The 1,090,310-nt window shown below is 33.4% G+C and overlaps 8 protein-coding genes, 5 long non-coding RNA genes and 2 other non-coding genes across 36 annotated transcripts; 2 read left to right on the forward strand and 13 right to left on the reverse strand.

The window, feature by feature from the left end:
• Window positions 1-3,428: 3,428 nt before the first annotated feature.
• Window positions 3,429-8,975, reverse strand: LOC141449178 (uncharacterized). The gene is made up of 3 exons (XM_074118321.1): window positions 6,359-8,975; window positions 5,021-5,216; window positions 3,429-4,642 (listed from the first exon to the last, which is right to left on the reverse strand). The coding sequence occupies exons 1-3, from the start codon at window positions 6,420-6,422 to the stop codon at window positions 4,564-4,566; spliced, it is 339 nt and encodes a 112-aa protein (XP_073974422.1). The 5' UTR covers window positions 6,423-8,975; the 3' UTR covers window positions 3,429-4,563.
• Window positions 8,976-12,132: 3,157 nt separating this feature from the next.
• On the reverse strand, window positions 12,133-66,980 carry LOC141449176 (uncharacterized). Of its 4 annotated transcripts, none has more exons than XM_074118317.1 (5): window positions 66,828-66,980; window positions 31,444-31,540; window positions 22,741-22,793; window positions 16,516-16,614; window positions 12,133-15,188 (listed from the first exon to the last, which is right to left on the reverse strand). In XM_074118317.1, exons 2-5 carry the CDS (start codon window positions 31,522-31,524, stop codon window positions 14,705-14,707), a joined length of 717 nt encoding a protein of 238 aa, XP_073974418.1. In that variant the 5' UTR covers window positions 31,525-31,540; window positions 66,828-66,980; the 3' UTR covers window positions 12,133-14,704. The 4 variants fall into 4 exon arrangements, with proteins under 4 accessions (XP_073974418.1, XP_073974420.1, XP_073974419.1 ...); XM_074118319.1 differs by lacking the exon at window positions 66,828-66,980 and adding an exon at window positions 66,098-66,300; XM_074118318.1 differs by lacking the exon at window positions 66,828-66,980 and adding an exon at window positions 37,013-37,140.
• A 94-nt stretch (window positions 66,981-67,074) lies between these two features.
• LOC141449175 (uncharacterized) lies at window positions 67,075-82,114 on the forward strand. 3 transcript variants are annotated; one of them, XM_074118315.1, is made up of 5 exons: window positions 67,075-67,541; window positions 77,649-77,999; window positions 78,382-78,563; window positions 80,041-80,281; window positions 81,659-82,114. In XM_074118315.1, exons 2-5 carry the CDS (start codon window positions 77,652-77,654, stop codon window positions 81,788-81,790), a joined length of 903 nt encoding a protein of 300 aa, XP_073974416.1. In that variant the 5' UTR covers window positions 67,075-67,541; window positions 77,649-77,651; the 3' UTR covers window positions 81,791-82,114. The 3 variants fall into 3 exon arrangements, with proteins under 3 accessions (XP_073974416.1, XP_073974417.1, XP_073974415.1); XM_074118316.1 differs by having other exon boundaries at window positions 67,076-67,298; XM_074118314.1 differs by having other exon boundaries at window positions 67,078-67,387.
• A 59,610-nt stretch (window positions 82,115-141,724) lies between these two features.
• On the reverse strand, window positions 141,725-141,862 carry LOC141450573 (U4 spliceosomal RNA). The gene has a single exon (XR_012456178.1). It is a non-coding gene; the product is annotated as a U4 spliceosomal RNA (small nuclear RNA).
• Window positions 141,863-154,962: 13,100 nt separating this feature from the next.
• On the reverse strand, window positions 154,963-275,889 carry LOC141449179 (uncharacterized). The gene is made up of 4 exons (XM_074118322.1): window positions 274,136-275,889; window positions 196,826-197,004; window positions 164,717-164,975; window positions 154,963-161,166 (listed from the first exon to the last, which is right to left on the reverse strand). The coding sequence occupies exons 1-4, from the start codon at window positions 274,389-274,391 to the stop codon at window positions 160,805-160,807; spliced, it is 1,056 nt and encodes a 351-aa protein (XP_073974423.1). The 5' UTR covers window positions 274,392-275,889; the 3' UTR covers window positions 154,963-160,804.
• Window positions 275,890-281,684: 5,795 nt separating this feature from the next.
• LOC141449180 (uncharacterized) lies at window positions 281,685-292,247 on the reverse strand. 2 transcript variants are annotated; one of them, XR_012455380.1, is made up of 3 exons: window positions 291,250-292,247; window positions 286,583-286,670; window positions 281,685-283,740 (listed from the first exon to the last, which is right to left on the reverse strand). It is a non-coding gene; the product is annotated as an uncharacterized lncRNA (long non-coding RNA). The 2 variants fall into 2 exon arrangements; XR_012455381.1 differs by having other exon boundaries at window positions 286,583-287,007.
• Window positions 292,248-329,867: 37,620 nt separating this feature from the next.
• On the reverse strand, window positions 329,868-346,104 carry LOC141449181 (uncharacterized). The gene is made up of 3 exons (XR_012455382.1): window positions 341,982-346,104; window positions 341,720-341,800; window positions 329,868-337,425 (listed from the first exon to the last, which is right to left on the reverse strand). It is a non-coding gene; the product is annotated as an uncharacterized lncRNA (long non-coding RNA).
• A 68,085-nt stretch (window positions 346,105-414,189) lies between these two features.
• Window positions 414,190-417,448, forward strand: LOC141449185 (uncharacterized). Its single transcript, XM_074118343.1, has 2 exons — window positions 414,190-414,450; window positions 416,112-417,448. The coding sequence occupies exons 1-2, from the start codon at window positions 414,190-414,192 to the stop codon at window positions 417,432-417,434; spliced, it is 1,584 nt and encodes a 527-aa protein (XP_073974444.1). The 3' UTR covers window positions 417,435-417,448.
• Window positions 417,449-424,133: 6,685 nt separating this feature from the next.
• On the reverse strand, window positions 424,134-932,316 carry SLO2 (slowpoke 2). Of its 15 annotated transcripts, none has more exons than XM_074118329.1 (31): window positions 931,547-932,316; window positions 918,423-918,869; window positions 578,156-578,235; window positions 574,322-574,421; window positions 557,145-557,343; window positions 522,867-522,941; window positions 508,217-508,300; window positions 506,856-506,950; window positions 499,469-499,652; window positions 486,562-486,726; window positions 481,516-481,716; window positions 479,117-479,334; window positions 478,470-478,619; window positions 474,766-475,022; window positions 472,061-472,246; window positions 469,761-469,911; window positions 463,367-463,444; window positions 458,458-458,563; window positions 457,022-457,266; window positions 455,264-455,398; window positions 453,423-453,534; window positions 453,199-453,237; window positions 452,181-452,366; window positions 450,437-450,568; window positions 445,624-445,707; window positions 444,548-444,565; window positions 438,355-438,560; window positions 437,665-437,934; window positions 437,040-437,154; window positions 433,914-434,235; window positions 424,134-433,472 (listed from the first exon to the last, which is right to left on the reverse strand). In XM_074118329.1, exons 2-30 carry the CDS (start codon window positions 918,695-918,697, stop codon window positions 434,044-434,046), a joined length of 4,338 nt encoding a protein of 1,445 aa, XP_073974430.1. In that variant the 5' UTR covers window positions 918,698-918,869; window positions 931,547-932,316; the 3' UTR covers window positions 424,134-433,472; window positions 433,914-434,043. The 15 variants fall into 15 exon arrangements, with proteins under 15 accessions (XP_073974430.1, XP_073974429.1, XP_073974427.1 ...); XM_074118328.1 differs by lacking the exon at window positions 453,199-453,237 and adding an exon at window positions 452,993-453,022 and having other exon boundaries at window positions 472,061-472,261; XM_074118326.1 differs by having other exon boundaries at window positions 472,061-472,261.
• On the reverse strand, window positions 656,543-660,094 carry LOC141448611 (uncharacterized). Of its 2 annotated transcripts, none has more exons than XR_012455167.1 (3): window positions 659,768-660,094; window positions 659,356-659,509; window positions 656,543-656,658 (listed from the first exon to the last, which is right to left on the reverse strand). It is a non-coding gene; the product is annotated as an uncharacterized lncRNA (long non-coding RNA). The 2 variants fall into 2 exon arrangements; XR_012455166.1 differs by having other exon boundaries at window positions 656,549-656,731.
• LOC141450571 (U2 spliceosomal RNA) lies at window positions 656,819-657,007 on the reverse strand. The gene has a single exon (XR_012456177.1). It is a non-coding gene; the product is annotated as a U2 spliceosomal RNA (small nuclear RNA).
• On the reverse strand, window positions 808,778-818,013 carry LOC141449186 (uncharacterized). The gene is made up of 3 exons (XR_012455383.1): window positions 817,858-818,013; window positions 817,571-817,772; window positions 808,778-810,878 (listed from the first exon to the last, which is right to left on the reverse strand). It is a non-coding gene; the product is annotated as an uncharacterized lncRNA (long non-coding RNA).
• A 42,423-nt stretch (window positions 932,317-974,739) lies between the features above and the next one.
• LOC141449183 (uncharacterized) lies at window positions 974,740-979,124 on the reverse strand. Its single transcript, XM_074118325.1, has 3 exons — window positions 978,887-979,124; window positions 978,604-978,798; window positions 974,740-974,874 (listed from the first exon to the last, which is right to left on the reverse strand). The coding sequence occupies exons 1-2, from the start codon at window positions 979,122-979,124 to the stop codon at window positions 978,614-978,616; spliced, it is 423 nt and encodes a 140-aa protein (XP_073974426.1). The 3' UTR covers window positions 974,740-974,874; window positions 978,604-978,613.
• A 560-nt stretch (window positions 979,125-979,684) lies between these two features.
• Window positions 979,685-982,735, reverse strand: LOC141449182 (uncharacterized). The gene has a single exon (XM_074118324.1). The coding sequence runs from the start codon at window positions 982,302-982,304 to the stop codon at window positions 980,631-980,633; it is 1,674 nt and encodes a 557-aa protein (XP_073974425.1). The 5' UTR covers window positions 982,305-982,735; the 3' UTR covers window positions 979,685-980,630.
• Window positions 982,736-1,030,428: 47,693 nt separating this feature from the next.
• LOC141449187 (uncharacterized) lies at window positions 1,030,429-1,036,208 on the reverse strand. Its single transcript, XR_012455384.1, has 3 exons — window positions 1,035,323-1,036,208; window positions 1,035,033-1,035,240; window positions 1,030,429-1,034,736 (listed from the first exon to the last, which is right to left on the reverse strand). It is a non-coding gene; the product is annotated as an uncharacterized lncRNA (long non-coding RNA).
• Window positions 1,036,209-1,090,310: the final 54,102 nt, after the last annotated feature.

Consider the following 1,090,310-nt stretch of genomic DNA (forward strand, 5'->3'; position numbering starts at 1 on the left):
TAATACATATCAACTACCAAAATACTAGTGAATGAGTTTTAAGTTATTCCAAATATCATCGAATTTCTGTCATTCTGTCCACTTAGAAGACCTTACAAATTTGTAATGAGTTCTGGCTTAGTGTAAATTAGATGATTATGGATCATGAAGTTTAGACCACAGTTAGGCCTTATTCCAAACTTTTTTGTGAGAAACAATTGTTATTTCGGTATTTCTATTTGATTGAATGCGATTCAATAGATCAAAAAATCAAGGAAAAGGGGAAATTCACTGAAAAATGTGGTAGAAATATTCAAATTGAATTATGATACATAACTTGGAAGAAAATGAACAAACGTTTACAACCTTTTGACTCACGCGAGCGTCATTTGATGAAGGAGAAAAATGTCAAATACTACAAATAATTATCAAAGAATAAAAAATTAAATGAATAAAATATGAGTGTAAACACAAAAAAACTAGCTTATAAATGTTCATTTGCAATTGGTCACGTTGATTCGGAAATGCAGGTGTGCCCACTATGAAAGTCAAGGTGCATTTGCCATTTTAGGATTAGAAATTAATGGATTAATACTTCCTTTTAATGACTTCTTGCTTCACAATTAATTGGCAAATTCCAAAAACATTTTTACCGTTAACCGAGATTTAAAAATATCATTGCAAGTGTTCTTGAGTATAATAATAACTAACTTATGTAATTGAAAAATTTATTTTATTAAAGATAGGAAAACTGAAAATGAAGCTACATCTTTGCAGCCAAGAAAAAGAAATATAGCTAGAATAAATTTCGATTAGCAGTCACAGAATGTGCATGAAACAAAAAAGAATACCATGAAATAAATGCTATAATACTTGCAATTCCGCAACGTTAAGGCAGCTCCTGTCCTAAAAATTAACTGTTAACTACATTTTTTAAACTAATTACCTAACAATCATTCTTTTGAATATTAACTACGTGTTTTTTACAAAACCCTAATATTTATTTATTGGACTTCAGCCAATTCATTTGGTATTCAAGACGCTGTAATAAAATAAAAATCTTTAACGCAATACCAAACTTTATAAATAAAAACAAACAATAATTCCTAGTACTGAACCAATAAATAATTAATCAAAGTTAAATAATAAAGCCAGTACTCATTCCGGCTTAGAAACACGGAATCAAAATTGTGTCCTCAAGTTATCTGGAGGATCCGGCAAAAACTGGTTGGTTGGAGAAATAATCCAAAGGTACAACAAGCCCCACATTGAAATTTTCATATTACCAAAATTAAAGTGAATTTGGTGGAGTGATTTAATAGTTGAAAATACAAACGAAAAATATTTAATGTTTTTATGCGAAAATAAGAAAAACATATATTACTTCAGTTTTTTAAAAAAAAAAAATCTTTATAATATTGCACAAATATGGAAATATGTTTGGATTTTAATAATCCTTGGAAAACATTAAATGGACTTTCAACGAAGCTAGGTTTTCTCTTGAATCCACTCAGTTTATAATCATTTGAAATAGCTTATACTTCATGATTTGGCATAGGTTATTCGAACGTTCTTTCCTTGATTTTATATACGATTTCTTTATTTATGTTCTTGAAATATTTATAAATCCAGTTGTGCTGACAAAATGGTAAAATTTATTGCTACAATCTCTGATTCATGGCTGTGCTGGGAACTTCAAGTCTCAATAAAAGAATGAAAAGTAAATAGATTCATATTTTCTAAATGTTCTTTTCACATGGTGTATAGGAAAACTGGTTTCACTTCTACATTTAGGATGAAAATTTTCTATCTGTAATAAAAATTATATTAGTAGATTTTATATTATCTCAATTAATAAAGAAGACAATTTAAGCTTTTCTCATACTACAAAAAATAATGTTAACAATCACATACTTTTAAATAATTTAAAAATGCGTTTCAGGCCTTACAAGAGAAATTCTTAAGCTCAAGCAGAAGAAGAAAGTGAAGTAAAAATGAAATTAATGTCCAGTTGTAAAAGTATTAATTGAAATAAAATTAGCATTTCATGAAAATCAACCATATTGGCAAGATAATTAATAAATAATTGTAATCTCTAGTTTGTTTTAGGGAAGTAATTCAAACCATTGCCACAAGTTTTACAAAAACTTTATCTAATATTAAATCACAATTATTTAGAAAGTAAAACACTTCAATTGTGTTAAAATGTAACAGCACATGCTAGAGATCAATACTCATTGTCGAGGAAAGTAACTCTAGATCACTTAGCAAAAAGCCAGTTGCATAAATGGGGTGTTGGATATATTCTATCCACAGTGAAAAGTTGCGTATATAACACACAGCAAAAATTTGAAAATCTATATTAAATTAATCACAACTATATTATAGAAATATTAAAGACCCTCTATTAAAAAAGAGATGCAGACACTTCATTCGAAAATCGGGATTCATTGGATAAATGAAAATTTAACTTACCTGAGTATTTAAATTTGTTTTCTCAATCTTAATTGGGTTTATTTATATTATTTTCCTCATCTATCACACTTAATAGTAATATATATTAAATTTGGGTACATGTTGGAGTTAAAATTATTAAATTTGGAATTTGTAATTAATTATTTTAATCATTTCAGTTTAAAAATTATCCAAGTTTATGTTTAATTCTGCTTAAGGTTGGACAAAATGATGGAAACGTCAGTTGGTCTGGCCTCACGTTAAGGAGAGGTCTCACGTTTTTAGGTTTGTCCCTAAAGATAAAAGGGCTGTTTTCCAAAAAGATAAAGTTAAAAGTTTTAGTGTTGTAGATGTGTTTTACTGCCCGAAGTAAGTCAAAGTTAAGGCAAAGGGAGCTATACTGTCCGAAATATGATCATAATTAGGTGTTATTGTTAGTGACCAGGCGACTAGAGTGATTAACTATAGCGTTGTGTCTAAAAACTGAAACAAAGCACCATTTAAAATTTTATTAGTTTTAGATAAAATTAGTATTAATATCGCTGACAGAATGTTCACAATTTTAGATTTGCGAATATCAATTTAACCAGAATCTCAAAGGTTCATAATGACCAAAGTTTAGCTCCATTATATTCTCAAAACGACGTGAAATGATCAAGGTCCGACCTGTGAACTGAAAAATAAAGAATATTGGCTGAACGCGTGCAGGGTAAATATTTCTAATGACGGCAATAGTTGTTTTCCAGATACATAGTTGCACAGTTCAGGAAGTGGGTATCTCTTGATAAAAATGAAGTATCTTATAATTCTATGTAGTATTTATTTCATAGATATATATATATATATTCTCTCTGTTCTTAGAGAACTACATCAGGTTGAGATAAATGGCGTAATTTGCTTTAAAACTATTATCTAGATCAACAACTTTAATTCCAATAATAATTAATCTGAAGAAATTCGTTTTACGTAATTTTGAGATAGATAAAATGATTTTACAGTATAATGTCCGGTTCTACCATATGAATTATGGTAATAAGAATAAAATATGTTTTGAAATACAGAGTTTGAATAATATTTAAGGAAATCCTGTTAACATTTCTAATTACATTGGGTTTTCCCAAAAAACAAAGTACCAAAATAACCTTGGAAGCACTGTGAAGTAGAATCAATTTATAACCACAATAAGTAGAAAAAGTCTTAAATAACTGGAAATAAATTTACAAAATTGAATTCAAAACAGAAAGAAAACAAAGATTAGTCCTACCTAAAAAACAAAATAATACTGCTAACATTAAAACAATAATGATATAAATATAGATATTAAGTATGGCGTGGTATGCAACCATCTCTGCCAGAGGTTTAGTGCTGATGCTGATTCAACAGAAATGGTATTAGAATAATAAATAAATTGTTAAAAGTATTGTAAAATAAAGAATCTTAAACACTGTCCTGCTCAAGGTGTTTGCATCTTTGGCGGTATGCTTTCCTGACAGTATCTTAGTACTTACCAATTCACCCATTAAAATGATTTATGAAAATAAATTTTTACATACACAGTCTATAAAGAGAATTCCTCTATAATTATGGACAATATTTTTACTTCCATTTTTATGAATATGAATAGGACTAGTAACAAACCACTCCAAAAGTATATCACCTTAACATTCTTTATTTCTTAAAGCTTCATATTCTTTTTATTTCATCATAAATTGCATTTGTCACTATTTCTGTCTGTCAAACTTGGGATTTCAAGTATTCAACAAAGTTTCGTTCGTTTATAATCTCATTCCAGAATTTACTTTATGTTATTGGACACAAGGCTTGTACACCATATGTGAATTTTGATCCTCGCACACTTCTCAGACCACTGCCCGTCTCCAGTTGGTTAATCTCTTAATAACAAACACTTCCCACTACAGAGCAGTGATTTTAAAGTACTCCTTGGGACAACAGAAGTACTTTCTTTCTTTTTCCAGCATTAAGAGAATAAGGCTACGGGAAGGTGCAAACAAATTAACAAACAGAATTAGGCATGCATTTTCTTTATTTATTTTTTGTGAAATAATTCATTAGTAATACACGTTATATAATAGAACCTGATCAACATATAAAATGGTATTATAAACCCAGTTAATCTATTCTCATATTAGGAGGTTTGTATTCATTGACAGAGTCCATTATGTTATGTCCATTTTGAGAGGAACAGCCTCTGAAAATACAAAATCACAACAATATTAAACTTAATTTCAAGATTAGCGCAGAAAATTATTATATAATACAATAGGAGGGTCTATTATCGAGACAAATTTTCGAATACTGATCTTTACACCAGAATAAGTAATAGGTTATCTTCTTGAGAATTAATTGTTTTTAGCACAGCAAAGCCCAAACTTGCTTTTTTTCGTTTTTGTAGTGTAATGACTTCAGATGTTAGTTTCTTTTAGTAAACCGTAAAATTTATCGCACTGTACGAACTGACTTGTACTAATAATTGATTTTTGTGAAACAATTTTATATATATATATATATATATACATACATATATATGAGCTCATAATGAAGATATTCGTTTAAAATTCATACTTACCCATGATTACCATTATCGCCTCTAATGAGTTCGTAAATAACGTCAATCCTTGTAGGTTCTTGATGATTAAGTTTTTCTAATATTTGATTAAAATCAAGATGATTTCCTTGTCCAGGTGGTTTAGGCATATCTTCTCCTTCTGATGATTCTTCCTTATGACTCCTGGATGGGCGAATATGGTAATCTATTGAACGTTCTGAAAATCAATTTTGACAAATTTAATCTTAACTATTTTATGCACAAAAACAAAATAATTTAAAATTTAAATTTAAATAACAACTATTACGTGACAGGAAAGAAAACTTAATTTTCGAATTTTGTACGCATAAATGAAATAGACTTGTTAGTTAAAAACAGGGAACATCCACTATAAACGGAGTCTTCAGCAGTGAACAGTATCAAATCTACTAAAAAGCTTTATGTAGGGGAGATTATAATTCTTAAAATCAAATTTATAGTTTAAAGATGTCAGTTGTTTATGGAAATCTTGAGACTATCTCAAAACCTCAAATTTTAGAATTTTAAATAAATTAGTACAAAGTCAAATCCAGAGTGAAATTAAAAGGGCTGTTTCTTCGTTTTAGTGACACTGTTTGTTCGTAGGAAGAATGCGGCTCCTTAACGCTGTGGTTTACAACCTTTTTTCGAATTACGGTACACGTTTCGCTTGATATTTTCCTGGCGCAATAGTTTTTGCTATAGATGTTTTTAAATTATAATTATTTTACCTACATTTGCACTGATTATTGATACGATTACCATTTTTTCATGGAGTATAAGAGATGGATTCACCGAACCTCAATGTCTTAACAAACCTTTTAAGGTTTATAATTTAAACGAAGAATGCTAGGTTGCTAACACATTTCTACTTTTATAGACGATAACCTTTTATAATCACTTATGTTCAGGCTAGTACGGGCCCAGAGAGGCTTTCAAAGCATGGACACAGTCTTCTTCGCTTAACAATATATTATCCATTTTTTGAAGTTGTCAGTTTTGATGGAATTAAATGAATTTTAAGAGGCACCATATTGAATTGCAACTATTGGCTTTAGAAAGGAAATTTCTAACCTAAACCACAGACTTTAATCAATTTTAATGTAAATCGCTTCATACCACTTATTTTAAATTCAAATTATGCTACTTTGGGAAATTTCCTTTTCCAATCTGTAGAATTTCATCCCTTCGAAATTACAAATATAGCTGAAACACAGCTTAAAATGAACGAAGGGTTATACTGTAACGTTTAAAAAAAAAACAAATTTATAAAGAAATGATTTGAATCGTAAGATGTTAATTTAATAATATTAAAGAGTAAAAATTAAATACTATCCTTACCTGGTACGTAAGCCAAAGTGTAAGTGAGCACGGAGCATATTAAGCAAATAAGAAGAGGAGACATGCTTGTTCTCTAATTATACGAACAGGTGAGGGCTTACCTGTGGCAAACTTCCACTAACTGTTTAATTCCACGACTGGAACTTTACACTATATATAAGCCCAGATTGATAATCTCTAAAGCAGATAATGTTTAATTTATTAAATGCATATTTCTCAATGTGATAAACCATAAATTCTATCTGCTTTTTTTTATATAAAAAGAAAAATTTAATAAAGTTAGTAGAGGAAAGAATTTTTTCTACACTTAAAGCGAATTACAATAATTATTTTCAGTGATACCATTTAATGAATATTAAACTTATTTTGCGATAATTCATTTACAACAGAATATGGTAGGTAGAGATAAATTGAAACAAAAGTGTAGTTACCCTATTTCTTTTTTTTTTTAAATGAGGGTTAGTTTGGCCGTTTGCTTTTGTAAATACGATAAGGATAAAATATCATTTAAAAAAAAGGAGTATGTTGATAATCCAGACTGGAAACACTGACCGCTTGCATTGCGTGAAGTAAGGACCTTTAGTTTTCTGTAAGAAGTTCTAGGATTTCAAAATAGATTCAAACACAACTTTTTCGTGGGCTTGTCTCTTTTTCTATACACCTAAGGAGAATTACTGCAGATATTAATAATACAAATTTATTGAAATTTAAATCTGGAAGAATGATAATGTAATTCTTTTAACAAGAAAATAGCTTGCCTAATGGCCACATTTACCAAACACTAATAAAAGCAAGAGAGGTCGGTTAAAGATTTCTTAAAAACAGAAGACCCATGAGTTAGTTATATTTTGCATTCTGGAATGGCATCATGAATATTCTAATTTATCATTCAGCTAGTAAGTTTGAAATTCTTTTTCCTTGAGATACAAATCAGTTGTAACTAAGAAGTGAAGTAACTTTTTGAAAATGCTGACAAATATAAGTGTGTTGCCTAATTACTTACTTTCTGACTGTATAATAATCTCAATTATTATTATTATAACAACTTACTGTTTTTTTGTTACATGTATCTCAAGTTGAGTGACTACTTCTTTAAGAGATCTTGGAATTTATGCAGATAGTTTGAAGTATGGAAAGCATTACTACAGGGTAAATGGGATTTCAGGCCTCTGAGGGATTATGGGTTAGTTATGATTGACTTTATTTACTTATATCTTCCAGAATTGATTTAGTACAAAATGTTTTGATTCCATTTTGTGTGACTGGAATGAGTGTGAATTTATTTTTGCAATGAACTATATAAGTTCAACAGAAAAAAAATAGAATTACTAAAAAGGTACAACCACTTCTCACTCAACCTGGAGTACTGCAAAACAACAACGAAACATTTAAAAAACTTATAATTAATTCAAAACTTAATGGCCAACTTTTTCAAATTGCTTAGAGGTAATTAGATCTGTGGTTTCAGTTCTTCCACAAGCAACCAAGTAGTGGAGAGGGAGCACATTTGGACGGTTTTAATTTCCCGTTAAATATTTAAAACATTTATGATTAGCAATTTACTCCATATTTTGTGGTAGACCTGTTGTATAATTGACAGAGTTTACCTTCGTTTTCATTGTTCGGTAAAGTCAGAATTGAGGAATGTTATATTTTGTAAGGTGGAAGTAAAATTTTCGTTTCAGCTTCGGAAGTGTATTGTGAAGATTCTTGTGGACTAGGTGTAAGTATTCTTGGTCCGTATTAACATTTGGAATTCGTATTTTTAAATCTAGTATTTACAAAAGTCTATTTGCTTGCAAAAAGTGTTGGATATTATATTTTCTTTTATGGAAGGAGAATGGAGTACATTCCAACATCACCGTTAAAATGTGCCCTACCGACCTGCAAGTTTGTGACTTTTTTTGGTTTATTCGCAGAGAAGAGGAAAGTGGTCCGAACCTACATTAAGAAGCGCAACAAACCGAATATTTTGTTCAAACTTCCTAAACCCATCACTTCGGGTACAACATCCCGAACTGGGCCAATCTTGATTTTTGAACTAGATTTCAGTGGTTTAACAGAGAAAGTAATGTAGTAGTGAGAGAAATAACTGATAGAAGGTAGATTCAGAGTAAAGTAATATCATTTCTTTTTATTTTATATTGTGTTCAAAGGTACCCCACCAGTGGGGCAGATATAAACATTTGACACAAAATTTTTAAATTAAAAAAATGTAGATATGTAAGTAATGTACCAACTGTTTATTGATACAGATCTCTTAAGAAGAGTTGAAAGTTGTAGAAAACAAAATAAAAAGGTTCAATAATACGATTCTGTGCACTCTAACAGAAAATTAAAATAGCAGATAACAGAAAAAATAGAAAATAACAGAAAAAAAAAAAAAAGGGAAGGGATTAGCTATGAGGTTAGCATACTGGACTCCCACGCGGAGGTCCCGGGTTCGAATCCAGCAGCTGACCCTTAGATTTTCTCTTCCTAGGAGCTTCTTACAGCTCACTGTCCGGTGATGGACAGTGTTGTCTGTAACGAGAGAACACTGTCCGGAGGCCGGCAGTGCACTGGAAAAAGCTCCGGGCGCTAATGACCTCAGCTGTTGATGCGCAAAAAAAAAAAAAAAAAAAAAAAAAAAAAAAAAAACATCTAACAGAAAATGTAAATTCTGTTCAAAGGTGCCCCCCCACTACACAAACTCACATATGCAAGGACCACATTTTCATAGAGCAATATTTACACAATCAGACCGCCATAAAATCCATCAATTTGATCCATATAACACCTGTAAATGTAGAAAGCAAAGTAAACGAAACTACCAAATTACGCGTCGTGGACAGAGGCAACTAGCAAACGTACTTTACTATTTAACTCTCATATTATCCTTTAAATAAAATCCAAGCCTAGACCGGGAATCGAACCCAGCACGAAAATACCTCTTAAGCTTTACGGACCTCGACTGTAACCGCTCGGCTATCGTAGTGTCTTATAATACCATCAGCACTTAGAATGATTGAGGCGATAAATAAATTTAGCATCTAGAATTATTGCTGCAAAATAAACTGGATCCAGCCAATAATGTGTGCACTTACTCACAATTTCATCCTATTAGTTGCGCCACAAGTAATTCAATTTCATTTGAAAATAGCTTTAAATGGATTGAACGTTTTTTAGTTTTAATCGTACAGTTTTAGAATGAAGTGAAAAGATGAAAAAGGGATGGGTTTAGAATAAATTTTGTATTAACATTAATTTGGTTTAAAGCAAGTTTGTGGATATAAAGGAGGGAAACAGCATGCTGGCATGTGTGAAGCAGGCGTGGTGGGCGGGTATGTAGGAGCTGGTGGTGCTCGTATGTATGACAAAATGAATGGGTGTGTTAATTCGTTAATTACACGGTGGAACGAAATTAAAACTGTTGTGAATCAGCAGCGTCACTACGAGAATAACGTTGTTTATTCTACAATTACGTTGAAACGAATAATTTCAAATAAAAGTTTACCGTTCCACACATAACTGTATAAAATTATGTATACATATAAATAAATAATTATGTATTATTATTAAAAATAATATTATTTTGAAAATAATAATTATTATTTTTTATTAGTGGCATTTTAAAACTGAGTTTAACTTACTGTTTTTGGCAAAGATTTCATTACAACAAACAATATTTTAAGGTGATTATTTAATCAAATCATGGTTCTTTGCTTTTATTTAAAAAAAGAAAGACAAATTTTAAACACTTCTATGCACTAACAATTTCATCTGAACATTTCTTACAGAACACTAAACAGTCAGTACAGTCATTTAATATCAGTTCCCTGCGGATGTGATTTCAGAGTTAATTATTAGAACACTGTCTCACATTTAGATTAAATTCCTAAGGGTTAGCAACTAGCCAGCGCCACCTTGACCCAATAGATCTTTTGTGACACCCACCATTAGAGCTTAAACGTACGTTTGACTTTTTTTATTAGACTTAAATTTCCGGAGACCGATTGAAGGTAAAGCTTAAAGGCCAATCCTCAGTTGTACAAGCTCGGAACTCATTGGATAATTTTCGCTGTTTTTAGATTTTGTTTCTTCTACGATAAAGGCTCCAACAGTTCACTGCTTGATATGAACAGTACATAACATTGCCCGGAAGATTGGCCATGCACTAAGAATGGCTCCAGGCTACAATGAGCCTTAAATATATATAAAAAGGCCCCTATATTGCCGAAGTCGAGAAAAGCTTCACCATTTCCTGCTGACAAAACCAACAACTTACACGCTCGCTGTGACCCATCCAGCAGAATCAGCTAAAGTAAAATTTAGGAAAGAGGAGTAGTAATTTTTTCGCATCTCCTGACTCAAACCTGGGTTTCATTCCAAAGATCTATTTCAATTAAGCTTTTGACTGCACTTATAATTCCGCAAAAAGTTTCTGCAAGATGAGGGCACAATGACGGATCCAGAATTTCGAGTGGTAGTCTTTACAGTCAATATTGTCAATACTCTTTAAGGCTTTTATTAATATTGTGGCAATGTCAGACAATAGTAATATTGATAATTTAAAGATGGTGTTTCTTATCAGCAACTAATTATAGCGGTCATTATTGAAGCAAAAATTAAAACAATAAGAATCTGCAGGAGAAAAATTTAGAATGTAAGAGGAATAATCTTTCGTTGCATTAATATTGCGATTAACAGCGAGTAAAGAAGCCTCTCTGAAGTTTAGTTGGAGTGATTAAGCAAAGTCTAATAAAAGATTTGACAAAGGTAGTTTTTTGTTTTTGTAATTAAAGCGCGTCAACATCTGTGGATATTGGCGACCGTAGCTATTTTTTAGTGCACTGCCAACCCTCCAGATAGTGTCTCCTGTTACAGACATCACTGTCTATCACCGGACAGTGAGCTGTAAGAAGCTCCTAGAAAGAGTAAATCTATGGGCCAGCAGCTGGATACGAACCAGTGATCTCCGCGTCGGAATCTAGCATTTGCTAACCTCTCAGATTCTCCTCCCTTTGACGAAGCTACTAAAAAAAAATATATAAGTATTCAAGTTGTCACTGAGAAACCAAATATTGTAAATTGCAGGTTGTTTTATAAAAGTGAATTAATGTTCGTATATTAATATACGCAATATTTCGTGTTTGTTTAAAAAGTTTCCCTGGGTTATGACTGAACTGATTGCAAAGAAAAAGTGGCAATTTCTTTTATGTTAAATATTTTTAAAAAATCAATTTCGTAAAATGTAAAATGTTACTTAAAAAAAAAAATATTTTTAGAGAACGGTAAAATTTTGTGATGTAATTTCGTATAATTCTTTCTGGACGAGTATGAAGGACGCACGTTGCGAGCGCAAGGCCTAACTCCCAAAATACAAAATTCCAACTTAATATTCAGTTTGTGTTTCAGCCTGGTATGATGATTTTTGCCGAACTCTGACTCAAACTGGCAGCTTGAATACAGATTTTTTTTTTTTTTTTTTTTTATACATTGTGTACCACTTGGTAGTCTCTCAGCTGGGTTGAAAACATTTTCCGGAGGAATATACGTGTATGCAGGAGTTCTAGAAGTGTTCTAATTTAGGGTTACCTTTAATTATTTACATTTTAATTGTTTCTATCGAATCATTTCACTAGCAAATGCTACCACTGCCAATTAATAAATGAATGAAAAGAATTAAATATTTTGAAATACAATTTTTTAATTGGTTGTTAAGAAACACAACAGAAAGTCGAGAAAAAAAACAAGTGTTCTGACAAGTTTAAAAGGTTAAATAAATAACTCAATTTAGCGCAATTGTATTTTTAATCATCATTTTTATTTTGAACAAGCTAATGGTTAAAAAAGAAGTACATATCTTATTTGAATTCAAGATTTAACTATAAAACGAACATTTCTTATTCGCTAATAATTATATTTAATATTTTTCTGTTCAGGAAAATGCATAAATTTTAAATCACAAACGTTAAAATTCATAAGTGCATCTTTTCACTGATTTATAAGACATTTACAAGTACATAAACATAAACACAAGGTTGGTTATAGATCGATTACTTGATCGACTTCACTTTTAATGAATAATTTAAATAAAAAAATAGCACTTTTTAATCAAAGAAAACTTCTTTTTCTTTTTTTGTAACAAATTGAGTTCTTTTAGTACAAAACCTACCATCATCAATCAGTTTCCAAATTCTAGATATGAGAAAACAAATGGAAAAAGAAGTAGCCAGGAGAAGAAAAGAGATGGGTTTTATCATGACAGAGATCCGGAATAGGGTGAACAAGAGCGGAATATAGATTCTCTAATTTGGCAGCAATCTTCTTCTTTCCAGAAAAACTAAAATCAGTGGTAACCATGTTGAAAAAGGGTAAGGAAGAGATTGCTGCTTTAGGAGGACACTCTGAAATCAGTGTGAATATAAAAAGGCTAAGACTCGAACCTTCAATTTCTGAATGCGCTAATAATAACACAAAGGAATTGAACTCAATGATTGTGAACTGGCCAAGCTTGTCGGACATCTGGATTCGAGCAAAGCTGGTGTCTATTTTCTAGGAGTCTCTTCTGCTGTGAAGATAAATAAACTTGTATATGCCGAGGAAAACATTGTTCGAAAGTTGCTGGCAATGTCATGAAATAAAAAACAGGCTTTTGGTTCATGAGGAGTTGGTTTTGAGAAATAAATGCATTTCTTTTTCGTTTTAAAAAGATTCTTTCAAATAGAATGCAATAAAATACATTACATAACATAACCCCACTCTATGCTACGAAACAAATACTAACATTTGACATTTAATGAAGTTAGAACTTTAAAGTTAAGGGCTCGGAGCGGTTCTTCTCAGACGGCTCCAAGATAGAAGAAAGGAGAAGCCGGGATATAGGGCACTCTCTAGGCATACGTATAACGGTCAGCCTAGGAAAACTAGTCACAGTCCTTCAGGCTATGCTAGTTCATATAATGCTGAGTTAATAAGTGAAGAAGAACTAACTTGTTCAAGACATTTTGGCGGATCTACTGGATATCATGTCCTACAGAGTTAATTTAAGGCTGGCTTGAAACTGCCTGGTTGGACGTTCTGATGCTTGCCCCCTAAATGCCCAGGAAGGTTCTCAGGTTGTCAGAAAAAATCTATGCTAATTAAGTCTTAGCATAATGCCGCAAGAGTACAACCAGCAAAGCGAGGATGCACATAAACACCAAGTAATGTGGATGGAAATCTCAGGCCAAAGGGAAACAACGACGAAAATCATTATTAGATTCATTGTTCAATTCAAAATTATTCCAACCATGCCGCCAGTCTGGCTAATCAAAGTCCTCTTGATGGGCCATTGCTGTCTGAGTAAACTCTACACCGATCAGTCAACGGGTAGCCTAAGCTCTGAAGGAAATTAATTCTAGCGAATTGAGAATTTCTTGTCAGGGAAAGGGGCTTGTATCGAAAAGAGTAAAAAAAAAAAAAAATACCTTGAAAACCCTTTCTAGCACTACCCAACATTTTTCAAAATCTTAAGTCTAAGTCTGGGAGAACTCGAGGTATGCTCCATCCAGAAGATACCACATTTGCTTCGGTCGAAATAGAATATATTTACTGTCCAATATCCCAAAGAATCTAATCTAAATCTGAGTCCAAGTTTTGGATTAGAGACTACAGACAAGTATATTCATTCTTGCTTCTATTCAGATCTAGGAGAGTTAAACCTTGTCTATTTTTTAGATAATTTTTACTATTTCATAGATATTTTCGAAGGAGGTTTTCCGAGGCGAGCCTATGCGCAGCATAACGTCAACAAAAATGGTAGATGTCCTTAACAAGTTATAGAATTTGCTGGTGTTGTACTATAAGAGCAATGGAAGCCGATACTGCTTGACTGTTAAAACCAAAGAGAAAAATAAATACTTAAAAAATCGGAACCATGAATCATTTAATCTATTAAAAGGTATCATAACGGTGTTAGAAGAGAAGAGGCAATCGTAGGAGAGAAATTTTATCCCATATAAAAAAGCAAGTGAATACTTCTGCTCTACTTTTAATAGAATTTCCACAACATCGTGTCTAGAGGCAGTCCATAAATCAAAGAGAAGAGTATTTTAATTGTTTCGCTGTGGCAATCTAACTTCCAATGCGAATAATTAACAAGATTCAATCCAAAGTACTCAGAATCTCGCGGTATCGAGCTAATATAACACTTAAAAATAACGAATGACTGCAAAGGAAATCATAAATCCACGAATGCAGAATGCCCTTAATACAAATGAAGATAGCATTAACACAAAGCTTCTTTACGGTTCATTAGTAGAAGGTACTTTTTGCTTGAAGTCAAGCTTTACTAGATTGAAAATACTGGTCACAAATCGTTGACTATCTAGTTGTAACCTGTGGTAGATTTAATGAATGTTCACTTCGTTCGTCTTCAGCATTCTCCTGTAACATATCATATAATGACGACTCAAATTCTCTTAATGATTCAGTAATGGAAGATCTCCTAGAAGTACTACTATGCACATCTTTCTTGGGATCAGCGCTTAAATTATTATTCTCTTCCAACAGTGTTGCCAAAAATGTTCGTTTATTTTGTGAAATTATTTCTTGTATTGGCGGCGGTGGTGTAGTTTCTATTGAAGGAATTGTAGTTTGTGAAATGGGGTCTGATTTTGAAACGGTGTCTACATCGCCAGTCACAGGTACTACTAGTGGTGTTAAATGTACTTTGGGTTCTTCTGCAATGGTTTCTGCGATAGTCTCATCAACGTCGTCAAGACTTATTTCACCAACCGAGTTACTTCCGTCAAATTCGTTTAGATTTGTAGCCGTTTGTTTAAGCACATTACTTAAAGAACGGGATCTGAAACAAACGAAACATAAAATGAAGAAACGGTTTATTTATTTATTATTAGTTATTAGTTTAGTTATTTATTTAATGAAAAAAATAAATAGTATTTAAGTTGACCAGACTTGTAATAAATAAAATTAAAAATGACTTCTCGGTACGTACTGCGTCAAGACTCTCTAGAGACTGATTTCTCTGTAATTATTGTGCATAATGCACATACTATATAGATGAAATCTCAAGTATTAAAGAAAGAAAAACAGAAAGCTTTAAAGAATTTCAGCTGATCGTGTAAAGTCACTCGCCATTCATTGCAGATTCATTTAATATTTCAAACCAAATTTAACTTTACGGGATAATTTTTTACAAAATATATTAAATTTGATATATTTAAAAAAGCCCAATCTGCCTGAAGAGAGAGCTATATTATTGATAATAATTAATCAAGTTAATACTAAAAATAATTATTTAATAAATTAATCAAATTTGAACTAAAGAGAAGGCCTCTTTTCTTATTCGGGCTCGACATAAATTTAGAAATTAATTTACCATTTAGTAATCAGTTGCAGGTATCGAATTTGGGGTTTTTAAGATTCAAGAACCGTACATGATCACTGCGTACACATAGAGTAAACATTTTAATTTATTTACATAACATTCTTATTAAGAGCAATGCAATTCAATTTGTAATAGTTTCACTAAAATATCATAAATGCCTTTTAAAGTAGCAAATTTGTTGATAAGTTAGCAACACAAATTTTTTTGAAACGGAAGTTTATATTTTACTTTACGTTAAAATAAATAATGAAATTATTATAGAAAAATTAATTTGCACAGTCACAAAATTGAAGATACAGAAAACTTGGCTGTCTAATCGCAAACACAAATTTAACATACTTTCGCATAACTTACATCATAATAAAATAATAGAAGAAATTAACATATTTTGAAATGCACAGTAAAAAATATATATATATTGTAAGTGAGACGTTTGGCTTTTTAATAAAAAAAAAAGTCAGGTGAGCGATCTCACAATTTTTCATTTTGTTGCTGTCTTACTTGGTAACAAAGCAATTCTATTGATATAGACATTCATTATTGAAACGTAAATGCTCGTTTGCATGTAGAAAAGTTATTCTTTAGTGTGTAGTTCGCAACTCGAAAAAGCATTTGATTGCTATTCGTATGCAAGAAAAGAAGCATTATCCCAAGTCATTCAGGACCAACAAAGCTTACTTAAAGAAGCAGCTTACTTTAGAAAAGGTGAACATTTCCTTTTTGCGTTAATAAACAATTTAATTAGTTTAATTTAAAAAAAATGTGCCACAGAATGCGATCATACCTAGACAGCCTTCGTTTCTTTTTCCTCGGAGGTCTTCTAGGAGGGTCGATCACCGTACCAAGAGGCAGTGGCCCACTAATATCAGAACTACTGAACTTCCTGAAACAAAAAAAGAAAGTTAAATATATTATTAGAATAAATAAGATGCTGCTATGACTAGGTATTTTAAGCTTCAAGAATAAAGAATAAATCTATTGGCACATAGACTCCATTTGGGTTCGAGATGCTCGCTAAAAGTGGCTTTTTGAAAAACTCTGTCTAACCGCAAAAAAACACAATGTATAAAACTAGCGTTCCCGACAGGATGAAATATTTACTTTTATGGCATGTCCTACAGCCCAATACTCTCATCTTAGTAATTTGTTCCTTACTCGAGAAAATCGCCATTAAACTGAGGCGCATCAATAAAATTATTGTTACTTCTTTCCACACATCTTTTAACAATTTGGTTTTTGTGTCAGTTACATTACTAGTTGGGAGAATTTAATTTAAATAACGTAGACATATGGTAGATATATGGTAAAAATTATTTGGTCTCGCTTTATTAGTCACTATTTCCATCAGAATTGTGTATCTAAAGTCCTAAGTTCTTCATCAGCTAGAATTTGCGAAGAACTGAATATTGATGTTAAATATATGAATGACGAGCTGCCGATAAATCAGTTGGATAATTAAAGACCAGGGAACAGTTGTTATATCTGAATTGCAAAGCTCTTAGAGGCATTTATGTTCTCTTTGTAATAAGTCTCAGGTACAGAATATTTATCATTATGTCGCTGAAATGTCCTTGTCTCAAGGAATTCAGAGTGTTAAATTTTAATAAGAGGACTCTCGCCTTGAAGGAGTTAGTTCAATATCTAAACGGGTACAGAGGATAATTACCTCTCATTAGATTCTGCAGGAATGCGTGGAAATATACTAGATATTGCCTCGTTTCAGAACTAAATTATTGATATTTTTGCGATTTTGATTTTTGCCTAGTATGTTATTTAATTTATAATATTATAGCTTATTCTGGGTGCAGCTTAAGAATTTGAATAGAGTACTACTTCTGCATTTAAATTTGCATGAGTAATTGTAAAAAAAAAAAAAGGAAAAATAGATAAAAATAAAATGTGAATCATTTCTGACATATTTTTACATTTTTTTTATATTACATTTCAATTTCATTGGTATTTTTTAGTTTCACAAGTATGCGTTATTTTTTTCCCACACAAACTCCGCTGATGGTCAGGGACCAAGCGTAGGTCTTATTTATATATTTTTTTGTATCTATATACTAAAATTTCAGATGAGCTTAAAGACGTTATCTATCTATCTATCATTTCTGGTACGGACTCACTGGAAATTAGAGTAATTTATACACATAATTTTTAAAACTTTAACACTAAAACCGTGATAACCCATTTGATACTTAATTTTTCAAACCAAACGCATCCAGTTAAATGTTTACTTATTTACATTCCTTTTGGTTTCTGGTGAATCACTTAATAAACATCTAAGCATGATACAGGGGGAAGAGAGGAAATGAATCTAATAATCGAAGAACAGTTAACCCTGTTTCCATTCCTTTTTGTGGCGAAGGAACATCACTAGACAGACCAGATTGAATGTTCCAACAGGAATGTTGTATTCGAAGAGAAGCACTTAAGAAACCCTGGGTAAGTTATTAGACTCGCTGCCAGTGATACACTCAAAGGGGTTAAAGCCCTTTAGTGATTTGTCTCATTGTAATAACAGATTAGGGAAAGTTTTAAATAGTTTTAAAGTGAAATGAAACGTTATATCGTTAACGACACCAAATAAACACAAATGAATCATAACTAAGTACGGCTTTTTTAGCAAGTTAATTTACACCATTACCCAAAAAATTCTTTATTAGGAGAATCTAATTAAAACTAAAACATTACTGTTCTTTTATTTATAAATCTGTTTGAAAGAGCAGTTGTAGTGGCTGTAATGAAAGTAGCAAACTTTCCTTAAAGGACAAACCTCATTTTTCCCCTTCATTTTGTAGAAAGGAAATTTATTCAACTTTATCATTTAAAAGAAAAGTTGTAAGAATAATGGCCAGCAATACGTGTCTGTACTCTTAATTTGTCTAGAAGAAAACTTGTCTGTCTACCGTAATGAACAGAAAGGTTAATCACATTCAATAGGCACCCTAAACTAAATGTTAAAAGCGTTCCATATCCAGTTCGCGAATTATAATTATTACTGAAATGATAAATCTTTTAAAAAATGAACTATAATCCGAGATTAAATCCTTATTTATTTTAATTTTATATTTTTTGTAAGCAGCGATATGAAATAATTACCGATATATTGGATATCTTTCTTCTAATAATAACCCTTATTAGGCGGACCCAGAACGTTTGGACCGGTCAATAATTTAGCGCTCATTACTTACGTGCTAATCAGTTGCTCTAATCCAGATATGGTAGCTCAAATCGTTGAACAGGAGATTGCTTTTAAAGTGAGTAAGGCCTGACTATTAAGCTAACACGTAGGACATCAAACCTCTCTTACACAGCGCTCCGCCTTCTCTACTATTAAATAAATAATTTGATTCTTCTCACATAAAAGGTAAGTAAGATATGGTAAATATTAAAAACATGACCACAACAAATTTTGGCGAGCTTTTATCTCTACTTGATTCTGTGCGGTTTTTCGATGAAAAGTGTTTTGGATTTTTGGATTATTAAACTAGAGCAACGAAATCGTGGCACATTATTTTGATGATTTTTTTAGGTTAAACCGTTTATTATATTTTTCAGTATGAATGTGGATAAATTAATTTCCTGCTCTTGAGCAACAAAATCTGGATAACAGCAACTAATTAGCAACTCATTTTCAGCAGGTCTAAATTTTGTTTGAAATGGGAAGGTATTAGCTTAAAGGTGGTAGTGGAGAGGATTTGCGATTATGACAGTCGAAGATTCATGTAGATATTGTCTTCCTAAGAAGATAAGATTCTAATAGGGAGGCCCTTAAGGCCTACGCCACTACTACCCTTTTGGTAGTATTGTGGCTCCCCTGCTATACTCGTAGAGCTCGCCCTCCAGACCCGTCCGTTTAACCGGACTCTTAATTCTGGAGAGCAACTCCTGGGTAAAAGCTCACCAGGCCTTGGGCTTTACCTCCCCGAGAAGTAACATCCTTAGCCACACGAGCCCCTCACACTGACACAACACGTGTGTAGTGCCGTTTCCTCCTCTTCTTCCTGACAGAACCTACAGAGGCTATCATCTGCCAGGCCCATGCGATGCATTTGTTTTCTGAGCCTGCAGTGGCCCAGTTAATAGGCCTACAATTATCCTTATAGCCCCATGGCCATGCTAAAAAACTTTCATCCATCGTTGATGATCGACACAACATTATCGTGATCAGAATGCACTTCCCAAAAACCAGGACAATGCGTTGAAAAACTCCGCGCCTCAATGGCATCAAATGTTTGTACACACTAAAAATAATAAGTATAACTTGAAAGAAAAAGGTTTAAAGTTCAGAAACAACGTAGTGGGGCTCTCCCGTACTGCTGAGAATGAGAGATAACTCAAAAAACCTTCCAGACATCTAGAAGACTCCAGGGAGTTTATAGCCTCAGATTGAAGACGGTTTTTATATTCTCAATTTACAACTTTACAAAAGCATAATAAGTGAAAAAAAAATGAACATGCACACACTAATAAAGTGCATACTCAAGCGGATGTCGTTTCGTTAGTTCCCATATGGCAAATTTGTTGTTAGCGACTCGCTTAAGTATTTCTATTATAACCTCAACATCCTCAGCTATCGGTTTAGAAAACCATCCACTACTTTTAAAGACTTGCAAAGTATTTTCTAATACCTATCTTTTACTTTTATAATTTGTTACTTTAACTATGCTTTAACTATGGATTGACCAGGTGAAGGAGGATCTGCGGGCGATGGGCGTAAGAAGGTGGAGGACGAGAGCCCAAGAAAGAGAGGAATGGCAGAGGATAGTGGTGGAGGCCTTGGTCCTTTTAAGGATGTTGAGCCTTAGAGAAGAAGAAGAATATGTACCATATATTGAATAAACTATAATTTTATTGACTGTCTAACGTGTCGAATAATTAAATGAACGTTTAACGCTGCTTAAATATTCAAAATCGCTGCTAAAAATCTTTTAATTACAAATGCAGCAGCCATTAAGAGATATGTTAGAGGTGATTATTGCATAGATTTTTCAAAATTTATAAAAATTAGGCGCTAGTGACATCCTCAGTAGTCTTAGAAATTCAAATATGGAAGAATATAAGAATTTAAAAATAGAAATCTATATTTATTTATTTAAAAAATTATAAAAGTATTAAATGTGGGGAACTGAGAGTATGACGTTGCTTGCGCTGTTGAGAATGGCTCGCTGGCAGGCTGCCAGAATTCATACAGATCGTTACTTTCCTGCCCATATTTTGAAAGGGTGTTGACCGTTTACCACTTCTTCATCCATCCCAAAATTCATAATAACTAATGATGAATTAATTACTGAACAATTTCCCTAATTAGTAATAATTCTTTTCTCTTAAAACTGGTCAAAATAAGAGAGTATTCTAAATTAAGATCGTGTCAAATTTCCTACATCTTTAATTTTACTACAAATACAATCTTTTGAAATTCGATTTCGATTTTTTTTTTAAGCGTTTATTTTTGCTACAATCAGCGCGTTGGCGCTATAAGTAACAGTGACAACAGAACTATGAATTACAGAGGTATACGAGTGGAGAAGTTACCCAGTGGAAACACTCCAAAATATTAGGCTATTAGTCACTCTCTTCACTTGGTAGGAGATCACGAGGCCACTGTCTCCTAAGGCGTCTTGTCCGGGTTATCAGGAAGAGTTGTACAAGAAAGATTTTTGGCTAGAGGATTTATATGAGATTGCAGGTTGAAGTGGAGTTTTCTGTATCTTGTTTTAGCAACTTGTGTGACAAAAGGAATGTTAAGGTCAGTGTGTATAGTCAGGTTGGAGACATAAAAAGGAGCGTGTACAATAGTTCGAAGTATTTTAGATTGTAGAGATTGAATCCTTTGGAGATTGGAGCGTTTGGTTGAACCCCACAGCTCTATTCCATACGCCCAGATGGGTTTTAAAATAGCTGTATAAATTAGTCTTTTGTTGTCCAGAGAGAGTTTTGATCTGTTGTCTAAGAGTCTTTTAAGTAGTCGATAGCGTCTGTTCAGTTCTGTTCTTTTAAGTCTAGTGTGGGGATTCCAAGAAAGTCTTCGGTCTAAGTAAAGCCCAAGGGTAGCGGGCAACGTTCACTACTGGTAGAGGTGTTAGGTTATAGATGACTGGAAGAAGAGTAACGCGCCGAAGAGTGAAAGTGATATTTTGAGACTTGCTTTCATTAAGTTTAATAGCCCATCTCTTGAACCACTATTCAAATGAGGGAAGATGTGATAGCAGATTTCTGTGAGCTATTACAGGATCATGATTAGTGGACAGTAAGGCGGTGTCGTCTGCATATGTGAGAAGTGTGGTGTTAGGATCAGTTGGAACGTCTGAAGTGTAAATGGAGTAGAGAATTGGACCCAGAATGCTGCCCTGTGGAACTCGAATTCCCTGTAGAATTTCGAATTTAAAGCTAACGTTATGTCATGACTGGTAATTCTCCTTGAAATAATAATTTTACAGTCAAGAATTTCCCAAAATAGCTTTTTTTTTTTGGCTTTCCATGATTTTTTTGAATACCAGTTAAGCTGATTTCCTGAAACACGGTTCACTAATTACGTAAATGGACGCTTAAACTTTCTTTGTGGAAAATTTTTGTATCCGGTAAAAGTTTTAAGTGGGTTCAAGGAGGGTTTTCTTTGAACCTCTCCATAAAGTATTATTTCAGTTTTACCATTTGGATATTAACAATAATTAAATAATTACTAAAATACGGAATTTCAAGAAAACAGACTTGGAATAATTGACGTTAGCCACGCCTACCAGCAGTTATTCTGTTAGAAACGTTTAGCATGAGTTCTAAGGTTCTTCGAAACCTTGATGCCATGTTTCCTTACAAGATCCTTTTTATCTTTTTAAATCCATTCAACATTTAATAAACAAAAAATGGAGAACCTCGATTTTAATAACTGTACCAATGAATTTTTGAAAGAGGGTTTATTCAATTTCGAACGTTGATCAATGCCAAAATACTGATTATGTTTATTCTCAAATAATAAAATTAAGCTGATAAGTAAAACGTTCTTTACCGAGCGGCTCTGACAGGTTCATTTTCTTTAGCAACTTGCAAATCTGTGCACATCTGAAACAGAGACAAGAAATATTATTAATAGCGTAATCGACTGAAATAAGTAGGTTCTTTGTTTTTATCCCACAGAGATACAGAAAAAGTTTTCTGAAAGAACGAATTATTTTTTCCTCTCCCAACTAATAAAGGGATGTACCGTAAAACGGTTAAATTTTAGAAACAGCAGAAATCCATGTTTTGAGATCTCACCATTGTTTCCATCGCTTGCTCATTTGATCAGTAACAATTCTTGGATATTTATAATCCATTGACCGGATACGGAACAACGCTTTAAAAGCTCAGAGGCATTCTTTTTTTAACCTACTTCCTTATTCTTAAATCCCACCAATCAGAACTTAATGCCATGTTCTTTCTGTCCCGCCTATTCAAGCGTTCCTCAGGGAATCATTAATGCTCCTATATTCTACAATGCAAACACGGGTAAACCTTCGTACCCACACCTCGACCACGTTCACAGCTACCTGTACCCTACAAAGTCAAATGCAAATCCTAGAACCATGGATTCTCCAATGGATTAGGATCAAGGTAAACAAAAAATAAAATCTCAACACTTTAGTATTTACCCAAAAATCGAGAAAATCGCACACTCCTTTATTTTAACAACATTCATGTTTCCAAAGCGAATCAGGTAAAATACCTCGTATTTTACCTGTAAAAAACATCTTACCTGGAACTCGTAAACTCGTCTGAAGCGGATAGACTGCAAAAACAAATACAGAAATGCTGAAAAAGCTACTAGACAAAAACACACTAAATTGATTCTGTCAAACGAAAGGAAATATATACACTACCTTATAACCAATCACCTCTAACTATGCCCTTTATCTACGGCAAAGCGTAAGCTCCACTAGTCACCCAGATTGGCTACACATGTATTTAACAGCATTGTGCTGTTCGTGTATATGAATTTCTGGGTCTAACATTACGCGACTACTATGACCATCTTTACACATGACGAATACGCATCAAAATCCCTCAAATTAGGAGCAGGAAGACTGGACATGTCGAGATACAGGAACCACGAGTGCTTTTCTGCTGGAAGTGAATTTGATCAATCAAAATAAAGTACTTACTTTTTTTTTTAATATGAAAAGGTGAAGCTGTTAAGCCGCGTACCGTCCTTTCTCGGCGGTACCGTTTGACAGTTCTCCATCTTGCCTTTTTCTATTGCTCTCTTCTCTCCTTATTCCCATTCTCGTAGTTATTTTTCGTTAATCTTTTCCTTTGGTGTCGCCGCCAATATCTTATTTTTCTGCTATTTTGTAGTTTTGTTTATTTCTCAGTTCCCATGGTTTCAACCTTCCCCTTCTCTATCCTCTCTTACCCGTGGGGTTATTCCGTCTGCTGTTGTTCAGTACGCCACGCCGCTGACTCTGTGCAAATAAGTTAGTGTTCCTCAATTCCATACCGCTTCATAACGAGTCGACGTCTGGCCCTGCTCTGCATCAGATATAGTACGCGTCCGCTGGACCAACGCTTCAAGTACAGCTTTTCGTACTTCCGCAACGCTTCATCATCGGCTGCTTCCGGCCCTACGTCACTCGAGTCTGCCTGCTGGTGTACTTCTTACTGCATCTCAGCCTGCTAAGAGACACTTCTTCCGCTGATATCTAGCACTTCGCTTCATCCGCATCTAGTGCATTGATTGTACTATTACTTCTTCCTCATCCGCATCTAGTGCACTTGGTGCACTATTACCCTTCTCTCTTCCGCTTACCTCACTTCCAATTCTAATACGCCTCTTTGGGCTTGAACCCCAATATTCCTTACGCTTCTAGGAGCTCAGCTACACATTACACACACACATCTTTACCTAAGCTCTTTAATAGTTCCTATTCCCTTCTACCGCTTAATTAGAGATCCTTCACCGCCTGGCGGATGCTTTGTGCGCTCGCTTCCGGTGCGTTAAAGGTAAGTGTTTTCTTGACCATTTTCATTACTAAATATTTTCTTTGTATTTATTTATCCCCCCCCCGAGCACGTATCGATTTAAATTACGTTTACGTCATCTTCCCCTCTCCGCATCTGGGTGTAAGCCTCACGCGCTTACAGAAGCCAAGAACAAAATTTCAAAGAAAGAAAAAGAAAAGTATACAAGAAGATTCTTTAGCTAATTTAAATTTTGATTATTTGGTATCTTTTCTGTTTTATTTTAGTCTACTTTAAATTAATTTATTTACCTGGTGATTCTAAAATATATTAAATAAATTATTCCAGCAAAACAAGTAATATTTATTTATTTTTTTTTTAAATCTGTTACATACTATCTACATACTCGTAAATACACATATGTATGTGGTACAGATAGAAATTTATTCGTTACATCAAAATTTGTGGTTTTGAAAACGCCACCAATGTGTACTCTCTCAAGTACATCGATATTTATGAACAAAATCTATCCCCAGTACTGGAAAATCTTAAGAAGGGGTTATTGATCGCTATCAAAAAGATACTTTTTAAAAAATTACTTTGCAATAAATACAAACTGAAACAATAAACTAACCAAAACAGAGGAAAACCAACAAACTGTCGATTAATCCCGAAGAATAAATCTCTGTCAATTAAATGATTCCAGCAAAGGACGCAAAAAAGACGCAGATGATCATGCTAACGAATCTTGTTGGTGGAAAAATCCAATTAAAGTAACGAAGCTCACATATCAGTTTTTATAATGAGAGGAGAGACGAGTTTCGATCCTCGAAATGAAAAGTTTCGAACATAAATGAGAAAAGAAAGGTGTTAATGAAGTGAGGGAGGATGCGGAGATTAGTAAACGAGCGGAAGGGAAGTGGAATGAAAAACAGTAGAACGGGAAAAGAATGAAGAGATAGAATGGTAAATACCTACTCTCGCACTGCTAGTCAAATACGCACAGACATATTAACTGCCCTTACAAAGGAGTAACAACCAAGTCTAAAGGCTGCTTCAAACTGTATACAAAGGCTTCACTCAGTTAGTACTTCAGCGACGCGACGGTACACATTCAGCTAGAACCGCACAGTCGACACAATACAATAGACGCACTTTTGTCTTTAAACATTCGCCGCCTCTAAGCTACGCACTCAACATTTACTTAATCATCTTGTTACTTATTCTAACCTTGCACCTCACATAATTGGTAACATTGAATTCAAGTTTATAACAAAAAGCCTGCGTTTCACAAAACGTACAGAAAGTATGTATGAAACGTAAGCAATATAAATTTAGCGTAATTGGGCAAACAATTTCTTTACTGTTTTTTTTTAATTATCATTATTTTATTTTTTTGAAAATGAATTCCACTTTTTAGAGAAGGTTTTTCTCGACCTAAATTTCATTCACGTCTTTCCTCCATGCCTTCCTATCCACAGCTAGATCTTCCTAGAGGCCTTCATCAAACTCTCTTTTATCCCATTAATGCCAGGCCATGCGAGACCCTTCTTCCCACTATTTGGCAATTATAAACTGCCTCAGGTAATCTTCCACTTCTCTTTAGATAACCAAACCATATCAGTATTATTATTATTTTTAAATATATTTATAACGCCTATCACCTCCGTATTCTGTACAAATCTGTTCTCTTTCTAAGTTAGTAGTAATGACTGCTCGCTTCCTGAGCTCCTTCTCAGTAGCCAGTGCTCATTTCCTCAGGGTCCTAGTCACCGTGAGTTTCTATATGCTATGAAAATACTTTTGAAAAGATTCTGCCCAATAGCAGAGAACCTGTTTGCTGGGGAGCTATTTAAATGAATCTCGTAATATACGTAAAGATATAAACTGAAGAAGGTGGATGCATGCTGAATGGAATTTCCTAGGTGATTTTGTAATCACCTAGTCTCCAGGTTTCGAACGGACCATGATTTTCTTCAGAACTTATTCCGCATCGAGCTCTTGCTTGGCTGAAGTGTGCCGCCATTTCTGTCCTGAAAAATTTTTCTCTTTAGAATTCCAAATAGTTAGATACATTCCTGGGGGGGTTGGGCGGATAGCATGTGTAACCACGACCGAATAGGAAGGACATTTTGCACCCCAATTGAGCACTAACTGCTAGAAGCTATTTCTCTGATTTGATTAAGGGTCTGTCTGAGGAGAGACTCCCGAATACAGCTAGAATACAGTAAGTTTTTTCTTCTTCCCAAGAGTCCAAATGAAAGTCTTTGAATCTGAGAGCCTCATCTGAACACAGGCAGTTAAGATAAGATAAGTAGACCTGTTTCTTCTACTCTCTGACAAAACTGGATAGTCCATTTCATGACTTAATCTTTCACTGGCTGCACAGCCGTTCGTGGAGCAGCCTCACTTTGTCTTGAGCTAAGGTTTACAATAAGGTTTGCGCCAGTCACTGCACTACAGTTCGATGGTTACACTTTGAGACAACATTATAGTAGCGATAAAGCAAAACAATAATTTTAGACTAAATACTGATTAGTTCATAGCAAATGAAACCAATTTTATTGCGACTTAAAAGTGGTCAACTTAGTTGGCAGTTTATTCATAGATATCTGTAAGTGTGGTGACAAACTAGAGTCTGCTATAACTACAATTCCCCATATGAGAATTACAAATATCACTTCTTCAAAGGTCTGGCCCGTCACAGAGGGTATCCCAACCAAAAACAAGAGCAACACCATCACCTACAGTCTTTTAAAAAGAGAGTCGAAGACGTAGAAGAGGTGTGTAACTTGTGTTGCAATTATGTTAGTTTGCAATCTTGAAATTTAGTATACCAAAAGCAAACTTGGTTTATCAATCTCATACAGTTTCTTGTTGCACTCTTGTCAGATGACTAAATTCTGCAAAGAAACGCTGAGCAAGCCACTATAGATCTTTAGGTAGTTTATATTCAAGCCATTCTTTCTTTGATCTACAAAATGTAGAATTACAGTTGGTTATCTCAAATTCTCTTTTAGTTGGTTATACATAGCAATTACTTTTCTGTGGGAACCTAAATATATTGTGTAGTTATTTGGAATTACACGATGAATGAATGTGTTTATTTAAAAAAATAAAAGATATAACTTTAAAAAACAAATGTAATAATAAAAGAAACAAACACCTTTAGACAGTCGACAAAAGTCCGTCTGCCGAGAGCTGTAAAGCATTAGTCCATACTTAACTCGTACATTAATTACATAAGTATATTGTATATTCTTGTAAAAATAAAAATTTTGACTTATTACAAAATAGTAATGGGTATTAAAAAACAAAATAACAAAGCGAAAAACAATAAAAATAAAGTGCTAATAACTATTATAAAAAATGATTATGTACATATCACTATACGTATGACAGTTCTGATAGCAAATTCTCTAAAACAAATATTCTTAGAAAAGCAATATAAAATTAAACCTAGTACCACAGAGATCAGCAGAGAAATAAAATGAAATAGCTAAACTTTTAATTAAAGTTAAATTCGGAAAATAAGGAATTCTCTATAGGTCTAGGCTTTGAAAAGGAAAGAGAAAAACAGGGTCTAATTTTCTCTATTTAACAACTGTATGCACTTTAGATTGTCAATAAAACGACTATTGAAAATACTCACTCCAATATCTGATAGAATACATATGTTGAGAGTTTTTTGTTATTACTCTGGGAAAGCCAAAAAAATAGGAGATGACGGACTACTTCATTTTAATCATTTCGATTAGATATTCCTTTTAATGGCAGTGAAATTTCCAGAACAATGAAAACAGAAAGTGTATTCTGATAATTGTTGTATTTTTTTTTTGTATTCTATTTTCTACTCTTTTTTTCAAATATCCCAAAGTTCGAACATATAATGTAAAATTTGTTTTACCATCAAAAATATATTGTAATTTACGTAAAATTTCTTCTTTCAGAATTTAATTATTAACTAAAAACAAAGTAATTATCCTTTCACTCTTAATTTTTCATAAAATTGATAAAAATAATTTGAAATAAATAGAGCGCCTATCAGAAGATTGAAGATAACATCAGAAAACAGTGACAAATTGGCATGAATTTAGATTGGGATTTCTGGGAGGCTGTGCGGACAGGTTTTCACAAACATTTAGAAACACAGCTTAGATAAAATTGTGGACTTTGCTAGAACCTGCACTTTTTATCAAACAAAAATAAAACCATTTTCAATCTAGTGATGAAGATCTTAAAAATTAACTGTAAATTTTTGGAATTTAATCCCTGTTTAGAGTAAAACCAGAGAGAACTCCAAAACAAATGACCAATTGCTAAATTTGTGAACTTTTGCTCGCACATAAATATTTTTGAAGAATGAAATAAGTATATTTGTAAAATATTCCTTATAAGAGGGTGTAATATAACAAGGAAAAAGCCTTGTAAACTTGTAAACATTTCATCTTGTGAAAACTGATGCCAACAAACACCGCCCATACACATTATACCTTTTTACCCTTCAATATTTTGGCAAGTAAATATTCTAGTACAACCCTTTTTTTCTTTACGAAATACTTTTTACCCGGAATTTCGACTATTTTTTACACATTTAGACAATTTCATATTGGTTCAGAATGAGAAAAGATTTATTTTTTATATTTACATGCAACACAAAGAAAGGCTGGAGGTAAGTTTGTATCATTAACCCAGCTGTAAGCTGTAGAATTTTAATAAAATTATGCGCAATCTAGAGACTCCGTAAAACGTAGGAATAACGATGTCAACTAGAATCGTAAATTGGTGAAATCAAAGTTAAATTTGGGTATTTTCTCAACAGATTTAAACAAAGTAGATTTTTAGAGTTTTCAGAAGCTCTGAAGTAGTATAAACAAAGTTGCGAAGTAGATAACAGAAGTTCCAACATCAGCAACATACTCGTTTCTAGTGGTACAATTTGGCGAGAATCAAGTAAACTATAATACAATCAATAGGATGAAAAAATAATTGCCATTTCAGTCGAGATACATCTGTTCATGGACAAGACAAGACAGAAGACACACCAACCTTGGAATGTAAAAATATTACTTTGTAAACTAGCCCTAAAGATGACCTAGTCCCTAGGTCGAAAGCTCGGCAGAATAAATGTATCATGACTGAAATGGCAATTATTTTTTCATCCTATTGAAACTATGTATGTCACCAAAAAGAATGAACTACAATATAATACAATCATTAGAAAGATATTCAGCTAACTCCTCAGAATAGCAAATTATATCATTTCCTAAGGAAAGATGGGAAAAAAATTAAGTGTAGTAGAATAGTACATAAAACGGAAATTGGGAGGAAAAAATGGCAATAGGCTTTAATAGCAAACCGCCAATCATTTAAAGAAAGAGATAATGAATTATTTTAAAATAAAATAGAAATTATTACAAGAAAATAAACGAATAAAGACATAAAACAATCATCATTACGGAGAAATTATTTAAAAACGGAGAAACTGAAGAAAAAAGGGTCAATTTAAAATAAATCCTTTGCTAATTGCTTAGCAGTTAGAAAATTTGTAGTCGGGTTTTATTTGCATGCACGCCCAAAGTTCAAGTTGTAAGCTTAGGGGCGAATAAAATCTCTTTAAAGGAAATAAGCACCCTTATAAATAATTAAATTAAATCTAAACTTACGCAAAAAAATAAGAGAAAATTGAATCAGAAAGTTTCAAAACCCACTCAGTGAATTTTTACTTGTAGCTTTGAAATTTTTAGCACACTCGGAATTTTTGTAACCCAATAAATCTGAGTTCAAAATAAAATATATAACAAGGAAATTGGTTAAAAACTTGATACTGAAATGATGTTCAGGAAGGAATAATGCTGCCTCTCTCCCTTCAGTCCTCTTTTGAAAAGAAAATAGAAATGTATTCATTTTTTTTTTTTGTTTTTTTAATTTTAATCTGAACAGAAATAGTATCAGACTGTTAATAATCAAATTATTCCTTCCGGGCAATCTTGAAACGAAGGAAGATTGAAATTGAGGCTAATTGAATATAAGAATTTTAAATAGGCTCCTCTTATTTAAACAGGGAACAGGAGAAAACAATTTCAATCAGGAATATTTAATGTCTTTGCTTTAAACAATGTTATAGAGCAGCACAACAAGATGTCTTCGTTTTCTACAAAAACAATAAGAAAAAAAAAATTAATCTGTAGAAGACAGAAAATGGAATGCAGGCAAAATCTCCTGTTACATCCTTTCATTTACAGACATATATACCAGAAAAAGAAATAACCTGTACACACACTACGCTCCTGCTGTGTCCCTTTTGGATCGATTTTAATTAGTCTTACGTTTCTCAATCTAATCAGTGTTGGGTTACTTTTGCTATCTTCTGCCAAATGTTCACTTAAGATTATCTTCACGTTTACACTTTCAATTTAATTTATTGTATTAATGAAATTTGAGATACTAATTTTATATATACTATATATAAACAAAGTATAAAATTTGTTAGATTCGCTTACGTACGTAGATAGAAAAACGTGAATAGATAGCCTCCCCAATTAAATTAAGTACAGTAACTTTGAAGCTTAAAAAAATAATAATCAATTGTTTTCTAACAAATTAAAGATTAATTGATTTAATCCAAACATTTTGAAAATTCAAAACAATTATTAAATTAACATTTAAAGGTGCAAAAGGGAGGTAATGAAGCACCACTAATCAGATCATGCAGTACTGGACGTGTGCATTAAAAAATTAATATTGTGTTAATAAGTAAAATAAAATTATTTACCTGCGATGGACAGTTCATGAATAATTTACCAAGATTAGGTAGTTTTGGACTGAAAGGAGATTTACAACATGTTGATCCCATCGTCCATGAGAGAAATCTGAAATAGAGATTGTTTTATTTATAAAAAAAAAAATGAAAAGTCAATCAAACCAAAGAAACCATCATTCCTTCATCTTGACTTAAGTGAATAAAAATAATTGAAAACAAAAGTAATGTTTTTGTTAGTATTTATGAAGAACAGCATGAAAAAAGGTAATAATTGATGTGACCAAGCTCTGAAAAAAGCTCCCAGATTAGTACATTCTGGTCTGTTGAAAGGCGAAGAGATACGACTACAACTAATCATTAGCTGGTCTATGATCTAAAACATAAATAATGTAACATCCAGATGTGTTTGTTCTGTGTCTAGAGAAGTATTCCCGGTTCCGTAAAGTCTCTGTTGCCCCCTAAAAAGAGTCACCGAAGACTCGGAAAGGGTAGGGATCAAGTATGGCTATCAACAGGTCCGTTATTTTTTCTTTCTTTAAACTGTCTGTGTAAATAATTTCAGTTCAAAACTTGTCCTATGTAAACTATTAAAACAGAAATCAAAATAAAACATAAAGATAGTTTCAAGAATTGGTAAGTCTATAATTTTATTTTTGAAATGAATATCAAACTTCATACAATTATAATGCGAACCGAATATAATAGCGTTTTTTCCATATTTACAACTGCAACAAATGTTGCATCGAGTAAATTTGATCTTACTAGTTCAGTTCACTTGTAATGTCATGGTTAGAGCAATCACCCACTGGTAAAACTCTTTCACAATGATTTAATCACAATAGAGATCTCTAGGCCACTTCCGCTTCAAGCGACGAGGAGGATTGTCTGGAAGGTGAGGAGAGGAGAGTTGTTGGGCAAGAGGATTAGAATGGAGAGCTAGAAGGCTGTGGAATTTGCGGTAGCGAGACTTTATTAGGTCAGTGACGAAAGGGATGTGAAGGTCAGTGTGTATGGTAAGGTTAGAAATGTAGTATGGAGCATTAAGGATTTTCCGTAGGATTTTAGTCTGTAGTGTCTGCAGGCGTTTGGAGTTAGAAGATTTGGTTGAGCCCCACACTTCTTGCTCCGTATGTCCATTAATATAATAGCATAAATCCAGTAATAGTAAAATCGGTCTGTTTATATAAGAAATTGAAAGGTAAAAAATGACTAGGTGGCATAAAGGATGGGAATAAGGAAATGTAAAACTAGTATAGCTAGAGGAAGTTAGAGAAGATGATGCTTACGAGTTCTAACCTCGGAAAAGTGTCCCATTTCAAGTCTCCATAGACCACGGTGACACTGCTATATGTGAAGGGAAATAGATACGTCCTGGTATTACATCAATGTCCTTGTTCCTTCTTAATTAGGAGAAAAACTGGTATTAACCACCCACTTTTGTAGTGAACTTTCTTCAAAGTAATAATAACTTGTCGAACAACTGGTTAACAATTTTCAAAATGATACAGGAAAAATATTCTTCTTTTTTAAGACACCAAAGTACTGAGCAGGTAACAATTTCTTACATTAATTGATTCTTTTCGACTTTTAATTTAAAACTGTCTCACTCAATAAGACAAAAACCGCTGAAAACCACAAAAAAGTGTCCAATAATTTGTAAAAAAAATAAGCTCGTCATACTTTCATCCAATGTGAAAGTTTACCAACAATTTAATTCTAATCGATATAATACAGACAAAGAGTTAGCACAGTTTACTTAAAATCCACAGAAAAACATTATTATGGAAATTGTGTGCAAAGTGAATTAGAAAAAGAAAAAGTTGGAGCCTATTTCGATTAGAAAATCGAAAAAACAGATTCAGCAGATGGGCTCTCACTTCCGGCGGTTCCTTGATACAGAACGGAAATATCAATCTTCTATTTTTCACAGATTGTCCTTTTTTTTTTTTTTTTTTTAGTGATGCTGATCACACACAAACAGAACAATTGTAAACTACTCATTTTTCGTATTTAAAAAAAGTTTAAAATGTCTCTTTCCGTTGATACATAAAATAGTAAAATTTGATCCATCTAGTAGAAGGAAGTAAATATTTGAACGAAAAACGTTATTATTTTTTTGCAACTGTGGAATAATGTGATAATTATTCCATCAAAAATGAAGGCTACAGTTATTTTAGTTTCTGTTACTTTATTTACTAAGTGAATTTCAGCCACAATATTTAATAATAACTCGTCGAATAACTAATTAATAATTTTTAAAATAATACGGGGAAAAAACTTCTTTTTTAAGACACCAATGTACTTACTGATAAAGTAAGTAACAATTTCTTACATTAAATGTTTTTTTTTTTCAACTTTTTAATTTAAAACTGTGAAACTCAATAAGACAATAAGTTAGTCAATAACTATAGGGTTGATATGCAAAAATCGCTACTGTCGGGAGAGATGATTGTTAAATAATTTTTAAGCACTCGGTGGTCCTTTCCTCTAATCCAAACACACTTACTGTAAATTAATTCTTTATTTAATGATTACTGCATCTCCTCGCATCTTAGCCGGCCTTGACTCTATACTGTCCCGTAAATTCTCTTAAAGGTTTTTCGAAGACAAAAGTAGATGATACATAAATTGGAATTCCAACTTATAATATAGGTTCCTTTATTTTCTGTCTGAATTTAAGTTAAAAACAAGTTATGCTAGTCAACTAAAATAATTATTAAAGAATGAGTTGGATATTTCCTAAAATTTGTCTAAAGTATTAGGAAACCTAAATATATTTTTGATTTACAAAATTGTCAATCAAAGAAGAAACAGTGGATGGGGACAAGAACAACTTAAGTAAAACTTAATTCCTGAAGTTCGGCACAGAAGCCTCCATCAAAGTATTTCAGCCCGATTACATTGTTGGTATGACCGACAGTTTTTCAATCAAAGTTATTAATTAAAGAGCTTGGTAATTTAAAGAGCGTATATCCCTTGAACAAAAGTTTATGAAGAAATTTATCGGTTATATATAAAATTTGCATGTCCTTACAAGTTTATTGGTCTCCAGATTTCTTAGCCAATCTACTCCATCCTATTTAACTTATTAAACTCTTCTTTCTTACTTTTTTTCCCCAACAAATTAATGTCAAAAATCAAATTAATTTTATAAAGAAAGGTGCGCAAAATGTTGGTCCTTCGCTCTTAGTATTTTATTTCCATACCTTTCTTCAACACCGAAAATTTGTTAATTAAGTGCATTTAATATCGAGCACCAATTTAAAAGCCAACTAAACAACGAACTACTTGTAAGATTTGAGCTGAAAAGGCAATTTTGTCATTTCAACTTTACGAGTTCCTAATAAAATAAGTTGTGAACTAAGCAAAACGTTTTTTTAGAAATAACTGGCCATTTTCCTCACAGTGCTTAGAATTTTTTTTTTTTAAACTTCTGAATTTTCGTGGTTCTATTACTCTTAGAGAAAATCATACATTGTTTAGGGATAGGGAGAATTGTAGAGATAATAAGTCACATTCCCAAAATCCCTAAAGGTAAATCAAGGTAAAGGTCAATTCAATTTTTTTTTTAAATTAATTCTTAAATTAATAAATTTTGTAATGATATATGAACAGTTTGTAAAACATTTTGTTTAAGCATATCAATTACTAACTTAAAGTATAATTTTTTTGTTTTAGGTCCGCTAAATCTAAAAAAAATGCAATGAGAGTAACTATTGGGATCGAGATTAGATTAGGTTTTATATAAAAAAAGACATATTTAAAAGAAAGATATGCAACTTTTAATACAGTCTTTTTAATATAATCATTAATTTTTGAACAGAAGTAATGGCCAATATGAAATAGATAGATAGATTGTTTTTGGGAGCTGACTTAATGTCCAATGTTAAAGTAAATTTCCAGCGAATGCAGTGAAATTCCTTGATCCAAAATATTGCAACTAATTAAAAGCTCATTCTCATTAGAATATTCTCATCAACTAACATTTTTATTCAAATTATTTTATTAAAAGCATTAATTTTAGAAGGATAGATACGTAGCTGTAATCAGACAACCCACAACTGTACGAGTATGCGCTTGATTACTACGTTAACAACTGATAAACCAAAGAAGTTGGTTATAATACATATAAACGTATTTCTGGCTCTGTATTTGGGCTAGAGAGAGACGTCAATCCTTTAACTCACTTTAACTTTTACCTAACAACTGCCATATTGAACATTGTCGAGGGAAAAGAAGGGACGATTTGGAAAGAAAGAGGAAACAATCTGTCCGTGATAATAACAGAAAAACAAAAACCAATACATAAAAATTAAGGTCTAAGAAGTACCTAGCTGCTACTTTTGTATCTTAATATACTTGGGTGATTAGATTTGCAAATATCAAGAAGGTAAGAAACAGCAAAAAAACCTATACAAATATCAAAAAGATCTTCATAAATTATTATTCATCATATCTAAGAGGGAAAAAAAGAATACCACAAGGTGTGTTGTATGTGAATAACATCATGCAATGTTACATAAGGAGCGTCAAGGACATGTCAGACTGGAGTTTTCTTTCAAATATTTGCATGATTTCGAGTACATTTTTATTATTATTGTTTCAAAACAATTCCCAGTTTTCTGCTGAAACTCAAAATTGGACTCGAGTTAACACTAAACACTATCGTCAGTTTCTTTTTTGCTATTATAAAATAGTTTACTATAAGAATCTTCTAAATCGAAATCTAACTAAAGATCTTAAATGCACTTAAAATCTTAAAGTACTGCGGAATGAACCCAATTATCGACAAAACCACAGGCCTCATATAAAAACTTTTCTAACTTCCACATGTTGGTATTTTTTCTTTTACTGGTACTAGTACTTGTGTATTCCTCACTCAGAATACTCTTGGAGTTACGGTCATCGGTTGATTTAATATCGTTCATGTGCTACTCCCGGCCACACCACTTCAACTATGCTTTCTTGTAATCCACCTATCTGAAACATCAGACCTGTCGTAATAGATTGTCTACCTATTAGGCTATCACCAATTAGCCGTACCCTCTTTCAGAACATCAATGCCCTGATACTCCAGACTGTGCCAGGGAATTACAAGTAGCCAATATGTGCTGAAGGGTGGACTGCACTTGTCATCCTCTACGGTTCGGTTCCTTTGTAATGAATTTCTTGCAGTTTCTAGTGCCGATAAGATGATTCCTGAATACCAACAAGAGTTGCCTTAGTGGTCTTAGGAAAGAGTGGACCAGCATATGTGTGCGACATCTTAGTTTTGCCGGTAAATGTTTGAGTAAAGATTTGGAAATGCCATGTGTTGTGTCCTGTCATTATTATTATTTATTAATTTTTTTAAATTCATTTTTGTTGCACCATACTTTATTCTGTTAGAATTATTTTAATTTCCGTCAACAGATTTTCTATAGTTTTGCGATTGTTGTAGCTGGAAAAAAATTATTATGGCGGTTAGTGCCTAAAAAGTAAAGTAATTGTAATAAATTAAACAGAAGCATATTTTTATTCAACTATTTCTAACATTGAGCCAATTATTTAGGTGAGACAACAGAATTTTTTTTCAACGCACCTTATTTTAGTGAAAATTTATTCCGTTTTCTTTGTAAGATGAAGTCACTAATTATAGAAAACTTTTCCCTTAAAATCCAGATAATTACACGTCGCAATCCAATTTACTAATCCAGTTCAAGCCTGGCAAACAGAAGATATACGTTTGAATTTTTATTAATATGAATAATTTTATTAAATTTTATTCAAAACTAAACTCAGTACAAATATTATTTTTGACTCGAACTTATGCTCATTTCAAGACAAAGTTAATTAACTTCAAATTTAACCCTCTTTTAATCAGGGGTATTTAATAAACTAAATAAATAACCTTATAATTATTTAAATAATTGCACAAATATAAATCTGAAATTTGATAACAAAGTTAACAATAATAGAATAACAAGTACATACTTGACCTTGTAAAGCAAAACAATAAAACAATAATAGTCAATCCAAGCAGACTATACTTGAATAATTCTATAATACTTACACAGTAAGTAATTTCCCGTTACTTCTAGGAGCTCATAAGCGCTCCCAAAGTACACCAGGAATATGGAAGGCGCATTCTTGGATTCAGGCAGTAAAAATAATAATAATAATAACAAAAATCTATTACGGAACAGTCCAATATGGCTATTTAGGAATATACTAGCGAGGATTCGGTCAAATAAAAAACAACAACTCAGTTTCTACGCCAACATTTCGACAAATTTATTGTGTTCCTCAGGGCGTTACTGTCATGTGAGTTGGTTGTGAGTTACAAAAAAGGAACTTTTTTGAGATACCAACGTGGGAAACCTACCAAGAACGGGCGTAAAAAAGAAAGGAAGCTAATTTGTAACATGAGATTTTGATTATTTGAGGGTATTAACTAGCAGTTACCGCTAAACCGTAGGAGATTAAGGCAAATTCTCTCCTGAAAGCTTGAGGTACTATATTATTTTTTATTCGGTTCGAATTATATTTAATATCCAACAATAATCCTTGAAAATTTTAGCATTTTGAACAATCTATCGTAAATATTTTCAATGCACAGTGGGATAAATTTCGATATATCTAATGAAATATTATTTCTTAACAAAGGTGCACTTGCTTTAAAAAATGTTTGTTTAGTTAGAGGTAATCAATTAGTATTTAGGAGATTATTCAATCTCTAAAGCTGACCCTTACCTGCAACATTCCGTAGAAGCTTTCAGTTGCAAAGTTAGAAATAATTAATACATATAAAAACTGACTTAGAAAGAGCCAAGTGAAGTTGATGTAAAGTACTATGTAAATTAGAGGTGTTTAATGCGATTTTAGGGTGGTTACAAGTTATGAACTCTGTCCAAATTATGTGTTTTTTGTTCTTGTTTTTAATAATAAACCCTATATTAATGCTGTTTTCAACACTACAAAAATATGATTTAATCATTTTAGTGAGTTGTTGAACTGGAGTTAACAATATTGTCCGCTAAGCGTTAGGCTGACGGGTTTAGAGGAAACCACAGATAGGCTAATGGAAGGCTACATATACATATGCAATCCTTGTTACTATTAACAGTGCTTAACTAGATTTATAAATCGACTGGCTTTAAAGCCAAAAAAGTGCACAACGATCTAAAGATCTATTGTGTCTCCGTTAAAAGTTCAGCGTAACTGTAAAATGTTGTCGATACTTTGTGTGGGTATGATAATAAAAAAGAGTTAGACAATGGGTTGCACCCATAGAGACCAATATCTAAAGCAATCCTGTGTACGGTGTGTATTCTGGAATAATCCGGCGAAAGTTGTGTTGTTAGGCTGTGATACACGCAAGGATTCTTCCTTGTCTGAAAATCACCTCGGCGGAACTTGGTGTATCTCTTAAACCTACAATATTAATTGTTAGTGTTGAAACTAAACAAATTATTATTAATTTACAACCAAGAGAAAGGCTAAAGAAAAGTCTAATGAACTTTTTAGGTTCAAAGAGTTTGGCTCAAAAACCAAACTTAATTTCCCAAACTTTCGTTTTGTGTACACTCTCAATCATCTTCGGGACTAATAACAATAAACAGAATTTATAAATTCTACCAATAATTAAGAACATCTAATTTCTGCAAACCGAAATATTAATTAGATAGTGTTAAATTCCAGGTCGCAGAGAATATTAAATTCGCCGACTGATCCCTAATTAAATCAAGAAATACTACAATTTCTACAAAACGGAATAGTTCTCTTGTAATAAATACACCAAATTTATAAAAATAATATAGTAAACAATTTGTAACTAAAAAAAATATTTTGTAATCGCTTCTAAACCGTCTTAACATTAACAATGACTTGGTAATAATTTAGAAGGAGACTACATAATTTTACAACATTCCAAATATGGTTTTTACGTTTGTTATATTGTCTGAACTGTAATAATAATGGTTTATGATATTCGTAAAATTATTTTAACTAACTAAATTCCCGTCATAAGAAGCATCAATATAATTAATGGATTTAAGTCATAAAAAATAGCACAAAAGTTTCCTAATTAAAGACCAACATTAAATTAGTAGGTAGAAATCAATATTTAAGCGCAGTCTACGTTCTATTAATGTACATATTTGTAGAAATATCTATTATGAGTTAAGTCTATGAAACCTTTACAATTGTTTGCAACTTTAACTTTCAATTAGGTTGTTTAAACTTTAAGTTTTTTAAAACTAGTCGATAAAATCAAAACTGAACGCCAACTGCCGTGACATTGAGTAGAACATAAATAGTAATAATTTTTTATGTTTTCTTTTTTTATTTTTTCAACGTTTCGACCTTCACTGACTGTCATTTTCATAAGATATAAAAATTACGATAGTATTTATCATGTAGAAATGATTTTATGCATATATGTTGGTTCCTACCGACACTAAAAATCAAGCAATTGGGGCAACGCTAATTTAGTAAATTCTTTGCGGGCTCTACGAACTTGAATACGTCATACTTCCATTTCCGTAGAGAAATTTCAGCCTTTCAGGCGATTAACGGGTTTTAGTACTCCGTATCTGGTCTCCTTAGATCCTTTAAAATCTGCAACCTTGGCAGTCTACAGCTTACTGACGATTCAGAGCTTGCACAAAAGAACTATCAGTGCTTTCCATCAAAAGAGCTCTAATCAGTTCCTCAAGAGAGCCTCAATTCATCAGAGTATTCCAAGCGAGAAGTGCTTCTTCTCCAGCCAGTAGCGAATGCTTCTTTGATTTCAACAAAAGAAGTATCATTCCCATCAACTTGCTGCTAAAGCCTATCGGGGTAGGTGCATTTCATTCGTGCTACATCCGTGTTACCAATACGGTATACTTTGCTCTATGCAATGACGGTGGAAAGAACGCTGATCATCTCCAAGCATGTGCTGCAATCGCTTATAACATGGCAGTAATCGAACAATCAATGACAAAATAAAGCAGCTATCAACCTTATAGTGGTACGCACGGCACCGAATGACCATTTTGCCATGAAACAAGTTCACAAACAACGCTCTTACTGGAAAAACCAAAAAAACACACATTAAATAAGGAGCTGCAAAAGAAACAAACCCAAAACTACAGCAAATTTGGTCCAAAAGGCACACTGTACTAAAGTCTAAATTCTCTCCTTAATTGCTATTTACAGAATAGGAGAATTAAAGAAACATCTTAACTTCTTAAACTCAATTCGACAAAAATAACAACAAAGTGCAAGGTAAAAGTACTAAATATTTGCCAATTTTTCAATAAGACAACGCGAGGTTAATTAAAAGAAAAATACGAAAAATGAAATTTAGAAAATATAAGCCAAAATAGGAAAAACCATTCCTAATTTGGAAATTTGAAATCCGTTCGTTCAGCTGCAGACAATTATTTTCAGAGAGATATTTGGACGCCTTTAAACGCACATTGCGTTTGAAATCGTTTTTCTAAGACTCTAAAACCATAGAAGAAATCCATGAAATAAACTATTTGATTCTCTTTCAATAATCGAAAAAGAAAAAATAAACGCAATTGCTTTAAAACACCTTGCTCTGAATGAATTTCGAAACTAATCAGCAAGAGTTTGTGGTGTCTTCTTTAAATTTACCAATATCACAATGAAGTACAATAACGAGATGATGAATAAGTTCAATGAAGAGTTCAGTTTTAAAGTTCGTACATTCACGAATACACGTTTATTACAATCCGCTTTATTAAAATGAAAGCCTTTAAATAAATAATAAAAAAAAATTATATTAGAACGCTATATTTAAATAAATAAAAAAAGTTTATCTTTAGAAAAGATGATACACAAATTAGGAATGCACAGCATCAGCAAGATTGATTGTCCGGCGACCCCCACACATCACTAATCGTTACAGCGTGAAAGCCCAAGTACCAGTTGATCGACATGATGATATGTATTGTTGTGATGAGATTACTAATGCATCACTGTAACATTACTAATCATCCTTCTGTTTATGCATCATAATTGCAGCGTAATTGAGCCCGGACAAGGATCTCTATAAGCTAATTGTATTAAGATGACCAAATTCAAGATGCGACCACTGTTGAGAGAAATTTTACTGTCATCTATTCGTTAGTTTAGTAATTTCTAAAAAATAATTAAAATATAAATTAATGTTTTGAACAACAAAGTCCCGGCCAAAAAATAAAATTAAAAATATTTAATAAAATCTTCAATTCTTCACGACGATATGGAGATAAATTCGAACAAAAAACCTTTTACGTGAACAGCTTATTTTATAACCATTATTATTTAACATTTTTCACAGCTAATAATTTACACGAAAACGCTTCAACAAATTTTAGTTAACCACAAATGAACAATTTTATTCTTTATAAGTTACACGTAACATAAAATAAAATTTGTTTTTAGATAATTAAATTATATTACTACACAGCTTCAGAGTTAGGCTGCACGTTGAAAATTTAAAAGAAACACTAAAAATAAAATGAAAAATCTGGTTAGGCTTTAAGTCCGTCTACCTGTGAAAGTGTTGTGGATGGAGGCGAATAGCAAACATACTTTACTACATCCAAGTCCAGGAATCGAACCCAGTAGTACCACAATACTTCTTAACTTTGCAGGTCTCGCTTCTAAATCACTCGGCTACCGTGGAGCTTTTTTTTTCAAGCTGCAATTCTCATGGGTAAAGACTTTTGCTAGAAAAATGATTGAAGAAAAGTGATGCAAATATGCAAGTGAAGGGGTTTAGGGTACTCGGAATTGCCACGCGGCGATCCCTGGGTTCGAATCCAAATGCCGGCCCTTAGATTTGCTTTTACTAGGGAGCTTCATACATCATCACTGTTCGATGATGGACAGTGGAAACCGGCTAAGAAGTAAAAAAAGCTCCTAGCACTAATAATCAGATGTTTGCACACCTTAAGAAAAATAAATAAAAATATAAAACTGTGAATATGTAATGAAAGGCCCAAGTTTTCGAATGGTTTCAAATAAATGTAGGTTTAAGTAAGATTTGTACAATCTATTCGAACAAAAGATACAGAATTCCACTCCCATTAATTATTATTTCCATTACTCTCGTGGTCAGGCAGTAAGTTAATACAAATGCGCCTAAGACGGAAAAGCCTAACCACCTACTTCACCTAGAAGTGCCTTGAACGATTTTTTCCACTTCCTTTAGTAGAAAAATCATCTAAATTTATCCAAATAAAGGGACTAATGTATAAAATGACGTCTAAAATAAATCCATAAGAAAAGCATAAATTTGGAACAAACTACTTCACTACAATCCAACAAACCATAAGAAATTTAATAATATTTAATATGAATATATTTGCTTCGTGACCGTAAATTATTAAACTAAGGATTCAAGATTGGCGAGGAATCGGTCAAATAAAAAACAACAACTCGTCTTTTTCACAACGTTTCGACAAATATATTGTCCTCTTCAGGGCCTGGATATTACAAATACACAAATACAAACAATTTAGAGATTTAATAACAAAGAATAATAAATAAATAAATACAATAAATTCTTTATAATTATTGAAAACTTACGTGGTTGAGTTACAGAAAAAGACGAGTTGTTTTTTATTTGATTGATTCCTCGCCAATCTTGAATCCTTAGTATAATATTTTATAATAATATTTGTTTTTTGGTTTAAGGAATTTTAAGAAAAAAAATTAAACTTTGGAGCATTAATGTAAATTACATTTCTTCATGGATGAGGTATAGAATTATAACAGATTTACGATGGCAGAGTTACAAAAAGATACTTGACTGCATTCTATCGGTCTTGCTAGTAACTAGATTTGGTTTCCAGAACCTTCAACTTAACATTCTCATTTTGAACTCCCACCAGTGGTGAACTGTTTTTAAGGTAAGGATTTGTTTGAACAATAAAAGATAAAGTAATGTTTACTATCTATGAATACATTCAAGAATATAATTACAAAAGAAGAAAATTACCTTTACTTCAGCAAACGTGTGCATAACTACCACTTGGGCGTCAAACGTGCCCCAATGTTCACTTACTCAATAATCCCATTCCCATCTTGAACGAAGTACCCTACCTGGGGTTTATTCTTGGACAGTAGACTCACATGGAACCCACACACTAGATTCAAAAGACAACAGCTAAACAAAAGGTACGGACATCTAAGATGCATGATTTGATCTAAATCTAATCTAAGCACACCCAATAAACTAACTCTTTACAAGACTTCAATTAAACCCATCTGGACTTAGGGATCAGAGCTGTGGGGCTCAACTAAAACCTCCGATTCTCTCGCATCCAATCCTTCCAATCGGAAGTCCTCCGCCGTATAGTTAATGCTCCTTATTATGTCTCTAAGCTTAAGATTTATTGTACAAAGACCTAAATATCCCTTATATCACCGAATCTCAATTCACGATTCCTCAATTTCCACAGAAGCCAATCCCAATTCAACAGCTTGAAATCTTTCCTCTTTAATCCATCCGAATAATCCACTACGACGTCTAAAATGACGTTGGCATCGTGATCTCTTTATACTAGATAATTTCATTCATTAAAATACCCGAAAAAGACGACAGCACTGGCTCATTTCTCTCTTCCTGTACGGTTGCGTCATGCGTCGGCTACGCCGGGCCGTTTTCCGTGTCATGTTTTCTAGTTTACTCTGTTCACACTTCGCCTGGTGTATTGTGTATTTGTTTTTTCATGCAGGTAGCAATAAACGCGTATATAAATTTAAAAAAAAAGTTATTTAGTTTCAATATATTTATCAAGTAAGAATTAACCAACCCTAAAAGATATTCGAGGAGTTGCTGGATATTACTTTAATATCTATAAATGCTGCTTCTAAATGATTTTAATATGGGATCTAAGAAAATCATTTATAATATGGGAATTAGGAACGGATTCATGGAAAACATTACACGTTATTTGACACTTAACGAAAATGAGGTTAAACTGGGATTTCTCTGGTAGCTTAAATGATTGAGCTAACTGTTGTTCAAATAGGTTGGTTGGTTGCGCTAGAGTTTGGGACGCTTGACTGAACGTCATTACTTAAGTTTAAGACATAATAATATAACAATTGAGAAATTTGGAATCTCAGATAGCAAATATTAGAATCCCAAATACAGCTCAAAAACATGGAAAAATCCGAAAATATGTACGTAAGATCTGGGAGGATGTAAGGAAAGTTAATCCATGGGTTAATCCGGAAGTTACCTGTTAAAAATAAGTCAATTCACTTCCTTGAGACTAAATTTTCTGGGAAAAGTAAATGGATTGCTTTACTCTCAGAGAAATAGAATTTCAAGTTCGTTAGCTTTACACACCACTTATGGCAAACTTTACCAACAATATTAAACAGAACAATTGGCCTTATTCTATTGGCCTTTAATAATCGATCTTCTATTCTAGTCTTTAATTACAGCGTAACCAACTCGAAATTTGGATTTAACAACATCGATTGATTGCGTTGAATTCCGGTGAGATTGGTTCACTTACACTTAATGATGAAGCTTTTTAAATGATTATGGCATTTTTCTCAAAAAACAATGCGTTCATTCACAATGAGAACTGTAGAATTACATGAATTAAAACGGTATGCCTCAAAGATCTGTTGGCTTACGCTTCTATTTTCAGAGTTTATTCCTGACAAGAAAATAACTCTTCAAAAAAAAGAAATATTTTTGTCGCCGACGACAAAACTCGACTGCAAAACTAAGAGATCTCGTTACTGTAATCACTGAATATAATATTATGTTTGGAAGAGTGCTTGGAGAGAGAGAGAGAAATAAGCTGATTCTAAATCAAAGAACAACTATTTAACATTAAGCATTTTTAAAGAAGGAAACCAATTTGCCATAGTCTCTAGAAGTTTCTTTGGACATTAAATTCTCATGGAGACGCTCATTGACTGGTTCAACAATAAACTTTCTCAGATAGTACATCTCGTATTAAAGGAACTGAGAAATGAGGAGCTTTAAGGAGCAATCGAATAGCCTACTTTGCCTTGTTCCATTCAAGAATTAGCTACGTAGTAGTTGGGGGTTCAACAACTTAGTTTTCAATGTGAAAAAAATAAAATAAAATAAAGAAATCAGAATTATTATTTTATAAAAATCCCCGCGAACAAAAAGTAAAGTAATGCCGTACATAGTTTTTGCTGACTGAATCATTGAGCCAAAAGTCTGATGGAAATTATGACTGAAATTGGCAATAATATGCGTATCTTACTTGACGGAAATGCCTTTATTTTCAAGCAGGCTTTACTACCTCCAACTCCCGATTAGGCGTCGACTAACTAACATACTTTAATATAAAGTTCTCATATTAAAGATTAAATGAAGGCCTAGACCGGGAATAGATCCTAGTACTACAAATACATATCAGCTTTGCAGGTCGCTCGGCTGTCCCTAATCCCAACGAATAGAATATGTAGTTGCAATTAACACAAAAAACAAAACAAAAAATTTAGACCAAAAAGAGTAACCACCATAGCTTCTACTTGCATAAAAGAAGTCACTGATGCAAATTGATGCACTGATGATTTCGAAAAGATGAGTGATTGGTTCACTTGTTGACATTAGATTGTTGTTCAAAGTTCAGTTCGTATCATTTATATATTCATAAAGTAATAACAGTTTATTTGGCACGAATAAATAATACGAACGTTTGTAAATAAATATTCGACTTACTACCACGGTCGGTTTGCTGTTGGCTGATAGTTTAGATCATTGTTCATACATCGAATTCCCTAGTGAGCTTAGATGGAATCTTCTTTTTTAGATGCCAGACCTTCACACTAGACTTAAAAGAACAGAACTAAACAGACGCTATCGACTACTTAAAAGATTCTTAGACGATAGATCAAAACTTTCTCTGGACAACAAAAGACTGATTTATACTTCTATTTTGAAACCCATCTGAGCGTATGGAACAGATCTGGGGGGGTTCAACCAAACGCTCCAATCTCCAAAGGATTTCATCGCTACAATCTAAAATACTTCGAACTATCGTAAACGCTCCATTTTATGTCTCCAACCTGACTATACACACTGACCTTAACATTCTTTTTATCACCCAAGTTGCTAAAACACGATACAGAGAACTCCACTTCAGCCTGCAATCTCATATAAATCCTCTAGCTCAAAATCTTTCTTCTAGAACTCTTCCTGATAACCCGACAAGACGCCTTAAGAGATAGTGGCCTCGTAATCTCCTCTCAAGTAAAGAGAGTGACTAACCATATAATGTTTTGGAGTGTTACCACTGGGTAACTTCTCCACTCATTTAGTTACTTCGACATGTTCACTGTTATAATTGTTACGTATAGCGCTAACGCGCTGATTGGAGCACAATAAACGCAAAAAAAAGAAAAAAGATGCCAGATGACAAGTAGGTATACACTTTACTATATCAAAGTAGTCCGAAAAGATGCATTATAATATGCATTATCAAAATACAATTCGATTCGTTTATAATAATTCACTCATCTCACTTAATTTTACCCAAATACCAAAAAAATTACATATTATAAGTCTGTTATAAAAAAAAATTGAAAAGGTAAAAATAATCGTTTACGATGAACTATCTAGAGCGCAGGCACATGTAAATAGTAAAATAAAGTTCGTAGAATACAATAGTTATAGTTATCTAACAATAGTTTTAAAAATAACTATTGTCAGGTGAAACATTCTAGTTGAACATACTTAAACTACAGGTTATCCATAAATATTTGAATCCCGAAACGATGGGCTTCAAAACAACTATCTAGCCAATTGATTGATTCGATTCCTGTTAGAAAAGTTATTTCGAGCCGTTTCGCAATCACACAATCATTCAATCCAAACTATTGTTTGGAATAAAATAAATAAATATATATTTCACTTTGATTTCATTAGCATTTTAACTGTTTAGTGCTTATTTTGATGTGTACTTTTAAATAATTGATGCCCCTCAAGCTACGCCAATGTTCACATATGTGATGATATCATACTGTTCGAAACTTCTCGACATTAAATTTAACCAAGTAGTTAGCCAAATCGATTTTGTATTTTTATATCTATAAACTGCAGTAAATAAATGAAATGAACTATCTGCATAATTTATGTAAGACCGTTGGAATTATCCCCAACAACTTTATTAAAAAATCCTATTTTTGTCAATTAAAATTTCAAGTGGTGCTTTACTTAAAATATAATAATATCTCATGAAGAAACCGGAAAAAAAAGCATGGTTTATGCATGGTATCGGATATAGAAGGACGAGGACAGTGGAGACACAAGAAGTGGCCTTAAGTAAAGGGAGAGATGAAGGAGAGAGGATGGAGTTAATGTGGCATGATGAAAGTGGATAATGGAGGAAGAGATCCATTGTGAAAGTATGAGTTTAGGTTTGCCATGGTATAAGCGGCAGTAAGTAGGGAGAAGAAATAAGTGAGACGCTAGCGGAGAGGCTGTGGTTTACTTAGTGGTGCGTGTCACTCAACAACTCCACCACATCATCAAGTGTAGACCATCTCCGGTGTTCGGTAGCAGCACTAGAGGCAGCAAGCTGAACGGAGAGTGGCCACGCAGCAATATCCACCCAGCCACTCTAAATGGACATATGTACTTACATTGAAGTCTATGAATGTTGCATTTGTCTACTCTGTCTAATAGAACGTGAATGCAATTATTATTCTATTTCTATTTTTGGCCTATTATATTTGAAAACATGAGAAATGTACACCATATTTAAAGTTCCTGGCTGAATCAAATTGATGAATGTCATGACGTTCGCAAATGAACTAAAAATCTAATTTATTAAATTCTATATTTTTAATGCCATCAAGGATGTAATGAAATGAAGGAAACATAAAATTGAAAAGAACATACAGACGATTACAATTCAAAATAGTAACTTTAAAAAAAGCAGCAAGGTTATCTCACTGTACTCAGAAAAATCAGCAGAAGTCACCTTATAATGGGGTAAGAACAAAAAAAATGAAAGCAATCGCAGATAGCCTCGTCATTTACTGAAATATGTAAAACAGACAACGCAATCTGAGAGTTATTTACAAAAAGTTGACTGAGATAAATAAGCAGCTCATCTGCTTACAGCAGCCTAGAAATCGCAGACAGCCTCGTAATTTACTGAAATTTGTACATCAGAGAATGCAATCTGAGAGTTATTTACAAAAAGTTGACTGAGATAAATATGACCATAAGAAAAAAAGATATTCAGCGGATCAATTGGCGTATTGAAAGTGCAAAATAAGTCAAAATAAGTTTTTTTGCAAATTTGAGATAAAGACCCTGATAAAACAAAAATGATTTTTTAATTGAGCAAATAGTATTGCAAAAAATGTCGTTTTTAATTTTTATTCCGTACAAATTTTAAGATTCTTTAAACATTTTATTCTCCTAAAACAAAAATATTGTAACAAAAATTTTATCTTCAGTTACAAAGCAGATAAGATAATTTTAGTTTATAATTAAAAACTAGTGGTTTTATATTTTACGTAAAACAAAAATTAACCTTGTTTCTTGAAACCTAAACAAATAAAGGTTGGGTCAAGCCTGGCATAGGTTGGCGTTTTTTAAACATCCAAAGCGAGTATCAGAACTTAATCATAACTTGGTACAGAAAATAGAAAACCCTATAAGACTTACCTACTGCAGTTGAGGAAAGTCAATTTTCTGTAGATTTACCATTTTCACTAAATGTAGTTGCCTTAATTAATGTAGATGTTCATTTAAAAAGGACCGCTATCCAAATAATCAATAAAAGAAAAATTAACGTGTGGCTGTGTCGTGGACACGGCCGTGTGTTGTACGTGAATACGTTTATGTAACGGGTTATATTTTTTATATAAAATATTTTTATTTATGTATTTAGGATGAAATCAAGGAAACAAATCGACGATAGAACACAATCTATGCCTATAAAGTCCGTGGTCGATGTAGAAGCGATTTCATCATCCACTTGCTTAATTTCAACCGCCCTAGCTGCAGATGTACTGACACTGTCGTTGATCCGCTCGGCCGCATTCATTCTTTTACGTTCCCGGCACAGCTTGACTCGGTCATATGGTGTTTTATTAATGCCATTCGATTGTTCTTGAGAAGCCCTTTCCAACCGTATACGATCTCTGTATTTGGTTTTGGCTTTTCGACGCGTATAGGCCGACATGATATATTTTTGATAATATTTTTTTATTCTAACACCTTATTATAATCTATCAATTCTGCAAAGTGGTCCGAAAGCGAAAACTATACTTATTTAAATTTGAAGATCGTGCTATTTTTAGCATTTTGAGTTAACCTCTCTCTTCACAATATCAACATACACATCGGGAAAACGTATTGATTACGATGAAAAGTCGATATTGAAAATTTGGCAGAACGCAATAATTATTTTGCCAAAATTTCTTTTAAACAATAATTCTTAAATTACTTTATTTGCTGTTACGCAGATAACTCTTACTAATTCAATAAATTGGAGAAAGTGGTTCAAATTGAATTAATGTATATATTTTTTTTATTATTTCTATTATGACGAATATATTTTTACTCATGATTGAAGAACAGACTCAAAAAATCTTGAATCTATCTTAAAGAGGGCAATGGCCGATTTGTCTAATAGACTACTCTATGAGTGGCGCTGTAAATTGTCATTGCCCTATTGCCCCGTACGGCACTCTTGGTCACAGTAATTGCTCTTATAAACACAATACTAAATGTTCCCTGTCACTTTTACAATCGTCATGTTTAACCACATAAAAACAGGTAAGAATAATTGTTATTTTGCTAGCTCATTTAGCTCATTAAAAGTAGGATTTATTTTTATTTTTTGTTAATGATATAATTTAGTTTTGTAACAATGATATTGGTCAAATTAAACTCCGTTACTCAGTAATTACTATTTAAACAAATTTGTACCCCGTTGTATCAGAAGAGAAGTGGCTTTGTCGGAGCAACAACCACTCTCCTGTTCAGCAAGATCCCCTCATGCAGCTGAAGGACATCTACGCAGCTGGCAGCTGCCTAAAGTTATGGTTAGCAACCAAAGATGTTCATATATTGTACAATCTTTCACTGGATTGTTTTAATCAATTTTATTCAAAGCTCAATAAAAGAAAAAATGCACATTTATCTATTATTTATTGAATCCAACTTCAGAACTTCAGATTAGCGGAAGGGGGTAACTAGGCATAGGCATTCTTTGCTATAAACTTGAATTGAGTTCAACACTAAGCAAGACACCCTTGCCCTGTGTTGTAATTGAATCTGATCCTAAAGGCACTGCTGCCAAATAATCCAGGCTTATTGCCTAGACTCCAGATAGTAAAGTATCAAAATCTTGCCCTCTTTATTTTTCCCACTAGCCATTGATATCATCAAATCTCCCCTGGCCGCTGATATCCCAAAACTTCAAAGGTTTCCGATTAAATAACCCACCATGTTCAGGTATTTCCTGTGCCTACAACGTCCTGTGAGGAGGCCAGGTCGTCAAAACAAATCAGGTGGGACTTCTCAGTTCTGGTTTTACAGTCCAGGCTTAAGTTTTATACCGTTTGTTTTGGTTCCATTAAACAGTCTTTCAGGATTTTTCATTCTTATTCAAATGCTTAACAGCCGGTTTGCACAGGTTCTGAACCAATTAATGGAGTAGATGCACCCTTTCTGGCCAGCTGAGCAGCAACTTCATGTACCAGCTGATGCCAGCCAACGTCATCCGGCACCCACTCAAGGACTATAGCTTAATTTTAATACCGGTTAAGCATCCTCAGGAAACCTCTGTAGGATGAAATTTTTTGATTGGAAACAAGAGCTTAATATGGCTCATGTTGAATTAATTTTATTAAAATTTTTTAACAATTTATAAAAATCAATAATAATAGTTCCTACATAAAAAAAGTCATTTATTTTTTGTTCTGTTAAGGTGCTCAACAACTCATCAAAAATAAACATCGAAATTATTTAAATTTCTTAACTTATTTTTAAGCCCATTTAAACGATATTGATTAGGCAGATAGAGTAGAATGGATATGAACGTTAAACCAGTTAAATTTAATCAAATTTAATGTAACTTAGGGGTAATCCAAAAAATTAAAATTTTCACAGTCTCAATATTTATGTTTAAACTTGTAAAAAAAATAATGAGGCAGCTTTTATAATTATAAAAGGTTCTTTAAAAGTGTTCTTCTAAAAAGTGTAAATAAAAGTAAGGCATATTTGAATGTGAAGAGCAGGTTTAATAAATAAATGAGCAAAATTCCTATTTTAGTCTTAAAGATAATCTGTTAAGTTGAAATGCCCGCTTAACGAAATTAACCTCAGGTTTCAGCGATTTTTGGGGAAAATTTACGCCATAAAACATTTTGTGATTTGTTTGTGTAATCTATAAAGAGAGAGATGCGGTATTTATGAAATGAAGAAACTGCAACTACGAATTAGTAGTGGAACAGTTTTTAATTTAGCGTTTATACAAAATAGTCAGACGGTGTGTCTGTTAAGTGAGTACACAGCATAACTTGCTAACGAAAAAAATATACGGGAAGTTTAAATGTGATATCCGGTTTACGTGATACTATCGGTTCAGACATGGACATTGATGGATTAATTTTTCCCAAAAATGTTCCAACGATTTCCCAAGTACGAGGGTCGTTTGAAAAGTCCGTGCAAAGTCAGAGAGATAGCACCACTGGCGCGTATCGAGGTTATGTTTAGTTACGAGTAGTAGCATCTCTTGGAAGAACACACACCAAGTTTCAGCCAGATCGGTCTATTACTTTGTGTTTGGCATTCGTTTGAATCGAGGAAGTCGAGTGATTTTCAAAAAATGGACGAAAAAGTATTTCGTGTGTTGATTAAACACTACTTTATGAAAGGCAAAACGCCTCAGGAGACTAAAGAGAAGCTTGATAAACATTATGGTGACTCTGCACCTTCGATTAGAACAGTTTATAAGTGGTTTCAAAATTTACGGAGTGGCCATATGGGCACAAGTGACGCTGAACGTTCTGGACGCCCTGTTGAGGTTACTACTTCAGAAATCATTGATAAAATCCATGATATGGTAATGGATGACAGAAGAGTGAAGGTGCGTTAGATTGCTAGTGCTGTGGGCATCTCGAATGAACGGATACATAATATTTTGCATCAACATTTGGACATGACAAAGCTATCCGCAAGATGGGTGCCGCGATTGCTCACGCTTGACCAAAAACGAAATCGTGTGAAGTGTTGCAAGGACGGTTTGCAGCTGTTCCAGAAGAATCCGCAGGACTTTAAGCGTCGTTTCGTCACTGTGGATGAAACATGGATACATCACTACACTCCTGAGACCAAAGAACAATCTAAACAATGGGTTACCAAGGCGGAATCTGCGCCAAAAAAAGGCGAAGACCGTTCCTTCGGCCGGAAAGATTATGGCGACTGTCTTTTGGGATTCGCAAGGAATAATCCTCATCGACTATCTGGAAAAGGGTAAAACTATTACAGGTGCATATTATTCATCGTTATTGGACCGTTTGAAAACCGAGCTGCAAGAAAAACGCCCACGATTGGCCCACAAAAAGGTCCTTTTCCATCACGACAACGCACCAGCTCACACCTCAGCAGTTGTGGTCGCAAAATTAATGGAAATAGGGTTCCAACTCGTTTCACATCCCCCCTATTCTCCAGACTTGGCTCCCTCGGACTACTATTTGTTCCCCAATATGAAGAAATGGATGGCGGGAAAAAGATTTTATTCAAACGAGGAGGTGATTGCAGAAACGAATGGCTATTTTTCAGACTTGGACAAATCCTATTATTCGGAAGGGATCAACAAACTAGAGCAGCGTTGGACGAAGTGTATAAGCCTAAAAGGAGACTATGTTGAAAAATAAAAAAGGTTTACCCCAAAAAATTAAGTAGTTTTTATTTTTGCACGGACTTTTCAAACGACCCTCGTACTGCGCACATACTTCTTCAGAATGAGAAATTCGACCACTTTTGTTTGCAATTATCTTTCTGGAAACGGTCGAAAAGCATAAAATCGATTATCTTCACCACTCAAAGGAAATGTAGAGGGTTAGTGCCGTTTTTTACTTGTTTCCGTCAAATTTACGTCCATTCATTGATCCATGGATTCATGTGTTTATTCTGGCTGTAGTTCACGATCATCCGAATAGCTTCCGGCCTCTGTTGGACTCTGGCTTAAGATTTTCACCACCAGCCAGTTACAACGAATAATAGACTCAATCCAAATTCTTTGCTAGCTGCACTACTGAGTCATTTTCCTCGCAACAAATAGATCTGGTCATTTGAGGATAGCATGGAAGCGTTAAACTGCCGTTCATTAAACTTTTGTGCTGAATACTTATCAGAATTACCATTCAGGCAGTCTCACATTTCTTGAATTAACCTAATTGGTTAATAGAACTTGATATCTAAAAGATCAGCAGGATTCTGAGAAAATTGCGATTCTGGAAGCGAGTATCGCGTCACTTACAATCTCAAAGAGTACAAATGTATTGGCAACTAGCTCTGCAAGAAAAGACATTTCCCCTAAGATGACCGAGAGATCACCCTTCTTCTGCAGCATTCCAAAATGCACCCAGAATTCTAAATTTAAAGTATTTACTAAACTATTAATGACGATTAATTATCAATGTTTATTTTGTAGCTTAAATTGTTGTTGCAAAAATTATTACGTAAAAATATCCACAAAAATAATCTCATAATTAAGAAAGTGATGGTAATCTATCCTAAATGAAAAAGTTTAAAAAATTAACAAAAGACAGGAAACGACTCTTAACAAGAACTACATTTGGAAAACAGAAAAAAAAAAAATTGACCAAGATGGGAAATCAAGAAAATCTAAAGCATATTTTATATATATATATATATATATAAAGGTTTTTCATGTTGTTCCCATTTGTTTGAAACTGTTGACTATCAGAGGCAATAATAACGTGCACAAATAAACTAGAACGACCTTGTAACTTCTGCTACATTTACTTCATTTCCTGACGGATGTTAATATGGAACAACTTCCTGCTTTTTACAAACACCGCAAGATACATCATTTCCTTTTTATAAACATCTAATCCGTCAGTTAGTCCATTGTTTTTAGGCTAATTTTATTCTACGAAAAGAAAAATGAATGAAAATAAAAATTATTTAAAGCTAAACAAATGAAAAAAGCATTTACTGAGTGTTTATAATAAATAACTTATTAAAAATGTCAGTTTAACTAAAGAATAAAATATCCTAGGTACTCGTTTATTTATATAAGCAAATATATGTACAAGATTTGTGGGAAACTGATTTGGTTTAAGAGCAAACAGTGTGTAAAGGTTTACTGATGTGTAGAATCGGTACATTTATATCCCGAACTGTTCCTTCCAACTTCTCTCTCTTTTATTTTCTAAGATAATGTCACCAACGGTTTTGCAAACATTCTTAACATAATCTACGTATACAGAATGGAGTCTACGCAACACAAGCACTAAACTAGGATACTTAAAATGAAGAATCTCCAAAGAATGTTACAGGAAATTCTTATTTAAGTACAATTCAATCTATTGCACATGTTAAAAGAAAGAAATAATCAATTTCCAATTGTATTTATATTAATCTAATAAATCTAAGATCTCTGATCTAATACAAATAGAGAACAATTGTTTGTTGCAAAAATTGGGCGTCTATAAATCGTGAATGTGAACGAGTTTGTGGGTTTGTGAGTTAATAGTAGGTCTGTAGGTATGCTAAATCCAAGTAGCTGAACCCATCAATTGTCTCTAAAGGTTCTACGATATTGTGAGAGTTAACGAGGATTCAGTATAAGTGTTAGTTTGTGCAATTAGACAAGATTTCCTCCAAAAATAGCAGTTATCCTGAAAAAGTTTCAGTAATGGCCACTAACTTTCATCTACAACGTCTTTATCTGAGGTGATTGGCGTCTTCAGCATCTTTCAGTGCACTACCAAGTATACCCGGGAATACATTGTCTTTCTAATTACAAAAAATACTTCACATCATAACTTATATTATTTGTAAAAATATGCTTTGACAATCTAATAAAATGTTTGTTGCAAAATTATGGCAGCATTAGAACAGTGGTGGATAGGTTATGTAACTCTGAGAAACAAAAAACAATTCTGAGAAAATATAAAAGAGATAACAATACACTAACACTAACACACACACACACACCAGGTCACATTGTCGAAGGCTGTAGTTACTTCATTTGTTTGTTGTAATAACTTTTATTTACATATTTTTTTGCACCTAATGGTTTACTTTGCGACACACATGAATTAAGAAGTTTTATTTGAACGGCAATGCTAAATATCTCAAGAGATTGAACAGTAAAAAAAAAAAAAAAATTAATAGCAAGCATATTTTGCAAGATGCTTTGTAACATTTGCCCCCAAATGTAGCGACTGTGGAAAGCTCGACATGATTCTGAAATAGATTAAACAAGTTTGGAAATTTTAATCAATGAAATTTGTTACTCATTTAGATAATTTAATACTGTAAAGATTTTAGTCTTTAGTTTTAGTTAGTTTAGAGACTTTAGTTGCGGTCTTTCTGAAAAGACGCTGATTGCTGAAGATCTGTACCGTCTATAAGAAAGTAAAAACAACCATGTGCCCAAAATCAACTTTTAATTTAGAGAACCTTAAAAAAAAAAAAAAAATCATTCGAAAATTAGAATAGGAGCGAGAGAACGCAACAGCAAGAATCAAAGTCTGGGATAATGATCGAGACGAAGAAAGGTAGAATAAGGCAAACAGAAAGTTTCTCAGGAAGAGACAGAAACAATTTCAATAAGTACCACTTCTTGCTCAACGATCTGAATCAATTACAAACTTCAACAAATCAATAAGAGATATGAGTCAAGAATAATTAATATGTTTAAAAAGACTTCCGAGTCTATATTCAGATAAGAGTCATTTCGATCCAAGAATCTTCGTTTTACATAAACTTTCATTGCATTATCACAATTCCCAGTTACTTATCAAATATAATTGCTATCATTATAAATTAATTAAGTGATACTTTACAAACATCGTAAATTATCATTCATAATCCAAAGGATTCAAAGCTTTTGCAGTATTTGTTTGTGTTTTTTTAATTCACTTCATTGAACAATTCTGATTCCATTTAAGAATGCACAGTTTAACTATATTGATCACATAAATGTCTAAAATATTTCACTAAATAAATAAGTCAAATATTTCTCTTAAGGATGGCAATTAACTTCAAAGAGATATGGTGCTTCATAAAAGGAAACTATAATACAAATTTATATTGAAAACAAATAATAGAGAGAACTGCGCGTTGGCATCCAATTTGTTAATCACTACAAAAAAAAAAGTGACGTAATTCTATTTTAGGAAGGAAGCGTAAAAAATAGTAATATCCAGAGTGCACTCCACAAACAATTTAAAAAAACCACAAACACAAGTAATTTGTAATTTAAATGAAACTCCTACGATAGATAGAACCATCAGTAGGTACATTTCAAGGCTACTTGGAATTCTTGTTATTAAACCTAATTAAATGTTTATTCATGACCAAAACATTCAAAACAATTTTAAATCAAAAAACTGTTTATTTAAATATTTCGCAAAAAAAAATAGTATAAACAATTTCGGGCGACGAGAGATTAGATTAGTGAGCCTCATTGCTCAATCTTGCCCCAAACTAATAAATATATTTAGTAAATATACTTTTGATTTGCCACATAAATATATCATTTATCTGCTTCAACATTGTTATTAGTTAGATTGATGCGAATCATTACAGATAGTGGCTTAATGCAGTGGCAAATCCAAAACCACTGATAATGGCGTGCACTGGAATGGCACTGTCTGTTGGTAGTACAAAAAAAATCTCTTTAGAAATACGAGTACCTTTAAACTATCATTGCATCAGTAATGTACGAGGGTCGTTTGAAAAGTCCGTGCAAAGTCAGAGAGATAGCACTACTGGCGCGTATCGAGGTTATGTTTAGTTAGTAGCATCTCTTGGAAGAACACACACCAAGTTTCAGCCAGATCGGTTATTTCTTTGTGTTTGGCATTCGTTTGAATCGAGGAAGTCGAGTGATTTTCAAAAAATGGACGAAAAAGAATTTCGTGTGTTGATTAAACACTACTTTATGAAAGGCAAAACGCCTCAGGAGACTAAAGAGAAGCTTGATAAACATTATGGTGACTCTGCACCTTCGATTAGAACAGTTTATAAGTGGTTTCAAAATTTTCAGAGTGGCCATATGGGCACAAGTGACGCTGAACGTTCTGGACGCCCTGTTGAGGTTACTACTCCAGAAATCATTGATAAAATCCATGATATGGTGATGGATGAGAGAAGAGTGAAGGTGTGTGAGATTGCTAGTGCTGTGGGCATCTCGAATGAACGGATACATAATATTTTGCATCAACATTTGGACATGACAAAGCTATCCGCAAGATGGGTGCCGCGATTGCTCACGCTTGACCAAAAACGAAATCGTGTGAAGTGTTGCAAGGACGGTTTGCAGCTGTTCCAGAAGAATCCGCAGGACTTTAAGCGTCGTTTCGTCACTGTGGATGAAACATGGATACATCACTACACTCCTGAGACCAAAGAACAATCTAAACAATGGGTTACCAAGGCGGAATCTGCGCCAAAAAAAGGCGAAGACCGTTCCTTCGGCCGGAAAGATTATGGCGACTGTCTTTTGGGATTCGCAAGGAATAATCCTCATCGACTATCTGGAAAAGGGTAAAACTATTACAGGTGCATATTATTCATCGTTATTGGACCGTTTGAAAACCGAGCTGCAAGAAAAACGCCCACGATTGGCCCACAAAAAGGTCCTTTTCCATCACGACAACGCACCAGCTCACACCTCAGCAGTTGTGGTCGCAAAATTAATGGAAATAGGGTTCCAACTCGTTTCACATCCCCCCTATTCTCCAGACTTGGCTCCCTCGGACTACTATTTGTTCCCCAATATGAAGAAATGGATGGCGGGAAAAAGATTTTATTCAAACGAGGAGGTGATTGCAGAAACGAATGGCTATTTTTCAGACTTGGACAAATCCTATTATTCGGAAGGGATCAACAAACTAGAGCAGCGTTGGACGAAGTGTATAAGCCTAAAAGGAGACTATGTTGAAAAATAAAAAAGGTTTACCCCAAAAAATTAAGTAGTTTTTATTTTTGCACGGACTTTTCAAACGACCCTCGTACTGCGCACATACTTCTTCAGAATGAGAAATTCGACCACTTTTGTTTGCAATTATCTTTCTGGAAACGGTCGAAAAGCATAAAATCGATTATCTTCACCACTCAAAGGAAATGTAGAGGGTTAGTGCCGTTTTTTACTTGTTTCCGTCAAATTTACGTCCATTCATTTATCCATAGACAGTATACAGAGACATGGCATTTATGTACATATACAGGGTGATGCATTTAAAACGCACCAATCGCTAATAACTTTTTAGGAAAGCGAAATTTCGAAAAAACTCACGAAGTAAAGTATATGTTTTTTTTTGTCTATTTTTCAAATTTTTTTCCCCCGATGCTGTACCTTTATTTTTGGCGGAGTTACGGCCAAAAACCCGATTGGGTTTTCATAAGAACCACTAGTTTTGATTATGAAAACTACATAAAACACTGTGAAAAATGACGTTAAACCCGTTTCGATATCCCTAATATTAGTCGAGTTAATTAAGATCAAAGTTACAATTTAATCTATTCCTGAACGGTTTTCAATATTAATTTTCCACCAGAAATACACGTTTTGGGAGGTCCTCTGACTGCAAAAAATGTTATTGGTGACGCAAAGTAAAAAAATAATAATAATTAAAGGTTTTAAAAATGTAGTGCAATGTAATGGTTATGGGTCAGTCAGAATAAATTTGTTTTATCATCAAATATAAGCAATTATCACATCATTTTAATGCACCCAGTATGCAAGCCACCTTGACCTATGATTACGGTAAGAATATATTGCCAGGGATGGACGGGTGTTCGTCTGGTGGTCCAAGAGCGTGGCTTTGTAAGTGGGAGATCCCCAGTTCGAATCCCGCATATGACTACATTTTATTTAAACAAGTATTATGGTTTTTTAAGTAATACGAATGACTGCATTTGCGGGATTCGAATTGGGGATCACCCACTTACAAAGCCACGCTCTTGACCATTAGACCAACACCCCGGCAAGATATTCTTACCGAAATCACAGTTCAAGAAATCAAGCATACTGGGTGCATTAAAATGATGTGTTAGTTGCTTATATTTGATGATAAAACAAATTTATCCTGATTCACCCACAACCAATACTTCACACTACATGTTTTAATTCTTCAATTCTTATTATTTTTTTACTTTGCGTCACCAATAACATTTTTCGCAGTCAGAGGACCTCCCAAAACGTGTATTTCAGGTGGAAAATTAATATTGAAAACCGTTCACGAATAGATAAAATTGTAACTTTGATCTTAAATATCTCAACTAATATCAGGCATATCGAAACGAAGTTAACGTCATTTTCCACAGTTTTTATGTATTTTTTATAATCATAGTCGAAACCAGTGGTCCTTATGAAACCCTAATCAGGTTTTTGGCCGTAACTCCGCCAAAAATAAAGATACAGCATCGGGGATAAAAAATTTGAAAACTAGACCCAAAAAAACATATAGTTTATTTCGTGGGTTTTTTCAAAATTCCGCTTTCCTAAAAATTTATTAGCGTTTTAAATGGATCACCCTGTATATATTTTTTTAAAAATGTCTTTTGTCTTCTCTAGTCACTGCAGTCAGTTTTCTAATTACTTGTTTATTCTTTTTCTTTGTAATCTTTAAATCAACTTTTATTTTGTGATTTCAGTTTCTTGATCTTTAAGTTTTGTAACAATACGAAAATAAATGTTTTATTATTTATTTCTAATCTACGTATGTATGGGATGAGCGACAACCCGATGGTCGTTGACTAGGTGGCAAGTCTTGAACCAAATTAAAAACTATTACTACTATTATTAAATAATTCTACTCAACAATACTTGAATTCATGCGATGATTTTTTAAAAACAGATTATAAAACCAAATTATACGCAGATTACTTGTGATATCTTCTATCACAGGGTATCAACATTTTTAAGGTACAGGTAGGTACTTACTAGAAAGAGATAAATGCTATGTTTTCGTGTTTAGCTAAAATATCACTGATATTTAAAAAATTGTGCTCCTTTTTTCAGGTCTTAAATTAGGCATTACAAAAAAACTAAGGATATTTTTAAGTGTAAAATGAACCAAGAGAAATGTGCTAAATGTTGAACAGTTGCTTAGGAACGCTAAAACCCAAGCAATAATTTAGTAACCGCCAGAATGTTTTACCTTAGGAACACCGCAAGCGTCGCAAAGATGGGCAACAATTCTCTAATTTATAATTTAATCGTGAAACAAGCACGCAAATAGGATTTTTGATAAATAGATCAACTTTAAGTGAGTGCTTTGAGAAAATTGTAAAAACCAAGTAACCTATTATGTGAAAGCATTGTGGAGTAATTTAAGTTACGCTTTCTAGAAGGAACAAGATTCGAACCAACAAGAAGTGAACTTTTAGAGGCACCAAACAAGATTCGAATTGGAGACTCAACAAAAATCCGCCCATTAAATCATTTAGCGGTTTATATGGTTACTCTTTCTTTAAGTAACAGTCTATATTGAGCCACCCAACAACACTAAAAATTTAAAGTTTAAAGAATTTGTCAATCCAAGACGAAAAAGAATTGACAGCTTCACTTCAGGATTCACAGGAACATTGAATATCAATTTTATTTTTAAAGGAAATCAACAATCCAAATATGGCTCGAACATTCACGGCTTTTCCTTACTACGTCATCGCAATTTTAAACTTCAAATTTTCTAAAACTACTCGTAAATTGGAGGGTAAACTGTGTAAGGAATACACACTGTACGGATTTCGGTAACAATTATTCGGCTACCATTTTATGAGTAAGTACATTGATTGACCTTGGGTAACTCCTAATTTCTTCTATACTTGTGCTTCAATAAAACAATGAGCTTTCAAATTCCCTCCTTGAACTCCCCAAGAAAATGTTTCAAATTACTCGTACTTCAGAAGTATTATGGAAAGACTTATTCTTTAAAATAGTAAATCATTAGGTCAACTGCTTTCCTTAGAATTTACGATTTCTAATCACCCTTTTAGCGTCACTTAAAACAAGTGTCTTAAAACCACCATTTTTATTCTGTAGAAATATTTTAGAGGATCACTTAAACTATAGGTTTAAAACCATAGATTAGCTTCCTTTATTTATTCAATTTATTTATTTGTTGCAGACAACACTTTCCATCAACAAGAAGTGAAACTTTAAGAGGCTCCAAGCCAAGACTCGAATCCAATACTCAACAAATTCCGCCCTTTCTATCATTTAGCGGTTTATATGGTTACTCTTTGAGTAGCAGTCTGTATTGAACCACCCGACATTAAATGGATGAAATAGTCAACAAAAGCGGAGATGTATGTTACGTAAATAAATCAAATAAAGTGGCAGTTCCCTAAAAATAAAAATAAAAAGGAATTTTTGTGAAAAATAGAAATGATATTCATTTATGGGCATTTTAAAGATCGATGAAATAATGTTCGATAAAATCATATTATTATAAATGTATAATTTTTGTGATCGAATTTAAGCACCACAATCGGAAGAGACAACTACGAGGGTCGTTTGAAAAGTCCGTGCAAAAATAAAAACTACTTAATTTTTTGGGGTAAACCTTTTTTATTTTTCAACATAGTCTCCTTTTAGGCTTATACACTTCGTCCAACGCTGCTCTAGTTTGTTGATCCCTTCCGAATAATAGGATTTGTCCAAGTCTGATAAATAGCCATTCGTTTCTGCAATCACCTCCTCGTTTGAATAAAATCTTTTTCCCGCCAGCCATTTCTTCATATTGGGGAACAAATAGTAGTCCGAGGGAGCCAAGTCTGGAGAATAGGGGGGATGTGAAACGAGTTGGAACCCTATTTCCATTAATTTTGCGACCACAACTGCTGAGGTGTGAGCTGTTGCGTTGTCGTGATGGAAAAGGACTTTTTTGTGGGCCAATCGTGGGCGTTTTTCTTGCAGCTCGGTTTTCAAACGGTCCAATAACGATGAATAATATGCACCTGTAATAGTTTTACCCTTTTCCAGATAGTCGATGAGGATTATTCCTTGCGAATCCTAAAAGACAGTCGCCATAATCTTTCCGGCCGAAGGAACGGTCTTCGCCTTTTTTGGCGCAGATTCCCCCTTGGTAACCCATTGTTTAGATTGTTCTTTGGTCTCAGGAGTGCAGTGATGTATCCATGTTTCATCCACAGTGACGAAACGACGCTTAAAGTCCTGCGGATTCTTCTGGAACAGCTGCAAACCGTCCTTGCAACACTTCACACGATTTCGTTTTTGGTCAAGCGTGAGCAATCGCGGCACCCATCTTGCGGATAGCTTTGTCATGTCCAAATGTTGATGCAAAATATTATGTATCCGTTCATTCGAGATGCCCACAGCACTAGCAATCTCACGCACCTTCACTCTTCTGTCATCCATTACCATATCATGGATTTTATCAATGATTTCTGAAGTAGTAACCTCAACAGGGCGTCCAGAACGTTCAGCGTCACTTGTGCCCATATGGCCACTCCGTAAATTTTGAAACCACTTATAAACTGTTCTAATCGAAGGTGCAGAGTCACCATAATGTTTATCAAGCTTCTCTTTAGTCTCCTGAGGCGTTTTGCCTTTCATAAAGTAGTGTTTAATCAACACACGAAATTCTTTTTCGTCCATTTTTTGAAAATCACTCGACTTCCTCGATTCAAACGAATGCCAAACACAAAGAAATAGACCGATCAGGCTGAAACTTGGTGTGTGTTCTTCCAAGAGATGCTACTAACTAAACTTAACCTCGATACGCGCCAGTGGTGCTATCTCTCTGACTTTGCACGGACTTTTCAAACGACCCTCGTAAATAGTAACAGAATAGTATATTAGAACATTCTTGGATGTTTGTTCCCTTTTAAGTATTTTATTTAGGAGTACTCAAAAAAATCTATTTCCGGCACAAATTAAATTTTTATACTAATGTAATTCTTACTACCTTTTCCGGAAGCAGCAAGGAAAAAACCAGATTGTAACTAGAAATATCATCATGTTAGACACAAGTTAAACATTTGTCTTTTCGAAGAATTCCCAGTTAGCATGAGAGAATACTTGAAATATTTTTACCGAATATAAAAGTATTTTTAGGAGTGAAACTTTAAGTTATAGCCCATCTTTATTTAGCAACAATACATTCTTTATCTTCTTATTCTACACTCTGATGGAGAACAGGTATAAAAGAATAAGGGATAGTAAGATTTCCCACAGATAATTGAGTTTCCCCTCCAGTAAAACAAAAGAAAACAAGAAACAAAACCCGACCCCACAGTCAGTGGTGGAGACAGGCTGAGCATCATAAAAATTTCATGTCGACATTCCTACCAACAGATAAACCCCGTAAAATACTAAAATAGACAATAAACTTTTTATTATTATTATTATTTGTCTTTTGCTTGTTTAAACCGCCCGTTTTGGTATGACCATTTTCAGAAATTGAAAGCATTAGATATAATATGAAACAGGAATGAATTATAAATGCATAAAACGAATAAATTCCAAAATACTTCGTTTCATTTTTCCCCCACTTGAAACGTAAAGAGATGTTAGCAATTAATTTATAATATGAGTGTGGAATAGCTGAAAACAAGATGATTATATGGGTTCAAATGAATAGATTTCTACTATTTGTGATACTATTAAAACTTGAGAAATTGGATGCTGGACCATTATTACGAAAACATTTTGGTCAGAGCTTGTATAAGTTAGAAGAGAAAAGTCAGAGTGTAAGTTCCAAGTTGCCAACAGAAAACCTGATTTTATTGATGCAATTTTCCATTTCTTTGCAATTTTTGAGGAAATTCTTCTTTCTTTTTTCTTTAAATTTGCTATTTTTAATTTAATATATAATCCATTTCAATTTGCGGCTAATTGATTTTATTCAAATTGGAAATTTTTAGCAATACTCTTTATATTATTCTAAATTTTATAGGTGGCAAACTAAATCTAGTACTGAAGAGGATCTTTAGAGGTAAAGTTACAGTATTGTTACTTTGTTAAGTTGCGATTAAAGTTGTAGTTTAACTGAGAACCCCTCAAAAAAACATTGCTTTCGGAATCCGTTACATTTGTTGTTGAGAAATATTCAAAGTTTGAAACAAAAAATTATTGGATTCATTTGGATTTCATCAGGATGATGGATTTCGGTCAGAAAGTTAAGTATCTGAAGTGAGAATAGTACTAAACGGTATCGAGTTTGATTAATGTACTACCAAATTCCCATTTTTGAAAAACCTAACACGCCGCCCGCAAAAACTTTAATAACATTATTTCCTTCATGCAGGAGTCTTTAATACATGCCTTTCTCAATTTTGAACATTTTTCACAAACCTAATATGTCGTAAAAGTACGAATAGGTTCGAGATTTTACAGATTCTCTAGATGGGTGCCTCATGTTCCTTCTGTATTCTTGTGGTACTAACTACAAACCTATAAATTTTATTTGAAACATTTGGCTGTTAATTGGAGGCGTGTCTACCAATTGGAGGAATCTCATAAGTCAAACAAAGTCTGTAACATACAGCAAAGTGATGCTCTTCACATCAAATTTGGCTGAAAATTAGCTAAATGGTTGAAGTAAATAACCAAACTGAAATAACTAGTAAGAAAATTCGAAAGTGTTTTTTCCTGATTTTTCCATTAAAAGTGAATTCTAGAAGGTTTTTAAAATCCTGTTGGGCGCAGGACATCTTTGTATGATGGTTAGTGATGTAACAAACAAATAAAATGATGTACTCAGTAATTACCAATTTCAGAAAACCTATCTGCCTACCACTTTTACTGAAAAGAAATGGCTCGATTCCTGTAGAGTCCAGTTTGAGAAGTAGCTTAGCTTGATGAAGCCTAATCGACTAAGACCTAAGATATCAGCTTCCTGAAGTGTTGGGGCTTGTGACGAATGTGAATATGTAAAACTGTGTGAATATGTGAGAGAGTGGATAAGATGGGACAGAGATTGCCTGTGGGTTCGATAAACCCAAATGGCAGACCCATTTAGAGATGGAGGCTGGGTCGTACGAAGGGCAACCAACCGCCCGAGGCACCAACTTTCAGAGAGCCACTATTCAGGCCTATTTTTCAGACAGGGCTTAACGTCCAACTACCAATTAGGTGTCGAGGACGGAGGAGACTAGCAAACATACTTTACTGAAAATTTCTTTTATTAACTATTAAATAAAATCCAAGGCCTAAAACCGGGAATCGAACCCAGTATCACAATTACATATTAGCTTCGCAGGTCTCATTCAGAGAGCACTATAATTAGCTCTAAGGAATATGTTTTTTAAAATGATTATTTAATTTATTTATTCAGGTAAACGATACATAGAATCCATTTTTATTTTTAAGGTTAAAAAAAAATAAATAAATAAAAAATTGGTACACGTTTCTTTTAGGTAATTCAAGTTTTGTAACAAAGAATTCTTAAGAGAAAAAAATCGCAAAAAACTACTTCACCGGGTACTTACCTAAAATCAAATTCCCCAATTAGTCGTTACTAAAGTATAAAAAAATGTTCTTAAAGAGTTAGTTCAACTGGTTTTTGTAGAAATAGAGTAAAGCTAATAATGATAATAAACAGAGGAAATTCGCATTTCTGGCCACTCCATTTCCTTCAAACACCAGAATATTTTAGCAACTCATTTAATCCACACATGGGCAACAGGACCAACAATTCGACTAGAGTGACTGTCTGACTGTACAGAAATAAACCTAATCAAACCCCTCCCACAGAAGTGCCCTCAATTGAACATTTTTCTGGACGAAAAAAATTCAAATAAATACTTCTAGATGTTTTAATTTTGTCAAAGCCACTCTCAGAAATATATATTTCGTTAACTGTTTACATTCGGTTGAGTTTTTATTAATCGGTTACTATAGTAACTCAGTACCCAGGAAGAAAGATTTTTGTAGTTTTTAGCAATTTTTTGGAAAGAGATATTATTCTTTAATTTTCGTCGATGTACAGATGCACATATTTACAAGTATCTTTTTTTTCTTTCTGCAAATTGCTAGTTTGTAAAACATTGGGTCCTTATAAGCAAAAGTGTTATAAATTTTTAATTTAAAAATCAGGGGAAAATAATTTTAAATTTATCTAAACAACACTAGTTTGTAATTTAAAATTCAATTTTAATGCCAAATTTAGTATTATTTAAACAAAAAAATTATTAAACAATATAAAAAAACTTAGATTACCTGCTGCTGATAATTCCAGAATAAAAAACACCTCGTGCAGGTGTCGCTAGTTGTAGTCCATGAATAACAAATTAGTGTTTGAAAAGTAAAAATAAAAATAAATAAAGTAAAGAATTCTATTATCACTAAGGTAAACACCGACAACGTTAGAATTATGTCAGAACTGATATTAGGTAGGAATTGCGTGCTTAGTATCGCTCCCCACCTGTTCACTGAGCTGACGTTTCCAGTTGGAGTAATATTTTGTTCGTTAGATGAGAGGGGGTAGTGCTAGAGAGAAATACCACTGCTATAGTTAAGTTGTTGTTATTGTTACTCTAATATTCATAGTTGGATGATTGCATGGTGGTAAAAAATGCTAGTCACTGGTTTTGTATGAAGAAGAATGTCTGACCCATTGACATACTGGCTAGTCAGCTGATGATTGACCTTCTCAGTAAGATGATAGCCAGCTGATTTAATAGAAAAAAGGTAGCTACTTGTGGTGCATACAGTACATTCAACTCTTCTACAGCTTCACGCAACACTTACAGCTAACAGCATCAACTACAGCTCTGATGGTAATCATCGCTTCCTACCTCTCATTAAAGCAATCAGCGGTTTGATTCGTAATAAAAACCGTGCGAAGCTGTATTCTCTTTTGTCAACCTATTTCAATTACAACTGCCTATTTGCACCAATTATCTCAACTTAAAAGAACTAACATAAATTAATGTAAATATTTCTATCTTTGTACTTAACTCTTATGACAAGAATAGAGTGCGGATTGCATTAAAAAATTAATTGTTTATTTCTCTTAAACCATGTAAGAGGATGTATTGTAATCGTTGCAGATTTCAGAAACGAAGTTCGCGATTATTTACCTTTAGAAGATATTAGCAATAGTTTTGGTTACCCAAATCGGTCATTTACTCTACTTAATGATTCTTTCAGTTCTCTAGATGTTCTTATTTACCCTCCATCGGGCACATTTAATCTGTGAGATGAGGAGGGCATTTTCTTATTGATAGCAACTCAGGTATTTCTTTGAATGAGCCATGGCCCTCAGTAGCTTCCCTCTTTTACCTTCTTCTAACCAAACGGCCTGTCGGTGTTTTACTCTGATTTATCTGGTGTTACTTAGCGTCCGCGTAATTTGTCGGATTAGTTGCGCCCGATGGTCTTATTCTTTGGGTATTGACATTTTTCAAGTTTTCTTATCAAAAACTGTTTTACAAAGTACATATTATCATTTAAAAGACAGTTTTCTACTTATTGACTATTTTTGCAACTAGTGTCCTTTGTTGAATAATATTGAATAGAAGAAAGAGAAGATGATTCGGACACTAAACAAGCTTCTTTTTTTTTTAATTTTTAGAAGATCAAGATGCGGATGATTTTGAGCGCGTATGTACAGATAAAGTAACCAAATTGTCAGATAAAAAACCTACTTCTAGTGTTAGACGAGGGAGCCATAATATTTTATGGCGTTTGCCTGGTATAGTTGGTGACAACGTCGGACAGAAACGTTCGGAGATGGTTCATGCTCTTCTGAACATGGTGGGCATCAATGCGTAAAAAATGTCTTGGATAATGCTAATAAAACATCTCACACATTCATTCATAAATATGCACCTCCAAAATTAGGGATCACTGATTTCTCTATTCACATTAATGTTCTCTTCCACTTTACGAGTTTTTTTTTTTAAAGAAAAACTTAAACTGAAATTTTCCATACGTTTCCAAAACATTTTTGATGAAATTTACAGCTATTGGGGGGTCATTAATCTCACAGATTAGTTGCGCCCTATGGTGTTGCAAACCTAGGTTAAATATGGCTTCAATGAATTTCTTTAAACTTTAATCTATTTTTGGAGACGGCTTTTACCTTCCAGCAAACGACATTTACTTACGTTTCTGTATGTTCAGTGGCTAACCTGAACATTACAATTTAAATCTAATTCATTACTTGCGTCTATTTACCTACTAATTTCACCTGCTCATCCTAAATCTATATACAACACACCGATAGAAGTGCTTACCCCTTCCTTCCTTCATATCTCCTTATCGCATTCGTCTCTTCTAGTTACTCTGATTTAAAAACACTCATATCTATTAGTAAAGAAGTAGATATCTGTTTCTGGATAAAAATATTTCTCTTTCCAAAAGTACCGAGAGTTTTATTTCTACCTTTTATCTAACTTAAAGCTTAAAAGTTATTTTAAGTTAGTTAACCTCGTTTATAATAACTTTTTCGAAACTCGACAAAAATATTAAATAGCGCTGTCTTTGGCTAACCTTAAGATACACCTATCTTTAATCTACCACCTGCAACTATTGAGGCAAATTTTACATTAAAATAATTGTGCAAACTATTAAGGGAAAGTCGTAATAGTATGCCATACGATTTTTAGTTTTTTTTATGGAAGTTAAAACGGATGTTCCATTAAATCAGATCCCTTGGAATAATCGAGATATGGTAAGATGGTTCCAACTTTTTCAAATCAAATGAATAGCCAAGAGAAAATGCAACATTATTTTTCTCCTAAAAAAGAAAAAACAAATTACCTTAAAGAAAAAGGGAAAAAGTAAATAAGTGCAGTGTTAGTAGAGGCAAGTAATCCTCTCTAAATTAAGCCGTGAAAGCATCATCAACCCTCATCATCATCAACTGAGGCCATCAGGGTGTTCTTCTCGCTTGGCTAGGAAGCAGAAAGCTCTAGTGATCACACTTTAAGGCGTTTCTTAATGCTTAATTTGTATACAAGGAAGAATACTAACGACAAGTGTTGTGACTCTAAGAAGGCAGAGTTCGCTCCTTACTACCACAACCTTTTGTGTATTGTTGTTGTTGTGTGTACATCCAACGTCCAACCAACTTGGTTAGAAGACAGTGATTATATAGTAGAGGTTGCGAGAACATCAAGCGCTCCTCATGAATTTATCCCTCTAACCAACGGCGGCGCCGACTTCATCAACTTTATTACTAGATACCCTTCGCTCTACTCCAAAGTGTAAAGCACCAACGCCCAGACATCCCCTAGTGAGTGTAAACTGCACTCGAGCACTCTCATAGCGTTATTCCCTACCCCTATTCCACTAATTGCTTCATTCATTCTCCACTTCACTGCTTGTATTTTTCTTAATCATGTTATTTACTTCTTCAATAAGATATAAATGCAATTTACCGATGGTCGGTTAACAATAACTTATATTTAAGCTTAGAGAAATCGCACTCTGTACAGATCTATCGCCAGACTCTCTCATTCCTTATATCTCTAACATTAATAATATTTCTCTCACACATTGCAATGTTATACTTGACTTGGAGTATTGTTTGCTCATAAACTAACTTTCTATTCACAAATTGATCTTTTATAAACAGTAATACTTTAAATATTTTAGGTTTCATCTATTGGTATTCAAAAGAATTTACATTTTCTGCCTCTGCTCTACGTTACCATTATCTAGTCTCAGCATTGTTTCCTAATCCTTTAGCAGTCTAACCTATTCAAAAAAATGCAAACTAAATTCCTCCGAATTATGTTTTTTAAACTCGGCCTCTCAACTACTACTCAACACTCCTCGAAGCCCACCTGTGCAGATTCACAGACTTTACTCTGTTGTTAAACACTTTCATAGTCTAAACAAAACACTTGAGTTACTAAATAAAATTCATTTCGAGATACCTTTACAGTGCACATCTCATAGCAACAGTAGGCAACAATTTTCCTAAATTTATCATTGTCATTTCATCTGGAATATTCTTACATATTTTAGCCTACATTTAGATTGAACTCTCCAACATTTTAAAGGATAAGATTAAATCATTTTTGTTCATTTTTTTACGCTGAATGAATTAGGCATTAATTCTTTTTGTTTTAGAGCAAGCTTAAAAATAAGTATTGAACCAGAGTTATTACATTCAATTCATGAAACAATGGCCTACAGCTATCTCGCAACTGTCGATTCAGCTACACACAAATAATGTTTTTTTTTGCAATCTAAACATTATTTTTGAATTAGCTACCGCCCCTAAAATTCAACAGCGTTGGTTACTCTGACAAAGAAAAATAAGTTATAAAAAGGAAGAAATAAGAGTTGGACAAGTAAGACAAATAAATACACATTGTTGTTCTACGAACCTACGACAGCAAATCTGTCTTCTCCACTCACTGGTGACCTCCAATTATGCAGTTTTCAATCAGTTCTAAGCAATTATCTTCCTTAATTTTCTTGAATGCGAACATCAGTAAAGACAGCATTGCTAGCTAATGTTTGCTCCAGACTTAGATCTGTGTCCAGTACTACTAACAGGAACATTGCTGCTTGTTCGTTAACCATTAAAAAACAAGTTGGCTCGCAATTCTCCCTTCCGAGAAAGTCGGAAAGAGAAACGAACAATTAGGCTTAGTCGTTCATACATATGGCACTGACTTTTGGAACGAATTTATAAAGCTATCTATTCTCTACGATTCGGTAAAGATTTCATTAAAATCCGAAAAGAAGGGAATGAGATATAAACGTTTGAATTTGGTACAAGTTACAAAACTGAGATCGAAAACATTGAAAATTTAACTTTCTATATCTCATTTACTGTTACAGGTAGAAAAATGCTATTTATACCAGCTGTACAGAAAACATTTCTCTACATTTCGGTGAAGAATTCATTGAGATGTGATAAATACCAAGAGAGATATAAGAGTAGGAAATTTTGAACGAATACAGAAACCATCAAATTATAACCTTCCATATCATACTAACTATTGAGACCTGAACAATGCTATTTATACCATTTATAGAGCTATCTATTCTCTACGATTCAGTAAAGATTTCATTAAAATCCGAAAAGAAGGGAATGAGATATAAACGTTTGAATTTGGTACAAGTTACAAAACAGAGATCGAAAACATTGAAAATTTAACTTTCTATATCTCATTTACTATTACAGGTAGAAAAATGCTATTTATACCAGCTGTACAGAAAACATTTCTCTACATTTCGGTGAAGAATTCATTGTGATGTGATAAATACCAAGAGAGATATAAGAGTAGGAAATTTTGAACGAATACAGAAACCATCAAATTATAACCTTCCATATCATACTAACTATTGAGACCTGAACAATGCTATTTATACCATTTATCGATCTATCTATTCTCTACGATTCAGTAAAGATTTCATTAAAATCCGAAAAGAAGGGAATGAGATATAAACGTTTGAATTTGGTACAAGTTACAAAACTGAGATCGAAAAGATTGAAAATTTAACTTTCTATATCTCATTTACTGTTACAGGTAGAAAAATGCTATTTATACCAGCTGTACAGAAAACATTTCTCTACAGTTCGGTGAAGAATTCATTGAGATGTGATAAATACCAAGAGAGATATAAGAGTAGGAAATTTTGAACGAATTCAGAAACCATCAAATTATAACCTTCCATATCATACTAACTATTGAGCCCTGAACAATGCTATTTATACCATTTATAGAGCTATCTATTCTCTACGATTCAGTAAAGATTTCATTAAAATCCGAAAAGAAGGGAATGAGATATAAACGTTTGAATTTGGTACAAGTTACAAAACTGAGATCGAAAACATTGAAAATTTAACTTTCTATATCTCATTTACTATTACAGGTAGAAAAATGCTATTTATACCAGCTGTACAGAAAACATTTCTCTACATTTCGGTGAAGAATTCATTGAGATGTGATAAATACCAAGAGAGATATAAGAGTAGGAAATTTTGAACGAATACAGAAACCATCAAATTATAACCTTCCATATCATACTAACTATTGAGACCTGAACAATGCTATTTATACCATTTATAGAGCTATCTATTCTCTACGATTCAGTAAAGATTTCATTAAAATCCGGAAAGAAGGGAATGAGATATAAACGTTTGAATTTGGTACAAGTTACAAAACTGAGATCGAAAAGATTGAAAATTTAACTTTCTATATCTCATTTACTGCTACAGGTAGAAAAATGCTATTTATACCAGCTGTACAGAAAACATTTCTCTACATTTCGGTGAAGAATTCATTGAGATGTGATAAATACCAAGAGAGATATAAGAGTAGGAAATTTTGAACGAATACAGAAACCTTCAAATTATAACCTTCCATATCATACTAACTAATGAGACCTGAACAATGCTATTTATACCATTTATAGAGCTATCTAGTCTCTACGATTCGGTAAAGATTTCATTAAAATCCGAAAAGAAGGGAATGAGATATAAACGTTTGAATTTGGTACAAGTTACAAAACTGAGATCGAAAACATTGAAAATTTAACTTTCTATATCTCATTTTCTATTACAGGTAGAAAAATGCTATTTATACCAGCTGTACAGAAAACATTTCTCTACATTTCGGTGAAGAATTCATTGAGATGTAATAAATACCAAGAGAGGTATAAGAGTAGGAAATTTTGAACGAATACAGAAACCATCAAATTATAACCTTCCATATCATACTAACTATTGAGACCTGAACAATGCTATTTATACCATTTATAGAGCTATCTATTCTCTACGATTCAGTAAAGATTTCATTAAAATCCGAAAAGAAGGGAATGAGATATAAACGTTTGAATTTGGTACAAGTTACAAAACTGAGATCGAAAAGATTGAAAATTTAACTTTCTATATCTCATTTACTGTTACAGGTAGAAAAATGCTATTTATACCAGCTGTACAGAAAACATTTCTCTACATTTCGGTGAAGAATTCATTGTGATGTGATAAATACCAAGAGAGATATAAGAGTAGGAAATTTTGAACGAATACAGAAACCATCAAATTATAGCCTTCCATATCATACTAACTATTGAGACCTGAACAATGCTATTTATACCATTTATCGATCTATCTATTCTCTACGATTCAGTAAAGATTTCATTAAAATCCGAAAAGAAGGGAATGAGATATAAACGTTTGAATTTGGTACATGTTACAAAACTGAGATCGAAAAGATTGAAAATTTAACTTTCTATATCTCATTTACTATTACAGGTAGAAAAATGCTATTTATACCAGCTGTACAGAAAACATTTCTCTACATTGCGGTGAAGAATTCATTGAGATGTGATAAATACCAAGAGAGATATAAGAGTAGGAAATTTTGAACGAATACAGAAACCATCAAATTATAACCTTCCATATCATACTAACTATTGAGACCTGAACAATGCTATTTATACCATTTATAGAGCTATTTATTCTCTACGATTCAGTAAAGATTTCATTAAAATCCGAAAAGAAGGGAATGAGATATAAACGTTTGAATTTGGTACAAGTTACAAAACTGAGATCGAAAACATTGAAAATTTAACTTTCTATATCTCATTTTCTATTACAGGTAGAAAAATGCTATTTATACCAGCTGTACAGAAAACATTTCTCTACATTTCGGTGAAGAATTCATTGAGATGTGATAAATACCAAGAGAGATATAAGAGTAGGAAATTTTGAACGAATACAGAAACCATCAAATTATAACCTTCCATATCATACTAACTATTGAGACCTGAACAATGCTATTTATACCATTTATAGAGCTATCTATTCTCTACGATTCAGTAAAGATTTCATTAAAATCCGAAAAGAAGGGAATGAGATATAAACGTTTGAATTTGGTACAAGTTACAAAACAGAGATCGAAAACATTGAAAATTTAACTTTCTATATCTCATTTACTATTACAGGTAGAAAAATGCTATTTATACCAGCTGTACAGAAAACATTTCTCTACATTTCGGTGAAGAATTCATTGAGATGTGATAAATACCAAGAGAGATATAAGAGTAGGAAATTTTGAACGAATACAGAAACCATCAAATTATAACCTTTCATATCATACTAACTATTGAGACCTGAACAATGCTATTTATACCATTTATAGAGCTATCTATTCTCTACGATTCAGTAAAGATTTCATTAAAATCTGAAAAGAAGGGAATGAGATATAAACGTTTGAATTTGGTACAAGTTACAAAACTGAGATCGAAAACATTGAAAATTTAACTTTCTATATCTCATTTACTATTACAGGTAGAAAAAAGCTATTTATACCAGCTGTACAGAAAGCATTTCTCTACAGTTCGGTGAAGAATTCATTGAAATGTGATAAATACCAAAAGAGATATAAGAGTAGGAAATTTTGAACGAATTCAAAAACCATCAAATTATAACCTTCCATATCACATTAAAATTAACTATTGAGACTTGAGTAATGCTATTTATACCATTAATAGAGCTATCTATTCTCTACGATTCAGTAAAGATTTCATTAAAATCCGAAAAGAAGGGAATGAGATATAAACGTTTGAATTTGGTACAAGTTACAAAACTGAGATCGAAAACATTGAAAATTTAACTTTCTATATCTCATTTACTATTACAGGTAGAAAAATGCTATTTATACCAGCTGTACAGAAAACATTTCTCTACATTTCGGTGAAGAATTCATTGAGATGTGATAAATACCAAGAGAGATATAAGAGTAGGAAATTTTGAACGAATACAGAAACCATCAAATTATAACCTTCCATATCATACTAACTATTGAGACCTGAACAATGCTATTTATACCATTTATAGAGCTATCTATTCTCTACGATTCAGTAAAGATTTCATTAAAATCCGAAAAGAAGGGAATGAGATATAAACGTTTGAATTTGGTACAAGTTACAAAACTGAGATCGAAAAGATTGAAAATTTAACTTTCTATATCTCATTTACTGCTACAGGTAGAAAAATGCTATTTATACCAGCTGTACAGAAAACATTTCTCTACATTTCGGTGAAGAATTCATTGAGATGTGATAAATACCAAGAGAGATATAAGAGTAGGAAATTTTGAACGAATACAGAAACCATCAAATTATAACCTTCCATATCACATTAACTATTGAGACTTGAGTAATGCTATTTATACCATTAATAGAGCTATCTATTCTCTACGATTCGGTTAAGATTTCATTAAAATCCGAAATGAAGGGAATGAGTTATAAACGTTTGAATTGTCGGCCAATTCAAAAACAAAATAAATTAAAATAAGTTAAATTTTGATTTTTTGCGAATTGATGGATGAAAGTGAAAATTGTTGATAAATTTTGTCTGAAAGTAAAAGGAGTAGTGCAGTGGTTCCGGGCCCATTTATAATCCTCCTCGCAGAAGTTTTTTGAGATAATCTGTTTTTACTTGTCAACAATCACAGTATGTTATTTAATCAAAATAGGTAATACCAAGGAAGATTTTATTTCTAAAGTTTGACTGTATTGCAAAATTTCTTTCTTCTCATGAAAGTAAGAAAAAGTAACATAAACAATGAAAATGTCTCAAAAAGATTTAATTTATACACTCTTCTGCTCATTAAGGTTCTTTAGACTATTTAAATAGTTAATTTCTATAATGCTTAAATAATGTGGATTCTATTTAAAAGTTTAACGGTATCTCCATTTCCAGAGACATTCCTTTTGAAAGTAATCTTGCTGGAATTCTATGTAGGGTGCATGAAAGCGAATGGATGAAAGCCCAGGTATGAAGAGGTTAACAGACCCATTTTCGAACAGATCTCCCTAAATCCAACCTTTTAGCTCTTAATGGAGCTTAAAGTGAAAGGAAACATTTCTTCGAAGGTTTAGGACATACTGAATGGTCAGTTCTTAGTATACCACCAAGTTAACTACTTCCCATCCCAAGAGCTGCTGAAGGTAATAGCTAAAATATACCTACCGTCGAGTAAGTAAAATATTTTTGATTTTTTTTGTTTTAAATATTATTTGAACCTTAAAGTAAATAAACAAAAAACTGTGGTTTTTATCTTTAAAGCACAAAACATTTTGGATAAACTTCTCGTTTATTAGCTACATTGTTCACAAAACCAGTGGTCAAATTCTTTATACCGTGTTCACCAGTAAGTAATTAATGTTTAAGTACAGAAAAAACATTTTTAGTGATGTTCTCTCTCGGGATGCCTCTCTGGGTTTACTAATTGAACGTCACCAAAATGAAAAATCGCGCAAAACCTGAAACTGGTTAAACGATTTTCCTGAAAATACCTCTAACTTTCCCTTTAAAACACTCCTCCGAAGTTCCACGTCAGAACAAAGAACGATTTCAACAGGTTGGCAATATCGCATAAGTAGCTAATGTTAAATCAATAAATAATTAATCAAATTCAATAAAATTCAGTTTTGCAAAAAATTAATAACTTATTAGGAGAAATAAGAGAGACAGTTAACTTCAGTTTTCATTTTTATTTCATTTTTCTTTTCTTCAGATCTGGCTTCTAAGAGTAAGAGAATGGTTATGAAATTTGTCCATGAATTGATACAGTGATGTTCTTATGTGACAAAAGCTAAAAACTAACTGTAAACCATAAAGTACTACCTACGGATTTCAATCGTTGGGCTCACCTGAACCTTGTAACCGCCTCTAGTCTATTTAATCAAAAATACTTCTTTGAACAACTAATGCTCCTCTTTATGAATCCAATATGAGATGATAATCCATTCTGATCTTCAGATACCATTCATCAATGATCTAATCGGAACACGTTTTTGCAAATTCCTAACCCCTCCTCGTGCATCTTCACCAACATTCCTCATCATAATTTGCAATTAACTCTCTAGACATAAGAAGCCAATCGCCCATTCAAGTATTCAACAGTGAAATAGTGTAGAGTAAGTCGGCCACTGGGTTGATTTCTTCTTCGCTGTCAATGTATATCAGCTAATTGCTCATTACTGGACCACTGGCAGAGCGCTAGTATCCATTCCGGTCTTCTGGTGTTAATTACAAAAACTTTATTCGGTTTGTTGCAGACAATGAATCACTTACAGAAGATTTTTATGATTGGATGTGCAATATTAATGTTAAAATCAGTGGGAGTTCTATGTGATGTACAAAAACGAGAGTACGCAGCTGATGAAGACAGTACCATGGATGGAATTAAGGATGTGGTCCATGAAGAAGACAAGCATCCTGAAGAAGTGAACACTCATAAGCCAATATTTTCCTTACCTCCTTTTCATATTCCATTACCTCAGTTTTCATTTCCACACATTAGTCTTCCACAGTTTCACTTACCTGAACTTCCTCAATTACATCTACCTGAAGTGCCTAAACCATTCCAACGGGAGACCATCACAGCTACAGAAACTATCTACGTTGAGGTTAGACAGTCATATTGTCCATTATATTATCGTACTTACATTCGGTCAAGCAATAAAATTTAGAATGACTTGTGCAAGGAAATGCTTATCATGCTGGACTAGTGAACTGCAGGTCATGATGAAAAAAATAGTTTTATAATCTAGATAAGTATAATTTAGTTAAGTATCCGGTGAGACATTTCTATAAGAGTTGAATAATAAACATTTTGATTCAATTATAAAGGAGTAATCTTATCACAAGTTTACAGCTGTTCAGTAATTTCTAATTAAAAGAGACCTTGTAGGCTGGGTCACCAATTCAGCCATATTCATTTTAATTTGAGAGAAAAATGCAGTTTCCCTTAGGCTAATTTGCTTTTCATAATAACAATTTTTATTTTAGACGACGAAGAAGGTGACCAGACATCCAATTTGTGTGACCGCTTACGGTCCTAAACCTCCATGTTTAGAGGCAGCACATCATGAAGCTTTAAATGAACTGGAAAACAACATGGATGAAATGTATATTCATGAGAAGGCACTATTCATTGAACCAACTAAAATTTCTGAACTACCTTCAGTTAGGTAATTACGTATTAATGCATAATTCACAAAAATCTAAGATTTGATACACTATCTACTTTCTGTTTGATTAGTTATACGAGTTAGTTGTACTTAGCGTTCTTAATTCTACCTGGCGTTGTAAAGGAAAATGTTAAGTAATGCCTTTTTCCAGGCTGGCTTTACTTCTAACTACCAACTAGATGTTTTGGAAAAAGGCGATTAGGAATCATACTTTCCTACGAAGTTCTCATATTAACCATTAAATAAAATCCAAGGCCTAAGACCGGGAAATCAAACCCAGTACCACAACACATATTAACTTTGCAAGTTTCACCTCTCGGCTATCGTGGCGCCTGAGTAAATTGTATAGAATTCAAAAATGTTTCTAATAATTATATTAAATAGTAGGTAAGGTGTTAAGGGACTGCATATGAACAGTTCACAGTTTAGAAATTCGTCACCAACACTGTCCAAGTCCACAGTGTACTGAAAAATCCCTGATATATTAAAGTGTCTTAATTTAAAAACAAATGGTATATACCAACCAAATTCAAAAAATTAGCAACTGAACCTACCATTGTTATATTATAAAATCTACAGAATTCGTTGTCTGTAAAGTACCTTTTTGAAAATCCTACTTTTTTACTATTTAATTAAAATAACATAAAAATTTCAAAAGAGTAATGCATAACTGCAATAAAACCTCCCATCAAAAATGATTCCTTATTTAAATAAGTTAACAATTTCATTTAAGACAACCACGGTGCCAATTACTGCAGCAGGCTTGCATTATAATAGCTACAGTTTACTCGTTTTAGTTAGAACTTTTTGGTTCTGTTAACTACAAGAGGTGATTAATAATTTTTTAATTTGGTTTCGCCTTAGGCTAGTATTCAGTTTGCAGTTCGCGAAACTGTACCCGACTGTGGAAGCTTAAAAATAATCTAACTTTTTCTTTATTGCTGATCAATTTTCTGATAATGTCTTCCTGGATATTTGCGATCCGAACAAGCCCAGAAGAACTTAGAAAAAAGCCAGTCACTGTCTCTCAAGTCTACTGCTCTCGCATTCCCCCCGAGCTGCAAAAAAGTTTCCAAAGCTAATTTCTTCTATCATTGGTCGGACTTTCTATCTGGATAAAGGCAACGATTCCTTCATCTTCAAAGGATCGTATTCTTAACAGATTTGAAAGAGTCGTAGAATCCTAGCACTTTTTTGCTTTTACGTTACGAACCCTTGATTCCTAAAGATGCCATCAGTAAGTTATAAAAGAGAAATGGGTTGTAAACCTGAAACCTTATTTTTTTTATTTAATAAATTTATTTGCCAGGATATACTTCCATTTTTCTTCTCTCCAGCGACCTCTAAAGAGAAAACAAAAGATTATTCTAAACCAAAATATCGGTATACCCTTACAATTATTAAAAGTGATTTAGAAGAAATGTTTTACTAACGAATATCTCAATTTATGTGAATTTTTAAACGTTTTTGAATATAGATCAACGGCCAGCTTGGAAGGAACTGCCGATTCCTTACCATATGAGGACGCTGCTGCTGTAGAACCATCGCATGAAGGACGAAAAAGAGATGGCCGATACTTGGTATCTCACCCAAAGTTTAGATTTGAAACTCCTCAAAATCAGGACAGTGAAAAAAAAGTTGCAGGATTTTTGAAAAGTACTCATTACGTCACAAAAACTTTATACGTCACCAAAATCGAGAAAACATTGGACCATCGGGTAATTGATATTTGAATTATCTTGTTAGTGAAATTGTTAATTGATCCTTAACCTTGAAGGGAAAAAATAGGGAAGTAAAGGCTAATCGTTTGAGCCAGGTTTTGACGAGATGGAAAAAAATAAGTAGCACTTGCATCAAATATCAGCTGGTTCCGCAGCAGATCAAGGCTCTGTTGTAGTGTAACATCAATGGGCAATGATAAGGGGGATATGATAAAACCATAAAAGTAACATTTCCCGATAGATTTGCTTTACTTAGACCGACAGTTTGATTGGTCTGCCAAGCGGACACTCCGAGGTTAGGAAAACATGAGCTTAATATGTGTCATGAGCTGAAAGCGGTCATTGCACAATTTTATTACCTGGGCCACCATTAATACGTGAGGGACACTGACTCGTTTGATTAGGCTTCCATGCGACTATGAACTATGGATAACTATGGAACAATGGAATAGAATATTTTAGATTCCGAAGAGGATGTTTGTTAGTTAGCAAGAAAGCCCAACACTTTGATCCAAAATCCCCCTAGATGAGAACCTTCTTTAGTTCTTTCTTTTTAATCAGAAGTCTGATGAGAACCTTCCAGAAGGAATAGTAAGGAATGAGAGTCAAAACGTGGAACTCAGAGCCATACATGCCTTCGCACTTTCATAATGCGTGCAATACCCTTCCCTCATTTTGGCAAAAGATGAAACAGTTTATCCGTACCGAGGCATGTGATTCCTCTGCCTGCAATGGCCCTAAACGTTTCATACAATCATGTGAATAATCTAAACCTTGTTTGGCTATTGCCCTAATTTAATAAAGTTATGCGCGTAAAACACGTCGTTTTCACCATCTTCTTGTAGGTGTTTCCATCATCCACTCTTGGGAATACACAGGTGCACTCCATTCATTCGTAGCTGGTACTCATCATTATTCCACAATGCTACGAAAGGGTTCGTCAATGCCCCGACTGAAAGACTAACCAGCTTACCTACCTAGTCTTTTCGAGATATATTTTAAAATAAAATTTATAAAAAAATTGTATAATATGTCGCTGGTTTTACATCGCTATATAGATTATTTTAAATAACAGATCCCATAATTTCAAATGACATATCTGAATTTTTAATAGAAAATAGAACATTTGTTGGTCGGTTTTAAAATTTTTAATTGATATGAAAAAGACTAAATTTTAGCATAATTAAGAATTAGGGTTGGTCCAGTTAAGGTGAAAAGGTGCCTTAAAAAAAATGAAGAATCGATACTTCCTAAAACTTGGCTAAATGAATTGCCCCACACTTGGGGAGGGTTCAACACAATATCTATACATAATTAAGATTACAATTCAAAAAATCTCTACTACCTTGAATAAGTTATTAATATTTCCTCCAGGTAACTGCAACACTCGTGGCGAAAAATTGTCTTCCAACAGAACCAAGAATCCCGTTCTGTGATCCTTTGCATCCAGTAAATGAAGGAGCACATGTTGATTGGAAAGATTCCACTGGTGACGATCAGGAATGAATTACTGCCATATTTTGCACTTTATAAATCAAATTTATATTTTAAAAAAATAACCTAATTTGGCCGAGAATTTAAACACTCAATTGAATTAAATTTCAGATTAAAGATTAAACAGTTTCAAATAGTTGCAATTTAATTTAGAAAATCACTTTCGGTAATCAATAATTTCAATAAAATCAGTACAAAATTTATCTGTGCTATTATGAGATTTACGTTTATTTATTTATTTTTTCGTAAAATTTATTAAATGTTATTTAAAAAAGCAAGCATGATATTAACTCTAACTGTGCTTGATTAAATCCTTTATTTATAGTGTTTAATAAATTTTAAAAAAGCTATGGGCTGTTTAATAATGAATAGAGAATTAAACTGAAAGTATAATCTAATTTCTCTTGCATATTACTAATATGAAAGAAGTATCTATTTATATTAATCGGTTGTTACAAAATAATGTATCAACGGGAACAGATTTTTTTACAGATGTTATAGGTATTACAGATATGAAATTCATTATTTATATAATAATTATTTAAATAATTTTAAACGCAACTTTAATCTTTTAATATACAGGTTCCAAGAATATTTATTTACTATCGGTAAATACCTAAACCTTAAATTTGAAACCAATATTAAGCTATTGCAATATTCAAAGCTAACCAACAGCAATTAGGTGAAAACTGAAGGTGAATGCTATCTAGCGACAAGCAAGTGAACTAGGTAGATTCTGATAGTTGCCATGTACTCCTATAGAATGCGCCGCTATTTAAAAGTTATCAGTGCTGCAATCTTGTACACTTATCTCAAATTATTTAGTAAACACGCAATCTAAATAATTAATTTATTTTTATCTTTATTATTTCTTTTGAAATGGAGTTTTCAAGAAATAAAGCCTTGAAAGAATAAAGTATTTTTCAAGTTATTTTAATTTATTAACTAATTTCATAACTGTGATCTTAAACATACTTGAATAAAATTCTCGAAATTCTATCTAATCAAATAATAACTAGTTTTTACATTGTTGGTCCAGAGCTAAGGCATAGAGGTAGAAAAAATTTTGAGATAATAAATTTTTAAAAGCTTTACAAAAATCTTCTCTAATTTGAAAACCAACATATTTAATTTAATACAACCATCCGATAAATTAAAGCAAAATGTACATCTATCACAAAGTAAACTTTGTAAACCTAGATTTTATTTGCAAAAATTCCTATCTTGAGTTTTAATAGGAGATAATTTTCTAACTAATTTTTTAATTTATTTTTTTGAATGCGCTGCCCCAAAAACAACTTTATTCGCAGAATTTGGCTTAGCAGATCCTTGACAGGAATTTAAAATGAATTGCAGTTGCGTTGCTGAAATAATAGATTATATATTATATAAATTTATTATCTAATTCATCTAGCGTTGTTCCACTTTATGGTAAATAACGGCTGGGATGCAGCAAGCTGAAGAATTGATAAAAGTTAAGTACAATGCTTTCTTTCTACTTTTTTTACTTAATTTATTCAACAAAAAGGTATTTATGTGTAACAATAAGTGATTTAAAATCCTGCTGAGTAAAACAGCAGAGAACTGTTGGGAGCATTAAAAGATCTGCAAGAGCAAAACAACCGCAAGATTTTCTCAGAATGCAAATCCACGTAAAGAAAAGTTCTTAAAACTATATTGGAAAATCGCTAAAAATAAATACAACTTTTTCAGTAAAAATGCCATTTTCAGTTCAACTGATTTTCATTTTGGATTCTCACTTTGGAGAAAAGCTCAACCTCAATTTCCTTACCTTAAACTGCCTTAAAACGCGTTTGTGTTTATACATTTTGGGAAAATACGAGAGACTTATAGATTCGGGCCTATTTTCTATGAATATTGTTTGGTATGAAGTACCAAAATAAATCTGGGACTTATTTACTTGTTATTCCTTGTTTACAATTAGTTTAGGGTTCCTTGTTTCTAGAACAATACAAGTATTTCTTTTCTCGCCATAATTCATCTTTCCTTTACAACTTTTTATATGTGAGTTATTCATTAAAAAAACGTTTGACACGAAACTTTTGCACGCGATTGTAGATCTACAAGAATGTAACGAGCATAAGATGTTTGAAATGAAAAAAGTGAAAATAACTGAAAAATCACTTGAATAAATTCATATTGTAGCATCGATTCGAAAACTCAAATTCGAACTTTCCGCATTTTTCTTTAAATTATGCTGACCATACACACATAAACAAAAACTGGCAAATCAAATTATAAAAACTATTTTCATATCCAAGGTTCCAACTACATCTGTACGGCGATATGGTTCTTAAGAGTCTGGGTCGCTTCAATCCACTCGAAGAAGGCTCTCTCATTTGCCAATCTTTCCCTCCGATTCCTTTGCAAAATATTTTTTAAATTCAGCAACCATTTGAGGCGAGGCTTTCCTTCTATGTATAAGTCCATTGAGGCCTCTTCCATTCATCATCTACACTACCCTTGCTGAGCGTGTGACAGAAACAAAATTTGAAGTCAAATATTCCACACCAAACTGCTGGAAACAACCTCTGATAATGGATGAAAATTCAGGAAGTATGCCGTGGTTCTTCAAGAGGCTATATCATAGTTTGAATGGCCTCTCAGCCATTATTATGGAGTAATGGCTTTTGCTATGACGTAGTAAAAAGTGGCACATGGAAATTTTCGCCTCTAGCCAAACCCACTGGATTGGTACGTCTATTTGTCTTATTTCCATGCTTTTAGGCTGCCCTTAAAAGGCAGAATCCTTGCCAGACAAATTATCGCCTCATTAAGCTATTGTTCTGAATAATTCAACACCCCCAGACTGTATGTACTCATCAGAATGTCCATCTAGACTTTTTCTGTATCAGAAGAAATTTTATTCTTTTGGCTTGAAAACAATAATTTGGCAGGGAAAACAGTCTATACCAGTGTTGGCAAACCTATGACCCGCGGGTCAGACACTAACCCGCGCAAGCTTTTTCACTGACCCACAATTAGGCAACCATTTGTTTGTTTACGCGGGTTGAGTTAGATTTTCGAATTGTAAGGGGTAATTTATATTCTATCTGCATTTTTTTCAATCACGCATTGACACAAAAGCAATTTAAATGCTATCTATAACCTTTAGTTTGATCATTTCAGTTCTAAAACGCAAATGACGACAAATGCTTTTGTAGTATTTGAAATAAAGCAAAAGTGTTTACAAAATATCAAATAAAATGTATAATTTTACTCATATTTTGTTTATTAAAAAAATCGCTAACCCAAAGCAAATAACCATATTTAGATTTTTCTTTAGATAAAACACACTTTTGTAAGGTTTTGTTCATTTATGTATGTTTGTAAAAAAGAGACTTCCATAGCACTTGTTTCGTCCCGTTTTACCCGTTAAGCCAACTGAATTTTAAAGATGTTTAGTTTTGAAAATATTCAGTTTAAAATTTTTAAACTTAACTCTTGTGCAAATGGGCATTAGTGACCCAAGAGCTAGTACTAAAAAAAAAAAATGAACAAAATTTGACCCACGTCTCAAAAAAAGGTTCGCCATCCCTGGTCTATACCATTTTTGTATTCTCAACATTTCTTTCCCCGATAATAACTCATTCGTGAGCCATTTCGCACTTGCATCAATCTCGGGCAGATAGCGATAAAATGTTAAGTTCTATCTTCTAACTCCAAACTACATAAACCACAATAATCCCTGTCAACATTACAACAAAGTGCATCTCCCACCGGCTCGAGTTCTTATAATCCACCTCCTGAAGTTCCAGAGGTATATTACTAATGACGTAATGGCGCTTCCCTAAACTGAACTTTAACTCTATATAACGCTCATTATCCACAACACTTAAATTTATTTTCAAGTTGGGACCGAACAATTTCATGAATGTAGCTGTACACGCTAACTTATCATATAAATATGTAGTAATTAAAACAAAATCTTTCAGAACACCAGCTTTTAAGAAATCTCGATGGGTGAAAGTCCATTCGTATTCAACTGTTTCCTATTACTTCCTGGAACAGTTTCATATTCACGCTAGAGTTTCACCGGCCACAACACAATCACGGGAATAATTGATTATTCGTGATATTATTCAATTTATACAGTTTAGTTTAGTAGTTATTCTCACGATATGTGAACACCTTGTCATTAAGGAAATGTGTTTGCGACAAGAGAGCGCTCGAACAGTGGCCGTGAAGCGGTGGTCACCTGTGTATGTTATAATCGTAACTTTTAATTACCAAATACACACAGACACACAGTCCCTTCATGAGGCCATGGCACGAACTCTATGGCTTCATTAACATCCATTTTATGTTTTAATAGCTTCCACAGTTATGTTCACAACCACTTCAGTTGGTTTTGGTTTTATCTCTACTATATGCACATAGTTCTGATTGCCTGATTTGTGTGACAGCGATCAAAAACTTGCGGTCCCTTTTTACACAATTAATCATTAAACTTGTGACTCCAAAATTCTGTCTACATCTAATTCAGAACAACTTCTTTTACCAATACAAGTTATAAAAAAGTGTGTGTACCATCGTATTCAATAATATTCTGAACAATAAGTTTATGATTCTACTAATTAGATTTCGTTCGAAGTTGGAATGCTCCAGTATGGAGCAAAGATAAAGGTTTTTCTGCTTTCAATGTCCTTAAGTTTAACGTTTTGCTGTTACCAAGGAATCCAAGAAAATCTAATTCTCCAGGAAAAGTGTTTCAAACTTAGACCTACTTGTACATTACTACTACGCGAACGGAAATCGTTAGGGCTCTTATTGAGGATGTTACCTTGGAGCTGAAACAGTTATGGACTTGTCACATAACTCCTGAGGGCATAAAGAGCCATTTCGAATTTACTCCTTTGTCAGGCTTCTTCCACTGTGTTCTAGACCAGAGGCCCTTCTAACATTTTCCTGCGGCCCTCAACACATAACGGCAAATAATAAAAAGTTAAATCATAAAATATGTCAAATTTGACGTTAATAAAATTTGGTAATTTTCGCTAGTACAATTACTCTCAGCGTATCACGTGACTTTTAGTTAGCCATTTTGACACCAGACAAAGCGTGTTCTCGCCGTCGAAGCTACGGATTTTCGCTTATTCTCTAGTTATTTATTTGATGGTGAAACAGTTGATGTAAGACTGTGAATGCGATCGAATTATTTTTATTTCGTCTGGCTTTTTAAGTTTTAATAGAAAAAATGGTGAAGGAAGAAATGAAGTCATTTCACAGAAGTCACTTCATAGAAGTCACTAAAGCCGTTTGTATGTTGATTTGTTAATAAATTGCATTATAATAAATTAATAATCTGTATTATAAATAAATAAAAACAATTAATAAATAAGAACCCAAAATAAATATAAATTAATTCATTAAAAAAAGAAATGTATATACTGCGGCCCTCGGTGATAAACCAATAACCTCATGTGGCCCTTACAGAAAAAGGTTGCCTACCCCTGTTCTAGACAACAATAACTTAGTTTAAAACCTCTGACTTTCAGTCCTAGAAAGAATAAAGTTTCTATTATTAGATAGATTGATAGATATGTAAACAAAATTTAATAATAAACCCCGCTACGACCTCTTATAGTTCTTAAAAGCCACATGGTAAACGTAAAGCCAAAGTTTCGTTCGGATTGATAACTCCAATTGTTTGCCAGCAACAAATACCTGACTGAGTATTGAGGTATCATTTGTCAAGTATAGCTGGGGTGCCCAAGATTTTTAGCTGTGGCTATCCACCTTCAGGTAAGACCTCACGTTATTACTATATCAAGGTTCTGTTTTAATATTTCAGTTTCTATTTATGACCTGTTAGCTCTTACAATCATGCTAGAAAGACTTCGTTTACTCCAATTCAAACTGGCGGAAGTTGGTAAAATTAAGATACTCTTCTGATACTTCCTCAGAGATTTAGGATTCTTCACACTAAGGCGTAGTTAATTTAAACATTTCTTTTACCAAAACATGTGACTATTAAATTATTGAGTACAAGGCCCAAAGATCTTGTCACATCAATACTATAATATTATAACCAAGGAAAGAGAGAGAAAAAAAGCACACGAAAGATTGGTCAAAAAGTATTCGAAGGTGTATTAATATAAAAATAATGATTTTGAGTCGTCAAGACAGGTGAGGGGTGTTGCGGCGATTGAGTCATTAGTGTAAGGTGCGTGACCGGCTGGCGTGTAAACACGGAATATATTAGAAGAAGCTTGTTGTCGGGGTCTTGACGCCGGCCATCTGGGAGAAAACGTCAGCCACACCTCCACTACAAACTACGCAATCAAAAACCCACCAACTTCTTAATTCATTTATAATTGCATTCACTTAATAATAAAAAAAAATGAGTTCATATTTTAATTATAAGGGCAATATTAATTTCTATACGACTAACTTTTCTTAATTCCTTTTTTGAAGCTCTAAATAGTACTTTCAAAAGTGTTACTTTTAAGTTAAAGCATAAATAATAAGATCTCAGTCATTTAAGAACAAAATTATCGGCAAAATCATTCTACATATAGAGGAGATGGGGGCACATTTGAACAGAATTTACATTTTCTGTTACAGAGTGCACAGAATCGTATTATTGAACCTTTTTATTTTGTTTTCTACAACTTTCAAGTCTTCTTAAGAGATATGTATCAATAAACAGTTGGTACATTACTTACATATCTACATTTTTTTAATTTAAAAATTTTGTGTCAAATGTTAATATCTGCCCCACAGGTGAGGTAGCTTTGAACACAATATAAAATAGAAAGAAAAGTAAAGTAGTCGCCTATTTTTTCAGGCGGGGCTTAACGTCCAACTACCATTCACTAGGTGTCGTGGACGGAGGCGAATAGCAAACAAAATAGAAAGAAATGATATTACTTTACTCTGAATCTACCTTCTATCAGTTATTTCTCTCACTACTACATTACTTTCTCTTTTAAACCACTGAAATCTAGTTCAAAAATCAAGCATGACTCAGTTCAGGATGTTGTACCCGAAGTGATGGGTTTAGGAGGTTTGAACAAAATATTCGGTTTGTTGCGCTTCTTAATGTAGGTTCGGACCCACTTTCCCTTCTCTTCGAATAAACAAAAAATTTTAACTGAGATGTTGAAATGTGCCTCCCTCTCCTTCCATAAAAGAAAATATAACATCCAACACGTTTTACAGCAAATAGACTTTTCAAAATACTAGATTTAAAAATACGAATTCTAAATGTTAATATGGACTAACTATACTTACAGCTTGTCCACACACGAATACTTTTGGTCAAATAGAAATGCCATATTACTGAACCAATCATTTACTCCTACGGTAATTACAAACAGAACTTTTTTGACTTGGAAAAATTCTACTAGGAGTACTTCTATGAGAAGCAGTGGGTATTATTCCTGCATTTTTATTTCTCTCTACAGCGCTATCTATTATCACCTCTTTAAAGAAACTTTCTTAACCGGAAGAAATGGTTAGCGTACTGGATTCCTCCCATGCTGAGATCCCGGGTGTCTGGTGATAGAACGAGAGAACACTGTCAGGAGGCCTGCAGTGCATTGAGAAGAGAAGTCACGAGTCTTAAAATGTAAAACAAAACACGATACTCTGCAATGCAGAGATGGAGATTTTTTTAAAAAAATAATATTTTCTTATCATATCCCCTCCTCAAAAATAACTACTTGTGCCGCCCCTAATTTTCAAATTATTTTCTGTTCGAAAGATATCACAATTCACACGCAAATAGCCATCTTTTTCTTTCGCTCAGGCAATTACTAATAAATAAAATTGGAATAAATATGAATTATATTATATGTCGAAATATTAGTTAATGAAGGTAGATTGGCGTGAGTCTAGTTGGATGAACAACAACCACCGGGAAAGAAAAGGCGTTCTTTCTCCTGCAGAGGATAACAAAAACAAAAACAAAAAATCTAAAGAGTTGTAATTGTCCGTCGGCGGTAGCTTCATACCTCTTTACACTGTTACCAACACTTTATACAAGAACTTGATTATACTCTGGCCATCCCTGTAACCACTGTTGGCTGCCGCAAAGAACTTCTATCCATGGAGGTCACGTGACCTCAATACCCTTCCACTTCGTGACCAATTACTTCATTAGATAGATTGATTTAAATAATTTTTCTCTTAATTTCAAGTTCATTTTTGAGTAAAAGAAAAATTTTCTCTTGGGGAATTCATTAAATCTCAATTATTTGAGTAAAAAAATTGCTTAAAGGGGGAATTGGTATTACTCTCACTGAATAGACAGGAATTTATTTTGAATTTACAGAGTCTGCTTTAATAATAAAAGAAAGAAGGTGTTTCTTTCAAAATATTTTAAAAAAAATTAAGCAAAAAGTGACTCAATATCAAGTTAGCAATGTTAACCTGATGTTTTAATCATAACTGAGACATAAATAAACCAACTTTTCCTGTTCTTCACACTTATTCAGGATTCCTGAGAACATTAGGAGAATCCTGGCCAATTAACTGAGCCTCCTCAATATTATTAATAATAATAATAAAACTGAAGTTGAAATTCAAATTTTATAGTTCCGTTTGTCAAACCCTGGGATTCATATGACCCGGCGAGAATGAAAGTGGCGTGTCCATTTTTTATTGAAATCAAGGTAACGACAGCTTTGTATTCTACTTTCTACAACAACTGTTTTGTTTAGAGTGACAATGCACTAAGTTCTTAGTGCACTTATTGGCCATCAGGAGAAGCACAAAGTTTTAGTACTTAATCAAAAGCTCATACTGTTGAGAATGACAGTGGCGTAAGTCCACCAGATTGTTTGTTTCTTTATGACTGTTTTCTTGGTAAAGTTGATTATCGTGTGGTGTTAATTAGTGAATTGCTATATGGTTTTAGTTAACTAAAAATTAAAAGTAAGCCTTATTTTTTTTTTTACTTTCACAACAGCAATATATTTCTGCAATAAATGAAGCTGATACATAAAACATGATAATAGATAAGTATATGATTAGCATGAGGGGAGAATTCACCCATTCCCAAATAAAACTCCCAAAGAGGAGTTCACTATTGTGCACTGGCACTTACGAGTACTTCATTTAGAAGATCGCGTGGCCACCTGCGCTTCAGCCGACTGGGAGTATTTCCAGGCAATGCAGTAAGTTGGGATACTAGTGGATTAGGATGTGAGGTGATCGATGTGTGGAATTTAATATAACGGGATCTTACAGCTTTTGAAACATAAGGAACAAGGAAATCTCGGTGCAAGGTAGAGTTATGGACATATGTTAGCAAGGAGCATTTGCGATTCGACGGAGTGTTTTTGACTGGAAGGATTGGATTTTGTAGATATTGGAAACATTGGCTGAGCCCCAAAGTTCCATTCCGTAAGTCCAGGCAGGTTTCACTATCATAGTGTAGATAAGTCGTTAATTCTTTAGTGAGAGTTTAAATCGCTTGTCGAAAAGTTTGAATCATTTATTGGGAAAGAGATGACTTTTGATTGAAAAGAATTGGTAGGATTAGTTGGGATCAGATTGTGTTGAAGACAGTTTTTTTATAAGAATTGCAGTACCCCCAAGGGCAGTATCATCAGGGTGATCAGTTCTGTGGATAGTGTAGTCGGTGATGTTGAAATAAGCTCTGCTAGTAAAATGAGTCTCTGTGATGAGTCTTCTGCATTTTGAAGCGCATTGGTTTATGAAAAAAAACCCTTAAAATTGGTATTAAATGCCGTTTTGTTTAACCTTACGCCAGATATGTAGTCAATAAAGTAAGTCACATTTTTGCATTTTCTAATATAATTTAGAATCCCATTACATTCTAATGTGCAACAAAAAATTTGATTCTATGTAATAATAACAAAAACAATAAAGCTATTTTTATTATCTGCATTTTTTTACAGAGCAAAACACAAAACTCGTTTTATCTCAAAACTGCTAAAAATGGACTTAACGCCAATTTCATTCTTACCGGGTTATATGTCAAAACTGACTTAAATTTTATGTTAAAAATACTAATTTGTAAGGATACTCACATTCTGGCCATACTCCAGGCTGGAGTCTCCAGCAAAGTTAAAGGATGATGTCCACCTTCTGAGATGCAGTTTTTCATTAAGAAAAGTCAGTTTCCAAAAAATAAAAGGCCACGGAATCGAAGGCGAACCTCCAATAAAGATAATATAATAATAATATTGCCAATCAATAGCGACGTTACAAAAAAATAATAATTTTTTAATTCAAACTTTGAACAAAATTTATAATTATTAACTTACCTGCTAATTACCGTTAAACAATTTACTGTCCATTTAATGTAGGTAAAATGTGTTCACTCAATCATTTTACTCAAAAAATTAACAAATTGTACAAAGGTGCTGGTTTTCACTGTCATAAAGGCCTCCTAATTACACCGTTCCAGCTCCATTAGTTAGAAGTATTATTTTATGGCCGACCATCTAATAATATCTAATTTTCACGCCACAAAATAAATCATTAAAAGAGAGAAGCAAGGAGAGAGGGTTAAATACAAAAAAATAAATAAATGCAAATTATAGTCTATAAAAATATAAATACAAACCACCAGCAGCAGAAGCACAAATAAAGGGGCCGAGTCATTCTTTTTAAATAAACACATATTCAAAAAAAAAATAAATGGTAACCGGAAATCCGTCAATATTAGAAGCATCCAAAACATATGTATATTTGTTTTTAAATGTATGAGGGCTCTTTACTTTGTGAGAAGGTAATCAGTTGACTTTAATATATGTGCTGGCAAAAGTGTGTGCGACTGACAGCACCAGAAATGATGTTTCATTCAGTATAATGGTTGAATGAAAGCAAGCTTTCAAAAAAAAATGAGAAATTTGAAATAGTTAATAAACATTTTGTTTTGTAGTAGAAAACTATAATTACAAAACATTTATTCTCTATAAAAGAACTGGCTATATGAAATATTTATGAGGTGAATCCTGAACTGCAATCGAAACACAATGTTTATAAGATTTTTGCAACCGAAGTTTCAGTTCTTATTTATATTTATATTTTTAAACACAACTAACTCGCGTTATCTTGAAATTTAAAACTGGTGCCGGTGAAATACATAACAGTACAAATAGAAGTTCCACGTTGATAGAATTGAATGCGGGGCAAAAAAATATTCTTATATCCTACGAATTCGGAATGTTTTCTCAAATAATTATTGGATTATGCCTTCCTTATCCTATTTATGCAGGATTAAACAGGGGACAATAATACACAAACAATATGTAAATTCACACAATTACTACCCACAGTAAGTACAGAGAAAACACACTAATTATTTAGTTTGTAGAAAAGTTAATAAATTTTTCCCCAATTAGAAGAAACTGCCCGCATTGTGCTGCTATCTTACAATCGTTGAGGTACTAGCCAGCTCTACCTCTTGACAAATATTGTTAACACACGACCAATAAAATAACAAAAGCAATGGATTATGAAGTGATCTGGGTTTGATGGACCCGAGAGAAACAATTACACAATTAAATTTTTTTAACCAACAAATCCACTTATCTTTACTTTAATAGCTCGGTAACGAAATATTGGGCAAGTCTTCCTTCAGTGATAGGAAATATTTATTAGTAAAATGTTAATTTAGCGGAGAAATCTAAATAGAATTTTTCGTAAATTAGCAACAAATATCTTTAAAGAGAGATTATGAGTACTAGATCTTTTAATGCTATTTTGTTAATGAAAAAAGAAAGAGTTGGGTTCTACTGAAATACACGTCACATTTTCGTTTTCAAATCAAGTTAAGATCTCTAATGTGTCAAACACGAATAGTAAAATAATTCATAAAAATGATTGTTAATTCCACTTGACTATATCTCACACGCAGAGCCGAACAGGCGAACAAATTTTCGGACTGGAAACTTACAGATTATTTAAATTTAATCGTAATAAAATAAAAAAAGGCAATGTCAATTAAAAGCAAGCAAAGCGCCCCTTATTTCATCAAAAACTTCCGGAGGTAGTCGAAAGCTTTCGGACACTTAAATACTATCAATCAGTGATCCAGAAAATTCCACAATTGCAGCAGACGCTAGCCTTTAGTTAAATTTTGGAACGTTATGGCTTCATTTATTGAAAAAAATGTAAAAAAAAAAAAGATCATTATTTCGCTTTAAATTTATTAAAGCTGCTAATTCGTTTGCTGAAGAATAGATTAATAAAAGAATAAATAAAAGCAATGTTTTTGGTAGACTCCGCCTTAGAAAGCTGAAAAGAAAGCTGTGTCACTCACTGATCAAGAGAAAACTGCAAACCCCAACAAGTTGGGGTTTGGCCTGAGATTCTAGGGCATCGCGATAAAACAGGTCTATTCTAGCAGAAAATAGGGTTCAGTTTGTCACCCAGGCAGCAAAACATCGACAGCTACTCTCCCTCTCTATTTGGGTCTCAAAGAAGATGACTGACATCAAAGAATATACAGCAAGATTATAAATGGAAGCCTGGAATTTAGTAACCTAGGATAATGAGCGTGATCCCGAAAAAGGATATTTTAAGAATTGTACGGCAAAAAACTTCAAAAGTCGTCCACTAGAGCATGCAAATCGCTATAAAACATAAGAAATCGTTGTACTACGCGATTAAAAAATAAAATGGCTTCTGGTGGTTGCAGATAAAATTCGCTAAGAATTGGCTAGCACAACAATAAAGCCGTTATAAAGCTTCCTAGCTTGTAAAATGAACTACAAATCTACACTAAGCGCTAATCTTATAAAAGATAATTTTTTGCCAAATTTGATGCGAAAATAAGAATGAAAAACGAAGGTTAATTCTTTGCACCACAAAGTGTCCTTAGCCATGGACATGGACGGATTACAGATCTAACTTCCCTCAAAGGCAGGCCATTGTAAGTAGCTTTTGCTTAACTAATCCTGCAACTTCCATCTTTGTTTCTAGCTAATCGGTGAGTTTATCCTGTGGGATGGCTGAATCCTAGTTTTTGGTCATTAAAACTGGGTGCAAATCAATTATTTCAATATGATTACGAAGCGAGCCTCAAGGTCCAAACACATATGTATATTACCTATATTGCATTCAAAATAAATTAAAATCTAAATCATAAACAATAAACCAAATCACTTTTGAATAGTTACAAAAAAGAAAATTATGATATTTTCTGTCACTTGGCCGTAGAAAATAAATTATAATGGCATTTAATTAAATAAAGTTGAATTATGGTTGCACGCAAAGCGGCAATGTAGCGCTCACCAGTCTCTATATTGCCGGACAGACTAAACTGGGAGTCACGGCAGAGGCCCATTTCTGTACAATGAAAATATGCATTTCATGAAGATTTTCAAATAAACACTACTTTAGAACGATTTTGATTGAATACATTTTCTAATCGAGATGCTTATCTAAATTTAAAACGATTTTACCAAATTCAAATATTCTTTTTGAATATTTTCTGAAAAAAAAAAAGTTGAATAATTGTTATTTTAAGTTGGAATAGGAACTTTAAAATAATATCAATTTATTCAGTTCGATTTCACAGTTTTTTAAAAGATCTTTAATGAGTATCTCATCTCGTTGGACTTAATAATTTATTTAATACAATTATTTTATTTTATAAACTAGTGCACAAAATATTTAAAATCACATTTTCTGAATAAATATATTTTAGTAAACCAATCCAAATTTTAGAAGATAGGACCAAAATAATAGTACATTTAGGAAGATGGCCTTCTGTTATAGAGAAACAAAACTTACGTTGTTCCTTGCGGGTAAATAAGGGTTAGCCTTACTAAAGAAGAGGGGATCAAAGAGAGGAGCCGCGACACCCGATGGAGATCAAAATTTGTTCTTGAAAAAAGCCGGTGATAATGGTCTAAGAATAGTTCAATAACGCGCAAGGGGTGTCCTATTGCATGCAGGGCACTTGGGGAGTAGCGACCCCACGGCGGGATACCCACAGCCTCAGTACACCATGCACCCTCACTAGAACAATACACAATACTAAGGCCACAAATAGTACACAACCTAGGGTTACCTTTCCTAGGAAATGATCCTTCTAGGAGAGCTTAAAATGAGGCTTAGAGGCCTCAATGTGGCCGCCCCATCACTACGCTAAGGGACTGAGGGCGAATCCCTCACAACTCCGTAAATATAAAGATCGATAATGACCAAAGAACTTCTGACGATCCTTTTGGAAACCCTCTACACCATAAGGTAGATGAGACAATCGAGAAATGAGAAATGAGGCCCCCTAAATGTGACTGAAAGTTTTGAAAAATTGTTTATTGAAAACAATTAATTTTTTTTTTTTTTTTCACTTTATTTGATTATTTACAACTGCAACAATTGTTGCATCAAGTAAATTTGATGAAACTGGTTCAGTTCACTTGTAATGTCATGGTTAGAGCAATCACCCACTGGTAAAACTCTTTCGCAATGATTTAATCACAATAGATCTCTAGGCCACTTCCGCTTCAAACGACGAGGAGGATAGTCTGGAAGGTGTGGAGAGGAGAGTTGTTGTACAAAAGGATTAGGATGGAGAGCTAGGAGGCTGTGAAAGTTGCGGTAGCGAGACTTTATTAGGTCAGTGACGAAAGGGATGTGAAGGTCAGTGTTGTATGGTAAGGTTAGAAATGTAGTATGGAGCATTCAGGATTTTTCGTAAGATTTTAGACTGTAGTGTCTGCAGGCGTTTGGAGTTAAGGTTTGGTTGAGCCCCACACTTCTGCTCCGTATGTCCATATGGGTCTCAACAGTGTCTTGTAAATTGTCAGTTTGTGATTCAATATAATAATTTAAATGTCATATATAAACTTATATTTATTTTCATTTTTTCGCAACGACACAGTGATCGTTAGCGCCCCTCAGCTTTTTAACTTGATGAATAGGATCCTCATAATAATTTGTGAATGATCAATATTTATTTGTTCTTAAATATTGTGTTTTTCATTCCTTTCTTGATTCATCAGGGAAACCTTTTTGAGGAAAAAAAATGCTTGCAATAGAAAGGCCAATTTGGTCGGCCTTTTATTGCATTTTGATTTATAACAACCGATCTATTCATTTAAAAAATGAGAAAATACGCTTTTCACCAAAATAATTCCTTATTGAATTATTTTACGTTTTACAAAACTAATATATTGTCCATATATACAAAGTGGAAGAGGAAAGAAACAGGTTAGGATTATCTAATTGGTTTGAAAGCGAAGGATGCTGGCTAAGATTCATAGTTTCCAATTAACCATATTATCCATCAAGAGTGGTGTTAGACCGCAATTGAAGCAGCGCTTAGAGTGTCAGTTCGGCTAACTAATGGGGGATCGTGAAGGCCAAAGGAAATACCACCGCAACACAATATAACACAGCTGTTTTCAAGCACGGACTATATTAACACCTTCCTCTTTAGAACATCACGATCCTGAAGGCCTATTCCACCATACATAACATACAAAGTACTCTTAGTTACACTCACTAATATACAGAAAAAATATATTTCTATTATAGGACATGGTGGAAGTAGCAATCCTTCAGGAGTAAGAAACCATTGGATATGTAGTTAAATTTTGAGGGTGTGGCCACAATCTCCTTGAATTAACGTTAATGTTGCTAATTTCTGGGACTCCATAGGTTTTATTTTATTTAACTGCAAAGTTTGGCCCGAATTCCAACAGCCCTTACGCCTCAGGAAAGGTATTTGAAATTTAGGTTTCCTTCTAACGTTAAATTTAAATTAATGCTAACGATTTAAACAGCTGTATTATACTAATCATAATTGATTGCTAAAATTATACAAGTGCACAAAACTAGATTCGCCCGAAATTTACAAGAATCTTTTTCATATTTTACGATATTCTCAATAAATATAAATTATATCGTTGAAATTGATGTTCTAACAAGCTTGATAATATTTTGAATTGCGATGTTTTAAAAATTGATTGATTTTAAGCAAACGAGTGTAGCGCAGCTTTGCGATGTACAGCTTGGTGTATTTTAGAACAGCCACTTAGTTTGAATAAGCTAATTTTATATTTAAAGCAAAATAATTATAATGTACTGACTTAAGAATATGGACTTTGAAATAACTTATCAATATGATCAAAATAATTCGAACAATTTACAAATATAAAATATAGACAGTTATTAAGGCTAGATAAACTGATAGATACAACTTGGTTAACGGCTGAATTGGGACTTCTTGTCCCAATATAAAATAGTATACATTCTAAACCACTCTCTAGCACTAAGAACTCTCCCAATTTTTTGGGCAATACATTTCGCCATGATACCTTGACTTTCTTGGAAATTCCCAAAAATTTTATAAAAAAAAACTATAAAATGGGGATGTTTTACACCCTAAAAAGACTTAATTATCCCTCACCAAAAAAGTGGGTATGTTCTGCACCACTCATCATTAACCCAGCCTTTATGGGGAGTTCAAATAGCTTGTGAAGCTCGCATTAACTGAGAAAGCTTACCATGAAGGCGCCCTCTACCTTTGGAGGATTTGTTTTCATTCTGACGCTAACACACTTTTTTTTTCTTTTTTTTTTAAATGTGTAAATTAATATTGAATAATGGTAGCTCTAAAACCAGTTTGTCACTCTGCAAAAGCTAAAATTTATCACCAAAATTGTTTACATTATTTTTTTATAGACAAAAAAGAAGTGAAATATTGATTAATTGAGAATAAAAAAACTGTTCCAAATTTACAGATTATTTCTTAAATAAATTACGGGCGCTAGTTTCTAAAGTCCTTGCTTGATCTGTTTACCCAAAACTCCAATGTAAAAGCAAGGTCTAAAGAGACATAAAGAAGTTGCAAAACCAACTTAATAATAAATTACCTAGTATTATACCATAGTTGGTTTAAGAACCGAAAAAAAACACTGATTTGTTTATTATTTATTATTTGTATTATTGACAAAAGTATTTAACGTTAAATCCCTAAATCATGTGTAGGATTATTATTAAATTTAATATTATGTTGTTCTTTCTTTCGGGATATTGAACTTATTGCAAAAGAGGCCGAAAAAACTCAGCTGTAATAATTTATGCAATTATATTTTATTATTTATAGTTTTATACTTTAAATAACTTTATAGTTTCAAAATAGAAAAGCATCGCCATCTCTGTAAATTATATTTTTTGGACTTTCACATTTTTGTGGATATACATATAAATATAAATAACAAAAATTTATCATTCTCACTATTGTCATGTGGTAATAAAATATATTTATCCTGAATATTAATAAAAGACGACAATTTGACTATAACTTACTTTGTTCTCCCATTAATGACAATAAGTTTACTTTTACGGAGCGATTAAGGTTTATTTTGTGAGAAATGAGAAAAGCAATGGTTTTTGTACTCAAATTCAGATGTTCAGCGCAGATCACATGCGTAGCAATTCGAACGTTTGGGTAAAATCTGGTGAGGAATTTCAACTTCTTCCTGCGGCGATTATTACTTTTATTTATTATTATATTTGGTTTAGTTTGTATATTACCAAACCAGATGATCTGTTAACGAAAGTAAAGAAATTAATAACCGGCAAGCAAGGTTTATAACATAAAAGTGTAATTAGAGCCATGGTGTCACACGGGGCGGTAGCTTGGTGGGCGAAAACCTTGCAGGTGGGTGGAATCCGAGCACTCAGTGGTATTCAAAGGCTGGCTTACCTGAGTGTCACTGGGGCCATGAGGACTTCCCCTACTGCGGCCTTGGAGGTTTTATTAAATTTACCCCCATTGTACATATATATTCAAGGCGTTGTAAGGGCCGTTGTCACTAGGCTTATGAAAGGACAAGCTCCTATTACCGTTAGGCATGGAGGAGCGTATCAAGAGTTATACGAGGAGTTGGAGGCGGACCCTATTTTGGGCCTGCCTTCAGATTTTATGACTCCCAAATATAACTTCGACAAGCCTTTCAAAGTCTGTATTGGAGACCGGGAGGCTTGGAGACGTGGACCCCCAGTTTTGGGAGACACGATGTGGTACACGGATGGCTCCAAAATGGAAGAGGGCGTAGGAGCAGGAGTGTACGGGGTGAAGCCGAAATGTAGCTTTTCGGTTAGCCTAGGAAAACTAGCTACAGTTTTTCAAGCTGAGCTAGCTGCAATCAGGTTCTGCGCTACCGAGATTAAAGGGCGAGGAATTATTAATTCCAAGGTTGTAATTTTCTCGGATAGCCAGGCTGCTCTACGGGCAATTAGTTCCTACCAGGTCAACTCAAGGCTGGTCTGGGACTGTCTGGGTGCCCTGAAGGAAATTAGTGACCAAAATAAGGTCTTTCTGGTTTGGGTACCTGGTCATTCAGGATATAAAGGAAACGAAGTGGCAGATTTATTGGCCCGGGAAGGCTCTGCGGGACACTTCGTTGGCCCGGAGCCCTGTTTTGGGGTTTCGAAGTGTGTCAAGACTGCGGCCATTAATCTGTGGACAGAGACAGGAGAAGGAGTTCATCAGAGGCTATTCGCCGAGGCTGACTACAGAATTAATCCGTCAAGGCCGTGGGGCTATAAGGATAATTGTAGGCTTATTAACTGGCCACTGCAGACTCAGAAAACACATGCATCGCATGGGCCTGGCAGATGACAGCCTTTGTAGGTTCTGCCAGGAAGAAGAGGAAACTGCACTGCACGTGTTGTGTCAGTGTGAGGGGCTTGTATGGCTAAGGATGTTACTTCTCGGGGAGGAAAAACCAAGGCCTGAGAGCTTTACCCAGGAGTCACTCTCCAGAATTAAGAGTCTAATTAAACGGACGGGTCTGGAGGGTGAGCTCTAAAGTCGGGGAGCCACAATAGATCCAAAGGGGTCGCAGTGGCGTAGGCCTTGAGGCCGCCCTAATTTAATCTAATCTAATCTAAGGTTTATAACAAATAGATTTTACAAAAAGCTTCCACAATTATCCAGACATGTCAATTAATAATTCACTCAATAAAAGAAAGATATTTTAAATACCATTAAAATTCTTCTTTACTGGCAATTACTAAAAATCTTCCTCGATATAGGTAAAGCTAAACATTCACCAGACTTATTAATTTATTGTACAGTTCGTTTTATTTGCACAATAACCATTATTGTTTGCGATGAGTGGAAAAGAAACCAACCAACTTCTAATGCTTTCAATTTACCGACACTTTTAGTATGTGGAGGACAGCTCTATCATATCCAACTTTAGTAAAATTCTTATTTTAAAAGAAAAGTTGATCTACAACCTCCATGTCTTCCACTAGCTAATAGTGTCTATTTTCCATTACGTTCTTCTTCGTGGTTTCCGTAGGGCAAGAGTATCTTGAATTATTCTTCTAATTAACAAATTATCTTTAAAATAAACTTAAAAGTTCACAGTGCAGGAACCAGTGAAGGGAATAATGGTTACAATTGGCAGAGATTTATGACAGGATCGTTTAGACAGTGCGTTTACTGGCTCCTTCTCGTTTCTTTGAGTTGTCTTTTCTTAAGATTCTTAAAATTCCCTAGAAAAATAATTTTACCCGACAAATTTTTCGTAATTACAGTTACTAGTTCAAGTAAATGAAAATAATTAAAGAAATCAAACTATTTTCTAAGAAAACCTCAGGTATATTAGAATACCATCTTCATGCAACCGGTACTCTTCTCTTTGTAAATGGTACTCCATCATACCTTAAATACTACTTAGCTGGCAAAATCGAACTTTGTTTTTATATGGTTCTTCATACAGATACCTACAGTTGCACGTCTTTAAGGATTCCACAAAAATTAACATATTCAAATAAGAATACAGGCCCTTAATAATTAACTATAGTATGCAAAATTTAAATAAAGTAGTTGTGAACAAAGATTTCTTTTTCGGGGCCAAATATATACACAGTATCTATTTACGTAATTTTGATGAAGTCATTAAAAATAAAGAGAAAACTAGTCCGTAATGAATATGTACATCAGTGGAGATTACAGTCTCCAAGAAAGATGCTGTAGCTGCTTCCTTAGTAATATAGACAGGACCAAGCGCTCCACCTCGAACATAAGACAGCCCTTAGGGCTGGGCCCATACTATAATTTAGTTACTATGTACTACATGACCCACTTATCATTCAATAATAAGCCACCTGCGATAAGAGTGGCCATAATTTAATACTGTTACAATCTACGAGAAGTATCATATATTGTTGTCTATACATATTTATCTATACAATATATTATCTATACAATTACATAAATCTAACATGACTAGTCATTGGGCAGTGTATATACTAAATTAAAGATTAGAAGAAATTGAAAATTTTTGAAAAATCAAAAGAAATATTTTTTTTAAGCAATAAAACTTAAAACTAGCTAAGAGTTGCGGAACATCTGTGATAGTAATAACCAGAATTTTGTCGAAAAACAGATGTCTGGGGCAATGTGAAGTACGATTCGAAATAAGGATGTCTGCAGGATAGGCAAAAGTACTCTGTATGAACAAGTTCCTTCCTAAATTATTTTATAACTCTAAGACTTGGGTAGTGGACAGTAGCAATGAATTGAAAGGTGAACTGCAAAGAGAAGTTCTTTTTGATGTTATTACGGCCAAGAACGACTTTCATCTTTCATAGGAAAAATGCTGAACTCTATTAGCTTTATAAGAAAGAGAGCCTGTCACAAAGCTGAGAAGGTAGTTTGGCTGGTCACCAAAACATAGAATAAACGAAGAGCCGTTCAAAAGAATCGGACATCAGGGCGCAAGAAGATCTAGGAGAACGTCCAAAATTGCGGAGATTACAGGATATTGAGATTTGCTGAAGGATAAGATGTTAGAGAACGGACAAGCAAAACCATGGGGACACAGATGGTTTGGGCTAAAAGTTTGCTAAAGGAGGCCAAAGCGCTACAAGGGCTGTAGAAGTGAAGGAAGAGAAATGATGAGTTTACTTATTCGCGAAAAATGGGATAAAAAAATATATTAAAAGTGGGCAAAAAAAAAGGGGACTTTGCGATAAATACCAGGGGTACGTCTAGAAATAGCACGCAAATTGTTCGCCCACGCAAGCACAATAAATATAGACATTTCCTGTGAGGCTCATTTTTCGCACCAACACCACAACAAGCTATTTTAAATATGACGATATTGTGGACAAAGAAAGAAAGAGATAATTTATTCTTAATATTAATTGATATATACATACATTTGTTATTATTGTCAGTTGTTGTCATGTATTGTATGATTAATGTTAGTCCATTTGGTAGAGTTGTCTTATTTTGTCCCGCATGTTCCAGCATGCGGTCTTCGACCACCATCCTCTCTCTATTCAATAGCCTGTCCAACCACATCTTTCTCAAGCACAAACCACAACAACGTGTTCGTGCTTACAATACTACGATTAAACCCACTACATACATCTTATATTAACAGGTGTTTGGCTAAATTGAGTACACACTATATTCAAAACATAATTTTCTCATAACAAGATAAAAGATGATTGTGGTGTGACATAATAATAAATAAACAAATAAAATTCACAACAATCTTGTAGTACAAAACTGAAATCTAAACCACTTCTTTTTAAAAATCAAAATATTTCCTTCTACTAAACAACCATATATTGAGAGTTCGCGTGTTAAACACAATATATATGCATGCTGCACTATTTCACATCATATCCCATAAATATCAGATTAAGTGGGATCCCTTTTGGTTCTTTTTTCCTTTCATTTTCCTTTTTTATTCCTATTTTGTATTCATAATAAAGTGAAGCTCATTATTATAAAGAAATTTGCGCTCAAATATATTCCATTTACTTTTACAAAATACAGATACAGATTATGTCACCTTGGGAAAGAATTGTATTGTAAATTGTATAAATAATCCTGCTTACAATTTATTATATCTACTCGTATAGTCAAAATTTGTATTAATTCACTGACAGTTTTAATGTAATATTTTGGGTTGCAGTACTTTTTTGTACCAGATTATGTGTGGTAGTTCTAGAAAAATACAAAATAATAAATAGGTAAATTAAGCTACTAAAAACTGTATCTTTTTAACAATACCCAAGACTACTTTTGTAACTATATTTTATAATAGAGCAAATAATGTTATTAATAGCAAAGCAGAAATATTTTAAATGCTTCTAAAAAATGAATTATTTCTTTACAATGTCTTGAAGCATACACTTTTCAGTAGATCTTGCTGAGATCGTTGTTCTAGTTTATCTTTTGCTGCTCCACTAAAATGAATCTGTTCAGCGTAGTATTTTTTTTTTTTTGTTGTAGTTTTGTTTCTGAATCGTTGGCATCTCAACATTACTGGTGGAGATGGATGTTATCCATTTCCAAAGTTACAGCAGCACTGGATGCACTATTAGAAAACAGTGACTAAAATATGGACACTGCCTACACATTCACTAACTGAGGTAACACTCGCTTAAAATAATCTTCAGGTTCTACTCTCTTCAGAAGAAAGAAAATCGCATTGGCGGCTGCAATTCTTAAAATTTTATTTCTTAAAAACCTGATTTCTCTTCCTATGTGAATTATGGCCTCACATGTGGAGTCATATACAAGAGCTGAATACAGTTGGGTTATTAGTTGTGACTTTGATGACTGGGAGGGAACTGCACGAGCTTCTGTCCAAGCCAAACTGGTTCTTGATGAGGAAACCACAAATTGATGGTTGCTCGAAGTAGAATGCCTTAAATTTGGCTGATTTATTTTTTTATATACAATGTATTAACTGATTTTTAGATGGATACCTTCGATAAGGTTTTTAAGATTCAGCATATTATTTGCAATTTTGTAAAATAGTCTAGGAACATTACTAAACTCTCTTTAAAGGATCACGAGCTTCTATATAACATTGGGCTGCGTAAAGACTACTACACCGCCAACAGAAGTATACTGATTATTTAAAAATTTAAAGAAAAGCTAAAACTTCTTGAGCAAGATTATTGACAAGTATTGAATTGTAAAATGCTAGGCTGGCGTCAAAATTCAGGTATATCGGTATGCCCAATTTTGGGAGAAATCATTGCTGCTGGCTGACTGGTCCATTAAACCTAGAGATCGTTTATTGATGCGATTCAGCTATTTGTAGTCAGTCCCAGCATTCTAGGGGTAATGATTTAGGAAAAGGTATGTAACCTTATCCACTTTGTTTCTGAGTTATTCTATTTTTGTATAAGGAGACATTCCTGCAGAATTTATCATAGGATTTCTTTCTTTTCATAGGAGATCGACTCCTTTCTGTTCCTTCTTCAGTACTTTGATCGATTCTACCTGGATTAGGATCTTTTATTAGTTTATTTTACAACTGTATCCAATAGTGCACTAGCAAAATTAGTAAATAAAGAAGAATATACGTTCACTCAGTTGCAGTAGTATTAGCCATCCTTTAAGGGTCGACGTTATGCAGTTAAATGGTAAGGTGGCCATCGGAAAGGTTGATTAGAGAAGGTACGGAATCGGATAATTTAGTGTAGAATTTTGAGTTCCTTTAATGGAGTTAAGTCTGAGAAAAAAAAAATAATATATTTAGGTCTGAATCGATGGTGAGATTGAAGTTGCAAAACGCAGCAGTTATTCTTAAGGTTTTGTATTCGGTTGAAGATAGTTTCCCGTTTGGTTGTCCCCATGTTAAGAGATTTAGTTGGAGCAAAAATAATAAATGACAAAACAAGTTTGGCAACTAATATTAATAGTGAATTCTGAATATTTTATATAAAATAAATCGATTTATAATTAGTATAAATAAAACAAAAATTGGCACCTATAATATCAGCTTTATTTTCTTAAACTCATTTAAACTAATCTAACAATTTACTATAAATAATAAAATAAAAATTAAATATTTCTATTTTATTAAAAATAAATATGTATTTATTAAAAGATCGCATACTAACCGAACTAGAGAGAGACCAATTAATGCCTGCTAGTGATTGGTTAATTTTTCACGAGGATAGGACGGTTGGAGTAATTGGGAGAAAGATTTGAAAGATATGTGAGTATGTGAGAAACAGACAAACGGACGTGTTAGAATGGATATATATATATAATGCTTGTAGTCGACCCTATGAGCGTGCGGTATAAGGTCTTCTTGCCTTATAGTTAATAAGTTCACACCTAACTCACGGCCATAAATAAAGCCATGCTGTCACACATGCTGAAGGCTCCAACTTCTCTCCTCTTCGCCTTCAGCTCATACTTGAGCTCTTCATCAATCGATACACACAAACACACGCACCGATATTATATTTTACACCAATATTATAACAAATATATCATTTGTATTCCCACTTCCCAACAACTAAAAATATATTTAAAAAAACAAAATTCTTTTAAAAATATTATATAATAAACATTAATACTTGTCTGTTCAATTGATTTAATCATTTATTTAATAATATACAATTTGAATATTTTTACATGAATCATTTTTTATAAATTTAATCATGGATTACAGGATAGAAAATAGAACGTCAAAACCATTGGCTGTAGATTACTCAGAATATTTTATCAAAAGATTGAATAAATTATCTTTTACTTTTTAAAAATTCATTTATACAATCATTCAGTAGTGAATAAATTAATTAAAAAAAAAAAATTAATTGAAAGAAATATCAGATTAAACTAGTGACCAATTTACGTAGAGGGCTGTGCAGTTTCTTTGTTTGCTAATTATAGAGATAAAGTTTAAAAAGACCAGTAAAATAAGACCCTACTTGCCAGTAAAATTAAACCAGCAAGAAATTAGGATCTATTCATGTAAGTCTGTAAGACACGGGTGTCAACTCAATTAAACCACGGGACCATTTGGTGGCACAGGTAAGTTTCACGAGGGCCAAAGCATATTTACGCATTTTTTTTCCCTAGATTTCCAATATCTGGATGCCGAGACTGAGAACAGACAATCTTCATTAAGGCAGATAGATGTTTATCAGTCAATCTTGATCTGTATGCCATTTTATTTAATTTCTTACGACGGAAATAGTTGCTCAAAAAAATACTCCAAAAAATTACACGAAAATTTGTACAGCAAACATTTTTGGATATTGCTTGGTTTAAATAAGAATATATTTTGGGAAATCCTACTTCGTCTTTTAAAATCCGAATCAATCTGGTACTGCACTGAGAGTGGCTGGGCATGCAGCTTCCAAACGACTCTGGAACTAAGTCAGCGCTTTTATACAAGCCCACAGGCACCGCCAGGAAAGGTCCTGGGCCACGTGTATACTCGTCTTCAGTAGTTAACGGAAACTGGGAATTGTGTGTAAGATATTGCCTCGATTTCTCCCAAGCACCATTTCCTTCATGAAAACTTTCTTTATTTTCATTTTATTTCAGTACATCGTGGGCCACAAGAAATTACCTCGGGGGCCACCAGTTTAAACACCCCTGCTGTAAGAGATAGTCTGTGAATATTGATTAGCTGAGATGATTGAAGAGGAAAGAAATGTGAAATGATTGGATTCAATGGTGTGAAACATTTTGGATTCTGTGATCTTCCTGTTCCGGAATTTCAGCAAACATTCTTTGTGGAGATAACAACCTCCTGACTAATGACTGAGCCTTCGTCGACTAACTGGACTGTTTTTTACGCTGTGATCGAGGTAAGAATTGCGAGCGTAGAATTGGTTCTTGCTTAACTAATTTTATGAATCGTCTTCTCTTCTAACGTTCCACTGAGAACTCACTCTAAAAGTTAGAATGAGGTAATGTAGGGGAAAATTGTAAGTAAAGAAGTACAGGGAAACCTGAAAGCTGACCCTAAAAGCACGCATATTATTAAGAGATTTGATCACCTTTTTACTGGGAAGTTGAAGAGCCTACGGCTAACCCTGATTGACATCTTCAACATTCAAGAAATGCTCTTGGTGGTCTGCAGAGTTGATATGGGCAACTATTTCGGTTTTGTGTAATCAAAGCCTCTTAATATTTATTGCACATCGTACTCACCAAAAAAAAACATTGTACTCTTTACCTATGCAAGTTGTAAACAAACACTGCTGTATAGAGAGCCACAATAGTTCTTTTAATTGGCTTTAAAAGACTACCCTAATCAATAAAAAACAAATTTAATCTAGTTTCTATCACAGATTATTATCGCTTAGAAAAAAATGTACAATTAGATGAAAAATTAGATTAACATCTCATCTATTCAATTTAGTTCCGAGGCGTTCCCTGAGTTGTTTTGCATCGCCAGGATCTGGTAAATGGACTCTTCCTAAATGGATATCCAACGGAGTGTGTAACCTTTATCTGTAAGAATGTCGCTTAGTTAAATCTTTAGCTCTAAAACAGTTTGCTGACACATTAGAAAAGGTCACTAACACTCAGTAGGCGTATCGGAGTTAACGTGTCAAAACATTTAAAAAATAAAAAAACACCCCGCCTAAAATATTAACTCATTTGTATTCATTAGATGAGAGGAGCAGATTGATTTTAGATAGCTTATTAATTAACAGGGGTCCATCTTTAAAAACTAACAAGAGTTAATGAGATATTTTACTAAAATTAATAAACGTAACAGGAGAAGAAATTAATCAAACTTGATTAAGCCATAAAGGCAGGATAGATGTAACAAAAACAAAAATATATTATTATTTATACAATAATTTGGCAAAAATTTACATAAGAACGTGATGAAGGAGAGATTTATCTTAGTTACAGCTGGGCAGCAGCTGTTATAAAATCCTGATCGAAGAGTTTAGAAGCTGCAGGATAGAATAGGAGTTGAATTTAAGTGTGTGCTTGTAGTACAGGACACAGCCTGAGGAAAGGATATTTAAATCAATCTGAGGAACCATTAATTACGTTATAATAACAGTGATCTGCAGCCTGGAACCCTCCTTGTCTTCCTCGCCGTTCAATCCTCTCTTCTTTGGCTATCTGGCCAGGACGGAAAGCGTAAATTGGAAATTGTTTCTTAGAAATTCAATTCAATATATATAAAGTCGGCATCGTAAATTCTAACAAAAATGACACTAGTCTATTTCTCCTCTCTGTTCATTTTTTACAGCAACTCATTAAAAAAAAAAATTGTATTAATAAATAATATCATCTTAGACACTTTAAAAAAGAGGTGTTATTAAAAAAACGTTAACAATTTTTGTTATCTTTAATATATTCTTTTAATTATTTTAATTTAATAAAGTAATTATTGTAAAAAAACAAAAATGCAGTTATTAAACTAAGTACAGTTTATAGAAATAAATTTTAAATTTGAGTAAAGAAAAGCCAGATTCTGAATGATAAAAAGATGATAATGGTGTAAATCTGGAGGACCTTAAAGATAAATATTGTAGAATAGAAAGGAGGTAAAATAAGGCAGCACCTACAGAAATAAGGAAGGATAATAAGCTAAAAATTCGACGAGAAAATAATTTGTAAAATATTTTTCAGAAAATGCTGACAATATTTTAACTGAAAGAGGGACCGCATTTTATTTTTTCCCACCAAAAAAGAAATACTAGGTTTTGAACCATTGAAAGGTACATTCCTGAAGAACTACATAAATAGATGGACTTTCCATTGAACGGTACTTTCTCAACAGAAAAAGTACAGCTTCAAACATGGATCATTACGGTTTTTTTGAGACAGAAGCACTGAAAGGGGATTGAATGAGATGTGATATTGAAGGTCCTCACTAAGAATGCTGCAATAATTAGCGCTCTTTTTAAGAATAAACTCAATTTAAAGTATTAAAACTGTCCGTATTCACCAATTTTATGCTACAAGTGTGGAAGTGGCGGATTAGGAATTATAAGGTATTTTCATTTTTCTTTAGGTAAGATATATTTAATACAAATAAAATTTACTTTTCTAAAAATAAGAACTTTTTCTTAAGTTTGATAATTAAACTGCGTAAACATTATGGTCATCAGAAGGAGTAAATAATGCTAGAAGCATTATTCTGTACAGAATACTCCGCAAGACCTGGAAATCCAGGCAGTAAGTCTAGATGTAAATCAGAAATCACCTGCTAACTGAACCAATCTCTTCTCTAGATTACTTATGTAATTTATAAGAATGATTTATTTTGTGGATATGCCCGCCAAGCATTTCTAAAATTGAATTTATTTTATCGACTTTCTCCCATCAATATATTGTTATAAAATTAATTATAATAAAATGGTCGTACATACTAAACCTACATATTTTTTTTGGCGAGTTACTTGTCGACGACGTTTTTAAACATGCATTACGAACGCGCCGCGTCTGCGCGATTTTTTTGTGACGAGATACACACTTGTCGGTGACTTGTTCAAACATGCAATACGGACGCGATGCGTTTCGTACGAAGTTTCGTAAATTATTAATAAGAGTTAATCTATGTGCGGCCCGCCAAAAAAAAAATTAAATTTAAATTGGTCCATTGATTAAAAAGGTTGCTCACCCCTGCTCTAGAACTACATTAGATAAATTTGCAACCAGACGTCAAGATGCAGTCTGAAATGCATCTGAAACACCAAGTTATTGCACCGCCAGTCTTCAGAGACAATGTTCTATCGTTACACTGTCCAATATTGGACAGAGAGCAGAGTGAGATTCTAGAAAATCTATGACAGCCAGTACGACCCAATCGATGATCTTTACGTTCACAGTTTAGTGGGCTGCCACCAAGCCAAACCTTTCTCTCACGTCACCAAATTATTACAAACACATGGTAATCCTTGGTAATCAAATTCATAAGTTCCAAATATTATCTTAAAACATTTTCAACTTATCTCTATCAATCTCACTTCAAAAGCTATACTGCTTCTAACCTTCCTTTACAATACAGCCTTTCGAGAAAACCCTTTCGCGTCAAGGAAGATTTGCCACCATTACTGTGATAGCTAAAGGCTATCATTTACTTTTCACTCATTCAATAACTTAGCGATCCCGCATTGTTCAAGCAGTTCTGTCTTGGGTGTCTTCCTGGACATCGCTCAGGCTTTAGTCCAAGTATAGCACGTCTCGACATCTACGAATAATAAAAGTAATATATAGAGATTAGCCAGTGATTCTTCAAGAAGATTGCACATCTTACATTTAAAAAGTTGTTCATATTTAATTTATTAGAAATTCTAAGCTACGTAATGTTTCCATACAAATCAAAAACTTTGATAAAAAAAATTACAGAATAAATATTTCAATATGCTTATCATGTAGGTCTAATTTAATGTGCTTCAAAAAATATTTATTTATTTTTTTGATTTCATTTTTGTTTTTATATTTACAACACTTCAAACTAAATATTGCTTAAAATTTCTTAAATTGATCTAGAAGGGTAGGCTAGAGGAGTTACGTTTAACTTATCGCAACGATACTTCTGAATTGTTAGTAGCGCTACAATGCGTGGAGAGGACCGTATACAAGATGCAAAACATATCGTTACCCAAGCCTTAATCGATCTGCCCTTAAATAGGTTATAGGTTCGGTAAGACTTGGACAACAGTATTGCTATTGGAATTTTGTAGAGGCAAAGAGCTGCGTCACTTTTTTGTAATCATCAGGTATGCTTGCAGAAAAACATCAACAATAAAGTAAAACATCAATAAAGTAAGAAAAAGCGCTACGATTACAAAGGGAACGACCGCAAAACTAATATTAACTCAACTTTAGTTCCGTTTGTACAGAAAATGTTTAACACACTACGATAAAGTTTAGAAAATCACACTAAATCCTGCGCAGGATTCTTATAGATACACCAAATGCTCTCTAAATAAAAAATATTTTATTTGTAAGTTCAATATATTGCCAAAATGATTCTGCAGCATTCAAAATTTGCCGTATTTTCAGTTCAATAGAGCGACTTAAGATATTTTGTGTTCAAGTAAAGTAAATACTTTAGAAATATGAATTCTCCAAATAGATAAATAGAAAATTGTAATCAATACTTAGTATCAGTACCTCAGTCCCACGTAAATCCTACTGGTTCGTTAGTTTAGGATACAAAGATCTTTACCAAATACTAGATTTTCTGTCTGAACCGCTGTTAGTTCCAGTAAGCGCAATATTAAAAAGCTATAACTTTCGCGCGTTAAATTGCCAAGACATGCGCTGTAAACAAATGGATTCATTTTATTAATGAGAAAGAACTATTAAAGATGGAAGTATTTAAGAAGACAAAACTATTAAAATGAAATTAATGAAGCGTTCGTTTTCACTACATGATGTTCAGAAGAGATCTTTAAGTTGGATTTAGCAGACATTAAGACTAAAATGATATCCAGTTCTTCTAGAATTTTAGCCTCCAGCCGCATATCACAAAATAACTCTCCAATCTCCAAGGGAGTTTTCTCAATAACCCAAAATATGTACGAACACTCATCAGAATGAGGCGCCACGGTAGCCGAGCGGTTAAGAGGCGAGACCTGCGAAGCTAATATGTATTGTGGTACTGGGCTCGATTCCTGGTCTAGGCCTTGGATTTTATTTAATGGCTAATATGAGAGTGCAGCCCGCCTGAATAAATAGGCATTAGTTTACTTATAGAGCACAAAACAGAGTAGACGTGATCCAGAAAAATTCTTTCACCTTTTCAATAAGCAGGAGATTGTTAAGAAAATAAGACAAGAAGAGAAGACAGCTTTAAAAGGTAGAGTGTTATAAAGTATAGATCCATTTTTCGTTAATAAAACACAAATCAATTAAAAAAATTATTGTACAATAAGGAATTTTGGAGGCGATAATGTTAAATGTTTACTAAATAAAAGTTCATTACAAAATAGCAGAGGTCAACGATTTTTAATTGTGTTAGCCACAATTAAACAGTTATCAATAATAACTCAAATATAAATGACGAAACCTCAAACAGTATTTTAATCAACTTCACCATCATCTAACGAAAAGATGAGAAATAATAAAAATTTGATTAGATAATGAAATGACACATTACACATAAATTAAGTAAATCTTTTGATGGGAGCCGTCAATCTTCCTCTGGAACGTTAATCAATAACTAACTAATAACTATTAATAGATTTAGTGAAGGAAGAATAAGGAAAAAAGAAATAAATTCTTTAATAAAGAGAAAAGTAGCGGTAATAACAATTATTAATCAACAAAGTGCATATTAAATTTAATATTATTTTCAGTCTGGCTAGGATTTAATGTTGGCAAAGACGTTACAGGATACTTTAACACAAGCACACTAAAACGATTAGTAATTTAAAAATTTGTTCGTCTTTTTTACGACTTTTGAAAAATCTTCAATTACACGAAACATTCAGTATATTTGTTTTTGTTAGAAAAGATCGGCTTTAAAGCCAACAAAGGACTTATTAGCGTGGACGTTTCTTTTGCACAAAACGTTTAGTATTCCTTTTATTTTGATGGCATTTCATGGATTATTATCGCCATTTGTGACAGGCGCCATGAGAATGAAGTGGTCTTTACGATGGTAAACGGTAAAGATGTTATCATCTTGGTCAGTGTGCATTGCGGTGATTATAACTTGAAAGTGCAATCCAGAAGTAAGTCTTACATTGCAACACGACCCTACAATCAATGAATAACCATCTGTGCAGTTTTTATTTGCATTACCGCAATCCTGTAACTTACCTTTTTACTTAACCTTTTAATGTCTCTTAGAGCGAAAAGCCCATTTCACAGAGAGAAAGTTGAACCTTAATCAACAACCAAAAAAAAAAACCTCTTTGGATTAAGGTAGCCATTTCTTGGCTGATCAACATTAGTTGGAAGCTGTTTGTTCCAAATCTATTAAAACTGAAAGGTAAAAGACACTGACTGTAATTTGATGTAGTGTTTTAGTACTTACTATTATTTACCATCGAACTGTGGAGTTCGACTAAACGCTCCAACCTCCCAAAAATCCAGTCCTTGCAATCTAAAATTCTTCGTTCTATAGTAAACGCTCCTTTCTGCGTCACCAATCAAACCATTCACACAGACTTAAACATTCCTTTCGTCACACAAGTTGCAAAAACACGATACAGAAAATTCCATCTTTACATTTAATCACATCACAATCCACTCATACAACATCTCTATCTTCCAGAACATTTCCAGACCAGGCGTCTTAAAAGAAAGTGGTTTCCCGATCTCCTCTCTGATGAAGAGAGTTAGTAGAATGTAGAATGTTATTGGACCGCAGTTACCGCTGGGTAACTTCTCCATTCTGAAATGTGTGATATGTTGCTCATTGTTACCCTTGTTGCTTATAACGCAATGCGTTAATTGTAACTAAATAAATGATTAAAAAAAACTATTATTTACATATTTAATTTCAGATATTCATAAAAGTTTTTATTTTTTGAGAGAATGAGACCTACGTAATCATGAGCCCGAAAATATTCCTGGAATAACCATCCAAAGAGGGTGGAAACAATAAAACCTGATATACAATAAGAATTCCCAGTCAGTTCTTAACCACTTCAGTTCGCAACGACCATTCGAAGCTTTCCCACGGATAACCACTTCCAACCTAACATCCTGAAGACCCAACCAATAGAAGCTGTGATTCTCCTTCTCTATGTTTCACAAATTCTTCAAAAATGATCTCCATGAACATTTGTACATATATATTGACGTCTGGTCAAACAACATTACTCATCAATGGATCCAGTCTTGTGCAGAAGAAATTGTCCGAGAATCCTTAAGAAATTTTGCCACCCAATCTTGCCGACAACTCAAGGAATGATCTGTAAATACAGAGCCGAAGCCGTAAGCTTCACACGCAAGTGTACAAAACAATTCGCCATTGGCATGGCCTGATATATTTAAGTAAAATTCCCGTTTTTCACATCATCTCCCAAATTCTCTGACATCCAGTCTAGGGGAAAGTTCTTCAGGAATTAGGAATTAGAAGATATTACTGAAATATCTTCTCTGAATCTCTACGTTAACAAAGGTAAATTGCTTCATTATCAACAATGTAATTTTTAACTTAAAAGTTCCTAATGGCAAACATTACAACTAACCAAAAAAAAGGCAATTTCTAGGACATACTAATGCTTGTAGTCTTAATGGCCATTTCCCAGAACCACTTAAGTATTAGAAAAATGAATAGGGCATAGCAATCGCATCTCCAATAAGGTCTCAAACCATCCGGTAAAGTTGATGGACCGACACCCATTGCACTTATTTATTAGATTTTTCACGTCCATCCAGGGTGATTTACTCTATTAGAAATTGGCAATCTATAGAAAGTACATCGGCAAATAAATTGTTATAAGTTTCAGAATACCCACATCCCACATATAGAGTGCAGTTTGACTGTGAACCAGCCAATTGTCACTTGTTACAGTTATTTGCCAGAATTTCTCATTATTCTTTTGAAAAAAGATAGTAGGTTATCTATTTCTCTGGTGGCTAATGAAAGATTCAAGTACATCCTGCAACTGCCGCAAGAATCCTAACAAGAGACAAGATGTTTCGAAACGCTATATTTGTCTTAAGGATTCATTAACATTAAATTTATGTAAATATATTTTAAATAATCTAGAACAGGCATTTTTTTTTTTCCAAATTGTCTTCAAATGAGATGCGTTTTGTAAAGTGCAGCCAATTAGGCTGATCCCATTTTTTTTTATTATCTTAAATTAACAGCTCGTTTGTAAGATGGTTCATGCAGCACCTTGGAGTCTGTATTGTAGTCTTAAGAGTCGGATCAACTTTCTTGATATAATATGAGCCCTATATTGGGATCATATTTTACTTTCTGTTATACTCTTGTAATAAAATAAAGTAGAGGAAAAAGTAATGTGAGTGATTACTCCAAATTCTTTTAATATCTATGAGAAACGGATCATAAATTGGTTCAAACATATCCATAAAAAAGGTCAATCGCAGTTAGAGAAAAATGAATTCCACAAAACCAATTCTGTACTGTTCAGTGACGATCTCATTTTAGAGGAGGCCAATTATGCTCAATGTTTTCTTTTTATTTTAAATAAAATAATCAATATTCTATAATTTTCTCCATTTCTGCTTTTACTACTCACAGAAAACTCAAAATATTACTTAGGAAAAATCAATAAAAAATTGACCAATCGATTGAAGACTGAAAGAGCTGGGCGGTTTGTGAAGAAAAAAAGCAGCAGAACGCTAACCATTGCGGGAGAAACTTCTTTTGTTTTTTGATTGGATTTGAATAGATTAAGGTTTCAACTATTTGAAATTATCAGATTAGCAAGCACCAATAGCGAACTAGCATACGAGCAAAGTAATTGAGAATGGAATAATTATGTGAAATTAGTAAATGAACCATGGGTTTGAGATATGCAATAGAGAATGTAAAATAACACAAAATGAAAAAAAAGAAACGGTGTAGATATTAATATAATTTAAGATGAATACATAAAAATAAAATTCCATAAATAACACCTTGGAACATTAATGTCGCCGGTGAATAGAAAAAATATTCTTTTTATAAATTAAAAAGCGAACATTTAAAAAATAATGCCGCTAGCTTTAAAAGTTACAAAAGAAATAAGTCTCACAAAAAGAGTAGCTAGCGTTCTCCTATTAATGCAGAAATAAATTTAAATTAATTCTTCCTTTTTTCGGTTACCTTTATGGAGAAAAGAAATATATTTAGGCAGAGAGAATACATTTGGAAATGATCTAAAAGTCTCCATAGTTAATATAATTAAAAATATATTTATATATGTTGAAATTGTATATTAAATAATGTTTGATTTATATCAGTTGTTCGCAATCTCTGTGCGGTTATGTTGCGAGGAAATAATCTCATCACAGGTATTTAATAGTTTGACTGCACTAACTTTAACATCAACTATTACTGCACTGACAAGAGTTCTATAACCTCTTACATCATCACAGCCAGGATCATGATGAGCGGTTTAACTCGCAGATTATTTTATTGAAAGCTTAAAACTTAAGTATACAATAAACTCAAGATTAGCACAGTAATTTTGGATGTAGAACGGATCTGTACTTGAATATAAAGGTCGCTTGAACTGCTGCAAAATTCTACAAGTTTTCCTCATGGTGTAATGAAGTTATAAACTCGCCTTGCCAATATCTTAAGTAAGCTTTCAACCTTAATACTTGTTGAACCGTCACACTTTGGGAAGACAAGCATAGTTAAGTTGAAGTACAGCTATGTGTAATAACATTGGTAATGTTGCTTTATCAATGACTACTTAGGAATTAACACTAGATTTTGATTTGTTTTTAGAGGGTTATTCAAAGTAATAATAGTTATTATTGAAATTATTAATGTTTTTTAATCCCAAAAATGATTAAATAAGCGTTCGAAACGTCTGCAAAGTAAAAAAAAATCATGTTTATTCTTCTCTAATCAACTTTATAGAAAAAATAAAAATAAAATCGGTAAGAAAATACACACAACAACTTCTAACAAAAACTGAAATCTAATCCATACAGGAAGTCTAGCCTCTACAGCTTCCCCGCTGCAAAATCCGGAAATGCAGTTTACCAACGTACTGTAAACTGGCCACTTATTATATATCGACATTTTGACTATAACTTTTGGAAGATAATTAAGCAAATATTCTTAGTTCTGGTAGTCTTGTTGTGGGGATAAGCTTCTACGGTATTCTTTAGCTTTATACCATCCTCGTAGAACAAGTTGAATGGCTATCAACCGATGACTGTCTAAAGCTACTGCTGTTATGTCACAAATGCTCGATCACAAGGGGGTTGGTTATATCTAACCATACTGTCTTAAAGCTCATAAAAAAGTTTATCTGCCCTAAAACCTCTTTCATTCACAGGAGGTCCTTAGCCGCCACAACTTTCTGAGCAAAATGCGTTTCAAAAAGATGTTCTCTTTCAAAATTTCCGCTATTAATTTAGCCGCTTTACTGAGTTTTCCCAATTTAGGTATTAAATAACTAACCCTAAGATTATTCACAAAGTAATAAGAAAATGACGGATTTTCTAAAAATTGCTACTTCCATTTATTTTTATTAAACTTATTTAGCGGAGGAAAGCGTTCGTATTTATCTCGTTATAACGAATTATCTCTGACTAAAGTAGTAGAGTAAGATGAAATCTTTTAGATTATTTCAAATAGCTTTCTAACAAAAACTATCGCTTTGGATTTGGAATTTTCGGATTTCTATCGTACAAACTTCTCAAAACAATATTAATCCATTATTTAACCCAAGAACCAAATCAAAATTTCTTTCTTTAAAACAAAAATCTAAATAATGACTGCATAGTGTCTGGCAGTAAAAATAAACTTCGCAGATTAATACACAATTTAGTAGAAAATAAAACGAAATGAGATGCTCAAAATTATATTCACTACTTCAACGGTTAAATTCTGGTATTGAACTGTTCTCTGTAAAAAAAAAACAAGCAGTTGGAAGACCAATTTTCTCCATTTAAATGATTCAATATTTCCATTCTGGGTACAGTTTTCTTTTGAAAATAGAATTCCGTCCACTCAGGAAAATACTGCAAGAAAATGATGCATATCCTACGACGACAGAAAGAGCACACAAATTGCATAATCTTTAAATGGGGTGTAAATCAGTTTTATTTCAGCAACTTTTTAAACTTCACAATTATTTACTTTCAAAGTTCTTTTCCTACTCAAATAGTTATTAATCTACAAATATAAATTAGACTCTTCCATAAAAGCAACTACGCTGAAAACTTATAACCATAATTCATATATTTATCATTTATTTTTAACTACGATAAAAATAACTTTCACATGTTCTCAAAGCACTTTTTATTTTGGATAACATCAATGGCAAGCTTTTGGCGAGAAACTGGTTAACATAATACATTCAAAATGTAATTACAATGTGATTTTAGAGTGTGCAGCAGTTAAGTTTTGAGAAATAAGAAGTAAGTTGAATATATTGTCGAGGAGCCTAAAATGTTCTAGAGGTGCTTCTCGCAAAATATTAGCTGAATAATGCTCACGGAAAATAGAATGTCAAGAAAAAATAGAAGAATATCTGAAGTCACCCGTTTTACTTTCTTAACCACGCAACATTTAGAAACGCTTAAAAAACTTATGATTATTTCAGTTTTTTTCAGTGGTAGACCTGATAGGGATTTACTATTTATTTATTAGGGTGGTTGACCCTAATTCGGATTCCTTGTCCAGCTATTGTTTGGAAAAGCTGAACCTTCCCTGAACGGTACTTTCTCAACTGAAAAAGCACACCTTTGAACTTGGGTTTTTACGGTTTTTGGAGACAGAAGTTCTGAAAGGAGATTCAATGAGATGTGATATTGAAGGTGCTCACTAAGAATGCTGCAATAATTAGTGCTCTTTTTAATAATAAACTCAATTTAAAATATTAAAAATGTCAGTAATCACCAATTTTTTGCTACGAGTGTGGAAGTGGCGGATTAGGAGTAATAAGGTATTTTCCTTTTTCTTTAGGTAAAATATTTAATACAAATAAAATTTACTTTTCTAAAAATGAGAACTTTTTCCTAAGTTTGATAATAAAACTGCGTAAACATTATGTTCATCAAATGGAGTAAATAATGTTAGAAGCCTTATTCAGTACAGAATACTCCGCAAGACCTGGTAGTCCAGGCAGTAAGTCTAGATGTAAATCAAGAAATCACCTGCTAACTGAGCTATCCAGGTGCTATGCTTTCTTATGGTTTTATATAATGGGTTAAATAACTTAAAATCAATTGATAAACTTTACTAAAGCAGAAGAAACAAATTTAGCTGAAACTCAAGCAAAGATTGGCATTTAGCAAGGATAAGGCGCTTAGATTATTTAGACAGAGAAAGTAGAATTTCATGACAAAAACCTAGTTTTCGGAACATTAGATATAAAGTAAACTGCTGGACAAAAGTAATGCTTAAAATTTCAAAATATTATAATTTGATGATAAAATGTATTTTCATGTTTTTTTTTTTTTTAATGGATTCCTTAACACATTCAGATGAATAAATCTCTCATTTGTCCGCGATGTACTCCTGGGACGGCCCGGGGCAGGACTTCGGGAGTATCCCCCAATCTCTCTCTGTAGCGTATTAAAATTCTTGAAACAGTGGATTGGTTCATTCCTAGTTTCTGAGCAATAATTTGACTGCTGAATCCCATATCTTTGCGCATTGTTACCACACAAACCGCTATCTCTTCAGAATAATTTCAAGGCATTTAATGTTTTAAAAAAATTAGAACAGTCTTTAGAAAAAGATAATAAAAACCCTAAAGAAAACTTTGTAAGAGAGAGAAATTTCACAGAGGTGATGAAATGACGCTCTGAGATGATTTGTGTTCACTAGCTAGGAACAGATTATTCGTTATGAAAACATAAACGAATTGGTTTTATCTTGTTCTCCATTGGGTCAAAGTTTATAAGTATAAATATAATTTTTATTTGTTCTTAGGGTACTACCCTATACAAATGGAGTATTGGTACAAAATTATTACTTAACATAAAATAACTGAAAACTAAAAATGAAATTATTTCTTACATAAAAGATAAAAAACTAAAGACAAAATAAACAAAATGAAAGACAAAATATATAAAATAAAAGACAATTAAAAGAACTAAAATTTATACAGAAAAATAACAAAATGCTCTTTTCAATATTAATAATAAATTTTTTAATTTTTAATGCCCCCACACTAGACTTAAAAGAACAGAACTGAACAGACGCTATCGACTACTTAAAAGACTCTTAGACGACAGATCAAAACTCTTTCTGGACAACAAAAGACTAATTTATACTTCTATTTTGAAACCCATCTGGGCGTATGGAAAAGAGCTGTAGGGTTCAACCAAACGCTCCAATCTCCAAAGGATTCAATCTCTACAATCTAAAATACTTCGAACTATTGTACACGCTCCTTTTTATGTCTCCAACCTGACTATACACACTGACCTTAACATTCCTTTTGTCACACAAGTTGCTAAAAAAAGATACAGAAAACTCCACTTCAACCTGCAATCTCATATAAATCCTCTAGCTAAAAATCTTTATTCTAGAACTCTTCTTGACAACCCGACAAGACGCCTTAAAAGACAGTGGCCTCGTGATCTCCTCTCCAGTGACTAACCATCTAATATTTGGGAGTGTTTCCACTAAGTAACTTCTGCACTCGTATACTTCTGTTATTCATTGTTACTGTTATCACTGTTACTTATAGCGCTAACGCACTGATTGTAGCAAAAATAAACGCAAAAAAAACAATAATGCAGAGACCACAAAGTAATACAAGTTATTAAATTTAGTGAGACTGTCTATAACTAATAAATTAAGTCAATTTTCCTCGTTATCTTGGCTCAACTTTAATAAATTCTGAAAAATATTCGTTCCTGGCAGATCTAAATGATGGGCATACCAATAGAAAGTGATATAAAGTGTCTGGGGCACCTGAATTGCAGCAGATGCAGTGATTGTCCACATTGAATCTGAAAAGAGTGCCTTTAAAGACCATACGACTGTTATCAGGATGCCCTAGCCTCAGTTGACTTACAATCCTTTGCTTCAAAATACTACCTCTATATTCTAAGTACCATTCTCTTTGACCCAAGTTACTGACTTTCCTATACAAAGGATGAAAACTAGAGTTCAAAGCAGAAGATATGTCAACTGAGAGATAGTGGTTACCTACCTATTGGGTCAGAGTTTACGTACAATGAATCCATAAAAATAAAAATGTATTATCTTAAAATTAAAACATTTTGAAATTTTATGCAATACTTTTGTCCAGCAGTTTATTAAATTTAAATCACAGGCTGTTTTATACTAAAAGCTTGCCCAACACGCTAAATATACTCTATGAGCCTATTATAATATACAAACAGAAAACCTTTATTGTCACGTACAGATTAAAAAAATTTCAAAAAATAAACAACTGTCAGAAGCAGAACAATGTGGAGTACCTAAACTGCAAGCACGGCTGGGGTGCCCTGTCTGTTAGTCCCTACATTACAGAACCTTGCTCGTCAAACAGATTCACTTCGATTAGTAGTATTAAATAAATATGTAAATATTGTTTTTCTGCAACCATGTAGGAATGTTCTCATTACTCAATTAAAATCAGCTGTGTAATGCCCAACTGTACCTCACTAGAGGGGGAAAATTCCCATTAGTGTCACTTTCCTCACTAGTGAGTGAGAAAACTTGCGCTTCCTTGATATAAGAAGTTTTGTTATTAAATATTTTCTGTAAAACTCTAATAAGCTTATTTAAATTTATTTTATCTAAATAATTAAAAAACGAATATTAAAAAATAAAATAAAAATTGAAAGGAATATAGAAATAAAAATAATACTTTAATAAATAATTAGATATTTTTAATTATAACAGTTGAAAAGGTTATAGTGTTACCTTATAGAAATTTAAAATGGATTTTAGTGATTCCTCGCTTCGCTCGCTCGTGCGTGCAAAAGTACTACTTTCCACACTTGTTAAATAAATAACTATTACATGAAATATTTGTTAATATTGTTTTAACGTAAAAAAGAATGTATTTTATATAGCCATTGAAAATTTATTTATAATTAAATTTAGTTAAAGTTTTATCTCACGTTTCTCTAATAGAGTGCTACTAATTGAATGTATACAGATATATTGATTAGTTACACAGAAGGTTTTGATTAATGATGTTAGCTAGAGCAGCGTGTCTTCTTTGCAGTGCACGGAATCTTCTATTTGTGCTGCAAGAAAACATTGAAGATGTGTGCTGGTGTTTACGTTAGCAGGCCGTAGAAAACAAAGCAAGAATAAACTATTTAGAAAATACAAGTGTTGCTTTTAATGTTCTTTTTATTTTGAGTGGTGGGTAGGGGTTGCTGTTGTTGTTGTTGTTGTTGTGTATCTGATCGAGGCGCGCGGGAAGGGGCAGCCTTATTGAGATAATTGTATTACCAGCCAACAATAGCAGGGGTATTAGTTGGACGTATTGATGTCTGAAAACTGATTAAATAGTTTTTTAGCCTCTCTAACACCATTCTTCATCTCTGTCTACCTTAGGTTTGGTTCTATGGTGGGGAGAATGGGACGGAGGAACGTCAGACAATAGGTAACCATTTAACATGCCAACCAAAGGTACAGTCCAGGCTAGACACCTGCGCCGGCCAACTTGGCACACAGACTGTACCTTCCACAACTTAATCACTATATTAAGCGAGAGCCAAGCTGGCTGGTGTTGAGCGCAAGAAGGTAAGAGATCGCTCTTCAAACTGAGAGAGACAGTAATAGTTTCTCTTAACTACAGCCACACCGCGCTTGCTTCAACGTTCGTACGAGCGGCGCCCACTAGTATGCGCGCGTACGTGAGGGGCCTTGTGTGAACGCTCCCAGAAGATTTGACCGCTTGAAAAATTGACTTCACGCCCAATTTTAATAATTTCTTTCATTCTAGCCCTCCCTAAAACCTTCTCCGGTTGTTCGGAGCGCAGGCTCTCCAGCGGCGGCCCCTTCCCAAAAAAGAAATAACTCTCTCTCTGAGTAGAAGAGTTGGCCCGTCTCCTCCTACCCAAACTACCGGACACATTTTATTCAATATTTAGGTTCTGTTGCATCTCCGCCTAACACTTTAGCTTGTGTTTTATTAAGCACCTCTCGTTTAATGGCTAATATTACTACAAATTGACAGCTAATCTCCTCAGTGTTTAAATATAATTTTTTATAAACGCTTCCAAATATACCCTCACCAGACCAAACTGAAGTTTCTATATCCTTTAATATCTCTCAACTATCATCAATTATTCAAATTATTACTTCTGATAATTTTTATATATTTACTTCCAACTTTTTATTTTTTTTTATTCTAATTTTTTGTATTTTAACTTGATAATAATTGAATCGTTTCTCTCAAACTGTTTCTTTTAACGAGATTCCAGATACTATTCGTTTTTGATGCTGTTTCATTACTTTCTTCAGTATCTTTAATTGAATAACACCGCCGCTTGGGTTAGTCAATTGTTTGACAATCCCTCACTCTTGACACAAGAACTGAACTTAATCAAAGATACAGAATGCTAAAGAATCTATCATACTCGTATAAACGCTCCAAACTCACTTTACACAACAAACGATAACTAGACAACACTCTGACTCTGCTGGCTCCAACATGAATATATGGACTTGGACTGTACAGGACTGCAAAATGCACAATCGCCTACTATCCTTACAATCCAAAATCCTACGGTATCATAGTCAATGTTCGTTCCCTTTTACATCTTAAACCTTACCATCCATACCGACTTACAAAATCCTCATGGTTTCAGCCAAAGCCAAACTTCGTTATCTGAAATTTCATTCCAAACTATCCCTCCTTAATCCCCTTCTCCAAGCGCTCTAAACCTCAACTCTTAGCTAAGCCAAAAGCACATACTTTATGAACATTTCATCTTTTTTATTATATTTTGTGTAAAATTCTCAAATAAAAAGAAAAAAAAAGTTAATTTTTCTCGAATTGTATTATTTATAGTGTCTTAAATAAGTATATTACTATTTTTTGGTGGGAATTCCACAGGCGAGATGTGATTCCCACTAAGGGCTCTCTGGTCCAAAGGAAATTTTAAAAACACCCACCAAACCGAGGAGTGAATTCCATTTCCTGAACTTGAACCACCCAAGATTGAAGAATAAAGCAGAGAATGATCTTTAGAGAAACTAGCTTGGTCTCTGCCACCAAAACCCAATCTCCTCTTATCCAAATCTGGCCTGAGATGAACTGGTGTATCCACAGACTTAGTTAACGCCAGATTAAGTCGGTACTCGTGCCTGTCAAAAGCCGCGAACGTTATCCACGCGATCTCTTGGAGATGACTGTTTGCCTTTAGATACTTGCCTTCAAAACAAGAAGATTCATAGATATCACATTATAGGGAACAATAACTACTCACTTCCAGAGAGGTACTTAAAATGAAAATTCCTAAAAAAAAGATCTAAATGTATACAATGAAAAGCATAACAGCAGAAAAACGATAAAACAGTTTCCGTTTACATTTCTAAGTGAACCTTCCGATGGATGAATTCTAAATAAAACTTTATTACGAAGTCTGATGATAACAAAACCAAATTTGAAATTTTATATTTTAAAATCAAGAACTTTCTATTTTAGAATTAATACTAACCAAAAACACAAACAATACAAATATCAATTAATAAAAAACACTTTTACTTTCACAGTACGTGGTGAAAACTGCAGAATCCTTAGATTGCACAATGGCTTCCTGCATCAAGTGAAACCTAAAAGATAAGATATTGGAACAAAAAAACCAAGACTCAAAAGGAAAATAGAACCTGAAGGACAAGATAATTTAATAATTGGGCTATCATTCCAGATGTTAACCGATGGCGTATCAGGGACAGGTGTTGTATGTATCTGGAAAGTAAGTTATTAAAGTAAAACTGATCAATATATTAACTAGCTCGTTAATTGCTTGTTAACTAAATCTATTTTGATTAAGAAGTTGTAATGTTAACAATAGTAACAGTTCTCTTGAAGGAAGTGGTTTCTACATAATTTACGCTTGTTGAAAATCACATGTTATCGTAAAAGCCAGTTAGAAAAAGGAGCATCATTGAATCAGTGTCCTTAACTTCTTTATGATAAATCCAGCAAGAAAAATTATAAGTTAAAGAAGATTACGGGTGAAAAAATCAAATCCATGAGACCTAAGAGATCCCTCCCTCTTGCAGCTTCTTTAGAAGTTAGTATTAAAAATTGAAGATGACCAGCGCTTTAATATATATGGTATGTGTGGGTTGGTATTTGATGAGCTGTAATTTACACAATCTGTGGGTGAGAAGCAGGGGCTTAGCTTCCGTCCAATGCTGAGCATATCCTGAAAAACAATATTGCTTTCATTAATGTTTTATACTAATTATATTTCATCACATAGAAATGCATATTAATAAACAAATTCATATGGAATAAGGTGCTTAACGAATAAATGAAGCCAGAGCGTTCAATTCAATAATTGTATCCTTAAGTCTGGTCAAATTTCGAAGTCCATTGTAATTGTGCATTACAAATTTAGAGAAATTTTTTGTTGTAATACACTTCCGTTCGGGCTTTAAAATGCCCAATAATGTTCCAAGTAAATACGCAAATATTTATTATCGTATATCAAATACATACATGGGTGCAACAATTTTTTCTTTGACGAGATTCTCGATTAGAGTACAGAAGTACACTTAGAAAGAAGCAAGAAAATGTAATTAAAAATTTAATGAAAATATTGGGCCAATAAAATCTAATATTTAGAGATGATATTTGCAGATCAATAGAATGATTGAAGTATAGTAGAAGATATTTTCAACTTAAAAGAACTAGCAAATGAAAAGGAATTGATGTTCTGGACTCTGTAAATTGTTTTAATAAATTTATTTAAAAAAACTCTCAGAAGTAACTTGATTAAGCAAATTATATATAATAAAGAAAACAAAACTGGACCTGTGAACTAAAACATAGTAAAGCTACAGAAATTCTTAAACTTTAAGCAACAAATACCAACAGACGGTTCTAAATAAAATCATATTGAGGTCGATTAACTAAATCGGAAACTGAATATAGTTCTATTAAGTGAAAGTAATTAGAGAAAGCAAAAACCTCTTGTTATACTTCAAACAAAAAAATTGCAAAAAAAGCTTCCGTTAGAAGTTAAAGTCAGATGTTAAAACGATTAAGTTACGATTTCCAGTTAAATGATAAGACAGAAAAAGAAATAATATTTCCTAATTTCTTTAACGACATCCTGTCAATAGAGTAATTCAGGAAGAAGAAAAAAAAAAAAAGAGTTCCCTGCATTAAAATTAGAAAAATATTTACAGATGTTATGATAAATTAAAAACGGAAAAGGATGTAAAATTAGGCAAAATAAAGAAATGTTAAGACGAAGTTGGCAAAAAAAGATTAATAATTTCAATTTTATTATTTAGACGGCGTTCTATTAGTGAAAGGTAAACGTACCAGATTCATTAAAAAGAGATATTTTAGTTCAATTACATAAGGGACATTTTGTAATAAATAAATTGAACGAGCAAGAAAATTTACCAATTGTTCTGTTATGAATAAGATCATTGATAAAGGAAATTGCAAACTGTGAAACCAGCTGTAAATTGCGGCTAAACAGAATGAGTTCTGTTTTAAATATGCCTTTCCATGAGTAGAGATAAATATTTTCTATTTTAAAAACAAAATGGTAAGTAATTCTTTTCGTCTTTCATTACCCTAGGTGGCTGCAGACAAATTATTTAAAAGGTAAAAAATTTGGCAGCAATAATTCGAAAAATTGAAGTTTTCTAAATTCACAGTGTACCACCACAAATAGTATCTGCTGATGAACTTGCTCTCTGGTAAATAAAATGTACAAAAAAATGCATTCAAGTGTGGAACTTTGAGTTTGTCCACAAGTACAGCACTGTTTCTGGAATCAAACTGAGCGAGATTGAATCGCAATGAAGGATGTTAAATGTAAGTGATGGAAGTAATTTGGGAGCGTTACTCAAATATTGAATCGAAATACACCTGAATCACTGGTCGAAAAATGCTGATAATGCTTAACTGGCGTTAAGAATAACTTAGGATTCAAGATTGGCGAGGAATCGGTCAAATAAAAAAAAAACAAATTCGTCTTTTTGCCAACATTTCGACAAATATATTGTCTTCTTCAGGGCCTGGATATTACAAATACAAAACAATTTACAGAGTCAGTAACTTAGAAAATCAGTAATACAAAAATAAACAGTAAAATACAATAAATTCTTTATAATTATTGAAACTTACGCGGCTATGCGGGTTGGTTGAGTTACAGAAACTAAGAGCCAGAACTGGAGAAACAGGTATATATGTACACATTAAGAATACACGTTAAGAATAATTGAAGCAATCCTTAAACCCATACTTAATACTGTGTTAAAATTATGGAGAAAAAAATGATATTATAAAACAAAACAGGAGTAGAAAAAATAACGAAACCGCTGCAAGTTAGAAATAAGGTTGGAATTAGAAATTCGGAGGATGAAATTTGGAGAGAGGATAAAAATGTAAAAACATTGCACTTTTGAATCATTTTACGTTAGAAACCATGATGGTAGAATAGTTAGGATACTATGGTCTTAAGAAGTGGAAGAGTTATTTAGAAATAAGAGGAAAAACATTGTAATTCGGCTTTCGAATTGAAGGTGTTTTGTGGAAGTAAATAAAAAATGGTATCCTCTAGAGGAGATGCTAGATTGGATGACTTGTGCTAAGAGGAGTCTACGTATTTATTACTGCTCTGTTAATAAAAGTTAAACGCTCGGTTACACTAAACTGACAGATCAACCTTTCAAAAACTGAATTAGAGGAAACAAGCCAGCTTTGACGGTTTACCATGACATTATTTAGCACTTTGTATTATTTTACTAAAAGTGTACCAACCGAATATATTATTCTTTATTTATTTATTTACTAACTGCTCTCAAAGATGATTCCTTCATAGCAAAAAATTCACTAAATTCTTTTTAAAAAACTAGTTATCTTAAAAGTACTTATCTGGCAGAACCACACTCTAAGGAAGTACGAGGGTCGTTTGAAAAGTCCGTGCAAAAATAAAAGCTACTTAATTTTTTGGGGTAAACCTTTTTTATTTTTCAACATAGTCTCCTATTAGGCTTATACACTTCGTCCAACGCTGCTCTAGTTTGTTGATCCCTTCCGAATAATAGGATTTGTCCAAGTCTGAAAAATAGCCATTCGTTTCTGCAATCACCTCCTCGTTTGAATAAAATCTTTTTCCTGCCAGCCATTTCTTCATATTGGGGAACAAATAGTAGTCCGAGGGAGCCAAGTCTGGAGAATAGGGGGGATGTGAAACGAGTTGGAACCCTATTTCCATTAATTTTGCGACCACAACTGCTGAGGTGTGAGCTGGTGCGTTTTCGTGATGGAAAAGGACTTTTTTGTGGGCCAATCGTGGGCGTTTTTCTTGCAGCTCGGGTTTCAAACGGTCCAATAACGATGAATAATATGCACCTGTAATAGTTTGACCCTTTTCCAGATAGTCGATGAGGATTATTCCTTGCGAATCCCAAAAGACAGTCGCCATAATCTTTCCGGCCGAAGGAACGGTCTTCGCCTTTTTTGGCGCAGATCCCCCCTTGGTAACCCATTGTTTAGATTGTTCTTTGGTCTCAGGAGTGTAGTGATGTATCCATGTTTCATCCACAGTGACGAAACGACGCTTAAAGTCCAGCGGATTCTTCTGGAACAGCTGCAAACCGTCCTTGCAACACTTCACACGATTTCGTTTTTGGTCAAGCGTGAGCAATCGCGGCACCCATCTTGCGGATATCTTTGTCATGTCCAAATGTTGATGCAAAATATTATGTACCCGTTTATTCGAGATGCCCACAGCACTAGCAATCTCACGCACCTTCACTCTTCTGTCATCCATCACCATACCATGGATTTTATCAATGATTTCTGGAGTAGTAACCTCAACAGGGCGTCCAGAACGTTCAGCGTCACTTGTGCCCATATGGCCACTCCGAAAATTTTGAAACCACTTATAAACTGTTCTAATCGAAGGTGCAGAGTCCCCATAATGTTTATCAAGCTTCTCTTTAGTCTCCTGAGGCGTTTTGCCTTTCATAAAGTAGTGTTTAATCAACACACGAAATTCTTTTTCGTCCATTTTTTGAAAATCACTCGACTTCCTCGATTCAAACGAATGCCAAACACAAAGAAATAGACCGATCTGGCTGAAACTTGGTGTGTGTTCTTCCAAGAGATGCTACTAACTAAACATAACCTCGATACGCGCCAGTAGTGCTATCTCTCTGACTTTGCACGGACTTTTCAAACGACCCTCGTATTTATTGAATAGGATAGTATTTCAGCTCTTTCAGATCACTTTTTTTTAGTTCATTAACTTTGTTCAAAATAACTGTAACTAAAAGTAAATGCTCATTTTCTACTTCAAATTTCATTTTGCTAAATAATTGTAATAATATTTCGTTAATTGTAATACAATTTATTACATAATGATTTAAATACAAATTATACATTTGTTTATTCAAGCTGCTTTACAGAATATCCTCTTCATAAATTTCAAATATCTCTAAAGGAAACCGTCCACGGTGCCTAAACGATATTTGTAAGAACAATATTTGAAACGATATTTGAAAATGACTAATGTCTGTGCCAGTTCCACTTTGAACATTCCTTTTAAATTTTGAATTTTTTAGTCACTGAAGGTCTCTGAATGAAAGATGTTTTTTTTTTAAAAAAATAATTATATCAGCTAAATATGTGCCTTCTTCAGTTGGCATTGTGATAAAACGGTGTGTTTAGGTTGTTGTCCATATAACATAATTCGAAGTATAATTCTCGAAATTGTATTGGTTAAAAATACAGTACACAGTTTCTTATTTGCTTTGCGCTCCATCTACTTGTACTAGATAAAAGCTACTTTAAAAAAAAAGCACAAAAAATGGAAACATAGCTTTCAGTATCACTAAAAAGCTTTTTAACTGCGTGCCCAAAAAGAGACTGCATAGCACAGACTTGCAGATTTCTGCTTATGCGAGTAATTCAACAATCAGATACTGCTCTAATCTTTAAGATGCTTTAAAATAGGATTTCACAGTTTGTTTGAGACATCACTAGTCTTAATCTGACTGCAGCGGTGTACAGACTATGCTTTGTTGTATTTTATTTTTAGCTACGAGAAATGTGAGACTGATTAGAGGTGCAAATACGTTTATATTCCAATCTGTTTTAAATAAAAGGTTACCATAGGAGACTTATTTGTGTCTTTCATCAATATTTACTAGTCTTAAATTTGATGCAGTTCTCTTTATTCCTGCCATTCTTAAACACCTTACCTTGTTCCATAAAACAATTAATTTAATATAAGATTCACGCTATTGGAAGTGAATTCCTCGTTTATCTCTTAAAACCTTATCAATGAAACTACTTAATAAAGCGTTAGAGTGTACGAAGTGTAAAATAAGACAATTCATCCTTGTTAACTGAAAGAATTGTGACATGCCCTCAAATTTTTCATTTTATTTCAATTTTTAAAATGGGATTTTCTTATTGGGAAAGAAAGTATTGCGATCAAGTGAATGGGGACGAAATATTTCCAAAAACTGAAATCGTAAGAAGTTGAAACTCACCAGGTCTCGACTGGTTGGTTCTTAGTTCTCAAAATCCTTCAACCCGAAGGATCTCACTTTAAAGGAAAGGATCACAGGGAAATTTTCAAAGTTTTTTTGATGCCATTTAATCTAAAATTTTGTACATAAATTACACAATTGAAGATCGATTAATTTTTTGTTGTAGTAGTTTGTCAAATCTTTGAAAACGAAATTATGTCAGCACATTTAATTCTACTTAACAATATAAAAGTCAAACAATATAGGAAGGCACATTTAATTGAAAAGGTACTTTTTAGGTGGGAAGTTCCGGAAATCTTTATCAAATTTTTCTTGGGTAGATTGTTTTAAACGATTACAAGATTGTAATGAGTATTTGTACAATCTGGAGGCCTGTAAAGCTTAAGATGTATTGGGGGACTGGGTTCGCATTCTTGGCATTTTATTTAATAGTGTATATGAGAAATTTATAGTAAAGTATGTTTCCTAGTCGTCTTCGTCAACGTCATATAATTTCGGTTGGACACCGCCTAAAAAAAAAAAAAAAAATAGGCATTACTTAACTTTTTCGCCACCTTAAGGCGAAACATCCTAAACTCAACAAACACTTTCTAAATATGATAAATACTCAGTCACACAAACTCTACAAAATGAGTCTTTCTGGCATGAGCCCCATTTTATAGAGAAATCTCTTTAAACCATAATTCCAAACCAGATGTCTGAGAGAAGACAATAAATGATCCAATAACTTGTTAGTTAGACGGAAGGAACAAAAATGTTTTCAACAAAAAATAGTTGTTCTAGGTAATTTCGAGAAAACCCAAAATATGGAAAAATAATCCAGTAAAATAGTACCATTCGATTTTGATCGATAAAAATTACCATCGTTTTCTCAGGTTGGACCCGATCAAAATAAAAAGTTTCAGTTTTTGGCCATTTTTAGTTTTTGAGATATTTTTCTTCACATCAAGAGACCACTTTCTGGTCAAGCTCTAGACTCCGGGAAACCGCAAAAATAAAAACCAGGAAATTCGTCATAATCGCCTAAAACTTTCTTTAACTAATACGAATAAGTAATTAAAGAAGAAGTAATTTCCGGCTAGCTTATTTCTCAAAAGAAGGATTTATTCAAATACTTCTTCGTTTTTTTTTAATTAATTGTTTTTGTTTTGTTCTCTAAAAGCACCACACATACTAAACAGTTCAAAAAAACTCAGTTTTGATAAATTATTATTCCAGACAGTAATAATAATATTCCCGGCAAGTTAGATTATTAATAATAACCTCTAATTATTGGAAGGAGGTCTACAGTAACAAGGGAAAAAGGAAATAATAATTAGAGTTGATAATATTCAATAATAAAGTTGTTTTCTTTTAGTGTTTGGATGGAGGGAACGCTCGAGATGCCCCAGAGTGAGATGAAGATATGCGGTCTAACTATAGATGTTCTTCTTTGGTAAACACTGTGATTATATGGCCCAGGTATGTTTTTAATGGGTCTAATTGAATTTTCAGGAGGGAATATTTCTGAACGGAGCTGGCGTGTGATTGGTAATTTATATTTAAGTGTTAGTAAAGTTTCTACTTTTTCTGTTTTTGTTTTTTTTGTCCAAATATCTTTGGCTCTCTAAGATTGTGTGTGCATGAATGATTACAGGGTAACCAAACCATCACCGACGTTTCGCCTGCGCCTATATCTTCTTTTACCTCCTCAAAACATAGACTACATACACACGCACAAAGTGGGTCCACCCCCTATCTGACCGCTGCAATTGATTACTTTATTCACTCCAAAACCTCCCACTCAATACTCAGCTCCTCTCGTCCTTAGTCCTTGGGCCAACATTTTCCCAAAATACAGAACATAGTCACAACTGTTACCACTAAGACTTACACGCAATGTTCATTTCGGCGCCAAACACTACACCATCATTTTTTGTCCTATTTTAGGTTATGTCTAGAATTATTATTACTTTGTTTTATTTTCTGCGACATACTGTTTGCAAACAACATTACTATTACAATATAATTGGTCTAACAAGAAATAATAGTGTAAAACTGATGTCTTAAGAACAAATCTTGTTGTAAAATTATTTTTATTTAGAATGGCGAAAATAAAATTTTCCGTTTACCACAAAAGTATAAATTGCACTAAAACTATAAATTTAACTGCATATTTTCGGGTCAAGAGATGGGTTATTAAACTCAATGAAACTAAGTCGCAAAACATCACCTTCACTCTTCGGCGCATTACTCTTCCTCCAATCATCTATAACCTAACACCTCTACCAGTAGTGAACGTTGCCCGCTACCTTGGGCTTTACTCAGACCGAACACTTTCTTGGAACCCCCACACTAGACTTAAAAGAACAGAACTGAACAGACACTATCGACTACTTAAAAGACTCTTAGACGACTGATCAAAACTCTCTCTGGACAACAAAAGACTGATTTATACTACTATTTTGAAACCCACCTAGGCGTATAGAGCTGTGGGGTTAAACCAAACGCTCCAATCTCTAAAGAATTCAATCGCTACAATCTAAAATACTTCGAACTATCGTAAACGCTCCATTTTATGTCTCCAACCTGACTATACACACTGACCTTAACATTCCTTTAGTCACCCAACTTGCTAAAACACGATACAGAAAACTCCACTTCAACCTGCAATCCCATATAAATCCTCTAGCTCAAAATCTTTCTTTTAGAACTCTTCTTGACAAACCGACAAGACGCCTTAAAAGGCAGTAGTGGCCTCGTGATCTCCTCTCAAGTGAAGAGAGTGACTAACCATATAATGTTTTGGAGTGTTACCACTGGGTAACTTCTCCACTCGTTACCTTATCATTTACTACTCAATTGTATCAATGTCACTTATAGGGCTACAGCGCTGATTGTAGCACAATAAACGCAAAAAAAAAACCTGCATATTTTTACTAAATCTTCACTCAAAAATTACAAGTACTTTGCGATGGCGGTAAATTAAGTATTGCGGAATTAGTGATCGATAAGAAAATTTTATTGTCACTAAAGATATAAAAATGGCGGTAGGCAGAATAAGCTAACTAGTACGTCTAACGAACATCTTTATCTTTTATTTGAACCATTTTTCTGGATAAATTTGTTTCACACATGTTCAGGAGATGATGTTTAGGATATAGACATGTTCCTAAAGTGCTATTGCAATATTGTATATTGGGAAACAAACTGTATAATGTTAGTGACAGAAATAAACATCTAAGGGCTTTAAACTTATGACAATTCCAGAAAGAAAATATTGAAAAGACTGTCGTTATGATTTTTCATATTACAAGCACAGATAATCACTTGCATCCTTAATAGTCATAGATTTTATTTTGCACTTTTCAGTTTAATTTTAAAACATTTTTCTGTTTAAAAATATTAATCACAATACCCTGGAACAGGCAATTGTTAAATTATATCAGTATTCTTACAACTAAAATAGTTTAATTACTTCCGTAATATCTATCTAGTTCTGGATTTATTAGATCTAAAAACATTTATTACAAATATTTAAACATACAATGAAAAAATTCTGTTTTTACTTTTGGCGCAGTGCTCTCAGAATTTGGCGCACTTCGGCATAGTTCTCTAATAAGCTAGACTTGCTAGACCAGCAGTTCCCAACCTAGGGGTACGCGAAAGATTGTTTAGGGGTACGCAAAAAAAAAGTTATTATGGCGGAAGATATAAAAATTATACAGATATATTATTAATGAGAAAAAAATTATATAATAAATGATTCCTACAACTTAATTTGCAAAATTATTATAATAAAACTGAATAACATATAAATTGACAAGAATTAAGTACTCATTCGATACTGAGGTATTTTTTTTTTTTAAGTAAATATATTTGTATATCAAAAATTATTAAATGATTTCTTAAAAATGTAAAAATTGCGAAAAAATGTTGCTTTAGTTTTGACTAATATTGCACATGGCCCGCATATAATTTACTTCTCCTTTATTAACGCTTTGCTCTTTCAATTTACGACCCCTGCAATAGTTATTGGTTTGAAATGTTCACCTATTCATAGATGATTTTTTTAATAGGAACATATTCAGGGTGACCAGAGTTATATGCTCCACCCACTTTTTTTTTAACGGCGGGAAATTTCGAAAAAATAAAAAACACGTATTTAACCATTTTTAGTCTAGTTTATTTTCAGTGATTGACCCATTTTTTTAAACCCTTGTATCTCGAGATACTGCATCCAACTTTTGTTTTTCAAATGGAACGTTATATTTTTTGTTGCATATTTTTGTAGTATTTGAACTCCTGAAAACAGCAAAAAAAAAATTTTTTGAAATCGGTTAGGTTTTTCAAAAGTTATGGTAATTTAAAATATGAAAAAAAAAAATTCAGTTTACTGTCAAAATTACGTTATTTTTTTTAAAGAATCTGTTCAAACTAGGCACCATCAACGGATAGGCAAGCCAAAACTCTGGACTCCCACGCTTTGATTATAGCAGCACTTATGGTGGCGAAATCAAGATCTAGGCAGGCTAGTTATTCGACGTTTCAGATCATGACTGAAGCCACGGGATTAAGGATAATTTACACTTTATTTTTTTTAGGTATCCCCACAAAAAATAGTCCATTTGGGTTAAGTCCGGAGATCGAGGTGGCCAATGGATGGGACAATGAGTTCCTAAGCACTTTTCATGGAAATTACTGTCCAGGTAACCTCGAACCACTCTCGCATTATGTGCCGGGCAACCATCTTGTTGAAAATAAATATCTAGCCGACGTTGTAGAGGAACATCTTCAAGCAGAACTGGCAAAATGTCTCATAAAAAAAGTTAGATATCTTGCACCAGTTAAGTTCTCTCTGTAGAAGTATGTGCCGATTAGTTGATTTCCTATAATTCCACATAAACGTTTGTAGAAAAAGCAACCTGAACGTCGAATACTTCTAGCCTGCCTAGATCTTGACTTTGCAACCATAAGTGCTGCTACAAGTAAAGCGTGGGAGTCCAGAGTTTTGGCTTGCCTATCCGTTGATTGTGCCCAGTTTGAACAGATTATTTAAAAAAAATAACGCAATTTTGACAATAAACAGATTTTTTTTTTTTTTCATATTTTAAATTACCATAACTTTTGAAAAACCTAACCGATTTCAAAAAATTTTTTTTTGTTGTTTTCAGGAGCTCAAATACTACAAAAATATGCAACAAAAAATATAACTTTCCATTTGAAAAACAAAAGTTGGATGCTGTATCTCGAGATACAAGGGTTAAAAAAAATGGGTCAATCACCGAAAATAAACTAAACTAAAAATGATTAAATAAGTGTTTTTTATTTTTTCGAAATTTCCCGCCATTAAAAAAAAAGTGGGTGGAGCATATAACTCTGGTCACCCTGTATGTATATGTTCTTTACAAGACACATTATATTCGATTGTTTTGCTGTTAATTTAAAGTTACAATACGTAAAATCAAGAATACGATTATAATTTTATATATATATATATGTTACGGGTACACACTGAGGAAACAATCAGGTAAAGGGGTACACTAATGAAAAACCGCTGTGCTAGACCATTGATTCACATCACTAGACTAAAAACTGACGAATATAGAGGGAAGATAGTTAATTTCCAAAGAGAACTGACTCAAGTCTAAAGACTGGTTCTGGAAGAAAATGATAAAATAAGTAGCAATTATCATCCACTGAAATTATAGTAGAAATTAATGGCAATAATTAATTATACAGATTGTGTTATTATTAATATTAAAATTACAATATATTAAACAAGTGGGAAGAGATTAATTGGATGAAATTAAAAATCTACTTTTTTAATATTTTTATTCTTTTACTAGAAAATAATTGAATAAAAAGCATTATGGTAATATTCTGTAAAATTATGAATTCCTACCTACATAGTAATTTATACAACTTTTATTTTGGTTCTCCAAGAAATTACTAGATGAAAGGTAGTGTTCATGGTTGGGAATGAAGTTAATATCTTCATACTGATGTACTGTCAGAGGAGGTTTTAAAGGAGGCCGTCTGTAAAGAAGGCTTTATAAAAGTTTTGGAGTGAACGCCTTCGGGCAACACACCGTTTAACATAAATTATTCTGTTAGGCCACCTCCACACAACTTACTATACTCGCCTTCAAACTACACAACTTTATTGTATAGCGTTTATGCCTGTTGATAGTTCACTTATATTGTATTAACTAAACAAATAGGTTTTACTAAAATATTCAAAATTTTTGAAATATTTATATTATCATGCTAGAATGCAGAGTGTTCATGCATTTTACTCATCAGTAATGATTAAATCTATACGCTAAAAAATTACAGTTCAACTTCACCGTTCACACAGAGTTTTATAGAACGATTATTCATAAATCATAATACAGTCGAACCTCTCAATAACGGACACAGGCGGGGGAAAACAAAGTGGCCGCTGTTTGGAGGTGGTCGTTAGAAGGAGGTAGGCAAGTTTCATAATGAAAAAATATGGGTTTTTTTTCCAAACATCTATTTAAAAATTGTTTATTATTAATAGATTTAAAATGCGCATAATTACATAATTATTTAGCTATATGATATGCATCAAGTTTTTCTTAATTATCCAAAAAATGTATCAAAAAACTACATATTATTGACTTAATTAATCATCTTTATAACAATCATCACATTTATTCAAAACAATAATAATTTATGGTAAAATTATCATCATACTATCATCTATTATTACAAAAATAGAACAAACCTTTCGGCAAGTTGACGATGGCTCGATTTGGTTTTTACAAAATCTTCCAACACATTTATTTTCTCTTCTAGAGTTAACCACTTTCGTTTGAGAGGCATATCGGAAAAAATAATATTGTTCGTCCAAAGTTATATTGAAAAATGATTAAAATGGTACAAGATGTATGAGCTTGTATAGGAAACTTTAGGAAAAACCAGAAAAAAAAACAAAAACTTGAGAGGGGATAATTCTTTTTATCACCGCGTCAAAAGAACTTTTAATAATAAGGTGGTCGTTGGTGGGAGGTGAAACATATAATCCGTTCCCCAAAATCAATGTCCGCGGTCGCTATTTAGAGTGACCGTTAGACGGAGGTTCTTTTATATAGAAAGTGTATAGGGGTAAAACGGGGAAATCCAAAAACTGTCCGTAAATGGAGGTGGTCGCTAGTGAGAGTGTCCTTTATAGGAGACTCGACTGTATATGTTGTTATAATTAAATACTACGAAATAGCAAATATTTAAAAAATCACATTTTTATTTGTAACAAAATTGTCAAAATTTGTATCCAAATATTCTATGTAACATGAATTAGCCATAAAAGTATAAAACAAAAAATTTAATAATTCAGTAACGAAAAACCAGCTGTTGCAGCTGAAATAATTTTAGCACCATTTTTCGCAGGCACATTATCGGGCTTAAAACCCTTGCACACTCAATTTTACAAATGACAAATTCGCTTGGCCAGTAAATGACTAATTTTATTCGGAAGTTTCAGATATAATTTAATTGTACATCTTCAGTAAGGAATGCCATTCTAGTCCGGATAACAGAACTGCAAGTAGGTGGAATGCTTCTCAGATCTACGAAGATCAAATTCCACTCATGAAGCAAATAATTTCAAGCTCGCTTTACCTCTTATTACTGATCATCTGTTGTGAACGGAAGCGATTAGCTAATGTGTGAATAGCTATAAATTTCATTAAATAAAATCCGAGGCTAAAGCAGGAATCGAATTCGGTGGTATATCTTAGCTTTGCTAAGACCCCGTCCAAATCTTACTAAGTGCACGGCTTCCTAAATTGTTCAGAGTGTTTTCTTAAGATACCTCGCAATTAGTCTCTTTCAGCATTCTTCCTGCACACTATGCGTCCATCTTGATCGTCTCATCAACCATAAACAAGAACATCCCTTCATCCGAACGCTTTGAATGTGGCGCATTCTAAATTTACATCGACTCTCCAATAAATAAATTTTTGTATGAAACTTTTTTAATGTAAGCTAACTTTGAGAGATCTCTGAGAATCCTGGCCATCCACCCTCTATTCAAAAGATCAGTTTTATGAGTCGAAATCGTACTGAAACCTTTTCAGTTTAGGTCATATTCCCAGCTATAAAAAATTACAATATGCAATAATTGGACTCGACAATTTTTTATTTTGGACAAAATCATCAATGCACTGATAATGTTCGAAAATTAGAAGAAAAAAACTGAATTAAAAGAAATAAGCAAGCCGTGGGGCGAATAATTTTAATGTTATAAAATATTCTTTTAAACCCTGATAAGTTTAAGAAGGTTCAAAAATCTTTTGCAAAAATTTGGCAACTAGTGATACCCCAGTAGTTGTGTGAAAACGCCTGCTCTAAAAACCCTGAAATTTGGGTGTATTGTATTTCCACAGACGATGCGATTGTAATTTCTATCTTATTTAAATTAATTAAAACATGTCTAAATGAGGAGAAATAGTTTAGATTTAATTATTTTATAATTTGTTTATAAAAAAGACCCGATATTTAATTAAAAAAAAAAAAATAGAAATTATTAATACATAATTTTAAAGTGAGTGCATAGCGTAACTACGTTTTCAAAAATTAATAAAGGCGATAAGAGAAGGAGGTGTGTAGATGTTGGGAGGTAGAGTGAGGTAGGTTGGTGAGGGGAGCAGGGTCACGTGAGAGCCAGGCTTGTTCTTCAGCGCGCTCCTCTTAATATTTGATAAATACACCGAGGCCACCGTCTCTGGCAATCGTGTACAAGTTTAAAAAGGTATGCATTATATAGACAGCAGTGGTGGAGAAAAGAACAGCATCCAGCTATCTAAACAGCATCTCAACGAGAACAGTACAGCGGAGCTAGCCCCTCTGCGGAAGGAGCGACTGTGCCGTGTTGTCGAGACTGAAAGTGAATATTGGGGAGTGCTTAATCAGAAAATCGAAGTCAATTTTTAACAGAATTAATGGCATTACCATCAGATAACATGAACACATAAACACCTTTATATTGAATAGTTGTAGCCTATCATTAAGAAAGCCCGCACACTATCTGCGCTCTCAGCGAGCCTAACCTGCTCACTAGTAAACTGTCTGTACCTCTCACCTACCATCTATCTTCACAACAGTCTGAACATCTATAAAGTTTAAAGATTGTTTTCATAATTTATAATGTTAATTACTATTTACGAATGAGATATTGGCTTGTAAAAACTCGATTAAGGGCAAAAAGGGGTGAGTAGCAGCCGTTTATCTGTAATTCGCGGTCTAACTCTTCTCTTCACTTGAAGGGAGATAAATAGGTTGCTAAGATCGGGTTTCGAAGGAAAGTCCTCAACTCCAATTAGCTCTTGACCTAATGCATTGTAGGCTTTTGTGAAAAACCTCGTGTATATCTTACGTCCACATAGACTTATATCTTTTCCTTTTATTATTTTTGGAGAAATATTACTTTAAAGTTCTGAGGGACTAGTTGGGTTTAAGATCCCCAGAAAGATTAGATTCTGCATGGGTTAGTGCTGGAAATTGGACTGGACTGTGCGAGACTGCTGTGGGCAAAGAATGAAAGCGTGGACATTTCTCCTTCGAAGTGTCGAAACCTGAACCAAAGCATCCCCTATCCCCTCGCATTAGCACAAAATTTGCAGTGCTGTTTCATACCTCCCTTACAGAAGCTAACAACAGGCTGCCTTCTAAGAGGTTCGTACAATGCTAGTGTTTATACAATTTGAAATAGCCATTGATAAAATCTACTATCACTCTAACAGCCATCCGGATTGGCTGAAGTAAAGACGCTAATAAGTTTAAGCGAGGAGCTTCGTATAAACTTCTACGCCTGATGCAACTTATTATGCACCCATTCTTTGATGGATGCACTGACAGGCATTTAGCGTAAAAGTAATAGGGTTCACGTCTTCAAAAACCTGCATAGGACCCTTCACTTACCCTTTAATTCGAATGCCCGAGTACCCAGAAGAAAAAGACCTTATTTGGGCAACCCAAATTTCGTAAGAATTCTAAGCAGTCTCTTATCAGCTTTAAACAAACTTTGTAGGACTTAATGGTTTGCTGGCTGTTATTGACAACTATGTGGATTTAATTATTACCCAAAATATAATACATACAGCGACTAGATCCACCTGAAGGACTGTAGCTAGCCTACTACATTCTCAACACCAGCGGTTTTGTTAAATGACATACACTTAGCAATGGAGGATTTAAAAATGACAATATGCAGAGTTTTATTTTTTATTTGTCAATAAAATAATCAATATTCCATAATTTTCTCCATTTCCGCTTAAACTACTCACATAAAATAAGAAAAATTACTTCAGAAAATTCTCAATTTTGATAAACCGTCAAGTAACTGCGAGGAAAAATTGTTTAAAGCCATTTAAGATATATTTTAATACTGCAATAATTGAGTGGCTAAGAACCACATTTGGAGAACTAAATTTAGATTTAGATAACTCTGAAGAAGAAGATTTTTGTTATGATGAATAAACCCAAAACTTATGACAACAAATGTTATTGTATTATTTTTACAATAATTTCTTATTAATTTCTTTCAACTGCCAAATGGTAGAAGTCTTGAAGTTTTTAAGATGCTGCCATTCTCCCAATAAATACTTCCGTTTTATTTACAAATCCTGTACATTGACAATCCGGTAAAATAGATTCTGTAAATAAATAGCGAAAGAAGCAATGAAAAATAAAGTAGGTTGGTTCAAAATCTGGGAAGATCTTACTAGAAGTACATAACTCCTCCTGTAATTTAGATGCCGCCCAACCAGATAAATTGAAGAAAATATTAAATATAACTCCAGCAAGGTTCGCTTCCGGATTCAGGGAGAAATGTATTGAACATAGGTATATTAAAAATATTAAAATTATTTGATTAACGAATTTCTGTTTTGGTTTTCGTTTGTCTTTTTTGTGTTACCTCCTCATTAGTTTTATCATTGTATTTTTGTACCTTAGAGATATAACAGTTCATATTTTGGATTGTTACTTATAATGGTAGGTAAAAGTTTTCAACTAGCAATAATCGCACCTCAGGAGGCCTTCATTGGTTACTACGATATTGCCACTGGGCAAGGTTTGGGCGCCACGGTAGCCGAGCAGTTAGTTTTTCATAATAAGTGAAATTGTTTAGTTTGCAAGTACAACAAACTACATTACTAGTTGAAATAGCTTTTGCTTGCTCTTTTCTTCTTCATCTGGGCGATAGATCATAATATTCTCTTAGTTTTTCGTAATAAGTGAATGTTTTAGGTTTACAAATACTGTAAACTACATTACTGGTTTAAATAACTGTCTTCTTCGCCTTAAAACACTCTTTCCCCCATCTAAATCTGCTGATAGTTATTAATTTGTACTAGTTTAAACACTAAAATGATATAATAGATAAACATAAAAGGCGAGCAAATTAAAATTGTGATTTGTGTTATATATTATAACTAGTCCAGGCTTTACACGTGAAATTCGATTGAAATCAAAATGTGGCTGCATTACATTATAAAATAGAACTTATTTGCTTTCCAAATAATATTTAACAGTCCAAACAATATTAAATAAAATAACCATTTAATGTTTAATCATGTGATTAAATAATAATACTGAAAAAAATCTTTTTTAAATGTTGGAGCAGATTATTGGTTTAAATATGTAGTTGATACAAATCGAACACCAGCAATTTGGTTCGAGTATACTTTTAGCGCGATTACACTAGTACTACTGAGTCCATTTCGTGCTGAAAACTTTGCCCCTCCTCGATAAATCCTTTCCGTCAATTCCTTTAACTTTTGCCTAAAGTGCCTTGTCGAGTAGAGAAATAAGGAACATACATCCACTAATTTGAATTAATCGATAGTCATGTGACAAATTCCATGATTAAAACTAACGTTTAGTCTTTAGTCGTAATCGGTATGTGACTAATTTAGTCAGTCGTGACCTACACTGCTTTAAAATCTCCTGTACAAAGTGGCTAACTTCTAGAGTTGTCTTACGATGCCCAAACCATATGAGATGAAGAAGTTACATTTGATGATTCTTTAAAGCATCAACTTGGGTAACCATACAACAACCTTCACGTGGCTTAGTATATTTAGTGGCCCCGTCTCTAGACCCAGAAGCTCAGTGTTTTCATTAATACTATTAGTGCCCTAAACAACAATAATTAGTTGAACCATCTCAGTAACGCTCTCCCTAAGTTTGAATTTATAAATTAAATCGTGCAAAACTGCTTCCTTGATACGTCGCAATGGTATATTATTAAATATTACTATTAATATTAGTAAATATTACTAAAAGAATAAACAGTAAGTTAACATTAATTATTCTTAAACAGCGTAAAATTTGCTACTGAAAATGTGCTCATAGAAATCCTACGTTACCAGAAGCTACAACAGACAGGTAATCTAGCAGATAGATACTTACCTGGGAAATAATTTATTCAGAAAAACGATTAGAAACGTGTACAAGTTAAGGCCCAAAAACTTCCTTCCAAATATTATTGAAGGTATGTAGTAACTATTTCCAAAACATTTCATTCGGAAGGCTGGAGAAAAATTTGCCATTTATATCTACTGAATCATAAAAAAATTGTAAGGCGACTTTCCTTCTGTTTGATTTGAATCAAATAATTTTTCCAATCTTCCAAAGTTATTTTTTTTTTTTACTTTTGAGTAAAAAATACCATTAAATTACTTGACTTTTAATAAATATTTTTTGCAATCGTTGAAGCATTTTCGGCATATAAATAAGCTATTATGTGGCCTTGAGAGAGTAATTTAAAAATTAGATTATAAAAGGTTTATCTAAGCGCGGATCACCAAATTATTCGATGTGCACTAAAAAAAATACAAAGAAATAATCGATACTTATTTATAATAAATGTAATGGAATGAATTCTGCTCACTATTGACTAATTAGATCGATTAATAATGACACTAATGAGGCATATTTTGAAACATAGTTGTAGATAATTAAAACTAGTAGCGTGCAGTTTATAAATAAGCTACCTATTTTTTTTTTTTTTTTTTACTTTTTCTAATTTCAACTCATGTTTATATTATTTTCTTAAGGGGCAGGTGTTAGGTTTATAAGTTTCTCAGAAACTCCACAGCCGTCGAAAGATGTGGAGTCTTGGATAATGATTATGTTTTACCTGTAATTAGAGCAGGTATATGTGAAAGGGGTTCGTTCTTCAAGTCATCCGCATGTCGTACCTACTTCGCGCAGTAGTTATACGTTAATATCCTAAAAAATTGTTTAAAAAAAATAGGTTTCTTTTATGATTGATGTCCAGAATTATTTTTAAATGTCTGTATACCTATTTCAAAAAAAATAGTCGACTTTTTTTAAAAAAATTCAATTATAGTGAATTAATTAGGTGAAAAGCCTTAATTCATAACTTTTGCATTTTGAAGGAGTACATTATCCAGAATATGTCTGAATTGAATTATTATTCGGATACAATGGAATCACATAGAAACCAAAAACCAGTAAAGAAAAGAACTTATCACAAATTTTAAACTACTATATTAATAGTTATTACTTGGAAGACGATATAAACTGCCGCTACAACACTAAGACTCATTTACTTCGCATGTGTAAGCTATGAGAGCTTTTGAACTAAGGGAATCAACTAAACGTTAAAATTCTTGCAAAATTCAGTTCTTCCAATCAAAAACATTGAGAACAATCGTCTCCCTTCTATGTGGCAAATTTTACTCAATAAGACCTGAATAGTCCATTGCTTTCTGAAGTTGTTCTAACCAGTTTAACTCGAGACTCAGCGTTCAGACACTAGTCAGAAAACTTGAGTCCTCTTCTCTTCCAAATATCCCACCCAGACGACTGAAAAGATCGGTTACGTTTGTGATTTCTTTTTAGGAGCCTAATGCGAACAAGACTGTTATATTTATGGGGGGGGGGGAGTCTCACAAGCGGCTCATGACATAATTAATTAATATCTCAAATATTTTATAGTAAGTGTTGGTTAATCTGAATAAAACCTTTATTCTCCTTTGCGATATAAGCGTTAGGAAACGATTCCTACAATAGGACCATGTTTTAGATTGGAACTCTTTGTAAAATTTCTTCTAAAATACTAAGCAATTTGACATGAAATAAATAAAACTCTTGTAAAACTGTTAAAGATCATTTTTATTGTGATGTTGAGTTAAGAGAGACTTATAAGATGTCCAACGGAAGAGTTTGTCCCATGAAACCTATCAGGAAACACCAATCGTGTTTAGCCTAGTCCCTTTTCGATTTTAAGTTACGTTTTTGTTTTATATCAAGCTCTGCTACGAATTGCAATGGTTCTTTTTTTCAAGTGATGAAAATAACAGGCAGAGAACCAGGTTTCTCTGAAGGCCATACTTCAGGAAGTGTTTTTTTTGCGCAAGTGACCCTGAGATATACCATGCTACGGAAGAATACCAGTCTGTAAAAGAAAGTAGTTGGTAAAATTCATAAAATGTCGGCTCTAAGCTTTCTTTTTTTTGAACGAGCGATTGAATAAAAGGAAACACAAAGGAGTGCTGTGAACACCTCCGCAACTTAATAAAAGACTTTTCAATTTAAAACCGGACGTCTCTAAATCATATTCTTATTGAGTTGTCATTGCCTTTCTCGCTCTAAACTAGCTACATATTTATTATCCAACGCATTTAGTCTACGAAGTAATCTTTCCATTTCAATCAAGTGAAATAATTTCCCACCATCTTACACTTCGGTATCTTTCTGAATACGCTTTCCGTATAATTATATATAATTATTAAAATTAATTTTCAATTTAAGCATAAATAATTTGTTCTTATGACAAGCTTATAAATGAATGTACGTTGCTTGCGCTAGTGAGTGCGTATATATTATTATCTAAAAGTAAAAAATTTATAATATAAACATATTAAAAATACGAGTATATTCACCCTTGACCATCTGGAGATATTTGAGAAGATTGAAGATCTTCTAATTCTTACAAACTGTGCAGCAACCGTCAATCCAGCATTTTAAGAGTCTATGCGAATGCTGACTCCTGAAAATTAGTTGTTGGTTGACATGCTGCTGCAATGTCCTTCTTTCCTAGGTGCCGGCTATCTCATCAAATTTAAGCCAACAACTTCTGGCATTCAAAACAAGAAAACCTTTTTTAAAAGACTCTTCAATCATGTAAGAAAGGTTTTCCCCAGTATCTTCTCAGTTACTTAATTGGTCGCTTTACAGAAATAATATCTATTTCAGTAGCTCATGGAGAGATACAAAAAGTAAAGAACAATTAAGCCTCGTTTCGCGTGAGCCGCTTCCGTGCCCCACACTTTTCTTGATAACTTTATTGTTCTTACTTACTTGCTAAGAAAACCTAACACCTAGAACTCCAGTGCTCAAAACCTTCAGAGAACCTGCTTCTGAATTCATTGATATTTTAAAGATTCACTTCTTTTTTTGTTTGAAGTTCCCTTTCTCATTAACTGTTAACTGCGAAACGTATTTAAATAAAAATGATCAGCCCCACTTCAGAGAATATTTATTCCTAAAGCCGTTGATTAAGTAGATAATTAAATGGGAAGAAGGTCCATTAAATGGAGGAAATGAAACTTGGGACTCTCTCCTCTTCACTTGTCACGTTTGCGCCCTCTGAATTCAAAATGGGTTTCTAATAGTGCTCAATTATGCCATCATAATATTTATCGTGTTCATATGTTAAATGTGTTCTCAGAATATATTCATTTTGCTCGATTTCAGAAGCATTTACTCCATAGTTAAATGAAGATAATAAAAATTTGCTCTTTAATTTTAAACACTGTCTAAAATTACAACATTATATTATCTCAAATTATAAGCCTATGGGATATTTAAGGCTTTGGTAGAGCTTTATTTTGATTAAATAATCTAGAAAATTTGACATATTTAGGTAAATTATTTCAATAAAGAACCAACAAAAACAGGCCCATTTTATTAAGAATTTATTATTTACGAACCTAGGCAAAAATCTCTTCTCTCCAGGGCAGAATTTGTAGCACTCCGAAGATTTTTAGTATTCAGCAATAAAGTGTGGGAATTGTTGGTTTCAGGTCTTCGCTTGTAGGAAATTAAAATTGTATTAACCCTCAATTGGTATCGTCGAGTCACATTTGACCCGCGCGTTTTTCATTTGTAGGAATTAACTACAAACATCTCCCCTTTTCTGAATTCTCCTCTTTCATCCTCGCCAACAATCGAGCCGTACAAATCAGTCGTTCTTGAGCAGTGCAAGTAAATAAATTTTAGGTTTTGGGTCAAATTTGACGCGAAGATACCATTTACGTTATTACTTTTTTTCTTAATATTTCTTATTTTTAGGTTTTGGAGTTTGTTTTCTGTTCTATTTTTTTAATATTATTCTATAATATTAAATATTATATAGCAAACATTAAATAATATTTAATATTGCTGATAAATGGTTCTGTTCAGTTAAGCTGGTCCATGAAATAGGAAAGCTAAATTTGCCTTACTCGGGGACATTACGAAGAAAATGAAAAAGAAAACCCCTCTTATATAATTCCAAATAAAACAAAAACTACCGTCGGAACTTCATTGTTTGTTTTTACTGGCAACAAAACGGTGGTTTTTTGTACCAAAACAAAACAAGTATGTTATACTCGCATCATGATAATTCAGTACTTGCAGAATTAAGGAAGAAAACAAAAAATTTTTCTTTAGGACTTTTCTTGGAATGAACATCTAACTTTAAAAAAATAAAGTTTTTCAGCAAATATTATTTTTTGTTCTTTTTTTGTAACAAAAATAATTTTTAAAAAGTACAACTTTTGTAATATGTATTTATTTTTTTTTTTTTTTCATTTTTCTTAATCTTATGAAACAAATTTAACAAAATATACATAAATTTCGATTACTAAATAAATTTTCTAACAAAAACTAAATCGACTTTAAGTATATCAATGAACTTTTAAAAGAAATGTGCATTTCAAGTTTCGGGTCAAAGCTGAGACACATATTGATATTATATATTTACAATGCCAATTCCGAATGTATTTATTGGCGTGGACTTGTAAGTAGGTTGAAATAAAAACTGAATGGGTATTCATTGAATGCTTTTTAGGTTTAGGTAGTAAACGAATGTTACCTTGAAAGTCAACATTAATGAAGTGAAAAACTGTTGTGAAGACGTCTACATTTTACTTTAATTTATAAAGTTCTAATCCATAAATATTTCCTCTTAAATCTTAAAATGGAATACCTGCACGATTGCAATATCTTCTGTTACCGCTGTAAGCGAAAGTAAGCTATTTCTAGATGTACCAATATCAGATAGAATTCACATGATACCAATTTAGGTTTCTTAAATCTAAAATTTAGAACTCTGACTTCATATAATTTTTGTTAAAGTACCACGAAGGCTAGTTCGCAAAACTGAATTCGGCCATAAAGTTTTAACTATTGGTACAGCGTTTGAACAACCAAAGATTGAACAAGATATAAGCTACCATTACTTTGGCACGAGAATAAAGAGAATAAAGATTTAACATTAAAAGTTAATTTATCGACTTGACAAGTTAATTACTTCACCGCGGTGTAACGTAAAACTTTTTACATTATAAAGTATACCTCACTATAAAATAAGTAAATGTGGTAATATTTACAAACATGAAGTCTAAAAATTCTATAAAATCTAAATTAATTTCAAAAGAAAAATATATCCAGTACAATTATTACGAGTCCATTAGGGTTCGTGCAAGAAATTAAGGAAGAGAATACAGAAACCCTACAAATGGTATTATAATTGAAGGTGTGATATCCAAGACGGAATAGTAAAAATCCAGAAATGGCGTTAATGTACTCACGGAGGCTTTTTAAAACATAATGGGATAGAAAATGCCATGAAGCTTTGTTGTAAAAACTAAGACGTTTGTAATAGTATTATAGTCTATGTGTGTCAGTTTATGTGCGCGGCATAAGAAGAGGCGTGTAAGCACGACATAAGGCCGTTTTATGAAGACATCAAGGGAATACAGAAAACTGGCCGCTTTGTTATTAACTCGGCCCCGGCCGACTCATGAGGTGCCTCTGGCCCCTTACAGGTCCATGCTTACGCGCACCCCTCACATACATCAAGTACCACAAAAAAGCACCAGCACTTAATAATATTTGCCAGCATTGCCGTTGCAATAAAATGTCGAGACTGCACTCGTTGTAATAAGACTAAACTAAACAGACAGCCGCCCTGTACTGATGCACAAATCACCCTTTGAAATTATTTCTTAAACTGAACCTCCAATTGATTCTAGAGAAAAGCAATAAAGCCTTCAAGTAATGCTTGTGTAATGAAATATCATATCCCAAACTTCCTGAAAAACTGTTAAAAGTATTGCGTAGTAAAACAGAAAAATAGATAAAAAAAAAGAAAGCTACGCGAAGTGAGATATTCCCACACCTTAGAAATGAAATTGTTGGTTCAGTTTAAATCTACTCGTATTTCTAAAGCGATCACTGCATCCAACGCTGTGCGAGGTATTTTAGCGAAATGTTATTCCGATTCGTGGGCCGCTAAGATTCGCTTGTTGGAGAGCATGGTCCGTTCGGTCTTGCTATATGCTAGCGAAATCTGGGCAGCACTGAGACATCTGGATGACATAGAAATAGTACAAATTAAATTTTTTTAAATCCATAATGTTACGGCCACATTGTACACCCAGTTTATTTGGTTATGTTGGAAACGCTGAACTCAGCTGTTATGTACATACATGTACTCAACAGTTTCAATAATAATAATAAAAGTATGCTGTACTCCTTTCCGCCAAGAAATGAGTACTCACGCGGAACTCAGTTCTACAGAATCCTCCTCTAGAAGCAACTGAAAGTTTGCATGTAGCGACAATCATAAGATATATTTAGGCTCCAAAAATTCACCACGCGATCCTTACAGAATACATCTCTCCCGATAAAAAATATTACAAACAGAGCACAGTGACGTAGATTAGTGATTTAAATGAGACATAACTTTAAAAATCTTGTTTGGATTTTGGTAAAAATAGAAAAATTAAAGGAAAAGCTAGTTATAAATCCATTCTTTAGTGGACAGTACACAAAATTAAATTATTTGGCTCTCTCTAAGTAGACAAGTTTACTAGCGATGTAACGAGGGTAGAACAGAATTAGTTTGACGGAAAAATGAGAAATTACAAGAACACAGCAGTTGTTTTGGTGAAAGATTGGTATAAAAAAATAAAAAAAAAGGCGCGTACCTAATCAAAAATTAGTAGCGGACCAAAGCACCAACTCTGAAGTGGCCTGTGACTGATGGCGAACCGACGGAAATGCCTTGCTTTCTCCCAAGGCTGCCAACCAAACACACCTGCGCCAAATATTTTGACTTTTCAGCATAACAATCTCCATCGTTTTATTTTTTTTTTGTCTTTGTTCTCTTTTCCTCACTTTGCGTGATTATTTGTTTTTGTTTTAATAAAACTTTTCTATCATTGATATATTTGGCTATCAACGATGCATTCAATTTGTGGATGAACACGATAGGGAATTGAAGTAGCTTCAATGTGTTAACTTCATTAACTTACGTAGTATATATGTACTAGATATCAATCAAAACTATCGGCCAAAAACAAAATATCTCCAGCAAATCATCATTTGGTAATCCTCCGCAAGTTAGGGATGTTTTTCCAAATTGAGTAAAACACGTTAAAACCTATTTTGCTGGGTCCTAGGAGCCTGCTCAAGCATTCAATGCCACCAAGTCTGGAAACAGTTAGCTATCTTAAATCATTCGATTATGATCTCGTACTATACGCTATCATATTTGCTTGGTGCGTTTATGAGTTACGCAGTTGCGAATTTAAGAATAAAGTAAAAAAAAACTCATTCGCAATACGTACCATGCAGCCGTCTTATTTTCGGCTTGGCGACATTTTTCTTCTTACCTGGTCCAATTTAAAGCAAGAGACTGCAGTGATTAAGATTAAGTTAAAATCTTAATAATTTTACTTCTTTCATTATTAATACATTCATTTCTATATTGTTACTTTTTTTTATTGTTATTAACAAGAAAACGTAATAAAACATTTAATTATATGACTAGTTAATTAATAATTATTAGGAAATAACTGGATATTAATTATTTGATTTTTTGAATAGGTGCACACAGACTATCTCTAGACACGTTATTAGAATTAATAATTACCTTTTTACTTTACTTAATATTGTTTTAAGCACCAACAAAGCTACAATTGGTTAAAATGTGGTTATACATTTAAAGCAGTGTTACCCTCTTCAATATTTATTTCTCTTTTATCTATTTTCAGATTTTTATAAACAAATTAGGGTTTTCTTTTCCCGCTAGATAAGGTTGCTCTAGGCTACCGTTCTTATATAATACTTCTTCCCTTGGTGCTACAGTCCCTGTAGAAGGACCTGGACCTCATTCAAGAGAAAGTGCCACTCTTCCCTATCTTCTGCTTTTAGGCGCCATACCTACCTTTCGCACATCTCTTTCTTCGTCATCCAACCATCGTATCCTGGGACGACCTCCTACGTCTTGCGCTCCCCGGGTGTCCATATAGTACTTTTTTAGGAACTCGGTGATGGGGCATCCGTTCAACATATGCCGAATCACCTCAGCCTACCTTTTTTTATACAAAAATCTATGAAGGGTTCTCCGTATAGTTTATTGAGTTCTTCGTTCTTTCTGAGCCTCCATTTACCGTCAATGTACACCGAGCCGCAGATTTTTCCGCCAACACTCTTATATAATAGCAGGGCATAAAAATATAATAGGTTTTTTTAAAACTTTGATTTATTTTTACTTTCTCTAACTAGGTGAGGACAGCAATGAGATCGTGGCAAAATTTGGATTTTGAGTTCTCACTGAGATACCCGTTTTGAGGACCTTTTATCTCCCCAGATTTTTTGTTTTAAGAAAATTGTCTGGGTGTTCAAAATATATCGATAACTAAAACTGTTGTAAAGCGGAAACTTTTTATAGACTGAGCCACACCAAGGGGTATGACTGACTAATGTACGGTTCTGTTTTATACCATAAAATGGAAAGAAAAGTCTAGCTAAATTCATGGTTCTTAGGGAAAATTCCCCAACCGGACCACTTCTCTAAAGCGTTTTGTTTTATTTATCACAGTTTTACGAAAATACCACTGGCGATTTCTCCTGGCACTTTGTACACAAATCATAAGCTTTTATTTTGCAAATTTTTCGAGATTTTGAGCTTTAAAATAAAATGTTCTCACAGTAAGAGAAAGCCCTATGAGCGTCTTCACACCGGATTTTCCCCTTTTCCTTTTTCTTCACATTTCTGAGCAAGCCGTCTGAACATAGTAGCTGCAAGGTAGCAAGCATCAAGGTAACAGTGGCTGCAAGATCACAAGCGTTAAGGTAACGCGTAACAATGTAGTCATCATCGTATTACAGCTGCCAAAAATAAAAGATAATAATTTTGACAATCTGAAAATGATGAAATTCTGCTGAAGAATAATTAAGGTTGTGGATTAGCGCAACAAAGCTATTTTGATTCTTTGGACAAAACATAAAGGGACGTTCTCAATATAAAACAATCGGGGATAAAAGATTATCAAAAGTTTCGAAGAGTTGACTACAGATCAAAATGATATGGTTTGCAATCGATAAAAACAAATGATTTTTTGAAAACAGAGCTTAAAATTTGGGGGAAAAAAACACTAACTTAAAATTGTATTTTGTTTTACAATTTGTTTTCATTATTTCTTTGGTATTTCAGTAGTCGTTATCAAATGAATGTATGCAATGAAAAAATAGTAATAAAATAAGTGATAAAATTAATTTGGACACTTTTTTCGTGAGTGAGTTTCGAAAGCACAAGAGTTAGGTTAACCCAATATATCCTCTGAATCGTTGATGTTTACCAACCAAGCCAATTTACTTCTTAAAGCAACGTTGTTCACTGTCAAAAAAACAAAGTTAACGTACAAATAGCCTTCAGCTGGTCGGTTACAGCCGTTTGAATGTTTTCGACTGTCCCAAAAGTTAGTTCCCTTGAGGTGATTTTTCAACTTCGAGAAGAGAAAAAAGTCACAAGGACTCAAGTCAGAAGGCGAATAAGGAGGCTGAGAAGCCACAGGAATGTTTTTACTGGCCAAAAACTCGTTTATTGAAATTGCTGTGTGACAAGGAGCATTATCGTGATGCAACACCCACTTGTTCTTGATGTTTCCTTTCTCACACGAATGACCCTTTTTCGAAGTTTTTCAAGAACCTCTCAGTCATCAAATTTTGAGCAATGAATTGGGGATGAGAAAAATCTGCGTAAAAATGGTTCCAAAATAAGCTTTCGCAAGACCAGAAGAACATCAAGGAAGGAAAGGTGCTTTGTCTTTTTGGATTCAATGACCCCCATTTTCTGGAACGTGTCCATTAATGGTGACGAGTCTTGGGTGGCTCCTCAGCCTCCTTATTCGCCTGACTTGAGTCTTTGTGACTTTTTTCTCTTCAACGAAGTTGAAAAATCACCTCAAGGTAACTGATTTTGGGACAGTCGAAAACATTCAAACCGACCAGCTGAAGGCTATTCCAGTATCGGAGTTCGAGCACTGCTATGAGGAGTGGAAGAAACGTCTCCAGCGCTGGGTGGCTTCAGAAGGAAGTTATTTTGAAGGTGACAATATAGAATTGTAATTCTTTTTGAATAAATTTTTTTTAAAAAATCAGTCTCATTACTTAATTTACAGACCTATATATTTCACTAAGGCAAAACAAAAGCAGCTTCTAAAATAATTGTAAAATATTATATTCCATAAAGAAAAAGGAAATAACCTAGGCTCGTTGCTAGCGTTATTTATATTTACTTTTATTAAATAAATTAAAATACAAAAAAATAATAATTACTAACTCCAAAGAAGTTAAATACTCGTACAATTATGAAAGGGTGAAGGTAATAAATAAAAACAAGCAGGAAAAAAACAACATTAAATCAAGGCTCGTTCATAACCGCTCCGTCTAGAAAATGTAAATCAATAACACAATGCACTCACTTAATTCACTCGTACAGGCGCAAACACCGGCCGTGATAATTTTCATAATTACTTAATATAGTAGTCGTGAGAACTCTAATAATTCATTCGTCGACATTTCATTCACTCCTAACTTTTCATTAATTTCTCTTTCGTACTCTCCATTGATTTGAGTTCAGTCTCAGTGAGAGCATGAGAAGTAATAGATGTTCTCCATCCTCAAGTTCTTGCTTTAAGTTTCGTCATCAAGAGCATCCTTCAGGTGAATTTCTACAAACAAGTCTAACCTTTTCCACCTGGAAAAGACTGAAACGCATGTTCTGGAATTCTCTATGCTTGTATACCACTTCTAGTTTTACCTTATCGTATAATTACGATACAAATCGGGAACAAATGCCTACAGTTCCAAAGAGTGATACAATTATTTGTGTATATTAGCAAAACATCTCATAGCAGAGAAATGCTATTAAACTAATCTTAATTTCCTGATTACACTCTCTCATAAATTGTTGAATGATGACCTACGTCTGTAACAAAACTGAAAGTTTCACTGCAAACTTCAAGGATCAAAGAATGCAGCTACTTCGGCGTAATCCTTGAAAAATAACTCACCTGGAGATTGTCTACATCAACACAAAAACTACAACAAGCATACATAAACTCGACTGAAACAGTTATATACCCATCAATTAACTAAAACACACTGGTCAAACACATCTGTTCTACAAGACGCTACTTAAGAACTCTTTTTTAACTTACAGTTGCCCAGTATGGATTGCAGCTAGCAAACAAATGGGACGAAAAGACCTGCAGACTTTTCGAAATAAAGTACTAAGAATTGCAAAGGTTTGCTAGGAATAGACAAATACCCAGAGAACTTCGACCATTCACAATTGGCGAGCCTCACTCAAGAGGACTAAAAACTAAACAGCAGCAAGACCTGTGTAGGACTGAACTCAATTTATTCAACACTATGTAGAAAAATCTTAGAGAGCTGGCCCACATTTAATTGGTAAATAAATATGCTTCTCTGCATTTTTGTTTAAACTACTCTCTCTTCATCGGAAATCTTAGGCTAATTCAAATATGTTAAGCTGTCCAAAACAATGAGGAATCCTGCTATTTATAGATTTATTGACAATTTTAAATTTAAAAGGATCAAATAAAGAAAAAAAAAATCAATATATTCATGGAATAAATATATGTATATTGTATACAGACTGACATAGTTAATTATATAAGTATATACATAATAAAATGAACTATACAACAGTATGTGTTTCATTAAGAAACACCATTTCTCTTTATTTATATATTTATACTACATACACGTTTGTTTCGAGAATTAAACATAAATAATTTTATTTTTTAAACAAAAGTCTCCATTTTTGTTTAATAACGAGTTCAAGTTAATTTATAGTATCTTCTTCTTTTTTTTGTAATTAATTGTTTTGTAATTAATTATTCAGTCGCAATTTTTCATTTATTTTATTTAAATTTCATTAATAATATATATATAATATCTACATTCTATTTATAATAATGGGAGAATACTGTTTAAAAACTTTTCTCACTTGAATGTTAATCGCCTCTCAAATTAAGTGGATGAGGCTCTTTTATAGTTAGAGTTTGTTAATTATTATGGAAAAGAATTATTTATTTAAGGGTAGTCGAACATTGATCAAATATTTCGTAGAAAGTTACTAGAAGTGTTTAAGCAATATTCTTATAATAAACATTGTTATTTCAGTTTTTGGACAAGAGTAAATATTGTAGTCTTCCAATAATCGAGCTAGAAAAGTTTGCTTCTGTTTTCATAAATAAAATTTATTGAGTGGATGCTTTTATGGTATAACCACGGCGATCTTAGCCATCTATGTGGCAGGAACAGTAAATGGTTTATCACTGGTAATATGCGTTTTGAGAATAGATTTGTTATAAAAATTTGGGCAAAAAAATGTGAGTGTGAGAGAGGTCAGTATCGCTCAAAAACCGAATAGGTAGGTGCCATACGTGAAAAGAACATTAGATTAGAAAATAAAATTTGTAAACGGGTAAAAAAAGCAAAAAAAAAAAAGTTCCACTTTTTTGATCAATTTTGTGGTTACACAACTATTCGAAAAGAAGTTAATTGGCTTTTATCGAAATCGACTCCCTAACCATATTAATAATACCTTTTTTTTAAAGGATTTTTAAAAATTTACATCAATAAGTAACATGAATAGGAAAAATAGATTAGCTTCCCAGGGCGGAGATTATGGGTTCGAATCTAGTTGCTGGTTTTTCGTTCGTACGAGCTTCAGCTTACAGCTTACTTCCGGATATAGACAGTGTTGCCAATACTAAAAAGTAAACGAAGCTCGAAAATGGACTGAAAAAAAGTTCTAGACGCCAATGAATAGATATTGACGCTCAATTAACTTTACTAGCTCGATTATAATAAAGCTCTGCATTAAAAAGTATATTGAATCGTGAACGAAGTATTTACAATTATAACTTAATAAAGGGATTTCGATAACTTTCTACGAATGAATTGATACAAACAAGAATGCTTACATATTGGTAAAATAATTAATAAAATAATTCGAAATCGGAACTTTTAAGACGTAAAAAAATAAATTATGTCAAAGAATTAAAAAGAAAAAAGAAAATACTCCTTAAACAGTTTTATTATAAACAATAAAATTAAAGCAAAAATAAAAATGATATAAATGATTAAAGCTCTCAGGGAAATTTAAACAAAAATTTTATTTATATGATTATGCAAGTAATTAATTATTCTATTAAATTTAAGGAACCTGATCATAAAATAATCTACATTTATTCAAACATCACCTATACCATCATTCACGCGTTTCCTATTCATTCAAATACCTATATATATATATTATTTATTTCCATTTTTTATTTATTTTTTTCTTTATATATATATTTTTTTCTTCTTTATATAACCTACAAGCGATAAACTCTTGAAAAATGAAAGAATAAACTTTTTCCTTTAATCAAAATTACAATATTTTATAATACAAGCATATCTGTTTTTAATTATCATTCTTTCATCTCCTTTTAAGATCGAATTTTTTTAAATTTTGTATTAACCTCATTTTTTAATTATTCACGTAACTTGGGGGAAAATTCTAGGAGTTTTTCATTTTTTAGCAAAGTAATAGAATTAGGTCAGTTAATCAAATTAAACAAAATGATTTTTGGGTGGATTATGTAATGAAATCTAAAGAAACAAAACAACATTTAAGCAATAGTTTTAGTTGAAATACGAGCGCAATAAGTCCAGGCTGTAGATACTGATGTGTTCTTGGTTATGAAGAAACAAATTTTTCTGAATTCATGAAACTTACTAAATTTAAGAAAATAAGATAGTGAAAATGTATCTACCATTTTTTATTTCTTCAAGAAAGATATCAACATTTTGTTTTTTACATTTTGCTCTAGTGATTGAGACCTCCTAAAGCTATAATCTCAATCTGCCTTGCACAAATAATTGGAAGTGAAAGTTCTAGAAGTGTTCAAACACAAGAGCTTTCAAAACAATTTTAAACGAGAGCGGAACAATGAATCAGATGAATATGTTGCGCCAAATTAATGCGCTGCAAACAGTTCCTCCTCAAAGGGGAAAAAATGAAACTGCTTTTTTAATCAAACTAGAAACTAGCGAATTCTATCATTTCTTACCAGAAATGTGTTTCTTCTGTGTGCACAACTGATTGCCAGGAGCATGCGTATATTGAACATAATTTTGAAATCCCTTACTCTGAGTTCCTTAACTGATAATTTTTTGAATTAAGTAGCCCTTTATTAAAAAAATTATTGTCAATGTAGCATGTATGGGTAGAACTCATAGTAAGATTCATTAAAATAATGAGAGAACATGTAGTTAAGTAAATATCTGGAGACTGTCTAAGTTTAAGAAAATCTGTCGATCATAACCTAGGTAGATATTGTCCTCTACAAAGACATTTTGTCTATCTTGAAGAAACTTTCACAAAGTTGACTATTTCCCGTTTAAAAATGTATATATAACCTAACTGCCAGGTGTTATGTCGGTTACACAACGACATGGTTTTATCATTATTAAAAGGGGTTGTCATAAATCGGAAGACCAAACCCAGGAGGCCAGCAGTACATTGAAAAATGTCTCAGATGTTAACGCGTTTTAAAAGAAAAACAAATGCAAATTTTCAATAATTTGTCGTGAAATATATATATATGTATATATTTTTTGATCGTTTATTTAGTTACAATCAAGGAATTTTATTGCGTTATAAGCAACAATGATAATAAACAACATAACATATAACACCCAGCGATAACACTCCAATAACATTCTACATTCTACGCGACATCAGAGAGGAGATCGCGAGGTCACTGTCTTTCAAGACGTCTAGAAGTGTTGTCTGGAAATGTTCTGGAAGATAGATGTTGTAACAGTGGATATTGATGAGATTGTACGTAAATTGGAATTTTCTGTATCGTATTTTAGCAACTTGTGTGACGAAAGGAATGTTCAAGTCTGTATGAATAGTTTGATTGGTGACTTAGAAAGGAGCGTCCAACTACAGAGCGAAGAATTTTGGATTGCAAGGCCTGGATTCTTTGAGCGTTTGGCTGAACCGCACAGTTCGATACCATAAGCCCAGACTGGCATTAATACTCTTACATAAATAAGTCTTTTGTTGTCCAGTGTGAGCTTTGATCTGATGTCTAATAGTCTTTTCAGTTCTCGGAACCTTCAGTTGAGTTCTGTTCTCTTAAGTCGTGTATGAGGATTCCATGTTTTCTTTTGTCAAAATAAAGCCCAAAGTAGCGGACTACGTTGACTGGCTGGTAAAGGAATAAGATTGACAAAGACAAAAGGAAGAGTGAAGGTAATGTTTTGAGATTTTGTCTCGTTCAGTATAGCCCATTTTTTTTTAATTATGTGAATTATTAAATTAACTTTTAAATCTATAATTCTTAAATTGCTTGTTTTCTGAGACACCTCAGTGTTAATAACAGAAGTGAATATTTAATTTCATTTCTAAATTCACAGAGGGTGAACGATTTGTAAGAGTACAAGAAGCACGAACCTCTAAATAAAGCTAAGAGTTCCAGATTCCTGGCTCCTATGAAACAACATTAGCGAGTGTCTGTCTTCATTAAGGATAACCACCAGTAGCAATGTCACGAAAGTATCTGGTTAAATACGTTGCACAGAAATTAGGCTCTCCACTAAACGTATGTTTCTGGATCTCTTATCTTAAGATATAAAACAGGTGACAAGTGAGTTGCCCCTTTAAAATAAAGATAAATAATTATTAATTTAAGCAAACGTTCAGGAAACAGGATCTCCAAGGATAAGTAAGATTACGCAAAATAAGCTACTGCGAGAAATGGGGTAATGACAGCAATTTCTTAAACATCTACCAAGTCTTCTTTAGATGGAGGATATTAGTGAGGAAAGTGAAACAAAATCTTCCAAAAAACCAATGGTTTAACGTTGAAATCAACAGAAGCAATAAAAATAAGAAATTTACACGCATATTAGCAAATAAATCACATTGTAATCTCAGCCGGACATTATCGCTTTATTTCATTACAAAATTTATTATTCTCTTTTCGAAACACTAAAAATATGAGCTAAATTTAGTGTAATGAAACCAATTTAATTATACTAAATTGTCCTGATAACTATTACCATCATCCGTTTAAAATTTTAAATGATTTCCTCTAAATCTTTGTCTTAATGATATGTTTTTATTTTAAAAAAAAAGTCTATCGTCACTTTATCGTTGTTCACTTTAAATACTTTTCCTTGTCAGAAACTGTACATATTAAAAAAAAAAAAATCTAACGTATAAAAATTGAAGGAACTAAATAACAAATGTCATCATTAATGAATTATTTAATTGAAACGAATGCGGACATATTACATATTACATTACTGCTCTGAGATGTTTGGAAGTTCTTACAGTGATGCATTTAATCTCCTTTACTGTGCTGTTATAATCGGCTACAGTTTAGCGCAGCAAATTTAAAATCATGAATATAAAGCTGGAGCCTGCGTGAACTTCTGGATAAGGTAGCCGATGGTTCTCAAATGATTGCCCCTATAAATCTAGGGGCAAATATAAGTACCAAGGGCTAATCTCAAAACACAAACAGATTTTTAGCATCTTCTCCGTTCTTCATTTGAATCTGACATGAAGTCTGAAATCAGAAAAACATATAGCCACGAGTCATACCCAAATTTTGTTGTTGTTTACTTCATACAAGCCATCGAGAGTGATAAAGGCCAAACAGCAATATATTGGGTTTGATTTGGCCAATTATGGGGATGGATTGGCAAGATGACCTCATAATGATTGGTACCAGTTTGGTGGATACCAGAGACTGAAAGTTAGGTACATTTTTTTTTTTTTTGCCAATTCAAGATTTAGAGAAAGATGTTAATATGAACTGGAACTTCAAGCAAGAAACTTATGGATGAGCAATTAAAAGAGAGACTTTAGTAGTGATGTAAGGCATGACGTAGTTTTTGAAGACTGTGGAAGGGATCTGATGTTATTTAATTAAAACTTAATATAGAAAATAATGTTTAAATTTCAGACTATTCAATTCTATAAGAACTTCTTAACAATTTTTTAGGATTAGTGAAAAGACAAAGGAATGGATTTGGCAAGCTTAAATCCTGCCAAGTGTATAATTGAGCAAATTGCTGAACGGAATAAATACATCGGCCAAGGTTCAATGATGCACATTGGAGTCAATACATGCAACTTTCAGTCTATAGAATGTAGAGATGTCCCGGTTTTGAAAGTCGGTGTTGACAATTGATAGAACTTGGCAGGCACACTAGCTTAGCCGCAAGGGATCATTTTCTATCTCTTAATGTCATCTGGAATTATCAATCTTCCGAAAAAAAAGAAGATAAATGCATCATCGAAAGAACTGCTTACAGGCTATTTGGTAGAGCGCATGAGTTAAGGGTTGATTTTTTGTATTTCTCTTTAAATAAATGAAAATGCCGGTGACTAGAGCTGAGATTTGGCTAGCAGTGACTCTATAGAAAATGGATTATGTGGCCGCCTCGTTAAATCTAAAGAAGTTTGCGTCGTCGTCGATGGCGGCGGACTGGTCTGTTGTGACTGCTGTTGTACCGAAGAGAGGATAGAGCTAGTTTGTTGGTGTTGTTGTTGATGTGCAGGTGGTATGGGCGACATGCTACTCGAATTACTACAATCTCCAACTACGTCTATCTCCACCTCTGGACAACGGCCAGTCCCAGATGACGCAATACTACAACACGATGATGTGTCCTGCAAGGATGCGGACATCAATGATGTATCTTGACGCGATGAACTAGAACCAGATACAGCATTAGGGTCTGTTTTGCCTGCAACAAGGACATAAAAAAAGAATGGAAAAATCATTGATGAAGTAAAAAAAAACAAAGGCGTACACAGGAAACGACATATTAAATGCGTTATTGAACAATAAATAATTAATAATCGGAGCTTTAACCCTTTGAGTTCGAGGAGCATGATCGCGCTCCTTGATGCATATGCGAAAGAATCCGGAAGCAAATCTCGCTTCTCAGAAATTTTTCTCAATAAACTTTTTTCACAATATCAGAAATATCTTTTTCTACAAGATTTGAAACTTATATATTCTGCAATCCAAATTATACTCCAATATGTCAGATATAATAAGTTAAAATTTCTAAAAGAATACTTACTTCAAAATTAACTTTGGTAGAAAGTATTTCCTGATTTAGAAAGTATCTTTCGCATTTGTATAGAAAAAATCTCCGGTACTCAAAGGGTTAACTTTGTTCTTCAAACTGTGTGGCAAGCTGTGGGTTTGATTAAATAGATTTAATTGTACTGATCCAATATTGCACGCAATCAGAAATTAATTCAAACTGATATTCCAATTAGGGATTTATTTTGATGGGCTACATTAATTCTAATGGCTTATAATTACAGTACTGTGGAGTTTTAGCTTACACTAAAATGCATAGATTTACAAGTACATGAAGAATACCATCATTTACTAATCTTATCACGAACAACTAGACAATTTTGTAGTGCAATTATTTTAAATTCATTACCAATGGAATAAGGAAGACTTTACAGCACAGTTTGTCATTTTAGTTGAGGATAACTAAAACGAGAAACGAAGAGTTAAACTGTAAAGTTAAGAAGTTAATCAAGAAAACCGTTTAATCAGGTTTAGCAAATGTACAAGAACTTTTTGTCAAAGTATAAGTCAAATAAATGAGACCAACTATAAGGACCAGCAAATTTCGGCCCATTATAAGAAAAACTGTATCGGACTTCAAACTTTCACGAAAAGTTGTTGAAACCAACAAGACATTGAAATCAATGCAATGATAAAATATAGAAGGGCGATTATCTTTCGTTTTTCAAACAAGAAAAGGCATGAAACAAAGTTGATGTTTAACATTTCCAAGATGGCGATGGGAAAGCGGTTCGGGGGCCGATCCACCACCATCTATTCGTTGAACTACGCAAACGACGCTGGCTGGACGAGGAAGATGTCAGTACATGACAAATAAACTGCTGGGGTGATGACCGAAGTCAGGTCTCTAGAAGTTATCTTTAACAAAATTGAATAAATAATTTAGGCCCTCATTTTGTAAAGAAACTAATATCTAGAAATCAGTATTAACTAACGGCAGCACTTACTTCGAAGATCTAAGAAAACAAATAGTAAATGGGAGAGATGCTACAAGGAAGTTACGCTTAGTAATCTCTAGACCTAGGATAAAGCATCCCTACACGGTATAAAATAAAATCATTGGTAGAATGTCGGTTATTATATAGATTCGAGGCATGAACGGCAAAAAAGCAAAATGCAGAATGGGGCTTATGAAGGAAGTCTATAAGAAAATCCCCAATCATATTATAAGAGAAATGCTTTTGTTTCAAATAATTTTTTTAAATAATACTCACTCCTAGGATTATCATGGAATCCTAAAACCACAATACATTTTACGTTTTCGGCCCAGTGCCTTACACATTGCTGGCACTGTTGTACATCACACAAAAAACGTGGTAGCCGAACTTAAGTTGTGATTAACCGTGCATGGCTATCAAGATCAGACCTTTATATGCTACCCGCTTTCCCGTTGGTTTAAAGAATGTTCAACTTTTAGACTGAGATTCAAGTTATAGCATTTACTTTTGTTTGTAAATATGACCTTAAACAACAAACTCTTGGGAGTAATGAATAGAACAACTAAAGAAATAAATTTCTCCTGCTACTGTCAAATCTATTATGAAGTTTGTCTGACTAAATATTAAAACTTCCCAATTCCTATATAATTAAAAATTAGAGACAATAAGACAATTTTAAATGTCTAAGTGGAACAAGCGATAAGCACGTGCTTCAACTATAGAAAAAGTAGTCTCTTATATGAATCGTAGGGCACAATAAGCCGCTTAAAGCTGCGGTGCCGAAGGGCATTCTTCTCGACCTGCTTTTCTCTTCTATATAAATCGTACTAATACTTAATTTTTTAATCCTTAAAGTTTCCCGCATAAATTCTAAAAAAGTATTTATAATTAAATTTAGCCCTAAACTTGGCTATGAAAGCCTGTAACAAGATTATACAGCCAGATTTTTGGCAAAGCAGACGATATGGTCATTCGTCTGTTTATCGCCATTCTAGTCTAGCCTTCATATAGAGGTAAACATCTCTAATTTTCAATCTAACGAATTTTCTGTGGAGGACTGATAAGCAACAGATTGTCTCGTGTGTACCTGAAAATTATTGTACATGTTGTGACTCAAGATAGTAGTTTTGTGGTATGGGTAGAAGACCTGCTGGGAGCGGCTGTTTTACTTTGGTTCTGAGATAAACTTTCTTTTGTTTCGAGCAACCATATGCTTTTCACTCTTGCATGCGCTGAATTTCAGTGTTTCCATTTCGAGACCGGAAGTCCTGATTTTTCTTAAAAATTTTCATCTAGCATAGGTGTAATAGAGTCTTATAGGGGACTTGTGGAGTAACAGGGAACCTAATCGGAAGCCTTACTTATCCTACTAATTGGGCCCGAAACCGCTGTTGGCTTGCCATTTACACATGCATGTAGAGAGTAGATTCACACATCCATACTAAAGGAAATAGTGTCGCAGTAATTCTTCTTAAGGAAGTGGACTGCAGATAGTCCAATATTTTGATTCAATGCCCGACCAGTGAGGGATAGGGATGCCTTGAGATGTTGGTTTCTAACAGGCATTTGCTTGGTTCCCTCATTGCACTTTTTGCTTTATCATCCATCTTATGGAAGAATGTTTTAGGTGTGACAAGGCTAGTAATTTTGGTCAGCATAGGCCTGGAAACGGAGATTTCTTATACTAACTGTTGATTCCTCTTTCCATTTCTCAGGACAATCGTGAATCTATGTGGCAATGCCCTTCAATCAATTTTCATCCAAAACTCAGCTTATGAAAACGATGTTTGTCACATGGGTAGCTACGCGGCACTAGAAAGGGTGTTTGGATAGCGGGGATGTCTATCCCTATACAGAAATAATAATAAAAATAGTCCATTCACCTGACCAGAAAAGGAGTTAATGAAAAGATAGGTGATTCTGTATTATTAATTGCTTGTTAACAAAGCGGCTAGATTCTAAACACACAACACTGATTGAAAAAAATAAATTTGGTACACAATTCGTACAGAATACTTAATATTTAAATATTAAAAAGCGGTTCGTTGATGTGCTGGGGCCTTGTAAGTTTGAGATCCCGTTTGAACCGATGATTTAATGTAAAAAAACATCGTGAAAAAGCGAAATTATGTTGCAAGACAAGTATTACACACGTGTTTCCGCAATTTGGGTAGAAATATGAAATCATTTCTCTATCTATTTCAAAATAATAGTAAGGATGAAAAGAAGCGATCAGACACTAACCTGAATGTTGGGCTTCCCATTCTCGCCTCAAAGTATCCAAGTCCACCGATACACCCTTAGCGGCCAGCTTCCTCTGCTGCCTTTCCAAGGACTTCAATAACTTCTTTTGCCTCCTCTCTCTTTCTTTCCTACGTAATTCCTCTTCCGGAATTGGCTCCCCAGAACAAGTAACAGGATGAGCGTTATGAGCTGGCCTACCAGGGCCTTTTTTTGTATGTTCCTTTTTCCTCCACTTTGCTCTTCGGTTTTGAAACCATACCTAATGGGCAAAATAATATCCATCAAATACATATCTCCTCAGAACAAAAAAAAAACTCTTTTACTAGCTAAAAGAATAACAGAATTTTGGAAGAAAAAATACGTTTAAGTCTACTATTAGTCTATTGTAGTGTTGCCACATCTGGGATTGGCCGTTGTCCTGAGGTGGAGATAGACGTTTTTGGAGATTGTAGTAATTCGAGTAGCATGTCGCCTATACCACCTGCACATCAACAACAACACCAACAAACTAGCTCTATCCTCTCTTCGGTACAACAGCAGTCACAACAGACCAGTCCGCCGCCATTGATGACGACGCAAACTTCTTTAGATTTAACGAGGCGGCCACATAATCCATTTTCTATAGAGTCACTGCTAGCCAAATCTCAGCTCTAGTCACTGGCATTTTCATTTATTTAAAGAGAAATACAAAAAATCAACCCTTAACTCATGCGCTATACCAAATAGCCTGTAAGCAGTTCTTTCGATGATGCATTTATCTTCTTTTTTTTCGGAAGATTGATAACTCCAGATGACATTAATGCTCAAGAGATAAAAAAATGATCCCTTGTGGCTAAGCTAGTGAGCCTGCCAAGTTCTATTTGACAATGACTGTCAAAACCGGGACATCTCTACATTCTACAGACTGCAAGTTGCATATATTGACTCCAATGTGCATCAATCTGAACCTTGGCCGATGTAATTATTCTGTTCAGGAATCACGAGCAATATGATTTAAAACAACTTATTTAAAAAGCAGCCAAAATGTACATAAATAATTCAAGGTTATTTCGACATTAGGATTGAAGCAAAATGTAGCAGCATGAATTCAGAGTTAGATGACAGAAAACTCGTCCTAAAACTCCAGGAAAAACTGCCAGTGAAAAGTCCACATTCGAAGGTGATGTGCGCTTACCAGATGACAATCATGACTTGTACAGAATCAGTGCCTGTAACTTGGCAGTTATTCTGCTGAGCAGATAATTTGCAGGAATAGCCTGGGTCCTCAAGGAACATTATGGAGTGCTAGAAGAACGTGTTCCCTTGTGAGTCATCTCTTTAATAGATGTAAACTGGAGTTTACAAAAAATTTTAGTGGTGACCACCAAAGGAATCACAATTTTCACCTCTTCAAGATCCCTCCCCTCAATCTAAAGAAAAAAAATAGAGGTTTTTGGGAATTAGTTTCTTTGTATTCGTGTGTAGGAAAATCGCCGGAAGCTCAAGCGATACTTCCTTCAATAATGTTTGTAGTTTGCGGTCCCGATTGGAACTCGAAGGAGTTTTAGCCACGATGCCTTTTTCATTTTTTTGTCTAAATTTTCTCGATAACAGTTTTAACGATTCCCATTCAACCTGGCGCACGTATTGCTCGCACAAGTTTGGACTCATATGAAATATCACTTTTCCTCAGAACTTCGTTTACCAATTTTCTGAGAAAGAGAGATGCCATATTAATAGAATTACATTCTAAATCCATTCGTCACTCCATCTATTGCAAGCTCGATCCACTTTTTCTTCATCGTTAAGAACGGAATATCCACATCTTTAAAAGCGCTTGATCTCCTGCGATTGTCGTCTTTTTGTTTGTCAGGGCTGAAGTTTCAGTTTATTTTGATATCTTCGCTTTTCCGATGGTCCAGCGGCGTGAATTCAGTAACCGCTCTAAGAAAGCGAATCTCAGGAGCTTTCAAGCCAAAACCTTTTCCAACGCTCTTCTACGAGCTATTAGTTCCTACCAGGTCAATTCAAGGCTGGTTTTGGACTGTGTCTGGGTGCCCTGAAGGAAATTAGTGACCAAAATAAGGTCTTTCTGGTTTTGGGACCTGGTCATTCAGGACACAAGGGAAACGAAGTGGTAGATTTATTGGCCCGGGAAGGCTCTGCGAGACACTTCGTTGACCCGGAGCCTTGTTTTGGGGTTTCGAAGTGTGTTAAGTCCGCGGCCATTAACTTATGGGTGCAGAGTAGGTCTCAGGAATGGTGGCTTGCCACCACTGGGCATAGACAGACGAAGAAGTTCATTTCTCGGCTATTCGCCGAGGCTGACCGCAGAATTAATCCGTCAAGGCCGTGGGGCTAAAAGGATAATTGTAGGTCTATTAACTGGCCATTGCAGGCTCAGTAAACACATGCATCGCATGGACCTGGCAGATGATAGCCTTTGTAGGTTCTGTTAGAAAGAGGAGGAAACGGCGCTACACGTGTGGTATCAGTGTGAGGGGCTTGTGTGCTAAGAGTGTTACTTCTCGGGGAGGAAAAACTTAGGCCGGTAAGCTTTACTCAGGAATTAAGAGTCTGATCAACCGGACGGGTCTGGAGGGCGAGCTTTAGAGTGAGGGGAGCCAAAATAGATCCAAAGGGGACGCAGTGGCGTAGGCTTTGAGGCCGCTCTAATCTAATCTAATCTAACGCTCTTCTAATAATGATTTCCACGGCATTGAACCACATAAAATTTCCGGATATGCCATTATTTTTATAAAAATCTAACTGAGTATATTTGGATGGATATCTACCTTGAGTGCGAGCGTCTTTATGGTAGGGTTCAAGGTCTGGAAAGTACGCCATTTTTTTGGGTATCAGCACAATCCCAGATACGACAACGAAAATAAATTAAAATTTTCACTCGTTCGACTAGGCTGTTATTAATAACTATTTCCGATCATATTAGATAGATAGATTTCGTTGAAAATCATTACTATAGTTTTATTCCCAATTTAAAAATGTTGATAAAATTTAACAGCACATCGCCATCGACTCGTGTTGCACAAGATTTAATAGCTGAAATTATTAACATCTGATTCGTAATCAGTTCATGTTAAACCACTAATAATAAACAACCACAGTTCTAGCCTTTTTTTTATGCTTTTTGAAACGTCTGATTATAGCGTTTTTGGTGATAATAAAGTACATATATAAAATGAGGTATTGTTCATAAAATGTAATTAAATTAAAAAGTTCTTATTTACTGGTTAATGACTAGCATTACCTCTTTGCTTTCTTATTATTCTCAAAACCATAAAAAGCAGATTATTTAATTAAAAGGTAGAATACCAATGGTATCCATTAGGTATACAAAGAGAAAAAACAACAACATTAAAATGCAACAGATGGCACATTTTTTCCACATTGAGTACTCTGTCCTCCCATCAAATGTTCTTTTCAAATTACATGGACTTAAAAAAAGACCTGATGAAGATAAAAGATGAAGAAAGAGGGAAAATAATGCAATCTATCAGTAAAGTACAATTAGATTCAACGATTGGATTTGCCATGAAGACACAATTAATTAGCCCCTCCTCTATCGCCGAGATTTAATACAATTGGTTTAGACGGAGTTAGTTTCCTATTAACGATTATTACCAGCTAGTATAATTAGAAAAACTTTTATTACTCCGAACAGCTGTAGTGGTAAATTGTTGGGCGGCTATCTTTTTCTTTTTTTGCTAGCTTTAAAGGATTTTAAAAAAATAATGAATACGTGGCTATGAAAGGTTGATAATGTAATTTAAAATATTACATTATCGAGTGATGAATAATTAGGCGTGGTGAGAATGCTGACAAAGATCCATGTTATTAGAAAAATAATTGGTTTTCGATTAGTCCTTTATCTTATCAAATATAGTATTTTCAATATCAGTTAAATGGAAACTCGAAGCATCTTAGTAATCACAGCAAGTATTGATTTGTTGGATCTCTTTCTCTTTATAGCATATCTACATAACCACACAACTGAGTCCGCTTTTTATGTCACACCTTTAAGAATATTGCCACAGCCTCAAGACTGAGGGTAAAGTCCAAATTTCGTAGTTTGTAGCTTAGAGCCAATCAAAGATGTTTCTTACATATGTTCAAAGATGTTGTTACATATGAAGGCTCAATATCTGAGAAAAGCCTCACCACTGTCCAATTAGTAGACACACACACCATTTTCTTTATTTTTAAGAAACTGTTTAAATAATAGAATAAAGAGGATAGATAGATAGTGTTTTTATTTTTTCTAATTTACAAAATACACACAAAAAAATTATATATACAAATACACTATAGACAATGGACATTTGTCCGTCTGCCAAGTTAACCTCGTATGTTAAAAACAACTGAAAATATTTACTTCTAATTTTAATAAACAATTTACTTAATTAAATAATAATTACACTTTTTTTTTTTTTTTAATGCAACCAAAAATAAAAAAAAAACAAAAATAACGTACTTCAGAAGTAAGAGATTGGCGATAAAATAATTAGCATGAGATTAAAGGTAAAATACACAAAACAGAATAAAATAAATAAAAATAAATAATTAAAGTGAAAAATAAAACTATCCATTGTATTGCGAGATCAGGAAAGCTCTATAAGTGGATGCGGTCTGTACGTATGAATACAACGGGTACCAGTTGCCCCTTCCGTTTAAAAAACTTATAATCTCGTCACTAGTCAATTCTGCCTTATTGAACCACCTTACCCTGTACTCCCTGAGTATCGGACACACGGCAAGGAAGTGGAAAGCACACTCTTCTACACCCAAATTACACATAGTGCAGAGTCGGGAATTTTCATCTGCCCACGGCTTGAAGTTCAGATCTAACAGCTGGCATCTCGCCCGAAACACCACTCTCTTTAGGTGTAAACTACCCTCGTCTGACATATATTTTTTATAATTATCAGGTAGATCCTGACTCAATAGCTGGTTATAAAGAGAGTAATGCTGCGAGCGGGAGGCCAGTGACAACATATCTCTTTTATGCCGATCTTCAAACAATTGCAGAATTGTACTCTTCCAATCAGGCAACTTTACACGCTCCTCCAGGAACTTCTCGACGCCACAACCATAACGATCCGATAATTCTAGCCAAGAGCGATACCAGTATAGTTTTTTATTTATTACTTTTTGCGCAATAATTTTGGGCAGACGATGTTCGGGTAGCTGTAGAATTTTTATTACATATTGTATCTGCATTCTTAATGTATACAGATACAAAGGTTTTAACCCAGTCTCTATAAACAACATGTAACTCGGTGTCCAACGTGGTAACGCAAACAGTTTTTTAATAAAATATCTTAATAGTATTTCTACTTCATCAAACTGTTGGTGACCCCACACTTGGCAACCGTAACACATAGCAGCACGTGAGACCGCATTAAACAAGGAATACTTAGTTGATAACGGAATTTCTCTACCAACAAGATCTCTCCAAGTGCAATTAATCCCATACTTAGATACAGATAACTTATCTTCGAAATGCCGTCTCAGGGATAGCTGCGGTGTCATTCCGATACCCAGATATTTATAATAATTCACTGTCTCAATGCAAGACCCACCCAAAAACCATTTCTCATCACGAGCCAGTTTGCCACCGTTCCTAAATACTACGATTTTCGATTTATTTAAGTTTATCTTTAAGTTCCATAAATGCGAGTATTCGTGCAATCTATTTATCATGTTCTGAAGGTCTCTGGGAGTAGAGCTAATAAGGACTATATCATCTGCGTACATTAAACAGTTTATTCTTGTACCAATAATAGAATAAAGAGGATATATTATTAATTAAATAGAAAAGAAAATATAGTTTAGCATTATTAAATAGTTTAATAAACCTAAAAAAAGTTCAGTTAAATAATACTTCTTCTTTGAGAAAATGTAAATCAGTTTAAGGAAGACAAACCAAATAACAGAGACAGACTGGTTGAATAAAGAGTCTCTTGTAGCTGCACTGGGCACATGGAAAAATTAATAAAGTGCAATACTCGTTTTATTAAGAATAGTTTATATCAAAAAAAAAAAAAAAAAAATTGAGAGATAATATAAAAATTTGCATATAAGAAATAAAATTAAGGAAATGGATCAAACAATTATAATCATACTTGACAGATCCAGTGAACATAAACCTAGAGATACATTTAAAGGGAATCGGGAAGTTAAATATGAACACTTCTTGTCGCTACTACTTCGGTAGAGTGATGTCGTCGTAATCCTTGGTCACCTCTTTATAAAAAAATAATAAAGTTCACAAAACGACGGAGTGCTCGGTATAAAGCACTAACAATAAGCGATAAGGCCAAGCATTTCTACCCAATATTTCTACAACGACCTTTAGAATAGTTTTAGAAGTAGGTACCCTAAGTTGCCCAAAACTTAGAACACTAAATACTCAAAGATTCTGGCGTTCTCAGTCACCATATAAATGTTTAGATAATTTGTATCTAAGAATAACAAATTTAGGGCATGATTCAATGATTCAGTGAACATAAAGCGCAGTCCTAGAGATGTACGTATCTCCTAGTGTAACTACACTAACATCATTTTAACTGATTTAATTTTTAACCTCAAATTGGAGAATAATACAGTTTAAGAGCAGGAAATAACTGCTGTGGTCATCTATTTGCGCATATCAAACCCACAGACGAACTATACCTCATTATCACATACCCATAATAACTTCAAATATCATTAATCACTTTACAGATGCCTAAATTACACTAACACTTTAGAAAAACAAATGTTCCAGGTCGTAGCGGAGTTGCCTGTATGAACTACCTGAGACTGTCTAAAATTTGACTAAAATCATAAGGCCTAGATTGATTATATTACTGCCAAAAATTATTTGCAATAAAAATTATATTTAGAAAGGCTATTCTACAGATCATCTACCTCCTAGGTGATTAAAAAGCCAGTGGTCTGAAAAGAGTGGTTAATGCTGAAGATGACTTAGGGAGTGTTATCACTGGGTAAATTCTTCCCTCAGTTAGAGCGAGTTAGTGTAATAGTGTCAATATTGATGTTACTAATAGCGCATCCAGTGCTTTAACTTTCAAAAATAAATTAAAAAAGAATACAGTGCATTCTTTAATTTTCAATTGTACCAGGTGTGGCTATTAAATAACGAGACTATTGCTGTAAAACATTTTATTTTAAATTTAATACATATTTAGTTATTATCACCTTCAATATACACCCCTCCCCTATCCCTACAACGCTTCATGCGAATTTACCTTTGTTCGAAACAGTGCTGGAAGCCTTAATCTGTGAGCTCCTGCATAACGCGTGCCGCTTTTTCTTTCACAGCTTCAACGGACTGAAATCGTGTTCCTTTTAATGCAGATTTGACTTTGAGGAATAGATAAAAGTCACATGGGGCCAGGTCAGGCGAATAACACGGATGGCCTAAAACTGGGTTGTTGTACTTGGCTAGAAACGTCTTGACAAACAATGCAGTGTGAGCCGGGCGCGTTATCTTGATGATAGAGAACCTGGGACTTGTTCTTCCACAGATCGAATCGTTTTTTCCTTACTCTTTCATGGAGTTGAGCAAGCACCTCACGGTAGTAATGTTGGTTGGTTAATTATAATCGATATTTTCATCCGTTGTGGACGTGGAAGGCGACCCGGGCGGTCTTCATCTCTGATGTTTTATCGGCCATCTTGGAAACGCTTGAACCACTCAAAAACTCGCGCACGTGATTAATATTCATCGCCATAAACTTCTTTTAATAAAAGATAAGTTTCAGTAGCGGTTTTACCCAGTTTCATGTGAAATTTCACGACAATTCGTTGCTCTACTAACTACATGAGTAGTATCATATTTTCGGTAAAACGAAACTAACACCTCTTACACAAACGACGGTCCCGGTCAGACAGATTTCTCTACAAACACGTGAGACGCTGCAAACGAAAGAGAAGGCTTTACGCCGCACAGCTGTCGGTCGTTAGGATTTGGCGCATGCATAGTTCTTCTGTAGCATCATCAGTATCGTTATTTAATAGCCACACCTCGTAAATTTTGCCTTACTGCATGTTTTTTTTGGGGAGAATTAAATGAGTTATTAAAAAATCCTGATTTTGCAGACTAGCTAGCCAGGAAGAACAAATCCTTGAAAGATCCTTAACAAAAACTTACAGTTTAAAAAGTTAAGTATAAGGGTTGATTAAACGCCAAAAGGTACACAAATCAGCAAGTACCCAACATTTCATTAATACTTCATTGATATTATTTAAGTAATTTTACCGCATTAATTTTCATTAATATTTTTTAAGAATTTATTAGATGTCACATACCCTTATGCTGGCCATTTTCATCTACAAAATATTTGTTCAAGTAGCACACCATTTAACTTAGATTGACTGTAATATCTATTTATCTATAATAATCAAACTATTAATCACTGGTGAAAAAGAAAACGTTATAAAAAATAAAAAAATATGAGGCTAAAAAATTCATAAACTTTTTTAAAAATTGCTTACACCAACTTACATCAATGATTTTATTTATTTTTATTTTTAAATAAAAATCGTCGGTTTAAGTTCATTCTTCGATAAAGTAATTGTTATTTTATGAAGTAGTCAATCTGGCTTTATCGTAAATAATATAGTTTTCTTCAATTACATTCTCCATCTAGGTGTTCTTCCCACAATGTTGTGTATATGTAATATAAAATAAATAAGATATGCATATTTTTAGGACAGCTAATTATTCCAGTATTTTACCATAAGTAAAATTAGGGGAACTAAATTAAATTACAATTGAGAAATGAATAATTGTTGTTGAATAATCTACTTGTTATTAACTGTGTGTTATTTGTCCTCACGAATATTTCGGTAAGACGAATTCAAGACTGAAATATTGCTTTAAATCCTCCGTGATTCAAATTTAAACAGTAGCCGGCTCTAAATTTGTCTTTTTCTAATTTAACATGCATGTATATGTGACAACTTCAGAATCAGAAGAATAATTTGGAATAGAGTTAAAATAAAGTACCTATTTATACGAAGATATAATATACATTTTATCACAATTATAACTATTATGAATGAACTGGCCAGCATAAGGGTATGTGACATCTAATAAATTCTTAAAAAATATTAATGAAAATTAATGCGGTAAAATTACTTAAATAATATCAATGAAGTATTAATGAAATGTTGGGTACTTGCTGATTTGTGTACCTTTTGGCGTTTAATCAACCCTTATACTTAACTTTTTAAACTGTAAGTTTTTGTTAAGGAGATTTTTGTACCTTTTGGACAGATTTTCCTTTTTGTCTATTAGCAAAGTTACATATCTGCTTTACAGATTGGATTTTTTTAAAATTTGGAATAAGCTATTCTATCATTATAACCTGATAAGGTGTTAAATCGGAACCGTAACTACCACTGGAGAGATCTTTTTAAAGAATGGTTATAGTTGCGGTCCCCAAACCATCCTCAATAACAATTTTTTTGAGAAAGCCTTTTTATATAAAATAGGAAGGTATTTGTACGTAAATAGCAAAATTAAACTGCGATTTCAGTACTTCCTTTTAAGAGGAGCAAGAAAAATAAACTGCGATTACAGTACTTCTTTCTAAAAGGCAAAGATTTTGAATCGAACGACAATTCATTGATGTAAATCGGTTCACTCATTGATAATTTTAACGATTGCAGTACTTCCTCTTAGTAGGTGTAAGAGCATGATGGCACTTCACAGCCACGTAGAGAAGCTTTAATCACTTCTTCGTGCTAAATTTTATCAAAATCGGGTTAAGCTTTGTAGAAATATTGGTAATAATAGTTTTAGAAAGGGCCTTATTTGGGTGGGGCAAACTCCCCTCCTTATGAGGCATAGCGTCGAGACTTTTAAAGTACAAATCTGTACAAAATTTCGATTCATTCATGAAAATCGGTTCACGTGTCGATAATTTGAAACGATTGCTATACTTCCCCTTAATAAGTGTAAGAGCAGATCGTCGCTTTATTGTTAGGTAGGGGAGCCCTAACCCTATCATCCTACCAAATTTTATCAAAATAGGGCCAAGATTTACAGAGTAATTAGTAATAATAATTTTGGAGGGGGCCTTACATAAAGGGGGCTAACTCCTCTCCCATTCGATGTACAGGGCCGAGACCCCCAAAAGGCACATCTACATAAAGTTCCGAATCGAATGACACCTCATTCATGAAAATCGGTTCACGCGTTTAGGCGCTACGTTGTTTACAAAAAAGGTAACAAGAACAACAACAAGAACAACAAGAAGAAGAAGAACAAGAACAAGAACATTTTTTGAAAAAGCCGTTTTTGCTCATTTTCGGCAACTTTTTTCTCGAAACCTATTAGATCTGGGTGGTTGCAAAAAAATTATAGTTATAAAGGAGAATTTGGAGTAAGATTTAAAGAAAATTTGGGAATTTTATCTTTTATAGAAAAATAGAAAAAAATTGTCAAAGTTGGGTGTTTTTCAACGTTACACTTTTTCGTGCAGTTTTTGATGGTCAACCCTTATACAACTGTCCTACCGGACAGTTTTAATTTTCTTTTTTGAGTCCTCACGATTTTCTCAATGTTGATAGAAAAATGTTACGTTATATGCGAATGCGGAAAATTGAATAAAGATTAAGATTAAATAGTTTTATAAGTTTTTGGATCGCGAAAATTAACATTAGTGGTTGTTGAGGGAAGTAATGCCACACGCTTCGATCTACAATGCAATTTTTCTCTTTAAATAATTTCTCTTGGTTTAATTAAAACTGTCTGGTAGGATAGTTGTATAAGGGTTGATCATCAAAAAGTGCACGAAAAAGCGTAACATTAAAAAACACCAAAGTTTGACAAATTTTTCTCCATTTCTATAAAAGATAAAAATCTCCAAATTTTCTTTACAATATAGGGCAAATCCTCCTTTATAACTGTAATTTTTTTGCAACAACCTAGATCTGATAGATTTTGAGAAAAAAGTTGCTGAAAATAGGCGAAAACGGCTTTTAGGATAGCAGAACTTGCAGCAGCAGCACCAGTTTATAACTGAGCACGAATTCTAATCAAAGAGCTATTTCCAATAAAAACAATCACACCATAAAACAACTACACTTTGATTGCTGCCGAAGAATTTTACAACCAAAAGGAATTTTTTCAATATATCTACTTCAAAAAAATTTCACAAAAGACTTATACAAAATTTCCTTACAAAATCACCTTACAGTGAAATAATCCCATTAAAAATCGAAAAACTAATTCAAAGTAGAGTGGAAAAGTTTATACTAGAAAAGGTATCGTAACTTTTATACAGAGATCAAAAGAAAATATTAGTTATACCAAAAACAACATCCAGCAAGAAAATATGAAAACTAATTATCTCAAAGTGAATAAAAATGAAGTAGATCAGCAACTGAATTACACATGCGCAGATCTTAAACATATATTTGATATTTTTATTAGAAAAAGGGCATTTCTGGTTGAAAGAGGTGATCAGGGTCATCGCCTAAAAGCCTATTTTAGCCTAAATATCAGCTCCTAACACTATAATATAAACAAGGATTGTTGCTAATGCTTTGATTCGCAAAAACAAATAGTCCAGTGCTCTCTAAACTTGCAGGAGCTCATAAAATGATTCACAGTAAAAAGTAAAGTAATGCCTATTTTTAGGCGGGCTTAACGTCCAACTAGATAGTTAATTAGATAATTAGGTATCGTAAAGATTTATAATTTTTCGTCTATATCTTTAGCAAAATATATCAATATATTTATTTCTTTTCGAAGAGGGTCAGGTTAAGGCCACACATCACATACTAATGAAAGACATTAAGTGATATAAATATGTTTAAACTTAACAGAAATTTCACACAACCACCAAAAAAATTGACCAACAACAGTTGGAATTTACAACTGCAACGGTTGTTGCAAGTAGCAAATATGGTACCTGATAAAAATAAATAAAAGATAATCACGAATGGAGAAGGCACCCAGTGGTGTTTCTCCAATAACGTGGTTTGCTCTCACGATAAGAGTAGATCATCTAGAGGCTATCTTCTCTTCAATCTCCTTTGAGGATTACCTGGTAATGTGGAGGAAGATAGGTGTTCTATGAAAGGGTTAGGATGAGCTGCTGTAGAGGAATAAAATTTGAGAAAACGAGTGTTAGCAAGATCTGTAATAAAAGAGGCCAACAAATATAAAACAAACTTTTAAAAATAATTTTTACTTCTTCTTTAGTTGATTTCCTCGTGTACAGTTTGGTGTAAATTTTACCAAAAGGACCGCCAAAGGTCTTTCTGTTCTTGGCAATGATTCTAGCTTCTGCTAAAGTGCTGGAGCTCCTCTGTGAAGATCTTTTAACAACATTCTACCCAGGAGATCCTTCTTCTGCGTCTGTGACGCTTCTTCCTGATCACTTTCCTTTCGTCCAGCCTCCAGATATGTCAGAACCATCGTAGCTGTCTTTTTATCCCCCACTTGGACTGTTAGTGGTTCAATTTTCAATGAAGACCTGGTGGTTGTGTTTTGAATGAGGTCTTGCCTTGGTTTTCCTTCTATTTTTTTAAATACCGCATTTCACAGACTTTTAGTCTACTCTTGTCCGACTCTTTAAGGGGGCCCCGGTACGGAACTATAGGTGAGTTAGGGGGATAATTTAAGAGCGATGTACTTTCTTACAGCACAATTAAAATATTCAGAGCTCACCCTTTTCCAAACGAATTTTTATTTATTGCTCTAAATAATCTTACAGCATAATTTGTTTTTTTTAAATCAATAGTTTTGTTAAAAGAAATATATTTTTCCATTGAGCTGAATAAAGAGAGATTTGTAAAATAACTCTTCTAGATATGCAACAGTTTATTAACCTCACAGAAGTTAATTAAATATATTTCTGTAAAATAAATACAAAGAAAATTCTTAATGTCGATGAATTTGGAGAAATAAGCAGTCATGAGTGTCTTCCTAACAGATTTCATTGTACTCATGTAGATCGTAGGTGGAAAAGTTATGAAGTTCTTGTACAATAAAGTAATAAAGTATCTTTCTACATACATACATTTTAATTGAATAATCATTTATTTTATTTTTCTTCTTTAGTCGAGTCTGGTATATTCTGTCCGTCTCACAGACGTCAAATAGAAAAAGAATTTTAACTTCTTCACTTTTTATTCTTTTTGTTCTTATTGTCTTCATTAAAAGTACACAACCAACCTATAATTACCAGCTCATAAAAATTATAATCCACCAGCTGAAGTAATGTAAAGGTTAATTAAATGAACGTCCACGGTTCTCTTAAAAAAAAAACATCTTTCTACCATCCCCACCAACACCTAAGGAACTAATAACTTACGTAGTTTGGTATTACATTTGGTCATCGTAATATTAATTCGTAAAATAATTTAACTATATCGTTATTGTAAATTGTGGATAGATATCGTAAATGAAATCGTTTACAATAATTTTTTTAAATTATAAATCACCGCCGAGATCTTCCAGAACTAAATTTATCGTCTATGATTATATAGGTCTTCTGGATAATGAGAACTATGATAACGATTTGCTGCACCTTTAGTGCAAGTGCTTCGCGGATGACGAGTCTCCGAGGTCCGGCAGTTAGCGTCTACGTCACAAACTCTACCTACGGTTGTTCGCACCGCTCCATGAAACCTGTGGTCTCGGCTCTATGTCACCAGTATCTCATTTTGTAAATGACCAGAAATATGGATGCGGCCATATCGATTATATAAACATGGCCGTGATACTTATTGAAGCTTAGTATGTGCTGGGGTCTGGTTACTAATATCATTGTGGTCCATGAGATATTGTTCTGTTAGGATCTGCACAGTTCTCCAGGGACATCTGCATCTGCTATCTGTAGTCAGTCCTCAATAGATTATTCGCAGATTCTCAGAGAATCGAAACATTAAGTGCTCCCCAATAAAGAATTAATTTTCCCATGCTATAAACCGATTAAAATTAAAAACAAGGTGCTTCGGATACCAAGCAGTTAGAGGTTTGATCCGCAAAACCAAGAATTTTTGTAACATTGAGTTCATTTTCGGTTTAGGCATTGGATTTTGTCCAATATATTAAATGAATCCAACTCCGTCCACGACACCTGATTTGGTTTCGAGATCAAGCTCGCGTAACCTTATGCTTAATTTTCTTTTTACTTTATGATTAAAAGCATGGATAGAAAATCAAGTTTGATTAAATTAAATGTCCCACAAGTGTCATTTTATGAAAATAAATGGCTCAGTTTGCTGGATCAACTCCAGCAGCGATTTCCCTTCTAAACATTTAACTTTACAAATAATTTCTATTATTTTTGGTGACTGACTCATTGTTTCAATAAGATGAAAAAATAGCTGCCAATTTCAGTCATATTTTCATTTTCACTGAAGTGGAGCAAACCTTTCGATACACCACAAAGGAAACTACAGAAAGATACTTACAATCACACAAGAAGCTCACCACTGAAAAAGAAGACCTCACTTTCCTCACTAAATGTAAAAACAATAATATTTTTCTTAAATATATAAGTAACAATTGTAAAAACATCACTAAGCATATCAGCAACCAATACAATATCCATACACTATCAAAAAACATGTAAACAGTTACTGAAGGTACACATTAAACCCAAAAAGACTGAAATTGGCAGCGATTTTTTCATTCTATTCACACAAATAATACTAACTCTACACACAAAAAGCTGTAAAACTTTTGTTTTATAACGTTTTTCAAAAGACAATATTTTAAAGAGTTCTCAAAAAGATGCAAACAGTTACTGGAAGATACACAATTAAACCCAAAAAGACTGAAATTGGCAGCGATTTTTTCATTCTATTCACACAAATAATACTAACTCTACACACAAAAAGCTGTAAAACTTTTGTTTTATAACATTTTTCAAAAGACAATATTTTAAAGAGTTCTCAAAAAGATGCAAACAGTTACTGGAAGATACACAATTAAACCCAAAAAGACTGAAATTGGCAGCGATTTTTTCATTCTATTCACACAAATAATACTAACTCTACACACAAAAAGCTGTAAAACTTTTGTTTTATAACATTTTTCAAAAGACAATATTTTAAAGAGTTCTCAAAAAGATGCAAACAGTTACTGGAGGATACACAATTAAACCCAAAAAGACTGAAATTGGCAGCGATTTTTTCATTCTATTCACACAAATAATACTAACTCTACACACAAAAAGCTGTAAAACTTTTGTTTTATAACGTTTTTCAAAAGACAATATTTTAAAGAGTTCTCAAAAAGATGCAAACAGTTACTGGAAGATACACAATTAAACCCAAAAAGACTGAAATTGGCAGCGATTTTTTCATTCTATTCACACAAATAATACTAACTCTACACACAAAAAGCTGTAAAACTTTTGTTTTATAACGTTTTTCAAAAGACAATATTTTAAAGAGTTCTCAAAAAGATGCAAACAGTTACTGGAAGATACACAATTAAACCCAAAAAGACTGAAATTGGCAGCGATTTTTTCATTCTATTCACACAAATAATACTAACTCTACACACAAAAAGCTGTAAAACTTTTGTTTTATAACGTTTTTCAAAAGACAATATTTTAAAGAGTTCTCAAAAAGATGCAAACAGTTACTGGAAGATACACAATTAAACCCAAAAAGACTGAAATTGGCAGCGATTTTTTCATTCTATTCACACAAATAATACTAACTCTACACACAAAAAGCTGTAAAACTTTTGTTTTATAACATTTTTCAAAAGACAATATTTTAAAGTGTTCTCAAAAAGATGCAAACAGTTACTGGAGGATACACAATTAAACCCAAAAAGACTGAAATTGGCAGCGATTTTTTCATTCTATTCACACAAATAATACTAACTCTACACACAAAAAGCTGTAAAACTTTTGTTTTATAACGTTTTTCAAAAGACAATATTTTAAAGAGTTCTCAAAAAGATGCAAACAGTTACTGGAAGATACACAATTAAACCCAAAAAGACTGAAATTGGCAGCGATTTTTTCATTCTATTCACACAAATAATACTAACTCTACACACAAAAAGCTGTAAAACTTTTGTTTTATAACGTTTTTCAAAAGACAATATTTTAAAGAGTTCTCAAAAAGATGCAAACAGTTACTGGAAGATACACAATTAAACCCAAAAAGACTGAAATTGGCAGCGATTTTTTCATTCTATTCACACAAATAATACTAACTCTACACACAAAAAGCTGTAAAACTTTTGTTTTATAACATTTTTCAAAAGACAATATTTTAAAGTGTACTTGAAAATCTGAGGTTCACGTAGTTTGAATGAAGCATAAGTTCTAATGTGTGAAAATCTTAGCATTAGCAACTGTTTACAATTTAACGTAGTGTTGTTTCATGAGCCTGAATGAGGTGCATTTTACACCTTTCTGTTTAAAGAGAATCTGTGAGTTAGGATAACAGTAAAAGGAGGTCATATGCGTGAATAATAAAGTTTATAAATGAATCTGAAAAGTTTTCTAAAGCGATTTAGAAACGTGAATCTAATTTAGAACTGAATAAGGCTCTAAAGAAGGTTGTTCATCAAGTTTCTAATGTAGTATTTTAATAGATGTAACTGCAATAAGGATTATAAGTAGAAGATGAAATGAAGACATCATCAAGTAGTAATGGAGGTTGTATGAAGGCGTGCGGTCGACTGTCGGGTAATTCAGTGGAAGCAGGTAATCAATAGGGAGCATTAGCTCCATTGTGTTCTTGAACAGAATGGCTTTTTTTTTGTTCAGCCGCTCTCTGAGAACGTTGGTCATCTGGTAGAAAGTAGAAAGTGCGCCGCCCTTGTCCACCGTAATGAGTACGATCCTCTCTTCAACCTTCTACTCAAAAAATAGCCGGTCAAATTACACCGGAGTCACCTATTCTTAAAGTAATATAACAACAAAAATAAAGTAGCTTAAAAACAAAAACGTGTACAACGTAAGGATTTGTTCAAGTATTGGTTCCAAATTACTTACAAAAGTTATTTTCTGATTTAAGTGTAAAGCTTGTTGTTGTCAAATGACTGTATCCCTTCATTGCGCACATTAAGAATTTGGATTAATTTAAAAGAAAATCATTTTACAACATACACAATTTGAAAAATAGCTTCTACTTCCTGCGATTAGATGTTAAATTTAATCTGAAATGAAAACTTCATAAAAAGAAGTTGGACTAATACCGCAATTTATATTATTATTATCATTTTGTATTTATTAATTTTTTATTATTATTATTTTTTTCTATTTAAGACCTGTCAAAATTTGAGGTTATTGGCGCCCCGAGCTTTTTTTCAGTAAATTGCCAGCTTCCAATCTGTGTTCTCTTGTAACAGATACTCTGTTAATTATCGTATTGTGAGCTGTGTTTGCTCCTAAGAGAGCAAAGAAGAGCAAAACCTAAGGGCTAGCAAGCTTGATTCGAACCCAGGTACCCCGCATTAGAATCCAGTACACCAACTACTTAGCCTTCCCTTCCCTTAATTATAATTATGTATTTTTAAATCAATATTACAACTTTCCGATATTTATAAATATAAGAATCGGCTGAAAAGAATTCCTACAACTCTTAAAATTCTAACATTTTTTAAATCAATTCGGAATTTATAAATATTTTCAGGCGGACTTTATACATATAAACCACTAAATTAAGTATTTTGGATAAAAGCGACTAACAAACGTTCAATGTTACTTTCGCATATTACCATTTCAGATAGAATACAAAGGCCTAAATTGGCAACAATATATCTCAGCTAGAAGGGCCTCGCCTCTAACCGCTCGGCTACCGTCTCCTTTTTTGAGTAACAGCAAAATGCAAATTTTTATTCTTAAAAAAAAAAAAAACAACAGCACGTTGTTTTAAAATTCTTAAAAGAAAGAAGACAAAATTGGCTGTACATTACACTTTTCACAGTTGCCCGTCTAAATTTTTGGGCAAAGTATCCCATTAATCTATCAAATATAATTTTATTTCCTCTTAAAAGTCGGTTTAAACATTCAGGACTAATATTTTGCAAATACGAACAACAATATGTTCAGATGATTTGACCCAAATATGTCACTATTTAGCCCTGCAGCTTATTATGAAAGCAATTGTCTTTTTTAAGAAAACTAAACAACCGGGATTATATCTATTTTAAGGACGTATACCGTAATTCTACGTGATTATGGTCTTTGCTCAATTTTTCTCTTAAGTTGGAGCAGTAATACTCGTATCACATACAGCGTTGTTTTTTACGGAAAATTAAGGATCAAGAAGATATATATGTGAAACTTATTTTAAAAACCTCCTCTACATTCTAAATTTCATTAAGGATGACAAATTTTTGATCTGTTTAAATCGATATCAATCGACACCATCGTATCAAAAGTAATGTGATATAAATTGAAACCATTGGTTTGCACTTCAGAACTACGGGTTCTAAATACTTTTTAGGTCATGAAGGGATATTGCATTAAATCTTTAACAAGCTATTAGATATAAATTTCACCAAGCTACCAAGTAGTTAGCTCTTGGTTTAAAAGTCCATACTCAGAATTGTTTTGTGGCGCCACTGTAGCCGAGGGGTTAGAAGCGAGCCCTGCTAAGTATTGTGGTACTACGTTCGAATCCCGGTCTAGGGCTTGAAATTTTTAATGGATAAAAATGATAATTTATTAGTTAAAGTATGGTTTGCTAGTCGCTTCCGTCCATATCACCTAATTTGGGTTGAACGTAAAGTCTTCCTGAAAAAGAAAATAGATATTACGTACTTCAACTTTTTACTCATTCTTTTGATTGGCTACCATGCCACCAACTGTTACATACACATTTAATAACCGGTTGACCCTTTACTTCACGATCTTGCCAGCTTTTTGGGTCGTTCTTCTCATAGATAAGTTTTGAATTAATACAAACTGTTAAAAATAAAGAAAAGCAGCTAATAAAATCTCCATTTTGGGTGACTTTCAGTTCGTTATTAATAAATCAAATTTAAAATCAGGAATCTGATTAGGCACTATATTTCAACGGAAATGAACGAAATGTCATCGATGTGCTTGACCAAGAATTTTACCCATCTTACTCGGTACTTATAATATGTAAATTCGAACAAATCTACAAGAAATACTTGTCAAACTTATACCTACTTATATACATTAAAACTCCACTTCAGATACATCACTCAGATCTTATCTCTGCCAGATTCCGCTACCCTCGTATAGTCGCACTCGAAATAATTAACAAGAAAGCTGCGTTCCACAATCACTGGAATTCGATTGCTGCAAGGTACTCGGTTGAAGTTGATTTCTCGATAGACAAAATGGAAACTTGGCCTAAACAGCACTCGGATATAATAATAAAAATGAAAGCTTTTTTTTCGTGAAGAGTCTCTGAAACGAGCAAGAGATACTGAACGGTTTTTATTATTCAGAACGCTGATGGATATTAAACCACAATTTGGTCAAATTATTAGTAATGATTATGTAAACCTAAAGTTTGACGATTTGAAGTGGTTGGTTAGACTTAGAGGGGAATTATTGGCGTTGAACAAGGTCCCTTAGCTTATGAAGGATCCAGAGACTGAGATTTGTCCTTTGTGCTCGCAGGGTCCTGAGGATCTTTTACATTTTCTTATTACCTGTCCTACATTATCCAATTTCCGTACAGAATATCTTGGTTCTAATACATCACCACACCAAATTGCGCATCTACTCTGTTCGGAAAACTCTCAAAAAGTTATTTATTTTGCTAAAAAAGCGAGGTGTTATAGGTATAAACAAATTACCTTCAATTAAATTATATCAACCATGATTATTATTTGTGTATTATATTTAATTATTTTTTATGGAATATGATTCATAATATTGTGTAATTTTATTTTACTTTTACGAGGGTCGTTTGAAAAGTCCGTGCAAAGTCAGAGAGATAGCACCACTGGCGCGTATCGAGGTTATGTTTAGTTAGTAGCATCTCTTGGAATAACACACCCCAAGTTTCAGCCAGATCGGTCTATTTCTTTGTGTTTGGCATTCGTTTGAATCAAGGAAGTCGAGTGATTTTCAAAAAAAGGACGAAAAAGAATTTCGTGTGTTGATTAAACACTACTTTATGAAAGGCAAAACGCCTCAAGAGAAGCTTGATAAACATTATGGTGATTCTGCATCTTCGATTAGAACAGTTTATCAGTGGTTTCAAAATTTTCGGAGTGGCCATATGGGCACAAGTGACGCTGAACGTTCTGGACGCCCTGTTGAGGTTACTACTCCAGAAATCATTGATAAAATCCATGATATGGTGGTGGATGACAGAAGAGTGAAGGTGCGTGAGATTGCTAGCGCTGTGGGCATCTCGAATGAACGGGTACATAATATTTTGCATCAACATTTGGACATAACAAAGCTATCCGCAAGATGGGTGCTGCGATTGCTCACGCTTAACCAAAAACGAAATCGTGTGAAGTGTTGCAAGGACGGTTTGCAGCTGTTCCAGAAGAATCCGCAGGACTTTAAGCGTCGTTTCGTCACTGTAGATGAAACATGGATACATCACTACACTCCTGAGACCAAAGAACAATCTAAACAATGGGTTACCAAGGGGGAATCTGCGCCAAAAAAGGCGAAGACCGTTCCTTCGGCCGGAAAGATTATGGCGACTGTCTTTTGGGATTCGCAAGGAATAATCCTCATCGACTATCTGGAAAAGGGTAAAACTATTACAGGTGCATATTATTCATCGTTATTGGACCGTTTGAAAACCGAGCTGCAAGAAAAACGCCCACGATTGGCCCACAAGGTCCTTTTCCATCACGACAACGCACTAGCTCACACCTCAGCAGTTGTGGTCGCAAAATTAATGGAAATAGGGTTCCAACTCGTTTCACATCCCCCCTATTCTCCAGACTTGGCTCCCTCGGACTACTATTTGTTCCCCAATATGAAGAAATGGCTGGCGGGAAAAAGATTTTATTCAAACGAGGAGGTGATTGCAGAAACGAATGGCTATTTGTCAGACTTGGACAAATCCTATTATTCGGAAGGGATCAACAAACTAGAGCAGCGTTGGACGAAGTGTATAAGCCTAAAAGGAGACTATGTTGAAAAATAAAAAAGGTTTTCCCCCAAAAATTAAGTAGTTTTTATTTTTGCACGGACTTTTCAAACGACCCTCGTATTTATTTTGTTTTATTTATTTATTTTTAATTTTTTTCATTATTTAAAAGAGCTATTATTTAATTTAATCATGCGGCAGCTCCAGCAGACGGCTTGTAGCCATACTATTTCTGTATTGTATGTAAAAGTGTTACTTTGTGTTTTTACCAAATAAAGTACTATATACTTGTCAAACAAAATGTAATTTAACAATAAATATAGTATTTATAGCAGAATTAATCAGATAAAATTTCATTTATATGTTCAAAAAGAATTTCTTAAAAAAGGAAAAATTAATAAACTCTTTGGGGGGGAAAAAAAAAATTAATAATCGTTCAGAATAGTCAATAAAGCAAAGAACACGGCCTCCCCTTTGTAATAAGTTAATATAAAAAACAAAGGAGGTCGGTTTATAATTAAAATTATAATATAAATTAGGTTTTAAGTATTACAATTATTGGGTGGTTCGATGAGAGGTAAAAAGCAAAACAAGTTGTTAGAAAAATAATAAAACGTGGAGGCGGCCTAGTTTGGCGCCACATTTATTCAATCTACTTCTCTTTCTCGCGCCATGAAAAATTACATTCTAAGAGAGCAATCAGACGGTGGTGGTAAGCGCTGGGTGGATACGCTGGGACCTGGTGTCTATAGGATAATAATTTCTTAGAGGAGAGATCGTGTAAAAGGGTTCTGCACGTCCCTCTCTACTCGGTCGGTTGGTGTCTGATTGAATCATCACACAAAGTATGTAATTAGGAGTAAAATAACCAGCGAGAGAGAAGTAACTAATACAAGAAGAGAGAACAAAAATAGAAGCGGAGAATTAATATGAGTTTTAGGGGAGAGGTGGTTAGTCAAGTAGACGGATATGTATATGGTAAACTGGCAAAGAGAAACAATTTCCAAAGAGAGCCAAACCTGGCTCCTCAGGAGAAGAAGGACCCCAGTAATGTGTGTGTTGCTAGTTAAGATAAGACCAGTGCACGAACTGGACTATAAACATTTCATAAACCGTGGGTCGGGCAGCCCCCATGATTACAGGGCTTCAGTTCACTTCTCTGTCCAAACTTTACTCCAGGATAACAGTGAAAAATTGCTTTGCACACACCATTCTATGTATATATATATATATATAACAGCAGAAGATATTGGCTCAGATCTGTCCGGCCTCTACCTTCTACACTCTACTCTGCCACCACTAAATAAAGACTACGTTAAATGTAACAATATATTTCAATATTTATTAGAGTTATTCATTTCTTTCCCGCTCAAGCAAGTAATAATAGTAGACGGTACAGTTTCTTGTGTCGCTTATTTCGACCACTTTTATAATACAAAGGGCTCTCAAGTTTCATCTTACATTTCCTATATATGTTTAAAATTAGATAATATATGCATATTTCAACAAAATAACAATAATTTTTTTTTACTGCTGAAAATAATATGTAATCTACGGGTTATTAAAATATATAACATCCCACAATTTCCAAATCTTGGATTAGAATCTAACGAAGATTGTTCTAAAATCTGAAAATGAAGTTAGTTAGAGAGAAAAAACGTAAAGACTATATTAGTGCATTAATCAGATAATTCTCTGCACAAAAAAAATTTCCAAATTTTCCCTTACAAGAACTCTTAAATTTTTCAAAAAACAATTTTTAAACATAATTCTTACTGATATTAAGGGCGGTGGTTGATCTATTTAGTGGTCAAAAGCGTGGCATTATAAGTGGGAGATCTCCAGTTCCAATTCCGCGTATAACTGTTATTTGTTAGAAAGATACTGTTTATACTAAAGTATGAGCTTCCGCCTGCGTCCATGGTATCTAATTGGGTAGTTGGATGTTAAGCCCGCCTGAAAAAATAGGCGATTACTTAGAAATAGGGAGGTTTGCACCTTTTCGGTCAGCCAGGCTGCGCTGAAGACCATTGTTTTCTTCAGAATGACCTCTTTCCTGGTCTGGCAATGTAGAAAGGCCCTAGAACTACTGGCTCGGCACAATAAAGTTCGGTTAGAACGGGTGCCGGGTCATGTAGGGATTAAGGGGAATGAGACAGCTGATCTTCTGGCCAGGAATGGATCCAACAATCCTTTCATTGGCCCGGAGCCTGTCCTGGGGATCACCAAGGGTGCAGTTCGTGAGGCTCTCAGAGATTGGATCTGGAGAGAACATGAAAAGAACTGGGTGATGCTTCTTGGGCTCAAACACAGCAAGAGAGTTATGCCCTTGTTGTGCAAACAAAGTACCAAAGTGACTCTGGGCTTGGGCAGTAAATCAGATTACTCTGGTTACAGGCCTATTCACAGGGCGCGCGGTAGGTTCAGGGAGCACCTGTACAAGATAGGGCTCATCAGCTCGGAACCGCTGTGCAGATTGTGCCAGGAAGAGGAAGAAACGGCCTCTCACTTGTTATTCGATTGCTTTGCAATCGAGAGACTGCACTACGGCATCTTTGGTACCTTGAGACCAAAGGAGATTATAGCGCAGAAGGAACTGGTAGGGAAAACCTTCAACCTTCTTAGAAGGGGAGGTTTCATTTACTAGTCTTAGAGGGAATAAGCTGCGGTGCCGTGGGGCATAGGCCCCGTCCCGCCCTTTAAAATCTAAATCTAAAAAAAATCTACTTTGCTTTACTATAAACTAATATTAACTAAACAACCAAACTATCTCTTCACCGAATCAAACCCTTTAAAAGGAACCAACCCTTCATCACCCCCCAAGAAAGTCCTAAATTATTGATTAACATCATATACATACATACATAAGCAGATTAAACAAAATTATAATAGGCATTTTCGGAAACAACCTCAGAAAAATGAAATATCCAGTTGCTAAAATGTTAATTCCAATAAAGAAATTTTAATTGTTACGTTTCAGTCTAAATCGAAATGCTATTTTTTTCCTTACTCAAAGGACTTTCTGAAACAGGTATCTCTGTTGAACATTACCAATTAAGCCGCCCAGCAACGAATATCTCTTGCTAAAATTCATACTTTTATATTTTCTTCCACTATCCGAATTTCAAGACGTATCTAATTCTTATTAACATTATTATGAGAATTATTGTAATAATAATAAAATTATAAGATAATTACAGTGTTATAGTTAAAGAATTTACTGTTTGAAAAACTGAATATTATGTTAAAATAGAATTTTAGAGAAAATGATACCAATAATGAAAATGGATTAGAATCTTCATTCTTTTAGAGTAGGATACTGAAGGTACACTAACAGAATTTAACCATCGAAGGATAAATTATTTGTTACTTCAATGAGAATGATCTTTTTAAGATTCGAGAAAAAATTCTCTAACTATTCTTTATTCCCTAAATAAATAGTCTGTAGAATAACAGATCAGAATTAAAGAAGTCCAGTCCCGTTCCACTGAAGAGATCACCTACGAAGGTACTGCTATGTGAAACAGAATGAGTGAATAGTAATAATTACGTACAAAAATGATAATATAACCATACATCATGCAGAAATAAAAGGAAATGAAATCTTGTTGATAGTACGCTGTAACAATTGTACATTAGTTAGACAATAAAAAGAGTATTTGTGTATAAATAAATCCAGAAATAGAATGTCAATTCCAGAAACGATGGTAGAGAAAAACTAAGCTTTCCTCATAAATATAAATACCAGAGAAATCGCTTTCTATTGGTAGGAAAAGATAAGATGATGATGCGGTTTTGTCGCAGTAGGTAGGGGATTTAGAAGTTGATATAGTGGGAGCGATTGAAGAGTAACCGGATGGTAAAGAAGTAGTCGGAAACCAAGCCGAGCCCCGGTTAAGCAAAAACAAAGTATAACATGTAAGTAACAAGATGTAGTGGATAAAGAAGAAAATTTAAGGGTAACACAAGCAAAAGAGGGTGAAGATGAGGTCTAGAAGGGAGAGGAGAACAGTATCCCAAGGGAGCCATCAGTAAATCCCCTGGGTTCAGACAAGAAGGGGAGTATCAAAGCTTTATAAATTTTGCAGGGCGACTAGCAATGTAAGAGCTTGCGCCATGCAGACTGCGGTCTACAGTAACTAGCTGTGGTGGGGGACTAAGAGACTTCTCGATATACCGTCAAGCTTGAGGGTGTGGTCTGTCCGCTCTCTTGTAAAGCGGATCGCTTCTTCACCCTTAAATCTGCTCCAAACAATCGTTGGAGTACATCAAGCACACCAGGCATGACCCTATTGTCTTTTAATGTACGGCGGGGCTTTACACACCAATATCGACGGTGTTATATTCCCACAAATCTCACTTTAAAGCGTAAAAGTAAGCTTAAACTTATTGCAGAAAATATCTGAAGCAGTTCTAACAATTACTATTGCTGTAATTATTAAAATTTATTTAAAAGACATTGTACCTACTTAGAAAGAACGTGATTCACGAAACGTTCAAATCCAATTGTTTGGAAGTAGATGACATTAGTTCCCTTAAATATTTACTTCCACATAAATAAATGTGTTGTAAGTAAATATGGATGATTCCTTCGCAGGCATAAAGAAATGTAAGTTATTGTACGTCCTTACAATGGCCCTTTAAATGGTTGAAACAAATTTCAATCTCAAAGACAGTCCAAAATCCAAAATCATCCTTGATTCTGGATTAATGTTTTTAAGAAAAGTAAACAGGCATTTTATTATTTAGCCATTAACAATAGGTTTATCTGGGACGTCACCTGAAAATTACCGTAGATGTTACACGGATGATTCCAGATTGAATCCAGCGGAGATCTACTACGGCACTAAAATCGCTATTTTCTTGGCTGAGGTTATCAATTGTGTTTGTTGGTTTTTCGGATCAACGGAGTTGCTACTCCACGATAAAGAGGTTTGCATCTTTTCTGAGGTTCAAGCTGTTGAACGCGCTGAAATTTTGTGTTTTCAACTTTAAAGTGATATTGGAATTTTCAAAGAAGACTGGATGAACTAGGTTCTATTAAATCTTTGTATTAAAGTTTTCTTTCTGGTCTAGGTGTAGGGAGATAAGCGGATTTGGAGTAACGAGCTGGTGGATGGACAGATTGGCCAAATCGTGAGGATTACTCTCTCCTCTTATCTGTCCCAAAAACCAGCTGGTAACCCTGCAGTTTGACACACGCATGCAGGTTTCCAGACATGAACAGCCGTGTTAAGCATACATTTTTATATTCAGCCCTAAAGGCTATACGAGGACCGTACAAGAACGTTAGTGAAATGCTATTGGGTCTCTCGCAGGCCTCTCTCAGATAACTGTCCGTTTCTCTCTCTCTGGGCATTGTGGGTTAAAAAGATACCTCTGCAAAACGAGGTTCATGCCTGTTCCTATCTTTGAGGGACGAAGAAGGAAAATAATTCATTTATCTGGAGGCACAGTTTATAAAGGTATGAGGAGGTTAGCTTTAGGGTATTTGAATAGGTTGACCTTGTAGGAGGTTAGACTGTTCCCACTTTTATCGTTCAGCGTTTTGCGAATCTTAGGTGGCTCCCTAGTTATTTATTTCTCGTTCTAGGCTCAAATCATTGCTGTTTTTTTTAACAGAAGGAGAAGAGTTTTATGACATGGGTTACAGTAGGCCTTTGCTTCCCATAGAATAATAATAATAGGCATTTCAATTAACAAATTAAATGTGATCTAAATAAGAAAACCGAAGCAACAGCTTTCGGAGAAATATTCTAAATCCCAAAAAAATAATAAAGTTCCTGTACAGCTTATCAAATTTTTCTTTGCAATAATGTTCCTAAAATTCTTGAACGCTAAATTGTTTTATTTTCGAAGAGAAACTTAAAAGAAGTGGTAACAAGGAAGTTCCTCGAGTCCCCGATACTGCCACCGGAAAAACCATATTTACATGAAAAAGTTCCAAATAACAATGATAATCAGGAAGGTCACTGAGTGTACAGCGTAAAAGCAGTCCTAATACAGAAGAAGGACGATTTCAAGAAAAATCACTTCGGTCACTCTCCTTCTTAAAATCTTAAGATCATACGCGGTGATGGTATTTTATTTTGACAAGTTTGAGCTAACAGAAGTATATAACTAAAGTCTTATTTGCTGTAAAACATTTTTTACAAAATTACGAGTCGAATCCCGAATTTGAAACAAAATCTGTAGATATCGAAAGTGCCACGTTACTGAACTTCTCATTTAATAGATTTATTCGAGAATGGTGGCAATGATTTTCTTTGAAACAATATTGTTTCTACAACCCATAAATGATAGAACTTTCACTTTTTATTTGAAACCTTTTTAGAAGAAACCTTATTTAACTTGGGTTCTTAGCAGGAAAGCGGTGAGATATTTGTGCTATTTAGTCAATAATAGAAATCTTTACTGTAACTATAAATATTATTAGGGGGATTCATTCACTGAGAAGATTTTTAGAAAATGGTCAACAGTCCGTTGATAAATGCATTTTTATGACGGCGTAATTTAAAAATTAAAAACGGAATTTGTTGCAAATACAGCTTTTAAAATTTTTATATACTGATTTCATCTTCGAATGAGGCTACTGGAATTAAGTTAACCTGAGCAATAAATGGGTTGTTTCGAAATCTATTCAATATCCACATCAACAGCCTGAATTTCCTATTCTCCATGAGCATGATAAGCTTGGAAACTTGAAGAAATTTAATATTGAAAAATTACATAAATTATAGCAACGGGTTCACTCGTGATAATTTATGGAGAAGTATATAAAATAAGTAAGCGAATATAAACTGAGTAAAATAATTAAATAAAAGTAAAGTTTTATAGGGTATAAACTGCATAAAAGGGTTGTGTTTGAGAAAAAGAGGATGATTATGGTGGAGTAAGCCCAGCAGGCGAACAGCTCCAGGAGAGCAAGCATATATATAACTTCACTAATCGATCTTAGTCGGCCATCTTAGAGTAAAGATCGGCGGGGGCTCGACTTCCTCGACCAACCTCCTGAACACCACCACCACCACCTCGACGATCAGAGAAGGGGAGGACAGGCCACCTTTATTGCTAACTACCCGAACAATAAATATATTTTCACACCTATCAACTGAAAGTGGTACACAACCCACGCATTCAATTAAATCAACAACTCTTCGATCGTATAGTTAACTATCGTACTTCCGCAGCTATCGATAGGTGATGTGTTGACCTTAAATCTAACTGTATATCGCCCATATTATTATTGAACTCTTATTTCAAATTAAAGAAATCATATTTTAATGATAAGGTTTAAACAAGATGAGATAACAAAGAGAAATACAAGCTTTTCTTAAAGAATAATTACAAAACTAGGAAATACAAGCCTTTTTCGAAGAAAACTAAGCTAAATTGTTAACAAAACTAGGTACAAAACCTTTTATTTTTCTAAAAACCTGAACTCCGTCGAGAGAATCAAGCAGATGCTGTTGTCAAACAAAGCGTAAGCACAACTTTGATAATAATAAGTCCCCAAAAGCGGAGAAAGTTTCTAGGGGTGGGGCTAGAGAAAACGGATTTCTCAAAGCCAATTAGAGCAGCCAATGATCTCTCTTTATTGTAAACAAATGAAGCACAAGTTAAGACACCAATGGTGCGTTCCACTAAGCGCTCACAACGATCAAAATGTACCTTCAGCCGTTCCACTTGACGACCGCGGTCGTGGCGAAAACGTCACTAAGGACGTCATTATTTTCGCTCATGCGAATCTCACAACGCCCCATCTTAAGAGCTGGGTCGAAGTGGGGTTCAGAAGGTTGGCGCAATTTTTTAAAAGCAAAAATGGCGATCGAAAGAATTATATCAGGTAAATAGAAAGTATTATCTCATGTAAATAATTGCATGTGTTTCTCGAAAGTCTAAAAATAATATAAAATGAAAAATTACTTATCCCTTTACATACTAAGTTACTGAATAACGATCAATTACACTTTGATAGTTAATAATACATACGGGCTTAAGTTTTCGCTTTTCACTATTGCGATTTTGTAAAATTGCGTTCCACTTTTCATCGGAACTAGATGAAGAAATTTTTAAAGCATTATTATGTTGCATTAATAAATATCCTACTGGTGCCACAAAAGACATTTTAATTTTATTTAAACGTAAATTTTTTAAATACTCTACGAAAATGTAATATAAAAATTGAATTATACAGGGTGACCAGAGTTATATGCTCCACCCACTTTTTTTTTTAACGGCGGGAAATTTCGAAAAAATAAAAAACACGTATTTAATCATTTGTAGTCTAGTTTATTTTCAGTGATTGGCCCATTTTTTTAAACCCCTTTGTCTCGAGATACAGCATCCAACTTTGTTTTTTCCAATGGAACGTTATATTTTTTTTTGCATAGTTTTGTAGTATTTCAGCTCCTAAAGAAACAAAACTTTCTTGCAAGAAACACTTGCAAAGGAAGCCACCAATAGTGGGGAAATGGCTAATTATAAATTACCACACACCGATATCAAGGGTATAATTGCAAAAGCAGCACTACAAAAATGGCAGACAGATTACAATAATGGTGATAAAGGTAGATTCTATAAAACTATGGCAGATCAGTTACCTAGACAACCATGGTTTAAGGGAACTGTCACTAATAAATGGGTTGTTACGACAATAAGCAGGCTGAGAGCGAACCACGCGGTGTGCGGATCGTATCTACACAGGATCAACAAAAGGTCCTCTCCTCTTTGCGTAGATTGCAATGAGGAGGAGGATTTCAAACATGTAATAATGATATGTCCACGTTATGTGGTAGAAAGGAAACGAATGTTTGACGATATATACAGGTATTTAGATGCACCATTTCGCTACGAAGACATTCTCCACCAACATTTATGTGCTTAAGTCGATAGCAGAGCTAGCAATGAAATATGAATGTATTTAAAAGCTATAGCCGAATTAGAATGAATGGAAGAAAATGATTAGAGAAGGATTACGTGATTTTAATTTTGGTTAAGCTATAAGGATGGCAGGAGCACAGAATGCTGCTCCATCCATTAGCAGTAGTTTATGTAAATAGCAGTATATAGTAGAATGATGAATGTGTGAAGCGAATGTATTTGTAGGTAAGAATGGAGAGTGAGTGATATTCTAGTGATAAGCACCTAGACGATGCTGGCTGTATGGCGGAAGCAATGCCAAAAAAAAAAAAAAAAAAAAAAAAAAAAAAAAAAAAAAAAAAAAAAAAAAAAAAAAAAAAAAAAAATTTTGAAATCGGTTAGGTTTTTCAAAAGTTATTGTAATTTAAAATATGAAAAACAAATTTCAGTTTGTCAAAATTACGTTATTTTTTTTAAAGAATCTGTTCAAACTGGGCACAATCAACGAATAGGCAAGCCAAAACTCTGGACTGTCATGCTTTGCTTGTAGCAGCACTTATGGTGGCGAAGTCAAGATCTAGACAGGCTAGAGTTATTCGACGTTTCAGATCATCGACTGAAGCCACGGGATTAAGGTTACTGTACACTTTATTTTTTAGATATCTCCACAAAAAATAGTCCATTGGAGTTAAGTCCAGAGATCGAGGTGGCAATGAGTCCCTAAGCACTTTTCATGGAAATTTCTGTCCAGGTAACCTCGAACAACTCTAACATTATGTGCCGAGCAACAATCTTGTTGAAAATACATATCTAGCCGAGCTTGTAGAGGAACATCTTCAAGCAGAACTGGCAAAATGTCTCTTAAAAAAAGTTAAATACTTTGCACCAATTAAGTTCTTTCTGTAGAAGTATGGGCCGATTAGTTGATTTCCTAAAACTCCACACCAAACGATTGTAGAAAAAACAACCTGAACGTCAAATTTTAAACACTGGGGTTTAAAAAAATGGGTCAATCACTGAAAATAAACTAGACTAAAAATGATTAAATTCGTGTTTTTTATTTTTTCGAAATTTCCCGCCGTTTAAAAAAAAGTGGGCGGAGCATGGTCACCCTGTATATATATTTTTAATATAAGTCAACTTTACCAATAATTAATAAAATTTATTATAACTGCTTATAAACGGGGTTAAAATTGAAAAACAACTACTTCAAGCTTCTGACTTATTTTCGAGGTCGCCATTTATAATGTTTACATGAACGGTTAAAACGCCCCATAGTCCATTCCACTTGGGCTTTCGATTGTAACAAGCAAGTGGAACGGGCAAAACCGCGGTCGTGAACGTGATCGTTGTGAACGCTTAGTGGAACGCACCCCAAGAAGATAGACTAAAGATAGACCAATCGCTAATAAATATGCGCTAAATCATTAGTCAACTAGCTGGAGTGCTGTAAAATTTAATTAAATTCAAACCGACACACAACAAGGTAAAAATAATTGGACACAACTAGGCGGAAGTACCTTTAAGAAGGAAGTTATAAATAAAAACCAATAACAATCACATATACAGTTACGTTTTACATAACTTATTCTACTAAGTTTGTAAAAATAAAAAATATATGAATATTTAAGCGGTAAGTTTTTAAACAGTCGGTTGTCTTCCACATCAAAGTAAACAAGGACATCATTCATATCTTTTTAAAGTTTATTAGTTATGTTTGAAATGCAAATGCAGGTGTTATTTCTTTCTCGCCATTTCAATAACTTAATTGTTATTGCACAATTTTCATTTATTTTACACCATTTAGTAAACTTAACAGTTACTAACTATTAGTTCAATATTCTGAAGAAAACTGAAATCAATGTTACTTTTCCGTAATCATAGCGATTAAAACTTACAAAAATATGAAAATGAAAACATGATACAGACATCATTTGACTGGATTCTAATTAAAATATAACTTTTAGAAAAATATTATTTCTTGACTCACCAATCAAGCGAATTATTATTTGCGAAGAAAGGTGCACTTCTTTTGACGATCCGAATAAAAGAAACAAAATAAAGAACAATATCCGTTTTCAAAAAATAAACTCATTGAACACAATGAAAACATTGAACATAATCAAATTGTTTTTAAAGGATAAACCGTTATGTGCTAGAAAGAATCAAAACTTTAAATAAAGAATCAGGAATAAATTAAAGACTTACTGCCACTCTTGATTCCTTTAAATCCAGCCTCAGGGCTAACGCTTCTCTCATGAATACGTCCGGATAGTGGCTGGCCAGAAAGGCTCTTTCTAATTCTTCCAGTTGCCAAGAATTAAAGTTTGTCCTAGAACGTCTTCTTTTACTAGACAAATCTTCTTGACTTCCAGTAAGTTCCACATCTGCAACAAGTGAACAAAATTATCATTGGGGATTTTAATCCAGGTATAACATGAAAAATAATTTTGCTGAATTCTTTATTTTATTTGTAAATTAGTATAGATTGTAGTCTAATTCTTTTGTTTTGATTTACATCGTTAAACAATTACGACAGGAAATATTTAAAATTAAGTTAAATGTCAGATGAGCTATTCGTAAAGAGAACTCGACCAATGGCGAGACTTCTATCATTACTATGTTCGTGTGAACACAGTCTCCCCTCCCATAAGGGACAAGGCCGGTGTTTTACGGTCGTCTGGGTGGATAAGGGGAACTAAGTTGGCTGAATAGCGGATGAACACAGAGAGTCGAATGAAACTATTTACATTTAGTTTAAATCACTCCGGAAGAAAAGGAACTGTAAAGTATTGATTGCAAGATAACATTTGGCACATAAAATGGGCATTAGTCCTCAGTGTTTTTGATTGGAAGGATTAGATTCGGTTGAACTACTTAGTGGTTCCACAGTGCAAGTCCAATACGAGTAGGTTACGAGTAGATAAGTCGACTGAAATGGTAGTTTTGATCGTCTTCCTAATAGCTGTGACACTAGTTTAAATTGTTTGTTGAGTTCTGGTCTTTACAGCCGGGTTTTTGGGCTCAGCAGAAAGTGAGAACATTCCATTCAGGTATATCCTAGTTTCTTGCAGTCCGTCTTAGTGTAAAAGTTATTTATTGGTCTTTTTGTCCCAGAAATATTTATACTCCAATAATAAAGCCAACTTTCTAAAGACTTTAGACCAGCGGTTTAAGTAATTGTAATTTTTGGTTTGTTGAGGGCAAAATAATGATACAGGTTAGTAAGTTATCAGAAATCTCTGGGCCATGCTGAATTCACCTACATTCTTACTTAGAATATAAAGACTAGCTTTCTAAAGGGAACCATATAAAAATTAATCATTTTAAAAAAAACTATACTGCCAAATGTAGCAACTCAAAATGCACTATTCAAAGAGCCATTAATGCGATCCGAGCAAATGGATAAAACTGTGTAATGTACTCTGCAAAATGGTCCTTAGACCAAACTTTAACCATGAAACTATTTAGCCTTGTTTTATGATAATAATTTCTCTGATAAGTGATAATATTATTAATAGCACAAAAATAGTATAATTTACATTTGATATTAATTCTCATTTTGAATTATATTTTCTCTTTTAAATATATTATATTTATATTTTTCAATCGAGAGTATCGCACTTCTCACGAAACTATATTGGAGAAGTCTACAGCAATTTAATAATTATTTTTAAAACTATTGTGGAGAAAACATCCTTCCCAACAATATTCCAGTAAAATATGTTATAGATTATGTATTATGAAGTGATCAAGCTAGCCTGTTCTTAATCTAAAATCGGCTGGCGAAGTTGATTAATAAAATCTAGAGTTGTAATTAAGACAGTAAGTAAGCAGCACTAAATTCTGATATTCACTTCAACATCATTGATGAAATGTCCAATCCATTTTTAGCTTTGAAGCCCAACAAAATGCCAATCATTCTGACTCCAACAAACTTAAGTGTTTAAAACAGAGACTGGTTTTGAACTGTGAAAGTTTAGTTTCAAAATTTGTACGGTAAAACAAGAGATCAAAACCTGAAACGTAACTCCTTAACATTGGAGTACACATCCGCTTCGCAGTTTATTTCTAATAAACCTCTCAGCTATCATGGTGCCTTCTTGAATCAAATGTATACATTGGCGACCCCAGTGTAGATTACTTAAAACGAGGATTTATTTATTTAGAACTAAAAGTATGAATTGAGGTAATTCCAAGTTGATATTGTTTGGCAAACGGTGAAAGAAGAAACGGACGAGAAAAATAGTTCTAACGGTACAGAGTGGCTACTGATAACATTTTAATATTCAAATATTCGTCTAAACTAGCAATGTTCTCAGTATATATGTTACATACATAGAAAACAATACATCTATTAGATATAGATAAATATGGTAGATCTATTAATAATAATTACACTAGTTCACGCTAGCCTTTCATAATTAACAGCAGTCGATTTATTCATCAATAATGGCTTCATAAATAATAACATCCGATTATATACAATAATAGTAATGAATAATCTTTTATATATTAATAGTACATATATATATATATATATATATATATTCACAATGGTACGATAGAAGCTCCGTTCAGTTATAGATCTCAGTTATAATTTAAACTCTTCACTAGATCTATCAGATAATCGTAGGCGGAAATTACTTTAAAAACATCATGCCCGGATATTAACATGGGTAGTTTATGTGTTACCAATAATTATTTTTCTAAATAAACTGCAAGTCAATTAATATTATTGTTATCTCTTAACAACCTGTAAATATATATTTAAATAGGGCTTTAATAATGTACAAAATCATTTTTAATCATTTGAAAGCTTAACAGTATTGTTAGCAAGGGGCTGTGTTAAATTAGACGATTTCTTTTTATATCAACGAATCAACTTGTGTAGATTTTTTTTTTCAAAAAAAATAATATGCTACCTAAATCTAAGATGTAAAGCAATAACTCCAAAATTATTTTATAACATTTTATTCATGTTCTAGAACAGTTGATTCTCAGCCGCGTGCAGTCTGCCAGAAAAACGATCTCATATATTCTAGTTAAATTGCTAGAGAGATACTTTAATACTTTGCCAAAGAGACCGTTGGTACTACGAAAGCTAAAATTGTAATTCGCAAAAATGACCAACTAAATATCTTTTTTAGAAAAAATTACTTTTTACTTGGCCTACTAGGGCACAATAACGGCCTTATGATGGCTACAGTGGCTGGAAGAACAGAAATGGACCACTAATTAAAACTGTCCGGTAGGACAGTTGTATAAGGGTTGACCATCAAAAACTGCACGAAAAAGCGTAACGTTGAAAAACACCCAACTTTGACAATTTTTTTCTCTTTTTCTATAAAAGATAAAATTCCCAAATTTTCTTTAAATCTTACTCCAAACCCTCCTTTATAACTGTAATTTTTTTGCAACCACCCAGATCTAATAGGTTTCGAGAAAAAAGTTGCCGAAAATGAGCAAAAATGGCTTTTTCAAAAAATGTTCTTGTTCTTGTTCTTCTTGTTGTTGTTCTTGTTGTTCTTGTTGTTACCTTTTTTGTAAACAACGTAGCGCCTAAACGCGTGAACCGATTTTCATGAATGAGGTGTCATTCGATTCAATATTTTATGTAGATGTGCCTTTTGGGGGTCCCGACGCTGAACATCGAATGGGAGAGGAGTTAGCCCCCTTTATGTAAGGCCCCCTCCAAAATTATTATTACTAATTACTCTGTAAATCTTGGCCCGATTTTGATAAAATTTGGTAGGATGATAGGGCTAGGGCTCCCCTACGCAACATTAAAGCGGCGATCAGCTCTTACACTTGTTAAGGGGAAGTATAGCAATCGTTTCAAATTATCGACTCGTGAACCGATTTTTATGAATGAAGTGTCATTCGAATCGAAATTTTATACAGATTTGCACTTTAAAAGTCTCGGCACCGTGCCTCACAAGGAGAGGAGTTTGCCCCACCCAAATAAGGCCCTTTCTAAAACTATTATTACCAATATTTCTACAACGCTTAGTCCGATTTTGATAAAATTCAGCTCGAATAAGTGGTTAAAGCTCCTCTACGTTGCTGATTCTCTTGCTCCTACTAAGAGGAAGTACTGCAATCGTTTAAATTATCAATGAGTGAACCGATTTAAATCAATGAATTGTTCGATTAAAAAATCTTTGCCTCTTTGCCTTTTAGGGAGAAGTACTGCAATCCAAGTTTATTTTTCTTACTCCTCTTAAAAGGAAGTACTGAAATCGCAGTTTAATTTTGCTATTTACGTACAAATACCTTCCTATGTTATTCAAAACACTTTCTCAAAAAAATTGTTACTGAGGATGGTTTGGGGGAACGCAACTACAATCATTCTTTAAAAAGATCTCTCCAGTGGTAGTTAACACCTTATCAGGTTATAATGATAGAATAGCTTATTCCAAATTTTAAAAAAATCTGTAAAGCAGATATGTAACTTTGTAAAATAGACAAAAAGGAAAGTCTATCCAAAAGGTACAAAAATCTCCTTAACAAAAACTTACAGTTTAAAATGTTAAGTATAAGGGTTGATTAAACGCCAAAAGGTACACAAATCAGCAAGTACCCAACATTTCATTAATACTTCATTAATATTTAAGTAATTCTACTGCATTAATTTTCATTAATAAGTTATTTTTTTAGAATTTATTAGTTATCACTGACCCTTATGCTGGCCACTTCATTTATATTATTTTTATGTTATAATTATGATAAATCACATATACGTACATGCATGTTAAAGTAAAGATAAAGTTAGAGTAGGCTACTGTCTTGAATTCGTCTTACCGAAATATTCGTGAGCACAATTAACACACAGTTAATAACTCAGCTAATTAAACAATAATTATTCATTTCTCTATTGTAATTTAATTTATTCCCCCTAATTTTACTTATAGTAAAATACTGGAATAATTAGCTGTCCTAAATATATGCATATCTTATTTACTTTATATTACATATATACAACATTGTGGGAAGAACACCTAGATGGAGAATGTAATTGAAGAAAACTATATTATTTGCGATAAAGCCAGATTAATTATTACCTATTATTATAAACGTTTGACTACTACATAAAATAACAATTACTTTAATCGAAGAATGAACTTAAACCGACGATTTTTATTTAAGAAATAAAAATAAATAAATAAAATAAACAAAATCATTGATGTAAGTTTTTTATAAAAAAAGGTTTTGAATTTTTTAGCCTCATATTTTTATTTTATTTTTTATAACGTTTTTCTTTTTAACCTGTAATTAATAGTTTGATTATTATAAATAACTAGATATTAAAGTCAATCTACAGTGCTACTTGAACATATATTTTGTAGACGAAAATGGCCAGCATAAGGGTCTGTGATAACTAATAAATTCTAAAAAATAACTTATTAATGAAAATTAATGCAGTAGAATTACTTAAATATTAATGAAGTATTAATGAAATGTTGGGTACTCGCTGATTTGTGTACCTTTTGGCGTTTAATCAACCCTTATACTTAACATTTTAAACTGTAAGTTTTTGTTAAGGTTTAATTTAAGGTAATCTATAACTATAAATAAGATATAACTATAATAATACATTTATTTGGAAGTTAGAGATTGAACTGTTCTTGGTATTTAGAGCACAAGATGTTTTTGAGACCTTGGAATGTGATTAAGTTCAATATGGATAGCCTTTGTGGAACACTTAGCTAGTATAATACTAAACTAGCCAGAACTCTTGAAAACAGTTTGAATTTCTTAAATTCATCAAAAATAAATAAGTTTCGCGAACTGCTGAATTGAAAACATGAAATAATCATTCAAACTTGTGTCTTGTTTACGAAAATACTTGAGACAAACGTGTATTATTAATAATATTTATTACTTAAAAAGTAACCACTGAGAAATAAATATTAGGATATGTAGGCTATTATTAGGTTATATGATTATCATAGCAGCTTGTTCGTGGACTGACAAAGATAATGAAGAAAACAAGTTTTTAAAGTAATTATCTGTTGATAAGATGATCATGAAGAGTAGATAAATTTCGCTTTTCAATTACAAAATAAAGTAAAATCGAAAACATACTAAAGTCCCTTAAACTTAACATTGGAAGAATAGGAAAAGAGCGAAGTAGTTGAGTGGATTGTTCAGAAAGTACTTGAAAACTCAGCCGACGACATATGATACCATAGAACAATACAGAAAGACATGAATCTTTTGAGTTGACAAGTTTTCTATATAGTTTCCACGGGCTGCCCCAACTTTCAAGCTCATATATTACAAGTTCCCTCCACATGTCATACTCACAATCTGGAACTTCATTCTATTTTAGAACATTCTTATCTGTTGCAACTTCATATTGGACGGTTATAAAAGACCACCACCCTTCTTCCAATATAACCAGCAATATCACTGCTTATATTAAATAATATTTCTCTCACAATATTACTAGAATCACGAACTACGTATACTGGATTTTTGTTTTTACCATAAAATAAACAGACAAATTAGTGGCGGCCTAAAACAAAAGGCATACTTCACTCTTGTAATTATTTTAATGTAAAATTCACGATTGTATTCCATTTCAACTTGGACAGTGGCTTTTCTAACGATGAGCGTATACGTACGAGGTGTGGCTATTAAATAACGAGACTATTGTTATAGAACATTTTATTTTAAATTTATACATATTTAGTTATTATCACCTTCAATATACACCACTCCCTTATCCCTACAACGCTCCATGCGAATTTACCTTTGTTCGAAACAGAGCTGGAAGTCTTTTTCTGTGAGCTCCTGCATGGCGCGTGCCGCTTTTTCTTTCACAGCTTCAACGGAATGAAATCGTATTCCTTTTAATGCAGATTTGTCTTTGGGGAACACATAAAAGTCATATGGGGCTAGGTCAGATGAATAAGGCGGATGGCCTAAAACTGGGATGTTGTACTTGGCTAGAAACGTCTTGATAGACATGGTGTGAGCCGGCGCGTTGTCTTGATGGTGAACCCATTTCTTCCACAAATCAGGTCATTTTTTCCATACTCTTTCACGGAGTTAAGCAAGCACCTCACGGTAGTAAGATTGATTAATTATAATCGATATTTTCATCCGTTTTGGACGTGGAAGGGCGACCTGCGCGGTCATCATCTCCGACGTCTTATCGGCCATCTTGGAAACGCTTGAACCACTCAAAAACTCGCGCACGTGATTAATAATTCATCGCCATAAACTTCTTTTAATAAAAGAGAAGTTTCAGTAGCGGTTTTTCCCAGTTTCATGTGAAATTTCACGACAATTCGTTGCTCTACTAACTACATGTGTAGTATCATGTTTCCGGCAAAACAAAACTAACACCTTATACACAAACGACGGTTCTGGTCAGACAGATTTCTCTACAAGCACGTGTGATGCTGCAATCGAAAGAGAAGGCTTTACGCTGCACAGCTGTCGGTCGTTAGGATTTGGCGTATGCATAATGCTTCTGTAGCAGCATCAGTCTCGTTATTTAATAGCCTCACCTCGTAGAAGTGAAGTGTTACCGCTGGTTAACTTCTTCACATTAAGTGAGTGTCTTCAACATTATTCTTGGTTATAGTGTAATGATGCACTAATTGTAACTATACAAACGATTTTTTTTTAAAAAAAAACTATGACTTTTTCACACATTTAGAAAATTCTGCTAAAACATATCTGTTCTTTTACACCAAATCTTTCATTAACTACCTTCTAAATTTAATCTTCTAAACATTGATCTTATCACAATTACAGCATAATTTTTGCTGCAAGTGGAAGTGTCAAAAGCTACCAAGAGGGTTGATTGATCTTTATATCGTCAGTTTTATCCAGATAATTAAGAAGTTGTTTACAAAGAAGATTGTTTGATGCAATATACTCGCCGTTTAGTTATCTTCTAAAAATAATTTTATATTAGCTCAACGATTAATAAAAACGTTGACAACAACCTCAAACCTTGTGTGTCTCTCCTCTAAATCTGTTACCGCATGAGCAGCAACTATGAACATATCTGAACACATGCTCTATGTGTTTCAAAACTTAATGCCGCTACTGCGTTAGAAACAACCAAAAGCTCTGTCCAGGAGCGAAGTTCATGTTTAGCTTCACGGATTGGGTACATTGTTCTGAGCACAAATAAATTTTGGGTTGTCTCATAGAAGTTAAACCTGATTCTTAAAAAAGTATGAATGCTCAAATGACTTTTTCCTCAATGCTGTTACTGTTGGGAAAGTCTACTGGACAGAGGGTTCAATACGGCTTCACGAAAATAGTACTGCAGAAAAGAAATCTAATTTCCCAATTTTCACAAAGGAGACGCCATTAAAAATGCATCTGAATTTAATCCTGCCAAGAAATATAAAATTACAGCTTTTTGTTTAACTCCAGAAAAAATTTTTTTACACTTTTACAAATAGAAATCTTTCTTAAATAAAAACAGCAAGAGAAAAATTTTACTTTCCTTCAGATATCACCATTATAATAAATTTTGATGCATAAATTCGAGTTTAACGATAAATTTCGAAAACGTTAACAAAAAGAATTAGTGTAAAAGTAACTGAAATGAACTCTCCAACAGCATTCTCTAACTGATTCTTTGTTTTCTTCAAAAATTGTAATTTTTACTAAAAGTTACTGAACTTCAGACTAAGTGCAAATTAAGGTTAGTACTTTAGACGCCAATGTGACGTCGCACAACCTCCCCTCTTAAAAACCTTTCCAAACAAAAATGAAAGTGAAAAACCTAAGTGAAAATGACGTTCCTGCTTCCGATTTTTGGAATTTCAATTTTAAATTCAAATTTTGATTGAGCAACGTGCTTAACAATACTAAAGTTACAAGGATGGTATCTCTGTTTAGTAACATTAAATGACTCCTTCTATCGATGAATATCATTTGATTTGTGTCAGTTTCTGAAAGTAGAGAGGTATTTATTCTATCAGCTCTACACCCTTTTGATAAAGAGACGAACCTCCAACTATTGCAGGTGCATAGAATTATGCAGTTGATGAGAACTTCCTGTATCCTGGATCCCAACCCTTAATAAAAAAAATCTAGCTCCTGATTGAATGCATCTTCTCAGATCACAATTAAAAAGTTATTATTTCTTACTTAAATATCAAGTCTTATTCTCTCTGTCATAATTTGTGATTTAGCTACACAACCAGAAAACCATTTAAGCGAGTAGAGACATATTTGTTATCTAAATTTATTAAATAAATGTAACGAAGGGTAGATGAACTACATAGATATACTTGTGAACGCCCCACATTTGTGACAATAAATTGTGTATATAAACTTCCCTAACAGCAAATAGGGAAGAAAATAATTTTATATGGAAAAGAGACAATCTAATATCAATGAACTCCATAGTTGAGATAAAATTATGAGATTATTCCTTTACCAATTGAGGTTCAATAAATATTTTATAGTGTCCAACAGAGTAGAACCTCTATGTCGGCCAGTTTGGGTATGATGTTATCAAGATGGTCAAAGGCAAATTGTTGAATTGTTATAGGGTGTTCCCAACAATGGAGTCGTCTCTGTTATCTGTGAAGCTCGGGGGTCTTCGCCAGCATGTTTCTATTTTGTTACTCCAAATATTGTGTGCCTCGTAAACTATTGATTTCTGTCCCCTATTTCTTGCATTTTATTTACTTTCTTCTTCAAGAACAAGTACAAAAATCACATTCAAAGTGATTGGAAGATTCTTTTATTAAATTGATTAAGATTCACACTTCTTGAGAATTGGTTGTCAAATACCATAATATACTATGTAGCCTAAATATCACATCCTGTGAGTCGTGATGAGAGACGCCAGATTATAGGAGTTCGGATATTGCTTGATTATTTGAGTAGATCATGGGCCCATAGAATTGGTACCTCTGAATAAAATAGTATGGCAGATAAGGATATAAAGCGGATTAATTCGGAAATAAAAGGTATGTGGAGATCTTTAAAGAAGAAGACGTAGAAAGAAGCACTGACGATTCTTCTGAAGACATTGGATTGGAATGACAGTACTATCTAGATATTCGACGTCCTGGCAGATCCCGTACTCCGCAACTCTTCAACAATCGTAGAAGAAATTTGTTAATTGTCTTTATTGTTTGTTTACTGTGAAGTCCGGATTTCATTGATTTCAATTTCTCTTTATTCTTGTCGTTTCAGACTCAACTAAGTGGAATCCAAATCAGTGTATAATTCAGTTAGAATCCTAGTTAGCGATTTAGTTAGATATGGTTATGACCTGGTGCTGAACATGAACACTGGGCATGTTTCTCGTCTCAAGGTGACATGTAAACTGAGCGCATTTATATGCAGTGAATTTTACTAGCCACCGCGAGCAACATTAAGTTATTAGATGAATATTAGGCTTCATGGATCACAGATTCACAAGGCAAGCAGTTACATAGTTCATTCAAGATTCCACAAAGCCCTCTCTGATGAGTCAGATAACTTTTCTAGCTACGTCGACCTGAGTTGGATCTAGAGGTGGAATTCATTCGTACTGTTAACATCACTTTGTTACCGTAATAACGCAAACAACATCGATGAAATAAATATTAAAATAGAAAGAGAAAACAAAGTAATGGAATAAATAAACCATGAAAATTAAAGACTAAACTGAAGTAAAATCCAATGAAGTTAACAAAGATGCATTAACGGAGAAGAACAAGGAGGAAAGAGTCTATGCTGGCAAAGACAGTACAATGAAAGACTAGATTATTTAATGATGCTCAATGATAGGCACTATAATAGAAAAATTAAAAAGGGATGAAATTAAAATGCTAATAGAAGACAAAGAATTCGCTAAGAATGAAAAAGAGGATGAGAAGGGTGAAGCAAAAGAAGGTGATGCCAAGCACAAATCTTTGAAAGAGCACGCTTGAAGGAAAAGGATGTAAGGATGAGGATTCTAAGATTCTACTAGGGCGGCCCTTAAGGCCTACGCCACTGCGACCCCTTTGGATCTATGGTGGCTAAGGATGATGATACAAAAAGATCAGAACCTTTAGTCGGCGGAAAGTGCCATTATATTCCATTAAAAGAAGTATATTTTTAATGAAGATAGGCACCATCTTCAAGAATGATGTGGAGCATTAGGGCGAGACTATCTGAAGATCTAGCGATATTCGTTTGTTTTTATCTAGCACAAGGAGAGACATCAATAAGACTAAAATAAGAAGAGCATGCTTTGAACCATCAAATTTTCTTTATAAGAATTTCGTTGGTACCAATTTTAATAGTAAAAACAGTAGAAAATAAGAATGGTAAAAGATAAAACAAATAAATCCATAAAGCATAAAGCAATTCTTAATTACAAAATCAAGTGAAATAAGCACGATAGAATCAAAGACAACTGAGACTTGTAATGTGATAAACAAATTCTATAAAGCATGTACTTTGGATATAACGGCCATCATGTTAAATGGATGGATTAGAAAAGAAAAATCTCACTATAAAAATAATAACAATTTACTAGAATTATCTTTCCAAATAATTGTTACAGTGAAATCAAAATATAAAAACTACATTAAAAATAAAGAAAGTAGTTACGAAAAGTGTAAAAAAAACTAGCACGATTAGTCAGTTACAAACGTCTTCATTGTAGTTGTTTATTGTAAAAGAGCAGCGGTTGTTGGAGGTGATCGACTTCAAAACAAGCTATACCTCCAAACATATAACTAAGCTGTCACGAGTAAGAATATAATCCGACGGGATCACGATCCTCCACAGGGCACACCAACACCCAACACATTAGTAGGCACATTGCAAAAGGTGAAAATGATGATGCACCTTATTTAACTGCACGCTTTGGAGGTGCAAATTGTGCGCTAACAAATGCAATTCTTTGGAAAAATACTGATTCTTGTTTTTATCTGATACCCGTTTATATAATTATATTCCAACGAAACTGCTCAAATGCTCAAAATATATACATAAAAAAAAAAATGTTAATCATATATTTATCAAGAAGAGGCTAGATTAGTCTTTGTCAAAGTGGGTGATACGCTCCCTTGTGGGCTCTGGAGGCCTATAAGGAGGAGGGAAAAGGGCCCAGAGAAAGTTGGGGGCGATGACTGATTTGTGTTTTTCTAAGATTTTAAACTAAAATTTGCTACCTGCTGCACTACAACGATTATTAACGTTGTTTCGTTAATTTTGGCTACAAAAGCTAATCCCGCAGTTGTACCCTTGTGGGATTAGTGGGCGATTGTTCAACGATTTTTGATAGCGTACCCATCGTCGTATTTGTTTGAACATGGATTTAGGGGCTGCGACAACGCTGCTAACAAGAAAGAGAAATCGTTTGCATGCTACCCAAAGCGATGACTTACGGCTGTTTTTGAGTAAATGCGAGCATGATATTAAAAAATTTGTTGAAAAATCATCAAATTTCATCGGTTCGAAATATGAAATTCGAACTATCTACCAACTTCTTTTCTTCTATATTCTTTCAAATGTTGTTGCTCAGTTGATTACAAACCACTTTTCAGACTTCAGAAGATCTTAAAATGCATAATTCCGGTGAAAGTATCAAAAATGCATAAATATGCATAGGATTTGTAGATTTAACTAGTAGAGTAAAAGTAAGTACAATCTATAAAATATTGGAAAATGTCTATGATTCATAATATCATGGAGTGTGCTTATAATTCATTCGTTCAGACTGGTTATACATTTTCACGTTCGATAAGTTTATGAAAAGGGAAAATTGACTTGAAAATCGAGATAGTGTAAATGATTACAACATTATTAATGTGCTTTGCAAATTTCCACACAATCATGATGAAACAATCTTGGAAAATAGATAAAAATTCGAAAGTGGTTCTAAGTGAAAATAAATAAGATCTACATTGATAAAACATTTGTTTAAGTATCAATTTTTTGAAATGAATTCGTGAAAATCTCGAAAAATCTCAGAGAAACGTTAAAATAATAATAATGTTAAAAAGCTTTTCTTTTCTTTAGCTAACGTCATCAAAGTGATCATCAATGTGCAGAACAAAGAATTTTCGGTACTCTAACTAGCAAATGTACACTGGATAATGGTTGTAACTAATTTCTGAGCTAAGGGCTGTAATATGTAAATCTGAGAAGATTTTATTTCGATTTAAAATTTCGGGGAAGTCCTCTTTCATCCTACAGACATTTCAAAAAAATAAAAAAAAATACGAAGTTGAAAACAAAAATCTCATTGGTGGAATGAAGCAGCTGCTCAACAGAGTAAACGCTTTTTTTTACTAACACGAAGAAAAAAGAAAAAAAGGTGTGTAAAATTAGGGAATCAGTAAGACATATCCCGTAGTATTTCATTTAGTTGTAGCAACAACAGCAGCAGACCTTTCGGTGTAATTGCAGTAAGTTTCTATTATCATGTAATGACTTCATCTACATGAGGAAGGGGCATGCAGTGCGCACGCCAGGTGCACAAAACATACACACACATGCATACGTTCAAACACATAATAATTTCATTGCCTCTCTCGTTCACGCCTGTACAACACTTATTGCATATGCAGTATAATATACACCAAGCACGCTAGAAGTAAATTTACTTTCAGTTGATCTAAAACAAAATCACAGGGAACTGTTCAAAGAATATTAAACAAAAAATTCATTAATTATTTCTGACCAGCTAATGATGCTTATTTTAATTCATACTTTGCTAAACAAATATTTATTAAATGAATAGAATAAATTTATTGCTTCTTAATTAGATTATATCGCGAGTGATGCTGGCCAATCTACAATGGCTTACTCAATCAGAGCTCATAATACCAATTCGTTATCTCAAAAAAAAAAATTTGCAATTCATGTATTTATCATCCATCGAATAAAAAGAAAATGGGTAGTTCAGCTACTATTCATTAGTTTGTGCTTCCACCTCAGTTCGAACTGAGGACGTTAAGCCAGTTTCAAAAACTAACTATTTTCGAACATTTATTACTCGAAATTCATTGAACTACTCAGAACAGAACCATCTCAGACGACAGTCAATTAAATCAAAGCAAGGCAGCCATAGCGTCAAAATGATTTTCAAAATTATTAATTCAACAAAAGAGAAAAAAAAACTGTAAATTATAAGTGCCATTAGTTCTCTGGCTCATCCACACCTCAATAAGTTGGTAAAGGTGATAGAAGCACAGCACCGACTTAGCTAGCTGAGTAGTAAAGGTATAAAATAAAGTGATAGCGAAATATCAGCAATTTAAGAACATATTAACGACTTCTTCTTGATGTTTTGACTTTTGCAGCTTATACCTGACTTAAGCAGATTCAATGATGAATATCCAAAGCATTTCTTAACTGATAAATCACAAGCTTTTACACTCAATTCTACTCTGAGGAGTCTACGTCTTCATGTAAATGGAAGTAGCCAATATTCTTGTTGAGAAGGATAAAAGTCTTTTTTGTTCCTGCCATAACAGAGGATAATAATAATAATAATAATATTGTCTTTATTTTGGATAATATTTACATATATCAGGATATAATAGAAAAGCGACAGACAGTTCTCTTGGTCTTTTGATCGAAAGAGGGTTGCTGTGTTTTGCTGCATATACAATAAATAAATAAATAAATAAATAAAGATCTTATTTATATAAAGGAGTAACTTTAAAATGTTTAAATTAAATTTCATCTTAATGTATTAGCAATTTCATCTTAAGATTGGAAAGCAAAGTAGAAGGGAGAAAAGAAAAAAATTAAATAAAATAAAAATAAACTAGCACAGAATAAAATGTAATAAAATAAAACAAAAAATTAAATCTTTATCTTGGGCGCCAATAAGACATTAATAGGTTTGGATTAATAATTAAATTCTTGGATTTAAGTGAATCTATAACACCAAGCTTGCTTACAGTAAGACACCAAACTGGGCCATCTGTTTTCATTGGTTAGCAGGTCTATAAATTCATCGCAATTCAATTCATATTTCTTAAAATGTACATTTCTCAGACCTTTTAAAATAGGGCACACACAGACAAAATGAAAAACATCCTCACATCTCTGTAAATTACACAAGGAGCATAATTTAATATCATTATTAAATCTATAATTATTTAAGTACAATAGTTCCCCTCTACACTTAATAACCCAACTGATAGCCACTGAATCTAAATTACCATACACAGGTATCCTGCCAAAACATAATACACTTTTATACAATTTGTGGTAACAGCTTTTTTGTGCGTTCAACCTATACTGAGTAAGTAATTTTTCTTTTACTTTTTCTGTGATTGCATTAACGCTATAGTTTTTACTTAGTAATTGCTCTAAGGGAACGTCATAATTTTTGCAGAATTTTTCCCAGTCCTTATAAAAATAAATCTTTTTTCGTATAATTTCGTTAATTACTATATGAGGTTATCTTTCACTTGGCAAGTCAATACATCTACGTACATAGTTAATGTGTAGCCTAATAGGTGCCACAACAGAGGATTTTGTATGATAAATTCCAATTATTGGAAGAGAATTGTATTTTAGTAAGGATTTTGAAAGGATTGGTAAGGATTTTTATATCATTTGTATTCAACCGCAATTATTATAGAATATTAAAGAGGTTACAAGATATTTTTATTACTAGACTCAGAATGAGCGGCAGAAATTGATTTTAAAATTCTCTACCTTCTCAAAGGAAATAGCCCTTCAGTATATTCGTCTAGGAATTATAATAATAAATGTTCATATTTCTATAAGTTAAAGATTTCTAAGTTAATTGGAAGTATGTAAAAGAAGAGAAATCTAAGTTAAGTCATAGTAAAAACTATGTTATTCAAGAGTACACTCAGAATGCATGAGAACGGAAGTCAACACAACTCTGTCAACTCTCTTCCCTTCGTTAACTGGATTCGATAGCTAAATGGGAGTAAAAGGCAGTAAGTTTGCTACGAATCCCTCGGCTATACACAAGTTGTCGTTAGAAGCCGTAATGGAAGTCACCGAGAGAAAATGAGGCACCAATCCAGCATGAATGAATTTACGAGGGTCGTTTGAAAAGTCCGTGCAAAGTCAGAGAGATAGCACCACTGGCGCGTATCGAGGTTATGTTTAGTTAGTAGCATCTCTTGGAAGAACACACACCAAGTTTCAGCCAGATCGGTCTATTTCTTTGTGTTTGGCATTCGTTTGAATCGAGGAAGTCGAGTGATTTTCAAAAAATGGACGAAAAAGAATTTCGTGTGTTGATTAAACACTACTTTATGAAAGGCAAAACGCCTCAGGAGACTAAAGAGAAGCTTGATAAACATAATGGTGACTCTGCACCTTCGATTAGAACAGTTTATAAGTGGTTTCAAAATTTTCGGAGTGGCCATATGGGCACAAGTGACGCTGAACGTTCTGGACGCCCTGTTGAGGTTACTACTCCAGAAATAATTGATAAAATCCATGATATGGTGATGGATGACAGAAGAGTGAAGGTGCGTGAGATTGCTAGTGCTGTGGGCATCTCGAATGAACGGGTACATAATATTTTGCATCAACATTTGGACATGACAAAGCTATCCGTAAGATGGGTGCCGCGATTGCTCACGCTTGACCAAAAACGAAATCGTGTGAAGTGTTGCAAGGACGGTTTGCAGCTGTTCCAGAAGAATCCGCAGGACTTTAAGCGTCGTTTCGTCACTGTGGATGAAACATGGATACATCACTACACTCCTGAGACCAAAGAACAATCTAAACAATGGGTTACCAAGGGGGAATCTGCGCCAAAAAAGGCGAAGACCGTTCCTTCGGCCGGAAAGATTATGGCGACTGTCTTTTGGGATACGCAAGGAATAATCCTCATCGACTATCTGTAAAAGGGTAAAACTATTACAGGTGCATATTATTCATCGTTATTGGACCGTTTGAAAACCGAGCTGCAAGAAAAACGCCCACGATTGGCCCACAAAAAAGTCCTTTTCCATCACGACAACGCACCAGCTCACACCTCAGCAGTTGTGGTCGCAAAATTAATGGAAATAGGGTTCCAACTCGTTTCACATCCCCCCTATTCTCCAGACTTGGCTCCCTCGGACTACTATTTGTTCCCCAATATGAAGAAATGGCTGGCGGGAAAAAGATTTTATTCAAACGAGGAGGTGATTGCAGAAACGAATGGCTATTTTTCAAACTTGGACAAATCCTATTATTCGGAAGGGATCAACAAACTAGAGCAGCGTTGGACGAAGTGTATAAGCCTAAAAGGAGACTATGTTGAAAAATAAAAAAGGTTTACCCCAAAAAATTAAGTAGTTTTTATTTTTGCACGGACTTTTCAAACGACCCTCCTAGATGCCAGAAAGGCGATAATGTCCTAAGTTGTACATTAGCTAAAAACAAGACAAAAAACGGAGGATTTCATTAATGGTGGATAGAAATTACAATGTAATTTACAAATAATGATTCAATGCTTTAAATCGGAGTTTTCCAATATTTTTTGGCTCGCGTACCACTTGGTAGTACATCATGCTAAATTGTAACACTTGGTAAAAATGATTGTATTTCGTGAAATTTGTTATTCCGAATAGGTATGTTATTTTATTATTATTATATTGATGAGTATAGAGATACAATGTATCTGTTACTAAGAAGTTCAAGTTCATGTTCACTTAATAAACTTCGTAAAGTGTAAGATCTTAGTTTTAAAACTTTTTTTAAATAATTAAAAATTGCATAGATACTTTTCTCTTCAAAATTATTCTATAATTTACAAAGTTCTCCTTTAGGATTATTATATTTGTGCCCAAATTTTCTAAATGAATTTCTTGTAAGCATACAACTACCTGTAAGTACCAATTAAATTTAATGTTACTTGGGTAGAGCTTACTCATTGCAATCAGACTCTTTAAGCAGGTCTTTACATAGTTAACATCTAAGTTCTGTCACATGGTAAATCTATTAAATTTTCTTTATCTTTTATTGATAATGATGTAGCTTTTCCTAAATTTTATTTATAGGCGGGGTTTGAAATCCAATTATCATTTGTGTTTTCAGGTTTTGGAAAATACTCCATGAAAGACAATTTTAATCCTGTTAAATGTACTATTATACTATTCTCTCGTATATCTTGAGACAGACTAACCTTATTACTCTGTACATAATAACAACTTTATTGTATAATATTATTAATTAAAATAATTTTATGTATTATAAGAAAAAACTTTTCTATGATATTTTTATGCTTTACTTTTTTTAAAATTTTTTATGTCTGCCATTACTGATTATTTTTCGAGTACCACCAACCAGCAACTCGCGTACCACTGGTTGGGAAACGCTGCTTTAAATCATACACTTAAAAAATTAAATACAATTTAGATATGATAAAAATCTATTTGTTATTCGCACGATACAAATTGCTACTATTTTTATCTGTCAAATTCTGGAATAAAACATCTTGCGGGGAACATTGTCAGCAGGGATGTTGCTAGTGATGGTAAGAGAATTAAACTCTCTATTGATTGTCCCATGAATAGAAGAGATTGAACTGCTTTCAAAAGTAAAAAAAGAAGAAAATCATTGTCCTCTACAAAAGTAATAAAATTGTCAATAGCCGATCATATCAATTCTTCTTTCTTTCTTTTTTATTCAAGATTGAAAAGAGGTATTTTTACTTTACAATGTACGTAAGTAGATTGGACAACACTTTCAGCCCTTCTCACCGCACAAAATATATTATCACTCAAAAATTCTTTACAATGATATGTCGTAAACTGTTTCCATGTATACATATGTGTATATAGTATTAGTAGAAATACAGTTAGCGTGAAATTGGTGTGAACATTTTAATCTGGATTTGGTCACACTGTTCAATATACACTCGCTGTGTACGCACCAATTTGCAAGTAGCTAGAAATTGGTAAATCTGTTAGATTCAGTTGTAATTTTGGTTATATATACAATATATTTGTTTATTCAAATTGGACATTGCTTTAAACTCTCTTTTGGCAGCAAAAAAAAGAAAAGAAATGGAAAAGAAACGGTGTCCAACTTTTTGGTTTCATTTCATTTTGACTGAACAACCACTTTAAACGGCGACATTTATCTCGGTACCTAAAAAATGCTGATAATACCCATTGTACTAGTGAATTAAAACTGTCCGGTAGGACAGTTGTATAAGGGTTGATCGTCAAAAACTGCAAGAAAAAGCGTAACGTTGAAAAACACCCAACTTTGACAATTTTTTTCTCTTTTTCTATAAAAGATAAAATTCCCAAATTTTCTTTAAATTATAGGGCAAACCCTCCTTTATCACTGTATTTGTTTTGTAACGACCCAGATTTAATAGGTTTCGAGAAAAAAGTTGCCGAAAATGAGCAAAAACGGCTTTTTCAAAAAATGTTCTTGTTCTTGTTCTTCTTCTTCTTGTTACCTTTTTTGTAAACAACGTAGCGCCTAAACGCGTGAACCGATTTTCATGAATGAGGTGTCATTCGATTCGGAATTTTATGTAGATGTGCCTTTTGGGGGTCTCGATCCTATACATGGAATGGGAGAGGAGTTAGCTCCCTTTATGCAAGGCCCCCTCCAAAATTATTATTACTAATTACTCTGTAAATCTTGGCCCGATTTTGATAAAATTTGGTAGGATGATAGGGTTAAAGCTCCCCTACGTAACATTAAAGCGGCGATCAGCTCTTACACTTGTTAAGGGGAAGTATAGCAATCGTTTCAAATTATCGACACGTGAACCGACCGAAGTGTCATTCGAATCGAAATTTTGTACAGATTTGCACTTTAAAAGTCTCGACGTCGTGCCTCATAAGGAGGGGAGTTCGCCCCACCCAAATAAGGCCCTTTCTAAAAATATTATTACCAATATTTCTATAACGCTTAGTACGATTTTGATAAAATTCAGCTCGAATAAGTTGTTAAAGCTCCTCTACGTTGCTGATGCTCTTGCACCTACTAAGAGGAAGTACTGCAATCGTTTAAATTATCAATGAGTGAACCGATTTAAATCAATGAATTGTCGTTCGATTAAAAAATCTTTGCCTCTTTGCCTTTTAGGGAGAAGTACTGCAATCGTAGTTTATTTTTCTTACTCCTCTTAAAAGGAAGTACTGAAATCGCAGTTTAATTTTGCTATTTACGTACAAATACCTTCCTATGTTATACAAAACGCTTTTTCAAAAACATTGTTATTGGGGATGGTTTGGGGGACCGCAACTATAATCATTCTTTAAAAAGATCTCTCCAGTGGTAGTTACGGTTTCGACTTAACACCTTATCAGGTTATAATTATAGAATTGCTTATTCCAAATTTTAAAAAAATCTGTAAAGCAGATATGTAACTTTGTAAAATAGACAAAAAGGAAAATCTATCCAAAAGGTACAAAAATCTCCTTAACAAAAACTTACAGTTTAAAATGTTAAGTATAAGGGTTGATTAAACGCCAAAAGGTACACAAATCAGCAAGTACCCAACATTTCATTAATACTTCATTAATATTTAAGTAATTCTACTGCATTAATTTTCATTAATAAGTTATTTTTTAGAATTTATTAGATGTCACAGACCCTTATGCTGGCCACTTCATTTATAATATTTTTTTGTTATAATTATGATAAATCACATATATGTACATGCATGTTAAAGTAGAAAAAGACAAAGTTAGAGTAGGCTACTGTCTTGAATTCGTCTTACCGAATTATTCGTGAGCACAAATAACACACAGTTATAACAAATACGTAGATTATTCAACAATTATTCATTTCTCAATTGTAATTTAATTTAGTCCCCCTAATTTTACTTATAGTAAAATACTGGAATAATTAGCTGTCCTAAAAATATGCATATCTTATTTACTTTAATTACATATATACAACATTGTGGGATGAATACCTACATTGAGAATGTAATTGAAGAAAACTATGTTACTTGCGATAAAGCCAGATAATTATTATAAACGTTTGACTACTTCATAAAATAACAATTACTTTAATCGAAGAATGAACTTAAACCGACGATTTTTGAAAATCATTGATGTATGTCGGTGAAGTTTCTTTTAAAAAAAAGTTTTGAATTTTTTAGCCTCATAATTTTTTTTTATTTTTTGTAACGTTTTTCTTTTTAACCTGTAATTAATAGTTTCATTATTATAGATAACTAGATATTAGAGTCAATCTACAGTGCTACTTGAACATATATTTTGTAGACGAAAATGGCCAGCATAAGGGTCTGTGACATCTAATAAATTCTAAAAAATAACTTATTAATGAAAATTAATGCAGTAGAATTACTTAAATATTAATGAAGTATTAATGAAATGTTGGGTACTTGCTGATTTGTGTACCTTTTGGCGTTTAATCAACCCTTATACTTAACATTTTAAACTGTAAGTTTTTGTTAAGGAGATAGTAAGAGATTTCAAAATAGTCAACACAAACACCAGTCAAATACGCTTGCGTGATAGTCTAATTACCAAGAAAATATATCAAAATGAAAATAATTAATATTTTTAAAGATACATAAATAAAAAAAAAAAAGGAGAGATTTACTTAGTGGTCAGCGCACTGGATTTCCACGTGGAAATTTAGGTTTCTTAAACTAGGCCGATTCTTCACCAACTTTGCATCTTACGAGCTCATTATCCGGTTTGGACAGTGTTGTAACGAGAAAATACTATCCGAAAGGCTGGCAGTGTATTGAAGAAGATCCTGGCCACAAATGTACTAAAATGTTGATGCGCCTTAAATAATAACGTGTACGTAGAATAGATTTAAAGTGACAGTTTAAACGGACATAATTTCTTGTTTTTCATTCAGATAACTACCTTAAGAAAGACTTTCAATTGAAAATGAATCAAATTAGAATTAGATCTACTGAAGTAATGAGATTATGAATTCAAAATGATGTTGCTAGTAACCCTTCTCGCTAAATAGCATTACCAGCTGCCGGATTTTGTTGGTGATCCCCAATATTGCACTGCGTTTTTTATGAAATAACACCAATAATAAAATTAAACATTACTGTAAACATTGTTAATATCACAGTAAGTTTAGTACAAGATGGAAACAAAAATGAACTCAAAATCTCTACACTAAATTAATTAATCTACCACTGGACGATGGATCAAAGTCAGATGAAAACGGCCACAAAATGCAATAAATATGCATTCTACCATGGATAAAAACTGCACTGCGTAATAGGCACATTTTTAACTGAAATCTTAAGGATGAGGACGACTCAATTTATAAAACAACACAAAAAAAAAGGACTAAGGTTTGTCCTGTACCTTCTTTTACTATTTAATATCGGATCAGTTCAGCTATTACGGAGGGGACCGAGGGTCATCAAGATAACTATGATGTTTGAGTGCTTACATACACAACCCACATTGGACGGAGAGAGAAAGGAAACTTCATAAAAACCCTAGGGATCTCATCTCGAGATATTTGTTGGTTGTCTAAACTCCAAATCGATAGTTAACACACACTACTTACTTACAAAAAAACAGGTATTGGTTACACCATTATTTAGATCCTCTGCATATTGAAAGTCTTTTATGCAGGGAAACATATTAACACTTTATGCAATACGGGAAGAACGCAGATTCATATTGAACCCGCCCGTGAGGCAGAGAACTTTCAACTTAGAATTTTTGTCGACCAAATGATATTATTATTATTTTTTTTTTAAATTTAAGGCGCTTCAACATCTAAGGTAGTTGGCGCCCGTAGCTTTTTCTAGTGCACTGCCGACCTCCGTACAGTGTTCTCTCGTTACAGACAACACTGTCCATCACCGGAGAGTGAGCTGTAAGAAGCTCCTAGAAAGAGAAAATCTAAGGGTCAGCAGCTAGATTCGAACCCGGCACCTCCGTGTGGGAATCCAATACGCTAACCGCATAGCTAATCTCTTCCCTTATTTTTTTATTTATTTTTATTTTCTCAGCGCATCGACAGCTTGGCCATTAGCGCCGTCTCGTCACTTAAATTTACCTCGTACTCGGATAGCACCTCCTCCTCACTGGTTACATCATCCTTCACTGCTTCCATCGAGAAGCAGTATGGAGCCGAGGGACACTGGAGCATATCTTCACTCTCCAACCATTTTTCCATTGACTACAGTCGAAGGAAGCTCTTCCCTTATTATTATTATTATTATTACTACTATTATAATTACTAATATTTCTTTTAAATTGCTTGCATTAAGAGATTCTGTACGCGATGCAAAAACTGTAACTTACAAAATATTCTACTACAATTATATTCTATCTATTATAATTATATTTACAAATCTAATTAACACATTAATCTGGCTAACATATTGGATTACCTCCTCACTAGTGAGGCCATCCTATATCGTTGGGCAATATCTGCAAAACAAGTGGAGTCTGCCCATGCAGCGCATCATCACAGAATTGTCCTACTTATGAAGAACATGATGGACACCAAATTAATTATTAATCTACCACTGGACAATGGATCAAAGTCAGATAAAAAAGGTCATAAAATGCAATAAATATGCTTTCTAAGATGGATAAAATTAGAGAGATTTTTGTTGTAACAATTTGTTGAAGCCCATAAATAAAAATGATGACAAAATTCTGATTCTGTTTATAAATTTAAAATTTATTTAATCTGTCTTTAACAAAACAGCCTTTAAATAGCCCCATATTTTCTGATAAGGCTATATCGATAATACTGTACTAATAAAACTGCAGAAATAATTACTTTCCGTTCTGTTACATCGTGGACAGATCAATTCACTAGTCTCTTGTAATCTTCCTCTTCATTGCAACTGTACTAATGTAATATACATAAATACATAATTCATACTCCTTAACAAAAACTTACAGTTTAAAATGTTAAGTATAAGGGTTGATTAAACGCCAAAAGGTACACAAATCAGCAAGCACCCAACATTTCATTAATTCTTCATTAATATTTAAGTAATTTTACTGCATTAATATTCATTAATATTTTTTAGAATTTATTAGATGTCACAAACCCTTATGCTGGCCACTTCATTTGTATTATTTTTTTGTTATAATTATGATAAATCACATATACGTACATGCATGTTGAAGTAGAAAAAGACAAAGTTAGAGTCGGCTACTGTCTTGAAATCGTCTTACCGAAATATTCGTGAGCACAAATAACACAGTTATAACAAGTAGATTATTCAACAATTACTGATTTCTCAATTGTAATTTAATTTAGTCCCCTAATTTTACTTATAGTAAAATACTGGAATAATTAGCTGTCCTAAAAATATGCATCTTATTAACTTTATATTACGTATATACAACATTGTGGGATGAATACCTAGATTGAGAATGTAATTGAAGGAAACTATATTATTTGCGATAAAGCCAGATAATTATTACCTATTATTATAAACGTTTGACTACTTCATAAAATAGCAATTACTTTAATCGAAGAATGAACTTAAACCGACGATTTTTTTAAAAATAAAAATAAATAAATAAAATAAACAAAGTCATTTAAATATGTTGGTGTAAGCATTTTTTAAAAAAGGTTTTGAATTTTTTAGCCTCATAATTTTTTTTATATTTTTTATAACGTTTTTCTTATAACTAGATATGACAGTCAATCTACAGTGCTACTTGAAAATATATTTTGTAGACGAAAATGGCCAGCATAAGGGTCTGTAACATCTAATAAATTCTAAAAAATATTAATGAATATTAATGCAGTAAAATTACTTAAATATTAATGAAGAATTAATGAAATGTTGGGTACTTGGTGAATTGTGTACCTTTTGGCGATTAATCAACCCTTATGCTTAACATTTTAAACTGTAAGTTTTTGTTATGTATCCATAAAGTGTGCGTACAGCTACTTTGTATTTATTTATTTTATGTATTTTTCCATGTTTTTTCTTTTCTGTGTAAATAAAATATTATTATTTTTATTATTATAAAAGTCTGGAGTTGTGTATTTTAAAATTATTAAATAATTAGAAGAATAACGAGTATTCTCATCCCGAATTAGGTGATTATGTGGCGTATGTTTAGAATGAGTGGCAAGCATATGAGATGCGAGAGTCTATAATGGCATTAATTGACATCCCAGCACTAGAATGAATAAGATTAGGAAATGAACGAAGTTGAAGCATGTTCAAGAGTACAAATAACTTTTAGTTTTAATAATCTTTTAGATTTCCTATCTCGCTGCCATAAAAATAATGATTAATAAATAAATCAATAAAAATAAAATAAAATATTAAAACTGTCCTGAAGAATTGATGATTGTCCTGATGTCCTGATGATTGACAAAAAATGCACGAAAAACGTAATGAAAAAACATCCAACTTTAGACAATTTTTTTTCTCTTTTCCTGCAAAAGACAAAATTCCCAGTTTTTTTTTTAAATAAAGAGTAACATTCTAAACTACCCGTTTAGAAGAGTAATATTTTTTTTGCTAAATAATATTTGCATATATATTGTGGGTGTGTTTTCCTCAGTGGAAAACAAAATTTATGGATTTCGTAGTAATTAAATGAAAAGTAAAAAAAGTATTTTATTTAATGCCCATTTTTCTCAGTGAAGCTTTACAATTCAGCTACCAAATTAGGTGTAGTAGAAAAGAAGCGGCTAGTTAATATACTTTAATATCTCACATTTAACCCAATAAATAAAATCGAAGGTCTAAACTTGGAATCGAACCCAGCACACTCTAAATCATAGCTTTGCGGTCCTCGCCTCTTTAGTGCTTGGCTATCGTAGCGCCTAATTAAAACTATTTTTTTTTGTTTATATTTCTTTGTGAAAGTTGTTTGTAATATCTATTTGCAATTATGGCAAACCCGTAGTTTGGTTCTTTAAATTGTTGCATGAATTATTAGTTACAATAAATAAAGAGTTTCTGTTATACAATAATTATCACAAAATTACAACTAATCTCCGTTTGCTCTTTATTTTCTTTGAACAAATGTTTCGTAGTGCCCGCAACTACTTTTTTAGTTCTACTCTGTACAGTTCGAATAGAAACGAACTAGGTTTACTGTCTATGAACTGAAAGAATAAATAAACCAAGTCGAGGGAGCGAACAGAATAATTATTATTAAACAAATACATTCATAGCACAAAGCCTTTGACGGTGAACAATTTTTTTTGTTAAGTAGGCGTGGTCAGATCATATACGATTAAGACTGTTAGAATAATAAACTCTGACACAATATTTATATGTAAAAATAACTATAGGTCGCCAGTCACGTGACCAGAATGGGCAAATCAGCACGTGCAGCGTAGTTCAAAAATCACAGGGGGAGGACCACACGTGTTTGCTGCTCCAACTATTAACCAGCTATTATATTATTAATTATTAAGTCAATGGTGTATGACGAGCCAGAGTCAAAGATATCCTTAGCTGGGGTGAGAATAAAGGTTGACTTATAATATTTCTAAAACTTAGGCGGAACCAAATAAATCTGTACCGCCTTTAGTGAAACTATAACCAGTTACAGTATGGTTGGGTGAAACCTAAAACTGCAGACCACTGCGGAATGTTGCCCCCTAATCGTGAGAACCGCCCGGGGTCTCTAGTTTAAAAACCATTTAACAAATTAGTATCGGTCCTTCTGTTTCTATTAACTGGGACATCTGTGTATTCAACGAGAATTCAGGCATCTTTTTTCTTGGTGCACTTTTCAAACTGTTTTGAACAACTCATACGAGGTGTGGCTATTGATTAAATAACGAGACTGATGCTGCTCACGTGTTTGTAGAGAAATCTGTCTGACCGGAACCGTCGTTTGTGTAAGAGGTGTTAGTTTCGTTTAGCCGAAAACATGATACTACACATGTAGTAGAGCAACGAATTGTCCTGAAATTTCACATGAAACTGGGTAAAACCGCTACTGAAACTTATCTTTTATTAAAAGAAGTTTATGGCGATGAATGTTTATCACTTGCGCAAGTTTTTGAGTGGTTCAAGCGTTTCCAAGATGGCCGAGAAGACGTCGGAGATGATGACCGCCCAGGTCGCCTTTCCACGTCCAAAACCGATGAAAATATCGATTATAATTAATCAACATTACTACCGTGAGGTGCTTGCTCAAATCCTTGAAAGAGTAAGGAAAAAGCGACCCGATTTGTGGAAGAACAAGTCATGGGTTCACCATCAAGACCACGCACCGGCTCACACTCACACTGCATTGTCTGGTCAAGACGTTTCCTAGCCAAGTACAACATCCCAGTTTTAAGCCATCCACCTGGCCCCATGTGACTTTTATCTGTTCCCAAAAGTCAAATCTGCATTAAAAGGAAAAAGAATTCAGTCCATTGAAGCTGTGAAAGAAAAAGCGGCACGCGCCATGCAGGAGCTCACAGAAAAAGACTTCCAGCACTGTTTCGAACAATGGTAGATTCGCATGGAGCGTTGTAGGGAAAAGGGAGGGGTGTATGTTGAAGGTGATAATAACTAAATATGTATAAATTTAAAATAAAATGTTTTATAGAAATAGTCTCGTTATTTAATAGCCACACCTCGTATACTATTCGTACTTAGCATTAATAGTTTCTTCGTTAACTTTTCGCAATTCTAATTTTCAAACAAAATGGTAAAAAATTCTGTAGGATTCTATGGTTCATTCGAACAGAATTTGTTATATACAACTGGTGTTTATTCCAAGATGAAATATTCATTAAAATAGTGAAATGCATTTTTATCATCCGACTCTAACAATACCTACATTACATTAATTTATTACTTAGCAAATATCAAAAGTTGTAAAATAGAAATCTACTTAAAATGAAATAACTAGGAAAAAATGTAAACAATAATTACGAGAAGTGATAACAATAGAAAACATTTAATAAGTAAAAGGGAGCTTAAATTGAGGGGTATGCAGCTGAAAAAATACCAATGACACAGCTGAAACGGTTAATCTCCCCGTTACATAACAACAAACAGCACCATTAAGAACGCGGAGGAGGCGAAGTGGTATTATAGTTGCGTGCAGTAACTGTTGCTGCCCCTCTCTCCCAATGTAGGAGCGCTAAATCGACAATCTATCTCATTCCCTAATTCGATAATCTAATCTAATTCACATTTAACTAGAACGCGGACAGTTAAATTGAGCCCCTGATTAAACGGCTTAGCAAGCAATCACAGATAATGTCAGCTGTCAGTTCTATGTCAAAATGTACAATTTGATGAAACGAAATAAAGTAATTTGAATTGATTTTTAAACGGTGGTTTGGATAGATGGTGGGAAATGGTGTTCGTTAATCAAATATTTAGGGTTCTATGCTGTTTCTTGGCCCAAAATAATTTAGTTTTTGTTGTAATAGAGTTTTGATTCCGGAACATCGGAAAAAGGATACGGTCTCCTTTGCGGAGAATCTAAACTATACTGAACTTCGCTGGCTATTTAAGCTGAGGGGAGAGCTATTACATTTAATCTGAAGATCTTGGCTTAGAAGAGATCCCGATGTTGAAATGTGTTCTCTCTGTAATGTAACTTCAATACTCGCGAAGAGCTATACCATTTTCTGGGCGAGTGCCCTCTATTAGCAGAATTTCAGGTCCTCTATTTCGGTAAGCGGACTCTTGCAAAGGGTGAAATAATTGCTTTTTTATCCGGGCAAGTAAATCCCCGGCCACTGATCCGCCATGCTCAACATGCTTGAAGAATTAGGTACATCTGATTACTGATTCATTTTAGAATTTATTATCATATACTTTTCATTTATTTTTTGTATTATTTATTTTGTATCTTCTTCTTTTTTATACTTTCTTATTTAATTTGTTACTAAAGTTGTTTTCTTCTTTTTGTTTTGTAACAGCTCACTATTATTATTTCTATTATTACAATATTATTTTTTAGATCTAGTTTTCTTTGTTTTATTAAGAAAGATAGTTTTTCATTTATAGTAAACTCTGGCAGGCGGCTGCAGGTACCATGCCTAATATACTTTATTCTAAAAAATTGATGTACACACTTTTTTTTAAAAAAAATTATGATTATTATTATTAATCGAACATTTAGGGTGCTATGCTGTTTCTTGGCCCAAAACAATTCTTGTTGTTGATGCATTAAATGCGAGCTCATTGGGCAAAACAGAACCATCTTAAGAGAAATCCATATCAATCATTATATTGTTTTGAATCTGATTTGCGGTCCAAATTAAGCCCGAGATACAGTTTCAATCGCACATTTCAAGTGATCTTGAAATCGACTAGGTCACCGACTGAAAAAGAATACTTCTAGTTCATTAAAAAAAATATTTTTATTTAAAATTCCCTAAAAAATGGCAATTTCACCACAGATTTCCCAATATAACCTACACTGAGGAGAACCTGAGAAGAGGTTTTAAAGATAAAACAAAAATTCTCACTAGCCAGCCTAAATTAAAAGCGCTAACGCCTTATAAACAGAACTTCATCCTTGTTTGGATATGAAGGAAGTTTTTCTGAAACCCTTACGGACCCCAGCCCTGTACTCTTCTAAGCGCCAATGGGACAATGGTAGAGGTGAGTGCAAGATGAACGGATAAACTTGGATACTTGCAGAAAACAAGATCCCTGAGAAATGGGATGTCCATTTTCTTAGACTATGTAACAAAATTTTTAATATATAATTTATTTTTCTGACGCCACCTTATTGTAAAAAAAAAAAAATGATTGTTTCCGATTTCCGTGAAGTTATGAAACAAATAATATATAGAAAATTTACCAAATTAAATTCGAGAAACTACGTCAGACAGTAACCTCCGTGAAACTTGATGTAGAAGTAAAGAAAATGAAGGGAAATACCAATATATTTAGTTACATTTTTTCTTTCTAACCTCTTTTCATATTTTGTGTACAATCTCATTTACTTCTCATCATAATTTACTTCTTTCTTTTAGAAAGAATAAAAGAGCCGAAAATTGTTAGAGATAAACCAAAACAAAACAGAAAAAAATATATATAAACAAGTAGAAAAACTATCCAGCCAATTTGTGGGCTCAAATCATGTGGCTCTGAAGGAGAAGAAGAGAATGAGGTAAGAAGAACTCTCAGAGGAAGGAAGGGAGCGAAGTATTTGAAAAAGAAAATTCTTAATAGAGACATTAGTCCGTGCATGACTGAATTGCGAGCGCGCCATAGTCACACGAATATAGCGTTAAGTAAAACTTGGTTGTGTGAAAATTCTTTCACAATTTCATGGCGCGAGTATATACATATATATAGAGAGATAAAAAGCGCGCAGTAACATTTATTAAAAATGTCCGTTTGAAACGAGTTCCTATTGTAACGTATTCTCTATATTCAGTTGGTTTTAAAAGAGCAGCAATATTTTATTTTAAATCCTGTACATTATTGGTGCTAAGCTCCATATTTACAACTTACAAAGAAGAGTAATAATAAAATTATAAAACCTGTATTTTTTTTTATTTATTTTTTTAAAAGTTCCATTACACAACTCTCTTTTACATTCACAGTATTTGGTCTACAGTCTTCGTCGTCTACCCATTTCCAAATAAAATAAAATGAAAGCACAAAACTGGCTATTAAGTTATTGCAAGTTAAAAACTATTATACCACACCTCAATTATGGACGACATTTTTTTAAAAAAAACGAAAGAAATCTAATACAAATAACCTACCAGCTAATAATCAAGATTCTGAAGCTGCTAGATCTATTAAGGACATCGAAGGCGCTGATGAGAAAAAGTGGGTATAAACTGTATAAAACCTTCTCGCGGAGGAACGTTAGACAGCAATGCGTTTCCTTCGGCGTGCCTCTTATAAATCCTAGTTAAAGATAACCTTAAATACACTCTGAGGAGCACATCACATGACCAAAATGTAGTGGAGCAAATGACTGTGGCACCAACAATGCACTTAGTTTTTTCCCAAATGGAACGCCTGCCAGAAAAATGTTAAATTATGTTACTTACATTCCTTTTGGTTTCTGTAGAGTTACTGAACAATACTTTTTCATTCACTCTATAACTTCGAAAAAGTGTAAAAATAATGGCGAAAAATGCCCAGCTTACGATAAAACAAAAAATAAAATTACTTATTTATTTGTTTGAAGAGGTAGGGTATGTGATTTATCTAATTGCACTGCACATACGTAAATACTGCATCAGCGCATAAATGTCCATTAAATTTGCGAGCTATTCAGAACAATCCCTTTTCATACAGAGAAAATAATAAATATAATAATAATCGTCAAATGTTAATAAATTCATTTTTTTCTTTAAAGAATTATGTAATGATCTGTTATCTCAAATGTTAAAAATCATTTATACAGAGAATATGTCAAAAGGCTATCATCACATGAAAGGATATCCGACATTTTTATTATTTCATTAAAAAAAAATAAAATAATAAAAACACAACATAAAAATAAATAAATAAAACCAAATTGGATATCTTAAATTATATCATGATTAATTTAAATTTCTGATTTATTAACACAATTTTATTTTTATTAACTCACTCATCTCGAAAATCAAAAAACCGAAAAATGAAATTTGACACACTGGTTCTAACCTGTGCTCGTTCCTACTATGCGTTTTCGAAAAAATGACAAAAGAAATTGGAAATACTATAGTGGTCATTTTTTCATTCATCCACGTTCATGTTTTGAGGAAATGCTGTGATCGCTGATCGTATACATATATTTAATATTTTGTTTTTTCATCAGAAATTTGTTTTTGAATCTTTTGAGTGAGAAATGTATGACGTAAATGCTCATTTGTCTTTCTCTCATCGCAATTTACGTGATTAACAACTAATTCAGTAAGATATTGATAATCAATTACATTGTTAATGGCTATTAGCCTAATTCTCTGCAAACTACATATTAATAATAGTACATTTAGGTTAATCTAAAGTTAGCGTGGTCTCAAAAAGGTTTCGAACTTCAACAACCCACTGTAAAAAATGAAAATAGTATTTCCTTTAACGCTTAAAATAGAAAATGAAAACATATACAGTCGAGCCTTCCATAAAGGACACTCTCACTAGCGACCACCTCTATTTACGGACAGTTTTTAGATTTCCCCGTTTTACCCCTACACACTTTCTATATAAAAGAACCTCCGTCTAATGGACACTCTACATAGCGACCGCGGACATTGATTTTGGGGAACGGATTAAATGTTTCACCTCCCACCAACGGGACCACCTTATTATAAAAAGTTCGTTTGATGCGGTGATAAAAATAATTATCCCCTCTCAAGTTTTTGTTTTTTTCTGGTTTTTCCTAAAGTTTCCTATACAAGTTCATACATCTTGTACCATTTTAATCATTTTTCAATATAACTTTGGACGAACAATATTATTTTTTCCGATATGTCTCTCAAAAGAAAGTGGTTAACTCTAGATGAGAAAATAAATGTGTTGGAAGATTTTGCAAAAACCAAATCCAGCCATCGTCAACTTGCCGAAAGGTTTGTTCTATTTTTCTAATAATAGATGCTAGTATAATGATAATTATACCATAAATTATTATTGTTTTGAATAAATGTGATGATTGTTATAAAAATTATTATAAAGATGATTAATTAAGTCAATAATATGTAGATTTTTGATACATTTTTTGGAGAATTAAGAAAAATTTGATGCATATCATATAGCTAAATAATTATGTAATTATGCGCATTTTAAATCTATTAATAATAAACAATTTTTAAATAGATGTTTGGAAAAAACCCATATTTTTTCATTATGAAACTTGCCTACCTCCTTCTAACGACCACCTCCAAATAGCGGCCACTTTGCTTTCTCCCGCCAGTGTCCGTTATTGAGAGGTTCGACTGTACTACAAAGTAAAAATGAGTTTAGTGTTTGGTCAAAACGAAGGATAATTTTCTATACTGAAGTCAAAATACTGGATGTTCATTCAAAACTTTTCAACAGATTTACTTTTCAAATATAAATACAATCAATTATTTACAAACTTTACTATAAGAATGTAATAAAATCTTAGTATGTAATTCAGTTTGAATACAAGAACCTCCAAAAAAAAGTGCATAATGGCTAACAAATGCAGGACAGGTCTAAAACAGTAATAGTGTTACAAGAATCTTAATAACATTATAACAGTAAAATGACCGGAATTGCGTTTTGGAAAGCAATTCACAGTCACTAAAATATTTTAATTATGTATAAGAGAAATAAAAGTACGTAATAGCCATTCTAAGAAACCTGCTGTACACATGGGTGGAGGTTAGTGATACAGATGTCGAAGAAATAGAGGTTATCTAGCTGCAGCATGACTAATATTTTGATAAAAGCGACTCTAAACTTCCTCTACCAAACTGCTAGTCTTTTTGGCACCATAACTATTTTGAGCGTTCTTATACAATCTGATAATGTACCTAAAAACACAATTGGAACTGTATGGAACCTGTTTTTTCCCCCGTAAAAGCGTTTAAACTGAAGTTAACCAGTGCATTAATGTGACCATAATGCATCAACAAATTCATTAATAAAAAAGAAAATTAATAAAATATTATATGTAACCAACAAAGGAGTTTTACTTACTGAAATCATCATTCAGATTCTGTTCTACGAAGAATTATTATTTGTTTTATTTCATAAATCAATATTCTGTAAATATGTTCCATTTTTGTATGCTTGAGTCGTTTCTAATTTAGTTTAGCCCTTCATATGTTATGTATGTAAATAAATAAATATTAATCTTAAGTCTGATTCTGCGAAAGCATTCGATTGCATTGTGAAGCTCAAAACAAGTTTTCCTCACGTATCATTTCGTCCTCCAACTTTTCCAAAATGCATTTTTCAGGTTGATATTCTTCCTTTCATCATGTGGAGGTTTGGGTTCCTCAGCGAAGCATTCTTGGGCCAGTTCTTTTCAACACATGTATTCATGCCTATTAATCTCTCTCAATATATATGCTGACATAGGCATTCTTTTCCGCATATTGATGCGGTGCAGTCACCACATTCGCACCTAGCAGTTGCAGTTTCTGTCTTTTTGAGCAATGGTTCATTCAGTTGAAAATGAAAGATTTTCATTAAATCTTACATGAGATAAGTAAAGTAAAACTATTTTTACATCTTACATTTCCTGGCGCAGGTTACAGTATAGTACTTGATCTCTTTATTCGAAAACAACTGACAAAGGATCCGCAAACTAGACTGTTAAAAAGTAGGACTGAAAAATCATTTAGTCGCTTGAAATCTGGGCGAGTGTTGGTCTAGGAGCAACGATGCGTTGCTTTGTAAATGGTAGATCCTCAGTTCGAATCTGGCGTAAAGTATGTGCTTCCGCCACCGTCCACGACACCTAATTGGTAGTTAGACGGTAAAACCCGTCGATTATTTACTTTATTTTTTACGTTTGATTCTGCTTTCCAAGCGATTTTTTTCTGAGGACAGGAAAGAAACTCAGCGTTTGGTAAGTCATTGACCACTGCCTCTTTAAAGGTCTTCAAGCAGGACTAAAGGTCTGACAGTTTATTTGTAGCGACAAATATGCTCTTGCAATCGCAAATTTTGAATCAACAAATAAATTTTTTAAACATTTTGCAAGTGAACATCATCGAAGCTATTGTTAGAACAAAAATGTTGCGACATTCTAAGTGCTAGTTAGTTTAGTATATGAAAAAAAATTTATGAATGATAACTTTCATTTTAATGCCAGTAAGACATTATGAAGTTACACACTATTAGTCATTAAATTTTGAAAAGCGCACATTCTACGGAGAATAGCCAATTATTTTGAACACTCTAGGTCTAAAAAGACATCCAATTCTACTTTACATGAGTCAGGACAATAACGTGATCAGGAAGCGACCAACGACCAGTAATCACTAAACTATTAAAAATTCCGCCCTCGTTTGATGCGAGTACAAGTTTCATCATATCAAACACTGACATCCTAAAGAGTTCAACTCCCTCACCATAATTCTAGCACCGAGAGTTGTCATCCTTTCTTAATGAAAATGACTGACACCCCTCAGAAGGAAAATGGTCCTGGCGTAATTAATGCTTGCATCCTAAAGAAAAGATATTGCTTCTTGACACTCCCATCTCGTAAATTCTTAAACCAAAGGAGTGCAAACCAGTAAATGTCTTCAAAAGTTGCTACATGCACTTGATTGACAATCATGATTACATGACTCTAACCTATAAATACATTACTTACTTCCTTTTCATCAATAATCCCATTATAATGGGACAATAATTCTTTATCCTTTAGACATACGCGATAACAATATGGTGGAAGTTTCTTACGAAAAGAAAATTGGTTCTCGTTAAGATTCAAATAAGATTTTTTTTTTGTTCACATTCTATTGTAACTTTAAAGAACAACTGGCATTGTAATACTAAGCTATACACTAATACGGTGAAAGTAAATTCAATCAAGAGAGCAGTGACAATGCCATTGTTGTGCAGGTAATAACAACCACTAAACAGAATAAGCACTTCTGAATGAGTGTAATAGCAATTTTGGTACGAACTTAAAAAAGGAAAATCTTTACTGTTAGTTTCTTTGATCATGTACGCCGTTATTTCATCCTTAATAAATCATGAAAATTAAAAAAGATATATTAACTAAGGTACGGTACAAAAAGGTCAATGCTCCAGCGCTAGGACAACAAATACCACTAAACAGTCACTAACTTAGAGGAGTACCCTAAGTCATCTCCACGATTAACTACTACTTTCAAAAAAGAAAAAAATCGCGAAGCCACTGGTGTTTTAATCGTCTTGGAGGATGATTTTGAAGGTGATGAGATAATACATGGTGGACAAGAGGATTGGAATAAAAAAGACTGTAAGTTCTAATGAAAGTTTTTTACAGCGAGTTCCAGCTACTTGACTCTCAAACGGAATTTCGAAGTCTGTTTAAATGGTTAGATCTGAAGCGTTAACGACAGAGCGCAGAATATTCGACAGAAGAAATTGAATTGATAAAAGGTTACCCACCAAAGTGAAAATCCACTTTTACGCTTTCCATGCAAATGAACACGTTAAACTAGTGTACCTTTTCGGTTTACTTTGTTCTCGTATTTGATGCTATAATAAAATGAAATAATAAATTATTTTTAAAAAAGTCACATCATAAAAAAAACATTTCCTAACTGTAGTTCAGTCAGGTAATTGAAAACTTATTATTCAGCAGATTTGTAAAACTATTCAGAGGGATTCTTTAGAATTTTACTTAAATCCTAACCTAATTTAAGAATAAGTTATTGCCAATCGATTCTCAACATATTTTAGAATCAAACACCAGCCTAATATTAATAAAAAATATTGATTAGCGACTTTATAACCATTTGTTCTCTTCTGATATCGATAGGGCCATCCATTCAAATTATAATCAAGAATTTAGACATTTTAGCTCTCTCTAAAGCAGTGGTTCTTAACCGGTGTTCCGCGAATATGGTCCAAGTGTTCCGCGTAATTTCATGTATTGAAAATTAGAAACTTAAGAAAGATACGAAATCAAAAAAATCGTTCCTTTTTTTAAATTTGAATTTTCTACTACCAAAGCTGGCCTATCTTCATAGTCTATTTACAACATTTTTCCAGTGGAAGTGAATTTATGAATTTGATTAATTTCATTTTCAGAATTTATTTTTTAAAACTTTGTAATAATTTATCCTTTTTAATTTTAATTAATACATATGTATTAATTATATTCGATTTTTTATTATTCATTAATTTTAAGTTCTTGCTAAATACCGAATTTCAAATTGTTTAATGATGAAAAATATATACATAATTGTGTTCCACGTCATTGAAAAGGTTAAGAACCACTGCTCTAAGGCCTGATGAAGAGTACTTTGAATTGTTCCATTAAGAAGCCCAGATTGGTTTCTCAAATCTGCCTATCTAATTTTGATTCGCCTTCTTTTTATCTTAATAATGAACATTTTAAGTTAAATAGTTCGGAAATATGCCCGATTTGTGATTCATGCAGTCCCGAAAATTTCCCAGTTTTGTGGGCAAAATTATAACTAGACCCATTTGTAAAGAGTGTAGCTCCAAAAACAAATAAATTCTATTCTATTCCTTTAAGAATTTTACAGCAAAAGAAGTGAAGGGGATAACATTGACTCAGCCTACCCCTTTAGAATGTTACCACGTTAGCTTTAATCTCAAAGATAAGCATTTTTGAAGGAATTTAATGATATATTTCTTTGATGTATTTTTTTTTTTTTTTTTATGCAAACACGTAAAGTGGTGATTTGTTAAGTTGTTTTACAATGGCTTACATTCCATTATTTCTTCATTAGAAAATTAATCAGTAATACTGATCCTAAAGTTGTTAACAGTGGCTATACACAATTTGATTTTTGTTTTTTTAGTATTGGGTATTGGGAATTCAAAGATTTATAGAAATTAAGAGTCCATAGAGAATGAAAACTCACAGAATGAAAGGGCTTCTCGAAGAACTTCAGCATGTCTTCCAACCTTTCACATCAATTAAACAAAATTTTCTAATAAATAATTTATTGATCTAAGTTATAGAAGGCTGTGTCGTACTAGAGAGCAACTTTCGGCTAATCCACCTAACCTCTAAAAAGTTAAACAAAAACTGTGCCTCAATATTTCTTCCAGACTTTTACAATGCTCACACTCTGTTCCGATACGGTTTAGTTTAACGTTTAATCATTTATTTTTAGAATATAGGTGGTAAAGACGCTACGTTGAACAGGAATAGCACTTTAGTGAAACTCTCTTAAAAGCGCCCTTAATATAGTTTTGTCAGTGAAGCGTTCCAATAAGATTATATATCTACAAATACACAATTAGTACATCCAGTATGAAGAAAATCATTCCAGATATTTTTTAGGAAATTCTAAAAAATGAAATAAAAAAAAAGATTTAAATGAAGTCGTACTTCCGGAAAATTGATTTTGAAAAAAGTCTTATTGTGGCATCCGCTGTCAGTAACTAAACTATTTAGCCTAGATTAACTTGATATTTACCCAGTTACAATTTTCTGCTTTTTTTTTTTCGGTTTTGAGTTACACAACACACGGAACATTTTGCAATAATCACTTTTTCGAACTCTGGTGACCTCAGAACCAATATTGCCAACGAAAACCCAAAATGTAAAATCAGCATAAAGGATCACACTTTAGCTACCGAAGAAACGAGAGTAGGACTTCTCTTTTTTGATTCTACACACTTTTGTCCTAAATTCTGGAACAGCAGTTCTCAGGTTCTGAAAAAGTTATTTTAACTCTTCTCACTACGGGAAATATGGGCATTTTATTAAATTACGAGGGTGGCAAACCACTTTTTTCAAAAAAAGTTCTCGGAATCACCGCTAGATGTCTGTGCTAGAGCAACGAGGTTTCCGCGTAATAATCACACATCCTTTGTGAGTGAACACGTGGCGCGTCAGTGCTCTTGCTGCAGGAGAGTGGTAGTGACGACTCTTTGTTGTTGTAACCCGCGTAGTGATTTGTGACAATATAAAATAACTGAGATTCGAGCAGTGATTAAGTACTTTGTAAAGAAAGGTATGAAAGCAAAGGAAATTCATGCCGACTTTCAGAACACACCGGGGGACTCTGCTCCTTCATATTCAACTGTTGCCAAGTGGACCAGCGAGTTTAAATTTGGTCGGGAGAGCTTAGATGATGATCCGCGTAGTGGACGGCCAAAAAGTGGTACGACCCCAGAATTTATCGCAAAAGTGCATAAAAAGGTCATGGAGGATCGTCGACTGAAAGTGCGAGAGATTGCTGAAGCTGTAGGGATGTCATCTGAACGGGTATATCACATTTTAACCGAAGAATTGGGAATGAAAAAATTATCCGCAAGATGGGTGCCGCGGCTCTTGACATTGGACCATAAACGTACCAGATTGGAAATGTCCGAACAAAGTCTGGCCCGTTTTCAGCGCACCTACAAAATTTTTTGCGCCGGTTTGTGACTACAGATGAAACTTGGGTACACTACTATACCCCAGAGATAAAACAGCAGTCAAAGCAGTGGAAACATGCTGAGTCACACCACCGCCAAAGAAAGCAAAGGCAGTACGTTCGGCCGGAAAGGTCATGGCCTCAGTTTTCTGGGATGCAAAAGGCATTCTGCTGATAGATTATCTTCCTACTGGCCAAACAATTACGGGGCAATACTATGCAAACCTCCTAGACCAACTACAGGAAAAGATATGCGAAAAAAGGCCTGCCCGCACACAAGTGTTATTTCCATGGCAAAACTTCATGAAGCCGCATCCACCTTATTCACCTGATTTGGCACCATCAGACTTTCATCTCTTCCCCAAGCTGAAAATTTTCCTCGGTGGACGGAGATTTCCTACAACGGAAGAACTAACACCCGAATTAGAGAGGTATCTTGCAGGCCTGGAGAAATCTCATTTTCGAGATGGGATCCAAGGCATTGGAACATCGCTGGACCAGATGCATTAGTCAGGGAGACTATGTTGAAAAATAAAAGCAGTTTCACCGAGTTAAGACACTTCTTTCTAGTACATTCCGAGAACTTTTCAAACCACCCTCGTACTTTAAAAAACAAAAAAATTACTTTTTAACTAAGAAAACTATTTCAACAGAATAATACAGCAAAGAAAACTCATAAAAACCAATAAAATATTTCCAGAAAACAGACTTGTCAAGCAGCCATGAATAAAGACAGCAACAAGGGAATTAAGTTGTTTGAACGAGTTAGGGAACCTCTTAGAGTGAGACAGGGTTAAAGATAAAAAAATAAAAAAAATGAAAACGAAAGATAAAACCTAGGTGGACTGTAGCTAATAGAGATGCCAGTATTGTACGTACCTTAAGAACTGGAGGTAAGACTGGCAATTGTACCAGGTATAAACAATTACCCGTGCCCAAGGCACAAAAACGAGACAAGAAACCAGTTGATACAGAGCGAGAAAAATCAATTTTCACGCTTTGGATAATTTAATATATTAGCGGGGCAAAAAGTTGTTTTTTGTTCGTGTGTGCGTGTGTAGGCGCGTTGACTAGATATGATGTCTCAATCGAGATACCGCCCCAATCTATTGTACGAGATAGCTGCAGTCTGCTCTATGAGAACACCGGCTACGTGATACAGTTAGTCATGGCTAACAATGGCTCCTCCGTCAGCACCCAACTTCACATATCAAAAAGTTCTTCCATTTTACAACTAGTTAACGTACCATGAGAATTCGCCACCAAAAAAATATATATATACGTTATTATTATGTAATTTCAACCCAGTCTAGCTAACTTCAGTTTATAAAACTTCAACTAGATTTAAATCAATTTGCGGTAATAGCTAAATCAAATGCAAGAGAACAGTCTCCAGTTCAAGCAAAGCCTTCTCTGCAAGAAACAAACCGTGATACTCCTAGGCAGTGGCACTGTAGCATCTTACTGATAGGCCTCTAGATTTGAATCTAATTAAGAGAACAACCTCCTGCACAATGATCCATTACACTGAAATGTTGAAATAGATGAGGAAATATCTCAACCTTCAATATAAGAAGAAGATAGCCTGGACTTGTAATAGTCGATTGTACAGAGCAAATCTTCGTTTTACTGAGATCCGAGAGACTCGAACGATCGATGGCCAATGTTATACAATAGACATGGATTGTGGGGTTTCGAAGAATCTCAGAATTGTTTCAGTCAATTAGAAGTGAAACGCAGATGTGACTGTCTTAGTAAGAAAGGACTCTATAACCAAATGCAAGGGTTATTTCAGTCTTGATTTGCACTTTCGGAATTCTGAAGTGGCCCAGTACAACTCTTGTTAGGTAAAAATTATCCTCAGCTCGACTGCCAAGGATTACAAGCTCGAAAGATTACAATTGGCTCTCAAGCTTTTAAAAAGGAACATTAAAAAAAAATGTCTTCTGTCTGTGTACGATGAGGGACGCTTCATTTACAAAATACTTTAAGTGACATGATTGCCCATAGATTAAGACGAATGGATAATAGATCATCAACACTGGATTTAAAATCAATAGGAAGTGAAATAAAAAGGTTCCAGGCGCTACTACCATTGAATAATGTTGATGTAAATTAACAATACTCGTAAAATCGCGCTAATTTCCACGCATGACGCGCCAAAAAATAAAGTAAAATATAAATATAAATCTTGATGGAAATGATCAAACAAACCCCAATCAATCAAATCTAATTTATTTACTCTAACCACCCCCCCCCCCCCAATAAATAAAGTCAAACCATTTTTCTGCTATTTAATAATAGTTTTGTTATTTTGCTATTGCGTTTAGTAGATAATTGCAACTGTTTTCTATTATGTATCATACCGTGATACTTATTCGTTAGTAATTTTGACCGATATATTTAAACTGCTTGACATATATACGAGGGTCGTTTGAAAAGTCCGTGCAAAGTGAGAGAGATAGCACCACTGGCGCGTATCGAGGTTATGTTTAGTTAGTAGCATCTCTTGGAAGAACACACACCAAGTTTCAGCCAGATCGGTCTATTTCTTTGTGTTTGGCATTCGTTTGAATCGAGGAAGTCGAGTGATTTTCAAAAAATGGACGAAAAAGAATTTCGTGTGTTGATTAAACACTACTTTATGAAAGGCAAAACGCCTCAGGAGACTAAAGAGAAGCTTGATAAACATTATGGTGACTCTGCACGTTCGATTAGAACAGTTTATAAGTGGTTACAAAATTTTCGGAGTGGCCATATGGGCACAAGTGACGCTGAACGTTCTGGACGCCCTGTTGAGGTTACTACTCCAGAAATTATTGATAAAATCCATGATATGGTGATGGATGAGAGAAGAGTGAAGGTGCGTGAGATTGCTAGTGCTGTGGGCATCTCGAATGAACGGGTACATAATATTTTGCATCAACATTTGGACATGACAAAGCTATCCGCAAGATGGGTGCCGCGATTGCTCACGCTTGACCAAAAACGAAATCGTCTGAAGTGTTGCAAGGACGGTTTGCAGCTGTTCCAGAAGAATCCGCAGGACTTTAAGCGTCGTTTCGTCACTGTGGATGAAACATGGATACATCACTACACTCCTGAGACCAAAGAACAATCTAAACAATGGGTTACCAAGGGGGAATCTGCGCTAAAAAAGGCGAAGACCGTTCCTTCGGCCGGAAAGATTATGGCGACTGTCTTTTGGGATTCGCAAGGAATAATCCTCATCGACTATCTGGAAAAGGGTAAAACTATTACAGCTGCATATTATTCATCGTTATTGGACCGTTTGAAAACCGAGCTGCAAGAAAAACGCCCACGATTGGCCCACAAAAAAGTCCTTTTCCATCACGACAACGCACCAGCTCACACCTCAGCAGTTGTGGTCGCAAAATTAATGGAAATACGGTTCCAACTCGTTTCACATCCCCCTATTCTCCAGACTTGGCTCTCTCGGACTACTATTTGTTCCCCAATATGAAGAAATGGCTGGCGGGAAAAAGATTTTATTCAAACGAGGAGGTGATTGCAGAAACGAATGGCTATTTTTCAGACTTGGACAAATCCTATTATTCGGAAGGGATCAACAAACTAGAGCAGCGTTGGACGAAGTGTTTAAGCCTAAAAGGAGACTATGTTGAAAAATAAAAAAGGTTTACCCCAAAAAATTAAGTAGTTTTTATTTTTGCACGGACTTTTCAAACGACCCTCGTATATTACTCGAGAAAGATCCTGCATCCAGGGAAACCATTGAAGAATGGCTTGACAAAACCCACTCAACTTAAGGAAGTATTTATAGGCGGATAATTGGGAATCGCTGGGCAAGAAGATGAGTACCTAGGAGGCCAAAACTTCGTTCCATCTCCTTGGAGAGCCGAAATAGCAGACAAAATCTTCCGATCGCTCCTGTCCTGGCTTTTTGCGTAATACAGGGCTTTTTTTTTTTTTTTTTTTTTTTTTTTTCTTTTTTTTTTTTTTTTTTTTGGGCCTATGCCTAATACAGGGCTGATGTGTGCTAGTTTCTACTGGGTAGGGCACAAAGGGCCTACTTGTGGCTTAAGTGAAAAATTTTACTTCCTTATAAAGTATTAAATTCTAGATAAAATTTAGATTTAATGATTTTGCACTAGACACAACTAATTGCAATTTACATATTTCAGGTTGCTTCATTGCGGAGTAAAAGCAAATTCAAGGGAACCTAAGATGACCAGATACACAATTCTGACATTTTCATTGGCTAACCCAATCAAGGTAAACAGTTCAGTTGCAGAGGAAATTTAAAGAAAGGTTTTCTCATAAAACAAAAATTTAACAGCAAAATGAAAGATTGTACATACTCTGCTCTGCAGGCGTCAAATTCAAAATCAAAGTAATAGATTGAGTAGAAAGATGGTTTGCATTCAAGTTCTATTACGGTTGGTTCTAGAAAGTGAGGTGGTGCAAGAAAAAAAAAAAGAAAAGGAAAATTAGAGCATCACTGCCAAATATTAAAACATTTATCGAGAATTTCAACGAGATTCTGCAGCTGTTCAAATGACTGGCAGTGAAACAGAACGATTTAATTAGAGCTGCAAATTCTGGAAGGCCCAGAACTTAAAGCTATTCATCAGTTACATGGTCACATCAAGAGCGAATCGATTCGCACAAACGACTTTTTAGTCTGAACAGCCTTTGAAAGGACTTTGTAGCAGGTAATCAATTTGAGATTTATTAGGTATGCCAAGTTGACAACGTGTTCACTTATAATAATTTCGAACGATTCTTGAGTATTAACTTATTGTTCTCTAAATATTAATACAAATTAGTCTTAAGTCGGTATTTTAGAAAAATACGATACAACAATTATGGTAAGTGAATAGGTAAATAATTAGGAAATAGTTAACTACTAAACTATTTTAAAATAAATAAAACTTACCCCTCCTTCGAACTGTAACATTATCTAAGGCAAGGCAAAAACTGAGTAAGATAACACATAACTAGGTGCGAACTGAACCAAATAATTGAGTCATTAATGGCCATAATTCATCTAATAACAGAAATAATACATATTTATTAACGAACTAAAAATTAAAACATAATTAAATAAAACAATTTATATAAGTTAAATTTAATAAGAAAAGGGATGAAATGGTAACGTTTTCATTTCAGATTAAAGTTAAACCAAACTAATTTGAAAGATATGTATCAACGACAAAGGGGTGGAATAAAAAATCAGCTCCCGCGTAAAATATAACAACAATTGCAATTAATGTTGGCCATTCACGCGAACAAACAACCAATCAATTCATAGTTTTCACACCAAACCAATGCATACATCAGAAATATTGTTATTATCGTAGGATTGCGTGAATGTGAATAGATCGCTTATTTTTGTTCCTGTTTAATGTGTTTGTACCTGACTCTTTAATAAAGTGAAATATCAATTGATTTTCTAAAAGTAACGTTACCAACTCTTACTTACTATAATTCTACAAAAAAGGAAATGATAAGTTTTGATAAACAACTACTCCAAACTCAAGTTACTATATGCTGATTTTATTCTCTTATTATCAACTATGGAAACCTCCAGCAAACCACATCTTTCTGGAAATACTAATCTGCAGATGAGAGAGGCATGTCACAAGGTGGGGCGTCTTTTTGATTACAAGTTATTTTGACAGTCTAATTGTTATACCGCGATTCTATGAAAAGGATTCCAAAAAAGTTAAGACCATTTACCCTTTGAATAGAGCAGAAAATGGCCTACCTGTGGATGACCTTTCAGAGGTTAGCGGAGGGTTTTCAGTTTAGTGGTTATGAAGCGTGGCTTTGTAAGTGAGAGATACGCCGAGGCTGACTGCAGAATTAATTTGTCAAGACCGTGGGGCTATAAGGATAATTGTGCCTGGCAGATGATAGCCTTTGTAGGTTCTGTCAGGAAGAGAAGGAAACGGCACTGCACGTGTTGTGTCACTGTGAGGGGCTTGCATGGCTAAGGATGTTACTTCTCGGGGAGGAAAGACCAAGGCCTGAGAGCTTTACCCAAGAGTCTGATCAAAAGAACGGGTCTGGAGGGCGAGCTTTAGAGTGACGGGAGCCACAATATATCCCAAAGGGGTCGCAGGAGAGTTGGCCTTGAGGCCGCCCTAGTTAAACCTAATCTAATCTAAAGTGAGAGATCCCCAGTTCGAATCCCGCGTTATAGCTACTTTTCATTTGTTAGAACCATTGTTAATAATGCCCCTGTTCACGGCACCTAATTGGTAGACTAAAAAAGAAAGTGGCGATTACCCCAACACTACAGTTAGACACTTCCCAATTTTTTTGAAGTGCCCTTCCACGTTCATTTTTCTTAGCAGACTCTTTAAGAAAAAGTATTCTGGTTGAAAATATTGTAGTAGCCACAACCTTCATCGCATTTTTAGTGGTACAACCAGCTCCCTAACTTCCAGAGTAGGTGAAGTTGCAGAGATACCATTGTATTTTCAACTTTAAAGAAAAAACTTAGGAGAAAGCAACACAAATATTTAAAATCAGACAGAAACAAATAGAAAGCTTGCGAATTTATTTTCGTTAGCTCGGTTTTGTATTAATATCTTACAATTTAGTGTAATGTCGATAACTTTATATGTATTGATTAGCTACATTGTACCTTCATTCCTGTCTACTACAACTTCTAGTTATCCCCAATTCTACAATGACCCATTTAACAAGAACCCATCTTGGGATAACTCGGCACTTCTCAGAGAATTTCCTGCTTTTAAACATGCCATGAAGACGATAGAAAACAAAACATTATTATTTATTCTTGATCAATACAGTCATAAAGGAGGATTTGCCCTATATTTTAAAGAAAATTTGGGAATTTTATCTTATATAGAAAAAGAGAAAAAAAATTTCAAAGTTAAGTGTTTTTCAACGTTACGCTTTTTCGTGCAGTTTCTGACGATCAACCCTTATACAACTGTCCTACCGGACAGTTTTAATATTTGTTCAAGACTACTATGGGTAAGAAACAAATGAAATACGCAATGGTTGTCAACTATTCGAGGGAGGAAGACTAATAAAACTTAATATCCGATTTAAAGAGCTACAATTTATCTCACAATTTAAAAAAGGTAACTAAAACGTATGTTTTTTTTATTTATAAAAAAAATTAAATAAGTTTTACAAAGAAGCATTAAAGAAGAAGAATCAAAGCAGAAATTGGAAGTCTATTGCATAAGAAAAATTTGTGATTTGGTTTAGAATCTTCAGGAACAAACTCATTCGAACTTAGCGTGCAAAGTAGATAGACCCTTTCTTCATACGAAATTAGTACCAAATTAGATTGTTTACAAGGACGCATGATAATCAAATGAAATTTATAATAGTTACCAATAAATGCTATTTTAGAATTATCATAATTTTTTACATTTTGCAAATGAATACAGTGAAAAAATTGATAAGATAGTAAATGGTATTTTATTTGAGATTTGAAAAATTGATACAAGTAGTTTACTAAACAAGTGACCATTAACAATAAATTACATGTTTTACAAATAAAAAATAGCTGTTGAAATAATTTGGTCTGAATAAAATATAGAATAGAGCTTAATTTTTAAATTTGACACATAAATTTACAATGTATTTATAAATACAAATAATGCGTAATCTGAAGTTAATCTAGCCAGAGTTGGCCAAAGCATAAAAAAAAATAATGTGTATGTGTGAATTTTATTATGTGTGTATTTGTATTTTACTGTAAACTAAAAATAGAATAGTAAAATAACTTAAAGATAGCAATTTTGATTTTAATTAATTTTTAAGGAACAATCTGAAAATTAAACCCATCTGAACGTCACTAAAAGCAATAATGAAAATTTTTTTTACCTGAGACTAGCGAAATGAATCAAAATTAATAATTAAAATCTCTCTATAAATTAATGATTCTCTGTTATTATCTTGCTCATTCTTCTGCTTAAATTTAATTCTCGTTTTGTGAGTACAGCTTTCCTAGAATACTAATCTCTAATGTGACGTAAAAATAGAACTAAATGCCATAAAACGGATAGAAAATCAACGTCATTTTACTGGCGAGCCATCATTGATAGTCCAGATTCAGTAGACCATCTTTAAAGATAGTTTTCATGAATTCTGATTACAATCTTTTATGTAGATACATTTTAAAGGTACTGGTTCTTTGTATGCATCTGGTTACACTGTGACAGATCCGCTCAAGTAAATAACATAAATGGTCCAACTCCTTATTCTCTCAAAGTATTGTAGTGTTTCTGACAACTGACTTTTCTCCAACCATTTACTAGTGGAAATGAACAATTTCAGAAAATCTAATTATTAGCTAGACGGACAAGAATTTAGGTTCCTCTGAATCGCTAAAGATCTCTTTCATATCTCAACTAGCTGGCCAGTTCTAGGGCAATTAGGTTTGCTGTAGCAGCCGGAACCTACTTCGTCCTGTTCTCTATTTAATCAGCCAAATCCTGCTTTACTAGAAATCGTTGAAAATTAACAAATAGAAATCCCTTAATCTCAATCCTTGTTTCCATCAAATAATTCTTTTCTTCTTCCCACTTTGAAGATTTTCTTGAGGATAGTTAGCTAAAAAAGGATTCAGGTTTTGCTGTAATTCTGGAGTACTACCCATCGTTGACACCACGATTTACAGACATCTCCCCGCAATGAATAACTTTTTGAATGAACCAATTCTGCCTATAAAGGAAAAATGGAAATATTTTTGCTACATTGGGCTGCATTAATGGAGAGTTTAACCGAGCATTTGATCAAGCAAAATATAAACTATTTTTAGGAAAAACTGAGTTTTGAAAATTAATTACCCAGTCATCTTAAATATGATTAGGAACTTTGACTTCTTTCTTTCTTCAAAGCAGCTTTACTAAATCACAAAATAAAAATTAGATATCAACAGAACTATTAAGAAATAGGGCCAAGTTGGCCTGCTCCATTTACGGATTGTGGAAACTGAATCAGACCTCGTTAACAGGATAGTTTTGAAAAAAGTCAATTATAACATGGCGTTTGATTCTATCAAGTCACAGAAAGTGGCCTAGAATATCACTTTATAAAACTTTAGCAAAACGAACGACCAATCTAAAATTTGCCAACTATTCTTGAAGAAAAAAACAAAAAAAGTAAATAACCATTTCCTTTATAGAAAGTTTCTTTATGGACTAATTTCCTTCAGATGATTCTACATCTTTCAAATAGGGTAGATTTAAAAAAAAAAATTACAAATAATTAAGCATGAATTAAAGTGAATGAAAAAGTAGATGTCAGAAGGTAAATAGAATAATGACTTTGGAGATGAACTTCTGCCGTATAATTTGTGAAGAAATCCTCACCATGAGCAGTATCTAGTTGGCGATGGCCAATAAAACTTACTCAACGTTCGGCCGACCTATTCGGTGTTATTAGCTATAACTTCTAAAAAACCTACCACCTTAATGCAATAATATTTACCGCTCGTAAAGATATTTTATAGCCACTTTGAAAGAAAATTTTACTATAAAGTGACAAGCCAATAGCGATTATAAGTGGTAACTGAATTTGAAAGCTACAACTTCTGTATAATTACCTTTATAAATAAATCTTAAAGTCCATCGTTCCGAGTAAAGTTCATTAAACGTCAGCTACGTAGACATAATGAATAATTTAAATAATTCCATTATTTATTGTTAAGAAATTTATTTTTTTAATTTTATTTATTGAAAAATTAACAATTGCCAAATTTATATCTGGTAAATGTGATGAGGCAAAAGATGAGAGTATGAGTGGATCAGCTGTCTACTGACAATCCTCCGAGATATTTTTACTAGCAGTAAGGAAAGCAGGCGATAAATAGAGAATGAGATGAAGGTATTTACGAGGAGAGTTGAGGGAGCTGAGGGTAATTAGAAGAAGAATGGTGCTTAGAAGTTTAACTGAGAAGAGAGAGCGGTTAGACGCGAGACCTGCAAAGCTAATATGCATTGTGGCACCTACTGGGTTCGATTCCCGGTCTTAGGCTTTGGATTTTATTTATTTCATGGTTAATATAGAAAAGTACGTGTATGTTTGCTAGTCGCCTCCGTCCACGACACCTAATTGGTAGTTGGACGTTAAGGCCCGTCTGAAAAAATAGGCGATTACTTTACTTTACTTTATTTTACATGTTTACAAAGAATTATAGCTAACTGGTTAATCCATCAGTTTAGTTCAAGAAGTTTATTACCAGTTTCATTCAGATTCCTTGGCCACCGTACACAAAGAATCATTGAGATTTTTGTGGATGGTCTGGTTATAAACGTACGAGTAAAATGGAAGCCTTGGTGATTCTGCGAAGAATTTTGGATTGGAGTGTTTGTAGTCGGTGATAATTAGAGCGCTAGGTACAGCCCCAACTAAGTATGGACTTACTTTCATTATACCCGTAAAGGTTTCAGTATAAGGTAGATGAACACTTTGTTATCTGGAGTAAGATGGGAACGTTTGGCAAGTAATTGTGAGAACAGTTTGTATCGCCAGTTACTTGACATTCAATTTACTGGTAAATATAATTATCGTTTGTACTCTGTTTTTGGTAAAAAAAAAGAGCCTCGATGACGTTAGGGCGTCACTGCAAGAGCTTACTTTGTGACCGTTCCATTTAATAATAAAAAATCAACTTATATAAATAAATAAACGTTTGCAGCATGATCTTCACTTCCACGCGAGCAACCTTTAGAAGTCGCGGACTTTAAAGCTTTGTCTTTTTAAATTTGTCTGCTGCACACCACAATAGTCGGCTTAATTCGTTTAAATATTATAGTAGAATTTTACTATTAATTAAAATTAAAACTGGTCGTCCTTAGTTAACTTTTGTAAATCTGCTTTTTCTTACTGGAAAATTTTAATTAAAGAAATTACTTACAATTAAATTCATAATATTGAATCACGGTTCTTTAAAAATTTAAATTCTTCTTAGTTTTTCATACAATTACGCACAAAATTTGTTACTAGAATTTTATGGGCCTAACAGGTAGTTTAGTAAACACATCATCTATCTTCAACCCTATATTGAAACTGGTAGTAACATTTTTAGTTTAAAATTTCTAAATTCAAGAAAGTTGTGTAAAACACATACAGCCCTCTCTGATGGTCTAATGATCAAGGGTTTATCTTTAAATTATTAATATTTTATTGTAATAATTAAAAAACTAGTTGGTTTTTATTATTATGTTTCTTAAAACAAAAAGTGTTTCTTTTAGTTCTTATGGTTTTGAAAAACAAAAATCAAGTTTAAGCTTCATTTTCTGAAAAAAAACTTTACAATACAGTGACAAATCATTATATTAGTTGCACCTAATAGACATAGACATAGACATAGATATAGACATAGATTTTATTGTTTTTTGAGATTACAATATCTCCTAATTAGGTAATATACCTAATTTGTAAAAAATCTGCAACATCAGTCTAGTTTACATTATAATAAACAATTTTAAAACCTTCGTTCTGAATAAAGTCCATTAAATCATCCATCCATAAAACGGTTTGGTACATTGTCTCAATAAGTAATTTAAAAGATCTGTTAGGAAAGACAAGTGTTGAAAGGATAGTACGCTAGACTTGCACGGGATGATCCCGATTTTCAGTCCAGGTAAACCTTCCAATAGATTTTTACGTACCTAGGGGCTCACTTATTAGATGATTGTCACGTTCGGTAAACTCTGATTTGGAGCCTAAAATGCTCTAAAAAATAAAAAACTCAATCGCTGAAAGGAGGATTAGAGCATTAGAGTTGACGCCTCGTCACATTGTCTGCGAAGAGAAAATGAAGCAGGACATATTCTACGCAAAGCTTCAACTGAAGAACACGATGAGAATAAAGCAATAATTCAATATTCACAGTAGATCCAACAAAATTACTATTTTGCTAACAGCTCTTCAGTTCGCTCCTTCTGTTTTTCCATACCCGAACAATCAGCCATGAGAATCTGAGAAACACTCATGAAAAGCGCATCAAGAAAATGATGATCATGTCGAAAAGATTTTGGAGACTCGGTCAGAATTGGTTTGAGTACACGCAAACTCTTGAATACCCAAATTTACGCCACAAAGATCAAAACAAAGAATCAATACTACTAAGTTACTGTTTATAGTCTACACTAAAAACCAACTATTTAAATCAGCTGTACACAAAACCTGCCAGTACGTAGCCTGAGGCATTGCTGCTGAGTGATAAAAACAAATTGAGTGGGTAACCAGCGACTATATACTTGCGACAAACCATATTGTCTAAAAATAGAACTGCGCAAGAAATAAATAGAAGAATTATTCCCATTGGCTGGAAGCAATACTTGTCCCTGAAGCACATTTTTAAAGCCCTATTACAACTGAAGATTAAAAAGCTGGTAATTGATTCATGTTAAGTACTATAAGAACTATAAGTCTACTATATGGTATTCTAAGAGGGAAGGCTGGTTAGGCCTTCCTCTAACGTGCCATTACTGTCTGTTGTACTAGCTTGCCATCTGTCTGATATAAATACAAATAAAATTTCAAACTGAATTTCCAAACTTGAGCAAAACTCAGCTTCCCGGAATTGCCGATTTACCGCTTAGTATTTCCTCGCAAACCGCTTTTCCTGCGATATTATTCAAAAATGGTTTTGTAATATTCGACTTTTACTGGACATTTGATTGAGAATACTCTAACGAGTGTGATTGGTAGATTCTGTCAGTGATAAGATTTTAACCTTGACTTAAAATGTTCGGAGTATTGAAGACAATTTGTAAATTAGAATTTCCAAAATAGTACCAACAGAAAGTCAGGCGATTGTCACAACGAATTTCTCATTTTGTTTCGGGCGTAGGAAGACAATGATGACCAAAAACTACCCAGCGATGAGGCCAAAACTTTGAACATTAATTAATAAGGATAAGGGAAATTATAATAGTATAGATTCATCAGTGTGTAAACTAAATAGAAGAATAAGAAGAAGAACATTTTAGACAAAAACTATTTAATAGAAATATATTAATTTAGAAACTTGTGAAAAACTTTAATCTATCTCGTCAAGAAGCGAGAGGATTTAGACGTCATTATCAGCAATATTTTGTAATACTCATATTAAATATAGAATATTAAAGATAGATTTTAATAGACCACTCAAGGCTCCATAATTATAATTACAACTATCATGACTAACTATATAATATAGCCACGGACACGTATAATGTGTAGGTAAATGCAAACTAGTCTTTTATTCTTTAATAGCCTATAAAGTAGCTATATTCTAATGGCTGTACATAAAGGAGAAGTCTTACTAATTGTCCAACTTATAACAGAAAATTGTAACTTATTTATTCTTGAAATAAATATGCAGAATACTTAACAAATAACAAGGCGACTACCTCTTTACCACTGTAATATGTGTATGTAAATTTATAGAATGGAGGACAAATGATGATGATGTTAATATACTTAATACTTGATGGTGAAGTTATAAACGAAGGAAATAACAGACTACTGTTCAAAAATAAACCTTCCTTATTAAATACAGAGATTAAAGAAATGAGAGACTCTGTTTATGTCCAAGTAACGTATAGATGGAACATCTGTTAGCTAATTTCAAGTGTTATTATATTTCTCATAAAATAATTTATTTCTAATAGAAATATATACCTAATGGCTATAACAAATGAAATCTATGTAATTTAAAATGAAAAACGCACAAAATTTGCTACTAGAATTTTATGGGCCTAACAGGTAGTTTAGTAAACACATCATCTATCTTCAACCCCATACTGAAACTGGTAGTAACATTTAACTCGATCAAGTCAACCCAAAATAAAAACAATGTTCCCTTAAAATATTTTTAATAAGGTGAGGATGCTTTTAAAATTATAAGTATCCAGGGCCGGATTTAGATGAAAAGAGGCCCTAGGCTACTCCACTTATGAGGCCCTTTCACCTTGCATTTATAAGTTTGTAAATTACATGAGAGATAATAAAATACAACACTACAGTGATACATCACTGAAACAGTTTTATTGTTCACTGTTTTTAGAATAATGTAATTTTGATTTTGCTAACAATTTTAATATAGGCCTCTTTTTTTTTTCTTTTTTTTTGCGCATCAACAGCTGAGGTTATTAGCGCCCGGAGCTTTTTCCAGTGCACTGCCGGCCTCCGGAAAGTGTTCTCTCGTTACAGACAACACTGTCCATCACCGGACAGTGAGCTGTAAGAAGCTCCTAGGAAGAGAAAATCTAAGGGTCAGCTGCTGGATTCGAACCCGGGACCTCCGCGTGGGAGTCCAGTATGCTAACCGCATAGCTAATCCCTTCCCTTAATATAGGCCTCTCTTGATCTTGAGGCCCTAGGCTGAAGCCTAGTTAGCCTATAGGAATATCAGGCCCTGTAAGTATCTCCTCCCTGCGAATATCGCCCTCCAAAAAATAAAACCCAAGAAAATAATTCAAATAAGTGATTGGCTTTTTTAAATTGGGTGAAATTCAACAGGGGAAAAGGCCGAAGGCGGCTCGTAGTCACGTGACCCTTCTAGAACTGTTGTAACATCCTTCCGTTACAATAAAACGTCACAGAGCCCATTGCTTCAAATAAGGCATCAAAGTCGTATTTCATGAATTCTTATAGCTCATCACCATGGCGTTTCCAACGCAGAGCAATTTATTTCAAATATATAAACAAAAAATAATAATCATAATAAAACTGGCTATGCCGAGAAAGGCTGACAGTGTCGTCGCACGTGTTGGAAGGGTGTCAGGCACTGCGTAGCCAAAGAGAAAGAGCAGGCCTGCCACATGACAAGCGCGCAATTCTCCAAGAGGGTTCTCCTTACATAAGGAGGCTATTTATATATTTAAAACATATCAATTTGTACTGTAAAATCTAGGTTAAGAATTAGGTTAGTTTATAGGTTAGTTCTTTTAATGGGGAAAGGAATATCGAGTACACTTTTCCCTTGTGCGAAATGTGGTGCGAATGTATTTATTAGCGTGAATGTATTTATTGGCATAAATGTATTTATTTGAGTAAAAGTATTTATGGGCAAGAATGTTGTATGAATGTTTAGGATAGATCACAGTACGGGGTTGAAAGAAATTTTATAAAAGTATTTCAACCCCTCTAGGTTAATTTTTTGACTAGGTTTATTTTAGAATGTGCAGGAAAATTTGTTAAAAGTACTGCACATTATCATAGTTCTAAGGAAAATAGCCTCCTTATGGTAGATTAGGTCTAGATACGAGGGTTGTTTGAAAAGTCCGTGCAACAATAAAAACTACTTAATTTTTTGGGGTAAACCTTTTTTATTTTTCAACATAGTCTCCTTTTAGGCTTATACACTTCGTCCAACGCTGCTCTAGTTTGTTGATCCCTTCCGAATAATAGGATTTGTCCAAGTCTGAAAAATAGCCATTCGTTTCTGCAATCATCTCCTCGTTTGAATAAAATCTTTTTCCCGCCAGCCATTTCTTCATATTGGGGAACAAATAGTAGTCCGAGGGAGCCAAGTCTGGAGAATAGGGGGGATGTGAAACGAGTTGGAACCCTATTTCCATTAATTTTGTGACCACAACTGCTGAGGTGTGAGCTGGTGCGTTGTCGTGATGGACTTTTTGTGGGCCAATCGTGGGCGTTTTTCTTGCAGCTCGGTTTTCAAACGGTCCAATAACAATGAATAATATGAACCTGTAATAGTTTTACCCTTTTCCAGATAGTCGATGAGGATTATTCCTTGCGAATCCCAAAAGACTGTCGCCATAATCTTTCCGGCCGAAGGAACGGTCTTCGCCTTTTTTGGCGCAGATTCCCCCTAGGTAATCCATTGTTTAGATTATTCTTTGGTCTCAGAAGTGTAGTGATGTATCCATGTTTCATCCACAGTGACGAAACGACGCTTAAAGTCCTGCGGATTCTTCTGGAACAGCTGCAAACCGTCCTTGCAACGCTTCACACGATTTCGTTTTTGGTCAAGCGTGAGCAATCGCGGCACCCATCTTGCGGATAGCTTTGTCATGTCCAAATGTTGATGCAAAATATTATGTACCCGTTTATTCGAGATGCCCACAGCACTAGCAATCTCACGCACCTTCACTCTTCTGTCATCCATCACCATATCATGGATTTTATCAATGATTTCTGGAGTAGTAACCTCAACAGGGCGTCCAGAACGTTCAGCGTCCCTTGTGCCCATGTGGCCACTCCGAAAATTTTGAAACCACTTATAAACTGTTCTAATCGAATGTGTAGAGTCACCATAATGTTTATCAAGCTTCTCTTTAGTCTCCTGAGGCGTTTTGCCTTTCATAAAGTAGTGTTTAATCAACACACGAAATTCTTTTTCGTCCATTTTTTGAAAATCACTCGACTTCCTCGATTCAAACGAATGCCAAACACAAAGAAATAGACCGATCTGGCTGAAACTTGAGATGCTACTAACTAAACATAACCTCGATACGCGCCAGTGGTGCTATCTCTCTGACTTTGCACGGACTTTTCAAACGACCCTCTTATATTCGACAATAAAACACTTGGTCTTGCTTTAATATCTTAAGTTGTTGTAGATAGGGGAAGGCACGAATGTATCCCACTCACCCCTCGTCGACTGGATCGATGAGATAAGAGGGGATGAGTGGGATATATACGCGAACATACCTAGGGCTCCACCCTACCTAGCTCAGCAAGGTGCAGAATGTGGAAGCCCGCGTGGTACCGCGTGCCGACCCAGCTCGAGTGACTAAAAGAAGAGAGAAGCTTAAAATGATTAGGAGCGCTAATGACCTCAGCAGTCGATGCGCCCAAAAAAAAAAAAAATAAATAAATAAAACTGTCTAATATAATTTTATTATTATTTTTAATTTAAGGCTCGTCAACATAACTGTAGTCAGCGTCCTGGTCTCTGCCGGCCTCTGAAAAGTGATGAAGAAGCTCCCAGAAAAAGAAAATCTAAGAGCCGTTAATTTAAACCAATTTTGGCAAAATAAATACCAAAATATGAATTATTATAAATTAATTTTACGAATTATTTTTATCAATTAAGAATATAGGGTCGGCCGGAAGTATATAAATTGCAATACAGTCAACACGCAAGTCAACTTGTAACAAAGTGAACAGAAAATTATTTAATTAAACCACATTTTTTAAAGAACTATTATTAGTTAGTTCAAAGTTCCAGATCACGTGATTGTTAAAAACACTTTAAATAAATAATTACTTTTAGAAGATTTTAAATAATAATAATAATAATCGATCCAGTCATCAGATGGAGATCTTAGAGCAAGTTCACTCCATCGATTGCATACTTTTTTTGTGAATTAGATCTATTCTATATCTTAAACTATTCTCAGCTTGATCAGTTTAAGCAGCATGAGAAAATTACGGGTTTTTTCCTTTAGAATTAAAGGAGAATTGTTGTATCAAATTCAATTCCTTCAAATTTCTTTCCAGTCTTGAGAGCGTGCGCGCAAAGATGTAAATTTTATGGAAGAGTGCTCTATTCTGTCGGAGATTCACTGTTTTTTTGGATCATCATCATTGCAGTTTTTTAAAATATCACCTCGGGGACTTTATTTGGCTATTCGCAAGTGATTGCCCAGGAGGGGTATTCAACTTGGAACTATATCAGCGCTCATATTCATATATTGTAATTTGATTTTAAACAATGCACCACAAGCAGCACTGCTTTATTAATAAAGTGATTTTTTGTAGGCAACACAGATTATGGATAATGCATGAAATTTATTTCAAATTAGTTGGACTTTCATTTTTAACAGTAAAACAATACTCTAAAGGGAAGAATCAATTTTAAACCCAAACCTCTTAAAGTTTTATTAACAGAGAAAAATTGAACTCTACACATCTGGTGCAAATCTTAGTTTACTGATCTGAAATTTCGAAAATTAATAGAAGTAAAATTATATAAATTGAATATTATACAAACTATGCATTAAAAAAAAAATAAAAAAAAATGTTAACGAATAATAAAGCGTTATTAATCCTCACATAATATATGTGATTGTTGTCAGCAGTAGGCGGAACTTGATAAGCAAGAAAGTGTGCTCAGAACAAAAGGGTGTGAAGAGGAGAGATCTGCTGATAACTCCTCAGCAATATTTCCCGCTCTAGCCGACCGGAAATACAACCAAAAAAAAGTACCCAAAATAAATTACTTTTATTAAACAATTTTTCTTTGTTTTCTGCTAAGTATAAATTAATTAGGTTTTAATTACAGAAAAAAGGCGTCAACTTTCGAAAGAAGAAAAGAAAAATGACTTATTTTCATTCTGACCAAATAGGTAGTCTGCATTAACTAATGCAATAATGAATAAGAAAAACTTGAAATTATAATTTTATCAATAAACATAATTATTATAAGATATGTATATTAATATTTGTATATTAAGAGGCGCCACGGTAGCCGACCGGTTAGAGGCAAGACCTGCAAAGCTAATAGGCATTGTGGTACTGGGTTCGATTCCCGGTCTTAGATCTTGGAGTTTATTTAATGGTTAATAAAAGAAATTTACAGTAAAGTATCTTTGCTAGTCGCCTCCGTCCACGACATCTAATTGGAGTTGGACGTTAAGCCCCGCCTGAAAAAATAGGCGATTACTTTACTATATGTACGTATATTAATATAAGATATTAATTAATATAAGATGTGTAAATTTTTAATTTACTTAAAAAAAAATACTTGTGTATCAAATAAAACTATCCGGTATCATAAAAAGGAAGAGCTTTTACGTCATTAATAAGAAAAACTAGCGGAAGGAAAATAATTTTCATTAGCTACTAACACCTACACTGATATACTAACTACACTAATTATACTAACACCAATTAAGAACATGTAAATACTTAATTTTGTCTTAAATAGTAATAGTATTCAATAGTTGTAGAATAAGTATCGATTTGCCTTCCACCAGAGCTCGGATGTAACTTTGCGATTAAAATCTTTCGGACAAATGTACCACTTTGGTGGTGGCTTAATGGTGACTTTGTGACTTCTTTTTTTTAGCTTTTCCAAAAAATTGGCATCAGCCGAAAACACGATTGAGCCGAATTTTGTTTTTCTTGACGAAAACTAAGGTTTAAAACTTTTTGAGACGATTCAAACAAAATTAATACAGCAGAACATTTGCATTAACCAAAGGGCTTAACTACTACAAAACATAAAATTAAATGAATATCAAGACGAATACTCACTTTACACTAAATTAAGTTGGTTTGTTTGTTTGTTTTCATTGTTCTAAAAATATACAAAAAAAAAGATTTTGTTCAGACTGTAAGCTGAACAATTGTTACCATTTTACCAGGACAGGTGCCATTAACAACATGATGTGAGATAAATTGACAGACTAAAGAGGCAGCTGCAGTGTGTTATAATACCACTTTTTCCTTTGGGTTTAAAAAAGAGTAGAAAAATATGAAATTAATGAACGATCCATTTTTCTTAGAAAAAAACCTATTCTTTCAAAAGAAAATTCTTTCTAAACAGGTCTACCTTTTTTTTTAGAAATGAGAAGAAAAAATGGACGCTAGACGTTGGACGAAATAAACAGTTCTTAACTTCTAGAGCAATCACCTAAACTATGAGCTACGCTAAATAGTTATTGTTAGACTCGTATATTTTTTTAAAATTGTGGAATAAAATGTACAAAATTATATTTTTCAAAGCTCTTTAAAAATTTACTAGAAGTGATTAAAAAAAACTGACGTCATAATAGCGAACACAATAGTGATACTATTGCAGTGAAACTCGGCTTGATAGCACAAACATGACAAAACAAAGCAAATATTAAATACAAGGATTTATTTTATAAGAGATTAGAGTTGGTTCTATAAACTTTAATCACAATGAAGAACATTAACCCTCTGCCCACAAGGCTGGGGTCGGATACGACCCAGCTCTTACATTTCTGTGAACTACGCACGTAATACCGTTTTGGCATCAAAATGTACTCAGGTATCCTTTCTCCCAATATTAATAAACAAGTTCAGTAGGTAGGTTATGATTTTAGTATTCTTTTAACTGAGTTCTAATATCATTTTTTAAAAAGTTTGTCTCGTGGGGTCGGATAAGACCCCATTTTTTTTTATAAAGTGCGAACTTTTTTTTAAATACAAGTTTTCCAAGACAACTAAATTGTTTTTTAGTCCATCAAAATGAGTAAAAAAAATATTTTTATCACGGAGGATGAAATAAGGGAGGAGTTTTTAAAACATTAGACTGAATCTGATGGCGAATCTGTGGAAGAAACATGTTCTGAGGAAGAGGATGGCCTTTTATCAAATGATGATAATCAGGACGATGTTTAGGATTCAGGATAGTTGTGACGACGAAGATAGAGAGGCAAGAAATTTTATCTTAGGAAAGAATTAGGAAATTACATGGTCTGACAAACCTCTTAAATCAACATTTTCCAAATTTCCTAAAAGAAATATGTAACACATCTCCCAGGGCCAAAGGGTGAAGCCAGAGAGCTTTTTGAAAGAGGGAAATTATTCTCGTTGTCTTGGGAAACTTTATATAACAGACGAAGTGATTGGCACCTTAGTCAGCTGTGCAAATAAAGAAATAGAAATGATATGTGAAAAATAGAAGGCTAAATAGTGGATATAGGAACTACAAACTAACATTAATCATTATTAGTTGATATTTACCTAAAAAAAGCAAATTGAGAATCAGGCGAAATAAAAAAATTTATAGGGTCGGATCCGACCCCACCTTGTGGAAAAGTGAACGATGATTTACCTTGTGGGCAGAGGGTTAATTTAAAAAAATGACTGTAAACTGCTTTAGGTAAGAATTTTGACAGGCTGTTCATTTTGGCCCCAAAGAAATGACGATTCCTTTCGAATTGGCTAACAGAAGTAAGCAGTAGCTAAAAACTTCAGACTGGTCCATGGCCTTCTCAAGCAACTTTACAACGGAACTGATTCGGTCAAATGCCCGTAGTGCTTTTTAGGTAAGATGAAGACAGAAGATCTTATCTTTATAGATGTTTCATGTTAAAATATACACACCCTAACGGTATGTCTGCAAATATTCTTCAGAGACGTAGAATAAAAAACAAAGTAATTGGACTTAACTTTCAGAGAAATCAAGTCAGGGAATCTGATCTTTGTAGCGTCCATTTCCCAAGGTTTTACATTGCTCATAAAAAAAAAATCACCCTAATTGGAAATAAACTTATCTTTTCAAAAAATTCGTAAATCTTTCACAACTAAAGAAAAATCTTGCCTAAATTGATAACCGAATCCTACTATAGTACTTGGGAAGATCTTACATACGTTCCTTCTTACAACGTTGAAAGGTCAAAACTAATGCTTTTAATTTAATGGGCCTTGACGTCCCTTTGGGTATCAAAGTCTAAAACATTTGTAACACTGACTGACCTCTTTCCACTGCATTTTAACCGTAAACTTCGCCTATTTTCGCAAAAAATACAACTCAAATTTCACCTTACAGATTCCCGCATACTTTGTTCACAAATACCAACAATTCAGGAGCAATGAGAGAATTTTGTGAGAGAGCAGTGGAATTAGGTTTTTATTAAATCACTTCCTCTGCAATCTAGTGGGTCTTCAATTTGCTAAGGCCGGTGACTTCCGTTCCGTGTATTAAGAAGAAAGCGACAAGTGTTTCATATTTATGAACATCTAGTCAAAGAGAAATATTCAATGCACTCGTTAATGGACCTCAAATTCTTCTAACTCTTTCTAAGGTACGCCTTCTTAATGCTCTTATCTCTGTTTAAGACTAACCAAAATTTTTATTCATTCCTCTATCCACCAAAAAATTGCATTTCAACTTCATTTTCATAACCGCTTGATCTCTCCTTTACTTTGCTAGTAACTTGCGTTATTATTTAAGCGCAACAACATCTAAGAACATTATTGGCTTCCTGTGCTTTCTCAGTACACCACTCTGGACCAACCTCGCTACCTCTGGAGATTGTTCTCTTACTGAGGACAACCAACCCTCTAAACCAGAATAAAACAATCCAAAAGCAATATCTGGTTTTGAATCTGGGATATAGCTAACCGTTTTCCCTTTTATTATACTAATTAATCTGTGTTCTACTAATATATAATCTCATTTTCGACATAGCAACACTCTTCATTTCCGTCTTTTAACCGTACCTCACTCCCAAGGGTTAATGCAGTTCTTTGCAAAAATCAGTTTAAAAAATGTTATCGTTTCAATGAACAGATGTGAAAAAACAATCAACTACTTAAAATGGAGTAAAAAAATAAATAAATATTGTAATAAAATTTGGTTAACACTAGATCACACAGCTTGACATCACTAAAGTCGTTCGTCATTCATACAAAACCATTGATAATATAATTTAACGGACGATTAAACCATCTAAAATGAAACGGAAATTTCATTACAATATAAAACAAATTAACAAAAAATCTTTAATAGAATATTATGTAATGGAAGTCCATATTAATTAATAATAATAAAAATTAAATCAAACTCAATTTCACAAACACAAACACTTGAATACCCACAAAATACAACACACACATTCATGTGTATGATAAATTTTTTGAAAATAACATCCATTAAATTAATTTCTAATTATAATAATTATTAAGTCTATTTACCCCGTTGAAGTTAAAAAATTCGTAATTATTAATAATTACTGTAAAGAATTAAAACGATTATCTATAAAAAGATAGTAGGTATATAATTATTTTGTTACTTCAGCTGAATAAATTAAAAAAAGAAAAAAATGTAAAATATTTGCATTCAAATCTAGATATTAACGAGATTTTGAAATATATTGTACACTACTTGAAAGAAAATCTGCATATAATTTTATGTAGGACTAAAATTCTAATTCAACCTGTTGAAATCACAATGTCCGCCTCCCAGACAATGGCTAAGAGCCCATCAAAAAGAACATGTACGTAGGCTAACTTCTTCAGCGTGCCTGGGCATCTTCTGCAAGGGCATCATGAACAATATATAGCTACTTTTATTATTATTATTTGAGGCGCATCAACATCTAAGGTTACTGGCACCCGGAGCTTTGTTCAGTGCACTGCCCGCCTCTGGAGCGTGTTCTCTCGTTACAGCTCAGTGTCCATCACCACGGACAGTTAGCAGTAGGAAGTTCTCTAGTCAAAGAAAATCAAAAGGGTCAGCAGCTGGATTCGAACCCGGGATCTCCGCATAAGAATTCAATACGCTAACCGCATAGATAATCGCTTCCCTTATTTACGCTATTGTCTGTCATTAGATTTCCTCTTTCAGATTTACTGTTCCTAAGTCGGCCTGGATATTGACGCGTCTTAAAAGATAAAATTAGATAGAAACTCCCTTCAATAGTAACGAAACATTAAGTCCCGGCTAGCACAGAATTATATGGCCGGCACTCTCGAACCTCGAAGTCATTTGGTAGATAATTACCTCTAAATCAGAAAATATTTCTTTACAACAGCCTGTTGAGGTCTATTGAGGATTTCGAAAGTGTTAACCTATCGCAAAACAAGACATCCTTCTCACTAAAACTAAGAGAAGATACAAACTTTGTTCAACTATCAATATAAAAAGTTGGAACACTGCGTGTAATCCAAAGACAATCGCCATACAATAATCTATTAGCAAGACAAAAACTAATTAATGTAAATAAATACAATTAATTATTATCAACCATTAGATTAACTTGGTTAGAATAGGAAATAGCTCAATATTAAACTTAATTAAAATACATAATTAAAAGTATCAATTAAGAAGATGTTGAAGTTGTTTGATGATAGTTTCATGGTAAGAGAGCGAAGTCTTTGTTCGAGGCGAAACCTTTTGTCTTGCAGCAGGAGGCGAGAGCTCATACCGACCGCCGGACAGCCATATTGGAAAGGAACCACTCGCTCCTAAAGGATACACAAAGATTATTATCACTTAACAAGCATACACTTTAAACAACACACTTAACTGCAGGATGACAAACATTAACCCAAACAAAACAATTTTGTTTGTTCGGACGGGTTAATTATGGTTTATTGCTTATTTTTTTACTCCTGTTATTTTATTTATTATAAAAGCCACTTTTTTTTTCTAATTTCTATGAGATCGCCACAATGATCTTTTATTTTACACTGCAGGAAAGAATACTATTAAGATAAACAATTTTCTTAGAAAATATGGTTGGGTCCGCAGTGCTGGATAATATCTTTGATTCTTTCTCATTGGTTTCGCGTATTCTTCCATCATCAGAAATTCGAAAATAAAAATTTCTTATTAAATTTCCAGGGATCTGTGGAATTATGATTCAATCAAAATTTTTTACTTCAAAACAAAACTGTGTGATGGCAAAGCAGCCCCAAGTAATCCAATTTTTATTATTATTATTATTATTTTCCGACGCATCAACAGGTTGGTCATTAGCGCCGTCTAGTTACATAAAAACCTCTCTTAATAGGATGACACCTGATCCTCCCTCATTACATCCTTAACAGCTTCCATCGGGAAGCAGAATGGAGCCAAGAGACACTGGAGTAAATCTTCTCTATTCAACCCTTTGACCATCGACTCCAGTCGACGGAAGTGAGAGATTTTACTGACATGTTGGCACCATCCTTTCTATTCTTGCAAGCTTTGGGTGGACCACATAATGAAACGTTTAAAGAAGCCTACTTGAACTTTTTCTAATTGATCTAGGTGCCTTAAACTCCAAACTGACGCACAATAAAATAAACAATTCTTTACCAAGCTCCGGTACAGAAAGATTTTTAATTGCCAACTTTTGCATTTACCGGAAGAAAGAATTCCAATTACGCTTCCAACAGTTGCATTTGATTTTACTGTGGCCCTATTTGTCGTTTCTTTAAATAAACAGGATCTTGTAAAAGTTATGCCCCAAATACTCTAATTCCTTTACAATTTCTACGTGCTCGTTACCATAATAGAATTTCCTTTGCTTTTTTAGATTGGCGACCTTGCCCGAATTTTAAAATCTTTGTTTTATTAAAACTTAATGTAAGGCTATTCTTTTCACAATAAGCTTTAAATAAATCTAATTTGTGCTCTACATAAGTGTTAACAGTCATCCAAAATCAATAGGTTGTAGGCAAAACTTAGGAGAGTTATTTTCACTAGAGCCTTCAATTCTGATCCATTAGATTTAAAATAGTGCTCAATATCACTAACAAACAAATTGAATAATGACATGATTTCTCATTAAATAACCCCTTTTTGAAATATCTCTCGCAGAAGTCATACCACATCCTGATTTTAATTTAACCTTTGCTAAAGAATACAATTCTCGTATCAATCGAAACAATTCAAACTCTCTGCGAGCTGCAAAAATTATTGGCTTTCAAGTTACCAATTTTATCTTCTACGAAAAAACACTTGGGTTCAACTAGAGCGGCCTTGAGGCCTTGGATCTATAGACCCCTTTGGATCTATAGTGGCTCAAGACACTTGGTTTAGTTTTAGATAAATCATTTTTAGATATGGAATGCCACCAGCTAGAGAACACCCCTTTGCGGAACTCAAGCCACTTATTATGGCGAACAAGCGGTCATTTATACTTAACAGAAAAATGAATACACACAAAGAAAAACATTGACAAGTAATTGCCTATTTTTTCAGGCGGGCTTTACGTCCAACTACCAATTAGGTGTCGTAGACGGAGGCGATTAGCAAACATACTTTACTGTACATTTCCTTTATTAACCATTAAATAAAATACAAGGCCTAAGACCGGGGAATCGAACCAAGTACAATAGACAAACATTTACCATAAATGATTATGCGAAACAGATTAATTGTTAAAAATTACAGTGTTAGAATAAAATTTACCAAACAGAATTTCATCACTGTCAACAGCAGCGTAATAATCAAAATTATTAATGTACTGAACGTAAAATATTGTAAATAAATACTGCGCAAGATCCGTAAACTTGAATTATTAATTATGAATTTAAAATATTAACAATCATTTAGTTGCACAATAATCATGATACTCTTTAATTTACCCTGAAAAATCTGACAACTTACTAACAAAATGAAAACACTAATTAAATTTCTGAAACCCACAGAGAACTGAATTTGAAACCCACCCAATTTAGAGAAGTGAATACCACTAACTTTTTTATCCTTAGTTGAATATTTATTGTCGCTAGAGAAATAATTATATGGATATACAGGGCGTTCAGCATAAGACTACCGTTATACTACTTTGGAACGCGATTCTGGGCATCATTTGCAACAAAAAATCTATATAAACTGTGGCTCGATTCTGCACCGTTTTATTGATATTTTTAATTTTATGTTTTTTCAAAGTATTACTACTTTTTAGCAAACATTTGTCTATATTTCTCAAACTATTATAGTTAATGCAATTTCAATAAGCACATTAGAAATAAGGTTAAATTTCCTTTTAAATAAGCTAATTTATATTTCAAAATAATAATATCAAGTATTTCACTTTGTGGCCCCACACATAAGAAATAGCAAGTTTCTAATTTTTTTCCAAAAAACTTTGACTTAATTTTTCTCAAAAATATTATATAGGTTTAAAACGTGCACTACTCATAAAAAACATCTTCATACAATCACCTTTCGAAAGGTATACACCTTGCATAGGGGTTATTTTAAAAATTGATGCAGAAATTTCTTATTAATTGCAAAAAATAGGCGTTTAAACAGCGTCGGCATTATGAAAGGAATTCGCCTACCATAAGAATATAATTGATCAGAATCATCAAATCCAGTACCATTTTTTGCAAACGTGTAATTTAATAATTAATTAATTTAAGAATTATATTCAAAAATATAAAGTTTACAATATAAATAATAAAATAAGAAAATGGTGTAAGAGGTTAAATGAGAGTTAGGTCACAATTTCGAAAGAAAGGGTTTTCGTTTAACCAGTTTAGAACTGAGGGCTATTCTTTAGTTATTTAACAAAATATGCTACAAAATGTGAAGAAAACACAGATTTTCTTGAACTTATTCGTTAGCTCAACAACCTGTTAATTCCAAAAGTTTATTGTGTATATTATGTGAAGGAATATTTAGATTTGATTTCTTTCATTGGTTGGACAATATTTTATAGCTTTAGCAATCAAATACCGAGAGGTTCAGATAGATTCTATTCTGATCAGAATAATAAGTATCAATAATACTTCACGCCCGAATTTCTCCCATTAATTTAAGCGACGTTGATGGTGTCATGAAGAATTAGCAGATATTAGAATTTAAAGACGATAGTTTTCTAATCTAGGAAGCTAGCTGGCTAGTTTTGGTATGATGTGAGAGATAGTTGAAAATCCAGCATTTGGGGAGGAGGATTAGCGCATGGCCTGGGAGGCGAGGACCTTACGGCTGTTCGTAGGGCCATCTGCGACCCTTGGAGCAGTTTGACCAGATAGGTAGTTATTATTAGGGCAAGCGTGCGTTATACAAGAGCATTCCATTAGTCTCTACTGCTCAAGCCAATCGTCACCTCTCCTGCTTCTAACTGGTCGCGGTCTTGCCCCTAACTAAGCCGAAAATCCATTCCGACTTAATCTGGAGTTTTGCCTTGTTGAAGAAAACATCACCCGCTGGGAGGACGGACCAGCCTCTGTGTTGTACACTGTGACAGTTAGCAATTAATAAAGATAAAAGGTCTTTAAAACGTTATGATATTGCATCATAATTGCTAGTGAACGTTATCTGGTTATTGGCACTTGGGGATCAAAGAAAATAATTTGCAAGAACGACTGCTAATAAACATTGGACCTTCTGAAAAGACCACGGTTTTCCAATAGGAACTCAAGGGGCTCGACACAGCAAGTCACTTTTCTTCACAGGGTATGACTATTTTACCAAAGTCCGAATGCAGTGTCAGAATGTCCATCATTTGCTAGGCAGCGGTATGTATCAGTTCTCTGGCATGTTGGGAACCAACCATTCGCAAAAAAAAAAAAAAAAACTACGGAGTAGAACACTGCACCCTCGTTAAGAAGTGAGACAATATCTTCTGGACCTTTAAAATGGATTGGACCAATAAATAAGCTGCAATGACTCTGTGTATAGACTTCTCCCTGCCTTCTAACGACAAGAGTAATATTTAATCTTCAACAAGACCGAAATTGAACCCCAAACAGCGATCTGTAAAACCATTAAAACATATTTGGTGAGGTTGTTTTTCCTTGCAGCAGAATTAGATATGCGACAATCTTCACTCTAACACACTATGTACAAGCGAGATGTAGATTTTTATTTTATTTCAAGCTTTCCTGTCATAAATCTAACATAATTCTAATATAAAAGAATATGGGCTTCATAGAACTTAATTTAAGAATTCTACTATACAAGACAATTTGAATCTCTAGCCTAAAGATACGGAAGAAAAATAAACATTAAAAAATTTACTTGTATTTTACACAATATTTTATACCTCTTACCAACATTCAACTTCTTTGTAAAAATAATGTGCAAATACATCAAATGAACAAAAGATCAAGAAACAATTTTCTTGAATTAATTTTGGTAAAGTGAGAAATTATTTAAAAAAAAGACAAGAACAAAATAAGAAATTAACAACTCATTAATAGCTATTTGGCGTGAAAGAATTACATGAAATTTTCAAAGTATAATCAAGCATGAAAAGATAATATGATAAAGATAAAAAGAAGTGCGGTAAATAATTTATTAACGAATTAAAATAGCGCAGATCCAGAGATAATCACGGCAGGGAATGGATGCTGGTTAGAAAGACCGCACCCAGTTGCTAGCGCTCACATTAAACAGTTCCCAAATCATTTTAAAAGGCATTATTTTAATTTTTTTTTTTAACTTAAAAAAAAAATAAAACATTTCGAAACGTAGAGCAATTAATCAATAAAGCCACACAATACTTAGTTACAGATTATTGTTTGGTACTTACAGATAAACTTGGTGCAAACGAATTGATTTTACAACTTTAATATGAAGAATAGCATCAAGAGTAGGCTGTAGAAATCCATCAGGAATATGCTATTCAAGACTATCAGGGATAGACTATAAGAAGACCATAAAGTTATTTATTTTAGCTCGAAAATCAGTCCACTAGGTAGGCTCATAATGTAAAAATATTTTTTGTAGCAATTCACAACATAAAACACGACTCGTTTAAACAGTAAATTAGTTTAGTATAAACATTTCTTACAAGCTGATGGAAGTAGATTACATCTGCCATAAAGAAGTATACTGCGAAGAAAGTGAACTATTCATATTGAATCATACCGCACTGTTTTCAGATATTTTGCTGTGGAATGAAATCCGTCCATTATTGCAAAAACTAAATCATTTAGATGATTATTTTGCAGAGAAACTGGCTGTCTGTAGATGAGGATAAAATTTTCTGATTAAACAGATCTTGAAACCAAGTTCTGTAAGAACAGGACATTTCTAGCGAGTACAGGCTAGAATTCAACAAGTTAATAACTGTTATTTTCTTCTTTTTCGTTTTTAAATTATTCTTTCGCAAAAACATTGGCGCATTATAATTTAAAATTATATAATTATTCATCACTTTTACAATACAATACATCACTTTTACTCTGCGACGCCGTACTTCTCCACCAGTCAGCTTTAACTCTGTACCTCTTTCTCCTGCAAATTTAGTTCGCTACCTTGGGATGTATATCGACAAACGACTAACATGGAACCCACATACTAAACTAAAAAGACTGGAACTCAACAAACGGAATAAACTGTTACTAAGACTAATTGGCAGACGGTCGAAACTTCCAATAGAACATAAACGACTATTATACAACACCATACTTAAACCAATGTGGACTTATGGACTCGAACTGTGGGGTTCAACCAAACGCTCAAACTCACAAAAAATCCAGGCCTTTCAATCAAAAATTCTCCGTCAAATTACAGATGCTCCATTCTACGTTTCAAACTCTTCTCTTCCTAAAGATCTCAACATACCCTACGTGACTGAAACAGCTAAAACTAAATACCGAAAATTCCATAACTCTCTTTCTCTATGCTCTAATCCTCTAATCCAAAATCTCGCCTCCATAGCTATTCCGGACAACCCCCCACGGCGGCTGAGGCGTTGCTGGCCCCGCGACCATCTCATGGATTGATAACCAACTCAAGCGGGAGTGTTGCCAGTGGGCAGCTTCTCTCCTCCAGCCAATCACGTCCATAGCATCATTCATCGGATTTGCTGATTGCATTGTTTGTTTTGTAGATAGTAAATGGCAAATAAAAATAAAAAAAAAAAAAAAATATATAATTATTGTTCATTTCCAATATTTGTTTATGGTTTCATCGAATTATATAACGACATTTTTCTTAAATTTTCGTATTACAGATATCTCTTTTAAAACAAGAGGCGCTTCAAGGCTTAAAAGTAAAATTTACTTGGATTACTATTATTTTTTAAGTTACCGGATAAGTTTTCGCATTTTTTAAGCTTGTTTATGTTAAAATAATTATTACAACAAACAATAAAATATAAAAAAAATCTTCTCAGAGTAGTTTATGAATGAAAAAATTGAACTTTGAACTTAACTTTAAATATACTCTATTAATATACTCTATAACAATATACTCTATTAATATACTCTATAACAATATACTCTATTAATATACTCTATAACAATATACTCTATTAATATACTCTATAACAATATACTCTATTAATATACTCTATAACAATATACTCTATTAACATAAGAAAAAAAATCCTTTATCATTGGAAACTCAAGACGTTTCTCTAACATTTTCGAAAAGTATTATTTTGTTCTTTAAACTGCTGATTTATTTTTTAAGAAGCAAATAAAAAGAAAAATCGTACAAGTAAGGAGTGCTAGGGAGAGAAAAGGTCCAACATAGCAACAACTCATTGCAGCAACTGGGATAATCTCTTGATTTATGGAAATTTGGGCAACTTCTCTCTCCACTGAGGCAATATGAGTTCAAAAATACAACCATTAATTTTTTTTTTAAGACTTCGCTTCAAGAATTCATGTTTATGTGTTTAAATGAGAACCATTCTATGCACTTTCATCAGCGTGGACACGAAACTAAGTAGTTCTCAAATTATAACTTGTGCATAAGAATGAATCCGATTTACTTAACCACCAACTGAAAGCGATAATTAATTTAACTTGTAAACAATTCGGTGGTTGATTATTACTTTATTTTAGCTTCAATGATGACTTCACTTCTTAAAGACACGGCTGAAATACAAAGCTTAATTCAAAGTTACAAGGAAATATAAATGCCAATCTTGAGCACTTCAAATGAATATAAATGAAAATCATCTTAATTTATACAGATAAAGATATTTTAGAGATTTAAAGACATTTAATTTCTCATTATCTGACAGTTTTTTCTCCTGGAAACCAGAATTTACGTCAGCCTAAAGAAATATAGACAGAGGAAAAGCGTGGTTTATAAAAGATTGGTAACGCATGAATGCGGCCACTTTTGAATCAAAAGATTTATTAAATTCATTCAAGAATGGCAGAAGAAGAAAACTTGAAGAAATAAAGAATGTTTAAAAAAGAACTAGGCGGCTTTTTGAAAATTGTACAAATTAAACAAAATTATTTTAAGAAAAATCAACAACATTTACTGCCACACAGACAATTATCTGATGGAATGGAAGACCAAAAGTAACTTTAACCAAAAAAACTATTAAATATCTCAAGAAACGAAAAGCACAGCACTTAATTCTTAATATCAATAGTTGATTTTAGTTCTCAGAAACAAAATTTAGATTTAAAACGAGAAATGTAGCTCATATTTTTAAACGAAAACCACTAAATAATTAATTTGATCGGAAACATACATTTTCAAAAAATCCTTTTTACTAATTGTCTTAATGTACCAGGAATCATAACTCAAAAAAAATCGCCGATTTGATATTTTATTTAGACTTCCTTATTGAATCGATTTCGGAAAGAGAGCCGTAAATAGGTTTCAATAAATTTCTTTGGGTACAACAACACGTCGCATACATCGTGTAAATGCTTTTTTAAAAAATATATTCTCCACGAGTCTTTCGCACACAATTTTAGAGGAGAAAGAAAAAGCTTATTTACGAGTACTTATAATTTGTGTTACTCCCATTGATAAAATTTCATTCATGAGTAAAACATAGCAAAGAAATTTAAAAATAAAAATTGTAGCCAAAACTTCACTTGTAAATTTCAATCGAATAATATTCAGACTTATCGAGGTTTTAGAAGCAATATTGACGATATACAAGGGACAAGACTGGGGTCTATTAAATAGTTTGGAACATTTATTAAGGGAAGTTTATTTGCAGGGTTTCTAAGGGCGCGATGACGTAGCTATTCTCTAAAAAGCACAGTTCCCTTCGTGGCATAAAAAAATTTATATTTATTAATCTAAATCTAATTTCGTCCAGCATATCATAAAAAAGTATTCAGTACTTAAAAAATTGTTGAAAAATTTAAAGTCATACTTCTGCAGTTATTGTGGATATTCCGTAGTGTTTTTCTGAAACATAGGTGCCCTATTTAATGAAAAAGAACTGTCAGATGATGAAACCGCTCAAACAGGTTCACCAGGAAAGCTCCAGGAAGAGGGGCAAGAATCGACAGTCAGAGATGGCCACTCGCTTTGCAGACAGGACGCTTTCGTTCTAAAAAGATTTGCCAGAAACAGTAAAGATGCAAATTCAAATCCTTATCAAGGGCGAAGAAGTGGCTATGGGGATAACATTTCCGTTGCTGTCATATCAACACTCAGAGAGGAGTTTTTTAATCATCCTAGATGTATCCCACTTCCATCTGGTTACTTACTCAATGTCGAACTGCAAGCGACTTAGATAAGGATCAGTTCTTTTAAATATTATTTTGTTTTTACTAGTCCTTGTTTATTTATTTTTGGCTTATTTTAAAAAATCAAGTTCCACCTTTCACAAAGAAATTTCAAGACCCACTAGTTACGGAACATTGCTCCAAATTACCGAAGATCGTAACTTCTGCGCACATACTCTAAGAGTATGTGAATGCAACGGAATATATTTCTCCAATTCTCTAAACAAATACAAAGAGTTTAACTTGAAGTTATGCCGTAGTTAAGCCTAACACTTCAATTTAAGTCTCGATTCAAAGAACATTATTTAAAAAAGCTTCTTCTAAAGGCTATGACATCATGCTTCCTTTAGCGGCACCATTTTATTTTAGTGAATAACAAATATAATTGTTGAAGCAATATACCTGTTTAGTAAAAAGGTTTAAAAAAATAATAACATAATTATATTTACCGCGACAGTTCGCCCTAAATTTGTCATTAAAACTATTAATCTAATTCAATCCAATTAACATTTTTATCTACTCTTGAGCTTGAGATAAAGAAGTAATTCATCCTTTTTCCAGTACTTGCAACCAAAATAATCAGAAATCAAGTTCTGTTATCTTGTTTGTGATTATTCCATTTCCTTCAAATTTAGTATTTGTGTAAACATTTAATTTAGAGAAGGCATTAGCTTAATCACAACAAAACTTTTAATTTACTATATCAGTACCTCGGAGGTACACAACACATTTAAATTTTTTACAGAAGAGCAAATGAAAGATTTTTTTTAACAGTTCTTACTTGTAAGGCTACGGGAGTTATTTTGCTTAAATCTTTGCTGGATAATAGGTACCATAGATGCACCATAACTGATGGTCGGGTATACCTCGTATACCTCCGAGGTACTGGTATTCTATAACCAGTTGTTTAAACAATGACAATTCACAAAATGACATACATACTACATGAAATCTTAACACTCTGTTATAATCTTTAACTAGAGAAGGCGAAGACAAATAGTTTTCAATATAAGCAATTAGTGTTTACTTAATAATGAAAACAAGTGTAAAATCAATTATCTTCCATGGTGTTTTATTAGGCCTTTATTATATGTGAAATTGAATTTGATTCATTGAATATCTATGACAGAACTGAAAAATATCAAGAAATTAAGAAATTTTAAAAAAGAACTAGGCGTTTTTTTAAATATCAACATTGAATTTAACAAAGCAATTTTATGGGGAAAAAAAATCAATAGTAACAGTCACTTGGATTCACCCGGTAGAAAGAAACACAAAAATAACTTAAAACTCACAAAATTTTCTCAAAACAAGAAGAGAATACAATATCAATGGTTTTATACATCACAGTAGTTTGCCTTTAAAGCTCTATCGCATTTTTGATTAGTGAAGAACAAGACACACAATTCTCATTTCGATTTAAATCGTAGAAGTACTTCGAGCACTCTCAACTACAACCCTAGCTCGTAATGGCAGAAAATTATGGATCATAAGAATTACTTCCTTCTACTTTCAGTAAGGAGTTGTACTGTGATCATAAAAAAACATTAGGAATTTAGTTTATAATATTAGAACGAGCTTTAAAGAAGTACCCTGGGCAAAAAAAAGAAGTATCTGACGCGGTATATTTTTTTTAGTCAAAAAAATAAGCCGGAAACAAAATATCGTATTAAGAAAGTCAAACTTGATATTCCAATAAATAAATCAATTCGTTTTAATCGATTCTGAAACATACGTAAGTTATCATTGATATGCTACTATGCTAGAGTGATTTTTCGGTATTACTTAAAATTGAAACCAACCATTTGCTCTAAACTTCGAACACTATTAAAAGCTAATCACTTTTATTTGAAACTATTAGAAAGGAAAAATGATTTTCTGAGAGTTCTGAAGAAAAGCGCAGCTAAAGCCATTCGCTAAAGTTTAGGAATATACTAAAAACATTTTCAATTTAAATAAAATCTATGTTATTAGCTCAGAATAAAGTGTACAAAAACTATTTAAAAAGATATTTATTCCGTTTAGCATTTCCCAAACAAACATGCAGAATGGAAATGTAGATTAGATACATGAAGGGTGATGTCCTCTCTGGGTCACAGTGATACCCACGGGTCCTCTGTCCATTGTGGCACTCACTAAGTTGGAGCACACTCCAGGTCTTAACTAGATTTAGGATCTAGTGAGAGTCACCTAGGCAAAGTACGAAGGCGTGCATTTTTCTTCCACCAAAGAGGCGAACCCTGAGCGCTACAATGCAGCCGCCGCTTTGTCTTCTTCTTGACAAAATTCGCACAGGATATACTCTGCTAGGCCCACGCAATGCAAGAGTTTCCTCAATCTGTATTGGCAATCTAACGGTGAGCCATAATGGAGTAATTCTGCAGTAAATTTGGGCGAGCAACAGGGAACATTTGCGCCTGTCTAGGGTTCCCCTTCATCGCTCCTGCGACCACATCTCTGATGGCCACAATAAAAAGGCCATTTTTCTAGACCGTAAAAGGGTTCGGACTCCGCGAAAAGTGCGTATAATTCAAGCGATCTACCGCCTTATTGCCCTTGCATTTCTAGGCGAGAATACTGCCAGTACACATCAGGATTTCTAAGCAAACCTACACCAGTCTTTAAATAGATTTCCTGTAAGATGAGTACCGGTTTCTGGTTATGCGTGAATATAACGACCTTGAATCAATTATTCCCCGTTTTAATTTATAAGTAGCGAAGAGATACGAGTATACTACAATTAGCTTCGCCTGGAAGACTGAAGCTAGCCGAAAATTCTAACTTCGGCTGAACTTCCATACTCCTTGGCTCCCACTTTTTCATCCATCTGGGAGTCTTCTATTCAATAGTACACTGAATCGCCAGTTGACACTGGCAGATTCTCTGTCCGGAATAAAAACTTTAAAAGACTCCAAAGACTGTTGATAAAAAAGTTACTATGATTTATCAGAAAACTTATAGACTCGCTACAAAATCAAACATGAGAATTGAGCCAAGTGATTGCAATAATGAAAATTTATGTAGAATTGGAGTGAGAGGTTCTCCAAGAACGGAAATTAAAATCAGTTAATTCATCGATTTCAGTTATTGCGTTCTCACTTAAATTATTTATTTAATTATGTTTGGTTAGACTTAGTTTTATAATCCTGACCGCATATAAAATTGCAACAATTGCACTCAAACCTGGTTGGCGGTATAACATCAATACTTATAGAAGTTTAAACTTAATTTCTGGTTTCCAGTTACTTCAAAGTATTAAAACAAGGCGGCATCACCCATTGTGAGCAATATATAACCCTAAAGGAATCAAATTGGTTCAAGAACATACAAAATGTGATTTTTTTTCTGATTAACTAATTTTGGGAACAGATACTGATTACTGCTTCTACTTTGGCTCTTTTCTTTCACTTCAATCCCACTCAGCATAGGAATATGCATTGGTTTAGTTAGCTGCATGGGTGGTAACCTGTGAAAAATACACATTACGATTGGGAAATCTTTTAAAATCATCTGGTGTAACATCAGGTGCCTCTTTTACAAAGGAATGTTTTTTTTTCCTTTTATCTTATTCACAATTTGAACTCATCTCCATATTCACGCAGAGTTTCTTTCTAGAACATAAGTGGTCTTACTACTTTCAGTTTGTTCTTCACAATCAGCTCATGATGAAGAAGAAGAAAAACTTCTACGCAATTTAAAATGACTAAAATGATCTAAGAAATTCGGGTAAATTCTCTTCACTACTCTAAAATAGGTTCTAAAACCAGGACCTCGCGAACAGTCACATCGGTGATATGAATTTTCAGCTTCTCGCACATCCTGCTAGTAGCTAAGTAAAAAACCCAAAAAGTTTAATTAGCCAAAAATGTTCAAATCCGGAGAAATGGAGAACCGGGTTACTTGGAATATTTTATTTTGTCCCCAAAGATAGCTCCTCTCATCGAAAGATGAAGGATTATGTAAAGTAAATAATTAGAAAATAAATTCCTTTGCATCCGGCATTAAATTTAAATAGTTTAGGTAAACAATTTTTTTTTTAATTATAAGATGAGAAATGAAAATTGTTATATGCAGCTGAGAAAAATCTAGAGTTAGTGTTTACATATTTCTTAAAAATAACTAAAAAAAAATATACGCATCAATATTTTTGTTCAACTTAGCGGGGAGCCATCTCACTACATAGATAGATGTTCGGCAGTTCTGTCATTCCCCACAGCAGTATTCTTCCCTGGACAGGGCTAAGAAAGGCAAAGAAGCTTTTTCAACCAAAGGGACAAACAATAGGCCAGTCCTAGCTATCACTAAGGCTAACACTTCCCGCTTTTAGCGGTGACTATTTTGATTTATTCCCAGAACTTATTTCAAGCACTTCCAATTTTGGAAGCAGTTTTTAGGCTTGAAATACTGAAAATAGATGCCGCTAAATAACATATACTTAAGCGTTCTATCAGCAACATCATTTTTAAAACTTAATAAACACTGGTTTCAGATCATTGAAGGCATAAAAGATATCTCGAATCGGTAAAAACAAACACCAGGGCTTAGCAAATACTTCGAACATCTGACCGTCAATAAGATTAGTTTTAATTTGGAAATTAATCAATCGAAATACATAAAAAAAAACTGCAGGATATAGCGCTCTTTTTCCCAGGGCAATATTTTAAACTTCTGATAAAGTTTATTGTATTCTAAAAGAAAAGATAATGTTTTAATAAAAACCTAATCTTACTTTTTTGATAAGATCCACTTTAAAAAAAGCAAACCCAGTATTCTAAAAAATGATATCTGTTCAAGCGAAAAAAAATCAAAATTTGAAAAATCTGCTTTGTAAATGTGTACGCTGATTATAATCTTTCAAACTTACGACCCTCCTAAATCAGTTGCTGATTTATACTAAAGAGTATTATGAAGTGTTGAAAAACTGTTGACTCGAAACCACAGGTAAACAGAGGTAATTTAGAAAAATTCACATTATGAAATTTGTTTCTATTTAAAAAAAGAAAAAGGAAATTTGAGAATCTAAAGCCAAGATTTGAGGCTAAAAATATAGTTGAAGCAACTTTCATAGAGAAAGAAATTAAAATAATAAGAATTTAAGAAAAAAAATTCTACATTCAATATTATATTATTAAAATATATCGGGAAACAACATTGAAGAAACAAAATAAAACAATCAATAAACAACAATTAAAAACAAAGAAGCACAAACAACATTAAGTAGATAATTAAATTTAACTTAAAGCTTAAAATTAATTTGCACAAAAATTAATTAATTAAAATGCAATTAGATTTTATTCATTTTTCGAGCATTTTAATAAAATATATTTTGAAATTTAAAAATCAAAAATTAACTAGAAAAAAAATTGATAATTATAATCAATAAAAGTTGTTAAATAAATGGTAATGCTTTTAGTTAATTCAATTATAATTAATTTATCACACATAAAAATTAATTAATGGAAAATATGTGTTTGCCATTATTAAAGCGCTAATTAATTATAGTGTTACATTAGTTTATTTCAAATTGAAGGTGTAGGTCATTTTAAAACCAGTAATTTTTGTTTTAATGACTATTTAATTCTATTTTATTATAGTTCAAAAGAACTTTAAAGTCCAACTTTTTAACGGTACATGGCCGGCCGGAAAATATAATCTTGGAGTTATCTTTGTTAAACGCTTCTTTTCAAGATTTTTGAGCAATAATTATTTTATTTCCTGTGAAAGACTTATTTAGGTAGTAAATTTAAAGTTTCATTGACTGGAGATTCTGTTTATATGTGAAGAGACTGGAGAAAAAGAGATCAATTAAATGTCCAAATAAAATTTTAAATATTCAACCAATCAATTTATTGAAAAATTCTAATGATAACAGAAATCACGTTCACTGACCCTTAGTAAGGTGTTGTGGAGACTGCGGCCGCCTTTGCTGTCTTCTCGGCGACTCGTGCGGCCGGAATCTTAAGTGCGGAGGTGGTTGCGGTGTGGAATGCGGTGGCCCAGCTAGGAAACCAGCGGCTGTTCCAGCTGCGGCTCCTGTGCCGAAATGGCCAAGTCCAAAACGATGGGCCGCAGCCGGAAATATGGAATGCGGAGGGAATAGTCCGGCAGCAGTGTAAAGCCGCAAAGGCGACTCCAACACCATCATGGTGTGCCTGAAGGTGGCTGTACAGAAGATATCCTACACATCACCTTGTCGCCAACATTCTAGCTGACTTCCTCCTCGCTTAGGATCACCCACTGTTCTCTTTTTCTTTTACAAGTTATTTCGATCTTAGGAGAAAATTAACTAGGGCAAATTCTATTCCAATAATCTCCTCTATTGCCTTATAAAGTTACTGAACTTCTTCAATGTTCATAAGAATGTTCTTCGACTTGTTGCCTGTCGTCCACAAAAGGATGAATCTATCCTCAATAGTCCTGAACGGTTTTGATAAAAACACAACGCGGTTCTTGTTTTTTCTCAACTTTATTTTCCAAACAATATCAAAATGAACATTTAGATAAACAGATATTTAACATTAAAAAAAAAAAAAAAACAAACAAACGTACATCGAAATTATACAGACTGTACCGAGGCTGTCTAAGACCCGGCCACCGAACGCTGACTGCGATCTGTTGTACAAATCGCCTACCCCCACTCCTGCTAAATAATACCGCCCTAACGCCCAAAACTTTCTATTGGCCCGATATGGCCACGCCTCTAACGCTACATGGTTAATGATCACAACACGCCCGTCACTGGATACACGAGAGAACCCACCCCGACCTCTCTTCTGCGGGGGACTCGATGTGCTGCTGCTACTCCACCACATCCACTTCCCCGCCGATACGCTGCCTAAACTCATTACTAACACATAGAGAACGATTGGGAGAGAGAGGAGCGTTGTGGTGTCGCTAACGTTTCCTCCAGTTCTTGCCATATACACTGTGGATGAGTATAGACTAGCGGCTAGAGGGAGAACAGACCAATTTGTAAACGGCATTCAAATTAATTGGCTGTGCCCTTTAGCGAGTCCCCCCACTACTTTTCTCTCTCTAGATAGCTAATGTCACACTACACACACACACCCTCATACCCACAATATACATATATATGAGTATATATACATATCACACAGATATGTATATGTACACATAAACAGTATACACCACTAATTCGCCCCCTCTCGCATGCTCCTATTGATTTTATTACAGCAACTACCACACACACACACATACACTCGAATACACACAAATACTATGACATACACGCCGTGTATCTACGCTTAATATTACTGTTATTTCATTACACAAATTCACCACCCAACCATGTCTGCCGTCAAGTAAAAGAAAGAACCAAATTGTTACATGAGGAGGCAATAACAGTTTAAAATAATTATAATCAGTTTCTCTTAAAGTTTAAATTAAACTTTTACATATAGAACTAATACAACAATTGGCAATGTCAAGCTATCAAATATATTCTTTCTTCCTGATCTCTGAAAAATGGTATTTTTCTTCTAATTTATTCGTGACAGGAAATATAGTTATCTGCCAAATTTCAACAACATCCGCTCTTTGAGTACTAAAAAATATTTTATCAGAAAAGTTTTTGGGTAACCCAAAATATATAAGTATATAAAAACAGAAATCGTAAGATGCTAAAACTTCTTTATTTCAAGTGTAAACAATAAAAACTGTAATTTGGCGATCATATTCTTTTTATAAAAAGATTAGATTTTTTACAATGCTGTTCAGTCTTTTGTAAAACGCCAAAGTATTAGTGAATTTGATGATGATCTAAAGTTGAACTTTTTTTTTTTGGTACGCTCAACTAAAATTGTCAATTTTGCAAGCTTTGTGGATCGTGTAAGCGTTAAACACGATGTGCCGAAATAATGAGAAACAATCCCAACTATTTCAGATATCTGGACCGTCCATTTTACCAAGTGCAGATATTTTCTATTATTATTAAAATCTCATAAACTAATTGTTTTAAAAGAAAATATATAGGTATGGCACGCGACGAGTGGGCAGACCGAGGTCGCGATGGAATGATGGTGTTTCGAAGGATGCCAGAACTCTCCTTGTGTCCGAAACTTGCAGTATTGGACCAGGACTACTGGCGAACTTTGATACAGGAGGCGAAGATTCGCGTAAGCGAGTTGTAGCGCCAGTTAGGAGGAGGTACATTAGTTAGATTCTACTCTAAAATGCCCTTTCACAACAAATATACTAATCCCCGCTATATACTATCAACGAATATAAAAACACTGCACAATTACAAGTGAAATGGCTGCTCTAAATCATTAACAAACGTTGTAACATTGTACTATAATATGTAATAGTTAAGATATTTATAATTTTTCTGAATTAAATTATTTTAGAGATGGAGAATTCTATTTCTCCTTTCATAAATCGAAACATATTTTTCTTATAACTTGCGAGACAGATGCCTGTAAGGCTAAAAAAAGAGCATTTTCTTGAAAATCTCTTACTAAGCGAAAGGTGTATTTAGTTTTACTAAAAAAATAAAAAATAACAGTACAACTTTACGCAATTTAATATTAATATTTTCTATTAAAGAGAATTATATTGAAATCACTGAAGCACTGCTAGCACAGCGACTTTAGAGCCAGATTCTCGTCTTCTACTCACTTACCACAAATCTCCAATAAGAGAGCATTTATCTTTCTACCTTGAATACAAGATGAAAAATTGAAATTATCTCACATTTATTGCATTTTCGTTCCGGAAATAGTTACTTCTGTAGCAGCATTTCTAATATCTTCCAAACTAAGTCTTATATTTTTAGATTGCTTTCAAATGTGCTGAACAAGTGCCATAATTAGAATAAAATTTGGCAACTTCTTGTTCTCTGCTGGTTCTACAAACCTGTTCATGTGAGTCTTCAGTTCATCTAGACGTTTCCGCAGAAAGCTATTCTTAACGATCCCGTTCAGTGATAGCTGAGGACTAAGACTCCAGCAGATGAGATTGAGTTTTTTTGCTAAGTCATCAGTAAAATATATGTCCAATATTTCATTAACTTCCAAATTTAATTATTTGAGAAATGTCTGATCTTTTACGAAGCAATCTCACAATAAAATTCTTCCTTCTGGTAGACACAAATGATTTGAGATAATTCAATGGTAAATCCATTGTATTTTGCATCTCTACAAGTTTGCCAAGAACCTGAGTCCTGGATCAAGCTCTAGCTACCTTACATTCCAACCAAAACGGGCAGATGTAAAGCTTGCAGACACTCTCCGCAAGAATGAGGAACTCCTCTTCTATGCTCTGAAGATCGAGGGAGCTAGCTTGCTGTTGCTCATCTATGTAAGGTGTAAAATTATTGCACCGCAGGCCAGAAGCGAAGACTGGCCCATATAATGTTTGAATCATCAATCCAAATTCTGTGGTGAACACACTTAAAATCCCTGATTCAAGTTATAAAAAGTATAAGCGTTTTAGTATAACTTCTTAAACATAATATTTGTTAAAATAAATACCAAGTTAAAAAAACTACGTTGCTGGCATTATCCTGCAAAATTCAGAAATCTATTCAGCAAAGATGCACTTTTGCTGACATATTGAACGCCAACTTGCAATTACTACAATAGTACTAGATATCTAGAGGAAATACCATTTAAGATAAGGAAATATATTGGGTACGCGACGGGCGGGCAGACCGAGGTCGCGATAGTGTGATGGTGTTTCGAAGGATGCAAGAACTCTCCTTGGTGTCCGAAACTGGATGGTGTCGGCATTGGACCGAGACAACTGCCAAACTTTGATACAGGAGGCCAAGATTCGCGCAAGCGAGTTGTAGTGCCAGTTAAGAAGTATAAACTAATTGTTTGGAGAATTGCTGACTATATGGCCAAATTTCCCGATTATTATCAATTTTGAAATAAAAATCATTTTTAAATATAATAAGACCCCGATCTTTGGAAATTGTTTTCACATTCTGATACTTCAAACCAATTCTCGGGATTACAAATCAACCCCCTTTATTGCTGGCTCAACTGAACTCCCCGTTTTGCAGGATTAAACTTTATTTAATTTTTAAACAATATTTTTGCACAACGTAATATCTTTTATTCCATTACATTTGAGAAATTATTTGCTATTCTACGGCTTCTTACCAAATTCTTTTTTGCTATTTACATCATAGCAAATGATTATTTAGTGCAAAAAAGTGTGATGTATAATGTGGTTCTTACATAAATTGCATAGATTATGTAATCAATATCCGCGAACGACGGTGTCTAACCATCCCGTAATGATATTAACTGATTATTATAATGCAGATGTTAAATGAAATTAATAATAAAAGTAAGAATAATAATAGTGATAATAATGACCATTTATTACATATACAATACAATAGGCATAGTACAAACGATATCTAAATCAGCCGCAGCTGGGGCCACCCGTAGATGAGTCAACTTGCTTAAATTTTATAGTTTTTACAATTTGTTTTTAAATTGAGTTTTTTTTTTTATTAAATTTTCCTTTTTTTATATTTATATTCAACATCCTTCTTAATTTTCTTCTTAATGTTGTTACTCCCAATATTTATAACTACAGAGGAGTCTCGGTTATCCGTCACCCTTTTATTCGTCTATTCCAATTAACCGTTACTCTCCTCAGTATTTAAAAATTAAAAAAAAAATTATGTCGCAGATATTGTATTCATTAATTTTAATACCCAATAGAATGAATTGAATAATGAAAGATACCTGACCTTTAAGGCTTAAGCGTATAAACGTATAAAATATGTATACCAGTTAATACAAAGTTTTATACACGTTAAACAAAAGAATCTGGAAATTTTCCTGTTTTTTTCCATTATCCGTCTATTCGACTATCCGTCACGTGTCCGGTCCCGGTCATGACGGATAACCGAGACTCCACTGTATATATTTTCTAAGCAACAGCATTAGACCTTAGGATACGGCATAAAAATGAACCTGATACTTTTTCTGCTGAGAAAAAGTAGTTTTACGTATCACAATTAGACTTCGAATTCTCAAAACCGGTTTTTAGTGAGTACCGAGTGGGGTTCCACTCGTTGGTTCCAGCTCATAAGTTTATGAGTCAACTTTCCGATTTATCCGTCTTTAATTTATGATGAATAAGTGAATGATATTTGAAATTTACATACACACACACTTTAAATTAATATTAAAAGTCAAATAATGAGAACAAAACTCCCAATTCCGTTATTTTCCAGGAGTAGAAAACATTTTCGTCAAATTTACTCAATACAATGAGTAGGCGATACCATTACAAAATAAAAATTAGTGATTCACCGTTCGGTCGTTGAATAGAACTGACAGAAATAAGTCATGCACGCTAAATAAGCTAATACGTGAAAATTATGCGTTATAGATTGTATTTTATTTATTAAAATTACACAAATTTGAACCACTGCTGCCAACCTTCCCCCAAGCAAATAGCTTCAAGTGATCTTTTTACTGTGTCTGTTACTACGTCATCTGCGTAATATTCTACTAATTATAGAACTACAATTATTGCAGTAAAAGAAAACGTGGTGTGAGTGAACACTGCAGATTAGTATGCGCCTAGTTACTGACAATTCTGTCATCTATCTACGTATTACAAGTAATATTTCTCATCAGATAGAAAAGAGGAGAAATAAAGCCTATTTTATTGTAAGTCACTTAGTTGTGTATAACAAAAGAAGATAGAGTAGCACACGTTAGTATGAAAAAGCACAAGTAGGAAATCAAGAAGCGGTAGTGGGTTGGTGAAGAATAAGTCCAGGGAATTGGTGTTGGTATAAGCAATGTGGCGGCGAACGACAGAGGTGGAGGCGGAGATGAGAAAGAAGAAAAACTGGCACCGCCTCCAATGAGGATACATTGCCGGGACATGACTGGACTACATGGCGTTTCCTTTTCTAAAAGGATGTTGGCCAAACAACAGTTTATTCTTCACAGTTACCACCCACACTCTCTTCTTATAACAGCTGGGTACAGCAGTGATTGCCCTTTTTCAGACAGCCACCCCGTGGGAATTAGAAAGATGTTCGTCACAAAGGCGATCTGCATACATCGATCGGCGATACATTATTGTTTTCGTTAACACCATGATATTCTTTAATAGCCATATTTTAAAGATTGAGATGGGGAACTTTAATTATAATCAAAAGGCTAAAGAAAACACTCATCACAATTTCACTTAAAGCTATTTAGGTAGTATTATTAAAATTTACTAAAAATATAATTGAATTTATTGTAATTAGTACACCTTTACTTCAATCCTAGAATTTTGCGGTCACAAAATCCTTGTAAAATCTACTAAATTCACAAAATGACGGTTAAGTCAAATATAGGTTATGTTCCAGTTCAAAAAAAAATTTTAGGTGACAGACTAAAAATATTGAAAACACGAAAAAGCCTTTAAAACGTTTGGTAGGCTAATACTTACAATTGTAAGCTTTCAGTTTTCTGTCTTAGAGCGTATAAGGTTATCATTTTTTTGTAAATTATTAAAAAAAATTTAAATAAACTTTTGCAAATGAACCCACAAAAATGCCAGCACCCCACGTTTACTCTCCGGCGGGGCTCCTGCCCACCTGTCCTCTTCAACAGCAATCCTCTTCCTTTTACAGATCGGGTGCGCTATCTTGGGCTCTTTATAGACAAACGACTCACATGGAACCCGCATACTAGACTTAAAAGGAAAGCAATGACGAAACATGCTAAACTGCTTTACAGATTACTTGGACGACGCTCCAAATTACCCATTGAACTCAAACGCTTAATATACCTACAGTATTATCCTCAAACCTAAGTGGACTTACTGACTAGAGCTGTGAGGTTCAGCCAAACCTACAAACATACGGACTGTGCAGGACATTTCAGTCAAAACTCCTCTGAAAGGAGCTTCTACGTGACTAACCTCACTCTTCACAACGACCTCAACATCCCCTTCGTACACCAACAAGCCAAGACTAAATATCAAAAATTCCATACCTCTCTCTATTTGCTCAAATCCTCTTGTACAGTCTCTCGCCTCCTCTGACAATCCTCCTCACTGACTGAATCGCCAGTGGCCCCGCGACTTCCTTGAGGTCTGAAGACCTAAAGATCATTATATCCCGTAGAGAGTGCTACCACTGGGTAGTTTCTCTCCTCCTGCTCTTCACGTACCAATTAATCTTAGTACTTCCTGATTTACTTATTGTATATAAGTACATTAATAATACTAAGTAAATAATAATTTAGTCATCTAGAATAACCTAGAAATACAAGAAAGCAATCAGATAAGTTAGTTTGGGAAATTCCAAACGAAAGAGTATTAAATTTCCTATAAATTTGCTTGGTGCAAAGCCTCAAAACGATTCTTATAACAATTACATTTTTGGAATTGTGAATAGTTCAAAACGAAAGAACATTCTGGTGACTGTTGTGCTTATTTCTTTTATCATCTTTTATTTTTATTTTTGGAAGATTATTTAAACGTCTATCTAGATGAATTCTTTAAGGTTATTCATAAAAAATACTAATCTCGTACTAAGAGATGGAATTGAAATTTGCTTGATACATTCATGCGCTAAACAATTATTTGACACAAATAAAATAAAAGTATTTTATTCTTCAATTGTAAATTTGTGTTCTGAGATACTGATTAATAACATAAATAATATCGTAATATTAACTGTAAATATTAAAGGACAAGTAAACATTTAAAGAAAATTTACAATCATTTACAATTGAAATTACAGGCGTAAGAGAAGTCACAGTGTCTGATTCACACCTAGGGTTAAGAAAATAAAAAGAGTATGTATTAAGACAAGATTGTGCAGGATAGTCTGTTATTCTAAGGGCAACAATGAACTGAAGACAATAGGGTGCAATGTACCAAAATAGAGCGGTTGTTGAGTAGCCGATATCGTTGCTTACTTCCTGGTAATGTGCCGTCAGCGTAAGAGGAGTATGATCTGGGGTTTTGGCGTCACCATTCAATGATGTGACTGGGTTAGTCACAGTTCGCTGTGGGAACAGGTCCACTCGCTGTCATATAGCACACCAATCTACATTAACAGATGTATATACAGGGCAAAATAGAACACTCCATCTCGTTGAGAAGAACGCCTTCAACACATTACCACGCTCTAACTTCATAGTTAAGTATCCAGGAACTGAAGACGTCATAGTAACTGCTTGGCCAGTCTAACTATCCTTAATAGAGCCTGTAAAGATTTCTCGTCTACTTCCATCTGTCAACAACTGGTTGCTGTCTGAAGTAATTTTTCATTCATTACACCTTGTTGTTAGGACATTGTATCTCTCTTTTGTTTACTCATAATTCAAATATTTTTGATTTTCTTTCTTAATTCTTATTAATCAAATTTAAAACTGCAGTTGTTACATTCTTTGCTTTAATAAGAATTTGTAAACTAAAGAATGTGGTGAGTTGGTTGAAGTATAATCATCTTCAAATTACTGATTATTTTATAGGAAAAATAAAATAGAGAAAGCTGAGAATATTTATCACTTAGAAATCCGCCATTGTCTCTGATTATTTGCTTGTGCCTGACATTTTACAAAACAGAACTGATTGTGTTTTGGATGTTCCATTTATTTACTCAAACTGCACTGATAACTGAATCTGATACTCCAGCTTATTCTCATGACTATGAAACAATGTATGATTCTTTTTAAAAACATCTAAGAATTTTGAAAATGTTAGCAATAAATGTATTTCAAAATTAATAGCTTAAAAAAGTTACGATACTTGAGCATTGACGTAAAAGAGTTGTGTATGTTAATACAATATTTATCTATTTTAGATCCTGCGATGAGTAAGCTCTCGATTTGAGGGCCCTGGAGTGCGAGGTATAAGCCTGCCCCCGGAGCGGGAACTAGTAAGACCAGTTTCTCACATTTTATCTTGTATCTATTCAATTCCAATTTGATTGGATACTGTAAACTTTTATAATAAAGGCTGAGAAGAAACATAAAAACCGAGCAGGAATAAAATAGAATATCAGCAATAAGCAAGGAGTAAAAGAGAAACATTCGTTGAAAACAAAACTGTGGAAATGGTAGAGCGGAAGCGGCATGGTAGAAAAAGGATATACAATTTAAAAGGGAGCTATGCTGAGTGGACAGCGCGGTGGGTCCAATCATCATAATAAGGGGAGTTGATGTCCATTGGAAGAAGAAGAAGAAGAAGAACTTCTGTGTGAATCGCACTCACCATCTTGGCTGGATGTCTGTCCACTCAGCACTATTCTACATAACAACCTAAACAACACATTGTATACAGATGGCCGTGCTAACCATCTTATATATTTGCTAAGCTATACATATGCACGCAGGAGTAACAAACTCCTTCTTCACTTACCTCAGGGCTGGACCCTCTAGACAAGGTTAACACATTCACTAGAAATGCCTTATTTAGTTCTGAATACAAGCCAACCATTCCTGGTTACAAATTACTTGGCATTTTAAATATTTTTTGAGATCTTCTGTTTACTAAAAAACCAAAGATAGGTTTGTTTTTTTTAAAGTTTTTAATAAAAAAATTCTCTATCATAATCTATTTAAAATATTTAATTTATATTTATCTTTAAATTGTAGCTTGGATATAGGCAGCAATGTAAACAAAGCAAACAAAAAATACCTTTTTTTCATGTTAAGGAATCAGCATTGGAAGTAATTTATTATTAACTGCCTACATTAAGACCAGCGAGTTGCCCAATATAACTTAGACAATATAAAAAAATTTACATCAATAACTTGATTGGAAAAAACCGACTGAATCTTTATTTAAATTTGAACTTCCATACTCCTTGAGAGCGCTACCTAATTCCAGGTATCTTCACCATAGAAAGGGGAAAAATTGGAGATTGTGACAATCGGAAACAATGAATATGTGCCTCTAAGTGACCATAGCCTTTAAGAGACGGTAACGGGCCACAAACGGGTAACTCATGTACCTTATTGTAAATGGACGAAAAGCCGGGCTGAAAATTAGGCATTATTGTTCTTTTTTAACTGGTACCTCAAGAGGAATGCCTATCCTATAAGGAATCCATACTAACAGTATAAAACCATCTATATCTTCTCTTAAGCTTGATGATTATACTAAAGACGTATTCTGATTATTCTGTAGGTACCACTGGTTATTCTTCATTTGTCCCTTCTTTTGCTAACCAATCTGTTACCTCATTACCATTGATGTCGAAGCTGACTGGAAAATGGCTACCCTCTTTACAACAGTTTGTCACTTACTTGCGATGTACAAATATAGGAGGAAAGAGAGATAGAAAATTCGTAGCAAATTGTAATTTGCCAAAATGACAGGTGAACGAACGGCCTACTTGATTCAACCTAGAAAAGAGAATTCTGATCATAAATTTCATAAAAGTATGGTTCTAGGGTTTTTGAACGTTAATCAATTAAAAGAAGGGAACTTATATGTTGGTAAACCATAAAAAACATTCATTCCAGCAGTCTTGCCTTGGTGCTGAAATGTGCCTTAACAATTAACAAGAGAATAAGATATATTTCGTCGGGTAAGAGCAGAAATCTAAGTATCTAGAAGACATTTGTCGAGCGATTAGTGGCGCTTATATAGAAATTTGTAATTAATGGGAACGCAAACTGTTACTGGTGAAATCTTAGTTTTCCTCCTGCAAAATTAATTTAGTATCTCAGAGGCTGTGTCTTATACAATTTAGAGGGAAATTACTATAATTTTAAAGCTATGTTTCTGAATTTGGGGAAAAAAAACACCACCAAAAGTACCTCGTTAGTGAATGTGCTACATACATTTTTTTCAGTTTAAGGTACGTCAACATATCTAATATTATTGGAGCTCAGGGCTTTTATTCAGTGCACTGCCGGGAGACTGCGAACCATGTTCCCTAGGAAGAGAAAATCTAAGAACCAGCAACTGGATTCGAAACCGGGAACCCCGCATTGGAATCCAGAAATATTCTAATCATTGAGCTAATTCCTTACTTGGTAAGTTTTTTGAAAATGTCTCTTCGATAAGTTTTTAACTTGTATTTTCCTTAAATTCTGTCAATAACTTTTCTTTGAATAATTTTTTAAGCGATTTTAAAGTATAATTTTGTTGTAATATGAAATTTAAGAATCTAAAGTTTAAGGAAATGGGTTTCCATCAAGGTTTTCATTACCAAAATAATATTTTACTTACTTATTTATTTAGTAATATTATTACCAAAATGCTGCAATAAGTTTTACAAACAAGTTGAACATTAAGTGCTATTGTATCCGATTTTTGTCATCAAATGGCGTACGGCTTAGAATTGAATTAAAAGTAAATATGCGAACCATATCAAGATTGAATTGGCGGCTCAGAAGTTTTTTGTCAATGATTACTTCAAATTGCACACAGGTAGATAAATCTTCCATCTTTCAGAAAAAAACAAAATAATACTTTTCAACGTAATCACCAAAATTAATACAGTAATTTAGCGGTAACTATTTAGAAGAGAGCAATTCCCGACGAGTAGCCACTAATGTACACTGCAAAGAGGAAATGGTAACTTGATGACGGCCGGAAGTAAGTGGTTAGATTAACGATATCAAAGTGTGGGAATTATTTTTGGGAGAAAAGGAAGAGAATGTCATAGTTGGTCAAGTTTTTCCTTAAAATGTTCGTAGCCACAAAGTATTATTACAGAGTAATCCAAAAAAGTTATGCCCTAACTAGCGTTTTCTATTTTAGCATTTTCATTATTATTTGTTATGTTCTAAATTAAGAGCAAAGTTTACTTTATAATGAAGAGTCACGTTATTTATTACTTGCAGGTAAAAGCAGAAGTACTCCGAAGCCATAACCAGTGACAGGCGCAGCCAATTCACTGGCTATGACTTCGGAATACCTAAACCTGGAGATCCACCGCCCCCAAGGCGAACTGGTCGGCTGTCACTACCACCAACCGACCTGCTTCTAAAGGGGATTCAATTCTTAGAGACAACAATAGCAGTAAGGAATCACACTTGGACGCTCCGTTCCATTCCTTCCCAGGGCTGGCCAGAATAGAAGTAGTAACTAAAGCCGCCAATCAACACCAACAATTTACCCCACTATCTAATGATGCGTCTAGCAAAGTATTTTTTGCTCAGAAAAGTTAGGAGGTCTCAGAAATGTTTTCCGAATATAGTTGGTGCAAACACATAGTTGTTATAACCTTTCAATACAAGAAAACTTTACAGCGACTGTTAAGAATAAAACTTGATAGCTATTTTCTCAAAGGACTTTATCCTCAAACTTAATTAAGCCATGGTGGCCTTAAAATAGGAGCTTTGAAGATATTCAAAATTAATAAATTTAAATTATTACCGTAAATCAATTAAAAATTACTGGATTTAAAAAGATTTTTGGATTCGCAGTCAGCCATAGTTGCCGTACTATAAGAGGATCTGTGATTCTGAAAATAATAGATTTGAATAAGTTTTTGAATAAAATATAATGCGACAAGAATTCTTTAGTAATATTAAATAAAGTTAATTGATTAAGTGAGTATATACTAAACGGACACGAAATTACAACTCTGTTCTGAAAATTACACAAAACTTCTCTTACAAAGTTTACATGAGATTGCAAGGAACAAATCCTATTGCAAATTAGCTACCGCTAAAGAGGTTTGTATGACCATCCTTCAGGAAAGGCTATTCTCTTTACATGGTCTCGAAGAACTCCTCCAATAGTCATTTTTACGGATGATCTCATCTGGTCTCAGAATACTAAAGATCTCATGCCGCTCCCTAGAGATTACAACAGAAGCAACTTTCACTTATAGCTTGCAAAATTTATCAACATTCAATAATGTAGCAAATGAGAAGGGAGAATAACAATAATTTAAAGAAGAAGTTTAATGAGTTAGCAATGTATTTTCTGTAAAACGAATGCTTTGAGAATGAGGTGAACGATAGCGTAAAGATAATTTACATTATCTGTAGACCCGACGCTGATCTTTTTCTTGGCAACACTGCAAAGTAATGGAATGGCACTTTTCTCGACTAGGCCGGTCTGAGAGAATACAAAACGCGTTATATTGATTGCATAAACACCTTTAGTATTAGGTTGTTTGTTCGAAGCGACAGTATACCTGATAAATGGCGAAACTATATTTTAAATTCATTTTCCAATCAATTTAGGTAAAAAGAGAATAGAAGACACACCAACCATAGATCTAACAATGTAAAAAATAATTATAATTATTTATATCATAAGCCTTGAAGATGACCTAGTCCCTAGATAAAAGGCTAGACAAACAATTATGACTGAAATTGACAATATTCTTTCTTCCTTCTCGTTTAACGAATCAGTCACCAAAAACGATGAACTATGCTCCATGAATAACTAAGAATATTCACATTATTTTGGAAATTCCAGCTCTAAACCAATGCCAAATCGCCTAACTATTATGCTGCACTCCATAATATAATTCTCTAACCTAAAAATTGGACATAATAGTATCAGATTTAGGACAGATTCTTAGAGGTTGTTTAGTCAACCCACTGCCCACAGCGATTCTAGAGATCTGATGTATCACTGACTGGTTGGAGAAAGGGAACAAGTCTATCTTCTTTTAAGTGCCGAACTGAATGCACTTCACAGAGAACTGCAAATACACCATTTAAAGAAGTTTATCTTCTTTCTGTCAAACCTCCATGAGTTATCCGCTGAAAAGTGCATGCGTTGCATGTGTTTACTCAGTATGTAGTGGATAATCAAGAAGCAAACTATCATCCCCGAATAGCTTATCATCCTTGGACAGCAAGCAATACATAGTTAACTTAAATGAATGCGCTTAATCGTGAACTTTTTCGCCCTGAGGTCTTAACCCACAATTTTCTAGAAATATTTCTGTGTCTATAACTGCTTTATTGTGGTATTAACTGTGCCGTAAGTGATCCATCAGTACTCATCTGGGTTACAAGGAAACTCTCCCGGGACAATAAGATTACCATCTTATTTCGCTTTTATCCAGAATCCCCAGAAACCCAAAAATTATGTATCAATTCTCTAAACAGAATGTGCTATCTGACTGCCAAACATTTCCCAGAAATAACTTCGGAGGACATGAACTCCTGAATGTCTAAAATAAATTACGACTTTGCAATTGATAATCTAATTTTTATGATGACAGCGCACGAATATCACGCATCTTGCCCTGTCTGAAAGCTTTCCTATCTCAACGCGTTATCAAACTTTGGATTAGCGCCGTACATTAGAGCCGACCGATGCCTCACAGTCTTAAACTTTTTTTTTTTTTTTTTTTGGCATTAGCTGTTAAGCCATAGCCACAAAACTTAAAATAATTATTAATAACTGTCATTTAATAAACTGAATTTTAAGTTTACAGAGATCGTTCATATCACCTAAATTAATTTGTTAACTTGTTCTCAGAAATAATCCTATCGTAAATGATTGTGTTGCATCTTAAATGAAATTAATTAAAGTTTTCAACTGAAAAAGAATTGCATTTAAATTTCAAAAAACAAAAGCCTCCCTACGAAACAAAAATTTTTAATTGAGCCCCTGATTGGATTGTTCATTTTGTTTTTTACCGATAATAATATGAGATTCAGAAAACAAAAAATCTATAGCAATCACATTTGGTAAAGAGATGATGATAATAATATGAGATGTAATCAAATAGCACAGATCTAATTGGCATTTCAAGCGCATTAGACCAGTCATAATTACAAATGTATTTATGGCTAAAAAAAAATATAAGAATTTTGAAAAAAAAATTTTGTCTACAAAAAAGGAAGAATATTTAAAAGAATATGGTGATTAGACTGACTGCATTAATTTTAATTAATAATTAAATTTGATGTTTAAAATAAATAACAGCAAATTAAAATCAGGTTGATAATTCACAATAGAAATTGATAATTAGTTGCAGCTTCCGGCATTATCTTCTCTAAAGTAGCGAACTCTCTAAAATAAATGCCCTCCACAGAGACAAGAAATACACAATTTATCTTCTTTTTCACAAACCTAGAAAGGATATACGCTGACAGATGCATACATTGCATGTACAGTGACTCCCATTAATATTGGGACAGTACATACAGAAGTTAAAAATTGACGAAAATTAAAAGTGGCACCCATTTATTCAAATTTTTATAAATTCATTTCATTTTATTATTACTATTAATTAAATAAAAACTATTTAAATAAGTACATAAAAATGTTTTGGTAGATTAAAAAAAATATATACAATAATAAGAGCAAATTCTACCTCTCATAAATATTGGGACACTATTATAATTTATAGTTTGTCCAAGGTTTTGCCCGAATATTTATACAATTTGTAAATATATACCTTAAGCATATATTCAATATGAAATTAATAATTAAATTAGTTTATATAAATCAAGCCAGGTATAACATGTCGCGCCAAAATACAAATACAACGATTGAACAAAGAAAAATTGTAATTTCTTTGCATAAAGACAATAAAAAGTGTTAGAGAGACAGAAAAACTGATCGGACCTAAAACAGCTACTGTGTGGAACATCATTCAGCGTTACCAAAAAGAAAAAAGAATTGTTTCAACCACACAAAAAGGCCGTCCTCAACTGCTCTCTGAGAGAGAGCAGCGTTATATATTAAAAGAATTAAAAAAGATCACCGATTTAGTGCTCCAAAACTTCTATGTGAAATTTTTGACATGTTCAGAGAACAAAAAAGGAGCAGAAACAGTTCGGAGAGTGCTAAGAAAACTCGACTATCATGGTAGAGTAGCCTGGAAGAATCCTTTTGTCAGTAAGATAAATCGTGTTAAGAGAGTGAAATTTGCCGAAAAATATTTCAATGTAAATAGTGACTTTTGGAATGATATACTCTAGCGATGAATCAAAATTTAATGTTTTCCAGTCAGATGGAAGGGTTATGGTCTGGAGGAAAGCGAATGCTGAACTCGAAAAGAAGAATTTACAGCCAACTTTAAAGGGTTTTAAAGCTGCACCTTCGGGTGGAGGTGGGTCAGTTCTGGTTTGGGGCTGGAAGTCCGCATCAGGATTTGGAGAATTAGTGTTTATTGATGGAATGATGCACAAAATGGTTTATAGTAATATATTAAAATATAATTTGAAAAAAGTGCCCAAACATTTGGTATTTTAGGGTCTTTTAAATTCTACCAAGAGAACGACCCCAAGCCTACGGCTTGGGTGATACGCCAGTGACTGTTATATAATTGCCCAAAAGTATTCCAAACCTCTCCGCAGTCTCCAGGTCTTAATTCCACTGAAGATTTATGGCAATATTTAGCTAGTGCTTTAAGTAAACGAGTAATATCTAACAAAAATGAATTAAAACGATGTTTCCTGGAAGAATAGGAAAAAAACACCACCTGAATTAACCAAAAACTTGTTTCACCTATGCCTGATCGTTTGAGGGCTATTGTAAGTCAAAAAGCAATTATTAAATTATTACCAACCAAATATTAAATAGTAGGAGATTTTAAATATTGAACATTTAAACTCTAGCACTTCTGGTGTCCCAATATTTTTGAGAGCCTTATTTTACACTTTTTCAAAAAGTGCTACCTAACAGTTTGGAATTTCATCGATTTATACTTATATATAATTTCCACAGATGTTGCTAATGTAATTTAAAAAAAAAAAAATTCCAAACTTTTGTACGTTGTTTTTATTTTCCTTTTAAATCATTTTGTAATAGGTGTCCCAATATTAATGGGAGTCACTGTATATGTATCTTCCAACAAAAAATCTAGCCAAAACACAAACTGTAAAGTAAAAACCAAATTCTAGACCATATTTTCAATTTTGTGAACAGAATCTTGCCATTATTTTGTGAACAGCAAAAGAGAGAGGAGAGAATATCTTTAAAGTTTGTTCATCTTATTTTTAGGTTATTTATTATTATTTTATGTAAGAGACTAATTTTAATCAATTATTCAAAAACCAGGGGGGATAACGATAAAGAAGCATTAAGATAAAAAATAAAAATAAAATGAAATAAATACTCACGAAAACAGTTTAAGAAGGAGAAGATGAAGTGAAATATCTTAATAAAATACGGCATTAGTTAACAACATCAAAACGTGTTAATTCAGTAAGGATGCGGGGAGGTTACATTCCTCAGGGTATTAGGAAACTGCTCTTTTATATACATATATATAATCGTGCGAGTGTGTTGTGTGAAAGAGATTTAGATTGTGTTGGCCGTGCCAGTTTCCTAAGATTTTTTTTTGTTTTTTTAACAACCCAAGTGTCGCTTGCCCAGCTGTAATAAAATGAAAATGATTTTTAAATAACAATAACCAACTTGGAAACGAAGCTGTGGTTTATAGAAATAAAAAAAATACAGCGGAGAGAAGGTTAAGATATAATGTTTGAACGTGTCCCCGGTCTGTGAATAGAAAATCAAATAAAAATAAATAAATATAGAACTCTTGTTTATGAGAGTTAGTTTGGAGGGGATGTTGAGCAGGTGTTTAGAGTTACAGAGTCTGTTATTATTTGTTATGGTAATTGTGAGGCGGAGATCGAAGCACTATCCGGCTCTCCATCATTAAACCTGTGCTATTATACATTTCAATTATTTGGTAATGTGTGAGAAAAAAAAAATCAAAATCAAATACTACAATTGAGATCAAATCAGGTAAATCGTCGCAATAACCAATACAAACACACTGCCGCGTTATTTAAGAGTAAAAAAAAAAAAATAATTAAAATCAATGATCAATCAATCAATACCACCACTGATTTTATCCGTTGCTGCACCCATGATTGTTGTATTGCTGAACACGGTTTTGGCCATTCATCCAACATCAAAGACAGATTATTCGGTTTGTTGTAGATAATTCGATTCCGTTTGAAGTTACACTTACTGACTCAGAATTAGTATGAGTCGAATTCTCTACACTTAGGGGGTCTTTCAATTTTTTACACTTTTAGGAACCCTTCGAGCTCATGGTCTTCTTCTTGAAGGAACCTCATGTTTAAGTAGCAGATATAATAGTTAATCAAAGGCGCCACGGTAGCCGAGCGGTTAGAGGCGAGACCTGCGAAGCTAATATGTATTGTGGTACTGGGTTCGATTCCCGGTCTTAGGCATTGGATTTTATTTAATGGTTAATAAAAAAGAATTTTACAGTAAAGTATGTTTGCTAGTCGCCTCCGTCCACGACACCTAATTGGTAGTTGGACGTTAAGCCCCGCCTGAAAAAATAGGCTGTTTACTTTACTTTTAATAGTTAATCAAAGTTTTTATCTACTCAAATTCGCATAATTATTCTTGTATCTCGATTTAATGTTAATACAAACATCTTAATAAGATAATGAAAAGTGAGGTAGCGAAGCAGGTTATTTTATTTGTTTTCTATAATACATTTAATGAATAATTAAGAAAAGATACGATATTTTAAATTAAAACAAATAAAAAGAAAATTCTTTCAATAATTTTTTATGGAAAAGCATCGTTACAACCGGAATAATTGTTGAAATTCAATTTTCAATTTTGAGGGATTTAAACTGCAATCGTGCACCAATAAATTTCAAGATTTTATTTTATCCAAAAACATTTATTTTTTTACAATCAATTGCCTTTTTACATCCAATTTATATTAATATTGCAATTTTTACTTAAATATTATATTAATCTAATATTTTAATAAGACAGTCCACTATCCCATTCCTACATTAAAAATTCTTTGCGTAGATGATTTCCATTTTATGTGAGTTTTGGCTGAGCAAATAGTGATCACTTGCAGAACCTCTGTCAACGTTCCAAAGAAGCCTAGGGTTCCGCGCAACCCAAATTGAACACCAAATTGATTATTCTCTGATGATAAATTAAAGTTCAAATTAAGTTGAGGGATACAATAAACGCGCTTTCTACTACATACTTTTTTCTGAAAAACCGAATAAATTTACAAAATTTGAAAAGTCTGCTGAAAAAAACCTCGGTTTTTAACACGTTAATTTTATGCGTTAACATGTACCCCGTCGTTAACTCCACGTACCGGCTTTATTATTTCCTCAGCCTGCAAAAGTAAAGTAATGCCCTAATATTTTTTCAGGCGGGCTTTACGTCCGACTACACCAATTATAGGTGTCGTGGACAGAGGCGATTAGCAAACATATTTTAGTGTAATTTCTTTTAATAGCCACTAAATAAAATCCAAGGCCTAAAGACCGAGAATTGAACCCAGTACCACAATTCATATTGGCTTTGCAGGCATCGCCTCTAACCGTTCGGCTACCGTGGCGTCTTGCAACCTGCAAATGGGCAATTCGGAGAATCCATTATTTTGAACCGTAGTGGACAGGAACGAAGAGAACTGTGGCCTCTAAAAACTTGCATCAAGTTTACTGTCAGATTGAGCTTCTTAAGCTTTTGCCTCGAGCAAGGAAATAATACGTAAGCTTCGCTTAAGGCCTTTTTTTCTCCACGGAGTTTTCCAATCACCGACAGATCCGTCGCTTGTCATCTCCTTCTCTTTTCTGCTTTCTTGGTTAGCTGAATGAGTTTGGTCATTTAAATGCTGTACCCAAGTATTGTACACTAAATGACGTACAAGATTGAAATCACAGTTAAAAAGACCAAGCGAAGATAGTCGTTTTACTTTTCCTTACTTAAACCAATCAGCGTGAACATTCGCTCGACTTTCTCTTTGTTCCAGTTTGAAACGTATACATATACTTCAAAGTTTTGAAACCTTCCTAAATTAAAAAGTTTGCTTACCTCACAGCACATTTAAAACTTTCCATTGTAGTTCTGCAATCGCATAAAATATCGTGCCAAGACTACCGAACTTTTAACTGAGATAAACTCACCAATTATAAACATTATGATTCTCAAGATACTCATTAATTTAAAAATACAAAAAAAAAGTGCACTGAAATCAAAATCTAGGCGCAACTACACTAACAGCAAAATACTAGAGACTTCTTCTGATTGTTGGGGCTTATGGATGTGCCACTCTTCCTGTATCGAGGAGTTCGATATCAGCAAGATCCTACAAGATGAACGGCGGTTATACCATCAATACCGTTCCCACAGAAATCTTAAAATATTTTAAGACTTCATCTAGTTTGTTCGTTGGAATTTAGAAAACACATCTGGGTCAAAACTTTTGGGAAATAGAGAAGAAAGAGTTTTAAAAAACTATTACACACTTCCGGTCCATATCAGAGTCACTGATGAAAGCTCTGTCGTTAAACCGTGCAATCTCAAGTACACTCAAAATTAAAAACAGTAATTTACCTCAGATTTCCAAAACTAGTTGGTGTGGAAATTAATTCTAAATATGAATTCTATTAGAACATTAATAAAAACTTTACATAAAATTTCTGTTTATATGGACTACTCGCATCGAAGTTCAAAGCTGCTTTTTTTTTTTCTAATTTTTGGCAATTTTTTTTTCTGAAAATCTGTAAGATCTGGGACGTTGAAAAAAATTTCAGTTTTAAAGGTGGATTTTTCCTACCGGATAGTTTAAATAATGATTTTGTACTGTCTCCGAACTCTTGACGTAGAAATATCTTGAACTCATCTTTCTACATTTCTGAACCAAAGAGAATACTCCTTACATTCCTCGTCCATTCCAAGACAATTTCGTCGTTCAATATAACTCTAAAAATTTGTAATACATCTACAAAAAAACATGATATTACAAGTAAAACAAATAAGTATTGTCCAATTTATAAATGTCATACATCTAAAGAATTAAAAATTAGTAAGAATTTTTTTAAAAAAGTACGCGGTAGCAAAAATTGTGAACCACTTATTTGAATAAATAAATAAAAAGCACTTTGTTTTGAGACACCAGACTTATACAAATAAATTGTACTTGCCATATAATTTGGTTATGTGTGTGATACTTGTAGAAGAAGTTGATTTGTTGTTGTAGAAGGCGTGTGGATAACTGTGAGGCCAATCTGTAGGAGAATTATCGTAACTTGTCTGAAGGCAATGTCGGGAAGACATCACACAAAACATCTATTTCTAGCCCAATCACACAATGTTTATTAACTTACTGTCAAATAGATTTATTATCGCTGTTTCAGCTCCTGGGCCACTCAGTTAGCCTTCCTTGTCTACACAACTCTCTTCTCATTTCGCTCACACTGACTCCAAATTGTGTGTCAATATCTTTATAGATATTTCTTTTATTAAAATCTTATAAAATTAATTATTATTATCTAATATTATTAATTACAATAAAACATTGACAGAAATTGTAAGTAATACTGTTTAAGAAATATTTAATAAGAAATTGGATAGATAATTTGCATTAAATGGTGATAGATATTTCAATTATTATAAAATTTGAATTGCATTATCAATTAGTAAGCCAAAACTAAGCTCCAACAGTATTTGTACGTCACATTTCCAAAATTGTTATAATAAACGAGTTAATTTCACACTAATAATATAATATAATAGAAACAGAATGGGCTTATTCCTGGACATACTTGATCCAAAAAAATGAATTTAATGACTGACAACCTCCCAAATCGGTCCCTTCTACCACTTAGAGACGTGGACGAGACGAATTGTGGTACTGGGATCGATTCCTAAACAGCCTTAGCTTTCATTTAATAGTGTAGAAAGAAATTTGTAGTAAAATGCCTACAAGTTTTCAACCCTTTATGTTGGAGCCGTCAGTCAGGGCTTACAGCGATTGGACATTGGCGGGTTTTTAAGCGCTCATTTTGGTGTAAAACTTCAAAAGCTAGCCAAAGATGAGGTTTGCAGCCGCCATTCTGCAAAGTAAAAAGAAGAAAATCCATTTTGCAGAGTAAAAAGGAGAAAATCCATTCTGCAGAGTAAATAGATTATTATTGAATAAAAAATAGGAATCTTTTAATTACTAGTGAATATCAATTATTCGTCTCATACGCGCTAATGTTCATCAATTTCTCTTATCTATTCCTAATACTTTACACTCTGACCAACTGAATTTAATTATGCATTAATACAGTTGTTTTTTCAATTCGGATGTATTTTGAAACATTTTTGCTTAACTCACTATTGATATAATTCTTATTAAAACGTCCGATTCTGACATTGGGTGAAATTCTCGTCTTTAATACCGGAGAGCTGATTCAAATAATTCAGGTATTTCCATTAAGCTTATGGCAAAATGAGTATAGGTCTGCACCTGCCATCCACCATCATTAACTGAAGATTGTCTCACCACAACGCCAATTAATTCTATTAGTTTTAACACTCTTATTTGGAACCGAATCCTCTATAGAAGGTTTAGAATTACCATAAAGAAAAAAAATTGGCGTATTTTCAGCTTCCACCTTTAAAAGTATTACGAATATATCAGCTGATTTCTCTAAAAGAAACTAGAATTTATATTCTCTCTGGCACGGGTTGGTGTACCTCAAGGAAGTATTCTCGGACCACTTCTCTATACTGTGTACACATCTGACCTACCAACTGACTCAAACACACTGCTCTGCACTTACGCTGACGATACTGCTATTCTCTCTTCTAACTCAGACGCCACTACAGCCTCCTCTCATCTACAATATCATCTACACAAACTAGAACCCTGGGCCAAAAAGTGGAGAGTCAAATTCAATACTCAAAAGTGCGAACAGATAACTTTTACTCTGCGTCGTAATTCTTGTCCCACTTTAAATTTCAACTCAATTCCTCTTCCTTCTGCTAATTTAGTTCGCTACCTTGGGATGTACATCGACAAAAGATTAACGTGGAATCCACACACTAAACTGAAAAGACTCGAACTCAACCGACGAAACAAATTACTACTGCGACTAATTGGCAGACAATCCAAACTACCACTGGAACATAAACGACTAATATACAACAGTGTACTTAAACCGATCTGGACTTACGGACTTGAGCTGTGGGGTTCAACCAAACATTCCAGTTCACAAAGAATACAGTCCTTCCAATCAAAAATTCTCCGACAGATTACGAATTCTCCATTTTATGTGTCTAACTCTACTCTCCATAACGATCTCAAAATCTCATACATAACTGACGAATCTAAATCTAAGTATAGAAAATTCTTTGACTCTCTTCCATTCTGTACCAATCCTCTTGTTCTAAATCTCGCCTCCACAACGATTCCAGATCGTCCTCCACGACGATTGAAACGCTGTTGGCCTCGTGACAATCTCCAGTAATGTATTTTAAAGATTACGGAATGATCACTTTTACCTATAACGTCATATTAGGATCAAAATGATGTTAAAAAATAGAAATATAGAAATGAATGATCTTCTTTTTTTTTGTGTGTTTATTTATAAGCAAGAATGAATAGGTTTATAATTTTCAGACATTAATAACTGTTGCAGGATATAACTAGTTTAGAGTGATGAATAGCCTTTGCACCCTGCAGTGCTTAAGAATGGTTGGTCCTACGGCAAAAAACACTGTTATCCACTTGAAGTCCAACACTTGGGGACATGATTAGTACAGGGTTATCCAAAGTTAGGTCAGTATTTACAATATACAGTTAGTTTTATTTTACCATTACAATGTTAAATAACGTCCAAATTCTGTTAATCTAATGCTGCAACTGTGAACTGTGTAGTACTTATCCGCACTACCAACTTATGCGCACCCACAATTAAAGTTTGGAAAAAAAGTAGATTACTGAACAAAATTGTCATCAATAGCAAGCTAGAGAGACCACTTCATAAGTTGTTTTGGTGGCAGAAGCTTACCAAAGTATCGTATAATCAATAAAGATTTTAAAATAGAATTAAGAGTGCCCATTTTAATAATAAAAATAAAAAGCTATTGAGACAGACTGAAATATTTACTGCAAACTGGCTAACCACCTCTTGTTAGCGGTATTGCTATTGGGATAAGAAATTCTGCTGGATTTAAAAAATTCTGACTGACTGAATGATTTATGTTCTACTAACAATTTGAATAGGATAAAATTTCTATTACTTTAACTCAATAAATAATTTAATTTTTTCGCAGATTATTGTAATCTTTTAATACAATTTATATTCTGATATCATAAAGCGAAAGAATTAGTTTAGGATTTTTGAAGAAAACGTATTAAAATAATAATAATTCGTTCGATGTGTCTAGTGACAGCACTAGAAAAAAATTCAAAAATTAGAAAAAAGGCTGTGAATTCTGTTAATATTCAGATATGCTGTATTCAATAAGTATCAGCTAAACCTGTAAAACATCTATTGGTAGATGGTTGTGCTACCGTCTGATAGCTGTACTTTTAATCTTTCACTACCAGCAACCAGCCAAGATGCCGTGGTAGATCTTGAAATTGTTCATTAATAAATATGAGAATATTTTTATTTTGATATTGTTAGCAGTAGGATTCTACGTTTGTAAATGATGGTCTTCTCATATTTAGAAGGTGGTCTTTCAATAATTAAACAGACAAATAGCAGTACAGTACAACCTCGATTAACCGGCCCTCGGTTAACCAGGATTCGGAATAACCGGGATCATATTGAGTCATCATAAGAACACCTGGATCGGCGCCGAAACAAAAGTTAATTTTCGGTGGTGACAGGAAAATGTTTTGTCTTCCGATGTAACATAATTGTAGGCGATTGTAATAGAGATGCTCCACAGTTTGCATGCCTTAGTCCTGAAGAAATCCTCCAGAACATTTGAGAAGACGAACCGGAAGAAGGAAATGAAATCGACTGTAGAAGAGAATGATCACCCAGGAATATCCCTTGATGCAGCAGCATAGAATTCAGTTGCTGAATTAATTGAATTTTTTCACGATAAGGACATTCCAACCTGTGACAAAGTTGTGCTTTTTAAATTGCGTACACTCATCAGAGAGTGGTCGATTGATAAAAAAAAAAGCAAACAAAGAACACTTGAAAAGTATTTTTCAAAAAGTTGAACGGTAAAAAAATGAAAAATTTTTTAAAAAAAAAAAGAAAGAAAAGAGAAAAAAATTAAAAAAAAAAAGGATTGCCGTCTAAGATAGGAGTTGATCTCTGGGACGAAACAGGAATGTATTGCTATGTAATGCTGTGTATTCGGTTTAACAGGGATTTCAGTTTTCCGGGGCGGGTATAGCCGGAGGTCAGCCCGGAAAATCCAGGTTGTACTGTACATCATAAATTACAAATTAAATCAGGACAATGGTTTGTTAATTTTTTCCAAGTAATTCCCAACAACTTCTGGAAAGTTACTCGACTTCTTACCAGTATTTTTATCCCCTCAGCGAACCATATTCACCTTGATCTCGGAACCAGTTTTGTACTTTCTTAGTTGCCGTTGAAGTTTGATGCTACTACAAAGCTTCTTTCATAGGACCAAACAGATGAAGATCTGAAGGGATCTAAAGTCAGGACTGTAAGAAGGATGTGGTAGGAGCTTCCAACCCATTTTGCCAGTATTTTCCAGCGTTAGTATGTGCCGTATGAGGTTGAGCTTTGTCTTTGGAGAAGAAGCACGCCCTTCCACTGCTATCCAAGATATTTCGTGGTTAATGCAGGCTTGACTTTGATCTACTCAATCAAATCTGTGTGTAGGCTGTTGACAATGCGTTGTTCCTCCAAGAAAAACAAACAAATCCCAGTAATTCGGTGATTGAAATTACGAGGGCGATACTGCTACTTGACGGCCGATGCGGTATTCGTCGTTTACTTTTTTAAGGCTACATTTAAACTTTTCCACCATTGTAAAAACTCGCCCGGAACATGCAATAACTTCTGCTGTAATTTTTTGTTCATCCAAGAAAATATTTGTACACTTTCAGAAAGTAAATCAGATCACAGAACGTTGTTCTTCAAAAAATCTCTTTCTTCGAACGGACACGCAATCGTAACTAAGACTTTAAAGGTTACGTTTACATAAGTATGAATCGAATAGCTGACTTACACTCTTCGCAATGTTGCCAACTGACACTTACAAAAGTTTCAATTCCTCTTCATTAAAGGTCGCTTTCACTAATTAGGTTTGACTGTTTATTTGAAAAACCCTCATAGTAGTGCATGCGACTAATTACGAAGATGAGAGATAAAAGTGATAAAATATCGAATTAGTAATTGTAAATAACTCAATTAGGTAAATATTATGTTAAGTAAAGTGAAGGTAGTGAGGGCCGAAAACAGTCCAGTTAGGGAGGTAGGCAAGGAGGACTAACCATAAATCATGCTCACACCTTTAAACCACAAACAGCTCTCTCAGTTTGTTCACTCGACCTTCTTCTAGTTGGCCAGGCACGCACATCTCGCCGCGCTCGTGCGTCCGTATGAGAGCCGGCGAGTACTTGGAAACAGAACAGAATATATAGTCTTGGGATTTTTTACTCTTCATTTCATTTTTTGCCATCATTCTCTCCCAGTAAAGAATGCCTTTCAAGAAAGTCAAAGGCGGAGCAGAAACTGTAATGTACTTCGTGTATTAATTAAGTTGAGCCTTAAGAGAAATATTCTTGCAAACACCTGGAGGAAGAGAGAGCTCGAGTGAAAAAAGATTGAATAATATTTATATGTAGTTCAGAGTTAAAAAGACAATGTATTGACAAGTTTCAATAAATAAATAAAAATGAATTACCATTCTAACAACACAGAACAATCTATACTAGAAGAACTCTTCTTTCAGGGCCACCTTAGAGCGCCGAACAGAATAAAGAGATCAAGCCAGTGTTACTAACTAGATGCAGTTCACTAAATCATCCGCCTTGAACTCACCACACCTCTAACTGATCATAGAAACTAATTCCCAGGACTAGTTCAACCAACCAATACCTTCTAAATCTAATTTCTGTATAACCACAGCTGTCCTTAAACATAATTGTTTATTCAATTTTATCTACTTCCATGCGCACAGATAGTAATTGCTTTATAAACAAATACTGCAATGCTTCTAACAAAGAAATAAGTGTAACAACTAGAATTCGTAGACAGACCCATCATTCAACGTTTATTCCATGAGTTCTGATGATTTCTCCGTTAATTTTGATTTGCTTACCCGATTGCCTTATTTACATTAGACAATCTCTTGCAATTTCCATAAAAACAGGGCAAGAATTAATTGAGCCGTTCACTGCCGTTCGATTAACTCCACTTTTTGAAATATCTTAAATTTAAGTGACAAAGCACTTGGTGCGGTCATAACTTTTTATATTTATAATCAATTTCCTAAATAAAAAAGATTAAGGAAAGAGATTAGCTATGCGGTTAGCGTACTGGACTCCCACGCGGAGATCCCGGGTTCGAATCCAGCTGCTGACCCTTAGATTTTCTCTTCCTAGGAGCTTCTTAGAGCTCACTGCCCGGTGATGGACTGTGTTGAATGTCTGTAACGAGATAACACTGTCCGGAGGAAAAAAAGCTCCGGGCGCCAATAACCTTAGATGTTGACGCGCCTTAAACATTAAAAAAGATAAATAAAAAAATAAAGATTAACACCACTAAACGTCAAAATATTGGCTATTGAATAATACAAAATTTATTTCAGAAGCCATTTCGATTAACTCCGTGATCCCCCGTAGGGGGAAGTGGAGATTAGCCACTTCTTCAGGGTACTTGGCGACCCTGAGGGTATCCCAGCCTAACAACAGGAACTTGAGCAACATATACTGTTACACCCCAACATATTTACACAGTACACATAGAGCATAGTCATCTGTTCAAGGTTATTAGCTCGAAACCGTTGTGTAGATTGTGTCAGGATGAGGAGGAAACGGCCTATCACTGGCTGTTCGATAGTGATTGCGCCATGAAGCCTTTGGATCTTTGAGACCAAAGGAGATAATGGAGTAAAAAGAACTGGTAGGGAAAGTCCTCCACCTCTTTAGCAAAGGTTTCATCTACTAGATGATCAGGGGATGGCACAATAAGCCTCTTGCGACTGCGGTGCCGTGGGGCATAGGTCCCATACCGATAATCTAATCTAATTTAACTCCGTGATCTAATTAATGTAAATCGTTGCAATAATCCAACTCACATTTAGTAGCAGGAATTTATATATTATAAACGGAATTTTCAAAAAATAATGTTCATTATTTCATCGATTTCTCCACTTTTGGTTCTGAGTTTGAGCGGCTCAATTATCTACTCAAATTGCAAAAGAAAAATTATTTTTCATAAGGAACATCAATGTGATCCGACAACCATTAAAGCACAACGTCTTCTGATCAGATACCTCTAAATGGCGGATATATCGAATAAAACTTTTCAATTTGCTAATGAATAACCACGGCCAGTAGTTCTAGCAGTTATTTTGGCAGCCATTACCCACAAAGCCTCCATAAAGAAATGTTAGGAATATTTAGATCAATTTAATTGTAATTAACACTTTTAATTAACAACTTAAATTAGTGAAGAGGGCAGTGATCCTATTAAATACTCTTAAATTAACGTTTATTTTGTTTTTTAAATTAAAGCCTCACACTCCGACGTTAAAAATAGTGCAGTAAAATTCAATAAGTGGTAATTTTCATTTTCTGCCCCTCGGAAAATTCTTAAAATTCGAAAGTCCACAGCAAGAAAAATGGCACATTAATTCAGCTAGAAAATAATAATAAAAACCTTTGACCGCAATTAACGAACGAAATTACAAATTAGACCATTTACTGCGGTATTTTATTTTAAATGGTTAGCTGGGCATACTCGAATGAGCGTCGAGGCTTGTCGGAGGTTATCGAAGGCAAGTCTTAACACTTTTAATACTCTCTTGCAGCAGCACATACTCGTACCTCAAGAGTGGAGGAGATTGTGCATGTACGAAGGCTTCGAAAGAGTGCACGTAGTTTTTGGTCTTAGATCGTAAACCTTCCAGTTTATGCAATAGAAACTGCATTAGAAATTGTATTAGGAAAACAAAACTAATAAACGCATTCGGCTCAGACTTTTTAGCGAATAATAAGTTAGGCTACTGCTTATATCTAAAAAGCTTCAACAATATACCCCGTTTGTTGGAGAAAATAATCGCGTTTCTAAATTAAAAGTGTGACAATTAGTGATTGATAAGAGCTGAAAAGGAATCAACAAAGAAAGCAACTGAAATGAAAATCTATTTGAATCCTTATTCTCTCATTTTTTAAAAATAAAACAGAAGGAATATTGGGGCTAAAAAATTGGCTGTATCAAGTGTATGGGATATAACAATTCCGAGGGAATACATTTGAAAATAACTATAAAAAGGAATTGGTTGCGGTAATTTCACGGCTTGTAAATGGATACATGTACAAAAATATAAAAGAGCAGAACTGTGTGTAGAAAGAAACGCGCTACTGACAAAATATAGCCGCGTACACTAATTCTGTACAATTATTATCGCATCAAACCGTATGCAGCGTTCATTATATTATCATTAACCGTTTTATCTAACATATAATTTCCTATAATTACGGACCACGAATTAGAGGGGAGGCTGACTTAATTATCTTTAATTTCTTTATTAGACATTACAATGCCGGCTGGCGACTTTTTCTTTTAGTTTTAATTTTTTTATTTTTTATTTAGCAACTAGTCGAGGACTCAAATATCTTTAAACACTTTGTCCCAGGTCATACAGAAACTGCGCTTTAATTGATAATTTCGCTTATGATTTAAAATATAATAACAGTCCACTTTTTTTTTGTACAGATTTAAGTCTTAGTAAGAATTTTCTAAGTTAGTCAGGTTGGTTTAAAAGGACGGTTAATAAATGTTTAAGAATTGATGAATCAGGACAAAAGAATCAAGGAATCTATTATTTGTATTTGACAGGACTACACTTCTACAGTACTAAGAAAATTTAAATTGAATCGACATGGATATCTGCATGGTTTGCTTCAACAAAAGTAATTTTTACTTGTTTTACCCCAAAAAGAGAAATGAACTAGTATCTACTTCTGAGATCTTGGCATCGCTGCGGACATCCCAACTTAGCACACAATTCTGACGTACAATACACAAAGGGTTGGTTTATTGTAATTGTTTTTTGTTTTGTTTCGCTTGTTTTTTTTTTTTAAAGCAAATTCCAGCCAGCTCCTCATCACAACCAATTGCATGTTGTTGTGGAGGAATAGAAGATGGCGGAACTATTAGCGAAAGCAAACAAAATCATCCACAATACCACAATAGATAGAGAGGAGATTCTACTATCATCATTGCGATACCTCGACTACCATGAACCCTTTCCTCAGCTCGAGAACCTGGAGACAGAACTCCAACGGGCTGGCTCACCTTGGTACCGTTACATAGCGAGACTCTCCTACTTGAAGGCCTAAAATGGACCCAAATGTAAACATGGCCTACGGTTTCTCCGCACCCTCCAGACATCAGCATGGGCTTACCAAACATCTACAGCTACACATTGTAAGCTCTCCACAAGCCTGAAATCTATGAACTATCTTGGACAGCTCAAGGAGCCCACAATAGATGGTCCGTTAGGTCGCCGTAGATTTGGTTTTTATCATCTATAAAATCTATAACATCGGTACTTAAAGGCAGAAATTAGAATCTAGTTGAAATCAGATTATATTACCGGACCAACTTCCATGTGTTGTAGATATTTTTTTAAACATTTTTAATTTTTTCTCCGAAATATCTATTTGAAGTCCTCTGAAACAGAATAAATAAGTTTGTATGGAATAATGGAATGCTACAAGGCACTGGAGGGGCTCCAGAATGATACGAGTAAATCGGAAATGAAGAATCTTTCATGATTATCAGGCAGCGTTGAAGGCCTTAGTTAAAGCCGTTCTGAGCTTGTCGCGTCTATTAAACTAAACGAAATCTCTAGGCTCTTTCGAAGCATACAGAGAGTTCTCCTAGTTTCCAGAAAAAGTTGATATTCTGGAGAAGGTGAGAGACCATCCTAACCCTTCGTAGGCCAAGATCAAGCTGCCCGAAGCAAAGGGTGGAAATAAAATTTTTAAAAAAATAAGATCCAGAAATGAAATAACTTATCTCTCGCACTAAGTCGAAGAGATTTATCCAGAATTTCAAGCCTCAAGATACTTTCGAGATTACCAAATAGTGCAGGAACGAACTAAAGAACATAGTAGCGTTGTTGCTCATTCTTTTTGGTGACTGATTCATAGTTTCAATAGGATGAAAAAATAAATGCCATTTCAGTCGAGTAAAATTTATTTTGCCGAGCTTTCGACCTAGGGACTAGGTCATCTTCAGGGCTAGTTTAGAAAGTAATACTTTTACATTTCAGGGTTGGTGTGTCTTCTGTCTTGTCTGTTCTTGGACTGAATTTTACTCGACTCACACTCAGTCCATGAACAGACAAGACAGAAGACACACCAACCCTGTCATGTAAAAGTATTACTTTCTAAACTAGCCCTGAAGATGACCTAGTCCCTAGGTCGAAAGCTCGGCAAAATAAATTTTACCCGACTGAAATGGCATTTATTTTTTCATCCTATAGTAGCGTTAATTTACTGGTTATGTAGTGACTCACTATTTGTTCGGTAAGATAGAGTCATCAGTATTTATTTGTTAACTGTTCCTATGAGGCTGATAGAATTTCTAAATCACAAGTGGAAAGGCTGAACAATAATTAATGAATTTAAATAAATTTCTTTGCAATGTTTAAATTTCCAAATCATGGATCGCTTAATAAACTATTGTGCTGCTAAACATTGTCATCGTAATAGTTTCTATTAAATTTCCAATTTCTAGAATATTACGGCATTTAAAATCTCCTTAACAAAAACTTACAGTTTTAAAAGTTAAGTATAAGGGTTGATTAAACGCCAAAAGGTACACAAATCAGCAGTTCCCAACATTTCATTAATACTTCATTGATATAATTTAAGTAATTTTACTGCATTAACTTTTCCTTCACATTTTTTAGAATTTATTAGATGTCACAGACCCTTATGCTGGCCATTTTCGTCTACAAAATATTTACTCAAGTAGCACACCATTTAACTTAGATTGACTGTAATATCTATTTATCTATAATAATCAAACTATTAATCACAGGTGAAAAAGAAAACGTTATAAAAAATATAAAAAAAATAAGAGGCTAAAAAATTCATAAACTTTTTTTACATCAATAATTTTATGCATTTATTTTTATTTTTAAATAAAAATCATTGGTTTAAGTTCATTCTTCGATTAAAGTAATTGTTATTTTATGTTGTAGTCAAACGTTTGTAATAATAAGTAATAAATAATCTGGCTTTATCGCAAATAATATAGTTTTCTTCAATTACATTCTCAATCTAGGTGTTCTTCCCACAATGTTATATATATGTAATATAAAATAAAGAAAATAAAGATATGCATATTTTTAGGACAGCTAATTATTCCAGTATTTTACCATAAGTAAAATTAGGGGGACTAAATTAAATTACAATTGAGAAATGAGTAAATATTGTTGAATAATCTACTTGTTATTAAATGTATGTTATTTGTGCTCACGAATATTTCGGTAAGACGAATTTAAGACTGAAATATTGTTTTGAATCCTCCGTGATTGAAATTTAAAAAGTGGCCGACTCTAACTTTGTTTTTTTCTACTTTAACATGCATGTATATGTGACTACTCAGAATAATTCATCACTCATTTTATCATAATTATAATAAAAAAATATTATGAATGAACTGGCCAGCATAAGGGTCTGTGACATCTAATAAATTCTAAAAAATGTGAAGGAAAAGTTAATGCAGTAAAATTACTTAAATTATATCAATGAAGTATTAATGAAATGTTGGGAACTGCTGATTTGTGTACCTTTTGGCGTTTAATCAACCCTTATACTTAACTTTTAAAACTGTAAGTTTTTGTTAAGGAGATTTTTGTACCTTTTGGATAGATTTTCCTTTTTGTCTATTTGCAAAGTTACGTCTGCTTTACAGATTTTTTAAAATTTGGAATAAGGTATTCTATCATTATAACCTGATAAGGTGTTAAATCGGAACCGTAACTACCACTGGAGAGATCTTTTTAAAGAATGATTATAGTTACGGTCCCCAAACCATCCTCAATAACCATTTTTTTGAGAAAGCGTTTTGAATAAAATAGGAAGGTATTTGTACGTAAATAGCAAAATTAAACTGCGATTTCAGTACTTCCTTTTAAGAGGAGCAAGAAAAATAAACTGCGATTACAGTACTTCTCCCTAAAAGGCAAAGATTTTGAATCGAACGACAATTCATTGATGTAAATCGGTTCACTCATTGATAATTTTAACGATTGCAGTACTTCCTCTTAGTAGGTGTAAGAGCATGATGGCACTTCACAGCCACATAGAGGAGCTTTAATCACTTCTTCGTGCTAAATTTTATCAAAATCGGACTAAGCTTTGTAGAAATATTGGTAATAATAGTTTCAGAAAGGGCCTTATTTGGGTGGGGCGAACTCCCCTCCTTATGAGGCATAGCGTCGAGACTTTTAAAGTACAAATCTGTACAAAATTTCGATTCGAATGACACTTCATTCATGAAAATCGGTTCACGTGTCGATAATTTGAAACGATTGCTATACTTCCCCTTAACAAGTGTAAGAGCAGATCGTCGCTTTATTGTTAGGTAGGGGAGCCCTAACCCTATCATCCTACCAAATTTTATCAAAATCGGGCCAAGATTTACAGAGTAATTAGTAATAATAATTTTGGAGGGGGCCTTACATAAAGGGGGCTAACTCCTCTCCCATTCAATGTACAGGGCCGAGACCCCCAAAAGGCACATCTACATAAAATTCCGAATCGAATGACACCTCATTCATGAAAATCGGTTCACGCGTTTAGGCGCTACGTTGTTTACAAAAAAGGTAACAACAACAAGAAGAAGAAGAAGAACAACAAGAACAAGAACAACAACAATTTTTGAAAAAGCCGTTTTTGCTCATTTTCAGCAACTTTTTTCTCAAAACCTATTAGATCTGGGTTGTTGCAAAAAATTACAGTCATAAAGGAGGATTTGCCCTTTATTTTAAAGAAAATTTGGGAATTTTATCTTTTATAGAAAAAGAGAAAAAAATTGTCAAAGTTGGGTGTTTTTCAACGTTACGCTTTTTCGTGCAGTTTTTGACCATCAACCCTTATACAACTGTCCTACCGGACAGTTTTAATAAACTTAACACTACCTAATTGTAGAAATTTGTATTGAGTATTTAAATTTGACGAGCCAATGTTTTGTAAAAAAAGTATTGTCAAAATAAATGAATTTACCCACTGCGGGAAGCGCAATGTACTCGTCCATTCTAATGTTCACCATTCTCCTTCATTGTCGCCAGGGCCAATTTTGTCAAATCGCAATTTTAATTCTTGCCCAGGGGAAAAAATGCTCAAAGCGATAATTTACAAAAGATTTTTGGAATTTAGTGAAGTAATGATTCATCTTACTTTTGTTTTAATTAAACTCAAAAAACAATAATATAAACATAACTTTAATGGATTCTATTAAAATAAATGAAAATTTATTTGTTAGCATAGAAATACAAGAGGGGAGATCACCCTACAACGACCACTAAACTGGTTAAAGCATCACACCCTCTTTTGGACGAATAACCAAACAATATGTAGAAAGACTAAAATAGGGAGAAAACTGCTGAAGCAGTCAAACCGATGATTCCCAACGGTAGAGACGGATCTGTCCTCCATTAGTAAGTCTATCTTATTTTAGTTGACACGTGACTTAAATAGCGCCCATGGAAGATAGACGCACGCGACCAGACTTATATATATACAACAAACAGATGAGGGTAATTTTATACATGAACCAAAATCCCATAGGTAATCTTCAACATATACAACCAGATTACCATACTTATCAAGTGAAAAATGATATTAATGCAAATTACATAAAAGAAAATAAAACCAACACATTAAAGAGGGCGCGATGTCACTTAGAGATAACATGGGAACAAAACAAAAAACTAGAAACCGAAATCTTGATTTAAAAAAAAGAAAAAAAAAGCTAGCTCTATTGTATGTAAATTAAATTACTAAAATGAAAAAAGTGGATTTACCAATATTGCAAAAACAACGGATGCGTCATAATTGCAATTTTTCTATGTTTATGAAAAAAATGAACAATATTAGTCAAAAATTTTTATTATAATTAGGCGGATAAATATAAAATATGCATTAAAAATTTAATTTATGAACGTGGGCATAAATTATTTAAAAAACTCTTTAAAAAAATAGACACTCAAAATAAATATTGCAATATTATTTAAATATAATTCATGAAATAATTATATGTGCAATACAAAATTGTGGCAAACCTTTTTTTGAATAACCTTAACAAAATCTGAAATTAAATTGGCGTGGAATGAGCCTCAGAAGGCTTCCTAAGATCTATTTTTGGACTATTGCCGAGAAGACGGAAATGCTATCGATTTAAACCGATTTTTGCAGGTTAAACTTTATTGTTTGTTTCCGGCTATTTATACGGTCACAGCAGATTCATGTTCTGTTCAAGCAACATTTCTGATGCAGCTCTAAAAATGAGGAATCAATTCTTTTCTTTGGAAGAAAAATCATGCCCCATAAAACAGTAACAACTCTTGCTGTTTCAGCTCTTGTTCTTTTGTCACAAACCTGACTCTCCTCTTATAATTTATCGTTTCTTTTTTCCTATTGGTGGTAATTATAATTCAATTTACACGAATGAGATCTGTGTAACTGTAGCAACGTTAAACATTGCTTCAAAAGGAAAATTCTTTTTAGCAACATGAATTTGAATGATAGAAAGTAATTCTCACAAGCCATGAGCCTAACAAGTTTCATAAATAAAAGTGATGTTACATATTAAAAGGTGCAATTATGATGTGTACTTAAAACAAAACTTGCATTGCCAATTCTTGTTTAATCGGTTTCGAACATGCACATTATTGTTTACATCTGTTTAATCAAATTAGAATATAAGTTTTGCCTTAATGAATTTTACTTGGTTATTTGGAAAGTTATTACTTATTTTCTTGTAAAGATTTGTTCAGCAGTATCGGTCATAACGTAATTTACTTCTTGGCTAAAGCTCTTTACGGGCAAACGTATCGATCATCGAAGAACCATAACGATAAATAGAAATTAAAAGAATTTTTGTGTGTTTACAATGTTAAAAGTCAATTTATCAAAGTAACCACAACGAAAAATATAAAATAACCTTTGCATTAATAATAATATTAATAATAAAAACAATATGTCCAAGAATATATTGCTCTAAAACTAGGCATACGCACAGAACTCATAAATAAACAATACGCGCACATCCACATCATCAGATTTTGAAAAAAATAAAGCCCATAGCTCTAGTTAGAGAGGGTGTGCTGCAAAAACTAAATCAAAGCAAAACGAAAGGATTATCAAGATAGAGCAGCAATGCACTTCACAGTAATGCAACAGCAACTAGGGTAGTTGGCGATAATGCTGTAGAAGAGGGTGGACTGCGTCCCGTTCCTAGGGCCCGATTTACAACAGCCATCAACAATTGGAGCTCCCAGTTAGCAGCGGTGGCAAGGATTTGGGAAATATTGCCGTGAAATATAGTCAGATAGTTATCGCCGCTACTGCCGCTGGCGTTCTATATCCTACAAAGGGAGAGAATGTTGCCCCTTCACTGCCTGTAGTATATCTGTGTGGAAGGGCGCCATATTGTAATGCACACAGTGAGGAAAAGTATCCTCCCTCCGTTATCCCTAAAATATAATAAATAATTGTTCTATAATAAATCATCTAGCGCAGAATATTAGTTTATCCAATTTGTCGAACTATTCAGAACGCATACCATATTATAATGAGGTTTTAAGCAGAAAAACTGCTCGATTATGTTGATTTCATTAACTAAAAATCTTGCAAGTAATAAAAAATTCAAAACTAAATAATCTCCATACTTATTCTTACATTAAATATCACTATCGTAACAAAAAATCAATCTTCTACATTTGTTTATTAACTAAATCAACGACAAAGTAAATAAACCTACTTGGTTCATTGGAATCTGAGCTTATGGTTAAACGCACACTGTTAACTCAAAGTATTTCAACGAATGCATTCTCCTCGAAATACTTGAAATTACAAAAAAACACAGCTAAAGGAAAAACCTGTAGAAGTAAATAAAATAGAAAATTGCCGAAAATTGGGGGGAAAAAATCTGGGAAACTGCTTGAGAAAGTAGCACTGAACATTGTTGGCCTTTAGAAAATTGAAGGCTACTACCTAGAGCCTATATTCATGGAAATTCTAAGCTAAAAAGTAGATAAAGGGATTAGGGAGAGAAATTATCACAGCTGTAATAAAAAGGCTTATCCTTGTGGATCTTAACTGCACAACTGTTTGGATTGGAAATTTAATGCGAGAACGGAAATTTGTACTTACCTAAATGATGTGCTTGCACAAACTATCTCAGTTCGGGAGGAAGGTCAAGTTCAGGTGAAGGACAAGCATATGGAATGAATTGACAAATTAATAAATCTATACAAAAAAAATCAGACAAGAATTGACGTAGAAGACTCAGAAGCACGTGACTAGGTGTGCACGCTGAGTACGATAACAGAGGTCTCGGCTAGGAAAGAAAAACATGAGTAGACAGGACTACTGATTAGACGGACCTTGATGAACTTTTCAAACGATGATGTTCAAGTCGGATAGAGACAATGAGATTTTGATGATGAAGGTGATCTATAGCCTTGAAAGGAGAGTGAATTAGTTATTTCACTCAAGGAAGCATGGTAGGCTTGGATGTCCTAACTACACTTACAATAACCACTTTTGAGACAGAATATGGAAGCCAGCAAAAAGGCAGTTGTTGCTGTACAATAAGAGGTGTTTTTTTGCATAAGTTGCCACCGGTAAACCTTATGAATGCACCCTTACACACTGCACACTTCTTAATAAATTCCTACATTCTGAGAACTACTACTGACTCTTAATGGAGCCACAACGGATATTTTAGGTCTGAGTAGATAAGATTACTTAATTGTACTAGCAGCATGGAAAGAATATTCATGATTGCAACACATTTTAAGGCAATAGACCTCTTATAATAACCTCAAATAACATTTGCACTTTTAAGTTTATTCTGTAGCTCATATATTACTTGGTAAGCATACTTTAATTTCGGGCAGTCTTTAACCATTAACTTACAGCAGCGATTTTATGTATTTTATAGCGAAATAATGGGTATAAAGGAATGATGCACCGAAGTGACACTTAAAGGAATTAGTAAACGAAATCTGAAATAAGGAAACCAACGGAACCATTCACCAGTAAGTGTAAAGCAGGGACTCAAGATGGTGTCCAAGCAGTAAGGTTAGCCCCTGAATGTCTTAATGGAGAGCTAAGCTGACTCGAAGTGTGCCTTAAAATCACACAAAATACTTGAGTAGGCGAAAGAAAATAAAATTGCCTAAAGTAGAAGTTTATCCTCTCAGTAGAATAGCACCTTTAGCCAGATCGAGAAGTAAATAAAACTAAATATTCGAAGTTCGGATCAACTTGAGTTTGCATAGAATTCATTTGATGGATTACAAAGAACGAAATCATCTGTTAAATTTTCAGTGCATCACACACAAAAAAATCAATTTAAGTTTTCATATATGGGTTGTTTAAAACAAATTTAAAAATGCTGTTAAGATCTAAGTGTAAAAGTGCTTATACATGAAGGTGGGGAATTTAATTATAAATTTGAAACTAAGATTTACGATAAGGTCCACTACGGTTGAAGAAGGTTCGAGCACTAACGGATATGCTGTGAACTAATTAAAAAACGGACTAAAATCTTTAGGATAAAATTTCTCCACTAATTTGTGTGGCTTTGATGGCGACATGAGTAATAATCAGGGATTAGAATTTAGAGAAGATTGGTGATTTCAATTCCAGTATGGCTTAACTGAGTAGATTTGAGCCGATGAGGTAGGCCTCTTGATAGGTTGTAAGAACATGTGGTAGGGATACTCTCTGCCCATTCGTGAAGACTTAGATGGCTGTTACGAGGATCACCATCGAACTCTTAGAACTTTTGGGTTGGAGAGGTAAGTTATCCAAAACCTAGTCAAGGCAAACAACACACATCCAAGAGGTCCTGCCAGTAACTTGTTGCGGGTCTTAAACCGAATCCCCCGTAGGGTGCCTGTTTCGACTTAAACTGGCTTCATGCCTTCTTATAGGACAAAATACATTTCCGCAAGGCATTACGCTGCAGTTGGGAGCAGCCTCTGTGATAGAGCAAGAAGTATCGTCGAATATACCCTGTGGGATTGCCCGACAATCGCTGGATAACACGCAAAAATGACTAATAGCAAAACTTAAATCTCATGAAAAAGGAGAGAGATTTTTCCTAATTTAAGTTCCTTCACCTTACTAAAATTTCTCCTTAGTAAAGTTTGAGTTACCTGAAGTTCATGTTCAGACTATGACTGTATCAAGGGAGACCTTTCAAAAAGATAACACAATAGTATTCTTGGGGGGAACAAGACCCTCTTCGTGTCCCAATAAAATAAATTAAAAAAACTTCATTTTATATATGATACAAATCAAGTTGCGATTTCATTCCAATACCGTTATACGAGTACACTAAAAATATTTCCGCAGGGAGCTACTTATAGTATTATGCAATACAGAGTATAAAACCCAAAGCAATATACTCCAAAAATTGTTTACTTCCAGCTGTTATGCCATCAAAAGAATATAAAACTGAAAAAAAAAAAACATCAGTAGTAGAAAATGGACAAAAAGGTATCTCAAAACATCTCAATGTATTTCTTCCTGAACCACAATTTATTTCTGTATAACCTTCCCATCGCTTGACAAGTTGATGTCAATCCAGGTGGAAAACCAATCTTGTGTCCAAAAGAGCTATGGAATTTGATCTAGCAAATAAAATCGTTTGAAGTTATCTAACAAGTGCGTTCTTCAGATTTTATTTCTTCAATACGATATTCTGTTCTAACCGATTGAACATGAATCAAATCCTTGAAAAATAAAAAATAAATAAATATAGAAAAGATCTGATTTCCTGAAATTTAGCAGTGTAACCATTTTTTACATTCTGTTAAAAAAAATTTACAGTATTAAATATTCAGAGGATAAGTGTTTGCTTCATAAAGGATTAAAAGAAGCGTTAGAAATGACCGATTCAATTCAGTCTATCAGTTAAACAAGAGCCCTTTATCTGTTGTCTAAGTACTTGCAAGTCGCCGAAGAAAAAAACTAATTGTCCAGCTTGAACTTGCACTCTTTCAAAGATGAACATAATAACAAATACCATATCCTAAATACGAGGGTCGTTTGAAAAGTCCGTGCAAAAATAAAAACTACTTAATATTTTGGGGTAAACCATTTTTATTTTTCAACATAGTCTCCTTTTAGGCTTATACACTTCGTCCAACGCTGCTCTAGTTTATTGATCCCTTCCGAATAATAGGATTTGTCCAAGTCTGAAAAATAGCCATTCGTTTCTGCAATCACCTCCTCGTTTGAATAAAATCTTTTTCCCGCCAGCCATTTCTTCATATTGGGGAACAAATAGTAGTCCGAGGGAGCCAAGTCTGGAGAATAGGGGGGATGTGAAACGAGTTGGAACCCTATTTCCATTAATTTTGCGACCACAACTGCTGAGGTGTGAGCTGGTGCGTTGTCGTGATGGAAAAGGACTTTTTTGTGGGCCAATCGTGGGCGTTTTTCTTGCAGCTCGGTTTTCAAACGGTCCAATAACGATGAATAATATGCACCTGTAATAGTTTTACCCTTTTCCAGATAGTCGATGAGGATTATTCCTTGCGAATCCCAAAAGACAGTCGCCATAATCTTTCCGGCCGAAGGAACGGTCTTCGCCTTTTTTGGCGCAGATTCCCCCTTGGTATCCCATTGTTTAGATTGTTCTTTGGTCTCAGGAGTGTAGTGATGTATCCATGTTTCATCCACAGTGACGAAACGACGCTTAAAGTCCTGCGGATTCTTCTGGAACAGCTGCAAACCGTCCTTGCTACACTTCACACGATTTCGTTTTTAGTCAAGCGTAAGCAATCGCGGCAGCCATCTTGCGGATAGCTTTGTCATGTCCAAATGTTGATGCAAAATATTATGTACCCGTTCATTCGAGATGCCCACAGCACTAGCAATCTCACGCACCTTCACTCTTCTGTCATCCATCACCATATCATGGATTTTATCAATGATTTCTGGAGTAGTAACCTCAACAGGGCGTCCAGAACGTTCAGCGTCACTTGTGCCCATATGGCCACTCCGAAAATTTTGAAACCACTTATAAACTGTTCTAATCGAAGGTGCAGAGTCACCATAATGTTTATCAAGCTTCTCTTTAGTCTCCTAAGGCGTTTTGCCTTTCATAAAGTAGTGTTTAATCAACACACGAAATTCTTTTTCGTCCATTTTTTGTAAATCACCCGACTTCCTCGATTCAAACGAATGCCAAACACAAAGAAATAGACCGATCTGGCTGAAACTTGGTGTGTGTTCTTCCAAGAGATGCTACTAACTAAACATAACCTCGATACGCGCCAGTAGTGCTATCTCTCTGACTTTGCACGGACTTTTCAAACGACCCTCGTAAAAGTACCACCTAACTCAATATCGATTTTATTAAGAGAATAAGTAAACTTGGTTTTGGTTAATACCAATATTTGAAATTAGCTATTATTTTATTTAAGAAATAATTCATTAGATTTACCTTTTTTGGGAAATTTGCTAAGGCTTTCATAATTAAAAATATTTTCGTTTGGTTATTTATCAAAATTAAAAATGTTTTCGTTTACAAATTGCGAAAAGAAAAATCTTTTCCTTTGTTAACTGCAAACGATAAGAATGGTTGTTGATACCCAATAGATTCTTTTGTATTTTTCATGTAAAGTTCATTAATAACACACAGGTAACTTGACAAGAGAAAATAATAATTGGATACGGTTCAAATTGTTAGATAATGAATGACGAAGTATTGTGAGGCCGACTTATTAACCTGGGTGTACCCCCAGCTATATCAGTATCCCCATCTTAATATTGAATACCCCATTAGTCATACTTACAAGTTTCTTTACCAATCGTGCCCATATGTGTGAGATATATGTTGTTCGCCCCACTATGGAAATGCCTTTAACCAAACAAATATGGATTCGTTGCATTCAATCGCTTATATTCTAACCTGTTATCATTTGTTTCCTATTTTTGTGTCAGTTTTTCTTATTACTATTTAATTAATAAAACAAAGGAAATAAATACATTGAATCAACCGCCTGCATAAAAAATTAACATCAATTTGGACTAATACCCTCTTAACATATCCATTCTTAAAGGAGTAATAAAAGTTTTGCAAATTCCTCACGAGACTCAGATCTCGTTCTCTATTCTCAGGAGACCCTGAGCAACTGCTTCTACTTTAGCCGAGATGCAGTTGGTATTCGCAGCCTGACAGATCACGTGACTGTAGCTCCAGCCTGAGTGTAGCTCTAGCCTAAACTCAGCAACATTCTTAATTGCCTGACCAAATAGTTTTGGTCGAAACGTTTTCTTCGTCTATTTCGACCCCTCTATACCTCTTATTTGCTATTTTTTCCTTTTACATAGGTTTCGTAATTGCAGTTTTTCCAAATTTTGTCTCTTCATTACTTTGGTTTTATTTAACCTTTTTGTCATATGTTTCGTAGACTTCTTCGTTCCTCTTTACCTTCATCCGTTACTGCATCTTTATTATTTCTTTTATTAATTGTTTTTTACTAATAATTTATGAAATAAAATCGGAAGTAATATTTTCTCTGAAGCTTGCCTCCTATTACCTAAAAATATTTTTTTTATAGTTTCTATTAAGTCTATTTCCTTATCTTCTTTCTTAGATATGTAATTCAATAATTCATTTTATTATATTATATTTGCAGATAGTTTTAGACTGATCTTATAAGGTCGGTGTTAATACGAAATTTGCCTTCTTCTACTTTAAGGCTTGGACAGGGATTTTTGATTATGTTTAAGGGATGGTTTTATACTTAATATTTAGCTATGCAGTGCGTAATTCTGTAGACAAAGTAACGTGGGGCGTTTTTTTTGATATACTTATCGAATCATTTGTAAAAATGAGACGAAAAAGTGAAAATTCGAAATAAGAGTTCAGAAATAGAGATAAAAAACGCAAAAACTTAAGTTAATAGATGGAGTTTTGGGCTTTTGGCACGTCGCAATTGGGGTAAAAAGATAAAGAATTTATCTTAAAACAATAGACAATAGAAAATAAACCAGCTAGCATGTAAATGTAAGAATCAATCAATTGATAGATACAAGAGAATCTAAATTCAACCACGCCATTACGCGGTCATTTTTTTTTTAGCTATTTATAAATACTTCCCGATTTGAGCTTTAAATTTGTAAGTTACTCGTACTCTTTTAGTCATTAAATCAGTTATTCCATAGAGTTGAAGTATATATTCCTAGGTCCTTAGTTAAATATTCTTTCATTAAATAATAGGCTAATGCCCATCGATGTGGGTGAACTAAAGTGCATCAAATAACCACACAGCCGAAGTACTATTCCTGACTAACAAAAAATTCTACCAACTGAATGAAAGTCATCAGTGTTCATAGAATATCACTCAATGTAGTTGATAAGAATAATGATGGATTTATTTAGCCGACCCAATCACAAACGTAAGCTTAGAATCCTGTAAACTCAGGTAATGCGTCCTTTATAATTTATTGGATCGGCTTTATGGCAAATCGCTGAATATAACATTTGTTTTTATTGGAGCGGAAGTGAATCTATGGCGATGAACAATATAAGGTTAAGCAATGGCAGTGGTGGTTCTTGTGGGTGGTTACTCACGAAGAGAGACTAGTTTCGCGCTGAACTTGAGATTCGTAAGGGTCAACTGTTTTCCATCTCTTACAGGTCTCTACCTTGGAGGATGAAGGCAAACTGTATCCCAACCACTTCTTCCACTCTTGTACCATTCATTACACCTTCAACATTGGCTTAGTAGAACTATACGTATTAATCGAAATATAAGAGCAATGCTATGAAATAATGTACTTTTTTTTGCACTGTCTAGTCACATAAAAACCTCTCGTGCTCGGATGGCACCTCCTCCTACCTCGTTACATCCTTAACTGTTTCCATCTGAAAGTAGTATGGAGTCAAGGGACACTGGAGCATATCTTCGCTCTTCAACCCTTTGACCATCGACTCCAGTCGACGGAGGAGAGAGAGTTCCTGATACCATCCTCTCTTATCTTGTATGCTTTGGGTGGATCACATAATGAAGGGCTAATCGCTCGAAATAAATAAATAACCCATCCGCCTAACCTATTTGATTCACTGATAGATATATAAAGCTATGACTGATCCAGGTGCTTTGACCCTTAAAAATTTAAGATATTTCTAAAAGTGGAGTTAACCAGTTTGTGAAGTGAACAGCTAATATGTGACCACATATTTCTGATTTAACACATCATAAAGAGAACAATTTCTGTACATTACCAAGAACGTAATGCGGGCGCCATTTATCTTGGTGTTAACAGTGCGATAATCCAAAAAGAATCAAGTAGGAGGGTGTTTGTTACAAGAAATTAACTTTAAACGCGCAAAAGTCTAGTAGTGATGCAATCATCGAAAACCAACTTCCTTCCAAACCCTCCAACAAAACGTTTCTGAGTTAGGGTGGGCTTGTTGATGATCATACTATCAGTACTGCCAACAGCTAGCCAAAGTTCTCGTTAACAAAGTATAGGCAGTAAGCTTTATATACCAGAGTAGACAGATTTTCTGTAGCTAATCCAGGAGATCAAAAAGTAAGTTACAAGAACATGGCCTAAGAGGGATCTAACTGAGATTCTCTTGAGAAGCGCTTCGAACGGGGAGGAGGCTATGGCTGAGCAGTGATGCACGTACAGGGGCTCAATATCAACTAGATATTCCCCCTGCACCAGCGCGCGCACCCTGATTCATAAATGGGGTGCATTTTCAACCACTGTTCACTATCAACAGTATCTTCAAGCACCACACTAACACACACAAATACACATATATTACTCGTGAACGAATTAAAATGTAAATGGATTAGTGAAACATGACCTCGACGCTTCTTCAGTCCGCCCTGCATGTTGCACCCATCTCTGTTCCTCCTCGGTTCTGCCGCAACGACATGAAATCACACATTTCCATTCCATCTTCCACTCCCTCTGAACATTACTGGCTACTGCTCTTACCAGCATCCTGTCTTCTGTCTCCTTCATTGCCACCACCCACACATTCATTCTGATTGTTATGAATGATAATTTCCCTTAGTTAGTTTTACAAGTTAGTTACTCCCTCGTGTCACATTTCCCTCACATCGCAATTTTTTTTAAAAAAAAAGAAAAACCAATATGTTGTGAACACCCACACGACTTGGTTTCCTTACTGAAATTATTAACAAGTTTGCATTTCCTTCAAACGTTCAGCCTGCCTTCAAATAAATATGATTCTTCGATTCTCTCGCAGAAAAGATCACGATTCTGCTACATTCTTCCACCAGACAGCACCCCCTTAACATTGAAATAACGGATTCTTAATAAAAGATTACAACCACTTACATTTTATTTTTCTACATTTATAATTTTTATTTTATTTATTTACTCAGAAATTTAGCCATGAAATAGTGCATTCTGTGAGTAGCACGAGAGAAACTGGCCATTGGTAGCACTGCCGTCAAAGTACCTGCATTAATTATCAGTCCCGGAGGAACTCTCGGTGATAACGGCGAATCATCCAGCATGGAATATTCTTAAGAATGGCGGTAGAGGCGGTACAAAAGCAAAGTGTGGTAAGATATCTCTGCTATTCTATCCTGACACTTTATTAAGTACGTCCAACACCAGCCTCTAAGAAAATTGTCTTCGTGAGAGTTGGAAATGAAGTGAATAACGATTATTATTGGAAAAGCAAGGACGCTCAGAGAATCCAAAATAGTATCGCTCTAATTGCTCAACAGTCATTTTTTTATCGGGCGCATCGGTTTTTTACTGAATTTTACAAAAAAATTATTTAGAGGGAAATCAACAGCCATCTTGCAATCAATACTCGTAGTACTGAACCGAATATTTCATTGATATGATAAAGAATATTTTGTTCTTTAAGATTGTTTATAAAAATAGAGCCTTTTTCTAATGAAAACTGACTAAATTTTTTGTTAGCACGTAACATATATATTTTATCTATTTTGAGGAATGATTTTTTTGATCAATTCTTTTATTGTCAATCAAACTATCTTAAAATCTAAAATGTTTTTCATTTAAATAGCAGTTTTATTTTTGTAAATCAACCTTATAAGTTTGTACATATTTTACATTTTCGTCGCCCTTCTTACACACCAAAACCACCATCTGTTTCTACTTTTCTTAAAGTACTAACTCAAATATTTCTTACAGATCAAATGTTTGAGAGAGATTTGATTCTTACCAACCATTAAACATTTTGTACAATCTTATATTGCAGAGAAATAAAACAATTCATTGAATTTTGCTTGAACCGCTATAACAGAACGGCCGTATAATAAGTTTGTATAGAAAAATGATTTAGGTAGAAGTTATTATTGATTCTCCTCTCTCTCTGGGATGCCTTAATGGAATTTTTTCCCTTTAAAAATTTAGAAAAACTATAGATCTACTTGTATTCAGGAAGTAACACAGGGTTAAAAGAAAATCCATGGAACTGTTTTCGAGAAAATTCTGATAAAAACAGAATAATCCACGCAGTGAACAGGTACTTCCTTGCTGTGATTTTTTGTTCGTGAGTTACGATGGACACACGCAATCTTACACTGACAGAGCTTCTCTGCAAAAATCCACTTTTACTCTGGATTCTCAAAACGGATATTTCCTTGTAAATACCCTAAGAAACATCAAAAACTATTAAACTATACAACAATGCTTCAAGTTACTTAAATAAAAATTTATATTAAAATATGAAAAGAGAAAACAATTTAGAAAGTTAAACATTCTAAATAAGATAACAAATTTATTTAACCGCTTTATTATAATTCTTGCGAAAACTAGTTTTATCAAATTTCATTCCTCTACAGCAACTTACCGTAATCCTTGAATCGAACACCAGTACCAGGTGATCCTCCAAGGAGATTAAAGAGAAGATGGGTTCGCGATCAACACTTATTGTAAGAGCATTGTTCACTATAATGGAGTGACACCACTGGATGCATTTTCCGCTCAATATTCCTGATGTTGCGTTGGTTCATGACAACAATTGTTGCAGTTGTGAATTTCAATAAAGAATAAAAAAGAAAAAGGTAGCAATGTAAATAATGAAGTTAATATCATTTATTTATAAAACTTACATGTAGAGCGCACGGACGAGAATATAAATGTAGATACAAACGGAATGAATTGTTTTTCAAGTGGAATAACCTGACGGAAAGGTGTGAGTAGCGGCCATAGAGTACACATGTTTGTTCGGTGTACCAAAGATTGTGAGGTGTGCCAAACGGGTAAGCGTACGGGGGTGTGCGTATGAGAGGCGCAATGGAGGAGATGAGAGAAAAACGAGTTATCAGCATTAATACAGATGGCCGGTGAGCAGTATATCACAGATATATATGGCCACTTGTGTGCCTCCAGGGTGAAACATGATTTTTTAAAACGGTTTCCCCAACTACCACGCGCAAACATTCGTTACTCTGCAAATAACAATCTGAAACCAACATTTACACTGTTGCTAATGTATACAGAGAACAAGTACGCCATATAACCCAACCAGTTGGACAATGTCCCTTTAGATAAGACCATAATCTAATAAGAGTGAGTGAGAGAGCAGAATTCACTTCATTCCAGACTGCTCTAGCGTTACCCATTAATCTGCAGGTCATAATTTAACTGTTTATCTTTGTACGAAATGTTGTAAAAACTCTAGAGCGGTGTTTTGTTTAACCGTGACAACATCAGACACAAAAACACATTTCTCAATTCCAGTTTGTGTACTTTACCTAAAGGATTGCTCCACAAAAAACAGCCAAGTGGTTGGAGAGGGGACTGCTTGAAAAGGCGATACACCTCAGCAAATTTATCTATCACAAATTTTCCATATTTTCTCTTAGCCTCCTAAAAAGGAAGTTTGGCGATCGCTTAAAAATTTCGAAAATAATTTTTCACAGGCAATATGTTTTTTAGGTCTTTTACCTTACAAATATTTTTTTTATTTATTTATTTATTCAAGGAATTCGTGGAGAGAAGGTACGATGGACACACCTACCTCCTGATGCAGCGACCACTACATTCCAGTCTATCAGGGACAAACTCCCTTTTAAATCTACATTATGCAGCAAAAATATGTTAATGCTCAACATGTAAACTGATAATCTAATAACACGAAACATCGTAGAGAGCTCAAGCTTCAGACAATTCAAGAAGGATTTGGTCTAAAAGTGAGACTTGGCTGAAAGGATTCATGAAGTGGACATTAAGATTAACATTAATGGGTCTACTACATCATCCAGGAGCCACGGTAGCCGAGCGCTTAGAGGCGAGACCAGTAAAGCTAATATATCGTATATTGTGGTACTGGGTTCGATTCCCGGTCTAGACGTTAGATTTTATTTAATGGTTAATAAAAGAAATTTACAGTAAAGGATGTTTGCTAGTCGTCTCCGTCCACGACACCTAATTGGTAGTTGGACGTTAAGCCCCGCTTGAAAAAATAGGCGATTACTTTACTTTACTTTCTACTACATCATCCCCAGTCAACGTATCCTTTGAAGTGCGTATCACTAGAAGCCACTATAAATGTTATACCTCACGTTGACACTTTCTGTTCATGCTTATAGACCTTCTGATAGCTAAAGCCTTCGTCGAATTTGCAGAAGCAATATCTAGTAGCCTCTGAAAGAATTTTAATTGCAGAGCTAGCACAGCTACTGCGCGGATTCATTTTTGACGTATTCTTAGATAAATTTTATAGGAGTTAGCTAGATGAAACCCATTTTGTTTGTAAAATCTCCTCATTTTATTTAATTTTAACAAACATATACAAATGGAGTCGCTGAACAGGCATCAATTTTTGATGAGTAGCAAACGTGTTCGGTCAAACCAAATCACAATTAAACTTATTAATGCCGGTCTCCATTAGAGCCAAAATCATTACTAAACTTCCATAACTGAATCATTCATACTGAAATACAGCTTTGCGGAAAAAGATCAGAGCTTTTTTAACTTTCCTCAAAAACGGTTATATTATTTTACTAAACCTGCTAAGATCTAACACTTCACAAAGTTTATAAAGTGAAGATGAACTTGAACTCCTTTATAACAGATACGTTGTAACTCTATACAAGTAAAGTTAGGTAATAATAATAAAATAACCAAGTGGTAAGCGAGCCAAAAAAAGGTTGGGAAACGCTGTACTAAAGAGTCATTTTGGTCTATTGCACAGTTTCAAGATCTAGATATTGCTAGTAATCATTAAATAAGACTAATAATTTGGAGTTTTTCGAGGAAATCGTGTGGGTGTTCAAAGCCGATTTTGTTTTTTAAATAGACAGACTCGATGTAACCCATCAGACACTGCAATTGTTTAGAATTAAAAAGTAACGTAAGTAGAGCGTGGCGTAAATAAATTAAAATTCAGATTTGACAATCATTATAAATGTTTGATAATTTTATTTAAATAATTAGAATAAATGAGAGGTAAATTTGAAAAACCATTTATAAATATAATAATATAAATAAGGATTATGTGTTAAGGACTAAGCCTTCAAGTATATAACATACATATATAATTTTTCAAGATATATATATTTAAGTTAAATATTTGTGGGATAGACTGTTTGTTAGTTTATAATATAAGAAAAAAATGATTGCGTTTGTTGGTGTGGTGGTATTTAATCTGTTGGTAGATGTTGTACGGTAGCCAACAGGCTACAGAATCCAAACACTTTCAAACTGTCTCCATGTTCTATAGTATTGCATTTAATGATTTATTAGAGAACCAACAGTTTAATTCTGTTCACCACACACTTTATAATTTAAATATTATGGACAATTTATGTATCACCAGTTTTATTTCTACTTGATTGCAGCTGTAAGAATTGGTACTTTCAGTTACAGGCACACTGGTCATCTACTCTCTCACAGATCCTAATAATACAACCACTCTCATTCGTCCCTCTTAGTGTGCATTCCACTTCATTCTGTAACACGCAACTCTACCGCTCACAAAATATCTTTCTTATAAATTATTAAGTTGTGCAAGATAAATAAGATGTGTGTAAAAAAAAAAAAAGAAAAAAGAGGATTAAATAATAATTTTTAAAGATGACAAATAGTCAAAACTACGCATAAAAAATAATTTATTACTTTATTTTGAAATAAGAAAGTTTGTGTGATATGAATAAAAGCCAATTGTGATTTAATAAAAGATATTTCGATTAAGATAAAAATCTGTGACAAGATAGAAGCGTACAGATTTCACTTATTGCATGCAATTTCTTGAGTCTTCATGTTTTAACTGATTCTTATCCATTGTAAAGAGAAGAAAGTAAGTACAGTAAAGTAATCGCCTATTTTTCAGGTGGGGCTTAACGTCCAACTACCAATTAGGTGTCGTGGACGGAGGCGACTAGCAAACATACTTTACTGTAAATTTCTTTTATTAACCATTAAATAAAATCCAAGGCCTGAGACCGGGAATCGAACCCAGCACCACAATACATACATATTAGCTTCGCAAGTCTCGCCTCTCTAACCGCTCGGCTACCGTGGCGTCTTACAATAATTTCTTTTCATTAACCATTAAAAAAAATCCAAGGCCTAAGACTGCGAATCGAACCCAGTACCACAATACATATTAGCTTCGCAGGGCTCGCCTCTAACCGCTCGGCTACCGTGGCGCCTGAAGTATCTCTACCGTGATGATGACTTCAGGTTTATGCTTTGTGTCTTTACTGGAAATACGCTGCTTTTTTTTCTTCCCCAGATTTTGTGGTCGCCTGAATAAAAGGAACTTCTTCTTTAAAGTTGTACGATGGCAAGGTAAATAAAAGTAGTTCAAATTCAATGTTCTGATTAGATTCGAAAATAAGGTAATAGCAAGTCAATTTTCTTTAGACATACATGTAGATCAACAAATTGTTGTCTGAAACAGAATTCCAGTGTAATTTACATTAGGAATATTAAGATTTTGTTCTGAAAAATATTCAGCTGATTTATAATAAACTTTTTATTCACAAAACTAACATGCAGGTTTTTTTAAAATTATTATTATCACTAAAGCGCGTCAACGTTTAATGTCATTGGCCATCCGGTAACTTTTCCACTGTACAGTGTCTTTCTGGGAAGTGGTAACTAAGAAGAACGGACAGGATTCGATCCCGTGATCTACGCGTCGGAGTCCACAGCCAATCTCTTGCAGATCTACTATCTATTTCTGTATAATATTTACCACAAAAAGTTAAAGCTATCAAGTTATTTTGCAACTTTTGTTTCCGTTAAATTAATTGAAATAGGTTCTGATTGGAGGTCTTTACCAATTCGATTTTATCTAAGTTTACAAGTATAATAACTGAATTCAACTACCTTTTTAGTCAAGTACAAGTATTAAGAAAATATAATTACCTAATATTGCTAGAAGAGAAAGTGGTATAAGTAAGCAAACCAGGTCAATATAGAAACCTGGAGAAAGAATAAGACGGTATAGAGTGATGATGATTGAGGCTTACTCTCATTAAGCCTTCCTTGATGATCCCATTAAGGAGGAGAAGATGGTTGGTATTGATGGGTTTCTATCATAATAAAAATATCATCTGCGCACGTAAAAAAGAATGGAACTTATGGTGCGCACATTCGTTTTTGAGATAAACTTACCACACTTTTACAACTTCCTAGAGCAGAGGTGGCCAACACGTCGACCGCAAAGGTTTTTAATGTAGCCCGCGAAGCTAAAGTTGAACAACTTGCTTTCACCTAAATTAATGTTTGAAAACCTTAATTCGATAATTTATTCTTACAATAATAGGCTGTCTGTGCAATGTACCCATACTGTTTGTATTTATCCCAATGAACAATGCAAATGAATTTTAACGAGATTTGGAGAACTTCTGCCACAAAAATATGCTCATATTTACGAACTAAAGGTGATTCATATCCACAATTAAATGATGAAGAATGACTTCTTGATCTTGCTTTTTTCTGCGATGGTACTGAAAAATTACACCAATTAAATCTGCAACTAAAGGGTAAAGGTGAAACAGTAACAGATATGATAAGCATTTTGAAATAATTTAAAGTGAAACTTCATATGCTTGCAATGCAATTAAAACGTCGTGATTTAAAGCATTATCAAAATCTGGCTGATGAGTCTAAAAATAAAAAGAATCTTACTTATAACAAATATGCCGATATTATTGCACTGCTTCTAAAAGAATTTGAAAGAAGTTCTAACATTAAGTGAACTTGAAGATATTGCCTTTTTTTTGTCTTGCCCATTTAATGACAACATCGATGTTGAAAGTGTAGCTCAGAAACTAAACAACTAAAAAGATAAATATCCAAATATTCGGACAATTGTTGCAAGTTTTAATGCCTTCTTTGTATCAACATATTTACGTGAATTCGCATTTTCATTTATGAATGCGATCAAAACAAAACATCGATCGCAATTAACAAATCAACATTTGGAATCATGTTTGAGAATTGCCTTAAGTTCATATGAGCCAAATTTTGAAAAACTTGCTGCTCTTACGCAATGTCAGGTATCGTCCAATTAAAAATTGTTATTCGTTTGCTTATTTACAATGTACCTACTTTTTTTTTTTAAGTTAGTAAGTATTTCATCTCTAAAAAAAAAAAATTATTTGTTCTCTTTGTTTGTCATAATATTTTTTTAATTGAAATTCTTGTTAATTACTTGTATTTAGTAAAATATCAATGAAAAATTTGAAAAATTCTAAAATAGTTTGCCCATATTTAAAGTCGCCCGCAGACTAAATATTTCAGAATAATTAGCCCCTAAGGGATAAAAGCTTGGCCATACCTGTCCTAGAGGATCGCTAAAAATACATTTCGACTGAAAACTCAACCTCAAACAGCCTGCAAGATCGTTCTACCTCGTGCAAGAGGTTTTTTTTTTTTTGGTTGGCATTGGCTTCCGCCATACAGCCAGCATCGTCTAGGTGCTTATCACTAGAATATCACTCACTCTCCATTCTTACCTACAAATACATTCGCTTCACACATTCATCATTCTACTATATACTGCTATTTACATAAACTACTGCTAATGGATGGAGCAGCATTCTGTGCTCCTGCCATCCTTATAGCTTAACCAAAATTAAAATCACGTAATCCTTCTCTAAGCATTTTCTTCCATTCATTCTAATTCGGCTATAGCTTTTAAATACATTCATATTTCATTGCTAGCTCTGCTATCGACTTAAGCACATAAATGTTGGTGGAGAATATAATGTCTTCGTAGCGAAATGGTGCATCTAAATACCTGTATATATCGTCAAACATTCGTTTCCTTTCTACCACATAACGTGGACATATCATTATTACATGTTTGAAATCCTCCTCCTCATTGCAATCTACGCAAAGAGGAGAGGACCTTTTGTTGATCCTGTGTAGATACGATCCGCACACCGCGTGGTTCGCTCTCAGCCTGCTTATTGTCGTAACAACCCATTTATTAGTGACAGTTCTCTTAAACCATGGTTGTCTAGGTAACTGATCTGCCATAGTGCAAGAGGTAAGTGAAGGCTAAAAGCCTTGACATATTAAGAAACCGAAGAAATTTTCTGTTTTACAACATAAAATGAGTAACAGAAAGATGGGAATAGACCTGGTTTTGTTATTCCTTCCATACAGGAAAGCTCCTAAGTACACCATCGGCCAACTTTCAAAGTTTTTAAGCTTGGAAAATTCGGACCACCAGTGGTGGTACACTGTCCGCTCCATAGCGAGGGAAGCAATGGGATCTGAGGTTTGAATTTCGGTGAGCCTCGTTAAGCTAGCCACAATCTTTAAGGAAAAAATGGGCTGCAATTATCTTTGCGCCTCTAAGACCGTAAGACGGGGAATATTCGATTCTAATCCCTTCATATTCTTTTGTAGGCTAGGTAACCTCATATAAAATCCTATGAAGTCTGCTGAAGGCTAGTGCCTGAGTAGACTGTCTTGAAAATCAGTAGCCAGTATTAGATCTTGCTATAGTCTTGGTGACCACGAGTTGTAGGAGGCATCAAGGCATAGATCGCTTTATCCAAAAAGGGTCCAGCGCATTATCCACCTGAACTTGAATGAAATCTTTTTGCGGCATCACAAAATATCTTTTTTCAGAGCAGCCTTCAAAATATTGGTGCTTAATAAGTTGCAGATGAAGGCAAAACAGTTAATTAGCAGCTACCTGCCGAACAGTCATTTACTCGTAGACTGCACGGCTATTAGATTAATTCTAGGCTTCTCCACAGGCCAGAGTAGGTTGAAGAAACACCTGTACAGCAAAGAGCCAAGCGGTAGATAAGCCTATGTTCTCAGCAAAGGATGAACGTAGTAGTCTGTATTTATTATACATACCAGTTTGAAGGGGTTGTACGGCAAAAAAAAATTCACTCCTTCTACCCATTAAGGAAAAATTCATGTCCCTTAAACAGACAGGACTAGAAGAAAGGAGAGCTATAACTAGTGGGTGTCATAGAAGACCCTATGGTGGCTATGACATAGGCTTTCTGCCCAAACACTTGTAGGATATAATCTTATTATGTTTCCAGCAATGGTGTATACGAAAGAGTGTCTTATGTTTTATTCGATTGCTAAAAAAGAATCGAACATTCCGATCTAGCAAGATTAGCTTTTCAGTTCGTGTTTGAGTGCTCCATAGATTGGGGTAACAAATCTTCTCTTTTAGATCTTCGCTCTTCACATGAATGAACATTTATAATAAAGCAAATTTAATCAATGAACACTCTTTCGAACTACTCTGACTGAAGATAGCCTCGAATAAGTGAGCCTGAGAATTTAATGCTACAACTTAAATATTCTAGTCAAAATTATTATTCTTTCAAGATAGAAAAAGATAAAATGTGTTAACAAAAATGACAATAAAACTAGGAAAAGAAAAGGAACAATTTGTGAGATTTCCTTGTTTAAAGATGAAAACATTCAGCAAGGACAAACTAACTGGACAGGAGTAATAATGCAGATATAGTGGGAGAGGATGGAATAGAAGTGACATTTAGATGGACAGTGGCCAGTGATCGACAACACAATGGCCACTTCCGTGGGAACCTTCTCTCTATAACACAAGACGATGTTGTTTATCAATCTGATGCACTTTTCTTCTTTACAGCCTCCTCTCATTCTCCATTATTATTCCTTATTTCCGGCTCATTGCGCTCAGTTACAGCATTTTTTTTTTATGGAGTACATAAATATATATAAACACTTCGTAAATATGCCGCAAATTTTACACTGTTATGAACTTGTCGCATGTTCCAGAAATATTGAACAAAAATATTTTTTCTAGAGAACTATTGTTCGCAGACGCAATCACTCAAGGTTCCATATTAATAAACCTTATTTTATTTACAATAGTAATTAATATTATTTATCATGCTATTTACAATTTTAAATTAAATTTTGTTATAATCCTAAATTATTTCTTTCACAGATTATTTTTTATAAACAATATATGGGACCATTTCCAAATTGATATGAACTAAAGATAAATAATTATTGATAATAACGAAAAATAAAAAAAATGAAACATCTACAAACGTAAAGTAAGCAGTATTATTTATGCAAGATACAAGAATGAGAATAGAAGAGACGATATTTGCTTATAACTTTTAAAGAAAGAAAGATGTTTTCTTTAAGAGAGTTTGCTTATTCTGTATAAGGCAGTTAAATTGTGTCTATGGAGTTGAGGAAAATCAGGGAATTTCGGGTGAAATGAGAATGAACATGGGAGTTGAAAACAAAAAGAATTTTGGAATAGTCAACCACCTTAAAGAGAAGTTTGACAAGGAACTTCACATCTCAGCGAGAAGACTATGCAGGAAATTGGGTAGAATGACTTAATTCCTCGTCGTCCTGATTAGTCTATACAACGATCCTTGTTTACATTTCAAACGCTTTAGCTTGATTCGATCGAGAGTGTGGAACAACTATAATTCTGTCTTAAAGGCGAACATAAACAAGAATCCGTACTCCAATGGAAATCTCAATTGGTAAAACAAAAATAAACAGCATGATGTTAAACGACTTCTGACTGATGTACCACGCATCCATCGAAAGTGAGCTTAATTCCAAAAATGACATCTGGAAAAACTTAGTAATAATAATAATTTGTGTAAGTTTTTCTTGCTGTTTTTCTTAATCTGTGCATTATTATTGTTGTTATTATTATTATTATTATTTGTAATGGTAGGGCATGAAGGATTATTAGCAGATGATAAACGATATTGGGAATTACGGAAAGATATTGTTTTAACACCGATGGGATGGAGTTGTCCAGATCAAATTATCTTGTTGAATGAACATATCTTTATTCCGAATTTTTTTATATCATCTTCAAAGATAGGATAATCTACATCATACTGAATCCAATCGACATGGCAATCTGTCAACACAGATTCATTTCTCATTGAATTGATAGATTCTGAAAAGTAGAATTTTTATTAATTTTACCAATTTAATTTCCAACTGTTAATGAAACTACACACTTTTTATGCATATTTGCATTCTGATACTATCTAGAGATTCCTCTTAAATTAGTTTTACGAACAAAGAATGTTTTTTTATACGAAAAATTCACTTATTCCCGGCGGGAATCCCAGTCTAACACGAGTAACACAATTTCACGCCAAACATCGCAAAATACACATGAGGCTTGCAGAAATAGTTGAGAACTTAGTTTAGCGTAAGTTCAGGTAGATTATTTTGCTCATTATCATGCATACAGACACACTATTCATGTACCACGAAACAATCTGTGCAAAGCGCTATTTATCTTTAAGGAACCAACGAAAAGTACCTTACGCCGTCGACTATCTCTTTACAAGCTACAAATTATTTGACTCCTAGTAAAACGTCCCGGCTGCCTGAGCTAGTCTCGTGGACTGTTGCTGTAGACCTAAAAGAGTGTCTTTATATCAAATCAAGTAAGATTTTCTCGTGCTCAGATTGTACGAAAGTATTAAATGTGTCGTGAGTTCGGTGTAAGTGTGGTTGTAAGAGAGAGGAGACAACGTGCAAGCTGAGGCTGCGTTTTGGGTAAAAGTTGTTCGTACTGTCAAACATTGAAAAATTCACAGCAATGCCAACCATGTTTAAGAAATAAATAGACTGTATGGCTTTAATGGATTTAGAGCTAGGTTTACCCTTAAGTACACGCGTCTTATTAATATTTACAATTTATGGCAGATTAAAAAAACCTGTGATAATTTCAAATAACGGATATTCATCCATAAAAAATCCATAATCAATTTGGGTATGTATCAAACAATAATGAAACAACCAAAACTTTGTGACGGTTTGTCCATCTCCTATCAAGTTCTAGAACAGTCATTATGATAGAGAGTATCTAAGGACTGGCAAGGGATCAGAACGCTAAATCTTCAGAAGGACCACAGCACATTTATAAAGTACCAAATTTAAATGAAATTGCCCTAAAGAGAAACTTACAGGTTCTATAGGACCTACATAAGTAAAGTAGCAGAAGGCAGATTTTAAGACAGATAATTTGGATTTTTTGAATCGGAAGACTCGCCTAGGAACGAGAAGAGATGGAAGGCCGAAATTGTAAAAAGACGCCTAAACGAACAAAAAGCAAGAGGCGGAATCTTAGATAGTACAACAAAAGAAGACAGGTCCTGCTGCGGATTAGACAACGGATAACCGAATGCCTTAAGATACAGGATCTATATTTGATCGCTATTTAATAAGACAGAATCCTCATCATGGGATAATAAATAAATTTAAATATATTCTGGTGCTGGATTCGATACCCACCCAGTTTTTATTTAATAGGTAATATGTATAATCTTCATAGTAAAGTACGTTAACTTTATTTGAAAATAGTATGAAACAAATAAAAAATGAATTGCTCAGTAAGGTTGATTAATACAGAAAATACGACAAGAATTACGCAATATTATGGTTATTAAAGACATATGACCCTAGTAAGTAATCAGCTTATTATTCCAACCCTTATCTTACTGGAAGAGATTCTAATCGAATTGTGGGGCAGCTTTTATTTACTAAATAGTATCAGATAGAAGGAGAAGACGGCCCTAGAGGGGATCTACATTGAGGGGAATGGATGTGGTGTGCACAGGGTTGGAGCAACACCCCCAGGATGGGGGTTAACACCCCGTGAACGGTGTCGGACCCAGCTTCCATTCAAGGAAAATGTACCCTGAACAACCAGCATAACACCATCTGTCCAGTTAGGAACACTTGACTGATAAGGGGCACTAAGTCGCCAAATGATGAGCACGATAAGCACCTCGCATACATCCTTCATGTACGGCTCGCTGATCGTCCACTAGCAACTAATAATAACATTCACTGAATAGAACATTAATAGTGACGTCATAATGTCGTAACTTAATTCTAGTAACTTCCTCACCACTTGACTTTCATTTTAGGATAACTAACACGTTCTCAAAATCTCATAAATTTAATTTAGCAATTAAAGATTCTTTCTTTGGATCGAACTTTGCGTTATTATACAACAATATGTTAATTTGTTGCTGATAGATTATAAATAAAAAGAGTAAAATAATGCCTAGTTTTTCATGCGAGTTTTACGTCCAATTACCAAATTAGGTGTCGTGGACGGAAGCGAATAACAAACATATTTTACATTGAATTCTTCTATCATATATTAAATAAAATCCACAGCCTAGACCGAGAATCGAACCCAGTGCACATCCTAGCATTGCGGGCATCCCCTCTTTACCGCTAGGCAACTGTGGCGCCTGATTATATGATAATTTGTAAAAATTCGTGAAAGATTGTTCAAGGAATAGGGCAGCTGTAATATCCAGACTGAAGCAAACCAATTTATCTATAACTAAATTAAGAAAATTCTTTCGGCCACAGTAATGGACTAATGGGGCGAAATTAAAAGTTAAGCAAATTAAATGTCATCCAAAATTCTTATCACTCTTAAAGACCTCTGGAATTTACTACAACAAATTTAGAAATTTACTGCTCTAGTGTTTTCCCAAATTTGTAACCATCTTTAATTGTGTTTCGCAAGACCTTACGTCTTACATGATTGCCGCTCTGATCCTGCTCTTCAAGAACTCTCCTCATAGGTGCAACAATTCTTTTTTTTTTTTTTTTTTTTTTTTTTTTTTTTAAACACATCCGCAAACGCAAAATCCTTGGTGGGCCTATTAACCAGAAGCAGGATCTCCTTGTAGTAAATACCATTATTCAAACGATGTTCTAAACGCACTTTGCTCAAAGATTCTGCATTTTGAGTTATTCTATTTCAGGATCATTAGTCTTTTTGCCAGTTTTGGATATTTCTAAAACTGGGAGATCGGTCAATAACGCAACACCATCAACGGTGTCAAACTCCTGCTTGAAATCTACTAAACAGGAAATGCAATGTGATCATGTACTCCTATAATCTACTTCAACTTTCTCTTCAACGTTTAAAACAAAGAAGTAACAATTACTTTGCTTTCCCACATTTTTATATTACTTTTCAGGAACGTGCCTGAGGTATTAGACGTCACATTAACCTGGAAGAAATATTAACAGATAATGTGACTAGATGACTTTAGCAGTATTGCAAGTTCAGAAGTGCAGATTAATACAACAGTTACGTGGATTATATACTTTAGACTTTTATAAGAATAGAGTGAAATGTGACCACCAGTTAAGTTGAAAAGATAAATTTCAGTTTACGGTTAGAAAAAACTGTTCATTGTGGCAGTGTTGTTCCACTTACTGCAAATATTTACAAGAATTATTTACGGTCACTTTCTAACAAAATTACCTAGTAATTGTCTTCATGCTAGGTGTATGAGATATTATATAAAACCTTCTGTCAATTATAACATCTGAAAATAGGCGATGTGAATTTTTGATCTTTATAAACTTCAGACGCGTCAACATCAGAGGTTATTGGCCTTCAGGAGTTTTTTTCTCCCGGCAGCCGGCACCAAATCATTACTCGCCATCACTGAATAGTTGCTAGTGTGAGCTATAAGAGACATCTTGGAAGAAATAACTGAAGGGGTGGCATCTGACCTAATCCTTTCTAAATGAATAAATGTTTTTATTCTACTGACCCAACAACATACACTTCGTACATCTGTGACTTGCAAAACTAAATCCTGAGGTTAGGTCTGTAGAGCTGGGTACAATCAAAGATAAATCGTTTGGGTTTAGCCTAACCACCAAGTTACAACTTTAAAGATGTTTGCAACCTAAGAATATTCGCTAACATTTAATGGTGCTACAATAAATCAATCACAACAATCACATGTACAGTACATCCAAAACTAATCTAAACTTGGTGATCCTTTATAGGATTCCAAATTATGGTCAAAATTATTAAAACTAAGCGAGACTTTGCTGAAGCGATGTTTCAATTTTTGCTAGACTTTTTTTTTTTATGAGGACTCAGAATTTCATTCAAGTTCACATATTGAGCACTGAAGAGCCAGTTCGTCTCTAGGTTTGTTTTCCAGGGTTGTTTTTCTTTGACCAAATGCTACTGAAGCGTGTTTTAGGACCAGGTGCCAACTATACGTAGCGAAGAAAGAAGAATAAGGAACTGTACAGATGCTGCTAGTGTGATTAACAAAATTCTCTTTCGCCAGGATGGAGCATTTAAATGGTTCGGACACCTTCCAAGAATGTAAACAATGATTTAACTGGTAGTAGGATGGAAATGAAGGGGTAGATGGAAGAACAGCCGTACAGAGAAGGCTCGAATGTAAATAAAGCAAAGTAATCGCCTATTTTTCTTCAGGCGTGGCTTAACGTCCAACTACTAATTAGGTGTCGTGGACGGAGGCGGAATCGAACCCAAGACATATTAGCCTCGCAGAGAAGGCTCGAATGAAAGAGCGTGAAAGGCATGTTGTTTCCAAAAAGGAAAGATGATTACCGATCACTGAAGAAGCCCAAGTCTACAACATACACCTGTTGCATCATTTCAAAAAGAAGAACTTTAATAATGGTATTGTAATTCGAGAAAATTCAAAAATCTCGAAAAGTTATTTTGTAATTTTGTACTTCTGGTTATCAGATGTCAAAAACCTCAATATCGCGTCTCCTGATGGAAATTAACCAAATATCATTTCAGTATTTTCCGCCATTTCACGTTTTTGATTGATTTATTTTTTCAAAAAGATTAATCAAAGGAAATCAACCAAACTAAACTGAAAGCAGGAAATATTTAGTTAGTGAAATGGCAATATATTAAAATTTGGCATTTTAATTTACATATTTAATGATTAACAAAAAGTCTGCACTTTAGAATAAAATCCAGTTTCCGTCCTCCTACACAAGAACCTTATAATATGCTCGGGAATAGTTATAGTAAAAGGTAAAAAAAAGTAAAGTAATGCCTATTTTTTCAGGCGGGCTTTAAGTCCAACTACCTGATAAGGTGACATGGACGGAAATCACATAAAGGAAAAGGAAAGAGCCTAAAATCAGATGAAACTGAATATTGGATTCAGCAAAAATGGCAGATCTAGTTAGCTGGCTGATTTTATCCAGAAGCTTATTGTAGGTATCCAAACCAAGTCTCTAATAGAAATTTCTGCGGTTTTACTTATTTTGAGTTATGCTAAACTTATTGGTGACACATGCACAGGCCAATTCATTAAAAAAAAAAAAAATTTAAGCATATTTCCTGTAAATCCTGAAATCGATTTTAATATTTATTAATTACTTATTGTTACGAAGTAAAAGACTAAGAAGAAAAAGGAAAAAGTAAAACCTGGCAATTTGAAAACGGTAAAGTGCAGAAAGTTCCTAAACAGTCTTGTAATTTGAAAAAGTGGCGACGCCATGCAAATCAGTAATGGTTACTTCACCCCCAATTCTGTGATCAGAAAAGAGGTTTGCTGATAAGGTTTATCCAACGATAGAGGTGGTGTGGTCCTTCAGTTAGCATTCTAATTAGATGGCAGTCATCCATCAACATCAAGTGAAGTCGACGCTGTGATAGAGGTAGCTGCAAGTAAGCGCTAACTACTGAGAGGGTTGGTACCTTGTTTACAACATCAATCTGTTAACGCGCCAACCGACAACAAGCCCCCTTCAACAGTACAGCGTCGTTCTAATACAAAACACTGACGGTCTGTCTTCTAGCGTACTCAATTTTTAAGGCAACGCACGTATTTTATATATCCACACAAGGGGGAAAGTTACACCATCTGCCTCGTTTTCTCTACCAACTTGTTATAATTTTTAAAGGTTTTTCAACCAACCAAACCAAACTAAGATAGGTACTGGTTACGCAAAACTTAACATCAAATAAGCTTAAAACAACTTTTTCGTACTTAGAATACAAATGGCTCCAAAGTAGAAGAGTGTACGTTAAGAGAAATTAAGAATTTGTACAAAAGAAATTTTAGAATTTTCGGAAGGAGGAATAAGACGACAACGTAGTGATAATCTACTCCAGAGAAATGTAAGCATCTTGGCGACAACACGTCTATGTCTTCTATCCAAGAATGTCGGAATACAGCTACAAAATCTGGTGCGATCAACACATAGGTCTTTCTCAGCAATTAAAATGAGAAAACTTTCTTGGATATAGAATTTGTACTTTTTAGTTTACTTATCGATTCGCAACTATGTAAAACACTGGACGGAATAAGCACATATGATTAGAATTTGTACCCAAAAAAAAAAATTTAAATTTTGTACAAGATTCAATTTAGGGGAGAGTTTCGTTACAGCTTCACCCTGAACACCGCTAAAACCAATACTCATTTAAGAAAAGTTTTTAACCAAAGGGCACACCTGACACAAAATTATAAAAATTAATTTCAAATTAAATTCTTTTATTTCATTAGTTTTGTTTTCACATTAACCACTATTGTTTGCGAGGGCTGGTAAAAACCAGTATACTGGTATTCTCATAGTTACTGTTGACTTTGAATGCCTCAGTTTACAAATATATTGGTGGAACAGAACCAGCCCTATCTTTTTCATCGTTCTATTTGAGAAATAGCGCAGCCTCTTCTCCATTTCGGCCGCGAGGTAACAGTGACTCTCTTACACTTCTTTCTTCTTCGGGGCTTCCATGAGATAAGGATAACTTGAGCAGCGCATTCAGATTTATTCCTTCCTAGAACAACATAATGGTAAGTGAATGTGACTTCACAGTGAGTTAAGTGTTTAACAACTAGAAAAAAAGAAAACTCCCTCTGCAGTCACCTTTCCTCCAATACAGACTTTCGGTTGTATATTCTACAGTTGCTAGAAGCGTACAATATTTTGGAACGACTCTCGGGAGCATTTCTCTGTCACTTCCTAAGAAACCGTTTAATTTAAGTATGCTCATAAAATATTCAAATAAACGTTATTAGCCTCTTAATTTGTTATTAATCAACACTTTTATTAAATATTTTGCGGACAGTAAGCTGTATGAGGCAACTGAAAGAAATAATCTAAAGATGTTCGACCTGGGAACCCCCTTCATTCTGCAGGACTACTCTTTTCCCTATTTTATAGAAATTTATGATCTTCGCAGATAAAGCAAACCCCTAGTATTTAGCGTTTTAAAGAGCGATCACAATACTTCAAAAACAGCACGAACTCTATGTTCAAAGTCAAATTGGGTTAAAACCTAAAACTGCAGGTACATTAGAAGGCTACGTCACCGTGATCAAGAAGGTTACCTACCAGTTAAAGAAGCTTTATCAGTCTATTTAATTTGAAGTGTGAAGAGTTTCATTCTAGATAGGAAGAATGGATTTTTGCTCTCCAAAAGCCAGAGCGAATTACTCCTTCATACTACGTAATATGTGCACTGCCCTTTTCATCTACTTCTTGACAGACTGTAAACAATTAATCCTCTGCATATTTCTTTAATGTATTGGTGGCTTTCGATCAATCTTATGGTGTAATACCGCCGAAAGTTTAGTGGAGAATAATAAGCTGATAAACTTTTTGAAATTCTCTTGATCACTCATGCGACTTGTTAGCACCCACTTTCTGATGACTTCTCTTAAAAAATATTTTCCGATGCCAAAAAAAAATGTTTAGGTCCCGTGAGAACTGCACAGGGCCCTTTCAGATTCAAGCGCTTCCCCGCCTCATTACCCAGAGTAACTCGAAAGTCAAGTCAACCAGTCGATTCAGACTCAGCCGAGTCTAAGAAAAGCTATCAAACGGATGATAAATAAGACGCTTTGTCTAGCCGAGGATAGCCTAAAATTCCTAATATCAAGAAATCGACGTATATAACTAAGTGTAATTCATTTTTAACGGATAAACAGCATTTGAGATTTGATGACAAAGTCCTGGAATTTATATGACTATTCTCAACTTAATACACTACCATCGAAACACTGAAACAAACCATCATTTGAAAAGTGTTTGATCAAAAAATAACCAGTGTTTCTAAAGCACTTAAGAAGATAAGAATTTCATTCATAGAAATAAGTAAATCCTCAAGAAAAAAGTTCCTAGCCTGTGGATTATAATAAGTAATAATTATTCGTGTTAACCCAAAGACTGTCCCATTTGTCAGAATAACCAGTATTGAGGGATTGTGGTCCATTGTGTATCAATTGAACCTGCAACAGTTCTAACATTCAGATGACCAATTTGAGGAATAGCGCAGCCTCTTTCCCATGACGGCCACGAGGTAACAGTAATCCTCTTCCACTTCTTCCTTCTTCGATCCCATTGAGTACACCTAGGTAAATATCCATAGAATAAAGAGAGAATAAAGGTTCTTGGTCCTGCCGAAGTTAAAAATTGCATTCAACTTGCTTTGAAATTATAATTTATATTCGAGGTAGTCTCATTTTCTAGGCAAATGCCATGTGAATCATTTGAACGTGGACATAACTATTAGATTGGGTTCAAACTGGTTTTCAACTAACTTTTTAGGCCAAATTCTGTTTCGAGAAAATTTAATTAAGAAAAGATTAAAAAAAAGTGAAAGGTCTGTGACCAGACTTTTTTTCCATTTGTTAAATTAAATATACAAGTGTATAATTATGAGTGATGATGATGAGGGTTTGGGTAATCATTAATAAGAGTCCATTACCTTAACATAACAAGAACTAAATGTAATTAGATTCGATGCAACTAATTTATCAGATCATTTGCCATGTCTAACTCTTTGAATATTCAATAAAAATTATATATATATATATATATATATATTTATATATGGAAAGAAAGACTCCTAACACATATGACTTAATCATACAGAGAGAAATAACGAGTACTTGTCATAACCAATAACCTCCCAACACATCCTCGGGTCAGGAGAGGCAAGCGATCACTCAGATCAAGAGACGTACAACACAGTGCAGGCCTTTATTAATGACTTGGCGATGAGTCCGTGTGAAATTGTTTTAAATCAAAAGCAACCACAGCGGCGGCCGGCCCAATGATGTTTGGTGATGTGTTGCGTTGTTGCTGTAGTTGATTATGATGAAGTTGATGATGATGTAGTTATAATAATAGCTTTAGACAGGTAAGGTTGTAAATCAAGCCAGTTGGACTTTAGAGTTTCTTACCTGATGGTAAGACCCCTTCTCTTAACAATTTCCTTTCAGCCAAGAGATGAAGAAGACGTTATACCCCCACTGAGGTCGGCACACCTGAGATTGAGACACAATCGTGCCGCCGCTAGCACCCCCAACCAAACCAACCAACCCCGCGTCCAGCCAATCTTTTTTTTTTCTTTTGTAAAAGAACCGGCAAGAAGACAGCAAGTCTAGAAGAGGATAGTGGAGTGAAGGGAAGCCAAGAGATTTTATTGGTACCCCCAGTCTGTGCAGCAGAAGAAGTAAAAACAGAGTTTTGTTGTTTTGTACACATCATAACAGAAAGAGAGAAGGCTAACGCGTCAGATATCCCGTTTAAGGCCCCACGGCGATTGTTTTGAATAATTGCCTTTTGATTTACTGCCGGCCCAAATTAGATTGTCGCGAGTAAGATCCGCTTCTGAAATCTCATTATAAATAAAGGACCGGTATACCTCTTTAAACTTCACAGTAATGCTTCAAATTTAGATGGAAATAAATAAAATATAATTAATATCTTAATTAAAATACTAATTTAACAAGAGAAGATTATCCAAATGGATTAATACCAACAAGTAACTTCCAAGTCTTTTATTAAAAAGGACAAAACACTAAACAGCTTTAATAATTTTTCTTTTGCATTTATGCCAATTACCACTTTAAGAAGAACTCGTAGGGTACCTGCATACATCATCGAAAAAACTGTGGGATGCATACTTGCCCGACTCTCTTTTAATGCAGTTGTAATTCATAAATTTTCTTCTAATATCTGACATGTACAATGATCCCTAATTATGTATGTTAAGGCCTGATATAAATTATACTTGCTGCAGGTTAAGTTACAAGCAATAAAACGCTAAATTCAAGAAGTGGCCAAGTGCAGTATTTGCGAGATTGTATTTCAATGCAGAAATTAACCCTGCTCTTTTGTGCATTTTTTTTGTATTAAATAAACAAAAAATAATAATAAGAACTGGCCACCCAATTTGCTAAAAAGAAAAAAATTCAGGTGCCTAAAAACTTCTAATAATCTTCAGAAAACTTTAATAGTTCAAAATATATTGAGAAAAAGACTGCAGCTACTGGGACAATAGTGATTTGACAAAAGATGTAATAAATATCCAATTACAGTTTTTAGTTGTTAATTAAATGAACCCATCCATTTACTCGTCGCTTTATCACTTAATTAACGAAAATAGTTAAACTATTATTATCTAAGTGAGAAGTATTATTCCATTGTAAACAAAAAAAAACTTCTGGTCTAAAATGAGTCACGTTATAAAAAGGAGACCCATTTTTACAGTTGGTGAATGTAGCCAATAAGGATGTGACGACGACCGGTTGTGTACTCTAAGAACAATAACTCATACCCTAATAACAGCTTTCGTTTATAGGTTGTAGGCGTATGCTGGCTTGGTATAGACTTGGCTCTAGATAGTACGGGCTGATTTCAAGCTAATTACTTTATTGGAAGGATCGCTGGAAATAACTAGGGTAGGGTAGACGACGGACCAAGACAAACACAGTGTTGTTACCTCCTCCTCATCCTCCACTTGGCGGTTGTAGACTCCTAAATATTGAGACGTTGTTCTCAGAGAACAATGTATACACACACCACATGTAGCTAAAAGTCTTTTACCTGCCCTCAGAGATGAGGTGCGACCATTTTTGTGACCCAATTTTATAAAACTTTTTTTATGTTTACAACGGTACTGCTCTTTATAAAGTCGTTAACTAGCCTATTAAGAGAGGAAATGTGTAAACCTGTCAGGTTATTACAAAATAAAATTAAAAAATACAAAACCGCGTGCCGCTTCATTTATTCTAGATCACATAGCTTCTAATTTCCGGTGCTAATAACATGAAGGTGCTAACATCTGGTCTATATAGCAAGCAAGCCTCTCGCTTCATCCAGAACTAATTATACAGCAGCAATGATAAACATTTGCAAAGTATCTGTAAAAAAAAAAAAAGAAAAAATTTTTTCCATTATCCATCCAAATAGGTGAATATTATCCAATAAATTTTGTTTATGAACGATAAATAGGTGAACTCGTTAATATATTTTTATAATAGAATAAGCGAGAAACAAAACTAGACTAAGTGTTAATAGGTTAGGGCAGCACTAGTAGCATACCTGGACGGCAGGCAATTCCCTGTTCACGAAACTGGAGGCAGCAAGCATGAGGCGGCAACGGTAGCCGAGCTATTGATTGGCCACGCCTGCCTCTATCTGCCCCACCAGTGTGACTTGCACAGCAGTAACGGTAGCCCAACTTTCGCCGCTCCCAGCACTATCTATCTCACTCGCACTCACAACGTACACACGCACAACGTACACACGAAATAATGAGAACCGCCCCCACTTACTTAATTCGCTCCCCGCTCCTCTTGGACAATTCACACTGGTTTCCTGAAACTATATTGCTCCACCGCTTTCCAGCCCAAAAAAAATATCTCTCCACTTCTTTACAAATACCAGTAATGTTAACAAACAAAATAATGGAATAAGTAGCAATAACTTATTTTCAAAGTACCAATATCCTTTGAGCAGTCTACCAGCGCTACTAATTTAGAGAGAAGTAACATTAAACGTTTAATGTATAACCTACAACCGATTGAATTTTGTAGTCAGTTCACCTACTTAGGTGTCCCGTTTTTTCGTTCTGCTAAATTTATTAGAGCAAGTGAACACTTTCTAGCTAGAAATAGTACTGCTACAGCTGTAGTTCGATCCTTGTTGCAATCATCTAAATGTGATGATTGGAAAGCCAGAATCCATCTGTATGACGCCATCTCTGAGAGCGTGTTATTATACCTGTCGGAAGTTTGGGGTCCTTGTTATTCTCATGTTTTGGAGAGAGGCCAATTAAGATTTTTAAAATTATTATTACACCTTTCAAGATCCACTCCTGACTCATACGTTAGACTGGAAACTGGTAGATGTCACACACAGTTTAAAATTTTTAAACGCATGTTAAATTGGTGGCAATCTTTACTTGCTATGCCAAATTCTCGATTGCCTAAAATATGCTATTCTAGACTGCTAGAACTGTGTAATTTCACCGTGCCATATAATTGGGCGGCAGAAATGAGAAGATATTTAATTTCTATAGGATCAGATCATATTTGGCAGTCTCAAGATTTCCAATTAGTTCATGATAACTACAATAATTTGTTAGTCTCCTTCAAAAATAATTTGTTCAGTAAAGATATAGATCTTGTTTTAAACAGTCGTTATAGTACCATTTACAGATTTTTTTGTAACTTCTCTTACTCTTGTGAACTCTATCTTACTTTCAATACTCACATTAATAAATTGAGGCTAATCGCACAACTACATTTATCTCATAAAAAATGCCTTCTATTAGTAATGAGCAACAATTAATAAATTTATTAACCTTCTTGGAGCCCGGGCATTTGTCTAAATTAAATGACATTTTCTTCTTTTTTATTAACTTATTAAAATATAGAAAACTGCTTATTTAGTTTAATTAATCACTACGATATTACTGACAAGTTATTATTTTTGTTTGCACATATATTTGCCCATTTATTTTATTGACTTTTTTTCCCCTTTGTACAATGATTATTAATATTAATTTTTGGTTAGTAGATTATGTTTATCTGCAAACTGCTCTATGATCTGTTATTGTCAGTATTTCTATTATTTTTCTTTTCTTATACATTTTGTATTATAATTTTTATTATTATTATTATTATTATTATTCTGTATCCTTATTATTCCTATTTCTTTGAAGTGTTCACTTTTAATTTAGAAAATTTTCTATTTACTTGATATAGGTAAGCTAATTTGTAAATATTATGTCTGATTCTTATTTGATGGATAATTATTTTTATTTAATATTATTACTCCTTAGTTTACTTTTTATTTACTTTCTTTTCATTGTATCTCTTTTAGGATACTTTATGTTTATATCATTTACAAATTTTTTTATAACACATTTATAATTTTTAACTGGGCCAACCCGTTCTGTATGTCTCTGACTGTAACGGAATAAAAATAAAAATAAAAAATAAAAAAATTTAGAGAGAAGTGATTAATTTCTCCGTTCAGCTAGGCTCCAAGTGGAGCCCTGAAAGGTACCATTCTAAAACCTCAGGGTTAGGGTGTTTCAAAAAAATTGTAACAATTTCAAATTATAACAATAAATGCGAACTATTCCCTAATTTAGAAGTTTCAGTAACCAAAATTGTTTATTAAATTCTGTACGAAACACTTAAAAAATGAAGTGACTTTAACGTTAATTAATCGAAATTTTGCAAAAATGTATATTTTTCTTAATATTTTTTTTTTTAAATACAGCTTCTTTAATTATTCATAACTTTGAAAGTAAAATAACCATTAAAGTAAATCCAACTACATTGTCTTTATAGCAAATTATATTTAAATAAGCTTTGTACAATTACATGTTTTGCTAATAATTTGAAAAGATACAAAACATTTAATAAGGATTTTTTTTTTTAACAAAAAAGCAAAACAAATTTTTTTTTATCAATGGACCTCTAAATATTAATCGATTTTGCTCTAATACGGACGAAACTTTTAGTTTTTAAATGAACTTTGATTTTCCGCCCGGCGCTCTTTAAAATTTAAAAGTCAACATTTTTTGAATGTAGGTCATAAATACTGTATATTACATCTTTCAGATTTACCATCCTATATCCATACTTACGCTGATAGTTCAGCCGCCTTATCCAGCAATCAAGATCTCAGTAACAGCACATGGAAACGGACAGAGTTCCGCCTCAACCTGTATTGAAAAAATTCGGCGCAGAAACACTCTTCCTCCTGTCTTGTACAATCCATTCTAAACCCATCTGGACCGGAGACATTGAAAGGGTGACTTTCGATCGAAGCTCAAACCTCTAAAGAATCCAGTCCTTTGAACTCTTAAATCCTTTACTCCTTTAGTGATGCTCCTTTCTATGTCACCAATCAAACCAATCACAGAACCATTTCTTTCAATCAAACAAGTTTATCAAACCAGTTACAGAAAAATCTGCTTTAACTTAGCTTGTAACTCCTATCTTTCATGACAAATAACCATAATGTACAAAAATGGGCTGATTGCTAGTGCATTAATAAAATCCATTAAAATCTACTCATTATTTTTCAATTTAACATTACGAAACAAAAATTTGGCTTCAGGAATGCTCTGACACCTGGCGATGACAGCCTTTGCTGAATGAAGAAAATGATTAATGTGTATAAAAAAAAAATGTCTCAAGCTTTACGTTCTGAAGATCAAAATAAAGCTTATATAAAGAATATAAACAGTAAGACTAAAGGTAACCAATTTCTTTATTTGATGCCAGAGCGGGTAATAACTTTGAAGATCAACTTCCTGCTCAGGATTACATTAGCCGTGACTGAATGGCTAGTTAGAACACCCGGTGCCGTACGCTATCATTGGACCTTATAGAAGGTAGCCTGCAGCAGTACAACCTTCCAACATTACAACGAATCCAATCACAAACTTAACAACATAGAAACTACTTAATTAAGTTTAAACTTTGTATTGAATTGAAAACAACAGTTATTAAACTTTTAAGCAGCTAATCTAGATTTATTTGCAAAGTTAAAGGAAATAATAGAATCTTTAAAATAAGTCATAAACTACCTACAAACGTAATGAATAGCACAATAGTGCCGTGTTTGAAAGAGGTGTGCAGCTGAAAAACTAGAATTGGACTACGTCATCTAGTTTCCCAAGAGAGACATCATGGTTACGATTAATGAAATAATAAAGTATACAGAATCAGATTTATTTAGTTAAGCGGTAATGTAGGTCGTAAGTCACACCTACTTATTTCTAGTATTTATGAGGAGCAAGTATAAGATTTACTGAGGTTAGCAGCTCAAAAACCCTCAAATGTATTCTGTGCTTCAGGAAGTGCAGGGTCTTCATGCATTAAAAAACGCACAAAATTGTAAATGAACGCCTGCCAAAAAATATGTGGCATAATAATCCATTTTATGAAGAAGTAAGCCAGAGTTGCTCTGAGAGTAGTTTAAATCTAAATCTAAGAACTTCTTCTCTGAAGAGCAATATTCTTTTAAATTGTGGGATTTCCAATAGCCACTTCATCTCTGCGAACATAACCTGTAATCAAAGAGAAATCACCCCTCGTCTATTCTCGTAGAAATGGAGATAAAAACCTAGAGTTCTGAACAAAAGGCTAGTTTCAGAAAATATTAAGCAGCCAAAAGCAAACAATTAAAGATATGTTGCATTTATAAGAATTCCTTGCAGATTAATCGCCGCTAAAGCAGATTTCACAATATTAAGTAAATTTTTGATAAATTATATGCATAAGTTATTTAGAATTTTTAATATTTTAGGAATTGACAATTGCTTAATGTGCTGCCTTAATGAAGTTAATGGAGCAGAAAATCATTATTTACTAGTAACAGTGACAATACAATAGCAAACCAATTTGTTAGGAAAATGTTGAATAGGAAGGTTTCAATGAGGTTATAGCCGAGTCAATGGGTTCACACTTGTATATCAGATGTGGCGTTCACAATGAGTTGAGGTAGGGTATTGTGAGTAGTACTTGCTACAATAGGGCGCTATGTACTTGGCTTTTAGGGATAAATGGAGCGTAAGACTGATTTTTCTGTTGCGATGTACCCAACTGTAATCAGCGAGCAAAGCAAACAGATATAGCTGAATAATTAGGGCGTCCAACATATGCAGCATCTGCTTTCAGCCCTAAGTATTTTAGTCCTTTCAAATCATCAGTTAATTAAGAATATCTGTTGCGCTAGTCTTCTAGTGTACCAATCTATTTGATGTTGTTCCGCCCTACATCTCATAGCGTTGTTTTTAGTTAATAAAGTTTATTATAGTATTATTAATGTTATAGTTTGGGATTAAAGCTAAAGACAATACTCTACTCAACCTTCTACCTAGTCCATATCCTAATCCATAAGTCCTGAGCACGGAATGGACCTTTCCCCATCGCAAGAATATATCCTCTGCCTACGACAGACGAGAAGTTGGAAAATAAAAATTAACCCCTCTATTCGTCCATTAACATTCATCCAAATAACCCTCACCGTTAAGTTCTTCTGTCTATACTTAGACAAAAGATCGCCCTAGAATCTCCAACTAGTCAAAAACAGTGCTAAAAAAATCACACCACCCAAATTTTTATTAAGGCTACTGGATGGACAGTACAAACATATCCTCCGTCCAAAAAATTTCCAGCAATCATTATTACTTATCAAAAACTCTCTTGTCACGCGGCTCAACTCCCCACACATCCAAGATAGTTCTATTGGCTGAAGTGCCATTGGCCACGAATCCTACTCAATTGAGTAGCAGTTATCCAATAATAAGCGAGAGTCATGATTGGATAATAACTCCTATTACATTGTACGCAGTTTCATCAAATTTAGTAAATGTTTATTAGATGTACGTATCAAAATAGAGAAGAAGAGGGCTAAGATTTTGTCTTCTTCTTTGGTAATTATTTCTTCTAACCGCTTCAAAAGTTCTGATTTTGTAGATATGTTAGTGTTAGTGGAAATATGATGATGGAGTGCCTTGAGTAGTATGCATGAGTTCAAGTTATCTAAAAACATTAAAATAATGTAATAATTACGAAATTGATATATGAATGCAATTAAAAATCTGAACTATATCGTAATATCAATTAAGGAATTCAAATGTTGTCCTTGTTTAGCAAAAGTGCAGCAATTTATTCATGGCTTGAAGTAGTAGAAATTAGCTGCGAAATAAGAAGTTAAAAAGAGCAATTTGGCGAAGTAGCAGGATTGATGCACTGGTTATGAGTGTGTAGTAAGTGGTTAAATTCCATTTCGAGAATCGTGTGAAATAAGAAGTTTCATTTAAAAGATAAAAAAAAAGAAAAGATTATAATAAAATATGTGCTTACTCCTTCGTCCTCAACATGCACTTAAATTGCATCCTGCTCAGGAACAAAGGAATCTGAGTTAATTCATATCTCCGTCATTTTATAAACCTTATAAGGCAGAGGCTCGTATCCCTGTAGTTGTTCTCTGATTCCAAGTTACTTCCATCCTTAATTTCCTTGGAACGAAAAATTTTTTGTGACAGCAGCTCGAGGCCACTGAACGTTGGCTTTTTACTATGGGTAGATCTCACTGAGTTTGATTATCGTAACTAAAGGAGAAAAAGAAGTTGAAGCGATTTTTCCTTCTCGATTTATTCCTTAAACAAACAATCACTTACAGATCGATTGGTAGAAATCACTTGTTTTTGGAATAAACCAATTTTAAAAATTTGAGGCGTTTGCAATTCTTCTTATCTCGCACATGTAGTTAATAAAAATGCAAAAATATTTGAATTAAACTAAGGGGATACGAACTTACAGATAATTCTAATGTAATAAGATAAAACGCTTTCATATTTCCAAATGAAGTGAAAAACTGCATAAGCAGAGGAGAGTATAAAAAGCCTACTTCGCCCTAAATCTAGCCTAAGCCTTTATATACCCTTAAATTTACAGTATATTATTATTAAACAATCGGTCTGCATGACAGTCAGATTTGGGGATAGCCCACGGTTATTACAATGCATATTAATTTGTTTATATAGACAAACGTGTGGCATGCAGTGGTATAGACAAGGCGAGTGGCTGTATGTCGGTTAGAGTGGTAACACTGTTAGTATGTTCTGTCTATCCCGCCACAAATCATACCGGGCGGCCCTATACTGATCCCAGTTAACACCACTTTATTGGAGGGAAAGTGTTCCCGCTAGAAACGATTTTTTTCCCCCCAAAAAAATATATAGCCGTTGAGTGGTGAAGAAGGGCCGGAGGGACACCCTACTTCCGCCTATACTTCTGCTCCACCCAAAACCCAGTTAATGAACACAAATGGGACTGAATTGTAAAATATACTTTATTGAGCCGATCTCGTAGCGCTGTATATCTTCGTTTTCCCGAGCTGCTTCAAAAACAGGACCTGGAAAGGGGTAAGTGGATACGTAGCGCGACGATTTATGATTTGAAAAAGCTGTCAAATTTATGTAGACCGAGCGGCAAAGAGGTGTGCTATTCACTGGGCTAAGTATTGCACCGAGATGTGACTGAAATTAATGGTCAAGATTAAATTATCTCCTGTGAAACACTTATTTGTTTTTCTCTTAAAATGTTTTAATGTTTCACTTATTAAGTTTTGTTCAACCGTTTGGTTTTCCTCAGATAATTTGTAGAAAGTAAATATGACACTTCTTAACGTTTTTATTAACTTTCCGCATTGCTTGGATAGCGGCGACGATTACGTGCGGTGAAGGAGCACGTAATAATTTTTTTTCAGCGATTTAGTGTCAATTCATCAGAAGAACAAGAAGGAAACTGCATATAAACGTCGCCGGGGATGCAGACACACTCAAAAAGAACTTAAAAACAACGTAATTTTTATAAACACTGTGGTCTGCAGACTAAAGTAAGTGTAACCTAAATATATGTCAATATCAAAAGAATTTGATTGTTTATTTTTTTAAAAGATGAAAAATAAAAATTTAGAAATTCAATACATCTAACGTGTGAGGCTTGCACGAAGATTACCAAAAGCAGGTTTATGTTTATAAATGGTGGAAACTATTTCAGGATGACAAAAAGCTGACACTTGATTGTTTATCCTAAGGATTAGACATTCACTACCTGTTTGCTAAATTTCTCACCATCTTCCTGGCTGAGGCTCACGCCATTCCAGTTATAACGAAGACAAGTAATATCGGTCCATCCAATGGCCATGCGATGCGCTGAGCTTGTTTGTCATAAAGCTCAAATTTAGTTTGGAAGTGTCTCAGCAAACACAGTTTCTCCTGCGAAAGGGATAAAAAAGTTACCCAGCACATTTTAGAGCGATAAAAAATGAAGAAACGGGCACCCAAGGTGCTGCTATGGGAACCGATTCTTCTGTAGGGTATGCGACAGACTACTCAATTTGGTACTTAAGAAGAAAAAAGAAATCAAATAGAATTAACTTCTCGAAATATTTCCCAGTTTTGTCTGGATAACCGTCAAAAAATTTAAGACTTGCCTTAAAATAGGTAGTTGAAGCTAACAGGTTTTTACCAAGATATTGTCGACCTAATAAAGCAACAAACACTTGAATTGGTTATTGCAGAAACAACACATGTGACATTTCCGCCATTTTGTTTTTTTTTTAACATTATTTCATAATTTGAGCCTTAACGCACAATCTTAACGGCCGCGTAAATACGTATTTCATTTAGTACAGAAAGAACTCATGTGCTGCACAAGTGTTGTTTCTGCAGTCACCTGAAAAATCATGATTTTGTAACATGAGTTGTTTCTGCAATAACCGATTCACCTGTACTTCCTGAAGGAAGATGTTTTACTCTCCCAATTACCTTCTGACAGCACAGTTAATCAAAGAAGTTTTTACAATCCTGAGTAATTACCAGAAATATACATTCCCTAATGAACTATCCTAGATTCTAAGCAATTTCAGTGATGATAGTCTGAATGAAGAGCTGATAGTGATCTAATCCGGTAAGCAAAACCTGAAGAATCTTCATGAAATCATTTTAATCTCATAGGCTGGTTTAAAAAAATGTGAAGGAAATTTTTAAAACTATTTTTAATTTGCATGTATGCACTTCTTCTGCTGCATTTTGCCAGCCAACTTGTTCGCAATTCCAGATATTTTTTTTTTCTGTAAAAATTTGTGTATTCAAAGAAAACGATACCCTGATACGATCACAATAAACCAGCCTTCCAAGTTATAAAGAAAGAAAAACCAACTAAAATAGGAAATTACAAAATCTCTGTTTAAAATTTTAACAAATTTTACTCCTACAATTAAATTATCTATCAATTATTACTTATAATAGACTTTTAAATTACTTTACTGCATCAGTAACATCAAAGTTTCAATCAAACTAAGTTCACTAAAGACCATTTACCCAATAACATCACAAAATAAACCAAACTTGTACGTGGGGAGGAAGAACACAAACATACAAATCAAAAATCCAATAGAGGCTTCAAAAAAGTGCCCAGGATTAGGTGATCGATCTTATTTTTATTAATCGAGTGAATCATTACTTGTCCTTTCTGTACTAACTTAAAATTCAATTACATTAATGATAAACTAAAAAAAGTAGTTTGCGTTTTCACGACAAGTTTTAATAAACTTTCTACTTATTGATAGCTTTTCATAACTCCTCTTTAGTCGTTTATCATATGTCGTACATTCTACGACATCACCCAGGGTATTTCCTCAAAATTTCTTTCTTGTAACATTCCTAAACCTCTGTTAGGGCTTTTAAAGAAAGAACATTAAAAACCTATTTCGGTCGTTTGTAAATAAAAGTAAGAAAGCTTCAGTAAATAAGCACAATTCATACCTCATATGACCGGCTCCAATCGACCTAACTATTATCAACGTCTACCTTAAAAAGTATGGGTGACGTCGAAGAACATCGTGAAATTACTAACAATGATTCTTTTAATGAAGATAACCGCAATGACATCTATTAACTTCCATAAATTCCTTACCTATAGATCCTCTGTTGAAGCTAATAGAACGACACATTCAGTAACTTTTAAATTGCAAACTAAGTTTGAGAGTTTTACATTTCCTTCATTTTTCAAATGGCTGTATCTCCTGTTATGATAAATTGAACTCTGCGAAAAGGCGCACAATTATAGTACTCGTTTACCTCTACAATTCTACATAATTCCAGCTTTCTACCTGTATTTATAAAGCAGATATAAGGCGATAAAGCTTGGGAATTTTACATTTCCCTCATTTTTCAAATGGCTGTATATCCTGTTATGTTAGGGTAACTCTGCGAAAAGACGCACAATTATAGTACTCGTTTACCTCTACAATTGTGCACAGTTCCAGCTTTCCACCTGTATTTTCAAAGGAGATATAAGGCGATAAACTTTGGGAGTTTTACATTTCCTTCATTTTTCAAATGGCTGTATCTCCTGTTATGATAAATTGAACTCTGCGAAAAGACGCACAATTATAGTACTCGTTTACCTCTACAATTCTACATAATTCCAGCTTTCTACCTGTATTTATAAAGCAGATATAAGGCGATAAAGCTTGGGAGTTTTACATTTCCTTCATTTTTCAAATGGCTGTATCTCCTGTTTTGTTAGGGTTAACTCTGTGAAAAGACGCATAATTATAGTACTCGTTTACCTCTACAATTGTACACAGTTCCAGCTTTCCACCTGTATTTTCAAAGGAGATATAAGGCGATAAACTTTGGGAGTTTTACATTTCCTTCATTTTTCAAATGGCTGTATCTCCTGTTATGATAAATTGAACTCTGCGAAAAGACGCACAATTATAGTACTCGTTTACCTCTACAATTCTACATAATTCCAGCTTTCTACCTGTATTTATAAAGCAGATATAAGGCGATAAAGCTTGGGAGTTTTACATTTCCTTCATTTTTCAAATGGCTGTATCTCCTGTTTTGTTAGGGTTAACTCTGTGAAAAGGCGCATAATTATGGAACTAGTTTACCTCTACAATTGTGCACAGTTCCAGCTTTCTACCTGTATTTACAAAGGAGATATAAGGCGATAAACTTTGGTAGTTTTACATTTCCCTCATTTTTCAAATGGCTGTATCTCCTGTTATGATGAAGTTAATTCTGCGAAAAGGCGCACAATTATAGTACTCGTTTACCTCTACAATTGTACATAATTCCAGCTTTCTACCTGTATTTTATAAAGGAGATATAAGGCGATAAAGCTTTGGAGTTTTATATTTTCCTCATTTTTTAAATGGCTGTATCTCCTGTTTTGTTAGGGTTAACTCTGTGAAAAGGCGCATAATTATGGAACTAGTTTACCTCTACAATTGTGCACAGTTCCAGCTTTCTACCTGTATTTACAAAGGAGATATAAGGCGATAAAGCTTGGGAGTTTTACATTTCCCTCATTTTTCAAATGGCTGTATCTCCTGTTTTGTTAGGGTTAACTCTGTGAAAAGGCGCACAATTATAGTACTCGTTCACCTATACAATTGTGCACAGTTCCAGTTTTCTACCTGTATTTATAAAGCAGATACGTATAAGGCGATAAACTTTGGGAGTTTTACATTTCCTTCATTTTTCAAATGGCTGTATCTCCTGTTATGATAAATTGAACTCTGCGAAAAGGCGCACAATTATAGTACTCGTTTACCTCTACAATTCTACATAATTCCAGCTTTCTACCTGTATTTATAAAGCAGATATAAGGCGATAAAGCTTGGGAATTTTACATTTCCCTCATTTTTCAAATGGCTGTATATCCTGTTATGTTAGGGTAACTCTGCGAAAAGACGCACAATTATAGTACTCGTTTACCTCTACAATTGTGCACAGTTCCAGCTTTCTACCTGTATTTTCAAAGGAGATATAAGGCGATAAACTTTGGGAGTTTTACATTTCCTTCATTTTTCAAATGGCTGTATCTCCTGTTATGATAAATTGAACTCTGCGAAAAGACGCACAATTATAGTACTCGTTTACCTCTACAATTCTACATAATTCCAGCTTTCTACCTGTATTTATAAAGCAGATATAAGGCGATAAAGCTTGGGAGTTTTACATTTCCTTCATTTTTCAAATGGCTGTATCTCCTGTTTTGTTAGGGTTAACTCTGTGAAAAGGCGCATAATTATAGTACTCGTTTACCTCTACAATTCTACATAATTCCAGCTTTCTACCTGTATTTATAAAGCAGATATAAGGCGATAAAGCTTGGGAGTTTTACATTTCCTTCATTTTTCAAATGGCTGTATCTCCTGTTTTGTTAGGGTTAACTCTGTGAAAAGGCGCATAATTATAGTACTCGTTTACCTCTACAATTCTACATAATTCCAGCTTTCTACCTGTATTTATAAAGCAGATATAAGGCGATAAAGCTTGGGAGTTTTACATTTCCCTCATTTTTCAAATGGCTGTATCTCCTGTTATGATGAAGTTAATTCTGCGAAAAGGCGCACAATTATAGTACTCGTTTACCTCTACAATTGTGCACAGTTGCAGCTTTCTACCTGTATTTTCAAAGGAGATATAAGGCGATAAATTTTGGGAGTTTTTCATTTCCTTCATTTTTCAAATGGCTGTATCTCCTGTTATGTTTGGTTTAACTCTGCGAAAAGACGCACATTTCTATATCTCCAGACCTATTAGTATAATCACATCGAAAATACGTGCAATTATAGAACTCGTTTACCTCTACAATTGTGCACAGTTGCAGCTTTCTACCTGTATTTTCAAAGGAGATATAAGGCGATAAACTTCGGGAGTTTTACATTTCCTTCATTTTTCAAATGGCTATATCTCCTGTTATGTTTGGTTTAACTCTGCGAAAAGACGCACAATTATAGAACTCGTTTACCTCTACAATTGTGCACAGTTGCAGCTTTCTACCTGTATTTTCAAAGGAGATATAAGGCGATAAAGTTTGGGAGTTTTACATTTCCTTCATTTTTCAAATGGCTATATCTCTTGTTATGTTTGGTTTAACTCTGCGAAAAGACGCACAGTTCTATATCTCCAGACCTATTAGTATAATCACATCGAAAATACGTGCAATTATAGAACTCGTTTACCTCTACAATTGTACATAATTCCAGCTTTCTACCTGTATTTATAAAGGAGATATAAGGCGATAAAGTTTGGGAGTTTTACATTTACTTCATATTTCGAATTTCTATATCTCCAGACCTATTAGTATAATCACATCGAAAATACGTGCAATTATAGTACTCGTTTATTTTTTACAATAGTGCACATTCCCGGTAACTAGCTCCATTTTTATAGGAGATATAAGGTGATAAAGATTGGGAGTGTGTGTGGATTCCAAATTAGTCTTTTGTCAATGAACAGGCAGAATAGTAGCGGACTACAAATAGTTTATATTTGTGGGGTTCAATTGCACGAAACTGGTAGCCGAGGGATGCAAGCAAGGATGAAAGTATTTGGATTTAATTCAAATATTGATTTCAACTTCTTATTTTTTTTTAGTTTGTCGGAAACACAGTCAATATTTAAGTATCCAGTTTTTCGCATTCGAATAATATTTCCGTTGTAATAACAATTTGAGTTTCAAAAATAGATGGATAGTTCAATCTCTAAGAAGTGCCTAATAAGCGCTTTCTATTAATTCATTATGTTAGTTAGTTGGTAAACAGTTTTTTAATAGAGCAGTCTTTAGTAAAGGCAATTTTAGTTTCTTTTTTGTTTTTTACTTAATATAAGTATAAAGGGAGAAAAATGAATTATTTAGAAAATTATTTAATAATAATAGTAATACAAGTAATAGTTAAGAGAACCTGCTGCAGCTGTGTGAGTGAAGATGTTGCGCTAAAATTACATGTTTACGTGTAGTTTGGTGTGGTTAGGGAGAGAGCGGTTGCCAGCCACTGTTGCTCCATCTAGTCAGTTGTTGGAACGCAACGTAGAATGCCTCCAGGCTTTCGTGTACATCAGCTACATCAACGCACTTTACAATTGAAACATTAGCAGCCCTCAAAGTCCTACTAATGAAAGAGCGGCCTCATCGCTAGCTCTAGTTTGATCTCTCTATTTTGCAACATAAACACTTAAGTATAGTTAACGATTTTTAAGATATTCTACAATATCTTTACTATACTGTCACATAAAGTGTTCTGACAGGCAATAAACATGCTCTGTTGGAACGATATTTCTAGTAAGTATCTTAAACAATGTAATTACCCTTGTAATATTTAGTTCCCATGGTAACTTGTTCGTGTTTATATCGTTGGATGAAATATAAAAAATATTCCTAAATGGTTCTACTTCGTTACATTACTTCGCGTTACTATGGCTTATGGCAAAACGTTGTGTGAATCATATAATTAATAAGAGAATATCTATCTTTCAAAATTTCCTATTATTTATTTTATAGCTTTTAAGAGTCCATCTCTTTTAGCAAGGAGTTACAAACATTTTTGCAAAGATTGTACGTACAGTATTTATACAAATTAAACTTCGAACAATAATTATGTAAGAAAATAGTAAATTAAAGAAATTGTCACGCTTGCTTGTTGTTAGTAAGTAAATGAAAATCAAGAAAATAAATATCGAAACAAAGAAGAATATAGAGATAAAAGAAAATATTGATTATAGCTAATTCATAGTAATCATTACTGAAGTTTACGTTAAATTAGCTCAATTCTGTAATAAACCCTAAATAAATGTAATTATAACAAAAATTTTAGTCTTCTTAAACAAATTGGCAATGTAATGATAAATATCATTGAGTTTATCAATACTTTTAATTAGTAATATAGGTCCTCTCCTCTTTGCGTAGATTGCAATGAGGAGGAGGATTTCAAACATATAATAATGATATATCCACGTTATGCAATAAAAAGGAAACGAATGTTTGACGACATATACAGGTATTTAGATGCACCATTTGGCTACGAAGACATAATATTCACCAACAACATATATGTGCTTAAGTCTATAGCAGAGCTAGCAATGAAATATGAATGTATTTAAAAGTTATAGCCGATTAGAATGAATGGAAGAAAATGATTAGAGAAGGATTACGTGATTTTAATTTCGGTTAAGCTATAAGGATGGCAGGAATATAGAGTTATGTAGATTATGTAAATAGTTGTATGTAGTAGAGGAGGGATGAATGAGTGGAGTATTTATAAGTAAGAATGGAGAGTGAGTGATATTCTAGTGATAAGCACCTAGACGATGCTGGCTGTATGGCGATACCCAATACCAAAAAAAAAGCAAAAATAAATTTGTAATATGTTCGCAATATTTTCTTTATCATTACAATTATAATCCTGTTTATATCGAGAATGAGCAATGTATTTCCCTAAACACTTAGCTTCTTTAGACTTAGCTCCTTTAAGAAGAGGGCGTTTCAGTAATAAATGATACATTCATTGACATTTAAGTTACAAAAAGAACAAAGATTTTCTTCTAAAAATAAGAAACTCTCTCCTTTAAAATATATCTTTTAATGGCAAAGTTGTGCCAAAAGCTAACGTGAAATGACTAATAGGTCATATTTTCCCAAATTTAGTTTACTAATATTTCTGAAATTCTTTTTTTTTTTTTTCAGAAATTGCCTTTAATATGTGGTTTCGATGAATTGTGTAAGAGTCAAAGAAAAGTGATGCCAAGAAATACAGGCTTAACTACCAATCAGGTGACGTGTATAGCCAATCATACTGTACAAAAACTTCCTTTTTAGATGGGTGAAAGTAAAAATAGGTGTTATTTGTAGAATCTTGAAGGAAAAAGAGACTCATTGATCTCCGACTGCTAGGGAAATTAGACAGTGAAATTAGGTTTCCATGACAGATGTAGGTACACAAAGCGCACATTCGCAGCATTGCAGCGGCCAAATTTCAAAACGTTATTCACTCAGAAAACCCGCCTAGTACTTTTTAAGTGGTAACCAAATTTAGTTGTAAAGAAATTCTTAAAATTCAAGATGCTGCAAAAATTACAGTAAGGAAGTTAATGAAATTACGAATATAAAGGTTTTTTTTCGTCAGATTCACAACTTGAAGTCCCTAAAAGCGTACGAGTGTTCCGGGTTGCTATCACGAGGAAAACTGAGCTGGTGGCAGTAAGAGACAAATGCATCGAATTGAGGTACAGTGGCTGAGAACAGCAGGCGTTAGGAACTTCGGCGCCTTACTTGCTAGAGAAGTCTAACGTCCACTTCGGACCGTAGAAAGAAGACTTCCAGTCATTTCCTGTGCGACCCAGGATGTATGAAGAAAGTTGTCTTAGGTACTAATTCTATCCCTGAATCAATTAAGCCTGAACGCAGTAGAATTACAATTATAGTAGCTGAAAAGGCGAGGTGATATGAGTGTTTCGGAACAGTTTGATTGTGTATGAGTGAGCCTGTAAATAGAGGATCGATTTTGGATTGTAAAAAAGAATCGTTATTTTGATCTACATTCATTGACTTAAACAAAGTACACACAAATCACACGTAAAAAAAGAAAAAGATATTTGAGTAGTGACGTGCGAAGTGAAGATGACACAATAAACTTGGGTTGGAGGTTTAGAGTAGAACAGTGGATGTTGATAATGGATGTAGATCTCCTGAAATGATAAATACAATGTGTGAACCAGCTATAACAATCGGTTATCTAACCAATATGATCTTGTCGCCGCTCCATTGTGATTGGAATAGGACAGCTTGCTCCATACAAAACAGTCCGTTTCATCTCCCCCACGTGACCAGATATACAACAACCAACCTTAACCAAAAGTATAATAATATTGCCTCGTACTCCACCACCCACTGGATGCTGCATGATTTTACTATTAAAACCTGATAAAAGCGAAGATTATCTGCAGCTGTTTGAAGATATAGTAACGCCACGCCCACTGTTATTCGTCACTCAAAAAAAAAATATTTAGAAGGAAAAGAATAATAGCAAAACACTTTTAATGAATTAGAAATTCATCAATTAACAACCCCTTTTGATGACCGTGAGCTTATCGTAACACTAACAAGTATCGATAATAGTAAACAAAAAGTGATTGTGAGAGATTGTTGATCAAATTGTCGTATCTTTCTGAGAACATTAAGGTCTTAAATGGTTGGACAGTGTTCTGACCAAGGAGGACTGTCCAGTTACTATAACTTGTAAAATATGGTAAAAATTACGTCTTAAGGGAAATCGTTAAGGGTGATTTCAATCCTCTAGAGATTTAGTATACAGGGTGTATGCGGAGGAATGGTCGAAACTTCGGGAGGCGATTCTGGACATCATTTGCAACAAAGAATTCTATGTAAACTATGGCTCTATTTGGCTCCGTTTTATAGATATTCTTAATTTTATGTTTTTTCAAGGTTTCACTACTTTTTAGCTAACTGTTGCCTATATTTCTCAAACTACTAAAGCTAAAGCGATTTCAATGGTCTCATTAGAAATAAGGTTAAATTTCCTTTAAAATATGCTAATTGATATTTCAAAATAATAATATTAAGTGTTTCACTTTGTGACATAAGAAATAGCAAGTTTCTAATTTTTATCAAAAATTTGACATCATTTTTCTCAAAAATATATAAGTTTAAAACGAACACTCCTCATGAAAAACATCTATATACAATCACCTTTCGAAAGGTATACAATGATTAGTGGTTATTTTAAAAATTGTTGCAGAAATTTCTTATTCCAAAATTGATTAGTTTTGAATTAGCATTAATTAACTTTGATGAAAAAAATCTCCATTATGTGATTAATGATCAATTACACGAACAATTGTTGACAAGAAACTAAAAATTTGCCACAATTCTTTCCCACTTCCTTGTTTGAATATTTGGATCAATTTTTGTAGCAATTTTATCTAGGCACCTCCCTATAGTACTTTTTTACTTCTGTGTTTTATTGCTACTTTATTTTTTACTTCCTTTTTATTAAGTAATAATTGTTAAAAACTAAAATGGATACTTTTCTTTTTGTTCCTTCTCCAAAAATTGACATTTGAGTACATAAATTAGTCGTGAAAATCTAAAAGATTAGGTTATGCAAAATCCCAGTTTTCTGCATTTACACCCCCTCTGTTCGGGGGCAGGGTTTTATTAAAAACCAAAAAGATCCACAAATGGTTTTGAAGTTCAATAAATGCGCAACTTTTTCTGAAATTATGTGACTCCTTCATTCATTAATCATTGAATAAATGCAGTTGAAAATTTTAACAAAAATCATCGAGAACGAATTTTTTAGACATGAAAGTAAAAATTTCATTGTTATAAGAAACGTTTTGAGGCTTTCTATTGAGCGAATTTATAGGAAATTTAATGCTCTCTCGTTTGAAATAAGCAGATTTGTTGTAGGATAAAGGATAGAAAAGTTACTACCGTTTTTATGGCGAAAAACACGAAAAGTTAAAAAGGCAAATATCTTGGACACTATTGAGAATAGGGCCAAAGTGAAGAGAATATTTTTTGTTGCATTTGAGCTGCTGAATCACCTCCCGAAGTTTCGACCACTCCTCCGCATACACCCCTGTATAGCAGTGATGAGTGTATTGGTTTCAGAAGATTCCGATTTAGAATCCATAGTTGTTTGATAGGTCTGTTTTAATTTTATTCAAAATAGTACAGTTCTCTATAAATTTATTTCTCACTATTTCTGTTGGGTTTCCTTTCACCCAACTACATTATTATAAATAATAGTTTCAGTTGGGTGCATTCTGTGAAGTGTAAAAGTGCTGACTGCCTTATTTCGTACGTATTTAACTAATTTCCGCAGATCAGTGTGGCCATGAAATAGCAAGCGGAAATACTGGATTATTTCTACCACAAATATCCGGTCATAGTAGTATTCTAAATGAAATAATATTTAGGCTGGCCGGATCCTTAAAAATTTAACATTAATAATAAAATTACATTCATTTATAATTTAAATGAAAATATAAACATTGAATATGGATTACGGCCCAAAGAGACTTGGCACTGACTGTCAGACTGTTGGTGTTCGATAGAAAAATTTAAAAAAATTACATACTTGATACAAAATATTTAAAAACAGAAAATAATAGATACTCAAAAATTAAAAAAATATAAATAATTTCTTCTCTGAAATAAACATAAATGAAAACCTTATCAGTACGATATTTTTGATCAATTTTTCTTTTAAATAAAACCTCGTATAGCGCACGTAATTTACAATAGTTTGAAACCCCTTACTGCATGTCCAGAAACCAGAGCATCTACATCTTTCCATTAATGAAAAACCAAAAATACCTGAGGTTTTTTGAAAAGAAAACTTTTTTCTCAAGGATGATAGAGAGAGATCATTGCTCAGCCTCACGAATCAAAAGAGGATCATTATTTACAGAATGCAATTTACCTCCAACATTAAATAGCTTTCGCAATTCATTTCATTTTAGACCAGAAGTATTATCATTCTATACACTGAATAATATGAAATCTCGTGGTAATTTCTTTTACGAGATGCGAAATTGCAGTGGTAGAAAAGAAAAAGGGTAAAGCACGTTAATAATAAATGAAAAATTGTTCATTAAAATCTGTAAGTAAAGAGCAGGGAATTGATATTTAATAAGGTGAGCTACATTTTATATCTTCTTTATAATGTAGTATAGTATTTCTTTTATGATAAATAAATTTATTTTTCATTGTATGCCAATTTTATTTGACGCCCAAAAAATTAATATCAGATTTGTTTGACGATTAAAAAAAAAGAAAAGAAAAAAAGTGGAAATCGCTTTTTAAAGAAACTGTTTCTCGACAAAATTAGTTTTTTATTACACCAATCCGTTTATTTTTTCCGGATTATCATTAAATCCGGCGATTTCCAGATTAAATGGAAACTGATTAAGAAAGTTATTTTTCAATTAAATTTTTAAGAATTATTTCTATTAATTATGTGACTAATCCAGCCCATTTAATGTGGATCTTTGTTTTTTTTGGTAATATAATTAGCGCATTAGCCTTAAAAAAAAAATGTTACAACAAATTAAATATTCTAACTAATGATGGGCACAAATAAATATTTGTTTCGATTCTAATTGTGATGAAAAAAGTAAATGAAGTGTCAATGGAGGCGTTCATTTCTGTTTGTCTTTCTACATTGCTCTTAACTTAGACTTATCCAAATGTGAGTTGGTTTCTCGTAAGCTTTACTAAGTTAGAGCAGATCAGCAGAAAGGAAGCGTAAACCTCTTCTGAAAATAAAAAATCGATACAAAGTGTGTCCCAATCGAGCCAACATACTAGGCAAGCAGTTTACTTTATACTCGATATCATAGCTCGATTTTTAACTTCTTGCTGAAATGTAGAATCAATACCTCTTTCTATTCTTACTTTGGTTTCTCAGTCATTCCTTAAACTTTACATTCAATTAAAATTACCAAATCAAGATAAAATTCTTACAAAAGAATTCTTATTACTAATCCGCAGTAAAATCCACTGTTCGCGCAACACTCAATCAACAAAGAAATAGAAATTGAAAAATAATTAAATTATAAAAAAGGAATTATACATTGTAAAGTGTTTTATTACAACAAAATAAGAGCATCATTATCAGGCTCGTAATCTATGAAAAAATTTGATCTAACACATGTAAGCAAGATGAGATGAACGATTGACCGTGTGGGGAAGAGATAGTTACTGCTTACTTAATTTAATGCACACTGCAACTGCAAGTCTAGTATTACGATCAGATAACAGAATAATACTATAGAGATTTAGCTGGTCTGTGGACAAAATTTTCACAATTACGTTGATGTACATAAATGTTTATACATCATCTTTAGCTATTTCTTTATCTTAACTAACAATACATTTAAGTTTCTCAAAAGGAAGGGATTAACTTAATGATTACTTTATTGGACACTCTCGTGTAGATCGCAAGATCATAAATATTACTTGGAGTTTCTATTCTAAGGAATTTTTTACAGCTCGATGTTTGGAGTCCCATAGAGCAAAAGGGTCCGAGAATTTCTAGGCAGCAGAAGGTGAGGCGAGGTGCCTCAATAAATTTGTACTTATATTTTTATCAAATAGTAGATAGAAGCTCCACCTTATTGGACACATCCTCAGATATGCATCTGCGAACAAGGCAGAGATGTATGCACATTAATTAACAGGCTGTAAGGTAATAAGATAGATATTTTAACAAATTAGTTTTGATAGATTCGTACAGTACGATCATTCTCTGGGGTCAATCAATTCTCATCGGGTCCAATGATGCTTAATTATTTTTAAGTTACTTTTCGAAATTGAGTACACCTGGCCAAGGAGTGACCTTAGTCTGGGTTCCAGACAACCTAGGTATGTCCTACAATGGAAAGAATGGATCTGGCGGCTAAATAAGCTACCTTTACTACCCCTGAAGATTTCACCACAGGGTGTCCCACTGATCTACAAGTATTAATCAAATTTATAAATAGATATTGGCAAGTACAGAGGAGAACAAAAGATATAAAATTGGAAGACAAAGCAACTCGTGCTGAATGCCACAGTCAATAAATAAAAGAAAACAAATTAATTCATACATATTTACAATATACAGCGGTTTCATGATTTTGTATTTAAGGGATGATAAAATTATCTTTTATACTCTCCTTCGTCGACAGATCGATGAAATAAGAGGAAGGATATGTATAGACACTTTGCATACCTAAGTTCGAGCCTGCCTAGTTCAGCAAGGTTTCGTGAACGGAAGTTCACCAGTAACATTTCTGCTCTAGGGAAAGTAGATAACTGATTGAGGGCGCTGATGACCTTAAAAGTCGATGCACCCTCAAAAGCACTGCCAGGAACCAATCGAATTCTTTTCCTTCAGAAATGACAAAAGTTAATGGTGACTTTACTCCAGCAAGGTGAAATGCTTATACCTACTAATCCAATAATATGCCTTTTTGTAACAAATTAAGTATATCTTATGAAATTTGTTTCAGGTGGGTTTTAAATCAAACTGAGAAACACGTTTGGTGGACGAAAGGAATAACAAACACACTTTTAACTAAAGACTAAAATTGGAAATCGAGCTTTTTAAACCCAGCCTCTACCACTGGGCTATCTTGGGCAATCATGCAACTACTGTGTAAGTAAAGACGTTTATCCCCAATGGCGTTTATTCACACTATCTGTACAAGACGTTAAAATGTACTATGCTTACTATTTTTTTAATTTAGGTGCGTCTGCATTGACATGGAATCCCCATACTAGTCTGAAAAGACAAGAAACTAACCAACTCTACAAACTTCTCGCCAGACTACTAGACAAACGTTCGAAACTTAACCTACATAACAAAAGTCTCTTATATCTACTGTTACTGCGACCTATTTGGTCATAAGGCATCGAAGTATGGGGATCGACTAAGCGTTCCAACTCACTACGCCTCCAGGCATTACAGTCAAAAATACTTCGAAAAGTTCTTAACGCTCCGTTCTTTGTATCTAACCTCACTATCCATAATGACCTCAAAAATCCCTTTTATTACATGTCTTGCTAACACTCGTTTTCCCAAATTTCATTCCTCTACAGCAGCTCATCCTAACCCTCTCATAGAACACCTATCTTCCTCCACATTACCAGGTAAACCTCTAAGGGAGATTGAAGAGAAGATGACCTCGTGATCTACTCTTATCGTGAGAGCAAAGCACGTTACTGGAGTGGCACCACTGGGTGCCTTCTCCACTCATGATTTTCTTTTATTTGTTTGCTATCAGGTACCATATTTGCTTGTTGCAACAATCGTTGCAGTAGTAAATTCCAATAAAAGATTTTTAAAAAAAAGAAAAAAAGGTGCGTCTGCATCTAAGGTCATTGACGCCTGGAGCTTTTTCCAGTACATTATCGTCATTGGACAGTTATTCTCGTTCTAGATAATTCTATCCATCAACGGAATCCAGTAATGCAAAGTTATCAGCTGATTCCTTAGCTCTTTTATTATCAATATTGCAGTGTATAGTTCTATTTGTTCATCTTAAAAAGATAATTTTTTTTTAACTTAAAATACTTATTAAAACACAACATGGTGAATATTAGATACGTATATTGGGTGTATTTTTGACAAAAAGTTACATTAGAATTTGCGCATATTGTCTAATTAAGTGTTATACCCCAACTTTTATAACAAAAAAAAAGAGTGATGGAGAATCCTCTAGAGAACATCGGGTGCCGAAATTAATAATGTCTGTCCAGTAGGTGGTTCTAAAGCACTAAGACAAAGAGGATCTTCATCCTTTCTTCCTAATTCCAGCTCAAAAAGTGATTTGACCTTGACATCCAGAAATAGGACACCCTCTATAAAGCCTCGTGATAGGTAGGCACGTCAATGATTCCTTGAGTTCCATAAAATCCATTGTGAAAATTAACTCAGAACGGTTATTAGTTCCGCTAGAGAGCATTAATTGAGGATATCGACTAATAAAGAGTACAATACATACTCCTTCATTCCAGAACAACCATTTGGAGAAGAGTACGTGAATTTTGACACTAACAACGAGAACCCAATCTTGTCGAACGACAATCATAGGGAAGTCTCCGAGTAATACTCGTAAGTGGTTTTAGGGATGAAAGAGAACTATTGGGATATTTTTTAAGCTTACTCTGACACTGATGTACAAACAGAGAAATATCTGATCGTTTGATGGTACTCTGCAATTGAGAATAAGAGTTGCGGAAAAGAAAATGTAATTCAGGAAAAATCAGACGACTTACTACACCGTTAGAAGTTATTGAACGAACTTCTTCAGCAGTAATTGTAGGAATGGTCTAAGTTAAAGTAATATGAAAAGTAAAGTAGTGTGAAAATGCCCTGGCTTTAACTAATAGGCGTGTAACAGCTAAACAAACAAAAGAAACGAGATTATCCCCAAAACTTGGATTTTGTGATTTGATGATATAAAAAGGCAGTAAAATGCTAGTGTATTTCTTTTCATCTCAGATTACACGTGTATAAGGTACATTGTTGAAAAGAGGGTTCCAGTAATAAGAGTGAGCGAGGGGGTTATGTAACTGTTGAAGGCTCTGAAGGGAATGTTAGTGTGGTTAAAGTGTGCCGCAGGTCGCGAGGGGCTCCAAAAAGAGGAAAGTAAGTAGTTGGTATATATACACACTCCAGAGATCCTTCTCTAAGGGATCTTGAAGAAGGGTATCAAGAGGGCATACTGTTTGTCCTTGATAGTACGTAGTTGCCTGATGCCTTGGTCTTTACACTCAGACAATCTGTCTAGCAAATCCCTTTGGGCAGTCAGGACGAATATAGGGTACCTTCGTTTGGATCAACTCCCATAACAGCTTAGCACCTCCTTACAGCACCTTAACTTTCCTTCTATATTTCTACATTTCTACTCTATTATGTACTCTAGGAGAGAGAAAACATTTCCTTATTAAAAACAAAACTCTGATATCCTTTCTTATATCCTAATTTTCGCGATTAAATTTTCTTAAACCATAAAACTGATCTAAAAAGGTAGTTTACTTCAATATTATAACATCGTTCACTCGCATTACTACTCTATACAGGGTGTTCACGGAGGAGAGGTCGAATCTTCGGGAAGTCATTCTGGGCATCATTTGCAACAAAAAAAAAAAAAAATCTATATAAGCTGTGGCTCGATTCTGCTCCTATAGATATTTTTATATTTATGTTTTATCTAGGTATTACTACTTTTTAGCAAACAGTTGTCTATATTTCTCAAACTACTAAAGCTAAAGCAATTTCAATAAGCTCATCAAAAATAAGGTTAAATTTCCTTTTGAATAAGCTAATTTATATTTCAAAATAATAATATCATGTGTTTCACTTTGTGGCCCAAACATAAGAAATAGCAAGTTTCTAATTTTTTCCAAAAACTTTCGACTTCATTTTTCTCAAAAATATTATTTAAGTTTAAAACGTACACTTATCATGAAAAACAACTACATATAAACACCTTGCATAGGGGTTATTTTAAAAATTGATAAGTACAGAAATTTCTTATTAATTGCAAAAAATAGGCGTTTAAACAGCGCCAGCATTATGAAAGGAATTCACCTAACATAAGAATATAATTGATCAGAAACATCAAATCCAGTACAATGTTTTTGCAAACGTGTAATTGAATAATTAATTAATTTAAGAACTATATTCAAAAATATAAATTTTACAATATAAATAATAAAAATAAAAAGAAGAAAATGGTGTTTGATGTTAAATGAGGGTTAGGTACCAATTTCGAAAGAAAGGATTTTCGTTTAACGAGTTTAGATCTGTGTGTTATTCTTTAGTTATTTAGAAAAATATGCCAAATAATGTCAATAAAACACAGTTTTTCTTGAACTACACAATAAACTTTTGGAATTAAGAGCTAACAAATAAGCCGAAATAATCGCTCTAATCCCCAAGTTTAAAACACCTCCCGAAGTTTCTACCTCTTTCCTCCGTGTACACCTGTGCATTTATACCTAATATGTGAAGTCATGTTTACGTATTCGATGCACTTAAATTATGTTGAAAAGAGTTCTGGCGTTACCAACTAAAAGACTAACTAAATTGTTGGCGCAAGAATCAATACCGAAAAAGATTTTTGGGTTTGTCTCAGTTTAAAGTATGTGTACCAAATATAATTGTCATAATCTGAATTTGGAGATGGTTCTGTTGGACTGTTACTAGACGCCATTAGAACTGAATTTAAAGAAGAAATAAATGAAATTGAATAAGTCTATCACAGCATCATGAATTGCAATTGAGGTCACTCGGTAGCAATCACTATATTTCTGATAGTTTATCACTAATATGGAAGGACTTTAATTTCATATATGAGTGAACTGAGTCACAGTGTTTATGTTAACGTAACAAGACTGGAATAGAGGACGCTTTCATTTCATGGTAATGTGTCCGATTATAGCTGAATTTAAAATAAAATGCGATATTTTAGTAACGAGATATTAAAAAGATATGAATTTGCAAATTGATCAGGAAAAAATTTGAAGAAACTAAAACAGTTTTGTATCTCTGCTGGTAAATACGGTCGTCGCTCTCTTTTAGATCGCTGGAAATGGAGCCTATATCTTCATTCGTTCTTCTTCTCGTTAATACAGTTTAATGTTATACTTATTTTGTAAATAATTCTTAATTTTCATTTAAGATTTTTCATTTCGTTTACTTGTGCGATTGAGGTAAACAAATGTTATGTACGAATCTTTTTGGTTTAGTCCTTTTTGATTTTTATAGTGGATTTATAAAACCTACATTAATATTAGATTATATAAATTTTAACTTAAGGCGAGTCAACATCTAAAATAAGCTTTTTTCAGTTCAAGCCGGCTTTTAGAAAAAGTTCTGTGGTTGCATAAAATCGCTGTCCATCACCTAAGGGCTAAGATGTGGCTAGAAAGAGAAAATCTAAGGACAAACTACTGAATTCAAAAGCAGGATTCCCACGTGGAACTAGTACGCTAACCACTAATCTAATCCCTTCTCTAGCACTATATTGTGATTGTTATTAATATTAATATTATTATTATTTATTGTTACTTGCTTATAATTTACAATTGTAGCAAGGGGTTGACCCTAGCATTTACAAATATAATATGTTACATGAAAAAAAAAGAAAAAAAAAACAAAAATAAATTAACTTTTACAAATAAAAAGAACTTTATTACATTAATGAAAACAAAATTCTAATTTTTATAGAATTAATTAAAAAAAAATACATGCATTTTACTTTAAATACCGATTCGGAACATAACAGGTTCACTAACCAAATTTCAGGTTGTACATAAGAAGAAAAGTTTATATTGTATGTAAATAATAATAATAGCCATTTATTAAACATTATAATACAAATACATAATATCTAAATCAGCCTCTGTGGCCACCCTTGGGTGACATACTCGTATGTAAACACTTGGATCTTAAAACATCTAACATCGGGCAGATAATTACTGAACATTACGTACACTTTAAATGTCACATTTTTTATTATTATTATTAAAACTTTACCTAAACCGCATAGAGGACGTTGGCCAAGCACAATAATTTATCTTAAACAATTAACTTGGCAAAACAAAAAAGGAAGAAAAATCAAATCAGAATAAATGCAGAAAATTCGGTAGCCAAAACAAAGAAGTAGAAGGAAAGAGCTAAACATGTGGATGTGAAAAATGGGTGGATTAAAGTAATTTGTGAACAGAAAAGAACAGTTTCCGCCAATTGTTGGTACTCTTTCGAGTGGACATCTTCCAAAGCATTTAAACCCCCCAACCAATACGGAGTTAACAGAATAGCCACTTTCAAGAATATGAACTGAACATTGAATAAAGCTACTTCCGAGTAAGGAATATCTTTAAACTCTTTTTTTTAATAATAAATTGAACCACTTTTGAGTAAACAAGAGTTGCAGTACTGACCTTCAAATTGGCTCCTTAGAGAGAATCTAAAATTTATGAGAAAAAAAAATGGTTTAAAATACCAATTGTAGATTTATGGAATCGAAGGTTCCGTATTTTTGGGAATTTTAAAATACTGAAAAATCTTTTCAGTAAAGTGGCCATATTCAGTCGGCTGAATTTTGTTCAATTTAAAAAATTCGAGCCAACTTTTTGCACTTGATCCAGAGCAAAATGTTTCAACCAAAATTAAGATCTGCATAGTACGTGCGAAGTATAAAGATCCCTATTGTTACGTGCTCCGATGGCAACTAAGCGAAATAATAAATTTGAAGTTTATGCGATTATTTGTTTTTAGGTGTTCCGTAAATGTGACCAGGCAAACAGCATTTGGTCAAAACCACTTTTTCGGACTCAATGGGACCTTAAAACAGAATATTTCCAATGAAAATTTAAAACCGGATATCTGCACAATATCTTCTCTTGTTGGTGAGAAAAAAGGAAGTGTAAAAGGAGGACCGTTCATAGGAACTTGATGACTCCGATCACGCCATGACAGTTGTTCGCCTCATTTACACTCAACCGTATTTGATGTTTCCTTTTACCTTTCTACTTTCACAGAAAGGGGAGATAAAGTTATGACTCCTTCATTTCAAGAGGGTGAAGTCCTTCTATTTATTCCTCTAAAATGAATCTTCAATAAAATGTATTCGCCAACTAAACAAAAAATACTTCCAACCACTTTGCATTATTTTAATTTCTTTTTGCTAATAACACAGAGAAGAAACTGCGGTCACGATAGATTCTACTATTTTGAGCATCAATCTATCTACACAGTTCTCTCAGCATCCTGAGTCCGCAAAAAATGATTATTTTTTTTTTTAATACTCTACCTTTTAACATTTCAGAAGACTTCTTTCCAAGCCCTCAGCTGCGTTTAATTTGTCCATCATGTGCCTTGAACAATGGCAGGATATTATGCTGGCATTGAATACCATTCCTCTTGAAAACTAAATTCAATTTAGATTTGATTCTGCAACTGATTAAAATCATTAAATATCAAAGTAATTTACAAATCTCCATCAAAAGTTAATGTGCGATATTGTCACTTTGCGTGTGAATATTAACCAATTTGTTTTGCACAAAATTACATGAATTGGTGTAAGGAAAAGTCGTATGAGTCACTTTAGACTTTTTTTTTTTGTATTTAAGGCGCTTTAAGATCTGAGGTTATTGGCGCCCAGAGCTTTTTTAAGTGCGCTGCCGGCCTCCGCCAGACATTCTCTCGTTACAGGTAACTCTGTACCATCACCGGACAGTGAGCTGTAAGAAGCTCCTAGAAACAGAAAATCTAAGAGCCAGCAGCTGGTTTCGAACCCGTGAACTCACCTCTTGGCTAATCCCTTTCCTCTACATCTTTACTTTTCTTTTTTAATTCAGTAGCAAATTAAAAAACAAAAAATAAACTTTTAGAAAGAAAACAGTAAAGCGAAGAATAGTTTTTAGGTCGTGATCATAAAGACGTGATAGAAGAAGAAGTGGAGAAAGCGATGAAGTAGGAGGCGGAGTGAAATTAGGAGCATTAGCGGCTCCAAAGTGCCGTGAAAGGATCTGTTGATAGTGGCCGTCCACTTGCCAAGCTTGAAAGCAGTGTGGACACTAAACAGCACTTTCTTTCAGACCCAACAAACTTAGATACTACTCCAAATTATGTTCTGCTCAGCAAACTCAATTCCTAGGTACCTCATCTTCCCAAAATGCTGAGCAGAATGCTTTCCCAGGCAAGAGAGAGAGAGAACCAGGATTGATTCTTTCTTTCAACACCTCGATTCAGGTGTGAGCACCAGCTCAGTGACATCCACATGGTCTATCCAAGGACTCACCTCATGTTGTACACAGAACTTCTTAGCTAAGTTGGAGAAATTCACTTGAAAAGAGTGGGAGAAAGGCAACAGATGGAAGCGTATCATTCCGTCGATAGGCTGACATGGGCGAATAAAGGAGCCGAAGTTCAAACCGTACCAAATGAAGAAGGCATCTTTTTTGTTGACAATACTATTTAGCCATTATGCTTTTTATCTATTAATATTCAAGGTTTTTCCTACTATCCATCACAATTTTGTTTTTCGTAATTTCTATAGTTAAGATAAAAAGAGGTTTGTTTTTAGTGTACTACAACAAGTAATGAAAACACAAATACATTAACAAGAAATGCTCCTGAAGCGCTGCAAGAAGCGAAAAAATTCTGCTTTGAAATACTTAGAAGACTGTTTTCATTACAATGAAGAGTAGCAAGTTCTCAATAGAATGATGCATTTTACTGAAAGTTATCTTTTAAGGATTTAATTGGGATTTTTGGTAGCCAGATGTTTCTAGTTATTGTTTTAACATTCAAGTAAATACACACCAAACTACTACTCGCAAGACGTGCTGGGATTTAATTTTAAAGTTAAATCTAGGAGTCCTAGAACTCCTCTCTAACGTGAATAAAAAAAATGAGATGAATAAGTTTTTATTTTTACAATAAAAATTCAAATTATTCCTCTTTTAAGGAAAATCAATTAAGCTGTTTTGGAGTAAATTTAAATAACATAAAAAAAAATTCTGTTAAATTTGTATTAGGTGTATGGAAGGAAATTTAATAAAATGAAGAAAAAAAATAATTATTGTGACCAGGGAAGGGAGTAGCTATGCGGTTAGCGTACTGGACTCCCACGCGGAGGTCCCGGGTTCGAATCCAGCTGCTGGCCCTTAGATTTTCTCTTCCTAGGAGCTTCTTACAGCTCACTGTCCGGTGATGGACAGTGTTTTCTGTAACGAGAGAACACTGTCCGGAAGCTGGCAGGGCACTGAAAAAAGCTCCGGGCGCCAATAACCTTAGATGTTGACGCGCCTTAAATCACTAAAAAAAAAATTAGTGTGACCCCTTCCAATTAATTGAAATGATTTAGAAATAAGAAAAAGCTGTTAAGTGTGATTATTATCTAGATTTTGCCTGTACGCTAAACACTTATACTTACATCAATCATTTCATAGAGCAAAGCCCTATGGGGTTTTGTGAATTTGGAGATATTGTTAGGCTGGGATACACGCAAGGATGCCAAGATTCTCGAAGTCTCTCCAGTCTTCATACCTCTGGTATGTACAACTGTACCACTAGGAGACAAAATTCCGTTAAATCAATTACTATAAAAAGTATTTTACAGCAATCTTTTAATGCCTCTTAATTAGCTAGTGTTTTTACATTGAAGGATCAGTATTCAGAAAATCTCTTATTTTTCTGGGGAAAACTTTACTTTATGTTGTATTAGAAATGTGCTGATTAGTAAATGACGTTTAAAAATTGTTTAAACAATTCTCAAGAATATTAGTACGACCTAAACAAAAAATTGCAATCAGAAGTTCTGATTGATTAATCTATGTTGCAACAGACGCAGTTGTCGAGACAATTAAACGGATTATAAAAATTGAAGACACTGCAATTGTTTGTTCACTTCTAAGATCCGCAGTGAGACAGCACGATGGTAGATTGAAGTGCTCAAATAAACCCACCTCTTAGTAGAAACCAAAACACTTATTTCCTGAAAAACAGTTCTGCAAATTGGGCCTTTAACTTCACCTTCTTCCGGCAGGAGAAGAAAGTGTTAATTTCAAATAAGAGTGACAGCCTAGATATTGTTGGTTAATAAAATGCTACCATTAACAAGTTGCCTAGAACAGCTAAGAGAGAGAACAGATGTAGTATACGGAAATCTTTAGTTTTACCAATCCGGCGTTGCAAGAATGGAAACGCTATTTGTTACCAGCTACAGTGGCAGTTAGCTCAGGGAAGTGTAATTGGGCTGCATAATTCACATTGGAACAACCCTCGTTCAGACAAACAACACCGATACAGATTCCATTAGAATAAATAACACGCTAGTTAGGCACGGGTCAACCAAACTCTGTGCATTTCCATTTAGATGGGAACCAAGCACATCTGTTCCACTTCTGCAACTAGTGCCTCATCTATTGGTTTACAAATTTCAAAAAAAAATCACATGTTGAACGAAAAACAATAATCTTCTTTGAAATATAAATCAGCAAAATTTTAGAGAATATTTTTCTTACAAATAGTTTAAAAACTAATATCTATCCTCAAACTGACACAATATTACCTGACCGACCGCCTAGAAAACTCAGGTCAACTAGTGGAAACCACCCCTATAAGAACCTTGCACAGAAAGTATGTGTTTACAAAATATACAAACATCGTATTATAACATATCTTTAGGGAAGGGATTAGCTATGCGGTTAGCGTATTGGACTCCCACGCCGGAGGTCCCGGGTTCGAATCCAGCTGCTGACCCCTAGATTTTCTCTTCCTAGGAGCTTCTTACAGCTCACTGTCCGGTGATGGACAGTGTTGTCTGTAACGAGAGAACACTGTCCGGAGGCCGACAGAGCACTGAAAAAAGCTCCGGGCGCCTAAACCTTAGCTGTTGACGCGCCTTAAATCATTAAAAAAAATTAAAAATAACATATCTTTCTTAACTGAAGGTCCAATTATTATTTCTAGTAAAAATTTGGTTGTTAAAAAACCAAAATTAGCCTCTTTTAAGCTTCAAAAATACCACGTATTTTTGCAACAGCAATTAAAATAATGTATTAAAAAACTTTTTTTTATTAAACGAACAGAAGAAGAATAAAATATCTATTCTGATCGCATCATCAAAAGTTTCACGATCAAGAACTCCTTCCATTACTAGACAAGCATCACGATCTAGAATCATCCTCTCGTCGGCGCCTACGTTCCCCAAACCTGATTGCAATCAACGAAATCAATATTTAGTTGATTTCTATCTTCGGAAAATTCCCGTTGAATTTTATCGTAATCTTTAACTTTTTTTTGTATTAAGACTATAGAATAACTACATTAACTATTGGAAATTATAGTTGCAAACTAACTGGCGTCAACTAACAAGAGTAAAGTTAAATGTTTTTACAAGATAAATCAGAAAGAACTTATTTGACTGGTCGCAGTGCTGAACTTGGTAGCACACTTTAAATTGGCTGATTTTAAATGAGGATTTTACTGTATTTACAGTACCTGAATTAACACAAAGTCAATTTATCTTTTAATGAATGATTACGTGAAAAAATAGCAACAGCAATGACAACATTTGAAAAAACTTCCATCAAAGAAAACAAAGAAAGCACCGGAATGGTGAACAGAATTCACCTGGAAGAGTCCAGGAGACAACTAGAGAGTTCGAGGAGGAGGTTCAGATTATCGATACGAAATGGAGATCTTATCTCCTCTAAACGTTATTTTCACTTTGTTCAGATTGTTGAAGCTAATTGTAGTACAAATCTGACTTTTTTTGTTCTAATCTAGGATTTGTTTTCTAACAAGATTATTTGGCAGAAAGAAGTGCTTAGCCCATCGCCACAGACTAATTATAACAAGTACCAAATTTGTCAAATTCTGGAAAATATTTGACAAACAGAATGGTAGTTATATATATCTAGAGTTTAACGCAGAATGTTTATTATTTTCTCTAAGTTGGCCCTGGCGGCACAACATTCAGTACATCATAATAGGGAAGAACCAAGATCTAAAGATTTGCAGCAAGAAATACGTGACAATGATGACGATTATGGTTGATGATTCTAATGGCAAGAAAAAGTCCAAAGATGGAAGTGATACTACGGCGGAGGGATGGCAGGAGGGTAGAAAGAGATGATTGCGGCTAACATTTGTGCGGCGGTGTGCCTCGACTTGTTGATGAGCATCATATTATATCCCCACCTCAATGTACCGCAGCATTCAGTAGTGCAAGGAACAGGGATTTACTCTGGAAATCATACTTCTTAAAATACGTCTGCTAGATCTACCACGTTCATATTTGTCAACTAAGTAAAGTAAATGTATTGTGCATGGACTTTTTTTGTTTGTTTAAATAACTCACTGAAGGTGAGTACAGAACTCACGCTCATAGCGAACTTATTGCTGTACATAGAAATATGTTACTAGATCATAGAGTCGAAGGCCAGATAATGAGGCGCTATCATGTCCAAACTCAAACAATAAGTACATCCACATTCACTCATGCATACCAGACTAAACTCTGTTCAACACTTCTCAGTACTCGATCTTCCTGAAAGGCCCGGCCTCAGTAAAACTTCGTTTTACACAAACATTCTACAAACAAAAAAATTATTAGCATACCAAACATACATTCCCATACATACTAACACACATAGGAAAATCTCTCCAAGACTTTTTGGTCGCGGAAAAGCCGTTACAAACTTTTTAAAAGCAATATGCGCACTCTCAAGAAAAGTGAAACATTGAATTGTGCATGGAATACCAAAACTGACCCTTTACCCTGCTAATAATTATTACTTCAATTTCAATTTATAACAGTAGGAGGCCATTAAACCGCATACAAATGAAATAAAAATACTTTATACTTCTAACCTGGACACTTAATTTGCCAGTTGGGATTTTCTCAAATCATAATGAAATCAATGCATCAAAATTATGCACGATAGCGATACAACTCCTTTAGTATTAGTAAGAAAAAGTAATTTATGAACTAGTGAGATAAGTGTGATGAGGCCCACTCTCAAACTTAGAAAATCGCAGTATGATCAAATTGAACATTTTGAATCAGAGTACCACAAAGGGACAGTTAGAAGTACTATATGTCTGGATCGATTTTTCTGTAAAACTTAGTGTGCCAACTGCAGATGTACCTATCGATCAATAAGTTTTTTATTTGAAAACCATTTTGCCAGGTAAATCCCATGGAAGACGTGGGTTAACCTTCGTTCTAAAGAAGTCTCACTATTGGTAAAACATGAACAGGAAGTAAAATTCCAAGTGTGAAACAAATTGGATGAGCGGGAATGCCACTTTACTTTTGTGCAAGCTCATTTTTTGCATTGCAATTTCAAAATCCACAAAATGCGTTAAGAGAAAAAACATGCAGAACGTTTCGCACCGACAATTTGTTGTAGGTAATTAATAGATTAACAGTTACTAATTTGGATGGACCGCAAGGAAACAGAGATTGGAAATTAAACTACCTCCCACAAAATACAATATAAGTAGTAATAAGCCCAAAATTCAGTGATTGCAAGATAAAAATATTATTGTTAGTAACTCTAACCTAAGTGAAATTATAATTTTGCATATAGTTGTTGGTGGTGAATAAGGTGGCCAGGGTCTCTATCACTTAGCGCGCAGAGTATATGAGTGATAGATCCCAAGAGGTATTTGCCGCTCTCTTCTGCCTGCAAGGGACCCCCCATTATCAAATATTAATGTGGCCAGGCAATGTACACAGACTGGCCAGGCTAACTCTGGGGACAATGTACACTTCTTCCTCAGCACCCTCAGAAGGGGGTTAGAGACGAAGTTGATGTGACTCTCGGGATTTCCTACCCGCAACCCGTAAGAGGAACAACTGACATCCATCTGTCTGACTCCCTCTACTGCTGTAACAAACCAGTTCAAATCGTCATTGTCACTGCATCGCTGCTCTACCCTTCTCTATCGCCATTCCATCTTTCCTTTACTCTATCATCGGTTATCATTTATAATTTAGTTCGGTTTATCTTTTCTATACACATACCAATAAAAACAAACCGTCCCTCACTAACACGAACGTTCTCTTTAGAGACCGCCAACTAAACCAAATCTAGAACTACTCCGTAACAATTGGAGATGGCCGAAACCGATTTTATTCTTACCACAATCGGCATTACTGTTTATTGCTCAGATCAACACTGGTGAGCAATAAGAAGCGACATGTGGCCCTCAGCGATGACGCCATGTGTTTTACTGCCTCAGTTATACTTGGCTATTGTTATAGATTGTGATGATTATGCGCCAAATATTATTTCAAAACCATTATTCCTTCACTTTCCTTCCATTCCATGTGCAACTTAAGCCAAGTGTATAACATAAAATTTAAGCCTACAAGTGTTAAAGCGCGTCAAAGAAACGAATGATTAAAATTAATTTTAGATTTCCCACTTGTTAGCTCCAAATTTTAATCAATCTTTAACCACTACAATTAGTTTGTATTTTATCTATTTATTGCATTTAGGTTATTGACAAGACATTGCAATAGAGTTGAACTAACAAATCAATAAACCATTATTATTACTATTTTAAAAAGCATTTTACAATGTTTAAAACTTTGAACAAATTGAATGATTCTAAAAATATGGTAGATGTAAACATAATCGATTCTGAAACAAATTTATGTACAACTCGAACTATATCAGCGATAATATGACATTATGGCTCACAAATGTACACAGACACGTGTCAGCCACGTGTTGAAATAAATATATCATTCCTTCAATCATAAATCATTTCATCATTATAAAGTGACACCAAATCCATTGAATATTTACTTTATACTCGTATTTTATTTGCTTCTTAATCGGTTATAAACGTTTCTTCTTTACAAAAATATACTGTACACTAATGTTAAAATCAGTGGTGGGCAAACTTTTTTAATGGGGGGCCACAAAGTTTAAGAAAATTCTAGAGGAGGGCCAGAATTATAGAAAAAATGCATTTTGTGTTAAAGCTTTTAATCATAATATTATAAAAACATTACAGCATTTCACACTTGTGTAACTACGCGGCTAGTTTAGCTTCACCTTTAGGTTATGCATCTATTATTCTACTAAGTAGAATCTACTTTATACTTCTCGACCGTCAAAACGTAATTATAGCGGGCCATATACTATCCATGTCGATGGACCCTCGGCGGGCCGGATTAAATACTTTCGCGGGCCGGAGTTGGCCCGCGGGCCGTACTTTGCCCATCACTGGTTAAAATAATAATTACAGTATTCCTATAGTCCCTGATAAATAATTACAAAATTACGGTTCCTGAGTTATACTTGGAAGTTCTATAGACTATAAACCGTCTTCTTCGGAAGAACAAAACTATTCTACTCAACACTACCTACTCTTAGATCTTACGTAATGAAACAGATACAAGTAATCCAAGACAATTACTTTCCAATCATCGAGCAACCATGTAGTACCTCAAGAAAGAGTTCGAGCTCCCATTCTCTACGCTGTGCATCTAGCTGACTTGCCTACAAACTTCCCATACAACTCAGACGACAAAGCCATTCTCGCCAAACATACTGGTCCTGTAATCGATGTTCGTTCTCTTTAGTTTCAAAAACCACTCACTAGAACAATAGTACAAAAAATTATCCAAAAAGAACGTAACATTGTCCAGTATTTTAAATAAAATTTGAAGTGGGATCTTCAGCGAAATACAGACCAAACTAAAATTTAAGTAAGGATGAAGAGCAGAGACGGGATTTAGATGGGATACAGGATTCGTTGGGAGGTTAGAGGTAAACGAGTGATCAAGGAAGTTTATATTTATTCTGGTTTTATTTATTTCCTTACCCAAATATTGGTCTTAAAAAGCAATAATATTCTTAAGAGGAATAAATAATTTCATTTTCATTTGCAAACTTGAAAAATATTGAAAATTTCTTCGAACAATTAATAAGCAAACTGAGATTTTAAAATAATTGGTGTCTAGTATATTTTAAACTACAATATTTTTGGAAAAACAAAGAGCATTAACATTTTTTCATGAATGGTGCTCTTGGCTGAATTGTGCGGCTGTCAATTTATAAACTTGTTTTCTTTTACAAATTGTAATATTAAATGATATTTAGCTTGTAAAATTTAAATACCGAATTTTTGGAAATTAAAGGACTAATCTTGTTTAATGATTAAGAGTTAACTTTAAATTTCAAATTAAAAAAAAAATAAAAATGATGCCCCCAAAGCCCTGATCAATAGAGAATGCATAGTATTTTTCACTATGTTACGATAATGCTTCTGCCATGAAAAGCTAAATGCACTCACATTTTAACACGTAATTTTAACCTTCAAACTCACTTTTGTGAGTTTTTAAGGAATAAGTTTGCGACAGTAATGCTCCCTCTATTTGGAAAACCTTGAGAATTTTATTTGTCTGAAGTGTCTGAAGAAGGACTTCTGCTGAGCCCAACGGCATGAGAGTTTCTTCTCAAAAGTACCGAACACTCAGCTGTACACGTCTTCCACTCTGAAACAAAATACTCAACATGTGTAATAAACAAATTTATGCAAAATGTAACATTTCGAAATAAATTGAAACAAATTCATTTCCCTCAGAGATACTGGATACCTGTATAATTTCAAAAAGGTTAGCGATAAATATGTATTTCGGAGCACAAACTCTACTGTAACCTTATTCATCATATTTATTACATTTTACCTCGTTTTTTTTAAAGGAAATGTTCACCAGTAACCTATCTCTGGATTATTTTATTTTTTACACATTATTTATTTCAAAATATGCAATTATTTACCTTTAAATGAACATACATCTTTTCCAATTGTTTTTAAGTCTTTTACGAAATTATATACATCAGTTTTCAATATGTTTTACCTATTTCTCAATAAATATGTTCTCCACATCTTTGAACCACCTTGATTTTAATGAATTGCTTCTTCTAATTATTTCACCTCAGTCATCATTGTAACGTTCTATTCTAAAGATTCTCAGATGTAATCACACATTGTAATCCATTTGTTTTTAAGACTAGTTAAAGATATATATTTACTGTTAAACTGTTTTACATATATTATATGTTGTCTAAACTTTATATCACCTGGAAATTATTTTATAATGGAGAGTTTAATAATTACAGGAGCTAGTAATATTGAGGTATTTGGTTCTTTTGAAAATTCCTGCCGTGAAGTGTAAAGAGGAGTTATATGTTATTGGGTGTCTTTGAAAATCACACTTCTCGATTACAAAAATAGAGAAAATCCGAGTTGTATGTAAACAATTTAGTTTCTTTATACTTTGATCCATATCAAAATCTTTCGTTTATTAATTTTTAATAAATTATTTTAATTTTTTTTGTTTCCTTTGTAATTTATAAGGAAAATTATAACAAATTCAGTAGGATGTTATATTAAAATTCTTGCACTAGCTATACAATTTTTATAGACAAAAGCAAAATGTACATGAACTTTTCTCAATAAAAACTTTACGAATCGCAATAAAATGTACACATCTAAATAATAGGGTTTATGAAAACATCATTGAAAAGATTTTATGTTTAGGGCCATAAATGTTGCATACATACAGACTAAAATTTTATTAGCAATTTAAAATTTTAAAATCCAATATCGGTTTGGTGGCAAGTGAAGTACATCAGGTTCGGCCCTATCACACCAATTTAACTGTATATCAATATAATTGTCCTTTTGTAAATAGGTATGTAAATGATAAACATAATTATAGATAGTGAGGTAATAAGAAAAGACTCTCTTAATAAAGTTCATATCTCTTACAATTTACCGAAAATAATCCATAATCCACAAGGTGCCATGCGACCTTTGCTGAAGATGGATAGTATAGGGTTGGACGACATGGAGCTCTGAAAACGGAGCCTCAAGGAGTAAGTACCAGGCGCCCGCTCGGAGTAAGTAGCCTTGCCTAGTTAATAATGTAGACTTGGTGGGGCATTTTACCTCTTCGGAAAGCCTATGTAGGAAATACCATACAAATTAAAGAAGAGAGGTGTTAATAAGAATGGTCATTCCAACCCGAGACTCTGGAAATATAGAAAGGAAAGATGGTTATGGAAGCTGAGGACCTCAGCAATGGAACGAAAGAAAACCAACCGTATGGTATCCAAACAGAAGAACTTGGGGCAGAAAATAAATCAGAGTAATTAGAAAAAAGTGGTAAAAACGCCAAACAGTGATCTGGGAAATGTGGTTCCAGAATCCTTAATTGATGGATGTGTAATAAACTAAAATATATCACAAAAATCTTTTAATAGGCCAATTGTTTATATCTGCCAGAGACGCTACAGAAACGTTCAGAGCAATATTAAATAGAATAAAAAATTAACTTACTTCTTAAGTTTTCCATAAATGGATTGTAAAACTCTTTTTAGTTAAGTTGAACATCAGAAAGAAAACAGAAAAAATAATTAATACTGATTATTATTAGCCAGCTGGCTTTTTGCCTTCCTAGGGAGCTTCTAACAGCACACTGGTTTTAGACAGTAAGAAGGGAACAACATTCGGGTACCGACTACGCACTAAAACGAATCGGCACCGGTGACTCTTAAGATGAGTCACCCCCAAAATCAATTCTCTCGAGAAGAGTGTTCAAATAAAAGGTAATCCACTTGTTAAAGAAAATCGCTGTAGGTATTTACAAAGATAAAAACTGAATGGACGCAACAGGAAGGCTGTGGATAACGAAATGGTCCATCTTTTTGGGTGTTTTAGATTCTCAAAAAACGAACATATACGCATACATAAATTCGGTATCTCTTAAAATAAGAATTTTCAACTAAAACAATTTAAGGAATTGGAAACGTGCAAAATTATCCCTTAACAGGAGCATAAGAGACCAAAAAGGCTTTAATTAAGTTATATTGCTGTCTAACGAGTCCATATTTATGAAAATATAAATTTTAATAAGTTGTACAAACATATGGCACCATTTTTTTGTCTATCCTACTCTGAAAAAAGTGTAATAACTTACCCCATAAATGACGGGTCGAACGAGATAAAAAAAATTTATAATAGAGTGTAGAGGAAACAGAAAAAAATGTTTAAAAAAAAATATCTCGTTACCCTAGTTCACGGCTCCATATGACACTAACTTAAAATATTCATAGAGAATAGATTAAAGCCTGCCTATAACCTTTAATTTATACATAAAGAGGAACGTGACAACACCGAACTTCGGACACAAGAAGTTCTTTACTAATTGGGAAAGTGAGGGATAGGCGGATCTCTTTTGACCAATTAAAATTGTCCAAAGTAACTTTTTATTCATTTAATTACCAATAGTTAATTGTACAGTAACAGTAGACCCAAAGCACTATGTTCAGGAACTCTTTTATCAACTTGAACGCAAAATGCTAGAATGGGGAGGAGGTAATTGTTGTGCAGGACTAATTTTACTACTAAACTGAATTTGAAGAGTCAGTAAATTTGGAAAAGTCCTAAAAAAAAAGTTACTTTCTTTTTTTTTTGCTTTCTCTGCACTAGATAATTTGAGAGAGTCTGATTTAAATCAAATTCTGATTCAATAAGGCATTAAGTATTCTAGCAGAAAACGATGATTGCAGTTATTCCACTTGCAATAAGAAAAATAAAAATATAATAATTGAAATAGAATTTTGCGAATTTCCATTTTAGTTAAGGAAACTGCCACTTCTGTTGTAAAATAGTTATCTGAACACAATAGAGATTTTATCATTTTATTTTATAATAAAATGGGTACAGAATAATAGTAACAATTATTTGATTGTAAGGTTAAATTGAAACACAATTGATAGGTTACAAAATGTTTTGATGCTAGAATACAACTTTAATTTACTAGGTTTTTTGTGCACAAAAGGATCTTCAATCTTTGAGAAATATAAAAGTTTTTAATGTTACACAATAAATGGAAATACCACAAACTTTTGATTAAGATTCAACCTTAAGGACAACCCTAACCTAGTTACGCTATGATTAAAAATGACTTTTTCGTTATGTCCAAGAAATAATTAAAATTTACTTGGCTTATTGCCAAATAGGTAAATCAGGAGCGATTGACACCAAAATGAAAAAGCCAAAACCCACATTCAACTTTTTTTATTTAATTTTAGCGGCTATCTTTTAGACATAGACGTACATTTTGGTTAAAAACATTTTATCGGCAATTCAGAAAATTAGATGTAGACTGCGATTATTGAAGTCAATTGTGCGCTGAAAGATGAATCATTCCTACATTTTAGCAAAAACTTATAAATATCGTATAGTCAGTAATTATGTTTACTTTTCGTTTTTAAGAGTTCTTTTATAAAAATAATTTTGGTTTTTGAATGAAATTAACTGATTACTAAAAAATCATTAAAATTCTACAAGATCACAAAATAAGGACAAAGTCATTTTTGACAAGATCATTAACTGGAACATTAACAACAGAAGCATCACACATAAAGTTATTGTGTGTAACAATTGAAGCAGAATGGAGCGACATGTCGCCTGCAGAACGGAGTACAGCTGGTCTGTGGTACGCTGTAATACAGTTGTCAACACTTCGCTAATAAGTTTATAACATTGTTAACAGCAAGTACATGCTCAATGAACAGTATAACAAGGTGTTACATGTGCAGTTATTAAACATACATTCCGCTACACACTCTAGTGTAATGAGAAATACATTATTAGTCTTTAAATACAGTTTTTTTATTGTAACTACATAGGAGGTTCCATATATATTGTTGCCACTCTATTTTATTGAACTTAATGTTCACCAGAACTATTCTGTTTCAGGCCCTAAAACACGAAAAAATGTTTTTGCCGTATAATCTATGGTATTTAGGTACATCCATTTGTGAGCATATTTATGTATTTCAAGGATGCTTTAAGAAATAGCAATGCCTAATTCTCACATCGTTTGCCCCGTAAGATAATATCTTGAAAACCAAAACTCTACGGTAAGCTACATTTGATGTTGCATTAAAAACCCTAACCGTTCTTTAAGAAGAAATTCGTTAATTCGAAACTAACTGCACTGCAAGAGGGTTTTTTTTCTCTGTACGAGGGTCGTTTGAAAAGTCCGTGCAAAGTCAGAGAGATAGCACCAATGGCGCGTATCGAGGTTATGTTTAGTTAGTAGCATCTCTTGGAAGAACACACCCCAAGTTTCAGCCAGATCGGTCTATTTCTTTGTGTTTGGCATTCGTTTGAATCGAAGAAGTCGAGTGATTTTCAAAAAATGGACGAAAAAGAATTTCGTGTGATGATTAAACACTACTTTATGAAAGGCAAAACGCCTCAGGAGACTAAAGAGAAGCTTGATAAACATTATGGTGACTCTGCACCTTCGATTAGAACAGTTTATAAGTGGTTTGAAAATTTTCGGAGTGGCCATATGGGCACAAGTGACGCTGAACGTTCTGGACGCCCAGTTGAGGTTACTACTCCAGAAATCATTGATAAAATCCATGATATGGTGATGGATGACAGAAGAGTGAGGTGCGTGAGATTGCTAGTGCTGTGGGCATCTCGGAAATGAACGGGTACATAATATTTTGCATCAACATTTGGACATGACAAAGCTATCCGCAAGATGGGTGCCGCGATTGCTCAAGCTTGACCAAAAACGAAATCGTGTGAAGTGTTGCAAGGACGGTTTGCAGCTGTTCCAGAAGAATCGGCATGACTTTAAGCGTCGTTTCGTCACTGTAGATGAAACATGGATACATCACTACACTCCTGAGACCAAAGAACAATCTAAACAATGGGTTACCAAGGGGGAATCTGCGCCAAAAAAGGCGAAGACCGTTCCTTCGGCCGGAAAGATTATGGCGACTGTCTTTTGGGATTCGCAAGGAATAATCCTCATCGACTATCTGGAAAAGGGTAAAGGGATTTGATTTCGTTTGAAAACCGAGCTGCAAGAAAAACGCCCACGATTGGCCCACAAAAAAGTCCTTTTCCATCACGACAACGCACCAGCTCACACCTCAGCAGTTGTGGTCGCAAAATTAATGGAAATAGGGTTCCAACTCGTTTCACATCCCTCCTGTTCTCCAGACTTGGCTCCCTCGGACTACTATTTGTTCCCCAATATGAAGAAATGGCTGGCGGGAAAAAGATTTTATTCAAACGAGGAGGTGATTGCAGAAACGAATGGCTATTTTTCAGACTTGGTCAAATCCTATTATTCGAAAGGAATCAACAAACTAGAGCAGCGTAGGACGAAGTGTATAAGCCTAAAAGGAGACTATGTTGAAAAATAAAAAAGGTTTACCCCAAAACATTAAGTAGTTTTTATTTTTGCACGGACTTTTCAAACGACCCTCTGTAGAGGGTCATAGTTATCACTTCTAAATAATTTGATACACCGCCACTTGCAAACCCTGCTGGAATTCCACGTTAGAGGAGAATGAGAAGTGGACTAGCCACTTCTTTAACGATATTGGCCCACAAACAACCGCCCAATCGCTCAGAGAATGTGAGCACAATGCCTCTGCAGATGCAGCTAATGTGCGAAACCATTTGGATTCTCAGGAAAATTCGCCTAAATCTCATCGCTTCTCGGTGCTTTATGGTTTTTGAAAGAAGCTATTATCTTCTTTATACCCCTCTTACTTAGGTTACCGTTTCGTTCTCGCCTAAGACCGACACTTCCGCGAGACACTTTTCTCTTCTTCCCATCGTTAAGATTATTATCAAAGTATCATAAATATCTCAAACCATTTTAGAGAAGATCTCAGCCAGCTTCACAAGATTGGCTTTTACAAACAAAAGTTAAAAAAGATCTTCCGTTCTCAATGACTATTTAAAGAAAATCATTTTGTTAGAAAATGCCAAAACAGCTGAAAAACCTATTGAATAGAGTCGCAGTTTCGGCTGATATTTGTTGACTAGAAACTTATAGTCTGCGGTCATAAGTTTTTGCCTTAAACCAATTATCTAATTTGAATTTACTGAAGTTTTTCGTTTGTATGTTATGCTGTTGATAAGTTAAGACACACAATTTGTAAAACTACTTTTATGCACTCAAATAAAAAAAATCCACCATTTATACAGAACTTAGAGATGACGAGGGCGGTAAAGTTGAATGTAAGACAAATTGACAAAATGTAGAAAGCTCTAGAGAGAGAAGCATAATGAAATTCAAACAATCTGTTAAATTATGTTAAAGAGAGATTGTAGTGTGTAAGTAGTTTAGCAATAGTTGGCGACTGTTTGTGTAGAACTTAGGGTAGTTTAGTACATTTTGGAGGAGGAGGAGGAGGTGAAGGCGCTGCCCTCACATTGGCACCCGCACCGGCGTGTACTCTCCCCACTAAAGAAGAATTAGAGTGGCTGTTTGATAAAACTTGTCCAATTATCAAGTTTGAGTTAGTATCTGTGGGTAAGGTTCTAGGAGAAGGCGGCAGAAGCAGAGCCGCCCCTGGGCTTGCGCCTAGTTACCATGACAACAGGCACCAGCAGCTCTGCTAGCAGTGTACCAACTTTGCGCTCCCCAAACACACACACACACACACACACAGTCTAGTGAACATGGCAGTTTGATAGCCTCCTTCTACCACCGGAATAACGCCCTGCTCTGCACACCACACAACGCGCCGCCGTCACACCTACCCTGGAGGCTTCTAATGGAAACTCTCTGGCCCCAAATTATCGACATGTTCATCTCTCACTTCTTCCTCCTTCATTCCCTAACTTCCCTCTAACTCACAAATAACCGCGTAACATCCTGTTTCCAGTTTTGTTTAAAGCTCTACTCACATCCATCACTTCAGATTTATTTCCCAAAAAACACCACGGTCACACAATACTTCAACCAGACTTTTTTAAACACACAGCTTTCATTAAAGTCTCAGAAGTGGTAAAAACTGCTATTTCTTGGCCACTTTAGGATATTCAGAAGCTTACTTCCATATCCTTCTATCACCACTTTCACATTAATATTAAGCGCCACTTTATAGTTAAGAAAGCCAGCACGAAGTGAAAGAAATACCTAGGAGTTATTTACTTACAACCCAATGAATTGGAAGGCTTGTATTGGGTACACGATAAATAGAAGTATATTGTTAGTGAATGTTTTGACAATAAGGACCAGAACTTGTAGCTTATCAGCACACACAACTACTTGAATCATTTATCTAAACTTGAAACAATTAAGAATCTTTAAACAATCCAATAACATTTAGGAGTTCAAACCGTAATACCAAACGACAAAACGTGATTTCTGAAAGCACCAGTTCAGTAAAGTAGAAACCTTATTTGATTGATCAACACCTGAAAGATAAATGAAACTTTCAGCACTAATTTAGTAGAAATTTTATTCTTTCTTTCTTTTTTTTGTAAAAGAAATAAGACAAAATACAACATTATTGGCTTAAAGAGAGCAGCATGCAGTCTGGTTGTTATTATTAGTGAACCAATTACCACTGATCCAATGTGATGACAGATTCGATTAAAAATTTATCAAGCCGTATGAAATATGAGAGGAAATGGGTAATCTGAAGGCTGTAAGAAAGGAAGTGGTTCTTTTATGGTAGGTAATCGAGGAAGTCGTCCTGTTTATCTAAGAGAACGCATCAAAAGTTAATGTAAGTTTGTAAAGAAGAGGCTGCTGGCTCCTTAACTATAATCAGCGCGGACTGATCCTTCATTGGCGGACTGTGACGTGCAGTACCTCTGCTCAAAAAAGTAATAAAATCATTTGAAAAAATGAAAAGTTTATAGAAGGTTTCAAAAATTTACTATCTTTTTCTTCTCAACCACCAAAGACTCGTGCGATATCTTGAAATAAGTTTTCTTTAAAAACCTTTTCGTTGACTCTGGGCGTAAGACAGAATTATAATATTCCTCCCTTCTGACTTTTGAAATCTTCTCGCTTAGTTGTTGAGAACAATTCACGTATAGTAATGGTTGTTTCAGATTACGTAAAATCAAACAAAAGCACAACTTATTTATTATGATTTTCCTTTGAGGAATTAATTTGTTGGAATTTTTTTCCATCAACGTGAACTTGAATCATGCCTCACCATGGATCGTTTTACGCCTTACATTCTACATCACCAGTGCCGGATATAAGAACGAAATTGTTCTCCATAGTGGTTTAACTGTTTTTTGTTATTTAACCTCAACCGGTGAGATGTTACCCAATTATTTTACTTACTGACTTGCGAAGGCAAAAAATAATGAGCCACATTCATGTATCCGGGAAAAAGAAAATATATTACATTAAAATAAACAAAAAATTCCCCCAAAAGTACGCAATAAACAAGTTACTATAGAAAATATATATTTCAAATTTAACCAAAATTCTTACTAATCGGTGGGTAAAGTAACTGAATAGTTCTAGTCAATAAAAACCATGCGTAGATTGAATATTTAATAATTGAGCACAAACTGATGGTCTCATATAAAGTACTGGGGTTAGATGAAGCTTCAGACAGATGAGCCAAAACATGGGATACGAATCTCCGCTGGAATCAGCTCTACTGCTATAAAAATGAAAGTTATACTCTAATCTTCGCCAGTCATTTGAGATTTCTCTAAATCAGCTCATCCGAATTACCATTACTAAACAAACAATTTAATAGTTTGTAGAGAAGTAGGTTCCCATTCATCATTAGGAAATATCTCAGTAATCTGCTCTGGGGGAATAGAAATATTATCTTAAAATAAAATCTGAAGGCTACGGAGCCAATAATTTGTTCAATATGATTTAGGGTGTAATACTTTCAAGAGTCAGTTAACAATAACAGTAGTCTTTGTAGAAAAATACTAACAACTTGAAATAGACAGTAATTGAAATTGAGTCTTAATTATTAATAAACAGAAAATAGTCTCTAAAATATAAAGCAATAGTAATAGCTATTTTTATTTTGGCAGGCTATACGACCAACGAATGAATTAGGTGTCGGAGTTGACTAGCAATCATACTTAGCAAAATTCTTTTATTAACCAATAATAGATAAAAATCCAAGGCCCTAGACCAGGAATCGAACTCTTTATTACATTACATATTAGTGAATCTCACCACTAACCGCTCGGCTATCGTAGCGAGGGCGCCTATCTCTAGGAATAATACTCATTATCAAGACATACCAAGATGGGTATCTTTCAAGCCTGACTTTCCAGAAATTTTTTGTTAATGATGGTAATAAGTCCTAATAAGTTTCATGCCACATACCTTTGCCCCATAACCTTAATGGAGGTCCAGTATGTGAACAGGGCTTCGGAGTAACTACACTCCTTCGGGCATGGGTACCACGAAGGCATCTTCACTCTAAATCTTCTGAGTGGATTGATATTCGCTCTAGACCTAAAGGTAATTTCCAACTTCCAGAGTTGATCCTTTAGGTCCTTAGAGACTTCTATCTTGAACTCAATTGATTTAGGCTTTTGAACCTAAATTGATTCAGGTTTAACTGAATATGCTCCAGCAGAATGGCCTGACAGATTCAGGACTACATCAGAGTCTGCAATTTAGAAAATAGTAAATTACGCACATCATTAAAGTTTTCGGAATCAGATACGAATAATTTCAATAACGGCGTGACCTGAGCGGAATCAAAATTGCTTTTTTATACATGATCTGCATTAATTTTGATTTTTGAACTACACCTCATAGTTTGGGGGAAAAAATGAGTGATTGGAATTTAATTTTCAATTGGATTGTAAAGATTTGAGTAAAAATTTTAGATGAATAATGGGGAAAAATTCTTATTTTACAAAATTAAATCACCCTCAAAAATTTGTAACAAGTACTAACTAAAGTTCAAAAATGACAACTCCGAATTTAATTATACTAATTATAATAATTATTTTTACTAATAAACTGCATGCTTAGTTGAATTAAATTGAAAATTTAAAGTATAATACAATAAACACTCGAAAAACTATATAATTATTATCTTGGGCCGCTTAAAAGCAATTGCTTTATAAGTTTTAGTGAGGTTTAGCTTTAGAAAGTAAAGTTGTGTAAAGTAAAAGAGAAGACTTTAAGTATCTAATGTAAAGCACTCTCGGCTCATTCTATATCACACTTAAACTAATTCTCAGCAACTCTCTAAGTTGGGTTGCGAGTCTGGCGCAGATGAGAGCATGTAGAACTAAATAATAAACTTTACTTATTCTATTACTTTCCATTATGTTGTTGGTAGGTAACGGGTCACTTGGGAGACATACACTTAATTAGTAGAGAGCCGCTTGGGCTGAGTAGAGAGAGAAGCTCTCTTATAGGGTAAATCTCTTTCTCTCGCTTCCAAACACCAGCCACCTTGTAACGGCAAAGGGAAGGTTAGATAAAGATAATAAACACTCATTATAACCTCTCACTCTAACACATACACACACACACACTCACACTTCAACACAAAGTGAGCTCTAACAAAACTAAACTAACGACGGACTGTACTTTAACACAACTACAAACGCAGACCATCATTTCGCTAGAATTTCCCTTCTGCGCTAGTACCCAGTTCCCTTATTAATTCGCCAGATTTCCATATTGTAATTGAAGTATCTCTAGGTGGCTAGATCCAGACCACAAACAATGTAAAAGGACATTCTACCGCAATCCGTGCCCATTCTCGGACAAACATTTCCTATGACTAAAAGATATTCTTTATTCCGCTTCATGATAATATTTTCAATTGTAGTTTTAACATTCATTTTCGTCTATAACACAGGTTATACCCTCTCATACAGTAAAAATATATTTATCACAATTAATTACAGACGACTCAATCAATCCATACTTGAGTCATAAGTTTTAACGATTACCTACCGACAGCTGTAATCTCGTATGGTCTGTAAACCTAGATGAGGCAAGAAATGTAATCGGATAAAATGTATGCTTTAGAGGTACGTGGATGCTTTTCGAATGGTAAAAGTTGAACTGAATAAGTTGCTCATTGCAAAAAAAAAAAAAAAAAATGCTGTAAGTGTTAAGAAAATAATATACAAGCCGTGGTTGAATGTGTGTGTGTAGGGATAAAAGAGTGGGGAGATCACTTTTGCCCTACTAGAGTCAGTCTGTTTGTGTGATACTAGCGGCCAGCATTTTTTAATTGTGCGTGTTTATTTTGTTGTATTTGTTCTTTTGTTTATTTTAAATATATGTGAATAAGTTGTATCTTTATTGTGTAATAATAATTGTTAATAAGGTTTTTCGCTTTCTTAACTTTAACCCCTAACTTTAACAGGTTATGGGCCCAGAACACTATTGCGCAATACCGTGATTTTTCTTATTTACGCGTTATTTTTTGCATTTTTACTTTCCGTTGTATTAATCTATAATCAAGATGAGTGTCGTAAATTTTTCACGAATTGAAGGACTTTCGAAAGATAATTACGATACGTGGAAACTTCAAATGCAGGCGTTATTGATAAAAAATGATGAGTGGGGCTACGTAAGTGGTGAAATAACTAAACCCGCTTTAATAGGTGATGATTCTACTTCTGTGAAAGCTATAAGCGACTGGATCAAGAATGATAACAAGGCGAAATCGGACATTATATTGTCAATTTGTGCTTCAGAATTGAAACAGATCAAAAACTGTGAAACGTCTAGAGATGTGTGGTTAAAGTTGAAAGATGTTTACCAATCAAAGGGACCCGCGAGAAAAGCAACACTGCTTAAACAATTAACGCTTCAGCGCATGGAGGAAGGTGGAGACATTAGAGAGCATTTGAACAAGTTCTTCGATGCCGTTGATAAACTTTGCGAAATGGAAGTCACTGTGAATCCAGATCTCTTAACAATTATGCTATTATACAGTCTTCCAAACACCTTCGACAACTTTAGATGTGCGATTGAATCGCGGGATGTGCTACCCACACCTGAGGCGCTGCGTATTAAAATTATAGAAGAGTCTGACGCAAGAAATAGTGATAGTCGGAATTCTTCTCAAAACGCAATGTATGTGGAAAAACAACAAAAGAAATGGAGTAGCATTACAAAAAATGATGGAAATAAATTTAAGAAACTAAATAAGCCTGAAATTCGATGTTACCGGTGTAAACGTGTGGGACACAAGGCAAATGAATGCCGTAGTAAATTTCAAAACAAACAGACCGCCAAAAATGTGGAAAATGCTAAGGATGTTGATTTATTCATTTCAGAAGCATTACATACACATCAAGACAATACAAGATGGTGTCTGGATAGCGGAGCAACATCACATTTATGCAAGGAGATTTCTAAATTTACACGCTTATGTGAAGACGGACCGGGCAAGCTCAATCTTGCGAATGATACCTCTACTGACGTTACCGCAAAAGGAATAGTTTCCATAACTACAGGTAAACCAAAAGAAATGACAAATGTAACGTTAAATAATACACTACATGTTCCAGACTTACGAACTAATTTATTGTCAGTTGCCAAAATAACTGACAATAATTTGCAAGTATTATTTAAGAAAGACTGCGCTCTGATAATGGGAACGAATAAAGAAATTGAAATAAAGGCGAACCGTGTAGGCGATCTATATTTTGTAGATGAAGTCCAGAATCCTACTTGCAACTCAGTTAATGATAACTCATACAAAGAGCTTGAAAAGTGGCATCGCCGAATGGGTCACATTAATGTCAAAGACTTATTAGTGGCATCCAAGAAAGGTATTATAAGAGGAATAAATCTAAAAAATACCAATTACAATTTTAGGTGTGACATCTGTTTTAGAGGAAAAATGACACGAACACCATTACCAAAACGATCAGATAAGGATGTAGATTTATTAGAAATTATACATTCGGACGTATTCGGACCTGTACGAGTTGAATCGCACAGAAAATCAAAATACATGGTGACTTTTACTGATGATAAGTCCAGGTGGACTGAGGTCCGGTTTCTTAATTCTAAGAAGGATATATTAAAAATTTTTAGGGAATTTGTTAGCATGGTCGAAAACCAGAAGAATAAAAAGATAAAATGTCTTCAGACCGATAACGGATGTGAATACGTTAATAGTGAGTTTGATGGATTTCTAAAAGGTCGAGGTATACGTCGACGACTTTCAGTTCCGTACACCCCTAACTTTAACAGTAAGAATAATGAAGATTTCAAAAGGAAGAAATAAAATTTAGAAGTTATGGAACAAGACGTAGGAAATAAAAACAAAGTTTAATGAGACCGATTTCAAAAAAGAAGTAAAGCTTATGGAAAAAACCAAAACAAGATCAAAAATTTTTTCTGAAAATACTGTTTTTGTTCACTTTTGACAAGGTTTTTCTCAAAATCTATTACTCGTAATTTATGTTCCTACAAAAAAACAATTACTCTTGTAAACGAGAATTTGCCCTGTATTACAAAGAAAAATTGGGAATTTTAACTCTTATAGCAAAAGAGAAAAAACAAAATTTAGAGTAGTATGTTTTTCAACGTTCATGATTTTTCATGCAGTTTTTGACGATCAACAGTCCTACCGAACTGTTTTGATACTAACAAAGAAAAAAAAAAAACCAATAGGTAACCAGATGAAAAAACGCAAAAGTGGCAAAGCACTAGAGCTTTCCAAAAAACCATCAGAAAGAGAGGACTGTGCCTCCGTGAACTAAAACTCCATAAAGTAGACATGCGCAACGATATCACCGTTCAGAATCAAGAGAAGAAAGTTTAAATACAGTAATCTATTTAAAGAGATTTGAAGGATTGATGAGCTGAAATATTTAGAAAACTAATCACAACTTACATTTTGAACCTATTTTAATAAAAACAAGAATAATAACAGCGCCACCGAAGTCGAGCGGTTAGAGGCGAGGCCCGCAAAGCTAAGATTCATTGTATTGGGTTTGATTCCCGGTCTAGGCCTTGAATTTTATTTAATATTTCATATGAGAACTTTTTAATAAAGTATATTTGCAAGACACCTCCGTCCATGGTAACTGGACGTAAAGCCTGCCTGAAAATAATAATAATAATAAAAACTTAATTGTTTTTTAGCAGTGAGATCTGAACACTGCTTAAAATTGGTGAACCACATCTTGGTTCACTATATTTAAATGTTTCTCAACAAGGATTTACGTTATGAATATGGTTCACTAAGTCCTTACTTACTGTTTACCTGTATCAGTTTAATTATAAAGGGACAAACAACAAAAAATCCAAAAATTTAGAAGAAATTGTCCACTGGGTAGCGGATACTTACAAAAATAAACACTCAAGATTTATGTAACGATAAACCAAACGGAAGTGGGAGTTCTATGGGGTTGCAATATATATAAGAGATAGCTAGAGTATTTCTTTACATCCGGCCACGTGGAGCAATATTAACACTGCCAACATCTCAGCTATGGAGTTGTATCAACTTACATCTCGATATAGATCTATAGATCGTATAAACAATAATATACTCTTCCACGATTCACTTAATATTTATTAATCCGAAAGCTATAATTTGGCAATTATTCTCATATTTAATTACTCGACATGTGAATCTATGTAGGCAGATTGTACATTGCAAGGGGTGTAGCTGTAGTCAAATTCTCTATTGTGACAAAAGATTAAAAATTCAATTGTAACTGGTTTCTGAAAGCCAAAATAAAATTAAGATTTAGAAATATAGTCACAAATTGATTAATTTAGTCCCAACAAGAAGAATTTAAGTTTAATTTTTGTTTTAAAAAGGTAGTAATATAAATAAAAAATAAGGAATTCCTAAGTTCTTTACTAGTATAAGTATAGTTATTATAGAGACTATAAAAGATTATTTTCCTTTAAATTTATGTATGAATAACATCGTATGGAAAGGTCTAGTAGGGCAAATATAATTTCTGGTTTGGAAACGTCATTTTGGGCGCCCACATCTATTTAAACATTGAAAATGGTTACGCGGCCATTTACCGGTTGACGGTTGCTTCATATAATTGTAAGTCTTAATCGTACGCCTCATACAACGGTGGTACAAGCAGTTCGATTATAGTTCAGGACTACAAACCGTCAGAACGTGTACAACTCAAGGCGTACGATCGCTTGTTTAAGCCCAGTTTTACTGATAGTCCATGCACTTACTCAACCCACGTAGATCTGCAGGAATCTGTATGAATAAGACTATGATAGTTAGCTGTAATAACTCATCAATATCAATGCCTGATATCAGTAACTACCCGGATTTAGCAAACGCAGAAGATACTAGCTCACTTCTTCACACAGACTACGATTTACTCTTGACAAACCTCCACATAATTTTCAGATAAACACTCATACTTTGGGGAGCTACAATAGATCTTTTTGACCAATAGCTGACCACTTTGCTTTTGAAATCCTCGGGAAAGATGTGGTAGAAGTACGATACACTTGAAAACAAAACTAGGAAGACAAACCGTAATTTCAAATAGAAAAAGAGTGGCAACGATTTGAGATTTGCTGATCAATATGCGTTAATATTATTATTCGCCTAATGCGGAGTGTAGTTCGCATAGTTGATCTTGTTTTTAATGTTGCACAAACCGGTTATATTGATAGTGGCACATTCTTGGTTACCGCCAAGCTAATAATTACTAACATAAAATATAACATTACTTCCATGGTTATTACCAAATAAATAAATAAAAAAAAGAAGATAATTATTATTATTTAAAACAAGTTGGAAAGAATATTTAAACAATATCTGAGGCCCAAGAAAATGTGGTCATTTACTTTACCAACAGGAAAGTAAAATGGATGAAGAGAGAAAAACTCACGAATATGTGACATCACGCTTGCGAAAAACAGAAGACAAATATTCTTGGTAGAGTTTATATTCTAAACAATCTTGTAACAAACAGAGAAGAGATGGAACCATGCAATATTCAAGAAGAGTTTCAGGATTTGGCAAACTGTTCTGCATACACATGGTCCACAATGAAACACACAACTGTGTTTCTAATGTACACGAATATATTCACATGGCGGAAGAAGGGCTTTAATAAATATATAAAATATTCAATACTAGTATTACAAATTTAATACACACTAGCTTGAAGAATAAGAAAATTCTCTTGAATAAAAAAATAACCACTGTCTTCCTATTTTGTGCGAAGTAAAGAAAATTTTATAATGCGCAACTAAGGTAGAAAATCTATTTAAAAAGTAATCAATGCATGTTTAATATAAAAGGAAATCAATTCATATCTTTAAATGTAATCGTAACTCTTTAATACAAAAAAAAATATAATAAAAAATGCAAGGGAAGGGATTAGCTATGCGGTCAGCGTATTGGATTCCCATGCGGAGGTCCCGGGTTCGAATCCAGCTGCTGACCCTTAGATTTTCTCTTCCTAGGAGCTTCTTACAGCTCACTGTCCGGTGATGGGCAGTGTTGTCTGTAACGAGAGGCCACTGTCCGGAGGCCGGCAGTGCACTGAAAAAAGCTCCGGGCGCCAATAACCTTAGATGTTGACGCGCCTTAAATCATTAAAAAAAAAAAATAATAAAAAAAATGCATTAATTTGGAAACTTGAGAGTAAAATGCAAATAATTTAATAAAGATGAGTGGCTCGTAATACATTGAAATGAGTATTTCTTTAATGAAGTTTATAAAATTATCAAATTAGTATCCAGAGAAAATATGCATTGTTTTATTTTTTTTATAGCCACATCAACGATACAAAATGTTCTTCTTAACAGTTTAAAGTAGAACGCACAATAAGTGATAGGGAATCAAATTACTGAAAGATTGAGAAGATCGTAGAGCTGATTTCATATTTTAGCGTTCAACTAATGGGAGTGTTAAGTTTGTTAAGTTTATGTAGATATTTTCTGAAATTGTAGTACGTTGGATCTCTCTGAAGTTGGCCGTACGTTTGCGTTCACCGCAGCACTTTAAGCTTAAATAAAAGATTATATTTTGAAACAGTCCAATTCCTTAAGTAAGGACGCATCCTCATACTTCGCTTCCGAATGTGGGTTTTTGTTGGAACTCTTATTAAAATGATAAACATACTTATTTCATTTAGAGCATTATATTATTTTGTAGTTCATTCCGTCACGTAAACAAGTTATGCATGAAAACATTACCAAATAAGGAAAGTTAGAAAATAAAAGAATATATAATTTCTGTAAATATAGAACACGGAAGCGGAATATAGTGGTGTTTGAATCTGGATGTTCCGAATCTTGTATTTTTTCCACTAACAAATATTTATCTATTTGGAAGTTATTGCCAGCAAAGAGAGAGAGAGAGATCGATCATCAGACTCCAAGAGCTGCCAAGTCTTCAGAAGTTACTCCTCTTCTAATGCCCTCAGATCTGATTGAAGTAGTTTGCTTCTATACATACATTAAATGAACGGTATCCTAACCCTCTAGGAGGTCAAAATACTGAAGTCTGGATGTTTTGGGATGTCCTGCCGTGGTACCATGATTCCTAGGACAAACTGGCTGCCGGATCCAAGACTAAACTGTCACAGTGACATTTAAAGATTATTAGAAGTAAAAAAGAAGAGGATTTCCTTAAACTGCAAAAAACAAATTAGTTGAATTACAAAAGCAGTATAAATAAATTGTAAGAGTTTAAATAGTAGAGAGAAAAGTTTTGTGAACATCAGTAGAAAAAAGGAATCCCACGTTTTGGGAACACAAACCCATCACATATAGTTATTAATATTTGATGTTGGCCAGGAAATAAAGAGGCGGCTACTAAATAGAGGGAACTTAATGAGTAGAGAATTAAAACAAACTCTGTTTGGTACTGGATGAGAATGGAAACGATCTCTTGCAGTCTCCCAGTGCGGCGAGAAGGACGTAGAGGCGGAGCAGTACCGCGGGCGGAGGCCGCCCAGGGAGACAAAGAGCTAGTGAGGAGCGGCAGCATCCAGCACAGCACCACACTGTTCTAACGACCCCCATGAGGCACCCCCGGGCTAGCGGCAAATTGCTCAACCACCCTCTCCTTCCGGCCTCAACCGCTGGTGATATACAGCTTCCAGTTGCTCTTCTCCGCCGCCGCCTCTGCTCCACCCCCGAACTATATCATCAGCAACAGAGCAACCAACCAAACCTTACCGCCAATATCATCATCATCATCAACAACAACAACTACCCTCCCTAAAGCCCATCTCTCACCCATAACAACGTTACGTTATCATAATTAACTTTTATCTACATCCATTGTCTTTATTTTTGGCCAATCTACATTTGCACACCCTCGAGCAAAGTTGGTGATGGCATCTATATACAAAAACCTTTGTAGCGGGTGAATTCAACATCCAACACCCTCCTCTGTAGTTTTAATACAAACAAATTTTGATTTGTTCCAACAAACCTCCTAAAGAGAAGGGAGGATCGTTTTCTCACACCTTCAGGGAGATATCCTCCATTAAAGAGATTTGTTTCAGGGGATAACGATACTCCTGCAAAGGCGAGTAACTGAATTAAAACTTGGGTTTTATCATTTTTATAATTCATTTAAAGAATGATTAATATTTTATATTTGTTAGAATTAGTGATCAAAACGCGTAATTACTAGGAAAATTGTAAGTAAAGCAAATCACTAAACACTCATCATACATTTCATTTTTATTCTTAAGCTGTTTAAACAATTGGTTTAAATTAGAAAGTTCCAAATAAAGGAATTTCAGAATTTCTATTTTTGACACGAGAAGACTAAATCTTAGAATCTTAGTTCTAAATTAGAACTGCAATTAAGAAATTAGACTAAAGTGAAATAATTTAGGTGATGGTTTTTAAATAAACAGAACGAATAATTTTTTTTTTCGTTTTAGTTATACTGTTATAAAATTCAAATTATACGGAGGTTACTTTTACGAGTACGGTCATACTCCGATCCTCTGATTTCCTTTACAACTTTGCTCTCTAATTCTTTCCGATTAGAGTAAAAATATTTAGCAGCTGTAGCTCAACACTCGCCCTTAAGGAGACCGATGAACAAATAGATATTCTGATTGTGAAGATATTGGGAATATTTTTCAGAATATTGGGAAGAATATAGCAATTAACGAAGGAGGGCCCTTGTTAATTTTAATACAAAATTATTTCATTAATTATTTTGCTACTTAGGAAGTATTCTTCTTAGTCTTTATTTTACTTTTATTTTGTTACAATTATATTTTTTCAGAATATACATTACCTATGTTATACTTTCCAAACATACTGAATTTAATAATTATTTGCCTTCAAACAGTTCTAATAAATGAAAATAGAAAATCGTGATATAAATCGTTCTTTGTTCAATTAAGCCTCACTAATAATTACAACTCAGATCACATCTAACATCTTCAAGTTATGTTATGTTCTTCTGTTGCGTGAATTAAAATTTTTTTTCAATCATTGAAAAATTTTCTCAAAAAATGCGATTTTTCCAAATAATTTGAGCATTATTCCACATTTATACCTACATAGTAAGCAAGCATAAGGCTGGCGGAAATTTCCTTATTAGCTCTTTATTGGTTGCATTAGTTTCGACCAAACATGGTTTGCGAATTTCCGGGATTAGGGATAACATCTCTAATATGAGACGGATTGGAAAAATAGTCAGCAAAGGTAATTTTTAATATATTGTTTTCCAAAATGTACACAAATTACTCAAATGTACTCAAAGTCGCTAGCTACTCAAAATAGTTCAGGAGCCACACTTTATTAATTAAAGTATAAAAAAGTTCTACTGAATATATTGAGTTGCATAAGTTGAATTGCTACTACACAGTAATAATTTGGGTTAAAAACGGATCTGAAGCGGAAAAGCTTAGTGCAGTAAGAACTCATCGCCATCCAGTTAATCTTTGTACTAGCTAGCAGTAGTCACACTGATGATTCTAAACCGTGGCGGTTTAACTGCAGCAGAGCGCCCGAGGTCAGCTTCGACTCGTGTCAGTCTAAAGGTAAGTTTCGAGGCAAACACTCAGATCATATAGACAATGTCATCAAGGATCATCTCTCTCTCTCCATAAATACGATGATTTCTCTAGAAGTACCATTAGATGACCTGGATCTCCCTTCGTTCGTGGAAACCCCACGATAATTGGAGTAAGGTTCCTCTCAAACCGAACCAAACACCTTGCACCCTTATATTGACTGCACACAAAAATCTCTCCAACATACTTTTAGTTTTTACAAAAACCCTTTTGGATTTACACATGCGTTTCTTTCATACCTGATCAAATTTTCCTTAATTTTTGGCCCTACATGTGACGTTCATTGTTTGCTCTTTGTTGTCAGTTCTTGTAGTTAACTCTAGGCTCTCAATAATCCATGCCTCCTTATCATCGCTCTTAAAGATTGTGGACTTAACTCGACGTTTTCTCAGTTGTCTAACCTGTACATCACTTAGAAACGTTCATAAAACCTGCATTCTCAGAAGATCGACGGTTAAATTTTTTACTCAATGCACAGCTTGTGATCAAGAGCATGTTATATGGATATGAACCAAGCTCTACAGGACGAAAATTCCAGCAAAAACTCCTAGAAAAGCGTTCATTCACATTCTAAGGGAAAAAAAGGACCTCACTTCTGTCAACATTTAACCAACTAGGTACCTCATTACGGAACTTAAAACTAGTATTCTCTTACCTTTAAGTATCTCGGTACCTAATCAAGAGAAAGTAATACCATATTTAAAGTTAATTCTGCATTTAAAATAATTTGGGCAAATTTTCTCCTGCATTTAACCAACTTGATACCTTATTGAAAAATAATTATTAACGGGTTGAATGCAATCAACTTTGAAAATAAGATGTAGCGAGGCAGTCTACTTTGAGACGAGCGATCATTTGGTGGGTTTGCTTAGAGTAACGTTCTTTCTGCTGTGTTTCGGATTAGCGAATTCGCTACTCCCTGGTGAAAGAAGAAGTCAGGCTGCGTAGAAGGCGCTCAAGACTTGAGTGTTCTCTTATTGGTGGACACTAGAAGAGCAGTCTGCAGCTAAAGATGTTCCTTCTGATCTGGATGATGGGTTATGTAGGTCATATGAATAACGAAGACGAGTACAGACTGGCCATATAGGGAACCTTACTTCTCCTCGAACCTCTCATTTGGCGAGTCGAATAACACATATATGGTGAGGTTTCGGGTTGTGGTCGGCCTCGTGGCAGCATTCGGGCAGTCGACAGAGCGAATTGCTGATTCGGGGCCCGTCCGTGGTTCATTGCTATCCTATCTTTCACGGTTCTCACTCAGACACCTGGTTGGTTTCTTTTACTGAACATTGTGGTTTAAAGACACACTAATACCAATTGCGTAATGGGTAACCTTAACAAATAATATAATTGGATAGATTTGGAGTGTGAGATATAATTCCTGATACGAAGAACGGATCGATTGGGTATCCGAAATTCGCTGTACTTAATTTTATAACCTTAACAACGCATTTGTACAGATAGCAGTCCTCGTTTGGGAAGAATGAAGAATGATTTCCAAGTCCATTTCCGGTTCTAGCGATTTTTCCATGATGTACTAGCGATTTATCCAGCCTGACAACTGAAGTAAACTCTGAGTTAATCAAAGTAGCAACTACAGTCAATTACAATTAATTTTGAACCAAAACAATAACTGCGTTAACTGAAAATGATAAAATTGTTTAACACTGTGAGAAGTAAAATTAATATTTATGTAAAGTTGAAAATAAAAATGGTTAAAAAGAAGTACAACTAGTGGATAAAAGATAATAAAGCGATATGCGCTAAGAAAGTTTACGGCAAAAGTATGTAACTGAGTGTAATCTATTGGGTGTATGTGTAGTAGGGTCTTTGTGCTTTAGGAGCGACAGTTAAGTTAAATTGAAAGTTGGCGTTACTTTGGCAGAGGAAGCGTTAGAAAAGTGAGCGCGAGATATATTTGCTGTAAGAGTTAGAGAGAGAGGGATGAAATTGAATGAAGGAGCGTTACCACAAAGGAGAATTAGATAAGTGTTGTTTGTTTGGAAGTCTGCCTTAGTAATATAGATCACATTAAAGGAGTGGTGGTTAGTTCCCCTGCAGGAGGGGCGGAGAAGACCGGTGTGAAATACAGTGGCCAAGTGAGGCAGCACCAGGCGAGCAGCCAGCTGCACAGCTCAGCTCCCCTTGCCACCATCTCAACAATAAACAACTTCCTAAACAATCCCCCCCACGTTCAGCGCCAACACAGTAATCATTTTGTCTCCCACCCTAATTCACTCATCGACCAGTGAGAATACTAGAGGAGTGGCCTGTTACCATGGTAATAACCAATGGTGAAGCTTTACGAAACTGGAACGCCCAGTCAGGCTGTTAGAAAGGCAAATTGAAAGAGAGTGAAGTACGAGCAAGTGAGAGAGCATTGGGAGCGCCCGTGGATCTGCGGGGTTCGAGCACCGACGGAAGAAGGAAGAGGAGAGCTAGCAGTGCTCCAGGAAGGAACCATTTTATAATAATTAGAAACACGCCGATAACGTTTATCTGCACTCCACGAACCACGCTTAGAATTATCGTTAATTAGATTCTCTAATGAACTTAACCAATTAGTGGCAACACTTCTTGATTCTTTCAATGTATAACTATATATATTTTCATTATCTAGTAAATTAAAATTCATTTTAATATTTATTGAAGCTTTACCAATTGATACGTTATTCGTAAATTACGGAAATTGTTCGTCTGACAAAAAAATGTAGAAGATTCATCACATACGAATAAGGTATCAGTATGAATATGGACATGATAGCTAGCTACAAATCAAGTCGCTTTTATAGTAACAGTATACATCTAATTATTAGCGAGTGATTATTTACTGTTATCTATGAGGTAGGTTAGAATCTTGGTTCTATCGGCTCTGTGACCATAATTTTTTTTTACTTTTTATGGCTGTAACATAAAAATGTCAATGCCAAAAATAACCTGTAGAAATAGTTGATGTCAGCAACAACTCGGAATTAGAATCACCACGCACAGACTATGATTTACATTTAAACATTGAAAATGGTTACGCGGCCATTTACCGGTTGACGGTTGCTTCATATAATTGTAAGTCTTAATCGTACGCCTCATACAACGGTGGTACAAGCAGTTCGATTATAGTTCAGGACTGCAAACCGTCAGAACGTGTACAACTCAAGGCGTACGATCACTTGTTTAGACCCAGTTTTACTGATGTAAGCCTGTACACTTACTCAACCCACGTAGATCTGCAGGAATCTGTATGAATAAGACTATGATAGTTAGCTGTAATAACTCATCAATATCAATGCCTGATGTCAGTAACTACCCGAATTTAGCAAACGCAGAGGATACTAGCTGACCACTTCACGCAGACTACGATTTACATGTGACAAACCTCCACATAATTTTCAGATAAACACTCATACTTTGGAGAGCTACAATAGATCTTTTTGGCTAATAGCTGGCCACTTTGCTTTTTAAAACCTCGGGAAAGGTGTGACAGAAGTATATACACTTGAAAACAAAACTAGGAAGACAAAACATAATTTCAAATAGAAAAAGAGTGGCAACGATTTGTGATTTGCAGATCAATGTGCGCTAATATTCGCCTAATGCGGAGTGTAGTTCGCATAGTTGATCTTGTTTTTAATGTTGCACAAACCGGTTATATTGATAGTTGCACATTCTTGGTTACCCACCAAGCTAATTACTAACATAGTAATTTCTGAATTATGCACTTCAGTATCTTATATCTCACTTTTTAGAAGTAGCTTAGCGTGGTTTATTTATCTGAGTAAGCCGTAGCCTTTTTTGTATCAGTTTAAAATTTGGTACCGGTAAACATTTTTCTTAACAACTGCTTAAAATAACGCACTTATCTGAAACATTTTTATAAATTATGCAGGTTCTGAAACCACGTTAGGAGATGTCTCGAGTAGAGGAAAATGGTTATTTAGCTAAGAAATCACAATAAAATTTTCCATTTTCATGAGAATAATTCAGGACTACCTTCTTTTTTTTTCTGAATGAAGAATGACGGAGATTCTACTAAAAGTATCCGTTAAGATTTCGTTTTAAATTAAAGCGTAAAATATCTTTTACTTAAACTTATTTCCGTTCAAAATGACGATGTGATTAAAACGTACTTATCTTCACGACAACTTCCGTCCGACCTTAGCAAGCACTAGCAAGCAGCATAACTGGGAATGGACCACTGCTCAAGAGCAGGATGCTGCGAAAAGTAAATATTTGATTTAATTCTTGAACATTGGGGATGTGTAAGTTACGTATAACACATTATTCAAAATGATTTATTCATCAAAGCTGTATTTGTTTGTTGAAATATACGGTGTTTTATAGAATAATAATAAAATAATGTTTTACTTTTTCAAAAAATATTTGGTAAGCCAATCCTCGGAGCCGAAATAGAATGCTTTTCCAATGCAGTCTGTTTGGTGCAGTATTATTAGTATTTTTTCTTTATTTTTATAAAAGAAAGCTGCTTAGTGTTAAAGAACCTACCACGAGTATTTACTTTCATGTGAAAGATGCGTGCATATTATTTGCACAAATTTATTGCTTTGTGCAAGACAGACAAATCTTTGTTAAGATCCATTTCTTGAAAGCAATTCAACTGGAGCCACATTCTTGTTTTTGCATATTTAGCTTTATCCAAATTGTATTTACAAAGTCTTGCATTTAGAGATTTCTGTCATTTACACGTACTCAGTTGCCAACATTTGCAAAACGCTATGGAAATTCGTAAGTCTTTTTGTGCCTCTGAAAAAACATTTACACTTGGAATTTATAATGAAAGAAATAATCAGACAATGAGAGGATTTCCGAGACCTACACAAAATTGAAGAAAGCAAACTATCGACTAAAAAAATGAAGATTAATTATTTTATTTCCCAATTTATTGAGCGAAATCATAATTTAGTTTTTGTTCTAGAGATAAAGAACGGAATTGGTTCAGAAATTGGTTCTTTACAATGTATTTTTCAGGTAACTTGATTTTTATCATTTTATGAAATCAGCGGGACATTAAAATATCAGCTTACTCTTCCACAGTACCAATTCAATGAATCATTATTCCGAGATAAAGATTAGCATTAAGGTAATTGAGAGATTTTGTATAGCTTGTATAACCATGCTACCCGACAGTGTCTCAAATTGCAACCACCAGGCGTGAAACAGTGAATCCTAAATCTTGGGTTCTGTTAGAAATGAAGTCGCTTTTACGACCACATTCTGTCCGTTTATCAACCAAACGATTGCTAATCGATTCGATCTACTTCAAGCGAAGGAAGTTTAGTTTAGCCTTCTTTTTTTTCGGAATAAATTTCTCTAAAATGGTTATAATTACTTTTTCCAATTTAGTCAGCATTTCATAAAAGTGCAATTAGCCTTACTGGAAAATTTGATTGCAAAAAGCATGGACTGGAATGGGTAAGCGTAAATAACGAATTTGGCTGAAGTGGACACTGTCAGTTTGACTGTAATGAGAGAAGGCATTCATTTAAGTTTAACTAAAATAAATTTTTAGTTTAAGGAAAAAAAGGTAGCTTTTAACAATAACTACTATTTGATACAGTCGTATTTCCAGTCTAGATTTATACAAGATTCTTTTTATTGCCGAGTACAAGGAAATAAGAGGACCAATTGCAAATAGAATTTGACCAAAAGCATTGTACAGATTCAAGTGATGCACAAAGTGTTCAAATCTGCTTCGTAAAACAATTATTTTTATCAAAGAATATTAAAAAGTTGAATTTTAGTCAGTAACTGAATTAAATATTTCGGGCTCTTTCAGAAAAGAAAGCTATCGTTACTGTGTCACTTTCAATCCAGATTTAATTGTCTGGAATGAGCTTACACCCTAATGGCATTTAAATGTTTATATTAAATGAAATTAGATATTAAAAGTTGTTTTTTTTGGGGGGAACCATTTCACCTTCTGCTCAGTAGTCAAGTGAATTTTCATTTCCATTAACAGATTTCCTTACTGAAAAGATTACCAACGCGACAGTGAATGGGTCATACTGAAGTTTATTTATGTCAATTATTTTAAGAGCACTCGAACTAGCACAAAATAAAAGTACAAAGTTTGAATAAGCCGTTTATTGTTTTGTCTTTTATAGAAAAAGTGCAAACTTTTAAGTGCCAAAGTTAAAATATTCTTCACAATTTCAATTGTCAAATGTTCCCATTTAAGTTCTTACGCCAACGTTTTGGGAAATAACAGATGCACAAGTTGTGGCGTGTGGAGTATGGGTGTACGCCAGTCTATGTGCACTACCTCGATTCACTTCTTTATTATCACTTACATATGTCTAACCGAGATGTTGTGTTCTCTTGATTTTTTTCAAGCGATTGACCATTCCTTTTCACCAAAAAACTTCTGAATATCAAAAATTTGGGAAAATTTTAGACTTACAGATGATGCTGTGATGCTTAAATCATCTGTGACTGCTTGATTTCTCGATATGTCTACAAGGCTTCCTTCCTCCCACTTAAGACTTCATTTTAATTAAAATTTTTGCATATTTGAGCACTAAATTTTGCCTTTTAATGAATTTTGATGCCACTTTAATAATGATTCTAATCACTAATACTGACCATATTTTCAAATTGTGAACGTTGCGTAATGTATTTTGACAGAACAAGGAATACTAGCTAATTTCGCGAAAAAAATTTATAACAATAATTATTTTTAAAAGTTTGTACTTATTTTATCACTTTGCTTTCTGATTTTGTCTAACTTATGTAATAGTTGGATATCTATATTTATAGTAACTTCATTTTATAATAAAGTGATAGGTTTGTGTCTTCACTAAAAATGATGATTCTGTTAAAAGTTGCTCCTTAAATAAAACCTACGATTCAAAAAATCGTAACAATTCCAACCGATTCTGAGACTTGTACATAGAGTGAGAAATGAATGGGCATTTAAAATAATTCATCCGGAAGTTGTAATAGAATGGAGTTCCTGTAACCAAGCGTTGAATCTGAAAAAGAAATGTTCAAGGGAAGTGTATAATACTTTATTAAATAATTATAATTTGGGAGATACTTTCGACGCGTAAAAGGTTATGCGTGGTTATACATATTACAAGTTATGCGTGCGTTAAGGATGTTTAGAAAAGGAGATATTTTATTTTAGGCAAAAATTTGGAACATGTAATCCAAAAAAAAATTATCTTCTGAAGTCATTTTGACCAAAAATCCGCTAAAGAGAAACAGTATTACCAATATTCCAAAGCCAAAAGCTAAAAAAATCTTATCTTTAGATTTGTACATTAACTTAGGGGTTTGAATTTCCGAGTTTTGTCAAATTGGATGATTTCCAAATTTTGATCCGAATTAAATCGGGTAGATAGGACGAAAAAAAGGAGAAAACTTTTTCTGAAAATTTATATTTATTGAATATTGATTATAATAAATTATGACGTTCTGCTCTAAACTATGAGAAAATCTATGCTTGCAGGCCTGTCTACAGGAAACAGACTACCATACTGAACAAAATCGAGCGTGGGAAAGTAAGTTAGCTTACTTATGCAAAGACTTTTCTTAATGACTTACTGATCGAAAAGCAGCAATGGATTCAACACTCTCGAAACTTTGACTGTCAGTGAATATCAGTTTTAACGAGTCTCACCATATCAGGACTGCATCAAATTTTCCGAAACAGCAAGTTATTAGGCAAGATTTTCGTAATGATCTATTTAATTTAGTAGCTTTTGTCACATTGCTTTTGTCTCTCTCCTAAAGTGATGAATTGTTCATAGATTCCAAGGAATTTAAATTCTGAAATTACTAATGAAGAAAAGTAATGCTTCTTGGGGAAAGGTGGCATTCTTTCTCCTGGAATATGATTAAATTCGTCCACATACTTTGCTTGATTTTTCTTATAAACAACTTTGATACCTTTTTTTTTTAAAAAAAATCTGAAACCGTTTGGCAAACGGTGCTAACAGTGTGTAAATTTATATTTAGTGGCAGATGTCAGGAGAATTAAATAATAGTAATTATCTCTGTTGCTACTGATATGAGTAATGTTTGTGATATTAGGATGAACTGCCAGCAGGGACGTTAATTTATCTGAAAAAAATGGCAAGTCTACATGTCTCTTCAGGGAAAATAGGTCATTCAAGATATTTTATAAATTCCTCAAGATATAAATAAATAATTTCAGTCAAGTACACTGCTAACTATAATAATGAAAATGAACTAGTAATAGCTCTACCTTATTAGAAACTGTGCCTTTAAAATCTATACACAAAATGTATTCATAAATCTCGCCAAAGTAACTCTTGTTATTACAATTCATTATTTTTGTTATTTTAGTAGAATTATTTTTATGTGAATTGACTTAATTAATTATTTTTCTGCTAGGATAACGCCTTAAAATAAACAGAACATTGGCTTTGACCCTCTTTAATTGATAATCGAAAAGGAATTAGCTCAAAGGTGAGCGTTCTGTATATCGATGCGAAAATCGATTGTTAAATCCAGCAGCTGGCCCTTCTTAGGTTTTCTCTTGTTAGGAGCACCTTTCAGCTCACTGTCCGCTGATGGCCAGCAACGAGAGAACATTCACCGAAAAAAGCACCAATGAAATCAAAATGTTGGCGCATTCAATTAAAAAATAATAAATAAATCATGAAAACTGTTAGCTAACTCGCGTTATTTCCCTTTCTTACATCCTGTAATACCAACTTAATTAGAACTTTTCAATCGCGGATGCATGATCTGCCTATTGAGCGAATTCACAAAGTTAATCGTCTCTAAAGAAAGAAGCTTTTTTACTTTCTTTTCATTCTTCACAATATAACCTCTTACAGAATGCCTCCAACATCAGGAGTCATGGCGGACCCACAAATTCAGTCTAGCCCTCAAAGGAATCAGATTGTTCCAACTGAGGTTGAATTTTTTCATCCTCACTTCCAAGTCTTCATGGTTCTCACTTTGATAACTCTCCGCGCTACATTTTTGTCCATCCCATTTACTGCCATAGTATTGAGGATCCAACTTTATCCCCAGAGTACCTTTTATTAGCTAAGATTGTTCTATTATTTTCAATACTTTATAAAAGTATCTCTCTGCCAAGCATCGGGAACTCTAAAACAGTAGGTTTCTGTTAATTCTGAAATCACTACCTGAATCGAGTAAAGCAACTAGGTAGAGACTATCTAATTTGGCTAACTGTAGGCTTTTTCTCTTGTCTCCTTTTTGGTCTTCTATCCAAGTTCTTGTCAGGTTACTCCTGTCATATCAGCTGTAATTTATGAAATTATTTATTGATAAATATTTCACTTATTCAAAAAATAAACTGTATAAAATGATGAACGGGAAAACATTGATTTAATAGGAAATTTACCTTCTTCTAGTCACTGGAATGGTCGTGAAATTCTCAAATAAAATACCATTGTCCAATAATATTGCTTTTGAAATTTTTTTAATACATTATTAACTTGTGTCTGCTTCCATTTATAAATTGCCCAACTGCAATTAGCCTACTCGATCAGTGGTTTATTCCGCTCAAAATTATCGCCGAATTATCGTTGATAGTTTGAAAAAAGAGTATGACGAGCATTAATGACATTGCCAGTAAATTTTCCAACAATAACTTATCATTTTCTTAGAATGATGTTTGTTCAGTTCCAAATCGATTGAAAATTATCGATCCCTGAGCGATCCATCACAGAGTATAGATCTCAGCACAACTTGAATGTTGGCTTCATAATTCTAATGTGTAGGAGGCGATAAGTTAGGAAAGAAGACGAAGAATCAGTCACGAGTATAATTCTAGCTGATTAATTAATAAACATGGCATATTGAGACATGATAGAATAACAATGAGTAATTGCCATGTGCTTATTGGGCGTGCCGCCATAATTCCCATGGTTCAGGTAGGCGACATAAGGTAAACGGGTGTTTACATAGTTCCAGTCTTCATAGGGCCTCTCTAAGTATACGTTAAGGGGTCAGATCTCTGGCTGGAGATACTATAGAGGAACAATGCCAATGGGAGGCATTGAAAGTTGGGGTAATGGGCAGGTGTCTATGTGTGTGTTCAAGACTAGAGGGGTGGGAGGCCATCTAGAATTAGAGGAGCCAGAAGACAAGGTAATTACATCATTAGTAGAGTTGGTTATTGTTTAAAACTAAGCAGAGAGGAGTTCGCCTACGCGAACCCCCTGCCACTAACCTGGCTATAGAGATGTAATGTCTTAATCAAAACGTTAAGTACTGACAGACTAACGCGCCGCCTTCTTTTAAACTTCACAGATCACAGCTCTATTGTCTTAAAACTATCATATCATTGACATTACTGAATCTTCCACTTCGTCACGACTGGGGCCACTAAACCAACCAGAAAGTTTACCTATTTTGGGTCTACTTAGCTTTCACTGAATGGTAATTATAATTCATGCCCACATTGTGTAACTATCTATAAAATAGACCCCTGAAAAATGAGAGAGAAATCAAGAAATATAAAATAGGCTGAAAAAGCATCAAGCAACATCAATAGCATTTAGAATATAGGTTATATTCTACTCGTATTTCAAAATATAATAAAGCGGCGTTAAAAAACAGAAAACATGACAACCAAATTGTTAGATAATGAAAAAGGAAATGAGTACATGTGTAAATTTAACTTCCTTCTCTGCAACCATATTGACACGACAAACACCGATAAAATATAATAAAAATCACGCGACATGAACATGCGATCAAATAAATAAAATAAAAAAATAAATGCACACCCAAAACACACCTTACCAACTTTTTACTTTATTGTCGTCTTTCTATATCCAAGTTGAAATAACGATAACAAAATAAAAAAAAATAAAACAGGAAAGAGAGAGAGAAAAAAAATGATTGATGTAGAATTATGTTGGACGTGGTGAAAGGTTTGTTTTAAGAAGGAAGGGCTGCGGCAAAGGGAGTGATCGCTGCCATGAAAGGGAACTACTTGGATACGAGTGGACGATGAGGTACCAACGCTCACTAGTACAAGAATAAATTACCTAGGGATTCTTCTGTCTATGAGTGGACGGTGGGTAGTGGGAAAAATGGAAAAACTTTTTCGATAACTCCTTCCTGTTCCTGCCGCCGCCTGTATAGGACCGGAGGCGGCGCTGGTCGACGGAGATGTAAGAGTTATGAACTGGGACGAACACACAGAAGTAATCGGTCTTTCATTTCCTTTTCAGTCGAAAGATGAAAACTTCTGGGCTCCTCGTCCCTCACTTCTCTAGAACCTTATTAAATTTCCTTTACTTCGCTTCGCTGCCCTCGTCTTTCTACTAAACTTTTCAACTTTCTTATCTATCCATGTTCTATTGGACTTGACGCCACTTTTTAATACTACTAATATAACTTTTATAAAACTTTATTTATTCTATTTTAACGTAAATTAAATGAAAGCATCATGATAAGCCTAAAATAAGAAAAAAGTTTAACTTTGACTGAAGAATGTGAGAAAAAAAAACTTCTTTAATTAAAAAGAGAAGAAGAAAGACATAAAGAAAAGATATTACTTCGCAATCCGGCACCTTGACTCAATTCAGTAATTCCGTTTCTTCACTTTTCTAATAAGTTTATATCTTTCTTATTCAGTTCAATACCTCAAATACCTGAGATATTTTGAAACATTTCAAATCTTTCTGAAAGTAAAAGCATTTATTTGAGTACTACGTGGATTTCCGAATTTGAGTCCTCGTTGGTAAACGATAAACGCTTATTAAAATTTAGTCTATAATTATGTCTATTAGTAGAACTGTAGTCAGAATAACTCAACCACTTAAAGCCGCAAGAATAAAGAATTTGATAGATTAAGTGCTAACAATAAGCTTTTTGAATAAAATTGATCAATTTCAATTGCCATATACGAACTAAAACGACATTCCTTTTTTGTTTAATTATTATTATTATTTATTTATTTATCTACATATATATTATATATTTATTTATTTATTTATTATTTATCTATGGCACTAGATACCCCAAAAGTAACAGTGACAATAGGTTGACACCACTACAAACTCACTAATTGAGGGGAGAAGTTACCCAGTGATAACACTCCCTAAGTCGTCTCCAGGATTAGCTACTCTCTTCAGAAGAGAGCAAATCGCGAGGACACTGGCGTTTTAATCGTCTGGGAGGATGATCTGGAAGGTGAAGAAGATGATAAATGGCGGAGAAGAGGATTGGAATGGGAGTGCAAGTTCTGATGAAAACTTTTGTAGCGAGTTCGTGCAACCTGACCTACAAACTTATCTTTAAGCGGATATCTTCAAACTTAGAATATTATTCGCACACAATTATGGTAAATATCCGGGTCTGTATTTGAAAATGTGTTTGGGTGCCTAGTGCTAGATAATATCGTTGAAATCACATAAATCTAATTCTAGTCTTCGATTTACATTTTTACATACATCTTTAGATGAATTCTTATATTCTACCCCTTTTGATGAATTGAAATCAGAAACCGGTCAGAAAGAGTAAAAAACCTATGAGGAAAAGGAATGAATTTCAAATTTAGCACCGGTATATTGTGAAACAAAGAGGATATTTGAAGAGAGGAATACGCTAAGTAGCTAGAAAACAAATTAAGATTGGAGGTCGAAACTTCTAGAGGAAGGTAACCGACCAAAGCGGAGGAATCTGCAGGATCAAGCTACAGTTAGTTCCCAATCCTACAAATAATCTTAATTAAGGTGAAGCAGCTGTATATGCACAACAAGAAGCAGCTGCATTTCAGTGACCAAGAAAGAGTAAACAGATCACAAGTTCTTTACGAAAGTTCATCAATTACAGGGTAGTTTGTTGTTGCGATGAAACTTGGATCTCCTGAATTAATCTAAAAATCTGTAGCCAGTGATTTCGTCGTGGTAATCAGTTCCGCTCACGAGGAAAACAGGTCCGTTAAAAAAAAGTTGAGGAGGGAGTCTGCGAGAGAATTAGGAGTTGAGATAGCTATATTAATTTGCCATTCAGGCTTGAACTATAATAATAAGACCTTATCCTCAAAACCGACCCAGTTGGAAATTCAAATACTTAAAAGAAATTGCGAATGTTACCTCATCGACATACAGGCATCATCAGGTTTTTCTGTTCAATGGTGAATTTCCTTCGGGAAGGTTCAATGATTAAGAGCAGGTCTAGAAATCTTAGCCTACAAACTATGAATAACTCTATAGCTTATGAAATGCCCTCTGCAAGGAGGAGAATTGTTCCCCGGAAGGTGGCTAACTACTAAAGAATAGTAGCCATTAATATATAAAAACTTATTATATATTAATATATATAAAATAAAATGCCATTAAACTAGATATTTTTTTGCACTTTTATTATTAGTAATTTTTTTTATAATTTTCATTAATATTAATGTTTCTGTAAATCAAAAATTGTTGTCAAAGTTCTGAAATAAAATCGCTTTTTATTTTAAATTATTGTTAGTCTGAAATAAAGTGTAAAATCTACGAGGAAATAAAAATTAAGGAAAATAGGTCCACAAAAGGCTAAAATATTGCCCAAGTACTAGGTATATGTAGTTCATTCACTTTCCAACAGATAGGGTTGATGGTTTAAAATGTCTCATAATCAATGTGGTGGAGAAATGGCATTGTGAAGTAAATAAGCAAATGTTTTCAAAGTTTCAAAAAGTTAAGATAGAGATACAGTATTCTGTTTAAAAAAATGAAGTATTTGTGAAGACTTCTCAATGTCGGGATAGAGTATTGGTAACAGCAGATATGATGAGTAGGTACAGTACTTAAATACGTGTTAAATTACCTTTCACCTATTAAATTACCACAACCTTTAATTTTAACTGTAAATTAGACTTTTATTATTAGCAATTAATTTATTAAATTTTCGAAATCCTAAAGTACGTTTGCTTCAAAAACCACAAAATTGTTAAAGTCAATAGTTGAATATTCCAGGTCACATCTCTTTTTTATTTTAAGTATAGCAATTACACCTACAAATGTTTACTTACAATTATCGGGATTGCCGTTCTAAAATTTGGAGTTAATATTCAATACATCAACACCGCAACTAAACACCTGAACATTGTTTATGGTCTCAACAGCACTTTCAACACGATCTATTGGCAAACGAAACAACTAAAAATTACGGGACCGTGTAGCATCATAAATTGCTGCCATTTATTTAATTATTTGTATTTTATCTTATTTTTTATGGTTTTAAGTTTTCTATTATTGCACTTTAGGTTCTTTGGACACTATTTGGAACTTTTCATCCATTATTCCCCAAAAACGTTCAGAAGAAATAAAATAAGTTAAATTTTTACTGCTTTCTAGTAGGGCACTTATTTTGTGGAAATTTTCTAAGAAAGTCCAAGCTTCCGAAAGGCAGAAATAATTCCAGATGTGGATAAAGATAAGAATAACTCATTGAAAGAAACTTTCGCTGCGAACAAATGAGTGGTATTAGCTATAAAAGAAATTCATCCTAACAAAGGATTTTGTAATAACCTGAATGAAACAAAAATAAACTTATACGAAACCAACGTTTTGGTTAGCGATAAAATGCAATTAAATTAAATTCAAACTCACATTATCTCTGGGTTTCTTATTCATCTTGCGACTTCACAAAATAAAAAAAAAATAATAATCTCGTTTCTTTAGACTTTCTATAACTTAATCTCCTCGAAAATAAATCAATTATCCGTAACTTCTAGCAATCCCTAGCCACCAGAAGTATTGGGGAATAGAAAGGAAACTACTTGCGAATATTTGTTAATGAAGTCTAAATAAAATTTCAAAACAATGTTGAACACACTGTGAATAATTATTACATATTATTTTACTTTCATTAAATATAAGTAGAACTTATTACTATCTGGATAACAAAATTAAACAATAATCATGTACTCAAGAGAAAGAGTATAAATAACTATACATAATGTGTATTTTAAATATAACAATAATCATATGTGAATTAAAACAAAAAATAGAAGTAACTTTATTGATAAATTTTTGAAAAATTAATGAATTTATAATTATCATCAATAATGAGTAGCAGCACCGGTAAGGCGAGTTTTTTAAGGAGGATTAATGCACTTAGAAGATTGCAAATGGAAACAGCTGAGGTGGATGAGAAGTTCTCGCTACAAGTGCTAAAACTGGAAGCAAACTATGATCATAAGTTGGGACCATTTTTAGAAAGAAGGCGGCAAATTATAACGGGAGAGTACGAGCCGAGAGAAGAGGAATGCGACACGGCGCTGACATATGTGCATATACCGCCCAGACAGGATCTGGAGGGAATCGATGTGAGTAAATAAAAGTCATTATAAATATATGGTGAGACTTAGACTGTCTCTTCAAACTAGATGTTACTACAAACCACTTTTATTAGTGCCACACAAATCGCCGTCGTCTGCTACCAGAATTGTACGAGTTGTTTTTACTATTTCCTGTGCATTTACTGACAAAAATTACGCAAAGTGCAAAGTTCAGTATGCAAATAACATGCAGGGCAAAGTACCGTTAAGTTGTTGGTTGATTAACATCTATCTAGAAATAAAAGAATCTCTCCGTCTTTTCAATTTCTTCATGATTCAATAATAAAGTTCACAGCAACTTGACTCCAATATAAATATGGGTGGAACTTCAAACGCCATCCCTAACTCTGGAGCAGGGTTCTCGCAGATGCAAATGCGTCTTAAAATAATGAAAATAAAAGTTAATTTAATTTTCAAATAATTGTTGCGAAAAACTCGCTAAAGCGCCTAACTGATCACTTTTTTATGCTATCATGATTATATTTTTCATGTTATTTTTTTTATCAAATCCGATTACGCACGCCACTATTCTTTGCAGTTTCAAATGCGCCTGTGATACAGAAAGGTTGAGAACTCCTGCATTAGTGGTTAATTTCCAAAGCTGTCCCTAGTTGTGTACCTATTTTCTAGTTTTAATTTATTTGTCCTAGATGTTACTGCATAAAGAAGCGCTTTATTATTTTCCTAATTTTACATGACTCTGAGGATCTCCTCACCATCAATCCTCAACTTGCAAGGAAGCTGCTCCGCATTCGGCGACCATTATCCTTCCTCCCACAGCATTTTCACAGCAACCTGACTCCAACATAAGTATGGATGGGATATAAATATGGCTTTCGTTCACTCTCCTTCCTTAAAACAAACAATAACCTTTTACTTAAGTTGTACATTTCAATCGCTCAGCACAAATGAACTTAAGTCTATAATCTTGACCCTACGATTAGGACCGCGTTGATTTCCCCAGTTCAAATAAATTTGGTGCAAAGATTTTGACTTCACATATGTTTCTATCTCGCAGTTAATGATGGATAGAAGTCCGATAACGGACCTTGACACAATAAATATGCGTGCAATGAGAGATATAATCAAAGATAGTTTCCAGTCGTTGTTGTTAGTGCAGTAATTAAGAATATTGCAAACAAACTGTGACTAAACTTGCACATTTAATATTTTTAAACATTTTTTTTTCTTTTATACGATACACATCAACTAATCTTAGCAAGTATTTATTTATTTTGTTCTTTTAATCAAAAGATAACAAGAAGGGCTACTTCTTTGTGACGGTTAAATATTGAATCATTGTGGGTTTATATTTACTTGGATTAGAACAATAAAACCACTCTAATTTTAGGCCAACTTTAATCCCTGATGAAGCAATAATTTGGAGAACAATTTTTTTTTGTTTATACATTATTTCCTCTTTTTAAATTGTCTTGCCCACTTGAAAAAAATGACCGCGTACCAAGAAAAGTAGCACCGAGTAGTTTAAAACTCTGTAATAACAAGATTTAGGCGTCGATTTTTGTAAGAAAGAGACTAGTAGTAGAAATGTATAACTAACCAAGCAAATTTAGGGGCCGCGATATTAATTATTATCGTTCGTGAAATTGAAAGGAGTAATCATTTTTTTTTGCTTTGCTTTGTTGCAGATAGAAAATTTAAAAGGCATACCAGGTTTTTGGTTTACCGTGTTGAACAATATACCAATATTTTGGTCCATGATTCAAAGACATGATTGTGAACCTCTGTCTTTTTTGTCAGACATTTCATGCAACAAAACTGTGAAACCAAAGGCTGGATTTACACTTAAATTCCATTTTCAACCTAACCAATTCTTCAAAAATGATATCCTAACAAAACAATACGTTATTGATTTTGGAAAGAAAAACAATGATCCGTTCAATATGTACGGACCAGAAATGATCGCTTGTACCGGTTGCGATATTAATTGGACAACCCGAGATTTGACCGTCACAATAAGAAAGAAAAAAATCATTAAAAGAGCCAGTTTTTTCAATTTTTTTGATCCTCCCAAAAATACTGACGACTCAAAATTACAACCATACGTACTGAATTACTTACTAACGGATTTCCAATTGGGTTACTATTTAAAAGAAAGAATTATTCCAAAAGCTGTACTGTACTATCTTGGGGAAGCGGTGCTAAGGGAGAATTTCGGATTTGCAGATTACATTCAAAGAGATGTGGAAAATGAAATAAATATAGAAGAAGATTGGCCAACGTCTTATGATAGAAAATCACTTCTTCATAAACAATATGAATTAGACCAAAATATTTGGGAAAAATCTGAACAAGTCTTAAGCGAAAAACTATCAAAGCGAAACTTTCCAAAAGCAGAAAATTTCGAAGAGAGTAAAGTAAATTTAAATAATTTATTTCTTGATGAGAAACCGGATGAATCAAAAGTCATCAAGCCGAAAATGACAGAAAAGCAACTAGATTTGTCACATGGAAAAAATAATGCTAGTGGGAGGGAAGAAGTAAAGCACAAAGAAGTGAGAAAAAAAGCAACAAAAACTGGCCAAAGAATAAGTGATCAAAAGAAAATACCGCTTGCATCTGGAAATACCTCCAATGCCAAAAGAAAGGGGATTACTAAAAAGAAAAAAGAAACAGCTGATACTAATTTTGGCGCCTCTGGATTGAGTAAAGACGAGGGAAAAAAAGTAATGTCTTTAAAAAACAAATCGAAAAAGAAAGGGAAGCCACCAAAGGTCGATCGTACAGCAATGGGCTTGGCTCTTGACGAATCTGAAGAATTTAAAGAGATCCAGAAGGATTTGTTATCATATTACAACGAAAGGAATCGTACTTCAAAAGAAGAACCAAGGACGAGACAGGATGTACGAACAGTAGAGAAAACTGATTCACGTATGAATCTTGAAACATTGTTAGCAAGTTATTACAACGACAGACCCAAAAAGAAATCAAATAAAAAGAGCAAGCCCTAAGTATCTGGACACAATTAATTAGTTAAATATTTTAGAGTACTTACTTATATTTCGATCACGTTCTCCAAAATGTAGAAATTTAATCCTAACTTTACCTTGTAATAATTCATTGTTTGAAATGTCAAGATTGTTTTTCCTAAATTAAGAAAGTTTAAATTTTAATTATTGTCTGATGAAAAATGTTAGAAAATTTTTGAAACGAAATTCCTAATAGTTACTAAGAAAATGTTTCAATAGCAAATTAATAATAAAAACTGAAACGGGGTAAGCTAACTGTAGTGATTAGTGTGCTGGATCTGAAGCAGAAGACCCGGGTTCAAATCCATCCATCCAGACTTTCCTCTTCGTAGAAGCCTGTTCACCCGAAAAACGTGCCTTTAAAAACGAAAGAACACTGTCTGATAGCCAGCAAAGCACTAGAGAGGTCTCCGGCCGCCAGGTGTTGTTGCACTTTAACAAAACAAATACTGTCTTTATTTATTTTAATTTATTACAATTGCAAGATCCAAAACTAACAATATAGTTGGCAGACTTATCTTTTGGGACAAGTGTTCGTCACAGGAATTACAAGCTTAATAAATAAATTATTTAAATCAAAATAAAAAGTTATTCCAAATCATAGTAATACAAGAATCAACTAAACAAATATCTTTTACCAACTCTCAAATATCTCTTACTATTATCCTCAAGATAATAAAAATAGATTTCTTCCAATTCAGAATTTTTAATTATTAATCACATAATTATTAATAATATTTTGTAGATAATATAACTGCACGATCAACCGAAATTGCAATATAAGAGGAAACGATTAGTTTTCAGTGTGCTCTAATAAGAATTTCGATAAAAGAAATTAATCAAATCGTAGTTATTAACCTACAAGTATATGAGTACAATCGTAGGTGGCATCTTAAAGTTAAAAAAAAAGTAAAAGACATCAGAAAAGTGATAATCCTAATGGTGAAATATACTAACTCGGAAATTTAGCAACACACAGATGTTACCACTTTTTCATTACTAAGCTAATTCGTCCTTTAGCAAAAAAATGTTTAAAATAAAAGTTTTAGATTAACGCGAAAACAATAAGATTAAAGAAGAATAAAACCGATAGTTTCGTCTTTCAACGATTTTTCGTTATCGATTTTACTACACACGAAGCATTTTCTGATTTAGGGAATCTCAAATTGGGTATTTTCGTTGAAAAATCAACTAGATATCAATTTGGCATGGTCGCGATTCTTTTCTTAACCAGGGAAGAGAAAATTACACTTTTTATCAAAACACTTTAGGAACTAATTATAGTTTGAGGTACGATCTGTGTATTCAATGATTTGTTTTTGTTGCAAAGATAGTGTACCTCCTGTCTAATGCAGGTGGTAACTCGTGTAAACAGGAATAATTATAAAAACAATGAATACCTTAAGAGCTTCAGCAGTTTTTATTAGTGTACAGACACTCTATTATCTCTGACTGTGAAAGAAGCTCTTTAGCACTATAAACCCTAAAAGAAATACATTCTGTATAAAACCGCTGGATTCAATAATGTTAAATTTCAAATAAGTGGATAAAAGTTAGGAAATAGGGTATACCTGGACACCCAAACTGAGAAACAGAGAACAGTGGCTTAGAACTTTAATCTAAATCCAAAACATTCCAAAGCGTTTCTAAATATTAACCTATTTTGGGGTAGATCTACACCTTTTTGGGGGGGCTATCATTGAAATAGCTTCTGTTACGTTTTAATTAAACCGCAACTATACTGAGCTTCTTCAGTTTTGTAGAGCTCCTTTGAGACTTCTGGAGACAAACCTTAGTGATGCAGAAACATTACCACCTTTTCACTGGACATTAAGCTTTCCCCAGTTGATCTAACATCTAAAAATACATTAATTATTAAACATTATTATTAATTAAATAAATATTTCCTTACAGGTAATTGTACATTTGAAATATTAATTACATTACTAAATAGACTGCTGCAATTAATCAAAATGACGAACGACGAAGCGAGATTTCTACATATAACGTAAATAAACTACTACTAACTTAATATTAAATAATAATTACAATATTAACTATAAATTTTGGCTTTTGTCGCTAAGTATGGACGTAAATGAAAATGGTATATAATGCTGTTAATTATACACTCCAGCAACACCAGGCCCTCTAAAATGTGACTGGAATGACTGGGACACTCTACAAATATTGAACTACAGGTACTGAATAGTTTATCAATCGAAAATTTCTTAGTAAACGTACAGCTATTATTTGGAGGGTTGCAAACGTTAACCTCGGGCACTAAGAGAATTATTATTAGTAAAAATAACCTCGGCTTAAATTCAGTTTTAAAAACTTGCCAATATTTTTCTTTATGTTAAAAATTTGAACTTAATCTTAATTCTTAATTATGTTAATATTTAATTTCTCCACTAAGCATATTATTTGAGGTTTTTATAACATAAGCAATTAATTAGCTACCAATACTTTAACAAGTAAGAATTCTTCAAGGAGTTTTGTTCGTTTTCTCTTTTAAGTAGTTTTTCAAGGACCATATTTGACTAACTCTTGTCTGTGAATCTTATAAAAATAAAAAAGTTAATTTAAAATTTTCTAGGTTGATTAATTCCTTGTTAAAACCTGTTAAATGTGTTTGACGTGAATTCACGTCAAACCAAAAATCTCTATTACGGTGCGTTCGACGTGTACACTTGTTGTTAAAAATATAAAATTGCCATTATCTATAAAAACTCGAAATTTTAATAAAATACAATAAGAATATTATTTGGCGGGATGTTTCCTTTATCTTACCAATGGAACTGCCAAATATCTTAAACGGAGGGGGTTGGTGGGATTCAGCCAAATAAGTGGTTGGTACATGTTTGGTTTCCGCCTTAGAGATTGGGAATTACGCACACAAATAGAAGCTCTCAACCCTTGTGCAATGCTGGTTTTACCTTAGATAGACGTTCAGACCTCAGTACGAGCATGATTTCATTTTGCAAAGAATTCAAAGCTCTTTTTCTTCCTTGTAAAAGCTCTTGCGTCCCTAGTTAGCTAGAACAATGCATACGTGAAGCGGTGCAAGATTTTTAATGAGCACAAAATGCTCTGTAATCTCAAAGTCCCAGAGAGATTGCAGAAAAAGTGCTTGCAGTGACTATTATGACGTTGTTAACTTTTGGTTGTTTTACCCTGCGTTTGACGTGTACACACGTCATTGTCTGATTTTAATTCCGCACACTGTGGAGGGTTTTTAAAACTAAATACCACGCTTAACTGGTTAAAAATTAAAGCGCCAGCCAGTTTTTTTTAACGAATTTATCACTTTTCAAAACTTTTATCATGTCATCAAAAGATTCAAGATAAAAAATAAAATCTCTACTACTCATAACGATTTCCCTCCCTCACTAATTAGTCGTCAGTAATAGAGAAAGAATAACGGAACGGTTCATAAGAAGACAGGACAGAAGACTCACCAATTTTAGAATAACAATATAAAAATATTATATTGTCCATAAGCGCTGAAAATGACCTAGTCTCTAGGTCTAAAGCTTGGCAAAATAATAAAAAAATGACTGAAATTGGCATTACTCTTTCTTCAGTGGTGACTGATTCACCACTGAAGAACAATAAATCTCTCGTTTTATAAGCTAGAAATAAGAGGAAGTTAATTTACTTTTGAGTTAAATTAGGCTTCCCGTATTTAGAAATCAATAATCAAGTCAAAAGTTACATACTTACCAATTCCTAAATTGTCTACTGCCAATAGTCAAAATGATTGACGATGAGGAGGATTAATTGTATATCAATAAAATTAAAAATTTTGTATTAAATAATTGTTAAAATTTATTTAGATATAGATCTCTGGCGGTATGTACAAAATGGACGCCCTATTACGCTTATAATACAATCATAAGTGAGCGAACTGTATAAACCCATCAATATCTTTGCCATTTCTTCTATATATCTTTTTGGTTTTTAGAGGCACCATTTCTTTTTTTTTTTTTTTTAACAAATTATCAGCCCCTCTTCATTTATTTACATTTCTTAAGTGTTTAAAACAGGAAAATTCTAATGAAACATTGCATTAAACAAACAAATTCATGTTTAAAAATGACAATAAATGGCTAGTTGTAAGTAGTACGTATAATTGATTTGAAATAAGTTTTCATTAAAAGTTCTAACTACGCTGCTTGAATAAGAGTTAGTCTGTTTAAGCATTTATTATAATTTTTTTTGCTACAGTTAAGTGAACAACCTGAGTAGCAGTATGTTAAAAAAAAATCTTAAACCGTTTTGAGTTTTTACCCACTTTTTAGCTGAAATACCCGATATTACCCAAGCGTATGATGGTTTTTGAAAAGTAATTTATAATTATTTTTTTTAATTTGTTTATTTTCAAAACAAATCAAATACAATATGGCTGGTTTTCTATCCTATTTATTCCTTTCATCCAAATTTGAAAAGAAAAATATAGGAGTTAGTATGGAGACAAAAAAAGAAATGTGGAAATATTTTTTGTTTTTACTGATGAAATTTATAAATTGGGTATCAAAAACTTGAACGATAAAATGGTAAATTAAGATATCGGTTAGGTAACTTTACATTAGTTACTAAGTAATTTTAATACCATCATCGACTTTACATTTTTAGAGGCAAAAAACTCTAGTAATAAATTAGGTAAGGTTATATTTGTAATTGAACATTCGGATAGGTGACAACTGTAACAATTTCCGCCAAATTTGTGGAAATTTCAGCTGTTAATTTTCATTAATAACTGGTTAATTTCACACTTCAATATTATTGTCAACATTAAATGATATTGGCAACAATTTGAGCGTATTCCGCTTAATGTCACTCTGAACACCTTTGCTACCATTCCAATATAAAGTTCCGGATCTATTTCTGGTTCAAAATGACTAAATGGACCGGTCTAAACACTATTTAGAATGAACAAAACAAACACAGGTTTTTAGTTCAAAGTGGCCTGCCTAGAGAACCTCAACTTATTCAAACACGAACAACAATCTAAAAAAGAATAGTGAGTTTTGCTCAACGAGCTTTGGTTTCCACATTAAGTCACTGGAAGGAGATTATATTTAATTTTTGTATCCCAGGAATCCTCCCAAAAAAATTTTGTTCAAAAAACTGCATAATTGCAATAAATGTCAGAAATTTAAACTGTTAGCAGGACCCAGATATTAGAAATTCGGCACTTTTCTTAATATTTAACTTCTTTCAAATTAATTATTTTCCATCCAAAATGAAAAAAAAAAAATCCAATCAGTTTACCCAGATTTACTGATAGGTAAATATAAGAATTTAGTTCACAAAAAAATGAAAAGTAAAGATTACATTAGCACCAATATAAAAAATATATTCTATCTTAATATTGAATTATTAATAACTATAAGAAATCAGCTGAAGGGAAAGTTTAACAACAAAGAAAGGAAAATAAAAAATAAATATAATTATGCTTTTAAGTTCAGAAAATTATGTGTGTTTCACAACCATTTTGAATGTATTATTTTATAATGGAATTTTGTGTAGTAATATTATATAATATTTACTGAATAATTAAGTGCGCTGTGAGTTTTTGTTTACAATATATAATATAAATACTTTGTTAAACTATGCAATTGAATACTCTCAATAATCCTATTTCTCTTTTCTCTGATGAAGATATTTTATTCAGCATCTCAATTGATAGCTTTAAAAAGTTTCTTTTTATTAAATTAGATAGTCCAGATACTCCAGATAGTCCCTTTGCAGTGTAAACTGCCCCCTCATTGCCATTAAGCTGTAGCTGTCTCTTAGGGAACGAAAATCTCAGGGGAGCAAGACATAAGAAAATGAAATCCAATCAACGATCATAAATAGAGACCCCTGATCGATAAAGCCCTTACGAATTTACTTTAAAAATTTATGTCTGCCTGTATTAACAAATTCATGCTTAAATCTTGTACTAAGGTAAAGAAGAAAATCGTTTGAACAGTACCTGAATGCTGATGATGTGCTCTTTCTGTCTTCATCAATACTAAGACGAGTTTAATCATAAAAATCAGTTTGTATTTTCAGAAGACTGAAGGCTAAGAGGTTACGGAATTAAGCAATCAATCATTTGTAGAACCGTGTTTAATGCTCACTAAGCACTTTAGAACCTTTAACTGTACACAATGCAGTTGATTATTGTAAGTACGTAAGTATAATGTGAAAGGAAGATACATGTACTGTTAATGGAAGTGCTCAAATTAATTCGTGTAAAGAATAGTTCCACTAATCCTCAACTACATTAAAAGCTTTAGCTGGGAATCAGAATCAGCCAGTAAGACTCCTGAAGTTTGAGAGCTAAACTGTTCGTGTAAGCCACAGTTCCACTAATCCTCAACTACATTAAAAGCTTTAGCTGGGAAACAGCAAGTAAGACTCCTGAAGTTTGAGAGCTAAACTGTTCTATACTTGAAAGATTCCAACGATTGTGATGGGTAAAGAAGTTTCTTTTATAAGTTTCCTATAAAAATAAAAATAAAGATTTAAAAAATGAAATGGAAATAAAAACTAAAATGAAATCTCATCGAGGTTGACTTGTCCATAAAGAAATGAAATTCGTTCAACAAATTTGCTTCAGAGATGCTGAATAAATACAAAATATCAGAAAACAAAAATATTTCTGTTATATATATATAAAAAAAAAAAAAAAAAAAAAAAAAAAAAAAAAAAAAAAAAATAACAATTTTACAAACAGAAAACAACCCTGACCTATACTGGTGAATACACATCACAGCCTCTTTTTATACATACATATATTTATATATAATTATTTTTTGTTTTCTCCTAAATATAGTTTACATATTAGACCATTATTTATCTGTAATTATTTACAAGAAAAATATTTTAAATTTGTTTCAATAATAATTTCATGCATTTTTTTTTGTATACAATATATAATTTGCAAGCAAGAAATATATATATATATATATACACACACAAACTACAAGTTTTTGCGTAACATTCATAACATTTTCAAAGATTTTTTTTTGTTTTGTTTTGAATGTTAATTTATTCAATCTTTTGTTGACTGTCGCTTGAAAGTAAATTTTCCAAGCTTAAATCAGAGATTTTATCAGTTTAAACTGGGATAAATAATTTACTGTCAAAACCAAACCATTAAGTTATTACAAATTTACAAAATTAGCCGGATAAAACCAAGGCGTGGACCAACTAGTGCGGGCGATGGTGCTATCGCGTGTACATGTGGTGTAGTGCAGATTTCATTCTGGTCTTTGCCCATTTAATGTGTCAAAAAGTACAATTCCAGCAAAATAATTTGAAGTTTCTCTTTATTGGTTGTATGTAGTAAATGTGAAGTAGCTTTCTACGTGAAATAGCGAAAACTGCGTTATGTACTCTTTTCAGTACAAACCGAAAATGATGATATACTTCAAACAAAATAGTGTTTAAAAATATTATGTAAAAAAAGATGAAGAACTTGATCAGCAGTTGAATATAAATTAAAGCCAGAAAAAGAAAGGGATAACTTTTAAGGAATATAGGATGGAATGTACCATCGTTATATAGAATTTAGTTTTACAAAAGAATTTTCGCATAAGCAACCAAAGTGGAAGGTAAGAACAAGAGCAATAAGAAAATGATAACCCCTTGGAATAAAGTCATTCAAGAAAATAACTGGTGAGAAATCTCAATTAAATTTTGAATACTCAAAAGAAACCCACGGTGATTACTTTTGTAATTATCTGGAGTAAAAGTTTTTTAATAAAAGATGATTTAAAGAACAATATCATTCAGTGATATAGCTAACTGACATACAGCTACATTGATATAGCTAACTGACATTCAACTATCATTCAGTGATATAGCTAACTGACATTCAGCTACATTGATATAGCTAACTGACATTCAACTATCATTCAGTGATATAGCTAACTGACATTCAGCTACATTGATATAGCTAACTGAGATTCAACTAGCATTCAGTGATATAGCTAACTGACATTCAGCTACATTGATATAGCTAACTGAGATTCAACTAGCATTCAGTGATATAGCTAACTGACATTCAGCTACATTGATATAGCTAACTGACATTCAGCTAGCATTCAGTGATATAGCTCATATATAGCTAACTGACGACTTTAAACATTACTCAGAGCAAATTAATTATTACTATCCCGGCTATAATCCCCCCTAACACATTTATTTTATTCAATTCTGTTTGGTTCTGGATTCCATCCATTAAATTTGTCATCATCCTGCTCTAATCTAAGAACGTTTGAAAATACCAAATCTTACCAAATAAAAAATAAAAAAAGTTAAAGACCTAAAACACTTGTGCTTTTATGACAAAAAAATTATCAAAGCGCTATTCTGCACTGCGCAACCAGCAAGATTCAATAATAATTATTATATTTAATTTATTAGCCAAGAAGATCACCACTGAAAGCTCTCAATTACCTAGTAAAAACATTTTCTACTTTTTTTGAAATTTTCTTAATATGTTTCTATAAACAAAATAAAATAAGTAAAACTTTTGCCGAAGATTAATGTTTTACGCGATTTTATTAAAATTAATTTGAAAATAAAAATACAAAGAAAAGTAACAAAATTTATGTTGTGTCCCAAACTTCATTCTGCTTTAATTTACAGAAATTTTCTTCTTTTTTTTTCTATAACCTCTTTTAAAATGTCAAGGTAAGGTTAACGAAATTACCGGTCATATTTGGTACAAATGTTAATAGAAGTACAAATACTTGAGATTGAAAATAAGTTACATAATTATAGATGAATATAAGTAACAAAAGAAACAAAATTACTTGTCGGGAATGGAATATTTAAGGCTAAATTGGATAAATTTCTTCTTGATAATAAGGAAAAAAAAGTATTGCCTCTCTTTCTCCTAATTTCTCCATTCAATCAGATATGATAATAGTTAATTCAGACGATTTTAGCCGACTCTTAACATGGAGCAAACGTCCACAACGTGCGGGCCATAGGGAAAAAAAAATCTAAGGGCCATCAGCTGGATTCGAACCCGGGACCTCCACGTGAGAATCCAATTCGCTAGCCACATAGCTTCCCTCCGGCAATTGACCTACAACCCATCTCAGCTGATCAGCTTTAACATTCAGCTAACTTCGTGGCGCTTGGAATAATCATTATATTTCTATTTTTTTTAAAGCAGCAACGTACGACGTAATGCAATCAGTAAATGTAGTAATATGTGTTGAATTATTCTAAATGAACCTACTTAATCAAACTTTAAAGATGATTGAAAATCCGAAAGGAGCTAAAATAAAGTATAAAAAAATAAAATAAAATGTTTTGGCAAAGAAAAATCAACAGCATCGAGAAATTCACCAGCATTGCTGTCCCGTGATCATTAATAGGCATTAAAAAAACGTAGGGGCAAACTTACCGCTTTCTTTAACAAGTGCACAACCATTAGGAGCAATAAAAAAATTTGGGGTACGTATACGGGCAAAAAATAATTTCTGTCCTTTAAATATCTGTAGCATCAAATAATAATATTATTATTATAATATTTTATTATCAGTTAAGTCATTATATTACTACCTAATTATATATTTTTTTATTTTAATAGTTACGTTATAATTTATATATGAATAGTACATTTTGAACACAAAAAATAATTTAATTTACTAAATAGAAAAAATTCTGTACAAGTGTGGGTCGTAATTTTCTTTAATATTTTCTTAAAGGCCACATAGTTATACTTTTAAGGAAAGCTATCAAGGTTTTTAAATTTTAATGGGTAATTTAATTTTAATTTATAAAATTAAACAATGTTTTATTAGCCCTCACATATCTGATCTAAACACACATATTTTTAATATCAATAAATTTCTATTATTTATTCATTTTTACTAATATCCAAATGGTGAGTTAGTGTCTGTTTACAGTGGAAAGCTTTAGATGGCGGCCCACTAACAATTACAAGTTCGGAAACTTCAAAATTGCCACTGCTTTGAATGATTATTTAAGCCTAGAAATACTTGTAATAACGTATCTTGGACTTATTTAATTTACAACATCGTGGAAAAGGAGCACAGGGCCATCCTATGTAAGACTTATAAAACTATAAGAAGGGATTGGTAATAACAACATCGGAAGCCTAAAAAAAAAAGAGTAAATACTGGTCAGGACTAACATGAACAAATAAACAGTTCATAACAGTTCGTTTAGCAATAAGGAAAGTAAAGTAATCTGGCATGAGGGAGAGGTTTTCAAAGAATCCTATTGGTTTCAGAAAATCCAAATAGTTACCTCCTTTGAAGGCCGTAGACGCTTCTTTTATTTACATAATCTAAGTATCTGATACTAAAAATCCATGCTCTTCTTCACAAACTACTGGCGATCTGCTTATTTCTGGATATCTGGACCTCTATCTCACTATTCTTATTTGCAATGTAGAAAAAAACTAGCCTTACCAAACCATTATCATAAATTTCCTCCAGAACAAATAACATCACATTCTACCGCATGGTAGATCCTTTAAAATTCGTAACAATCAAGTAGTCATTGGCCAAATGAGAAAATTTAGATTATATCTTGAGAATGCAGAAAAGAGGTAGGTCGAATGATCCTACAGACGAATTCAGCTCATCGTACAGACTATTTAAATATATGAAGACCTGCATTCTACAAATACCCTGTCACTTTGAGACCAACCATAGATTTAGGATGGAAGTTAATATGACTTTATAACACCTACTTCCAAGTAATATCTAAAAAATATTTGATTCCTGCCAATGAATTGCCTTCTGACAACATTCCTCAAAACTGCAGTTTAATCAGATAGACCTAAAAACATACAGCATTAAATGATCCAAAAAAATATTCATAACAATAAAATAATAAGAAGTAATGTTAATATAACCGTTTCTGGAATCGTTAAATACATGTTGCATCTAGAGGAGAGCTTTAAATGCACGTAACTGCGTTACCCAGTGAATGCAGAGCCCTGCATAATAGTAGATATCTGGAAGTTTCAACCTTCAGGAAGGCAGGACGTTTTTAAAGAATACAACATAAATGTTCAGATACTTCGGTCAATTTGGTAAATATCTTTCTTTTTTGCCAGAGATAACCTTAATCTCAAATTATTTTGAACAGTACTGAGTTCATAAGGAGTTCTTGACATTACTTCCTTCCGCGTTTTGACAAAGCATTCGAAATAAATCTATATTTTCAGTAACGAACTGTCAATGTCTATATTTTAAAGCACTAACTTTTCAATATTGGGCAAACAGCTGTTATTTTGAAGACTTACGAGAAATATTTGTATTTTTATAAATGGGGGAGAAAATTACTACCCAATAGATCACAGTAGAGTTTCACGTTATTAATTTTTTATAAGATGCATTTAATAATTAGAATATTTTGTTTTTGTAAGAAAATTTTCAACTTTATGTTTATTACTTATTCTTTTTTTTTGCAGAGAACAAACAAACCAAAAGAAGATTTCCTAATTTTTGTACACATTTCTCAAATATACATACAAATGGTTTTATGTGAACTTTAAATTTATTTACAATATACTTTCAAATTTTACTCTCTTCTTATCAATTTACATATATGAAATATTTAAATTTCAGAAAAGGAAAAAATTCTACAAAATTGCCAATTACTTTTACAAAAACAAAAAGTAAAAGTTAATACTTTTGGTCGAATAAAGCTGAAACAACAAACAAAAAAGTTTATTTTAAAAAAATTTATTTTTATTCTCGCTTTTTGTCTTTCATATTTATATTTTGTTCATTTTTTTTTGTTTTGTTTGTCTCATTTAATTGATGAAAAAACCAAAATTTTATATACAAATATTTTCTGTCCAGTAAATGTATCAATTATTATATATATTTGCTGCTAGCAAATCTAATATATATTTAAAGTTATTACTATTAAATAGCTATTTTTTGCTGTTTTAGATCTTCTTATTTTATAAATATATAATTATGTATTTATATATATGTTGTAATACATAGGAAATATTTAATTCATTTGTTTTTTAAAAGTTTTTACATTATTTTGATAATTGTCAATGAAAAATCTGGACCCTTTTTAGTGCATTTGAATTTTATTTATATACTCATCATATATACTTTGTATAATTTATATATATGTAAGATATTTAATTTTAATTTCCACCCCCGTCTAGTTGTAATTCAACACGCATTATATATATACCTAACTAAAAAAAAAAAGCACTAGAGATTTTCATAAAAGATTTAACCTTTAATTAATAATGGAATTATTATTGATAACTTATGAACCACAAGTTACGTTCTGTGAAATTATGGATGTTAGTATTCGTAGCAATGCGCTTAAGGCACCTAAAGGATATATGAGTATAAATCTAGATAAATGTAATAAAAATATAAATGGACCAACCTTTCTCTGCGTCTTTTTATCATTTAGTTTTCTAATCCAAATTATGTTATGCAGTAAGAAATAAATATACCAAAATTAGATCTCTCACCGATGAGGGCATTAAGGTTTAGTGGAGGTGGCGATGAAATATAAAGAATTAAATAGGCACATTTTTGACACGATAGGCGATATGGTTATTTTAATCGCGAGATGATTTTTAAGGTCCCAATTTAGTGGTTTAACTTGTGACAAAAGGGGTTAGGTATCGGTAAGGTTGGTTAGAACGGCTGTCTCGTTTACGGAGCGTCTTTCTGAGTGAAAATTAGTTTAGGGTTGCAATGATGGTTTCAGAATGGATGGAAAACAGAGGTTTGGTTTGAGACAGCGACTATTTCTTTTCCAGGTATTAACTATGGTATTTGTAGTTGTATTTCGGTTGAACAGTACACGGAGCTCTGATTCTAAAAAGATCTCTATCTGCTCAGTTAGTCACACTGTGATTTGTGTCTTCTCAAAATTAGTACTGAAAGAAGATAGATAGATTCAACTATAGCGGCCTCAAGGATTAAGCCACTGCGACCCCTTTCGATCTATTGTGGGCTCCCACACTCTAGTGCTCGCCCTCCAGACCCGTCCGTTTAATCAGACTCTTAATTTTGGAGAGCGACTCCTGGGTAAAGCTCACAGGCCTTGGTTTTTTCTCCCCAAGAAGTAACACCCTTAGCCAGAGCCTTCCGGGCCAATAAATCTGCCACTTCGTTTCCCTTATGTCCTGAATGACCAGGTACCCAAACCAGAAAGAGCTTATTTTGGTCACTAATTTCCTTCAGGGCTCCCAGGCAGTCCCAAACCAGACTTGAGTTGACCTGGTAGGAACTAATAGTTCGTAGAGCAGCCTATCTTTCTGAGAAAATTACGATCTTAGAATTAATAATTCCTCGTCCAACATCCATCATTTGACACTCCTCTGTTCGGGGTAGGGATTTTATTAAAAACAAAAACATCCATATGGTCTTGAAGCTCAATAAATGCACAACTTTTTTTGTAATTGGGTGACCCCTTGATTTATTAATCATTGAAAAAATGTAGTTGGAAATTTTAGCAAAAATCATCGAAAACGAATTTTTCAGTGGGTTTAAGTAAAAATTGCATTGTTATAAGAAACGTTTGTGGCTCAGTATAGAGCAAATTTTTAGGAAATTTAATGCTCTTTCGTTTGGAATAAGCAGATTTGTTGTCGGATAAAGGATAGAAAAGTTACGGCCGTTTTTATGGTGAAAAACGCGACTATCGACGGAAAAGTTAAAAATGCAAATATCTTGGACATTATTGAGGATTGGGCCAGAGTATTTTTTTGCAGCCTTTGAGCTTCTGAATCACCTCCCGAAGTTTCGACCTCTCCTCCGTGTACACCCTGTATATCTGCAATAGGTATAGATTTAACAACACCTCCAAGGCCGCAGTAGGGGAGGTTCTCATGGCCCCAGTGACCATGAAGCAAGCCAAGCCTCCACTGATTGCCCGGACTCCTCTTACCTGCAAGGTTTTCGTCCACCAAGCGAAAAACGTCCATGGGTCTAATTACACTTGTATAGATCCAAAGTGTCATTTTAGGGCTCAAACCTAACTTTTTAATTATTTTTAAAATTATTATATTTAATTATATTTTTATTTAAAATTATATTTAGGTGGGAATTCTATGCGAGCCTTTGATCGAGATACTTGGTCTACACGGACAAGGGGATACCAACTTCCCCCCAAAATTGGTTGTTCCAATCCACTTAGATTGCTTTTCCTTGTGAAAGGGACAACCCTGGTTTTGTAAGGATTGATGGAGAGACCTTCCGCTCTACTCCATCTATCCACAATATTAAGAGCTCTCTGCATGCGCTCCGAAACTGTATAAGCGAATCATCCTTTAACTAACACTGACAGGTCCGTAACTGGAGAACGTTTCTTCTGGCAAGAATGTTTTTTTTTTTGGTCTAGGATTCACGAATTTTTTGTTCACGTGTCTTGGTCACTTGGACTTGCATGTCTAGCTTCTAAGGGGTGAACGGTTTCACAACAGAAGTCCTAAATGGATGAGGTAGACTGTGTATGGGATGAGCTAGACTATGTATGGGATGCTTGATTAGGGGTTCAGAAAGAATGATCACATTGATTTTGGGGACTGCCACGGTAATCTATCAGACTCACTCTTCTGGTTATTGTTTTGGATTTCTTTTAACAGCTGGTTCTCTTTTGAGAGTTTTTGGTAGTTACATTGTGTTTTCAGGTGAGATTAAGTTCACGATCTTCTGTTAGAACAATTTACGGTAGGTTGTTGTTCACCTTAAGGTTACTGTGTTATTTTTTTGTCAAGTCGGAATGTAAAGATCAGGATTGTTTTAGTTTTAGACTCATCTTAATTTGTAGTTTCCTTTAGGATAGATAGGATAGAATGTAGGCACAGAGCTGATTTGGATAGCGTAAGACTTGGTTTCACAGACCTCTGGTCTCTCTCGGCCTACAACAATATCAACAGTAAAGATTTCATCTTTCAGTTAAAATTAAAAATTTGAGTTTAAAAAAAATCTCTCAAAGCAATTGGCCCCATTAGCAGGAATTAGTAATTAGAATTACGAAATAAATAATATCTCTCTAATTATTTTAATTATGTACATTTCCCACAATCAAGTATTTTATCCCTTAATAAACATCTTTGGTAAAAGGAAAGAAAAGCGTACACTAATTTTACGAGCTATCCTTCAGATGCCTTAGAAAAAAATGTAATTTCTATAAATTTATAATTAACATAATCTGTTTATGTTATTAATGATTGATAAAATGAGTAAATATTTATAAAGTAAACTTCTTATTCGGTTAAATCAAAATCTAAAATTAGATTCTGGATAATTTTCAGTGATATGTACCACATAACAGTGTGAAGGACGAGACTCTTCAACAATATTCAAATTATCTAACAGAATCAGGTTCCTCATTTATTATTTGTTCATTTTAACTCGTTCTATGATTAACTACTTTATATATTATGATATCTAAATTTTCTTTTATTGTTATTTTTATGCCTTCTCTTAAATTCCAACGAATCAATAATATATTTTGCTTTTTTTTTTTATCAAAAAACAAAAATGCCAGATCAAATCTGTTTTAAAGCTCTACCCGAGTTTGACACTACAGTAAGAGTGGTTCCCTCTTCAATGCGTCTACAATTTAATGTTTAAATAATAACAGATAAAGACATAAAAAATAAAAATTAAAACATAAAAAATATATTTCTGTTTTCAAAAGTTTGTTTTATTAGTTTTCAAAAGCGAACGAATAGTTACCTATAGTTTATTACTATTTACAACTTTATATTTATTAGAAGCAATAAATACCTTATTATACTTTTATTACTCTATTAAGTACTTTATTTAATTTTATATATATATATAAAACAAACTAAGAAAATAGGACTTATCTCTTGCCACTTTTTTCTTTTTAAAATATTAAACAATGTAAAAATCTTACTTACAAAAAACACTAAATATTTTTTGTTCCCTAAGTTACCACAATTTAGTCAGTATTGTGTTATGTAATGCTGGATTGTTGAAAATAAAATATTATCTCTTCACATGTGTCTTACCCCTGAAAATGGATATATCAATTACATTAAATTTTGCACAACTCACATTCTTATAATTTTAGATTTAAAAGCTTTTACTAAACATAATTCTATCTAATTGGAATTATAATCAATTCATTTTTTCTCCTGAGGAAGTAAGTCTATACAAGACTTCATCAATATATTTATTGTTTTGTCAAAACTTAGTTCATTTGAAAATAAATAATATAATTATTTTGTTTGATTTCAATAAATTCTTGATAAAGGACTTTGTCACGTTTGCTTCCCCAAACATTTATTTCACATGTCAATAAAACTAAGATGAGATAAATTTAATCGAGGATTTATCAACTCAATGAGTTATAAACATACACTGGCATAGAATTCAATTCTACTGCAATCTGAAAAAATGAAAGTAAGTTCTGGATAAATAAAAAAGACATGCAACTTTAAACTAAACTTACCATAACGATTATTAGAGATATTGGGCGGTGCAGACTGCTGAGAATATTCCTTGGATCAGAGCCACTTGTTGGGCATGACTGAGGTCTGCCTGGCCTGAGAGGGTAATCTCCGCCCCCACATCAGGTTATATCATACGACGGTGCCCTGCAGACCGCCCGCACCGCCCTCAGAACCCGCACCGCCTCCACTACCCACCAACAGGCCTGTATTGCTGGACATGGACGGCGAAGAATTCTCTTCCGGCGGTGTTACCTCCAATCCTATACTACCATTCAATGCTATCTTTATGCCAGATGTCTCAACTGGAAGAGGTGTCATCATCTAAGGAAAGAACACGTAATCTTTATTTGTTAAAGTAGGTTGGAAATTATATGTGATGTTATATTGGAAGTTATATGTGATGGCGACAAACAAGTGTGTTGGGTTAAAGTGTGGCTCACATTATTAACCAAATAATCTGGTTATATCAGTCGACGGTGCCCTACATATCGCCCGCACCGCTCTCAGAACCGGCCTAACCCACTACCAACAGGCCTGTATTGCTGGAGATGGATTGATTGAATGGAATATTTGGATTGGTGGTGACAAACCGTTCCAGCTATCCACCACTATATTGAAAGCTGTTAATGATATGAGAACCAGTTTGAACTAAATAGTTCCAGTAAAACTGAAAATAGTAATTGCTCTTTTCTAAGCTCATCGTTGACCAATCATTACTTGTTTACACAGTAATTTCTTCGCTGCAAACTAACTTCACATTTGCTGATGGTTTTGCTGTTCGATTTGCAATCAACCCACAATAGATAATCTTCATCTCTTCATGACTGCGTGTCCACTTTTTGCCCATTTTAGATTGAGATTTCTAGACTTCTTTCTATATTTCTATATATTTTCTATTTCTGCAAAACGGTTGATACTGTTCCAGTCTAATAAAGTTTCGATGCACATGCTATAATTACAGAATGTTAGTTTTAAACGAATTCAATTAATAGTTTCCAACGAGAAATTAAGATGCACAACAAAAAGTAAAGTAATGCCTATTTTTACAGGGCGGGCTTTACGCCCAACTACCAATTAGGTGTCGAGGACCGGAGACAATTAGCAAACATACTTTACTATTATGTTCTCATTTGTACATTAAATAAAATCCAAGGCCTAGACCGGGAATCGAACCCAGTACACTACAATACATATTAGCTTTGCAAGTCTCTCTTCTAACCGCTCGGCTATCGTGGCGCATCTCTCCCTCTTTAATATTATCTAGTCTGTATTATTTAAAAATAGTTTATTTCTTTAATTAAGCGAAATTTGTAGTGTTTTTCCACTGATAATGAAAATATAGAAGTTAGACGACGTCCGTAATCATAAGATGACATATTAAAGCATGATGAGGAAGGATTTCTGTGAAATATCAGATATTCGACCGGACACAAGTACAGGATCAAGAATTTCTTACTCTGAAAGAAACCTTTTGTGTGTTTTTTTACAATATTTATTTTTCGGAGGACGTTTATTTTGTTCCCAAAAATCCTGGCACAAAAAACTTATGAAGAAGGCAGTTTCTAGCAATAATTTCTCTGAAATGAACTGAACTGATGTTTTTTTCAACGTAAAATTCAGAACTTTATATGAGTACATTAAAAGCAGATATGTGCTTCATGTTCAACTTCATACATAAAGTTCCTTCAAGTTAGATGACAGTCGCGTTAGCAAACTGTTATCTGATAATACATTGTACGAGGTGTGTTCAAAAAGTAACGGGAATTTTCGTTTTTTGAAAAAAATATTTATTTATTCATCTACATTAATATTGTCGCCTTCAAAGTAGTTCCCTTCACATACAATACACTTGTGCCAGCGCTTTTTCCAATCCTCGAAACACTTCTGAAACTCGATCTTTGTGATAGCTTTCAGCTCTTTCAGCGATTCGCTTTTAATGTCATCTATGCTTGTAAAACGACGGCCTTTTAATGTTCTCTTTATGTTTGGAAATAGAAAAAAGTCACATGGAGCCATGTCTGGCGAATATGGAGGCTGGGGCATCGTTAAAGTTTTGTTTTTGGCCAAAAATTCACGAACAAGCAATGAAGTGTGAGCAGGTGCATTATCGTGGTGCAAAATCCATGAATTGTTTTGCCACAAATCCGGGCGTTTTTTTCGGATTGCTTCTTCACGCAAACGGCGTTGAACTTGTAGGTAGTACTCCTTATTGATTGTTTGACCTTGTGGCAAGAATTCATGATGCACTATGCCATTAAAATCGAAGAACACAGTGAGCATAACCTTCACATTCGACCGCACTTGTCGAGCCTTTTTCGGTCTTGGCGATCCAGAATGCCTCCACTGGGACGATTGAGCCTTAGTTTCGACATCATATCCGTAAACCCATGTTTCGTCACCTGTTATAACACGTTTCAGTAGATCCGCATCGTTGTCGACTTCATTGAGTGACTCTTGAGCAACTTCCATTCTCCGCTGTTTTTGTTCGAAATTCAACAATTTTGGAACAAATTTTGCTGCCACACGTTTCATACCCAAAACATCCGAAAAAATTTCATGGCATGAGCCAATTGATATGGCAACATCATCAGCGACTTCTCTGATTGTGATTCGGCGATCGTTCATAACCATTTCTTTCACTTTTTTCACGTTTTCATCGGTTGTTGATGTGCTTGGACGTCCAGGTCGTTCGTCATCTTCAACGTTTTCGCGGCCATCTTGGAAACGCTTGTACCACTCGTAAATCCTTGTTTTACTCATAGCAGACTCACCATATGCCTTTATTAACATTTCACGCACTTTATTTCATTTTTTACGCAAAATTTAATACAAATTCTTTGATCCATTTTTTTTAACAAACAAAAATCGCCAAGCTCGAAAAACACGTCTAACCTTAACGGCTGCCACTTAAGAAGTAAACAATGAATATTACTGAAAATTTTATCGTACTTCAGGGGCATGTGTACCAACATAATAAAAAAAAAAATTTTACAATGAGACTCTCCAAACCCGCGAAATTTAAAAATTCCCGTTACTTTTTGAACACACCTCGTATTTCCTTAAAAATAAAAACCACGCTTTAGTAAATGTATACTTATATTAACAACAACAAACTGATCACTTACAGGATAATGGCCAATACCAATTTCTTCTAGGCTGCTCTTCCTCATTGACAGGCCTTGCCGCAAGGAATTACTTCGTCTCAATAGAATATCATCCACCACCCTCAATGAATTTGATCTAGGGAACAATTAGAATCGTATTAATTTTAAGAATTTGAAACAAATCATCATTGATGGGTCCAGGTTGAGGAAATTTAAAATGACTGAATATCATTTTGATTTGGTGACTTTCCAGCTCATAACAAAAAATCTGATAAATTTTCAATAGATAGATTAGCACGCGTGTTTGCAAAATTTGGCATTGTTATTTACAATTTTCTTCACAACGAAATGAAAAATAAGAAGAATCAGCATTTTTCTGTTAAATTACATCTTTTTTGAACAAATATAACTCGTATTCAAAATTAAATTAAACTTTTTCATTCAAGTTAAACATTTTTTCTACCAAATAATTTTTTTCCCAACAAGAAATTTACTTTCATTCAGTACTTAGGACCACTTAAAGTGTCGGAGGTAATGGGGTATACCAAGATAGCAAGATAAAGATGCAGTGTTTAAAAAGAGTTAATGTTGGTCAAATAATAAAAAATAAAATATTAAAAAAAAAAAAAATTAAAATAACAATTACCTTCCCCTGAATGTGGCAGCAACAGTTGGAGAGTCAGGTAAGCTAAGACTGTTCGCTTTTGTTGTCGCTAGAGGTGGAGCTCTAACTGGAGGTGGAAAATATTGCCCAGAACCTCTTCTCGAAGGGCAAGCAGCTCCTCCAGTGCCACCGGCACCAGTCCCTGTTCCGCACAATAGGCTCGTTGAACAGAAACTTATGTTTGATTTCCTACGGGAATTGTGTCTTTCAAACGTTTTCTGAGCAGAAAAAGGGCTCGGACGGATCAAATAGCTGGAAATAAAACATTATTATGTAGCTAGTTCAAGATAAATAACCTCTTGGAGGAGTAACCTTAATTTCTTTTTCAGAGAGATACACGGTAATAAATTGTGGTTACAAATAAATTTAGTACGATCTGACACACAACAAGGTTGGAATTGCATATTTTCTGTTGCATGTAAAATGAGCTAGAATGTAGGACCCAACTGTATCCGCCCACTTATTGTTGTGGAAGTGAATATCTACAATATTAAAGTCAATTTCATTTTCAGTTAGAATCTAAACTAATAATGTTAAAAGAAATTTGTGTGAACTTTATTACTCCATGTATGTTTTAATTTTAAAAAATTATTGCTTAAACTATTGAAAAATTATCTATTGTTCATTTAAATATAATCTAAAATGTTAATGGAAAAAGAAACATTCACATACATTATATCACCTTCCTCCAATTTCAGATCACAACTTGGATTTATAATGACATATGACAGAGATGATCTCTTTTCAGATACATCATCATAATCAATAGAGGGTAAATTTAATGATTCCATTCTTGATCTGACAAGATTGGCAATTTCCGCACGCTCAATCATCTCTGTATGATTGTCTTTAGCTTCATCGCCAATATTGATGGAATACTGTAACCAGAACAAATCAAAACAATTGTTATTAAAAAGAATTGATGGTAAATGATTATTTATGTAAATTTTATTGACATTCGAAATCACATTCAGAGAGTTGTCAAAATTGAATGAATCTCTCCTCAAGAGAGACTGGACTGATGAATGTTTTTCTTTCTTCAAAAAACATTAGGTTACCATTATTTTCCACGACCACCAGAATTTAAATAAAATTTATTTTTATAATATTAACTTGATTCAGATATATAAAAGACACTCTTAGAAAATTCAAAGCAAATTGTTCTGTATTACAAATCTCATTTTAACAACGGGAGTGGATAATAGTTCTGGCGAGAAAAAAATAAATGAAATAGAAAATTAAGCTGAATAATTATTTTGTGAAGCCAAGCTTAGTTAATAACTATAGAAAAGCATTTATAAATGGACTTCGCATGCAGCTCCAATTAGGAAACATTCACGGCGAAAGAGTAGATGACTATCAACGACGGACGAAATTCATCCTGAAGATCAATTCAAAACAATTTGAAATGGGATGAAAGTAAAACTAACGTTAACGAAACCAGTGTTTTGGTCTGTGATAATATTCCAATAAATCGATAATTACATTTTTCCTCTTTCATTTTGGATCTTTTCCAAGCTGAGATTTAACAATAATAGACTTAATTTTTATCCCTTTGGTCACGCTGACTCGCCAGATTTAGTTGAATTGCAGTTAATAAGTGCATGAGATAAATACTGAATTAGATTATTATGAAAATATATAGGACTACAATCGCATACTATTGGGTAGATGCTAAACTCTTGCCGTTCAATTTCTGATTTTTTTTTGCAGGATAATATTGACGGCATAGGTAAAAGTTTGTGAAAGAAAGCATAACTGGTGCCTTGATCTATCTGAACCGTATTAAGTTGTATGGTTTTGGCAACAAGTTTGTCTGATGCAGTCCTACAATACGGAATACAAGTAGCCTGTCCTCCGATATATTCTATTCACTGGCTACTTCCGAATGCAGATCCTTTCAATTAATTCGATATAGGAATCCTGTTTCTAGTGACAATTTTATCATAGATTCTTTAGAAGCTTCTGTCCAACTTCTATCAATAATTAAGTCAAAGTTGGTAGGAAGGAAATTGTCAGCAACGATCTTCAGCAAAATATTTTGGACGTCCACATCATCAAAACAATTTAGCTGAAGGTGCAAACATTAATATGCTATTTCAACAAACAGCTACTGCTTCTGGTATCTTTCTAAGAATTCCATCAGAAACTTGTCATTAAGTCTCATTTCTTGCATCTGTCTAAAAAAACATTTTAAGGGCACTTTGCCTTCACCGCCATTTCCTTCTCAGGACACGGACAGTCCCCTTAATAAAAATACAAAATCTCCGTTACTAAAGTAATAGATTTCAGATATGTCACAGCTATTCTGCAAATGGCCATATTTAGAGCATCTAACGATTAAAATTTTTCTATTTTTTTTAATAAATTAGCGCCATCTAATTTTTTTTTAATAAAATAGAAGCTGACATTCGGTAGTGTGATTTCTCATAACCATTCACCAATATTTGCGTAATCGCCTCTAAAATAACTCTAGCACCTAACAGGTTACATTTTTTAAAATTTTTTGGAAACCTTTTCGAGTAATTTTGTTCTTTTCCTTAGTGTGGAAGGTTACTTGGAGCTACACAGTTTCCCTATATTTTTTCATCTATACAACAGCAATAGTTGTAATAATTGAGAAGATAATATAGCCAAAAATTTGGTTTTGTTGAATAATTTTCAATTTAACATGTTTTCTGGTTTTGTAGCTTGATCAGATTTTCGGAATATGGCGCACAACCTAGGAAATAATATTAAACATAGATATCTTCACTTCGAGTTGAAGTAATAGTGGGATGTGGTTTACATTGAAATGTTGAGTTTCGAACACCTTAGCGCCCTCTAAGAGGGGTCTCCTCCTCCTCCTCCTCATATTTAATGTACTTCGAGAAAACAGAAGGTTTATCTAAAATAATTTTCAAGGAGTAAAACAAAGAGAAAGTAATTTTTGTTTTAAATGGAATGCGAGAGTAATTCCATTTACTCGATAAGTTCATTTCCACTCCTTTTATTTGGTCAAAAATTAAAAAAAATGTGGGAAACGAATCTAATCTCTGTAGAAGGGTGATCTCGCTCAAGAGGTCTTCTGAGGTTACAGAATCGGATTCATCCTACATACGTAAAGCAATAATTGTGTAAGAATATGCTCTATAAATTATTGACGGTTTTTAATAGTGGTACGATTCCCATTTTTAACAGTGTAGGATTACAGTACTGGTGAGGGAATGCTTTTAGTAAACCAAGTTGTTACAGAGAATTAGTAAGTCGTCATTATGAAATGAAAGAGTGAGTATGGTAAGTATTACTAAGTAAGCAGTGAACTTAAAGAAATAGTTACCTTGCAAACATTGGTTCTACGAGAGTTTTAGTTGAATTTTAGTTCTTTGAACTTCAAAATTGAATTATCTGTTGTTCTATAAGAATTGTTGATTTGGCGGTTTCCTCTTCCGCCATACAGATACAGAGTGTATCGAAACAATGTTTTTTTTTGTTTTTTTTAAACTTGTTGCAACTAGAATTTTGGAAAGTACGTTTAAATAAATTTGTATATTTCTTCTTCATGCGCTTGTAAATGTAAAATAGCTATGGAAATACTAGTAATTGAATTAATCAGAGCAAACTAGCGCAGAAACCTACCCCGATGGGGAGGACCAACAGGAGCAGCACCCTCAACCTGACAAGGTACAACCAGGTGAGTACGACCTGGCCAAATAGTTTATTAGCAGAAGAAATGGGTGTGTCGTTCGTAGACCCCTTAGTAACAATGATGTAGCTGATCCACGCGCGATTTAAGAAACAATAAGGGGTTCTTGTTGGCAAGAGCAAGTACATGGTTAAGGCCGAGTGAAGCAGATATTTACTACTAACTTTTCTCCCATTTATGCCCTGTTTTAGAAAAGAAACTGTTTTAAGAGTACGTATGTACAATAATTGTTTGGCTCGGTTATAAACTAAAAATGTGAAGCATGTTTCTAGGCGGAAGAGAGGCACTCAAATATGTACAGATACTGTATGTAGTCGGCAGCTCGACGTATCTTGTCAATGGAATTTGATTGCTTGTTGTCAGCAGGAGCCGGCATTCAGACAATACATATCTCGTAATTGCACGTTAGTAGCCGCAATTAACATAAAAGTGATCTTGGCGGCAAGAATACCTGGAAGTCACAAGGCGGCCGTTTTTTGGCTTAAAGCTTGGAGACCAGCGTACTCGGAAGTCACGTGGCAGGCCCTACTTAGCTTAAGGCTTGGAGGTGGAGCCTAGTACAGTACGTAAAATATATTTACCGAATGAAATTGAAGCTCATATTCATTCTTTTTATTAATTTGCAGTTTGCAAAATTTAAAAGGCATCCCCAAATTTCTGACGAACGTTTTGGCATATAATACAGCTGCATCATAATCATAATCCTCAGGGCATGTCTGACTGACACTGCACGCGTCAAAACTATTCTACAATTAAATTTCATTTTGAGCTAAACCAATATTCCATAAATGATGAACTTACAGAACAATTTAAATATGAATTAAGTAGGAAAAAATTGTGATCAGTTCAACAAATATGGGCAAGAGGTAGTTAGTTGATTGTACTAGTAGCGATATTAATTTGAAATCCCAAGCCTTAATTGTTACAATTAGTTGAGACGAAATAATCAAAAGAGAAAGTTTTTTTCAATGTTTCTAATTTTTTAAGAAAAGTAGATGATCTAAAGTTAAAGTCGGAGATGATGAAATATGTGATAACGCAATTCCTGAATATGGCAGACATTGAAACTGATGCCAGACTAGAAGAAGCCAGGAAAACAAAAAATGAAAGGAATATCCTCTTATTTAAACAATCAATGCGAAGAAGTAATTGAATTGAAAAAAAATCACAAAAAGTCCAAGCCGATCGGCTGTTGAAACAAAATTTGGAAGATAGTAAAGCAAATTTAGCTACTTCAATTCATCCGTATTTGAATAATTCATACGTAAGCAAACTCTACAAGTCAAAAGTTACAACAAAAAGAAGATGGCAAATAGAAGCTTTAAAAGTAACGCTTCAAAAATCAGGGGATGTAAGAGAAAACAGGAATACACCCTATATGTGAAAGGGAAAAAACACAAATGACTTGAGTTCTGTGACATCTGTTGTAAACGATGATCTGTTAAATTTACAAGTAGATACCCAAAAGGATATGTTGGTATTTTAGAACGAAATAGAGAAAATACGTCCGACAGAAGTTAATACCAACGAAGTGCCACCAAAAATAAAAAACAAGATGGGGACAAGAAACACCGTGCACGATTCACACCACTTGGGATTTAGTAACACTTTTAGCATCCTACAAGAAAGATATAAGGAATCAAATAAAGAACCCGAGTAAACTTCATTTCGTCCCAAATACTTGAATTGAACTCTAATCGTCACTTATATAATATATATTATATATATAAAATGCACTATTTAAAATGTCAAACTCGGTTTTCTACATTCGTACTGTTAAATTTTTATTTAATTTAACCAACCTGTTCAGTTAAATTTAGGCAGAAATTCTTTAAAAATTTCAATAGAAAGTACTTAGGCTATATTCATTCTTTAAAACCAACTAATTAATACCTCTTTTCAGGCATAAAACGAATACACAAAAAGCAAGCTAATTATTTATTTATATTTTTTGAAAAGAATATATTATTTTTTGGACGGCATAACGATGGAAGCCAAGTCAAAGAAGAGCTCTAGAAGTTTTTTGTGCACAACATTAGAGCTAAACAAGGCCCAACATTGACTTAAATAGCGATAAAATCTAAACGCAGAAGCGGCTGCCAACATTCCAGTCCTGCGCGCTATGTAAAGCAAAAGTTGGGATTCATATACAATTTAATTTTTGCTTTTGGGTAGGGAGAAATTTTTCTGTACACTTTCTACGTGAAATACAGGAGTATAAATATTGAACATAACTTATCTGTGTAATCAGACATGTTCTACTTAACATATAGTTTTAATATTTAAGTTTTATTTTTATATAATTACATTCTTTGAAGGAAGAATTCAGAAAACAGTATTATCTAATATGCAAACTCGGATAATTCAATTAATTCTAAGAAATACCGGAAATACTGCCAAAATATTACAATAAAACAGGAAGTTACTTAAGTCGAAGAAGTCAAAAATAAAATAAAAAATATATAAAATTACGAAAAACAACTGCTTTAGAATTTTAACTAAAGTTGAAAAATTGTAATTAATTAAATAAATACATTTTCATTTTAAATTTAACGCTTAAGATATGATATTATTTATGGTAAGTGAGATAGATAAAATTTGAGTGCTCAGAACAAGAGAAGATAAAAGAAAAGTACTGTTGTCCTTATTTTGGCAATCAGCACCGGTGCTACAACGAAAGGAATTCCTTTATAGCTAGCACAAGATGCTTTTTTCATAAAAGTGGTTTTTATCGTCCACTTTAACTGTTTTTCAGTTAAAGTTAAATCCAGATATAATATTTGTAACATTATATAATATTTACAATATATATTTAAAATGAAAAATTCCTATAGTTAATAATTGTTCCATTTGATAACAAAATAATTTAAATATAGTTAATCATTTTAAAAACAAAAACAATGTCTTCCAAATTCAACAGTAACTACAAAAGAAGTTGCATTTAAAAACAACATACTTCAAAATGCAATAATATATATATTTTGAATATAATAAATGCTTTATCATGCCAATATGGTGCCTTATATCTTAGAAACGTTCTTTGCCCAAAATATCTAACATTAATTTCTTTTTAACTGATGCAATGACCAAACAGAGGCAAATAGAAAAATGGTGTTACTTGTAAAAACAGGTGCTTTTAGAGAAATGCAATAAAACGACAAACCAAAAATACATATTTACTCTATGCCATTTTGAGATCTGCTTTGGAAAATATAAAATTAGATTTAATTCTACTTGATAAAACGTCAGTATACAAAGTGGAAATGAACATAAATATTCCAGAAAATTAATAAAAATTATAGACAAATATTATATGAAGAAATTTTTTTTATTGTTGAGAAATATGCTTGCAGCAGACTGCAATCTGTTGCAGCAAGTGTATTTGGTACTGGTCGAACTTTCAACAATGTCCGCTCAAAAAAGAAAAGAAAAGCAATTCACTAATTTTCTTGAAATAGTTTTGACAATACATCCACACCGAAGGGTGAAGAATTTCCCAAAAAAATATCTAAGATGGTGATGTAACGGTCCACAACAAAATGCCAAATCAACTACTGCCAACTTCAGCAGTAATCTCAGGCAACTTGACTAAGTTATATGAATATGAATTTGGAATCATCAAACGGCTATGTTCTGTAAGGGAAAAAGGTCCTGTTATTACAATCTCAAGAACAAAGTTCATGGTGTAAGGGACAGCTGTGTTGGAAAGTAAATCTCTGGATGGGTGCCAGAAAAAAAAAATTCAGTCAAAAACTATTTCTCTTAATATAACTTAATGAATCAAGCCCTGAAAATATGGAGCAGAAAACATTTGGCAATGTAGTATGAAGGAAAACAGCTATTACTGTCCGCAATTACGGATCCCATCTACTGATTCATGTTAATCTTTATGTCCATATTAATTGACGCTATTCAAGAATAGCTTCTTCTGCACTATTTTCAATTTCAAAGTGTACGAAATATTGTATTAGCATTATTATAGCATTCTCACAGCTTAAGATAATCATTAAAGTCTGAAAAATCTGCTTATTATCACAGTTAAACTCTTCATCTATTAAAGAGAGACTTTGTTTTGTTTTATCATTATGACCTACCCCATCAAACTTTTATAGCAAAAAGCAAAAAAATCCTGAACAGTTAAAAATATCCAAAAATCAATTAAAACAAGTGCAACTTATTTGAACTTGTGTATCTCTTCTTTCAATAATTTGTTAGTCTTTTTTGAGAATGTATGTTGTTAGATAATTGAAACTCACCATGGAGTGTTGAACTGCGTTGGTGGTGGCACAGTTAGTTGGTAAAGGTTGGTAGGCCATGCTTCCGTCCGCAGAACAAGGCTCCTTATTCCATCATGCACAGTAAATGTGTAAAGAACGTTTCACATCAACAAGAAGAGTACAAATAGTAAAGAAGTTTTTGAAGAAAATAGATGTGAATTATAGAATGATATGATTCTTTTTTTTTCTTAATAAAGATTTTCATCATTATTGGAAAAAATAAATTAAAATAAACTACAAGCTCAGATTAATGAGTTCAAAGTTTTTTAATTCGTTAAATCTAAGAAAAAGGGTATAAGGGTATAACTAGACAAACTTAAAAAAAAAAAAAGTGCTAGTAATGATGGTATTCTATTGGAGGAGACAAATAGGTCAAGATATAAGTACAGTCAAGCCTCCCATAAAGGACACTCTCACTAGCGACAACCTCCATTTACGGACAGTTTTTGGATTTCCCCGTTTTACCCCTATACACTTTTTATATAAAAGAACCTCCGTCTAACGGACACTCTACATAGCTACCGCGGACATTGATTTTGGGGAACAGATTAAATGTTTCACCTCCCACCAACGACCACCTTATTCTTAACAGTTCGTTTGACGCGGTGATAAAAAGAATTATCCCCTCTCAAGTTTTTGTTTTTTCTGTTTTTTTTCCCTAAAGTTTCCTATATAAGCTCCATACATCTTGTACCATTGTAATCATTTTTCAATATAACTTTGGACGAACAATATTATTTTTTCCGATATGTCTCTCAAACGAAAGTGGTTAACTCTAGAAGAGAAAATAAATATGTTGGAAGATTTTGCAAAAACCAAATCCAGCCATCGTCAACTTGCCGAAAGATTTGTTCTATTTTTCTAATAATAGATGATAGTATGATGATAATTTTACCATAAATCATTATTGTTAAGAATAAATGTGATGATTATTATAAAAATTGGTATAAAGATGATTAATTAAGTCAATAATAAGTAGTTTTTGATACATTTTTTGGATAGTTAAGAAAAACTTGATGCATATCATATAGCTAAATAATTATGCAATTATGCACGTTTTTAAATCTATTAATAATAAACAATTTTTAAATAGATGTTTGGAAAAAAGCCCATATTTTTTCATTATGAAACTTGCCTACCTCCTTCTAACGGCCACGTCCAAACAGCGGCCACTTTGCTTTCCCCCGCCAGTGACCGTTATTGAGAGGTTCGACTGTATATAGGAAATTAAATGAAGCAAGATTTGTTAAAAGAACTCTAGTCGGGTGAGATTAATTATTACAATTTCATGCAAGAAGTGCTCGACTCAAATAGTTATATCAACAGTTGAGATTCTGGTTTTAAAATGGTTTAATCTATTGTGGTTTGTTTAAAAGGTTTGAAAATTGTAAATGCACAATTCGAGTAAGAAACACAATGTAAATGGAGTTTTATAAAATGGTGTAGTAAACAAAGTCCAAGTCTGAGATTTGGATCACTATTTTATATAAATCTCGTAAATTATAGCATGCAATAAAGTAAAGATCCATCGCAAAATTTAAAAATAAATAACTTATTGTCAACAGTCCAGATGTACAACAAATACAACCTTGAATCAAGCACTCAACATTATTATACCAAAATTCAATTTATGAACAATTAAATTTCAACAATCACTTTATAATAAAATTTCTATTTTTAAGGCAGAGATTTTGATTATATCGAGCTGTCTTTGTTAAGTTAATTTATAAAGCAAATAATACACCACTGTTAGTAAATTTGAGTTGAGGTTCAAAATAAAATGAAATCATGGTTTAAATTGTAAACTAGCTTGAAAATTGGGATCAACATCAACATGATTAAAATAAGGAATCCACAAAATTAATAGCTTCAAGCTAATGCTCTGCCACACGGTGAGACCAAAAAAAAGACCAGAATCTTTAAGGAAGAACGATAAGCATTCCGCGTTGAACGTACTATAGTGACGAACCTTGATGACATGAGCGCCACTAATTAGTCACTTGAAGGCTTGGAAAAGAAGCTCTCTGGTTTTACAAGACAAAAACTTGCCGTTCAACAAGATGAATCACTCATCACAATACCAAACGGAGCCAAGCGAGACCACTAGAAATGGTCAAGACAAGAAAATCTGCTACGTTATATCGTGCGCCTAAAAATGTGGGCATCAGAAGAAATTTCCATCAAAACAGGTGTGGCTAGGGGAAATTTGATTCTCTGGTAAAAGTGCCCCTATCCTCATAACACCTCGTAAGACTTTCTCCAGGATGTAGCAATGAGAAGAACTGGGCGAGGTATCTGGCCATTTTACCAAGAAATTAACATGTAAGTTTGGAGTTCACTTAATTATAATTTTTCGCTTATCTGTATTTCTTCTTGCTTTAAAATTATAAAAACTTAGAATTACGCAACTAGGCAATTTTAATTTGTTTGTGAATTTGTATTTCTATTATTCAACTCATTTGTGTTTTGAGGATTAACCTTAAACCTTAAAGTTTAAGTTAAATTATATCAACACATGGAGTAAAGGCATGCACCACCGCAACCAATTTACGCTGTTTTAAATAAACTGTCAATCAAATGTTGTCCTGGTTGACATCAAATTGTTTAAACTGCTTAGGATAGCTGTAAAAACTTAAGCAGCTTTTAACAATTACCTCAAACTTTTGACGAAGAACAAATAACCAACGAATCTAATCAAAATTCGAGAAGAAAATAAGCAAAAGAGAACATAGATCGGGAGCCCAAACAATGCAACAAGTACACAGATGTACAAATTTGAATCTTCTTTCTTTTATTCATTGTGATTGCATTAATTCAATCAATCAATCAATTTCAGCATAAGAAATGGCATATAGGAAGCGATCAGATTATTCTATCGATCTGTGATCAAAGCGTATTATTTTTATATAACTGAAAATCGGATTTCACTCCAAATAAGCAGCTTTTGAGGAAATATATATTTCATTTCTTTTAAAAGAAAAACTAGAAAATATCGTTTACATAAAGGAAATTTATGGTAAACACTTCCTCTCATCGCAAACAACAAACAGAAAAAGTTTTGGAACAGATTGAAATGATTTCAATTTTAGTGGTCAAAAATAAAAAATAAAAAAAAATAGAGAAACTTTGCAGGATGAAGACTCATTAAAATAAAAAAAAAATGGAATTGGCTGTTGTATGATGTTATCCAACAAGCTTGTTCTCAGCGTTTTTGAACAATAGGAGCGATTCTGAAGAGAGATCACTGCATCGTATACAGGCTTAGAGAATGTGACATATTAAATGTCTGAAATAGATTTTGTCACAAGAACTAGTTTGTTTATTTTATTTTTTTTTAGTTTTTGTTCTTTTAATTGATTGGTCACTAGAAGTAAAAAAGTTGTACACCACGGTAATCCAAAACGTATGCTTGGTTGGTTGGAACTTATGTGAAATTAGTCCATCAACGACGTTACAGTATTTTCAAGAAAGAGTATAAGGATAAACTCTTCACTTGGGGGAAGGAATCCACGAAAATTAATGCAGTAGGAACGAAAAACGAGCAGAATAGCAGTATGGTTATAATAAGATTTATATGATGCATTCCATTCAGCATTCAAACAAAAATATTACTGTTTCCAATTGCCATTATGTTACCGATCGATACAGTCAGCTCTTTCACAACGGCAGTCCAGAAGATAGAACTAGTCTTTTTAATTAGCAGAATTCATTTGATTTCGGAAACGAAGATGAAGATTGAAAGCTTCCAATGCAACAAGGTTTGGGAATAGTTTTTATTAAAAAAAAACAATAATTTGGAACCCATTGAAGAAGAATCTGAATTATTCTTTCTCTAAATGTGATGAAATTGATGATGTTAGTCTCATTATTTGTACGTAAATTTTAGCTTTTCCAAAATAAACCTAAAACATGAAAAAAATAAATATTTATAGGTGAATAAATAAGATCCAATAAAAGATTTAACTGAGGAAAGCCTATTTATTTTAGGTCTAATAAAAATGAATTTTGAAAATTAAGTTCAAGAAAAGTACACATAACAAACCCAGCTGAGGTGCTTGCCCTTCGAGATGAACAGCTCCATGAATGGGTCCTACGGTGTGGGCTTCTCGCCGAAAAGGGACAGACAGCTGGACTCTAATGTAAAGCAAACTTTAATTTTTAAACGATGACCTAAACTTTCAAGTGAAGTATCAAGTCCAAAAATTAGTTAGTTCTTCATAGGAAGAGTAACTTTTTTTAAAAACATTAAGTAGGTATTTTTTACGAAAAAAAAATCTCAAAATAAGAAGATATTAAACAGTTAAATTACTATAAAGTGCTCCGGAGTATTTCCACTTGAATGCGATGAAAGCTTTAAAATGAAAGATTAAGACAAAAAAATATGGCAACCTCTTTTAACATTGAAAACGTTTTATGGGAGGTGATTTGGTACAGAAGGTAACGTAAGTTTTCACATGACCTGCCACTGTTGATATGCCGGAGAAACATAATGTTGTTTTTAAAAGAAAATTTTTTTACCAGGTCCAATTTGTAAAACACGTCAACAGGAGTTGTGAGGAGGGCTTAGGGCGTTGTGGGGGGATAATGAAAGCTATTAAAGTAGTGTTACTTCTTTCTTGATTAATTAAAAAAAAAAATTGAATTTTTATGAAAATGTAATAACAAATAATAATCTCACGTAATATTAGGTTACTATTTTGTTACTATTAAATACGATCAACACAAGCATTCGAAGAAATTATCTTTTATAAGAAAAATCCAATTAAATCAAAATCATGATCTAGGTTGTCACCTGTGGAGACGCAGTCGTTGAGGTGTCCTGAGTCCTGTATATACCTATTGGAATTTCGCATGTCGTAGAACACAACTTCTGATACAGCCTGCCGTATGTTCTTATCCACATGTCCTCCTTTGTAATTTTCATCTAAAAATACATGATCGTTTAAAGCAAAAGATTTTTTTTTTTTAACACACAAAGACGTATTTATTCAGTATCTTTACGAGTATATGTACATAAATGTAGAAATCGAATGTACCGAAGAAGGTATTATTTGCTTAAATAGCACGTGGAAGATTACCGCCAAGTAAGCAGGAACCGTGTCAACATACTTCTATTCATAACTCCTAAACAACTCGAAAAAGTAAAACTGATCTTTTTGTCTGAGTATATCGTCAGAGTATACCATAAACAAAAGACCACAATAAGCAGTTTATAGACTTCTTTTATTGTCATCATTTCCCAGAGTGATAATCAATGATCTTAGTGGGCAACAGTTTTCTTTGAAGAAGCATTTCCACCAATTACAAATGGTTTTACTTGTTGACTAGCGCATTGGTACCATGGTGTTTAAATTGTCCTATTTGATCTAACTACTGACTTTGAAGATGTTGCTCATTTTGATGTAGAAGTTGTGCGTAGAAGTCTGCTTGCTCTTGCAGATGATTTCTGCGATCCACCAGAAGGGGGCCGAGATGATTGAGAAGGAGAAATTATTATTTTAGTGCTTACCACGTCACCAACTTCTAAAGCAACTTCTTTGTAAAATACATCTTCAAATTCTCTTATGCATTATGTTCTCTTCAGAACTTGCGGAACTCTCTGTCTTGGATCACACTCCTGCGTATCAGCTGCCATTTTTCTACAAATTTCTTTCAATCCTCCTGAATACTGGATGGTGGTGTAGCGTCGTGCCAGAATTCTGACGTCAATGACAAAAGTGCATAATAAGCTGTGAGTTAATTAATGTTGTAGCCATGACTGCAGCAGTGTTCTTAATTATATAGTTTACTTTAGAACAACGTTATGTCTTGATTAATAAGAGGGCCGCGGCGATGATCGCAGAAGGGTCTGGGCGAATGCCCGACTGGAGACGTCACTGGTGCAGATAACATTTAGTAATGTCGCTCTAACAAGATTTAACGCAATTTTCGAAAACTTTTTTTTTTACTTTCTTAGTATATTTACAACTGCAACAAATGTTGCATCAAGTAAATTTAATAAAACTGGTTAAGTTCTTATGAATATCATGGAAGAGCAATCACTCATTGGTGAAACTCTTTCTCAGTGGATTACACTCGTATCAGAAGGTCCCTAAGCCATTTCCGCTTCAGTAGACGAAGAGGACTGTCTGGAAGGTGAGGAGAGGAGAGTTGTTGTACAAGAGGATTAGGATGGAGAGCAAGGAGGCTGTGAAAGTTGTGGTAGCGAGACTTTATTAGATCAGAGACAAAGGGGACGTGAAGGTCAGTGTGAATGGTAAGGTTAGAAATGTAGTATGGAGCATTCAGTATTTTCCGTAGGATTTTAGACTGTAGAGTCTGCAGGCGTTTGGAGTTAGAGGGTTCGGTTGAGCCCCACACTTCTGCTCCGTATGTCCAGAAAACTTGAAGAAAGATTGTAGTCTCATGATTGGAATATAGATTTAAAATTAGAATTGCACGAGCAATAGAATATAATAGTGAAATGAGACTTTGTTATTTACAAAAACATTTTCAACTATGTACCAAATTAAAGTAAAATTACATTTTTTACTAACCGAAGTAAGAAATCCAGAACCTGGAGCTTGATCGACACCCAGAAGTAATCTTACAAATGTTATCACATAATCTTTGACGAACGCTTGATAAAGTAAAGTGTCCAACATGCTGGCACTGAACACTGAGCCAGCTGCGAAAGGCAGTCTGAACATGTAGGATATGTGCGATCCGCGCTCCTTTTCTCGCTATAAGAAATAATAATTATTAATTTGAAATATACTACTTTCCAAAATAAAAAAAAAATAACGACTTTAAAAGTACCATGTGCACAACAAACTTATCACCAACTGCTATCATAAAATCTAATAATTCATTTTAGAATCCCACCGGATGCAATTTAAACTATTTATAACGCAAACAGTAATAAATGTAATAAAAATCAACGTTTAAAAACTGAAAATGATTAAAAAGAAAGAAAAAATGAGGAAAATTAATAAAAAGTCAAAGTATTTGTAATGATTATATTACAGGAAGTAATTGCACTCAAAAATGCGATTCATAATATTATAATGGAGCAGATTAAGAAAGTGAGAATGGAATAGCGAATTGAAAATTTAAAAAATAAATAAATAAAATAAATTTTAAAGAAACAAAGCAAGGTTAGTAAAAATAGGTAGTAGGGAAAATAAACCACTAGCTAAAATCTGGCATCAGCAAACTACAGCATTTCTTATCAACTTTTCGTAAAATAAACTTTTTATTTATTTATTTTTTATTTTTTGAAAAAGTTTATTAGTAAGAGAGAGAAAATTTCTTCTTATTGTTATTATTAATTTTAAAATTTTGTTTTGACAAATCGACGTTCACTTACAGACAAGCCTGTACTATGCAAGCTACCATTCTGGAAAAAGTTATTGGCCAATTAGCGCCTCTAATACAAAATTATGTAAAGGGTTGTTTTTGTTTAATTAAAATAGATTTTTTATATAATATATTTTATGGGCTAACAGTTCACATAATAATAAATAAATAATAATAAAATAAAAAAAATAAATAAAAAAAAATGAAGGGTCTTACTTGAGGATAACGGAACCAACTCTTATGGGCAATGGCTCCCTAAAAATTAAAAAAAAAATAAAACAAAAAAACAAAAAAAAATAGAAATTAAAAAAATAAAAATAAAAATCTAATTGAGAGCAGAGTGCAGCAAATACAAACAGAAATAACATAAAACAAAATAAAGAATATAGAAAACATCAAAAAATTTTGTAAAAAGTTTAAAATAAAAGTTAATTAATTACCTTTTCCATTTTGCTGAGATGTAAAGCGTATCTGTCGTGTGCTCTAAATTGCATAAATCTCATGTTGGAGCTTTGAGATAGTTCGGTTATACTTTTTATACTTGGGAAAAATCTATACAAGAATAAAAAAAAAAAATACGCTCAATATTTTATTTATTAATGACACAAAGATTGCAACTTATATTGGAAAACTAACAAGGAAATGTAGCTAAATTTCATGGGTATGATTCATTGGCAAACTGAACTCTGCTTCCAGAAGATTAATAACTGCAAGCCAAACGTTGGAAAGCAATTGCATGCACTTTTGGGTAAACTTTTAATCTTAAGATGTAGAATATGAATGATATAGCTAACAGATAGGCTCTGAAATATTACAAAGCCAACTGAAAGAATAAAACAAATCTAAACAAATTAGAAAATGCGCACTCTCTTAAGTATCCGCCCAATTAAAGTTGTGAAATGGGCATAGCAAGAGATCATTTATATTCCATTCGAAAGGCCTTTTCAAGATCCGTCTGTAGAAAAATATGGTTGAACAGTTGACTTGATCTTTACTGTCTGAAAAAGCATCGGAAATGCCAACCGAGCTGTACGGCCCAATCCAGTAAGTCGTACTACAGTATCTACAGATTACTACAACCTCCACGCCATTTATAAGGAAAAAGTTCCGCTACCCTGGATTCCGTCGCATCATTTGAACGTCTAAGAAGCAATTCTGTACACGTAGGAAACCATAAAATACCCTATGTGTACCCGCTTTAAAAACGCCTGGGTACATCAAAAGCCAGCAATAGTGTGATGACCTTAGAAATTAAGGCAAGGATTGCGGCAGGAAATGGTCTATATAAAACTGTGATCAGACAGACATCGTCGTACGTAACGACACCTGTTGCCAACAGAGGAAAGTGTGGAAATAATGCTTGAATTACACAAGAAAAAAAAAGTTACATGCAAAATATAGAAGCAATTGCAGAAGAATCATCTGCTAACATCTCTGCTCAGCATTTTAGATTTGACAAGACCACGAGCTGATTCCTATAATGTTCAATTTAGAAAACTTGATAGAAATGTGCCCAGAAACACTTTAACCGCAGCAGTAAAAGAGAGGGAGGCTCTAACGAAGGATTGGTCTTTGTAAACTATTCATTCCCCAAAATACCAACATTATCTGTGTAGAACATGCTAGGGAACAAACTACCAGCCTCTTTGGAGCATACCAGGCAGCGCATCTACATTTAGGCTCTAGGACACCGTCAGCAGAACAGTGTGTAGCTAATCTTCATAAATTTGCTTTAGTTAGACCCAAAAAAGAAAGACGACCTTAAACTGCCAAATATATATTTTTTCATCGGCTAAAGTTCTAATTAAATTACGATTTAGATACAAATTTAGTTTCACTAGAGTCAAGTATTTTCCAAGACTGTCACTTCACTAGATACTTAGTGTAATTTTAATTAAAAGTTCTAAAAGACCAGATTAATTGGACAGCATCTCTAGCGCGTCCAGAAGAGAATATTCCCCGCATATTACAAGTCCATCATTGTCACAGGACGCATGCGCTAAGTAATGAGCGATCAGATCAATACCAACCACCTGACTTTCTGTACTATTCATCCACAGCACATCTCTTGTTAACACTTTCATATCTCTAATGCCAAATTATGTTTTATAGCGTAAATTAGCATGATTGCTGAATCATAAACCTATGTTAGATGGTCAAATATTGAAAAGCAGAACTATAATCCTATATTGCTTCGTAGTTTCCCTGTTTTAAACTACAAAGTCATTTCAGTTTTTTTTCTAATAATAAAGAAAATTAATAAATAAAATTATAAAATTACTTGAACATAGTTTGTACGGCAACAATGGTATTGCAATCAGCAAGAGTATCCTCCTCGGCAGAATTGGACAGTTCCTTGTTAACTACAACCACATTTTCAGCAAGAGTAATACCAGCTCGTAATAGATCATCCAGGCTGCAACAAGAGAGAAAAAAAAGGTTATTTATTAGCTAAAAGTAAGCAGAGTACAAAGTTTTCAATAAGCCGTAGAAGCTTATCCCAGCTCAAATACAGGAATATCGTACAGATGTATTACAGAATGTTATTTAGAATATAGAGGTAGTATTTTGAAGTAAAGAATTGTAAGTCAACTGAGGCTAGGGCATCCTGATAATTGTCGTGTGATCTTTAAAGGCAGTCTTTTCAGATTCAATGTGGACAATCACTGTATCTGCTGCAATTCAGGCGCCCCAGACACTTTATATCACTTTCTGTTGGTATGCCCATCATTTAGATCTGCCGGGAACGAATATTTATCAGAATTTATTAAAGTTGAGCTCGAAAACGAGGAAAATTTACTTAATTTATTAGTTATAGACAGTTTCACTAAATTTAATAACTTGTATTACTTTGTGGTATCTGCATTAAATATTAGAAAATTTATTATTAATATTGAAAATTAAAGAGCATTTTGTTATTTTTCTGTATAAATTTTAGTTCTTTTAGTTGTCTTTTATTTTATATATTTTGTCTTTCATTTTGTTTATTTTGTCTTTAGTTTTTTATCTTTTATGTAAGAAATAATTTCATTTTTAGTTTTCAGTCATTTTATGTTAAGTAATAATTTTGTACCAATACTCCATTTGTATAGGGTAGTACCCTAAGAACAAATAAAAATTATATTTATACTTATCCTATACTTTCACTTATACTTATACTTCTCAGTTTCATAGGTGACAGTACTACACAATCCACTCGCATAATTTTATAATTTATTCACAAATCTGCAATAAACGAATTGGGAACCATAATTCCATAGATTACTCCCTAGTACAAAGCTTCAATAGAAACAATCGCTAGTACTAGAAAAATAAGAGAATGGTTATTAGTGCGACCTGGTACAAGAAAGATCTCCAGACTCATTCCCGGACATAGCAACTCTTTATTACATGGATAAACATCAATAGTAAACTATGAGCTGCTGGCGCACTACCCCTGTCAACGGCACCTAATGTATTAGTTTTACGCCTGAAAAAAAGGCGATTACTTTGATTATTTATTGGAAAAATTCAACCTAACATGAATCGGGACTTATTAAGCAAATGATCAGGGTCTTTTCTGGGTAAACTGGCTCACTTTTAGGACGTGAGAATGTCCAGAATCGTTGTTGACATTTAGATATTTGAAAAACACAACTATAATGATTGGCTTAGCATTTCCCAGCTGACATTGCTGAGAGAATGGGATATCTAGTCTTTCAAAGATTCTAGAATTTGCGTCTTTTTATTAAAAGCGCACAGGAAAGAAACTTAAAGAATTCTTTTAAGAAAATTATTTTCATTTTTTTTATATATAATAAATAATTCGAATACAAAAATTTGTAATTTATATTTTTCTACGCCTGAACATTTATAATATTTATCTGCTTAGATAACAGAAAAAAATAAAGCCTCCTCTGTTATCTAGTCCCACGATTCGAATATATTGCCATAGAATTTGATGAAAAATTTCCCTGAACAGTCAAGATAAATGTTATACAAATACAATTAATAATTATTGAATCTAAAAGATGAAAACTAAATGAAATTTTACACTAACCAGTCAATAGAGCCCAACATCCAGTATATCAAAGGAAAATAGGAAACAGAATCGAGGAAAGCAATATCTGGTCTTCTTTCCAGCAATAATATTATAGGATTTAGAGAATTTTTCGATCTGAAGTGAGCTCTAAGTGGTATAATAAAATTATAAATGCCATTTGAAGCATAATCCGCAGCGAGAATAATCGTTTTATTTTGCCAGTTGTATTCTTTAGCATTGCGATGTGTACAATGTTCGCATACCTGAAATCAAAAGTAAAATTCTATTTTAGTGAAAAAGGAAAAGCAACTCTTACAATAACAATAACTTGAAACATAATTTAATCAAACCAATTTTAAACACAAAATAAATAATATCTAATTTTTATAATGTCAGAGGAGCGTTAATACTGTCTACCACCGAACAGTGAGAAGCTACTAAGAACTGGAAATCTAAGAGCCAGCAGTTGGAATGCAGTACGCTAGCCACCGAGCTAATTCCCTTCCCTAAGATTAAACTTATCTGTATAGTTAGTTATTCACCTTTAAAACACATCTCTCGATTTATCATTACAAAAAAAAAAAAAATCTAAACCAATCATGTTCCCCATTTCATAATCATTTAAACAGGTGCACAATTCTAATGGTAAAGAAAACATAACCATTATGAAGAATTGGCATGTCAATGATTTCTATAAATCAAAAGGTGGATATATGGTATAATTAAGTATGGAAGTTCAGAGCAGCCAATGTCCTAGTGATGGTAATAGATAATAAAACGAAAAACTCTAATAAATTTATTATATAAAATAGAGATATAATTAAAATCTCTAGTAAAACTTGAAAGTATTGGAATCATACCGATAAAAATTAATAATTTATTTTTTATTCCATTTTTTAATTTAGGGAACCCAAATCTGAGTTCTTTGGCGCCCAAATCACCGGACACTCTTTGATCAGACGTCCACAACCGGACACTGTGCTAGAAAATCCAAAAGCAGGTTGGATTCAACTCAGGATTTCTGCGTGGGAATTCGGTGATCAAACAATTTAAATTAATTGTGGAAGGTAATTTTATGCTTAAGTGAGGAACAAATAAAAATTTAATTCAGGGGCTAATCTTTAGTATTATTATTTAAGTTAACGAAATTGATTCTTGCAAACTTCAATTTTAACTGTCAAATAATTAAATCTAAAACTCGTTCATAATTTGTAAAACGTTAAATTATAAATAAAGGATGTTGGACAATGGCCAGTAAAAGCTCTTTAGATCCAAAGAAGCTGGAATGAAGGGTACCCCCCTATTGTACCGAAAATTTAATGCACCAATATAAATCCTCTGGCCTAGCATATGAGATTTGTTAAGAACTAATTTATTGCTTTGCCAATGATTGTCGCCCTAAAGCAATATTTTGGAAATAAAACTTTAATTATTGTAAAAAAAAAAAAAATTACCTGAGCAAGTTGTAAACAACATAACGGTTTCTTTTCCTTGAGCAAATAACAAAGAGTTGGCGACACTCCTATGTACGGCGATACTGGTGGAAATCCTTTTACAATCCTGCATGATACAAAAAAGAAAAGTATTTTTAGTATACCCATTTCTGTTGTACCAAACTAGAGTAACATAAAAGCAACTGGCTAAAAATTTACTTTTAGTAATTTGATGAATTTAGTGAAATATTACCCAAAATTTTATTTGTAATTGAAAATAAATTTGATCATTGAATTTCGATGAATAAACAACATTAACCAGTAATTTTACATTTAAAAGAGAAGTTACAATATCAGCTTAGGAACTAAGTATTTACATTTGAAATCATCTCCTGAGCAATGATAAACTTGCACGAATGTACTGAGTGTTTTCGACTTTACAAAAAATCAGCAGAACATTCTTAATTAAAACTTAACAGTCAAGAAATCGAAAACATAGATATCAAGTTCTATTTCGAGACAATTAAGTTTTAATAAAATATAATTCATTCAAATCCCAAATCCAAGTAAATGGTAAGAGTTCCGAGATTGAAGACAATAAATATCTAAAGTTAAAAGATAGTTTATTTATCAGGAAACATAGCCAATGTTCAAAGACATTGCTATAAAAAGTTAGAATTTTGTAACGAAGTTGACCTAGGCAGAAACGAAAGACCTAGATTGTTCTAGGGGTTGAGCGACCAAAGTCGGTAACAGGCCACCACTGTGTAAACAAAAGGGCCGGTCTCTACCTGAGGAGAAAAGAAAGGCCTAGATTGTTCTAGGGGTTAAGCGACCAAAGTCGGTAACAGGCCACCACTGTGTAGACAAAAGGGCCGGTCTCTACCTGAACTGGAAAGGGCTAGATTGTTCAAGGAGTTTAGTGACCGTAGCCTGTAACGGTCCACTGCTGTGTAAAAGCCAGCTAAGAGAAAGGCCTCAGTTAGGGTGGTGGCATATGTGTTTTCCCAGTCCGTGATTGACAGGTGAGAATGAGACAGACGGAGTTGGAAAGAGACAGAGAATTGGAGGAGGCGGCCCTAGTTGGGATGGTGGCAATGTGTGTTTTCCAGCCAATGAGCGGCAGGTGGGAGCAAGACAGGCGGAGTTGGAGTGAGATAGAAGGTTGGAGGAGGGCGGCCCCAGTTCGGGTGGTGGCAGTATGTGTTTTCCTCAGCCAGTGACCGGCCGGTGGGCGTGACACAGACGGAGTGGGGCAGTCGCAGTTAAAAGGAGGCAGACACAGCTGGAGTTTTAGTTTTTAGTCTTGTATTTTTAGTCAAGTTCTGAGTTAGTTTTGAGAGAGTCAGTGTTGCGGAGTGCTTCAAAGTTAGCTAGTCAGGCGGTTAGTCAGTTAGTGAGTAGAGCTATGTTTGTGTAGCAGAGACTAGTGCAATTCGGTGCAGTGCAGACCAATGGTCAGTCGGGGAACAGTTTTGTGGCGTTACGTAGTGAGTAAGTAACAGTAAACTGTTGTGACTGTTGTAAATGGTGACTGTAATGAATAGCGTTAGTTGCTAGTAAATGTTAATGTGAGTAAAGGTAATGTGTTAATAAATCAGGTTATTTCTTACAAATTTAGCGAGTTTTATTATTTAATCAAACCCACATATTTAAAGTAACTAGTGGCAGGCACTAGTTATAAGTAGTTTCTAGTAAAAAGATAGGAAAAACTTTACAATATGTTTAGTAACGAAGAAACTAATTAGATTCGGAGGAAGAATTAGCTTGGCAGGCATTCGGCTATCACGCGCAGGGAATTCCTTGCCAATTTTTAAGTAGATAATCGATTTGTCTTGAAGCAAAAGAAAATCCGTCAATAAACACAACTACTCTTTTTTATGGTTCAAATTTCGACAAATTAAGTATTGATGGCAGGAAAACTATCCATCCATTTTCCACAACTTGAACGGCGCGCGGCATTGAAGAGAGCCTCTTTTGACTGATTAATGCCCCCGTTAAATCTAGAATATTGATTAAAAGTAATCTGCTTGGAAAATCAAAAGTGATAGATAGCACGATGTAACCATTTTAGATAATGTTTTCATACAGTAAACCATTAAAACGGCAGAGTGGAACAAGACGTTTAGCGGTTTGGATATCCTCTTATTAATCAGCAGAAGTAAACATAAATAAAGATTTTATTTTCATACACCGTAGTTAACAAATTCATTTACATCTCATGTCAAAAGGAAAATGAAAACTGCAATATAAAAATAAAAGGAAATTTTTTTCCTTAGTTTACATATTTTGTCTTATTGGGCGATGGAATCAATTGCATCCTCTTCTCCAATCTACAAGCTCGTATAACCAATCAAATTACTGTAATTAATTATTCTTCCTCCTAAAATAATTCCCTCTATTTTACTAATCTAATTCGACTATTCTAAGCCTCTCAAAACAATTGTCTCCCAAACGGAGCAAACTACAATATAATGCAGGATTCAATTGCAGTACTAATTCCAGACGAATTGCACTAAAAAGTTCTCAAACAATACTATTTATTCTCTTGTTTAGAATCATAACGCGACTCAATTAACATATCTTCTAGTTGTCAAGTTTTTATTAAAATTCAGAGCCTGAAAGAGAAACTTTGCGAATGATTTCAACATAAATGGAATAAAAAATAAAATCATGAATGACTCAACTACCATTATTACCATTAATACTCCATAAAAAAAAAGCAACATAAAAAGCTTGAATTCAAAATAAACAAATAAAAACAACGTTTAACATTTTTACAACAATTAACAGCAAGTTTCATGCAAAAAATACAAAGATAAGGCTAGTCTATACCAGAAATTGAATATTAAAAAAATTATTTAAAGCTGAAACTAAAAAACTGTAAATAAAAATAGGGAGCTAGTTGAGTTTCATTAAGAAATACTAAAATTGCTACTTTTTGCAGCTTCATTAGCCAATTATTATGATAATTTGTAAAGGCAATAATTTTACAAAACTGCGAATAATAAAGAAATATAATGTTATAATTTACAGCGGTTGAATGAAAAATTAATATATTTGTAAAAAAAAAAACTGGAAATCAAATTCCAGATGCATCTGAGTAATATAACAAATCTGATCCCACTGTTGTGAAAGCATATCCATGTTTCTTTAACTACAAAAAAAAAAAACAAAGTTAGCGAAATGTTGAACGAGTTACCGAAAACGACCGAGTAGCAAATACGCGTAAAAATTATTTTTCTAGAAACAGTACACCTCCAGCATGATAAGGGGTTATCATATGAATCTGCCTAACTATATCTATACCTAAGGTACATCAAATTTAAGAAATTAAAAACAATTGGTAAGTAAGTCTAAAAAACTGATAATGAACAATGTCTTTAACTTCAATTTCTTCAATTGATTGACACAATTAAATATTCTTGAAGTACAGAATTTGAATTAATAAGAAAATTGGCATTTACAGTTCAATAAGTTCTTATGGTTCAAACTCTTAACAGCCTTAAAATTGGGAATTTTGAACTAAATTCTTGTCTAAATCATACAATTTGTAAACAAAAAAATACATTAAACCGAAATTCCGTTAAAGAGAAAAAAGTAGCCATTCCTTCAGAACTACTCTAAATTGTTTTACAGTATATTTTCTCCACATGCGGGCCATTTTTTATAAAAACGACATTTTCTGTCTCAGGGCTTTTATTGGGTATTTCCAGAGAGAATTCACAATATACTAAACAATTAGGAAAGTTAATACAAAAGCATTAAAAATTTATTTCTATAAAATATTTAGTAAATTCAATAAATTGGAAACATTAGGTAGAAGAAAGTTACGAAGCAGCTTACGTAGCATCGAATTAAGAACAATCGACAAGAATTTTCTCGGCAAAGAACTGTGTTTCAAGAAAAACTAAAAACATATAGGAAAAACTTTGTGAAAAACTCAGCGGTAAAGATTTTCACTATTCATAGTTATTTTTTTGTGTCATTAAACCAAAGCTAAATTAAAAAAGTAAAGTATAAAGTAATGCATATTTTTTCAGACAATCTTTACGTCCAACTACCAAATCAGGTTTCATGGACGGAGGCGACTAGCAAACATACTTTACTACAAAGTTCTCACATTAAACATTAAAGAAAATCAAAAGCCTAGATTGGAAACGAACCCAAGTATCACGATAGCTTCTTAGCTTTACGAGCTTCGCCTCCAACTGCTCGGCTACCCTGGCTTCTCAACGCTAAATTATATGTTTAAACACGGTTCGGTTAAAAGGAGACGAAATATGTTCGCTTATAGCGCAGTGGGTTTGAGTTAAGTTTTACTCTTGCATCACTTTTCACTCTTGTCATAGCTGTAGTATTTTACTATTCGCTGAGCTTATTCTCCCATCATTCATCTAAATGATTAGTGAATTATTATTAACCACATCTCCCTCATCATCCCCAGTAAATTCCTTCGTATCATTTATTTTCTGTTTCCCGCTTTCGTCTTGAATTCCTTAGTAATCGTAAATAGTTCGAAGTTGTTCTTCACTCTAGTAATTATTTTTGACCATGATCACAGCCATTTACTAATTGATTTTTTTGCAGTTGTATATATTTAAATGGATGTTAATACAAAAAAAAAAGTGTACCAAAATTTAATATACCTTTTGCTAATATAAAAAGGTTTTTAATAATACAAATTGTCAAGGTTAACTGGGGCCAAAAATTGAGTATTGTTGAGAATTTAGCTATTGTGAATATTGCACAATATTTGTGAGAAAGCAAAAAAATGATATAAACTTCTGAATAATTCCTAAACTTGGTCACCAATATATAAACTGTATAATGCACCCCCCCCCCCAAAAAAAAAACCAACAATAATATTTGTAATTAAATTAAAAGTAAACTAAACTAAAATAACAAATAAAAGAAAGAAAAACCTCACCTTTTCATTTCAGCTCTCCATTCAGCATAAAGGTCGTATGTGATTGGCTCGTCAGCATCCGAGACTGAGATATGGAATCTGTGGGTGAAAATATGTGCCAACAACAACTCAGTGATTGACAACAACAGCAACAATCAACAATCAACACACGAATCATGCCAGTATTATACAATACTTTCAATTATAGTAAACTAAAAGAAAGAAATAAGAGGATTTTTTTTTGGCTTCTGAGTGAAAAACTTGATCAACGAAAAGAGATTTACTAGAAAATATTTATGTGCAATGTTACGTCAAAAAATGGTTGAAATGTGAAAAGGATTTTTTCTTTAGGGATTTAAACTTTATGTTTAGCTATAATTAATGGAGACTTTACTTAGATTTGGAGGGACAGATAGAAATAAACGGGGAAAACTAAAAATTCATCAATAAAAATATGTGATAAATACTTGAGTGGTATAAAACTGCTTGCCAAAGTCCACACAAGTGATGGCTGAACTGTCTGTTAGGAGATTTATTATCTGGTTAATGAAAAATCAAAATACAAAGTTTTATTCGTCTAATTTCTCAGAAATATTAATAACCAAGAAAAACCTAAACGAACTCTAAAGTTCAATCTATCGGACACATCCGTACCACCTTAAACTTCAACTATTCCGTCCCGGACTTCCGAGGTGTCTGCAAACGTCTATCTTAACAAAAAATGATAAATACTTCTTGTTCCCCAGCCAACTGTTACAATCTGTATAAATAACAAAGGCTTAACAATCCATTTTTTTCAACAGCTAAAAGAAAACTAAATAAAATCAAAAAAAGAAATACTGTTTCTAGTCAATAACTATTTCAATGGGTTATCAAACAACTTAGTAATTTGAACTATGGTTCATTCGTGATTCTCTTTAGACTACGCATAATATGACATTGCGGTCTTTAAATTACTTAAAATTTTAATCAGCCATCTTTAAAAATATTTGTTTATTGAATATAGGAAGATAAAACAGAGTAATGCAAAGATAACCGTTAGAAAACATATTTGAAATACAAATAAGGATGGAAAGAAGGGTAACACTTAAACCAAGAAATTTATGATGGAAGAGCAAAGGAAATAAATGTCCTGAGAAGAAATTATATGATCAAACATTAGTTTCTAATTGAAATTAAGGATATTCAAGGCAGTCAACAAAGGTCTGGGGGTGGACTCTACCATCATTATACATACAGAAACTGTTTAAGTTTTAGATGCAAAAAAAAAAGAAGTTTAGATTGCCAATGTTTTTTACCTTTCTGAATTATATGCACTCTCTGAAAATACACAATAAATTTAATGCTGAGGAGAATGAGCGTTATTCTTGTACATATAAGAGTTAGAGGTTCAGTTTAGGGAAGCGCCATTACGTCACTACTAATATACCTCTGGAACTTCGGAGGTGGATTATAAGAACTCGAGCCGGTAGGATAAATATTGGAGATGTACCTTTATGTAATGTTAACAGGGATTATTGTGGTCTATGTAGTTTGGAGTTAGAACATAGAGATTATTTTAAGGCTATCTGCCCGAGATTGTCTGATGCGAGTGCGCAATGGCTCACGAGTAATGCAACTTCTAGGTTCATCTGATATTTCTATATATTATTAAGATTTTCTCAAGAATCAAAACCCTTTAGTTTAGTTTAGAAAGTAACTGTATTTCTTTTATTTGTAATAGAATTGAATTGACGACTTTTCTGGCGGTCAATCGACCAAAAAGTAGTCTTTAGTTTAAAGTTATATTATTTGTTCCTTCTATTTTAGGATGGAAGGACATGATGTGCGAAAAAGAAAATACAATCCTAATAGAAAAACCAGCCTTATACTTATAGGCCCGCAAAATACTCTACTTGTAAAACAAGTTACCAGATGGTGACACAGTGCATGGCAGCAGACCCGGAGATTGAGGAAAACGCGTGCTTTGTCTTGAGCAGTGTCAGCTGGCAACGATTCACCACAATACGAGTAGTCATTGCTCTGTAAGACTTCTGGGTTACACTGAGTCAAGCAATGCAATGCAAACAGTTCAAGGAGTTAGATTTAGTGGGACAAGCGTTTTAAGGTCAATTAAAATAATATGTTATCTAAAGTTGATTAATTGGGTTTGTTTTACATTGTCGGAGTACGATCCAGTATTCTGTACTTTTATTGATATTGATGAATGGCTTAGGACGCTAGATATTATTCAGTATTCGAACTAATTCCCAAATATTCATTTACTACGACTGAGCAAATTCTAATTCTGTAAATACGCATTTCCATGGAGATTCGTGGTCAGTTTGAGTTGGTTTCTGTATGGGCAGTCAATTCGTTATCCAGCCCACTATTGACTGTGCGCTTCATAAAACCTCTTCATGCGAGCGAACATTTTGGAAGATCCCACTGGAATTACCTAGTTAATTAATTACTACAGTAGTCACGCTCGTATTGAAAGTGAGCGAGGTAGTACGAGACGACGCCCTTTGACTAAAAATTTGTATTTCATAATTATTTATCAAACAATTAAATATTATCACGAATAATTCTTAGCTTTTGTCAGGCAAAAAAAAAAAAGAATTACCGACTAGACTAAAATCTTTGTTTATATAATAATGGAAAAAGCAAGATGAGAGGAGCTGAATTTCCTATTAGAAGTAAGAAGAGTATTAGTGAATCAGAAAAGTTTTCAACACACTACTAAGTTCTAATTAGGACTAGGAATATGTAGCTTAATATAAGGAAAACGCTCATAGAAAATAGAAGTGAAACGGGCGCAGCAGAGAAATCGTAAATGCATAATATGATCAGGAACGAAGTATCACTAATTTTGGTAACACTTTAAAATGGATATCATAGTAATAATTATTACAATTTTGTTCTTTCTTTTGTTTTAAATCAAATACTTACCTGAATCATTATCAGGATATCTGTAAATTGTCCGTGATTTGTTACTTACTTGTTGAAAAGTATAGGTAAAAGGAAAAAAAAAATGGAATAAAATTGAAATCAAAGATCTTAAAAGTGTAATAAAACAAGATTCCAAAAAAAAGAAACATTTAAAACAAAAAACATCTATTCATTTTATTTAAATATTTTTTTAGAATTTTGTCTTAAAGAAGTTGTACAGAAAGAAAGTTCGTGCAGACATTATTTTGTAATGTTTCATCAAATTTAGAAAAAAAATAATCAAACATGCCAAAGGAAGAAGAAAATATGGGACAGTTTGGAAGCCAATTTAAACAAAAAAAATTATATTCCGGACCAACAACCAAGAACAACAGTCATACTGAATACATGCTGAATACAAAACTTCAAATACTCAAAGAAATATAGCGATCAAAAAAGAATATTGATAAATATTAAAATAAATAAATAAACAAGTTTTCTAAATTTTATGTACGAGTTCAGACATCACATTTTAGTATAAAATAATGTTAGCAAAAAAAAAATTGGTTATTTTTTGTTTGTTTTCAAGTGTAAAATATTTATGAGCAAAAAGTTCGTGTTCCAAATAATTTGCGTACATGTAGAAAAACAAGCTGCCGACATTGCAATGCTCTGGATTTTTTTTTTTTTTATAAAAAAAAACAAAGCTAATCCAAAACCAAAATCATGAAAGTGGCACAAATTTCAGCAAAGTAGATGACAAAGAAAAGGTAAACGGTCTGGAAAAAGCAATCGTTTTCTATATTGCTTTAAGCGGTTTGCTAGTGCTTAGTGTTTAGCTTTTATAAGGTGCCTTACTGAGTTTAAATAATTTTGCTCTACAATAAATAAATAACAGTGACTTCTTTTTTTTAATAAATTACATGGACTTTAAACTGACTTAAGTAAGTATAACAGTAGCTTTTAGAATATGTAAATGCAGACACACTCGTCAGCTAAAAACAAAAGGATCGCATTAGTTATTTGAGATAAGACAGGTATACGAGGGGGTACCCAAAAATAACCGGAATTGCGTTGCCGCGCATGGAGCTTATGTAGTACGCATTTCTGCCGCTAGACGTGTATAGCGCAATTCCTTGCCAGTTCAGTCCTGCCTGTGTTGTCTGCCTGGCTTGTTCTGTTCATCTGCAGTGATTGTTTTTACCAGCACTGTTTTGTTCTTTTTTCGTTTTTTATGATGGCAAGTTTAAGTGAACAACGTGCAGCTCTGAAATTTTGTTTTCTACTCGGCAAAAATGCTGCTGAAAGTGTTTTAATGTTGAAAACAGCTTACAAAGATGACGCTATGGGAAAAACTCAAGTATACGAGTGGTTTACTCGGTTTAAAAATGGCGACATGTCGATTGATGACAAACCTCGTTCTGGACGTCCATCAACTGCCCGAATCGACGAAAATGTTGAAAAAATTCGAGAGCTGGAGTTCACAGACCGTCGACAGACAATTGATCAACTGTCAGAGAGTAGTGGGTTATCTTGGAGCTCGGTTCAGCGAATTTTAACGGAAGATTTGGGGATGAAAAAGGTTGCTGCCAAGTTTGTTCCTCGAGTTCTGACTGACAATCAAAAAGAACATCGAGTTGAAACATGTCGTGCTTTGAAACAACAGCTTGAAACTGATCCAGACTTTCTGTCAAAGGTCATTACTGGTGATGAGTCATGGTGCTATGGTTATGACCCAGAAACAAAGCAACAGTCGAGCCAATGGAAGACGTCATCTTCACCCCGACCAAAAAAATGTCGTCAAGTCAAGTCAAACATCAAAACAATGCTGATTTGCTTTTTTGATGCCAAAGGCGTAGTCCATTCAGAGTTCGTCCCCCCAGGTCAAACCGTCAATCAAACCTTGCATTTGGAAGTTTTGAAAAGATTGCGCAATAGTGTTCGCCAAAAAAGACCCGATTTGTGGCAAACAGGAGACTGGTTCTTCCACCACGACAATGCACCTGCACACACAGCCATCTCTGTTACACAGTTTTTGGCTAAAAATGGCATGGTTCCGCTGCCCCACGCACCTTACTCGCCTGACCTGGCTCCGTGCGACTTTTTCTTATTTCCACGCATGAAAAAGGGCATGAAAGGTCACCGATTTGACAACATTGAAGAGGTCAAGAAAAAAACGAAGAAGGAGCTGTCAGCCATTTCTAAAGATGACTACAAAAAATGTTTCGAACAGTGGAAGCACCGGTGGGACAAATGTATTAGTTGTAATGGAGAGTATTTTGAAGGGGATAAGGTTGTTCTGTAAAAAATTTGTAAATAAATAGCTTTTAAAAAATAATTCCGGTTTTTTTTGGGTACCCCATCGTAGTTAGCGAAAGAAACCTTTCCAGAAATCGAATGGTCAAATCGTATCGCATTTTCCCATACCCAAGTCAAAGCCGAATAATAATTCCCATATTTTGCTTGTTTCTATGGCTTCGTATCAAATCAGTTTTTTATTTCAAACTGCAAGACATCATCCAGACAACCAACCATGAGCATGGGATATCTTTAAGGTGTTCCATTCCCGTAGAGAAATGCCGGCCAAGGCTAGTGGAAGCCCATTTCCTTTCCCAGACACGCGATTATTTTCAAATAGCCATTATTATACATTCTCATTGGGTTATAAAGTATTTTCTTAGACTATTACTCCAGATTTACTCCTTTTTGACGGAGACGGCTGATTCGTAGGTGAAAACTTGCATATAAACAGGCGTTAGCCATATCAATGATGCAATGGTCTATCATATTTTATCGCCTTTACACCATCAGAGATGCATCTGGAAAGGTACTCAGGGCTTGGCTCATCATCTTAGGTGCTACTTATTCTGCAGTTATCTAGTCCTATCTCACCACAACAAATATTTGGTTGGAAACAAGTAACTTTTTTTCCCTAGGGTCTCACTCCAAAAATCATAAATGTACATATATTGAAACATAAATATAATATCTCAAATAACCAAGTTGACTTTTTTATTTTTATTTTACAATCGAGTGAAAAGTAATCAAAACAAAAACAAAAATGAATCAAAAAAAATAAACGATACCAAATTATGGTTTTTACTTTTTTCAAAGAAACAAAAATGCACACTCACCAGACGCCAGGTGAATTTCGCTTTCTACAAGAAATTTTTTATTTTAAATATATTATTTAATTCTAATTTTTAAAAACTTAAAAAAAAAAACAAAATTTGAAATTAAAGGAGAATTTAGCTTTTAATACACTTATTTGTAGAAATATATGTCCACCTATTTAATGCTTTCGTTGCAGCGAAAAGTGATAAAACTTTCAAGATCACGTCAACACCCGGAATTGTGGTGTCCAAGAAGAATGGTCCATCCAAGTGTGTATTGAAAATAAAAAAGTCGAATTGATAACAGCTGTTGTGTAGTGTGTTTTAAAAACTGTGTTAATAATAGTGTCATTGGTTTCTTTCATTTTGCTGTTAAAAAAGATTTTACTCACGCAATTTTCTCAGATGGAGATCGCCATGGAACATCATCTTCCATTTCATCCTCACTTTCATCAACATCATCTTGGGGTTCGCTAGATGATATGTTCAACGTTGAGGAAGTGAACATGTCTGGTACAGGTAGTATACTCGGCCTCCGGCTACCTAAATTAATATCTTTTTTTTGCATTACCATAAATAAAGATAAGATGCCGATTTGAAACAAATCAATTAAAGTAAATTAAATTTAAGGCTGCCCCCCCCCCCCAAAAAAATTCCAGCAGATAAAATCTTATTTTCAACTTTGTGATCAGAGAAAGGAGTGTTTATACCGAAAGATAGAGAACTTCTAGAAGAAAACTAGAGAATCTGCTATAATTGCAACTTCCCAACAAGCAGCCAGGTCCATAGACTCAAGAACTTACGATACTTTCATTTCCTTCAACCAAACAGGAGACAGAATACACTAATCTAATTGAACTGCATCGCTGGCATTTACAGAATGATTAGTAAATATGTCTAAGCACAATATTTATTTGTAACCGGTGATTTGAAGCCAACACATGAAATAGCACTCAAATAGAGGAACGGACCCACAGACAATAATATACTTAAAAATAATATATCCAGAAATAGAAGAACATATAATTACACTTTATTAGTAAGAAAAGTGCCTTGATAATATTTTGGGCAAAACCAACTATGTTAATTGGTAAAGCCAATACTTAATTTTATGCAATTTTCTTAGATATTACTCAATTATTATTATTATTTTTTAATTTAGTAAGGTGATTTCCCAATTGAGCCGTACACTGCCCAAACTAATCTGTTTAACTCCACTTAAATAGGTTAACAGGTTAACTCCACCTTTTGAAATATCTCAAATTTAAAAGCAACTTGTCAAAGCACTTGGTTCAGTCATAGCTTTTTGTATTTATAACATATAATAAATTTCTCAAATAATAAAGATTAGCACCATTAAACGGCAAAAACTTTTGCTGATGTTCAAGTATTAGATTATTTATTTCCGAAGCCATTTAAATTATTTCATGCACCAATATAAATCGTTGTAATAATTTAACTCAAATACAGTAGCAGCCGCCAAATGATAACGGTACATTTATTAGAAATTATATTATAAACGATTGTAAAAAACAATGTACATTATTTTATCGCATATCTATAAATTTTTGTTTAATGGAGTTAATCGAGTTGTGCAGTGAACAGCTCAATTCTAAATCTATAACTTTTCTTAAAAACCATCGCTTAAATCTTTTTAAAGCAGTTCTGGGCTAAAGCCTAAGTGTTCCTTAAGTATAATGTACGGACTCATTACTTTCAAAATACTAACAGAGCATAAATTCGTAAGTTAAGTTCTATATTTTAAGAAAATAAGTTTAAGAGAAGTGCCAAAATTCTGAACAAATTATGTTACTCTAGCGATTTATTCGTACAAATTGTTTGTAGAGAATTCATTAAGTGATGGCACCAAAATTCTTTGAGGTCAAATATCAAAACCAACAAAAAATAGTTGAGTGCACATTAATTGACTACAGAAGAAATGAGAAAAACAGTTTTTACCTTCACTTAGTTACAAATAGAACTCTTTTAAGGTAGAGTTTCTTTTGACACAGGTCATCCACACCTAAAAGATCTTAGATATCATCTAAACTGCGATTTAATAATTTTTCTAATCTACCATGTCCAGCCTCCACAAGATGGCAGGTTTGAAATCTTTCTGCTTTTTCACTCTGTTATCTCTCATCGAATGTAAAGTCTTACCATAGTCCTTTCAGTGCAAACCTTCTCTATTCTGAATTCAAAGCAGTTTGACTAATGTAGAATACATTTATTTTTTAATATTTTGTTTATCTAGAGAGCTGAAGAGATATTGTTAAAGCGCTGCATGCTACACAGATTTTCCGCATCTGGATCGGCTTCATCAGAAGTTCTGCAGGAATATAATATTCAATGAAAACTGCATCAAATCTGAATCTTCTCTTTATCCTACTAATTGCAGCTTCTAATACGTATTTAATTGGCAAATATCTCATTAGGCGCTTTGCCTTTTGGTTAATTATTTTTTAACTTATCAGGTCTAACCATAAGTGGAAGAAGACCCATTTTTTTTACCTAAACTACTAAGAAATATTTTGTAAACTGTTCTCACAACAGATTGTAAACGCACAACCAATTAAATATATCTGAATGCACTATTGACTTGAACAAACAAATTTATACGAAACTTACCTTCTGGTTTAATTTTGAATATATACTTTTTACTATTCAAATAGATTTAGAAACTAATACAAACCTCGTCTCTGATTGAGTATCTCGGGGCTGAGGAGATTCGGATTAGACTCAGGAGGTCTTGGTAACCCTAAATGGTTACCCGTACTTCCCATACACCCGACACTGCTGTCATAAATAGCTCCACCACCGCCAACTAGCAGTCCACTTTCTTTTACTTTCGGCGTACTGATCATAGTTTCAATAGTATCTGTAACAGTATACACTAATCACAGCTGTTAGCCTGTACTGGAATGTGGAATTCAGCAAACCAAATCTGTGTGGCCATACCGATGAGGAGGTGTTAACTACAGCAAGACTTGTAAGGCTATATTTACAAAATTAGGGACGATGGAGACATGAGGAACAGAAGGCAGACTCATTAAGGAAAAATGAATTCATAAGGAAGCCATTACATTATTAAAACTGAAATGTTAGCAACTTAAATACAGCTTTGTTTTGAAACTAATTTACTCTTAATTACCAATTTAATTTGGAAATGAAACGGCAATAACTACACTCTGCTGTTGATCAGGTTGGTTTTCCTAAAGAAGAATTAAAGCTTATCTATCAAAATAGGTAAATAAATAATGTGGTTTACATTTTTCGGAATTCTTTTAGAACTATTACCTACTTTATTATTATTATAATTTCATTAAGTAAGTAATTATGTAGGAAATAATGACCATGTTGTTGTCTTAATGGAAAGGTAATCTTGTTTAGTATTTACTACGAAAAAGTATTTTTATATTGTTAATTTTTTTCTTTTCATATGTATGTGGATTATCTTTTATTTTAAATAAAGAATACTTCTTCTTCACTTCTATATAGGAAATAATAATTAAATGGATTCGATTCCTAGTCTAGGCATTCGATTTTAATTAAAATGTCCTTTAATATTTTTTTAATAATTTAAATAGCACTGTAGTTTTCTTTTTTAATGTAAATAAGGTTGTGACAGAAACACAATTACATCTAAAAATATTTTTAAAATAGAATAGCAATTCATTTACATTACTGTTCTCTCTCCTTGATAGGATATCATCTCACACATTATAACGATGATTAGAACTTTAAATAATCAAGCAGCGATGAATAGAAGTTCTTTGAACAATAAATATAAAGATTGAAGAATATTACCGATGAATTAGTTTAACAGTAGGCGCTAGACAAGTAAAAATTCATTCCTCGCTTTTGAGATCGGCGAGGCCTTCTCCATATTAACTTGGGCAAAAATTGCCGAAAAAATAGTAAAAGAAAAATTATCTTACCAAAAGTAGGCGGTAGAGTACAATTTAGATCCTACTCACTTAAGATTACTACAAGACTGCGCGACTTCCAGGGATGTCTAGACCATCCGTAGAATCTCGCAGAATGAGAAAAGACATTGGCTTGATAACCGAAAACTTGCGAGTCTTATTCTCAGTAAGATTTTGTTTCAGCTTGAAAGTCTCGTACAGCTGAGAGAGAGTTCTTTGAAAAATAAAAACCTGCATTCAAGGTTTCCCCTAGGATCCTTATACGTCTATGTACACCTCCGGCTGAAGAGTCAAGAGTGCATTTGTGGATGCACAACGGAATTACTGAGTTGGGGAATAATGTTAAATAATTAAACCTCGATTTCAGTTAAAAGTTCCTAGATCAAAGGGGAAAACAAACAATATTCGACTTTAAAAAGTAAAAAGAATCGAAGAACATGTAGAAGAAGATCGATTGAACATTTTTTATTGGCAAAATGATATTAAGCATTCAGCTTAGATAGAATATTTTAAAATAATGGGCGTACTATAAGGGGAAAAAAATCAAATAAAAAAGTGATGTTGGCTGTATGGCACACAGTACACTAGTCGGCCGAATTCCACAAAAAGGGGCACTAACATGCGGGTAAAGATCAGGTGAAATATGCACAAAATTAGTAGTTTTAATTATGCAAAATTGCCGGAAATACTTAGGAGCTGGACAGATTTCAGGCAGCGTGCTTTTCAAGTAGGAACTTTATCACTCAATTTTAGGTCACATAAGATTCAAACCTCCATTTTGGTAGAAAAATGGATTCAATACTATTTAGTAAATGTGTAAAAATGCATGTTGAGGTAAATGGACATGCACAATAGTATCAACACAAGTTTGAGAATAATAAACATTTTTTTTTTTAGTTTTTGTAATAATAATAAAATAACTAGAAAACTCCAGAAATCAAAACCAATTTTATTTTTAAAATCAACTTTGTACAATCATTTGTGTATTATGTTACCGTGAAAGACCGAAATTGGAGAATGTCAAGATTCACATGGTGAATGTTGAGATTCACATAGTCACTTGGTTTAAGTACGAAATATTTGCTAAATATCCCTTATTTCTCCTTATTTGCACCTGTAATGTCGACATTCACTATGCACTGATAGTGAGTATTGAATAAAAATATTTCTGTTACGTTTTTAATGATACTTTATTATTAGAACATATTATCAAAATCAAAATAGGAGAAAATAAGAGCATATGTAAATAAACTGTAGAACTTAAAAGTAAAATTACATTCTAAATGAGTAAAGAAAATAATACCAATAATAAACTTCATTATGATTGACGTTAAAAAATCTTATTGAAACAACTTAAACCAAATAACATATTTGGTCATACACCAAGCGACTATGTGAATCTCAACATTCACCAAGTTAATCTTGACATTCTCCAATTTCGATCTTGCACGGTAACATATACGATAATTACCTTCAGTTTTAGTTTGCGACATTTGTTCGTGTGCGCCATTTGAGCACGGAGCCGTGGATGTGGTTGTACCTCCACCAGCAGCTCCCGCTTGATTGTTTGCCACCACAAAAGCCGAATTCTCCTCTTTTGTAATGGACATGTAATAACAAGTATCAGTCTTTTTCATTATATGCCTGGGTCCCGGGTTTAGCAATATCGTGTCCTCATAGAATTCAGGCAATTCGGCCGGTCTAACTCCGACCAATGCTACGCCATATCTGAGAAACATAAATTCCATTTTTTCACAATTTATAAAAAGATTGTGTGAGTCAAAATTGCATAATTAAAAGCAAATACGGTTTTGAAACTAGTAGTAGTTACAATTTCAAGAAAATAAAAATATAACTGCTAAATTTCAATTTTATTAAATGCATCCACATCATCCAGTTTGGGACCTGTAACATATAAAATACAATATAACTAAAAAAAAGTGTTTTTTTGTAATATGGTCAGATTTATTCTTGACATTTTGCTTTATACTAATTCACAGCTTAATTTTTTTTCTTTCTTTTGTTTAGGCAGTCAAACGTCCTCTTGTTTTGGCGAATGCCCATATTTATCACCAGTTACTTTTCAAATGACCATAAACTGATCTTACACTGACGGATATGTGGTAATAAATATTTATTTCCATTTACTTACAACCCTACACTTAAATACAAAATAAAAAGTTAGGAAGTTTTGATAAATTAGGGTTTGTGTATTTCTCAAAGATAAATCATCAGGTTAAAGTGCAATCCGGTATGACACAATTCTTTTTGTTCATCAACAATTTCCATGCAACAATTTCCTACCTACGCCTATTCCATGTATCATAATCCATTATTCCATCATTCCATATATATCATAATCATTAGTGTTCACAGAAATGCATTCCTCAAAAAAGCTGAAAGCTTATTTGTAGAAGAACATTAGCACAAGGTCAGTAATATATGAAATATTTTGCTCATTTAGAGGCCATTAATTTAAATTTTTAGCTATGGTATTCATTTTTTAAAGTTAGACAGAGAATTTGTTTGTTTTTTTAATCATTATTGCCACACCACTGGTAGGCAACTCTTGATAAGTCTTATCGTTTCCTATACCCAGTATAAGTTGCCAACTTGAATTTGTCATTATTGTTAAAGTGTTCTTCAAAAACACCAGCAAACATCAATATTTTTTCTATTCAGGAAATCAATGAATGTATTTTGTTTTTTCCTTGGCATCAGTTTGCACTGTTAGACAGAAAATTATCTTCAAAGATCCTAATTTTTATTTAGGATAGCCTTAAGATTGCTATTGAGTTGTTCCAGTACATCAAAAGCTTTTCTATTCTTTAAAATGCCAGGGTATGTTATATTAGCCGGCAATTGATTTCTTAAATTTTTAAAAAGCAGGTCTCTGTAGAATGTACTCGTATATTTGGAGCAGGTCATGACAATGTGCTCCATGTTTTCTGAACAGTCACAAGTTATACAAAAGAAGATGACTCTTCACCTATTTTATGAAGATACTTCTTACATAGGTAATGACCACTTGGCAGTCTATTGACACTGGAGACATACTGTTTGGAGCATGATCCATCGCGGAACCAAGGTTTATGACCTACTTTAGGGACTAACGATCTATAAAATTGCCTCTTAGGAAATTCTGAGTAAGACTTTTGCCACTTTTAGTTTATTTTCTTCCTAATACAGGCTAAATCAATAAATGTACTTGCATTCCAATTGAAAATTTTTAACAAACATAGATTTGCAGAAGCAACAACCTTATTAATTACAGAAATGAAAGCTGAATTTTGCCATCCGATAAAAAACAGCCAAAGCACAGAATAGAGGTTTAAATACTTTAATCAAAATAATTACTTTAGTTAATAGAATCATAAAATCGTTTCAATTTAAATTGTCTTAATCAATATTTGTTTCAAGAAGTTTGCTTGTTGACAAGAAGCCATTTGCTGATGTTTTTTTTCATTTCTTTGCCTGATTATATTTTTATTTTATCGATATACAATGACTGTTAGACGTGGGATACTTCATTTTACCGAATTGGCAGTAAATAAATGTGATTCTCTGTAATACACACATTTAAGAGTTTTTAATTTTTTAAGTGCACCTACGTCAAATAATCATCTGCATATTTAACGCAGAGTTCACAATAAATTTTAGTAAATACATTGCACTGTCAACGGGGAACATTGTGGCATTTCATTAGTATTTAGTTGTCTCAATTATTATTCTAAAATTCAATATAAGACTTGGTTGAAATACTTTCTTACCTTGTTCATTTAAAGCAATGTTTAATAAATAAAGTGCTGGTAATTTGTTTCTATTTTTTAAATTCATTAAAAACTCAGGTAAGTTTGATTCAATTTAGAGCTTTAAACAGTTCTTCATCAGTTATACCTTTAGATAACAAATTGAAATTGTTATCGGTAGCTTTATAGTTATAATTTAGTTTATGTTATGTTTATCATAAAATTTGAATGTCAGTTAAATCGACACAAGAGATTTTTAATGAATGCCTGGTTTTGCTTAACTTCAATATATTCTTTTGTTGTCTTTCTGAAATATCTTATAAAATTTCTTTAATAAAATTTTCTGCAGAATTTAGCATAACATTATAGATATTTTTACAACTTTAACTTCAGCTAATTTTCCTTTTTACTGCTAAGCTCAGAAAGTGAGATTGAACTAAAGAACTATCCAGTACTCGGCTGATCATCAATATGAAAACGATGATAAAATGTTCTTCAAGAAAGATGTGGATTCAAACAGAGAGAAAATCTTGTACCATTAAAGCTAATTGATAAGATAGGTGGCAGTGTGTTTTCACGAATAAAAAGCCAATATTAATATCAGCGGAATACAAACAAAGAATGGATTAGTGGAGAATCTATATTCGAACGACTTTGACGAAAGTCTTTACGGAAACAGTACGTGATGAAACAATGCCGTCATTTACTGGACTATTACCTCTCTATTACCGAATGGCCCAACTTTCTGTCTACGAATAAACCCAAAAGTTTAACGCGAATCAGAGAAAAATGATAAAATACAATAAAATGATCAATTTTATATTTAAGTTGAGGCAAATATCTAAACAGTCCTAAAAGTGTGGCATATAAAAAAATAATTTATCAATATAGTTTATTTCGTATAGTTTAAGTCACGACCATTGCTGCCTCCGGTTCTAGTTAAAAACAACTAGCCTATTACCAGATCATCGGCAGCACAACTCTGCCTATACCAAACACGAAGCGTTCACATGAGAGTACAACGAACACTATCAAAAGATCAAACAGCGATAAAAATCCCTTGATTTTTTCAAATTCTTAAGAGGATTTGAAAACAAAGTTTCAGGAGAAGCAGCTAGTCGATATTTAAGAACAGCTATAAATAATAATAAAATTAGCTAGACATATAAATATCGTTTTTCTGTAAAAATAATACAAATATTTATGAAATTTTGGATACTTTAAAGCATTTCATTCATTTTCATTAATTTATTATAATGCATGATGGCTACGAGCTCAATAGCCTTATCATAAACTGTAAATCTGTTGAAAAATATATCAGTATTCTCAAAAAAAACCACAATCCTTAGTTGCTAAGTTGCAAAACTTGTGAATTACAAAAATAAATTTTAAAAATCCATAAAAATAGAATGAAAAATGTACTAACTTTCTGTGCGAATGAAAACTGGCGTAAGTGAAACTTTTTCCTTCATATTCACCAAAGAACCTACTATCTTCCAGTCTAATATGGTAGATTTCATTACCCGAACATCTTCCGTATAAACGATGCCATTCTTCAGAAGAAGTCTGTCCTTCTCTGAAGGAAGAAAATTAATACAGATTATAGTTAAAATAATCTATTTTTAATTTTCCATAAAATATTAATTAACTTTTTTAATCATTAATTACAAATCAAAAGAAAACCCAACCTTCTAATTCCTATAAATTAAGATCTCGAAAGGTAGTTTAAAATATACGTTGATAATATGGGTACTTTATCAAAAATCGGTACCCATTGAGCTTTTGACGAGAGAATCAGGATCAGGTCAAGCTCAACTCTAAACTTTCTCAACTGTTTGATGATTTCTGTGTTACGATTTGGGACTCTGGTTCATTCACTCTATCACACTCTATTATTTATTTATTTTGTGCAGATTGAGTAACGAAAAAAATTTACACCAATAAAAATAATACAAAAACAAAAAATGAAAACCAATCATACTCTCTCTGTTTTATATCTATGTAATTAAAAATAACATTAAAACGTTTATTATAGTTATTAGTGAAAAAGTTATAAATATAAATATAACTTACTGTCCTCTGGATGTATGAAGTAACAAAGTGACTAATGTAGACGCTCCCGGACAAGTACAATTATTTGCCAAAAGCGCATACTTTAATTCGTCTTCACAAACTACATGTTCGGCAAATTTAACATGTAGTTTATTCTCAGGACGAAATATCTGTACATATTGAGGCACTGACGGAGCAAAATCTTTTACTGCCCAAGAACGCAATATGGTGTGTTCGTCCTAGAACAAAAAAAAATAATAATTTTGATCTTTTTTACCAGGACCACTAGGTAGATTGTATTTACTAGATTGAGTAGAAGTAATATTTCTACCAATAAATCTACTTTTACTTCCGATTATCATGGTCTTAGAAAACTAAGAAATTAAGTTCAAATAATTGCAAGTGATATTGATCGTCGTCACTGACTTTTTGGAATGTTGACAATCACTTTAGAGTACATCAATTTTCTGTCATCACTTCTTTGCTGCAGCTGAAAAGCGATTACTTTGTTAGTAGAAGAAAACCTTGAAAAGCTTAATCTTCCAAGTTTAAGCGTCAGGACTGTTCAAGCGATGCACAAATCACTTACTTGGGTCCCCATGTCTTAATTGATTAACAAAAAAGCACTTGCAACCAGAAGTTACAGTGAACAGTAACAAATCTATTATCAATTTCAGTAGATTCAAACTGATTTGCAGGTTTAAACGAGAAATATAAATAATGATTATATTTCTAGGCGCTAGAGTTGCAGGGATTAAACATGAAAAATGTTAAATGGCTCCACGGCAGACCGCATCCCAGATCACAAATATCTCCAAAGACTTCATCTGAGTTCTATCTCAGCTTCAGACCAAGGAAGAATATTCTCAAATATTATCCTAAAAAGCTGGTTATGCTACTAATAAGTAAGGTTATTAATAGAAACAAAGTATTTTCTCAAATTCTTAGCCCCTAGTAACCAAAAAATCAAAATTACGGTTGGTCTTGTATGCCAACACCAATTCATGAATGGTTTACGTACAACTTTTGAAAAAAGTTTCTCCAAATTTAGAAACAAAAACTGCCAGTCAGCATAACAACAAAATTATTTAATAACAATTACTTTTTTCGTCCAAAAACATTTTGGGTAAAAATGTGGAACCACATATAATGAGGTATGAGATAATTAATGATTTTAATTAGATGAAAGTGATATAACACGGAGATTGGGATGGAATTAGAGATAGACACTACACACTATATTCTATTGTTAGACACAATAAACCGAGATTAGACTAATTAATGTAATTAGTAGAATTTATATCCCATTTTATCTTTCTAGCACCTGTATTCCTGACTGGTTTCGGAATTTCAACCATCGCCAGAAAATAGATTAATCAGATTTGAGCAACAAATTCTTAAAATGAGAAGTCCATTTTTTAACACTATAAAAATTAATCTACCTTCTATATGATGATATATGTGATTCCAAAACTATTCAGTGAGATTTTGGCGAACTACGTGAGTTAAAACCTAGGATATTACACTGCACAGTTAACCACATTCTTAATACGCTGAATAGTTTCGTGGCCACGTCGCAAAATCACGTTGACACATTCAGTCTCAAACTTTAAGGGACGAAAAGAGGTTGCTGACTGCGGAACAATACTCAAAAAACGAAAGAAATCCTGAATTTAGTCTGGACTTAAGACATTGTAAAGAGTAATTTCTGTTGATTTTCAAATTTTAATGGGCAGGTAGATGGTACAAATGAATCCATTAAAGATATATATACTTATATCTACGAATACATTGGAAGATTCGCCATTGCAAGCTGCAACAGTCAACTGGAGCCTAAAAGCACACAAATTTTCCACGAGATTGCGGAGTTTTTGAAGATGGAAGGAGGATAAAACTGATGAGGCATTAATATTTATCGCCGATGCTTTTCAAATTGAATACCAAAAATTTGGAAAAACAGTTTTTAAAGTGATGTCATTATATTCCTTTCTTTCTGGGTTTAATCTCTTATAAAAGGAACTTAAGGACGAGCCTTTGAGATCCAATTTCAGTGAAGTTTAGTTCAGTACTGCTACCAGAAATCGTAGGATAAGGTATCAAAGGAGTCATTCGGGGAGACAAAAAAGATTCACTATTTTTGTTTAAATCATATTAAAAGATATTTAATTTGGGAACAACTAAACTAGATGTCTACACTAAGAAATTTATATTTCGAAAATTATGTTCAGTTCAGTCTAAGGAAATGAATGTACAAAAAGATGCACATGAAGGAGCAGACAGAATTGTGCTTTAGATGTTTTAATACTTGCCCACTTCACTTCAAAAAATTAGTTTCAATTGTTCATAATTATGCTTGCAATAAAAATTACATCAAAAAATAATTGAAAAATGTCAATAAAAAAAAAAAAAGTATAACTTACTGCAGCTGTTTTATCTGCATAATTTCTAGCTGCTAGGACAAAGCAGGCTTCCGCTTCATTCATTCTAGCTCTGGCCAAATCGACATCTTTAAGGCAAGAACCTTGTATGTAAATGACACGTTGAGCCCATATCGGCACTTGTAATATCATTCGCATTGTTGTATCCAATTCCATTGGTGATAACAACACTACGTAATAATCCTAAAAGATCATTTCAATACAATAAATTTAATAAAAACATAATTTTTGTTCATAAATTAAAAATTTATTATTAAATTCATAACATTACTATATTGACAATATTTTGCTATTGCACCGTCCTAATAATGCTGGAAATACAGTCGAACAGCATGTGTAAACATGCTGTTGCTGATATCCATCGCTAAGAATAACAAAGCGGCGCTATCCTCTCAGCCACAGAAGGTGAACTTTCGAGTTAACATTGCTACCCACTATTACACTATACATACCACTATTTACAATAATCATCCAAGATTAATTGACTACCAGAAGCAAGGCAATAATGATCACAATGTGGGTAATTAATGGCAATTATTAAGATTCTGAAAATATGGGATGGAATTCTGAAAACCGGTCAGGGATAAGAAAACATCATCTAACGGCCTATAAAATTAGTGATGTTAAGGTTCTATTTTTTCTAACATACTTTTGCTTTATGCGTCAGTATGATTTATTATTTTTTTTCATTAGGACAGAATGGGTGAAAGAATTAATTGTCCATCCACTAATGTAGCTACTTTCTATGAATTTATACTTTGCTTTCATGTCAATAGGAACTATTTTCAAATAAAAACGTTTAAGGTATGAAGAATTTTGAAGGTATACTAAGCAATATTTTCCTCTGTAATAGGAATGGAAAAAAGATCAAGTGACTGAAAATCTATCATATAATATTCAACATTGTAACAATTTGTTTCTGAGGAATAAGATTGACAAGATCAATATCTCAACTCATATGCTCGAAATATATCAAAAAGTAAAGTTACTACATCGGTACAAACTAAAGCAATTATAGAAAGAGGAGTTGAACTTTCCGCCATGATTTATTTTTTTAATTTCAAGGCGCATCAAAATCTAAGGTTATTTATTAGAGTTTTTTCAATTCACTGCCAGCCTCCGAACAGTTACAGGCAACATTAACCCCCAACACTGGACAGTTAGCTTATACGTAGAAGCTCCTAGAAAGAGAAATTCTAAGGGCCAGTTGGATACGGATGAATTCCTTTAAAAATTAGAAGGACGTACCAACTGCACGCAGTAACAAGATAAAGAACGATTGTCATGTGCAATTTGTTATTAGAGCGCAAGGGAGCGAGGGACAGAAAGGAGAGTGCATTTTTAATGCAGTGTAAGAAAATAAGAAAGAAATCAATTTCCTCTCTTAAAAAATATTATATTATTCAAAAAATTTAGAGAACTCCCGACTTCAAATATCAAATTTTTCGTTAAAAAAAAAATACGTATAGAAAAATTCATTAAAATAACTTTTTAAAACGCTTACTTAATCATAAAAGATAACTAAAAATCATTAAAAGTATGGAGTCAATGAATGAATGAATCAAGAAACAAGTTTGGAGCAAGATGTGAAAAAGAAACTAACAGAATACAAAATTACTATCGAGATAGTTGGTAAACACATGTTTTACTCATACATTTTCTGCAACTATTTTATTTATTAAAAGCAATCAAAAAGAGTTAACGAGTTTTCTAACGAGAGCTATAATTCTTAATGGCAGCAATAATTCAATCATAAGAACAAAACGTTGAATTATTATTGTACGATACAGAGATTTGTTTTGCATAAATTTTAAAGAAGGAAATGTGTTGCTAGTTTGAAAGAATGGTGAGTATTGTTTGTTTTACGAGCCACTACAAGCATCACAGTTCAAAATCGTAACCGTTTTAGCACTAAACAGAAATGATTGTGATAAAATTGTATTGTAAATTAAGCAAACAAACAAATTATTTGCGGATATAAAATGAGATTTACATTGAACTTAGATTTGTGAAACGAGAACGTTCTTATGAAGCTAAAAAATGGCATCACCATTAATGCCAAATGGTTAGTGCAAAGAGCTTCCAAAGTTTGACACAAACTGGTTGTCCTTGGATTTTCTCATCTCAATTATCCAGTGACGAGTCTGAGACGAGAGTGCACTATACATAAGTGATTGTACTCTGAGAGTAGGAATTCAGGCAAATTTTTCAAGAAAAAAGAATTTCTATTCTAAAAATTTAGTGACAAATATTCTGAAGAATAGAATTAATACTGCCATTAAAGAGCGTGAATAAACGAGGAATATTAAAGCTTTAGATAAATTTGAAAGGTTCTGAAGGATAATTGTAGCAATATCATTCTTCTTCAACAGACTGGACTTTTTATTTAATGAAGAATGACATATAAAGGAGAACATTAAAAGTAACGATTGCAAACTCGTGGCAGGTAAAATTAAAGACTTAAAATGCGTTAAAAATTAATTAAAAACAGAAAAATTTACTAATTTAGTCAGAACAAATTCATTCAAATATAATTATTTTAAATTCTTTTAAAAATATGGCGAAAATACATTTATATAAGTTCGTAATATGTTTTATTTAAATATCTCCTAATAAAATTTGAACCTAAATTAATGAAAATTTGTTTATATTATTTAAAAATAATGATGATTTAGTTAAAACTATTAAAAATATCTATATGTGTATTGAAATGTGGAAATAATTTATACAAAACCATAAACTATACTGAGATTAAGAAACTGAATTCTACGTTTGAAAGATTCGAGATGAAACCATAGTTTTATGTGTAAAGCAAAAGTGTTGTCTGGTAAAGCTGTAAAGGAAGTAACTCCCAGTTAGCCAGTAAAGTAGTGAAATAACCAGCAGCACGTCGAACGAGCGACTGGAGTTTTTTACTGAAGGGAAGCTGTACGTACTCACGGTCCCAAGGGAGTTATACAACCAACTGGAATTGAAATTGTTTCAATGTTACAACATTTGCTTTTATCTTTTTCAAACCTTCCTTTATTTTTCTTTTTTTTTTTGCATTCCACAACTATTCGTAACGATAAGTATTAATGCATTCTTAAACTTTTCGAATTCGAGTATTTTGATGGTAGATTTTGTTTATGGTTTAAGGGCACAAAGGAAAATGGTTTCTAGTAATGGGTCTATTACCGAGTCGCCTAGTTAAATGCTCATTTTTTTTTTTCCATCTTACCAAATATTATCAAAAATATATGTCGGCCTATACGCGTCGAAAAGCCAAAACCAAATACAGAGATCGTATACGGTTGGAAAGGGCTTCTCAAGAACAATTGAATGGTAAAAATAAAACACCATATGACCGAGTCAAGCTGTGCCTAGGAACGTAAAAGAATGAACGCGGCCGAGCGGATCAACGACGGTGTCAGTACATCTGCAGCTGGGGCAATTTAAATTATGCAAGTGGATGATGAAATCGCTTCTACATCGACAACGGACTGTGTAGGCATTGATTGTGTTCGATCGTCGATTTGTTTTCTTGATTTCATCCTAAATACATAGATAAAAATATAAACCGTTACATAAACGTATTCACGTACAACACACGGCCGTGTCCATGACACAGCCGCAGTTTTTTTTATTATTATAAATCTTATCTCTAATTGGAGTGTTATTGTAATTCACCACTGCAACAGTTGTTGCAACAAGCAAATATGGTAAAAGAAAAAAGAAATAAAAGAAAATCATGAGTGGAGAAGGCACCCAGTGGTGCCACTCCAGTAACGTGCTTTGCTCTCACGATAAGAGAAGATCACGAGGCCATCTTCTCTTCAATCCTCCTTAGAGGATTACCTGGTAATGTGGAGGAAGATAGGTGTTCTATGAGAGGGTTAGGATGAGCTGCTGTAGAGGAATGAAATTTGAAGAAACGAGTGTTAGCAAGATCTGTAATGAAAGGAATTTTGAGGTCATTATGGATAGTGAGGTTAGATACATAGAACGGAGCGTTAAGAAGTATTCCAAGTATTTTTTACTGTAATGTCTGGAGGCGTAGTGAGTTGGAACGCTTAGTCCATTCCCATACTTCGATGCCGTATGACCAAATAGGTCGCAGTAACAGTAGATATAAGAGCTTTAAAGTAAATTTCTCTAAATAGGGAAAGGTATTACATGAGTCTTGACCTGAAATCCCTTAGCGCACTCCTAATGAAAGAAACTCGAGTTTTAGTGCTATAGAAGCATTCAAAATATATTTCCTCGCCTCTCAATCTTTTATTTTCTACACTAATTTTGGGGATCGTAACACATGGTTTTGGGTAAAAATCAACTACTCCAAATGGAAGAACTATTTTAAAAATAGATTTTTTTTTTGGTTATCCTTTTTATATAAACTAAAAATTTTTGAACTGAAGTAAGAAAAAGACTTTTGATTTTAGACAAAATCTAAAAGAAATTGTAAACATTAACTTCAATCAAATGTTTACATAGCGTTTATTCTAACATTAGTGTTCTAGAGAGTTTATAGATAGCACTGCTGTCTAGCTTCTCAATGTACTATAACTTCCCTTTCAAAGAGAAGAAAAATACAATTCAATCAATTTTCTATTTTGCGTTTTGCCCAGGATATCGAAATATATGTAAACGGTGTAGAAGGTTTAATGCTGTACAGCTTTATTTTATTTTTTTGTTTTACACAAAAATTGCTAACTTCTAGGTTAGATGGACTTACTTAAAATTGAATCAAATTAATCGACAGAAAATTACTGTGTCATTTAACTTATGAATTTAGTACTTCCCAAGATATGGATTGTGTTCACTAAGAAAAAACTTTTAATAGTTTGGTAAAGTCCTAAAAGATAAGATGGTAACTGAATTGAGCTGTAACGTGAGGCAATGATTAGCCCATTCTGACGCAAAAAGCAGCAATCAGAAGGAAAAAAGAGCATGAATATTTATGTGTAAAAATAGGAAACTTAACAATATTTATAATAATAAGATATAGAAAACATGGAGCAACTAAATTGGGAACGTATAATTGCATACTTGTAATAAAGGGTGAGCATAAAATTCATTAAGAAAATCCATGATGGTGTCAGCATGTAATGTAGTGCTGCAAACGACGACATGTTTCTCCGACTGGGCACGATGAGAACTGTACGAACCGCCCAGTTTTTGGCGTTCCATCCAAGTAAATGCCAACTGCTCGAACTGTAAACAAAACGCTCAATGAAAACAAAAAGTATTTGATACGTTTACAGCTTTTAGTATTTTATTTAAGCAACATTATTTCTTCATTGTTCTGGCTTTATTATAATATTTCCTTCTATATACTAGGGGAATTAATTTTTAAATAGGCAATTTTATGGTTTGTTATGTTAATAACTTTAACAAATTATGTAAATTCATAACCTAGAAGATTTTTCTCGCTTTCGTCTTTATAAATCTTTATTTTAAAGCGTACAGAATTTCATTCCTGATTGTATCCATCATAGAGCGCATGTTTTTTTTTTTTTTTTTTGTATCCCTGAACGGTTTTGGACTTTCATGCACCATCATGCAGGATAGTAGATTGATTAATCAGTGTGAATTCAGCTTCACTTATTTTGCCGTCTCAGACCTACAATTGGTGACCTCTGCCGATGGATGACAATCCGAAACCAGATAGAATAAAACATGCGTGCTACGAAGGATAAAATGCGCGTTATTATCCAGCACTGAGGACCTAACCACAGTTTCATTAGAATTTCATCTTTATTTTACCATACTACGAGGTGTAGTCATTAAATAACGATACAATTGTTGTAAAACATTTTATTTTAAATTTAAACATATTTAGTTATTATCACCTTCAATATACACCCCTCCCCTATCCCTACAACGCTCAATGCGAATTTACCATTGTTCGAAACAGTGCTGGAAGTCTTTTTCTGTCAGCTCCTGCATGACGCGTACCGCTTTTTCTTTCACAGCTTCAACGGACTGAAATCGTGTTCCTTTTAATGCAGATTTGACTTTGGGGAATAGATAAAAGTCACATGGGGCCAGGTCAGGCGAATAAGGCGGATGGCCTAAAACTGGGATGTTGTACTTGGCTAGAAACAACGTCTAGACAGACCATGCAGTATGAGCCCGCGCGTTGTCTTAATGGAGAACCCGTGACTTGTTCTTCCACAAATCGGGTCGTTTTTTCCTTATTCTTTCACAGAGTTAAGCAAGCACCTCACGGTAGTAATGTTGATTAATTATAATCGATATTTTCATCCGTTTTGGACGTGAAAGGGCGACCCGGGCGGTTATCATCTCCGATGTCTTCTCGGTCATCTTGGAAACGCTTGAACCATTCAAAAACTTGCGCACGTGATAAACATTAATAGCCATAAACTTCTTTTAATAAAAGATAAGTTTCAGTAGCGGTTTTACCCAGTTTCATGTGAAATTTCACTACAATTCGTTGCACATGTGTAGTAAGTATCATGTTTTCGGTAAAACGAAACTAACACCTCTTTCACAAACGATGGTTCCGGTCAGACAGATTTCTCTACAAACACGTGAGACACGCTGCAATCGAAAGAGAAGGCTTTACGCTGCACAGCTATCGGTCGTTCGTTAGTATTTGGCGCATGCATAGTTCTTCTGTAATAGCATCTGTCTCGTTATTTAATAGCTACACCTTATGAGTTCATGTACTCATTTAAAGGATGTAAACGGAATTAAACTTTTATGACTTTTCTCTCGTTAATGTTGTCAACAAACTTTCCCAAACAAACACTTGTGACACTCACAAGAATTTTCTCGTAATACATCCATTATTTATTAATACACAAATGTAATACGGTACAAATAAATGATTAGAAATCGTTTTCGTACTGGCGATTTCTAAAAGAGTGATTCCTTATTGCAAACCTCAGCACGCGAAATCGATGCAAAGTAAATGGACAGTCAAACTTCATACACACATCTGTTAAAAGCGCATAAACTTGCTGAGCTACGTGGCATCTTGTCGGGTAAGCCACTAGTGCTTCCAAGTTGGCTCCACAACCAACTAAAAACGTCTCTTCGAACATTTCTTGTCGAAATAGACTTGAAAAAGACCACATTCCAAAGATCTGGGCTCTAAATCGGAACTCACAGCTGCTACTGCTAGAGTATTATTCCAAAACAAAATGTAATCTGGATTTCTCTAGAATTTCATAAATGAAACCTATCCCCAGTTCGTGTGTAGCTACTTTTCTTTTGTTAAAAAGAAAATGAGTTAATTATAAAGTAAATACTTCCGCCACAGTCCACGACACATAATCGGTAGTTGGACGTTAAACCTGCCTTTAAAAAAAATAGGCAATTACTTTACTTTTATTAATATTGAGTTACAGAATCTCAGGAATACCCACAAATATGAACACCATATTTCAGGGAAGATTGCCTAAAAATTAAGAAAAACGACCGGGCTTAGCAGCATCCTATACGAAATTTCATTTATTCATTTCTCCTATAAAATAAAAAATAGTACAAGGGAATTGGTTGGATTTTCACATAATTAAATCCAGAGAAATTTAAATGCTAATATTGTGAAAATATTATTATGCTGTAAATAAAAAAATCCAAAGTTTTACTCAAAATATTATGTTTATTTGTGCATGAGTTAAATAATTTTTTTTTTTTTAATTTATTTGTTAAGTTACACCAGCGCTAGATGCACTATTAGTAACAATGTCAATAGCTGATACCACTACAAACTCCACTAATTGAGGGGAGAAGTTACCCAGTGATAACACTCCCTAGTTAAATAATTAAAATAATATTTTGATCAAACAATTAAAACCGAATCATCTGTATTATGAAACTCGCTAACAATAAAAAATAATGTGTAAATATATGTAAGTGGCCTAATATGAACAACGAAGTAAACTTTGCGATGTGCTTGAATTAAATCTAAAATTACTGCAATAGAAAATGCAAAAAAAGTATTTTGCTATGAAGTCTAGCTCCACCAAATCCTATGGCGAGGAATGGACTACCAGCCACCTGGCGTCTAACGGCCATTCCAACCTAACAAACCAAACATCCACTATCCCAGACATGGTCATCAATCACACAATAAACAGTGGACATAGAGTTGACTGATGTGCGCAAATATTTGCATTGGTACCCGCCAAGCCAACTCCATCATTCCATTATACCCATAACCTGTGATGCCTACATTCTAAGAACCAACACTGACCCTTACCCTAAAAAAGATGCCTCAACAGAACTTTTAGATCTCTTTTGTAGACTCATCCACAACTCACCATAAATCTAACAGAACTAAAAAATATTATTAGATATAACTTTAGCTGAGTACATTAATAAGGAGTTAAAGTTTTTGACACAATTCTGGACACTGGTGCTGCGTTAGTTAAAAGTTCCATCAAATCAGTAGTAATTTCACTACCCATTTTATAATCGTCAACCTGTCTATTACCTTAGCTCAATTACAATTTTAATTGTAAAAAGACTAAATGTAAAAACTTGTTGAAAAATCGGTGTATTTTCTTATTTAATTACAATTTTTCTTATCCTATCAACCCTGCATTAAGAGAGCAATGCAGTTTCTTACTAAAGGATCTGCCTAGGTAAGTTGGGTAAAAAATATATATTTTTTTTTATCTATAAATTTAGATTGAAGTTAATACACTATTACTGGGAAGAACTCTGCGGCCGTTGTATACAATAAAATAGAACAGGCTAAAGCCTGGTTATTAAAATAATCACTTTACTGCTAGGAGAACATTTTTAGCAACTGTTCTCTGCTTTCCCAACTGATTTATGATCACACATTTGGCAAAATGGCCGCATGAGCGTATCTTTGAACTTTTTAAACATGTTGCCAAGATTATCGATCAATGAAAAAAGTAAGATCATCGTTTTTTTGAAAGGTTACGTGAGGAAATGGAAATATTAACAGATTAAATGAAACTGATTTGTGTAAAAAGTGAAATATTCGTACATATATGTCTTTTCCTGGTTTTAGTATGATTTGGGTTTCTATGAAAAGGAATATTACAAAATCATATTTATTCTAAACTTGAAGGAAACATTTAAAATAAAATAAAGCAACATTTGTATTGTAAAAAGTAATGAGAATATTAGTTCCAGTTGGGTTTCTCACCAAATTTACCTTGTAACTTCGTAATCGACCATTGATAACCAAAACAGAAACCAGAGTTTGCAAATATTCTAGTAATTAGCCTTCGTTAATTAAGCTTTGCCTAATTTTACTCAACATAGAATGCATTTTCAATTAGCAGAAAATGGTTAGAAAATAACAGAATGAATTTCACGTCATATAAAATTCTAAAATTTATTCCAAACAGTTGTAAGGTCTAAACCGTAAATGAAAAATTTTCTATTTGGCATTTTAACAACAGTAGAGACGTACAATAGATTGAAAGTTACACATAACACCTCAACTACTAGAAAACCTCGAATTTTTGAATTCAAGCAAAAGAGATTATTCTTTGTATGAGTGATACAACACCTAAAATAATTATCGGTGTCCAATAACTTTCAAAAGAAGAAAAACAATTAAGTTTTATAGAAAAACGTTAAGATACACGTCTACGTCAAGACGGAGTGTACAGAAATGCCGGTGCAAACTAAATTAAAAAAGTTCCTGGTACAAAAAAAATAAATAAATATAATAAAATTAATTAAAAAAGAAATTCCTATTTCAGCTTGAGCAAGATTTAGATTGACATTGACGGATATTTTCTAAGAGAAATGGAGGTTGCTTTTGATATTTCGGTGGTCTGGACTGTAACAGAAAAATTCACTAAAATGTTCACAATTGCGTATTTGAATGGTGGTGACCTAGACACGTTGACCCGGCAAATTATTTTCATCCTACTTCATGAAATCAATAAATCAAAACAAATCGTATTGAAGAACTAAAATATCAAGTACTTAAGAATTAAATATTTATTTTATAGAAATATGAATGTAATAAAACGCATTCTATTCCAAAAAAGAAATGTTATAATGCAAGTAGAATAAATTCTCAATGTAAATTTATTCTTACTGTCTTTATCAAATTTAGAAAAAATCAGGTAAAAAAGGCAAAATTAAAACCAAAATATTTAAATAGTAATTAAGCGTCTAACTTAAAAAAAGTATTAATGTAAGTTTATAAAGTTTTGGACATTAACACCTTTTAAATCTTGCTCTTAGCTAAAAACCCCAATACCCGACTTCACCAGTAAACCAAGAAAATCGCAATTTCTTTGCGAGACTATTCATTAGTTCTGTTAGATGTTATAATTTCCTTGTAAAGTGCCAAGTTCTCTATTTTTTCTTTTCTATTATTATATTTTTAACTATTTATACAATTAAACGTACAAAAAATCAATGGTAATTTATGTTATTCTTCTCTAATTCTCAGTGTTTTGGTGCACACATCTTTGTTGGCTAATTAGACTATGTGTTCAAGAGAAAATTTATAAAAAATAATAGCCAAATAAATAAATATGTCTCGAAACTGGTATCTTTGGATACAAAACAAGAGTTTATTATTTTCATTCCATTTACCTCTATCTAGGCTCAACATGAGATTAAAACCATAATGAAGATTATTTTACTGAAATTGTCTTTCGACTTCTTCTAACCAGCACGTACCTCGAAGGACCTTGGCTACCTTAAACAACTCTTTTGTCTCTGGTCAACCTTCTACCACCATTTATACAAGAAATTGAAATACTTTTTTCCTCGCCGAACCACCTAGAGCATATAAAGTCGCCAAATCTTCTAAATACTCTTCCAGGGCAATTCATAAATGTATTAAATTCGGATTACCTTTTCCACTAAGTTCTTCTACGTCTTAAGATGACCACTGTGAATGAAATTCCCAAACTCACGGTTTGCTTCGCCTTTTATACATCGCTTTCTTTATTACGGACGAAATCTTATTGTTTCTCGTCTTGTTCAATCCATGTTCTTGTCTAGTAATTCCTTGAACTATCACTTTTTACAGGCTTTGGCCTATCATTGAAATACAAAAGTCCTAAGGTTCAAAGGTACCAATCAGCCAAAAAATTTGATTGATGTTAGAATTACCAAAAAAAACCTATAGAGAATATGTGATTTGTAATTACATTGAATAGAATAAATTGTAATAATAATAAATGAACCACAGATACGATAAAGTAACGTAAGCAGTACAACTCTAATGTAAAAAGACCGGTGTCAAAACTGCACACAAAACTCAAAAGGCAATAACTCAAAACAAGTTTAATACTTATCATTTTTTAACATATTGTTTAAAACAACATTAGTCAGCAACATATTGGTTACAAAGCACTCAAAAAATCGATTGGATTTGTGAAATTACCAACCTTCAACTAAATAGCTAGGAAAACCTTTCTTCTAGAACTGATTCGTTTCTAACCTCAACTCGCCATACAAAATTTCATTCTTAAAAATTCGCTATAAATTCTGTAATTAATCAAAATAATATTTATCACCTAAGTTAGTTTTGTGACGCAGGTGATTAGCTTCTAAGTTGCCGGAGATTTGTTCTTGCGATCAAAATTTAAAATTCAAAATATTAATAAAAATTATCATTTCGTTTTCATGAAAACCCCACGAACTTACATTACGATTCAACAGTCATTATCAAAGCTTTCTTTTCCAGTTAATACCAACTTAATTGAAAGATGCGGTAGCCACAAATGAATCGCTCTTCAATTTTTAGATATTACTTGATAATTTACTCCATTTCATTAATATTATAACCAAATAACATTCGAAACTACTGTAAATGCCGTTTCAGTGTAGTTTGTATGATTGCTTAAATCGTAAAAAAAAGCAATGTAATTTTTTTTTTTTTTGCTTTTTCTCAAAATGTTTTATTATTATTAACACTAATAACAATAAAAGAAACTTCGAAAAATAATTTAAACGCGTTTCAGAAGAAACCTATTTTCTGGCAATACTTATAAACATTCAAACTTCTATAAATAATTATGAGAAAAATGTAACATGGACCGAATGGTCGGCACAATCATCAATGAACGAGAATTAGATTACTTAGAAAAATACTCTTTAGGTAGCCATTCTAAAGATGGCAGGATCAAGGCATTTTTAACTAAAATTAATTAAATAAAGCATTTACTCAATGGATAAATATTTATCTAAATACAATGACAATATCCAAGGTATAGGCATCAATTTGTACGATTTGGCAGCGGGAATACAATTACAAGTGTTTTAAAATTTGCCAATTATTAACATAAAAGTTTCTAAAATATAAAATTATTTTAATTGTTTATAAGAAATAAATGGGTTTCGAAAATAACGATCAGCGTTTGCGGAAGCAGAGCAATTTCTTATGTCACATTCACAAAATGTTTGTAACTTCCATCAGCAAAATTTCACGACCTTTCAAGTCCATACTTAAGACTTCATCATAACCGGATTAAATTTATTCATTATAACTAAAGAACATTTTAAAAGTGTTCATTACCTCTGGCTAAAATAGTGCTTATATAACCGTGAATTAGGGTCCTAATAACGGTCATTCAATAAGTGAATTATCTATCCTAAAATCGCGAAAAGAACTGAGAATGACTTCATTGATTGCATAAGAGGGGAAGCTCACAGCAGACCTACTACCCCAGGTATTGCGTGTGGAAGCAAGAAGGATGTATGTGTACAAAAAGTGCAGTGGTCGTTGTAAGAGGTAAGGAAGAAATAATTAAGGGCGTCAAGACAATAGGAGACAATGCATAGTTAAGAAAAAAGAAGGAAAATATATCTCAATTAAGTTTTATACTTCAAACTTTATTATTTTTGTTTTATTTCGCACGGGTATCTAAGAGAACCAAACCAGATCTTTGAGTGTTATACCTACAACTACCTGGCTAGAAGTTTCCTTCTAGGGGTTTCACTATTCAGTGTCTTTCTTCAACCTTAATGTGATTGATATTTTCCTCCATTGCCTTCTTTCCCGCAGCAAGATCATCATCAAGCTTTCCCACATTCCATCCTGCCAGATATTGCGAGGAATTTCTGGACCCCTCTTTCGATCTATTACCCATAATAAACTTTTTCTGTGATTTTTCATAGGCGATGCTTTTCAAATGACGTAACAGTGGAATTATTCTTTCGTTTTCTATACTTTCCAAAATATACTTTTTTTGAATACACCACTTCTCTAATCTCTACTTTAGAAGATCTGGTTATATTCTGATAATCCATTTCCAGCTTTCTATTCCTGTTGTCTTCTTTAATGAATCCAAATCTCTTCATCTTCCGCTTTTAAAAATATTCTGCTTTGTTTGTGGAAGCATTTTCCGGCTCTACTTGACAGAATCTGCATAGAAATAGTCTTTAAACCTTTACTTCTTTTAATTACTAGGTGGCGAAAATCCAACTACCTCAAGTAACAAGCAGTGATATTTAAAAGTTTTAAACCAGGTTCAGTATTTTTTTGATGGACTGGTGTTTGGTTTTCGTTAAGTTTATTTGAAGTTCCTGTTGCCATAATCGCCCTTTAATTTTCTTCAACTGATGAGCCTTACGTGCTATCATGTTAAATTATCATTCAATAAAAGTTAACATTTTGAAAAGGATTCTATTTAAGCGACTCCCATCCTCAGCACTTTGCGAAAACACAACTCCATGTCTTAAAACATTCACTGATATCACTGAAGATCTGTCCTTCAGATAATCCAAATGAGAATCCATTAAAGATTATTAAATTTGAAAAGTATTACTGTAAAATGTCCACTTAACATCTTTGCATTGAAATTCGTAATTCTAAAGCTTAGAAATTAACCAATCGAGTGAGTAAAAAAGATTTTTGAATTCATAGGTTTACAAAAAATTTAAAAAAAAACGCACTCTGTTTCTAATTCGAAGTCATAAAGTTTTCTAGCCGAAATCAAGTGTGCCATGGAATCGAAACAGTTGGGTTGAAAGGTGACTTAAAAAGGGTAAGATATTCATAAAAATTGAAGAGAACACTGATGTATCTAAAATCAATTTTCTATATTTAGAAGAAATTAAAAAAAACATTTGCTCTGTTTCAAATTCGAAGTCATAAAGTTTTCTAGCCGAAATCAAGTGTGCTATGGAATCGAAACAGTTGGGTTGAAAGGTGACTTAAAAAGGGTAAGATATTCATAAAAATTGAAGAGAACACTGATGTATCTAAAATCAATTTTCTATATTTAGAAGAAATTTAAAAAAACACTTGCTCTGTTTCAAATTCGAAGTCATAAAGTTTTCTAGCCGAAATCAAGTGTGCCATGGAATCGAAACAGTTGGGTTGAAAGGTGACTTAAAAAGGTTAAGATATTTATAAAAATTGAAGAGAACACTGATGTATCTAAAATCAATTTTCTATATTTAGAAGAAATTAAAAAAAACATTTGCTCTGTTTCAAATTCGAAGTCATAAAGTTTTCTAGCCGAAATCAAGTGTGCTATGGAATCGAAACTGTTGGGTTGAAAGGTGACTTAAAAAGGGTAAGATATTCATAAAAATTGAAGAGAACACTGATGTATCTAAAATCAATTTTCTATATTTAGAAGAAATTTAAAAAAACACTTGCTCTGTTTCAAATTCGAAGTCATAAAGTTTTCTAGCCGAAATCAAGTGTGCCATGGAATCGAAACAGTTGGGTTGAAAGGTGACTTAAAAAGGTTAAGATATTTATAAAAATTGAAGAGAACACTGATGTATCTAAAATCAATTTTCTATATTTAGAAGAAATTAAAAAAAACATTTGCTCTGTTTCAAATTCGAAGTCATAAAGTTTTCTAGCCGAAATCAAGTGTGCTATGGAATCGAAACTGTTGGGTTGAAAGGTGACTTAAAAAGGGTAAGATATTCATAAAAATTGAAGAGAACACTGATGTATCTAAAATCAATTTTCTATATTTAGAAGAAATTTAAAAAAACACTTGCTCTGTTTCAAATTCGAAGTCATAAAGTTTTCTAGCCGAAATCAAGTGTGCCATGGAATCGAAACAGTTGGGTTGAAAGGTGACTTAAAAAGGTTAAGATATTTATAAAAATTGAAGAGAACACTGATGTATCTAAAATCAATTTTCTATATTTAGAAGAAATTAAAAAAAAACACTTGCTCTGTTTCTAATTCGAAGTCATAAAGTTTTCTAGCCGAAATCAAGTGTGCTATGGAAAATATTTAAAACAAAAGCTCTCACCTTTATTTATACACTTCATTTTAACAGGCAATGTGTTAAGGACGTTAAGTAGACTACGTTTTTACAGAGGGTAACAATTTTGAAGATGGTGGAATAAGAAAATTGCTGCGCAGTTTATAGAGAAGATTTAAAACTTTTTATTATGTGCTAATGTCTCAGAAGCAGTTCAATAAAAAAGCAAAAGGGGAAATAACAGATTCTGGATTCGATACCTTACTTGATAACTATGAAGTCCACACCAATTTAACGACAAATAATAGTTCCGGATTTCTTAATGATTTACTGATCAATACCTATGCACTAAAAGCACCTTATTTGGTTTTTATCAAGACTCAATCAATACTTTAAAGAATCTTGCAGTGCATAAAAGTAAATTTGCCAGACTTTAACAACAGAAATTTACTTAGCAATATAGAGCATTGTTTTACAACTTTATAGTAATATGTTACTAATATAATGATTGCTTCAAAACTACAAAAATGAAAGAAAAGAAAATTTCAATTTCAAAAAATAGTTTCCCAGCAGTAGTTTAAGAGAGCTTCAATGAATGAAAGAGGTAAAAAAACAAGACAAAATGGAGATGTTTTTAAAAACTAGAAAGACATCTGGAAGGCTCAATATGCTTTTTACTTTTAAAGCCAATCAAAGCTAAAAAGACACAGTTCTGGCATTATTTTGGACTAAGCGTCGTATCCACTTATTTTGTGATCAAGTACCCATACTTATATTGAGTTGCATCAATGCAGCATATGCAGTAACTTAATTAAATTTGTCTTAAAAGACTTTCAGAAATTTTTCACGAAAGCAACATTCTCGCAAAATTTGCGGAAGCAACTGGCATTTTTTGTTCGGATAAAATAGCAATACAGAAGAAAATTTTTAAAACTGTATAAAATAGTTCAAGTTATCCCAAAATAGATGAAATGCTTACTTACTTTCCTTAACTGAGACAAAGTGGCCATTCAACAGAATAGTACAAATGAAAATCAAAATAGAAAACTTCCTTAAAATAAAAATCAATTCATATAATTTCCGTCCAATTATAAAAAAAATACATATAATTTATTTATAAAAGAGAAAAGAAAATATGTATTTAGTAAAATAGAATAAAAAATAATATATTTCTAAGATAAATAACTTAATTAATATATAATATAATAGGCCGATTCACACCAAGTGCCAGTTATTTTATAAAAATGGTAAAATTGTCACTTAACACCAAATAGGATGATTCTTGGTTGCATTGAAACGTCTCCATATTCTCATTAATGACTTAGCAAAAAAGCTTACATGAAAATCCAAAACCTTGCGTCAAGAATAACAAAGTATGAATGGAAAAAGTGGGGGAAAATATAAATCTTCAAGATTCGTTTTTATTCAGACAGTAATGGGTGCAAACCACACCAACATTGCTGGCGGAAATTTGGCAAGACAAAGGCGGCAGGTTTGGCAATTTAACGCGAGAATAGGTAGGACATAGCAATAAAGTTGGTAAAGCATTCAAAGAATCTGTGAACTAAATTTAGTGTGATATTTAAGTTATCCTAATGCTAAGAGGATTTTACTTGTGGCGATTAAAACGGTTATAAGGATTACTTTCTGTTCAAATAATGTAATTTGAGTTAAAGCTCCTTAAGAAAATGGAGAACAAGTGTTTAAGTCCTCGAATTTGGGAAAAATATCAATTTGGCAGTGGGTTGTCTCAAAATTATAATTGGCGCGGCATTACGAGAGCACAAAACTGTATGAAGAACATAGCATGTTTAAAGAATTGCTGGTATTTGCTGACTAACAAAAACGAAATTAAAAAGAAAAACAAAAATGGCAATAACTATTGCTACTTTTTGCTTATTAAAAATACAATTGTTTTGGTTAGAATTATTTATTATTTAGTTTGTTAGTGAAATAGATAAGTAGAAGCGGTGTCGATTAGAATTTCGAAATGTACTAAATCTTTCTAAATTTCTGGCATAACAACATAACCCTTGCTTTCAACAGATCTGCCAAACTTCTTAAAAATGAAACATAAGCTTGAAGCTAGTATCAATTTTGTATTATTCACCTACTTATGACGTACAATTTACTTTGATGGCAACATTAAATTAGTCTGGATTTAATTGAATTCCGACCCTTAATTTTGATGTGGTTCAAAGAAGAGAAATGGTAATTTTACTAGCTTATTAGGGGGACCAAACTTATGTGTTGCCACCTTGCGGCGTCATTGAGAACCAAAACAAACTTCCTGCTCTGATGATCTCATTCTTTTGTGCAAAAAGTAGGATATACTCTACCCCAGAAAAGAAATTAAACGTTAAAAAATCTGCTTCTTAAAGCGAACTGAAAATCCCTTATTCTCCGCTAAAATAATAAATGAAAATTTAAAGTACAACCAGTGTTAAATATAAATCTGGTGGAAATTGTTCTTTAAATTTTCCGTAGGGAATTTCAATCTAAAGTTGTGGATCACCATTTAGATTAAACTCAGTACTTCCCTTGTAATCGAGTAATGGTTAAAGTTATAAAGTCGTATGGATTGTTGGCTACTTCAGCAAACCTTTGTTGGTTCCAGCCTTAAGTTCGGATGTAATTTGTTTGTGTTCATCACTCTGCAACGGATGACGTCCTCATTTCTCTGACTAAAAGTCAGCTGCTAACGAGTCATACTATCCCCGCTTCGAAACTCAAACAAAATGAAACTTTCTAACAATATTTGTAAACCTAAAAACAATGTTAAATTAAAATCAACTTACCTGAGTTGGTAATACAATAAGTGCAACACATATCATTATCACCATGTACAATTGTGACGGCCATATATCAGGTACGAAGTCTCCATAGCCAACCGTGCTGAAAGTGACCACAACGTAGTATGTTGACTGGAACAAATTGAGATGTCTGTGTCCGGCTCTTTGGAAGTGTTGAATACCACAAACACTGTTAACAATTTTAAGAAAATTATAAGCAATAAAATACAAAAAGGCAAAATAAAAACATGGATATTAGTATTCACATAAAGAGAAGGTCAAATAGAAGACAATCTTTGGTGGGCTAATGAAGTTCCCATCATTTTTTGCAAATGAAGTCTGAAGTATCTCGTCTATGAATAATGTAATAAATGGAAATTGATTAGTTATTGGTTTGTGATGATATTGTGAATTTACAAAGATATTATCTAACTAAATTTCTGTGTATGTATTTCAGCAGTTTCATATTGTTGAAACTGATTGTGCAATAGGAAAATCGTCACACTAATAGAAACGAGGGGTCGAAAATTAATGTGTCCTCGACTTCCCAAAGAGTGATATACCGGAGAGAATAAAAAGTAAAGGAGATAAATCCAATGCTAGCGTAAGCTACAAGTATAATAATAATTATAATACCACAAAAAGCTGTACAGTTCAAAGAGATTTGAGGAAAGCGCAAAAGAGAATAGCCCAGGAAGCATAAACATTGTTAATAAGCGTGCACTTCCCTCCCCATCAAAGAGAAACAATGATGATTTTTCATTTTTCAGAAATGCTAGCAATTTGGCTGTCACAGTTTGATTATTGCCCTAAACTCCCATCAAATGAGATAACGTAATAATGACCATTGTTCCGATTGGAACAAAGGATTTGACAGGACTTCTCGAATTTCCACCTGTCCCTTGCTAATCGTACTTAACCAAAATTATACTTCGAACAGAAAAACAGAAACTGATATGAACGGTACTATTATATATACATATAACATACAAGGTTTTAGAAGGCATTAGGTATAGTTTACATGATTAGACGACGTTCCAACAAATAAATATTTCTGTAATGAAATGATCTCTAAACAATTTTTTTTTTTTAAATAAAAAGCAGCTACAGTTTTTGTCGACGTAATGTATTTTTGAATTACTAAAAAATTGTTTACATAAAATTCTTTTTCTCCTGGGTTTCGGCAAACATTGTGGATACAATGAATATGAATAATATACAAACAAACAAAAAATTTGTAAATATATTCGTAAAATAACAGATTGAAAATAAAATTATTTATAATCTAAATACTGAAGTTAGCTGGTAGTGCTGGACAGTATCGTTAATTCTGTCCGTCTAGCGCACTTGTTATTGCATCTCTGACCGGTTACGAACTCTCATCCATCATGAGAGCTAGACTAATCAATTTGGTGAAGATTTCCGTCTCACGCCACACTTGCTGAGTGATTAATAAAAAAAAAAGCGTGCAACAATGGATAAAATTAAATATGTTCAACTTATTATTAGTATTAAAGAATGCTGTATTGTTCGTAGACTTCAAACATAGCATCAATCGCCGAGTAGCGCTAGCGGACCTTAGAAGGTTAGGAACATCAAGAAAATTGGTCCGGTTGGTGAATTTAACCTGGAGAGATACAGGTGGTCAGGTCAAAGTACAGAACTCGCTGTCTGAGAGCTTCCCCATTGAAAAGGGATTGAGACAAGGCGACCCGCTTTCTCCCTTGATATTCAACATACTTACTTACTTACTTCCCTGGTGCTAAGGCCCGGGTCGGGCCTTGACCTCCAATAGAAATCGACCCCAATCGTCCCTATCCAAGGCCTTAGACCGCCAATTCCGAGCGCCCAACCTGGTTGCATCCCTTCCAACCTGGTCTATCCATCGAGCTTTCGGGCGTCCAACCTTTCTAGTACCGATGACATTGATGTTCAATACTTTCTTCGGCATTCTGCCGTTTTCCATTTTCAGGACATGTCATACCCATCGGAGCCTATTAACGCGGATTAATTGCACTGCCGTAGTATCATCAAATTTATCGTAGAGCTCTTGATTATGCCTCCTTCTCCATTCACCATTAACTTGAACTGGTTCGTAAATACGTCTTAAAATTTTTCTTTCAAAAACGGCAATTTTTTGCTCGTCCACTTTTTTAAGTGTCCAGCATTCCGAACCATAAGTCAATATTGGCCGAACTAAAGTTTTATATAAAGTAGTCTTGGTTTTTTGTGAGATTAGTCTGGTACTAAAATGTTTGGTAAGTCCGTAATAACATCTACTAGCTGACGCTATTCTCTTTTCAATTTCTTTTGAGAGGTTATTTTCGGCATTTACATAAGTACCCAGATACACAAAACCCTGAACTATTTCTAACTTAAAATTTTCAATTTGTAGGTAAGGAGTAGAGCACCTACTTCCGACTACCATATACTTGGTCTTTTTTTTTTCATTTGATATTCAACATATGCCTGGAAATGGCCATAAGAGCCGTAAGGATAAACCAGGGGGGCACCACATACAACAGGATGACCCAACACTTGACATATGCGGATGATGTGTCAATTGCTGCTACGTCAAGGGCAGCATTAGGAGGAGCATTTGAAGAGTTTGAACAAGCGGCAAAAAAGCGAGGCCTGGAGATAAACCAAGAGATGACAAAGCTTATGCGTACCTCAAGGCTCCAGAGTCAACGAGAAGAGAATGTTCAGATACTAAAGTGTACCTTCTCCACATGCGACAAATTCAAATACCTTGGCTCCGTACTGACAGCAAATTGTGACATAACCGCTGAAATAAAAGGAAGAGTAACTGCCGGAAACAGATGTCTGTATGCGTTACAAAACGTTTTGCGGTTTAAGAATTTGTCACGTCCGGTGAAAATTATTATTTATAAAACTAATGCCTTATTAATAAGGCCGGTAGTGAGGTAGCGAGACTTGGGCAATGACACAAGAATGTGAGAATATGCTGAGGATTTGGGAGCGAAAAGTATTGCGGAAAATGTACGGCCCGGTGTACATTGACGGTGAATGGAGGCTCCGAAAGAACGAAGAACTCAAGAAACTATACGGAGAACCCGGACATAGTTTCTTGTATCACAATAAGGTAGGCTGAGGTGACTCGGCCATGTTGAACGGATGCTCCATCACCGAGTTCCTAAAAAAGTACTATATGAACACCCGTGGGGCGCAAGACGTAGGAAGTCGTCCCAGGATAGGGTGGTTGGATGACGCAGAAAGAGATCTGCAAAAGGTAGGTATTAGGAGATAGCGCCTAAAAGCAGAAGATAGGGAAGAGTGGCACTCTCTCTTAAATGAAGTCCAGGTACTATTATAGGACTGTAGCACCATGAGAAGAAGTATTATGAAACAGCCCTTGAAGTAGTGTGCATTTCAATCATTTACATTTCAAAATGAAATTTTTATAGTTGTTTCAAATAACCATTTGCACACATCTAGTTCTGATCACTGCCAAGATTCTGGTTGGAAATTTTAGCAGAGTAAAACTGTAAAACTACTATGAAAATTTGTAAATGATGGCCGAATTTTAACCATCAACGCTTTCACATTATAAACCTCCAGAGAAATGATAATAGAGTAAAAAAGAAAGAGAATCTCATAATCCTTGATTTTCGTTCTCAGAGATCCAAAAAAAAAAACAGCAGCGTAGAGAAAATGTGGTAGTTCCATAGTAAACAGGACCAGAAGACGCCACATAAAATGTTATGAACCATGGACTAATTAAAAAGAACATTATACCTCTCCTCTCTCTTTCTTTCCTAAAGTTTAATCTTAGAAGTTGAGAAGCCAATTCAATTAAGAATGAAGTGAAATGCAGACCAAACATCAGTTTCATAGCTCATCCTGTGCGGGCTTCCTTTTTTATCTCTGATGATGGAGAAAGATATAAAACTAGTTAGATACTCCAAAAATTTCTTTTGTGAAAGATAAGTATAGAAATCACAAAAGTTAAAAATGGTGTATGGAAATTATTTGATTATTCACGTGCTCAATCAATGGCACTGCTTTAATTTTTTGTTCGCCTTTCAATAAACTTCTTATTACAATTATTAAAACAGCCGCAATATAAAATAAAATCAGTATTTAAAACTAAAGAATAGTTTTGGTGGTAGATGGAGTTTGACTAATTCTTCAGAATAACACTTAACTGGGCACTAATAAAATCTAGCCGAAATAGGAGCTAACTTATCTTAAAACTTAAATCACCGTCAGCCTTTCGGATGGAGGAGAAAACTGATTTCTGACAAACAGAAAGTTTAATTAATTGTTTAATTAATTAATTAAATGCTCACTATTAAAAAATACGTTCAAAAAGTATGACTTAAGTACAATAAAATTACATCATTTTATAAGTGGACCCACAATAAAAGTCACAAATCTTTTCCGATTAAAAACATTTTTTCTCTGAATTTCGCTAACAATAAGAGAACATCTTTCAGGAAGTGAAAATATCAGCAATTTAATTTTGCGTAATCGCAGTACGGATCCCTCCATCCGGTTGAAAAGACAGCCTTTCTTATTTAAGTCTGATAATCAATTACAATACACTATACACCGATCTTATAAAAATTAAAATATTTGAACAGAAAATTTTTATTGGCACTGGCCAGAGAAAATCGTTTACTGAGAGCAATCTCTTCAAGTTTCGGATACTTTAGGGAGCTTCTAAATATGAGTGATAAAATGACATTACAAGATTATTTTAGACACAAGCAGTGTAAAAGATTTAGAAATCTGAGAATCAGAATTTTAAATCAAGTATTAATGAAGGGGCTGCACCATCACGCCTCCAATGTATACTATATAAGCCTATTTCTCCTGAAATAATTATTACTACAATAAAATGATGCATGAAGAACAATATATACACACACCTTACAAATTAATAGATGATCTCGAGGTTTTTTCATAGTAATAAAACATTAGTGTTAGAGATAATGAACATTAAACAACGAGATCCAAATATTCAAGTTATGAAACTGGCGAGTAACAATCACTCATTGAACGGACTTTCTTGCAACTTACTCTTACTGTAATACTAACTTACAAATCTTCTTCTTACTATGTGTTTAACACTTCAATATAAATCGAGAAGATTGCACGCAGAAGTTTCTCGTTAAGGCTAATATATTTATCAAACTTTTTCAGATAGCATTTTCTTCGGTCTTATTGTTTTATTGCAACTTAATCCATTAAATCATTTCCAAAATATTTCTTTCTAGAAAATGTTTGGAAATAAATAAATACTACAGGTTAATGTATTATAACAAAAGGTTTTTAGACGTCATCCAGCCATCTCCGGAAAATTTTAAATACAATTTTCTAAAAAGGAAATTCTAGCATTTTAATGAGATACGATATTTTATAGTTACAGAACAGCAAACCGTTAAGAAAGTCATTAGAGAGACATTTAAGATTGGAGTGTTCGTAAGAAATCAATTTTAAGAGCGTAGGATTCAAATTTAGAGAAGAGCCTACACAATAGGTACTCATAAAAGTGAAGCTTAAAGAAAATAGTTGAAGCCATTTTCGAGACAAAACAAAAAGCAATCTTAAAATCTTAAAAGACGGAAACGTTTAAAAAGTTTCAGTTTCTTTCAGTTTTGGAATTTCCCAACCAAAACGAGCAGCTCCTGGCAAAAAAAAACTTCGAAAAGGTTTTCTGGAAGCCTTAAAATCTTCCTCTCGAATAAATAATGCGCTATTTTACTGTAATGCTCAGGTGTCAGATTTGCAAATGGTGCCTGATGAAATTAGTCCTCATGGAGTTTGAAGCTGTAAGAAAAATCAACGGATAAAATATTTAACGATGAAGGGAAACAGTTCCTAAGTTTTCGAGAAGAGAATTGTTTATGCATAATTAATGGTAGAAATTACGAAGACAGGGATGGGGCATTGAACTTATCTACCCTGTTAGGGACCTCACAGACCATATTCCCAAAACATTAACTGTAAATGAAATGAAATGCCAGATGAACCCAGAAATAACATAATACGATACTTTAACCAATTTGTAAAATGTCAGAAAGAAACATATTATACAGAACTGTTAAATTCTAAAATCTCACACACAATTTCACAGATAATACGCAAATCAAGAGCTAAATTGCAAGTTTACAAGACCATTATCCGACCGGTAGTTACCTATGGCTGTAAAACATGGGTATTGACCAAGGATAATGAGCATCTTCTAAATATTTGGGAAAGAAAGATTTTAAGAAGGATATATGGTCCCTTAAATATAAATAATATTTGGAAGATCAGAACTAACAATGAGCTACGTGACTTATATGGCGAAACAGATCTGGTTTGTTTCATTAAAGCCGCCAGATTAAGATGGTTAGGGCACGTAGGATGCCCGAAACGAGAATTCCGAAAACATTGTTATATGGAAATCCAGAGGGCAGAAGAAAAAGAGCACGTCCTCGCTTAAGATGGCTGGACGATGTCGAAACCGACATCAGAAGGCTTGGAGTCAGAAGATGGAGGCTCCGTGCTTTGGACAGGGACGAGTGGAATGCTGTGCTGAAGGAGGCTAAGATTCTTACAGGACCGTAGCGCCCTATAGTAAGTAAGTAAGTACGCTTCTTAAAGTAGGTTCGAACCACTTTACCCTTCTCTGCGATTAAACAAGAAAAAAGTCACAAACTTGCAGGTCGTTAGGGTGGCACATTTTAACTGTGATGTTGAAATGTGCCCCCTCTCCTTCCATAAAAGAAAATATAATATCCAACACTTTTTGCAAGCAGACTTTTGTAAATACTAGATTTAAGAATGGAATTCCAGATGTTAATATGGACTAACAATACTTACACCTTGTCCACTACAATATTTGCACAATACGCTTCCAAATATGCAACACCTTACAAAATATAACATTGCTCAATTCTGACTTTACAAACAATGAAAACGAAGGGAAACTTTGACAATTATACAGCAGGTCTACCACAAAATATGGAGAAAATTACCAATCATAAATGTTTTAAATATTTGGCGAGAAATTAAAACTGTTCAAAGGTGCCCCCTCTCCCTACCGAAAGGTAATCTCTAGTTACAGAATAAGATGAACTATGACCTATGGACAAACACTAGATTCGAGGAAACCAAAATAGATATTTAAGGTACCATGGATATGATGACGGTATAACCAATATCATCATCAATATGAGAAAGTAAAATCAATTGCCTGCTTTTTGCACCAAAGATAAATAGAAACGAAGAAAGGAAGAACAGCTGTACGAGAAGTATAAGATTATGAAGTTTTATGGTACTCAAACAATCTAAAGAGTCGTGACATGCTTTTCTCAAATAAATTTAGACAGAAAAAAATAAATTCTAAAGAACTAAAAACAGAAGAAATCAGCTTCTTTACCTAGTGAACACAAGGCATAGTAATGTTGCTGAAAGAATCATCAACTGTTGAGATAAGGCTGATTGAGATTTCTGCATGGCTCTGTGCAAATCGTTCTGAAAGAAAATAAATATAACAATTAGCTTTATAAATTCAATTTTTTTATTTATATATAATAAACTATTACAACATTTATTAGAACTTTTGGATAGTCTGGAATTTAGTTAAATTAATATCTAAGAAAGCAATGAATAATAGAAGGATCAGTAGCTCCATTACACTGACTGCTGCCTTAGTGCTAGTGAAGGTGACTGGGATGTGGAGCGTGTTCCCAGTTTCATGGAGCAAGCATAGAGGGCGTGCTTTCGACTTTGAAGCCGATGCCTTGCGATACCGAAAAAACTTTAAAAACAAAAAAATTAAGAAAAGCTAGAGCATTTTTTTTTGATAAACTTTCTGTGTAGAAATTACTGTAAAACATTTTAACACCTTTGATTTTATCCGTCGAAAGTGCGCATTTTTCTTGTATACTTGACTGGTTTTGGACATTACTCTGTCATCAGAGATAGATTAAAACAGGTTAGTGTAGTGATTTTGTAGTCGAAGTTTCACCTACATTACCGTCTCGCACTATATTTGCTGGCAACTGGTCATCTAGTCCTAATTAGGTATTTATAGCATAGTGTCCTAGGTTGAAATTATAATTCCGAAATTAAAAGTTTTCATATAACTTTATGAAATCTAATTTGTAAGATTCTAATTAATACAGTATTTAATTCGTATTAAAAGAAAAACAAATAGAGCTCTACAAGCTAAAATCTTTGATAAGTTATTTGAATATGTAGTTAAAGTCATTAAACTTTAAAATATAGTTCAAACTGCCATGTACGAGTACTTGCCCTGTTTTATGGAAGCTTGAAGACAAATTTTATTTACTATATTTTCAATGGAAGGACTCCCATTTCAAAATAAAAATAATTTATTTTTCATTAAGATCCAACAATAATAGAAAAATCGAAATATTCTTTCTATTTCATTACATTTATATTCCATTGCACGTTTATTAAGGCTAAAACAATAAAGAATCAAAGACTTAGGAAAATTTGATGATCAATTTCATTTCTGTATATTTGAGAGGAACTCTATTTGTAAATCTTGTTTCCCTCATCAGAAAACCAGCTACTAGTTAATATGGACATTATGGATTACAGTTCATCTCCAAAAAAGATAATTTTCACTGAAATCTGCTAAAACGTTTTAATTAAACCAATCAACAACTATTAGTGCTCAGAAATACTTGTATCTTCTTTCTTAACGTATACTTGGAATGTAGAAAATATAACAAAATAACGAAATAGAATTGTAAATGGTTAAGTACTTACGAACATATTCTCTAACGATTTCTTCGCCAGCCAACAGTTGAGGAACACTGGAATGAAGAGGTTTCTGCATGGCGGATAAGCAATCTGTATTACAAACAAACCAAGTACATCTACTTTAAGATAAATAAATAAGTATGAAGAAAATACATGAATACATTGAGAGAGTACCTAAAAATGCTTACATTAATCTTATTAAAAACATATTTTGTGATTTGTAATAATTATTACAATACATACTAGGTTTCATGTAAGTAATGATCTAGATGGCAATTACCATTAGTTGCAGAAAAGGTCGCAGGGCAACCGGAGGCACAGTGGTCCAGAATTACGTTTTGAAAAATACAGAGTTCTGTATCTTTTGTTTATCTCCTTCGTGAATCAGGAATAAACAAGGGTTCATTAATGTGTAAAAGAACACTATTACCGAGAATTGAGCACAACATTCTCACAACGTGTGACATTTAGGGTTCATCACTGGGATTAATTGATCAGTCATAGGAAAAAATCTCAATTAAATTATAATAAAGAAAAAAAAATTGGAACTAATTAAGAAATGAAGGTAATAAATATATGAACAATTCGAACTCACAGACCGTCTTTTATCACAGTTACATAATGGAAGTTCCTTGAACTTAAGAATTTGTACGGAAAAATCGTCAAAATACTTCTTCGTTCAACTGATTTTCGATATCCATGGAATAACTTAAATATTTAATCACAGCTCTTACCACCAATCCATGGGTTTTTTAATAATTGATTACAACAATGTAAATAGGTAAGACCGCCACTACACCGACGAAGCTAGTATAATACCATGTTGCGATGACCATGTCGAATGTTTACTACGTTGTGCGGATATAGTCGAACAACTCCTCGAGAAATAGGATTCCTTTAAGGAAAGGTAGCCAGCTTGCATTTAATTCGAAAAGCGTGATTAGAGAGCCGGTAATCCAATTCTCGAAAACCATTTTCCATAAATCCGTGCAGCATCCAGCGTTTAAGACATTGTGCGCAGAAATTTCAACGCTGCTGAAGAGTGCTTTCCTGAAGATTGAAGCCAATTGCTGGTGACTGGATTTGGTGGTCAATGCGGGTAAAACAAAAAATCTTCTCCATCAACCTAATATTAAAAGAGCCACTCAGCGTAATGAAATACAGATTTAAAAAAGGCGCTGAGTTCGTTTATCTGCGATCTCTAGCAACGGAAGATAGTAACCTATCGAGCAAATTGGTAGGAGATTGATTCAAGGACAATTGAAATAGGTTTTAATATTAAATTTAGAATTAAATTACTAAATAGGGGAATTATTTAAATTGTGTAGAAGCAGAGCATAGTTTTTATTCGGTGGATTGTCTAGTACCATAATCAGGGAAAATCAAAAAAGTCTGTAAAAAATTAAAATAGAAATTTTGGCTACTTAAAACTCAGGTAAACAGAAAAAAATCTTTATTTAATATCATTCAAACTGTTAAATGATATAAAAAGAAAATATTTATATCGGTGACCATTAAGTGGCACGCACATCTTGTAGATATTCGTATTACTAATTATCGATATCATGCAAACTTCAGCTCCAAACGCACAAATCGATTACCACCACTTTTTGAATTTATTTGCTATTCACAATCTACAAAAAGAATAAAACGTAATAAGTGAATATGATACAAGAAGACTTGAGTGGATCAGCTTGAGGAAAGTTGCCATCCGGTAACACTCGCTGGAGTGAAATATCTTAAAGTGTCCAAGCACTTGGTACAATCATCGCTTTTTATTGTACATTTATAATAAATTTTCCAAACAATAACTAACACCATTAAGCGATAAAAAACAAAAATTGTTTGCCATTGAATAATAAATAATTTATTTTAGAAACATTTTGATTAATGTAAATCGTCGCAATAATTAAATTCAAATTCAGTACCAGGCGCTGAATAAACATTGTAAATTTATTTGAATTTTTATTATAACCGGAATTATTAAAAACAATGTGCATTATTTAATTGCATTTCTCCACTTTTTGTTTTATGGAGTTTTATCGAGTTGTTCAGTGTGAACGGCGGGCTTAAATATCGCTTTAATTTTATCTGCACTAAGCTCATCATTTACATGATACTATAGCCCGATGGTCTCTAGCTGTTTATACATGGGGGTGTAAAACAGATTTAGAGGCCATTAGTGCAAAACGCACTATTCATAACCCTTTTTTTCCCATATTCTAAGACTTGAAACATCAGCAGCGTTAGTACAACAGAGTCTAGGAAATGGTATTTAAAGTATAACACAATTTTTTTCTCTGCAAAAGTTGAGTTCAAATCTTAAACCAACCTAATTTACCCCTTTTATTTAATCATCGCCCGTGAAACATTATTTTTAAACTATCCTGGATGTTCCTGTAAAGAGTTTTAAATATATACTGAACGTGTAATCCGTGTAAATATATGTATAAGTAAATTGGCTCTTTACTCCGTTAACAAATAAAGTGTAGAATTACGAGTTTTATTTTTTATTTTTATTTTTTTTTATCTACGCCACCCGTAAGTCACGGCAGTTCTGCCATTCGACGTCGGGCTTCCCAGTACACTAATGCTTTTTTCCTGTAGATATCGTCTGATAAGATAAGACTTCTTACGTCCTCGATAGAAGGACTCACGTCAAGGTGTCCGGAGGACATGTCTTCTCTTCCACACAGAGTGCAGGTCGGGTCCACCGCCAACCCAATGCGACATAGGTGGGCCTGCAAATAATCATGACCCGTGAGCAGTCTGAAGCAGGCCACGCCATCCCTTCTTGTCAGATTAGGTGGAACTCGTCCACCTGATTCAACCAATACTTGCCATCGTTTTCCATCCGTTTTTGCTTTTTGTCTGCACTTCACTTCTGATCGAAGACAAGCAGCAGTTATCCTTTTAAAAGCGTGCATAGAGATCGGTTGCTCAGGTTGATCCATTTGCGCACCTCTTTTTGCCAATTCATCGGCTCTCTCGTTTCCAAGCAGCCCACAGTGTCCTGGAATCCATTGGAGCGCTATTGTCTTATTGCTTTTATTGGCAGCTTCAATCGCTGCTCTGCATTTCGCTATGACTGCCGACTCTGCATAGCTCGCTCCAGCTATAGCTAGAATCGCAGCACGCGAGTCAACAAAGACCACAACACGGCTCCAAGGACCCCACTTCACTTTGTCAAGGGCTAATAGTATTCCGGCAAGCTCGCCATCATAATTAGTGGATACTTTCCCCACAGGTGCTGATATTTGAAAGGCTTCAGAGTACACACCGGCTCCTGCATTATATCTTGCTTCTAGGGCTGAACCGTCTGTGTAGACATGAAACCAATCGGGTGAAGGGTAACGAGTTTTATTGCAGCTATCAGTGAGGCATTTTGACAAGGTTCAACTTCTAAATAAGAAATTAAAAAAAAAAATTAAATCTGCGGCATCCACTCAGAATGGTTTTCTTGTTGCCCAATACACATTTTGAACAACAGTACAGTTATTCATAAATTCTTATAATTGTGAATAGGTTGAAATATGAATGTAATGCAAATATATCACGGTTCGCCTAGAACGATTTTAATTGAAACGGGAAAAACGTTTTTTTTTTTTGCATTGTTAAGCCTAATGAATGGAAAAACAATACAGTTTTTTGCAAAACCAATGCATGCATTTTAAAGCTGAGGGAATTTCCGACAGATTGATGTATTTTATAAATGATAAAAATTCATTTAATGAAACTTTTTGTTACTAAGCCCTGCTTAGTGAAACTTAAAAAATTATTTGGGCTCTTTTAATCCAAAAAGTTTCATTAAATGAATTTGAATTGGAAATTTTCACTTTTTCAGTGTATAAATATTGTATTTTGCAGGAATTTTTCTCATTTCTGAAAAGTCCCATTCCCTTCCACAAAAAAACGATGATTTATTTCTTAAGTAACCCTTGCTTTTGCCTTATTTTGCTCAAAAATGTCTTTTTTATTGATTTTGAATGTCGAAATTTCATTTTTATCATTTATAAAATACATCAATCTGTCGGAAAATCCCTCAGCTTCAAAATGCATGCATTGGTTTTGCCAAAAAACTGTACTGTTTTTCCATTCATCAGGCTTAACAATGCAAAAAAAAGCCGCTTTTCCCGTTATTTGACCTGAAAAATAAAAAAAAAATAAAAAAATCCGCAACGTAAACCGATTTGGTTTTCAGTGGATTTTGGTTAGTTTTGACCCAAATAATAAGGAGAAAGAAAAATTTTCCATGTTGGTGAACTTTTCAATTTGAGTGAGTGTTGGATGCCTTGGCGAAAGAAGCTATCACTTCGGGGATAGCCTTCTTCTCAGAGCCATATTTGGCAGCCGATATCAAAAATCTGGTCCGGCGAAGTAACTATTCGCTGTGACAAGAGGAATACGACAGAAGCAAAACCGTTAATACTTTAATTTTACTCTGCCATACAGCCCTCTATTCCAATCAAACCCTGGTACTATGGCACGTTAAGTGCAAATAGAACATTCTATACAGCTATAGTCCGATTAAGATTGAACCATAATCGAACTCCAAGCCAATCTATTCCGCATTGGGGTTCTCCCTGATAAGCAGTGCACTAGTGGGGAGGAAGCAGAAACTGATTCCAACCACTTAATTTTAGCTAGCCCTCAAAGGAGGAGTAAAGGCTGGGACATTCTTTGGAAAGCCATATTGGAAAATAAGTTGGAACTACCGACTAATTTAGAACAGATTTTGACAAAAGCTAACCTGATAACACTTGAGGCAATTGTAAACCATATAAGAAATAATCAAATCATAATATAATTAATTAGTTAGCTACAAAACAATTAAATATACCCCCACAGCGTATTAATGGTCAATCTGCACGCACAGAAGGCCAAAATAAAATAAAAAATTAAGAGCATATTTAAGTAATGATAATTTTGGTAATTAAAAATTACTGGAATTGTTTCTGTTAATTTCCATTCAATACCTTTTTATGTGACTTGATTCTTGGACGGACCTTCAGGCAGCAAAATGTTGAAAGTGCAGTATAAAGTTATGGCCAATTTTTTTTGCAGGCGGGGCTTTACACTGATTAGGTGTCGTAGGCAGACGTGGAAGCACATACTTTGGAGTTCATTATCAATTATTTAATCAATGTGCCACGTTAATTAATCACCATATGTCCTGATGATGACTTAGACCCTAAAATCGTAAGTTAGCAAAAATATAGCCGAAATTGTTGATAATTTCTCTATTATCTTGGATGGATCAGTCAGCATAAAAAAAGATGAACAGTACTCTAAAAGAAACGACATAATATGTAATATTTGCGATACTATATTATTGCAAACATAACGTTAGCATGATTTGTTTACATTTTACATGCTATTCAAATCAACTTAAGACTTTTTTATGTCTAAAAAAAGACAGATAAAAACCCGATTCTGCCTGCTATTACACATCGTTAGTGTCCGGAGTAATTAACAAGGTGATTCTGCCAAAACAAATGTGATTTAACAATGAAATTCTGAAATAGTTTTGTCTTTATTTACAATTTTCTGGAATTGATATTAATTTGAACTGATTATGGATTGTTTTAAAGTAAACATTTGAGGCCCCTTTAATCGCTCTTTATTTTCTTGAAAATCTGAATTAATGCAATCAACAGGCAAGAACATTTCTTTCAAATAATACTTCCCAGTACAACTTTCAAGTGGTATTAATGTTCATTTATAAATCTATAGAGAAATAAGCCAACTGCCAACTTTCTGCAACGTTCGTATTAAAACAAATATTAGGCAATTAAAAGACACAAGGTGACACAACCCCGACAACTTCTTCATTACCTTTCTTAATTCAGCGGTAATCTGAATAATCAGGTGTTCTTTTTGAAACACGCCCACAGCGCAACTAAGTCTATGATCTTGTTTCCAATCCTCTCAGACCAGTCCTTTGTTTTGTGTGACTGGCAAAGAATGACCGCGCGAGGAAAAGTCATGGTTAATATAAATACATTTCCTTTTGTTTTCCATTTTATTTTAAAACGTAAAGAAATAAAATACCTTTTATTGTAAATTATTTTAGAATTTAATGGGTCATTCAAAAGAGAAGAAGAGAAATATTAAATTATTTACAATATGTCTAAAAAATGTTTTTAAATGGAAATTTTCTTCTTTACTCGGAAAAATCTTCTTTACTCCTCATATACAATCCTCTCCACCTTTGCTGACGATTATGCAATCTTATCTCCTCATTCCGATTCCTCTTATCGCTACACGAGCTCTACAAACACACATCAACCACTTACAGGAATGGTTTTTCAAATGGAGAATCAAAACCAACGTTACGAAGTCAAAGTGAATAGTATTTACTCTCAGACGGAAAATCCTATCTCCCATCATCTTGAACCAAACTCCTATAACAACTGCGGACAAAGTACGCTACTTTGGACTGCACCTAGACAAACGGTTGACATGGAATCCCCATACTAGACTGAAAAGACAAGAAACTTACCAACGCTACCAACTTCTCGCCAGACTACTTGACAAACGTTCGAAACTTAACCTACATAACAAAAGACTCTTATATCTACAGTTACTGCGACCCAGTTGGTCATACGGCATCGAAGTATGGGGATCGACTAAGCGTTCTAACTCACTACTCCTCCAGACATTACAGTCAAAAATACTTCGAAAACTTCTTAACGCTCCGTTCTATGTATCTAACCTCACTATCCATAATGACCTCAAAATCCCTTTCATTACAGATCTTGCTAATGACACTCGTTTTCTCAAATTTCATTCCTCTACAGCAGCTCATCCTAACCCTCTCATAGAACACCTGTCTTCCTCCACATTACCAGGTAATCCTCTAAGGAGATTGAGAAGAAGATGGCCTCGTGATCTACTCTTATCGTGAGAGCAAAGCACGTTACTGGAGTGGCACCACTGGGTGCCTTCTCCACTCATGATTTTCTTTTATTTTTTTTTACCATACTTGCTTGTTGCAACAACCGTTGCAGTGGTAAATTCCAATAAAAGATTAAAAAAAAAAAAAAAAAAATGGAAATTAGAAATGTATTTGTATATTTGTATAAACACATATAATAGAGAAAAACATAATTAGAAGTGACTGCTGCATTAGTGTTATAAATACAAAAAAAAAAAAAAACTTCGCTCAATTTGCAACCATAGATCTTTGACAAAGAAACCTAATTAGCCGACTCAAAAGAAAGATTCGATGATCAGTTATTACGAGCGATGGGAGAGGAACAAAAAAATGGTTACCGATTTCTGCCTAATAGCAGAACGCAGTTCTCGCCCAGTACTCTCTAATGCTTGCTTTAGGCACCTCCTAAACTTGATTTCTCACGACCGTTAAAAGGTTTCCAAGTATGTTCTAAAGATAAACTTTCTCTTTGTGGTGATGTCATGTCTAAATTCATGCGATCCAGTGGAAAATTAAGAAAGATTGAAGTGGGATACATAATATACAAAACAGAAACTTCTTCCTGATGAAGATGATCTTAGTGATAAAGAACACCGGTCTCCCTAAATCCTATCCTTAACACTCTGCGAAGGAGTGTTTCGACTTATTCTAGCTTCTTTCGTATATTCGCTCAGTCCAGAAGAAAGGGCCCGTCAGCAATACAATCCAAATTGGTCAATTTCATTTAATTTTGCCTTTTTTTTTATGTAACCAACTATATATTGTACAAACGGAGAATAGATTCCGCTCATCACCTTTTTGAATAGAACAAGTTGATCAAGTTGTCTTTACCAATAACTTACTCTCCAATGACAAGTCAAAGGATACGAAACATAAACGTTCAACAAATGTTGGGACAAAATGAATATAATTTTGACTCAATCTTGTTTTTAAAATAACCCAGAACTCAAAGAAATAGAGAATAGGGGAAAAACTTGTTTTCAATATAAAAACCCAAAATTCTGTAGATTCTAATTTTTCTTGAATCAGCTAAAAATGTGCTTGTAAATTGGCAAGTTAAGTACTGCCAATGTGTAATTTAAATTGTAAAAACTTAGTGATGGATATTTAAGAAAATGGAGGCAAAATCGTATAGAATGAAGTAAACTGCGGGAAAATACTAAATAAAGGTGAATTCGTCCAGGAAAATAATTTTCACCTTTGGCGAAAAGCAACAATTTACATACTGATTTCCTTACAGTAATAACTAACTGTAACGTAGCTTTAGGTAAAAATAACATAAAATAAAAGTCTACGCAACTCTGGTATTATTAAAGGAAATTTTTTTCGCTAACTATTTCTTTGAAGACTAAAACTTATGTAAATCAGTACAGAAATTACAAATTGAAAGTTAAGTGAAGTCAGTTTTGCAGTCGCCTTCGTTTTCACCTAATTGGTAGTTGGACATAATAAAAGAAACGAGCCGCTAAAAGTGAATAGTTCCTGATAAAATTCTTCTTAAGTTATTTCAAGTAAAAGAGCAGGTATACTTTATCTTCTATTTCACAAAAAAAATGAAACAGGAATCTAAAAGCCAAGTTTTATAGTGTTCTACTTCAGACTGGATACCAATTAATTCATATTAAGTTGAACCCTTAGACAAGAATGTTCACATACGAGGTCTGTAAATTAAGTAATGAGACTGATTTTTTAAAAAATTTTTATTCAAAAAGAATTACAATTCTATATTGTCACCTTCAAAATAACTTCCTTCTGAAACCACACAGCTCTGGAGACGTTTCTTCCACTCCTCATAGCAGTGCTCGAACTCCGATACTGGAATAGCCTTCAGCTGGTCGGTTACAGCCGTTTGAAAGTTTTCGACTGTCCCAAAATGAGTTCCTTTGAGGTGATTTCTGGAACGTGTCATTACTGGCCACGAGTCTTGGGTGTTTGAGTACGACCCAGAAACCAAGCGCCAGAGCATGGAGTGGCACACTTCAACCTCTCCAAGGCTCAAAAAAGCATGGATGGCCGAAGTCGAAGATCAATCAACAAAGCTTGCTGATTTGTTTTTTCGAAATCCACGGAATCGTCCACAAAGAGTTTCTACCTCAAGGTGAAACGGTCAATCAACACTTTTACCGAGAGTTTCTTGAAAAACTTCGAAAAAGGGTCTTTCGTGTAAGACCAAACATCAAGAACAAGTGGGTGTTATATCACAATAATGCTCCTTGTCACACAGCAATTTTAATAAACGAGTTTTGGGCCAGTAAAAACATTCCTATGGCTCCTCAAGCCTCCTTATTCGGCTGACTTGAGTCCTTGTGACTTTTTTCTCTTCCCGAAGTTGAAAAATCACCTCAAGGGAACTTATTTTGGGACAGTCGAAAACATTCAAACGGCTGTAACCGACCAGCTGCAGGCTATTCCAGTATCGGAGTTCGAGCACTGCTATGAGGAATGGAAGAAACGTCTCCAGCGCTGTGTGGCTTCTTTAGGCCAACTCACATGAAAACTACTCTAATAATTAAATTATTTTATGTCGATAAAATTCGTTACAATTTAAAGCTCAGGAATATCATTAGAAAATTTCTTTTTTTTTGTAGTTCTAAAAATAAATGAACTAATTAGAATGAGCATGCTATATATGAAACATTGTTTCACAATTTGTAATGAAATATCTCGACAATTCATTAGAATAATAGCTCTAAAAATATGAAACAATTCTCTTGACAATAACCTTTAATTTCCCAAGTGTGCGGATGAAGTATTAATTTCTTAATTTTTCATGTGATTCGATAACGAATAAATTTCTGGATGTTTTAAGTCTAACTAATTATATTAGTTTCATTTCATTAATTTCAGCTGCATTAACATGGTTCTTGCTGGATTTTCTACACATAAAAATGGTCGAATGCCTAAAAGGTCCGCGTATAATTCTGAGGTGTTATTTCATTCAAATTATTTTATTGTACTTTAAGTGGTAGTATAATGATTACTTTACAATTTTAATGGAGGATTCCGCTCTCTTCTTCAGTACTTAGCACCCATGAACATTTTCCTTTAAGTTTGTGGCAAAAATTAAAAGTTGAGGCTTAAAATAAGGAATTACATAAAGATGTGAAGACCAGCTATAAAACAATTTTAGCTCTATAAACTAAACCAAACACTTAAAATACACAAAACTGACCCCTCTAATACAACCCATTCAATGGACCCATACAGTGGGCTAATAGAGGTAGTTGTTTGGGTTTACCTTACCCTAAAGGCAAACAGTAATCCTCGACGAGTCGCTCACACATTGTACTGTGCTTTCAGTCGCCCAGCTTTTTAAGTACAATGAGTGACACTTAACGAACATACTAATTGACTTTAGGCACTTGCGGATTTGGCTGAATGACCCACGAACTTTTCCATTTAGATTAGAAATAAAAAAAAATCATTTAACTTTTCATCAACCAAAACGAAACTTTTTAAAATAACTTACTGTACTTCAAACAAATGTTATTTTTAAAGACTTTCTTAGTTTAGTTTTGTTAAATTAAGTTCCAGATCCACTTGTCGATCCTAACCTTTATTTATATGTTGACAAAAGAGTAGCGACACCTAATCTGTACAACCAGGATGTGATAATATTAAAGTTCCATAATCAAATCTTCCTCCGTTATATCTTCTACTAAAGGTAATTTAAAATTCTGAATTAGTCAGTCTATCAAACATTATTATTACTTCTTTCATTTCATCAGATTCGGACCTAAACTGTGAGAATAGAATAATTATTTATCCCGCAAATTAAGTGTGAGTATACGTTACAAAATAACACTATCGTTATTCAGCTATTTTCTCATGTTTTATGTTTTACATAAACAAACGACTCACGTGGAACCCACACACTAGACTTAAAAGACAAGCAATGACAAAACGTGCGAAACTTCTTTACAGATTACTTGGACGACGCTCCAAACTGCCCTTAGAACTCAAACGCTTAACATACAACACTATTCTCAAACCTATGTGGACCTACGGACTAGAGCTGTGAGGTTCAGCCAGACCTACAAACATACGGACTGTACAAACATTTCAGTCGAAACTCCTCCGACAGATAGCTGACGCTCCTTTCTACGGTGACTAACCTTACTCTTCACAACGACCTCCACATTCCCTTCAAAGACCAACTCGCCAAGACTAAATACCAAAAATTCCACACTACTCTCTCGACTAGCTCTAATCCTCTTGTACTGTCTTTCGCTTCCTCTGACATCCCTAATACTCCTCGCCGACTGAATCGCCAATGGCCCCGCGACTTCCTTATAGTGTGAAGAACTAAACGTAATTATTCTCCTATCTCTCCTCTCTCCTCCTCATATTCTCCTCCTCACATTTTCTATCTCATATAGAGAGTGCTACCGCTGGGTAGTTTCTCTCCTCTTGCTCTTCTCCCGCACCAGTTCATCATACTCTCCATATTCACTTATTGTATACTGTATACAGATTGTAAATAAAAAAATAAATTAAAACAAAAATAAGTTAGTTAAGTTTAAAAAGTTAAAGTTTGTAAATTAGTTGTAGGCCAAACATTTATACAATAACTACAAGCGATATTTTCACGCTCTATCACTATAGTAAACTCCTCTATCAATACAAACTACTTCTGATAGTTAGCAACCACTAGTGGTAACAAATGTCGTCACTTAACAGTTAATTGGTTTCAGCCACATGTAAATATCTATATTTTCAAGAAGAGCGAGATCACCTGACTTAGGCTAGAAACATAGTGGAGCGGCAAGCAAAGCGGCGATGATAGCGTAGAGCAAAGCGGCGAAATCAAATACAAGTAAACATATGGGACTGCGCATAGTGGCGAGCAAAGCAAAGATAGAGCAACGCTATCTATAGAGAGTAAAGCGAAACGTTATGACATGTTTGATTTCTTCGCTCTCATCGCGCTCAATTTGTAAAGGTTATTTTTCAAAGGTTATGGATATTGATACATTATTGGTTGTTTGTTTAAAGAAACCTCTGTGGGGCCATAGTATTTGTGAAGCTACAATAGTTTTTAATAATTAATAGTTTAAATTAATTAACAATTAGTAGTTAATGGAGAATTCAGGTAATTTTTGCTACATTTAATTTGGTTCTCAATCCCTTAATGCTAACTTTCATCTAAATACTAGGCAAAATTAAATTACATTTTCACGTCCTACTACTTCTGATCAGGACGAATTCTCCAATCCTTCTTCTGTAGCGTCGTGCTACTCCAGTTTTTCAGATGAACAACATTAATTTATGACAAATCATGGTGTAGTTATTTAATAAAATTATTGTGTTTTTTTAATTGACTAATTTCTTTTTATCTGCATATATTTCTATTTTATTTTTATTTATTTTGATTTTCTTATCTTAAAGTAACTGCTAGGATTAATGGGGTTACACAGATTTGTATTTAGTAAATAACCTAAATAGTTAATTTTTCTATATTGTGCCTAACTCATGTTATGAGCTGTATTACTCAAAAACAATAAAATTTGATTTTGATTAATGGGGTTACACTGGGCTAATATGTAATCAAATGTTGATATAGACATTCGAAAATACGCATGAAACTTGCCAGGATGCTCCCGAAGTTGTTGGTACAAGTGATGAAATTCACCAAGTTCATTTCTAAACTTATTTATGTCATGTACACTGCAGCTCCTGCTACTAAGCTGCTGCAAATACCAAAGTTTCAACGAAGAATTTTCATATAAAAATAGTTCCTCCATCTTGTTTTGTCAAAAGGAGAACGCGACTAAGCTCGTCACTATGTGCATGCGAATCTTTGCTCGCTGCTCGTCGCTCTCTTTGATCTGAAGTAGCTATCATCGCCGCTTTGCCCGCCGCTCCACTATGTTTCCAGCCTTAGAGCAACACGAACATCATCACGTTGTGTTTGAATACAGAGCTTTAGATATTATCTTTCGTGCAATTTCTTTCTTTATAGCCACTTCTAGCCATCTAAGACTGAGAGTGAACTGAAGAAGAATCCGTGCGCCAATGACTTCAGGATACTGGCGTGCAATAATCTGATGTGAATGTAAAAAAAAAAACTTTTTTTGGGGGGACTCGAACCTAAAAATATTTCGGGCAACTTCTCAAAATTAAATGATGATAAGATCGCAATACATTCTTCTTACATATACGATACATACATACTTCTTACGTATATATATACAGGGTGACCAAAGTTATATGCTCCACCCACTTTTTTTTTTAACGGCGGGAAATTTCGAAAAAATAAAAACACGTATTTAATCATTTTTAGTCTAGTTTATTTTCAGTGACAGATCCATTTTTTTAAACCCTTGTATCTCGAGATACAGCATCCAACCTTTGTTTTTCAAATGGAACGTTGTATTTTTTGTTGCATATTTTTGTAGTATTTGATCTCCTAAAAACAACAAAAAAAAATTTTTCGAAATCGGTTAGGTTTTTCAAAAGTTATGGTAATTTAAAATATGAAAAACAAATTTCAGTTTACTGTCAAAATTACGTTATTTTTTTTAAAGAATCTATTCAAACTGGGCACAACCAACGGATAGGCAAGCCAAAACTCTGGACTCCCACGCTTTGCTTGTAGCATCACTTATCGTGGCGAAGTCAAGATCTAGGCAGGCTAGAAGTATTCGACGTTCAGGTTGCTTTTTCTACAAACGTTTAGGTGGAGTTACAGGAAATCAACTAATCGGCCCAGACTTCTACAGACAGAACTTAACGGGTGCAAGGTATCCAACTTTTTTTTCAGAGACATTTTGCCAAGTTCCGCTTGAAGATGTTCATCTACAACGTCGGATAGATATGTATTTTCAACAAGATGGTTGCCCGGCGAGAGCGGTTCGAGGTTAGCTGGGCAGAAATTTCTATTAAAAGTGCGTAAGGACTCATTGTCCCATCCAATGGCCACCTCGATCTCTGGACTTGACCCAAGTGGACTATATTTTGTGGGGATACCTAAAAAAGGAAGTGTAAAGTATCCTTAATCCCGTGGCTTCAGTCGATGATCTGTAACGTCGAATTACTCTAGCCTGCCTAGATCTTGACTTCGCCACCATAAGTGCTGCTACTAGCAAAGCGTGGGAGTCCAGAGTTTTGGCTTGCCTACCCGTTGGTTGTGCCCAGTTTGAACAAATTCTTTAAAAAAAATAACGTAATTTTAACAGTAAACTGAAATTTGTTTTTCATATTTTAAATTACCATAACTTTTGAAAAACCTAACCGATTTAAAAAAAAAGTTTTTGTTGTTTTTAGGAGCTCAAATACTACAAAAATATGCAACAAAAAATATAACGTTCCATTTGAAAAACAATAGTTGGATGCTGTATCTCGAGATACAGGTGTTTAAAAAAATGGGTCAATCACTGAAAATAAACTAGACTAAAAATGATTAAATACGTGTTTTTTATTTTTTCGAAATTTCCCGCCGTTAAAAAAAAAGTTGGTGGAGCATATAACTTTGGTTACCCTGTGTGTGTGTGTATATATATATATAATATATATATAAAATAAAATAGATAAAAATCCGTACATTGTTAGCAAGTTCATCACACTAAGTTACCCAGCAATGAAAGAGACATAAGTTAGCCGACAATAACTGAAGATTAGCTCAACTAATTGGAATTTGGTTCAATCATTAAATTATAAGATTTATAATGTTAAACAGTATTTGTTAAATATAAATAAATTATTGAATATAATACTTACGGTTACAGCAAATGGAATAGTATTAACCAATTCCAGGATGAAATGAAATGAGAGCAACTGCTGCCAAATATTACCCTGGAACACAAAAATAAATGATTGAAGTCATTGAAATTCTTCGCCCCGTGTCATCATGTTCTAGTATTTGGAGCTTTTATGTCACAAAATTGTCATTATATATATTTTTAAACATCTTTTTAATATTAAATTATAGTGGACAAAAACTAGCAAGCCAGCAAGTAAGAAGTGTTAGTTTTAACTTAACTGAAAGAGCTGAACGTAAAAATACTAAAGAAGACAACTTGTATACATATATACATATAAAAGGATATATAGTATTCCCTAACCTAGACGGTAACTCAAAAGAACGAACGATTTTTAGAGGTTTGACTGAGAGAATATTTGATCTAGAAAGATGAGAATCGATTAAAGGATCATTGCATTGTGCAGTAGGTGTGGCAAACTTAACCAATTATTATTATTATTGTTGTTTAATTTTTAGTCATGGCCTTCGACAGTACAGACTCTCGTTACAGACAACACTATCCATCACCAAACTGTGAGCTAGCTATAAGATGGAAGAGAAAATCTAAGGGCCTGAAGCTGCATCCGAACGAAGAAACTCCGCGTCGGAACCCAGTATATGCTAACCCCAAGCATGGCAAACATATGGTCCGGTCTGTGTAATGAATATTTGCGAACTGCGATTAATCTTGCATTATAAGCTAACTAACTTCCAATAATTGGTCTAATCGATTCGCGATACATTAAAAAAATCCATTGTAGCGGATTTACAACTTCTATACTCGTATGGCGTGATAGGTTGAAATATTTACACTTGGAGGCTATAAGAAAGTCTGTACTGTAGCTATTAGAAAGCCAGATATTAAGAAAATAATAGGCGATGCAAAGCGCCACTACGCGTCACCTTAATTTTGGTTATTAATTTATAGTACTAAATACTTTTTTAGTAAAAAAAATTAATTTCATAATAAAATTTTGTCTAGTTAAATGAATCGTATTTGTACTACATTTATTAATTTTAATTTATTCGGCCCTTGAAAAAAAGTTTTCTTTCCGGTCAGCCCGGTGGCTAAAACTAATAGCCAAATCTGGGCTAACCACTCAGCTTCCTTCACTAAAACCAATTTATTATTTTGTTTCAATTTTTCATAATTCCATTAGTAAAAAATTATATACAATCATGAACGATACATTTACTTCCTGAAATGAACAGATCTAATTTTTTATCACTTTATTACAAACATTTACCCTTACAACAAATGTAAATTTGTAAAAGTAAATTTGTTGTTACTGGTTCGTTCACTTGAAAGACTTGTTAGAGTAATTACTTAATGGTGAAACTCTTTTTCGGTGGTTTACATCAGGGAGTCCCTAACCATTTTCGCTTCAATCGAAAAAAGGATTGTTTGGAAAGGTGAGGAAAGGAGAGCTGTTGGACAACAGGATTAGGGTGCAGAGCTAAGTAAGTTGGGAAATTTATGGTATCGAGACTTAATTAGATCAGAGACAAAAGGGATTTGAAGTCTTTATAAACGGTGAGGTCATATATTTAATATGGTGAGTTAAAGAATTTGCGCAAGATTTTTCAATTGCAGTGTCTGTATGCGCTGGGTTTGGTTGAGCTCCACACTTCTGCTCCGTTTATCTAATTAAGCCTAATTAAGTTTCAAAGATGACTGAACAAGATATTCACTAGAATTAAAAAACGTTTTATAATTAAAGAAAATCCAATCAAAAATGACTAATTTTGCAATTTGCAAAAGATGGTAGACAGTGATGAAGTTGGCTGGAATTGAGCCGCTCTTGGTACTTACGTAAACGAAGAAGTAAATGAAATTACCAAGTTGTCACCAGTAGCCTAGGTGTCATTGCACAGATATAATTTCAAGTGATCTAGAGAATTGCCGCTTCTATCATGATTTGGGGCCTAATATATTTTAAGGACAATCAAGAATAGCCTTCCAAGAAAGTGTACATTTAGATATTCCAAGAGGAAGTAGCTCCTCTGGCATATCCGCTAAGAAAGATATTGTTTCTTAGGAAAGTTAAAAATTAGATCCTCAGGGTAAGAAATACAGAAAGAAAGTCGATAGAACTTGCTAGAAGACAAGCAAACTATCAAAGTTTAGTGTGAGAGAAGTTTGGACCTTGAGTTTTTATCATCTCGTCTCAGCCTAAAAAGTTGCAAGAGAATACACGAGGATAACAGAAAAACAAAATAGAACAATAAGAGCACAATGAACTGGTTCGAGGACCTTATTTCCCCTAGAGAGGCTATCGTCGTCTAAAATTGACAGAATGACGATTTAACGAATTAATGGACTGTCAGTCTGTATTTATATTTCTTTATTCGCTCAATTTTTATAAAATATTATTGGTCTTCCATCTCTAAATGTCGTTTCTATTTCCATCAGCACAGAAAATATCGTTTGAATAATATAAATAAAGGATTTTACGAGAGTGACAAATGCTGTTATCGCTCTTAAAGCTAAATGTTATATCTTAAATCGTCATAGTAACAAAATTATGTTTTTCCTACCAATAATTTTTGAGGAACCTCTGAAGTGTAAAACATGCCTTCAAAATTGATGGATGTTTTTATTAGTATTTTTTTCATCAATAAACAGAAGTACTGCAATAGTGTTTGCTGTTCAAAACGATTCTCTGTTAAAAGTAATCCATACTCTTAAAGTGTCGTCCATGAGACAGTAATGAAATGATAAAAGATAAATGAAATGATCAGAAAAGAGAAACTGCTGCAGGTGTACTGAACTCAAAGAAATTACACTCATCATTTACATCTGCTGAACTCACAGATATCATACGAATGATGCCTAACCTCCACACCACTTACAAAGCGAATACCTTTAGAGATAATAGGCAGCTTTTAATTCTATTTCTAAATTCAAAAATCCGAAAAAGTCTTGCTCAAAAAATTAAAATCTCTTTTCCTCAGTCTTAGAGCATCGCACACTCTTAAAATTTGCACTGTAAGACGTACTGTCTGATTTTTGCTGTATTGAATCGTTTAACATGTCCGCTTAATAAATGAATGAATTAACAACTATCTATAAAAAAATTCGTTAATTCTTAATTAAATATTTTCCTCGAGTAAATAAATTCACTTTACAAGGAGGGAATAATTTTTATTACTCCGTTTTCCCTAGTACTATTTGGTACTTGGACTCAAAAAAACTTTAAGACATTCGTGCCTATTGGCGTCATTCACATAATCAAATGAATGTGCGTTATACCCGATTGCTTGTAATTTACTTATGTCATTTATTTTACTTTAAAGTCCCAAAAAAACAGATTATAAAGAAACAAGAAGCGAGCAGAAATTGAAAAAAGTAACTTGTAGAGTGGACAACCCTTCTTCACTCTCAAAGAGGAGTAATCAAGTTTAGTAAGTAGGCACAAAAAATGCGTAGGTGTATTAGGTGCGGCTCAGACACAGTTTAAAGTGAGATGCTGCATTCGCTGAAAAGGGAGATTTAGGAACAATCATAGTTTTCATAATATTATGTAGCGGTAAGAAGAAGACCGAATCAGGGTAAAAGAAGTTTCGTAGATGTATCACATTAATATGTGTAGGTCTGTCTTATTTAGCTGAAGAGATGTACTACATTATTTAATTGCTCCTTTGTGTTTTTGACATGCCCTGTCATGTTAAAAGAGCTTCATTTTTCAAGGTGGTCAGGTACGTTGTAGCCAAACGTAAGATAACAATTTTTCATATTAAACCACAGGAATGTGATTTGATAGAATTCAAATGTTTACAAATGTTGAGAAAAAGAAGTTTTAATGGAAAAAAGAATAATTTCTAACTGTTGTAATTCATAAACACAAAAATAGATAATATAATAATGGTAATTATGAGATAGTCGACAATATTTAACTAATTATTGTTTCTCATCCTTTTTCCCTTATCTCTTACAAGTCGATCTCAATGCGCGTATTTGTAAAACTTCAATCGATATTGCCGATATTCATCAGTTAAGTTCCAGCAAGATTTAAGTTGGGTAAATTTCATTTTCGAAAAAATCAATCGCTGGTAAAAGTAGATCCAAAACCGCTCATTCCTTCTTGTACCCGATTTCAAAATTTAGAAAATTTTGTTTTCGTGACAATCGTCTTACAAAAATCAATTTTTGATTCGTAAAAGACAACGCAAATCGAAATATAAATGAAATGTTAAGCATCGAAACTTTAACACCTAATATCACATTTAAAAACACTGATAAAAAGCTGGAATTGTGCACAATTGAAGAGCTAGATGTGTACAACTGTCCATATTTCGCTACAATAACACTAATAGAACAGGAGATACACCAATTCGAAATATGAAAGGAAAGAAAACTCCTAACTTTATCACCTCAAATCTCTTTTTAAAATACAGATAGGAAGCTGGCATTGTTTACAATTGAAGAGATAGATGAATACTACAATTGTACATACTCGTATTTTCGCAGAGATAACACTAATAGGACAGGAGATACAGCAATTCGAAATATGAAGGAAATGTAGAACTCCCAAACTTTATCACTTTATATCTCCTTTGTATGAACAGCTAGAAACCTATAATAAAACGAGTCCTATAATTGTGCGTCTTTTCGCAGAGTTAACCCTAACATAACAGGAGATACACCAATTCGAAATAAGAAGGAATTGTAAAACTCTCAAACTTTATCGCCTTATATCTCCTTTAAAAATACAGGTAGAAAGCTGGAATTATGTACAATTGTAGAGGTAAACGAGTTCTATGATTGTGCGTCTTTTCGCAGAGTTAACGCTGACATAACAGGAGATACAGCCATTTGAAAAATGAAGGAAATGTAAAACTCCTAAACTTTATCGTCTTATATTTCCTTTAAAAATACAGGTAGACAGCTGGAATTATGTACAATTGTAGAAGTAAACGAGTACTATAATTGTGCGTCTTATCGCAGAGTTAACCCTAACATAAGCGGGAACGCACAATGGCTGCGTGGCAAGATGCGTGGGCTGGGGAAACTCGTGGCAGATGGACGGCAGTTCTGCTCCCAGATGTCAGAAGTTGGGTTGGTAGAGGTTTTGGTGAGATAGATTACTACCTCACCCAGCTCCTCAGTGGCCATGGTGGAAGCGGTCGGTGGGAAATTGCCCCTACTGTTCAGGAATAAGAGATGACGCCCATCACACATTCTTTGAGTGCGAAAGATGGGGTCGTATCAGAAGAGATCTGGAAGAAAGAGTGGGTCAATGGGTTCCTGAGCGCTTCCAAAGCATAATGCTCTCTGGCAGGGCGCAGTGGAATGCTGTGGCGATGTTTACAAGGGCAGTTCTAACCCTTAAAAGAAGAGACATGGATGGAGAGGAGGATAACCCCTAGTGGGTAAGGAACAGGAGCCTAGCCTGAAGTAGTGCTGCACAAGCGAATCCAGGCTAGGCCTGGTAGTAGGGGGGTGTTTTAGCCGGTAGGCCGCGAGGGAGTCCGGCACAATGTGCGTAAGATGCATTTCACCCCTCTTAAAAAAAAAAAAAAAAAAAAAAAAAAAACCTAACATAACAGGAGATACAGCCATTTGAAAAATGAAGGAAATGTAAAACTCCCAAACTTTATCGCCTTATATCTCCTTTAAAAATACAGGTAGAAAGCTGGAATTATATACAATTGTAGAGGTAAACGAGTACTATAATCGCTAATATTTGCGTGTCGTTTACACCAATTGAACAGGAGATACAGCTATTCGAAATATGAAGGAAATGTAAAACTTCCGAACTTTATCACCTTATTTCTCTTTCAAAAATTAAGCAGAATGCGGCAATTTATGTATGCCATATGTAAATTATTTTCTTAACTAAACTGACATCACCTTAATAATAAGTTTCACTCATGAATATAAGAACAACCAGACAACTTCCAGGAAATCATACTCACTAATGGAGACCAAAATTTAGAATTCGGAATATTCAATGAGCTCACTTCCACTGACCCTATTATACACAACAGTTCCTACCTTCCTATTCAATATATACTAGTCGCTCTCAGACACCTGACAGATCGAAAACTAAACATCTTGTGCTGACCAACTATGAGTAAAGAACTCAACATCATTCGCACAATAGCTAAAAATAACAGTTATACCACCAACATTATTAATAAATTATTAAGTACTAACATTGCCCAAACCAAGGCCAAAACAATAACTCACCCAACACATCCGTCACTTTTATTTACATCGGAAACGAGACATGAGAAATGAGACAAGAAACTAGGCCTCCTAACCGCGCTTAGGACCAACAACAAAGTGGGAAACAAACTAAAACTCTTTTGACAACAGTGGTATTTACCAACTATTGTCCAGACAATGATTGTACTTATATTGACCAGAGCGGGAGAAAAATCCCAGACAGATACAAAGAACACATTCGCTCGTACAAACACAACGTTCGCATACATCCTTATCAAACACAGACATCAACTGGACAGTAGCAATAACACAATAACTGCTACATTCAGGAAAGAAATGAAAAATTATAGATACCTTAGAAAGAGTAGAAATATTGATGAATTAGAAATCCATTTACCAAAACAATATGAAAGACTAAATTAATATAAATCTGATTCACTCTTTAAAGTCATACCCTACCAAACAGTCCGACACAGCTGAGCAAACCTCAAAAAAAGCATGAATATAACGAGCGTGCAGCATGTTCTCTACTATTAAAAGTGTTCTATTTAAGAGTTTATTCATTCGTTAAACGATTAGAAACATATATTCATCAATATTTATATTAACAATTATTTCCCAGCACAAATGAACTCAGGTATTATTCAGTTTTTCCTGGTCACGTTCTAACAATTTCCATTTTATGATTCTAAAACATTACCTATGCACAAAACATCCCTTAAATACCTTCTAGGATTCTTTAATTGTATTTCAGTATTTGTCATACTCCAGAACCAGAAATTATTCATTTCCGGCATATTGAAAATCTGCACGATTGTATTACTTCTTCATAGGAAGGGTGAGACAGAGTAACAAAACTTGAAAACGTTAAGAGTAATACTAAACGAAATGAAGTGCTCCTGTCGACAATCACTTGTAACTCAAGCATTCGATATTTATGTATCAAATTAAATAATTACGGTTTGACAAATTTATCTGCTAACATCTATTACATAACTTGGCTGACATACAAAATACAAGCTCACCAATTTGGGTTCAGTTGAAAGCATGTATCAATAACATCAAGTTACGAGAGTAAATGAACAGATCGTGAATAAAGTAGAAAACATAAAGTACACAGCTGCTACATTTCGTGATTTAGCTGATGTATTTGACAATTTTGACACGCTGGACTGCTTTACAAATTTCGGTAGACTTACGCTCTTAATTACATATTCAAATCATATAATCCGTTTTACAAGACCTACATTTCTTGGTAAATTTCCAAAAACAATTCGGGGAACTTAGATTAGTTTATTAGAGAACTTAGTTTTAGACCTTACTTAGAATGAAAATCAATTTGAGGGATACCACGAATTTTAATTTTAAACTTAAGAGTCGACCATAGAGAAAAGAGTAAAGAATACATCAAAAAAGAAGAGCAATCCATTCTAAAAAACAATTTGGGCAACAAAAAGGCTAATTTAGAACCAAAGTCGAGTAAAAAGAAATGGTTAAAGAATATATTAAAAATGTTTACATATCAATTTTAAGAAACAATTTGGAAAAACAAAGAAAGCTATTTTTAACTTTTAGACAATTAAAAAGAAAATCTTTTCAAAGAATACATCAAAAACGGTTAGGAAACTATTTAGGGAAACAAAAACGATAATGTAGAACTTGTAGTCGAATAAAAAGAAACGATAAATGATTAGATTACAAAGGTTTAAAAATCAATTCAAAAAAAAAAATTTTGAAAGATGAAAGTAATGTAAAGCTCCTAAACTTTATCACCTTTATAAATACAGATAGATAGCAGGAATGATGCACTATTGAAGAGCTAGATGTGTACTATAATATGTCCATATTTCCGCTATAACACTAATAGCCCAGGAGGTACAGCAATTCGAAATATCAAGGAGGGAACGCAAAACTCCCGAACTTTATCTAGTGCTGCACGAGAAACGAGACAAATCTCGAGGTACCGAGACCGAGACCGAGACCGAGACATGATATATATCTCGTCGAGAAATCTCGGTCACGTCTCGGTTTTTCAAATATTAATTTTTAGCTACAAAATTATAAAATTGTGTTCTTTATTAATAAATAATCATTACGGGTATTGAATTAATTATTAAAAGATACGATTTTATTATACATGTACAATATTACTACTTCTATTTGACTTAGTACAAATGTACAAACAGAAAGCCAATTCGCCAAAACACTATGAATGACCAAATTAACCTATAACTCAGACACACTCTTAAAAAGTCATTCCATAACACAAACACAGCTTAGTAGCAAACCTCAATCAAAATACTACAGTATAACGAACACAAAAGTGCGTGATCTGTACTAAGTAAAGTAAGGAAAGTAAAGTAATCGCCTATTTTTTCAGACGGGGCTTTACGTCCAACTACCAGTTTGGTGTCGCGGACGGAGGCGACTAGCAAACATACTTTACTATAAATTTCTCATATTAACCATTAAATAAAATCCAAGGCCTAAGACCGGGAATCGAACCCAGTACCACAATACACATTAGCTTCGCAGGTCTCGCACCGCTCGGCTACCGTGGCGGCCCCCTTCGAATTACATAATTTTTACATAAATTCACTAAATTTCACTATTCATATCATTCATTCATTCAATTTCATAAATTTCACTATTAATAATCTAATACTTTGAACTATGATATTATTTGAATTATATTTTAGAATTTTGGAATTAGTGAATATGAAAAAAAAGACTATCTATGCACCTAAAAAATATTGCCACAAATTTTCGTTTTTAAGATACACTTTGCCCAAGCATTGATACATAAAAGAGCTTTTACTGAGTCAGAAGTTAGAGAAGATCTTCTATTGGTCATTATCATCGCAGCTTGCGAAAATAATCTTTCCGATGGCACTGAAGTTGCACAGATACTAAAAATATCTTTCGCCATTCTAGAGAAATTTTTGAAGGAATTCTCAAGTGTTTTCCACCATTCTAAAATGTCAACGTCTACTGGTGCTTGGTCTAATTTGGTGTAATTAATTATTTCTGTCTTCCATGCTTCGGTGATATTTGCTGATTTTTGAGCAAATGTTGCAAAAATATTGATGCAGTCGTCGTCGTCGTCAAAAGGTGAATCATCAGATTCTTTATCTTCACCAACAGCCATAACTAATGGAGCGGGAAGTTTGTTGGGAGGTGTATTTTTTATTTCACGAATCGACTTGTTATAGCAGGCAGATATGTTATTTGGGTCTTTCATTTGGCGCGTTTTCAACATCTTTTTGAAATTATATAAAGATATATAACAGTAATAGTAATATACGATGCATTGAAGTGTAAGTAGTTGTCTTCTTTTACACACATTTTCATTACCAATATACAAAATTAAATTAATTATTAGAAAATAATAACATTTTTTGAAAAGATTATTAATAGCAAACCGCTTTTAATACTTAAACAAAAATTCAAAAAACCGAGACCGAGACCGAGATATCTCGACGAGACCGAGACTTGAGCGACCGAGACCGAGACCGAGATCGAGACTGCATAAAGTCTCGCCTTGTCTCGGTCTCGTTCAGCACTAACTTTATCACGTTATTCTCCTATAACAATACAAATAGAAAGCTGGAATTGAGCACATTTTAGAAGAACAAGAGTGCTATAAATGTATATATTTTCATATGTAGATATGTAGGTTTTCAGTTTAACTTTATGTATTGTAAATTTCCTTTTCGAAAAAACGATTCGCTGGTGAAAGTACATCAAAAAGTGCTTATATCTTATTGTGCCAGATTTCTCACATTAGAATATTTCTCTTTTATGACATAAGTGTTACAAAAATCTATTTCTGATTGTGATGTTTAAAAAATGTTATTTGGTTCATTATTACATCGTAAGTCTAACAGTTAAATTTAGAGATAATAGACAAATTTTGTAAATTTAGGATGAATCTCGGGGGCCATAAAATTATTCAAGGCAAGGCACAAACCCCTGGCCTACACACTGACTTTATTTAAATGGAATTTAATCTTTAAAAATAAAAACCTTATGAATTTGCTTCTGTTAAGATTTCTTATTATTTATAATTAAGACACATACCAAAAGTTCAGAAACTTTTGTGCAGTCTTTGCTACTAAATTGCTACCGACTAAAGCTGGCCACCAGAAAGTAAAGAACAATGTTAAAGTAAAGTTAAACTCATTTTCAATCATTCTAATCAAGATTTTAATGAATACATTTTGTATTTAATTGTCATCAGTTTGATAAATACATTTTTAAAAAGACAAGAGTTGTTCTAACTGTAGAAGCTGCGGAACGGAAATCGGAGAAACAGCGGTCATGCAGGGCATCGGAGGGCAGAGTCAAGACTTTTTATGTTCCAAGGACTCTCTTACCTCACTATCAGGTAGCATTTAGTTAAAAAAGCAACGAGAGAACGCTGATCTCACACAGTCAAGCCAAAGTCCCTAGCTGTTGCCGCGCTCTAATTAATAAATAACAATGCATCCTCCGATTAGCCAAAATGATAAATTACAAGTTTTACGAAGTAATTATTGAATTATATACAGAATTAGTTTGAAATAAGGGCGTGAGTTTAGAAGTAATTAATTTTCCTCGTTAAGTTAGGACACTAACATGAAAATGGTGAAAACAATTTCTGTTCAATTACAAAACACTCAGTGGTAAAATGTTATTCACAAGGATTGAAACAATTTATAGGGCGAAATGGTAATATCTGACAGATTGAATGAACGTTCTGTAAGGCCTGTACTGAACAGTCCGTCAACCATAAATCTAGTGACAATCGCTGTACAATGCACTGGCCACAATGGAAATTTCATTTTACTAAAGTATTCATCATGGATGCAGCCATTCTATTTAAAAAAAAAAAATCAATTGATTAATCAAGCAAATTAAAGATCAGTGGTAGTACCAATCGCATTGCTTCCCTTTCTAAACACCACCCCAGTTGAATTCTCTTTTTTAAATTTGAAAGTGCATCAACATCTAGGTCAGTGGCTCCCGAAGCTTTTGTCAAGAAAGCGTCTCAAAGTTACAGACAACACTTTCCATCACCGGTCAGTGAACTGTAAGAAGCTCCTGCAGTCAATAGTACAGCAGCTGGATTCAAACCTGCGGTCTCCGCGTTCGAATCTAGAATTCGCTTACCATTCAGCTAGCTAATCCTATCCTATTATTTCCTCTTATTATATCAGGTAAAGAATGAAGAAAGTATTCGCCAAACTATTGTGCTAATTTCTTCTACAATTTATAATTTTGTAAAAACACTGGCTTTAAAGCGGCTTATAGTTTCGAGTTGCTCATGCAATAAGATTTTATTCAGGAGATTTTGGTAGAATATGTCAATGTACGTATGTTATGTTTTATATTAGAAAGTAATTACTAAATTTTGGATAAATAAGAGTAGAGGTTTGTCGGGACCCGTATTTCGTGGGATAACTTAGGTTCACTTTTCTGCGATTACCCAACATTGTCCACTAAAAGTGATTTGGGTTTTTATAATATGAAATATTTCACCCCGAAACATCTGATAAAATTATATTAATCGAACTTACCTAAATAAGAACTCATCATTGGACATCTTTTGAACTTGCTTTTTCTAAACCTACCGAGTCCTATAATTAGGATAGACGCCATATTAATTTGGTTTTTATCTAATTGTAGGGAATTCACAGTCTTGATGTTTAGCCAAATCGGACATTAGCGTTTTATTGCTGAAAGGGGTCATCATTCACAAGACTTCTTGCCCCCATCAAAGCCACAATTTAAGAACCGTTGGTACGGTACCCTTGGTAATCTGCTATCAAAGACTAGCTAATGGAGTAGACAGTTCTATTCCTGACCAGATGCCAGCCATCAAGCGACACTAATTCGATTCAAGGGCAATAGTATTGTACCGAGAAGACGCCTCAGGGACACCGAACAGGATTGTTTTATAAGCTGCTAGTGTTTTTTGGGCAACCTGGAAAAGTAGAATCTTAAACTCCTTTACACAGTACCTAATTACAAATATTTCAACCTGGAAAACCGAAAAGTAGATGGCAACTTTCGAGAAATGCCATTGGCTTCACTTAATGATCCTGGCTCACGTGCCACAGTCCATCTCTGAACCAGATACTTTTTGTTACTATGAAAGATGAGTCTGTAAACCACAAGTCCTTGGTTTAAAGGTAACTTGGAAAGGATGTACAGAACTGTAAATTAAAAAGGCGCCACGGTAGCCGAGCGGTTAGAGGCGAGACCTGCGAAGCTAAAATGTATTGTGGTACTGGGTTCGATTCCCGGTCATAGGCCTTGGATTTTATTTAATGTTTAAAAATGAGAAATAGTAAAGTATGTTTGCTAGACGCCTCCGTCCACGACACCTAATTGGTAGTTGGACGTTAAGCCCCGCCTGAAAAAATAGGCGATTACTTTACTTTACTTTTACTGTATCTTAAAAGGATTTGGTCTCCATTCATGTTCAAAGCAGAGCCTGGGTCGACTAACGTGAAGAAGGATGGTTGCAATTTAAGACCAGGGGTCTTAGTAATACCATAACTATTTAAGTCTCTGGCCTGGAACTACCATATAAATGGTATTTGAAATAAATTGCATTATAACACACAGTAACGTTCATTAAGATTTCAGCAACTGATTTATAGCAACTTAAAAACTCCTGCAACTACAACTGCAATGCACCATTGTCTAGCGTGAAGTCTTAACAAATCTCCTACATTTAAATCAAAACGTGTAGTTTCACTATGAGCAAAATTGCACTGTCTTTACAAAATATTGTCTACTTTTGTGTTAACCTCCATTGGAGCTTCAATTCTCTAACGACTTCTGCCAGTGTGCACCTGCAGTGGCTCTCTCTTCAGTTTTTCTCTAGCAAATTACAGAGTAAGCAACTCCTGAAGAATCTTTAATGTTGCTAACTTTTTAAGCACTTTTAAAAGCTGAAACTACGAGATAATCTGCACTCTTGGGAGAGCTTTCGTGCATTCTGTTATTCAGATTCAGGTCCCTAAAATGAGAATCCGTTAGTTACTATGGAAACCATTCTTTTAGCCCACTTAATTCTCACAGGCTCTTGTAATAACACAACTAATACTCTTCATAAATAAATCAATAAGAAAATTTTAAACACTTTTCAGAGAAATGAATCTCTGATAGGGTACAAAATTGCCGTTGCTTTTTCTGACATAGAATAAGGATGGAGATGAACTAGAACAACTAAAACCAACTGAAATGAAAACAATTAAACATGAAATCGGTAGAGATAAAGGATTAAACTGGAAAGAAGATTATAGAAGACTGAGGTGGGCTGAATCGTAAAAAGCGGGCACGAGACTATAAAAAGACGGAAAAGGAGGTCGCTAAAAATAATTGGAAAGGAAATAACGTTCACAAAAGCTGACCCGGCAAAAATGTATGGTTAATCCTCCTCAAAAGGATATTAGTGTTTTCAATGAAATGATTAAAAGGAAAATAAAAATCTAAAACCTTTTCCTTGAGGTTTAATCAATTTGATAGAAATAATCTGAGCTAATAAAAAAATTAGGTTCTATTTAGGACCCCTGCCTTCTCCTTAGCTGATAAAGAAGGACTACCAGGATTTTCATTTTTTGGCGCTTAAGAACTGCACAATCTTCAAGGTGACATCACTTGATTAAGGAAGGTCCAAGCCACGGTTATGTGGTAAGATTACCTAAAGTTTATGTACAATAAAGACTAGGTAAGTTGCACAAATACAGCCAAATAAAATAATAATTTTTTACACTTTTCAAAAAAACTAAACTTCGAAAAAAAGGAAAATCCTATTTCAAACAGAACAAAAATTTACAAAAGGAAGTGATCCCATTTTGAATTAACTTCCAATATTTTTCCTCAAGGAGCTCCCAAATTCCAGTAATTGCACGAAAAGAAATTGTCATCTTTAGTTTGTTGTCTGCAGCAAGGAGAATAAGCTGTTTTCTTCTTCTCTTGAGTTATTTTAAGAAGAATCATCGAAGAACAGATTTCTGATGTGGACAGTGTTAAAGGAGCAAATAAAATTGATTGCATTTGAGGGTACATCAGCATCTGTACTCCACGTGATTGCATGACGGATATGTCTTAAAGCTATAGAAGACGATAACTAACTTAAATTTTTCTCTACATTTGCTAGTTGTTATTATATTCTGAGACTAGTTTTTGCAACTTGCAGGAAAAATAGTGCTTTTTTATTCCACGTAAAAATGAAGGGATCAAATTTGTTCGTTTGAAAAGACTTTATTGGGTGCAGAACAACTTTTTGTTTTTTTTTGTAGGATTACATTTTTATAGAGTTTTTGAGCATCCCTAAAAAAAACTTCAATCTCTATCAAGAGAAACAAGACTCTCAGTTAGGAAACATCTGGAGCTTAAAGAAACATTATAACAACTATTCGAGAGACTTACAAATTAGGTCATAACTATTAACCAGTTAAGAGCGTTCGACGTGTTTACTCGTTGTAAAAAATATAAAATTGCCATTAACTACAAAAACTCGAAATTTTAATAAAATACAATAAGAATATTATTTGGTGGGATGTTTCCTTTATCTTACCAATAGAACTGCCAAGTATTTTATACGGAGGGGAGTGGTAGGAGTCAGCCAAATGATAAGTGGTTGGTACATGTTTAGTCTCCTCTATAGAAGCCTAGAAGCTCTCAACCCTTGTGCAATGCTGTTTTTACCTTAGATAGACGTTCAGACCTCAGTACGAGCATGATTTAATTTTGCTCAAGAATTCAAAGCTCTTTTCTTCCTTGTAAAAGCTCTTGCGTCCCTCGTTAACTAGGCAATGCATACGTGAAGCGGTGCAAGATTTTGAATGAACACAAAATGCTTTGTAATCTCAAGCCCCAAAAATTGTAGAAAAAGTGCTTGCAGTGACTATTATGACGTAGTAAACTTTTGGTTGTTTTGCCCTGCGTTCGACGTGTATACACGTCATTGTCTGTTTCATTCCGCACACTGTGGGGGGGTTTTTTAAAACTAAATTCCACGCTTAACTGGTTAAACAATATAAAAGAAAGACAATTCTTTCTTTGGACGAAATAGTATCCAATTACGTTTACTGTTTCTAATTAAATAAATAATTCCCGTCAGTTTTCATGTAGGTAATTAGTGTCCTCTGCGTTAATAAATTAAAAACAAAGTTTTCTCATTATTATTATTATTATTATTATTTAGTTAGTTGTTAACAGAGTGATGTTTGTACAATTTATGAAAAGCGCCATTTGCAGACTAAAACCTTTATTCCTTCAAGACATTTGGGACCAACCCAGTATCTCACCACTTACGTGCATGTACTTATATATATAACATGCATATATTACTGTAATGAAATCATGCAGTACGTTATTTATTTATCTTTAAAACAATGTTTTGCATTCACAGATCAAGAGTCAGCCATTTGTGCGTTCATTTTGGACACAATTGAATGAATTAAAACTAATAATTCGTATTTAAATGACTCCTGGAGTGTTAAACATTGTGGTATACAATAAATAAATTAAATAGTGCGTAATAAGAATGTGAATAGCGCTCTTATACGAAGCACATTAAAAACGGACTTACTCAGTTAAAATCAATTAAAGGGTAAAAAAACCAGAATTCCCAACGATTAGGTCACAAAGAACATGTTAAAAAAATTATATCGTAAAAGGAAAGCACTACGCTATTTACTGACTTTGTACTGTACAGAAAACAGAAGACCTCTTTAATCTCTTCTTTTTTTTTCACTTTTTTTCACAGTTTTACTTATACAAAATAAATAACCTAGCTAATTATTAAGTTGATGAGTGAAACAGCCAATGTAAAACAAACTATATAATGCCAAACTGAGTTTATATGGCAACTTGCTACAAAGAAAAAGTTTGCTTTTACTTCGCATGTAATTTACATTAAAATGGTAATTGGAACTGAACAACTTATTGTTTTGTTTTTTTTTACCTGCTCTCTTTTTATTCTGATATTTACGCCTGTATAATATAAGCAATAGTGCCGCGAGAAAAAAAGTGCAGAATTCCTAATTCATAATACTATTATTAGTATTATAGAAGCGCTATCGCTTCTTTCGCCTTCAATCAGAACAGTTAGCCGTACAGTGGTGCCAAACTCATTTGGCCGAGAGTCGGTCGAAATTATTGAGTTATCAAAACGGTGGGATACCCGGAGCGGATCTTCCAGAGAAAGAGAAGACCAGAAAGAAAATGCATCCGCCTTCTGGGCTGCAACGAAAAAACAGCGAGTTCTTTTATAAATACTATACCCTCGAAGGAAAATGAACGCTATTAGGGCTCAGAAGCTAACAGATTAGGGATTATTAGGGCTATGGCATAAAATGGAAAATGATCTCCACATGCGACTATTGGATTACTATTAAAACTATTTTTGCTTTTTAAGGCGAAACAATATTTGTGCAACGCTTCCTCGAAGATTTGAGTAGAAACGCCTTTCTAGTTGAATCCATTCTAGCTTGTCACAATCAATATTTAATGATTAGCATTTGAATGTATTCATTAATCCCTACAGGAGTTTTTCCGACAAGTTCTTGCTAAAATGGTTTTGATCGTCATGTGCATTATATCCACATACGAGGTGTGGCTATTAAATAACGAGACTATTGCTATAAAACATTTTATTTTAAATTTAAACATATTTAGTTATTATCACCTTCAATATACACCCCTCCCCTATCCCTACAACGCTCCATGCAAATTTATCATTGTTCGAAACAGTGCTGGAAGTCTTTTTCTGTCAGCTCCTGCATGACGCGTGCCGCTTTTTCTTTCACAGCGTCAAAGGACTGAAATCGTGTCCCTTTTAATGCAGATTTGACTTTGGGGAACAGATAAAAGTCACATGGGGCCAGGTCAGGCGAAACTGCTTTTATCTCACAATTTTAATGTACAAAACATTAAAAATGGATCTAAAATTTCTGAATAATCCAAGATGTGAAGATGGGGCTTTCTCTTTTTTACACCACCTTCATACACTCCAGATCTACAAGGATTGGTTGATATGATCATACCTTGATGGATCTCTAAATGTCTTAGAAATCTGTTACCTCTTCGGGCGTGAACATGGAGTGTTCTTTTCCTGATTACTTCGGTTGAAAACTAGTTTTTTTTTTTTTTTTTTTTTTTTTTTTTTTTTTCCGGCGCATCGACATCTTGGTCATTAGCGCCCACTATCATAGTTCTTCTTATTTCCTTATACTGCACGAGCGGGGATGACACATGTGTAGACCCATAGCTTCCAATCACTACACCTTGCTTAACAAGGTAGGGTGGAGCCTGGGTCCGCAAAATTGTCTCCACACATCCCCTCTTATTTCATCGACATTGTCGACGAGGGGGAGTGTGGAATATAATTGTGACATCCCTTAATTAAACTAACGTTTATACTACATATCTAAATCTGAATTAATAATTTTAAATGTTTTCTATTATATTTATTGTAGGCAAAACCAAAAGTATTATAATTTCTAGGTTTACTATTTGCTTGGGCTTTACTGAATACTAAATCCGAGGAGGCTATTTACTCTACTAGCAGTTGGATGTGCAGTACTTTGAACTAATATTCCTGCACATCCTAAAATAAACTAGAGCTAAATATAATTAACCTAATGGGGTTGAAATACTCGTATAAAATTTCTTTCAACCCCGAGATAAAAAACCTAACCTAAACAGACATACGACTTTCTCGCCAATAAATACGTTCATGCCACTAAATACATTCACGCCAATAAATACATTCAAACTAATAAATACATTCACGCCAATAAATACATTCGTACCAATAAATACATTCATACTAATAAATACATTCTCACCTATATACAATACACCCATCCAAGGCATTCACACTAGGGGAAAGTACTCGATATTCCTTTCCCCTCTAAAAGGACTAACCTATAAATTAACCTAATTGCTAACCTAAATTTTAAGATATAAATTGATATGTTTTAGATACGTAAATAGCCTCCTGATGTAAGGAGAACCCTCTTGAAGGATAACGCGCTTGTCATGTGGTAGGCCTGCTGTTTCTCTCTGTGTTCGCAGTGCCTGACACCCTTCCAACACGTGTGACACTGTCAGCCTTTCTCGGCATCGCGGGCACCTCGGCCTTCTTTCGGCAATGAGGAGGTACCCATGTGTCAGACGTGTATGACCAATCCTTAGCCTTGTTAGAATAACTGATTCATGCCGCGGGTAATTCTCGACTCTAGCATTGAGCACACGTGGCCTTATCTCTTTTAGTTTTTCGTTAATGTTGTCCCACTGAACTTGCCACTTTTTATTTATAATAAGTTTCAAATAGGCTTGTAAATCAGTGGGACGTACAGGGATGACATCTTCAGAGGTAGTAGAGGCAGCTTCTTTAGCGGCCTGGTCTGCTCTTTCATTGCCGGACACACCTATGTGCCCTGGCACCCAGACGAATGTCACCCCTTGGCCACGTGCACGAAGTTCAAAAATTAGTTTAAAGATGTTGATGACCATTGGGTCCGTCGAGAATTGATCCCTGAGAGCCATTATCGCACTTAACGAATCTGTCAATACCAACGATTTATTATAATGATTATCTTTTATTAGCTTTAGGGCCTGGCAAAGTGCATACGTCTCTGCCGTGTACACCGACGCGTAGTGAGGGAGTGTCCAACTAAGGGTAACTCCATCGGTGTACACAGCGCTACCAACACCGTTGTCTGTTTTGGACCCGTCCGTAAAGACAGGTCTAGAATCATAATAAACACTCATTAATTCTAATAGTCTTTGTCTATAGACAACGGGCGGTGTATCATCTTTTTTGAATATTGCCAGGTCCATGCGGACGCGCGCAGAGGGCAGTAACCATGGAGGGTGGGGTGCAAAGCCCCAACCCATAACTTCTCCTAATTCTATACCCTCTGCAGCTAAGATTTCCTTAGCTCGGATACTAAGGGGTCGCGTCCGCGAGCGTTGGTAACGAAACTCTTCATCGTGTAGGCTCTCGAATATGGTAGGGAATAAGGTAAGAAACCGCTTCCCCCATATTCCGGCGGTGTAAGTCAGGGTCATCTGCTCTCTTCTTAACTGAGGAGGCAACATCCCCGACTCCACATAAAGACTCTGTAGAGGACTGGTCCGGAAGGCGCCTGTAAATAATCTAATACCTTCATTATAAACTCTGTCTAATAGCGCCAGGCGTGACTTGCGCGCAGAACTGTAAACAGGGGCTCCATATTCAAGTTTTGAGCGGGTAAGACATATAAAGATACGTTTCAAAATTTCCCGCTCGGTCCCCCATTTATAACTTCCAAGAAATTTCAAGATATCGAGGGTTCTCCTTGCTTTTGTAGAAGTGTGTTCAATATGTTCCTGCCAGGATAGCTTACTATCAAAAATGAGGCCCAGGAAACGAACGCTATCTTTATAATGAATTGGTGTGCCATCCAAGAACAGTGTTGGAGGGGCATGATCATGCCTTAAGCGACAAAAATGTAGGCACACCGTTTTAGGTTTTGAAAATTTAAATCCGTTCCTGGAAGCCTCTGCAGCCACTCTGTCTACTGCCTGTTGTAGCGATTCTCCAACTTCGCAAAGATCCCTTCCTGATAAATACATTGCCAAATCATCAACATATAATGAAATTTGAAGCGGATCTGCTACAACATCAGCTAGACTGTTTATCGCCATTGTAAACAATGTAACACTTAATACCGATCCCTGAGGTATTCCATTTTCTAAAACGTGTGGGTCCGAAAGGACCGACCCCAGGCGTACTCGGAACCTTCGCGACTCTAAGAAGCCACGAAGGAACCTCGGCATGTTCCCTCTCAAACCCCAATCGTGACACTTCCGCAGGATCGCTTGTCTCCACGTGGTATCATAGGCCTTCTCGAGGTCGAAGAACACGGCCAGAACGTGCTCCCTGCGCATAAATGCATTCTGTACATAGACCTCAAGGTGGCTCATCTGATCCAACGTGGAACGATACCTGCGAAATCCCGCTTGATGCTGGCTGTAAAGTCCTCTTGTTTCTAACACATATACTAATCTATAGTTGACCATAGATTCGAGAACTTTACTCAAGCAGGTGGTCAACGATATGGGCCTGTAACTAGAGGGGTCACTAGGGTCTTTTCCTTCTTTAGGGATCGGTATAATTATAGCTTCCCGCCAACCATCAGGGTATTGTCCGGTCTCCCATATGCTGTTATATAATTTTAGTAGGTTTACCTTCCCGGTTATGTTCAAGTTTTTTAACATAGCATATGGGATTCCATCAACTCCTGGAGTTGTATTTTTGCATTTCTTTAAAACGTTTTCTAGTTCTTGCATGGTCAGCGGAGCGTTGTAGGATTCATCAATGGCGATTTCAAAGTCAAGTGGCTGCTGCTCCACGTCACCTTTTCGCCTTAGAAATTCTGCAGGGTAATTTTGTGAGCTGGACACTTGTGTAAAGTGCCCAGCCAATACTTCTGCTACTTCTTTTGGCTCGGTGACGACGACATCATTTCTTTTTAAAACTGGTATCGACGGATGTTTGCAACCACCAGAGAGGGCTCTTATCTTACTCCACACCTCCTTAAGGGTCGACGATGTAGAAATCGTCGACACGTATGAGGCGAGAGTTTCCTTTTTTAGATGTCTTATTAAACGCCTCTCCCTGGCTCTTAATCTTTTAAAGCTAATTAAATTTTCTTCCGTCGGATACCTTTTAAATCTATTAAAGGCCTGCTTTTTTGCTGCGTTGGCAGCCTTACATTCCGGGGTCCACCAGGGAACGGGAAGTCTTGCGACTTTCCCGCCAATCCTAGGAATGGTACCTTCGGCTGCTTGCACCAACGAATTTGTAAACCTTTTTGCATTAAGGGTGGCATCCCCTGTAAGGGGTGGAGTCACCACATTTTGTGCATAAGCAGGCCAATTTGCATTTTTGATGTCGTATCTCCAGGGTATCTCAAAGGGCGCCCTGGAGATGGAGCTTGATAGTAAGATTGGGAAGTGGTCACTGTGATATAGTTCATCTAGTGTGGTCCATCTTAAGCGAACTGCAATGGAGGGAGTAGCAACACTCAGGTCAATTGCACTAAAGCCTCCCGAGTGTGCGTTAAAATGTGTAGCGTCACCACTGTTGAGGAGCATCAGATTAGAATTGTCTATAATCTCCTCAAGAGCTCTACCTCGTGCATCAGTTCTAGCTGAACCCCATAAAGTGTTGTGAGAGTTAAAGTCTCCCATCAGCAACACTGGGGCAGGCAGCTGCGAGAGTAGATTCTCCAGATCACTTCTTCGCCAGAATATATCTGGCAAGTAAATACTGGTTAATGTGATCTGCAGTGGTGTAGACAGGCGCACGGCAACAGCTTGCAAATTAGTTTGGAGGGGTAGCCGCTGGCTGGGTATATTGTCCCGTATACAGACGGCTACTCCGCCGCGCGCCCTCCCACCTGGGGCAGGTTGCACCTCTTTGCTGAATACTTTGTATCCGGGGATTCGAATGGAATGCCCCGGTCTAATCTTAGTTTCCTGGAGGCACAACCCAAATGGTCGGTGTTCCGCCACCATTCGGCGTAACCCTTCCACATTACTCATATAGCCCCGCATATTCCATTGCATGATAGACTCACACATTTTGATAGTTCCATGTGACCACACGTGGCAGGTTGATACTACATACATACATTGTGCTTACTAAGTTTTGAATGTTAACATACATGGATGCTGAAGAGAAAATCATGATCACTTGTCTAATCAGTGGCACACTTGTCTCGAGGCTTGCCTTTAGGCCAGCCCTTTTTTCTTCTTCTTGGGGGGTGGTCGGAAATGTTACCACCCTCCGATTCAGAGGCCTCAATATCTGTCCCCATTAGCTGCCATTGCTGCTTGGGGGAATGAGCAATTTGGTCGGAAGACATTTGCTCTTTACTAGGTTTAATGCTCTTCCCCCTTATACCTACTGGATAAGGAGGTGGCATCTTCAGGCTTAAGCGCTTCCTCCTGGTAGAGTATTTAGGTGGACTTACCACCTTCCACTCCCCTTCGGAGGAAGGCTTAGTTTTAGGTGGTTGTTGTACCACCTTTGAGTCACTTCCACTAGTAGTGGGAGTGATCGATGGTAGCCTTTTGGCTACCGATGCCCCCTGAGGGGCGTTTTGTTTTGGTGGTGGGATTTCTCCCACCTTTATAATGGTCCCCTTTAAAGTAGGGGAGGAAGTATGTGGTGGGATTTCTCCCAAATCAGTAATAGCTCCCCTTGAGGCCGGGGAGGGGCCATTTTTTAAATGCCCCTGTGGTTTCGCAGGGGTTGAAAGATTGTGTGCCACTGTTAGGGGTGTCCTCATTTTATCTGCATATGATATTTCTTTCGTTACATAAGATCTGCTTTCAACAATTGCTCTTGCCTCATGGTAGGGCAATTGCTGTATTGTTTTCACTTTTTGAATTTCCTTCTCTTTTATTAAAATCGGACACCCCGAGGATCTGGCATTATGGTCTCCGCCACAGTTAACGCATTTTATTGGTGGAGTGCATTCGCCCTCATGTTTCGGCTTTCCACACACGCACACCGCTTCGGTAGCCTTGCATTTCATTGATGTGTGTCCGAATCTCTGGCATTGAAAACATCTCATAGGAGATGGGACATAAGGGCGTACTTTCAATTTGTAGAAAGCAGCTTCTACCATTTGTGGCGGTCTCGGGCGGTCGAATGTGAGGACAAGGGAGGCGGTATCCACTAAGGAACCATCCTGCCTCCGCTTGATCCTCCTCACCTCTATTACGCCCTGATCGGCCAGACCCTCTTTTATGTCTTCTAGCTCGCTGTTTAAAAAATCCCGACAAGTGATCACTCCCTGAGAAGTGTTTAGACGCTTGTGAGGACCCGCTTCTACTTCAGCATCCATGTACTTCTGTAAATTCAAAATGGCCCTTATTTGGGAGCGGTTATCCGCTTCAACACAAATGGAGCCATCGCCCAGCTTTCTAATACTTTTGGTTTTGCCAAGTGCACTTTTCAAAAACTTGTGTATTTTAAAGGAACATTCGTTGGAGAATGAACCTTCTTTCTTCCTAAGTACAAAAAACCTTCCCCAATTATCTGCCTCAAAATCAACAAATTTAAAAATTTCGTTACCTCTATGGTTGCCGCCCTTGGCTTTCTTCCTTGGCGGGGAAGAAGGGCAAAAGGGTTGCAAAGTAACCTGCATCCCCGTCGTTGAAAAGTCCATTGAGTTGTCCTGGTCCATGCCGTGTCGAGATCCTGAAAAAGAAATTTGGTTGATATGGGATGGGGGATTGGGCAAAGGATTAGTAGGAGGGTTTTCGGTTGGATTGGAGATTGGGTGAGGGATAAGGAAATTTGGTGTAGGATTAGGGTTGAGGGTAGGGATAAATGGTGGGCTAGGCCCTGAATTAATATGTATATCCATGATAGACATATTGAATTCATCGAAGTACGTGGTCCCGCCTCCTCGGACGCTCAAGTGGACCCGGTTACTATCCGGGTAGACCATCGCACTTCGACATAGACCGGTGCCGCGAAAGACAACGTTCCGGTACCAGGTACCGACCCGTGCCCCCGCGACCCCCTTCCTACCCCTAGGAACCTGTCTGAGACAGGGTTCCCTAGCCGATTTCCTGAAGTAGGGGTATCCTCCAGGTGGAGCTCTCGGGTGAAGCCGAGGCCAAAGACATGTGTTGGGATAAGAAGCCCGCAGGTCAACGTCTCCCTCAATGCCCAGGATCCTCTTTTCCACCCTAGCCCCAAAGCCTCGCCACGGCACGCGAGGGAGAGATATTTATACTCTGACTCTCGACGAGTGCGTGTCCTTGTTCGTGCAGTGTGTGTAGTCGTCTGTATAGTGTGAATGTTAAGGTGTAAATGAGTGTGTCTGGTGGGGAGCTCGAGTTTACCTGTGGGTTCGCTAAACCCAAGTAGCTGCATACATCAACTACCTCTGCAGGTCCTAAGTGTAGTGTGTGAGTGTTATGGGGTGTCAGTGTAAGTGTTGAAATGTTGTTAGACTAGGATACCCGCAGGGACGCCAAATTCCCTGAAGAAGTGGCTAGTCCACTTCCCCCTACGGGGTTGAAAACTAGTATCTAAGAACACTCTTAAACGCCAGTTATTTTAGTCCATCTCTGGTAAAGTCTAGAAGCTTTCCTGCTCGCAGCTTTACATTAAATAAGAATCTGACAATTCGCGATTTAAGATAGAAAAAAGAGTTTTGTATTTTCAAAATTTGACATGAATTTCATCTACAATGTACGAGGCTAGTATTCAGTAAACAAGCGAAAAGAAAAGAAATTTGGACAACTGGCAATTTAAGCATTTAATCTTACAAATAGCAACTGCATTAATACGTTAAATGAACATGACATATCATTGCCTTAGGGACAACTTTTCTCGTTTAGCTTGACAATAAACTGATAGTCCAACATATTAGAAGGGGTTGTTGTGTGTATTAATGTTCTACTTGAGTTGAATCAAGATACAGATAAATATACGTTCATATTTAGTTTAATGGTCAATTGGTCAAAATACTTCATTCATTAAGGTACTTAATGTAAACGATCCTGCTTTCATAGATAGAATTGTTCATCATTGATCCTAAAATCACTTAGACGAAGTTGCATTTAATTAGTACTAATTTATAAAGTGCACTTAACTCTTGCACTTGAACTGCCATACTAATGGATTATCTACAACTACAGTGTACCAGGTACAGGTTAAAGACAGTCCTACACCTAATTTAACCATACACACAAAAAGGTGGTCCGATTTCTCAGTTTTGGAGAAGCTTTACACTTAATAATTTGCTAAATTTTACGACTATTTTCTTGATACAAAAATGGTAAAAAACAGAATTATTAAAACATTAAATTTTCCACAAAAACAAAACTTAATTGTCTTAAAATGTCAGTTTGGAAAAGCAGCTAATTTATTGTGCTTTCAAGAACAATTAACCAAAAGGAAAACTAGTCGCAGAGTAAAAATAAAACTGTAAATGTGGACGAGATTCTTAATCTCAGGAAATCTCTAATCAAAAGTAAGCTTTTGGAATTAGAAAATGATAATGTGCCATCTATAATCTGCACCATTGATTATACAGGGGTGATCCATTTAAAACGCACCAATCGCTAATAACTTTTCAGGAAAGCAGAATTTCAGAAAAAAACGTACGAAGTAAAACTACATGTTTTTTTTGGGTCTAGTTTTCAAATTTTCCAATCCCGATGCTGTATCTATATTTTTGGCGGAGTTACGGGTAAAAACCTAATTAAAGTTTCATAAGGACCACTGGTTTTGACAATGATTATGAAAACTACATAAAAAATTGTGAAAAATGCCGCTAACCCTGTTTCGATATCCCTAACATTTGCCGTGATATTTAAGATCAAAGTTACAACTTTATCTATTCGTGATCGGTTTTCAACATTAATTTTCCACTTTAAATTAAATTAATTTCGATATTATTCACAGTTTTTTTTATGAAGTTTTCATAATCATTGTCAAAACTAGTGGTCCTTATAAAAACCCAATCGGATTTTTGGCCGTAATTTGGCCAAAAATAAATGATACAGCATGATACATCGTGGGTGGAAAATTTGAAAACTAGACACAAAAAAAAAACTTATAGTTTACTTCGTGGGTTTTTTTTCGAAATTCTGCTTTCCAAAAAAGTAATTAGCGATTGGTGCGTTTTAAATGGATCATCCTGTATAATACTAAATAAATAAAATCTGTAGGCCGCCACTTGTACAAACCGTGGACTAATTGGTAAATAATTTTAAAATAGAAAATAAGATTGAATAAGAAATTATTCATAAAAATATTCCTTTATAAAAATGGTTTTCAGTTTAAATGAATAATAATTCAAATACTTAGCTGAAGGACTAGATGGATGTTAAGGTTAGGAATCAATGGCTGGAATTGGTAATTAAAACAGAATTATTCAATTATTCTCTATCTTCAATTAAATAATTGCCACATTATTACACGGTTAGCGAAAAATAGTTTTTGCTTTATGGCAAAAATTAAAGAGAATGTTAAATATATTTATTTGTAAGCTCAGATTTCAAAAGAAAAAAATCATATAGTTCATTAAAATTATTATATATTTTAATAGCGGATCATCTCTGTTAAGGCTATGATCAAGCAAACATGGTCCTGGAGTGCAACGTCATTTCCATACATGTATAATTCAATATTTGCGCGGGTGTGAGGAGGCGAGAGATGGATGAAGGTCACATGAGATGCCTTCTAGAGTTGACAAGTTGAGAGCGCCCTCCGGTCACGCGAAATGGCCACAAACTCTACGTACTTAAGGACATACTCCAACCCGGTCTTTGCACTTGTACGAGTATACCACAGCTTCTCTCTCTTCTACAGAATCATCCTGACTCTCCTTGCTACCGCCGCCAACCCCATCATCATTAAGGTTCAAGCCACTTCCTTTTCTGTATATAATTAGATAGCACTTTCTAGAAGTTTTTTTTTTTTTCAGCTGCGAAATTGTTATGATGAATACATTTCAACTACATAATTTTTTGGCTAAAAAAAGTATGACTAAAATAAAATGAAAGATAGTTCATTGAATTCACTTTATAGAAAGTAAAAACAAAAAACATCACGTCAGAATATCTTTTTTTGAACAATAATAATTTTCTAAACTAGAAATATTAGACACGCACCTCATTAAGCCATCAAAGAAGCATGGAACGATGAGAAAGGTAAAGGAAGTATTTATTTGCATGTATAATTAAATTTTACTGTAATCAAGTAATTATCACTATGTTTTTCTTTTAAGAACTTTACAAAATACAGAATACTGTTTGGTATTCCATTAAATTAATAGTATTTTCTTCTTACGCCAGAAAAGGGTTTTCCACTTCGGATTTACATGCAAATAATATTCAGCCATAGTTACGTACATGGTGTCAGTATAAGCATATTGTGAACATCCTCAGAGATGTCTGCCATCACGTTCTCAATATCGCACAAGACAGCATCATTCAGCTAGAGTTGATGCAGGAGAAATATAGGATGTAGCCCACTATAATGGAGAAGGAACCCACTGCAATCCCCCCATTACACTACAACCCAGCCTTAGCGATATCAGTTATAATACAGCTCTGAAAACCGGCCATTGTTTTGGGAATGACCAGTAATTGCAGTTAAGGCCACCCTTAGGTCGGAAGATATTGCTATATTATTAATGTAAGCACAGTATAACAAATGGAAAGCAGAAGGTTACATTTCTCTTACAACTGAAATGTCTATGCTTTCTATCGTCGCAATGAGAGCGAGCTCCTTCTAAGGTAGATGCCCAAAGGTACACCGCTAAAGCACAATCTGAGGCCCAGGGCTAAAATATAATTATATTTAGCATACATATATTTATTTAAAAATATCAAACAAAAAGCAAAATTTCTACGTTAAATAAAATATAATTTGGAATCGAATTCCTATTCAGTAGGATGTTTGGAGTGCGTACAAAAATTATTACAATACAGTAAAGTAATGCCTATTTTTTTAGGCGAGGTTTACGTACCACTACCAAATTAAGACGAAGGCGACCAGCAAACTTTACTATAAGTTCCTTATAATAACCATTCAATAAAATTCAAGGCCTACTACCCTGGGAATCGAACCCATTGCTTCTTAGCTTTGTGGATCACACCCCTAACCGCTCGGCTACCGTGACAACTACTCGTATTGTGGCTTAGCCATCAGTAAAATCTCAAGTATTCCTAAAGACGAACTTGAAGTCTAAAATAATTAATATAATAAAAACTCTTTAAAACCTGGTTCATAGTTACCATTTAGTTATTTGTTACTTAATATTGTTTCTAAAAGTGTTCTTTCCAACACTACTTTCAATGCAATACATTAGTCAAACAATTTTTTTCTCAAATAGATTGAAAACATCAAAAACTAAATGATAAAATTATTGATTTTTTTTTCAAAAAAAAGAAGATATTATATTTTAAGGCATATCCACATTACTCCACCCATATTTAAGGTAATTATTTGATGGTTAACATACCTAACCAAAACAATAGCAACATCCCACCCACTAATATCAGGGAATATAAATAATAATAGTTTAATAAATTCTGTTAAAAAGTTTTTATGTACTCGTAAAACATTAATAACTTTGTACGAAAATTACACCTCTTAAATAAAACTCTCTAAACTTAAAATGGAACCAGGTTTATATTCCTGAATAAAAAACTAATACATGCAAATAAATTATCACTATTTTCATTCATTAAAGAATATTTGATAAATGTAAAGTTTGTTCATGAACAAATGAACAGAATTATTGTAAATCTACAGTAAAGAGAATTGGGTATTAGAAAACCATTGTAAATGTAGAGAAAGAGAAATATGACGAATCACGCGCTCAAAAGCATTGCCGTCAGTAAAAAATGCTGATCTCACTAACTTTCTCTAAGTTTGTACTTAAACTGCTGTAATAATGCTTTAAAAAAAAGCTATTATTTAAATCAAAGTTGGTTTTTAGCTAACAACTGCTAATTATAACTGAAAAAGATGTTAAAACCGTCCGATAGGACAGTTGTGTAAGAATTAATCGTCAAAAACTTCACGAAAATGCGTAACGTTGAAAAACAACTAGCTTTGACAATTTTTTTTCTCTTTTTCTGTAAATGATATGATAAAAAGATAAATCTAATAACTCTGTAAATCTTATCCCATTTTGATAAGTTTAGCAGGAAGAAGTGGTTAGAGCTTCCCTACGTTAAAGTGCCATCCTGCTCTTACATACAATGAGAAGAAGTACTACAATCATTCAAATTATCGACGTGTGAACTGATTTTTATGAATGAATTGTCTTTCTATTCGAAATTTTATGTAGATACGTTTGTTTAGGGTCCCGATGGTATATGTAGTACATTAGGAAGGGAGTTTGCCACTAATAAAACCAGGCCCCTTCTTGATTCTTTCTCTCTATATTTGGACAAATATGGAAGACGTCTTGGTAGTGTTTTCAGCTTCTTCTTTTGTGAATGCAGCATTGTCCTATTAGCAAAAGACCTGGCGTCTGTTCCGAGAGACCTACGGCCCTTGGCAGGATGTTACTCAGTGCCAATATGCGCCGTACAAGTTTCACAAACGAACGGCACCTCTCTATCGGTAACTGGTCACGGTTAGTGACGCAGACCAGGCTGCGTGCTAATGACGACTAAATCTGGCCTTATGACTTCTTGGAAGTTCAGAAAAAGATCTAACGGAGACTGTGGAAAGAGGAAGAGAAACCTGCTATTTAAATCATTTCAGATTAACTACATTCGGTTGCCTGCTGGCCCTCAGTGCTTCAAAGCTAGGTCAATGCTAAGCCATTTTCCTCCATACTGCAACTTTACAACCATTTTTTACCTTATAGCCTATGTTTAGATAATGCTAGCAAGAGAAGGAAACAGCATCCTACTAGCGATTGCGACATAAGATCTTTGGCCCATTCAGACCAGAGAAGATGATGCCTTAAAAACACTATTGATTGGATCTCGTAAAGAGGGAAAGCTTTATGAGCCTTTAATGGTGTAATAAGCCTGCCTTGCAGTGCCTTGGAGAACTTGATCTTACCCGTGCCCTAGTAACAGGTGGAAGAGCAGTGTAGGAAGTGGTCTTACGAACTGAAAAGTACAAAGTACATTTAGACACCAGCGCTTCTTCATTTATAAACGAAAACGTCATACTAATCAAACCGAATAGTCTAACCAACTAGTTTAGAGGATCAATGTTAAGTTAAGCTAAAATTAGGTATTTAAATTGATATCTGAATCAGTGAAGGAACTGTAGTCAGAAAGAACACAGTAATTCCCTAGTTACATTTCCAGTGCCACTTTCTTGTCGGAGACCAACAATATGGTCCATCAATAAGCTTTCTGCAATCTTGAAGACGCTCTAGCACACCACACCTAGTCAAGAAATGTGCACCCTTATCTGGCCAAAACTGTTGACGCTGGAGACTTAAAAAATTAACACTTTCGAGGGACTCTTGTTCCTTTACCCTAATTAAGAATTAGGCTCAAAACAACAGAAAGGCTATTTCTTTGTAAAATCTAACGCTGAATTTATGTGATTCATCCATAGTAATCAATTTTTACTCATTAAAAAATCTGTATTTTAGTCTTCAGAGCAGGTGGTGGGAAGTTGGGAAGACTAGAAAATTGGAAATTCAAGAGAGAACCAATTGAGGTGGTCAAGGAATACAAATATCTTAGTATAAAAGTAACACCTTCTTTGCAATTGAAGTCACATTGGGATAACAGGGCGAGGCAGGCTGTGTTGGGATTGAACAGTGTTTGGGCTGGCCTAATTACGAATGAGTATGTACCGATTCCTGCAAAAAATGGGGTATTTAACTCGGTAACAAGAGCTGTCCTTACGTACGGTTGTCAAATTTGGGGTGCCCAGTACTCGGAAAGATTAAAGAAAGTACAGAGGCTAACATTAAGAGACTGTATCGTCTGCCAAAAAGTACACCCAATTATGTTCTCTACGTAGAAACAGGTGCAAGCCCATTACATGTTTTTACCTTCTCTATAATTTTGAAATACATTAAAAAGAATTTGGAATTGGATGGTAATCGTTTAATTAAACATTTGGCACTGGAAATAATTAGAAAGCAAATTTTGTGGTCTAAAGATTTGACCAATTGGCTTCAAAAGTTGGAATGTGATGTACGTTTAGATTTCCAGTCTCCTGACAGGTTTGGTGCAGAAATTAACAAGATTATTAATACCTTAAATCAGTATTATATTAACTTTAACATTTCTAAAGCTCTTAATAATACGTACCATAAAATTTATAGCAAGTTTTCTTACAAAGTAAATTCCACTTACATTGGTTTGGATGCCTATAGCGTGGGTCTAATTATGAAGATTAGAGGGGAGCTACTTTACCTGAACTATAAGCCATATATTCAAGGAAGAAACTACACATACAGTATGTGCAATATGGGCGTCAATGAAGATGTGTTTCACTTTCTTGGTCACTGTAGAATACTGGGTATTATAAGAAAGAAATTCTTTGACAAGGTGACCTTAAAAGAAAGTGAAATGATTCTGCTGTTGTCTGGCTCTAATTGGCTGCCATTAATTGCCTATATTAAAGAATCTGTGGCATTTAGAATGTTTCTAGTGGCAAATTTCAATTATTAAACCAGATGTAGCTCACCACGTCTCAGATGTAGTTTTGATTATTATTATTATTTAGATTATTATTAGTATTATTATTATCTAGTTCTTCCCTTTAGAGCCCCGATTCTCATTACTTAAATTTAAAAGATTTCTATTTATTTACAGTATTATAAGTTTTGAAAATGTTTTTTTTCTTTAAAACGTTAAGCCACAATTTCCTGACAGACGATTGTACTCACGTCAGTATTCATACAATTAAAATGTGTAATTTTTATTTTTTTTTAAATATGATAATAAAGTTTGTTTTCTATCTATCTATCTATCTAAAAAATCTGTATTGCTGAATGTTGAAGTGGACTGTACCTTCATGATTCTTGTTGCATTAATAATTGAGTGTGAATATTTTAATAAAGTGTTCCACAGTGCATATTAAATTATTTAGTTATTACAAGAGCAGTATATAAGAAAGTCTATCAGAACTGTAGCGACAAAAAAACATTAACAAACCTATGAGCTGAAGGATGATAATAATGAAACTAGCTGTAATGTCGTAATTAAGTGAAATACTTGAGTGTGCACTCGGATTTCGTAGGCAATTTTATATCTGGAACTGATTTTAAATCGATATAGGCTTTTATATAGATAGACACTTCAGTGGTAGTCGGAAAAATGAGGAGAAAATAATATTTCATTGCGGAAATTGATTTATAACAAGGGCAACAGTTGAAGGTTAAGCGCAGTGGCTAATTTTGTCTGAAATTAGAGTGCCCGATTGGTTCAGAGAAGTAATAAAATTTAAACTTTCCGCGATTACTGGTCTCTGAATATGCTGGGAAAAAATGGAGTTCAAATTATTTTTTAAAATTCCGTAAAAATTTTTTCCTCTCAGCTAAATGTTCAAACATTTTGAGGATTAAAGGGTGGAATTGGTTAAAAGTGATATTTAATTGTAACTTTTGATCTCTGGGTATGACAGAAGTAATTAGTTATTTAAAGCATCAATCGCATTTGGGCCAGTTAATATTATTTCTAAAAAAGATAGAATAAGTTTAGCTTTCTACAATATAACTAAGTACAAGTTAAGTTTTAGGTTACTTTTCTAGTTTTTTTAGTTGGGAATTGGCATGGTAAAACAGGAAATGAAGTTTAGTTTTTAAAACAAGGAAATGAAATAGTCTTATTTTAAGAAAACATAAATTTTAAATATTATACTTAAAATACTCGAGGGGAAAAAAATATTATATTTTAGCGAATAATAAAATTGTTATATTGAATGGAGAATTAAAATACGTTCAAGATCACCAGCAAGAGGTATAATTCAAAAACATAATACACAAAATAATTTTTGCGAGATGATAAATTTAATTTAATCTATTCCAGCTTCTGCATTAATATGTAAATCGGCTGCCTGCTCAGAAACGCCAACACAACTTCTTAAACATTTATCAAAGCAAGGCAAAGCTTCCCAAATAGTTTTACCCTAAATCTTTTGTGATGGATGCAATATCCCCACCAACTGGACACTATATAACTACAGTTTTGTTATATTTGAACATTCCACAAATTACTGGATAAACTTTTATGAAGATCACAAGTAGTTTAGAATACTCATTAAACTTAACATATGCCAAAATCTAATGGTGCAGCTAGCGCTGCTGGTGTTACTTTCAGCATAAATTTAAAAAACAAAAGAAACCTATGTGACTGGAATCAGCGATAAAGTAATTCATTCGTATCATAGGACAGTTAGAAGCGGGTTTTGGTCTAGTGGCTACGAGCGTAGCTTTGTGGGAGATCCCCAGTTCGAATCTCGCGTAAATCTACTTTTAATTTTTTAGAAAAAATGTTTATAGTAAAGTATTTGTGTACACAATACCTAACTGGTAGTTTGAGGTTAGGCCCAGCCTTAAAAAAAACAAAAACTAGGCGATTACTGCACTTTATCTTTACCTTTAAAAGGTAGAACTGTAAAAATGCATTTTCCCCAGAAATAGTTTCTGATTACAGGTAATTAGCTAAGAGAGGTTAAAAGCGATACCAACAGCTCGCGTTCCGCTTTCCGTCCACTGAGAGTATGAACTCGGAGCTGCCCCTAAATTGAACATGCAAGACTTACGTACATACGTATATCTGATGGCACTCAGCAATCGAGCATTGTCACGCTTACCACAGCTAACATAATTCTCACTGCCTTTCTCAACAAGATTTAGGCTGCCACAAATCAATCAATGAATAACAAAATTATATATAAATTTTATATTTATGGGCAAACGCCCAACCTGGAATCCACATACTAGGACTCAAACGGAAAGAACTGAACAGACGATTCAAACTTCTCTCTAGACTTCTCGACAAGTGATCTAAACTCTTACTACAGAATAAACGACTAATATACACAATATGATACTGAAACCTGCCTGGACTTACGGAATGGAACTTTGGGGCTCAGCCAAAGCTTCCAATAACTACAGAAACCAATCCTTCCAGTCAAAAAGCACTCCGTAGAATCGCTAATGCTCCTTACTTTGTTTCTAATCATACCTTGCACCGAGATATCCTTGTTCCTTATGTTTCAGAAACTGTAAGATCCCGTAACATTAAATTCCAAACTTCAATTACCTCACATCCCAATCCTGTAGTAGCTCAACTTACTACTCTACCAGGGAATCCTGCCAGGCGGTTGAAGCGCACGTGGCCACGCGATCTTTTTATTTAATGAAGTAAGTGCCAGTGCACAATATTGAACTGTACCTCTTTGGGAGTTTCACCAATGGGTGAATTCTCCCCTCATGCTATTCATGTACTTATCTATTATGTTGCATTAGATTCACTTATTGCAGAAATATACTGCAGCTGTGAAAATAAAGTAAAAAAAAAAAATAATATTGACATAAGAGAGGATTAAACATACCTTGTAACCGAGATAGGCAAGTAGCAAGGCTTCTGTCAGTGATATACTGGCCAGTATCACTTGCACAATCCATAACATCAAAGGACGTTTCACCCAAATTATTGCATCCCAATTGATGATCGGGTTCTCTTGGAAAGCCTCCTCCGTCAGGTTGTATGATGCGATAAATTCTGTCTTGTTCGACACTGAACAGCCATAGCTGTAAAAATATTCGACTTTGAGTTTAATTTATTATGAAAATATAATTTATACATCAACAATAGAGTAGTAAAAAGTAAAAATATGTGAGCATAGCATTAAAAAAAAAACGGTTATTAGAAAAATAACATTTACATACGTACGTCGCTTAAATTAATAAAAAATATGAATAAAATACAAATATTTTATTTTTAAATAATTAGAATAGTATTATTCTAAATTACTGGAGAACTGATGGGAGAGAGCGCTAATTAGGAAAGTGCAATACAGAGGCCTGTAAAATAAAGAAATTTGGAAAGAATATTCAATGTTTGGTGTTACTATCAATGTTTTAGCTCAAAGAAGCTCCAATGAGGCATTATTATGGAAACTAACTCTTTCAAAGCAACAAAATATCAGCAAAGACTTGTACACACTGACATGACGATCTGATTGTCTCAAAACAACTAAAACTAGCATATTTTTCCAGCGGATATCCCTTTCCTAACCTTACTCCTAGCAGAAGAGAACTATCAGGTCTATGGAAAAAGAGAGAATTCAACAATGAAAAAGAATGTTTTTTTTCTGATTTGGGCAATACTCATTCCTATCTAACTAGACTTTCGTGGCAATATCACTAAAATTTAATGTGACCTTTGACTATAGAAGTAATAGCAGGAAACACAACATCTAATAAGCTTTTAATCAGGATGAATGGGTCACAGCCAGATCAATAATGGCTACTTCCACTCAATCAAGGAGAACTGAGAAATAAGAGGCTGATTGATTGCATAAATGATGAGTTTTACTTATCACTGGATTTTCCCACTTACAGATGGTCTAATCCTGGACCATATCATTTACTAAGCAAACCTGTAACAGGACACATAATTTCTAAAATCGACAGTTTTCACATTGAATTTGAGCTAAACAGTCTCATCATATTTGACCCATAAAATGTTTTTGAAAGTACAAGGGGCGCAGAATCTGTTTATAAATGTATTCAAGATATTGCAAAAATTAGTTAAAAAAATGTTATTATTAATAAAAAATAGTCTGAAAGAGAAATTATGATCTAAAATTTAAACTAAGTATGAACTATTTACAAGAATATTTGAAAATTTAAACAACAATAGGAAAAGGGAAGGGATTAGCTATGCGGTTAGTGTACTGGATATCAACGCGGAGGTCCCGGGTTCGAATCCAGCTGCTGACCCTTAGATTTTCTCTTCCTAGGTGCTTCTTACAGCTCACTGTCCGGTAACGAGAGAACACTGTCCGAAGGCCGGTAGTGCACTGAAAAAAGCTCCGGGCGCAAATAACCTTAGATATGTTGACGCGCCTTAAATCATTAAAAAAAAAGAAAAATAAAAAGAAAACTAGTTAAGATCTTAAAACTATTCGAAAACTGAAAAGTTCTCAGACCAATTTCAATAACATAAACTCAAATCGAAATTAAAATTTTAAAAATTAAAGGCTCGCATCCTGCTTCTTTAGTTTTAATCGCATGTGGTAAAAAATAGGGGTAAAGAAGTTAAATAAATGTACGATATCTTACTTCATCATTTCGTGAGGATAATATCTGAAACAATACACTGACAGGTCTTTAAACACTATTACGAAGTTATTTATTTAGATTCAAACGATAAGGAATTGCCTGTCTATCAAAGCCAATTCGTCATCGAAATTAAAGTCAAATCAATTATAGTGTAGCAATTTTATTGAACCACAAGTATATTTACAGACAAGTAATGGGCCAATTTTTCAGACAGGCTTTACGTTCAACTACCGAATTAGGAGTCGTTGACGGAAATGACTAGCAAACAAAAATTACTATAAATTTCTCATATTAGCCATTAAAAGTCAAATTGGGAACCGAACCCAATACCACTTCTTAGTTTTGCAGGCCTTGTATAAACCACCCATCTATCATGTTGCCACCATAAGTAGTTTCGTAAATTTTTAAAAAAAAATGTTTCTTTAAAAAACTGCAACGATTGTTGCAACAAGCAAATGTAGTACGTACATGATTAAAAAAATACCAGGTGAAAATATACAAGCGGAGAAGACACCCAGCAGTGTCATTCCATTATCGTGGACATATGTATGTTCTTATGACAGTGAGACCGTCTTCTCTTCAATCTTCTTGGAGTTTTACATGGCATTGTAGAAATTGTTCGATTAGAGGGTTAGGTTAACGAGAAATGAGTAAAAGAAAAAATATAAATTTATAAACTGTCCAACGTTTTTAGTTTAAGGTAAACGTTAATGCTATTTCTGGCATTTTTTTAAAAAATGGGTTATTTAACAGCAGCTGCCTTTTCTCTCTGTTGCCATCCTCCAACCCAAACCCAAAAAACCCGTCCATCCTCCATCATCCTGTCGCCTATTCGGTGTTCCTATTATGGGGCTTTTTTTTTCCAAGCGTATCCATCCGCTCCATAAACATAACTTCAGTTTCAATGTACCATCGCCACCGAGTTATTGATATCTTCCCATCAGCTCTTGAGAGAAAGCAGTATTCCAGGGTGTGAACCTCAACACTGCACCGGATTCGATGTAGAGAGGCATATGGCTGCTGAGGAAACTCAAGAAAATCCTGGCCTTTGTTTATTGCTTTGTAATAAACCGTTCCTACTAGAACTACTCGAGCTCTACTTCATCCACTTTATTTCCCAATCTACGAAGGAAATTTTTTCTTGCATCTCTCCTTATACCATCTCACCCAGCCAAAGGTTTTTTGTTCTAGAATCAAACGACTGTAGCCTCTGATACGAAACATTCGGAAGAAATCCGTAAACGGAATTGATTTGACGATAAGGAAGTGATTTTTCAGTTTTTCCCGATTTTCACTAATCTATTGCACAATATTTTCCCAATCAATACCGATAAATATTATTTTAAATTTCTCCCCAGGTGTCAGAATTATTTCGAAGGAGTGTTTTATTTATTTCTTCGCCGCTTAATGATTTCATTTATGATCAACGACTGAATAGAGTTTCATTAAAGTAGTGATGAAATCCGTAAACAATATAAAAATATCTATACTTTTATTTGAAATATGTTTTCAAACAAATAATAATATAATGCGGGTTTTTTAAATTTTGGATGAAGGAATGTATGACCTTTAAAAGTTATTACGGTTGGCAAGGTAAAACTAGAATAGTGTCTGTACACATCAGTCAGTATAAGCTGGGCTCTTTATTACCTTTTATAACAGCAAGAGTACCTGACACTTTTTTTATCTCTATAGAAAATTGCCTTTTTGAAGAATATTGTTCACAGTAATTGTACTGTCCATGTATGAAGAGCAAACAAGAAACTTTCGTGAGCGTTTAATTAAAAGAAAAAAAAAACACAGAACTTTTTATCTTGAAATCCAATCAAGCTAAATTTTTTAAACTATTTATAGTGCCACTCTGTAATGTAATATTTCCGGGGGGTTGTTGTGGTCTATTTTTATAATAAAATAATTAATTGCATTACTAGATACTTCTCCTAATTGGTCACGTGAGGTCTGTGTTACCACTTCATTCGAGAGAGAGGTAAAATAATTAAAAAGCGGATTTAATAAATAATTTAAAATACGAATTCACATAAAAACTATAGTCCAGAATTTTTGTTCATTGCCATAATAGATGGAACTGTTCACTTAAAAAGTAGATTCATAAATTTGAAGCTGAACGTTAGGTTCATGGTCAGTCTGGAGAGGAACATTTCACACAGGACTTTAGAACTTTAACTTAAAACCATTATCGTAAACGATAAATAAATTTGATATCGCTAACTTTATAATTTCTTAAACTTTGTTATCGTTGGGAAAACTTAGCCTTTATTTATTGTCAGAATAATGGAAGTATTGTTTCCTGGCAGACCAGGTACTGGTCCATTCTTTTTGTTATAAAAGGTAACAATTATTTCAAATAATTTTATCAACTCCGAGTACAACTAATCAAAGGAATTCTCATTTTTTATGTTTTAGTAAAAATTAAATGTACAAAATTTCAGAGAAGAGGGGTTTTGGGTTTTTCCGATCAAACACTGATTGAATAATGTAAGATTTGATTATAATGTAGAGATAATAAAATCAAGATGTTTCTAAAACCAAAGAAATTTTCATGGATCTCGTGAGGATGTAACAGAATTGCACTGATACAAAAATATTTTGATTTTAGTAGATGCATTAACCCCAACTATCATGAAGAGCTTTCCATTAGTTTGTTGATAAAGTACAATCAGTTTTTGGAAGTATAAAATTCCTGCGCAGATTAAACATCGTGCTTTGGTTCACTAACTTTTTAAAGTACTTCTCGCGGAAATGTTTTTAACCATATCATGTCTTAGCACTCACTATCCAAAACCAATTGCATTAGCAGAAATTTCAGTCAAGAAAGTCAAGAAATTATTTGAAACAGCATTAGATACTGGCGAAGTCCTAAATCTTGTTTAACTTATCCTCGAAGTACTGTCTAGATAAAGAAACATTCATTAGTTTCAAATTTACTGAGTCGAAAGTTTCGTTAAACATTCCTTGTCGCTTCGAAAGTCTGTAGCCTAACATCACCATATACTGACTAAGTCAGACAATACACTGGTCGAAAACAGAGAGAAATTAAATTAATTCTATGACCGAAGTGCAAAGAACCCTTCTAACCTACAAACTGAACAAATTTTCATTCTCCAACCTGGTCGAGTCCTAGGGTTACCCTGGATGTTTACGGTAACAAACGTACTTATATCGTGTAAAAGAGTGAAATGTAAACTCAACTGAATGAATCCAAGGCGAAAAATTTACCTTCAAATTCATGATAGCAAACCAAAGAAAACTTTTGGATGTTCCTTTCAAGTCTGAAGAGAATAGAACTAGGTCTGGAGATGATCAATACCTCCCCAAAAAGCCATTTTAAATAAGGGGGTATATGTTGTAGATGGTAAATTATAAGATTTGTTCCTTCAGGAACTGTACTAAACATGCGCCATGAGAGAATGGGGATCCAATAGAATGTGGAATTTCCAATACATATGTCGGCTGTTCCATGAGATACAAAACCTACTTCTAACAGATTTCCGATGGAAAGTAGTCATAGAACCAAACTATATGGGAAATCCATTCCATTTTTCCTGCTGTGGGTAGGTTTAAAGAAAAAAATAGGTGCAAAGTAATTGAATTTTCCGACCCAACCAAATTTCAAATCGAATTGAAACCAGTACATGGATCAGACATGCACACAAGATAATCATAAATCAATTGGCTCCTTCCCTTATGCCAACTCTGACAAAGGTGGTTATTTTAGCTTATTGGGTGGTACCTACACTTACTATAAGATATACGCTGCGTTCTAGAAATTAGGTCACGTTGTCAAATTTCTTTTCTTTGACGCTCTCTTTTATCGTAAAGCTAAAAATTGAATTGATACAAGCAAGGGAGGAGTCTTGCGATTTGGCTGTCGAGTTACAAATAAACGACATTTCTGATAGGGCTGGTGCTGGCCTCTGCATCTGGGGACCCCAATTCGGGCTCAGATGGGAACTCACCAGCCTTGACCTTGGTAATAACAAGCGGAGTTGGCTGCCATTGAGATGGCAGCTACCTTACTCCGCTGGAAGGGATTTGGCGGTACTGATATTAGGTTTAGTAGTCAATTCTTGCCATGCTGCTCTCAATTTGTTGAGAGGTTTAATCACACCGACATGCTTAGGCCCCTGGTCATTCCGGGATTCCGGGTAACGAACTTGCTGATGAAAAATCTAAGGAAGGAGCTGTGTTGATTACAATGACTCAGCCTATTAACCCTGTATCCTATTGTCATTGTCGGATGAAGGTGGAGCAGTGGATTTTGAAAGAAAACCGCAAACGGTGGAGACCCCGAGCTGATTGCCGACAGGCTAAACAAATTAATGGCCTGTGGTTGGCTATAGCAGGTCCCGGATCCGCCAGTTGGTTCAGGTGTTGAGTGGACATGCAAATTTAGCGTATCATCTTTTTAAATACAACCTTACCCCAGTCGCCAATCTGTGCCGTCTGTGGTGAGGCCAATGAGACTGTGCGGCACTTTGTAGAGGTGTATCCTGTATCCTGGTGCTGGCCTCTCCATTAAATTAAATTCAAAACCGAGATTCCCCATCTTCTAAGTTTATTCAGTGCACTCGGCGATTGAGTCGCCACGCTCCCTAGTGTCCTGTTGCTACTTTATTAGTTTATTGTATTGCCTTCTGGAAATTTTTAGCGGATTTGTTTGTTTTGAAACCCCGGTGCCTCTTATGAGGTGACAGTGGGCGGGGAACAATGGGCATTTTGAATTGCCTGCGTCTTAATACAATCTAGTTTATAAACATCTATTTCAACTTCAAAATATGTTTCTAAAGTTTGCAAAATAAGTTTGAAGTTTGCTAATAGAAATTTATAAATGTAGAATTTCACTTTTGAATGACACTTTTAGTAAAGTACTTAAAAAATCAGAGCACAAAAACTGGACTGTATTTTATAATACGGATCGGAGGTCATACTACTAAAGAGACTGTAAGCTGGTATGAGAAAGCAGAAGATGTCTGCCTGAAATACCATCTTGTCCTGAGAAGAACAGTTAGACCCTTCTGGATCCGAGACTGAGGTCTGTTTGTGGGTCCTAGGGGGCTCGTAAAATGGTCATACAGTGCGACTGAATCTAGTTAGAGACACTGTTCTTTTTTATAAGGTTTAGTGTTTCTCCAGCTACCGTTTTTGCGTAGTATCTCCTTATTTGACCATGAAAACATCTAAAACTAACAACAACAATACTGTCAGTCGAGATATAAGAGACTCCTCTCTTGTTATCGCCTACCAAAAAGGCTCAAATAACTTGCAAAATGTCTCGCCAGAGTTAGTGACTGGGCCCTATTGTGCATTGGAGCATAAATTACTAGACCGCAAGTTGTTGAGAATGTTTGGTATTTAAAAGTCGAAAAATTCTTGAAATTAAAATACATAAATTTAGCAAGCACCTTCTTAACAATAATTTGGGAATTTCTCACCTCTACCGTTCTTATAAAAGTTCTACAAACCATTTTACCTGGACAATCTACACTGCTTCTCACGTTACGATCAACACGATGAGCCTCATCTACAAGTAGTTTTATTTATATATTTTCATTTTTGTTCACAAAAAGTTTCATGTTCACATCTTCAAGTTTTTTCCTTTGAACTCTAATTTATATGTATGTATGCGTAAGCTTCGAAAAGAAATTAAATTTATCGATACGTTAGCGTTCATTCATTTTCCGCTAAGCTTCATAAAAAATATGAAAGTAATTATAAAGGATGGAAGACGAAGTTCACACAATACTAATACAGGCCAAAGGAGTTAAGCATTTTGTTTTTTTGTATTTATAAATATGTAAATCTCGAAAATATGTTTCTAAAGTTTATAGAATAAGTTCTAAGTTTGATGATAGAAATTTATAAAAGTAGGATTTTATTTTTGGCTGATTCAGCAGTGAAACTAAATTGAATACTACAGTTAGGAGGAAGATCTCCTTCTGGGGTCCCAGGGACTCGCGAAGTAGTCTTACATAAAAGAGTATGAATCTAAAATATATTTAAAATAATAAAGTCAAAAAAATTAATTTCAATGTGAAAAACTTTCCAACATATTTAGAGCAAATTTATTAATTATTTTTAATTGGTTTACAGCTCAAGACCCATCTCCACCTCTTGGTTAAGAACGATGGTACTACACTTTTTTAGGCTGTGGAATACGTATATGGGGTACACCAAAATAGTTCCTATCAGACACTTTTGTGAAACAATATGTGGATGTAAATTCAATTTTGGTAAAATTTTTTGTTTAAAATACTGACGTTTAAATAGTTCAAAGACATAATAAAAATTCTGATGTAATGAAGTAGACATTAGTTTGGTCACCATTATTCTAGAATAAATCTATTCACATAAATCTGTTCAGAAATAAATCCTCAAGAAGTGAGCCTTTTAACGAAAATGACTTAAAAGAGAATAGTTTTGAAAAAAAGGAAACCAAAATTAAAAAATAAAGTAAAAAAGTGAACTTCTCTTCCGAACGGAAAATGAAAAGATATTTTATTCAACAGTACCTGTATCCTAGACCTTTTTATTCTACGCCAAGCATTTTTTAGGCATTCTTAATAAAAAAAACAAAAAAACTAGAGAATTATAAACAAATTTAACCAAAAAAGAAGTAACACTGTTAGCGTACAATTGTTTATTCAAGTGGGAATAAAAATGTTGACGCAGTAGTAGTATTAGGGGAAAGTGCCAAGTAGGTTTCATTCAACATAAAACCGTCGGTTAGGGAAGGAAGAACAGTGGCCAGGAAACAAGCTGGATTACTCCAGGCTGTATGATTTAGTAGCTGCATACATGAATGCTGTACGCTGTTCACTAACTGTGTACATAATATGCCACATACGTAATCTCCTGAGTATCTCATGCGTGTTTATTAGCTTAGTTTTTAGAATAAAACTAACTGCACCGAGTTCTATTTCACTCACTTTATTAATTGAGGGCATTTATTAATGATTAACAACCCAAAATGTATTAATCTGCCACTCCTAGAGCTAGATTATATGTAGTTCGCACAGACCTGTGGAAAGTCTGCAATTGCAGATTATTTATTGGATGTAGCCAAAGAGATAACTACCTACAAAACATTCATACCTAGAGCATATTTTGAATTTTAGATTTGTAGCCTCTTGTTATGAGAATTTAAACCTAGACTATGCAGGATATCCCAGTACAAAATAAAAGGCTGATGGAATAAATGTTATCTCTTCAGGAATCAGAGCAAACGATTGAGACTTGCAATCATTTGAATTTTATAAGCAAAAAAATTATAAAGAAATATGTAATTAAAATAAGGGATTCAATGGGGCCAAGCAGCTGGATTCAAACCAGCGGTCTCCGCGTTGGAATCCAGTATTCGCTAACCTATGAGCTAGCTAGCTACTCGCTTCCCTCATATCCTGTTATATCTAATATAGCAGGGAAACAGAAACGAAAGGGTCCCCAACGTAAGAATGCCTATCTCATTGAACTGTACGAAATGTTACAGAAGCGTGCCCGACTCTGGAAAAGTTCAGAAACAAAAATTAATCTTACAGTTGTCCATAAAAGTATACTTTCGTAAGGATGAACAATGTGTGCGCAAAAGTAAAAGGTATTGTGCTAATTTCTTCTACAATTTATTATTTGATAAAAAACTGGTTTTAACCCTCCATAGGGCGCAACTAATCTGCGAGATTAATGACCCAAATAACTGTAAATTTCATCAAAAGTGTTTTGGAAACGTATGAAAAAATTTCAGTTTAAGTTTTTCTTTAAACACTGTGGAACAGAACATTAATGTGAATAGAAAAATCAGTGATCCCTAATTTTGAGATGCACATTTATGAATGAATGTGTGAGATGGTTTATTAGCATTATCCAAGAAATTTTTTACGCATTGATGCCCGCTATGTTCAGAAAAGTGTTAATAATGACCATGAACCATCTCCGAACGCTTCTGTCGACGTTGTCACCATAACGCCATAAAATATTATGGCTCCCTCGTCTAACACTAGAAGTAGGTTTTTTTATCCGATAATTTGGTCACTTAAAATCATCCGCATCATGGTCTTCTAAAAATTAAAAAAAAAAGCTTGTTTGGTGTCCGAATCCCCTTCTCTTTCTTCTATTCAATATTATTCAACAAAAGACACTCCTTGCAAAAATAGTCAATAAGTAGAAAACTGTCTTTTAAATGATAATATGTACTTAGTAAAAGTTTTTGATAAGAAAGCTTGAAAAATTTCAATACCCAAAGAATAAGACCATCGGGCGCAACTAATCTGACAGATTACGCGGACGCTAAGTAACACCACATAACTCAGAGTAAAACACCGACAGGCCGTTCGGTTAGAAGGTAAAAGAGGAAGCTACTGAGGGCAATGGCTCATTCAAAGAAATACCTGAGTTGCTATCAGCAAGAAAATGCCCTCTTCATCTCACACATTAAATGCGCCCGATGGAAGGTTTTAAAAGGGCTTATATATATATATATATAAGCTTATATAAGTTAAATATAGCTTATAGTTTCTCAAGCACATAAGATTTTATTCAGGTTTTGGTGTAATACGTGAACGTACGTAGGTTTTATTCTAGAAAGTATTTACTAAATTTAGGATTAATTAGAGGTTTATCTGGTTTCGTAATTCGGGGATTTCCTAGGCCCATTTTGCTGCAATTATTTACTTTTACCAGCAAGAGAAAAGCAAAAGGTAGTGTGACATGGGTTTTTATAAACTGCCATCTACTTGTATATTATTTATGAGCCCTTTTTGAAACTTGATTTTTTACAATTTAGGGCAATGGTTTTTTTTATTAAGGGTTACCTAAAAAAATTCATTACCAGTTAAAATTGTTACCTATTCTGTGCTACCTATTTTCTGGTACTTCAATAAAATGACACTAACAAATATTGATTACACTTTAACCAAAACAAACTTTTAAGAAATATTTAACACCAAAACATCGGATAAAATAATATTAATCGAACTTAAATTAGAACTCAAGATTTGACAACTGTTGATTTAGATTAGATTGGACTAGGCGGCCTCAGGGCCTACGCCACTGCGACCCCTTTGGGTCTATTGTGGCTCCCTAACTTTAAAGCTCAGTCTCCAGACCTGTCCTTTTAATTAGACTCTTAATGCTGGAGAGCGACTCTTGGGTAAAGCTCACAGGCCTTGGTTTTTCCTCCCCGAGAAGTAACATCCTTAGCCAAACAAGCCCCTCACACTGGCACAACACGTGCAGTGCTGTTTCCTCCTCTTCCTGACAGAACCTACAGAGGCTATCATCTGCCAGGCCCATGCGATGCATGTGTTTTCTGCGTCTGCAGTGGCCAGTTAATAAACCTACAATCATCCTGATAACCCCACGGCCTTGGCGGATTAATTCTGCAGTCAGCCTCGGCGAATAGCCTTTAATAAACTCCTTCGCCTGTCTCTGTCCAGTGGTGGCAGACCACCACTCCTAAGACCTACTCTGCAACCATAAGTTAATGGTCGCAGTCTTAATACACTTCGGAACCCCAAAACAGGGCTCCGGGCCAACGAAGTATCTCGCAGAGCCTTCCCGGGCCAATAAATCTGCCGCTTCGTTACCCTTATGTCCTGAATGACCAGGTACCCAGACCAGAAAGACCTTATTTTGGTCACTAATTTCCTTCAGGGCACCCAGACAGTCCCAAACCAGTTTTGAGTTAACCTGATAGGAACTAATTGCCCGTAGAGCAGCCTGACTATCCGAGAAAATTACGACTTTGGAATTAATAATTCCTCGCCCTTCAATCTCGGTAGCACAGAACCTAATTGCAGCCAGCTGAGCCTGAAAAACTGTAGCTAGCTTCCCTAGGCTAACCGAAAAGCTACATTTCGGCCTCACCCCGTACACTCCCGCTCCCACTCCCTCCTCCATTTTGGAGCCATCAGTGTACCACATTGAATCTCCCACCTCTGGGGGTCCATGTCTCCAAGCCTCCCGGTCACCAATACAGACTTTGAACGGCTTGTCGAAGTTATATTTGGGAGTCATAGAATCCGAAGGCAGGCCCAAAATAGAATCGGCCTCCAGCTCCTCATATAACTCTTGATATGCTCCTCCATGCCTGACGGTAATAGGAGCTTGTCCTTCCATAAGCCTAACGACAACGGCCCTTGCAACGCCTTGAATGTATTAGAGAACGTGAAATACTCCGACAAAGATTCATAAATCCTCTAACCTTCTTAATAATTTAGAGCTTCAGCTGTAAATACAACAAAACCACATCTTAGGCCACAAATAAACAAATAGAGTACATCAAACTCATTCTGCTTTAGCCGAAAGCTTAACGTAAATTCTAACGCTTTTTGATAATTTAGATTTATCTATTTATTATTTTCGTGGCCTTGTTTTTGTTTTGTTTTTTTCTAACATATAAGTGATATTAATTAAAGGAATATCTAAAACAAAATTAAGACGATTTAGAAGGTATTAATTGTGGTACATAGTTATCTAATATCTAAACTAACCTAAGTGATATTAATTAAAAGAATATCTAAAACAAAATTAAGACGATTTAGAAGGTATTAATTGTGGTACATAGTTATCTAATATCTAAACTAACCTAAGTGATATTAATTAAAAGAATATCTAAAACAAAATTAAGACGATTTAGAAGGTATTAATTGTGGTACATAGTTATCTAATATCTACATTATTAAAAAAAAATCAAAAGGAGTTCACTATATTATGAGAAATTTGTTTAAAATTATATTAACAATAGCCCAAAAGATTTGGCTTCAATTTTTGTAGTTTCATTCTTAAAATGCATTTGTTTTGCTGAATGTTGAATTCAACTTTTTACCTTTTTCAGGAATAAATGTATTGCCGGATAATTTAATGTTGAAAAGGTACTTTTTCAAGCTACGCCTGATCCTGTTTAAGGCATCTCTGTGGTTTCCGCCCTTTTAACATTCGGCAATTAGTTTGTAAGTAAAGTGAGACGTTTCAGCTAGTTCTGAATCCCCTCTAAAATTTATGCCCAATTTTTTAATACTGCTTTTAGTGAGAACACAAACTTTAAATAGAGACTTCTCTAAACTGTTTTCTAACTAATCACAAAAAACAATAAGATTCTATCTAGATAAGTTCCATAACTGCATATTTTATAAGGTATTAATTGTGGTACATAGTTATCTAATATCTAAACTAACATAAGTGATATTAATTAAAAGAATATCTAAAACAAAATTAAGACGATTTAGAAGGTATTAATTGTGGTACATAGTTATCTAATATCTAAACTAACATAAGTGATATTAATTAAAAGAATATCTAAAACAAAATTAAGACGATTTAGAAGGTATTAATTGTGGTACATAGTTATCTAATATCTGTATTATTATACGAAAAATTCTAAAGGAGTTTACTATAGAAGGAATTTAGATAAATAGCTCGTATTGCGCATATATATATAAATGATACTCTTTCTTGGATTTTTCTTACACACTGTTCGCCAGTAATGTCATGGTAGTAAGGCAACTGTAGCCCAGATGAGGAAGTATGATGGTGATAATAAGTAAATTTTGAGAGATCTGTGAACCAAGAGTAAATTATGCTTTAATATAAATAAAGTTTTATAAATTCGATCCGTAATTTGCTAAGGCATGACTGAGTAAAAAAGTAAAGTAATACCCTATTTTTTCAAATGGGCTAAACGTCCAACTCCTAAATTAGGTGTCATGGACGGGGGAATGAGGATTATGCTTTATAGTACATCTTACTGATTAAATAACAGTGGCTATAAGCCTGTACTCGGACTGCGTATGTCCCATTTCAAGTCCGAACACTCATAAGCATCCAGTACATGAGAGTGGACAAAACGTTTACTTCCAAAGAAGAATAAAAAATGATGGCAACTGAGAAACGGTAGTAACTCCAAAACCCATGGACATTTGATAAATAGAAATATCCTACCTCAATATTTTTTTTCTTAAACGACTCACTGAGAGTCATGCATATAATGTAATGATCAGAAAAAGAGGACCATCTCCTTAGGTGGAGAATCACCTTCCAAAACTAGAGGATACTTTCTCAAATTCTTGGTGAATCGACTTCCAGAAATAATGGAAGAACCACATTGACCAATAGGTGTCAGTGGATAATCAATTGATAGTGACTTTGTAAGTTTACATATTAAACTACCTATCAATGATTAAGTTAGTTTTAATTATTTACTATTTCAGCAGTGACAATGCACTTCTAGCAAAAAGTTACATTACTACAAAAGGCAGGAGTCATAAAATTATTTTTGAAATTATTCAAATAGACGTTTCTAATTGAATTGAATTTGAAAAGTTTATTTACAATTTAAATTTTTTTTATACAAACATATATAAAAGGAGGTTTCAGGCTGCAGTGCCTATATACTCTCCACAACATATTAGTATTTACATTGGTCGATATAAGTCGAACTTAATACTAAGGCAAAAAACTTATAAAAAAAAACCTTACTACATACCTATGCTTAAACCTTCTATGCTTGTATTTTTTATAATTAAGAGAACTTAAGTTATAGTCAACAATACTCTTTATATGTGGGTAGGGACTATGTGTACAGGAAGTTACCAAGTTTTCCGTAGCATTGTAGATAAATGTAGACACGCTGGCAACAGCAAGTGCTGTATGTATGTGTGGTCTATGCGTGTCCATCGGGGATATGGCCCAACTAGCCTTAAGCATTTGTTTTGGACTCTTTGTAACTTCCCGTAATTGGTGCAACAAGTATGGGACCACACAGGGGCTGCATATAGGAGTACGGAACGGATATAAAGATCGTAAATTAGTTTTTTATTAAGAAAATCTATGCTAGAGTTGCGGTTCAAAAGATGGAACAAACTGCACATAATTCCTACCGCTTGATCGCACACTGAGTTTATGTGTTTTGTGGAAGTTAATTTGAAGTCTAACACCAACCCAAGGTATTTAACTTTCTTATTCTACGAAAGGGAGTTACCGTTTGTAAACAAAATAACCTGCGTCTTGGCATGGTTTAGCCTTAATTTCCATTTTGTGAAGTATTTCAAACATTTTTCAAGGGATATCGATAAATGTTTGACTATTGTGTCAACTCTGAATGAAGAAATAAAGAACGCAGTATCATCAACAAAAAGGGAGCAACTGGATTTATAAAACTTTTATAATAATATTAGAAGAAGAATAATAATTCACTAATCATAATGTGATTTTATTCCATTAGATAAAACTACCCTTAATCATACAATTCTCAATTGAATTTTCATATAAATAATGGATTCAGCGACAGTAATTCAAAATCAGATGATATACAATCAGTTAGAACTCAGCTACCACAGAACATGATTGGTAATAATTATAAATATAATATAATATTGATAGGGCTTAATGTGCATAGATGATGACGGTTGAAATCAATTAGGGGCCCTTAGCAACCATCACAATGCTTCAGCAAAATCTTGAACTTGCCAGTGAAGTAAATTCACATTCGCCGTGAACATGGGAATTGTGAACGAATAAGGGAATGGCTGTTAGATTTACAGTTTTCTTCGGTTAGGTCGCCATTAGGAAGTTTAAGTTGAGTTATAACATTAATACGTAATGTGACCCATCCAAAAATTATTAGAAACAAATCTATTAATGAACGAAAAGATTGCCTACATCGCTGACAACTGTAACTCAGATGTTGGCTAGGATAATTATCATTACAGTCACGAATTGAACGTGATAAGCACATATTTATTAGCAAACCAACCGACTCAAGTTAGATCTTGATAGAATTAGGCCATATGTACACATAACGTATGTATCGATTTGTGGTGTTTATTATTACTGTTTATGGCTGCCTTAAGCTTTTTAAAATTCTATCAAGAAAATTGAATGACAACAATTAAAAATAATAAATCATATACATTTTCTTATTTAAGCCAATGCATTATTTAAGGCAACTGTAAACTCTTCAAAGCACGAATTTCTGTGGTCACATAACTTTCAAACCTCGACAGTTTTCAATAAACACTAACGATAGTGCACTTGAGGTTAAACCATAACTGATTACCACGACATGTCTTCACTTTATTATTGGCTTCATCAAAGAGTGTAAATGTAGGGATAAGAATAACCACCTAATAATAGTAGAATGTCCATTCAGCAGCTAAAAACGTGACTTTCACTGGCGATTCATTCACAAAAACAGCCTAGCACATCAATCGATACTTTCACAGAGGAACGAATAATTTCTGGAACTACATATTTTTGACTTAAACCAACAAAATAACTCATATTTCATTTTAAATATTTTTGTTTATTTTAAAAAATATAATTTTAGGAACAAAATCCGGGCAATGTACGCTTGTTGAAGGAAAATAGAAAAGCCAATATATCAAACTGCTATTCTGCTAATTATTCGTCCCGAATGATACATCCCCAAATGTGATCTTTGCAACTGGTTTTTTTTCTTACATCACTGAGATTGCCAACAAACTGATCACAATTAAAAGTCCGATATGTCAAATAGGCCTAAGACGCAATATTACAGCCATCAACAAACGCAATTTCCTAAACAGATCTTGAGTATAAGATTGTTAACATAACCAACATTATACTTGAATAGGATTTATTTATTAGAGAACGTGAAACACTCCGGACCTCCATAACTCAGGCAAAGATACATGAATCCTCTTAGTAATTTAGAGCGGACAGACACTACTTCGCAACTGTAACATTTCAGTAAATACAACAAAACCACATCTTAGGCCACAAATAAACCAATAGAGTACATCAAACTCATTCTGCTTTAGACGAAAGCTTAATGTAAATTCTAAGGCTTTTTGATCATTTATATTTATTTATTATTATGGTGGCCTTGTTTTTTTCTCTAACATCTAAGTGATATTAATTAAAAGAATATCTGAAACAAAATTAAGACGATTCAGAAAGTATTAATTTTGGTACATAGTTATGTAATATCTACATTATCATAAAAAAAATTCAAAAGGGGTTTACTATAGTATGAATTTAGATAAAAAGCTTGTATTGCATATAAAAATGAATCATACTTTCGATTAAAAGTACTACAATCAGACGCAACAGCTTTCAGTATCAGACACGGTAAGATCACAATTACTTAAAGTTATTTTAAGTACAAAACAAAGTTCTATTACGAACTAGCGTGACAAACACGATTGGCAGCATATATATTATATTTAAAGCACATCAATACGTAAGTCCATGGCGCTCGGAACTTTTTTCTGCCAGCCTCTAGACAATTTCTCTAATAGCAGACAACAAAACTGTCTATCGCCACTGGAAAGCGAGCTGTAAGAAGCTCCTAGGTAGAGGAAATCTAAGGACTATCTGCAACTCTAACACACTAACCACTATGTTAATCCCATCCATGCTGAGAAGTATTATTTGAAGTACAAGTACTTACCAGGTAGCATAGATTGGGTCTTCGTCCGTGACAACCCTCAGTATATACAGTAAACATGATAATAGTTTGAAAAATAGATTTGCTATACGAATTCGTAAACCTGGAACAAAACAAAAAAAATAGCAAGATTAATCATTAAACAAATAGTCGCAAAAAAAAGCATAACATAAAAATGAACCATTTAAAAATAACAACCAAGAGATTTCTGGATGGTTCGAGTACATAAAACAGGCAAATGTTCACAAACAGCAAAATTATTAGTGAGCTTACAGTTAAAATATTTTTGCTTTCTACCTAGATTGTACAGATTGTATTAGGAAGGCAACTCCACCAAAAAGGAAAAGGAGCCGCAGGCAATCCAAAATGCCCATTATTCTCCGCCCACCCGTCATTTTATAAGAGATAACGGGGCTTCAAGACCAATAAATCCGGCTAAAGGTTGCCAAACGCCAATATAACAAACTAATAATGTAGCAACAGGACACTAGGGAGCATGGCGTCTCAATCGCCCAGTGCACTGAATAAAACTAGATAGTTCGTTAAGATTACCAGATGCCACAATCCCCGGTAGGGAAACATTTAACCTTCCGAAGACGAGAAATCTAGTTTTAGAATAAACGGGACACACCTCTACAAAGTGCCGCACAGTCTCATTGGACTCACCACAGCCGGCGCAGATTGGCGACTGGATAAGGCCGTTTTTGAAAAGATGGTACGTTAAATTCGCATGTTCACGCAACACCTGAACCAACTGGCGGATCCGGGACCTGCTATAGCCAACCATAGCCGTTTTCAACAGGCCAAGAATTTCCTTAGCCTGACGGCAGTCAGCTGGGGATTTCCACCGTTTCCGGTGTTCCTTCAATAACCACTGCTCCACCTCTGTTCGACAACGTCGATAGGATACTGGAATAATGGGCTGAGGAGTTATTGTTATCAACGCAGCTCCTTCCTTTGCTGTTTCATCAGCAAGTTCATTACCCGGAATCCCGTAACATTCCAATTTTAGTATATTTACCGCCGAACCGAGTACTTCTAACTAGATTAACCAGAATAATTTGGTTTTTGGGTATCTTATAAGCTAAATGTTTGAAATTAGGCCACAAATCAGATCTAAACTAACATTTAAGTGATATTAATTAAAAGAATATCTAAAGCAAAATTAAGACGATTTAGAAGGTATTAATTTTGGTACATAGTTATCCAGATCTAAACTAACATATAAGTGATATTAATTAAAGGAATATCTAAAACAAAATTAAGACGATTCAGAAGGTATTAATTTTGGTACATAGTTATCCAGATCTAAACTAACATATAAGTGATATTAATTAAAAGAATATCTAAAACAAAATTAAGACGATTCAGAAGGTATTAATTTTGGTACATAGTTATCCAGATCTAAACTAACATATAAGTGATATTAATTAAAGGAATATCTAAAACAAAATTAAGACGATTCAGAAGGTATTAATTTTGGTACATAGTTATCCAGATCTAAACTAACATATAAGTGATATTAATTAAAAGAATATCTAAAACAAAATTAAGACGATTCAGAAGGTATTAATTTTGGTACATAGTTATCCAGATCTAAACTAACATATAAGTGATATTAATTAAAGGAATATCTAAAACAAAATTAAGACGATTTAGAAGGTATTAATTGTGGTACATAGTTATCTAATATCTACATTAAAAAAAAATCAAAAGGAGTTTACTATAATATGAGAAATTTATTTAAAATTATATTAACAATAGCCCAAAAAATTTGGCTTAAATTTTTGCAGTTTCATTCTTAAAATGCATTTGTTTTGCTGAATGTTGAATTCAACTTTTTACCTTTTTCAGGAATAAATGTATTGCCGGATAATTTAATGTTGAAAAGGTACTTTTTCAAGCTACGCCTGATCCTGTTTAAGGCATCTCCGTGGTTTCCGCCCTTTTAACATTCGGCAGTTAGTTTGTAAGTAAAGCGAAACGTTTCAGCTAGTTCTGAATCCTCTCTAAAATTTATGGCCAATTTTTTAATACTACTTTTAGTGAGAACACAAACTTTAAATAGAGACTTCTCTAAACTGTTTTCTAACTAATCGCAAAAAACAATAAGATTCTGTATAGATAAAAAAATATTTAGGAACCGATCCAAAAGTGATAAGACAGTGAGTGACATTGGAACTCAGTATGCCAAATTTAAATTAGGATTCTCTTCTTTGCAAATTAAGTGTGTAGTCCAAATTGAGCTAGCTTTCGTAGGGCTAGCAGCATGCAGCAGGAACCTAACTTCTGCTGAAGACAAGCCAAACCAAGCAAAAATAATATGTTCGTAAGGAACTGTATTTTGTCTATCATCCTAGTTAGTGACAATGGTCCAAATTAAGAACTAAGAGAGCGAATATAGTCTTGTAATCCGAGGAACTCACAACAAAACTACCGCTCCAATTCAACCTGCTCATAACGGCCAAACGCTTTTTTTTTTTATCACCTTAATGCAAATTCTAAAAGTAAAATCATATGAAAATAAACAGTGCATCAAACCAACAATTAATACTCTTGTTCAGGCCAACACAAGAGGACTTGTTCTGCGAACAGAAGAATGTCCAACCTGTTATTCCTTAATAGAGGTTATGTAGGAAACTTGATTGATAATCGGTCGCACTGATATTCACTCCAAAGTAGCACAAATTCGAAAGGAAGATCACTTTATCAAAGCGGAATATTTCAGACAGGAAGAAAAACAGCAAACCTTCAAAGTAATGTTGGCATATTAATAAAAACAAATACGTACGAACTAACTCTCTACTACACTATCAATGTAGGCGACCATTTTGTCAGAAGAGATACCTTCGTGACTTACACCATCGATCGAATAATAGTCAAGAGACACACAGTATTAAGAGCAAATAGAAAACAGCATCAGAAGATCGATGGGTGTATTATCAGCTACCAGATAATATCACCATTAAGTAATTTACTTCAGGAACTACTTTACAATTGTGATCAGTAATTGAGTCACCGGGAAAAAAAGTCCCTCTTTTTGACTTGATAACAAAAATTATCGGAACAAGTCATAAATTCAATTGCAACGGTTGGTGTAAACAAAGAAACAAAATCCAAATTGTGGCCACGTAAATAAAAATGACAGCATACGTGAAAATTGTCACACTCAAACCTGCCTTTTCTTAATACATAATGAAAATTTCTGGATAATTAGAATTTCCAGGGAAAAATCAACATTTACACGATAAAGTGGCACTTTCGCTCAAGAGAAATCACTTCACATTAGGAATTTCATTCAAATATAAACTCCTTATTAAAATTATGAAGAAAGACGAAGAAAGAGCGCTAAAGGTGCTTTTGTTATTTCATGGAACTTTTTAAACTGCGGTTTGTTTTACTGAATCCGTTACATTATTCCCAATTATTTTTATATATTTTATTTCAATATTAATCCTTTAAAACACCATTATTAATTCTCATTGCTGCAACGCTTTTCTTTAAGGTTTTGTAAAGATTTTTCTAATTCAGTGTTATCGTCGAAATTTGCGACTTTATAGTGGTGTAAGAATTAATGTGATAGATATTATTTCCAGACCGTCAATGAAAGTTTGGTATAAGTTAAAGCCGGATGAGTTCATTAGTTGGTTGTACAAACGGAAACAGGAAACAAAATAACTAATGACCACAAGAACTTATTACGATGAAGACAGAAGGAAGTTATCAAATTAAAGACCGGAAAATCCTAATACGAAATTTCGTTAGGTAAAAAACTGAACTGCTTTTAATAAACATTTTTTTTTAGAAATTGATAAAAAATAAAATAAAACTACTCACTTGATCTTTGATTTTTTATAAAATACAATTGCAGTCTCTCTTTGAACGTGTTCTCATTGACGTAGTATTCCACTCTTACTCTGCAACAAGAAATAAAACCTTTCAGCAGTAATTACAACATGAATATAATAAATAAAACTATATTTTTCAATATTGAAAACTATTACAGAAAATTATCAAAGATTACATTAACATAAACCCGTTTCATTGTCCCTGAAATAATAACCTAAGTCAAAATTAATTTTTTTTTTAAAAAATTCAATAATTTTGGGAGAAAAAAAAGGATACCCAAGGGTAATAATAAATGTATGTGCAAGTTAACTGCGTGAATGGGCATCCCACAGCTGGAGTATGTGCTCAGTTCATTAGACTACCACAATCCTCGGTGGATTTAGCGCAGCAACCATCGCTGAAAACCTCTCTACTGCTTCCAACAGACCTTGCATTATTAAGTACAACTGAGACTATGTCTCAATGCTGGTCTATATTTAATACAGTAAATACATTAACGTCTATCTAGAATTCACCCGTGGAAAAAGGAGCAGAAACAATACTGGCGATAGATTGCTTGAGACAATGAATCCTTCTTTTGGTGTGGATAATTAAGTGATCTAAAGTGGATTAACATTAAATAAACTAAGCTTCGTTTGCGAATTAATCCGATTTAAATCGAGAATAATCGGTATTACCAATACTGTTTGCTTTTGAATCGATTAGGATGTCCAAATTATTGTAAGGTTTCGCTTGCACTTATCATTTGGACAGCGCTAAACTCCTCTTCTACTTCCACATAAACATTGTGATAGAAGATGTTCCACTCTAATAAAAATACGCACTGTGCACACAAAAGCAGACTCTGCTTAATAGTCTGGAACTTTTAAAAGGATGACTTTTAAAAGATTTTCTCTTCCTAGGAGCTTCTTACAGCTCACTGTCCGGTGATGGACAGTGTTGTCTGTAACGAGAGAACACTGTCCGGAGGCAGGCAGTGCACTGAAAAAAGCTCCGGGCGCCAATAACCTTAGATGTTGACGCGCCTTAAATCATTAAAAAAAAAGAAAAAAAAAAAGAAAGAATTGAACGACAATGATTTCAGACATTAGCGTTTGACATTAAATCAAATAAATCCAAAAAGCAAAACTTATACTGAGTCAAGCATATGAATCATTTTATTAATCAATAAGCTACATTGAACAAGGAAAATTTACTAGGGAAGGAAAGTAATTTGATCTGGTTACCAACACGATTCTAATCTATCTAACTGGCCCAATTTAACCACGGAAATAGTGAAGAATATTACCATCGACATCCAATGAAAACATGATCTTTTATGAAAATATCATTACTTAAATAATTTTTTCATTTAAAGCGCTACCTACGCATTAAGAAATGAAGAAATGTCAGCGTTCAATTAGCCAACTAGATCAGCACATCAATTAAAGGTACAGGTACCGTACTCTAAGTAAGCTGGATAACTGCAAATGATGATCGAGAAGTGAGGATGGGGTACGCAGCTACAGAACATTTTAACGTTTATAACTCTTTTCTTCAGGCCGGAGTTACGACGTAGTCGAGGCGAATAGCTAAACTCTCCGACAGATTCGAGGGAAATCGAAATGCTGTGATAGTTACCAATTTCATTTGTGAAAAAAATATATCAGAAATTATATATTAACTAATTCATAATTAGGTAATTCTTCGTGGATCTTGGTATCCATCTTTACAGGTAGCATAGCCTAAGAGTAAGACTTCCCAAAACTTAACCTAGGAGGCCTGCGGTGTTGTGTGGTGCAATTGGTAGGGATTTTCGTAACCACGTCTGGTAATCTCAAGATCTATCTTACATCGAGACAGTGTACAGTTAATGAAAAAAGCACTGATAGACACTATCTCAATCTACAATGTTTTACACAAAGCCCAATGGACAAACAATGGTATGCAAACTTGTTCAATGTAAATAGATCCACTAAGTACTTGTGGCTATGAGAGGAATGTATCCTCATGACAATGATGGGTAAAACAAATCTTGATTCTGGTAATTATCGGTGAAAAAGTCAAGCAAAAAAATATCTAAGCATCAAATGTAAACACGCGATTTTTGCTTACCACTAAACACATAATGCAATTTTTTTGAATAATGAAAATTTGGATGGAAGCAACAAAATTTACACAATAATGTGGCCCCGCCGCTGACCGACTTTCTTCGTGTTTGGAACTGAATTTGAACATTTAATCTTTACAAATATTACAAAGAACATCGCAACAAACAGTGCTAAGATTGGCCTCTACTTTTGTTTGCATTTTTTCGCCTACCTTTTTATTTTGCTTAACTCTTTGCACATATAATGTGCACGTTGCGTAATCAGTGGAAACAGTGCTTAGTTACGTATCTAAAAATGAAGCAAAAGATAACAACAGATATTCGTCGGTTTGACGATTATTTTCTACATTAAACGACATGGTAAGAGTTGTAACGGGTCTCATAGGCAATTTGCTTTTGATCAATAATTTCTAATGTTGTAGCTATAACTAGCCAGTTCTAAAAACTTTAAGTATTCTTTTAAAAAATACTTAATTTCCATACTCATTGCGAGAACCAACATATGATAAATTCAACAAACGATACTTCTAAAATAATGGAGGGATAAAATATATTTAGATCATTCCAAATATGTAATTTAAAATCATAATATAAAATTTAGCTGTTTTTAAAAAACTTAGTAAAAATAAATAATAAAACTGTATAAATATTATTAAACAAAAAACTTTTATGCAACAAATCTGAATGCATAATTTACTGAAAAGATTTCCTGATAAACAGCGCTCTCTATTCAAATATAGCAAAGAGAAACGTTGCCAAGGAAACCGAACATTACGCATGAAAGCACTTATTCTAGCGCGGCGTAACGCCCCTAAACGTACTAGCTGTGGAGACGTAATTCTAGTGTCCTTATCTATGCAAACACATGTCGGTTGAACAGTCTAGGCATGGCAATTTGTTGATTGGAGAATTTCTCCATTGTTTCGAATTTCTAAACTAACACAAATTTCAATTAATTTAATTCATTTCTTCTTATTTGTTTTAAGCAGATAAATACTGTTTAGTTTTAATTAGTGAAACGATGTCTTTGGTATTGACGCTTTCTGATTTTTTAAAGGTCTTCAAAGAAGGAGAAAAGACTAGCTGAACCACTGTAAACTCCCTAGCAGAAGAGCAGGAAGCCATCCTGTCTCTGAAGAAACTAAGCATTTTACAACAGGGCTAAAAGAAATGGCGCTTAAAATATAATGGGGATACCCAAAGGTGCCCTCGACGTAAATAATTGGTGAGGACTGTAGTTACAAGTTTTCCTGGCTAAGATTTATGATGAATAACGATCGAAACTTTTATTAAACAAAGGACATATCTATACAATATTAGTCAAAACTGTCTGGACATTCAACAAAATGGCACATCAGGACTCATTCAAAGCCTCAAAATATACCCAGAATCCAATTCTAACAATAAGAAACATCTACCTCGTAAAATCGTAATGCTTCTTGTAACGACATCCCATTACTTCCGAAGTGTCTGTCAGAAGATATGCCGAGTTTCACGCCACACTTTTCACACATTTGTCACCACTAGTAACTAAACATGCCAGCAAATCTTCCAAGAGAATTGAAGCGCCAGGTGACAAACGATCTTCTTAAAGAAGTAAACTGCTTGTATTCGGAAAGAGTAGGGGCTCTTCTACCTACAGTAGAACGAACGCCTGAGCAATATCGAGACGCACGTCCTGAAGATAATTCTTTCTTTCAAAGGAAGATGAGCATACGTCAATTTCCATGTGGCATTGGTGCATGGTGCGTAACAGGCATTGAAATGGTTAAATTCGAAGAGCACAAAATTCAAAATGATATAATTAAAGTTGCACTTTTATTAAAAACAATTTTTCATTTTTTAAAAAAATCTTTTGTATGGCTCAACCTTGGAGTCTAAAAGAAGCTACGCCACTTCTAATAATGTTAGTGATAAATCAATATGATTTGAAATTTGCTGAATATTTAAAAAGACAGAAAACATTGAGAATTGGAGTAAAAGAGAATTGTTGAAGTGATTCCACACTAGATTTCTAGATATACATATACTACGGCGGTGCATGTAAAGTTCGTTTATATATGTGGTGCGTCAAAGTAGGGCAGGCTAAGGTCTGTTTTAGCAGAATGGCGCAGTACGTACTGCTGTAGAAGGAATACTGAGCAAGGGACGGTAAAAATTAACGATACAGCACTTTACGCAGTTTCCACTTGGTGACTGCAAAGAAAAGTGAAGGTAGCAAACTAAGCCGTTTCTTATAATTGATCTTTTTTTTTTGTTCTGCAATCGCTAAATAATGAGTCCATTATCTTTCTAAATTTTAAATACTAAATAGCGAGGAAAACGAGTAACTGAATGAATTGATTAAAACATTTTCAATAATTAATTGTGCACTTTTGCTGTGTTATTTATATTTAATTAATGTAACTTCCGATTTTTACATTAATCATTCAAAATAATGAAATATTGTACATTTACTGTTAACTTGAGTTCAATAAATTACAGGTTAATAATATCTTTTAAGTACTAAACGAAATTTTTAATCACTCCAGTACAGTAAAGTAAGAAAATAACCTTCTTATGTTCGGATTTAAATACTAACGCGAAATCATGTCTAATTTCAAGCGATAGTCATGAATTTGTTTATTGTTTTAATTGAAAATCCAAGTAAATTAAATCAATTGCAGAAAACTAATAATCAACTTACTTAAAATCTAATCAACAGCAAGATTACCAGTGCCAGTTATGGAAACCATTTAGGTACAGTAAATATCAACATAGAAAAAGAATTTGTAAAAAAATTAAATTGCAATTGCAATGAATTATTTCATGATTTTTACATTTTTATAGCTCAAAAAATTAATCCAATTTTCTAAATTTATTAGCTAGCCTAAACTTCAGCGAGGGGCCCTTTTTCGTCTAAATTTAAAGTTGTTTATCTCTCTAATAATTGTAAAAAGATCTCATCCAATCGCGCACCCAGTAACGCTCGTGAGGACAATAACTAGACTCGTTAGGTTAAAACTTAACTTTCCCCACATATGAAATAACTATTCATGGCACTTTTCAAGGAGAAGCTTAAAGCTTGGGGTTTTATGAAAGTTTCTGATATAATTAGATGGTATTAAATTGAATACTTAGAGAGAATAATTAAGGACCGGTGAAAGTGGAGTTTCGTTTCTTACGCCAACAGGATGTTCTTCAGCAGCAATTACCTATAAACCTGTAACTTCTCAAAATATCCTATTTCACCAATTAACTGAATCCTTACAAACTTCAACCTCTTGTGCTAAGTAGATTTCCTTCCTCATAAATGATGTAGTAACAAAGATGAAATAGAACCATCTTGTTGTTATATTAATTCAATGTTTTAGTTTTTTCATCCAAGTAGATATTAATATTAATACTTGTCTGCCTGGTGACAGGGAATAAGTTGACAGAGAAAAAATTAATTATTTTAGACTTTAATACGTTAAATGATTTTAATGGAAAATATTTATAACAATTGGCAACATGTTTTATACACATTGGCATCAATATAATACATAATTTCCTGTAACTGAAAAAGTCACACAAATTTTACTTAAACTTTTCTTTTGTAATGAATTTTCTTTGAAACTTAGAATTTGTTTGGAAAATTCGACAAAAACCTCAATATTTTCACTGTATAGATTTTCGTCACATTGAAATTTTTAACCTTATAAATACTTTAAACATATAAAGTCCGTGTACATTACAATTCAATAATATTTTAAAGAAAGCTATCCTTGACTTTTACTCCAAAACTGTCTTCAGAAAGATTTACCTGAGGATAAGGGATAATGATTTATGGATCAACAAAATGTGCAATAAACGTAGGAATTTGGCGAAGAAAAATAGTTGTAACTAGTCAGAGAGATCCAAAATCCATTCAACAAAGATGGCAGTATTTCTAGGAGTTGCATTTTAGGTTGTAGTAACAATTTCTGACAAACGTTATTGACAGAAATAACGTTGTTATAAAATTGTTTGATTCAGGGACAAGTATCGTATGAGTGAGGCCATCATTATAATAAATTATTAACAAAAAGTAATAATGATAAAAATGTTTTAAAAGTTGAAGAGAAAGTGGATCTCGTGTTAGTTGCAAAGTGACCCAATCATAGGATTGAGATTGTTCTGTTGTTTTAACTCCGTGACTTCTTGACCAGTTTCATTTCTTTCTTGCGTCCTTTAACTTTGTGGTTTTTTAATTTTGATTCCAGAAAATATTTCTCTCAGACCTTGGTTGCCCGATTTAACAGTTATTCCTTAAGAACTAACAAGTACTGTTTATTTTCTTAAATTTCAAAAGGGTAACTAAACTCGTCCGTGCGAGTGTGTTTTTCTTTTTACTAAGGAAAACTTTTTATAAATAGAATTGAAAAAATGTAAATGATGTTTCTAAAGAAGAACAGTTACAGTTACAAACAGCTGTAAAGTAAGACATTTGCAGAATGAATAACAATAGTAAAATCAATTTAGGAACAGGCATCTAGTTTAGAAAACTAGACCAACGTAACGTAGTCCATTTATTCTAAACCAGCAGAAGCATAAGAAAAAAGCTATTTTCAAATGTTCAACATAAAGTAGCAGGTTAGAAATATATATTCTTTTACAAGAAAAAAAGTACTTACAACCGAAGTGTTTTTATTCGTGATAAAGTATGGCGATTATGTAAAATTTTCTAAATTGAATTTGAATTTTTAAACTGGAAAAACTAGCTTTAGAATTAATTCTATGAACATTAAAATAATATGTATAAGAATATGAGTGTTTAAACGCAAACAATTACTGAAGAAAATTTTAAAAATTTTCTTAATAACAGCTTAATTTTATTTTTAAATTAGTATTAAACGAAATTATAATACTAAGCTCTTTTACTTGAATCATTTTCAAATTACAGAGGTATTCACTTTAAGAGCACAGGATACTCACAGAATTCGTCATTAATAAAAGATTATCTAAATAATATTAAAAAATATTGCTAGGATTTCAAATTCGTAAAAGATTTTTAACTACAGAAAATATTTCAGACTTCATTTAAAAAAAAAAAAGGATTGGTTCATTTTGGAGGCGATAGGTATAATTTGAAAACATAATTCAGAATTTGACGGTGGCACAGTTAGGGGATACGAGGTGAAACGATTGGATTTATTTATTTACCTTCAGTTGGTTGCCCTAAATCATGAATTCTAGGCCCCTATTCTATCATCATACAAAAACCCTAATTCTCAGCGTATCTCACCATTATATCTTCACAATGGCTACCTTTGAATCTACGAATCTCGTTATATCCTTCTCATATATGTTAAGGATTTTAAGGGCCGCAGAAGCAAGTAGACTAGCCAGTTCTTCAAGATTCTTAGGTGTAACTACGTGTAGCTCAGCCTAGTAACATGAACCACACATGATTGTCAGTGTGAACTGATACCTGCAACAACTCACTCACCCAATATAATAAAGATCTCGCAGGAGTAGTTTATCTGTAGAGGCTGATCTTGGATTTAATGAAGAACTAATTCCAGCTCATCAGCACAAACCCAAACTCAAATATAAATGAAACCTCCTCGGCAAATTTGAATCCTTAATATAATATTTTTACGGTCACTAAAACCAATATAAATATAAATGAAACATGATTTTTGGGGAATAACGAGGTGCGGTCATAAATAAAAACAACGTTTTTGCTTTATAACAACCTTTCGGTAATTTTTACTACCTTCTTCAGGGTATTATAAAAAAAAAGTTTGTGAAGTTTAATGTAGAGCTACGACTATATCATCATAACTGTTGAACATGAAACACTTTACAGACGCCTATACAAACACTAGCTCTCTAAAGAAGGTCACAATAGAGCTTGTATCTTACATTCTCCAATGTACCACCTTATGAATTGAGCTTAAAAGATGTGAGAATAGAAATATTGATTCCTGCTGATCCATGTAACCTTTCGCAATGTTATAGAGTATTTAAGAAGGAGCCTGTTCGTGATTAGAGTTTCCAGTTAACAGGTAAACCGAAAATACATACACTACCTCTTTTACATATTGTAAGAGGATTGAGGATATTGTGTAGCTGAAAGGAACGTCAAAATCCCTGAAGTACACTACTAGGAAATTGTAAATATTTGTATTAAAAAAATAAGCATAATATCTGTGAACCTTGTATAACATTTACAACAGCTAGGAGAGAGAATGAACCAAAGACGGGGGGATTCATTGTAAAGGATTCACGAGGATCCAAATAAATAATATTTATCAAGTTTCCATCTCAGTAACTTTATTTAACAAGTCCATACAATTCCGTTCACAACTCACAGGCAAATACAACTTTTTCCGTACAAAGTTTATAGAGTTTTTATAGACTTTTACTTGGCGCTTCCAAATAGATTGGCAAAGTGTAGTAATATTAGTATTTGCGTAAGTTCTACCTTCTAACACAGGGGGGGGTCTCAAACTCGCGGCCCGTGAGTTACACTTTTCAGTGTTGTTTGCGGAGCTGAATGAACCTACCAATCAGGGTGGGGTATATTGCTCTCGGAAGCGGGACATCAGCCGGGCTTATTGCGAACTTGCACCATTACCCCGGGCCCAGAAGCGGAGGCGGCCGCAGAAATTGCTGCTCAGCGGGACAGAAAAAAAACAACCGAAAAATCGCATCGGCTAACACTGAAACAGTGACACCAAGTGGAATTATATATTACAGAGCCCCAAACATGTCTTTTTCAAAGCCTGCCGTGAAGCGAAAGGTTGGTGATGGGCATAGAAAATTTTGGGAAAAGTGGGAAGTGCAATATTTCTTTGTTGGGCACAGGGGCATCCCAAATCCCAGAGTCTTATTTTCGCAAAGTTGCGGTAAACAAAGAATACAATTTGAAACGTCATCACACAACTAGACATGCTGAGGATTATACAAAATACCAGGGAGATGAGAGAGCAAACCGGGTTGCTAATCTTAAAACATATCTACTGAGCGAACAAGATTTCTTTAAGAAAGCAACTAAAGAAAATGATGCAGCAATCGAAGCTACCTGGTTAGTGAGATGATTGCTAAAGCAGGAAAGCCATTCAAAGAAGGTGAATTTTACAGGCTGCAAGTATTGTCTGTCCAGAAAAGAAAGGTCAGTTTAGTAACATCAGCCTTTCTGCCAAACACCATAGCAGAGCGCATTTCTCACCTGTCAAGTGACATTTTTGATCAACTGTGTGAGAAAGTAAAATGTTTCAGTGTATACTCAGTCGCTCTTGATGAGACCACAGACATCACCGACACTGTGCCCATCTCGCACTCTATGTGTCGTAGTGTTGATAACAATTTTGAAGTCATAGAGGAGTTGCTCGGGCATTTACTTATTGCTGATTGATTAATTTTTTCTTATGAATTTGTTATTTTTATTTTTTAACACAAAATAAGATGAAAAAATAAAGACATTTGATACATTGGAATGTTTTTGTAAGAGCTTGTCTTGTGGAAAACCTGATGCGGCCCAGCCTCACCCAGATTCTACCTTCAGTGGCCCCCGGGTAAATTGAGTTTGAGACCCCTGCTCTAACAAGAAACCTGAATTATTTACGAAATGCTTCCTCGAAACAATGAATAACTTTACTTTGCATTAAGAACTAAAACTTTTATAAATTTAAAAGTTTACAATCACAAGATTATTTAATCCATCAAACACAATAAAAACAAAAAAATACATAACGATAAGTACACACATTAGGAATCGGATCGACTGGTTTAGAAATACTCATAAAGCAATAAATAGAAATTCTAAAGTAAGTAAAAAAAAGATAAATTGTTTGGATGTATGATTATATTGAATATTTCCTCCGACTGAAACTAAATTCTGTTACAGAAAATGTAAATGCAAAATTTAAAGAACAGGAACATGTGGAATTATTTATGGCTCCCCCCAATTTAGGAATAAAATACCAGGTACAATAAATAATTAGGGCGAAATGTGGAACTACTAGACGTTCCCATTGCGAATTAAAAAAATAATAAAAATAATATCCCAAAAAGTTATTATTACGTATTCCAATACTATAATTATCATAATGCAATTTTTTAGCTAGCCAAAGTCAACAAAATGGGACAACCAGTAAAACTTTTACTGTAATTTACTGGTAAATCATTATATTCGCAATATTCCTTAACATCAATTTGAATTGTTCTGTTTTCCATGTAGACGCCATTTAATAAGAGACTCAAAACTTCTCCTTATACAAAACAGAAAAAAGCATCTTTAGTTATCTCTCAGGAAATCTGCTGAGTATCAGAAATTTCTATTAAATTGGATTCATGAAAATTTTGTGCTAATCAAACTGTTTTCTACTCATTCCTAACTGATAAATATTCATCCATAAAAAGCTAAACAGTTATATTCTTGCAAGCCTTAAGCTAACATTAATAAACCATTGAAAAAAATGCGACGTCCCTTTTCACTTAGTCAATTTCTTCTGGTCCCTCGGTAACATATCTCGCTTGTTAATCTTTTATTTAAAATACATTAAAATATCTTTGCCAATAAATTAAATAACGTAATTCCTAAATAATTAATTGGATCAGACCAGTGGTTGATTTTTATGCAATATCATTAATTTAATACATCAGGTTCTTCCTCATTAAGATTTTGGAATTTTCTCATTAGGTATCTCAAATTTTTTTTTACATATTCAATAAATAATGAATCCACTTAGCACTGTAAAATTTATAAAATTAATTTGAGATCAGATCCTATAGTTTTGTGCTCTCAAATAATTCAAACATGTTTTAGTTACTGTACTATTCTCTGATAATTGTTCGCTGCTCTCAACACTAACATCAACTCATAATGTAAATTGGAGTGCAAGCAGAAAATTTTAATAACTCAGGTTAAAAAAAAGAAATACTTCTTTACACTTTGATCTTATTCAAAACGCCGAGAAGCGAGAAAAATACTTCTTTAGCCTCTGCTGCTTCAGAAATAGACACGTATAATTGACCAGAACTAAAAAAAAATGGAAAGTGGGATTTTATTACAGATTCTCTGAACTAAGCGGCAGTTTTTGGGCAAGGCAAAGTCATATTTAAAATAATGTAGTCCTTAATAGAAAAAAAACTTATAATTCGTTACAAACCAATTTAAATAATAATCGTTCACATATTGAAATGTAATAAACCCATACGAAGAACATGGCAATGAGCCAGCTACAGTTTAGTAGCTCGTACGAGAGACATTCTTCAAATACTCAAAGTAATAAATATTTAGGTCATCAAATGATCACCCAAATATTTGAAAAACTCTAAAAGTTTCTAAAGCTAAACTAAAACTTCCGGAGCCGCGACGCGTGCGTCCCGCCACATCGGAAGTAGTACTGTACATGAGCGACGCAGTGCGCTTTGCGGCGGCGCCACAAATAGTGCTCCTCTCACTGACTACCAATGAAAGCCCTTTCCGGAAGTGCGGCGAGGGCCGGATAGATGACCTCAGGGGGCCGCGGGTCGTAGTTTGGGGACCCCTGGTCTAGTAGCTAGTAGCTCGTACGAGAGACATTCTTCAAATACTCAAGTAATAAATATTTAGGTCATCAAATGATCACCCAAATATTTGGAAAACTCTAAAAGATTCTAAAACTAATGACATTAATTTATCACATACTCATAATTATCAATTTCACTTAGCTCAATATAAATCAATAAAAATTTGATTAAAACATTTTACTGCAAGCTAAAAATTAGTAAAGTTAGAGCAACTGAACCACTTTTATAACAAAAAAATCTTTAACGAACCATTTCAGGCGCTCCAAAATATAAAGAGGGGGCGGAAAATTCATAGGAAAATAATTCATAATTCAATTGTAGTGGATGGTAAGACAAGTAACACAATAAAAAATAAATAAAAGAATTTAGACAAAGTTAAGTAGATTCTACATTAAAGGCCATATCGGTGAAGGAAGCAGTATCCACAAAACCAACTGGGATTATATTGAAAAGAAGTAAATGAATCATTTAAATTAAGAATTAGGAAAACATGAATACTTTAGAACCTCAATAATTGTAATTTATGAGACTGTTACACACTCGATTTCTAATTAATGCAAGCAATTTACCAAAGTAATCGTATAGGTACCAACCTTTTACTCTTCTAGAAAAGGAACTTAGAACTCTGAATAAAAACGAGGGTGGATGGAATAAATAAATAGAAGATGTAGACTGATTTAGATTGACAGCCTTGAGGTAAACCTGAACTTGGATTTAGCGTTCCTTCTGGGAAATTATTGCTTAGCCAAAGCAACATTCAAACACTTCCAACCAAGAAAAACGAATAAGTTATTTCTTTAAAGACAAATACTGATCTGGTGGCCTTCTTTCTTTTTCACAATGATAGATTAGTTTTTACTACGTAAAACTAAATCATAATATTTCTGTCGATTATAAAACTACTGGAGAGTACATTAACTCGATTTTTTATTGTCCCAATTTTGTAAATAAATTTTATAAATAGATATATCACTTATTTCGCTGTAATAAAGGGAGAAAAAGTTTAAACCCAAAGTACATTTTGTCTATGTTCAAATGAATCTCTCACAAAACTGCTTACAAAATTGTAGTAAAGCTTTTTTGTAAAGATCCATTTATGTACAGATATTCTTTCTATTTGGATTTTTCGTTAGAAATTTCATAATAGATATTATGAAGATATTAGAACTGTGCAATATTTAAAATAACACTTTAGAATTCATAAAATTCAAATTAAAACGTTAGATTGGATTGAATTTAAAGGGCGATTTCACCAAAAAAGGGGAAGGAACGCAAGGCAATCCAAAATGCCCAATGATCCCCACCCACTCTTCATCTCATGCGAGATACCGGGCCTTCAGGACCAATAAATCCGTCTAAGAGTTTCGGAATAGCTGTACAATAAACCAGTAAAGTAGTAACAGGACACTAGGGAGCATGGCGACTGAATCCCCCAGTGCACTGAATAAACCTAGAGAGTTCTGGTAAAGATTACCAGATGCCATAATTCACGGTAAGGAAACATTTAACCTCCCGAAGACGAGTAATCTAGTTTTAGAAATAAACGGGACACACCTCTACAAAGTGCCGCAAAGTCTCATTGGACTCACCACAACCGGCGCAGATTGGCGACCGGGTGAGGCCGCATTTGAATAGATGGTACGTTAAATTCCTATGTCCACCCAACACCTGAACCACACCCGTTTTAGACAGGCCAAGAATTTCCTTAGCCTGACGGCTGACAGCTCGGGATCTCCAAGTAAAACGTTAGAAAAATTATCTTAAAAAATCGCCATATTCTATTTAGTAAAGTCTGCTGTTTTTCAACAAATTTGTTCATTTCAAATTCTTCTACTTTTTTGATAACATTCGTAAAAATATTTTTATGGATGTTTTTTTACACCCACATTTTACACCCAAATGGCACTTTATAGTAAATAAGTCACTCCTACACCTTAAATGAATGTCTCTGAAAAATGTTAGAAATTAAATTATTGCTCTACACGGATACGTTCATCATTTTTAGCTTAATTACAATCGTAATGAAAAATAAAACAGAAAATCCATTTAGTATATTCCTACTTTGAAATTAGCTTATTTTCCAAAAGCTTATCGAATCCAATTGTGGAACTAAATAGTAAAATTGGAAGTTTTATGAGTTATGTTGTTCACAAATCCACCTAGGCTGCATTCGTTATTATTCTAATAACTTTATTTAGAATCCTGCGTACCTTCTGCTCCGCCCCAAACATGGCGTACCGTATCCATGTGTTTTGATTAGCGAGGTGTAATATTTATCTTGATTTAGTTAGTTTGCTAACCCAACATACCATGCTATATCAAATGGCGGTTGAAGTTAAAAGAATAAGGCTAGAGTAAGTCGATTTGTTTCGAAATTCTTTATAATTAATTCACGCAATGCCTATATTACCAGTGCTCAAAAGAAAGTCCAGATCTAAAATCACATTTCTAAACAAGTATCACATTATTTGTTATAAAATGTCTATTTAATATCTTTTTGAATACTAATATTTTAGATATATTAAAAAGCAGACTAATTTGTCTTGAACTATTCAATTCATTTATCTATCGGATTTATGCCCCGCATTGACCACTGCTCGTTGACAAAATATCTAGCTGAAAGACAACATATTAATATGGATGGCATTGTTGTTTGACAATTCTTAGTAAGATGTTTTTTTTAGCTAAATTCAGCTCAAGACAGTTCAGCTGGTAAAGTACAGTCCGGTATGTCACTAAATAATTCTGTTTCTTCAACTGTGTAATATTACCAAATTTTAATTTTACATCATCATTAATGTTCACCGAAAATGGATCCACAAATATACGTCAAAAGCTTCTCTCCTCTCCTGATAGAATAGTGGGAGTAGCGCCTTCTGAATGTGAGTACCAGATTTGGGTGGATATAACTCTGGAATTGTTGTATGGGATGTCAACTATATCTACCAAATAAGTCGGATTAGTCTAGTCTGAAGAGAGATAGGTGTCCGTGGTTTGCCAAGCACTTCTTGTACATTATGATTCTGGAGTATTGGTGCAGTGATTTGGTAAAGAGGATTAACTAAGCTTCTACCACGAAAGAATGGGTATGTGGCTGAGTTTAAAGCAGAAATGATCTCCGGTTTAGTCGTCTTAGGCTTCATCAATACCCTTCTTACTGGGAACTATTGTAACAACGTTCAACTGTTCTTGTATCTAGTTCTTGTTGAAAACATTGCCAGCATATTCGACCTTTTATTAAAAGTTGATGGACGTCTCTTTAAGAGTTTCATCAAATGTAGGTGATCTGTGGTCTAGTTCAGTTACTATGTGTGACGCCATTAGTGTTGTTTTTCAAATATGCAGTTTTAGACACCGCGGTAGCCGACAGATTACAAGCGAGACAAGCAAAGCTCAAAAAATATCATGGTGCTGGAAAATTAAAAAAAGGAATAGTTTAAACAAAATACAAATGAATAAAAGTAATAAATACTTAGGATGGATGATTTGCGAGGAATCGGTCAAATAAAACAACTCGTCTCTTTGCCAACGGAGTTTCTGTAACGCAACTAACCCGCATAGCCACACCCTGAAGAGGACAATATATTTGTCGAAACGTTGGCAAAGAGACGAGTTGTTTTATTTGATCGATTCCTCGCAAATCATCCATCCTAAGTTTAACAATTTACGGTCACAAAACCAATATATTCATAGTAATAAATACTCCTTTGAATAAAAATACGCGCTCAAATTATAATTGCATTTTAATTTGAGAATTTACAGGGACAAATTTTAAAATGCTGTTAACTGCTACTTTGCCATAAAACTAGCTCAACTAAAAAATTCTTAATTCTGAAATATCGAAAAATCAAAGGTGATGTAAAATATTTTCTGATAAAACGGGCAAAAATGTAGGTGTTTAATAAATTAGCTTCGTTTAAAGATGAATTGTCAAAGCGATTATCTTAATAAATCTCTTTTACTCGCCAATTTGGAAGAAATTAAAAAAAAAAAAAAATTGAGAAAAAGACAAATATAACTCGCTCAACTAATACACCGTCGCTAGATGATTGATTTTTAGCATGTATTTGAAAAATTCCTTTACCACACAGACTCATGAACGATTACTGATATTCAAAGAAAAATATAACAATAGATCTGGCGTCACTGGGCGGTATTCAACCTAACAACAGCATACACCCCAACATGAAGACATTCAGCACATAGAGGATACTACCCAGAATAGGAGGATTGGAGCACATCCAGAGCAAACTCGGGCAATCAAACTGACATAAATGAATGTTGAATCCAAGAGAAAAAATCAAAATTGTAAGATAAACCAAAATGATGATATTTTACTTCACACATTTATTGATACCTACATGAATTTAATATTAAAACTTTGAATTAAAAATATTGAAAACACGAAAAAGCCTTTAAAACGTTTGGTAGGCTATTACTTACAATTGTAAGCTTTCAGTTTTCTGCCTTAGAGCGTATAAGGTTATCATTTTTTGTAAATTATTAAAAAAAAATTAAATAAACTTTTGCAAATGAACCCACAAAAATGCCAGCACCCCACGTTTACTCTCCGGCGGTGCTCCTGTCCACCTGTCCTCTTCAACAGCAATCCTCTTCCTGGTACAGATCGGGTGCGCTACCTTGGGCTCTTTATAGACAAACGACTCACGTGGAACCCACATACTAGACTTAAAAGGCCAGCAATGACGAAACATGCTAAACTGCTTTACAGATTACTTGGACGACGCTCCAAATTACCCATTGAACTCAAACGCTTAATATACCTACAGTATTATCCTCAAACCTAAGTGGACCTACGGACTAGAGCTGTGAGGTTCAGCCAAACCTACAAACATACGGACTGTGCAGGACATTTCAGTCAAAACTCCTCTGACAGGAGCTGACGCTCCTTTCTACGTGACTAACCTCACTCTTCACAAGGACCTCAACATCCCCTTCGTACACCAACAAGCCAAGACTAAATATCAAAAATTCCATACTGCTCTCTCTACTTGCTCAAATCCTCTTGTACAGTCTCTCGCTTCCTCTGACATCCCTAACAATACTCGCCGACTGAATCGCTAGTGGCCCCGCGACTTCCTTGTAGGCTGAAGAACTAAATCTCTGCTCTCTCCTCCTCATATTCTCCTCTTCGCATTCCCCTATCTCATATAGAGAGTGCTACCGTTGGGTAGCTTCTCTCCTCCTGCTCTTCCCGCTCCAGTTCATCTCATTCACCTTATTGTATATATTTATACAGATTGTAAATTACAAAATAAATTTAAAAAAAAACTTTCATTTACAAAAATACGACACATTAATGGGAGTTATTTTTGAAAAATGGCCTTTGTTACGGTGAAAGTGTGGCGAGTGAAAGATAAAGAGTTTGTAAGAGAACAAAATATTTTAGAACTACGGATCATAAAACATTTCCAAGTTGTTACTCCGTCAGCTTTTAGATTCAGAAGTTTCGTTTGTAACCAGTTAATGCAAAATTGTTCAGCCTCTCGACTACGTAACAATTAATTAATGTGGAAAATGTAAATTACTTTCTTTTTATCGACGAATTTGGCAAATTTGAACACCTTAGTAGAAAAATAATAATAGTTTTTATTTAAAAAAAGAAAATAATAAGTCAAGCGACTTTTCTTGACCAAATTTATGACCAAAAAAAAAGAATATTCACCCTTCCTTTCCTTTCCTTTCGCCCATGGCCCTTAAAAATGAATTTCCTATAAAAAAAATTCGAATAATACAGGTTATAGTTCTAAAAATTTGCAATGAGAACTAGTAACGCCCTTTTTCTTAGGCTGATTTTGCTTAAAAGAGATTATTGCCGAGAATAATGGAAGCACAGAGTCGATTTTAAATTTTTTTTGAAATTTTTAAGGGAGAAGTGAATGTATTAAGTGTAAAGGGATTGACAGTGTTCACGACCTACCCTCTGATTTTCACTGACAAAAAAAAGTAAAAATAATAATCATAATTGAATAAACTTTAGGGCGGCCTATCGAATTTTAGAATATTCTAAATGTTCCGGTATTAAGGAGCTCGGCGGGTGTTGATGAAATTACAATAAACACGATGACATCAATGAACTGAGAGATAAATGTTTGCGGCTGCAATTGTCAGCTGAGAGTGGTGTCCTCCTCCTATATAAAGCAACTCTCTCCGTCTGAACTGATTTAGAAGCTTGATTTAACATCAGAATTCCTCTTCAGTTCACAGTTTAATAAATCCACAGCTATAAATTCTAAATCCTCTAAAGGAGATAAACAACTAAATTTCAAACCTCTTAGAAAGGTTTCCAAGAAAACCTTAATTTAATAAAATAACCCATTTGAATTCTGCAAGATTCTGCCTAAAGAATCCTTAAATTTTTTATGTGCAAATAAAATTAGAGAAAACAAACAATCAAAAAAAGAAAAGTATTTCACAAAGTAAAAGAAAGAATCTTTTAAAAAATGATATGCGCAAAAATTCAAACTTTGCAATTGATGTAATCAAATTTTTTTGTACGAGTAACTAGGAATTTATGCTGAATTGAAACATTCAGACAAGAACCTACTTCCTGAGCGTACCTAGAGGTATGGTTATTAAATAACGAGACTGTTGCTGTAAAACATTTTATTTTAAATTTATACATATTTAGTTATTATCACCTTCAATATACACCCCTCCCCCCATCACTACAACGCTCCATGCGAATTTACCATTGTTCGAAACTGTGTTGGAAGTCTTTTTCTGTGAGCTCCTGCATAACGCGTGCCGCTTTTTCTTTCGCAACTTCGACCGACTGAAATCGTGTTCCTTTTAATGTAGATTTGACTTTGAGGAACAGATGAAAGTTGGGCTAGGTCAGGCGAATAAGGCGGATGGCCTAAAACTGGGATTTTGTACTTGGCTAGAAACATCTTGACAGACAATGCAGTGTGAGTCGACGCTTTGTCTTGATGGAGCACCCGTGACTTGTTCTTCCACAGATCGGGTCCTATGTTCCTTACTCTTTCACGTAGTTGAGCAAGCACCTCATTGATATTTTCATCTGTTTTGGACGTGGAAGGGCGACCCAGGCAGTCATCAACTCCGAAGTCTTCTCGGCCATCTTGGAAACGCTTGAACCACTCAAAAAACTTGCGCACGTGATAAATATTCATCGCCACAAACTTCTTTTAATAAAAGATAAGTTTCAGTGGCGGTTTTACCCAGTTTCAAGTGAAATTTCACCGTCAATTCGTTGCTGTACTACATGTGTAGTATCATGTTTTCGGCAAAACGAAACTAACACCTCTTACACAAATAACGGTTCCGGTCAGACAGGTTTCTCTACAAACTACTTGAGACACTGCAATCGAAAGAGAAGGCTTTACGCTGCACAGCTGTGGGTCGTTAAGATTTGGCGCATGTATAGTTCTTCTGCAGCAGCATCAGTCTGGTTATTTAATAGCCACACCTCGCATTTTATTCAAATTGGAAATTTTAAAATATTTAATTTAAATGAATATAATGAATGTGGTAACAACGGAGCCAACATATTAAATGTCACTCATATAAATGTGTCAAATAATATCCTGGTCTTTGCGGTCTCATTTGCTGTGATGTGTTACGGCTGCCAGATGTCGGATCACGTACAGTTAGTTTGATGAAGACCGACTTACATGGCGTTTGTGCAGGCTGCACTGAAATTATTTTATTTATTAAAACGCATTTTAAGTTTATTGCTGAAGTTCTATAGCTAAATAACCATCATGATCTTAAGACTTACTGCTCATTACAATAAAGAAATTCAAAAATTGTATTTGTACCGTCACTGGTTTGTATCGTCGGAGTTCTGAAAACTTCCTGAATTCATTAATCTTTTGCCGTCTTTTTAGGTTTTGACCTTTTAGGTTTGACAACTTTCCGTTCGTCTCGTTTAGTATTTCACTTTATTTATCTAACAAAACTTTTTCTTATTTACAATTCTTATTAAACACTCTAGCTCCAGTTCTTTCATATTAATGTTCCCTTCTTCGACTTACTGTATTGTGGTCTACCCTCATTTTCTTAAGTGTGTGTATAATTTATGTATTGTCTAATTCTTCGTTGAGGAGAGGTAATCTGTCTTCATTATAAAACTCTGAACTTAGTTGCAACACTTTTATTTCGTTCTGTTTGGCAGCAATTATTCTACATTTCACAATACAATACAATAAAGGCTTTTAAAGTTATCTGTTTTTCAATGATTTTTACTAATTGTACCTAAGTGCAGTATAGATGTGCTATAACGTGTCTATTTTTAAGTAAAAGCTTTTCTTTGGAATCTTGTATTTTTTTCTAATTAAAGAAGTAGTGCATCTAAGATTCTTAAATAAATACCAGAAAAAGCACTACTTACCTCTGCTACCTTGTCACAATATTGACATAACCAGTACAGCTGTTTGCAACCATTTATGGTTTTCCCTTCCTTTTGACTGATTTCTAAGCAACTAATGCTACATTTACCCTCTACAAGAAACAATATTATTTAACTTATCGGCATTTTTACAAAATCCACATTTAAAACCGTCACACTGAAACGCTTTCTTGCATCCATTGCGTTGCTCTGATTCGAATGCTATTAAGGTCAGAAAATGTTCATTCACTACCGTCAACAGAACCCTAACACTTCAAATGACATAATATTTACAAAGAAACCATATAAATGTAATTTATTTCATCCCTTAAGTGAAGGATAAAATTTGTGTAAAGGAAAACAAATTAAACACCTAAATACAACTGTGAAAACTTGTTTGTGTTTCAGAAAAGAAAATTTTCATCATTTTGTAAAGTTACACAAAATGGCTGTTATTTTTATAAACAGGTCGTTACTTTAAAAAACTGGGAATAATATACGTCATTTGAAAAATTAAAAACAAAAAAAATCCTCTTTTTTCCATGACTCCCCTATAGGCAACTTGAATTAACATTTGCATCTATCAACAAACTTATTATACTAAGGTACAGAAGTTATTGAAACCTTTAATAATTAGTAGTTATCAAGCAAGAATTTCAAACAATACAAAGAAATTGTCGAAGAAAAGTTTTTCTATGAAATGAAAATGTGTCATGAATAGTAAGTTAGTGAAGTGCATACAACCGTAATCAGTGCACCAAGCTGTAATGAGTTTAATTTCTACCAGTCCTTTATCCTTAAATGGTGAAAAGCGCAGCAGAACTGTGACGTGAAAAGCACACATTAATTCAAGCATTTCAATTTTATTCAATGACAAATTAAATTTGCATGAAAGAAATTAAATTAATGACGTAAATACAGCTGGGAAAACTTGTTATTTGTTAATGTGCGTGTATTCCAGAAAAGAAAATTTTCATCCTTTTACAAAATTACATAAAATGGCTGTTACTTTTTATAAACAGATCGTTAGGGAAATTCAATTAACACTAAATGAAGAAGAAGATTTTTAACATTAGCAATGTAAATCTAGAAGTTAGGAAAGAAGTGGCTTAACTTTTGGCTAAGAAGAATGAAGATTCAAATTACATTAAACTTGTACAGGAGAGACTGACTGACTGAAGCCATACCATCATTTCTGATTTACGAGTATTCAAAGTATAGTCATGTAATGTATTGTAGATACGCCTTTCTTAAAAATATTTATTATAACTCGGTTTTTGAATTTATACATTTTTAAATAGTGATACACGTTAATACACCAACTATACAGAAGTTTGGTGACAAATATGTAGTTTGGCTAATGGTATTTTAAGAAGAATAGTACAACTATCCTAGTATAAGTTATCGAAAATATTTTGTTTTTGAAAAAGTAAAGATTGTTAGGCAATGGCCTGAAAAAGATTTGTGACGAAGTAACTTTATTAATACAGGATTTTTAAATAAGCATTAACGGGGAGATTCATTTAAAAAGCATAATTGAAATTGAAAAAATAAAAATAATTTAAAGAAGATTAAGATTTCTTGAGAGTTGAAGATCTATTGTACTTTATGGCAGAGAAAACTAGAATCATGTTATGAGAAATTGAAATATTCGAAACCATTTAATGGCGAGGATGTTAGGGGATATACATGAATGAAGAGCACGAAAAATTTACTACTGAAAATGAATTTCTATGCCTATTTTTTGGTATTAACTACCACGGACAAAAGACTGCTAATCTTTGGAACAACAACCAATAAAAGAGAAGCGCATGCGTGGTTTCAAAGTATTTTCGCTGGAAATTAAGTTATATAGTTCCACTTTTGCTTGCGACGTTGAGTAAAGCTTTTTGTCCTTGAACAATAGTAGCTTTAATTTTTGCACTACTGGCAAGACCACCAGACCGTAAGCACGTGATAAAAAATGCGATTGGTAAAATAAAATAGATCTAAAAACATAAATTATTAACTTTAATTTCATTGGTTTGTGTTAATAAGCGATTTTCCCCATTGTATATTATATATTGTTTGTAGATAATTATTTTTCTTCCAAGACCATCCGTTTAGTAAAACTTGATAAATTATAGATTTCTTTAATTGACTAAGATAAAAGATATTGACATGTCCCAAAGTAAAAAGATGAGCAATGATAGATTAATTATTTATTTTGGAAGTTATATTTTAGAAAGAGATCTCAGCGAAGACACTTCCAGGAGGACGCTCCCTACACGGTGGAAAAACAGCAAAGAATTGGATGATAAGAAGGATGAAGGCTCAATGACAATCAGGAGTGGAATATCGAGCTTAATTTAAGGATGACCATTTTTAATTAAATGTTATGCTTTGTACAACCGGGTCATGAATAATAGATGTTCAAAATAGTAGTAGAGAAGTACCCAGTTTTTGGCACAGGGAAGCCAAGCTTCAACAAACCATTACCATGACAGAAAACCGTTTTCTCCACGAAAGGGCAAAATTGGATCAAATTAAACCCTCACAACTTTAATGGTCTTACCAAAATTCTTTTTACTTGTGGCAGACATGAAATATTGTCTTATGTTGACCATATCTATGAAATTGTTCGCTTTTGCATTGAATCCAAGCAATGCTACAGCACATAATATTGGGCAATTCCAAGATTCAGATTAATAGAAAAGAACAATATGCAACAATATAACAAAGTTTGTTAAATTATGTCAACTGAGGAACTTCACAACTATGTAATTTCTTTAGTAAAAGAGTCACTTCCAAAGGGGAAGAATTAAAAAAGAAGAGGACGATATCACCTCGTTCAGCAGTGATCCAATACTAGTGGATTAACTAGCATTTATATTCAAAATGACAATTTCATTTATGAGTAACTATGTCTGTAATAGTCTTCTAAAAGAGAGTGCAGTTGTCTTTTCAAGGAACATTTAATGAAGATTAGGAAAAGTATAAGTTATTCTTGCAAGGCCATTTGTCTATTTTTTGTTGATTTTGATAACTAAAGGTAAATCGTAAATTTAACTGAGGTCTAAATATTTTACAGTCTAATTTTTTGGGTACAAGGTGTTATGCACGAAAATCATAGGCGGATCAAACTGTCCTATAATGGAGAACAATTGAAACTGGGTTTTACGTTTTATTAAAAATTAAAATTATTCGACCTTCCGGTAAAGTTTCATTAAAATAATTTCTTAAAAAATCGAACAGAAGTTTTAAATGAGTAATTTGGATAGTAACTGTAGAATGATTGGTCGTTGAATTATTTATACTACAAGAAATAATTTAAAAATAAAAGGTTTCCACAGTTACTGGTTTTTACTTCTTTTAGATTATAATATCTATTAATGTAACAACGCTTTACAGGATATAGATCAGGTCAAGTACAGAAAAAAAAAAGAAACAAGCAAAAAAGAATGCAGTATATTAATGGCGCAGTTTTTTCTGTTTTGAATAGCGGAGTACATCTAGATCTGTTGCGCACAAACATCTCATCGTATGCTGGATACAGAAGAGAATGAAAAGATCAAAAGGAGAGAAATCATAGCTAGAATAATAAAATAATATAGAAACATAAAGAAACGTGTAACATAATCAAAGTAGCAGTAACATACAGGAACAATCGATTACAGAATAATAAATTTCAGATGCCTGGGAAGTTAAATGAGTAAAATTGATATTTAACATAACAGCGTTTATTCTGGAGCCAATTAAAACTTGATAAAAATAACGGTTGACGTAGAAGTTAAGTAATTCAAATAATTACAATTTTCAAATAATCTACTATTAAAATTATTTAATTATTAACAGCACCTATTATAATAATAGATTATTCAAAAACAAGAACAAAAATCGGAAGTAATTAAAATTAATTTTAAAATAAGTTATAATTGAAATAATTTTTTAGTTCATTTATCAGACACAAATTAGTAATTAATGCGAACATTGGCTCGCTGGGTTCAGACTACTAATTGCAAAAGTTTTCCTCCACAAGTTGTGGGAGGTTAATTATTTTTCCTACCGAAAATCATAATCTAAAAATGTAAAAACATTAGGAGATTTAAAATTAAGAAATAGTTTGTTAATTAGTAGAAGTTCACTTTTCTAAAATGACGAAGTTTGAGAAGAGAACTAGCAAGAGTAATATTGAGACATCTCTCTGGGCCCATCAACTTTTTAGAGTTTAATGTAAGGAGTGTTCAACTTTTAAAGATGAATGTTCGGGTGGGGACAGACTTGAATAAATAGCATTACTACGGTTAATATAAACTAAAGAATACCCGAACAGTCTTATACTAAATAACAATAGCGAGCCATTCTAACACGACTAAAATGGATAACAGTAATGTAGGAAGGTAGCAAATAAAGCAAAGGTATTAAGATTTGGCTTCAAACAGGAGATCAGCTGGAATATCCCATTTTTGTAAAACGGCTTCTTCTGCAGCCTTTGAGGATAAACCAGGAAAATGCACCTAGGTGCTATGGGTGGGTTGAATTAGGCTCCTAAGTCTAGGCTAGAGAAGGAAGCAGAATTATTGTAAAAAGAAAACCTTTTCTTACGCTAGTATATCTTGCACAAGTTCTACAGTTTCATACACATGCCTTTCTTTAAAATATAATGTCTAATTGTCCCGTTGGGAGAAGGAATAGCTAAAACTACAGCAGGATCTTCCAAGATGAAGGAGGAATAGAAAAAGTGGGAAAACAAACAGGATCGACAACTAAGGGAGATTATGAAACTGTAGATAGTGAATGTCGAGACGATTCGGTCAAATCTTTAGGTAAAAATTAGATAGGTGATATTAGATCAGCAGCTAAGAAAAAACCAGCTGAACAGGGGAGTGCTAACAGCGGCAGGTACTTGTGATTGCAGATTCGAGAATCTGAGCCAATTAACTGAGACAGATCAGAGAGCTAAACAAATCAAGCGGCTGAATCAGTTCATTGCCTTGCAAAGAGGGTGCGACTTCATTTGGAAAGCACGTTAAAACGGTCACAATATATACAATTTCCAAGCTAATTTCATAAAGGCATTTTGTGGGTGACGCTCAACCGTAACCACCGAAAAGTCATGAAGTTCAAGAAATTTATTTTGTTTCAACAAGAATGGGGAAAACAGATAGTTTCTTTGTTTCAAGCTCCTTTGAAATAGTTTCTTTCTATTCAGCAATAATTTGTACAAAATAGTGTTTAAGAGTAAAAGTCAAAGCTATTAAGCAGTAAGCAGTAATTGTAAGATCGCCACATTACATCTGCAAGAATTAAACCTAAAAACTGTTACAATTGTGGCTCTCATCTCTAAATTAGCTCTACTTCAAACACTTTTTTGTTTTACTCAAGGAGATATAAGCCAAGGAATCTTCAAAAGCATCTATTCTCCACTTTTCGATTCATTCTTGAGTTTAGATTACAAATGAGATGAATATCTATGAGAAATGGTGAGGAAAAATACTGCAATGATTTTGATAGTGACTAAGAAAATTTCAATTTAAGTTTGCACATATAATATGATTAAGTTTTAGAATTGATAAGTAATTCTAAGTAATTGCACATGTCCATGCAAATGGGTAAAAGAACTATATATTTTTTTTTGTTTTTTTTTTTGTTAAGGTTTTCCTCAGAAGAGACATCCAGGAAGTCAAGGATAGAATAATAATTGGATACAGGGCCGAAAGGAAAGGAATAGTATTGACAATATTCAAAGTTTTGTTGCATAATATAGTGTAAGATGCGAAAAAACATAATTGAAGTGAAGTTTATTTACTTTTTTATCGTTGGGATTAACCCGTTTGATAAGTTTATTTTCCTACATAACTGACAGCAAAGAAAAGAGTTATTAAAGGTCTACAGAAAAGATACTTTTTAAGAGATTTATGAGGTTTAGGTTCAAGGATTATTATGGAGTATTGAACCTTGTCAGAAACAGATGAGTTTAAGACTGATGTTGAATGCCACATTGATTGGAGGTTGTTCTACTTTCACTAAAAGACATATTTAAGGTTGTTTAATAAAAGACTGGAGTTTCTAAGCAAACAATTTGGCACTACAAAGTTTGAGATGTTTTTTGAGAATATCGATAAGTTTTGAACTAACGTAAACTTTTATTAAGTTCAAAACATTAAGAGGTTAATCGCCGATTCATAAGAAAAAATTATGATTTTTCTCAGAATATAAAACTTGGAAATAAAATTGGAAGAGATTAGCAATGTGTTTCCGTACGACAGAGATCCCCTAACAATCGGCAATTAAACACAAAAACTCCAAATCAATAAAAGCAGTGTTAATAACAATATCAGCCAAAATAATGTGACCATAGTCACAATATCGGCGTTTCTAATATAGGCAAGGTTTTAATAGTATGCTAGCTCGGGATAGAACACCACTTAATTTGATCAAGGCTCCTAAATTGGGGAAAAAATAGTATTAAAAACGTTGCTATTGAAACACTGTAAATACTAATAGAGATCAAATTAAAATTCTAAGGAAAAGGTTATTATGTTCTATTTTCCGAGAGAAATAAAAGTATATTCATCGCCTTATTTCTAGAAAAGAGATTTATGTCAATGACAGCAGCCAAACCAAAGACATTTCGTAATAAGAGGTCACTACTTACATGTATGGCATAAGAATTACTGTGGAGCCGTACATCAAGTAGAACGTATTTAAACCGATATGGGCATTCCAGCTCCCAATGTAAAGAAGAAGGTGCAGTAAACTCTCTATGTGCATAGCATTGAGAAATGTGATATTAAAATTCACTACGAGGTTTAATATCATACTTAGCGTTCACTGCCGAGGAAAACATATGGCTACAGATGCAACCGCACAAGTGCAAAAGGAGAAATGAAATCTCTAAAGAGAAGGATGCGTAGATTGTTCTGTTGTGCGTAGGAAAGGAATAGTAATAGATGCAAGTGATATCCAGAGAAGGAATCCCCTCTTTTCATGGTCCTCTTTGTGAATTTTTAAGTCTTAATCGCCCCGGTAGGATGCTGCCAGTAATATGAAACGTAAACTTCTTTACATTTTTCAAAAAACACCGTCAGGAGGTTAGTAGTTATGATTTTTTTTTTTAGATCCGGAATAATTATAAGAATTTTAAGTTAAATATCAAATAGCGCCATATAGTTGAAAGAAGTGAAACCAAATCTTAATATTGGATACTCACTTAAGATATGAAAATTGCTTTAAAATTGACAAGATTATTCTAACATTGTAGTATTCATTAAGGTACAAAGAGAATTCAAGAAAAACGCATTTATTCTATCTAATATTACTTTTTATATTTGAGTTTAAAAAAGCAACTACTTTTTATGACTTAGAAATTGTTAAAATAGGTGGACTTCAACGTTAAACCTTTGAAATGGAATTAATTATAAATAAATCTCAAGAAAAAAAAAGAAAAGAAAAACTAGAAAATATATTAGGAAAAAGTAAAGCATCTGGTCACCAGATTTAAGTTTAGAAATTTTGATGAACAGTTTTTAATAAATGAAAGAATTGCACTTAAAGTGGACGCCCAACTATCTTATCTTCGCTCAAACTCTTTTTAGAATTTTTTAAAATAAAAATGTTTTAAATAAAACTTTTGGAACAAACTGTGTGCAATAAATAATCTGGATTCAGAAAAGAATCGTAATAATGATTTTCGTTAAAACTAAAAGAAAAACGAAAATGAAAAATCGATTTAGTAAAGTGGTGCTTCAAAGATATGACTAGACCTCATTGTAGCGTCATTGTGATTGGCCTAAATTAAATATGAAAAAACTTACACTTCTTGAGATAGAAAGAACAGCTTGTATAAACTACTTATGCTTGCTAAAAGGAGTCCCAGATAGTTCGGTGAAATCGAAAATCTGAACGATTAATACAGATGAACGGTACAAATAAACGAATAATTAAAAAAAACTCATCAGAATCATAAAACTATTAATGATGATTGAACAATCAACAAAACTGACATCAGTAATACTCAATCGTAAATACTGATCAATTCGAAACGAGGTGCTGAAATAGCGGTGCCAATAACCACATTGTCCTCAATTGTTCCAGTTGAACTTATTAAAACACTGTTACCACAAATTCTGTTATTGTTTAAGCTACTTGTTAGAGCTTTCACTACTAATCAACTCTCTTTTTTTTAATCAAAAGTTCAAAGATTTAGGGTTCTTTTTAACTGAAAGGGTAAGGATTGTAAGAAGATGAGTAAGGCAAATACTTATATGCGGAGGATATATGTTCTTCACTAAATAAATAATAATGACTGAAACATTTATTGTATTTACAAATATATGCAAATACAGGTACATCTGTCGTTTTAAGCCAATAGCTTACATTAAACAAAACTAAAAAATAGAATTGTCTCGAGTTCATTTAATACTAAGGCATATTTACAATTTAAGAAAAATCAAAATTAAGAAAAAAAAATTTGAAGTAAAAGTTAATATACTTTATAAAAAGATGTATTTCAGTCTTTCATGTTTATATAGAATTTTCTGAACACCATTGTATCTCAGTTATATGTCACGATTTTCGCAAAATAACTCTGTACACTGTTCGAACAAGACTGAATAAACCTTTCGGTTAGGTTACAAGCAGGGTGCTAGTAACAACACTAGCAGTATCTACCACAGCGTGCATGTGGTCAATCGATGTCCGTCTGGGAAAGGACCCAACTAACCGCAAACATTTATTTTGTACCCTTTGCATTTTACGTTAGTTGGTCGTATAAAGGAGCTGCATATAATAGTACCGAGCGTGCATGTAAGGTTATAGATCAAGTCCTTCATTGAAACTACTAAGATGTGAGTTATTGTTCAGAGGAGAAAGAAATGCCGCTGATAAAACCCAACGATCTTGCGTAGACTAAGATGTAGACTCGAAGCAAGGCACTCTCCGGGTGAAGCAACCACTCTCGACTGCTCCACTAGATGAAAGGAAACCGCATGGCTTATCTTAACCGGATATCTGAAAAGGTGTGGAATGGAAAGGAAGGGGACTAAGATAAGAGTGGAATAGCGAGGATTGATGGAATTAACATTTAAATGGGCGGAAGTGAAGCGGAAGACGAGTGGCTGTCTAGTATCACTCTAATGCGTTCACTAACGAGCCTAGGCAAAAGAGGCAAGAGATCCAAGGGAAACATTCAAAACTGGGTCATCCGGCCAACTAATCAACTAATCAACACCAGGCTCGGGAACAGAGGGGTTCTAGACAATCTAGCATTGTGAAAAGATAGGGTCACGTTAGTCAAATGCGCTAGGAAATCTTTGCAGGTTTTAAAACCATGTTTTTGTTCAAATCATTACTGGAAATAGACGATATTAGAAGGCTACCAATACACTGAGAAAGCTCCGAGTATTAGGTAGGGTCAAAAAGAAGATTTAGCGCTTTAAGTCTGTAAGTCTCTTAGGAAATATTCTTACGAATTTCCTTCTAACAAATTCTCTTTATTCATGAAAGCCAATGATTGGACAAATAAAATTAGGCTTCTTGAGAAAGAATAATAGCTGATTTAGTCAACATTGTCTGTAGTATTTTGCTCTTAATTTGTTCGCAGCACATTCGTGGTAATTCATACTTAATAAAACAAAATGTTTCTCCTAAGTTCCTAAAGAAAGTGATAATCATTTTTCAAAAAGGAGCCTTGTCGTTTGGTTCACTAAAATTTTGAAACACGAGGCATTTTAATTATTTAAATATAATATAGTTAGCTCTTGCAACATTACCCTTAATAGTCCTAGTATGAACATTTAACTGGACTTGAGGTCCATTTAACGTCTGATCATCCTGTTGACGCTCTAAAAAATCAAATTAATGAAACTGATAATCAAATAAAATGTGGTAGGCCTATTTTGGGAAAACAAATTTTTCGAATTTAGAGGATTTGAAAGTAACCATAGAATTTATAGTCAATATAACACGATCAAAGAATTCATTATTTAACTAAGAGAAATTAAAAATTTAAAGAACAAACACCCCCCGGATGGGCCACATTTTCGCAATAATTTTTCCCTTTTCAACCCTACGATTTTCATGATTTTTTTCACTTGTAAATATTAAAACAAGAAAACAGATCATTTTCTTTCTAGTCTAACTGATAATATCCACAAGAGAAATTATCTATTTCACCGCTACTAACAAACTGCACGGAATATTTCAGGATCTTTCTTCGCTTCTATCTTAGAAAAGTGAATAGATTAGCTGTTTACAGTTTTGTCACAGAACAAATTTTAAGTTTTGATTCTAGATTCTTCTATTCTAGCTGATCGAAGGCTAAAATTATTCCAGTTCCACGTGGCGTTTCTATTCTTTTCCTAGTTTTATCTTTAAATTTTAGTGAATAAATTTTAATTCCTTTAGATATTCTTAATTAACCCTTGAACCGTCACCTTTTGTGAAGTGCCATAAGCCGTCACCTCGGGTCATATTGACCCAGCATTAAAAACTATTAAATAAAAAGGACAAACTAACTAATATCACGTTATAGGGAATAGAAATCAAAGACGAAACATTTATTTATACTTTAATGAAACAGAAATACAAATTTAAAAAAAAATCAGTAACATAAAGATGTAATTTCTAAATGAGGTGCTACTTAGCATGTAATGAAAAACAGAGAAAATATTTACAGTTTACAATTAAAATTAAAACAGTTAATTAATTACAATTATTTCTACAGTTAGTGCAAATAGCTACTGAATGTATCTTACATATGTAATTTTTACAGTTACTGCAAAAAGTAGAATATTTATTGGTTCTTGTACTAGGGCATATGTGGCATCTTCTTCGTTTTTTAGGGTTAGGAATGTCTTCTCCATTTGTTGCAATCGGAAGAATTGTTGCGCTTTCTTCTTGCAGATAAATATTGATCATCACCTTCAAATCCCGTGGGATCACGGTGCTCAGCGACCTTCTGATAATGACGTTTCGCAATAATTGATGCCCCAAACTTTTGAGAAAGGTGCGTCGGTCCATTTTGAAATTTATATTCTTACTTTGAGCATTATTTTTATATGTGATATACGCATTAATGGCTGACACATTAAGTAAGTGGTAAAAAATGGCCAGGGGCCATCTATTTGTTTTTCTTCCTACAGAATAATTTGCACAAAGTTAGTCATTAGTGTCTACCCCTCCTTTGGTAGCATTGTAAAAAGTTATAATTTCGGGTTTATTTTTGTTCCCTGTTCGGCTGTCAATGGATCTATCGCTATGCATTGTAGATAACAAAATTACTGCACTTGATTTTTTGGGTACATAAGACACCATAGATAGACTTCGGTCACTCAACTCCCAGAACAATCTCCACGTACAATAGCTACATCCCCCTCGGCGGCAAGGCAAATTTGATACTCGTACAATATTATGAGTAGAAATAACAATAAAAAAAATTCCTTTTATTGAATAAAATTAAAGAATTACTTGCTTCGGAAACAGTTTTATTGGAGGAGAAAAATGTCACTCAAGGAATCACCTCGGGTCAAAACACTAAGAAATGAATGACACAAACCGTCACCTCGGCTCAAAAGTGCTGGTTCGAGCCCGTACAGCTGGCGGCGGGAAAAAATCCTATGCCATCTCAATCAAAATACGTCAAAAAAAGTTAAATAAAAATTTCGCGAACCCAGCCCTTATAGATGTTAAAATAGAAGGCTTGAAAGTATGAGCTGGGTCCAACTGACCCGACGTGACGGCTGAAAAGTTAAACTGCTTTACGAAGTCTTATTTGATTCCGTACAGAATATCAAATCACTTAAGCTCCAGTAAAGTGACTCCGAGAGCCTGTTGATGTCAATTTTCCCTAGTTGCAGACAGCACTTACCATTTCCGGGCAATTAACTGAGGAAAGGAAACATTTACATATTTAGCAGCACTGCCGTTCTCACTCGAAGCAGATTCATCTCACATTTATTATTTAAATGAATAATCATAAGTTTTTTTAAATTAAAAATATCCCAATGCTGACAAAGCCTTGCAGTGAAGGCCAAGGTCTCTTGATTTAACAGATTCAACTGATTTGGATGTCTTGCTGTACAAAGACCGACAGAAAAAGAGAGGTAAAAAAAATAATCTTATCTCAATTTAGAAGTTGAAGATGACAAAGCACACTGCAAGAGAGTTGTATCTACATGAAATGACCTGAATCAATTCTAATAAATAATTCTGAAACCTGTGACTAGTTGTGTTACCCCAAAATGTATCGCCACTGACTAGTTAATAATAAATGCCTTAAGCACTGGGATTAATGCTGTAAGTCGACCTCTCTTCGTCACACAAATTTCCCCAACAGCGCTGGGCATTCACGACTCAAATATTTACGATTTCTTTAATGTAACAGCATTCGAGGAAATTTTTAAACTAACAACTAACGGGCTAACAACCCTTTTTAAAAGAAAATATTCTTTTTAAATTCTGATTACAGCGGTTTCTCTCTTTATTTAGATAGATTCAAAACAGTAGAAGAGAAAAATATCGAAAAATGGTAAACATTTTGCTACATTTTGTCACATAAAACTTATTTTTAAAAAATCCCACAATTTCCAGTGTCTATAGAATCCTACTTTTATTGAAATAATATTGTTTGGCCCTTAGCTATTGAATTATTAATAGTTATTTATTTAACAAGTGTGGAAAGTAGTACTTTTCCTCACGCGAGGCAGGGTTTGCACGCACGAGCGAGCGAAGCGAGGCGAGTGAAAGTGCAAATTGCCGAGTGTGAGGAAAATACTTTACACTCGAGTTAAATATTATATTTTTTCTGCAACCATTAGATTTATTAACTAAAAAAATTAAAAATTTCATTTTTACAGTCTACAAAAAGTAATTTATTTATTATAAACATTTATTGTTATATTACAATTATTTACATTACTTACGTATTTACATTACTTATTACATTTTCTGCTGTTTCTTTTATTGATGGAGGAGTGTTTTCTAAACAGGAATCACTAGAATCCATTTTAAATTTCTATAAGGTAACACTATAACCTTTTTAACTGTTATAATTAAAAATATCTAATTATTTATTAAAATATTATTTTTATTTCTATATTCCTTTCAATTTTTATTTTATTTTTTAATATTCGTTTTAAATAAGCTTATTAATGTTTTACAGAAAATATTTATGTTAATAATCAAACTTCTTATATCAAGGAAGCACAATAAAGTTTTTCCACTCACTAGTGAGGAAAGTGACACTAATGGGAGGTTTTCCCCACTAGTGTGGGAAGTTGGGCATTACACAGCTGGTTTTAATTGAGTAATGAGAACTTCCCTACATGGTTGCAGAAAAATGTTATTTTTCGACATTAGTAAAACAAAATGATAGTACTATATTTGTTAAAAAAAAATTATTATATATTTAATAAAAATGCTGGTCGTCGTTCATTAAATTGAATTTGAAATGAAAAAGAGAAGTGACTTACATATTTTATTTTATTGTACTCATGCACGTCTCAATTCTAAGTGCAAAACTTGATTTAAACTTGAAACTTATTATTGGAAAAGGTCTGGGCGTACTTACAGGTGTACCTATTGTGCGCCATTAATATTAGCCAATAACACTCCTGAAATAAATTTCATAACATTTTTTGTATATTAGTGAAAATTAAAAAAGACTGGTAATAAATTTCTTAAACTGTGGATAAAAAGAAATAAACTGGATCAAATTAAAGTAATGGCCAAAATTAATTTATTAATTCAGTTACATTCAGATACGTATGGCCGCAGGATATTTAGTTGCAAAAGGATTCTAAAATGAAACAACTTGGATCAAAGCTGAGACGGTATTTAGAGTATGTCTTATAATTAATAATAAAGTAGGCTGACTTGCATTAGAAGTAGATCATACTAATGCTTAGAAGAGAGAGCATCGAGCCCCGTGATCAAAGACCAATCGGTAGCTGCCTTCATGGCCAGTGCTTTAGAGATCTTCAAGCAATGGTCGCCCCAAAGTTGAATGACTAAATGTGATACTAGCCGAAGAAGGGTGGTGGCTTTGCTAAGACCAAAGAAGTTGCACAATCATCTCAAATTTGCGGAAAAAAAGTAGAAATCCTCTATTTGTGTTACGTTAAAATTTGTGCGTCAGCAGAGCGTTGTTAAGCTGGAATACCACTTGCAAAGTACCTTAAAGAAGGAAGAGAAAAGATCTAGAGGAAAGGATGAAGTTGACTTGAAAAACTTTAATCATTTAATGAAGAAAAATACGGAATGAATTTTTAAAAAATCTTTTCATTGATTACCACATTTCGGGAGGAGGAGTTTCTAGAAATGTTTCCAAAACTAATAGGAGCTGAAAAAAGAACTGCAGCTGAGCAAACCTATAAACGTAATTCTAGCTAATCGGTTTTTTACTCAATGTTCCCACAATAAAACAATCTAAAAACAAACATATTGGGACCTAAGGGAGCCACAATTTTTATTTGTTTTAAGGTCACAATGGATTTATCGTTACAATCTTCTTCAGAGTTAATGTTCGTTCTAGAGCCGAAGGATTTAAGTTTACCCTCATAAATGACCATCCCTTAAATCTAGAAGCCTTGTATTGAATTCCACAGAAGACATTTAAAAATAACTATTAATAACTTAGATCAGTTGATTCAGGTAACAGCTCACTACACGTAAAATGTTCAGCAAAGCATTTTAAATACTTAGAAATACTAACAACTCGAAATTGAAACACAATCTACTTGGTTGGAACATGAATTAGACGTTACTTTCAAAACAATCTGAATTTGAGTTCTACACAAAGTGGAAATTAACTTTAAAAATAAAACAAAAAATAATTATAATCGCATCACTAAAAAATAAACAAAGAATATTCTTTAAAAAAAATTAATATATTATGTTGAACAAATTTTGAAAAATTGTCATTAATCAGCCAATAATTATTTATTGCATTCCTCGTTTTCCGGTTTTGTAATAAAGAACTTTCAAAATTATAAAGTCAAATGTTATTTCTAATATTTCCCCAACAGTTTCACTTTTTAAAAGTGATCAATTTTATTCATGCGCAATTATAACTGAAGCTTTAACCAAACGAATCGTAAATGAAGTCAATAGATTAATAAAATAATACCTAAAAAAAAGATTTTATTTTTTTCTGGTCATATTTTACATAAAGTCCTTTTTAACAGTTTCCGTTCGCAAAAGCGATTAAAAAGAAATTTCAATAATGTTCCTTTACTTTAGTAACAGTATTTAAAATAATTAAATGTGGCATATTACTTTTAAGTAAATACTTAAAAGTGCCAACTTAATACCTTCTGCACATTTATTAGAGGATACAAAGTAATTTTGAGAACAAACGGCCAAAGGTAGCCAAAACTGGGACATTTGGTCACTTAAAAAAGAATTTTCCACAAAATCTTAAAGCCCAATTTAAAGAAATTGCGATGAATTCTACAGAATAAAAAGCGGATATGAAAGCTTCTAAAGTGGCCATCTTAAAAAGGAAATATTAGAGATGTTGTACACAAAACTCTTGTAGAATTCTAGGGTTTGGAAGCAAGTGGATAAAAAGCCAAAACCATTAGGACTTACAAGATAAATGACCCCCTTGGGGAAAGGTCAGCATCTGTACAATGTACCTATCTACTTTTTGTTTTCTATTTCTTCTTCTTTCTTTTTTCCACTCTGTCGAGGACGGGAGTGATTGGGTACATTTTTCACAATGAAATCTCACACTACGCATAAAATAAATCCCTTGACAAGGACCGGGAATCCAACCAGGAATCAGTTAACGCCTCTCTAATCTCCAAATCGCTCGGAAACACTTTGTGGGAACAATGAAGATCGATGATAGTTAAACCCAAAATAGTATCGCACATAGAACCTATCAAGTTTATATTTAGCTTAACTTTCGCGCTAAGCTGTTGGTGATTGTGTTCAGGTGGATTCTCATTAAATAAAGTCCAAGACCTAGACCGGTATAGAACCCAGCATCAATCAATATATCTTAGCATGGCTATGTCTTTTAACTTCTCGGATGCCCCTCTCGGGTGACTCTTGTGTTGGCTTTCAAAATATTAGTGTTAAACATTTAATGTAGTTAAAATAAAAAACCCTTGTTTTAATAATTCCAAAAGTGCACTGAAGAGTACTTAAATAATATTGTATCCCTCTTGATTTGTGTTAATATTCCAAAGATAAACATAAAAAGATGCTGATCATCAATTTACAACCACTTCAAATATTCGCTGAAGAGTTTCAAACATATGATTATCCAAAACATTCACGAAAGACCAATAAAAACTTACAAGGTAGTGAAGCAGTGTAGAATGCATCATGAAAGGATAACAATACTTTCAGACGAGCTTTTACATGAGTTTACTGAAACTTTATTGTTCACTTCAAGACTTCCATTCTTTGGCAGAATCGCTGAAAGAATAAAATTTCAAGAAAAAGATTATTATTTTTTAAATGGCGATGAACTAGTCTAGAGTTAGAATAAAAAGGCTATGGCTAGCCACAGTAGGCAATGGGTAAAAAGCCTTGATGGCCCTAGAAGAACTGACACAGACTTGGTAAGGTAGCCCTGGACGTAGAGATAGTTCTTGAACAAAACCAGAATAAAAATTCAACACTTATTATCACTAGAAAAACGCAGGTTTGAAGACAAGTTTATTATTAACTAGTATATAAATTGGAACCTGTTAATGCGCTAATCAATTCATTTGAAGTGATAAAAATTATTCATTTTTTGGTGCATTTAAAGAACAAGAAAGCTATAAGCGATCTTGCATTTTTATACTTCCAAAAATAGACAAGTGTATATAAAATAAACTGCAATGATGTACAATTGAAAAATTTACAGTAGTCACACATAAAGGCAACATTAAATGAATGTGTACTTTTAGGAAAAAAAAATTAAATTGAATCAATTAATTCATTTTGAAAATTATAACGTTACAAAATAATTAAGATGGTGCTTTTCAAAATTGTGGAAGTTCTATTTCGAATAATGGAGGTAGTCCGAGTTCCGTTGCCACCGTTCTGTGCTAAAGGAGATTATTGCAGAGAACAGGACTATTCCTGCTCGAACGGAGACCAAAGTGTGTTGTGAGAAAGCTAGTAATGCTGTTACAAGTGTAATGCAAGTCTCTGTAATCCCTACACCCCAAATTTCAATTTCGAAACTGCTGAGTTTTGATTAAGAAGACATCTTACTATTATTTGACACAAATTATAATTCAAATTTTATGCTTAAATGAAATAAACTATCAATTGGCGGGCCTTAAAAACCTAAAATTCTCCATTTTGCTAGCAAAGACTCAGTACTACGTTTCCACAAATATTCGAATTTTACACCTCTTTTCATTCTCCACGCGTCCACTGGGCCTTTGCTGGCCTTGCGATTTTCTCCGAGAATAATCGCAGAATGCTATCTCCAACGGAACTGTTACTTTAAGGTGATTTCTCACCGTTCAGCTGAGTTACTGGTTATAATTTATTTCACATTATTTACAATTTGCCAATTACAATTTTCCTGCAACTAGTTTACAATTCTTTTTCTCTTAAATATTTTTTTATTATTATGGGAGAGTTCTATAAAAATGGACTTTACTGTATGCTCTGTCGTATAAAACTGAAGTCGAGTTGAGGATAACTAGTTAAAATAAATCAGTAAAAAATGTGTTTTTTTAAAAAAAGTAGCCAACCTTCTTTATTTACTGTTCATAATAAATGTACATAAAAAGTAACCTGTTTATTGTAAAATAAAAAGAATAAAATATGACATTAAAAAAATCAAAAATTAACGAGGCGTTTTACTATGTTTAAGATACTTATAAGGCATTATAGCGTCTATGAAGCATGGTATAAATAAATTTAAATTTAAAAGCAGTTAAGGGTCGAAGTTTATTATTGTAAATGATTCAATAATTACTACGGCTTTTTAAAAATAATGTTCGGTAAGCATTTTACTAGCTAATTACTATTGTCTTCGCCTATTTCCGAAAAGTTCATTAAAGAAATATATATTTGAAGACAGAGGAGAATTTCTTTGAAAACAATTCTTACTCGTGAAGTTCATTACTTTCTTTTGATTAAATAATGTCGCAGAAAATGGAGTAGATTAAAACGAAACTACTCTACAAACAGTCTACAAAAGAAGCGTGAATGTGGGGAACAGATTTCACTTTCATATTGCAGATAAAGAAATAAAAAAACATTTTAAAGACTATAAAAGCCAAGAAGAGTGTAATTCCCTCTGATGAAAGTTTTATATTGTGTTGAGCTGGATTATTTTTCATCACGTTTCTTCTACAGATAGAAAATGTTTCAACGATTAATAATTATAGTTATAAACAAATTGAGAGACGTACATAGAAAAGAATTTTGATTGCCAAAAAATGAAGGGGTAACGGAACATTTTATCTACTTATAAAATTCTCTTTTCAAAAAATGAAACTGTTGTAACCAAATAACCTAAGATGAATAAAATATTGCAAATGAATTCCCCTAATTCGAGGCAATTTCTTAGATAAGCACCAAAGATTATTTAGTTAGATTATTTAAATTGCAAAAATTAAAGGAAAAATCTATCTGAAAATTGGCAATTTCAACTTAGGGATTTTGCTCAAAATATTAGGGATATACCTAATTGGTGGCATCAATTCAAAATTATCAAAATAAACTATCTGAGATTCTCCGTTTTGGAATTATGCTATAAAACAAAATTTTCGGAATACGAAGGCGACAAAATCGATATTCTAGTTAAAATTTAAAAACCGAAAACTTACTGCTTAAAGTAAAATAAAAATTTAACGATCCAATAGGATTTAAAAAAATGTAAGTTCCCCTGCTATTTTCCTTTGCTATAATCCTATTATATTATCCTTATCCTATATTCTAAATTATTTTTTATGTTAGGGAAAAATAATATTACTGTTAATAATAAAAAGTAAAATGTTACCGTTGGAGTATAAGACGATCACATTTACTATAGCAACCTCAACACTAACTGCATAAATAACAGCATAGGTGGTTGTGGTCAGTCAAGTATTTGGAATTAGTACAACGCTTCCAGCAAGCGTTGGAATTCCACATTCCTCTGTTACTGTAAGGAACCAAGTTGATCCTGCTGAAGCTTTGGGCAGGCTTCAGCTGGATGGAGTTCCAATCTGTTCGAGGCAGGATTCCTTTTAGAGGAATAATACTTAAGCATTTTACATTCAACAAGATAAACGGAGGTTAAAATTCATATATAGTGAGTTCTATTTAGGTAATTATAACAGAACTACCTCTCCCTAGTTTGGGAATGTAAAAAGGTCGTAGAACAACTGGCCTGGCACAATAAAGTGCCTGGGCATCCCCTGGTGATGTGGGAATTAAGGGGAACGAATTAGCTGATCGACTGGCCAGGAAAAGATATAATACTCCTTTCATTGGCCCAGGACCAGTCCTGGGTATCACCAAGAATGCAGAGTTCGTGTTCAGACACTAGATCTGGTAAGAAGATGAAAAGAACTGAGTGACGCTTCCTGGGGTTAATTAAACACGGCAAGAGTATTATGCCCTTTCTGTGTAAACAAAGAACCAAAGAGACTCTGGGCTTTGGCAGAAATCAGATTACTCTGATTACAGGCCTATTCACAGGGGGCACGGTAGGTTCAGAAAGCACCTGTACAAGGTGAGGCTTATTAGCTCGGAACCGTTGTGCAAATTGTGTCAGGAAGAGGAGGAAACGGCCTGTCACTTGTTCGATTGCGTTGAATCAAGTGATTGCACTATGAAACCAAAGGAGATAGTAGCGCAGGAAGAACTAATAGGGAAAGACCACAACCTCTTTAGTAGGGAAAATTTCGTCTACTAGTTCCAAAGGAAGAAGGCACAATAAGCCTCTTTTGGCTGCGGTGCCGTGGGGCACAGGTCCCGACCCACTATTTTAATCCTTAATTCCTCACATCAATATCAGCATAATTATCAGTAAGTTTTCAGTTGAAATATTTTTGCTTTCTAGCTAGATTAACCAGAATAATTTGTTTTTTGGATATAAATGTTTGAAGTTGGTCCACAAATCAGATCTAAACTAACATCTAAGTGATATTTATTAAAAGAATACCTAAAACAAAATTAAGACGATTTAGAAGGTATTAATTTTGGTACATACATAGTTATCCAGATCTAAACCAAAGTCTAAGTGATATTTATTAAAAGAATATCTAAAACCAAATTAAAACGATTTAGAAAGTATTAATTTTGGTACATAGTTATGTAAAATCTAAACTAATGTATAAGTGATATTAATTAAAATAGTATTTAAAAGAGAATTAAGACGATTTAGAAGGTATTAATTTTGGTACATACATAGTTATCCAGATCTAAACCAACGTCTAAGTGATATTTATTAAAAGAATATCAAAAACAGAATTAAGACGATTTAGAAGGTATTAATTTTGGTACATACATAGTTATCCAGATCTAAACCAAAGTCTAAGTGATATTAATTAAAATAGTATTTAAAGCAGAATTAAGACGATTTAGAAGGTATTAATTTTGGTACATACATAGTTATCCAGATCTAAACCAACGTCTAAGTGATATTTATTAAAAGAATATCTAAAACAAAATTAAGACGATTTAGAAAGTAATTATTTTGGTACATAGTTATGTAATATCTAAACTAACGTATAAGTGATATTAATTAAAATAGTATTTAAAACAGAATTAAGACGATTTAGAAGGTATTAATTTTGGTACATACATAGTTATCCAGATCTAAACCAAAGTCTAAGTGATATTTATTAAAAGAATATCAAAAACAGAATTAAGACGATTTAGAAGGTATTAATTTTGGTACATACATAGTTATCCAGATCTAAACCAACGTCTAAGTGATATTTATTAAAAGAATATCAAAAACAGAATTAAGACGATTTAGAAGGTATTAATTTTGGTACATACATAGTTATCCAGATCTAAACCAAAGTCTAAGTGATATTTATTAAAAGAATATCTAAAACAAAATTAAGACGATTTAGAAAGTATTAATTTTGGTACATAGTTATGTAATATCTAAACTAACGTATAAGTGATATTAATTAAAATAGTATTTAAAACAGAATTAAGACGATTTAGAAGATATTAATTTTGGTACATACATAGTTATCCAGATCTAAACCAAAGTCTAAGTGATATTTATTAAAAGAATATCTAAAACAAAATTAAGACGATTTAGAAAGTATTAATTTTGGTACATACATAGTTATCTAGATCTAAACCAAAGTCTAAGTGATATTAATTAAAATAGTATTTAAAACAGAATAAAGACGATTGAGAAGGTATTAATTTTGGTACATACATAGTTATCCAGATCTAAACCAACGTCTAAGTGATATTTATTAAATGAATATCAAAAACAGAATTAAGACGATTTAGAAGGTATTAATTTTGGTACATACATAGTTATCCAGATCTAAACCAACGTCTAAGTGATATTTATTAAAAGAATATCTAAAACAGAATTAAGACGATTTAGAAGGTATTAATTTTGGTACATACATAGTTATCCAGATCTAAACCAACGTCTAAGTGATATTTATTAAAAGAATATCTAAAACAAAATTAAGACGATTTAGAAAGTAATTATTTTGGTACATAGTTATGTAATATCTAAACTAACGTATAAGTGATATTAATTAAAATAGTATTTAAAACAGAATTAAGACGATTTAGAAGGTATTAATTTTGGTACATACATAGTTATCCAGATTTAAACCAAAGTCTAAGTGATATTAATTAAAATAGTATTTAAAACAGAATTAAGACGATTTAGAAGGTATTAATTTTGGTACATACATAGTTATCCAGATCTAAACCAACGTCTAAGTGATATTTATTAAAAGAATATCAAAAACAGAATTAAGACGATTTAGAAGGTATTAATTTTGGTACATACATAGTTATCCAGATCTAAACCAACGTCTAAGTGATATTTATTAAAAGAATATCAAAAACAGAATTAAGACGATTTAGAAGGTATTAATTTTGGTACATACATAGTTATCCAGATCTAAACCAAAGTCTAAGTGATATTTATTAAAAGAATATCTAAAACAAAATTAAGACGATTTAGAAAGTATTAATTTTGGTACATAGTTATGTAATATCTAAACTAACGTATAAGTGATATTAATTAAAATAGTATTTAAAACAGAATTAAGACGATTTAGAAGATATTAATTTTGGTACATACATAGTTATCCAGATCTAAACCAAAGTCTAAGTGATATTTATTGAAAGAATATCTAAAACAAAATTAAGACGATTTAGAAAGTATTAATTTTGGTACATACATAGTTATCTAGATCTAAACCAACGTCTAAGTGATATTTATTAAATGAATATCCAAAACAGAATTAAGACGATTTAGAAGGTATTAATTTTGGTACATACATAGTTATCCAGATCTAAACCAACGTCTAAGTGATATTTATTAAAAGAATATCTAAAACAGAATTAAGACGATTTAGAAGGTATTAATTTTGGTACATACATAGTTATCCAGATCTAAACCAACGTCTAAGTGATATTTATTAAAAGAATATCTAAAACAAAATTAAGACGATTTAGAAAGTAATTATTTTGGTACATAGTTATGTAATATCTAAACTAACGTATAAGTGATATTAATTAAAATAGTATTTAAAACAGAATTAAGACGATTTAGAAGGTATTAATTTTGGTACATACATAGTTATCCAGATCTAAACCAAAGTCTAAGTGATATTAATTAAAATAGTATTTAAAACAGAATTAAGACGATTTAGAAGGTATTAATTTTGGTACATACATAGTTATCCAGATCTAAACCAACGTCTAAGTGATATTTATTAAAAGAATATCAAAAACAGAATTAAGACGATTTAGAAGGTATTAATTTTGGTACATACATAGTTATCCAGATCTAAACCAACGTCTAAGTGATATTTATTAAAAGAATATCAAAAACAGAATTAAGACGATTTAGAAGGTATTAATTTTGGTACATAGATAGTTATCCAGATCTAAACCAAAGTCTAAGTGATATTTATTAAAAGAATATCTAAAACAAAATTAAGACGATTTAGAAAGTATTAATTTTGGTACATAGTTATGTAATATCTAAACTAACGTATAAGTGATATTAATTAAAATAGTATTTAAAACAGAATTAAGACGATTTAGAAGATATTAATTTTGGTACATACATAGTTATAAAGATCTAAACCAAAGTCTAAGTGATATTTATTGAAAGAATATCTAAAACAAAATTAAGACGATTTAGAAAGTATTAATTTTGGTACATACATAGTTATCCAGATCTAAACCAACGTCTAAGTGATATTTATTAAAAGAATATCAAAAACAGAATTAAGACGATTTAGAAGGTATTAATTTTGGTACATAGATAGTTATCCAGATCTAAACCAAAGTCTAAGTGATATTTATTAAAAGAATATCTAAAACAAAATTAAGACGATTTAGAAAGTATTAATTTTGGTACATAGTTATGTAATATCTAAACTAACGTATAAGTGATATTTATTAAAAGAATATCAAAAACAGAATTAAGACGATTTAGAAGGTATTAATTTTGGTACATACATAGTTATCCAGATCTAAACCAACGTCTAAGTGATATTTATTAAAAGAATATCAAAAACAGAATTAAGACAATTTAGAAGGTATTAATTTTGGTACATAGATAGTTATCCAGATCTAAACCAAAGTCTAAGTGATATTTATTAAAAGAATATCTAAAACAAAATTAAGACGATTTAGAAAGTATTAATTTTGGTACATAGTTATGTAATATCTAAACTAACGTATAAGTGATATTAATTAAAATAGTATTTAAAACAGAATTAAGACGATTTAGAAGATATTAATTTTGGTACATACATAGTTATCCAGATCTAAACCAAAGTCTAAGTGATATTTATTGAAAGAATATCTAAAACAAAATTAAGACGATTTAGAAAGTATTAATTTTGGTACATACATAGTTATCCAGATCTAAACCAAAGTCTAAGTGATATTAATTAAAATAGTATTTAAAACAGAATAAAGACGATTTAGAAGGTATTAATTTTGGTACATACATAGTTATCCAGATCTAAACCAACGTCTAAGTGATATTTATTAAATGAATATCAAAAACTGAATTAAGACGATTTAGAAGGTATTAATTTTGGTACATACATAGTTATCCAGATCTAAACCAACGTCTAAGTGATATTTATTAAAAGAATATCTAAAACAGAATTAAGACGATTTAGAAGGTATTAATTTTGGTACATAGTTATGTAATATCTAAACTAACGTATAAGTGATATTAATTAAAATAGTATTTAAAACAGAATAAAGACGATTTAGAAGGTATTAATTTTGGTACATACATAGTTATCCAGATCTAAACCAACGTCTAAGTGATATTTATTAAATGAATATCAAAAACTGAATTAAGACGATTTAGAAGGTATTAATTTTGGTACATACATAGTTATCCAGATCTAAACCAACGTCTAAGTGATATTTATTAAAAAAATATCTAAAACAGAATTAAGACGATTTAGAAGGTATTAATTTTGGTACATACATAGTTATCCAGATCTAAACCAAAGTCTAAGTGATATTAATTAAAATAGTATTTAAAACAGAATTAAGACGATTTAGAAGGTATTAATTTTGGTACATACATAGTTATCCAGATCTAAACCAACGTCTAAGTGATATTAATTAAAATAGTATTTAAAACAAAATTAAGACGATTTAGAAGGTATTAATTTTGGTACATACATAGTTATCCAGATCTAAACCAACGTCTAAGTGATATTTATTAAAAGAATATCAAAAACCGAATTAAGACGATTTAGAAGGTATTAATTTTGGTACATACATAGTTATCCAGATCTAAACCAACGTCTAAGTGATATTTATTAAAAGAATATCAAAAACAGAATTAAGACGATTTAGAAGGTATTAATTTTGGTACATACATAGTTATCCAGATCTAAACCAAAGTCTAAGTGATATTTATTAAAAGAATATCAAAAACAGAATTAAGACGATTTAGAAGGTATTAATTTTGGTACATACATAGTTATCCAGATCTAAACCAACGTCTAAGTGATATTTATTAAAAGAATATCAAAAACAGAATTAAGACGATTTAGAAGGTATTAATTTTGGTACATACATAGTTATCCAGATCTAAACCAAAGTCTAAGTGATATTTATTAAAAGAATATCTAAAACAAAATTAAGACGATTTAGAAAGTATTAATTTTGGTACATACATTGTTATCCAGATCTAAACCAAAGTCTAAGTGATATTAATTAAAATAGTATTTAAAACAGAATTAAGACGATTTAGAAGGTATTAATTTTGGTACATACATAGTTATCCAGATCTAAACCAACGTCTAAGTGATATTTATTAAAAGAATATCAAAAACCGAATTAAGACGATTTAGAAGGTATTAATTTTGGTACATACATAGTTATCCAGATCTAAACCAAAGTCTAAGTGATATTAATTAAAATAGTATTTAAAACAAAATTAAGACGATTTAGAAGGTATTAATTTTGGTACATAGTTATCTAATATCTACATTATTAAAAAAAATCAAAAGGAGTTTACTATATTATGAGAAATTTATTTAAAATTTTATTAACAATAGCCCGAAAGATTTGGCTTCAATTTTTGCAGTTTCATTCTTAAAATGCATTTGTTTTGCTGAATGTTGAATTCAACTTTTTACCTTTTTCAGGAATAAATGTATTGCCGGATAATTTAATGCTGAAGAGGTACTTTTTCAAGCTACGCCTGATCCTGTTTAAGGCATCACCGTGGTTTCCGCCCTTTTAACATTCAGCAGATAGTTTGTAAGCAAAGCGAGACGTTGCAGCTAGTTCTGAATCCCCTCTAAAATTTATGCCCAATTTTTTAATACTGCTTTTAGTGAGAACACAAACTTTAAATAGAGACTTCTCTAAACTGTTTTCTAACTAATCGCAAAAAACCAAAAGATTCTATCTAGATAAATTCCATAACTGTAAATTTTTTTCTTAAATAGGATTTTTAAATAGAACCTAAAATCATTCATTTGAATAAAAAATATTTAGGAACTGATCCAAAAGTGATAGACAGTGAGTGACATTGGAACTAATTGTGCCAAATTTAAATTAGGATTCTCTTCTTTGCAAATGAAGTGTGTAGTCCAAATTGTGCTAGCTTTCGTACGGCTAACAGCATGGCTGCAGGATCCTAACTTCTGCTGAAGAAAAGCCAAACCAAGCAAAAATAATATGTTCGTAAGAAACGGTATTTTGTCTATCATCCTAGTTAGTGACAATGGTCCAAATTAAGAACTAAGAGAGCGAATACAGTCTTTTAATCCGAGGAACTCACAACAAAACTACCTCTCCAATTCAACCTGCTCCAAAAGCAAATTCTAAAAGTATAATCACATGAAAATAAATATTGCATTAAACAAACAATTAATACTTTTCTGTAGGCCAACACAAGAGGACTTGTTTTGCGAACTATTGTGGAACCGTTGTGCAGATTGTGTCAAGAGGAGGAAGATACGACCTCTCACTTGTTTGATTGCTTTGCGGTTACAATGATATTTTTGGAATTTTGAGACCAAAGGAGATAGTAGCGCACATAGAACTGGTAGGGCAAGTCCTCAACCTTTTCAGTAAAAGAGGTTTCGCCTACTAGACTCAAAAAAGGGACTGACAATAAGTCTCTTGTGGCTGGGGTGCAGTAGGGCATAGGTCCTGTTCCGTTTTTCTAACCTAATCTAGGTAATTACAGTGTAAATATTGTAGATATATCTTCAATAAGCTCTGTTAAACTGTAACTTACAACCTTCAAGTATTTAGAATTATTTATGTACTCCATTGGATGGTTCTCGAGTTCGTAGGAACAATGGTTTCTTTGTGCAATTCAACTACCCTACAAATCTTTTTTTAAAAAAGTTAACGAATATTTTAAAAAAGTAATAAAAGAATACAATATGATAGTAGTTAGTGTTTGGAGAGGCTAAAGAGGGTCTGACACCGAAGTTACGACCCCCACAACAACCCGCAAACCAACCATTCTCTGCTCCTTTGGGGAAAAAACCCTCCATTACTACCTTTGACCTTTTGAATGCATTCTATTATCCTTAAAAAGTCAATGAGTAATGAGTATCTTAAAATGGCGGTTTGTAAGTGGGTTGGATAAAATAAAGTTTTAATTCGGATTTTGGTGCGTTTAACTGTCCGCCTACTGTTGGTAAACTATTCATATCAAAATGCTACTGCTACCAATATCTACACTACAGATCTAAGATAGGGAAGAGAGAAGCATTGTATGTGTATTACCATAAAATCCATTAAGAGAAATCAGTCACCAGTTTTCTTATATTTTGGTTATAAATATAAATAATCTGGTTAAGATTATTTAGGTCTAGTAAAATGTATTGGAAAACTAATGAATAAAATTTAATCATAGATTGGCAATCTGATCGTATAAAAACTATGACAATCGTTAATAAACTACATTTATTTAAATATAGTATATTTACAGATCAGAACATTCAAATTAGGAAATTTATATGCATAAATAAATCTCTACTAAAAAAGTCTGGAGAAAGTTCCAATTTGATATTTCTTTAAAGTAATGCTAAGGGTCGCTGAAATAGAGTTTTTTGAAGAAAATCATTCCAAAGAAGCTTACTGAGAGGAATTTGTATTTGTGATATATAAGTACGCAAAATTCTGAATATGTAACTTAGTCTGGCTTACTAGATATGGATTACACTTAAAAAAACGCATTTTAATTAAACGGGACTTGAACATCATTTGGTACAGAATTGTTTTAAGGAGTTAAGAGCTAATAGGAAATGGCAATTTAGTTCATCCTTTTTAATAGCTTAACAAAAATTATCAATAAACAATACAAATAAATAAGTTAGTTAAATTAAATCTTTATATATATATATATATATATATATATATATATATAAGGCGCGTCAGTAACAGTGATTGGCGCTCAGTACTTTGGTCAGTGCACTGCCAGTTCCTAGACAGTTTTCTCTCGTTACAGACAGCACTGTCCATCACTAGACAAAACTCTGCTCTCTCTTCATTAACCATAAATATTCGCCTTTTCTTGATATTTATTTCTCTTTGATATTGGAAACCGAATCGCAAAGTGGATTAAATCATTTAGTATTTAATTAAAAAAACCAAGTGCTTAAAACTATATTGTCAGAAAAGTAGTTAAATTCTTTTTTAATAAAATATAGTTTAGGTAATTAATACTACCCAGAAAACAGTTTGTAGTAGGAAATGAAGATAAGGGAAATTATGCAAATTGGATAGCTATTGAAAGGGTAAGCGTAGTAAGAGTACGGAAACTGAGCTGCTAAACTCCAGCCACTTAAAGGAGCTCTTCCATTACACTAATCAATAGATTTATTGCATAGTTTTAAGAGGTTTTTCACAGCGTAAATCAAACATCCCATTCAAATATTCACTTACTTCTAAATACTATCACAAAAACTCATTAATTTTTTTTTTAAATAATGAATAAATAGGGTTGCTTTTATTAAATTTATATTTACTTCTCTGGTGTTGGTTTGATTAATATCTGTTCTTTGAGATAATAAAAGGTGAGTTTGAGGTTTAACAATGTTTGGCCGGGCTAGGGGCTCATTAGTGCACTCTCTAGGTTTGTTGCAGTGTGTTATTAATTAATGCTCATATTTAAATTGAATCGCTCTAGCAAATCTTACTAAGTTGCGAGAAATAATGAGTTCTTGCAACTACCATCACTACTTCTCGATTAAGATTGGAGAAACCACTTTATTCAATATATTATAATGCTAAAGAGGATGCCGACCAACTACGTCATGTTGCTAGATAGAAACACACCTTATTTATCAGTCATGATATTATAAATCTGTGGCTTGGTGCAAGAAGTGCCAATGTCAGATTTTGGTAAAAATGAGTACAAAATCTGTTTTGATATATTAACCATCCAAATTTTTCTTGCAAGGAGTGCCGGTCAATTTCAAAGTAGTAACTGAGTTACTAAAACTTACTAGTGCCAATGTCAAAACTTAGCATCAATATTTCCCACCCTCCAGGTAAACCAAAGAGGACGTACACTAGTAATCCTCTTTTTACATTGGCACTTCTTGCACCAAGCCACAGATATATACCTACTCGTATATTACAATAATGATAAAATTTTCTTTCAGTATAGCAAGTTGACTGAAATAACGTTGTTATAGCAAATAATTGAAAATTATCACATATTTAAAAGGTTATGGATAAAATGATAATTAAGATAAATTAATTTGAATTATTTAAAGACTAATATGGATTTTAATAGAAAATGCTCACTTCTTAACGAATTCTTTTAAATTTCATTTAATGGAAACAAAGTTTTAATAAATTTGTTACATTTTATTATACTATTTAAATCAGAAATCAGATCCGAACTGGTCTAGGGACGGTATCCTTTCTTCAGAATTAAAAACAAATATCTACTTATCAAAGGCCGCAGAAGAAATCTTAGAAAAGAAAAAGTAAGCCCTCAACTTGTCGTCAGGGTGCAGGATGCTGTTGGCTGCAGGTGACCTATTTGTGTTCCGCGTAGTGGACAGATCAGCTTGACATTCTCTATTTAATAGATTTCTTCAAATAATAACAGTGATCTCCCCTAAGTTCAAGTTACCGAAACCTACTGTCATATCTTAAACTTGTTATTTACTCTATAGGGAAATTCAATTCCGTCTATCAACAACTCGTATCCAATACATCTTAGGTTACCTTTCCGGATGATCCTCTTACATTTCCAAATACATAGCTGAAAATCCAAACGCCAGGGAACAAACTGGCAGAATTAAAAACATGCATCAGGAAAATTAAGATCCAAAAAACATACTCTACTGAAGTAGAAGGTGTAATCAAAAAAATGAGACCGACCCACTAATGTACTGCGACAATGAAGATGGTAAAACATATGGAACCTCACTATCTGCAGCTTAACTGACCAAATACTATTTCGAAGAACATACCGCGTTTCATTAAATTATAGCCCTAACATATTAAAACGATTTCCAAATACAAGTTGGTTCCATGGATACACGAATGGATCTACCACATCAGCGCGAGCAAATTGAGGAGTCGGGTTATATACTCTTGATATTCCCAGCTCCCCTGTCTAGAAGTGAAACCGAAGGAATTTGCAATTAATTCCAGAACTTGTGGTTGTGCTGGGAAATGATGAAGTGGACAAGCTCGTTAAAGAAGACTCTGAGAAGCTTCAGGCAGAACCGCTGAAAGTAGTGTAATGTGAGTTAATTATTTATTTAAAGAATAATTTCAATTTAAAAATGATTTTAATTTGGGCTTTTAAAATGTATTTCAGTGAAAGTATTGCAATTCCTAAATAGAAAGCAAAATGGAACCATTAGACGACAAATTCCCTAGCCTTCCGTAAGGGTAAGAATAGTTCCATTATTTCTTGTGATGTATAAGGTCAAGAATTTCCGAAGTGATAAAATTGAATTACGGCAAAATTCCTTAAAAGGGAGCAATAAAGGCCGAAATTAGTAAAAGTTAGTAATTTAGAAGAGAGTTAAGTTGCACTAAATAGGATTAAATTTAAATATTGCGAAATAGTATTACTTTTAGGTAAATTAAATGATGAGTGCTGTGTGAAAAATTCTACGATGTACGAATCGCTTTGTTTGGAAATAAGTTTTACTATAATGGTAATAACAATTATGCATTGACAAAAACAATTAAATTTTGCATTGCTTTAAATTACCTCTAAGTATATTAGTTGGTAAATAGACTTTTTTTCAAAAATTATGTCACCTCTCTTCAATAAGTTGTTACGCAGCCCTCATGAGACATCCCTCTTTGAGGATGCCTTCAGAGAGCCTCAGAAAAAACATCTGATTCCGACTTTGCTGCTAAGTTGATTCGTGTCATGTTACATATTGATGATTGGAATAAGTAATTTTCCAGCCACAGTTGCACCGCATAGGAGTAGCCAAAAGCTCTAATTGCGTTCTGTTCTTCAGCAGTGATGCCAAGGCGAGCTCTCACATCCTACACTCCAGTTCATTAGGATATCTTTCAGACGACAATGGTATTCAAACCAAGATCTTATACTGGGCTGAAAAGCGTTTACTGGCCTGTACTTTTTTTAGCTCGTCAATATCAGACATCCAATTCTAAACTCTATCTTGGATATATAATCTTTTAAATTATTTAAAAACTTACTACGCCAGTCTGTAATTATATAATGTAAATTAATCCTGCTGATTTAACAGTTCCAACTGAGAAAACAACTGTGAACTGTTATTGAGTTTTTTTGTTAACAAACTTGAAAGTTTAACTATAACAAAAACCATGATGGCCGCAGTTCAAAATAATAGAATTGTCTACAGAGTTAAATAAAACAACAGTTTAACACAGTACTACAGAGAACAAGTAAGAATTTATTAATCAAAAGTTAAAACAATAGCATGGGGACACAGACGAACTAGGGGGCCACAGTTCGATTACCCAGTGACGTACATCGCCACCTCCATCCAACCCCCGGTCTGGCTAATAAAAAAAAAAATTATTAAAGAGATAAGAGTCGCCATACCGGCTTTACAATTTAACTCTGTAGATGTTTCCACTTCACAGAAGTGGACCAACCTAATGAATGAAAAAGTCCAAAAATACAGTTAATTTGATTAAACGTTGTAAGTAAATTATTGTCATCGTTTTTGAAATGAGTTTTTTTACACGGGAAATTAGAAAAATCAATAAAGTGTACTTCATGGAAAGAGAGTTATTGTGCTTCTTACGAAATTACTGCTTCAGAATAATTTACAGTATCTTACACATGAGAGCAAAGATGGTCTTTGGACTAATCGAATTAATGATATTATACAACATGCTGGTCCATCATGGACTAAAAAAAGTCAAAGATAAATAATTGTGAAATCTAATGGGCGAGTTATATACCCAGTAGTGGACCTGGTTTCAAGAAACGTTTAAAGAGTAAATAAATAAATTTGTTTTTGTTAATAATATTCTTAAATTTCATTCAATATTTAGTATTCACAATAATAATATTTATTTACAAGACTTTACATATTGTACACAAAGTAGAAAGAATACAGAAATTGAAAAATTCTAACTTTTTGAGGAGTTCTTATTATTATGAAACCAAATAAAAGGCTTTATTATTATTATTATCTTACACAAAATAAAGAAGATATGTTGTTTGAATTTCAGAGATTGAATAAAATTCCATCTCTTGAAGTAGCAGTTCAACTGAATCGTTGCAAAAAATTCTTTCATACATTTCAAGCTTTTAGAACAATAACCTTCATAGGAATAATTTTTCTAGCTTAAGGACGTTCTGAAAACGATAGATTTTCACCCCCTAAAGTGTGCTTTAGATAGTAATTCTGTAGTTTCTAAAACCAGGTAATCTTAGCAATAATTAAAGACGATTTAAAATGTGAAATTATAGTCGAACCTCTCAATAACGGTCACTGGCGGGGGAAAGCAAAGTGGCCGCTGTTTGGAGGTGGTCGTTAGGAGGAGGTAGGCAAGTTTCATAATGAAAAAATACAGGTTTTTTTTCCAAAAATCTTTTTAAAAATTGTTTATTATTAATAGATTTAAAAACGTACATAATTGCATAATTATTTAGCTATATGATATGCATCGAGTTTTTCTTAATTATCCAAAAAAATTATCAAAAAAATTCATATTATTGACTTAATTAATAATTTTTATAACAACTTTTATAATAATCATCACATTTACTCTTAACAATAATAATTTATGGTAAAATTATCATCATACTATCATCTATTATTGGAAAAATAGAACAAACCTTTCGGCAAGCAAGTTGACGATGGCTCGATTTGGTTTTTGCAAAATCTTCCAACACATTTATTTTCTCTTCTAGAGTTAACCACTTTCGTTTGAGAGGCATATCGGAAAAAATAATATTGTTCGTCCAAAGTTATATTGAAAAATCGTACAAGATGAATGAGCTTATATAGGAAACTTTAGGAAAAACCAGAAAAAAAAACAAAAACCTGAGAGGGGATAATTCTTTTTATCACCGCGTCAAACGAACTTTTTATAATAAGGTGGTCTCTTTAGTAGGAGGTGAAACATAATCCGTCCCCCAAAATCAATGTCCACGGTCGTTATGTAGAGTGTCCGTTAGACGGAGGTTCTTTTATATAGTAAGTGTATAGGGGCAAAACGGGGAAATCCAAAAACTTTCCGTAAATGGAGGTGGTCGTTAGTGAGAGTGTCCTTTATAGGAGACTCGTCTGTAGATCAAAAATAATTAAAATATTTATCAGTTAGAAGTCGAAAGTTGCAGTAAGAGAAAGACACATTAGATTTTTCATTTTTTATTCTTCATCAATAATTAAATAATGAAATTAAGCAAAAAAGAGAATACTTTTAAACGCAGGTAGGAAAACATTAATCAGTTATAATTCCTTCCTCTTCAGAAACTTTAAAAATGTGTAAAATGTGATTAGGTAGAGAAATGACAAGTTAAAACTATGAATATATATACATACAACTAGCTAAGGTAAGGTAACTATAGAAAGTAACAATAAAAACACAAATATACTAAAGTGGATTAATATTTATACAAAATATCAATGCGAATCTAAAACAATGATGAATACCCGGAATCGTTGAATGATAAAGTGTAGAGGGTAGAGCAATATATGTGAGTAAAATAGAGCTTTAGAGTGGCTAGAAAGGTGGCTTAAGTCTCAGAGATTGAATAAAATTCCATCACTTGAAGTAGCAGTTCAACTAAATGGATTCGATCTGCTGGAAAGTCTTTAAATCCATCTACTTGCCAGCCTATCTCCCAGAGCGACTCCTCCTCTGCGAGCGCTACACGGTGAGGTTGAGTCATGCCTCTAAATCCTGACTAATCAGGCAAGCCGTTACAAATGCCATTACATTTTCTAACATGTGATGTACAGCTCTGTTACTGTACTGAATCTCAGCACACCTGCGGGTTACCACATCTCTTCGGCAATGCCTGCCTGTTACTCGCACATAGTGCACAGACGGCAGCCTGTAACTAGTTAATGTGCATAAATATTTGAGTTCAACGAACCCACAAGTTTGGTAGCTTATACTATCAAAGCGCTCTAGTTTTGTACTAACTTTTCTGACGTCTGGATTCAACAAGAAAAACACAGCACTCACTGACTCTGAAGTGGTTGAGGAAGTTTTCTTTTAGTTTTATTTACTTTTGAATCTTTTTTCTGTTATATTCTTTTCTAACAGCAATGAACTCAAGCAGACGGCTGTTGCCATGCTTATCAGTTAGTACTTTATTTTTATTACATAATTAAATCTAAGTATAATTGTAGCTTTAAGACAAGCTAACCACTATCTTTTTGAGGTATTTATTATGAATGTCCTGTTTTTTCATTCTGAGGTTTGTCCTATTTCTTGTGACATTTATAATTGTTACTTTTTCTCTGGTTTTTCTGATTAAAATGCTAAAAATGTTTCTTTCCTTCAATCACTATTACACGAAATAGTAACGTTAGAATGGAATAATAATTGAGAAATAATATTGTTTCATATTACGGTAATGTTGATGAAAAAAAATTCCCAGATGTTAGCCTTTAAAATGAATTGTTAAAAATCGAGGGTGAAAGAGAAATATTTTAATAACTTTCTTCTACTGGTGGATTTAGAAGATATCTGGAAACAATCAGGCCTAATCTGACAAATGGTAAAAACTATTTGAGATTTGTTTACAGAAGCAGAACTAAGCAGTAAACCACACCTATATATCATCGTTTATTCATAACCAATGTTCAGAATATCTGTTGTGATTGTAAATAAAAAAAGAAAAAGAAGATGGTTCTAAGAAGACAAGTTTGCCAATATACCTAGCCAGTTTTACAACAACAATAACTTCTCGTGGTTCGGAGTAGATTAAATTAGAGTTAGGTGCTGATCCCTGACTTCTCAGCCAGGGGAAGCTTTATCTTTACTGACGTCTGTTAAAAAAAGCTCTCGTTTATCCTCCGCAAACAATCCTTTCTGGTCTTCAAGTGCTACAGATAGAGGTAACGCCAACGAAACCGATATACAAGTGCACGGCTCTCTACAGTAGTTTAGATATTTTGAGTCTCTCTTTTATAAAAACCAGATTAAGACAATATAGGCTCACACAGTCTGAATAAGATCGAAATTCTCTGCAAAATGCAGACGTCTTGACTAGCAGAAACTAAGTATGTTTCAAAAACTGGTCCTTAACGGCCCCTCCAGCTCTTAAGCTTCAATTAATAGAATAATAGCCATCGGAGTTTCAGCTATTGGCTTATTCATATCGAAGTTCTGCAAAGCTAAGATGTATCTGGTGGTTCTAGGTCTGATTCTTGGTCTTCACCTTGGATTTTATCTAACAGAATAACAAAAATGAGTATTGTTTTACCTGATAACTATTCAACCTACCATTTTGTATGTGGTGGGTGGTGCTAACTAAATTATTTATTTATAAAAAAATCTGTTAAATAAGTTAATTGCAATATACATAAGTGATGTTCAAATGTAAAGAACTGATAGGTCCTTCAAAAATTTTATAAATCAGGCAGAAGACAAAACCTGATAATTATACTTATTAAATATAAATATGGTTTTGTCCAACAGCTACATTGTATCTAATCATTTCTCGCCCTCAGCTCATAGCGAAGGCTCATAAAGTTCTATGAGTCGGACGTGTCTAGTTTCATTCTCCCATAAAAACCACTTTTGGTACAACGATGAAGATAAATTAACAACATAAGGAAATACGACGATATGAGTACATTCGGCTTACAGTGTAAGCACAGGTATCTCTATTATGAAAACCAAATTACTAAAAAAATTATTCATCACTGAATTGAAATAATGTTGCTTTTGAATTCTTACAATTATAAAATAATAAAAATTGGCTTTAAAGGAAACGCCAGTTCTTTGAATACTTTAGAAAAACAATATGTTCACTCTTTAAATTGAAAATAAAGCATATTTTTTAGAACGAGTAGTTCTAGGAATAAATTAAAGAAAAAAGAAAGAAAACAGACAGATACCATAACCCACTAAGAACAACACTGAATAATCCCAAGTAAACAGACCAAATTCTCGCATAAAACATAGCGTCAAAAACGTACACAACAAACACAATAAAACACCGGGTTACATGACGATCTGCAAAAACCAAAAAACCAAATCATAAAACAAAATGCGAGAGGGTAAAATATCAATTCATCGTAACCTAAAGCGGCATAAACTTCCTCGTTAATTAGATTTATCGATGCTATTTTCGGTAAAATGAAACGATTATTATTTAATAGTTCTCTCTGTTGTTATGTGTGAAGGTATATTTTAAGCCAGACCTACATAAACTGCTTCCTGTCGGAACAATTTTATTTCCTTATTCAATCAATATTATTAAATATACTATGAATAGACAAGAGTGAGTAAAGAGTTGGGATGAACGCTGAATATAATCACCAATTCTGTGCAGGCCCTAAATAATACAGCGTTTGATGTGTAAGTTCATGTTCCCTCAGGGACGCCAAGACTTCTGAAGAAGAGAAAAATGTCTAAATTTTTATGATATAAATTTCTTTAAAGAGGACTAGAGTCATTTTTTTAGGGATTTTGGCGATAAACTAGGACTAGAATCCTCAGGGTTCACGAATTATTAGTTCTAACTAAGAGGGATCCTACCGGCTTTAATCCTGGATACCAGCCAAGTCCTATTCCCAGCTGCTGTGCCTTAGATATCCTGTTTTTTAGGAGCTACTTACAAGTAATTAATTGTCTGGTGATGTACAGTGTGTCGGTCAGAGAAAACTGTCCGGAAGCCTGCATTAATCTGTAAAAAGCTTTGGGCACCGTTGACCTCAGACATTGAAGCCCCATAAATTAAAAAAAAAAAAAACACAACATACTAGTTACTGTACGAATAAATAATTGAATAAAAATACTACATTTCGCTACGAAGACATAATATTCTCCACCAACATCTATGAGCTTAAATCTATAGCAATGCTAGCAATGAAATATGAATGTATTTCAAAGTTATAGCCGATTAGAATGAATGCAAGAAAATGATTAGAGAACAATTACGGTGATTTCAATTTCGGTTAAGCTATAAGGATGGCAGGAATATAGAGTACTGATCCATCCATTAGTTGTAAGGTTTACGTAAATAGTTGTGTATAGTAGAGGGATGAATGAGTGAAGCGAATGTATTTATAAGTAAGAATGGAGAGTGAGTGATATTCTAGTGATAAGCATCTAGACGATGCTGGCTGTATGGCGAAAGCCAATGCCAAAAATAAAAATAAAAATAAAAAATATTACATACTGTAGGAAAACAACAGCTGCAGGCTTCCTTCCATGAAACCAGGAATGCTAAGGCAAAAATTAAGCACTTCTTCCAACCCTTCCATTGATCTCTCTATCCCAAGCAATCCTTCTTATCCCCACAAGAGATTCTCCTCTAGCTCGGCCGAAACTTTCAATGTACTCCTCGTACATAGTACGAAGTCTGCCTCTTGCTCTCTTGCCATTAGGTCTGGCATGCATCATTTGCTTGGTCTTCCGTCCATCCTCCATTCTCAGAACATGGCCAAACCATCCCCACTGTCGTGCCTCCAAACTTTGCCGCACTGGATGTAGTTTCAAATCTTCTCTTATCCGCGCACTCATGATGCAATCTCTCCATAGTTTTACCCAGGATGCGCCACAGGAATCGCATTTCAGCAGCCGACAGCTTACTGGCATGTCTATCCAGCATCGCCCAGCTTTCAGAGCCATAGAGGAGTACGAGCAGAAATACCGTTTTATATAGCACCAAGACTCAATTCCTGCTTTCCAATCTGAGTGGTAATTATTTAGTAAAATTTAAGCACGAAGTTGTTAAAAAACCAACTAACAGTGCCAATTATTACTTCAAAGATGGGGGGATGGGAGAGAGAACCAACTTTTATAATCTATTACTTTTATATCCTAGATACGCAGGTACTTGAAAAGAATATGCAAAAACAACTATCCCAAAAACCCTTATAAAATAGACAGTTTTATTAATATCTATCTTTAATATGGTGCTTAAACTATGTTTGCAAAAATAAAAATATAAAACCACTTACAAACAAAAGGATTTAAGAAGAAAAAAAAAAATGGCCACAAGAAATAGAAATAATTAAATTAAAGAATCTTATAATTGAATTTTTTTTTCCCGTATTCGAAGGGTAAAATAAAAAATAGAAGTTTACAAAGCTATTGAAATTAGTTTGGAGTTAGAAGGGATGAGGAAGCCGACATTTAAAAATATCAGATAATGAATTTCACGATGAAAACTTTAATGAATACAGAAAAAAATGGTCGAGTTTCCGCCTTTATTAATACAGAATCATTTCATTTCTTATATTTTTTACAAACAACGGCAGAAGAAAAAATGAAAAACTGTCGCTTAGGTTATCTTTTGCTATTGAATTTATTATTAATGAATCTACTATTTGATTGAATTTTAGGAAATTTACCCATGTTATCTTGACTTGACTTGTAAGAGTTGAGAAATAGTTATTTATTTAACAAGTGTGGAAAGTAGTACTTTTCCTCACGCGAGGCAGGGTTTGCACGCACGAGTGAGCGAAGCGATGCGAGTGCAAGTGCAAATTGCCGAGTGTGAGGAAAATACTTTACACTAGAGTTAAATATTATATTTTTTCTGCAACCATTAGATTTATTAACTAAAAAAATTAAAAATTTCATTTTTACTGTCTACAAAAAGTAATTTATTTATTATAAACATTTATTGTTATATTACCATTATTTACGTATTTACATTACTTGTTACATTTTCTGCTGTTTCTTTTATTGATGGAGGAGTGTTTTCTAAACAGGCATCACTAGAATCCATTTTAAATTTCTATAAGGTAACACTATAACCTTTTTAACTGTTATAATTAAAAATATCTAATTTATTAAAGTATTATTTTTATTTCTATATTCCTTTCAATTTTTATTTTATTTTTTAATATTCGTTTTTTAATTATTTAGATAAAATAAATTTAAATAAGCTTATTAGAGTTTTACAGAAAATATTTATGTTAATAACAAAACTTCTTATATCAAGGAAGCACAATAAAGTTTTTCCACTCACTTGTGCGGAAAGTGACACTAATGGGAATTTCCCCCCACTAGTGTGGGAAGTTGAGCATTACACAGCTGATTTTAATTGAGTAATGAGAACTTCCCTACATGGTTGCAGAAAAATGTTTTTTTTATTTGTTTAAAAATAAAACCATCATGTTGGCAACATTGCATTCTCTTACTACAGGAAATCAGTGACAAAGAAATCTACAAAAAATACTTGTTTTGTGATTCTTTGTGTGCGAATAAGTTATTTTTGGATGAAAATTGGACATTTCTCATAGGAGCCATCAGTGGACACGATAATTAAAGCTTACGGTTCTTGTATCGGAACTAACCGTCTAACATATCGATTATGATATGTTCACCACTTTCGTGTAGGACTCGTGCTGCTCTATCGGCTATCTTTTGGTCTTCATCTGCTTTCCTACCAGTTCGTTGCTAATTCCAACGTTGGAAGCCACGTGCTGTTCATTCTGTAAACAAGTTTATCTCCTCTCACAAAAGATAAAGTCTTCTTTGTTTCTGGCAATCGGTACTTTAACGACGTTTTTTTTTAAAGCAGCATTCCCAAATCATATTTCAATTTCCGGAGGCGTTAGAAACGCACCTTGCATCCAAGTCGGAGTTCACGCCTGGTATGCACAGAAAGTAGACATTTTTTTACCCTGGAAATGTACAATGAAATGCGATTCCACAATTCCAAGTTTCAAAGATCCGGATGGCTGCCCCAACCATCCTTATTATCTTCAGAACAGAATTCATCTATTGATTATTATGGACACCCAAGATATTTCACCTTTGTTTGCCTCCCTTTATTGTCTGGCCTTTACACCACTAAATTAAATTCAATTCTTGCGGCACTTCCATGAAAATGATATGAATTCAGTTTTGTAGATAAATCTGTCAAAAGAAGATAGGATTTTTACAGAATCAATGTCTCAGGTTTTAATCAATGTTACAGGTGAGAATGCATATCCATATTACAAACATGGATCCGGAGAAAGTTTATTTTATGTTCCACCCAGTTCACCATTACTGGGGGTGCTGATCCAAACTACTACCACTGCTGCATAATAAGTGTAAGTGCTTTCTATTATATAGTATTAATGAGGTTTAAAAATCATCGCTATAATACGGAGTTTCAACAAAATAATTTTGAATTTTTATAGTAGTTTATTCGCGATGTTTTCGAAAACACTCCAATTGTTTCTACACTAAATTTGGTACATCAAATACTAGAAAATTAGCAAAATCTAACTTTTGGTAAGCACTTTTTGTCCAGTAACATTTGCCTTAGAAATTAATGCTCCAAGGAAGAAGGTAATTTGGATTTATATCTTAAGTGACAATACAAACAATTTTGTACTATTACCATACGTACATTATTCAAAATTTTTAGTACATTCAGAATTGAAAATCTCTCAGAATATTTTTGTTATTTAGTTTTTGTAGACCACAGCTTTTTTTACGAGTTTTGTTAAAAAATTGCTTTATTAGAGAAAGTGGCGTTTCGTTTAAAGCATGATTTTGTAATGAAGCTAAGTTGAAGAAGTCAACATTAGCCAAAGGTCGACTTTGTAGAGCAAATCTTTTATTATTTATACGCTCAGATATTTTCTGTTGATAATTAGGGAGAAAACCCCCGATTAATATACATTATAAAAACTGTCCGGTAGGGCAGTTGTAAAAAGGTTGATCGTCAAAAAAGTGCAAGAAAAAGCGGATTTATAATAGAATTAATGAATACAGTTTTCAATGGGCCCCAAAAAATCATATAACTAATAAGGCTTTTAAGGGTCTAATTAGGCTTTAAATAAAATTACTCTTCCTTCCTTACAGAAGACAGAAGACGAACCCCGAGAACTGGGAAATCATGTAGTTAATTTAAATATGAGATACATACATGCAAACAAGAAACAAATATTATTATTGATTATTAAATTGCATGTTTAGCATGATAATGAAAACATTATGTGCGTCACAGTCGAAAGAACTTAATGGGACGGTAAAGCAAACAGTGCTGAAAGTAGTAACGGAGTTCACTCAGAGTAAACTTGCTAAGCCACCACTAAAAGGATGCACTTCATTGCATCTAGGTTACAGCGCGTATCAGCCTAGCCTATCTGATGCAGACTACTTTTAAAAATAGATTATGAGAAAGTTACTGGATTAGAAAAAAAAGGGAAATTATGGAACAAATCACTGTAGTAAATTTACAAGTAAAAAAGATCATTTAATATGAAATTAAGTGATTATAAAGGAGTCTCAGTCAAGAACTCTGCTAAATACAATAGTTTATGTAAAGACGCTGGAATGAAGTGGGCCAAAGAAGTCCATAAAATAGAGGTCAACATTTGTGACGAAAGGAAATCTGAAAAACTGATTGGAAAAAACGAAATATGGTAAGTGCAGTAATTAATTTACTGTTGAAAATTAAAATTTGTACCAAAAAGTAGAACTTTTCAAATAAACTTGTTCAACTCCAAATGTCATTATAAACGAAAACAAACAATTGAAAACCTGATTACAACAAATATTTTATTCGACGAAATTTTCTTTAAGTTTGGAATTATTAACTTATCCTAATCCGTATTAATTAGGTGATTAATCCATACTAAAAATGGCCCCATTACTCAATCGAATTTCCCCTAGTAAATGTAAATAAAAGTTGTAGGGCTACTTAAGGGGAATCAAGTTAAAAGAAAATTTAGGAATTTTGAAAAAAAAATATCGAACATAAAAAACTAGATTAATTAGACACTTTCAGTTAGTCCAAAAAATTACCTAAATCAGATATAAAATTTCAACTTACTGCTGCGATTTCTCGTTTTTGAGTAATACTGGCCAAACAGAAAACACAAATTTGTAAAAAATTGTAAACTAAGAATCGAATTTTTTTTTTTTTCGATAAACTTCTACAATAGTAATAGAAAATAAAATATCATATTCAGTCGATTTCAGATATAATCCAGCATCACGGTCCTAAATCCTTTTAATTCTATATTCATTAATAATACTAGAAGGTTAGATATCTTTTTTCTCAGTTCCAAGCTGCTATCAGTTATCGATACTTTGGAATTAAAAAAAGGGAATTTCGTAAAATAATAATTTTATGTTGATTTCAAAAGAAAATGGTCTAAATTAGTGCTTTCATGAACAAATAGTCCTACCTACGAGATCATATTCTAGCACCAAAAATCACTGTTTATAAAATAGTTTTTAGTTTTAAATTATGTTAAAAAAATTATACGTATGCAATCTTTACATCCCAATTCTAAACTAAATCAAAATTACCGAGCTAACCATTAAAAAGTTATTAAAATTTTATTTTCTTTAGTTACTAATAATCTATTTATTTTAATTACACTTTTTCTTTTTTTTTCTTATTACCTTGGTATCTTATCATAGCTGTCCCATGATGTGAGGCAGTTGTATGATGAATAGCGGCTAGAGGAGGTCGCCATGGGGGGCACATATTGTCTGTGGGACGCACACGCACCGACTGGATGGCCACGCTGCCCGTGGAGGCGGCCAACAACTTCATCATACAACACAGGAGGCGGTAATTGGCGCATGCGTTTAAATATCTAACCACAACGAATCAAATAATAAAACTAATTGTTTTTAATCATATTTTTATATTTATCTTTTTTGAAATCTAACAAAGTGGAATCTAATTTGCATTAGACATTTAATAATACTTTAATTTTGAATAGGTTACTGGTGAACTTTATATAACTATCTGGTACCTGTAAAAACTGGAACTATTCAAGAAATATTTACACTAAAAAGGTTGTTTAAGGAAACGTAAAAGATAATGAATTCTGAAATTGTTTGAAGAACAATGAAATTGACAGAGCAGTATTACAGTCAATACTCAGTAGACTATACACTTAGCAGAATCCTAAAATATTAGTCCGAATTCAAATCCCTCTTTCTAGGATGCTAGTTACGCGTGAATCATTTACTGCACTTTTTACTGACATTTAAGTTACTATCATTATACTTAGAGTGGCGCTTTAGAATGATATTCAATTTTCAATTGAAATTCTAAACCAAAAACACCTCACTTCCTACTCACCAGTGTTACCATAGAAACAGTTTCCTTGGAAAATATTCTAGGAGAAAACGTGAACAATGTAAACACACAGAAGTTTAAAGAGAATTTTATGAGCCGAATTCAAGACAATCCCCTGTAAAAATAATAATAATTTTCAGTAAATATTAAAGTTTAAAGTTTTTAAACTTATTAAAGTTATTTAACTATATTTAAACTTATTAAAGTTTTTTTATTTTACCTAAATAGGCGCTAAGCTTGAAACCTCAATTTTTGTAGTCTTTCATTTTTGTGTAGTTTAGTAAATAAATAAATTATTATTATACCTAATAGGATATTTTATTAGTAATCAACATGGAGGATCCACTTCGAAATATAAAATTTGACTTTCTGCGATTTTCGGTTTTTGAGATATGTTGGACAAGTGCTCAGACAATACTTCGAAAAACCACTCTTCCTGACTCAGGTGTCCAGAAAAAAGTAATTCTTTGTCATATTAGTTAAAATTCAAAATCTAAAATCCACATCAATTTAATATTTTTTTCATATCCAGTTGGTTTAGAGAAAGTATTGATTATATTAATAACAGTAAAGAAGGGATTCGCACCTTAGTTAGCTGCATTGTAAGGGATTCTATGCGGAGATCTCAGGATTGGATACTTGCTGACCTTAGATTTTCTCTTTTAAGGGCGCTTCAAGCAGCTCACCGTCCGATCATCGATGAACAGTGTTATCTGCAATGAGAGAACACTGTCTGGCGGCCGATATTGCACTATAAAAAAAAAAACTACGAGCGCTGACGACATCAGATGTTGACGCGCGTTAAATTAAAACAAAAAATAACATAAATTAACACTAGACCACGACAGCCGAGCGGTTAAAGGTGAGGCCTGCAGGACTAAGAATATTGTAGAGCTGAGCTTCGATGCCCGGTCTAGGCCTTGGATTTTTATTTGAATGGTTAATTCAACAAATTTGTAATAAAGTACCTTTGCTATACGACTACGTTCGCGACACCTAATTAGGTAGATGGATGTAGGAGCCAACCTAGTCAAAGATGAGTTATTTCACCCATAATAACTTAAGAGTTAATACTCTAAACATTTCCTACAAGGTGAAAACACTAAACATAATGACCGCCCACAGAACGAATCAGTGAATCAAAAAGAAATTCTCGTTGTAACTACCACTCTAAAAATAAGGTTGAAATAATTTAATTTCCAATGAACGAGCTCACTTCTGGGGTTAATGCTTGCCATGAAAATTAGTTTTCCTTTTTGAAATTTGAAAAAACATATAGAAAAACAAAAAAATTCAAATTTGTGGTTTGTAAGTAAAATGTATTGATTTCTAATATTTTCTTACTTTACTGCAAAGCGGACATCAAAGAATTAAATCTTAACTAAATAGTTTTAAGTTAACCAAAATTGGGACACACACTGATATGTGCAGCCCCCTATTGAGAATGTTTTTCTAATATAATTCTCAAATTTTAAGAAAATTTAAGACAAAAAATATTAGAATAACCTTACAAATAAATTCCTATCTCACCATGACTGTCTTAAACCGTGAATATACTGTATTATGTATTATACAGGATCGCAGGAGTGCAGGAACGTAGGATACATTGATTTCGGAATTTAGTTACTGGTTTTGTTAAGATTACTGCATTTTTTTTATCCAACAAATTACAACCAAATTTTATATTTAAGTATAAGTTTCTAAAATACATATTGCGAAATGTACGATTATGAAATATGAGTGTTATTTTATCTACCATTCCAAAGAATTCTATTTTTACTAATTTTTTTGAGTTAAAAAAATATGTAGCCCTATTATTATTTATTTCTTTCCTATTTACCTAAAAATAAAATAAAATAATTAGTAATTTTTACCAGTTCTTTATTAAATAACCACATAGTTTAGAAATAGTTTCTATCCAATAATTTGTCTGCTTCTCATTGACTCTGTTGTACTTATGTTGGTTGATTAACATGATTAAAGCAGTTATGCTCAAAAGGAATTGGACATACATTAAAAGTCCAGCTTTTTATTCTTTAAAAAGATAAATCGTGTCAGTAATTTTCAGACTAACAACATAACTGAAACATCTTAGGCCTACTTTCCACACCAAAGTATAAAAAAGAGAATTGTAAAGAAAATGCTGGCTGGCATGATACTTGTGGAATTAAAATTACGTAACAAGGTGGAACAAGATGGCCTCCTACTAACAACAGGAACAATTCCCAACAGTAGTTAGAATTGTAAACGTTCCAACACTTAAAACACTGGCTTACCAGAGCGAATGATAGATTGAAAAAATATGATTTTTTTTAAAAAGAAACAACCGAATGGAATGATACAGTCATGAAAATGCTACTTATATAAAACCTATTACTATATTCTCAATTAAACGAAAAAAAAAAATTACGTCATAGTTATTACCCTCATTTATTTGTCTTTATACAATTGCTCCTTCGTTAGAAATTAATTATATTTCCGAACTAGAAACAAGAAGTCGACACCCATTCTATAATTATTTTGAAAAAAAAAAAAATAACTCGAGAAAAATCATTACTTCGGAGATATTAAAGATGTGTTGGGGAGCGCACAGGAATTTAGGCCCATGAAGCATACTTCATTCGCTGTTCCTAGGACTTACCGGTGATTAGTACGGAGGAGATACCACCAGGTTAGAGGCAGAGAAGGAAATAGAATATTAGGGAAAAGAAGAATAGATGTAGAGCGAGTTTGGAAGGTATGGAGCCAGTGAATCTCAGATATTTGGAAGGTATGGAGCCAGTGAATCTCAGATATTTGGAAGGTATGGAGCCAGTGAATCTCAGATATTTGGAAGGTATGGAGCCAGTGAATCTCAGATATTTGGAAGGTATGGAGCCAGTGAATCTCAGATATTTGGAAGGTATGGAGCCAGTGAATCTCAGATATTTGGAAGGTATGGAGCCAGTGAATCTCAGATATTTGGAAGGTATGGAGCCAGTGAATCTCAGATATTTGGAAGGTATGGAGCCAGTGAATCTCAGATATTTGGAAGGTATGGAGCCAGTGAATCTCAGATATTTGGAAGGTATGGAGCCAGTGAATCTCAGATATTTGGAAGGTATGGAGCCAGTGAATCTCAGATATTTGGAAGGTATGGAGCCAGTGAAACTCAGATATTTGTAGTAAGCCAAAAAAATTTGGTATCTTTATATTTTGAAAATATTAAAAAAGATATTTATTTTTAATATGACTTATTTTAATGTCAATATCAGAAAGGGCTACAAATTATTTTGTGCTATAATTTTTGGTGAGTATAATCACCGTGGGCAACTGTATATTATATCTTTTGGCTGAAAAATATTGTAATTTTTAGATCTAGATCAACTAAAATGGTGACCCATAGCTGAATGGACTGCTCATTCATATTAAGCTAGTCCAACCAAATTTAAACGCCAATTTCGGCTAAATGACTTGATCAACAAAGTCTAGATTAGAGAAACTGACTAGCACATAAACAGCACTAAATTTTGAACAAAATCCAAATTTTGATGCGGTAATAGTGGCAATTCTAATACAAGCATTCAGTATTAAAGTTATTATTAACTTTTTTTTTAAGGCGCGTCAACATCTATGGTTATTGGCGTCCGGGGCTTTTTTCAGTGCACTGCCGGCCTCCGGACAGTGTTCTCTCGTTACAGACAACACAGTCCATCACCGGACAGTGAGCTGTAAGAAGCTCCTAAAAAGAGAAAATCTAAGGGTCAGCAGCTGGATTCGAACCCAGGACCTCCGTGTGAGAATTCAATACGCTAACCTCATAGCTAATCCTTTTTCACATTAAAGTTGTTAAAATTAGTTTTAGTTCGGAGAAATTTTCAAAATACAAAATGAAAATACAAAACAAAGACGCCTTTAAGTTTAAATTTAAATTTTGCAAAACAGGAATTACAGCATAACTTAATTAAATGGAGATGGGTAAATGGTACAATCAACTAAAGTGACAACTCAAAGAGATGCGCTTTAAGTTCCTATGGGTCCCCGAAATATCAATTTTTGGAGGGGGAATGGAAAAAGATTTCTTATAAAAGTAATTGGCATTTAGATGGGTGAAAGGTAACCAGACATTGATGAAAATCGTTCCTGTAATTTCCAAAGAAATAGTCTAAAATAAAACCAGAAAATGGGCAATTGAAAAAGTTTACTCCCATTGAACAGAACCGACCCAAACTTCAGAGTCAGGAGCGATAAGAAACCAACCTCAATATTAGAGCTTTCTGCCAAATTTCTTTTGTGAGATATTCTTTCCCCAATCCTCGCTTGCTTTCTCTATCAACTTTGAAACAACTTTGAAAGAGAGAACATGCATGCCCTAACCATTTTTGTACGTTCAATGGCCTCAGAACGAAATATTCTATATTCCTCGTTGTTTTTCCCCAATTTTGGCAACGTCTTTCTAAAAATCTATACAGGGTGAACCAGTAAGTATTGTCCATAGTCCTACTGTGTGCAGTACATCTAAAGTGGACTTCAATGACGTATTGGCCAACTTCATATTTTCCACTGCTCTTGAGAGACGTTAATTTACTTTTTTTTTTATAAAAAATCATTACTTTTTTCCAATTAAAATGTTATAACTCAGAAAGTTTTAGTCCGAATTCGATTCTGATGACACGGATAGAAAAACAGAAATTTTTTCTAAAAATTGATACCATTTCGAAGAATAAGTTACTCTCCAAAAAGTCTCAATCTTCCTCCAGGTGCTGGAAAAATAAAAGTAATTGAAATTTTTAAAAAAACTCATAAGGCCCTTACGTGATCATTGTCAGAGCTAGGTGCTGGGACTTTTTATAAAAGTTTCCTTGCCTAATGGGCTTTCAAACGGTATATCATTTTCCAGGATTCCTTTTACCTTCCTATGAGAAATTATGTTTGTTTTGCAAGAAAACGTGTGCTCGAGCACACAAGTGTAAGTTTATCAAGTTGTTTAATTCATTGAAAACTCTTTTAGATGGACCAGTTGGCAATTTTTAAAGTAGATTATCTTAAAAAGAGGAAAAAATTGCCAAAGTTGAGCATTTTAAAAAACCCTAATTATTCATGCAGCTTTCGACCATATAATCCTTTATACGGCCAGTTTCAATAAAAACGAAGATCATATTTGTATTACCAAAGTAATTTTGAGTTCTTAATGTTGTTTATCTTATTTTCCCCTTCTTATGTCTTTTAATCTATGTTGGTTGGTTGTTAGGCAGATTATTGATGGAAAGAAATAGGAAATTCTTTGGGCCAAGGGAACTATCGCAAGATACATGACGATGCATCGTGCCAAGCGCAGTGCACTGTCTCCTAGTATAGAAGCTCAAACTGAATGGTTGCTAATTCTGCATTTATTCGTGAAATACCTGAGGAAGTTTAAAGAAAAAAGAAGGTGGAGCATGTATCTGAAATGTAATTAACAAAAAAGTTTAATTAAAAAAAAAAAATTGAATCATCAATAGGTTATAGTTTAGATGATGGTCTGGTCAAATCGGCAATATAGATAAAACGCGTCTGCCTAAAAAAGGGAATGAAGATTACAGGGAAGGAATTCTCAGAGGATCTTCTAGCAAGATATTAAAAGAGCACTGAGAGAAGATCCGGTACATGGCCTGACGCCAAGAACAAACACGACAAGGAGAGAAATCTTTTGTCTGTTTTTTTGTACACCCTCAATACTGCAGAAGAATAAAATATAATAACGGGAGACCGAATAAGTAATTTTATTTAAAAAATTTATGATACAGCTGAGAATCTAAGAATTTCGCAAATGCGGTAAAAACAGAATGAAACAAAAAATCAAAATATATAAAATGTGTGCTTTAGATTGAAAAAAACTGGTCCCTTCGTGAGCTAAAAAACAAAATGGCCTCCCTTCCAAACTTTTCCCATTACGAGTAGTTTCAATCCTGAAGAATATTCGGGCCAAATTTAGTCGGAAATCAATGCTGTGTTATACAGAAGCCTATTTACAATAGAACCTCGAAAAAACTAGCCTCTACAATTGAATTGAAATCTCTCTTGAACCTGGTTACAAAAGTTTTTTAAAAAATACAACCACGTTGTATTAACAAAAGTACAGAGAGATATGAATTCTATTGTTTCGTGCAGGCTTTATTTTATTATTTTATATATTTTCACTGAAATCTCCATTGTTGTATTCAACTTCTAGTGGTACAACCATATATGAAATCCACTGTACTTAGATATTGCTTAAAATATACTGGAAAAAACCTTTAATTTCTATTAGTATACGTAATCGGAACTTCCAAAAATCGGACAAGCCTGTATCGGACAATCCGAACTCATTTAGTAACCTACAGAACTATAAAGTTCAATTTTAAATTTAGTTCTACTTGACACCCATAGCGCTGTGCATTTGCGTTCATTATATAAACAAAAATTTTAGAAAACATGATATGACAGCGAGATCTACGATGTATTTATTACAAAGTGTTTTATTCATAAGTATGTATTGATTTAAATTACTTTATAGATGAGGATATACTTAAACATTTAATTGAATGTTAAGATCAGATTTGTTGGGCTGGATCTACAGTGTTTAGCGAACAAAAAGAATCTTCGAAATGGGTTACGATTTTGAAATGTTCGGGAGTAAATAATTTAAATTATAATTATTTAAATAATTAAGTGAAATAAAAATGGGAATATTTGATATAAATTTAAATTGTTTATTCTTAAAAATTATGTATAAAAAGAGGTGTCTGACAGTATATTCTAATAACGCGTTCCATATTTAACAAATCATTTAGCGGAAACTTCTTAACAGGAAATAAACCAAAACTTCTTTGATGAAGGTGATTTCTGCGGTAAATCGTTAGTGCTGCATCAGGTGGAGCTTCATGTCAAACTGCAATTAGGGGTCATGGCCAGGAAGCGGTTACAAATAGCATTTTTCATCAAATAAAAATGGCCTTACGCGGATCTCCTATTTATGAACATACTCGTATATTTTATGTATAAATGTTACCTGCAGGCTGCAGAGTATGCAATTTTGACATCTTATCTATTGACTAAATACTACTTCTGTTTTACCGTTAAAAGTTGAACATAAAGCGCTTATGAATTGGGCTTTTAATGTAAAACCTAGTTATCTAATAAAATGGCAAGGAGAATATCGTCAACTTGTGTAGATTAGATTGTAGCAGTCTTTCCATACGGCGGAAGAAACGCAAAGGCAATCCAAAATGCCCATTGTTCCCCGACCAACCCTCATCTCATGAGAGATACCGGGACTTCAAGACCAATAAATCCCGTCTAAGAGTTTCCGGATAGCAGTATCATAAACTAACAAAGAAGTTACAGGACACCAGGGAGCATGGCGACTCAATCGCCCAGTGCACTCAATAAACCTTGAGAGTTCGTAAAGCTTACCAGATGCCACAATCTCCGGTAAGGAAACATTTAGCCTCCCGAAGACGAGGAATCTAGTTTTAGAATAAACGGGACACACCTCTACAAAGTGCCGCACAGTCTTATTGGACTCACCACAGCCAGCGCAAATTGGCGACTGGGTAAGCCCGCATTTGAAAAGATGGTATGCTAAATTCGCATGTCCACTCAACATAGCCGTATTAGAAAGGCCAAGAATTTTCAAAGCCTGACGGCAGTCAGCTCGGAATCGCCACCGTTTCCTGTATTCTTTCAAAATCCACTGCTCCACTTGTGTATCTTGAGTGTTTGAATGTTTTTTTTTGCTACTAAAAGATTTAATTTTAATAGCAGTTAAATTATTTGTATTAAGAATTTTAAAATCTGCAAATAAATAATAAATAAATATTTTAATGACGGTACGTGAAGAGCAGGAGGAGAGAATCTACCCAGTGGGTAGGTAGCACTCTCTATGACCTCAAGGAAGTCCGAGGCTATTAACGATTCAGTCGGCGTAGTGGATTGACAGGTATGACAGAGGAGACCTCAGCTCTAATTCCATAAGTACACACTGGTTTGGGTAGTATTGTACTAGTATATCAATTGTTTCAGTTACGAGTATAGGCCACTTGGAGCTTCGTTAAATAAATAAGTTAAATGGCCAAACACAATTATTTACGATTTGCTATGATAAAATGACAACTGGTTTAAAATATTAAGTTTTCATTTATATTATTTAATTTAATTTTACTTATAATGAGATTTGTACTTCAAATTTCGTTTAGCCAAACATTCAATCTTAATTTTCAAATTAATAATGTAATTACTTTTACACGTTAGATATTATTAAAAAGAAGTATCATTACACTGATTGCATAAAGTGCGTAAACCAGTAATGCATTTTACGTGTAACCAAGTATTAAATTAATTACCACGCTTGCACATTCTGCGATAGCAAATACTATGATTAAATCGACCAAACCACTTAAAACCAAACTCTGTTAAAAACGTCAAAACATTCAACATAAATTATAACGATAATTTAAAAATGTTATTTAACTAGGTATCTGAGAAGTTTAAATTTAATAAAATCGTATCTGGTAAGTTAATATAAACTGAGCAAGAATAGAGAGAAATGAATTTATACGCGTAAGTAACATCAGTGCCACAACACTAGTGGCAGTTGTTTTTGCTTAATTCTCTTTTAAGACAATAATTACACCACAGATTATTATCAAATCAACCCAAATGCAAACAAGAAAGGAATATGAAACAGCATTCTTAGGGCTCTACACAAAAAAGGGGCTGTTAAAGGCGAAGTGCTGGGAGTAAACTCCCCTCAACATGCTTTTTTCTTCCTATGCCTACACAAACATGGCCAGAAGTGAATCCCAATTGTTACAAAAATCAACGAATAGCATAAATTATGCAGAATAAATGTTCATAGCAAATGTTATTTACGTCTTCGTAGACCCAAACCTGTCACATTCGATTTATTCATTACGCCTAACTTTCTAGGACCACGCAAATGAATTGGTTTGATTATATAGTTATTTAATACAGTTGTTTGGCATCCTGGATTACTGTTCAAACTGAAAAAGCATTTTCCCTCAACATACTACCTCATTTTGCGCTCCTATCTTTCAGATAGATTCTTTCAAGTCAGCACTGGCTCAGCAATCTCTTCTTTCTCGACAGTGGGGGCAGGAGTGCCGCAGGGGGAGTATACTTGGCCCCGTTCTCTACACAGTATACACATCAGACATACCTGTACAACCCTCTACACCACTCTGTACATATGCAGACGACACAGTCATACTAGCTACAAGTACACAGCCTTCATCAGCTTCATACAAGTTACAGACGTGTGACGTGCATACACTTACAGGATGTAAGTGTTTACATCCTGGGCAAAGAAGTGGCGGATTAAAATGAACCCATAGAAATGCGAGCATGCCACGATTACTCTCCGGCGGGGCTCCTGTCCACCTTACCTCTTCAACAGCAATCCTCTTCCTTGTTCAGATCTGGTGCGCTACCTTGGGCTCTACATAGACAAACGACTCACTTGGAACCCACACACTAGACTTAATAGACAAGCAATGACAAAACGTGCTAAACTGCTTTACAGACTTCTTGGACGACGCTCCAAATTGCCCATAGAACTCAAACGCTTAATATACAACACTATTCTCAAACCTATGTGGACTTACGGTCTAGAGCTGTGGGTTCAGCCAAACCTACAAACATACGGACAGTACAAACATCTCCGACAGATAGTTGGCGCTCCTTTCTACGTGACTAACCTTACTCTTCACCACGACCTCAACATTCCCTTCATAGACCAACTCGCCAAGACTAAATACCAAAAATTCCAGACAACTCTCTCGATTGGCTCTAATCCTCTTGTACTGTCTCTCACTTCTTCTGACATCCTTAACACTCCTCGACGACTGAATCGCCAGTAGCCCCGCGACTTCCTTGTATGCTGAAGACCTAAATCATTATTCTCCTCTCTCCACCTCACATTCTCCTCTCTCCTACAGAGAGTGCTACCGCTGGGTAGCTTCTCTCCTCATGTTCTCCTCCCGCACCAGTTCATCATACTATTCATATTTACTTATTGTATACAATGTATATAAATTGTAAATAACAAAATTAAAAAAAAAAAAAAAAAAAAAAAAAGAAATTTACTAACAGTCCTTCACCTTAATCACAGGAAGAGAAAAAGACAAGAAATTCAAGTAAATTAAAGTATCAGAGCTTCTTTTGCGTTTGTGTATGCATCCAAGTGCACATCCGCTCTCAGCAGTTACAAGGTAAAAAGAGTAAGTCCCTAATGATATTGTACACAAGCCAAATAACTTCTTTAAATGAACTTGTGCGTACGTACACACTAAGTGGTCCAAGCTATACTTATATAAATAGATATACATTTAGAGCACGATAGCTAAGTATCGCTGCGTGTTCTAAGTACCTTTAAAAGTAAGTGAGCCAATAATGTTTAACCTTGGGAGATGTTATGTCTGTTTTCAAGGTTCTTTAGAATGTGCCTGCTTTTGTTTTTATTTTTACAAGTTAAGAAATATTTGATTAGTTAAAAAAGAAAAAAATGACATCGTTTTAATCATAATTTCATCACCCCTAAAGGTGCGAATAGACAGTTACGGCAGCAGAAACGACACCATCCTCGTGCTAATAGGCTACGAAGAAATCAACTTTAATCAAATATAAAATAAATATAATTTAAAATACTGCCGTAATTTTCTCTTACTGTAATACTAATCGACAAAATTCTTTTAATAACGAATTAAATCTTCCATGTCCTCCTAAATCAGGATATTATGCATATGCCATCCACGTCTCGCTAAAATGATATCTGAATTTCAAAAAACCTACAAACTAATTCTATGTCAATCGCGTATCATAAAAATTATATCTGATATCCAAGTCTTCTAAAAAATAAGATAAGTAAAGTTATGCCAAATACAAATTAGTTACCGTGATCGGAGCGACTAGCAAACAATTTGCTACAAAGCCATCATTTTAACCATTAAATAAAATCCAAGGCCTAGTAGACCAGGAATCGAACCTAATACCAATATACAATATTAGCTTTGCGGGCCTCACTTCTAAGCGCTCGGACACCGTTGGCGCCTAACAATAGATTATTACAAATACAGTGAACATTATGGAATGGAGCTGCTCTAGAAAGATCTGGATTCAAAATTCAGATCTTTCTGTCTAAATAGATAATTGTTAAAGGGAAACAAAAGACACACTTATTCTAGATTCTCCAAAAAAACTGACAGTAATAACAGCATTTCATCTTATTGGAAAGTTAATAAAACGTTTTCGAAAAAACCCTAGAGAGAAATCTATTCTAAAAAGTTACAAAAATGTGTAATAGTTAACGCACTTACTTCAAATTCGAAGTACTGGCTTGTTTTGACTTTCAATAACAGTTGATTCAATATTTGTAGTGAATTTGTACACTTTACTATAAAATTCTTATTTATTTATTATTTTATTAGTTCATTTTGACGGAAAAATTGAAAGTACCCTGATAATCAACCAAAAATCAACATTGTTGACAAAAAAAAATGTTTAAATGAAATTCGAAAATCAGCAACGTATTCATTCAGTTTGGCGCACCTTCGGTCACACTTTACAATCGGAAACGTGGATGTATCCAAATCTAGTACTAAGTTTGTGCTTAACCTATTCCCTTATCACCTATCCCTTCAAACGGAGAAAGAAAGTAAACAAAAGAATTGCTGATCATATTTTTCGGACTAAATAATTATCATTTTGACCAAAAGTGGTAAATACCACTTTAGAAAGACATGTATTGGTTTTTACCTCAAAAGAAGAGGGATATTCGTAAGTATTTTGTTTTTGCATTTTAACATTTTACAGTTATAAATATTGAAAAACATGGTTAAAATTCCAATGAAGAAGTAATGGCTTCCTGAGAAAAGGGCAGCAAATGGCAGGGAATCGCTTCCGCACTAACCCAGGGTCCATTTGTGGTTTAAAATGGAAAATAAAGAAAGTTTAATAATAATAATAAAAAAAAAAAATAGAACAGAAAATGAAGTAAAACAAATTATTCACATATATTAGACGAGTGTACATGATAAATACTGTTCGATTTGTTATACTTTAGAGATGACCTTTGACCCGAGCACAATGTTTGTAGGAATGATGTTTTGGAGAGAGAAATGCAGGCTAAGTGGCGACTCCAGCCGGGTTGGTAACACGGCCACTGGCCAGAAGAGTTTGCCGCCTCCATAACACTCGTGTGTGAGTGACAATATTAATGCCATTACTCACCGCTGTTGGCACCATGTGTCACTCACTTACTGCACTGCCATCTATGAACATTAAACTAAACAAAATGCCAGTTTTCCTTTTTTAAAATATTGGGAACAGTGTCCAGTCTATAACAATAAAATACAGAAAATCCCAAACGATATCTCAGACTAGAAAAGTGAGAAAATGAACGGAGAAAAATAGTATTGATCTGGTAGAGATGGATATTTAAAAAGTTATGCAAAAAATCAGTATTATTTCTAAATCTTCCTAATAATTTTATAAAACCAAGTGTGTATATAATAATTTTTTAATAATGTATAATAATTTTTATTCCAAATAAAGCAAAAATTGATGTTAAGTAAACACAGTACGGTTTGGAGCCGTTTGGATACACAGGTAACTGACGGTGACCACACGATTTATGTTCGGAAAGGATCTTTATGCGGGTGTATTGTTTAAGAATTACCTAAAAAACTCTTAGTTAATAACAATTTACGAACTTAGTAACCTTGAAAAAATAAAAGTAATATCAAATGAATTTCATGCTGAGAGCAAGAAAATCCGTTGAAAGTAAATGAGAAAATTGTCTAATTATATTTGAACAATCTAGATAATGACTTCCAGAGAAAAGGATATTCCAGCGAATGGCAGTGAATACGCAGCTTATGCGGAACTCTCGTCGCCCAATTAAAACTATCGGATTTTGTCTGTTCTTTTATTTGTTTTTGTTATTAAATAAAAGAGCTAACATTACTAAGAAACCAAACAGGCCCAATGAAAAAGATTAAGAGCTTGTTTCGAGCCTTTTCACTGCCAGGATGGGCCCTAAATGTGGATTTTTGGACACTCAAATTTCCGCTAACAGAAGTAAGGAGCTTAAGAATCTACTTTGTTTCAAAGTAAAATAAAATCCTTGAGTCTTAAACCTTTAGTAAATAATAAAATTAAATTATTAAAAACCTTCCTATTTGATCCTGGACAAGCTAGCTCTGTTTCACAAAATTCTAAGGGTAGTGTATCTGGTGTAGGTGAGAGCACGTTGCGGATTGTGTGGACACGAGAAGGTCGATATCGGTGCGAAACTCGCCACCTGTCTCGAAGAAACACCAACAGAGCCACTAGCAACCACCTCAAGATTTAACTTCCAAAAAAAAGAAAGTAATATCTGGGTATCTGGGCCTACCCGCGTCCTGGTTGTGCCCAGAACTCCTTTCAGAGCCCTCCTTGGCACCTTATCTTTCTCCACTCTAACCACCATGGCCTTCTCCTCAGTTAAATTTGTTCAAACTAATCCTCTTCCAGTATATCGGCTTCTCCTTACACTTCGCACATCTCTTTCTTTAATTATCCTTCTCCAGAAATTATCTTCTTTTACTGGGCCATTGGTTTTTTTGCCAAATTGTTTTTCTTTCATCAGTTTTCAGAATGGTCTAGGGTTTGAAATGCGTGATGCAGGTAGAATCAGTGTCTTTTTGAATAGAATCAATGAACTGACTTTGAACTTCCTGGGAATTAGGTTACACTTCATAAACTCAATCTTCCAAAGTAGCGTACGACATGTGAAGCCAAAATTCTTTTATTGATCTCCTGAGAGATGCTTATTTGAGGAATTAACAAATGGGTAAATAAATTCTTGTACCCAGGAACCAATTTGGATTCATAAACTATTAAATACCAGTCTGGACAAAGACTAAATAATAGCAGAATTTATTACATTAATATCAAAAGTGTTTTGGAATATACGAGTAAAATAGTAAAAAAAATAAGTTTGTTTGTATAACAAATAACGCGAGAGGCGCTCTTTTTGTAGAAAGGCTTGCCCTGCAACCAACTCCCCGTTGCATTCAATTACTCCATTACATCCTCCTATCGACCACCCCTTATTTGCATTGCATACTAAATCTCACCAAAGTAAACACACGATTCCAGGGTGTGAATACTTCCTTCTTACTCTAAACACTCTTCCTAAATAACTTCCCGAGGCTAAACGGAATAGCACACTACACCCTTCCTGAAAAGCAATCTCCTTCTGTTAGGAAATTCACTGCTCTGATTCACTACTCTTTTGTATTATAAATTCATTTGGTGCACCCACTGGTGGTACTTACAGAGTGAAGGTGATTCTAATGTTATCAATTTCCGATAGTTTAAAACTATAGTTCATTTAAGTTACGTACCTATTTAGTGAGTAAACGATTCTTTTTGCTCATATAAAATATATTTATATTAGTGGTGTATCTGGGGTTGTGTTGGAGCTTCAAGGCAGACTAAACAAGTCTGCTCGAAAATGAAATAATATTGAGCACGTTAACAGACGACTGGCAGTCCCTGAAATAAGAACTAAATACTGAAAAATATTATTAGTACGAGTATTTCATTAACAACTGATGTATTATAACATTATTATATTATAAATAGCTGCTGATAGCCCAGATATTGATCCGTACCAAGTATTAAATTAATTTCACTTTAAATATACATTTTAAGCGAACAGAGTGTACATGACATTTTACTGGTGTCACTCGGTAGTTCAGAAAGTTCAGAACCATAAAGTGGAAGAAACATTCGACGTCGAACTTTATTCGCAAATCTTCCCTCTCCGGGGACGCTGAATTCATTATTGTTTATTCTATATTTATTCGGCATTAATGAAATAATGATCAAATCTAAATTTAAATTTATTTAGTCTCTTCAAAGCGTAATTTTTATTTTATATTAAAAATAGTATATATATAAAAACTATTGTAGTTTTTACACTAAAAAGAACATATAACTAACTAGATAATAAAGATTTTAAATTATCATTATAATAACAGGAAAAAACATTTTTTAGATTTACTGATTCCAAAACTTTTATTGTGTTTTTTTAACAGGAATTTATTTCAGCGTTGTCAGTATAAATAAAAAATCCGAAAGTACAAATTTGCAATTTCATTTTGGTTGTCCCAAGGCATCTGGAAATAAACGTTTGAACAGAAAACAAAATCAGTTGATTTTTCGAAAAACTTGTGCGGTGTTAGGCTCTTTCTGAAATGAATAAATAAAAGAATCTGGAAGGATACTTGTATAAGCTTTAATACATGGGATAAAAAATGCCCAAAAAAGTGTGCTGTTGGAAAAATTGCAAAAAACAAAAATTGTCCATTTTTTTTTTCAAAAGATGAAATAGTCAAATTTTCTTCAATGTAACAGGCGGGCGCATTCTACTTTATTAAAATAATTCTTCCTATGGAGACCGTAACCAGAGATTAAGCTGATTAGAACAGATACACTTTGATCTTAGTCAAAAGTTCGAGAAGCGATTAAACAATTTTTACCGATGCTCAAAGAACATCAAGGATACCAAGAACGCAGGAGGTGCGTACACTGCTTCAAGGGCAATGTTTGCTGGAATGGTCTGGGAAGATTCGCTAAGTTTTTCAGGCAAAGGAATGTTCCTCGACTACCAAATGGCGCAAGTGAGCATAACTGGTACATGTATAGGCCTTCATCATTTACTGATCAAGAGATGGTCCGTCAGATCTATTTCCAGTCTTTCCTTGGCACATACAAAGAGGATTTGTCTATTCTCAAGTGGATGCGGGGGTAAACTGGCACCAGAGGAATATGCTAAATGACGCCTTTGGGCCAGCTACAACAGAAATATCAATTAAACCATACAAAAATTGCGCTACTCCTCCAAATTATGCTCGGCACAACAAACCCAATCCATTGGTACATCCTCCTCACAGTGTGCTGTCCAAAGCGCCTTTTCGGGAAAAAGAGGAAGGACATGGATAGAGTCTTTCTTCAAGCATTTGAACTCTGAAGTGAACACTCTAATGGTTGCATCTTCCCGATTAATCCAAGAGTTACACTAGCAAGTACGCCGAATTGGAAGCTAAAGTTATGCCTCTTCACATACGTCGAGAATTATTGTTGGGAAAGTTTAAAAGCAAAAGACTAATTAAGTTTAAACAAGTTTTTTTGATGAGAATCTCAGAGCTCTCAGAAATGGTGCGCTCACACAGGTTTTGGTTAAAAAAGAAATCGCCATTAATGTGTGAAATGTTTGGGGTTACGAAAAAATTATACTCTGGTCTAGAGGTGTTGCACGCGACTCCTCGGAGATCTCTTCATTATGAATTATCTTGTAAGGAATCTCCGTACGTCCATTTAAGATCTATATGATAAGGTGAAAGAAGAATGGGGGCATTTAACATACCTAGCTTTTATAGCGCGCATGAGGGAAATCATAATCAACCCTTATATACTATTTACGGACGGATCAAAATCAGAGCAGGAAGTAGGTTGTGCAGTTCTTGACCCGCGAACGGTAAGTTTTCGCCTATACAAGCTCCCTAATAATGCCTCAATATTTACCGCAGAAATTGTAGCGATTTGGGAGGCGATAATTCTGGCGGAACAAATACACAACAATGCTCAGTGATTCTAAAAGTGCACTAATAAAACGTCCGGGCGATGTTTTAGATCCCATAATTACAGAAATAGCAAGTCATTTGATTAACGCAATTGGTAAGTTACATGCTCGGATAGTTGATAACGAGAAAGTCAACGTGCTAGCAAACAGCGATTTTGTTAAGGGAACACTGGATTTAATTTAGTGGATTTCGAGAGTGCTTTAAGAAAGCGTTGTTATGACGCATGGCAAAAACTCTACGAGCTGGAAAAGGAAAATAAGGTAAATATTACGCTGATTTACAGCCTAAGATCCCCGACAAGCCATGATTTTTAGAAGTACTGGAGGGAGAAAGGCAATTTTACACAACAATAATGCGACTGAGGTTCAACCATAATCTCACAAATCCGCATCTGCATAAAATTAAGTTATTAGATAGTCCTAAATGTGATTGCAATAGCGGGAAGGATGGAGACATTGATCACCTCCTCTTCAGATGCAGCAGATATAACAGAAATAGAGACAAGTTCCTAAAGGAATTGGCAACACATGTACGATTTCCCTGTAGCGCTAAAAGTATTTTAGCTATAATGAATCCTGATGCGCTACGAATTATTTACAAATTCATTAGAGGGAATAAAATAAAAATATAGGATGAAACTAAACTCCATAGTTTCGATTTTAGTTCTCACAAATACTCACACAAATACCATTATAACTACACTACTATAAACACCTCTCTAAGCGCACAACAAATAACAAAGTCACATTCAGAGACCATTGTGTTGTTCTAGGCAAAAATAAGCCAGTACGGGCAACGCTCAAGTTAACCTTATCTCATGGAAGCCACGAAGAAGAATGTAGTGGAAGAGTGGCAGTCATGATGAAGAAAGAAGTGAAAGAGGCTGCGCTAATCCTCAAATTGAATATTGGAAAAGATAGGGCTGGTTTTGCCACCAAGATATTGGTAAATTAAGGCATTAGAAGCCAACAGTAACTGTGCGGTACCAATATGTTGCTTTTTTCCAGCCCTCATATAAAGTAATTGGTTAATGTGCAAACAAGACCATAAAAACCATAAATAAATAAAATAATTTTTCTCAACAATGAAAATCTAATATATTAATAATAATAATAGTAATAAACACACTATAAGTTATTGAAATCAAAAAACTGAAGAAATTTGGTAGCTAAAATTGACATTTTACATAATAAATTGAGTATTTAGGAGTATTTTTAACTATTTTCTCACATAAATTTCATTGCGTAAAATGCGCTCAAATAAAGTCTTGAGAGTTGTGGCTGTAGATTTTGAAAAGGGTATCAATTTCATTTCAGCATCATTATTGAGGAACTTATTGGAACTGCACAACTTCCTCTTTCTTGAGGCAAAAAAAGTGGTTATCCTTTAAAAAAGAGAGAAATATGAGAAAGATTTTTTCCACTCTTAGTTAATTCCCAAGAGAATCTTTATGATGAAATAAGAAATATAATTGCCCACTGGGAGAAATAATCTCACTTAGGAAAAGTTAATATATTTTTTTTTAATGGAAAAAATTAAAAAATTCAATTTTCTCATTTCTCAATCTCCTCATTTCTAAAAACTAGTACTCTAATAGATTTCTTGTAGAATTAAACTTTTCATAAAAAAAAAAATCACTTACGTGTTCTTAAGTTACTTGAATAATATTCTGTAATAAACTGGGAATCTTCCAAAAGATAAAACTTGAAAATACTTCATACAACTGTGAGTTTTGATAGGAATTTAGTTTCTGTTAAAAAGAGAAAATAATTTGAAAGAAATAAAAGAGAAAATTATAGTCAAAAATCTGACGCTTAGTTTTGGATCAAATTAAGGTGAGGAAATAAAATACCAAACAGTATTGGCAAGAGTAGAACAGTTTGTTTTCGTTTATCAGTCCTAACTGGAGAAGATTGAGCATTAGGTAATTAAAATAATCGTTATTTAGAAGTTTTACAAATTAGAATGGCTTTCAAAAGTAAAGGGTAAATTTATTCGCAAATTTTTGCTTCAATATTTGCTTACCTCACATTTTCGAACTAATTTATAAATTACTTTCGCATGGCAAAATGGTTTGCGAATTATAATGGGTGCTTGTAACCATCATAACTAAAAATCACAGAATTGAACATTGAAATGATCAACAACTTCGCAACTTATCTAGGGAAGCGACCGTAACTACCATTGTAGGGAACGAATTTTGAGATTCAAAGTTTTAGTTCCACTGCTTTTTCCTTTTAAACTTTGCACACATTTAGACGAATGAATTTAAAAAATAAATATTATTCTAGAAAAATTTGGCTAATGGGATTAATTATAGGGAATATATTTGGAATAGTTATTTTTATACTGTGATTATTATAATAAGCTGGTGAGAGAATCAATAAGTTGGTCAAGTTATGAGATAGAACTAAATGAAGAGATTGGTTATTCAGTCTTCAACTATTTTCGCCAAAACAACCCAGCTGAATGGTTTAAACTTCCTGTAGTACTTACGTAGGTAGAAGGGAATAAAGTTTGTTTGTTATATTGTTGTCCACAAACATTCAATTTACTGTAGTTGTGTCGGAATGGTAATATTCCCTCTACACGGAATTGTGTGACGAAATAATATTGCAGAAAATTCCAGCAAGGAGGTAGAGAAATTTCCCCAATTGTGAGTTCTATTGTCCTCTATTTCTTTGAGCGTCCAGCTTGTTTTAGCCTTTAGTGATGAAGCAAATTAGTTTTCAAATGGTACTTGAACTAGAAATGAGCGCTGACGATATAGTGATAAAGCATGCACGATGAATGCCTTAGCTGGAGTTCTATCATCGAATCCAATTAAGTTGGCCCAGAAAATAAGGCTAGAATTTGTTGTTGCCAATAAATGCTATTTTGCCATCCAAAAGTTCCACCATTTTAAGATATTATCAAAGAAATGCGAAACTAGTGATGTACAAGACTATTAAACAATATCAAATATGAGTCATAGGCATTATCTACGAAAAAATTAGCGAGTTCTGAATGTTTGGGAGGAGAATCCTTAGAAAAAAATTAACGGGCTATAAGAGACAAGAGATCGGTGGAGGATTAGATGGAATGCGGAGCTGAGAGACCTGAACACAGTTACCACGTACTTAGCAAGGACGTCTTAGATAATGCAGAACGGGGAGAGTGAATGAATCTCTTGCCAAGCAGAAAGCTACATATCATAAATGGTCGGCGAAATCGAGAGAAGTCTGGAAGAAGCTCAATGAAATAGAGGTAGACCAAAGGAGTAGCTGGATGGCACTCTACTTCCGGCTATTGGGAAGAATGAAAGAAACTGTTGCACTAGCCGACTGTAGCCTCTTCAGAGGCATGGAGAGAGAATATAATCGAAACTTATCATAAATTACAACAAAATTTCGGTCATAGAAAATTGATTCCAAAGAAAACACGCTTGATTTTCAGCAAAATTTAATAAAGAATACTTTGTTTCCAAAAGGGCTGACTCCTTTAGTGAAAGTATACGTAAATCTAATGTATCAGCTTTGTTGTGTCCTGCTTATTTCAACTTCTGGCAATGTTGAAAATTACTTTTAAATGATTTCTCTTTCCAGATCGGAATTCTATTGCTTTATAATAATGGATAACAGAAAATTGTAACGAGTTTATTAAACACAATGCCTAACCACAAAGTTTACAGTACGTAGATAATTTTTAAAACTAAGTTAGATCACTATTTTTACTCATTTTACTTTATAAACCATTACCAACTACTCAGTAACACTCTGCTCCAATTGCTAGAACTAGACATTGATATTTCATTAGTTTTCTTCGTCTTTTTCATTGGCTAGTTATGCCAAAAACAGCTTAATAAATCTAGATCGTCCTGAAATTTTCCATTGTTAAATTACGCAGAATCAACTAAAATAATGAATTTTCTTTGTCACTTATGTAAATCTTAAATCTCTAAAATTATTTATAAATATGATCTAAAATTGTATTATTGTAGATTTAGTTTTGTCCAGTTTTTGAAATACAGATAATAAATATTTCCTTTTTTTCCACTCAAGTTCTGGGAGTATACAAACTCCTGCGGAATAACTACTGTTCCCGTTTATTTGCACTAGCCAGCATGAATTATGTATAGCTGCTTTGTGGGCAATTGAAGCCGGTCAAGGAAGGGAACAATAAATATGTTATCTATGATGAATAAGATTAAAGATATTCAGTACTGCGGACTAACGTTGATTTAAACAAGATTTCAGCGTAATGAGAGCTTCGTAACTCCATTAATAAGTATATGATACTTACTCTAGGATTTGAAATTGGAACTGTGAGTAAACAGGAGCAGGTACTCAGCTTAGTACATTGAGAAAACCATCCGCTTTTATAGGCAAAAGCATTCAGAAGGCACCAAAGAGTCTAAAAATGTAATTGCATTGGACTTGAATTTGTAATGTTGCGAATGTTTTATACAATAATCTTCAGAGCGTAGAAGATAAACCTGAACTTATCTCAAGAGCCTAAACCTCTGTTTCTTCTAAAGAAAAAGAGCTAATTCAGTTATAGGGCCCAGACAAATTCATTGCAGATTGCATCGTTTTGATTTTTTATCCTAGACCATTCAAAATGGGTTTTTGATTACTCAGGATTACTGGGAAGTTTTGCTTAGCTGGGCTGATCAAAATCAGCATCATAGTTTGATGTCCCGCTCTCAATCGTGATCCTAAAGACAAACCATATCTTCGCTTAATGTGATCTAACTATTTTTTAAAGCAATTTAGGCACAGATAATATGAAAGTTCAGTCCCTTTGCAGGGTATAACTGTAAGATAGCAAAGGGTATCGTATTCTAGCATTACAATTTGTTACTTTGCGACGAGTGACTTCTAATGCTAGTGGAAACAGAGAAATGGAAGAACATCTCCGAAAGTTGTAAAAAGAAAAGCGGTATCTGCAACTAGACCTTCGGGACAAAAGAAGCTGCAGTGCCTGTGGAAGAAGACTCGACCCGACTAAAGCTCTAATCTATACTTCTATTTCCATAAAGCAGAAGACAGACATTTGTAGGCACCTGACATTTCATTATACGTCCGTAGTGATTGAAGTGCTGAAATTGCATTTACCTTCATTTTACAGAATAGGTAAGCTTTTATACTTCAATAAAGAGAGCCATTGATTAAATTAAGTGAAGTAAAAAGGGGGGAGGAAGTCTAGTATCATCCCCCTTGTCCACAGCCACCGACTCGCCATCCACTTGAACAAAGTGTTACACTTACTAGGCTATTGTTTCGTCCTTTAGAGACTGCTATATCAGTACTCTCCACCACTTCTACTTAACGGTAATATTGTTTGCAAAATGTAGCACTTCATTTAAGTATGATTTATTTAAAAGAGGTTATTAATAACAATTAATAAATATTTAAACAAATCTTACCCGGGATTGCTATTGACTTGTAATGGTTACTGGGGAAAGCAGCAATATATAATGGAGAAAATTATAAAATTAAGGAAACCTCAGCGTCAAGGGCGAAAATCACAACCTTTGCTTTAGTAAAGAAACAAATATTTGTATTTGCCCGAGCTTTTTTCAGTCTTACAAAGTTCCAATTATTGTACTGTATTGTGTAAAGTATTGAATAGTTTCATGTATAAGTGAGATAGTCTTTTCATAAAATTTCATATGGATCGAATAGATTTGGGTAGTGTTCATTAATAATTCAAAATTAAAGTTAAATACGCACTAACTTTGACCAATATCTTCATTATGCAACGCATTACTTACTAACGGACTTGAACATACATGGAGAGTTTGCCAAATATTTCAATATCTACTGTATCCAATCATCCCAGGGAAAAATTCTAATTTAATTGTGTTTTAAATACCACAATTCAATAATAATGGAGACGGCAATGGCCTCGCGATTGCCCTCGGCGATGGATACCAGTAAATATTTTTTGTAATCACCAATGGGCGATGATTCCTCTCATGTCTCCGTCAACAGGATACACTTATTGTTGCAGGACTTAAACAATGTAAGGCTGAATCTGGTTATTAGAGTGCGACCGTGACTAGAATTGATAATAATTGCATATCGTGGGGAGCGATATAAGCTGCAGCGATGGTTGAATTACAAGGTGTGGCTATTAAATAACGAGATTGATGCTGCTACAGAAGAACTATGCATGCGCAAAATCTTAACGACCAACAGCTGTGCAGCGTGAAGCCCTCTCTTTCGATTGCAGCGTCTCACGAGCTTGTAGAGAAATCTGTCTGACCGGAACCGTCGTTTGTGTAAGTGGTGTTAGTTTCGTTTAGCCGAAAACATGATGCTACACATGTAGAAGAGCAACGAATTGTCTTGAAATTTCACGTGAAACTTGGTAAAACCGCAACTGAAACTTATCTTTTATTAAAAGAAGTTTATGGCGATGAATATTAATTACGTGCGCAAGTATTTGAGTGGTTCAAGCGTTTCCAAGATGGCCGAGAAGACGTCGGAGATGATGACAGCCCGAGTCGCCCTTCCACGTCCAAAAACGGATGAAAATATAAATTATAATTAATCAACATTACTACCGTGAGGTGCTTGCTCAACTCCGTGAAAGAGTAAGGAAAAAACGACCCGATTTGTGGAAGAACAACAAGTCATGGGTTCTCCATCAAGACAACACGCCGGCTCACACTGCATTGTCTGTCAAGACGTTTCTGGCCAAGTACAACATCCCAGTTTTAGGCCATCTGCCTTATTCGCCTGACCTGGCCCCATGTGACTTTTATAAGTTCCCCAAAGTCAAATCTGCATTTTAAGGTACACGATTTCAGTCCGTTGAAGCTGTGAAAGAAAAAGCGGCACGCGTCATGCAGGAGCTCACAGAAAAAGACTTCCAGCACTGTTTCGAACAATGGTAAATTCGGGATAGGAGAGGGGCATATATTAAAGGTGATAATAACTAAATATGTATAAATTTAAAATAAAAGGTTTTATAGCAATAGTCTCGTTATTTAATAGCCACACCAGAATGTTGTCTCAGAACAGTGATGCTAGGTTTTTTTTTTATTGTGAACCATAAGAGCTAATAGCAACTCTAAACCATAAGGAAGTGATTCCCGATTATATAAGTAAGCTGGAAAGACGTTGTTTTCAGCCATTACTACATTGATTAATGATGGACCTATGAGGTTTGGAAGCGTGTATGGCTAGTAATGATTGTTCTTGTCACTTGGAGCACACAGTTCCAGATTGGTTTTAGTTAACCTTACTCGAATAGATGTTAACAGCAACGAGATGATCGGTGAATGGAAGTGGAGTAACTGTAACCACAGTTTTTAGAGAGAAACGCGAATGGTTTTAGTTCTATTCCTTTCATCTTGCTTCACTTTGAACGTCGTCTTTTGCTTTTAGATAGACTATTTTAACTAATTAATGTTAATCTGTTACTTCCACTTTCTTATAGTTTAAATCCCAATAACTTTTACCACCTTCAACTTTATGGTGTATATTTAGCCAACAATGCATCGTAAAATTTCATTTTATAAAGCAAATGAAACCATTTCGGTTTTCAGTAATATAATTTCCCCCCTTTCGAGTGAACTGCTATAAGTGTTAAAAATGTTTGCAGTCGAAAGAGTATTTCATTTTGAGCAAGTCAACTCGTAGAACTCGGAAAACGTTAGTTAGGCAATTTGGGAGCTGATCAAATTAATCCTACCAACAACCCCGACAATCTTCACTCAAGTCTGTTCAATAGATCTTCTATTCTAATGAAGAATATTTGAATAAAAATAAAAAATAACTGAATCTACACCACGCGCAGATTTCTCTAAAACCCAATCTAGCTTCATAACTAAATCCATTCAACTAGACAAACTAAAGGATGCTCTTCTCTTTCAATAAATTGATTGTATAACTCTACAGTGCTTAAATTAACATATAAATTGGCACGAATCAATTTACAGATTGAATCGTTTGCAGAATATTAAACGTTATGATGCCCCACTAATCAACTCTTGCTGCTAAGTAAGACAAAAAAAAATTGTAATAATTTGTGGCAAAGTGAAACAGAGTACTGAATTATACAAGAAAGTAAGCAATGTGTTAAAAACTCTGTTCGCTCAAAAAAACAATGAAAACATTGTCATTGAAGCCCTAAAAGTAATGAAAGATTTCTCAGTTAATTAGTTAGAAGTAAGGAACTTATTTACACCACATCGAAATGATTTATAGAATAAAATAGAAAATACACAAAAAAAACTTCTAGAGGTATACTATAAAAAACTGTCAGCCATCTCAGTAACGAAATAAAGTTTAAAATAGATAAACTCCAACAAAATTTAAAATTAATACATAAGAAATACAAGAAAATTATCTACAGCTCTTAAGATGTTTCAAAGCTACTAGGTAAGCCAAGGAAAAGTTATTGTAATTGATTACTGATCGCCTATGTTCGAGACTAATGAATGAGACTGATTTCTAAATATTTTGAAACCGAAGCGTCAATATTTCCGAGAGCGGAATGATTGTGCCTTAGCGACATCACAGCTTACATCCAGAACTAAGCTGTATGGCCTATCTTTGGCCATTTGGTGAGCCCAATACTCTGACTCTAGCGATTGAGCATGGATATGTTTAATTCACACTTTGAAATTTACAAGCCTTTCTTATTATGCGACGTAATATAAATTTGAAAAAACGCATCACCAAAACTATTTTTCAATTTGTAGACACAAAACTAAACCAAAAATTACAGAAAAAATCTCCCTTATCTAATTACTTTAACGGGTGGTAAGCGGTGGACCCGTTTTCCTGAAATATTTCCAAAAAGATTAAAAAATAATTCTATAAAATGCATTTTCAATTATGTGGAAATCAATTTTCTAAACTGGTATTCCAACATAGCTTTAAGGTTACATAAAATTTTGTAGCTGGAGTAGCGTAAATTATTCCAACGTTATACTTGAGAGATAATTAGCTTTGTACTTCCGTAGAAAAGTTATAAGCATTTAGGTGGGTAATTAGTGTACGAATTGAAAGGAAATTGTTGAAACCATTGTAGAGGATATGGAGATAAACTGAAAAATAGCATAAAATCGCACTTCTATTTGACGAAATTGGAATGAAACAAATGTCAACAACGGAAGTAATAAATCGGCCAAAATTAAAAACAATTTTGATCTTCCTTAAGTAGGTTCCGATATTTCTCCATTCAGCCACACAATTTGAATGATTAGCGACACATTATTCATTTTTTTTATTTTGCCACAAAGAAACATAATGTAAATTAAACTGATGTAGGCTGATGTTGGTGTGAAAATAAAATGCACAAATGTATGGGATATTGAGAACAAAGAAATCAAGGAATAAACATCATTCCTTGCGACTTTTCTCCTCCTAAAAGCCGATATTCTAGTCTGATAAAGAACTGTAGGCCCGAATGTAAGCCCGAAAAACTATACAAGTAACATTGAAACAGATTACATCAGTAAAGGAATATCATCACTCAGATTGACTGTACAGTATATCGTGACTATCAAGATATTCTTTAGAGATCTAGCGTCTAATAGCCCACACATAACCCCTAATCGCCGACAATCTGCGTAAAGCCTGCTGAGTTGATTGAAGTGTACAACTATTTTGGTTTATCGAGAAACCACATGCAAACACTATCGCGCTATACTTGCCATTGACACTCGCAAACACAACGCTGCGCTTGAGTATGTGAGGGTGTTTACACTTTAAGGGGTGCTAACATTCTGAACACATACATTGACGATAAATGGAGCAACAACAGGCGAAGTTTGCCACCACAAATGAAGCGCCGCAACGACGGATGGCCCGCTACTGTTTCTCACCATTCTAGGAAGCTTGGATTTCACAATACCAGTTGGAGTCCTATAATTTTCGTAAACACTGCAATAGGCGAATTTTCTTGGCAAGTACTTTCTAGGAGTGCTAATCATTAAGAACATAAATTCTACAAAAAGTTTAATTTTTATATTTTTTTGTACATTTAATTTGGAAGTAACATGGCGTAGTTGTATCGTACTGTGCGGGACCCGTTAATAAAGAGCTTAAGGTCGGTTGTTTCCAAACTTGTCTCAAAGTTTACCCAAAATATTTTTAACTCTGGTGGCCACAAATAAAGGCTGTTATTGGCTCTAGATGCGCAGAATTCCTCTTTATCATCTACCTGTAGTACAGGTCTAAAAACCAAGACAAATTTTGACATGCCCCACTAATAAAATCTAACTTCAAAATCTATCAATTTAATTGGAATTGCGATAAGTGCGAATTAAAAATAGGCTGAAACAATGCGTTCCCAATTTGAATTTGTAAATTTGTTTTGTATACTCTTTACTAGCTTTTTGCTTTGTATTTATTGAAATATTTATGTTTGGAAGTATGTATTTTTTTCCTTTTTCTAATTTTGTTTCTTATAAACCAAAAATTGTTACCAAGTAGTGAGATTCGTGGATGAAAACCATCCATAAGAGTAGTCTCTGTCCAAGAGTAGGACCAACTTAATAAAACTATTTGTTTAGGTTAAGTATATACGAACATATATTCACCTACAATTTGGTCAAATTTCTGATTGGTGGCCAATAAAAAATGATTTCCGTTGCATACTGGGGGAATAAAAACTTATTTCTGAAATAGCTTTAAGTTCGCTGAAGTTTACAGCAGATTTGACGTCCAGTTTATCAGTAATAACTCATTAAGTCACCTAGAACTATTTACCGGTCATAAAGTGCGAAATATTTAGAAGTTCTAAAAAAGAAAAGGGCAGAATAGCAGCGGAAATGGATCTGCTACCTCTTGCATTTTGGCGTATTTAAGGATATCCCAGCGTACTACACGAATAGTATAGACTATAGTAGCCGACTACAACACTTCGCTTTGCAGAGAGTTTAATGGCGTGCTCTCTGGTTTAGAAATCCTGCTAACATACTTCAACACTCAAAGAGCCTAGGAAGGCAATCTCAGAAGTTTCCCAGTTGAGTATTGTGCATTATTACTCCCTCTAACATCTGAAATCAATTATTTGGAAAAAGTGATAGGTCTATTACTTCATGAAACATCGTTGACAACTTCGATGAGCTTAAAACAAAAAATTCTGCTCTATTCGAGCGCGGTCACTGTTCAAGGATTTAATTCGTTTATTTCATCAATAAATACAATTGGATGATTTTGTAGTTGAACTAAATCAACCAAATTTATCAAATTGTAATTAACAATTATTAATAATATTAAACTTGCGTTAGAAAATGCAAAAGGACACATATTTAAAAATGAGCAGAAATTTTGCCACAACTAAGGAATATTTTTTTTAAAGATTCTACATAAATTAAAATTAGATTAAACGAAAGGATTAGCTATGCGGTTAGCGTACTGGATTCCCATGCGGAGGTCCTGGGTTTGAATCCAGCTGCTGGCCCTTAGATTTTCTCTACCTAGGGAGCTTCTCACAGCGTCCGGTGAATAGTGTTGCCTTAAATCATTAAAAAAGAAAAATAAATAAAGCACCAAACTAATAAAAGAATTACTGAGTAAAATGTCAATTTAATCTCCATTTATACATCTAAAAAACAACACTGCCTGTCCAAGTCTAAATAACAAATATCAAGTTAATGCTTCATTAAGCCCAAAATAGAAGCAACCCAATGCTCCACATTTCGTTATTGATCAGATCTCGCAGCTAATCTGACCTACAATCATATGAAAAAACAAAACATTTTCTCTTACTTCCGCGAGAATGCAATACATTGCAGACACTTGTCGAAAATTTGTTATTTGGCAAGGACGGATTTATTGGAAGACACAATTACTGGCATGCTGGCTTGTGTACAAGCTGTTCAAGTGATTGCCTGGAAGAGGGAGAATAGGGTTGTTCTTCAACATTGATCTACACCAGAGATCTTTTGCTTGATATCCGCATAAAGGAGTCTGTTTAAGTTTTCATTTCTCTTACAGTAAGAACCGCGATAGGTTTCAATAGCTGCCGCAGTTTGAGGTCCCCCTTTCGAAAAAGGTCTTGTGCTTATCACAAGCGTTTGATTTTATATTAATTTTTTTTTAAAAAAAATTAGTTTTAGGCATTTTTTGGAATCCACAGAGAGTAGTTTGTGCCCTCTGAAGTATAATTTCGGTTATACATGAGCCACATTGCTTTATATTGAAGATATTAAAAAAAAAAAAAATCAAAATTATTTTACATACAAAAATAATGTGGAAACTAAATGTGCCAAAGTGAAATGACAACTGAACTCTAACTGCATTCAAAAAGATAAAGATAGACTGGTGAAAAATAACTAAAAAAAGAGGCGTCGCCTTTCAATAACAGAAGTAAATTTAAACATTAAGAAAATCCATTATCAGAAGAGCTGTCACTGCATTCTTTTTCTCATGAAACAGACAAAGAAAAATAGACAATGACATAAAAATAAAGAGGCGGTAAATAATTTGAAATGTAATAAAATATGAAATAACGTCAAATGGCTTAAAATATATACTATTTATGAATTAATGGCTTTTAAAGTTTATTTCTCTGTAGAAATAGCAAAATCTTTATCATTTTGTTAAGTCCTCTAAACTGAATGCAAATAAAAGTGATTTTTTTAGGAAACTGCAAATGGTCTTTTCCCTGCATTCACTTAGAAAGAGAAACAAAAAATTCATAAAGGGAAAAATTAAAAATGAACCGGGGGTTTATTGGACTATTAAATAAATATTACCGCTAATTAATATCATTAATTACTTTTTAGAGCGATTTCCAAAGTCTTAAGTATGAAAGCAAGATTAATTGGACAAGACAGTGTTACTAATTTAAGCAGCTCGTTAAAGAGATTTTATCAAAATATTTTAATTTATTCTTGTATATATATCGGACTAACTATAAAAAAAATTAATTATGATTTCAGTATAAAGGAGAGTAATAATTTATGTTTTATTAAAGAAAGGAAGAAGACGACCTGAAAATCATTATTTTTAGGTACCTAAGGAAAAAATGTGTAATTAATATTGTATGGAGTAATTAAAAAGTGCTAAATATATACAGAATTTACGGATAATTTGCCACTTTCAAAACAAAATATTTCCATTCAGAAAATGGAGAGAAAAAATATGGCCCGACCTCTCTAACAATTCAATTAGCAAACTCTAAATGGCAAACACAACAAAGAAGTTTACCAAGGTAAAGTTGTTCTTGAATTAATGCACGCTGGAATGCACAAAATAATCAGCTAGGTGGAGGATTTACTGAGCGCCAACAATGGCGCCTCCAACGAACTTTGGTAACACTTTTCAAATTTTCCAGCTTTCTGCGCTCCAGAAAGCGGTTCTCTCCTGTAACTGTCATGCACTCTGCCAAATGCTTTGCTCCCTTTGTTCCTCAAAAGGGTTCTCCCTTTATAAAATTGTGCATTATTCTAGGTGGGCGATGTCTGTCACTTCACTACAAAATGGCCCATATCCGATCCAAACAGGATCCAAAATCTTACTCTTAACTTTAGCCTAAAAGTCTTAGTTGTCCTTATTGACTCAAAATCTGCCTCTCTGTCGAACAAAGAGAAACTCCAGTTGTCTTTTTCTTAACCAATTGTATAGAATTTTCTGAATCCTCTAGCTAGATAGTTTCGCCACTGCATCTCTTACTTCAATCTCCATGCCTGATACTGTGTCCTACCGACTTTCAACAATAAATTGCTCCTAACATTTCGAATATGAAAATAGCTATAACATCTAATAAATTCTAAAAAATGAAAATTTAATGTGGTAAAATTGCTTATTGTAATCAAATTTGAATAAAACACATTGGCTTTTCCAACGTTTCTAAATGGCTGAAATAACGAGCTGAAGTACGAATGAAATGTTGGGTACTTGCTGCTTTATGTCCCTTTTGTCTTTTAATCAACCCCTTATACTTAACATTTTAAACTGCAAGTTTTTGTTAAGGAGAGATAAAATTTAAGTTATACAAAAAAAATCTAATCTTAAACTTATAACTTTAACCCTCAACTGGTATCGTCGGGTCAAATTTGACCCGCGCGTTTTTCTTTTGTGTGGCATTTTGTAGGAATTAACTATAAACATCTCCCCTTCTCTGAATTCTCCTCTTTCATCCTCACCAACAATCGACCAGACAAATCAGTCGTTCTTGAGCAGTGCAAGTAAATAAAATATAGGTTTTGGCAGTTTTGGGTCAAATTTTACGCGACAATACCATTTACGTTATATAACTATTTTTCTTAATAGTTTTTTATAAATAATGTTTTGGTATTTGTTTTCTGTTCTATTTTTCAATATTATTCTATAATATTACAATAAATATTATAGGTATAGTAAATATTAAATAATATTTAATATTATTGCTGATAAATGGTTCTGTTCAGTTAAGCTGGTCCATGAAATAGGAAAGCTAAATTTGCCTTACTCGGGGACATTACGAAGAAAATGAAAAAGAAAACCCCTCTTATATAAATCCAAATAGAAAAAACTACCGTCGGAACTTCATTGTTTGTTTTACTGGCAACAAAACGTTGGTTTTTTGTGCCAAAACAAAACAAGTATGTTATACTCGCATCATAATAATTCAGTACTTGCAGAATTAAGGAAGAAAAACATTTTTTTTCTTTAGGAGTTTTCTTGGAATGAACATCTAACTTTAAAAAGTAAACGTTTTTCAGTAAATATTATTTTTTGTTCTTCTTTTTTGTAACTTTAAATAAAATTAAAAAAAAGCAACTTTTGCATTTTTTTAACTTTTTTTGTTTTTCTTCATCTTATGAAACAAATTTAACAAAATATTCATCATTTTCTTTTGCTAAATAAATTTTCTAACAAAAACTAAATCGACTTTAATTATATCGATGACTTTTTAGAAGTAATTTGCATTTAAAGTTTCGGGTCAAAGCTGACCCGACGATACCAGTTGAAGTTCAGATTTTGAGGATACCACAGTTAAGGGTTTAATGAAAAAAACAACAATTTATCAAAAATTAATATTAATAATATAATTAGAGCTAACCTTGGTATTTTGAAAGCCACTTCATCTAGACTGTCGGACGGTGTGACCGGAGGTCTCTCGTACATGGACGAACTATTGACATTTGAATTTGGGCGCCTCATTGGCAAGGTGCCAGCACAGCCGACCATAAGAGAGGTCGGTGTGCGCAATTTCTTCTTAGGCTGGCCTTCTGCGCGACGACAAGCTCGCACCGTGTGCAAACGAAAGAAGAAGAGCGACATTCTGAGAATATTAACGCTCAAATAGAAAAAATAAAAATTTTAAAAAGTGCTAAACTATTTTTCATTTGCTGCTGATAATTATGATAGTCTATAAAACTATAAATGAAGAAGGTAAGAAAAGCAAAAACCAAGTTAAGACTGGATTTATTATGTGGTAGTCTGACCCGAAGAATAAATATATGATTTTGAAAAAAGGAGTAAAATAATTTTACGATTTTATTGTGCTGATATTTGAGACATATTTATTATTATCTCTCTGGAATCATTCATTCGCCCGCATAATGGAATTCAAGGCAAATTGTACTAGAAAATTGTTTACCCTTTGTTCAATATCAATTAAAAAACATTTCATTAAAATGATGAACGTAGATTTATCAGGGGGCGAACAATATAATCATGATTCATTGTATTTAATCTAATTATTAGATATCGCAAAATATTGAATCTATCCTCGACTCTTAATTTAGTAGCTAGATGTTAAGCCTGCCTAAAAAAATATGCATTTCTTAACTTAGTAACAAAAATAGTCATATTGAAAATAAAAGAAATGTGTTGTAGATGGCCACTTAAATTGTGTTAAATGAGGCAGGTTGTAATTAATTCTTAAGTAATGAATGACGATATAAATAGTCATATTGAAAATAAAAGAAATGTGTTGTAGATGGCCACTTAAATTGTGTTAAATGAGGCAGGTTGTAATTAATTCTTAAGTAATGAATGACAATATAAATAGTCATATTGAAAATAAAAGAAATGTGTTGTAGATGGCCACTTAAATTGTGTTAAATGAGGCAGGTTGTAATTAATTCTTAAGTAATGAATGACGATATAAATAGTCATATTGAAAATAAAAGAAATGTGTTGTAGATGGCCACTTAAATTGTGTTAAATGAGGCAGGTTGTAATTAATTCTTAAGTAATGAATGACAATATAAATAGTCATATTGAAAATAAAAGAAATGTGTTGTAGATGGCCACTTAAATTGTGTTAAATGAGGCAGGTTGTAATTAATTCTTAAGTAATGAATGACGATATAAACATTTGGAAAAAGCAAGGAATAAAAAAATCTAAGCTTATAGAAACTTTTAACATCTCTTTTTAAAAAAATGAAGTTTAAGCTTTATAAATACGATTTAGGTTGAATATATTTTCTTATTTAAGAAAAAAGAAAACCCCCTCCTCAAGAAAACCCATTGATATTATTTCAAAACTTCGTGCAGTTCGCAGAAACTTTACTAAGTTGAAAATTAGCATGACCGCAAGCGCAAGAGTAAAATAGTTAGCTCGCTCGCCTTCGGGGCAAGAAACTAGGAATCGATTTCTGAGGGGGCTGGGAATGCTGTTTATTAATTGAAGAGCTCAAGTAACTAGCTTCTAGCAAATGGTTGTAGCCGGCACTAAAAGGCAGTTGATGTTATTAATAAAAGTGAGAAGTATGGGCACAGCCAACGGGAGGTTCTTTATTTAAAAAAGTAGTTACACCAAAAATTTTTGATTAGTTTTGTGTGATACTGATCTTTTTTCAAAATCAGTTAAGCTGATGTTTCAAATTCACTGTTATTGAATACACATGATGATTTATGAATCAGTATTCTAACAATGAAGAGCTGTTGGCGAGGGAACATGCAGGAGTGAATATGGTTACGAGTGGCAGACACTCGAAGCTGAATTCCACTCACATCCTCTAACATGCCGATCTAAAACAGCTGCCAGTTTCCGCTCAACTTCAATTAAAAACTGAATATTTATTTTATTATAACAACTTCTGTGTATGACACAAAAATACTTCTTGTCTGCAAACAATAAACCCATTTTTTTGAGCCTTTTGACCCTAAATTCCCATTCTGATATAACTCTTACAAAAAAATTGTTGTTCCACCCGTCTATTCTTCAAGAGACCTCACAACAATCTTAAAAAAAAGTTGATTAGACAAGTCTTTAAAAATCGAAAGATTCCTAGTAAAAAGGGTGCCAACAGGATACACGACAAGATCTCCAGGGTCGATACAGTATTGTTTTACCATCCACTTGGGATCGGAAGATCTACCAGTTAATTTAATAATGATATTCTATTATTAGTTGCTAACTACTAACAGTTGAGTAAACTTTGTTGCAATGGTTGTTTGCAGGTGCCGTAATGCACTATTTTCTTGCAAAAGAAAACATTTACAAATATATAATTTAAACTACTGGCGCGCGCGTATATTAAACCATATTTTTGGACTCAAAAGTTCCCAAATTAAATTCAATTTTGACGTGAATACGTCTTTAAATTTGAATCATATGGTGGCAATCCAAAAAACCTAATGATAACAAAATCGGTGTACAGTTTGGCATTATAGTTTCGAATCTATCGTCTATATCCAAAATTAAATTAGACCACTGGATAGCTAAAGGATCAAAGAATTCATTACGATAAGCGAGGACCGTGACGCATCGCGCGCGGTGGAGAGGAAAGCGTCGCCAATTTGAGATCATTTTGCTGCGTATCGAGATTTGCAATGAGTATAACTTTTGACTCGGAGAAGCTACGATGTTCGTTTAAGTTTTAATCGTCAGCTGTCGTCACAATCTATCGATTCTATATAAAACATTTGTGTAAAATAGTGACAGTTAATATAATAAGTGATTAGAATAAAAAAATATAGAATGTCGGCCTATACGCGTCGAAAAGACAAAACTAAATACAGAGATCGTATACGGTTGGAGAGGGCTTCTCAAGAACAATCGAATGGTAAAAAACGCAAAGCCGGTTGAGTCGCCATTTATCGCAACATCAATAGCTTCACTGATTGTAATAGAGTTAACATTGACATTTCGGAAATTTATTTGGAAATGAAAGAAGCAAAAGCTGGTGATGTCTGTCTAGTAAACGAAAAAGGCCAATGGCATCTTCAAATTCTTTCTCGGGTGTGTGTATGTATATCCATCAGGCACAGCGTTAACAGAAATTAAACTCTTTATGTTACGATCGTTGTTAAAAAAATTCCAAAAACATCTCTAAAATTATACCCGATTACAAGCCTGATCTTGCTACACCAATTATGATCGTTGGAGACTTTAATTTTGATGTCTCACAAAACCGCTCATTGCCCGACTTCATGTTCAGCGAGTTCAATTTGTCTTATATTGAAACTTCTCCAACAACGTTAAGTAATACCTATATTGATTTCACGCCTACCAGAAATCTCGATGTATCTTGTATGCCATTTGTGTCGTACTTTTCGTATCACAGACATAAAATTAATAAAGTTATATTGTAACACAGTAATTATTTGTTTCCTTGATTTCATCCTAAATACATAAATAAAAATATTTTATACAAAAAATATAACCCGTTACAGAAACTTATTCACGTACAACACACGGCCGGGTGGTCCACGACACAGCCGCAGTTTTTTAATTTGTTTTGTTTCTTTTAAATTCAGTTGCAATACTCATTGCTAATCCACCTTCTACGTACTTTTAATTGGAAATCGATAAAGAACAAAAATTTAAGAATTTTAATTTTGAAGTATAATGTTAAATAAATAACAATTTGGCAAGATTAGGCTTGATTAAAAACAATAACCATTTAACTATTAAATATTCATTTCATTCTCTTTGTATATGTTTCTAGTTCAAATTATAACTCCTTCATCTTATTAGACTTCGTCTTGTTCTTAGCGCACTACTACTAATTATGTTAAAAAGCCTGCGCCCTTGCTATTGGCAAATTAAGAACCGCTACAGTAATAAAAAATTCAAATTTGAACTTAAATAAATAAAGCATCAATAGAATAATAATAACTTCACTGTATTATAAAAACGAAAAAATTTAATGCAGGGGCAAAGATTTATTATACTGACATCCTCATTTAATAAACGTAGACTTTGGTCCGTTGACTCTAACCGAACAATTTGCCCACGTTATTCTACTAGGCGAGCGGTACATGCAAGAAATATTTATCATAACAGCGACCACAGTCAAGACTATATGAGGCAATACATTTTAGAAAATTTATTAAATACCCAAGCTAAACCACGTAAATTAGTTGTGCTGGCTAACAAAGGGATAGTGAAGCATTTATATTATGGTTAGGGTGACAAACTTGGAACGGAAAAAGTGGGTCGATTCAAATTTAATATTTTTTAACATTTTAATATTTTGCTTGAGGTAAATATTTTTAGCTATGCTCGGTAGTAAAATTCCGGCCACTGGAAAAATTATTTTTTATTTTTAAACTTTATTATTTTTTCTTATCTTATAAAATTAAATTTTCGAAATGGTGCAGCATCTAGTGTACGAAACCAGCTGTGAATCAAGTGTAAATCTTGTAAATTGTGTTAGATTACAGAAATCATTTGACTTGAATGCTCTCCTAGCTCCTGAAGCTGCGTAGAAATGACCATCTGATAACTTCTCCGGATCCTCAGAGGATTTAAGACATTGGAACTGGAGGCCAGTATAAGGATATCAATATTGCTGTCACTAGAAATGGTTGCCCCCCCCTGTGGTTCCGGGGTTAGAATTGGCCACAGTGTCTACCGCTTGTCGTAAGAGGCGACTAAAGGGGCAACTGTCCGTTGACCTTACCCTGAATTTCTTTGTTCTTCCATTTCCATGTCCTAATTTCCTATCCCTATACGAGTACTATCCTATGTTATACTATCCTATTCCTACAACAGCCACAGACACTCATAATACAGACTGCACTTACACTACATGTACCCCACATAGACCACAAAGGCAAATTCAGTACATAACCTAGGGCTACCTTCCCTAGGATACCTCCCAGGTTCGGGGAGCAAGTCGGGAGTCGTGGGCTAATCCCCCACACTCCTTAAAAAACGGATTACGAAACCTCTAAGATACAATAATAATGCCGGACAGATTAACGGAAATAGACCCAGGAAACGTCAAATGGACATCAAGATAGGATTCTGGAATGTTTTATCACTACACCGACTAGGAGGGCTTCAAGCTCTTCTTGACCAGATAGACAAATACAATATAGACTTAGCTGCGATCCAAGAAATTCGTTGGACTGGTGAAGGAGTCCTTGAAAAAAGGCATCACACCATCTATTATAGCTGCCATGAAAAAAAGGGTTTCTAATTGGAGAGCGGCAGCACAAAACCGTCACGAATATCATAAATTGATAGAGGAGGCCAGGACCCACTAAGAGTTGTTGAGCCACGGAGGTAGGTAGGTAGAAATGGTTGCCCTTTGAGAACTCAAGAGGACCAAAGAGCGCCATCAGAATTTGCTCTCCGGCACGTTAGTTACTACACCTTCCTTCGATAAAATCGCCCAATATAAAAAGTAGTTAATTTAGGAACTTCTCGAACGATCTCTAACTCCGTTGATCTTTCCAAGTGCCACATGCTAGAAAAATCAAAGATAACTAATGCAATCTTTTACCATTTCTCTCTCCACAACTCTCCAAGACTAACTCTGGAGCCCTAATGGCGTTTAAGAAAATAGTGACTTGACAGTCAGCAGTAGATTTGCCCACTATGAGCTATTTGCTAAAAAGATACAAGACAAAAACAAAAACCATTGCTCCTTGGTTTGTTATAGCTACAGTATGGACGGAAAGCCGTTCATTCTTTCTAAGTGGATATACGATATACATTTGTGTCAGAAATTTATGAACACACCTAGAACTTCTTTGTTGGAAACAGTGAAGTGCAATCTCATTCAGCTGACGGTTTCCTGAAATTTTGATACAAGATACCAAACAAATATTTACTAATGAACGTTTTTCTTTTATTTTTTCAGGAATCGAGAGGTCAATTGGGAATTCATAGAATGTACTTATTTATAAATTATATAATATATACAACTTTTACTTATGGCCGCCAGATTTAGTATAAATGGAATGGAATATCCGGAATTTACCTTTTCTTTTTATAATATTATTTTATAGCCAATACACTCGAGTAATGTAAACATACTGTACGAACCTGAGAAGTATAAAAAATGAAATTTACTCGTATTTCACCTTTTTTTAGTGTGGAAAAAATTTTTAACAATGTATGAGAAAAAAAATAATTCATATTTTAAAGATATAAATTTTGTCTTCATTTATATATTCAACAGTTATTTCATAAATGGAGTAAAATTTTGCAATATTTAACACGAGAGAACTGAAAAAAAATCTTTTAATAATTTGGAGACCACCCCATTTGATTTTGGAAAATAAATTAGCTTTAGAAATGCATAAATAAAATTTGTAACTCAATCCACAAATTCATATAGAAAAACCACATTCACAAAATATATAAACGTATTTTTAAAAGTTCTGTTTAAAATGTAAAAATAAAAAAAACTAAGCAACATATTCTTTCTATTTCTGACTTTTGTTCTATAAAATTAAATTAGTTTTCACAACTATGGAATTTTAATTTCTTAAAATTAACGAAAAACTTTTTCAATATGCAAACTGGCGTATAGCAATATAAGTTTGAATAAACATTTTACAATAAATAAAAAATAGAAGGACCAGAATCTTGCCCACCGTACCAATAATCTTTTATGTTAAGGGTAAATTCCCAAAATATTCATTTTAAATTTATAGTATTTAGCTAATAAATATCATAGATAAATTAACGAACTGTTGAATTCCATTGCATTCATTAATATTCAAAACTTCATGCATTTATTTTGCATTTTACAAATAAAATCTTCAATAAAATCTCAAATGTCAGCCACAAATACTGGGATTCTGATTGTATGTTAAATCGTTTCAGTGTTACATTTAACGAAGCGCGAACTTAACCGAACTTAGTTGCGGACTAAATTGGCAATCGTTAGAAAAGTTTGCTGAGTCAAACCAAGTAAATCTCAATAAAACTTTTAATTCATTGAATTATGAACAAAAAATCATTGGTCAAACAATAAATTAATAAGAATAAAATATGAAAGTTATTTAGAATTTTTGGATAAATTACATATTTTAAACATTTGGCAACAAACAAAGATATGACTTGACAAATCTAATGCTACCTAAAAGATTGCTGTGTTTCGCTTTGTAGTCAGATGTTTGTCCATGAAATATGAGAGTCAACACAAAAACTTAAAATGTTTGTGAGTGAGAAGTTGGCAGGGAATAACCAAGAATAGTTGCCACCCCCTATGATTGTGTGATCTCGAGAGTGACAAGGATGGATAATAGGCTTGGAATAGCCCCGTACACAGATACCAATCTCAAGGGAAGAAGTGGCTAGCCAAATCTAGCTAATGATTCATTTCACTTGTTGAATTTAGTTATCTTTACAAGAAGGTAATACCGGGAGTCATTGCACCATCCATATCTGAAAACCTGGAGTGTTATCCTTAAAGCTAAAGAAATCTTTCCAAAAAGCGCCTTCACCTCCCAAAAGGCAGGACACAGATAATTTATATCTACAAGCCCACCTTTACCATCCAAACAACTTTGATCTTGTAAGCTTTTTTTGTCTCTACCTTAACATCCAAAACCCCGCATTATGACTTTTTTTTCTTTTTTTTAGGTCGTGCTGAACGGGTTTTAAGGTGCAGCATTTAAACTAAAATACGAAAAAGAAACTTTAATCAAATTTAATAACTGCTTAGCAAAAGTAGAATCAAGATTTAATTTTTGCAAAGCGAAATTTAGTTAATTTATTCATTTTATTTCGGTGAAATAATGGTTAGAAAAATGAAAATGATATTTTTATCACTATTTACTTCTAAAAATTTAGACCGACAGATCGAAGCACCATATTTCACATATGATAAGAAATTGAGACTAAATATAATGCAATTATTTTCTCATTTTTGAAACTGCAACCACAGAAGTGTCTAAAAAAAATATATTTAATTTTCTATTCATTCTTATTTTTAATTATTTAATTAATTTACTTGGACATCGAATAGGCAACAAACCGACAGACTCCCTGCAATCGCAATTCGATCACAATTGTTAGTATATTCTGTTATTTCTGTTAATAAACTCTGTTGTAACAGACTTACAACTTATCACAGAAAATATATTTTCCAGAATTATCAGACTTAAACATTGGAAGTGGACTAGCCTCTCCTAGGATGTTTTTGTTCGTATCCCTGCTAGTAAAGATCATGTTCAATATTCCAACATAATATAGGATTGGCTAGTTAGTTGAAATGTGCAACCAATTGGGTTTTATAGGATATTCTATAGACCTAAGCGCATCATTGCCACAATCTGCTAACACAATAAGCTACGTTACATATGTTTACACCTTATTTAATTCATATACTGACAAAAAAAGAAATCACAACAGATCTTCTAGGTTTTTCGCTACTCTAAAATGTAACTATCGAGCCGGTGCTCAATAGAATATTTAGTATTTTTGGGGAAAAAAATACACTTATTTAAATTAAGAGAAAAATAAAAAAATTTATTTTTAAAAAGTACCAAATTTTAAAAAATTAAATCTAAAAAAAAAATACACATAAAAATTCAATATTATGTAGAAAAACTTGGGAATATTTAACAATATTTTTTTTACAACAATGCACGCTCTAATTTGCTAGTTACCAAATACAATAAACCCAACATATTTTACAGCATGCTCTACAGAGGAAATACACACATTAACAATGAATTAGCTGAAATGCAAACATTTACACAATTTACACGCATTTACATCATTTACACGCAAACTATGAATTAGCTGAAATGCAAACATTTACACAATTTACACGCATTTACAACATTTACACGCGAACTAAACACATTGACAAATAATTATAAAAAAGAAGTAAATTTCAAAAATAAACTTTTATTATGGATAATATCAATATTTATGTGCTTTTTGAGTAAATAAAGCGCATTCGAAAATTTCTCTCTGATCATAAGTACTTTATTATAAAGTAATTCCAACACTTGGGTAATTGGGTACTTCATATAAATAATATATTGTTCAAATATTTGTTTAGTTTGTAAAAAAACAAACTGAAATTTAAAGATAAAATTTAAGCTATAATATGGCGAATGTTGAGAATTATTAATAATTTAAACTATTGAAGAAGGGCACCCATTGGTACCGAACGCCAATAGTACCACCGGAAACATAAAGATGCAATCATTGCAATCAAAAAAAGATTTCCCACAGCCATTGTTTTCCAAATTGAAGAGTGTTTTGTACGACGTTTAGTCGCGTAATATTTATAACCAACAGTGCTCTTTTTTCCCGTAATACGACCCGCAATGAACTTTGAACTTAGGATCAATTTACCAGCTCAACGCTGATGTTTTTTGTTTTTTTTAAAAAAAAGTTATGAAGTGACGTTTTGTTATTTTAATTAAAGGTTGTTTACAGTTTTAAAATTCATGTTACAGGTCGAGTTCATTTAAACTTTAATCAAATCTATATCTCTACGTAAATCGAGCGGCTTAATCCGACGTTGCCAAGCAATAACACATCCAATTGGTAACGCTTCATTGATTCAGCACCATGTTCTGATTAGAGAAGTGGATAACAGTAGCAATATCACTAAGGAGAAATAACGAGGGTAGAAACATCCCTATATTTATGTAAGCGATTTCCAACAACTTTCTGACGTAAATCGTGAAATTTGAATATTGCCACGGTTACCAGACACACAAAAGTTATTGAACAAAATTTACCAACAAGAACATCAAAGAATAAAAGTCTTCAATATCAAAGGAAGAGATAATGTTGGTCAGTTTTCGAAATAAAATGAATTGGTAATCTTAGGCTTCGTAAGAAGTACTCAAATTAAGTAGCATTTATGTTCAACATGTCAGTAAACGAAATAACATTACTGGAACTTTCAGATGCTACTTTTTGGAGACTGAACTAATTTGGTAAAAGTAATTCTAATCCCCCAATTTGTTTTAGATAGCTAGCACAAGAGAAAAAGCAGTTGCATTCTAATTTTGGCCTATACATGGCTGATACTTTTCATCCTTATGATGAATCAAAACATGCAACAAATCATTCTCAACACAACCAATGCGCATCGACTGCCGAGGTCTTTAGCGCCCCTAATCATTTCATACTTCTCTGTTCTTTTAGCCATTTCCAGCTGGATCGGCACGCGGAACTTTCTGTGCTTTCACATTCAGCACCTTGCTGAGTTCCACTCATCCCCTTTGTATATTATTATTCCATTTGTGGCAGCCGAAGAGTATATTATTGATGTTATCTATCCTCTTCGCTAACAGAGTCACTAAGAACTATCTGCCAAATTAATTGTAAGTAAATGGCGCGGTTAGGTGAGCTTAAGATTTAATTAAAGTTGTATTATATACAATATAGAAACTGCCTTTGCCCTTTCAAAATCCTAGAGCAAGAATTGGATAGGTTAAGTGGCTAAATATTGGTGTATCTCCTCTCTTTACTTTCGCTTTCTACCAGGTCCATCCATAGTTACAAACAACATCACCGGACCATTAATAAATCTGAGAAATAAACAATCGGAACATTTAAAGTCCGTCTGAACACTCGTTCGCAAGGATATTTTTGTCCTGATTAGCGCTAACCAAGCATCTCTCCCACACCAATAGTATCCTTCCTTTTCGGGACGAGTACAATCAATCACCTATTTAGTAAATACTGTATATTCCAAAATTAAGAGAAAAAACAGAAAAATAATAATTTTATTTATTTAACAAAAATATGCTAAAATAATATTACTAGAAAATATGCAAATGAGCTTACCCTGTGCTGATGGAGACACAGAAGTGAGAGTGATAGAGTGACAGATCATGAGATTATGGATTTGTATCCCAAAAACTCTGGATCTAACACTAAGTCGATTTCTTAGGGTTATTTACTTGATTTTAGCTTGAATATTGTTCATAATTATTACAATATAATTTTAAGGCTGAAGAAATAAGCATAACGTTACAACTCTCAAAAGAACACCACATAAATCATACGTTCTTTTTGAAAGTGAATTCAAATTTATTCGATAGGCCTAACATGCGTTTCGTTCAAGATCAAATGTGTGTTTGATAGCTGGGTCTTTGTACCTACGTTTAACACAACTCTCTGTAATTCGAATCTTGATATCGCTGCTAAGTTACGTAAGTGATTTACTTTTACACTACTTATCGATCTAGGAAGCTTTTTCCCCAAAACCTAATAATTTCGTTAATTTTTTTTACCCTAAAGAGCCATCCTACAAAACCTCACATTCTCGAGAAGGAGGTAATCCGCAGGTATAAATATGAAAATGTATGTTAGCCGAATTTATCTTATCCTAATTCTAGCCTGTTCCTTCCTTCTAGATTTGTGAAGAAGTGACAGTTTATTTGGTACGGCTAATTATGTTCATTCCTTTACCTATGCCTACAAGGACAAACAAAAGATGTCCTTAAGTCCGAAACAAAAACTTGATGCGACGTATTTTCTGGAACTATAAGGGAATAATTCAATTTTATTCCGAAGGATTCTGACCTTACAACTAAATGTTAAGGTACGTAGAACTGATTCAAAAAAGGCCCAGTATTAACTTATGTTAGTTAATCGCAAATAAGATATAGCAGTGAGAGCAAACATTACTTATTTTTACAAAAACATTGAATATGTCCATCCGATCATATTATTTTGTTTCAGTTGGCCCAATCGGTCTTTGAGGGAAAAAGATTTATTTAATATTCTTGGAAGACACCTGGCAAGTTCAACAACCTTCTTGAAAATGCAAGTCGTCTTCCTTCTATTTAGACTTCTTGAATATAGCAAAATCGGAATTTCAAATGAACAAGTCGTGAAGAGAGTGCACTGGAATCGGCGGATAATAGATTAATACAATCCGTTGTTTTATTTCTAGTTTTACTTATTTTTGTTTAGGAATTTGATTATAGGGAAAAATATTATAAAAACTTGTACTTAAACGCATGGTACTCTACCCTGGGATCTGCGACTATAATTCCAACACATCACTTTGTTTTTCGACAACAGCAGAGCACTATTCATCAGTGTCACAGAGTAGTTGACGTCATAGCTTCCACTCTGCAGCGAAAACAACATTGCTGTGGAGCGTTTCTCGTTGTGGCTCAGGCCTTTGATCGAGTCTGGCACCCAAGACTGTTGTGGAAGTTAAAGAGAGGTCTTCCATCAACTTATTACTTAATTATACAACAATTATTTCTTTGCCGACCATTTCTTTAAGATTAGTTATAGATCTGCCTTTTCCGACTACCCTGGCGCCAGCTGGTAGCACAGGCTGGTGTACATCAAGGTAGTATTCTCAGACCGCTTCTCTATACTGAGACATCTGACCTACCAAATGATACTGCTATGCACTTACGCTGACGATACTGCTATTCTGTCTTCTAACTCAGACGCCACAACAGCTTCCAAACTCATTTACACAAACCATGGGCCAAGAAGTGGAATATCAAATTCAATGCTCAAAAATGCTAACAGATAACTTTTATTCCGCGTCGTATTTCTTGTCTTTCTATAGGTCTAAACTCAATTCCTTTATTTTCTGCTAACTTAGTTCGCTACCTTAGGATGTACATCGATAAACGACTAACTTAGAAGCTGCACACTGGACTAAAAAAGACGAACCTAACCGACGGAACAAATTACAGACAATCGAAGCTACTCCGACTAATATTCGACAGCGTTCTCAAACCGATCTGGACTTACGGACTTAAACTGTGGGGTTCAACCAAATATTCCAATTCACAGAAGATACGAGTACAGTCCTTCCAATCAAAAATACTCCATCAGATTAGGAATATGCTTTTAAAGGCTCATATATACAATAGGATAATCAGTATTTGATAGGGAGTCTCAAATTCATTGCGATTACAAACTGTGGTCAATTCATATCTATTTGGTACAATAGGTACTATTAAGTAAACAGCATTCAATTTTATTCTTAAAGAAAACTTTCAATTGTCAAATTATCCTCCACTAGATGACGCTGGATCTGATCTAGATTTGTAATATATAACAGATATAGACAGTATAGTTTGTATAGTCATAATATATTGCTGACTAGAATCCCACGAAGCAACCATGTGAAGAGTCACTTCCAACTATCCTTATCAAGCCGCCTTACTTAACAAAGACTAAATAAGATCAACATAATCACACCCCGAAGCTCCATTCCAACTTCAGGCTGCACTCGTGTCATTTTCGATATTCCGGGTTACACTTTGTACTAGTTGTAATATTGCTTTGATTGTCTGTAATACCCATGTTCTTGTAATTCAAATAAGTTGATTTTTAAAAAGGGTGGTTCCCAATCAAAACTGATAACTTAGTTATTATTAGATAAATTAAATGTAAAAAAAAAATACTGTTAAAAGTTTCGTAAACAATTAAGGTTATACTCATTTTTTTGTAATTAGCATATTAATTATCGGTAGCAGGCACTACATTCCAATTGTACTAGAGTAAATCACGTAGATGCATGAATACACTCTGGTTACAAATAGTTTAACATCTAATAAACGCTAGCCATGTAAACTGCTACGATTATTAATGTCAGGCTACAAAACTTTTGGCTTCTGAATAACTAGATTGTTGAAGTTACTGAACATCAACCAAATTTATATATAACATACAAACTCTTGGGTTGAATTCCTGCGAACTCCTTACAATATAATCGATTATAAACTTACAACGGATACAAATTTATTTTGTTCAATTTAAAGGAACTATCCTGCTTACAAAAGAACGATGGCGGGTGTTAAGAAAAAAAGAAAAAGGAATTTGCTCAAAACCAATCTGATTAGATTATTAACTTTAAATTGAATGAAAAGAAATGACCAATATTTTCTGAGGGCTTAAGCCCTAAAAATTACAGGAGAATATTAATATTGTAAACTTTACGAGTGACGAAATTAAAGAATACAATGATTAGGGGAACTAAAGCAATACTAAATACATATATATAAATGAAGCCAAAAGTAGGACAGAAGAATGAAATATGACATGCTTTGAAGAAGTAATAAATCACAAAGTATTATTTGATAAAGAGAAAGATACAAGACAATAGCGAAGAAGATGATGTAAAGGAGGAAACGTCTGATAATATTAAGGTAGACAGCCTTCTTCAGATATGTAACACAACTCCAGCTACACTTCCGGAGGAATATAATGGCATAAAACTTTTATAAGAAGTTGGTGAGTAGAAAACAAAGGCCATGTTTATTTCTTTTCTTTTTATTCCGCCGACAATATCCATGATAAGGGAGGAGTCAGTAGTGAGTACTACCTCAAAAGTAGTATTTACACTTCTTCGACCCATGTACATATTTGGGTCTATCCGTAAAGTGTGAGTGGTAAATAGAGAACAATCGTTTAAATTCAATATCTACTTTCCGTACCACCATCGGATCCGACATTAAACTTTGTTGAGTTAAATCATCTGATTGGAAAGCCAGTACTCTGAATAGCTTTTCAGTTTTTTGGGATTTTCTCGGCAATGCCTCCTTTAACCTTGTATTCTACAAATTCTATTTGAAACATTTTCCGGGAAAAATTTGATTCAAAGAAAGTTGGGTTTCACTAAAAGAAAAGTTCTTTTAATCAATCAATTACGTAAACTGGTTCAACAAAGTCGAGTGAGTTATTCACATCAAGATATTTGCTCAAATCATCGAATAATGCAAGATACTTAAACTAAATTACCAAGAAAATCAAGTAAAAAAAAAAAAATTAATTAAAACATAAATTAGTTAGTTTTTAATCTAATTACCAGTCAATGGAAATAGAATTAAAATCATTAGAATCTCCATTCTTGAAGCGCTCTGTCATACTTAAGAAGCTCTAAATTAGAGGTCGCCAAATGGTCTATGTAGAGACCCCCCCTCGTATTAAACAAAAGTAGGGGTCGATCTGAGCCAGGAGGTCGAAGGAAAAACGATTTCGAACCAAATATAACGAAACTTGCAAAGAAACTCCAGGCACACCCATCTCATTAATTAAGAAGCAATACTATATTTACTTATTATTTAATATATATTAAGGTATTCAAATTTCAACATTAAGATCATAAAATCATAAAATAAATGTACACAGTACCTAATAGTTTTATTTTAATTAACTGAAAATTACTTTCATAGGGGGGTCGATGGAGTTTTCAAAAAATTATATAGGGGGTCCATGATCAAAAAAGTTTGGCGACCCCTACTCTAAGCTAATCACGTCTTTTATCAAGGATCTCTTACTTTTAAAGTCCTCAAATATAAATCACAACACGAAACGGTAGTCTTTGAATCTTTAGCGTATTTCGCCGCCCTTTAAGAGTATTTTCCCTTAAAGAAAAATGTTCAATTTCCATTAATCAGTAATTATGTGGAAAAGCAGCTATTTCCCTTAATTTTGTAAATTTAATAAATTGCAATATAATAAATTTGGAGTGTTAAATACTTTCATAAAAATTACTTTTCTTATTCGGGAAATAAATTTAATAAAAAATCCTCCTAAAACTGTAATAACTTCATAAAAAATAAAGATAAAAAATTTCCTCACAAAAAAGTGTTAAAAGGCTTTAAAAGGTGTTTAAAGGCAGGAAGTAAAAAACTGGTAGAAAATATACGTCGAGGTAAAAGTTAAAAGGGAAAAATCTAACAAAATCTGGCAAGGATAATGACTCGTGTTTCAGAACTCAATGCAAATAGTGAAATTTGAAAGAATAATCGAATATGGCAGTCTTTTTTTCTGGTATAGGCTCTACTTAAGATCGGGTTTCGTGGTCGGAATCGTGTAGCCATCCATGCTCTATTTTCTCTTTGTAAAATATAAAATAAAATAAGATTTCTAGATGGTGATCGATTCAACTTACACCTCATAGCTTGACTTTTTTTTAAAGAAAAACTCTGCAAATATTCAGCTGGAATTAAGAGTATTTAAAGAAAGATTTGTTGTGATTGCCATTAACCAGTTAGCGTGTTCGACGTGTATACACGTCAAATCGAATCTCTATTAAGGTGCGTTCGACGTGTATACTCGTTGTGAAAAATATAAAATTGCCATTAACTACAAAAACTGGAAATCTTAATAAAATACAATAAGAATATTATTTGGTGGGGTGTTTCCTTTATCTTACCAATAGAACTGCCAAGTATTTTATACGGAGGGGGGTGGAGGGAGTCAGCCAGTCAAATGATAAGTGGTTGGTACATGTTTGGTCTCCGCTTTAGAGATTGGGAATTACGCACACAAATAGAAGCTCTCAACCCTAGTGCCTAGTGCAATATGCAGTTTTTACCTTAGATAGAGATTCAGACCTCAATACGAACGTGATTTCATTTTGCACAGAATTCAAAGCTCTTTTCTTCCTTGTAAAGCTCTTGCGTCCCCTAGTTAGCTAGAACAATGCATACGTGAAGCGGTGCAAGATTTTGAAACAGCACAGAATGCTCTGTAATCTCAAGCCCCCAGAGATTGCAGAAAAAGTCGCTTGCAGTAACTACTATGACGTTGTAAACTTTTGGTTGTTTTGCCCTGCGTTCGACGTATAAACACGTCATTGTCTGATTTTAATTCCGCACACTGTGGGTTTTTTTTTTTTAAACTAAATTCTACGCTTAACTGGTTAATGTAAAAAGTTTGTCCATCGACTGTTAAGTGAACAATGTATAAATAATAAGTGTGCCTGCGTTAATGATCTAATGTTTGCCTGGAGATACGTTAAACTCAATTTAACAAACATCAGAGTTTAAACAAAGACTTTAAAAAAATGGAGAAAATTATTTTAAAAAGACAACTAGAGTCTTTGTTTAAAAAAACACTTAAAAGTGTGTAACCAACAGCGATCACAATAAGCGGCCAGATTTGGATGTTTACCCATCTTTTAGGTAATCATAATAGTATTTATTGCCTTGACTACGGCTACGTACATCGTTCACATAACAAAGATCGTGGTCATTTGCGCATATTTAGAAAACAAACAAACTTTTGTTCGGTTCGAAAACATTAATGAAATAAACATTGTTATTCTTTTTATCTAAAAACAATTGCAGTTGGGCAAAATGTGAAGCTCATTCGATTTCTACTAATTTAAAAGATTCAAATAGAATTTGTGCTGGTACTAATTTCACTAAATACAAGAAAAGATTTAAAAGAAAATGATTTGTAATTGCGTGATACATGCAGCAATCATCTAAAACGAAAAAATCTGAGGAGGACAAAATCACACGACTTTAAAGTTCTAAACTAACCCATTTCCTTTAAACTCAGAAAGTTTGAATCACATAAAATGGTGTTTGAATTCAAAAATCAAATGGTAGGGGCCCGTTTTCGAGATATCCTTAAAATAAAATATATAAAAAAAAATTAAACTTAAAATAATTCAAAATCACCACATAAAACTTAAAAGGAATTGTTGGGAAACGTTTTGGAGAATAAACTAAAAAAAATCCAAAACGAAATACCGAACGACCAACTTGGACCAAAACCTTATTGTAAAATTGTCTTTTGGAACCCAAGCTAAATATTAAATCGGGTCTTACTGCAATTTTGCCTTTTTTTTTAGTTACCGTGGATAGACATACGCAGTGATATATATGTACCTTGGAGGTACATATATATATGTATATTTATTGCTTTTAGAAATACATCATAGCAAAGAGGTAGAGTATTCATTTTACACAAAAGACATTTTACATAAAAGATGAAAAAGGCGCCACGGTAGCCGAGCGGGTTAAGAGGCGAGACCTGCAAAGCTAATATGCATTGTGGTACTGGGTTCGATTCCCGGTCTTGGCCTTGGATTTTATTTAATGCTTAAATGAAGAATAGTAAAGTAAGTTTGCTATTCGCCTCGGTCCACGACACCTAAGTTGTCGTTGAACGTTAAGCCCCGCCTGAAAAAATAGGCGATTACTTTACTCATAAAAAATGAGAAAAAAATACAAATAAAAGAAATACATGAAACTTCAAGAAAAATAATAAAATAATAATAATAATAAGACAATATCATAACTTTGACCTAATTTGTAAGTAAATCTCTTAATTTTAATGATTTAACTACATATAAATAAATATCATCAACTATTTGAACATTATCAATAGTTAGTAAACAACTAATTCTTTCCTCAGAACTGTTGGGATTAAAATATTTCAATAAATATAATTTCCTAGAACAATGGAAACTGGGACATTCCAATAAAAAATGAGCAACAGAATCAGGTTGTCGCAAATTACAACAGGTAAAAATTTTATTTACATCAAATATGTATTTCACCTTATTTAAATAAATTCTTGACGGGAATTTGGAACTGGCTAACCTGATTTGGGCATGACTTTGATCTTCAAAAATTTTTATTTTTAATGTTTCTAATTTATTTGCAAATTGGCAACTTACATATTAAACTCTTATTAATATTTATGAGGTAATAATGAAGCCGGTAATTACGCTTAAATGTCAGATAACAGCAGTGGCTTCATGAAACCAAAATTGGTAGAGGTAATGCTGCGAGATCGTTATTTTCATTTTGGTGTTACCCCGCAGAATTTTTAATTATTATTGTCTGAACAATTAAAAAGAGATACTTTATAAGTATAAATAAAAATTAAACGAACAGAGAGTTTTATTACTATCTATTTTAATTATATATAACTAAGTTTTGTTATTTTTTCTCTTTAGGCGCGTCAAGATCTGATGTTGGCACCCGGAGCTTTCTCCAGTGCACTGCTTCTCTCGTTACAGACAACACTATCTACCGGACGCTGTAAGAAGCTCCTATGAAGAGAAAAATCTAAGGGCTAGCAGCTGGATTCGAACCCGGGACCTTCGCATGGGAATCCAATACGCTAACCGCATAGCGAAACATATTAATCTCTAATACATAACTAAATAAAACTTGGATGCGAATATTCCGTTCATTTTTCTCTTATCGCAGATAACGAGAGGAGCATTTTTTTGAAACTATTACCATGAATAAATCAATTAAAACTTCAAAATTTCTGCAGTACTAAACTGTCATTTAAAATTTGGAATTTTACGTCACTTATCTCACTAGCATTTAACACTTGAAGAGTTCAAACATTTTACTTAAAAGATCGAAAAGGGTACGCATTAGTTAGTGTAAAAATGTTCTGACGAGGGCAGCATATCAAAAATAATAGTAGAGTTTTACTAATAGTTATTATTTACAAAATAGTGTTACAGAAAAGTAAGTTAAGTTTTCTTGGATAACCACTAACCACTTGGATATCTTCATTTAATAAGAAACATTTCAATTACAAAAGGTTCTAAGAGACGGTAATGCACAAAGCTGCAATTGTATGGCAAAAGAGGAAGAGAATGAATTTGGTGCATAACGCACATGAGTTTTCTAACTCTGTTTAGCAGTAGATTTTGAGTAATTATGATAAAATGCAAGTCCTAAAGCAAATTGTAAGTTTTAATCGCTTTAATTTATTCAAAGTTAGCGGATCTGCTAACTGCACCGAAAAAAGAACTGTTTTAGATCAGGATGCAGTGCTGAAAAATCTCTATGTAAGAATCTAATATCTGGTTCAATTCTCATTAATGTAGACTGTATTGGAGTATTTGCGAAATATACATAAAACTAACTTTCGTTTTCATAGCATCTGTATGATAGAAAACTAGCAGAACTCCGGTTTAAGCGTGAAAAATTTCATTAACCTTCCCAAAGACATTTCTATTGCAGAAATAGTTTTGACGAGAATCATTTGAATTAGTAAAATATTGATTATATTTTAAGTGACGTAACACATTCTCTAAACGTTGTCGTGATATTTGTGGTGTAAACTACACAGCCTTTATGGTGATTATCCATCTGAAGCCTTACCAGCAATCAACAACATGACTGACCCAAATTAAGTATTAGTCTTGTAGTTCTTCATTCAAATGTAGGATTCTTGTAAACAAATGTAGGACTCACTTTTGTTCCCTATTTTTTTTTTATTTTCTTACCAAACCATCAATTCATACATCACATAAAAACACTAAAATGCAATTAACATACATGGATGCCATTGGAAACTTTTAATTGAAAAGGTTCAACATTTTCAATCTCAGAGGACCTCAAATTCAATATCTGCAGTAAAAAAACAATGCAGAAAAATTGCATGCTTCCATTACTGTCCTCATTTAATGGAAGAAAGTGAAAGTAACATTTGCCAAAAGTGAAAGAACGCCAGCAAATTTGAAACAGATGTTTGGTGCAGTGTGGTAGCGATAACGGCTGTAGTTAAATTTAATAGTCAATAAAGATAGATCAGACTTCAATAGAATCTAATTGCCAATCAAAACTGATATCCGTAACTAATAGTTTCCTGTCTGGAGATCACAAGAAAACAATATTATCGTATTTAGAGCCACACTATTTTGGATTGCAACACTGTACAAAGTAGTAAAAAATAGAATTTACAACATTAAAAAATTCTTAATATAAAATTGAACGAGGAACATAAAAAATGAAATGAATGGGTCAAAAAAAAGTAACGTCATAAACTAACATAGTTTTTCTAAATAAAACCTTTTTTTGATTTGAAAAAAAAAAACTTATTAACATTAGAGCACGTAAAACGAGACTCAGCGAGAGCGCCCTAAAGGTATTGGCTTTAATTTAAGATAATTGGTCTGTTTAAAACAAACCAACGAACACATATTTTATCCCTAACTAAAAGCAGAAGATTTCAACAAATTCTTCCGAATCCAAAAACATATTGAGATGCTCCGTTCGCTCAGTTTGGTGTCAACGAATGGGATATAAAATATGTGTTCATCCGTGTTCGCTCGTTCTAGAGTTTGCAAGATTTTCATGGTAGCCAATTCATTAATCAATTGAATTGTTTTAGACATTTCCTCAATAACAGCTCCAAAGATTTCTCTATTCTTTTTTTTTGAATATCTTTATTTATTAATCATATTTAGGTTAAAATGGAAAGCCCATTTTCAAGATTAGGGAAATTAATTAATTATTTTCATGATTTACTTTCTCTGTTTAGTTAAGTTATTGGAAGGAATCATGACAAATTTTCGGTTTTAAGTTTGTAATTTAAATGTGCGCGTTATTAAGATCAACTGAATTAGAAGGAATCGCTTCTAGAAAATGGTATGTACGAACAAAATATTTAGTAACGAAAAATTGCAGGCAGCTGAATTTTTATAAGTACTTCGATTGCGAGTAACTTGGCGATCGAAATAAATTAATCGAAAAAAACCACTTTACCGAATGAATTTTCATCTTTTTATTTTTGATTATTTTGAGATAAGCTGTAAGATTGTTTTTGTATACACATCACAGTGGTTTCCCCACGTTTTCGATTACAGGCTCTTCTTCACTAAGAGGTTCCCTTCTTTAATTAGTGAATATGAGTTACTAACACTAGTATCTCTAGTGGTTTTTCATCATTACGCTTTTTCATGTCGATTCATTTGTCGATCAACCCCTAGTACAACTATCCTACCGAACAGTTTTAATTCAACTTGTAAACAATTCTAATAATTATCCCAGAAAGAAGAAAAAACAATGCCAATTTCAGCCATTGTACATTTATTGTTTGTATATTTCTATTCTTTTTGAGACGTCCATCCGTCTTCCTTTCCTTTCTGTATGTTCGAGCGTCATTGTGTTTCTGATACTTCCGGTCGGAGACTGTGTTTGATGAGGTGATTTGCGTAAGTTGAGTCTGTTTTGTTGTATTTGTACGAACCGACCTTTTCTTGGTACCAGTCTTTGATTTTCCTCCCGCTTTAACCAATATACGACCTAATACAGGACAGACTAATTTTAAAAGTCCGCTCTTGCTATCAGGAGTTGTTAGTTACGGTTTGTTTACCTATTGTATTTCGTAAAAACGGCTGGTTGGCCCAGATATTGAACACGTATAAGTATACGAAAACGCACTTAGCGACTAGAATTATCAAAAGATACATAAACACTGAAGACACAGTACCAAACAGATAATCAGGAACTACGCACAGCAAATATCCTACGACAGAAACAAAACCGAATAATCTCGTAATAACTTAAGCGGACAAAGGTTACTCTACGATAACTAGAACACACCCAGACTATTGTAACTATACGACTTCATAAGCAAAAACGGACAAACCCAATTTAAGAATGTGACCTGGCAACATGAGTCCAACAGCAAATCAAAACCGCTGTAAAAACAGCCACCCATATCGTGCCTAAAAATGGAGTACTCACTCAAATACGTATCCATCAATTCCCACAGCACCTAACCGGATAACAGTTCCCCAAGTATGCATATAAAAAATACATAACACATTATCCACTTATTGTAAGAAACAGAACTAGCATTCTCATCACATCTCATACCCCTTGACATTACAAACCTTTACACTTTTATCCTGTCAGTGACTCTTTAAATATTATAAAACAGAATCTGTAAAACGAAAACTCAATACACCACATTTACCAACTAATAGCTCAAACCAAAACCGATACTACCTTCAAACAAAATTATTGTAGATTTAACTATAACTTTAACCTTGTCTAATTTACCTTTTGTAAATTAAGAATGGAACTCTCTCCATCGGCAGTACTGTCTGAAATATTTATGTACATTATGTAGATCATTTAATGTAGCCACCTACTACTCATACCGGTGTAACGGGTATTATTTTAATTATTACTTTTATTAAATGACTGCAACTATAGTTAAAAAAGTTTTTTTCTAAAGATTTGAATAAAATGGATTTGGTCATTGAAAATTAGATTTCGTAAATGGCCGCGAAACTACATTAGATTACGTTCCCCCAAAAAATCATATTAATAAAGAAAGGAAGAAAACCAGCAAGTTGGAAAAATAAATTATCCTTAACTTTTAGGGTTTCAGTTTCATTAGTATGAATTTTCATCTTTGTTAGGGAAAAAGGATTATCCTTTAGAATCTCGATTTTTTTTTATTAAATCAAAATAAGAATCTCTTATTTTATTCTCTGAAATCTCCTGAAATTATTCCATTGAGGACCACGCAGTAAATGTTCTTTTACTACTTTTTCTCCACGACACAGATCTTTGCTTGAAGTAAGAGTATATTAAAAACTAGAAAAGCTTAAACTAGCAAAAAAAATGTATGAGGGATTTTGGGGAGAGCTGAGTACAATGCGGAGCAATTTTTTAAAATACTTTTGCCTAAGATGTTATAATAGAGTATTCTCAACGTCTCCCGAATGAAACTCTCGGCTATTCTGCAGAAACGTTCAGACCTCTTTTAAGGGAGTTAAGCGCTTAGCCTCCTAGCCAGGGCGTCAACCATTTCATTCACATCCTCATCAATATGATCTTGCACCCTTTGTACAATAACTATTAATATAATCTATAAATATCAAAATAAAGCTTAGTGCTTTGAAATCCTGGCTATTGGAGAGTTTAATTCTTCTTGATTCTTTTGATTGTAATAATTCTTAAAATTGAATGCACATTCTCTCGGGTGAATTTACGGAAGAACGCCAAACCATAAGCGTATCCTTGCAGGAAACGCCGAGATTCGACAGTTAGAGAAGGAGTTTGCCTATTATCAGACTCCACATTAGAGAGTAAACAGTACCCCTGACTCTGAAGTCAGAAGGATCTTGGTCGCACGGAGCCTATTGTTCTGCTGGATAATGAAATATCCAGAATTCATCCAGCATAAGTACCATTCACACCAAAAAAGTTCCCAGACTAAGCACCTAGTTTTTGAATGAGCATTGGCAACCAGCCGAAGGTTGTTTACTTTAATTCTTTAATTAATTTCACGATTTAAGCAACGAACTTATTATTATATCCAGGAATTTCTTTCGGTAAACGTTCCTTATTTATGGGATCCTTATATAAACAATCCTTTATGCTGCTATTAAAGTTACATCGCACTAAAGTAATCTAAATATGAAATATGAAATTTTAGTATAAATTTAGTCAAGAAATTTTACTGAGCTGAACTACAAAGTCAAAAAATAAAAAGTCGAATGCATAATCACCAAAAAAATGAAAACAAAACAAAAAATCTGGAGAAGCAAACATTAACTCCTTGCGAAGTTGCATTGGAACAGGGAAAGAAAGTGAATGTATTCTCAAATATTCATTGAATGAAAAGTACTGTGACGTTGCCGACAGGAACTTTTGAGTTCATGTCATTTATATTCAGAAGTAATATGTAAATATCTTTCTTCTTTCACAGGCGTATCCGCGAACTTATCATTGGAATACAGATGTAATTTCAGTGACGATACTAGATCATTCCCTTTTTTTACACATTAAATATTAAATTAGTCATATATCCAAAGTTTTAACTCCTCCAGGTACGCTAGTGCGTCATAAAGGTAACAAATAAGAAAAATACCTTTTAGTACAAAAGGAGATGTGAACTGCTGATGTCTTCTAATAATGCAGGGGAAATCAACTGAATAATTGGCTTTTCCAGCCAATTATCACATAAAATCTGCAAATAGGGCTGGAAATTCGCGAACAAAAAAGTTGTCCAATCCTGCGCCATTGTGCTCTAATCAAATATCTCAGCTCTTTTTTCAAAAAATTCACTAGTACAATAGATACATTCAACGGTTCTCAAAACTTAAATTATTTTTGGTCCAAAAATATACTTATAAACAGTAATTTGGCATTTTTTTATTTTAAATCATAATAATAAATCTAAGAACAAAGAACCGATACGATAGATAAGTAGATGGCTTGAGAAAAAAAGAATATATAAAAATCTAACTTCGTGTTCATGAAGATAATAAAAGCCAAATTGTAAAAATAGGAAAAATCTGCAAGCGATAGTGCGTGGATAATCAAATAGAAGCTGCAAAGAGGTCGCCAATACTTGCTCCAATTTAGTAGTATTACAGGCTTCACTACTTCCTCGCTGAGTGAGTCTCTACCATAAAATAAATTTATTTTTCGGCACAATTTCCTAGGATGTCGAATTTAGTAAGGCAACAAGGTTTTCTACGAATGTTGAGATAAATAAGTTGTCAGTTCTATTCATACAAAAGATATTTTTTTCCACCCATTTACGCCAGACTATCGCAAGTATTACATTTTCTTACACTGGCAATCAAATACGTTTTACAAATAGTTATCAAGCCTTCGACTTCCCTTAAATAACAATGTCTTCGCAAGTTAACAAATTTACACATCTATTCCGGACTCGCTGACACATAAAGAGCGTACAGAGGAATGGGCATAGATTCTTTCTATCCGTTCAAAGGACTGAAATCGTGTTCCTTTTAATGAAGATTTGACTTTAGGGATGGCCTAAAACTGGGATGTTCTACTTGGCTAGAAACGTCTTGACAGACAATGCAGTGTGAGCCGGCGCGTTGTCTTGATGGAGAGAACCCATGACTTGTTCTTCCACGAAGGGTCGTTTTTTTCCTTACTCTTTCACGGTGTTAAGCAAGCACCTCACGGTAGTAATGTTGATTAATTATAATCGATATTTTCAATCGTTTTGGACGTGGAAGGGCGACCCGGGCGGTCATCATCTCCGACGTCTTCTTTCGGCCATCTTGGAAACGCTTAAACCACTCAAAAACTCGCGCACGTGATTAACATTCATCGCCATAAACTTCTTTTAATAAAAGATAAGTTTCAGTAGCGGTTTTATCAAGTTTTGATGTGAAATTTCACGACAATTCGTTGTTCTACTACATATGTAGCATCATGTTTTCGGCAAAACAAAATCAACACCTCTTACAAAAACGACGATTCTGGTCAGACAGATTTCTCTACAAACACGTGAGACGCTGCAATCGAAACAGAAGGCTTTACGCTGCACAGCTGTCGGTCGTTAGGAATTGGCGCATGCATAATTCTTCTGTAGCAGCATCAGTCTCGTTATTTAATAGCCACACCTCGTATAAGGTCGTATGAGATTGGCTTCCGTAGATTTTTTCATTTCACTGCATTCATCCAGGCTAAATATCTATCTAATTTCTTTTCATCTATATTTTTTGTTTGGTACAAAAATGCTTAACTGAGTCCTCTGGCTGCGAGAATTGGCTGCCCTCTTCGTTAGCAAGTCCCTTTGCAGGATGTCCAGAACAAAAGCTAGACACCCAATGAAACACAATATTTCATCCTTCCAGAAGGAACCTGTTCAACATTTACTCGGTTAAGTATTTACTAAGTAACATGCATCCGAGGCCTGATATACTAGATGGCTTTTTTAACTTCGACCACGAAATTCGTGGACCTACTGAGGTACTTCGGGTCGTCCGAGGCAACAAGAAACCAGCACCTACAGTTGCATCAGCTTAGCAGAGCGATCCGTCATTAATTATGCGCTTTCCTGAGGTTACCACTCTTCTTTTAATTATTGACATGTACTTGAACGTAAGAGTCACGTGAAATCCTTCCATCCTTCGGTACTCACGGCTTCTTTGGCTGTTGGACTGACGTTCCAAGCAGTCACTCGAAGTTTTCCAAACGCCTGATACAATCTAACCTTACTCAATATTCAGTTTCATTTCGTTCAAAAGAGTTCCTATCCCTCCAATACAACAGCTGTCCTCTTCTCTCATTTCAGAATTTCCTTCTCGCCACCTAAAGTGTCAGTGGTGGCTTATTGTTGCTTTAGATTCTCTATCACATTTTAAAATTAACAAATCCTTATTGAATATTGACTCTCTTAAGTTAACATGTATGGTAATTAATAGCAAATGAACTATACCAATATTTTAGTCATGAAATGTACTTGGATGTTAGGTACAGTATTCGGCGTTCAACCAGTTTCTGGAATGTATTAGTATTAATCTTTCCAAACGAGGACAGAAAGCTTCTTATATTTTTCTATGAACTGTTTGCCGTATTTTCGCAGTTCTGTCGAATTAAGTCTCTATACCCGTCTGTAATTCCTTGGATGTGATCGGAGCGAATTTTACTTTTTGATAACAATCCTTAAAGAATACCTCGCCCTCTAGCAAATCAATGGATTTGCACTATATCTAAAACCATGTGAAAGTTGTTTCAGACACTATTGATAAGAATTGTTGCGTATTCAAGACCAGAAGTCAAAGGTTTTAAGACCCAGATAATATTGAAACCCTGTACAGTACTTTTATTATTTTCTTAAGAGGAGTATTCAAATATGAGTTGATGTTCGATATTTTATTTTATTTTAATAAGTTAATTTCATTTTGTTTTATTACTTTATTGTTCAGTATAGCCGTGCTCCCAGCAATGTCCCTGTGGAGCCTAAGTGTTTGTGTATAAATAAATAAAGTTTAATGGATGTGGTCCATCCGAAGAGGTACACAGAATTTTCAAAATTATGCAAATTAAGGTAAATTATATTAATTAAAATTTTTTATTTCATCACTGATTAAGCGAGTCAAATCAGGTAGATATTGTGCCTTGTACATGATTCTCGCACGATTAACAGAATCTAAAATATGTTGGTCAAATTCCACTCTATTCCTTGATATTAGTTAACTTTGTAAATAAATTTTATTTGGAACTTTTGGAAGAAAAAGTTATTGGAGTACTTAAAAATCGGGTTTATTGGTTTAATACATGGGTAAAGATCGTTTTTCTCTTTATGTAACGTTTCGCCATTGGTATCCACATCAGTTACAGATATGGTACGAAAGTGCGCTGTAATGAGGAACCGCTTTGTGGTAAACTACTGTTGGGATTATAATCAGGTGTATGGATTGCCTTTGTGCGTAACATCGCTAATTTCTATTATTTTTGTAATTTTTATTGCCTATAAACTTAAGAGATGTTGCTGTTGAATCTATGATGGAGTAAAAACTTGAAAAGCTAAGATTCTACTTTGACCTTCGATTGAGAACTTAGTAATTCCGATTGAAATATATATGTTCGGATTGTTTGTTCTAAGAAATAACGAAACTTAAAGTAAACGTCAATCGATTACACTGTATAATGAGATCAATAGTAAACGGTTTCTACCACCATATTAATTAAAAGCAACACATAAATAATAACCTAAAAGGATCTTGCAGTAATTACAGAGGAAATTCCGGTGATTGGTTCTGCCGTAATTTTGTAAAATAATAATACTTGAATGTTATACTTAAATAATTCTGTTTGTCAATATAGACAGTTGAGAAGATTATATTTCTCTTTGACAAGCATGACTTGAAATCCTATCTACGGTTTCCAGGTCAGTGAATGTTATCTACAGCCTACAACGGCAGACCCATCCTCTATAGCCAGCTATTCACAGTTATTATTTGAATCGTTAGTTATTCCCGTCTTTAGTCTGACCAAGAAAGTTCAAAGTTATAAAAAGAAAAGTTATTTCTAGGCACAGAGCAATAGGAATAGTTGTGTTAGGAGTTCATTATAAAATATTTTAGGGCCGAACATTGATAGCATTGAGAGAAGATTGGTCAATTAACCAATCAATATCGGGAAGCTCTAGGACTGATCCAACTTAATAGACAAACAAGACGAGGCCAGTGTGTGAGGTAAGTACGGATCTGTTGAGGGATTTGAGAATTTTGAGAATGAGAATGGCCAGGACCATGATCTATATATACTCATATATTAACAGACGCACTCAAAATGGATGGCTAATATTTGAATGACCTCGAAAAATATATGATCAAAAATACTTCTTTAATCTAAAAATAGGCTGTAAGTTTACATTCGATTAGTTACTGCGGGCTTAGTTGATGCCTTTGTGACCCAAGGATCCATAAAAAACTTTAAATGCCCGTGTTTTTAGTTCCGAACTCCCAACTTAAAAAAAAAACCTTCAACAGCAGAGGCTAACCCAGCGAGCCGACAATCGTGTGAATGAATGACCGTCTCTCGACCATGCTAGAGAAATACCCCAGTAACTCAGGCGATGAATGGCAAGCAATGAGGTTTATCACTATCACCTACATCTAGCCTGGGGTTTACAGCCACCTTTGCTGCACCATAGGTAGGCGCAGGCACTTTGACGAAGGTTCCCGGACCAAACGGATGGTCGCCTCACTATCTTTATGTACTGGAATTCTAGAGGTCATAATCATCTTAGACTCTCATTTTAGAGTTTAGCCTTAAATTAACTACACAGTATCCTGCTAGTAAACACAAAGTCATCTAGTCTAAGATGATTATGACCTCTAGAATTGTCTATTTCCCCCAGCATCACGAATGTATTGCATCGCCATATCTAACTGGCAGTGGGTAGTTTTCTAAGGCCCAGACCGGATAATTGTCGCTAAAAACTTACATTTGTAAGCTGCTGTCTTGTAAGTTACTGTAAGAAGCGGTCATTCTTTGTCAAAATAACAATATTTCTGCTTTACATTAGTCCGGTAACTGTAAAAAAAAGGCCGCTGGGGTACTGAGATATAACAATAAACATTTGGATTAAAATTACGTCTTAACACAGAAAATATTTTGCTGAGGATGCTGAAACTGGCACATTATATTATATATAAACACAGGCCACGTGAACCACCGGTGATACATGCGGTCATATTTATTTAATGCGTTGTAAAACATATATTTTTATGACAAATGTAATTCTGTAAAATATATTTCTACCAAAAAAATGAGGCATTATACAAAATGGAGTACAGAACAAAACACATGAGTTTATTTAATTGTTATATACACAATAATTAGTAATTAAATTTAATAATGGATTTCGTTAAAGCAAGGGAGGCATAAAGATGGCTTTTTCGGGCAATTGCTGCAAAACGGCATTACCTAATTTTTTACATTTTGTTTGAAGCAAGAAATGTAACGTTGTTTTGCTGTCCTCGCTTTGCCCAATTTCTTTTTAATTTCGTGGCGTCTTCTAGAGTTTGTCGCAGTTTCTGAAGACGAGTTGTTATTTACATCCTCAAGTTATTTACAGACCACAAGTGGCACACGATGTGATAGCTATTCTAAACAAGAGAACTACTTATTGATTGATGATATAATGAAAGACTGTGTGATAATATATCAACCTTTAGTCAAAATATCAAATGGCCTGAACGATAAGTCAGACGAAAATGGCTTGGCATGGAACGTGTTAACCGTTAAATAATTTCTTAAATTGTAATAAACTCTCTAGCATGAAAGTATGGGAACCAGAAAGTTACAAAAGGAACAGGAAGTAAGATAGAAAAAAAGCGAGCACTTCGACAATAGGAAAATTTCACACAAATAGAAAAGCTATATAAAATAAGAAAATTTTGCCAAAATTTTATTTAGAGCAACCCGTCTGTGAAATTAATTCATTAACTGAAAATATAAAATGAAAAATGAACAAATTGCAGTTGTAAAAAAATCTGACCTAATCGATAAATTCAGAGATCCTCATTTTTGAAATGAGATTAGTTTTTTTTATTACAAAAATAATGTCTAGTTTCCACAAGTATTTGAATACTTCCTAAAGTGAGTTTCATTATAAAACAATGTCCCTGCCTTTGCAATCATATCCAATCAGGTTGTCTAATCAATTACCTAATTAAATGAGAAGAGAAAAAACAAACAAACAGTAGAAGTTATGTTTAATTTTGTTTTACATAATTCTTTATAACTAAAAAAGTTATTTAAGAAATGTGAATGAGTGTATGAAAAACAATAAAGTAATTATCAGATTAGCCTTATCAGACATCTGCTTTGACATAACGCAACAGTTATGTCCCAGCGGTGATAATCAATAAGACTATGTGTATTATATAACAATGTCACTCAAATTATTCTTAAACGTACAATAATACTGGGTTCTCTACCTTTAATAAATTAATTAAAAAAAGAAGTGATTAATGCACAGACCATAGCTTCATTAAACTGGATGAGAGAAACGCCCGCACTCATGGTGAAAATCAAGGGTTCTGCTCTAAAAAAAATTTGAATTGCTAAATAATACACTGCTGCCATTCAATTTTACAAATAAAACAATCATTAAATCACAATTAACTGCTAAAAGCCAACTTTTTCTGTAACTTCTAGTTTTCATTGTGCAACTTTTCGCTCGTTAATTTGCAGCAGTATTTACAACTTGGCTGTTTGAAGCGCCTTATTAGATTTTTTGTTACCACATTATTCTTGATGAAATCTTTTCAGAGATTTGTTAGTAACAGTTAGAGGATAACACTGGGTCTTGAGCCTAATTGGGAGTCTGCCTCAGTTTCACTGGAAAACTTGAAAGCCATTTTTAATAATTACGATCGTAAGGTAAATTTCATTATTTTATTCGGGAGAGCAAAGAAATGATTTACTCTATTTCAGCATTATTACGTTTTACTTTATCGAGCAAACGACTAGATGTCAAACATATTTGTTAGGAAAGATTGCATTTGTAATAATTCATCTAAGATACCACGCATTATAAAAGTTTAACTTAATTTTAAGATGATACATGAAATTTTGTAATTTCCCCTCTCTAATACTGATTAGTTTGCACATTGGTTTCGATTTATAAACCGTTAAAGCGCTAAATTAAAAAAAATAACGACACGTAAAATGTAAAAGCGTCCTATATGAGATAATACAGTAACTAATGCATTTAAGGTAGCATCAGATTAGCAATGACAACTGATAGTGATATTGGTTGACTCAAAAGCAATTCTGAACCAAAGAATCTCGTAAAACTTGTCTTGTATTACCTCACAACTAGTAGCAAATGCTCCTATAAGATCCCAAGAGATTTGTAAATAGTGTGATCTAAAGTAAAAGTGCTGTGCGTCGACCATACCTAAGTTAACGAGATAAGAACCCTATTACAGACGAAAGGGTCCCTAGTGCCTGCCTAAGACAGCTGGGTTGGCTTCTTTTAGTCTGCTAACTCATGGCTTCCTCAAGGCTCACCTACTATGGAAGTCAGGCATCGTGAACGAGATCCTTATTGTTGGGTCGTAAATAAGTAACGAACAATGACCAATTAGAGTAGGGTATTTAAAGAAAAAAATTGCATCGCAGTTGCTTTAAAAGCTCAGAATTTAACTGTTGCTTTTTTTTAATGGTCCTGATTCGTAGATTTTAATTCTTCTATCGTCAAAGATGTTTTTATCTGGTTCGGTAGTAACTTTGGGAATTTGTTGTGTAAGTAATTCTATCGAAATTTAAATTGTTTTCTCTATTTACTTCTATTTTTTAGTACTTATTTTCCTTTTTATAATTTTTTTTTCTCTGATTAAACACTACTTCCCTTATATGTCATGTCGAAAACCAAATTTTTGAAACATTGCATTTGACAGAAACCAGAAATAGTTAACTTTCAAGATTAAAACACAGTTTTTAAATAAACTACATTTAAAAAAAAGTACCATTTAAATAACATATTCATAACCAATATACAAACGTAGTGTAAAAAATACAGTATAATCTATAAATTATACCACAGTAACCTTTTTTAATAAATATGTTTCATAGCCCTAAAGATAACAGTGGCCCTTAGGTTGAAAACTTGGCAAAAACAAACTGAAATTGGCAATCTCTATTAAATGAATCAGTCATTTTTTTTAAAAAAAAGATGAAAATTAAATAAAATGTATTATTATTTATAGTGCTTAAATGTCCTGAATGTCATCAAGCACCCGCTCATTACAATCCAATGGGAAGAAGTTCTACAACAAGATTACTTCGCATAGATATTAACTGAATACTTTGAAATGTACAAAAAGACGGCAATTTAAAGTGAAATTCAAGCCCTAAACTTTATTAAGAATTTTTTTAAATCGTCTAAAGCATGTTCTGAAAGGGATAATATTTCAGAGATTTACAATTTTTTAGTAAAAACAATTTGTAGTTTAAATATTTAATTTTTAAAATTAGAAAAGAACTACTCTTTTTCTTGAAAAACAAAGAATAGAGATGAGCGAGTCAATATGAAATTCAAGGCGTCGAATGAAAACGAGGAAATTTAGTATTTGAGAAGTGCACAAAAATACTGATAATAATTTACCAATTTTGTACCATCAGAATTCGAATAACGCAAAAAGGATTGTTTTATACTTAACGATTGGTTGGTTGCTCATAGAAATTCAAGGCGCACAGCCAATTATACTTTCTTCCTTACTTATTAGGAGGGACCCAATCTAATTTCTGTGTAGATTGCACACTAGAATAATTTAACACCATTTAGAACTGTTAAACGATTATTTGGCAACTCTGCCACAAGTTCACCTACCATCTGTATGTATAAGTAGCTCGAATACCCACGCGTTCTATCTATTGGGAATAATAGGCATTTTAAATAATCCTAGCCTCTTAGCGCAACTGCAACTATCTTAAACAATAATTCTGGCCATTACTTGGTGAAACCAACAGCAGTAGAAAATCAATAGTTTGTGACATCAATAACACAATAATTTTTTTTTTTTTTCTTACTCTGTGTAAGAATAAAGCATTTTAGCAAATCGGGCTAATTTCTGATTAGGAATTTCAATAACAATTTCAAATTTGAGGAGTTTTTAGTTTTAGTTTTAAAAAAAGGTGTTTTGTTTTTTCAAAATAATGTGTGGCGTGAACCTAAAAGTTCAAAATGGATGGTTTAGGTGCCATTATGAGATACGAAAATAAGGCTTTCGACAAAATCTAGAAGCAGGAATCGCGCCATTTCTTACTTTCAGGAATCAACCATTTAATTAAAAAATCAGTTTTTCTGTTTGTTAGATGACGTCGAAATCAGGGCTAATTCTCGATATTATCTGTATTTTTTTAAAAATATGTACCTGGCTGTTACGGAATTTTCAGCCATTTCCAGGAAATGAATTATCAATTAAAACATGAGACAGCATGCAGATGACTTTTTTTGAGCAATGAATCTTGAAAAAATGTATTATAGTTCCAGAAAAACAATATGTAGAAACAAAATGTTAAAATAAAATAAAAATACGAGCAGCAGAAAGTGCTCTAGGTGAGGATGATCCAGAAACCTTATGGTTTCCGAACATCCGAGATAACCTTCGTCGCTAATGTAACCTTGCTTGCCTTCCTCTAAAGGAATAAACGGAAGAAATTAAAGGAAGAGAAGAAAGGAATTAAAGATAACTTGGAGGATCATAAGATTTTAAACTACGAAAAATTATTAGCAAAACTACTGGGGGCAGAGCCGGCTCAAGTTCTAGCCGCACAGGGACTAGGCCGAACCAACCGACCAAAAACTAGAAATGGACGAGAACGTTGTAGTAGTGTTAGTTTCTAAAGAACACAATTTCAAATAAATGAGTCCTTAATAAAATTCAAAACCAGACTTTTATGAACAAAATAATATTTAAGAGACAAAGCTAAAGTTACTCCATACAGGTATTAACTGAATACCTTAGAATATACAAAAGGTCTGCAATAAACCCTAAACTTTATTGCGAATTCTCGAAACGTGCACAGAGATAATACTTCGGAGATATATAATTATTGGGTAAAACCGATTTGTAGTTTAAATGTTAATTTTAATTTTTAAACCCCCACAATAGACTTAAAAGATTCTTAGACGATAGATGTACACTGCCTCTAGACAACAAAATATTTATACAACTATTTTAAAAACCATCCGGGCGTATGGAATAGAGCTGTGGGATTCAACCAAAAGCTCCAATCTGTAAAGGATTCAATCGCTACAATCTAAAATACTTCGAACTATTGTACACGCTCCATTTCATGTCTCCAACCTGACTATACACACTGACCTTAACATTCCTTTTATCACCGAAGTTGCTAAAACAAGATACAGAAAACACCACTTCAGCCTGCAATCTCATATAAATCCTCTGGCTCAAAATCTTTCTTCTAGAACTCTTCCTGATAACCTGACAAGACGTTTAAAAAAACAAAGGTCTCGTGATCTCCTCTCAAGTGAAGAGAGCGACTAACAGCCTAATGTTTTGGAGTGTTACCACAGTGTAACTTCAATCGTTTGCTTTATTTTTTTACTCTGTTATCATTGTTACTCTTATTGCGCCAAAACGCTGATTGTAGCAAAAATAAACGCCAAAAAAATAAAATAAAAATTACTTAACCAAGTTAGTTGAAACATTTAAAGTTTTAACGTAAGACCTAAAAATGACATCTAGGTATCATTTGATTAAGACCACTTGATTCTACTCATTTTTGAACGGTTCGTTAGCTTGAAATAGAGTAATCCAGGCTCGCAAGGTCTACCACAATAGGACACACACTGCTGTGGAAGTATCTCGCCAAAAGCAGGAAATAGAGTAATCCAGGCTCGCAAGGTTTACCACAATAGGACACACACTGCTGTGGAAGTATCTCGCCAAAAGCAGGAAATAAAAAAACATTGCACATGGACAAAGCAACATTCTAATGCTTACCAAAATGAAAGAGCTCAGTATTGGGAGAAAGTAAATGTGAAATGCAGAGAAACAACCTTAAAAATTACCAAAACAATTTGGAAAATTGAAAAAAAGAGAATAAATAAAGTTGATATAACTAATATTTGGTGCAGAAGAAAAGTGTTTGTAATTTTAACAGAGCTAGCTAGAAGTTTTTGGTAAATGCCTCTTTATCTTTACGAAAAGTAGGTTACAGAAGGTGGTAACCCACAATTTAAATTAAGCCAACTCCACAAGTTTTTAAATATAATGTTACACTAACAAACCCTAGATATTTTACTATCAATATGCAAAAAGTGCTGACAGCAATTTACATATTTTCCTGATGAGAAATTATAACTGAATTTTTTTGTATTCATTTAGTTACATTCAATTTCAATTTATTTTCTTTTTTTTTTACAAAAAAAAAAAAATTGAGGGCTGATTTTTGTATAGATCTCTAAAGAAACCGATACATAAAGAAGAATCGTGATAAATTAATATTCTGTTTAGGCTAAATAGATTTTCTTAGTCGATGTAAGAACTCACCCTGAGAGAGCTGAATCATTTTATGGCAGAAAAAAGTCACATTTCTTTTTGCATCGTGCCTGAATAAGTGCAAAAATGAATCTGCATTAAAGTCTCTCCAGTCAGAATACATTTACCTACATTTTTTTTTGAAGTATTTTGACCACAGCGAATTACCAAAAGTAACCTAATGCTAATGCTGCAAATTTCACGCATCAGTCTTGCTTAAAATATAGACACGTTAAAATAAAAATAAAAAATTGACTGCGGGTTCATAATATCTATGTCACTTTATTTTTATAAAGAATTATGTTTCATTTTACTGACGATTAATAAAAGATAATAAGCAAAAATATTAGGGATTACACTCTGAAATTGCAAGGTAAGAATTCTGTCTTATTCAAAGCAAAAGAGAGCCTTTTAGAATTAGAACCAACCCGCGGCTAATTAAGCTTGATTTAAAAAGATACCCAAGGAAAAAATAGCTTCTTGAACCCAGTTTTTCAGCATTAATCAATTCAAGTTAAGTTCCATAAATTGATTCAATATAGAATAGGAATTACAAACACTATATTATGAATTTCCTCCCTTCATTTGCGGAAAATTATCCAATTATAGGCTAATAAAACGACATGTTAGCCTTTACAATAACATGTGACAAAAGACAATAATTTGGAAATAATAATATGGACTTAAAAGAGAAAATAATTCAATTAGCTCCATGGTACAGCAATAGAAACTTAAGACGAGACTGTTCGGATTTGGATATTAATTCTACCGTATTAATGGAAAAATAACTTCTACGTAGAACTGTAAAATGTATGTAATTTTGGTTTTATTTGAGAATTTGGTAGGTGACAGTATTCATATTAAATGGGCATAAATTTTTCTCAATAAGTAACAATTGTAAGTACAAATTCCTCTTTTTAAACATTTTCTTCTAAATTATAGATTGTTCTCTAAAAAAATAACGAAAGAAAAGCCTTTTTTATTGTTCTGTAAACAACAGTAACTGATTTAATACTAACTTATAGGAATAATTTCTAAAATCAACTACACTCGTATCTTGATGAAATAGTGACAATTTTTTGAAACATGTTGTAAGAAATATCAGGAAATTTGAAAAGAATCGTTTGATGGCTTAATTCAGTCATTTGTTTTTCCTGTAAGGAGTTCATGAGCAGATTCATGAGTTTAAGCTAATTATTTCTCATTTCGGATTCAAATCACAAAATTTTGTACGCGGATTAAAAGCAGAGTTTTTTAAGTAAAAAAAAGTAAAAGTAAAGTAATCGCCTATTTTTTCAGGCGGGGCTTAACTTCCAACTACCAATTAGGCGTCGTAGACGGGGGCGACTAGCAAACATAATTTACTTTTATTAACCATTAAATAAAATCCAAGGCCTAAGACGGGGAATCGAACCCAGTACCACAATACATATTATCTTCGCAGGTCTCGCCTCTAACCGCTCGGCTATAGTTTTTTAAGTAAGAACACGCATTTAAGAAACAAATGGATGATTACTCTGATTATAATTTAGAGATCCGATACCTGTATACACTGTTATCTTAAAAAAAAAAGAATAACGCGGAGCAGTTCAAAGAAGGTTGATAATGAGAATGGAAGCCTAGGGGCACAGAGAAATGCCGATAACCAAGTCACATCCAAGTAACTGCTGCTTGCCACATAAAAATGAATCTTATTACGGAAGTCGGAGCGAGTTGGTTATGAGGTAGTTTCTCCTTCACACAATTGACGAAGGAGACCCCCGGTTTCCAGTAAACGACAACATTGAGATGTGGTATTTTTGGAAAATGGGACTAGATCGAAGACTAAAGCTAGGGACTTATCATGTCTGGGAGAAGGTGAAGATACAACTAGAAACGTAGCCTTGAATAATTTAGCAATCACGTAGACAGACTGAGAATTTCAAACACAGCTGCTAAGTCATTTAAACTGAAGAATTGAAATGGATTTTCATGATAAAATTATGTACTCGTTGCCATCTAAATGAAGAAGAAAATAATGAAATTTCTCTAACATATTACAGTCCCTTTGGAGATTATTGGAGGTAGGACCATTGTAGCAGAACTGAACCCGTAAATTGGTGCTTACGTTGTTAGCTTTCCGTTGTGCGAGACTGATCACAGTGATAAACGGCACCTGGCGCCAGTTTCATTTGACTCATGTGCTAGCACCTCGAGATCTCCGCAATAGCTTTCTATTTCATCTCTCTTTAGCATGAAACATTTATTTGTGTGTTTTTTTTAACTTAAAGATAATTTTATTTAATCATATTGATAGACCACGTCCAATCCAGATAGGTTAAATTATAGTACCAGTCATTTGGCTTGCTGGTAAGGGCTACTGTTTTCCTTTAAATCAAATACAAGGCATAAATTTGTTTTAGTTTGGAACCACTACTTGCTTCCAGAGTTCCAAAAAGATGATAAACCTGAGCAGACCGCACAGAAATGAAATAATAATGAAAGCCATCTCAAAAATAACAAAAAACGTCCGTTCAAATATTTTGTTTTGTAGAAAATAGCGCTAAGGGTTACTAGAAAATATACCAAAACAAACTAGAAGGACGAATCAAAATTCTATTAATAGAAATTCTATTGGGAAAACTAAAACTTTCTTTAAAGTACATAAACTCATCTGTCCTGGGATGCTAGTTTATTGCATCCTTGTTACAGGAAGTTAATACTTATTTTTAGTCTTGTTTAATGAAATAGTTTATCAGATGTTAAGTAATTGCTTTTCAGCAACAAACGATTCTCTTGATCTCTCATGACTCCATTATCTAGGATTGTGTCTTAACATTTAATAAATAAGTAAGGTAAATAAGTAAAAAATTAAAATTCAGGAACTATTTTATTATTTTTTACTTTAAGGTGCGTCAATAGCGGAGATCATTGACAGCAGGAGCTTTTACTAGTGCACTACCGGCCTCCGAACAATGTTCTCTAGTTATAGATAACATTATCACCAGACTGTGAGTTGTAAGAAGCTCCTAGAAAAAGAAAATCTACCGGCCAGCTGCTGGATTCGAACTTGGCATCTCCGTGTTGGAATCTAGAATACGCTAACTACAGAACAAATCTCTTCCTTACAAACTTATTAAAACATGTTACTTTCAATCATAATTATATTCCAAAAATTGGAATGTTTTTGGCGTTTAGTATCATTTAGACCATGCATGTGCAATCTTTACAGGACTATGGGCCGGATTACTACTAACATACTACTACTACTCCCTGGCCATCACAGCCATGAAGGGCCTGGACCTCAGCTACAGCTTTCCACCGTTCATGGTCACTCGCAGCCGTTCTCCAACCTTGCAGGCCGACCGTCTCAATATCATCCCCCACGTCCCTCAGTCATCTCAGCTTTGGTCTGGCTCGGGGCCCTCATATGTACGAGTACATGTGTTCCACCCATCAAAGTCTTCCTGCTTTTATGCAAGGACACAATTTCAGACTTCTGTTCAGTCACTTCTTGGTTCGTCCTGAAGTCTTCCTCTATCCTCACAGGTCCAAATATTCTCCTTAATATTTACCTTTCCCACCTGCGTATCCTTTGCTCATCTGCTCGTGGCAAAACCCACGTTTCTGAGCCATAGGTGGCAATCGGCCTTAGCACTGTCTGAAGAAGTCTTAATTTTGCTTCTCTTGACACAGTTTTACTTCTAAACACCGCTTGAAGAGCCCATAAGCAACTATTTCCAGCAGCCATTCTTGTAGCAATATCCTCTGTTACATCGTTTTTAGAGGTTAACACTGAACCCAAATATTTGAAATTCCTCACTCCTTCAAAGGTATATTCCCCCACCCGTAGGTTCCGAAATATCCTTCTCTTTTTTGTCACAACCAAATATTTGGTTTTCTGGCAGTTAACCACCAATCCAAACTCTTTGGCCGCTGCCTCCATTTCCAAGAATGTCGCCTTTGGCTCTGTTTGAGATCTTGCCAATAAAGCAAAGTCACCAGCATAGGCTAACACCTGCACCATCCTAGTATACAAATTCCGAACTGGATTGGAAAGTAGAAAGATTATGCGGGCCGCAGAACTTTTGGAGATATACAGGTCTAGCAAAAAAAAATTTTGAATCGACCTATTTCCTATTAAATACCTATTTCTCTATTAAAATTTTCTTTTACCGGACATTCTTATGATTAGCAGGCCAGATTCAATGATGTTTGGAAAAGTCGTCGCTGGCCGGATTTGGCCCTCGGGCCGTAGGTTGCACATCCCTGATTTAGACAATACTTATAATTCATTAACACGTTGACTGCCACGGAACTTTTCTGGATTCCGGTCTAAGAAGCCAATTTAATTTAATCATATTATATTACCAAAAATTTATAGTATTACGAGCTAACTCGTAGTTGGCGTCCTAGGCAAGTAAACAACCTACGAGATATCTCGTAGTTGGCAGTCAACGTGAGAAGTAACATCACCCAGCCTTTGTACTAGTCCTATTTAAATCCTGAATGTCTTGGAAAATTGATTTCTATCAAATATTAAATATTTACAGAAAATATGATGCTGCTTGTTATTTGGCAGTGATAATTCACTACTGTGTCTATACTGGGATTCAGTATCTTTCGAGAAACTTTTTTCTGCTGTAATTTTATACATCAAACGCAAAGTTTTTATTTTCTCAGTCTGCAGTCCAAAAATAATTCATATCTATTATTTCTCTTGCTAAAATACTTGGGTATCTAGGGTAGGTAAAATTTATCTTTTGCTTTTAATATGATGAATAAATTGTTCTAAATATTTAATCTCTTATTACGATTGTGGTAGCAGCATCTTTCTAAAAATATAATGCGATCAATGCGCCTGTCGTAAGGTTAAATACTTACTCTATAATTGTTCGAAGAAAGAGGCTAAGTGTGTCAAAAGATAAATTCATTTTGTTAGCTCAACCTTAAAGTCGCAAAAAGTTGCATATTAATTATTACCCCTGAGCTAATAACGGACATTGAGATCGGCAAAGGTATGAGAGAGGATGTTGATATAACTATGTTTACACGCGATATTAGTGGCAGCCCGAGGAACTAGTACCACCCGGGCTTATGCAAACATAAACATAACGACCTGTCCTTCATGTCACTAAACCCACTCTAATAAAGCAATCCTCTTTTAAAGCTTATTACCAAACCATCCCCTTAGTGCTAGTTCACGTCCAACAAGTGTCCAACAATAGAATTTCTTGCATAATTCGTCTATCAACTACTAATTATCCTCATAAGCTACAGTTTAATTATTGGTTACTTCTAATTGATTAGTTTTCGATGATCTATTCAGGACCATTACGCTTCAGTTTTCTTTTAGACATTATTCACTTAACCTATTTGTTGCTCGGTTACAAACACATGATGTACAACCTCGATTAACCGGGCTGACCTCCGGCTATGAAAATCCCGGTTAAACCGAACACACAGTATTACGTAGTACATTTGTTCCAATGAATGTACATATGTATATAAGTATGTATGTATTGCGTAAGTGAAATAAAAATTCGACCGTAAGGGCAAACGAAAGATGTTTTCTGTAGGACAAACTGATTAACACTGAAGACTAGCTTGAGATTAGGCTGCTCTCTGGGAAGATTCAAATAATGCCGGTAATTTTCCATACTAACTGTATTACATACGTGAACCTGAAAATCAACCATTTACGACACGTAAATCCCATGGTCTTTTGTAAGACTGTGGTAAATCCCAAGAAATACAGTACTAATTGCTCCATATTTTGGGTTTTTACATACATAATGACCTTTAAGAAAATGAGGTATAAAAGAGTTGCAGCCACGGCTACAATTATGTTACATCGGAAGAAGAAAAAATTTCCTGTCGCTACCGAAAGTTAACTTTTGTTTCGGCGTCGATCCAGGTGTTCTTATGATGACTCAACATGATTCCGGTTAATCCGAATCCCGGTTAATCGAGGGCCGGTTAATCGAGGTTGTAATTGGCATCGTTAATTTTTTCAGTCAACAGTTGTTACCGGTGTTTGCTGAAAGATTGCAATTCCACCGACAATAACGGGTTTTAACTATCATTTAAAATAAAAGCCTTTCAAACAATGGTATTCAATTCAAACTAAGATTGAGCCTTGTTCAACTTTGTTCAGGTGGCAATAATTTATCCCAAGACTAAATAATATTAGCTCCAATCAGGAAATTTGATGAAAGTAATTTGGTTATTGATTAGCATAGGATGAAGCTAGCTCAGCTACATAAAACTGATCCAGACTTAGTTAAAGGCTCCGATAAATAACCAAATACTGCATTTATGAACCCAAATCGACCAAATTCCCAATCATTATTCCACAAAATAAATAATTCAGAATTAATAATTTCCAAAGAGCTGGAAGCAAAGTCTTACGACTTATTTAGATTCTTTTCTTTTTGTATAACTATCCTCTTTTTTCAACCTGAATCAGATATCTTGGCCGAAAGATTGCAATTCCAAATCAAACTGACTCAGAAACTTTGCCATTAAGATGCCAAAATTAACCAGGCATTGGAAGTTCCCATCAGACTGATCCTATAATGCCCTGAGCAGTAAATTCCTTAACCAACTTAGTTCGTAATCCCCTTAAGTAAAGTCATTTTGTCACAAAACTCTAACCTAGCGTTTGAAGATGCCTTGAAGAAAAGAAATATCTAAATAAAAAAAAAACAATATTTACTAGCAATTCTGTGCCATAATTCTAAAATTCGAAACCTCAAACTAACGTTTATAATTTTCACTGCAAAAACAAATTAATGTAATTAATGGGGGGAAAAAATTAAAAAATAAACAGACCATCAAATGAAAAAAGTTAAATTTTACAGATGAAATAAATCTAATCACACGGTATCCAATTATAGTATAGAATTGTACTATCTCCAATCAACAATATCGCTCTAGTTTCCGTAGGCTGCCACTATCAAGTATCTTGGAGTAATACTGGATCTTAGGCTGACTTTTACCCCCCTACATAAAGGACAGAGTCAATAAAGACAAGGCAGCTATTCGAGTACTATTCCCGCTGTTCTGCAGGGACTCTAAACTGTCCCCAGAGAATAAACTACTCCTGTACAAGGTAGTGGTTTGGCCAGTACTACTTTATGCTTGTCCCGCCTGCAGTCTGACGTGTCGATCCAATATCGCCTCGCTGCAGTTCATGCAAAATAAATTCCTCAGGCTTGTGACAACTTTCCCCCGCTACAGACCGTATTATAGACCTACACACCAACACCATCATGGACTATGTAGAACACTACGTCAAGTATCTCGCTGCTGGTTTCTTCAGTAAGTGTGAATCAAGTCACAACCACCTCTGCAGACGAATAGAGGATGATAGTATGGTCCTAGTCCTATGCACGGTGCACAGGCACAGGAGAGTTAAGGAATTATTTACTTTTATACTATATTCTGTAACAATTTATGTAATTAGCTGGAGGTTATAGCATTTATACTGGCACTCCTATGTACATAGGTATATACCGAGTACCTTCATTTGTTAAAGAAAGTTTATCTATCTATCTATCTATCGCTCTAGTCACCAACCATTGCTACAGACGCAGTCAACATCAAAATCTCTGACCGAATCACCATCTGAAGGAGCGTCTTATCTATCCATTCCTAAGAATATCATTGTACTGAACTCGATCGTGAAGGTTGTTGGTAAAGCCTCGGGTGTGAAGGGAACTCTCCTGATGAAGCAATTACATATATATTTAGAACTCATGTAACTTGGTATATTTATATGAAGACACTAAATGATAGGCGAATAATACCAACCCAGTATTTTTATCATTAAATGAGCAACATTCGCTGTGTTCTATACATGTTAAATAAGACAATTGGCGGATGTAATCTTTAATATTAACTGATTATAATAAGTAATCAATAATTGGAATACTAATAATAAAGTAAAGACACTGACTAATTTATCTTCAAGAATCTTCCGAAAATTTCCATTCGGTTTTTATTTGATTCGAATTTAAATTTCACCATAAATTTTATGCAGTTCTCTTTTCAAGAAATCGAACGGAATAAGCTTTTCATTTTTTTTTTCTTTTTTAAATTTTGATTAACCTAAAGAATTTATTTAACGACTGAGTTGTTTAACGAAAAACATGAGAAAAATATGTTTTTAGAGCTTACAGAATTTAAATTTTGAAACAGTTGAATTATCTTTCAAAGATTTATTCCATCAGCACGCACTTGTGTACTTGAACCCATTTTGGATTTCTGCCTTTCATCATTACCATCAATGAACTGATCCTTAAGAGAAAATGGAACAATAAACCTCTAATGATTCAAGAACGAGTTTTTCTTGCGCAATAATGGTAAATACACTCATTTCTCAGACCCTAAGTTTTACAATTTTTAGTTATTGTCTTAACGCTAAAAACTAACTTTTTGACTAACTTTTACTTTTTTCATCACAAATGGAGATTAACATAATGTACAAGTGAAGTGGACCTGTTGTAAATTACATCTCAGAATTGAATGTTGTTGGTTGCATTGCAAAATAATATTAGGCTTGGCAATTTCATCTGCAATAAATGAAATTTATTTATTTTTTATGGTATAAGCAGTTCATCGTAGCCCGAACCGAGCGCAGCAAAAGGTGAAAATCACTGAGATATTAGGGGTGGTCTATGAAACAGAATAGACATGTGGGACAAATAATGCATCTATCTTTGGATGGAGCGCATTAACCTGTGCATAAACTTACACTAAACAAAATTAAGTGGGTTCAATCAATCTTTTAGGAATTATTTTGAAAGGTTCGAAGCTTATTACTATCGAACTACTACATTCTTTCTAGAATTTATTATATTTTATTGCTAAATATTTATTAGTTAGCTGTGGAACTTGTGTATCAATTCGAGATAACTTCAACTTTTGTTTGAATTGCTGGTACTGACAACTTCAGCGGTTCGTACATATTTTCGCTTCTAATATTCCGAGGCATTAGATCATAATTATCCGATAGGGAAAAGTTTCGCAACTTTCCTTCCTGATTTTGCCCAGTTTTCTATTTATTGAAGAAACCTCATTAGAACAATGTGGGCATATTTTTTTTAAAAGAATTGCATTATTTTAGTATTATTTCTTTCCTAATTCGGAATCACGCAAGATGAATGAAAAAGTGTTTTATTCTTTAGCAACATAAGAACGGATGCTAGCTTTGACAAAAAATTTCCACCTCTTTTTGCATTGTAGTGCACCCAGCTCTGATGTCCATCGACTTTTTCATCATGATTGTTTGTATTATAAATTGTATTATTTATTCTGGTTGGTTGCAATTAAATTATTTTTTCGTCGTAATTATTGGCAGGCGATATAATTATTTTAATATATCATCAAGACATAAATACAAATTAAGTGATTTTGCAGGACGGCTAACAGTAAATTATTTAGTTGAACATTCGCAAAATATAAATACCTAACAAACATTTAGTGATGAAGCGATACCACAACTAACCTAATAAGTGCAGATATACGGTTACTTCAAAATTGAGAATTTGGAGTAATGTTCTAACTGTATCAATTTAATTAGGTTCCTAAAACAATTGTATCCTAGTTAGCTGATTGCCCAATGTACACGTTACCGTCATGAATCCTTTCCTAGCAAATGCTTTATATATCTTGAATTAATAAATAACAGTGCGGAAATTATTAATAATAATAATTGTTGCTGGTCCAAATCATCTTGAGGAACATTCTTAAAAAAGTTAACAAACAAAGATGAAACTCTTTTTTTATCAGTTTTTCAAAATCCTACTAATCCTCTCGAAATCATTACTTCAATCAATTAGGGTTCTTTAAAGTACAATTGGGATTATTTACTACCATAATTAAATTAAATTGAGGCGCCTCAGTTGCCGAGGGGTTAGAAGGAAGTACTGCAAAGCTAATAATATTTACTATAGGTATTTGGTTCGCGATTCCCGGTATAGGACTTGTATTTTATTTAATCTTTAATAAGAGAACTTTGTAGTAAAGTATGTTTGCTAATCTAATCACCTCAGTTCACACGCACGACACCTAATTGGTAGTTTGGACGTAAAGCCCGCCCTGTAAAAAGAGGTGATTGCTTTACATTTAATGAAATTATGTTTGAAAAATAACTAATACTGCCAATCATTTGGATAAACTTCTAGGTAACAGATCGATAAGAATAGACGCAGCAGATACTCATGTCGCCATGGCAATGCACCGTTTCTATGTCCACTAACAGATGAGAAAGCCTCTGCTCTCCAATATCTAGATAAACAGACTTTTGATGAAATTTCAAACTAATCAAGAGAAACGAAACTAATAACAAACTAATGATCAAAGTAAGTGCAAATATCACTCATCCAGTGAAGTAATGGTAAATCAATAAAGGTTAACTTAATTCCCAACTCAAATTGAGGACGGAGTCGCTCAAATATTATGTACAAGAGTGAAGTTAATAAATTAAACTTCTAGGCAACAGAACCCAACAAATCCCATCAACATCAAACGAATTATAGAAGATCAATAATTTTAACTTACCCTAAAATCAAATTTTTAGCTAAAAATGCAATTTTAGGACAGACAGGCCTCTGAGAAAGAAGATGGATACCTATTTGTGTAATGTACGGTTTTATCTGTTATGCACCATTAAGGAGAGTTAAATTTGTTGCTATAATTCCGTGTTCAGGGTATTTCAATAGGTAGTACACAACAGCTATGTAAATTGCGTTATATGTTCAATTATTTATGGTTAATCTAGAAACATACGTTTTCCTAGCGAGTAGCATTCTTTCACGTTTACTATCTTTATAATGTTGGTAATTTATTATATTCTGAATCCAAATTTGTTAGTTAAAACTGTACTAAGAAAAAGTCGCGCTTGTATTTCACAACAGATTTGTCCAAAATATAATCACAGGAATATGTTCACTCTGATGTTCTGCCCGGAAAGATTATCTAACTAATCTAAATTGCCAAATATATATTATGAAATTCACCGTCATTTATATTTAATCGATTATACCAATCTCCATAGTTTAGAGCTTAAATGTTTTTCTATCAGTAGCGCTGTTAAGTTTGACACTATTTCTCACCAAGTACGAGTAAATTAAACACTGTTATTTTGCACGTGTTGTACTTGAACATCGCTGCTGTAAATGAATTTATTCACGCAATCGGTCCATGCACCGCATGCAATGGTATTAAGCTGGGAACATGGGTTTAGACAACAACTGCTTAAAAATTATACGATTTGAGTAGTTGCTAGAACCGAATCATTTTGAGATCACTGTATTTGAAGTTAAATATCTTAGGATTTATTAATGCTTTTCTGTAGGATTTCTTTATTATTCGACTAATTTACAACAATCATTAAACATGCTCAGACCAAGAGGGGTGTCTTCAGTTAAAATAAAAAATGCATTGTAATATATTTTCTTTTGTAGGAGATTTTTTGATGTTTATGAATATAAATATAATTAATAAAGACAATTATTATTATTAAACATACTCATTAATTAAATTTGGCACCACCTTTGCTGACGATTCTGCAATCTTATCTCCTCATTCCGATCCTCTTATCGCTACACGAACTCTTCAAACGCACACCAACCACTTACAGGACTGGCTTATCAAATGGCGAATCAAAACTAACGTTACGAAATCAAAATATATAGTATTTACTCTAAGGAGGAAAATCCTACCTCCCATCATCTTGAACCAAACTCCTATACAAACTGTGTACAAAGTACGCTACCTTGGACTGCATCTAGACAAACGGTTGTCATGGAATCCCCATACTAGACTGAAAAGACAAGAAACTAACCAACGCTACAAACTTCTCGCTACTTGACAAACGTTCGAAACTTAACCTACATAACAAAAGACTTTTAATATCTACTGTTACTGCGACCTATTTGGTCATACGGCAGTGAAGTATGGGGATCAACTAAGCGTTCCAATTCTTTACGCATTCAGACTTTACAATCAAAAATACTTCGAAAACTACTAAACGCTTAACTTAACGTTCTATATTTCTAACCTCACCATTCATAATGACCTAAAAATCCTTTTCATTTATGACCTTACTAAAATTCGTTTCTTAAAATTTCATTCCTTTACATCAGCTCATCCTAATCTCTTAATTGAACACTTATCTTCTTCCACATTACCAGGTAATCCTCCAAGGAGATTGAAGAAAAGATGGCCCCGTGACCTACTCTCCTCATAACAGTATAGAGCATCTGTTCAACGTTAATAAAGGGGGTCGCCACTGGGTGCCTTCTCCAATCTTCATTCAAGACCGATTCAGTCGCAAATTTCAATAGAAAATAAAAAAAATTATTATTATTATTTTTTAATTCGTATTACTCTTGTTCACTGGTAACAGCACTTAATGTAACACTTAAAAAGCACGTTGCAAATTAATATTGTTAATAAATAAGACTGGCCTGTAAAAATGGACCTGTCGCTATAACTGAAACAATTTAAGATAGCAATCTTAACAAACAAATAAAATATTGTGCCACGGTTTAAAGTTTTTAGAGAACACCAACTCCTTTTTCGTTCGTAACAGAGCTTTCCGTTTGAAGAAAACCAAAGAGAGTTCTTTCTAATCGCTTAATAGTTGTGTGAAATTAAAATCAACTAAATTTTCAAATATTGCGAATATATTCTGAGCATAATCTGAAAGTAAAAACTTCTTAAACAGTACTGCTGAAAGTTTACAATTACTTCGTGTCTAGATTGCAGCATCCGACAAGTATAAATAAATAAAAGTAATGTTTTGATTCTTCTTAAAATCGTTTTCAATTTCATAAATTGGCTGTTTAGGAAACGGAATATGAGTAATAGAAAATCTATAAATATTCTTACAGAAGGAAACAAATTGAGATTGGAAATTCAATGTACGTTTACAACAGAATAACCTTCAAAAACAATTCATTTTTGTTGCTAAATAGCAGTAGAGGTATCAATTCCAATATACAACATAAAATACTTACTATTATAAACAATAATTGTTTAATAATTCGTATTGGATTTCTTACAACAGGTTTTGGTTGATTGTATTTGACGCCAATCAACCCAAAGTTTAAGAAACACTGACTTAGTATAGGTAGCACATTTCAATAAATAAAAAAAATATGCTTTTAATCTAAAAGTTGAACTTGGCCCGCTAACAACTAGAAATTTTGTTTCACAAAATTTCGCATAAATATTGAAAGCTAATTCTTGTTTTGGAGAAAGGCCAGAAAAGTAATTTCTTTAAAAGAAACACAAGAAGTGTTTCTTTCGCTTTTCTGTGGAGAAAAGCGTTACGAAAATAAATTATGCTACCATTATCTACCACAATTGCTAGGATTTTAAAAAATACTTTAATTCAAACACCATTTACGAAGGCAAGTTAGGCCATTGATTATATATATCACTCCAAAGTGGCTATCTAGAAACATACATCCAGACTATCCTTGGGTGGTACATGTTTTGCCAGAAATAATCCTAAAGAAACAAGTTTTCGTTGACAAAAGCAGAATTATCGGTCATTATTGCGTTAAATCAATCTACTATGTGAGTAATGGCTGCTTATCCTAGTTAATACTCATCCATAACCAGAGATATAGTCTCGTCATACGTTATTAAATTCTGTTTTTACGTTCTTGATAAAATTCTTTCAAAAACTAATGCCTAGCGTGCGTCACAATTTAATCAAAAACAGATTTAGCTAATCTTTTCAGAATAAAAGCTACGAATAACTTCCAACAACATTATGGGATCTAACGTTAAATTATCGTACAAAACTAAAAAATTATACATAACAAAATTTTAAACAAAATTGCAGATCTAGAAAATTAATGATAATGATAGAATGCAATCTCCAATCTTACTTGGTAGTCAATGAATAGCAGGTTCTTTGTTTTAGATAACACAGTAGCATTGGAACCGTTTCCCAGAGTGAATGTGTTCGAAAAGAGGGTCTTGAATTGGTCAGAGAACTGGCAGTAGAAATTGCAGCCAAGTTCTATGCTGCATGTAAGCTTTATTTTGTGCTTCTCTCCATCAAGCTGCTTAAGATTTAGAATTTAATTAAATAAATGCAATAATGAGTAAGTACACAACATTTAAGCGAAGTCCATTTTTAAAAGTTATAGATATTTTTATTTAAAGAAGTTGTTGTTCAGCAACAAAGATTCTTATTTTGAAAATCGTAAAAGTAAATAAATAGTTTTTTATTTTTACTTTTTTGATTCTTTTTTTACCTTTTTGTAGTCATCTAGCAGTTTCATATTATGATTTTACTTTTGAAAAAAATTCTATAGTAATTTTTACTACTTTGTACAGTGTTGCAATCCAAAATAGGGTGGCTCTAAATACGATAATATTGTTTTCTTGTGATCTCCAGACAGGAAACTATTAGTTACGGATATCAGTTTTGATTGGCAATTAGATTCTATTGAAGTCTGATCTATCTTTATTGACTATTAAATTTAACTACAGCCGTTATCGCTACCACACTGCACCAAACATCTGTTTCACATTTGCTGTCTTTCTTTCACTATTCACAAATGTTACTTTCACTTTCTCTCCATTTGAAACCAACAGATTGGTTGACACTCCCATCAAAAAGTAGCAAAAGACTACTTGAGACAAATGCTAAAAACAAAAACTAAATTACGAAACAAAACTTAATAGATCGTGTATGTCTGGCTTAAGATCGGAACTCTACTTACAGATAAGCGATCAAACATAAATATAACAATAGCATAGTGAAAGCACCTCCTTCTTTTACACCATTAACTTTAATATCAATCAGAAATACATTAACTTGATCAATCATAAAGACTTCAATAATCTTTTTGTTTCTGAACTTTCTAAGTGAATTTGTTCTGAATGAGAAAAGTAGTCCCTAAAATCTTTTGAAGAAACTAGGATAATCTGGTTGCTCCGCCATTACACACGCAGTTAAACACAAACTGCAGCTAAAAACAAACTTCAATAATTCAGTGATTGCGTATGAATCATTTAGGCTTTGCTTTTGAAATTTTGTTATAAACTAGAATACTGCAAATTATTAATGGTTACTTTAGATGAAAAAGTTTTAAGAATAAATGATAGGAACAAAATTAATTCACAATTCACAAATTTTAGTACAAATTATGTGCACGCAATTTAAAAGCTCAGTTTTTGTACACTTTGTTGTAAAATTCATTACACTTTGTTTAATTTGGCGATAATAGAGATATATGTACCTATTTATTTACTTGAAAATTTTACTATAGATTTAATCTTAAATTAGCTGAGATCATTTAACCCACTAATTAGGAGAAGTATATTTAAAAATTAACCCTTAGGATGACAGGTCGCGTACACTAAGCAGGGTAAGCTGATAATTCATAACCCCATTAGGAAATCATTAGCGTTTAGCCAATGAATTATTAAACCAACAGCTGGGAATTAGCACACACTTCCGTCCAGACATAAATTGGGAATACACACCGAACTGTAATACACATCAAATAATAAGCCGCCATTATTAACGTTTGCAATGTTCACATAATCAAATAAGTACATTTATCCTCATTTGAGCGCTTAAGACTTCTTTTGCGTAAAAAGATAATTTAATTTCATTTAACCTTTCCTTTAATTACATACATCTCACTACCCAAAAAGGAACTATTCAACTTACAGGAAAGGTGTTTCTGAAAAGCGATTTAAGACTGAAATATTTAATTTTGTTTATACATGCATCATTATATTGGGGTTAAGCAATCATTGCCAATAGCCAGTTGTAAATTACATACGAATTTAAAAAAAAAATGAACTCTGAAGTCCCCTGTGAACAAATAATTATTGAGTCTAATTAGAGTAACACACAGTTGGCACAAAATCAAAGTCCATTTTGATACCATCGCCACCTCCTACTCTATATGGTATTGGCCAAAATAACAACTATTTTCTCCACAATAAGTAGGACTATTTTCTTTATACAAGTACTTTACTTACCGTGATTTGCAACTAACAACATATTAAGGTTTACATTATTTGAATTCCAAATATAAAGGATTAACTTTTTGTTTTTCTCTCAAAATTACTGCATTAAACAAGTAGCTTATTTAGACGCGAATAGCACGCTTGTAGCGACGAAACACATTCATTGCTGGTTTTTGTAACTGGCGAAAACTAATGGAATGGATCTCAGCGCTGATGATCTCAGCGTTATGACGCTGAAGTTTCAAGTTCTTTGAAAAAAATAATTATTTTCATTTATTTGAAGTTGTAATTAATATATTCCTTCCCGCAAATAGGACTTTTCTTATAATTGCGTGAACGTTAAATAAATAAGCTTGGATGTCAAATAAATACCATTTCTGGAGAATATTAATTGAAGTAGTCAGAAAATAAAAGGAGTTTTATGATACCAAATGTTACATTCATATGTTCGGGAGCAACCTAATGTTTGGTCAGATATTGTGGGTGATTAACGAGTTAACTGTTGAAAATAAAATTAATTACCTATTCCCAGTAGCTGTTTTTTAGTTTATAACATAATCTTAACAAAAATAATAATTTTTTCACCATAGAAGTTACTAAATTTAGCTGTATGGAACATAAAATTTGAGTTTAATCAAAAATTCCTTATAATAGCAGAATTTATCTTATCTAGTAGACCAACTAGATAAGACTAGATGAAGTAGTTGGGAAAAAATTGAAAGAATTTTAGAATGATTGAAATATATTTTTTGGTTCTAGAGAAAAGGAAAATACCTGAAGAAGTTAAAGTGGGCAAGGCTTCTAAATTTCGTTGGAAATGTAGCTAAGAATATGGCGAATAAGTTAGAAGGTACCTTCTCTCCAGATCTTATTCCACTCTCAGAACAGAAAGCTATTAGCTCTTCTTCTTCTAGATGGTCTACCATTCTAACTGTTCCTCCTCGCAATCCTCTTGCTAAACATTTCTGGCTTCTCTCAAGAACTGAAATAGCGAAGTGAATGACCCAAAAGATTGGCAGGAGGAAGCAAGTGGAATGCCCTCTGAGAGATGCTCCTCGGAAGAGGATTCTATAGAGTGGTAGACCATCAAGAAGAAGAGAAGCTAATAGCTCTCTGTTCTGAGAGTGGAATAATCGAGAGATCTAGAGAGAAAGGTTTCACCTGACCGTAAATGATAGAGTATGTTACTTCTGATGAATTCCTTGTATTGCATCCACAAAGAGCTCCTAACTGAATCAGTCACAACTCTTCAATATAGTCGAACACTCTAATTGATCCTAGTTCTCCAGATCTATTCATGGATTCAGTATTAGATTTGAAAATCTTTTGACAACTCGAAAACGAGAAACTAATTCCATAGTTAACGTAACATAGAGATGAGGTAACTCCACAATGTAGACTCCTTCATCTTACACAAAAATGCAGAGAGAAAATCGGATCAGCAACAGGCAAAAGTTGTGCAGATGCGGGAAGTAAAAACGCTTGGTTTTTAAATTACTTTCCCAACGCACTACTAGAAAATACTCATCAATCGCTGAATATTTCCACTCACCTAACGTCAAAGTAATGAACTAATAGTTCGTGGTTAAACTGCGAATACAATAATCCGAGAATGAATTTTATTCCAAGCAGGGTAGAAATTGTTACCTCTATCAAGCGATTGTTGCCACTTATCGTTTGCAAGTAAATACATATTGCATATACTTGTTTCTTGCTTGCAACTGCACTTTTTTATAACTTAAATAGAGAATATTGATCATTGATTCAGCTGAGTTGCTAAGAGTTTGTACTTTGTTTTTCGAAAAACATTTTTTACTGTATTTTTATGAATTTTGTTTAATAAAAGCTTATAAAAATAACTGGTATTAACCTCTGCTTCTTAAGTACTCCGTTTTTATATGACGTAGTTCTTATATCACCACAGAAAAGTTCATAAAGAAATCTGGTGTAAATAAGTACTTTGTATAGACTTGTTTCGATCAGTAACTACAGGAGAAGAAACAATAGTTGAAGGTAAAAAAAAAGAGGAGTTTTGTAAGAGTATTTACCGACGACAGCCAACTGGAAAGTGAGGACCTTCTTGTGACAACATCCAGCCTTGGAGATGTGGTAGTTCTTGAACTATTTATGTGTCGAATGGTCCACGAAAAGAAAAAAAATTGAAGTACGCAGGGATGACGTTTCGCATCTGCAATTTGAATATGAATAGGAATTTTCATTTAGTATAACGCACACATCTAAAGGATAAGAAAACAGATTACAATAACATTCACGTAGAAATACTCCTTAAGTCGATAGATCAAAAAGGAATTGATGTTATACCGCTCATTAGAGTCAGCAGCAGACTAATCAGATTACTGATTACTAAACATCCGATTACTACTTTTGGTCGAGAAACTTCGCAAGAGACCAATAATGCAACAGCAGGAAGATAGTGCGCCAAAGAGTTCAGAACATCCTTTTTATGACTTCTTCACATGCATGTATCTTGTCACCACCATATACGAATACAGTACCCTCCATTTATCAGCTTAGATCAGAATCCAAATTATTCTAACAGTGACCAAAACAGAGCCGAATTTGTAAAAAAGGTTGAGCGAACTTTTTGGATAAAGTTCTCCGCAAAACAGTGTAACAGTGGCTCAGCCAGGGGGATTTATGGCGAAAAGCACGCGAAAATGTATATAAAAACTAATTGTAAAGTAAACTACATTTGAAGTGAGGATATTTCCTTAACTCGACTACTTTTGTATAGAAACACAAATGCATCCTCTTGTCTATTCTTAGCATAATCCCGTAATCTAAAAAGTTAACTCCTTCGTTTTTTGTTGAGTCCCTTGACAATATTGCAGAGTCATGTCTTAAAAAAGTGCTGAACGCTTTAAAAAATCATGTTGCTTCAATTGCTTTGTAAACATGCGCACAGATTTTGTAACTCTCACATTATGAAAGTTCTAATATATCCTAAATAAAACTTTATTGCACTGATAACCTTTCATGAGCTATAAAACAGTAAAAATTAACTTCGAATACTCGGATGTTATCCTAAATTTTCCATTTTTCTTTTAAACAAATAAAATCATTTCAAAATTTCATTTTGTTTTTCTCCTATCAGTTATTAAGGTGATGCAAGATGCAAATACAGATTGCCAATTCTCTTTGGCCTTAGCAACAATTTGCAATTAACAATTAAATAAAAACATAGTTGATTTTTATTTTGTTATACTCGTATTATTACGTGCTGAAAAAAAAGAACGTTCGAGTACTTCTCAGTACGATTCTGAAATTTATAAACAGTTTTTTTAAAAGACTTTTCCTGCAGATAAAAGGGCAACAACACATTCACCTTCACTTTCAGATTCTGAATCTGATAAATTTCTGCAATTTCTCCCAAGGTCTATCATTTTAAAAAATAATTTTTTATATTATATTTCTTAATTATTATATGTTCATTATATAGTTTTAATATATTTTCATTTATCATTTCTATGTTATGATAATTGTTCCACAATGTAACGCAACATAGTATTGTTTAATACTAATCTTAATCTGCTCAAATGAAAAATTAACGGTTGTGTATGTCAGCCACCCTGGTGTAAGATCAAACCAACCAGCATATTATTAATCCAAAATGAGTCTTAGTTATTTTATTCTATTCATTTTTCACGCTAACCGCTACTGAAACAATCAAAATTGTTCACATTTATTAAATAAAGTTACACTAGTTAAAAGGAGCGAGTTTGGTTCAGTAAATATGAGCCAGATAAAAGATCTAGTGAATGGGAGAGAACCATTGTACGAATCTCGCCTGAAGCTACTATTAATTTGTTGGTAAATTGTTCATGAAAGTTTGTGATTTAGTCCATCCCAGATTCACGAAACCACCAAATTTATTAGTTGCACGTTAGGAGCCCACCTGAAAAACTTAATCAGGTTGATGAGGGATAAGAATAAAGAAACTTTTAATTTTTTATTAATTAGAACAATAGAAATAATTTTAAATAGCTTCGGTATGAACAAGTTATCAAAAAATAAAAACTATCTATTACAGAATATAAAAATTTATTATCTCAAGTAGATCAAGTATCCACTAATTCCTTAAACAATATTAATTATAAAAGCAGTGCATAACAATTGCTACAATAACTTGGGATTCAATGTGCTAGCTCAAAATATATGTCTGTTTAGTCAGATTACAGACTCTCCAACTAAAAAAATAACTATATTTTTTAATAGAACCAGTAACAATATTAATACAGATGAACAGTTACGTAATTATAATAATTTTAAAAAAATATATATAAATTTTTTTTCTGAATGCCCATTTTACACAACTAATTGAAAAAAGTTTTCAAATAAATATTACCAAGAAATTTCAGATTTTAAACCCGAACTAGCCGAACATGTAATGTTAAATAACATGCACTACTTAAAAGTTTAAGATTTACTTTAGATTCGTGTAGCTAAGTAGTTCCTTTAGAAGCCATAACTCCTCGTTCATTTTAAGTATTTGTACCTTAAATCTTTGTATTATTTTATATTTACTTTTTAGGTATTGTCGTGTCTATCAGTCTGTTTATTATGTAATTGAAACCAAACTCTTGTGTAATTATTTATTGTCATAATAATACACTATTTATATATTGTATATAAATAAGCTAATAATTACGTATCAGTTTATCTTTTTAAGTTTAAAAATTATGTAAAAAATAAATATTTTACACAATTCCGCGCAAAGCCGAAGTAGTTACAATTTTTTATTACTATATTACAAATTGCTTCGAGAATTCAAAGGAACGGAGGCTAATTAAAGTTGTTTTAATCACCCTTTGCATAAATAAGGGCAAGATTAAGCTAGTTAGACAAAATGTAATCCCAGAGATTTAAGAGAAGCGACTTTTTTAATGTCTAAATACTAAATCCTATTTAAAAGTCATTAGAATTTTATTTTTTTGAGAATAAAAAAAAAAAGGAGTCAATCAAAAACGTAAGATAAACCGAAAAAACAGATTTCAAAATGAAGAAGACTTAGACAAAGAGAATTGTGCTCGTAATTTGCAACAGATTTCTAAATTTAATTGAATGATTATTTAAATGGACAAAAAGATTCTCGAATATGACAAAGTTGTATTGTCAATAGTGTTCAGGTCAAGCAAATACTAGAACTACTTGAGACTTGATTCTGTCCTAAGTTGCTTGCGATTATATCAAAATAACAAAAACTTAACAGCGGGCCAACAGAGTGAGGGAAACCAACATATAACAGCAAAGTTCATCCGTATAAACTTGACCTTACACATGAAATGCGCTCGTTGAGGTCCTCCTCAAAAGGATAATATATCAATATCCTTTATGTCATGTCTATGCAATATTCAACTACATGAAGGAGGTACAACAAACATATGGTCGGGACAGACACTCATACTATCTTTGCCTTACCATTATTCCCAATTTAATTTATGGTTATTCAAGCGTATCAATTATCTGGTTGATAGGTTCCAAAAAGATTTTGATTGTTAAGTTACAAAACCTTTGGGAAATTAATATGGTGGAGATTGATTCAGCTTCTTCTGATTTTTAAATTTTTGAGATTTGTTTTATTTATTTATTTACACACATATATCATTTCGAGAAAACCACCTTTTCTTGATTCAGGGCAATTTCCTGCGGTGATTCGGTTAAAATATATGACAATACAAAGACCAGGAGGAATATTCTGCGATCTTTAGTGAACATTTGGTCTGATTAATGCAACCAATCGGAGGGTGAAATAGGTAATGAGATAGAACTTTTGAATTCTTCGCTTGCGCTAGCTGTACTGGGATCTTTTCCATCACTACGTAAGAAATTTTGTCAGAGAAATCAGTGACCATAGATTGACATAATTACGGATTACATGTTCTTAAAGAGAATTCATAGCGCAAATGATATCTATGTTCAGTAAGATACCCGGATTTTTACAATATGATTTCACTAAACAACAAGCCGACGTAATCTCCCAGAAGGAAGAAGCTTAAGTGGTGGAATGTTCTTTAGATACTTTAGACCATCGGAAAGATGAACTCTGTGCAGTGCCGACGGAGAACTATGTCAGAGGTAGCAATATGGAGTAAAGTAATCAAGTAGTCTATTACGATGTAATAGTCTGTATTCAAAACTATTTAAATTATAATGAATATAATAAATTAGGATAAATGGAGACACTTGTACGCTACAAGTTGTATCACAAGGCAAGTACACGTGATATTGATCGTGAATTCAAGATAACTTGAAAGTGACTTCCACTAATACGTCACAAAACGTATAGTAGGGTCACGTGACTAAAGACCTTTAAATAATAGATTTGAGTGGACCTTCGGGAAACTCAAAACGTGTATATTCTGAGAAAACTCGCTAGTTAACATTTAACAACTTGTAAGAAAGAAGAGACGCGCAAAAATTAGGAATAATATGATAACCATCTGCGGCGAATCTTGCATGCCTAAACGAAGTACTAAGATAAGTAGAACACAGTATATTATAACTGCGTTAATGTGGAGGCTATATCCGCTTATGTCATTCCTGTGAGCAGCGACGATAGAAAACAAAAGGTTTTACGCTAAATGCAAATGTACACGTCTGTCATTTTAAGATAACATCCTATATTTAGGCTGCAAGTGAATATGGCCATGTTAATCCACCAACCAGTCCCCCACCCCTTGTCTAGCATAATCTCTCTGACAATTTAAAAACTTTCGTACTTGTTTGCGCTGTAATTCACATTTTTTGTGCTCTTCTTGTTCAAGAATTATAAAAAGGCTCTTAAAAAAAACTCATACAATGAAGTCAGCAGGAGCTGAAGACTGGCTTCCTTTCCTAAATTTTAATTATATTAAATGTTTGTACTATCTAGACGTCGCTATTTGTTATTTTTCTATTTTTCTGCTGGAAGGATTGATGGATTTTGAGGCAATCTGCACTGTTTTATATAAAATAATAATAATAATAAAATTTATGAAACCAGATGCTCTACGCTATTTTAATATTTTCTCATTCCAGGAGCCACTACAACTCACTTTCCGGTAATGTCTGAAGCGAGAGAACAACTATGCGGAGGCCGGTAGTGAGCTGAGTTGGTTAATAGCATCAATGATCTTGGGGGCCATCTATTCCATTTAAAAACATTTAATTTTTTTTATAAAAAATATAAAAAAAAATCTTTAGGACCTCTGCGGCTTCTTAAAAGTGACAAAACATCGACGACCAAGTACCAAGTGCACTTCCACCGTTTCTTAAAAAGGCTCTCCCGCAAAGGGAGTCCCTACACAGGCCAATATTTGACACATCTTCCAGGTTCTGGTCATCCAAGGCCCATAAAATGGAAGAACAATTTGAGAAATAAATAAACAATTTTTGATCATCTTTATGCCATGGACAATTACATCCCATGCAAAATATAGTAAATAACCGAAAAGGGTGAATATAATATTGCCATACTAAACATTGACATTAGCGACATATTTTATTATTATTATTATTATTATTAATGTATTCTTAGCTTAAAAAAGTCATGGCATTTTTTACTTTCTCTGGAGTGTAGTTTTTCTCAGGGTGATATCGACAAATGGATCGAATAATGTAAGGACCTCACATTCTGTACGGGAATTTCTTTCTTTCACTTATTTTGTTCTTTATTATTAGCCCTTTCAAAGATTATCTAATTAATAGGCTACTCGAAAAGAATTTCAGTTTTTTTCTGTGCAAAGAAACTCTTCCACTTTGAAACTATCATAATAAAGAAGTATTCAAGAAAGAATTCAACCCGAAAAATAAATGGTATTAAGGAAGAAATCTTGTTTCAGTAAAAGTTTCCACAAAGAGAAAAAAAATATTGAACAAACATTGTTAAGTGTAGTAAAAATGGTTAAATATTAGTAAAATAAGGGAGTTATTGTTAACGTAAAGAAAATTTAACAATACTTTTCTATGTAGAATGAAAATCTAATAGGAATCACTAACCATCCTTATAATATTACAATGCACACGATCTAAATCACACGTTTTCTTCAAATTTCACTATTTTTAACCATACCTATCCAGTTTGTAAAGTCGTACATTACACAGAAATGCTAATATAAAGGGAATTCAAGTCCCATAATGATTCATCGCTATCTAAAATTAATTGTTTAAAGAAAAATTACATTAAAACGGATAGACAAGTTATCTTATTTACTAAAAATGTTTACAGGGAAACATAGTAGCAATTTACGCAAAAAAAAATTAAAAAAAAAATGGAAGATTTAACCAAGTAACTTGAGGGCACAGCAAAATCTATTTTATTATTAATTTAGTGGAATGATCCTTAAATCTTTCGATTAACGACGAACGATCTTATCCTTCAACTATAACAATTTTATAAAATATAGACCTTCATATTTGTAGACCAATTTACATTAACTTACTTTGTATAAAATATATATTTTTTTTTACATTACTGAACCCAAAACAAATGAACTAATATGAATAAAAGATAAAACTAATTAGATAATAATTTATCAATCTAAATTTAAAATTTTCTTATTTCCTCGCGCGAACAGCGATGAAAACTTCATCGAAAGCAAAAATAAAATACAGACTCACCGTTTTATTATTCGCTACATCAACCTGCTTGCATTTTATATCTTTAATTATCCAATTTGATGGTGAATTTTTTATTACAAATTACATATTTCTAATAAAAATACATTTTTACTTTTTTTGTTCCTAATTTTTCTCCCATAGGTACTTGATGAATTGATGATATGTGCAATAATAAATAATATTTATCCAAAATAAACAAAAAAAAAAAGAACACTTTTCTTACGTAATATTTTCTGTTTTTGTTACTAATGCAAAAGGAAATGGAAAAATGTTTATTTTTCCAACGAAAAATTAGGAGGGAAACTATGCATTTCTATTTTTTTTAAACTCAATAACTTATTAAAACTGGGCTAACACTTCTCTTCTGAAAATTTTAACTCAAATGTTCCTTAAACTGGCAAACATTTGAGTCATATTTAATTCTTACCAAAATTATAAAATTTGTAACCGTACAGTAATTTATTAGCTAACTACTAATTCTAGTAAGTTATACATCAACTATGTGTAATGAACATATCCGAAGTTTATGGAAATTCTAGACGCCATTTTTGAGAGAATCATAAATAAAAAGTAGACAATCCATTGGTGTTACCGGGGTGGAGAATTCTATTGGAACCCTTCTGTTGGAAGCACCATTCCACTTTTAGCGTGAACTTCATTCAAAATTTAGAAAAATTAAAGTAACGCCTATTTTTTTTCAGGTGGGCTTTATGTTAGGTATCGAGGACGAATAGCAAACGTACTTTACTACAAAGTTCTAATATTGTACATTAAATAAAATACAAGGCCTAGAGTGGGAATCAAACACAGTACTACAATAAATCTTAGCTTTGCGGGCCTCGCTTTTAACTGCTCGACTACCGTGGCGCCTCGTCGTCTTACAGCTTAGGCCATCAGCGAAAAATCCTCAGAATGGTTCAAATAATTATATGAATAGCCTCTTCACAGGGAAACTTAACTCAATCACCACGCTCCCAGAAGTGGAAAATTTTCTTAGCCACTATATTGGAGGACAATTAGATTATTTTATTTTATTAAATAAGAAAGCCCAACAAGAGCGAACCACTAATCTGCGCTTGAGGTCCAAAAAACCCATTCAGTGATGTGTTTTTCGGTAGAAGAATTTTGCTCGCCAAGTTAAGAGTCGTCAGTTGCCTGGTAGGAAAACCAAATCTAAATATTCATTTTCCTTCGATTTTACGTATTTAAAATTCTTTTTAATCACACAAACTACTTGAACCCAAAAAAAAATTTCATACTCGTGGTTGCCCTCAAAATAAATATTACAAAGAAATGACACAATTGCATAAATTTGACATAATCTCAATAGAAATGCAAACACAACTCATTCTACAATTTAAAAATCTGCAATTTAAAATTGCATTAAATTAGAAAGGTGATTGAGATAAAAATTACATGTTCATTAAATTAAATTGAATCTATAGTCCTTACATACATTCAGGCAATGTTCAAATAAAACCCTACGTTAAGGCAAAGCCTGCAAAATTGAATCATTCTCGTAAAATAACAAAACTTAGATATTTTTTTTTTTTGTATTTCATCACCCAAACAGAATTTACCTCTGTAAGGAATTCTGTAATTTATACAAACAGATCTGTTACATATATCCCCCTATAGAACCATAAAAAAATAAAAAAACTGGTTTTAATACCTTATCACTTTCAAAAAAGATAAGAAAATGTTTTAATTTTATCGACAGGTTGAAAAAAAAACTTCCACACACACGTTATCTTGCCACTAGGTGGGTACTGAGTTCTACGCAGAGAAAAGTGCACATAAAATAGGAACCTTGTCCCATAAAGAAAAATTGTAAATCCACGATAACTGACTAGCATAAAAACTCATCAATAATGTTTCACACGATACTAAATTGCTTCACGTAATCCGTAAGAAGAGGCAATACCAAAAGTAAACTCACCAATTTGAATAGAAAACAGAAATAAAACAAAGTACTGACGACGTCATAATAAGTTTCGAGCAACTTTGCAACAAGTATTGTTGCCACTTTGTTTGTAAACTGAGAAATTTCAAAACAAAGTTTGCAGTTAACCATGAAAACAGAATTTACTACTGTAAGGAATTCAAATAAATCAAGTTGCAAACACATAACCGCTGGACAAGCTACCTTACTTTCGTTTATAAAAGTAATTGATTCCAATATTTTTTTTAGAAAACAGGTTACACTACAAAAAATATTTTAATTAAAATTTTGGTAGCGGCCTCCGAGGATGTTTAATGGGCCACTTTGACAAACTCTAAAAAGATATAGAAAAAACACGCAGTGTTAAGGCAGTAAGCATTTTGGCCAAGAAGTGGAAATGAATCAATAAAATACACATTAATGTTTGTTTTAGATTATTAACATTGGATGTAAGGCTACTTTAAAACAACCCTAATCATGAGTAAGTATAGGTGTTGAAGAAGCATTTGAACAAATATCAGCTGCTTGATGTTGGATAAAGTTTTTTAATCAAAGGAAGAGAGAGCAAGATGATTAACGAGGAATATGGAAATACAAATTTTATAAGCAAAAATCTCCAAACATTTAAGCAGATTTTCTTTTAAGAAACCAAAATCTATAGAAGAACTTTTATCTTAGAATATGTTTGCAGTTAATACCTGTCTCTCAGAGGAGAAAACAATATTGATGGATTGACAACCCATATATATCTTGGAGCAAGCAACCCAATCCAAGTTCAAGAAAAGAAGGGAAAGATATCTCTGTTATAAACTCTGTAATACGAATGTACTTCTTATGGGGCTGCAGTTTGATAAATGCCACGTCAATAGTGATAGATCTTGTTGAGAACCCTAATAATAATTGCTTACAATACTCGTAATGGAAATTAGATAATATGTTTACTACTAATGAAAAATAACGTGTGATAATTACCTTTTTTTATAACCTCGAATAAGGAATTGAATTTTGTATTACTTTATGAATTGATTTTTTGAAATAAGAATAAATCTGAACATTTTTTTAAGATGAAAAAAACAAATACACAAGGAAATCTAAAAGATGCATCACTGAGAAAAAGTGCAGGTAAGAAAGAATCGGAAGTAGATTTGGCGCAAGCGAAGAACTAGAAAGAAACAAGTGGTTTTCTGGATCTATACGTATTAAGTTATTGAGCTTGACGACCATTAGAACAGTAATACCAGACCTGAGCCCAAAATCGTGCAACATAAAGCTTAAAACAATGTGGTAGACTTCTTAGGAATAATATTGAAATCACTCCAGCAATAATGCACTAGAAACTCGCAAGTAAATGAATGCAGTTCTAGACAACCGCCCCAATACCAGAACTAACAATAAATTTGGGAATATAATTTCGAAAGGCTGGTAATTCAAGCTCATGTTCTCTCCGTAGGCCGTTGGGATTATATAAGATCAACGATCAACATTTGAAAAAAAAAATCATATAATTACTTTTCATGACCGCGAACGAGGGATTGAATTTTGTAATGTATAGGAATGAAATTTTCTGGTATTAAGGAAGTCAATTAGAATTATCTTATTCATATACAGGGTGAACCAGTAAGTATTGTCCATAGGCCTACTGCGTGTAGTACCTCTAAAGTGGAGTTCAATGACGTATTGGCCAACTTCATATTTTTCACTGTTCTTGAGTGACGTCACTTTAAATTTTTTTTTCTAAAATCATTACTTTTTTCCAATAAAAATTTTATTACTCAGAAAGTTTTAGTCCGAATTCGATTCTGAAAAGACGGTTAGAAAGTCAGATAAATTTTCTAAAAATTGATACCATTTTGAAGCATAAGTTATTCTCCAAACAGCCTCAATCTTCCTCCGAATGCTGGAAAAATAAAAGTAATCGAATTTTTTAAGAAAACTCATTAGGCCCTTATGTGATCATTATCAGATCTAGGTGCTGGCACTTTTTATAAAAGATTCCTTGTTTAATGGGCTTTCAAACGGTATATCATTTTCCAGGATTCCTTTTATCTTCGTATGAGAAATTACGTTTGTTTTGCAAGAAAACGCGTTGACGAGCACTCAAGAATGTTAGTTTTCAAGTTGTTTAATTCATTGAAAACTCTTTTAGATGGACCAGTAGTCAATTTTTAAAGTAGATTGTCTTAAAATAAGGAAGTCAATGGTTAGAAATTGGAATTAAAAAAAAAAAAGTTACTTCTGATCTTTCTGAAATATTTAAGAAAATGTTAGGAAATATTTTAAACAAGTACTATTTTTATAAACAAAAATTCATATGTACTTACTCCAAATTACAATTTCGCACACAACTAAACTGTTAAAGAAGAAAAGAATGTGAATAAACCTTAAACTTTTTATTTATTTTTTTTTTTTTAATTTGTAACCTTTGACTTCCTTATTTTAAGACAGCCTACTTTAAAAATTGACTACTGGTCCATCTAAAAGAGTTTTCAATGAATTAAACAACTTGAAAACTAACATTCTTGAGTGCTCGTCAACGCGTTTTCTTGCAAAACAAACGTAATTTCTCATACGAAGATAAAAGGAATCCTGGAAAATGATATACCGTTTGAAAGCCCATTAAACAAGGAAACTTTTATAAAAAGTGCCTGCACCTAGGTCGGATAATGATCACATAAGGGCCTAATGAGTTTTCTTAAAAATTACGATTACTTTTATTTTTCCAGCATCCGGAGGAAGATTGAGGCTGTTTGGAGAATAACTTATGCTTAAAAATTGGATCAATTTTTAGAAAATTTATCTGTCTTTCTAACCGTGTTATCAGAATCCAATTCAGACTAAAACTTTCTGAGTAATAACATTTTTATTGGAAAAAGTAATGATTTTTGAAAAAAAAATTAAAGTGACGTCACTCAAGAACAGAGGAAAATATGAAGTTGGCCAATACGTCATTGTTTAGATGTACTACACACAGTAGGCCTATCGACAATACTTACTGGTTCACCCTGTATAGCACCCTTTCGATAAAGAACACGTAATTGATAGAACAAAAAAACATGACAGAATGAAATACCATCACAGAATATATGTAGGGAACGGATTAGCTGTGCGGTTAGCGTACTGGACTCCCACGCGGAGGTCCCGGGTTTGAATCCAACTGCTGACCCTTAGATTTTCTCTTCCTAGGAGCTTCTTACAGCTCACTGTCCGGTGATGGACAGTGTTGTCTGTAACGAGAGAACACTGTCTGGAGGCCGGCGGTGCACTGAAAAAAAGCTTTGGGCGCCAATAACCTTAGATGTTGACGTGCCTTAAATCATTAAAAAAAAAAAAAGAATATATGTACAAAAGGCAATCATGATTATATGTAAGTAATTGATGTTAACGTTTAAACGTTAAACGTTTTAATTTATTTAAAGTAGTACTGCTTCAATCTGTATTTAAGATTGTAATAGCGAGGATTCGATCAAAATAAAAATAAAAATTCTACCTTTACGCCAACGTTTCGACAAATTTATTGTCTTTTTCATGGTGCAAAAGAAAAAATTTAATATAAAGATAACAATTATTTTCGCTGAAATTACTTCATAGAAAAATGTTTGAGGTTGAAAATTGTTTATTCTTGAACTAAAACTCATCAATTAAGCGAGCATTAACTAAATAAATGCATTAAACTTGAGGTATTCTAGTTAAAAGTAAAAGATAGATAATTTGTTTTTTTTTTTGTAAATTGGTAGTACCGGTTCGGGAAGCTGGGTGTTTTGATGGAATATCAATCAAGTAAAATAATTTTCTCTGACTGTCAAACTCCATTATTGAATTTTGAAGTTGATTGCTCAATCAGTCAACACAAAGGAAATTTAATTTAAACATTCATTAATCACTATCAGAGATAACGACTCGAACCTTTCCAAATACATTTTAGAATTAGTGGAAGAATTGGTAAACACCGTCAAAACTGAACGTGTCAGGGGTACCATTTTCTGTAATTTCTATCTTCATCGAAAGAGACTTGGTGGAGAAGTATCATCAAATATGCATTGTTATCCTTTGCCTTTCATTTTCATTAAATCATCACTATTTCTCACAATATTTCCGTTGTCTCCTTAAACAATAAATACTATCTTAGAAAATTACTTTGATAGATTGAACAGAAAAGATGACCTCTTGGACAGAGGTTTGAAGAAAAAGAAGTGAAAAGAAAAAACAAAATATATTACGACCTGGTAGTAGAATAGTGGATTGAGTGAATTTGCCTAGAAACCCACTCATTTGCATTTTTATGGTCAAAGCCCTACTACTTCTAGACTGGAGATAGCGTAAAGCTCTACTCGTAGTTTGGCAATTCTTTTGATTGTGGTCATCAAGTTCTGAGCATTTTTCCACTTTGAAAAGCTTCTGCATTTTGTATATTGACTGAGAGCTTCGTTTACCAATTTGTATTCTAATATGACTTATTCTTTCAAAGTGATCATTTCAAATAAAGAAATCTTTACGAATTTGTGACCAAATTGAAATCTCAAGAAATTTAAAAAAGAAAAAAGAAGTTGCCTTAGTCTTTGCAGGCTCACAAAAAAAAATAAAAATAAATAAATACAGAAAGTGTACAACGGAAACTACTAAATATTGTAGGACGTAATAGCAAAACTAACATTATGCTCTGATCTATTTATGTTCCAGATAAGTAGAGACCGACTCAATTTAAAGGACATAAATGTGTTTTATTTTGGGATTTTACTTTGATACGATAAGAACATGTTCGCGTAATAAAGACGTGGTCTGGTACAGAATCAGCGGTTAAGAGAATTGTTATTTTACTAAACTATTGGTCGTTTTATACCAACTACAAAATGCTACTAAATTTGAAACTAATTACTACTTATAATAAAATAGGTAATGAAAGATGATGAATGTGTCAGTGAACTATAAAACCAAGCATCAAGGAGCATGATTTAGTTTAAACATTCAACATTTTCCCTTACTGAAACATAAAAATATGTCACTAAATTTAGCTCATCGGAAATTACATTGGACTATTCAGAAATAGTTAAAAAGTGAATAGCAATACTTAAAATCACACAGCAGAAGACATTTGGTGTCAAAGAGTTGATGACTTCTTCTCACTGCAATTATTGCAACTTAGATTTACAAATGATACTGATGTAAATACAGGATATGGGAACAACGATTACGTTCAATGTACTGATATAAATACAATTATTAGTTTCAAAGATGTATGAGTGGATCCAAAGCTGGTAGCACGCCCGGTCCGGTCTTCATATTCAGTTAGATTAGAAGTATTGAATAGTAGGCTAAACTATGATAGAAAGACTTTCAACAAGATGGTGACATGTAAACTGTCAATGTTGGAATTGGGAGATATTAACCCATAATGCAACAGTAGGATAGGGAAGCAAGAAGATTTCGTGGCCAAGGAAGCCGAATAACTGTGTGATTAAATAGATATTACTCTGACAGGTGGATAAGATCGTGAAGGGTCCCGATTAGAACCCGCTAGCTTTTTACCTTCACCTTTTAAGTTACCTAAAACAAATCTTATATTCCATTGAAATAGACACAATTCAACAGTTACTGGAAAGAGTAATGGATGCTGCCAATTGAACGTGATGATTAAAGTTAATGATTATTGTGTAATTATAGCATATTGGGTCAAGGCTTGCATACGATTTCAAGGTGCACATTTTGGGTAATTTTAAAAAGTCAATTTTGCTGTTCCCAATTGCTGATTAAGATTTAATTTTTTAGATTTTTTTAATTTATTGAAAATAAGAAAGAAATGTATGTTTTCTATAAATTTACTTGAGGGTCTGAACATACAACCGTATGTTGTTCATAAAGGACGATTTTGCTTTAAACGATTTCCTCAACAAATTCCAAAATTAATTACTTACATTCGTTAAAGACTGTATAATGCATGTGTGTACACAATTTATTATTACATTATATAGTAAAAATAATCGCCTACTTTTTCAGACATTAACTAATTAAGTGTCGCCTACAGGAGGGGCATATTTTATACTTTACCTAATGAAATTTTTCTAATAAATAAAAGTTAGGCAATTGCAAGACTCGAACTGGGGAATCTCCCACTGCATCTCCAATAACCACAATACTAAACCCGCACTCTATATTAAGCATTATACCAACATTTCCTTGCAACCAAGCGCTGCTGTCGAAGCATCAGTTTTTAAAAAAAATTAGTAATTTTTCTATTCATAAGTTGGATAGTTCTTCGGCCGAGAATATTTTGATTCAGTAATCAGTGTGAATGCGCAGTATATTCGGCAATTGTTTCTTTGCAAGAACTTCATTTCATTTAATGCAAATTAAAAAATAAAATGAATGAACAAATTTCTCTTGAAGCATTTTACGAAATTACATTCATTTGAAAATTGAAATTTGTACGAGAAAGATACATGGATTTTAATGTTATAAATTGTTCTTACCATAAAATGATATTGTTCAAGGATGATTCAAGACAGATTGTGCTACTAACAATACAACATTTCAAATAATAACAGAAGAACATCTGTTATTATGTGAATATATTTTCTAATATCGCGGGGCGATATGTATCATTTGTGAAATATTTAAGCACATTACAACACACTTATAGACACTGAATAATTTAACAATGGTAATAAGAGGCGTGACTCATTAGCATGTTCTACTTTCACAAGTCCGCTTATCGTACCCGACAGTAGTAGGTGTCGTGTTACGCTTTTGTAATAACTTTTAATTCAAAACACTTATAAGATGACTTGTTACACCTTTCTGATGGACTTAGATATATCTGTGTGCTTAATTAAATGACTAGTTGCATTATATTTGAAACAACTATGATGTGATATTGGTATTTTGCAACTATTCTTACGATTGTCCAGTACTAGAAATTAAAATTGTCCATGTTTTAATTGGTTCACATTTATTATAACTTTGCAATAGATTTTTTTTTTTGATATTCCAAATTACGCTTGTGTTTATTATAGAAACAGCCGCAAACCAAAGGATTTCATCTCTGCTTGCATGATTTATAATTACTGAAATAATTAATCACATTATCAGAAATAGTTTCAAACTACTTTTATAAATAGATATTATTGATTGGCCGACATTAAAACAATATTGATAAGGGGAATTATCGAACGCAATCCTTCCTTGAGGTCTGAGAAAATAATCAAGAAATGCTTAACGAATAGATCAGCAGACAGCGGTTTGCTGGGTTTATTTATATGAAAAGTAAATCGAGAAACAGTTGCATTAATATTAAACACAACTGTGATGCGCTATTATTGTGTTTTATAACGATCCTAGGAGCGTCCAGTACTTGAAATAGAAAAAAAGAGAGAAGTGTGAATAAAATTGAAGAAATTTTCTTATAATTAATTATTTTCATTTATTTTGATTGGCACTAACTGTATATAATAGGAAATGGGGTACTCTATGTATTATACAAACTATGTCATTGAGGGAAATAGGAGAGATTAACCAATAATGCAACAAGAAGATAGAGAAGCGAGCACATTCCAGTGGCCAGCAATGTTTTAAACGTCGCAGTGGCGATAGATTGCGGTAGAGGATTAAAGATGATCCTGTAGTTTAGTGTATAAAATTCAGGAAACTAGAATAATGAATTAATTGAATGGTAAATAGAAGGGTAAAGGTCATGATGAAGAGCGCAGTAATCGGCATTCATTATTCGTCGGAAGACTCTAGGGTATGCAAGGGTTGCTTGGAGATAAAAATAACAATAAGATGGAAATTGAATACGGAGATAGCGATCAAAATGCCAACCCTTAGTGTAAGAAAATGAAGATATAGAAATGAAACATTTGAATTTGTTTAGGGTGGCCTCCAAAAAAACAGTTAAGAAGGAAATAAGTCTACCAAAGAAAAGCTTTATGGTAGTTTTAGAATTCAGTGGGTGAGTGGAGTCACCATTTCATCGCTGCAAGAAAAATCTTTTTATTTTTTTTTTTAAGAATAATAATCGTCAAAAATTCAATAACACGCTCCTCTCACAAGAGACACTGATTTCATGAGAATAATTTATATTGTTGACATAAGATTTATTGATTCAACCCGAAATTTATTATTTAACATATAAAATAAATCGATTTTAGGGTTAAATATTTGAACAAGAATGCCTTTTTTCCTTGTTAAAATGTTCACAAATAATACTTTTTTTCTTTTTCTTGAATGGCAAAGTTCAGGATAAAAAGAAGTAGAGAAAATTGCTTTAGAGAAACAAGATCTCTAAGTAAAATTGCAACATCTTTAAAACCACCTTATTTGAGAAAAAGGAAATATTTTTACAAAAAGCTGCAATTAGGACTAAATTCTAAGCCGATTATTGAGAAAAAGGAAAAATCCAATTAATTGAAGCGAGGAAATAAGAAAACTCTGATAATCTATTATTATGATCTTTAAGTGATATCTAAAAGTATAGCAAAAGAACTTGCCTTAACCTTCCAGCAAGTTGGTGACGAAGAAATCCACCATTTAAGAAATATTACTTTCACAATCCCCTACCTCAGCTAACAAGAGTATTTCCTGACCATCTTATTTCTCTTTCTCTCCCTTCGTCACTTTGTTACACAGTTCAGTAAGTTGCGTGTAAGGTCGACATTAGCTGGTAAAAAGTAACGCACATTCTTCACTGATAATCGGCCTGTCCACGTTTCTTCTCCGCAGGTTTGATTTTCTAAATGTAAGTGGTGTTTATGACCTCATCTCTGATAAAAGCTCATCCTGGATATCGGAATAATCGAATTGAAAAAAAAAAACTAGCAGCATTTTCTCTTTAACCAATTTTCATTTTAACCTCGATTTTAGTTAAATTAGTTGATCAAGTATTATTTTATAATTAGGACTGACTGGATCACTAGATCAGATCGGTTATTCCCTCTTTTCAACAACCTAAAAGCATAATTACCAGCGCACTTAGTTTTTTAAATCTAAATATTTCAAATCATTCAGCCCGCAAGGCAGCGTACAAGGCCCCATTCTGTACACAATCTACACCTCATACATACCAACTCATCCTCAAACTACTCTTCACATCTACGCTGACGATACTGCGCCATCTTATCTACTAACAAAGATCCAATAATAGCTCATAGAAACCTTCAGTCTCACTTCATCTCCTTAGAAAAATGGTTCAAAAACTGGGCTATCAAACTGAACGAAACCAAATCTCAAAACATTACTTTCACTCATCGACGCACCACTCTTCCTCCTGTCTTTTTACAATTTAATTCCTTTACCAGTAGTCAACGTAGCCCGCTACCTTGGGCTTTATCTTGACAGAATACTTACATGGAACCCTCATACTTGAGTTAAGAGAATAGAACTCAACAGACGTTTCCGACAAAAAGTCTGAAAAGACTACTCGACAACAGACTCGACTCACTCTGGACACAAAAGACTTAATTATGTAAGTATATTAAAGCCAGGCTGGGCTTATGGCATCGAACTGTGGGATTCAACCAAACACTCAAATCCAGTCCTTGCAGTCTAAAATTCTTCGCTCTATAGTAAACGCTCCTTTCTAAGTCACCAATCAAACCATTCACACAGATTTGAACATTCCTTTCGTGTAACACAAGTTGCAAAAACACGATACATTCAAACACATCACAATCCACTTGTACAACATCTATCTTCCAGAACATTTCCAGACAACACTTGTAGACGTCTTGATAGATAGGGGGCCTCGCGATCTCCTCTTTGATTAAGAGAGTCAGTAGAATTTAGTATGTTCTTGAAGTGTTACCGCTGGGTAACTTCTCCACTCTGTTATGGTGAATGTTGCTTATTGTTACCCTTGTTGCTTATAACGCAAAATGCGTTGATTCTAACCAATGAATGATAAATGAGCTTTTATCATAGAGTGTAAAAATATATTGCAGCTCACCCAGAAAAAGAAGAAGAGTTTTTACTATGAAATATTATCTCTTGAAGTGGTAAAATTTTGATCCTTAATTAATACACACACGAGTACAAACTCAACGAGCTAAACATAAGTAAAAATATTAACCCCTCTACTAACTTTATTAAAATCGGTTGCAATATTATTGAAACAAAACTACTTTTATTAAAAATAAAACTTTTTCAACAATAAGCGCAATTATTATTAAATGACTACAATTTAATATTATTGTAGATTGAAAGAATTCATAACTGAGGTCAATGGTGCACGTAGAGGTTCTAAAATTGGTTTTATCCGTCTTAGCACGTATAACATCTAATATATTAATCCAGCATTTGAAACAAAACCACATTTGTTGTACATAGATTTCAATTATAAAATAAATTTAGTTGTTTAGATACTCTAACTCCAATAACAGGAGAATGGAACATCATATATTTGGAATGATTACGTAGGTCGCACATCCACCTGGGGTATAACCTACGGTGACCGTACGTCCTTTATTTAAGAGGACAGTCCTTTATTTCACTGGTCTGTCCTCCTCTAACTTTATTTATTTCCTAAAATAGGCCTTTTGTCCCTTTATTTTGTAAAGTTGAAGCAAAGTTTAAAAAATATTCGAATATTCTCCTTAGCAAATAATACTTGCACGAATGAAAACCCCCAGTTAAAGGTATGCACATTAGAAGCATACAGTTCATTTGAAAGTTGTATTTGACGGAAAAATGCAACTTTCAAATAAACTGTATCGAATTTTATGACTTTTTAAAGTGTGAACAGTCGCAGTTAAAAGAAATTAATTCTACTGAAAGGTATCACAATTATTGTAATAATTTAAATTTCTACAGTGTGTGTAATATTTAAGATTTTTTAAAATTTCAATGTATGCATTGTTGTATTGCACTGTTTTCAAAAAAACAACTTAAAAACATGAATTTTATAAGGTATTTTTTTTATTTTCTTCGATATGAATACGAGATAAGAGTCGGGCTACTAATTAATGGCCGTAGATATTGATTCGCACAAAAAAAGTATACATATAAATAAAATAATACTAAATTTACAATTTTTTTTTTTTTAATTAAATGTTTGCCTGTTTTTTACTTTTTAATTGGACTTCAACAACTGGGGATGTTATAAAACACATAAGACAGAATATGCTAAATGGGACCAGTGCTAACGTTTTACCACTGGTAATCTAACATACATGATCGATAATGCTGAGAGCGTAATGAAAAATATCTGATAGTAGTTTAAGCAAGAGATGCGCGGTAAGTAATTAAAATACGAGCAACATAAGCAGAAACCAGCATGTAAGTGCAGATCAAGTGGTTGTGGTAAGTGCTAATCAATCTAGGTGAGGTTTAATGGTATTAATATAATCCTGAATCGAACAGGACTTTAAAGTGTGGACTAAAATAAATATATAGGAACTGAATTCAAACTTTTTCAATTTATTTATAATTTATGTAGGTTAAAGTCACCTAGTTTAACCAGTTTATTAAAGTTTGGCAACTTGGATTAAACCTGTGGTTTTCTTTGAAAGATACCGACCACCGGTTTCAGACTATAATTTTCACAAAATGGAAAGCCTTGCCACTATTAATTAGATAAATTTGTAAATGAATTAAGACGCTTCGTATTATGTCGCTTATCTTAAAAACGATTTAATGGAAAATATTACTCATTCAAAATTGCAACAAAGAGTGTAGCAGAAAAAAAGATGTATGATTGTTAATATTTAGGGTGTAAGGTTCAAATTAATTATCGATCTCTACGGAAAGTTATTATTTAGCGTATAGCAATTGGCTAGCCATTGAGAGATAAAAGAAATCATACGAGGTCCTGATGGCAGATAAGCTAGTAACCTTCAGTTCATATTCAACAACTGCCACAGTATGGATACATACACCAAGAACGATGGAGAGGTCACCATTTATAATCAAAACTTTGTTCAGAACAAATGGTGAAAGTCATTTTCAATGTTGACCACTCATGCTAAGGGAATGCCCCCCCCCCAAAAAAAAGTCCTAAAACAATTTTGGTAGAAAAATTATTCAAAACGAAAGTTATTGGTCTAAATGTACGTATGTGATTTATAAACGATATTTAGCTAGAATCACAATAGAAGTCATTTTTCAAAAGGTCGCATTTGACTGAGGTATCCATTCCATAAATTCTACTTAAAAGGATTTCAATTGCTAAGTTACATTCGGGTTCTACAAAATGTAAATTTAAAGTTACACACCCCCTTCCAGCGATTTTTCATATTTGAATACTTTGTCGGGAACAGAAAGCATTTTCTGAAAATCACTTATTCTGAAGTGCTCATCAAAAAAATTGATACAATTACGATGAAATTTGCAAATGTTAAAATTTCCTTTGGAATTAATGCCCAAAATCATCACCCAAGAATTAACCGTAACTTACTTCTCGATTATTTATCAAAATCACGATTTAATAATGAAAATAATAATAAAAGAAGCGAGATACAAAAATCTCGAAAATGCAATTTAAAATGATTAAATAACATACATTAACAATACATAATAAAGTATGTAGATATTTAACAAAATAATGTATAACAATAAGTTAATTAATAATAATGGATACAACAGATTTTATTGTTGGCTTTCAGTTAATAGCAAAGCTACGAGAATTAACGGCATCATACACGGTCTTTTAATTCATTGACATTAGTTTTAATGTATTGTGATGAGGATTTCATTTTGTGAAAATTGGTGATTAAAAGTAAGAAAAAGCACACAGTTAATTTAATCAGCCAAACTCCAAATAAATTTGCCATTAGGATTTCTTTTAAAACTAAATTATTTTTTAAATCAAGCAAAAAACCTTTTAATTACACTTTAAAGTTTTCCAATTATTGATATATTTTTTTAATATTTTTATGAACAGTAGCTAGATTATGTTTATATCTGGAGTGCTTATCAAACTTTCAATATTGGTTAGTACCTTAATTTTGTCCTCGCCAAAGGGCTTAAAACTTACTGAATGAAATTAGATTCCCCTAGTTTAACAACGTTTAATCCTTTAACTTCGTCGCAACTTTATTGGGATATTCACTTGAAATGAAGTACTTATTCCCATTATTTATACAAAGCAATTTTTAATTTCAATAATGTACATATATTTCATTAAAATATTCATCAATTTAGGCTATGCAATTGAGAATAACTCTGTAAAGAGGGGCAAAATTGAAGTGTCCCACTTGAGTGTGGTTGTGCACTTATTAGATTTTTGATACAGAATTGCATTTTATGTCAATTTTCGTAGGCTAACTACCAACTGTTTGACTTCACCTAGATGGAGATAAACATTAGTAAGTTTCATCCTATTTTTTACAAGAATTAAATGAAAATCTACAATAAAAAATCTCAGAGAAAGAGGTCCGGTGTCCGGCAGGGCACTGAAAAAAGCTCCGAGCGTCAATAACCTCAAATCATTTAAATAATATAAAAAAATAAAACATTCTTGATTTTAATCGTCTTAGCATTGTTTCCCAGACCAGGTTTCGGAATTATCTAGCACTAAAGACCTAATAACCTCATTTTCAATAACACCTACAATGTAATAAGGAAGTGTCCAATGTCCAAACCCTAAATGTTAGGCCGTAAAACACGAAAAGCGTTTTCTCCACAATTGATACCTTTAGAGCCCTCAAATTTAGCAATATTCACACTCAAGAACTCAAATCTATGTTACAGCTCCCTTAGTTTTCTAGTATACTGAGTAACTTAGTATTCTAGTTTTTTGTTCACTCACAAATTCACTGAGTAACTTAGTATTCTAGTTTTTTGTTCACTCACAAATTCAAAGTCATTTTTTTTTCAGTGAATAAGTAATAAATGGATTTCAATATTTGGATAGAGAGGTGAGCCTTAAATCTGCCACAGATTATAAAATGTTAAAAATTGAGAAGCCAAAGAATTTCTAAATATGGATTATTATTTTAATTTCTTTAAATTAAAATTGTTACAATTTATTATTCATTAATTTAAAAGATAAAAGGTGGAAGAATAGATGATCTGTTTTGGACATTTGACATTTAAATTTGCTATAACAAAAGAGCCAATCAATTCATAACAATGTAAAAAGATAATGAAAACCAAATATGTCCTCTATTTACATAATATTATCAATAATTAAACAGTTTAAAAAATAATCAGTAAACATAATATTTGTTAACTTTAAGTAATAATAAAGAAACTTAAGTAAAATGGGTTTTTCAGGAAATCATAAAGACAATTATTAATTAATCGCTGTTGCAAAGATTAGAATTGAAAATAAAGACAAGAAAGTAGTTTAAATTCTATTTACAGACCAGAATCCAAGACGTTAGCGAATGTGGAAAAAAAACAAAGTTCACGGTCAAAAAGAAAATCCAATTCGTAAAACCGGAATTTTTTGAAGGATGTCTACCAGCGGGAAGTATCTATCACTTGTTATTTACGTTTAAATCTACTCAAACATTAGGAATATTCTGTATCAGGGAGAGAAATGATTCTATTTAATTTCAAGTTTCAATCCCTAACAACTGTGGGTCTAAAAATAATAAAAGTAACCAACCATACAATGATAATATTTACCAGTTCAACTTGGCCCCAAGTGCAATATAATCCAGAAACCAATCCAAGGAGGTTGTACAAGGGTATTAAACATGGTAAAAATTATTATGCATGTGCTTTATAAATTCAAAATCAAGATCTTAGAGCAATTTAATTGCACTGAATGTATTCATGATGCAAAAATTGAGAAGATAGCGTACGTAGCAAGAAAATGGCAGATAGTGGTCATAAGCGCATTTTGCTTAATTCCAAGACGAAGAAACCAACCCTGCTCTGACAGAAAGGTTTCTCAAGTAGGGCGTTAAAATATACAGAGACGCGCCTCTCTCAAGCAGCTTTAGAGATGTGCTTGTGGAGCATTGGGCTTGCTTACAATTCTGAGCCACTGGTTAATTTTAGTTAACAGGGCGAGTATTAGATTTGATCCATGGGGACAACATTGCAATCCAAGGAGGTTGTACAAGGGTATTAAACATGGTAAAAATTATTATGCATGTTCTTTATAAATTCAAAATCAAGGAGATCTTAGAGCAATTTAATTGCACTGAATGTATTCATGATGTAAAATTGAGAAGATAGAGTACGTAGCAAGAAAATGGTAGATGGTGGTCCTAGCGGATTTTGCTGGACTGAGAAGAAGAAGACACCAACCACTCCATGTGCTCAAGCAGTGCGTTAAACTATACAGAGACGCGCCTCTCTCAAGCAGCTTTAGAGATGTGCTTGTGAACATTGGGCTTGTTTACAGTTCTGAGCAACTGGTTAATTTTAGTTAACCAGGCGAGTGTTAGAATTGATCCATAGAGTAACAGAGACTGTTGGCAGTTGATCTTTTTCTCGCTTTAGTTATTCTATTCAACTCTCGCTATCCTCAAAAATATTGCTAGAAAAGTAAGGCTAAGATTACTATTATCGCAATTAGATGGAATAATATTTTTCCATCGTTTCAAAAAAGAAAAAACAAGATGAAGAAGATTATGTGAGCCGTTTATTTTGAAAGTGGGGCAAGTTGAAAAAATGAAGATAATGGTTAATTATAGATAAAACTTAGTATGATCTTTTTATCTGTAAACAATTTAGAGTAAAAAAAAATCAGAATCCTAATATTTGGGAGATGGAAGTTTTAGCTCTTAACAATATTGTAAATATGTTTAATTTGAAAATGGTGCAAGTCCATCTTAGGTTAAAATTATTTAACCGTACAGCAAAATTTAACTCCGGTTGCTGTATGGTGAAGATGAAGATGAAGAACCATCTCCCTAACCATCACCTTTGTTTTATTTCACTTTTTATCAAATGAATAAATATTTATATTAATTTGAATAGTATTTTGTTTTTATTGTTAAAAAAAGACTGATACGACTGAAATAATATTATTATCCATTAAATCAACGATTACAATAATTCATTAATTTTGAAAGTGAGGCAAGTCCATTTAGTTATAATAAAACCTTTATTTTCTTAGCCAGCACTATAAGCACTATTGGATTATAAACTTACATTATCTAACAACACAAAATACAAAAAAATATGTCTATTAATATTTACCAATATTTTTAAATTTATGAAACGCAACACCTTAAATATCTCGAAATAACAAAAAATGGACTTGCCCCACTTTCAAAATAAACGGCACATGTAGAAAAAATATCACTATTTTTAAATACAACCAATCATAATGTAGTAATTATAGTAATGTTGATAACTAACAATAATTAGCAAGCGTTTAATTATTACAACCCGTACTAGTGCGGCAAAGTTAAAGTAGTAAAGATCATTTCAAAACCCGTAAAAAGATTGCGAACACTTTTCAATACGATCAAACGAGGCAGGAAAAATCTTGCTGGGGAATGCACTTGAAAAACTGCAGATTAATGAGGCGATTGCATAAAAAACAAAATCACTGAACAAAATCCATTTCGTCTTCCCACAGCATGTTTTCACCTAAAATATTCATAATAATATGTGACAAGGACATATTTCGGGACAAGTCTTGAGTAACACAGAAAAAAAAAAAAAAAAGTTTCAAATTTTTTAAGCCACAAAAGTAATAGTCTCCGGAAATGGATTAAATAATTTCTGTTCAATCTTAGATTCACATTTCCGTGTCATGTCGAATCTGGGGTAAGCGCTGGGCTTTGATTGTAAAGAACATTTTAAGCGGTTTTTTTAAAAAAAAAAAAAAAAAAAAGATTAAAACTGCAAAAACACATGCAAAAAAAAAAAGAGAAATGTTTAAAATAAATCATAACCTATTAGTTTTTGTTAATAGCACAGTTTTACCAAAATCTAGATTTTGTAATCAGTGTAGTAACTAACAATCGTATCTGTGCAGATTTAAGGTACACTATAATTCTAAATTTAAGAACGAATATGGAAATCATTGTGAAATCTGTTATTGAGAGAACAAAATACCTTTAAATTTTCGGGAAAAAAATTTGTGAAATATGAAAAAATAAGTATTTAGCAAATTTGATTTAAAAAAAATCATTTCACATTGTATAACATAAGCAGTAAAACTATTAAAAAAAATTATTATCTTCTATTTAGGCGACTTATTAACATCAAAAGTCTTATCTCATGATTGCGCAGCCCGGTTAAAGCCACGATTAGTGAAACGATGCCACAAGACTTGAGTTGATAGGAAATTCCAAGTAACTAGAGGCTCTACAAGATGAAGGGAAAATTAATAAAATTTGGCTGCAGCAAGAAAATACTGCAAGCTACACAATTTTCTTAATAAAGAAAAGAAGTCAACAAGAAAAAAAACGAAGAATGGAAATCTACTAGTCAACATCCTTAATCGTAATCCGCAGCATCTTTTGAGTTTCACATCTTTACAAATGGATCTCATCTCGCATAACCAATTAATACTTAAGTTTTCTTTTTTGAAAAGTAACAGCATCCTATTAACATCCGGCACGCCATAAGCACCTGACTTGGCTATGACTGACTTCCTGTGAATCTTCATATTCAACAATTATGAACTTTCTCCAACAGTAGCCTATTTTTATTTTCCTCTCTCAAATCAAAGCTAATGAATTGTGACTGTGGGAACAGGAGAAAAATAATGAAGAGCTAAAGTTAGTCAAGTTTCACGACCGTAAAACATATTGACAAAGATTATAATTAACAATTAGTTAAAAAATATACAGTGCAAGCACTTGCTTCTTACTTTGCCAGCGTTCAATTAGTGTAGGAGCCAGTAAAAATTATGAGCACACATAAATAATAAAGTTTCCACCTTTTTAATATTAAACTAGTTGGTTTTATTTTGTAAAAGTTTTATATTGCAGTAAAAGTAGTCTAATTGTTACAAGTTTGGGCTGCCTGTTAACTAAAGCATGAGTCCCTAAGCGCATTTCATGAAATTAAAGTTACATTAAACTTAGAATTTGAACAAAAATATTACGTAAACATTAGAACAGAAACCAGTGGTGTTTCTTCCTAACTACACGAAATTAATTCTTCTTGAAGGTTTCCAATCGAAAAAGTAGATGTGCCCAAACAAAATTCATTGTCAAAGTTCAAGTCAAACCCATTATCGTTTCTTTGGAAAAATATAGGTAAATACCGTTCTGGACATTCGAATTTGCGATGGATTAATACCCTTAATACACGGAATCGTGGTTAGACATTTCGCGTGTAAAAATGTAGGCGTCAGTAGCGCAATATATACTAAAAGGTACATTATAGAGAGGTGAAAATCAATTTAGAAAAAACTCGCAAGTTTTTAGGAAAATTGTTTCAAATAAATGATTAACATTATGTGTGTGTGCTGGGAAATCGTAAAATCAATAGGCAATTTTCAAGAAAATTATATACAAGTATATTCGTAATTGGGAAAGCTTATCTGTTCTCTAGCTCTCTTTAAAAAGAAATTTTCTTTGGCAAATGCTTCTTCACCAAAAAATTGGTACTTAAGACTGAGGGAATTTACAAGAAATAATGGCTGGTGCCAATGATGTCCAGGAGAGGTATGTTACTCCATGGATCAATTCTAACACTCGCCTGGTTAACTAAAATTAACCAGTAGCTCAGAACTGTAAGGAAGCCCCAATGCTCACAAGCACATCTCTAAAACTGCTTGAGAGTCAGGCGCGTCTCTGTATAGTTTAACGCCCTGCTTGAGGAACCTCTTCTGTCAGAGTAGAGCACATGGAGTGGTTGGTATCTCTTCTTCTCACTCAAGCAAATTGCGCTATGACCATCATCTACCATTTTCTTGCTACGTATACTGTCTTCTCAATTTTACATCATGAATACATTCAGTGCAATTAAATTGCTCTAAGATCTCCTTGATTTTGAATTTATAAAGAACGGGCATAATAATTTTTACCTTGTACAACCTCCTTGGATTTGTTTCCGGAGGGAATGCCAACTTTATCTTAACCTTTCATAAAAGATAAATTATTCCACCCAAGGCAGATAAACTATTGCATCCATATCCTGTTTTCAGGGAAGTGGTTTTCACAAAATTGTATCTTTCTTAGACTCTCAATAGTGAACTAATCGCAGCAAGATTAAATAGTTATAAGTAGTGTTTGGACCTGGCTGTTACAATTTACACATTTCTTCAAAATGCATTTCTTTCAACTCAAAATAGTAATTTCATTGAGCTTACATTGAAACATTTACCCAGGGAAATTCTTTTAGAGCCAATAATGGCGGAGAGGAATGGTTAGCCTTCCCTGGAGACCACTTTAGAAAACGTCATTTATTATAATCCAACCCTTTCCCTTATAAGCATTTTTTTCCTTTTCTTTAATTAAGTTGCAAGTGCCTTTTGGCAGCAAGTTATTATGATTACACGTTGTAAATAAACAAAATAAATTATTGTAGTTGTAGTAAATTATTGAAATTAGCTTAAAATTGTTCCAGATTACTCTCTCCTCGAATAGTTTCCGAAGACCTAGCGCTCATCCTAATCGCTTGATAGAAGGGCTGTATACTTCGAAATCACTTCATCGGTATCCTGAGTTAGCCAACTGACTCATTATGGTTATCATTGGATAACTCTCATTCAATTTTTTTTTTAAAGATTAATTAGTATCAAATTTGTAGCTAAAATTCTGTGTTTAAAGAATATAGAGCAAAACTGGAAGGACAATACGGCAAACAATGACAAATTCCTGAAGGGAAATTTTCAGTTTTTCAGGGAACAACTATTTTTTGTGGAATATTGAGTTGGAAGTTGCTCAGACGACGCCATGGCCTCATCAAAGTAAATCTTCAAGTACTCTCTAGATCAAAATCTATATTTAATGAAACTTTTTCAAGATTTGTTTAATTTTAAAGTCGTATGAGAGTATTTATAGTAGATATTTTTGGGTTCCTATTCGGACACATACACTTTCCGTTAAAATCTAATTCTCGCTAACTTCATTACAACTACAAAATTAATAATAAACAGAGATTGTGCTTAAATAGGAGTTGAAAAAAAAGATTATTTACAATATAATTTGTATCGTTAAACTACGTTGACATTTTTACTGTTTACAGTCTGTTACTTAAAATCTAACTAAAGTTTACTTTTATACAAATTGCATGACGTTAACAATTTTTATATAAAAATTAAAACTTTATCATACATTTTGATGGTTTTGCTAGTTATAGTGTACAGCTACTTCAAACATAAAACCGAAACAAAACTTAATAATTTCATGAATTTATTAGGCACAGAAAATAAATTGATCATTAGTTGCTGCTTTCGAAAGAGAAATATCCGATTATGTTTGAACAAATAAATCTGAATTTTCAAGAAGACAAATCTTCGTTAACTTTCAAGAATCTTTGACAATGAAATCGATGATGATCAAAAGAAAATTTGATTCTCCGGACAATATTGAAATAGTAATCGAGCCAAGGCAATGGAAAATGAGTTATTTCCGGCAAGTTCTTAACTGACAAGCAGCTATGATAAAAGCAATCCCTTAATTATTGTAACGCCCTCGAATTAACCTTTAAACTCACAATTCGGGTCAAAATTTTATTCCAGGTAAACTCAAAAGTCGAAAAAGAATCCACTATAGAAGTGGCACTTTAAAACAATAAATAAATATTAAATTAAAAAAAAAAAAAAATAAAGAAATTGCTAATAAATAAATAAATAACGAATTAATTAATTAAATTTATGAAGGAACTTCAAACTTCATTCAGTTATGATTGAATGCAATGATTTTCTTCCCTTTTGAATGAAGGTATTCTATCGCTAAGGAAAGATGAATATCTCTACAATGTAGGACGAAAACCAACCGATCGAACACACTGACGTGGAACACGTCTTTAGCTTTTTCTACAAAGAAGTTTAAAAGCCCTGTAAAGATGTAATCCGTAAGTCGAAAGTTTGGGAAAAAAAAATTTAGATATAATAATTTCTCTTCACTTTTATAAGTTTTGGAACGATTGCATAAAAAATGTAATACTGGGCTTTATTTATTTTAACCCAAACGTTAAACATCACTACCTACACTTGTATGATGAATAAACAATTCATTTGTGCAAGGCAAACAAATTCAACTAAAAATATCTTGTTAAGAGTACGATTGAAAATGGAGGATCACAAGAAAATGGTTCTCCAGAAGATGGTGTAGCCAAATGTAACATACGAGGGTCGTTTGAAAAGTGCGTGCAAAAATAAAAACTACTTAATTTTTTGGGGTAAACCTTTTTTATTTTTCAACATAATCTCCTTTTAGGCTTATCCACTTCGTCCAAGTTTGTTGATCCCTTCCGAATAATAGGATTTGTCCAAGTCTGAAAAATAGCCATTCGTTTCTGCAATCACCTCCTCGTTTGAATAAAATCTTTTTCCCGCCAGCCATTTCTTCATATTGGGGAAGAAATAGTAGTCCGAGGGAGCCAAGTCTGGAGAATAGGGGGGATGTGAAACGAGTTGGAACCCTATTTCCATTAATTTTGCCACCACAACTGCTGAGGTGTGAGCTGGTGCGTTGTCGTGATGGAAAAGGACTTTTTTGTGAGCCAATCGTGGGCGTTTTTCTTGCAGCTCGGTTTTCAAACGGTCCAATAACGATGAATAATATGCACCTGTAATAGTTTTACCCTTTTCCAGATAGTCGATGAAGATTATTCCTTGCGAATCCCAAAAGATAGTCGCCATAATCTTTCCGGCCGAAGGAACGGTCTTCGCCTTTTTTGGCGCAGATTCCCCCTTGGTAACCCATTGTTTAGATTGTTCTTTGGTCTCAGGAGTGAAGTGATGTATCCATGTTTCATCCACAGTGACGAAACGGCGCTTAAAGTCCTGCGGATTCTTCTGGAACAGCTGCAAACCGTCCTTGCAACACTTCACACGATTTCGTTTTTGGTCAAGCGTGAGCAATCGCGGCACCCATCTTGCGGATAGCTTTGTCATGTCCAAATGTTGATGCAAAATATTATGTACCCGTTCATTCGAGATGCCCACAGCACTAGCAATCTCACGCACCTTCACTCTTCTGTCATCCATCACCATATTATGGATTTTATCAATGATTTCTGGAGTAGTAACTTCAACAGGGCGTCCAGAACGTTCAGCGTCACTTGTGCCCATATGGCCACTCCGAAAATTTTGAAACCACTTATAAACTGTTCTAATCGAAGGTGCAGAGTCACCATAATGTTTATCAAGCTTCTCTTTAGTCTCCTCAGGCGTTTTGCCTTTCATAAAGTAGTGTTTAATCAACACACGAAATTCTTTTACGTCCATTTTTTGAAAATCACTAGACTTCCTCGATTCAAACGAATGCCAAACACAAAGAAATAGACCGATCTGGCTGAAACTTGGTGTGTGTTCTTCCAAGAGATGCTACTAACTAAACATAACCTCGATACGCGCCAGTAGTGCTATCTCTCTGACTTTGCACGGACTTTTCAAACGACCCTCGTATTTTTGTTTTAAGACAACGTCTTGCTGTAACAATTATTTTAAAAATCCCTTTTTACTTTTTTATTTATCGGTTTATCGGGTTGGCGAAGTTAGATTCCCTCATTGCATCAACAATCCAGAAACCCAGATGGTTCTAATATTTTTTCTTTAAATTATTATTATTCCAGTAAGTGATTAAGTGAAAATCAAAATGTACATCAAACTGCCTGGCCTAAAAGATGGTCACCACACATCTCCAGTTACTCCAATTTAAAAAAAAAAAGAAAATGTTTTAAAACTAAAAAGAATCTTTGATCATGATTAATCCAATATATTTCTTAAAACCGCTGTTATTTTTTTATGAGAAAAATATAAAAAAAAGAAAAAAAATTGACCATCGTTAACTCCGAATTTAACAAATGCTTTTCCTGAATGCCCCAAATTCACACAGAATATAGTAAGTGTAACGCTTACAAACAACTAACATCTTTTCAATCCCTATAACAGAATTAACTTTGAAAATTGTTTCACATAAAAGGCACCACATCATTTTGTCATGATGACAGAAGACTCTTTCAAGAACCGAAAACTGGATGAACATTTCTTCACTGAAATAATATCTACAGAAAATGAGTGTGGTACTAACAAACATTAAAGCAATTTAGGATAATGAAAATTTAAAACAAAGGAAAAAGTTTAAAACATGCCACAAGTATAGTTTGGTTATAGTTGTTGGTCTTATTATTTTGAAAACAGGCGAATTGGTTTTTTTTTTTTGGAAAAATTGAAATTAAAATAGTTTGAAATATTAAGAAGTGTTAATTAACTACAAAGTGTTTGTTATATAAAAGTATGACGAAGTAACAAAGTAAAAAAGTATAAAAAAAGTAATACAAAGTATAAGAAACAGATTTGTGAAACAAAGAATCTTAGTGCAACGTTTTTTCCTGAAAAGAAGTTGTTCTTGTTATTTATTTTTAAATTCATTAATTAAATAAACGTCCAGAATTGAAAAGAACTGGTAAGATGCTTTGTTGGCCTATTATTTGAAAATTTCATTTGCTCGGTTCATGAAGTCAATCAAGAAAGAAGTTTTTGCAGGCTTCGCTAGTAAACCAAAGCCTACAAAAGTGTGTAAATATAAACTTTATATAAAATAAAAATAAACAAAGTATTTATTATTCTGATCAAATTTTCGCCATAAGATCACAAACAAAGATCAAAGAAGGAACAAATATCACAGTCAGCCCAAACTTGTAGAAATCTATTTCGATACGAGTGTTGCGTCTATGTTTTGGCCAAAACTTAAAAACTGAAAATGCAAGCAAGTTTATTTACTGAATTGCTATGGATTTCTGAGGAATCTAAATTCAAATGTATAAGAACACAGCTGGTTTGTGAAGTCCTCAAGATCTACAAAAGAATCAACCACATCTCCACACCAATTATGTGCATTCATTTGGGAGATTTGCCAGAAATTCGCTTATTATAATTTTATATTTCCAAAAAAGATAAAAAAAAAGGCAAACCAGTTTTTGGAAATCAATTACTATTTTTAAAGAAAATATAATTTGCAAGAAAGAGAAGTTTTCACAATTTTCTGTACAAGCAAATCCAACAAGTTAAATGTTGCCAACAAAATACATCACAACATTAATTTGGGATTTAAACTCGCAGCACATATTGTGTTCACTTACAGGCTAAACAAGTGAATTAAATTCTAAACGTTTCAAACCCGTTCTAATTAATTATAATCAACTTTTCCGTCTTTCTATTAGTTAAATTTAAGTTTTCTAAACTCCACCAAGTTTCTTATGTAAACATTTACATTTATACTAACTTTTTTAGAAAGTAGTAAGCTAGAAATAACAGAATTTTTGCATGTTATACAACTGGTTTAAATTAAACAATTCTCGAAGGGGGCTAATTTAAATATTGCAACAATGATTTAGCAAGGTGACCACCGGTTTTGGTTTGTGCATGCTACGGCAGTTAATGCAACGATATTATCCTAGCGCTGTGGATGCCATCTCATAGATTACACATTTTTAATTCAAAACACCTCAAATAAATTGCCCTGAAAAATTAGTTAAATAGAAATTTTTGATTTCTAGAGAAAAAAAACATAGGAGCCAATAAAAATAAACAAAAAAAAATCTCAAAAAAGTGAAATATTCATTCAGAAAAGGAGGTAAAGGAGAAGAGAAATACTTTTTGGTCGAGGTTGAGAATGGCTAAGTTGTACAGGCAGATCTCTTGGTGAGCCCCAATCGAAACTTATTGGCCTCAGGGATCTGCAAAGTTAAAATTCGAAATCAACAATTTGATCTGGCTGTAAATTCTTTTTCGAACAATTAGAGAAAATTAAAAAAAAAACTAAAAACAAATGTGCTCATATTTATTTAAATGATGATTGATTATTATAATTAATACATGTTGAAACAATAGAAATTAGAAAGGTGTGTTTAAGCTCAACACAATAACATTGAGACTCGTCATTTATTGTATGCATTTTGAAACATTTTAAATTGCAGTTTTGTTTTTGTTTTCTCTGGTACTGGATGAGAACTTTTTCCTTCATAACTAATTGGAAATGGGTACGTACATTAAGCCTAGATTTCAAGAGAATTTATGACCTAATAGCAGCATCCTTGGCCAGATAAATCTTATAATTACCAAAAATAATTGTCTACTTTAATGGAAAACAACACTGCACACAAATATTGTTTTATTTAATGAAAAGTTAACTACGAGCTTTAAATTAATGTGAAAGTATTTAAAATTAAACGTTTCAGAACTATTATATAGCTTAAAAACAGCAAAAATATTTGAAAAAACACCAACAACGCCTGGGCGCTTAAAATCTTATCATTAAATCTTCCTGAAATTTCAATTTGGATTCAGAAATGATACAATTCTACACCAGGTAATGCGGCTACAAAGAAAATACATCTGGACTACTTGGCGACGGAATAACCCTAAAATCTTAATAATAGTGGAGACACTTATTTACAACTTGAGAAGAATCAATAGAACCAAAATTATCTATCAATAATCAAACAGTCCAATACTTTGTACACAAAAAATTATAAAGTAGTAAAACATTTAGGGTTTACTCGGTAAGTCATTAACCTTCTCCTGCCATATCAACAACAAATTGAACAGAAGCTGCTGCAACAAGACTAATCATTCCTTACCTAATCATCAATAAAAAGTGCACAACTAAAACAAATATGAAGTATACAACTATTTCAGTCTGCTATATATGGATATGAAGCTCAAAAGAGTGCTTATACCACCAAAATTCAAAAAATTCTGCTTTCAAAATGAAACTTTACCAGGACTCAGAAATGACAATAATTCAAGAATCAAATCAACAATAATTTTAAAAGTTACCAAATAATTTGGTTAATTTAATCCAATGTTAAGTGGGGCGATTACATAATATTGTAAAAAAACAACATCTTAGTAACTTTGACTGCAATCTCGAGTGCTTAGATTTTATTTATTCAATTTTTCTATAAAATTTGTTTTTTCGCTATAAATAACTTCTAGGTAGTCATGGATATTGTCACAAAAGGAATTGTTTTATAATCGGTTTATTGTACTAAAAACTTCCATGCAAAAAACATGTAGTTATTAACTTTCTATTTAGAGATGGCGATTATAAAATCAAAAATCAAAAGTTTCACCGCAAGATAAAAGATCTAAATGGATTAAAAACAAGATTAGAATAAGCATGTTAAAAGTTTTTTGGGTATCAAGACTACCAAAGATTCGGATGAAAAGCGTTTCTTAAGGCGAATAAAACTAAACAAATATCAAAAACTTGAAGTTTTACTGACATGTTTCCATCCCCTATTTGGATTAATTTTTATACTACGTAGTTCGTCATTAAAATAATAAATTAAATTATCAATTTACTTACGTTGTTATTATTAGTAAAAATTTAATGTAATATGAAAATAATTCAAGCTTAAGTAGTTTTAGGAGTTCTAACTCTCCAGTAAAAGCCCTTTTCACTCCCTCTGGCTAAGTGTGGCTGGCTATATCAGGCACCAGGACAACAGCACCGTCATCATCAATAACACAAATGTTGATTCATTGCGACGTCACCGCTACACATTTTGGCGGGAAATTTGGTAAAGATATGACGTCACTGCTTTTAGATGAATCCAATTTTGTTGAAGTTGAAGAGCTGTGGTTACACAATAAACTCACTTATGCTATTCCATTTTTTTTTGGTTGATCTTCCAAATTAAGAGAACTTATGATCACAAGGAGAGAAATTTCCAACGCGCTTATTCACACAAACTCAACTCACTCACCAAAGATACATAAAGAGGATATTAAATGGGTTCAGGTGAAATTTTCTAAGACATTGAACAAACAAGCAAAATAAGAAAATGAACAAAAATATACATTAAATAATGAAACTACGGTCGTTTCAAATTTATAATTTAAATTTTGCTAATGTTATAGAGGATAGAATCGTCAAAATACTAACCATGCCTAGGATGAGGGATTTGTTAAATACGTTTATTATATTTATATACACACATCTAAATTTATTAGATTTATCTATTTTCAAATTGCTTTATGAATATTTAAAAAAAAAAGAGTAGGCGGATATTAGGCAAAGAAAAATAAATTAAGGGGAAATGAAAGATAGTTAATGTAAATAAGGATCCAAACAGATAAAACAAATAAATAATACATGACGGTTAAGATACAGCCAGATTATATAGGCCTGGCGAGGTTGTCAGAGCAGTGCCACAACACAAAACAGGCATGTTTTCAAACACTAAATATCTGGTTTGGTTTTACCTCGCAAATTTATTTGTGAATTTGAGCTCGCGGCTAGAATTTATTCTTTGAAAAAAATGTATTATCTTTATTCACCAGAAGACAAACTTCCGTTATTCTATTTAGTAAAAAAATATATTTATAGCTTTTTTAAATAGGAGTTTGTCCGAGTGACAATTTTTATTATCTTTTCTTAAAAAAGCAGGAATTCGTAGAATATAAAAATATATATATATAATACAAAATAATATCAATCGTATTTTTATGTGTGCAAATCGACAGTTGGCAGATCAAAAAAAGTGAATAAAAAAAAAAAAGAAAAATGAAATAAGAGAAAATGGTTTAGGAAAAACGCGCGGAATAAGACCGGATCGGTGACCGGCCCGACATCCACTGGTTGTTGTATATGAAGGAGACACAGTCAGGGGCCGGCGGCTAAATTGGGGGGCAGAGCGGCGGCAACGATGGCGGCACCTAGTGACTGATCTTGGTACTACTGCCCTCACTCGCACTGTTTAGCAGAGAACGGCTGATGGCATTAAGTGAATGGTGAAAAAGAGCAACCAAAATGAGAATTAACACAAGGGGTTAAATCATTCGGTTTCTTCAAATTATCTACCATTAGAGAAACATTCAAAGCAAACCAAAAGCAAACGCGCATCCTAATAACATTTCACCTAAATAATTAGCACTTATTATACTTATGAGTGGTCACATGGATGCCAATGGAAATGGGGTGCTAGTGATCCTGAAACCGATGCGCAAGGAAAAAAAAACTAACTCCAAAATTTTAACATGAATAAATTAAAATAAAATAATCTACTTTTTTACTTCATTTTGACTTAGACAAACGACTACCTCATTCAAATATTATTTAAGAAAGTTAAGAACTGAATTTTTTATTTTATTAGGTCATCATTTGGCATCTTTATCTGAATAGGTTAATGTAGTTAAACAAATAGGAAAGAAAACGTTTCAATATTTGCTAAGAGGCAATTAAAATAATAAAAGAAATCCCCGTGGCGTAACATTTCCTCAACCACCGGGGATGCTGCAATCTTTGATCACATCCCGACACTCAAATTTCCATTGGGTACGGTAGCCATCATTCGTAAAACTATCCTGACGTTGCCTCTGCAGAAGGGGTAACCAAATTTCGCTCGAATGCCGTTCGTTGCCTACTTCCTCCTCCGGTTCTAACCCTTCTTTTCCTACACATTTTACGAAGCCGTCACAACTTAGCAGCTTAACTTCTATCTTAAACTTCGCGATTGTGTTTGTTGTCGACCTTAAGGCCGTATTCGGACCATCTTATTGACCATATAGCATAGTTTTCAAATTTTGTCCTACGCTAAAATCTTTATTTAACAGCCTGGAACGCCGTAGGGGGAAGTGGATTAGCCACTTTTTCAGGGTACTTGGCGTCTCTGCGGGTATCCCAGCCTAACAACATGAACATGAGCAACATATACTGTTACACCCCAATACATTTACACAGTACACATAGGGCATAGTCATCTGTACAAAGTAGGGCTTATTAGCCCGGAACCGTTGTGCAGATTGTGTCAGGATGAGGAGGAAACGGCCTCCCACTGGCTGTTCGATTGCGTTGCAATCGAGTGATTGTGCTATGAAATCTTTGCTCTTTGAGACCAAAGGAGATAGTAGAGCAAAAAGAACTAGTAGGGAAAGTCCTCCACTTCTTTAGTAGCAGAGGTTTCATCTATACTAGATCCAGACAGGGAGGGCACAATAAGCCTCTTTTGGCTGCGGTGCCGTGGGGCATATATATACTTATGAGTGGTCACATGGATGCCAATGGAAATGGGGTGCTAGTGATCCTGAAACCGATGCGCAAGGAAAAAAAACTAACTCCAAAATTTTAACATGAATAAATTAATATAAAATAATCTACTTTTTTACTTCATTTTGACTTAGGCAAACGACTACCTCATTCAAATATTATTTAAGAAAGTTAAGAACTGAATTTTTTATTTTATTAGGTCATTCCACCCCGATAATCTAATCGAACAGCTTGGATAGGAGTGGTTTAAGATAGGGTACCTCTAATATTCAATTCTATTCCCCTATTTTGTTGACGAGTTACCATAGCTCTATTTGAAGACATTACACTTGCCTCAGGATTCACTATTAAATGTATGCCGTTGATGTGGCGTTGTTGTTGTTGCTGAGAGCCTGCCACATAGTATACATCTTCTATAGCCTGTTCTGATCAATGGAATCATTCGTTAATCTCAGTAAATGAAAAATATTTACCAGCCACAGATCAGGCGGATTGACTGCGGCTAACTGGATTTTACAAGGGCCAACATCTATCAGTCATGATCAAGTACTTCAGAGAAGTATTAAAAACACCTTAAGACTGCCTTTGGGTCAACTTTCAAAGGAAGTATTCTCAGCCAAGAGAGAGTGATCAACACTGGTCTGTGATTCCTCGCGCAATGCTTATTAGTACAAGCTCTAAGCTATTGGTTAAGCAACGAGGATTAAGACAGCAGTAGACACCTACTTGAATTATTTACATATTTAGCTACAGTTTGAATCGTATTCCCTGGGTGTCAAGAGAGTTTAAGCTACCAAGGGACTACGTCACATTTCCAATTCAAGACATACATATCTCAAGAGTGCATGAATTCTCCCAAATAATTGAAAGTATTATTTAGGTCAACATATTAAAACCACTGTTAAATACTTCGGGGCCTTACAAAGACACGCTTGCTATGCTTGGTCTTACAGCCACCCACTCATTCAGGAATTTCATTTCTAAAATAAATTAATCCGCTTTTCATCCCAGATAAATTTTTCTTTTTTAAGCAGATTCTTAGACGCTTATTTAATTATAGTTATAGAGCTTTCTCACTATTTAAGATGTAAGTTTAAATTTACAATTTTGTTCATAGCAATTTTTGTTATATTAATAATATTAATATTAATAATGTATATATTATTAATATTGCTAATATTAATCCAAGTTGTAAAGCAATTAATAAGTTTATATTTTTTTAAATAAAATAATTTTTTTTTCCTATCAAGGTGCGGCAACATCAATGGTCATTGGCGCCCGGAGATTCTTCCAATGTTCTTACAGACAGAATTCCAACTGAGGATCAGACATGAACAAAGAAGGCCGTCGGTTTGGCTAAAAAAGAAAACACCAAGAAAGACCACCTTCTTAAGGAAGCGTTCCATACAAAAACTTTTGCTATGTTAGAGCCATAGCCAAAGATATCGTAAGCATATGCCAAAGAGATCACACCTAAGGCGAAGAAATGTCAGTACTTGCGGCCACCGCCTTTTAGATTATCTCGCTCCAAGAAATTGCCACTGCCATTTTTATGTTATTGATATTTTAGGGCTTCCTTCACGAGTAACTGAACCGTATAAGAGTAGTGAACTCTTAACATTGCCAAATCTGTATAACAGATGCACCCCCAAATAATTAATTCTGTTTCAAACTTGAGTTCTTGTGTAAAACATTAAGAATATCGTATTAGACGGCCAGAAGCTTAGCCGATGGAGAGCGAAGAAATTTTTTCTTACGAACAGAATAAGAGAAGTACTCCAAGAAGTTCAGCAGCATCCTGCAAAGGAGAACCAGTCTTAACAGTTTTCAGATCACTCTTTGGCTTTCTCCGAAAGGCGAACATCAAAAACAATCGAGGAGTTTGTGTACTTTAGAGTCCCATATCGTTGTAAATATACTAAGAGGGCACGCTAAGTCAACTAATAATATTTTCGTAACGAGTTCGTTAACTTTTACTATAACACCCAGAAATGATCAAGAGCTATCGCGGTTTCCTAATAAGTTGGATGTTGTCTCGGGTACAAATCAAGCCACGCGCTGCCGTTACGATTACATCTTTAACGATGTTTATTGCTCTTCAACAATCGGTGAGGTATTGACAATTAGTATTATCTGTAGTGAAAAAGCACTGTCCGAAGTCCGGCACTGTACTGAGAAAGATCCAGGCCAATTGAACTTTGACATACAAATATATAGATAAAATAATCAAATAAGAAGTACACCCACTAAATACAAGAGGAAATACGCTGAAAGTAAAGAATAGGTTAGTATTTTTGAAAAGTTATATCTATGTACTTGATCCCGGAGAAGATAAATTGGTAAGATATAAGGAAGAGGCAAGAACAACTACTTCAGAAAATTGAAAACCTCCGAGGTAAAGAGAGAAGAAATAACATCAGCTAGAGATGGTCACATCCGGGACCATTTAATATTCTTCTACATCATCCGTCCTTGACCGTGATCTTTATCCATATAAACCGTAATTTTCAATAAAAGTTTCGTCATAAGGGACCAGTCACAAGTACATCTACTCGTCCAATCTTCTTTGGATGAATTAATGCGATTTTATTAGAAATTCAGTTGCGATCCTAAATAAAAGTTTACCCCGCATATCGATATTTGTAATAAGTTTTAATTTAAGGGAATCTCAGTTATTATTGTCTACAACTTCTGATACTGATATGCCAGCCGAAATCATTTATCCGCAATAACTTTGACCAACTTAATTAAACTGGTTTTTTTTTTCTGTTGTTATATATATTGTTTTTTAAATAAACTTTGTGGTGCACTTACTACGTTCATCTATCTAATCATATCATACTTGAAATATTTGCCTAGGAAAAATATTACTTTCGGAATGTAGCTCTCTCTTTAAGCTAAAAAAAGAGGCATTGGCATGTAGGTGTAAGTGAGGAAAGTAAAGGCAGGTATACTGGCTTGGTAAAAGGGTTTTTCCCTCTTAGGATTCCCCAGAAATGGATTTAGACTAATTCTTTAAGTTCCTCCAGGTTTGCCAGCCTTACAATACGAACCAACCATTTACATCTCACAACGTCAATACTTACACCTAGCGACTGCAAAGAAAAAAATAGATGAGTTCAATGATTAGGGTTTAGAGAAATCATATGTGAACTCAATCAAGCTTCACTTCACCTAGATATATATATAGATAAACCCTAAAATAAACCCCCACTACGTCATTTACATAAACCGTCATCACAGAGGGTATTTCAATTGCTCTTAGTGTTTTATCTTTCCCAAATTCTCATTAATTATTAAGGTATTCTCCAAATCTAAACTTCTCAAATAACTGTACAAATAATCCATTTTACATCTTGAAATCTATTTAGTGTAATAATAATAATAATAATAATAGTGTTTTATTGAACAACAAGCATATTAACAATACTAACAGATTACAAACACTTTAGGCATGGACTCCAGAGTCCGTCCGCCAAGTTGACCAAGTTGTCTAGAGCAAAAATAAAAGTTTATAACTAAAGATGTTTACTTCTTTTTCTTTCTCTTTTCTTTAAATAAATTTACAGAATATAAATATAATAAACTAAAACTGTACATCTAAACCCTAGACTTCCATACTTGCCGCTACTTAATATACAAAACAAATAAAAGCGAAAATATATTTTAAAATAAAAACTAAAACTGACTTGTTACTTTAAAAGAAAAGAAATTAAATTATAATACTTTCATTCAACTGAAAATTAAACTCGCTTAACAGAAATCTTCTATATTTCCAGGCATATTCGGTGTATTTATATAAATTTTCCCATCCATAATCACCATTCAGATATTTTATCACTTCATCAACATGAAATTATTTCCTAACCACCTCACTCTGAACTCCTGCAAAATTGGACAAAGTCCTAAAAAGTGTACCAGATTTTCTGTAGCACTTAGATTACACAATGCGCATCTATGTGCTCTCTCTTCTCTACTGATGTTATAATTTGAATACAGCGCCTTGCCCCGCAACTTCAAGATAGTTGACATCATCCGAACAATGTTTACATCATTGATATAATGATGTTCAAGCAAATTAGTATTTAATCGTTTAGACAGAGTATGAAATCTCGATTTAAATTCTAGATTTACCCGCTCTAAAAAGTTTTCAAATGAATCTAGATTATTACTATTTATATTTTAATTAAACATTGACAATCCATATTGATTACATAACTCTTGGCAATCCTTACACCAATATATTTTCTTATTAATTATTTCTCGAGCTATTATTGTTGGGAAACGTTGCAGCGGCATTGCCATAACTTTCTTTATATAGTTGTAATGCAGTCTCAAGGTGTAGTTGAAGAGGGGTAGTGCATTTGTTTCGGAATATACAATGTAATGGGGCATGTTTCTAGGCAGCATGAACAATCTTTTGAGAAAAAACGTGCCAAATTTTTCGACAATTTGGTGTCCCCATACTTGGGCCGCGTAACACATAATCGCCCTCATCACCGAATTAAAGATCTTAAATTTAGCCTTAATCGCAACATCTTTATTTCTAATAAAAGGCTTAAAGCTAATTTATTTAGTGTAAAAATACTTAATCAACATTTTGCCTTTTTAATCAACATCAACAATTTGTTGATGATAATGTGATAGTATATGTCAATGTAGGTGTTCATTATGCCCAATATTCCTGGTAAGAGTAAAATCAAGTGAGTTCTGCGCTAACTTAACTTTAAACTTTTATAAAGAGAAAGTTCATAACTCATTTTGACTCCCCTAGAAAACTCTGTCTCTCTCTAATATAGATTGCACATTTAACCTTTTTTGTACAAGATACTAATGCTAGGTTTCAACAATTTGAGGTAAATACTAAAGTTAGCAAAGAACGATTTATGATATTAATTGGGTACGTTTCACATTATAACATTATATGCACATAAATACATTAGGAGAAAAATCTGATAGCAATAAAGTCACTTCATCGTAAGAAACGTGTTATTTTTAAACAAAAACGTTTCAATTTCAATTAATTACCCTTTATTGAAGAAATATCGTTCATGTATTTTGTTCCAAAAATTGTTATAATTTAAATAAAAATGAAATATTTTTTAATCGAATGGAGAAACATCAAAATCCAGAAATATTCAAATTTTCCAATATCTTCATTTTATATCATAAAAAAGTGGTAATAATCTTTACTCCTGAGTTCCAATAAATTCTAATGAGCTTCAAAACTTACAAACTATATTGGTAAGCACAAGATCATAATTTCTTTTGCTTAAGCATATGGCGAAGAAAGGAATTTTATTTACTCTTTTTTATTGTCGAAACTGGTAACATAAAAGTAATCAAATAACAGTTATTCCATCCCCCTGTAGCATCACACAAAGTTGAGCGCAAAAATTGGCAGTATCCATTTTCGGAAAATGAAAAATTCTTCCAGTAAATTATTCTTTGGGTTGTAGGATTTCTTCCTAACTCAATTAACCCTCCCTCCTTTATAAATACTAGAGATCCAAGGCCGTAACATCATCCCACTGAAATTATACTTCAGAGCGAATCCTACCATACCTCTTTCCTAAAGTTGCCTTTAATTTGAACGAACTGTCCAGGGGAAATGTTTAAAAGAACTTTTTAGACCAGGTATATGGGCAAAAAATCGATAGTAAAGCGATTGTTGTTCGATCAAAGCCGACAGAAGACGATAAAAGATACTGTATAGATTCCTTATCATTATCTTTGTCTGGCGAGGTGTGGCTATTAAATAACGAGGCTATTGCTATAAAACATTTTATTTTAAATTTATACATATTTAGTTATTATCACCTTCAATATATACCCCTCCCCTATCCCTACAACGCTCCATGCGAATTTACCATTGTTCGAAACAGAGCTGGAAGTCTTTTTCTGTCAGCTCCTGCATGACGCGTGCCGCTTTTTCTTTAACAGCTTCAACGGACTGAAATCGTGTTCCTTTTAATGCAGATTTGACTTTGGGGAACAGATAAAAGTCACTTGGGGCCAGGTCAGGCGAATAAGGGCGGATGGCCTAAAACTGGGATGTTGTACTTGGCTAGAAACGTCATATTGACAGACAATGCAGTGTGAGACGGCGCCGGTTGTCTTGATGGAGAATCCATGACTTGTTCTTCCACAAATCGGGTCGTTTTTTCCTTACTCTTTCGCGGAGTCGAGCAAGCACCTCACGGGAAAAATGTTGGTTAATTATAATCGAAATTTTCATCCGTTTTGCACGTGGAAGGGCAACCCGGGCGGTCATCATCTCCGACGTATTCTCGGCCATCTTGGAAACGCTTGAACCACTCAAAAACTTGCGCACGTGATAAACATTCATCGCCATAAACTTCTTTTAATAAAAGATAAGTTTCAGTAGCGGTTTTACCCAGTTTCATGTAAACTTTTACGACAATTCTTTGCTCTACTACATGTGTAGTATCGTGTTTTCGGCAAAACGAAACTAACACCTCTTACACAAATGACGGTTCCGGTCAGACAGATTTCTCTAAAACCACGTGAGATGCTGCAATCGAAAGAGAAGGCTTTACGCTGCACAGCTGTCGGTCGTTAGGATTTGGCGCATGCATAGATCTTCTGTAGCAGCATCAGTCTCGTTATTTAATAGCCAAACCTCGTACATCAAATTATGAATTGTTGGTTAGAAACATATAGCCACAGGCTCCTCCATAGGGCAGTAAAGTAATTAATAAATCTGTATTTTTCTTGCAGTTACTAATCAATTATAAAATATACTTTTTCAATATTCTTTTCTCCATTGTTGCTTATTAAAAGTTTGTATTTGTCACATTTCCAGATATCGGTAAGTATATCGAAACAAGCTTTACAGTGAAAAAGGTCGATCCTATAAATAATTCGCCCCCCTAAGTTGTTGACAAACCCAAGTACAAAATGTATGCAAAGTTCAAAAACAATTGTGATGATATTCAAGAAAATCTCAAAATTCAGTCTGTAAAGAATTAATTTCCGATTGGACTTTGAACTTTTAAGTTTCAATCGGCTCCACAGAGGAACTCAATAGAAATATTAACTTTCAACTCCCTACATATTATTTCACCGACACACGCACAGGGAAAGAGATGGATTATTTCTAATAACCATTTTTCCAGACTAAGGGGCCTCAATACGGACATCTCCGATAAAACTAATTATAAAATTATTATTTAAAAAAAATTGGTTTGATCGCTATACTTCCTTTACCTTGTAAGAAAGAGGAAATGATATTGCTTGCCATTAGGATTCATATAATACTTAATAATTATCAATGCATACAAAATATTACTGACCCAACTATTGTAGTATAATAAACTAACTTATCTAAATTTCACCTTGAGTAGATTCGACATAATAACAGTTTTGTCATCATTAGCATTAGAATTTTTATATATGCAAGTGTCACTATTTGAAATTAGTCATTTAGCAGTTCTAGCAAATTGGGAAATACTTGAATTACTTGAATAATTCAGTCACAGCAGGGAACTTGTATCACAAATGTTTCTCAAAAATTCTATGTTAATCCATTTTTTTTAAAGAAACATGTTGAAACTTCGAATTTTTTGAATTACTTAGGAATGATTTAGTAATTCAGTATTAGGTAATACAATGTAAATAAATTAAAAACATCTTATTTTAGATTTAAAGGTGGTGTAATGAATAGTATATCAACAAAAACTATCTTGTAACTAAATAGCTTTCATTTATCTTAGACAGGCATTCCTTTACCAGTAAAGTTCATATAAAGTAACCCTATATAAAGACTATAATATAAAGTTCATAACATGAAACACGTTTAATGTCTCATTCTCATGAAATCGCTCTTCTATTCACTCTACCACTCACTTAGCTGCTTCAACCAGCACAAGAGAAAGGTATATCTAGCTTACCTGGGTTGACATAGTCTTTAAAGATTAACCATCCCAAACAACTAGAGTGTTGGCTTGTTGGGAATTCCACATTTATTTAATAGAACTGACTTTCATGACTTACAAATTCTGGAAACAAAGTGCAGTAAGTGAATACTAATTAAACTAGGACATCTTCCTTACAAATAAACTCAAAGAACAAAGAAACAATGCCAGCAGATCTTCGCAGATTAATATCTCTCCACTCGCGTTTCCTCATCGTGACTGCTGCTGTCTGGAATACAACGATCTAACTCAACTACTAAGAGCTCTAAATTCGATCATACCATTCATATTCCATCTGAAGAATGGCTTACAAAGTTATTTCTATATCTTAATTTTCAGTTATAAGCATTCAAGAGTCAGGATTCTTTTATCACCTCACAATTAGGGAATTTTAATTTTACTTTTTCTTTTTCTAATTTTACAGTAATATGGGATTTTCTAATGAACCATTCTTACTAACCACACTTAAACTTCGTTTGTTAAAGTTAATTTACTATCCAATATGGTTTGTTTATTTGTAACTTGTGCGCATATTAAAAAGTGATCGTGGTCCAACTAAAGCAATTATGTTCTCGTCACAGGATTTCGCTGGTAAAAACCACTGCTCTAATATATGTTAATGTAAATATCGTGTTTGTGAACAATTAGCACTTGTGTAAAGGTTCATTTAAGTCCTGGGACAACTCTAATTTAAATTAAAAAATTAATTACTTAAATTCATACTGCAGTAAAAGCGTAAAAGGTAGAAAATATAAAGTAATATGATTCGGAAATTATAATGCAAGAATGATTCAGAATTAAATCTTCGTGAATCGATGTAATAAAAACGTCTATGATTGGTCAAAAATTTAGAGAATTTTTTTCTGCTATTACTGTAATAACATGTTTTTTTTTTAGAGCAGAATGGTATTTGCAATTTGACAATAAAATAGCTATTTGTTTATACAGAGCTAAGGTCTTTTTCAATGTTTTTCATAATACAGAGCTTAGCTTCTAGAGAAGATTAGTAACTTTACTAGATACAATATGAATGCAAACAACTTGAATCATATTACCGTAAATTTTACTTAAAAGACAAAAAAGAACACGAAAGAAAGTACGCTAGAAGTAGCCCATTTGCTTGTTCGAACTGGTTTAACTCGATATATGTCTGTGACAGCTAGAGATGATTTGATTGGCTAAATAAGATGGTGATGGAATTTCCCTCCCAATGAGGAAGTAAACATTCTGGCAGGTATGTTAAGTTAAAATAACATCAAATTCTGCATTCGCTCATATAATTTAATATTCTCTGCCTTCGAGATCTTTCTTTCCTGTAGGAAGCTACAGGAATTTTCTTCCAGCCGCTGAATCAGAAAACATTAAAAAAAAAACAAACCGAAGTGACAAAGAACTGTTAACCGACCAAGTGGATGACTCAATTATGGAAATATTGTAACCAGGATAAACACGCACTTCCTGCATAATTTAGGGAATACAAAAATCTCAAACCAGGCAAATTTTCAAGGCGTTAGGGTTACTTAAAACAGAAGGCTTCTTTCTCAAATTAATCCTATTTCCGATAACTAGCCAGAACTAGCCTGATCTCGTTCAAATATAACAAGAGATACGCAAAGATAGTCGAGACTTGCAAAAAAAATGTATTTATGGCAGTAGATCTCATAAAGCTGACTTTTCATTTTGAAACAAAATTCAAAATTCATAATAACGGTTTAATTAGGTGAGTTTGATCACCTAATTTACGCCTTAGCAGAAACGAGATCGTAGGTGGGTTTTATGGATGGTTCTAGAACCAGTGTCTGTCTGGGCAGACATCTACATGAAGGGTTTGCCTGCGTTAGGCACAGCATTTGACTCATGAAAGCACTCCGTCCGAAGATTTTTTAAGCTTAAATTCTTGCCTTTCAATTTTTGTCTAATGTCTGAAGAAGAAGGCACTACTAGAAAAGTCGTCGTCTTCTCTGACAGTCAAATATCTCGAAAAAGTTCTGAAAGTTGTGCCTGATAGAAAATATTTAACGAATGAGGAAAATGAAAGCACAACTGCGAAAAATAGCTGAGATAATAGTGTTTCACAAAAGAATTTAGAAGATCAGTATTAACATCGAAAACATCAGCAAATCGCTATTGATATTTCAGCACAGCAAGATTGAAATTGTCTGATTGAAGTAGAAAAGGATACCAGAGCTGAAAAATACCAAATACCTAAAAACATTGTTTACAAGCAAGTCTGATGGCTAAAGTAATGCGACTGAGTAGTCGCCTCTGTCCACACCTAATTGGTAGCTGGACGTTAAGCCCCGCCTGAAAAAAGTAGGCGATTACTTTACTTTCCTTACATTACTAATGCGACTGAGTTTCAAGACGAACCTGATTCAATGGCCTTTCGGAAGATTTGGCAAATAATATTGCAACAAACACCCGTCTTCTAATAGTGAATGCAAATTCGTGAAAGTTCTTTAATATTTTTAATGAGGTAAACGTACGTAAGATTTTCTTCTTATTGAATTACAGACTTATTGAGAAAATCATCATTTGGAGTGAATATACATACGAGGGATTAATAATATTTAAGTACCATTAAGTAAAAACTCTTAAAATATTACATAACACATGTTTGAGTAAAAAAATAAGTTTTTTTACTTTAAAACAACTGAGGAAACCAGCTCTGAAGTAAAAATTCTTATTTAAAAATCTTACATCTCGCTTCTTGAAGCTAAAAGTGAAAATTACTCGGAGAATTTGGCTTTCTAAACAAAAGTCATGCTTAGTTTTTGAGAAAATTCAATATATCTGTGGAATAGAAATCCGTGGAGGCACCCCCTTATAAATTTATTTTATTTAAATACTATTTTATGGAAATATTTATATTGATGGCCATGGCGACTATATTCCTTTGTCTGTCAATATTATTTTCAAGGCGTATAATAATGTGAGTATATTCAAGATTTAATGTGAGTTTAAGACGGAAAAGGTGTAAAGGCGGGAAAATATATTATTGTATCATCAGTGATTCCTTGTTTTTGTTTCTTTCTTTCTTGTTAATTATTATCTACTCTCTATATATTAATCTCCTTAACAAAAACTTACAGTTTAAAAAGTTAAGTATAAGGGTTGATTGAACGCCAAAAGGTACACAAATCAGCAAGTACCCAAAATTTCATTTATACTTCATTGATATTATTTAAGTAATTTTACTGCATTAATTTTCATTCATATTTTTTAAAATTTATTAGATGTCACAGACCCTTATGCTGGCCATTTTCATCTACAAAATATTTGTTCAAGTAGCACTGTAGATTGACTGTAATATCTAGTTATTTATAATAATCAAACTATTAATTACAGGTTAAAAAGAAAAACGTTTTAAAAAATAAAAAAAAATTATGAGTCAAAAAAATTCAAAACCTTTTTTAAAAAATGCTTACACCAACTTACATCAATGATTTTGTTTATTTTATTTATTAATTTTTATATTTCAATAAAAATCGTCGGTTTAAGTTCATTCTTCGATTAAAGTAATTGTTATTTTATGAAGTAGTCAAACGTTTATAATAATAGGTAATAATTATCTGGCTTTATCGCAAATAATATAGTTTTCTTCAATTACATTCTCAATCTAGATATTCTTTCCACAATGTTGTATATGTGTAATATTAAAAAAATAAGATATGCTTATTTTTAGGACAGCTAATTATTCCAGTATTTAACTGTAAGTAAAATTAGGGGGACTAAATTAAATTACAATTGAGAAATGAATAATTGTTGTTGAATAATCTACTTGTTATTAACTGTGTGTTATTTGTGCTCACGAATATTTCGGTAAGACGAATTCAAGACAGAAATATTGTTTTAAATCCAAAAATATTGATTCTAATTTAAACAGTAGCCGACTCTTAGTCTTTTTCTACTTTAACATGCATGTATATGTGCCTGCTCAAAATAAAGGGCATATTAAAGATAAATCAGAAGAATAATTTGGAATAAATCTAAAATAAAGTACCTATTTAATAACGAAGATATATTATACATTTCATCAAAATTATAACAAAAAAATATAATGAATGAACTGGCCAGCATAAGGGTCTGTGACATCTAATAAATTTTAAAAAATATGAATGAAAATTAATGCAGTAAAATTACTTAAATAATATCAATGAAGTATAAATGAAATTTTGGGTACTTGCTGATTTGTGTACCTTTTGGCGTTCAATCAACCCTTATACTTAACTTTTTAAACTGTAAGTTTTTGTTAAGGAGATTTTTGTACCTTTTGGACTGATTTTCCTTTTTGTCTATTTTACAAAGTTACATATCTGCTTTACAGATTTTTTTAAAATTTGGAATAACCAATTCTATCATTATAATCCGATAAGGTGTTAAGTCGGAACCGTAACTACCACTGGAGAGATCTTTTTAAGGAATGATTATAGTTGCGGTGCCCAAACCATCCTCAATAACAATTTTTTTTTGAGAAAACGTTTTGAATAAAATAGGAAGGTATTTGTACTTAAGTAACAAAATTAAACTGCGATTTCAGTACTTCCTTTTAACAGGAGTAAGAAAAACAAACTACGATTGCAGTACTTCTCCCTAAAAGGCAAAGAGGCAAAGATTTTTTAATCGAACGACAATTCATTGATTTAAATCGGTTCACTCATTGATAATTTCAACGATTGCAGTACTTCCTCTTAGTAGGTGCAAGAGCATCAGCAATGTAGAGGAGCTTTAACCACTTATTCGAGCTGAATTTTATCAAAATCGGACTAAGCGTTATAGAAATATTGGTAATAATAGTTTTAGAAAGGGCCTTATTTGGGTGGGGCAAACTCCCCTTCTTATGAGGCACCGCGTCGAGACTTTTAAAGTGCAAATCTGTACAAAATTTCGATTCGAATGACATTTCATTCATGAAAATCGGTTCACGTGTCGATAATTTGAAACGATTCCTATAGGAAGTATACTTCCCCTTAACAAGTGTAAGAGCTGATCGCCGCTTTAATGTTACGTAGGGGAGCCCTAACCCTATCTTCCTACCAAATTTTATCAAAATCGGGCCAAGATTTACAGAGTAATTAGTAATAATAATTTTGGAGGGGGCCTTACATAAAGGGGGCTAACTCCTCTCCCATTCGATGTACATGGTCGAGACCCCCAAAAGGCACATCTACATAAAATTCCGAATCGAATGACACCTCATTCATGAAAATCGGTTCGCGCGTTTAGGCTGTACGTTGTTTACAAAAAAGGTAACAAGAACAACAACAAGAACAAGAACATTTTTTGAAAAAGCCGTTTTTGCTCATTTTCGGCAACTTTTTTCTCGAAACCTATCAGATCTGGGTTGTTGCAAAAAAATTACAGTTATAAAGGAGGATTTGCCCTATATTTTAAAGAAAATTTGGGAATTTTATCTTTTATAGAAAAAGAGAAAAAAATTGTCAAAGTTGGGTGTTTTTAAACCTAACGCTTTTTCGTGCAGTTTTTGATGATCAACCCTTATACAACTGTCCTACCGGACAGTTTTAATATACAATATAAGCGTGAATATAAAAATATTTGAGCCAGCAATAGTTTTATGCAGTGAAGAGAATGTCATTAACTGTTAAAAAAGCTGCTTTCCAGCATCCAACGCAATATCACAAATATTGATTGCTTTAATGTTTCACACTTCGCCGGTAATAATTTTTTAATAAATTAGCGAATTACTTTTATATACATTATTTTATATTTGATTTTATCTCCACTGAAGTCAAAGTATTTTAAAACTGACTATAAAATCAATTAACGGAATAAACTACGTCTTGCGGAAACTATCAACGTTGTATTTTGACAGTATATTTATTTCGCTTCTGATGACGTCTGGGAAAAAAATCTCACCAGTAAGACAAAGTAAAAAAATGCATGTTCTGTTTTCTTTTTTTTTAAATCAATCAAAATGTTATTTATCTTCTAAAAACAGTAAATAAGCTAAATGTTTAAACTTCTTGGCGATGTAATGTGAGAAAAGGAAGAATAAGAGGTGAATTATCGCACTCTGGTCGTTGTCAATGTCCAGATGTTTGTTTGTGGTGTTTCCGAGAGGTTATTTGCAGCTACTCCATCTTCGGCAAAACATTCACGAAGCCCACAAACAACAGGGCAGCACAATTCATCAACAAATTCTATAAATGCACTTTGGGCGTATTGAAAGTCTTTGTTTTTAATAAAGTAATCTTTACAGAAATTGCAGAAACTACACATTTAAAAAAAAAAAATTGAAGCCATATAAAAACAAAACAAAAAATGTACCTAAATTGAAACATTTTAAAGAAAAGAATTTTGGTGTATTATCCCTGTAAACAGCAAGCTGGTATTTCACAGGGCGCCTTGCAATAAGATTGCGTTTCATCACAAAGCGAAGACGTTCTGAAAAAATAAAATAAAATTCTGTGAATAATGTAATTAGAAACGCGGGTGCTGGCGAAGATAAATGGGCCATCTCTACTTATCATTAAACATACTCCAGGTATACAATCACAAACGTCGTTAAATTAGTATCATTATTTTTGAATACAAAAGTAATGATAGTGAACGAAGAAAATGGAACAGTGATGCACAAATACTTAAAAATCAGTGCCAAAAGCGAGAATCATGTTTCAAAACAAATTTCTTTTTAGTTTAAAATTTCAAATGTGAAATAAAAGGATTTCCAAGCGTAATGAATGCCTTTCTCAAAATAGTCCGTAATCTGAGACTAGAATAATATATTTTTTTTTTCCAAATCCTTAACTTTGTCATCTTAAGTCTAAATGATGTTCTTGAGTGATCGTGTACCAGATCATGCTGGCATGACGGGTAATGGTGAAGTTAATGATCAGCTGACCAGTAGTCATAGAGAGAAACTACCTCCGCTCGACGGTCCATTATCTGTTCTTTACATAACCAAGAACGCCGTACGAACGGGCTTTGCAGAGAATAGGACAAATATCGCAAAGCCATTACAACAGGAAGCAAGAAGCTTATAACTGTTCTACGTAAAATCAGGGGGACCCTGAATTAAGGTACGAAACAGATTAAGCTGTTAAAAGGCTGCCTCCTTACAGCTGTAGCTTCAGCAAAAATCGCCCAAGATAGATTATTTAGGCCCCTGAACTCTGTGTGGTATGAAACATGAAATGGTTTCTACTATTCCTTGTTTACTGCGTTTCCATCACGAGGAAGCTCTTTCCGCAAGAGGAGATCATGTAGCAAACCAAGACTGTGAGGATTCTGGTTTATGTAAGAAGTGAACGATTTAAGAGGTCTCAGACTTTCAAGGAGATGGTATATAATAAGCCATTTTTACCGTGTCAATATTAAAGAATTCTTTGATATTTCTGAATTTTTATCAAAGTGCACAGTGGCAGCTAAGTGAAAACCGATTAAAATAGGAACTGGAGTAAAATAAACATATTTGTAAAATCCTTAAACACTGTCGTCTTAACTCTAAAGGATGTCCTTGAATGCCAGTTAATGTTGGCCATGAACCGAAAGAGAATAATAAAATTGTAGAGCATCAAATTGAAGATCTAAACACCCAAAAGAATTCTGAGAAATTCTTAGTACATCAGTCACTTAATTATGATACAATAACTTGAAGAAGAATTTGGTAGTTGCCAAAATTAAAGATACTTTAATATATCACACCTTAAAGTCAACACGGTGGTTATGAATTCAACATTGGAGAGGTTAGGTGCTACATTGTTGTACAATAAAGAATCGAAATCTAGTTTGAACAATCTTCACTTTGTACTACTTTCAAAACTTCGAACGTTAGTCTCATATTTAATTGTTATTACTTCACAGTTACAACAGTTTTAAATACAATTGTATGTAGGACAGTAAGCAAGAACATATTAAAATATAGGATATTCAATCGGTAATGTGGTACATCCAAGTCAGCTGATTTTTATCAAATTTAGATAATTATTAATATTATACAGGTGGTATACGGTACAGTAAACTGTAATGGCACGTTAGAGGAAAGTGTAAAACCACCCTTCATCCCTTAATAGAATTTTCAAAAATATAGGAGTTTGATATTTCAGATCTTAGGAGCCATTTACGAGAAATACCCCCAAAATTGATAAATCTGTTTTGGAAAATGGAACTTGAACCAGCTGACCGCTTTAGACCAAAAACCTATTGCATTCTAAATTCGTCTCTAAGAAAATCATCAAATTCATACAAATCAATATGTGAAAATCACTTTTTCTTATTCCAAGGATTTTAAAACGGAATTTTTCCCGTGAAAACAGAAAATTAAAAATCTAAATGATACTAACATCTCTTACTTAGTAGTTTTATATGATGATTATAATTGGATAATATGATGATTTTCTTAAATTTAAAAATCAATACAAAACGATTCATTTTTCTGCTGCTCTTTTAATTGAGCCGAGTCACAGCACTCATCGATTAATTCCACTTTTTAAATATCTTAAATTTAAGTGACGAAGAAGGCGCCACGCCACGGTAGCCGAGCGGGTTAAGAGGCGAGACCTGCAAAGCTAATAAGCATTGTGGTACTGGGTTCGATTCCCGGTCTTTAGGCCTTGGTTTTATTTAATGGTTAAAAAAGAAATTTACAGTAAAGTATGTTTGCTAGTCGCCTCCGTTCACGACACCTAGTAAATGGTAGTTGGACGTTAAGCCCCGCCTGAAAAAATAGGCGATTACTTTACTTACTTTAAGTGACGAAGCACTTGGTTTAACAAGCATTAATTTTTATATTTAAAATAAATTTGCAGACTAATAAAGTTTAACACAATCAAACCATAAAATATTGACTATTGAACAGAGTTGGGCAAAAATTTAATCAATTAAAAAACAATTGAATTAAACCGAAATTTAATTTTAATCATGATTAAAATTAAAAAATTTAATCGGCCAAAATTAGTTGATTAAAATTAAATTCACTTTTAATTTAATCGGAATTTAATCAATTAAAATTTTTAATCATAACTAAAAATTAAAATTAAATAATCATAATTTTAATTGATTGAATTAAATTCCAAATTTAGTTTTAATCACTTTGGACGATTAAATTTTTTAATTTAATCAAAATATGAGAGATTAAATTTTTAAAACCAAACATTGCCAATGGTTAAACCAGAATCGGACCAATGCATCTTTATTCCGCCTAGATGGTGCCCCTTCTCTATCAATATTATCACCTTTCCCAAACTTGGCACCTTCATTCTACCAGTCTGGTGTCTCATATATACCATGTTGGTGACTCACTAGACTTAGATAGGACCACCTTACTCTTACATTTAGCCATGTTTACCACTCACTAGACTTAGATAGGACCACCTTACACTCACATTTAACCATGTTTACCACTCATTGTACTTAGATAGGACCACCTTACTCTCACATTTAACCAAGTTTACCACTCAATATACTTAGATAGGACTACCTTACACTCACATTTAACCTAGTTGGCGACTCGATAGACTTATGAACAGGGTGACCAGAGTTATGTGTTCCACCCACTTTTTTTTTAAACGGCGGGAAATTTCAAAAAAATATAAAACACGTATTTAATCAAATCTAGTTTTTTTCAGTAATTGACCAATTTTTTAAACCCCAATTACCCCAGATAAAGTATCAAAGTTTTTTTCAAATGGAACAAACCAGATCTAGGCAGGCTAGAGCTATTCGATATTCCGGATCTTCGATTGAAGCCAAGGGATTAAGGTTACTGTACACTTTATTTTTTAGATATCCCCTCTGAAAATAGTCTATTGGGGTTAAATCCGCAGTTCGAGGTCAAAATCGAGCTCTTCTTGAACCGGATGATAACTGGGGATGAAAAGTAGATTACCTACGAAAACATCGTAAGAAAAAGGATATTGTGAACCCGGAACACCTAGCCCTTCCACCTGTAAACCTAATTTCACTCTGAATAAGAGAATGTTGTGTATATAGCGGAACATTCGAGGACCTACACATTATGAGCTTTTAAAACCGAACGAAAAGCTAAATTCGGAGAAGTATTGTTAGCAAATGCATAATTTAAAGACAGCAGTCCAAGACAAAAGGCCGGCGATGTTCAATAGGAAGAACATCATACTGCATCATGATAATGCCAGGCCAAATGCTGCTTTAAAGACTCGTCTAAAAATTGCAGAACAAGGCTGGAAAATTCTGTCGCATCCACCATTTTTAATTTAGAAACTTAGAAAAGATACGAAAACCAAAAATTTTTTTTTTTAAATTTGAATTTAATTTTAAGTTCTTCCTAAATACAGAATTTCAAATTAATTAATGTTAGTGTTCCGCGAGAAAAATATATGCATATAATTGTGTTCCGCGTCTATGAAAAGGTTAAGAACCACTGATATAAAGGGGTCATGAAATTCTGTAAAATTGTGGCCGTTTTATATCTCCCACTGGTGAACCACGAATTGGTATGGAATTTTTTTCTCTTCTACACTTTGTTTTTCTCAATTATAAACTATAGTTATTTTGTGCACAGATCTATAAATGTAGAAGATATAAAGGGTTGAAAATTTTTTGGGTCATGAAATTCTGTAAAATTATGGCCGTTTTATATCTCCCACTGTGAACCACGTATTGGTATGGAATTTTGTTCTCTTGTACAATTTTTTTTTCTCAATTATAAACTATAGTTATTTTGTGCACAGATTTATAAATGTAGAAGATATAGAGGGTTGAAAATTTTTTGGGTCATGAAATTCTGTAAAATTATGGCCGTTTTATATCTCCCACTGTGAACCACGTATTGGTATGGAATTTTGTTCTCTTGTACAATTTTTTTTTCTCAATTATAAACTATAGTTATTTTGTGCACAGATTTATAAATGTAGAAGATATAGAGGGTTGAAAATTTTTTGGGTCATGAAATTCTGTAAAATTGTGGCCGTTTTATATCTCCCACTGTGTACCACGTATTGGTATGGAATTTTGTTCTCTTGTACACTTTGTTTTTCTAAATTATAAACTATAGTTATTTTGTGCACAGATCTATAAATGTAGAAGATATAAAGGGTTGAAAATTTTTTGGGTCATGAAATTCTGTAAAATTGTGGCCGTTTTATATCTCCCACTGTGTACCACGTATTGGTATGGAATTTTGTTCTCTTGTACACTTTGTTTTTCTCAATTATAAACTATAGTTATTTTGTGCACAGATCTATAAATGTAGAAGATATAAAGGGTTGAAAATTTTTTGGGTCATGAAATTCTGTAAAATTGTGGCCGTTTTATATCTCCCACTGTGTACCACGTATTGGTATGGAATTTTGTTCTCTTGTACACTTTGTTTTTCTCAATTATAAACTATAGTTATTTTGTGCACAGATCTATAAATGTAGAAGATGTAAAGGGTTGAAAATTTTTTGGGTCATGAAATTTTGTAAAATTGTGGCCGTTTTATATCTCCCACTGTGAACCACGTATTGGTATGGAATTTTGTTCTCTTGTACACTTTGTTTTCCTCAATTATAAACTATAGTTATTTTGTGCACAGATCTATAAATGTAGAAGATATAAAGGGTTGAAAATTTTTTGGGTCATGAAATTCTGTAAAATTGTTGCCGTTTTATATCTCCCACTGTGAACCACGTATTGGTATGGAATTTTGTTCTCTTGTACACTTTGTTTTCCTCAATTATAAACTATAGTTATTTTGTGCACAGATCTATAAATGTAGAAGATATAAAGGGTTGAAAATTTTTTGGGTCATGAAATTCTGTAAAATTGTGGCCGTTTTATATCTCCCACTGTGTACCACGTATTGGTATGGAATTTTGTTCTCTTGTACACTTTGTTTTTCTCAATTATAAACTATAGTTATTTTGTGCACAGATCTATAAATGTAGAAGATGTAAAGGGTTGAAAATTTTTTGGGTCATGAAATTCTGTAAAATTGTGGCCGTTTTATATCTCCCACTGTGAACCACGTATTGGTATGGAATTTTGTTCTCTTGTACACTTTGTTTTCCTCAATTATAAACTATAGTTATTTTGTGCACAGATCTATAAATGTAGAAGATATAAAGGGTTGAAAATTTTTTGGGTCATGAAATTCTGTAAAATTGTGGCCGTTTTATATCTCCCACTGTGAACCACGTATTGGTATGGAATTTTATTCTCTTGTACACTTTGTTTTTCTAAATTATAAACTATAGTTATTTTGTGCACAGATCTATAAATGTAGAAGATATAAAGGGTTGAAAATTTTTTGGGTCATGAAATTCTGTAAAATTGTGGCCGTTTTATATCTCCCACTGTGAACCACGTATTGGTATGGAATTTTGTTCTCTTGTACACTTTGTTTTTCTCAATTATAAACTATAGTTATTTTGTGCACAGATCTATAAATGTAGAAGATATAAGGGGTTGAAAATTTTTTGGGTCATGAAATTCTGTAAAATTGTGGCCGTTTTATATCTCCCACTGTGTACCACGTATTGGTATGGAATTTTGTTCTCTTGTACACTTTGTTTTTCTCAATTATAAACTATAGTTATTTTGTGCACAGATCTATAAATGTAGAAGATATAAAGGGTTGAAAATTTTTTGGGTCATGAAATTCTGTAAAATTGTGGCCGTTTTATATCTCCCACTGTGAACCACGTATTGGTATGGAATTTTGTTCTCTTGTACACTTTGTTTTTCTCAATTATAAACTATAGTTATTTTGTGCACAGATCTATAAATGTAGAAGATATAAGGGGTTGAAAATTTTTTGGGTCATGAAATTCTGTAAAATTGTGGCCGTTTTATATCTCCCACTGTGTACCACGTATTGGTATGGAATTTTGTTCTCTTGTACACGTTGTTTTTTTCAATTATAAACTATAGTTGTTTTGTGCACAGATCTATAAATGTAGAAGATATAAAGGGTTGAAAATTTTTTGGGTCATGAAATTCTGTAAAATTGTGGCCGTTTTATATCTCCCACTGTGAACCACGTATTGGTATGGAATTTTGTTCTCTTGTACACTTTGTTTTTCTCAATTATAAACTATAGTTATTTTGTGCACAGATCTAAAAAGGTAGAAGATATAAAGGGTTGAAAATTTTTTGGGTCATGAAATTCTGTAAAATTGTGGCCGTTTTATATCTCCCACTGTGAACCACGTATTGGTATGGAATTTTGTTCTCTTGTACACTTTGTTTTTCTCAATTATAAACTATAGTTATTTTGTGCACAGATCTAAAAAGGTAGAAGATATAAAGGGTTGAAAATTTTTTGGGTCATGAAATTCTGTAAAATTGTGGCCGTTTTATATCTCCCACTGTGAACCACGTATTGGGATGGAATTTTGTTCTCTTATACACTTTGTTTTTCTCAATTATAAACTATAGTTATTTTGTGCACAGATCTAAAAAGGTAGAAGATATAAAGGGTTGAAACTTTTTTGGGTCATGAAATTCTGTAAAATTGTGGCCGTTCTATATCTCTCACTGTGAACCACGCGTTGGTATGGAATTTAATTTTTTTTTTAATCAGTGCCCAACTCTGCTATTGAATAATAAATAATTTATTTCAGAGGCCATTTTGATTAATTCCGTGCTCCAATGTAAATTATTGCAATAGTTCAACTCAAATTCAGTAGCAGTTGCTAAATGATAATGGTAAATTTATTTGAATTTTATATTATAAACTGAATAATAATAAACAATGTACATTATTTCATATGATTTCTCCACTTTTTGTTTTATAGAGTTAATCGAATGGTGCAGTGAAAGGAATAATGGAATAACAATTAATATAATAATACATATAATTTAAGAAATACTGTTACAAATAAAAATGTAATATACGATAAAAGAGTGGCTAAAGGCCAAACTAGGCCACCAGAGAGCTGTAATGGAAGCTGCAGGGCTGAAGGGTTGATGTTGATGATGGTGATGATAGCTGCGACTTGCAAATGAGAAAGATGAGTGGGTGTGCCACTTGTCTCTAAGTGTGCAACATTCAAGATTGCTGTCAAAGCAACTACATCATCATGCTTCCAGTCTATATTTTTGCTGAAGATTAATATTTTACTTTCTAATATAGAACAGAAACTAAAATAAACTTATATCCAGCTTATGTCAAACTGAATGAAAAATTGAATTAGTTTCTTGAGAAATCAGCAAACACAAAAAGTGGCATTTAAAGAGCTATTTTATAGAAAAGTAATTAATCCTCATTTTAACCACACAAGGTTTTTATAACATATATTTTGTTCGCTTAATATTTGTATTATGATTTGCTACAAAACATTAGGTCAATGTTAGCACAGACATTTAGCCAGCACTGTTATAGTAATATGAGAATGTCATTGAGGTTTAAACTATTGAAGGTTATTGTAGAAAGTAATTTGGTAACCATGAAGGTTTAAGAATTTAAAAATTTGCAAACCTAACATTCAAACTATAAACCAAAGAAGTCAAGTTGTTCAACATATAAAACCATATGCTAAAATACTGAAGAAAATTATAAATTTCAGTTATCCATTCTTACATCTGACGATAAAAGTATTGTTTCCTACCTTCATATGCGTCTGCTGCAGTCAATATAATTATGTTTCATACTTCGTACTTAATTAATATTATTTGATTTTTAATCATCCAAATTTTCAGATAATTATAAGCACGAAACATATGGTTAAATAGAAAGAAATGAGAAACTAATGTACAGTTCACGTCATGCAACAAAAAGAGCAATTAGTAAAAGATGTCGTGTTATTATTATACTGCAGTATTTTAGTGAATGGATTCTGTTTTATCTGCACGAATACCGGAATTGGTCGGTTTTACTTTGTGTAGCCGTGAAAGCGCACTGCAGCAAACAAAATAGGCATTCCACAAATGGGACAATGCTATCTCAGTAAACTGAGAACAATTCAGAGCTGCTTAATCTAACAATGAAGCGACAGTTAAGTTAGTGCTACTCTTTAATTATTTAAGGAGGATGAGGCGAATATTTGGGAATCTAAGGCGCGAGGATCGTGTGGTGCAAATCGAAACAAACCTCTGCTTTAAGAAAATATTCGTTCGTTCATACAGCACCGTGGAACTCGCGCTATAAATCTATCCACTTCCGGAAAAGTCGTCTTTTTTTTTTTGCAACGAACATAATCTTAATCTGCAGCCTTATTAATGAGCAACCAATTTTCTTGATTAAAAAAATTCCTTGCACGTTACCTTATTGGGCATTTATTTCATCGTATGCCCTAAGGATTAAATTCTATAGAATATGTTGAAAAATGTACTCTTCATACTCGAGTCAAAGTAAAGCTCTAATCTGGACAGCTTTAAGTTAAATATAAATCCTATTCTATTGGAATTTGTGACAGGAGCGTGACAAAAGTCTGTTAAAAAGTGTACATTGGCAATTTTTAGATTTTTTCAATGAACGTATCGATATTAGGTTGGAAATCGCCACTAATTAGAGAATAGTATCGATATTAGGTTGGAATTCGTCACTAATTAGGGAATAGTATTGAGATTAGGTTGGAAATCGCCATTAATTAAAGAATAGTATTGAGATTAGGTTGGAAATCACCATTAATTAGAGAATAGTATTGAGATTAAGTTGGAAATCGCCACTAATTAGAGAATATTATTGAGATTAGGTTTGAAAACGTCACTAATTGCAGAATGAAATAAAGCATTAAATAATTAATTTTAGTTGAATGAAAATGTTATTAGATTAGTAGTAGTTCTTGACCTGTCGGTTATATGTATTAGTGATGAGAAATCTTTTGTTTTGGTTAGTTTATAAATAAAAAATCAAAATTCAAGATTGCTCAGCAACAAAATCTGATCACTAAATACCCCATATTAAATAAACAGTTATCTCAATACGAGGAAAATACAGAGAAATACGTCTAGTCTTCACAGAGAGAGTGGATAAGTTAAATCCTCAACGACCCGAAAGATCTATTTTAGCCCATAAAGTGAAGAACTCGGAAATAAAAAAGTATTAGTGAAGTGTTAAAGGCATAATTTATGATAGTATGTTTTTTTGTTAATAGCTGGAGTTTTCATATGGGTACGCTAAACACAAATGGCTGGCACATCCACTGCCTCTTTAAGTGTAAAGGTTTGGCATAACTTCAGGATCGATCAGAAACCTGGAAAAAAATGGCTTTTATTTAGTGAATTTGGCACGTTTACCGTGTCAACGATTATTTATCCATTGTGAGGTGCTTTCAATATAAACTTCTTCAGCCAAACAGCTATAATCAATTCTCTTTTTGTGCTAGCAATCAACAGTTTAAGAATTGCTACAGTAATATAGCAGTAGTTAAGTGCATAAAATTCTGACATAGAAATAACGTTACGGAAATATTAACTTTTAACTAATTGTCCTTCAGTTTAGTGAACTTTAATTCTGAACCGGAAAACATCTCAAGATAGTCCTTAAAAATTTATCTTAGTGTTACTCTATTAAATGTTTATAAAGTCTAAGTAAAACCTAAATAACTGCTCATCTCAGAAATAAATAAATAAAGACTCTACCGACTAGGGTACTAAGCTCATAGTCGTTGCCAAGGTTATCTATACCATTCCACTGCTGACCAAAGCTTTAAAAATAATAGTTCAATAAAAATCAGATATTTATTGTTTGACCACTCAGTTTAATACTGGCAGTGTGGTAACATAATTCTTCTATTAAATCAAGAAAACATACGTGAAGTCATTTTCCAATTGTTTGGCGACCATGGCCGAAATGAACTAGTTTTGGGAGCTTAGCCATTTTAAGGTATAAATGTACAGGCGATCCATTTTTGTCCTAAATGGACAATGGGCATTGTCAGATTGTTAAAACGAGTGGATTGTAAAAAGAAGAAGATTGGATAGAAATTTAGGACGGGCCACAGCATAAGAAGCAAACTGGGTCATCGATTTTATGTGGATCGTTCCATTGTTTAAAGGTAGTCGACTAATTTTTTGCTCAATCAATTTCTATTTGAGATTTTAAGTCCAAGCTTTGGGTGCTTAACCTGAAATGTTAACATCAAGAAGGCTGTTGGTTAGGTAATTGTTTATACTAGAGTTTAAACATTTTATAAAGTTACTAAAGTTATAAAAGGGTATCATACTTTCAGTAATTTTTTTTCTATTAATAACGAGCTTCTTATCAAATTAAGTGTTTATTAGTAGAAAGATGTAATAGAAAACATCTTGATAGTTGGCGTGATTACTTTTTAATGACATTTAATTCTTGGAAGATTATTTTAACAAAACTAAATTCACTCCAAATTTGAATGTTTTATAAGCAAATATAGTGAAACCAAATTTAAAGGGGAATCACAAAATTGCATTCATTGCCCTAATTAATTTTAAATTTGTTCTTGACAAAAGAACTCATAATTAATGCTTTAAAAAAATTATTATCTTGGGTAAAAAATTAGGAATACCAATTTGGATTCACAGAGGACCAAACATACTTGAAAAATTTAATGAATGTAATGTACCCCTACCTCTTACTCATCTACTTAAAGGAAGTCTGCATATAGTTGGACTAAATGGAAATCTTGCCTGGATGCTGCAATTGGAATCGCAAGCAAGCTAATTAAGCTAGCCAGCTCGATCTTACAGTGAAAGCTTTGGGATCTGTAATGACTTCCATATATCAAGGAGATTAAAGCAAGAAGACGGTATTTCCGCTCTACTGTTCAACTGAAAAGGCAATTAGGGCGATCGCACGCGGCACTTTTAGGAAGTTTTCCGTCTTCAAGGAAGTATTTAATTAGCTTGGCTAAAGTTAAATGAAGCTAAAAATAAATATAAGACGAAAAGAATCGACCGAAAAACAGTTCATTTGGGAAACCACAACTTTGAAAGTAAACCAACGTTTCAGGTATTTAGGAGTTATTATCATTTATAGAAATGAAGTTGATACAGAAGCTTGAATATCAGCGAATATTACCTTTGGGCAATACAAAAACTTTTGCGCTTCAAAGAAATGTCTACGGAAATCGTTGTTGTTAGTTTATTTAACCGGCATAAAAGCAGTTGTTATTTACGAGAACGAAACTTAGACACTCTCCAATGAAACGATCATCTGCTTTTAAGAAAGAAATGAATACGAAGATGTGAAAGCTGAAGATGTGAAGGCACGGTCTTTCATAATGACCGTGATAGATGAAGGTTTATGTACAACCAAAGTTTAACTAAATAATAAGCAACAGTAAGTTGTTGGTGGGGAAGTAAAATTGGTAAGTTGAAGATAGTTTCGACACCTTTAAAAGATGGAGGAGTCGAGTACATCAAAGAAAACGCTTCAATAGTCAACGGGGACGAAAAAGAAAAAGTTGCAGATCCCGATTGTGATGGTTGGATGATGAGTAACAACTTGGGGGTATTAGAGGTGAGACGGAAGAATTGGATGGCTCAAGAGAAACTCTTGAAGGGCTGAGATGCCAAGAAGAAGAAATTTTCACAGCATTCAATTGTGAACCGATTGAACTATTTCATTCGTCTGAATAGCTTCAGGACCTGCCAAATTATATATCGGTAATAGAATAACAGAAATGGACGGAATATTCAATTGGACGAAATATCTAGTCATCAGATATCTTCGAGATTTGTTTAACAGATGGAAATCAACCCTACTCAATTCGGAAGGCAAAAATGTGGTTTTAGGGCCTTAATGGTTGAATCAAGAATTCATCATTGAACAAATTCTAATAAATAATGAACTACAACTAAAGTTAACATCTTAAACGTCAAAAAATTATAATATCTGGGATACTACTCAACAAAATATTAAGTTAAAACCAAATAAATACAACAGTGCCGAATTCCAGTTGGCAGAAAACAAACAGTGCAAAACTTTTTTTAAGAAAATTAAGCTTAAGAAGAGTTTAATTTAAGAAAAGTGAGCTGTATGCGGTAAATCCAAACATCGTTAGGAAAGACTCTAAAAGGGACTCGATTCCCACAATTCTCACTGCCAAAATAGTGAACATGTTTTATGTAAAAGTTGAGAAACTACTTACGCGCAATAAATGGTGCCAACTTTAAATAAAATTTTAGGAGCTGTATTTGAGAAAACCTCTTAAAGCTGAGAAATATATTGAATAAAGAGGCCAATTCTGTTGGGCTGATTTTATCAAAAAGCTTAATGGCAAGGTCAGGCACGGTGGAACAAGAACAAAATATCCAATTTGAGCTTTCTACGCAGTTTCATTTTGGGGTTACGCTGACCACGATCCCACAGGCTGTCAGGCACACCCATTGACCTCCCGCACACCACACAATTTGTAAAAAAACACATTATGGACACAGGAGACCTCAGAAAGGATATTCAGGTGCAAAGTTGACATCACAAATTCCACCACACCATCGCAGTCCTTAATGAGAAAAAGATTACAAAATGATATCAAAATTAATGTTTATTAATTTAACAAAAAGGTAAGGTTACTCACAACAATGTTATGCAGACAGACATGGAGTAAACACGAGGTAGAGTTATGATATAGTACGCTGGGAGTAGTTACAAACTGTTTTGGAAGAAATATAACCTAAACTGTGATTAATCGGCATAGTAACTAGTTACTATAATTGATTGCATCTATTAATAATACTATAGTACGCTCTCAACGCATTAAATATGCAAAACATATTTGCAAAACACATTGGAGTTATCACAGTCACAGCTAGCTAGAGAGTTTTTAAAAACTGTACATTAACTTTTACAAGTGCTAAATTCAAATTTAGGACAAAAGTGTACAAAAGCGAATGAGTAACTTTCTTAGAAACGTAGAACCTATTAATAATTTCAAACAGTTTTAATATATTTGATCTCATTTTACTAATGTGCAAGCACAATGATATTCGCTTACGTTTTATTGATCGTAAAGGTAGAAAGTGTAGAAGAACTACTAAACTCTTTGCTATTAAATCTCTGTCTACATAAAATAATGTGACATAATGGGATTGAGTTCATAGTTTAACAGGGAGCTTGATCCACTAGAGTGGAGTTTCGAAATTGCTAAATACAATTTAATTTTCTCTCGAGCAAGAGGAGATGTTTGAAAAGTATCACCTTTCTTCCATATTAAATCCACAGCTGACTTTACCTAAAACATTTTTCTAATAATGAACAAAATTGCTTTTATCTCTTTTTCTAACTTTTTTCTTGCTTATAAATACAGCTTTTTTTTCACGCTGTACGAATAAGGATATTCTAGTAACACACCGAAGGCTGAGTATATAGATAGAAAACATACTTTATTATCATATTTACAAAAAAAAATAATTATTACACATTTGAATTATATGAATACTGACATGAATTCAATCGTCTGTCAGGAAATTGTGGCTAACATTTTAAAGAAAAAACATTTTCAAAACTTATAATACTATAAATAAATAGAAATCTTTTAAATTTAAGTAATGAGAATCGGGGCTCTAAAGGGAAGAACTAGATAATAATAATACTAATAATAATCTAAATAATAATAATAATCAAAACTACATCTGAGACGTGGTGAGCTACATCTGGTTTAATAATTGAAATTCGCCACTAGAAACATTCTATATGCCATAGATTCTTTAATATAGGCAATTAATGGCAGCCAATTAGAGCCAGACAACAGCAGAATCATTTCACTTTCTTTTAAGGTCACCTTGTCAAAGAATTTCTTTCTTATAATACCCAGTATTCTACAGTGACCAAGATAGTGAAATAATCCGAAGACTGAGTATAATACTTGGTTTTTTAGTCTTGAATCACATACTTATTTATCATCAGAAGTTTACTGCAGGCAAGTATTCCGTTAACTTCTACAAGAGGCGTGCATAGAAGTACTTTATTAAAATGTTCTGTCATATTTTTAGTAAGAAAATTATATTCGATAATTTCAACTGCTTTCTTGATGCACTACTTTGCAAACTGTGTTTATTTATTAGGCTTTGCAGAAATTATGATTTCCGTTTCCATAATTAGTCTTTCATTTTTCCACCACTTCCTGTCCCTTCAAGTATGTCTTTCTCATTATTGTTTCGGTGTGCCAAAAAACTAGGAGCAGTATTTTTAAGCACTGGTCGCGTTGCAGGTCTTAATTAGTTCAATATCCACGCGTAACTGCCAAGTTTTTACTCGTACTTTTAATAGTAAGATGCTAAAGGTGAACCTTATGCTCCTCCAATTACGACAATCTATAATTTGATCATGCACGCTTTCTTTAATTAATAAATGCACTACACGTAATTAGGAGTGCAATTTTAATAAAAAGAAGTGTGGGATGGTATTGCATTATTTCCGAGGTAGTAGTTACCCATTGTGTTGTTAACAAACAACATTTTGTAACAAACCTTTACTTTCGTTTTATGTTACATGATACGAATAATGAAAACTTTATCTATTACGATTAGTAGTAAAAGTTTAATTATGATTCAAAGCTGTCTTATTGTAGGAAATGCATTTTTAACAAGCCGCACCATTTTAAGCAGAATTATTTGCTAAAATCTAATGATTAATTAATTCTTTTCAGCACTGAATATATTACATCTGAAAATCCCCTGAAATTAATCAAATTTAATGAATTTCTTAAACCTTACAATTAATCAGAAAACATTCGTAAATAACGGAGGGCGAGTGACTAGAACATTTCTAGAGGAATTAAATTGAAATTCTTCTACATTTTTGAAAGATTTTCCTTCGAAAGAAATGGAATAATATATACTGCCCTTCCATCCAAAAAACAACGTACTAAATGTTTGATAAAGTACATCACATTTCAAAAAATTTAAAACAACACATGACAGGTTTTCGGAAAATGTGAACATATAGAAGCAAATATTTTTATTCAAGATCAGTTAAAAACAATCACAAAACTTATAGAAAGCACTGAGTCTAAAAAAAAGAAAAGTTGCTAGAATACGTTCAATCATAGCAACGTAAAACAAGGTAGGCCAACTTACTACAAAATCAAAAAAACATGCATTAACTATAATGTAGTGCATGTCTGTACACTATTTCAAACGTTGTTTATATAAATGAACAAAACAACATTTCTGTAAAACAGTTCAATAATGACGGAATATTTATTGTGAAGGAAGAGGTGATAATAGACTTTTTACGAGTAAAAAATACCCTCTACCAGAACAACAATCGATATACGTATAAATGAATTATTTAGCAACAGAAAAAACAGAGTCTGGTATTATAAACCTTTTCTTGGAGAATGGTGTTCGTTTAAAAAGAAGTTAGAAAGAGCAAACTCATGATTTCATCTTATTAAAATTCTTCATCTTTCTGATTATACATTTTTCAAACTAAGAAATTTATTCTAAGAATGTCCAAACTAGTTTAATTATAACTATCTAGATTGTAAAATTATGTATTAGACCAAAAAGAAACTAAAAGAAAGAACCTTTTCCATTCGATGGCGTAATAACCTAAAAATAATTTTGTAATAAAATATATTTAAAAAAAAACATTTAGCGGTTATAAATCATGGATTTGAAAATAAAAGATCCCCAGGGATTCGAATCCCACTTGTTTATTTTTATTATAAAAAAAAATGCTTTCGACCACTAACCTAAATTGGTAGAAGGATGATAAAAACTCGTATCGAAATAGGCGATTACTTGACTTATTCCAATAAAATTAATCGATCTACTTCATCTATGCAATGTATTTATAAAGATTAGAAACAATTAGGAGGCATATATGGGGAAAAATCTCCCAAATTTGAAAATAAATGTTCATTATACTAGGCAGAACTGAATGGAGCAACACGTTTATCACTGGTTTTTTAATATATAAGATCAGAGATCTCACTTTATGTTGAAATAGTGGGTGGCTTTGGGTAAATTTTTAAATAATTTAATTAAGAGGAAATATTTGATTTAATTGCTTGCTGATTATTGAGAATGAATCTTTAATATTGAAATCTTTAATATCTACCATACTGAGCGGTATATTTAACGAAAATAATAATATTTACAGCTCCTCTTTTTTTTTCTTTTAGTAATGTTTATTTCGGCTAATTATCAAACAAAAAAACCCAAAGTTTCTAAAAAGTAAAGACTAAGAAGAGACCTCACAAGAAGGCTTTTACTGCATACAGGGAGGATAAATTATTCAAGCAGCGTTCATTGATTGGTAGATTAGCCAAGCTAAAAGAGGTCCACCTTCTTCGGTATGGCTGTGATGTGAATACTTATTGTTCTTAATGAAAACAACAGCATTTGACTCCTTGAATCATTAGACTACTTTTATTCTACCCAGATGTTTTCTATGAACTAATAAGAGGCAAATTTTAAATAACAAATAGTACAATTTCAAGTAAATATTGCCTTGTTGGAAAAATGTGTTCCATTTTACTTTAAAGATTTTTTGGTAGATTTACTGAAGGTGCAGAGGGAATAGTTGCATTACATGAAGATGTAACTAATCTACTTGTCCATCTGAATCATATTAAGTGGTTGTTTTTGTGACTAAAGGACGGTATAAGTCTTTGATTCTCAAGTATGGAATCAGGGGGAAAGGCAATTTTACACAACAATAATGCGACTGAGGTTCAACCATAACCTCACAAATCCGCATCTGCATAAAATTAAGTTATTAGATAGTCCTAAATGTGATTGCAATAGCGGGGAGGATGGGGACATCGATCACCTTCCTTCTAAACATTTTGGTATTATAAACCTTTTCTTAGAGAATGGTGTTCGTTTAAAAAGAAGTTCCACTTCCTGTCCCTTCAAGTACATCTTTCTCATTATTGTTTCGGTGTGCCAAAAAACTAGGAGCAGTATTTTTAAGCACTGGTCGCGTTGCAGGTCTTAATTAGTTCAATATCCACGCGTAACTGAAATAGAGACAAGTTCCTAAAGGAATTGGCAACACATGTACGATTTCCCTGTAGCGCTAAAAGTATTTTAGCTATAATGAATCCTGATGCGCTACGAATTATTTACAAATTCATTAGAGGGAATAAAATAAAAATATAGGATGCAGCGAGACTCGATAGTTTCGATTTTAGTTCTCACAAATACTCACACAAATACCATCATAACTACACTACTAATTACGCCACTCTAAGCTCACATCAAATAACGCAGTCACATTCAGAGACCATTGTGTTGTTGGCTGGTTTTTTGCCACCAATATACTGGTAAATTAAGGCGTTAGGAGCCAACTGTAACTGTGCATACCAATTTGTTGGTTTTTTACAGCTCTCATGTAAAGTAATTGGTTAATGTGCAAACAAGACCACAATAACAATAAATAAATAAGTATGGAATCTCACGCAGTCCTGAAGTACCATCTCCGACATCTTTACCTTTACATGTCCTTTGAGACAACTCAAAAGATTTCTGCAATGCAGTAAGGGCTGCCAAAAGGTAGTTTAGCCATTTCAAAAGGTACTTTTCACTTCAAAAATCTACCCAATGGAAGGTATTAATTATTAAGGTTAGTGTTTTAGGATTTTACTCAGGTTCGACTATTCGGAAGGAGAAGATCTTCATTTTCCATTTTCTGAGAATCGATTAAACAATTTTATCGCGTAAAACCCATGGGAATTAGCAACGACAGACGTGGCAAGGGAAGTGATCAAAGCAAGTTCGATACTACTGCAGAGAGAAACCAACGTGTGACTTAAGAGATTCCTGGCTTGATGGAACTGGATGAGCTGCTAACACTCAGCACAAACAATCTCTACCACGTTTTCACTCTATGCAAATAACCAAACTGGTTCTGATACCTGACTAAATGGAGAAAATGTTTCCACATTAAAGAAAATGATGACCACTGGAGAGTAAAAAGGTCACTGACGTCAAAATTATCCTTTAGCTCGGGTCCAAACCACTTTCTTGCTGTTATCGAAACGACAACCTCCCGCCCGTAAACGACGGTAAAACTCCTTGCAGCAAGAAAGGAATGATCAATTTCAAATTCCAAAAGGAAATATCTTTTTAAGAAAAATTCAATGTTTTTCCACTCATCAGGTCGATTTGACATTTTACTAATCCCAAGCAGGCAAATTAACTTAAAATTGAATGGAATTGCTTCACTCTTTTTTCAATTATTATTATTATTATTATTTATACAAAGAAAGCGAAAAAAGGGAAAATTCAGCCTCACTGAGTTTGTCTAAGGATTAAGATCCGTAATACAAAAATCTGCTATTTCACCATTATGAAAAAAATTAAATAATAATTGTTAAATAATAAATTGTCTTTGTGAAATTTCGTTTCCTACCCAGCGAAAATTTTTACATTAAATTCAAATAATGTTTTTTTTAATGGGTAGTCGTTGAAAACTAGATAATCCGCTAGAAAATCAGATTAGAAATAATTTTAGATTAAGCAAAGTAACAGACGTAAGCTTAACACTATGGTCGGGAAATATTGTTCACAACTGATACTTGAAGGCACAATGCTCTATGAAAATGTACACAGAGGTGAGTTCAGTAAATTTAATACGGGATTTTGTTTATTTTATATATATTTGATTGTTTAGTGAAAGACGGGTAAGCAAAATTACGAGATTTAATTTGTGTTTTTTTTTTTTAGAACTAACTTTAGCAACATTATTGAATTTAGCTACATTACCTTTGTGCCTCTTCTATTAATGCTCAGAACAAATTGGTTTTCAATTTCTCACCTGAAAAATAATTAACACAATTAGTGCATTTCTTTATAGCCACAACAAAAATGTATGATTCGATGATTATAGCTAATTAGTTTCTGATTACTGTTGGTTGAGACCTAACTTCGATGAAGCAGATAATGTTTTTTGTACATACCGCCATGGATTGTGGCGGTTCTTGCCTTTAGAGAACGCAGTGCAAGACATTATTTACCTCCGTCAATTCACCCATAGCAAAAAGATCTTATTAAAGAATTTTAAACTTAAAATAATTCGTTAAAAGAGAAATAAAATCATAAAAACCACTGGGGTGCCCTCTCCACTCATGATTTTCTTTTATTTTTTATCAGGTATTACCATATTTGCTTGTTGCAACAACCGTTGCAGCTGTAAATTCCAATAAAAGATTGAAAAATGAAAAAAATAAAACATATTAAAGTAAAACCAACCTTTTAAGACGGGCTAACGTTCGGATAATTATTTATTGAAAACTGATCGATATTACGAGTATAAGCTGTTTATTGATATGGTGGACAGAGGCGGAAAGCAGGCCTCATACGTAAGTTTCTCAAAAATAAATAAAGCACGATTCAAAATATCTGAAAACAATGACCAGGAAATCAGTATCAGATAATCTGCGAATATGGAATCTTTACTGTAATGTATTGGTTAGCTTAAGTACTATTTGCAGGCAACTCTGGTGTTCTAAATTATTTATCAGAAAAAGCCATTTAAATAGAAAGTTATGAATTTCATCGTTCTTCCTTAGCTCACAATTTAGGCATAACTTTTCCTAAGGCACAAAATTAATTCCTTCTATCACGCAATAGAGTTCTTCTAAACGTTTTGTATTGAGAACTAATGTTCGCCCACAATTCTGTTTCTACGTCTAACACCAAGTTCCACTGCAATGTTAACAAGTTTACATGTTTAAAATTAGTATATTAAAAGCATTTTCTTTACAGCGGAGTTTATTTACAATGATACAGATTAAAAGTTTTCATTAAACAATAAATAATAATAACCTATATTCGTTAAATAGTTGTTTAATTGCTAAAACAATTACACATTGCATTGAACAATTTATTATCAAAACCGCACTCTACCACGCTTTGAAATATCTTAAATTCGCAATGAACTCTTGATATCTCTAGAGGGGCATCTATTGGGCGTTTGAGAAGGCAGCTCTACGAAGGATCTTAAAATTCTTCAATTGTCTGCGTTTAATAATGCCAAGAGAATAAGGACCATTCTCCAAATTTCCGACGGACATAACAAGAGGCTTTTTTGTAAATATTTATACTGCCCATAGTGGATCGTGTGTAGGAGTAGATCCTCACTACTTTATGGCGTGTTCTTTTATGCATGTGTACTTACACTTTTTAGGTAGACTCCACATGCTCTACGTATTCTACGAGTACTTTCTTCTTATAGCACCATAAAATGATTTTACTTTTTCTTTTTTGTATTGCCGACCTCAGTAGCTGAATTGTATTTTTAGCAAACGCAGTATTAATTAGATTTGAAAATTAGGAAACAACTGTACACACACAAATTAATACAGAACATAAAAAAAGAATATAAATTATCACATTGGTTCTGCTTAATTGAACTGCCCAAATTTGGAACAATTTATTTGGACTAAATTTTTAGAGATGAAAAACAAATTTTTAAACTGATACGCAATTTTAACGCTTAATTTATATACTACATCAATAAACGTGACCGTCTACCGTTCACACATCTCTCGTGGAAATATACAAATTTGGCTAGCAAAAAATTGTAGCAAGCTTTTACTTAACAGTTTTCTTTTATTGTTAATTTGATGTCTTTATTGAAATGCTTTGAGAAAGAACTACAATGTTTTGGTGGAGAAAAAAAAAGTAATAAAATTGAAAGAAAGTAATTCAATACAAGTAATCGCAGAAAAAACGCAGGTCTGTTCCAATAAGGAAATCAACCAAGGACCAAGAAATGGTCATCACAAAAAAACGATCAAAAGGACACTTATTAGACAAAAAAGAATCCAATCTTTGAAAAAGCACTTACATCTCGATGAATAGCGCTACATAAAACAAGCTTTTAACAGAATAGAATAATGTGAAAGCTGTCCAAATAATCAAGCAACTCCAAACGGTTTCCTGGGTTCACAAACAATTGCGCCGTCTGAGTATAAAAAAAAACCTCTACATTATGCCATAAAATTATGGTTGTCCACAAACTTAAGCAGTATTTTCCCTTGTAATTTTTATTTATGATGAAAAAAAATTTTTTTTTTGAAAATTATTCATTGTGTAATTTTATGTGAAATCCACTTCGAAACTGCAGACCACAATCCTCTATAGCCACAAATATTCTACCATCGACAAAAAATCTCCCCTATTAATCGTTATATATATTTATAATTGATTCAAAAAATAGTTATTAAAAACAAATAATTATTAGATCATCTTTTTTCAACCATTGCTTAATAACATTCACTTAAAGTCACATCTTCTCATCAAAAAGCCAAGCAAAATAACTACTGGCTGCATGTTAAAAATAATAATAACCCTGTTCATTCTTTATATTTCCATAAATTCCAGAGAGTTAATAAATATGTGTGACCAAGATCCATAGAAGGGGCATAGACATAAATTCCAGAGAGTTAATAAATATGTGTGACCAAGATCCATAGAAGGGGCATAGACATAAATTCCAGAGAGTTAATAAATATGTGTGACCAAGATCCATAGAAGGGGCATAGACATAAATTCCAGAGAGTTAATAAATATGTGTGACCAAGATCCATAGAAGGGGCATAGACATAAATTCCAGAGAGTTAATAAATATGTGTGACCAAGATCCATAGAAGGGGCATAGACATAAATTCCAGAGAGTTAATAAATATGTGTGACCAAGATCCATAGAAGGGGCATAGACATAAATTCCAGAGAGTTAATAAATATGTGTGACCAAGATCCATAGAAGGGGCATAGACATAAATTCCAGAGAGTTAATAAATATGTGGACCAAGATCCATAGAAGGGGCATAGACATAAATTCCAGAGAGTTAATAAATATGTGGACCAAGATCCATAGAAGGGGCATAGACATAAATTCCAGAGAGTTAATAAATATGTGTGACCAAGATCCATAGAAGGGGCATAGACATAAATTCCAGAGAGTTAATAAATATGTGGACCAAGATCCATAGAAGGGGCATAGACATAAATTAATTCATTAACGTCATATTTTGACTTTTTTTAATTCAATTAATGTATTAATTCAATAAAAAATATTCAATCAAAAATTTTTAATTCAAAGTTTTGTAATTGTTAAAAAAAATAATAATGAAAAAGAATTTTCAATTCAAAATTTGCAAGCAGGTAGTGCACTGGATAGGCTTTAGACGCCTAATACCTAGAAGATGAGGCTTTAAGGGAAAAAATGGAAATGAATTAGAGACTTTTCTTAAAAACAATTACTACAATTTAACTAAATGCACAACGTAAACAAAACAAAATATATTTTATGCATACTATGCAGATTTTTTTACAATTTTCAAAAGTTCTTGCTTATCAATTTCCAATTTTTTTTAAAAATAATTAATTAGATTTTGTAAAACCCTACAAAGAAATGACTCTTTAAATGAAGCTTATCATTTCCTTAAAAGCTAAACTGCGCTGTTGCAACACAATTACAGTTATAAACGAGAATGTGCTCTTTATTTAAAAAATTGGGAATTTTAACCTTTTTTTCAAAACTGGGTGGTTTTCAACGTTTTCAACTTTCGTTCAGTTTTCGACGATCAACCCTTGAAAAAAGCCAGCAACCAGATTAATCTACGATTCAAAACCCCCTACTTCAGGATCTTTTCAGTACTGGTTTTACTTACACAAATTGAGCATAAGCACTTTTCTTGAATCCTGGGAATCACCTTCCAGGATTTATCTTACTCTATACGTTCAAAGATATTGTTGTTTAAATGGTCGTTGACTCTTTAGCCAACACTTTTAAAGTAAAGTTTTTTTAACCCTCAAACCACAAGATGCGGGTCGGATCCGACCCGAGGCGAAAACATATTTCCATTGTTCCCCCCACAATTAACTCTTAGCGATTAGACTCGGTATATACCCTTTCTGTGAGTCCTTAGGAAGAGCCCACACTGTTTCCGCCGATTCGGTAAGGGTCTCTCCGCTCTCTAGGTTTGTATTTCTTTCAGTAAGTCAGATTCTGGGTCGGATCCGACCCGACCTTGGTATTTTAACTTTATACGTTTTGTCCTGCACAAGTGGAACAAAAATGAAGAAAGTTACTCTGAAGATGCACGTTCGACGTTTCTCAAGAATCTTGCGTTTGCCTTGACGCTTCCTCTAGAAGAAAAAAGACTGAAAAACAAGCGTTTTCCAAAGGATTTACTCCTTACGATTGGAAATATGTCCTACTTGTTCCCACTGATAATGGCGAACAATCAAATGATTTTTTTCCTTAACAATGTGATAATTTTGTTACCACACCCCTATTTTACTTTAATTTTCATTCATCCTTTTTGTAAACTGTTTTGTTTTTATTGAAACAAAGTTCCTTTTTCAAGTTCATTTCTTCACTTATTAGTCTATTCTAAATAGACTAATGCCATAAAATTATACAATTTATTAAAAAATTTATACATTTTATATAGAAATAAATGCGTTATTTTGAGTTATATTTGAGTTTTTCACTGTAAGCAAGAAAATATAGTATCTGGTCGGATCCGACCCTAACTTAGTGTTCGTGTCAAGAAAATTCATCTTGTGGTTTGAGGGTTAAAAAACTGAAACCTCAATTCACAGAAGGGCCCAAATAGAATTTTATCCCTAGCAAAAAGTTTTTGATAAATATTGTAGAACATTAAGTGAGTTTAACTTAGTCTAAAGAGAATCTTGGTGCTATTTTCGAGAAAAATTAAAAATAAAATCACTTCTGTAAACAAAGTGCTTCTTCCAGTTGAAACACTTTGGCCTCTAAGATACGGTCTCTTGGTGGTAACCAAATTAAATAAAAATTATGAACATTCTTGAATTTTTCGCTTTTTAATTAATACGCTATTGTTATTATATAAATAAAAACACTTTTTGGTACCCAAAAAGATATATCCGATGAAACTGGATATGTACTTGGCATAATCGCAGGACTTCTACTTCATGTAGTAAGAGTAAATTAAAAGATATCAAATGTGTGCCTTGTGCTTGCTAAATAAATATCTACCCAAAACCGCTAAGAAATGTTTAAACATTAGTCTATAGAATTTCTAGCTATAAAATTAACCTTTGACATCGAAATTTGGTTTTCTAATTGTTACAATAAAGGAAACTAAGAAATATGGATTGAAATTGAATTTGTACAAGACTTTAAGATATTAATAAGCGTACAGGAATGTAGAATCAAGGCCTTTATAAGCAATATAATGAAATATAAACCCTGTTCAAGTTTAACAAGTTACATAACAGTTGAATACATTACTAAAAATGTATACAAAAAAAACTTACATTAAAAATGTAGTAAGGTCTGGGTAAAGTGCTGGATAAAACTTTCGTGATTAATTTGTTTGAACATTTCAAAATGAGAATATTTATAATTTAAATTGTTTACCCATCAATCGTCACATCTCCAATGTTGGCAATCTTAGCATCATTGACGGTTCTTCTACATCATCTACGAATATAATACGCAATAAATCATGGGATTGTAGAGGTACCATAATTAATGAGAGTAATTACTTATTGCTTTCTTTACGGAGATGTTTATTTCATCTGCATTATCATTAACTAGAACTGCATCAATCGAAAGTGTTATATTTTTAGAAAACCGGGCGGTCCAGTACTTCAACGATAGGTGTAACAGTTTTTTGTACTTTCACCCATTTAATTTTCTAAAAAATACAACCATTCCTTCTTTTTTGAGATCCAGAGAGTTCTAGCTATAATGTCTTTTTTACCTCATTATCTCCTTTGGTCCTCAATACCTGCAAACAGAAAGGCTCATTTCAGTCTCTTCTTGGCACAGTCTGTACATGAGCTTTTACACGTAAATCAACCCAAACTCTGTACAGAAAAGAGCCTCGTTGTAACGATTCATGATGAAATATTTTAAGTAAGAATACTCTCGACTTAGTTACAAGGTCCTGGGTTGTTGCTCATGAGTCGTTTTTGTGAATTCTCTTCTCACTTCTGCAAGTGGTTCCTTAAAAGCAAAATAAGCGATAAAAACACAATCTGTCTGGGAGTAAGCGACGTTCTCTTTACTGCTTTTAGAATCCCCACGGTGATACTCACTTGAGATTTTTTTTTTTTTAAATTAGGAATAAAGCCAGATTTAGTCAAACTGGGACCAGTCTAATCCGGGTCAACATCTGCAACCAGTTACCGGCGAGGAGTAAATATAGGAGGGATGCCACTTGCCTTGGCCAACTCCAGGGATCGAAAGTAAGAATCTTTCGGGAACTGATCACTCTGAACGGTTCCAGGTCCTAACCACAGAAACGAGTACATATCCGACTCATCTCTTACCGGATTCCCAACGATCTCTAGCAAAAAAATGTCTTACGTCGGACTAAAATTGGGTAGCAACCATCCCAGATTAGAATTCTACTTGCTCTAAATACTATCACCAGCTACCTCTTCGTTACAACACCAAAGACGTGTAAATAAAAACGGAATCTAGAATCGGGAGAAAATATTTACTTTCTGCCATCTGTTGTACAATCGCATATATTTAACAATATTAAATTTGTCTACTTCAGACAAATTTATCAAAACAAATAATATAATAACAAGCAAAAAGATAAAAAGGGTGCCGGCAAACATTCAATGCTTAAAGAAAAGAGTAATTTTTGATTATTAGGGGATAATATTTGAGCTGATGAGAAGCTTCTGAAAGTATTCTTGGGAATTTTTGGTTGAAAGAAATCAAAGGTGTTTATAAGTTAGCTGAATGCCCTCAAGCACAACAGACGCTTGATTAGAAGGAACAGAATGCAAAATGAAAAAGAAGGCTGAAGTTCCCAAGCGAAAACACTACAAAAAAACCTTCCCTCTAAGTCTGAAAACAAAAAGGATAGACGGGCATGGCCCGCTACGCTATCTACAGTGTATAAGGGAGTATGTTTCAAACGTTCCATGCTCCGTTCTTATACAAACAAGTATCTCCTCGTACCAATGTTTTTAATTGTGATTAAATTCAGATCTGGTTACTATAATTAACCTGTTTCTTCATTTACCTCGTTTTTTTTGTAGTTATATAATAATTTATTTTATAAAAGTGTTTTCAAAAATCAGCACACCGGTCACCAAAAGACTCGGGGGTAATACGCCTACAATTTGCAGGTGAACGGGAGGCGGGAAGCACGTAGTTATTAGTATATTTTCTGACAAAAAGCGGCAACACACCGCATTCGAACTGAGAATCTCTGACTTATAATCCACCTACATTGTACTGTACGAGTATATAAACACTACACTAACACTCGTCCCATTTTTCCATCAGCAATAATAATTGCACCTCAGGAGACCAATATTGCCACTGCATAAGGACCTTTTACATCATACGGCTAAGCCATCACCGAAGTCTCAAGTGAGTGTAAAGACAACCTCAAAGCTCAATAATACAAAACTCGAAACATTTCAATGTTGAACAAATCAATTTATACAAATTTCACGCGATAGTATTGATTTTTTTTTTTAGAAAATACTCTTCATAAAAATAAAACAATTAGAGAGAACTAGAAGGTAACTTCCTTCTTTAGTAGCAACTTATCAAAAGCAAAATTTAGGTAATTCCTACACTCGAAACAATTGTAACTTCAATAAACAACAATGTAACAAAAAATAAATTGTTAAAAATGAGAAATTACAATATGTATTGGCAATTTTAATTTTGTTTTCTTAAACTTTACTTTTAAAGCTCCGATGTTCTAAATTTGGCGTAGGTATGTGGCGATACCGTCGCTTATTCCCTGGGGAATGCAATCAGCCATTAGTTATAAATGAAACCTTTTTTTCATCGAATTTTTATCCCCTTGCCGGATTGCCTACAAGTATCCAGGGGTTACTGAATCTCTATCTTTCAGGCAATTGACAGAAATCAGCAAATGGCAAGTCCATCGGGCTTGCGATCAGTCAAGTCACATTACCTTAGGTACGCAAGCCGAATTTCAGGCCCATTTGTTTGCAATTGGGGTTGGATTTGAATTAGTCGGTGGTGTTGTTCAAAACCAATGACTTACTTTTCCTTCTGCAGCTAGCCTTTTCGTCTAAATTTTTAGAGTTCATCTCCTAAAATATTGAAAAAGTTGCAGAAGATACATTGATATTGTACACTTGAGGGAAGTATGTTCGTACCCTTTGTTTAAGATGCGAACAATCGGTTCGCTTACATAGACATTAGTCGGTGTGCAAAAAGTAATCTTTCCTCAGATAATAATTGTGACAAATTTTTTATTCATTAATTATTTGTTTATGTCACTTTATAAGGTATATATTTAACAATACTTGTACACAAGTATGTGATAATTTAAGTAGATGTACACTCCGTTACCTATGATGAACAAAAGATGAAGGCGTTAGAAATACCTTCATGTTAAAGTGAAGTTCACAATCTGAAAGATTCGCTAAGTCTCAGAATGTTGTCCAACCATTTAAGAAAACAAACTAATAATCTTATTTTATTTTATAATTTAGAAATAGATAATTATAATATGTTGAAATTGAATCAGATATCAATGTATTTAAATATGCCGCGACTAGCATGGTTTGCAAACTGATTATTGGAGGTCAGATAGTTCTCACAATGAGATAGTTACAAAAGCTTCTTAGTATGACATTGGTATCATATGACAAAACTTTCTCTAATATTTCAACATTTATGTAACACACATATCTATGCATTACACGCCACCAGAGCGGAATATCTAATATGTAGAATGATAGAAACCCGCTATTGTTCATTTCAACCAAGATGAGAGATTCTGATGTGCTTGATTATTTTAAGTGGAAAGAGCTGTAAACTTATAGATTAAGTGTTTAAAATCGTTAAAGCAAATCGATGTAAGAAGTATTTACGTCAAACGGAATATAAAGTAAAATTTACCAAGATTCGATTTTAAACTAGTTTTTCAACAAACATACCCGAAGAAAGTTCTAAAAACAGTTTTTTCAGATTCAGTTGATTTCAACAAAACTGACTTATTTCCTTGGAAACTTTACATCCAAAATTTGACAGAATCCTCATATACTTCTTCGTATTTTGGTAATTCTACTCGTAAATAAAATTATATGAACAAAAAACTTGTTATTCCACCGACTATAAGATGATAGTTGAAGTAAAGTACCATCGCATACAGCAAACTTTATATAATGTAAGAAGTTTTATGATGTTTAGTTACAGGTAAAAAAGAAATCTTTCTTAGAAATAGATTTAATTTATTTAAATAATAGTAGCATTAGTTTTAAACTAAGGTTTTATAAACTTCAGTTTTAAAGGCAAAATTGATTTCAAATTTGTTCCACAAATAATTAACTTCTGAGTCACATAAAAAACATTCGTTTCTGCAGCTCAACAATTATGTTCATCTACTATATGTATTTCTATTATTAAATAAATTAAGAAGGCTTCAAAAATCAAACTCTGCAGCGTAACAGTTTTATGGATAACATAAAACATATTATTATAATAAGTCTTTTGTAGCTTACAATAGAAGTAAGTAAAGTTCCTACACTAAATCTTTAAAAAATATGAAAACTAGTTAACTTCAAAAAGATGCCGACTGTGTGAACAACACAAATGCCTTTTTTTTATCCTTTTCAAAATCTTTTGATTTACCGAATAAAAAAAAAAAAACAATGTTGAGCACATATTAGCCTGCGCGTTGTTAATAAAGTACACATGGCTTAACCCTTAACTGGTATCCTCAAAATCTCAACTTCTACTGGTATCGTCGGGTCAGTTTTGACCTGAAACTTTAATTACTTCTAAAAGGTCATTGATATAATTAAAGTCGATTTAGTTTATGTTAGAAAATTTATTTAGCAAACGAAAATGATCAAAATTTTGTTAAATTAATTTCATAAGAATTAGAAAAACAAAAACAAAAATAAATATTACAAAAGTTTTATTTTGTTTTACATTATTTTTAAGTTACAAAAAATAATATTTACTGAAAAACGTTATTTTCTTGAAGTTAAATGTTCACTCCAAGAAAAGTCCTAAAGAAAAAAAAAAATTATTTTTCCATAATTCTGCAAATTCTGAATTATCATGATGCGAGTATAACATACTTGTTCTGTTTTGATACAAAAAACCACCGTTTTGTTGCCAGTAAAAACAAACAATGAAGTTCCGACGGTAGTTATTTTTATTTGGATTTATATAAGAGGGGTTTTCTTTTTTATTTTTTTTTGTAATGTCTCTGAGTAAGACAAATTTAGCTTTCCTAGTTCATGGACCAGCTTAACTGTACAGATATTTACTACATAATATTTAATATTATAGAATAATATTAAAAAATAGAGCAGAAAACAAACTCCAAAGCATAAAAATAAAAAATATTAAGAAAAAAAGTAATAACGTAAATGGTATTGTCGGGTCAATACCATCGCGACCCTAAACCTATATTTTATTTACTTGCACTGCTCAAGAACGACTGATTTGTATGGTCGATTGTTGGTGTGGATGAAAGAGGAGAATTCAGAGAAGGGGAGATGTTTATAGTTAATTCCTACAAAATGCCAGACAAAATAAAACGAGCGGGTCAAATTTGACCCGACGATACCAGTTTGAGGGTTAAATTCAAATAATATAATCAGTGAAATAATTGTCAACAAAAATATTAATTTTTAAAGTTATGGAGCATTTTTTTTTTTATTTTATTTTAAGCGATACATGATCTGCACAACTATAGTTGCTAATTATTCACATAAATCTAACAAAGAGATTCCTGCCAATTAATTACATATTAAAAATAATTAAGTTACAGAATGGAACAGACAGTAGGGCTAGCCATTCATAGTTTGACTTTATTTTAAATTTATAGTAATTTATACTAAAGCCACTTTATTCAAAATTTACATGACTATTTATTCTGCAATTTTCAAAAACATAAAAATTTAAAAATTAAGAAATAGAGAGAAATGTAAGTACAAAAGCAGTTAGTGAAGGATGCTTTTTGCACAATATTATTGTGTAAAATAGAGGCTTAACTGTGATTATATTGACTTGAAAAGTGTCAAAGCTACGTATTTTTATTTTTAATACATATTTAACTATATAACTATCCATATCTAACTATATCCATAGTTAACTGATTTAACAAGGAAACAATGTTCTTGGTTTATAAGGCATCTTATTCAAAATTTGAACAGGTGTACACCTGTAAGGTAAAATATTAAATAAAGAAGGTTGACAAATAGAAGTAACTATTCACAAAAATAATTTGAGTAGGGCGCAAAATGTCCCTCTTCACAACTGCTAACTCCACTTATTCATAGTTTTCATTACTCATGCATGTCCTTCATATCGTGGACTTGGTAGCATTTTAATTCTATAAGTTGTGATGTTTTTAGATTAGTCAAGACTTTGTTCGCATGCAATTACCTTATATAGTCAAAGCAAATCTAACCATACTTCAAGTATTCTAAGAAAATAGAACAATTCATCGCAGATAACAACAAAAAAACTTTTAAATAAAGCGTTTCATGTATGCTGAATAACAATGCTGTCCAAACAGTAGACTAGGGTCTCTCTCTTCAAATACAAGATAGCAACTTCGCCAAGAGAAAAGTAGGTTCGTTAATGAGCAATGTTGTGCCCCTTCATAGGTATCCCTTTTTTCTTGGCGTTTTATGCGATTATTCTCTAATTATATCATATTATAACAAAAATTATTAAACTGTTATTATTTTATAATTTGTTATAATATAGTAGAGGCCAGCAGAGGTTTGTCCATGTGAGAAACCTTCAACATTTTAAACCTTGGTATATTTATTTATTTTGCCAGTATTTATTTAAAAAAAGTACAACGCTCGTCAAATATTAATATTCAAGGCACATTTTTTTAACAATTGACATATATTTCTTAACATCTGCGTTAATTTGTAAATTCACAATAAAATAAGTACAATAATAATAATAATACAGAGTGGAGTAGCAGTTGTTAAAACTTGTCCCTAGGTATTACCAACAATAATTTGAAAACAAACAAAACAAAACAATAAAAAGAAATCCATTCGGTTCATTAGGTATTGTTTAGGGTTCCATTTGTGATTTAGAAACTCAACTTTTAAGTCAACGAAAATATTAGAAAAATTGAATCGTTCAACTGGAATTAGGCATGATAGAAATTCCAAAATTAATCTTAACTCACTCAACTATTATTACTGTTACAGTATGACGGTAAAATAAAAATTACAAATAAATAATCTGAAACGAATTTTTGGATCAATAAAATAATTAATTTATTCTTGACCATTTCAAAATAATGTTTACAAAACTAAATAAAATTGTTAAAAACTTTTTTAAAAAGTATTACATTATTATAATATTTACTTCAGCGCTGGCACCAAGTCCTGGATAGGAAAACCTTCACTCACTGCAGGAAACATAACTTCTCTCTAAACTTTTAAAAAGCTTACTTTTATTTCCCAAGTGAGCTTTCTGCAGTTAGAAACAGTTTCTAACAATAGTCCATTATGTTGAACAGCCCATAATTTTCATATTTTCACATTTTGATGTAACACAACTGTAAACAGAAGTATAATAAACATTTAGAGAGATACTTCAACAATAGAGTTGACACTAAAATATTTGGCTTTAACTATTGTCACGAAAAGGAAAAAGTACATGGAATAATTGCATAAAATATTGTACTACTTTTTCTAAGTATAAAAAAAAAAAATAAACACCAAACTTCTTGTGCAAAGCAATGCCCTATTTATTCAAGCAGGATTTACGTCCATCCATCTTACAAATTAGGTGACGTGGACGGAAGCGACCAGCAAACATACTTTACTGACAATTCCTTTTTATTATCCATTAACCATTAAATAAACTACATGGCGTAAACCGGGAATCGAACCCAGTAACCATAATACTTATCAGCTTACTTCGCTTCGCCTCCAATATTTTGTGCACAATATTAGTTAAATGCATTTCCTTTTCATGTTAAAATTTGAGAAAAGAGAAATAAATATAATATCTCGCTTGAGGGAAGGGATTAGCTATGAGGTTAGCATACTGGACTCCCACGCGGAGGTCCCGGGTTCGAATCCAGCAGCTGACCCTTAGATTTTCTCTTCCTAGGAGCTTCTTACAGCTCACTGTCCGGTGATGAACAGTGTTGTCTGTAACGAGAGAACACTGTCCGGAGGCCGGCAGTGCACTGGAAAAAGCTCCGGGCGCTAATGACCTCAGCTGTTGATGCGCCAAAAAAAAAAAAAATAAAAAAAAAAAAATATCTCGCTTGAATTGTCAAACAGATAATGCCTGTTTAAATGGGGCATAAATTAAAACAAAACCTAAATAGTAACTGTTTCAGAATGGAGTTGACTCAATCCAACAAGACCGCTTAAGCCTATATCAACCAATCAGGATTTGACATTCTTTACAATATTTTATTGAGAAGCGACCAAAAAAGTAAAATTATGCAAATCGTACGAATGAAACATACACTCATTTTAAAGAAGAATTTTTCATATTCAAGTTCAGATTTAACAATGTAAGTACGCGTTGATACTTCTAAAAGTCAGTTTACTCAATGTTAAATAATAATTTTCTGCCCATTATAAAATATTAAGTAACTAATAACACTTTTAAAAAATTGATTCTAAAGTTAGGAAAATAGAATAAGATTTTAGATGCCTTAAAGGATTGGCAGACAGAATTCAATGAAGGTAACAATGCAATTTATAATTCCATGATGCCCGAATTACCCAAAAGACCATGGTCGTAAGCTTTGAGTAAACGAATTGTTATGGCAATAGGTTCGAGATAAAAATCAGACATTCATATCTGCACAGAATCAATAAGAGTTTTTCATCGCAGTGTAGAATGTAAAGATGATCTCAAAGAATCAGTAATATGCCCAGGCTACACAATAGAATCCTGACAAGGCAATAATACACGGTAAAAACCTCCTTACAGCTTTCATCTGTGCACTCTTTGAATGGAGACTCCCAGGATCATGAGCAATCTCACTACTTCATTTCTATTTATAGGAGATAATCTGTAAGATGTAATAAAAGGGAATGCGCGGGTTTTTCTTTCTAACTTTTTAGCTAATTGCTGCACATTTGTTAATGTTTAGATCCCAGCAATACTTTTTTGACTAATCATTTACTCAGGTAAGTAATTCAGGTCTTTTTTTTGTAATCTGCGGGTCCTCTAACGAAGATTTTGATTATTCTTAGAAAAAGTTTCGAATCATCGGCTACAAAGGAGTTTGACTTCTGTAGACGGAAAGAATGCTTTTCGTTCATGTTTTTCTTTGCCAAGAAAAAATGGAACACTTTGTCAAGCAAATATTTTCAATATGAATTACAAATACTTTTTTTTGAATTTATGCTTTTTGTTTACTGTTGGTTGTTGTTGAAGGTGAAGAGATCAGAATTATCTCAAAGAACAAAGATAACAAAATAAACCTATTATTCTGCATATCATTTATTGACCGAACACAATGGCATGCCACTTGGAAGTTGAAGTACAATGAAAAAAGCGAGTTCTTGCTAACATTAGCATATTAGAACCTAATATTTTGAAGACTATAATGTATTATGGTGCTTTAATTATTTCTCAATATTTATTTTATTATTTTAAATGAACTTTTATTTCATTTTAAGTAAGTTATGTTACATTAGTTGTGCTTCACTCAACAAAAATAGATTAAAATTCCCGTGTAAAAGAAAACTGATTATACCTTTAGTATTTTCGGGTTTACTTATAATTCATCCAAAACGATTCTAATTAAATAACTTCATTACTAGCTGAGCAACAAATTAAATAAAAAATAATTAATCAGAATTATTTTCCTACTTAGAGAAGCAAAATAAAATATTATCTTATATAAATTTCCAGGTTGTTGAAAAGTAGGAATTAATATTGCCATGAAATTTTTCTCATTTAATTGAAGTTTTCAGAATTAGACCGCAATTTTTAATTTCAATCAAGCAAGAATTCTGAAGTGATCAATTTAGTGGTAAGAATGACTGTAACATTTAAGTTATTTCCTTTAATTTTATCTTATAATGGCTAAATCTTTTGAGAATTAATTCCAGCAAAAGGGCTTTACAATATACAGGTTTTTTTTGCCTATTTTTTCAGGCGGGTTTTACGTCCAACAACCAAAATTAGGTGACGTGAACGAAGGCGACTAGCAAACATTCTTTACTGTAAATTTCTATTATTAACCTTTAAATAAAATCCAAGGCCTAAGACCGGGAATCGAACCCAGTACCACAATGCTTATTAGCTTTGCAGATCTCGCCTCTTAACCGCTCGGCTACCGTGGCGCTTTCAACCAACAGTTAATTAAGAATGTGTAAAATTTAGTAATAACGACGTTGGACATAATATTTTATTAGTTTTAAGAGAATAAATAATTATTTAACTCGTGGGTAAAAAAGAATCAACAATTTACAGCTATTTTAAAGGAAATCATTGAATTTATTCACCTATTTAGCGATAAAAACAGTCAAGTACTATTCTAGGTGTTTGAAAATTACAAATTGTATTAATTAATATGAGTATAAATCATTAACTTGCGCTTGCGCTTTGATGGGGAAAAATTAAATAAAATAGCGCTCATATGAACTCTGCAGGCTGTTCTGGGTCGTTAAATACTTAGGTTTGCATATTAAATTATTCAACATTTTAACAACATTAAATAATAAAAACGTTTTATAATATTAACGAACATTTCAAACACCTCGCATGTGAAGTTGTTATTAGCTAATTGCATTGCTTTCTAAATCTATCAGCTGGAATAATTTAAAAATTGTGTTGGAATATATTAGCAAACATGTAAAATAATCCTTTTAGATTAATTTGTCACATGATCAACCTTCCATACAATTTTTTTTTTTTTTAAGGTTCGTCAACATCTCAGGTCAAGAATATCAATTACATCAAAAGACGAAATAATTAATCCAGGACGTAATTAGGATTTAACCACTTACTTAATGGTTTTTTTTTTAACTCTTGGAAGAATTATTTGATAACATAAAATTAAATAGGAAATACAACTGTATTCCTTATAACTATAAGAACGAACAATTTCTTTTGCAAAACATTATCTCCGATAAGCAAAATCTGAACTGAAATACAAAGACAACAGAATCCCTTATCCGTTAAAGATCCAACTACATCCGAAGGCTTGTGATCCGGAACCTTCTCAGTACATTGCCGATTTCCGACACCTTAACATGCAATTGGGCATTTCATTGCTACACTTTTAAATTTAAATTGACTCCTTGAAAATAAAAACTAAGATCCAGAATTTAGCTCACCTTCGCGTTTCAGCATTATGAAACATCAACATGTTATTTTATGAACAATGATCATTCATGTTTAAACTAAAACGAAATAAAGTAAATAATTTCTATCTATTCACTCAGGGCCAAGTATCAATGAATAAAGAGAATCCCTTGGTCTGCCAGAAAATCTATTTTGTCTTTGCATATTTTTACACAATGGTTGGTACTGGAAGAGATGGTTAATTTCAAGTCTTTTAACATCTTTCATAAACAATTTCATTTTATCCCCAACATTTTTGTTTTCTTGCCTTTAAAAGTAAATCTTATCGCTAATTGATTGAATGATTTATTTTTATTTTTAATCTTCAATACAAATGCAATTTTTTCGCAAAACTAAATAGTGAAAGTATTGATCCTTCTCACTAAAATGCGCGCCATATTTTTACTGAAAAAACATTCAAACATTTAATTTCCCTACTAATTCTTTTAATAAAACGCACAATACGACTTAATTAAGGTCCAATAATTGGTAGCGTTTTAGTATTACCTTCGTACTGCCTACAAACGTATATTCTGCAATTATAATTAGAGTTAAAACTTCCTTTACTGTGAGTTAAATGCACCATGAATTTTCATATCAAAGTTTAATTATTGGAAACGATTATTTTTAGTTAAACGAAAAAGCATAGTGTTTGAAAGACACTTTTTTTCTGTTTTTCTGTATTAAAAAAATAAAATACACATTAAATATTCTGTGCAAATACAAACTTAATGAGAGTATTTTATCGCAACAACGCAGATAAAATAAGTTTCGAAAAAATTTTGCGTTTACCGAAATTTAAGTTACTGTTATTGTTTTTTGTGAACAACATAAGGCACATGTATAAGCGCATTTTGAGGGTCTTGATATAATGAATAGGTGTTAGATAGATGTTTATATGTCAGGCTCATATCTAAAATTAAATCTGTAAGCCCGAGTATAATGAAATTTTGCACTGTAAAGAGGCTACAATTTCTCTGTACTTAATTCAAAGCGTAAACGTTTTCGCTATTAGGTGCTTGGAAGTATCGCTACTTCTTAAGCCAAATTGTTTATCAATTCGGAATTTATTAATACAAATTAAGCTCTCTATTTCCAACCTTACAAATTGAATAATTCCTGATTCTGGTAATTATGGTTTGTGATGCTATATTCTATTCAGATTCGATGGAAAACGCTTTTTCTTAATTCGAAAAATTATTAAGCGGATTTTATTTGACTATTCTTTGAATTTCCAACGAATATTAGCCAAAAAAACTAAGTATTAAGATTTGACTAGAGGTGGCTCAAAAAATTATTATTATTATGTAAAAAAGAATTTTTACAGTTCTCTTGTGGCACTATTTTGTGGTTTGTTCGCCATACTTTCCTAATCAATAAATCGGAAAGTGTTTGGAAAAAGAATTTTGAGAATGTTAGCCCACATGTGTTTATTTTTGGAAGATTCCGTTTTTTCCATGTGAGGATTTTCATAAACTATATTATATCTGGTCAACCACAGAAAATGTCGAGCAATAAATAGCTGACCTTTTCTTTCTCCTTATATTTACAACAAATATATGAACTCCACCAACAGACATCTACAACATTCCAATAGCAGTGCTCAGAAATAAGAAACTCTTCCATCTCTTCTACTAAAAACAACTACCTTTTTCAATAATCCTCTCATGTTCACCATGAGTCTATACTTTTTAATAAAAGATCACTCATGGGGTTTTGAGGAACACACATGTAACACTATCAGTATAAATAAGTAAATAATGCTTAATGCACAGCTTTCAAATACTTATTTCACAATAAAGCTTGCCTATGTTTGAATACACATGTTCATCGCTGTAGCACATTTTCAAGATTACTGTAAAGGGTTATCTGATTGACTTAAAGAATAATAGTTTATAAAATATAAAACAATAATACTTGATGCTTACTTGCTTACTCTTTTTGATTTCTAAAAATAAAAAATGCCTCAAGAAGTTTGTTTATTAATTTATAATTTTAAAAGAACAAACGGCTTCATTTATAAAAAAAAAAAAAAAAAAAAACGTAATAAACTTCATTTATAGTTCCTGATAAAAAATGTCGAACCAAAAATAGTTTTTTTTGTCTCTAACAACCATTATAATGAGTACCAACAAAATCAGGTTATATTTTTTGGCAATATTTTTGTTAAATTATACTTCTTTATAAATAACTATACAATCGCCTTCAAATAGCCATTTGAATTGCAAAAATAATAGCCCCAAAACTTGCCCAAATAATTGAAATATTCTTTGTTTTTAATTTTATATTCCCACATATATTTTCTACAAAATTTTCTCTCTTTTGCATTTCCCAAAGTTTTCGTATTTTTCCAATTAAATATATTTTTTGACACTATTTAAAATTCCCATTTAAAAATTTCAGTATTAAATAAATTCTTTAATATAACTGAATAATGAAGACATTACTCCATTTGAAATATATCTGTGGCCACAAATTTGGATTTTAGTTCACCATGAAACTAATATTTAGCAATGATTGCTTTTATCTTAATGCAAGAGAAAGTTTATGCGATATAATTAGAAACACTAACACTTGAGCCTTTCACGGACCCATTGCATAAAACAAATACAACAGTAAACGCCACATTATTCCAATAAATGCCAATCATCTTGTCTGTAAACCCAAAAATAGAGGCGTACATTGTTGAAGTAAAAAAAAGTCTGCAAGAATCAAATAATTAGCTTTTCATAGAAACAGTGTTCATTGAAAATCGCCTTGAAATACTTTTACCGGAATAAGCAGCTTATAGCAATTATACAGTGAACGAAGTTTTTTCTGAGGCCATCTTACATCTCAAATGAATAAAATTCACATTTTACAAAAGTTCTGATCTCTCTCTTTCTAAATTCTGTATTCAAAGGAAAATATTTTAGAATCACTCACCTGTACAGACATTTTTCTTTCTACTTAGAATTATAAATTACAGAAAATGAGTGAGCATATATTTGCTGGAAGTCCTTTTTATACAAAAATAGATTTGCTCTGGCAATATAAAAACTAACTACATATTGAATAAACTAATAGTTGCAATAAAAATCTCTAACATTTTCTGTTCCAATTCCTTTATAAAAGTAAACTTATAAATCTGAAATAAAAGAGAAAAAATTCACATTACTGCTGGAAAAAATTACTTGTAAACAGTTTAAAAAAAATATATGTAATAAACTAACCCTAATCACTACACTGCCCTCATCGGCCACGTGTTGGCTCGGACACTCTGAGCGGCAACTCACTAAACATATGGAATTTCGGATCCGATCGGCTACTTTCGTTAGTGGAGGGGGTTATTAAAGAATATTTTTAAAAAATAATTCCTGTGAATAAGAAAACATTATGACTTATACCAATACCATACTTCTTTCTGTACATATTAAAACTTTTTAGTAGGGTTGATCGTCAAAATCTGCACGAAAAAGCGTTTATATAAGGTGGAACAATAGCTCGTGGAGGTGTGGCCTAATATTGAAGTGTTTTTGATTAGCTGTTGCAATGTAACCCGCCTTTATTAAGTATAAATATCAAATATAAAATAATGATTTATAAAATCACTTAAAAATTGATAATTTTATTTCAAGTAAATAATCATGATGTACATAAGGGCACCGTTAATTTTATTGCATTCCTTAAACCATGATTTGAGATCCACAGTTGAGATCCATGATTTATTACAATTATTATAAAGAAGAAAAACAAAAATAATTACCTTAATCAGGGCAATCCTTATCACGGTTTGTTATATGTATCCTCCCTTCAGAAATGCTTTCATAAGGTCGCCACAGAAAGAATGACTCCTTTGCCACATATATTCCGGCTAAGCAGGAGTCAAACTGGCCAGTCAGTGGTGGTTCTTCGTGGCAGGTGTCTTTTTATGAAACTCCATGTGCCCTCAATGGCCAGATTTAGGGTAATTAAAATTTATGGGATGGTTGTCTTTCAAATGTTCAAATCCTTTATCTTCCAGATAGTCATATGACTTCCAACAATCCTAGTCAATTGAGTGTCCCGGCAGTATAACAATTTTAATGATGTAGGTATCTTTATTCCTACTTTCAACGACCCTGAAATAGCATTTCCTCTAAATCGCCGCCAAACACTATCTACCATTTACACGTTTTCCTCTATTATAATTCCTATAAAATGGGTACTCTGAATTCAATCTTTTTCCGGACAGTATAGACAATTAAATTTGTGTCAATTTGCTGAAATTGTGGACAACAATAATAACAAAAGATACAAAGACTGAAACCTATCCTGCTCTAAAGTATCTTTTAGTTTTTTCTATTATTATTATTACTTATTGTTTACTAAATTTATAAATTTAATACTAATCAGTTTGTAGATAAGAGCCTTTTTTAGCTCGTACAGTAATGAGTGATTGCAAATATATCTTATGGCAGAGCATAAGGGGCGACCGCCCAGGGCGTTAAATATCAGTAAGCGCCAAAAGCCGGGACTGAACAAATAAAACCTTTTGCTCTGCAAGATATTATAAATAATTTCGCAATCATTAAAGCACGCGAAGTAATATTTAATTTTATATGATTATTTTCGGTAACTATTATTTATTTATTCAATTTTTTTTTTTTTAAGGGAAGAGATTAGATAAGAGGTTACCGAATTGGAGGCTGAGATGCAGGGTTCGAATCCTGGCTCTTACATTTTCTCTTCCTGGGGAACGAAAGGGATAGCCAATCAACTTCTAGGAATACCGAGAATGCTGATGAATATTTGTTAAATTGTTGGTACCATTAAAAGAATTTGTACTGAAAACAAATACAGTTTGAAGACGAAATCGTTACGAAACAAACGAAGCGTTTTTAAAAATAAATATAAAATTAAAAACTAGAAACAAGTTTTATATTACAGATTTTCGTAAAATTAATGAGTGTCCATTTTAATATTAATAATTCAATTAGTGAAGAAGCTGTATAAAAAAAAAGTGCAGAAGAAGAGAACAAAAATGGGTGAAGGAAAACCTTTTGGAATAACACCAAGAGACTTCCTTGTTAAGGAAAAGCATGCAGCAAATTTATCCGTTTAAAAAGAAAAGAAAAAAAGCCCTAATAATGATGTTTCTTTATAAAATTTGTATTGATTGTACAACCGTGTCTTTAAACTGACGGTAATAAATGGTTTAATGGCCTAAAGTCTCGTGCTAACTCGTGCAGAAGCTAAAGTTACAACTTAGGCGACATTCTCGCTAAGTTAAATACTCTTTATAAGAAAAGTACTACTTAAAGTTCTTAAAAGGTTTAAAATGAGTTGTGTTAAAGAAAATATTTATACAAGTTTTCTTTTAGCTTCAAGCAAATTTATTTTAATAATTTAAGAGAAATCCAGAGCATGTAAAATTTGCTTAAGCAAATAATTTTATATCTTTTCTTTTAAATGGTTGAATGCTTTTTGAACTTAGTTTTTGTCAAATAACAAAATATTATTTCAATTAAAGCATTTAATTTATTGATTTATATCTGTTATGACTTTTTATGTTCATATTTAGTGTATAAAACAATGTGAAATATCAATTTATGCAACATTAAATGAGAAAAATAAATCCGCATAAGATAATAAATAGCATTTTTCTCCTTAATTCGAATTCCGTCAGAAACCATAGTTCTGAAACAATCCTCCAGATTAAAATCTCAAAATTTCTTCCTGAATTAACCCTTTGGTTCAGCTTCACTTAAATAGAATATCTGTCTGTTTTTAATATCTAATACTTTAATACAGTTGTCTCTTTATATAATTTTAGTAAAATTATGTAACTTTTTCCATAAAAACCCAGATTTCTAAGCTTTTCCCAAAGAATACATTAACAAATCCAATCAAATACTCATTGAAAGCCTATAAAAAGACAATAAATAAGGCATATGTGCTAATAAATAAGACTATGTGCGTTTTAACACAAATTTTTATTTTTCAAAACAAATTCAGGATAAATAAACCATTGTGAATTTGTACAAATTTTTTTATAAATAAAATTATCACTTTTATGTTTTAAATTTTTTAAAATTATTATTCTAAATTATTGCATTTCTTTTCAGGTTTTTCTCTTTTATTTTATTTTATTGTATTTTTCAATACTATACAATTATTGTTCATTGTTTTTGGTGACTATGCCAGTGACAGTCACGATTTTTGTATTTTGCTGAGCTTTCGACCTAGGGACTTATATCTTAAGTGCTTATTGACAATATCATATTTTCACATTGTTATTATAAAGTTGTAGTCTGTCCTGCTGCTTATGAACAGAATAGCAGGCACTTCAGGCTGCCCGGATCGCGGACTGGATAAGTCCTGAAATGAATAGGGTACGTCAAAGCAGCGTGTCCACATTGCACCTGGACTAACTGGCGGCTATGCCATTGATCCTCACCACCATTCTGCAACGCCAAAGGATGCAGGCATAATGGGTGACCAATAAAAGCCTCCTTTCACACTGCCTCGTTAGCTTTATCCTTTCCTTACAATTCCTCTTTGCCTAGGAGACTAAGAAACCGATACAGTAATCATTGCTCCAAGGAAATGAGAGGAGAATTGTAACTTATAATTGAATGTTCTACTTAGGAGACATCAGGGCTTTGAAGGCTCCCTGATTTTCCATTAAAAATCTAATACAATGGCAGTGCCATGTTAGCTGGTTCAACTTGAACTCAGCTGTATAATTAGTAAGGCATAGCTGACATCCCATCTAGATCGATAAATATTTATTTATTAAGTGAAAATATATACTTATATTCATTGGAGTGCCGGTAATAAATACTAAAACCTCCAGCAGACAGCAATAAGTTTCAGAAATTGTACAAACAAATGAAAGTATATAATAAGGGGGGAAAAAACCCTCAGCTGATTAGAAAAAGTTTACTTCAGGGAGTCCTTAACTCTCCTGTGCCTGTGCACCGTGTCCATGCTATAGTGCTCTACTTGTCTGCATAAGTGGTTGTGACTTAATACACACTTACTGAAGAAACCAGTAGCGAGGTACTTGATGTAGTGTTCTACATAGTCCATAGTGTAGGTCTATAATACGGGTGTAACGGGGGAGAAGTTGTGACAAGCCTGAGGAATTTATTTTGCATGATCTACAGCGAGGCGATATTGGATTTGATATGTCCAAACTCCAAGAGAGATCAGCATTAAGTAACATAGGCCTAACCACTATCTTGTGCAGGAGGAGTTTATTCTCTTAGGGACAGTTTAGAGTCCCTGCAGAACAGCGGGAATAGTACTCGAATGGCTACCTTGCCTTTATTTTCATCCCATCTGAGTGTCAAACTGGGAGCGGGTAAGATCCTCAAGTTAGCGCCAGCTTTGTTCATCTTTGAACCATCCGTAAGTGTAGAAAACGCGTTTAATAATGGAGGTTCATTGAGAATCAATAAAAATTTACTATTTTTTTTTTCTTTTAAAGTAAAAGTTGAAGAACCAAAAAATAAATATGTTTTTGCTGAACATAACAAACATCAGAAATTAAATCCAATTAATCTTAAAATCTGCAGAATTGCCAAACTTCCAACCATAAAACCAAGCTTCTTGTTTTACAAACTTAATTACCTGAGGGTTCTTATTTATTCAAACTAATTAATTTTAAGCTGCATAAAACATTAATTCAATAGGGAAATGTAATTAAAGGACTTGCTGTAATTTTAACTTTAATCACGATGGTTATAATCACTGTGAAAGTTATAAGTAGTTATTGTGAGGTAAGTAGAGAACAGACAATGGCAAAGGCTCCACGTGATTTATTTATACATTCTTTTTTTGTGTTGTTTCTTAAACAATATTTTATATATTTAATAAAATATTAAACTTTTGGAATTTTCAATAAAAACCCAAGAATGGAGACAGTGAAATGCCGATATCAGGTTCTCTCAGACCAGCGATGTAGAAACAGCATAGATTTAACAGGACACGTGGAACTCTCCACCATATTTTGTTTTCCTCACTTCTATTCTAAAAAAAACTTTCACTGCAATCCACTTACAAAGTTTTTTTTAAAACAGAAATTTAATAATTATAATTGAACAATAAGTTCTTTCACCTTCCACAAAACCAATGTAACAACATAATATCTTGAAACAAACATGTATTTTGCTTTATTTTTATATTTCGTGATTACATTGTATAATTTCATTGCCAGATTCCATACACCATATCCAAGGAAGTAGTTGATGGTTTAATGAGTGACATAAGTTAGTTATTTAGCTTGCCACATTCTCAAGAAATTAATTACTAGTGTCCATCGAGACAACAGGTGCAAATTGCAATAAACAAGACTGTAAATATCTTTGTACAGGAGCAGATTAATTGAATTGTAGCCGAAGTTTGTTCTGCTCCAATAATATTGTAACGAATTGACCTGAGTGAGAGAAGAAAGGCCTAGATTGTTCCGGGAGTTTAGTGACAGAAGTCTAGAAAGCCAAATGAGCGGGCCCCAGTCAATGAGTCAGAGTTGGTACGGAGTGTTCTTCGGAGTTAGCCCGTTGGGCGGTTAGTCAGCTGAGTTAGCTGGAGAGTCGAAGTTGGAGTGAGGAGTCACAGTTGGAGTCAGTCACAGTTTTGAGAGTCAAGAGTTTTTACAGAGTTCTTCAGAGTTAGCCTGTTGGGCGGTTAGTCAGCTGAGTTAGTTAGTGAGTAGAGTTTTGTTAGTGCAGTTGAGTCTAGTGCAATTCAGTGCAGTGTGGACCATTAATCTGTCGTTGGACAGTTTTCGTGGTGTATTTACGTAGTAAGTAACAGTAAACTGTTGTGACTGTTGTAAATGGTCAAAGTAGTGAGTAGTAATAGTTGCTAGTAAATGTTAATGGTTAATAAATCAAGTTACTTACAAGTTTAGCGAATTTTATTCTATACAAACACACTTATTATTTAGTGGCAGTCACTAGTTGTAGTTAAAGTTGTTCAAAAAAGAAAAAACTTCACAATATCTTTGGTGAATGACAGGGGACAACATTAGTTTAGAAGTTACTTAGTTTAAAGAGAAAAGAGGGGAGTTACAAAAATTTAAAAAAGACCCCAGGAGTTCAAAAGTTTAACGACTTGAATCTAAAAATAGTAATAATCACTATCATTATTTTTTGTGTAATGAGAGTAGTCTTGATTCCTTCAACCTGCATGCCCTTAACTATTTTACTATTTTTTTGTTTAAAGTAAAAATTAAAGAACCAAAAAATAAATATGTATTTGCTGAACATAACAAACATCAGAAATTAAATCCAAATTATCTCAAAAATCCAAATTATTATTAAAATCTTTAAACTTTCTTTCCAATTTCCAAACTTTCAACCATAAAACCATGCTTCTTGTACTACTAAGTTACACTATAGTGATGGACTTAGTTCAAAGCCCAATTGAAGAGCTTGGTGCAAAAAGGACATTTTTCAGAAAATGTGTTTAGTGGCGCCCCCTAATGTATTCTACATCTTTTGGTGTATAAACGAGTCTTTATGCAAACTCGTTTATTGTTACTTATATTACTTATTTTCTAACCTAGGTTAGATTTGGAGCAAAAATGAATTTTCTACTGCAGATAACTTTCTTTTACATTCCTTGGAAAAAAAAAAAATTATTAGGTTTATTTAATGTTTATATTGGGTAGATATTATTATTTTTCTTTTTGACAGGCATAATAATATATTTAACATTCGCTTCGACAAGACACAAAATGCCAATTAAAAACTCAAAAACAAGAAATCTGTTGACTAAAGTACTTAATATGTACTCAAGTTTTACTGAAAATTATGATTTTGGTGCAAAAAAGAGTTAGCTGCAAAATAACTTTTGCTTACAGCAAGCTTAAAAAATGCCCTAGAAAGTTCAAATTGAGCCCCAAATGACCTCATCACAATATATTAACTAATCCTTACAGCAGACACAACATAAGGAATAAATCTTAAAGGATATTTAGTTTTTTGTCCCTACTAAAAATTTTAACTCCTTTTTGCACCAAGCTCTTCAATTGGTATTGAACAGTCGTCTGATGTAGTTGTCGACTAATAATAGCACATGTTCATCCGATGAATATTCAATTTTGAACCTTCCGCGTAATCGTAATTTTCTTTTTTTTCAGACGACAGAATCAATGTGCAGTTGGATGTTTTGCCGACCATAACAAACGCCTTTAAATAAATATTTATTATTTGAATAAACTTTTTTTTTGTTTAAATAAAAAAATAATGAACGCTAATAGACGTTATCACTTTGACAATTCTGATAAAATGGTAAGTTTGTAAAGTATGGCGACAGAGGCAGAACAACTTGAGATGTAAGTAATTTGAGGTGGGATGGACATAAAAGTTGGGCTGACCCTTCCCATTCCTTCCAGGATAACATCGATCCAGCTCTGCCTTACTTTCTTCTTACTTCTCTTCTATTGACGTCATCATTAAACTCATTCGCTTTTTTGCATTCTGTTGTATTTAATAAATTTAAAACAAAAAATTAAATTTTGTGCTAGAATTTTGGTCAAAATATATTAATTGTTATAATTAACACATTGAAAATATATCAACATAAGAGACAGGAACTTGTTTTAGGTACCACTGCGACGATCAGTCCTGCACACATCCTGGGGCTATAAAAATAAATCAGGCGTACTAGTAGCGCCAAAATTTGTCCTATTATTATATCACTGAATGAAAGGGATGAAGATTTTCGCTTAATGTGGTATTTGGGAATTTTATTTTTAGCAACATTGTACACAAAGAATCAATTGACGTCATTAGAAATAAAGTTTGAAGCACCACATATCCGTCCAAGCGATAGCACATTAAAACTGTCATAAATAAGGGTATAGTTCTTGCAAATTTTAAAAATTCTTAGTTATTTCACGATTTGGTAGTTTGAAAAATGTGATTTGTTTTCTAGGCCTAAAATCTACAATTTCTTTATTTCTTTTTTTTTTTTGCATTCTATTTTCCTTGAACGAGAAAAAAAAGAGACACTGAACTTGCAGAAGAATAACGCAGTCTTCTTTTACTTTTTGGCTCTACAATCTACAAGGGAACGATGCGCTTCAGTTATCTGTAATACCGCAATCCCCGAATCCTCATTTTTAAAAGAGACTTAGTTAAGGGTAAATCTATTATTTGGAATTATATTACGGTTTCATTAAATTGTAGTACGGATTTATATTAATTATTGCCACGATTGTTGCGGAGCAAAATTAAGAATAATTGGCAACCTGGCGAAGAAAAAAGTCGCGAGTATAAAAAGAATTGAGAGATGGTCAATGTTTGAAAAGAAAATATACATTTACAAGGGAAATAAAAGCCTACTGACGCTGCAAGTGCCTTTGGCCATGATGTTTTGATTAAAGATACAATCAGAGCTGGAATCTCCACTTTTTAGTAATTTAGATTTTTAATTACCATGTTTTTCTTAAAATATTTACGTGAAAAATAAAAATTTCTTCCCCTAGAAATAAAAATCGTAATTTGTTTGTAATTATTATATTGGAAGTTTCACCAATGGGTGAATTCTTCCCTCATGCTATTCATGTATCTATTCTATTATCCTGTTGTAGCAGCTTCATTTGTTGCAGAAATATACTGCAGTTGTGAAAATAAATAAAGTAAAAAAAAAAAATATTATATTAACAATTCAATAAGTTAATTAGAACTTTTACTATATCACTCCTCAACATTGTAAAAATAATCACTAATTTTGTTTTGCAAGCCGTTTTGTTTTTTCAACGCGTAGATTCCATCGCGATCCTTCAAAATATTGGTAATTTGCGTTTTTCCAACTCCAAACTTAATTGTACATAATTAACTTTTTGTTAGAAATTATGCAAACTCACAGAATACTTGAATTTCTTAGAAAAATTGAACAACCCTTTCGGCAAGTTGACGATGGCTCGATTTGGTTTTTGCAAAATCTTACAACACATTTATTTTATCTTCTAGAATCAACCACTTTCGTTTGAGAGAAATATCGGAAAAAATAATATTGTTCGTCCCAAGTAATATTGAAAAATGATTAAAATGGTACAAGATGTATGGAGCTTATATAGGAAACTTTAGGAAAAACCAGAAAAAAACATTTTTATCACCGCGTCAAATGAACTTTTAATAAATATTAAGGTGGTCATTGGTGGGAGGTGAAACATTTAATCCGTTCCCCAAAATCAATGTCCGCGGTCGCTATGTAGAGTGCCCGTTAGACGGAGGTTCTTTTATATAGAAAGTGTATAGGGGTTAAACGGGGAAATCCAAAAACTGAACGTAAATGGAGGTGGCCGCTATGAGAGTGGTCCTTTATGGGAGGCTCGACTGTACTACATACGTTTAGGCAAAGAAACCAATTTTTTCAAGTCTGTGAAGGTACCTGGAAAACACTGAAATAGATGTAATGTACTAGGTAAGGGACCATGGAAAATAGAGAAATTGGCTGTAATAATGTTTATGTCTTTGGTGGCATCTAGCAAGTAAATACATGGCCGGAGAAATGAGGGGCGAATCTTTATTGTCATAGGTAACCTTGCCCTTTACGTTTCACTAAGGTAAGTCGCCGGAGCACGAGAACTATAAAAGTTATTTCATAGAACATTGCTACGCAATGGTTTCGCTTCGTCTAATAAGAAACAAAATGTCCGCCCTTTCCAAGTCAAGATGACCATTCCAGAAATCTCGTCCTCTTATTTTACCGTCTCTCATTGGTGGCATTAAGCAGGCAAATACAGAGGCCACTCCCCACTTCTAATGAATCAAGTCCAATCGATGTAGTTTTTTCAGCCTCTGTCTTCGATACCATTGATATAGGTCAAGCAAAATGGTCAAAGAATGGTTCCCCTAATACTAGACTTTCAACCCTTAGTTGGATTATCCTTCATCCTTCGCTTTCATTCTTCTGCCTAAGACAACTAGTCTAGTTTTAAGCTTTATACTTGTTTGATCATAGGTACGGTCATTTGATTACTTCTAAATGTACCCACTGACAAGTCCTCCTCCCTTTTCAAACCTGGCTCTGAATTAAGGCCTAATAACCCTGAGCGCTCTATGAAATCAGAATTCCATGAGTCAATCAATAAGCCCTTACGTGATAATATAAAAATGAACTTTAAGCTGGAAAAAGGGTGGAAATTGTTTCATATTAGTTGAAGCGAAACCCATGACTTGCGTAGCAACGCTCCGTGAAATAACTCCCGGCGACGTACCTGAGTGAAACGTCAAGAGGTTAGATTACCCACGGCTATTACCCCGGCTAAAGATACGCACCCTACTTCTCCGGTATCCTCAATTACTCCTCCAATGGATGAGACTACCAGAACTGTTATACTCATTAATTGAAGTACACTTTCTAGGGTTGCTTGAAATTCCCTGAGAAGCCCCAAAAATCCATTTTCAAGATACTAAGCTTTAAATAAAAGAGGAATTTGAGTGAGGGAGAAATTAAAGAAAAATTGTTGTTTTTTTTTTAGAGGAGTGGCGAAAAACTGACAAAAATTCGCAAATTTTCCAAAAATGACATCCCTCTAAGTAAAAGTATGGAGAACAGAAAATATTTTATTTGATTTTGCAATGGAGTACAAATTCTCCTTCGAAAAGAAGTGATTTAAGTCACTTACTAATTACGAAAAGGAACAATATTTTATGAATTTAAAGTAAGTTCATGGCCAACACCATTTTTTGATGTATTAATATAATTAGTTAGCATCAATGAATGCTTGATTTTCTACAGTTATTACTTGGTTTAGAAACCGCTCTCTATTAAACTTTTTTTTTAATTATTCTTTTTTGGTTAGAGTTTGCAGCCCAATAAGTATGGATTGTCGTCTCGTTCGCTATTATTGTTACCAGTGCCATAACGCAGCGAGGACGGGCACAACGTACAGCGTATTAGGGCACCTTGACTGAGAGAACATGCTAAACAAAAATAATTATATCTATTGCTAATTTTGTTATGAAGCGTAAACCGAGCCAATGCCAGAGCAAGGGTTCTTAGTGCTGATCTACGTTTACAATTTAAGCTACGAGACGTGCTTATAATGAAAGCAGTTCGACTTCGAGCTAACTCAAAAGGAAGATACAATATACCATATTTCAGTCACATTCTTCTGCCTTAACTGTGTCGGTAGTAAGTCACATCAACAATGAAAAAATAATAATAATAAAAGCGGAACCCCTGAAGATGACCCTAGGTCGAAAGATTGGCCAAAAATAATGGCTGAAACTAGCAATATTCTTTCTTCTTTTTAGAACATAATTTGGACTAATTGTTTATTTTATTTAATTTTTTGTTTAAGTGCCCTAAAATTAATAATGTGACTTAAAAGCTATAGTTAATAGTGAATGTATACAGGTGACATTTGCATTACGAAGACAGACCTTCTCCACTAACTATTAACAATACTGGCCTACCGACTTCCACACAGGTTCGTTATCTAGGGCTTTACCTAGACCGCCGTCTAACCTGGAACCCTCACACAAGACTTAAAAGACAAGAACTGAACAGACGTTACGGATTACTAAGCAGACTCCTTGGACTGAAATCCCCATGAACGTACAAAACAAACTTACACTTTACAAAACCCTATTACGACCAATATGGACATATGGAGCAGAATTGTGGGGCTCCGCCAAACCATCCAACATCCAATTTTTCCAGTCTAAGTCCTCCGCCAAATCGTTAACGCACCATTCTACATATCCAACCGCACCCTCCATCATGATGTCAATATTCCCTACGTAAATGAGTTAATCCACACCCGATTCCAAAATTTCCACAGCAAACTCTCTGATCACCCAAATCCTCTGGCTCAATCACTATCCACATCGGCCCATCCTGACAATCCTCCACGTCGCTTAAAACGGCGTTGGCCACGTGACCTCATTGCTTCCTAAAACCCAATAAGTTCCTAGAGAGGTCCAGCGCTGGCTGGTTTCTCTCATCCCGTCATCCTGGTTGTGGCACTGAGCCAGCTATGTGTCACAATCGAATGTTTATCTGTAAATAGACATTTGCTAGATGTATATTTTGTACAGTTGCAAATAATAAATAAAAAAGAAAAAAAAAGTTAATAGTGATCATTTACGATTGAGTCGTAGAACTATTTACACGATTTAATGTGATAACTAGAAGACCTGAATAATTTTCAGATCTTTGTACCGAAGAATAAACCGGGCACATTAAAGGAGTGCTTAATCCCATCCTAGACTTAATTCCATCCCTGCTTAAATGAAGTTTTCTGAAAAAGTGTAACAAATGTAAGTAATGTACTTCAGCTCCATCTTGTATCAAGGATTTTTTTTTAATCCAAGTATTTTCAAACAAATTGCTTAATAATTAAAAATTTTATACGCTTTTGGTCAACATAGACGGGGTATACCGGTGTACGCTATCAAATGTAAGCTTTATAAGTTTTGAGCTCAAGTGATTACATAACATATATATTATAACGTTCTCCAAAAACCACTCTGTTTTATTCAAGTAATCAAAAAATGTTTATTTCAGGTGGAAAACTTTGTACCGAAACGTTGAAATGATTGCAATTCTTTTTCTTATCAGAAGTAAGTGTATATATTGCGTCTACCTTTCCAGTTGATTAAAGCTGTAAGATGGAAGTTCTGCTGCCTTAGAATTTATTTTTACAAAAAGGGAATCTCTTGTTTATGAAGACTGATTAGTATGAGTGACAGAGAGAGAGTCTAGATCTTCATAATCTTAGTTTTGGAGATGATAACAAGAAACCGTGTTAATCAAGTCGCATGCCTGAGCCAGTTACAGCTTGACAGATGCTTAGTAACTAATTTCAGTGATACCAAGTGTTAATATTAGGATAAGATTTTCATGAAAGCAAATGGGTGGCATTTATCTCTATAGTGACAGACATTTCAACCCACTTGTTTTGCAATTGTATAAACAGAAATACAGATTGCTTCCTGGCTAAGATGGCTTTTGTCTTATTGATCCAGACTAGGTGTTAGGATTTTGGAAATAGAGAATTCTGAACAAATTATCTGAACACAGGCAGTTGAATCTAAATGCAGAATTGAATCTAAATTTAAGAAATAACGACTCATTAAAAAAAGTATATTGTTAATAAGTACATTAGCTTTGCCATTAAGGTTTTTAAATTATAAGATTTTTGTTTTTTACAGCAAATTTTTAAGCTTAAACTACCAAAATCCATAACTATTTTTTTTTTTTTTTTTTGGCATTGGCTTTCGCCATACAGCCAGCATCGTCTAGGTGGTTATCACTAGAATATCACTCACTCTCCATTCTTACCTACAAATACATTCGCTTCACACATTCATCATTCTACTATACACCGCTATTTACATAAACTACTGCTAATGGATGGAGCAGCACTCTGTGCTCCTGCCATCCTTATAGCTTAACCGAAATTAAAATCACGTAATCCTTCTCTAAGCATTTTCTTCCATTCATTCTAATTCGGCTATAGCTTTAAAATTCATTCATATTTCATTGCTAGCTCTGCTATCGACTTAAGCACATAAATGTTGGTGGAGAATATAATGTCTTCGTAGCGAAATGGTGCATCTAAATACCTGTATATATCGTCAAACATTCGTTTCCTTTCTACCACATAACTAGTTGATTTCGAATTTTGTATAAATGTAATATAGAAAATACATGATAATCTGTATGCAATGGAGAGAATAAAAATTGAAAAGAATGCCTAGACAAGGACGAATGTCTAAAGTGGGGAGGTAGAAATCAAAATCTATCTGTTCATCAATTCAGGCTGTTTTTCCTAGATTACATCCTAATAAATTAGGATATTTATTAGATTGCGCATTAGGTGTTGGTATTAAACTCCGCAGTGACATTTACTGGCCGTTTTCTCGAGAAAAAAAATTACAGTAACAATAATTTAACCTTTAAATGCCAAAAAAATATAAAACAATTTTTAGAAAATGAAATGTTCGCCTTCCCAGTTAATTACTTGGGTAAATTAAAGTGGTTTCTTTTAATAAATAAAATGTAACTCCATAAGATGGCCGTAGTTAGGCCAAGGCTGGGATTAACGTTGCTACCGGCAAACTTTTATTATTTATTTAAGGAAATGGAAAAGGAAATAGCTGAGTTCGTTCAAGAAGACCCTAATACACTTAATAAGTAAGTGATCACTAAAATAATTAAAGTTAAATTCCAGAGAGTTTTTGAACCATCTCCATGAATAAACAATAGAAATAAATTCTCATTCAAGCTGGCTAAAGACTTATTTGTATTAGAATTCCATTTAATATCTGAGTGCAGAATAATGGTGCCACAGTCAGAAGTGCTTGTTGAGAATCTATTGATTTTAGAATCCTTACAGCGATGGAAAAAATCAGGTAGTAACAGATTCATGAATCTGAACTGTATAAAAAGACTTACTTGATGCTTTCACTATTGTAATCTGATGTACAACATTGTGATTGACATTTTTAATAGTTCCTAACTTAAAAATAACTTGGCCTATTTAAATATAATTTATTTCCTTAAAAAATAATCGCCTATTTTTCCAGGCGGGGCTTAACGTCCAACTACCAATTAGGTGTCTTGGACAGGAGTGGCAGCTCATACTTCACTGTAAACAATTTTTTCTAACAAATAAAAATTATGTAGTGGAGAGGGGGGCTCATTTGAACAGAGGGCACCTTTGAACAGTTTAATTTCTCGCCAAATATCCAAAACATTTGTTATTGGTAATTTTCTCCATATTTTTTGTGGTAGACCTGTTGTATAATTGACAGGGTTTCCCTTTGTTTTCATTGTTTGTTAAGTCAGAATTGAGAAATGTTATATTTTGTAAAGTAGAAGTAAAATTTTTGTTGCAACTTTGGAAGTGTATTGTGAAGATTGTAGTGGACTAGGTGTTAGTGTTGTTAGTCCAAATTAACATTTGGAATTCGTATTCTTAAATCTAGTATTTACAAAAGTCTATTTGCTTGCAAAAACTGTTGGATATTACATCACAGTTAAAATGTGCCCTACCGTTGTGACTTTTTTTTTTGTTTCATCGCAGAGAAGGGGAAAGTGGTCCAAACCTACATTAAGAAGCGCAACAAACCGAATATTTTGTTCAAACTTCCTAAACCCATCACTTCGGGTACAACATGACGAACTAAGTCATTCTTGATTTTTGAACTAGATTTCAGAGGTTTAAAAGAGAAAGTAATGGTAGTAGTGAGAGAAATAACTGATAGAAGGTAGATTCAGAGGAAAGTAATATCATTTCTTTCTATTTTATATTGTGTTCAAAGGTACCCCACCAGTGGGACAGATATTAACATTTGACACAAAATTTTTAAATTAAAAAAATATAGAATGTATGTAAAGTACCAACTGATTATTGATATAGATCTGTTAAGAAGACTTGAAAGTTGTAGAAAACAAAATAAAAAGGTTTAATAATACGATTCTGTGCACTCTGTAACAAAAAAAGTAAATTCTGTTCAATTGGGCCACCCTCTCCCCAATTCATATGCTGTATTCGAACTGGGGATCTCCCACTTACAAAGTCACGCTCTTGACCGTTAGACCAACACCCTGGCAAGATATTTCCTTCATAAAATAGTGATTTCTTTTATAAATTGTAACGAAATATTTAAGATTATGCTTTTAAAATTTAAGTTAGTGAATAATTTGAATTTCTGAAGATTGGGAAAGAATAGTGGCCTACATTTAAGATAGAAAGAAAAGTTACTTTGTTTGAATGAATATAAGAAGACAAAGTATTCTGCATTTATCGTGTTGTAAAGGATTTATATTAACCTACCCTGCAAGTTGGGAATGGTGTTCTACTGCTATAATCTGTTATGATTCTAGTTTTTGAAAGAACTCAATCTTCATCAATGGCTTAAAATAAAAGTAATGGTTTCCCTCCAATATCGGACTGAAATATATAATTTATATTTTATGTGTAATTAACCTCAATTCTAAATTATTTGATGCAATTTGACTAAATACAAATATATAAATGTAATTATTGGTATCTCTCTCTCTCTCTCAAAACTTACAATTTATTAGATCCTTATCAATCAGGATATCGGAACAACTATAGTACTCAGACTGTTTTATTAAAACTAACTGAAGACATACGCCTTGCAATTGACAAACGAATGGTTACTGTTTTGATTTTCTTTGACTTTTCTAAGGCCTTTGATTCTGTCTGTCACTCTGAACTCCTCTTTGTTCTTAAAAGCTTGAATTTTTTCTTGCAATGCTCTCAAATGGATTGAGTCTTATCTTTCGTCTCGGCGACAATGTGTCGTTGGAATGAATGGTGCTCGCTCAAGATGGGAAAATGTTGCTTCTGGTGTGCCGCAGGGCACTGTTTTGGGTCCGTTATTGTTCTCCATCTATGTTAGTGATATTTCTAGAGTTATCTCAAACTGTTTGCATCTTATTTACGCTTATGATTTAATTCTCTATTTTCATATTCCTTTTGATCAATTGGAGAATGGAATCAGATGTGTAAATGATGGATGTCTCTTCTATTTTTAGTTGGGCAAAAAATAAAAATTTATCTTTTAATGCCAGTAAAATGAAGGCAATGGTGGTTGGTAGCTCTAGGTTTGTTAATGGTATTAATTTTAACAATATTTCTAGCATCAAAATTGGTAACCTTATGTGTATTCTTACCTTATGTGGATTCTGCTAAGTTTTTGGGAGTTACCTTCAATAGCACCTTAACTTGGCATAATCATGTGGGTGATGTTGTAAATAGAATGAACAAAGGTTTGTATCAACTGAAGTACCATAAAGAAATCTTGCCTGTATCATTAAGAAAGCAGTTGGTTCACACACTCATCCTCTCGCATGTAGATTATTGCTGTCTTGTTTATTTGGACCTGACTTCGGAACTGAATACAAGGATACAAAGAGCACTAAACTCGGGTGTCCGTTTCATTTTTGATGTCAGGAGAGATGAACATATTACTCCTTAATACCACCGGCTGAACTGGGTAAATGTTGAATACAGAAGGCAATATTTTTTAGGTGCCTTTATTTATTTTCTGTCTAGAAATAGAGCGCCAGGATTATCTGTATTCAGTATTTACTAGCAAAGAACAGTTGCACTTAAGAACCACTCGACAAGTGGATACAAAGTTGTGCACGCCCACACCTAGGACTGCAACATCAAAATTCTTTTTATTTAAAATTTTGCAGGTTATGAAACTCTCTTCCTATTGGTTTGGGTGCCAAGTCTGTAACTACATTTAAACATCATTTATATGATGAATTTATGTACTTTTTGTTGTCCTTAAGGGACTAATGTCCCAGGACATTTATAAACGTATTTCTTTCTTCTTTCTTTCTTTCAAAGACTGCATGAAACCTCTTCCTTAATTATTTATTAAGCCTTTTTTATTTATTTATTATTCTTTTGGTCCTGTTTGCACAATAACCATGTTTGGTTTTTCAGGACTAAATAACCAACATTCACGGCTTCTTTCAGCATCTAACCACTTAGTTGCCAATACATTATGAATCTGGAAAATTCCCAGCAGAGCAAGGTAGAACGGTAGATAAGAGATGTTGCTTACCTGGGTTTTCTCCGGTCTCAAGAAATAAAATTAAACCTCCTCAGCTAGACAGGTGAGTAGGGAGGGATCCGTAGGCATCACTCTAGATTTCTGCTAACAGGTATATTGAAGGAAATTCCAAGATAAGTAATAGAAACAATAAGTACTAATAGGAATAGAGAGATGCGTCCACCTAGAGTACCGGTAGCGGAGTGCTTCCATTCTACCTCCGCCGGTAGCGTCTCGTTATTACCATGGACTTTTACCCTTTAGGGTAACACTAACCAAGATACACGGTGATAATTTCTATATTATTTGTGGTTTTAAGCTGCCCTAGTTACAACATAAACTCCCAACTGGTGGAAATCTCAGCTCCAACTTTTCTACCATTCTTGCGTATCAAATGAATAGATGCTTCCCTACAGCTGTTTCTGCTCCTTTCTTCTCCATAACTTCCATACGAGATTACGGAGATTCTGTACAATGTATAAAAGAGATTAATGGAGGAACTATGAAGTCTTACTGCTTCGCAAAAAGATTTTTTATTTTACTCCCTTCAAAAAAGTTATAACTACTTTGTAGCGTATCTGTATTTATCGTAACCAAAATATTTTTAACTCTATAACGAAAATTGTTCCCGCGCTGACTTTTCTTTAAGAAACTTTGTCACTACTTCCATTATAATCTGCTGCATTTAAAGTGGAGGTGATTGATGTTTTCATTCTGTCCACTAACTCAATCGCCATTGGGATTATTTTATAATGATGAGGATTCGTGAGGTTTGTATAGTTGAACTGGGTCGCATTATTATTATGTAAAAGTGCCTCTCGCCCTCTTTTACAACCATGACTTTTTGGGGCTCCTAGGCTGTGTGTAAATAAGCATAATGTTGGCCCTTATTTTTCCTTTTCTTGACCATTACAACGCTATCCATGCGTCAAAGCACTTTCTAATTCACTAAAAGCAGAAAGCAGGAATTTCACTAGCAGATCGACTTTTTCGTTGTCAACTACTGCAGCAACCCCTTTTGGCAACGCCTCTTGTAAGCTAACCATTAAATTAACAAAAATAGTTACTGTTTCTTAATATTGGATTCCAAAATGTAGCCAGATCTTTTTATTTTACGAAGCGTACTTTTCGAAGATTCACTGTATATTTTACTTTTGTAATACTGCTGTGCATTTGTTCCACCGAAACTACCATCTTCCAGGTAACTACAGTTTATTGGTCTCTAGATTATTAAAATAGAAGTTAATAATTTACAAATAGAACAACAATAATAACCAATTTAAATTGGCTAGAGTACGACTTCACTTTTTTGGTGCTCTTCGTCTCGATTCCCTTCTACAATCTGGCTGGAGAGCAGAGGATAAACCACAAAACACTACCAATAATCTTACAATCTAAGATCATGGATCAGCCAAAGAACTCAATGTGAAATAACATACAAAAAGTTCGGGAGAATAGAAGTCCAGCGCTAACCTAAGCCTCACAACGCCCGTAGATGGATCCCAAGAGTGTTGGCCAGATTATCACCTGAAGGCCTCCCAGGGCATTCTGTTTGGTTTCTTCAATATGGTTTACGACTGTGGTAATAAAGAAGAAGGCATCGAATCAGTTTTGCTGTACGTTCATCATGTGTTTAATGCTCTAAGAAGACAATGGCCACTGTCCCAATAACTTATCCCACTTCTGGACAATAGCTCCACTATAATGCTAGTCGGGAAAGTGAAGATGTTATGAAGCTGAGACTACGCGTGGGAGACAGCAGTGTGATTAGCGAACAATTAAAATTACTAAAATGGGCAGAAAGAAAACTAATTTAATTTTTTAATTCTACAATTATTTTTGTACTCCTTTATCACCGATATTACTAAAATACTAAATGTAATCAAATAAACATAAAATGTTTTACCTAAAATATAAATAATATGAGTCTAACTATTGCAGTTAGAGTAGACCTTTCATTAAAGTCGTTCACTAACTTGTGATTAAATCTTGTGGGCTGGGACAAACATGTGAGTTCTGCTCCTGAGTAACTAATGAGCAAAAAGTCCATTAGTTACTCTGTCCATGCCGGTGGCATTTAGAGATAACTCTGATTTTGCTTTGCCTCCACAAGGACTTATATTTTAGCATTTCTGTCCCATGGTTTATTTTATTTTTTTTATTTCCCGTTTTTAAACCAATCTGATATTTTATATTCTGCGTAGAAATTTGAGAAGTAATGTGTTCTAGAACAGCAAAAGTAAATAACTAATTTTTGAAAAAAATGGAACATTTTGCGTGTTGCTATCAGATTAGAATAAGAATACTAATTAAAGTTGAGGAACTCAGTTGAGAGAGATTTCCACTTCTTCTTGAGGTAGAATTATAACTGGAATACCTCCTTTAAATTTGAGTTTTTCATATTCTAATACTCTACTGATAATAAAAAGCAGATTTTGATGTTGGGTTTTCTCAGAATATTTTTATTGTTACAAATTGGCCTTTATGAGTGTTTGTGCCGCATTTGAGGGAGGCAATTTTCCCCAAAAGTGGTTCAAAAGTCTTATTTTCTTTAAAAAAATTATGCTCATTACACCCATGAAGATCTATCACTTTTATTAGTGGCAGTTTCTTAGGAAAATGACATCCTTAAGGTAGTATTTGGGAAACATGGTGGAGGTTTTGTTGTCAGGCTACAAATGAGATTGATGTCGTTGAGTAAACCACGAAAAGGTGTTCATAAAAGTAGCCTATTAATTTGTAAACACGAGGGGAATGATGTGATTTGATTAAGAAGGCTTTGAAGGGCTTTCTAACTTAGGTAACAAAGTAAATTACAATAACTAATGAGGGTAAATAAAATAACTTAAATTATTTAAAAATGAATTGGCCAAACTGAATGCCAAGTAGAACAACCATGTGAATGCAATGCAGAGCAGTGGTTGGCCTCCTTAAATACTAAGTTCCTATATTAACATCTATCGTTCTAAGCCAAATTAGCCAGATTGGTTTACCCTTCAAACCTTCCATATTTACTGTTGCATTTCCCTATTCTGTGGCACTAAAAGCAGGCTTTTAAACGAACAAATTGTGGACAAATAGCCGCATACTAAAATTTCGACAGTTCAAACCATTCTAAAAATCCATTTGAGAGAGCCAGGGTTTATAGCTTGAGTAGACTACAATAGCTCTGGAGGTAACAATACAGAAATTTTATTGTTACGAGTTGCAAGTCCAGTCTTAAATCAACCTTCTTGTTGACTGTTTTTTTTAAATAAATGGTTTTTAACAATAGTTTCGACTGATTACAGTTAAAATTATAAATTCAATCATCACTTCTAACAATTGGACGAATAATATTGTACTTTAGGTTTACGCATACTGATTGAAACAATTTCTGAGGAAAATTTGAAATTCTTTTATCACTTTGTTTTTGGGAGATTAACAGGGTTTATGAAACAGAGCTTTGGTTTCCTGAAACTAGTATTTGTTTAATGCATTTAAGATGTAACAAATCGTAATTAGCTCGCTTATTTTGTTTAATTCTTCTAAATCTTTGGGTTTTCATCGACCTAGAGTATTTTATTCGTGTTATTTTAAATTTGATAGAGAATTTGTTTTCTAATTGAAAAGTTTCTTTCGCAAACTTCATTGGCTGCATTAAAGACACTTCTCTTTTTATTTACTCTGGAATTACCTAATTTTATTTACCATAAACTTTAACTAAATACAAGTGTAATTATTCGTCGCTTTCGGATTCTAAGCGATTTGGTAATTCAAAAAGAAAATTTATTTAATGTTTATTTTTCTTCACCAATTATAAATTGAAGTAAAGATAGATATTTTCTTATCTCATGTATCTATCTTACGTCAGCAAATAGAAATAGAAGTTATTAAACTCAAATAGAACATAATTTTCTAAAGAAAGATATGATTTCAATAAAGGTGCATCATGACTGCTGAGCTAGGTGCAATCACATTGACCCTTTATTTTCGAAGAAACTATCAGTATTCCTAGCACGTCCATATTTATTTCTATGGGATAACTACAATTAAAATTGAGATTTCAAGAAAATATATAGGTTAACATCTCGAGAATTACCGAAATGAGTTAGCGGTTGTTCATAGAATGTATGACTATGATAGAATGTACAGGTACATATGTTAGGTATCATCAGGGCGAACATATGAAAGAGTGTGGATGAGCTGGATTCTCAAAATCCAAGTACACTCAACTAATTTCTGCAGATCCTAAGATATTTATGTAAGATAGATATTTTGAATTGTTGGAGATGTCAGCAAAGAGCATTGTTTGTATTGTCAGAATGGAATTATCGCAGATACCTAAATCCCTGAAGTAGTAGTAGTAGTACCTAGTTCAGTTCCTCCAACGGAGACTCTAGCTCAATATCACAAACATTCTTAGCGTTACACCCCTTTACAGACGCCTACATTCTACGGTAAAAGCTACGTAAACATTAAGGTGTCCAGGCGCAGTAGGATTGGGTTTATAGCCACTTTTTGATGTCATCTATTCTGCCTACTACTTCAAAAAATATTTATGATAGTACAGAAAATATAATATACTCGTATGTACAAACATTTGCTTTAAAGAATCTGTAAGCTAATTGAACATAAACAGAATAGTAAAATAATGTATGTACAAACATATCTACTTTTAAGTTCTCATATTAATACTGAAGGATGAACACTGAAAAAAGTAGTTCGCTAGAGACAGCTTGGCCTAGACGGTTATTTTTGTATGAAAAATAATTTTCAAGAAGAAAAACCAGATTTTCATTTGATTATACATTAAAAATGGCACCAAGGCTTACAAGCCCAAATGGTTTGGTCCGATAATGGAAAAATACTCTCTGACTTGTTTTTGTATAAGGAAAAATGCTCAGTTTTCTAATCAAAGTGCAAGCTTTTCCCTCTTTTGCAGCTTTAGAGGTAATACTTGCAATCGTGTTTTACTTCAACTAATAAATTCCTGCTTTATATTTGTCTAAGCTCCGTTTTCTTTAAATGAGATTTTTCATTTATTATTATTTTTATTGGTTAAATAAACATATTTGGAGAACAGAAATATCAGTGGCATGGCTGAATTACTGTGTTTGAATAAAAATCAATAACTGAAAGTGCTATTTTCATAAAAGATTTTCAGGAATTCATGAAACATAACACACCTGCTCAGAAGCGACATAATCTTGGCGTTATAAACTGATCACTTTTTCCTTTTTAATAATATATTTAATAATTACTTTTTTAAATGATTGTTAAAGATTCTCTGGCTGTAGAGAATTGTAGGGCGAAATGAAACTGTTCAGGATTTGCCCTTTTTTAAAAAAAAAGTTTTACCCTCGAAACGCCTTTGTATTTGTTGGACCGAGACCATCAAAAGAGAAGGGAAGATTCTCAATTTATGAGCTACTTTACTTCCAATGTTGGACGCACTCAGTGGTAACTAAATAAAAAAAATCACAACAGCCTTCCACAGGGACCCCTCACATTCCAACCTCCAAAAAAGGGATAATTGTTTAGTTATAAAAGCTGCCAGCGCTTTAAGCAAAGCAAGGTAGAGCGACAAAGTGAGAATTGCCTTATCTTTAAGCACCATTCGTAGGTTCTCTCCCATATATACGTTTATATTACAAAGATTTCAGCATAGGAAACCACGGAGTAGTGGCCAACACAATTTTCAGTCAATTTTTGCACTTTTACCACTAAAGATGACGGCTCACTTGAGCCACCAGCACCTTTACTTCTATCAGTTTCCCAGATAGATCCATCAGACCAAATCTGTAATCCACACATTACTTGGTTTCAAGATCACTGCATGAGGATTTTTGTTTCTGACGAATATCCTATTTTCTCTTCACTTGTATCACGTTCCTTTGGTGTTTACTTAAGAATATCAAATAAAATCATATTATCTCCCTTTATTTTTAGAATTAACAAAACGCCAACTGAATAAGCGAGTGGTTATTATCTCAAATGTGTTAGAAAACAATTTGATTGCGGCAGGTCCAGTTAAAAGCGTTTTAAAACAAGATTAAAAGTATCATTATCCCTGGATCACTTACTAAAAGCAGTTTCATCTATGAAATGCAAAGTGAAAAATACACCATAAAATTAGATCTCACGAGTTATAATTGCTCTAAAGTAGCTATTTCGAAATTATAAATGTAAAAATTTAGTAAAACAATCTACATAACATTAAGCACTAAGATATATTTAACTCATAAGGAAAGTTAAATTAATGTCATCATAAAGTAAATTCATAAACAAAAACTGTCGTAATACATTTAAATTTTATTCATTGGTATTTGCTTGCGTCTTAGTGTATACATTAAAACTGTCACGTTAGGGCAGTTGTATAAGGGTGGATCGTCAATAACTGCACTAAAAAGCTTAACGTTGGAAAACACCACAACTTTGACAATTTATTTTCTCTATCAATTCATAAACTTCATCCGCATCTCAATAGATCACCAGTCCAATAGCACTTAACTTGTTTATACTAATTCACAACTCTATTTGCAACTAAAACTCAATATCTCGCACTAAGTATAACTTAAACATAATTTATAAAATAAAATTTCACTTAATAAACACTAATATTCACTTAAAAAATCACGTGAATGAAAAGAGAACAGAAACGAGATATAGATGGCCGTCGGTAACTGGACAGAGAGTAAATGAAGGTTATCCAAACAGAGCAACAAAACTTCTTTTTTTTTCATTTATTTTCATTCATAATCTAAAAAAATAAAATGTTGCAGATTTTCGGTAAGCAGGAAGTAAATAATTTCTGGTCCTTGAACATGACGGAAGTAATTGATACAAATCCCATGTAAACGCTTTTGTTCTTCTTTTTTTTTTGTACAAATGTTAAAACAAAATTAAATAATCCTAGTAGGTATTAAAGATATATGCATGTTTTGTGCCTAGGTAATGTTTTAGAATAGTAAAATGGAATTTAGGAGTACGTAAGCAGGAAAAACTGAATTATTCCCAGTTCATTTTTATTGGGAAATAATTGTTTTTAAAATATTGATGAATATGCAATTCTAATCGTTTAACAAATGATGCGTTAATAAATAAAATCAAATAGAACACTTTTAATAAATAGAGAACATGCTGCACGCTCGTTATATTCATGCTTTTTTTTGTGAGGTTTGCTCAGCTGTGTCGATGTGTTTGGTTCAGAATGACTTTAAAGTGTGTATATCAGGGTTATAGTTAATTTGATCTTTCATATTGTTTTGGTAAATGGATCTCTGATTGTATATTTTTACTGTTTCTAAGATACTCGTAAGTTTCCTTTCTTTCCCGAATGTAACAGAGTCATTGTGTTGTTGCTACTGACCAGTTGGTGACTCTGTTTGATAAGGAAGTTTGCTTAAGTTGTTTTTGTACGAGCGTATGTGTATCTTTTTTGGATTTTTCTCCCGCTCTGGTCAATATAGGTACTATCATTGCCTGGACAATAGTTGGTGAATACCGCTGTTGTCATAAGGGTTGTTAGTTTCAATTTGTGCACTGGTTCCTGGTTTGTTTGTTGGTCTTAAGCACAGTTCTGAGTTCTAATTTTTTGGAAAGTTTACATAGTTTGAATGTCTCGATTCCGATGTAAGTAAAAGTGGCGAATATGTTGGGTGGCTATTGTTTTGGCCTTGGTTTGGACGATGTTTGTTTGAACTCAGTAATTTATTAATAACTGTTATTTGTGGCTATTGTGCGAATGATGTTTAGTTCTTTACTCAGAGTTGGTCAGTACAAGAGGTTTAATTTTCAATCTGTCAGGTCTCAGAGAGCGACTAGTTTAAGTTAAATAGGATGGTAGGAATTGTTATGCATAATAGTGTCAGTATTTTTTTTTTGGCATTGGCTTCCGCCATACAGCCAGCATCGTCTAGGTGCTTATCACTAGAATATCACTCACTCTCCATTCTTACCTACAAATACATTCGCTTCACACATTCATCACTCTACTATATACCGCTATTTACATAAACTACTGCTAATGGATGGAGCAGCACTCTGTGCTCCTGCCATCCTTATAGCTTAACCAAAATTAAAATCACGTAATCCTTCTCTAATCATTTTCTTCCATTCATTCTAATTCGGCTATAGCTTTTAAATACATTCATATTTCATTGCTAGCTCTGCTATCGACTTATGCACATAAATGTTGGTGGAGAATATAATGTCTTCGTAGCGAAATGGTGCATCTAAATACCTGTATATATCGTCAAACATTCGTTTCCTTTCTACCACATAACGTGGACATATCATTATTACATGTTTGAAATCCTCCTCCTCATTGCAATCTACGCAAAGAGGAGAGGACCTTTTGTTGATCCTGTGTAGATACGATCCGCACACCGCATGGTTCGCTCTCAGCCTGCTTATTGTCGTAACAACCCATTTATTAGTGACAGTTCCCTTAAACCATGGTTGTGTAGGTAACTGATCTGGCATAGTTTTATAGAATCTACCTTTATCACCATTATTGTAATCTGTCTGCCATTTTTGTAGTGCTGCTTTTGCAATTATACCCTTGATATCGGTGTGTGGTAATTTATAATTAGCCATTTCCCCACTATTGGTGGCTTCCTTTGCAAGTGTATCAACAATTTCATTCTCTTTTATACCACAATGACCTCTTACCCACAAAAAATTAATGCAGACTCCCTTCTCTTTAAAAATGGCAATAGTTTCTACAATCTCTGCGATAATGTGATTCATTCCTGTAGACTGGTTGTGTATATGTGATAATTTACACAACGCACTCTGGCTGTCACTAATAATGGTATATTTTTTCTCCGACAACGAATAAATATATTTTAAAGCCGTTAAAATAGCAATTAGCTCCGCTGTATAGATGGACGCCTCATCTTCTAATTTAATTATCGTAAAATAGTTCCGAACCGGATCATACACAGCACTTCCGACTTTATTATTGATTTAGGACCCATCTGTAAATAAACGATATGAGCCCGGATAATGGGAAGAAATGTAATCTTCGAAGGCCGCGGTTCTCATCTTTTCCGGTACCTTTATCAAATCGAAGGAAGGTAGAGATTCTAATAAAACTTTCTGTGTAAATGGGGCCTTTCTTTTTTGTCCAATATTTGTGAGTGAGGACTTCGGTATTTAATTGGCTTATTTTATTATAAATTATCCGGTTCGTGGCTAATTTTTTTAAGACATATCGATCGGACAGTACTTCTATTCTATAAGCGTGCGGTAATTCGCCAGCCTCTGCGTACATTACGTCCACAGGTGTGCTGTTCAAGAATCCGAGACACAATCTGATACATTTATTTTGTAGTACGTGAAGGGGTCGCATAACATACTTGCAGGCCTGACCATACAGAAAACACCCGTAGTGTCAGTATAGTACCATGAACAACAAGAAAAATATCCAAATGGTTAAAAAAATCCCCTCAACAGAAAATACAGTTAAAAAGTTAAGAATAAACGACAAAAGGTACACAAAAAGGACGTGGTCTTTCTGAATATTCCGGATTCTAAGTTGTTGTCTCTTATAGTAAGTGTGATATTCAGGAAGTTAGGAGTTTTGCCGTTTTCATATTCATATGCGAAATTCATGTTAGGACGATGTCCGTTTAGTTAAGAAAAAGATTTACACATGCCTACATCTAGTTTAGGTATGAGTGAGAAAAAATTTCCCAGAAAGTAGAAGTATTAGGGGGGATCATTGCAATCGTAAATACCTAATTATTCTAAATTCCCTAATATTTATTTATCATTAGATATATTTAAAAATTATTCAAACATGGGACAAGAAAAAAATATTCAAAAGGTACAAAAATCTCCTTAACAAAAACTTACAGTTTAAAAAGTTATGTATAAGGGTTGATTAAATGACAAAACGTGCACAAATCAGCAAGTACCCAACATTTCATTCACACTTCATTATTATCTTTTAAGTAATTTTACTACATTAACTTTTCAACAATATTAATGTTATTGTTTTAAAATTTAAATAAAACATAAGCTTTTCCACACGTTTCTAAAGCTGAAATATGAATGAAATGTTTGGTACTTGCCTTTTGTCGTTTAATTAACCCTTTATACTTAACTTTTCAAACCGTAAGTTTATTGTTGAGGTGATATTTATTAAAGATGTATTAGTGTATGAGGATATTAATAAAAGAAGCTTAGGCTAAATAGTGATGACCCTAACAAGGACGACCTACATGCTATCAACATTTTAAGTTTAGTAGCGGAAATTCTGAATTTTACATATCCTAGGTTTATTTTTCCAACCAATCACTTTTAATGAAAACTATTTCGGAAAACTCTGCGTCAATATCAACTTCACGGAGTGCCAAATATGATAAGGGTTTCACCATCTTTCTTACCATGAAAATAAACCATAACTTGGTTTATTTGAGAGACCAGGGGTTGTTCCCGAAGGAATATATGCAATATATTTTCTTTTCTTTTTATATACATACATAAAAGCGATGTAGACTTAGGTTTATAACAATAAACTGAAAGTCTTAAACCTTTTATAATTTAATTCTTAAAACAAATTCTTAAAATAAAATTAGTAAAAATTATTATGCGAGTTTAGTAATAAGCTGGACAGAGAGCTATTTATGAAGTCAATATTTCTGCATTCTTTATAAGATTTATTAAAGTTCCTCTAGGAGCTTTGTGAATTTAGACTTTAGTAAAAACGTTTAATGATAAATGTGGATAAGTAAAACTGAATTACAAGTGCGTTTAACTCAATAACCAGTTGATTTAGGAAACGGTTCTTTGTAAGGAACTAACACTTTCAACTAATACCGCAAGCCACTATGTTGTTTAGGTGGTTATTGATTGTAGCAACAAGTCTGGTGTTAGTAAGCTGAAATAGAAGATCGTTGTTGCTTACGTAGATCCAAATCATAAATCTTAGCCTAAAACTTGATATTACAATATTGCCAAATACAGTCATCACCACCTGTATTAATTTTTAACTCATATATAAGGGAAGTTTTAACCTGTTACAAAGCATGGTTACACAACCAAATTTTTACTTTCTGTTTCCTATTCCTACCAGGTAAAAAGGAAACTAGGTGAAGTTTTCAAAATTGACTTTTCACCAAAAAAAAAGTGTACGTATGTCTGGTTCTGTGCATTTTAACAGAATATCTCACTTAATAATCACAAAAAGCACAAACTTGATGTACCATTTTGATTCTACTTTTTGCATCTGAAACTAAGGCTTTGGCTGTCAAAACCGGAAATGCTGAACTGAATTTTCATTTTTCGCAACGATTTTCTTTAATTTTCCTATATTATTTATCCATTTAAGAAAAATGAGGGAGAATTAGTTTCTTCTCCAGAGAAAATGGCTTCCCTGCAGGTATCCCAGGTCTAACTAAACAAACAGTTATGACCAAAGATACCTCCAATTCCACATCCTTTACAGTTAAAGAGATTTGAGCATGTACTTCGGCTAACCCAAAAGAGAACTTGATGAGTTATCTTGCTTATTGATCAAGCCCCTCTCTAAAGTGCCTCAACTGGACTCCGTCGCATAGAAATCGTTTAATAATAATGATATCGATAGAATCCCAAATTTAAAGGTAACCGGTAGTGCGACTGAACAGTTTTTTTGGAAGTACTTCGATTTTATTTTAAACGGGAATAATAACTGATCTATCATTGAAGAAGAGACAAAAACGAAAACAATGTTTCCAAACTAAATATTTGGGTATTTCAAGTTTAAAGGTCAGCACTGATTGCACAGGCTGGCTGCATTGGTGGAGTGCAGGATAGATTGATCCATAATTAATTTATCCACCAAATAACATTTAAACTAGACACGTAGCAACAAATTAAGAAGCAAGGGATGATGAGTCTCCCTCACATATTGAATTTGAGAATCCGTCACCCTCACCAAGACATTCTAGTTATTTATAGTACACATTAAAATATACAATTTTATTGATATATCCCCCATATATTGCTTATTAGTTAGAACAGCGTTTTCCAACCTGTGGTACGCGTGAAATAATCAATAATGGCGAACATAAAAATTAAAAAAATTAAATCATAAAAATATCTTAGAAACGTTTTTTCCTATAATTCTTATAAATTATTTTAATTAATAATATTATACAGTATACAAGAAAATATAAAAGCACATTTAACAGGATTAAAATTGTCCGACTATTTTCCAAAAACCAAAAACACAAATGATAATTGGATTTCAAACACCTTCTATGGCAGACAGATTACAGTAATGGTAATAAAAGGAAGATTCTATAAAACTATGGCAGATCAGTTACCTAGACAACCATGGTTTAAGGGAACTGTCACTAATAAATGCGTTATTACGACAATAAGCAGGCTGAGAGCGAACCACGCGGTGTGCGGATCGTATCTACACAGGATCAACAAAAGGTCCTCTCCTCTTTGCATAGATTGCAATGAGGAGGAGGATTTCAAACATATAATAATGATATGTCCACATTATTTGGTAGAAAGGAAACGAATGTTTGACGACTTATACAGGTATTTAGATACACCATTTCGCTACGAAGACATAATATTCTCCACCAACATATACGATGTATGTGCTTAAGTCTATAGCCGAGCTAGCAATGAAATATGAATGTATTTAAAAGTTATAGAATGAATGCAAGAAAATGATTAGAGAAGGATTACGTGATTTTAATTTCGGATAAGCTATAAGGATGGCAGGAATATAGAGTACTGATCCATCCATTAGTTGTAGCATATGTAGATAGTTAGATATAGTAGAGGGATGAATGTGTGAAGCGAATGTATTTATAAGTAAGAATGGAGAGTGAGTGATATTCTAGTGATAAGCAACTAGGCGATGCTGGCTGTATGGCGAAAGCCAATGCCAAAAAAAGAAAACAAAAAACCCCTTCTGTAAAGAAAATTTAGGAAAAGCTACAACATTACCAATGAAAGATCAATAAAATTGAATAGAATTATCATGTGACAGAACTTAAATGATAACTATGTAAAGATCTGCTTAAAGAGACTGATTGTAATAAGTAAGCTCTATCCAAGCAACATTAAATTTAATTGGTACTTACAGGTAGTTGAATAATTAATTTAGAAGATTTGGGCACAAATATAATAATGCTAAAGAAGAACTTTGTAAAATAATTAATAATTTTGAAGAGAAAAATATGTACGCAATTTTTAATTATTTAAAAGTTTTAAAACTAAGATCTTACACTTTACAAAGGTTATAAAGTGAACACGAACTTCTTTGTAACAGATACACTGTATCTCTTTACAAATAAAGATGATAATAATAAAATAACAGACTCGGAATAACAAATTTAACAAAATACCATCATTTTTATGAAGTGGTACAATTTAGCATCACCAAATGGTACGCGAGCCAAAAAAGGTTGGGAAACGCTGAATTAGAATATTATCTTATTTTCACCATTAGTCGAAATTCAAAGCAGCTTGTCAAGGTGTTCGTCGAACATTTAGGTGGCTAGATCGAAATCATTCACTATTTTTAGAATGGAACTGTTAGTTGTTTACATTAAAACTATTACACAGTTTTCAATTATTAAGTACAACTAGATTCAACTAAAATTTAATTTACTTCAGTCACTATCAGTGAGATTTTATATTCCGATCAACGTTCGATTCGAATCAGTGATACACCTGCATGGGTTGCTCGATTAACAGAAATCGAATGATATAGTAATGATATGTTGGCGTTTTAAGAACTTTATGAGATACGCTTAAATAAGTACGAGAATGTGAAGAATATTTTTCAATTAATAACGCTGCGAAATGTATACAGACTGATTTAATATAAAATTGATTAAGTAGAGTGAGGATAAACGTTTGCAGGGCAGCCTTGCATTCATTGAGAACTCAAAACTAGAAATGGATAAAGAAGAATTGAATAGGAGCAACAAACACTTAAATTGCAACACTTCAATTTGTCTAGAAATAATATTAGCTTGGGTAATATACATAAAGCAATCCTTTAACTAACTAGAATCAAGCAGGAAATTAATCAAATTGATTATATAACAAAATATAGTTTATCAGAGACCGAATGTAAAGAAAAACAAAAAAATGAAAACTATTTTATTTAGAACAGATTTCTGATTCAAATATTATTATGTTTGACTATCAGGAATAATTATTAGATTTAGAGATAACAGGAAAAATAATAAAGAGAAATCAAGTTTATTTTACAAATGGTATTTCAAATGGATTCCCACAATCTGCAAAAGCATAATTATGAAAATTTTCAATTTAAAACCTCAATTAAAATAGTTAATTGGCTAAAATAGTCCTTTTAGATATTTTTACTCTCTCCAAGATCATTCTAGCGGATAAATTTGAAATTAAATAATATTTTATCTCGTCAAATTATTATTAAGAAAGTAGAAAATTAGTGTAAATACATTAGGTGACTCTATTCAGCGTCATACGGTTGTTAATTTGAATTTTTATCCATAATCAGAGAGGTTACTGAGTATAATAAAGAATAAGTGATTGCCTGTACTATCAGATTTCTACAAATTGGAATTATCTAACGATGAGCAAAGGAGGGGAAAGCCATTGCTACTCCCTCCTTTGTGGAAAACAACATAACAGCAAAGTGTTGCGCAAGAAGCTGGTTAACAGCAGCTCGTTACCAAAACAAAACAAACAAATTTACTGAAATAATAAAATTTAATGTATACTATTGTACATGGCTTCATTACGTAATTCTTTTTAAGTGGTTGTTATAAATAACATCAAGGTCTGATAAGAAAAGCGCATTCATTGTTTCCACTCGAATTTATTGAAGTTTACAGAAATACATATTGCTCAACGATCAAATAAACCAAATGGATTATTTAAGCCGGTCGCTCTTAATTGAATTTGCTATTTTAGAATAGATATTTATTAAAAATACTTTCGGTCCATGACTTTGTCTGAATAAGTGTCTGAAATTTCGGGGTATAAATGTATTAAAACTATTAACTATTAAAATGAGGCGTCCATCTATACAGCGGAGCTAATTGCTATTTTAACGGCTTTAAAATCTATTTATTCGTTGTCGGAGAAAAAATATACCATTATTAGTGACAGCCAGAGTGCGTTGTGTAAATTATCACATATACACAACCAGTCTACAGGAATGAATCACATTATCGCAGAGATTGTAGAAACTATTGCCATTTTTAAAGAGAAGGGAGTCTGCATTAATTTTTTGTGGGTAAGGGGTCATTGTGGTATAAAAGAGAATGAAATTGTTGATACACTTGCAAAGGAAGCCACCAATAGTGGGGAATTGGCTAATTATAAATTACCACACACCGATATCAAGGGTATAATTGCAAAAGCAGCACTACAAAAATGGCAGACAGATTACAATAATGGTGATAAAGGTAGATTCTATAAAACTATGGCAGATCAGTTACCTAGACAACCATGGTTTAAGGGAACTGTCACTAATAAATGGGTTGTTACGACAATAAACAGGCTGAGAGCGAACCACGCGGTGTGCGGATCATATCTACACAGGATCAACAAAAGGTCCTCTCCTCTTTGCGTAGATTGCAATGAGGAGGAGGATTTCAAACATGTAATAATGATATGTCCACGTTATGTGGTAGAAAGGAAACGAATGTTTGACGATATATACAGGTATTTAGATGCACCATTTCGCTACGAAGACATTATATTCTCCACCAACATTTATGTGCTTAAGTCGATAGCAGAGCTAGCAATGAAATATGAATGTATTTAAAAGCTATAGCCGAATTAGAATGAATGGAAGAAAATGCTTAGAGAAGGATTACGTGATTTTAATTTTGGTTAAGCTATAAGGATGGCAGGAGCACAGAATGCTGCTCCATCCATTAGCAGTAGTTTATGTAAATAGCAGTATATAGTAGAATGATGAATGTGTGAAGCGAATGTATTTGTAGGTAAGAATGGAGAGTGAGTGATATTCTAGTGATAAGCACCTAGACGATGCTGGCTGTATGGCAAAAGCCAATGCCAAAAAAAAAAAAAAAAAAAAAAAAAAAAAAAAGGCTTTGAAATCGAAGCCTGCGTTAGTCAAGGGCCAGGATAAATAGAAAGAAGTAACAGCGTACACACAATGATTCTTCTAAAATAAAAGATGAATCCATTAACACTGTAGTTAGATAGAACCCTATTCCCCGGTAGGTGCAAGCTCTAGCGGAAAAGTGCTGTTTAATCTTGAAATGATTTTGCCAATTACAAGTTATTTAAAACTTCAAACTTGTCAAGGACCACGAAGGTAAGGTTATACAAAACCTTAATACGACCAGTCCTGACGTACGGCGCCTAAATACTGCGTTGAGCAACAGTCTTAAGATTATTCGAACAGAAGATATTAAGGAAAATATTCTGTCCGGTTTATGATAATGAAACTGATAGTTGGAGAATAGGAAGGAACTCCAAGCTCTATCAATTGTACAAAGATGTCTGCGGAACGCATTTTATAAGAGTCCGACGAATGGAGTGGCTAGGTCACGTGGAAAGAATGGCTGAAAACTGCTTGGTACACTGTTTGGAAAAAAAAAGAATTGGAAGACCAAGCAGGCATTGGCTCCAGGAGGTTGAGGAAGACTTGAAGACCGCTGGAGTGAATGACTGGAGAAGAAACGCAAAAGATAGGGATATCTGGAATGACCTTATTCGAGAGGCCAAGGTCCACCCCAGGCTGTAGAGCTACGAGAAGAAGAAGAAGAATCTTGATATAGTCCTTGGATTCAGAATACTGATCTTATCCTGTCTTTGAGTTGTTGTCATGAGGAGAAAGTGAGTAATGAGGCAATACCTTGTGAATTAATTATTTCTATGTAGTTATAAATGCAGTTTTTGCTGAAGGAAATGAAGTGGTTAAAAATGGGAAGGAAAACAAATTTCTTAAAAAGGCTTGCAATCACTTCAAGAGATAAGCGACAAGTATCTCTAAAAAAGAAGCTGTGAAAGTACACTAGGTTAAAGTAATAAAACATTTCTCAGGGAACACTTTATTTGAAACGACCTAGACTAAGATTTGCCAGAACCGTTTAGTAGAAAAGGAGATACGATCGGATCGATGTATAAAATGAGTGTGCTCTGGCCAATGAGAACCCCCAGTGATGATACCTGAAGAAGTTCGGCCTTGAACGGATTTTATAGTATTTGGTGAGCGATTGAAGAGAGTGAAATAAATCTTTTTTTGTAGACTGCAATGCTGCTGTGGTTAGTTGAAGATTTAGAGCCGTGGATACCTAACAGGTGCTGAAGAGAAACCGATGAAGTAATCCCCATCAATAGAGAGAAAGAGGGTGCTCTTCAGACGAAGTAGCCTCATCTTCGTATCAGCTAAAGTAGGAAAAGAAATCCTGCGACTAGAAAGCCAGATCGGCCAATTCAGAACGCTGTATTCTTTAATTTGCTTCGATCGTCAAGAGGATTTTTATTTTGTTTAAAACTACTTCTCAGAAAACATTTTCATATGAAGAATTCTATGGGGAGCTTTAAAGTCTTTAAATAGCATTAGTTGAACATTATGACGTAAAATTAACTTTCAATTCGGAGTACCTATTTCTAAGCATACTATGAACACGTCCAAGTTTTTTGCACTAAGGAAGGTTATGCAAGTGTTAGCAATAGATTATTTTCTCTTCAAAACAAATAAAAACAACTATAAGAATGACGAGTGGTCTCAAATCTACAAATAAATGCAATTCAATTCACGTAAATTACAAATAAATTGTGGCCAATGGAAAAATTGTTTTAGAAATAACAGCAAATAAAAAAAATAAATGATTTTTTTTTTCACCACTGTGCGCTCGTATGAGTAACATGTTTATAAAAAGTAAAAATGATACATCGTCTTTCAAAATAATACATTGATCTGATTGGAAAAATTTAAAATCCCAAACTAGTTGGCTCTTCTTGAATGGAAGTAATCAGGAGCAGTTCACTTCCCGCTTCCTGTTTGTTCGCGCCATTTATGGTTTCCTATTGAAAACGCTTCAATACTGATTTATTTCTATTGATTCCTTACAAAATGTTGTTTACGAAATGAACAATTTGACAATCTGGGTTATTTCTAGCAACTTCAATAAAACAGTAATCCCAGAATGTTCAGTTTATTTAGTTTACGTAGATGTGTGAAATTGTGTAACAAAAGCGTTACATTTTCAAACTATATTTACCCTAAACGGAATTATTGGGATTATATTGTAAAATGGGTAATGTGTTAGAGATTGAGTTCCGAAAATCGGAAGTTGATGTGAGGATGAGGTATTTTATTTCCGTTTGGACTGATGGTACTTGTACTACCCACGCGTAAAGTACCATTTGGGACGATTCTGTGTAATCGTAATTTGCTCGACTGCACTGTCTACAGGAAATTTGATAGTCAGTTGCAACTCCAACCCACAGCTTGTTGCAGTGCAGTTAAATTGTGTGACTGTAACTATGGCGTAATAATTATGCAATTTTTCTCTTTTTATCTCTACTATTAATGCAAATTTAGAAGACATTTGTGGTCTTTCTAATAACTAAAAATTGATCACTTTTCTGTTCTTCTGCTGAAGATATATAAACATCTCCAAGGCTTGGAAATCCTTCAGATGTATGGTATCCTTACCTCGCAGTAGACACTCTAGGCATACCTGTTTTTTTTCTTTTTCTTCTTTTTCTTTTTTGGCATTGGCTTTCGCCATACAGCCAGCATCGTCTAGGTGCTTATCACTAGAATATCACTCACTCTCCATTCTTACTTATAAATACATTCGCTTCACACATTCATCCCACTACTATATACAACTATTTACATAAACCTTACAACTAATGGATGGATCAGTACTCTATATTCCTGCCATCCTTATAGCTTAACCGAAATTAAAATCACGTAATCCTTCTCTAATCATTTTCTTGCATTCATTCTATAACTTTTAAATACATTCATATTTCATTGCTAGCTCTGCTATAGACTTAATCACATATATGTTGGTGGAGAATATTATGTCTTCGTAGCGAAATGGTGCATCTAAATATCTGTATAAGTCGTCAAACATTCGTTTCCTTTCTACCAAATAACGTGGACATATCATTATTATATGTTTGAAATCCTCCTCATCATTGCAATCTACGCAAAGAGGAGAGGGTCCTTTTGTTGATCCTGTGTAGATACGATCCGCACACCGCGTGGTTCGCTCTCAGCCTGCTTATTGTCGTAACAACCCATTTATTAGTGCCAGTTCCCTTTAACCATGGTTGTCTAGCTAACTGAACTACGCATACCAGTTTAGAACTATATTAAGGAAGTGTTTTTGGTGATAAGGAGAGTTCAAATTAGCAATCGGTATTCTGAACAGAGGCACGGAACTGTCTCGTTTCCGATGGTTTTTGGCCGCTGCAGTTGTTGCATCTCATCATCCATTCATCCTTTCTTCTTACAGACTCTTTCATATCATTTCGAACATTCTTCAAACTGTTCTTCCTCACTGTTGTGGATATCGTAAATCATTCACTGAAGTTTAAACACTCGTCGTTTTAACGGGTACAAGTACATCGCCACACAAATGTTTGGTACTTATAAAGAAATATTTTATTTATTTATTTATTTTTACTTTCCACGTTATTGTAAAGTTCAAGGTATTTGAAACCAAATAGCTGCGAACTTTCGAAACCAATCTTTACAACAAAGCGAAAATCACCTTGAGATGGAAGGTTGGGGTACTGAGGACCGCCTATTCATTGTCAAAGTTCCTTTATTGGGTTTCCCAATCGCTTACCTTTTGCATGAACAAAGTATGAGAGCGTTTTCTTGCATTGTAGTGCTAAAAAATTTACTTCATACTAGTTCCTTAATTTCTTATATACACATAAAGCGCAAACATCTGAGAACATGAGATAACTGCGATAAGTGCAACAGCACTGTCGGCCTTCAGAAAGGGGGTCTCCGTGAGGGTATCCGGTACACTAACGACCCTTCCCAGCAGCTTCCAACAGCTCACTGTCCTTGAAGGATGGAGTTGTCTGTAACGACAGAACACTGATCGAATGCCAGAAGTGCATTGAAAAAGCTACGGGTGCTAAAGATCTCAGATGTTGACGCGTGTCTTTAATTTAAAACAAGAACAAAAAAATAACTAAAAAATAAATAAAAAAACTAAATAAAAATAAAAAAATGAATCGAATTAAGATGAATACAAAGATACAATTTTTCAGCAAAACAATAATGAATACAAAAAAGTTTGAAAACTAGCAAGAGATAAATTCTGCAAGCACAAGATATAAGAAAAAGCTGTACTTCATGCATAGAAAAAGGTAAGTGGTTGTAGTAAGGAGCATGAAAACCCAGTGAATTGCCTTACAGAATGGAATTGTAAAGCAGGAATCAAGCCATCCAGTACAGCGAACCTTTTAGGCAATATTGCTGCTACCTTTCTAGCCAGTAATCTTGCCAAATTGATAGAAATGCTCAAAGCCGCTTTATTCATAACAAAGTAGCTGCATTGAAATACATTTTTATATTTCTGCCTTAACATGTTCGCTTACATTTTATTTAAAAGAGAAGTGAAAAAAGAAGTGACTATATTAGGTGGGTTATATATTTATTGTTACGTCTTCTTATCTACAATAAAACGAAAAACTCTAATAGGCATTTAGATCTAAATTAGTGGTGGATCTTATCTTACCAAACATCTATCTTTTGTTAACAATAAAACTTACTGAAATTATTTTTTGAATATCGGAAGAGATAAACTTGGAAAGATCACTTAAACATCTTTCTGAAGCCCCAAATTTCATGTCAGTTCAAATGTGAATCTACTGCAAGGCTCGAGATCCCTGCAAGTTTGCAAAAATTGCTGAAAAATAAAAACATTCTCCTTTAAGGAAATCGTGTAAATAGCCACTGTTGTTGTTGTTGTTTCCCCGCCCATCAACATTGCTTCTATTAAAGTGGAGGAAATGGAATGATTAAATTGACGCTTAAGTTGTTTACAAATTTTGCCTGCCAAGAATGAGGCAATTTTAGATCAGTGGAACTGCCGTGTGCTTAGAAAGCGAAGATACCAGGATGGAGTTCAGTTTACGCGGCCCTTAGGTCTTGTGAAGGCTCACTTCCGGTGAAAAAGATATAAGGCCCCAACAAGCAACATGACCTCAATTTGTTTTAAATAAAGAAAAAGACAAGAACTCTTACTAGATTCTTTTGAGATAGAAACTCCCTTCCAAAGACGTCTTCAAGTTATTTAGTGAGATAAGTAACTAACTGCCATAAACAAATTGGATACTTTAAGATTAATAATCCGTTAAAAGTGCTAGGATCATCTCGGAGTTTCACAACTAGATTCCAGTTATAATCTCTTAACCAAAACTGTCGATGGTTTCAGAAAAAATGTTTAAATCTATTAGTTTTATTTTAAAAATGTTTTCATCAGAAAAATGATTTAAGAATAGCGGTGGCGTCAAGTTTAATATAATCATCAGAGAAAATCCAACTTCAAGAAAACTTACAGTTAATATTGCAGACATTTTTGATGTGTCGATTTTCTGTCGATGATTCTGTCTTTGCAGTCACAAAAAAGTAGGTAAGTAGTTATTATAGCGTTGAGTTTACTCTAGAAGGGGTAATAAAGTAAGGCAAAATAAATATGTACTACCTAAATAGCGGTTTGAAATGGATATCAGGCAAGGGGAGTGAATGGAAATGTACACTTATCTGCTATCTATCGGAAATTTACTGAACTATAAAACATCTCTGACTAGAATCATGTTATCTCTCAATACTCGGCACACCATTAAAATATTCTTTATGTTATGATTAAAAAATAAAATAAGATTAGACATCTCACTAACTTCAAATTACGTATGAAGTTCAGATGTAAAAATACTTGGAAAAAAAAAATTAATGTACTCAATGTCACTTAGCAGCACTAAGTCAAACTAAATGACACCTCAGAGAATTCTGGCGGTTTAGCATAGAACTAATAATGCTATTTATAATTTTTAGTATTTGATTTATTTTTTAAGTGAAAATACACCTCCACCAGTATGTGCTGTTAATATTTAATTAAAATAAATATTCATATATAATAAAAATTACAGCAAACTACTAAAAGTGCAAATCAATTTAATATAAAATTAGAACAAATAAAACTTCGTCCAATACATCTGGACACAATCATTTAAATCGACTGAAACATTTAACTTTTTTATTTTATTTCTCTAAACTTTAAATTATAAATTTTAAATAAATAAATAGGAACAAACGAGAGAAAGTAAGAAGCAAGTAAAATAGGAACAAAGAGTAGAAATCTATTTAGTAGTTCTATTAATGATTAAAAAAGTTCTCACTGTGAAGAAGAACATTTTTAGTTTGAGAAGTTTGAGAATGAAATAGTTAATTTTGCAATTGATGTATTTATCTTACTTATATTCTTGCGCTGTAAAATAAATAACTATATCATTAAGATTAATGTTTACAATTTCTCTTTTGGTTTAATACAACAATTGAAGATCTAAGTCTAATAAATGAAGGAAAGATATTAAACATACGCTTCACAAGAAATAAATACATAGAACGCTCAAATATTCCGTTCTCCTACGCAGTGAAAACACTAGCAACCATTTTGAGATTTTATTTATGTATTTTTTCAATAAAGAAACAATACTTATTAGAATATCAAAGCGAACTTCTTATTTGTCAGAGTTGTGCTAAGTAGACGGATTTGAATTTAAGATTATTATAACGCTTGTGAGGCGGAGGGGCAAACTCCAAGCAATCCAAAAATTTTCTGAACAATTAATTTCTGCTTTCAAGAACCGTAAGCAGCCTAAACCAGCTTATTGTATTTACAAGTCAATATTTTTATTTCCAGTTAAAAATTTCTTCATTTTCCATGATTATTTTTGATTACCTACTAATTAATTCTTAGTAGAATGTAAAATAATTTTTTAAACAAAATTTGATTTATTGAAATTGCACTTAGAAATTTCAAGTCAAGTTAGGGACGGATCTGTCACTTGGTGAGCGAACCCAGCACTTCTTCGTTATTCGAATCCTCCTCCTTTATTATAAAATTGCACTTTTAGATCTTAGCACTCACTAAAAATTATTTTTAAGAAAAACGTTTAACGTTTAGAGCAGTTTGTAATACAATATGGAGAAAAGAGCTTTTAGCCGTTTGCCAGTCACATCCGAAAGACGCCAAAAAAATCCAAAGACAATTCCTCTATACTTGCTCAAAATTCTAGCACTGCTTTTAATGTCCCTATCTACATTAGAGATGCAGCATAGTCTCTTCAGAAAGAAACTTAAGGCTGCAAGTTCATAGGAACCTGAAGAAATGCAATTTTCTGGACAAAAATTTCAAGTATCTGCGATAGACCTATTTAAGTTTAAAATGTTGAAGCCACTTTCATGAAAATATTTATATAAATCAAAAACTACAAAATTTTGGTTTACATAAATATATGAGTAGTAGGCTCATATCACGCACTTCCAAGATAAGGATATACAAGACACTTATCCGTCCTGTGTTGACCTATTTTCGGAATGCTGGACTCTTACCAAAAGTGATGAGCAAAGTTTGCTAAGGTTCGAAAGAAAGATTCTCAGAAGGCCTGTAAAAGAGGGTGAGTCGTGGAGACTGCGATCAAATCAGGAGCTAAGCCTACTGTATAATGAGATGGACCTAGTACGATTTATTAAGATTGGCAGGCTTAGATGGGCTGGTCATGTCGTCCGAATGGACGGAGACGAAACCCCTAAAAAAAGTGCTTGAGGCACAGCTGTTTGATAAGAGAAGAGTAGGCAGGCCTAAAATGAGATGGATAGATGGTGTGGCTAATGATGCGAGGTCCCTGCTGGGAGTAAGAAATTGGAAATTGGCAGCGCATAATAGAGAGGACTGGCGCACAATGTTGAAGGAGGTCGAGACCCACATTGGGTTGTAGTGCCATGGAAGAAGAAGAAGAAGAAGAAGAAAAACCATAAAATGTAATCAAAACGATACAAGCGAATTATCAAGAATTTACTTAGCTATTCCTTCGATTCTTTATTTTGTTATATCCAAACACAAAAATCCTGGCCAATAACATTTTCGTTTCCAGTTGACCTTAAAACATAAAATTCTCGATGCATTCTTAATTTCAGCAATTTGACATTTTGAAATTTAATTGGTTAATTTACAAATTACTTAAGGAAAATAGTAATTCAAGATTTTTTTACTAATTATTTCCTGTAGAATTTTAAGAATATGCAATAATAATAAATTGAAATAACAATGCGAATATAATAAAATTTTGTTTAATAATTTAAGCTTAAAGATAAAAGAAAATTTGATACCCAGGTACGATTGTACAGAAATGTGTGTAAAATCTGCTCAGGTGTTGATCAGGAGACGTAAGTCCTTATGTTTACGTTAATGTGGTGAATTGGTTTTTTATAGAAAAATGGTTTCCTCAATATAATTAATTGGATACTTGTTGAATTGAAGAGTTGTTTTTAGTTCAATGCTGAAAAATTTCAAATTCTTGTCATAATGAACAATTCGGATAGTAACCTTGCGAGGAAACGTCCTCAAATATCTTAATACAGCAATCTGAACCTTATTATGAAGAAATAACTTCAATACTCTGCAAAGCATCCAACGTCAGCAATCGGGGAGTTGCCCGTGAAGAACACAGCAACTTCCAAACTACCAATATTAGCATTCTGATTCCATCGACCACCCAAAGAAATTAACGAACAGAGATAAGTATTGTAGGTATGAGAAATGCAAGAAGAATAAAAAACTGAATCGCCCAAAACATTTTGCTCGCTATGTAAGGATGCAATTTGAATTTGATCATTTTTAAAAAGACTTTTGCAGCTTATTAGTTCCTCTTGTTATTAAAAAAGAATGCAAATTCCAGGTATTCAAGTGGAGATTTGGACCGCCCCAACGTTGAATGAAATTTTAGAATGAGCTCAGAGAAATGGAACTCATTATTGTGTAGTCTTAATCCGGGAACACCAAGACAAGATGATGGAAGATTGAATAAAAGCTGAAACTGCAAAATCAAGAATCATGGAATGCTTCCAAGAAGGAAAGAAGATAATATCATTTTGATAAGTCTAATCTAAATTGCAATATGGGCTCCTGGACATTGTTGTTTCGACAGACTATGATAGTTATTGCTTCGAAATCCATTTCCAAATTGGTGAAGGGGAAAGATGGATGCTCGACCTCATTTCCTCTGAAAACTCGTCGACGGGTTCCAAAACAATCGATTACTAAACAACCACTGTCTTTAAACACTCAGATCGATTCATATGTGCATGCTTTTATTTATGTTCTTCTGTTTCACATTGAGATTCATATTTTTTATTTTTATATTTACTCAACACAGTCAAAAAGACTTCGAAAACTTCTTAACGCTCCGTTCTATGTATCTAACCTCACTATCCATAATGACCTCAAAATCCCTTTCATTACAGATCTTGCTAACACTCGTTTCTTCAAATTTCATTCCTCTACAGCAGCTCATCCTAACCCTCTCATAGAACACCAGGTAATCCTCTAAGGAGATTGAAGAGAAGATGGCCTCGTGACCTTCTCTTATCGTGAGAGCAAAGCACGTTACTGGAGTGACACCACTGGGTGCCTTCTCCAATCATGATTTCCTGTTATTTCTTTTCTCTTTTACCATATTTGCTTGTTGCAACAACTGTTGCAGTGCTAAATTACAACAAAAGATTAAAAAAAAAAAAATCTTAACTGAACTAAATAATAATTCACAAATTGAGTCATTAATTATTTGGCAACACGTTATATCGCGTGATTTCTAATCTTGATGATAATATAAAGTGAATTACAAAACCAACAATTAGGTTATAACTTTGTAGTTCTAAGCTTTAATTTCAAAACTTACAAAGCGTTTTTATGTACATAAATTTTTAATACTTTTATTAATTAACATGCAACACTTAACAAAATATCAATGAAAGAACAATTATTCAACATTTGTTTCAATTGTCTTCTTTGGAGCTGTCAGAATCGTATAAAACATATTGCGACTGATATCGCGAAATATATAATTTAGAACGAATGAATGTAGTTTGCTAAAATTATTTACAAGTTATTAATCCTAATATAATAGGAAAATAACAAGTAAATAAAGAAAAAGGGAATTAATAAAAAGAGTTTTTGAGCCCAAAAAAATGGAAGTTCTAAATTACATCTGGTTTTCTTTTTCTTGTTCAATGAACAAATCTGACCTCTGTGAACTAAAAGAATTATGCATCCTAATACAATTAATTAATAATATAGTCTTTACCCATTTGATTTATGTCAAATCTTTTAGATTTAACAAAGGGTTTACTGGGCCTTAATCAACCATGTATTTCCCATTGGCTCTAATTCCGATGATGGCCAACGGTTTGGGCGATCTAGGAAGCCTTCTTGAGAAAACGTGCTGGTTTTGCAGCAAAATACTAATGAACGGAATCCTCTTTCAATGATGGTCATTTTCAATACTGAAGATTCTCAGTTCTTTTTCTGAAACTGAGTTCTTAGCACAAACAGCGAAAACCCAACAGTCGGAAAGGTCTTTAACTGAAAATAAGGAAGAGCATTAAACAAAAAATCTATCTTTGTATGTCCAGAATAATTATTATGAGTGTGTCCAAGTATCAAGGTTGAAAAAATCTCCATGTCGTTGACTTCGGCGTTTCCGTAGCATTGCCTTTTCCATAGGCAGCGGAGTTATTCGCAGTAATGTACAGTGTTGATGGTCTGATTCCTATGTAGTATTTCAGAAACAATACGATCTTCCGTTTACCCTAGACACAACGCAGCATGGCAACCAAAAAGCGAGGAGCGTTATTGATGGTATACTACTACATATTGCACTGCACAAATCGTAAGTTCATTCTTCTTACTTAGGCCGACGAGATTAGACAATATCCTTGAGGTAGCTCTTAATCTGGTAGTGTTCCTAAAAAAATAATGTCTTCTTCAAAGATTGGTAAGATAACTAATCCCTCTGCGCAGTCCTGATGAGGTGATTTGGACTCTACTCCACTTCTCAACAGAATCTGTGGTTTAGCCGTTCCAGGCCCAACTTTTTCAGGAGTTCACCGTAAGGAAATCTGAAAAGCGTACAAAGCCTTCACACTAAGGCAAGCCTCAGATTTTTCCCAGTTCTGCCTAAGCAGATCTTCAGTCCTGTTTATTCTAGACTGCTGGTTTCCACCTTCTTACTGAGCTCATCCTCATCCTGGAGAAGCCTATTGCTGATCCCACCGAAGAGTTTGATCTTATTGCCTTGCCAAACAATTCTCATGTTCATTTCCCATTAAGTTGCCTTGTCCTGGCACCCAAATGTAGGCTTTGTAACATCATAAATGGTAGCGTGACTTATAAAAATTAAGACTGGTCTATTTTAAAACTTATTCAGTAATAAAAGAGACAGTTTAGATCGATTTTGCGGGACTTCTTCGAATTATTCAATGGTTATATAATGCCAAATTACTATTGAGAATTAAATTCTCCAATAGTCACTGCTTGATTTCGAAACTCTGACAAGTTACTGTTAACAACAGCAGTAAAATAGCAGCAATATTTAGTTTGAGAAAGATATGAGAGAATGCGCGGGAAGCGAATCCTGTGGGGATCGATCCCATGCAGTGTAAAGCCGGATGCCATGCGCACTCCTGCAGTGGAGCTTACTCAATGAACCCATTCATGTCAGCTGGCTGTACGTTGCTGCCGTCACGATGTAGAGGATACAACCAGAGATTCCGCATCAAACAACTGTCACACTACCACACACACGCCCTTCTAATAAAGTCGTAGTATTTCATTTCCAGATTTTACTACTGCACGATTAACGATATTTCTTTTCTATTAGCTACTTCTTTTGCAATCAGATTGAAAAAGAAATTACTTCATCACAGTTGATTTTTTAAATTTATACGTTTTAAGTTGTTTCAGGTTTATGTCGCTTCAAAACAATCTCCTTTAAGCACAGAATCTAGTAGGTCTATTGTTCAAAATCTCTTTAGATATGTACATGCCCAGTGGTAACAGTGGATACGGTGTATTCATGTATATTTAATTTATTAGATTCAAGAGTAATATTATAAATTAGAATAGATAGCAGCAAACTTGTTAAGCAAGTCATATGGGTCTGGAGTGTATGGGGTACTCATTGAGAGATCTCTTGGGAGATACGCCACAGTCTTCCAGGCCGAGGTTTTTGCTATTAAAATATGTGCTGAGGAAAACCTGCGGATGGAACCTAGAAATAGGGAGATTCGTATCTTTTCGGACAGCCAGGCTGCACTGAAGGCTCTTGTATCCTTCAGAATGACCTCTTTCCTGGTTTGGAAATGAAGGAAGGTCCTAGAACTACTGGCGCTGCTCAACAAAATTTGGTTGGAATGGGTACCCAGTCATGTGGGTATTGAAGGGAACGAAAAAGCTGATAATCTGGCCAGGAATGGAGCTAACACTCCTTTCATCGGTCCGGAGCCTATCCTGGGGATCACCAGGGGTTCGGTTCGTGCGGCTCTCAGAGATTGGATTTGGAGGGAGCACGAAAAGAACTGGGTGATGTGTCCTGGGGTTAAACACCGCAAGACTATGATGCGTTGGCTGCACAAGCAAAGAACCAAAGAGACCCTGTGTTTGGGTAGAAATCAGATTACTCTGATTACAGGCCTATTCAGGGGCACGGTAGGTTCAGGAAGCATCTGCGCAAGGTGGGGCTTATTAGCTCGGAACCATTGTGCAGATTATGTCAGGTAGAGGAGGAAACGGCCTCTCACCTGCTGTTCGAGTGTGTTGCAATCGAGCGTTTGCGCTATGAAACCTTTGGAACGCTGAGACCTAAGGAGATAGTAGCCCAAAAAGAACTAGTAGGGAAAGTCCTCAACCTCTTTAGGAGGGGAGGGTTCGCTTACTAGAACTAAGAAGGGGCTGGCACAATAAGTCTTTTGTGGCTGCGGTGCCGTGGGGCGTAGGTCCCGTCCCATCTATTATCTAAGCAAGTCATTGATTAAAAGGCTTTCATTAGAAAAGACATTTGTAGGCCAAGGAAACGTGATTGCTGTGAAGTCCGCGAAGGCTTCAAGACAATATGAAGAACCCACTTTTAGAATGCCTTTAAGGTAATGCATTCTACAAGAGAACTTACTTACAGTGTACCAAAAATGTAGATCAGTTTTCCTACCAAGATTTTGGAAAATGCGATCAGTCTAAGATGTTTTAGTAGAGAAATTGAGAGAAATTAGTGAAGAGAAACCCCCTTGGATATAGAGAGAATTATATTCTTTTTTTAACCATAGAACGCATAATCATGCCACCAGTTAGAAGAAGTGCCAACAGACCGAATCGCAGAGAGAATGATGTCCTGCTACACGCACATATTGGGACTGTACTTTCTTTGTTTTATTTACTGTTAATCAATTAACAAAGATTAAGAGCGTTCTGATTGTAAATTTAAGAAATAATTTTCTAAGACAATCTTATAATTTCTTGCGGAATATTTCTTGTCTATGTCACTTAAAACAGTTTTCTTTTATTTCACTTGAAAAGCCTAATAAAAAGGGTTGAGCTGGCGACAGCAGTGATCCTTTAAGCTCACCTAAAGTGCACCTGAATTAACTAGACGTAAGTGTACCGTTTTAACCTCAAAATCACACCTTGATATGGGATGAACTTCCATTAATTTGCAAGGCGAGTTCAGAGTGGTGTTTTTGCCTCTCTTAGAACTACGTGTAAGCAAAACATAGTGATTTATACCGAATCGCGGCTGCCAAGATCTTCGTGACGAGCCCTAGGTTAGATAACGCATAGGATGTGAGGAAGTGAAGACAAATCTTTAGCAAATTGCAGAAACGAGACATCAAATTGTTCTTCAATAGATGCATAAACATAATATGGAATGCCCTCTTTCTCATTTACCTTCTTCTTCCGATGGACTTACTCCGAGAGTATAGTGAGGAATATGATTTGGAAGGAAAGCGTTTGGAAGCCTTGAGAATCTAGTGGCCAAATTCTCAAGGATATACCCAAGAAGTAATTGTTACTCAATACAGAACGCGAATTAGTATTAAGATGAGAATGAACACACTAAGCCCGCTTTCCACCTTGATGTGCTCTGCAAGACGTTAGATCAGAAATAATGAATACCTAGTCTCTGCTAGGAACGTGCAAGTTTTGCTGCAGGATTACGCTTGGCAGAAGGTAAACAAACAAAAGAGGCTGAAAAGGGATTTAAAAGTCCAAATTCATCATTCTGATTGAAACACTGCTTTAACCATCAAATATTTAGCGAAGTTAGCAGGGCAATTTGTTTATCACGGTTAAAATAGAATTTACACCATAGCGGATTCGGCGTAGTGGTTATGACGAGATTGATCTAGTAAGTAGGAAATACGAGTAGTTTTTTTTTTTTTTTTTTTTTTTTTTTTTTTTTTCTGGCGCATCGACGTCTGTGGCCATTAGCGCCTGCTACACATTTTCTTTTCTTATTCAAAGGCCACTAGAGCTGGGAAGGTACCCTATTGTCCTATCAGGCTGCCACACACATATCTTGCTCAGCAAGGCAGGGTGGAGCCTAGGCAAACGGAAGCAGACCGCGCTCCCCTCTTACATCATCGGTCTAGCCGACGAGGGGGAATGCGGTTTCGCCGATGGTACCATCCCTTATGTTCACAAGTTGACATTTTCTAAAATTCATGCATTTAAAAGTACTTTGGGTTTTGCTTTAACAATTATAAACATGTGTGTAAGACTTATATAGTAGTATATGACATATGTAACAACGACTTAATCTAGTTCATGTATATAGTCTATCCTAAGGAGGCTATTTCGTAGAATCTAACTCAAGTGTGCAGTACTTTTAACAAATGTTCCTGCACACTCGAAAAGTGACCTAATCCTAAATGAATTTAAACCTAAGGGGGGTTGAAATACTTTTATAAATTTCTTTCAACCCCGGATTAAAAGCCTAAATCTAACAGTCATACCAACATTCTCGCAATAAATACACGTACACTGATAAAATCATTCATGCTAATAAATACGTTCACGCTAATAAATACATTCACGCCTATAAATACATTTACATCAATAGCAATCTCGCAAATAAATACTTTCACGCCAATAAATACACTCACGCTATTAAAAACAATATACTACTCATTCACACAAGGGGAAAGTACTCGATATTCCTTTCCCCTTTAAAAGAACTAAACTATAAACTAACCTAATCTATATCTAAATTTTATCATAATAATTTATATTTTTTTAAGAAATCAAATAGCCTCCTTACATAAGGAGAACCCTCTTGGAGAATTGCGCGCTGGTCATGTGGCAGGCCTGCTCTTTCTCTTTGGCTACGCAGTGCCTGACACCCTTCCAACACGTGCGACACTGTCAGCCTTTCTCGGCATCGTGGGCACCTCGGCCTACGAGTAGTTACTTTATATTTATTGGAAAAATGCCAGTGGCAAAGTATTAACTTCTGCTGTTATCAAAGACATCTAATTTGGTGCTGAGATGCAAAGCTTGGCCAAATTAAAAATTTTGATCCCTCCACTGTGGTTACCAAAGCAAATTGTCCGCCCCAAAAATAAACATTACAGAAATAATTCCTTCCAAAATAGCAGCTATAATAATAATCCCTTCTACAAAGGGTTCTACAAAGCTTATTTCTGAAATTTCTAAATAATCTACAATCGAATTCGTCTTAATCTGTTAATTCCTGAATAACCTGCAGTCTCATAATTTGTAGATTTCCAGCAGTTATTAACTTTGAAATTCATTTATTCCATTAGCATTTTTTTGTTTTGTTTTTTGTCAGAAATTGCCGTCAAGAACAACTTGTAAATATTATAAAGGAGGGTTTGCCCTATATTTTAAAGAAAATTTGGGAATTTTATCTTTTATAGAAAAAGAGAAAAAAAATTTTGTCAAAGTTGGGTGTTTTTTTAACGTTACGCTTTTTCGTGCACTTTTTGACGATCAATCCTTATACAACTGTCCTACCGGACAGTTTTAATAAGAGAAATAGGCGATTGTAAATAATGTAAGGATTAGGATTAATATATATATAAAAAAAAACGAAGAGAATTTAACGAGAAAGCATTTAAAAGAAAAACTAGCGATCGAAAGTCTAGTTAAAACATTTCTTCTGTTTACCAAAGCTAATCCGGATTAGAGTTTCAATTTTTAAAAAATAATTGAGGGTTTTTATAAAGCTTTTTAAATTGGATTGAATCCCATTTAACGGATGCAAGGCGATATTTTCTGGAGCTGAGTTACCAGGATTAGTGACACATCCATTAGTATACTCCTCTCAGGTTTCTGGTATAGTGTTGACTGACAGTAGACCCACAATCTGGAGGGAGAAGATATAGATTATTGATAAAAATACTTCTTTTTATTAATTTCGGAATTTAATTTCTTATTACTTCCATCATTACTTGCATTACTTATTTATTCATAATACTTGCAAACAGAATGAGAGAAGTTGAAGTTTTAAAGTATATCAAACTTTAAATTTAGCCGTAAGTACTTGAGAAAATTTATCACTAAATTATATTGAATAATAAAATTCAACAGAGTTTCAATTTTGTTTGAAATGAAACGCTACTTATCACATAAGAATCTCCTCTCGTAAAAGCAGAAGTCTGGTGTGAAAAACTACCTATCACGAAGAATCTCCACTCCTAAAAGCAGATGTCTGGTGTGAAACACACTAAAAATTTCACTTACACAATTTACATAATAAAATCTAGCAAAATGTATTCTTGTTTTCTTCAAATTGGTAATTTATATTACAAATTTAATGCCTAATATTACACAAGTTATATTGAGCTGTTCATTAAATTTTAATACTAAACCATCCTAACTTAAAACTTCGAGCTGCGATATAAAGCACTTTTCGCCAAAAGTATTACGAAATAAAGTTTAAAGAGAAGTGTACTTTCAACTATTTTCAAGAAAAGCTCCAAAATCTGAACAAACAGTTTGGAGTAGCAATTTTGTTGTACTGACTTTGTGCTAATGTTTATTGCTGGGAGCTACCGAATCGAATATCCAATTACAACTTTCTGCAATTTCCCTTTATGCAACTCACCACTCGGCTAATCTCCAAACGAATATTTCTGCTAAAAACCAAAGTCTAAAATATGTTCTTTTGACGGAATTTCCTGTTTCTGTCTTGGTAAAAATCTACGGACAAAAAAAGTACGAATAAAAAAAGGAAAACTTGAAGTGCAAGTTAGGAAAGAAAAAAGAGAATTTTAAATGTTTACCAAGCTTCATTATCTTTCACTTTACCTGCTTTTGATTATAATTTCAAGTTTAATTCAATTAGATGAACGATTGATGGAGATTTGATGATAAAATAAACAAGTTAAAAGCAATAAATAAACTGCACTTGTTTGTTGTTACAGTATATAATTAATATTAAAATAACACTATTTGCTATGTCGAGGTAGTAATGATCATCAAATGAAGTAACGTTATTTTAGTAATGAATTACAGGCACTTATTTTAATTATTGTACAGAAGGGATAGAGGAGAAAATTGAATTTTAGAATTCAGGTTGGATTTTAGGCTGGATTCCTTGCTTCCTAAATTTAGGCTAATGTCGAGAGCATCGTTGGTGTTGAAGAGCATCCTGCATTCTAGTAGCGAATATAAGAGGCAGATCCGAGAAAGACACCTTTCACCAGCGATTCCTTTGTCTACCCATACAAGAAATTCTAGAATTCATTTAAATTCCTAATTCTTAAATCATTTGCAATTTACAGCAACAAAATTAAAATTTATTGCAGTTGTAAATAATCAAATTAATTGGAAACAAATACAAATAATTAGGGTTTAAATGTTCTTCAGCGTGAAGAAACAGCGAGTAGCTGTTTAAATAAACTAAGATTTCATTTTCTGGACTAGATATCTTGGTTTCTTGGGAGGACGAAGTAATTTTGAAGAGATGTGGTTATGAAAGATTAGCCGGATAATTTTTGATGCTACTGGTGCCCACAGATGGTGGAGTAGTTAGTACGAAGAAATGTACTCCCTTTTTTATTATGGAGCAACATCTTTTTAATTGATAGGGAAGAAGATCATTAGGTGTGGCGTGTCTGCACAGAGTAATTAAAAAAATTCAAACAGCCCAAGGAAAGCGAGATTAGTAGTCCCACCAAGTAAAAAAAGAAAGTGTCAAAGAAAAGGAGAAACTATGAAATCATCGCTTGATTCGCAAAGTGAGGTGTCAAAAGATTTTCAAAAACTCCTGTGCACAAAACAAGGGACCCCTAAGATTTGTATCTAACCTACCAGCGTGGCCTGAACTAACCGCAGAGATCGTCTGACCATCTCAGTACTGTTTCCCAAACCTAGAAAAAAAAGTAAAATAAAAACGAGTCAATTGGATAAGAAAATCTGCATAATATTTGAAAAAGTATTTGTTCAAATTGAATATACGTTAGTGAATCGGGAAACGCAATGCCCTCTCTGCAAATCTTCATTCTCACATACAAACGTTTATAGGCTCGTCATAACAAGCAGAATTGGAGATACTTAAGAGTAATCCATTACTACACAAAATCATTAAAATTTATACTATAAAGTGCTAAATAATAAATACCCGAATGATACATACACTATCTGGAATGGCCTTTGTCCAATCTCTCCTTACAACTTAAAAAAAAGACAGAGTTCCTTCAAGAACTTCAGTTTTTAGCTAAGTGAAAAGTTTGTTATGAAACAAAAACTGTGTTCATATTCCCTTCTAACAAAACTTAATTTCATGTTTGACAAACATACGCGAACTTCTCTACTATCCTCTAACTAACTTACAACATTCACATATCTTTAATATAATTTCCTTGTCTGTTCTACTTAAGGTTTTTACATGTGTTTGTATCCCCAAAGATAATTACATAACCTTATTCCTTGCTATTCTTTCTGTTTTTCATGTTTTTCTTCAATTGTTTTGTAAACTTTTATCACAATAGTTGTTCAGATTTATGTATCAAATAAATTGTGCACATTTATAGTATTTCTTCTTTGTCATCAAATGTTACTTCTTTGTTCAATCTGCTTTCTTTCCTGTTAGCTTTATAAAAGAACTCAGTTATATAAGGTATATAAATCAGGATTGTAGAAGAATACTAAAAGCCAATAAGAACTCAATTCACGCCTTCTTCAGCCAGTTATTCAGTTTAGTTATATATTATAGGTTGGTTATGGCCATGAGATTGTACATCTCAAATAAATAGTAATAAATAAGAATAAAATAAATAGTAATAGAAGTGTACAAGGGCAGTGGCTGTATAAAGCCAAAAGTAAATTCTTATAACCAAGATATAGTGGCTCCCTTAAGTATCCAGTTTTTAACACAAGTACTGGGTATATAAGTATAAAGTGGATAGTTTTTGTTGTGCAATTGTGGTAAATTGGACTGTGGATACAATCTTGCTAAAGTATATGTAAAAATATACCACTCTACAGACTCTATATATTTTGTGAGTATTGCAGTGCCATTTGTTATTCTGGAACTGAAAGAATAATGTAACTGGAGCCTGAAGAACTAGCTGATAATGTCGCCTTTAGGAAATACTTACGTAACAGTCATACATTATATTGTACTTTGTGTTCTAGAAATGTCCAATAGAAATCTTCTTACTTGAATTGTTTCACTCCGTCAGCATTTTTAGTTTTATTCCAGTAAATTAGAATATGTAGGGGGCGTCAAAACCTAATTTCGCTCCTCGTAAATTTTATATTTTTGCAACGCTTTATCACCTAGGTAGAGGTGAGTCGCCTAAGTCGTACCGGTGCTTAAATCGTACCTCAATGTTTTCAAAAAGACTTTTCCTGCTATAAAAATGGCAGCAGTATAGTCTGCTCGGTTGTACTTATGCGCCTAGGCTGTGACATCTGCGTTTAAATGAATTTATGAATACTGTTTTTGGTAAACAAATCCATTTATAGCCATTTGAGTGTAATTTTCATCAGGTTTGTGGAAGCTTCTAAGGTAAGAAAACACTAGTTAAATACATTTTGCTTTTTTAGTGAAAAGATGGCTGCAACTCAATAGGCTAAAAAAAGGTCATTTTCTTGAAAATCTCTTATTAAGCGAAAAGTGTATTTACTTTTACTAAAAAAATATTTAAAAAAAAACAGGGAAAATTGTTCTAAATAAAACTCTTGGGATAAAAAGTGGCAACGCAATATTTACTCCTTATAATTGGACTGGAATAAGTTTGCTTAAGGATGGAAAAGAAATATTATTATTATTATTGACTTTCTCCTTTGGAATAAACAGAATCAAAATTAACCAGAGAAATTATGGCATATACTTTCCACAAAAATTCGAATGCTGTCTCGAATGAAATAAATCTTTTCATGTTAAGTATACTTTTTAATCCTACTATCTGCTTCATGTAATTTAATATTATTAATAATAATGGTCTTTATTAATTATAATTTACATTAATTTTTGGTATTTAGTCTTAGCGAGTTGGTCTATGAAAGGAATGTTGAGGTCGTTGTGAAGAGTGAGGTTAGTCACATAGAAAGGAGCGTCAGCTATCTGTCGGAGTAAATTTGACTGAAACTGTCCGTATGTTTGTAGGTTTGGTTGAACCCCACAGCTCTAGTCCGTAAGTCCACGTAGGTTTAAGGATAGTGTTGTATGTTAAACGTTTGAGTTCTAAGGGCAATTTGGAGCGTCGTCCAAGAAGTCTGTAAAGAAGTTTCGCAAGATTTGTCATTGCTTGTCTTTAAAATCTAGTGTGTGGGTTCCACGTGAGTCGTTTATCTGTGTAGAGCCCAAGGTAGCGCACCAGATCTGTAGAAGGAAGAGGATTGCTGTTGTAGAGAACAGGTGGACAGGAGCCCCGCCGGAGAGTAAACGTGGCATGCTGGCATTTCTGTGGGTTCATTTTAATCCGCCACTTCTTGGCCCAGGATTCTATTTTTTGTAAATGTGTAATATTAAAATATTAAATATTAAATTAATATTAAAAATATTAAAATTATAATTAACTAAAACAAAATTAAGCAGCTACATGAAATACATTTCCCATTGATTACAGTTCAAATAGACGGGAAAAACATAAATAAAGAAACTCCTTAACAAAAACTTACAGTTTAAAAAGTTAAGTATAAGGGTTGATTAAACGCCAAAAGGTACACAAATCAGCAAGTACCCAACATTTCATTAATACTTCATTGATATTATTTAAGTAATTTTACCGCATTAATTTTCATTAATATTTTTTAAGAATTTATTAGATGTCACATACCCTTATGCTGGCCAATTTCATCTACAAAATATTTGTTCAAGTAGCACACCATTTAACTTAGATTGACTGTAATATCTATTTATCTATAATAATCAAACTATTGATTACAGGTGAAAAAGAAAACGTTATAAAAAATAAAAAAATATGAGGCTAAAAAATTCATAATTTTTTTTAAAAATTGCTTACACCAACATACATCAATGATTTAATTTTATTCATTTTTATTTTTAAATAAAAATCGTCGGTTTAAGTTCATTCTTCGATTAAAGTAATTGTTATTTTATGTAGGAGTCAAACGTTTGTAATAATAAGTTATAAATAATCTGGCTTTATCGCAAATAATATAGTTTTCTTCAATTACATTCTCCATCTAGGTGTTCTTCCCACAATGTTGTGTATATGTAATATAAAATAAATAAGATATGCATATTTTTAGGACAGCTAATTATTCCAGTATTTTACCATAAGTAAAATTAGGGGAACTAAATTAAATTACAATTGAGAAATGAATAAATAATGTTGAATAATCTACTTGTTATTAACTGTGTGTTATTTGTCCTCACGAATATTTCGCTAATAATAAGTTATAAATAATCTGGCTTTATCGCAAATAATATAGTTTTCTTCAATTACATTCTCCATCTAGGTGTTCTTCCCACAATGTTGTGTATATGTAATATAAAATAAATAAGATATGCATATTTTTAGGACAGCTAATTATTCCAGTATTTTACCATAAGTAAAATTAGGCGAATTCAAGACTGAAATATTGTTCTAAATTCTCCGTGATTCAAATTTAAACAGTAGCCGACTCTAAATTTGTCTTTTTCTAATTTAACATGCATGTATATGTGACAACTTCAGAATAAAGGGCACATTAAAGAGAAATCAGAAGAATAATTTGGAATAGAGTTAAAATAAAGTACCTATTTATACGAAGATATAATATACATTTTATCACAATTATAACTATTATGAATGAACTGGCCAGCATAAGGGTCTGTGACATCTAATAAATTCTTAAAAAATATTAATGAAAATTAATGCGGTAAAATTACTTAAATAATATCAATGAAGTATTAATGAAATGTTGGGTACTTGCTGATTTGTGTACCTTTTGGCGTTTAATCAACCCTTATACTTAACTTTTTAAACTGTAAGTTTTTGTTAAGGAGATTTTTGTACCTTTTGGATAGATTTTCCTTTTTGTCTATTAGAAAAGTTACGTCTGCTTTACAGATTTTTTTAAAATTTGGAATAAGCTATTCTATCATTATAACCTGATAAGGTGTTAAATCGGAACCGTAACTACCACTGGAGAGATCTTTTTAAAGAATGGTTATAGTTGCGGTCCCCAAACCATCCTCAATAACCATTTTTTTGAGAAAGCGTTTTGAATAAAATAGGAAGGTATTTGTACGTAAATAGCAAAATTAAACTGCGATTTCAGTACTTCCTTTTAAGAGGAGCATGAAAAATAAACTGCGATTACAGTACTTCTCCCTAAAAGGCAAAGATTTTGAATCGAACGACAATTCATTGATGTAAATCGGTTCACTCATTGATAATTTTAACGATTGCAGTACTTCCTCTTAGTAGGTGTAAGAGCATTATGGCACTTCACAGCCACGTGCTTTAATCACTTCTTCGTGCTAAATTTTATCAAAATCGGACTAAGCTTTGTAGAAATATTGGTAATAATAGTTTTAGAAAGGGCCTTATTTGGGTGGGGCGAACTCCCCTTCTTATGAGGCATAGTGCCGAGACTTTTAAAGTACAAATCTGTACAAAATTTCGATTCGAATGACACTTCATTCATGAAAATCGGTTCACGTGTCGATAATTTGAAACGATTGCTATACTTCCCCTTAACAAGTGTAAGAGCAGATCGTCGCTTTATTGTTAGGTAGGGGAGCCCTAACCCTATCATCCTACCAAATTTTATCAAAATCGGGCCAAGATTTACAGAGTAATTAGTAAAATAATTTTGGAGGGGGCCTTACATAAAGGGGGCTAACTCCTCTCCCATTCGATGTACAGGGCCGAGACCCCCAAAAGACACATCTAGATAAAATTCCGAATCGAATGACACCTCATTCATGAAAATCGGTTCACGCGTTTAGGCGCTACGTTGTTTACAAAAAAGGTAACAAGAACAACAACAACAACAACAAGAAGAACAAGAACAAGAACATTTTTTGAAAAAGCCGTTTTTGCTCATTTTCGGCAACTTTTTTCTCGAAACCTATTAGATCTGGGTGGTTGCAAAAAAATTACAGTTATAAAGGAGGGTTTGGAGTAAGATTTAAAGAAAATTTGGGAATTTTATCTTTTATAGAAAAAGAGAAAAAAATTGTCAAAGTTGGGTGTTTTCCAACGTTACGCTTTTTCGTGCAGTTTTTGATGGTCAACCCTTATACAACTGTCCTACCGGACAGTTTTAATTATTTAGCTTTACACAGAACAACTCCTTGTTTGAATTTGACAGAAATAAATTTTTACTGATACATAGTATCTTTTACATTTATACCACAGAGACAGCCATCCGATCTCTCCCAAACTTGAGATCACTTTTTTTGCAGAAATCTATAGTACATGAAATTCACTAAAAGTTATTATACACTCCTCTTGGTCCATAGTTTCCTCAAATGTTTCAAAGTTAATGATGGAACTTGATAAGTATTTTAAAAACCAGAATATTTTTAATCCGCAAACGTTATAGGCCAAACAGTGCATTTTCATATCCTTCTGAGGTAGCTATATATTACCATCCATATTTACACTACGTTCACATTTTTTGTTCCAGTATGTTTTGGTGAGCGAGGCGTGTAGTTGAACTGTTCCAACATAACTATCACAGATGAAATGTTCATATCAGATTTAGTTCTTTTATGTAGATGCTCCTTTATCCCTGAGATTAGAGGAGCTTCACTATTTTTGGCGGAGGAGTAGGTTAGCTCTCGTTTCTTAGCTTGCTCTGAAGTCGTTTGTCCAGCCTCATTAAAACTTTCTTTAATGATTAATTTATCATACTTAATGACTCCGTATTTCCCCGATCTACGGGCCTCTACTAGTTTTGGACGAAGTCTCTTACGAACATCCGCCACCTCCTTAGGAAAATCCTCAGAAAACACTATTTTAGATCCTTTTAACTTGAAGTTATTTTTAAGAATCAATAATTTCTTTTGAAATTGAGTAAGCCCTATTTAATATTAATATATATGGTGAGTGTGGTGAAGCCTTCGTTGGGCAGGACACGTAGGCAGAATGAATCCCGAGGAAATACCATATAAGATAATTAAAGAAAAAATAAACGAGTGGGCAGACCGAGGTCGCGATGGAGTGATGGTGTTTCGAAGGATGCAAGAACTCTCCTTGGTGTCCGAAACTGGATGGTGGCAACATTGGACCGGGACAACTGCCAAACTTAGACTGAAGATTCCAAGATTCGCGCAAGCGAGTTGTAACGCCAGTTAGGAGGAGGTACATTAGTTAGATTCTACTCTAAAATGCCCTTTCACAACAAATATACTAATCCCCGCTATATACTATCAACGAATATAAAAACACTGCACAATTACAAGTGAAATGGCTGCTCTAAATCATTAACAAACATTTTATTCAGTAACGTTTTCCAACATTGTACTATAATATGTAATAGTTGAGATATTTCTGAATTAAATTATTTTAGAGATGGAGAATTCTATTTCTCCTTTCATAAATCGAAAACTTATTTTTCTTATAACTTGTAAAAGTAATCGATGTAATGGAATAGGCTAAAAAAAGCCACTATCACATTGATAGTGGCTTGGTATTATTATAACAGAACCGAACTGAAAAATGAATAAAGAACCGAAGAAAGTGCTAAAATAAAGAAAATGTAATCTAATTTGGCTGGCAACTATAAATTACAAATAAAATGATGATAGTCATTTAACCTGTTGCAGATTTTGTAAAGTTTATTCTAATAAAAGTAATAGAAAATATATCAGATGGTGAATAGAACCGTCAGGTTAGTAAACCTCTAAGTTTACGTGACCAAGGCTTACAAAGTTTACCTTGTATTAAGTTCACAATGAATGCTAATGTCATTAATGATAACCAACTCCGAATGAGATAATACTCTGGCCTTCTCTACCTGTTACTTTTGTATATTATTTAAATTTACTGTGAAAGAAATCATGTTTCATTACTTTTAGAGAATGTAAGTAACTAAACACTTCACATAGTTAATATTTTTTTAATGTTTAATAACAATGTTTAAAAAAATTCAAAATAAAATTTATTCTTTCCAACCAATTTACGTCAGCTTTATTAATCTAATTTCTTGAATCGCATAAAATTCTTTCTAAATCGCGTCAACATCCTAAGATCATTGACATCCGAATCATACATTGCAGCAGAGGATTCATAGATTTGATCCAAGAGCCTTTGGCTTACTAATAACAAAGCGCTGCCAACTCTCATCGAACTTTGTCAGCGATAGATTGTCACTAAGACTCCCATGTTTTATCGCTGCAACATTACACAAAGGTATATTGGAAGTGAATAAATAGTGGGTTAACAAAACTACATGTATTTAGTGAGACGTTGTTTAGTGGTTATGATGCGTGGCTTTGTGAGTGAGTGATCCTCAGGTCGAATTTAGCGTGAGGTATGTGCTTCCGCTCCCGTTCACAAACTAATCAGTAGTTTGACGTTTAGCTACTCCGAACAAATAGGCGATTAATTTACTGGTTACATTTAGAGAAGGATATTAAGCTTATTCAAAGTCGTTTTGAAAAAAAAGTTAATTTGATGGTAGAAGGAAGGGGCTTTTAAATTTAGGATTCTGACAATTACTTTAAATTTAAGTGATTTGAAATCTCTCTTTTTGCAATAGGTTCAGCTCAGTTTTCTACACTTCACATTTATAATTTTTTGGAATTCAATTATTTTAAAGATGGAGAATTCTATTTCTCCTTTCATAAATCGAAAACTTACTTTTTCTTATAACTTGCAACGTAGACGAGTGCAACGGAATAGGCTCAAAAAAGGGTCATTTTCTTGAAAATCTCTTACTAAGCGAAAGGTGTATTTAGTTTTACTAAAAAAATGAAAAATAACAGTACAACTTTATGCAATTTAATATTAATATATTGTATTAAAGAGAATAATCTTGAAATCACTGAAGAACTGCATGCTCATCGATTTTAGAGCCAGATTCTCGTCTCCAACTACTCACCACAAATCTCCAATAAGAAAGCATTTATCTTTCTACCTTGAATACAAGATGAAAAATTGAAATTATCTCACATTTATTGCATTTTCGTTATTTTTGTTCCGGCAATAGTTACTTCTGTAGCAGTATTTCTAATATCTTCCAAACTAACATAAGTCTTATATTTTTAGATTGCTTTCAAAGGTGCTGAACAAGTGCCATAATTAGAATAAAATTTGGCAATTTCTTGTTCTCTGCTGGTGCTACAAACTTGTTCATGTGAGTCTTGAGTTCATCTAGATGTTTCCGCAGAAAGCCATTCTAAACGATCCAGTTCACGTCATAGCTGAGGACTACAGACTCCAGCAGATTAGCTTGACTTTTTTGCGAAGTCATCAGTAAAAGATATGTCCAATATTTCATTAACTTCCAAATTTAATTCTTTGAGAAATGTCTGATCTCTTACAATGCAATCTCACAATAAAAGTCTTTTCTTCTGGTAGACACAGTTGGTTTGAGGGTAAATCCATTGTATTTTGCGCCTCTACAAGTTTGCCAAGAACCTGAATCATGGATCAAGCTATAGCTAGCTTACATTCCAACGAAAACGGGCAGATTTAAAAGCTTGTAGAGGCTCTCCGCAAGAATGAGGAACTCCTCTTCAATGCTCAAAGCTCGAGGGAACTAGCTTGCTCTATCTATGTTAGGTGTAAAATTATTGCACCGCAGTCCAGAAGCAAAGATTGGTCCACATAAGCGTTTTATTTTAACTTCTTAAACATAATATTTGTTAAAATAAATACCAAATTAAAAAAAACTACGTTGCTGGCATTATCCTGGAAAATGCAGAAATCTATTCAGCCAAGAAGCATTTTTGCTGTCATATTGAACGCAAACTCACATTTACAACAAATAGTACTAGATATCCGTTGAAGTTATATAGCTAGCGGATCAATAAATTGCACAGTAGGAGCAGTTTGAGTGGAGCAAATTTGAGAAAATCGAGTAACTTTGAAAAAGGCTTGGATTTTGGCTGAAACGTTGTCGTTAAGTGCGACGTAGTATCATCAACGTGGATTACTAAATTTGAGCTTATACCATACCATTATTATTATTATTATTTATATTTATGATTAGAGTAAAGCTTAAAGCGATTGTGCCTCATATTAAGTGTAAGACAAAATAAAAATGCAATCAGACATCTCATTTGTTCAATAATATTGATGTGTCTAAGATCTCTGCACCAACTGAATGATAAAAATACTTCAAATTGAAAGTAATGGGTAAAGATTTAGATCTTCTATTAAACATGCAAGAAAAGGAAGTAAAAAAATGGTTAAGCCGATCCTTGGTCCTGCAAAATAAGACATTTCTTTCCCTAATTAATGATATGTGTGTTATACATGAGAACTTCTTTCTTGACGTATACATTTTAGTCCAATGTTTGTTCTTTTATATGGAACATGAATATTATTATGTCTTACTAGTAATTTTTGTACTGAAGTTAGCTCTTAGAGTATTGTTTTTGAAACGACGACCAGGAATGTTTTTTTGTATTTTGTTCCCTACGTGGTTAGCTGACAAGCACCATTTCTATTAAAGTATTAAACTCACATATAAACATTAACACACTATTTGAATAAAAGATAAGTCTCGAAGGTAAAAAAAGCTCCACACAATCTGGACCAATTAGTAGAATACTCTTGGTGAAGAGCAGACAACATCAAACGAAGGCCCATGGCAAAGCTTGTACCCAAACTAATTGCTCCAATATGAATTACAAATACAAAAACCCAATAAATATGGAACACTGATTTCAAGTAATGTTAACAAACCGTATTGAATACTAATCTATAATTGGAACATTGTTAATTATTTTACCATTAACATGTTAACATTTACTAGTTATTGTACAATCCCAACTATTTTGCATTACATTCCTCGTTAATTTGTAATGAGCAACATTAAAAAACTTTAAACGTAAAAATTTAAAAAAGAATAGTAATTTTAGTTTGAAGAAATAATTGTTTTACGAATATCTCAAATTGAGAAACCTGATTTCTTTCAAGGAATCTGAGACCAATTTTATCAACCCATTTGTTGCCAATCTATTTGTTTTTCTTCCTACAGAATAATTTGCACAAAGTTGGTCATTAATGTCTACTCCTCCTTCGGTAGCAGTGTAAACAGTTATAATTTCGGGTTTATTTTTGTTCCCTGTTCCACTGTCAATGGATTTATCGCTACACATTGTAGATAACAAAATTACTGCTCTTGATTTTTTGGGTACATAAGACACCATATAAAATTTCTTTGTGAACAGAAAAAGGTAGCTGTTCCCTTCCCTTGACTTTTGTGGCAAAAATGCAGTGGGAATTTCTGGCTTATTTTTCCTAAGAGTCCAAATAAAGGTTGAGAAATGAACTAAGACTAAGAAATTGATGGCACACACTGTTACCTCGGGTCAAAATGGCTGGTTCGCGCCCGTACAGCAGGCAACGGAAAAAAATCCTATGCCATCTCAATCAAAATACTTCAAAAAGAGATAAATAAAAATTTCGCGAGCCCAGCCCTTGTAGATATTAAAATAGAAGACTTGTAAGTATGAGCTGGGTCAATATGACCCGACGTGACGGCTGAACGGTTAAACTTGTTCTAGCAAGAAGAAATATTCGACATGCCATCAGATGTCGATAATGTTCGTTCCCATCTTCAAACATCCGCAATAACATAAGATATCGCAAATTGATCTTCATCAATCGAACTATAAATCTTTGCACCTTCCATTCTAAAATCCCAACTATTATATAATAAATACATTATTCCATAAAATAGACATTTTTCCTCTCGAAAGGAAGATAATTTCGTTTTCTAACGCATAATCTTGATAATTTTCAATATTTCATTTTGGTTTTATTATGTTCAGTTACAAATTGGCTTTTCGGAGAAATATATATATTTTAGTATTCTATTTAGTTCAGATGTGTTTTTATAGATTCATAAGTATAGAAGTATATGGTATATCCTTTCTTTGAATTGTAGGAATTGCATTTTCATTTTAATGAGTACTTAAAGAGTGAAGGAATTACGAGGGTCGTTTGAAAAGTCCGTGCAAAAATAAAAACTACTTAATTTTTTGGGGTAAACCTTTTTTATTTTTCAACATAGTCTCCTTTTAGGCTTATACACTTCGTCCAACGCTGCTCTAGTTTGTTGATCCCTTCCGAATAATAGGATTTGTCCAAGTCTGAAAAATAGCCATTCGTTTCTGCAATCACCTCCTCGTTTGAATAAAATCTTTTCCCCGCCAGCCATTTCTTCATATTGGGGAACAAATAGTAGTCCGAGGGAGCCAAGTCTGGAGAATAGGGGGGATGTGAAACGAGTTGGAACCCTATTTTGCGACCACAACTGCTGAGGTGTGAGCTGGTGCGTTGTCGTGATAGAAAAGGACTTTTTTGTGGGCCAATCGTGGGCGTTTTTTTTTGCAGCTCGGTTTTCAAACGGTCCAATAACGATGAATAATATGCACCTGTAATAGTTTTACCCTTTTCCAGATAGTCGATGAGGATTATTCCTTGCGAATCCCAAAAGACAGTCGCCATAATCTTTCCGGCCGAAGGAATGCTCTTCGCCTTTTTTGGCGCAGATTCCCCCTTGGTAACCCATTCTTTAGATTGTTATTTGGTCTCAGGAGTGTAGTGATGTATCCATGTTTCATCCACAGTGACGAAACGACGCTTAAAGTCCTGCGGATTCTTCTGGAACAGCTGCAAACCGTCCTTGCAACACTTCACACGATTTCGTTTTTGGTCAAGCGTGAGCAATCGCGGCACCCATCTTGCGGATAGCTTTGTCATGTCCAAATGTTGATGCAAAATATTATGTACCCGTTCATTCGAGATGCCCACAGCACTAGCAATTTCAAGCACCTTCACTCTTCTGTCATCCATCACCATATCATGGATTTTATCAATGATTTCTGGAGTAGTAACCTCAACAGGGCGCCCAGAACGTTCAGCGTCACTTGTGCCCATATGGCCACTCTGAAAATTTTGAAACCACTTATAAACTGTTCTAATCGAAGGTGCAGAGTCACCATAATGTTTATCAAGCTTCTCTTTAGTCTCCTGAGGCGTTTTGCCTTTCATAAAGTAATGTTTAATCAACACATGAAATTCTTTTTCGTCCATTTTTTGAAAATCACTCGACTTCCTCGATTCAAACGAATGCCAAACACAAAGAAATTGACCGATCTGGCTGAAACTTGGTGTGTGTTCTTCCAAGAGATGCTACTAACTAAACATAACCTCGATACGCGCCAGTAGTGCTATCTCTCTGACTTTGCACGGACTTTTCAAACGACCCTCGTATTTAGCTCAATAGTTAGCGATCTAGTTCTGGATGAGGCGATCCTAGATCTGGACCTTAGATTTTCTTTCTCCAGGAGCTTCTTACAGTTCACTGTCTGGTGAAGGACCATCTTGACAAGAAACATTGACAAAAAACAATATGTCCTTTAGGTGCCACGGTAGCCGAGCGATCAGAGATGAGGCCAGCAAAACCAATATGTCTTGTGGTAATGGGTTCGATTCTCGGTCCTGGGCTAGGATTTTATTTAATACTTAATACGACAACTTTGTAGTAATGTTTGCTAGTCACCCGCCAGAAAAAAATAAAGCATTACTTTACTTTTACTTTTTTAACAAACTGTTCTTTCAGCGAGAAATCATCAAGACTTTAAGAATCAAAGCTTCTCTAAAATGTGATGATTTATTGCAGTAAATTTGTATTTCTGAAGCCATTTTATTGAAAATTTGAAGATTCAAGAAAATTGATATCTTGAGATATTCAGTAAGATATTTAAGTGTTACATCAAAAATTTTTCTGTTTATTTTTTTAATGAAGCTTTCATGCTTTACGTCAAGCATCCACAGTAAAAGTCTCGAATTAAGAGAGAAAACTAACTAAATCACTGTGTAGAAAGAATTAGGTGTGCAATATTTTTACTTGAATTTCACTGCATAACCAAGTTTTCTAACAAAAACAATCTTATCACGAAACATAACAAGACAAGGTAAAAGGTAAAATTTTAGTATTAATTGAAATATCTCTTGGCTATTCTGGACAAGATGGAGTTTGTGTTGCTTTATTTGGTTGGCTTCTCCTGCTTGTTTAGTATCTACTGTCCAAACTATATTACTTGTTTCTAGTTTCCTTGTCAAACTTTATGTCTATCTCTCTCTACATGTCAAACACAGACTCTGATTTTTTTTTTTTGCTGGATTAACAAGTAATCTTTGTAGATGTCTCTCTTTGCTTAGATAAGACCTTTTTTTTATCCAACATTGAATCATTTCAATATGGTAACTATTGCTGTCAGAATAAATTGATTTAAAATACTAGTTTAGTTGTTCGTCAGCCAGTTATTCAGATATGAATATGAACTAGTGAAATGAATTATTCGCTTGAATAAACTGTTTTGCTGTCAGTTAGAAGAATAACTTTGTTGACATAGAATATCGATTTTGAGGTTAATAAAGTTTTTAAAGAAGAACTTTCTGGTTATAAAGTTCCATAGTGGTTCATATTTTATGTTCAAAGCTAAAAATATTACAAAACATAAAACTGGAAAGGAGATAAACTCCCAATTGAAAAAGGTAGCTCTCTTTCGACTACCCATTCCCAACGTTTCTCCCAAATTAGAGCCATAGTTTTTCTAAAAGAAAATAAAAAAATCTTTTTCCAGACTTCTTACCACAGTTTAGGTAGTTAAATTTTCCAAAAACTTGTAATTTGTACTAAAAAATATTTTACTATAAAATTATACATATTTATTTAACTATTAATTTAAAAATCACCTTATACTTCAACAAATATTCCAGTGAAATGCACTTCCTTTCGGTTCATTTCCGACCAATTTGGGAATTTTGGGTACATATTTAATCATTAATGTTCTATACATGGTAAATCTGTACATGACGAGTGGTAACGAGACTATTGCTACAAAACGTTTTATTTTAAATTTAAACATATTTAGTTATTATCACCTTCAATACACACCCCTCCACCATCACTACAACGCTCCATTGTTCGAAACAGTGCTGGAAGTCTTTTTCTGTGAGCTCCTGCATGACACGTGCCGCTTTATCTTTCACATCTTCAAACGGACGGAAATCGTATTCCTTTTAATGTAGATTTAACTTTAGGGGAACCGATAAAAGTCACATGGGGCCAGTTCCGGCGAATAAGGCGGATGGCCTAAAACTGGGATATTGTACTTGGCTAGAAACGTCTTGACAGACAATGCAGTGTGAGCTGTCGCGTTCTTTTGATGGAGAACCAATGACTTGTTCTTCCACAAATCGGGTCGTTTTTTCCTTACTCTTTCACGGAGTTGAGCAAGCACCTCACGGTAGTAATGTTGATTAATTATAATCGATATATTCATCCGTTTTGGAGGTGGAAGGGCGACCTGGGCGGTCATCATCTCCGACGTCTTCTCGGCCATCTTGGAAACGTTTGAACCACTCAAAAACTCGCGCACGTGATTAAAATTTATCGTCATAAACTTCTTTTAATAAAAGATAAGTTTCGGTAGCGGTTTTATCAAGTTTTGATGTGAAATTTCACGACAATTCGTTGCTCTACTACATGTGTAGTATCTTGTTTTCGGCAAAACGAAACTAATACCTCTTACACAAACGACGGTTCCGGTCAGACTGATTTCTCTACATACACGTGGGACGCTGCAATCGAAAGAGAAGGCTTTACGCTGCACAGCTGTCGGTCGTTAGGATTTGGCACATGCATAGTTCTTCTGTAGCAGCATCAGTCATTTAATAGCCACACCTCGTACTCTCCCGAAATAGCAAATTAGAGTGAAGCCTCCCTCTCCCACAAAAATGCCTTTATTCGAAATTTGCTGCACATATCTTTTGAAACAGAACCAAGTTTAAACAAAACCCTTCAAGTCGTTTTTGGAAAATATCGTGATAAACTGAAGACCTTTGGATGACCGATCTCCTTTGAAAATCTTTCTGTGACATCTTTTAAAGTTTCAGCGATTATTCGTTCGTGAGTTTCTCCAAAAAACTCTCATTCGCTCATGCACTCAGAGAATAAAATGTAATAACCACGTTTTCTGACACAGCTGACCTCAAAATAGATATTTCTGGTTTTGGACACTCAAAATCGTGAAAATGTTCACGATTACAATACAATAGTAAGACTTAGTGAGAGTAAATATTAAAGAAACCACAAAAGAAAAAGAAACTGTTTACCTGCTATTTTTGAACATTTCTCAGCTAGTATGCCAACTTCACTTTTAGTAATTGTTTACAGACAGTATCCATGGCGACTTCCATTAACTTCTTAAACCCGCGTAGTATTTCCAAGGATCTTTATTTTTACAAAAGTAGAACAACGAACAAAAAACGGTTTGGGGACTGATAATGGAAGTGTTTAATGCGATCGACCCCTCCCAGCGAAATGGATTTAATCAGACGGACGACGACAAGTCGCTGACCTGATTATTAATGAATCAATAGTAATCAATCTCAATACTTCGTCTAGAAAACATTAGAATATTCTTAATTAAACTTGTTAATCACAATCTCTGATCCACATAACCATTTTTAAAAAAACCAATGAAGTTCAAAAGAAAATATCTTAATCGGAATAGTGTAATTTGAAGAAAACATTTTTGAAAAAATAATCATTAACTTTCACTTAAATTCGTAATACATGGAGAAGCGTTGGATATCTTTTTTATGGCCAGGAACAAACGTCCGGTTTTCTGCCGGAGCAAGCACGATGAGGCACCGAAATTAAGCAATGAGTTGAACATTAATTCAATGTCCGTATCCGGCTATTTTTACAAACATGTCAACATCGTCTCTAATTTAATTTTTAGTGAAGAAAACCTCTAACATGGAGAGAATATTTTCTGTTTTAAAGTGTAGTAATTACAAAAGATCCCCAGTGGATTTTATTAAAAAGCCACTCATGCAAAGCTTTACTTTTCAGTTAACATGACTGTGATGTGAACAACATTGGTGCTATACACAAAAATGCTTTCATACACAAAAAAAGTTTAAATGTTGTAGGAATGTTAAAATATTTTCCTTTTCGCATGAGCTTGCTGATTCATCTTTTTCTCTTTGTATTTTAAAGTGAAAAACAAAATCCCGTTACCAGCTCTTTGTAAAACACCATCCAGAAAAAACAAAAATAAAAGAACTTGCATTTCATTCCTTGAAGAGAGATGAATATAAAAAAAAGTGATACACTGTAGAGAAATTTCCGCATTGTATAGTAAAGTACTAAATAACTTGGTTATAAAAAAAATAACTGTTCTTTGCAAGGTTGTAAACTTCGGCACTTTTATTTACTTATTTTTAAGATTTCTATCTCAAGTAGTAATAAAATTACTCAATAGGTAGCAGTAAGTTAGAGTCGTGAGAAGTCAATTAAATGGAAGAAAAAGAATTATTCTCCCGTCAGGAAATAGCTAGCAATATTTTGTCGGAGATCATAATGCCATAATTAAACGGATGTAGATTTGACCTAATTGATAAGCCTTTACGACACCAGAAAAAAGTCACAAAAGTACAGGAATATATTGTACGAGGGTCGTTTGAAAAGTCCGTGCAAAGTCAGAGAGATAGAACTACTGGCGCGTATCGAGGTTATGTTTACTTAGTAGCATCTCTTGGAAGAACACACACCAAGTTTCAGCCAGATCAGTCTATTTCTTCGTGTTTGGCATTCGTTTGAATCGAGGAAGTCGAGTGATTTTCATATCGCGTGAAGTGTTGCAAGGACGGTTTGCAGCTGTTCCAGAAGAATCCGCAGGACTTTAAGCGCCGTTTCGTCACTGTGGATGAAACATGGATACATCACTACACTCCTGAGACCAAAGAACAATCTAAACAATGGGTTACCAAGAGGGAATCTGCGCCAAAAAAGCCGAAGACCGTTCCTTCGGCCGGAAAGATTATGGCGACTGTCTTTTGGGATTCGCAAGGAATAATCCTCATCGACTATCTGGAAAAGGGTAAAGCTATTACAGGTGCATATTATTCATCGTTATTGGGCCGTTTGAGCTGCAAAAAAAAACGCCCACGATTGGCCCACAAAAAAGTCCTTTTCCATCACGACAACGAACCAGCTCACACCTCAGCAGTTGTGGTCGCAAAATTAATGGAAATAGGGTTCCAACTCGTTTCACATCCCCCCTATTCTCCAGACTTGGCTCCCTCGGACTACTATTTGTTCCCCAATATGAAGAAATGGCTGGCGGGAAAAAGATTTTATTCAAACGAGGAGGTGATTGCAGAAACGAATGGCTATTTTTCAGACTTGGACAAATCCTATTATTCGGAAGGGATCAACAAACTAGAGCAGCGTTGGACGAAGTGTATAAGCCTAAAAGGAGACTATGTTGAAAAATAAAAAAGGTTTACCCCAAAAAATTAAGTAGTTTTTATTTTTGCACGGACTTTTCAAACGACCCTCGTACATATCTGCTTGTTCTTCTTTATAACACTAGAGATTAATATTATACTTAAGTTCAAAATTTCTTTAAAAAAAAAAGGTCAACGGAAGTAGCACTGATCACATAAACTTTGTGATTTCCATTAAAAGTCGCGAGTATTAAGTGATTTCCGTTATGCAAATTTTGGCAGTAAAAGATAGTGGAATGTTCAAATATTTCACATTTTAGCTATCGTTACTTACACAGCCAAAATTTGGATTTATTACCGGCAACAAACAGCACAACTGAATTGTGAATTTTTTAAACCAACCGAAACTAATTTTTCCTGTGATTTTATTATCGATGATCGTATTTATATCTAGTCACTTATTAAAATATAAACATGTCTTTGTCCCGGAAAAAGTAAAAAAAGTAATGGCCTAATTTGGTTGTAAAGAATTTAATGAAGTGTATATAAGATTTGAATATTCAAAACAGAAGTAAATATCAATCTTTCATAGAAACTTTAAATTAGGTTAGATCCGAAATAGATAATTGAGTAAAACTCCAAAATTATCGATTGTAAGGAAATTTAATATTCAATAAATAAAAAAATGGTATAGATAACAAACAATCTAAATATTAAATAAGTGATTATCACTAATTCTACGGAAATATAGCACTATGAGGAAAGGATGTTGCAATTTAATTTTGAAATAAAAAGATGTACCTACTTACTGTTAACAGATTTTAATCGAAAACTTCCAATTCGTACTGTTCCTCAATTAGAAAAAAAAAAAAATATTAAAACGGAAGTAACTAGTTTCAAAAAAACAGCTGTTTCCTTTTTGTTGCAAGCTTGAACAAGCATTACAAGCATTAAGTGGTTTTAAAAATTTAGTCTCAATGTGTATTTTTGACGTGAATACGTCTTTACATTTGCTATCATATGGAGGCAATTCAAAAAACCTAATGATAACAAATTCGGGGGATACAGTTTGGCATTATAGTTTCGAATCTATCGTCTACATCCAAAATTAAATTAGACCACTGGATAGCTAAAGGATCAAAGAATTCATTACGATAAGCGAGGACTGTGACGCACCGCGCGAAGTATGGGGGTAAGCGCCGCCATTTTGAGATCATTTTGCTGCGTATCGAGATTTGCAATTAGTACGGAGAAGCTACGATGTTCGTTAAAGTTTTAATCGTCAGCTGTAGTCACAATCTATCGGTTGTATATAACACGTTAGTGTAAAATAATGACAGTGAATATAATAAGGTGTTAGAATAAAAAAATATTATCAAAAATATATAATGTCGGTCTATACGCGTCGAAAAGCCAAAACCAAATACAGAGATCGTATACGGTTGGAAAGGGCTTCTCAAGAACAATCGAATGGTAATAATAAAACACATATGACCGGGTCAAGCTGTGCCGGGAACGTAAAAGAATGAATACGGCCGAGCGGATCAACGACGGTGTCGGTACATCTGCAGCTGGGGCGGTTGAAATTAAGCAAGTGGATGATGAAATCGCTTCTACATCGACCACGGACTTTATAGGCATAGATTGTGTTCGATCGTCGATTTGTTTCCTTGATTTCATCCTAAATAAATAAATAAAAATATTTTATATAAAAAATATAACCCGTTACGTAAACGTATTCACGCGCAACACACGGCCGTGTCCATGACTCAGCCACAGTTTTTTTCTGTCTGTGAAATGTATTAACACAATTGTGGTAAGTTTTAAGTTGATATCTGGTTCAGTTGCTACACCATCGGACCGGACAATAGTAATAATTATAATTATTAATAAATAATAATTTGAATATTATCAACCAATTACTTAATTTTTAGTTTTTTGAGATTTCTCGAAAATGATTTCTGATTTTTTCTCTTTCAACTTGGAAAACTTACTGCGCATGTGTGTAAATTTTACTAGAAATATTTGATGGGAAAATTCAATTAAGAATTCTTGTGTGTAAAGGAGGGGTTGAGGCATTTTTTCTAAAATACCATTTCAGGGTAATTTATGCACACATAGTATAACCTTTGTTTCAGTGCACTGTCGGCCTCCGAAAAGTGTGCTCTCGTTGCAGAAAACACTGTCCATCAACGGACGGACAATGGTGCTGTAAGTAGCTCCTAAGAATAGAATAGAGGGCTGGATTCGAACCCAGAATCTCTGCATTGCAATCCAGTATTCGCTAACTACTGAGCTACCCTTTATTAAATATTAATTTGGATTAATTATGTAACGTGAAATTTGCATGAGTAGCTACTGACTCGCTCATCTCCGAATTGCTAACAAAAAGAATCCTGGTAGAAGCGAGACCAAGTTTTTCTTTCACTTAAACTCTCAGCCCACCAAATTAATGCTAAGTCGCTAGCAAATTGGCATGTACTTCACCAAACCATCAATTAAGACTTTATCTCAATATAAACTGTTACATTTAATTCAGGTTACAGTGAATTTCCCAAGAGAAAAGGTGACTAAAACGATTAATATCTTGATACCGGTACTCGCCATTTAGTAAACGGGATGAAATGGGTTCTGAAGTTATTGTTCTTATTGTTATTCTGAAGTCCAATATTGTTTGATTTTTTATTAAAGTTTAATATAGTTTTCCATTAATTAGATTGGGTATTAATAATTTCTGTTTTTGTCTTTTCTTATTATGTTCAAAAATACTCTTAATAAGATGCATAAAACAAGATCATCTTTTAGATATCGAAACATTCAAATAAAAAAAGAAATAGATAAGAAAAATAAGGGAACAAAGCCCGATTTAGTTTATTTGTTCCATGGCGAAGAGGAAGGATACAGTTTCCACAACTGAAAATATTTTCCTCTTGTAAAATTCTTTCTCTTGTATACAAATACTTTAAAGCTTACTTATCTTTTTCTACAATTTCATGATTTTTTCCTAATTTTAGACAATTATTCTTTTAAATAATTATCAATAATCCAATAATATCTAAAACTATGGAGAGAACCCATGAGTCGGTCAGAATAGTTCCAGACTTTTGAATGAAATAAATGATAGTTAACAAACTAAGATAATCACAAAAAATAAGATTAGTTTGGTTGTAATTGTCTCGAATTTGTAAACAACTAGCTTAGCTTTGGTTTCCAATGTTTTTTATGTAATCAGATTTACTCATATCTTTCCTTGAACTTCGCAAAAGAAATATTGCAATCATGAGGATTCATTATTTATATATAAAATCTTCGTATAAAAAAAAAAAAATGGAATCCTTTCTAATAGTAAAAGCAACCAACTATTGAAGTAAATCGAAGATTTGCAAGATTTGCGGAAAGTAAAGAGTTACTACTTTTGATTTAAAAAAAAAACTTTGTAAGGTAAAAACTGCACAGAAATCTCAAATTTTCAAACACATCCAGATTCCTAGACAAATCTTGAAAACATTGTTTTCTTATTCCGAAGAGCTGAACTCTCAAACACAAATAAATTCTTCAAGGACATGGATACTGCTCTCTCTCCTGTTCCTAAGAAAAGCGACAAAACTATCGCTTGCTAGATTAACATGTGATTGTAATTGTAGTTAGGTTACCAAGATATTTGAACGGACTACAACAGAATGATGTTTGGAGACAGGTCGCTTATATAATCAGGTAGTGATGACCTCAACCAAGAAAGAAAAGCATAAATTTAAGGTTAGTGAAGTGAATAATTATTTAACACGGACCAAAAGGAAAGAAAATCTTTTCAATTCTTAGAGTGTAGTCGTTGTTATCCGAAACCAAACATCACAAGAAATATTTGGATGCCAAAAACACGCATTTTACGTAGAATTTCGGTAAATTTGAACCTTATACTTACTGAAGGATCGTGAAAAATTAGTGAGTAAGGAATAGGTCTATATCCATCAACCGAGTGAAGCTAAATATTCAGAAATGCTTCCAATCCGCGTCTTTGGTTTTTCTCTTAATCAATTGAAAAGAGTCGGCTTATCTATTATTAAGAATCTAAAGGCTCAGAAAAAAAAAAAATTATAATCACAAAGAAATGTACCATGGAATACAGCGAACGGACAAAGATTCGTCTGCAGAATTACCTTTTAATTCCTCAAAGGTAGAAATCAGTCAAAGGTAGCGATAGTAGAGTGCCAAGCAAAAAGAGAATTTGTGGTCTATCCACTGCTTTTCACTGCTGAAGTATTTTAAAAATGAAACGAGTGAAACTATAAAAGTAAATTATAGAGGAGTTTAAGTGAACAATAAGTTTATAAATTAAGTCTTGAGCTCGCCAGAACTTCCTTCCAACGTACGATATTTAATACACGCAAAGTCACACAAATCAAAATATAAAAAACGAAAAAGATCTTATTCTCAAGCTCCGAGTAATTTTGAATTTTATTAAAGAAAATGAATAATCAAATTTTATAAAATAACGAACATATAAAAGAACGAATGGACCCAAAAAGTTCGAGTACTGTTTTTAGTTGAGCAATTGTCTCATAAAATGGAGTATTGCGACTGTGTAATATTTTAACTTGAGTAATTACTAGAAATACACGATAAAGACGCCACATTAGTCGAGCGGTTATAGGCGCAGACTGCAAAGCTAAGATTTATTTTGGCGCTGTGTTCGAGCTTGGTTTTGAATTCGATTTGAAGTTTTGAAATTTATAGTAAAATATGTATTTAAACTATCCGCCTCTATTCACGATAGCAGATTAATAGTTGGATGTAAAACCCTGAAAAAAATAGGCATTACTTTACTTACATGTTTCGAGTTTCTGATTACCAATAACTTTAGCAATTTTTCTGTAAAAGTGGGGTGTGTATGAACAGAAACTCAATTAGCACCGATTGGGAATCCATTTAGGGTAACTACACCAAACTTGTAATCATGAAAATGAGTTAAATTGATTGATCAATTTTCTTTAGTCTTCGTCACATACGTCACCACCTACGTTCAGATTTATCTCCTCCTTTTGAAATGTATTTTTCAAAAAATACCTCCAACTCTCTTATACGTACATGAATAAAATTTTAATACACGAGATTTCGAAGCTATTTTACTGAAATACAGTTTCTTTGAACGGCATTTATAACCTTGGTGTTGCATACATTTCAAGTGAGCATTGCAGCAGTGAGGGAAGGTAAATTTTCAGGTGTTTAAATCAAAATATAAAAAAATAACAAATTCTGATGGAAATCTCAGTTTATTTTGTGAAATTAAAGTATTTCAATTTCATAAGTTTTATAGTACAATGTTCTTGCTGAGTAAGTAAAATTTTAGGACTAGATTATTTATGTCGTGATAAAAAGGACAGGGCGTGCTATGCTGGTGGGCTCAATTCGACGTTGACAAATTACTACGAGCTGGTGTTTCACGCTGCCTCTTCTGGCCGACCAGGTTCTTGCCTGCGGTATCACTCAAGTTAATTTAAAGAAGAATTAATAGCCATTGGTCGATGGTTGTATTCCACTGATTGATTGGTACAGCAATGAGTAATGGAATTAGAAGCAAACAGACTCTGAAACAATTTATTTCTGTATCGAATAAATTTAAAAATCTTCTTAACTCTATTGAGTATTCTTCTCATTCAATTGGTCATGAAGAAGACTATGTTAAAAGGTATCATCTTATTTTTTAAGTACTTTTATTCATAACAATGATTTCTTTTCATTTAAAAGTTAACTTTTTGTATGAAACAATTTCATGCAGTTCGCCATAAGACGGACCAAGAAGGTGATGATGGTAGGTTAGTAGCATTGCTGCAGTCCGACAAATCAGCAGATCCTTCCTAGAGAAGAAGTGAATGAAGTTGAGTTGGCAATCTCATCTCAATCACAACCATTTTGAAGAAGCGTTCAAATATCGAACATTAAATCTAACAAGATATGTCCGCCTCTTGGCTTTCAACACTATCCAAATCATCTCCTACAACCCATTCACTGTCATCCCCAGGGTGTCTTCTGTACTCTGATAGGCCCCTTAGTGCAGACTTTCAGCCTCATGTTTCTTCTATTCAGTGTATATATCCCAGCCATCTCAATTTATCGGCTTTAATGAAGACCTCTCGTATTCAACTTCCTGAACAGTTCAATAATTTCTCGTTCAATAACAACTGTCCTCCTGTCCACAGCAAAAATACTTTTTAAGACCTACCTACCGGTCAATGCCCACATTTCTGAGTCACAGATTACTATATAGGTCTTAAAAGTCTGAACCTTTACAACACTGGATAAGTATTTATTCTCGCATACATCCACTCCCCAAAATGCAATTCCAATGCCAGCAGCTAACACAAATCTTAATAACCTCTCAGACACAACTTTGGTGGCGGCAACTGCTCCCACAAAATTGAATGCCGTTGCTCAAAACGTACATACTTTCACTTGCACGTACAACTCCGCCTAGTGAAAACCGTGTGCCAGGATTTCTGCCTGCCTACTTCCAGCCGGAAGCCTGAAACCTTTTCTCTGCTCTAGAAACATGTAAGTAGAGGATTTAGTGATCTGGCTAAAATTGTCAGGAAATTGGCATTAGCTAGCACCTGTACTGTACCATTCTATTTTAAAACACACCTACCCTTCCAGGTTGGCGACAGATTCCTGACTACCGTCTTGAAGATAGATAATGACTCTAAGCAAGCGCATTTAAGTCAGAGTTGGACAAACTTTAATCGCGATTATCGACTAAATCTCAAGACTAAATTTGTCGCACACCGTTTACGACTTGAATTTTTTACTTAAATTTCTAGTAAAAGAAACTTTTTATAAAGGAATTTCAATGCTCAGGATTTCCAGTTAGAAAATATCAGCTATGATATTAATTAATCAAAAGATACGGTGCTGGTGTTGCGGGATTAGCTATGCGGCTAATCTACCAAAAGAGAATGTACTGTACTCGATAATATTCTAGATTACGCACTAAATTAAATTTTTTTTAGTAAATTTTGCTTGAATAGACCAACATGAAAGTTACTAAAGTTAGAAGCAATTTTTCATGAAAAACTCATTTTAATTTCAATTTTTTCAAAAATCTAAACGTTATAAAAATCATTAAAGACCTACAATAGCTACTTACATCTCTGACTTAACTAATATCACTCTATGCACAAAAGCACTTATAAATCTCCTCAGATAATGGACTTATAAATACCCATTTACCTGTAATCTAACATAATTTTGAAAGTAGTAGCTAAATATTACCCACAAATGATCAATAGGGCATAGATTATTTGTCACATTCTAGATAAATCAAACTGTAAAGTAAACTTGCAAGCAGTGAAGTCAAATCAAATGTTAGTATACCACATCAATACACCAAACAACTCAGTCATGCGTTCGTCAGACATCAATCGAACACCAACGATGAAAACAATTAGTGCTTAATAGAAGCGAACCTCTGGATAAATTTCCGGTTGGCCGGTTTATGGTTAGCACGATCTGCCTTTGTAAATATTGTATTATTGGTGACAGAGAAACACGACTGAACCATTGGATGGACCTATGAAAATACAAGATGGAGAAGGATTTATTTATGCACATTGTACAAAATTATTTTCACAATAAATTATGCAATATCCATTATGATGAGTTGAATAAACATTTATAAAAGTGCCTACGTCTATTCAATAATAGAGCATTAGTGGTAAGAATGAAAGTATAATTCAGTCGGTTCAGTGGCATTAATCAATTTTAATTACATTTATAATTTAATGAAAACTTATGCAATAAAATTTTTATTATAAGTTTTCAATTTAATTTTTATATTATTTATTTTAAAGTTAATTTATTAATTTTTTATCACTTGTTGCTATTAAATTTACTAAAAGTAGATAGGAATCATTTCCTACAAATTGTTGACGGCCGCACCGAGATTAAAAGATATCTGTAACCCAACATAAACATTGCGGACTGCAAAGCTAAGATTTATTGTGGCACATTGTTCGATTTTGGTTTTGAATTTTAATTTAATTAATGTGAAATCTGTGAGGTATTTGGCTAGTCGACTAAAAGAGAATGCACTCTACACGATAATATTATAGATTACGTACTAAATTAAATTTTTTGAAGTAAAAAATAAAGTTGAAGTAAAAGCTAAAATAGCTGTTAAAGAAGAAAATAAAGAAATGGCAGAAAAAACAGAAATTGGCGAAGTGAAAAACCAAAGTTCAGAGAAAAGAAATGGAGTGGAGACATTTTTACAAATTTGCTTGACATTTTTGCTTGAGACTGTATACAATGGTCAAAAAATAAACCAACTTGAAATCCTGTTAGAAGCGATTTTTCAAGTAAAAATCATTTTAATTACAACTTTTTCAAAAATCCAAACATTATAAAATTAATTTAAGGCCTATAACTGCTACTTAAGAGTTGACGGCCGCGCCGAGATTAAAAGATAGGTATCAGTAGCCCAACAAAACTGTAGTGACTTCAAGAAAATGTACCTGAATTAGTTTTTTTGATGGATCCTTTCTTTGGGGAAAATGGTTATGTGAACATGCAAAAAGAAAAGTTGGACAGACTCAGACTCAGTTCAGCTGTGTAATGGGTTCAGTTGTCTTGAGAGAGAGAGAGAGAGATGTTGGTTGTGGATGTTGATGGATAAATAACACTTTTAGTATCGGTATAAGATATTATATTTGTATGTGACTGACTGCCAAGGACTGTATACCTTACACTACAAGAACAGAACAGACTGACTGACGTGGCTAAACGATGTGTACAATTGAAGTCTAATACTTTGAACAGAATTACAGAATCTTCGAGTCTCCGAATTGAATATATATCTCACTGAATATCTCTGAATTGAATTTCTAATTGAATCTGAATATCATGATCTTTGACTTTCCTCTTGTTCTTATATACCTTCGCCGAGCCTCCCTTCTCTGTGTGCCAAGGGGGCTGACTCTCTCCCTCTGGCTAGAGTGGATGAGTGGTGGGGTTTCACTACCCCTACGCTAGAGTGGATGAGTTGTGGGGTTTCACTACCCCTACATCTGAGACACATAAAATAATCATACAAAACATTTGTTAAAATTAAGAACATTTATTACCAAATGAGATAAGTTAAAAGGAGTTCATCTTGCGATGAATTCCGGTTGAATAAGTAAAAAGAATTAAATACGATACCTACCATCAGAAAATTGAAAAGAGGAGAAACAATAGTAATCAACAGTAATAAACAAATTAAAGTCAAATTGAAGATGACGAAAAGAAATTGAACATGTTCACATAACAAAATTGTACTAGTGTAAAAAACTTGAATTCCAAGATCAAACCGAGAAGGCTGAAAATATTTACGTGAGAAAAGTGGTTGCGTAGAATTAAAAAATAAGAAATTGATAACACGAAACATTATTCAGAAGCTAAAATAGCTGTTAAAGAAGAAAATAAAGAAATCAAAGAAATGGCAGAAAAAACAGAAATTGGCGAAGTGAAAAACCAAAGTTCAAAGAAAAGAAATGGAGTGGAGACATTTTTACAAAAAAAAAAATCCTTATCTTCTGATCTGGGATGGTTAATTAATCGTTCGACAGAGAGCATTCAAAATTGAGAAGGAATTGAGGAGCTCTCTCAGTTCTCTTGTCTCGCGTAAAACTAAAATGTTTGTTGGGAAAACGGTAATAATGGAAAAGTGCGCTTCTCCAGACGTACATAAAGCATCTTTTATTTGTAAAATCGTTTAATATAACCTTAAAATCAGGTATTTTTTCAGTGTTAAATGTTACCAGTAACTCGAATTTACTTGTAATTTTAACATTAATCAATATTATATAGATAGTATCTGTATAATAAAAAAAACAATTTATTGGGTTCATTTTATTTTAGTTTTTTAATCCACCGTCAATACATAATTTATTACAATATTCAATCAATAGATAAATCCAACAGGCAATGTTAAAAGTTAATATTTAGTATTATTAAAAGTTAACACTCGATAGACTAAAATAAAATTCTTGTAAAAGAACAATTAATTCTTTAGGGAAAAAACAAGATGGTAAACATTAATCCGACCTAAAGTTGATGAAAGGAAATAAAGCAGTACCCGTTTCCTTACAGCGTAAGATATATTGCTTTATGCAGTCGCTAACACCTTGCTTTTATTTTTTTAAATACTGTCACTTTTCTACAATCAAGCATTCCTAACTATTTCTTCATTTTGCAAATGAAGATAAATTGAAATAATGCAAATAACATAGAAATAACATAGAAATGGTTAATTTTTTTCTCTTGCCCAAATTGCAAATAGCCAGAAACTTCTCGGTGACAATTGATAAGACGAATAATCTGTTCAAGAATGAGATAGGAACAATAGGAAATTAATTATAGAATACTTTGGAATAACAAACAAATACAAATGTAAAGTATTGAAATAGTTGAAAAAGACCAAATTGGCAGCGTACGGCTGTATTACAATTACTTTGAATCTTCTGTTAAACTCCATAAGCTGGCTTAATGGTCTTCTTTAAATAATTTTTAATTTATTTTTAAATTTCTGAATTCCTATTTTGAATTCTCAAATTTCTTCTGCAGCATCTCATTATGTAGCTTGCAAATAAGATGATTCCTCATGCCCTTTTCAGAAAAATGTAATTAGTAAGGCACCGTCCCGTGATATGGACATTAATCTACGCCTGAAAAAATAGGCAATTACTTCACATTACATTGAACACTACCCAACCATAAATATTGAGAAAGAACAAAGTTTAATTTGGGTTCCCAACTGAAATCGTTATTTCATTAATTAATAATAATAATTTCGTTAGCTTTTTTGATTCAGCATTACACTAAAAGTATGAAACCGGAAATATAATGTTGAAAACATGTTTATTTTAGACATTTTTACGATATCAATATTTATGGGTTTATTCGATAATTTATCAAATACCTATGGGGGAAAAATTAGTAAAAAAAATTTAAATAGTATTTTTCCTAGAAATAATTACCAAAAACGATTGGCTGATCTAATTGGCGAACGGGATGTGTGAAGTAGGCGGAGTTTAGCTGATGACGTAGTGACACCGTAAGCCACTCCCTCACCAATAAAAACACAGTTATCCAGTACATAAAATGGTGCTCTTCCACTTGCATTCAATGATCTAGATTTTACTTTCTTTTACTTCAGGAAAATATGTCGTTAGCTTTTTTGATTCAGCATTACACTAGAAGTATGAAATAGGAAATATAATGTTGAAAACATGTTTATTTTGGACATTTTTACGATATCAATATTTATGGGTTTATTCAATAATTTATCAAATACCTATGGGGGAAAAATTAGTAAAAAAAATTTAAATAGTATTTTTCCTAGAAATAATTACCAAAAACGATTGGCTAATCTCATTGGCGAACGGGATGTGTGAAGTAGGCGGAGTTTAGCTGATGACGTAGTGACACCGTAAGCCACTCCCTCACCAATAAAAGCACAGTTATCCAGTACATAAAATGGTGCTCTTCCACTTGCATTCAATGATCTAGATTTTACTTTCTTTTACTTCAGGAAAATATGTCGTTAGCTTTTTTGATTCAGCATTACACTAGAACTAGAAGTATGAAATCGGAAATATAATGTTGAAAACATGTTTATTTTGGACATTTTTACGATATCAATATTTATGGGTTTATTCGATAATTTATCAAATACCTATGGGGGAAAAATTAGTAAAAAAAATTTAAATAGTATTTTTCAGTATAGCAGAATCGCCCCTCGTGTCGATATAACACCACCAGGCATGTGAAGAGATTTCTCGATAGGCAATTTGTGGGGCATGTTATTTCGACTAGGGGGGCGATTCAGTGGCCACCTTGTTCATCGGATTTGACATCTATGGACTATTTCCTTTGGGGATACCTGAAAAACAAGGTGATTATTCATAACTTTTTTCTTTCTTTTCTTATTTCTGCTTTTCTAAAAGCATTTCTAAATCTAGGTGTATCAGAATCAAGCCGGGATTGCATCTGTTGGTGAACTAAAGCGGAGAATAATAGATGCCTGTAACTCGGTTAAAGCCGAATCTATTTCATTGGCAGTAAGGGACAATTGGCATGTCTATGCATCTCTATGGAGGAGGCCATATCGAGCATGATCTGTAATATTAATGAGGAGTAAAATTTATAATAAAATAGTACTTTTCTTCTTATTCAATCAAAAACCCGTTATAATATTATCATTTTGAAATTTCTTATAAAAATCATGTTTTCATTCATAACCTGTAAAATATCGCTCAAAGAAAAAGATCGTTCAAGTAAATTTTTCTCCATAAAAATACAGGAATCTATTTCTTAAATAAAAACCGCACCTCCCCATTTGAAAAAATGAAGTTGGTGCCTGTATCACGTTTCTGGAAACACCGAAAAAAATTTACAAATTAAATTTGGATTTCTAACAAAAAGCTAAGGGATCACGTATTTTTTATTTTTTTTTTTCTAGCTATCTTAGTTTCCGAGAAAAACTCGTTATCCATATAGCTTGGGACACCCTGTATATAAAACGCAAGAAGAATGCCTTGGAAAATGATGAAGAGACTAGGGTCTGAAAAGATATGGTATTACAAAGGAAACAAGAAATTTCTAAGACGGTGCTGGAATGGACTGTGGAATGAAAGGAGAAAGGCTGAAAGCATAAAAGATGGATTGGATTAGAGAATGTGTATGGTATGGTCGGTCATCGATCTGAAAGAAAGGGAAATGACAAACTGAAAGAAGTGGGACAGATTTGGGTGAAGGAAATATATCGAAAAACATTACAGGAGAAAAAAAAATTTGAAAAAAACAGTGTCTCTGGCAGGACCTTCTTTCACCTTATCAATACAAAAACTATAACTTGAGATTCAGTCGAAGATAAATATTGGATTGGAGGATTAGTATGGGATTCACATCTTTGCTACTTTACCAAAATTTAAGAAAGCGCATGCCGATGAAACGTGAGTCATTTCAAATTATTTTGTAATTTACTCACATTAAAGAAGACAAAAGGCCAATATGGTTGAAATCATTACAAAATAGTTCCTTCACCAACATACTAAATTAAGTTATAAGGTAATTTAACACTGTATGGTAATCTTTTTTGTGGGATTATGTATAATAAAATTATGTATAATTTACTTTTCAATTTTAATGGTATGGGATATCTCCCACACCTGGAGGACTTGGAACATTGATTTCGGAGAGTCATACTTCTAGAGGAAAACTTCTTCTCCTAGGCTAAATGAGGTCCGCTTTACCAATTCTTTGTCGATTCTACTGTTCATCCTTAATGTAAGAGTTCATCTGCCGCTAACCATCACATAGATTGTAGAACAATTAAGCCGTAATTATTCATAGTACTAAGAAGCTGTCTACCTCAAACCCCCTAGCCTGAATTATGTGACTTGATTTAGTGTGGCAGTGGTCTTTGCCAAGCCTGCTTTGTTGTGGAGCATGTATGGAGGAAAAGAGAGTGCTCAAGGAGACACGGGCAGTTACCCAGTTAGAAGAAGGCTAGGTGGTAAGTCGAGAATGAGGCTTCAAGAAGTGAAGGAATATCTGAGAAAGTTGCAGATGTGGAAATGGCGAGCCTAAACGAAAAACAAGAGAACGAGTTGGTATCTGTTGTAAGAGATACCAAGAATCTAGATGATTCTAAAGCTAAGTAACTAATGATAAACTAAATATAAAAGACACTTTTGGAAGTGCAAAAAATAGGCAGGAATTTACCTAAGAAGAAGGGCCATACAAACGTCACAATAAATGCGCTTTTTTCCTCCCTAAATATTATTGATTCGTAAAATGATATTATGAATTTTATTTAGTTTAATTTTAATTAATAATAAGAGGAAAATATTTACTCGTGTGAATACACTTATAGCATGTTTGTTATTTAGTTAATGTAAATTAATGTGATTATAAGTAAATAGTGATATGGATAGATTTTAGGTCACATTTCTTAAGTTATGTGGAATATTTATAAGATTGCTGCATCCCAGGATGAGGGAGAAGTAAATGCAAATAGCCTAAAAATGAAACAGAACTGTAAAATCAGTAAATCTATGACATTTCATGTTTAAAGTTTTAACTACACTTAAAAATTATTCCTTTATATAATCCTTAATGTGTGTTACAATTCTAAAACATTCAATAACATAAAATATGTCATAAAATTAACAAAGTAACAGGAAATAAACATATAAAAGGGAATAATGAAAGAGAATTGTAAACCATTAAACTTAATGAAGTTAATTTTGTGGTATTTTGCGGTAAATGTTAAGTGCTATCTGGCGAACAAGTTGAAAACTGCTGGTAAAGTATTCGCTTTATCAAGGAAAAGTGGTTAGAGTATTTTGTATTAATTTTTGCCAACGTTTTGAACTACGAACCATCTTAAGGGATTTCACTTTAACAATTGCATATTGCTTTCAATTACAAGATTTGAAATTGTATGTTACTTTAATATTGTATCACATTGTAGCTAGTACAAAAACTGTGCGTTTATCTCAAAGTTTAACTTTGTTTCTTTGAATATTTATTTATTTATAGTCTGCTGCCGTCAGTAACGCCCATGGATATTAAATAATTGTATTAGTTCTGAAAAAATAATTGCCGCTTGATTGAATGTTCATTATTTTGAAGTTTTTCTTGATTTCTGGCAAAACGTGTAAAAAGATTTTTTGGTTTTATTCTATTTTTTTCCCGAATAATGATCTTTTATGCAAGTTATGCATCCAAAACAATATAAAATTACATTTATTAATCAGTAAGAGATTCAAGAGTTAAACTTTGAATACAAATTCAGACTTGATTGCCAAATTCCACTCCAAACCAAACTACATGCTTAATATTGAGAGCTCCATTGATTCTATATTTAGTTTCACATTACACCTACATCTCAAGTATAGCGCTAAAATTTTATCTGCACCTGACAATCCTTCTAACCAAGATTGTAGCAGTGGAGATTGTAAATCGTAAAATTCTGTGGTTCAATCGCTGGTCTCAACTTTCACGACAATATTCAGCAGATTGTGATTTTCAGCTTGAGAATCTCCAAACATGGGAAGTCCAGTTTTCTGGCATTAAAAAAAAATTAAAATAGCTGATAGGGAGATGTCTGTGAGTAGAGCGATACACTCTGAGCGTTTTCTATTGTACAAACAGCTAGTGCTTACCAATGGAGATATACGTAACAACGTAAAGTACAGCAACGAATGGCATTCTGAAGCTTGCTGAAATGCGTCTGCTCTTTAAGTTAAGAGGTGAAATACTTGGTGTATTACAGGGTAAATGCTGTACCCTGGTATACCAAGGAAGTATATGTTTTTTGTGCACCTTTGTTCTTGAAGACCTATTTCATTTTCTGTGCACATGCCCGATGTACTCTGAATTATTGGAGTTACTTTCCAATACTTTGAGGTTACGGTTTTGTCGCCGGAGACTGTTGTGGATTCACTTACAGGGATGCCCTTTTAGTAACGCTATTAAAATTTGTTAATAGGGCTTTAGTGGTCAGGTCAAAACATTAAGGGAAAAAAAGAAGTATATACAGGGTGATCCATTTAAAACGCACCAATCGCAAATAACTTTTTAGGAAAGCGGAATTACGAAAAAAACCCTGAAGTAAACTATATGTTTTTCTGAGTCTAGTTTTAAAATTTTCCACCCCCGATGCTGTATCTTCATTTTTGGCGGAGTTATGGGCAAAAACCTAATTCGAGTTTCATAAGAACCACTGGTTATGACAATAATTATGAAAACTACATAAAAAATTGTGAAAAATGACGTTGTCCCCGTTCTTATATTCCTAATATTTGTTGAGATATTTAAGATCAAAGTTACAATTTTATCCATTCGTGAACGGTTTTCAATATTAATTTTCCACCTGAAATACACGTTTTGGGAGGTTCTCTGACTGCGAAAAATGTTATTGGTGACGCAAAGAACAAAAATAATAATAATTGAAAATTTTAATGAATGTAGAGCAATGTAATGGTTGTGGGTGAGTCAGAATAAATTTGTTTTATCATCAAATATAAGCAACCATCACATAATGTTAATATACCCCGTATGCAAGACTTCTTGACCTATGATTACGGTGAGAATATCTTGCCAGGGTGTTGGTTTAGTGATCAAGAGCGTGGCTTTGTAAGTGGAAGGTCCCCACGTATGACTACATTTTATTTAATAAAGAGTTATGATGTATTAAGTATTGTGAATGACTGCACCCGCGGGATTCGAACTGGGGATCTCCCACTTACAAAACCACACTCTTGACCACTAGACCAACACCCTGGCAAGATATTCTCACCGTAATCATAGGTCAAGAAGTCTTGCATACGGGGTATATTAACATTATGTGATGGTTGCTTATATTTGATGATAAAACAAATTTATTCTGACTCACCCACAACCATTACATTACTCTACATTCTTTAAAATCTCCAATTATTATTATTTTTGTTCTTTGCGTCACAAATAACATTTTTTTATAGTCAGAAGACCTCCCAAAACGTGTATTTCTGGTGGAAAATTAATATCGAAAACCGTTCACGAATAGATAAAATTGTAACTTTGATCTTAAATATCTCAACTAATATTAAGGATATGAAAACGGGGTTAACGTCACTTTTCACAGTGTTTTATGTTGTTTTCATAATCATTATCAAAATCAGTGGTCCTTATGAAACCCCAATCAGGTTTTTGCCCGTAACTCCGCCAAAAATAAAGATACAGCAACGGGGGAGGAAAATTTTAAAACTAGACCAAAAAAAACATATAGTTTACTTCGTGGGTTTTTTCGAAATTCTGCTTTCCTAAAAAGTCATTAGTGATTGGTGCGCTTTAAATGGATCACCCTGTATAATCACTTTAATTCCTTATATTTCATATTCTTATATATTTATGTTCTTAATTTTTTTATAATGTAAATCAGTTCAAACTCGGGCAGACGACTTTATGCGATGTCTAATAAGCACAGTGTGTTCTTATGTATGTATTTGTATTTTTCTGAATAAACGTATTATTATTATTACAAATTCGGACTTTTAATTACTTTGATTGCAGGAACTTCAAGAAAGGCTGCTAAACAAGTGGAATATGCCACAAGAATTTATTTTTTAGATAAAACGGGCGAATAGTGAACTATAGAGGAAAGTGCTATATCTTCTTCAGAAATCATCTTTCACAAATAGATGATTCTCTTTACACTCACTTATCACAAGTTTCTGACAATAACCAGGTCTAGACATTGCTAGATGATTGTGGTGTTTAAGACAGAAAAAGACAAACATTACATAGAAAAGGAGTAACAAAATGGGTCATGGAAACAAAGGAGGAGGCAATGGATCAATTGAAACAGCAAGATCCGCAAAGGAAGGGAGGAACTGGTTGATCAAAGAGACGGCTATTGGCTGGGAAACCTTGTCTAGCCCAACGACCACGGACCCTCGACTCTCTGTAAGGCCAAGATAGAGTGTAATTCTTTTCTTTTTGTCCGAAAATGTTCGGCGTCTTATTAATTACAAAGTTTTTCAATTACCCTTCTTCCCTTGTTTAAAAAGGTTTAAGGAGCCAAGAAGGGAGTCTATCTTTCAGTAATTTTGTTTGTGTCTTACAAGAGTTGAAATTTGTTTTTTTATAAAGATGTGCTAGTTAATAACATGAAATTTAGAAATAAATTCTTACAATTTCATTATTTCTTCACCTCTCATTTCCAGACTAATATCAGCGATTTTTAAAGAAGTTTAATTAAGTTTTCTTATGCTATTTTTTTTGTACTTCTTACAAAACCAATTCTTAAAAAATGTGACAAAAAAAATTAAAATAATAATTCAGACCTAAAAAATCTTCTAGCCCCTTCATTACAAGGCTCGAACTGATTTAATTGGCAGCAATTTTACGAGGATCTGTTTCCATGCCATCATTACTTTTGAATGACCAAAATAAGTCAGTTGAGACATTCTTGGTTTACATTTATGAGTATCTGCCATTACTTCTTCTTCAATACTGCGTACACCAAACACCAGTTCATCAACCAATTGTGGTTGCTCCACCTAGTCCTAGAGCAAAGCTTTAAGAATCCTCTTTCGAAACTCATCTGATGCGGTTACTCATCATAACGTCCTAGTGGCGTCCAAAATATTGTCAACTTGCTAAACATCTAGTTTAACATACCAAAACCAACCCTTTTGATCTAACAAGTTATCTTGCTATCTTTGCTTTCGCTAGTCTAAAAAAGATATTATCTCTTCAATTGGAGGGAGGCGTTTGATAGTGATAGCAATTTAGTGTTTTAATTAACTGCCTTCGGTTATTACGAATTCTGAGTTAGTCAGCTATTTTTAACTATTTCGGCTTTAATTTCTTCTTGCTAATCTAATGGGAATCTTCACGACTGAGCAAGATGCTGCAGGTGGTTATGCTAATTAATACCAACTTACTTGTACTCTTCTTCTAAAAATCCTGGACCATTAAAAAACTCATCATATTCATTCAGTGATTTTCCCAACTCCATTTTTTTTCGGCACTGTACATTAAATTTAAATAAACTTTCAGTAAATCTAATTTTAAAGCATTCTACATGGATTTAACATTTTCAAGAGCTTTACGCTAAATCTGGTGCACCTTTTTAAATCAAAGCAAATCAGGCGTCCGGTTTGAATAGGATCTCGAGAGAATTTTACACAAAAAAATCCCAGAAAATGTCTCTATACCACTGTAACTTTTTAACAATTACTTTCAATATCGACAACGCTGATATGATCGAATTTGGAAAATGAATCATACACCCTCTATATTAAAAAAGATGTCCAAACAACTCGGACCATATCCAGCAATCTCCTATATTAACATGGTAGAAAAAATTATATTCGAGGCTACTCGTTGAAAGGTTTACAATTTGGACAGAGTTAAACAAAATATTGGATGAAAGACAAGTTGGTTTTAGTAACGGATATAGTACCCTCAACAAAAAATGTTGTGTATTACAATCTGTAGAACAGCAGTCACAGATTATGGGAGAAAAATTTATACTCAGAACGTGCCCAAGCCGTAATGTAATACAATCTAACAGCAGAAAACAAACGGAATCAATATAGAACACATGGCTAGTAACCAATACAAGTAAGGTTGCTGAACAATTTTAAATTGCTTGACTCAATCAGTCAATAATCTTTAATAAATATTAATGGAACATATCACTAATATATAAAAGAAAAAGAACGCTACTCAGTAACGAACTAATATAAAGTCAACAGAAGATATAGATTAAAGAAGATATTTCTGCCACCATAAATATGGTTAGGCAATATATCCAGTGGGTCTAAGATGTTCACAAGGTGAGCCAGATTGTAATCTAGTATCCCACATAGAAAGAAATTCAGTGAACTTGGATGTAACCAACTGGAGCCTAACTCCCTGTCGCCAAATTTACTCTTTATACTAAGAAACATACATAATATGGTTCTCCTTTACCTCATTGTAAAGTTTTTGTCCTTTTACTAAAAACTTCACAACTACAACTAGTGCCTGCCACTAGTTATTAAATAATATGTGGGTTTGATAAATAATAAAACTCGCTAAATTTGTAATAACCTGATTTATTAGCACATTAACATTACTAACATTAACATTTACTAGCAACTAACGCTATTCATTACAGTTACCATTTACAACAGTCACAACAGTTTACTGTTAGTTACTCACTACGTAACGCCACAAAACTGTTCCACGACTGACCACTAGTCCGCACTGCACCGAATTGCACTAGTCTCAGCTGCACTAACAAAGCTCTACTCACTAACTGACTAACTAGCTACCTCTGAAGCACTCCACAACACTGACTCTCTCAAACTTTCACTTCCAAAGTGTCTCTCCAAACTGACTCTCAAAGACTCACTTCAAAGACTGACTTTCCAAGACACCCTCAAAACTAACTACTGACTAGCTACCTATGTCCCTCACTTTTAACTGCCTGCCCCCTTCCAACTGGGACTGCCCTCCTCCAACGCTCTGTCTTACTCCAACTCCGTCTGTCTCACGCCCACCTGCCGCTCACTGGCTGGGGAAAACACATGATGCCACCACCATAACTGGGGCCGCCCTCCTCCAACTCTCTGTCTCAATCCAGCTCCGTCTGTCTCACACCCACCTGTCACTCACTGGCTGGGGAAAATACATACTGACACCAACCCGACTGGGGCCTCTCTCTTAGCTGGCTTTTACATAGCGGTGGACCGTTATAGGCTACGGTCACTAAACTCCTTGAACAATCTAGCCCCTTTTTTCTCCGGCTCAGGTAGAGACCGGCCTTTTGTTCACACATTGGCGGCCTGTTACCAACTTTGGTCGCTCAACCCCTAGAACAATCTAGGCCTTTCTTCTCTGCCCAGGTCAACTTCGTTACACCTCATCATGAATTTCATCCGCTTTATCGAATTCAATATGAATACAATTTTGCTATTTTCTAAAAATGTTAGAATATCGGCGATTTAGCTGAACGTTATAAATCCTACTATTGTAGCGAAATGAAAAATTAGTTTATTTTTCTTCTTGGTGCATCTGTAAATAAATGATACAATATTCGAAAATTAATTTTGTTTTAAGTAGAGTAAAAGACTAAACAGGGTCTAAATAATCATAAACGGAGAAAATTTATATAGATTTTCAGTAACTGCAGTTAAATTTCACATGTAAGAAAACTCTTTGGACGAAGAAAAATGCAATTCACATTAGGAATTTCTTGTAAGAGTGTTTGAAACATAAATGTAGTGCGAATGACGCAAAATGTGAGATGAATAAATAGAATACCGTTTCTAGTAAAATTGTTTTTTTTTTTATTAATAACAATTTTAAAAAAATTGCCCTTTGAAAAAGTAATCACAAAGATTAAAACAAGCCTTAAGTGGATATTGAAGTAGGAACGGCAACAGAAGACAAGTTAAATAAGATGAAGCAATTTGATTAATATTTCTACTTGTAAATAAACCACAAGCAAGAATGAATTAGAAGTTGGAGTCGAGAGGAAAAAATGAAGATGAATAAAGTATAAGTTAACGCTGTTATAACAAAACTGGATTTTAAGAAAAGCCATGATGATGAAGAATTGAAAACAAAGTTGTGGTGGGAAATAGAATGAGAGTTCTTGATGAGTTGATTATTACAGTTAACACTTTCTTTACCGCGCCAAATAAACTGTAAAACAACAGATCTCAAGAAAATTTCAAAATAAAATGAAAAAAACAAATAAAAAACAAGTTTGTGGAGAAGAATAAGGATCTTCATCATCTTTAGCCCACACAATCTGCTCTTCAATTTTCTCATTTCCTCAAAGAAAAGGAAATTCGTATTCCAGTATTTTGAGTAGATGGAAACTACTTTCAAATAATCAGGAAACCGTCTGTTAATGAACTATTGTTGCTAAGGCAACGTCCAAAATCGATCGTTGAAAAATATACTGTATATTATTATTTTTTTTAAAGTTTAAGCGATTTTTTAATTATTTTAACGCTATTCTACTGAATAAAGCATTTGTAATAATACAATGATACAAAATTAATTAACCATGGTTTAAGGGAACTGTCACTAATAAATGGGTTGTTACGACAATAAGCAGGCCGAAAGCGAACCATGAGGTGTGCGGATCATATCTACACAGGATCAACAAAAGGTCCTCTCCTCTTTGCGTAGATTGCAATGAGGAGGAGGATATCAAACATATAATAATGATATGCCCACGTTATGTAGTAGAAAGGAAACGAATGTTTGTCGACTAATACAGGTATTTAGATGCACCATTTCGCTACGAAGACTTAATATTCTCCAACAACATATATGTGCTTAAGTCTCTAGCAGAGCTAGCAATGAAATATGAATGTATTTAAAAGTTATAGAATGAATGCAAGAAAATGATTACAGAAGGAGTACGTGATTTTAATTTCGTTTAAGCTATAAGGATAGCAGGAGTATAGAGTACTGTTCCATCCATTAGTTGTAGTTTATGTAAATAGTTGTACAGAGTAGAGGGATGAATGAGTGAAGCGAATGTATTTATAAGTAAGAATGGAGAGTGAGTGATATTCTAGTGATAAGCACCTAGACGATGCTGGCTGTATGGCGAAAGCGAATGCCAAAAAAAAAAAAAATAAATTTAATTGCAGTTCATTAGGAACAAATGCCTCTTCATAAAGTGGAAACAGGATTGTAAACCAATTCCATAATTTGCAATAATTATACAACTCCATTTACTATTAGTTAAGTTTTTGATCTCTTGACGAACTCTAGCACTTCTCAAAAAACATGTTTTGCATGATTTGATAAAGTTTCACTTCGTTACCGCCACTCTGCACCACTGTCATTCTTCTACTATCTCGTCCTTCCAATCGTACAGCTGATCAACCTCAGAGGGAATCCGTTCTGTGCTAGCTATGGCTCCAGCGCTGGTTATCCAATTTTCTTACATGGCCCAACCCCATCACCATTTGATCTCAGCTGCGTTTCTTTTACCAAGATCATCGCTTCAGTTCAGCTTTTACCTTTCTTCATCCTCAGTTGGGCTTCTTCCGACTTCATGCCAGTTTGTTTGGTTAGTGACCAGTTTGCAGCCATACTCCACGGCTTGCTCGCTACTATTTTGGCTTTCATCTTTGTTGAGAAAGTTACCATTATAAATTTCTTTAATGATTAGTATTTTTACTGATTCCAATCTATTTTCTTTTTTTTTTTTACATTATTTTGTGTCGTACACGATCATTCTCCAGAATCATTGTGGTTTCTTCCGCGTTTAGTATTCAAGGGTGTATGGTAAACCAGCCCCTAAGCGACACTTCTTCATGGAGATTCTACCGATATTGTTGTCTCACTGCTAACCTCGCAATGAAATTGAGTAAAAGTTATGTTGAACACACATTTTTATAAAACTTATTTAGTACCAGCAATTATTTAGTAAGCCATTTTGTATTTAGTTATATCAATTATATTATTATTGAGTTAAAAAATACCAATATCTATTGATCTTATGTTGGAATTCAAATTTTGAACAGCTTTTACATATTGTTAATCCATCCTTCCAATTGTAAATTGTAAATATTCTACCTGTAATGGTCTAAAATAGCGAAAACAGGTTGCAATAAACTAGTCATACAAAAAAGTGCAGCTCGTTCCTTCTATTTAATGTTCTTGGCACTCCATTTCTCTAATTCAACCAGCACTATTCTTAATTCTTCAACGCTTACAACAATCTGTAGGATATGATCTGCATATTTTAAGTTAGATACTTTGTTCTCTAATTACAATTAAATCATTCTGATCATAACTAAACAATTAAACACTTTCCAAAGAAAAAAATCAATAAGGATAGCCTTGCTTCATATTAAGTTAAATTGCAAACATCTTCAGGGTTTGCTTTATGGAGTGTCAAAAGTTTTATTTAAACCTATAAAACCAGATTAAAAAAAAATAACTGATTTCAGAATCAGCATCTTCTAGAAACATACAAGTAAAATTTTATCTCTACTTCATTCATTCTTGGATGATATTAAAAAAAGTACATGAAATGAAAGATATTATGAACTGCAAAACAAGTGTTATTAATGGCACTGGTGCTATTAATTCTTATTGTTTACTTTTAATTAAATTTCTGTTTTCATTCCATTAAAACTCTGATTTTAGAAGTTTCATTTAATCAAGTTAAAAAACAATTAAAAATATTAGTTAATTAACCTCTTTTTATTTCATTTAATCTTAATTTTTTTAAAGTTATGATCTTTAATTCATTCAAAATTTACTTGAATCAATAGTTCAGGTGAGATAGATGTGCTAATTAGTAAGTTTTAGTAAACAGAAAAATCTTCACGAGCCAACCTTTAGGTATATTTATCTATGTAGAAAATCTGCAGGAATATATTTTGTTCGGCCCTTATTCGCTTCTAAACTGTTGCTCTTATTTCAACCAAAGTTGGTAGACATATGGTTTGAAAACTTAAGGTTGGAAAAACAACTATAAACACTAGGAGAAATGAATGAATTTCTAAGGCGTTCTAATCTATTAATATTCTATGAAAATTAAAATTTCCTGAAAAATGTGTAACGCTAAATATCAATAAATATAAGTGACTGACTTTACAAATATCCTAAAGCTTTTTAGAGTATTTGCATTTAACTGATTTCTACCAAACTTAGAACAGATAATCTTTAAGTCAAGAATAAAAATGGTAGAATTTTAAGAATTTTTAAGCACGAACAAATCTGTTTTAATGGTTAGGTTGATGCAACGTTCAGTGGTAGTCGAGTCACGTTGTGGTGGATAGGTTTTTCGTTAAAGTTTAATGGAATAAGGAGTTTCTTTGTTTTTTTTATCAAAAACCGTCCCAATCACCGACAGCGTTTATCACTCTAGCTAGATTATTATATTTTCAAACCCTATAAATAATCTATAATGAAAAAAGCACCTAACTTCCGGCTGACGGATTACCAAGCCGTATACGCTTTTGTTTTGTTTTCAATTCTAAAGTTTGTAATTATTTTCAATAAAGTGTCTTATTATTATTATTATTATTATTATTATTAATCTATAATGGCCCAGTACAAATATTTGTTTTCCAATTCTTCAATCTACAAAATGAAAAAATAATACTTGTGAAAAATAAATAACTACAATTCATAAATCTTGGAAGATAAACAAGAATACAAAATGAATAATGAATAAATAATAATCATTGAAAAATAACTTAGACTATTCGGGAGTCTATGTTGCTGAAATGGTGAATGATTTGTGGGGGGATCTAAAAGTGAAATACGAGTGATTTGATTGGTTGCTATCGGCCCTCTGGACGTAGATTACTTTGATTTATTTTTTAAAATTTCGCTAAAAGTTGCCTATAGATTTGTTAAATTTAAATAATTTAAAACATTGGATACAAACTTTCAGCTGTAAATGGAAATAAAAATTGTGTAAGAAAAGTAATAATACTAGAAAATCACCATTTTGTTTATTGGCTAACAAGTTTCATTCGTTGGCCGTGGCAAATTTGAAGAAGGTGTGACCAGTTAAAAATTTCGGATTCCTATTGCCCCAAAGAATCGCCTAGATTTCATGAATCTAATACTGCACTGTGATAGGACAATTCTTTATTCCTTAGGGTCAAATAGGGTAAAGCCTTCAGGCAGAGCTAGTCTCAAAAACTTTTATTTCGCTAAGTATACACGAGGTACAATTCATTTCAGAATCATTATCTTTTCATGCAGGTATGTAGCTTTACGTGTTATCAAGTTCTACAAAATCTATTCTATCGCTATTAAAGGATTGGTTAAAAAATATGGCCTGAGTTGAAAGCCTCGGTGCCCCTATAAGTGAGGTGGCAAATCGCTTGATAGGGGGGTTTTGTAGAGTTTTCGCAGGATTCGAAACCTTTTTTTTTTTTTTTGCATTGCACATTGCCTCATCACAAGTGCAGCAATCAAAGAATGTTTGCACAAAAAATCGCCATGCTGGTAGGAAATCTTTGGCCAAAAACAGGAGAAAAGATTATTAGAGTGGCCTATGGATGATCACAGATCTTTACCGGATAGATTCAATATACACATTCACAAATGGGCAAAAGAAAAGTGCACTGCTTCATAACTTAAGTGCAGTTGAATTTGCAAATTTACATCTAATTAAGGCCAGAACGTTGTTAATGAGAAAACAGTGAAACAGAAGACAGAACTCATTGTAGCGGAGAACAATAAAAGAAGTTTCAGAAGTAAAATATTAAATAGTAAACACAAAATCCTTAAAATAAGAGCAGATGTATCAAATAATTTCTAGTAACAAAGTAAACTCATTGAAGAGGTTCAAATAAATGCATCATAATTATTATTACATTAAAAATTATGAAGTTCTAACGATCTCAGTCCAGGCCCACTACATAGATTAAGAAGTAGCGAAGTGAAAGAGGATGATTTAGCCAACTGTAATGTAGAGACTTGGCCAGCATCCAGAAATAAGAATTATTGACTAGAATGGCAAGAAAATCTAGAGCTAGAGCAATGAAGTGAGGTAGGTCAACCTGGATAAATTTAAATATAAAAAGAAGGGAATGCAAATTTTCCTACATCAATAAATATATGTGATAAAATTTTATTTTATGTAGTATAAGGTTGTTCTAAGAGTTTTCCATTATATATGATAAGAAAATCCGCAGTGAAACCTAAGGGAAAAACAGAATTTAATATTGGTAGACATGCTATTTGTAAAACAGGACACGGATTTTGTTACACATCTTAATAAAACCCTTGTGAAAGGAGGGTCGATGAGATCTCAGCAACCTGGTCCTTTATTTCCATAACTACATTTCGCAATATGAAGGAATCATATATAATATTACTGCGGAATGAATTACAGTTTAAAAGTTATCTATTATTTATTTTAAACAAATTGAGTGATTAGCACTAAAAGGCGGCTACCAGTTTAAGGTATAAGTAAAAAGCAGGAATAATGGGCAAATGCAAGAGACGTGGTGCCGGGTTACAACTTTCAATACTGGATTTAAAGCAGCAACACCTAAACGAACAAGATACTCTATTTAGTCACATCTTTCTGCTTATTGTTGGCGTTAAGGTACAGACGTAACTAGGATAAAGTATTGAGGTTAAAATTAAAACTCTAACACTAAAGTTGGACCTAAATTTAAGTTAGATTAGATTACGTGCCAGTCACTCCATAACAGCCATATCTTTTGAGGCACCCTCTGGTAAGACCAACTCTCCAATTGGTTACAATTATTGAATCTGAAATTGTGTATTCAATAAGTTTTGTATAAAACAATATCATAACAGTCACAACTAAAGAAAATATCAACATTTAGCCATTGAAGTTTACAGTTTTTATATTTGCTAGCATGAATAAAATAAAATGTTAAACGAAATTTTTAAATAATGCAATCTAAACCAATCGCTGAAGATATGATAAATAATGTTCAAAAAACTATGCGGGAAATCTAAACGAGTAAATTGTATTTATCGCAAAAAATTAAATGCTTAATTAGAAAATTTGGAGAAATATCTCCTTGGAAAAAACGTACTTGCGAAATAGGAAGATTGCAATAATCGCATATAAGGTTCATTTTTTGATATTCATTACATCAAAAATTAGTGATGTCACCGTACGAATGCTAGGTTGATTTTCGGTTCCCCAAAAAAATAGAGTCAATAAAAATAATGGACGTATTTAAATAATATTTATTTTTACTACAAATATAAGAAAATAAACTATAAACTAATTTAAAAAAACATATATTTTTCCCGTTTATTAAGTTTCGCAAGTACAGAAATTAAAATTGCCTATTTTTAATGAAACAACTTAAAATAAGGTGATTTTCCGCTTTATGACGAGCCATTTTCAACTGCAGGCCTTTTTTTTTTTTCTTTTTTTTGCTTTTTATCATTTAATACAAAAAATCAAAACCACATTGTTGTTTCAATGCGACTTCTTTTTTACTGGTTGAAGATTAATGGGAATAACTTTTAAGAAAGATCATGTGCTTGATGGTTGGAAAAGAAAGAAGATATAGACTGTAGTTCGGCCAGGAAGTGGGAATGACTGGGAGGGACACCATAAATGCTTAAGAAATCCTAGCAGATCTCGGATCTGGCAACTATTATTCCAAGAGGACACGTTATTTTGGCATATAGTTTATTAAAATGAGGCCTCTCCTATTTGTATAGCCTTCGGTGAATCTAATGAAATCTTGCACCACTTCGTAGAGGTGAAGGTGTCACTTGCTGAGACTATCGGGACAGGTATTTTTATTTATTTTATTTATAATAATTTGTCTTGGGGACATACCCCATACAAATGAAGACTGGTCAAATATAGTGAACAACATGGTAAGAAAAAAGAGACCAGAATATATAAATAATACAATAACAGTAAAACATAAAATCTAGAGTAATAACAGTAAATATACAGCACACTGCATTGTATCCATATTTTAAGTAGCAGATGTATAATTTATGAATACAAGAATATAAACGGACAAAAAGTGGCGATATAAGTATGTAATCAATCTCTCACACTGTAAACTATTCATTTAGTATAAATGATCGTGTTTTGAGGCAATTAATTGTAAAGAGGTATAATTGTTTAATTTCATTTTCGCACCTAAAAACAAACACATTGTGGAACTGCTCCATTGATACATTCTTAACCTGCAGTATGTACTGATTACGAAGAGATTCGTAAACCGGACAAACTACTATTAAGTGGTACAAATCTTCCGCATCATTACGCCCGCATATTGTGCATATTTCCTTAGGTTTTATTAGGTGTGTGACATTTTTCACTGACAATTTGATCTGGTAATTGCCCGAAAGCCTCAATTGTGTGACTAGTTTCACTATACCAAATGGCAAATTCAATTCGCTAGAATATTGGCAGACCGAACTTGTGGCAAGTATATCGTTGTAAATAGGGCTGTACTTTGCTGAGTGCATTAGATCTAGGTCTATTGACTTTTGGAATTCCTTATATCTATTTAATGTTCCAGAGATAGAGTTTTTAAAGGCTGTGGGGTCTCTTTCAAGAAGGATGTCATTTGAGCCAATCAGACTCAATAAATAATTCATCTGCGAAAACCAGTTGTACTTTATCGAGGGTTTATGACTAAAATGGATATGTTTTAGCTTCAAAAAGCACAACTTAGGAAGTCTATGGTCTTGCATCTCAAGGAGCTTGCAGATCCAGAACAGCGCTGATTTGACCACATTATAACTGGAGTTAAGCAGATCAAACTCAGTTCGGATAAGCCAGGCAGGAGTACTTTTATTCAATGAAAAAAGCTTTTTGTAGAACTCCAGGTGCGCTTTTTCTATTTCAGATAGATATCTCAACCCCCAGATTTCAACCCCGTAAAAGAGAGTACTCATGGAAATAGCATCATTGACCCTACTTCTACATTCCATTGATCTAAATGATTATCGGGACATATTGATCTATCGGGACAGGTAAGTTGAAAGAAGTAAACTAGGTTTATACTCAATACTTGAGACTGGATCTCAGAGACCTCTAGATTTCAGTTTCTAGTTCCACCAGCTTCTCCAGGTTGGTTGAACAAAAAAAAAAGAAGTTTCTTCAAGAGTTTTTAATTAATTAATTTAAAAATTAATTATTTTTGCGATCTATTTTTTTAGTGTAAGGAGAGCATTAATTATTTCTTAGGAAAAATAATTGAGGTTATTTTTTCTTTAATCTTTGTTAATGTTTAATTAACGGAAAAAATTACTTTTTCAGGCTGAAGGTGAACTTAGAAGCGTGGGTATCTCGTGTTGTATAGATAAAAAACCCCTAACCGGGATTGCATCATGCTTCCTAATGGCAAACTGTCTACCCTCAAATTAAAGGGCGAAAATAACTCGCAAAGTCATACCTTTAGGTTTTGTGTTCCTCTACCAGTGTAACGATGTATTTAATTACTAATGTGCGTTTAACCCAGATGGTAGGTTTCGTTTAAACCAAACAGAGAAGTCTAGAAATGGGTGCAGTAATCGTGGGTGCCACAGGGTTAGCGTAGGTTGGGTTAGCCAAACCCCACACAATCTATCCCTACGGTGTAATAAAAGCGTAATTCAAACCATAATTATAAATAATTTACACAATTGAAGGTTACATTCAAGTTCACAAAAGTTGGTTTTAGGGTATTTTAATTTGTTGTTGTATTAGTGCCAATTAATATTTTAATCCGAGTTATACTACGTGAAAATGACACCAACATGAAATGTTTCAGCAAAATACAGTTTGGATATTTCACAATTATTTAGTATTCTTCAATAACAGAATACATGGCGTGGGTAGAATAACCTTTAAAAATGTTTACTATTTGGTCATAAAATTTTTCTTCTTTGTGAAAAACAAATAGTTCAAGCCGTTTACAAACAAACTATTTCCCAAATATACTTGAATATATCTTGGGCTAATGAGGGAAAACAAGTTTTTTTTGCTTTTTTTTGGCATTGGCTTTTGCCATACAGCCAGCATCATCTAGTTGCTTATCACTAGAATATCACTCACTCTCCATTCTTACTTATAAATACATTCGCTTCACACATTCATCCCTCTACTATATACAACTATTTACATAAACTACAACTAATGGATGGATCAGTACTCTATATTCCTGACATCCTTATAGCTTAACCGAAATTAAAATCACGTAATCCTTCTCTAATCATTTTCTTCCAATCCGTCTAATCGGCTATAACTTTAAAATACATTCATGTTTCGTATTTAGCTTTTGCTACAGATTCAAGCACATAGATGTTTGTGGAGAATATTGTCTTCGTAGCGAAATGGTGCATCTAGATACCGATACCTGTCGCCAAACATTCGTTTCCTTTCTACTACATAACGTGGACATATCATTATTATATGTTTGAAATCCTCCTCCTCACTGCAATCTACGCAAAGAGGAGAGGACATCTTGTTGATTCTGTGAAGATACGATCCACACACCGCGTGGTTCGCTCTCAGCCTGCTTATTGTCGTAACAACCCATTTATTAGTGACAGGAAAATTGTTGCAGCAAAGAATGGCTTTCTTTTGAAAATTAAGAAACAGAAATTAAGGGGGCAAGTCTGTATCTGCCGATTTCTGGTCGCTATTGGTCGCAGGAGGATAGATTGACAATTAGGATAGTTATAATGTAAAGTTATATGTATTCTAACTAATCAAATAACCCAGTTAGATATGGATAAAATGTAAACAGTAAATTACCTTTTTTATCAAGCAAACGATCGTTTAATACGATGTATATATATTTTTGAATTTAAATTGGTAGCACACCAAACGCTTATAGATAACTTTACATTGCACCATCCGCTGTTCTGACTGATGATCAAGTTATCCCTGTCGATATAGGTGTTGATTTTTCATTAATTATTGAAACTGCACATTGTATGTTGCACGGGGTTTTCATACGTCGAGACCTCCTGTCGCAGAAAGTTGCAACTAAATACGTACAACTGCAATAAAATTAACTAGACAACGCCGCATAAAAACCTAACAAAAGGTAACGTCAAAATCCCATCAAAAAATTCAGCAAATAACCGGTTTAATCTTAGAAAATATCGATATCAGAATAGAATGTCTATACATATAATTAACTGATAATTTAACAATAAAAAAATATCTGTAGAAAGACAGAAAGGTTCCTTGTTTTCAGAAGTCAGTTTTATATATTTCTGGTTATGAGGACATGTCTAATTACTCAAATAGCGCCCATTGGTCATAACATTGAGCAAAAATTTATGGTAAGTGATTTACCTGTCGTCTAATCTGCAAGATGATCTGCTGATGTCCGACCAAGCGCTCAGCGATCTACATCTTCTACTCAAGCTGAACACTCGAGATGGCCGTCTGGATTCCATGCCCGGTGGAAAGTTAACTCTAGGACACTTGGTACTTGCTCCATTTAGCCCGCTGCCGGCCATCGGTGCAGAGTCAGGGCTTGGCAGCAACAGTTCACCACTGGCGGCCTCACTCTCCACAAGATCGTATTCCACGCACCACGGGTGCTTGTAGTCTCTGAGTTCACTCATGTTCACTAAGGAACTTTATTATCTGGGTGGTTTTACATCCATCAGATTTAGTGTTAGCACCATGCGGCCGATGCTACAGACTTTTCAACATTTTTTACTTCAAGTATTACACAAAATAATGTTAACATTTTATTTATTCAAGTGTTTTTAACGTGAAAAGTCTTTTGATTCACTGCAAAAATGTTAACGTAAAAGAATTCAAAAGTAGTAAAATAAAGAGCTAACTCTAAACTACTTGCTACGAAAAAGCAACATAAGTAAACCAATAGCTTTAATAGATATCGGCATCAAAGTCAAAGTTAAACTTGGGGAATTGGGATCAAATCTGTAAACATTTTGTGTAAGCAATAAACATATCAAAGATATTCTCCAACAACTTGCGGTCTCTTACAACTCAATGACACAAGATGATAGAAAGTGTTATCTTTAATGAAAGGTAGAACAATTATGTCAGGGAATAAAGTACATATTCTTACTCAGCGGTTGGTGAAAAATACGTAGGAAACAATAAAACCTAATTTAATTACTATTTACACGAATAAAATCATTAATTACCTATTTGAGAATTAAAATTAAAATGTATGAAATTCCGCAAAACAATCGATACACATACCAACATGCCATTTTTTTGCACATTGTGCGGATAATTGATTTATTTCCGGTGGCTGCGCATCTCCTTTTCTTTTCGCCTTCCGTTTGCACTACAAAATGCCCCATTTGGTCATACCTAACTGAATGTCGAAAAACTGATTCAGCAGGAGCTAGTAACTGACAACCGGGCAAATGGGTAATATCCCTTCCTCTTCCACCCTTCACCTGATTTTTCGTCTGTAAAAACAGAAGGCGCAGGAGGTTCAACAAAAATTTACTCGGGGAACAACTCATCATCGTAACTTCAACAGTAAAAAATCTGGCATAAAATAAAAGTCGTGGATAGACCACAAAGGTTGTGGTCTGGCACAACATCCATGGACCAATTCGCTCTCTCTTGTAGGACAGCAAGAATCTTTGTGAATGCCGCCATTAATACTTGATTAAATCGGTGAAATGGTGAGGAACATGTGGTAGAACCTTTGGCTAGAAACAGAACGAAAATGTTCATTAATTCTTAAGAGGCAATCAAAACTCAAGAAAGCTGGTTATTGCAGAAAGAGAAATTGGTTGTTCTCAAACGTTTACACATAAACGCTAATTCCTAATCTTAATCAGACAGAACTGGTAAGAGTAGAGCACTCTTGGTTTGTTCAAAGCTCTCTGTTATATTCAAGAGCAAGTCAAGTAAAAATTGGCGCACCTGGCGAACCAATAATATGCCTGCCTGTCTGGGCTATTCCTACATTAAGGATTTTTTTTTAACTTTCCCTAAAAATGGCTCTTATGATGTTGCGCACAAGTAATCTTATAAGTTTTATTTGAAATCTTTTTTCAGGAAAATTTTATGAAAAAATGTTTTTCATAATTTTTCGCCATTATCTGAAAAAACAAGCGTCCAATGAATTTTGGCACCGATGCACGGCCCAGTTTATGAAATGCTAATAATGTATTAATGTCAGAATTCTGTACTTATCAAGAGGATTCTTCTTTCTTAGATTTGCTGGCTGAACTATTTGGAAATTAGCCTATTTTAGTGGTTTGGAGTAAACACCATTTTAGTTCAAAAGTTAGAAATCTTTTCTAATATTACCTTATTTTGCCAAAAATAAAAATTTCTTTAATTTATAATTGAACATTGCAGGCAGTTTGTCTTAGGCAAGAATCCTCTTGCTAAATGTAAACCTTGTTGAATAGGATCAATTCGTGTGTTCAGGGGAGACAAAATTCGAAACTATCAAGCTATCTCTCCTATTGCATTGTTCGCCAAAAGTTTGTATTCATCACAATGGTACGAAACTATTGATTGAAACACTCCCACATCTGTTCGGCATGTACTAAAAAAAAATGGTTAGAGATTTTCAATTTTGCAGCTTATTCAAAAAGTATTTCCAAATTTATTTTGGCGTCTGCTTTTTTTACTTGTATTTTGTTTGTTTTTGTGTTAAATTTCAAGTAAAACAAAATATTGCAATCATATTCTATTCTCGCTTTCGAATTATGTTCGTAAAAATTTGTTTTTAGGTTAACCCAGAGGAAGTAGATTTTAGAAAATGGTCAATGTGTTTCAGTAAACAGAATTTCAAAGCAAAACAAAAAAACGCCGGAAGTTGGAAGATTTTTATCGATTTGGTCCTTTCAATTACAGCAAATTAAATGAAATTGTAAAAAAAGCTATTAAAAATTCTGATTCTTAAATCTAGAAAAAAGAAAGAACATTACCAACTTCAGTCATTATTCTTTCTTCCTTCTAGAAATAAAATCTTTACTACAAGAGTTATCAGAAAGAAATTACCTGACTAGACACAGCAGGGAACTACCGTTTGTTTGTTCAAAAAACTATAACCTATCTATTACCTATAATGATGTTTTCGCTAATTACAAAATACTCTTCTTTTTTTTTGGCGTTTATTTTTGCTACAATCAGCGCGTTGACGCTATAAGTAACAGTGATAACAGAACTATGAATTACAGAGGTATACGAGTGGAGAAGTTACCCAGTGGTAACACTCCAAAATATTAGGCAATTAGTCGCTCCCTTCACTTGAGAGATCACGAGGCCACTGTCTTTTAAGGCGTCTTGTCCGGGTTATCAGGAAGAGTTTTAGAAGAAAGATTTTGAGCTAGAGGGTTTATATGAGATTGCAGGTTGAAGTGGAGTTTTCTGTATCTTGTTTTAGCAACTTGTGTGACTAAAGGAATGTTAAGGTCAGTATGTACAGTCAGGTTGGAGACATAAAAAGGAGCCTGTACAATTGTTCGAAGCATTTTAGATTGTAGAGATTGAATCCTTTGGAGATTGGAGCGTTTGGTTGAACCCAACAGCTCTATTCCATACGCCCAGATGGGTTTCAAAATAGATGTATAAATTAGACTTTTGTTGTCCAGAGAGAGTTTTGATCTGTCGTCTAAGAGTCTTTTAAGTAGTCGATAGCGTCTGTTTAGTTCTGTTCTTTTAAGGCCTAGTGTGGGGGTTCCAAATCAAAATGCTCTTAAAATCAATTTACTCGGACAAAATGAGTGAGAGAAAGGATAACAAAAAACATTCAAATGAAACAAAATTGGCGGAGTAATGAGCAAAAATTCACCGGCGCGTAAATAATTAATAAAAGATTGATTACTCATTTTTCTAAAAAGGTTTCTTAACTGTTATAAAACTTACATTTTTTACGTTAAGCTTTTAATTATACACAAAATATTTTTTTTTTTCAGGCCTTAAAAAATTACATTTATTGACTGAACCTCAGAAATAATTGTAAAATATATACAACTGACGGCTGATAACCTTCACAATATATCAAGTTTTATTGCTCCGCAAATGGTGTTTTGTACTGCTGAATTATTCAGTCAGAAGATCCTTTAGTTCTTTAAAGAGAAAGTGGGTTTGTGTGGGCCGGTATATAACCATGCGCAGTCCCTTTATATTTTAGCTTTCATTAGCTTTTCTGAAAAACATCTATGGACAAAAATAAAAAAAAAATATTTTCCGTGTATAGCTATTATAGAAGAAGGATGAAAGAGATAATGTGGGGGTCTATCTGACAGATTAGTGTTTACAAACTAGGACATGCAAGAAAAGCTATTAGGGTTGGAAAAATAAATGAATCTCCACCCTATGGTGAAGAAGACAAATAGAGCGGCCGCCATTAGTGGGTAGCCCATACTTACTGTTGGAACACAACTTTGCTGAGAAATAACAGAAAGACACCTAGTTTAGATGACCAGCAGCAGTGGCTACTCTGCGCCAAATGGTATAACATATAAACATAAGCAATGCTCTACCACTCTCAATGATTGGCTCACTTATACCACTAACATAAGTGGTACTCCAGACTAAAGTTGTAATTGATATTACTATAAACAATAATCTTTAGAAGCACTTATCAAATGTAAATCTTCAGCTAATTCTCCGCAACATGGTCCATGTTAATTTTTTTTACGAACTAATTCTTTATGACACATCTATCTAATACCAGGAGGATGAATATAGTGTAATTTTTTAAATCCCCTTTAAGCTCCTACGTTGTTGCGCTGAATTCGCCAATTATGTTATACTTTTTTTAGGAGAAACTTGCAATAATTATTTATCATTAACAGAAATATCTTTAATGAATCTGTGCATACAGGACCTTGTCTCATCTAATTCTAAATAGAACTTTTACTACTGTAGATGCATATAATCTAATATTAGAAATTTAAAAAGTCAAGAAAGATGAGGGAGAGACAACTGACAGCCATTATCGATACAGGAAATTCTCTTAACCTCCTGATCTGTACTCCACCCAGGGTAAGACAACGGCTACCTCTACCTGGAATTAACTTGTATAACTGTGATTTTAACAGCATAAATTCGCCTTTAAAGATGTCATCGGCAGAGCACAGGAGATCCGTTAAAGATATTGAAATTATGAATTTTAGATTAGAAGGTATTTCTAATTTTGTTTATCTGGGACCCCTAGTAAATAATGAGAATAGGGTTAGTGTTGAAATCGATCGAAGAATAACGGCAGCCAACAGAGCTTACTATGCAAATCTAAGACTACTCAAGTCAAAATTGCTCTCTAGGGCAACAAAATTGAGGCTTTATAAATCCCTTATTAGGCCAGTTGTCACGTACGGCGCAGAAACATGGTATTTATCACAAGTTGGTTGTATTTGAAAGAAAAGTAGTAAGAAGAATCTGTGGTGCGACGTTTGTGAATGGCCGATGGAAGTGCTAAACAAATGAAGAAATTGATGCCCTATTGAAAAAAGAAACAATTGTTAATTTTGTAAAAACAAGTAGATTGAGATGGGCTGGTCATGTGGCACGAATGGAAAGGGAAAGAATGCAAAGTAGGGTACTGGAAATGGAGTTATGCGGGAAAAGAAGAAGAGGAAGACCCAGAGGCAGATGGAAGGATGAAATTGATAGGGATGCCAGGAAGTTGGGAATAAGGAATTGGAAGCGTGAGGCGCAGAATAGAGATGGAGAGAATTAATTCGGCAGGCCAAGGGTCGGACAGACCTGTAGCGCCAGAGAGTAAGTAAGTAAATTCGCCTTAAAGGATTGAATGTATGCAAGTACAATTTTAATACAGAAAACGGCCAAAGAATAGTAATTATGAAAACAAAGTCGATAAAAATCGACTGAAACATTATCAAGGAATAAATAATACCTGAAAAGGCTCGCTTTAGTACATTGGCTTTGATCGAGAAGTCAAATATATATAGTTAATAATCAAACAGATACAACCACGAACCCAAAACATTTGGTAACCGCAATTTTTTATTTTTTATGGAAAATAAATGTATAAATAATTTAAATAGATAATAACAAAACTGACACTCGCGGGCATCACTGCGTATTCTAGGTAGTTAGTTAGTATACAATAAAAGCTTAATGAGAATAGCTATAGAAAAAAATTACTCGGAAAAAAAGAATTATGAACAGTCGGAATTAATTTAACAGATTCATTGCATTATTTAAAGAAATTAATAGAATTTCCCATTGCATCAGTAACATTACACCAACAGGAAATGATGACCGATCAGAGAAAGAGATTCAGTATTGCGTGTGACATCATACATGGGATACTAAAGAACTGAGTGACTAGAGGCAAAACAAAGATGGCAGAGGGTAGAAGAAGAGTTCAGGGCGAGCATCCTTCAACTTGTTATCATTGTACTATAGCTCTAGGACAGTGGCAAGCTGCATGTCGATATAACTTTATCTACATTCAGTTGTTACTCAATGGAGTATGCAGAATGTCCTCTGCAGGCGAACCTCCATCGGTAACATAACTTTGTATGTTGTTCAATTTATAGTTTACCCTTACTCTATTGCTTTCCTCGCATGTTATCATTTATTAGTCAACAAAAAAAATTTTTTCTATTTTTTTTAATGAAAAAACTTCAAAGGAAAATTCTAAAAACCCGTACAAATAACGCCATAATTATTATTGGAGAAAACAATTAAGAAAAGTAATTTTCATAGAAAAGTCCATTAGACCTTTAGAGAAAAACAATATAAAATAAAACAGGTCAATAAACAAATTTCATTGATAAAATTTTCATTTTATAAAACTTTAATAATAAAACCTGATATATTCATTAAAATCAAAATAAGAAATGACTGAATTGACAAATTAATGATATGTAAGTTAGGCAGAAGTGGTTGTGCCGAAATCCTTGTATACTAATGTCGGGGACGGAATTGTGGGCTGGTGAAATAAAATTATGTTGTTATATAGAATTAAATTGTTATACATGGGAGAAGGTAACATTATACGGAGTCGTAGAAATTAACAGTCTGCATAGTCAGGCAATTGCATTGGGAGCATTGTTCGCGCTGCCGGCAGAATGGTGGGGGCCTGGAGAGGGTGTGTGTGTGTGTCTATGTGAGAGGTAGTATGAGAGAAAAGAAAAAAAGGAAAACAGAACAGGGAGTGTGACCGAAGAGAGTGGCTGGTGCTAAGTGTGTAGAACCCTGACGAAGACGAGAAAATTTTTGGCGAGGAATGGGCAAGCTGCAGGTGTTGGCGGCGGGTAAGCCAAATCTGTCTTAAGGTCTTTGGGGTTACCACTCTCTGGTCCCGGTAGGCAGGGCGACGGGCGGTAAGGGGGAACTCCTGTTTTAGTAGTTGTTTTTTTTATCATTATTAGTTAAGGGTTTTTTTAATGTAAAATAATAAAGTTTTAAAGAGTCGACCAGGTGGTCTTTTTTTTAAATTGAATTTTTAAATCGAGAGCCAAGGAGGGTTGGAGCACTACACTAAAAAACCAAATTTACCTTTACAACCTTGTACCGGAAGTTGCTAAAGAAATCGTCGAACAAATTAAATGAATTCTGAGCAGTGAATTATTATCATTATTATATACATAGTTTGCATTAAAGCGGTGTAATAATTACTACTATATTTAAAGAAAAGATCGCTACCTACGATTCGTGTACAGCATTTTTAAAAAAAGAAAAGAATTTGAGAAAACTGGTAAGTACGAAGACTTGAATGGAGATATTCAAGTTAGAAGCAAAGCCTAAAAGAACTTCCAAACGAAGGGAAACGAAAGCCAAGAATAAAAATCAAAAAGAAGAAATTGGAAATAAACCTCGAGAATAGAGTTAAAAGTCAAAAATAGTGAAATTGAATACAGATAATAATGACACAGTTCTGAAACAGGACCTAAATGAAGGAATCCAGGTATGTAGTAGATACCCGAAAAAAGGTAAAAGAAGGAGAATACTTGCAATGATTGAATTGAAGATACTGAAATTGAATAGGTGGCAAAGGATGAAATTTAAAGAGTCTCTTAGAAGAATGATAGCAAAGAGAATTAAGAAAATGAAGCAGACGAAGGAGATACCGACGCCAAACTTATTGGAAACGTTAATAAAAATGATTTTAACGATAAAAAAGTAATATCCTGAAATAAATGAAAGGAAGAAATTACAATCTACTTTAAAAGAAAAAATACAATATTAAGGCACCGATACTTTGGTTTTCTATTTATTCTTATTTTTTGTGTTCTTACCAAGAGAGGAGAAAATGTTTAAAAGAATAGGTAACTTTCTTCTATCCTTAAAAAATGGATTAACTCTTATTTCTGGATCATGGGGGTCACTGATAGTTTTCCCACTTTAGCAGCCAATGAATCCCAGCTTGTCCACACTATCCAAGACCAAAGAGGTAACAACATACAACTACTTGTTGAGTCCGTAGAAGAATTCTACACCAAAACAAAAATAAGTCAACCATAAACATATACTTGGACCCGCATAATTTAACACTTTCATTGGAAACTATACAGAGATTGCAGAATCATTCAAGTGAGATGCTAAAATATTCAAAGGATCTTTCCTTTTAACACATCTTCATCTGCTGATAGAATTCCTAAACTTGTAGTTCCTGCAAGAAATGCTGATTTTTAAAAGATATATCATTTTCCTAGCCGGATAAACCTGATTGTTTTCCCTTACAGAGAAAATAGCGGATTTTATTATTAAACTAACATACCTTTAGTTAATAAACAAAATAGTGTTTAGTTTACCTTTATTTAATGATCAATCTAATCATTTTAAAGTGAACCGATGCTGCAGGTTGTAAGTTAAGGATGAATCATAAAATCGGACATGATCTTTTGCAAGTTGATGAACAACTCGGCCGCAGCATAACCCACAAATTACTTTTATTTCCTGTTATGGTAAGTAAAGCAGAAAGCCTCTGCTTTCTCCACGCTTGGGTTACTTTCTGCTTTTATTTGTGCCCGTGGCTTGGTGGCGCCAAGAAGGGGCTAGTATTTAGAGTAGATGGATTTCTAATTTGGTATGTTTGCTACCTAATTTTGGGCCGATTTAGGAGGTTCCATAGAGTTCATCCGGCGCTTCCAATGATATACACTTGGTTTAGTGGAGAACACTCTGTTCTGGGAGACGTATCCCTTTCAACTTGCAACCCATTGAGCTTTTGACAAGGAAAAGAAATTACTTTAGAACCAACAGGCACCATACAAGTTCATCCCACAAGCCTTTGCTAGTGAAAGCACATCTCCAAGTGGTACTGGCGATAACTGGTACGCAAGTATGGACTCAGACTAGTCTACGTGCCCATGCCGACTAAAATCTGGCCTAATGCCTTCTTATAAGGCACGTTAGGTAACAAAACTTCTCCACAGGGTATTCCGTCGTTCAAAACGGGTTCAGATACTGTGGGGGATTAGAAGAGTAGAACAGAAATTTTTCTTAAACCCCACCAGATTGCAACCTAAAGCGCTATTATGCGAGAAGAGATTTCTGGCAGTTGGAGAATTATTTCTTTGAAGCAGGTTCGAGAAAATTAAAGAGAAAAATCTTCAAAGAAAAAGTCAGTAAAGCGATTCTACAGTCTGATCGAATTTGATTTTGGTGCGACAATCCTCTCGTGGAACCTAGGCGATATACCAAATTTCAATTTTCTGCGACTGTTCGTTTCTTAGTTACGACTGATTCACAGAGAGTGAGATAGATAAAGAGAGGAAACAGTAACAGTAAAGTTTAAGAACGCTTAAACGATTGTTTTTTTTATTAATGAGTGATCGATTGATCCTAGGATATACTATCGATTTACTTTGAGAATCTACCGCAAGTATTCTTCTATCAATAAAAACAAAATAGTGATTGCCTGGAGATCAGTTTTAGCAGACAAGGATGGCTCTAGGCAAAAGTTACCGACGGGTTAAATGGACCGTTATAATCTTTGACACATCACATTTTAAGTATCAGCGCTTTATTTTTTGTTTATAGCTTTTCATAAAATATTTATATCGTTATTTTAGAATTTTTGTTGATTTCCTTTGCTATTTCTGTCCAGTTTAATATTTTCATTCAGAAGTTAGTTTATCTGCGTCTTGTAGAATCATGGTCTCACCCAACTTTGATCCAACAAGGCGTTTAACAATTGCAGTGAATAGCAGTAGCTTCATAAAATGAAATTTACTTCATCAAATTTATAAATCAACGCTGTCTGATGAATGAAAATATGAAAATAGACAGAAAGAGAAAGAGTTTCTTGAAGAAAATCACAGAAATTATCCTGTCATAAGGACCCCATCCACATTTTCAAGAATTTAGAAATGTCTTTAATAAAAAAATTAAAGTCTAACGCTGTGAGCTTCAACGAAAACTACAAACGTATGGACTGTATCGACATTCTAATCAAAACTATTTCGACAGATAGTCGATGCGCTGTTCTACGTGACTAACCTTGCACTTCATTACCACCTCTATTCCGAAAAATCTTGAACATAATTTTTGTTTTCCAATTTCTTACAGCTCGCTTTCTATATGTTCTAATCCTTTTGATCAATCTCTTGCCTCTACTATCTTTGCTGGCTGTTCATTACAACGAGTCAACAGCTAATCACTTCGAGAAAATCATTGCGAATTGAAGGTCAACGTTATCGATTGAGACTGGTCAACTTCCTCTAAGATATTGGAGGTTCTGAAGGATATTCCAGCATAATAACACAAAAAAATGCAGTAGGTGTCACTTTCTTTACAAAATACTCTTAGTGGGGTTTTTTGTGCAGCTATATGGGTTTATGGAATTCACACGCTAACCAAACTCAGTGTCACAGACACCAATTTATATAGTTCCACTGTAAACACATTAAAAATGAGCACTGACTGGGTCTTAAGGTAGCCGTGTTAAATCTTTAGATCGCAGTGGATGAACTAAGCCAATCCATCTCCGAAGCATGCTTTAACACGGCCATATCGGGAATGTTGATTTGCTAGAATCACATGTAAAGCTATATTTTCTGGAAAAGTCCTGAGGAAGAATAACAAAAGGATCCTTTCGAAGGACTTGCACTAGAATGGGCATGAAGAATTGCATAGTAAGAGCCTGCAAATAGAGACCTAACCTGGCAATTTAGCAAGTGAAAAAGTGTAGTAACGTTTCTAAATTATTATCCCCACTTGCTGAAAATTTAAAAGATTTAAACGCTTGTTAAATTTACTACTAAAGATCGAAGAATTCAAGTAAAAATGGTTTATTCTCCCAGTTTTTTCCAAGATCGATAATTGTAAACTTGATATATTCTGGCTTATCACAGAAAAAGTGATAAGAAATTTCCAAAAAATCAAATTCGCAAAATTTAATTTGAATTAGGAAACTGGAGGTTACGTTTCTCGGTAGAGCACACATTTCAGTACAACTTATAGTTGGACGTACCTAACTTAAGGTAAAAAATACATAAAATTTGAGAATATGAAGTTGAAAATAGACACCGAGAGCGATCAGTGATATTTACTATCTCTTACTATGCGAGAATGAGGAAGAACCTAGAGGATCTCAAATTGTTCAAATTGAGTTTTCATAGTAAATATCCGCTTTGAGTTTAGAAAATGGTTAGTTTTAATTGGTCATCATGAATGAGTGCGTGATCAGCAAAACACTATCGCAAAAATCGCAAAAAAAAAGGTGCAAATTTTATATCTGATTAGTTTCTATTATCGGAAGCTTTCCGAAAAATCTTTTAGATTTTTTTCTCTTTCAAAAGAAACTACTCTTATAATTTTGCTAATCTAATTGCTAATTCGTAGAACTTCAACTTAAATTTGAAACATTATCACTGTAAAATCCCATATAGATGCACTTTCAAAGGTCCTCTGAAAGAGGCTCATTTCTATTATTCATTTCACAACTCAAACAATATTAATGGAATTTATTTATATTAGTAACAGTCAAACTTTTCTTTAGCAGTAAAGTATTGTGTGCAAAACGAGGCGAATTAATTAAATAAACTGGACACATAAAAACAGAAGTAGATAACAATACTGGGCAGTTATCAATAAAACAATACAAAAAACTCATTAATTATTATAGTTGGGAGAATTTCATTTGTTCATCAAATAAAACATTACTTGGAAATGGAATTACTATGAAAAGGGATCATTAAATTCGCTTGAATTCATCTCAAATAGCTATTTATGCAAATTTGAAGCATATTATCTTCATATATGGCCCATTACACAGCTTAAATGGTGTTTAAATTAAATGCCTTAGCAATTTTGAATAAATGAAGTGAAAAATATCGCAGTTCATTGTTTAAAAAAATGTAATAAATAAGGTGAAAATGCAAAAGATAATGATCTCTTTTGATGAACATAAGCAACATCATGGGAATGGAAGGTTAATGGCCAAGTAAAGAAGATGAATCATTTTGAAAGAGGATACCTAATTCTATTTTTGTTGTCACGATAAAGGGACATTTTCGTTTGATTAATTCGAAGTTGGAGTTGAAAAGTTAGTTAACAGCAGTTTTGTTAAATTTATTTCCCAAAAGGGATTATCAAATTAATCCTTTTTAATAGTTTACACAAAAATAAATAAATAGACTGATGCAATGTCACTTCTCTACGTAGAAAACTATCGAACAGTTTTAATGAAAATTAAAAAATTCTTATTGAAAAGTAGTTGCTTGATAGTTTTCATTTGAAAGAACAAGAATATTTGAAGGAGAAAAAATGTTGAATTCTAAAAAAGAATTTGATTAGAGATTTAAGACATTAGTTTCTATGAAATTAAACAGAAGCAAATCTACTTAACCACTACTTTTTATTCTTAGTTTTATGTTGCATCATTGATTAAATGACAATATGGTAATTCTTTCAATAACAGATCTAACTGGGTTATGAATGACTTATAATAAAAAGTAGTGATGAAAACAAATTTAACATTAATGTAATTCGACCGGAAATTGGTTTATGATACAAATGAAAAATGAATTCAACAGAAAATATTTGTGGTAAATAATAATTGCACGTAACTGAGGCTTATGATGAGAACTGGACTATAAATGAGGTAATTTTAGTTATAGAAAAAATATATATATGTATTCAGGTTAATCAATTTCAATAGAATTCCGTGAATCTAGGAATAGAAAAATAGATATACTTTTATTATTGGTAGTGAAATAACATGGGAAAACTTTACGATGGCTGAAGTTTGGAAAGTAGGACAGTGGACTGTGCTGGACATTTTTCTGTGCAAATTTCTTTAATTAGTCGCCCTTGAAATTTACTGAATCTTTCAAATAGTTTGCGTAAACAAATTTATAGTTCTTGACCAAGTTATAAGTTAATATGATAGAAAAGAGACAAACTATTGGTTTACTTATGTCATTTAGCCTCTACTACTATTTTAAAATGAGCATTTCTTTATAGTAAAGAATATGTTTTATAAATAAAATAAAAAAACAAAACTAGAGAAAAATTTAGATAATGAGGAAAGAACAAACTGTTGAGTGCACACTGATGGATTAGAAGACACAATATTAGATGGTAGACTGTCACTGACACACTGTTTGCAAGACAGAACTAAACACAATCACTCACACATAAAGATAGAAAATAGATTTAAATAAATACACATACGAGAAAATTTAGAAAACCAAGAATAAAGAAAAGTAAGGAAAATCAAAAATAAAGAATTGTAAATGAAAATCAATATTTCTATTCTTATTTTCTTTTTCTTTTTTTTTTTCCTCGACAAAAATTGCACAAAAATGGGTGGCGCACTGTACACTTGGTACGACAACTGTTGGGCTCTGTGGAGAAGTACACTGGCGGTACGCGCTAGGGAGGTACTGGGGGTAGCAAAGGGGCGAAGAGGGAATAGTACCGCGCCGGAGGCGGCAGTGCAGGTGGAGCCGTCTGCGGCCAAATCCTACAACTACAAGCTTCTGTCTTCACTTACTCCACAGTATACACACGCTTAAATTTTTTTTTTTTGCACCCACATTTAAATAAAATTATGCAAGTATTTCATTGTCTGAATGTCGCTTTGAAAAACTATTACCTTTATAAATATTGTGGCAACAAAGGAAATAAATTAAATCTGCTTTTTAATCAAACATTTAACATTAACTGTATCCTGAGGACGATAATATAATACAATTTCTCACAAACATTCGCTGTAATGGTGTTTGAGAAGAGAGATGTTGGTTGTAGATGTTGATGGATAAATAACACTTTTAGTATCGGTATAAGACCTTGTATATTTATATGACTGACTGCCAAGGACTGTATACTTTACAGTACAAGAACAGAACAGACTGACTCACGTAGCTAAAACGATGTGTACAATTAAAGTGCAAGACTTTGAACAGAATCACAGAATCTCCGAATCACAGAATCTCTTTTTGACTTTCCTCTCGTTCTTATATACATTCGCCGAGCCTCCCTTCTCTGTGTGCCGAGGGGGCTGTCTCTTTCTCTCTGGCTAGAGTGGGTGAGTGGTGGGGTTTCACTACCCCTACGCTAGAGTGGATGAGTGGTGGGGGTAGTTAAAACCTCTTTTCCAAATTTTCAATCACATTACAATTTACATTTTAGATGGTTCACTTCTATACGTAAATAATAAAAGAAAAATCACTACACTTATCTTGCTGCAATTTAAATAATTATATTTCTTGGTAAAGATGCATGTGCAAGGAAAAGTCGGGAGCGACACTGACTTGATTTTTTCTTATTTGTAAAAATTTTTCTAAAAAATATTCATAAAAATTCGCTAAAAACCCAAAATATTGTGGTTTTTAACTAAAATTTCCTATCTGCACGAATGACTTCTTCAAATTTTGAACATTACCTACAAATTTAGGTCCAAATTAATTCTACGCAAGTAATGAATGATTCACTCATTACATTTAAATGGCAAAACTCCCAGATAAAGGTAATTTTCATATTGTACCTGATGCACTTGAAGATGGGAGAGGATTCCTTGAGAATTTTCGTGTAAAGTAAAAAAGAAAAATGGCACGATATCGTATTATGCGGAAGATTGTTGCTGTTGATTCAAGAAAAAGTGAAAATAATGTTTACTAAATAAAATGTTGAAAAGATCCCAAGCTCCAAATGGAAACCCTATGAGAAAACAAAACAGTAATCTGACCCAGTGGTTGCAAAAAAAAAAAAAAAACAATTTTGCGACAGAGAAATTAAGGAATAAAAAACATAATTAAGCTTTATGAAAGAAGACAATCGTCGTATTTAGTAGGATGATAATAAAAGTTTTAGTAAATATGCTGTATGGGCACGCTTTGTACACGTTATTTCCACGAAAAACAAAAAAATACAATAAAAGGAATGTCCTTATTTATCGAACTTTGGATAGAAAATATTGGGAAACGCTAAATCACAAATAATGGTTCAATCAGTCGCTTCAATACTGTAAGTAGAGTGTTCGGTAATGGCATAACTCTTAAGCAAGAGACTACTTGGGAGATTCAAGGAATAAACTTCATGAATTTTAGACAGACTAGACAGTAAGAAGCTTTAAGTATTAATAAAACAGTAATCATTTATAGAAGGAAATCTTTTGCTGAAACAAACTAAACTTCTTTGATTAAAATATACCCTACTGTATAAAAGTAATGTCGTTTGTTAAATTCATTTCCTTCACAAACCTTAGAAAAAATGCTTTAATTTGCTTAATCACCTATCACAAAACTGCAAAATATTATGCAAAAAAAATTAACATTTTAATGTATGAACTTTTAAATTATATAATTTACTTTTAACTTTTAATTTGCTTTAGAAATTATTGCTCAAATAGTTAACCAAAGTCAACTAGAGAATAGTTCAAGGTAAAATATTAATTCAAACTTATCAGGGTCTAGAAAAAAAAAATCCTTAAATATTCGACGAGTCTGTCACCTAAGAATTTTAATACACTTTAAGAAAAGTTACACTTTTCAGCCCCAGCTAACGATGGAACTTTAACCGCGACTAAAAGGTACAAAAAGCTATAGGATACTAACGGTGGCTGCTTCCCTATTCAACAGATGGATGCACATAAGGCGAGTTAAAGCTGGCTTTTGCTTGGACATTGAATACAAAAAAACAATATATCTAGTGTGCTAGCACATGACGGGAAAGCTAATCATAGCGAAAAGAAATTATCAACCTCTACACAATCGGCTAGAGAAGTTGTGATAGGTGCCTATTATCTCTATTTTCAAGAGTTCAGGACGCCAACGGTAGACACAGGGCAGTTTTGGGCGTGATGTCCCCAGAATGTAGGCTTTTGTAGCCTTTAACGATAGTATATTTCCAGCTTTGCGAGAACTTTATCTGAAGCTAGACTGAAGAAACTGCAAATAAGTTTTGTTTATGCGTTAACAAAAATGGAATTACACTGTAAAGAATGGATAAAGGCCCTAAAGAGGAAATAAATCCAGTATCCAGTAACTAATTAGGTTATCATTGTTCTACAAGCTGCGATTTAAGCAGTCAAATATCTTGTCATTACTTCGAAATTGGGTGGCGATACCTCGACGAACTCTGGGATGGCTTCTCTTTACTTACAGTAGTTTATGAAATTTCAAGCGAAAATCTAAATGTGATAAAGATTCCAATATTAAAAAGACTGCTAAGAGAGAATAGATTAAACATTGCTATTAGCCAAATTTGACTGAGCTGGACAGATAACAAAGGCATAATAATGCTGGAGAGATGAGTTGTAGATAGATAGATTGCATTTACGACTACATTGAGGGGGGAACTATGGTGGCGGGCATGAAGATCAGGTGTTTACTTTACGCGGATGATGTGGTAATGATGGCTAGCGAACCTCTGGTCCTTCAATACATGATTAACAGATTAGCTACATATTGTGATTTATGGAATTTATCTCTGAATTTGAATAAATCAAAAATACTAATATTTAGAAAAGGTGGTAAATTAGCCCGTAGCGAGTGCTGGAAATTTAAAGGAAATAAAATTGAAATTACAAACAAATATAAATATTTAGGAATATGGTTAACGCCTCAGTTATCTTTAAAACATCATTTTGAAGAGAAGTTACGTGCTGCCGGATTTTGTATTATGTCAGTTTATAGTAGAATACTTAAGAACAATAACATTCCTAAATCAGCAAAATTTAAAATTTTTAATAGTGTTTTTAAATCAATCATTTGCTACGGTGCGCAGGTTTGGGGACTCATGAGAGAGGATATAGTGGAAAAATTAAATACGTATTTTCTGAAAAGGCTTTTTTATCTTCCGTGGAATTCTCCCAATTATATATTATATTTGGAGACTGGATTTCAACCTCTGTTTTTTTATACATTTAAACTGCACTATGAGTATGTTCAGAAAGTTCTCACTTTACTTGACGAACGCCTTCCTAAAATATTAGCTAAAGAAATTATAGCCGAGAAACTATTTTGGTATAAGGACTGCTTGTCGATGTGTAGAAGTCATGGCTATAATGAATTACATTATAATGTGGATGGTAATTTAAGGGACGGCTTGTTAGGTGGGATGAGACTTTCTTTCAAAAATGATCTTTTAAATAGAGTACAGAATTCTAGGTGGCACAATATTTATAAAGAACTTTCATTTGATTTTGGACCTAACCATTATATAACTGATACCAATAGTTTGTTTTTTATTCAAAATATAATTAAAATTAGAGGATCTTTATTTAATTTAAATTACAGAGTTGGCCGTAGTGAAGATGCTCAGATATGTTCATTGTGCAATTTGCATGAGCTAGAAGATATTTTTCATTATATTGCAGTTTGCCCGATTTTGACAGAGTTCAGGAAGACATGTTTTGGTAAAGGCGTACTAGAAAAAAATGAATTTATTCGCTTTATGAACGGTCATAACTGGGAAAAACTGTATAAATATAATGTAACGGCTGGCAAATACAGAAATTTTTAGATTAAGGAATTTAATTTTTAGTTCGATTGAATTTTATTTTGTTTGTAATTCATTTTGCATTAGTTATATTATTATTTTGAGAGGTACACATGAAATATATGTATTAATCATTAGATACAGTACAATTGAGTAGGAGTCAACTTCTGCTGACGGACTTCAGATCCATGCAGTAGGTGCTTTAGATTAAAATTAAATTGTGTTTTTGTAAATTTAAAAAAAATTAATAAAGCATATTATTATTATTATTATAGATAGATTGCACTTGATGTTCTCATTACAAACAGAAATGGAGGGCAAACTTCAGTAAGTTCATGGGCCAGCACAAAGTTTGGATTTAGTGACGGTGTATCGTTGTAAATATATCATTGCGGCTCCATAATATTATTCTAAAAGCACATAACCTAAGATGATATTGGGTAAAGAATAAAATTGCCACCCGATTAAAACTTATAGAGTACAGAGTTTTAATAAAACTAAGAGAAGACAATTTATAGAATAAAAGCGGATATCACAAACGTTCGCTGATCGTGCAAGCGATTTGTCCTAATTTGTAGAGTTAAATGAGGTAATCGTTGTTTCATTTTCTGGAATAAAGTATGAAAGACTGCTAGCACGACACAAAGTTGTTAAATAATTTAGTTTAGGCACAATATTCTAAATAATAGAATTATTTGAGAAATTATTGATTATTTAATGGTCTTTCACTGTCCCAAATAGATTTTGATGAAAATTTAATTAAGATATTCCTAAGTAGGTCTACTTAAAAGATCTTCCAAGCTAGCGTAAAGCCCCTAAAGCTTCTTCATTTTAGATAAGCTGACAGTTGATGCAAATTATTTTCACACATACTGGCTTTTATGCCCAATTTTTCAGCAAGAACTTTTTAAATTTATATGTAAATTTATTGATTTTTATCACACATGAATGAATAAATTTATGTTAGATAATTTAAAGAGTACAAAAGTTCCGTTAGTAGCTGAGAAGTTAGGATTTACTGCGATGCGAAGATAAACTGGGTTCAATTTTTAGCTTAGCTTTGGATTTTATTTTATGTGTAAATACAAAAAATGTTTACTAAAGTATGTTTGCCATTTTTAGTTAGTCCTAAAACTTGCTAGGACTTTGTTTTCTTAAAAAAGGTATATCTGATATGTTTACATCGAAAATTATCATTTAGGAAAAAGGTTTGGAAATTCTTTAAAAGGAACAACAACTGTACAGATTAAAAATTTCATTGCTTAAAAAATATAATCATTGCAGTCAAAAATATTTCGAAAACTTCTTAACGCTCCGTTCTATGTATCCACAATGACCTCAAAATCCTTTTCATTACAGATCTTGCTAACACTCGTTTTCTCAAATTTCATTCCTCTACAGCTCTTCATCCTAACCCTCTCATAGAACACCTATCTTCCTCCACATTACCAGGTAATCCTCTAAGGAGATTGAAGAGAAGATGGCCTCGTGATCTACTCTTATCGTGAGAGCAAAGCACGTTACTGGAGTGACACCACTGAGTGGCTTCTCCACTCGTCATTTTCAAGTATTTTTTTTAATCAAGTACTACATTTGCTTGTTGCAACATATATACATATAATCTAAATCTCTGCCATAACTGAAAACTAATAAACGGCTATTGCGTTAGAGAAAGATGAAAGGGCTCAAAGTACCGTGGTGACCAAATGATTATTTTAAATTAAGTTTTATCTAGAAGAAGATGCAGTTGTTAATTAAGAACCTTATTTTATTCGAAAGTTTCAATCAGAACTTCCAAAACTTAAACGTCATGTCCAATGCCCTGCTCTATTTTAAATATATTCGTATTTTTAAACGCATGTTTATAGAAATCTCGACCCAATGGTGTCATTACAATTACTGCAACTCTAAGTATTACAACTTATGCATCCTTACGTCGCCCTTTTGCCAATATGAATGAGCTGACTGATAAGTAATGGGAGAAGACAAATTACTGAGCGACTAGAGATGAATAATTCAATTAATAAAACCACAGAACATTATCTCTTCAACTACAATACTCAGTTTTCATCATAGCCACCAGCTAATCGATTTCTTACAAATGTCACAGTGGAGTTCTAGAGGTCTACTTTTAGTTTAGTGACAAGATGGAAAGTAAAGGTCCTGGAATTTATCAAAACATGGCATGCTCTAACAATAAATAGTCTGTTACTAACCACATGAATTCTCCTTAAACTTGTTCAGAACTCAAAGAGTTGGTTGCTAATTAACGACATTAGCTTATTATCCCCTTTGTACCAAGATATCTAAAAGAATATAAATAACCATGGCATTCCAAAAAAAATTGTAGCTGAAAAATTGATACGGATGGCAGTAGGTTGAACTTTGTCATTGCTAATGTGATGAGTCTTTATCGTTGGGTATCATTTCTCAGTTAGACTCAGAACATTATTAAGAAAAAGAATCTACTTGTAATTTTCGAGCTTTCTTTCAGGTGCGGGGCAACCAGCGAAGATATATCTTTAGAAAATCAAGTGAAGCAACAATATATAGGCAACCCATAGCTACAACAACCCATAACGCTCGTAAATTCTAATAAATTGCTACAATGAAAGCAAATTTGGTTAAGTGATGCACCAACTTTGCTGCATTATTCTATTATCCACATGTTTCAAGTCGTCAGTTCCTAACAAAGATCTTCCCATATTTAGTTGGAACTCAGAACTGTTGGTCTTAACCTGCACATTACTTACCAGTAAAAAGTTTCATGCGTCTGTGAAATCGCTATTGGAGCCAACAAGCGCCAATCAACGTTCGTTGTGACACTTTGCTGTGCAATTAAACTGTAGAAAAGGCTTTACCAAATGTGAAGCCCACCATGGCGTTATTTGACGGTCAGCTCTTGAGTAATCAAAGAGTTATTATTAAAACTTCATTGGGAAACAAAGAAACCATAAGAATTAATAATACAACTTCAGCAATATTTAAAGATAAATCAAAGTTTCGAATTCAATCAATTTGAATTTAATTCAATCAAACATAGTACTGATACAGTTAGTACTGATACAGTGGCCGGTTTACAGTCGTAAAATGAATCAGAGCATTACACGAAGAATTGAAAATGAACACACAACGTAACATTGAAAATATAAAAAATTTTCTCATGTAACATATGAGCAACTAAAGGCAACATAGAAGTTTCGACGTTGACTCAAAACAAAGAGTACACATTGTTAACAAAAATAAATTTCAGTCTGCTGAATCTTCTTGCCCTTTCTCAGTAAAGTTAGTGAATGGTCCGAAGGGATTGATTTTGGTCCCGCCATTCATAAACAGGTTTGGTCTAATTTAAATTACCGTTGATACAATAAAAGAAATCATTCTAGTTTGCCAGTCGCCTTCATCCACGACTCCTAAAGTGGTCGTTGGACCTACTAAAGAAAGAATAATTACTTCAATCCATGTGGAAAGATTTTCAAAGGTGAAACGCTTTTTTTTTTTAAAAAAAAAATAAAACTTTCTTTAATCCTTAAAATAATAACCTTCAGGGTTTGTTCTCAGTTTTTTTAAGTTATTTGCGAATCGAATATAATTCAAAATAGTGTGATTGTTAATGTTGAACATTTCAACACAAAAGAATAAACATGATTGTGGTTGTCTAAATATTATGTGGAATATTCATAACAAAGGGAAATCCATGAATAGCACTAATATTGTGTAAAGCAATTAATTTGCTAACAATAGTTCTAGTATAGTTAGTACACAAATTAGAGTATTCTCGAGCTTGGCAACGGTGTCTCACTATAAACTAAGTGGGTTCGTCCCATTAAGTAATTTCTTGTTAATTAGTTTATTTCGAAATCACTTCTGGAACATTGTATTACCATTGAAGTGTTCGCAGAATAACTTTCGCAAGAATTCGTTATAGTTTAAGGAGGGACGCATATCTTGAGTTGAAAAGTTAAGGCAAGTTTAATTACACCATCTATAAAGAGAATGGAGAAACTACTACTTGAAAACACAAGGGCTCTGGTCTGAAGATGCCCATTCTTGCGCCAAATCATCGGCTTCTCTAATTAAGACTGCAAAGCCAATTCGATCCAACTGTCGTGATAATTCCTATTAACATTTACAAGAAACCTGCAAAAGTGATCTGAGTACCTTCTAAAGTACAACTGTAGTTTGAAGGTAAAGAAAACGAGTGGGGCTGTAAGTACTTCCTCATGGAAGTGACCACTCTTAAGGAGGGCTTTGGCGTTATCCTTAAAGAGATTCAGAAATCCCAACTACATACTCCTCGTATTAGTCCATCATAAAAAAGATAAGATGGTCAAAAAAATTAAAAAAATCAGTCTTGAAACTGTAGGATCTATGAAACCGGATCAGAGCCAGCCGCACCGTCATCAATCCATCCTGGTAGACACTGCTGATGTTAAGGAGACAAAAGAACTGGTTCAAAGAGCCAGAGATCTAAGCCACCCTTCTAGCGTAACCTCATGTTTATGAATGCACTGAGAATCAGATTGAAAATCTGGTCTTGGACGAGGATGAGAAAGAAAATCAATCAAAGGTTCTCAAACAGCTTGAAAACATCAAAGAACGGCTCTAAACAAGCTCTGATCTTCTTTCTCAATTATTTCAGTCTTAGACCCACATCGAAATCTACTTATTTGCAGTGATGGAAGGTTTATCATCTGAAGATATGTGAGAGCAAAATACTCTCTCTAACAGTAAGGAAATCTATCTGTGATTACCTAGCAAAATGAAGGAAACGGAAGCAGTTCGACCAAGCCAGGGCAAAGGATGACGATTGGTCGGGCAAGAACTTTTCTTTAAAAAATTATGCTGATTTTAAACCTTTTAGGTCCTTCTTATCGTGGAATTCGAGTGTGACCTGTTTTCTTCCCCTTTTCATATTATAAGAAAAATCCCAACTCAATACTTGTAAAACTACTCACAGATGTGTATCTTAGTTACACTCATTATGCTAAATTGATAATTATTAATTTTCAATTCTTTTACTGTTTAATGGATTAATAACAAGATGAACCAAAATCTAAATCTAAAAAAATAAATAAACTTCAGAAACACTAATTCTAAATGAAAACAATTTAAAAAATAACTACATGCTAATAGTGCACTTCTAATTCTATAATGGTTATGCATTTCAAACTTAACACAACTATTTTCATCTTTATATCAAATTAACTTTATATCCCATATAAAAATGCCCTTCTTTAAGCATTCCCTTGGTCTCGATAAACTGGATGTGCTCGATATTCTCGATCAAATCGATCGTTTCAACCTTGACAGCAAACGTGGGTCTTCTATTTCTGACAAACAGTCTTTAACTTTCATCTCACTCTAAAAGGTTCCACCGCATCATCATGCTCGTGTGGATAATTTGACAGTTATAAATTTTCTGTCATCAGGCCAGTTCACTACTTTAGTGAACCTAATGGACAGCTAAGTTCATGATTCACCTTTCATCCACAAGTTTTATTTTTATAGAACACATCTATTACCTGTTTGTTGATGTAAATAAATTACTGGGGTAGAGTGACTTACTGTCCTGAAGATTTAATCTGTTTGCATGGACTTTGTTTTTTATTAAAAAAATTTCTTTTAATTTGTTCTTTGTTATGTTAAGAGTCTCTCTTATCTCTTAGAGGATATTTCTTCTTTTTATAGATATATTACTTTTATTACAAAGCTAAACATTAAGCTGAGAAAATATCATTAATTAGCTTTACAGCTTCATTCATTATTTTCTTAGCAGAGAATAGTGCGTCCTAAAATTCAGATTCTAGATATCAGAAGGTTTTTATCCACATTCAACGGCTCAATCTTAGGAAATGGAGTAATTTGCCAAAATATTTTTAAAAAGGTAAGTAAGGAAAGTTATCACTGCGAAGATTTATATCAAAACAACTTAGTCTGAAATAATTATATCAAATCAGAAGTGAAAATAATGAACAACATGGAGAAAAAGCTTCCTCTGTTTCTAGGGCGAAATTTCATTAATAATGGAGTGAGCTCAGTTCATTTTTTACGCAATTAAGTTCGCTGAATCATAAACATGAATTAATACAATGAAATCCGACTTGGAACAATATTTTCCTTAGCTTGTGTTCTTCTAATTAAAACTGAATAAGTTACTAAAGCTGGAATTACATCTAATTTGTAATTATTCTACAGAATTTCAAGTATTGTTCATTGTTTTTGGTATCTGATTCATTAATAAAGAAGTGACAATAGAATAATGAAAATTTCAGTCATTATTATTTTTATTATTTTGCCGAGCTATCGACCAAGGAACTAGGTCATCTTCAGGGCTTATTGACAATATAATATTTTTACTATGTTATTCTAAAGTCGATATGTCTTCTGCCCTGCTGATTATGTACAGAACGGCAAAAAAAAAAGAAAGTAAATGACTGGCATTGGCATTATTATTTCTTCCGACAGAAGTACAAGGTGTGGCTATTAAATAACGAGCCTATTGCTGTAAAATATTTTATTTTAAATTTATACCTATTTGGTCATTATCACCTTCAATATACACCCCTCCCCTATCCATAAAACGCTCCATGCGAATTTACCATTGTTGGAAACAGTGCTGGAAGTCTTTTTCTGTGAGCTCCTGCATGACGCATGCCGCTTTTTCTTTCACAGCTTCAACGGACTGAAATCGTGTTGCTTTTAATGCAGATTTCACTTTAGGGAACAGACAAAAGTCATATGGGGTCAGGTCGGGCGAATAAGGCGGATGGCCTAAAACTGGGATCTTGAACTTGGCTAGAAACGTCTAGACAATTCAGTGTGAGCCGGCGAGTTGTCTTGATGGAGAATCCATGTGACTTTTTCTTCCACAAATCGGGGCGTTTTTTTTCTTACTCTTTCACGGAGTTGAGCAAGTACCTCACGGTAGGAATGTTGATTAATTATAATCGATATTTTCATCCGTTTTGTACGTGGAAGGGCGACCCGGGAGGTCATAATCTCCAACTTCTTCTCGGCCATATTGGAATCGCTTGGACCATACAAGAACTCGCGCATGTGATAAACATTCATCACCATAAACTTCTTTTAATAAAAGATAAGTTTCAGTAGCGGTTTTATCAAGTTTTGATGTGAAATATCACAATTCGTGCTCTACTGCATGTGTAGTATCATGTTTCCGGCAAAACGAAACTAACACCTCTTACACAAACGACGGTTCCGATCAGACAGATTTCTCTACAAACACGTGAGACGCTGCAATCGAAAGAGAAGGCTTTACGCTGCACAGCTGTCGGTCGTTAGGATTTGGCACATGCATAGTTCTACTGTAGCAGCATCAGTCTCGTTATTTAATAGCCACACCTCGTACTGCTAACAAATTGATTAAGGTCAGAGAAAAGGTCAAAGTTTGGAATAATTAAGGAGTTATTTAGTTTACCTAAATTAAGGTTTTCAAACTCCATCAAACACAACAGTTTCCATTCTCTAGTTTGATTTGTAATACAGAAAGTTAGATGTGGTAATAAAAGAAACACACCAGAGTAAATAAGTAGAATTGCTCAGGGCGTATTATCCAGTTTCCTTTAGATTTTAAAGAAATTTTACGTAATAGTAATAAAATAATACCAAAGCCGAGCAATAGAAGGGATTAGATCAGCGGATTTCAAGCAGACATCCTGGGCTCGAATCCAACTGCTGACTCTTCAGATTGTCTTTTCCTAAGAGCTTAATGCTGTTAATTAGTGTTGCCTATAACGAGAGATCACTTCAAATGTTTTTTTTTTTCAATGCTCTGAAAAAACGCTGGGAGTCATTGGTCTCAGTTAATAAAATATTGCTTTGGCTAACAACTGAGTTATTCAGAATTTTTACTTTTTTCAAATTTCTTTGTGGAATGATTCACTGCTTCTAATATTACCAGGAATGAGTCATATTGAAACGATTCTTTAAGCCGAGTCTGTGTGAAAATTCGAAACGTTGAAGAAATAAAGCTGATACAGAACCCTGAGCAGGCCTTGATTAAATTACTATCTCCATCTTAAGTTAGTAATTCTTTATTAAGGCGAAAAGTAGCGCTTACTGCATTTTGCGCAAAGAGTCACAATAATTAATTTATATTAAAATGGTTGCGTAAAAATTGTGAGCGTTGGGAAATGAATTCTGTTCGCAAAAAAAAAAAAAAATTAATCGAACCCAAATGTACAGAGAAGCAAGCACTTCACGCATTCCCGTAGCAAACGGCAGTGTATGCAATTTGGTATTAAAGAAAAAGATAAGCAAATATGAATAAAATCATGAAATAGAATCAATTTATAAACTTCTTTATAACATTAATTAAAAATAAGTCAGCAATAAAAAAGTTAAATCGCAAAATACTCTTAAATTCGTAAAGCTAAATCGATTAACTACAAAATTATATCAATATCTAAAAATGAAGTCAAACACTTCTCTATTTGGAACATTACTATCATAGATGAAATGAACAGCTCAAGAGTAAATGTTGGTGAAATGAGAGAAAGGAAGTTCTGCCTAAGATAAATAGAGAAACGTTCACAATTAGTTAGAATGCATATTTAATGAACAAAAGTTGAAGACATTGCTGGCGTGCCTTTTGTTACTGCAGCTAACAAAACTAGAGCGTAGCTGCAGACATTATCGTATAACTTTGGTAAAATATCAATGCCATGTTTCCATTTCAGAGTTCTTGATAAGTGAATAAGATATAGCTATTATTTGAGGTTTTATTATTCAACGCCCTCTTCTAGTCCAAAAAACAACACTTATTTCAAAATTGTGAATAGCAAATAATTAAACCAAGATGAAATGTTCTCTGTCCGATCCATGGATCACTTAATTTCCAGGCTGGAGATGATTTTTCTATTTTAATTATTTGGGCATTACATTTTCTAGATCTTTACTGTTTACAGAAGCTAAAAATGAAGACATAAGCTCATTAATTAATATCTTTTATAAAAATAATTTGAAATGAATCAAATGTACCTTTTTAATTCAATAATTAGAAACGTTCTGTTGTATGATGCTTCTACAAGGAGCCTTAGATATCTAGAGGATTTGGATGCTGCACAATGTAGATTTATTAAAAGAACTTTAAACATTAGACACAAAATACTCCTCATTTTGTAATAAGATTGAAAACTGGAGTAGATAATTCAAGCTTGCTTGTTTTGCAATTAACGTTGAATTGGTTCTTTAAAATAGAAACAATGGACAGCTCCAGGTATCCAAAAATCTGTTTTTCAACATTGGAGAGCCTTTACAGTAAACGGAAAAATACCAAATTCTACTGGTACTAACAATTACAAACTTTAATTGATTAAATATTTTGTATACTCTGTATGGCTAAATAATGTTTTTAAATATGATTTGCTCTGCATTGTTGACAAAAATATGATTTTTTTACTCAATAAAGATCTTTGTCAGAGCGAAGAATTCTACTAATAGTAGTCATTTGTACGCAATAACTAATTCCTAGAGAAATAGTCTGCCAACCTTATCTCCTTTTGGACATTTCTCGTAAGTATAAACCTTTATTTGCTCAGCTGAGATTAGGTGGTAAATATTTTTAACAATTTATCATAGATAATATATGTTTCATAATTGGTGGTCAGAATATTTTGTAAGCTGCGATAACCATGCAGGAGAATGACACTGCTTATGCGTTGGCAGCCTTTTGTCCTGTGTTTGCAGCAGTGGCAAGCAGACACTTTTTCAGTAAGTTTTTCACAGTTAGCTCAGATAGGGAGAGTCGCTATAAATCAGAAAAAAAAGCAAGCCTTTTTAGGTTATAAAAGTACATGAACTTTGTTCCAAAACTTGGAGAATATCTGTTTTGGCTATATTTTGTATAGCAATAAGAGTAATTAATTAAAACAATATGATTTTGTTAAGGGAAATTTTGGTGGCTCGCCACCACGGGACAGAGACAGGCGAAGGAGTTCATTAGAGGCTATTCGCCAAGGCCGTGGGGCTATAAGGATAATTGTAGGCCTATTAACCGGCCACTGCCGGCTCAGAAAAAACACATGCATCGCATGTGTCTGGCAGATGATAGCCTCAGTAGGTTCTGTTCAGGAAGAGGAGGAAACGGCACTGCACGTGTTGTGTCAGTGAGAGGGGCTTGTGTGGCTAAGGATGTTACTTCTCGGGGAGGAAAAACCAAGGCCTGTGAGCTTTACCCAATAGTCGCTCTCCAGCATTAAGAGTTTGATCAAAAGGACAGGTCTGGAGGGTGAGCTTTAGAGTGAGGTGAGCCACAATAGATCCAAAGGGGTCGCAGTGGCGTAGACCTTGAGGCCGCCCTAATCTAATCTAATCTAAGGCAAATTATATTTTTTATATATTTTTTTTGTATTTCTTGCCTTACTTTATTTAGTATATTTGTTTGCACAACTCAATTTTAGCGATATAAATGTCTTCTATAATAAATACATAAAATTGTAACATTACCAGTAATGTCAAAGTGCAAAAAATCATATTTCAAGGGTCATGTATAATCACAGTCTTACGGGAATTACGCAATTTTTACTTAGTTCAGAACTGCTAAGAAATGCTTTTAGTTTGAACATAAAAACCAATGCGATAATAGATTTAATAAGGAGTCTTGCTAGAAATCTACATTTATACTCAAATGATACTTTTAATTTGCCATAATTATTTTTTATGTTTTTTACAGGTAAGAGTAGAATCTACAGAATACTTATGTTTTAGCGGGCAACACACTTAGAAAGCCACTACTGGTAATGATCGTTTCAGGCGTTCAATAAGATTTTCAAATACGAATGATTTCATTTGTTTTGTTTTTTTTGTTTTTTTACGGTGACTTTTCTATACTTTCACTACCCTTTATTTTATTGAATACTTGAATTATTGAACCTTTGGGTTAGAATATGATCAGGTTAAAAAAAACAAATCTCAAGTAATTATCAGTTTTGGAGTAAAGTACTAAATAATGTCTAATGGAGATCTTATCTTCTTGTCTAGAGAGTATCATAGTATCTAAACAGAGAGTTCTCTTTGCGATTTTGTGGTTATACTTTATTCGTAACATGCAATAAAGAAATTTAAAGAATACTTGCTTTTAATATCCCACCTTAAAATCTCATTTAAGCAGAAAACTTTCTAAATTCTAGTCTAACAAGGATCTCCAGAGATATAAAATGGGTAATTCATGGTAATAAACAAAAACAAACTTTTAATATGAAGTTAGTGAACATTTTTATTTCTCTTGTATACATAATAAAAACCATGATTTCATTTTAAAATGAGTTTAAACATTATTAGTCATAATTTTAGCAAATGTGATTAGAGTAATGATATTTAGTACCTACATAAATCTACTCTAATACAGAGAGTTTCTTTTCTAAGAGAGCTGCTAAGAAAATTAGATTATTGAGGAACATACTGTGTTCTTAATTGCTACCGCGTTAAGATCAGCAGTAACACACAAGTATTCTGCTTCTTGTTACATTCGCAAACAATATTTTTACATTTCTTTTGTTTTTATAAAATATAACAAACCTAGTAAATCAGCAATAATTAGATTGTTCTAGAACGAAATAGGACGGTTCAGTTAACATTGTATTTAATTAATTATTTTCATTTAATTACATCCGGTCACTCAGTTCAATACTTCCCTTCTAAAAGTAATTTATTTCCCATTAATTTTCAAGGATCTTTTCTATCTCTCACTCATCATCGATCTTTTTAATATAATTGATTGTATGCAATTTTTAATTTTAAGTTATAACACAGTGCAGACGTTTGCAATATCTCAGTATTATTGTGATTTTGTCAGTAGGAGGAATCACGCTCTATTCTTAAGTTATATTTAAAAAAATAAACAAACTAACAACAGCACCATCAGTCTATTTTTGAACTAAAGGCCAATCAAACGAATCGAACAATAAAGGTAATGCAATAAGGATTGGGGAAAACAACCTATGCTCTTCTATCGTTAACCAGTCCCGACCGTAGATCGTCACAACCCTAATAATCTGTCACGAGATAGAACTGTGTTTTCTCATATATCTCATGAACTCTACAAAATGGATCGGAAATGAGCCTCTTTATCTATATAAATCTCTACAGGTGTGACTCCTTAAATCACAATGCCCAGGAAAGGATCTGTAGTTCAGTAGATAACTGTGAAAAACACAAAATTATCATGCCACACTATTAGCTCTGACGGGACCATGTACAGTATTTAACTCAGGCGAGTATTACAAAGGAGGTATTTTTTTTTTTTTTTTTTTTTTTTTTTTTTTTTTTTTTTTTTTTTTTGGCGCATCGACTGCTAAGGTCATTAGCGCCCCTAATCGTTTTTAGCTTCTCTTTACTTTTATCCACTCGAGCTGGGTCGGCACGCGTCACCTTCGGGCTTCCACATACTGCACCTTGCATAGCAAGGTAGGGTGGAGCCCGGGTATGTTGGAGTATATATCCCACCCATCCCCTCTTGTCCATCGATCCAGTCGACGAGGGGGAGAGTGGGACACATTCGTGCCTTCCCTTATCTACACAAACTAAAGATATTAAAGCAAGACCAAAAGTGTTTTATTAACAAATGTAACTAATTACTAGACCTAATCTACCATAAGGAGGCTATTTCCTTAGAACTATGATAATGTGCAGTACTTTTAACAAATTTTCCTGCACATTCTAAAATAAACTTAGTCTAAAATTAACCTAGAGGGGTTGAAATACTTTTATAAAATTTCTTTCAACCCCGGACTGTGATCTATCCTAAACATTCATACAACATTCTTGCTAATAAATACTTTTACTCAAATAAATACATTCATGCCAATAAATACATTCACGCCAATAAATACATTCACGCCAATAAATACATTCACGCCAATAAATACATTCATGCCAATAAATACATTCACGCCAATAAATACATTCACGCCAATAAATACATTCACGCCAATAAATACATTCACGCTAATAAATACATTCACGCTAATAAACACAATCGCACCACAAGGGGAAAGTACTCGATATTCCTTTCCCCTTTAAAAGAACTTAACTATAAACTAACCTAAATTTTACAATATAAATTAATATGTTTTAAATATATAAATAGCCTCCTTATGTAAGGAGAACCCTCTTCAAGAGTCGCGCGCTTGTCATGTGGCAGGCCTGCTCTTTCTCTTTGGCTACGCAGTGCCTGACACCCTTCCAACACGTGCGACACTGTCAGCCTTTCTCGGCATCGGGGGCACCTCGGCCTTCTTTCGGCGATTAGGAGGTACCCATGTGTCACACGTGTATGTCCAATCCTTAGCCTTGTCAAAATCACAGATTCGTGCCGCGGGTAGTTCTCGACTGTAGCATTCCAAACACGTGGTTTTATTTCTTTTAATTTTTCGTTTGTGCGGTCCCACTGCCCCTGCCATTTATTTCTTATTAGAAGTTTCATATATACTTTTAGGTCAGTGGGACGCACAGGGATGACTTCATCTGTAGTTGTAGAGGCGGCGCGTTTGGCCGCCTCGTCCGCTTGTTCATTACCGGACACACCAATGTGGCCCGGGACCCAAGCGAACGTCACCCTTTGACCACGTGAAAACAACTCAGATAAATAATGGCAAATTTTGGAGACCAATGGGTCCGTCGAGAACTTATCCCGGAGAGCCATGACTGCACTTAGTGAGTCAGTTAACACCAACGCTTTATTGTAATTTTTGTCCATGATTAGCTTTAGGGCCTGGCATATAGCATACAACTCGGCTGTGTACACCGATGCATAATGAGGGAGTGTCCAACTAAGGGTAACTCCCTCTGTGTACACAGCGCTACCCACACCGTTGCCCATCTTCGACCCGTCCGTAAAGACAGGTCGGGAGTCAAAGTACAAATTCATAATTTCTAATAACTTTTGTCTATAGACAACGGGGGGAGTTTCTTCTTTTTTGTGGATTGCCAGGTCCATGCGGACTTTTGCAGAGGGCAATAGCCAGGGAGGGTCGGGTGCAAAACCCCAATTCATAACCTCTCCTAACTCAATGCCCTCCGCTGCTAAAATTTCTTTTACCCGGACCCCGAGGGGCCTCGTCCGCGTGCGTTGGTGTCGGAATTCCATATCATGTGGGCTCTCAAATATGGCGGGGTACAAGGTATGAGACCGTTTCCCCCATATTCCGGCTGCGTAGGCCAGGGTGAGTTGTTCTCTCCTGAGCTGGGGTGGCAACATCCCTGACTCTACGTAGAGGCTTTGTAATGGACTGGTTCGGAAGGCGCCTGTAAATAATCTAATTCCTTCATTATAAATTCTATCTAGTAGTTTCAGGCGTGACTTGCGCGCAGAGCTATAAACCGGGGCTCCATATTCTAATTTTGAACGGGTGAGCGTAGTGAAAATACGTTTTAAAATTTCCCGCTCCGTCCCCCACTTATAGCTTCCTAAAAATTTTATTATGTCGAGGGTTCTCCTTGATTTTTTACTGGTGTAGTCTATATGATCCTGCCAGGATAACTTAGTATCGAAAATGAGGCCCAGGAAACGAACATTGGGTTTGTACTGAATGGGCGTGCCTTCCAAGTATAGTGTTGGAGCATTATGCTCATGTCTTAGTCGACAAAAGTGTAGGCACACCGTTTTGGTTCTAGAGAACTTAAACCCGTTCCTTTTGGCCTCATCAGCCACTCTGTCTATCGCCTGTTGTAGGAGTTCATTAACCTCGTGTAAGTCCTTGCCTGCTAAATAAATGGCGAGGTCATCAACATACAGTGATATTTTTAGGGGATCTCCTACAACTTCGGCTAGACAGTTGACCGCTATCGTGAAGAGTGTGACACTTAATACCGATCCCTGTGGTATTCCATTTTCCAGATGGTAATGGTCTGAGAGTATTGACCCCAGACGCACTCGAAACCTTCGTGACTCCAAAAATCCACGAAGGAATTTTGGTAATTTCCCTCTCAGACCCCATTCGTGACACTTCCGCAGGATCGCATGTCTCCATGTGGTGTCGTAAGCCTTCTCGAGGTCGAAGAACACGGCCAGAACGTGCTCCCTTCGCATAAATGCATTCTGTACATAGACCTCAAGGTGGCTCATCTGATCCAAAGTGGAACGATACCTGCGAAATCCCGCTTGATGCTGGCTGTAAAGTCCTCTTGTTTCTAACACATATACTAATCTATAATTGACCATAGATTCGAGAACTTTACTCAAGCAGGTGGTCAACGATATGGGCCTGTAACTAGAGGGATCGCTGGGGTCTTTTCCTTCTTTAAGGATCGGTATGACAATTGCTTCCCGCCAACCATCAGGATATTGGCCGGTCTCCCATATGGTATTATATAATCGGAGAAGGCCTTCTTTCGCAATTGCATTTAAATTTCGAATCATGGCATATGGGATTCCGTCCACACCTGGGGCAGAATCTCTGCATTTCTTTAAGGTATTTTCTAATTCATGTATGGTTAGCGGTTCATTGTAAGTTTCACTGATAGCGGTTTCAAATTCGAGTGGCTGTTGCTCCACGTTACCTTTTCGCCGGAGGAATTCTGCCGAGTAATTTTGTGAACTGGAAACTTGAGCAAAGTAACCAGCCAAGGACTCAGCTACCTCTCTCGGCTCGGTAACGACGACATCATTGACTTTTAATATTGGTATCGACGGGGTTTTGCGTCCGCCAGAGAGAGTCTTTATTTTGCTCCAAACCTCCTTCAAAGTCGTTGACGTGGAAATCTTCGACACGTAGGAGGTGAGACTTGCCCTTTTTGATTCATTAATTATATATCTCTCTCTGGCTCTCAGTCTTTTAAAGTTTATTAGATTTTCATCCGTCGGATACCTCTTGAATCTATTTAAGGCCTGCTTTGTAGCTGCTATAGCGTTTTTACATTCTGGGGTCCACCATGGGACGGGGGTTCGTGGGACTCTCCCGCCAGCTTTCGGAATAGAACCACCAGATGCATCTTCCAGGGCCTTGACAAACAGCTCGCTATCCAGAGTGGTATTTCCTGTAGGGGGTGGTATAACCACTCTGGCGGCATAAGCAGGCCAATTAGCCTTGTTGATGTCGTATCTCCAATGTGTCTCAAAGTCGGATCTGGAGATGGAGCTCGATACTAAGATAGGAAAATGGTCACTATTATATAAATGGTCTAATGTAGTCCATTCCAAACGTACTGCAATGGTGGGTGTTGCAACACTCAGGTCAATTGCACTAAAGCCTCCTGAGTGTGCATTAAAATGTGTTGCTTCACCACTATTGAGGAGCATCAAGTTACTATTATCTATAATCTCCTCAAGAGCTCCGCCTCGAGCATCAGTCCTAGCTGACCCCCACCAGGTGTTGTGACAGTTGAAATCTCCCATCAACAACACCGGGGCAGGGAGCTGCGAGAGCAGATTCTCCAGATCACTTCTACGCCAATAAATGTCTGGCAGATATATGCTAGCTAACGTGATCTGTAGTGGTGTAGTTAGACGCACGGCCACAGCTTGTAGATTAGTTTGTAGGTTGAGCCGCCTGCTAGGGATATTATCCCGTACACAGACGACTACACCACCGTGCGCCCTCCCACCTGGGGCAGGTTGTACCTCATGACTGTATATTTTGTACCCAGGTATGTGAATGATATGACCTGGGCGTATCTTCGTTTCCTGAAGGCACAACCCAAAAGGACGATATTCCGCCACCATTCTGCGTAGTCCTTCCTTATTACTATTGTAGCCCCTCATGTTCCATTGGATAATGGACTCAGACATCATGGTTTTCCCAAATTATTAAACCTGGCAGGATCTTTTTATTATTAATTGCATTAAAAATATTTAATAAAGGTAAGCTGTTGTTCATTATGTTATTTAATAAATTCAGAGTACGTAAATAACTGCTAAAATACATTGATGCTGTGATATGGTTTAAACTAGAATTCAATTACTCAGTGGCACACTTATCCTTGGGCTTGCCTTTAGGCCAACCCTTTTTTCTTCGTCTGGGGGGATTGTCAGAGGCATTTCCCCCCTCCGATTCTGACGCTTCAATGTCCGTCCCAAAAAGAAGCCACTGCTTCCTGGGAGAACGGACTTTGGATTGGGAGGACGTTTGTCCTTCCATTAAAGATTTTTTCCCCCTAGTCCTGGTAGGATATGGGGGTGACATAATCGTCTTTACTTTCCGCCTCAGGGAGCGTTTAGGTGGGCTTACCACTTTCCACTCCCCTTTGGAGGCGGTTGCATTTTGTGGCGGGTTTAAACCCACCTTTATGTCGCTCCCACTAGTAGTGGGGGCAGTTGATTGTAGCCTTGAGGCTACTGGCTCCCTGTGAGGGGAGCTTAGTTTTGATGGTGGGGTCGAACCCACCTTTGGAACTGCTCCCCTTAAAATTGGGGAGGTGGTTGATGGTGGGATTTCTCCCACTTTTACTATTGTCCCCTTCAAGGCTGGGGAGGGGCCTTTTATTAAGTGCCCTTGAATTTGGGCGGAGCTTGTAAAGTGTGCCACTGGTATGGGTGTCCTCAATTTTTCTGCAAAAGTTATTGCACTTGAAGCATACGCAGCACTTTCTACTATTGCCCTAGCCTCATGGTAGGGCAACTGCTGCAATGTCTTAACTTTTTGAATTTCCTTTTCTTTTATTAATGTAGGACACCCAGAGGATCTGGCAGAGTGCTCCCCGCCACAGTTTACACAGGTTATTGGTGGAGTGCATTCACCATCATGCATTGGCTTTCCACATGTGCATATTGCTTCTGAAACCTTACATCGCATTGAGGTGTGCCCGAACTTTTGACACTTATAACATCTCATTGGAGACGGTATGTACGGGCGCACCTTCAGTTTATAAAACGCTGCATCTATTGTCTGTGGCGGTTTCGGTCGATTGAAGGTGAGTACAAGAGAAGCGGTGTCCACTAAGGACCCATCTTGCCTTCTCTTGATCCTCCTCACCTCTACTACTCCTTGATCTGCCAAACCCTCTTTTATATCTTCAACCGTGCTATTTAAGAAATCCCTACAAGTAATTACCCCCTGCGAACTATTTAGTCGCTTGTGGGGACCAGCCTCAAGGTCAGCATCCATGTATTTTTGCAGTTTTAAGATTGCTGCAGCTTGCATACGGTTCTCCGCTTCTATACAAATAGAACCATCGTTAAGTTTTTTAACACTTTTGGTCTTGCCAACTATGCTCTTAATAAATTTATGCAATTTAAAGGAACACTCGTTTAAGAATGTACCCTCCTTCTTTTTAACTATAAAGAATCTTCCCCAGTTGTCCTCTTCAAAATCTATAAATTTATTACTTACCTGACTCTTGTTGCCGCCCTTGGCTTTCTTCCTTGGCGGGGAAGAAGGGCCGAATGGTTGCAAGGTAAACTGCAAACCCGATTCCGTTTTTCCTGTCGAAATGTCCATTTCCTCGCCTTGTCGTTGCCTTGTTGTACCGGTCGTTATTGGGAGATTATAAGGATGGGAGATGGGGGAAGTATAATTGGGAAGTGGCTGGTTTGGAGCTGAGAGAGGTAGAGGGAGAGGATTATTTGGAAGAGGTAAGGGATTGGGGATTTGGGTAGGGAGAATGGGTGGGCTAGGCCCTAATGGGTTGATTTGATTATCCATGATAAATCAAATGGGATTCATCGGGGCACGTGGTCCCGCCTCCACGGACGCTCAGATGGATCCGGTTACTTTCCGGATAGACCATCACACCCCGACATAGACCGGTGCCACGGAAGACAACGTTCCGGTACCAGGTACCGACCCGTGCCCCCGTGACCCCCTTCCTACCCCTAGGAACCTGTCTGAGACAGAGTTCCCTAGCCGATTTCCTGAAGTAGGGGTATCCTCCAGGTGGAGCTCTCGGGTGAAGCCGAGGCCAAAGACATGTGTTGGGATAAGCTGCCCGCAGGTCAACGTCTCCCTCAATGCCCAGGATCCTCTTTTCCACCCTAGCCCCAAAGCCTCGCCACGGCACGCGAGGGAGAGATATTTATACTCTGACTCTCGACGAGTGCGTGTCCTTGTTCGTGCAGTGTGTGTAGTCGTCTGTATAGTGTGAATGTTAAGGTGTAAATGAGTGTGTGTGTGGAGGGGAGCTCGAGTTTACCTGTGGGTTCGCTAAACCCAAGTAGCTGCACACATCAACTACCTCTGCAGGTCCTAAGTGTAGTATGTGAGTGTTAAGGGGTGTCAGTGTGAATGTTGAAGTGTTGTTAGACTGGGATACCCGCAGGGACGCCAAACTCCCTGAAGAAGTGGCTAGTCCACTTCCCCCTACGGGGAGGGGGTATTTATTCTATGAAACCGTTTAATTCACAAAACAGACAGATATTTGTCCAAAGAGATTTCCATATCTACCTCCACACTACCTGAACCATCTTACTATTGACCTGGCACCCAGATAAGAACTTACATGCGAGAAAAATTGTTTCTCTAGTCTTGTAGGAACTATCCGAACAAAGGGAAATTCACATTAAACTATATAATTTTATAATCGGAAAACTGAAACTCTGAGATAACTATCTAAATCGTTTTCAAACTAATACAATAATAATCCCAGAAGCCAAAGCAATGATCTTCTACTTACCTCTTAATGCTTCAGAGTTCTCAACCCATACTTCCAATCCATGATTCGGTGCCGTTGAAGAAGTTCAAAATAGCCTAGCCTCTTGTCTTATTCTAACATGTTGCGCTTTAAAATTTCATTCTGTTAATAAAATTGTGTTGCAGGTCTCCGAAAATGAAGCCAAAAAATTTGCCTTTTTCTGAGATGATCGCCAACAGTGGACAGTAAGGTAAGCAGACTTAGCCTTTCTCTCAACCAAATTCCTGAACCAAAACTACCAGAGCTTAAAGGGTCATCGAAAAATCAATTGAGACATATATATGCACAAAAAATCCTTTAATGCTGTATGTCTGCCATTGAGCAATGCCCCAGCATAAATTAACTGTAAGCATAATTGCTGCGATGCAGGATAATTTGCTCCAACTCTATCTTTGCTGCAACCAATCCGATGGGCTAATCACAGAGTTCTAAACCATCTGCGCAACCTTCAATCTGCCCCGTTTCTTCCATCATTATAACAAAAATCATATTTCATCGAGAGATGATTTAAAACATTTTCATTTATGCATTTCTATCTTCTTAGTGCGAACGAGTTTAGCAACATTTTAAATTTTAGATGTTAAGATTGCACAGGGTATTGCCGTTTGAAACCAACATAGTTCGATGATACACTTAGGCATACGTAAATTAACTAATAAATATACTTACAATTTGAAAGGATAAGTTCATGGAGTTTTTATTTATTATCTGATAATTTATAATTTACCTACGTGGAAAACTTATTTAAAAATTCTAAACCACATTTTTCAGTAAAATAATTAGAGTTGAATAATTTACTAAACAATGCAGAGATAAAGATGTAAAAAAACATAACCTGATGGACTATGTAAATAGACTACGAAACTATTTATAGTTTTTCTAACTTATTTTTGGAAAATAACACTAATTATTTTCTTTAAAATTGTGTACACCCCAAGAACAACTGGATCAACTATGCTAAATGAGATTTTGCTATATTAACAATGGATAAGATTTCACTTCCAGTAAACAAGACAGCTGGTTCCAACAGACTTAAAGTAGTTAGTGAAGTTAGTAACTCCACTATCTGATTCACCAACTGGTGTTGGCTTCTGGGTACGTTAAATCCCAAAAGTTCTACATATCAAACTGTCTTACCTTCACTGGGAAGGGTGTGTTTCTAGGCAGGGATACCTAGAGAACATACATTTCTGAAAAAGTATCAAGTTCACCTCTTCCAATGTTTTATACTTTCTTTTTTTAAAAAAAATTAAAGGTTCTGTTCAGATTGAACAAGCCCTTCCAGTTATTATATCGAAAGAGTTACTTGCAAGCGAGTGTCTCGAAAATCCACTGGGTACGAGAGGATTCACAGGGCCTAGAAAAGCAAAATCCTTTCACTCAAGCAGGCATAAAACTGTGACAAAGTAAATTCACACTATTGCTGATGAGTTGATTTCAATTAGTGTTATCAAAAACTATTGTAGGTTTTTTGTTTTCATAACCAAAATACTTCTTTGGGCAATCTATTTGTTTTTTATACATTTGAATATCAAAACCTTCAAAAAAGTTATTAAATATAGGAAAAATTCAAATAAATTAATAACATCCCAATAGTTTAAATATTATGTTTCCCTTTTGTATATTTCTTCTCCTTGATTCGTTTTGGAGTAGATAATTTGATTGAAATTCCCAAAGCTCTTATAATGGCCACTATGTATGTAGACTACACATTAAACTATGCATATTATTTTTAAAATAAGCAACAGAATGAATCAAATTGAAATTGATGCTATATTAAAGACTGTGAATGGCGATTAGAGGGTAATGGTTGTTTTTTGAAGTAAGAATTAAAAAAAAAAGGTACGTAAATAAAGTAATGTACTTTCCTTGAAAAATTAAAATTATTTATATCTAAGAACATGAACTATTACTTAACAAGTAATAGGTATATCTTTTTTATGATGAACCATTTCTGTTATTTTATATGGAATATATTGTGTATCGAGGGAATGGAAGTATTTTGGGTTCAGCGCCGTAAATTAGCACACTATGTGAAACGTGTATTGGGAACAATTGCGATTTAACTGGACCATTATCGATCTAAACAGCCAAAATGCATGCAAGAGATCTCTGGCGGATATAGGTCAAACTAATGCTTAAACTTATTAGGTTTTTTTTATTTAAATATTTAAATCATTTACCAATTTTATTGTGCTAAACAAATGTCTTAAGTCGAAAAATCTTTCTTTGATTTATTTTTATTGCTTGTCTAATTGCCTTTAAGCCAGTTAGATAGAATTTGACAAAAAGTAAATTTGCAGTACATACTGTGTGTAGATAGAGAGCACCGCTAGGACGGAATGGAATAGTTAGCTGCTCTAAGTAGAGGTTGTCCTTTCTAGGCGAATTGTAGGCAAATTATTTTACTATTTGAATAACAGATCGTGCCTCCTTCCTCAGCAACGCATAAAATTATTGTCAAAATATTTCAGCAGTAAACGTGATAAAGTTTTGTTAATAGTCTTCGTTACTTTTCCACATATCTTCAACTCTTATATATTATTTCGATCAACATTTCTAAAACTATTTGATTTGAAAGATATTTCATAGACTAATGTTTTATTTCGTGCAATTTTGTCAAAGCCTCAAAATCACCTTCAAACAATGACCTAAACGTATGGTGGTAGTATTAAATTACAAGATTAAAATTTATCCGTGTGAAACCTCGCTTTAAATTTATTAAACATTAAATTAATATTAAATTTGGGCAATTGATTGCCTTTAAAAAAAAACCTGCAATCAGAGTTTCAAATCATAAAAACAACATCTTCACCAACAAACAAGTGTTTGTGATGTGAAAAGATGGTGCGAACATGCCTGCACACCCTTCTCTAAGTGAGCACTTCAAAAAGAATATTTACGATTAAAACACAAATGAATATCCGAAAGCACCGAGATATGGTTTCAAAAAAATCCATAACTCGGTGTAATTGTTTGACGGGGCAAAACTCCATAATTAATTTTTACTAGGATGAAAAATTAATGCCAGTTACAGTCATGATAAACTTTATTATGCCGAGCTTTCGACCTAGGGACTAGGTCATCTTCAGGGCTAGTTTACAATGTACTGTTTTACATCATTTGAGGGGTTGGTGTGTCTTCTTTCTGTGTTGGTGTGTCTTGTCTGTTCATGGACTGTTTAATTTTTACAATTTCTTTAACAACAAATACGTTAATTTTGAAATCTCCCAGATACTTCGAAGATCAAAAACCAACTTGGCCCTACTAACATAGTATTTATAATAAACTGAATAAGAGTCATTTCATCTCATTTAAGTCAATTCTCAATTATGTATAACAAAATACAATACAATTCAGATCATTCTTCTTCAACCTCAACTGAATTTACTATTACTAATTCAGGTTTAGGAAAATACTTTGAATGTTTTATTTTAAATAAATCAATTTACTTTTACACCAACCTGATGTAGTTTTGAAAAAAGTCTTTAAAGTTTTCTTCTTTATAGTCCGTTTTGAGTGTGCAATCCAGTTTAGATAATTAGTAAAAAGATATCGATAAGTAAATAATATGTATATAAATTGTAAATGTGCAGGTGTGCAAGTGAATCCAGGATATTTGCTCTCAGTAAAAGATCCATAAGAGAAAATGATACGAAAAAATCTCAAAAATTACCGCACAGGACAAAATCTTTAAGATCTGAATTGACGGCAACTATTAACCTGTACGAAACAATGACCATCTTGGAGTTGTCCCGTCGAATAAAATCAAGGACATCATCATAATGCCCAGTAAATGCTTTTAATTTCTACTTTATCTGTAGTAAAACCGATAATTAAAGTTATCGATTAGCACTTGAATAGGCGATATAAATATCTTCTGTTTTAATAAAGAAATATTTAATTGTACTGGGATACATTGTGACAAACAAATATTATTAACTGATTTCCTAGCCTAGCCAAAATCGAGAAATCCGTGCTGCACATGAAAGCAATTGAAGAAATTGTAAAATAATTAGGATTTTTTAAGTTTTAAAGTTTGGTAATCAAAGTGGAGACGAAACTGGTCGTCCATGATGTGAGATAATAACGAAGATAAAATAAAATTGTCAATTCAAGAACAGTTTATACAAATTGAAGCTAACAGCTTCATTTTCCATTCTAAGTTTTATTTCACGCGCTTCATTTCTTAGCTAATTATTTTATTACTAAAGTAATTAATCGCCAATTTTTTCAGGCGATCCAACTACCAATTTAGTTCTAATTATTATATATGCTATTATTTACGTGTGAAATAGAAAATGCTAAATTAAAACTGTATGTTATTCGGTGTAATAAATAGTGATACATTTTTTAAAAGTACCGTAAATGTCGAGAGTGGAAGTTAGCTGGACCATAAATTTGAAGGAATCTCTTCTACCCCCAGGATGTTGCTAAGCTTAGAGGAAATGGAACCGTGTTCTCACATGCACTCTAGACGAGTTTCTGCAACGGAACTGTTTAGATTGCCCATTTATCTCTTAAGAGTTAATTTGTTCTGTGTTAACTGAAGGTACCTTGATAGGCAAATATCTTTACAAAAATATGCATTATTTACTAAATGTAACTTAATTAATTTTATTCGCAATTGCTCCGTTTGTAATTATTGCGTAATTAATCTTTGGCGAATGGAATAATGAAAAACTGTCACTCATGTAAGGGAGGCAGAAGCCCTGCCTACTTGTTTTTGTCATTTGCTTTACGGTTTTCTCCGGGAATTAAAGATTAATCACGTAGCTGCAATAAATAACAACGATTAAACCATAAACAAAGATTAACTCCACTTTGCTTATAAGTAGAGTTTACATATTATTATTGAAGTTACTTATTATAGAGGCAGATCTTGAAAGAGGTAACGTTTTGTGAGAAATGAAGTGTTTTCCCCTATTTACCAGGCGGGCTTTACGTTCAACTACCAATTAGGTGTCGAAAATTGAGGCGATTACCGAACATACTTTACAATAAAATTCTCATATTAACCATTAAATAAGAACCAAAATTAGACCAGGAATGGAACCGAGTACCATAATACATATTAGCTTTGCAGGTCTCGACTCTAACCGCTCGGTTACCGTGGCGCCTATGAAATAGTTTAATTAATTTATTATGTACGTATTTAATATACAATATACACTGACTAGCAAAAAAAGTGGCCACCCTTAAAAAATGTATTTAACCATTCGTTATTGCAAAAATAAAATATTTTTAGCAAGCGATGTTGTTAAACGTGTGGTAGCCTAAAGAAATGATAAGGAAATTCAGAATAAGGAAGTAAAGAAATATGGAAAAAACAAAAATATTAACACAAATAAATCACTGGAACTCCGTTTGTTTTTGGAAACTTTGATCTCGAATCCTTAAAATTCACTGTGATGTGGTTTGGGCCAGGATTAATTTGGAAGCTCGGACTGAATTAATTTTTATAGAGTGGTCTCTGTAACAGCGGCTGGCTACATAGACAACATTCTTTCGAAGGCTGTTGTCCCAATCGTACACGTTGGCAAGGAACTTTCGTTTATGCACGATAATGTACAGCACACATTGTTTCCCGCTACCTGGAGGAAAACGCTTCAATCCGATGTTTAGAGTGGCCAGCATGTAGTCCAGATCCAAAAAGCCTGTTGCAAACCTATGGGTTGAGTTGTCGGGACGAATTAAGTGACGTCCAACATTAGCAGATTTGCTTCAGGAGTTAAAGGTTGCACTAACGGAAGAATATGAAAATATCCCTCAGGAAATTATTCAAAATCTTATTAGGTCAATGCTCCGTCGAATGCAAGCCCTAATAAACGCAAGAGGGAAAAACACCACCCTATTAATTGGAAAATTAACATTTTGTTACTTTCAAATTACTTAATAATTTTTCTTTTTTTTGAATTCCACCTGTTATTAGTTACTTTTTATATTTCTAACTATGTTACAAGTGGCCTGTTATTTATTCTAAAAGTATGTGGAGACGTTAATAAGAAATAGATTGGAAATCAGTACACATACTGAAAGGTGGCCACTTTGTTTCCCTCTCAGTTTATCGTATATTAAACATAGGGGATTGAGAAAAGGAGAATAAATAAAAAATGCGATGGGGAAGAGACAGGGTAATTTTAATCATAAATCGCATTCCCGCCTCTCCGGAGGAACTTGCTGCGCTAAACACTGATCATAAGTCAGTTTTAAACAACAAACTTCCCAAAAGATAAACGAAAACATTTTATTCTAATTTTAATAGAGGAGAAAGCTGTAAGTTGAATGGACAGAAGTATTTTATTTGTGGCCGAAAAGAACATATTACAGAGAATGTTGCGCAGTTAAAAGTAATGTTATAAGCCAGGATGTAAAAAAGGGAATTATACTGGCCAGGTCAGAAGTTTTATTGCTGGCAGTTCACGGCAGATGTCTATGGAAAAAAGAAAAAGCCGCCCTAGTAAATACAAGACCCAACAACCCTAGTACCAACCCAGTTGTTTTTAACCCTGGACCCTAAAACATTTAAACAAAACTCAAAGCCATAATCTGGATAAAGAATGCACGAACAATCTGACGATAAATATCTTTTGAAGTATTAGGTTTGGAGTAAATAATTTTGAAAGGTAGCAGAACATAAGCTACTTGGTATACGAATGGTTTTGTGATGTTGTTCAATATTATTAATACTTTTTAATCATTAACAGCTAATAGGGGTAGACACTGATGCCCGTTTTAACTCAGTTTTCCTAGGCAGTTGCTCCAGAATAGTCCGAGTAGTATTTTTTACTTTACTAATATTTTTATGTACTATTATGATCAGAGTTAATACCTTTCAGCTTTAATATAATATAATTAAATACTATTGGTTGTTTCTATTAGGATTATGGATTTTATTTCCATAAGCTATATGAGGTTTTGCAGATATTACCATAAAAGACGAAGAGGTTGAAATTTTAAGGAGAAAAATAAGTGAAAAAACTTGTCTAGCCAAAAACCTTTCTCTTTCTGATCTTCTAACACTCAATTGCAAGAATAAGGAGTAAATGATATTTGCATGAGCAGGAGGATATTGTTCTTCTAAAATAACTACAGCCTGTTATTTACAGCTTAGTTTAGAAAAGTAAGTTAACTTGAAGACTGTTGACCTGGTACCTAAAATAGGGTGACTTCAGAATGGTTTGCTCGGTGAGTTATTGAAACCAATCCCACATTAGATTTAGTTTTGGTAATCTAACTAAACTTAATTAACTAACCTAACTAACTCAAGTAAATTACCTAGTGGAAACTGGTAACCTGGATGGCAGCCTGACCAGCAAAGTATGTACTACTATACACCAATTGCGAATGCGTTGGAGAATAACACTCACCTAGAAGACCTTCGTCTCACTGGTTTCAAAGACAGTATCCGCCTATAGTACGCCAAACTCTGGTTGTAAATCAGTAAACGCCTAGAGCAGGTAACACTGTCTAATGCCCTTATCTCGACAGACCGGATATATGTAGATAGAAGCGCTCTCTTTGTCTTACGTAAGTAAGGAAAGCGTACCAATTATCTCAAATTTTTAATTACAACTTTTTCCACAGGAAATATTCTTTTTGAGATCTGAGAAGTCTGGAAATGGGTCTCACTCTCTCGGTTGGAATCATTCACACAGTTCCTATCGTTTCTGTTGATTTTCTTTCTATTGAGGTTTTTGGAAGCTTCAATTGATAGTTTTTTGCGTTGTGTTACTAGAATATTTTGTTTTTGTGCTAATTAGATTTTTTGTTTGTTTAATTGATGTTATTTGAGGAAGAAGAAATATCTTATTTTCTAATACTTCATTGAGCTTTTGCTTGTCTGTTAATAACAACCTGGTCAACTTTCAAAGAATTATATAAACCTTTGATGTATAGCTGGACTTGAAGTTAAAAAATGCTCACTAATTCACCTGTATCTCTAAAAATGTACAAGTATCACTTGGCGCTTCAAAGGCATTTTCATTAAATAATGCCGTTTCATCTCTATTCAAGGCTATACAAACGTATAGTCCTGCTCTAAATATTTACATTGAAAATAAACTCGAAATGCTGTGGAACAGTTCATTCACTGGACAAGGATTCTCGTTTTTATTCGAGAGAATATTTCTTCAGTTATTTGTTTATAGTTTAAAGCTAACTCCTTGCTTTATAGCTCAGGAAGATTTCTATCGGAAGTAAGATCTCTGAGTTGCAGTTTTTTGGTGAATTTCTTAAAAAGGCATCACTTAGCTAACAGTAGAAATTATAATATACCATATTTGCGAGTAGAAAATTCATAGGATTGATTGAATAAGTTTGACACTCTGTAATAATAATTGATAATTATAAATTTTTAAAAAAATAATGAGTCACATTTTGGTTGAAGTTCTTAAAAGGAATTTCTTCATCCTTATAACTGAACTATTAACTCCCAAACTTCAGCTAAAAGAATCCAATATTAGCAAAGAATGTGTTGGCTAAGAAATGAAGAGAGGATGTGGCTTTTGTCTCACATTCCTAACGTTACATGACGCACCAAGAACATGAACTGCATGTATCCTTAAATGTGTCAACCGTAACACATTAATTTTTCATTTCATTCACCAAAATTAAATTTAATTCGATTTTTTGTAATTTACAAGTAGAAAATTGCTTCTTTTTTTTTTCTTTGTTCTTCTCCCGGAAAAAAAACCAAACTCATTGATAAAAGATGTAGTCTTTCAACCATAAATCATTATCGATTATCTATCTAACTCGATTTTTTGGTTTATTTCTTGATCTGATTTTAATCAAACTTATTATTATCAACTTCTCCCTGGAATATATTATTGTGGTTATTTCCGAATTCAATTTTATGGTACCATCAGTTGATACACTTATCATTAGTATTTTATTGGCGCAAAATTTATTTTTATTTCGAACCCAAAAATTTATATTAAATCCGTTACGTATTTCTAGAAAACAGCATAGTTTATTAATTTTGTAGCATTTATTGCCTACACATCTGTAACATTGCCAAATATTCGCAGGGTAATTGCATTTATTCATCTTTTTCTCTTCGGAGAGAGACTTCTCCCGCTTATTTCGGGAACCACATGAACAACTATACTGGAGGATGGGTCTATGTCGGGATTGGCACCCTGACATAAGTGTGAATGGTCGTATAAATGTTACGTAAATAATTATGTAAGTATGTAAATGTTTTCATCTTAGATTAGGTTATTAACGTGATGCGAGGAATATCAAGTATTCCATCACAAATTGCGATTAGTGTAAGTAAATCTAGAGTGAGTGAACGAGAAAATGCTTTTAGCTAGATTTAATGTGTGTGATTGTATTTATTTGGATGAATGTATTTATATGCATGAGTCTGTTTTTTATTAAACTGAGTGTTTTAGTTTAGAATGAGCTAGTATAGTGTCATTCAGCAACATATTCAGGTGCGAAGGACCTTAGATGTTGAGCACCTTTAAAAAGAACACACACATACAAAAAAAAATACTTGTTTGCAATGTTAAGTACCAATCGTGATTAGCTCATCATAAACGGAGCTTTGTTGCATCTTTCCAAAGAATTACTATTATATTGATACCATGGTCTGAGACATGGTTGAAACTGCAATCAATCTAGCGTTAATTAGATAGATGGAACCGCTTGGATAAGATGAGTGTATAAGTTCATTAAGCTTTGCATGCCACTTCAATCACTCCATATTGTTCACCACCTGAATTCTTCCTTAATGATATAATTTGGTAGTCAGTCAACTTAAAATATTATTCGGTGGTACTCTGTATCGTCCACCTAAAACTTTTTTTTTAAATCTGATTTTAAAGATATATTTCAATATACCAGATGACGGGATTACTGACATGAATGTAGTGTACACCTCCTTTTGGCAGCAGCTTCATTAATAATTTCCAATTGAATCTAACCTTCCTTTAGTTCTACTTGTCCATCGTTCCGTGCTCTTCATACATATCGCCTGATCTTTTCCTTCTAGTAGATGATCAGGTAAAATTCTTGAAGTCAACGTCCAGTTTAATTATAATCATTTACAAATTCTAATAAAATATTCTTTTAGAGTATAGCGTTGATTTAACCAGAATTGATGTATTCTGCGTAAATCTTCCTCTCTATATAGATAATCAAATGCAGATATTCAACAATTTTACGTACTTGTGCAATAAACAGAAGATGCTCTTTTGCGTCATGTCCGAATTAAACTGGCTCCAGCTCCTTGGTAATCAGACTAGATTCGAAATTTAATTTGGTAATAAATTGAAGAAATCTTTCATAAGAAGCTTATTTAAGGATGTACTCGAGAAAGTACTTCATTACTGAAGAGATTTTTCATTTTTTTTTCAACAGAGGCTCCTAAATTTTCTCTTAATTTGGTATTTAGATCAGAAGTTTTGTGTGAATAAATAGGTTTGAGGCGTTTGAAGATTAACTTAGAATGTTCCTCTAAGTCAACAACTGGAGAATTGTGAGGATTCACACCAAGAATTTTACTGTAGAGTAAACGAACAAAATGCCATTTCAATATGCATTAAGACAGAAACGCCTCCTTTTGAAGCCGAGGAAAGAAATATTAAACACCTTGATAAATTAAAATTGTTATAAAAAGGAATAATTAAACATTGGTAATTGATTGAAAAAAAAAAAAGAAAAAAGAAAGAGTTCTAACATAACTTTATCATTTGAAGAAATAGGAAAAATAATTTGCGATGGGCACACTGACTAATAAATTTAGTGCAAAATTGAATTTTATTAATAAATAAAAAATCTCTTATGATATCTTCAACAAAAAGTTTCCGTTTATTAATTTACTTAAGGGTATATTATTTATTTTACAATAAAATATCTAATAAAATATGGCGAGAAATATTTGGCAAAACCATAAACTTCTACCCGGTTATAACTTTTTCTCAAAATAAGAAATTTCATTTTTGTGTTAAACAAGCAAAAGCTCATTTACATATATTAACAGCAAAGCCAGCGTTTTTAGGTGCCCTACAAACTCCACTCACTTCAGTTTAGAACAAAGAAAATGAAAACTTGCAAAGTAAAAAAAAAAGAAAAAAAAAAAAAAAGCTGGTATGCGAACCATCATATGACATTCTCTTGCTACTAATTCTAAAGCGTCTACCTCTAGAAATTTAATCTACTTCCTTATATTTAAATAATATATCATCCATAAGAAGTTGTAAGGTCTCCCTACAAAGAAGGCTGACCTCTAATTGCTCTCTTGCATTAAATCAATTATTAAAGTACAAGAAATATATTTCCAAGTGTACAGCCGAGGTTTATGGAAAAGCCAAACAGCCTTGTCCGAGAAAAGCTCGAAATATATTCAAAATGGTGCCATTTGTGTTCAGACAATTAGCCTCAAGTTTGGAAATTTATTCTAAAATATGATTCTTATTGTTAAATGGAAGGCAAGATGAGATAGTGCATTTATACAGAACTCGCACTTTAGAGATACCAAAATTTATAGTCGAAAACTTCATTTTGTTCATCCTTTGATGATACCTTCGTTGATAACTCAAAACCGAAGAGCTGCACAACTGTAATACCAAATTAGGTAAGAGATATTTAAAATAATTCAAACGTTCAGTTCAATTCACATAGTGAATACTTTTATTAGTTAAACTGATTGATGACGAAATTCATGAATTTAAATGTACAAAAAAAAAAATCATTTATCCATTCAATTTTTAATTTAAAAATCCAGGCATATTTTAAAAATCACACGCGCTGAAAGGTGGGTTTTGTTTTGGAATAATTAATTAAAATATAGTAAAATTTAATAATAAATGAAAGCTTGCATTTTACAAAATTTATAGTCGACAGACTTTTTTTTTATAAAATAAATTATGTACTGAATATTTTCCATTTATTTTGTTGAAGTAGCAACTGGAAACAAAAACAGAATTATCTAAAAACAAAGGAGAGAGGCAAAATATGAGAAATATATTAGCTGATAGTTCTAGTTTATGGCGGTTACCGCTAAGAAATATTACAATGAAAGCTCTAGAATAAACGATCTTTTTGTTTATTCAAAGCAGAGAGTGTTAGAAGAATTATAATTATCCTTGGATGCGCTATTGCAAACAATTTTATAGCCAGCTGTTAAAATGCAGAATTATGGTTTGTTTATGCACATCCCCATTGTCTATGTAGTTTATTAGTAGCAGTGCCGTTCAAAGCTGCATAAATACTCATAATTCTGGAACAATGTGAGATGAGATATAAAGAAAGAGAGAAGTTTTCTCATAAAATGTAGCAATTTTGTCTATTACAAGTGAAATATTCAATTTATTATTTAAACAATTAATATTAGGATTCACTTTTTGTAATTAAATCCCGGAAGCTTTGAAGGCCCTTCACACTGTGCCCAAACCCAAGACTAGATGAGCGATATTACTTCAAGATCCAATTACACTAGAGAATCAAGCAGCTATCAACCACATATTAAAGCCAACTTACTGTAAAGTAGCACTTATTTTAAAGTGCACATCTTATCACCAAAGATATCATTACAGTTTTAAGGGAACATTTCTGGGTTCCACATACCCCAGACCCTACACTATTTTGAAGTTCTTCTCTTGGCAGCACAGTCAGTTTATTTCGATAGTTTCCACATCTGGAGACTGTTTCACTATCTGCAAATCGTTAGCCTATAGCTTGTAAATGGTTTATAACCATATTATTATTATTATTATTCTAATTTTTATCGTTGTTAAGAATACGTTTATCGCGAACTGTGCAGAAATATTCACTTTCATTGGTGAAAATTTATTTACATCTGGATCTGTGACGAGAACTTTTGTGATAAAAATACCTCTCTAACTGCAATAAGCAATATGTATGGTAAAACAAATAACATTATTAAAAATGAATTAAAGAATATTAAATATGGCTAATAAAAATAATTCCTTTTTGATAAAAAGCTCTACAGTGGCTGTGTCATGGACACGGCCGTGTGTTGTACGTGAATACGTTTACGTAACGGGTTATATTTTTTATATAAAATATTTTTATGTATTTAGGATGAAATCAAGGAAACAAATAATTACTGTGTTACAATATAATTTTATTAATTTTAGGTCTGTGATACGAAAAGTACGACACAAATGGCGTACAACATACATCGAGATTTCTGGTAAACGTTAAATCAATATAGGTATTACCTAACGTTGTTGGAGAAGTTTCAATATTAGACAAATTGAACTCGCTGAGCATGGAGTAGGGCATTGAGCGGTTTTGTGAGACATCAACATTAAAGTCTCCAACTATCATAATTGGTGTAGTAAGATCAAGCTCGTAATCGGGTATAATTTTAGAGATGATTTTGGAATATTTTAACAACGATCGTAACATAAAGAGTTTAATTTTTGCTAACGCTGTGCCCGGACGGATATACATACACACACCCGAGAAAGAATTTGAAGATGCCATTGGCCTTTTTCGTTTACTAGACAGACATCACCAGCTTTTGCGTCTTTCATTTCCAAATAAATTTCCGAAATGTCAATGTTAACTCTATTACAATCAGTGAAGCTATTGATGTTGCGATAAATGGCGACTCAACCGGCTTTGCGTTTTTTACCATTCGATTGTTCCTGAGAAGCCCTTTCCAACCGTATACGATCTCTGTATTTGGTTTTGGCTTTTCGACGCGTATAGGCCGACATTATATATTATTGATATTTTTTTATACTAACACCTTATTATATTCACTGAAACTATATTACACTAATGTTTTATATACAATCGATAGATTGTGACAACAGCTGACGATTAAAACTTAAACGAACATCGTAGCTTCTCCGTGTCAAAAGTTATATTAATTGCAAATCTCGATACGCAGCAAAATTATCTCAAAATGGCGGCGCTTCCCCCTCCACCGCGCGCGATGTGTCACAGTCCTCGCTTATCGTAATGAATTCTTTGATCCTTTAGCTATCCTGTGGTCTAATTTAATTTTGGATGTAGACGATAGATTCGAAACTATAATGCCAAACTGCATCCACCGATTTTGTTATCATTAGATTTTTTGGATTGCCACCATATGATTCAAATTTAAAGACGTATTCACGTCAAAACCATTTTAAATCATATATGTATATACTTCTACTTAAATCTAAAATTATATTATTGTTACTAAAGGGTGGCCACCTAAAAACAGCAATACCACCTCGATAAAAAAAACTACACAAAAGAGACGATGTCCACCCACAGACTAAGTGGTCTTTTCTAAAGGAGATATCTTAAATTCTCATTTCCCCCCAAAAAATAGATTTGGAAACATTTCTTTCCCAAATATGTTGAACCTTGAATGTTCTAAAATATGTTTGAAGCAAATATCTCAACCTTAACCATCACTTTACTCAACAATTTATTCAATTTAAGAAGACAGTTGTTCTTGAATATGGCTGAGAAATGTTTAAGGAAACTGTAAATTAAGATCTATTCTAATTCTTTAAGATCATTTCTAATTTACAAGAAGTTTCATGGAGTTTGTGACAAGCATTGCTGAGTGAATGAATCTAAATAATATTGAAGGTAACTAGCATTTACAAGTAAACTAAAAATTTTAGAAAAATTGTTAAATTATTTTTTATAATAATTTTATTCTATTTTTCGCAAGTAAATAAAACGAAATTATTCTGGCAAAGTAAGAATAAAGGAGCATCAAATTGTTGCGGCTGGGAAGAGGCACATTATGTTAAATGCTGAAGTGATATTATTGTGTTAGTTGTACAGATGAAATATCAAACTAGAGAACTCTATCAGACGTGTGTTGAAACTAGAACACTGATAAAGAGGAAATTAGTTCTGCAGAGTGATGAAGACAATATACTTCCTTCACTAAGGTGTATTTTGGCTTATCTTGAGAACTTGCATAATAAAAGGGCCCAGCACTTTTGGCCGTGGTATATTTAGTTATCAATAGAACTATTGGTAGCAGAATTTATAACCTTGTTAATATTTAAGTAAGTAGTGTTTTAGGTGAAGATTAAACGAATATTTAGATAGAACAAGATCATGCAAGCTTTCACTGTTTCAAATGGTCCAAGAAATTTTGGCTACGATGAAAACCTGAAAACAAAATGTCCAGGGAGACATTAAGAAGTGAACTGTTAGACTTAACAGGCCTCGAACGCCTCGTAGTATACGATTTTAAACCACAATTACTGTATTACAATATATAGTTATACTTAATAATTCAAACTATAGAAACCTATATAAATTATTCAATACAGTAAGCCGTCTTGAGTAAGCAGTTATATATACAAATATAGAAGTTAAAATAATGGTAGATTGAAACAAAATCTCATTAAATATTAAATAATGAACTAATGAACAAAAACGCAATTGTCTACAGTGGACCAAATAAATTATTACAAAATATCGGCATGAATAATCATGTACATATACCACGAATGTCCGACTATTTCTGTCTTTATTGCCATCAATATCCTGCAGGAGTGGGTGGTAGGAGATGACTCCGCGTGACGTATTTATTTACAGCTGACGCAATGGACACGTGTTTTGACCTGAAGACATCTCTTCAACCTTTAAAGTAGACTAGCTGTTCAGATAATTGGATTCAAACATCTCCGCTAAGATACATACAGTCGTGCCTCCCATAAAGGACACTCTCACTAGCGGCCACCTCCATTTACGGACAGTTTTTGGATTTCCCCGTTTTACCACTATACACTTTCTATATAAAAGAACCTCCGTCTAACGGTCACTCTAAATAGCGACAGCGGACAATGATTTTAGGGAATGGATTACATGTTTCACCTCCTACCAACGACCACCTTATTATTAAAAGTTCGTTTGACGCGGTGATCAAAATAATTATCCCCTCTCAGGTTTTTGTTTTTTTTTCTAAAGTTTTCTACATAAGCTCATCCATCTTGTACCATTTTAATCATTTTGCAATATTAATTTGGACGAACAATATTATTTTTTCCGACATGTCTCTCAAACGGAAGTGGTTAACTCTAGAAGAGAAAATAAATGTGTTGGAAGATTTTGCAAAAATGATATAAATATCTGTAAGTCTGTAATATGTACTTTTTTTGATAATTTTTTTTGGATAATAAAGAAAAATTTGATGCATTATCATATAGCTAAATAATTATGCAATTATGTACGTTTTTAAATCTATTAATAATAAACAATTTTTAAATAGATATTTGGAAAAAATCCCATATTTTTTCATTATGAACCTTGCCTACCTCCTTCTAACGTCCACGTCTAAACAGCGGCCACTTTGCTTTCCCCGCCAGTGCCATTATTGAGAGGTTCGACTGTAGTAATAATTTTAGGATGTAGGAATAGAAATTTTTCAAAGATGTGTGATGGGAATACTTACCCTATAACGGAAATTACTACAGTAAGTTTGTCAAAAATATACCAGAAAGAAAGAAGCTTATGTCAATCATAATATTTTGTACATATTTATTTATTTTTCTTGCTACGCTTTCGACCTGGTGACTATGTAATCTTCAGGGTGTATGCTTATTAACAATTAAAGTTTTAACATCAAAGTTTGGTGTTATTTGTCCTGACTGTTCACTTATTTACCCAAGAGTTCCCAAACAGTAATGTAATACAATTCTTAACAAGCATACACCCTGAAGATGACCTAATCCCGAGGTCAGAAGTTTGGCAAAAAAAAAAAAAAATCAGATAAATAAAAATGATGCAACAATATTCTACAAAAAAATACCTTCATTTTCATCTGAGAAGAGCACATCTAAAACATCGCATTGGATTTGGCTGTTTCAAAACCAGAAAATCTGAATGAGATGACAAAGTAGCAGTTTGTCTGCCCATTAGGCGTATCAGACTATATTCAATCTCCACTTAGAGCTAGAGCATCTCATTAACACATGATAATGGAAGTACAATCATTATCTCAACTAATTGTTAATTTGATTTGAACTTGAAAAAGTAAAACACCAAAACAAAATACCCATTAAAGACAAAACCATCAGTAGTAGGGTTAAGGTGATTGAGGGTCTTTTTTTGGAGCCGCGTCCTTATGGGTGACAGGGTGAGGGAATGCAGGGGGGTGCCCCCGCTTCCTCACCCCGGTCCACACTAGGATAGCGCTGTGCGCGTCCGTGCGCGGCCCCCACTCCTAGCACTCCTTATGGCCGAGGTTGCGCGCACACGAGCGTCCGTACGCCCTAGGTTGCGCGCGCACCTGACGTCATTTTAACACAAATCTTATCCGGTGGTTAATGTGATAACACGACTTGGAAATCTCGATTAAAGGAAGTTGATTAACAAGAATTAAAATATATATTACACTTATTAATTTTTTATCAAATATTTTATCCCAACTTGGAAATATTTTAACACATTTTAATGTTATTTTTATATATTACTTAGATTAACCGTTTTTTAAAGAATAATATGTACGATTTAAGACTTGATTAGGGCTGTGATTTAACATGAGAATATTTTTATCATTAAGAGGATAATCTTGTCACTTTTAGCACAATAAACACTAAGAATATGTTCATAATAATATTTTTAATATACTTACCAATAACAAGTGATTTTAGTGTAAGGTTATGGATAACCTAATGTAACCTCACACCAATTAGAATATTATGTGTGTTTTTGGTGCTTTTAATGTCACCTAAAATAGCATCTTAAAGACATTAACTATGTATCGCACACGAGAGAGGTATTGTGAGCATCTTATCGCTCATTATGACACCATTTTATCACAAAATATGACATCTTACTGAGAGAGAGAGAGAGAGAGAGACGTAAGATTATGGATAACCTAATGTAACCTCCTCACATTAGAATGTGTTTTTGGCGCTGTCACCTAAAATAGCATCTTAAAGGTTATAATAATAATACATAGGGAATATACATCTTACCACATATATTACAAAAAAAAAAAATCATTAAATTATGTTGGAAAAGGAAAAAAAAGAAAGAAAAAATCGATTTTATTTCTTAAATATATATTTATTGTGTTATAATTTCATCAACATATAAAGTGTACAAGCATATATATAAATTTTTTTTATGTAAAACTAAAATTATTCACTCTTTTAGACAAATATACTTCGATGTGATTACAATTGTAAATTTCATCTAATTTGGTAATAATATTATAACATAAACTTGAGATATTACAACATTTGCAAGTATCTGGCCCTTCCGTGCATTTAGGATTTGACCAACAACAATTAATATAGTGGAAATCTTTATAATCACCTTTTTTTACATATGCGTGTGATAATGTTTCCAATTCTTGCATATTGTTGTATAAAAGCATAAATTGAATTGCTTGCTCAGGTCCTAAAACAAGTTTGTAGAAATCGTGTTGAAATTGGTGATAGAAAGGGTGAGTCATAACCAAATTCCATTCTTCCATTATGTAATTTTTCTAGTCACACAGTGTGTTCGTATAAAAAACTGAACTCACAATGGGTGGAAAAAATCTCCTCAGGAGAGTTAAATAAGAACGGAAGTGGGGTTAACCATAAAGTGGTGGGGATATCCATAGTTTATTAATACAATTTTTTTTAAGTACATATCTGTTCAGGTAAAAAAAAAAATATGTTCTACACTAAATAATGGACATTTAATACAGTTAAAACACCAAAATAGTTTATCATATATAATACTTGAAAGAAGATCAATATTGTTTGTATACATACAGGTATAATAACAATTCCAAATAATACCTTTAGGTGGCGGTGTGAGCAAGTTACAACATTTAACACAAAAATTATAATGTGAATTGGTATTAGTGAATAATATATCTCGACCATTATTATTATTATTATTGAAAAGAATGTTTATTTTTCTAAAATAATACATTTTAATGGTTATTTTAATTGATTTAAAGTGATGTAATAATAATGATGTCTTGTCTGGATAACAATACATTATAGCAATATAATCTGATATTGACATTGGTTTACCAGCAACAAATTCCACATTATCAAAACAATATAAATCTATGAAACATTTTTTATACGTATCTATACAAAAATAAGAGTAAACATTGAATAATTTACGTTGGATAGATGAAGGTATTTCCAATCGGGAAATATCGTTCCTTTTATCTAAATTTAAACATATTTTAATCATACTTGCGTCTAAAAGTGATAATGGTTGGAAATACCTCTTATCATCGTCGTCGTCAATAGTAAATTTTAAGCAAAGATTAGATATTGTATGCATGGTTAATGGTGCTGTTATTATTATTATTTGTCTAGCTGGTGGTGTCCAAAAGGAAGAGTATGCACACCATCGGATAAAATGAATCGTTTATCATCTAGAAAAGATAAACTCTTCTTATTACATTCATATGTGAACAGGTGGTGAAGTTTGGATTGAATAGTTTTAAAGGAGGAATATAAAACACATTCTTTATTGTGTAAAATATTTAAATAATCGGAAAAAGTGATCCTATTAACACCACTTTTTTTAACACCTTTCGCTTTTTTTATAATACCACGCTTAAATATTTTCAGGCTATACATTTTAGGCCTTAATGCAACCAACTCTTGAATAGGATCACCACCAGTCTCATCGGAAAATTTACCCAACACCTTCTTATTGTGATTTGAGAAAGATTTATGCATGGGCGGGTAGTTGGAAGTGTCAAAGTGTGTTTTTAATGTAATTAGGTCATCATAAACATCGTTGGTTTCAATTTTATAAATATATGAGTCTGTGTCGGAATAGAGGAGAGTTAATGCTTTAGGAGAATAGTATTTTAACATGACCTGGTAATGGAAATGATACATGTATTGTTTGGAAAGTTCTAAAATGGAAAATCCAACGTAAATGGGTCGATCAAAGTGAATGGACTCTTGTTGCAGATGAACAGCAATAACGTTTTCATTGAAAATTGTACGATCTTTAAAGTTGGCCCGTTTGGACAGCTTTAGCAATGCTTGTTCAGATGTGACAATTTTAATGTTTAATCGTTTCCTCTTGTTTTCAATACATTTACCAAAAACAGAGTTATTCATTAATTTATAGAAATCCTTTTCAAAATCATTTCTAGCCGCCTTTCTAAGGCTGGTGTTGAGTTCTATATAAGGTTTAAGCCAGGGAGATTGATTGAATTTCAACATTCTATGCACCTTTTTAAGAACAACACCCATGGATAGTGCTTGTTTTAAATTTCTATAATGAATCACATAATGGTGTTTATCCTCTAGCGTGGTATAGAGTTTTTTATTTTGATGATGCGGTAGTGGTGGAAACTGTGCGAAATAGTCGTGTAAGTGTGTAGGTATGTGTAGATCAACCTCTAGAATATAGCCAATATCGCTGTCATCCGGAATGGCGGTTATGTCAAAGTCCTCTCCCCCACCCCCCTCTCCCCCATTGACCCATTCAAACCCGCCGAACGGGAGGTGTTGTATCATTGCGAAGCCGTAAAGATTGTTAACATCTATATAGAGAATATAGTTTGTTGGTTGTGTAGCATCATAGCCGGGTATGTAGGGATTATTGGCTTTAGCATATCTTGTAACACAGGAAGTGATGCCTCCTCTAATACCCGATTCAATCATTAGCAATTTGTCATAGTCCGTTAGAAGATCCAATTTAACTTTTGTACATTTTAAACATGCATCAAATGCTAGGCCAGGTGTTGTGAAATACCAACTTGGATCAATATAGTAGATAGACTCACAAACCTTTCTAAACTGTTCAAATATGTCGCTTAAGAGAATTATATCCGTTGTCAAATACAATTCTGTGTATTCTTTGAGTGTTTCTATATGGAATGTAGACCAAACTTTTTGTGCATGTTGATAGTCGCCAGCGGATATGTGCTCATCGGTTAAATCATTAAAGAAATACTGTTTAGGTGGTAAAGATCGATCGGACATTTTTTCCATACTAGTTAGATAGGTGTATGGATAAACACCTTTTCTAAGTAGTAAAGCCCGCCGCTCATTGTCGGGAAATTGTTTCTCCATTTGTGGGTATTCCGTCAAGTTATTTATAAGATGTTCTAAGCTATCCGGTAGAAACTTATATGTATCCAAAAAGCGTAGCCATATGGATGGGCAATCGGAAAACTTTTTCGAAAAACTTATATATTTCTCCTTGGAATTTGGTATTACCTTCACCTCTCCTGGATCAACGCCCAAAGACAAGATAATTGGATGAGCATCATATCCGCTAAGGTTATGAATGTAGACTGGCAGGAAATTGGGCAATTGAAAATTCAAATTGCAGTTTACATGTGCAGCACACACAAATTCCCCCGTAAGATGGTCATGATGATGCGCTTTTTTGTCTAACCCATTGAACACCCCTTCACACATTCCACAATGAGTAGCATTAGCAAAATCCTCACATTGTTGTGTGGTTAGCTCTTTCATGGGAATAATCGTCTTATATAAGACTTCCACATCTTTAACCACTGAATGTAAATATTCCATAAATTTTTCAACCGCATCATCACCAGTATATAGGAAAATGTCCTTTTGTTGATAGTTTGCTAGCGAAGAGACAACCTTAGCCCCAACACTACAGATTTGGTGTTTATGTGTTTGTCTTGACCAGGATGTGGATGAATTTCCGGGTGCGCCGTCTATAGGTAAAAGTAAGGATTCAAAATCTGCATAGATAACTATTGGTATGTGTTGTTTGTGGTGGTAATTTGTAAACTGTAATTGTTCACATGGTAAAGGCATACTAATTCGACACTGTTCGTGTTGATTACAGAATAACTGGTGTGCTTTTAATCGTTCCTCACCCGTTTTCCCATCTACCGTTCTATAATCACGATTAAATGTTTTAAAGCATCGTTTACATATAACAACACCATTACCATGATTACTAAGTTGGGAAGATACAAGTCTGGATAAATCGTTTATTAATGAATAGTGTAAGCTATTATTATTATTTTCCTCGCTAGTTAATAATAGTAAGTCGAAATGTTCTACAGACTTATTATTCGAACTTATTGAGAGAGGATAAACCAGATTCTGCTCGGTTAAAGAGTAAACATTTATCGAGACATTATTATCTTTTTCAAATCTAGCAATATCCTTTAAAGGTGTTGGAAAGGAGATATTATCAAAATTATAACAATGATTCAATTTTTTATACATGGTTAAACACCCAGGTTTCTTTAGTTGGCCACACAAGATGGCATATTTAAAGCAATAATCATCACTATTACGTATATTTATGATAGCCTTTTTATCAGCTATTTCCTTTGGTAAAGGAATATACCCTCTTCCGCCCAGCGGACGATATTTAGTTAATCTAATGACAATGGAATCTATGGAATCTAATTTCCAACCTGATCCACTAGTTTCAAATTCCTGCATTTCACTCATAATTTTTGCATAGATTTTGTTAAGATAGTGAATCAAGTTGGAACTAGCATTGATAATTTCTATTGATGTTTTAAAATTAGCATCCGTATACTGTTCAAGATCGGAATTCCTATATCGACTGTAAACACATTCTAAGAAGATGGATGATTTAAAAATTAATAGCTCTTCTCTGGCTTTAGTTAAATACTTTAGAAGCACCCCGTGTTTATCTTGTAAAAATAGCGCGGGGTCTTTTATATTATTAGTATTTTTGATGCAAATATTTTGGGCTGATTTATTTAATGCACTAATCACTGCACCATCTTCTAAAGGAACCGATAATAATCGATATTGTTTTTGATTACGCACATTCATGCTTCCGGCCTTAACGTTTGTCGTCGTCGTCGTCGTCGTCGTCGTCGTCGTCGATGGTGGTGTTGTTGGATCATCACATTTAATACAATTTAATGAGATATGATTTAATAAATCTACGAATGTGTGGAATATACTAGCACAGTTTGCACATTTTCTTGGTGAACATGACACAATATGTCTCTTTAAAGTGTCTAAAGTGTGGAATATATTACCACATTTGAAGCATTTTTTGGGTGAACATGTTACAACATGTCTCTTTAAATTGTATGGTTTGGAATAGTGTTTGCCACATTTATCACACGTTAGATTAGGCATAATTTTTTTTTTTTAAAACTTACAAAAAATTAACTATTCTTCGTTGTTGTTGTTGATGCGTGTCTTCCTGGTCTTCTTTGGCTTCTTCTTCTTTGGAGGTTCCTCCTCCTCCTCCTCCTCCTCCTCCTGCTCCTCTACCACCTCTTGGTGAGATGATTCAAATTGAATAACGTTCATGTTATTTTGTATTCCCTTATAAATAAGGACTAAATCACCATCTTGAAAAAAAAGAATGCAAAGGTTAGAGAGAGAAAAAAATTATTTTTACCTTAATTAAAATATTTAAAAAAAAAAAAATGAATATACCTTTATAGTCGAATATATCTTCGTCATCAAATGAGTTAACAAATCTTTTGGGTAAAAAAACGGAACTCAATGTATCACTTTTATCATGTATTGTGGCTAATATTGCTGGTCCATATTTAGTTTTCTCAAATTTAGTAAAAGATGCTATCAGATATGGTTTATTTACTTCCAAATCGTCAAGTTTTTTGTACAATTCACTCGTAGGGTGATTAAGTTTTTTTAATAGATCATTACTCATTATCTTTCCTAAAAAAACAAATATGTTCATACTGTACAATTTTCTTCTTCTTCTATTTAACTTCTTTTTTAATTTTTTACAATTGTATTTTAAAAAAAATTAATTACCTGGTTTTCTTAATGGTGATGATGATGATGATGATGATTAACACGTACACGATGGTGAGAGAGAGAAACAAATATTAGATAATCTACATCCTATATGCACCTATTTTATACTCTCTCATGTGAGATAAGAGTTAACCACAAACTTCCTTTGCATACGTGTGATTATACTTATTCACACGGCCCTCCCCGATTAACACCAAAAAACTAACTTGGATAAAGATAAAACTTATTTTGAATAATAATAATAATAATATGTGGTTAAAAAAAAATAAAAAACATAATCTTTATAAATATTTTTTCAACACCACTTGATAAAACTAGGATATAGATAAAACTTATTTTATTAATAAGAGGTTAAAAAAAAAAAAAAAAAAAAAAAAACATAATCTTTATACATATTTTATTTAAAAGTAAGTAGATATATATATATATATATATTTAGCAGTGTAACACATGTAGAAAGAATACTATATAAATAAACTTAAAACTCATTACTTAATTACTCCATACATACACAAAACTTGATACTCAGTACACAAATTATGTACGTCTTAGACCATAATCATGTTCCAATCTTTCATACTTAATTACTTCATACATGAAAAAAAAAACTTAAAACTCATTACTTAATTACTCCATACATACACAAAACTTAATACTCAGTACACAAATTATGTATTTCTTAGACCCACATCATGTTCCAATCTTTCATACTTAATTACTTCATACATGAAAAAAAAAACTTAAAACTCATTACTTAATTACTCCATACATACACAAAACTTAATACTCAGTACACAAATTATGTATTTCTTAGACCCACATCATGTTCCAATCTTTCATACTTAATTTCTCCATACATGAAAAAAAACTTAAAACTCATTACTTAATTACTCCATACATACACAAAACTTAATACACAATACACAAATTATGTACTTCTTAGACCATATCATGTTCCAATCTTTCATACTTAATGCTCCATACACACACACACACACACACACACACACACACACACACACAAAACTTAAAACTTATTTTTTTTTAAACACAACTTTCCATACTTAATAGTAAATTATGTGTTTTTTTTTAAGTTTATCTATTTCTTAGACCCATCATGTTCCAAATCTTTCATACTTAATTACTCCATACACACACACACACACACACACACACACACACAAAACTTAAAACTCTATACTTAATTCTCCATACATACATACAAAAACTTAAATATATACTCAATACACAAAAACTTTATGTAGTTTTATGTTTTTATGTATTGCTACAAGCATGTTTTTAACCCCCTCGGGATGTTTCCATTTCTCCCCTAAAAACTTTATGTTTTAACCCATCATGTTCCCATATGTTGATCTATACATAATACTCAAATTAATCATTCTTCTTCTTCTGCTTCTACTTCTTTCTCTTCCAACTGAAGATTCATCGTCAATTTATTCAAAAGGTGTTGAAGTTGATTTAAAATGGAGTTTTGATTGCAGACAATATTGAATAAAACTGAGGAATCTTCTATTGTATCAGTGACGCTATCTAGGAATTCATTAAAACTATAAAATAAATCATCAGATTTAAAATATATACGACCGTTTGTATGTCTAAAGGCTGTTTTTACGTTACGCGGTACACCGGGAAAAATGTACGATACATCACCGATAAAGGTGCTAGTTAAATCACATTCATTAAATTTGTTAACAAAAGATTTATTGTAGATTATGTAAGTACTTCCTGTATTTGAATGAAAAATTGCGTTTACGGAAACATTGACACCTCCAGGCACCATCAACAATGATTGAATGTCCTCTTGATAGATTAGATGAAGGTATGGATAGTTAAATATGTAAAGATGATTGTCTGCAATCATAACAATATCTTTGTTTGGACGTTGATAAATGCCTGATACATGGGTAAAATTTGCTGGTAGAAATCTTAACCATCTGTTTATCATCTTTGGCCGCGTGTAATCACGTTGTAAACGTATCGATTCTTGTAAAGGAATTATCCAAACATAATTGTTATAAAATAAATACAGACGTTTATGAGCCACCAAAAATGCCCCAATGTGTTTCAAATAATAACATATGTCCATAAATGGTTGATTAGTTGGAGGCAGAGGTCTTTTTGTGGTGGTGGTGGTTACAGGTGGTGGTGATGATGTTGTTGTTGTTGTTGTTGTTGTTGTTGTTGTTGTGGATGGGGTTGATGCAGCAGGTGTGGTTGTTGTTGTGGGAGGTGGCTTCAAAGGTGGACCATACATAATTTGTATTGCACGTATTTCCTCTTCAAATAGGTCTAATTCATCAAATGAGGATACATGTGGAAAGATATAAGATGGGAACATAAGACTTTGCCTATCCGATGAATGACTTAACCCAAGTCCATGACCTATTTCGTGAACTAATACCCAAAAAAGCGACGTGACATCATCATCCTTTATCGTGGAGGAGGAGGGAAGGGTTAAATCTGTGTGCCAAGTTATAGCATCATTTAAATGGATTTCCACTGCTTTCTTATATATATGAGGATACTCTGCATGTGCTAAGATACCGCTTCCATCAACAAAAGGTGCGTAACAATAGGTGGATTTATTTGTAATACATAGATGTTTCCCTCGGGCAAAAGCAATAGAGATATTTGGTGAATTATGTGATCGTTTGAATGTTAAGTTTGCATATTTTGACCAAATGGAAAACGCCCGTTCTGCTACTGAAGAATACTGTGGCGGATATATGTACCAAGTTATATCATTTTTACCCCATTTAGTTGTACTGGAACCCACAATAAAAGGTGTAAAATTATCCTCAACACCACACCTACGTGTCTTAATTACTTTTAACGTTTGCGGATTTTCCATACCATCTGTGGGTAAATTATATTTCTCTTGTAATATTATGACAGCATCTTTAATCGCTGCTTCACTAGTATTGTCTTCATGTTTTAAATAACCAAACCTTTGCAAATACGCAATTGTTGTTGGATTATATGCGCTTATTAGGTGGATAAAACATACAAACAAACAAAAATATTTGGCGGTAAATATTAAAGTAGACATCTCTTATCACACACACACACACACAGCGAGGCGACAGCACACTGTTAACCGCAAAAGTTCCTGTAATGTACTAGTAAGAAAACCACAAACTGATAACCCGTGCTAAAAACAAAACACACACACGCGCATGCATGTACATGTCTCTCAGTGTGTTTTTTATCTTAATACGATACACGACCACAACGTTAATGACAATTACAACAACAATGAGTCTTCATTATTCTACACCTGTTTTACATTTTAAACGTGATTTCAAAGTTTTAGTAGGGTTAACAAATGCAAGTGTTGTTAATAATAATAACTATAGTGCTGTTGTGCATATAGTAAAGAAAAAAGTTGAAATTAATCTATCACTTCCTCAATGGCAACAACTACAGCAGAAATTTGGTGAAATTCTTCATTATTTTGGAAGGATGAATAGAAAAGATCAAGATAAGAATGTTACGCTTATAGAAGATAATAACATCTTTTTGTACCTTAGACGTCATCAAAATAGAAAATTATTAACGCTTAAGGAAACAACCACGCCCAATTCATCTATTAAAGAAATTAATTTAAATAAAAAACAAATTATGTCAATTATACAGAATGCGTGGTTAATTAATAATTATTTACATAATTTAATGTTGCTAATATCTTTGGAAAATACAATTGTTATTACCAATGAAGTGAATAACCAGTCGGTTAACGAAGACAACGATGGTAGTGATAAATGTGTTTTTAGTTTACAATAAAATGATGACGTCACATCCTCCAATAGTGGAGGGGAGGGGGATGATTTTAGTATAAGAAACTTTAAAAAAAAAAAATACCAGTTCACATCCATATATTGTCTAGTGTAACTGGACCTCTTTACAAAAAAAAAAAAAAAAAAAAAAAAATCATGCAACCGCTAATTATTGATTTACAAGGATTTCAAAAAAGGAAAAGTCTCCATGATGAAGATACATTTATTGTTCGTGAAATGGCCATTGCTGACACAAACCTACACATAATTGGCAGTTGGATGTTTAAATTACCCAATAATAATAATAATAATAATAACGAGAACTTATGCTATGCTCCAAATAGATGGCTTATGAAAAACCACCATGGAATTGACCACAATGCAGGCAATCAATCTTACGATCAATTCATCATCATTTTACACAAGTATACATCAGGATGTAATTATTTGTTCTCCAAAGGTATGGAAAAATGTCAATTTTTAGAAAAGAAATTGGATAAACCCGTATATGATTTACATGATTTTGGTTGTCCACCCATTAAATCATTACCCAATGTTAATAATTATAAATGTCCATTTCATTATAATACTAATTTTATTTGTTCATTACAATATGTATATAGATTATCTTCTTGGGCAAACATTAATAAATTTAAATTAGATTTTTTCAATTATAAAGTTAGATTAAATACTTTTACTCATTGTAACAACAACATCGATGATGCTGGTGATGATGATGATGATTATAATGTTTGCGTGAGCAAAGAAGTGCTAGCCTTTAATGGATTCATATATATTAAGAAAAATTATGTAAAATGTATATATTGTAATCTTGTTTTAGATTTAAATACGCTCACAGAATGTCCATGTAGTTTACATAAAAAGGAAAGCCCTTTTTGTTCTTACCTAAAATATAAACGCATGTAACAAAGAAACAATTATATGCTATTGTATTTTAATAAATATATATATTTAAGAAACAAAAATCTATTTTCTTTCTTTTTCCTTTTCCATCATAATTTAATGATTTTTTGTAATATATATATGGTAAGATGTATATTCCCTATGTATTATTATTATTATAACCTTTAAGATGCACTATTTTAGGTGACAGCGCCAAAAAACACATTCTAATGTGTGGAGGTTACATTAGGTTATCCATAATCTTACGTCTCTCTCTCTCTCTCTCAGTAAGATGTCGTATTTTGTGTTAAAATGGTGTCATAATGAGCGATAAGATGCTCACAATACCTCTCATATGTGCGATACCTAGTTAATGTCTTTAAGATGCACTATTTTAGGTGACAGCGCCAAAAACACATCCTAATGTGTGGGAGGGGGTTACATTAGGTTATCCATAATCTTACGTCTCTCTCTCTCTCTCAGTAAGATGTTGTATTTTGTGTTAAAATGGTGACATAATGAGTGATAAGATGGTTGCAATACCTCTCATATGTGCGATACCTAGTTAATGTCTTTAAGATGCACTATTTTAGGTGACTTTAAAAGCACCAAAAACACTAATTGGGGTGAGGTTACATTAGGTTATCCATAACCTTACACCAATACTCACTTGTTATTGGTAAGTATATTAAAAATATTTTTATGAACATATTTCCACGTGTTTATTGTGCTAAAAGTGTCAAGATTATCCTCTTAATGATATTCTCATAAATTTAAAAATAACATATGGGGAGGTTACATATGGGGAGGTTACATTAGGTTATCCATAACCTTACACCAAAAATCACTCGTTATTGGTAAATATTAAAAAAAAAAAAGTTAATATTTATCCTCTATAAGTAATAAAAATAACATTAAAATGTGTTAAAATATTTCCAAGTCTTAATAAGTGTAATATATTTTAATCCTTCCATATCCTGTGATAAGATGTTGTGTGATGACGTCACGTGCGCGCGCAACCTAAAAAATGTCTTAATAAGTGTAATATATTTTAATCCCATGTTATCACTGTGATAAGAAGAATGACGTGCGCGCGCAACCTAGGGCGTACGGACGCTCGTGTGCGCACAACCTCACCCATAAGGAGTGCTAGGAGTGGGGGCCGCGCACGGACGCGCACAGCGCTATCCTAGTGTGGACCGGGGTGAGGAAGCGGGGGCACCCCCCTGCATTCCCTCACCCTGTCACCCATAAGGACGCGGCTCCAAAAAAAGACCCTCAATCACCTTAACCCTACTACTACCATCCCTATATTATATATAAATAAAAGAAAATGAAATTGTTGATGAACTTGCAAAGGAAGCCACCAATAGTGGGGAAATGGCTAATTATAGTTTACCACAAACCGATATCAAGGGTACAATTGCAAAAGCTGCACTAAAAAAATAGCAGACAGATTACTGTAATGGTAATAAAGGGAGATTCTATAAAACTATGGCAGATCAGTTACCTAGACAACCACTGTCACTAATAAATGGGTTGTTACGACAATAAGCAGGCCGAGAGCGAACCACGCTGTGTGCGGATCATATCTACACAGGATCAACAAAAGGTCCTCTCCTCTTTGCGTAGATTGCAATGAGGAGGAGGATTTCAAACATGTAATAATGATATGTCCACGTTATGTGGTAGAAAGGAAACGAATGTTTGACGATATATACAGGTATTTAGATGCACCATTTCGCTACGAAGACATAATATTCACCACCAACATCTATGTGCTTTTCAAATCTGGGTGATAGATGTAATCACACATATGTTTAAAATGTAATAATGCTTTTGAAATCTTCATAGACCCACGCTGCATCGTTTGGTTCAGTAATTATTATTATTGGAATAGTGCTGTCCACCTCTTCAATGATTGTTGCAGCGTTCCAATTCTAGCTCACAGCTCAGTTCAAAGGGAGCTGGTCTTGGCCAGCGAATTTTTGATTGATATAAACCTTTGAATCGTACCACTAACTTTGTGCCTCGTGTTCAATTATTATCGCCATAATTAATGGCCTGAACTTCTACTTACGATTCGCGCTGGGTTTGATGAGTACTTAAGTGCGTCTAATCTAAAAATTTTCTCACACATTTAATCGACTTAAATGCTAAAACCCAATGCAATCTAAGACCGGCTTTCAGTTCCCGAATCATCCAGCGTAATATTTGTTAACCTTTCAATAACTTTTAAATTCTAATCAGAATGCCCCTGCATTTATTGTTGCATTTAATTACCCAGTAATGTGGCGAAAATTCTTGTCTATCGTTTGCTAGCCGCGCAATCAATAAGTTGCCGAACCTAGCTACTTCGGTCATTCTTTTTGCCATTAAACATTATCGATTTTCGCTGAGACGTTCATCTAAATTTGGACCACATCCACCAGATATCATTCTGAGTGAATGCAAATATTCCTGAACTGTCTTATTGCGAGCTCCAGTCTGTTTAGCAAGCGTGACTCCATCACCACTCTTAAGAGCTTCCACAGCGTATTCTCCCCTTACTTTGATAATTATTGTTATCTGTTATGGCAGTAGATGTTCTTTTAGATCTCATTTCGGCCAAGGATACTAAAAAATTTGAGTTTCTTTATCTAATTTTAGTATCTTAATAACTTGGTGAATTAATAAATTCATGTAATTATATAGTGGGTTGCTATTTATCTTTGATTTGCTAGATGTGTTAAAATAATGCTTTCTTAGTTGTCCATAACAAAAAATTAATAAACATTGAGTAGGTCAAAATACGAAATTTAAATGAGTTATCATCACATCCTACAATAAGGTTTATATTTATTTTCTAAATTTGTATTTATCAATTCTATTTATCAAGAAAATATTCTCAATCTAAATTTTAAATGAAAACTTCAAGGTCCTGTTAAGACTGTCCATGAATTTTAACAACATTTACTCCCATTATGGCAGCTTATATAGAGTCCTATTTTAAAATTCTAGAACCTGAAAAGATGTTAAATAAGAACGGAGGCAAACTTGTACCAGAAAATTACAGACACCTGAAGACAAAGCGTCTATTTTCATTCCAATTGTCTGACTAGATCGTAGGACAATACTTAACCCATTTAATTTACTGATAGTCCAGTCTATTTCCACGAGTATTAAAAGTGTGATCATTATGAAATCATTAATTAAAATATAGTTCGATTGGAAAAAAAGAAAATACTGATGAGCGTGATAAAATTGATCAGAACTTTTTGAATCAAATTGCAAACGTTTCTTCTTCTGGAAAAAGCAATAATTTAATAAGTGAGAACTTGTGAGATTGTTCACCAGAAATATTTAAAGGGAAAATTTATGGCAATTTTTATTATCTAACTATTTACCTTAACAATGCAAAAAAGATTTCAAAGAAAATAATGTTAAAGAGGAAGAAGTGAGAATAAGAATGACCCTTTTTCAGAGCTTAAACTAAAAACATTAGAGCAAGATCTACGGATTTAATGTCACAGGATTTTTAAGTAAATATTTAATGGCTGTAAATGGTTAACAACCCTATAATAAAGAAATTTTATTTGAAAACAGACTCAAAAATCAGGCATTTTTCAAGGAAATATAAAGAGTTAGCTTGTCGGTAATTTTGAAAGAGCACATTGCTGCCAACTTCCGATCAACACGCTTGGCTACTGCATTCGGTGTCAAGTCATTGTTATGTATTGGAAGCAAAACCGTGCTTGTCCCCTAAGATATCTCCTAACAATTCGGCCTAATATAATGCGCTTTAGTTAATTAATTGATTGTATTGCTTGAGGTTGGAAAGCGTTCATAAAACCAAAAGTTCGCCTAACTTTAGCCTTGCGTTTAAAAGATCATGGGTGAACTACGATTTGTGAGTTTGACTTTACCAGGGTTTTAAGATTCTTCGCATTTTGCTTTTCGTTCTGCTAAAGGGGTCGCACTTACTGGCTTCTTCGCTAACAATTCGGAAAAGTTTTCTACTACATCAAAAGAATTGAAGAAGAATGTTCTAGATTTTACTGGTCTATTTGCGAACTGTTCTGCTTCTGGCTTTCTAAACGTTTTGTAACAGAAAATCGCTCAAATTACGAATTCCTGTTACCTGTACATTTCAGTTCATAACATTCACTTACAAAGTAACTAAATCTCAATCTGTTTCCGATCGGAAAAGAATACCATAAATTAATGTTAGGACGCCGCAGATATTATTTTTATATTTGTTAGCATACAGAATAATTATTAATTTTTTTTATTACACAGTTGACTATTGCGTTATCCTCAAAAGCTGCTCAATTTAGAGATTGTTACCATTGAGAACTCTGTTTTTACAATGATTGTATGCAGGTTAAAAATTTCTGCGTAAAACTAAAAAGAAAAAGAAAACATTGTTTAGGAATAATTATTTGATTGCAATTCAAACTGAATTTTCATGTTCAGTTATGCATCTGTACATTACGTATCCTTAATGAGGGGCAATTGACGTCATATTCGACGAGCGCCAATTACGTCATTAGACGTTATATTTAATGGTCTAGTATTAAATTTACAAGTGCTATTTACAATTAAAATTTAAAACTTCAACAATATTAATTGTATCTTAAACAAGTTCAAAGTCAACTATTTTTACAAATTGGGTTTTTATTTGTAGATTCCCGTTGCATTTTCTGTTAACCAAATAATTCAATTGCTTAACTGCTAAATAACTAGTTTCTTTTTTGTTTTTGGCAATGGCTATCGCCAAACAGCCAGCATCATCTAGGTGCTTATCACTAGAATATCACTCACTCTCCATAACTAGTTTAACAAACTTTTATTACAAGTTACATATACAAAAATCTAGCTATTACTTTCAATAAAAATGTACACTTCAATTTCTTTATAGAAATGCTATAAAATAGTTGATGTAACAAGTACGATGCGACAAAATGTTATCGAGCAAGTAAAACGAATATGAATTCAAGGAAGAATTAAAGAAGAGATGACAAAAGTTACACAAAAAGAAGAACAATTTCAGCACGAATTTCAGCGAAAGACTTACAAGATCTTTTAGAAGATGTAGAACTGTGGATGTAGGTGTAGACAAGTAAACAGATTAAAGTATTTTCAAACAAATACTTTAAGGATCTCTATTTTTGTAGAAAACCATCCACAAATTTATTTGAGATTAAGCTTGTTTTTAAGTAAAGTTTGAACGCCTGAGAAGAAGCTATCATAAAATATCGTAGTTCTATATTTGTGTTTTAGTAGAACCAAAATAGTTATCACACAACGATAGAGTGATAGTATTGAAAAGAAGCGATGAAAAGGAAACGCAAACCAAGCGAATCGGCTTAAAAAAAAAAGGAAAGGAAATATTAGACGATTTCAGAGAGATGATTTCAAATTATGTAGCCCAGTTAACCGAATAAGTTCATTACTATGAGCACATCTTTGGCAAAGATAAAAAAAAGTATACTTATCCTATCACTGTGAAAATTAGTTTCTTGGCATTCAAAGGTTTGGAGAATACATTTTTGGATGGAACCCAGAGTTAAAGGTTGTACCAGTAAGAAAGATATCAAAGTTGCTTGAAAATTTAAAATAGTTCGACGAGATTACGGGGGTGAGGCCAACTTCCAACTCCCTACATTTTTGGACAGTGTAGGTGTGAGCATTGTCATGCAACAGGTCACTTTTGTTGCTATGCCGACAGTTGAACCGTAATTTCCAGCAGATTTTCATCAATTCCTTGGCATTAGCTCTCAGCATTTCACCGATTGTTTAGAGTTGATGACCGACCGCCATTTCATAACCATGTCCTAGTTTTAGCCGAAAGAAGAATTTGGGAGACTAAGCTGTGTCCCACCACATCCACAATGCTTTCTACTGTCGAATAAGGCCCACTTCTCATTACTAGTTTCGAATCAATTAAAAAAAAGAAAGGTAATATTTAAAAGAAGAGTTTCTTTAATTAATTATTAACGCGGCACAATTAATTAATCAGTTATTAATAAAGCTCGGGACTTATGATTCATCACCCGAAACACTATATTTCCGTAAATTATTAATAATTTATAATCATTAGAAACATTCATACACTCAGCAGCAAAAAAAACTGGACACTTAATATTTTTTATATTAAAAGCTGATTATCAGCAATGTGTTTGTTTTCGTGGGTAATCTGGTTATTATAGAGAAGGAAGGGTCTTAGTCCATTGAACTAATCCCTTCAGGATTAGTAGGGCATGAGATAAGACTCAGATGTGGCTTATTTGTCTTGAGGCTGCTTTACCTGACGGAACTCTTCTAAACTGTAAGCAGGTTTTCGCACCTTTAAAGATCTTTAATTTATTAACCGCGCCTTTCTGTCATTAATAGACGTAATTTTTTTTATTTTGGTCCAGAATAATGGTTCTTTCGAATGTAGACGTAGCCCGAGCTGATGCCTTGGCAAGAGAAGGCCGGAGCGTCCGATCTATCGCAGAAACCCTTGGAGTAGCGAAGTCCGCCATTAATGATGCACTCCGGCGTTTCCGGGAGACTGGCAGTTATGAACGGAGGGCTGGCAGTGGCCAACCAAGGGCCACAACTGAAGTTGATGACCGATTTATCACGCTCTCAGTATTGAGAGACCGCCATTTAGCTGCTCCTGAGGTTCGGGACAGGCTTCAAGCGGCGCGAAATACGCGTGTTAGCTTGGACACAGTACAGTGGAGACTGAGGGAGCGTGGACTGGAAGTAAGGCGCCACGCGACAGGGCCCCAACTCCTGGAAAGGCAAAGTAGAGAAAGGCGATTATTTGTCGACCAGCATTTTCATTGGACTGTAGTGCAATGGGGAACAGTTTTATTCACAGATGAGTCTCGCTTTGGTCTATACCACTTAGACGATCGAGACAGAGTGTGGAGACGATCAGGGAAGCGATTTGCTCCATGCACTCTTCGCGAGTCACGATCTTTCGAAAGGAGATCAGTTATGGTTTGGGGTGGAATCAATTTCCACGCCCGCACTGAACTGATTTTCATTGATAATGGCACTGACTGCTCGGAGGTACATTGAGGAAGAGCTCCTAGAGACTGTGATCCCGTTTACTCCATTTATTGGTGACCAATTCATTTTGATGCAGGATAAAATGCTCGCCCACATACCGCCAGAATTGTTACCGAATACTTGGAGCAATTGGGAAACACAGTACTGGACTGGCCTGCACGAATCCCGATAGGAATCCCATAGAACATTTGTGGGATAATTTAGGAAGGCATGTTAGACATCGTCATTCTCCTCCTAGTGACTTTAATCGGCTCCAAATTGCTCTTCGTGAAGAATGGGATGCTCTGCCGGAGGAGTACGTCCAAAATTTAATTTCATCAATGCCTGACAGGGTTAGGGCCCTTCGCCGTTGAAAAGGGAGAAATACCCGCTATTAGAAGAACATCCTTTGTCAGAAAACCTGTTAAAAATTAAGAATAAAGTTTTAAACAAAATGTGTTAATTTCTTATTTTTACTTTATTGTATAATTTTTTGTAAATAATTAATAAAACTTATTCATTTGTGGCAGATTTTGTGTAAATTACTTATATATAAACCAATTCTTACCATAAATTAAAAAGATTAACGTATTTAACAAAATTATGTGACCAAATCTGAGTGTCCGGTTTTTTTTGCTGTTGAGTGTATGAAATTATAATTTCCATATTTTTATGATTTTTTTTTTATACACATTTATAAATTGAAAACAGCATTCAATGTATTTATTTATTTTTCATTTCATTTGAAACCAGCCGAATAATCCTGCATCAGTAGGATAATCCTTGTTGAGTCATTTCGTACCATTAAAGATGTTAGGGATGTAGCGGTTCGATTCATTTTAAAACAATTTACGTAAATATTTCAATAAACTGGTATTAGAATGCAAGGTAAGGTTCAAACAGTTCAACAATAGCAACAATAAATTAAACGGACTTAAGCCAACAAAATAACCACACTAATAACTTGCTTACTACAAGCAAGTTACCTGGCTTTGATTAAGCGTTCAAGATCTCCCGGTGAACAACATTGTCAGAGAATGACCGAATGTCTGCTGTCTAGCAAACTAACCTCTGGAACACGCCCCGCATAACTGTCATGAGAGAAATCAATCACTCTTCTTAAGATCCACCCAAATCACTTTCAAACACTACATCTGTGCCTTATTGATAGTTTACATAGTTTAACTGCAGAAATAATGAATTAAAAGTAGAAGTCTGATTAAGTCTGGAGAAATTAAGAATAAGAAGACTCCTCTTCACCGAATCCTGTGATAATCCTGATGAGTTTGTGAACTGAAATCGAACACCTAAAGTCCGTTGCCGTAGAACAATTTCGGACGTTTTATATTGCCTAACAAGTTTAGACCGCCAATGTTTTAAAAAGTACTAGTGTTTCTGGGATTCTACAGAGGTACCACTCAAAACCTTCGACTAATTTTAAAATCTCAAAAAATACAGTCAGCTGCAACTGTTTCGCAATTATTTTAGCTCCTCGAGGTTATAGAGTAGCTTAAAAAATACTGATTAAGCAACACCCAGAAACCAAAATAAAGGTAAATTAAAAATTTATTGAACATTCAAAAAAGATTAAAGCTTTCAACCCTTAGAATAAAATTAAACCTTATTACTCAGTGAACCTATAAAGTCACAGAAATTGTTTTATAAAAAATGGTTAGAAAAAGTAGTAAATAATCAATTACAGCAATTTAAAAATTACAAAATTCTGGCGTGTGTAAAGTAATTGCAATTCACCCATTTACATTTTCTGGAGACGTACAATTCGACTGGAAAGATATAAAAACTGGATTCAATAGCGTCTTGCTAGATTGAAATAACATCGTTGGACAAGCGAGACATCACAGTATCTTCATATATCCAATAAAATCCGTGTTCACAGAAAGTTAAATTAAAACCAAAGTGGTATCCTATTAACTGGAATTTAAATCACCGAAATTTCATTTAGATTTTGGCGACCTTTAGACAGTCGCAGAAGCTTTTGAAATCTTTTCATTTCTTCTGGTGAATTAACATTCTTTCAATAATAAGTAATTTTCCCCAACACATTTAATTTATAATAAATATCGTGTATGAGGTGGAACTGTACTTTATAGAGAGCAAAGCTTTTAGACTGTTGTAAAATTCATTTGCGTAGGACTGAAGTGGACCAGTCAGATCAAAGTGGGGGGAGAAGATTAAAGATGCTGCATGGAATACTAATCGTTGACTTGCTTTCTTATTTCTGCCAATCCAGTCTAACCCAAAATGATTTTGGCAATTAATTGTTAATTTAAGATTTATTCAATTGTTTTTGTTTTTTCTAAATTGTTTTATCTAAATTTTGTAAAAGGATAAATATTTTTAGATATACAAAGAAATCAGTCTTTCGCAAAATATTTAATTAATTGTGCTTAAAGTTTACTATTATAGCGTTTATATAAACAATCTTGAGATCTTGGGCTTTAATTCAGTGGAATAAATAATTACTAAATTCCTTATAAATTGTTTCACAATGTAACGTTATTTCATGGTTGCAAGTACACGATTGTTATTCTACAAGTTTTATTAAATAAATATTTATTTTAAATTAAAGCTAAAGTAGTTAAAATTATGAACTTAAAATAAGACCATTTGTTAATGGTAAAATTTTGAATTTTCAGCAGAGGAAATAATGACTGTACTAAAAAGGGAGACTTGCGGCAGGAAACAGGTGCCTGTTCGCATTATAGAAAATACTATGTTTCAAATCCCTTTCTAGAAAAGCGAAGCTTCTCATATAGAAGGCCCTGATAAAACCGGTAGTGCTTTATGGAAGCGAATGCTGGGTTCAGGACCCAAGAGAGCCAGACAGCCTTGAGAGTGTGGGAAAGGAAAGTATTGAGGAAAATATATGGTCCTGTGAACGAGGGAGGAAGATGCGAGAATCCGCACCAACTTGGAACTGCTCTTTACGGAGAAGCAGACATCGTTCAATGTCGGAGAGGATGGTGGATAACCGAAACCCTAAACGCCTTTTATATGGAAGGCCCAGAGGCCTTCAGGCCGGAGGCGTCAGAATAAGAGGTAGGACAAGAATGAGATGGCTTGATGAAGTCGAGGGGGATTTGAGGAAAATGGGTTTGATAGAGCTCAGTGGAGAGCTTTTGATTGAGGAGGCCCTGGTCTTTTTAGGACTGTAGTGCCGAAGAGGAAAGTACCCAAAAAATGATTATCACTCAACAACTACGTTCTGGCCATTTAAGGGTTCAACTAAAATATTTACAAACGTACAAATTGAAAACAAGAATAATTCTATTGATTGGTGGAATAAAATCAAATTAATACTCATTCTTTGGGCCATAGCAGCTGTCCATTTTGGATTCCGTAGAACAGAACTAATTTTGGAAATAATGTTTGAACAATTTTTAGCATTAGGTGTGTTTTGGTTTATTTATATTATATTGATGTAACGTTTTTCACGGTGTATAAATTAACGTAATATCAAAGCCAGTAAATTATATTCAATTTCAAGCGACAAGAGTGTACAGACTGTCATCATTTGCTTGGTTATGTTACTAACATGAAATCTGGTACTGACATTGCGATACTCGTGGACAAAACCAACATGCCTAATGCCATCTGTTGTCTCAAATCAGAGCGGAGTCGCCTGACAACGTCCAAAAATTTAACACAATAAAAACACTTTTTGTGTAGAAAACTTTTACCAGTCAGAAGGGGGGGGGGTCACGCACCTTGATGACCCTAAACATCTACTCACACCATACACAGTACAAACCTAACTTATCCCAGCAGGAATTAGTCCCATGAAGAATAACTTTCTGTAATAACGGGATATTAATAGCGCTGCAGTTACAAGCGTAGCAACAGTAAAAACAAAGTAATTTCATTTTTGACAACTTCTAGAATCACTGCTGTGCTAGCATTCCTATCGACTGTTTGAATTGTTTCGATCCAGATGCTTAATACTTCTACAAGATATTAAATTTTAGAAGAGAACTGTTTCCTACCTATTATACAAATAAATGATTAATTACTTAAAACAGTTAAAATGAGCAACATATTGGTGTGTCTAGTCAAAGTAAATAACTCTCCAGAGAAATTGATAGCAAATCTACCTGTTGAGACGGTAATCCAGAAGTGGTACTCTAGGATATCTAGTTTGAGATGTGTTGATTTGCTACTGATACCCAGAGTTCGGTATGGAAGGTTAGGTAATCAGGACCAGGCTAAATGGCTTTGCCTATCAATCTGGGTTTACGCCGTCCTGTAGGATTTTAGGCCTTAGTAACAACAACAACAAGATGTACATGCGTGGATTTGCCATTAAACTGAATAATAAATAATATTAAAATAATAATACTTAGGTTATCATGTACAAAGAGCATCAGCTGAAATAGGATTCGTAACAAGAGGTCATAAATTAAATAATCAGCTTAAACCCAAAGGGCATTTTTCAGAATAATTTTTTTTTCACTAAACAGAATTTTTTTTTGAAAAGCCGGCCACGAAGGGTTAAACTTATCACAGTCTTTGCACTCACCTAAATCTCTAATTTGTTTCGATCTTTCTTTCAGAAACGTCGATCAAAAGTTCTTGTGAGAGGAAGTAATAAGAATCCTCTTTAACTGAGTATAATAGCGCGATAAAGGTCTTTATAATCGTTAATAAGGATTAAGATCGTTATTTATCAAAATTGAGATTCGCTGATGATATCTTGATAATAATAAATTTTGAAAAGCTGCAAGAGATGATTAAAATGATTACAGTAAACAAACCTTCTTTAGAATAAGAGGAACATTGCAGATTATTAAGGAAAATCCTCATACCAGGAGCATGCGCTAAAACAGGGGTCCCCAAACTACGGCCCGCGCGGGCCACATGCGGCCCCCTGAGGACATATATCCGGCCTCCGCCGCACTTCCAGAAGGGGCATCTCTTTCACTAGGTGGTCAGTGAGAGGAGCACTATATGTGGCGGTGCTGCAAAGCGCTGCGTCGCTCATGAACAGTACTACTTCCGGTGACGCGAGACGCACGCGTCACGGCTCCGAAAAATAACAGCAGAAGTAGGAAGAAAGGCAAAGCATTATAACTAAACGGGACATTGACCATCTCATTAGCCAAAAGCAGGCCCATAGTTCCCACAGAAATACTGGGCAGTTTGTTGATTTAAATTAACTTGTTGTTTATTTTAAATAATATATTTGTTCCCGTTTTGTTTTTTTTACATTAAAGTAGTTTTATTTTTATACATTTTGGCCCTCCAACGGTCTGAGGGACAGTGAACTGATCCCCTCTGTAAAAAGTTAGGGGTCTCATGCGCTAAAAGATCTGTGGCGCAGCATAAATTTGGCCTTTGAGAAAGATTTAGGAGCATATTTAAAAGAAATTACTAAATAGTAATCATTTTTTAAGAATAATATCCTTTGACAACTTTTGATTATTGAAACACACACAAAAGAAATGCCTTGTAGAACTTAAAATTTGCATTAGAAGAAAAATTATTCCACAAATACGAGATAAGAGATTAATAAAAACAAAATCGAACAATTAATATCTGTCCACATTAAACAGATAAGCAAATAACTTATTGCATACCAGACAATCTCTTCGATTCGACTAATCGATCAGATCTAGTATAGTTGACTGTCCATAATCAAAACACCTGACTTTCAGCTCCTAAGGGCAAATCGCTATAAACCTAACTCGGTAACTCGGAACGTCCTCCAAGTAAACGGTAAAGAAATTTGGCTCACTAAGTTATCTTTTAAGTCTTTTATGTATGCTCCCACACGTGAGACTATAAAGAAGATTGCGTGAATCTGTTCGAGAAAGAGGATTTTGATAAAAGACAGCGTCCTGCTGCATAGTAAATGGGACGTGCTGGGGGCATTTCTGTGTCCATTTTTTTCCCCCATTTCTCTATTATGTACAGTGTAATTGTAACATAATTGTGGCTGATTTGGGATCAGTACTTCTAGATGGTATAATATGGATATTTTGTACAATAGCTTTTATTTCATCCATCGTTTGGTTATTGTAACTAAGCCCAGTTTTGGACTTTCATCTACCATTAGAGGTAGTTTAATCCGTAATTAGATATAGAAATTTCGACATTATGTTTCCTTCTCGAACTACACTTGCTACGATGACAGATAAAATCAAAGATATTAACTAAATTTTGCTTACGAACGAAGTAAAGAGGACGGTACATCCGCTTTGTATATTGTGTCAGAGCGATCTTGTATACTCTCTTGCACCTCACCCTATCCGAGTAAAAATATATTAAAAAAATATGTTCGTTTAAAGAAAGAGAAAGAAAGAAAAAATGTATGGTTAGCACAACTCAGATAAGTTCAGAAAGAGAGACTTTTATTAACTAGTTTGTAAGAATATCAATAATGCTCAGAAAAACCAACACAAATTGGTGGACCACTAAATAATACAAAAGCAAGAGACAAACCAATATTTCTCCATAACACGACGTAACCAAGTCCCAGGGTGAATGATGCCCTCTGCTCAGCACTCTCTATTCACCAGCAGAAAAAGTTTTCTTGGTCCATAAAAACAAAACAACCAGTAAAAAAGAGAAAAAGCAACTCACTCATCAACTTGAAGGACTTTGAAAGAAACTGCTCTTTGGAACTTGAATACTGCTACATCCACTACAAATCATTCGGACAAAGTTATCCATCCAAATACATCCAGACCTAAAAAGTAACCATTGTTTTATTTAAAAGTTAACTTATTTTCAATAAATAATAAAAAAAATTATTCATCATGATTAAAGGGTGAAAAAAAGTAAATTAAAATCGACTTTTTACATTATTAGTACAAAAAAAAAGTGGTCAGAGAATGTGACAAAAATGTCTCCCAAACAAAAAACCAAAATCAATGGAAAACCTTTGAACTGAGCTTAGAAAATATTGGGAATAATTAGAGATGGAAATCTCTTCGCCAAAATTTACTGAAGAGATTTTTTCCAGCTTTATGGGCTTTTCTCACATATACTTCTACAATTTTCAGTAAACCTGATAAATACTAATTGGCACGCATGAGTTTTTGTTTGTTTTTATCGTTGATGTTGTATTTTTTAAGATAAATTTTTACAATAAAAAATGGAATTAAAACGTATTTGACAGAGAGCGAAGGTTTGTTTGGTCATTCTGAGGAGGTATATTAGAGGAAAATTGGTTTTAACGCGCAATCGTTACCAACGGTATAGTTAAATATAAATTAGTTAAAAGAAAATTTTAATATTTCAAGGGAAAACTTGAAATCGAAAAGCTGATTCGAATGCAGCAATGGAGGTTTCTGAGTGAGGCACAAATTTAAGTAGTTAAAAGAAACAAAAAAATGTTCATTTAAAATTAGCACTTGTTGTTTGTTCATACAAATGTGTAGTTTTTACAGTATTATCAATTCTGGTTTATTTGACGTATGCGTCAAAATATAAATAAGTTTATAGAGTTAACAATAAATAATAAGAAATAGTTGGATTTTATCTGTTACTTGCATACTTATTGTTTATACCTACAGGTCTTTTAGGTAAAATCACTTCTTATTAAGTGGATTGGTTAACCAAACCAGAAGGTATTATTCGAATATCCGAAAAGTAGAAAACTGAAAATTTGACCAACAAAACTCAATTGATACAATATTTTTTTTAGAGAGGCATCAAATTGATGCTTTGCAATGATATTGTACATATAAAGACATGACTTCAACCAAACTACCTGCACTATCTCTCGTCAAAAGAGCGTACTAAATATGTATGAATGAAAAATCTTTAGTGATATAAGTGTATGTCTGAGTTTGAAGCCCTATTTTTTACTAAAACTGCAAAAATAAGAGTCACACTGGAAATCTTATGGATTCTAATGCAGCTTTTAATAGCGCAACTATCGCGATAATCTCGCCATCCCACTCATTGACATTTTTATCTCTAAGATATGAAAACTTTTCATTGAAATATCCCAAAATCATAAAAGTACGTGGGAAATGATATCACTTCTTGACAGCTTAAATCCTCATCCCAATTTTGATTATCTGTAAAATATACGATTTTGGGATATGACAACTTTCAACAATTCGAATCTTTTTATCAATTAAGTGGGACAGAAATCTAGTAGATGATTGTATAAGAAAATGCAAACGAATTTGGCCGTTTGAAACGCTCTAAGTAATTGTACGATTATAGTGTGCAAGTGATAGGTGTTCGGATTCAACTAGAATTTAACATTGTGAGATGATAAACAAGATGGAAGCTTAGAACTTTTTAAGTTCTTTAAAACAATTGAAAAAAAATTCATTTCTAGTATATTCCTAGACAGCTTGGGAAAAAAAACATTTGTGTTAAAAACAATAAAATTTGTCATCAAACTGTAATAAATATCACATACTCGTAATACAATAAATAATTAAAACAAAGGAGAAATTATAAACCTTTCTTGCAAAACTGGCGATCATTAATGTGGATTAAAATTTCTGCGTCATGATTGTAATTTGTAATGATTATAAATCATTAAATAGCTTAATACGTAATAATTTAATAAATCCTTTGTAAATGTAGATCAATTGTAGTAATTAAGATTCTGAAAATATAAAAAGGGATAGCATACTCAAAAATTAAAAATATGAATTCAAAACTGTACTGCGTTCTTTTTAAATTAACGTAATTGAATTTCTTATCACTAATTGAATACTGCCAGATAGCGAATTATTACAACGGGTTTTTTTTTTTAAACAAGAATTCTTTCAAAAATGCATTATTTCCCGTATTTCTAGAGATTATTGAATTTACTCTGAGAAAGCAGCGTACTGAAAGCCACATTATTGCCTTACCTTTAATTCTTTTCAAGCAACGTCACAAAGCCGCTTAGGATTCTTATCTTACCAATGCAACAATATAAAATAAAGAAAACAAAAAATCCGTTTGAACTTGTTTTCACATTTTACTATAATCTAAATTAATAATAACCCCTATCAAGGGAAGGGATTAGCTATGAGGTTAGCATACTGGACTCCCACGCGGAGGTCCCGGGTTCGAATCCAGCAGCTGACCCTTAGATTTTCTCTTCCTAGGAGCTTCTTACAGCTCACTGTCCGGTGATGGACAGTGTTGTCTGTAAAGAGAGAACACTGTCCGGAGGCCGGCAGTGCACTGGAAAAAGCTCCGGGCGCTAATGACCTCAGCTGTTGATGCGCCAAAAAAAAAAAAAAAAAAAAAATAACCCCTATCAAAAATAATACTAGTTACTTTCTTAATGTCACAATGTTCTACTCTTTTGAGGCGTAAAACTACTTCTTCTAGAGAGAACATGCATATTTCGTGCCCCGTAAGTTTGAATACGGGTATTTTTAAATCGGTTAAAACTTTGTCCCAGAATTTTTGTTTCATAAGATGATAGTCACTTTCACTCCAGAATCGGCTAACTTCCTCTTTTAAGCCAGAATGCCTCTTCAACCAGAGTCCCGATAAACACTTTAGCAATGGAAACTTCATTCATTCCCATATTAAAAGTGAAATGCGAGGTTTAACCTCGAGACAAGACCACAATGCGATGTTGATTGTATGAAGTAGGCTACACACCCGGACCTATGAGTACCAGTAACCTATGAGAGTTTCAAAGAATAAACAAAAAGAATTCCAATCTGCAATACAATATAGCAATCATTCAAGGTGAGGTAGGCACCCCCAAATGAGATAAACAGTAACACACTTAAGTCAATTTGAGAGTTGGGTATCAAACAATTCTACATTCGATAAGCTCTCTGCTGACTGCAGCGTTAAAGCTCAAATTTAAGTACCCTTAATTTTTGTTGTTCGGAATTGATGTTTAGTTAGTAAGTGTAGTTAACTTGTTTAAGATTTTCATCTATAATACGAATATAAAACAAAAAAATAATACATTTAATATAAATATTTTTCCATCTCGGTTAAAACTTATAAGGTTTTTTCCGGCACTAGACCAAACAAAGATATGGTCTTCCTGGATATTCTTGATTCTATGATGCCATTTCCAAAGCATTATCACAAATTGCTTTATCTTTCCTACTAGTCACGAATTTAGTTTAATCAGAAGCCACAAATAACAGAAATTGTTTAGTTAATACTGTAATTTTGTAAATACAAATATATTTCATTCCAAATCTGGAATAATCATTTTGAATTCCAGGTCAAATCTGTGGGTTAATGGAATACAAAAATGTAATTGAGAAAAAGATGTCTAACAAAAAAAAGAAGTGGGTGTACAATATTTCTGAAAAATTTACCAAATTAAAATACCTCAGTTTCGTATTTGGTTAAACGAATATTATTTTAGGAGGTCTGTCTGTAGTTATCATTCGTCATGCTAAAGTAGCGCGTGATTTATTGTTTACAGAATTTATAAAAGGAAATAACAATATTTGCTTGTGTTTCAATAACTTGAGTGGAATTCATTTATCTGTTGCTCCTCAACCAGAAACAATACAATGTACATAACTTTATTCGCGTGCAAAGTGATTTTTGTAATATTGATTTTATTACCGCTACTCTTCTACTTACTATATATTAAAAAAATCTTTTATATTAACAGATTCAAATAACTGTTAAGCTAAGAGTGGTAAAAGTTCTTATTTTTATTACATTTAATAGCATAAGATTGTTACTTTGAAACCGTTCATAACGAAAACGGTATTAGCAAAGTTGTCAGCGCTTTTGATTCCCAAGCGTAGATTTGGGTTCGAATCCACCCACCGGCCCTTAGATTTTCTCTTTCTAGAATGTTGTCTTATAGTGAATAGTCCGGAGGCCAGTAGTGAACGAAAAAATAACTCTGGTGCTCATGATCTCAGATGTTGAAACGCCTGAAATAAATCAAAATGATCGCCCTTGTAAGAAAAAGGAATAAGAAGTTATTAAAGAGCGACATTGTGGTCATTACAATTGTGGTGACAAGAGCTTCTGTACCATCTGCTGTTCTCGTAGAACTTCAACGCTTTATCTTGTGTCTTTAAACTCTTTCATCTGAACTCTGGCTGTGTTTTCACCCAAGAATTGCATTCATATACTTTACCAAATATTTGCTACTAAAATACTACAGTTTAAAATAATTATTAATTGGATTTAATTGAATATACATACATAAATACGTAATGCTTGTGTTTATTTATAAGGTGACTTGTTGGCACATGTTTTGTACGTTTTAGATTTGATCCGCGTAATTTTGGTTTTATATATTGAAATTTAGTGTATACATAAATACTTTTTAATTTAAGACGCTTCAACATTTGAGATCATTTAACGACTAGAGTAACATTAACTGAAATACCCGTTGAAAGACACACTGTCCATCACCAAGTGAGCTGTAAGGAAGAGAAAATCTGAAGGCCGACAACTGAATTCGAAGGAATAATTGGAATCCATTAAATCATTTCAAATATCTGTATTGAGGAATTCATGTAATTCTTTGGTTTCATTTGGCTTTTATAATGGAGAAATCCAGATAATAAAGTGGTTTTTCTTCTAATTTCACCTTGTATATCATTACTAAGGTAATTAAGAGATGGTATGCTCCAACATTAATCAGTATCACTGTCAATTCCATTTAAGAACAAAAGTCATCTCTCATCTGGGTGAAACGCTCCTCATTTCTTGCACGGATTTCTATAACTTTAATAATGATATCACCAAATGCTAATCTTTTCATTTGCATTTAATCCATTATTGAAATTATTAGCCTAAATTTGAGAGAAGGAATTAGGCTCAGTGGGTACTGGGTTCCACCTCGGAAATCCAGCTGCTGGTCTTAGATTTTCTCTTCCTAGGAGCCTTTTGCAGCATATTGTCCGTGGACAGCGACGAGAAAACACTATCTGGAAGCCGGTAGTGTACTAAAAAAAAGCTCCGGGCACCAATAATTATTACACTCAACTAATTAATTAGGACAAAATCCAAATATTCACAAAATTCTTAAATATCTCCATGAACCACTGAAGTATCATTCATCTCTGCGAGAAGATTAGAAGCAACTATGTCAAAAACTAATACTACATTTCAGTGAACTGCTTATCTGTTGTAGCAATTTGGTTGAACTATTTGTTCATAGGTGAGTGAGGAATGTACCGCAAATATGAAGAAACAACTTCTTGAGTCAAACTCAGGGAGAATTAACTTAGAAGACTCTCTGAGAATAAGTGTAACGCAATGAAATGGACAAGGTGCTCAATTTGCTTTCGCGATTAAAGTTTCAGTAATTAACTATACATTTGTTAATTCTGAACGGACTTAGAGCAATCATGAAAGTACAATAGATATCGATAGATTAGTTTGGGGAAGAGCAACTATTTTCTACCAACAAAAGCTTCAAAGTGAGTCTTGGGGAGCAAAATACAAGAGACTGGTAGGATCTTAGCAAGTAAAAGGCACATTCTTTGCTTCAAAAGAAAAAATGAATTTAACTCTAATGATGGATAAAAATTCGAAATAAAGAAAGCTAGCATGAAATAATCGATGAATTAACGATATAGTATCTTAATGAATTGCACACTCGCCTTATTTCTTATATCCAACAGTAAATACAAGGACTTAGCTCTAACGAAACAGAGTTAACTCGTAAACTTATATTTCTAAAAGTAGAAAAAGAAAGTTCTACTTAATTTTAACCTAATTTTCTTCTTATCCTGTCGAATCTGATTAACTCTATTGAATCTGGCAACAACTCTAATTCGTACTACTGCCCATCTAGTAGTTTTCACTTTTACTGAACAAACCATCTTCCCACTCATAACTTCTTGCAAGTTGTACCAAGGCACAACTCCTGTTAGACATTTTTTTTTTTTCTGGTATCCATCGCCAAGGCTAGGAAATACATATATGGATTTTTTCTTGAAAACTAAAAGCAATATTTCTAAAAAATTGTATTTAAATATTAAATTAAAAGAACAGAGATAAAATTAAAAAAGAAAAAACTTACTAAATAAAATCACGAAAATAAATATTTATTTTTCTACACGAGCAATGGCCATTGTAAATACTGACAGAAACTATTTACTCAGTAAATGAAACAAAATAAAATTTACTAAATAAATAGCTTCCTCCCCCCTCCATGAACACCATTGGATGTAAAAAAACCCAAATATTGAAATGTAATACGAATAAAGGTTTTGTTTTTAAACAGGTTACGAAATAAAACAAAAGCTAGTTAGACTGCAATAAATAAAAGCTGCAAGTTTTTCAAAATAAAACTGCTGCAGCATATCGCCTTGGTAGCATCATGGTACCTGGAAACAAGGAACCAATCCACGTTCACTCAAAACTACGGTACTCTTAATAAAAAAGACTTTATGGACATGGCAACTACACATTTCTAGAGCACTTACTTCAGGAACTGACAACACCAGCGATTTAAACGACGGCAAAAACATAGGACGCACATCTTAACTTGACCAACTAATTGGAAGTACTAACTCTTAGTATTTTATTAGTTTTTATTATACTTCCATTTGTAGGGCAATAAGATGTTTCATTTAAAAAAAAAAAAAAAAAAAAATGTAGGGAAGTATTCATTATTTTCAGGCGCCACGGTAGCCGAGCGATTCCCGGTCTTAGGCCTTGGATTTTATTTAATGGTTAATCAAAGAAATATACAGTAAAGTATGTTTGCTAGTCGCCTCCGTCCACGACACCTAATTTGGTAGTTAGACGTTAAGCCCAACCTGAAAAAATAGGCGATTACTTTACTTTTTTTTATTCATTATTTTCAAATTAAAACGGAAAAGCTCGCCTGAACAGTAAGAAGCCAAACTATGCTAGCTTAGTATTAAAGATTATTTTTAATTTTTACATTTATGAATAAGATGGCTAGTAACCATTCTAACCTGATGATTTAAACGGAGTTCTTTAAAACTAATTTTAATTTTCTAAGAAAGTAGAAATTTACTCCTAAATGTAAATTCTCTTCAGCTTCTATTAGACTACTACTCAGAGTTTATTATATCAGATTTCAGCGCTTGTATTTTCCCTCTAGAATATTTACATTTTTATTGTTTAATTCTTATACTTGAATATTAAGCAATTATCATGTAAATTTTTCAGAATAATATTTAAAACTTCGCAGAGAAATGATATAGTGAAAAATGATATAAGCCTGAATTCAATCAACAAAATTGCAGCTGTCAGTGTTTTTTAGTTGAATATAATTCTTTTCTAGTTTCAAACAGATTTGTCTCGTCACCTTCTTAAGCATAAATTATTATTTTTATTCAACACTACGACTTACTTTCCATTTTTATTAAGTTTATTGAACGACTCATTTTACTTTAGTTTATTTTTAATATTTTCATAAATTTATTGTCACGAAATCATATATGTATAGTAAAACTTGAAATTAATATGTCAAAATAAAACCTTCTTGTAAGATTATTTATCTTACTTTCAATATAAAACTGCAGAAGTTTTGGAGCAAACAGTATTTCACCCAAAATGCATTTTTAAATAAAGAATTTAGTTTTTTAAATAAAGAATCGATCTACTTCTAGTCAACATAAACCAAATGAATAAAGCTACTGCGTAATTCATTTTAAACAGAAGCATAAAGATACACAGTATTGGCCAGGGTTCATGCGAGCAAAAAACATATGTTTTACAAAGATGAGAAACGATTAACTTCTTCTCCAATCGAACGCAGAACATGACTTTCCTTGCTCCTGCTATTTTGACCAGAAACATTTTAAGCGCAATAAAAATAACTAAGTCGGAGAAAATTTGTGTAAAAGAGAAAGATATGTGCTTATTTTAAGGTCTAAGGAAACTCTTTGTGTTCTACTTAGTCTAATAAGCTTTGTATAATGTTTCCGAATTTACTCTCGAGGTCAACAATTTAAATAAAATCTTTTTTATCTATACCTTATAATTTTTAATTGTTAGATAATGGTTTCCTTGGGTGACATTTAACTAAGTTTTAGACTAGTTAGGAACTTTCCAGTTCATGTCTATTCTAGAGCAAGTATCAAATTCTCATTTATACGTAAATTGCTTGTTAAACTTCAAGCTAATCAAGCCTCAGGTGATCAACAATGAAACTTATCCTCACCATTCAATATAACTTATGAATACATATAAATATAAAATCTGGTACTAACTTGAACTATACGACTTTTATTAAACCAATTTTAAATTATGGTTTTCTACTAATCCAATTTTTAACATTGAAAACGTTTTATAGGAAGGTGATTTAACAAAAAAAGACAACAAAGTTACAACGATGGGACATGAACTATTGATGTGCTGGCTAAACATAATGTAAAGTTCTAACTGAAAATGTTTTAAGCCGGTCCCAATTGAGCAAAAAAACGATACTCAAAACCGTCATACGCGGGGGCGTTGTAAGGGGGATTAAAAAGATATTGGTGTGTCCAATTTAAATCGTATTATTTCTTTATTGTTCTGATTCATTTCGAAAAAAATTCAATGCTTGACAAAATTTTAAGTGAAAATCGGTGTTTTTGTTAATTAATGAATCTTGATTGGCATATTTATTACCTTTTTCTTCTTTCATGCAATTTGAGTGAATACGTTGACATTGTTTATATCATGAAACTTGAAAAGTTAAACAAACTACTCACTATCAGGTGTAACCTCGGAAGAAACTTCATTATTTTTCTTTGGCTGTAAACGACAACCTCTTTAAACTCTTTAAGCACAGTTTTTTGCAATTATAAACCGCTTTTTATTCCAATCAAACCCTGATGTATCATTAAATGCAGAGTATTTCACAGTGAAATGGTTCGTTTGAGGTTGAATGTTAACTTACCGTCTAACCATTCCCGCATTGGCACTATCCGTGACAAACAGTGCAGACAGTGGAGGGTGAGAAATAACTCAACACTGGTAATAGCTTAAAAAGTAAAATGTATTCTAAGTAAAATCGCGAACTCCTGTGGTAGACGACTCTAGTTAAGAATAGCTCTGACCACTAATCTGCTAGTGATACTACTTGTCCAAGCAACGTAGGCTTACTAGAACTGAATACAACTTTAATATAATTACAACTAATATTTTATAATTTGTTAAAATATTTGATTGAGAGAGCTCAAAAATGCTCATGCAGGAAAAACTATTATTTTTCCTCTTTTAACCAAATTATTATTATTTTTAGTAGAAACTTTTGGCATTGTTTTTGACATCAAACAATAAAAAAATATTATATTTTTCCGTTTTTCCGAACATAAAAATAGAAGTCTGCCACTCTTATTTTTGCAATAATTATGCTGAAAATAGAAATTACACCCAATCTAAAATTCAATGTTTAAAAACCAAAGTTTAAAATGTTCCTATTGCCTAATTAAATCTAATAATGGTTGTGTTTGCATTTTCTTAAATAAAATTGTACACTTTAAATAAGTGACTTTAAGTAAGAACTGCCTTCAGATGAAGCTCTAAATAGCTCTATCCTATGGTTCCTATCGGATAAAGGGACTCTCTTGAGAATTCAACACAGAGCGAAAACGAACGTTACGTTACAGCTGATATGTCTTCCCTGAGGAAACAATTTAACGCCCGCGACATAATTAACGTTAATATTTGGAATATCAATTGTTATATAAGTTTTAAGTGATAATTTTAATCAATAATTTAACATGTTTACGTTATTTTTTTGAAAAGTAAAAAGAGCATAAATAATAATTTGTAAAACCAGAAATATATGCATTGTTTCGATTGGTTAAAATGTAAGTGTTCTATTGAAAAGAAATTTTCTTAAAATAATTTCTCTTTGTTTACAAGGCGAAGCCCTTAGCTGCCAATAATTTGTATTTTCCAAAAGTGACCATTAAATTGGTACTTTAATTTGAACGTGACTGTTAATAAATAGATTTACAGACAAGTTGTTATATGTTGAATATCAACGCTGTTAACATACGACTGACTAGTTTAACTAATTACCGAATTCAATTATTAATTTTCCTTTGTGTTTTAACATCAGAGAGGAATCTTGTTGGTCTACAGTTGATTCATAAACCTGTATTACAATCGATTCCCTTAATTGGGAGTCCCAATTACATGTATACTAGGTAGGTGTATTGCATTAGTGTCCATCGCTAACTTTTTCAAACAAAGTTTTGGCAAAACTTTGATCAAAAAATCAATGATTAATTTTTTCCAACTTAGTGTTCAGGGATTTAGTTAGGCCAAATAGCGAGGCTTTAAGATATTTTGCCTGATCGTCTAAGTCATTTGTTTTAGTTACCTTTTATTACAAAGTAGAGGAGAAATGAAGTGAGTAACACCTAAGAAACTTTTCAAAAGAACCTAAGTGAAACTCACGAACAATTTAAGAACAGACTGCATGATAAATACAAGATTTGGAAAGCTGGGTAAGGAAATATGTTTTACAAAACAGGAAAAACCAACTTTTGCATTTTCTATTTTCTTGGAAAGGATCTGCACCGTCACGGCTCAAAAGTACTCCCACTTAAGTTAACGAAAAGAAAGATTCAGCGGCAATGATATTACGGCGGTCAGACGGGTCTCAAATGAGCAGCAATTAGAACTTAATTCACTGTATCTTTCAAAAAAACATCGCTTCTTCGGACTACAACATAGAGATGATGCCAGCAGAGTAGTGTTGAATTATTTGCCATCAAAGAACCTTCATTGCAACGAAGAATGTGTAATGTGAATATAAGTTGAGCAGATTTATACTTTGAAGAATGAACTGCCAAGTTTCATTATTTAAACTCATTAAAGTAAAACAGACAAAACAATAAAGATATATGTTTGACACCAATAGTTTTATGCAGAAACAAAAATCTATTGAAAGACTAATGGACAAAGCGAATTTTTAACCCAAATTTTGGCAGAATAATATGGTATTGATTTTAAGATAAATAGTGTAAGTTATGTGTAAGGTGCAATTAAAAAGTGAAATCCACACAGCAGTTTTAATAAAGATTTAAATGATTAAAGCCGAATTTGGCTAAATTGGAAAATCGCTGAAACCAAATTTATAATATTTAATTATGCTTAATTGAATTTTATATTTTAAAATACAAAATTTTTGGGTAAAATTAAAGATAGGCAATCGTCAGTCTCCTTCATAGCTCGGATGTCATTAAATCTATCATATTCAAAATACATTTTAGCGTTTTGGTTATCAAAAATTTGCTTTTGATTGACAGCACGTTCATCATTAATATATATTTATTTATTCTCGAAACATCATGAATAATCTGAAATTAAATAGAAAACAAAAAATGCTAAATTTCTATTATTTAAAATTCACATCCCTACGTAGGTTTTACCAAAACTTTTTCAAAAAACTGATTTTTTTTTTGCAATGTCTACATTTGCTCTAAGATTTTTTGTTTTTTGTTTTCGTAAGAACGTTTTTAACCAATTATTTGCTAATTATTGAGAAAAATGAAGATAATAAAAATAAATGTAAAACTTATTTTCATTTTCAGAAATTTAATAAAGTCTCTTTTGCCTAATCTAATGGAATAGAATTAAATGAAAATTTGGAATTCATAGATCAGTTAAAAGAAAAATCCGATTAAAGTTTGGTAAAAGAAAATCCATAATTGATGGCGCAATGAGGCGTAAGACATTGTTCAACTGACTAATTACTCAAACAGTCAACAAAAAGATTATTGTCCTATATAATGTATTGGATACCAACATTATTGGTTCTAGATAAGACTATAAACAGAGAATTCGCTCATCGTCTTCAGTAAACTTGTTTATTGCCTCCACCTGGGTAGATTTTGCATAGAAACTGCTTAAACCATAGGAGAGCTTATGTTAAATAGCCCTAATAGTTTTTGTAAACAATACGAAGTTAATCTAGTATATATTTTGCATACAATAACTTAGTTCATTATCATAAAGCACGTGTGTCTACAGCAGCAGGGACGGTCAATATATCGTCTTACTTTCATAGTTCAAGGTTGGTTAACAGAGATAAGGATAGAATCTGCTTCGCTTAAGGAGGAAAAAGGAATACCTAACTTTATCGCCAGTTAAATTAATTTATCTACGCCAGTTTAATGAAGCACCAATCTACAATATAATAGTCAAAAATGATTATCCTGTATGAGAAGGTGATCTCATCATGTTGGAGCATTATCTGCCAGAGTCTCGTTTGGTGAAGATAACTCTGGACCATAGAGTTTTTGGAACTGAGAGCAGGAAGAGCTTGGAACTTGAATTTAACTGATAACATTGCACGCGCCACTGGTAATCATCTAATGCGCCACATTTGGTGCATGCGCCTCGTTTTGGCCACCCCTGGTCCATAGGGTAACCTTTAACAAGAGACTTCTTCATTTCTGGCGTTTAGAAAAGGTTAAGACAGTATGGAAACGGAAACAGTTATGTGTAACAAACGAAAAATTTGTCTAAATAAATCAGTACCAAAATTAAAAATAAATTTTTGTTCCTATCAGAGATTTTATATTATTGATGGATAAAATGTGGGCTTTCTTTTATAGGTACCCGAATTTAGCGACGCAAGATTGCCTAATGTGAAAGGGTTCGGATAGATCCCACGTGGACATCGGCCCGTCTTGTGGCAAAGCTAGAAGCGCAATAAGATGAACAACCCGCTTCATTAGTAACAAATCGCCTAAATGTTTCTCTAGAACAAAATAGAGGTTATGAAAATGAAATAGGCAAACGATTCACTGCAAGTTTAAGGATTGCCTAATCATAGTTTTACATATCTATTCGCTATCTATTCTTCAATCATACTTTTTAAGTATATTCAAAGATGTTTTAATTTTATGCCGTTTTTACGCAACAATTATAATGTAATTATCCAACTTTACAGATCACATAATTGTTTTATAATTTTTTTTTTTACATTTTTATGTTTTTTACGAAAATATTGTTCATTTTAGTAAACTTATAAAAAATATTTAAATTTTGTATTTTTTTTTCTATTTTTTAAGATACCTTGCGAATGAATCTACTGGTGTTTCTGAGCATATAAGCAGACCCTAGAGGCATCTCATCTGAAGGACGCTATATTCTGGCCCAATCCCGTACTGTAGGGTCTTCACCGTGGCAATCATAGATGGCGTGGAGCTGTGACACTTCCTGAGTCCCACAGGACTGTAACGGCCACTATAAGGCGGAAAATCTGCAGCCAGAATTGGTGGCTGTTCCGAGGGAAAGCCCTCTCCACCTACGGTTCTAAAGCGTTTGAACATGAGAAGTAGTATGCTGGTTAAAGCAAACGGCATCACACCTAGCGGTTCCCAAATGATAAGTGATCGCAGGTCTTATACCAGCCAACTATCTATCCCGACTTAAACCAGCCTTATACTTACTTATAAGGCACGAAGACTCTGGAAACGTTTCTATAAGCTGCCCGAATATAAGGGGATTCCCGCCTCTGAGAAGACTTAGTCGAGAGATGAGGAGACATTTCTTACATGCTGCCAGACTCAATTTTGCTATATGAAGCCTGTGGTAACTGGAGATGAATGCTTAGAAAACTTACCTCTTATGCAAAAGCGATTTTAGCTCACTTCAGCCTACAAGGGGATCATCACACAAGTCTCTTTTCTTCAATGGTTGGGGTGATTAACCTGGTTGACTCTCAAATTCTGTTTATCGGCGTTGCAATCGCAAGGTTAGGGTACGTCATCATTAACGATCTGAGATCAGAGAAGATCAAGTTGCAAAAACGATTAATTGATAATCCTGGATCTTATAAAGAAGAAGGTTCTCTCCACTAAACATAAGAGCAGCTTTGGATACAGTGCTTGGGAAACAGCATCTAATCCCTATTCTCAACTAATCTAATCTACTTACAAACTGGCATATCGAGCCATTGTTAGTCAAATTTCAGACAAAATTAATAGCAAAAAAAAAGTCTAGGAAACGTTATGCATATAGTATGACATAGATACACTAAAAGGATTGTGGAAAATTGCATGATGCAACAATGCACTCACAGATTTTAATAAAAACGAAATAAGAAGGAAAGCGAACTTAATTTTTAGACAATTCTGTTAGTAAAATTGGAAAAAATGGTAAACAAAGGATTTTTTAGTAAACAAAGAAATCGTATTTTCTTCGATTCAAGTTGACGCGCAATTTAAATCGGTTAGACTACAATTGATTCTTTTTTCATTCCACAGCAGTATTTTAAAATAAACAAGAGAAAATTCAAGAATAGAGTCAAGGCAAATCAAAATTACATTCTTTTCTCAAATAAGCACTAGAAAACTAAAGAAATTAATATGTCAGCATCAGTAATACCTTTGGATGTAAGCGAAAGAAATCAAACGTTCACATAGAGTTACTAATAATTGACCTTTGTCTGAGAAGTAAAAAATACACGACAGATTCAATTATGGTATAAATCCTGTGATTGATAAAAAATAATTATAGCGAAGAGGAAAACTGAGGTGAGAGATATGCATACATGAATGAAACAATTTGATGAGTCCAGAATAATTCAGTACAATTGTAAGAAAGTTTGGGGATATAAAGCGCTACATACACGGTCACTGGGTTTATATTTAGGGCATTATTGATTGGCCATTTCTATTAAAAAATTTACTTTTAGTCTTGACATTACTAACGCCATTACAGTCCCCAGTTGTGATCAATTTTTTTATTTTTCTTATTTCTGTAATAGATAGAAAATAATTTCATTAGAATCTAAACAGTTTACCTTTTACAAATATATTTGTAACATCTTTGAATTAATTGTAAATTGAAGAAAAAATGGCTTAATACGAAACATGGAGGAACATTTTTTGATCTACTGCGACCTAAAAGACGTAATATTTTGATCCCCCTTAAACGAAAATACGAGGTCTGTCTAAAAAGTATCCGACCTTTATTTTTCCCTCGCAAAATAAAGACGATAGCGCGGCGCCACCGTACTCAGTAAAGGAAGACACCTTCAAGCGCATGTGTGAATTTTGTCACCGTTTTCCAGCACGTCAGTCGCTGCCTGTGGGTCGCTGAGTGAGGTGCTACACAACGTGTTCGTCGCATTACCGATTCTCCGACTTTCGGAACCGATTCTCTCAAGATAACTGGACGTGATGAGCAAAGGCACTGCATCAAATTTTGCCAAAAGCTTGGTGATTCTCAAAGCGAAACAATGCATAAGATTCAGCAGGTGTTTGGAGACTAAGCGATGGGTGAAACACAAATTAAGGAGTGGTTCAACCGCTTCAAAATAGCCGCACATCAGCGGAGAGTGACCAAGTTGTTGTCGCCGGAACAAAAGGACCTTCGTTTTGAAGTTGCACTAACTCCAACCTCTTGGGCAATCTCTCGAATGGTCAAGCGACGATCTGCCATCACCAAATTTCGCACAGTCTCAACAACGGCTGCACTCCGAGCAAACTGGGGCCTGCCAGAACGTTGTTCACTCTCCGCTGATGTGCGGCCATTTTTGAAACGGTTGAACCACTCCTTAATTTTTGTTTCACCCATCGCTTCGTCTCCAAACACCTGCTGAATCTTACGAATTGTTTCGCTTTGAGAATCACCAAGCTAGCTTTTGACAAAATTTGATGTTTCAGTCATCTTGAAAGAATCGGTAATGCGACGTTGTGTAGCACTCCACAGGCATCGACTGACGCGCTGGAAGGCGGTGACAATATTCATACATGCACATGAAGGTGTCTTCCTTTACTGAGTACAGTGGCGCCGCGCTATCGTCATTATTTTGCGAGGGAAAATAAAGGTCGGATACTTTTTAGACAGACCTCTTACTCTAAAAAAACATATTTTACCAGAAAACCATAGAGCTCGTCCATGTTACAAACGACTTGCCATTGAAAAGCTGGGCATAGTATTTATTGTACAAATTTACAAAATTAAACTTGTTACCAACAAATTCAGACCTCATATTGGTAAAGGCAAATAACTCTTACTTCCGCGCAGGGCTCATTTCATTTCTTTATTAAGTTTCCAGGTTTCATTACGAAAAAGTAATTCAAGGATTAATTAATCCTTAATTAAATTAAGGATCACCACAAAGAAGATAGATGATGATCCTGGTAAATAAACAGTATTTTTAGGACGTTGCTAATGAAGTCCTGTTCAAAACTAAGTATTTCTTACTCGAAAATTTATCAACTTACACCGCGTAAAAAAATAATTTTGATTCAAAATAAAATATTAAAATGAATGATAATCAACTTATACATACCATTAGTATATTACGGTTTTCTGTAATTGATTTTCTCGTAATAATTGTTTTAATTACTAAATATCAAAAAAAAATTATAATATAGAATTAATATTGTAAATTTTTAATTTTTTACTTAACATTATATATGAAATCAATAAAAGGGTGTTGTAATAACATAAAAGAATATAACTCTTTCTTTTACAATTAATTTTGATGAATAGATATAAAAAGTAAAAAATTGATGCCACCATTTAATTAAAGGCCAGTTCGTTACTATTATTCCTATACGGGATGGAAATAAGTAAATAACCAAATGATCGTTCTGTAGTTAATTTGTTGGAAAAATTTAAGGTTCAAAAGAAAACTTTTATTGACGTCACTAATTACGATAAAAACGCTAACTTTTCCAGTCTTACTCCTCTGAAACGAAATTAAATCAAAAAGAGAACAGGTATTAATAATTCAAGCCGTTCGGGTCTGACACGAGTTTTTTTTATCTATGTATATATTTTATAGTTTGGGCAAGTCCTTCCTCTACTTTGATGTTAAAATCTAATTTACGAGTGAGGCTTACATTGTATTTTCTCATTACAGTAAAATAAAATGAACAGTAATATTTTAGAGAATGGCGACGCCTTACAATAGCGTTTCCCAGCCTGTAATTACGCGTACCACCGGTGGTACGCGAGTTGCTAGTTGGTGGTACGCAAAAAACAATCAATAATGGCGGACATAAAAAATTAAATCATAAAAATATCATAGATACGTTTTTCCTATAATTCATAAAAATTATTTTAATTAAATATTATACAGTAAAGTTGTTAATATGTACAGGAATAAAGTCAGTCTATCTCAAGATATACGAGAAAATATAATAGCACATTTAACAGGACTAAATTTATCTTTCATGGAGTATTTTCCAAAACTCGAAAACACAAATGATAATTGGATTTCAAACACCTTCTATAAAGAAAATTTAGGAAAAGCTACGTCATTATCTATAAAAGATAATTTAAAGAAAATTTAATAGAATTATCATTTGACAGAACTTAAATGATAACTATGTAAAAATCTGCTTAAAGAGACATTGTAATGAGTAAGCTCTATCCAAGCAACATAAATGTAATTTTAAAAAAATTTAAAACTAAGATCTTACACTTTACAAAGTTTATAAAGTGAAAATGAACTTGAACTCCTTTGTAACAGATAAATTGTATCTCTATACAAATAAAGATAATAATAGTAAAATTACAAACTTGGAATACACAAATTTCACGAAATACAACCTTTTTTACGAAGTGGTACAATTTAGCGTGATGTACTTCCAAGTGGTACGCGAGACAAAAAAAGGTTGGGAAACGCTACCTTACAATATTACGAGTAGTTTTACCCATTTCCAGATAGTCGATGAGCATTATTCCTTGCGAATCCCAAAAGACAGTCGCCATAATCTTTCCAGCCGAAGGAACGGTCTTCGCCTTTTTTGGCGCAGATTCCCCCTTGGTAACCCATTGTTTAGATTGTTCTTTGGTCTCAGGAGTGTAGTGATGTATCCATGTTTCATCCACAGTGGCGAAACGACGCTTAAAGTCCTGCGGATTCTTCTGGAACAGCTGCAAACCGTCCTTGCAACACTTCACACGATTTCGTTTTTGGTCAAGCGTGAGCAATCGCGGCACCCATCTTGCGGATAGCTTTGTCATGTCCAAATGTTGATGCAAAATATTATGTACCCGTTCATTCGAGATGCCCACAGCACTAGCAATTTCACGCACCTTCACTTTTCTGTCATCCATCACGATATCATGGATTTTATCAATGATTTCTGCAGTAGTAACCTCAACAGGGCGTCCAGAACGTTCAGCGTCACTTGTGCCCACATGGGCACTCCGAAAATTTTGAAACCACTTATAAACTGTTCTAATCGAAGGTGCAGAGTCACCATAATGTTTATCAAGCTTCTCTTTAGTCTCCTGAGGCGTTTTGCCTTTCATAAAGTAGTGTTAATCGACACACGAAATTCTTTTTCGTCCATTTTTTGAAAATCACTCGACTTCCTCGATTCAAACGAATGCCAAACACAAAGAAATAGACCGATCTGGCTGAAACTTGATGTGTGTTCTTCTAAGAGATGCTACTAACTAAAGATAACCTCGATACGCGCCAGTGGTGCTATCTCTCTGACTTTGCACGGACTTTTCAAACGACCCTCGTAAATTGTTAATTTTCAAATATTTATTTTATCACTAGAAAATGCTCGTTAAATCTGAGTTATACTGAGATAGGTGAAATAATCAATAAATTAAATGAACATATGTATTTGAAATAAGAATTAATAAAAAACACAATAATTTTAGTCAGTTATTTTTTTAAAATATTATTTAATAGACTTTTTACAGACTTTCTTTTTTAGACTTATATAATATGAAAACTTTGTAGCTTAAGGTTGAAGATCATTCCGAAAGCTCACTATACATTGCAGTTAAGATCATCTAACAGCTTAGTATTCCGTAATACTCATTTCGGAGCACACCTGCCTTCGACGTAACTAACTTACCAGTATCATCCAGCATCATTCACAATAGCACCGTCACAGCATAACAACATCTGCAAACTTAGCTCTTATCTTAAGTAAAGTTGGTATCATTATTTCTCCCCAAATAATTTGTTTTCAACTTAAAAATTATTTCGTCCTCTTTCAGAATTTCTAATCTTTAAACGAAATTTTTAAAAGCACAATTTAAAATAATTAGTATATTACCAATTTTAAAATAAAATACTTTATATTAACTCCTACGTGTTCACAAAACTATTCTTGATTATTAGGATTAAGCAAAATATTAATGTACATTTTCTGTCCGCAGTTAAACTGAAGTGCACAAAAAATTAAGCGAGACAACTACTTCGACATTTATACGGAGGTTCTAACTTAAGTAGTGGTCCAGTTCAGTTATTCAGCTTCGTAAAACAGGAAAATCCTTGATTTTTACATGCTAAACAGAGACCATGACTATGCAACTAAGGTTTTACCATAATATTACGAACTGTCAAAGAATGTATATCCGGTATAGGAAATTCGACAGGAAATGTAAGAAAGAAAAAGGAAAGAAGACAATGGAATTGAACAGGCTTGTCGCTTAAAAGACCTTTTAAGTCAGAATTGATTAGAATACATCATCTCAAAACCTAATACATTTACTGGATAATTAACTCTAAAGTTAATCTACTTAATGGATATAAAGTCTCAACATACTTGCCGATTGCTGTAAAGAATTCATTGGATAAAATTCAAAATCCGTCCATTTAGGACATATAAATACGATCGAGAATTGCCTAATTATATAAACAATTATAATATTTACAAACTGCATAAAAAGTAGCACAAATAAATGTTTTGTTGACTATTATTATCATTACAAAATATGTTGCAGAGTAGAAACCTACTTGATTATATCAACAGAATTAGTTACTCATTCTAATTGAACGTGGTTTTGTTTTGTCGAACAATACCTAGACTGGCTGGCTTGGCTTGTTCTCTTTCAACTGACTGACTAAATAACTTCGTAAACTATTGAAACGTTGACCACGCTATGCACCAGCTTAAATATGAACATTAAACTGCGGGGATAAGCATTGAGCCGCCATAGAATTGAATACGGATTGCTTAACATCAAAATGGATATAAAAAGTAAACAAAACGATTCAATCAACTTTTAACAAAACTTCAAAAGCAGATCAATTTAAATAAATAATGATGGTTGTTTTGATTTTTTACTTCTTTCCTTCGACCAATTAAGAATGTTTTATTCTGCGTTTCAAACATTGAGTTAGATAGAAATGATTTATTCTAATTCTGATTGCTCAGCCTTGTTTTATTAATCATTGTTTCAATATCACTGACAGATACAAAGTTTTAGTAAAATCTAAGGAATGGATGGAATTAATAGCTTCATCCAGAAAAATATATGCAGCTGAAAAGGAAGACGTGCTGAACGAACGATCTGCATAAGGTTGGTTTAAAAATTTCAGGAATGACAGAGGGACATTAAGTTTAAAAAATGAGAGTTTTATACGTAGTTAGCCCTAAAAAAAACAAATGTAATAACCAAAAGTCAGAAATTATGGCCATTTCCAGTTTTAATTTTTAAAAATTTAAAAGCCCTTAATTAATTTGGCATATTTCAGTCAATACACGTGCAAAAAGTATAAAAAGTTAGTGAAAAAATAATTAAAAAGAGTAAACAAATTTAAAGTATGCGTTAATAAATAATAAAATACAATATTGTTTACCATAGAAATAACAAAATTGTTCCCAGGAATAAATCTGTACCAAAAAAGTAAGATACTGTACAAAATTAGTTGCAAGGTAACCAGGCAACGAAGGAGTGCATCACGATCGCAGTAAGGGTTTAGGTACAGTAAGGACGCCTGTATTGCCGTCTGAATGCTAAGGGTACATACAGACTCTGAACTGAAATAGATACACTTATGTAGAAGAAACTAGAAATAAGAATGTGTTTCACATGTACCGAGAAAATTGAGTAATATTAGATTACCAAAGAAAGAAAAAGTTATTTGTACATGTAATGTAACATAAGTCCCAAACCTGATGAAAATATCATAACTGAAATATCTCTAATAATAGCGTTTAAACAATTTATGCGTGAAGAGCAACGCATAAATATATGATTTGATTAAACTGTAATCATTTTAAATATTCCACTTAACAGTTACCATGCTAAAAAGTACTTTCATTTTTGATGATTTTGTATTGTTGAACAATGCATAGAAGAAACTGAGCGAAATGTTCTCTAGTGATTATTGGATCATTAAAAAAGAATGACGTGAGTTGGATGTGCATTGAGTGGACCCGAAGTTTTTTAATGGAAAAAGATATGAGATAAATATATGGAAAAAGACTCAGAAATTTAAACCTACGAAATGTGACGTTGGTATTAATCTTTCAAAAGTAAAAACCTTGACAAATGCACTTTTTTTTTATAAAACGCTATTTAGAATCAGGCATTTTAATCTCAGTTACATAAGTTTAAAATGTTAATTCATTTTAAATGAGTATTTAAAATGAAGGAACGAATAATGTTCCTACGTCTTTAAATGACCATCGGTAACACATTTATTCTCCATTCTTTCCACATTCTTCTATATATATGTACATATAACTTATTTAATTAAAAAAAAGTTTGTTTTTTTTATATTTCCTATTATTTACTACTTTCTTGAAGCTATAAGCTGTTAATGTTATCGGTTATGACGAGTATCTGACAAGTTCTCCAACTTTTTAACCACAATGTACACCGAAGAGGCGATCGAACAAGTTATGGAATTATGCGAATTAAAATATTATATGATCACTAATTCAATATAATTGAGTGAGTTATCTGTATTAGAATTTTACAAAAGGTAGTAAAGAAGTCTGAAAGATAAATCACAGCCATCGGTTTGATCACAAGCTTCCGAGCGCTTTGGCATCTTGTGTAACAGAATGAAGATTTTCCCCAGGACATCGGATGCACAGTATTAACAATTTGAAATGTAAACAATGCTTCAAGAAATGAGGTATTGTAAAATAGTTTATATAATTCAAAAATAAATAAAAATAATAAATGGGAAGAACTACTTTGGCCTCAGAGATGGCAGATTTGCTTTAGTTTGGCAATAACAGCCTATTATTTATAAAAGTAGTATGTGCTTAAAGACCAAATAACAGTTAAGAGATTAATTATAAATCTTAAAATGACCATATTTACTCGTATATGATACAAAAGATAAAAATAGAAAGCAACTGAGAAACATAAAAGATTGATATCAGCACTTTACAAGAACACGATGGCAAGCGTACAATAACAGGTGGCATAGCTTTGTGTTCAACTAGTAAATCTTTCATAGCAAGTAACTTTTAAAAAGCTGTTTGCTCTAATAACTAACAACAGCAACAAAAAATAAAAAAGCTACATTGATCTCATTCGCAAACATTCAATACACTTCTGCTTGAACCAGCTTGTCTCTCTTTCATCTTCAAGCACTTGCCTTCACCAAGGATGGTTCTTTTTTTAAACAGAAAGCAAAAGAGATGTTCTAGATAAGCAATTGATTTCTACTACTTGCAAGGTTATTGTCCAAATTGTAAACAAAGTTTTGTAAACTCAAGGCAAACTACAAATTTTTAACTTTTATTTTTAATTCATAAACAATTGTGTTTGATGTTTTCAATTGTTTAATGCTAGTAAAGCTATCTGTGGGAGAAAAACTAACTATTACTATTCCCTGTTGCCTATATTGTTCACTTTTTTTAAACATTAATTTATACTGACTGGAAAATAAATTAAATTTCTTAAGGCAAGGTTGAGTTGGATATACTGGACATGGGATGGGCCAAAACTAAATGGTTTCTAGTTCAATAACCGTTATTTATTACCAAGAGGTTTATTGGTAAAATAAAGTAAATACTTTCGTTTCATTACCTCTAAAAGCTTGGTTCAACTAAAAGGCCTCATTCTTGGATGCGACGGCAGCCATTAAGGTTTTATCCTTTGTTCTTTCACGAAAGTCTCTCTCACCTGGAACTAGGGTCTGTCGATCCAATGATGGAGTTTCTGCAGGTGATGCAAAATAATTTTTTTATGATTAGATAACTTTCTTTTCTCGTACCAACTATCTGCATGTTGCCCTTAGACCTTCAGAGACCATCTATATACTGATGTTGAGCAATACATTAATGACAACCGCCAATGTTTTTATATAAAAAAACCTTTGCACTTAGTACAGAGCATTACACTACGACTCATGGACTTCTATCTCTAACGCTCACAGTTCTAAAAAAGAGTAAAGAATGCTGGGTTTTTGTAAATATTTCCTCAATTATAGTCCATATAATAAAGAAACTTTAATACGTAATTTAAAGGAGGTTATTATCTGAGGTATTCATACTCAAATTTGTAAATAAATTCTTATCTCTCAATCAACTTTTGAAAGAAGAGCTAAAGGGACGAAAAAAAGTAGTTAATCGGATTTATAAAATAAATTAAATAAGAATTTAATTTAGAATAGAAGTTTTGTTTATAAAAAAAAATGTATTTAAATGCATTGAAAGTTACCCAAATTTGAACTGGCAATCGAACTAAAATAAATAAAAATCAACAGCCGAACACTTTAAAGATTATTGTTACTAATCTTCAGATGTGATCTAACCCAAAGCTATTGTTAATATTCTGTTTATTGTTTTATACATTTGAAATAGAGGAAGAACATTTTGCTTAACCAAAATCTATTTCCTGTGACGACCACAAACCTAAAATTCTCAGAATACTTATCTTAGTAAACTGCTGACTACCCTAAACCCGTAGTAATCGCCCAGTAAAATATATTCTCACAAAAAGTTTTAACATCATCGACAACTATTGTGTATCGCTTAATTGAATTATTCGATTTTCATTTAACGTAAACGTTTGAAGAAATAGTGGTTTACATAAATATGAACAAAAACTGGAATTCAAATTTTCCATTGTGGTATATTTCCCCTGAGGTATACAATATCGTTAATTTTTTAACCCAACTGATGAAATTCAATCGATACCACAAGGCTACCACCAGGGAGAAATCGCTTTACAAGCATCTAAGCGGTCCTTTCTGTTTTTACTTTACGCTTCCCCTATTATGGGCGTGTCCGCTATTTTTCGAAATGGATACCCTAAGATATTGGATCCTAAGCCATAATTGGGGCTCTATCCTACCTAAGGTAAACCCTATCTTCCATCCAACTCTATATTCCATTTTCTCACTTCGTAGTAGATTCTTGTATCGTTACTAGGGACCTTCTCAAATCCGTCAGAGACCGCTTAAAAAGTTTTCCCTCTGAAACAACACTCCCCTACAAAGACCCTCAATGAGAATTACACAAAGCGACTGGTTAGAAAGAAGTAGGAACCACTTGTTCCTTACAATCTTTCCTGCTCTACTTAATATTATATATTCAACAGAATCCTTAGGCTTATCTTTAAAAATTTGCCGTGTTGGCGAAAGTGGGTGCCCAGCAATTCTTCAATGACCATTAGCTTACATAGCTAATCTCTGGGAGCTATGTTGCATGAATCACGAGAGTGAAAATTACTAGAAATGGGTAAAGATGGCGCAAATTTTCTTCTAGCGTCTAATAAAAATGATATCGCCATACTTTTGTGAATGATTGTAATGAGTATTAATTATTGGAGATAGGCAACATTTAAATAATTAAACTTCTTTTCCAATCAATACCTACGCTTTCTGTTAATTCCATTGCTAAACATGGAAACAAAACAACCTATTTCTAAATAACAAACCATATCTTAAAGTGAACCCAACTAGTTCTTGCGGTTATACCATAAACTAGAAATGAAATTTATTCTCCTGTTTTAAACATTAAAACGGGAGAAGGGAGAACTAACTTGTAAATTCTGTTCATTCCATGTTTAAAGTTTCTTGCGGGTCCTTGATTTAGGTTACATTCTAGTTAAATAAGATTATTAAGAATATTTAATTTTATTCATAAAATTTAAATTATTGTTTTTATCAAATATATTCTTCAAAACCTTGAATAACCTTCATTCTTAATCTAGCAAAAATACATAAGAAGGAATTAGGAATTTCATAAGAAAAGTAGTCGAACACTATTGTTATTACAATGACCTAATCCAAATTAACAATCTAAATTGAACCATTTTACAGAAATAGCAAATTTTCTTGCAGAATCAGATTATCACAAAAAGAATTAATTAAAACTTGAAAAAATTAGGGTGGTGAATAAGTTTAGTTATTAGATTCACGTATTCAATTCATTAGCACCATCATTCAGGTAATGAATCGTTTATACTTAAATGATACGTTAAAGGGGTGAGAATTCAGCCAACCTTGCCCACAGTTAAGAAACCATAAAAGGCATCTCCAAGAGGAATGTTTTAAATGCAAGTTATGGATTTAGTTATGTTTAAAGAGAATCGTTGCAATCTCTATTGTGAATAACCAAGAAAACGTGAAAAATCTATTCAATTATGCAGCACGAACAGATTGGCTGATTTAGTCTCGTAAGTTTATTGCCCTATACGAAGTGTAAAGTTTGATTATTTTGGCTGCTCACTCAGTTCAGTTTGTTAAAACCACTTGTTCGGGGTTTTAAAACGGTCATTACCAGTATGAATTCGAAAATTGCACGATCGCTTTTTCTATTATTAAAGTAAAAAAAAAAAAAAATGGGTAACATTATTTCAACAAACTATGAATAAATCTACGCACACATACGCAAAATAATTGCTACACCCTCGGTTCTACTTAATGGAAGAGCACTTCAATAGTTGTGCCAACAGACACCTGCCTTCTTTGTTAACCTCCATCTATCTTCAAGTAAGTCAAAGTGCCCAAGAAAGAAACATAACTCTTTCTTATTTTTTACTTTATCTCTGCCATTTTTTTTTTGTTGTTGTTAGTGCACAACATATGGGTTTATATTTCAGAATAAGTATCAAACATATGGGTTACTATTTTAGACTAACTATCATGTGATTGGTGTGTTAAGAACATTATTAGTATTGTTTTGTAATTAATTTGGTAAATCTGGTTTTGGATCCGGAGAAGCAGATAAATGTGGTAAATTTCATATTTATTGTTAATTTGTTATCATATATTATTCATATAAGTACAAAAATATTTATTGTTTATAGAAACGAGTTGTGAGTTGTATGTTGAATAAACTCCGTTGCACAGAATCCTGTTGTTTTGATCTGGATCCAAATACAGTTGTTGTCCCCTCTCTTAAAATAGAAATGAAAAGTTATTGTGTAAAAACAGTTATTAGAACAAAATGTGCCTACGCAGTTCATCCTAATCCAATCGATCGTTTTACTTGCAGTTACTTTTGCATACGGCTCTGCATAAAGAGTATTAAATATTAGGGGGGGGGAAAAAAATAATTGTACCTTTCCAGTAAAACTGGTGAAACGAAACCATGATTATAACTTTCTGTTACAACGTTTTCATTGCCCAATGTTACCGCTCACATCCTTCCACCAGATTTCTCACGCTGTTTAAAACCTCATACTAGTAATTGATTTTTACGAATAGAAACAAATTTCCATTATAAGCACAAACTATATTGATTTCCATTGAAGGGATTTAAATCTCACAGCTGCTTTCAGTGTTTAAAATTAATATCTAAAGAGGTTTTGTACTTAAATAACTACTATATATTAAATAATGATGCACGCATCATTTAACTTGCTTCAAATAAGCAGTGGATTCTCTACCCATGATTTACCATATTTCGGAACAGAGCTCTAGAAGAAAGCTTGACTCAAATAAATGAGAAATCGAATTCTGGAGTTGTTTTTAGGTTTGCCATTTTCTTTACCGCAACCAAAGATAAGCCACAACACTCACTTACCAGCGAATATTATCATCCTCTGGATTTCGTGAGTTAATTCAAAAAATCAGAGAAAAGACTCTCGGAAAGCTTTAATCTTTCCATTGAAAACAAAAAATATATTATTTGAAATATAATACAAATTTTATATTTCTAATGCTATTAAGTTCAAGCGGAATATTGTTACTTTCAATTCTATTTTTCCCATAGCGACGTTTACCAAGGTCTAATTTGCTTTAATTTTTTCTCAAGAAACGATTAAACCTTATCAATTGACAAATTCAAACAGCTTTTTCGAGCTCGTCTTTCGACCCGCCGACTAATTTAACTGTTCCTGAAACTAAATTATTGTTTTAAGTATTTATTTCTAAATGTTACATACGAGGTCTGTAAATTAAGTAATGAGACTGATTTTTTTTAAATTGAATGACCCTTTTTCGAAGTTTTTCAAGAACCTCAATCAACACTTTTACCGAGAGGTTCTTGAAAAACTTCGAAAAAGGGTCATTCGTGTTAGACCAAACAAACATCAAGAACAAGTGGGTGGTGCATCACGATAATGCTCCTTGTCACACAGCAATTTCAATAGAGTCCTTGTGACTTTTTTCTCTTCCCGAAGTTGAAAAATCACCTCAAGCGAACTCATTTTGGGACAGTCGAAAACATTCAAACGGCTGTAACTGATCAGCTGAAGGCTATTCCAGTATCGGAGTTCGAGCACTGCTATGAGGAGTGGAAAGAACATCTCCAGAACTGTTTGGCTTCAGAAGGAAGTTATTTTGACAATATGGAATTGTAATTCTTTTTGAATAAAAAAATTTAAAAAAAATCAGTCTCATTACTTAATTTACCTCTATATTCAACGTATATTCAAAAAAATACGCTAATCAAAACAAAATTATTTTAAATTAAATTATCTCTAAATACATTAACCATGGCCATAGACCGTCGCTGGAACCTGAAACTAAAGTGAATGATAACACAGAAGAATGAAGTTCGCTCTGAAAAAAAATTTCGACTGGATGTATGTACTTTTTATATAGTTTTCTGCCTCTTGCTTGTCACAATCTTGTAAAGCCGCAGATTTTAATTTAGTTCTATTTATGGGAATCAGAAACAATATTTGCCTGTACCTGAAATCAGTTTACCCAAGTACGATGAGAATTATAACAATTGAAAGTGTTTAATTATATTTTGAATCTTTAAACAGATCTGGATTCCTCTACTCCAGTCTGCTCTCTGCTCACCTGACTTTTCCATCTCCCTACCATGGAGATGTTTTAGTCATTTAACAAACTTTTGGTAAATACCTGGTCAGGTTTGAAACGATCAAATGGCTCTCTAAAAATATAAATTCTCAGTCATTTTAACAAATATTTCGTTCCCTCCGATACTGATCAAATATGTAGTTGTTAGGCCTGGTAGAAGCATATGTAATACGAACAAAGTCTGCCTCATTGGTAATCCAGGCAGAAGTCGATGTCACCAACATAGTACATCTCCTTTGATTTGAACTGTATCTATATTATAATCACACACATTTGCATTTGAATTATAGAAAGACAACATCCTAAGATCACTGAGAGCAACAGTCTAATCAATGCAATGCCAGCTCCCGGTGAGTATTCACCCACTTATTATTATATCAGGACACAGAATCCCTTTTGTTCTTACTCTTACGAAGAGTCTAAGAAGGGTTAGGAAAAGTGCCTGCACAAAAAGCTAAGAGAAATATGCAGAACTAAAAATAATTAACTAAAACACTAATAATTTATACTCAAAACAGAAGTTCTAATGCAAAGATAAAGGTGAGTCAGTATGGCACATTTTTAGCCTAAAACTTCTTTCACTTGCTGAGTGAATTGACATCAATAGAATTGAACAGAGAAACATTAGGGCTAACCTCCACTAAAAGCTGTAGGATCCTGTTCTTGCAACACTTACTGGCATTCTACAATTTTAAGCAATCCATTACTCAGTTAACTCATTACCTAAAACTGATACTTGTAATGTAAGAATGTAACTGATGCCTCGTTATGCTATGGTACCCATTCTGCCGATAAAACTAATTGAGAATTATTGACACATGGAACTGAATTTATAAGAACTGTGGAATTGAACAAAATATAATTTCAATATATTAGCTAATACTTCATCAAAGAAAATTCCCTGATTCCGTGTTTAAAGACAACGGTAGGGCATTAAACGGTAGGGAATGGTAGAAGTATAAGAAGTAATAACTATAGGTAAGCAAAAGTTTTGCTTTGTACACACGCAGCTGAAAAAATTTGATTCGAATTGGCCAAATTATGTTTTGCTATATAATCAAAAACGAAATGAATGAAATTGATAATGAATGTGACTCAATAGCAATAACAAATCCGTAAACAATATGTGTGATAAATTTAACACAATGTGATTTATCAAATGTGAATCAAATAATAATATTAATAAATAAAATTCAAAAAAATTACATTTAATAAAAGACTAAAAAATAATTCTGTATATACATATATACACATATTTATTTATCTAGCCAATAAAGCCCAAAACGAACCAAGCATTTGCAGTAATTCCATTTTAAATTGCTCTACACCCAGACGCTGCTGACCAGAAGAACTACAAGATGAGCATTTAAGGAAGATAAGATAAGATAAGATTAAATAAGGGCGGCCACAAGGCCTACGCCACTGCGACCCCTTTGGATCTATTGTGGCTCCCCGACTTTTAGAGCTCACCCTCCAGACCCGTCCGTTTAATCAGACACTTAATTCTGGAGAGTGACTCCTGGGTAAAGCTCTCAGGCCTTGGTTTTTCCTCCCCGAGAAGTAACATCCTTAGCCATACAAGCCCCTCACACTGACACAACACGTGCAGTGCAGTTTCCTCTTCTTCCTGGCAGAACCTACAAAGGCTGTCATCTGCCAGGCCCATGCGATGCATGTGTTTTCTGAGTCTGCAGTGGCCAGTTAATAGGCCTACAATCATCCTGATAGCCCCACGGCCTTGACGGATTAATTCTGCAGTCAGCCTCGGCGAATAGCCTTTAATAAACTCCTTCGCCTGTCTCTGTCCAGTGGTGGCGAGCCACCACTCCTGAGACCTACTCTGCACCCACAAATTAATGGCCGCAGTCTTGACACACTTCGAAACCCCAAAACAGGGCTCCGGGCCAACGAAGTGTCCCGCAGAGCCTTCCCGGGCCAATAAATCTGCCACTTCGTTTCCTTTGAGCATTTAAGGAAACTAACACTAATTGGAGTTTAGTAAACTAAACCCACCTTAATGTTGGAAACTGGGAGTTAGAGAGACTCACCTCCGCCGAGAGTCGAGGACAGCGAATGTCTTAGAAGATTGAAATACTAAAGGACAATACAATGGATGATGCTAAGAGGGAGTTACAAAGTGGTCACTGGAGGAGGATGGTGGGAGTTATAAAAATAACTTAGACGGATATAACATTAGGAGGTAAGAAATACTCCATCAAATGAAAACCACTCTGCACTGCGATCAAGAGGATTATCGCACAGTAAAACCAGGTTCACAGCGTTTTTTGTTTTTTTTTAAAACATAAGGGTGACCACCTACAATTAGTTAACGCAGGTGTTATAGAAAACCATTCATTCTACCTCTAACCACCAACATAAACCTCCGGCTGCCAATAATACAACTTCACAATAGCGTCCATTCTTCCCGATGAACTCATACGTCTTGACCAATTCAGCAATTTGCCTGAGAAGCCTCGATTTTTAATTCTTCGTAAATAGTTTTTAAATGAAAACCATTTTCTACTGGATTACTTTTATCTGTGGATTATCTTCACTTTAAACGTCTGGGTCTCCATTGTGATAAAGATGGGCAAATTAAAAGGAAATAAGGGTTTAATGAAAAAAGTGATTTTCAGAAATTGGAAGAAATGTTTCAATAACGTTTTTAAAAACTTTACCACAGAGAGAATTACCGTGGATAAAGTATTAACAATTTTCCACCCATTATAATCTAGAAGAAGCACTAAATTTAGTTAATAGCAGGGCAAAAATTGCTGAGGTAGAGACTGCATTACAATATAATTTGCATCCTAGAATAAGTTCCTTCAGAAGGCGAGATTTTAATAATAGAATATTTTTGGCTTAGTAGTCACAGCCATAACAATATTATTTTAATTTTATTTAAAGTTTTTGTTTAATTAATCAGATTTATTTAAACGTAAGAGTTCGCAAGTTCGATTGTCATATTAAAACGAAAGTGTGCAGCTCAACTTGTTGAAAACAGATAAGATTTAGAGAAATCAAATTATGATAAATTCAGTTTTTTGTTTATTTTCTATGTGTTTATTATTTTCTTATTTTATTTATAAATTATATTTATTTACAATAACATCGTAAGCCTTTTCCTGCACTAACGGCCTCTGGACAGATTTCTCTCGCAACAGAAAACACTATCCATTGCCGGACCATGAGGCATCTCCCTAGGAAGAGCAAATTTAATGATATTTAGCCTACCTTCAATTATGTCAAATTTTATGATACAACTAGAAGCATTAAATAGACCAACTGAACTATTTACTTTGATTATGCGCATCAATTATATTTTGAAAATTATTAAATTTCTTGATTCTAGCTAGCTTGCTGTTGGGTTGATTCGCTAAAGGATTTCTTGGTCCAAACATTCAACTTGCGCAGAGATATTTGAGTAGATTTAGTTTTTCGTTTGACTATTCTGTCTTTCTAGAGACTCAGTTCTGGTGTAGAGTTTTGATTTTGAGATTTTACAAATAGTATCCGCCGTCGTGAGGTCCTTTGAGTAAGAAATAATGGATTTTACGAATTGGTCGGTCATGTCTTTCTTCAAGAAAAATCGAAGAAAATTTCTTCTAGAAATTGAAAATTCATTTAAGTGCTACAGAGGACGCCGCCATGAAAGCGTTTTCGGTGAAAGTGCCATTTTAGTTTTGGTCGAAAACGGCTTCAAAGATTTTCTTTAATTTTGAATACAAGAAGATCTAAGACTTTTGATTAGAACTCTTTTTGAAATGGTGGTAGGTGTAACGTGTCGTCTTGTCACCTGATTAAACCATTTCCCATGGTAAACACCCACATAAATACACAAAAATATCCTCTTAATCTCGAAGAAGAAACACTTCAGTATTTTTTAAAAAATGGCCTCATTTTAAGATGATGAAAATTGAAATAAATATTAACAAAGAGAATGAGTGACAAATGGAAAATAATTCAAAGAATCAATAAAATAGATGGTAGAATCGAATTTTCAAAGTGAATATTTTGTCTGTTTTTAAATAAAGAGATAAAATATAATGTTCGAAAAATGTTGTTTGGAATTGTCTATGTAGGCAGAATTTTGAGAAAAATTCTGTATGTCAGAAAAATAAACTAAATAATCGACCTTAATAGTAACTTATCCTTGATTACGTTGGTTGCAAAATAAAAATATTAAGTCGTTATGAATCAATCACACTACAATAGATGGTTTACTGAAGTAATGAGAAATTTATGTTCATTTGCGTTCTCAAGTGGAATCAGCTTAAAAAATAAGCAGCTTACATGACTGAAAACAAAATGAATTCTACGTATTCCAACCAAAGAGAGCCTGATATAAATCTTTGAAGAATACAGGTTTATTTTTTGTTTTATAAAGATTGGAATTTAACCTAGTTAAATGTTTTATTTTTTCCTCGGTTCAATATTTCCATCAATGCAAACATTTAACAAATAATTTATAAATTGAGGAGTTTTATTAAGTCATGAATATTGTTAGGACTGACTGTATTTTAAGGGCGATTCTATTTTCAACTTTCACAGATTATTTTCCTCTTGTTCTTAAGGCTCGCGATGGTAGATCAAATATAAAAGTTTGATGTATGCTGATGACATTGTACTTCTGGAAAAAAGAAAGGTGAGATTACAAAGAAATTTAACTTTTTGGTCAATTATGGTGAGCCTGCCTCATCGTTAACCCAGATAAATCTGAGATTGTTATTTCCAGAGGAGGCTAAGAGGAAAAAAATAGAATTTTGTAGGAGAACAGATAGTTTTATTTTGGCTTGGGTTTCATTGAAAGGCAAAAAATCGGATTAATATACTAAATTAATCAAACTTAATCATAAATTAATATATGCTTAATACAATTTATTTATGACAAAAAAAATTTACCAATTAATAGCAATAATCAAGATTTCTTTTATATCTGTAAATGTACATAAACAATTGGGCCACTTCTCGCAGCTTCGTGTTTTCAGTATGGCGAACAGTGTTCTGGTATTCCGTTAATAGGCGGTATTTCTAGCTGGTGTCTTAGTACTTCCCGCTGGGCATAAGAACATGATCTACATTCTGGAAAGACCTGCTTGTTGTTCCAGGACCTGGTCTGGTCATGTTACTATCTAAATTTATACCTTCCGCAATGGTATACCCCTTTAAACGCAGATAGCATCTTGTATCAAACTTGTGCCTCACTTTCACAACCAGTGTTTTTGTATGGTTGAGTCCTTCATCAAATCAGCGGCTCAATTTTTGCCTCATTATTGGCACTCATTTTTGTTACTGCATCTCCTATTGCATTTCCATAAATAGAGATATAATCCGTCACCAACTGTCTCATATTTAACAGACTCCAATGCCAGGCAACCTGATATGAAGCCTGTAAAGTTTTACTACGTTATTTTCGTGAAGGGTACTAATTTTTTGCTGCGTCTTCAATGTGGCAAAAAGCTCTGCACTTAATATTGTTGTTTGGAATTTTCCCACTGAACAAAACCTTCTTTTGTGAACGATGTATAAACCAATTTCAGGGGCATAAATAGTTTTAGAGTACTTGGCAGTTATCATTGCTGCTGATAGAGGTAGCTGTAGACATAAATGATAACTGGGAATTCATTTAACACCTCTCTTGTGTATTAGCGCTCATGTTTCCTCTGATACAGTAGATTCAAGCTTTGTCTCATCATATTCAATTCCTCTTTTCTCACACTTGGAATTTTCCAAATTTAGTTGCTGCTACGGAGCTCAATAGATCGACCACGTTTGATGGAGCTCGAAAAATTAAAAAGATGGTTATGTTTGCCTTTCCTTTTCATCCTACCTTCAATTATGTCAAATTTTATGATACAACTAGAATCAGGAAATAGACCAACTGAAATAATTACTTTGATTATGAGCATCAATTATATTTTGAAAATTATTAAATTTCTTGATTTCTTAGTCTAAACATTCAACTTGCGCAGGGATATTTGAATAGGTTCCGTTTTTCGCATGAAAATCTGTCTCTCTAGAGACTCAGTTCTGGTGTAGAGTTGTGATTTTGAGATTTTACAAATATTATCCCGTCGTCTTGAGGTCCTATGAGTAAGAAATAATGGATTTTACGAGTTGGTCGGTCAATTCTCTCTATTTGTATCTTCCATAATTCAAACAAGAAAAATCGAAGAAAATTTCAAAAATAAATTTGAAAATTCATTTAGTTGCTTCAGAGGACGCCGCCATGAAAGCGTTTTCGGTGAAAGTACCATTTTAGATTTGGTCGAAAACGGCTTCAAAGATTTTCTTTAATTTTGAATACAAGAAGATCTAAGACTTTTGATTAGAACTCTTTTTGAAATCTTGGTAGATGTAACGTGTCGTCTTGTCACCTGATTAAACCATTTCCCATGGTAAACACCCATGTAAATGCACAAAAATATCCTCTTAATCTCGAAGAAGAAATACTAAAAGACTTGAACAAATCTGCATCACAACAAACCTGCAGAGGCGAACTCTTGTATTTAATTATTTTACCGGTTTCACCGCTGGTAACTAACAAATATTATTGCTCAATATTGGGACAATAAGTTTTGTTTCTAATTGCAGACGAAGAAATGTTTCTAATAACATAATTTCTAGATAAAAGTAATTAGGCTATTTTTACTGATTATAGATTTATTTTTTAAAATCTTAAATTACCCCGATTCTTTTATTAGGACTTTCTTCTTTATTATTTTATTTTTTATCACATTTAATTCCTTTTTTTTGCACTTAATTAATTAAATAAGAACAGCAACACAAGTTTGTTTAATGCTAATTATAGATAGAATAGTAACTTTTATTATTTAATATTGTATAGAATATATTCTATATAGGTACCTATATTGAAATAGTTACTGGAATTAAAGAACCAATAACAATGTAGTGATAATATAACCAATGTCATAAAGCTTCTATTGAATTCAATATTATATAAAAACATTATTTTATTTCAATATTATATAATGCATAAATAATTAAATATATAAATAAAATAAACTTCACATTTAATCTACAAACTCTGTTTATCTTACTCTAAAACAGAACTCCTAAATTAAATTGTGTACTTTGGAATAATTGTTGCTAAAACCAGTTAAATTTTCTCAATCATTTCTTTCCACAGTTTAAAAGAAAATGAAATTGTCCTAAAAAATATTAATTAAGACTTGCATTTTATTAGAAAGCTGATCCTTTCAGACGTTGAAACTAATATCAATATTGATTAAAATAAAATAAAGATAGAAACATTTTTTTTCAGCAAGATGACGATAGGAGAGCAGATAGAGGAGTGTTGCAAAGTAAAAACACTAGTTAGGTTAAAAGTCTTGAAGTCACATCTAGTCCAAAACTTTTCGACGTGACTTTCTTAAATTTGGTAAGTTGTCCGTTCAGGAAGCTACAGATTTAATAATCTTTTAGCAAAAAATAACCGAAGCAGAAGCACCTAAGAAATCATCATAATAAAATAGTGTATTATTATGTAAATACGAATAGCATTAACCGACATATTTAATATACTAATATGTACAATATTTCCTTCAATTGGCCTCATTTATTTGACGTTATTTCTGATTATTTACTTTGTATATTTGATTAAATCTGAAACTGTCTATTTAGATTTATATACTCGTATAACAATAAATACTCATGAGGATTTGTAAATGTTGATATGTTGTGGAGAGGATATAGTATATTTGTATAAAAAGTTTTAAATTGTAATTAAACATTTTCAAATTCAAATTCATGTGGATTAGGTGATATGTTTAAGCGTTATTTTTTTGAACTAACGTATTCTCAAAAAAAGGGATTCAATATTTTATTTAAAAAAGATTTCTCTTTTTCATTCTGTAAGAGAAAGTGTTGCATGAGTGTCAAAATTTTGACATCGAGTTTTCTCAGAAAATAAATTTTATGAGAAACACAAAACGAAAAAAAGAATAATTATAGGATAAACTGTGTGTTGAAGAAATGCCCGAACCTGGTATAACGTTTTGATATTATCGTCGCTTGAGGTACTAAGCGTTTCAGCAGGTACCTGTCAACCGACATTCCGACCAAATTTTTCAGTTTTTCGCTTGGGTAAAAACAGTACCCACAAATTTCTTCAAAGTTCAAAGGTGGGAATGTCGTTCCCATTTTTATTTTAAACTATTTATAGGGAAAATTGTTTTTTCGGTGAACAGCTATTTTAGAATTCTCTATTTTCTAAAGCACCCCTTCTTAATCATTTACTATAAGTTTAACATTATATTGAAGAATATTACGAATAATCCTTAAAATTCCAAGTTGAAAATAAAAAAAATTAATCCAGAAATGTGTTTTTAAATTAATAAACTTGGAATTTCTCCAGAGATTGCACATGGAAGTTCACACAATTCAACTTTGGTGAGTTCGTCAGGTGTTGATCCACATTGATTGCAACAAAATCTTTCAAAAACATCACTTAGATTAATAGCCCTTGTTGGACATTCTAGTTTTGCAAGAGATCTCTAATAATGATCTCATACCAGACCTTTATTGTTAAGTTTTTGAGGAGGCAATACCAAAATTGATCTCTGACTTCTTGGGTTGAAAGAAGATTCAAAGTCAATAATCAGACAGCTGGGTTGAAGAATTTAGGGTGTTTCTAGGTGAAGGTTACCCTCTGAATCGTTTAGTATTGCTCGGATTAGGTACTAGAAGAGCACTGTTCTACCGGTCACCGGTTTAACAATAATTTTTAGTGAACTAGTCAACACATTAACATCAAAACATGGCAGAAAACCAAAAACATTTGCTCAGTGGTTAGCAAATACAAGACTCCAATGCGGATATCCCAAGTTCAAAACCAGAGGACAGGCCTTTCAGATGTTTTCTTCCTAGGAGCTTGGTGATGGGACAATTGTCTGTAAAAATGGTGCTCTGTAAAAGACTCCTGGCGCCGCCGATTGCTGTGATATAGACGCAAAATGGTTTTTTTAAACTTAGCGTTCACACTACGTTCATCGAGATAAATAACCACACTAATTACATTAAGGACATATTATGTTTTGTTCAATATTTGAAAGCATTTAAAATAAATCAGTTACAAATAATAATTTAAAAAATAATCTCTACAGGTACTGGTGCAAAGTTCATTGCACTGTTACATTAATAATTATGTATGTAGAAATAAAAAAAAAAATCTATGCAGTAAAATGCATCACGCAATCCTACGCACTTTAGGCAGCTTAGAATTCTTAATTACCTGTTTCTTAATTGAAAACGATAAGCAGGTAGGTAATTTGCAACCATTTAGTAAATTCAATGATTGTGAGCAAGTTCGCTGGCTCCTGAAGAGAGGTCTAAAGGACGAAGGCGCTCTGAAACAATGACGATTATTCCTTTGGCAGGAAGTTCAGAAAATTATTGTATGTTCATTGTCCTAACCTATTTTCATTGTTGTATTTGTTTGGCTATAATGAAGAAAATGAAAATAGTATGAAATTTAACAATTCTAAATTAAATGTGAAATGATTTTAAGTAAACAGTACTTACGTTAAATTATAAATAATAACTCTCGTCCATGTTCTTACAACAGATATCTGGACCTGAGAGAGAAAATTAGCTCATTCCACAAAATTATGTTTGAAGTTAGACGTCTGGGCTCTTTGTACAGTACACTTTGGCTAAAGTCATTACATTGTTTGGACTAAATATTGTTTACTAAAACCCGCTTTGTCTAAATTCCATCTAAAGGTAGGTACTTTGGACCTTGCAGTACGCCCGGATAAACTGGACTCTTGTTTTATTATATATTTGCAGCAACTTGTCCAAACTAATTCCCAGAGAATAATGATATTACAAACTCTTCTCTCAATGCTAAATTGATTTCGCCTAACTTAAGGTAACGCATTATTAAATGCTGGAACAAACCATTTAAAGATCTTAAGTATAAATAATTTCGTTCTTAGAAATTCCACTCACTTAAGTTTATTACGATAAGTAAATTAAACATTTATAGTTTCGGATCCCCTTCTTAGACAGACGAATAATTTTGTTGTAGGCTGATATTTGTGATACAGTGGTAGAAGTAACAAGCATCACAAACTACCTACTGAATAGGATCTGTAACAAATGATTATATAACATCCAATTAGCAGACAAGGCAAAATGGTTAAGTAATCGGTGAAATAGGGTTTGAAGCCAGCTTCTGGTGTTTAGATTTCCTTTTCTTAGAAGGTGATGGATATTAATGTTTGCAACAAGAGTTATACTGACCGGGAGACTGGCAATGCAATGAGAAAAGGGTCGTGGTGCCAGTGACCTCAGATGTTAGCGTGCCTTAAAAAATAAATTAAGAATTATTATACATTTTTATATTTATTTTAATTTTTACTGTGTCAGCAAGCCTCGCATTTCACATTGGATCTACTCCACAACGGAAACTTTCTGATGGTAGGTAGAAAAAAAATTCTGAGAAATTAAAAAACTATGTATACAGACAGGGTGACCAGGGTTACATGCTCCACCCACTTTTTTTTTAAAACGGCGGGAAATTTCGAAAAAATAAAAAACACCTATTTAATCATTTTTAGTCTAGTTTATTTTTAGTGATTGACCCATTTTTTTGAACCCCTGTATCTCGAGATACAGCATCCAACTTTGTTTTTTCAAATGGAACGTTATACTTTTTTTTGCATATTTTTATAGTATTTGAGCTCATAAAAAAAAACAAAAAGAAATTGTTGAAATCAGTTAGGTTTTTCAAAAGTTATGGGAATTTAAAATAAGAAAAACAAATTTTAGTGTATTGTCAAAATTACCATACAGGGGTTTAAAAAAATGGGTCAATCACTAAAAATAAACTAGACTAAAAATGATTAAATACGTGTTTTTAATTTTTTCGAAATTTCCCGCCGTTTAAAAAAAAAAGTGGGTGGAGCATGTAACCATGGTCACCCTGTGTATATGTATGTACATGTATATGGAATTATTTCAGCACTAATTAGAACTATTGAAAATGTGGCTAGCTCAGCAGTGTTTGCTAATATCTTTGAGTTTGATCTGATTTGGTCGCAGCACGCGTGTGTATTGTGTTTCTAACAGTTTCGGAGATTCATCCATTATCCGTTTAGTAACAAATTTCATTCGAATTCACTTATGTCATCGTCTGGCACTACACTTGCAAAATATTTTAAGCAACTGTTATCAGATTGAAGTCATAAATTAATGTAAGATTAAATATTATTGGCCACACTCCTATAATTCCTCTGGTATCTAAATTATTAGTATTTTACGAGACCACCCGCACCGATATGTATTATGGAGCACAGACCTTGGGTTATAGAGACTGTGTGATAGTAGCGCAGAAACTGCAATTCTATTGTACAAAAAATTTATTCCACTTGTCATCAAATACCGCTAGAAGTTGAATAGTATATGTTCGCTTATACTCTTACGCTACACTTACTGAACATTATGAAAACATTCAGACTTCCGGAAGGAAGGCAGCCTAAAATAGTTGTCCAAGACGTAAACGACAAGCAAATTCCATGGTATAAGCTACGGGATATGTTATTATGCTTGCTTTTGAAAGTCCCATAAAATAAATGGAAGCCGAAATTGAACAAGTTAATAGACCAACTAGTTTCCATATAAAGTAGAAAACGTTGTTTATAGCAAGACAGAGTCAGCGCCATAGAATTTACCTTAAATTGATTTATAATGGCAATTATTTACAAAACGGAAGGAAGCTTAAACTTATTTTATAAGCAAGGGCTGCCAGATTTGTATATGGTGGCACTAAAAATAACAGAAGATACTATAAAGTTTTTAGGTTATGTCTGACATTACCACCAAAAGAAAACAATGCTAAATAAATAATAGCTTTAAGAAGACGAGATTTGTGACGTATTAAACGGTCTGGACTATTGTAAGTTGTAACAGTTTTTAAAGTATGCACCGTCACACAGAAGAATGTTCGTCCAGCAATTTAATTATTTACAAGTACTTACACAAAACGAATAGCAAATAGAAAGATCACGTACACAAAATAGCAACTTGAAAGATGGTTATTTATCCATGCTGAAACGTGTATTAGAGATAACTCGGCTTTTTTATATTTTATTTACTTTTCAAGATGTTATTTGAATTTTTTTCTAGTTTTCACAAAGAGTTCTGTTTTATGTAATATTTAGATCATTGTTGAGAATATTGAATCACATCAATAAAAATGCTAATAGCAAAAAAAAAGTTTAAATAACAGTCGTGGCCGATACTAATCTCGGTTTCAATTAAATTGGAAGAATTTTTGGGATATATTGTTCCGTAATCGAACCCTTCATGGGCCAGAGCTGCTTCCCATTTTGCCTTTCCCATGATTGGAAAAGGGTTTTGCAAAAGGCTTAAAAATAAATGTATTTCTAGTGCTCTGCCATAGCATTTTTAAAGACTAATTCGTTGCCATCCAATGTATATACGAATACGTATATTCTGATGTTATCTATCACAAAGGCATAATTTTCGTTGTTTACTTACTAATTTCTTAGAAACTCACCATCAGTGTTAATTAAGTAAAAGGAAATTGAATTACGCTGGTAGAGAATCCACTTGGGTGGCCTTCAAGATCTACGAAACGGAACTAATCTAATGTAAAGTTTAGATCCATAGCAACAAGATTGTTTATAGCAAGATTCAACCACAACAAAGGCGCAACGTACAGATTCTGCTGCTAATTGTTTAAATCTCTAGCATGGTGCCAAAATTTATAAATTTAGTAATATTCTCATTAACTTTACTAATTAACCAGCGGGTCTCAAAAGTTTTTCATTTTTTTTTTTTGACTAAATCTAGTGCAGATATTTTCTTTAGCTAAGGAATAATGATACTTCTTTTCAGTTTTTTAAAAACAATACACAACGTTACATGCAACCCTGTTAAGGATTTGTAGAGTGGAAATCCAAACCAACATTGTTTTAATATCTGTCAATAGATTCTCTTTCTTAAGCATTCATTGTATACAACTTTGCGGATTAATTTAAAGATAAAATTGTAGATTTCGCTAGTAATTAGTAATTCATCATAATGTAGGAAGCTTATTGGTTTTCGTATTTTAATAGCAAATGCTATTTTTTCTCGAGTGAACGCTATTCAATGTCAGTTGCTCGTTCAGTTTGTAATCTTAATAAAGTGTGTTCCACTGTAAAAGCAGATGTTGTATATTGTGTTAACTGCTTTTGAAAATATAAACTCAAAGAGTTTCTCAATTGTGGAAACAGCTAAACAGATGTAGGTTTTACTACTCAATTTTGTGTGTGTGTTAAACTAAAGTTTGCCAATGGCTATTAGAGAATAACAAAACCCAAAAAGCTGCATGCTGGACTACTACTTGTGAATTATATGGTGAACGTTTAATCGGCCTGTTAAATCGTTCGCGTTTTTGGGCTGGAATATCTGCGGAGAAGTCTAGATCCTTAAATAAGTGGCTAACCTAGTTTTCTCAGCTGGCTGATTTGCTGTGAAAGGACGAAAAAGGAAAAGCAAGAATTGAAAACCATCCTTCAAAGCAGTCGATCAAATCAAATTCACTTCCAAGCTATAGCAATGCATTGTATACATAGGTATTCTATTCTTATGACGCACTTAGAAAAAAAATAAAAATGCTCTTTTATATTTCGTTTGTGGACAGAAACAATCACAAGCACTTATCTCTCAAAAAATATATATTTCGTACAAATAAAAATGTAATTTTCAAACAAAAAGCAAATTCCATGTATAGAACATAAACAAAATAACAGGAATACATGTGTCTTGTGAGGGAGACGCCCTCACTCAGTGCTATCCATCTGCTTGAAATAACAAGAACAAGAATAGAGAAGTTTCGCCAGAATAGTAGATAAATATACCGTACTCTGTTGTACAAAGAGGGTAAGAAAATAAAGGGTTTGTTCCAAAATCATTTTCTTCCTTCAGGCAAGTGTGGTTAATCTAACACTCAGCTACTAAGGGACACCAGTCTCTTTTGAAGTTCTGGCTCTGAACCCAACAGCTTTTGTAAAAAATTGCTCTCAAGCCCATTTTAAAGTATATAGAAAGCATGAAATCAGCTCCTGAGACAAAAAAAAATAGGAAAAGTTTCTATAAAATAAGTGTTTTTATTTTGCTGAAACTAATAGCTGAAACGAAATTTGAATGTTATTTGATTTGTCAACATTTTGCCGTTTAATCATCCTTTACATGCAACTTTTTAAATCGGAAAGTTTCTTCTTAAAGAGTTCTTAATTTAATTTTAGAAAGTTACCATTTAAATTTATTTATGTACCACAAATCCCACATATTTCTTCAAGAATACATGGGGTAAGGTACAAGAAGTTTAAGAAAGTTAATTTTACTAAATTAATTGCATACATTTACATAATTTGTACTCTTTAAAGGAGCGCTGTCATACTCCAGCTGTTGACTAAGATAAAGAGGAATAATTTAGGGTTTAAGATTAGTGAGGAAATGTGTACTAATCTCCTTGTAATATGTATCACTCCAGTAGCCAGCACGTCTGGATAATCTAACCTCAATGTTTACTTGGAGCTGAAGTAATCCAAGTAGGTAGCTTAATCGTTTTAATCTGTAGTATAAACTGTTATATAATATTTTTGCAATCAACAAGGCGTGTCGCTACACACAAAGTTGAATTTTAAAGATAAATTGACTAAGTTTTTACTTTAAATATCCTCAAACAACTTTTAATTAACTAAAATTAATGTATATAATCGAATGATTAATGAATAGTTCCAAACCAGTAAGATTTCATGAAAATAGTCAAGTCAAGAAGAAAACAATCAATTCAAGCCAAACGCAATAGAAAAACTATTACCTATTAGCTAAGAAACAATGGTGAGTTCATTTAATTGAGAATCCTCCATTCTGAGAGCAACATTTGTGTTGAAATGAACATGTTCTTCATTTAGTTAAGTATATTTAGGCAAAAAAGAATAAGAGGTGTAGCTATTAAATAACGAGACTATTGCTATAAAACATTTTATTTTAAATTTATACATATTTAGTTATTATCACCTTCAATATACAGCCCCAATCCCTACAACGCTGCATGCGAATTTACCATTGTTCGAAACCGTGCTGGAAGTCTTGCCTGCATGACGCGTGCCGCTTTTTCTTTCACAACTTCAACGGTCTGAAATCGTGTTCCTTTAATACAGATTTGACCCTGGGATCAGGCGAATAAGGCGGATGGCCTAAAAATGGGATGTTGTACTTGGCTAGAAACGTCTTGACAGAGACAATGCAGTGTGAGCCGGCGCGTTTTCTTTATGGAGAACCCCGTGTCTTGTTCTTCCACAAATTCCTTTTTCTTCTTTTAATAAAAGTTAAGTTTCAGTAGCGATTTTACCCAGTTTCATGTGAAATTTCACGACAATTCGTTGCACTATTACATGTAGTATCATGTTTTCGGCAAAACGAAACCAACACCTCTTACACAGATTTCTCTACAAACACGTGAGACGCTGCAATCGAAAGAGAAGGCTTTACGCTGCACAGCTATCGGTCGTTAGGATTTGGCGCATGCATAGTTGTTCTGTAGCAACATCAGTCTCATTATTTAATAGCCACACCTCGTATAATCATTTAACTCTATACTTCTTTTTCACGATCATTGAGCAAATTTTTTTTGTGAAAAAAGCATTTATATTATTTTCAAAAGATATCGATTCTCTAATCTAGTGGTCGGCAAAGTTTCTTACAACTGGGTCATTTTACAATTTTTGCTGGTGGGTTACGTCACTTCTATGTTAGATTACATATTATCTCAGAGCACTGAAAAAAAACATTTAAAAAAATTACAGATGGTATAAACAAATATACCTTAAATAGATAATTTACAGTTTTATTATCATCAATTCCTTTAATATAACTTGAAAGAAATCATAAAATGTAAGCTGAAAAGTACATGTTGAAACGTGTATCCGCTGCTTAATAATAGAATTTCGTCACATTTTGCGACACATTTCAGTGCAAGCTTACTTTAATTCGTTGCCAAGAATACCTACTAATTGTCGTAATTAAAAATTGTTTACTGGGTCACTAAAATTTTCCCAGTAGAGGTCATCTCCTCTAGTACTACCTTAAGAAAGATTTTTCTTCCTGAGAAAGTAAAAGTTCTGGATCTATGGGTGTAATGTGTAATTGTAGTTTAAAGAAAAATATTTAATGCCATTTTCAAGAGAAACTCTAAACGATAAATATCATTACTTCAGATTGGCTGGCATTGTTGCGAGATTCTCATCGTTACTTCGCAGGTTGGTACAAATAAGAGGGATAAAACAAAACGTTAGCGTTAGAAATGTCATTTAGTTGTGACGGACAGCAAGAGCTAAACGACTGAGGTAATTATAAAAAAACTTAAATAGGTCGACCGAATTAATAACAAAAAATACAAGGGAGGGGTTGTGTTTTGTTAGTTAGGGAAACTTATGTTGGTGATCATAGAAGGTATCCGTAGATGAGAAGTAAGTTTTGACAAGAGGTGTGTATTTTAATAGACTCAGGTTAATGTCTACGTTTATATTTATTGCCGTAAACTTTAAAATATGTCAAATAGAACTGTAGCGAACAAGAGAAAGTGATTTGGGAACTCCATCCAAATCTTTCTAGTAAAATCATTGGAATTTAAATTCAAGAGCTTTCCACAAATATCCGACTCTCTTCTCTTTCATACTGAAGCAGAGCTTGCTCTAAGTTATTGACTTTTCTTTCTTAGTTTATTTTTGCCACAATCGTTATTGCATTTTCACCAGCGAAGTGGAGTTTCAAACCATTAGCACTGAGATATCTTGGAGAAAGAAATATTAACAAAGAAAACAATACAAAGAGTTCAGTGTCTTGTTTTCATTTTCATAACTACAACTAGAGTAAGATAAGATATTTTACCTGAATGTTGGAAACAGACAATGGGGAAAAATAAAAATATCTTTTTTGTGAAAAGTAAAACAAGTCAAGATATTTCATTTAAACATTTGACCTAATTCTATGAAACAGGGGAAAAAAAAGAACATCTAATTCAATGTTTGATTACAGGAATTAAATAATTGCAAAAGAATAACTATAATAAGAAATGAAGTAAACTGTAATCTGAAAATTAATGTTGGCGTGACCTAAGGTAATCTTCTACAGTGGCAGACATAGTGACCTCAGTCGATTTGTATAATTTATAGATACGCATTAAAGAAAGCCTCCCTATCAAATGGAAATAACAGTTTCTCTAAACTTGAAAAATCCAAAATAATACACATTAATGAATATAGTTTAAAGAAAAACCATTTTCTGCTTATGTTAAAGGTAAAATGTAATACCTTAAAAAGTGCGATTGATTTCTGGTCAGGGTCAGACTTCTCTACCTCCAAAGCTGTAAATATTTACCGAATAAAACCTTTTATTTGTTGGCAGAATATTGAAGGAAACAATATTTATAGTTACAGCAAACAGGTACTCATTCCACTAATTCATTCATATTTATTAACAACTTCCTACTTTAACATTTATTCCCAATAAACGGGAGAAACAATAAGAGGAAATATCATTTCCTGAAGGAAAACCTAATTAGAAAACCAAACCAACAAAACTAACTATCTTCCGTTTAAATTGAACCGGATGAATTTATTTTAAACTTCCCAATATTTGTTTACGTTTCAGTTGTCTAAACGTCAGAAAGCTATTGTAAAGAACAGTATAATTTACAGTATTCCAATATTAATAAAATGTTTAAAGGTTAACATAAAATTACAGCTGCTTAAAATCTTAAAAGTTTCAAATACTGAAATATAGTGGATATAAATCAAATTATTTGTGCAACTTTTTGAAGTGAACAAACTTTAAAAAAAAATCCAATTGAAGTTAAATTCAATGAATTCAAGAATTTTTTTCCTTGACGTCCGGTCACCAGTTTTGAATCCTCTTTGCATTCGCTAAAAATTTATTATGCACACCTTGTTGTGCACTTTTATTTCTTAGTTACTTTGCTCACATACACCAAACCACATAAAATTATACGTTCACACATGAGCAAGAGGAACATTTCTTCAGCATTTGCCCGGTTCTTTGGAAATCGTTACTCAAAAACTGTTTGGAATCTTAATTTGATTTTAAATTAGAAAATACATCTCACCAAGAGTCAAAGGTTGTAAAATTTACGCGAGAAAAATTGCATTAATATAGTTAAAGCTTATATCATGAAATAAAATATTTGACATCTATTAATATTGTAAAGAATGAGTCATTCTAGAAAGAAAAACACAATCTAGTGCTAGAAAAACACAATCTAGTGCTAGGATTGTCCTCTCAGAACTCTTCACTTCCATCATTTCCCACCTACAAAAACGGGACTCCAAAAATGGTCATATTGACAATCAAATTTTATTATTGCTAATAACTCTGAATTTCAAACCTTTGTATCTTTTCGTATTTATCAGATTTCAATGAATTCTTTACCGAATTATAGAGAAAATAAATTGCAATGATTATAAATTGCTAGTGATTATAGTTTATGGGAGATATAGGAGGTTAAGTTTTGGATGTTTTCAAATTCGTTCAAATTTTAAACGTTTATATCATTCAATTTGTTTAGTAAGCAAATTCACAAACTAGCTCATCATCATAGCTCATTCTTTACAGTACAGGAACAGAGTTTTTTGTTTAGTTTTCTTTTTTCGGCATTGGCTTTCCCATACAGCCAGCATCGTCTAGGTGCTTTTCACTAGAATAACACTCACTCTCCGTTCTTACTTATAAATACATTCGCTTCACACATTCATCCCTCTACTATATACAACTATTTACATAAACCTGACAACTAATGGATGAATCCAGTACTCTATATTCCTGCCATCCTTATAGCTTAACCGAAATTAAAATCCCGTAATCCTTCTCTAATCATTTTCTTGCATTCATTCTATAACTTTTAAATACATTCATATTTCATTGCTAGCTCTTCTATAGTCTTAAGCACATATATGTTGGTGGAGAATTTATGTCTTCGTAGCGAAATGGTGCATCTAAATACCTCAATAAGTCGTCAAACATTCGTTTCCTTTCTACCAAATAACGTGGACATATCATTATTATATGTTTGAAATCCTCCTCCTCATTGCAATCTACGCAAAGAGGAGAGGACCTTCCTGTGTAGATACGATTCGCACATCGCGTGGTTCGCTCTCAGCCTGCTTATTGTCGTAACAACGCATTTATTAGTGACAGTTCCCTTATAAACCATGGTTGTCTAGGTAACTGATCAGCCATAGTTTTATAGAGTCTTCCTTTATTACCATTACAAATAGTCATGGGAAACCACAATCCTATTTTTTATATTCGTTCAAGGATAACTCCCCATCTTGCTAAATACCAAGTTTAAATTTTATTATAGTGAAGACTATTAGTGTGGTAGCCATTTATTTTAGGACATGAAAGCATATAATATATTTAGATAAAATTATGCCAAGAAGATTAGTTCTAAATTATTTGAAAGATTGCACTATAATTAAAGAACATTAGCAGCAACAATAAAGTGCATTAAGTAAATTAGTAATGTAGAGGTTAGATAGCAGTAAAAGAACAACGCATTATGAATTAATTATTATAGTTCAGTTCGATGTACTTTTTTTTTTGCATGACCCAATTTTAATTATCTTGTCACTAACAAGAAATTATTTATTTAGAGTTCCTAAAATAAATCAGCACTATATACAATATTAATTATGCTGACAAAGTTACTATTTTAAATTTATTTTAACTATTGATATTATTTATTGTTAATTTAGCTTACTTTCAGAAAGATGAATCAGCTGAACTTCTTATAAATGAGACATTACTAAAACAAATTATTTATCACTGAAAAAATTGTATAAAAATAATTAGGTAAAAAAGAGTTTAATTTTTAGTAAAACTCCAATACTTAAAGATGTTTAAGATCCATATGGATTGTAATTAATAAAAGTACTTTTTGCAATAAAAATTTCTTTTAAGGCGAGAGGGATCAAGCGCAGTAGTTAGAAATTCTGGATTCTAAACCGGAAATGCGTGGTCCGAATCCAGCTTCTGGTCCCTTTCTATTCCTAGAAACTTCTTACAGGCCATTGGTTCAGTGATGGACAATGTTGTCTGAATCGAAAGTACCCAGTCCGGGGGCCAGCAGTGCACGGAAAAAAGCTCAGGGTGCCAACGAACTCAGATGCTACCGCGACTTAAAAAACAATAGCAATTACAAAGTGCATAAATAACAGGCAACATAAATTTTCCTAGTTCCGTACCGAACAGAAAGAGAAATATCTCTAGTTAGTCCAATATATCGAAGAATAATGGTTTCTTTACTGAGAGAATAAAAGAAACGGTCGTTGGCATAGAGCAAACACAGTGGACCACCTAATCACCGCACTAGTATTCAGCAATTAATGTAAAACTATGAAGAATTATTTACACTTAATGCCTATCAAATAATTTAAATTCAGGAAGTTAAGTACAAATATTTAGTTGTTAGTTTCCTAAATTTTGGCAATATTTTCGAATTTATAAAAAAATGTAATTCAATAAACAGCGAATTATAAAAAAGTATCTAAACCAACAAATGTAAAAATAATTACAGTAGTTATAATTTGGTAAATTGACAATTTTTACTTACAGAAAGTGAATATATTTTGTAGGATATGTGATGGTTGTTTTACCTCGGAATTGGGATGATAATATGGTTGGGTTGTATACTTAAGTTAGTAAAAATGAATTGGACAATATGTCAGCTCATGAAATTATAATCTAACCATGGATTTCGTTTCTTCTCTCAATTTTATTGAACTCAATTCTTCAAGTAAAATTATTTGTTTATTTTTAGCTAACCATTCAACAAGAACTTCGAGTTATGAAGATGAAACAAAATTAAGTGCCCCATTAGACAAGAAGCTGGATTTGCATTTGGATTGTGCAGAGCCAATGTGCTCTAATAGCTCAATTACAAGTGTACTGTTCATTCAATATTAGGAATTAATTGGGTTGGATTAGCAACCAATCCAGATTGATATTAAAATTAAAGTTAGAAAACCATTAATTACCACCGTTCTAAAGTCTTCCTGCTTCAATGTCTATTAAAATTTGATTTTTTTTTTATAAAAGTTGAAATTGTTACTTTAGACATCACCTTTCTTGGAATTTACGAATTACATAAAAAAAGAGTTGGGAATTTAATGTATGTAATGCCTGATTAACCGGACTGTTTATTCTTGCACTCTGAACAAACTTCTGCCTCATGGTAGTGTCACGAGGAGGATCAGGGTTCAGTTTCTGCGACTGAGAGGCCTAACACTAAATGGCGATACCCTTTCACCTACGTCCATTACGAATTATGGATTCTGAAACTCAATTTATTTTATTGAGGCCTAGCAAAACATACATAAGTCCATCTGTTGGTAAATGACCAATTCCCAAAAGGTTCCACAGTAACTAGCTAGAATGAGTATTTATAGCAAAGCAATGTAGCCTTTTGCAGATATTTGGCCGTGTAAAGAAGCTTTTCTATAGACTCTCTAGAATTCCAATCAATTCAAAGCCGCTGAGAACAATATAAACATGAGGAGGAGTAGAGCAGAACTAGCAACCATGCTAAGTTTGTGATAGAGGAATTGGGCACTATGAGAAGATCAAATGATAGCATTTAAACGAATGGTGAAAAAATTCCTGAACCTTATGAAAAGAGGTCACACGAATTTACTATAAATTTCACAAATATTACGTGAAATAGAATCCAAGATTTCATATTGATGCAAGTGACGTGGGTCATCGAAGGGAAGCAGAGCCGGAAGTCTACCACCAACCGGCAAAGAAATCCATGTTCATTACAGCGATTAATGGCATTTCTGAAAACAGCTAGAAGGGTGCATTTAATACTTCTTTTAGTTTTAACATCACTACCACTGTCTGGAATGCGGTTCTTATCATCTAATTCATTAAGCACATCTTTTCTCTATTCCTGTTCAAACATCTTCAACAAAATATCGACCAATTTTCGACCACTTCTTGCTCCTAATGAATAGAAGCACATGTCATACTCTAGATTCAATTCTACAAGTTGCATTCTTTAACACTCACATTAATCTTGCCAAACTCGTAAAAATCTTGCGCTCTACAAGGATAATATGGCCGTTTATACTTCATCATGAAGAATAGACCTAATACTGAAAGTCTTAGGCAGTAACATACTTACTTTAGTAATAGACAAACTGAAAAAATATTGTAGCTAAAAAATAATTTATGATAAAACTGATGCCATAATTTTCACTAAACTAGACACATCATCTACAAGCGAAATTAAATACAAAAATACTTTGTTTCTTTGACACTGAATCCAAGAAGTACTGGTTACACTCTGGAAAACAAATTGACCTTCCTTTCTTACCTGTAGGGCACCATGAACAGTAAAATGACGTCAGTTCCTATTATTAGACACTAACACGACTCGAAGATACTTGCTCAAAACAAACAGCTTCTATATAAAGCAGCCAGCCAATCAGTTGACGTTACCCAACGTCTGCTCTGTTCGGAGCCTGACCAGTAAAAACAATGTTCAGAAAGTTCAATCGACTTGCTTAAGCATTGCAACTGACTATGCTCGGACCAACTCCATGAAAAATCTCATTCAGCCAGAAACCTGTCTCTAAATCATTTCTCCACTCTAAAACTTCTTGTACATCACCACGAAATAGCCACGTACAAATCCTTTTTACAGTAGACAACATAAAAGACCACAACTTCTTCTCCTTTAATATTCTCCTTCAGGTTTTTCCCTGTATATAATCTCCTTTATCCTATCCTTAACGTTCCTAAATAAACAATGTAAGGAGGGTATAAATATTTAAGTAGACTAGTATTTCTGTAACTGTAAGATGTGTGAATATATCAAAATAATGTTTATCTCTCCATGTTTTACTACCGACAAAGGAAGTACTACAATGTTGACACATTTTGAGATTTTCAGAGAACAGTACAAATATGTGTTTTGAGATACGTAAATACAAAAGATTCTCTCTGCTAAGTATTGGCAGGGTTTGCACTATTCTTAGGATGGGAGTGAGGCATGAAAAAGGATGTTTGTAAGTTTACTCCAGGTGAGTCGGTGTAAGAGAAATTCGAAAATTTCAGATTTTATTACAATTGGGTGTACTTTAGTAACACATTTATGCAACCGATATAGACTAAAAAGTAGAATCATCAATTTATTGAACATATATTTTCGTTACCAATATATTATAAATATATACCGAGAATATTGTTTTGTAGGCCTTGCACAGTTCAGTTTCAAAAACAGAAGTCCTCAGTATTCCATCTAAGCAAAATGGAATGAGATTCACCGATTTGAATACGGACTTCACTTGAAAACTCCAAATAAATATTTTTTTAAATCGTTTTATTTGAAATTTATAATGTTTAAAAACAATCTTCTTGTTACAAGTAATCATTGTAGGTGTCATAACCATGTGATGGCACTCCAAGCACAATAACGGTATAGATCTAAAGTAATAATTCTGTATTTGTTCATAGTAACTAAAGTAAGTTGAAAAGTTCACGAGCTTGCACAGAGATATCGCTTTGTTATAATATTTTGTTTTATTATTGGAGTATAATTGTACGCCAATTTTCATTATACGATGACCTACGTTAATAGTTAACTAGAACGTTTCTTCTTCGTGTACAAGTTTTCAACCCAGGAGAGATGTAGCACACTTTTAATCCTCATTCTGTGACCCTATGAACATTTTCCTCGCTAATAATTTCCCTCCATCTTTAATTATTAACATGATTTTCAGTATTAACTTTTTTAGGATTCATGGATTAGTATTTAAGTTTATTTTTTATTACATTTTCAACTATTTGTCACTCTCTTCACTAGAGAGAGACGAACACAAGACCACTGTCATGTTGGGTTGTCCGGGAAAAGTTTTAGAAGAAAGATTTTGAGCTAGAGGATTTGCGTGTGATTCCAGGTTAAAGTGGAGTTTCCTGGATCTTGATTTGGTGACTTGGAGACATGAAATGGAGCGTTTACTATGGATGGAAGTATTTTATGTTATAGTGATGGAATTCTTTGGAGGCTGGTGCGATTGGTCGAACCTCACAGTTCTATTCCATAAGCCAGATTGGTTTTAAAATAGAAGTATAAATTACTCTTTTGTTATCTAGAAATAGTTTAGATACATATATCGTCTAAGAGTGTTTTAAGATTGTCGAAAGCGTCTGTTAGTTAAGCTCGGTTCTTTTAAAACTAGTGTGGGGATTATTTTAATATAAATGCTATCAAATTTCACAATTATTTTTATAAAAAAAAGAAGCGTACCCCGTCTATAAAGTGTAAAGGAACAATATTTCTGGCTTACCAATTTCCTCAGCGTTTTCGTAGGCATTGAAGAATATTGGCAAAAACACTTCTTGGGATTATAAAGAGAACAACAATAAACTTCTTAAACAACCATCAGTCCTCCTTTTCATTCTTAAAACTCTAAGAAAAACGTACTGGTATCTGTTTTATTATTTTTCCTAAAAGTACCAACTTATTTGAAGTAAATCAAAAGGCAGAGTTTGTCCCTGCTAGAAAGAAGAATGTGGGTACGTGAAGGGTCGCTGCGAGGGAAACCTCGTTGTGTAGCCTTCCTGGTAACTAACTCATTCAAGGATAATTACCTGCAGCTGACTCGAGCATGAACAAAAAGCATTTCAGTTCCACTGCCACTACATTCTCAAGTTCAGCTAGATAGAAATTCAAAGAAAAATATAAAGCTATGTCCACACTTGAAAACAAAGTCGAGCGATTGTCTATAGACATGTATGGGGACTGTCTATAGGCATGTATCCAGACTATGTATATAGACAGTATAGAGACTTTGTCGCGTGTACACGCTTGAATGCCTTGTTCTTCATTAGTTGCTAAATATGACTGCCCTTGTTGGGATCGCTGCTTGCGCAGTTATAATTTTGGATAATGAAGAAAAGCGGAAGAGAAGACGTTGGTGGAGGCGTGAAATTTTTGCAGAGGGACCTCGTTTCGGTTGCAATTTACTTTCAACCCTAAAAATAGAAGACAGCATGGGTTTCCGAAACTTTACCCGTTTGACCCCAAGCGATTTCGAAGAATTACTCCAGCATTTAGGCAGAACGATCGAGAAAAGAGAAAGCAGATGTAGAGAAACCATTCCACCATCTCTGAGGTTGGCAGTGGCGCTGCGTTTTCTGGCAAGTGGAGAATCGTTCACCAGCCTCATATTCACTTTCTTTTACCTTCCTTTCTTTACTACGATTTTTATAATAGGGGTTAGTCACTTCCCACAAACAAGCAGCCGAGTGGAAATCTTCTATTAACAATAATACTTTATCTGTAGGCCACATCTTGATAACTAAAAACCAAACTAAAAAATAAAAATAAAACCAAATGGAAAGAGAAGAGTTCTCTATGGCTCACAGAGAATAACTGGAAAACTGGAGACGGTGTCTCGCAAAACATCCACACTACCAAATATTGCGCAACACTGTCTAAGAATTGTCTCGTGTCTCCCATTTCAAATGGGAGACAAATGTTCTGCGATTTCGTTCCAAAAACATGTCTTTAGTCATGAATTTGTCTCTCGATTGTCTATACACAATCGCTCGATTGTATCTAGACATTGTCTACTATATACATAAATCGCTCGACTTTGTATCCAAGTGTGGACAAGGTATTAGACTATAATAGAATACAATTATACGAGTATACAAAGATATAATAGCATAAAAAGCAAATTTCTACCTGAATGAGCGAATCGTTCACGGGGACTACTCTCGCGGTATAATATGCTTATTGTGTATTTGGTTGAAATGGATAAACTGGATCGCCTGCTGTTATAAAATGATTCCTTTTGGACTTTTTAACACAAAGGAAATTGTTAGTGAAGAATAATAAAGATGTCTGCTAATGCAATTCAACAGCAAAGAAATAGATGGCAGTATTAAAATAAAAATCTTCTTCAACTCAGTGGTTATCCCATCAATTGTAAAATTAATAGTGAGTGATAAATATAAAAGGACATTTTCTTTAGTGCTGGTGGAAAACCCCATTACCTTGTTTACCCGGTGATTCTTTTGTTCCTTTAACAAAAAAAGAAAATCCACTTTTCTTGAAATAATAAAAAACTCTTTTTCGCGGCAGCATCAAATCAATTTTTCAGTAAAATATGCTGGATGCCTGTTTAGCACTAAATATTGCAACGAACACGAAAGAAAACTGGGTGTTGAAAATCTAGCGTTAATATTTAACGTAGAGCTTTCTTAATTAAACATTTTGATGAAATGGAGTGCTCGAAACGATGTTTATTTGAGATGAAAGAGCCATTGAACTCAGCGAAATTAGAGAGATTTTATGGTGAACCTAATTGCAGAATCTCGTCAGTTGTTAAAGTCATTTCAGTTTAGTAAATAATCTGGATGGCGATGATAATAAATACATTTAATTAGAGTTAATGTGATTTCTATAGTAGAAATGTATATTTTTAATATACATGAATACATTAATATACACCCAGGATTTACTTAAAAAAACAAAAACAAAGAAAATTTAAAAATTTATGTGTTAAAGTTTAATGATGCATGTATTTTTAATAGTGTGCCTTATTTGGGCTGGACAAAAAACGAGAATTAAACATTATGTAATTATGTAATTTTAATAGATTATCAAATAATTCTGTCTTGATCAGCTTCTAATGACAATTATACCAAAGCTTCAAAACTAATACTATTCAAAAGGAGGCTAGCAAAGAAAGAGTGATGTGTCTAGTGTTTAATTTTCGAACTCTCAGCCAAACTTATCGCTCACTCGCATTCATGCGACCCTACACTTCATTTAACTGAGCAACAAAAGAAATTTGTAGTAAACGCTAGATCTGGAGAAGTTACAATATTCTCTCTTCACCAATCGGATTCTAAATCTAATCACTAAACATGTATCATTAATCTTTATAATATTCTATTTTTGATTTTAGAGCTCTTCGTGGTGATAATACAATAAGACCAAGGCCAATGGTGCAAATTTCCTCTTGTATCAACTATATTCTGTTAAGGAACATCAGTTTGGAGACCGTTGTATTCCTAGCTGTATACCATTTCTTTAGCTCAAAAACTAAGAAACTGTGCTCTCAGTTTTTTGGTTTAGCTTTGCTTTAGATTCAAACGTGAAGCTTGGAACGATAAATTTATTTAAAGAGTAGATTTAAAAACTAAGGCCTAAAGAATTTAGAATTTAGGAACACTTTCACATAAATTAATTTGATGACTAGAAATCTTTAAGCAACTCTTTTTCCTATTAGTGGATCTTCTAAATGACAGTGTGATTGTTTCCTCAGGAAGGAGAATACGAAGTATTGGGAATATCCCTTTTTTAATTCAAATTTCTTTCTGGTGAGGCGACACAATGAAGAAAGATTACCAGATTATATAGTTGTAATATAGAATAAACTTTAAAGGAATTTTAGAATCTTCCGACGGTTTTGATTTTGCGTGAACAGGTTCAGCAGAAATGGCAAAAAAATATAAAAAAACAAGGTTTTACTTAAAAAAACAAAGAAAATTTAAAAATTTATGTGTTAAAGTTTAATGATGCATGTATTTTTAATAGTGTGCCTTATTTGGGCTGGACAAAAAACGAGAATTAATCATTTATTTATCTCTCTTTTCTTTCTCCTGGGTGTGAGCTAAAATAGAGAAACAAAAATTGTTAAATAAGGACCGATAAATGGTAAAAACTGATCGACTATAATTTTAAATTCAAAGTGTTGCTAAGATTTCTGGGATAGTAACTATCAGTCGGTGTTCCTTTGGAGAAATATCTGATCTTTAAAGTAGTTGTCTCACTTAATATAGTTAGCGAGGAAATGAATGAGGTAGGTGAAGTAGGGTAAGGAGACAAATTAGGTTACACACCTTTAGGATTTAGCGAGGTGGGTGTACTAATTAAGAGAGGTAGGCGGTGACAAAGAATAAAGACTTCTTTATTATGTCGAACAATTTTCCTTCATTTCCAAAATGCAATTTTATTCTGATTCACTCAGAAAAGAAAAATAACTTTAATATTTCTCTTACTTCAACTTTCTCTAAGATATGTTCAGTTGTCAACTATTAGCAGAATTGTTAAGTCACTGAAGGAAAAATGTTCAAGTTCTGTTATCTAGATTTATGCAAAGAAAAGAGAATTTATTGTTTCGAGTATATTATTGAAACTGTGCTTTTAATAAAATTATTCTTACAGGCGAAGGTCTTGAAGTTTTAATATTAAAAAATTCAGTGAAGCCTTGGATTTTTAGACTCTCACGAAGGGAAATGAGATTAATCTTGAGACAGGTCATCCAAACTTGAATACTAATCTCTTCAATAATATAATTGGCAGATTTTACAAAATATTCATACTAACCAGAGGAAGACAAAAATTACATCTTCTGCGCCGGTAGATTTCAGTCCTTAGAAATTAGAGATTCCCCAAATCATAAAAATATAAAATCGGCTTGACAAAATTACTTTTTTTTCGGTTGCATCTAATATTTTAACAACAATTTTACTCAAGCCATCTTTATAATTTTAAAAGTTCCAGTAAAATATATCGAAATCACAACTGGCTAAGATAATTATTAGCTCACATTTAACGTGATGGGAATTTAATTTTTGTTTTTTTCTCTGCTTACACAATGTTTTTGATTAGAATAATTTGAAATCATTTAATTTTGCCTGTTTTAAGTCAGAAGATGTTTTCTGCTTTAACTTATTCTCATGAATACTTTTTAGTAAATGTACAAGGAGCAAGATTCTCGGCCTTGCCCAGAGATAGTGTTGCTATCAATAAAATTATGATTCGGTTATTTTGGTACTAGTATCGCAATAAAGTATGCCACAGGCTAGTTAGGTCGGTCGAATAGTTTACTTTACACGGCTTTCTAAAATCAACTTATTGGGTAAATTTCGTTGAATAGTTTTACTGAAATATGGTGTTGTCTTCAAATTCATTCAGGTGTATGATAGTAGACAGTTTACTCCATTCGTGCAGCAAAGTAATGTGCATTGGAATTTAAAATGGGTTTTGCTTCTCTTCAAGATGATCAACCTGAAAAGAAAGACTGAGTTCCTACAACCATAGATAGAAACTCCAGATCTGTCAGAAATTAATCGCTGATCCCATAGGAATATCAGAAGAAAGAATTCGCTACACTTTTTCCGCGTTGATTTAATGCCAGCGCTAAAATCAACGAATATAGAGCACCAATCCCTGCACCGTTTTAAAATGAAGCCAATTGATTAAGTACACCAATTTCTTACGTCACAGGGTCCACCACTTTAAACACAAATGAAACGGTACAGGTGTTTTCCAGAAATGGCTGGAAGTCGGTAAATTCTGTCTGAAAAATTAAATTGATTTCATCAGCCGGAAAGGTCGTGAACATAGTTTTCTGCAATATAAAAGAATTGTTTTAACAATGTCAATAATAATGCTATTTAACTTAAATATTAGCATATATTTCTTTATCTTCGTGGTAACAGCGTTGTCTCAAGTCTTCTGCAACGCATAGGAAAAAAAAAATCAGGGGAGTTTTAGAAGAAAGAAAAAGAATCTGGACAATGGATTTGCCCAAAATGAGACAGCTTGGGTTGTTGCATGCAGCGACTTCCATTCTATTCAAGATTAAAGGAATTCGTGACGGAAAAACATTTTGAGTCAAATGGAGCCATTTACCAGACAAGATGGGTTTTGCACACCTTCTAGAATTACAGTACTGGGATGGAATCTATTGAATATGTCAGCAGTGCTATAATAGAATTAACGAATCTATTCATCTCAAAGTATAGATGAAGGGCAACGAACTAAAAGAGGAAAATAAATAGTATTTCTTTGCCTGGTCTCTTACAAATTAATGGAATCTGTTTCCGCTGTGTGTAATTTTCTTGGAAAGTTTTTTTCTACATTTAAAAAAAATAATTTAAGTAAAAACATTAAAGTAAAAACTCACATCAACCACTTACAGGACTGGCTTTTCAAATGGAAAATCAAAACCAACGTTACGAAGTGATCTACTCTTATCGTGAGAGCAAAGCACGTTACTGGAGTGGCACCACTGGGCGCCTTCTCCACTCATGATTTTCTTTTATTTTTATTTCTTTACCATATTTGCTTGTTGCAGTGGTAAATTACAATAAAAAATAAAAAAAAAGTAAAAACAAAAAAACAGTAGGAGTTAGAAATTAAATGTTAGCCCTGAAATAGGTCGGCGTACTTACTTTAACTACCCACATATTCAGATTTTGTTTCATATTAAAGAATTACTCCGTAGAGCGAAGTGAACTAATCGCACTTTAGGGATCTTCGCATCGCACATCGTGTATGGCAGCCTTATAACTAAAGAACGGATTTTTATGTATTTAAAAATGCCAAATATTTAATTAAAATATGCATTTATTTTCGTCAATTATGTGGAAAATATGTGATTTTCTTAAAATATTTAAGTAAAATGGACATTTTTTTTTATGAAAATGAATTTTTTTTGGGGGGGGCAAGTTATAATTATTAATACAAGAAAAGAACATTTTTACAATTTATAATAATTTATTAGGAACAAAATAATTTGTCTAATTTAATGGACACTATGCTGAAAATTTATATTAGACTCGCTTAAATCGATGATATAGGTTTCTCTTTTGTTTAGGTCTATAAGTAGGATTAATTTATGTAAGATTTAGACTTAGGCTGTAAGAATGGTTGTATGAATGAGTGCGGGGGGCCAATGTCGGGATAGGGGTGGCAAACTTCTTCTCTACAGGACGCCTTTCCTGTACTTTAAATGTACATAATTGGGAGCCACTGTCTTCTGGAGGGGTGGGTCTGTGTCGGGTTTGGCACCCCGGCAAGGTATGAATGGTACGAAAAAATGTAGTGTAAATAGTATAAATATGTTAGTTTAGGTTTAGTTTCTGTTTAGGGTGAGAGGAATATTGAGTACTCCACCCGAATTTTAGTTTAGTGCGTATATGTGTGATATGATTGTCCATTTTTAATGCGTGTATGTATTTATTTGCTTGGGAATATTTATTAGTATGAGCGCATTTAAGTATGTAAGTATTTATTGGTATGTTTGTCTGTATGAATGCGAAATCGTAAGTGTAAACCAGAGTAAATGTACATATTAGTTTTATTTAGGCTATGATCCGTGAGGGGTGCGAGGAATATCAAGTACTCCACCCCAAGTAGATATAGAAACAATATAGGTGCGATTTATTTATATGTTAGGACAGTTGTCGTTTCGGTTTTCTTCGTTAGGTAACTAGTAGTTTAACATAATCAGTATAGTGTCCATCAGAAATAAGAAAACAGGTGCGAAGGACCTTAGATGTTGTGCACCTTTCAAATAACCAAAAAAAAAAAAAAAAAAAAAAAAAAAAAATTTGTTTTTACAAGTTATAATGATTTATACAACAAAGAACATTTTTACTATTTATAAAAAAAAGTGTTAAATTTTTAATTTTGAAAACTTCTCTCTTCGAAATTGTTTGCAACCACATGAAATTTCAAATGTTGGAACGTAAAGTGACGACGATCTGGGCGTAAGATGGACTTGTAACGACTAAAAGATCGTTCAACATCTACAGATGTTATAGGTGCCTTGCTGAAAGAAGTTATCTCGTTGGTTGTAAAGGGTACACGATGTTCTGAGGTGACTTCTGTTCCACTGATAATATCAGAAATCTTGCAAATGGTCTCCCACCCTTTGTTCTTGCTCAGTACTTCTACCAGTTTTGATCTGATCAGATCTCCCTTACTCCCAGGAAAAAGTTCCGCTGGAAACTTGCGAAGATATTTAGCAACCAGTTGTTTGTTTGAGGCCGATGTTCGTGGCATTTCACCCAAAAAAGAATACACTAAGCGACCGAACGAAATGAATTGGACACTTCAACGAACGAGCTGAAAGAACAGACAACGTCAGACAACTTCAAAGAACTAACAAGTGCCTGTCACTGTTTAGCAGCATTCTGTGTAAATTACAACAACCATTGCCCACTGTGATTCACAGCCTGTGGTTCACAGATCCTGTCAACCACCTCCCAATTGTGAAAATATGCCCAAAATGAAAAATATGTACATATTTTGATTAAATATGTAGAAATATTTATTTATTTTAATCAAATATGTATAAATATGCGATAACATCCAAATATGTGGAAATATGTGAAATAAAAGTAGACTCAAACGGCTTAAAAAGTGTCAGTATGAATACTTCTAGTTGAAAAACGTCTGTAAATTGCCTAGAAAAAAATATGTAAATACATACGAATCCGTTCCCTACTTATAACACTTACTCTCACATATCTATCGTTCACAAAATTTACAAACTACCTGGAAAGGTAGTTTTTATGGGCAACAACATGGATTTAGCGAACACTCAGCTTATTCACTCGCACAGACACTCTCTGTGCTTATAATTTGTGAACAGCCACCGACACTTGTAGAGGCACAATAGATCTTTTAAGTTGCTTTTGTTTTATATCCACTCCAATTTTAAGTCTTCCTTAGGAATTTTAATGTCAAAAATATTCCGATTATTTTAAATATAACCTCGTGCAAAGTCCTGGAAATTAAATAAAAGCAAAATCTAGTTACTGCTATGTCTTATTTTATACGAATATGTTAGTAACTTAGATGGCACTGAGAACCCAATTCAATCATCCAAATAGATCATTCAATTGGCAATAACCCAAAGGTCAGGGATCCAGTTTACAATTAGATGTATATAGCCATCCAGTTTACGTCAACGCACAAGTAGTTATAACCTGCCCAACCAGTAAACTTTGTTTCAAATTTTTAGTTAGCAATCCATGCGCATAGCTAAAAGTTTTTTCTTGCCTTAAGAAATCGGTAATCCTCAATTACTTGATTATGTGATTGTTTTTTTGGCCTTCTGGACTTGGATTAATTCCCAGAACAAACTTTTGTAAAGAGATAATCTTTTGTTACTTTCTCCTACCAGTAGCGATGGCTGATCTCAGCAACTGCATCTTCTATTTACAGGAGTATACTGACATTTTTTTTTGTAAAATACCACAGAAATAATATTTTCTGTCAACCAAAAGCTGTGAAGTGTATGAATTATGTGTCGTTCCCTTACGGTTAATTATTTATTTACAATAATAATTTCCATTTTTTAAATTAAAAGAATACAATAAGTAAGAGAACTGGAATTTCTGACTGAATAATGGAACAGTTAGGCGATATTCGAATTCCCTGGACCTCAAATAGAAACAAAACTTTGATTTTTCAAAAGAAGATATAAAAGTTAGTCTCGCTAAGGAGACGGAGAACTAAGTTTATATACGCAGAGGAAACTGAAATGGCCGGCTGAAAATCAAATTTAAGTATTGCAGTTGAGTTAAATGACATCCAAAAGGACAATCTTGAGCTCCTAAACGACGTGTTTTCATAATTACAGTCATACATGACTTTTAAATTTTCAAATATAATAAATAATTTAGATTTTGTATAATTAAATAATTTATTCCTCATTACTTGCAAATAACTTTTTGTTTTAACTTAATTTTTCATTTTTATATACTTTGCGACATAAAACTGCTCTTAAACAATTTATTAAGCTTAAAATGCGAACCCATAATTATTTGTACCGATTGTCAAATGATGATTGAACGAAAATTCATATTAGTCCAAATTAAAGAGATACGTAGATATATCTAAAAAGCTAAATTATCTAAAATGTATTGAGTACGGGAGTAGATTTCCTTTAACTAACTTACTTATAAAAAGGTTTTCAATTACAAAATATAAATAGAATTTATCTACACTGAGCTGTAATGGATTGCTTCCTAATTCCTTGAAAAAATAAAGGTATTATCAAGGATTTGGTAAAGCTTGGCAGTTCCTTAAAAGTATTTGGCCTCAAACCTAACCGTCTTTTGTCTGGAGCTTATCCATTTCATTCAATATTTTATTGCGCATCTTTTTGTTCTTTTCTTATCTAAGGTTAGTAGACTCTAAACGCTCCATTTGCACCTGGCAATAGGTCAGGACATATTAATTGTCAAATCTTTTAGCTTCTTTAGTTGCGATTTGCTTTATTTTCTGCACAGTTTTTACAATTAAGGCGGTAGTTCCAATTCTTCATCAACTAATGAATGATAATACACTTTTATTGGAACTTCTCTATCGTTGAAATATGGTACTTTTTCTTTTATTAATACAAAATATTGATTCCAGCACACGACAGCTTAATGACTTTAAAACATCTTAATCAACAGAAAATAGTTCAAAGAAATCATATTGAAAACAGCACTCGAATTTTACCATTAATCATCGAACAAGCGCCGATATAAATAACAATTTTTATAGTTCTTTTTGTTAAATTCTTGTAAATGAAACCATTAATTTAAGATCTTTTACCATGGACTGGCCATTGGAGGTTCACTATTTATGGTTTTATGAGCACAATGCCCTATAAGGTTCAAAGATTAAGCTTTTATAGAGGTAATATTATTGGGCCTTCTAACTTCCGAAGAAGTAGATGTAAAAAAATAATCTCTTATCATTAAGCTAAGATTGCATCAAGTCAAACAATAATTTTTTTTATTGGGCACTAGATTTACTGAGATTCTCCTCAACAATGATATGTTGGACATCAACTACGCGGCGAAACTCTTGCAAATAATTAATTATATCACTAAAACACATTTGTAAACTTTTTTTTTTTTTAAATCAGAAACTTTTGTACAAAATCGAAATAAAAGAAAATTAAAAATTAATTTTTCCAAGACTCCAGGGCGATACAAGAAATAGAAGATGAAGAGTCTTGAAATGGTAATTTCGGAAACGAAGGTATTTTAGTAAGGACCAAGGTAAGATTTAGAAAGTGATTATTGTTTTGTGAAATGCTAAAGCACAAAATGATTAAATGATTTGGCTTGTAAAGGAATTAGTCATTTGATACATTTTATCTTTTTATTGCATTTATAGTTGAATAATTTTTTTGTTAAATGATCTTTCAATGATTTCAACTTATTTTCATTTCACTTTTTAAATAAGTAGAAATTTGGCTTTATCTTTCAAACAAAAATAAAAAAAAGAAACTTTTTATTAAAAAAGTTAGAGAATAAATGCAAATTATCGTAACTTTGAAGTTCCAGACAATATTACTGAGTGTGTAAATAATAATGTAAATATAAAAATGTAATTATTTCCACTATTTTTTTTTTAAATTTTGTAGACACTCCCGAGTTTTAATAAATTATCGCACACAAATTGATATCTTGAATCACTCAGGGGTTCATAAAAACAGTCTTCTATGTAAGACGAGAGAAAAATTGATAATAGCGTAAACTAGGAAATGTTTATTTATGTAGGGAATAAATGTGAGTTTGAATTGACTTTGCCTGATCCAAAAGGACTGACTTTCAACATGAATACTGCGTTTCAACCAAATCTGGAGCTGCCTTTGATGCTAATTAATCGCAAAAAAGAAAAATATGCTAGGCGTCATGTGTAAAGGAAAGAGTGGCAGTAAAATTCCCTAAAAAATAATTAAAATTTGCCATTGCGTTCTTATTCATAATTACCGACATAATAACTGCATATCAAAGAGTATGGGAATAGGAGAACTAGAAAATTACAAATACTGCTATAATGTGAGAACGAATATATAAGGACGCATATATCCCAAAAGTGGTTATTTCAAAGAGTCTTCGAGAGAAAAAAGAAAACCAATAAGTTTTTGTAAGAGTTAGAAACAAAGATATAAAAAAAATGTTTTAAGAAATATTACCAATATTTTGCCTTTTTGCAGAATTGGAGTACCTTCCTTGGAAACTAGCCCAGTTCAACATTGAGCGACGTGTTAAGAAGTATTGTGACTGTGCCAAATGTTTGATTTTCGAGATTTCAACCAAAATATCCTAAAAAAGGGGTTTTTACAAAATGTTGATGAATGTAAACATGTAAATCAATAACAAGATGTGGATATTTTAGATAAAACAAACGTATTTACTGGCTTAATAAAAAAATAATTCTATTCTTAATACTGACTGACGTCTGTAAATCCTTCTTCAAATCCCAAGAGGTTATAATTTGTTCAAAAAATTAAAAGCGAATTTATTTCAATAATCGAAAAATATAGATCAGACAAAGCAACTGTATCCATTGTGTGAGAGAGAGACAATGTGAATAACAGTAAACCTATGGTGCAAAAGAAATGTGAAGGTGCGATTTACGATTATGTGCTAATCACTAAAAATGTATTCTCTTAGAAATGCATCCTCTTAGAACTCGTCATCTCTGCTCAGATTGAAGAATTCTGAACCTTATTTAAGAGGATAAGAGTTCCACTTCATTACGGAACAGTAGGCCGCAAAAGATACATATAATAACCTCGTAGAAATGCTAAAAATGCGATTAATTAAAGTGACATTTTTAGTTAGCTAATTTTTTTCAAAAACTTACTACCAATTCTAGACAGAAGCGAAGCGAAATGTTAAATTTAAACTTTCTGCGATTTTCAGTCCAATGGCATACATTTTTTTTGTTTGGTTTTTTATAATAAAATAAACGAGGATTACAAGTGTACTACCAATGAGTAAATAGGTGAGTTATCGCTCCACGTTCGATTAGCAAGTCTGGCCATCTTAAGCCTAAAACAAGGGATACTTTAGTGTAAAATAATGCCAACAAGTGAGCTAAATTTTATTTCTACCATAACAACTTAATTAGGAATGTAGTAAATTACAGGAAGAAAGCATTAAATTTTTTGTTTTCAAAAATGTAAATCCATAACTCTATTTCACTTCCAAATATTACTAAAACTAAAAATATAAAGGCAACTGAATGGAAATTTTGTAGCCTCCATCGTGCAGCTTTTAATCCTAAATTTAAATATTATTTATTATTATTTATTTATTCTAGGGGCCCCCAGACTGAGAATCAATGCCAACCCAATTCAGGGCAAGCAGGTTCGAAAATCATCTGCGAAGACCATGAGAGTATTCAATCGCGGAGAAACCTCGTACCATTTTTTTAGTTTAATAGGTTTTTTTTCTAAGACCTCTCAAAACTCGAAGTAGAGGTATGTGTTCCTCAGACAGTTTCAGTAATGACCATTAAACAGGTAGTTTTGTAGCAGCTTAAGGATCGAGCTTTTACTTCTTAAGAGGACCATTTAAGACGTTTAAATTATAGAATAGATTCTTTCTAGCATAAATTCTTTTTCATTTAGTAGTAGTAATGAAGCCAATGAAGGCAGCATTGATGCATCAGTATTTCTTCTCTCCTGGCCTTGCTCACACCTCAAGCTAGTTACCCATCTTCACAAAATATTATCATACTCCTCCTTTTCCAGCAAGACTGACTGTTGTTTACATAAATGAAACCACCAGTTAGTGCTTCTACAACCAACGGAACAGTACAGAGCGAAATCTTTGCCCCATTTGCAGGTTCTATTGTACCAACGTCCATTCATCTTGCTCATATGCATGTTGTGATACATAAGATGTTACCTAAATCCAATCCACCACCAGAAAGTTATCGACAGTTATTTATTTATTTATTTATTATTTGCTTATAAATACAATTTGTAGCAAGGGGTTTGACCTAAACATATATTTACAATAGAACTTTAATCACAAAATAAAATACCTACTCTGTAAACAAATAAACTGAGACCACAAAAAGAAGTAAATAAACAAAAGTAGATTAACATGTTTTTTCCATACATGAATTCTTCCCAATAACAAATTTGCTGGTATTATATATATATAATATATATATTAAAAAGGATAAATGTACACAAACTGAGTTAAAAGAAAAATACTGGAATCATAAAAATAGAATTAAAGAAAAATAAAAAATAAATAAAAAAATTAAATAAAAATATGAGAGTATAATCGAAATACCTAAATATCAGATTCTTAATTACTCAAAATAAAACTTCTTATTTTTAACGCTTTAGTTGCATAAATATCAAATTCTTGATTACTCAAAATAAAACTTCTTATTTTTAACGCTTTAGTTGCATAAATATCAGATTCTTAATTACTCAAAATAAAACTTCTTATTTTTAACGCTTTAGTTGCATAAATATCAAATTCTTAATTATTCAGAATAAAACTTCTTATTTTTAACGCTTTAGATACATAAATGTAAACATATTTCACTTGGTGCTGACTATCAAAAGGTAACGGATTTTCCATAACTGTTTTAGATGGAGGCACATTAATATATTCTATTATGAACTTATACCTTAAAACATCGAAAATTGGACAAGTTATTAAAAAGTGCATAATATTGTCCTTGTCCTCCTTGCATAGGGGGCTAGGAGCCTCTGAGTTAAACTTATATACTTTCCCATCCACAAATAGTTGGGGCTATTTCTGGGAAAACAGTCTAAGTTGGCAGGCAACCCGGGTCACATTTATGTTACATTTAAAATGAATATATTGTTCACTTGAACCAAAACTGCTGATGTTTCTAAAAATGGAATTAAATTTCGAATTTATCGCAATGTCAACGTCCTTACAGATGAGGTGATTATTGAAACTTGTTATAATGCCAGGTACTCTGCTAGAAATGAAATCTATATCTTGTTGGTCAAATATATTTTCGGCACCAATAATAATAAAACTTTTACGCGTGTTTGTGACCCAGTTGAATGGAATGCTCTCATTGTCAATATTTGCTAAAAGCGCTTCATAGCAGATACGAGGAATTCTTTCGCGTGGCATAATCAGGATCTTCAACCACCAAGAGACAGTACGTTTAAAAACTTTCGATATTATATGTATAATCCCAATTTCAAGTCTCACAAAACAGTAGGGCGTGTTTCTAGATAGCCTCAACAAATTTTTGTAAAATCTTAGCGGTATTCTTTCTGCAATCTCCGCATAGCGGAGCCCCCATAACTCTGATGAATACAGGAGAACGCTAGAGACAAGAGAATTAAACAGATAATTCTTTACATCCCAAGAATCCGATTTTATCTTCGATAACAAAGAGAGTACGGAAGAAACCGCGATTGAGCTTCTATTTTTAAAATGTTGGGCCGCCTGCAAGAATTTACCCGATGTCGAGAAAGGAACACCCAGGTAGGAAAACGAATTAACAATTTCGATTCTTTCATTGTTACAAAAAATTTTTGGAGTATTTGAAGATAATTTACCTTTATAGAAAGGCATACCAACAGTTTTGTAGGTATTAATTTGGAGATAATTAGTGTCACAGTAAGACTGTAGTAAATTGAGCTTAAACTGAACATCCTTTGGGGAGTAAGCGGCTATGGTAGTTATCGACAGTTATTCTACTAATCACCTCTTTAACACAAAATAAGGTCCATAACAGATGGCAGTGATGCTTTCAGATTGTCATAATTAAGTATTCCCTGACCAGCCGGCTCTCACAAAACTTCATTTGGCGGGATATCTCGTATACCGACTATACAGTACATCTTAACCACAACCTAGCACGCCTTTAGTTAATTTCGTCGAAATAAACTCCTTCCGTACCTACTGATTTAAAATTAAGAAATGAACCAATTAATTGTTCAGTCATTATACCGTCGCGTCCATTGCTAGTTAATAACCTATTCCTATTATAGTCTCGAAGCCCCAGATTCTCCAATTTTGAATTGTAATTCTTAATTGCTTGGCTCATTTCATTTCCGTTTTCTTTTTTACATTACAACATTTTATTTTACAACCTAGTGCTCTTATAATCTTTCCAGTCACAAATAAATTCAAGCCACCAAGGAGCTCTAAGTCTTTAAAGCCCTTATTATATTGATCAATGTGGACAAAAATGTAAATGTATTAAATGAAATAATAATGTTGTTTTTATAAGAATTAGTTAGTGATCAAAGATTCCAATGCAGATGATTTAACATTACCACAAAGAAATTAAGTAGGGTAATCACATATATAACAGTTTTGTCTAACTTGGTTAATGCGAAACCATATAAGAGCATTCTGAATTATAAAATATCTCCATTTTCTCTGAAAAGTGCTGTAGATTCTGAAACTAAAGTTAGTTAAAGTTTTTACCTGTCATATATATCAGGCAAACAGCACGAGAGAAAGAAGGCTAAATTAAATTTCCGCTGGTAAATAGGGCAATACCCTCGAATTTCCCGACGCCTTTAGGCTTTTTACTTGTCACATTTACTGCTAGATTTCCTCCATTATCAATCTCTTCAATTTCTTAATTTAATAATTATTATATTTCCCAGAGAAAAGCCTAATATAGGAAAAAACATTCTTTCGCGAGTTTTTCCCTATTAAATATGAAAAATGCACACCCACCGAACTTGGTCTTTTTTTCCAGGTTTTTTTTCTTGGATTAACTTAGTTGCTGGCGCTGTAGACTGCTGTAAGCCGGAAGTTGGGTTTAAATCCGCCTAAAAGCTTGAGCAGCACACTGTCCGATTGAGGACAGAGTAGTAACTGTGGCGAAAAATCACTGTCAGGAGTAAATAACCTCAATGCACTGAGAACTAATGATTTTAGAGATGTTGTCGTGCTTAAAAAAGAAAAAAAAATATTTCAAAATCAAATCTAAAGCCCTGGCTGTAAGGTGACAGACAATATGGGGGGTTATGTCGAGTGTGGTCACTACTCTGCTAACCGTTCGTAGTATTGGCCATCACTTGTTCAAGTATTCTATTTATCTAAAGCATCCTACCATTTCGGATTTCATAGATTGCCTCTAAGGTCACACCAAAGTTCATAGAGATTTCAAAAAACCTAAAATGGAAAAAATAAATAATCTATCTTCAAAAGTGTCTAATATTACAAAGACATACTTCCTACTTCCACAAAATATGTAATTTAATAAGGCATTCAGCTCGCTCATACAATGGAGCTCCACATGTGATTAATTCTATTAGAGGTTCATGATAGGTTGACTGAAGATTTTGCGCAGTAGAGAAAACTCCCTCAAAAATACTATTTATTGCTGATGTTATTGTTTAAAGAATCATAGTCCAAGTGGTGGAAGCACCCGATTAGGTGTCTTCCAGATGGCATGTCTAGAATAGCAATGGAGGAAAGTCAACAGAAATCGGATATTTGTAAATAACCTTTTTAATAAGATGAGATCAGATGTAAATGGGATTTTGTGGTCAGTATAAAGATTAGATTATATTGGTTATTAATGGAGTTGAGGACTTAATTAAAAGGTTAACACATCCTATAAGAGTTGGAATGTTACGTTCAACCCCAAGCATGGCATTCAAATTAAGTTTAATTCTGATATTATCAACCAGACATTTATATAACCAAAAACTTAACGCTAAAACTAAACTAGATATTTGTCTCCTTACGAATATTTATAATTTTAAACTGACGAAAATTTAGAAAATAGTTAATTATTTTTGCTAAACACTTCGTTAACCTTTTACCAGATCTCGAAAACTTATAGATTAATTACTTTAAAATTTATTCTAAGAATAAATTTTCAAAAAAGAAAAAGAAAAATGGTTGAAAAAGCTCAGTTTCATCACCCTATTATTCCTTGTGTAATGAAATTAGATGAAAATAAATTTCAATTACAGGATAAGTAAATTCATCTGAACGTCAACGTGTCGTTCGATTCAAAAAAACAAAAATCTTCCATTGATAACGAAAAGAAATTGAGGTTATTTACCTAACCTGGGATTTCGTCCAGCTTAACGGAATTTTGGAATCAAATATATTTAAGAATGAAATATTTAAATAAAAAATAAGTCATACTTATTTGCTGAATAAGAAACTTGTGAGTTGCAAATGCACCTGTTTGTGCAAGTATATAGAATATTTCCCGAGTAGTTTAATTGCCAAATTTGAATTCAATAAAATAAATAAAAAAGTTTTAGATCACTATTTCCAACACATTTGAAGGGATACAGTTGTTAAAAACCAGAATGTCATATATTACAACTTCTTCCTTTAATGAAATTACAGAACTCATCTCTATGAGATCACCAGTTGCATTAGACTTTGATAAATGTTGCTTTACAATTTTATTCCTATTTTTAAATCAACGCGTAAAATATTTCTACCAGAACTTATTATTACAAAATTATTATTAATAAATGATAATTACTAAAGGCGTTATGTAGCAAAATAATATTTTATGCCTAATCTAAGTATAATAGTTGATTAAGTTGCTTGTGTCTATAAAGTTCGTAGTTGAGCTTACAAAAATTACTCATAAACTCAAATAGAACAAAGAACAAGAGGTGAGGGAGAATTAGAGAGAAAACAAATGTGGGATAAATAGAAATCATTTATCACTGACTGTGTCAGATCTTATCAGAACGAGGTCTCCGGATGGATGGCACATTCGGTGTTTGTGACGCTTTGACAGTAAAAATTATTGAACTTCCATTAATTTTACCCTGAACAGAGAAAATGGAATTCAGTAATGGATTTAGTATTTATTCAAACAGCGTTACTTACTTAGTAAGCTCGTATCTTTGAACACTTTAAAGGACTTGAGATTTGTCAGCGCATGCTGGGCGTCAGGTCTGGACTAGAATTGTGAAAATGATTTCTTTAAAAGAATGTTATTTAATGTAGCCAAACAAAGTAAACCTGAGAGAGAAAGAGAAATATGAACTTTTGAGTTTTAGATACACTATATTATATTGTAGTGTTCTTTATTTACTGTTATTTTATACTTACTGCTACCAGCAACGTAAATTAATTACGTATTGAAATGTGTTGATGGTGTGTATGCAATGATGCCCTAAGGACCAAACCACTAGGGTCTAGAAGAGACTCTAATCGTTGTGAAACTGTTTAGGAACTGAGGTCAGGTATGCGACAAAAAAAAAATGCATACACGATTTAACGGATGCGTAAAAAATTCTAGCTAACAGAATGATTCAATATCTAAACGGATCTAACAAGTCTAGCTCACATTAGGTGTCAAAGTTTGCATTCATATTAAATGCAAAATAGACATAAAGGGAATGTCGTAAATTTCACTAATTGCGTTATCAATCAGCTATTCACCTCTGCAGACCGGGTCTGTGCTTATGCTAATCATGGATATTCATTTCGCAGCAATTTAAGTGTATGCAAATAGTACTAGAAGAAAAGCCCTAAATCAGATGAAAAGTTTGCGATAATTACAAAGATTTCCACCAATCGTTTTTTATAACAATTTTTTTTTTTTTTTACCATTCACAAGAGGTGCGTTATGACGTTCCAAATTTTCAATATTGCTTTTCCACTAGAACCCAAATCAAAATAGCTTTTTTACGAATTAACTGACTTTAGTCATCAGTGCTCCTCTTTTTCCACTAAAGTGACTCCAAAAATTGTCCAAGATTTTCGTAATTTTGAATTGACACACAGAAAGCGCGCTTGATGTGTTGCCTACTTGTTTTTAGCGAGCCAACGAGCTACCCTTAACCGGCGTCCACAATTTATTAAAAAAAAAATCGCTACCCTCTAAGTGAGCACCAATAGATCTTCGAAGTGGTCCAGAGGTGTACATGTAGTCCAATTAATCTCGACTGAAATTAGTATTGGAGTTAGGAGGTAAGTGGACGGAGCAACCTGCAAAAAAATTTGGACATCCCAGTGGGTATGTCAGTCGAACAACTCCAAATCCACCCTTAGATTTTCCCTTCTTAGGAGCTTCTTACAGCTCATTCTCCGGTATTATATATCGGTGAGAGCTCTTTCCAGAGGCCGCCAGTGCACTGATAAACGTTTCGGTTAACAATAAATGATATAACAGTCAATAAAATAGTAACTTTAAACATTTTACATTTCCCAGTGGCAGTAATGCTTCAATCTTAATTTAAAGTCCTGGAAAGCTCAAAATAATTTTAAGCGCAAAAAGAAAATGTAAAGTTTAACAAGAGAATGTTTACCATTTAGTGTATAACTTTCTTGCAGAAAGTAAAAAGGTGAAGTTGCAAGTAAGCACAAACACGACAGTTATTAAGTTACAAGTTTGTACTTTTACCATTTAACAAAATGTTTTGAAGCTTTATCAATTATTTATGGCAATTACTCTCTTATGGCAGCCCCAAACAAACAGCTAATGCTATCTTTACTTTTGCAGCACTTCGACAAAACAAAAGCATTCTTGAAGAGATTCGTTTTCAGTTTTCACGGGGAAAAAAGTATCTAAACCTTCACGAAAAAGGGGTTTTTAGATATTTGAGAATGTAAATATTTGGATGAAATTGATGCATTTTCCAATCTGATATTTCCCTAAGGTGCCACCACCATAGGAAGGGATGGCAATGCGACTCCAATAGGGTGTCAGATGCTTAATCAATTTTTGTTAGTTTGTTGGTGATTCAAAGTTTGTTCATATTCTGAACACTTTAGAATTATATTTTTTATTTAAAACATTAAAAGTAAGAAAAACTTTTAAAATGCAGGATCTGGGAAACTTGGCTTCATTAAATACAAAGATTTGTATAATTAAAAGCAACTAAAATTTTGGAAAAATCAACGATTTAAGGAAATTTTAAAGATAAATTCTGAGAGAATGTCATGGGAGTGGTTCTTTCCACTTTACTTTTTAAAGGCAAATGTTCTCTACCAGAAGAAAATGTTAAACTCAGGAGAATGTAATATTTATTATACGTATTTTAAAATGTATTTAAAACTATAAATACGTTTAAATTTTGTTATACTTAAGGATTGTTCGAAATGTTTTCATCAGCATTCATACCTAAAAAATTTTAAAGCTAATTTAAATCCCTTTTTAACAATTTGGTTTTACATCGGAATACAACTAATCATGCAATTGGGTGCAGTTTTTGATAACTGAAGAAGCTCCTACAATAATCGATTCGTTATTTAAATTGATTTAATTGAATTTAAGATTTGTTTATTTGCATCCAATCTTTCAAGAAAAGAGATGAAGACATTCAGCTCATTGTCTTATTCAATTACAGTCTGGTTTTAGTTTTTATTGCGATAGTGTTGTTATTATTATTAGGTGAAAAGAGAAGAAATCGTGTCTGCAAACAACTAGAAATGGCTCCATACAAAATGTAAACCTACTATGCATCAATATCTTACTAGCAGCTGGGATTGTGCCAGAAAATTTTTTTTGTTTCTCTTTTAAAAATGGACAAAATTATCCGGATCAGGCCGGATTTCTAGCTAACATTTAATATCAAACATTTGAAGCCACCAAAAAAATGTCATAGAATGCTTCCACTTTTTCAGACTTTTATAGTTTTTTGAATACTTAAATATGTTTTTTTTTTATTTTGACAAATTTCTTTGTTTAAAACATTTGACAAACAACTGGTTTAGAAGGGCAATATTGGTTTCTAATCGTAGGCAACACACAGTAAAATGTGGAATGCTGTAAATGGCAAGGCTTTCGACAAATTTATGGGCTGTATTGAAAAGGTATGCATGAAGCCTGAGGAATCCTAGCTCTGACCAAATGGTTAATCAACTTTCCTTCTACCAGGATTATTGAATGTAAGTAATTCATACCATTAAAATAGCCAGAGGAATCGTAGGAACACTAATAATAATAATTTGGCTGGTCCATTTATTATGAAATGAATGCTCTGTATACCATAAAAAATAAATAATATCTATATTATACGTAAGTGCGTAAGTTTTTCATGTCCAAACATGCCGAATGCCAATTTGAATACTTTAAATGGAATAATTTGTAATTTGAAAAATACGCCTGAACTTCAACAAAAAGCGAGCGGAATTATTTTGACAATTTTAGCAAAACAAAAAGGATAGTTTCGATCTTGCAACTAAGCTATGCCTAGTAACTAAAAAAGGTTTTTAAGTAAAACAAATGATGCTGTTTTTGAAAAATTGATTTTAAAATTTCTCCAAGTCTAACATTTTTTGAACTGAAAGATGAAAATTCAGAACTTATAATACAGTTAATCTTTTCAGTAGTATGAATTAATTTAAAGGGGATATTTCTCCTAATGTATGAAATAAAAAGACGAATTTAACAAAGCATGCTGTTAGTTATTGTTTAGTAAGTTTTTAACACTTCGTAAAAGGGCTCAGAGAATATGATCGGAAAAGAGTATTGAACAACGTTGTGTAAAAAAGTTGTGCCAGCTCACTTGGATCGAGAAGGCATTTTAATTTGTAAAGCATTTCCCTACGGAGGAATATCACAAAACTAAATATCATCAATGTTTAAATTTTCAACAGATATTTGCACCGGATGATTTAGACAGTTACCGGAAATAAATTTCCCCAATACTTCTTTTTTGTTTCGCAATTTGTATTGACTCTGTTGTTCTGGTCGAGATACCCGTAGTGTATCATCATGAAAGAGAGGATTTCCCGTTCTTAAATGAGTATGAATGGCAGGTGATTAGGGAAAGGCCAATTGACAAAGAAGGAAATCGGGCCACCTAAATGATACAAATTGGCAGCATCTACTTCAATATGTAACCAAGGCAACCATCTACATACAATTTTTGACCAGCCATTATAACCAATACATCCTTTAAACTTCATGTTCTAATTTGAAGTACAGAATAAAGTAGAAGGTTAATTGGAAGACGCACAAAGTGTCCACTGCCCTAATAGGGTATAAATTAAGAAATTTGTAAGTTTTCTTTTATTTATGGTTTAATAAAACACATTCAGTTCTAGTCTATCCTATTCTATAAAGTCGTACTTGGCTAAGTTACAGTCAGATCCTAGCAGGTTCCAAACTAAATATCAGTATCAGCTTCCTGCTACTTGTTAGACATTTTCAGAATACTTACTGTTTGAGAGCCCTTAAAATCGGACATTCCTGTGAAACTCAATTTTGACAATTTGACATGCGAGCTCAAGTAAGAGAATGTAAGCTAACTTAATTACTGACATTCAAACACAATAAACCAAATTTGAAATTTATAATTGGTCACAACATTTTTACTTTAATCAATTTATGATTTTGAGTTACAATGCAAAACAAAAACAAATTGAGAAAAAGTTTGAAACAAACACAAAAGAGAAAAGTTACTCTAAGCGAAGAAAATTGTTTTATTTCTAACTTATGAATTTTCAAAAAGTAAAAGTGTTAGCCAATTACAAGCTGACTGATTTTATCTGACAAGAATTTATAAGGAAAAGCTGACACGCTTAGCTCAACTTAATAACAACGAGAGAAAGTCGTAGTACTGAGAGCTTAATCAAATTCGATGATACTATGTTTAGAAAGAGCTTTAGGTTTTTGCGTCGTTGTGATCTCCGGTCACAGCAGCAGACTAAATATAAATGGTATATATTTTGATGACCCAGTTTGTACTAATTAATCTAATTACCAACTTACAAAGCTACGTTGATGCGCTAGACTTGTTATTTTGTTAGTGAGCCTTTTATCAATTATTCCCTTTGCTTTGAAAAATCTTACAGAACAATAGTCATCCCAAAAGAAAGAAATGAAGACGAAAATATATCTGTTTTTTTTTTTCTTTTGAAATGTGATGCTTTTTTGAGAGAAAATAGGATCATGTACAATATTTATACACCGATAGCTTGTTTACTTAAAGAGCTGAACTAACGACTCATATATTTATTTATATTTATTCTCTTCACGAATTATTTCCTCTGGAAGTTCACTCTGGGCTCCAAGAGTACCGTACCCAATAACTCAAGGCTTGGATGTTAACAAAACTTACCACAACAACTAGACATTTTCTTTAATACAATACATTAAGCAACATTAACAAAAAAAAAGTCTAGAGAGAGAACTGATTACAGAGAGAATAGGTTAAGTTTACTCTAACTAATTTCATCCAAGGCTCCGAATTAGATACATAATTAATATTAACGCCCACATTAGGCAAGCTGCTTGGGCCATCTCTTAACCTCCACTGTATGCTAGACCACTGTCGAGTGTGCAACTTTTACTACTTAGTGTTTATCTTTACAGCTAATAGGGTATGCCAGGCCTTGTTTCTCTGTAATAATGCTTATGATGAACACCTGAACATAGTCTATAGATAATGAATAACAAACAAATAAATAAAAATGGTTGCTATCGATTGTAAAAGAACAATAATAAGAAATAAGCGAATAAGAAACTGGTGTATAAACAATAAGTCAAGAATCAGATAAGTACAAGTGTGTTCTAAGTTGTCATAGGACTTAGCCATCAGCGAAGACTGAAGTGTGCCTAAAGACAACCTCAAAACACAATACAAAACTCAAACATTTCAATGTTAAGACAAGATTATGGATTTCACATTGTTTTTTTCGTAAATGTCTATTATGATTGCTCAAAACTACGAAATACTTTAGGTCAATAACTTTTATTTGGATAATACTAGCAAATATTTTTGGTGATAAGACAGTGTACTGAACAGAAATTATAAAATTTAGGCATTCAAGCATATTGATCACATCGTCGATGGAGATTATAGCACTTATAGCAGCCACAAAGAGGAAGGAATCCATATTGTTTGGGTAAGAGAACACTTTGAGCCAATGAAAAGATAGTCAGGCTTGCAAACGAGGCCACCAACAATGGCAAACTGGAAGATTATAAATTTCCTGATGCCGGTCAAAATTCTAAGTAACAAAGTAATCTGTACACGAATGGTAGGCAGAGACTACATTAACGGCTACTAGGATAAATTTTATATATGTATAAGTCCTTGATAGCCGAATTTCCTAAACGATCATAGTTCAAAAAGAACATGCTATAACGTAAGTAGAAGAATGTTATGGCCACTAATCGTTTGATGATGTAATAACACATTATGCAGCTCATTTCAGTGCAATATTAATAAGAGATCTTATCTTCCCTAGAGTGCAATGAAGGTTTAAGACTTATATGTACGTAATTCCAGAAAAATAATGGAAATAGACTGTACTTTTTGCATTTATTTAGAGACATCTTTTCGATGTAAGAGGGTATAATCTTCTCCAGCGACAGTAATTTGCTACATTCTATAGAAGAGTACCAACGTAGTGTACACTTGAATCGTTTGTAACCACCAGAAGGTAGGAACGCGACTGGAGATCATGTAGGGAAGAACATGAGGTACTGCTATCGTGAGCCGGTAAAGATGTAAAGTTCTTTCTGATGATTAGATGTAAGTAGTAGGCACACGTAAGTAGGAGATGTGTTAGAATTAAAATCACACTATTCACACTGGGGAATGTCGCTGATTTGATGGTGAAAGATGATCACAAATACAAAATGAAAAAAAAATAACAATAATCAGTACACAATTTCTCCGTAATGTGCAACTTTGTGCTATTACAATGCAAGTAATAGTCAAATATGGTTTAAAATTTACAGTTTAAACCCTCGAAGATGGAAGTAAGGGAAATTCAAAATGGCACCACCGGATTTCTTATTTACAATAAAACGTCCATTTCTTTTCACGTAATATGTCCGTAATTACAACGCCATCTAGATTGTAGGACAATACTAAGCATTAAAACCAATTAAATCTAGATATGATTTCGTACAATTAACAATAGGCAACCTCCACCTCTGAACCTTTAATTTTAACCAGTTGATATCAACGTTTAGCTTGGCTATCCTATTGATTTCTGCTACTGGATTTACTCCGTCCCTTCCATTGTATACTCCATTTTAGATGCCCCACGTCAGTGGCGTTCCATTACTAGAAACCTTGCAGCCCATTATTAGTTGCTCATGTAAGGAATCTTTATGAACTAGAATATTCTAAATGTCAAGAACCACGTACTTATAATGAAGATTCCTGTCTCACCACCAGCCCTCTTCTATCCAGGTTGTCAGAAAGTACTCCACAAGACTATTAATATCCCTAGACCTTTAAAGACAGATCTGTAACTAAACTAGTGATGAATTAATTCAATCAGTGGTTTCACCACAATAACTCAAAGAACCGATTCAGTCCTTGTTCTCTGACTGTCTAGGCAGTCAGAATCGTATAATGAAAAGTACACCATATTATACAAACATGACATTATGTAAATGCACATTACATAAAATGTATTCATTTTCCTTGTTCTGCTTTTGGAAGGCACCATTTTAGGATATTGTTAATAAGTGCGGCTAAGCACTTATGAATCCATCCACTTTAAATTATACCTCATGCTCTTTAACGAATATAATATCTGCCGCTCCAGTACTCCTTTAGGGATCGACGGTTTTTATCTAACGCTCCAGTACTCCTTTGGGGATCGACAGGTTCTATCTGACGCTCCGTACTCCTTTGGGGATCGACAGGTTCTATCTGACGCTCCAGTACTCTTTCGGGGTTCGACAGGTTCTATCTGACGCTCCAGTACTCCTTTGGGGATTGACCGGTTCTATCTGACGCTCCGTACTCCTTTGGGGATAGACAGGTTCTATCTGACGCTCCGTACTCCTTTGGGGATAGATAGGTTCTATCTGACGCTCCAGTACTCCTTTGGGGATAGACAGGTTCTATCTGACGCTCCAGTACTCCTTTGGGGATAGACAGGTTCTATCTGACGCTCCAGTACTCCTTTGGGGATCGACGGGGAAAAATGGGCCATATTTGACTGCTTCCCTTTTTGTGCGATCAAAAAATCTCTTTTAAAATATTTCGCGAGTCCATAATCATCCACTTTAATTAAACGGAGTTTTCAACCACAGATTTTCCAAATAAAGACATTTCTGTCTCAAGTAAAGAATTTAAAATTTAAAGTAAAGTCACATTATCAAATTCAATATTCTATTACTATGATGGAAAAATTACTGAGTTAAAATAAAATTATTTTATGGCTGAAATTAAAAATAGTACCAGAAGACAAAAGGAACTCCCAGGTACAGTAGAACCTCGATTAACCGGGATTCCGATTAACCGGGATCATGTTGAGTCATCATAAGAACACCTGGAGCGGCGCCGAAAGAAAAGTTAATTTTCGGTGGCGACTGGAAAATTTTTGGCCTTTCGATGTAACCAAATTGTAGGCATGGCAGCAACTCTTTTATACCTGATTTTCTTGAAGAGTCATTATGAATATATGTAAAAATCCAAAATATGGTGCAATTAGTACTGAATTTCTTGGGATTTACCACGGTCTCACAAAAGATTTTTCAAAAGACCATAGGATGACAAAAAATATGTATGTAAAAAATAAAAAAAAAGGATGCCGTTTATGATAGGAGTTGATCTCTGGGACGAAACAGTAATGTATTATTGAATACGTAATACTGTGTATTCGGTTTAACCGGGATTTCAGTTTTCCGGGGTGGGTATAGCCGGAGGTCAGCCCAGGTAATCGAGGTTGTACTGTATTTGAATTTAGCATTCCGTACTCTTCCATTTTTTAGCCTTCAATTCAATTGTTAGGCCAACGACTCTTTTGTAAAATGTAACTAAGAAAGATCTCACCTGTTTCATCAGATTCATTTTACAATTCTCTCAATATTTGTGAAATATCAAACACTAAATTAAAATATTCAAATTGAGCACCGAACCAATTAGAATAATTCAGATTTCATTTAACAATTTAAAAAAAACAACGATCACTCAGTTTTAGATCTCATAACTTTCTAGAATAAACCCTTTAAAACTGTTGTGAAACTAATTTATTTCCTCAAAGAAATCTATTGAGATCATTAAAAGAAATTAATTAGGCGATATAAAAGCAACAATAAGAATTAATTTGTAAGATAAACTCTTATTTAAATTAATTAGAATAGGACAAGTTTTTTGAGGTGGAAGAGTGTGTGAAGGAATATGGCTGCGGTAAGGAGGAAAAAGACGCTACCCTGGTCGTCCTGTAGTGCCACTTCAGCAGCCGACTCCTACACAGCATTCAAGTACCTCCGACAGTAATCATTATCTTTGTTTTTCCACTGCACTCAGCAAATGTACTTCAATATAAGTACGTTTAGATTTATCTAGCTATGTCTATGTGTGTGAATGAAGGTCTTCAAAATGTTTCTAAATTCTCGATATTTATGAGAATAATTACATATTTAATTTAAAAGACTTTTGGTTTTAGTTTTTCACCAAAGAATGTTACTTAAAAGAAAGAAAATTAAAAAATAGCGACACTTACTAAACTACCTAAATAATCCACTTGGACTTAAGAAGAATTGGCTCCATGCTTTCAACTCCCTTTCCTGAAGGACCGGTAGTTTGACTTAGGGGTGCTCGCCCTTAGAATGTTACCTTCACCATGGTTGTAGAGATCTTACTACCCTTTTAGCAGTAGACTTTCTACCAAGTCTAGGAGGCTGCCGATTACTTCAGTGTCGAATTCGTTTACCACCACTCCTTAGTTGTAAATCCATACTGCCAATTTACATCATACTGGCCGAAACTCGTCTCTCGTTTGTTCCAGTTCTAGCTGATCCAGACCTCCTAAGGAGGTTCTGGTACTACAATATTGGTCAGGATAGCTCAGCTTAACATGGTCCATCGCTTGAAAGTAAGAGTGGAGTTACAGTACAGTGGCTCTACAAGACGCATTACACCTCCTTGGACCCAGTTGGCGACTTTTAGGAAAGAAGAATATCATAAAGACTGCATTGAAACACTAAATGAACCATGTGACAAAAAATCATTGTATGAAGCCCTGGGACAAATCTTCTCCTAAGATCCGGTGACCATAATACTGGAGATTTACAAGAACTACGCTAATCCGAAAAGAAAGCATATCAGCGCATCAACAGCTGAGGTTATTATTGCCTCTTATCTCTCTTTCTTCTCGAACATATTACTCCACTACTTGGGATGGCGGATGTTCTTGTCACCCATGCGCATCCGACGCTGAACCTTGACCAGCAAGGTTAGTGGAGCTCCAGGCATTATTATTATTATTATTTTATTATTATTATTATTAATTATTATTAAAAGCATGTAACAATGTAATGAGATTGTACCTTCTGTATCAAAGTATTGCATCATAAAACAATAACAATAATGAATGAAATGAACATAGATATGATATTATTTATGAAATCATGTTGAAATCATTGTTGTAAAATCAATACAAATGGCAAAGCAAACACTATCAGGAAACAAGCCAGCCATTTAACCATTTAACTGAGAACGAAAAACCAAACTTAACGTTTCCTGATATATCAGGATTAGGCGATCTGATCAGCAATCGCTTCTCGCTAGTCCTTCTAATAGTTATTTTTTAGCTGCAGGTCCATCTAAACACTACAATATAAAATTCACGTTGCCTTATATACATATATACCCATTTTTATTTGTAGTCTAAGGTACTGTGTAAAAAAAAACACAATGCCCCTCTAGGGAAATGCCCAAACTAGCCGAAGGCACAATAATCGATCAAAAGGCTTTCTTTACATCGTGGAAAATACCTGAGATCCATTCTCTTTACTTTCAAGAGAAATTAATGAAAAAAAGAATTAAAATATTAAATAATAAAAGTACGCATTAAACAAAAATAATAATTAATTTTTAATTAGTTCAACTTAATGAAAAATTAGTGGCATAATGACACCACTGTTTCACATCTGCTTCAATTATGGCTGTAAGTTAGTGTGAATGTAAAACAGACATTTGCATATTGCCTCTAGAATACCCCAGGGTTCAACAAGGCTCATTTTAAACCGTTTACTTGGCATTTTATTTTTATTTTTCCCTTCAACTGGACTCAATCTAAGTCACTACTAAATGCCTTAGAAAACTGAATACATAAGTAATCATTTATATCTTTTATAAAGAAATGTTTTTATAAAAGTGAAGCATTGAACTGCACTAAAGATTCATTTCATTGGCAAGCTGAAGTTGTCAAGGACAGTGAAACTCAGTGCCAACTATCTGATTAGATGCGAGGTTTAAGGCGAAAGAAAATACTTAACAATCAACGTTTTTCTAACAAATTTTATATGCCTCCGTCAAGCTGGGAACCTCACGCTCATAACCGCTCCTTCAGAATAGGAGTCGCTCATCAATTCTGCTTTGAAAAATTACCAGGGATCTGATCAATTGGACATAGGCTGAAACAAACCCTTTTCTCTACTTAAAGAATAATATTTTATTTTAACTTTTTTTACTTAAATTCCGGTAATAGATTTTGTGTTCAAAATATATCATCCAATCAGAATGCACAACACAGATAGTCGCAGCCTCGGCTCTATTACCTTTACCTAAAGCAGTGGTCGGCAACCTTTGATCCGCGGGTCACCTAGTCACTAACCAGGAACATTAACATTATGGTGATCCGTAAACAAATCAGAATTACGACGATCAGTAGGTATTCTTGCCAACGAATTAAAGTAAGCTTGTATTGAGATGTGTCGCAAAATGTGGTGAAATTCTATTATTAAGCAGCGAATACACGTTTCAACATGTACTTTTCTGCTATCATTTTATGATTTCTTTCAAGTTATATTTAAGGAATTGATAATAAGTTTGTACTTATCTAATTAAGGTATATTAGTTTATACCATCTGTAATTTTTTTTTCAGTGCTCTGAGATAATATGTAATCTAACATAGAAGTGACGTGACCCACCAGAAAAAATTGAAAAATGACCTGACCCACTTGTAAGAAACTTTGCCGACCACTAGATTAGAGAATCGATATCTTTTGAAAATAATAAAAATGCTTTTTTCACAAAAAAAAATTGCTCAAAGATGGTGAAGAAGTATAGAGTAAAATGATTGTACGAGGTGTGGCTATTAAATAACGAGGCTGATGCTGCTACAAAAGAACTATGCATGCGCCAAATCCTAACGACCGACAGCTGTGCAGCGTAAAGCCTTCTCTTTCGATTGCAGCGTCTCACGTGTTTGTAGAGAAATCTGTGTAAGAGGTGTTGGTTTCGTTTTGCCGAAAACATGATACTACATGTAATAGAGCAACGAATTGTCGTGAAATTTCACATGAAACTGGGTAAAACCGCTACTGAAACTTATCTTTTATTAAAAGAAGAGAAATGGAAAATGAGCCACTTGTAAGAAACGTTGACGACCACTGACCTAGAGTACAGATGGGGGTCTAAAGTGATTCCAAGAGAGATGATATAGGACCTTCTTAGGCACCAACTGAGGGGATTTAGATCGGGATGCAGACACTCAGCAGTCTGTAGGATTGAGATTTTGGGGGAATTTTGCTGCAAAAATTATGAAAGCGGGTGCTTACTGAGACTGAGACATGAGGAATATTCAGGTAATTGTAAAGTACTGCAAACGTGGCATTTACAATTTTATTGAGGACTTTTATATTGAAAAGATTATTTGAGAAATAGTTTAGAATTTTTGTGTGTGTCCCACATAAACACCAGAACTGTAAGTCCCATTAAAAACAATGTAGACCAAAAGAGGTGATGTTTAAAAGTAGAATGACCGTTTAAAATCCACAAAACAAACGTAAACAAACGTTTTCTTCAAACGCAGGTGCAGATGTGTTCAAAATTAAATAGTTCTGTGGGTTAGAGTTTAAATTTGGGGGGCGAGTAGCATTTTAGTTATTGACTTTTCAGGCTAAAATGTAGATTCCAATCCAGTCGGCTATCTCAGTAGAAAACTGGCATCATATTAGGTTGGATGTTGAGACATTGTTTATTTATTTTTTTAATTTAAAAGGAGAGTCAACATCTGAGGTCATTGGAGTCCGGAGCTTTTTTTAGTGCATTGCCGAACACCGGACAGAGTTCTCTAGTAACTTACGCACCCGCTCATTACCGGACAGTGTGTGGTAAGAATCTCCGAGAAAATCAAAAGGCCAGCGGCTGGATTCGCCTCCGGGATGAAGTATATATAAACTAACCACTAAGATAATCACTTCACTGACAGGAATATTACTATGAAAGGCGATAGGCAAGTTCGTCCAAATGTAAATGGTTTATACATTTTTATTCTCATCAATTTCTTTGCTCTACGATGAAGTTTGAATGATCATCTGAGATTTGAGAGAAATAGCTGACAGCGAGTGGTTCCGCAAAGCGTGATCTGGAGATCAGAGTATGTCCAGAACAACTTATTGAGGCATATGCCCCATTTTCTCCTACCTAACTTCGACATACCCGAAGGTGATTATCGCCTCCTGATTCTCCAAGTTTTTTAGAAACATAGTAGAAGTTCTAATATTTCAAATAATTTGCGAGAGAACTTTGAGAAGAATTATAGCACACTTTCACAAATACACTTTGAACACTTTATACAGACCATTCTGGACACTAACTAAATCTTAAGCCGTTGAAGTCTATGCCTTTAAAACATCTCTCTTTTCAGATGTACAAAAACTGGTTAAAAAAAAGTTCGGAGCTTAGTATCGTAAATTTTATGAAATATACTTATTATTTAGAGCTTTTGATTTACAAGTAGAGATTTAGAGATAGTTTCAAAACACAAGTCACTTCTAGGAATAATGACGATGATAAAATCTGAACTGAACTTTTATCAGCTTCTAGGATACTCTCAATGTTTTTAATTAAAGCAATAGATGATTTGTTTAAAATAAATATTCAGGTACAACATATAAAGAAAAAGATTGTCTTTCTAACAAATTTACTTGAGAAACTAAAGTTGTTTTGATGCAAAGTTAACGCAGGATAATAAAAATTCTACAATTATTGGTCATAGCGTAGTGTCGACAAAGAAAACGGCAAACTGCCAACCGAATATACATCTATTCCATGCCATTGTATATTGTATAATACCAACAGCTGAAAAATCTTGCGGCAGTTATAAAACACATAGAACAAAAAAAGATATATGATTTTGCAGACTAACATACCGCCTAAAAGGCTGGCAAAACAAAAGTTTACACACTACTGATTCTGAAATAGTCGCAAAATATTAAAACATTTGTTGAAGGTCTAGCTTTAATGAAATATAAAAGATTCATTATACTTCTTCATACATTATACTTTGTTATTCATTATACTACTTTATTATAACCAATATTAAGTTAACCAAGTGCTATTAACATTCGATAGACTGATCAAATGAAATAAACAATGAAAAGTGAGTATGTCATGTCGTGTAACTCGGTCACCTACTGAAATTTACAAATTTACAGTGTAAAGAACAATAAGGTCTAGCAGTTTACTGACCGTGTTGCAATCTAACATTTTGAGATATGTTATTAATTGCTTAGAGCATCCAACAACTGCGTTTTTTGTGAGCATAGTTGTATTGTAATGCCAATTTTTTCAACTACCAATTAGGTTTAGTGGACGGAGGCGACTAGCAAACACACTTTACCATAAAGTTCTCATATTAAACATTAAATAAAAGCCAAGGTTAAGACCTGGGAATCGTACCCAGTACCATAATGCATTTTAGCTTTGCGTGTCTAGCCTCTAACCTCTCGGCTATCGTGGCACCTTGTAGTGGTCATAGATTGATGGAATCTAAAAGACTACTCAAAGACATTATGGAGCTCGGTTTTTCAATAATTATTGAGCACATTAAATTTAAAGACCATGTTACATCTGTCACTCAGTCCAAGGTATTAGGAGATATCAGAATATGCCTTAAATTTGAATCAAGAGTGAGTTTTTATAGACAAACAGCAATCTATTTAATTGATTCCAATGTGATTTTATTATGAATTTTAATTTACAAAATACCATCTCATTTTTAGCAATGAAGTTGATAGTAATACATATTTTACTTTGAACTAATATTTTTGTTTAATAATATCATTAAAAGGCAGCCACCAGTGCATACGCATCTAGCTCCGCCGAACTTGTTCACACTATTTTAATCATTTAGAAAAGCCACAAACAAAATGATCAAGTTTATTTATTAAAATTGCTTAAATGTACAGAATTGGTGCAAGGAGCATCAATCAAATTAATATTTACTCTTTAAATACAAAACATATATTAAATAGGTATTTTTAACATAAAAGTGTTGTACTAAGCGAATAAAAAACACTAATGGGTCTCCTCATGGGTACGTTAAGAAGACTCCTTAATTTATACACTGTTAAGTGATTTTGGAAGTTAAATAAAAAAATTGAAAAGAAATAATAACCTTCATAAACAATAGTTTTACTAGCCTTCTTTATCAGAATATATTATTCACTGATAGTATTCAATATGTTAAACGAAAGCAACATGTTTAAAAGGAAATGAATACATACGAAATAATACAAAAACATAAATTGTATTTAGTGTAGAGCACAGTTTAAACAGTAACTACTGAAGTGAAAATAATTACTAGAGTTGCGTTTAGAGGGTATGTCTGACTATGTGAATGAAGGTCCTCAGAATGTTTCTAAGTTCTTGCTGTTCATGAGAATAATATATTTAATTTAAAAGACTTTTGGCCTTAGTTTTTCACCAAAGATTGTTACTTAAAAGAAAGAAAATTAAAATACAGCAACAGTAACTAAACTAGCTCAATGGTCTCCGTACACTTTGGAAGAATTGGATCCATGCTTACCTTACCACCCAACCTCGAGGACCAGTACCTTAGATTTTTTAGGGTGCTTGCCCCTTAGGAAGTGGCCTTCACCATGGCTGTACAGTTCTTCCTTTCCTTTAAGCAGTAGAGCTTCTAACTCGTCCAGGAAGCTGTCGATGACTCCCTGCTGTCGAGTTCGTCCGCCACCACTCCTTAAATATAAACTCGGCTGCCACTTCACCACCAACCTGGCCGAAACTGAGACCATGTCTCGTTTGTTTGCTGATCAAGACCTCCTAAGAAGAATACAGAAGAGTTACATGAACTATACTAATTCGAAAGGAAAAGACGTTTACTCTGCAGTAAAATGTTTCAGGGCTTGCATATAGAAAATATCGCTGCACTAATAGATTGACACTGCCTCGATTAACAAGAACGTTTTTACAAATTAACGTACAACTTGCGACAGTATTGGCCTTATTCATAAATACCGTGTCGTCTACTGAGTCCCAAAGCGACGAAAGGTTTAATTTGGATTAAATTAGCACAATAAATTTAATCATGTCCTCTAAGTTATTATTAATAAGATATATTATTGATATCGTCTTTTTAAATTATTTTGAGCAAATACACATACACAAATTTATAAGATACTTTTTGAGACACAAAAGAGCTGATAAAACGGATATTTACGCGCAAATTCAAAATAGCAAAGACAAAAATCCAGTAAATCGGTTAAATTCACTGTGCAACATTTATAAAAGATCACTATTTTGAAATGCCCCGCCGATTTTTATTTACTTCTTTTGGATTTAGTGATAATAGCAAAATATTTTTTCTATTAATGAAAGTATAAATATAGTTGCAGATGGAAACAAGCGAATACGAGGAGAATGGACGCAGGTAATATAACTTATCCAGAAGTATCAAATTTCCAATAACTCCTACAGACTCAGCAACAGCTGACTCAAATTCCTAAACCTCTTTATCTTAATTCCAAATTAACAACTACTAGCATTACAACTGAGATCAGTAAAACAGGTGTTGACTACTAATCTCTTTGAATAATGGTTTTGGTTAATGATGTGTTTCCCTTACGCCTTTAACACCCATAGCAATATGTTAACATCTAACTATTCCATTTGTCGCATATCGACTCAGAAGACGACACGGTTTAATGAATAAGGCAATACTTTACGATAATTTGGAATAACTTCCTTATTAATCGAAGCGAACACTGCAATAAGCTGTTTGTGCAGCGATATTTTCAATATCTAACTGCAAACTCTCAAAAAGTTTTATTTTAGATTGAACACTTTCCTTTCGGACTAGCGTAGTCCATATTGAGGGCGCCGTCCTTTGGAGGAGTTTAGTCCCAGGGCATCAGCCATTAATACGGCAATGATTTATTTGTCGCATGGCTTTTTCAGCGTATTCTAGTGCTGTGCCTTCCATATTTTTCCTTAGCTAAATGTCGCCAACTATCTTTTAAGTAATAATATTTGGTGGAAATGATAAGCCAATTTTGATAGATGGGAGGATGTAACCCCTCCTGGTCTGTAGCAAAGATATTGATTTAATTAGCAACAGATTTATGTTATAAAATTAGAATCTACCTAACAACATTTATTAAGAAATTTTAATGTTTGCCAATTAGGTATTTTCTAATTTTCTTTTCTTTTCGCTGGTTAAGTAAGATGTAAGAGAATGAGCAGGTTGCTCGGATCGTAATAAATATAGTGCTTATAAAAATATGATCAAGTACTGCAGCACATATAATGTTGAGCGAAAATTGAATTCTTATATTGTGAAGAGTATAAGACACTTTTCATGTAAAAAGGCCGATTCAACTTTTGATAAATAAACCAGACACTAACGTTAGAATTTAGAATTCTATGAGGGTACAATGACGTCGTTGGAGTTCCTGCAGTGCATTTCTAACATCTTGTCTTCTTGGTATAAGGAGAAAAAAACAAAATTTCGCTTAGAATCGTCAATTTATATATCGCATTCCTTTAGGAGAACGTAGCCTAATCACTACAGAACAGACAACAATTAGAATAAGTAGGTTCTCGCTCCTCGAAACTACTACATACAAATAAAAATGTTTATACAGTGCTATGATCTGTGCATATTCTGGCTAAGAAAAATGCAAGTTGCACTCTAGACGAATCTGTACAGCCAACGGATTTGACGTTCAAGCTACATTCTAGAAACTATAACTTCAGATAAGACAATGCGTGGGTGAGTCCTAGGTGTTTAGGCGTCCTCATTAACAATCTCCTAAAATGGTGAATTTTGCAGCAAGTGCAAGGAAAATGATAGATTCTGGCTGTTCAGGTTTGAGAAATAAATCTTTTATTATTGTTGAATGCAAACAATACTGAATCAGGAACTGAAGATTGGATATTGCAGATAGCAGACACCTAAATCAAAGAAAAATCAAAGAAAAAAATAATTAAAACTTACAGTGAAAATATGTTTTATTTTTGAAACATATAACGTATTTTACTTTTCGCTTATTAAATACTTGAATATTTTGCTCAAGAAAAAGCATTTTCTCGTACTACTGTAAAAACCATCTGTAATAAGATTGTTACTTATGAAAATAAATTAAAACATCGATAGAAGAAACGACATATTAAATTTAACACAAAATTTAAGATAGCTCTACCCACATTCGGATCGATAACAATTTACATATTACACTTCGCAAATATACCAATCATTAGGGCGTATCCATCCAACATTCTTCCACTAAACGAATATAAAGAATTATTATTACTTGCAATTATTCGCAACAATAAAAATATATAATATGCAAGGTTTACAATCGTAATATAGGGGAAAAGAATTATTTAAAATTACACAATAGTATATTTTACTGCAGAAAAGGGGTTGTATTTTCAACTGGAAAATATTGATCTACAACTAACAGTATGTTTTCATTTTCTTAACTTATTTAAAAGGGGATAAAAAAGGAACTTAACCAAGTTTGAGAATGTGAAGAATACGTAATGTTCCAGGCCTAGTATTATTGTAGGAAAATACTTCTTTACTTATTTGTTTACCAGGGTTTTAGTTTTTTAGATCGTAAGAAATATTTATCTGAATTAGTGAATCTATGTGGTGAATGAATTATTTATTAACAAAAATATCCTAGCAATCCTACTTTTAGGTTACTACTGCTTGTTTCATTTCACATACATAATTTTAAATATCCAGCCATACGTGGAACTTATTAGAAGTTAATCGGTACGATGAGTGAAAACCGGCCTGAAGTGGGACAGTGTTTAGGTTGAACCAACATGACAGCTAGAAAAGGCGAAAAGCAGAATAGTGGTTTAGGAAATGGAATAGAAGAGTATGACAAATGTATGGTAGAGATAACGGTAAAGTCGACAATTTTGACATTTCTACTTCTTTCTGTGAAAGTTGTAAAAGTAATTAGCGTTTTACACAAAATTTCAAAGAGATAAAGTTTATTGAATAATGTATCAGATAAGAATTGATGTATTCAATTATTTAAAAATAAAAAAATAAGTACTTTTGGCGAACTTATATCACAAAGAAATTGGTAATATTCATTTAACAAATTTAAGATGTCACAGTTCATTTGAATTAAAGCAACTTAAAGTGTAAAGATAAATGTCTCAATAGGGCAGCAAAAAAGATACTAAAAAGAATGGCTTGAGATGTAAGTTAAATAGGATGAGTAAAGTTAAATAATTATAACTATAAAAATAACTTGCTAAAAGTCAAGTAGCCATCCTTGCTAAATATCTATTAAATTCCGCAATGAACTGAGCACGGCTTGTTACACATACTGTGTCCAAAGAATTCACATAGTTATAGGATCTGAATAAACTAAAACCAAACGCATATTTGTAATAAATAAGTGTGAACCTGGCATGATTACTACGGGCCCATATTCAGTATTGCTTTGAATGGTGAACATACCTTAAGAAAGTTATCTGGTTACATAGTTGATAGGCACGAATATTAATCATTCTATTCACTTTATTAATTTCCCTTAGCATCATTTAGTTTCATAAAAACTAAATTATTATCAGAGTTTAAATATTTAATTAAGTATTTTCGCATTTTAAATTTTCCATATTAAGAATGAATCATGTATATGATTAAAACTAAACATTAAAATATTTATGGTAAATAAAACGTAATAAATTCTTTTTTAACACACGCACAATACTTAGGCTAGACTTTTTTTCATTTAGAATCTAAAAATGAGATATTGTACTAAATAAAATTTAAAGTCATTTACTTTTCTACAAATAGTTGACAACAAACATTCAAAACGAGCAAGAAAAAAAGGTATGTAGAAATTTCAAAGGAAAATTTCCTGTAAAAAAGAATTAATAATTCGGTGTAAAAGATCAGTTTAAGAGAAGTAATTGCAATACAATGGTTGCCACTAGCGAGAATAATAGCGCATCGAGGATCATTGTGGACAGATGCCTTGGGACATTGACAGAGGGCTGTTGTACCAAATACAACTGGACGCTGACAAACTAGAATAATATAGGCAAGCGTCAACAATAGATCGGGTTTACAGATAATCCAGCATCATCAGCATTACACGGCCAACAGCTTAGAAACCATTTAAATGGCTCAACAATTTATAAACACTAAACAAAGAAGATTTGGTGTACATCAAAAGTTGTAAAATGTCCAGCCAAATTTAGACACAATGGAATAGGAAGAAAATAATTATCAACAATTTTTGACGTTCAAAACTTTGACTAGAATTTTCACTGAATAGTTTCTGTGTTATCTTCAAAATTTGGAAGAGAAACTTGGTTTTAATTATGATTAAATTCAAAATAAAAGGAAATAAAAATAATTCCAATTCAATTAAATATGGTAGTAGAAACCATTTAGCATTTTTTTAGTCAATTGGGAATTACATTGTTAAATTCGAAGGGCTTGTTCTTCACTTTTATTCAACGAACTGCAAGAAATCATTTACGCTCATCTTTGATTCTAACAGACAAGGCTCTTTACTATTAAATGGGAGTAGAACATCAAAAGTACAATTTGTAGTTCTTCTAAGTGAAGCAGATATAATGCTCTATGCGAACTTCCAGAATTCATCACTTCAACTGCCCTTTCAAATGGTCATACCTATAAGTTCTTGGACTGCTTTAAATTCGAAAGAATTTTGTGGTTTGTGCATTCACAGAAAGTATCAATGAGTAAACCACGAACTGTTCTTTCAGATACCTTCCGATCAGAAGACCGACATGGATGTTTTGATCTCAATAAAAGAACAGAATGTGGAATATGTTTGATGGTTGAAGAGAAACTGGCCACTAAGTCTTCGATTTAACGACCTCTTCTAATGGTAATAAATCATTGTGAAGACAGTTCGGTCCAGATATATCTTGTTACCATATTTACCCACAAACCCTTCATGATTGATTGGCTGAAAACGTTTATAGGTTTGGAATGTACCTACGGACGCGCTTAAAATATGTGTTATAGTCTGAATTTAGTAAATCATATCGCCACCCACATATTAAAAGTTTAAAAAACAAAGTTTCTTTCTATACCTAAAACGTAAAACCTCCTGCGTTGGAATCAGTCTTCTCTCCTTCGAGTAGGACATTTTCTTACTGAAACTGAAACAGTTTCATTCTGTAAATTCTACTTTGGGTCCTAAACTGTCTACAATTGAAACTTTCTATCCCTTTTTCAGACAAATCGGGCTCTACATTCCTGGTTTTCTCTTTAGAACTTAATTCAAACAAAGAAAGTTAAAAAAATAAACAAAATCGAAGCAAAAGTTACAACAATAATTTATCATGGTAACATCACTCGTACGATGTTTCCAAAACTTCGATACCACTCAAAATTTTACAAATGCATTTAAGTACATTTAAGTAAAGCTTTCAGTAACTTTAAATCACGCAAATTCTTTTTTTAAACAAAAGCTTTTTTGAAAAGCTGATAAAATTATGAAATTTTCAAAAACCGCTCATTGAATTTTAATTCAAAATTATTCTTCAAGGGCAGTGAATACAGAGTGCCAATTTAATTTTCAGAAATGACGTAGATATAGTTAAAATTGATGAAAACGTGGTTGGGTCCATAAAAATTTATAAGAAAAAAGAAAAAAGCTTGTCAGAGTATACATTATGAAATTCACAATAGTATTTTTTAATAACATCCAGAAAAATAATTTCT

Source organism: Rhodnius prolixus, unplaced genomic scaffold (genome assembly GCF_049639745.1).
Source record: "Rhodnius prolixus isolate KJV_2025 unplaced genomic scaffold, Rpr scaffold_2, whole genome shotgun sequence".
Lineage (NCBI taxonomy): Eukaryota > Metazoa > Arthropoda > Insecta > Hemiptera > Reduviidae > Rhodnius > Rhodnius prolixus.

Bases quoted from the DNA above. Each gene is read 5' to 3' on its own strand.
- LOC141449178 (XM_074118321.1), bottom strand. From the start codon at position 6,422: ATGTCTCCTCTTCTTATTTGCTTAATATGCTCCGTGCTCACTTACACT. The intron at 5,217-6,358 runs GTAAGGATAGTA...ATTGATTTTCAG, and splicing joins CACTTTGGCTTACGTACCAG to AACGTTCAATAGATTACCAT. The intron at 4,643-5,020 runs GTAAGTATGAAT...TTGTATTTTCAG, and splicing joins GGCGATAATGGTAATCATGG to AGGCTGTTCCTCTCAAAATG.
- LOC141449176 (XM_074118317.1), bottom strand. From the start codon at position 31,524: ATGGGATCAACATGTTGTAAATCTCCTTTCAGTCCAAAACTACCTAAT. The intron at 22,794-31,443 runs GTAAATAATTTT...TCTCTGTTTCAG, and splicing joins TCATGAACTGTCCATCGCAG to ATGTGCACAGATTTGCAAGT. The intron at 15,189-16,515 runs GTATGATCGCAT...CGTTTGTTTCAG, and splicing joins AAGAAACGAAGGCTGTCTAG to ATCCCGTTCTTTAAGTAATG.
- LOC141449175 (XM_074118314.1), top strand. The intron at 78,564-80,040 runs GTAATTACGTAT...TTTTGAATATAG, and splicing joins TCTGAACTACCTTCAGTTAG to ATCAACGGCCAGCTTGGAAG. The intron at 80,282-81,658 runs GTAATTGATATT...TATTTCCTCCAG, and splicing joins AGAAAACATTGGACCATCGG to GTAACTGCAACACTCGTGGC.
- LOC141449179 (XM_074118322.1), bottom strand. From the start codon at position 274,391: ATGATGGTGTTGGAGTCGCCTTTGCGGCTTTACACTGCTGCCGGACTA. The intron at 197,005-274,135 runs GTCAGTGAACGT...CACTTGTTGCAG, and splicing joins TCCACAACACCTTACTAAGG to ATGTGGAACTTACTGGAAGT. The intron at 161,167-164,716 runs GTTAGTGTCTGA...TCCTTGTTGCAG, and splicing joins ATGGGAAGCCCAACATTCAG to GCAAAACAGACCCTAATGCT.
- LOC141449185 (XM_074118343.1), top strand. From the start codon at position 414,190: ATGAGTAGCAGCACCGGTAAGGCGAGTTTTTTAAGGAGGATTAATGCA. The intron at 414,451-416,111 runs GTGAGTAAATAA...GCTTTGTTGCAG, and splicing joins AGGATCTGGAGGGAATCGAT to ATAGAAAATTTAAAAGGCAT.
- SLO2 (XM_074118326.1), bottom strand. From the start codon at position 918,697: ATGAGTGAACTCAGAGACTACAAGCACCCGTGGTGCGTGGAATACGAT. The intron at 457,267-458,457 runs GTAATTTTTTTT...TTTTGATTTCAG, and splicing joins GTTGTTTACAACTTGCTCAG to GTATGCGAACATTGTACACA. The intron at 453,238-453,422 runs GTAATTAATTAA...TTTAATTTTTAG, and splicing joins ATCTCAGCAAAATGGAAAAG to GGAGCCATTGCCCATAAGAG.
- LOC141449183 (XM_074118325.1), bottom strand. From the start codon at position 979,124: ATGAGTAATGATCTATTAAAAAAACTTAATCACCCTACGAGTGAATTG. The intron at 978,799-978,886 runs GTATATTCATTT...TTTTTTTTCAAG, and splicing joins AGATATATTCGACTATAAAG to ATGGTGATTTAGTCCTTATT.
- LOC141449182 (XM_074118324.1), bottom strand. From the start codon at position 982,304: ATGTCTACTTTAATATTTACCGCCAAATATTTTTGTTTGTTTGTATGT.